This window comes from Penicillium samsonianum (genome assembly GCF_028829775.1).
Source record: "Penicillium samsonianum strain IBT 33392 chromosome Unknown utg000004l_segment0_segment0, whole genome shotgun sequence".
NCBI lineage: Eukaryota > Fungi > Ascomycota > Eurotiomycetes > Eurotiales > Aspergillaceae > Penicillium > Penicillium samsonianum.
This window is the reverse complement of record NW_026643262.1, coordinates 3,831,132-4,877,268: the sequence shown is the minus strand read 5'-3', so window position 1 is coordinate 4,877,268 and position 1,046,137 is coordinate 3,831,132. Positions and strand designations below refer to the sequence as shown.

General features: G+C 48.7%; 432 protein-coding genes across 432 annotated transcripts; 194 read left to right on the top strand and 238 right to left on the bottom strand.

The window, feature by feature from the left end:
- Positions 1 to 211: 211 nt before the first annotated feature.
- Positions 212 to 1,863, bottom strand: N7471_008806 (rRNA-processing protein PWP1; the record flags this gene model as incomplete). Its single annotated transcript, XM_057281525.1, has 2 exons — positions 212 to 1,571; positions 1,625 to 1,863. 2 exons carry the CDS (start codon positions 1,861 to 1,863, stop codon positions 212 to 214), a joined length of 1,599 nt encoding a protein of 532 aa, XP_057135785.1.
- A 229-nt stretch (positions 1,864 to 2,092) lies between these two features.
- On the top strand, positions 2,093 to 2,489 carry N7471_008805 (COX assembly mitochondrial protein; the record flags this gene model as incomplete). Its single annotated transcript, XM_057281524.1, has 2 exons — positions 2,093 to 2,126; positions 2,212 to 2,489. 2 exons carry the CDS (start codon positions 2,093 to 2,095, stop codon positions 2,487 to 2,489), a joined length of 312 nt encoding a protein of 103 aa, XP_057135784.1.
- A 523-nt stretch (positions 2,490 to 3,012) lies between these two features.
- N7471_008804 (rRNA-binding ribosome biosynthesis protein UTP23) lies at positions 3,013 to 4,116 on the bottom strand (the record flags this gene model as incomplete). The annotated part of the gene is made up of 3 exons (XM_057281523.1): positions 3,013 to 3,818; positions 3,883 to 3,972; positions 4,029 to 4,116. The coding sequence occupies 3 exons, from the start codon at positions 4,114 to 4,116 to the stop codon at positions 3,013 to 3,015; spliced, it is 984 nt and encodes a 327-aa protein (XP_057135783.1).
- Positions 4,117 to 5,001: 885 nt separating this feature from the next.
- Positions 5,002 to 6,262, bottom strand: N7471_008803 (PP2C family serine/threonine-protein phosphatase; the record flags this gene model as incomplete). The annotated part of the gene is made up of 2 exons (XM_057281522.1): positions 5,002 to 5,719; positions 5,787 to 6,262. 2 exons carry the CDS (start codon positions 6,260 to 6,262, stop codon positions 5,002 to 5,004), a joined length of 1,194 nt encoding a protein of 397 aa, XP_057135782.1.
- Positions 6,263 to 7,727: 1,465 nt separating this feature from the next.
- Positions 7,728 to 9,787, bottom strand: N7471_008802 (uncharacterized protein; the record flags this gene model as incomplete). Its single annotated transcript, XM_057281521.1, has 3 exons — positions 7,728 to 8,768; positions 8,861 to 9,088; positions 9,152 to 9,787. 3 exons carry the CDS (start codon positions 9,785 to 9,787, stop codon positions 7,728 to 7,730), a joined length of 1,905 nt encoding a protein of 634 aa, XP_057135781.1.
- A 1,159-nt stretch (positions 9,788 to 10,946) lies between these two features.
- On the bottom strand, positions 10,947 to 12,356 carry N7471_008801 (actin-related protein 2/3 complex subunit 2; the record flags this gene model as incomplete). The annotated part of the gene is made up of 6 exons (XM_057281520.1): positions 10,947 to 11,081; positions 11,132 to 11,180; positions 11,247 to 11,347; positions 11,403 to 11,541; positions 11,605 to 12,133; positions 12,226 to 12,356. The coding sequence occupies 6 exons, from the start codon at positions 12,354 to 12,356 to the stop codon at positions 11,002 to 11,004; spliced, it is 1,029 nt and encodes a 342-aa protein (XP_057135780.1). The 3' UTR covers positions 10,947 to 11,001.
- A 106-nt stretch (positions 12,357 to 12,462) lies between these two features.
- Positions 12,463 to 15,454, top strand: N7471_008800 (snoRNA-binding rRNA-processing protein DIP2; the record flags this gene model as incomplete). The annotated part of the gene is made up of 3 exons (XM_057281519.1): positions 12,463 to 12,479; positions 12,538 to 12,789; positions 12,853 to 15,454. The coding sequence occupies 3 exons, from the start codon at positions 12,463 to 12,465 to the stop codon at positions 15,452 to 15,454; spliced, it is 2,871 nt and encodes a 956-aa protein (XP_057135779.1).
- A 933-nt stretch (positions 15,455 to 16,387) lies between these two features.
- N7471_008799 (metalloendopeptidase WSS1) lies at positions 16,388 to 17,751 on the bottom strand (the record flags this gene model as incomplete). Its single annotated transcript, XM_057281518.1, has 2 exons — positions 16,388 to 17,414; positions 17,468 to 17,751. The coding sequence occupies 2 exons, from the start codon at positions 17,749 to 17,751 to the stop codon at positions 16,388 to 16,390; spliced, it is 1,311 nt and encodes a 436-aa protein (XP_057135778.1).
- A 773-nt stretch (positions 17,752 to 18,524) lies between these two features.
- Positions 18,525 to 20,070, top strand: N7471_008798 (DUF1776 domain-containing protein; the record flags this gene model as incomplete). The annotated part of the gene is made up of 4 exons (XM_057281517.1): positions 18,525 to 18,557; positions 18,615 to 18,954; positions 19,019 to 19,182; positions 19,240 to 20,070. The coding sequence occupies 4 exons, from the start codon at positions 18,525 to 18,527 to the stop codon at positions 20,068 to 20,070; spliced, it is 1,368 nt and encodes a 455-aa protein (XP_057135777.1).
- Positions 20,071 to 20,388: 318 nt separating this feature from the next.
- On the bottom strand, positions 20,389 to 21,373 carry N7471_008797 (uncharacterized protein; the record flags this gene model as incomplete). The annotated part of the gene is made up of 3 exons (XM_057281516.1): positions 20,389 to 20,805; positions 20,924 to 21,167; positions 21,249 to 21,373. The coding sequence occupies 3 exons, from the start codon at positions 21,371 to 21,373 to the stop codon at positions 20,389 to 20,391; spliced, it is 786 nt and encodes a 261-aa protein (XP_057135776.1).
- A 704-nt stretch (positions 21,374 to 22,077) lies between these two features.
- Positions 22,078 to 23,440, bottom strand: N7471_008796 (uncharacterized protein; the record flags this gene model as incomplete). The annotated part of the gene is given in 2 exon segments (XM_057281515.1): positions 22,078 to 23,390; positions 23,410 to 23,440. The coding sequence occupies 2 exon segments, from the start codon at positions 23,438 to 23,440 to the stop codon at positions 22,078 to 22,080; spliced, it is 1,344 nt and encodes a 447-aa protein (XP_057135775.1).
- A 2,313-nt stretch (positions 23,441 to 25,753) lies between these two features.
- Positions 25,754 to 28,599, top strand: N7471_008795 (tetratricopeptide repeat protein; the record flags this gene model as incomplete). Its single annotated transcript, XM_057281514.1, has 2 exons — positions 25,754 to 27,852; positions 27,910 to 28,599. The coding sequence occupies 2 exons, from the start codon at positions 25,754 to 25,756 to the stop codon at positions 28,055 to 28,057; spliced, it is 2,247 nt and encodes a 748-aa protein (XP_057135774.1). The 3' UTR covers positions 28,058 to 28,599.
- A 1,043-nt stretch (positions 28,600 to 29,642) lies between these two features.
- N7471_008794 (DUF3712 domain-containing protein) lies at positions 29,643 to 30,904 on the top strand (the record flags this gene model as incomplete). Its single annotated transcript, XM_057281513.1, has 4 exons — positions 29,643 to 29,803; positions 29,904 to 30,322; positions 30,402 to 30,523; positions 30,587 to 30,904. 4 exons carry the CDS (start codon positions 29,643 to 29,645, stop codon positions 30,902 to 30,904), a joined length of 1,020 nt encoding a protein of 339 aa, XP_057135773.1.
- Positions 30,905 to 31,466: 562 nt separating this feature from the next.
- N7471_008793 (NAD(P)-dependent alcohol dehydrogenase) lies at positions 31,467 to 32,584 on the bottom strand (the record flags this gene model as incomplete). Its single annotated transcript, XM_057281512.1, has 2 exons — positions 31,467 to 31,895; positions 31,952 to 32,584. 2 exons carry the CDS (start codon positions 32,582 to 32,584, stop codon positions 31,467 to 31,469), a joined length of 1,062 nt encoding a protein of 353 aa, XP_057135772.1.
- Positions 32,585 to 33,243: 659 nt separating this feature from the next.
- Positions 33,244 to 37,730, top strand: N7471_008792 (WD40 repeat-like protein; the record flags this gene model as incomplete). The annotated part of the gene is made up of 3 exons (XM_057281511.1): positions 33,244 to 33,861; positions 33,928 to 35,826; positions 35,892 to 37,730. The coding sequence occupies 3 exons, from the start codon at positions 33,244 to 33,246 to the stop codon at positions 37,728 to 37,730; spliced, it is 4,356 nt and encodes a 1,451-aa protein (XP_057135771.1).
- Positions 37,731 to 40,533: 2,803 nt separating this feature from the next.
- N7471_008791 (uncharacterized protein) lies at positions 40,534 to 41,831 on the top strand (the record flags this gene model as incomplete). Its single annotated transcript, XM_057281510.1, has 5 exons — positions 40,534 to 40,797; positions 40,872 to 41,055; positions 41,103 to 41,275; positions 41,346 to 41,445; positions 41,527 to 41,831. The coding sequence occupies 5 exons, from the start codon at positions 40,534 to 40,536 to the stop codon at positions 41,829 to 41,831; spliced, it is 1,026 nt and encodes a 341-aa protein (XP_057135770.1).
- Positions 41,832 to 42,834: 1,003 nt separating this feature from the next.
- Positions 42,835 to 43,765, bottom strand: N7471_008790 (uncharacterized protein; the record flags this gene model as incomplete). Its single annotated transcript, XM_057281509.1, has 2 exons — positions 42,835 to 43,640; positions 43,699 to 43,765. The coding sequence occupies 2 exons, from the start codon at positions 43,763 to 43,765 to the stop codon at positions 42,835 to 42,837; spliced, it is 873 nt and encodes a 290-aa protein (XP_057135769.1).
- A 1,675-nt stretch (positions 43,766 to 45,440) lies between these two features.
- N7471_008789 (uncharacterized protein) lies at positions 45,441 to 46,072 on the top strand (the record flags this gene model as incomplete). The annotated part of the gene is given in 2 exon segments (XM_057281508.1): positions 45,441 to 45,482; positions 45,497 to 46,072. 2 exon segments carry the CDS (start codon positions 45,441 to 45,443, stop codon positions 46,070 to 46,072), a joined length of 618 nt encoding a protein of 205 aa, XP_057135768.1.
- Positions 46,073 to 47,237: 1,165 nt separating this feature from the next.
- On the bottom strand, positions 47,238 to 47,897 carry N7471_008788 (uncharacterized protein; the record flags this gene model as incomplete). The annotated part of the gene is made up of 4 exons (XM_057281507.1): positions 47,238 to 47,306; positions 47,367 to 47,476; positions 47,530 to 47,727; positions 47,792 to 47,897. The coding sequence occupies 4 exons, from the start codon at positions 47,895 to 47,897 to the stop codon at positions 47,238 to 47,240; spliced, it is 483 nt and encodes a 160-aa protein (XP_057135767.1).
- Positions 47,898 to 49,638: 1,741 nt separating this feature from the next.
- N7471_008787 (uncharacterized protein) lies at positions 49,639 to 50,379 on the bottom strand (the record flags this gene model as incomplete). The annotated part of the gene is made up of 1 exon (XM_057281506.1): positions 49,639 to 50,379. The coding sequence occupies one exon, from the start codon at positions 50,377 to 50,379 to the stop codon at positions 49,639 to 49,641; it is 741 nt and encodes a 246-aa protein (XP_057135766.1).
- Positions 50,380 to 50,896: 517 nt separating this feature from the next.
- N7471_008786 (uncharacterized protein) lies at positions 50,897 to 51,944 on the bottom strand (the record flags this gene model as incomplete). The annotated part of the gene is made up of 3 exons (XM_057281505.1): positions 50,897 to 51,047; positions 51,123 to 51,218; positions 51,271 to 51,944. 3 exons carry the CDS (start codon positions 51,942 to 51,944, stop codon positions 50,897 to 50,899), a joined length of 921 nt encoding a protein of 306 aa, XP_057135765.1.
- Positions 51,945 to 53,613: 1,669 nt separating this feature from the next.
- Positions 53,614 to 54,170, bottom strand: N7471_008785 (putative glycosyl transferase family 8 family; the record flags this gene model as incomplete). Its single annotated transcript, XM_057281504.1, has 2 exons — positions 53,614 to 53,988; positions 54,090 to 54,170. The coding sequence occupies 2 exons, from the start codon at positions 54,168 to 54,170 to the stop codon at positions 53,614 to 53,616; spliced, it is 456 nt and encodes a 151-aa protein (XP_057135764.1).
- A 2,052-nt stretch (positions 54,171 to 56,222) lies between these two features.
- Positions 56,223 to 57,300, bottom strand: N7471_008784 (Short-chain dehydrogenase/reductase SDR; the record flags this gene model as incomplete). The annotated part of the gene is made up of 2 exons (XM_057281503.1): positions 56,223 to 56,328; positions 56,396 to 57,300. 2 exons carry the CDS (start codon positions 57,298 to 57,300, stop codon positions 56,223 to 56,225), a joined length of 1,011 nt encoding a protein of 336 aa, XP_057135763.1.
- Positions 57,301 to 61,495: 4,195 nt separating this feature from the next.
- On the top strand, positions 61,496 to 62,027 carry N7471_008783 (uncharacterized protein; the record flags this gene model as incomplete). Its single annotated transcript, XM_057281502.1, has 4 exons — positions 61,496 to 61,534; positions 61,600 to 61,670; positions 61,726 to 61,821; positions 61,913 to 62,027. The coding sequence occupies 4 exons, from the start codon at positions 61,496 to 61,498 to the stop codon at positions 62,025 to 62,027; spliced, it is 321 nt and encodes a 106-aa protein (XP_057135762.1).
- Positions 62,028 to 63,700: 1,673 nt separating this feature from the next.
- Positions 63,701 to 64,033, top strand: N7471_008782 (uncharacterized protein; the record flags this gene model as incomplete). Its single annotated transcript, XM_057281501.1, has 1 exon — positions 63,701 to 64,033. One exon carries the CDS (start codon positions 63,701 to 63,703, stop codon positions 64,031 to 64,033), a length of 333 nt encoding a protein of 110 aa, XP_057135761.1.
- A 517-nt stretch (positions 64,034 to 64,550) lies between these two features.
- N7471_008781 (uncharacterized protein) lies at positions 64,551 to 66,458 on the bottom strand (the record flags this gene model as incomplete). The annotated part of the gene is made up of 2 exons (XM_057281500.1): positions 64,551 to 64,751; positions 64,806 to 66,458. The coding sequence occupies 2 exons, from the start codon at positions 66,456 to 66,458 to the stop codon at positions 64,551 to 64,553; spliced, it is 1,854 nt and encodes a 617-aa protein (XP_057135760.1).
- Positions 66,459 to 67,368: 910 nt separating this feature from the next.
- Positions 67,369 to 68,825, top strand: N7471_008780 (uncharacterized protein; the record flags this gene model as incomplete). The annotated part of the gene is made up of 4 exons (XM_057281499.1): positions 67,369 to 67,387; positions 67,439 to 67,769; positions 67,821 to 68,204; positions 68,390 to 68,825. The coding sequence occupies 4 exons, from the start codon at positions 67,369 to 67,371 to the stop codon at positions 68,823 to 68,825; spliced, it is 1,170 nt and encodes a 389-aa protein (XP_057135759.1).
- Positions 68,826 to 69,569: 744 nt separating this feature from the next.
- On the bottom strand, positions 69,570 to 70,936 carry N7471_008779 (uncharacterized protein; the record flags this gene model as incomplete). The annotated part of the gene is made up of 2 exons (XM_057281498.1): positions 69,570 to 70,019; positions 70,097 to 70,936. The coding sequence occupies 2 exons, from the start codon at positions 70,934 to 70,936 to the stop codon at positions 69,570 to 69,572; spliced, it is 1,290 nt and encodes a 429-aa protein (XP_057135758.1).
- An 819-nt stretch (positions 70,937 to 71,755) lies between these two features.
- Positions 71,756 to 73,368, bottom strand: N7471_008778 (uncharacterized protein; the record flags this gene model as incomplete). Its single annotated transcript, XM_057281497.1, has 2 exons — positions 71,756 to 72,300; positions 72,351 to 73,368. The coding sequence occupies 2 exons, from the start codon at positions 73,366 to 73,368 to the stop codon at positions 71,756 to 71,758; spliced, it is 1,563 nt and encodes a 520-aa protein (XP_057135757.1).
- Positions 73,369 to 74,220: 852 nt separating this feature from the next.
- N7471_008777 (putative DNA helicase) lies at positions 74,221 to 76,869 on the bottom strand (the record flags this gene model as incomplete). Its single annotated transcript, XM_057281496.1, has 5 exons — positions 74,221 to 74,587; positions 74,654 to 74,714; positions 74,802 to 76,246; positions 76,306 to 76,751; positions 76,789 to 76,869. The coding sequence occupies 5 exons, from the start codon at positions 76,867 to 76,869 to the stop codon at positions 74,500 to 74,502; spliced, it is 2,121 nt and encodes a 706-aa protein (XP_057135756.1). The 3' UTR covers positions 74,221 to 74,499.
- A 1,352-nt stretch (positions 76,870 to 78,221) lies between these two features.
- N7471_008776 (endonuclease III domain-containing protein) lies at positions 78,222 to 79,496 on the bottom strand (the record flags this gene model as incomplete). Its single annotated transcript, XM_057281495.1, has 1 exon — positions 78,222 to 79,496. One exon carries the CDS (start codon positions 79,494 to 79,496, stop codon positions 78,222 to 78,224), a length of 1,275 nt encoding a protein of 424 aa, XP_057135755.1.
- A 52-nt stretch (positions 79,497 to 79,548) lies between these two features.
- Positions 79,549 to 80,434, top strand: pex4 (putative ubiquitin conjugating enzyme (UbcJ)). Its single transcript, XM_057281494.1, has 2 exons — positions 79,549 to 79,882; positions 79,944 to 80,434. The coding sequence occupies exons 1-2, from the start codon at positions 79,711 to 79,713 to the stop codon at positions 80,276 to 80,278; spliced, it is 507 nt and encodes a 168-aa protein (XP_057135754.1). The 5' UTR covers positions 79,549 to 79,710; the 3' UTR covers positions 80,279 to 80,434.
- Positions 80,435 to 80,748: 314 nt separating this feature from the next.
- On the bottom strand, positions 80,749 to 81,678 carry N7471_008774 (putative GPI anchored cell wall protein (Dan4); the record flags this gene model as incomplete). The annotated part of the gene is made up of 1 exon (XM_057281493.1): positions 80,749 to 81,678. One exon carries the CDS (start codon positions 81,676 to 81,678, stop codon positions 80,749 to 80,751), a length of 930 nt encoding a protein of 309 aa, XP_057135753.1.
- A 729-nt stretch (positions 81,679 to 82,407) lies between these two features.
- N7471_008773 (tyrosinase family protein) lies at positions 82,408 to 83,672 on the bottom strand (the record flags this gene model as incomplete). The annotated part of the gene is made up of 4 exons (XM_057281492.1): positions 82,408 to 83,116; positions 83,168 to 83,290; positions 83,350 to 83,475; positions 83,527 to 83,672. 4 exons carry the CDS (start codon positions 83,670 to 83,672, stop codon positions 82,408 to 82,410), a joined length of 1,104 nt encoding a protein of 367 aa, XP_057135752.1.
- A 2,263-nt stretch (positions 83,673 to 85,935) lies between these two features.
- On the top strand, positions 85,936 to 86,721 carry N7471_008772 (sterol desaturase family protein; the record flags this gene model as incomplete). The annotated part of the gene is made up of 1 exon (XM_057281491.1): positions 85,936 to 86,721. One exon carries the CDS (start codon positions 85,936 to 85,938, stop codon positions 86,719 to 86,721), a length of 786 nt encoding a protein of 261 aa, XP_057135751.1.
- Positions 86,722 to 88,325: 1,604 nt separating this feature from the next.
- gel1 (1,3-beta-glucanosyltransferase gel1) lies at positions 88,326 to 89,705 on the top strand (the record flags this gene model as incomplete). The annotated part of the gene is made up of 1 exon (XM_057281490.1): positions 88,326 to 89,705. The coding sequence occupies one exon, from the start codon at positions 88,326 to 88,328 to the stop codon at positions 89,703 to 89,705; it is 1,380 nt and encodes a 459-aa protein (XP_057135750.1).
- A 288-nt stretch (positions 89,706 to 89,993) lies between these two features.
- N7471_008770 (TauD/TfdA dioxygenase family protein) lies at positions 89,994 to 91,740 on the bottom strand (the record flags this gene model as incomplete). Its single annotated transcript, XM_057281489.1, has 10 exons — positions 89,994 to 90,102; positions 90,166 to 90,192; positions 90,263 to 90,341; positions 90,411 to 90,532; positions 90,633 to 90,730; positions 90,809 to 90,977; positions 91,040 to 91,113; positions 91,173 to 91,265; positions 91,328 to 91,437; positions 91,512 to 91,740. The coding sequence occupies 10 exons, from the start codon at positions 91,738 to 91,740 to the stop codon at positions 89,994 to 89,996; spliced, it is 1,110 nt and encodes a 369-aa protein (XP_057135749.1).
- A 669-nt stretch (positions 91,741 to 92,409) lies between these two features.
- N7471_008769 (uncharacterized protein) lies at positions 92,410 to 93,546 on the bottom strand (the record flags this gene model as incomplete). The annotated part of the gene is made up of 1 exon (XM_057281488.1): positions 92,410 to 93,546. The coding sequence occupies one exon, from the start codon at positions 93,544 to 93,546 to the stop codon at positions 92,410 to 92,412; it is 1,137 nt and encodes a 378-aa protein (XP_057135748.1).
- Positions 93,547 to 94,613: 1,067 nt separating this feature from the next.
- On the bottom strand, positions 94,614 to 95,982 carry N7471_008768 (uncharacterized protein; the record flags this gene model as incomplete). The annotated part of the gene is made up of 2 exons (XM_057281487.1): positions 94,614 to 95,241; positions 95,303 to 95,982. The coding sequence occupies 2 exons, from the start codon at positions 95,980 to 95,982 to the stop codon at positions 94,614 to 94,616; spliced, it is 1,308 nt and encodes a 435-aa protein (XP_057135747.1).
- Positions 95,983 to 96,457: 475 nt separating this feature from the next.
- On the bottom strand, positions 96,458 to 96,958 carry N7471_008767 (Peptidase M19 renal dipeptidase; the record flags this gene model as incomplete). Its single annotated transcript, XM_057281486.1, has 2 exons — positions 96,458 to 96,798; positions 96,946 to 96,958. The coding sequence occupies 2 exons, from the start codon at positions 96,956 to 96,958 to the stop codon at positions 96,458 to 96,460; spliced, it is 354 nt and encodes a 117-aa protein (XP_057135746.1).
- Positions 96,959 to 98,108: 1,150 nt separating this feature from the next.
- Positions 98,109 to 99,120, top strand: N7471_008766 (Major facilitator superfamily domain general substrate transporter; the record flags this gene model as incomplete). Its single annotated transcript, XM_057281485.1, has 3 exons — positions 98,109 to 98,197; positions 98,260 to 98,957; positions 99,008 to 99,120. The coding sequence occupies 3 exons, from the start codon at positions 98,109 to 98,111 to the stop codon at positions 99,118 to 99,120; spliced, it is 900 nt and encodes a 299-aa protein (XP_057135745.1).
- A 315-nt stretch (positions 99,121 to 99,435) lies between these two features.
- On the bottom strand, positions 99,436 to 101,810 carry N7471_008765 (uncharacterized protein; the record flags this gene model as incomplete). The annotated part of the gene is made up of 4 exons (XM_057281484.1): positions 101,283 to 101,810; positions 100,984 to 101,197; positions 100,320 to 100,928; positions 99,436 to 100,251 (listed from the first exon to the last, which is right to left on the bottom strand). The coding sequence occupies exons 1-4, from the start codon at positions 101,576 to 101,578 to the stop codon at positions 99,436 to 99,438; spliced, it is 1,935 nt and encodes a 644-aa protein (XP_057135744.1). The 5' UTR covers positions 101,579 to 101,810.
- A 159-nt stretch (positions 101,811 to 101,969) lies between these two features.
- N7471_008764 (uncharacterized protein) lies at positions 101,970 to 103,785 on the top strand (the record flags this gene model as incomplete). The annotated part of the gene is made up of 3 exons (XM_057281483.1): positions 101,970 to 102,157; positions 102,221 to 103,697; positions 103,753 to 103,785. The coding sequence occupies exons 1-3, from the start codon at positions 102,102 to 102,104 to the stop codon at positions 103,783 to 103,785; spliced, it is 1,566 nt and encodes a 521-aa protein (XP_057135743.1). The 5' UTR covers positions 101,970 to 102,101.
- Positions 103,786 to 105,654: 1,869 nt separating this feature from the next.
- Positions 105,655 to 106,056, bottom strand: N7471_008763 (uncharacterized protein; the record flags this gene model as incomplete). Its single annotated transcript, XM_057281482.1, has 1 exon — positions 105,655 to 106,056. The coding sequence occupies one exon, from the start codon at positions 106,054 to 106,056 to the stop codon at positions 105,655 to 105,657; it is 402 nt and encodes a 133-aa protein (XP_057135742.1).
- A 366-nt stretch (positions 106,057 to 106,422) lies between these two features.
- Positions 106,423 to 108,222, top strand: N7471_008762 (fungal specific transcription factor domain-containing protein; the record flags this gene model as incomplete). The annotated part of the gene is made up of 1 exon (XM_057281481.1): positions 106,423 to 108,222. One exon carries the CDS (start codon positions 106,423 to 106,425, stop codon positions 108,220 to 108,222), a length of 1,800 nt encoding a protein of 599 aa, XP_057135741.1.
- Positions 108,223 to 108,296: 74 nt separating this feature from the next.
- On the bottom strand, positions 108,297 to 109,834 carry N7471_008761 (Flavin monooxygenase FMO; the record flags this gene model as incomplete). Its single annotated transcript, XM_057281480.1, has 3 exons — positions 108,297 to 109,091; positions 109,143 to 109,716; positions 109,776 to 109,834. The coding sequence occupies 3 exons, from the start codon at positions 109,832 to 109,834 to the stop codon at positions 108,297 to 108,299; spliced, it is 1,428 nt and encodes a 475-aa protein (XP_057135740.1).
- A 305-nt stretch (positions 109,835 to 110,139) lies between these two features.
- N7471_008760 (Major facilitator superfamily domain general substrate transporter) lies at positions 110,140 to 111,942 on the top strand (the record flags this gene model as incomplete). The annotated part of the gene is made up of 2 exons (XM_057281479.1): positions 110,140 to 110,338; positions 110,414 to 111,942. 2 exons carry the CDS (start codon positions 110,140 to 110,142, stop codon positions 111,940 to 111,942), a joined length of 1,728 nt encoding a protein of 575 aa, XP_057135739.1.
- Positions 111,943 to 112,058: 116 nt separating this feature from the next.
- On the bottom strand, positions 112,059 to 113,712 carry N7471_008759 (Peptidoglycan-binding Lysin subgroup; the record flags this gene model as incomplete). The annotated part of the gene is made up of 3 exons (XM_057281478.1): positions 112,059 to 113,000; positions 113,058 to 113,561; positions 113,623 to 113,712. The coding sequence occupies 3 exons, from the start codon at positions 113,710 to 113,712 to the stop codon at positions 112,059 to 112,061; spliced, it is 1,536 nt and encodes a 511-aa protein (XP_057135738.1).
- A 1,822-nt stretch (positions 113,713 to 115,534) lies between these two features.
- N7471_008758 (uncharacterized protein) lies at positions 115,535 to 116,844 on the top strand (the record flags this gene model as incomplete). The annotated part of the gene is made up of 2 exons (XM_057281477.1): positions 115,535 to 116,165; positions 116,261 to 116,844. 2 exons carry the CDS (start codon positions 115,535 to 115,537, stop codon positions 116,842 to 116,844), a joined length of 1,215 nt encoding a protein of 404 aa, XP_057135737.1.
- A 471-nt stretch (positions 116,845 to 117,315) lies between these two features.
- Positions 117,316 to 118,753, bottom strand: N7471_008757 (pepsin-like aspartic protease; the record flags this gene model as incomplete). The annotated part of the gene is made up of 3 exons (XM_057281476.1): positions 117,316 to 117,393; positions 117,469 to 118,341; positions 118,406 to 118,753. 3 exons carry the CDS (start codon positions 118,751 to 118,753, stop codon positions 117,316 to 117,318), a joined length of 1,299 nt encoding a protein of 432 aa, XP_057135736.1.
- An 811-nt stretch (positions 118,754 to 119,564) lies between these two features.
- Positions 119,565 to 119,756, top strand: N7471_008756 (uncharacterized protein; the record flags this gene model as incomplete). The annotated part of the gene is made up of 1 exon (XM_057281475.1): positions 119,565 to 119,756. The coding sequence occupies one exon, from the start codon at positions 119,565 to 119,567 to the stop codon at positions 119,754 to 119,756; it is 192 nt and encodes a 63-aa protein (XP_057135735.1).
- Positions 119,757 to 120,653: 897 nt separating this feature from the next.
- On the top strand, positions 120,654 to 121,841 carry N7471_008755 (zinc-binding alcohol dehydrogenase family protein; the record flags this gene model as incomplete). The annotated part of the gene is made up of 1 exon (XM_057281474.1): positions 120,654 to 121,841. The coding sequence occupies one exon, from the start codon at positions 120,654 to 120,656 to the stop codon at positions 121,839 to 121,841; it is 1,188 nt and encodes a 395-aa protein (XP_057135734.1).
- A 439-nt stretch (positions 121,842 to 122,280) lies between these two features.
- On the bottom strand, positions 122,281 to 124,281 carry N7471_008754 (Zn(II)2Cys6 transcription factor; the record flags this gene model as incomplete). Its single annotated transcript, XM_057281473.1, has 6 exons — positions 122,281 to 122,586; positions 122,649 to 123,116; positions 123,175 to 123,691; positions 123,742 to 123,991; positions 124,043 to 124,199; positions 124,252 to 124,281. 6 exons carry the CDS (start codon positions 124,279 to 124,281, stop codon positions 122,281 to 122,283), a joined length of 1,728 nt encoding a protein of 575 aa, XP_057135733.1.
- Positions 124,282 to 126,769: 2,488 nt separating this feature from the next.
- On the bottom strand, positions 126,770 to 128,580 carry N7471_008753 (fungal specific transcription factor domain-containing protein; the record flags this gene model as incomplete). Its single annotated transcript, XM_057281472.1, has 4 exons — positions 126,770 to 127,283; positions 127,367 to 127,987; positions 128,054 to 128,460; positions 128,518 to 128,580. The coding sequence occupies 4 exons, from the start codon at positions 128,578 to 128,580 to the stop codon at positions 126,770 to 126,772; spliced, it is 1,605 nt and encodes a 534-aa protein (XP_057135732.1).
- Positions 128,581 to 129,594: 1,014 nt separating this feature from the next.
- N7471_008752 (uncharacterized protein) lies at positions 129,595 to 130,844 on the bottom strand (the record flags this gene model as incomplete). The annotated part of the gene is made up of 6 exons (XM_057281471.1): positions 129,595 to 129,673; positions 129,734 to 129,875; positions 129,952 to 130,263; positions 130,369 to 130,492; positions 130,550 to 130,755; positions 130,808 to 130,844. 6 exons carry the CDS (start codon positions 130,842 to 130,844, stop codon positions 129,595 to 129,597), a joined length of 900 nt encoding a protein of 299 aa, XP_057135731.1.
- A 477-nt stretch (positions 130,845 to 131,321) lies between these two features.
- N7471_008751 (uncharacterized protein) lies at positions 131,322 to 133,230 on the top strand (the record flags this gene model as incomplete). The annotated part of the gene is made up of 7 exons (XM_057281470.1): positions 131,322 to 131,351; positions 131,416 to 131,714; positions 131,776 to 132,377; positions 132,446 to 132,685; positions 132,745 to 132,902; positions 132,963 to 133,083; positions 133,151 to 133,230. 7 exons carry the CDS (start codon positions 131,322 to 131,324, stop codon positions 133,228 to 133,230), a joined length of 1,530 nt encoding a protein of 509 aa, XP_057135730.1.
- A 1,228-nt stretch (positions 133,231 to 134,458) lies between these two features.
- On the bottom strand, positions 134,459 to 135,152 carry N7471_008750 (alpha/beta hydrolase; the record flags this gene model as incomplete). Its single annotated transcript, XM_057281469.1, has 3 exons — positions 134,459 to 134,502; positions 134,569 to 135,004; positions 135,075 to 135,152. The coding sequence occupies 3 exons, from the start codon at positions 135,150 to 135,152 to the stop codon at positions 134,459 to 134,461; spliced, it is 558 nt and encodes a 185-aa protein (XP_057135729.1).
- Positions 135,153 to 135,520: 368 nt separating this feature from the next.
- N7471_008749 (uncharacterized protein) lies at positions 135,521 to 137,209 on the top strand (the record flags this gene model as incomplete). The annotated part of the gene is made up of 6 exons (XM_057281468.1): positions 135,521 to 135,534; positions 135,600 to 135,794; positions 135,855 to 136,012; positions 136,069 to 136,597; positions 136,652 to 137,102; positions 137,165 to 137,209. 6 exons carry the CDS (start codon positions 135,521 to 135,523, stop codon positions 137,207 to 137,209), a joined length of 1,392 nt encoding a protein of 463 aa, XP_057135728.1.
- Positions 137,210 to 137,516: 307 nt separating this feature from the next.
- On the bottom strand, positions 137,517 to 137,897 carry N7471_008748 (thioredoxin family protein; the record flags this gene model as incomplete). Its single annotated transcript, XM_057281467.1, has 2 exons — positions 137,517 to 137,817; positions 137,875 to 137,897. 2 exons carry the CDS (start codon positions 137,895 to 137,897, stop codon positions 137,517 to 137,519), a joined length of 324 nt encoding a protein of 107 aa, XP_057135727.1.
- Positions 137,898 to 139,440: 1,543 nt separating this feature from the next.
- N7471_008747 (beta-glucosidase) lies at positions 139,441 to 142,322 on the bottom strand (the record flags this gene model as incomplete). Its single annotated transcript, XM_057281466.1, has 10 exons — positions 139,441 to 139,467; positions 139,516 to 139,627; positions 139,679 to 139,782; positions 139,834 to 140,042; positions 140,100 to 140,234; positions 140,288 to 141,235; positions 141,287 to 141,516; positions 141,600 to 141,716; positions 141,767 to 141,815; positions 141,893 to 142,322. The coding sequence occupies 10 exons, from the start codon at positions 142,320 to 142,322 to the stop codon at positions 139,441 to 139,443; spliced, it is 2,361 nt and encodes a 786-aa protein (XP_057135726.1).
- A 1,504-nt stretch (positions 142,323 to 143,826) lies between these two features.
- N7471_008746 (uncharacterized protein) lies at positions 143,827 to 144,680 on the top strand (the record flags this gene model as incomplete). The annotated part of the gene is made up of 3 exons (XM_057281465.1): positions 143,827 to 144,050; positions 144,118 to 144,316; positions 144,381 to 144,680. The coding sequence occupies 3 exons, from the start codon at positions 143,827 to 143,829 to the stop codon at positions 144,678 to 144,680; spliced, it is 723 nt and encodes a 240-aa protein (XP_057135725.1).
- Positions 144,681 to 145,542: 862 nt separating this feature from the next.
- N7471_008745 (uncharacterized protein) lies at positions 145,543 to 145,895 on the top strand (the record flags this gene model as incomplete). The annotated part of the gene is made up of 2 exons (XM_057281464.1): positions 145,543 to 145,654; positions 145,732 to 145,895. The coding sequence occupies 2 exons, from the start codon at positions 145,543 to 145,545 to the stop codon at positions 145,893 to 145,895; spliced, it is 276 nt and encodes a 91-aa protein (XP_057135724.1).
- A 583-nt stretch (positions 145,896 to 146,478) lies between these two features.
- N7471_008744 (putative catechol dioxygenase) lies at positions 146,479 to 147,524 on the bottom strand (the record flags this gene model as incomplete). The annotated part of the gene is made up of 2 exons (XM_057281463.1): positions 146,479 to 147,178; positions 147,274 to 147,524. The coding sequence occupies 2 exons, from the start codon at positions 147,522 to 147,524 to the stop codon at positions 146,479 to 146,481; spliced, it is 951 nt and encodes a 316-aa protein (XP_057135723.1).
- A 1,189-nt stretch (positions 147,525 to 148,713) lies between these two features.
- N7471_008743 (uncharacterized protein) lies at positions 148,714 to 150,028 on the bottom strand (the record flags this gene model as incomplete). The annotated part of the gene is made up of 3 exons (XM_057281462.1): positions 148,714 to 149,271; positions 149,348 to 149,704; positions 149,783 to 150,028. The coding sequence occupies 3 exons, from the start codon at positions 150,026 to 150,028 to the stop codon at positions 148,714 to 148,716; spliced, it is 1,161 nt and encodes a 386-aa protein (XP_057135722.1).
- Positions 150,029 to 151,105: 1,077 nt separating this feature from the next.
- On the bottom strand, positions 151,106 to 154,629 carry N7471_008742 (uncharacterized protein; the record flags this gene model as incomplete). Its single annotated transcript, XM_057281461.1, has 14 exons — positions 151,106 to 151,615; positions 151,685 to 151,776; positions 151,836 to 151,938; positions 151,991 to 152,197; positions 152,253 to 152,262; positions 152,324 to 152,382; positions 152,433 to 152,505; positions 152,578 to 152,926; positions 152,980 to 153,122; positions 153,171 to 153,385; positions 153,441 to 153,496; positions 153,549 to 154,021; positions 154,069 to 154,121; positions 154,179 to 154,629. The coding sequence occupies 14 exons, from the start codon at positions 154,627 to 154,629 to the stop codon at positions 151,290 to 151,292; spliced, it is 2,610 nt and encodes an 869-aa protein (XP_057135721.1). The 3' UTR covers positions 151,106 to 151,289.
- Positions 154,630 to 156,414: 1,785 nt separating this feature from the next.
- On the bottom strand, positions 156,415 to 157,709 carry N7471_008741 (aromatic ring-hydroxylating oxygenase subunit alpha; the record flags this gene model as incomplete). Its single annotated transcript, XM_057281460.1, has 2 exons — positions 156,415 to 156,829; positions 156,883 to 157,709. 2 exons carry the CDS (start codon positions 157,707 to 157,709, stop codon positions 156,415 to 156,417), a joined length of 1,242 nt encoding a protein of 413 aa, XP_057135720.1.
- Positions 157,710 to 158,643: 934 nt separating this feature from the next.
- N7471_008740 (uncharacterized protein) lies at positions 158,644 to 159,576 on the bottom strand (the record flags this gene model as incomplete). Its single annotated transcript, XM_057281459.1, has 2 exons — positions 158,644 to 159,309; positions 159,511 to 159,576. 2 exons carry the CDS (start codon positions 159,574 to 159,576, stop codon positions 158,644 to 158,646), a joined length of 732 nt encoding a protein of 243 aa, XP_057135719.1.
- A 1,231-nt stretch (positions 159,577 to 160,807) lies between these two features.
- On the bottom strand, positions 160,808 to 161,575 carry N7471_008739 (FMN-binding negative transcriptional regulator; the record flags this gene model as incomplete). The annotated part of the gene is made up of 1 exon (XM_057281458.1): positions 160,808 to 161,575. One exon carries the CDS (start codon positions 161,573 to 161,575, stop codon positions 160,808 to 160,810), a length of 768 nt encoding a protein of 255 aa, XP_057135718.1.
- Positions 161,576 to 162,775: 1,200 nt separating this feature from the next.
- Positions 162,776 to 163,180, bottom strand: N7471_008738 (uncharacterized protein; the record flags this gene model as incomplete). The annotated part of the gene is made up of 2 exons (XM_057281457.1): positions 162,776 to 162,787; positions 162,884 to 163,180. The coding sequence occupies 2 exons, from the start codon at positions 163,178 to 163,180 to the stop codon at positions 162,776 to 162,778; spliced, it is 309 nt and encodes a 102-aa protein (XP_057135717.1).
- A 761-nt stretch (positions 163,181 to 163,941) lies between these two features.
- On the bottom strand, positions 163,942 to 166,177 carry N7471_008737 (uncharacterized protein). Its single transcript, XM_057281456.1, has 2 exons — positions 165,768 to 166,177; positions 163,942 to 165,655 (listed from the first exon to the last, which is right to left on the bottom strand). Exons 1-2 carry the CDS (start codon positions 165,904 to 165,906, stop codon positions 164,421 to 164,423), a joined length of 1,374 nt encoding a protein of 457 aa, XP_057135716.1. The 5' UTR covers positions 165,907 to 166,177; the 3' UTR covers positions 163,942 to 164,420.
- A 496-nt stretch (positions 166,178 to 166,673) lies between these two features.
- On the bottom strand, positions 166,674 to 168,155 carry N7471_008736 (putative nucleolin protein Nsr1; the record flags this gene model as incomplete). The annotated part of the gene is made up of 1 exon (XM_057281455.1): positions 166,674 to 168,155. One exon carries the CDS (start codon positions 168,153 to 168,155, stop codon positions 166,674 to 166,676), a length of 1,482 nt encoding a protein of 493 aa, XP_057135715.1.
- A 743-nt stretch (positions 168,156 to 168,898) lies between these two features.
- Positions 168,899 to 170,953, top strand: N7471_008735 (dolichyl-P-Glc:Man(9)GlcNAc(2)-PP-dolichol alpha-1,3-glucosyltransferase ALG6; the record flags this gene model as incomplete). Its single annotated transcript, XM_057281454.1, is given in 4 exon segments — positions 168,899 to 168,984; positions 169,002 to 169,285; positions 169,339 to 169,501; positions 169,570 to 170,953. 4 exon segments carry the CDS (start codon positions 168,899 to 168,901, stop codon positions 170,951 to 170,953), a joined length of 1,917 nt encoding a protein of 638 aa, XP_057135714.1.
- Positions 170,954 to 171,282: 329 nt separating this feature from the next.
- Positions 171,283 to 171,679, bottom strand: N7471_008734 (copper metallochaperone COX17; the record flags this gene model as incomplete). Its single annotated transcript, XM_057281453.1, has 3 exons — positions 171,283 to 171,423; positions 171,483 to 171,544; positions 171,652 to 171,679. The coding sequence occupies 3 exons, from the start codon at positions 171,677 to 171,679 to the stop codon at positions 171,283 to 171,285; spliced, it is 231 nt and encodes a 76-aa protein (XP_057135713.1).
- Positions 171,680 to 172,047: 368 nt separating this feature from the next.
- Positions 172,048 to 173,304, top strand: N7471_008733 (GTPase-activating protein RNA1; the record flags this gene model as incomplete). The annotated part of the gene is made up of 1 exon (XM_057281452.1): positions 172,048 to 173,304. The coding sequence occupies one exon, from the start codon at positions 172,048 to 172,050 to the stop codon at positions 173,302 to 173,304; it is 1,257 nt and encodes a 418-aa protein (XP_057135712.1).
- A 1,146-nt stretch (positions 173,305 to 174,450) lies between these two features.
- On the top strand, positions 174,451 to 175,371 carry N7471_008732 (transcription elongation factor DST1; the record flags this gene model as incomplete). The annotated part of the gene is made up of 1 exon (XM_057281451.1): positions 174,451 to 175,371. The coding sequence occupies one exon, from the start codon at positions 174,451 to 174,453 to the stop codon at positions 175,369 to 175,371; it is 921 nt and encodes a 306-aa protein (XP_057135711.1).
- A 480-nt stretch (positions 175,372 to 175,851) lies between these two features.
- On the top strand, positions 175,852 to 176,421 carry N7471_008731 (uncharacterized protein; the record flags this gene model as incomplete). The annotated part of the gene is made up of 1 exon (XM_057281450.1): positions 175,852 to 176,421. One exon carries the CDS (start codon positions 175,852 to 175,854, stop codon positions 176,419 to 176,421), a length of 570 nt encoding a protein of 189 aa, XP_057135710.1.
- A 167-nt stretch (positions 176,422 to 176,588) lies between these two features.
- Positions 176,589 to 178,587, bottom strand: N7471_008730 (ABC1 kinase family protein; the record flags this gene model as incomplete). The annotated part of the gene is made up of 2 exons (XM_057281449.1): positions 176,589 to 177,789; positions 177,848 to 178,587. 2 exons carry the CDS (start codon positions 178,585 to 178,587, stop codon positions 176,589 to 176,591), a joined length of 1,941 nt encoding a protein of 646 aa, XP_057135709.1.
- Positions 178,588 to 178,902: 315 nt separating this feature from the next.
- Positions 178,903 to 179,478, bottom strand: N7471_008729 (uncharacterized protein; the record flags this gene model as incomplete). Its single annotated transcript, XM_057281448.1, has 1 exon — positions 178,903 to 179,478. One exon carries the CDS (start codon positions 179,476 to 179,478, stop codon positions 178,903 to 178,905), a length of 576 nt encoding a protein of 191 aa, XP_057135708.1.
- A 186-nt stretch (positions 179,479 to 179,664) lies between these two features.
- N7471_008728 (MBL fold metallo-hydrolase) lies at positions 179,665 to 181,344 on the top strand (the record flags this gene model as incomplete). The annotated part of the gene is made up of 4 exons (XM_057281447.1): positions 179,665 to 179,991; positions 180,051 to 180,198; positions 180,268 to 180,633; positions 180,688 to 181,344. The coding sequence occupies 4 exons, from the start codon at positions 179,665 to 179,667 to the stop codon at positions 180,978 to 180,980; spliced, it is 1,134 nt and encodes a 377-aa protein (XP_057135707.1). The 3' UTR covers positions 180,981 to 181,344.
- Positions 181,345 to 191,179: 9,835 nt separating this feature from the next.
- N7471_008727 (uncharacterized protein) lies at positions 191,180 to 194,233 on the top strand (the record flags this gene model as incomplete). Its single annotated transcript, XM_057281446.1, has 3 exons — positions 191,180 to 191,579; positions 191,653 to 193,004; positions 193,061 to 194,233. The coding sequence occupies 3 exons, from the start codon at positions 191,180 to 191,182 to the stop codon at positions 194,231 to 194,233; spliced, it is 2,925 nt and encodes a 974-aa protein (XP_057135706.1).
- A 764-nt stretch (positions 194,234 to 194,997) lies between these two features.
- On the top strand, positions 194,998 to 196,260 carry N7471_008726 (putative pectin methylesterase; the record flags this gene model as incomplete). Its single annotated transcript, XM_057281445.1, has 2 exons — positions 194,998 to 195,612; positions 195,712 to 196,260. The coding sequence occupies 2 exons, from the start codon at positions 194,998 to 195,000 to the stop codon at positions 196,258 to 196,260; spliced, it is 1,164 nt and encodes a 387-aa protein (XP_057135705.1).
- An 83-nt stretch (positions 196,261 to 196,343) lies between these two features.
- On the bottom strand, positions 196,344 to 197,541 carry N7471_008725 (isopenicillin N synthase family dioxygenase; the record flags this gene model as incomplete). Its single annotated transcript, XM_057281444.1, has 4 exons — positions 196,344 to 196,759; positions 196,827 to 197,201; positions 197,266 to 197,448; positions 197,505 to 197,541. 4 exons carry the CDS (start codon positions 197,539 to 197,541, stop codon positions 196,344 to 196,346), a joined length of 1,011 nt encoding a protein of 336 aa, XP_057135704.1.
- Positions 197,542 to 198,019: 478 nt separating this feature from the next.
- N7471_008724 (uncharacterized protein) lies at positions 198,020 to 203,012 on the bottom strand (the record flags this gene model as incomplete). The annotated part of the gene is made up of 4 exons (XM_057281443.1): positions 198,020 to 199,045; positions 199,096 to 200,466; positions 200,715 to 202,905; positions 202,969 to 203,012. 4 exons carry the CDS (start codon positions 203,010 to 203,012, stop codon positions 198,020 to 198,022), a joined length of 4,632 nt encoding a protein of 1,543 aa, XP_057135703.1.
- Positions 203,013 to 203,773: 761 nt separating this feature from the next.
- N7471_008723 (t-SNARE syntaxin) lies at positions 203,774 to 204,980 on the top strand (the record flags this gene model as incomplete). Its single annotated transcript, XM_057281442.1, has 4 exons — positions 203,774 to 204,032; positions 204,083 to 204,264; positions 204,319 to 204,891; positions 204,948 to 204,980. The coding sequence occupies 4 exons, from the start codon at positions 203,774 to 203,776 to the stop codon at positions 204,978 to 204,980; spliced, it is 1,047 nt and encodes a 348-aa protein (XP_057135702.1).
- A 311-nt stretch (positions 204,981 to 205,291) lies between these two features.
- Positions 205,292 to 207,867, bottom strand: N7471_008722 (Zn(II)2Cys6 transcription factor; the record flags this gene model as incomplete). The annotated part of the gene is made up of 8 exons (XM_057281441.1): positions 205,292 to 205,814; positions 205,886 to 206,139; positions 206,191 to 206,610; positions 206,674 to 206,990; positions 207,039 to 207,529; positions 207,583 to 207,683; positions 207,749 to 207,772; positions 207,859 to 207,867. 8 exons carry the CDS (start codon positions 207,865 to 207,867, stop codon positions 205,322 to 205,324), a joined length of 2,109 nt encoding a protein of 702 aa, XP_057135701.1. The 3' UTR covers positions 205,292 to 205,321.
- A 227-nt stretch (positions 207,868 to 208,094) lies between these two features.
- On the bottom strand, positions 208,095 to 209,561 carry N7471_008721 (uncharacterized protein). The gene is made up of 2 exons (XM_057281440.1): positions 208,784 to 209,561; positions 208,095 to 208,732 (listed from the first exon to the last, which is right to left on the bottom strand). The coding sequence occupies exons 1-2, from the start codon at positions 209,350 to 209,352 to the stop codon at positions 208,144 to 208,146; spliced, it is 1,158 nt and encodes a 385-aa protein (XP_057135700.1). The 5' UTR covers positions 209,353 to 209,561; the 3' UTR covers positions 208,095 to 208,143.
- Positions 209,562 to 209,800: 239 nt separating this feature from the next.
- N7471_008720 (Zn(II)2Cys6 transcription factor) lies at positions 209,801 to 212,051 on the top strand (the record flags this gene model as incomplete). The annotated part of the gene is made up of 4 exons (XM_057281439.1): positions 209,801 to 210,189; positions 210,245 to 210,272; positions 210,324 to 210,785; positions 210,840 to 212,051. 4 exons carry the CDS (start codon positions 209,801 to 209,803, stop codon positions 212,049 to 212,051), a joined length of 2,091 nt encoding a protein of 696 aa, XP_057135699.1.
- Positions 212,052 to 212,459: 408 nt separating this feature from the next.
- Positions 212,460 to 214,046, top strand: N7471_008719 (putative FAD binding monooxygenase; the record flags this gene model as incomplete). The annotated part of the gene is made up of 1 exon (XM_057281438.1): positions 212,460 to 214,046. One exon carries the CDS (start codon positions 212,460 to 212,462, stop codon positions 214,044 to 214,046), a length of 1,587 nt encoding a protein of 528 aa, XP_057135698.1.
- A 746-nt stretch (positions 214,047 to 214,792) lies between these two features.
- On the top strand, positions 214,793 to 216,237 carry N7471_008718 (putative phosphatidylglycerol specific phospholipase C; the record flags this gene model as incomplete). The annotated part of the gene is made up of 2 exons (XM_057281437.1): positions 214,793 to 215,377; positions 215,434 to 216,237. The coding sequence occupies 2 exons, from the start codon at positions 214,793 to 214,795 to the stop codon at positions 216,235 to 216,237; spliced, it is 1,389 nt and encodes a 462-aa protein (XP_057135697.1).
- A 651-nt stretch (positions 216,238 to 216,888) lies between these two features.
- Positions 216,889 to 217,969, top strand: N7471_008717 (SCO family protein; the record flags this gene model as incomplete). The annotated part of the gene is made up of 3 exons (XM_057281436.1): positions 216,889 to 217,362; positions 217,455 to 217,779; positions 217,848 to 217,969. 3 exons carry the CDS (start codon positions 216,889 to 216,891, stop codon positions 217,967 to 217,969), a joined length of 921 nt encoding a protein of 306 aa, XP_057135696.1.
- A 302-nt stretch (positions 217,970 to 218,271) lies between these two features.
- N7471_008716 (molybdopterin synthase catalytic subunit) lies at positions 218,272 to 218,811 on the bottom strand (the record flags this gene model as incomplete). Its single annotated transcript, XM_057281435.1, has 1 exon — positions 218,272 to 218,811. One exon carries the CDS (start codon positions 218,809 to 218,811, stop codon positions 218,272 to 218,274), a length of 540 nt encoding a protein of 179 aa, XP_057135695.1.
- A 320-nt stretch (positions 218,812 to 219,131) lies between these two features.
- On the bottom strand, positions 219,132 to 220,994 carry N7471_008715 (glycoside hydrolase family 13 protein; the record flags this gene model as incomplete). The annotated part of the gene is made up of 3 exons (XM_057281434.1): positions 219,132 to 219,648; positions 219,707 to 220,466; positions 220,523 to 220,994. The coding sequence occupies 3 exons, from the start codon at positions 220,992 to 220,994 to the stop codon at positions 219,132 to 219,134; spliced, it is 1,749 nt and encodes a 582-aa protein (XP_057135694.1).
- Positions 220,995 to 222,002: 1,008 nt separating this feature from the next.
- N7471_008714 (putative G-patch domain protein) lies at positions 222,003 to 224,956 on the top strand (the record flags this gene model as incomplete). Its single annotated transcript, XM_057281433.1, is given in 6 exon segments — positions 222,003 to 222,143; positions 222,183 to 222,556; positions 222,650 to 222,725; positions 222,792 to 223,549; positions 223,608 to 223,920; positions 223,935 to 224,956. The coding sequence occupies 6 exon segments, from the start codon at positions 222,026 to 222,028 to the stop codon at positions 224,954 to 224,956; spliced, it is 2,661 nt and encodes an 886-aa protein (XP_057135693.1). The 5' UTR covers positions 222,003 to 222,025.
- A 329-nt stretch (positions 224,957 to 225,285) lies between these two features.
- On the bottom strand, positions 225,286 to 225,885 carry N7471_008713 (uncharacterized protein; the record flags this gene model as incomplete). Its single annotated transcript, XM_057281432.1, has 1 exon — positions 225,286 to 225,885. One exon carries the CDS (start codon positions 225,883 to 225,885, stop codon positions 225,286 to 225,288), a length of 600 nt encoding a protein of 199 aa, XP_057135692.1.
- A 943-nt stretch (positions 225,886 to 226,828) lies between these two features.
- On the bottom strand, positions 226,829 to 229,443 carry N7471_008712 (DUF3433 domain-containing protein; the record flags this gene model as incomplete). The annotated part of the gene is made up of 2 exons (XM_057281431.1): positions 229,319 to 229,443; positions 226,829 to 229,224 (listed from the first exon to the last, which is right to left on the bottom strand). Exons 1-2 carry the CDS (start codon positions 229,359 to 229,361, stop codon positions 226,829 to 226,831), a joined length of 2,439 nt encoding a protein of 812 aa, XP_057135691.1. The 5' UTR covers positions 229,362 to 229,443.
- A 1,545-nt stretch (positions 229,444 to 230,988) lies between these two features.
- On the top strand, positions 230,989 to 231,333 carry N7471_008711 (uncharacterized protein; the record flags this gene model as incomplete). Its single annotated transcript, XM_057281430.1, has 2 exons — positions 230,989 to 231,048; positions 231,157 to 231,333. 2 exons carry the CDS (start codon positions 230,989 to 230,991, stop codon positions 231,331 to 231,333), a joined length of 237 nt encoding a protein of 78 aa, XP_057135690.1.
- Positions 231,334 to 233,081: 1,748 nt separating this feature from the next.
- Positions 233,082 to 233,318, top strand: N7471_008710 (uncharacterized protein; the record flags this gene model as incomplete). Its single annotated transcript, XM_057281429.1, has 1 exon — positions 233,082 to 233,318. One exon carries the CDS (start codon positions 233,082 to 233,084, stop codon positions 233,316 to 233,318), a length of 237 nt encoding a protein of 78 aa, XP_057135689.1.
- A 444-nt stretch (positions 233,319 to 233,762) lies between these two features.
- Positions 233,763 to 235,561, top strand: N7471_008709 (putative pH signal transduction protein PalI; the record flags this gene model as incomplete). Its single annotated transcript, XM_057281428.1, has 4 exons — positions 233,763 to 233,952; positions 234,003 to 235,254; positions 235,317 to 235,501; positions 235,557 to 235,561. 4 exons carry the CDS (start codon positions 233,763 to 233,765, stop codon positions 235,559 to 235,561), a joined length of 1,632 nt encoding a protein of 543 aa, XP_057135688.1.
- A 1,658-nt stretch (positions 235,562 to 237,219) lies between these two features.
- Positions 237,220 to 237,875, top strand: N7471_008708 (uncharacterized protein; the record flags this gene model as incomplete). The annotated part of the gene is made up of 2 exons (XM_057281427.1): positions 237,220 to 237,300; positions 237,489 to 237,875. 2 exons carry the CDS (start codon positions 237,220 to 237,222, stop codon positions 237,873 to 237,875), a joined length of 468 nt encoding a protein of 155 aa, XP_057135687.1.
- A 1,382-nt stretch (positions 237,876 to 239,257) lies between these two features.
- Positions 239,258 to 244,477, bottom strand: N7471_008707 (uncharacterized protein; the record flags this gene model as incomplete). The annotated part of the gene is made up of 7 exons (XM_057281426.1): positions 239,258 to 243,041; positions 243,091 to 243,654; positions 243,702 to 243,726; positions 243,779 to 243,949; positions 243,996 to 244,114; positions 244,165 to 244,408; positions 244,474 to 244,477. 7 exons carry the CDS (start codon positions 244,475 to 244,477, stop codon positions 239,258 to 239,260), a joined length of 4,911 nt encoding a protein of 1,636 aa, XP_057135686.1.
- A 6,689-nt stretch (positions 244,478 to 251,166) lies between these two features.
- Positions 251,167 to 251,757, bottom strand: N7471_008706 (uncharacterized protein; the record flags this gene model as incomplete). The annotated part of the gene is made up of 1 exon (XM_057281425.1): positions 251,167 to 251,757. One exon carries the CDS (start codon positions 251,755 to 251,757, stop codon positions 251,167 to 251,169), a length of 591 nt encoding a protein of 196 aa, XP_057135685.1.
- Positions 251,758 to 251,791: 34 nt separating this feature from the next.
- Positions 251,792 to 252,550, bottom strand: N7471_008705 (uncharacterized protein; the record flags this gene model as incomplete). Its single annotated transcript, XM_057281424.1, has 1 exon — positions 251,792 to 252,550. The coding sequence occupies one exon, from the start codon at positions 252,548 to 252,550 to the stop codon at positions 251,792 to 251,794; it is 759 nt and encodes a 252-aa protein (XP_057135684.1).
- A 1,089-nt stretch (positions 252,551 to 253,639) lies between these two features.
- On the bottom strand, positions 253,640 to 254,770 carry N7471_008704 (uncharacterized protein; the record flags this gene model as incomplete). Its single annotated transcript, XM_057281423.1, has 1 exon — positions 253,640 to 254,770. The coding sequence occupies one exon, from the start codon at positions 254,768 to 254,770 to the stop codon at positions 253,640 to 253,642; it is 1,131 nt and encodes a 376-aa protein (XP_057135683.1).
- A 504-nt stretch (positions 254,771 to 255,274) lies between these two features.
- N7471_008703 (uncharacterized protein) lies at positions 255,275 to 257,053 on the top strand (the record flags this gene model as incomplete). Its single annotated transcript, XM_057281422.1, has 5 exons — positions 255,275 to 255,473; positions 255,536 to 255,735; positions 255,820 to 256,172; positions 256,238 to 256,868; positions 256,931 to 257,053. The coding sequence occupies 5 exons, from the start codon at positions 255,275 to 255,277 to the stop codon at positions 257,051 to 257,053; spliced, it is 1,506 nt and encodes a 501-aa protein (XP_057135682.1).
- Positions 257,054 to 257,381: 328 nt separating this feature from the next.
- On the top strand, positions 257,382 to 259,645 carry N7471_008702 (uncharacterized protein; the record flags this gene model as incomplete). Its single annotated transcript, XM_057281421.1, has 9 exons — positions 257,382 to 257,426; positions 257,512 to 257,522; positions 257,574 to 257,666; positions 257,738 to 257,899; positions 257,966 to 258,325; positions 258,386 to 258,572; positions 258,628 to 258,650; positions 258,705 to 258,833; positions 258,883 to 259,645. The coding sequence occupies 9 exons, from the start codon at positions 257,382 to 257,384 to the stop codon at positions 259,643 to 259,645; spliced, it is 1,773 nt and encodes a 590-aa protein (XP_057135681.1).
- A 1,288-nt stretch (positions 259,646 to 260,933) lies between these two features.
- N7471_008701 (phytanoyl-CoA dioxygenase family protein) lies at positions 260,934 to 262,137 on the top strand. Its single transcript, XM_057281420.1, has 4 exons — positions 260,934 to 261,208; positions 261,294 to 261,656; positions 261,709 to 261,903; positions 261,956 to 262,137. The coding sequence occupies exons 1-4, from the start codon at positions 261,035 to 261,037 to the stop codon at positions 262,130 to 262,132; spliced, it is 909 nt and encodes a 302-aa protein (XP_057135680.1). The 5' UTR covers positions 260,934 to 261,034; the 3' UTR covers positions 262,133 to 262,137.
- Positions 262,138 to 262,267: 130 nt separating this feature from the next.
- Positions 262,268 to 263,137, bottom strand: N7471_008700 (O-methyltransferase; the record flags this gene model as incomplete). The annotated part of the gene is made up of 4 exons (XM_057281419.1): positions 262,268 to 262,452; positions 262,507 to 262,637; positions 262,693 to 262,876; positions 262,927 to 263,137. 4 exons carry the CDS (start codon positions 263,135 to 263,137, stop codon positions 262,268 to 262,270), a joined length of 711 nt encoding a protein of 236 aa, XP_057135679.1.
- A 675-nt stretch (positions 263,138 to 263,812) lies between these two features.
- On the top strand, positions 263,813 to 264,997 carry N7471_008699 (histidine-specific methyltransferase; the record flags this gene model as incomplete). The annotated part of the gene is made up of 3 exons (XM_057281418.1): positions 263,813 to 264,120; positions 264,234 to 264,934; positions 264,978 to 264,997. The coding sequence occupies 3 exons, from the start codon at positions 263,813 to 263,815 to the stop codon at positions 264,995 to 264,997; spliced, it is 1,029 nt and encodes a 342-aa protein (XP_057135678.1).
- A 108-nt stretch (positions 264,998 to 265,105) lies between these two features.
- On the bottom strand, positions 265,106 to 266,849 carry N7471_008698 (uncharacterized protein; the record flags this gene model as incomplete). Its single annotated transcript, XM_057281417.1, has 7 exons — positions 266,729 to 266,849; positions 266,662 to 266,682; positions 266,545 to 266,599; positions 266,431 to 266,490; positions 265,778 to 266,373; positions 265,440 to 265,721; positions 265,106 to 265,375 (listed from the first exon to the last, which is right to left on the bottom strand). Exons 1-7 carry the CDS (start codon positions 266,825 to 266,827, stop codon positions 265,106 to 265,108), a joined length of 1,383 nt encoding a protein of 460 aa, XP_057135677.1. The 5' UTR covers positions 266,828 to 266,849.
- Positions 266,850 to 267,416: 567 nt separating this feature from the next.
- On the top strand, positions 267,417 to 269,267 carry N7471_008697 (MFS transporter; the record flags this gene model as incomplete). The annotated part of the gene is made up of 8 exons (XM_057281416.1): positions 267,417 to 267,500; positions 267,558 to 267,578; positions 267,633 to 267,690; positions 267,744 to 267,803; positions 267,865 to 268,150; positions 268,199 to 268,586; positions 268,646 to 268,748; positions 268,816 to 269,267. 8 exons carry the CDS (start codon positions 267,417 to 267,419, stop codon positions 269,265 to 269,267), a joined length of 1,452 nt encoding a protein of 483 aa, XP_057135676.1.
- Positions 269,268 to 269,782: 515 nt separating this feature from the next.
- On the top strand, positions 269,783 to 270,446 carry N7471_008696 (nuclear transport factor 2 family protein; the record flags this gene model as incomplete). The annotated part of the gene is made up of 3 exons (XM_057281415.1): positions 269,783 to 270,198; positions 270,263 to 270,329; positions 270,384 to 270,446. The coding sequence occupies 3 exons, from the start codon at positions 269,783 to 269,785 to the stop codon at positions 270,444 to 270,446; spliced, it is 546 nt and encodes a 181-aa protein (XP_057135675.1).
- Positions 270,447 to 270,686: 240 nt separating this feature from the next.
- N7471_008695 (uncharacterized protein) lies at positions 270,687 to 277,394 on the bottom strand (the record flags this gene model as incomplete). Its single annotated transcript, XM_057281414.1, has 1 exon — positions 270,687 to 277,394. The coding sequence occupies one exon, from the start codon at positions 277,392 to 277,394 to the stop codon at positions 270,687 to 270,689; it is 6,708 nt and encodes a 2,235-aa protein (XP_057135674.1).
- Positions 277,395 to 277,954: 560 nt separating this feature from the next.
- N7471_008694 (uncharacterized protein) lies at positions 277,955 to 279,268 on the top strand (the record flags this gene model as incomplete). Its single annotated transcript, XM_057281413.1, has 3 exons — positions 277,955 to 278,125; positions 278,185 to 278,887; positions 278,952 to 279,268. 3 exons carry the CDS (start codon positions 277,955 to 277,957, stop codon positions 279,266 to 279,268), a joined length of 1,191 nt encoding a protein of 396 aa, XP_057135673.1.
- A 350-nt stretch (positions 279,269 to 279,618) lies between these two features.
- On the top strand, positions 279,619 to 281,445 carry N7471_008693 (cytochrome P450; the record flags this gene model as incomplete). The annotated part of the gene is made up of 7 exons (XM_057281412.1): positions 279,619 to 279,831; positions 279,970 to 280,165; positions 280,225 to 280,325; positions 280,378 to 280,686; positions 280,741 to 280,921; positions 280,974 to 281,178; positions 281,235 to 281,445. 7 exons carry the CDS (start codon positions 279,619 to 279,621, stop codon positions 281,443 to 281,445), a joined length of 1,416 nt encoding a protein of 471 aa, XP_057135672.1.
- Positions 281,446 to 281,960: 515 nt separating this feature from the next.
- Positions 281,961 to 284,344, top strand: N7471_008692 (uncharacterized protein; the record flags this gene model as incomplete). Its single annotated transcript, XM_057281411.1, has 3 exons — positions 281,961 to 282,810; positions 282,888 to 284,209; positions 284,270 to 284,344. The coding sequence occupies 3 exons, from the start codon at positions 281,961 to 281,963 to the stop codon at positions 284,342 to 284,344; spliced, it is 2,247 nt and encodes a 748-aa protein (XP_057135671.1).
- Positions 284,345 to 284,585: 241 nt separating this feature from the next.
- On the bottom strand, positions 284,586 to 286,442 carry N7471_008691 (uncharacterized protein; the record flags this gene model as incomplete). Its single annotated transcript, XM_057281410.1, has 5 exons — positions 284,586 to 284,863; positions 284,924 to 285,025; positions 285,093 to 285,455; positions 285,506 to 285,641; positions 285,702 to 286,442. 5 exons carry the CDS (start codon positions 286,440 to 286,442, stop codon positions 284,586 to 284,588), a joined length of 1,620 nt encoding a protein of 539 aa, XP_057135670.1.
- Positions 286,443 to 287,040: 598 nt separating this feature from the next.
- On the bottom strand, positions 287,041 to 287,901 carry N7471_008690 (uncharacterized protein; the record flags this gene model as incomplete). Its single annotated transcript, XM_057281409.1, has 1 exon — positions 287,041 to 287,901. The coding sequence occupies one exon, from the start codon at positions 287,899 to 287,901 to the stop codon at positions 287,041 to 287,043; it is 861 nt and encodes a 286-aa protein (XP_057135669.1).
- Positions 287,902 to 292,070: 4,169 nt separating this feature from the next.
- On the top strand, positions 292,071 to 292,473 carry N7471_008689 (uncharacterized protein; the record flags this gene model as incomplete). The annotated part of the gene is made up of 2 exons (XM_057281408.1): positions 292,071 to 292,246; positions 292,308 to 292,473. 2 exons carry the CDS (start codon positions 292,071 to 292,073, stop codon positions 292,471 to 292,473), a joined length of 342 nt encoding a protein of 113 aa, XP_057135668.1.
- A 2,794-nt stretch (positions 292,474 to 295,267) lies between these two features.
- Positions 295,268 to 295,780, bottom strand: N7471_008688 (uncharacterized protein; the record flags this gene model as incomplete). The annotated part of the gene is made up of 2 exons (XM_057281407.1): positions 295,268 to 295,567; positions 295,745 to 295,780. The coding sequence occupies 2 exons, from the start codon at positions 295,778 to 295,780 to the stop codon at positions 295,268 to 295,270; spliced, it is 336 nt and encodes a 111-aa protein (XP_057135667.1).
- Positions 295,781 to 296,484: 704 nt separating this feature from the next.
- Positions 296,485 to 298,830, bottom strand: N7471_008687 (major facilitator superfamily domain-containing protein). Its single transcript, XM_057281406.1, has 3 exons — positions 298,572 to 298,830; positions 298,244 to 298,514; positions 296,485 to 298,189 (listed from the first exon to the last, which is right to left on the bottom strand). Exons 1-3 carry the CDS (start codon positions 298,730 to 298,732, stop codon positions 296,918 to 296,920), a joined length of 1,704 nt encoding a protein of 567 aa, XP_057135666.1. The 5' UTR covers positions 298,733 to 298,830; the 3' UTR covers positions 296,485 to 296,917.
- Positions 298,831 to 301,891: 3,061 nt separating this feature from the next.
- Positions 301,892 to 303,381, bottom strand: N7471_008686 (uncharacterized protein). The gene is made up of 3 exons (XM_057281405.1): positions 303,097 to 303,381; positions 302,381 to 303,026; positions 301,892 to 302,327 (listed from the first exon to the last, which is right to left on the bottom strand). Exons 2-3 carry the CDS (start codon positions 302,426 to 302,428, stop codon positions 302,055 to 302,057), a joined length of 321 nt encoding a protein of 106 aa, XP_057135665.1. The 5' UTR covers positions 302,429 to 303,026; positions 303,097 to 303,381; the 3' UTR covers positions 301,892 to 302,054.
- Positions 303,382 to 303,754: 373 nt separating this feature from the next.
- Positions 303,755 to 304,160, bottom strand: N7471_008685 (uncharacterized protein; the record flags this gene model as incomplete). Its single annotated transcript, XM_057281404.1, has 2 exons — positions 303,755 to 304,001; positions 304,051 to 304,160. The coding sequence occupies 2 exons, from the start codon at positions 304,158 to 304,160 to the stop codon at positions 303,755 to 303,757; spliced, it is 357 nt and encodes a 118-aa protein (XP_057135664.1).
- A 3,911-nt stretch (positions 304,161 to 308,071) lies between these two features.
- Positions 308,072 to 308,317, bottom strand: N7471_008684 (uncharacterized protein; the record flags this gene model as incomplete). The annotated part of the gene is made up of 1 exon (XM_057281403.1): positions 308,072 to 308,317. The coding sequence occupies one exon, from the start codon at positions 308,315 to 308,317 to the stop codon at positions 308,072 to 308,074; it is 246 nt and encodes an 81-aa protein (XP_057135663.1).
- Positions 308,318 to 310,567: 2,250 nt separating this feature from the next.
- On the bottom strand, positions 310,568 to 310,789 carry N7471_008683 (uncharacterized protein; the record flags this gene model as incomplete). The annotated part of the gene is made up of 1 exon (XM_057281402.1): positions 310,568 to 310,789. One exon carries the CDS (start codon positions 310,787 to 310,789, stop codon positions 310,568 to 310,570), a length of 222 nt encoding a protein of 73 aa, XP_057135662.1.
- Positions 310,790 to 311,495: 706 nt separating this feature from the next.
- Positions 311,496 to 311,888, bottom strand: N7471_008682 (uncharacterized protein; the record flags this gene model as incomplete). The annotated part of the gene is made up of 1 exon (XM_057281401.1): positions 311,496 to 311,888. One exon carries the CDS (start codon positions 311,886 to 311,888, stop codon positions 311,496 to 311,498), a length of 393 nt encoding a protein of 130 aa, XP_057135661.1.
- A 1,127-nt stretch (positions 311,889 to 313,015) lies between these two features.
- N7471_008681 (putative C6 transcription factor) lies at positions 313,016 to 314,567 on the bottom strand (the record flags this gene model as incomplete). The annotated part of the gene is made up of 2 exons (XM_057281400.1): positions 313,016 to 313,333; positions 313,389 to 314,567. 2 exons carry the CDS (start codon positions 314,565 to 314,567, stop codon positions 313,016 to 313,018), a joined length of 1,497 nt encoding a protein of 498 aa, XP_057135660.1.
- Positions 314,568 to 315,667: 1,100 nt separating this feature from the next.
- On the bottom strand, positions 315,668 to 317,261 carry N7471_008680 (sugar porter family MFS transporter; the record flags this gene model as incomplete). The annotated part of the gene is made up of 3 exons (XM_057281399.1): positions 315,668 to 316,611; positions 316,701 to 317,150; positions 317,213 to 317,261. 3 exons carry the CDS (start codon positions 317,259 to 317,261, stop codon positions 315,668 to 315,670), a joined length of 1,443 nt encoding a protein of 480 aa, XP_057135659.1.
- Positions 317,262 to 317,796: 535 nt separating this feature from the next.
- N7471_008679 (uncharacterized protein) lies at positions 317,797 to 320,550 on the bottom strand (the record flags this gene model as incomplete). The annotated part of the gene is made up of 1 exon (XM_057281398.1): positions 317,797 to 320,550. The coding sequence occupies one exon, from the start codon at positions 320,548 to 320,550 to the stop codon at positions 317,797 to 317,799; it is 2,754 nt and encodes a 917-aa protein (XP_057135658.1).
- Positions 320,551 to 321,855: 1,305 nt separating this feature from the next.
- On the bottom strand, positions 321,856 to 322,189 carry N7471_008678 (uncharacterized protein; the record flags this gene model as incomplete). Its single annotated transcript, XM_057281397.1, has 2 exons — positions 321,856 to 322,110; positions 322,169 to 322,189. The coding sequence occupies 2 exons, from the start codon at positions 322,187 to 322,189 to the stop codon at positions 321,856 to 321,858; spliced, it is 276 nt and encodes a 91-aa protein (XP_057135657.1).
- Positions 322,190 to 324,186: 1,997 nt separating this feature from the next.
- Positions 324,187 to 325,331, bottom strand: N7471_008677 (uncharacterized protein; the record flags this gene model as incomplete). Its single annotated transcript, XM_057281396.1, has 3 exons — positions 324,187 to 324,214; positions 324,268 to 325,048; positions 325,106 to 325,331. The coding sequence occupies 3 exons, from the start codon at positions 325,329 to 325,331 to the stop codon at positions 324,187 to 324,189; spliced, it is 1,035 nt and encodes a 344-aa protein (XP_057135656.1).
- A 1,437-nt stretch (positions 325,332 to 326,768) lies between these two features.
- N7471_008676 (uncharacterized protein) lies at positions 326,769 to 328,070 on the bottom strand (the record flags this gene model as incomplete). Its single annotated transcript, XM_057281395.1, has 2 exons — positions 326,769 to 327,629; positions 327,696 to 328,070. 2 exons carry the CDS (start codon positions 328,068 to 328,070, stop codon positions 326,769 to 326,771), a joined length of 1,236 nt encoding a protein of 411 aa, XP_057135655.1.
- Positions 328,071 to 330,773: 2,703 nt separating this feature from the next.
- On the bottom strand, positions 330,774 to 331,019 carry N7471_008675 (uncharacterized protein; the record flags this gene model as incomplete). Its single annotated transcript, XM_057281394.1, has 1 exon — positions 330,774 to 331,019. The coding sequence occupies one exon, from the start codon at positions 331,017 to 331,019 to the stop codon at positions 330,774 to 330,776; it is 246 nt and encodes an 81-aa protein (XP_057135654.1).
- A 1,015-nt stretch (positions 331,020 to 332,034) lies between these two features.
- N7471_008674 (uncharacterized protein) lies at positions 332,035 to 332,286 on the top strand (the record flags this gene model as incomplete). Its single annotated transcript, XM_057281393.1, has 1 exon — positions 332,035 to 332,286. The coding sequence occupies one exon, from the start codon at positions 332,035 to 332,037 to the stop codon at positions 332,284 to 332,286; it is 252 nt and encodes an 83-aa protein (XP_057135653.1).
- A 2,917-nt stretch (positions 332,287 to 335,203) lies between these two features.
- N7471_008673 (uncharacterized protein) lies at positions 335,204 to 335,834 on the bottom strand (the record flags this gene model as incomplete). The annotated part of the gene is made up of 2 exons (XM_057281392.1): positions 335,204 to 335,443; positions 335,811 to 335,834. 2 exons carry the CDS (start codon positions 335,832 to 335,834, stop codon positions 335,204 to 335,206), a joined length of 264 nt encoding a protein of 87 aa, XP_057135652.1.
- A 1,774-nt stretch (positions 335,835 to 337,608) lies between these two features.
- N7471_008672 (uncharacterized protein) lies at positions 337,609 to 337,869 on the bottom strand (the record flags this gene model as incomplete). Its single annotated transcript, XM_057281391.1, has 1 exon — positions 337,609 to 337,869. One exon carries the CDS (start codon positions 337,867 to 337,869, stop codon positions 337,609 to 337,611), a length of 261 nt encoding a protein of 86 aa, XP_057135651.1.
- Positions 337,870 to 339,893: 2,024 nt separating this feature from the next.
- N7471_008671 (uncharacterized protein) lies at positions 339,894 to 341,197 on the bottom strand (the record flags this gene model as incomplete). The annotated part of the gene is made up of 6 exons (XM_057281390.1): positions 339,894 to 340,379; positions 340,439 to 340,673; positions 340,720 to 340,768; positions 340,835 to 340,862; positions 340,921 to 340,957; positions 341,016 to 341,197. 6 exons carry the CDS (start codon positions 341,195 to 341,197, stop codon positions 339,894 to 339,896), a joined length of 1,017 nt encoding a protein of 338 aa, XP_057135650.1.
- A 672-nt stretch (positions 341,198 to 341,869) lies between these two features.
- Positions 341,870 to 348,865, bottom strand: N7471_008670 (type I polyketide synthase; the record flags this gene model as incomplete). Its single annotated transcript, XM_057281389.1, has 5 exons — positions 341,870 to 342,676; positions 342,732 to 347,533; positions 347,594 to 347,713; positions 347,771 to 348,057; positions 348,162 to 348,865. The coding sequence occupies 5 exons, from the start codon at positions 348,863 to 348,865 to the stop codon at positions 341,870 to 341,872; spliced, it is 6,720 nt and encodes a 2,239-aa protein (XP_057135649.1).
- Positions 348,866 to 350,130: 1,265 nt separating this feature from the next.
- Positions 350,131 to 351,101, top strand: N7471_008669 (uncharacterized protein; the record flags this gene model as incomplete). Its single annotated transcript, XM_057281388.1, has 5 exons — positions 350,131 to 350,172; positions 350,237 to 350,255; positions 350,311 to 350,394; positions 350,448 to 350,879; positions 350,944 to 351,101. The coding sequence occupies 5 exons, from the start codon at positions 350,131 to 350,133 to the stop codon at positions 351,099 to 351,101; spliced, it is 735 nt and encodes a 244-aa protein (XP_057135648.1).
- Positions 351,102 to 351,841: 740 nt separating this feature from the next.
- On the top strand, positions 351,842 to 352,803 carry N7471_008668 (uncharacterized protein; the record flags this gene model as incomplete). Its single annotated transcript, XM_057281387.1, has 5 exons — positions 351,842 to 351,883; positions 351,944 to 351,962; positions 352,018 to 352,101; positions 352,151 to 352,579; positions 352,637 to 352,803. The coding sequence occupies 5 exons, from the start codon at positions 351,842 to 351,844 to the stop codon at positions 352,801 to 352,803; spliced, it is 741 nt and encodes a 246-aa protein (XP_057135647.1).
- Positions 352,804 to 353,428: 625 nt separating this feature from the next.
- Positions 353,429 to 353,769, bottom strand: N7471_008667 (uncharacterized protein; the record flags this gene model as incomplete). The annotated part of the gene is made up of 2 exons (XM_057281386.1): positions 353,429 to 353,553; positions 353,577 to 353,769. 2 exons carry the CDS (start codon positions 353,767 to 353,769, stop codon positions 353,429 to 353,431), a joined length of 318 nt encoding a protein of 105 aa, XP_057135646.1.
- Positions 353,770 to 355,066: 1,297 nt separating this feature from the next.
- On the bottom strand, positions 355,067 to 355,300 carry N7471_008666 (uncharacterized protein; the record flags this gene model as incomplete). The annotated part of the gene is made up of 1 exon (XM_057281385.1): positions 355,067 to 355,300. One exon carries the CDS (start codon positions 355,298 to 355,300, stop codon positions 355,067 to 355,069), a length of 234 nt encoding a protein of 77 aa, XP_057135645.1.
- Positions 355,301 to 355,503: 203 nt separating this feature from the next.
- N7471_008665 (uncharacterized protein) lies at positions 355,504 to 355,933 on the top strand (the record flags this gene model as incomplete). Its single annotated transcript, XM_057281384.1, has 2 exons — positions 355,504 to 355,577; positions 355,804 to 355,933. 2 exons carry the CDS (start codon positions 355,504 to 355,506, stop codon positions 355,931 to 355,933), a joined length of 204 nt encoding a protein of 67 aa, XP_057135644.1.
- A 1,362-nt stretch (positions 355,934 to 357,295) lies between these two features.
- Positions 357,296 to 357,596, bottom strand: N7471_008664 (uncharacterized protein; the record flags this gene model as incomplete). The annotated part of the gene is made up of 2 exons (XM_057281383.1): positions 357,296 to 357,391; positions 357,459 to 357,596. 2 exons carry the CDS (start codon positions 357,594 to 357,596, stop codon positions 357,296 to 357,298), a joined length of 234 nt encoding a protein of 77 aa, XP_057135643.1.
- Positions 357,597 to 358,619: 1,023 nt separating this feature from the next.
- N7471_008663 (uncharacterized protein) lies at positions 358,620 to 360,533 on the bottom strand (the record flags this gene model as incomplete). The annotated part of the gene is made up of 7 exons (XM_057281382.1): positions 358,620 to 359,611; positions 359,673 to 359,925; positions 359,987 to 360,006; positions 360,059 to 360,089; positions 360,140 to 360,277; positions 360,327 to 360,357; positions 360,418 to 360,533. 7 exons carry the CDS (start codon positions 360,531 to 360,533, stop codon positions 358,620 to 358,622), a joined length of 1,581 nt encoding a protein of 526 aa, XP_057135642.1.
- A 793-nt stretch (positions 360,534 to 361,326) lies between these two features.
- Positions 361,327 to 362,990, top strand: N7471_008662 (uncharacterized protein; the record flags this gene model as incomplete). Its single annotated transcript, XM_057281381.1, has 3 exons — positions 361,327 to 361,698; positions 361,759 to 362,047; positions 362,104 to 362,990. 3 exons carry the CDS (start codon positions 361,327 to 361,329, stop codon positions 362,988 to 362,990), a joined length of 1,548 nt encoding a protein of 515 aa, XP_057135641.1.
- Positions 362,991 to 365,179: 2,189 nt separating this feature from the next.
- Positions 365,180 to 366,751, top strand: N7471_008661 (Zn(II)2Cys6 transcription factor; the record flags this gene model as incomplete). Its single annotated transcript, XM_057281380.1, has 4 exons — positions 365,180 to 365,453; positions 365,506 to 365,580; positions 365,644 to 365,906; positions 365,975 to 366,751. 4 exons carry the CDS (start codon positions 365,180 to 365,182, stop codon positions 366,749 to 366,751), a joined length of 1,389 nt encoding a protein of 462 aa, XP_057135640.1.
- Positions 366,752 to 367,215: 464 nt separating this feature from the next.
- N7471_008660 (Acyl-CoA N-acyltransferase) lies at positions 367,216 to 367,698 on the bottom strand (the record flags this gene model as incomplete). The annotated part of the gene is given in 3 exon segments (XM_057281379.1): positions 367,216 to 367,353; positions 367,407 to 367,649; positions 367,666 to 367,698. The coding sequence occupies 3 exon segments, from the start codon at positions 367,696 to 367,698 to the stop codon at positions 367,216 to 367,218; spliced, it is 414 nt and encodes a 137-aa protein (XP_057135639.1).
- A 993-nt stretch (positions 367,699 to 368,691) lies between these two features.
- N7471_008659 (uncharacterized protein) lies at positions 368,692 to 368,976 on the bottom strand (the record flags this gene model as incomplete). Its single annotated transcript, XM_057281378.1, has 1 exon — positions 368,692 to 368,976. The coding sequence occupies one exon, from the start codon at positions 368,974 to 368,976 to the stop codon at positions 368,692 to 368,694; it is 285 nt and encodes a 94-aa protein (XP_057135638.1).
- A 2,260-nt stretch (positions 368,977 to 371,236) lies between these two features.
- N7471_008658 (Exonuclease RNase T/DNA polymerase III) lies at positions 371,237 to 373,795 on the top strand (the record flags this gene model as incomplete). The annotated part of the gene is made up of 1 exon (XM_057281377.1): positions 371,237 to 373,795. One exon carries the CDS (start codon positions 371,237 to 371,239, stop codon positions 373,793 to 373,795), a length of 2,559 nt encoding a protein of 852 aa, XP_057135637.1.
- A 607-nt stretch (positions 373,796 to 374,402) lies between these two features.
- N7471_008657 (uncharacterized protein) lies at positions 374,403 to 377,454 on the bottom strand (the record flags this gene model as incomplete). The annotated part of the gene is made up of 2 exons (XM_057281376.1): positions 374,403 to 376,905; positions 377,399 to 377,454. 2 exons carry the CDS (start codon positions 377,452 to 377,454, stop codon positions 374,403 to 374,405), a joined length of 2,559 nt encoding a protein of 852 aa, XP_057135636.1.
- A 4,386-nt stretch (positions 377,455 to 381,840) lies between these two features.
- Positions 381,841 to 382,995, top strand: N7471_008656 (uncharacterized protein; the record flags this gene model as incomplete). The annotated part of the gene is made up of 1 exon (XM_057281375.1): positions 381,841 to 382,995. The coding sequence occupies one exon, from the start codon at positions 381,841 to 381,843 to the stop codon at positions 382,993 to 382,995; it is 1,155 nt and encodes a 384-aa protein (XP_057135635.1).
- A 71-nt stretch (positions 382,996 to 383,066) lies between these two features.
- On the top strand, positions 383,067 to 383,555 carry N7471_008655 (uncharacterized protein; the record flags this gene model as incomplete). Its single annotated transcript, XM_057281374.1, has 1 exon — positions 383,067 to 383,555. One exon carries the CDS (start codon positions 383,067 to 383,069, stop codon positions 383,553 to 383,555), a length of 489 nt encoding a protein of 162 aa, XP_057135634.1.
- Positions 383,556 to 386,269: 2,714 nt separating this feature from the next.
- On the bottom strand, positions 386,270 to 387,079 carry N7471_008654 (Yae1 family protein; the record flags this gene model as incomplete). Its single annotated transcript, XM_057281373.1, has 1 exon — positions 386,270 to 387,079. The coding sequence occupies one exon, from the start codon at positions 387,077 to 387,079 to the stop codon at positions 386,270 to 386,272; it is 810 nt and encodes a 269-aa protein (XP_057135633.1).
- Positions 387,080 to 388,306: 1,227 nt separating this feature from the next.
- N7471_008653 (uncharacterized protein) lies at positions 388,307 to 388,849 on the top strand (the record flags this gene model as incomplete). Its single annotated transcript, XM_057281372.1, has 1 exon — positions 388,307 to 388,849. One exon carries the CDS (start codon positions 388,307 to 388,309, stop codon positions 388,847 to 388,849), a length of 543 nt encoding a protein of 180 aa, XP_057135632.1.
- A 545-nt stretch (positions 388,850 to 389,394) lies between these two features.
- On the top strand, positions 389,395 to 390,186 carry N7471_008652 (uncharacterized protein; the record flags this gene model as incomplete). Its single annotated transcript, XM_057281371.1, has 1 exon — positions 389,395 to 390,186. The coding sequence occupies one exon, from the start codon at positions 389,395 to 389,397 to the stop codon at positions 390,184 to 390,186; it is 792 nt and encodes a 263-aa protein (XP_057135631.1).
- A 410-nt stretch (positions 390,187 to 390,596) lies between these two features.
- On the bottom strand, positions 390,597 to 391,096 carry N7471_008651 (uncharacterized protein; the record flags this gene model as incomplete). The annotated part of the gene is made up of 2 exons (XM_057281370.1): positions 390,597 to 390,944; positions 390,995 to 391,096. 2 exons carry the CDS (start codon positions 391,094 to 391,096, stop codon positions 390,597 to 390,599), a joined length of 450 nt encoding a protein of 149 aa, XP_057135630.1.
- A 2,070-nt stretch (positions 391,097 to 393,166) lies between these two features.
- Positions 393,167 to 394,284, top strand: N7471_008650 (uncharacterized protein; the record flags this gene model as incomplete). Its single annotated transcript, XM_057281369.1, has 4 exons — positions 393,167 to 393,455; positions 393,511 to 393,586; positions 393,642 to 393,731; positions 393,786 to 394,284. The coding sequence occupies 4 exons, from the start codon at positions 393,167 to 393,169 to the stop codon at positions 394,282 to 394,284; spliced, it is 954 nt and encodes a 317-aa protein (XP_057135629.1).
- Positions 394,285 to 394,548: 264 nt separating this feature from the next.
- On the bottom strand, positions 394,549 to 396,354 carry N7471_008649 (cytochrome P450; the record flags this gene model as incomplete). Its single annotated transcript, XM_057281368.1, has 4 exons — positions 394,549 to 394,721; positions 394,776 to 395,751; positions 395,817 to 396,089; positions 396,154 to 396,354. 4 exons carry the CDS (start codon positions 396,352 to 396,354, stop codon positions 394,549 to 394,551), a joined length of 1,623 nt encoding a protein of 540 aa, XP_057135628.1.
- A 524-nt stretch (positions 396,355 to 396,878) lies between these two features.
- On the bottom strand, positions 396,879 to 398,599 carry N7471_008648 (cytochrome P450; the record flags this gene model as incomplete). The annotated part of the gene is made up of 5 exons (XM_057281367.1): positions 396,879 to 397,035; positions 397,100 to 397,269; positions 397,327 to 397,944; positions 397,991 to 398,476; positions 398,537 to 398,599. 5 exons carry the CDS (start codon positions 398,597 to 398,599, stop codon positions 396,879 to 396,881), a joined length of 1,494 nt encoding a protein of 497 aa, XP_057135627.1.
- Positions 398,600 to 399,547: 948 nt separating this feature from the next.
- N7471_008647 (Phyllocladan-16-alpha-ol synthase) lies at positions 399,548 to 402,456 on the top strand (the record flags this gene model as incomplete). Its single annotated transcript, XM_057281366.1, has 2 exons — positions 399,548 to 400,753; positions 400,804 to 402,456. The coding sequence occupies 2 exons, from the start codon at positions 399,548 to 399,550 to the stop codon at positions 402,454 to 402,456; spliced, it is 2,859 nt and encodes a 952-aa protein (XP_057135626.1).
- Positions 402,457 to 402,618: 162 nt separating this feature from the next.
- On the bottom strand, positions 402,619 to 403,530 carry N7471_008646 (tyrosine-protein phosphatase; the record flags this gene model as incomplete). Its single annotated transcript, XM_057281365.1, has 1 exon — positions 402,619 to 403,530. The coding sequence occupies one exon, from the start codon at positions 403,528 to 403,530 to the stop codon at positions 402,619 to 402,621; it is 912 nt and encodes a 303-aa protein (XP_057135625.1).
- Positions 403,531 to 404,546: 1,016 nt separating this feature from the next.
- N7471_008645 (uncharacterized protein) lies at positions 404,547 to 406,351 on the top strand (the record flags this gene model as incomplete). Its single annotated transcript, XM_057281364.1, has 4 exons — positions 404,547 to 405,579; positions 405,638 to 405,722; positions 405,776 to 405,834; positions 405,894 to 406,351. 4 exons carry the CDS (start codon positions 404,547 to 404,549, stop codon positions 406,349 to 406,351), a joined length of 1,635 nt encoding a protein of 544 aa, XP_057135624.1.
- A 657-nt stretch (positions 406,352 to 407,008) lies between these two features.
- On the bottom strand, positions 407,009 to 408,786 carry N7471_008644 (Major facilitator superfamily domain general substrate transporter; the record flags this gene model as incomplete). Its single annotated transcript, XM_057281363.1, has 2 exons — positions 407,009 to 407,412; positions 407,463 to 408,786. 2 exons carry the CDS (start codon positions 408,784 to 408,786, stop codon positions 407,009 to 407,011), a joined length of 1,728 nt encoding a protein of 575 aa, XP_057135623.1.
- A 3,191-nt stretch (positions 408,787 to 411,977) lies between these two features.
- N7471_008643 (uncharacterized protein) lies at positions 411,978 to 412,172 on the bottom strand (the record flags this gene model as incomplete). The annotated part of the gene is made up of 1 exon (XM_057281362.1): positions 411,978 to 412,172. One exon carries the CDS (start codon positions 412,170 to 412,172, stop codon positions 411,978 to 411,980), a length of 195 nt encoding a protein of 64 aa, XP_057135622.1.
- Positions 412,173 to 412,901: 729 nt separating this feature from the next.
- N7471_008642 (SD08430p) lies at positions 412,902 to 414,711 on the bottom strand (the record flags this gene model as incomplete). Its single annotated transcript, XM_057281361.1, has 2 exons — positions 412,902 to 413,247; positions 413,321 to 414,711. 2 exons carry the CDS (start codon positions 414,709 to 414,711, stop codon positions 412,902 to 412,904), a joined length of 1,737 nt encoding a protein of 578 aa, XP_057135621.1.
- Positions 414,712 to 415,498: 787 nt separating this feature from the next.
- Positions 415,499 to 416,590, top strand: N7471_008641 (uncharacterized protein; the record flags this gene model as incomplete). The annotated part of the gene is made up of 2 exons (XM_057281360.1): positions 415,499 to 415,586; positions 415,641 to 416,590. The coding sequence occupies 2 exons, from the start codon at positions 415,499 to 415,501 to the stop codon at positions 416,588 to 416,590; spliced, it is 1,038 nt and encodes a 345-aa protein (XP_057135620.1).
- A 294-nt stretch (positions 416,591 to 416,884) lies between these two features.
- Positions 416,885 to 418,590, bottom strand: N7471_008640 (uncharacterized protein; the record flags this gene model as incomplete). The annotated part of the gene is made up of 2 exons (XM_057281359.1): positions 416,885 to 417,583; positions 417,649 to 418,590. 2 exons carry the CDS (start codon positions 418,588 to 418,590, stop codon positions 416,885 to 416,887), a joined length of 1,641 nt encoding a protein of 546 aa, XP_057135619.1.
- A 724-nt stretch (positions 418,591 to 419,314) lies between these two features.
- N7471_008639 (putative esterase/lipase) lies at positions 419,315 to 420,190 on the bottom strand (the record flags this gene model as incomplete). The annotated part of the gene is made up of 1 exon (XM_057281358.1): positions 419,315 to 420,190. The coding sequence occupies one exon, from the start codon at positions 420,188 to 420,190 to the stop codon at positions 419,315 to 419,317; it is 876 nt and encodes a 291-aa protein (XP_057135618.1).
- A 757-nt stretch (positions 420,191 to 420,947) lies between these two features.
- On the top strand, positions 420,948 to 422,547 carry N7471_008638 (uncharacterized protein; the record flags this gene model as incomplete). Its single annotated transcript, XM_057281357.1, has 7 exons — positions 420,948 to 420,975; positions 421,147 to 421,158; positions 421,229 to 421,238; positions 421,296 to 421,492; positions 421,547 to 421,600; positions 421,682 to 422,377; positions 422,429 to 422,547. The coding sequence occupies 7 exons, from the start codon at positions 420,948 to 420,950 to the stop codon at positions 422,545 to 422,547; spliced, it is 1,116 nt and encodes a 371-aa protein (XP_057135617.1).
- Positions 422,548 to 423,297: 750 nt separating this feature from the next.
- Positions 423,298 to 424,500, top strand: N7471_008637 (phosphopantothenate--cysteine ligase CAB2; the record flags this gene model as incomplete). Its single annotated transcript, XM_057281356.1, has 1 exon — positions 423,298 to 424,500. One exon carries the CDS (start codon positions 423,298 to 423,300, stop codon positions 424,498 to 424,500), a length of 1,203 nt encoding a protein of 400 aa, XP_057135616.1.
- A 710-nt stretch (positions 424,501 to 425,210) lies between these two features.
- N7471_008636 (glycosyltransferase family 31 protein) lies at positions 425,211 to 426,624 on the top strand (the record flags this gene model as incomplete). The annotated part of the gene is made up of 2 exons (XM_057281355.1): positions 425,211 to 426,218; positions 426,295 to 426,624. 2 exons carry the CDS (start codon positions 425,211 to 425,213, stop codon positions 426,622 to 426,624), a joined length of 1,338 nt encoding a protein of 445 aa, XP_057135615.1.
- Positions 426,625 to 427,144: 520 nt separating this feature from the next.
- On the bottom strand, positions 427,145 to 428,724 carry N7471_008635 (polysaccharide deacetylase family protein; the record flags this gene model as incomplete). The annotated part of the gene is made up of 3 exons (XM_057281354.1): positions 427,145 to 427,464; positions 427,521 to 427,606; positions 427,661 to 428,724. The coding sequence occupies 3 exons, from the start codon at positions 428,722 to 428,724 to the stop codon at positions 427,145 to 427,147; spliced, it is 1,470 nt and encodes a 489-aa protein (XP_057135614.1).
- A 636-nt stretch (positions 428,725 to 429,360) lies between these two features.
- Positions 429,361 to 431,997, bottom strand: N7471_008634 (DEAD/DEAH box helicase; the record flags this gene model as incomplete). The annotated part of the gene is made up of 9 exons (XM_057281353.1): positions 429,361 to 429,947; positions 430,031 to 430,179; positions 430,237 to 430,430; positions 430,502 to 430,653; positions 430,760 to 430,839; positions 430,900 to 431,260; positions 431,314 to 431,449; positions 431,501 to 431,558; positions 431,621 to 431,997. The coding sequence occupies 9 exons, from the start codon at positions 431,995 to 431,997 to the stop codon at positions 429,361 to 429,363; spliced, it is 2,094 nt and encodes a 697-aa protein (XP_057135613.1).
- Positions 431,998 to 432,906: 909 nt separating this feature from the next.
- N7471_008633 (pantothenate kinase) lies at positions 432,907 to 434,824 on the top strand. The gene is made up of 4 exons (XM_057281352.1): positions 432,907 to 433,164; positions 433,302 to 433,584; positions 433,641 to 434,169; positions 434,224 to 434,824. Exons 1-4 carry the CDS (start codon positions 432,934 to 432,936, stop codon positions 434,549 to 434,551), a joined length of 1,371 nt encoding a protein of 456 aa, XP_057135612.1. The 5' UTR covers positions 432,907 to 432,933; the 3' UTR covers positions 434,552 to 434,824.
- Positions 434,825 to 435,283: 459 nt separating this feature from the next.
- Positions 435,284 to 436,846, top strand: N7471_008632 (uncharacterized protein; the record flags this gene model as incomplete). The annotated part of the gene is made up of 1 exon (XM_057281351.1): positions 435,284 to 436,846. The coding sequence occupies one exon, from the start codon at positions 435,284 to 435,286 to the stop codon at positions 436,844 to 436,846; it is 1,563 nt and encodes a 520-aa protein (XP_057135611.1).
- A 702-nt stretch (positions 436,847 to 437,548) lies between these two features.
- On the top strand, positions 437,549 to 439,289 carry pigc (phosphatidylinositol N-acetylglucosaminyltransferase; the record flags this gene model as incomplete). Its single annotated transcript, XM_057281350.1, has 2 exons — positions 437,549 to 437,981; positions 438,059 to 439,289. 2 exons carry the CDS (start codon positions 437,549 to 437,551, stop codon positions 439,234 to 439,236), a joined length of 1,611 nt encoding a protein of 536 aa, XP_057135610.1. The 3' UTR covers positions 439,237 to 439,289.
- Positions 439,290 to 440,166: 877 nt separating this feature from the next.
- N7471_008630 (uncharacterized protein) lies at positions 440,167 to 441,629 on the top strand (the record flags this gene model as incomplete). Its single annotated transcript, XM_057281349.1, has 4 exons — positions 440,167 to 440,243; positions 440,306 to 440,598; positions 440,663 to 441,266; positions 441,320 to 441,629. 4 exons carry the CDS (start codon positions 440,167 to 440,169, stop codon positions 441,627 to 441,629), a joined length of 1,284 nt encoding a protein of 427 aa, XP_057135609.1.
- Positions 441,630 to 441,865: 236 nt separating this feature from the next.
- N7471_008629 (putative NRPS-like enzyme) lies at positions 441,866 to 445,160 on the bottom strand (the record flags this gene model as incomplete). The annotated part of the gene is made up of 2 exons (XM_057281348.1): positions 441,866 to 444,811; positions 444,864 to 445,160. The coding sequence occupies 2 exons, from the start codon at positions 445,158 to 445,160 to the stop codon at positions 441,866 to 441,868; spliced, it is 3,243 nt and encodes a 1,080-aa protein (XP_057135608.1).
- A 427-nt stretch (positions 445,161 to 445,587) lies between these two features.
- N7471_008628 (FAD linked oxidase N-terminal) lies at positions 445,588 to 447,660 on the bottom strand (the record flags this gene model as incomplete). Its single annotated transcript, XM_057281347.1, has 4 exons — positions 445,588 to 446,492; positions 446,552 to 446,732; positions 446,786 to 447,182; positions 447,242 to 447,660. The coding sequence occupies 4 exons, from the start codon at positions 447,658 to 447,660 to the stop codon at positions 445,588 to 445,590; spliced, it is 1,902 nt and encodes a 633-aa protein (XP_057135607.1).
- Positions 447,661 to 449,303: 1,643 nt separating this feature from the next.
- N7471_008627 (uncharacterized protein) lies at positions 449,304 to 450,802 on the top strand (the record flags this gene model as incomplete). Its single annotated transcript, XM_057281346.1, has 6 exons — positions 449,304 to 449,427; positions 449,497 to 449,522; positions 449,580 to 449,616; positions 449,670 to 449,743; positions 449,798 to 450,177; positions 450,259 to 450,802. The coding sequence occupies 6 exons, from the start codon at positions 449,304 to 449,306 to the stop codon at positions 450,800 to 450,802; spliced, it is 1,185 nt and encodes a 394-aa protein (XP_057135606.1).
- A 218-nt stretch (positions 450,803 to 451,020) lies between these two features.
- On the top strand, positions 451,021 to 452,762 carry N7471_008626 (NAD-dependent succinate-semialdehyde dehydrogenase; the record flags this gene model as incomplete). The annotated part of the gene is made up of 4 exons (XM_057281345.1): positions 451,021 to 451,050; positions 451,173 to 451,260; positions 451,323 to 452,567; positions 452,626 to 452,762. 4 exons carry the CDS (start codon positions 451,021 to 451,023, stop codon positions 452,760 to 452,762), a joined length of 1,500 nt encoding a protein of 499 aa, XP_057135605.1.
- Positions 452,763 to 452,986: 224 nt separating this feature from the next.
- On the top strand, positions 452,987 to 454,293 carry fluG (uncharacterized protein; the record flags this gene model as incomplete). Its single annotated transcript, XM_057281344.1, has 2 exons — positions 452,987 to 454,087; positions 454,159 to 454,293. The coding sequence occupies 2 exons, from the start codon at positions 452,987 to 452,989 to the stop codon at positions 454,291 to 454,293; spliced, it is 1,236 nt and encodes a 411-aa protein (XP_057135604.1).
- A 1,011-nt stretch (positions 454,294 to 455,304) lies between these two features.
- On the bottom strand, positions 455,305 to 459,270 carry N7471_008624 (uncharacterized protein; the record flags this gene model as incomplete). Its single annotated transcript, XM_057281343.1, has 3 exons — positions 455,305 to 457,240; positions 457,313 to 458,697; positions 458,800 to 459,270. 3 exons carry the CDS (start codon positions 459,268 to 459,270, stop codon positions 455,305 to 455,307), a joined length of 3,792 nt encoding a protein of 1,263 aa, XP_057135603.1.
- A 1,128-nt stretch (positions 459,271 to 460,398) lies between these two features.
- On the bottom strand, positions 460,399 to 462,312 carry N7471_008623 (putative MFS transporter; the record flags this gene model as incomplete). The annotated part of the gene is made up of 7 exons (XM_057281342.1): positions 460,399 to 460,750; positions 460,823 to 461,027; positions 461,078 to 461,140; positions 461,199 to 461,541; positions 461,595 to 461,857; positions 461,920 to 462,031; positions 462,091 to 462,312. The coding sequence occupies 7 exons, from the start codon at positions 462,310 to 462,312 to the stop codon at positions 460,399 to 460,401; spliced, it is 1,560 nt and encodes a 519-aa protein (XP_057135602.1).
- A 1,047-nt stretch (positions 462,313 to 463,359) lies between these two features.
- N7471_008622 (cytochrome P450) lies at positions 463,360 to 465,128 on the bottom strand (the record flags this gene model as incomplete). The annotated part of the gene is made up of 5 exons (XM_057281341.1): positions 463,360 to 463,455; positions 463,531 to 463,620; positions 463,674 to 464,351; positions 464,419 to 464,784; positions 464,832 to 465,128. The coding sequence occupies 5 exons, from the start codon at positions 465,126 to 465,128 to the stop codon at positions 463,360 to 463,362; spliced, it is 1,527 nt and encodes a 508-aa protein (XP_057135601.1).
- Positions 465,129 to 465,317: 189 nt separating this feature from the next.
- N7471_008621 (uncharacterized protein) lies at positions 465,318 to 466,583 on the top strand (the record flags this gene model as incomplete). The annotated part of the gene is made up of 1 exon (XM_057281340.1): positions 465,318 to 466,583. The coding sequence occupies one exon, from the start codon at positions 465,318 to 465,320 to the stop codon at positions 466,581 to 466,583; it is 1,266 nt and encodes a 421-aa protein (XP_057135600.1).
- A 102-nt stretch (positions 466,584 to 466,685) lies between these two features.
- N7471_008620 (MBL fold metallo-hydrolase) lies at positions 466,686 to 467,789 on the top strand (the record flags this gene model as incomplete). The annotated part of the gene is given in 3 exon segments (XM_057281339.1): positions 466,686 to 466,753; positions 466,800 to 467,535; positions 467,550 to 467,789. 3 exon segments carry the CDS (start codon positions 466,686 to 466,688, stop codon positions 467,787 to 467,789), a joined length of 1,044 nt encoding a protein of 347 aa, XP_057135599.1.
- A 22-nt stretch (positions 467,790 to 467,811) lies between these two features.
- N7471_008619 (uncharacterized protein) lies at positions 467,812 to 475,263 on the bottom strand (the record flags this gene model as incomplete). The annotated part of the gene is made up of 6 exons (XM_057281338.1): positions 467,812 to 468,719; positions 468,783 to 472,413; positions 472,471 to 473,183; positions 473,233 to 473,608; positions 473,663 to 474,646; positions 474,703 to 475,263. The coding sequence occupies 6 exons, from the start codon at positions 475,261 to 475,263 to the stop codon at positions 467,812 to 467,814; spliced, it is 7,173 nt and encodes a 2,390-aa protein (XP_057135598.1).
- Positions 475,264 to 475,489: 226 nt separating this feature from the next.
- N7471_008618 (SDR family oxidoreductase) lies at positions 475,490 to 476,414 on the top strand (the record flags this gene model as incomplete). Its single annotated transcript, XM_057281337.1, has 3 exons — positions 475,490 to 475,967; positions 476,028 to 476,194; positions 476,244 to 476,414. 3 exons carry the CDS (start codon positions 475,490 to 475,492, stop codon positions 476,412 to 476,414), a joined length of 816 nt encoding a protein of 271 aa, XP_057135597.1.
- Positions 476,415 to 476,809: 395 nt separating this feature from the next.
- N7471_008617 (uncharacterized protein) lies at positions 476,810 to 478,123 on the bottom strand (the record flags this gene model as incomplete). Its single annotated transcript, XM_057281336.1, has 4 exons — positions 476,810 to 477,563; positions 477,614 to 477,737; positions 477,788 to 477,917; positions 477,965 to 478,123. The coding sequence occupies 4 exons, from the start codon at positions 478,121 to 478,123 to the stop codon at positions 476,810 to 476,812; spliced, it is 1,167 nt and encodes a 388-aa protein (XP_057135596.1).
- Positions 478,124 to 478,315: 192 nt separating this feature from the next.
- On the top strand, positions 478,316 to 479,800 carry N7471_008616 (cytochrome P450; the record flags this gene model as incomplete). The annotated part of the gene is made up of 1 exon (XM_057281335.1): positions 478,316 to 479,800. One exon carries the CDS (start codon positions 478,316 to 478,318, stop codon positions 479,798 to 479,800), a length of 1,485 nt encoding a protein of 494 aa, XP_057135595.1.
- Positions 479,801 to 479,884: 84 nt separating this feature from the next.
- Positions 479,885 to 482,047, bottom strand: N7471_008615 (GMC family oxidoreductase; the record flags this gene model as incomplete). Its single annotated transcript, XM_057281334.1, has 7 exons — positions 479,885 to 479,931; positions 479,986 to 480,009; positions 480,061 to 480,102; positions 480,157 to 480,627; positions 480,690 to 481,557; positions 481,603 to 481,644; positions 481,721 to 482,047. The coding sequence occupies 7 exons, from the start codon at positions 482,045 to 482,047 to the stop codon at positions 479,885 to 479,887; spliced, it is 1,821 nt and encodes a 606-aa protein (XP_057135594.1).
- Positions 482,048 to 482,675: 628 nt separating this feature from the next.
- N7471_008614 (SANT/Myb-like DNA-binding domain-containing protein) lies at positions 482,676 to 483,885 on the bottom strand (the record flags this gene model as incomplete). The annotated part of the gene is made up of 4 exons (XM_057281333.1): positions 482,676 to 482,887; positions 482,934 to 483,414; positions 483,470 to 483,759; positions 483,819 to 483,885. 4 exons carry the CDS (start codon positions 483,883 to 483,885, stop codon positions 482,676 to 482,678), a joined length of 1,050 nt encoding a protein of 349 aa, XP_057135593.1.
- Positions 483,886 to 485,482: 1,597 nt separating this feature from the next.
- On the top strand, positions 485,483 to 486,451 carry N7471_008613 (oxidoreductase, short-chain dehydrogenase/reductase family; the record flags this gene model as incomplete). The annotated part of the gene is made up of 4 exons (XM_057281332.1): positions 485,483 to 485,700; positions 485,770 to 485,970; positions 486,029 to 486,180; positions 486,237 to 486,451. The coding sequence occupies 4 exons, from the start codon at positions 485,483 to 485,485 to the stop codon at positions 486,449 to 486,451; spliced, it is 786 nt and encodes a 261-aa protein (XP_057135592.1).
- A 386-nt stretch (positions 486,452 to 486,837) lies between these two features.
- On the top strand, positions 486,838 to 487,239 carry N7471_008612 (uncharacterized protein; the record flags this gene model as incomplete). Its single annotated transcript, XM_057281331.1, has 1 exon — positions 486,838 to 487,239. The coding sequence occupies one exon, from the start codon at positions 486,838 to 486,840 to the stop codon at positions 487,237 to 487,239; it is 402 nt and encodes a 133-aa protein (XP_057135591.1).
- A 487-nt stretch (positions 487,240 to 487,726) lies between these two features.
- Positions 487,727 to 488,194, top strand: N7471_008611 (uncharacterized protein; the record flags this gene model as incomplete). Its single annotated transcript, XM_057281330.1, has 1 exon — positions 487,727 to 488,194. One exon carries the CDS (start codon positions 487,727 to 487,729, stop codon positions 488,192 to 488,194), a length of 468 nt encoding a protein of 155 aa, XP_057135590.1.
- A 516-nt stretch (positions 488,195 to 488,710) lies between these two features.
- On the bottom strand, positions 488,711 to 491,081 carry N7471_008610 (putative MFS transporter; the record flags this gene model as incomplete). The annotated part of the gene is made up of 3 exons (XM_057281329.1): positions 488,711 to 488,898; positions 488,966 to 490,801; positions 490,877 to 491,081. 3 exons carry the CDS (start codon positions 491,079 to 491,081, stop codon positions 488,711 to 488,713), a joined length of 2,229 nt encoding a protein of 742 aa, XP_057135589.1.
- A 991-nt stretch (positions 491,082 to 492,072) lies between these two features.
- On the bottom strand, positions 492,073 to 492,705 carry N7471_008609 (uncharacterized protein; the record flags this gene model as incomplete). The annotated part of the gene is made up of 1 exon (XM_057281328.1): positions 492,073 to 492,705. Exon 1 carries the CDS (start codon positions 492,274 to 492,276, stop codon positions 492,073 to 492,075), a length of 204 nt encoding a protein of 67 aa, XP_057135588.1. The 5' UTR covers positions 492,277 to 492,705.
- Positions 492,706 to 495,747: 3,042 nt separating this feature from the next.
- On the top strand, positions 495,748 to 497,541 carry N7471_008608 (putative GABA permease; the record flags this gene model as incomplete). Its single annotated transcript, XM_057281327.1, has 5 exons — positions 495,748 to 495,832; positions 495,883 to 495,943; positions 495,994 to 496,226; positions 496,276 to 497,118; positions 497,171 to 497,541. The coding sequence occupies 5 exons, from the start codon at positions 495,748 to 495,750 to the stop codon at positions 497,539 to 497,541; spliced, it is 1,593 nt and encodes a 530-aa protein (XP_057135587.1).
- A 322-nt stretch (positions 497,542 to 497,863) lies between these two features.
- On the top strand, positions 497,864 to 498,780 carry N7471_008607 (Lysine-2-3-aminomutase family; the record flags this gene model as incomplete). The annotated part of the gene is made up of 2 exons (XM_057281326.1): positions 497,864 to 498,349; positions 498,520 to 498,780. 2 exons carry the CDS (start codon positions 497,864 to 497,866, stop codon positions 498,778 to 498,780), a joined length of 747 nt encoding a protein of 248 aa, XP_057135586.1.
- Positions 498,781 to 500,393: 1,613 nt separating this feature from the next.
- N7471_008606 (uncharacterized protein) lies at positions 500,394 to 501,386 on the top strand (the record flags this gene model as incomplete). The annotated part of the gene is made up of 1 exon (XM_057281325.1): positions 500,394 to 501,386. One exon carries the CDS (start codon positions 500,394 to 500,396, stop codon positions 501,384 to 501,386), a length of 993 nt encoding a protein of 330 aa, XP_057135585.1.
- A 1,923-nt stretch (positions 501,387 to 503,309) lies between these two features.
- N7471_008605 (TMEM165/GDT1 family protein) lies at positions 503,310 to 505,050 on the top strand (the record flags this gene model as incomplete). Its single annotated transcript, XM_057281324.1, has 3 exons — positions 503,310 to 503,918; positions 503,988 to 504,924; positions 504,983 to 505,050. 3 exons carry the CDS (start codon positions 503,310 to 503,312, stop codon positions 505,048 to 505,050), a joined length of 1,614 nt encoding a protein of 537 aa, XP_057135584.1.
- A 657-nt stretch (positions 505,051 to 505,707) lies between these two features.
- Positions 505,708 to 508,922, top strand: N7471_008604 (uncharacterized protein). The gene is made up of 4 exons (XM_057281323.1): positions 505,708 to 505,962; positions 506,190 to 507,588; positions 507,648 to 508,700; positions 508,764 to 508,922. The coding sequence occupies exons 1-4, from the start codon at positions 505,869 to 505,871 to the stop codon at positions 508,807 to 508,809; spliced, it is 2,592 nt and encodes an 863-aa protein (XP_057135583.1). The 5' UTR covers positions 505,708 to 505,868; the 3' UTR covers positions 508,810 to 508,922.
- Positions 508,923 to 509,829: 907 nt separating this feature from the next.
- On the top strand, positions 509,830 to 510,132 carry N7471_008603 (uncharacterized protein; the record flags this gene model as incomplete). The annotated part of the gene is made up of 1 exon (XM_057281322.1): positions 509,830 to 510,132. The coding sequence occupies one exon, from the start codon at positions 509,830 to 509,832 to the stop codon at positions 510,130 to 510,132; it is 303 nt and encodes a 100-aa protein (XP_057135582.1).
- A 556-nt stretch (positions 510,133 to 510,688) lies between these two features.
- Positions 510,689 to 512,036, top strand: N7471_008602 (WD40 repeat domain-containing protein; the record flags this gene model as incomplete). The annotated part of the gene is made up of 2 exons (XM_057281321.1): positions 510,689 to 511,861; positions 511,914 to 512,036. The coding sequence occupies 2 exons, from the start codon at positions 510,689 to 510,691 to the stop codon at positions 512,034 to 512,036; spliced, it is 1,296 nt and encodes a 431-aa protein (XP_057135581.1).
- An 80-nt stretch (positions 512,037 to 512,116) lies between these two features.
- N7471_008601 (uncharacterized protein) lies at positions 512,117 to 512,433 on the bottom strand (the record flags this gene model as incomplete). The annotated part of the gene is made up of 2 exons (XM_057281320.1): positions 512,117 to 512,230; positions 512,299 to 512,433. The coding sequence occupies 2 exons, from the start codon at positions 512,431 to 512,433 to the stop codon at positions 512,117 to 512,119; spliced, it is 249 nt and encodes an 82-aa protein (XP_057135580.1).
- A 1,335-nt stretch (positions 512,434 to 513,768) lies between these two features.
- Positions 513,769 to 515,995, top strand: N7471_008600 (uncharacterized protein; the record flags this gene model as incomplete). Its single annotated transcript, XM_057281319.1, has 2 exons — positions 513,769 to 514,276; positions 514,332 to 515,995. 2 exons carry the CDS (start codon positions 513,769 to 513,771, stop codon positions 515,993 to 515,995), a joined length of 2,172 nt encoding a protein of 723 aa, XP_057135579.1.
- Positions 515,996 to 516,746: 751 nt separating this feature from the next.
- Positions 516,747 to 517,439, bottom strand: N7471_008599 (WSC domain-containing protein; the record flags this gene model as incomplete). Its single annotated transcript, XM_057281318.1, has 2 exons — positions 516,747 to 517,078; positions 517,148 to 517,439. The coding sequence occupies 2 exons, from the start codon at positions 517,437 to 517,439 to the stop codon at positions 516,747 to 516,749; spliced, it is 624 nt and encodes a 207-aa protein (XP_057135578.1).
- Positions 517,440 to 519,470: 2,031 nt separating this feature from the next.
- cps1 (Gly-Xaa carboxypeptidase) lies at positions 519,471 to 521,343 on the top strand (the record flags this gene model as incomplete). The annotated part of the gene is made up of 3 exons (XM_057281317.1): positions 519,471 to 519,829; positions 519,906 to 521,242; positions 521,300 to 521,343. The coding sequence occupies 3 exons, from the start codon at positions 519,471 to 519,473 to the stop codon at positions 521,341 to 521,343; spliced, it is 1,740 nt and encodes a 579-aa protein (XP_057135577.1).
- Positions 521,344 to 521,867: 524 nt separating this feature from the next.
- gta1 (glutaminase GtaA) lies at positions 521,868 to 524,255 on the bottom strand (the record flags this gene model as incomplete). Its single annotated transcript, XM_057281316.1, has 7 exons — positions 521,868 to 521,937; positions 521,989 to 522,124; positions 522,178 to 522,321; positions 522,376 to 522,578; positions 522,631 to 523,654; positions 523,705 to 523,997; positions 524,062 to 524,255. The coding sequence occupies 7 exons, from the start codon at positions 524,253 to 524,255 to the stop codon at positions 521,868 to 521,870; spliced, it is 2,064 nt and encodes a 687-aa protein (XP_057135576.1).
- A 3,148-nt stretch (positions 524,256 to 527,403) lies between these two features.
- On the bottom strand, positions 527,404 to 530,137 carry anxc4 (annexin ANXC4; the record flags this gene model as incomplete). The annotated part of the gene is made up of 2 exons (XM_057281315.1): positions 527,404 to 527,694; positions 527,945 to 530,137. The coding sequence occupies 2 exons, from the start codon at positions 530,135 to 530,137 to the stop codon at positions 527,404 to 527,406; spliced, it is 2,484 nt and encodes an 827-aa protein (XP_057135575.1).
- A 478-nt stretch (positions 530,138 to 530,615) lies between these two features.
- Positions 530,616 to 533,109, bottom strand: aspE (septin). The gene is made up of 3 exons (XM_057281314.1): positions 532,693 to 533,109; positions 532,029 to 532,499; positions 530,616 to 531,967 (listed from the first exon to the last, which is right to left on the bottom strand). Exons 2-3 carry the CDS (start codon positions 532,481 to 532,483, stop codon positions 530,836 to 530,838), a joined length of 1,587 nt encoding a protein of 528 aa, XP_057135574.1. The 5' UTR covers positions 532,484 to 532,499; positions 532,693 to 533,109; the 3' UTR covers positions 530,616 to 530,835.
- A 2,708-nt stretch (positions 533,110 to 535,817) lies between these two features.
- On the top strand, positions 535,818 to 537,057 carry N7471_008594 (Vacuolar protein sorting-associated protein 62; the record flags this gene model as incomplete). Its single annotated transcript, XM_057281313.1, has 5 exons — positions 535,818 to 535,929; positions 535,985 to 536,315; positions 536,370 to 536,426; positions 536,485 to 536,646; positions 536,706 to 537,057. The coding sequence occupies 5 exons, from the start codon at positions 535,818 to 535,820 to the stop codon at positions 537,055 to 537,057; spliced, it is 1,014 nt and encodes a 337-aa protein (XP_057135573.1).
- Positions 537,058 to 537,379: 322 nt separating this feature from the next.
- Positions 537,380 to 538,117, bottom strand: N7471_008593 (DOPA 4,5-dioxygenase family protein; the record flags this gene model as incomplete). Its single annotated transcript, XM_057281312.1, has 4 exons — positions 537,380 to 537,639; positions 537,743 to 537,800; positions 537,861 to 537,993; positions 538,047 to 538,117. The coding sequence occupies 4 exons, from the start codon at positions 538,115 to 538,117 to the stop codon at positions 537,380 to 537,382; spliced, it is 522 nt and encodes a 173-aa protein (XP_057135572.1).
- Positions 538,118 to 538,635: 518 nt separating this feature from the next.
- N7471_008592 (uncharacterized protein) lies at positions 538,636 to 539,669 on the bottom strand (the record flags this gene model as incomplete). The annotated part of the gene is made up of 2 exons (XM_057281311.1): positions 538,636 to 539,167; positions 539,227 to 539,669. The coding sequence occupies 2 exons, from the start codon at positions 539,667 to 539,669 to the stop codon at positions 538,636 to 538,638; spliced, it is 975 nt and encodes a 324-aa protein (XP_057135571.1).
- A 477-nt stretch (positions 539,670 to 540,146) lies between these two features.
- Positions 540,147 to 541,173, bottom strand: N7471_008591 (sulfotransferase family protein; the record flags this gene model as incomplete). The annotated part of the gene is made up of 4 exons (XM_057281310.1): positions 540,147 to 540,444; positions 540,497 to 540,798; positions 540,851 to 541,031; positions 541,097 to 541,173. 4 exons carry the CDS (start codon positions 541,171 to 541,173, stop codon positions 540,147 to 540,149), a joined length of 858 nt encoding a protein of 285 aa, XP_057135570.1.
- A 1,286-nt stretch (positions 541,174 to 542,459) lies between these two features.
- Positions 542,460 to 543,967, bottom strand: N7471_008590 (uncharacterized protein; the record flags this gene model as incomplete). The annotated part of the gene is made up of 2 exons (XM_057281309.1): positions 543,744 to 543,967; positions 542,460 to 543,684 (listed from the first exon to the last, which is right to left on the bottom strand). Exons 1-2 carry the CDS (start codon positions 543,839 to 543,841, stop codon positions 542,460 to 542,462), a joined length of 1,323 nt encoding a protein of 440 aa, XP_057135569.1. The 5' UTR covers positions 543,842 to 543,967.
- A 128-nt stretch (positions 543,968 to 544,095) lies between these two features.
- N7471_008589 (uncharacterized protein) lies at positions 544,096 to 545,340 on the top strand. Its single transcript, XM_057281308.1, has 3 exons — positions 544,096 to 544,391; positions 544,463 to 544,682; positions 544,745 to 545,340. Exons 1-3 carry the CDS (start codon positions 544,173 to 544,175, stop codon positions 545,182 to 545,184), a joined length of 879 nt encoding a protein of 292 aa, XP_057135568.1. The 5' UTR covers positions 544,096 to 544,172; the 3' UTR covers positions 545,185 to 545,340.
- A 174-nt stretch (positions 545,341 to 545,514) lies between these two features.
- Positions 545,515 to 546,383, bottom strand: N7471_008588 (40S ribosomal protein uS4; the record flags this gene model as incomplete). Its single annotated transcript, XM_057281307.1, has 5 exons — positions 545,515 to 545,923; positions 546,027 to 546,125; positions 546,203 to 546,221; positions 546,282 to 546,319; positions 546,376 to 546,383. The coding sequence occupies 5 exons, from the start codon at positions 546,381 to 546,383 to the stop codon at positions 545,515 to 545,517; spliced, it is 573 nt and encodes a 190-aa protein (XP_057135567.1).
- Positions 546,384 to 547,894: 1,511 nt separating this feature from the next.
- N7471_008587 (60S ribosomal protein eL21) lies at positions 547,895 to 548,676 on the top strand (the record flags this gene model as incomplete). Its single annotated transcript, XM_057281306.1, has 4 exons — positions 547,895 to 547,930; positions 548,049 to 548,116; positions 548,184 to 548,231; positions 548,346 to 548,676. 4 exons carry the CDS (start codon positions 547,895 to 547,897, stop codon positions 548,674 to 548,676), a joined length of 483 nt encoding a protein of 160 aa, XP_057135566.1.
- An 843-nt stretch (positions 548,677 to 549,519) lies between these two features.
- Positions 549,520 to 550,828, top strand: N7471_008586 (putative mitochondrial carrier protein (Rim2); the record flags this gene model as incomplete). The annotated part of the gene is made up of 3 exons (XM_057281305.1): positions 549,520 to 549,704; positions 549,767 to 550,720; positions 550,789 to 550,828. 3 exons carry the CDS (start codon positions 549,520 to 549,522, stop codon positions 550,826 to 550,828), a joined length of 1,179 nt encoding a protein of 392 aa, XP_057135565.1.
- A 2,784-nt stretch (positions 550,829 to 553,612) lies between these two features.
- On the top strand, positions 553,613 to 553,987 carry N7471_008585 (uncharacterized protein; the record flags this gene model as incomplete). The annotated part of the gene is made up of 2 exons (XM_057281304.1): positions 553,613 to 553,626; positions 553,771 to 553,987. 2 exons carry the CDS (start codon positions 553,613 to 553,615, stop codon positions 553,985 to 553,987), a joined length of 231 nt encoding a protein of 76 aa, XP_057135564.1.
- Positions 553,988 to 556,494: 2,507 nt separating this feature from the next.
- On the top strand, positions 556,495 to 559,148 carry N7471_008584 (putative C2H2 zinc finger domain protein; the record flags this gene model as incomplete). Its single annotated transcript, XM_057281303.1, has 2 exons — positions 556,495 to 556,608; positions 556,659 to 559,148. 2 exons carry the CDS (start codon positions 556,495 to 556,497, stop codon positions 559,146 to 559,148), a joined length of 2,604 nt encoding a protein of 867 aa, XP_057135563.1.
- Positions 559,149 to 560,508: 1,360 nt separating this feature from the next.
- On the top strand, positions 560,509 to 562,791 carry N7471_008583 (Zn(II)2Cys6 transcription factor; the record flags this gene model as incomplete). Its single annotated transcript, XM_057281302.1, has 3 exons — positions 560,509 to 560,758; positions 560,805 to 561,706; positions 561,757 to 562,791. 3 exons carry the CDS (start codon positions 560,509 to 560,511, stop codon positions 562,789 to 562,791), a joined length of 2,187 nt encoding a protein of 728 aa, XP_057135562.1.
- A 60-nt stretch (positions 562,792 to 562,851) lies between these two features.
- N7471_008582 (FAD-dependent oxidoreductase) lies at positions 562,852 to 563,960 on the bottom strand (the record flags this gene model as incomplete). The annotated part of the gene is made up of 3 exons (XM_057281301.1): positions 562,852 to 563,601; positions 563,661 to 563,772; positions 563,827 to 563,960. 3 exons carry the CDS (start codon positions 563,958 to 563,960, stop codon positions 562,852 to 562,854), a joined length of 996 nt encoding a protein of 331 aa, XP_057135561.1.
- A 603-nt stretch (positions 563,961 to 564,563) lies between these two features.
- On the bottom strand, positions 564,564 to 565,913 carry N7471_008581 (uncharacterized protein; the record flags this gene model as incomplete). Its single annotated transcript, XM_057281300.1, has 3 exons — positions 564,564 to 564,691; positions 564,761 to 565,386; positions 565,462 to 565,913. The coding sequence occupies 3 exons, from the start codon at positions 565,911 to 565,913 to the stop codon at positions 564,564 to 564,566; spliced, it is 1,206 nt and encodes a 401-aa protein (XP_057135560.1).
- Positions 565,914 to 566,816: 903 nt separating this feature from the next.
- Positions 566,817 to 567,223, top strand: N7471_008580 (translocon subunit SSS1; the record flags this gene model as incomplete). The annotated part of the gene is made up of 4 exons (XM_057281299.1): positions 566,817 to 566,901; positions 566,956 to 567,014; positions 567,079 to 567,106; positions 567,183 to 567,223. 4 exons carry the CDS (start codon positions 566,817 to 566,819, stop codon positions 567,221 to 567,223), a joined length of 213 nt encoding a protein of 70 aa, XP_057135559.1.
- A 507-nt stretch (positions 567,224 to 567,730) lies between these two features.
- Positions 567,731 to 570,245, bottom strand: N7471_008579 (WD40 repeat domain-containing protein). The gene is made up of 6 exons (XM_057281298.1): positions 570,018 to 570,245; positions 569,856 to 569,954; positions 569,423 to 569,796; positions 568,981 to 569,346; positions 568,156 to 568,921; positions 567,731 to 568,099 (listed from the first exon to the last, which is right to left on the bottom strand). The coding sequence occupies exons 1-6, from the start codon at positions 570,214 to 570,216 to the stop codon at positions 567,855 to 567,857; spliced, it is 2,049 nt and encodes a 682-aa protein (XP_057135558.1). The 5' UTR covers positions 570,217 to 570,245; the 3' UTR covers positions 567,731 to 567,854.
- Positions 570,246 to 571,641: 1,396 nt separating this feature from the next.
- N7471_008578 (CAMK/DCAMKL protein kinase) lies at positions 571,642 to 576,050 on the bottom strand (the record flags this gene model as incomplete). Its single annotated transcript, XM_057281297.1, has 3 exons — positions 571,642 to 574,497; positions 574,543 to 574,784; positions 574,838 to 576,050. The coding sequence occupies 3 exons, from the start codon at positions 576,048 to 576,050 to the stop codon at positions 571,642 to 571,644; spliced, it is 4,311 nt and encodes a 1,436-aa protein (XP_057135557.1).
- A 1,187-nt stretch (positions 576,051 to 577,237) lies between these two features.
- On the top strand, positions 577,238 to 578,968 carry N7471_008577 (uncharacterized protein; the record flags this gene model as incomplete). Its single annotated transcript, XM_057281296.1, has 1 exon — positions 577,238 to 578,968. The coding sequence occupies one exon, from the start codon at positions 577,238 to 577,240 to the stop codon at positions 578,966 to 578,968; it is 1,731 nt and encodes a 576-aa protein (XP_057135556.1).
- Positions 578,969 to 579,284: 316 nt separating this feature from the next.
- N7471_008576 (TPR repeat protein) lies at positions 579,285 to 579,575 on the bottom strand (the record flags this gene model as incomplete). Its single annotated transcript, XM_057281295.1, has 1 exon — positions 579,285 to 579,575. The coding sequence occupies one exon, from the start codon at positions 579,573 to 579,575 to the stop codon at positions 579,285 to 579,287; it is 291 nt and encodes a 96-aa protein (XP_057135555.1).
- Positions 579,576 to 580,257: 682 nt separating this feature from the next.
- Positions 580,258 to 584,632, bottom strand: N7471_008575 (CDR ABC transporter; the record flags this gene model as incomplete). Its single annotated transcript, XM_057281294.1, has 11 exons — positions 580,258 to 580,590; positions 580,618 to 580,732; positions 580,842 to 581,115; positions 581,185 to 581,374; positions 581,455 to 581,834; positions 581,930 to 582,500; positions 582,564 to 582,921; positions 582,993 to 583,588; positions 583,639 to 584,129; positions 584,202 to 584,298; positions 584,369 to 584,632. 11 exons carry the CDS (start codon positions 584,630 to 584,632, stop codon positions 580,258 to 580,260), a joined length of 3,669 nt encoding a protein of 1,222 aa, XP_057135554.1.
- Positions 584,633 to 584,908: 276 nt separating this feature from the next.
- Positions 584,909 to 585,479, bottom strand: N7471_008574 (CDR ABC transporter; the record flags this gene model as incomplete). Its single annotated transcript, XM_057281293.1, is given in 2 exon segments — positions 584,909 to 584,957; positions 584,977 to 585,479. The coding sequence occupies 2 exon segments, from the start codon at positions 585,477 to 585,479 to the stop codon at positions 584,909 to 584,911; spliced, it is 552 nt and encodes a 183-aa protein (XP_057135553.1).
- A 411-nt stretch (positions 585,480 to 585,890) lies between these two features.
- Positions 585,891 to 586,769, top strand: N7471_008573 (uncharacterized protein; the record flags this gene model as incomplete). The annotated part of the gene is made up of 1 exon (XM_057281292.1): positions 585,891 to 586,769. One exon carries the CDS (start codon positions 585,891 to 585,893, stop codon positions 586,767 to 586,769), a length of 879 nt encoding a protein of 292 aa, XP_057135552.1.
- Positions 586,770 to 587,597: 828 nt separating this feature from the next.
- N7471_008572 (bifunctional cytochrome P450/NADPH--P450 reductase) lies at positions 587,598 to 591,019 on the top strand (the record flags this gene model as incomplete). The annotated part of the gene is made up of 5 exons (XM_057281291.1): positions 587,598 to 587,631; positions 587,705 to 587,785; positions 587,847 to 588,126; positions 588,197 to 590,138; positions 590,207 to 591,019. The coding sequence occupies 5 exons, from the start codon at positions 587,598 to 587,600 to the stop codon at positions 591,017 to 591,019; spliced, it is 3,150 nt and encodes a 1,049-aa protein (XP_057135551.1).
- A 156-nt stretch (positions 591,020 to 591,175) lies between these two features.
- Positions 591,176 to 593,971, bottom strand: N7471_008571 (fungal specific transcription factor domain-containing protein; the record flags this gene model as incomplete). Its single annotated transcript, XM_057281290.1, has 12 exons — positions 591,176 to 591,391; positions 591,450 to 591,741; positions 591,830 to 592,314; positions 592,389 to 592,586; positions 592,667 to 592,681; positions 592,734 to 592,999; positions 593,063 to 593,281; positions 593,345 to 593,360; positions 593,424 to 593,575; positions 593,642 to 593,676; positions 593,783 to 593,820; positions 593,897 to 593,971. The coding sequence occupies 12 exons, from the start codon at positions 593,969 to 593,971 to the stop codon at positions 591,176 to 591,178; spliced, it is 2,007 nt and encodes a 668-aa protein (XP_057135550.1).
- A 790-nt stretch (positions 593,972 to 594,761) lies between these two features.
- N7471_008570 (GFA family protein) lies at positions 594,762 to 595,799 on the top strand (the record flags this gene model as incomplete). The annotated part of the gene is made up of 1 exon (XM_057281289.1): positions 594,762 to 595,799. The coding sequence occupies one exon, from the start codon at positions 594,762 to 594,764 to the stop codon at positions 595,797 to 595,799; it is 1,038 nt and encodes a 345-aa protein (XP_057135549.1).
- A 529-nt stretch (positions 595,800 to 596,328) lies between these two features.
- Positions 596,329 to 597,619, top strand: N7471_008569 (sorting nexin-3). Its single transcript, XM_057281288.1, has 3 exons — positions 596,329 to 596,552; positions 596,738 to 597,059; positions 597,131 to 597,619. Exons 1-3 carry the CDS (start codon positions 596,475 to 596,477, stop codon positions 597,157 to 597,159), a joined length of 429 nt encoding a protein of 142 aa, XP_057135548.1. The 5' UTR covers positions 596,329 to 596,474; the 3' UTR covers positions 597,160 to 597,619.
- A 274-nt stretch (positions 597,620 to 597,893) lies between these two features.
- N7471_008568 (telomere repeat binding factor family protein) lies at positions 597,894 to 600,034 on the bottom strand (the record flags this gene model as incomplete). Its single annotated transcript, XM_057281287.1, has 3 exons — positions 597,894 to 598,836; positions 598,898 to 598,927; positions 598,986 to 600,034. 3 exons carry the CDS (start codon positions 600,032 to 600,034, stop codon positions 597,894 to 597,896), a joined length of 2,022 nt encoding a protein of 673 aa, XP_057135547.1.
- Positions 600,035 to 600,498: 464 nt separating this feature from the next.
- On the top strand, positions 600,499 to 601,038 carry N7471_008567 (uncharacterized protein; the record flags this gene model as incomplete). The annotated part of the gene is made up of 2 exons (XM_057281286.1): positions 600,499 to 600,560; positions 600,630 to 601,038. 2 exons carry the CDS (start codon positions 600,499 to 600,501, stop codon positions 601,036 to 601,038), a joined length of 471 nt encoding a protein of 156 aa, XP_057135546.1.
- A 783-nt stretch (positions 601,039 to 601,821) lies between these two features.
- On the bottom strand, positions 601,822 to 603,456 carry N7471_008566 (RasGEF domain-containing protein; the record flags this gene model as incomplete). Its single annotated transcript, XM_057281285.1, is given in 4 exon segments — positions 601,822 to 602,124; positions 602,201 to 602,689; positions 602,753 to 603,006; positions 603,024 to 603,456. The coding sequence occupies 4 exon segments, from the start codon at positions 603,454 to 603,456 to the stop codon at positions 601,822 to 601,824; spliced, it is 1,479 nt and encodes a 492-aa protein (XP_057135545.1).
- A 2,169-nt stretch (positions 603,457 to 605,625) lies between these two features.
- Positions 605,626 to 605,940, top strand: N7471_008565 (uncharacterized protein; the record flags this gene model as incomplete). Its single annotated transcript, XM_057281284.1, has 1 exon — positions 605,626 to 605,940. The coding sequence occupies one exon, from the start codon at positions 605,626 to 605,628 to the stop codon at positions 605,938 to 605,940; it is 315 nt and encodes a 104-aa protein (XP_057135544.1).
- Positions 605,941 to 607,568: 1,628 nt separating this feature from the next.
- Positions 607,569 to 608,761, bottom strand: N7471_008564 (40S ribosomal protein eS4; the record flags this gene model as incomplete). The annotated part of the gene is made up of 5 exons (XM_057281283.1): positions 607,569 to 607,622; positions 607,680 to 607,974; positions 608,112 to 608,396; positions 608,465 to 608,602; positions 608,751 to 608,761. The coding sequence occupies 5 exons, from the start codon at positions 608,759 to 608,761 to the stop codon at positions 607,569 to 607,571; spliced, it is 783 nt and encodes a 260-aa protein (XP_057135543.1).
- A 315-nt stretch (positions 608,762 to 609,076) lies between these two features.
- On the bottom strand, positions 609,077 to 610,289 carry N7471_008563 (aspartate-semialdehyde dehydrogenase family protein; the record flags this gene model as incomplete). The annotated part of the gene is made up of 3 exons (XM_057281282.1): positions 609,077 to 609,882; positions 609,943 to 610,200; positions 610,259 to 610,289. 3 exons carry the CDS (start codon positions 610,287 to 610,289, stop codon positions 609,077 to 609,079), a joined length of 1,095 nt encoding a protein of 364 aa, XP_057135542.1.
- Positions 610,290 to 610,857: 568 nt separating this feature from the next.
- N7471_008562 (aromatic alcohol reductase) lies at positions 610,858 to 611,875 on the bottom strand (the record flags this gene model as incomplete). Its single annotated transcript, XM_057281281.1, has 3 exons — positions 610,858 to 611,310; positions 611,372 to 611,785; positions 611,840 to 611,875. 3 exons carry the CDS (start codon positions 611,873 to 611,875, stop codon positions 610,858 to 610,860), a joined length of 903 nt encoding a protein of 300 aa, XP_057135541.1.
- Positions 611,876 to 612,522: 647 nt separating this feature from the next.
- On the top strand, positions 612,523 to 614,488 carry N7471_008561 (transcription factor domain-containing protein; the record flags this gene model as incomplete). Its single annotated transcript, XM_057281280.1, has 3 exons — positions 612,523 to 612,995; positions 613,043 to 613,133; positions 613,187 to 614,488. The coding sequence occupies 3 exons, from the start codon at positions 612,523 to 612,525 to the stop codon at positions 614,486 to 614,488; spliced, it is 1,866 nt and encodes a 621-aa protein (XP_057135540.1).
- Positions 614,489 to 614,583: 95 nt separating this feature from the next.
- On the bottom strand, positions 614,584 to 616,465 carry N7471_008560 (FAD-binding oxidoreductase; the record flags this gene model as incomplete). The annotated part of the gene is made up of 4 exons (XM_057281279.1): positions 614,584 to 614,751; positions 614,804 to 614,985; positions 615,037 to 616,090; positions 616,163 to 616,465. The coding sequence occupies 4 exons, from the start codon at positions 616,463 to 616,465 to the stop codon at positions 614,584 to 614,586; spliced, it is 1,707 nt and encodes a 568-aa protein (XP_057135539.1).
- Positions 616,466 to 617,051: 586 nt separating this feature from the next.
- On the top strand, positions 617,052 to 620,694 carry N7471_008559 (uncharacterized protein; the record flags this gene model as incomplete). Its single annotated transcript, XM_057281278.1, has 9 exons — positions 617,052 to 617,126; positions 617,186 to 617,333; positions 617,385 to 617,479; positions 617,541 to 618,152; positions 618,206 to 618,358; positions 618,412 to 619,632; positions 619,724 to 619,852; positions 619,912 to 620,028; positions 620,083 to 620,694. 9 exons carry the CDS (start codon positions 617,052 to 617,054, stop codon positions 620,692 to 620,694), a joined length of 3,162 nt encoding a protein of 1,053 aa, XP_057135538.1.
- Positions 620,695 to 621,908: 1,214 nt separating this feature from the next.
- Positions 621,909 to 626,121, top strand: N7471_008558 (RNA-dependent RNA polymerase eukaryotic-type; the record flags this gene model as incomplete). The annotated part of the gene is made up of 4 exons (XM_057281277.1): positions 621,909 to 622,192; positions 622,249 to 622,405; positions 622,460 to 622,907; positions 622,961 to 626,121. The coding sequence occupies 4 exons, from the start codon at positions 621,909 to 621,911 to the stop codon at positions 626,119 to 626,121; spliced, it is 4,050 nt and encodes a 1,349-aa protein (XP_057135537.1).
- Positions 626,122 to 626,381: 260 nt separating this feature from the next.
- Positions 626,382 to 631,543, bottom strand: N7471_008557 (DNA-directed DNA polymerase zeta catalytic subunit REV3; the record flags this gene model as incomplete). The annotated part of the gene is made up of 3 exons (XM_057281276.1): positions 626,382 to 629,371; positions 629,424 to 631,256; positions 631,309 to 631,543. 3 exons carry the CDS (start codon positions 631,541 to 631,543, stop codon positions 626,382 to 626,384), a joined length of 5,058 nt encoding a protein of 1,685 aa, XP_057135536.1.
- A 326-nt stretch (positions 631,544 to 631,869) lies between these two features.
- Positions 631,870 to 633,279, top strand: slu7 (mRNA splicing protein SLU7; the record flags this gene model as incomplete). The annotated part of the gene is made up of 1 exon (XM_057281275.1): positions 631,870 to 633,279. One exon carries the CDS (start codon positions 631,870 to 631,872, stop codon positions 633,277 to 633,279), a length of 1,410 nt encoding a protein of 469 aa, XP_057135535.1.
- A 527-nt stretch (positions 633,280 to 633,806) lies between these two features.
- N7471_008555 (60S ribosomal protein eL37) lies at positions 633,807 to 634,420 on the top strand (the record flags this gene model as incomplete). The annotated part of the gene is made up of 4 exons (XM_057281274.1): positions 633,807 to 633,810; positions 633,885 to 633,947; positions 634,098 to 634,169; positions 634,281 to 634,420. The coding sequence occupies 4 exons, from the start codon at positions 633,807 to 633,809 to the stop codon at positions 634,418 to 634,420; spliced, it is 279 nt and encodes a 92-aa protein (XP_057135534.1).
- A 523-nt stretch (positions 634,421 to 634,943) lies between these two features.
- On the bottom strand, positions 634,944 to 636,317 carry N7471_008554 (uncharacterized protein; the record flags this gene model as incomplete). Its single annotated transcript, XM_057281273.1, has 3 exons — positions 635,924 to 636,317; positions 635,337 to 635,804; positions 634,944 to 635,261 (listed from the first exon to the last, which is right to left on the bottom strand). The coding sequence occupies exons 1-3, from the start codon at positions 636,182 to 636,184 to the stop codon at positions 634,944 to 634,946; spliced, it is 1,047 nt and encodes a 348-aa protein (XP_057135533.1). The 5' UTR covers positions 636,185 to 636,317.
- Positions 636,318 to 636,811: 494 nt separating this feature from the next.
- On the top strand, positions 636,812 to 639,788 carry N7471_008553 (putative C6 transcription factor (Gal4)). The gene is made up of 8 exons (XM_057281272.1): positions 636,812 to 636,844; positions 637,008 to 637,114; positions 637,186 to 637,215; positions 637,277 to 637,371; positions 637,434 to 637,744; positions 637,811 to 638,490; positions 638,549 to 639,069; positions 639,139 to 639,788. Exons 2-8 carry the CDS (start codon positions 637,082 to 637,084, stop codon positions 639,557 to 639,559), a joined length of 2,091 nt encoding a protein of 696 aa, XP_057135532.1. The 5' UTR covers positions 636,812 to 636,844; positions 637,008 to 637,081; the 3' UTR covers positions 639,560 to 639,788.
- Positions 639,789 to 639,811: 23 nt separating this feature from the next.
- N7471_008552 (sugar porter family MFS transporter) lies at positions 639,812 to 641,927 on the bottom strand (the record flags this gene model as incomplete). The annotated part of the gene is made up of 8 exons (XM_057281271.1): positions 639,812 to 639,961; positions 640,039 to 640,165; positions 640,225 to 640,321; positions 640,391 to 640,696; positions 640,756 to 640,846; positions 640,899 to 641,341; positions 641,394 to 641,790; positions 641,847 to 641,927. 8 exons carry the CDS (start codon positions 641,925 to 641,927, stop codon positions 639,812 to 639,814), a joined length of 1,692 nt encoding a protein of 563 aa, XP_057135531.1.
- A 1,027-nt stretch (positions 641,928 to 642,954) lies between these two features.
- On the top strand, positions 642,955 to 643,796 carry N7471_008551 (ThiJ/PfpI family protein; the record flags this gene model as incomplete). Its single annotated transcript, XM_057281270.1, has 2 exons — positions 642,955 to 643,486; positions 643,588 to 643,796. The coding sequence occupies 2 exons, from the start codon at positions 642,955 to 642,957 to the stop codon at positions 643,794 to 643,796; spliced, it is 741 nt and encodes a 246-aa protein (XP_057135530.1).
- Positions 643,797 to 644,841: 1,045 nt separating this feature from the next.
- Positions 644,842 to 646,500, bottom strand: N7471_008550 (OTU family ubiquitin thioesterase; the record flags this gene model as incomplete). The annotated part of the gene is made up of 7 exons (XM_057281269.1): positions 644,842 to 644,917; positions 644,979 to 645,434; positions 645,489 to 645,760; positions 645,840 to 646,105; positions 646,158 to 646,221; positions 646,288 to 646,374; positions 646,429 to 646,500. The coding sequence occupies 7 exons, from the start codon at positions 646,498 to 646,500 to the stop codon at positions 644,842 to 644,844; spliced, it is 1,293 nt and encodes a 430-aa protein (XP_057135529.1).
- Positions 646,501 to 649,387: 2,887 nt separating this feature from the next.
- N7471_008549 (uncharacterized protein) lies at positions 649,388 to 651,024 on the bottom strand (the record flags this gene model as incomplete). The annotated part of the gene is made up of 4 exons (XM_057281268.1): positions 649,388 to 650,590; positions 650,651 to 650,711; positions 650,769 to 650,927; positions 650,984 to 651,024. The coding sequence occupies 4 exons, from the start codon at positions 651,022 to 651,024 to the stop codon at positions 649,388 to 649,390; spliced, it is 1,464 nt and encodes a 487-aa protein (XP_057135528.1).
- Positions 651,025 to 652,045: 1,021 nt separating this feature from the next.
- On the top strand, positions 652,046 to 653,069 carry rho3 (Rho family GTPase RHO3; the record flags this gene model as incomplete). The annotated part of the gene is made up of 8 exons (XM_057281267.1): positions 652,046 to 652,095; positions 652,155 to 652,205; positions 652,265 to 652,282; positions 652,356 to 652,372; positions 652,438 to 652,452; positions 652,513 to 652,634; positions 652,696 to 652,897; positions 652,951 to 653,069. The coding sequence occupies 8 exons, from the start codon at positions 652,046 to 652,048 to the stop codon at positions 653,067 to 653,069; spliced, it is 594 nt and encodes a 197-aa protein (XP_057135527.1).
- A 914-nt stretch (positions 653,070 to 653,983) lies between these two features.
- On the bottom strand, positions 653,984 to 654,898 carry N7471_008547 (lipoyl(octanoyl) transferase LIP2; the record flags this gene model as incomplete). The annotated part of the gene is made up of 1 exon (XM_057281266.1): positions 653,984 to 654,898. One exon carries the CDS (start codon positions 654,896 to 654,898, stop codon positions 653,984 to 653,986), a length of 915 nt encoding a protein of 304 aa, XP_057135526.1.
- A 479-nt stretch (positions 654,899 to 655,377) lies between these two features.
- On the bottom strand, positions 655,378 to 656,170 carry N7471_008546 (pyridoxamine 5'-phosphate oxidase family protein; the record flags this gene model as incomplete). Its single annotated transcript, XM_057281265.1, has 2 exons — positions 655,378 to 655,992; positions 656,054 to 656,170. 2 exons carry the CDS (start codon positions 656,168 to 656,170, stop codon positions 655,378 to 655,380), a joined length of 732 nt encoding a protein of 243 aa, XP_057135525.1.
- A 697-nt stretch (positions 656,171 to 656,867) lies between these two features.
- N7471_008545 (NIPSNAP family protein) lies at positions 656,868 to 658,688 on the top strand. Its single transcript, XM_057281264.1, has 2 exons — positions 656,868 to 657,866; positions 657,930 to 658,688. The coding sequence occupies exons 1-2, from the start codon at positions 657,209 to 657,211 to the stop codon at positions 658,412 to 658,414; spliced, it is 1,143 nt and encodes a 380-aa protein (XP_057135524.1). The 5' UTR covers positions 656,868 to 657,208; the 3' UTR covers positions 658,415 to 658,688.
- Positions 658,689 to 659,362: 674 nt separating this feature from the next.
- On the top strand, positions 659,363 to 661,117 carry N7471_008544 (aminoalcoholphosphotransferase; the record flags this gene model as incomplete). Its single annotated transcript, XM_057281263.1, has 7 exons — positions 659,363 to 659,502; positions 659,696 to 659,705; positions 659,784 to 659,941; positions 660,004 to 660,050; positions 660,123 to 660,218; positions 660,275 to 660,942; positions 661,004 to 661,117. The coding sequence occupies 7 exons, from the start codon at positions 659,363 to 659,365 to the stop codon at positions 661,115 to 661,117; spliced, it is 1,233 nt and encodes a 410-aa protein (XP_057135523.1).
- Positions 661,118 to 661,301: 184 nt separating this feature from the next.
- Positions 661,302 to 661,672, bottom strand: N7471_008543 (uncharacterized protein; the record flags this gene model as incomplete). The annotated part of the gene is made up of 2 exons (XM_057281262.1): positions 661,302 to 661,344; positions 661,503 to 661,672. The coding sequence occupies 2 exons, from the start codon at positions 661,670 to 661,672 to the stop codon at positions 661,302 to 661,304; spliced, it is 213 nt and encodes a 70-aa protein (XP_057135522.1).
- Positions 661,673 to 661,710: 38 nt separating this feature from the next.
- On the top strand, positions 661,711 to 662,302 carry N7471_008542 (40S ribosomal protein eS27; the record flags this gene model as incomplete). Its single annotated transcript, XM_057281261.1, has 3 exons — positions 661,711 to 661,713; positions 661,846 to 661,908; positions 662,120 to 662,302. 3 exons carry the CDS (start codon positions 661,711 to 661,713, stop codon positions 662,300 to 662,302), a joined length of 249 nt encoding a protein of 82 aa, XP_057135521.1.
- A 952-nt stretch (positions 662,303 to 663,254) lies between these two features.
- On the bottom strand, positions 663,255 to 664,615 carry N7471_008541 (SDR family oxidoreductase; the record flags this gene model as incomplete). The annotated part of the gene is made up of 4 exons (XM_057281260.1): positions 663,255 to 663,807; positions 663,872 to 664,188; positions 664,253 to 664,521; positions 664,574 to 664,615. 4 exons carry the CDS (start codon positions 664,613 to 664,615, stop codon positions 663,617 to 663,619), a joined length of 819 nt encoding a protein of 272 aa, XP_057135520.1. The 3' UTR covers positions 663,255 to 663,616.
- Positions 664,616 to 665,848: 1,233 nt separating this feature from the next.
- On the bottom strand, positions 665,849 to 666,303 carry N7471_008540 (uncharacterized protein; the record flags this gene model as incomplete). The annotated part of the gene is made up of 2 exons (XM_057281259.1): positions 665,849 to 666,146; positions 666,251 to 666,303. The coding sequence occupies 2 exons, from the start codon at positions 666,301 to 666,303 to the stop codon at positions 665,849 to 665,851; spliced, it is 351 nt and encodes a 116-aa protein (XP_057135519.1).
- A 509-nt stretch (positions 666,304 to 666,812) lies between these two features.
- Positions 666,813 to 667,673, top strand: N7471_008539 (alpha/beta hydrolase; the record flags this gene model as incomplete). The annotated part of the gene is made up of 1 exon (XM_057281258.1): positions 666,813 to 667,673. The coding sequence occupies one exon, from the start codon at positions 666,813 to 666,815 to the stop codon at positions 667,671 to 667,673; it is 861 nt and encodes a 286-aa protein (XP_057135518.1).
- Positions 667,674 to 667,942: 269 nt separating this feature from the next.
- Positions 667,943 to 669,635, bottom strand: N7471_008538 (proteasome regulatory particle lid subunit RPN5; the record flags this gene model as incomplete). The annotated part of the gene is made up of 5 exons (XM_057281257.1): positions 667,943 to 668,545; positions 668,599 to 669,087; positions 669,140 to 669,376; positions 669,441 to 669,497; positions 669,552 to 669,635. The coding sequence occupies 5 exons, from the start codon at positions 669,633 to 669,635 to the stop codon at positions 667,943 to 667,945; spliced, it is 1,470 nt and encodes a 489-aa protein (XP_057135517.1).
- A 1,008-nt stretch (positions 669,636 to 670,643) lies between these two features.
- N7471_008537 (uncharacterized protein) lies at positions 670,644 to 670,903 on the bottom strand (the record flags this gene model as incomplete). Its single annotated transcript, XM_057281256.1, has 2 exons — positions 670,644 to 670,726; positions 670,789 to 670,903. The coding sequence occupies 2 exons, from the start codon at positions 670,901 to 670,903 to the stop codon at positions 670,644 to 670,646; spliced, it is 198 nt and encodes a 65-aa protein (XP_057135516.1).
- Positions 670,904 to 672,476: 1,573 nt separating this feature from the next.
- On the top strand, positions 672,477 to 674,227 carry N7471_008536 (putative siroheme synthase; the record flags this gene model as incomplete). Its single annotated transcript, XM_057281255.1, has 2 exons — positions 672,477 to 672,801; positions 672,855 to 674,227. The coding sequence occupies 2 exons, from the start codon at positions 672,477 to 672,479 to the stop codon at positions 674,225 to 674,227; spliced, it is 1,698 nt and encodes a 565-aa protein (XP_057135515.1).
- Positions 674,228 to 674,544: 317 nt separating this feature from the next.
- Positions 674,545 to 675,064, top strand: N7471_008535 (uncharacterized protein; the record flags this gene model as incomplete). Its single annotated transcript, XM_057281254.1, has 3 exons — positions 674,545 to 674,600; positions 674,660 to 674,741; positions 674,855 to 675,064. The coding sequence occupies 3 exons, from the start codon at positions 674,545 to 674,547 to the stop codon at positions 675,062 to 675,064; spliced, it is 348 nt and encodes a 115-aa protein (XP_057135514.1).
- A 504-nt stretch (positions 675,065 to 675,568) lies between these two features.
- N7471_008534 (2-deoxyribose-5-phosphate aldolase) lies at positions 675,569 to 676,366 on the top strand (the record flags this gene model as incomplete). Its single annotated transcript, XM_057281253.1, has 1 exon — positions 675,569 to 676,366. The coding sequence occupies one exon, from the start codon at positions 675,569 to 675,571 to the stop codon at positions 676,364 to 676,366; it is 798 nt and encodes a 265-aa protein (XP_057135513.1).
- An 829-nt stretch (positions 676,367 to 677,195) lies between these two features.
- On the bottom strand, positions 677,196 to 678,962 carry N7471_008533 (putative ribosomal assembly complex component Ipi3; the record flags this gene model as incomplete). The annotated part of the gene is made up of 2 exons (XM_057281252.1): positions 677,196 to 678,560; positions 678,618 to 678,962. The coding sequence occupies 2 exons, from the start codon at positions 678,960 to 678,962 to the stop codon at positions 677,196 to 677,198; spliced, it is 1,710 nt and encodes a 569-aa protein (XP_057135512.1).
- Positions 678,963 to 680,173: 1,211 nt separating this feature from the next.
- Positions 680,174 to 682,333, top strand: N7471_008532 (uncharacterized protein; the record flags this gene model as incomplete). Its single annotated transcript, XM_057281251.1, has 2 exons — positions 680,174 to 681,289; positions 681,344 to 682,333. 2 exons carry the CDS (start codon positions 680,174 to 680,176, stop codon positions 682,331 to 682,333), a joined length of 2,106 nt encoding a protein of 701 aa, XP_057135511.1.
- An 809-nt stretch (positions 682,334 to 683,142) lies between these two features.
- Positions 683,143 to 684,393, top strand: N7471_008531 (lipoate synthase; the record flags this gene model as incomplete). Its single annotated transcript, XM_057281250.1, has 1 exon — positions 683,143 to 684,393. The coding sequence occupies one exon, from the start codon at positions 683,143 to 683,145 to the stop codon at positions 684,391 to 684,393; it is 1,251 nt and encodes a 416-aa protein (XP_057135510.1).
- A 680-nt stretch (positions 684,394 to 685,073) lies between these two features.
- Positions 685,074 to 686,593, bottom strand: N7471_008530 (phosphoserine phosphatase SerB; the record flags this gene model as incomplete). The annotated part of the gene is made up of 3 exons (XM_057281249.1): positions 685,074 to 685,397; positions 685,458 to 685,715; positions 685,772 to 686,593. 3 exons carry the CDS (start codon positions 686,591 to 686,593, stop codon positions 685,074 to 685,076), a joined length of 1,404 nt encoding a protein of 467 aa, XP_057135509.1.
- A 983-nt stretch (positions 686,594 to 687,576) lies between these two features.
- Positions 687,577 to 688,571, top strand: met16 (phosphoadenylyl-sulfate reductase (thioredoxin); the record flags this gene model as incomplete). The annotated part of the gene is made up of 2 exons (XM_057281248.1): positions 687,577 to 687,760; positions 687,826 to 688,571. 2 exons carry the CDS (start codon positions 687,577 to 687,579, stop codon positions 688,569 to 688,571), a joined length of 930 nt encoding a protein of 309 aa, XP_057135508.1.
- Positions 688,572 to 689,569: 998 nt separating this feature from the next.
- On the bottom strand, positions 689,570 to 690,183 carry N7471_008528 (Zinc finger MYND-type; the record flags this gene model as incomplete). Its single annotated transcript, XM_057281247.1, has 2 exons — positions 689,570 to 690,135; positions 690,177 to 690,183. The coding sequence occupies 2 exons, from the start codon at positions 690,181 to 690,183 to the stop codon at positions 689,570 to 689,572; spliced, it is 573 nt and encodes a 190-aa protein (XP_057135507.1).
- Positions 690,184 to 690,659: 476 nt separating this feature from the next.
- On the top strand, positions 690,660 to 691,383 carry N7471_008527 (uncharacterized protein; the record flags this gene model as incomplete). Its single annotated transcript, XM_057281246.1, has 2 exons — positions 690,660 to 690,702; positions 690,761 to 691,383. The coding sequence occupies 2 exons, from the start codon at positions 690,660 to 690,662 to the stop codon at positions 691,381 to 691,383; spliced, it is 666 nt and encodes a 221-aa protein (XP_057135506.1).
- Positions 691,384 to 691,415: 32 nt separating this feature from the next.
- Positions 691,416 to 691,694, top strand: N7471_008526 (uncharacterized protein; the record flags this gene model as incomplete). Its single annotated transcript, XM_057281245.1, has 1 exon — positions 691,416 to 691,694. One exon carries the CDS (start codon positions 691,416 to 691,418, stop codon positions 691,692 to 691,694), a length of 279 nt encoding a protein of 92 aa, XP_057135505.1.
- A 72-nt stretch (positions 691,695 to 691,766) lies between these two features.
- Positions 691,767 to 693,062, bottom strand: N7471_008525 (putative aminotransferase; the record flags this gene model as incomplete). The annotated part of the gene is made up of 1 exon (XM_057281244.1): positions 691,767 to 693,062. The coding sequence occupies one exon, from the start codon at positions 693,060 to 693,062 to the stop codon at positions 691,767 to 691,769; it is 1,296 nt and encodes a 431-aa protein (XP_057135504.1).
- An 868-nt stretch (positions 693,063 to 693,930) lies between these two features.
- N7471_008524 (carbonic anhydrase family protein) lies at positions 693,931 to 694,819 on the bottom strand (the record flags this gene model as incomplete). Its single annotated transcript, XM_057281243.1, has 2 exons — positions 693,931 to 694,301; positions 694,372 to 694,819. 2 exons carry the CDS (start codon positions 694,817 to 694,819, stop codon positions 693,931 to 693,933), a joined length of 819 nt encoding a protein of 272 aa, XP_057135503.1.
- Positions 694,820 to 700,081: 5,262 nt separating this feature from the next.
- On the bottom strand, positions 700,082 to 700,783 carry N7471_008523 (SIMPL domain-containing protein; the record flags this gene model as incomplete). The annotated part of the gene is made up of 1 exon (XM_057281242.1): positions 700,082 to 700,783. The coding sequence occupies one exon, from the start codon at positions 700,781 to 700,783 to the stop codon at positions 700,082 to 700,084; it is 702 nt and encodes a 233-aa protein (XP_057135502.1).
- A 162-nt stretch (positions 700,784 to 700,945) lies between these two features.
- N7471_008522 (GFA family protein) lies at positions 700,946 to 701,657 on the bottom strand. Its single transcript, XM_057281241.1, has 4 exons — positions 701,562 to 701,657; positions 701,459 to 701,505; positions 701,332 to 701,395; positions 700,946 to 701,270 (listed from the first exon to the last, which is right to left on the bottom strand). The coding sequence occupies exons 1-4, from the start codon at positions 701,611 to 701,613 to the stop codon at positions 701,020 to 701,022; spliced, it is 414 nt and encodes a 137-aa protein (XP_057135501.1). The 5' UTR covers positions 701,614 to 701,657; the 3' UTR covers positions 700,946 to 701,019.
- A 663-nt stretch (positions 701,658 to 702,320) lies between these two features.
- rlmA (SRF-type transcription factor RlmA) lies at positions 702,321 to 704,656 on the bottom strand (the record flags this gene model as incomplete). The annotated part of the gene is made up of 3 exons (XM_057281240.1): positions 704,160 to 704,656; positions 703,942 to 704,098; positions 702,321 to 703,883 (listed from the first exon to the last, which is right to left on the bottom strand). The coding sequence occupies exons 1-3, from the start codon at positions 704,213 to 704,215 to the stop codon at positions 702,321 to 702,323; spliced, it is 1,776 nt and encodes a 591-aa protein (XP_057135500.1). The 5' UTR covers positions 704,216 to 704,656.
- A 1,289-nt stretch (positions 704,657 to 705,945) lies between these two features.
- On the top strand, positions 705,946 to 709,365 carry N7471_008520 (DUF1708 domain-containing protein; the record flags this gene model as incomplete). Its single annotated transcript, XM_057281239.1, has 6 exons — positions 705,946 to 706,132; positions 706,206 to 706,363; positions 706,426 to 706,519; positions 706,572 to 706,800; positions 706,857 to 709,228; positions 709,286 to 709,365. 6 exons carry the CDS (start codon positions 705,946 to 705,948, stop codon positions 709,363 to 709,365), a joined length of 3,120 nt encoding a protein of 1,039 aa, XP_057135499.1.
- Positions 709,366 to 710,720: 1,355 nt separating this feature from the next.
- N7471_008519 (GFA family protein) lies at positions 710,721 to 711,608 on the top strand (the record flags this gene model as incomplete). Its single annotated transcript, XM_057281238.1, has 4 exons — positions 710,721 to 711,052; positions 711,155 to 711,234; positions 711,284 to 711,469; positions 711,510 to 711,608. Exons 1-4 carry the CDS (start codon positions 710,905 to 710,907, stop codon positions 711,606 to 711,608), a joined length of 513 nt encoding a protein of 170 aa, XP_057135498.1. The 5' UTR covers positions 710,721 to 710,904.
- A 1,015-nt stretch (positions 711,609 to 712,623) lies between these two features.
- N7471_008518 (uncharacterized protein) lies at positions 712,624 to 713,037 on the bottom strand (the record flags this gene model as incomplete). The annotated part of the gene is made up of 1 exon (XM_057281237.1): positions 712,624 to 713,037. One exon carries the CDS (start codon positions 713,035 to 713,037, stop codon positions 712,624 to 712,626), a length of 414 nt encoding a protein of 137 aa, XP_057135497.1.
- Positions 713,038 to 715,575: 2,538 nt separating this feature from the next.
- Positions 715,576 to 716,527, bottom strand: N7471_008517 (ThiJ/PfpI family protein; the record flags this gene model as incomplete). Its single annotated transcript, XM_057281236.1, has 3 exons — positions 715,576 to 715,967; positions 716,086 to 716,323; positions 716,450 to 716,527. 3 exons carry the CDS (start codon positions 716,525 to 716,527, stop codon positions 715,576 to 715,578), a joined length of 708 nt encoding a protein of 235 aa, XP_057135496.1.
- Positions 716,528 to 717,666: 1,139 nt separating this feature from the next.
- Positions 717,667 to 718,143, bottom strand: N7471_008516 (uncharacterized protein; the record flags this gene model as incomplete). The annotated part of the gene is made up of 1 exon (XM_057281235.1): positions 717,667 to 718,143. One exon carries the CDS (start codon positions 718,141 to 718,143, stop codon positions 717,667 to 717,669), a length of 477 nt encoding a protein of 158 aa, XP_057135495.1.
- Positions 718,144 to 719,822: 1,679 nt separating this feature from the next.
- Positions 719,823 to 720,941, bottom strand: N7471_008515 (V-type proton ATPase 16 kDa proteolipid subunit). The gene is made up of 6 exons (XM_057281234.1): positions 720,875 to 720,941; positions 720,799 to 720,811; positions 720,537 to 720,666; positions 720,311 to 720,467; positions 720,157 to 720,260; positions 719,823 to 720,096 (listed from the first exon to the last, which is right to left on the bottom strand). Exons 1-6 carry the CDS (start codon positions 720,889 to 720,891, stop codon positions 720,026 to 720,028), a joined length of 492 nt encoding a protein of 163 aa, XP_057135494.1. The 5' UTR covers positions 720,892 to 720,941; the 3' UTR covers positions 719,823 to 720,025.
- Positions 720,942 to 721,892: 951 nt separating this feature from the next.
- Positions 721,893 to 724,155, bottom strand: N7471_008514 (putative sucrose transporter; the record flags this gene model as incomplete). The annotated part of the gene is made up of 8 exons (XM_057281233.1): positions 724,019 to 724,155; positions 723,838 to 723,863; positions 723,511 to 723,755; positions 723,368 to 723,434; positions 723,243 to 723,314; positions 723,001 to 723,190; positions 722,832 to 722,944; positions 721,893 to 722,779 (listed from the first exon to the last, which is right to left on the bottom strand). Exons 1-8 carry the CDS (start codon positions 724,114 to 724,116, stop codon positions 721,893 to 721,895), a joined length of 1,698 nt encoding a protein of 565 aa, XP_057135493.1. The 5' UTR covers positions 724,117 to 724,155.
- Positions 724,156 to 725,339: 1,184 nt separating this feature from the next.
- N7471_008513 (glucose-6-phosphate dehydrogenase) lies at positions 725,340 to 727,515 on the bottom strand (the record flags this gene model as incomplete). Its single annotated transcript, XM_057281232.1, has 8 exons — positions 725,340 to 725,452; positions 725,518 to 726,174; positions 726,231 to 726,315; positions 726,369 to 726,566; positions 726,634 to 726,984; positions 727,042 to 727,062; positions 727,120 to 727,192; positions 727,472 to 727,515. The coding sequence occupies 8 exons, from the start codon at positions 727,513 to 727,515 to the stop codon at positions 725,340 to 725,342; spliced, it is 1,542 nt and encodes a 513-aa protein (XP_057135492.1).
- Positions 727,516 to 729,295: 1,780 nt separating this feature from the next.
- N7471_008512 (60S ribosomal eL33 domain-containing protein) lies at positions 729,296 to 730,920 on the top strand (the record flags this gene model as incomplete). The annotated part of the gene is given in 5 exon segments (XM_057281231.1): positions 729,296 to 729,369; positions 729,381 to 729,560; positions 729,849 to 729,902; positions 729,969 to 730,111; positions 730,210 to 730,920. Coding segments are annotated over 5 exon segments (642 nt in total), but the record flags the coding sequence as incomplete, so codon positions are not given.
- A 279-nt stretch (positions 730,921 to 731,199) lies between these two features.
- Positions 731,200 to 732,030, bottom strand: N7471_008511 (uncharacterized protein; the record flags this gene model as incomplete). The annotated part of the gene is made up of 2 exons (XM_057281230.1): positions 731,200 to 731,407; positions 731,486 to 732,030. 2 exons carry the CDS (start codon positions 732,028 to 732,030, stop codon positions 731,200 to 731,202), a joined length of 753 nt encoding a protein of 250 aa, XP_057135490.1.
- A 1,720-nt stretch (positions 732,031 to 733,750) lies between these two features.
- N7471_008510 (uncharacterized protein) lies at positions 733,751 to 734,486 on the bottom strand (the record flags this gene model as incomplete). Its single annotated transcript, XM_057281229.1, has 2 exons — positions 733,751 to 733,952; positions 734,020 to 734,486. The coding sequence occupies 2 exons, from the start codon at positions 734,484 to 734,486 to the stop codon at positions 733,751 to 733,753; spliced, it is 669 nt and encodes a 222-aa protein (XP_057135489.1).
- A 3,467-nt stretch (positions 734,487 to 737,953) lies between these two features.
- Positions 737,954 to 738,379, bottom strand: N7471_008509 (uncharacterized protein; the record flags this gene model as incomplete). The annotated part of the gene is made up of 1 exon (XM_057281228.1): positions 737,954 to 738,379. The coding sequence occupies one exon, from the start codon at positions 738,377 to 738,379 to the stop codon at positions 737,954 to 737,956; it is 426 nt and encodes a 141-aa protein (XP_057135488.1).
- A 1,822-nt stretch (positions 738,380 to 740,201) lies between these two features.
- N7471_008508 (MDR family MFS transporter) lies at positions 740,202 to 742,179 on the bottom strand (the record flags this gene model as incomplete). Its single annotated transcript, XM_057281227.1, has 4 exons — positions 740,202 to 741,429; positions 741,480 to 741,790; positions 741,852 to 741,881; positions 741,949 to 742,179. The coding sequence occupies 4 exons, from the start codon at positions 742,177 to 742,179 to the stop codon at positions 740,202 to 740,204; spliced, it is 1,800 nt and encodes a 599-aa protein (XP_057135487.1).
- Positions 742,180 to 746,099: 3,920 nt separating this feature from the next.
- N7471_008507 (uncharacterized protein) lies at positions 746,100 to 747,737 on the top strand (the record flags this gene model as incomplete). Its single annotated transcript, XM_057281226.1, has 1 exon — positions 746,100 to 747,737. The coding sequence occupies one exon, from the start codon at positions 746,100 to 746,102 to the stop codon at positions 747,735 to 747,737; it is 1,638 nt and encodes a 545-aa protein (XP_057135486.1).
- A 364-nt stretch (positions 747,738 to 748,101) lies between these two features.
- Positions 748,102 to 749,342, bottom strand: N7471_008506 (EF-hand domain-containing protein; the record flags this gene model as incomplete). The annotated part of the gene is made up of 4 exons (XM_057281225.1): positions 748,102 to 748,124; positions 748,190 to 749,162; positions 749,214 to 749,232; positions 749,302 to 749,342. 4 exons carry the CDS (start codon positions 749,340 to 749,342, stop codon positions 748,102 to 748,104), a joined length of 1,056 nt encoding a protein of 351 aa, XP_057135485.1.
- Positions 749,343 to 750,056: 714 nt separating this feature from the next.
- N7471_008505 (ankyrin repeat domain-containing protein) lies at positions 750,057 to 753,516 on the top strand (the record flags this gene model as incomplete). The annotated part of the gene is made up of 2 exons (XM_057281224.1): positions 750,057 to 751,330; positions 751,383 to 753,516. 2 exons carry the CDS (start codon positions 750,057 to 750,059, stop codon positions 753,514 to 753,516), a joined length of 3,408 nt encoding a protein of 1,135 aa, XP_057135484.1.
- A 758-nt stretch (positions 753,517 to 754,274) lies between these two features.
- On the bottom strand, positions 754,275 to 756,033 carry N7471_008504 (putative short-chain dehydrogenase/reductase family protein; the record flags this gene model as incomplete). The annotated part of the gene is made up of 2 exons (XM_057281223.1): positions 754,464 to 756,033; positions 754,275 to 754,410 (listed from the first exon to the last, which is right to left on the bottom strand). Exons 1-2 carry the CDS (start codon positions 755,342 to 755,344, stop codon positions 754,275 to 754,277), a joined length of 1,017 nt encoding a protein of 338 aa, XP_057135483.1. The 5' UTR covers positions 755,345 to 756,033.
- A 1,686-nt stretch (positions 756,034 to 757,719) lies between these two features.
- On the top strand, positions 757,720 to 759,429 carry N7471_008503 (putative amino acid transporter; the record flags this gene model as incomplete). Its single annotated transcript, XM_057281222.1, has 1 exon — positions 757,720 to 759,429. The coding sequence occupies one exon, from the start codon at positions 757,720 to 757,722 to the stop codon at positions 759,427 to 759,429; it is 1,710 nt and encodes a 569-aa protein (XP_057135482.1).
- Positions 759,430 to 759,798: 369 nt separating this feature from the next.
- On the bottom strand, positions 759,799 to 760,623 carry N7471_008502 (putative FAD monooxygenase; the record flags this gene model as incomplete). Its single annotated transcript, XM_057281221.1, is given in 3 exon segments — positions 759,799 to 759,952; positions 759,970 to 760,110; positions 760,238 to 760,623. The coding sequence occupies 3 exon segments, from the start codon at positions 760,621 to 760,623 to the stop codon at positions 759,799 to 759,801; spliced, it is 681 nt and encodes a 226-aa protein (XP_057135481.1).
- A 749-nt stretch (positions 760,624 to 761,372) lies between these two features.
- Positions 761,373 to 762,785, bottom strand: N7471_008501 (DUF3433 domain-containing protein; the record flags this gene model as incomplete). The annotated part of the gene is made up of 2 exons (XM_057281220.1): positions 761,373 to 762,157; positions 762,191 to 762,785. 2 exons carry the CDS (start codon positions 762,783 to 762,785, stop codon positions 761,373 to 761,375), a joined length of 1,380 nt encoding a protein of 459 aa, XP_057135480.1.
- A 21-nt stretch (positions 762,786 to 762,806) lies between these two features.
- On the bottom strand, positions 762,807 to 764,813 carry N7471_008500 (DUF3433 domain-containing protein; the record flags this gene model as incomplete). The annotated part of the gene is made up of 1 exon (XM_057281219.1): positions 762,807 to 764,813. One exon carries the CDS (start codon positions 764,811 to 764,813, stop codon positions 762,807 to 762,809), a length of 2,007 nt encoding a protein of 668 aa, XP_057135479.1.
- Positions 764,814 to 765,656: 843 nt separating this feature from the next.
- On the top strand, positions 765,657 to 766,849 carry N7471_008499 (gamma-glutamylcyclotransferase; the record flags this gene model as incomplete). Its single annotated transcript, XM_057281218.1, has 6 exons — positions 765,657 to 765,751; positions 765,822 to 765,853; positions 765,958 to 766,007; positions 766,092 to 766,096; positions 766,179 to 766,263; positions 766,316 to 766,849. 6 exons carry the CDS (start codon positions 765,657 to 765,659, stop codon positions 766,847 to 766,849), a joined length of 801 nt encoding a protein of 266 aa, XP_057135478.1.
- Positions 766,850 to 767,246: 397 nt separating this feature from the next.
- On the bottom strand, positions 767,247 to 769,287 carry N7471_008498 (RNA recognition motif domain-containing protein). Its single transcript, XM_057281217.1, has 7 exons — positions 768,948 to 769,287; positions 768,649 to 768,810; positions 768,503 to 768,575; positions 768,330 to 768,436; positions 767,993 to 768,267; positions 767,903 to 767,938; positions 767,247 to 767,854 (listed from the first exon to the last, which is right to left on the bottom strand). The coding sequence occupies exons 2-7, from the start codon at positions 768,666 to 768,668 to the stop codon at positions 767,805 to 767,807; spliced, it is 561 nt and encodes a 186-aa protein (XP_057135477.1). The 5' UTR covers positions 768,669 to 768,810; positions 768,948 to 769,287; the 3' UTR covers positions 767,247 to 767,804.
- Positions 769,288 to 770,157: 870 nt separating this feature from the next.
- Positions 770,158 to 772,239, top strand: N7471_008497 (uncharacterized protein; the record flags this gene model as incomplete). The annotated part of the gene is made up of 3 exons (XM_057281216.1): positions 770,158 to 770,167; positions 770,215 to 770,597; positions 770,647 to 772,239. 3 exons carry the CDS (start codon positions 770,158 to 770,160, stop codon positions 772,237 to 772,239), a joined length of 1,986 nt encoding a protein of 661 aa, XP_057135476.1.
- A 794-nt stretch (positions 772,240 to 773,033) lies between these two features.
- Positions 773,034 to 773,482, bottom strand: N7471_008496 (uncharacterized protein; the record flags this gene model as incomplete). Its single annotated transcript, XM_057281215.1, has 2 exons — positions 773,034 to 773,137; positions 773,209 to 773,482. 2 exons carry the CDS (start codon positions 773,480 to 773,482, stop codon positions 773,034 to 773,036), a joined length of 378 nt encoding a protein of 125 aa, XP_057135475.1.
- A 256-nt stretch (positions 773,483 to 773,738) lies between these two features.
- On the top strand, positions 773,739 to 775,466 carry N7471_008495 (translation initiation factor eIF2 subunit beta). Its single transcript, XM_057281214.1, has 4 exons — positions 773,739 to 773,860; positions 774,079 to 774,187; positions 774,270 to 774,759; positions 774,826 to 775,466. The coding sequence occupies exons 1-4, from the start codon at positions 773,849 to 773,851 to the stop codon at positions 775,121 to 775,123; spliced, it is 909 nt and encodes a 302-aa protein (XP_057135474.1). The 5' UTR covers positions 773,739 to 773,848; the 3' UTR covers positions 775,124 to 775,466.
- Positions 775,467 to 775,684: 218 nt separating this feature from the next.
- N7471_008494 (AIM24 family protein) lies at positions 775,685 to 777,288 on the bottom strand (the record flags this gene model as incomplete). Its single annotated transcript, XM_057281213.1, has 5 exons — positions 775,685 to 775,825; positions 775,917 to 776,199; positions 776,263 to 776,612; positions 776,712 to 777,125; positions 777,246 to 777,288. The coding sequence occupies 4 exons, from the start codon at positions 777,286 to 777,288 to the stop codon at positions 775,981 to 775,983; spliced, it is 1,026 nt and encodes a 341-aa protein (XP_057135473.1). The 3' UTR covers positions 775,685 to 775,825; positions 775,917 to 775,980.
- An 815-nt stretch (positions 777,289 to 778,103) lies between these two features.
- On the bottom strand, positions 778,104 to 781,657 carry N7471_008493 (ankyrin repeat domain-containing protein; the record flags this gene model as incomplete). Its single annotated transcript, XM_057281212.1, has 3 exons — positions 778,104 to 780,934; positions 780,987 to 781,503; positions 781,568 to 781,657. 3 exons carry the CDS (start codon positions 781,655 to 781,657, stop codon positions 778,104 to 778,106), a joined length of 3,438 nt encoding a protein of 1,145 aa, XP_057135472.1.
- Positions 781,658 to 782,787: 1,130 nt separating this feature from the next.
- Positions 782,788 to 784,161, top strand: N7471_008492 (SH3 domain-containing protein). The gene is made up of 4 exons (XM_057281211.1): positions 782,788 to 782,957; positions 782,998 to 783,442; positions 783,495 to 783,719; positions 783,773 to 784,161. Exons 1-4 carry the CDS (start codon positions 782,895 to 782,897, stop codon positions 783,826 to 783,828), a joined length of 789 nt encoding a protein of 262 aa, XP_057135471.1. The 5' UTR covers positions 782,788 to 782,894; the 3' UTR covers positions 783,829 to 784,161.
- Positions 784,162 to 785,946: 1,785 nt separating this feature from the next.
- N7471_008491 (uncharacterized protein) lies at positions 785,947 to 787,270 on the top strand (the record flags this gene model as incomplete). Its single annotated transcript, XM_057281210.1, has 3 exons — positions 785,947 to 786,655; positions 786,707 to 786,876; positions 786,926 to 787,270. 3 exons carry the CDS (start codon positions 785,947 to 785,949, stop codon positions 787,268 to 787,270), a joined length of 1,224 nt encoding a protein of 407 aa, XP_057135470.1.
- An 850-nt stretch (positions 787,271 to 788,120) lies between these two features.
- On the top strand, positions 788,121 to 788,987 carry mbf1 (multiprotein-bridging factor 1). The gene is made up of 2 exons (XM_057281209.1): positions 788,121 to 788,365; positions 788,429 to 788,987. The coding sequence occupies exons 1-2, from the start codon at positions 788,210 to 788,212 to the stop codon at positions 788,735 to 788,737; spliced, it is 465 nt and encodes a 154-aa protein (XP_057135469.1). The 5' UTR covers positions 788,121 to 788,209; the 3' UTR covers positions 788,738 to 788,987.
- A 538-nt stretch (positions 788,988 to 789,525) lies between these two features.
- tif34 (translation initiation factor eIF3 subunit i) lies at positions 789,526 to 790,783 on the bottom strand (the record flags this gene model as incomplete). The annotated part of the gene is made up of 5 exons (XM_057281208.1): positions 789,526 to 789,708; positions 789,771 to 789,947; positions 790,004 to 790,120; positions 790,185 to 790,691; positions 790,757 to 790,783. 5 exons carry the CDS (start codon positions 790,781 to 790,783, stop codon positions 789,526 to 789,528), a joined length of 1,011 nt encoding a protein of 336 aa, XP_057135468.1.
- A 358-nt stretch (positions 790,784 to 791,141) lies between these two features.
- Positions 791,142 to 794,797, top strand: N7471_008488 (C-1-tetrahydrofolate synthase). Its single transcript, XM_057281207.1, has 5 exons — positions 791,142 to 791,670; positions 791,737 to 791,757; positions 791,811 to 791,848; positions 791,901 to 794,428; positions 794,496 to 794,797. The coding sequence occupies exons 1-5, from the start codon at positions 791,322 to 791,324 to the stop codon at positions 794,602 to 794,604; spliced, it is 3,045 nt and encodes a 1,014-aa protein (XP_057135467.1). The 5' UTR covers positions 791,142 to 791,321; the 3' UTR covers positions 794,605 to 794,797.
- Positions 794,798 to 795,459: 662 nt separating this feature from the next.
- Positions 795,460 to 797,435, top strand: N7471_008487 (NADP-dependent isocitrate dehydrogenase; the record flags this gene model as incomplete). The annotated part of the gene is made up of 6 exons (XM_057281206.1): positions 795,460 to 795,738; positions 795,952 to 795,987; positions 796,118 to 796,301; positions 796,368 to 796,404; positions 796,458 to 796,954; positions 797,011 to 797,435. The coding sequence occupies 6 exons, from the start codon at positions 795,460 to 795,462 to the stop codon at positions 797,433 to 797,435; spliced, it is 1,458 nt and encodes a 485-aa protein (XP_057135466.1).
- A 1,058-nt stretch (positions 797,436 to 798,493) lies between these two features.
- Positions 798,494 to 800,058, top strand: N7471_008486 (uncharacterized protein; the record flags this gene model as incomplete). The annotated part of the gene is made up of 6 exons (XM_057281205.1): positions 798,494 to 798,622; positions 798,720 to 798,756; positions 798,821 to 798,888; positions 798,957 to 799,339; positions 799,398 to 799,465; positions 799,535 to 800,058. 6 exons carry the CDS (start codon positions 798,494 to 798,496, stop codon positions 800,056 to 800,058), a joined length of 1,209 nt encoding a protein of 402 aa, XP_057135465.1.
- Positions 800,059 to 800,368: 310 nt separating this feature from the next.
- Positions 800,369 to 802,375, bottom strand: N7471_008485 (Amidase; the record flags this gene model as incomplete). The annotated part of the gene is made up of 6 exons (XM_057281204.1): positions 800,369 to 800,508; positions 800,564 to 800,846; positions 800,902 to 801,077; positions 801,138 to 801,409; positions 801,500 to 801,836; positions 801,946 to 802,375. 6 exons carry the CDS (start codon positions 802,373 to 802,375, stop codon positions 800,369 to 800,371), a joined length of 1,638 nt encoding a protein of 545 aa, XP_057135464.1.
- A 147-nt stretch (positions 802,376 to 802,522) lies between these two features.
- Positions 802,523 to 803,752, bottom strand: N7471_008484 (Zn(II)2Cys6 transcription factor; the record flags this gene model as incomplete). The annotated part of the gene is made up of 1 exon (XM_057281203.1): positions 802,523 to 803,752. The coding sequence occupies one exon, from the start codon at positions 803,750 to 803,752 to the stop codon at positions 802,523 to 802,525; it is 1,230 nt and encodes a 409-aa protein (XP_057135463.1).
- Positions 803,753 to 804,519: 767 nt separating this feature from the next.
- On the bottom strand, positions 804,520 to 805,743 carry N7471_008483 (uncharacterized protein; the record flags this gene model as incomplete). The annotated part of the gene is made up of 2 exons (XM_057281202.1): positions 804,520 to 805,230; positions 805,285 to 805,743. The coding sequence occupies 2 exons, from the start codon at positions 805,741 to 805,743 to the stop codon at positions 804,520 to 804,522; spliced, it is 1,170 nt and encodes a 389-aa protein (XP_057135462.1).
- Positions 805,744 to 806,784: 1,041 nt separating this feature from the next.
- On the top strand, positions 806,785 to 807,444 carry N7471_008482 (SRPBCC domain-containing protein; the record flags this gene model as incomplete). The annotated part of the gene is made up of 1 exon (XM_057281201.1): positions 806,785 to 807,444. One exon carries the CDS (start codon positions 806,785 to 806,787, stop codon positions 807,442 to 807,444), a length of 660 nt encoding a protein of 219 aa, XP_057135461.1.
- Positions 807,445 to 809,244: 1,800 nt separating this feature from the next.
- Positions 809,245 to 810,435, bottom strand: N7471_008481 (protein kinase domain-containing protein; the record flags this gene model as incomplete). Its single annotated transcript, XM_057281200.1, has 1 exon — positions 809,245 to 810,435. The coding sequence occupies one exon, from the start codon at positions 810,433 to 810,435 to the stop codon at positions 809,245 to 809,247; it is 1,191 nt and encodes a 396-aa protein (XP_057135460.1).
- Positions 810,436 to 811,449: 1,014 nt separating this feature from the next.
- Positions 811,450 to 813,379, bottom strand: N7471_008480 (uncharacterized protein; the record flags this gene model as incomplete). The annotated part of the gene is made up of 2 exons (XM_057281199.1): positions 811,450 to 813,179; positions 813,250 to 813,379. 2 exons carry the CDS (start codon positions 813,377 to 813,379, stop codon positions 811,450 to 811,452), a joined length of 1,860 nt encoding a protein of 619 aa, XP_057135459.1.
- Positions 813,380 to 813,727: 348 nt separating this feature from the next.
- Positions 813,728 to 815,440, top strand: N7471_008479 (putative endosome-associated ubiquitin isopeptidase (AmsH); the record flags this gene model as incomplete). Its single annotated transcript, XM_057281198.1, has 2 exons — positions 813,728 to 813,874; positions 813,947 to 815,440. The coding sequence occupies 2 exons, from the start codon at positions 813,728 to 813,730 to the stop codon at positions 815,438 to 815,440; spliced, it is 1,641 nt and encodes a 546-aa protein (XP_057135458.1).
- A 540-nt stretch (positions 815,441 to 815,980) lies between these two features.
- Positions 815,981 to 817,186, top strand: N7471_008478 (putative oxidative stress response protein Oxr1; the record flags this gene model as incomplete). The annotated part of the gene is made up of 2 exons (XM_057281197.1): positions 815,981 to 816,981; positions 817,042 to 817,186. The coding sequence occupies 2 exons, from the start codon at positions 815,981 to 815,983 to the stop codon at positions 817,184 to 817,186; spliced, it is 1,146 nt and encodes a 381-aa protein (XP_057135457.1).
- A 559-nt stretch (positions 817,187 to 817,745) lies between these two features.
- Positions 817,746 to 820,769, bottom strand: N7471_008477 (uncharacterized protein; the record flags this gene model as incomplete). Its single annotated transcript, XM_057281196.1, has 4 exons — positions 817,746 to 817,871; positions 817,923 to 818,025; positions 818,100 to 818,800; positions 818,868 to 820,769. 4 exons carry the CDS (start codon positions 820,767 to 820,769, stop codon positions 817,746 to 817,748), a joined length of 2,832 nt encoding a protein of 943 aa, XP_057135456.1.
- Positions 820,770 to 823,004: 2,235 nt separating this feature from the next.
- Positions 823,005 to 823,496, bottom strand: N7471_008476 (uncharacterized protein; the record flags this gene model as incomplete). The annotated part of the gene is made up of 1 exon (XM_057281195.1): positions 823,005 to 823,496. The coding sequence occupies one exon, from the start codon at positions 823,494 to 823,496 to the stop codon at positions 823,005 to 823,007; it is 492 nt and encodes a 163-aa protein (XP_057135455.1).
- A 2,625-nt stretch (positions 823,497 to 826,121) lies between these two features.
- On the top strand, positions 826,122 to 828,276 carry N7471_008475 (cytochrome P450). The gene is made up of 7 exons (XM_057281194.1): positions 826,122 to 826,588; positions 826,646 to 826,828; positions 826,887 to 827,221; positions 827,288 to 827,409; positions 827,468 to 827,751; positions 827,806 to 827,907; positions 827,959 to 828,276. The coding sequence occupies exons 1-7, from the start codon at positions 826,180 to 826,182 to the stop codon at positions 828,144 to 828,146; spliced, it is 1,623 nt and encodes a 540-aa protein (XP_057135454.1). The 5' UTR covers positions 826,122 to 826,179; the 3' UTR covers positions 828,147 to 828,276.
- A 378-nt stretch (positions 828,277 to 828,654) lies between these two features.
- On the top strand, positions 828,655 to 829,549 carry N7471_008474 (uncharacterized protein; the record flags this gene model as incomplete). Its single annotated transcript, XM_057281193.1, has 2 exons — positions 828,655 to 829,094; positions 829,147 to 829,549. The coding sequence occupies 2 exons, from the start codon at positions 828,655 to 828,657 to the stop codon at positions 829,547 to 829,549; spliced, it is 843 nt and encodes a 280-aa protein (XP_057135453.1).
- A 687-nt stretch (positions 829,550 to 830,236) lies between these two features.
- Positions 830,237 to 832,732, top strand: N7471_008473 (Tetratricopeptide-like helical; the record flags this gene model as incomplete). Its single annotated transcript, XM_057281192.1, has 3 exons — positions 830,237 to 830,335; positions 830,404 to 830,554; positions 830,608 to 832,732. The coding sequence occupies exons 1-3, from the start codon at positions 830,257 to 830,259 to the stop codon at positions 832,730 to 832,732; spliced, it is 2,355 nt and encodes a 784-aa protein (XP_057135452.1). The 5' UTR covers positions 830,237 to 830,256.
- Positions 832,733 to 833,555: 823 nt separating this feature from the next.
- On the bottom strand, positions 833,556 to 834,783 carry N7471_008472 (NADP-dependent oxidoreductase; the record flags this gene model as incomplete). Its single annotated transcript, XM_057281191.1, has 2 exons — positions 833,556 to 833,710; positions 833,781 to 834,783. The coding sequence occupies 2 exons, from the start codon at positions 834,781 to 834,783 to the stop codon at positions 833,679 to 833,681; spliced, it is 1,035 nt and encodes a 344-aa protein (XP_057135451.1). The 3' UTR covers positions 833,556 to 833,678.
- Positions 834,784 to 835,915: 1,132 nt separating this feature from the next.
- On the top strand, positions 835,916 to 836,914 carry N7471_008471 (alpha/beta fold hydrolase; the record flags this gene model as incomplete). Its single annotated transcript, XM_057281190.1, has 3 exons — positions 835,916 to 836,037; positions 836,101 to 836,690; positions 836,748 to 836,914. The coding sequence occupies 3 exons, from the start codon at positions 835,916 to 835,918 to the stop codon at positions 836,912 to 836,914; spliced, it is 879 nt and encodes a 292-aa protein (XP_057135450.1).
- A 194-nt stretch (positions 836,915 to 837,108) lies between these two features.
- On the top strand, positions 837,109 to 837,849 carry N7471_008470 (3-deoxy-manno-octulosonate cytidylyltransferase family protein; the record flags this gene model as incomplete). The annotated part of the gene is made up of 1 exon (XM_057281189.1): positions 837,109 to 837,849. One exon carries the CDS (start codon positions 837,109 to 837,111, stop codon positions 837,847 to 837,849), a length of 741 nt encoding a protein of 246 aa, XP_057135449.1.
- A 1,233-nt stretch (positions 837,850 to 839,082) lies between these two features.
- On the top strand, positions 839,083 to 840,942 carry N7471_008469 (uncharacterized protein; the record flags this gene model as incomplete). Its single annotated transcript, XM_057281188.1, has 1 exon — positions 839,083 to 840,942. One exon carries the CDS (start codon positions 839,083 to 839,085, stop codon positions 840,940 to 840,942), a length of 1,860 nt encoding a protein of 619 aa, XP_057135448.1.
- A 48-nt stretch (positions 840,943 to 840,990) lies between these two features.
- Positions 840,991 to 844,107, bottom strand: N7471_008468 (uncharacterized protein; the record flags this gene model as incomplete). The annotated part of the gene is made up of 3 exons (XM_057281187.1): positions 840,991 to 842,143; positions 842,201 to 843,765; positions 843,897 to 844,107. The coding sequence occupies 3 exons, from the start codon at positions 844,105 to 844,107 to the stop codon at positions 841,325 to 841,327; spliced, it is 2,595 nt and encodes an 864-aa protein (XP_057135447.1). The 3' UTR covers positions 840,991 to 841,324.
- Positions 844,108 to 844,499: 392 nt separating this feature from the next.
- On the bottom strand, positions 844,500 to 845,741 carry trm10 (tRNA (guanine(9)-N(1))-methyltransferase; the record flags this gene model as incomplete). Its single annotated transcript, XM_057281186.1, has 1 exon — positions 844,500 to 845,741. The coding sequence occupies one exon, from the start codon at positions 845,739 to 845,741 to the stop codon at positions 844,500 to 844,502; it is 1,242 nt and encodes a 413-aa protein (XP_057135446.1).
- A 179-nt stretch (positions 845,742 to 845,920) lies between these two features.
- On the top strand, positions 845,921 to 846,895 carry N7471_008466 (putative NADH-ubiquinone oxidoreductase subunit GRIM-19). Its single transcript, XM_057281185.1, has 4 exons — positions 845,921 to 846,004; positions 846,099 to 846,205; positions 846,339 to 846,491; positions 846,565 to 846,895. Exons 1-4 carry the CDS (start codon positions 845,954 to 845,956, stop codon positions 846,611 to 846,613), a joined length of 360 nt encoding a protein of 119 aa, XP_057135445.1. The 5' UTR covers positions 845,921 to 845,953; the 3' UTR covers positions 846,614 to 846,895.
- Positions 846,896 to 847,218: 323 nt separating this feature from the next.
- Positions 847,219 to 851,374, bottom strand: N7471_008465 (karyopherin MSN5; the record flags this gene model as incomplete). The annotated part of the gene is made up of 9 exons (XM_057281184.1): positions 847,219 to 847,904; positions 847,977 to 848,572; positions 848,628 to 848,770; positions 848,828 to 849,086; positions 849,146 to 849,249; positions 849,306 to 849,530; positions 849,586 to 849,657; positions 849,708 to 849,832; positions 849,886 to 851,374. 9 exons carry the CDS (start codon positions 851,372 to 851,374, stop codon positions 847,219 to 847,221), a joined length of 3,699 nt encoding a protein of 1,232 aa, XP_057135444.1.
- Positions 851,375 to 852,173: 799 nt separating this feature from the next.
- N7471_008464 (sterylglucosidase 1) lies at positions 852,174 to 854,557 on the bottom strand (the record flags this gene model as incomplete). Its single annotated transcript, XM_057281183.1, has 3 exons — positions 852,174 to 853,122; positions 853,183 to 854,114; positions 854,174 to 854,557. 3 exons carry the CDS (start codon positions 854,555 to 854,557, stop codon positions 852,174 to 852,176), a joined length of 2,265 nt encoding a protein of 754 aa, XP_057135443.1.
- A 517-nt stretch (positions 854,558 to 855,074) lies between these two features.
- On the top strand, positions 855,075 to 859,671 carry N7471_008463 (SKI complex subunit tetratricopeptide repeat protein SKI3; the record flags this gene model as incomplete). The annotated part of the gene is made up of 3 exons (XM_057281182.1): positions 855,075 to 855,190; positions 855,250 to 855,450; positions 855,511 to 859,671. 3 exons carry the CDS (start codon positions 855,075 to 855,077, stop codon positions 859,550 to 859,552), a joined length of 4,359 nt encoding a protein of 1,452 aa, XP_057135442.1. The 3' UTR covers positions 859,553 to 859,671.
- Positions 859,672 to 859,812: 141 nt separating this feature from the next.
- Positions 859,813 to 860,532, bottom strand: N7471_008462 (OB fold domain-containing protein; the record flags this gene model as incomplete). The annotated part of the gene is made up of 1 exon (XM_057281181.1): positions 859,813 to 860,532. One exon carries the CDS (start codon positions 860,530 to 860,532, stop codon positions 859,813 to 859,815), a length of 720 nt encoding a protein of 239 aa, XP_057135441.1.
- Positions 860,533 to 860,714: 182 nt separating this feature from the next.
- Positions 860,715 to 861,596, top strand: N7471_008461 (COG1/VPS51 family protein; the record flags this gene model as incomplete). The annotated part of the gene is made up of 1 exon (XM_057281180.1): positions 860,715 to 861,596. The coding sequence occupies one exon, from the start codon at positions 860,715 to 860,717 to the stop codon at positions 861,594 to 861,596; it is 882 nt and encodes a 293-aa protein (XP_057135440.1).
- Positions 861,597 to 862,024: 428 nt separating this feature from the next.
- On the bottom strand, positions 862,025 to 862,998 carry N7471_008460 (DUF1917 domain-containing protein; the record flags this gene model as incomplete). Its single annotated transcript, XM_057281179.1, has 2 exons — positions 862,025 to 862,887; positions 862,944 to 862,998. The coding sequence occupies 2 exons, from the start codon at positions 862,996 to 862,998 to the stop codon at positions 862,025 to 862,027; spliced, it is 918 nt and encodes a 305-aa protein (XP_057135439.1).
- Positions 862,999 to 863,405: 407 nt separating this feature from the next.
- On the bottom strand, positions 863,406 to 865,025 carry N7471_008459 (epoxide hydrolase family protein; the record flags this gene model as incomplete). The annotated part of the gene is made up of 8 exons (XM_057281178.1): positions 863,406 to 863,504; positions 863,565 to 863,720; positions 863,780 to 863,900; positions 863,957 to 864,143; positions 864,199 to 864,207; positions 864,272 to 864,544; positions 864,620 to 864,753; positions 864,805 to 865,025. The coding sequence occupies 8 exons, from the start codon at positions 865,023 to 865,025 to the stop codon at positions 863,406 to 863,408; spliced, it is 1,200 nt and encodes a 399-aa protein (XP_057135438.1).
- A 415-nt stretch (positions 865,026 to 865,440) lies between these two features.
- N7471_008458 (isopenicillin N synthase family dioxygenase) lies at positions 865,441 to 866,750 on the bottom strand (the record flags this gene model as incomplete). The annotated part of the gene is made up of 6 exons (XM_057281177.1): positions 865,441 to 865,488; positions 865,540 to 865,711; positions 865,759 to 865,895; positions 865,958 to 866,377; positions 866,428 to 866,535; positions 866,592 to 866,750. The coding sequence occupies 6 exons, from the start codon at positions 866,748 to 866,750 to the stop codon at positions 865,441 to 865,443; spliced, it is 1,044 nt and encodes a 347-aa protein (XP_057135437.1).
- A 342-nt stretch (positions 866,751 to 867,092) lies between these two features.
- Positions 867,093 to 868,764, bottom strand: N7471_008457 (MFS transporter; the record flags this gene model as incomplete). Its single annotated transcript, XM_057281176.1, has 5 exons — positions 867,093 to 867,178; positions 867,233 to 867,406; positions 867,474 to 868,319; positions 868,374 to 868,619; positions 868,677 to 868,764. 5 exons carry the CDS (start codon positions 868,762 to 868,764, stop codon positions 867,093 to 867,095), a joined length of 1,440 nt encoding a protein of 479 aa, XP_057135436.1.
- A 1,974-nt stretch (positions 868,765 to 870,738) lies between these two features.
- On the bottom strand, positions 870,739 to 871,086 carry N7471_008456 (pyridoxal phosphate-dependent transferase; the record flags this gene model as incomplete). Its single annotated transcript, XM_057281175.1, has 1 exon — positions 870,739 to 871,086. The coding sequence occupies one exon, from the start codon at positions 871,084 to 871,086 to the stop codon at positions 870,739 to 870,741; it is 348 nt and encodes a 115-aa protein (XP_057135435.1).
- Positions 871,087 to 871,188: 102 nt separating this feature from the next.
- On the top strand, positions 871,189 to 871,434 carry N7471_008455 (uncharacterized protein; the record flags this gene model as incomplete). The annotated part of the gene is made up of 1 exon (XM_057281174.1): positions 871,189 to 871,434. One exon carries the CDS (start codon positions 871,189 to 871,191, stop codon positions 871,432 to 871,434), a length of 246 nt encoding a protein of 81 aa, XP_057135434.1.
- Positions 871,435 to 871,767: 333 nt separating this feature from the next.
- N7471_008454 (uncharacterized protein) lies at positions 871,768 to 873,066 on the top strand (the record flags this gene model as incomplete). The annotated part of the gene is made up of 2 exons (XM_057281173.1): positions 871,768 to 871,973; positions 872,064 to 873,066. The coding sequence occupies 2 exons, from the start codon at positions 871,768 to 871,770 to the stop codon at positions 873,064 to 873,066; spliced, it is 1,209 nt and encodes a 402-aa protein (XP_057135433.1).
- Positions 873,067 to 873,332: 266 nt separating this feature from the next.
- Positions 873,333 to 874,250, bottom strand: rpnL (proteasome regulatory particle lid subunit rpnL; the record flags this gene model as incomplete). The annotated part of the gene is made up of 2 exons (XM_057281172.1): positions 873,333 to 873,611; positions 873,684 to 874,250. The coding sequence occupies 2 exons, from the start codon at positions 874,248 to 874,250 to the stop codon at positions 873,333 to 873,335; spliced, it is 846 nt and encodes a 281-aa protein (XP_057135432.1).
- A 344-nt stretch (positions 874,251 to 874,594) lies between these two features.
- On the bottom strand, positions 874,595 to 876,429 carry N7471_008452 (S53 family peptidase; the record flags this gene model as incomplete). Its single annotated transcript, XM_057281171.1, has 2 exons — positions 874,595 to 874,883; positions 874,934 to 876,429. The coding sequence occupies 2 exons, from the start codon at positions 876,427 to 876,429 to the stop codon at positions 874,595 to 874,597; spliced, it is 1,785 nt and encodes a 594-aa protein (XP_057135431.1).
- Positions 876,430 to 877,995: 1,566 nt separating this feature from the next.
- N7471_008451 (putative tubulin-specific chaperone c) lies at positions 877,996 to 879,377 on the top strand (the record flags this gene model as incomplete). The annotated part of the gene is made up of 4 exons (XM_057281170.1): positions 877,996 to 878,110; positions 878,196 to 878,356; positions 878,409 to 879,104; positions 879,171 to 879,377. The coding sequence occupies 4 exons, from the start codon at positions 877,996 to 877,998 to the stop codon at positions 879,375 to 879,377; spliced, it is 1,179 nt and encodes a 392-aa protein (XP_057135430.1).
- A 1,908-nt stretch (positions 879,378 to 881,285) lies between these two features.
- Positions 881,286 to 884,839, bottom strand: N7471_008450 (uncharacterized protein; the record flags this gene model as incomplete). Its single annotated transcript, XM_057281169.1, has 9 exons — positions 881,286 to 882,235; positions 882,298 to 882,887; positions 882,955 to 883,179; positions 883,234 to 883,298; positions 883,363 to 883,536; positions 883,603 to 883,681; positions 883,741 to 884,112; positions 884,173 to 884,315; positions 884,381 to 884,839. 9 exons carry the CDS (start codon positions 884,837 to 884,839, stop codon positions 881,286 to 881,288), a joined length of 3,057 nt encoding a protein of 1,018 aa, XP_057135429.1.
- Positions 884,840 to 886,303: 1,464 nt separating this feature from the next.
- N7471_008449 (uncharacterized protein) lies at positions 886,304 to 887,248 on the top strand (the record flags this gene model as incomplete). Its single annotated transcript, XM_057281168.1, has 3 exons — positions 886,304 to 886,384; positions 886,466 to 886,954; positions 887,015 to 887,248. 3 exons carry the CDS (start codon positions 886,304 to 886,306, stop codon positions 887,246 to 887,248), a joined length of 804 nt encoding a protein of 267 aa, XP_057135428.1.
- A 373-nt stretch (positions 887,249 to 887,621) lies between these two features.
- On the bottom strand, positions 887,622 to 888,512 carry N7471_008448 (2EXR domain-containing protein; the record flags this gene model as incomplete). Its single annotated transcript, XM_057281167.1, has 1 exon — positions 887,622 to 888,512. The coding sequence occupies one exon, from the start codon at positions 888,510 to 888,512 to the stop codon at positions 887,622 to 887,624; it is 891 nt and encodes a 296-aa protein (XP_057135427.1).
- Positions 888,513 to 889,608: 1,096 nt separating this feature from the next.
- Positions 889,609 to 890,964, bottom strand: N7471_008447 (erythromycin esterase-domain-containing protein; the record flags this gene model as incomplete). The annotated part of the gene is made up of 1 exon (XM_057281166.1): positions 889,609 to 890,964. The coding sequence occupies one exon, from the start codon at positions 890,962 to 890,964 to the stop codon at positions 889,609 to 889,611; it is 1,356 nt and encodes a 451-aa protein (XP_057135426.1).
- Positions 890,965 to 891,915: 951 nt separating this feature from the next.
- Positions 891,916 to 892,191, bottom strand: N7471_008446 (uncharacterized protein; the record flags this gene model as incomplete). The annotated part of the gene is made up of 1 exon (XM_057281165.1): positions 891,916 to 892,191. The coding sequence occupies one exon, from the start codon at positions 892,189 to 892,191 to the stop codon at positions 891,916 to 891,918; it is 276 nt and encodes a 91-aa protein (XP_057135425.1).
- Positions 892,192 to 892,813: 622 nt separating this feature from the next.
- On the bottom strand, positions 892,814 to 894,138 carry N7471_008445 (uncharacterized protein; the record flags this gene model as incomplete). The annotated part of the gene is made up of 3 exons (XM_057281164.1): positions 892,814 to 892,896; positions 892,952 to 893,166; positions 893,225 to 894,138. The coding sequence occupies 3 exons, from the start codon at positions 894,136 to 894,138 to the stop codon at positions 892,814 to 892,816; spliced, it is 1,212 nt and encodes a 403-aa protein (XP_057135424.1).
- A 197-nt stretch (positions 894,139 to 894,335) lies between these two features.
- Positions 894,336 to 895,004, bottom strand: N7471_008444 (uncharacterized protein; the record flags this gene model as incomplete). Its single annotated transcript, XM_057281163.1, has 1 exon — positions 894,336 to 895,004. The coding sequence occupies one exon, from the start codon at positions 895,002 to 895,004 to the stop codon at positions 894,336 to 894,338; it is 669 nt and encodes a 222-aa protein (XP_057135423.1).
- Positions 895,005 to 895,525: 521 nt separating this feature from the next.
- On the top strand, positions 895,526 to 899,978 carry N7471_008443 (coatomer subunit alpha). Its single transcript, XM_057281162.1, has 6 exons — positions 895,526 to 895,685; positions 895,769 to 895,818; positions 895,881 to 896,200; positions 896,259 to 898,157; positions 898,209 to 899,296; positions 899,360 to 899,978. The coding sequence occupies exons 1-6, from the start codon at positions 895,656 to 895,658 to the stop codon at positions 899,612 to 899,614; spliced, it is 3,642 nt and encodes a 1,213-aa protein (XP_057135422.1). The 5' UTR covers positions 895,526 to 895,655; the 3' UTR covers positions 899,615 to 899,978.
- Positions 899,979 to 900,276: 298 nt separating this feature from the next.
- N7471_008442 (flavin-linked sulfhydryl oxidase) lies at positions 900,277 to 901,049 on the bottom strand (the record flags this gene model as incomplete). The annotated part of the gene is made up of 2 exons (XM_057281161.1): positions 900,277 to 900,811; positions 900,883 to 901,049. The coding sequence occupies 2 exons, from the start codon at positions 901,047 to 901,049 to the stop codon at positions 900,277 to 900,279; spliced, it is 702 nt and encodes a 233-aa protein (XP_057135421.1).
- Positions 901,050 to 901,534: 485 nt separating this feature from the next.
- N7471_008441 (putative transcriptional regulator) lies at positions 901,535 to 902,875 on the top strand (the record flags this gene model as incomplete). Its single annotated transcript, XM_057281160.1, has 2 exons — positions 901,535 to 901,789; positions 901,886 to 902,875. 2 exons carry the CDS (start codon positions 901,535 to 901,537, stop codon positions 902,873 to 902,875), a joined length of 1,245 nt encoding a protein of 414 aa, XP_057135420.1.
- A 138-nt stretch (positions 902,876 to 903,013) lies between these two features.
- N7471_008440 (DUF5310 domain-containing protein) lies at positions 903,014 to 903,432 on the bottom strand (the record flags this gene model as incomplete). The annotated part of the gene is made up of 3 exons (XM_057281159.1): positions 903,014 to 903,100; positions 903,152 to 903,229; positions 903,295 to 903,432. The coding sequence occupies 3 exons, from the start codon at positions 903,430 to 903,432 to the stop codon at positions 903,014 to 903,016; spliced, it is 303 nt and encodes a 100-aa protein (XP_057135419.1).
- A 218-nt stretch (positions 903,433 to 903,650) lies between these two features.
- N7471_008439 (putative AP-1 adaptor complex subunit beta) lies at positions 903,651 to 906,247 on the top strand (the record flags this gene model as incomplete). Its single annotated transcript, XM_057281158.1, has 7 exons — positions 903,651 to 903,727; positions 903,802 to 903,822; positions 903,899 to 904,030; positions 904,093 to 904,730; positions 904,781 to 905,349; positions 905,404 to 905,765; positions 905,818 to 906,247. The coding sequence occupies 7 exons, from the start codon at positions 903,651 to 903,653 to the stop codon at positions 906,245 to 906,247; spliced, it is 2,229 nt and encodes a 742-aa protein (XP_057135418.1).
- An 827-nt stretch (positions 906,248 to 907,074) lies between these two features.
- On the top strand, positions 907,075 to 908,265 carry N7471_008438 (NAD(P)-dependent alcohol dehydrogenase; the record flags this gene model as incomplete). Its single annotated transcript, XM_057281157.1, has 2 exons — positions 907,075 to 907,251; positions 907,366 to 908,265. 2 exons carry the CDS (start codon positions 907,075 to 907,077, stop codon positions 908,263 to 908,265), a joined length of 1,077 nt encoding a protein of 358 aa, XP_057135417.1.
- Positions 908,266 to 908,517: 252 nt separating this feature from the next.
- Positions 908,518 to 910,197, top strand: N7471_008437 (threonine synthase THR4; the record flags this gene model as incomplete). Its single annotated transcript, XM_057281156.1, has 2 exons — positions 908,518 to 908,571; positions 908,638 to 910,197. The coding sequence occupies 2 exons, from the start codon at positions 908,518 to 908,520 to the stop codon at positions 910,195 to 910,197; spliced, it is 1,614 nt and encodes a 537-aa protein (XP_057135416.1).
- Positions 910,198 to 910,862: 665 nt separating this feature from the next.
- Positions 910,863 to 911,266, top strand: N7471_008436 (uncharacterized protein; the record flags this gene model as incomplete). Its single annotated transcript, XM_057281155.1, has 2 exons — positions 910,863 to 911,204; positions 911,261 to 911,266. Coding segments are annotated over 2 exons (348 nt in total), but the record flags the coding sequence as incomplete, so codon positions are not given.
- Positions 911,267 to 911,462: 196 nt separating this feature from the next.
- Positions 911,463 to 911,984, top strand: N7471_008435 (S1/P1 nuclease; the record flags this gene model as incomplete). The annotated part of the gene is given in 3 exon segments (XM_057281154.1): positions 911,463 to 911,577; positions 911,593 to 911,651; positions 911,688 to 911,984. The coding sequence occupies 3 exon segments, from the start codon at positions 911,463 to 911,465 to the stop codon at positions 911,982 to 911,984; spliced, it is 471 nt and encodes a 156-aa protein (XP_057135414.1).
- A 204-nt stretch (positions 911,985 to 912,188) lies between these two features.
- On the bottom strand, positions 912,189 to 914,016 carry N7471_008434 (uncharacterized protein; the record flags this gene model as incomplete). The annotated part of the gene is made up of 4 exons (XM_057281153.1): positions 912,189 to 913,244; positions 913,305 to 913,374; positions 913,439 to 913,684; positions 913,745 to 914,016. The coding sequence occupies 4 exons, from the start codon at positions 914,014 to 914,016 to the stop codon at positions 912,189 to 912,191; spliced, it is 1,644 nt and encodes a 547-aa protein (XP_057135413.1).
- A 2,279-nt stretch (positions 914,017 to 916,295) lies between these two features.
- Positions 916,296 to 917,347, top strand: N7471_008433 (NmrA/HSCARG family protein; the record flags this gene model as incomplete). Its single annotated transcript, XM_057281152.1, has 3 exons — positions 916,296 to 916,508; positions 916,556 to 916,885; positions 916,934 to 917,347. The coding sequence occupies 3 exons, from the start codon at positions 916,296 to 916,298 to the stop codon at positions 917,345 to 917,347; spliced, it is 957 nt and encodes a 318-aa protein (XP_057135412.1).
- Positions 917,348 to 917,457: 110 nt separating this feature from the next.
- On the bottom strand, positions 917,458 to 918,018 carry N7471_008432 (profilin; the record flags this gene model as incomplete). The annotated part of the gene is made up of 4 exons (XM_057281151.1): positions 917,458 to 917,592; positions 917,651 to 917,782; positions 917,842 to 917,942; positions 918,006 to 918,018. 4 exons carry the CDS (start codon positions 918,016 to 918,018, stop codon positions 917,458 to 917,460), a joined length of 381 nt encoding a protein of 126 aa, XP_057135411.1.
- A 374-nt stretch (positions 918,019 to 918,392) lies between these two features.
- On the bottom strand, positions 918,393 to 918,977 carry N7471_008431 (profilin; the record flags this gene model as incomplete). The annotated part of the gene is made up of 4 exons (XM_057281150.1): positions 918,926 to 918,977; positions 918,774 to 918,874; positions 918,581 to 918,715; positions 918,393 to 918,527 (listed from the first exon to the last, which is right to left on the bottom strand). Exons 1-4 carry the CDS (start codon positions 918,936 to 918,938, stop codon positions 918,393 to 918,395), a joined length of 384 nt encoding a protein of 127 aa, XP_057135410.1. The 5' UTR covers positions 918,939 to 918,977.
- Positions 918,978 to 919,731: 754 nt separating this feature from the next.
- cspA (putative cell surface protein) lies at positions 919,732 to 921,078 on the bottom strand (the record flags this gene model as incomplete). Its single annotated transcript, XM_057281149.1, has 2 exons — positions 919,732 to 920,582; positions 920,646 to 921,078. 2 exons carry the CDS (start codon positions 921,076 to 921,078, stop codon positions 919,732 to 919,734), a joined length of 1,284 nt encoding a protein of 427 aa, XP_057135409.1.
- Positions 921,079 to 922,555: 1,477 nt separating this feature from the next.
- N7471_008429 (DNA primase subunit PRI1) lies at positions 922,556 to 924,354 on the top strand. The gene is made up of 3 exons (XM_057281148.1): positions 922,556 to 922,780; positions 922,843 to 923,040; positions 923,100 to 924,354. Exons 1-3 carry the CDS (start codon positions 922,596 to 922,598, stop codon positions 924,232 to 924,234), a joined length of 1,518 nt encoding a protein of 505 aa, XP_057135408.1. The 5' UTR covers positions 922,556 to 922,595; the 3' UTR covers positions 924,235 to 924,354.
- A 362-nt stretch (positions 924,355 to 924,716) lies between these two features.
- N7471_008428 (MAM33 family protein) lies at positions 924,717 to 925,835 on the bottom strand (the record flags this gene model as incomplete). The annotated part of the gene is made up of 4 exons (XM_057281147.1): positions 924,717 to 924,742; positions 924,807 to 925,288; positions 925,367 to 925,547; positions 925,655 to 925,835. 4 exons carry the CDS (start codon positions 925,833 to 925,835, stop codon positions 924,717 to 924,719), a joined length of 870 nt encoding a protein of 289 aa, XP_057135407.1.
- Positions 925,836 to 926,138: 303 nt separating this feature from the next.
- Positions 926,139 to 926,944, bottom strand: N7471_008427 (translation machinery-associated protein 16). Its single transcript, XM_057281146.1, has 3 exons — positions 926,743 to 926,944; positions 926,608 to 926,692; positions 926,139 to 926,557 (listed from the first exon to the last, which is right to left on the bottom strand). The coding sequence occupies exons 1-3, from the start codon at positions 926,909 to 926,911 to the stop codon at positions 926,275 to 926,277; spliced, it is 537 nt and encodes a 178-aa protein (XP_057135406.1). The 5' UTR covers positions 926,912 to 926,944; the 3' UTR covers positions 926,139 to 926,274.
- A 281-nt stretch (positions 926,945 to 927,225) lies between these two features.
- N7471_008426 (putative exonuclease) lies at positions 927,226 to 929,560 on the top strand (the record flags this gene model as incomplete). Its single annotated transcript, XM_057281145.1, has 3 exons — positions 927,226 to 927,238; positions 927,300 to 927,447; positions 927,508 to 929,560. The coding sequence occupies 3 exons, from the start codon at positions 927,226 to 927,228 to the stop codon at positions 929,558 to 929,560; spliced, it is 2,214 nt and encodes a 737-aa protein (XP_057135405.1).
- A 963-nt stretch (positions 929,561 to 930,523) lies between these two features.
- Positions 930,524 to 931,501, top strand: N7471_008425 (Fig1 domain-containing protein; the record flags this gene model as incomplete). Its single annotated transcript, XM_057281144.1, has 4 exons — positions 930,524 to 930,554; positions 930,615 to 930,683; positions 930,741 to 931,068; positions 931,123 to 931,501. 4 exons carry the CDS (start codon positions 930,524 to 930,526, stop codon positions 931,499 to 931,501), a joined length of 807 nt encoding a protein of 268 aa, XP_057135404.1.
- Positions 931,502 to 932,367: 866 nt separating this feature from the next.
- On the bottom strand, positions 932,368 to 932,670 carry N7471_008424 (uncharacterized protein; the record flags this gene model as incomplete). The annotated part of the gene is made up of 1 exon (XM_057281143.1): positions 932,368 to 932,670. One exon carries the CDS (start codon positions 932,668 to 932,670, stop codon positions 932,368 to 932,370), a length of 303 nt encoding a protein of 100 aa, XP_057135403.1.
- A 3,288-nt stretch (positions 932,671 to 935,958) lies between these two features.
- On the bottom strand, positions 935,959 to 937,401 carry N7471_008423 (FAD linked oxidase N-terminal; the record flags this gene model as incomplete). Its single annotated transcript, XM_057281142.1, has 1 exon — positions 935,959 to 937,401. One exon carries the CDS (start codon positions 937,399 to 937,401, stop codon positions 935,959 to 935,961), a length of 1,443 nt encoding a protein of 480 aa, XP_057135402.1.
- Positions 937,402 to 938,900: 1,499 nt separating this feature from the next.
- Positions 938,901 to 940,733, top strand: N7471_008422 (GMC family oxidoreductase; the record flags this gene model as incomplete). Its single annotated transcript, XM_057281141.1, has 1 exon — positions 938,901 to 940,733. The coding sequence occupies one exon, from the start codon at positions 938,901 to 938,903 to the stop codon at positions 940,731 to 940,733; it is 1,833 nt and encodes a 610-aa protein (XP_057135401.1).
- Positions 940,734 to 940,984: 251 nt separating this feature from the next.
- On the bottom strand, positions 940,985 to 942,943 carry N7471_008421 (rRNA 2'-O-methyltransferase fibrillarin-like protein; the record flags this gene model as incomplete). Its single annotated transcript, XM_057281140.1, has 5 exons — positions 940,985 to 942,062; positions 942,125 to 942,393; positions 942,450 to 942,631; positions 942,691 to 942,738; positions 942,799 to 942,943. 5 exons carry the CDS (start codon positions 942,941 to 942,943, stop codon positions 940,985 to 940,987), a joined length of 1,722 nt encoding a protein of 573 aa, XP_057135400.1.
- A 190-nt stretch (positions 942,944 to 943,133) lies between these two features.
- N7471_008420 (RING finger domain protein) lies at positions 943,134 to 944,222 on the top strand (the record flags this gene model as incomplete). The annotated part of the gene is made up of 2 exons (XM_057281139.1): positions 943,134 to 943,335; positions 943,393 to 944,222. The coding sequence occupies 2 exons, from the start codon at positions 943,134 to 943,136 to the stop codon at positions 944,220 to 944,222; spliced, it is 1,032 nt and encodes a 343-aa protein (XP_057135399.1).
- A 575-nt stretch (positions 944,223 to 944,797) lies between these two features.
- Positions 944,798 to 945,325, bottom strand: N7471_008419 (SNF2-related protein; the record flags this gene model as incomplete). The annotated part of the gene is made up of 3 exons (XM_057281138.1): positions 944,798 to 945,058; positions 945,135 to 945,242; positions 945,323 to 945,325. 3 exons carry the CDS (start codon positions 945,323 to 945,325, stop codon positions 944,798 to 944,800), a joined length of 372 nt encoding a protein of 123 aa, XP_057135398.1.
- A 2,659-nt stretch (positions 945,326 to 947,984) lies between these two features.
- Positions 947,985 to 949,716, bottom strand: sld2 (the record flags this gene model as incomplete). The annotated part of the gene is made up of 2 exons (XM_057281137.1): positions 947,985 to 949,489; positions 949,566 to 949,716. 2 exons carry the CDS (start codon positions 949,714 to 949,716, stop codon positions 947,985 to 947,987), a joined length of 1,656 nt encoding a protein of 551 aa, XP_057135397.1.
- Positions 949,717 to 950,080: 364 nt separating this feature from the next.
- On the bottom strand, positions 950,081 to 951,670 carry N7471_008417 (uncharacterized protein; the record flags this gene model as incomplete). The annotated part of the gene is made up of 1 exon (XM_057281136.1): positions 950,081 to 951,670. One exon carries the CDS (start codon positions 951,668 to 951,670, stop codon positions 950,081 to 950,083), a length of 1,590 nt encoding a protein of 529 aa, XP_057135396.1.
- Positions 951,671 to 952,345: 675 nt separating this feature from the next.
- N7471_008416 (NAD(P)/FAD-dependent oxidoreductase) lies at positions 952,346 to 953,885 on the top strand (the record flags this gene model as incomplete). Its single annotated transcript, XM_057281135.1, has 4 exons — positions 952,346 to 952,586; positions 952,643 to 952,932; positions 952,990 to 953,560; positions 953,617 to 953,885. The coding sequence occupies 4 exons, from the start codon at positions 952,346 to 952,348 to the stop codon at positions 953,883 to 953,885; spliced, it is 1,371 nt and encodes a 456-aa protein (XP_057135395.1).
- Positions 953,886 to 955,881: 1,996 nt separating this feature from the next.
- N7471_008415 (Peptidase S12 Pab87-related C-terminal) lies at positions 955,882 to 957,494 on the top strand (the record flags this gene model as incomplete). The annotated part of the gene is made up of 2 exons (XM_057281134.1): positions 955,882 to 956,010; positions 956,058 to 957,494. 2 exons carry the CDS (start codon positions 955,882 to 955,884, stop codon positions 957,492 to 957,494), a joined length of 1,566 nt encoding a protein of 521 aa, XP_057135394.1.
- Positions 957,495 to 957,657: 163 nt separating this feature from the next.
- N7471_008414 (sucrase/ferredoxin-like domain-containing protein) lies at positions 957,658 to 958,592 on the bottom strand (the record flags this gene model as incomplete). The annotated part of the gene is made up of 2 exons (XM_057281133.1): positions 957,658 to 958,251; positions 958,302 to 958,592. 2 exons carry the CDS (start codon positions 958,590 to 958,592, stop codon positions 957,658 to 957,660), a joined length of 885 nt encoding a protein of 294 aa, XP_057135393.1.
- Positions 958,593 to 959,946: 1,354 nt separating this feature from the next.
- Positions 959,947 to 962,614, top strand: N7471_008413 (putative C6 transcription factor; the record flags this gene model as incomplete). Its single annotated transcript, XM_057281132.1, is given in 5 exon segments — positions 959,947 to 960,405; positions 960,417 to 960,659; positions 960,731 to 962,009; positions 962,068 to 962,483; positions 962,540 to 962,614. The coding sequence occupies 5 exon segments, from the start codon at positions 959,947 to 959,949 to the stop codon at positions 962,612 to 962,614; spliced, it is 2,472 nt and encodes an 823-aa protein (XP_057135392.1).
- A 1,099-nt stretch (positions 962,615 to 963,713) lies between these two features.
- On the top strand, positions 963,714 to 965,017 carry N7471_008412 (uncharacterized protein; the record flags this gene model as incomplete). Its single annotated transcript, XM_057281131.1, has 3 exons — positions 963,714 to 964,745; positions 964,805 to 964,937; positions 964,992 to 965,017. 3 exons carry the CDS (start codon positions 963,714 to 963,716, stop codon positions 965,015 to 965,017), a joined length of 1,191 nt encoding a protein of 396 aa, XP_057135391.1.
- Positions 965,018 to 965,254: 237 nt separating this feature from the next.
- On the bottom strand, positions 965,255 to 966,083 carry N7471_008411 (SDR family NAD(P)-dependent oxidoreductase; the record flags this gene model as incomplete). Its single annotated transcript, XM_057281130.1, has 2 exons — positions 965,255 to 965,441; positions 965,500 to 966,083. The coding sequence occupies 2 exons, from the start codon at positions 966,081 to 966,083 to the stop codon at positions 965,255 to 965,257; spliced, it is 771 nt and encodes a 256-aa protein (XP_057135390.1).
- A 1,074-nt stretch (positions 966,084 to 967,157) lies between these two features.
- N7471_008410 (uncharacterized protein) lies at positions 967,158 to 967,559 on the bottom strand (the record flags this gene model as incomplete). The annotated part of the gene is made up of 1 exon (XM_057281129.1): positions 967,158 to 967,559. One exon carries the CDS (start codon positions 967,557 to 967,559, stop codon positions 967,158 to 967,160), a length of 402 nt encoding a protein of 133 aa, XP_057135389.1.
- A 433-nt stretch (positions 967,560 to 967,992) lies between these two features.
- On the bottom strand, positions 967,993 to 969,966 carry N7471_008409 (uncharacterized protein). The gene is made up of 4 exons (XM_057281128.1): positions 969,563 to 969,966; positions 968,925 to 969,516; positions 968,503 to 968,874; positions 967,993 to 968,444 (listed from the first exon to the last, which is right to left on the bottom strand). The coding sequence occupies exons 1-4, from the start codon at positions 969,694 to 969,696 to the stop codon at positions 968,115 to 968,117; spliced, it is 1,428 nt and encodes a 475-aa protein (XP_057135388.1). The 5' UTR covers positions 969,697 to 969,966; the 3' UTR covers positions 967,993 to 968,114.
- Positions 969,967 to 970,501: 535 nt separating this feature from the next.
- Positions 970,502 to 974,083, bottom strand: N7471_008408 (bifunctional cytochrome P450/NADPH--P450 reductase; the record flags this gene model as incomplete). Its single annotated transcript, XM_057281127.1, has 4 exons — positions 970,502 to 973,053; positions 973,113 to 973,553; positions 973,636 to 973,881; positions 973,963 to 974,083. 4 exons carry the CDS (start codon positions 974,081 to 974,083, stop codon positions 970,502 to 970,504), a joined length of 3,360 nt encoding a protein of 1,119 aa, XP_057135387.1.
- A 1,032-nt stretch (positions 974,084 to 975,115) lies between these two features.
- N7471_008407 (glycoside hydrolase family 16 protein) lies at positions 975,116 to 976,878 on the bottom strand. Its single transcript, XM_057281126.1, has 2 exons — positions 975,887 to 976,878; positions 975,116 to 975,833 (listed from the first exon to the last, which is right to left on the bottom strand). Exons 1-2 carry the CDS (start codon positions 976,684 to 976,686, stop codon positions 975,533 to 975,535), a joined length of 1,101 nt encoding a protein of 366 aa, XP_057135386.1. The 5' UTR covers positions 976,687 to 976,878; the 3' UTR covers positions 975,116 to 975,532.
- Positions 976,879 to 978,220: 1,342 nt separating this feature from the next.
- Positions 978,221 to 979,195, bottom strand: N7471_008406 (uncharacterized protein). The gene is made up of 2 exons (XM_057281125.1): positions 978,982 to 979,195; positions 978,221 to 978,840 (listed from the first exon to the last, which is right to left on the bottom strand). The coding sequence occupies exons 1-2, from the start codon at positions 978,982 to 978,984 to the stop codon at positions 978,478 to 978,480; spliced, it is 366 nt and encodes a 121-aa protein (XP_057135385.1). The 5' UTR covers positions 978,985 to 979,195; the 3' UTR covers positions 978,221 to 978,477.
- A 1,663-nt stretch (positions 979,196 to 980,858) lies between these two features.
- Positions 980,859 to 981,949, bottom strand: N7471_008405 (uncharacterized protein; the record flags this gene model as incomplete). The annotated part of the gene is made up of 3 exons (XM_057281124.1): positions 980,859 to 981,103; positions 981,159 to 981,505; positions 981,558 to 981,949. The coding sequence occupies 3 exons, from the start codon at positions 981,947 to 981,949 to the stop codon at positions 980,859 to 980,861; spliced, it is 984 nt and encodes a 327-aa protein (XP_057135384.1).
- Positions 981,950 to 982,631: 682 nt separating this feature from the next.
- Positions 982,632 to 982,847, top strand: N7471_008404 (Glucose/ribitol dehydrogenase; the record flags this gene model as incomplete). Its single annotated transcript, XM_057281123.1, has 1 exon — positions 982,632 to 982,847. The coding sequence occupies one exon, from the start codon at positions 982,632 to 982,634 to the stop codon at positions 982,845 to 982,847; it is 216 nt and encodes a 71-aa protein (XP_057135383.1).
- Positions 982,848 to 983,973: 1,126 nt separating this feature from the next.
- Positions 983,974 to 984,297, top strand: N7471_008403 (uncharacterized protein; the record flags this gene model as incomplete). The annotated part of the gene is made up of 2 exons (XM_057281122.1): positions 983,974 to 984,042; positions 984,076 to 984,297. 2 exons carry the CDS (start codon positions 983,974 to 983,976, stop codon positions 984,295 to 984,297), a joined length of 291 nt encoding a protein of 96 aa, XP_057135382.1.
- Positions 984,298 to 985,541: 1,244 nt separating this feature from the next.
- N7471_008402 (terpene synthase family protein) lies at positions 985,542 to 986,762 on the bottom strand (the record flags this gene model as incomplete). Its single annotated transcript, XM_057281121.1, has 4 exons — positions 985,542 to 985,965; positions 986,029 to 986,285; positions 986,341 to 986,369; positions 986,450 to 986,762. The coding sequence occupies 4 exons, from the start codon at positions 986,760 to 986,762 to the stop codon at positions 985,542 to 985,544; spliced, it is 1,023 nt and encodes a 340-aa protein (XP_057135381.1).
- A 981-nt stretch (positions 986,763 to 987,743) lies between these two features.
- N7471_008401 (humulene synthase) lies at positions 987,744 to 988,022 on the bottom strand (the record flags this gene model as incomplete). Its single annotated transcript, XM_057281120.1, has 1 exon — positions 987,744 to 988,022. The coding sequence occupies one exon, from the start codon at positions 988,020 to 988,022 to the stop codon at positions 987,744 to 987,746; it is 279 nt and encodes a 92-aa protein (XP_057135380.1).
- A 681-nt stretch (positions 988,023 to 988,703) lies between these two features.
- On the top strand, positions 988,704 to 989,234 carry N7471_008400 (cytochrome P450; the record flags this gene model as incomplete). The annotated part of the gene is made up of 2 exons (XM_057281119.1): positions 988,704 to 988,766; positions 988,815 to 989,234. The coding sequence occupies 2 exons, from the start codon at positions 988,704 to 988,706 to the stop codon at positions 989,232 to 989,234; spliced, it is 483 nt and encodes a 160-aa protein (XP_057135379.1).
- Positions 989,235 to 989,579: 345 nt separating this feature from the next.
- Positions 989,580 to 990,126, top strand: N7471_008399 (cytochrome P450; the record flags this gene model as incomplete). The annotated part of the gene is made up of 2 exons (XM_057281118.1): positions 989,580 to 989,661; positions 989,732 to 990,126. 2 exons carry the CDS (start codon positions 989,580 to 989,582, stop codon positions 990,124 to 990,126), a joined length of 477 nt encoding a protein of 158 aa, XP_057135378.1.
- Positions 990,127 to 990,692: 566 nt separating this feature from the next.
- On the top strand, positions 990,693 to 991,763 carry N7471_008398 (SDR family NAD(P)-dependent oxidoreductase; the record flags this gene model as incomplete). Its single annotated transcript, XM_057281117.1, has 5 exons — positions 990,693 to 990,699; positions 990,930 to 991,119; positions 991,218 to 991,463; positions 991,519 to 991,593; positions 991,727 to 991,763. 5 exons carry the CDS (start codon positions 990,693 to 990,695, stop codon positions 991,761 to 991,763), a joined length of 555 nt encoding a protein of 184 aa, XP_057135377.1.
- A 265-nt stretch (positions 991,764 to 992,028) lies between these two features.
- Positions 992,029 to 996,542, bottom strand: smc4 (condensin subunit SMC4; the record flags this gene model as incomplete). The annotated part of the gene is made up of 4 exons (XM_057281116.1): positions 992,029 to 992,124; positions 992,178 to 992,255; positions 992,311 to 993,063; positions 993,117 to 996,542. The coding sequence occupies 4 exons, from the start codon at positions 996,540 to 996,542 to the stop codon at positions 992,029 to 992,031; spliced, it is 4,353 nt and encodes a 1,450-aa protein (XP_057135376.1).
- A 214-nt stretch (positions 996,543 to 996,756) lies between these two features.
- N7471_008396 (ELYS family protein) lies at positions 996,757 to 997,840 on the top strand. The gene is made up of 3 exons (XM_057281115.1): positions 996,757 to 996,944; positions 997,004 to 997,233; positions 997,288 to 997,840. Exons 1-3 carry the CDS (start codon positions 996,785 to 996,787, stop codon positions 997,825 to 997,827), a joined length of 930 nt encoding a protein of 309 aa, XP_057135375.1. The 5' UTR covers positions 996,757 to 996,784; the 3' UTR covers positions 997,828 to 997,840.
- A 543-nt stretch (positions 997,841 to 998,383) lies between these two features.
- Positions 998,384 to 1,000,472, top strand: N7471_008395 (FG-nucleoporin nup42; the record flags this gene model as incomplete). Its single annotated transcript, XM_057281114.1, has 4 exons — positions 998,384 to 998,429; positions 998,479 to 998,562; positions 998,853 to 998,880; positions 998,933 to 1,000,472. 4 exons carry the CDS (start codon positions 998,384 to 998,386, stop codon positions 1,000,470 to 1,000,472), a joined length of 1,698 nt encoding a protein of 565 aa, XP_057135374.1.
- Positions 1,000,473 to 1,000,901: 429 nt separating this feature from the next.
- S10a (40S ribosomal protein uS10) lies at positions 1,000,902 to 1,001,467 on the bottom strand (the record flags this gene model as incomplete). Its single annotated transcript, XM_057281113.1, has 3 exons — positions 1,000,902 to 1,000,986; positions 1,001,068 to 1,001,291; positions 1,001,426 to 1,001,467. 3 exons carry the CDS (start codon positions 1,001,465 to 1,001,467, stop codon positions 1,000,902 to 1,000,904), a joined length of 351 nt encoding a protein of 116 aa, XP_057135373.1.
- A 409-nt stretch (positions 1,001,468 to 1,001,876) lies between these two features.
- N7471_008393 (ASCC2 family CUE domain-containing protein) lies at positions 1,001,877 to 1,003,976 on the top strand (the record flags this gene model as incomplete). The annotated part of the gene is made up of 1 exon (XM_057281112.1): positions 1,001,877 to 1,003,976. The coding sequence occupies one exon, from the start codon at positions 1,001,877 to 1,001,879 to the stop codon at positions 1,003,974 to 1,003,976; it is 2,100 nt and encodes a 699-aa protein (XP_057135372.1).
- A 270-nt stretch (positions 1,003,977 to 1,004,246) lies between these two features.
- N7471_008392 (fatty acid desaturase) lies at positions 1,004,247 to 1,005,981 on the bottom strand (the record flags this gene model as incomplete). The annotated part of the gene is made up of 2 exons (XM_057281111.1): positions 1,004,247 to 1,005,717; positions 1,005,782 to 1,005,981. The coding sequence occupies 2 exons, from the start codon at positions 1,005,979 to 1,005,981 to the stop codon at positions 1,004,247 to 1,004,249; spliced, it is 1,671 nt and encodes a 556-aa protein (XP_057135371.1).
- Positions 1,005,982 to 1,006,250: 269 nt separating this feature from the next.
- On the top strand, positions 1,006,251 to 1,008,523 carry N7471_008391 (phosphoribomutase PRM15; the record flags this gene model as incomplete). The annotated part of the gene is made up of 10 exons (XM_057281110.1): positions 1,006,251 to 1,006,256; positions 1,006,310 to 1,006,354; positions 1,006,417 to 1,006,495; positions 1,006,547 to 1,006,866; positions 1,006,920 to 1,006,938; positions 1,006,996 to 1,007,005; positions 1,007,059 to 1,007,239; positions 1,007,291 to 1,007,580; positions 1,007,635 to 1,008,311; positions 1,008,363 to 1,008,523. The coding sequence occupies 10 exons, from the start codon at positions 1,006,251 to 1,006,253 to the stop codon at positions 1,008,521 to 1,008,523; spliced, it is 1,788 nt and encodes a 595-aa protein (XP_057135370.1).
- An 877-nt stretch (positions 1,008,524 to 1,009,400) lies between these two features.
- On the bottom strand, positions 1,009,401 to 1,010,204 carry N7471_008390 (uncharacterized protein; the record flags this gene model as incomplete). Its single annotated transcript, XM_057281109.1, has 1 exon — positions 1,009,401 to 1,010,204. The coding sequence occupies one exon, from the start codon at positions 1,010,202 to 1,010,204 to the stop codon at positions 1,009,401 to 1,009,403; it is 804 nt and encodes a 267-aa protein (XP_057135369.1).
- Positions 1,010,205 to 1,010,678: 474 nt separating this feature from the next.
- On the top strand, positions 1,010,679 to 1,011,188 carry N7471_008389 (uncharacterized protein; the record flags this gene model as incomplete). The annotated part of the gene is made up of 1 exon (XM_057281108.1): positions 1,010,679 to 1,011,188. The coding sequence occupies one exon, from the start codon at positions 1,010,679 to 1,010,681 to the stop codon at positions 1,011,186 to 1,011,188; it is 510 nt and encodes a 169-aa protein (XP_057135368.1).
- A 1,184-nt stretch (positions 1,011,189 to 1,012,372) lies between these two features.
- N7471_008388 (uncharacterized protein) lies at positions 1,012,373 to 1,013,338 on the top strand (the record flags this gene model as incomplete). The annotated part of the gene is made up of 2 exons (XM_057281107.1): positions 1,012,373 to 1,012,802; positions 1,012,860 to 1,013,338. 2 exons carry the CDS (start codon positions 1,012,373 to 1,012,375, stop codon positions 1,013,336 to 1,013,338), a joined length of 909 nt encoding a protein of 302 aa, XP_057135367.1.
- Positions 1,013,339 to 1,013,867: 529 nt separating this feature from the next.
- On the bottom strand, positions 1,013,868 to 1,014,260 carry N7471_008387 (uncharacterized protein; the record flags this gene model as incomplete). Its single annotated transcript, XM_057281106.1, has 1 exon — positions 1,013,868 to 1,014,260. One exon carries the CDS (start codon positions 1,014,258 to 1,014,260, stop codon positions 1,013,868 to 1,013,870), a length of 393 nt encoding a protein of 130 aa, XP_057135366.1.
- Positions 1,014,261 to 1,014,452: 192 nt separating this feature from the next.
- On the top strand, positions 1,014,453 to 1,015,511 carry N7471_008386 (uncharacterized protein; the record flags this gene model as incomplete). Its single annotated transcript, XM_057281105.1, has 3 exons — positions 1,014,453 to 1,014,516; positions 1,014,567 to 1,014,986; positions 1,015,042 to 1,015,511. 3 exons carry the CDS (start codon positions 1,014,453 to 1,014,455, stop codon positions 1,015,509 to 1,015,511), a joined length of 954 nt encoding a protein of 317 aa, XP_057135365.1.
- A 1,425-nt stretch (positions 1,015,512 to 1,016,936) lies between these two features.
- On the top strand, positions 1,016,937 to 1,017,851 carry N7471_008385 (uncharacterized protein; the record flags this gene model as incomplete). Its single annotated transcript, XM_057281104.1, has 3 exons — positions 1,016,937 to 1,017,351; positions 1,017,407 to 1,017,589; positions 1,017,667 to 1,017,851. The coding sequence occupies 3 exons, from the start codon at positions 1,016,937 to 1,016,939 to the stop codon at positions 1,017,849 to 1,017,851; spliced, it is 783 nt and encodes a 260-aa protein (XP_057135364.1).
- A 1,068-nt stretch (positions 1,017,852 to 1,018,919) lies between these two features.
- On the top strand, positions 1,018,920 to 1,020,806 carry N7471_008384 (Zn(II)2Cys6 transcription factor; the record flags this gene model as incomplete). The annotated part of the gene is given in 3 exon segments (XM_057281103.1): positions 1,018,920 to 1,019,285; positions 1,019,301 to 1,019,791; positions 1,019,854 to 1,020,806. The coding sequence occupies 3 exon segments, from the start codon at positions 1,018,920 to 1,018,922 to the stop codon at positions 1,020,566 to 1,020,568; spliced, it is 1,572 nt and encodes a 523-aa protein (XP_057135363.1). The 3' UTR covers positions 1,020,569 to 1,020,806.
- A 702-nt stretch (positions 1,020,807 to 1,021,508) lies between these two features.
- On the top strand, positions 1,021,509 to 1,022,304 carry N7471_008383 (uncharacterized protein; the record flags this gene model as incomplete). The annotated part of the gene is made up of 2 exons (XM_057281102.1): positions 1,021,509 to 1,021,728; positions 1,021,790 to 1,022,304. 2 exons carry the CDS (start codon positions 1,021,509 to 1,021,511, stop codon positions 1,022,302 to 1,022,304), a joined length of 735 nt encoding a protein of 244 aa, XP_057135362.1.
- An 809-nt stretch (positions 1,022,305 to 1,023,113) lies between these two features.
- On the bottom strand, positions 1,023,114 to 1,024,739 carry N7471_008382 (sugar porter family MFS transporter; the record flags this gene model as incomplete). The annotated part of the gene is made up of 1 exon (XM_057281101.1): positions 1,023,114 to 1,024,739. The coding sequence occupies one exon, from the start codon at positions 1,024,737 to 1,024,739 to the stop codon at positions 1,023,114 to 1,023,116; it is 1,626 nt and encodes a 541-aa protein (XP_057135361.1).
- Positions 1,024,740 to 1,028,382: 3,643 nt separating this feature from the next.
- On the bottom strand, positions 1,028,383 to 1,031,232 carry N7471_008381 (non-ribosomal peptide synthetase; the record flags this gene model as incomplete). The annotated part of the gene is made up of 1 exon (XM_057281100.1): positions 1,028,383 to 1,031,232. The coding sequence occupies one exon, from the start codon at positions 1,031,230 to 1,031,232 to the stop codon at positions 1,028,383 to 1,028,385; it is 2,850 nt and encodes a 949-aa protein (XP_057135360.1).
- A 541-nt stretch (positions 1,031,233 to 1,031,773) lies between these two features.
- On the top strand, positions 1,031,774 to 1,032,927 carry N7471_008380 (uncharacterized protein; the record flags this gene model as incomplete). The annotated part of the gene is made up of 3 exons (XM_057281099.1): positions 1,031,774 to 1,032,432; positions 1,032,482 to 1,032,558; positions 1,032,611 to 1,032,927. 3 exons carry the CDS (start codon positions 1,031,774 to 1,031,776, stop codon positions 1,032,925 to 1,032,927), a joined length of 1,053 nt encoding a protein of 350 aa, XP_057135359.1.
- A 564-nt stretch (positions 1,032,928 to 1,033,491) lies between these two features.
- N7471_008379 (uncharacterized protein) lies at positions 1,033,492 to 1,034,953 on the top strand (the record flags this gene model as incomplete). Its single annotated transcript, XM_057281098.1, has 5 exons — positions 1,033,492 to 1,033,731; positions 1,033,778 to 1,034,056; positions 1,034,107 to 1,034,157; positions 1,034,210 to 1,034,736; positions 1,034,791 to 1,034,953. 5 exons carry the CDS (start codon positions 1,033,492 to 1,033,494, stop codon positions 1,034,951 to 1,034,953), a joined length of 1,260 nt encoding a protein of 419 aa, XP_057135358.1.
- Positions 1,034,954 to 1,035,162: 209 nt separating this feature from the next.
- On the bottom strand, positions 1,035,163 to 1,037,337 carry N7471_008378 (Phenylalanine ammonia-lyase; the record flags this gene model as incomplete). The annotated part of the gene is made up of 2 exons (XM_057281097.1): positions 1,035,163 to 1,037,092; positions 1,037,165 to 1,037,337. The coding sequence occupies 2 exons, from the start codon at positions 1,037,335 to 1,037,337 to the stop codon at positions 1,035,163 to 1,035,165; spliced, it is 2,103 nt and encodes a 700-aa protein (XP_057135357.1).
- A 1,976-nt stretch (positions 1,037,338 to 1,039,313) lies between these two features.
- Positions 1,039,314 to 1,041,169, bottom strand: N7471_008377 (potassium channel family protein; the record flags this gene model as incomplete). Its single annotated transcript, XM_057281096.1, has 3 exons — positions 1,039,314 to 1,040,850; positions 1,040,905 to 1,041,008; positions 1,041,059 to 1,041,169. The coding sequence occupies 3 exons, from the start codon at positions 1,041,167 to 1,041,169 to the stop codon at positions 1,039,314 to 1,039,316; spliced, it is 1,752 nt and encodes a 583-aa protein (XP_057135356.1).
- Positions 1,041,170 to 1,042,251: 1,082 nt separating this feature from the next.
- Positions 1,042,252 to 1,043,653, top strand: N7471_008376 (glycoside hydrolase superfamily; the record flags this gene model as incomplete). The annotated part of the gene is made up of 2 exons (XM_057281095.1): positions 1,042,252 to 1,042,844; positions 1,042,876 to 1,043,653. The coding sequence occupies 2 exons, from the start codon at positions 1,042,252 to 1,042,254 to the stop codon at positions 1,043,651 to 1,043,653; spliced, it is 1,371 nt and encodes a 456-aa protein (XP_057135355.1).
- Positions 1,043,654 to 1,044,638: 985 nt separating this feature from the next.
- On the bottom strand, positions 1,044,639 to 1,045,855 carry N7471_008375 (glycoside hydrolase family 18 protein; the record flags this gene model as incomplete). The annotated part of the gene is made up of 5 exons (XM_057281094.1): positions 1,044,639 to 1,045,320; positions 1,045,369 to 1,045,487; positions 1,045,538 to 1,045,551; positions 1,045,622 to 1,045,687; positions 1,045,753 to 1,045,855. The coding sequence occupies 5 exons, from the start codon at positions 1,045,853 to 1,045,855 to the stop codon at positions 1,044,639 to 1,044,641; spliced, it is 984 nt and encodes a 327-aa protein (XP_057135354.1).
- Between the last annotated feature and the right edge of the window lie 282 nt (positions 1,045,856 to 1,046,137).

Sequence of the window (1,046,137 nt, the reverse complement as noted above, 5' to 3'; positions counted from 1 at the left end):
CTTCATTGACATAGAACATAGATTGGATATTCTCTCAAGATCGTACTTGTACTTGTTAATAACATACTTTTACACTCCCTTGAATGTTATTGGAACTGTTCTCATATTTCCAAAACTTCATAACAGAATAGTCATTAACATGCAAAACCCAACAGTAAATCTATTTTTTGACGCAAATGAAACGGAAGGATCCACGGGTATTTGTGTCCATCTAGTCTTCATCCATCGACTCCCAGCCATCACCACCACGAGGCTCACCCTCATCACCCTCCTCCTCCTCAGAATCATCAGACTCGTCATTATCAGCATTGATACCAACAGTGCGCTCCTGGACATCACCAGCAAGGTCAGGCAGACGAGACACAAACGCACGACGGACAGCGCCGTTAGTCGAAGCATCCCAGATCTGCACATTACCCTTGCTACCAGCAACCGCCAACCGGAAGCTGACCTCCTGGTCGGGGGCGAAGGTAGTAGAGAACACCTTGCCAACCTCGAGCTTGCGCGTGACAACCAGAGTGGGCTTGTCATTCTCGACGCTCCACAGCTTGACGGTCTTGTCTGTTGAGCCGGTCACCAGGAAGCCAGGGATGGAGCGGTTGATGTCGAAGGATGAAACGGAGGAGTCGTGTGCTTGCAGAGACCAGACGGGCTTGGACTCGGCAGGGGTGGCGGGGACATTGCGCATGTCGTAGCGGTAGACCATGCCACCGTCGGTGGTAACGTAGAAGAAGTTCGTGTCGTGCGAGTCCCAGCGAACACACTCAACGTCAGCGTCGACGCCCCAGCGCGCCTGGGCGTCAGGTGCACGCATGTCTGCTGCCACTACGGTGCGGTCGTAACTGCCGCTCAGCAGGATAGTGGACTCGGTTGGGTGCCAGTCTAGTGAGCAGACCTTGTCCTTGTGGTTGGAGTAGGACTTGGCGCAGGTGGCGGTATTGAGATCCCAGAGCTTGACGGTCTTATCGGCTGAGGCGGAGGCAAGTAGGTTGCGGTGCTGACGGTTGGCGGCCAGCGCCAGGACGGCATCAATGTGGTACTCGTCGTTGGCTTTAGCCTTCTTCTTTTGCTTCTTCTTGGTCTTTTCGACGTCCTGGCCACCCTGTCCGAGAATCGCGTTGGGGTACATGCAGTCCACGACATCCAGATCCCAGATCTCGATATCGGGCTCCATGGTTCCGATAGCCACGAAGTTTCCCTGTGTCCGACCTTCTGGATTCTTGCCAACGGGAATATCAAGCCACTCTGTGCAAAGCGGGATGCCGGGCAGCATGATGTCGTGGTGCACATAGAGGTTGTCCGCTTTGTCTTCGTAGACGTAGACCTCCAAGTGCGCAACTTCGTCCTCCACCTTTCCGGCCAATAGAAGGTTGTCGTGGGGCATAATCTGGAGCTCCTCGCGTTCGTCATCATCCTCGTCCTCGGGGATCACAAGGTACGGGTCTTCCTCGTTGGGCTGGTGGTAGGCCAGGGATTGAACATTGCCGAACATGGTGACCTTCTCGCCGTCATCATCGATCTCCTCCTTGTCGTAGTTATCCATGTCGAATTCCTTCAACACATCATCATCGCTGTTAAACCCGATTAGCACAGTTAAACCCTCATTGCGATCAATACTGCTCACTTCTTTGAATCGGTACCCTTGACTGAGGTCTTCTCCTCAGTATCGTCTTCCATAGCATCATCACCCTCATCTCCTGAACCATCCTGGGCAGCATTCATATCGTCCTTCGCATCCTCAAGCTGCATGCGCGCAAGCTTAGATATACGGCCCATCTCGGCCTCATCAATCTCATATTTGGTAGGGAACTGGGCAGCGACACCGCGCCTCACCCATGTCGTAGTTGTAATCATAGAAGACATTGTGAAAGTGTTGTGACAAAACTGATCACACCCGTCCACTTTTTTTATCGGCGATATTTTTTTTTATCGATGTGCCTGAGGGGCTGTCCGCCCGGCAGAATCTGGCCGATCTCCTTACCGCCCGGGCGTTTTGCGGAACCGCGATGTTCTTGCTTTGCGTTGATCGTACGATTGAACTTGCAATTGTCTTTCAAGTTGTTCTGCTGTTCAGCCTAGTACCACTGCAACCATGCATTCTCACCTCCACACATCCTACAATGCCAGTACGTCGAGTCCACCACACCCGGAAGATCCATCTAGCCATCCCATCCCGCTTTATAATTGCCCATACTGACTGATATCGCACAGATTGCGAAGAGATCATGACTGCTCTTGATGAGTGTCACGCCAAGGGATTCCTACACAAAGCCATGGGAAGCTGCAACGATATCAAGCGCGATGTGAACAAATGCCTCTCCGGAGAGCGATTTGAGCGCGCAAAACGCAACCGGGACGAGGCGCGCAGCAACCGCCGGCGTGTTGAGGAGATCTGGGCTAAAGAGCGCGAGCTTGATCAGGGGCCTACGGTGGCGGCTACTGCGGCAGCGAATGTTGCGGCGGCTAATACCGGTGCTGCGAAGCAATAGACTGTGCTGTGAGATGAGCTTATGCCTCATGTTTGGAACTGGAGTTCGGAGTGTGCTTTTTATGGCTATTCTTTGATTTGCCTCATACCTGAAAAGACAGCACCGCTGCTTGGTATTAGTGGCAGCCTTCCGCATACCCCCGAGATTGCAACTCAACTGGGATATATTCCCACGAGAATGCAGGGGACAGGCAAACCGAGGGCAAATTATCTCCTCTCATTTCATCGGGGAAGAATACTTGTACGATATCTGAACATGTAAATATACATACGGCCGACTGGCCTTCGCTGTGTCTTCTTTTCCGTGTTTTATCTGGCACCAATGCCGATGACTTGACCTAGAATGTACTGAAGATTACAGGATTTCTTGAATGATATCAGATGTACATTACTATTCTATACATCAGCTGAACTTTTAGATATAACCCATCCGATCTGAACGCCGCGCCCTAGGAGTGAAATAAGGTTGAGAATGCATGCAATGATAACCAGCATCATGAGTCGCCTATGCCGTAAAGATTCAATCAAGCGTCAACCTCCATAGCCTCATTAGGCTCGGCGGCCTCGTCGAAGTCTTCACGAGGACCACTCTTAGCATGACGACGTTTCCTCTTAGGCTTGGCCGCGGCAGCATCATCACCATCATGTTGTTCAGTAGCATCTGCGACATCAACCTCCTTCCGGACAGGCTTATCCTTCTTCGGTGCAGGCGCATCAGTCTTCTTCTTAGCCTTCTTGACACTGAGAGGATTAGGCGCCTTAACCTTAGGACCGCGCTTCTTCTTAGGTTCCGCGTCATCAGCACTCTCGCCATCAGCTTCGCCATCTCTCTTGCGCTTGCCCAGCATAGGATCCACATCCAATCCAGCGCGGAACTTCCCACGCTCATGACCATCCCGCACCATCTCGGATGGGCCGCTCATCGGCTCGAGGACCATGACCGAGCGCTTGACGTAGATGATGGGAACACCGGGAATGGAGCGGGCACCGGCGCGCAATGTGCGAGAACGGCGCATAGCTTCCTCTTCTTTACGATCCTCCTCTGTCTTCCGTCTGCGGGGCTGGTTCTCGCTATTGTTTGCCTTTCTCAAGATTGGATCCGCGCATGCGAGAATGTAGTGCTCCTTGTTCTTCTTTGAGTCTGCGTTGGGTGAAAGCAGCGAGAGGAGACACTCGATTTCGTCGATGGGCGTGGAGTCCGCGTTGTGCGAGCAGTGGCGGAGCGGGAGTTCTGTGGGCGGGGGGAGGAAGAGAGGTCTGTATGGCTTTTCGGTTTTGGGGTTGATGGGTTGTGCGGCCATGATAGCGGCGAGCGAGCACTTTGTCAATACTGCGAGATGGTTAGTTGGGATGCGTCTTGGCGGATGGGGACTTCGGTGTTCGGTGCGACTCACGAGGCTTGACCTTGCCTTGGACTGTTCGTTCAAGTGCAGGAATTAGCTCCATCCTGAAGACGTCGGTGGCGCGAAGGAAATTCGAGTCAACTGTTCGAGCGCAAGTTAGTACTGTACATCAGAACATTGCATTGAATGGAACATACCTAGGACCTGGTAGGCCTCTCGGAAACCGAAAGTCAGCTCATACTGGTGCATAAGCTTGCGATACTTCTTTGAACGTTTGGCCCTCATTGTGAATGGTGAGTATCAAGTATTTGAAGATTGAATGCAGCAAAAGACGTGAGCTTCTGCGTCGACCGAAACTTTTTTCATTCTGCCGGGCGGGAGCGGCGGTGTTGTGGTCTGTGCTGAGGGCGAGGTACCAGTACTTTGTGTAAGTGGGGGGTCTAGCCTTGATATTAAGTACCCTATACTTCGCATTTACTGATGTCCACAGACTTAAAGATGAGAAATAATACAACATATTATGTATTGAGTCAAAGAGATATTATTATTTGTTCTGTTTAAACCGAGAATAACTATTAAACGATGGACAGACAAGCCACATCGTGCCAGTAATGGAATCCCTCATAAGTGAATCCATACGTAAGGAAAGGCGTCTCAAATATGGTAGAGGGGAGGTATTTGGTAGGAATCACCAGCTTGACCGGTTGGAAGCAGGGCTTCGATGAGTTCGCAAACCACCAGTGCAAATTCTCCGCTGGTCATATAGTTGCCTGAGCTGATAGACAATACCAACGGATGTGAGTAGATGATGACCAGATGAGGCTAAACAATTAAGCCTCGCCGTGGAGGACTGGGGGATACATATAAAGTAATCCAGCTGATGTGAAAGTCATCTCCCAGGGATTGGTTGGGTTGGTGCTTGACTGCAATGGATTTCTGGGTCCTGATTCGACACTTGCAAGACATCATAGCTGCGCAATAGTGATGTAGTTGGACAAGCTGTTGGCGGTAGACATGAGCATCTAGTATTGATGCTGGGCGTGGAATAAGAGCCTGCCTCGTGGGCCATTTCTGTATCAATGAAACTGGCGCATGCCCGAGACAAGGCGCGAGATTCAAGAGATCGGTGGATATTTGTGAAAGAAAGTCTGATCGTAAAACCAATGGCTCTCATCCATCACTTTTCTTACAGGATGCGACCACGACGGAGATATCGTCCATTTTGCCTCCTTCAATAGCCAGACCCTCGTCCACTGCCTTCTCCATGAAGGGACTCTCCGCGAAGGGATCCTGGGCAATCGTCAGAGCGGCATTAAGCAGTTCCCGGGCGACATAGACATTGCGATCATCAGACATATGAGGGTGTTGCGCAGCGTCCTTTGGCGTCGTGCGCCCTTCCTCCCATTTGTCGATACTGTCCATAACGACTTTCAGGACCTCATGCTCCCAGAGGTTATCCATGACGCCATCCGAGAGCGCCAGGACGACGTCGTCTTCCTGCACCGCAATCTTGGACAAGACTGCATCTTTCCGGGGTGTGTCGATACTGTTTGTTCCAAGCTGCATGGGACAATCGAACCAATGCCACTGCTCAGCAGTGCGGAAAAAGACTTTCTTCTCGCTTGGTCGAATCACGAGGATCTTACAATCGCCCAGGTTTGTAACGTACAGCAATGGCTTCTGTGTCCCGTCTTGTTCCTTGGTCCAGTGTAGTATGGCAGTGGCCGAGGTTGTCGTGCCGAGCCACTCAGTAGGAGATGTGGTTGCCCGCAAGGTCTCCTCGTATGCATACTGCAGGTATCCGACCGGGTCGAGGGTGGACATGCGGTGATCGACATTCTTTTCGACTTCGAGGGCCCAGAAGTGTAATAGGAGTCTAGACCAGAGTCTGTAACAGGGAATAAAAATGTCAGCGATCGTCGCATAGGACACAAATTGAGATTGAGGCCACTCACGCAGCATGACCACGAGGTTTTGTCGCCCAGGCGCCTACGCCATCGTCGACGCCTATGAAGTTCTCCGCGACGATGATCGCATCGTCTCCGTTGTTCAGGCCGCGGACTAGCTCGCCCTTGACGGATAATCTCTTATCCTGGCTTAGCCCGTGTGTCGTCAAAGGATCCGAGAAGGACGAAGAGGGCGGGGAAAGGAAAGGTGGAGGGAAGGGTCGTGGAGGTCGTTTAGCACATAAAGCGTAGCCAGTCTCGAATCGAAATGGCGATTTGGGGGGGACGAATGGCTGGTCGGGAACGGGAGTGGTGATGCCGTAGGAGGGCCACACTGCCGCGTGGTATGGCCGTGCTGTGCTCGGTTGTCGGAGGCGGGCACCCTGGACCTGGGCTTGATTTATGCTTATGTTCGCGATCCACTTGCTAATGGACGTCCAGGATGATGATAATGAATGTGACACGGCCGCTGCCTTGGTCACCATCCCTAACTTGGCTCTCTGTGCACCAAGATGGGCTCGGCGAAGGGGTTCTGGGGCATTAAGGCATGAAAGGTGAAAAATGAAGATACAGAATACAAGAAGATAGCAGAAAAGAAGAGTTGACTCAGAGTGAGGCTTGAGAGCACAGAGAAAAGAAAAATGCGACTCACCGGTGAAGGCCGAGAGTGTCTCGAAGATATCACTGGTCTGCGTCGCCGACTGTACCTTGCAATACGGAGTATCTCTGAGAATATGAAAATCATTAAAATATCGCCCTTTCTGACATTTATCATTCTTTTGTTACTTACACATTTCTTTACTTTTGTTAGATTTGTTAGATTTGTCCGAAGAATTACTGTCATTCAAAAAAAGCAGCCGATAATACAAAAATCTCGGGGCTCTTAGGGCTACATTTACTTAGCTATATCCCGGCCGATCCAATGAGCCTCTCAGCACTGGTCTACATATCCCCGAAGATGATATTCTCCCCTAAATTACAGCTTTTGATTTCGCTCTATTTACACATCTTCCAGAAGACAAGTGAGAGCGATCTCATAGTTTAAAGCTATTGGCCAAGTTAGCGAGGTGGTGCAAAATGCCCTCAAAAACGGACTACAAAAGCACAGGTTAGTGAGGAATCCAAAGAGCGGAATCTGATCTATATGTCCACTGTGGTTGAAGATTAGGGTGAAAACCATACTGGCCGGCCTGGCACCGACCGCTAAGCTGACTGGAGCTGGGGGATACTTCAAAATACCCCAAAATACTGGCCAAAATAGCTTCCTTGTCAATGTCGGGGAGGTTAGATATGATGAGGCGTGCTGAGGTATTATTACCAAAGTAGCCTGTTGCGTGAAGCCGGGTGATCCAAATTGTATCACTTATGATGGGTTCCTGAAGGTGCAGCCGCATGCTCTGCTGTTGTTGATGCGGTTGGATCGTCGGATGTGGGTTCTGTACAAGACATTAGGTAGTAGCTGGGGCTGAATTAATTTCATTTCATGACTGGATATGTAGACCTCTCGTGGTGGCTTTATCAAATAAATGACATGGCTCATAATCAGTTTCCGATATCTGTCAAATGATGTTATTCGCCCTTCGGCTTCCTCCCATTATTACTTCCTTTCGATGATTTCTCCTCATAGAACACTTTCCCGGTGGGATTGACTAACCTTTCCTCCTTTCCGTTGTCAGCTTTTTTTTGTCGTTTCCATTTTTTTTCCTCCGTTTCATTTTTTTTGTTTTGCAAATTGAATTCCTTTGGATGATTCTCATGAAACTCGGATGAACAGAATACCCATTCCCCTGGGAATCCTTGCTCGATCTGAATTATGGTTGTAGTTCATGAACTGAACTGGAAATCGTGAATCGTGAATCGTAGTCGTGGTTGTAGTCATAGTCGCAGTCGTAGTCGAAATCATTCGTAGTCGTAATCGTAAGTCGTGGCTGGAGTGACAGGACTGCGATCTTAGAAGCTTGCCTGGGTGTTTTCCCTGGGAGCCATCTCGCGTTCCGTGGCGATTAACAGAGAGAACAATTCGAAAGCATGGTTCAATTCATTGGCGATATCAGCAGCCTTAACATCACGTTTGAGTTCAGCCAAGCCATCGAAGAACATGCGAGCAGTGGTAGAAGCAGTAGCGGCGAAAGAAGGTCCATTCCGTCTGTATGCAAGACCACGCTTGGTCGCCATGATGCGTACATGTCGTTCGGCACAAGGGCAGGCGCGCTGCACCTCCAAGGTACACTCCAAGGAACATCCACAGATAGAGTTGCAAATGCATTTTTTTTGCCTGACAAGGTGGTAAAGACTGGGGATGGACTCCTTCTTGCGCTCTTCTCCGATGGTTGTGCCCATCTTTTTGGCAATATCGGACAAGCGGTAGTCCTTCACAATCTCCGTGTCCCAGACAGCCATGCCCACTTGCTCTGGGTAGATCCATGGAAGGTTCTCGGATGGAATGTCGTTAGGCGGAATAGTCACTGGAGTCATGGTGAGATACTTCTCCGACATCGTTGCCATAGTCTCCGCTGGGATGGAGTTGAAGAATGGAATGAGCCTTCTCCATTTCTCGCAGTAGGATCCGTGTCGGTAAGAGACAGTTCTCATCGCAAACGGGCGATATCCGAGGGGGTCAAAGAAGGGGAACTCGTCCTGGCTTCGCTTTTTTGTAACCTGATTGATGTATCCTTGCTGAAAGCAGGTGATGACGTCTTTCCGAAGGATTGCGCAAATCTCCGGAGAGTCCAGTACTTCCTTGAACGCTAGAACGATGCGGTAGAGATGATCAGCCTCCGGCATAAGGAATGGAAGCTCGATTCGCAATGCACTAGTGTCGATTCGGTAGGAACCGCAGAGCTCAATGCTGGCCAGCTCAATCGTAATGCGGGCATAGAGGGCATAATAGAGGTTTTCGACAGTGTCAATTAGCACAGGCATCTTCTGGGTGCGTACGATTTGCTCGCTGCGTTTGATCCAGTATGGCAGGCCGGTCTCGGAGCGGTCGGGCTAAGAGTAAGTGTCGGTGTTAGCAGTCATATTCCCAAGCGGCAAGAGATAGAAGTATGGGGCAACAGTAAAGTTGTAAGCTCAAGACATACCTCAGCACCATAATACAAGATGACAATCTCCATCATCTTCGACATCGTGTACAACTTGCCGAAGATGCGCACGATGACACCGAGATGAATCGATTCCTCGACAGGATCCATGTGCTCGGGGGCCACGACCTTGGCTGGAGATGTGGGCGAGGGCATCAATGGAACCATGACCCAGTCGTCGCTGCTCACAGTGTAGAGACGAAGGCGGCGCTGGCCGCTAGATGCGAGCTATCACAGGTCAGGGTCACATCTTTCAAAAGTGAAACCAATGCATGGAGCCAAGTCACTTACCAATGCCTCAGAGAATTCTGATCTGTCAGCAAACGAGCCAAATTCCAAGGGCGTCTTTGGCTCCGACCCAGTCGTGGTTGAAGTTGAGGAGACGATCGAAGGCATGGTCGAGTTGCTCGAGACTTCGACCTGCCGGGGGTGGGTGGCACCGCGTGAGATCAGGGACAATGCTTCCTCCACAATTGACTGGCAGTATTTGAAGAAGCGTTGCTTCATCTGTTCAATCTCCTCGTGTGGAAAATCCTCTCCATCTTTGACGCGAGCACAAGCATCTTCCATCATGGCCTTGGTGGCCTGAGCATAAGCATCAATACAGTCCTTACCGCGTTGGAAAAACAGATCCAAGTCCTTTCCCGATTTCAGAGCACTCAGGCGGGCTAGAGAAATGGTGGAAGCCATTGCTAGAGGATCAAGATTGGAATCGGACGCCATGGGGACAGTTGGGAGGGGAGTTGGTGGGAACATGAATTCAGAATAAATGGGGGAGTCGTGCGACAGAGGGCGCTTGAAACGAGGATAGACAAGCTTATTCTGGGGCTCCTGGGGAATCTCTGGCTCACGTGCAGTTTGGGCAGGTGGCTGCGTCTTTCGAAGTTTGGAGAGAGCAGCTCCCCATAGACCTGTTTTGTGAACCATATTGCATTTCACGTATTTTCGCAAACCCTTTGAAGTATGACTGGAGATTATTGTAGAAGTAAACAATAAAAGACAAGCTCTAGGATCTTTTATATTTTTTTAATAATTGTAATTATTTCCTACACTTCTTCATTCATCAGTTCCTAGAACAATTGAAGTATAGGGGTCCAATCGGGTAGGTGCGACTCATCGCGCGCAGCCGCGACGCATATAACCTTAAAACTCGCAGCTGGGACCAATCACGCGGATCGATTCCTCCCAACAAAGAATGATATTACACTGCCAACAAAGGATGATATTAAACCGAGACTACAACCTGCAGTACGATCAACGGGCGGTTACCGCATTTTTGGTGATATGTATAAGGAGGCCAATCAATCAATCAATCAATCAATCAAAGTTCAATTAACATGTTGCAGTCTAACTAGTTGCGTGTGACTATGCAGGCGTTTCATCCAACTGAAGCAAGAACTCGAAGCCAAACGCCGAGTTGGGATCACTCCCAAGAGTATACAGATGCTGATCCTAAAGAGCGTGGAATCAGCCCGTTTCTATTCTAAATGATTAGTGTACTATTGATATAGTGGCATCCTGTGGTAGAACTGGAAGGCGGTTAGAAGGTTGTCCATAAAAGACACCCACCTAGCCAGTCAATATTCTTCCTTAGCAAGCATCTCTTCCAAATCCAGTCAATGAATATTCCTTGGCCAGTTGGGCCCGGCCTGGGTCCTTCCTGACTAGTCTTACTCGTCCTGAGTGAGTCTTTCTTGACTCACCCTTAACAATTATTAAACCGGGTCTACATGTCTCAGGATAATGTACATAATATGTACTGATATACTGTACTTTGCAGTACTGTACTCTGTACTTTGAAGTTCTGTACTTTTCACTGGTGTACAGATATGCATTGATGACTCGTTTCGCGCTCCGGAAGAACGTTGGAAGCGGCTGGGAATCACATTCACGCGATTGGCCGAATTGGCCGACAAGGCGCAAACGGATAAAAATCCTTCCGCGGTTCCAGTTGAAAGGAGGAGGGAGGATGTTTGCCAATTTATACCTAGTAGGCCCACCCGGAACTGTCTTCTAGCCGGATCTCCCAATCAAAGATCGCTTAGGAGTGAATGGGTGGCTGGGTAGCATGGGAACAAAGAAAAGGTGTATAAACAATAACAATAGACTTGAATTGGCTCATACGAACAAAGAAATAAGCTCTAACCCTGCACTCGGAACGTGCGACCACTAGCAGTCTTGCGCTCACGTTCTTCATTCTCCGGTCGAGCTCGGTTGAGCACTGTTGTGAGTTAGTAGTGAACATACTTTCTTTGCTTGGATAATACATACCCTGAAGGAAATCCGCTGTTCTCTTCCTCATTCGAGTGTGGATGTAGGCCTGCAATGAATGTTTAGTCATCAATCCCTTGCGATCACCTAGACAAGACCGAGAGAAACTGCATACCTTTGAGGCTTTGATGTGGTAGTGGAAATAATCACGGAAGGTTTGGATGTGAGAAATATTTTCATAACGACGCTGCGGGGTCAGGTGTCGAGGGAACAGAACTGCAAGCCAAGTCAGTACGAAGATGGAGATTGATGGCACATTTTGCATTCATACCAAAGGTGACATAGCTAACTTCGCCTCCGGAAGCATTCAGACCAGGCACATTTGCAAGCTCAAGAGGAGGGTCGTTACGGAACAGGACTTGGGGGGCATTCTGAAGCGTCAAGACACGTCGCCGGGCGTCGACGAATTCCTATAGGCTGTTAGTAAGGGTTCCTCATGAATCTGCAGACCAATTGTTTGGCAAAACACGAACCTGCAGGAAGACCTTGCCAAAGATCCGATCTGTCTCTTCGCGGAACACGGTGCTGAAGATCACTGTGACTCGGTCCCAGTTGGCTTTGATATAGATGGCCTCCTCTTCACGGTAGTGAATTGCCATAACTTCACCGCCCTCCTGGATACCCTGTGGTGCTGATTCCGAGGTGTATCTGGAAGCCTCCTCGGCGAGCTTGTTGAATTCGTCGAATGCTTTCTCAAAGGGAGCAGCCATTGCGTTCCGCTTCAGGAGGGCAAGCTTCATAATCAGGTCATTTCGAGCCTCTTCCTCTGCGGGCAAATTTTCGAGATCGATTTGTACTGAGAAATCATAGCCCGGCTCCGGAGACACGATGTAGGGACCGTATTCTCTCTCCAACACCTCCTGGGCTCCGTACTGAACCAGTTCCTTGTAACATTTCACATTGATCGAGATAAGGATCTTTGTCTTAGACTCGGGAGTAGAGAGGTGAAATGTCACACCATCGAAGTCGGAAACCACTTGGTCAATCGAGGCGGGGGGTGCTCTGAGTTCAGCTTGTTAGCCGGATGCCTGTTTCGGGGTGATGTGTATACAATGCGCGGGATCGCAGTGCGGGCGGGGAGGAACAAAGCATACCCAGAAAAACGCTCCGTAAGGAGCGACTGGATCAACGCATTCTGATAATCTAAAAGAAGCATGACGGGCAGGACAATGGATGGTATGCAGTGTAGACGGGTGGCTGTTGTGAGGTTGCCCGTGATCGTCATGGGCGGTGGGTGGGGGAGCCGGAGAGGTCACTGTCGCCGCCCGTATTAATTTTGTCCTATCGATAGCAATCGGAGATTCCAAAAATTTTCCCATCCACCCTCAACGATGGTGAAATCATACTTGTACGTGCGATTTTTTGTGATTTGGAATCCTCTGATCTGAGCGCTAACCATTACATAGTAAATTCGAGCATTCGAATACATTCGGGCTCGTCGCCTCGGCGTCTTCGAATGCGGTTTGGGCCAAAGATGACCAGACCGGCATTGCACGCCAGACGGGCGCCGGACGAGCCATTGTCGGCGCAAGTGAGGAGGTTCTGTGCTGGGATGTGAAGAAGGGAGAACTTCTTGGAAGATGGCGCGATTCTGCCTGCAGAGCGCAGGTTAGTGTGGTCACTCAGAGCATGACAGATGAAGATATCTTCGCAGTTGGGTGAGTGTCCTCCGGTGTGACCTATTCGGAAGATTTTTCTCTAACTATTATGTTTCTTCTCAGCTACGAGGATGGAAGTATTCGTCTTTGGGATTCGCGCACCGCCACGGTCATTATCTCTTTCAACGGTCACAAATCCGCCGTCACTAAGTTAGCTTTCGACAACGCTGGTGTGCGCCTCGCCAGTGGTTCGAAGGATACCGATATTATCCTCTGGGATTTGATCACTGAGACCGGTCTTTTCAGACTTCGCGGACACACCGATCAGATCACATCGCTACATTTCCTGTTCCCCTCCCCAGAATTGCTCACGGCTTCTGGATTGAATGAACACTCAGGATTCCTATTGACCACCGGAAAAGATGCATTGATCAAAGTCTGGGACCTTGCCTCTCAGCACTGCATTGAAACACATGTGGCACAATCAAATGGTGAGTGCTGGAGCTTGGGTCTTTCGCCTGACCAGGGCGGATGTATCACAGCCGGCAATGATGGTGAACTTAGGGTCTGGTCGATCGACGAGGCGGCTATGATGGAGATTTCCAAGGAGAAGGTGGGCGCAGATGGTCGCCGAATTCTCACAGAACGAGGAACTTTCTACCGACATGGCAAGGACCGTACACTTGGCATCCGATTCCACCCCCGTTCAGACTACGTTGGATTCCACGGTTCCGACAAGTCGGTCGAGGTTTGGCGCATTCGCTCTCAGTCGGAGGTACAGAAGAGCATGGCCCGGAAGATGAAGAGAAGAAAGGAGAAGGAGGCTCGCACCGAGGAAAACGGACCTAAAGAGGATAACGACAAGCCTGAGGATGTTTCCGCCGCTCCTGTATCTGAGGTCTTTGTCCAACATGTTATCGTGCGAACTGGTGGAAAGGTTCGTTCCTTTGACTGGATGACCAACAAGTCAAGTGGCTTGAACCTCCTTGCCGCAACAACAAACAACCAGCTTGAGGCCTACAACATTGTGCCAGCGAACAAGAAGAACACCGACAGCGAGGATCCGGACTACACTCGGAGCTTGGCAGTGGACATTCCTGGTCACCGAACAGATATCCGGTCGATTGCATTGAGCTCCGACGACCGAATGCTTGCCTCGGCTTCGAATGGCACACTCAAGATCTGGAACGTTCGCACCGAAAGCTGTCTACGAACACTTGAGTGTGGATATTCCCTGTGTTCCGCATTCCTTCCTGGTGATAAGATTGTGGTTGTTGGTAACAAGAACGGAGAACTCGAGGTGTTTGATATCGCATCCTCAACATTGCTCGACACTATCAAAGCCCACGACGGACCCGTGTGGTCACTTCACGTGCACCCAGATGGCAAGTCTATGGTCAGTGGAAGCGCGGACAAGACAGCCAAGTTTTGGAATTTCCAGGTTGTCCAGGAGGAGATCCCGGGAACCAAACGTACCACTCCCCGCCTCAAGCTGGCACACACAAGGACGCTGAAGGTCAACGACGATATCCTCAACCTTCGTTTCTCTCCGGATGCACGACTTCTGGCGGTTTCTCTCTTAGACAACACCGTGAAGGTCTTCTTCGTCGACTCGCTGAAGCTATTCCTTAACCTTTACGGCCACAAGCTTCCTGTTTTGAGCATGGATATTTCCCATGACAGCAAACTAATTGTCACTTGTTCGGCTGATAAGACCGTTCGACTCTGGGGTTTGGACTTTGGTGACTGTCACAAGGCCTTCTTGGCCCACGAGGACAGTATCATGGCAGTGGCATTTGTTCCTCACAACAAGGATGGAAACGGCCACAACTTCTTCAGTGCAAGCAAGGACCGTAACATCAAATACTGGGACGGTGACAAGTTCGAGCAAATCCAGCGCCTCGTTGGTCACCACGGTGAGATCTGGGCACTTGCCATGAGTCGCACTGGTGATTTCATTGTCAGTGCCAGCCACGACAAGAGCATCCGCATCTGGCAACAAACAGATGAGCCATTGTTCCTGGAGGAAGAACGTGAGAAGGAGATGGAAGAGGCTTACGACAGCACACTCACCGCGTCTCTCGAGCAAGAGGAGGACGGTGAAGACGGCGAGAAGGCCGAGGCCGTCGATGCTGGCAAGCAGACGACCGGCACTCTCATGGCCGGAGAAAAGATCATGGAAGCTCTGGAACTAGGCCTCGAGGATCTCGAAGTCGTACGCGACTGGCGCAAGGTCAAGGCCGCCAACCCCAACGCCGCCGCGCCCGATCGTAACCCAGTCTACCTGGCTCTCAATAACGTCTCCGCCGAGCAGCACGTTCTGAACACCGTCCAGAAGATTCCCGCAGCAGCCCTCCAGGACGCTCTCTTGGTTCTGCCATTCTCCAAACTCTCCGCTCTCTTCACCTTCCTCAACATCTGGGCCGATCGCGAATGGAACGTGCCCCTCACCTGCCGCGTGTTGTTCTTCATCCTGAAGACCCACCACCGCCAGATTGTTGCCAGCAAGATGATGCGTCCTATGCTCGACAGCATTCGGGCATCGCTTCGTCGGGTCCTTGCCCGTCAGAAGGACGAGATGGGCTTCAACCTCTCCGCGCTACAGTTCATCGGCAACCAGATCCGCGAGCAGAGCACCACGGACTACGTTGATGAGGATACCTGGGAGGAGCAGCAGACCTCCAAGGGCACTGGCAAGAAGCGCCAGTTTGTCAGCGTTGCCTGAGTTTAGGATTAGGTTTGTGTACAAGCATGTCTATTGGCGTTATGATCATTTTCGACCTTGTTACCTTGGAGGTCTTCTCTATCTTGGTTTCCATATAAAAGTTTTATATCCTTGGGAGTTGAAGAAAATATAAGGAATGTATGATAGTTCAATTTCGAAGTAAAATATAATCTTTTCCATGGAATAATTGTTTACTGGATTTTCATAAACTCAAGTGTATCAAAGTAATGGAATATTTCATTCAATTGGTCTAGCTATTATATTCCCCCATGTGCAACAATCCAAGTAGTCGACGATACCGAAAAAGAATCTGAAATCTGCATTGCAAAGAAAAATCATTAGCGATTTACTCCAAGCAACGACACGTTGGTCTTTCCAAGGCCACAAGAAAAGAAACAACAAGCATCCAAAGACTCTACTCAGGAGAACCAATGTAAGCATCGACGACAGGGATTTCAGCCCCTGTCATACCTCTTCCGGCTCTTCCTATTAAAATTCCGGTTCTAATGCGAATCTCATCATGATAGAGTCTGTTTGGAGCGGTGTTTGTTGTTTCTTCAATTGTGGTCCTGTCAAGGGAGTTTAGTACCACATACCTATTAGTGGGTTCTTCCAGCATGGACCGAAGATCAACCTCATTTATTGGTCTTGGTCCACGCTGGACTTTGGGGTTGGTTGGAGCTGGAGAAGAGGAAAGAGTTGGGTTTGGAGTTTTGTGAGAAAATTTGGCCCGGTGGAGCTCTCTTAGTCATTCGGGTCACGTGTTGCTTTTGTATGGCGCTCTATTCTACCTAGGTAATGAACACGGAATTTGTATAACAATTTGTGTAAAATTGAATATTCAATCAAAATTCATTGTCATACTGGTATCTATTTCATAACGGTCATGATTCCCTGTTTAAGGCAGTGGTTATAGAACATCTCGAGATTTGATCAAGAGGACGGCTTCATTGTCCCACAGCAAGAACATGTCCACCACTGGGTCTCCATAAAGCTACTGCACGAGATGCAAACCCATCCAAGAGGTTTCTTATCTGCACCACGGTCCAAGGATTTGAGGGTATCCAGTGCACGTGTTCGGTTCTTGAAAATGAATGTATCCCCGGGATTCGCTTCCTTCTCTTCCTTTCGATCAAGAGACAAAGGCCTTTTCTTCGAGTTTCGTGACTCTGAACGCACTGGTTGGGTAGGATTTCGGCCAGAGGTGGATGTGGATAGCGTATTGGTTGGAGGCGGTCGTTCTGCTGCACAAACATCACAACATAAGAAGGTAGACGGGTTCTCGAGCGTGCATGTTGGGCAGATCCAGGGTGTCTCGTATGAGCTGTTATCCGCTGTAAGATCAACAGTTTCATTTTGATTCGATGATGGGGCTTCTTTTGGAAGCGTAGGCAGAGTTTCAGAGATAGCAGGCGGGATATCGGAAGTAGCCGGTGGCGGCGACGATTTTGTTCGAGGTCCTGCCGGGTTTTCTTGACTTGGCGGAACATAAGACGACTCATATTTCTCCCTTTCTTCTTCCTGTATCAGTTCGATAAAGGCCTCCATGATAGCCCGCTCGTTTGCATCGTCTTCCTCGGCTTGGGTTCTGAACCCATGCGAGGCCTCTTCCGCAAGCTCGGTGCTTCGGTCAGTACCGGATGCACAACCCTGAGTTACTTCGATTCGCCGCTGCGCAGCGTCAGCCCGGAGCTTGCGTATATCTGTTCCTCGGAGCACGCGGGTGCCGCCAAGCTTTTTGCCGGAATTTTTGGCAAGAACCCTTCGCTGTTCAGCAGCGGCACGAGCTTGACGTCGAGCTTCATCCAGCGGAATTCTTTGGCCACCTAGACGCTTTCCTTGAGATAAAAAGCCCTCTCCGGTGTAGCCTTTTCGGGCTAGTTCCTCATGCTCATCCCGAAGTTGATTCCACAGCGCATGAAACTGCTGGTTGTGAGGACCAATCACGTTGTGGGCGAGTCTAAACTTTATCAGAATTTGTATTTTGGGATATTTAGACGTAAAATCACTCACTCATGAAGCATAGTATCCAAAACCTGCTCGATAGGGAGAAATTGCCGTTGGTCGGAGGGATACCGTAATCTTAGACAGATCTTCTGGCCCGAGTTGACATTCAACCCCAGCAGGTTTCGCTGCTGCGGATAGAACTCACAGAGTGCGCCCACTCTCCAGGCGCGCTGCCGCATGATTGGTTTGACCAATGATGCGACTTTTCGCAGGATCAAGAGAGCCTCTGCTTCCCGGGGGCGTTTCTTTTCATGGCGGTATTCTGAGATGAGAGGGTCTAGTTCCCGCATTTTCGAGGTTTTTGATCAAGAACTTTGACGGTATGGTAACCCAGGGAGCCGCTGATATATGAGATGTTGCCTGCGTTGGGATGGCCTCCTCCGAGGCCAGAGTCCAAGCAAGAAGATTTCACATCAGAGCACGACCGAATGATGGCATTACACAGATAGCGACGCAGGCATCCAGGAGCAGTCAAAGGAACATAGCCAGTGATGGAAATTCCAGAATCAATCCAAGTCTGGGCATCCATGGATGGCCTTTTGGCATTGGTAATCAAGCAAGATACACAATTGACGCCTGATATTCCAGGCTAGATTCTAGTCACGTTTTTTTGTGTCGTGCTTCTATATAGTCCTGATGTAGTGTAATAGCGTTTTTCCCAGTGCTAGTAGACACGACTATAAATGTGATCGAAAATGCTCTATCTAGGTACATATTTAATACTAATAACCTCCTAAACGATGACTTTTGCTCAATCTTGTGTTTGTAATTGGGTCGTCTTGGAAAGATATATATTCACAGTATCCAAAATTAATACGATCGCTAAGTTGTTAAAAACAACGCTTTGCTACATTCCCACTACTTCTGATCAGAAAGGCTTATAGAAGAATAAAAAGAAAAAGCCTCAAGAGCATGACGAGTTTTGTATACTCCCCGCCCTTCACTGTTTTATACAAAGAGCTGCTCATGTGACCTTTCCGATAACACCGAGAATGTTATCAGCATCCATCTTATCGAACTTTCGCTCTTCTTTTTCTTTCCAGCTTGTTCTCAAATAAACAAGATGACGAGCGACGACCAGTTCTTTTTTGACTACGTGAGTATCATAGAAGGAGACAAAGAATGCCTTCGGCGCTGACACTTCCTCACCTAGCTCGCCTCTATACCTCATGACGTAAGGCGGTATTCCCTCGAAGTCGCAGACTCGATCGACCGACAAGTCGACCACGCCGCGAACGCGATCAAGGATACGCTGGCCCAGCAGTCATGGTTACCACCCACTGTTCGTCCGGCTCGTGTTTCCCCGAGAGGGCAGTCATCGCAAGGCCTGAGAGACCGGATCCAAAGCTGGATGGTTCGGAATCGCGCATGGACGGCGGCCATCCTCGCATTTATCGGAACCGGTGTTGTCTTATACTATGGAAACAAGAAGTTACACGGAAAACGGAGAAAGGCCAGAAGGGCGAGCAACGGCGCAAGGAAAGAAATTGTTGGTATGTGTCAAAATGCCTGCCTTTGATCTGCACTAGGATCTGAGTGCTAATTTTCCGATTACAGTTGTTGCCGGATCGCCGCACGAGCCGATGACAAGGGCTATTGCCATGGATTTGGAACGTCGAGGATATATCGTATATGTGACTGTATCTTCCGCGGATGAAGAGCATATCGTCAAGTCTGAGAACCGTGTTGATATCAAGGCTCTCTGGTTGGACCTTACAACTGTAAGTGCTGTTCCTGTATCTCTTATACGGGAGAACTCATCTAACATTGTACACTAGACATCCTCATCGCCGTCCGAAATCCATCCTTCTTTGCAAGAGCTTCGCTCCTTGATCACTCAACCACAGTCGCCTATCGCCGGAGTGCCTCCGCACACCTGCCAACTGAGCGGCCTTATCGTGGTCCCATCACCCAACTATAGCGCAGGCCCTGTCGCAACCATCCCGCCGTCATCGTGGGCTGACACGGTCAACACCCGACTCCTCTCGCCTATCCTCACAGTGCAGGCATTTCTCCCTCTTCTGACCCTCCGCAGCAATAGCTGCACTATCGTCTTCGCCTATCCCTCTATATCATCCTCCCTTTCCGCACCATTTGCCGGACCCGAAGTCGCCACAGCTCGAGCAATCTCAGGCTTCGCAGCCTCGCTTCGCCAGGAACTTCGTCTCCTCGAACAAGGCAATGTCGATGTCGTCGAGCTGCAGCTGGGCAACATTGACTTAGGGCCTACATACCGAAGTGGCCAGAGTCAAATCGCAGGCACAGAAGTCCTTGCGTGGAGTACCCAACAGCGAGCCCTTTATGCCTCACAGTATCTGTCTAGCGTTGAGCAGCGCGCAGTTGCCTCTGCTGGTCCCAGCGCAGTACGCGGATCTCCGGCGCGGAACCTCCATTACGCTATTTTGGATGCTTTGGAGCCTACCTCGCGGGATATGTTCGGCCGGAAAGTGTCTAAGAAATCCATGATGTATGTGGGCCGGGGAGCTCGGTCATACAGCCTGATCGGGGCCTGGGTTCCCAGTGGACTTGTGGCACTGATGATGGGGTACCACAGTGGGAATGGGATGAACTCAGAGACCCCAAGTGGCAGCGGCAGTGAAACCAACTGAGAGAGAGTTTAAGTTCGTCGGGTTTATCATGTTCTGACGCATCTCCCTCATGGCCCTCCTATCTTTAATATATCAAAAGCACTCGCTTGGAATGATGCTTTCTGTACATAATATCATTGGAAATACTCTTCGCTCTTAATGGCACTATTCCGCCTGATTTTGTTATTCACATCATCACATATCGACGTATACTTTTACACTTCATGGACACAATTATTAGATTAGTAGTTACCTAGTAGGATATCATTGGTATCATACAGCTCCATCCGCATCCCTATCCACCTAGGTAGTTTCCCCCAGAAGAAGAAATTCGACTCATCACCTCCAAACTGGCACAACCTTCATCTCATTCGATTGCTCACCAACACACGCCTCAACGACACCGCCAAAAGCATCGTGCGCACACAGCGGATCCCGTCTCGCTCGCTTAATCTTACCGTACGTCAAACGGCGACGCAAATGAATCAGCGCCCAGGAACCGAGGAAGAAAACCAGAACCGCAGCCAAGATGCAAAAACAGTATCCCGTCACAAGCTTGCTCTTCTGCCCGTGGTCGCCGACGTCGAGGAAGGAGTACGGGTACCAGCCCTCGGTTTCGTGGGTGATGTATGCGACGCAGAGGTAGAGCAGGAGTATGAGGATTAGGAATGGGATCGCGATGAATGGGTGCGGCGCTGTGGCTGGGAGGATGGTTTCCAGTAGGGCGTAGAGAGAGTTCAGGCAGTGTTGGGAGATCTAGGGAATTGGTGGGTTAGCTTGAACTGTGGCTTATATTAATTGTCTTTTGCTTTTTCCCTCTACATCCGAGGAATGGAGGCGTGTTGCAGGTGATATATCGAACGATGATACGTACATTTTGCCAGCCGGTGTATGACTTCTTGTACCACGGCGGAGTGAATAGAAGAACCCAGAAGACAACGGTGACAAGAAACGGGTACGTTGTGACTGTCACATACAATAGGCTGTGTAATACGCGGAAGGCTCGCGGCCAGCGGTTGAGGAGAACCGAGTGACCCGTTCGTGCATAGAAGGCTGTATGGATCGCAGCGAATAGCATGTAGAAGCCAATACCCCAGTAAGTCAGCCATGTGAAGTAGCTGAAGGAGTGACCAATCGAAGCGTGGTCATTGTGGGTGCCATACCAGCCCTAGAAGATGAAGATGGAGGTGAAAATGTACAGTGAGATCAGACCACGAAGACCGGCGAGGATGGCAGGGGGTAAGATCCAAGACGTCTCGAAGTGGTGCTTGTCGTCGGTAGTCGGGCCAACTCCGAAGAGAGTTGTTAGTAAGGGCTGAGGCATGTTGTTGCGTACCTTGTGATTTCGTTGTACTTCGGGAGAATTGAAGCCCAAGAAGCAAACAAGCAAGAAAAAGAAGACTCGGCTGTACATGTACTACTAGCCCAGGCGGGCAGCAAGCCTGCATCTATATGCTGACATTGGAGCTGGGGTAATTAATGCCTGCTTTTTCCCTCGATATAGGGTGACATCGCAAGCCGTTGTGCGCTTTTAGGGGTCAGTTACGAACCAGAGCCAGTCGTGCAGGCAGTTTTGCTCTCAGTCTCACCTTAGGTCCATTTTGTTCCCACAAGCGATGGCTCTACAAACTGAAAAGAGTTTGAAGGCTTGTGATTGAATCCAACTTTGGATCAGAATCAGGGGTGAGACTTAGGATTGATTCAAAGGACTGATAGAGAGCAAATCGGGACCTAAGACGCTTGCAACAAGACATTCCAGACATTCGAGACATTTTATCTTGGATGTATTAGAGTATTTGAGATAGGCTAGATCCAGGAGTTATTCTTTCATAGATATATGCCCTCCCAGTGCTCATATTCTCACGGTGGATACGGCCTGGAGTATAGTATGAAACGAAAAGTCCCCATGAACTCAGTTCTACGGGCTATACTGTCAAATCAATGGTTGACAGATTAGCCTATTATGCAGCCTATCTACATACTGAACCTCGTTTTTCACTTGCTTGGCAGCTGCCACCATCCAATAGCTTAAGCATCGTTTGACTGCAAAGGGAAGCTGCTGCGACCCGACTCCCAGCCATTCTCTCCAGGCTCGGATGGCCACACATCAGAAAGAACCTGTGCTAGTCTCTCTGGGATGCATCTTCCATCGGGGGCTTGATAAAGCGACTGATGCCGTATCTCCCTTTCACTTTTTCCGATTTCCCTAACAGTCGGTACCCCCATGTTTTGGAAATTATAGCGCGTGATCAAAAACGAACGAGCGAACCAATCAAGGAGCCGTTCTTCGTCATTCGGGAGGTGTTCAAGACCAAAAGGCACGACACGCAGGTTCCGTAGGCGGCAGGATGCTTGGTTGGACGAGATCAAGTGCCAGATCTGAAGAGCGAGTTTCTCATCCATGGCCGCATTCACGAATACCTCTTGAAGAACAGATGTCTCGGCTACTTGAATTCGGTACACTGGCCGCGGTCGGTGGTCGAAATGAAGATCTAGTACAAGGCTATAGAGGTTTGAAAAGTTCCCCACGGCCTTATACATTTCGCACTCTTCTTGACTGCCCATGGATCTTTTGATCGGAAGACGGAGTTCTTCTAGCTGGGGACAGGACTTGGCTAGCTGGCTTATATCAAAGGCATCAAGTTCTGGATATTTATACCCAGAATCGAGTTCGCCCGTCCTACCATTACGCCGGGTGCACGGTATAATGATAAGACCCTTCAGAGAAGGGCCATGGCGCTGCATAATTTGATTCAAAGACGAAACGCTGCGAAGACCGCGAATATAGAGGTATTTCAGGGGATTGAATGCCCTTATTGCGGCAATTCCAATATTATCGTCAGTACTAAGATCTGGACAGCGCCAACCGCGTCCATTTGTCGAGATAAAAAGTCGCTCGAGGTTGGGGAAAAGCGCAGCCACCCGTGCGAGTACGGCTGTGTCGAATGTCTGATCGATTTGAAGGGACCGAAGTTGGGAAAGATCCATAATATTCGCTAGCCGTAGTAGGATATCTTCATGTGGCCCTAGTTGACCGATTGAAATCGATTGCAAGGAGGATATTGGCACAGGCTTCGTGGCAACAGCAAAGTTGTGCCATTCTTGCTTTAGCATAGTGATTGGGAATTGATATGTGAGATTTCTCTGTAAGAGAAGGTGCTTCAGATTGGGAGCCAAAACAAGGAAAGGCAGCATCTCGTCTAGCTCTATCCAGCCGGAATTACGATCAGAGTCGCGGGGAATTTGGACGGCAAATGTATGCAGCCCCTGGAGACGTAGAAGATTGATATCGATGCCCCAGTCGTCATCGCTCATTCGATGCCTCACTTGCTTTTTTAAACCTGGCGCACTGGAGCTCACATTCTGCGGCGACCAAAGATTCAGCTGACATTTTGGATGATGCTGTAATATAGCTTCCTGCAAAGAAATTGGAAAATCGTTCTTAACGACGAAGTCAATTTGTCCTAAGTGGGATAGGTGGGCGATGAGGGCAGCAAGTGGGTCCCAGTCTCTTTCCAATTTCCTATAGTTCGACCAACCTTTGAGGAGACCGAATCCTAAGACATGAGATAAACTGGGATCTGTCAAATGAGACTCCAGAAAAGTGTCTTTTGTGGCCGGCTCGCCTTGGACCCCACGAGGTAATCCCAACTTGCAGCCTTCCAATTGCCAAAGACGGTCCTGCGCTGCGTTATGATAATCTGGATCGAGACATATAATAGATAATTTCCTAGCGTATTCCACAAAATGACGCCCTTTGCCATCCTCTGCCACCTCTGAGACAGCTTTTCGGAGGGATTGAGGATCCCAGAAGATGATAGAAAGGTGTTGATAAAAAAGAGGGGCGGCTAATCCATAACAAGTGTGATTGAGCTGACTGAAGGTTGAGAGGGTTGTGCGCGAATCCAACCCCTCAGCATGAAGCTAAAGGCTTTAGTGTCTCACAAGAAAACAGAGCGTGAGGAGACATACACAGAGACATATTTGCCGCAAGAGCTCCAGTGGAAGATTGTTCATTTTAGGGCTTGCAGTCTGAGGGGATGTATTTATGAAAGGATATAAGAGCTTGGAAATATTCAAAGAGAAAGAGAATTAAAACAAGCACTTCTCGTAGTTTGCTAAGTGTTGCCAAGCGTTGCCAAGATGCGGTTTCAAAATCGCATCAAAAGACGATATCTTACTAGCTCCGTATTGTTAGGTAGTGATGCATAGTGTTTTTTTAGCCAAGGTGTTCTCCCTCTTGACCACATAGGGATTTGCACAATCATCACGGGTTTTATAGGTGTGTGGCCTCTTATAGAGCCGATTTATATGCAGTCCAGTCTCCAGCCATTGGATAACGAAAATGATAGTAATCATCAGGATTATAAGTTTTGGCATTACGCATCTGCCATTGTGCATAAAAAATGGTGGTCATGGCGTGCGAGCAGCGACTCTCCAGTCTGATTGTTACCAGAGCACCCCGCTGTCCAACTTGGGAGGCCGCGCGAGTTCGCTATCGGGACATGGGCAACAACTACGTTTCAAAATGTTTAGAAAAAAGAGAAGCAAAGAGGGGGTTACAGACTCTATTTATAGACTTCCGATATATCATGATCATAATCTAGATTTCAATGTTGGTATACCCGGGGGTGTTGCTGAGTAACCTGTGACACTATTTCCAACTAGGCATAGTGCAACACTCAGACCACGGTTGAGTTGACTCCAAGGCCGCGTGTATCCATGGATATTGTCCTTTTCATCCCCAAAAGAGACTTATAACACATGTAGTAAATGTACTATTATGGAAAAGAAATCATCACATAACAGTTCTGAGGAGAGATTCCCATTAGGAACCATTTTAAACCCCTTTAGGAGTGTGGTACCCGCTCTCGTGGCTTGCAATATAAGTAGGGGGGATGGTTTCACTTCTCTCAACCATTGGTGCTAACCTGAGAAGCTAGCCTGTCATGATTCTTTTTGTATATAACTAGGCACCAGCTGGTCCCCAGGTTGTCATAATTCTAAAGATAACTCCAAAAGTTCATGCATGTGGTTTCTTCAGATCAGGAAATGATGAAACCACCCGTGTGGGGAGAGACGGCAGGGGAACTGGGATTCTAGAAGATAGCGGGTCAAACAAAACACTCAGTGATCGAAGTAGTAAAATGATTAGTGAAATCAATAGTACGGAGTAGACTATCCAAGGTTATATATTATTCTAATAGAAGAGTTATAGCCAATAACAATACATAGTATGCGAGTCATATGTTATTCTTGGCGACCCCCTGAGCAGTTCTCCCCCTGAGACGATCCCTTGTCAAACGTCGAGACCCAGTACCAAGTGGAGAGTCCGGACTGTTTTATTTTAGTGCACGGGACGCTTCTATTTACTTGTCGTTCCAAAGTTTGCAATTGTGATCGTCAGTCGCCCTCCGTTTTTCTCCTTCCTTCTCCTTTCTCGTTTTGTCTCATACTCCCCTCTCTCCCCAATGCCCTGAACTCCCACGCTATTCCTTCGATTTTGTCTGTAGGGCTGTCATTCCTTTGGCTCTATAATATCGCCCTCCCGCCCGAACCCCCTTTGTGTGTTGTCCGCTCCGTCCTCGTTTCGGAAACACCAACTTCAAGACTACTCCGATGCTTCCTGCGCAAATCTCGAAAGATCCAACCGACTCGGGATAAATGATTCAATAGCCGACCATTTCATATTCACATATTCATCATGGATACGCGAGGGAAACTAAGCGAATGTCGCTCCATATCCCACGATACCCTGCGGAGTGGCTCGCCACGAGTGGCGCATTTCGACGGCGAAGTTCCTCCCGCACTTTCCCCCCTCGACGCATTCGCCGCCCAGAGCCGATTTCTTGCCCGACAACTCGATGAGTCTCGACGAGGAGACCGCCGCATGAGTCGGCTGCCGCCGTCGAGTGTAGCTCGATCGCTTTCGCAAGGCCGCCCGGGCTTCTACCGTTCCAAGTCGTCAACTGAATCCCGCTCCGAATTGACCAGGAAACCTACGCAGAAGGGGCTGCCGGAGTTTGAAGACCCCAAGTACCGCCCTATCTCCGAACATCCTCGGTTGAGCTCAATTTCCAATGCTAGCACCGAGGCTAGCTATTACGAGGAGGATGATAATGCGACACCCCGGACAACGATGCTTAATACTGGTCCGGAGGCGTATGGGATGCCGCGCGCCGAGTCACCAGAGGATCTTGCGCCACGCGCAAGTGGAGCGGAGGGTGCGCCTGTTGGTGTGGCGGTTGCTGAGCCGCAAGGTTCATCGATCGACTCATCAACTTCGCGACTGCACATCCCGCGCACCTTGGCACCACCGGTGTCACCGCGGTCGCGCCCATCCAGCAGTGCCAAGGCCACACACCCTGAGAGTTCTGATGATGACTACAGCAGCTCTAATGGTGGGTCGACGTTCTCCAAACCTCGCAAGCTGTCCTCTGGAAGTGCTGTGTCATTGCCATATTCTCCCATGTCGACATTCCCTGCACGACCACACCCTCGATCGCCATCCTTGAGCTCAGAGACATCAGGAACGGGAACAAACCAGCTACCCCGCCCTTCTTTTAATTTCTCTCGACCGCTGAGTCGGTCGAGTACGAGCTTGTCTGCACCTGGAGCTTCAACGCCTACCGAACCGATCCTTGGCTCTGGATCGAACCATATGAACCGCCGCAGCAAGCCGACTCCGCTCCTCTTGCAACTTTCGACCGAAGACGCTGCTGCAATGGCAGCTATCGATGGCGAGCCGTCCTCCGCGGTGTCGTCATATGTTTACGCCAAATATGCGCTTCCGCGCGGACGCTTCCTTTCACGGGATTCCGTGGTCTTTGCAGGCTTGCAAACGCCTCATTTCGAGTGGGAGGAGCCGTTATTTGAGAAAACGCCTCCCCGACACTCAGAGGAGCCACCACGGATGACACGGACGCCATCCCCTACGCCCCATCGCCAATTGGAGCGCTCACCGAAGCCTCACTCGATGCACGAAGCTCCAGCTTCGAAGCCTCAAACGCCGACCCCGATGCCGAACTTCCAACCTCAATCTCCACCCCAATCTCCACCTCAGCCTCAACCCCAACCTCAACTCCAACCTCGAACCCCCAAGTCTCAACGAATCCCACAACCCCCGCCTGTGCCAGACTCCCCAGTGGAGCCGGCACCACGGCCCTCTGTTGAGAGTACCCGACAGACGATCAACGATAAGGATGAAACTGTCTCTTCTGCGGATTCGGCCAGCACCATGCGGCCCCAAACCGCCACCGCTCAGGTGACGGCTTCCGGCCTCACGGCCGACGACCACGTCGCTAAGGGCATTGATTGCCACGAGCGAGGATCTTTGAGTGAATCTACGTATCATCTGCGGGTAGCCGCGAAACAGGATCATCCGACGGGAATGCTGCTTTATGCGCTGGCCTGTCGACACGGTTGGGGCATGCGGTCCAATGAGAAGGAGGGAGTACGATGGTTACGCAAAGCTGTGGATTCCGTCGGATTGGAAATGTTGGCGGATCCAGATGCTCCCGGTGCGTCGAAGGCGAAGGAGTTGCAAAAGGCATACCGGGTTCAATTTGCTCTGAGCATTTATGAACTGGGCGTCAGCTATTTGAATGGCTGGGGTATCGAGCAGGACAAGTCTCTTGCCCTGCGCTGCTTCGAGATTGCCGGTCAATGGGGCGACGTTGATGCCATGGCCGAAGCCGGATTCTGCTACGCACAGGGTGTTGGCTGTAAAAAGGATATGAAGAAGGCGGCACGCTTCTATCGTCAGGCTGAGTCCAAGGGTATGAGCATGGTTGGAAACAGCTGGTACGTTCTTCCTGGTAGTTACATCCCAGTCGACCTCCCACTAACAAGTATACGCAGGATCTACAAGGACAAATACAACGAGGTCGAGTCCACTGGACGCTCCCGTGGCCGAAATGCCAGCGGAGAGAAGGACAAGAAGCCGCGTAGCAAGTCCCGCACTCGCAGTATCTTCCAACGCAAGAAATCCAACGTATCAGAGGCATAGACTGTCATCTGTCTGTTTTATTCACTTTTCTTTCTGTCTCGACGCGTTCTCCTTGGAGTTGTGGAAGAACCATCCATTTTGCATTTTGCAATCTGTTTGGAGCGTTCTGAGCCGATCTTTGATTTATCCGCCTTTTTTACCCGATTTTTCGACTTACATTCCTTCTTTCCTTCATTTTCTCATGTCTAAACTTTTCTTTTTCACCTTTGCATCTTCTTCCTTTCACCTTTCCGAGCCGCCTGGGCAGCTGTTATCGAGCCTGGACCGAGTCTGTGGTCCACGTGCCTCGCAGGCTTAATACTTCAGTTCTCCGTGTATACCCTTTTTCATTTCTTTTCATTTCTTCCCATCATTCGCCAATTTCTTCTTTATTTTCATGGCATCTTCCCCATTTCTCTTCTTGGTCATATTTCTTGGGTATGATCCCTACAATTTTCTCATTTTTTTGTCTCAATATTTTGTTCGGTGCCTCAGTGTGGCGAATCATGAACTCATGACAGAATCAAGACAGCGTTGATCTGTATCTTTTTGGACTCAATAAGAGCATTTACTTATTATCCAGTTTTTCCAGTATATAAAGAATCTTGAAAAGTAATAAGTTCTAGACCCCCGCATTGTTCCCCGGCTTTTGTCTCGGAGCATTGACCCAAATGTGTCTAAATAGGCATGTTCTCCATGGACATTGTCCTAAAACATACTGGCGTCCTTTGGGGTTTCTTTTTTAGCGGGGATTAGCGGGGATTAGCGGGGATTAGCGGGGATTGACTTGGCCAGTTCGGCTTTTCTCTCCGTATAGAACCTCTGAATACGCCGGGCACACTCCTTGCATCCAGGGTCGCCTCCCTTGGCAGTACGCTATCTTGCTGCTAGTCTCACTGTCCACCAATGGGGACACTGCTCATTCAATAATATAGTGCAACGGTACCCCATATGAGGATCTCTTAAAAAAGTCCCCCAAATCTCTCATACATCATTTAGGAAACGCCCTGGTAGCACAGATGCACCCGTCCCGACGCATCCCGCTTATCAGGATTGTTAATTCTTGGTACTCCGTATTCTAGTCCACCTCGGCTTTTTTTTTCTTTCATGTGGTGATGGTTAGACACTTTTAACCTGAAACATTATACACCCCAGACATCTTGATCGCATATCCCCGGAAATCTGGAGTTGCCCAGACGCTAAAATGATACCGAGACTTATATTCTCCATATAGAATTGGACAACAAAAATAGCGAAATTAAAAGGAAATGAGAAGCAGGGCTTATCGTACTTGCATGCATTATATTTCCCCTTTCTTTTTCGGATTGCATTTGGTGGCTTTTTTTCTGGTGTATAACATGTGACGCTAGAATGTACCTTGTCAGTTCCTCATTTTAGTCGAAATATTCTTGGTGGCTTTTTATTATAAAGTACGGACTACTACCCACGCTCTTTTAGCGGTGCTTGTATCACATTTTCGTTTCCTTTCTTTTTTTCTCGCTTCGAAGCTCTTATCCTTTTTGTAGGTGTTTGTTCGACTCGGTATGTACATGTCCAGCCTAGAACCAACCCTCTTCCAGTCCCTAATACAAATCACAGTACCAAAATGTCGACCTCAAAGCCCGAAGTCGTCGAGGTGGAATCCAATGTGATCCCAGCGCCAACCAAGAAGGGCTTCGGCGCACGCCTCGCGGCCCATTTCAAGAAATGGTGGTGGGTGCATTTGATTATATTCATCGCCTGTTTCCTAATTATCCTACTGCCGGTGTAAGTCCACCCTTCCCAATATTTTAAATCCGCCTTGACCACGCGGGCGCCACATGGCCCAGATAAGAACATTCCACTCACACTGCATTGCATCATATAGTGTCTACGTCGCGTATCCCAAGATCGCACAAAGTGCCGTCAACGACTCGACCCTCGACATCACGGAGATGATCATCAGCGATCCCACGCCCGAATCCATCCACCTCGAGCAGAGACAAGTCCTCGGCTCGGATAGTATTTTCCATCCCCAGATCTACGCTTTCGATTCTGCGGTCTCGCTGGCCGGAGCGGCGGATCCTTTCGCTTATGTTACTGTCCCGGCTGTGAAGTCCAAGGACGGGGCTGAGATTCACTTCGAGCAGAAGGTTGATCTAACTGATGCCTCTGCGTTCGGGGATTATACTACCGCTGTTATGATGAATGAGGAGGTTTCGTTGAATATTTATGGAAGACCTGGTTTGAAGCAGGGTGGTTTGCCTAAGACTACGGTTGATTATAACAAGACTGTTGTTATGAAGGGTATGTTGCTCTTTTCTTGTTTCTTGACTACACACAGTGTGGGATTAGAAGAGCATGATGTACTAACTGGACGAAACAGGCCTCAATAAACTCAAGGGCTTCGAGGTGGCTGAGTTCTTTATCATGTTCCCGCCAGTGAATGGTTACGGGATGAACGGCACCGTCATTATCCCCAATGCCTCCGTCATGACAATCCCAATGGTAATTACTCCTCGTTCTGTATATAACATCCCCATTCTCCATGACACTAACACAAAGCAATAGGGCAACGTAACCCTGGCCCTCGAGCTAGACGGCAAATCAGTAGGAACAACCTACCTGAACAACCTAGTCCTGAAACCAGGCAACAACAAAGTGCCAATGATCGGCAAGGTCGACCAGGGCGCCATCATCACCCTTCTCACATCGAAGTCCAACCCCTACAAAGACGGCATCCTGCCCTTCGACATCACCGGAAACGCGACATCATACAACGGCAAGGAGCTGCCGTACTTCACCAAGGCCCTGGCTGCGAACACACTGCACGTCAAGTTGGATGTTCTGTCTGCACTGAAGGCGGCGGGTGTTAATCTCACGCTGTAGTGTGTTTTGTGTTGTGTGGGTTGTATACCATTTCTGTTTATGCTTATGGTTTATGTTCTACGTTCTACTTTCTATATCTCATTACCCTCACCGGTAGTGGATTCGGTGATTGGTATCCGTTGTTTGGTGGTTTGTTCGCTTTTGTGTATGTTTAATACCCTTTTTTCGTTATCAGCTTGCGCGATGAATACATATGGATTGATTGTTTCCATACGAAGTCTAGACTGGAGGATATAGTAGTTATTTCTGCTGAAACCAAAAAAAATCTAACAATATTGATTGACAACCAATAAAAGAATAAGAATGATTCATCCTGTAATACTTCAGCAGGTATAAACAACGAATTATATCAACGTATATAAATTACTAACATGAGAAAAAAACTTAACGTTTTAAAAATAAAACGGTAATATCACGGTTAATATAATGTTCTCCAAAGGATTCCAACCGTTATACCACGGTAATCTGGCACCTAGCATTTCCCACTACATACTGATAAGCTACCCTTATGGCACGCAACGTGCCTACGGCCTAGTTGTTATAGGCCTAAGTTGTTATAGGCCTAGTCGTCATGCACCTTGACCACGACCTTGCCACGCGCACGCTTTGTGGCGATACGCTCGTAGGCGCGAATAGCATCCTGCATCTCGAAGATAGAATCGACAGGGATACGCAAGCGGCCTTCCTCGATCAGGTGTGCTAGGTAGACTGCGTCGTCACACGCCGGGGGCGTGCTGAACATTATATAGCGACGCGGCACGCCGCCCAGCCAGGTGGGCAACCAGCTATTGAGCAGCACGTTACGCACCGTCACATATACACCCTCGAGCATGCCGATATTTATAACAGCTCCCTCGGGCTTGAGATAAGCTGGGGAGTTGACAAAAAGTGCTTGCGTGCCGACGCAGTCAAGTATAAAGTCAAACGGCTTATCGCCATACTGATGCGCTAGGTAGGCTGGTAGCGGTTCATGTTCGCGGTAGTCGATGAACTATTTGCATATTAGTCATTTTCTTTTGTAACTCGGACGTTAGCAACTGTGCCTACCTCATCTACACCTAGATTACGAACCATTGGCTCGTTGCCTCCGCTAGCCACGCCGACCACTTTTGCACCACGTAGCTTGCATAGCTGCACGAGCACCGAGCCGACCGACCCGCTAGCCCCATTCACGAGCACTGTGTGACCCTCGCGTACACCTGCTGTGCGAATCATCTTAAGCGCGGTGCTACCGGACCCGATGATGCCCGAGGCCGACGCCATATCAATACCGTCGATACGTGCGACCTGGGAGCCAGGCAGTCGCACATATTCGGCTAGCACGCCGTGGCCCATAACCACGCTAGGAATGCTCTGAAAGGCAATGACATGTGAGCCCGGATCGCGCACCTCTGCCGGTGCACCCCCGCCAGCCGCTACTACCACGCCGGAAAGCTCAATCTCTGGGACCCACGGGCTGGTGAAAGGCAGTTTAGGCAGTGTCTTCATCATCATCTCAGTACTGAACTGTAGTGACACGTTTGACACGCGGATTAGGACGTCAGGCGATGAGCCCGTGGGCACGTCGGGCATTGGATAGTCGGTGGCCAGCTCGAGCGCGCTACAAGCAGGACCGCGCCGCCGGCGTACCCAGGCACGCATGGTCGGCGGTATGGCCGGGAGCTGGGTCTTCGATGACATTCCTTCTGCTATTGGGTATTGCTGCTTGGTGAACAGATGAAGAGGACAGTTCACGGTCAGGGACGTGCCCAGTTGTAAGCACTGAGCAAAAAGCGGCAAGGCCTGGCACTAATACGGAAAGAGAGCGCCAAGAAGTGGCAGAGGAAATTAAGTACGGAGTACCTACATCAATGATATATGTAGATAGTAATTTAGGTATTTTGATTCTTCTGCCGGTCTTAATTTACGCCTGCATGCCAAAATCAGGCATTAAGGCATCAATATTTACCGGAAATGGGATTTTGACCCCTGGCGTCTATACCGCTGCGTAGAAGCCTTCCTACAAACATTAGGTAACTACTAGCCGAAAGAATCAGGCAGCAACGTAGGCCTAACCTAGGCGCTAGCATGCTGAACTGGGCTAAAACTGACACTTAGCGTGGAGAAACAGGAATTCTTACCCCCCTTGCTCTCTTCACGTTGATTGGTTCTGTTCAGCGAGTATCTGCATGTTGAGCGTCAATGATTCCACAATTAGACATGCTAGCCAGTCAGAGCTCTACATATGGACAGGTCTCAGCTGAAAGAAAACACCAGCTATCATCCACCTCCCCAAAGTTCCAAGGCGTAAATCTTTGCGACTACGAATTCTAGCATCTGAACCTCCCCAAGGCCGCACAATGTCGTCGACCGCGCAGGCAGGCCGCCTTGCGAGACTACGTGATAAGCTTCGAAAGTCTCGAGGGGGAAGCAAGCAAGAGACCGAGCACCAAACCGAAAACCATCAAACACACACATCAAATGACATTATACCCGGGGCTGTTCGAGATGCACTTACTGAAGCCACGATTCCTACCGGCAATGGAACAGCGCCTGTGGTATCTCCTGGGCCTACTGTCAGCCCCGGGCTGCAGGCGAGCCAGCCATATTCAAGTCCTTCACGCCACATTGTCTCTGAAGAGGTAGCCTCGATTCACAAGGCTCTTTGGGACAAAGCCTACAGCAACCTCATGAACGACAAGGATAAAGCAAAGTACATGACCAAGTACGAGGAGTTACTCTCGACGATGTTTCATATCAAGGATTTGCAAGGTGAATCCGTTCCAAATCTCGGAGAACACCAAATGAACCAAATCGTGACAGCGGGCTTGGAAAAAATCGAAAAATACAAAAACGCTCTTGATCATTCAGAAGGTACAATTAAAACCATCGAGGCCGTCAAGGCCATTCTTGATATTCCATTGAAAAACATCCCACAGGCTGCCTTGCCTTGGGCGATCATTTCTTCAACTGTGGAAGTGAGTGGATTTCAGTGACTTCTTTCTAAACTTGCGTTGCAAAAATCTAACACATGACGTGATCAGATATTTCTCAAGCCAGTCAAAGTCGGCGTGAGCTTGTACAACGGAGTGGGACACGTCGTTACCAGAATCGAGTTTTACTCCGACTTCACCGACCGTCTTCTAAGTCAGGAGGGCATCAGAGATGGTAGCGCTTTGATGAAAATTCGTCAGGGAATCGCAACGAGAATAACTGATCTTTATCAACCTCTGCTCTTCTATCAGATCAAGAGTGTCTGCTTTTACCACAGAAATCAAGTTGCTGTATTGGCCCGCGGAATACTAGACCTTGACGACTGGAATGGTGACTTGGAAGGTATCAAAGATGCAGAAGACCTCCTGCTTCGAGACTCTACTCTCTATGGTCTGGAAAAGATATATGATCAAGGGAAGAATATCAGCATGGATAAAAAAACAGAAGAGGAATCTGAGAACTTTCTCAAGCGCCTACGCGCTATACGACGTGTCGACCCAGCAATTGTTGTTCAGGATATCCAAATCCGGAGGGAAAAAGCCATCAACGAGGTGTACAAATGGATCTTCGAAACCGATGAGTTCAAGGCATTTGTCAAGTGGGAAGGCCAGGAAGCACCCGGACGACTATGGATCAGCGGACAAGCTGGAACCGGGAAGACGATGCTCCTAATTGGTGCCATCCAGGAGATCCAGGACCGTGGTCTATTGAACACCGGACATGAAGAACCTCCAGCCATTATATATTTCTTCTGTCAACACACAGATATTAAACTGAGAAATGGAGCGGCGGTTCTTCAGAGCTTGACGTGGATGCTGCTTCAACAACAGCCTCACTTACTAGCACAACTTGGGGAAAGATTCTTCGATTCAGAGGGAAAATTCAGCTATGACCGGGATTCGGTTTCCACTTGGTCTAGCATCTTCACCAACATGTTGAAAACATCTGGGCGTGTGGTTATCGCCATTGACGCTCTTGACGAGTGTGAGGAAGAGACGAGAAAACATCTTAAAGACTTCATTGACGACACACTGCTCATGAAAGAGCTATCCCATGTTAAGTGGTTAATTACCAGCCGGCCCATATTCGAACTTGCAAGAAGCATGCCAGACAAAAATTTGGAAAAGCAAAACCTCCTCGCTCTCGATGACTGCAACCTCACCCCCTATATCGATGCGTATATCAATCAGAAGATGGTAGGTCTCCGACATAACGCCAAGAACAAAAGAAGATTGGATAAGATAACCGAGCAATTGCGCGAGCGAGCAAGCAACACATTTCTCTGGGCTTCCTTGGTTATTCAGCGCCTCGAAGATAAGCCTGAGGCTTCATGGAATCGAATGCTCGAAGAGATCCCTGATGGCCTTGATAAGTTATACGAATATTTACTCACGGGAATCGAAGATCCAGAGTGCAAGGACGTTCTTGTTGTCACAATGCTGGCACGTCGACCCTTGATGCTTCGGGAAATTGAGCAGCTCGCTGGTCTGGAAGCAGGCGTTGATGCAGGGCGAGACTTTGTCATTTTATGCAAATCTTTCCTGGCTCTTCGTGACGAGACTGTTTATTTGATCCATCAATCAGCTCAGGATTGGCTTTTAAAAAACCGCCAACGACTTCGTGATGCACCATTGCAAGATCTTCACGCATTGATCTTCAAGAAGTCATTAGAAGGCCAAGGAGAACTCCTGAAAGAAAACGTGTATGGGCTGTCACATCATGGCATTCTATCAGAAGAGGCTAAACCCCCGAAGGAGGACCCGCTGTGGCCTATCTGCTATAGCTGCCAGTACTGGGTGTACCATCTTGGCGAAAGTCAAGTTTCTCCATCCACTGATGTGCTTGAGTTCTTACAGGCACACTTCCTTCACTGGCTAGAGGCAATGGCTTTGTTAAAGTTATTGCCAGAAACAGTCCAGATTGTAGACAAGCTACAATCATTGGCAGCTGTAAGTCAAGAGTGAAGAGTGAAGACAGATAGATTTTGAAAATGTGGTGTTAACTCTTGAACTAGGCTCACGCGAAGGTCGAAATTTCTGATTTTCTCCTTGATGCTAAACGATTCGTCCCGACAAGCCTCCCCGCCATGACTGTGGCACCGTTGCAGATCTACGTTTCCGCACTCATATTTGCGCCAACAGCTAGCTTAGTACGACAGACAGGGACAATACCTGCCTGGATTCATACAACTCCACTTGTTGATGAGGAGTGGGGGTCTTTGTTGCAAACCATCGAAACTTCTTCAGATATGGTTCGAGTGGCGTTGTCTCCAGACAACCAGCTCGTTGGGGGGGCAGATGGAGGAAGGGTCAGACTTTGGGACACGAAAACAGGGATCCTCAAAAAGGAACTTGATTGCGAGGGCCCTGGGTCTTTATTGTGCTGCGAATTCTCTGCTGATGGCCAGATGTTGGTCTCAGGATCGTCCGATGACAAGATTTATATATGGGAGACTGCTAAATGGAATCTGACACCCATATTGGACCACTCATCTGGGATTGACGCCTCGGCTGGGATTGAAACTGCGATTTTCTCTCCAAACAGCAGTGTGCTAGCATGCAGCTCACCCAATGGTAATATCAATGTGTGGATAAGGGATACGAATACGTGGAATCTTAAATGGAGTTTCCATCACTCAGGGAACCTACTCAACCTTTCATTCTGTCCCAAAAGCTTACTCCTTGCTGCGGGCACGCAGAATGACGAAGTTTCCATTTGGAACCTGGCAACCGGGGAGCTACAGCCCATCATTCAATGCCCGGAGCCTTTGAAAGCTGCGAAGTTTTCGCAGGATGATCAGTTCTTGTTGACGCTCTCTTTTGACGGTATCATCTGCTTCTGGGATACTGATAACTGGAGTCTTAAACAGGAATCCCAAGTCCCCGAACGCTGTTTTGACTTTGCAACTTCTCCAGACAACAAGTACCTTGCGACCAGTGGAGAGAATAGATCAATCGTGGTGCGGGAGAGAAACAAGGGGACAGTTTCTCAAATTGCACATGGCCATACCAACAGCATCAGGGCTATAACATTCTCTTCAGACAGCAAAATGATGGCAACATCGGCACAGGATCGAACTATCAGACTATGGGCCAATGCACCCGGGAAATCAACAAAGAATCTGGACAAACACTCCGGTTTGATAAGTGACATCAGAATCTCCCCAGATGGTTCTCTAGTAACGACATCTGGAGGGTATAGCGAAGTGAAATTTTGGGACGCAAGTACAGGCCATCTGAAAAGAACCGTGGACAATATGGGCGTCCTCATCTCTACCGCTAGAATCTCTGCGAATAACAGGATCTTGGCATCGGGCTCAAGCTCGGGAACTGTGATAGTGCGAAATGTCCAGTCAGGAGAGCCGATTGTTGAAAGAAATGGGAACGGATATATCGAAGGCCCACAGAAAATCACAGACATTCAGTTCTCTCGGAGCAGCAAGCTTTTAGGCGCCAGAACAGCCTCTGGACTCATCGAGGTATGGAACACAGAAACAGGGAATCATGTGATGACTCAATATGGCGAAGAATTCGAAGGCGAAGAACTTGCAAGATTTCTCAATTCACTTGAGCAGGAAATATGCTTGGGGGAGACAGATGAATTCTTCGAGGATGAACTTCCTCTTGGGAACGTCCTAACATCACAGCAATGTCAAATCTCCGTTGTGGGTAACTGGGTGATCCTTGGAAAACAGAAAAGTATATGGCTACCACCAAACCATCGCCCATATCGTTCAAGGGGTTGGGACCAGACAAACAATATTCTGGCCGTTGTAACTCCGGGAAAATGGGCTGAGATCTTTGCGTTCGATCCTGTTGCAATGTCTGCTGGACAGTTGCAAACCTTCGAGTGAGATGGTAGATTCTTGCTGGACCTTGACGATGAAGTGATTTCCTGATGTACTTGACGGACTATGGTGTGTGCACAAGGGAATGTATCAGGTTCTTTGCCGTGGAAGAGAAGTTAAATTCCATGTGCTCTATGTTAGACATCTAGTAGTTTCCCCCGTTCAATCCACTGAATATTCTAGGTTTTACCCACAGCCTAGATTTTCAGCTCGACCACCCTTATAATATGACTGTTATACTACATCCGTTACCGTTCATATCCAGGACCTCGATTCCCATTTCCCGCAAAGGGATCCTACGACCGTGGTTTTTTCATGAATGGAATAAAGTGTTTAAAAGCTTTGGGCAACCTCGAACAGTCAGATCCACACAATCTTAGCTTATAGATCAATCTCTAGAGTACAACAGTTTCGACAATGGGGCAGATTGTGTCCCCAAGTCTGTCGAAGTTCACACGAAGACTCAGTTGTGGAGTGAGAAGCTTGCTGCTAGTGTGTGGCTTCCGGTGATTTCAATCCTTTAGTTCGGTTCCTAGGCAGTTGAATCTTCTAGGATTTCGACAAGATGAAATAAATCTTGCAAGCTGGGACTTTCTGGTAGCTCCTCGAAAGATGGTAATTATACTCACTTCTTTGATTCAGCGGTCGTAATAGAGGGAGACAGCCTTGCCCATACCCTTGCGCTATAACTATATATATAACTCCGGTTGTAAAGGGAATGACCAATGCGCCTACGACTCGAATGGAGAAAACACCGGAGAATAATGGCGCTCAGATTGTGCAATGCGTCGCCAGAGGAAAATCAACAAGGAAGCAAAAGCCAACAACTACGCACGTTATATTTGTTCAAGCTGCGGAAACCCGAACCCTGAGCTCCATCAGGCAAAACCTGGCCTAGGACTCAAGCTCCTGAAGCTTGAACAAGTGCAGCCTGCATAGTTGTAAGACTCGGTTTCCTTATTAATTTCCCTTGGACACATCGCACAAACAGAGCACCATTTTCCCCCGGTGTTTGCTCCATTCAAGTCGTAGGCGCACTGGCGATGTCTTTTAGGTCCGGGGTTGTACATAGAAGTATAGTACAAAGGTATAGTATAATGAATTGTTGTTCAAGGTAACGGCCTCACTTCGGCGGTAGTTTTTCACAATTCTGTATTGTGCTATAGGTCATCAATCAGTTAGCACCCATTGCTTGACTGGTGTTGCTGTAGTGACGTAGCTTACCAAGTGGAAGGCAGGGTGGATGATTGTTACCATCCTTGAACTCCAGCTGGGACGGAGCAGAGCTCGATTCCCGCTATCCATAGATATCAGACTTCTTTTTTATAAATTGAGAAAAGGGCCTGGCTTCAGGTGGAAGCTGGGAAGCCAGCCTTGGGTGTGAAACCTAGCATGACTAATGCCAGAGTGGGAATGATGATATAAAAGATGAAGAAATAAAAACCCAGTGAGGTAGTATTTATATGGCAAGGGCAGGCAACCAGGCAAACATGATATTGCCATTTTCCTTTCACGTGAGCGATGTGAAACAGAGGTAAATCAGGGGGGATCTGGATCGTATGTAGTTGTCCGTGGGAATTCAGGTATTCCATGGCAGCCTGCATATCCAGGGCAGAGCTAAATGATTTGGACTGTTTATACTCTGTAGTGTCTCTCAGAGTTCCACCTGGAAGACGGTAAGCCGCAGTCCTCGGTTCTTTGCCTCTCAACACTATTATGCTGTACCCCCTGGATATAGTACTGGGATGAGTTGGTCCCTGTCTCTTGGACGAAGTTAAAAGAGGCATATTGTAGTATTGCATGTTGGACAGCGTGAGAGAGTTTAATAACCGGTAGTCGTCTTCAAAATTATTGTCTCTTCATGAGAGGTATCGCAAGAGACAAATCGGCTTTGCAACAAAAGATATAGACAGAGAGCAAGAGCTTCAGATTTCAGTACTGGAGTGGATAAACTAGATATCTTTCCTCTTTTCTAGATTGTACAAGACAAGCTATCAAAATAAGGGTGGTATAATCCAGAAAGGGAAAAAATAACAGTGCAAAGATAATATATTTGAGATTGCCCTAATTAGGCTCCAGAGACAAAAGGATATGAAGGAAGTACCTACGGAGTAGTACCTAGGTAAATATAAAGAATAGAGGGGCAGTCATTTGTCAATTAGCTTAACCACCTAGACAATCAAATACCCGTTGTCCGATAGGCCACCATAACCCCGGGGCCGTCGTAAACGCGATCGGCGGTAGCATCCTCTAACGGAGAACTTTGGCCCCCGAAAATATAAAATGACCAGAAGTGGGCTTCGGCTTTTAGAAATGACTTCAATGTTGCTAAGAGCGAATCAATTGAGAGGTTTTGGCAAAGTCGAGGCCCCCTCATTTGTAAAGGAAGAGCCTGGCACCTCCAGTTTTAGCTATAGATCAATTAACAAGAACATTGAAACATTCTATCAAAAGGACCATGTCAACCCAGATGGTTACAAGGTTGGATCATCTGTTGGGAAATAAACCGGGTATTGGTTAAATCCGGCTTATAAATAGGCTTATAAATACATAGGCTTATAAATCCATGGATAGGAATTGGTATAGTTTGGCCCTAGGGGACTAGGTGGGTGTATAAGACATCCAACTCCTCTATAACTAGGTCGGGAGACTGTCTACTTCCCAATACTACTCTCTCCCTCCTTCCCTTTGTCCCTACATTCGTAGTGCCCCAACATATTCAAGCTTAACAGATTCGCCAACTACATATATAAATTTTCCTCTTTGCAGCCTTGCAACCAACATTCCCGGAAATACTTGAATATTCACAATGACTACGTCTTACCTACTTCCTGCGAACACCTTGGTACTTGTTACAGGTGCCAATGGCTTCATAGCGTCTCATATCATCGACCAGTTGCTTGATAAAGGCTTCAAAGTCCGGGGCACAGTTCGTGCTCCTAAGCCATGGCTCAATGCCTTTTTTGATGAGAAACATGGGAAAGGGCACTTTGAAACCCTGGTTGTCACAGACCTCGGGGATGCCCAACAATTGGAAAATGCAATGCAGGGAGTTGGAGGTGTCATCCATGTGGTCAGTTCAATACACAGCCATTCAAGAAGAAGGCGGTAATTCCAAACTTTCTTTCTAATCATATTTGTCAATAGGCATCTGATGTGTCTTTCAGTGTGGACCCTCATGCCGTCATTCCCTGGGTGACGGATGCTGTGCGCAAGGTTCTTGAAGCTGCATCTAAGACTGAAACCATTCAAAGGGTTGTTCTTACTTCATCGTCACGAGCTGCCTATATGTCTTCGCGCGGTAGCACCAAGGGTGTTCGTATAGACGAAAGTAAGTATCTCACGCCTGGCCAGAGGGGCAGGCTAATACCTTTTCAGATACTTGGAACGAGGAATCAATCAAAGCAGCATGGGATCCAACGACCCCGGAGGACGCCAAAGCCTTTGCTGTGTATTCTGCGTCTAAAGCAGAAGGTGAGAAGGCCGCATGGGCATGGATGAGAGACAATCAACCTCATTTTGAATTCAACACAGTGCTTCCCGACTTAAATGTGAGAATTTCAAATCGTTCCAAAGAAAGACCCTGGCTTTTACTAACCAAGAGTCTTTACATGGTTTAAGATTGGAAGGATTCTTCATCCGGAGATTGCTGGCTCGAGCATGGGCTTTGTACGTACGCTTCTCAAAGGAGATACTACCTCGTTCGAGATTTTCCCTCCGCGTAAGATTCCATTTCCCCCCCCCCCCACCTCAGTCCTGTTGTGGAATACTTGAACATTCTCTAACATTTCGAAACCTGCAGTGTGGTATGTTGATGTTGAAGACACCGCTCGTCTCCATGTGATCGCGCTGCTCAGTCCCGATGTGAAATCTCAAAGGCTCTTTGCCTTTGCAGCATCAAAGAATTGGACCGACTATGTTCAAACTCTTCGCAAACTGCGACCCGACAATAAATTGATCCCAGAACCTCCTGCGAATGACCCACATGATGAAACGGATGTCGTTCCGGCCCATAAATCCGAGACATTACTCAAAGATTTCTTGGGCAGGCCAGGTTGGACTCCATTTGATGAAAGTCTCGCCGCTGGTATAGAAGGGTTGGAATAGTAGTGCGATAATGACTTTTGTTATATGTCGGAAATGGGGGATCAGCCAGCATATTCCACAGGGTATTTGTCCTGAATGCTGCATGGCCTCTGCATGGGAAATCACACACACCAATACATTTTAGACCAGTCCGTGTCATGATAAATTGCCAGATTTTGGTCGTTCGATTGAATCAGAGAAATATATATCAAGATCCTGGTTAGCATACATAAACGGTGTTAATAATTAGACCCGCCTACCTAAAAATTTCAGTAGTAGTCAACAGGATAGACCCTCCTGGGGCCGAGTGACAGTGTCTAAATGTTGCTGATGTGTAAGACTTTCACGACTGCATTCTTGTCGAGGCAACCTTACTGCCTTAAGGCGGATAGGACTTTTGCTCCCCACCTACTTGATCTTCCTCCATCCCTCTCCCTCCGTCAACGGCTGAATTCAACACGTGGTTTCTCACTCGCAATTCCTTCTCGCATTTCCTTCTCTATGATTCTGCAATCCTTGGGCCACCAGTTTCCGAGCTGAGGGCACTAATCGGCCCAACCGGGGTTTTAGACCCATGAACAATATCCCGACCATTCGAACTCTTCCACTAACTCGCGTTATTCACAATCACCGTCATGATATGGAGTTGAACCTCTTATAAGTGTCCAGATCCGTCAGTGGAACCCAGTTGACCCGTCTCTTTGGATATTGCTGACCTTACGACCGGATCTGCGATAGCACAGCCCAACGAATACCCGAATCCATTGCTCAAGAAGCCATGGTATCCCGTGGAGGTGAGCAACACGAGCGATACTTCTGACTGCCGAGGCGATCATATAATGTTTCGGCTAACATCAACTACACACCACACCTAAGCTGCGGGGAAGGGCGGGGAAACCAAGATGCCCCAAAGACGCCCAGCTTTGGAGGAGTGAGATGACGTCATATCTAACAATATGGCAGCCCGAATGAAAGAAAAGAAAAGGTCGTTGGTGTTATGACGGGCAGCTGACAAGGACTATATCTAGCCGATCATGTTCGCTTCTCTGAGCTTTCTCACAACAGACTCCTCATTAGCTGAATTCACAAGGATCCCATCCGCAGCCGCCAGCAATCCGCCTTCTGCCTTGTTAACCTCCAGATATTTCCCATCCCAGCTGTATATAACATCCCCATGACGCTGCTGATCACTAAAAAGAAGCGCCGCACTCCGGGCTACAGCCTCCGGACTCTGAACACCGACACCAAGCGCCTCAATAAAAGGGGTATCAATAATGCCAGTTGCTGTCCAAGAAGGCGCAACAGCATTGAGTCGAACCTTTCCCTCAAGTTGATACCCTATCCCGCGGATGAGCCCCAGAACACCATGTTTCGTGATCGTGTAATCACCAGTGCTGAAGTTCTGGAACGAAGACGTAGAAGCAGTGACCACGATACTGCCCAGTTCACCAGATGCACGATGTGCCGAGTTCTTCTGGATGTAATATGCGGCTAGCCGAACTGTGGAGATGACACCCAGAAGATTGACATTGATAGTCCGGAAATTAGGAGGGGTGAGTTGACCATTTTCGTCAAGGTTGTCGTCCAAGAAATCGGACGTTGGCCCGACGCCTGCATTGGCGAAGACATGGTCAATACAACCGAACCATTCTTCAACCTGGATAAATGCATCGCGTTGGCTTTCCCATGAGCAGACGTCCAGTTTTATAAACTTGAGCTTCTCCGAGATCTCGAGGTCGGACGGTAAAGGGTTCAGATCGCCGATGATTACATTCGCGCCGTGCTTCAGACATAACTCTGCAGTTGCTTTTCCGATTCCTGACGCGCCGCCTGGTATTATCAACATTTCTGATTCACTGTTCGTGGTGGTAGAATGAAATATGCGTACCGGTAATGAGAATTACCTTATCCTTCATTCCCTCGAAGATAGCGTCGGAAATTTGTACGGTCGCCATGTTTGGAGATAGGTGTTGGATTGGGTGACTAGTATCTCGGACTGATGTTGGCAGGGTTTATATCTTTCTGGTTATGTTGACAAGCCGAAGTTGTTGAAGTAGTACAGACGAAACTATACTGCATATATAAGATGAAATGGATTTGCGCGAAGATGATACTAGGAGATCAGAAAGAAGTAAATTGTAAAGCTGTCTAATCTCTTCATATTTGGAATAGAAGTCTATATTTATAGCCTTCGCTTCTACCCCTGTAGAATCCTAACCCCTCATCTGTGTCTGAATCTCTCATTAGTCAGATGGCCAGTAGCCGAAATATGGTATATGTACGGAGTACGTATTTGGTACCTAGGACACTATACGTACTTGATTTCCTCTGCCGGGTGAGGCTTTCCTATCTTAGCTGCCGCCGCTTTTATGAGGGCGCTCAGGGTCAGGCTCACTGAGTAGATTTCAGTCCGGGCTCAGATTCAGTGAGTGTGGTCCCTAACGAATGTTAGGGCCTAATATATATATCGCTGCAGAGACGAACAGAGGTTCTGTTTGCCCTTATGATCTTTTGGCCTAGCGGTTAAATGCTCTTATGTAAACCCTTAGGAGTCCATGGGTACCTAGTTAGGTAGCGGCCTAAGCGGAGCACAAGATTACATGAGCTGCTCAGTAATATCATATGATAAACCAGTGGGGTCCATTGATTCTGCCTTAGGCAGCTGCCCCACTTGGGACAGATCCCAGATAGTAGACCGTAGCCTGATAGCTCTCTCTCTCTCTCTTCCTCCTTCCTCTCTCTGTCCCTTTGCTCCCAGGCGAATCTCACAGTATTGTTTCTCCATATCTGGATCTCCACTCTGTAGATTCTCCATCATAATCTTGCCATCATACAACTTATGTTTTTTTTACTGCCAATCAAAAAAAGACTGAACTTTATAAAGTTAGCCTAGAATTGTCCATCTTTTTACCGCTCGTTCTAGACCTCATTTATATAGTAATACATCCATATATCGGGCTTTAGCCATTAGCGGAGGTTCTATATCATGGTACTTTTTGTCTCATGTCATTTTTGCCACGTCGTGCAACTTCCGTGGTCTAGAATAATTTCAATTAGCGTCATATGCTTCTGGTTTTCAATTTGCTATTGGTGGATTGCCCCGGGTTGGGTTTGAATTTTCTAGTTTTGCGGTTCGGGAGGACGTTTGCGTGTAACTATGCTTAATCCATCCATTACACTAAGCAATAGCCATGTAGTCAAAGATGGATGAACCATGACAGCTGATGAACGTATCATATTGACGTAGCCTGCTCTGTTACTCATGCGTCGGTATATAAGCCTTGTTCAGGAAAGGGCATCGCTTGTTAATTTCATTTGTGTATAACGCACCATACGAACTATCAATTCGACAATTTGCGAACATGAAGTTAATTCCACTCCTGATCTCTGTGCTACCAGGACTAGCACAACAAGTGAACCAAGCTGTCCTTGAAGTTCCAGAGCCCTACGCCAGCAATTGCAGTGCAAAGCAGATTCAGTCAATGACAGTCACGAAGGATTGCGATTGCTGGAGCGGCAAAACTAATTGTCGAGCTTTGGAATACACATGTCCAAATCCCGACAGAAATATACGTGCAATTAGCGGTCTAAATTTTAACACTTCTCTTGGTCCATGCTTTTATGATGATAATGCTTCATGCAATTCCTGCTATCTCTGGTTCCATAATCTATGTTCGTGCATACAGAAGCTGCTATACACCCCCGGCAGCACCAACTGCAAGAACAGTACTGCTCTCAAAACAAACAACCCAGTTTGGATGCTGCTTGAAGACCAGCGACTGATCACCACAACGCTGCCATTGTCCGGGATTGAAAAACTGCAAGATGCCGGCCCTCATGCTGATGCTGGCTGGAGTTTTGCGCAGACAAAATACAAGAGGGGTACACAAGCACTGGCTATGAACTCAATGGCGTCAAGGACTGAAGAGCAAATCCACATCCATGTGTGCGATATCAAAGATCGACCATGTTATCCGAGTTTCAGAACTCGTGAGATACTGTCATGCCTCAGTAATGACACCGCGAGTCGTGCTGAGTATAAAAACATGAAACCGGTACCCTTGATGCTTGGCGATACGAAATGCAAGGTGGCAGATCACAAAGGCGACAATATTGACATAGTAGGGGACATCGAATTGGAGATACGGAAGAAAGATTGCAAACTCAATACTGGAGCGGGGATCATAACGGACAGCAATAATTTTACCTGGGCGTGCTTGACAGATAGCACGATGGCTGCTGAATACATATTCTGTAACTAGCGCAGAGGATGACTGGCGGTGCGAAACTCCCATCTTATCAAATGTACTCTTAACTTAAGCGACAATGTACCCTGTATATGTCCTTTTCTTTTATAATCCTCCTTCTGGTTACCATTTTGTGCTATCCAACCGGTTTGGATTAGAGCAAATATCAGCCACGTATCTGCAGCTATCCACCGTTCCAACACTTTAAGAGTCCCTGACACAATCACATCTATCTTGCAAGTCATCTCGCAAGTCAACCTTCATATGGGCTTCGTGGGTCAGTTATGCAGCGCCGAAGAATTATGCTTTGGGTGAAATTTTCTAATGAAGCTTGGTTTGGTGCGACTAAACCAGATGCAGATCGATGGCCTGGAGAACATTTTCAATTTACCTGCGCATGTCCCCGAGATATTGAGGGATACACAGTATACTTGATCCCTAGTTTTCGGATATTTGATGTACAATAACACGGATAACAAGATAGGCAAGCTACTTCGCATTCTAAGAGAGTATCTATATAGTGCCCGAGCCACTAATTAATTTAGAGGATATTTCTAGGTGTAATATAGCTACTAGATTATAGTTAGTTGTAAATAAGAATATACGGAAGGGAGTTATATTCTAATACCTTAGGGGGTTTTATTACTATTATAAATTAACTACGACGAAAGCTATAGTAAATAATACGGCCGGCGGAGTCTTTTTTAGGCTTCTAGGAACACTAGAGCTTTTAGTTTCCTTAATAGTACTCCGCTAGTATCGTGCTAATATAATAATATCTATAGGATGTTCTTAGATCACTACTATTAGTGATTTACGGGTAGTGAATAGTGTTAGAAAGTTAATATTAACGTTTACGCCCAACGGCTTCTGTAAGCCGAAAGTGCAAATAATACTCATCAATATATAATACTATGTCACTAGGCAGGGAAAAATGGCTTGTTGCATAGATAGAAATAATGTTCCGGGCTCTACTTATAGGGAGTGGCAATGATAAACTTTATGTTAATAATGGAAAATTACAGAGAGTGACTTTATTCTGACGAAGAGTGGGATATGTTCCAATATGACGGGCAAGGTAAACAAGTCCCTTTTCACTCAGTCGACCACTCTGAGCGAAAGCCTGACCGTACTTCCCCATGCGATCCTTGACGTTGAGGTCAAATAAAACACCTTCACATTACTGCTTGGCAATGACAATGGCTCCAGGCAAAGGAGTACCCTGGTAATTCGGCCCCAGAATATTTGACTGCACCAAATATTAGTCAGCAGACCCCTAACCAAGGATGAGATGAATTGGTAAACATACCGACATAAAGCACCCTTTATCAGATGAGCGGAATGTTGCATCTCCACACGCCGGTTTGGAGGCACATAGATCCGCACATGCCTTAGCATCAGCCACATTAGCGAAACCGACTGATAAGGATATTAGCCACTGGGAACTTCTATGTAACGGGGAAACAACGTGCCATCAGGTCCTAGGTTGGTTGTCACATCGCAGTAAATTTTGTACGTGAGGCCGTTCTTAACATAGAGCTTCCCGTCATCAGCCGGGCAAGTCGGGTTGGTGGTAGTGGGAGTGCCCGGCGCACAGGCTGCGGGTTGATAGACGGTCCCGAGGGGACAGCAGCCCGATTGGCCCGTTGTTGCGTCTGTATACCGGGTGCCTAAAAATTTGTTAGTGTATCTTATGTCCAGGATACCAAGAAGACAAGTGCAAATGTTACCCACCGACGCAAGCGGGACAGTAGCTCGCATCAGAGGGGAGACCAGGGCCAGTAGTGGCAAGGCCCACAGAAGCCAGAGAAGTCAGAACAATAGCAGGAAGGTACTTCATAGTGACTTGATAATACTGAATTCTGAATAGCAGAACAATTGTGGTTCTAAGAAGAATATTAAAGACTCTTCCAACATAGGGTAGCCTATTTATATACAAAGAAATCGGATTTAACTGGCATGGCTTTTGCAATTACTATTATTCATACATTGCTAGTTTAGTCTGCTGTTTATCTGCAGTGCTGTAGTCACTCTGCATAGTTACTGCATTAAGTTTATTAGATGTGTCATTTTCCTTAAACCAGTCACAATCCATTAACGAGCTGCAAGCTGCAAGGTGCTGGATTAGCCAGACCAAGTCAGCAGTTCATGCACATTAGTGCGCGGAAGAGAGGTAACCAAGACAGCTATGTTGCAAGCTAGGTATCCCCCAAGAGGAAATCAAATTCATAAGCTCCCAGCTTTAGTAATACTGAGGCTTAGGCCTTAAGACGCATACGGAAGAACATAATTACTTCGCTGTTATAGTGTCATTGGCAATTTTGAATTTGTCAAGGCAGCATTACCTAGGTAGAGTTGTTCAACGATCGTTTTAGACATTAGGTTCTGGGATTGTACTAACCTTAATCATCGGCAACTTGTCATACCCCATAACGCAATGCAATGATGGATCTAGCGGCAGATCTATAGCGGGGTAACTGCGAACATCATGTATGCCCCGCAGATAACTAACTCAATATTGTGACACAGAAGGGCTAGATCATAGGAAAGTAGTCACGTGTCTTGGTGGCGCATATCAAGATAGGTGCTAGAGGGGTGTTCCGTCGGCTTAAGAACCCCAATCCTTCCATGAAGTGTAGAAGCTGATAGGACCTTTGGTGGCCTCATCTCAAGTGCGAGCAACCCTGCAGCCCCCGATGCAATAGAAAGTGAGTTACCCATGGCGGTGGTCGAGAGTTTCAGCGACTCGTGCATCGATACAAACTAATAGGCAAAGTGTGGATGGTGAATGGTGGATGGTGGATAGGCGATTTTCCAAATCGTCATGTGGGAGAGAATTAAGGCGCATTGAGGTCGCAGTGGTATGACCAATTCTGGAACGTAAAAGATTTAAGTTTAGACCAGATGTATAGTAGCGGGTTTTAAGACAGGTGTAGAGAAATCTCGGTTGGGAATATGTTTGAGGCATATACACAAGATGCATTTTCTTGGCAAGGCTTGAATCATTCGCACCGCGACCCATCTTCTAGACCTGGCAACTGCAATCAGAACAAAACTGACGGGTCAACACTGTCCAGCCGTACCCAACACGGGAGCATGGAGAGGCAAAGAGAAGATCGTTAGTCCACAAAGCTAGGCGTGGCAAAAGGCTCTCAAGAACGTAACGATAAAAGACAGTTTGAGAACAGAGCACGGACCAATGAGGCAAAGGAAACGTGCGTATAATATGCAGATCGAGCTGTCGAATCCTAAAGCCCTAACAGATCATATATACCACAATTTATACAAAAACTGGGTCGAACTAGGCCTAAACTGGGTTTTCTAGGGCCCTAGTCACTAGGTCTGGGTTGGGCCTGGGTTATCAGCTTTCGACACAAAATGGGTCATGCAGAAGACTGGGGCCGGTACAAAAAAAGATCGCCATAAAGGTTACTCGATGGCAAAGAACCATGCGCCGTCCCTAAGGACAAAGTATGCTGAAAAGACTTTTGCCTTGGAGATGCAAGACTGCCGAGCTGAGACGGGCTGATTATTCTCAAATCCTATGTCCAACCTGACTCTCATTCGGAATATATAAACTTTTAAACATATAACTCTCTCTCCATAGCCCAGAGAACAAAACCTTTGTTGTAACCCCAGGTAAAAGGAGGAAAATATTGTTCCCCCACGACGCGGAACCCCCTTTTCAGCCAATAAACACCTTGGATCTCACGAATGGATTTGAGCATAATGCACGAGTGAACCAATTCTGTGCACTCCGCAAGAGACATTCTTTTCTTCAGTTCCTCCTCACATGCCTTAACCAAGCTTTCCGCAATACCTTTCCTCCGATATCGAGGATCCGGCGTGATCGCGACAGCTGCAATTTCAAAATCCCCCTCGCAGGGCACATTCTGGGATTCATCACGAAGGCTATCCAGCACCGTAGGGTTTCCAGAGAAGATCTCATCCGCACTGAATTGGTCAAAATGGCCCGGTAACTTCCACGCGGCGCCTTCGGAATCTGGCAACCAGACTTTCAAGCTTGCAGTACCGATGATCGCATTTTGAGCAAATGCAATTGCAGTAAAGCCAGCTTCCTGAAGTTCATCGGCAAGCTGGGTGTCGCTTTCGAGCCGGGGTCCGTACTTTTCGAAAGGACTGACACCGGTATCATAGTAGCCGGCGTTGATCACGTCCCGGAGCTCATGCAAGAAGGGCTGCCTAAGAAGATCCCTTTGTGCGAAGGTTTCGATTCTGTGGGAGGGTGGAGCTGGTGAAGATTGGATGGGTTTTAGGATATCCGGAGTCTGTAGTATGCCTTCCACAGTGGTAGTAGACATTTTGAGAATGAATGGAAGATCCCCAGAAGTGGAATTTGGCAAAAGACATAAATGATATTGTAGTTCGGTCAGCATTCTAAAGGAATGCAACTTGTCAAGTGAAGGGCGTGATATACGAGATGTAACCGAAGGCCGCAAGATAGCGCGGATGCCCCAATTACGCCAATAGCAGCCAGTCTGTGCGCCGCATCTCCACGGTTTCAGAATAAGCAAAGCCAAGAAGTACAGTAGTTCCGGAAATTGGAGTCACCAACTACTCTCTTCCATTATTTCCCAAACCCCAATGCCAAGACCAACTAGTCTGTATTAAGAATAGCCCTGGTGTATCAATCTTCCTGTGTCATTGTATACGGTATTTAAGTTGAACCTATCACATGAGCCGTGTATAGTGACAGTATGTGCGATAGTACTGCTAGACTTCTCAGTGGGATGTACTGCCTTGAGGGTATGACTCACTTAACAATGTTAGTTTACCTTTATCGAACGGGTTATCAATGGCGTGCCACAATTGATTCTGCTAGGGCATGAAGTCCTTAAAAACTCTCGCGGCATTGTCGAGATACCAGTCCTGGACTCCAGGGGCCCGCTGGTCCCGCCAGGTGTAAAGATGCATTTCCTCACCCTGCCTCCTGGTGTGGGCTAGCGGATACTCTGCAGGCCTTATCGACCTATAAATTGTATGCGTCAATACCATTGCTCCCAGCATAAGGGGGATCAACTGGCTAGCGGATTTAAGCGCATACATCCCTCTGTGGGGGTTCCATTGTATCGTGAGTTCTGTCGCGGCTATGACCACAACTGACGTGAACAACCTAAACGCACCTACCCAAACCAAATACCTAGAAGCATCAAAGTCAGTGTATTCCTTTGGGATCAAATAAAGCATCTTACCTGAGTTTGTCAACAGGAATTTGCCCGAGGCCCTGTGGCGCTGCACCAGGTATTCCAGTTATTCCCCCTATGGGAATTATAACCCACAATTTCCCCTCAAGAAACCATGAAATGGCGGCAACAAGGCGGACAATACAGAAACAGGTCATCCATCCATCAAGATCTATATTAATGGCTCTGAGAACAAGAGCATTAAGATTCACACGACAAAAAAGAAACCCGAATTCTGGACACTCTGGATTCTTTGCCGATGATACTTTAGTTGTCCAGAACCACAGCTTGAACCCAGACACGGCTAGCAACAGAGACTGCTGAGTTATATCGAACTCTGCACTGGCGATGACAAGCGTCCATTTGGTAGGGTCTAACGTTGGATCGCAGCAGCTGATGATCCTCCAGGCAGATATAGGGATAAACATGTAGAAGTAGCCAAAGCAAAGAAGCATCGGAACGTATATGTCAATCATCGGAATGTCTGAGGTGGACGTCTGAACAATGACAGCTATCAGTGTGGCAATGGTGAATGCTAAGAGTCCGAATCGGATGGGACCAACATCGGCTTTCACACGGAGAACGGCTGCAAAAGCACCTGCAAGCCACTGAAGATAAAACCCGAGCCGAATTCCGAGACCATACGTCTCAGGGTTTTCCGAAGGACAGCTGGTATCGTCCATATTTGCTTGCTGAAAGGTCGAATATGTGGGTAATTGTAAATTTCTGCAACACTAAACAAAGCAGAAAGAAGAGCTGCAGATGTCATTTTGAAAACAGTTGTTCCACAGGTGTCGCGATTAAAAGTAGTAGTTCAGAATTCGACATGTATTTCGTCCGCGTTACCATGTCCTGTAATTGAGTGGTTAGCGAAATGATAGGATGCCTTCCAAAGTGATGTTGCTTAACAATGGTCTAGGCTAGGATGGCCCTCGATGTAACGTCTAATGGTATGCATTCGTGACATGTAATTTGTTTGTATTGAGGGGCGGTTTTGGTCACCCGAGCTTGGTGTTTCATGAAAATCGGCGCCGCACGCGGATCTTACACTGTAAATATGACAAAAAACAATACCCTCTTGAAAATAAGCTTTTTGGGCAGGAAAGGTTAGCCAGCTCATAACCCTGATGATATAAATATCTATAACTTGTCATTACTGCCGGATTTCCATAGAAAAGAGAGCATTTGACGAAAATATCTAAGTTGAAGAGGGAGATTGTTACGGATCTACTTGTGAAGGTAGAGAGCCCTTGTCGATCAGGTAAGACAAGAGAGCTAGGGAGGAGGTAAGGCTAAGTAGTAGATCAGGTTAACACATGGAATGATCCTTGAAGAAGGAAACTAAGTACAGGAGATATGTGCAATCGTTTTATCCCCTTTTCCTGCTTTAGTGAGAGCTAAGTGCCCTAGCGACAGGGATTATGTAGGATGTATTTGCCACACACTTCCTCAGTGATATATCCATATACGCCTATTTTTCCTGACCATTGTCAGAATGTTAGCACGTAAAACAGGCCTAAGCGCAAGCGTAGATTTGACAGCAGTCAGAAAATCCCTGAAAGAGAGAGCGAAAGAGAGCCTTTTAGGAGATTCTTTCCTTTCTATAGCAAATATAACCAGGTGAAATATGATATAATCATACCCAAGCAACCGCATATACTAAAAGCAAGGACTGAGGCCCTTCTATGTCGACCTAACTGATTACTGGGGAAGACCCGCTGAGGCAATTCTATGTCGGCCAAGACCAGCTTATGGACGCAGGCCAGACTGTCGGTAAAATCCTGCACTCTGTATAACAATAGATGATCGTGCGTAATATAAATCTGGGGCACACATAACTCACGGATACTCCTGGCTAGATTTCTCGATTAGCTGCGAATGAAGACAGTAGAGAGAGACCTTGCTCGGCCGCTTTGAGATGAAATCTTGCATACTAAGCTGACCACTTCAATCATATAATTGATAAGCTCAAGGGTATGTAGATTTAGCTATTTTCGGTGCTATGGTTCAAAACGCCCTAGTGCGGTCAATTTTGAGTGAAAATGATTGTGAGAAATTTGGCCGTGAGGGACCACCAATGGCAGAACCTACACAAGTTACTAAGCATGTCTTTGGGATTGCCGACTGAATATTGTGTTTCCTGTCGTTTTAGTTAGAGGTTTCAATATATCTGATTTTGTCCTACATTGTCGTACTGCCAGATTTTTGTCATTATTTTTTAAGTAGTTTAGCGTATCTTGGCATTAGGGTCCGAGAAACAACGAAAGAGTGTACGTGGTGACACCAATTTCCGGAACTACTGTAACAGGTTAAAATATGAAACTCTCGTATCCTCAAACTTCATGTGAATCATCAATCAGAAGCAGAATAATAGCCAATCATTCGCCAGTACCAAGAGAGAAAGTAGTCCTTAGATTCCCAGTGCGTAGGTGCCCACCACTTTTCGTAAAGAACAGCATAGCCCGCCTTGATATCCTCTGGCCATGGCCATTGAATATTCCACGAGAAGTCCACTGCAGTCCACGGGGTAGGGCCTTCACGAGAAAGGGCAACATTCAAGACGCTCTGGTCGGCTATGCTGGTATCAAAGCTATCCTGGACTCCCAGCAACGCCTCAAAGTAGTGGAACATCTTAAGTGACGGCTGCAAGATCATAAAGCCAGTATTCAGGGTATCCCAGCCCCAGAATCCTCCAGGACACGCGACGGGTGCGATGCGGGATTCTGCCTAACTTGCGGCAAGCCAGCAGCAAAGTAAGTCTCTGGCAGGGGTATTTCAACCCCGTTGAAGGACAGTGAGGTCTGTGTGGTTGTTGCACGCCAACTCACTGGGGCGCTGAGAATCCCATCGAGACATCTCATCAGAACGGAATCGCCATCCAAAAACAGAATCAGGTCGTACTGGACCATCTCCCACAACTGCAGTTTCGTCAAGGCATCGGCCCATCGGGATTCGGTCGGTCGAATCCAGTCGACTCAGAAATCGGACCTCTCCCACTCGATAACTTGTGCACCGTCGGATTGCAGATGGTCTCTCTTCTCTCGATCGACATTCTGATGAACAAGCACCACGAACGGGATGTCCAATCTAGTCCGTGTTTCCGGTGCGTGAAGGACCTGGTATGTGAGGATTCGAGCCGCGTCGAAATATGGATCGCTAGTATTGTGGAATTCGGAGACGAAATGGTCTTTGTTTTCGGTGGCGCGCTCAGATAAGTCGCGTAAATTACTCGTCGGTTGCTGGTTGCTGTTGATATCTCACTAGGAAAGTAGATCTTCCATAACCACGACAGCAAGAGTACGAAGCCACCAAAAAGCCCAATTGAGCTTAATATGGGCTTCATTCTCACCAACGTTGAGAATATTAAATGGTGAAACGCGTGATCGGTCACAGGCACATCCTTATATATATTCAACATCAACACTGCTATGCGCAGATTTGAAAGAATAGGAACAGGAGAAACCTGTGTGAGCTCCTCTCATTGTGTTCCATGCACAACCCAGTATGGCCGCTTGTTTCGGTTCCCTTCTGGATTCTTTCTGGATAGGTAGCAAGGAATACTTAGTCGGTTATTACTCGATAAGGTGAGAAACATAAGTTATTCGCTGTCTTTCCTTTCAATTCAAGGTTGACGCTGTTAGCCTTGCAAGGAAAATTCTAGTAATATGAGGGTTCCAGGTTCGTCCCTGAATGCGATATATCAATAACGACTAATATATCAAGTTGCACAAATGACTGTGCACAAAAGCATTGACCGAATATAAACCAAGCACCTAAAACTTGGGATGTCTCTGGAGCCCTTTCTGTCTTTTTCCTGGTTCATATACACATTTCTCTGGCCTAGGTCTCCAGGTCTCCGACACGGCGATGGGTGATCATGACCAGAATAACGAATACCATGTCAATTTCGAGACACTCAATCTTCTGAGAAGCATACAAAAAGGCTATTTGGGCGTCTAAAATATAATTGGGCAAGCTTCCCTCTAATAGCGACCATCTGTTTCATTGGTACGCCTTTCACCAGTTGTTTATAGCTCATACCTATCGTCTTCCACACCTAAGTCTATGACCGCGAGGCCTATCGGTTTATCGTCGTCTTTGTCTAACTTAAGACAACTGAATCGCCAGAGGAAACTTGTTTATTGCATGGATTTAGCCATATAGCAGGTGGTTTGCCGGTACTATTCCTTGTCCAGCTCCGAGCATCGGTGTTGCGATGGACACCTGTTAGTACTATTGAACACCGGAAAGACGTTTTCCAACGGTCAACCACGGGCCAGTTCACACTCCAGTTGGATTCAGCACTCCCAGGACCTCACACAAAGATGCTATATGATTTTCTAGACCGAGAGAAAGCCTCCATATTAGCTCAACTTCGTACGGGACACGCCAGGCTCAACGGACATCATCATCGAATCGGCCAAAGCGATAGCGACATTTGCGCGTGTGGCATCTCACGTGAGATGGTATCGCACTTCTTGTTATATTGCACGCGATAGAGTGTACAGCGTCGCACCCTTATTGAGGCAGCTGGTTCCAACTTCGGTAGTGTGTCGTTTATGCTGGGCGGTAAACCGGAGAGCATGGAGGGGATAAGCGAACGGAATAGGAGAGCATGGAAACCTCACATTAATGTCATCAAGGCAGTCATCACGTCTATGATTGAGACCGAAAGGTTGGCGAATGAGGGGTGCTGAGATGTGATACGCGAAGTGCAAATTTGTTTCATGTGGTGAAGTTATCCGGTGTACATATTCAACGGTGCAGTGCACACTAGCCAGGGGCTGCATGCGACCCAAGGTCGTGAAAAGCCTGAGGAATATAATATTAATAATAATAATAATAATCATCTAAGGCTTTGAATAATCCATGCCATGTGTGACAATGCACTCGGCCTACAGTCCCGGAGCGCCCCCAACTCAGCGATCTACCTACAGACGGCCTTCCATACACCCCCCCCTTCAAACATCCTTGGAGGTAATGTGTTTGCGCAAGATGGTCAAGATCTGGCCCCACGTCTCTCGGTACAATTCGACGCCCCTCTCGCTGGCCTGCAGCTTGCTTGGTCTAGAACATCGGGGTCAGCAGGGTTCCACTTTCCATTTTCACCTTGCCCCAGAATTCCCAAACTTACTCGAGGACTTCATCGTCATGCCACAGCTTCCCGATGCTCCCGAGGCCCAGGGTAGTCGCGCTGACAAGGGATCGACTTCCGTATTCGGCAGTTCGCGCAACGAAGTACTGGATTGGACCCATGAAAACCTTGGAAACCAGTGAGAAGTTCCGGCCAAGATCCGTCTTGCAGAACCCCGGACACGCCGCGTTGATAATAACCTGGTTGTCGCTGTGTCGGTCCGCCACACCCTGCAAGGCGAACATGGTGGCCAGCTTGACCATCAAGTAGTGTCTTTGGTCGGACCATCCCTCCTCGCTGTTGAGTTGGTCAATCAAGGTCTTGTCTGACTCGAGCCACGACTCCTCAACGTCCTGGTAGCCCTTGCTCGTTGTGAACGTGAGGTGAGACGGGATTGCATTAGCGGCGGCCGTTTCCCGGAGCTTGGGGAGAATAAGCAACGCCATTAACGCCGTGGAGAGCACATTGACTTGCAATGCGATCTCGTAATCTCCGGGCCCTTTTGTAAAGCTGGGCATGGCAAGACCCGCATTGAGGAGTGCGACATCAAGCTTGGGGACTTGTTTGTTCAGCTTTGCGGCGAATTCCTTCACGGCATCAAACGTCGAAAGATCTACCGGGATGACAACAATGTTCTCATTGCCGGTCTCGCGGATGATGGCGGCCTTTGTGGCCTCGCCTTTCTCCTGTGTGCGGACGGCAATAACGAGCGGCGATGCCCCCAAAGCAGCAAATTTGACCGCGGCATGATATCCAATACCAGTGTTGGCGCCGGTGACCAAGACCGTCTTTCCCTTGTACGAAGTTTGCGGATCCTTCGGCGGGTTTCTGGCCTGCGAGTACAGATGCTTCAGCTGGTTTGCGCTCGGGCGAGATTGGTTCGGGTTCTTGGCTGTGGAGGACATGGCGAAAATGTAGAGAAGGCTTAAAAAAAAGACGGGAAATCTTCAAACACGAGGAAACCTAAAGAGAGGGCGTCAAATTCAGGGCGCGGTGTTACGTGCCAGGTCAATCAACAAGAAAGAGTGCATTCAAACTAGAAAAGCAAAGATGGGGAAAAAGGAGAGAGAGCAAGTGGTGAATCCCAGAGGATCTTGTACCAGAGCTATCCCACAGTACAGGCAACCCCTTTCCCGATTAGGCATAGTAGCACTTTGAAGAACAAAGGAAACAAAGCAAACATACGATCTCTGGCATGTGATCATATGCAGATCGTGACACGCTGGATGGGTCGAGTTCTTGAAGTCAACATGCAGTATGAGGTTCTAGAATTCAGGGTCGTGGTGGAAGCATATGCTGTGGAGAGATAAAGGCGTCGGTCAATGTCGAGTATTGTGGAGGTTGAATTTTACAAGCGCATAGTATCCGATTATTATATTTCCAGCGCGCCGGTTTTGCAAAATGACACCTAACCCGCAGGCCCCAAAGCTGCTGAACCAACGTAAGCAGCTCCTGTAACCCCTGGAAAATCCTTCAGGGCTGTATCTACAAACACATCTCATACTCAGTCCAATACGCATCATTAGTCCCATGCCATACTAGTGCAGACGGTAATTTCGAAAGTCGACAGTCAACACTAGATGCCGCTAAAATTACCGACGTGACGCAATATTGGGGACGACAGCAGGCGGGATCCCGCTAAGGTCGCCGGGCAGGCACGCTCACACCTCAAGAAAGAGTGGTCTGTTTGGCCCGGTGAATAGAGCCTTAGTGCAAACTCTGGTTGGGCAAAAAGGACACTCGGCTTTGTGGTACCTTGGAGAAGTACGGATGCCTAGCCCATCCGGAGCTAGGGCATGTGGATCGTGATACCCCACCTGTGGGCCGGGTTGCGGAGTACCGCCCGCCGGAGCCCTATGTTGTTGCTCCCCCACCCGGTCGAATACCGCCTCCGCATATGCAAGCCCACCTAGTGGGCTGTCCCTGTCGGAGATGACATAAGTCGACTAGGGGCGGGCACTCTGCCCTCAATGTAGTGGTGGAAATGGACATAGATTGCGAGACAGTTGCATGCGACACGGCATGGGATGAAACCACACCAAACTGCCGTTAACCGCTGGATATTCCCAAAGTGCCAAAGACCCTCCTGGCGCTGGATATTCTCTGTCCGACCGACCCGTGCCCGCCCTATAGGAAGCCTAGAAAATCATGTGACAATTGGTATCAGGCATACCATACAAAAGTGCATAATACTTCTTGTATGTACATGTATAGAATATCAGGTTACAGTTAGTCATCGATGTCCGCACAGATTGTTGAAAGAGCGGGTTTTGTCATTTTAGTTAGTGAGAGATTTCAATATATCTGTTTTTGTCCATACATTGTCGTACTGCCAGATTTCTGTCACCATGTATTCAACCTTGGACTGACATATTCTCCAACTTTTGCAACCCTCCAATTCGATTTTTCTACCTAAATTCGAAGTTCTCTCTACTCTTTATCAATTCCAGATGCTCACAGGACATGTGGGCAACAGGCCCTGTCTCAACAACACCGCTCATAATTCAAAAGAAGCAGACCAGCTGCCAGCTGATCCGGTCCTTGGTATCTCCAGTTCACTTTTCACTCTGAGGTCGACGTCTCAGATCCAGTGCAGCTAGCATCTATCCTATGGCGAAAGTCCTTGAAATTTATCTCGACAACTCCTTGGTTTCAAAAGCTGTATTGGGCCCCAGTGGACAACGCTTCGCGATGTCAACAAATTATCGTTTTAGTCCATTGGGAGAGCGGTCATGGCTGGAAACTGTTCCAGTCGTCCTTGGGCTTTACCATGATGCTGGGCTATATACAAAATATCTCCAACCGGTGTATCCAGCTTACTCTACCCGCCAATCTCTTCAACTTCGACAGTGTCCTCGAGATAGTCTCATTTCAGTTCTCTGATACACTGTCTACATCTCAGATTGATCATAAATCAGATTTCAGATCCAAGTGGGAGACAACAATTTCTCTCTACCCCAGCAATGTTACCACGGAGTCCGAGTTGATACATTGTTGTGGAGAATGGCTTGAATTAGATTACCCCTCTGGAGATCAATTCTTTATCGGGTTGCTATTCTGGAAATCGAACACCGATGTGGGTAATCTGCGTCAACTTCGAGAAGCAAATTTTCACAATATCGGGCACCACATAGCAGACCTTCTGAAAGCATACAGAAAAGTGAGGAGATAATGAATTTGAAAATTGAGGTGAAACGGGAACGACTGACCATTTTTAAAGCACGGCATCTGTGCCCAAGGCAGTCCGGAGATGCGACACTAGTCTTTCTACGCCGCAGCTAACATAGCCGCTCGCCATCGCACCCTCACACAGCCTGAAATAAGGCAGCCCTGGTCCCAGCCAACAAATGTGTTTGATTAGTTAGACGTGACTCGGTTTCTTGAGCGGACCGACGGAGGGGCTTCAGGGGAAGTTCAGGGGCCAATTACCAGTCCGTGGCGATTTTCATTTGCTTCGGCGCTTACGCACCAGATTCTTCCGCCTAAAGTTGCTAATTTAGCAAAGTCTCATAGAGCACCCAAAATATTCCAGGACAATTTAATGGAGGGCGAGTTGGAATAAGGTCTGATAAACAATTACATGAAAAGTAACAGATTAATATCATCTCGAGTTTGTGCCGGCACTTGCTTTACATGTTTACACAGGCAACTACTTGTTCATTCTAAGAAGGTACATTAGTGATGGCGTACCGTGCGTGGGACATGGGTGGGCGAGAGGTTAGTCCTTGATGAAACTAGTTTATGAACCCGCTGACCATAATCAGATCAAAAATCTTACGTCTATTGCGCATGCTCTTGCCACGGTGGGTGAAGAACCAGTGAGCTACAAATACCTGGAAGTGGCTGCGGAATCGAAGGAATAATTCTCTATGGAATTCAGTGAAGATAACCGTGTTGAGAGCATGTATTTATAGGGCTGACAAGTTACTGTTTTGTCGTTCCTTTTGGGCGGTAGAACTCACCTATCGATGGTGTTATCCGGGGAAGCCAACCGAAGAGAGAGGGTTATTGGGTACAAGACAGAATGTTAAACATGAGAAAGAGTGAGCGAACGGAATGTAGGGGCAATGGGGCAATTTGCTAAGGAATATAGCTTCCCGGTAGTCTGGTGGCCCGATGCTGATGTGGGCCAGGGAGATGGCATTGTGAAAGACGTGTCTGTTCTGGCGAAGGGTTGAGAGTGCGCAGTGCTTGTGGTAGAAACGCTTCATTATCATGCAATATGCAATCGCTATTAAAACACAAACTGTATGTAATCGCTTCTCTTATAAAACATCCTCTCATAAACATATAAACGGCTTACATCTTCTGACTCCGTTCGCAGCAGTTGTCTCTTTGCTCGCCATCTTTGGAGCTGGCCAAACTTCAATCTAGAGCGATCACTTATTTCGATAATTTCTCAGATCGAAACCGTGCCGGTAGATAATAGTTCTTTTTTCATCATACCTAACGAAACATTTTGATTGTTTCCGAGAGTGTACTTGTCTGTTTGGCTCTTCTAGTCTCGATACCTTAGGTATGTTATATACGTGTAATAAAAGACAAGAACATTCTGGAAGCTCATCGTGACCCCGTCCAGAGATTTTCGTCTCTCGCTACTTCTTATTGGCTTTCACTTCCCGTTCTACTAGTTAGTGCCCGGCCCTCGCTCATGCCCTCACTCACTGAGTAGATCAAATACACGAGAGCGGTCTGACCAAATATGTGATCCACTGCATGATATTCGAAATCTTATTTGCTTCTTACGAGTAGCTGAATCTCAGCTGACCAGTCTGATCCACTAATCGTGACGTGGCAATTGTACAAGTGCCGATCTTCCCGCATGCACCCCCACCTATATGCAATATAGCCCTCAGTAGTCAAACCAGCCGGGCAATGTCTGTATTGCTGTATGTTATATATCGCCTCTGACGTTATGGTATATAGTATGTACATATATAATGACTATAGATACTTTTCCATATGTGCGTTAGCGTCGACCCACCTACTAATATATATATCTGCGTTTTCTGTCAATCTCTAGGCTTTTGACATTAGAAGTATCCAACATTTCATATTAAACCTGACCAAAACCAAATAACCAACAGCCGTCAATACATTATGGGTCCGAGTCCCCCAGGCCAAGCAAGGCTAGAATTGGTTTGTTCACGTTCCTTAATATAAACCAACCTTCCAATAAATTTTTAAGCTAACTATCCATCTAGACATTCGATATTCGGTATGATAGTCAAGAGATCTATGAAGAATACAAGTCGGATTGGAAAATACGATGGGCGTAATTTCGACCTCTCTTTGCACGTGAATGTTTGGATACTAATGTGTTTCGATAGCCTGGTTAATCTATACGCCAAACATGGCCTGCCCTATACTAAAGACGTAGAACGTCAGGTCATCGAGAGAGAGCGGACCGTAAGAGAATGGGTCACGTGTGTATTCCCAGAGCCCCTATAATTATATATCACTGTCCATAGATCTCGGATGTGAAAGGTAAAACCAGCTAATGCTTGCTTTTACTAGGGTATATTTGCCAAAGGACAGCCCAATTAATATCGAGACTTTGCGAAAAGTGGAGCCGCGTGTGTGGAATTCCGAGTACAAGTTCACGGTTTACATTACGGGCGCAATACATTGAACACCTGGTGCCAGAGTTATGAGCTTGACTTCTGGATCAGAATGGATGGAAACTCATATTTATCCACTCTAGATGGTTTGCAGCCTAGTCGAACCGGGCCCAGGAGGTTTCACCATAGACTCGGCTGATGATTCTACTCTCTTCAAGCCCAACACTTCCTCTGCATCTGTTCCAACTCGATCGCCAGTCTGATAACTCTAGCAGACAGCTTATAAAAATTGATGCCAATTTTGGACGGACCAGATGGTAGATCTAAACAAGCCCTAAAAGCCTATGCAATCAGCGTTACCATACAAGCTTGTTCTATGACATGTGAGGGATGTAAACTTTCAACACTTGCTATATAAACAGGAAGATCCCAACCTTACTAAAAGTCCCTATCTTTCCACTTTCTTGGTGAGCAAGAAACCCTCTTTTGTCTCTTTATATAGTCTTCTCAAATTACCTGCAATCACTATGACAATTTCTCCTCGCTCTATAACTGTCATTGAGGGTGAATTTCAATGCCTGAAAGGCATCAGAGAGGTATGCTTCGATAAAGACGTTATGGCGTTTCTCCAGGACGCATAGGCAAAGCTCAAATACAAAGGTATATACCACCAGCGAGGACTTTTTAAAAGGTCACTCATTCACTATACTACAATAGGTGACTGTGCCGAGCTCCTACTTTATCTCTTACAGGATGGGACAGCAAAAGATAACCTCGATCAGAGAAAGCGAAAGCCTGCCTCTCTCCTAGGCCGCGCAATACAGTGCATTGCGTACGGTAAGGCTTTTGCTGGATAACGGAGGGGATATTAATCCTATAGACGATATATATACAGCAGCGTTGTCGTAGTTGATATAGGCAGGTAGGGGCCCGAACCGAGTAGCCACAATAGATTATCTGAGAGGAATAATACGACGAGGAGAGGTGCTACACGGGCTTCGATCAAGAGGAAGATCACCTAGGTCTTTCTCTCGAGTTGTTATTGTAGAGCTTTAGCTTCTCGCCTTCTGCTTTAAGAAAATAAAGCTTCCTTGTTACAACAGGTGTGGTGTCGGCGTGCACAAACCACCTCAATAAAGTGTCTTTCGAATCTGCTACGCCACAACAATTTGATGCTTCTCCAACTCCAATCGCTATGCATTTTGAAACAAATCACCCTGTTTTTCGGACGCCCGTTAAGCCTGAATACAATGTGAATGAATTGACGTTCTCGGAAAACAAGGACCAACTCCATCTGGAATCTATGAGGCAAGCGAGACAAACCCCTCCTCAGCGCATTGCCGGCGGACCCGCTGGTGGTTGGTGTCCTATGGGAACACTTTCTCAACATCATTTGCCCCAAAGGCAAGTATAGTGTCGCCTACACTAGAAACTATCCGAGCTTAATTGGGTGCTTCATCTGGACGAAGAGACCGATATTGATGAGTACCTGGTAAAAGCGTGCTTTGACTTTACTGAGCGAGGAACAGACGACATCGGGATGGTACATATTTCGCTTGAATTATACGTCTTACCCAACACTAAAACATGTACAGGGAACAATCTAATACACATCATATATTAGAAAAACGTATTCTTGACCACCGCTGAGATATTTAGAGTCGCAGAAGACTTTGGCCATTTCCAACTTCCAGTCCGACTTTTCAAGCGCCCGCTACTGGGCTGGATGCATGGATCCTTTATAATGATGAATGGTGGCGTAGAGAACAAGGTCACCTGGGACACTGGGTGTCTTGCCGAAGACTTCTGGTTTGCTTTCAACGTACGTGTTCTGACTATATCAACAATCCACTTGCTCGCTAATTTGGAATATCTGAACGAGCAGGCCGCACGCTGCGGATTCAAATTCGGCTGGATTCAAGCAATCGCACGAGAACAACCTCCCGTTAGTGTTTTAGACTTGATTCAGCAACGTAGGCCGCGGTACACCGGGATTATGTCTATGGATAGCTGGTTGGTTAGATTGGTTCTCGCAATCCCTATGATGGGACCGTTAGCTATGCAAGTCTGTAAGTGATTGGAGTGTGCTCCAGGACTTACACCTCGGTGACACCTCTCTGGGCAGTATGGTCTTGCATATTATTTTGACATTGCTCTGGGCGCCATTGTGCAGTTCGCACATTCAATCATCTTCATATCGGCATTGATTTGGCCTGCAAGCAGATTTGTGGTGATCAAAAAGGTATAGCATGTGGTTTCTGCCGATAATACATGAAGATAATCTTGAATTGCTGGAAAATATATGGTATTAAACATAAGGATTTCATTGTATAGCTTGGGGCGACTATCGACCGGCAGTGACTTTGGTCCTATTGGCTTTTATTGCTAGCAGAAAATTGGCCCTCTATGTATGCATGGGATTTTCCAAATTCTTATAGAGTAGTAATTACCTGAATAAGTACCCTTAGTCAAGTCATTTTGTAGATCTGTGCATGAGTTCACGGGTTGGAAGTTTCTCCAACGTTTCGTGACACATTCATAATATGATTTTAGAGTTCAGAATTCAAGACAGTAGACCTGGGTGCTCTAATATGCTACAGTTCCTCGGCCAGTTCCTGAGTGCATCGCTCACAGGCGCAAGAAAATAGGAAGTCTTCTTGTAGCAGATTTTGCCGTGCTTTGACGTCTACATACTTGGGTAAATCAAAATAGCAAATGAGACATTCTTCACCTGCGGCAAGGTTCCGCGAAGTAGTGAAAACCATTCGCCCATTGCTGTCTGGTTTCCAGGTGATCTAGGATATTTGTGAGCATTTGGAATTTGACAGTGTCTTCACGGGATAACTTACATTTGGAATGCAGGAATGGTTTATGATTGTGGCTCTTGGATAGATACCCAACCCGTAATCCAAGCCTCGGTCAACTGGGGGGTCCGGAATGGGAAATATCCCGGTCTCCCTTGGGTATAGTCCGAACGAGTTAGACTCTTCTTTGCAGATGAGGTCCACCATGTCGTCGAAATTAAGATCTGACTGAATATCATGAGTTAGGTATAGCTCAACAAGCCTTTTCCAGTGCTGAATCTGCGTCTGGGGCCACTGCTCCCGGTTACTGTGGAGGAGATCAACGGATTCCCATCCCCGCTTGAACCGATCTTCCCAGGAATAAAGTTTCGATGGTTTGGATCCTGCCTGGAGCTCAAGGTATCTTCCCGCTAGAAGACGGAGGACTGTCCAAATCATAGCAAAAGTATACTGACCCTCGTTTTGACGAAGATTCTCTCCTTGGTTTTTCAACCAAGCGCATTCAAAATCATGCCGAGCCTGATCCGCAGTTCGGCAATCAATGTTACACCAAGCCACATCTCGGATACAATTGCTTTGGCAACGAACGCTCTCTTTGTATTGTGTCACCCGTTGGCGGCATTTCAGGTTACTGCAAATTAGGGCCTCGGGTTGAGATGGATCCAGAGACGGGGTCAAAGCATATGGTACATCTGCGAGGATTGTGGTTCCTGCTGGCACAGATGCAGAGACCTGTAGGGATCTTCCTTTGTGACTATTGTAGTATTGTACCAAATTTGGATGCACATAGACATCCGCGTCTCTATCAAGAGGATTGGCAGTTTTGGACTCGGCTGGCTTCTGCGCAACGACTAACTGCCTTCGCTCCATCATTCCCATGTCAATGGTGCCTTCTCGTGTCGACGTTATCAGCTGCAACCCATCTTCTGCTTGAAGATTTAACCCCACTTTCTGCAAAAGATTGTCCATTTCCTCCATATCGTAAAGCCTGACGGAATAGAAAAGGTCCTGGAGGACTGTAGGGCCTTCCAAATCAATCACAATTTCTCGGCTGGCGAGAAGAGTTTTATCTGGAGAAAGCTCTCGTTCCCGACAGGCCATAAGTGTCTTTTTGCCCTCAAGCCATTCCCATCCACTTGAACTGAAGTTGGATCTAATCCAAGATCCATCCACGTAGTCAATGATGAAGATGCCTCCTGGCTTCAGGACCCGAGAGACCTCGCGGAGGGACTCTAGGTCTCCCTCATCATTGCAGTGCCCAAAGGAGTTTCCCAGAAGTATAACCAGATCAAAGGAGCAATCCGCTTCAGGAATCCGACGAAGGTCTCCCTCCTGAAACATGGTGTTGCCCTGCACATCTTCTGCTATCACTCGTTCTCGAGCAAGGCCAAGAAGGTAGGTGCTCTGGTCGACGCCGCGAAAGTTCACCGATGGGAAGCGTTTGGCAAGGTTGATGCTATGTCGGCCTTGGCCACAGCATAGATCCAACACGTTGATCTGAGATTCTTGAGTTCGTAATAGCTGTTGCACACAAGGGATTCCGACGAGCTCGTTGCATTCGGTTTCTGTGATAGCGGGGATTTCGACACAGTCGCCGTCGGTGTAGAGGTACATCTCATTGTAAGCTTTTTTCCACCAATCCTTCTCGATATGAGGAAATAGGGAGTCAACATGGCCAAGACTGGCAGGAACCGTCATTTTTGAGTATATTGAGAAGCGACGATACAGGTTTGGGGGGGTCCACGGGTGTAGGTGATTTCTCTGCAGGAAGGTTCGCTATACACAGACCCTGACAAAGCGCGGGACAAAGCTCAAAACCTTGGAACCCGACTATGTTGTAGGTTATTGCAGCGTCAATTTCAGAACTCTGTAAAGTGGGGTCCGATTTACCCGATCTCTAGGCATTTCACGTCTACATCTTGCTTAAATTACTTTTCTTCTACTATCTATGCGTCCGCGCTCTGAGCTTACTCCAGTATCACATGAGTCTATCTGCGAGCTTCATAGTGCTGTTGGATGAGGTTTGAACTAGCAGAATAACAATGGTGGTGTGGGGCAAAGGGATTAACAGGCGCTTGGTGGTCATGGATCCATAATCACTCACGCCCAGGCGGGTACCTATCCAACCCGATGAGGCAAGATGCTCGACCCTCAAGAGACTAATATGCGTCACGCATGCTACGTCATGCGGTTAAAAACGTTTCTTACGTCGGAACCTGAAAGATCGAAAATAAATGACTGCGAACAAAAGAAAAAATAGCGAAGCTCGAAGCAGCAGGGTAAGAAGTATCAAAATGAGCAAAAGGTAGACAAAACGGGGCTTTCCAGCATCGGAAGAAAATGCAGCAATGTTAGCAGCGGCCCCGGGGAGATATCCACATGACAAACCTACGAAAAGAAAATCCCCGACGAAATCTTGGCTTATTTGCGACGGATGTGAAAGATGATGGAACTCAACCCACTCATTTTCGTCTGCCGTCTCCGAGTTCTCTCCAACTCTACCTCGCTCTTAGCTAGTATCTAGTGTATAGCTTTGATACACGACGGCCCAGAGATGGCGGTTTCGATAGGCAGCCACTGGCATGTCTTAGCAGCGGTCTGCGCAATAATGTGGGGGATTTACTTCAGTACCTGAGGTCCATCAAACTCGCCCATTGGAACAGAGCTAATTTATTTAGTTTATGACCTTCCGGCATCCCTGTCGGTTCCATTACAAGAGCATTTATCACTTCCAGGCTCTCAGTATACATACCTTGTGTCGGCACTCTATACCGCTTATGCGGCACCCAACACGGTCCTGCCGCTGTTCTCGGGGCTGGTCGTGGAGCGACTAGGAGAAAAACGAGTTCTCCTTGTCACGCTGATGAGCGTGGTAACTGGCCAGCTGATATTTGCGCTCGCCATTCAGTTCCGAGTCCCGTTTGTAATGATTCTTGGGCGTGTCCTCATCGGCTTAGGGGCGGAGATCATTGGTGTCTTGGGAAGTGAGATCACGACGCGCTGGTTCAAGTGAGTTCCCAGTCTGTCGGCTTAGGATAGCTCCTAACATGTAATTTTCAGGGACAAGCAATTATCTTTGACTTTGGCAATGCTGTTATGCATATCGAGACTAGGCTCCGTCGCGGCTTCCATTTTTGTCCCCAGAATGATTGAAGCCTTTGGTGTGGTGTGGACTGTATGGGTAGCGTCGATATTCTCGCTGGGAGTGGCCGTTACTGGTTTACTTTATTTGCTAGCAGTCGACGTTTCTATAGCATTGCACCATGGGAGCGAGAGCCTTCATTCGGCACATTCAATTCGTCAGTTTCCTCATGCCTTCTGGCACTTGGCTCTGATTTGTATACTGGGCTACGGAGGTATCAATACTTTCACTATGTCTGCGCAGCGGTTCCTTGCCGCATGGTTCTACAACGGAGATCAACGTAAAGCTGGAACTGCTATTGGGTAAGTTGTCTCACGCCGATTCTGTCCAAAGCTGACATTGGGTGTAGAATACCATACTTCCTATCTGGGATTTTGACTCTACCATTTGGACTATTATTAAATATGCCGTGGTTTCAAAGCTACCCGGCGTGCCTAGGTGCCACCAATATCCTCATGATAATAGCACATCTACTATTACTCTACAGGATAGAACCAATCGGAGCGATGTGTCTGCTTGGAATATCATATGCACTTTATGGTGTTGCATTCTGGGCCGGGCTTGCACGATGTCTCCTCTCCGTCGTCGAGTCGGCAAAGACAGATGTGTCAGACAGCGAGGAGAGAAGTTCCGTTGACGGATGCGAATATGGGACTATTAGTCTCCCGAATCAGTTCTCTGATGATCACTCTGATGTTTCTGGTGGAAATAACGAGTGGGAAAGATCGGCGGAGGATGGCATCATCACACATGGCTATGGAATCATGACAAGTCTCAATAACCTGAGTACCGGTGTGGTTCCCGTCTTCCTCGCCAAGGCAGAAAATGCCTGCGGGTTTAGAGGTCTGGAGTTCTTTTTTCTCATGTTATCTGTACTAGGGCTTTTTGCATCTGGTGGGTTGTTGTGGTCGCGAAGGACCTAGACAGTGTCACTACAGTAAAGGAAATCCTTGGTAGCTAGAATGTCCCACGTGGCAAATCCGAGCTCGGCCCGTCCCCGCCCCGTGGCTGTTTCTTTTTTCATTGGATGCTCACAGCGCCAATGGCAGTAGCACTAGCAGGCCCATGACTCCCGGCGTCTGACTCAATCTTCTTCTCGCCAGTCGCGATCTCCCAGCTAGTCAAAGTGCGATTAAAGAGCTGCAAAGACGCAGCAGAATGATAAAATGGTACCATATGACCCGCATCGTAAACGCGAGTAAACGAGAAATTACCGTATTCACGAGTCACGCCGTATTCCTTCCCATCGACAACAAAGGGTCTTCGGGTAATATCGTGCGCCGGCCCCCATAGGGCCGATGCGAGTAAGCCACGATGCCAAGATCATAGCTGCATGTTGATCGATCCCAGATCTAGAACAACTATGCGCCGGACGTCATATATGCTTAGCCAAAGTCTTAAATTGGCCTAGGAGGCTTGGACAATATAGGTTTTATACTTTCAAGAGAGGCGTCAATGTCAACTTCGATTGACGCACAATATTGCCATTGCTAGCTGGAAGTTCCCTGATTTCAGAGTGCTCGATGTGGCGGCCTTGGCTCAAATACCAAGGAGCCATAAGGAGACGGACTCTGCCAAGCTCATTGGAAGCGCCTCAAGTGTGTTTGCTGAATAACCATACACCAGCTCAAAGGTCGCATCCAAAATATTCCATTAATGCGATATAATCAATCCTTGACGGTTACTGGTACCTCCAAATACTCAAACATCTTCTCCCTCGCACGATCAACCTGATCTTGTACATCCAAATCCCAAAGCCACTTCAAACGTTGATCAAGTGTGTCCTTCAGCTTTATCGGATCATCACGAACCCCATCAAAACACAGACAAAGGATATCCGCATTCTCCTTGCTGCTAGTAACAACCCTCTGGCTCCGAGGCCGACGAATATCATCATATGCCTTAAAAGCCGCCACAATATCGTCGACAGAGCCGACACGGGGATCACTCAGTAGCTCGGCGAGAACATGTGCATCCTCAATAGCCTGACCAGCGCCAGCACCCTGATGCGGCGTAGATGCATGCGCGGCATCGCCGAGAATCGCTACCCTGGAGCGAGCATAGGTTGAGATATGCGGATGCTCGAAGATAGCCCATTGAGAGGGGTCCGGCATGTGCTAACAAGAAGCAAGGTAAGTAATCCAACACCCAGCAAATCACCAACCGCAAACAAGAACATGAACACGAAACATACCTCAACAAGAGCCTTCACATACCGCCCCATATCCCTCGTATCCCGCTCCATATCCTCCCTCCTCGCCGGCCTCACCCAAGAATCATATTCCCACGGGTTATCACTCAATACATAAACACCGACATTAACCAAACGAGCCCGCATAATGGGATACGAGATCGCATAAGCGCCTCGTCCAACATAAATCGTCGCAACCCGTGCCCTCTTCTCCCCAACCGCCTCAACCATTTCCCCCATCTCCAGGACAGCCCGATAGCCATACATACCACTATAAACTGGTTTCGTTTTCAACGATTCAACAGGAAGCATACACTCCTTAACCCTAGACCGAATCCCATCACAACCAACAACAACATCAGCATTAACAACCTCCCCATCCTCAAATCCCAAGACAACCCCATTTTCATTCTCAACAAGCGAACTCAACCTCTTCCCAAAATGCACAATCTCATCGGGAACAAGCTCAACAAGCGCATTTAGGAAATCCGCTCTCCGCAACGCCGTCTGTCCGGATGGTAATGCTTTTAGGTCCATTAGGACATCTCCTTCCTGTTCTCCCGTTGCCCAGACGAGCTCGAACCAGGTTTGCAGGTATTCTTCGTAGCCTGGACTGTCTGCGTGTGTTGTTACGAGGGAGTTGTAGATTTTTTGGAGGGACGGGTGGATTAGGGGCATTGCGCGGTACGCTGCTGGACCTAGGGAGATTCCTAGGCCTATTTCTTTGAAGGTTGGGGCTGCCTCGTAGATTTGGACGGGGATTTTGCGGAGGTGTAGCCCGGCTGCGAGGACTAGGCCGCCTATTCCGCCGCCGATTATTGTTATTTTGGGTTTGGGTGACATGTTTGGTTTTGAGGGCTGTTGGGGTTGGTTGGGATGGGAAAGATGTTGGAGGTGTTAAATAATTTCTGTGAGTTACTAGTAGTCCAATTCTACTAGTATTTGTCAGGTACTTTCACTAGGTTTTAGGTATGATGTCGATAAGGTTAGAAGTCGTAGTGTACAAATGTACCATGTAGCCACATGGACGTAATGTGGTATGGAACGGGGATTAGTACGACAATGACTGTATGTCCGACGTCGGGGAGTCAGATAGAGGGGTATGGTGTTTTCGAATACGGGAAGTTTGGAATGGAAGACGGGGGATTGGACAGGGAAGTGGGCTATCAGACATCCCGTGGTATTTGATCTGCACTGTTAGCGCGGGGCGTGTAGTTTGCCGAGAAGTGCACAGCATGGATGGAGGGGTCTACATCGTAGGGTATGAATTGAGATCAACGCTGTCTACAGGGATCGTCTTGAATGGAGAAGTATTGGTTGACATTAAACCCGGAAGAGTACAAGATAGCGCCAATCGTCACGAAACGTGCGTTTGCGTGTGCAACTCTAATCTGTCGTGTCTATCCCATTCCATGAGACGAGAGAGCGGACATGTACTTGACATGTAGCTCAGCACGGTGACCTGAGCCCAAAGTCGCGATCCTGTCGCGGGGATGCCCCTGGCGCCTGGGGGTCCGAAATGGCGCATTGACATGTGTAAAAATCGACAAGCCTGAGTGAGGTACACCGTACCCGTTCAGGCAGTCTAGAACATATAAGAGAAAAAAAGTAAAACCCGCTAGAAAAAAAGGGGAAAGTTGCATATTTTGCAACATGAGAAAATCAAATCATAGGAGCGGTCACAACTCGCTGCCGCTCCCACTTCGGAGGACCAAACGGATCACAATCGGAGTCACTATCCGCAATACCCGTGTACTTATCATCCGACCGCAGCGCCGGAGGGGTATCAGAGTCATCTAGCGCGCGACGGAAGCGCAGGAATTGCCGCGACTCCGTGGTATGCGAGGGCTGCATCATGCCCATTCCCATACCAGCCTGCATGGACTCGAGTGCTGCGCGCTGCAGGTCGCGAATGTCATCGCGCAGACCGCCGACTTGTGTCTCTAAGTTTCTGCGGGCTGTTTGTTCGCGACGCAGGAGCGTGACTAGCGTGCTGTATTGCTCGATTGAGACGCCGTGGTAGTCGGAGAGGGATGTGGCTGATGGGGTGGGGCGGAGGGTGCGCGAGGTCATTGAGTCTGCGCGGATTGTGCTCGTGCTGGAGGGGCGGGTGGAGATGGATGGGAGGGGGCTTGGGGATTCGTCGCGGTCGCTTGTGGATAGGAATGCGGTTGGTTTGTTGCGCATGTGAGAGGGGAAGGAGTCTGCTGAAGGGGGTGTCGCGGGCGCGATAGTTTTTCGGTGGGGTTTTCGGGGCCGTTGGTTTGCATTCGCGCAATGGCGAATTCCAGGTCAATTAGTTTCACTTCGAGCGTGGTCAACCGTTGCTCCAGGGTGACGCTGTCATCCTGCTGCATTGTGTTGACTAGACTTGCCACGTTCGACGGGAGACTTGGTTGTTCTGTCTGGTCGACTTCCATCAAAGATGGTACGGCGGACATTCGGGTCACACTGGTTACTGTTGTTCCCGATGAGGGCCTCCCCGACTGCCCACTATTAGAGCTTTCATCTAATGGCGGGGACTGCGAGCCAGGAACTGAGGCTGGCCTAGGAGGCGCGGATGATGTGCGTTGTGGCCAAGAGGTCAGGGTCTCTGGTAGGATATCTGTCATTTCGCGCAAGGCATCTGTGCTCCTTGATAGGCGGTGGGAGAGCAAGCTGTGTCTTCGCTCTGGCATATAACTCCTATCCTCTTGCGGATCGGATATCGCCGACGCCACTGCAAACCGAGATTCATCATCCGAAAAAATCACGCTGGGAAGAGTTGCGCGTCTTCGGCGTGGCTGCATGCTACCGGGCATTGAATCACGCAGGGTTGCAGGGGATAAAGGGGACAGCGGAGACAGATGGGTTTCTGCGATCTGGAGGTTCTCTGCCGAGAGTGGACTACTCCGGTGTGAATTCAAATTCAAAGGAGGCGGAACAGCCAGCATTGATCTTCCTTTGGGTGGTCCAGATTTCCGCATCGGTGGCATCGCATAAGTGGATTCGTATGGGTTCTCTTCCAGTTCATCGGCCTGACTTTGTCTTTTGCGGTTGAAGATCTTGCGCATGACCGTTTTCAAGGTGCTCCCCGTTCGGCGATGGGCAATAGACGAGTGTGAATGATGCGAGTGAAATTCCATTGACGGCAGCGCTGTGTCGTCGTTGTCTCCGACGTAAGATGCAGGGTTTGAGGCGGAGCGCTCTCCCCGGGCGGAAGAGGATCGCTGTTGTATACTCCCAACGGACTCGCTGCCAGCGCTCGCTATGGATCGTCTGGGTTGTCTCGACATGGCGATGTGGTATGGAGGATCGCAATCGACAAAATAGTGAGCATAGAAGGTATGGGTAAGATATCGACTTTGATCATTACAAGCAATATGGGTATATGGCGCAAAAGAATTGAAAAAAGATTTGAAATGAAAAAAGATTTCAAGCGAGTGTCGGGAAATAAATATCGAAGGGTATAAAGGGTACGGATTGGAATAAAGGCTAGATTAGAGACTATTCAAAGCTATCAAACGCATGTTAGCTGAAGAACCAAGGTGTTACAAACGGAACGTACAGTGTTATAATCAACATAATGACAGTTCTTCTCGTTTGCCAGTCGGGTACGAAACAAAAAGAAGAAAGAGTGCTGAAAGAAAGAAGAAACAAAGGGGAAGAGAAGTTGGAGTTTAGGGAGAAACAACGAGAGAGGAGACACGAGAGAGAGTCAGCTATTATCCCCACCCGGGGAGTTCTTCACGCCACAACCGAACAGGTTCTTAGGAAAAGACGAATAAAAGTGGAATCAGGAGTGTGAAAGTGGTAAAAGGTTTGTAGAATATATTAATGCTAAGTATAGTCTGTGTTCCGCACTCCGTAGTTTCTACTTACCTTTCCAAGGTTCTCAGAATAGTCTGAAACAACCACATGGTGAAGATGTTGATATCCGCACAGCCTAAGTGATACGAATTTGAGAAGCAGTTTCAACAGTTTCAACAGTTTCAACTTCAATTAGTCCATTAGTCCACGTAGGTTCTTTTTTTTATCAATACTTTGTAACCCCTCATGGCCCCCGGGGCCGTCTCATGGCCCTCTTTCATGCATAATGGGAAGAATCAATCCGCCCTATTCCTTTTTGGGAAATGCATCTCCGATGCCTCCAACTCGCAGATCGACTGGATGTTTCAAAATACCTTATCTTCACCCGTGTCCCGAATGGTTTCGGGCTAGAAAAAAAAGTATTTGAGTTGTTTGAGTTGCTTAGTGCTTTACCCCCTGTATCATCCCTTACATTGTTGTAGGCCGTGCACCCGGGACTAAATTTAACCTAGAAATCTATCCCGCTTCTACTCCGTACTCCCTACATCCTTGGAGATCGACATTGTTCTGGAACTCGCAACTGAGACTTCTCGATCTGCGGCTAAGGTCCCGATGTGCTATCCTAGTAAATCTCCAGCATCGGGGTATCGTAGGTCGGCGTTTTCTTCAAGGAAGTCCATCCAGTGCTTGAGGAAGCTACTCCCACTGTAAAAATTTAAAAAATGTCGATCAGTATTAAACCCAAACTCAATGGTCTCATCCCGCACTTACTGACTGATCGTCTCTGAATCTCCGCAAATACACAAATGTCGCTTGGGCCGCGTCATGGCCACTATGTGCAGCATCGTTAGTGATATACTGCATTCGCTGCAGCTACAACAACTGCACAGTCTGGAAAAGCAAAGGGGGAAAAGCATACCATTCAATCGTCGCTTCTCACCCAGGAACCCCACTTCGTGCTCCGTATTGCTGCGCACCAGGCTCACCACAACGGCTTCTTTCTCGCGGCCCTGGAATCCATCCACACTACCGAGTTCAAGACCGGGGTATTTCTCTCGTAGCATCCGCGACAGTAGGGCTAATTGCCCGTTGTAAGGGGTGATTACGGCAATGCTGTCGGGCCTGATACCCGCATCGATCAGATTGTCCACGTGTCTGGCAACAACCATGCCTTCCATTTCGTTGCTTTTGCTGTCTCCAAGCAGCGCACCCTTTTTGCTGATCTCGTCCTCCGCCTTTTCGGGGAAATCCCCGCCTTGCGTGTCCCAGAATACCAAAGGTTCTTGCGTGTCGTCTGTGCCCTCTACTTCGTAGGGTAGATCGATTAGCAGGCGGGCTTTCACCGCGTCGCCAGCTATCAGCTTGCCCTCGTAGAGTTCGTCGGAGGGGAATCGCATGATCTTCTCATGCATGCGATATTGAGTGGTCAACATGCGTTTGATCCCCGGTCCGTGCAGGGCTAATAAACGATCGAATAATGTGCGTTCAAGAGACACACCCTTCAATGTCTCGACATCGGTATTGGTGTCGGTCTTTTCCTCGCTGCCCTTGGAAGTTTCATCCTTGGACTTCTGGCCGGTAGATTTGACGGTCGGTGGTAATTGCAGATGGTCACCGGCAAGGACCACCTTCTCTGCACCCAGAAGAGAAATCCAACATTGTGCTTCGAGGGCTTGACTCGCCTCGTCGATAATCACAACATCGAACTTCTGGTTCTTGAGTTGGTGACCCCCAGCACCGTGAAGAGTAGCCAACACCACGCTACTCTCGCGTACCAGGTTATCCACGCATTTAGACTCGCGCTGTCGGAACTCCTTCCGGAGCAGCTTCAAATCATCATAAATACCCCGCCGTTCGCGACCAGACCGGGTTTTGCGAATACTAGCCTGTTTCTCATCAATCTCCTTCCGAATATCCTTCACAATACCCCCAGCATCAGAGGTCTGCGTAAGGACTTCAAGAGAATGCTCAAGAACAGAAGGAAGCAGACGAGCCGGATGCCCGATGCGCACAACAGGAACCTTCTTAGGCGCCAGACGTTCCACGATATTATCAACAGAAACGTTCGACGGTCCACAGACGAGAACGCGCTTTTTCCGCTGAACCAATTGCAAAATCAATTCAATGAGCGTATGTGTCTTTCCCGTCCCAGGCGGGCCATGAATCAAAGCAATATCCCGCGAAGCCAGCGCAAACCGAATTGCATCCTTCTGCGAATCATTGAGGGTGGGATCAAGAAACTCCACAGGTCCACACGCCTCAGTATCCAGCTGTAGCGGTGTCGTATGTCCAAACGCAACACGCATGAAATGCGAGTACTCAAATTCCGTCATCTTGACCATCTTTTCCATAGTCTGCCTCATTCTAGCCCGAAGTCAGCAACCAATCCAACAATCCTCACTCCCACAATCCAACCAACATACCTCCTATACGTAACATCATTAGCAAGCTTAATAGCCCACACCTTCTTCCCCCAAAGCTCCTCAACAGCCTCATCATCCTCCTTAGACATCCCCCCACCACCCTGCCGCCCAAACGCAATCCACACAGCGCGATCACCAGTCCGCGTAACAACGCCCTCAACCCCTTTCTCCGCATCTTTCTCTTTCTCCTTATCTTTCTCTTTCCCGCCAACTTTCTTCCCCGCCCCCGCAACATCACTAACCCTTACAACATCCCCGACGCGAATCCCATGCGCCCCAAGACGAGGCGTCCCATCCGCAGCCCGGGACTCTTCTGATGCGATTGCAGGGTCGGGTGCGAACTCGCCAACGACGCGACCGCCGAGACCGGTTCGGCATTGGGAGAGGACGAGGCCGGTTAGGGGCGTAGCCGGTGGCTTGGAGGGTTCGGCGGGTCGCCGGGGAGACTGATGCGGCTGTGCTTGCGAGTTTGGAGGAGGAGACTTCGGCGGCGTGTTCTTCGTGGAGGAGGGTGAGTTGGGTTGAGGCGAAGAGTGGGATTGGGATTGGGGTTGGAGGAGGCATTTTGGCGGCCTGTGTTTTTGGGCGGCCGGGGTTGTGTGGAGGTTGGAGGTGAGATTTTTGGAGAGAAACTGTGCCCTCCTGTAGAGAGATTGGAGGCGCTGGGTTTGGTTGGTGCCGATTGACTTCCACGGGTTCTTGGTGAGCTTTCGATGTGCGGGGATAAAGAAGCTTCAGTCGCTTATGTCCGAGCTCGGGATGATTTGATTGGTTGTAGATTTGGAGGCCTCAATGCTGAGTACAACCACATATATTCCCACGTCGTACAGTAGAAAAGAACCAACCAACAGCCAATACGTAAAATACCAATAAAAATTTTCCCCATCCCTTTAACACTGTGTCTTGGCTGCTCTCCTAGTCTTCAACAGCCTTCAACGGACAGGGAAAATGGGCGCTTTGGATGCGCTTCCAATGCTCTATCGGATTTCGTATGCTCCTGGGATATGTAAGAAATATATACAACCGCTGTGTACAACTTTCTTTGCCAGCAAATATCTCTAGCTACAACCTTCTGGAACTAGTCTCCTATCACTTGACCCCCGAAACGAACTCGCACGGAGTGCTATAGTGACTACGGCAGACGGGCGAAAACTGAGTTGATCGTGTGGGACACGTGGTTTATTGGATCCAAACCCTTTGTAGGCGCATTGATACACAATTTCTGTTACTAGAAGATCAGGATCCGGAGATTATGGCGAGGGAGTTCGAGATACTAATGAACAGGCGCAAGCAAGCAACTGTATCGACAAGACATTAGTCACTCTGGAGGCAACACTTATGTTATATTTAATTCAGTATCGTTCAGATCAGTACAGCCTTCTGATTCAGGGAATGTTCTGCTTTTTCTTAATGAAATCAGGGGTTCGTTCTTTATTGCATGATCTGAAACTAACACCACAAAGATAACGGAAGCTAAATGAACCGAAAACTATCAATCCATCAATCCATCAATCCATCAATCTATAATATGAACAGAATAGTTTCAAAAAGGCATATGAAATATTAGACTGGAATTGATAACCGACTTCTCTGCTAATTATGGGATTGAAGCTCTATATATGAAAGGCTTGTTTATGTCCACCCTCACGAAAGAAAGTCCTTCTTTTGGAAGAACGAGAACTCGAATAGTAATTATTGCATCAAAGGAAAATTAGCGGTGTTTGGTCCAGGCGCCATGCGATAACTCTGATTCAAAGCCATAATTTTAGAGGCTGGGGATTCTTCGACGAGAAATAATCATATCAGACCATTATAGGAAAATCGCATCAAGCGAATACGCCGACGTCATGTTCTCCCATCCAGACAAAGATAGACTGTATAAATTGAACGATTAATCCAAAACAGTCAGGTCCCAATCAAAGAGCCTCAATCTTAACCTTGGGCTCATCAACATCAGAACTCTTCTTAACCTTCAGCATCGTCGGCTCAAGCCCTCGAATCTCACTCTTACAAAGACTCAAGCCAGCCAGATCACAATCCCCACAGCGACGTTTAACAGGCAAACAAACAGTCTGCCCAAGCCCAACAAGCAACTTATTAATCTCATGCCACTTCTCAATTGGCAACCACGACTGCAGCGCTTTCCTCGTCTCCTCAGGCGTTTTGGTTTTATTCCAACCCCAAAGATTGGTAATTCGATGAACATGCACATCGACACCGATTCCTAGGTGTTTACCCCATGCGGCGCTCAGGCAGAGGTAAGCCATTTTGGGTCCAACGCCCGGGAGTGCCATGAGGCCCTCTGGCGTCGAGGGGATATCACCATTGTGCTCGTCTCGCAGGATTAGCGCGGTTGCTTTGATGTATTTTGTTTTGTTGTTGTGGAAGCCGACTGTGCGGATTAATTCATTTAGTCGCGTGGGGTCCACGGCTAGGATGTTGGTTAGGTTGAGGGTGCTGTCGGGATTTGAATCGTCGTTTTCTTGTTTGATTTTGATGTCTTGAGCCGGGGCGGTGCCATCTCCGAGCTCGGTGTGAAGGCGTTGCATCGCCACTGCCGTGACTGTGTCTTTGGTTTGGGATGAGAGCATCAATGCGATGAGTGTCTGGAATCGACGATCTATTGGTGATGACGCGCGCCAATATAGCTCCGAACAGCCCATTGTGTCGACCGGTGCAGTTGGGTTGGCTTCCCTCATCCTTTTCACCTTCTCGTACATCGTCTCCCAGTTGGACGGGGGCTCGACCTTGACCGAGCCGTCGATGCCGCGGGTTGTTCGGGCCGGGAGTCGTCTTTGTTTGGGTGCCGGTGTTGATTTCTGATCGGTCTCATCTTTCACTATGACCTTTCGTGGTGTGCGGGAACTTGTACTCTGCTTGAGGACGCGTGGGTGTATGGGGCTCGCGTTGCGCTTTTGACGCTTCGATGGCGGTTCAAGGAGGTCTTCGATGTCCGCCGTGTCGGCCTCGGAGAGCTCGGAGAGGGAAGATTCATCGTCGCTTTTGACTGCAGAGAGACTGGGTGTTACCAAAACATGTTCTGGCTCTGTCTTGACGGTCGGAGTTGCATTTGCGTTGTAGGCGAAACTTTTCAACGCGCTCACATTGGAGTCGCGCGTTTGTCGTCGGATAGGGGGCGAGAGGGACTGCAACACCTTTGCGGTGTCCCTAGAAGTGCGAGAAGTGCGCATCGTGAATTAACAAATATTGAACCGAAAACAGAAAGTGACCAAGCGAGACAGTCGGAAAGCAATTTCACGTGAGAATCCTCGGATGATGGATCCCTTGTTGGGCCGGCAGAACTTCCCCAACCTCGGCGATCGCTGTGCCGACCGACTTCCCCCAACTCCGTGAGGAGCGCACTTTCAACCGCACATATACTTTATACAGTCTACCACATTCCACATGGCCTCCAAAAGACGGGGTATCGACGCAAAAAGCCGGCTCATGAAAGAGCTGAGAGCATCTCAAGAGGAGGGTGAGAATGAAATATTCCTATACCTACGTCCCGTCGATGACGCGGACCTACTACACTGGGAAGCTGTATTGAAGGGCACAACTGGATCACCGTACGAGGGTAAGTTCACGAAGTCTAACTCCCCTAGCGGACCCATTCAGTTAATCTAACGCGACAACAGGTGGACTTTGGGGCCTTAGCATTGCTGTCCCGGCAGACTATCCCATAAAGCCGCCGACCGTCAAGTTCACTACTAAGATTGTGCACCCGAATATCGACTGGAGCACGGGCGAAATCTGTTCCTCGCTAAACAACGACTGGAAACCGAGTGTGGGTCTCTCAGGCGTACTCGCCGCTATTCAGCAGCTGTTGATGTTTCCGGATCCGGATTCGCCACTGAATGTTGAGATCGCGGTTCTAGTGCGCAATGGAGATTTCGCTGGTTGGGAGAGTATCGTCCGGTACTGGACCGAGGAGGAACGGTGGGAGGAAGGTCGGATTCCTGGACGGCGATGATGGTTTCTCAGAACCAGCGCGGACATTCGGACCACACATACCATACGGCTGTGCACATTCCGATCATCTCGGATATTTTGCACCTACTCTACATACGAATCAATGAATGTATATAATCAATGAGCTAATGAGTTTAATAATAGAGCACAATTTTTGCATTATCTTCAAAGTGAAGATGGAACATGGACTAAAAGTAATCACATGAAATATTAGCGTGTGCTGAGCGCTGTAAATGTCCGATAACCGCTGTTAAAACCGGAGAAACAAAAGGCCAAATGAGGCGGGATAATGAATGCCCGCCATAAACGCCCAAGAGAATAAGGAGAGACATGAGTAGGTCGTCACGGGTCGTGCGGAAAGATTGTACAATGACGAATGTCATGAAGATGCAGAGCCAATGCGAAGTGCTGAAAAACGCCGTTCGAAAAGATAAAGATGCAAGCAGGCGATAAGGCAGAAGAGATCATCCATTACAGAGCCATTGCGACCACGACGGCGCCACCAACCATGGCGACAACCTCACGACCAATGCCAGTAACCATCGCGGCAGCATTGCCTGTCTGCAGACCGGGCTTGCCGGCAGTGGTGGCCTCCGAGGCTTTGCCGGTTGCCGATGGGGTGATCACCGTGATAGAGGTAATGGTGCTCAGGCTGCCGTCGGGCATGGTGGTTGTACTCTTGAAGGTGGAAGTGCTCAAGCTGGTGTTCTCAGTGGTATGAGCAGAGGTAGTTGATTGATTGCTGGTGGTTGAGGTAGACGAGCTAGATGAAGTGCTCTTGGTAGTTGACAGAGTCGAAGGAACACTGGTAGTCTCCGAGTGAGTGGTCTGGGTGGTCGAGGACGCAGTAGTGGCAGTGGTCGGCTGAGCAGTAGTCTGGGTCGAGACCGTGCTGGAGGTCTCGGTGGGGACAGATACAGAGCTGGAAGAACTGGTGGTGGGCTCACTGGTAGAGCTGGCCGAGGTGACGGTTGGCTGAGTGGTGGTAGTTGACTCAGTGCTAGACGGCGCCGAGGTGGGCTCACTGGTCGCACTGGTCTCAGCAGCCGAGGTGGTGGCCGGATCAGTGGTTGATTCGGTGTTGGCAGTGGTCACAATAGAAGCCGGGGCCGAGCTGGCAGTGGCATTGTCCTGGCGCTTGGCGAGCTTGATCAGGCTAGCAATGTTGGGTTCTTCACCTTGCAGAGCTTCGGCAGCATCAAGGTCAGTCGGGAAGATTCCATGACGGAATTTGGCGGATAGAGCGTGCAGAGCATCATGAAGCGAGGCTACCTTGATGTCGGCGGGCGCTTCTTGGAGAGACTCACGTTGCGAGGTCCCCGGTACTGCGTCTACTGCGAAGACCGCAGACAGAGCGAGCAGTGTCACAAAGAGCAATTGAAGAAAGCTGATACGCAGCATGATGGGAGATTGAAGATCGGCAGATCTGCTGATAAGGTGGAGAGATGGGTAAGACGAGGAGAGGGGAGAAAGAACAGGAAGAGCAACAAAGAAGGTGAGATAGGTGAGGTTTTTTAAGAGAAGATGACTTGGAAGGAACCACACAAGAGACCCCAGAGTAACCAGTGTGGCAATTATATCAAAACGGGTTTTTTCTTTTTTTGGTTTTTTTCTTTCTTGGATATCTCGATTTCTTGATTTTTCGCACTAGTGACAGATAAACCCGAGAATCATCGGCGTGGCTGATTTTTTACGGCCACTTAAATGTCTCGGATCGGCCCAGAAGAAGGCTTGATAGGTCCCGAGGTGAACTATTTTGGATATTATACTGATTTAATGTACTTAGATATGTATTTATGGAGTACAAGAGGAACTGCCCAGACGTGCCACGAAATCAAAAAAAAAGTACGAAAGTTCATTCTCTCCTATCATTGGCCCGGTCTCAGCCCTGGCTAACAATAGCAACCTAGGTAACAATAATAGAGTCGTGTTGTCATGCATTATTGTTTTTTTACTCCATTTGGTTGAAAAGGGAATAGGGGCTTTCCGCTAGAACTCCCGAGGTCCCATGGTTCTATACTCCGTAGTTATCATTAATTGTTACTATGTATATAATATCCCAAACACGACCACTCACACCTTGAGTCACTCCGGAGTTTATTGTTATCCGATTCATTTAGGCAATGTACCTCAGCTATACGAATAACAATACCGGTATCTAGTCGGATCCATAATCTCACGGACCGGTCGGGGCCGATCAAGGATCCCGAATTCCATCGGCATATCGAGCGTGACAAGCGTCGCATCCGGCGGATTCAGGATCTTATTCGTACCATTGACTGCGAACCGACGATGGTGCTCATCCTTCGCCTGCCAGGTACTCCACGACCGATCGATCATACCGTGGTGTAGCATAAAAGCCGGGTCTTGCGGCGAGGAGAACAAGTCTTGGAGGGTAGCTCCGAGGCTGAAATGGCCGCCGCCATGCACGCCCAACACCCCACCCGGCCGTGCGGGCCAGTAGTCCATGACAGTTTGGAAATCGGAGATATTGGGCGCGGCCAAGAGTCGGTCGACGATGGTCTCGTTATCGTAGTTGCTGCTGACGAAATTGTTGAGACTTCGGTTGAAACAGCGCGGGTTGTAGTCGAAGCCTGGGGCGGGGAGTTTGTTGAATGAGACAATGTTGCGGTCGAATGGTCCCATGTGGATTTTCATGTCTTTGAATGGTCCGCATTTCACGCAGCCACCTCCTGATCCTCGTGGTATGGTTACTGCGCCGCCGGAGATGCTTTGTTCGTCTGGGTTGTGTTCGCCGTCGCCGGAGAGGGAGCTGTCGCTGCAGTCGAAGAGAGGGCTGGCCTTTAGGTTCTCGGACCATAATGGCCAGTTCCAGTACCTGGTCCGTGTTATTATAGTTTAGGGGTCGTAGTAAATGAATGGCGCTTACGGGAGATGTCCAGGGTAACCACACTCATCTCGCAGGGCTGTCTCCCAGAGCCAGAGAAAGTGACGGTGCCACGGGAGGAATAAACCGCTGAGGTGGACATTGAGTGTGTAGTTGATATGGGTGCTGTATGGTATGTTAGTACTTTGTCCCTAGCATCGAGAATGAAGCTATAGGAAACCTACGCCACAAAATCATCGAACCGATTCCGCACTCCTGGGTACTCTTCTCTTGGAAGCTGCTGGGGCTTCTCTTGCATACACAATACCGCATTAGTGTAGTCGATCCGTTCAGCGCGCTTCAACTCTCCCCTACGTAATGTCAGTTCTCAATTGGCCCCAGGAAAATCAGGAAATACAAACCATTCCTTCCGCAGAACAGTATTGTATTTTCCACACGATCGCTCGGGAAGGGAGATGCCGATGTCGATACCAAATAGGGATAAATCGGCTGCCGAAACCAAAACCCCCAAGGCAATGACCAAGAAAGACTGATAGAAACCAATCATCTTGTCAATCCCAATAAAAAACGCCCGATATGCGGTACCTGATAAAATTCTGGTAGAATCTCTCTACCTGGTCCATGAACACTGTTTATAAGTCATCCCCGACCCCCACTGCCTACGTATCGAGCCAATAAACCCTGATAGCATCCCTTGTATGATCTGTAAGTTGACGGGCTATTTCAGACGTGCCTACAACATACGGAGCTTTGGGGGAACTCCGAACAAAACTTGGCTATGCGGGTTCCAGGCCTGTCAGAGTGTGAGCTGTCACTTCACAGGGGTCCAAGTGCCTACATCATACGGGGAATAGGCTCCATAGGTGGCGGTGCACCTTTCCCCCTGCATGATATGGGGCGATAGCGGTTCGAGCAGTAGACCATCCAAAGCTTAGCCAGCTGTAGCTCCAAGCCAATTATCTTATTTGTTTACTCCGTAGGAGATGGTTTGTCGTCGAGATCTATGTTGTACGTAGAAGAACTGTGCCAGGATTCGATGTGCTTACTCGGCCCCGTATTTGGACGGTGGGGGAAAGAGAGATGTTCAAGTCAATCCTGAAATTATAGCTGCATTTGTTATGGAACCATCTGCAGGGTCACGGCCAATGGCTCCGGGGGAGGACTTTGATTATGTTCATAGACGCCCGACCGACAGCGTACCTCGTATATAACTAGGTACTCGAATAAGGTAGTATATTTACATTATTAACTCTTTAGACAATCAGCTATTTCAGATCTCTTGTAAAGTCAACTTGAACGATCAACTAACCTGGACCGAGGTATGTTGTAGTAGGAACTACGCCGTACCGCGTTAGACCAGTTCTCTCCACAATTATAAGTCCACATAGGGTGCGTGAAGCATGCATTGCTCTACTGTATGTTTCTCCGTACCTAAGCGTGCTAAGCCTGTTATGCTGCAGATATCACACTATGCTCACATGGTTCTGAATATCGAAGTTGTGTTATAGGGTTGGCAATGACAATGCTCATATTGACCTGCTCAATATATATCACGGAGAGCCAAGCCATTAACACCACAAAGCAGATATATTTATAATTGATCATCAATGTACGCTGCTGTCCAGATTGGTTAGGCATTCGCGTACCTCCAACAACCCATAGAAGCATGTGATAACACAAAAGGACGAGTCCACAATAAACCCTGCAAAACAACCCAGCAAGCCAATACCGCCAAATCCCGAAAGGAGAATCAATTCTATTTCTTCTTAGAAACCTGATCTATCTCCCCTATCCTAGCAACCTTGCCCTCAATCTCCCACATGGTCACCGGGTCATACGTATGAACTCATCCTACTACCATCGATCCACTCGGTGAGAGTAACAAGCCAGAAAAAGTACCGATATGGCCCATGGCCCAGCAGCGGACTAGGCTAGATACGAACAATGCCTTTACGGCTCTGCTCATTTCGAAACCTCCCTCTAGAGCTTCCAATTCCGCGGCAATATTGAGGTCTGCCTCAGTCAAGCCCGTCGCTTCCGCCATAGTAGACCTTATGGATGATTTAGCTAGGGAGTGCTGTGTTTGGATCCACCCGGGTGATGTAGGCGGATAACTCGGCGTTGATAAACGGCCTACCCTTTCTGTTGGGTGGGGTGTTCTGTACGTCTAATTGCGATCCGGACGGACCCACTCCCTGATATTCGAGATTGATGGTGGGCTCGGGGAATTTAGAACTGGGGCTCTGGTGAGGAGTTCGGTGTCGTGACCTTCGTCTGGGGCGAAGAGCTAAGTGGGCTGTGTTCTACGGAGTACGTAGTTGAGAATTGTGGGTGACCCGGATCTAGGGGATGGTCATCTAGGGAACTGGCGATGCTTACTTTGATATTTGACTTCGTGGACTGAGTATGGAACTCCATGCCAACCTTAGAGGGTTGATCTTTTGTTTTGCAGTGGTATTCACGCATTTTTATATTAGTCTTGTCTGCTCATGGCCCGTTCACTGCTTCATATTTCCTTCATCTCTTGGCGTCTTTCAGTCCCCTTTTTTTGTTTTGTTCCTTTCTCATGTGCCTTTGAGCTAGTCCAGTAAGCGAGCATGGGCTACGGATATTACAGATACCCGAGCTTTGAGCCTTTTCACATGGCATCGAACAGAACAGTCACTAGCGGCGACGCCCGCTGCGGGGGGAAGTCTGGGGAACTAACCGAGGCAGATACGTGGAGAAGATGAAGAATGCAGAATGCAGATTTAACATTGACCCCATATCCTGCTAGTTCTGGGGAAAGTCTTTCACATCCACAAATCACCATGGATGTCCCAAAAAGCTTTCTGGACCAGGTTGTACCCCAAGCCACGGCCTCCTGGGCTCACATCGTGGCAAAGTACTCGCCTCAAAAAATCGAGTTCGTTGGCACACTTCTCGCCCAGGTCCTTACCTTCTGGCTACCATCAATATGCTATATGCTCCTCGAAGTGATAGCGCCCTCCTTCTCGCAGCGCCACAAAATCCAACCAGCACCCAAACAGCCAACCCGTCGCGAGATCGCACGCTGTTTCGTAGTCGTGGTACAGAACCAGATCATATCATCTATACTTCATCTGACACTGCTGTCCGCCGCCAGCTATGCTGGCTTGAAATCAACATATCGCATCGAGACCTCCCTCCCAGGCCCAATCGAGATCCTCCGCGACGTCTTTCTCAGCCTGTTGATGCGCGAAGTGTTATTCTACTACGGCCACCGAATCCTACATATACCCGCCCTCTACATCCCAATCCATAAAAAGCATCACCGATTCACTGCTCCGATTGCGCTGGCTGCGCAGTTCGCTCATCCGATTGAACACATCTTCGCTAATACATTGCCTATCTCTCTGCCGCCGCAGTTGCTGGGGAGCCATATTGTGACTTTTTGGGTGTTCTTGGCTTATGAGCTTGTGAATACGGCGACGGTTCACAGTGGCTATGATTTCTTTTGCCACAAGGCTAGGGCGCATGATCTTCACCATGAGAAGTTCAATTTGAATTATGGATCGTTGGGGTTGTTGGACTGGGTGCATGGAACGGATAAATTGAAGAAGCGTCGCACTGAGTAGATATTGTTTGGTTATTGGGTTGGGTCGATGACTCCAATTGTGTGAATAAGTCTGGGGATTGTTAAGTGGGAGCTAGTATCGACAGTCGCGGCCAATGGGGCACCGTGGATTTGTATTGTGTACGGGGTAATAGTGCGGGAACTGTCTATAAGCAGTCTGGAGGGATTGATGTCGCCAGCATGGGCGAAGACGAATGGATTTGGAAACCTCATTGTTCCCATGTGTTGACAGATGTCCCGAGGTCTCCGAAGACCAATGGTCCATGGGGGTTCCATGGGTTGCATCTTGGCGGACAGGAATTATTTGGGCAGCACAAGGCGGTGAATGAAGGATCGGTTATGGACACCAAAAAAGCTCCGACTATAAATATCCGGCTAAGACAATCGAAGAAAAAAAAAGTTGCGGTCGCATTCCCATTTTCGCAGCGCTGCAATGTTCAGCTCCATCTCACCTCGACACTCAAACTATTGTGCAAGCTTATTCGGAACCACGCAGCGGGTGATTGTCCACGGGGATGATGGTCGAGTCTGGGAGGTGGATGGAATTTATAATTGACAATGGCATTCCAATTAATGAGACAGTCTTGAACTTTAGAAGGCCATCTACGGAGTAGGGGATCTATTCTGATTTGTCGATCCGTACGAGATTATGTTAGTTATAGTAAGTGCAATGTACGATGTACATTTGAAACATCCCAAGGCTATGCGTTGTGCAGAGTCAGAGAGAAATAATGGACCACTTTGATGCACACGGAGTGTAGCATTGTTCATATACCGAGTGTCTCAGGTCTATGTATAGACCGTTTGAAAGTGTCCATGGGCCATGGACAGGTGGGTTTGGTGGCGCCGAGACAAGTGTTTTAGCGAATAAAAAAGTAAACGAATGGGATTGACTTTTGATTGGATTCTAGAATTTGAGCGCGTTTGACATTAAACCCCTATACTAATTTGACCCCTTAGACCCTTAGAATAATAATAATATAATAATAACCCCAAGACCCCCTGAAGTGCGATCGACTTGCCTAAATGCAGATGCGTCATGGCCAAGCTAGGGTGATCCACTCGGGGTTTTATGGAGGCAGCAGAATAGATTTCATGAGGATAGGTTATGTAGTGGAATTTGAGCAGGGTATACATTCTGAATAAGTATAGTGATACATACAATTGCAGTACATCGCATATTGTACATCCATCATAAGTTGGATAAAACCAGGACCTGACGATCCAAAGCAGAAACAAAATAAATAATAAATAAATAATATAAATGAATAGACAAAATCAACCAATCAACACCAATGATTCAGGGTCATCTCCACATTAAATCCACAGTAATATTGACCCTTGCTGATCAGGACAAAGCAGAGAGCCAATGTACATAGTGGTACTCCGTACCTTGGCGTAGCACAGCCCATCCTTTGCCGCCCCGGGGGGGGCCTGGGTCTAAAACCCTTTATCCCTTGCTGTCCTTCTTCCTTTCTTTTCATTCTTTCTGACCTCACTTTCGTTTCTCAGTCTGTCATTCACTCTCTTTTAATACTCTGAGCGCATCTTTCTCCCACTCTCGTTTATACCAAGTTTCGCTCTTTCTCAACTTATTCCCACATTATGAAGTCCTCCGTAGCCTCCATGGCCACGGCCATCACCCTGGGCGCCTCATCCGTCCTCGGTGCCGCAACCACACTCAAGTCCCGCGCCAGTGATATCACCCCCATCACTGTCAAGGGTAACGCCTTCTTCAAGGGCAGTGACCGCTTCTACATGCGCGGTGTCGACTACCAGCCTGGTGGTTCTTCCGACCTCAGCGATCCCATCGCTGATGCCGCTGGTTGCAAGCGTGACATCAAGAACTTCAAGGAATTAGGCCTGAACACTATCCGTGTTTACTCCGTCGATAACTCCCAGGACCACGACGAGTGCATGACTGCCCTCGCTGAGGCCGGCATCTACCTCGTCCTCGATGTCAACACCCCCAAGTACTCCATCAACCGTGCCGAGCCCGAGATGTCCTACAACGATGTCTACCTTCAGTACATCTTCGCCACCATGGAGAAGTTCGCCAAGTACGACAACACCCTGGCCTTCTTCTCCGGTAACGAGGTCATCAACGACGGTCCCTCTTCCAAGGCTGCTCCTTACGTCAAGGCTGTCACCCGTGACATGCGCACTTACCTCCGCTCTCGCAAGCTCCGCGAGGTCCCCGTCGGATACTCCGCCGCTGATGTCGACACCAACCGTCTTGAGATGGCCGAGTACATGAACTGCGGTACCGATGACGAGCGCAGCGACTTCTTCGCCTTCAACGACTACTCCTGGTGCGACCCCTCTTCCTTCACCACCTCCGGCTGGGACCAGAAGGTTAAGAACTTCACCGGCTACGGACTCCCCCTCTTCCTCTCCGAGTATGGTTGCAACATCAACACCCGCAAGTTCGAGGAGGTCAAGGCTCTCTACTCCACCAAGATGACCCCCGTCTACTCCGGCGGTCTCGTCTACGAGTACACCGAGGCTGGCAACAAATACGGTCTGGTCAAGATCAGCGGCGACAAGGTCACCACCAACAAGGATTACGATGCTCTCAAGACCGCCTTCGAGGGTACCGAGAACCCCACCGGCAACGGCGGCTACAACTCCACCGGTGGTGCCTCCGGCTGCCCCAAGATGCAGAAGCCCAACTGGGATGTCGACTCCGATTCTCTCCCTGCCATGCCCGCCCCCGCCAAGAAGTACCTGACCGAGGGTGCCGGCAAGGGCGATGGCTTCACCGGAAAGGGCTCCCAGAACTCCGGCACCAAGTCCTCCGGCACTGCCACCCAGGGCTCTGGTGAGGTCGCTGCTGCCACTGGCAGCGGCTCTGCTGCTTCCAGCACCAGCTCCAAGGGTGCTGCCGCTGGTCTCAAGCCTTTCCAGTTCAGCTTCGCCCCCGCTACCGTCGGCCTCGTGACTGTCCTGTCGACTGTCTTCGGTGCTAGCTTCATCCTCCTGTAATGCTCCTATCCTTATTAAAGGGGCTTCATATCTTTTTCGATTCTCCCTGACATGTATCTTTTTTTAACTGGCTTTCATCTTTTACCCTGCGATAATGATCGCTTGGGCTTTGCAAATCGGGGGATGGCGAGATGTTTTCTAGTTGGTGTATAGCAGTCCTTAGTATCTACGTCTAGTGTTCAATGAAACGGAGCTGAACTGCTCATATATTCTGATCCTTGCTAATAAGCCGCTGTAGAAGGTAACCCCTTTCCAATCCGTATCCCACTCAGACAGTAATTCCAACCCTCAAACCCCTTCAGCAAGCGCTTGTCTCCGCGACTTAGACAGCGGATCGAAATACGGGATCTCCCCAAGTGAAACGACCCGATTACCTTGACGCTTCCCGCCGTAGTCACTATCCTCTATCAGCATTTGTACCTCTAACATCATAAACAAAGCAGAAAATGGCCCTACTCACTTGGTAGCAGTGTGATAAACCGACCGACTAAAAAAACCAACGTCAGCACATTACCCATCTACCCAAACCAGGGCTATTTCTCCAAGAAATGTCATACTTATCCCAAATAGCAAGATCATTCCGTCCCCATCTAAACCGAACCTGCAAATCATGATTTTCGATGAGAAGCTGGTTGACTATATATTCCAACTCGCATTAGCCAAGTATATCTCTAGCTCCCAGCCTCTAGCCTGTATTGAACTTACACAGTTTCTTCAAAATCTCACTTTCGAGCTGTGTCACACCTTCAATCCAGCCATGCTCGACCTGCTGTCCCGCGCCGAAGAGACTCTTCCACCCTGTTACGGGGTTTGTTCGGATGAGGGGACTATTTTGTTTAATTGTTAGTTAATGAGAATGGAATTGGAATTGGAATTGTTGGGTTGGATGGAAGTTAGGCCAGTGCATGTGAGTGGTATGCTTCTTACTGCGTCGCCTTGAAATCAAACCCTGTATTCTCCGGTGCGCCTCTATCGCCCTCGATTAGGTCTATCCCGTGTTCTTTGGCGATGTTGTTGAATGCAGGCTGGGTATTGTTAGTATTTAGTATATTTGATGCGTATATATGTTAGGAAAGTCGGAGAATAGAGTAGGGCTTACGTACTTGGTAATGCACGACCTTCAACTCCTCTGCTAACTTCTGGATACTCGGCGATAGTCTATCGTACAGTTCATACCCCGAGGCCCAGAGGGTATCCCCGCCGGATTGGTCTTCGGGGACATCTGTTATCTTCAACAGAGCGTAGTCGGATGGGACGCGTTCGAATGTTATACTTGACACTGTATTAGCTTTTCCGATAGCAATTTAGAGATGGAAGTTGGGATTATGACATACTCTGCGTGCCATCCTTGGCTTGCGAGACGGCCGTTATATGGCTTGTATCTGTCGCCGTATAGTTTGCGGTTGACCTATGACCGTCAGATATATTTCAACTCACAGAGCTGCTGAGTGTTCGGAGAGATAATACCTCGGACGAAATGACGGAAATCTCATCGTCTAGATGACCATTCTCATCGACAGCGATCCCTCTCTTACTATTTGCAACGGCGTGGCGGTGTAGCTGTCAGTTTTAGCATATGCTTTTCAATATCTACATCCAGTACGATGGGCTGGTCTAATCACCTTTGATGTACTTGGCTTCCCACTCAACTCGCCCAACTTCTGACCGAGAACCTTTTGCTCCTCGGAAGAGATATTCTGATCGCGGAATAAAACGACTCCTCGTTGGGAGACTACGCGCGGCGTCAGTGTTTGTTTCATTCCAGTGAACTTTCGTTCTATATGGGATATATAACAATGGACTCACCGAGAATTGCCAGATCCCGGATTTTCGTCTCGTCTTTCAGAATCTCAGTCAGCTGCACATAGGGGAATTCAGTGCCAATGATGGGTGTCGCATTGAAGTTCTCATACTCCTTTAAGCTTCCTGATGACTTGAGTGGTTCCCGGAGAAGACTGGGCTGCGGGGTATCGGTGCCCTTGGCTTTGATATCTATATCCTCGGGGTAGTTCTGGGTATCGAGTGCTGGCGACATTGTAGCGTGTGGTATATGGTATGTATGTTTCAAATGAATTATATCACCCATTATTTAGGAGCATGCGATCCTTATATGTGCACTATGAGAAGTATATTTCCCCACAGAAGGTTTGTCTATGCCGGTATGCCGGCTTGTTATCTTGCACCATCGCCTCTAAAGTTTCATCTTCGAGTCACGGATTGGCCTGTTTTGTTATCACGACACAGCACTGATGTTTTGGATATTGTTGTGGTGGAATGGTGTGATCTCCATCCCGTTGAGTTGGTCAATTGATGCTCCCTAACCGGGTAATGAGTAGCAATTTGCGTCGGATATGGCGTATGAGAAGGTGATATTAAGTGCAAAATCATAATTCCATTCTATGATATTGATAGGTTCAATACTATGAATCGCCCTGTGATTTTGAACCCTTACAGACATATGTTCTATTGAAGATTTTGTGTGAAATGTATTTATTGTTGCTCGGTCTTTCTTTATATAAAATCCAAATATCGCTGTGACCAAAGCACAGTATATAAACTCGTGAGATAACACCAATTTGTGTCCGCTGCAACGCCCAGTCAATACATATGCAAATCAAGGACCTATAAATTAGTCAAGCAGTGATTAGAGAGATCATCAGCATGACCCATGCACCTGGCCATCCGACGAATCCACAGAACAAAATCAAGTCGCCCCTGCACGTCGAGAACTACGAGAAGTACGAGGAGGAGGGGGAGTACCAGAAGGAGGGGGACGAGCACCAGCTGGAACCCTCGGCTCAATATCAAACCGCATATGCAGGTTGCCTCTCAAAAACCAAGTGTGGATTCTAGGAATCTGATGAGTACCTTTGCGCCAAGCGCTTAGAACAAGACGAGCCACCGCCCTCCCCAGCTGTGTTCCTAGGATTTGCTGGAACTCTGGAGTATCCATCTGCCAAGTATGGATTGTTGGAGTGGAGGCTCTGTTACCAGGACCCGGGAGGTTGTTATTTCGGTAGAGCACCTTCCCAACCAAAGGGAGGGTCTCATCATTCTCAACTGTTGTCGCAAAAACATATCGGAGAGTGTCGATTTCCGCATCCTGTTTGTATAAAGCTAGAGCAACGTCACCCCAATAGGGTCCCCCATTATTTCTGTAAATCGATTTAGCAACGATAGCACCCTCTACGATGCAATGCTCGTAATTGGACACATCGCGCATTTTTCTATTGCGCTGTATACTTGTATAACGGTACTTTTTCGATTTCGGATCACTTGGAAGGGCTGTCGATTTAAGACTCTCTCTGATTTCAACCGGTGAGGCAACGAGCTCGCTTTTCCATACAATAAACATTGACTTGGGATCTGGGTGATTGGGTTCGATTAGATCGTCAATGGTTAGTGTGGACTGGGACACTGGACATGCAGGCCCATCTGGGTTGGTTTTGGCCATCCAGGCTTGAAATTGCGCTCCCGTCCTTTGAAATTGGTCGATGGTTTCCCTTTCAGGTGTTGGGTCTAGGATGGTTATTTTGTCTGGATTCATATTCGCAGAAAACTTACCCACCCACATGCCAACATTCCTGGGAGTCGCAGTCAACTTGGGAAGGTCTGCCCCGGGATCTCGCTCGGGGGCGGGAGTGTTTCGACTGGGAGTCACTGGTAACGGACTACGACGTGTCGATGTGCCCTTTGATTGCATAGTGGCACTACGTTTGGCGGCTGGAGCCAGGTCCTCATCATTGTCGTCGTCAGCGCCGTCACCCCCACGTGCCCGTTTACCAAGACGGAGGACGAAATTTGCGGCTTTCTTGAGGGGAGAAGTGGGAGGCTGGGACATCTTGTTGAATATATTAACTGAAAATGGACGAGGTGGATTTGGAAGACCTGGAGGTTTCTGATCTTGTTATTTGGAATTGATATGATTGAATGGCTTAGCTAGCTGCTGGGCAAAGGATATATTATATAGTTCTGGACAAGAGGTCAGATAAGACAGGCTAGTTCATGATCGAGTCCGTGCTCGCATGCGGTCTTTGTTAAGATGAAACAGACCGAACAATGAGTATATATAGAAACTTGAAAAACAAGGAGATTCGAATATATCTGGAGACAACGAGGGTGTTTAAACAAGTGATTTAACATTAGAACAAGGAGACTCGAGGCAAAGCATGTGTATCAAATGGAGGGGGCATAGAGTCCTCGATGCTAAGCGCATGCTGCAATGATAATTACATTATGCCAACAAAGCATCTAGGTAGTGTCTCATTTTTGGCTAAATTTAGTTCGAAGCCAAGAGCCGACTACGACAATGAACTCGTGATGAAAGAGGTCGATCCTTCCAAGCTAAGTCCAGAAATAACATGTTGAGACTTACATCAATCTTTCACATCCATTAAGTCATAACCTTAAGACTATTATCGCGTTCTCAATGTGGTCTGGATTGGGCTTGTCAGGGACCTTCGATATCGTCACTGCTCCAATCGGGGCATGGGAAAGGCGTACATTAGAAGACCTTGCTTCTAGGTACCTTTGATTCAACAGTCAACCTCATGTTGAAACCAACAGCCAACTTGTGTGGATATACGACTCTCCCGAGGTCAATCGTGTGAGCTGGACACCTGGGCAGGAAGCCCGACTTTACATTAGACCTAAGGCCCCGAGGCCGGAAGTTCACAAACTCATATAGCCCGATGTAGGTAATATTCACGGATAGAAGTAGGTAAATCACGTTCACGAAGGATATCTTATTGAGCAAAATGTTCATTCCAAAAGGATTCACTTACATCTCGTAGCCGGAGGACTTCACGTAGATGACCGAATCAGGCAAAACCAGGTTTAGTTTCGGAGACATCATATTCTCTGACACACTGTAGCAATCAAAAGCAAACCAGAACACAAAGTCACAAATTACGAGTTAGCACCCCATCCTGCAGAAAACCTCCAATCCTGCCCAGCCTCTCCAATCCCTCTCACCAAACCTACAACATTATCAAGAAACCCAGCTTCACCATTATTAACCCTCTCTCGGCGATCGATCTCAGTATCCGAACTAGCAGCACGAAGACCAAGCAGCTGTCGCGTAGTATACCCCTGCAAGCGATCCGCATCCATCCTCGTCAAAAGATCACCTTCACCCTGCCGCCGAGTCCACGCCGCCTGCTTAACAGCCGGAGCCCAATATTCAGCCAGGGAAGACTCATCACGATCAAACGCGTAGCACTTATCCAGCACAGAGTCAGACTCCGGTATAAGCGATGCGTTCCAGCGCGTGTGGATGACTTCGTACCTCTTCTCCATGAAGAAGATAACCGGCCACGTGATGATCCAGAGCTGCAGGAGGACGACAGCCCACCAGACGAAACGATTCGTACGGAGCCGGTTGATCCAGTGCGGGGAGTATATTGTGACGGAGCGTTGGGCGATGAAGAGACTGAAGTTTATGGAGCCGCGGTAGTTGAGTTCGCGAATGTGTGAGGATAGGACGTTGCGCATGGCGTTGGAGTCGAAACCGGAGACTTTACGGTGCAGAGTGAATCTGTATGGCGTTAATCGAGATTAGCAGGGTATTTTGTGCGCGAGTAAGGGGCAGAGCATACGATTTCACAGAAGCGGGGTCACGACAGAACCGCTCGCACCACATTCTCAGGCTTTTCGCTTCTGGGGAGCTGTTATCTTGCTCGTCGGCGTCATCTCGGGCTAGGAGGGCATCACTGTCCCCGCCGAGACTAATAGCAGCACGCGACTTGGGCGGTTTGTACGTGCGCGAGCGGAGGATTCCTCCCCGATACGCGGGTTTGAGGTACTCATCTGTGAGGATTTCCACCTCCCTCCAGATCGCGTCCGTATATCCGCCCTCCCAGCCGGTCAGCATGGTCTCTGCCAGATCCAGTTTGAAGTTGAAGTCTGAGACTGTGTTGCTTTTTTTGTCCTTTTTGTCATTGCTCGATTCGCTGTGGGTGCCATGGATGTAGAGTAGCGGCCGTGGCGGCAGCCTTATCTGCCGGCAGATAACATTGTAGAGCTCGTCGCAGTTGCTTGAGAGCGCTGGTTCGAGGGTGAGAGAGACCTTGTCTTGGGGTCTGACATCCTTGACGCCGGGGAGAACATAGGCGGAGTCGATTAGACGGAGGGGTCGGATGCTTGTGGGAGGCTGGACAGACTGGATAGGGGCGAGAATGGGTTCGGGGTCATCTGTGTATGGAGGCGGCGCGTCGTCGAGAGAATGGAGTGAGTGCGACGATGACGCAGGGGGATCGGCCTGGTGGAGGCGACCCATGACTTTGATATTTTGGGGGGAAAGTAAGCAAAAGTGATCAAAGAAAAAAGTGAAAAGGGATATTAAAAGATAAAAGATAAACCAAGGATGATATATAAATGGGGGGTTTCAAGGTTTGAGGCTCTAAGACCTCGTACTATGTACGGAGTACTCCGTAGTGTCTTCGGTATGGCAATGTTTCGTATACAACATTAGATCAATGCGAATTTTAGACGCTCAAGCAGCCAGGCTTTATTTTTTTATTTCCCTTCATGGATGTCCATAGTTCCTTTTTATTTATACAAATAATCATGGCAAACGTTGAACAACATTCAAAGGTTGAAGCCATCCATGAATGGAGTTCCCATGTTTTGTAAACCTTAGGAGTATTTATGGTAATATATTTCTATTATTAGTATAGGGAGAGACCAATTAGACAAGGGGGCTTATATACAACCGGAGCATTGCAAACCACTTGAGGTACACGTATTGATTTTTAACACAAAATTTGCTGGCATTTCAAATAGGTCACTCGCCAATTATCTTCTCCAAGTAATTTAGCCAGTTCTCTCCCAATACTTTCTGCATATTTGATTTCGACCAGCCCGCTCGAGCCATACATAGCCTTGGCCAGTTCCGGGCGGTCCTTTAACGGGCCCAGAGGCTTCACAACAGTCTGACTGCCCCAGGGCGTGAGCTGACGCGCATAACCCTTGTCCAGATTACACCAGGCCATGAAATCACTTGGTCGAGCATGGCCTTCCCTGGCATCTGAACCCGCACCGTAGCAGGAAGCATCGGTCTCTACCACCGTTTTGCGCCCTTCTTCGAAGTGGGCTAAAATAGGCGCGGTGATATACTTCCTTTAGTTCTATAAACGCACTCTAGTAACTATCATCCTATTTAAAAACCGCGTCCTTACTACTACCGGAAGTAGGATAACACCTGGCTAGCATCGGCTGTAATCTCGGGACGAACCCTAACCGTTAGGTTCCATGGTAGAATACTTGAACCCAACCCCGGAACCACAATACCATATGAACAGTTCATTGAAGGAGAGGCTCTATTGCAAGAGGTTGATACGAGATGTTTCCCCAATATCGAGATCAGCTCTGGTTGGTCTGAAAGGAGATGAGTGAGCTAGCCAGCGAGCAATCAACCCATCATGTGGAGATGCCGATACGGAACTTGAAAGTCAAGTGTCAAGATCTTGAAACTAAAGTCACGACAGAACCATTGTGGGGGATTTTTTAGATATTAGTCATTAGTCAAGCTCGGTTCTCTAATTGGAACGAGTAACTGTTAAATCGCTGAAGCGTGTCGACCGATCGGCGATGCTGCGGCTGAACAACGTGACCCGGGCACATGCAGGGGGCGACACAAGGCTTCCCAGTTTCTACCTCTCCTTCTGACGGTCATGACATTGCCTCAATATTCAATCATCACCATCAGCATATGGCCTATAAACACAGCGATGGAACTTGATGTTGGAGTCCATAGCAATCCTAACATAGAGGACCATGCGACCAGGCAAGTGAGCCGACAACCCCAAACGAAAGGCAATAGCTAAGAAATATTGCACACAGCCATCAAAGCGCCACAAGGGTGGATATGAATAAGATCCTCCTCGAAGCAGACGAATTTGTCACCGAATATGGTCTAGACGACTCACAAAATGTTATCAGGAGGGGGGCTCTACTTTTCCATCACCCGGACGATTTTTCACGCCTTGACAAGGAGTTGACCTATTTGGGAAACGATGGGGGTACATATGGCGGGAAATCCCTTTTCATGGGGATGGCTGCATGCTACGCAGCGGGATTTCTCTCCATAACGGTATCTGCGCCGTCTCCCGAATTGGGAGGGACAAGGTTCGAAGTTTTTGGGATAGCGCGCCTGCTTCATAGGTAAATCATAGGTAATATCTAAGTGGATGGTACTCCCCGAGCGCTAACTTCTTCACTAGCATGGCATCGATCATATTTGCACTTTTGGGTTTTGGGCTCTCAGTGGTCTCCAATCGGTATTGGGGTAGGCGCCAGGCTTTGCGCGTGGGAGCACTGCTCGCCCTGGGAGCTTCGATTGGAAGCTTTCTATCTACTAATTTGCACTTGTTTCTTTTGTCCAGGGGTCTTTCTGCAAGCGCAATGGTGGTCTTGACCTCTACTTCGCTCCTCTATATTGCTGAGACTAGCGAGCCATCGAAGCGCGGCTATTGGATAGCAATGTGGTATTTGTGAGAAACCATGTCTTGTGCTCAAAGATATGTTACGCGAAGAAAAGCTAACAGACAAAAAGATACACCGTTTTCCCGTCCGAGAGTTACCAGGTATTTGTGAAAACGGTGATGCCAGAGTCTGCCACCATGAACTTCCTTGATTTTGTGCTGTCAGCGTTGGCCGCATCAGTTCTTTTAGGATTGAGCATCCCGATGATTGAATCTCCCTACTGGCTGGCTTCGAATGGTAACATCGCAGCAGCTTATCATTGTCTACGATGTTTCCGTGATACGGAGCTTCTAGCTGCTCGGGATATTTACCAGATACACGACTTTATCAACAACCGACAGATTCCACTCGATAGTCATCCTTCTGGAATCACACCAGATCCAGAGCCCAGATTAATTACTACCAATCGGAGGATGATAACTTCATTGTCGATATGTGTTGTGCTGATGCATATCAGAGGCATGTCGAGAGTCTTGGTCTCTGAAACTGGCTTTCTCCAGGGCAAGACCTCCTTGATGTATTCCCTTGTTCAGGCAATCTTCATGGCAGTACGAACCATGTTTTTTGTTGTCATGACACAACTGTTGGATCAATTGCGACGAAGAAGAACCATTCTTGTCCTGCTTTATGGACTGTTTACATGCGTCATGCTACTATGCGCTGTTCCCGAATTCGATGCTTTCTATTTATGCTTCACTGCCCTCCACTTTTTCGCGGAGGCTCCAATAGCTCTCTACGTTTCAGAGGTGTTCCCATTGGACTATCGTGGTATGGCCCCTCAAACCGTAAGACGATGCAACAACCTGACATTACGACAGAGATGGGTGTTTCCCTGGCACTTTCTGTCTATGCTGGATCCACCCTAGTACTAGAGCGAAATGCGCCGGAACACCACCAGTCAGACGTACCGGGATCGGGTTTCCCCTTTTGAGAGGGTCCTTGCTGTGAGTCCAAAAAAAAATCCAGATCTTCTTGTGTGTCTGCGAGCGTTTTGCTACAGTTTTATTGACACCGAATCAGAATGTTGTTTCCTGTGTCCATGATCCTGGCTTTTTTCATGAAAGAGACCAAAGGTTTATCTCTAGAGCACAACAGCCTGGGATTCTAACCTTCGGTGCGGCGGCATTTGAGAGGCAGACATTCTCGCTTTTTTTTCAATACTTGGTTCGCATTCATGCGATCTGGGCCAGACCAACTCCACCAACGATCGACAGCCATCATTTTGGTCACTTATGGATCCATTCCGCTATTTTGCACCGAATGAGGAAAGCCATGGTATGCGCAGGCCGGGTTGCGAGCGATGCTGTGCTTTAGAAATGCGGGTTTCAAGTTCAGCAGAATGAGGTCGGCACTCGGCGCCACGATCAATCAATAGACGTATGAAGTCCCGTCTTCCATAAGTGGCTGCCACAAAAAGTGGGGTTTGACGACGGTTATCCTCGTGGTTGAGACGGGATCCATTTCCGATCAGAATCTCCATAAATGAAATGCTCAGTTTGTTGGATTTCACTGCCAGATGAAGTGGTGTGAGACCGTCCTCGTCTTCACAGTACGGGTTCGCCTCGTGATTCAATAAAACCATCGCGAGATCTTCTCTTCCGAGGAAAATTGCATATTGAAGCGGAGTTCGCCCAAAGCGTCCCTTTGTCTCCGTAGACGCCCCTTTTTCAAGCAGAATTTCAATTGCCGCAGCCCCCATTCTACGAATCGCTAGATGAAGAACTGTGTCGCCATCGGGATTTCGGGCCTCCGGGTTAGCCTTACCCACTGAAACCAGCTGAAAAATTTTGTCAACTGACGCGGGCCCCCCCTGCGCGGTAGCAAGGTGGAGGGCTGTCTCCTGCGTGAGCTTTGTACGGGCTTCGGGATCCGCAAAATAACTAAGGAGCACACTTATTGTTTCTGCGCTGCCTTGCTCTGCGGCGATGTGCAGAGCTGTATATCCTCTCAAATAAGCATTTGGGTTGGCGTGTGATAGAAGCAAAATTCGAAGTCTATCCCTGTCTAATCGACCGTCTTTTTCCGACTTCAAGAGATACCAAAGTTCTGACGATGGCAGGTCCTACAAGAAGTCAACTGTTAGTGTATCTAGGCCTTATCGCCTAAGGTCTGGAACTGAGAGGTGAATACCATTTGGGGCTCCGTTATAATGCTGTCGGAATATTCAAACAATAGTGATTGGTCTGAATGAAACTGTTGTTGCGAAATCACACTATGATTAGTATCGGTAATTGAGAGTTGAGATGTCTCAAATGGTTCTGTGGCGAGTGAAACATCGTTTACTGTGGCCGGAGGAAACTTCCAATCCATCATAAGCTGCCCTGAAGCTCGCGGTCTATCTTCAGGAAGAGGAGCTAGCAGTCTTTGCACGAAACATCTGCCCGACAAGCTAACGCGATACCGGGCTAGAGGCTTTTCCAGGAAGCTATGATCGCCATTGCAATATTTCTCCAGCACTGTATTTGCATCGTTCGTATCGGATAAATGATCCGTGAACGGAATTTTGCCCGTTAAAATATAGTGCAGCAGACAGCCTAGAGACCATAGATCAACGGCAGGTGTGTGGCTTGACCCTACTCCACCAACCAAGCGCAACCGTTCAGGGGCCATATAGCCGGGCGTTCCAATTTTAGTTGTTTTCTGTGTTGATGGTTGTGTGTCATCTTTATGGGCGAGTTTGCTGATCCCAAAGTCCGCGATTTTGACTCGGATGGGGTTCAGGTCAACAACCAAGATGTTCTGGAACACGGGTATTAGATGAAGCCTGGGGCCTTGAAAGTTGGAATAAATTTACCTCTGGCTTAATATCGCGATGTATGATTCCCAGTTCATGTAAAACAGACAGACCTTCAATTATTTGATTGCATACACACCACGCTTTCGCTTCCAGCATAGGAGTGGGTTGTTGAGAAATATCCCCGTAAGGACAGTACTCCAGTACGAAGTAGATGTAATCTTTGGACGGAAACCAGCCAATGAGCTCGACAAATAGCTCCTTCTGGTGCGGTCTATTTGGTGGTGTTTGATTAGCCTAATGAGCTTCCTGGCGCAGTGAAAAGAACACGGCACAGATGACAAATGCAGTTAACATACTCCACCTCCTTCGATACCCGTTCCATCATGTGTAGCTCTCGGCGATAATTGCCAATCTCTTCTTGCCAACGAATCTGCTTCAGTACCCGCAATTCTCCCTTTAGGGATGAATATAGGAACACGTCCGCATTCCCACGCGCGAGTACTTTTTCACGTTTCCAGATAGAGTTCTCGGTTGTTTTGGCAAATACTTGATCCTGTCCCTGCCCAGGCTTGAGTCTTGTTTCCAGCAAACGGCCATCAGGGAAAATATCAGCTCGAAGCTTGAGCGATTCGGCAAGCTCCTCCTCGTTCATTGTGAATGGGTGATGCTGAGAGGTTTCCGGTTGGGGGGCGCTTCAAGGGTTGGTCTGGCAGGTAACCTCGGGGTAATTTATTGCTGGTATTGTAAATGGTTCAATCGAGGTGTTGAGGAACAGATGGGGATCGAACAAATTGTGGAGGGAAAGGCTCGACCCTGCGGGGCCTGGGCCACCCCGTGCGGCTCGGTTGCGCCCGACTGTCGCTCTCTCGTCCACTCAGGGCTCAGTGTGGATTTGATGCTGATTGCCATATGGGAAGCAGAGCAATCGGAAGCAAATTTCTCCGATCAGGCACAATGTTTTAGGCAACCAGTCTTCGTCATATGACCATGAGCCACCTAGGCAGCGGGCTGACTACATAGCCCCTCTTACGTGCAAACCATTGCTCAAAAAGGGGATACATCAAATCATCATATATCCCTGGCTACGGGATCTACTACTCTGTACGTCGTAATTCTTTCGCCATCACTTTTAAATTGACTGTTAAACCCAATCTACAAGATCCCGCGAATTTAACATGGAAGCGGTTTCGTTCGTAATGGGGGTGACTGGGGCGTTAGATGTTTGCATCAGGTAATTTGCGTCCCCCTTTAACGACAACGAAATTTCTGACTCACCTTTCTTTGAATTCCCAAGAAATGGCCAACAGCTTGTGCGTCTTTGTCGTGAAATACGCAGCATTGACAAGGATATTGAAGAAATGGCGTTGATCATTGAGGGTGTTTGGAACAAAACCGAAGTGCAGGTTAGACTATTAAAGGGGTTCTGGAACATGCCTTCTCTGCTTCAGCCTTCGCTCCGAGAACACTATGCCGATTCAATATCTCGCCTCAATGAAAAGCTTTTGGGTGCCATTGATGGTCTTGAAAAGAGTCACCACCAGAAGCTTTCATCTAACAGCTCATACTCAAAGGCTAAGGCTCTCTTCCTCACCAAAGACTTGAAAAAGGTCGTTGCAGATTTGGAGGCCTGGCAACGAAGGTTCGACCCGTCATGGTACTTGATAACACTTCTCTCGGCATCGGCAATCGATGAAAAACTACAAGACGAGAGAAGAAGCCCATCGGCAAGGAGGATTATTCAGACCAGAGAAATCATTCGGAATGTTTCTACTCAGCGAAGTCATTCCGATGGAACAATCTTTCGGCCTACTGAATCAATTTCGAACGGCCGTGAGAAGATACCTGGAACGAACACATACACATCATCCTATGATGGCCGGCAAATTCTTCTAGATAGAACCAATTATGCACCAAAAGCAAACCTTGAAACCATCAAATCCAATGTTCGAGATCTGGCACGCATGCTCAGGAATGTTGATCCCGATTCTTTTGGCCTACTCAAATGTGTTGGGGCAGTGGAGATCCCGCCCCAGGATTCCACAGGGACTCCCCAAAGCCAGAACACACAATTTGAATTCATCTTCGAGATACCAAATGGGTTAAACTCCCCGAAGACATTGAGAGAGATTCTGCTAAGCAGGCCGAGAATATCCTTGACCAAGCGCATGAAGCTCGCTAAGCAGCTCGCAAGGTCAATCATGTTTGTCCACACGACGGGATTCGTCCACAAAGGAATCCGCCCCGAAACGGTCCTTATATTCGAAGAAGACAACACGGATATCGGACCATCGTTCCTTATTGGATTTGAACGCATCAGACGCGCCCAAGGTCAGACTGATCTAATGGGGGACTTGGAATGGGAAAAGAATCTATATAGACATCCATATCGACAAGGACAATGGTCCGAAGAGGCATTCAAAATGCAGCACGATATATACAGTCTCGGGGTTTGCCTTCTCGAAATCGCCTTATGGCATTCATTTCTGGTACAGGAACCAGACAACACTGAACCACACCCCTGGGATGAGTTGAATATCCAAAGTGCCATCTCCGACAGGAATTCTCGCCGAGGTGGCACGGCAATCAAGGCAGAGCTGGTGGCTATCACTGAAGACCGACTCCCGAGCCTTGTTGGAGATCAATACACCAATCTAGTTCTTGCATGCCTGTGCTGTCTGGACACAGAGAGCAAGCACAATGTTTTCGAAGGACCCGGAAGTGCTGTCAAGGACGAGGATGGCATCGTGGTAGGCGTTCGATACATCGAAAATGTAAGGCGAATGAGAATAACATTGGTGTCCACGCAATACTGATCACTCCTCGCAGATTTTAGTCAAGACCGAAGAGCTTTTAGTCTAGGAAGTGGAGATTTATGGCCAAACGCACAATTTACGCCCCCATCCTCCCACAGTGAGTCTATCCCCGTGGCGGATAAGCAGCCTATATTAAAAAGAAATTGCCAAGATGCCTCCGATATGTCAGAAATCTCTCCAGCCTGAAACTATATACCTAGAACGCAAACCGCACAACACAATTGAGCACACCAAACACCTCATTCTATGAATTTGCCCTTTGTAACGTAAAGCTTTACCCCAAGTGGAGTAACCCCTTGTCCATTCGGCATGCCATAGAGTCTCCTTGTCTGTTCCTTTCCTTCCTCGTCAAGTTCATAAACAGTGACGTTGCACCATTGCCAGTACACTGTCTGGCTTTTTCCAACAATTATTGCCACACGGTTCTGGGGCACGTCGCTGAAATCTATGGGGGAATCAAGCGGTTTTTTTTCGAAAGGCTGAGGATATTTCAGCCTATGTAAAGTGTCAAACATACGGGACTAACCATATCTCCTTTTGGAATACTCAGATACTCCCCAAGGACTTATGTACGAATGGCCAAAGTGTCGCTCTCATGAGATGAAACACTGTTGAGCCACAGAAAAAGCCTTCACAAGGTGCTTCCTGTGAGGCGAATGAAGAGCAGATCGTGCTAGTTGGGATAATTTCAGCATGATCTGCGAGCCAGTCAGAAATTTATAGAGTTAAAATGTGTACCGTTATTTTCCAAATGATTTCAGCACCTGGTTCGCATTGATTGCCTGATTTGGTGAGTCGGTGATCGAGAAACGGGGGAGAGAGAGGCAACACGCCCTGTATTGGCTAACTCGAAAGTGCGTGAAAGGTAGCGAGGAAAACAGGAGAGGAACCAACAAGAGAGGTCAAACAGATCATATCACCTGGGCACATGATCTCCAACAGTCAGATGTGGGGTAAATTCACGTGCGTCCCTATAGAACGGTAATTTCCATTGTTTTTCTAACGATATTCAAGCAACTTCCGGATTCTTCAACCGCGAGCTTAATTAGCTTGCTCCTGCCAAGTGGCGGATCTCGTCATCCTCACCGGCCACTAGCGCTATGTAATGTTCGAGCAGTATCCTGATTACACAATCTGATGGCTTTGAACCTTTTACCTAAAAGGGCAGATACAGAGGGGGCCCTATATGGTTAGAGTCACTGTTTATCTATGTGATACCAAGGAAAATCTCGACAGAGGCTTCAAGATGCACAAAATTGATGTGTATGGTTTCTCTACTGCGGCTCAGCGGTCTACTGCAGCATTTAAGAATCATCACAACAACCACAGGGGTACTTAGGTATACTGCCACTCGGAATCGTTGTTGATCTTCAGGAAGACGAAAGTAATCCCATTCGATGCTATGCCGTAAATAGTGCAGTTCATCTTGTTCCCCCTTACGCCGGTAAATAGTTTATAAGCACCTTACCCTCCAGCCCTAGGGAGCTCTAGGGCTTCTGGGGCTCTAAAGTTAGAGTAGTTCCAAAGCCCTTAGCATTCCGTCACTCCTGACTTTAATCAATTGCTCCTATAGTACTACACGGGCTCATATCGACTCCTAGACGCTGAATTTTATCGACATTTTAGTGGGGTTGCTTTAATCTCTTTTTTTCTCCATACACCGTGAAAACTACCAGATAATTTATGGACAATGATGCGGTTACTAGAAATCCCAAAAGAAAAAGCGGTATACCCTGTTGTCTTGGTGGTTCTTAATTGCATTGCTGGCAGCTGCTGTACTCGCTCCTTGCTCCGCACATACGTCTAGCTCTGGATCCCCGTAGCCTTTTATATCGATAATCACGCGTCGAGCTTTAACATCTCGAGATTAAATTTATCGAGGGGCAGACGAAACTTCTATAAACTTCAATCAAAGTCACGGATTACACGAGAAGGTAGAAGCAGCTTCTAATAATGGAAGACCCTGCACGCCCAGGGCGCGAAAAACGCGTAGGTAATCAATTTGGTCTTCAATGCCGGGTGTGTTTTGCCAGGAAAGTAGAACTGCTGTTCTTCCATCGCGCTTTGCTAGGCGAATGTCACGGACAGAATGCGCCTGTACGATGAGGTCGGACGGCTCTTCAAACCACTTTTTCCATTGTACCACGTTGATAATGGCACTGCGAATCCCTTCCCAGATACCGCATATGCACGACACACCCGTGATGCTGCCTTGTTGCCAGGCTTCGAAGATCTCGCGTGACCAGTTGGAGATGTTCAAACCGTCAAGGTGGATCGCAGTGCGGTAGATTTCTAGCGCTTCGGTTTCGGATACCATGGTGAGATGATGATTTTAGTTCCAAATGAGAGAGGTGATTCTGAGAAGCCATTTCGAATAGTCTCTTTTAAATATACAATTCGGTGCGGTCCCGATGGATATTTCCAGTTTGGGGAAGGGATGGCGTGCTCAGTTCGTTGATTACCGCGTTATCTCTCCGACGACCCCCCTTCCCATGCGACAATCATGGAGGGCGCCGTGCATCGCTTCCGGGTCCATCGAAATAAATCACAACCGAAGATAATAAAACAGGGTAGACCCACCAATGCTAATAATGGTCGACGGCCCTCTCTACCGGCGTGTCGCCGCTGCCGCCAACAAAAGAAGCGGTGCTCCCGAACAGCTGACGGATCCTGCGAGCAATGCATGATTGCTTGGGTGCCTTGCTCTTTGATGCAGCAACCTGCGAGTCCGCAGACGCGTGAGCGTGAACTGCAATCACGCATTGACTGGCTAAGCCGGCTTGTGAATGATGCACTCCCCGTTGGTAGATCGCCGATCGAGTCTATCGAGACTGGGCGAGATATGGCCTTGGACAGTCCGATGCAGTCTCCATCAACTGGGGCGACTATGGCGATTGAGCGCAGCGAGAGTGGCTTTGAAGAGAGCCGTACTCCCAAGGCTGAAGGAAATGTGTGCCTTTCTGTTGCAGCTAGTCTCAAGTGCTTACAGGCCTATTTTCGACACGTTCATCGCACATACCCATTTATGGATAGCGAGTATGTTCTTCAAGATTTCGATGCCCTTTGCAATAAAGGGGCACATAATGGCCTTCTCCCCCAATCTGCTGTACCAAACCGCGTCTATATGGTAATGGCTATCGGTTTCACAACCCTGCAGCGAGCTGGGGAAGTGCAAAACATCGAGGAGCGAGATTTCCAACCGTGTCTCAAGGGGGTACTCTGTGAGTGTGTCTCTCGAGTGGACGAGCAATCAGCAGGCACCTTGCTCCTCCTTGGCTTGTATCTCTTGTTCAAGCCCGATGACCAAGATCCGCGAGCCATCGCTGGTGTTCTCACCAACCATGCTCTGGCAGTCGGGCTGATGAATGAGTCCCCCACTTGCCAGACCCTTTCGCCTCGGGCACTGGAGCTCCGTCGCCGTCTTGGTTGGTCAGTATATGTGTTCACTCGCATGATCAGCATATCCTATGGACTGCCATTTGCCTTTCCCGACAATCTAATGAAATTACCACTACCGAGCATCATGATTCATGAATATGGCTCTGAGGAAGGACATCAATACGCAATAGCCTTGCAGGTCAGTCGACATGTGATTTCTCTGCGACAACTAGAGACACGCATTGTCAACGCCATTTATGATCCCAACCCATCTACAAGTCCCCAAGAACTCCGACTCCAAATCGAAGACTGGTATACACAGGGCTGTCTACTATCCAGCTCAACTTTGTGCGAACAGGACCAGCTTCCCTTTCATACGACCATCGCATGGCTTAATGTCCGCTACGAGAACCTGCTTCTCTTATTGTACAGTCCTGCACAAGGAGATTCTGCAACCGAAGAAAATCTGCCAAATCTCCAGGGTGCTGCGCAGCAGTACATCCGGTTGAGCCTTATACTGCATGACCACCGACATCTGCCCATGAACTGGATTACACTCTGTCGCCTCCTTTCATTGGCTGCAATTCTTCTCTACTGTACTCGTCAATGGGCCCCAGCCTTTGAAAATATCCCGGAGATTCCTCTTCTCGCAAACTTGCTTGAATTCTTTCCACCCTCCTGGGGTGCTGCACATGAAGCGTCTCGAATTCTGCGGCGCCTTGCAGATATCATTACAAAGCAAAAGAGCCCGTTGATACCACGAAGCCAGTTTTCCGGGTCTTCTGTGATGGCCACCTCAAGTTTCAATGCTGAAATGGAGCTACAGTCTGTCCAAGATGACCTGGAAGCATTGCTGAGCCAATCAATGGGCGAGGCAAGCTTTTATACCTGGCCCCTGAGGCCGAAAGTTGCGGACCGAAGTGTTTCTCATCCATCCTTTACTATGCATAGCTTGAGAGCTGGACCAGAAAGTGGAATCCGGAATAATCGGCTCAGTGTTACGCACGACGGAACTTCGATCCCAGCAGATAACGACCTGGGTGAAAGCTTGCTAGAAACGCAGTGGATGAATCTTTTGGGGGGTGTAGGATCTGATATGCTCTAATTGAGACTCTTGTTCTTTCTTTCCTATCTTTCATTGGAATCTTGATCTTCTATCTGCGATACCCATGTGTCCGTCTATAGACGCGGATTCCCAACCACAGCATCTTGAGCAATCTCCCTCTCAAAGTCGAACCCAAGCTCTTCCAAACTCTTAACCTGAGCTCGCCGATCGCCAAGTGCCTGAGCCGCCTTCTTGATCAATGGGAATCTCGCACGCGTCCACTTCTCTTTCTCGCCCCAGAAGGGCGGTGTTCTGCCGTACCCGTCATTTTCCAACCCATTCTTTCGCGTCGCATGTGAACTCAACTCGTACAGAGAGTTGATGTAAGCTGCATCAAGCGGAAAAGCAAGGATATTGAAGCTACGTCCTTCGCCGCGATTGACCGTCCACTCCCCAATCCACCGCTCCATTTCAATCTCCGAAGGCAGCGCTACTCGTCCCGACAGAACGCGCGCGACCCACGCCCCTTGTGCCTGACTGAAAGGGAATGGGACAATCCGTTGAGGGAAGCCTATCAGAGCGAGGGTGGGCTCTTTGCTGTAGAAGACATGCTGGTACAAATGGTGAGGACGCACGCCATCCGTGACAAGAGGTGGCTGAAGACTTGATAAGAATGGAATGGAGAAGTGGTAGCCTGTGCAGAAGATAATGTGATCGACATCTCGCTCTTCGTGGCCATTGACAAACTGCACACGACCCTCTTCGGCACTGAGAAGGCTAATTTCCGGAAGGCTTTCGGCAACGGCGGCTTGCTCTGTGGAGAGTGCTGTTGCTGTCCGTTCGGAAATCAGCAGCGGGTGCTTTGACACACGACCGATTTGAGTGGCGATGTCGATTCCCGAGGCGGAGTGACCGACGACAATTACTTTCTATTGCTGTCTGAGTACTGTGGGTGACTTGGTAGGCGGAGGGTTACATACCTTGTTTGAAAACGATTCGGCACGCCTATAAGAGGAAGAATGAATGATGGAGCCTGGATAGGTTTGATTCCACTCAGCTAAGCCAGCGATTTCAGGGATATATGGGTCATTGTGGTGTCCATTAGCGACTACGACTGCGTCGAACTGGCCCACCATGATCCCACCAGTCTTCAAATTGCGCCACGTCACAGTCCATTCCGGTTTGGGGAGTTTCTTTGATATTTTCACATCCAAAATCAAGGATTGCAGACGTATAAGGGGCTTCAGCTCCTCTGCATACTGATGGAGATAGTCTCTCACGACGACATGCGTTGGAAATAGCGCGGTTCCCGCAGGGAACGGAGACTCGGTGAACTGCATCATCGAGTTTGGAATATTTGTTTCGAGAGAGTCATATACAGGAGAAATAAAAGTCCCGTTCACAGGCTGTTGAGGCTCCTGGCTTGGCTTAGAACGAGAAATCACCGATGCATCGCGGACGCCTTGATCGCCGGTGTAATTCCAAACACCCCCAGGTTTGTCGCGCTGTTCAAAAATGGTGACGGTCTTGAATTTCTCTTCCGCAAGAAGGTATCTGCGTTTAGTTTATCAATTATTCACGTCCACCCCTAAAAGGCATAGGCAAAAACGTACTTTGCGACTCCTAGGCCACAAGGGCCTGCACCGATAACAGCCACCCGTTCAACTTCCATGGCAATTAAACCAAATAATCAAAAATCAAAAATCTAGCGACAATCAGCACTCTTTAAGGAGTTCAGATTTGGAATGCGAAGTCGTTTAAGATAATCCACAGTAGAAGCCTCTCGCGCCATATCAGCCTCCGATAACGTGCACCGGTTAGTCTCGATGGGGTAAAAACGAGCGGAGCCGCGCCGATAGGGCTTAATGATGTGCTCGTGAATAATTTGATAAATGTTTAGCATGCATATAAATATTGGTTCATCGGATGAAATACATGAAGCAGTAGTCCATTTCCCTAGCCACTGCTGTTTTGAGCATGGAGTTCGACCACGATCAACTAAAAACACAGCCTAAGGTCAAGGGCCTCAAAGCTCCAAGCGAACAGTCAGAGCTGGCACCGATACAGAAAACCAGACAAGCTCGACTCAAGGCGTTGATACGGGACACCTGTGATAAGTCGCCTCGAGAGTGCAAGCTTGTTCAGAACGTGGACTGGTGGCTACTGAGTTATGCCTGTACGGCATATTTCATTAAATCTTTGGATCAATCCCTATGAGCTAGGAAAATACATGCCTGACAGACATAAATAGACTTCCAATGCTTACGTCTCGGGCATGAAAGAGGCACTCAACCTGAAGGGAAACGACCTGAACTACCTGACAACACACTGGAACATCGGTTACATCGTCGGGCAGATCCCATAGCACAAACCAAGAATGCTCAGGACGAGTCCCGCCAACGTTGGTTCCATTGGCATGAGCCAGGTACTTCAAAAGCCGACAAAAAACTCATTTTGAAACTGGACTGGTTTCTTCTCAGTTACAGTTGTTTATACTTTTTCATCAAGCAGCTGGATGGCAACAACGTGTCCAATGCCTACGTCTCTGGCATGAAAGAAGAGCTTGGATTCGGACCAGGGAATGAACTGAGCTGGATGAACACATACTTTAGTATTGGCGCAATCCTAGGGGGACCAATTTCCAACCTCGCTTTAACTGTTGTTCGACCGAGGTACTGGCTGCCAAGCTGTTTGTTCATCTGGTCGCTCTTCGTACTTTTCTTGTACAAGTACAACCACGCATCTGAGCTCTACGGTCTTCGATTTTGTATTGGACTTTTTGAGTCCGCCGCGTGGCCCGGAATTCAGTACGTTATTGGATGTTGGTATCGCCGATCCGAACTGGCGCGTCGAAGTGGTCTCTTCATCATGTCCGGAGTTCTGGGACAAATGTTTTCAGGCTACCTGCAAGCAGCACTGTTCAAAGACATGGATGGAAAAGGTGGATTATCTGCGTGGAGATGGCTCTTCATTTTCGATTTCATCCTTGCCATTCCAGTCGCCATATATGGTTACATTCTTTACCCCGATACGCCTCGAAACACCACAGCATTCTATCTCTCTGAATGGGAAAGAAATCGGGCCAGAGAGAAAATCGACGAAGAAGGTCGAACTCCTGTTGGAAAACTGGATGCCACTGTTTTCAAACGCATCTTGCTATCCTGGCAATTCTATGCTTTTTCACTCGCGTATGCCTTGTGGTCTCTCACCTGCGGGTCCTATGTGATGCAGTATTTCGGGATTTGGTTGAAGTCTCTGAGAGTATATACAGTACCTCAAATCAACAACATTCCCACTTCCATGGGCGCCATGAATTTTGCTTTCATGCTCGGTACGGGATATGTCTCCGATAAATCCGGCCGACGAGGACCCGTCTGTTTCGCAGTCGGATGTCTCCTAACCTTCTGCTTTGCCATATTTACGGCGTGGCCTGCATCAAGAGGATTGAAGATGGCTGCGTTAATTCTCACGGGATGTTATGGATGTTATACACCCCTTCTGGCAGGTTGGGTGAACGCGTCATGTGGTGGAGATCAACACCTAAGAGCATTTGTTCTAGCGTTCATGGTCAGCCTTGGATCAGCTGTTGTCATCCCCTTCCAACAGCTGCAATTTCCTAGCGGAGAGGGGCCGAAATTCTCCAAAACATATGGCTGGGTCAGTGGGCTGTGTTTTGTTTTGGTATTGACTTTATGGACTGGGTTTGGAATCGACATTGTTGAACGGATTTTCACACGCGGGAAGCGCAAGGAGAGCATACCCAAAGATGCCGATGTTTAGTGTTGCGATTAGCATTCTTCTAAAGGGAAAAGGTAAAGGTCAAGCAAAGAGATAATCGTCATTAACTATTTGCAAAGAAAAAAAGATTCAGGTCTATGTATACACCAATTTCGACCTTACCCAACGTAACACTTAAAAGATACGAATTCCGGATCCATCTGCTGGCGATCGTGGCACAAACCAGGACCCCGCCAGCCATAAGTTTGGGAAATGTCGTTGACAAGATCGCACTGCGTATTAGGAGAGACCGTACAGAGACCATTTGTCATAAGCCATGATTTGGGATTATGCAAAGAATCGCTGTGACAGTTCCTCCATTCCCAATTACCGCTTTCTGGTATAGTCCACCAACGACACGAAACGGCTGTGTCGTTGACCACGGTCCCGAGATTACTCTTCGTGCGGAACCTCATGCAGTCACTGTCCTCCAATTTCTTGTTGTGACCTTGGAGTAACACGTAGCTTCCAGTGCAACCGATGCCATTGAACATCTTCAGTGACCATCCGTTGGGTACGGTGACGACACCATCCACGATTTTTGTTGTTGAGGCTTTGGTTATGGAAGTCTTGGTTTTGGTTGTTGTAGCAGACGTGGCCTTGGTAGTACTTGAGCTTGTGGGGACTATAGTATTCCGAAGTTGGCTTGCCAGGAGACTGAGCTTCTTGGCCGGTTCCAGGAATTGAGTGGCAGTGCCAGTATGAGTGCTAGTGGCAGAGCTAGTAGGAGCGGCAGCTGACGTGGACGTGGTTTCGTGTAGATATGTCAAAGGTACATCTACCAAGGGTATATCTGTCGTGAAAAAGTGTGCATCCGCGTTTTTTGTACTTGTCGGGGATTTAGCTTTAGCTGTCACTGTCACAGCTTCGGCTGTCATTGTCACAAAGCTTCTAGCTGACAATGGCACATTTTTAGTTTCAGATGGCACGGATGTGGCTTTAGTTGCAGATGTAGTTTTTACTGATGTAGCCTTAGTTCCAGGCGCAGGGGGCACAGCAGGTGCAGGTGCAGATGAGCCACAGAAGTCTGCACCAGTACCACATTTACCCTTTGTAGAGCACTATAGGTATGGTCAATCTAAGCCGCGAGATCGAGATTGAATCTTGGTAGAGCTTACACATTGACCCGCAGGGCATGGATTCAAAGAGGCAATATTGGTCCACAACATTGGACGTGCTGTTCCAGGCACTTGGGGACCACAGACTGCATCACCGATTGCAACTGGCATTGGGGGTTCACCCTTGCTGAGACAAACTTGACCTCCATCCTGCAGTTGGTTGCACCCGTACCATGCCGAGGTATTGGCGTTCCAAGTCTCGATATCGGCCGTGGTGATCCCGTACCCGTCGGCAATCTTCGCGCAGGTATCGCCATTGCGGATAGTATAAACGTAGCAGTAAGCATCACTGTCCGGTGGAAATGTAGTCGTCCCTGGCGCGCAGCAAACGGGTTTTCCGCGATGCAGAGAGGAGCAGGCAGTATTCGGGGTGAAGGAAGTGAATGATGCCGCCGAGGTACCGCACCTGAGAGCCAGATCGTCGCATGTATCCCCAGTGCCAACAGGAATGGAGGGGCAGGTGTAGGGGTAGGTGTACAGGGCCGGGTCTTGGATTGGTTTGTCCTAATTTGGATTAGAAACTGGAGTACAAGTGATGTTGGGAGTTGGAGAAGTGGGTACTAACCTCGGGTGCACCTAGAGACAACGCAACTGTGCTATGAATCAAACGGAGACTGCACAGTGCGAGAAAGATGCCCCTTTGAAAAGACCCCATCTTGTGTAGACTTGCCTGAGAGGACGATGCCTTTTGAAGATCAACGCGTGGCTTTATATATATTTCTAAAGAACTACACTATATGTCACGCCTGAGAGCAACATCGCGGAGGCAACATGCATTCATGCAGCCAGTGAATCATATGAAACACAGATATGCTCTTGACAGTAATGTGCAGGGTCTGAGAGTCTCTAAAGAGCCAATTAAAATCATTCTTTCTCAAGGACAACATGTTGGATTGTTGTAACAACAAGCCAAAGTGTCTCCTCCGCTACCACAAACAAAGAAGTCGTTGCATTGGGATGACCCCCGGTAGAAATGTGACTCCAAATGGCCTTTGTTCTAGAGCCTCTCTTTCCTCTTCGGAGTTGGGATTCACAGATTCTCCTTGAAGATGCGATATAACGTACCATGCTGCTGATCTTGGAGGGGTCTTGGCTGCCGGGGTAGTAGATACCTGCATCGAAACCACCAGTCTGTGGGGTTTCATGACACTAAGACAAAGGAAAGACTTAAGAACAGCGATTGCCAGATGCTGCAACTTCCTAAATCGAACTCAAATTATTGTTGGCGTGGAACAGACACCATCACAACGTAGCGCTCATCCCCGGGACCAGTCGAATGCCATATATGTATTGAAAAAATTTGAATATCAGAGAAGGTGTTGAAGCTTATTTCTAATTAGTAGTGCGTGCGACCGAGTCAAGTCAAAGAACAAATATCCCGGGGTTGAAATAACAAGATTGGCTAAGACCTTATCGGCTTTGTGCCACAGTTCAAGGGTTGGCAGAGACAGGGTTACAGAAATAGATTTTGGTAACCTCGGAAATTTGGAGATAGCAGAGATGGAGATATGAGAGTATGGTGGAAATATTCTCCTATGTAAAGTCCAAAGGCTAATCTTGACATATACCTATACCGATGTACGATTGTGGAAGCAGAGGGTGATGTTATTTTCCAGTACAGTTGCTCTCAGTTCACTCGACATTCCTGGACCTAGAGACTTAGCCGTCGACGAATACGGTGAGTGGCAGATGTCGAAAGTCGACAATGAAACCCTCAAGCATGCATTCCGAGAAGTGTGTGACGTGATGCTCGAGAACGGTCTTGATCTTGCGCAAGTGTACAAAGATCAAGATCCCAAATTCTTCATCGAGAAAGGAGTTAAAATAGGTATCGCTCGGCGTTTCGTAGAGGATATTGGAAAGTTGGTTAAGAACGTGAAGAAAGCGGTGTCTGTTTGCGAGACTCTTTAGTCTGTGTAGAGTTTGGTTACAGTCACTAGCGAAATCTGCTTCCTGTTGTTTTCAATTACTACTCATATTAAAAACGTGGCTCCCAATTGTTGCAGTGATTCTTGAAACGGCTTGACCAATACACACTGAGTAGCGCGCATAGAGTCTTAGGATTTAAAGTTTTCCGTTGCACTTTTTCCGTTGCATTTTCGTTGCTTGGTGGGCCCCGAGACAATTAGAGTGGAGTTATCTAGGCAGCGAAAGTCAGAAAGCTTGGAATATGAGCCATGAACAAGTTACCTTAGGTCGAACGTTGCTAGGAAGGTACCTAAGCCTTTTGTCTATTTGACAGACTTTTTTACCGGCGCCAGGCATTTGTAGAGCAAGTCACTGACGGTTGTCGAAATACAGGGAAATAAACACAATAGTCTGAACCTTGGCGTCGCTGTGCCAAGGGCCCATCCAGCGAAAACTCAGTCCGCCTAGCTTAGATAACCACTGAGTTGGGGTATAAAAAATGTCGGATATGCCAATATCTCGATTCTCCATAGGATTCTCTATCAAGGTTCATCAAGCTTCCATAGATCATGGATCAACTGCCGAATGAATTGCTTCTTTCCATTGGGAAGCATACACAGCAAAGTCGCTGCCCCCAGTCAACCCTGCATTCCCTGAGCCGTTGCTGCCGGCGATTCCATGATATCTTCTCACCTTTGATATATTCATACATCTCTTCGGACACATTTTCCAAGAAGTTTATCCACTTTATCATACGTATATGGAGACAGCCAAAGCTCGCCAGGCAAGTCCATCGATTGGACCTGTGCTGGACACAATGTGACCAGAATGACCCACTGGAAGTGGACAACGAAATAGGCAGCTTCATTGAGGGTGCACTGGATGAAATATTCCCTGCGGCAGAGCACGAGCAAAGAGAACTGTGGAGAGAGCATCTTTATGGAGAGGAGGGACTTTGTGCAGAAGCATGGTTGGGTGTTTTGCTTGTCCGGCTAACCAACCTCCAAATCATCGAGTTCGAGCACGAACATTCCGACCTCATCTCTGATATCTTGCTCAAGGCCGTGAAGCGTCAGCAACCATTCCATCGGGGTTCTCCATTCCCTCGCCTAGAGGAAGTCCGAGCATGTGTTGCCTGGGGGGCTTCATGGATCGACTCGGACTTCTTGACGCCATTCTTTTATTTCCCTGCCGTTCGACGTATCTACGGAACTGCAATAGGAGAAAAAAACATGACGATAGCCTGGACCTTAATATTCATCAGTCTTCATGTCCGATCCGGGTTATAACTATAGAAGAGGGCTATTGGTGCCGCGGTATGCTTGATTGGCTGGCGTTGTGTACGGGTCTTGAGCAGATCTCTATTGGTGTCGAGTTACAGGCGGACGAGTATGAGATTGATGATGAGGAGGCTTTCAACGCTGCAAATTTTCATGTCGCCATTCTTCCTTTTGTCACAACTCTCAAGGCTCTGCGTATCTGCTATGGAGATTCCTACAAAGATCAATTGGAAGAGATGGAAGCTGTGGAAACTCCGTTCGGGTCGTTCAAAGCCTTTACTGTTTTGGAACAGCTTACAGTCCGACACGACCACCTAATGAGGCTGCCTTGTGATCACAATAACCATTCGGATCTGGAGTCACTTTCCGAAACCCTGCCGCACTCACTCGTGAGCCTGGAAGTCACAGACGTAATGATTGATTATCACCTCCAGCTACAATCAGAGCTCTCAAAACTGGTGCTTCGGAGACGCGTTTTTGCTGATCTTCAACGAATAGCGCTCTGCATTCAAAGCGAAGATGGAGAGGGGTTGAATGGTATGTTTGATAGCCTAAAGCTTGAATGCCAAGCGGCGGGTATCACTTTGAAAATTGTATAATGTCACGGTTTTTGGGTGTCGCCAACCGTGATAACAGGCCGTGTAAGCGTTCTGCACAACAAATGTAATGAATGCAATTACAAGATCTCTATTCTATAACACATGACTGATTCAATTCTCATGTTTATTTTACGTTCACATCATGAGCATTGTAGTCGAAGAGTATACTGTCGGCAGATGAGGAAAGCATTCAAGATCCCCGACCATGTCTTGAAACACGCTACCCTTAGCAATTTGACGTGGAAAGCAAGTATAAGCACTTTTAGTAACACGAGCATAAAATAGACGATAACGGAGTCAAACGAATCCAGAAGGTAACACCACTGGTCGTATGTCCCTTTCACAGGAAAGACCGCAGAGAACTTGCGTTACCCATAGTATCAGTATCGTCATTCAAACAACACCCTAATCGACAACTTCCCTAACTCCACTGTGAAACTCCAATGCATTCAGATGAGGGTGTAACCCCTACTATGGAGGACGAGACAGGTTCTGGTGTAGTTCCTTACGCTGCACGGCCCCAAAGCGAAGATTTCCGACATCGAACACCTGCCAGAGGTAGAGACGTCCAAGTCAGCGACCTTGATGTTAAAGTCCCTTTATACAGAATGCGTAACCACTCACCGCATAAATCCCCTTCAAAAAGGTACCACCTAGAATGTCTAGGTCCATAGTGCCTCGGCTCTGGATACCACCATAGAGATATCCAGGCCTAGCTTCTGCAAAGCCCAGATCCTCCTTCTGCACAACGAACTGTTTGCCACCAACTGCGAATGAAACAACAGGGAGTTGATCTACAGTCGTCCTTGTTGGGTAGATATACCCCTGGCTCCGGGGGTCATAGGTGGCACCAGGAATAGCGTCGTAGATAGCCTGGCAGGTGCTATCATCAACCAGAGCCAGAGTGGTACCAGTGTCAGCAATAGCCTTATTTCCCGCGCGGGAAATCGTCTGCCCATTTATAGTCGCCGAGGCCGAGTCAAACATCCAGACCCCTTGACTCTTATCGACGGGCGTGTAATAGATCTGCTCGCTAGACGCCTGCACAGTTGCCTGGTCGATGAACCCGAAGGTGTAGAGCGAGGCACCCCCGTCTGGCTCGTCCGCATCGCGCCATGAGCCCAGCTTTGCTGTAAAAAGCTCGGAGCTCTTCGGGATATCGGCTTGTTCGATCATGTTTTCCACAGGCGTGTTCACTGGCCGCGGTTTGACCGTGCTGATCTCGCTGAACGCAAGGCCGAGCAGCCCGTCACCCGCGCCGCTGGCAAACTGATCAGACATCTTGTCAGCTATCCCGACGGCCTGGTTCTCGACTACCAGTCCGCCGATGCTGACGTTATCGGTGCCCACAGTGCCAGATGAAAACGACCCGTCGGCATATTTAATCTTAAAGGTCGAGCCGGCCTGTTTGTGAAATGTGCTAGAATTTGACGGATTGAAGACATTGTGGTTCGGGTGCTGTGAGAGCGTCGAGTCCGGAAGTTTTGTTGACCAGACCTGTTTATGCTTCCATCAACACTGCTCTGTTGTTTTATCCTTAAAGAAAGTGCCAATGGCTTACCCAGAGATCCGCTGATCCGGTATCAAAATCAAGGTTCACTATCTGCGCTGGCGTCCCAATACTCACCTCCGCCAGGTACATTAGATCATTCTGCACATCCAGTGTGGGCACTTCGCCAACTTGGTCACTGTTAGTGGCTTTCTTCTGCAACACCTGCTGGACATGTGCGCGACCACCGACGGCTTGGTCCGTATAAGGACGACCCATTTGCTCTAGCGTGCCGCCTATGAAGTACGGCCCCTCCTTGGTCGGATTGAAGCGGTACTTGCGCATCAAGTGCACGTATGACTTTGTGCCAGACTTACGGTAGTGGGGATTCGTTCTGAGAGGGATCTTAGTCGGCTTCATTGTCCTTGGCGGTTAATTTGATTCAAGTTGATGAGTATGGATTGTGATAGTAAAGTGTTGTAAAGTGTGGCTTCAGTAAGCAATATTTCGGATAGTGGGTTGTAGCTGGTTGTTGGCAGTGGAAAATCCGATGGCACTGCAGCGTCTTATAGCCTAGTGGTCACGAGCTGTAGATAGAACTGTTCTGAAAGCTGCGGCCAGTCACTGAGCAGATGACTTAGTGAGGTCAACAACTTAATGATCAGACAGCTTTTGAAGAGAACTTGTCTGGCTCTCCTATTTAATTTGTTGGGTTGTTTTCCAGGTGATCTCACTGTTATAGGATCTTGTACTGGCGCAGATGCTTGGGGTGTTGTCAAAACCATGCCAGTTTTGACCACAGACAGACCATTTCTGGTCTGAGGCAGCAGACTCGGATATTAAGGGTAGTCTTCTGATGTCCAAAATCCATGGGCCTGTCTCTGTTCTATTCAGTTCTAGATAGGTGACTAAAAGAAGAAAATGATGATACGATGGAACTATTACACTGTGGCGTGGCTGAGGCTAGATTCTGTTTTTCTGGCCAGGCGCGGAGTACCGCACGTAACGCGTAACGCATGATGTCAACACTATCCCAAGGGAGGCGGCCGACCGAGCCTGAGTCAGGATTACAATTTATTCTTTACCAGTATTTAGTAGATCTGGTTGGTTAGACGAACGCCCTCGAAGACAAGATATGGCTACCCCTAGCGCTAATTCATCTACCGACTAAGAGCTTTGAGGCTCTCATGGCGCTACGTGAACGAACTGCGAGGCGTGCGGCTGCTCGTCAATGGATGTCCCAACAATCCGCCAATACACACTGGATATGATTGCTGCTGGGTACAGCTTCCCGGACTTCCCAACGGTCCAAGAGTTAGAAAACCTACTGCAAACAACCAACAAGGAGATACTTCGTCTGTCTCTCGAACAAGAAGACGACGACGCCATGTTCAACGAAAAGTTCGAAGAAGATCGAGCATAGACTGGTGTTACGGGAAAGTCATATTACTTAAGCAATTATTCACCACTAGTTACCTAGGTAGCTAGTATATAAGCAATATCATGATTTTCTTACCCCTCACAACAACTGCCTACCTAGGTAGGCTTGTCATGGTGACATAATCTCTTTCCAAGGAGTTTTACTAGTTCTCGAATTTTCAATCTGAATTCCGCGTTCATGATACACTTCGAAATGACAATATCTGAAGCTCCTTTCCGGAAAGCCTTCTAGACAAAAATTGACAGAAATTCTGGTTTCGAGTTGTTCGTCTTAGCCATCGCAAAAACGCAACCTGTTTTTCGTACACTATGAAACTCATGCGCGCTAGCCACTCTGGATACCGAGAGAGATATGTACAGCTAGCTAGACCCAAAATCCGTAATTTTATGAACTAGGTACATAGGGATTGCATTCAGGAGCAATTATGCATTCTGCACTTTTGAATACACCTATAAATGGCTCTTCAGTTGTAAATCATGTCTAGACCGAGATCTCCAACTTATAACTAACGCTTCAGCCAAACATGTATAGGCTTCATAAATACAATGCCCAATGCATTCCAAATTGAATTCACTGATATTTCAGCCTCATGGCCCTCGACTAGCTCTTGAAGTGCACTCCTCAGGGCATACCTTCTGAATATTAAGACAAAATGACTGTAAAGTGTGCATGGGATGCTACGTATGTACTCTCACTTCTGAGGTTCTATTCGCTCTTTCCTCTGTTCTCTGTTGTTTATCATCGCGTCAGAGAGTTAGACGCTTTAGACGCGTCTGAATTCACAGTCGCTCTGCTTCTTCGTTCTCTCGTTCTTCTCATTTTTCAACCTTCACGCATCCATTCCCTTTGTATCGTTAATCCTCTCCCTTCATCGCCACGATGGCTTCTAACCAGGAGGTCTCTACCCAGGACACCTCTAACCAGCATGCCTCCGCCTCCAGCCAGGCTCCTGAGAACCAGGCTGCGTGGCTTACTGCCAAATCAGCTCGCCCCCTCAAGGTCAGTGTCACACCATTCACACCTCCAACTGCCCATCAAATTGTTGTCAAGAATGGTGCTGTGGCTGTGAATCCCGTTGAACGGACCAAGAAGTTGATGGGCAAGATGGTGTTCCCCTGGATCAAGTGCCCGTTTGTGCTCGGAAATGATTGTGCCGGTGAGGTTGTGCAGGTTGGTGACATGGTCAGTCGCATCAAGGTTGGTGATCGGGTTCTTGCTCACGCCCTCTCCATGGATCCAGCTGTCAACAAGTCGTCTGAGGGTGCTTTCCAAAACTACACCGTGATTCGTGAGAACATGGCCACAGTGATTCCGGATTGGCTCTCTTACGAAGAGGCTTGCGTTATTCCCCTCGGTCTGTCCACTGCCGCGACCGCCTTGTTCGATCGAGACTTTTTATTCCTCAATCTCCCCGGTAGTCCGCTGCTCAACGGCCCAGAATGGCTTCCCGAGGCGGTCCTGGTGTGGGGTGGATCGACCAGTGTGGGTTGCAACGCCATCCAGCTCGCCGCAGCAGCTGGTTACGAGGTTATCACCACTTGCCCTCCCAAAAACTTCGAATATGTCACTAACCTTGGCGCGTCTTCGGTCTTTGATTATCGCGACAAGCTCACCATCCAGCAAATCGTTGACCTTCTCGAGAACAAGAAGGTTGTTGGCGCCATCGCTATTGGAAACGACTCGACCGAAGCTTGCATCGAAGTCCTCATGAGAACAGAGGGCTCGAAGTTCGTGGCTCGGGCCAGCTTCCCATTCCCGGAAAGAATTCCAACCACAACCTTCCAGTTATTCCGTGCTATGGCAGCCTCAATTCGAGCAAACATCAAGATCCTCATCAAGTCCAAGCGCAGTGGCGTGAAAACCAAGTTCATTTCCGGTACCTCTGTGGCCCATACCCAGGTTGGCGCTATGATTTATAACCAATTCCTCCCCGGAGCTCTTGCCACTGGTGTCTTTGTTGCTGCTCCTAAGCCGCGTGTTGTGGGGAAGGGTCTGGAACAAATTCAAAATGCTATGGATTGTCACATGAGGGGTGTGTCTGCTCAGAAAGTTGTTGTCTCGCTTTGAATTTGTGTCGAGCTTATTTCGGGCAGTTCATGGTGTCCATTGCCCCCAGAAGGGTTTGTTTAGTAAAGCAGCTGAGCATGACTCCAGTTGCTGCTTTTATTTCCTCTTCGCCTGAAAGTGCAGATGCAGGATCTATGGGATAACACCCGAGCACTGGCATCTAGGTAATGTTACGCAATCAGAGTCAATGAAATCCCAATTTCAATCTAGCCATTCAGGCAAATTTTTGAATATATGCGAAGTGAGTAACATTGAAAAGTAAGGGCATACTCATAGGTAAGTGAAGGCATTCTCAAGACCACCCGCCTTATGATGGAAACGTAATGAATGGTACTTGATGCAAATACACTGACCACTTGAATACTACATACTGTATGTACATGCATACAAGACCCAAGAAAACAGTATGCCAATGCCTGCCAGCTCTCGATACGGCGAGCTAAAAAAGTTTCATAACATCCAAAAAGAACGATGGCTCTGGCTGACCTGGGACTTCAGACATAGTACACCCTTGAACACCCGACAGGTTGCACAATTTCTGAAACGCGTCCGAGTCCGAGTCGAGTAGCTCCAAGTAGCTAATAGCCAAATTATTCCCACCCTGCAAAACCCGTAAAGCCTTTTTCAAATCTTCCCACTTCTGCTGTTTATCCTCCGACGCGGAGACACACGTACTCAGTTGATCGGCATGTGTCTTGAGAAACTTTGCCGAGAGATAGAGTAGCATGGGAGAAAACGCATGCGCCTGTGCAACCTCGTGAGACACAGAAGCCACCGGCAATTCACGGGGAGGAAAGGGGGTCTCACCTTGAAAAAGCTGGATCGGGTGAGCGGCTTCGCCAAACCTACTATCTCGTACGCGGAGTAAAGGGGAACCAGGATGATTTCATCATCGATTTCCACGTGCAGGGCCTCCATGATATTGTAGAACCATATTACAGCGGCATTGGCGAGCATATTTGTGAAGAGACGCATAGGGTCATGGAGTTCGGGCGAGGACGGGGGAAGTGAGACCAGCATCAGCCGCTGTTGTACCATTTGGTATAGCCGGGTATGGCGCTTCCAGGTATCTCCGTCTGTCGGAGATGTTTTGTCACTGTGGGCGGCTCGCTGGAATGCAACGCTGTGCCAGCATAGCGTGATCAGGACGATTGTCTCCGCGAAAGGCGGTAGCATTTTCTGTCCGGAGGCCTCGATCTCGTCATATAAGGAGTCCATAATGACTGGCCTGCTATGTTGGAAATCTGACTCCGAGACAGGGAGATATACGCAGAGCTGGAGTAGATATTAGTGTTACTCGGAGCATTCTGTAAAAAAGGGAGTAATCGCTCACAGCTTCCTCATGTAGGCTTAGAGGCCACTCGTCAGAGATATTGAGGAACCGGTCTAGACAATATGCGAGCCAGTAGGTCCGTCGCTTTTCCTCGGCCTCGGCCCATGCTTCTGGGTGGGCCATGTTTATGCTAATGTCATTGAGCCGATCAAACTCGTGCAATTTGGCGAGTTGGATAATGCGAAAGGCACGTCCTGCGGTAAGCCATGATCGGCGATAGCTCATGTAGCGGAACTCGTAGTGCGTTAGAAGAAGCCATGCTTGGGCTGCCTGGAGACAGGCCGCACTGCTAAATTCAATATCGTGGTCGAGAGCCTCAATCGCAGACCGTGCGCGGGTGTAGATACTCTCCCGCATGTGCTGTAAATGGGCGGACGAGGCCGCGGCAAGTGCCCACATTGCAAATTGCAAGCACATGTGAGAAGCTGGTTTGTTGAATCTCTGCGACCAGGAGAAGTACCGGCCTTGGTGGAGCATCGGGACGACAGGGTGTACTCTGTCGAAATATAGTTGGTCCCTTCACTACCTGTTAGATATATCTGGATTCGGAGGGTGGAGTTTGCGTACAGATCTGCCTCGATTATATCTGAGCTCTCATTATCAGGTGGGGTTATTGGTGTAATTGGTGAGGTTAGTGTTGATGCCTCAATGGAGTAGGCCATGTCACGACATTCGGACTTCGTGGGATTGGGGATATATTCTTGGGGCGGGCCGAACATTTGGGCCGGCTCGTTGGAGTGATATTTCTCACTGCCGTCCAACACTTCCTTGGGACTGAGATGTCCCTGGTCACAATTTATGATGCTTTCCAGTGTGGCTAAGAATGCAATTAGCAGGGAAGCTGTATACGATAATATTTCTAACAAACCGATGCGATTCCGCAAAGCCTTGAGATGTCCCTTCTTAGGGCCCCTTGGTGAGCGAACCTGATTCACAAGGCAGGCTGTACCAGAATCCTCGCACTGGTCACATTGAGGCCGTCGCCTATCGCATCGAAGTTTCTTTTTGCGGCATTCCTCGCAAGCCTAAGTTATTAGCGCAAAGGTCACTTCATGGGCTAGGTGGCTATTGTCTCACCAGTCCAGGCTGCTGTCGTGAGCCCGACATATTGAGGAGCTGAACAGAGTGCTGATGTTATTATATTACTACGCCTCCAGGAAGAACAAGACTGGCAGAGTCAATGACATATGCATATGGAGTGGGTATTTATAGTTATTGACTGAGACTTTGAGTGCACTCGAGCCTGAGTGGCTCAAGCCTCGGCAATTATAGATTGACTGTTTGTTTCGCCAGACACCCTCCCTCCTCGAAAGCCTTTTTCACGATCTTCCACATTTGGCAATTTGTACTTGTCGAAAGTCCACTGTTCTTCCGCGATGGAGCCCGAGGAAAGCCTCCTGCGCATGGTGTGATCAGCACTGCATTCTAAATGACCCTATACCCATGACTTCCTCGCGCCCTTCAGGTAACCAAGATGGTGCTTTGTCAAGGGTAAACGGCTAATAATATTGATAGCTTTGAATATACTTCCGTCCCTCCGCTGGCTGCATCGTTAGTCTTTTAATCACGCCACTTGGGTAGTATAGATAAGCTGGATGGTGGTAAGATGTACTGGCCGGTTAGCCATGTTAGTAGATTGTTGATTAGAGGTGGAATGATCTGTCATTCTGGTGTTGGGTCTGTTAGCCAAATTGGTTAGTTGCTTATCAAGAGGGAGGTTCGGATTGTTAACATAGTGTGGCAGGTTGTCGTGTGAATGCACTACGCTGACTGGCTGTTGCATATCTCAACCACAGCACATGCAGCACGTGGACGATGATTTGGAATCGATATTTCAAATCACATCGACTACACGATAAGCTGAACTGGAGGTAAAGCTGGTTCTCGTCCCACTAGAGCCAAGAGAGTGTAGCACAAAGTAGTTGTGATCCGTGCCTCGATAAACCAAAATGTACGGGGCATTAATTGTGTCATTGTCTAGTTTCAGAATTCCTTCTTCAATTTCCGACGAAGAGGTAGTATGGGATCTACAGTTTCTGGTGGACCTGGTGTACCTTACATGGTTGAAAGAAGGAAGTATGATACCTTTACTTGGATATAGGCAATGATAATGCTCTCGTTGACAATTGGGAAGATGTGGAAGCTGATTGACAGATTGAGGATCTAGATCCCTGACAGCCTATGTCTACCAGAACATGGGTTGGGTTACAGACAGTTCAAGTACAGCCGAACATCCGGAAATCTCACGCATCGACCTGCTCCTCCGCCGCGTGACAGCTTGAACCCGATCAAAAGGGTTTCTTGTGGCAAGTGCGATGGAATCCGGCACATTCCCCTCGTGGCCATGGAAGACAACAATTTCATATTGTTGCAACCGGAAACATCAACACACTGTGACTTCGAGGGAAAAGCTTGGATGTGACTTAACCTGGTCGAATGATCATAGTACATTGTACGGCCATTGCCCCACAATACAAATTGAACCCCTCTATTATTGGTTAATATTCCCCCGTGAGAGCCACGCGAGGCTGTCGCATACAATGGGCTACACTAACTGAATATGGTATAAACAATAGTGCACCAGAAATATATTATCATGTCATTGAAATAGTTGATAGTTGGTTGATTTCTAAACTACTATCTGTTCAGCGGTTAAATTAACCACAAAGGCAATCAAGTGCCAAGAGCTGTTGACTGCATCTACACGCATCCGCTTCCGGGACCTGCGTCATCATGCTGCCACCTTTAGGACTAGGCGGGGCTTATCGGGTGCAGAGCAGCTACCCACGGCAGCTACTCACAGCAGTAAATATTGCGAGACTCCAATGTTGATAGGCTCACCCATCTCCCCCCGAGCCGCGAAAGGGTGTACGTATTTGGAATTGCTAAACGGTTATAGTCATTGACCCCATGTGACCTTCAACACGCGGCTCTGCTCCGCATTGTTCACCTGGGCAGTGATATGATGCTTACTCATCGGTCATTATTCCAATCTCGACTAGCCAGATTCGGTTTCTGCAGGATCTCTGTCGATATGGTGTCGCAATAAGGGGGACTCGGCCACCCCATCGCAAGTCTCGAGTTCGGACTAACGGCATGCTTCAGGTCGAATAAGAATTGCACCAAATTTCACAAATACTAGGTGCAAAATTTCCCGTCGCACGTGTACCTCGAAACAACTACGAACGAACGCCGTCATCTTGAGCTGGATCCAGACGGGAACATACTCAAATTTATACAGCTTTTTAATAATTTTAAGGCTCTTCCTCAGGCACGAAATTCGGAGTCCAAGCTCCCCCATCCTGGGGAACATCTTACAATAGACTGGATAAAAGTTTGGATAACCTCCGATGATCAACGGTTCTAGCCTGTTGGCGCTGGGACGGGCCGGACTGTGGGTAAGTCCGCCCGGAGTTACCAAACTGGAACGGATTTTGTGATGCGAAATCCGGTTTCCCCACGAAGCGACAACGGGTGATGGGAGTCATAACTCCATTGCTTCAAAATTCATTGTTACTATCCCTCTGGCCATCCACGCTAGAGATAGGAAGTATTTTCACATCTGATATCGCAAGGAACGGATAATACATTAATCTCATTCGACGGTATAGAATAGCTGATCGAAAGGCTCAAGCTCAGGTACAAAGAACTCTGGGAAAGGAATGCTACCTTCAAACCAACCATCATGTTGGTTTCGCAGTATTTCGTCTGCAGCATTAGCTGTGGTGAGACCCATCGGAAACACAAAGGGGTCCGCTTGTGTAGGATTAGATAACGAAAATCCCCATGGTTCATCGACATTCCGAACACTATCATAGTCATCCGGTTGACCAAGCTCATTTGTGTCGGTTGGCGGCTCAAAAATCAGGATTCGATCCATGTAGTGCTGAACGGTGTAATGCATCTCATCAGACACACGTCGCCGGTATTTCGTAATAGCCTCAGCGAAGTCGGTGAGCATGTTGTGATAGAGTTGAGCTTGCGGGCTTGCTAAAGCGATGTCGCCGAGAATATCGTGTGCGTCTGCGAAAGCTCCCTCAATGTCTTTTCGTGGCTCCCCTGCGAACATTGAAAATCCAAGAACCAGACCTGCGCCGAATATCCATGCTCTGTTCAAGATAACTGTTAGCTAAAAGATTCGACTTATTCTCATCCTAACGTGGATTGCTTATTGAAAGCTGGAGGCACATACTCAATAATACAGAGGTTCCCGAAAGTAAAATTCAAAGCTTTGGCTTTGACACACATTTCAACCATGGTGATAGCCGAGCTGACGCAAACTTGAGCTAATCTGGATACTTTGTTATTTTTGATATTGATATCTGATGCTTCGTCAGGATCACTGATGAGGTGATCAGGAGCTTTGCCGCGAAGTCTGGACATCAAGTACGCGACAAGGAATGGCCGTGTAATCAGTATGACTGCAAAATAATATACGCATGAGATGTGTATGCTCCCGAGAAGCACTCGGCGATTTTCTGGATTAAGATGTCGATTGGTTTCAGGAGGATACGAAAATCGTCGTACGTTCTGAGGCAATCCCCGGCTCCATTGACGGAGCCTTTCAAGTACCCCTTCTGCAGTGGGGACGTGAAGTATATTATTACTTTTGCCAAGCGTATCGACGATTTCCTCAAGAAGAATGCATGCCTTCGCCATGGCTGTGAAGAGAGACTGTGCGTTCTGGTTCTCCCCGCCGCTGAATAGCACGGGATCACTTATATTCTGGCGTATCACTGGCGAGCTTCTGAGTCTGCCGTGAATAAAGCTGCTCAAAACATCAAGATTCTGGACGCTGTTCCATATCCGGAATCTAGAAAGGGTTTCTTTTAATATATTTGGTAAATTTGGAACACAGAAATATGAATGAAGCTCTTACCTGGTGGACAGTTCTTCTTCGGGGAGATCTCTGTCATTTTCCGAGCTATGAAGACCTAGGATAACAGCAGCCTTTGCTGCAATGGTGAGAAACATCGACGCTGCATTTCGATTACAGGCACCGAGGGAGTAAAATGTCAAAAGAACAAAATGTCGCACTGTGTTGAGGTTCTGCGACATCAGCATGCCATCGAAAGCGATTTCCCGGGCGCGTAGAAAATAAGCCTTTGAAAGTTGCAAATATTCAGCCTGGCCTCGCACCTGAGCACCAATTGCGAGGGCAAGGTTGAAAGCAGCTTCAAGATCGACTTTCGAAAAGCATTGAGCGGTGCCATTCTCTGATGATGTTCTCTCGGCCATAAGCATATTAAGCTCGTCTGCAGTGAAGAGGTCCAAGACGCCGCTGCTCTGGAATAAATGTTAGTTTCGAAATGTGCGTTTTTACCCATTAATTGATTGACATACCGCCTCAAGGTAAGAGCTGAGGAGCAAATATGCCTGCTCTGGTGATGGATGCGTGGGATTCATTTCAAAGGTAGCTGACTCCGGTTCAATGGAGACATGATGTCGCTCCTCATCGGTGAAGGGAACCGACCCAATGTAGCCTTTTATCGTCCTTCTCAAAAAATGAAGGAATGAGCGTGAAGATGTTTCTCCCACATACACTGGAAATAATGATGGTCAGCGCGGTGATAGATGATATGCCACAGAAACAAAATACAAACATTTTTCACGAGTTTCTGATCGGGATGTGACTCGGTTAGCTGCCGCGCTGATACTAGGATCTACTGTACAGCTGGGATCGGCAGTGGATGGATTCACAGAAGATGGAGTCCTCATTGGAACGGTATAGTCATTCAGGGAAGTCGGGGAAGTTGGTGAAGTCCGTGCTGCATTGGACGGCAACGATCCTTCTGAATTGGAACGGATATGAAAGCTATTATTGCCCTTGCCTCGTCGTCGACGGTCAACTCCCGAATAGACGCAGGTACTGGCCTGGTCACGTCTCATGCATGAGCCGCAGGGGGTCTGAGCATCGCATCTTATCTTTGAGGACTTGCATGCGACACAGGCGCGATAAGATCTTTGACGGTTTTCGGGACGTACTTTAGGCCGTGGCATTGGAAAGGTGACTTATGGAGATGCTTTATGATGAGAATTAAGCTTGATAAAATGGTTTACAGAGACAGAATCATTATAATCGGAAACAAAAGTGCGGGGAATTGTAATCAAAGCGCAGCTGATACGTCCTGCCGCCTTATCTCGACCCCGGGGGCGTTCTATCAAAACCTTCCGGATTACGAGACTCGTAACCAAACTGAATCTTTGATCTTTCGAGGAGACATTTTAGTCTTGTATAGTTTTGTTTTCATTTCTTTGGTTTAAAGCCGAGTGTATTACGTGTATTATGTGGCTCACATAAGATACTCGTGGACGTGTTCAAAAGTCCCGTTTACAAAATATTATTAGACGAAGCAATGATATTGACATTCTCCTCTTAAATAACACTACATTTCTGTTCTTCAAATCAAATATAATGTCTCAGACCTTTACCGTCGCCTGTCGACTAAAGTTCTTAGCCACAGACTGGGCAAAGTATTCACCCACAGTCATCGGGGGACTAGAACGAGAAAGAGTTAGTCAATACCAGTCATGAACGGAAATCGAAGCGGTGGCATACTATTTCTTCAATGGTCCCTGGAGTACGAAGTCACGCCTGCCTTGGTTGAAATAGGCAATTGAGTATCGAGATGGTGACTTCCCAACCTCCTTGGCGCGGACTCGGTGATAGTTGGACTTCAAGCGATCATCCGACCAAGCCACTAGAGATAAACCCATATGTCAGAGATTGAAGACTGACATAAGAGTACCACCATTTTATCTCCGTATAATACGTACTGAGCATATCACCGATATTGACAACAATGGGTCCGGTCTCGGCAGGAAGGGGCGTGAAGACGTCGCCGCTAGCAAAACTAGAGTGGCTTTCTCTGCCTGGGCAAATTTCAAGTCCGTCCTCTCCATCTCGCTGGAATAGAAGAGTCAGACAGCCGATATCGGTATGGCTTCCCGCTCTCCAGGTGCCCACTGAATTTTCAGAGGCGGGATAGTGAATCAGGCGGAGCTGCGTCAAACAGTCGGCTTGATTTGGATCATTCGCGGTCTTGAAGTAACCCTCCTCAAATCCGAGGGCAATGGCAAAGCAAGACACTTAACTCGACGTTAGTCGGAGTCTGTGATGCACAATCCTTTTGCTGTTTCCAGGTGGAAAGGGTAAAAACATACACACTTGGTCTGATATACCAGCACATTTACTCATGAATTGAGTGGTTGATTCACTAAATTCGGGGACATCCCCATCGCTTGGCCAGTCGGAATGACGTCGCAGCCAGAGAGATTCTTTCTGGTCGTAGGTGCCAGTGCTAGCGCGCAATTGAGCCTAAACAGTAAAAGTCAATCTGACATTCACACCTCTGGTAAGCCATTGTCCACGTACCTTGTACTCCCATCCGTTATTAGTTGTGGGGTCATGAGGCGTCTTGGCTTTGACCTCAGGCGAGAGGTCAAAGAAAGCCTTCGAAATCGCAAACTGGGCTTCGATCTCCTCCTTGGTAATATCGTGGTCTACCAAGGTAAAGAATCCAGCGTACTCCGCCGCATTGAGTAGCTGTGCAATAATTTCCTCCTTGCGATTATCAAAATCTAGAAACCTTATTAGTAGCCTATTGCGACTCCAGCTACTGACTGGGCTCACCCTTCAGGGAGATAACAGGAACAAATCTTTCCGCCATATCTGTCACTTTAAAGATTGGTTTCTCGATCGTAATAGGTGTTTTTGGTCTTCTTTGCTTTCTTGGATACTTTTCACTCGCTTTTTCTAGCCATGGAGTGCTTGTTTATCAAGTCTATCGGATAATGCCTACTATCGGAAATGTACCGATCTAAAAGATGCACGGGGAATGCGACAATGGAATTACCCTCATCCTACGAGATATCATGAACCGATTTGTTCTCGGATCAGAAACAAAGTTCAGACAAGAAAAGTAAAATAATAACCGAAAGCGAATCTGTCCACTCCAACCCGCTTTTTCAATCTGCTTATCTTCCGCTCGGAAATGTACCCCGCATACTATCAGCCCCGGCAGTGCACGATATGAAGTTTATTCTCATCCGTGATGCCTAGAATGCAGCCAAGGCTAAATCCATAACCCTCTGGATTATTGCCTATTAGTAACGCCATCGCTCTGCTTCCAGTTTGAAACGGCATCATGGCTGAGTGCGATATGAAATCCATGAAGGTAAGGATCAGACACTCCTATCCCTCAGACAAATGGTAGGAAGTCGCTAACGGTGATATACTAGATGGAAAACACCAAGCTTGAAGGGGCGGGGGAGCAACTTTCTGGCAAATACATTGAAACGGCAAGCAGAGACAAAGCCTTGAATTTGCTTGCCAATCGCCATGCTCCTTTTGACCCCAACTCAGCAGAGGCGATACGGGTCAGATGGAAGATCGACATGCGAATTATGCCGATGATCTTCGTCATATACTGCCTTCAACTCATGGATAAAAATAGTCTGTCATTTGCTGCGATTATGGGTATCAAAGAAGACACCAATCTCTCATCTGCACAGTATTCCTGGCTCGGATCACTTGTTTAGTAAGATAACATTTAATATTAGGGGCGCAAAATATGTGAACTGACAAACACATCTCTCTAGCTTTGGGTATCTCGGGGGTGACATCCCGGCAACATATCTCATGCAACGGTTCAACCTGTCGAAATATCTCGCTATTATGTGTATGATATGGGGAGTTATTGTTGCGCTGCATGCAGTCTGTCATGATTTTGCCAGTCTAGCTGCATTACGATTCTTTCTAGGTGCTATTGAAGTCTCAACAGTACCTGTGGCTATCTACATCACTGGCGCTTTCTATACAAAGGAAGAACAGCTCACACGAGTCGCACTGTGGTACACTACATCCGGATGGGCAGCTGTCTTCGGTGGCTTCCTTGCCTGGTGTATGTATCATGCTAGCAACTTCCGCTGGCAAGGTCTCTTCATTTTGTATGGAGCCATGACATTTTTGACCGGGGTTCTCCTGTTTATTTTTCTTGCCGCGTCTCCGACAGATGCTAAGTGGCTGACCGAAGAAGAAAAGATCATTGCCCTCGAACGCGTTCGAGAAAATAAAACAGGTACCGAAGTGTGGAAATTCAGCTGGCCTCAGCTTCGAGAGGCGCTGCTTGACGTTCGGCTATACCTGCTATTTTTCATGTTGGTCTCGACTGGAATGCCTAACGGTGGCTTGACTGCCTTCGGTATGTGGAACAGTCTCTCGCTCTTATGTTATACCCAACCAACTATACTGAACTGACCTTTCACATAGGCCCAACTATTGTGGATGGCTTTGGCTATGATGTGCCTACCACCCAGCTTTTGAATATGGGCTCCGGTGCGGCTCAAGTCGTTGGAACCTTCCTTGCTCTTTTCCTTGCCAAATGGACCAATCGTACCTTTGCTGGTATATGCACACTTCTTCTTGCCTGTATCGGCTGCTCTATGATGCTTGGGATTCCGAGCGAGAATAATAATGCTCGGTATGGTGGATATGTCCTGGTATATCAATGTTCGTACTCCCATTCTTCGAAGCTCCACTACCCGGCAGAAATATACTGACAGTGACAGTTCCAATCTGCATTCTTTTCATTATCACGTTCTTAACCGCAGGTGTGGCTGGCTCGACCAAAAAGTTCGCTTTCGGCTGTGTCTATCAATTGGGATATGCTGTTGGCAACATCATTGGCCCCCAAACCTACAGGGCCCATGATGCACCAAATTACTATGTGAGGAAACCAACACTAAATCATTTTGATCTTGGATTAAGTTAACATGAATTTTTCCAGACGGCAAAATATACTATGCTTGCGTTTTTTATTATCACCGCGGTTTTGATTGGAATTTACGGCTGGATTCATCACACCTGGAACCAAAAGAGAGAGAAGGAAATTTCCTCTCAGCCACGAGGTAATAAACCACCACATATAGCTCTTATCAATCCAGATAACAGTCTGGCTAATCTGCTACTTGTTAGACCCGGCCGATGCTACGGAGAACGAAGAGTTTGCCGACTTCACTGACTTCCAGTTGAAGTCCTTCCGGTATCCGATTTAAGCTATGGTGATACCCAAAGTATTCACAGGGATTAATATTATTTGTTATTCAATGTTGTCAAGATGTCAGTCCTTTCAATTTTTTTTTCTTTTTGAGTGGAGATAATGGAATCAGATTCGGACGGAATATATGTAGATCAATCAAGGTGTATTCACTTCATCCTGTACCAGCTGATTGTCCGTTAGCCGTAAGAGTCAAATCAGGGATATCGTATATTCGGTGGAGTGCCAAGGTTTGTGACAGACGACGGATAAAGAAAAACAAAAGAATACTTCTTCTATATAGCCTTTCCTAACACTAATAGTTACCGGGCTTTTGCTTTATCCAGTTAGAGGGAAGATGATAAAAATTATTGAGAGTGTTGACCGTATGTCAAAGGAAGAGGAAGAAAGCGAAGAGGATTGATTGATTTATCTAAATGTATCTGAGTGATAGGCTACACACTCGATGCCCTCGCATCATCTGCCATCTAGTGCCGATTTCTGCTCGCTATAGTCGTTCTTTCGGCCTTTCTTTTATTTTAGTTAGTGCATCTAGTCACAAAGGAGGTTTTGCGGCTGGGAACTTACTACTTCCTCCCTGTAACTCCACACATGACTGAATAAAGCTTAACAAATGGTCACCTTGCACGGTGTCCTCTGTCCCAATTGACAAAATATTGCTGCAGTAGAGGAGAATGTTAGTGGCTGTAACTTGGTAAGATAATTAGGTAGAATTAAATTTCACCTTAGATGGTTGTGCCTTTTCAGCACATGAAACACAGGCAGTGTTCCAGAAGGTTGGCTTCGTAATCTGTATGCATTGAAAAACTTCAGGGTTGCGTCAATTGTTTCTGGCCTAGCATTGATATGATTATAAGCGAAAGAGTTCTGTTCATGGTTTAGAGTGGATAGCCCTGTACTTACACTTCCCACTCAACAGATCCCAAGTACACGGGTATCTTCTGAGAGTTTCTGTACAATAGTCAGTTTTTATTAACTGGATATTATCAAAAGAGGATCGCAACACTTACAGTAGGGGTGAGTTGTCGGGTAATCTTTGAAATAATCCAAAAGCAGATTTAGGCTATCAATAAGCGTCAGCAACTTGAATTAATTGGACACGCGGTCCAGAAAATGGATTCACGTTACCCCCCAGACGCCTTCAGAATCAGATCCATAATACGACCTAATGGTCTTTTGGCGTACTGGCTTGGTCCGATCATACCAAAATGGTACACTAAGATACATTACTCCGGCCACTGGGGGGAAATCGGCAACTCAGATGCGCGATCTGGATCTCCTTTTTAGTTTAGCACAGTATCAAAAGGCGATATGAGAAAATGACAGTTTTTCTTACCAGCGGCATAAAGGTTCATCGCGATATGCGCACCGCCAGATGAATGACCAAACAGGATAACCTTGTCGACCGAGCCACAACCGTACCTAGTGGACGAGATATGATTGAAAATCCATTCACGTGCCAATTGTACATCATCTGCACCTCCGGGGTACTGCACGTGTGGCACAAGACGATGATTTATCACCACAGTGATGATGCCCCGTTGAGCGAAAAACCACCCGATGTTGGAATATACCTGCTCGGTCCACAATTTATCTCCGGAAAAGAATCCTCCTCCGTGAACATACATCATGACCGGTCTGTTGGATTCATTTCCATGTGGCACAAATACATCCAAGAGATTTCTATCCGAAGGTCCATATCGCTCATCGCGGATGACCGTTACAGTCTGTGGTGGCTCAGGATAGAAAGGGTCATATAGCTTGCGCCAAATCTATTGAAATAAAATTGCATGTTATTAACAATGCGACTAGAAGGAATTGAGAGTAAGTCAATTCGCATACCTCCTCGTCGCCGAGTTGAAATTTTGAAGTCTCTTGCGCGATTTTAGCAAAGACGGCATCCATGCGATTGGCTGACATGGTAATTGCAAAAGCACCGATATTATCGAAAGTGGTCCAATGTGTTGACAGGAGGAAAGAAACAACTTGAACTGAAATTGGATGTTACGAGTCACTCCGTGCTGTGGTTCGGCTGTAAAGGAACATTGCCGGATAAGCTGAGGCCCGTAGCCGAGATCGCTGGATTCCGGATACTTGCAAGGCTATGGGGAGGAAAGTATACATTCACGATTGATAAGCAAATACTTCAATTGAAAGCTTGGAACCTTTGATATATCGAATCAAAAAAATTGCTTAATGTTACTTTTTTGCTGTTGGCTGAACCTTGGGTAAATACTGTACAAATTCGCATACCAAGGGATATTCTTCATCGACTCATCTCATTCATAATGACGCTGAATAGGTAAGCACACAGGTCCCATTGCCCTGTTTAACTCATAAGCATCCTCTAATACAGATACTGAGCAGATCCGAGGTTGGAAAACATACCACCATCAATAGTTGTTGGGTGATCATCAACGAGAATGTTTATGATGTTACGGAGTTTCTCAAGGAACACCCTGGAGGAGCCAGTATCATTCTTGCGCATGCAGGTCGTGATGCTACTCAAGCATTTGAATCCTTTCATCAGGCGGAGATTATCGATCAGAACCTTGGCCCAGAGTATATATATCCCCTCTCTGACGCACTAAATGGCAACAGCCCTGCTAATTAAAATCAAAGAAAGAACTTAGGCACCGTCACGCAAGACTTGTCCAGCACCAGTCATGCAGAGGGAGTAATTCAATCACCTCGACCAAAGCCTAAGCTATCATTTGTGATTAGTCTTTCAGACTTCGAACATGCTGCTGCAAAGAGTCTTCCCGCCAGTTCATTTGCATGTAAGCACTGCCCCATCAATTAATTGGAATGTTCCATGTCTGACAAGCCATGATAGTCCTGAAATCCGGTGCTGAGGATGAGTATGCCTCCAACTGGAATCGCGATAGCTGGAAAGCAATTCGTTTCCGCCCGCGTGTTCTACGACGAATTGAGAGTGTTGACATCTCATGCACTCTCTTGGGCACTAAGCTTTCAGCCCCTTTCTTTATTTGCCCAGCAGGGGGTGCAAAGCTAGCCAACACCAAGGGCGACCTGTGTTTAGTCAAAGCTGCTGCTCGCCATGGAATCCTACATTGGGTTTGTAACAACTCGGCCATTTCTCAGCAAGATATGGCCACTGCGCGTGCACCAGATCAAACGTTATACTGGCAAATATATGCCATGACTGACTTGAAAATCACTGAAAAGCAAATCAAGGAAGCTGTCAGGCTAGGGTACAAAGGGTTCGCATTGACCGTTGATGCAATTCGAGCTGGAAAGCGAGAGCGGGATCTACGGGTTGCATCTTTGGATACAGAGCAAGATGAAGAGGACGACTTGGATACCGCAGAAAGCTTTTCAAAAGAGCCAACTGTGCAGCGGCCGTAAATACTTTCTGGCCCATGTGTGGAATCTTCCTGAAACTGACATATCTACAGGCCCGTCTGGTCGAGTTTTGATTGGAAATCTTCCATCGAGTGGCTCCGGAAAATGACAAGTCTACCCATTGCTATCAAGGGTATTCAATGTTGGGAAGACGCACTGTTATGCATGGAATACGGAGTCCACCCATGGCTTTCTAATCATGGTGGCCGTCAATTGGATGGAGCACCATCTGCCGTGGACACTCTTTTGTCCATTCGAAATCATTGTCCCGAGGTCTTTGACAAATGTGAGGTCATCGTCGATGGGGGTGTTACCCGAGGCTCGGATGTAGTCAAGGCTGTTGCACTCGGCGCGAAGGGCGTTGGCCTTGGAAGACCATTCTTGTACTCTCTCGTATTCGGCGAGGCTGGAGCAAGCAAGGCTATTCGAATTTTGAAGCATGAGATTGAGACTACCATGGCATTGTTGGGTGTGACATCAGTCGATCAATTAAGTCCATCTTATGTGAGTGATAAATTTTCCGTGGAAACAAGTATGGCAAGAAAAACGAGATCTAATCTTCACAGGTTGAAACCTCGTTATTATATCCTTACGCACGGTCAATCTTGTGATTTGTCAAGTACATAGTCAATAAAAGTCCTCTTTGGTGAAGAGACATTCTCGGTATTTTAACATAGGATTTTTTTCAAATTCCAAAAAATGAATATGAAAATTTCAAAGAATCCTCTACCTTTGCGAGCAAGGTTGCTTGAGTTCAGCACAAAAGGGTGTTATAAGGGCCTAGAACGACATAATGTACTCATATATGCAGCTTTGCACTCTGTTGTGGGCTCCACAATGACCACAACAAATTTAAATACAATCAGTATGCCCCCTTTCTGTCCAAACCGACAGAGACAATGCCATCAGTCTTGTAATTTAAAGAGCAGCCGCAGCTTTAACAAGATGGTCGAATCCGGATGGGTTCGCCCCAACATACTCTCCAAGTTTTTGACCATTTTTGAAGGACATAAAAGTTGGCATCGCTCTTATGTTACATTCCTGGGCAATTTCTTCTTGTGCATCGACGTCAACCTTGTAGAACTTGACCGGGGTTTCTTCCGATTCTGCCCATTTTTCAACATGAGGAGCGATCGCTCTGCAAGGTCCGCACCATACCGCCCAGAAATCAATCACAACGGGATGGTCGCTATTGATGATCTTATTGAACTCGTCGTAGCTGTCATCCTCTCGTCAATGCCGAACGGTAGAGTGCAAGGTTTTGGAAGGGACTTACGAGTTAATAGGTAGAACAGACATCCTGGATATGGGTTTGGAAAACGAGGTATTTCTGTATTTGAAAGGTGGTAGCAAGATAGAGGCAAGATAGAGGCAAGATTTGATGGTTTATATAAGAATCAGAATCAGAACACCCGGACGAACTGCTTGTTTATATCTGTCCGTGGAAAGAACCGACCCCGCCTCAGCCACAAGCCAATTCTCAGCTTCAGTTGAACTGCTCAGCTAAATGATATTATTTGCCACGATTGGCCAGTCTCCAGCAGAGCTCCACTCGGTTAGGTTGATGAGGTGTCACCACCTCAGCTGCAGTGACATCATGTACCCGTTTTCGGAGACTCGTGAAAACTCAAGCGTCAAACTATGCAGCAATTTTTTATGACCTACGGTCATACTGTCACACATCACACAACAAACGGACAAGCGGACGCATAATTCCTCCACCGTCTCTTCTGGTAGAATGTCACCTAGGCACTGCGCTAGGAGGAAGGAAGAATATTCTGGAAAAACTTAGTGGACGCGGGTGATTCCTGTTACTACCTCCGAATATCTACCGACCGACTCCCCCAGACTTCATCTCGAAGCACGAACTTTGTACCCGGGATCTTATCTATGTGGCGCTCTTTAGGCTAGCAACTTTTCGGGTAATACACGGGTCGAGCCAACAAGCAGTCTATTACATATGCATTTTATGCACGAGTGACATTCTACGATCGGACTCTTTTGTACGTAATTCCATAGCTTAGTCCGTCTAGATACCCCACGGGAGGTCGGAGGCATTCTGGAGTATTGCTCGCAATCTCGATCCCGCTAAAATTCAATATCAGCATGTGTGTGGATTCCCTATACAAGAAAGTGTGTGTGTGTGTGTGTGTGTGTGTGTGTCATTTACCCTCCTCGCAATGAAAAGCAGGCTACTACGACTATATGGTGTTGTGGCCTTAGGCCCAGTTGATGCCTCAGGCATCAACCCCTCGTTTGCTCCCAGATAGATAGTTAGAAGCTCGCTCTTCCTGTAGGAATCAACTCTCTCCCTCCTTTCCTTTGGTCCCTACATAGTAGAGCCCAAGACTATATATATCCCTGTACGTACATGTGAAGTGCTCCACTTCCTGAAGACGAACTTCAAGGCCTGCCGTCGCCCAATTGCCGCTCCCATTGTTTAGGCTGCTCTCGCGGCGCGCGACTGCGAAACCGTTGTGACGCCTCGGCGAAGTCCAGCACGGCCTGGACCATCCTGGGCCGCGAGGCGTTGTATGGTTTACCTTTCTCACCTTGCTTTGGGCCTCCCAGCAGACTCGACACACTATTGTTGATGGCACCTATACCGCTGCGTATGTAACATATATTATGTTGGAGCTACCTGCGAAGTCCCTCACGATGCTCACACATCATGATATGAAGTCCCTAAATGATTCAGACTTCACACTAGGAACGAGATTTAAATTTGAAAGAAAAAAGGGGTCCATTCTTGCTCAAAGATAAGAGGTGAGAGAAAATCATGTGCATTAACAACACACTATGTATGAACCACACGCCAGATGACCAAAATATCGGTCGCGAATCACGGCTTCAGACTGTGTGTAATTTCCTAAACAAAATTAGCCAAGTTACCTTCAGATGATGGGGATAGACTCACCAGGGCCAGGTTGCGCGAGGAAGCGCCGACATAGAATTTAACAGATTCATCTTTCGGGAATCGCCATTTCTGCTCTGTAACGTCCCAGATCATAACATCCTTCCGGCGGACACTATAACATACAAGTTAGCTCAATATCACGTATATCTGAAGTTATTCTTACGGGAATGATGCCTTCCGGCGATGGCCAGGCTCCATGTTCTTGATCTTGGTGAAACCTCGAAGGAGCTTCGGGGGTTCCTCTTCGTTCGCAGGGAACTCCACGTACTGCAAAGTGATGAGCATCTCAGCTTGAGTTAAAGGGGGCTCTAAGCTTACCAGTTGAGCTACCTCGGAGCCAGTATGCTTTCCAGTATTAGTGATGTCAGCTGTCACCGTAGCGATAACGTCATAAATAGATTGGCCAGCGGTCTGGCCGACGAACTCTTCGTTGGTAGTTTGGATAGCGTATTTATCCGAAGATTCCTTCAAATCGATGTCGATGTTGGAGTACTTGAATGCAGTGTAAGATAGACCAAAGCCAAATTCTACGCAGTCAGTACAATAGGCATGTCATTCCAACCCATATTAGAAATTTGACTAACCAAAGCGAGGCGTAATGTTGTATGTATCGAACCACCTGTAATCAATCTTCAGCTTTTCAGTGAAGTCTGCCTGAGGCGTAATACTGTGCTCTTGTGATATGGTGTTTGGAGGATAATCCGACTCGCTTTTACCCACTATATCTGGTCAGATGAAATGTGCACGTAGCGGGGTTTGATGAGACTCTTACCTGTAAAGGGCAACTTCGCATTCGGAGAAACATGGCCCCAGAGAATATCAACCAAGCCAGGGCCTGTTTGCTCGCCAGGGTAAAGAGGAGCAAGCACAGCCGTTACATTGGGGTTGTCGATCCAGGCTTCCATGATCACTGGCCCACCAACGTGAAGCACCACAATCGTGTTGTTGCAATTGGCTGCCGTTTCTAGAATAATGTCTTCCGAGCGTGTCCAGTTTCCGATGTTCAGGTTAAGATCGTTGCGATCCATGTTTTCCCGTTGATATCTGTCTGCGAAGACGAGGCAAACATCTGGAGGAGATACCGACAGCCCACCGCCAGCCAGAGTATCGTATATCAGACTCTCGGCAGTATTATCAATGACATATTGAAGGAAAGCATTGGTTTCTCGCGCTTTGGCTTGGATTGCATCCAGGGGTGTAATCAGGTTGTTTGCCCAGGTGTATCCGGATCCGCCACCAAGGCTAAGTGTTCCATTATTCTGTAGAATTCCACAGTCACGGTATAATTTACCACACCCCTGAATACCAAGAGGATTCGGGCCCGCATCTTGGCCAATGATTGCGATGATTCGAGGACTCCGGAGAGGTAATGAGCCAGTATTCTTCAGCAAAACGGTTCCATCAGCAGAGATCTTTCGAGCTATCTCAACGGCTGATAGTTTCTGTCCATCAACCTCAGCAGATATAGTAAGTGGCCGGTTTATCATCCCTGGAATTGTAGTCACAGTGGATGGAAGAGGTTTGTCGATCTGACCCGTCACGATAAGCGGAACAATCATTCTGGTAACCATATCATCTAAACGAGTTTTTTTGATCGTTCCATTCTGGACCATTTTGTAGAGATCCTTGTCGTAGAATGGCCCTAGAATTCCACCAAAGCCCAAGCCTGGCATATTAGCGTCGAGCCCGCCTTCAACAAATGCCTGGGTTCCCCAGGTGGCTTAATCGGGTAAGTAAGTTTCTTTTTCTCAGGGTACCAGAATTTACTCACCTCCCCAATCACTGATGAGTGCCCCCTGGAAATTTAATTCGGTCTTCAGCATCTTGTTGTTAGACTCGGAATTGGCACACGAATGAGTGCCATTGACAGAATTGTATCCGCACATGATGTGTGTCACACCAGCACGAATAGCCTCAGCAAATGACCAGAGGTATATCTCGTGAGTTGTCTTATCATCGATGTTGCTGGATATGGGAACCTGTTCAGATGCAGCGTAGATGCTATATGGTTCTGTGAAATTGTATGGGTTCCTTGGTGGTCTTAGTGCTACAAACTATAAGCGGGAGAACTCTGAGAACAATACCTGAAAGTCTCCTGTTCATATCCAATGTAATGCTTTGCTAGTACCTGAACGCCCGAGTCTCGCAGGCCCCTAACGCCATGCCACGATGCAATTCCGGTACCATACGGATCGGCATACCTACCATAAAACATCAGCTTAAGAAGATATCACTGACAATCGTCACCTACCATCCTTCCCAGTTCCGACCGCCTTTGGGAGAACGGCCAAGCGGCCCCCCTTGAGAAGTTAGCGACTGGCATTACAACCGAGGAGGAGTGAAGGGTCCGGGTGAGGGTAGTACATGTCGCACTCACCAGTAATGATAGCCATAGCCACGTGGATGCCCAGATCGTAGAATTCTTTACCAATAGCCAAGGAACGCGCGTAAATCAAATCCACATCCCAGGTAGCAGCTGTAGTCACACCGGAAGGAAATTGTATGCTTCCAGGTCGAGGTCCTGCAGGGCCGTCCTGAAAACACATAGTTGGAATTCCAAGCCGTGTGACGTTGCCTGTTTGACCTGCACAGAGACCTTCTTGGCCAGTAACAAGATCAACCTTCTCTTGCAATGTCATTTGGGCAACCAGCCCTTGTGCACGCAAATTGGCTGCCTTCCATGCCATTCCCCCATCTGCGGCAGGAGGCGGAACAACATAAGACAAGCCAGTTGCAGAGGGTGTTAGCGCACTACATTGCAAGGCCAACGAGAGGCAAGTCGATAGGAGCAGCGATTTGCTAAGCATTGGAGCAATAACGTATAAATTCCAAATACTCTACAAAAAGGAATCCTTGGTGGTGTTCCAAAGACTTTTTGGCTACTAGAACTCACGGTAAGAGTCATTATTTATAGCTACTACGGAGTGGACTCTATCTGTTTAGGTTGATTCAATACCAAATGCGGAATTGTATTCAAACCTAAAAAGAATGCTCATTCAATCAGATTAGCCTTCACTTCAGAGCCTTTACTTTTCCAGAGATAGGCAAAATAGCCTATCCAGACGTATCTATAATGATTTTCCAATGATTGGATTCAGCCTAGCTTAGAGTCAAATAGAACGTAGAACGTAGAACTAATATTCAGTGTATATATTGCGAGTTTAGATTTAGAGGACCACGAAGCACTGTGCGTAAATATGGCCCGTGTGTGGGGTAACATGTTGCTGTCGCGGGGTCTTGCAGGTATCCGAAAGGGTGGATAGCCGACGACTCAGGTACATTTCCGATCGATACCTAACAAGGTTCATTCCCCCGCATCATGATGTGTATTACCGTCATAGCTATCATCCCGGGTATTATCATATTCTCGGATATTATAAGACCCTACATAGGGAGTCTCGGGTATAGTGTTAATAAAGAAGTCCTTTAGATAATACGTGCTTATCTTCCTCGATAATCTTCTGAACGTTAACGATTTATCTTAATACTGTTGCCTATCGGACCTTACACGGCCCAAGTTCTTTTAGAGGTATCGGATAATAGGTTGAGCGCTACGTGCTGGAAACCCTGCTAGCCAACCATCGTTTGCTTCTTCGCTGGCCGAAGCTTCCGGTTTCGTTTTGCAGGCACTGTTTTCCAAAGTTGTGGAAACATTTATGATCCCAGTCGAGGAAGTTGCATGCTGGCCCAACAAAATATATCCATTGGCTATAATAAACTTCTTTCTCGTATTGCTACAAAAGTCTACGCTGTCCAAAAAGGATGTTCTTGCAAATGCATATTCAGTCTAAGGTAGTTGTATTAGCGATTGTTGTTGGGATTCGGGGCACACTTAGCGTACGCCAGTTGAGTTACATATGTGTATAAAGTCCCACTTCTTTCTGCGTGACTTGTCTCTGACACATACTGCGGGAAATAGCCCTTCTAGCCTCCATCACGTTCCTTATGTCACCCGAAAATCTGACAAACATACCGACTTTGAGATGTAGCGGAAAGTGGGGCCGGCAAATAGGCGTTCGGGTTCCTGTGGGCCGATGGTCTGCAGGTGGATCCGCATATAGAGACCTCGGGAGTTGTCAAGAGTGGAATAGCGTGAAGGTTAATGCTCAGTATGAGAGAGACAGCATACCGTAGTTATGTAGGGAAGGAGCGAAGTCATATTCTGGGGAAGCCACTATCGGCTTTTAACCATTGCGGTGCCCAAATCTCGACACTTATCCCAACTCCCAATCTTCCAACAAACCACCAAACTTCTTCCCTGCCCCGCAGCCACATATCCCTTCTACGCTAGCAACAGACCTCGGAACAACGATGAAGCTCATCATAGCCGGCGCGACCGGCCTTTTGGGCAATGAGCTCGTGAGACAAAGCCTGCAAATCCGCGAGATCAACCAGGTCGTTGCTTTAGCTCACCAGCCCGTGCAGCTCGACGAAAGTATCGACTTATCGAAGTTGAAGAGCATTATTATTCGCGACTATGGTGAATACCCTGACGATGTGAAGGCCGAGTTTACTGGCGCCGACGCTTGTATTTGGTATGTTTCAAGCAGCACCCTCATTGCCGTATCAAGACTAATTACAAGACTTCGTCGGTACCTGTAGGACTGTCCCCATCACAGCCTTACGCACCAGTAAGGTCGAACTCAAGCGTTTATGCCAGGACTGCACAAAGCTCGGATTCGAGGCCATGTACGAGGCTGCACCGGCACGTCCCTTTCGCTTCATGTACTTGAGTGCGGAAGGAATAACTCGAGACCCAACAAAGAAGCCAGTAATCATGCCAGATTACAATATTATGCGAGTAGTTAATTGGGACCCTGTGATATGTTCTGGGTCTTACGCTAATGTTTCTTTTGCTAAACTAGTGCAACACGGAGCTCATAGTGCTCAAATTTCCTACCGAGAAAGAAGGAGTCGAGGTTTGCATCGCTCGGCCCGGCGTGATTGCTAACTCGTCGACTTGGTCAAGGGCTTTGGTCGCCAACCTTTTTCATATAGTCAATTTCTTCGGGCGGCCCCTTCCGACTATACAACGGAGTGAGCTCGTAGCGGCAGTGCTAAACCAAGTCATGGATGGATTCGACAAGGAAACTCTGTTGAATGCCGATCTCGTTCGACTTGGACGAAGGGAGCTGAAATTTCGCAGTATGCCTCAGACTTTATAAATCTTGGGTCAGGGCATGACATTTCCACCTTCTCTTTATCCTTCTCAACCTGGTTCTTGCATGGCCTATGGACTTTGACATCACTTCAGCAGGGATCCGAATGGGCGTTTCAAATCCACCAAGCCTAACCCTGACCAAAAGGCTTGAGGTAGCAATTCAACATCCGACGCTGACATTGAGAAAGAACTTAGGTGCCAAATTTGAAGCACTCTCCTATCCAAACCGAATCTCTGTCATTGATACCGTGTGACTCTGTCTCGGCTTTTCTGTGACTCCAAATGTCACTACTCGCCTACTGAAAAGCAGACGTCGATGGCAACCAGACAAATCAATTTTTTATCATGGCCAACCTCGTTCTAAAGAAAACAATTGATTTCGGGTTGCGGCAAGCGAATTTCTCTGCGATGCAACTGCTTCTCGTACACAGACGAACCCAGAGCATCCCTAAACAAGTAGACGTAGTTGATGAACTAGTCACGGGTGGCCAATCATGATCGAATTTCATCCGAGGCAAATCCCAGATGGAACCCCCCAAACTTGGATATTGGTCTTTGTTTTGTTGCAAGGTTTCCAACATCGACTACAGTCTGTTTAACCTACCTTAGACTTAATATCACGAGCACATTATAACATCAACTCTAGCCGATGAATGAATTTTTATTTCTAACAATTGCCTGCCGAGAGGCGACGTGCATGTGGGCGACCTACAAAATGTCATGAATAGTCATGATGACGAAGTAGAATACTCGTGGCATAAAACTAATGGACACATCTCCAAAACTAGCAAATATCCGCGCCTCCACCATTGTAAATTGCTGAATCCATATTCTATATCTAAGGTTCAATAATTTCAGCCGTCAGAATGGCCGAACGCTCCCAACCCAAAAGCCCCAACCCCGAACACCAGCCAAATGACGCCCCAGAGATGAAAGACCCTGTTCAGCCCGGGTCCTCCGACATTGACGAAAGAATGAGTACGCAGCTTACCTTAAACCATTTGACACATATGTCTTAAATTTACCCTTTTCAGAAATTCTAACACCAACTACAGCCCGGGATTATAAGGAGGCCATCGATAAAACGAATATCATCAACGAAGAACGCCTTCGCCACGTAAAGCCCCAATCCTCTACGGCCTACCGCGAACCATCCGAGGAGGAAATTGATATTTCTTGGCGGCCTGATCCATCAGGACATCCGCGGAGGACGTTCTAGATGGTTGTATAGGAGTATAGTTGGTTCCTTCTCGGTTGTTATTAGAGAATGAACGACTTATTTTTCATGTGCTTTACGCCTGATAGTATCGTCTCATGGAGCATAGAAGGCTGAACATTCGTGAGTCTCCATTAGCCTGGACTATTGTGAGATTTGAAACTGCACTAGTTATATATAAGACGCTTGGTCCTTGTAAGAAGGGTGTAGTGACCGCCTCCACATCGTGATTAGCGGGAGAATGTTTAGCGGCCAAGTCGACGTTAAATCCTACTAGTCAAGATGCGCTGACCCCGGATTCCGGGGCCAGGGTGTGCATGCAGGCGGGTAAATGCAGATTAAGATCTGGCCTGCATAGCGGGAGATCTACGCGATCTAGTTGGACGGGGCTGACCAGGGTGCGAACCTTGAAAGTTTAACGTAGTAGCACGGGCCTTCTACACGACGTCAATGTGGGGGGATGAAGCTGGAGAGACAAATAAATCGTGTAAACGTGAGGCTATCTCGTGAAAATTCAAGTAAATGCTATATGTACATGAGTCATGTTAAAACGCCGTCCCAATATGTGCAACTGTTTTCCACCCGCTCAAAGCTTTCCCTGGGCCTCCTTGGCCGCCTTGGCGTGACGCTCAAAAGAAGACACGGGGGGAGCGGAGTTGGGGTTGGGGTGGTGCTTCTTGAGTGCCATCTTGACGTTGTACTCCAAGTCGAGGGTCGCCTTGGGGTCGTTTGTCTTGGGCTTGAAGTCCACAACGAGATCATCCTTCACAGCGAAGACGGAGTCGATGGCGAGGTGGGGGTCGTCGCTGGGGTAGATCTGGTTGATGACCGTGGCGTATTCGGGGTGGGTGATCATCAGGTGGATGTGAGCGGGACGCATGGGCGATCGGTCCATGAGCTTGAGAAGGACACCGGCGGGGCCGTCGGTCGGCAGGGAGTAGGGAGTGGGGTGGTAGCAGTACCAGTTGAATTCTCCCTTCTCGTTGGAGCGGAACTTGCCGCGGAGATTGTTATCGGACTGGGTCGGGTCCTGGAAGTCGTATTGGCCGTTGGCCGAGGCCTGCCAGATGTCGAGGACTGCGCCGACGATCGGCTTGCCGGTCTCCATGTCCTTAATGGCGCCGTGCATGAAAGTGACACGGCCATTAGGCTTGGGATCCTGGATGATGCTGTCGCCGAGGGCGCGGAAGGGGGCGTTGGGGGACCAGAACGGGCCGAGAATGACGTTGGAAGTAGGGGAGACGCCGTCCTCGGTGACGATCTTGTTGGCGATCTCATCAACAAGACTAATGAAATCAATTAGCTTTCACTTTTTTTCTGGGTTTTCTTCAATTTTATTTTTGGAACAAAAATAAAAAGTGAAGTGAGATGTGAAACTTACGACTCGAGGCCGATCACGTCACAGATGCGGTGGCCTTCGTTGCGGATCGGGGTGCTGATCTGACCGATAGAGTTGATGAACTCAACGCCGAGCATCCACTCGGCGGAGGTCAGTTCAACCTCACGAGCGAACTCGTGGATGTGCTTGATCAGAGAACCCAAGACCACGCGAGCACGCTCGGGGGTGTTGGGGCCCATGCCATTGATGACAGATGGGGTAAAGGTTGGGTCGAACTGGCGTGTGGTAGACATTTTGTATGATTGAAGAGAGTTGTAAAGAAAAAGAAGTCAAGAGAGTCAGAGCGACCTTTAAGGGTCTATATAGAGCGTGGGCGACGGCATATCGTTCGGCTGGTCATGGATGTGGGGAAACCGCGACCGTGCCAAACCGCCAAAAATCCCGTTTCCACCTGCCGAATGTTGCGATCGCGCGAATCCAAGATGGTTCCATTCTGGCATCGGTCAGCCTTCAACAGCCGAGGGGCTGGTCCCCTATTATATCAGCGCGGGGTGGCCGGGGTAGCTCTTATCCGCGGGTAAGCCCCGGGATGTGAGCCCCCTTTCACATACCCGCTTTCACCGCCTTTTGATTGGTTCGGCTTTTACTTTTTCTGACCTTCCGGCTCACGTGCCGACTTTCCGAAGTCATATACCTATTGACATCGAAAGAGAGGGCATTAATACATATTCATAGATACACATCTCAAAAATTCACGGTGGATTAATATAGAGTCATAATATCCAGGATATGTAAAGTCAAAACTGCGGCGCCAACTTTCATTGATAGAAATCCTTTGAGAATGAGAAGAACGCAGCAAGGTCCTCCCTGCTGACCCCCAGAAAAAGGAGGAGGGAAGTGATACTGACCCGGGGGCATGCCATACCCCTGTCGTTGTCCCTGGTTCTGTCCCTAGTTCTGTCCCTGCGGCATAGGAGGAGGATGATGATGGCACGGAGGAGGGAAGGCTGATGATGAGGACCCGGATCCGGGTGGAGGGAAGGGCATTGTCGGCATATGAGGAGGAGGCGGAGGCCAAGGACCGTACTTGGGTGCAGGTACTTGGGGATAGCCGGTGTTGGGACCCATGGGAGGATGGGCATATTGGCTACTGGGGGATGATCCGGGGGGAGGGAGCTGATGGGTGCGGGGGCATGTTGAGGCTGGTGAGGGGGCGGGAAGTGTGAAGTGGGCAGCTGCTCATAGTTCGTCCATAAAGATATCCAGAATCGTCTTGGTTTGCTTTCACTCAGATCGTTGGTTTCAATTCATCCCCAATGGTGAATTTCTACCAAATTCTCCACGTAGTAATCTCCTACAGCAAACTCTCCGCAGTATAGCTGCTGCTTGATCGCATTTATCACATTGTGGCCAATCCTCTTCCCTCGTATCGTGCCACCTTGATGAATGAAACGGAGGGTTTGTATCGCCATCAAACTCCATTTACCGGTCATGCATCAATGCCGGCACAAGTTCCAGTTCCTTCTCAAAAGCCAGCTCAGTCTTTGGACTCCATGCTCCATTGTGACCAATTACAAAACGACGAAGGTGTGGAAGGCCTGTCTCAAATGAGACAAAATAGTCATTCCATCGGCGTGGATAATGGTAGAGCCAGGCGTCGCCCCTGTGGTAGAGCGAGGCCTCGCCCCTGACATCACCGGCTTGGAACTCCATTTTAGATGTCGGTATCGGGCAGTTGTCAAGCTTGTATTTGCTGTCCTGTATTCTCGCTCGGAATAAGATAGAACAATCGTCGAGGTAAAGTTCTTGAAGTGTTGACGAGTGCGACAGAATCCAATCGACCTGCTGGTCTTCAAAAAAGGAGAAGTGTCCCAGAGTGAGCGACTGCAAATTTGGACAGTGAATCCCTTCGAGGCTGAGTTTGGGGTAAAATCCCCAGTAAAAGTTGGAGTATAGAGACAGCTTCCGGAGGGATCCCATCGTGGGATTCAGCCAGACTGATGGCAGTATATCTGCGTAGAATTCATGCACTTCCTCTTTCTGTCAGATATTTCGCCGAATTAGCACGTGCAACTATACCTAAATAGATTTCACGCAGACTGAAGTAGGTACAAACCTCAATTTCGTCTACAGGAAGCGTAGGTTTGCATTCATGCGCAACATTCAGTCTTAGGGAGCTCATCGTTCTTAGTGCTCGCTGGAAATCTGTGCTCAATGGTGTCACGTTCTGTTGATTCTGAATCCCTAGTTCTTTCAATGGTCGCTTTAAAGACACCAGCCCCGTACCCAGCCATTCTATGATGGTTTCTCGGTAACGGTATGACTGGGGTGCCGTATGATGATAGTCGCTTATCGTGCAGTTTTTGTCGAAGCGTAGCACGACACTTTCGAGATTCGGAATTTTTGGAAGCATAGGTAGAAGCTCCTTCCATTTAAAAGGTGGCTTATGTTCATCGTGGTCTCCATCGGAATCCTAATGTGCTGCGTGTTAGCCAAACGTTGACTGCATGACAGTGCATACCGTTGCATCTCATTTTGATATCTCATTTACATAGTCGACCTCGATAGTATTGAGGCGAAGTTTGCGCACGAGTTCTTTCAGCTGCGGATGTGCTGTGATGGACTGGAAAGCCTCACAGCTTTTATCATCGGTGTACAGTGAGACCGTGGAGAACAGATTCTTTGTTGCGAAAGCGCATAGCCTGTGGTTTGTTAGCCTCAGGGCCTTGAGGGTTTCCATGTCCAACAGGGACGTGATGATCGCCAGTAGCTCTGGGGGGAGATTAAATGAGGCCATGTTTGATCTGGCTACTAGTGAGCAAAGAGAGAAAAGAAAGCGAGAGAGAAGAAAGGATCGAATTCTCTACAAACAAACTGAGAGCTAGCTGATAGCTAGGTGAAGCCTGGCAAACCAGGCATCTGCATGTGACTGTCCCAACAATGTTCTTGGTTGCAAATGGAACACATAAATATCTTTCAGGGGGACGTACGACGGGTCGCAAGACTCAGGATCCGGCTCTCCTGGCCCGGAGAAAAGGGCGAGACAGGAATAATAAGAGGAGACGGAGGAGTCGGAAGAGATATTGAAGCCGAATGACTCCAAGGTGGAGTTCTTTGACCGAGACAACACCCCATTTGGTTGGCGGGACTACACAGAGCGAATATATACTAAACGGGTAGAGTGGCGGAAGCGAGGCATGCCCAGTTCCTATATACTGGTGGTGATCGTGGAAGCCCCTCTCCCCGTGCCAGGCGGGCCCTTAAGGCAAGAGCCAGCAGAAGTTGAAAAACAACGTCCTATAGTATAGAAGGTGTGGGTTATATATATCCATGGTCAGCTATGCAAAAATAGGATACTTCCATAAGTATCTTTCGGAAATGGGTGTCAGACTTTCTTATAAATCTCCAACTCCGATGTGCTACCGAATGTGATTTCTTGCCCCTGTTTTCTAGGCATCCTTAGGCTACGGAAGTACATAAGTTCCAGGGCGCCATACCTCATTTTCCCATAGTAAATTTTTGACCGCCAGCTCTATCTGCTCATTACCAACTCCGTATAACACAGTTCAATCAGCTCTTCAAATCCAATTTTTACGCCGCTTTACTAGATAATTACTCTCCTTTAGACCTTGCCAACTCCCATCATTTGGTCCCATAGGAGTGCCAAGAGATAGGAGTGAGGTGCCAGTCCGCTCCTATAGGACTATAAACACTGTAAACACGTAGAAAAACGTGACCTGTATAAGATATGTAGAAAAGTTCAATGTTACCTGGTTGAAGCCCGAAGATATTGCCATGGGGGATGTTCCCACCTTGAATATTCTTGAAGGAAGTGGCATCCAGCCCGATGAACTTTTAATCATCAAAGAAAATAGTCCATTCGACTCAAATAGTGAAGCTGCGAAAAGGAAACAAAATGGAAGAGAAGAGGAGAAGAGATGAGAAGGAAGGATCTATCTAAACAAACTGTCGCATCGCAACCTTGTCTTATCGCTTCCTCTTGTGCCTTCTTAATAGCAACATCAGTTCATCACAGCAGCTAGTCCAAGACAAGAAGCTCAAAGCTGTTCAATCGTCCCGAGGATGATTTCATAATGCTTCTCCAAGCGTTGTAACTTTGGACTGAGCTGTGCAATGTACTGCCTTTCTTCCAACTTCCTGCGCGCTAGCTCGCCACTCCAGATTTCTATCTGGGCCAGCACAGAATATATGTCGCTCATAATGAGGGCGAATGTCTTCTCCATAATTATCTGCATTTCATCAAACACCCTTTGAGAAGCTTGCTTGACCTCGCACGCAATAGCACTAGATATGTTCAGGAACAGTGTTCCGTTCTCAATTCGGCCCTGTACCAGATCCCGCAGAGCCTTTTCCGGGTGTGACCCTGAGATAGATAAGCAACCACTCCCAATAAAGTTCAAATTGCCGCATCATGGCGGCACCCTCTACTTGCCTTGGTATGAGACTGCCTTTCGGTACGCGGGAATCATCTCTTGTAGAACGAACGACGATTCATTAGACCCCAAGGCTTTGCCACGTATTCCCCTTTTTAGCATTAGCCAGAATACTTATACGCCTTTGTATCCAAATACATATCAACATACCGAAGTTCCATTTCAAATGTATGTCTTGACGTTTCAAAACAACTCTTGACTTCTTCCGCCCTATGATCAATGCTGCGCACCATCGCATGTGGGAATGCATGGGCTTGGGAGGAAATAAGTTAACCTGTCCAAATTCCTCACTTAAACATACTTACTTTCCAAGTGGGCCTTTAAGTGTTGGAAGAGTTCCGAACTGGAGGTCTGGAGCTTTCCAAACATCACAGGAATGTCCTTTTCGAGCAAGTCCCACTGCATATCAAGCTCCGTTCGCATCTTCCAGACAAGTTCTCCGTTCCAATTCGTGCGTTTCCCATCTAAGGTCTTGTGGTCACCATTATTTTGGCACCATATCCTGTATTGCACTAAAACCCTGATATCAGCCCACGGGGAAGATCTTGTTCTTTCGGGAGTCCTCACGCCAGTGCCACTACCGGTTTATTAGTCCTATACAGAAGCAACAAAGGGAATACAATTGGGGAAATGTTTACCTTGGTCCATTCTATTCCCTTTTCGATTGCAGCCTTTTCCCAATGCCCCAGTCGTTGATCTAAAGAAAGGAATCAGTTGGGTAATATGTTTCGTGGCCTTCACGCGTACTCGAGAATGTCAGCATGAGATCTTCAAAGCTGTCGCCAAAATTCCTCTCAGTCATAGTGATCTCGTTCAGAGTCTGTGACATGTAAGCCCATATTAACCAATACGGGGCGTAGGGGTCTCATACAGAACACTTTATCTCATTCACCTTCGCTAGGTTCTCAACTGGCCTTTGTGTTGGCGACGATAACTTGGGCTTGGCATGCACGCCTATTGAGGTGAGGATACTGGGTAATGTGGTTCGAAGAAAATGCATAGCTTCGTCAAATCTGGACTGTGTGGATAGAGAGTAGCAGAACCTTCTCAATTCAGGAATCCCACTTGTAGTTACCATTCTGAGAGCAGCATCAGATGTGCCTTTTTGTCTGTACTTTTCATACCATATGTTTGATACGCAGAATGTATTCAAAGTCGTTCCTTCAAATTTCTCTGCGTACGCACTTTGTAGTCCAGCCTTCACGCGAATATTCCTGGCTCGGATGAGCATTGCTTCCTTCCTTCCAAAAGTCAACATCGATATGTCTTCACATAAATTTGGTAATCCACTTACTGGTGCTTTAAATCTTTTTTCAGTCCCCAGTTACCGTTGTCCTTTGCTTCTTCAATTGCTTTATCCATGTCATTGATCAGAGATAGAAGTGGCTTCCCATCATGAGTATAAAGCAATTTAGCAGATAGGCTCTTGATTTCGGACTACTCATCGTCAGCAAATTTCAACTGGAATGATTTCATATGACTAACCTCTGACTTAGTACAAACAACTGCAATCTGCGCCCTTTTGCGTGCCGAAGCTTCCAAGCCCAGGGGTGCATGACGCGCGATAGCGGCATACAACGATGATTTCAAGGACTGATCGGTAATTGCTCGAGAAATATTGGCGATGATAAAAATATGGTCACATCGAGAAAGATACTCTTGGGTCGCTTTGACCCGTGCGAGATTCACATCCAGGAGACCTGTGCAACGATCAGCCATGATATGTTGATCTCACGCAACAGATTGATTCCTTACCAGGTAGATCGACAAGGGCTAACCCCATTCTCAAAATTGGAGCATCGATATAAATGCTATCGAAAAGTTTAGTGCACATGAGCGATGTATGTTGTAAAGGCAGCGCACCGAATGAGCTTAGTGAATGGCCAAAGTCTATCTCGCATGAACAGACCAGTCCTCTCATAGCATTCTTCTGCAGTTTCCGCATATGTTGCCCACTTCCCGTCAGCTCCTCCTTGCGGCCAAGGAATACTCGCTGCCCACTGACACAACTGATCTAACACACGCTCAAATGCCCCATCAGATTGATCCTTCGCAAATTGTATGTTGAAATCTTTCTCATGCCCAAATGCCGTATGTAGGGAAGACCACGCCTGATCTGATTCAGTTTGGTACTTTATGGCATAGGCCATACTTTCCGAGCCACCTGCAACGTCGGGGAGAAAGATACGGCGGAAGCTCCACAAAAGCTCCTTGATATGATCTTTGATGGCCAACTCGGAAAAATACTCTACCTCGATTTTGATACGCTGTGTCTGCGATGCCTCCTTCTGCTTGTACTCAGTAACAATCGAGGTACAGGCTTCGGACAAGTTTCCCTATCCCCGAATAAGCTTAGCATAGCAATAATGGTGAAGGGACATACTATTGCAGCAATATTGGGAAAGTCAAGCAATGAGTTGATGACGCTGCTTTTTCCTATAAGATGTCAGCTAGCAAAATTCTCTCCGCTTATCACACAGTGTGCGCCCTTACCTTCCCCAGAATTTCCGAGAAATGCGATTGTCTTAACAGTCGAAAATTCAAATTGGCTTGCTCGGATCAGGCCATCCGTCAGATCAGCCGTTCTTTGTGGACTTCTTTCTGCGCCTCCAGCTGATCTTTGGCGAGAAAGAAGTTGAGAAAGTATAGTAGCAGATTGTTGAGCGAGTTGCTTCCCGTAGAGCAGACCCATCTGGAATTCTGGCGAAAAGAATAGGGATTCGGGATACTCTTCTTCCGGGATACCGGGAAGATAGAGTACTTTACCGGCTCCGGAGAAAGACGAAGGAGGCTTGGTTTGAACAGAGCCTGTCGGCGCATCTGGATGTCTGAATGTGAAAGTAGATGAAGGGAAGTACCCAGCATTATTAGACTTTACTTGTATAGGAGCAGAAATTTGCCTCGGCTCAGCTTCCACTGGTACTTCTCTCTTTAGTTGGTCCATTCCTGCTTTGCTCGACGATCGTGGGAAGACGAGAATGAGGATATGAAGGCCAGTTTGAGTGGAAAAGCCGCGGCAACCTGACTGGAAAGCGGGGGGCGTGGACCGTTCTTATATTGTCTATGTACTAGCAGGGGTTTGCAGAAAACTAAGTACTAGATGCACGGAAACACCAGGGGACCAAAAGCACACAGTAAATGGACAGATAGCCGGGAAAAAGTTGTAAATTCAAGAAGAAAGGAGACGAAGTAAAAGAGCTCATATTCTCTACATCCATGATCTTCATAATATGTATGGAACACAAAAGACTAAACTATAAGCGGGGAAGGTTTCAATGTCGCAAAAAGAAAAGAAAACAGACAAGATGCCAGGGATCATGCATCGACAGATTACCACCCACCATAGCCAACAGATAGGTACTATCACAAACCAAAAACATTTAAAAATGGGGATTGATGGGCAGGGCAGACCCCCTTGGATTACTAATTACAACCTTAGTTTACCCACTTTCGATAACGTAATCGGTAAACGAGCCTGCAAGCCCGCGGGCCAACGGGCGGCTGCTAAGCGGCGTATGTAAATGAGTGGCGCACCCCAAAACACCATAATAACTGCCATAAATTATAACTTGATATCTTAACAACAGTTATATATAGGGACTCTTCCTTGTTAACTAGTGCATTTTAGCTGATATGTAGCCTATTTAAGGAGCTCAGAGAATTTCTATGATTTAGTGTTAGGGTGCGTGATCAATTGACTAGGCTTCCGCAGAGCCCACAAAGCCCAAAGCCCAACCCATTCGTGGGTTGGGCTTTGGGCTTTGGGCTTTTTTTGGGCCCACGGCCCATCGTGGGGGCCCACTAGAGCCCATTTAGGCCCATTTTTGCTAAACAAGCCAAACATTTTAGTATCACATGATTTATGAATTTTACACTATGTTTAAGGCCTGTTTTTAGGCCTTAAATAAATGTATTAATTGAATTCGTTTAATAATATAGAGTAGTATAAAAAAGTCAAGTGTCAAGTATAGCAAGAATTTAAAGTAGGTAGTTAACCATACTTAGAATATTTGAAAGTTAGACCGTCGAGAATTTAGGCATTAAGAAATCAGGCATCAAGAGTTCAACGAGAATTGAACTTGAATCTTAGAATTGGTGTGAGATTAGTATATTCAGATGTATGAAATACTGATATTACAAAATATACTGCAGGCAAAATGAGTTATGGCGCACTGGAACCTATGTACTGCCGTATTTATGCAAAAGGGTGGCGGGAGGTTAGCTTGTGTTGATGGAAAATCCCAAAATGGTGGGGATGGTTGTCGCTGCGGGAGAAGGCACGGTGGCAACCAGGAACCCAGCAGACATGGGGCTTCTCCTTGGAGTGGTTCGATTGATCGGCTTCACACAGCATCCAAACATGTATGCTGTTTTAGATTTGTTTGGTTTTCTGGGCAAAGGTTGCTGATCAACCGAACAGCGTGCAGAGACTCCATTGGCCAATTCTCTTGTAAGCCTTTTATACCTGGTCTATCAGGCATCAATTCACTTTCCGGCAGGTATAACCTGGATCGACCTGACGGATATGTCTACTTTTGCTACTGTTGCAGCTTAGTCCTCGAGAGGATCATTACTATCTTCTTCTTGACCAAGACGTCAGCGCCGACATGAACTGTATATTTAGTAATGACAAGGCTAAATTCAATTCCACAAATTCTACTTCATATCCAAAGATCATAAGCTACCCACAACGTAACCGATGCAACAGAAACCTTAGTCCTCAAAACAATCACCAAGCCAAAACCCCTTTCTGAGCTCCACAGGCCAAAGACGCGCAAATCTGCTCATCCTTCTCACTAACATCTGCATTGCACGACACCTTCGGTTTCGCCGGCCAGATCTCCCGCCCCTCGGCTTTCTCACGCCCAAAGTGCTCCGTGATGACTTCGCGGACTGTGGTCTGGAAGAACAGCGGCGCCTTCTCGTACTTAGGGTGAAGCTCGCCACTCGTAAAGACATTGCGGTCGAGGTTCCTTTGTGCGTTGTTGCAGAGAACTTTGTCTTCTTCCATGACGCGTGCGTACATATCACTTATCAGCTTGAAGTCGGTATCGGAGGAGTTTCGGTTTCTGTAGACTTCGTAGGCCATCTTGGAGCTTTTTGCGCTTGAGGGGAGGAATTTCTGGATCATGATAAAATGTGGCCTATGTATGTTAGAGGATGTTCTATTTGAGAAACAGAAACTGGGAATACTTACGAGACAACCATGGCAGACATGGGGAAGTAGTAAGTACTGGCAGTGTAAAGACCCTTCTCGATCTGTTCTGGTGTAGACTCGCAATGGTGTTGGATGTGTCCGTCTTTGAGATCGCTGTCGAAAGATTCAAGGTTGAGGAATTCGGGGATATCGGCGTGTGTTGTAGGGCAGTGGTAGCATTCGTTGAAATTATCAGCCAGAATCTTCCAGTTATAGTCGCCCTCGAGCGCATAAGCGTGGTCGAAATCGTAGTCGTCGAAGTTGTAGGCTTTGTACCGTTCTTGCTTGTCGACGTCCTTGAAATGTTCCTCCCATGACACCTCCGGAACTACATTCGCATCCATATTGACCCAGATAAAGCCATTGACGTCGACCTTGAGGTGGATTCTGAAAAGACCGTTCTGCTCCTTGTCGAAGTTGCTCAGCTCTTGGTATTTCGTAGCTTTGGCGAGCTTTCCATTCAATCCGTAAGACCAGCCGTGGTATCGGCAAGCGAGGATTTGGGAATTCCCGGATCCCTCTTTCTCAACTACCGGGTACGCACGGTGTCTGCACACGTTGTGGAATGCATTGATGTCGCCCTGTCGGTCGCGAGTGATGATGAAGTCGAAACCTGCAAGCTCGTAGCGGAGCCAGTCGCCGGTGTTCTTCAACCGCATGCTGTGGGTGATGAAGAGCCATCTCTTTGAAAATATGGCTCGGCGCTCCAGCTCGTACATCTCCGGTGAAGTGTACCATGATGCAGGCAAGGCACGAACGGGGGATGCTTTGGTTTCTTCCTTGGAGGCAGGGGTGTTGAAGCCAAAATAGTTGAACATCGAAGCCATGATGAAGTAAGAAGAAGGTGCAATGGAAAATGTCCTCAAGTGTTTGTTGTTTTACTGCTCATCATAAAGAACCCTTTATATGCTCCGAGACAATTTGATATCAGACCGGTAGCCATTCCTATACTCCGATCATATGAACGGCCGTGTTCTAGTTTGGTAGGGGCAACCCATCGCGAGGTGGGTTGATCTTCCAAAAACAGACATCGAACCCGCCAACCCGCCAACCCGCCACCATAGTACTACAATCCGTACTACCAGCCAGGGGATTTGACGCCATGATGGGATTATTGGGCCAAATGTTATCAAACCCGACATGTAGTCGGGCAGGTATTCCGTGGTCCGCGCTACAGCGGCTTTGTTTGGGGGTTAGCAGGCATACTTCGAACGCCGGTCGGGTCATATGGCCAATAGATATTCGCATAAATAAGCTGCACGAGCCCTAATTTTAGAGCTATACTGCTGATGGAGTCACGAGGACTCGGGTTCCTCAAGTTGTGGAGATGAGTGACTCCCACTACAATCATAAAACAAATACTTTCTACCAATGTGTGTAGTGATGCGCATAGTCCTGGCTTCCTCATCTTGTCTAATGTTTTGACAAAACAAAAAAGATGAAATCCTCAGTCTTGGTTAGATTTGGAGTCAGAGGGGCTTATTTTAAGAATGAGTAGGTAGCTATAGGAGATTGAGGTGATACATATCCACTTCTAGTTCATAGACAAGGTGGCTGAAAAGACACGTCACAAGACTTTGTATGACCTACAGGTAGTTTGGCAAATATTTAGGTATTGTTATTGTAAACGAGATAAGCTTAATATAGAACATATACCAAGTCAATAACAAACAGAAGTTGTCCGTCGTGTTACAAGCATATATATACTCTGACATTTCTTGGCTTTCCCTTTCCGTTCCAATGCTCAGCCTACCGCAGTCTCTAACCTCCAGTGCGCCATATCAAGGAGCCTCGACCAGAGCTTCCACCCGGCATTTCGCTCAGCTGAGTGGCTCTAAGAAAAGCGACGGCAAGCGTCTCCACACTACATGAATCCACTCGATTCTCCCATGCACTATTGCCGTGCTCGTCCAACCAAAGCATCTTGATCAAACCCGTCTCAATAGCCTCGCGGTCTAGTAGATATACCACAACCTGGAATTCCAGCTCTTTAAGAGCTAAGGTCCTCTCTTCCTCGTCGTCTAGCGCCTCATATTGGGCCCTAATCTCATCGTCATTCAGGCACGACCGGTATTTAAGGACACCTCTTTCGTCATCGATGCCTATGAAGTCCGTGATACCTGGCACTCGGACGAGAACCTGTCGCCAATGATCTGGCGTTCCGTCGTCAAAGGCGTAGCGGTTGCTGTCGTCGAGGTACCGATTAGAACCGATATCAGCGTCGATCTTGCCCTCGGTCTTCATATCCTCGTATTTTTCGCTTAGGTCCTTATCGTAGCAAGTCCGAAGCCAGATTGTCTGCATTCTACTTTCTTCATTTGCACAAATATTTCGCTCATGGATTGACTGGTGAATGCTCAAAATGTGGATCTGCTCATTTGTGAAACCAGGCTGAGCAAGGACCCATCTCGCCCTATCATGATAACTCTAACCGAATGTTAGTATGAAGTCGAGGAACTCGGCTAGGGAGGGAGCCAGACAAATCGATCAATAAGCGACAGCTCTTGATATTTCCACGCCAATTGCTCCCATTGCTGGGGGCTCTCCTTTACCCCCTCGGGCCAATGTTCCTATTCGATTTGGCATTGACATAAATCTTCATGCAAATCTCGGAAGGAGTGGACGTACTGTGACATAATAATCAAATGGCAAGGCACCGTACTGGGCTCCCTCCTCCAAGACTTCTTCTGGCATTGTAAAAAATGTCTAGGGAATTTCTTGTGGCCAAACAAGGGTATGTTTCAAGGTAAACGAGTGTGCAATGCGGAATAAAAGGCAGAGGACGAACCCCCGCGCTAATGAGTTCCCCAAATGCGGGCTGGTCTTGGCAGATACATTGGCCCCCGTTTAGTTACTGCAGCTCCTCGATCAAATCCAGCAGGGGCAATCTTGGAAGTGGCATCATCTATGGCGCTCCCACTTTACATTCCGCTTTGTATTCACACTCCCGCCGACCGATATCACCTCCCACTATCTGATCAGCCACTCAGAATTCAAATTGAAGGTCCCCTTATCGCCATACAAAGGCTCCTACCAGATATCCCGTGGCGTCTGGGTTTTCCAGACCGAACATTCCCACAACTAGCAGGCCCGGAGCTAGCTCGATTAACGTATCAAACCATATACGGACGAGATATCTGTCCAGAAGTCCCGGGTGATCTAGTGGTGCAGGATGAGTACTTGGGCTGAATACCAGAGAAGCGTCCGGATGAGTAAGTATATATCAATCTCTCCTGGTGGAAGCAACTAGCTCTGATATCCCTCTCCTTTTAATTTGATTGGGCTAATTGACTATTATGGTGTAACATTTGACCATCTTGTTCCAGCTGATGATATCAACCCTGAGGTGTTACAGATAAACATTATTGAGATTGAGGATGATAATGGTATTTATGCAAATACATGGCTTTCCTTTGCAGTAGATCCAGCTCAGTTTATTGGGAAGAAGGTACTAGCAGTGCCGAGATGTTGCCAGAAGAGAAAGGGAACACAGGATCGCTGGCGAGTGAATGCACTTGTGGGCCAGAGGGTTCACGGATTGGAATACGTAAAGGGAGCTAAAGAATGGGAAAATGTAGCTAAAAAAGAAAGCCTAGCAGAAGGTCAGAAATCGTACGGAAATTGAGAACTTGAATTGATATACATGCTCCAAGCTCCATTCTAACATGATTGAATACGCTAGGTAACGCCAAACACTGGACTCGTCTTGTCTTCATCGAACAGTAGCCTTTCTCCTCGTTTCTCTCTCTTTTTTTCAACAGAAATTTAGTCGTATTCACATAAGATCATCTTTGGAGGAAAGTAAATTGCTTTCTCGGGCCAGCAGATACAATGTAATGTACACACGCACTGTACTGTCGCGATCTACTGGTAATTTCCATGGAAGTAACTTTGAATAATGTCATATTGAATGTTCATTCCAGCATCAAGAGTCTCGCTTCTTCGCATCGCTCAATTCACCTCGCTCTTTCACTAAATTCGAAATCGCAGTGCCAGTATCACCTCCTAGCTTCGCGAATCCCTGGATCACACCCTCACGGTCCCCGGGAGGCTTTTCCTGACTCATTTTGAACTTGCCCTGAAGCTTGGTGATTCGGATCTCAATACCAACAATGTTCTTCTTCAGGAGGTCAGTGTACGACGTAGGCGCATCGGACACCTCCCACGGCTGCGGTTTCTCGCCACCAGTGTACCCCATAATTGACTTCTCGGTATGCTGCGAAAGATCATGGAGTTGCTTGGCGAGGTATTCGCCGGTCTCGGGTGTTTTGGAATCATAGTATAGCGACATCTTGCCATACGCCTGGACGGCGGAGTAATTCCATGTGGGCACGACCTTCCCTGTATCTGGCTTTGTCTCGACGTAGAATTTTGGAGTCACGTAGTGGTCGTGCTTGCCATTGAAGAGCACTAGGACGTCGTCGTCGAGCTCGAGAACGTTCGGGGGTTTGTTATCCACAGCCTCCATCATCGTCTTGACTTGCGGATTCTGTTTGGCGATGTGCGCGCGGAGATAGGGATCCGTCTTGCCTGTTTCCTCTGGGAAATCCACCACAAATGGGGCATGGGTGCACTGTAGGAAGTCTTGCTGGGAGGAGTTCATGCCGGTGATCAAAACCCCGAGGGGGTTTTGCCGGATGAAATGGAGCAAGACCTCTCTGTCTTTCTCCTCATGAGCGCTTTGAAAAAACATTTTGAATAGCAGCTGGGAGGTATGTGTCAGAGGAATATGAAGTTGGAAGAGAAAGAGGCGTGAAGACAATTATGTACAACAGCCCTGGAGGAACAAAATAATGACTCAAATCAAGCCCCCCCAAAATGTCACATTATCGTATCGTTGATTTGTTATCGGTGGCCAAGGATTCGTCCACTAAAGGCATGTACAACCGGCACCTGCAGAGGTCCAGCGGGGCTGGGAAGGCGCAGGAATTGACATTTCCCCACCGGATTATCAAAAGCCCGAGAAAAGGCCACGAGAATTCAGATAAAATTCAGATTATGTACATCAATCATAGACAGCGAAAGGCACTTGAGATTCATGATTGCGCTTCAAAAAAAAAACTTTGTTGTTATGGAAGGACGGGAGCAATCTAACCCCTTTTAGCGTTCATGTACACCAGATTTGGTATAGCGCAAACTATTAGGAATATGAAAGGATTCGATTGGCTACAACAGCTGACGACCCATTTTAATATATACATAGAGAACTTAAATCCATACTTTAAATGCTTCATTCATTCGCTCAAGCCATGCATAGAGGATCTGCCAATGACATCAAGTCAATTTACGAAATCATCTCTACGAGAGCGATTTCTATGCCTATCTTCGACCTAAGTATGTATGTATCGAACTAACACCTCGAATCATTGATTCTTAAAGTTGCCGATGAACATATCGTTATTATTTCAATTGCATTCCCTGACAGCCAATTCCTTTCAATAGGAAGTCTGCCTGTGCATATTTTGTAAACTGCTTACATCGGAAAAAACAAGGAAAGGTGATCAAGAGTCGAAGATACTGCGAGCATGATTCAAACTTAAGAAATAGCCTCTGTCCATACAGTCAATTTCCCAAACGTGTGTTGATTGTAACTCCTAGTGCGTTGACTATGTATGCCCTACATTGATGGAACGGTCGTCTAATAACATATCACCAAATCTCTTTCTGGTTGGTCCGCTTTACTTCAGTCGCTGCAAGAGCATTTTGGCAGACTTCTTGTAGTATTTGGATCAGCTAAATGCTTCGCTCAATCTCTCTTCTATTGTCATCGTATAAAAGTCCCGCGTTAGGGCTCTCAGTAAAGAATGCCGGTCCTGGATTTGTAATTCATGATTGATGAGTTCACTCTCCAGCGCTCGAAAACGTCCCCCGAGTCGCTTGACATACTCTGGCTTTAAAGCATCGGCTGTGATAATTCTAGTCATAGTCATATGCAATAACATTTTGAGGGAGATCTGTTTGTCATGCTAAATAGCAGGTGACTCGAATCGCTCGTGCTCACGATACCCTTGGAGAGTGTCGCACGGAAGTCATTGCGAAGCTCATGCGTGAACTGGAGGATTCTAACAAGCTTGATTGCCTGCAAAGCTGCAGCTGCTTCAGATTCGTATTCATTTCCGGTGATAATCTGTTTGAGGAACTCGAGCGACTTTTCACTCTCCAGGAGAGTGGATTTTGAGTCAGCAATAGCCTGGGCCGCCTCCGCACGTCTGGCAACGAAGTTGTAAGTCAACGTGCAACTCTGCGCCGCCAAGTTCAGAACAGCGATCACATTTGCGGTTAGGCTTATGGGAAACATGATATATAATATGATGTTGTGTGCTATGCTATGATGAAGGACATAGGATCTTTCTGTTTGGGAAACCATGTGTAGCCCCTGTATTTGGAGTCAGAACGTCCCAACCTCCTGACAACTCCCCCGACTCTACCTTGGTAGTGCGGGGCATAATTTGGCGCTCATGCTATCCAATTGGGACTTTCCAGTTCGGATCTTAGTATGAACCCCACCTTTGGGACAGGCGAACGACAAATGGTTCCAATGAGGTGTTACTCATATAATTCGAGGCCATCGGGGAGTGCCAACATAAGGGAAGATGCACGAATCTACCTACAGCCCGTGTCTCTTACTTGTGGTCAACGCAATACAGATTCTGTTATTTACACATCCTCTCCAAAATGCTCCAAAGATCGTCCATTTTAAGCTCACTAGCGTTGTGGATACCGCGGGAGCTTCAAAGCGTGGTGTAAAGTCAATTCTAGACGGGTCATGGTCCTCTGGGGGTTAAATTGCGCAGACCTAAGAAAGACTAAGCATGCTGTACACCCTAATATCAGGACTGACTTGAGACAGTCGTCTCTTGTCTGGTGGTTTTTCCAGGGACCAATCCGACTTGGTTTGAGAACTTGTCGACGGAGCAACGCATAATGGGGAGGCAAGCACCAGACCTGGGCAGGTAGCACTGCCGAGGGAGTTGCCGCTGATTTTAGGGTATGTGGTGATTAGATATGGGAGTTAAAGTGATGATAAGTGAGATTTAGGTATCCTAATAGATTCTTGGGGCAATACTTGGGGCAGTACTTGAGACACTGCTTGAGGTACGGCTTGAGATACTACCAGCAGATGTGGGTATCAACAGCCCAATTTTGTAAGAGAATCATCCATTCAATATATAAGATGGGGTGATAAAAGGAGGGTATAGATTGAACATCGCAGGAAATCGTAAAGAAACCATCATAGAAGCCCCAAGGGGACTAGAACCAAAACTCCAACGCTCCAAAACAGAAGCCACCTGCATAAAACAAAAAGATGCGCCGATTTTTGATTGTCAGCAGGTCGCGAGACCCCCGGCATATAACAACCGAATCCCAATGACTATCAGTCAATGAGATGAGTAGAATATCAATCAAACAGAGAAACAAGAGTATGTCCCGGTAAGCAGGCCCACGTTCAGAACAACATGAACGCAGCTCGAACCGCACATCTTCATATATTGACATCGTAATTCGTTGGAATCATCTTTGTCATTCGTCATAGAACATTACATTGATGCAAGACTAGCAGATCCTGCAGCCGCAGATCCCCAGCGCAGTTTTCGGAGTCCGCCGCGGACCGCTTCCTGGCCACACCCTGTTGAGGGGCGAGGGCCAGGAACACCATCTCCCATCATTCCGATCTCGGCCCGCCCGACCTCACGGCCGATCATATACCCCGCGGAAAAACTGATTGCGGAGAATAGAACGACAACGCCGGCGCTGATGACCCATGTCATGATCGTGGGGCTGACAGTCGTTGTTGGATCTGTCATGCTCACGCGACGACTCTTCTTCGAGACAACACCGCGGTCTTTAGGGGAACTTGAACGACGCTTTGCTTTGGTGGCAGCTGGGTCAGATGACACCGTTGGTGCTCTTAAGTCTCTCTGTGGTGCTCCTATGGAAGGACTTGTTTCTGGATACTGCGGCGAGGATGACGACTCTTCATCGCTGCTCTCCTCTCCCATAGCAACTGATGCACCTACTAGTCGGAATGAAGCGGGTTGTCCGCCTCCTGAGGGAGCAGCTGGGGTAGGTGATGATCGATTATCATTCTTTGGAAGACCTCTGGCGGCAGCGGCACATGAAAGAAGCGTTGATAGGCTGGCACGAAGGGCGGCATCGTGGTCGGCATGATGGGATGGAGAAATCATATTGTAAGGGCTGTGCTGATATTGAGTTCTCCGGGATGATCGTGGGCTAGGAAAAGATTCTCTTCGAGAGGCGCGGTGAGTTGAGGTAGACGGCACATTGGGTTGAGAACGGCGTGCACTCCATCCAGGTTCTGACGTTGCTGGCGGGTGTGTGAATATATTCGGTTGAGGTACGAAAGGTGATGGGCTTATTCCCATCCCTAGGGCAGTAGAAGTATCATCTTCATCATCGCTGGAGGTAGCGTCTGAACTTGATGATAGCGGTGCAGAGCGGGCAGATAATGTAGCCGGGAGCGTTGGGCGGGTTATATCTTCATTTGAGCTGCTAAGAACGCGATCAGACTCGCTTTCGCTCTCCTCATATTCCTCCTGGCTGCTACTGGCTTGGCTAGCATCCCGAGATGCATAGTCCGCCTGGGCCGTGGTGATAGCAGCAAGATGTTGTAGACGGCGTCGCCGATTGCGACGCTGATATGCTCCCGCTTCTCCATGCTCGACCTGTAAGCCGGTGGTGATTATGTCTTCATTCGTGGCAGCAGAGGAGAAGGAGGAAGAGGACGGTTGCGAGGAAACGTCGATCCAAGAATCTATGTAGTATCGTAGTGAGTACATTATGGAGACGTGAAAGCGATTTTGTATGCATATTGAAAGTTCATCGGCAGGGGAGGTACCAGTCGGATTATAAAAAGGACTACATACCCTCTGATCTCATGGGTGCCGCACCAGATGGCTGTGGCTGACCGTTATCTCGAAGCGGCTGATGTCCATCGCGCGTCATCCGACTTGCGGCTCTAGGCTCACGCACCTGACCCAGCAGGTCGCAGTGATTTGGTTGCATGGCCAGAGGTTCGAAGGAATATGAGAGGAGAATATGCGAGAAGAGGGTATGCGAACAGAAATATAGAAGAGAGGGGATCAGGCCACTCTGGAGTACAAGAGAGCGGTCAACGTGGGGGGGAAGTTATCTTATCAAGTGGAGTCGACGATCACTGATGCCCAAGGCTGTTTATACTCCTTTCTGCTCACAATAACCAGGAGTTAAAAGGAGTTAAAACGGAATTAAAATGGTAAGATTAATCTCGCAAAACAGAAAAGAAGAGTGATAAAAGAAAGATGAAAAGATCCCCCAGGTGCAAAGAATCGAAATGATGAGGTGATCAGCAGACTGAACAGGTGATTTGCAGCCCGTGACGAAGCACAGGGCGAAAGACGATGCGAGGGGTTGTCAGTGGTAAATGTCGAATATCGTGGTTCTTACAGTAGAATGTTAGGATTTAAAGAAGCAGCAGTGAGACCTTCGTTCATCAACACTTCAATCAAAGAAGCAGAAATCAATGAACCAATGTACTTGGGCAAAACAAAGAATATTGCGGGGAAGGCGGCATCCAGTGGCAATATAGCCGATAGTTACACAAGGCAAGAAAAACAAAAGCAGGTTAAGTTGATCAGAATGAAAATTGAAATGACGTATCAAATTTAAGATACCTGAGCTAAGATCATATTACACATAATTAAACACGAACTTTTTTCTCTCAAAGAAGAACCTGAGACCCATGGACACCAATATGTTGCGAAATCAAACGTATGCAGGAAAGAACCTCAAATTTAGAAGGTGACCTTGGTACCCTTGTACTCAGGGATGCTGCCCTTGCCCTTGTTGAGACCACCACGGCCGCCACGGTCGCCGAAGCCACCACGGCCACCGCCGCGACCACCACCACCGCGACCACCGAAGCCACCGCCACGGTCGCCGAAGCCACCACGGCCACCACCGCGACCACCACCGCGACCACCACCACCACGGCCGCCGAAGCCACCACGGTCACCACCGGCAGGACGGGGAGTAGAGAAGTCAAGACGGATAGAACGGCCCTCGAGCTCGTGGCCGTTGAGAGCAGCGTGGGCAGCCTTGGCCTCATCGATGGAAGAGAACTGAACGTAACCGAAGCCCTTAGGGCGGCCGGTCTCCTGCTCAGTGGGGAGACGGATTCCGAGAACGGAGCCCTGGGCGCCGAAGACCTCGTGGAGAGCATCCTCAGTGGCGCTGAAGGGAAGGTTTCCAACGAAGAGAGTGTCGGACTCGGGGCTGGTCTGGTCACCGTAGGAGCGAGCACGATCCTGGGAGCGGTCGCCACCCTCGGGCTTGGCCTGGCGGGGAGCGGCGTAGTCGAGGTTGATGGTACGACCATCAAGATCGGTACCCTTCTTGGCCTCCATGGCCTTAACGGCATCGGCGGCGCTGTTGTACTCAACGTAGCCGAAGCCACGGGAGCGGCCAGTCTCGCGGTCGGTGACAATGCGGACACCGGAGAGCTCACCGAACTCGGAGAACTCACGCTGGAGCCACTCCTCGTCGACGTTCCAGGACAGGTTACCAATGAACAGGTTGGCGACAGCACCCTCGGGGACATCCTCGGTCTTGGACTTCTTGGCAGTGGCAGCAGGCTCCTCATCAGCCTTGCGCTTCTTGGAGACAGGGGTCTCCTCGGAGTCAGAGTCAGAGCTGTCAGAGTCGGAACCAGACTCAGAGTCGGAAGAGGCCTTCTTGGCCTCGGACTCAGACTCGGACTCAGAGTCGGAAGAGTCGGAAGTCTCGGCCTTCTTCTCGGTCTTCTTGGGGGCGGGCTTCTCCTCCTCAGACTCGGAAGAGTCAGAGTCGGAAGAGTCGGAAGACTCAGCCTTGGCAGCGACCTTCTTCTCGGTCTTCTTGGGAGCGGGCTTCTCCTCCTCGGACTCGGAAGAGTCAGAGTCGGAAGAGTCGGAAGACTCAGCCTTAGCAGCGACCTTCTTCTCGGTCTTCTTGGGAGCGGGCTTCTCCTCCTCGGACTCAGACTCGGACTCGGAGCTGGAGGAAGCATCCTTCATATCCTCATCGGACTCAGACTCCGACTCGGAGGAGCTGGGAGTAGGCTCCTTCTTCTTGTTCTTCTTGGAGGACTTCTCCTTGGAGGCGACCTTGCTGGCAACGGCCTTGCTCTTGGCAGCGGGGGACTGGGAAGCCTTGGTGACACCGGCATCCTTGACCTTGTTCAAGGCCTTGCTGGCCTTGCCGGCCTTATCGGCACCCTTGGTAGATGTCTTGGACATATTGAACTGTAGAGGAAAGATGAAATGTTAGCCATTACTCTTATATAAAATGGAGGGGACTCATGGAGAGGGCTTGGGAGGCTGGCTTGTAGCTTGGGTAGGGTGGCACATACTGTAGTGACAAGTGAAATTCTTGTAGTATGTGCGGCAAAGCCCACGATCCCTCAAAGCACCCGTGTTTTGGATGTGTAAAATGGAACAACAGCCCTCAGAAGAACTGCCAGAAGTGAACTAAATCACAGCTGGACGTTAACCCACTACCCACGGACGGACAAGTTTTCAAGCCCACAAGCAACAGACAGCCAATACTGTCTAGAATATGTAACCCACGAGGAAGATGTCCCACAGAGCCCACAGAATAGATGTATGTCAAGCCCACAGCCCTCAGAGTGACAAGAAGCCCACAGAGTATCCGAAACGAACTTACGAGATAAAACCCACGCGACTGCGTTAGTTAGTGTGTAGAGAGATCTCTTGAGTAGTCAAGAGAAGAGATAAATAAAGCAACCTGAAACAGACTGCTTTTTTGAAAGGGGAATGAGAAAAGAAGTAGAGAGGATGGGAAGAAGAAGAAGAAAAAAGTGAAGAGCTGGGGGACCATCAGCTCTGATAAGGAAAATTTTCTGAAAAAAAAAATCGGAGGCTGGCAGAACATTTCCGCTTTCCTAGAAAGGTTAGAGCAGGAACTTAGTCCTAGGACAATGTGGGTACCTGTGTAGTGGCTGTCGACGACTCATAATCGCATGTCACTTGGCGGTGTCTTCTACTTTTGTCTACGGTGTACCTACTACGTCAATTCCTCTGCTATTACTCTACTCGTTCAGACACTGTTCGACTTTTATTTAGCTCGATAGTCAATGGGAAGCTCAGTTCCCATTTGGCCTTTATCGTGATGGCCCCTCCGACACCCTCCTCGCACCGACCCCGCAAGAAGAGAAAGGGTGCGATCTCCCCCGGCTCCAACAATAACCTGATCTTGGATCTAGGCGAGGGGAAGCAATCTCCAGCATTTCCACTGGTCTCATTTCTGTGGGCTGCTCGCGCCGGTGTGTCTCAATGGCTGATTCTCCCACTTGTCCTCATGGCCGTTGGCCTGTTCCGATGGGCTGTGAGCTTATGGGGTTACTCTGGTATGCGACATTGTCTCTCTTTGGAGTTGAATACAACAGTTAACACCTTCTAGGCTTCCAGATTCCCCCGATGCACGGTGATTTTGAGGCGCAACGCCATTGGATGGAAATTACCACACATCTGCCTTTGGCGAAGTGGTACACATACGATCTGCAATACTGGGGTCTCGATTATCCACCATTGACCGCATATCACAGCTGGCTACTCGGAAAGATGTATATACTCCTCCTGCTATTCGTTGTGGAATTCCCATGGTCTCCTGCTGACCTGTCGGCCTGTCTAGTGGCTCCGTTTTTGATCCGAACTGGTTCGCCCTGGACGCCTCCCGAGGTTTCGAGGACCCCCGTTTGAAAGTATACATGCGCGCCACCGTCGTTGCATCAGAATACTTCGTGTTCATCCCGGCCGTGGTCAATTTCCTCCGCCGCTACACCCGGATGCAGGGTGTTCATGCATGGTCTGCCTCGATTGCTCTCGTGGCAGTCCTCCTTCAGCCAGCGAACATCCTCATCGACCATGGCCATTTCCAATATAACACAGTCATGCTGGGGTTGGTCGTTGCGAGCTTAGACGCTATCCTGGCAGGGCGTATGCTCTGGGCTTGCATTTTCTTCGTTGGTGCACTGGGTTTCAAACAGATGGCGTTGTACTATGCACCTGTCATGTTCGCCTATCTTCTCGGTGTCTGCACATTCCCTCGGATTAATATCCCCCGCCTCGTGAGCATAGCCCTCATCACATTAGCTACTTTTGCTTTGCTGTTGGCCCCTCTTATGGTTGGTGCCTCCAATGCCGAAGCTCGAAAGGCATTTGCCTCTTCTCCGGTGCCGCCTATGTTGCAGGCACTTCCTATCCAGATGGACAAGAACTCTGTTACATACGGGCTATTGTTCCAACTAACGCAGATCATTCATCGGGTGTTCCCCTTTGCACGTGGGCTCTTCGAAGACAAAGTTGCCAACGCTTGGTGCGCCATTCACACTTTCTACAAGCTCACTCGCTTCGATGCTACGTTGTTGCAGCGAGCATCGCTCGGTGCCACATTGGCGTCAATCATTGTTCCCTGTGCTATCATCTTCCGCCACCCCCGAGCCTCGCTTCTCCTTCCCGCTCTATCTGCCGTCTCCTGGGGATTTTTCTTGTTCTCTTTCCAGGTCCATGAAAAGAGTGTGTTGCTGCCTCTGCTACCAATGACCCTGCTACTTGCTGGTAACGGTGGACTGAGCAAAGAAACACGCGCCTGGGTGGGCTGGGCCAACGTGCTTGGCTCGTGGACCATGTACCCCCTCCTTAAGCGGGATGAGCTCCGCGTTCCTTACATAGTTATGACTTTGCTTTGGGCCTATCTTCTTGGCTTGCCTCCTACTTCTTTCGAGACCTACCGAAGTCGGCCATCCCCGGAAGACTCCAATGCCCACTTCGAGCCCAGCACTCTTACAACTCTCCTACACTTTGGTTTCTATTTGGCCATGATTGCCTGGCATATCCTTGAGGCATTTGTTCCTCCGCCGCCCGGAAAGCCAGATCTTTGGGTGGTCTTGAATGCCCTGATCGGAGCTGGTGGCTTCGGAATTGCCTATCTGTGGTGTATGTGGAAACTATATACCCAATGTCGCCAGATCAGTCGGCAGGCGACCGAGGAGGAAAGCCAGAAAAAGAAGCAGTGATTGTTTGCCTAGGTGGATGGCTGTATGATTTTCAGTGATACCCCATATTATGTGATTATCCAAAATGAGGCAGTAGAGCTGCTAGCTTATTTCATTAATATGATTGATTCGATTTGAAGTTCGTTCTTTAAGAGGTGAGACGTTGTATTGGGGAACTCTTCCCGATCATCTGGGGTGCCAGACTCTAGATTTCAATATGTAACAAACGAGCAAAGATGTCCTAAAAACAGACGATATCCAAAGAAAACAAGAAACTCCCGCCAATGAATGCTATGATACAATGTTGTATAGTGATAGTACAGCCGAGGCCATTGAATCAGAGATTGAGTCTAGACCTTGAAGCCAAACCCGGCCATGCAAGTCTTGTACTGCTCGATCGTGGCCTTGCACTCCTGCTCAGGGTTGTCTGACTTGGAGAAGAGCATGCAGTCATCGCGAGCGGTCTTCTCGGGTTTGCAGACGCAGCAGGGCTAGAATTAAGGCAGAGTCAATCGCTTGCGCTTGTTGGTCCGGCAGTATCGGGTCATACCTTGGGCTTCTCGGACTGGGCGGGCTGAGCGGGTGCTTGCTCGGGGGCAGCGGCGCTTTTCTCTGTAAAGCATTGTGTAAGCGAGGGTCAAGGTCTTCTCTGATATGTATGACTGGCGCATTGCGCAAGTACTCGGCCCGGGAAAGCGGAAAGAGACATTGGTATTTACCATTTGAGGAACCGAAGAGCCAGGACATTGTGATGGATATGTAGATTTTCTTGATGAATATTTTAAGTAAACGAAAGACAAAAAGTGAAAACGTTGGAGCACCCTTGAAAGTGCTTACAAGTGACCTGACACCATCGGACATTATTAATGGCGAGTGTAGCGCAACTGGTCCGTATGTTCCGCCGTAGTTATTATTTTTTTTGTTATCAACAAACTTGCCTCTCCGGGGTCGCCTCCTTTTCTGCTACACTACAGACTTGTTTCGGTTTTTTCTTTCTATCCTTGGGTCTACTTGGGTCTCCTCATTGCTGGGATATTGTCTGCCATTGACCTCACGCTTATCCTATTTTATTTCTTTTTCTTATCTCAATATCCCACTTCAACAACTACCCCGCCATGGCCCCTCCCAAGGTCTTCTCCCTCGAGGGCAAAGTCCTCAAGCTCGACAGCGCAGAGGACATGAATGCGCACATTCAGCCCTTGATTGACAACACCGACTACACTGAAATCCGTCTCGGTGGAAACACCCTGGGCATTGACGCCTCCAAGCGCCTGGCCGAGGTCCTGCAGACCCAAAAGTGCCTCGAAGCTGCCTACCTCGACGACATCTTCACCGGTCGTCTTCTGACGGAAATCCCCACTGCTTTGAACTCGCTCCTGAACGCCATCCTCAAGATCTCGACCGTCCACACCGTGAACCTTAACGACAATGCTTTCGGTCTCAGAACTCAGGCCCCGCTTATCGAATTCCTCTCGCGCCACGTGCCCCTCCGCCACCTCATTCTTAACAACAATGGACTCGGCCCTGCTGCCGGATCTCAGGTCGCCGATGCGCTGTCAAAGCTAGCTGAGCGCAAGGAGGAAGCTCGCAACTGCGGCGAGGAGGTTGCGCTTCTGGAGAGTGTTGTCTGCGGACGAAACCGCTTGGAGAACGGCAGTATGGAGGCATGGGCTCGGGCCTACAAGGCCCACGCCGCCGGCCTGAAGTCGGTTAAGATGACACAGAACGGCATCCGATCGGAGGGTATCTCCCACTTGTTGACCCAGGGTCTCTACCACGCACAATCCCTGGAGGTTCTGGATCTGCAGGACAACACTTTCACCAATGTGGGCTCCACTGCCCTGTCAAACGTCTTGTCTGGCTGGCCGTCTCTGCGCGAGCTTGGTGTCGGCGACTGTCTGCTCTCTGCCCGCGGCGGTGTGAAGGTTGCCCAGGCTTTGGCTGCGAACAAGAACCAGAAGCTCCAGACCCTGCGTCTGCAGTACAACGAGATGAAGGCCGAGGCAGTCAAGAGCTTCACCCACGCAGCCAAGACCGCGCTTCCCAGCCTCCGTCGTATCGAGCTTAATGGAAACATCTTCTCCGAGGATGACCCTAACATCGTTGACCTGCGTGAGCTTTTGGAGGCTCGACAGGAGGAGCATGGTACCGACGAGGACCCCGAGGATACTTGGGGTGTTGATGAGTTGGATGAACTCGAGGAGGAGGATTCGGAAGAAGAAGAGGAAGAAGGAGAAGAGGAAGAGGAGGAAGAGGCCAAGGCTGAGAAAGACCTCAGGGATGCCGAACTTGCCGAGGAAGAGAAGGTTGCTCAGAGAGATGACAGGGATGTCGATGACCTGGCCGATGTTCTGGGCAAGACGGCTATCTAAACCTCTGGAGCTGTTGGACAATTGTCACTTCCATCAGTACCTGCCTTTCATCACGGACGAATCATGGATCCAATGCCACGTTGATATCACCAATGGCTGAGAAACCCGCGCCGGCTTAATTGGTGTCCTCCTGGCCATCCATGGTCCCTTTCTGTGTCCACGGCCACTCACAAGCTTCGGGTATGAGGATCTGACTGACGACGCTTACGCTTTACCTTCAAAAAGACCCCATTTGTTATACCCCCAACCTACAATGATGAAACCCTAGCTGCACATAATTCCCTTTGCTTTGATCCATATTCTGTTTGCATAGCCATGGACCCCCTGTGTTTTCTTCAGAGGATACACCACCATATAGATGGAATACATATCTGGATAAGCAGTACCACTCGAATGATCATAAATTTAGAAAAATAAAGAAGTAGGTGTGTATACAAAAGCTGCATATAAATTGAAAGAAAAAGGATTTCCGAAAATGGAAACCAAGGCTTGGCGCAAACCTCGGACATCGCAGCTCATCAAATTCCCTTTACCTCGTCGCCGTTGACATATTCCATCTACCATACCTGTCACTCCTGGCGCTTCCGTTGCCGTCGCCTTTCCGCTCTTTGTTTTCTTTACAGGTCCCATCTTGCAACACTATACCGGTGACGCGACCGTGAAATATCCCCAGGTGAGTGCCCGCGCAAAACACCCCTCACTACATCTTGCTTCTACACAGTTACCCATTATTTTTTCTGGCGCAATGTGTATAACAGGTCTCTTGTCATTGTTTCCAAGTTTCTGTGTTTGTTTTTGTCGAGTTTCCGAGAGCAAATGAGGGAGAAGGTGGACACGTGCAAATTAACAGCGTACCACCATCTCCCGCATGAATCTCTATGGCGGGGTATTTCAGGAGCCATGTTTCGTGTGACATCTGTTGAGAGCATGTGTGCTCCATGATCCGTGATCCCAAAGAAACAATTGTGCTTGCCGTAGTTCTGCAGATTGCGCCGGCATCCGGGGCTTATAAAGACCCTGCACTCTATGCTTTTGAGATGACATGCTGACCGTTTGTGGCTTATAGGTCTGCTGAAACTTTCTTACCCGGTCCTCCATTGACCTAGTCAAGCACTCTGATCGCGATATCCCTCTACCCCGCACAACATGGCGATGGACGCCAAAGAGATCGAAGCTAAGGCCAAGGCCTTGGGCAAGGCCGCGACATCTAACGAGTCTTCAGCTGTGATTCTGAGCCTCCTGAAGGACATCCAAACCGGGGTCCGGGCAACCGAAGACCTCCTCCGACAGACGCGCATCGGAATCATCGTCAACAAGTTCAAGCAAAGCAAGACTCCAGAAGTCGCACGGCTCTCCAGCGAGATTGTCTCCAAGTGGCGGACCGAGGTGAACAAGCAGAAGCAGGGCGGTGGAACAGCAGCCAGTCGTGGCTCGAGCGGCTCTCCGCGACCAGCGCAAAATGGTACAGGAGTTTCCACCCCAGCCGCTGCTACACCCTCGGACAAGGCGTCGAAGCTATCTGTTCCTCCGGACAAGCGAACCTGGAAGGCTGATGGAGCGGAGATCAATCATACCGGGAACCGAGTGCGTGACAGCTGCACAGGACTGATGTACGATGGACTGTGTGTTGGGTCGACCGAGCCTCCGAAGGTCGTTCTATCGCGCGCTATTGCAGTGGAGATTTCCGCCTACAAGTACCTAGGACCGGAGACGAAGGAGGAATACCGCACGAAGATCCGCAGTCTTTTCCAGAACCTGAAGAACAAGTCCAACCCGAAGCTGCGAGTGCGCGTTGTCGAGGGAGAGATTACCGCTGAGCGATTTGTGCGCATGACGCACGACGAGCTGCGCTCTGTTGAGCAGCGTGAGGCAGACGCCAAGATTCAGAAGGAGAATATGGACAAGGCTATGGTTGCGCAGCAGGAACGCAGTATCAGTAAGAGTTTGCAGTGCGGCAAGTGTGGCCAGCGCAAGGTTACCTACACCGAGGCTCAGACTCGTGCGGCTGATGAACCGATGACCCTGTTCTGTACGTGTCTGAACTGCGGCAAGTCCTGGCGACAGTAAGCTCGAGGGACGTCCGAGACAGCTGCGGGAGCGGAAATGTATTATTCTTTGGGACTCGGTGTTTCTTGCTTTCTATTTTTCCTTTTCTTTTTCTCAATTCTTTCTATCAAGCTCATGCTATGGAAGCCGACGCTGGAGTTCTACTGTGGGCCTTTGATTTATGTCTTCCTCTACATCTGTTTCCCTTTCGGGAGCGAAGCTCATCTGGGCAAATGGATGGAAAACCGTCGTGAACTATCTACCAAAATTCAGATATCCCAATGATTGATCCCAACTCACTCGCTTATACATGGTTGTTTTGATACTACTACATCCATGCATGTAAACAGTAGATAGTTATCAACAAACACGTCATATTTATGTCACCACTTCCACCACTTGGGCACGATTGAAGGATATCAAACCCGCATCCATAGTCCTGGAGCACCAATATCCCTCCAATAGCACATCTACATCACCATAACCACCAAAATCCCCAACATGACCACACGCGCAGACCTCCTAAAACCAATCCACGCCCTCTTCACAGCCCTAACAAACCCAACCCCAACCAACCCCAACGACCTCCTCTCAGCCTTCACAACCTTCCCAGAACCACTAGTCCACGAACACGGTCTCCCGCAACTAGCCCCATTCCTCGGCCGGCCATTCACCGGCCAAGATGGAATAGCAGCTTACTTCGAGCTCATCTCCTCCCTGCTCTCTATCAAAAGCATGGTTTTTGAACCCGAGGAGACCTGGGTGGTTGATGCGAGCTGCATGGCTGTTTCGCTGCGCGGGAAGGCGACGTTCGTATGGAAGGAGACGCGGCAGGCGTGGGATGAGACGTTCGTTTATCGTCTTAAGCTTGCCGTTGATGGTGGTGGGTCTGGGTCTGGGTCTGGGTCTGCGGAGACGGGGAGGTTGGCGGTTTGTGAGTATCAGGTTTGGGCGGATACGGGCGCTGCGTATCTTGCTAGGCTTGGGAGGTTGGGGGATTTGATAGGATCTGGGGGTGATCGTGGAGAGGGGATTTATGTGGATTTTGATGCGAAGGATGGGACGGGGTAGAACGATATATATATCACCAACAGCCAAGATATAGCACGGGAGGTTGTGCCAATCATAAGGAGAGTGTCATTATCTGGGAGATTTTCTAGATAAGTCCAGATGGTAGAATACACTTATTCTATACCTCCCCTCTACCATCCACATTATTCTATAAGACCGAGGGCAGTCTATCCCTCGAAGATGCTATGGTTAAGCTCAACCCCCAAATCCTTGGCCATATTCTGCATCTGAGCCTCGAGCTCATCCTCCATCCCACCACCCAGATGCAAGAACTGGCGCACCTTGGTGAAATAGAAGAAGATATCAGTACTAAACAGCACGACACGGAAGATAAAATGGCGACCGACGTTCCGGATCTTCTCGGCCAGCGGCAGATCCGGCGACTCGATAAGCGCACGCGAAGCCCAGATACCAGTAATCTTAACTCGGTTCACCGGCGAGCCCAGGAACTGGTTATTCCCTTGGACGATTCGCAGATTGCGACCGATGAAGATCAACTCCCGAGGCCACTTGGTTTCATCGCCTAGCATATCGCGGATCGCCTTGCGCATCGCCTGTTGCATCTCGTAGTGTCGCTCTGCACGCTCCGACTTGCTTAGTCCATTGAGACCGCGCTGTGTGGACATGTCCCCGCCACTGTAGGGACGCATCAATGTTGCTGATGCGAAGAAATCTGGGTTGTTCACGCCCCAGCCCTTAACAATCTCGCCCAGCGTGCGATTGTCGAAGGTGAGGAGGGCTTTCCAGAACCGCGCGTATTGGTGTCGGAATCCAGGTTCCATGTGGATGTACAGGCCGTGGTCGATTAGAACCAGCTCTGGCTCTCCGGACGGCTTGCGGCGGATGAAGATGTTGCCCGGGTGCGGGTCGCAGTGGACGTATCCCCACAGGAACATCTGGGCAGAGAATAGGTCTACCATAGTCGTCATCACGTCCTTAAGTGAAAGTCCCAGTCCGCCACGGTTGTTGCGGCCTCGCCAGTAATCGCGCTCCGGCTTGGTGATTGATGCGCGCGGGTTTCGATCCGCAGAATCCGCCTGCGGCTGGTCGAGCGGTGTACCGTGACAGCCTGGACTTCCCTGGCGCCAGCCGCCGCGCCAGGGCCGCGTGATGGCGTCTTTGTCCCAGAGCCGTACGCCTTCTACCCATTCGGCAGTCATGACGCGCTTCGAGCTCAGTTCGCGGTATACACGAGGAATATACACGCGATCGCGCAGACGGGGTTCAGCGGCCACTAGCTTGGCCATGTTCTCCGAGTTATCTGCTTCATTTACGAAGTCTGTTTCGAGCGATAGTCTCTCACTGATATAGGGAACAAGGCTGTAGAAAGGGATGTCGAAGATCTTGCTGTAGATAAAGGTCACGACTCTATTTGATTCAGTGTTAGCATAACTTCCTCTCGCGGCTCGGACTCGGACAAACTCACTTGAAAGCCCAGAGATCCCATGCCAATTGCTGCACGATCTCCCGCTTTTGAATCTTGATCGCGACCTCCGTCCCATCCTGCAGGCGAGCCCAGTGGACCTGGGCAACACTTGCACTGGCTCGGGCTCTTCGCTCCATCACGCCCTTGTCGGGTGCTCCCGTAAACGAGATGCCGAATACCTCCTCCGGCGACTTGCCAAAATCCTCACGGATGACCTTCTCGATATCCTTCCAGTCATTCTGAGGCGCATCGTCAAACATGCGGGAGAACATATGCTGGAACTCAGGGGGCAGGATGGCAGATTGCATCGCAATCGCCTGGCCTATCTTCAGGTAGAGACCGCCATTTTGCCTCAGTAGATCCGACAACCGCTCTGCGTTGCGGGCGTGCACGGCAGCAATAGAACTGGCCAGTGGCGGGTGTGGGCGGAAGTTGATTTTGTAGTCGAGAGCGACGAAGAGACCGAGAGAAAAAGTCCGGGCTGTTCGGGTCAGCGAGGATGCGTAGAACTGGCTGTCGATGCCGTAGGCGACGCCCGTTGCTAGTGAGACGTAGATGATTCGGCGTAACCATTTGATGGTTCGTTTGTAGGTCTTTGCTTCTGTGGGTTTCCCTAGGGAACTTGGTGACGGTGGTACGAAGGGTTGGAATTGGCTTGAGTGGGCATAACGGTGCGGCCGCCATATTGACGGACGGATGATGGTGGGCCGCAGACAGCGGGGGAACATCGCGTGCGCCATATGAAGTTGTGGAGAGGCGGATGCCTAATCACTGCATTGCGGTGTTGGCAATCAAATCGAGTGTGATCTGAGATGAAGGCAAAGTGGTGAGTAGTGTCAGGTTTTAAGTGTCAAGTAAGCCCTGGAGATGTTCGGCCTGTCGTCATCCGCGGAAGCTCCGCGCGGAGTCGGCGTCGGAGGAATTCAGCGATGCCATTGTTGCCTACAACATACACTGTTACTATCCCATTTCCGTGATATAAAGTGAAGTCGGTATATAGTTATGTGATATTAATTACATGTATAGCACTATTTACAGTTAAATCCAGATATAAATCATAATTCATCATGGTCATTAGGCCCCAAAGTGTCACACACTTTCGCATAATCCCTCATATTCTGAGGAATCGTAGTATCCCACAGTTCATCACTCTCCAAGAACCTAAGTTGCTCTTTACACGATTCCTCGGAAGCCATTGGGATCAAAGCAGGAAGATGTTTGATCGAAGCCTTGAGGAAATTGCGCTTGAAGCAGTTGCCAAACCCAGCCAGAGTCTCCGAATCAGAGCAGATATGTACTCCGCCACCCAGCATTGGTCCACAGCTTTCCTTGATGTTGAGCGCAACATCATCGCCCATTTTCAGGAGAGCTTCTTCCTTGTGGGGTACATTCATGCGCTGAACCAGGCTGCGAACGGCGGGGACGAAGGTGTTATTGCGCGTCCATAGATCCCAGTGCGGGACGGTCGGCTGGCATCCAAAGTCGCAGATTTCACTCTGGAATTTATCGAAGAGGTGGCCTGGTCGGCTAACCAGCGCGGAGACGACTTTGAAGCATGATGTGCCGAGGGCTGTGACGGGGGAGAAGAGCAGGACGAGGACGAGGAAGAGGCGGTCGAGGAAAAAACGCATTATGTGAGATAGAGAGGACGAGAGGATGAGGAAGAGAAGATCCAGATCAACCGAGATCTTCTTGCAGTTTCAGGGGAGAGAAGTGAAAGCTGATTTCCCCCGCATTTGTGGAGAACTCGGAACTTCTGACATTTGACATTCACAGACATTCACAGACATTCACAGACATTCATATTAAATCTACAAATGGATTTGGATATTAGCCATGATCCTTTCAGGTATATCTTATATCCCCCTACTCAAGCCCTGAAAGCCTCTAACTATAAATATAGTGACGACTCTGTGGAAATGCCCATAAACCTGCAAGAGGTAGACTCTCTCGAAGCCATTGTTATCATCGACAATGAGCTGGATCCGCTCTCGCCCCCAGCCCCGGATACCGTCCAAATCTCGGGGAATCTGGGGTCGATTGCCATGGGCTCAAAGCATACACTAACAGACCGCGGGGAAGCCTGCAAGGAATTAAGGCTGGCAGATGTCTGCTGCGCAGCACATGGCTTGTCGATTCTGGTGGTAAGGCGATGTTCTACCATTCGTCTCTTGAATGCGGTTTCGTATTAAGCCTATTATAGACTGCCACAAAAGGTGATAAGAAGCACGCTATTCTCTTCGATGCAGGTCCTGAAGAGGAGGCTTGGGAGAGAAACGTGAAACGGCTGCAACCAAATCTCTCCTCCGTGGAAGTGATTCATCTATCGCATTGGCATCGAGACCACTCCGGTTCGTGATTCCGAGCAAAAAAGGATACATTGGCGCATATTCTCTTCGGCTGTTCTGACATACGCGTAGGTGGTCTTCTGCAGGCAATCCGCATGATAAACGATGCCAAACGAGCCGAGAGCCGCTCTGAGGACCTCGTCGCGGACTTGCACCCAGACCGACCGGCCTATAGGGGGTTTGCTCTGCCCGAGCATATCATTTCACTCGAGGCTGACCCTACCTTTGAGGAGATTGGAAGTGCAGGTGCGGTGGTCGACAAGCGGAGCGAGCCACACACCGTACTTGATGACTTCTTTCTTATCTCTGGGGAGATTCCACGAGTGACGCCGTACGAGACAGGTCTGAAGAATGCAGTGCAATATGACCCTGATGAGAATGACTGGTTCTCTGACGAAATCATCGTTGATGAGCGTTCTCTCATCTGCAATCTCAAGGGTATTTGCATCCTAAAACCCGCCCACAAGCTTATTGAACTAACATGTTCTTCAGGAAAGGGACTTGTTGTTTTCACTGGATGTAGCCACGCTGGCGTAGTCAACACCACCAAGCACGCCGTCGAGCTCACGGGTGGATCGGTACCTGTTCATGCCGTTGTTGGTGGATTCCATCTCGCCTCAAGCGACGCAGATCAAATCCAAATCACAGTAGCCGATCTCAAACGGCTCGATCCTGCTGTGCTCATGCCGGGTCACTGTTCGGGCTGGCGGGCCAAGTTTGCGATTGAGAAACACATGCCCGGGTCATTGGTGCCCTGCACCGTAGGATCAAGAATCACATTCTGATTTCTGTTTTATTGGTTTCATCTGAAACATCAATACTAGTTGAAGAAGCTGTTCCTTACAGGCTCATTCTCCACGTGGACGCAGGGTCTTGATGCGAAGCCGCATGGCATGGGTTGCTCGGAGCAACGAGTCTCATCAAGGGGCTATCTCGTTATCGGCTCGGCATAACTTGTTCTGTTGATCGGATTCCGATTCCTGATATCACTCTATCTCCTTGCTGCATTTTCTTGCGATCGGAAGAATGCGAGATGGGTGCAGTTGGCTATTTCTAGACTTATAATAGTAAGCGTAACAATTCTAATGCTAATGATACTGGCCAGTTGAGACACATACAGACAAGCGGCGTAGGCATTGATGCTTCTGAGGCCTGGTTGTAGCGACAGCTTCTATGGCAAGTCCTGGATATTATATATGTCGGAATAACAATTGCAATTTATTTTGAATCAAATAAAAATTCGAGAAATTCAGAACCGCATGAGGTCTGTGGTTGAAGAATCGAACCTGATATATATTTACATCCAACAGCAATTGTCGGCCAACAACATGTATTTCTTTTCATTGCATTTGGGCCCGGTTGTTTAAAATGGCTGCAAGTTATATAATACCTCGCATCTGTTGATGCATTTTCAATATATATATGTTCTATAAACCATGCAGAGTAGATGTAACCTCTATCAAGTACAGCTTTAATTGATTAGATCTTACAAACTTATTCTCAACCATTTCCATGCACACCTAGTTCTGTACACACGTCCAGATAAGACAAAAAGCACATCACCAGCGACAAGATACAGATACGATACAGTGTAACCAACAGTGCAGCAACTACACCCAAGGACGCCCGAGGTCAGCAGGACTAATTTTCCACCTCTCCGTTGTGCATCGTTTTACAGCCAAGATCCCTTGGTAGTAAATATCTACCGAATCTTTGAGATGCAGCATATAGATATCAACAAAACAGTCAGTCCCGTCTTGGCCAAAGAAAATCCCTCAGCGACAGAGTAAGCCCAAGCATTGGCATATCGACATGAACAAATGTAAATGTGCCCCTGATAGTGCCACACCCCTCACAGGCGACACCTCCGATAAGAAGCACGTCCCTAGATTTCACATTGCTACATACTGATGTGCATTACTCTGTATGGAGTACTCCGTACTCTACTCCATGCGGAGTGCAAAGTACAAGCATGCACACTGCCCCCGCCAAGATGCAAGCACAACAAGCATTACCAACAATCACCCTTGCGCTTGTTGACTCCCTCTCCTCTCCACCCCGCCCCACGATCACCGAAGCGCGAATCCATGACCTCACGCCGACTAGAAAAAAAGGGGTTGGTCAGAGGCCAAATGCTCGCCAAGACGATAATGCGGGAGGAAGGGATGCACGGCGTGGCTTGGCGTCGGTGGACATGTACAAGATGAGGGCGATCAGCAGATCAAGGGAGGGGGGAAATTCCTAGCATGGTGTTTGAGGCGATAAGCAAGAGACAATTGACATCATTGAATGACTTTATCGCATCTTACTTCGTATACAAAGTAATATTGTAGAAACATGCCAAGACTATATTTGAATAGCGTCGGTCTTCTTTTTTGGGCGCCAAGATTGATTGTCGAGAGGAGACAGGGATGAGACGCAACCCTCGGGATTATTTGCGCGCATTGATTTTTGAGACTTGTCCATGGTTCCTGGTCGCTAGTTTCTCTTCTCTTGGTGCTATTTGAACACATGCCTAGGTGTGATCTATACTATGAAACATACGGAAGCACTCCGTATACTCTTCCCTTATGGGGTAGGTCGTATTTGACGATGCAGGTCATCGAGACTCCGATTCCCATCGGACTATTGATAGTCCAAGACAATGAGAACAAGGATACAAGTCGATCATACATCCCGTTCTGACCTCAGACTCTCATAAATGGGCAATGCCCAGTGTCGATACAGCTTAGCCAAGAAACTCTAGTGAAACGAAGTAGTGAAACTCGAGGGTAATTGCTCTCCCGTTTCTGTTGTTGGATCTTGGCTTTTGCCTGTCTCTCGTCGATCATAGAGTTTAATCCCACATTGGTGCCATCACGATGTTATTTGTCCACTCACCGCGACGAATGCTATCTATAGACAATAATAACACACTGCACGCCAGGCAGCATGTCGATCCCCCAGCATCCCCACGAATCTATCCCTGTCTTGCTTGGCATGTCCGGACAAGGTATCCCAGGACAAGTACCCGTAAGACACGGAACACCACACTGAAACGGTGTTTGAGCTATATTATGCAGCTTCGACTCCGCCCCCGAGATTTACATCAGGCACCGGCACAGATTGATATTCGGCATTGACCGGGGAGTGTAGCGGTGGCTATGCAGATCTGCCGACATGTGCATACAAAGAGAGAGATATATCGTAGCCTAGCAGGCAGGCTCATATCTTCTTCTAACAATAGTGACAGAAAGTAAATAGCAACGACTAAACTTCATCCAATTCGTCATACTCATCATCATAGCCTCCGATCCTGGAGAAAGCCAGCGGGTATCGTGAACACCGCCGATCACTTGTGCCCGAGGGGCAGTGACATCCAGTCCAAGACGCAATACTGTAACGTTTAATTCGGTCTGTCGAAGCAGTCCGCGCTGTGTGTTTCAATATTGTATCGATATAACAAAGCCAAGAGGAAGATCAATACTCCGTACATACAATTACTGAGTACATCGTCGCTGCAGCACGGGGAGAATGGGAGCGTGTGCATTGTAGACTGAACTGGTTTCACGCACAGGGTAGTTCGGGATACCTACCCTACCCATCACGTCACTTGCACGGTACGCACTATGCTACGAACTACTCGACTAGGTGTATTACCCCGGAGCCATACTAAACAGGGTAATGATTAGGACAGTTATGTAACTATGTCGTATGTTGTACGTGCATACTTGCCTTGCGTCACAGGGGGAAGAATAACAAAGTGACCGCATGCGCATGTCTTTACACTAATTTGTTATTTTCCCATCTAATGTAGTTAGATAGATAGCACAAACCCTTCCCGACACCGGATTCAAGTCACGCCAATCCTAGCAAATAATGATGTGCAACCGCCCATATGCGGGCCAGTAGCAAGTGCGGAAAATATCCCTTTGCATGATTCCCCGAAATACCACTTGCCAGTTGTGAGGGTTCGTGTCGGCGAGTGTGGGGTGTTTGTTCTCCTGTCGATCACAACCGAAAGGAGAAGACTATCAAGCATGCGGTCTGTCTTGGGGGTGATCTGGTCTCTTATGGGCTCTGGATTATTATTCGAGGTGGCGTGAGTCGCCTTTGTACTCGTGGATGGTCTGGGTGTTTGTTTATTCATTGCTTTTTTGAGTATCGCATGGTAGCTACGGAGTATAATGTATGTCATCATTGCTATTGCTATCCTGGAAAAATTTGTAAATAGAAAGATTTGTGCGTGATTAAACAAGCTACCCGGTATAGTATATTTCTCCGTGCAATCTGCATGGTCAATCTTAAACACCGTTTAAAAGATTCAGATTTGCAGTTATTTCGACCAAAGTGTTAAACTTCCAAGCTAGAGACGGGGAGTCGATCCAGGATGTTGACCATTGTTTGTTTCGTTTCGGCGGACTGTGCGTATTGGGGCCGTGTCCGTAGGTGATTACGAGGATCTGATCGACACAGGGTTTGTATGCAGCCAAGAGAAAGGTGTAACATAGCATACGATCTCGACATACGATATACTCCGTACTATGCACACGATCAACTGGAAAATAGCTGTGTACTCAATTCAGCTTCCAAGGTTTGTGAATAGGGCTGATTCGGTCAACGAATTTTACGACTATTACTTGGTGGCGTGCAGGAATTGATTCATCCATGAATTAATGATGAGTAAACAAAGGAAAGGACAATTTACCCGGTGTACGCGGAAAAATGAAGATGAATATCCTTGGAAGATGTGAACCACAAACGAATCAACAAGGAAGAGTTGGCAAGCAATTAAAATTCGATATGTAAGCCTACAAAGTAGTAGAGCACAGCTCAGACGCACACAATCTCAAAAACCGAAACTGTGACGTGCCGAATTCCCGCGTGCCGCGTTGCCCGAGTCGGGGTCGGAGTTTCGTTCGACGCGGGATCACCGACACTGGCCGAGTCTGCACCTCGGCAAGAAACCAGACAACACAGCCAAGACCGAGAGGGGACCGACATAATTCTTAGTCGCTGGTCCAATTATGTACCTTGAACTAGAAACCTCAATATTCGGGGTCTTACCTGCTTAAGGTAATGTAGAGCCATTCCTGTCTGAATGGGCAGTAGGCTGGAAAGCACAGACACGCGGGGCTGGTCCGAGGTACGTATGGAGTATTCGTTATTGATTCCATAGGGTTCGAATGGGCTGTTCAATTGGAATAATACGGAGTACTACCTACGTAGCTAGAGCCCTGGAGATCAAAGAGAATGCCCCGGTGATAATCATTCTCAAGCTATGACCATCCCACACCCCGGGAAAGGTACAGTCATGTCTCCCCGATAGCCGCCGACTCTGGAGATTACTCCGTACAATAGACTTTGTAAAGAGAGGGATATTTTTACATTGCATCTAGGCTTCAATTTCCATGCGTCAAACACGGGTAGAGATACATATTCCTCGTTTCAAAAGACTTAAAGCTCTCCTGCAGGTGCGGGAACCATATGGCGCTATTCCTAAATAGGCCTTTGGGTGAGGTAACACCCGTGCACGGTACCTGGGTACATGGTACTAGACTTGCGCTATATTCAACCCGCTTTTTTTTCCTTTTTTTTCCAATTTCTCCTCGGCCTTTATTTCTCCATGGGCAGTCAAATCCTGGGGTGACCAAAGCTGGGATGGCTTGGCGAACCGGGCTTTGGCTAATAACAGTTACGGTGGTACTTTGGTTTCCTCGATATATTTATTCAAGCAATGCACAGCACGCATTGGGCGAAGTGACAAATTGATCCAAGTAGCGCTGTCAGACGAAGGACGGGACCTCCGCGGACTGTTGGCAGTTTAGTCAACAAGAACATAATAATGTGAACCCTTGTCGGTGTGAGAGTGAAATGAGCTAGAAAGCGACGGAAAATGCCTCACGATCTGAGATCGGCAAAACTCCACGGAGACCAGTCTGACCGTACAAGGTACGCGAAGCTAGGCGTACTATTATACACCGTATGTGGTAAGGTATACTCCGTAATCAAGGAACGATTTGGCAGGCGGGCGATCATTCTGTGGGCCCGCCCACCGGTGAGGGTTTGATTCAGATGGTTAGAGCTCTTGCAAGCGTATTTGGGGAATTCTGATTGATGGACGGAGCTATGTCCCCATCGCACTACTCGCGCTACTGTAGGTACACGGCTGCGAGGCGAAAGCCAAGACCGTGCTAGGTTATTTGGTCGATACCTGGCCAGTAGACGCAGATAAAGTAATGCCAATGGAAATAAAGTGGATTCAGGATCTGGATTTAGATGATTTAGACGGGGAGATTGAGTTGGTGTCCTCATCATCACATGGTGACATTATACTCCGTAGGAGACTTCTACAATATTCCTTTTTCTTTAGGGCTATATACAAAACGGCATGTCGAAGCCGGGTGTAATTTACAAGTACGAATTTCACTCGGAAATTCACCCGAACCTGGCGTGGTAATTAACTGAGTCAGCTGTTTCTAGGGACTGTGATTGGTGGAGGACTGGGGCAATCTTGCTGCTCGGGCTTAACCCGAATGGGAAATTTCAATTTGCTTTGCGTATTTTCAATGTATGTGTAATAATAAGAACATTGGGTTAGTCCAACAAAGGCATAGCGAAAGCGGCATGATAAGAGTCATGACGTGATACTGTTATTCTTATCATCCATGGATGTTATGAACATTAATTCATGTTGTGCCGACATCCGTCGATTAAAAAGGATAAAGAAGGTAAGGAGGGAAAAAAAAAAAAAAAAAAACCCATTCCCGTTCAACGCCCTGCAGTAACCTGCATTGCATCCATGGTACGGTTACGTCCAAGGAAGCCTTCTAGAAGACGTCCAGAACACCCTAAATCTATAACCACACGCACCGAGGCTGCTGGGTCCACTCCGAGAAATGCTCCAAATGGAGATGATCACTCGGCACCGAAACCTCGTTAGGGCCAGCCTCCAGTTTACTCTGCACGCAGCAGTTTACATATCGGCGTACGGCTTCACCGTGCTCACCGTTCTTTGGAATTGTTAACAATGAAGTCTCAAATTTTCCAGTTGCCCGATTCGATCCGGCGTGGCAATCATCTACTCGGGAGAAAGTGATTTTTGAGGCATTTTGTTGCATGACGCAGGAGAAAAGACAACGCGATCGGAAAAGCCCGTGCTTCTCGCCGTCAGCACACTGAATTGATCCCGCCGTGCTTCCCCAGATCAGCCCCTCCAAACCAGACGGCATCAGCGGCGCGATCGCCCGACATTGCGAGGAATGTCCGATCCTCTCCCGGTGTACGTCTTATCGTGCTTCACGTGTAGTGGGATCCTGGCGGCTAGATGTAGAGCACATGTCCGACCGAGGAATATAGATTAGAGTGTATACGGACTACGGATTACAATGATAGTTGTAGGTGTTGTTCTTGGGTAATTGTGTAGCAACCGATGGATGAGCGATCGTGAAACATGGATATTCCCAGCCCCCCCCCCCCCCCCCCAAATTGCAAATTGCAGCCACATACGGGCATACCGTGAATCCCCGACTGTTATTACGTCTGTTTTATTATTGGAACTATCCGTACGGAGTACAATATACGGAGTCAAAAGGATCAGCAATAATGACACCGACGGTCCAACATACCAAATTCTCCAAATATTGATTATCAACTCCAGGACATGATATTGATATTGTGCACGTGTAAGTAAGTTGTACTCCGTAGTATAATCTACCTACGACAACGGAAACGGGGATTGTCCCACAGCATGATCCACGGGTCGCAGCGTGGGGGAAAAACAGAAAAGCGGCCCTGAAAGTAAAAATTTCATAATCCTCGGTGCTTCGATTGCCCCCTTCGAGCCATTTTTCCATATTCGATTGGGGTCGAAGAGAGCTCTCCACTTATGCGCCTCGGTTTTGGAGATTATGAAAGGTCGTGGGCCCGACAGAATTTTTTTTAATCAGAACAATGGCCCGATATTCTGGTCCAAATATCTGATCCATCAAAGAAAATTAGGTCCAGTGACTTCCAGTGACCTCGGCGGCGCTGAGGATAGTCCTTTCCCAGGATCGTGCACTGCTGCCAGCCGGGCTTGGCTGACGTGGCTTTATTCTGAAAGGCTAAACGGCGAGAATCCCCCGGAATGATCGTAACTCAATTGGACTTTTTTTTCTCTTTCATTTTTCATTATTTTTTTTCCTTTGTTGCTTTTTTTTCTGTCGCCCTCGCACGGGGCTGCAGGAGGACGTAGCGCAGGCGTTGCATCGAATAGGGGCCAGTTGCGGATTTCAGACTCCACTCGCGGCCGGCTTCCCGAAAGAGTTTGGCCCCAAGAGCTATCTGTCTTTCAAGCTATTCCTTTAGGTGATATGGACGAGATGAGACAGGAGGATCCAGAGTGACGACAGCGGGCGAGAGAAAGCGGGATTATGGTGTCTTTCCTCTTTATCTTTTTGCGCGAGAACCAATAGCTCCTACGGAGCTCAGTTCTAGAATGGAAGGTGATATTTATTTGATATATTATCATGGCCAGACTCGGGATCTCCATATTTTCCTTTCGTTCAGATGCCCGCAATTGGCTCACATAGTGAACGGCACGCCTACCGCGTAAAGCGCCGGGCACCTTTGGTTAAAGTATACAAAGTACAAGGGACGGGAAGGCCGACAGGGTTGTCCGAGTGATTATCGCAAGCCATCTGCAATAGATCGACAGTAGCGCCTCTATATTGTACGAAGTACGGCGTACGGAGGAGACGAGAACGAGAGGAGAATTTGTCTAGATCGCGTGGACTCGGGATATGTAATAGGATCTCGTCTCTCCCGCGCCGTTGTCCATCTCCAACGGGGCGTGCACGATCGAGGGAAACCCCGGCTGAGGAGATTGGTCTTCTGGGGAAGACTTGCCAAGGGCACTCACCGGAAAGCCGGGGTGCGGGTGCATCTTTCAAAAGTATGGGAAAATCGCCGTGCCATGGGATTTGTGATTCACTGAAGTGACTGTACTGATTTGTGTCACGGAGTACTTTTTACTACATTGTGATTCGAAAAAGAGGTCTCCATCCAATCGAATTCAGCCTTATTATGTCGTATGCAGCGAGAAGCTTGATGTGATCGATGGAAGGTTCAGTCCTGGAGGATCATCCCCAATAATATATGCATTCGATGACCCCTGCTATGCTTCGAGGATTTACCCGTACTCGGGCAACGCGATTTTGGCATCGCGAACTGGGTTTGTTCCCTGTTGGGCCAAAGGCAATTTTTTCTTTTTGGCCACGCACACTGCGTAAAAACAGACCATATTAGAGTCAGTGCTTGGGAACAGCGTCGCGATCAACAACGATGAAATCATCAACCGGCGTCTGCACCCGGTGATTCGATCAAAGCCGCCCGGTTATTACTAGGTGTTAGTGGGTGGAGACTTTCACGGTCATACTGACCAGTGAGGAGCACCGAATTAAATGACGCTTCTGGGGACGCTCTCCACGAGGCCAGGGGGGAAAGAGAGGGCAACGATCTACCGTTACCAGAGGTACGAACGAGGCAGCTTCAGCGAGGGCGGTGGAAGTAAAGGACAGAGTGCGTATTGATACTAGAGTTGAAAGAGGCCCCAAGGAACAAATTAGCTAATGGATGACATAATGGTAAACAATTGTACCCTTCTGGTAAATACACAGTTATTTTCATTGGCTCGGCATACTTCCAACAGCATTGGCATACATACATATCGATGAAAAAAATCAAAATCTGCCAACCGCTTCCGGGACCCCTTGCTATGTTTAAAATGGGTTGGGTGTGACAGCCATGCGATACTGTCGTCACTATACATAGGAGTAGTCACTGTGACATTTTTTGTTACTTCGTCACTTTAGTGTCCATGGGTGAAAGCCGGACTCGGTCGAGAAGGGAAAATTGAAGTATAGCTAGCCCTGACATGGTAAATGAAAACGTATCCGTATCGATAGACTATCTTGGGACTATCTCGGACCATGTCGCTCAATATAGGAACATTCTCCTGCAAGGGCATTCCTGTCTATTCTTTTTTGCCATGCCCGTGAATTCTCCGTTAAAGCACAGCTAAACCTGCCTAACTGCAAATCGGAATACACCAGACTCGCAGTGCCAATTCCATTAGTTTTTTTTTTCCCTATGTCTTGGGGTCTCGGGGCACAGTAAGGATCAAAATGACCCCAGACACAAAAATCGCGCATAGTCAGAACTGGGGCACATCGGCTAAGGCATATAAACTTGTGTAAAATTTTGTACCAATTCATACGGAAGTGATGTCTGTGGAGGCCAACTCGGCAGCTCATTGCCGGTAGCAGAGACCTCCAGAGGGAGAGTGGTATCGGTATCAGGTTTTTTCATTGTTTTGGTACTAATCTGAAAGCAGCGATGGCCCCACTAAAAGTATTGTACCTTGGAGATGACTGGCTACAGCCGGGTGTCCGGTTAGAGCTTTCTTGGTAGGGCAAGGGGTAAAGTCTGGTATCAACCAAGAAAACAGACAGGGCTAACCAAAAAGGGAAGGAAAAATGGAAATAAAAAACAAAGAAAACATGAAAAAACACTAAAAAGTCAAAATATCCGAAAAGAATGATTGATGAGCGGGTCGAGAAGTACCTGGGCTATACCTCCCCCAGCAACCATTCTCAGAAGTATTTCCCCCCTCAAATTTACAAACACGGGATTTCGTGCAAAATACCTTTCTCCTCCATTTCAATCGGGTCCCCCATTTATTTTTTTTATTATTTTTTTAATTCCCAATTTTTCAATTTCAATTTTCAATTTTATTTTAATTTTTATTTCCCTCACTCTTTTCTCTCATTATCCACCTACCCACTCCGGTTCCCTCTTTTTGACCCCCCCCGTAATCCATTATAAAACAGTCCTTCCTTCACCCATCTCGTTTTTCTCCTTTTCTCTCTTTACATAGGATCTGTTCCGACTCTGTCATATCGCCATTCCGTTGTTTTCACTCATATCGTTGGGTTCCAAGGCTGTGTGAGCCGAATCAACAACAATGGCGGAGCGGAGAATTTCCTATGCTGTTGACGTCGAAAATGGTGAGCGTCACACCCGTGAGGCTGGTGATGAGGGCACTCTCGACGAGTACTCTGCTCTCAACCGGTACATCTCGACTGCCCGCGACAACCGTCGTGCCTCTACCTCGAGCGTCGGTGCTCTGAGCACGGGTTCCGAGAAGAAGAAGCCCTGGTGGAAGTTCGGTGGCAAGGCCGCCGGTGGTGTCGAGGATGGTTTCGTTACCCCCGATGAGTGGCTTGACACCGACCTGCGCGCTGGTCTGAGCACCAGCGACATCGAGCCTCGTCGCAAGAAGACCGGCTGGAACGAGCTGGTTACTGAGAAGACCAACATCTTCCTTCAGTTCATTGGTTACTTCCGTGGTCCTATTCTCTATGGTATGTGGCTTGGACATTCGTCTTGATTGACGCGTCTTGTGCCAATTGACTAACGCGTTCTTTTACTCTACAGTTATGGAACTTGCTGTCCTTCTCGCTGCCGGTCTGCGTGACTGGATCGATCTTGGTGTTATCTGTGGTATTCTTTTGCTTAACGCTCTCGTCGGTTGGTACCAGGAGAAGCAGGCTGCCGATGTCGTTGCTTCTCTCAAGGGTGATATCGCTATGCGTGCTATCGTTGTTCGTAACGGCCAGGAGGAGGAGATCCTCGCTCGTGAGCTCGTTGCTGGTGATATTGTTATCGTCGAGGAGGGTACCGTTATCCCTGCCGATGTCCGCCTGATCTGTGACTACTCCAAGCCCGAGATGTTCGAAAACTACAAGGAGTACCTCGCCAACGCCACTTCCGACGACCTCAAGGAGAAGCACGGTGATGATGATGATGATGAAGGTGAGACCCACCAGGGTGTCTCCCTCATTGCTTGTGATCAGTCCGCTATCACTGGTGAATCGCTCGCTGTCGACAAGTACATGGCCGATGTCTGTTACTACACCACTGGTTGCAAGCGTGGCAAGGCCTACGGTATTGTCACTGCTACTGCTCGTCACTCTTTCGTCGGTAAGACTGCCGCCCTTGTTCAGGGTGCCAAGGACTCTGGTCACTTCAAGGCCGTTATGGACAACATCGGTACCTCCCTGCTCGTTCTTGTCATGTTCTGGATTCTCGCCGCCTGGATTGGTGGTTTCTTCCGTCACTTGAAGATCGCTACCCCCGAGGGTAGCGACAACAACCTGCTCCACTACACTTTGATTCTTCTGATTATCGGTGTTCCCGTCGGTCTCCCCGTTGTCACCACCACCACCCTCGCTGTCGGTGCCGCCTACCTCGCCGAGCAGAAGGCTATTGTCCAGAAGCTCACTGCCATCGAGTCCCTCGCTGGTGTCGATATTCTGTGCTCTGACAAGACCGGTACTCTCACTGCCAACCAGCTCTCCATCCGTGAGCCCTACGTCTCTGAGGGTGTTGATGTCAACTGGATGATGGCCGTCGCTGCTATTGCCTCTTCCCACAACATCAAGAACCTCGACCCCATTGACAAGGTTACTGTCCTTACCCTCCGCCGTTACCCCAAGGCCCGTGAGATTCTCTCCCGCAACTGGGTTACCGAGAAGTACACTCCTTTCGATCCCGTCTCTAAGCGCATCACCACCATCTGTACTTGCGACGGTGTCCGTTACATCTGTGCCAAGGGTGCCCCTAAGGCTATCCTCAACATGTCCGACTGCTCCCCCGAGGAGGCCAAGCTCTACCGTGAGAAGGTCACTGAGTTCGCTCGCCGTGGTTTCCGTTCCCTTGGTGTCGCCGTCCAGAAGGAGGGTGAGCCCTGGCAGCTTCTGGGCATGTACCCCATGTTCGATCCCCCCGTGAGGATACCGCCCACACCATCGCTGAGGCCCAGGTTCTCGGTCTCTCCGTCAAGATGCTTACTGGTGACGCTATCTCCATCGCCAAGGAGACTTGCAAGATGCTTGCCCTCGGTACCAAGGTTTACAACTCTGAGCGTCTGATCCACGGTGGTCTCGCTGGTTCCGCCCAGCACGACCTTGTCGAGAAGGCTGATGGTTTCGCTGAGGTCTTCCCTGAGCACAAGTACCAGGTCGTTGAGATGCTCCAGCAGCGTGGTCACTTGACCGCCATGACTGGTGACGGTGTTAACGATGCTCCGTCTCTCAAGAAGGCCGATTGTGGTATCGCTGTCGAGGGTTCCACTGAGGCTGCCCAGGCTGCCGCCGATATTGTCTTCCTCGCCCCCGGTCTCTCCACCATCGTCGATGCTATCAAGCTTGCCCGTCAGATTTTCCAGCGCATGAAGGCTTACATCCAGTACCGTATTGCCCTGTGTCTCCACCTCGAGATCTACCTGGTTACCTCCATGATCATCATCAACGAGACTGTCGACTCTTCCCTGATTGTCTTCATCGCCTTGTTCGCTGATCTTGCCACCATCGCCGTTGCCTACGATAACGCTCACTTCGAAGCCCGCCCCGTCGAGTGGCAGTTGCCCAAGATCTGGGTTATCTCCGTCGTTCTTGGAGTCCTGCTTGCCGCCGCCACCTGGATCATCCGTGCCACTCTCTTCCTCGAGAACGGTGGTATCATCCAGAACTTCGGTTCTCCCCAGGAGATTCTCTTCCTCGAGATTGCTCTGACTGAGAACTGGCTCATCTTCGTCACCCGTGGTGGAAAGACCTGGCCCTCGTGGCAGTTGGTTATTGCCATCTTCGTCGTCGATGTCCTCGCTACCCTGTTCTGTGTCTTCGGCTGGCTCGCACCTGACTGGGAGCAAACCTCTCCCCCAGACCCCGCTGGCCCCAACTTCTCCAAGAACAACGATGTCGACATTGTCACCGTCGTTGTCATCTGGGCCTACTCCATCGGTGTGACTGTCATCATTGCCGTTGTGTACTACCTCCTGACCATCGTTCCCGGTCTCGACAACCTTGGCCGCAAGACCCGCTCCAAGGCCGACACCAAGATCGAGAACATGATCGCTCACCTTTCCAAGCTTGCTATCGAGATGGAGCACGACTCGGAAGGAAAGACTCGTTACACCCTCGGTGCCCGCGCCGAGGAGATCGAGGACAACGAGTAAATGCTCGTTTCTTAGCTTTTTTGCAACTCGTTACTGATTCGAGGTCTAATTTCTTTTATCTCCCTGCGATTACCCGCAAATTTTGCCGTGTCACCTACTTGAACATGCATGCCGTGGGAGTCAGAAAAAGTGTTCCGACTTTTTTTTGCTTCCTTTTACCCGTATTATAGACTTTGTGTGTTTCAATTACCCCCTTGGCTGTGGTTTGCTTTCGAGTTGCTAGAGTCATGTTTTCATTCTCTACGTGTATGTATGTCGTTAATAGTGGCACTTAGTCAATCTAAGGGATTCTAATCATTTCTTCTCCTTGTAATTTGAAAAATTGTAGTTTGTAGCATTCCAGTCTTCATGGTCTTATTATCCTTGCCCACCCCTGGTGATCTACCTTTGCTGCATGCACTCTTCCCCAATGTCCAACGCTCACAGGTGGAAGCTAATTATCCGTCCCCATTCTTTTCCCCGGATGAATTTCCACTGCGTGGAGACAAGCTTCCTGCGAGACCCCCTCTCTCCCCAGTATGCACGAAGTATAGAGAAATCCCACAATGCACTGAACTATCCGATTTTCATCTCCGGACTTCCAGCCTATCATGGATGGCACTAGTCTTTGCTCACCCAAGATGGATCTCCTAATTTTCCGTCTGCCGCAACTGGCTGCGACTTCTATACAACCCCCCTCTTTCTAAATGCTCTATAAAAGAATAGTGGCACCACCATATGCGTGCCCATCGGAGGTGAGCAATCAACCACACCCAACAAGCACGATGCTCCCATCCATCCTATCTCTACTGTGTTTCCTCCTCTACACACTAGGAGCCAACACAACCGCCATCCAACCCATCTCGAGACAAACCTGCCAGTCCACCGGAACCCACTGTCCCCGGGGAACCCTAATCGTCAGCGCAACCTCCAAACGCGCCTCTCACACAACCATCCAATCCGCCATAAACTCCCTCCCAGACGACACAAGCCCACAAACAATCCTCATCTTAGAAGGAACCTACACCGAGCAAGTAAACATAACCCGCTCAGGCCCAATAACCCTGCTCGGCCAAACGACCTCCCCCAAAGACGCATCCCGCAACCGCGTTCACATCACCTGGTCCGCCGGCAACAGGGACAGTACCGGCAGCGTCGACAACGTTTTCTCCAGCGTCCTGGTTGTAGCACCCACGCTCGAAGCGAGTCTCACGGGCTCAGGACCGACGGGGTATCCCGTGCCGGCTGATACTCCGTTCGGAAATAAGGATTTCCGGGTGTATAATGTCGACTTTGATAATACTTGGGCGGAGTACTCGGATGGGCCGGCGCATGCGCTGAGTCTTAGTCGTGCTAATGGGGGGTTTTATTATTGCGGGTTTTATTCGTATCAGGATACTGTATGTTCTTCCAGCCGTGCATGCTCTCAGCCTCATTTGTTGAGATCAGTCGCACTATTCTCACACCCAACCAACCACTAACCGCACCCCCCTCCACAGGTCTACATTGGCAAAATCGGCAACGCGTACTTCTACCAAAGCGTCCTAGCCGGCCAAACCGACTTCCTCTACGGCTTCGGCACAGCCTGGATCCAATCCAGCGCCCTCCAACTTCGCGGCTGTGGCGGCGGCATAACCGCCTGGAAGGGGACCAACACAACAACCCCGAACAAGTACGGCGTGTATATAGTTGACTCGAGCGTGCGTGCTGCGAATTCCTCCATCGCGGCGGACATCAAGGGCGCGTGTGCGCTCGGTCGACCGTGGAATAGCCAGCACCGGTCTATCTTTGCGCGGTCTTACGAGGACGGCAGCGTTAATCCGCGCGGGTATATTGATTGGGTTGTTGGTGGTGTTGGGAGGTTCGAGAAGGGCGTTACGCTTATGGCGGAGTATCGGGCTTTTGGGCCTGGTGTTAATGAGACTGCTCGTGTTGAGGGTGGTGTTACTTCAGTTCTTGGACGGAAGGAGTGGGAACCGTATAGTACTCCGCAGAAGGTCTTTGGGGATACGGAGTGGGTTGATTGGGGGATTGTTAAGGGGAATTGAGTGGGATGGGTCTTGGTGAGATTCTCGTATAAACACTACTAGTATTTCATTTCATACCTCACTCCTATTCCTACGTAAATCTATCACACATTTTCAGGCTCCTTCCGCATCTCCCCAATAGCCTTCCCCTCTGAAGTCCCATAAGTATCCGCATACCTCCCCGCCATCCACTCATGGACGGTAATCGGGGGGTATCTAGCGCCCTCTTCTGGATCCTCACAACCAGGAAGACAGCGGATAGTATAGTTCGGATTCCCCGAGAAGAAGAACGGAATGCTAAAGCGCTCCTTGCCACTGGTATTAATAACGCGGTGCAGATTCGATAAGTACCGATTATTCGTCCAGCGCATCATCATATTCCCCAGATTGACAACATACGCCCCAGGAATAGGCGTGATATCGACCCATTCGGACGAGAGGTTATTCCATACCTGTAACCCGCCCGTATCATCCTGTAGGAGTATCGTGATAGCGCCGAAATCGGTATGAGCGCCGATTCCTAGACTCGGTTTAGTTGGCGTTGCTTGATACTATTTACATTTTGATACAAGTTTCCACCCACTAACCTCTCTCAAGACCCGACGCATCACCCTCCTGAGGCGGATAATGAAGTAGTCTAAGGATAGAGACGGGATGATCACAGAAATCGCCAAAAGCATGCTCATCTAGACCAAGCGTGCGCGCGAGAACTTGCATAATGGCTTCTGAAAGCTCGATCATGGCATCGTGGTACTCGTCCATGACGCGACGGAAGTCTTTTGCGTCGGTGATTTCGGAGGGATACTTGTTCGGTCCCTGGCCGAAGCGTCGTTGGACGACGTATGCATCGTCGTGTGGGAGGTCTTTGCCGAGATAGAAGCCTTCTTTGAGGTCGCCTTCTGTGCGTTTCTCGAAGTTTTGAGAGCGTAGGCGCTCGTAGCCGCGGTTGAAGCCGCCGATGGCTTTGGGGGTTTAGTTATGGATGTTATTTTTGCTTTTTGATGGAGTGGCGGAGGGCTGTAATACCTTGGTTGTATTTCTCCTTTGTTTCTAAGGGGAGATTGAAGAATTCTTTTGAGTGTTGTAGGACTGCGGTTTGTAGTTCGGTTGGGATGGTGTGGTTGATTAGTTGGAAGAAGCCGAATTGTTCACATGCTTGTTGGATTTGGTGGATGAGGTTTTCTTTGGTTGAATCGTTGGCATAGAAGGCTGTTGGGGTTGTTAGGTTCATTTGAGAGTATAGGATGCTAAAGGGCGCTTCTTACGAGCGAAATCAATGATAGGGGGCTCGTTAGGGTTCATCTTGAAGGTAGGGCAGTAGTTAAGTGTATGATGAGGTCTTTTATACCTGATGCTGTATCTTCTAAACTGCGGGGAATTCGTTATCTCAGCCACCCAGGAACTGTCCAATGCTATTATGTACATGTACTTGTTTACTTATCTGTCGAAAATCCGAACATCCGACTCCGCTCCTGTGCAATCTCTGAAGGGATTTGTAGGACTTGTCGTGATGGTCCTAGAAACTGCCGTAGAGAGGTCTCATAACCTAGTATGCATGCTTAGTCTAGATCGAAGCCTTATCTGCTAGGCAGTGCAACCGGAAATAGAGATCTAGAGATCGGTATGCATGATAAAAATGATCAAATTATTAGAGATATGGCAAATATTCGAATAATAGGTACACATGTGTACAAAAGAAAAAGCATACAAATACAACTCCGGGTTCTTCGAACCCCGCGAAAGGCAACAGTGGGTATCATATGCGCTCCAATCAAACATGCTACAAATGCATGGGCTTCCACTCCTGTCCTGGGTAAGACGTGGGGGACATGACGATCTCCTCACTGGAGTCGTCCGCGGTGATGGCAAGCTCTACTGGCTGAGGCGGGTCGTTGGCTACACGGGCCTTGTCCTCACTGCGGTGAGGATGCGCGGATATCGCGGAGGCGTTTGAGACGGCGATGTTGTGGGGTGTATGGTTCTCCGAGGCTGGGGATGTCGAGTCTGAAACCACTGGCTTTCGGGATCGAATGCTGAGCTGAGGAGCTAGACTTTGTTGTTTGAGATTGCCTTCTAATTCGTGTTGCTGGCCTAGGTGGTTCTGGTTGTTTGTTGAAGCATCGGGTATCTCCCCATATAGTTCGTGTCGAAGGGGTTCCCCAAGCACACGATCTTTGTGTTCCTCATGCTCCTCTTGTGCCTGGTCCTCGCTCAGGGTGCCTAGCTGCGCGTCCTGGTTTTGATCTTGCTGGGTTTCTTGCTTGTGCTGCTCTTCTGCCTGCAGTTGGTATATCTGGTGGTCTTGTAACTCCTCCAGCGGTGACAGTGGATGTGCAACTCTATTCTCGTGAGATGACACGGGAGACGGTGACCGGGAATGACCCGGGAGAGGCTGGCTGAGTGTGCTAGCATGACGAGAGCCGTGGGTTTCATTCATGGATCCAGACTGAAACTGCGAGTAAAACCGACCAGTCGTCAGGGAGTTGGATGACGAACTGGATGGAAGTGATATAGATGGAACTGATATATTGGCACGTTGACGATCATCGCGGGGTAGAGATTTTGCGTCGCTCGGGGGTGGAGGTGGAGGTGCTCTAGGCTCGGGGGGTCGAGTTGGCAATGGCTTTTGTTCAAAGGGATTGCGGAGGACCGGTGGTTCATCCTGTGCAGCGAAACTAGTATTTGCATTTCCATTTGTCGATGAGCGTGTCGGCAGAAAATTGTTCTGCAACTGCTCTGATGTAGACCTTGTGTGGTCGGTCGATTTTCTCTCGGGATCTTGAGAGTCCTGCCGGCCAAATAGTACCTGTTTGAGTCAAAAAAAGAAACCAAAAGAACTGTCTAGAGTCGACATACGCTAATCCTGCTGAATGCTCGTCTCCGCTGGCCTCCCGGGGGCGCCTGAGGCGCTTGCAGTTGAATACCAGAGAGGAGGTCTCCTACCGAAGCGCGTCGTCGTCTCCCGAATTCCTTGAGCTTCCCAATAGTAGACTCCTCATTCTCTGCAGGAGACCCCGATTCCGAAGGATGCGAAAGACCGTTAGCAGGTGTGGACGGGCGAGTCCCTTTGCCGTTGCTCTGCTTTCCAAAGCTACCAAAGCTCAGCATACTGCTTCGGGTTCCCGGCGAGTATCTGACTTCGTTTCTCAAGGGGCTATGCACATCTGGAGCAGATGGAGGTAGGCCGCTGATCGATTTTCTTTTGGATTCGAGGACCTCAGCAGAGCTTGTGAACTCTGACGAATAGAAAGGTATGAACGACCTTCTCTTCTCTTGAGCAGATGACTGGGAGCCACCAGGAGCGTCATGCACAGAATGCTCAACCTTGCTTTTATACCGCGGTTCTGGTGCTACCTCGTTTTCTGTCTCTTGCAGAGGAGAAGGGGGGACCTTGTCGAGTTCCTCATTAGATGTACGTCCAGGTTGCTCATCAGCTCCGAGTGTTGAGACAGAAGGCTGGCGCCTATGATCCTGGCTAGGTGCAAGCCCATTATCCTTAACCTTGGGAGGAGGCGAAGGAGGCTTAGGACTTTCATCAAGCACTGGGCGGATTGACGGAGTGACAATCTCCGGTGTAGACTTGCTTGGCTGATGCCTCTGGCTGTTCATAACCGGAAAAGGGACGTGAAAAGGCTCATCAGGAATGACTGGCAAACTCTTTTTTGCCACTGGGTCTTTGTTCGCCGGCGCTTTAGCATCGGATTGGTTGCCAGTCGTGCTTTCTCCCGGCTGTGGCAGTGGCTCTGTAAATTGCCGTTTCCCGCCATTTACCTGGCTAAAGGCATTCAACGCCATCGGGGTACTTGCCGCCCTTCGAGGATGAGGATCTGTGGGCGAAAGACCGAGCGCAGCTATCATCTCCTGTTCTAAATCTCCAGCAAAGGCAGACTTTCCTGAAACTTCAGGTTTAGGAGGGACACCGTTGGAAGATGACAGTTGTTTTGGTTGCACGGTTGTTTCGCCAACACGGTTGTGCGACAGGCGGTTATTCCCCGATTTGGTCGGCTTATCACGTTTGCCGGCATTATGTTCATCGTGTGGACCATCTAGACAGAAACTGACCGGTGGATCAGGATCAGGGTTGAGCCCAGTTCGCTCGGATTTGAAGATGGGCAGACTGCCAAAAGTGACAGAGTTCCGTAGAGAAGAGTTACCAGACGCTTCACCCGACCCCGAAGGGAAGGAGAACTGAAAGCTGCGGCGAGAAGCACTTGAAGTTGACTGAACCTACAACATTACCAACATCAGAATATAAACAAATAAGGACGGGGAGTTAGATTGTAGAAAAAGGGCGGATGCATCAATCGTGTCTCATTCTAGAGCTCAATGCCAAAAGTGTGCTCGGAATTACATCGTGGTATCCAGAAAGTGAAGTAATGCAGCGATATCAAAAGGGAAACATTAAAGCGACGGCCTCCACCGTGCTTACCCAAGTAAACAACTCGCTCGGAAGAAGAAAAAAATCAAGCATCTACCTTCTCAGAACCTCCACTGGGTCGGAACCTGCTTCTGCCCTTGGCAAACAGCCCCTTGGCTGCCCCAGTTGCCTTGCCACTAATCGCTCCCGCAGTGTGGAGGAGCTCCTTTCCTTTCTCCCCGACTTTCTCCTTGTTCATCACGGTACCTATATGGCCCGACGGGCGTCTGATATGAGTGGCGCTAGTCGGAGTACCGTCATTCAAGGAACCGAGATTCGAGAGAGCACCCAACTTGGGGAATCTGCTGCGGGAAGGATCTGATGGTGGCACAGTAGGGGAGAGATTCTGGCTCTGTTGGACCACATCGGCATGCTCCGGGTGATCATGAACTGTGAACTGTAGCCAATGATTTAAACCAGTGTCAATGGTGGCGAACTGGTCGCGGGTGTGTTCGAAAGACTTGATGCGCTGGTTGATAGATGTGATACCGAGAATGTCACGGAAGCCCAAAAGTTGGGACTCAATGAGGGATGAGGCGCCGGCGTTAGAAGAGACTTGGGGTTGCGGAGGTGGCGTAGCCCCTGGTCCCATAACTTGCTCCGGTGGTGTAATGTTCTCCGGAATAGGTGGAACGATCGAAAGTCGAGGCTTTTCCACGCGTTGGGTCCCAGACACTTCATCATCAGAAGCAAGCGGGTCGTGCGACACGTCCGACGCCAATGGGGCGAGCTCCTGTATAGGCTCAGGCTCTTGCATAGATAACGATGCAGCTAAATGAGGGGGCGATGAATAGCTGCCGGGCATTAGAGGCGGCTCTGGTTCTGACGAATCGGAGGATTCCCATGAGAACCGTCTTTCTAACTTGGGTTTCTTTGGCTGATCAACGATCGTGGATGAAGAGTTAACAGCCGCGCCTTGACTAGTCGCATAAGGGTCTTGAGATGCCAAAGGAGGTGGGATAGACCAGTCTGGGTGGCTTTCAGAAACAATAGCCTGGTGCGGGATGGACTCAACGGGTGCCTGCGACTGAGGTTGGTTGCTGGGCTCCGGGTCGTCCGAGGGGGTGGCTTCCCGACTTAATGATCGGATAATCTCCTCCCTCAAGCGATCATTGTCGGTGTTCTGTGGTGATTCTTCGGCTCCCATGATGGTGGGGATTTCACCATGGAAGTTGTCAGGGCCCGATGCGCTTCCGAATTTGAGAGGGGCAGGCATATCCTGCCCATTGTTCGAGTATGATTGCATCGGTGGCTTTTGAGGAGAGATTCCCGCATCAGATGATTCGGGTGAGAAATTCTGGAGTGGAGGAATGGAAGATAACTCTGCATGGCCTGCCGTTGGGGTGTCCTGGTCTGTGACTTGAGGTTTCCTCGAAGGACTGTTGTCTGAACTAGGAAGGCTCAGGTCCCGGCGATGGCCAGGGTTAAACGCTGGAACCGCATTCGCACTTGCCTTCGGGGAGCTCGACTCATTAGGCTCCTCGAGAATGGTGGGTGTTCTTTCATCAGTCATAGTACGAGCGCCCATGATAGGGCTGATTATCGAAGTGCCATCGCTGTTCGACCGCGCAACACTAGTGGTGGTGGATTGTGGAGTTTCTGGGACGTCGAAGGCCTGATTCACTACCGATTGGAATCCCGGCGAGGGGTTGTGGTGCAAAGCGGGCTCCTGGGATGCAGAGCTATCCTTTGGCAGGTTGGAGTCTGCACCACCTAAGAAATCGGTACCAAAGCTAGACATGCGCTTGACTTCCGGTAGACCCAAGGGAGGGTTCTGTTCGTTTGTTTGAGGTGGAGCTCCAAAACCATCAGGCTTGTGATCATTGCTACCAGTGATAGGAGACTGCTGAGTCGCTTTCTCCTCGCGCATGCGTTTATAAAGGTCGGCCGGCCTTACAAAAGGAAGGGCTTTTTGGTCTCCTCCACTAAGGTTCCTACCTTTGCCATCAGCCAAATGCGACTCACCGGCTCCAGCTCCGAATCCGATGCCAGACAAACGCCTCGAGGACAACTCGGACGAACTGCCAGTGTTGTGGTTGGCATAGGGAGGCCGAGGTACTGCGGGAGGCGCCTCCTCCTCCTCCTCTTCATCGTCTTCACTACCCCAGTCACCTCCATCATAAGAATATTGCTTCGCTTCCACCCAGCGTTTTGTTTTGGAGCGATTCACGTTTGTTTGGAATGAGATCGGGGTTCCGTTACTACCGCTGCCTGGCGAGAGCGGACTGCGAACATTTGGCGGGGAAGGGCTAAAGCAGGTCTCAGTATTTGTGCGACTAGATATGTGATTGAATCTGAATGGATAGTCTTACAGTTGCTGGGCTCCGCGACCATGCGATTGGGTGGGGTCTGCCATCAGGGGAAGAGGATCAAGGGACCGAGGCGAGCTCGATTACCAGCATCGACTGTTGCCTGACTGATCTCCGATGATTTTGCACAAGAGCAAGTTGTAGGCTAAATAAGAAGGTGAACAGCACTGTTCCCTTAAATGATAGTGTGCAAGGACGAAGGTGGCGGTTTGGGCCAAGTTGGGCAAGGCACCGATCAAATGGGTTGGGGATAATTGGAGGAAACAAGATTAGTGTACAAGAATGACGTGTATCCACAGGAGAATACAAGGATATCAAGCCAGCTATATCAAGAAGAGAGAATAGAGTAAGATAAAGAAAATAACGAAAATGAATAGTATTAGAACAATGAAACGACCTATATTCCCCTGATCTATCGAGGACGTTAAGGCTAAATTTAGGTGGCGGTGCGGGGCTTATGTAAGGGCACGTTTCCGATTTACGTGGACCAACGGGGTAAATTAGATTAACCTTGATTTTGTTGACCTTCCATCTTCTTACTTGACTGTACGGAGTATATTCAGTATTTGTTTTGTTCCTGGATCTATTCAAGTCACGACGCTGTACCCTTGGAGCTTTCTACCTGCAACCGGACACGTCTTCCCTCGCCCCCTTATCGATTGCAGATAGAATCACACTTCAGTTTCAAGACCGAATTCGGCCTTTGTCGACGTTAATTTACATTTACTTCTCAATACCCGCGCTCCTTGAAAGACTATAGCTACCAGTCTCCTATCCTCAATTCACATCCCTCCTTCCACATCGCAAAATGACCGGCCCGTCGATACAAGACCGGACCAGCGAGTTCAGCGCTATCTTGGGCCACGCCCAGAAGCGCCTGGGGACATCGAAAGTTGGATCACAGCGCCAGGCACTGTTGACTGATGCGCAAAGGCGACAGGCCAATGGGTCGCCCCAGGGTGCCGCGCAGGAGGCGAAGGCGGCAAGATCGGAGTTCGCGCGGCGGGCGCGAGATATCGGAAGGGGGATTACTGGAACAATGGCAAAATTGCAGCGATTGGCTGAATGTGAGTCTGATCACATTACTCAAAATATCAGCAATCTAACGAGGAAATAGTGGCGAAGCGGAAAACACTCTTCGACGACCGACCTGTCGAAATTTCCGAATTGACATATGTGATTAAGCAAGACCTTGCCGCGTTGAACCAAAACATCGCCTCGCTGCAGGCGCTCACCCAAGCGCAACACCCCAAATCGAATCGCTCGAAGACAGACCAGGAAGGAGAACACAATGACAATGTAAGTGAGACATGAAACGGCGCGCACGGACAAATCGCTAATTACCTATTCCAGGTTGTTGTCATGCTGCAGGGAAAGCTGGCCGATGTAGGCGCTAGTTTCAAAGAGGTGCTCGAAGTGCGCACGAAGAATATTCAAGCATCCCGAACACGAACCGAGAACTTCGTTTCCTCGGTATCTTCCAAATCACACAGCGCCCTCGACGCACAGCGCTCAGACTCGCCTTTGTATAACACTTCGGGACGACGGACACCCCAGCCTGGATATCAAGGCAACTCCTCCGACCTTTTGACCCTCGAGCCCTCAAACCCTTCGCCCTTAGGACGTCCATCATTCCAATCAGACCAACAGCTGATGGTAATGGAAGAAGGAGAATCGAGTAACACATATGTTCAAGCTCGAGGCGAAGCCATCGAAGCCATTGAGCGAACCATCAGTGAATTAGGCGGAATTTTTGGTCAACTGGCGCAGATGGTCAGCGAGCAGTCAGAAATGATCCAGCGCATAGATGCCAATACCGAAGATGTGGTCGACAACGTCCAGGGAGCGCAGAGAGAACTAATGAAGTATTGGACGCGCGTTTCCGGGAATCGCTGGCTAATTGCCAAAATGTTTGGTATTCTGATGGTACGTTCACTTATGTTGAATTTCTTGCCTGGACATCCAACTAATGATTGTTATAGATCTTCTTCCTTCTCTGGGTCTTGATTTCGTGATAGACATGAGATCAGCCCTTTTTCCCTCTTCATACTGTATTATAATACCTGGCCCATGTGTTTTCGACTGGTCATGGCCCTTCTGCATATCCGCACTCGCTGAGCATTTCCATTTCTTACTGTCTGGCTAGACTCTGGGATGGCTAAATCATCACGCTCTTTACTTTCCTTTTCACTTTTTTTCATCGCTCATTGCTTTTTGCTGCTTGGGACTGTGTCCTAAAGAGCCACCTGCGTAAATACACCTTATGTACTATTCGAATCCAATCAACCGAGATCATGGGTTCACCATGAACCGCTTCTAGAAACATCGCGAAGCCAGTATTGTCATTCTATTCATTTCATGCATCAAACTGCGTCATCACATTCCATAGTTCTGACTCCGCCCAACCCAACGAGGGCTGGTTATCGAACAGTTCCCACACAAGACTGTCATCCCATCCCCCCACAGATGGTGGTGCAGTGGATTCTCCTCCAGTGGAATCTGTACCTCCAAGACTGACCAAAGGCTGATCGGCACCGGCAGCGCGACCAAATATATTTGTGTAGGGTGCCATCTGGCCTTTGGTGTTTCCAGCCGTGTTCGCATCAGACAGTGCAGCTGCTGGCTGTTCTGAAAGGGAAGGTTCAGGATTTCCTTTCACCAAAGGCGCACACAGGTCCAGGAATTTGGAGAATAGCTTGTACAGTTTTCCAATTGAGGCATTTGCCTCTGCGAATTGATGTAGGTCGTCAGTGATGTTTTTGATCATATTGAAGTCTCTCTCATTTGATGTTGCGATCACATTGCAAAACAGTACAAAGAAGGGGGCTAGAGGGAATAGCAGCATGGTCCTGTTCGAATGGGTCATTAGTTCCGACTGTCCAAGATATTGGGAGATGGCTTTGATATGGCTATATCATACCAGGTAAGAAAGTATGGATATGAGTCGATAGAATTGAGGCGGCTTGAGAATGCTTCCTGTAAAGCTCGGAGAGTGGTGAGGGCTTCCCGGGCTGTGTATAGACAGTTCTCGCAGACCAAGCGGGACTTGAGTACCGAGGAGCGGGCTTGGATGATTGTCGTGAGAATAGAGTAGTAGTTGAAGTCCATTGATAGCCACTCGCGCCGCAGATGGCTCCATAATTGTGGGAATCGCTGTTCTTGGCGACGACGAAACTGAAAGTCGGATTAGCGGTTGTTTGCTGGCGGGTTCTCGATCTCTCTTACCATTTGCATATTGGAGTGGATTGTGTGTGCCCGCGCCACAAGATCAGACAGTATATTGGCCTTCTCCGTGTTTCCTATTGTCTTGGTGTCAAGCAGGATGTTCAGTAGAGTATTCTTCAACTCTGAATACTCGACTGCTCCTGTTATCATGGTAGTTGTTGGCAGATCAGGATCGATGTGGATTAATTGGGTTGGTTTAACTTTCAGATCCGGTAGAGACGGTGGTCGGAGGAGCAGCAGGCTGAGAGTTTTGTCAAAGTAGTAGCATGTGTACACACATGCATGGATATTTTCCTCTGTTTCGGTTCGAGGACTGGTATCTGTAATGTTGTGGTAGTTCAAGGAAACGATCATTCTCGAGGCTAGTGCTGCCAACATCCAGCAGCGCGTCATATTTCCTAAATATTGCATCAAACGGGTCTGTCGTGAGTCAGAAATGAGTCTATATGGACGGAGCCACACGAAAAGACAAAAGAAACATACTGCAGACAAAACCGATTGAAGTAAAAGAAGGCTAGGTTCCGCTGCCAACGGAATTTGATTCAAAATTTCTATGGCAGCGGCTTCATACCTCTTTTTGAGTGACCGAAAATTATCCCTCAATGGCTTGCTCGGAATCAGAGGGGACATTTTTGATATACAACCCATGGCCTTTACCCAGACATTTATTCGGTAATGCTGGAGCACTTGCTCGGATTCTGCGCCCTCGATAATTGCAAGCCCCATCTGCTCTAGAACTTTGTCGGAGATATGATCAGGCCAGTTGATTGTTCCCTGGGAGTTCGTTTTCTTATCGGGTCCTATAATGATCAACTTCGCCGACCTCAGCCTCATTGTGGGTAACTTACCAGGTAGCATCATGTAGAGCAATTCCGGTGTGAGAGTAGGGGGTTGTAGGTTTTCTTGAACATCCATGTCATGCATAGCCGCAGTCTCCTCCCAATTTAGGGTCGGGTTGGACAGCTGACTGACGAACTTGCGTGCTGATTCAAGTGCAGTGCGTCTATCTTTTGATAGAGCCGGGTTGCATTGGAGTTCATGCTCAATGTATTCTCTAGCCTCACTGGCATGATGTGTTGAGCCAGGGGAATGTGCCTGGTGAACATTTTGTTGCGCCATAGCCTGAGACTTGCGGTGCTTACTTAGTGGTGGCTGCAGGGGGGCCGTATCATGGGGGTCATATGCTCGATATCGCTTCTGTTTGTCGTTAAGGACTTCAGTAATACTTGTGAAATTGGCCGACGGCGACGAAGATGTGCTGCTAGCAGCGTGATGTTTTATTGCCTCTTTATTGCTTGACTCTTCCAGCTTCGCCAATCTTTGGGTCAATGTTTCCAACCTTGGAAATGTCAGCCGTGGGTTCTAAATACATGCAATATGAATTGCACCTACCGAGAGACTCGCGGCCTATGAACTCGTGCCTGGCGATTGCGAAGACATTCTGCGCCTGCGTCGGTGCAGTTCAGGCAAGGATCCTGGCGATCGCATTTCACCTACAATGACTCGAGATGAGTCCCGGCGCAGCAAAGGATCGAATATAAGAAACTAATGACTATACCTTCCGAGTATGACATAGATCGCACTGATAACTGATTAGCTGGGCTACATATATTCGTGGATGTTTCAGAAACAGCGTGTGCCTTTCGCAATGCCATCAGGCAAACTTACCGCAGACATGTTGACTTCGGAAGTTTCCAACGGAATTTCGGATTCAGAGTATATTAATCAGGTATTCAAGGGGAAGAGTAAGGAGTCAGGTTGAAGTCCGGGCTTGTGTGCTCGGCACCCGAACTGCCGGGAACCGAGCGGAAGCGGTTTAGTGCGGAGCTTCATGTATACAAGGCCTTTTTTGCATTTGCAAACAAAATTGTTGCTTGATGTTTTATTTACTATTTGTATTGAAGGTTCAGTCAAAAGTAACTCGATATATCGCCGAATAATTGCACGGAGCTATCATTCATCGTAAACATCATAGCAGTATTCACATTCCCATTTCACAACAGACCCGAGGAGAACGTGCACTTCTGAATAGTTAACAGTATGCGGAATAGCTCCTCGTCGATCCATCTCATTGCGTGCTGCTTGGAACCATATATGGTTAAGCTTTGGCTCGAATGTTTGTTCACCATGATCACTGAAAGACGCCATGTACTCGTTCAGATCCTTTCGCATCGCCCACAAAAACTCCTTTCTATGAGACCACGTAGAATCATGCTCGCCATTTTGTTTTCTTTGGTCGTCCTTCGTGATGGAAACAAAGAAGTCGAGGATTCTCTCCATGGTTGAAGTGGTGAGAAGGATACTCAACCAGCTTCCGGCGGAGGAATGGGGAATTTCCGGGCCCATCAAGCGCTGGACCGTCGAAAATAGAAGCTGCATACAGTGGTGGGTCGACAGAAATATAAGTGTGTCGTCAAAAGGCGCTTTTCGAAGAATTGATTGCTGTCTTTCAATAGAACAAGCCATGTTTTTGTGGTGACCCGAGTGGTCAGAGTCAGAGTCAGAAGATGCAAGTGATTCCAAAAAGAATACCGCATAGGCTCTATATTCGAGTAAGTACGTTTCCAAGAAAAATAACATGGTGGGGCCATACATCGGATACAAAAGCTTGGCCTGAAGCGAAGCCACGGCTTTACTGTAGACAACTTCTCTCTCTGTCTTAGAAGATGACCACAAAGGCTGGGCAATTGCATCGGTATCCAGGTGATGTTCAACCACATGATCAGCCAGGTGGTGGGAGAGTCGAATGCAAGTATTCCAGCATCGTTTTAGATCGCCGAGATATCCGAGAGAATAACCCGCGTTGTCATGAGCCATGCCTGTGCTGTACTCGGGAGGCGGGGAAGGAAATAACTCAGAGATGAAGGAAATGTCATCACCCGGGGACAGGCCGCCATCAATACAATGGCTTTGATGATGCATCTGTTTTCGGAGTTGAATATATGCCCATGCTATGGCAAATTCCAACTTGTAAACCCGGTCGTGGAGTGCTCGACAGGAAAGAAACAAAGAACCAATATCCTTCAGATCACAGGAGGCTAGGATCGTCACAAAGACATGAGATGGGAGTCGCTTCCATCCCGAAGCTTTTGGACCAACCGACATCGAGCCCCGTTTACCTCTCCGAAGGACTGTTCGCACTCGATTGAAAAAATGCGTCATGGTTCATACATTTGGTGAATCATTTGAAATATCCTTTGGCATGTACTTTTTGGACTCTTTGACACGAAACCATAGATAAGACAAATGGATGATATAAAGCCTCAGATGGAATAGCGCCAGCTGTGATTTGAGTGTTTCCAGACTTTAGAGACGCAGTGATGGGACCAAATAGAGCATTGTACAAACACTATCTGATATTTTAAGCAAAGATGTGGGATTTTAGCTGAGGCCTGATTAAGTAATGGACTTTGAAACAACCGAGATTGTGATGATGTCGGTGGTGTGGATTTGGTGCCTTATATTCGAGGCAGAATATCACGACACCGGCATTTGCCTTTCCCGATCCGTACCATTTCCTCCCCTCAATACCCAGAGATCAAATTGCTTAATCAAGCATGCTAGTCATTCATGTCTAGCTGGATTGTTCTCCAAAGAGTGTGCTACAGCGATGGCTAGTCTAAATAGCTCCTTGAATGGTGGGCGGGCAACGGACTCGCCATCAAAACAACCCGCATCGTTTGCATGCGTGGTCTGTCACAACCGGAAGGTCAAATGCGATAGACAAGATCCCTGTACTCCCTGTTCAAATTGCGCAAAGGCGAATGTGGAGTGCGTCTACCGTGCTCCACCACCGCCTCGTCGCAAAAGGGATAGAGAAACCAATGGGAGTGTATCTCAAGAACGCGGGAAACTTCTTAGACGCAGCACAGGACTCGACGGAAATCCCTCTGCTACTCAGCATCATCACCCTGCTGAGTGGGAGCAACGGACTGAAGCAGGGAAAAGTGGGTCTGGGAGGATGATCATGAAGGATGGTAATTCCATCTATCTCGATAAGTGAGTTGCTTGCGCTGAATTTGACCTAATGTCAGAGTTCTGACTTGCACTTCAGCAACCTTTGGACGAGTGTCAGCAATGAGGTTAGTATTTTCTGACTTTCGCGTGCTGTCAATTCTGACCCTATTTGCTAGCTCCCAAATGCAGCAGATGTATTGGACGATGGATCGGATAATGGTACCGATAACTTTGCCCAGGATGTGAGCGATGATTACGCGATACTCTCAACATCTACAACAAGAGATGATCTTACAGAGCTCCACCCGAGCCCCCTGAATATCTTCAAGTTGTGGCAGGCATTTCTCGAGAATGTGAACCCACTCACCAAAATTATACATGTGCCAACTGTGCAACAACAAATTTTGGACGCCATGAGCGATCTTGGAAAAGTAAGCCGGGAGATTGAAGCATTGATGTTCGCAATATACTGCATAGCATTGGTTTCTTTGCAAGCAGAAGATGTCGAAAAGTCATTCGGAGAAAGCAAGAAAGCCCTCCTATCAAGGTGCAGACGAGGAGCCCAACTCGCTTTCAAAAATGCATCGCTTCTTCGCACATCAAGCTCAGTGGTTCTTCAGGCGTTTATGCTATATCTAGTGTGTTCACCTTCCCTCGACGAGATCTAATCCCCTTTAACGATATTTCGGTAGCTCTGCATGCGTTCGTTCTCTGATCCACATACTATCTGGACATTATGTGGTATTGCAGTAAGAATTGCGCAACGAATTGGGATTCACCGTGACGGGTCTGCACACGGACTCTCAGTATTTGAAACTGAGATGCGCCGTCGCATCTGGTTCCAGCTCATGATCATAGATGCCACATCTGCACAGTTTTGTGGTGTAGCATCAACGCCGCTCCCAGCCACAATTGATGTCCAACCACCAATGAACGCAAATGATAGCGACCTTGATTCTCGCATGACCGAGCCAGCCTGCGAGAAGCCAGGACCGACAGAGATGATGTTTGTTCTGGCTCGGAGTGCATTTGGAAAATGGCTCCTTCGTTTGTCAAACCAGGTTGAGAGTTCTAATATTGGGCCATGGGCTTTCCTATCATCGTCATCTATGTCCTTGAAGGACAAGGACAAGACAATTGATGAACTTGAAGCACACATGGAAGATACGTTTCTCCGGCATTGCGATAAATCAATCCCGCTCCATATGGCAACTACCATGATGGCGCGTTCGGCTATATACTACACCAGGATGGTGGCACACCATCCTCGTCAATACCAGGATCCTAACACTCGCATCTCCCAAGCAGAGAAAAACGTCATCTTCGAGAATTCACTCAAGATGACAGAGTACGCTGACTACGCCCAAAACAACCCAGTTGTACGGAAATACTCGTGGCACATGGTGAATCATATGCCGTGGGACGCCATAATATTCATGCTCTCGGAGATGCGGCACCGGACGGATCCCGAAGAGAAGAGCAAAGTCTGGCAATTGATTGGAAATGTGTATTCTGGGCATATCAAGACGATGAGCAGGAACGGTCCAACGCCTCTTCACATGGCCATTCAAAACTTAATTGTCAAGGCCTGGCGGACGTACATCGAAGAGTGTAACCTCAACCACCGCACACCAACGCCTTGTCCAACCATCGTTGCCTCTTTGCTAGCCAATGCAGCAGGAATTTCAAGCCCGCAGCAGGAAGATGGAAACTTGCCAGCTGCCGAGCTTGGTGCTAGGTCACAATATCAACCTAGACATGACAGTTCTAGTTCACAATTGGGACTGGAGGCCGAAAACTTTGGATTCCTGCTTGGTGATAGTCCGCAGGATTGGAATGAATGGGACAATCTTCTCAGTAACTTCCAAGGATCTTTTACAGATGATGCAACATATCTGTCGTGATCTAAACATGATTCCCGATGCTGTCGATTGCTCAAATTCGCTCGCACACATTTTGTAGCGAATCAAGAGATATGACAGCAATTATCGTGTTTGATATCCAGGTATACCAGAAAAGTTGGAGAGCCTCGCGCTGATCGGCACGCGACGCTCCGATGCCGTGCAGATGTCTTGGCGTCCATGATCCTCGGAGTCGGCGACTAACCAGCCGAACAGTGATGATAAGCATCCTTTTTGGGGTATATTTCTTTACAGGGCGATGGTATCTGCCTAGTCAAAAAGGTATTTAAAGTCGGTTCCCCTCGGTGCTGATTTTGGATATGACCACCAATTTCCTACCTGCAATTGGCTTTTGATCACAATCTTCTGCCCTTGATATATTAATTCAACCTACATATCGTCACTCCGAAGATGGTTCCAAAGATGAAACCTAAAACGGATGTTCTTATTGTCGGCGCAGGCCCAACTGGCCTTGTTCTTGCTCTGTGGCTTCACCACCAAGGTGTCAAAGTCCACATCTTTGACCAGGCAGAGGGTCGTGCGAAAGACTCACGAGCGATAATTGTTCATGCACGCATAGTCGAGCTGTATAGACAGCTTGGGTTGGCCGAAGACTTGCTGGCACTTGGGTACAAGCTGCCGGCGACAAATCTGTGGGTTGGTGCGCAGCACAAAGCACACATTTCGCTACAAGTCTTCGGCCGGGAGTTGACTCCGTACCCGTTCATGCTAAGTGCACCGCAAGACGACCACGAAAGAATGCTAGAAAAGCGACTGAATGATGTCGGCATCCATGTCGAACGAGGATCAAAGTTGCAAGGCTTTGTGGACCACAGTTCAAGCATCACTGCTACCCTGTTCCGCGAGAGTGATGGGAGCTCAACCACACATGAGGCGTCATACATAGTTGGGTGTGATGGAGCACATTCGGCTGTTCGCCACGCGATTGGTGCCAAATACGAGGGCGAAACATACAAACCGCTGTTCTACATCGCCGACGTCGAAGGCAAAAGCGACAAGCATTTCAACGGCGAAGGGAATGTGGTGTTCACGAACGACACTTTCAACCTGGTAGTCCCCTACAACAAAGCAGGCCATGCACGATTAGTTGGCATCATTATGCCGGATAACGACGACGATGACAACCGCGAATCGCCAGCCCATGAGCATCAGATCACGTTCGGAGACGTTCGACCACAAATCATGCAAGTGATGGATATCGACATCACGAAGGTCAACTGGTTCTCCACCTACCGTAGTCACCACCGTGTGGCCGACAAATTCCGCAGCAATCGGGCGTTCCTTGTTGGGGATGCGGCTCACATCCATAGCCCGGTTGGGGGGCAGGGCATGAACACCGGCATTATGGACTCGATCAACTTGGCGTGGAAGCTAGCAACGGTCCTCAAACAGACAGACATGACCGAAGAGGCAAAACACGAACTGTTGGATTCATATGAGTCCGAACGCCGCTCATTCGCTATGATGATAGTGAAGTCGACCGACACGGGTTTTACGACGTTGACATCGAAAGGATTCTTCCCACACATTCTTCGAAATTGGCTGATTCCGTACCTTGTGCCACTGCTTTTGAAATTCGATTTTGCCCGGACTAGAATCTTCCGGGGCGCTTCTCAGCTCATTTGTAACTATAGGGGTAGTAGTCTCTCTTCGACTGGCGAAGGGACTGTTCAGTCTGGCGATCGTCTTCCGTGGGTTGAAATCAACGAAGTGGACAATTTTTCCACCCTGAGAGATGTTTGTTGGCAGCTCCATATCTATGGGGAGTCTCTACCGAAACTTGAAAAGTGGGACCGGGGGATGAATGTGAAGGTTTTTGCCTTCAAATGGCACGATCAATACGCCAAAGCCGGGCTGGTCAGGAATGCTGTCTACTTGCTGCGACCTGATCAGTATATTGCAGGCATTTTTGAGGGCCCCTCTGTTGAGGCGGGGTTGGACGAGTACTTCGCTACGCGGGGTCTTTGCCTAGATTGAGACTAGACTTGTTTGAAATATTCCAGAGCTCTCCACTATTCTGTTCGTTATCACCTCCCGATTTCGACCATCGTTGTTGTACCCCTTATTAAGCCACGTGCATTGTCCTATGTCGCGTTTTCCCGTTAATTTCCCGTTTAAGATGCGGGATATAGAGTGCTTTTCCGACTCAGACTACTCCAAGATTAATCCAAACCATAGCGTGCGAATGGGATATGGAAGCCACATGGTCTTCATATCCCTCGGCATGCGAAAGGAACAGAGCGTGATTGGTGACTTGGCGCATATTAAGGCCCGTTGGCGGATGATTTGATTGGTGTACCTGCGGGGCTAACCATGGAAGCTCGACTTGGGTGGATCTATGAGACTCCACCTATACTTCCTTCTGGGCATTCCCTCCCAGGAGTCTTTGTCTTTGCATCCAATCTCTAGGTACACGAGCATTGACAATTACCGGTACCATCCGAACTGTCTCAACTCCACCCATATGCTTTGCCGGGCAAGGCCGCTTACCATCGATAGTTGATCGGCCGATGAAATCTCATGGACTGAACATGTGGCAGAGACGGCTGCGTTTCATTTGCCATGGAGACTAATTTTAGCCTGGATATTCCTCAACTGCCGAGCATCCTTCCAAATACACATATAATGTAGGGCGAGAAATATAAAAGCCTTGCAATGACCGAGGAAATGATCTTCGTAATCACTTCAGTCCAACTCTCTTTACCACATCATTTACTGGCACGATGAAGACCACCGCTCTCATTTCCTTGCTCGGTCTGTCCGGCAGCGCCCTGGGTGCGGCTGTTGAGAAGGGCAAACCTACAGACCAGCCCTTCGGCTACAAGTCCGGCTCAACAGAGTCTATTGCCAACATGAAAGACAAGATCGAAAATGTTGTCTGGATCCTGCTGGAAAATCGCGGATTCGACAACATTCTGGGTGGTGTGAAGAAGAAGGGTTTGGACAACGTTGTCAACAATGGTCCTTTCTATAACTTGGAGGATATCAGCAACCCCCAGAGCAAGAAGTGGCCCAGCCAGTACAAGGACTACGACTCGGTTCTCAATGATCCTGACCACTCACTCACTGGTACCAACTTCGAGCTCTATGGCGAGTATAGCCCTAACAATGAAGCCATTGCCAATGGCTCTTTGACTGCCAATGTGTCCGGCTTTGTCAACCGCCATATGCTTAAGTACCCCAAGATCTCTGCCCAGCGAGCAGCCGACGAAGTCTTGGGATACTACTCTGAGGATCAGATCCCCACGATCGTGGACATGGTTGATGAGTTCACTACCTTCAACAACTGGCACTCTTGTGTCCCCGGTGTAAGTATCGTCCGTGTTGCAGACTACCCAAAGATATCAAACTGACCATCAACCAGCCCACCAACCCCAACCGTCTCTGCGCAGTTGCGGGTGTCACTGATGGCCATGGCAAGAACGACAAGGACTTCGATGTCTCCGCCATCGATACCACCAGTATCTTCGAGGCGGCCTCGGAGAAGGGCATCTCATGGCTCAACTACGATGGCACCAACGGCGCCTTCCTGCCCGATTCCATGTTCTTCGACTGGACCGCCAAAAACGCCAAGAGCAATGTCGTGCCGCTCGAGAACTTCTACCAAGACGCCTACCTGGGTCTTCTCCCCCAGCTGTCGTACATCAACCCATCCTGCTGCGGTCTGAACACCAACTCCATGCACCCCTCTGGCAACGTCTCCTTCGGCGAGGTTTTCCTGAAGCAGATCTACGACGCCGTCCGCACCGGCCCTCAATGGGAGAAGACCCTTGTCCTCGTCAGCTTCGACGAGACAGGTGGATTCTACGACCACGTCGCGCCCCCTCTTGCCGTCCGCCCAGACAACAAGACCTACACCGAGAAAGGATATGATGGCAGCGAGTACACTTTCAGCTTCGATCGTCTCGGTGGTCGTATCCCCACCTGGTTGCTGTCTCCTTATACCCCCAAGGGTCACGTTGAGGGCTACGGTACCGACCCCGTTACCGGCGAGTCTTCCTCGTACAGTGCTACCTCCGTGCTGAAGACCCTTGGTTACTTGTGGGACCTGAAGGATATGAGCCCTCGTGTTGAGCACTCGCCCGCCTTTGACCACCTCATTGGTCCGAAGGTGCGCTCTTCTCCTACGACTCTCAAGAACCCTCATGCGTTCCCCGATGCTGTTTGAGAGGCTTTCTACGGTAATGTGATATAGAGGAATGGTTGAATAGCTTGTTATTGGTCATCTAATGTTTCTCGTGTGATGGGAGGCTATATACTTTATTATGATTCACGCACTGCATATTTTGCAGCTTTCTTGAGGGTTTCCAACCAGCCTCGGGCTGGTTTCAGTGAATACCCAGTTGGTTAGATATGATGTTTGAAACGTTGTAATTATTAAAATATTAAAATACTACTATAATTTGTTTTTTAATGTCTTTGCAAGCATCCTTTTAGATATCCTAAAACATGTTTTCGAATAATTAGTTAGGTGAAAATTGTAGTTGAATAATACATATGTAACCTGTTAGTTTTGAGAGAAACTTCAGCAGGAACCGGCTCTCGGATTTCTATTGGATCCTTTGCAGTCAATTGTACCTAGATAGGTACATATGTAGATCACAATTTATTTTATCAAGGAAATAAATGCATCATATCAGGAATCCAGAATTGGAAAAAGCCAAAATGTATACGAAAGTGTGTAATTGACGCCTGAGGCAGACACCCTAAACTTAATTCAGCTGTCGATCTGGAGATTCTCGAATTCGGCCCGGAGTCGACAATTGATAATCAACCATCCCTCCGAGATCTCCCCAACCACAGCTTCGCGACAATCAAAATGCCTTCTCCTATGAGATTGGCAAGTGGGCTCCTCGCCCGAACCACCCGCAACATTGCCATCGAATCCGCCCCAACACAACGCATCCTCCCTCTCCTCCGAAACAACACCGCATCACAATGCCGAGCCTACACCCAAGCACAAGGCCCACGGTGCAACCAAAACATGCGCACCATGATTTCCGCACAGAAAAACTTCTCAACCTCCGCCTTCCGAGCAGGCCCCAAGACAATGGGTCAGATGCGCCAGCGCAACTCGACCGGCCCATTCTCGTGGAAGGCCGCACTGCTCTTCGTGCTGACCGGCGCCGGTATGATGCTCTACTTCCGTGTTGAGAAAGCCCGTCTTGAGCGCAAGCGCATGACGGAGATGAGCAAGGGTGTCGGCAAGCCGAAGGTTGGCGGTCCGTTCGTCTTGAAGGATCTTGATGGGAATGAGTTTACGGCGGAGGATCTGAAGGGCAAATACAGCTTCGTGAGTTACCCGGATCATGGAACAGAAGATAATCAATGGAATTGATATTCTAGAACGGTACTCGCTGACACAATCTCGCTTGATTTCTCTAGGTCTACTTCGGTTTCACTCACTGCCCCGATATCTGCCCCGACGAGCTGGACAAGATGGCCGAGATCATCGAGAAGGTCAAGGCCGCCACCGGAGACGAAAAGCTCTTCATGCCCGTTTTCATTACTTGCGATCCTGTCCGTGATACGCCCGAGGTGCTGCGCGAGTACCTGAAGGAGTTCCACACCGGCATCGTCGGCCTGACTGGCACGTACGAGCAGGTCAAGAACGTGTGCAAGCAGTACCGTGTGTACTTCAGTACTCCCAAGGATGTGAAGCCTGGCGAAGACTACCTCGTGGATCACAGTATTTACTTCTACCTTATGGGTGAGTGTGGGCAGATATGACGCTATAACCTGGTCATCTAATTTCAGTATGCTAACTTTTCATCATAGACCCCGACAATGACTTCGTTGAGTGTATCGGCCGCCAGGATACCCCCGAGTCTGCGTCCAAGGTGATCCTGGAGCACATCAATGACTGGAAGAGGGAGGGAAGGCCACTCAAGACGGAGTAAGAGTCTTGTGCTAGGTGTATGTATGGAAATTGTACAATATAGTCATTCGAATATCCGAATACCCCACTCACGTCGGAACCGTGTTCCAGATACTTTTGCTTTTCATGCATCCTCGTAAATTGGAGTGCCACGGCCAAACTTCGTCAAAACAAACAAATATAGAGGCCGGGCGAACCAGTTTTGTTTAGGCAACACCTGTAAAAGAGACTATCAGCATTACCCACAAGCCACGACCTAGAAAACCACCAACCAGCCAAGTTCGCCAAACCACATAAACCCCAACCCAAACACCGCCAATATCCCTAAACAGCCTCAGACTCCAAAACCATCCCCTCAGCATCCCGATCCGCATTAGCCCTCCACTCCATCCCCCCATCAACAAACTCTTCCCTCTTCCAAATCTCCGCCTTCTCCTTACAAGCCTCAAGCACCTCCTCGCCCGCCCTCCACGCCGCGCCCCGATGTCCTGCACTAACAGCAATGGCAATAGAAGCCTCTCCAATCGGCACAGTGCCGAGTCTGTGCGCAATACTCACTCCCTCAAGCTTATGCGTCTTAACAGCGGCCTCGGCGATCCCCGCTAGCGTCTTCAGCGTCAGAGGCGGGTACGCTGTGTAGCTGAGCTGCGACACGGAGCGGCCTTCGAAGGTATCCCGTGTCGTGCCGAGGAAGAGGATGTTGGCGCCGGCTGCTAGGGAGGAGGTTTGGGATAAATAGGTGTTTGCGTCCAGGGTTTCGTAGGTTAGTGTTAGGTGGATGTTTTGCGTTGCGTCATGATGTGTGCGTGGGTAGGTTTTTGGGTCGAGGTGCGCCGGGAGGGGGGTTGGTTCTGAGGAACTCATTTTGGGTAGGATTTGGGAGAATCAATTGGTTTGAGGGGGTTTGGGTTCTTTCAAATGTTGGATGTTGTTGGATTTATGACTGCCCAGGTGCTCCCCCTCGATGCTTATCTGCTGCGGGGATCGGATAAGAGCGCCCCCGATCTGATCTGCGGAGAGCGCCGTGGGAATTGGTGGTTTTGAATACTTGGGTTTATGTTGGTTCTATGACTCGGATTCTATTTCTTGGGATTGTGTTCATGTTTCTTCATTGTGGAAAACAGTCTAAGTACAATGCGTGGAGGAAGTGGCTTATGGCCAACCTCAGATCTCATATATATATATCACAGGAGCAAAACCACAGCCTCATATGGTCGAAGTGTCCACTTTTCACCAGAGAACCGCTGGGAAGCCTCATCAACACCTTCATAAGTGTCGAGCAAGACCTGTTTCACAGCAGTGATACCGTTACTGGCCGCATCCCACTCCAGAGTCTTCTCTGTCCAGTGACACACAACCAAGGCTTTTTGGTCACCATACTGGCGAGTGTACGCAAAGACCTCCTGATTTGGTTTATCCAAAAGTGTGAAATCGCCATACACAAAGACATCAAGGTACTGCTTGCGCAATTTCAGCACAGTCGCCCAGTAATGGTACGTTGAGTTGGGATCCTTGACTTCCGCCTCGGCATTGACCCGCACATAGTCGGTGTTCACAGACATCCAGGGCTTGACGCCAGGTCCGGTGAAGCCGGCATTCTCAGCACCTGACCACTGGACTGGAGTGCGTCCGTTGTCGCGTGACTTCTTCTGGTATTCTTGCAGAGCGATTGCTTGCGCAGCGGTGTCGTCCTTTGGAAGTCTATAGAATACCTATAATCAGCCAACATCCACAAGTGCTACCAAGAGAGTGAAATTACCTTTTCCAGTGGTTCAGACAATCAATGTCTTTGTATTCTTCAATACCCCATGATTTGGGCACATTTCTGGTTCCCAGCTCCTGTCCTTGGTAAACAAATGGAGTACCAGCCTGCAATACCAGGGCAGTAGCCAGCATCTTAGACGCGACCAGTCGATACTCCTCACTAGCATTTGTGTAGCGGTCAATAGAGCGCGGTTGATCATGATTCTCCCAGTAGAGTGCATTCCAACCATCATTTGTATACATGAAGGTCTGCCACCGCTCAAAGAAGTCCTTCAAATCAGTGAGCTTCCAGCTTCCAGGTTCAAACTTATCATATTTTCCATGGTCAATGTCAACGTGTTCGAAATTGAAGATCATATTGATCTCATTGCGGTCAAATTGCACCGCACGGAGAACCTCTTTCTCGTCAGTGACGAACGGCATCTCACCAACGCTGAAAGCATCGTACTCCTTGAGGATCTTGCCAAGATCCGCGAGGTACTCATGCAAGCGCGGGCCATTGGCGTACCACTTGTCGCCCCACTGCCAGGGAGTCCGCGGGTCTTTGATGGGTCCGTCGGGGAAGCTCTGCTCCTTGCTAATGAAGTTGATCACGTCCATGCGGAACCCGTCGCAGCCCTTGTCGAGCCAGAATCGCATGATATCGTGCACGGCCTTGCGAACTGGTGGGTGTTCCCAGTTGAGGTCGGGTTGCTCAACCGCGTATAGGTGCAGGTAGTATTCTTGGGTCAGTTCGTCCCATTCCCAGACGTTCCCTGGAGTAGATTACAGGTTAGATTGATTTAATCAACCAATGACGAAAACCACTTACCCTGGAAATGAGAAACCCAGTTGTTGGGAGGTTGGCGGTTTCCATGTTCATCATACTTGGCCGGCTTCCAGACATACCAGTTACGGTACTCATTATCCCTGGAGCTGCGCGACTGCTTGAACCATTCATGCTGGTCGCTGGTGTGGTTGACGACCAGATCCATCAGGAGTTTCATACCGCGCTGGTGGCATCCGGCAATCAACTTCTCGACGTCTTCAACTGTGCCATACTCATCCGCGATGCTGTAGTAGTCGGCGATATCATAGCCCATGTCCACCTGCGGTGATTTGTACGATGGACACAGCCAGACGATATCCACGGCGAGGTTCTTGATGTAATCCAGTTCAGAGATGATACCGGGGATATCACCGATACCATCGTTATTTGAATCCTTGAAAGACGCAGGCCAGATCTGGTACACAGAGCTTTCTTTCCACCAGACACGGTGGTTGGAGTTTCCTGGGGTAGCCATGGCGGTTTGAATGCGGATGGCAACTAAGGGAGGTGACTAGGATGTTTTGAGAGGAAATAAGAAAGAAATTAGGTTTCTGGAGCACTGCTGGCTATATATGTATGTTATTATTTGCTGTAAAAGATGTGTTGTTAAGGACACTTGGAGCATGGCCAATCGCTCATGTTTATTCCACCGCGGGGCAGATGCGGACAATCATCGGGGACCTCAGCGATTGATATGTCGGCCCGAGGTGTGCGTACCTACTGTGGAATGCAGCATCTGTTGAATCAAAAGCCACACGATGTTGTGGATCGTCTCCACCTGGATGATAATGGGTCTAACGATGATGCAACTGGGCCGAGGGGTTCTTGGCGGGCCAGTTTCCAAATTTACCTTGGATTTGATCCATCTAAATTGATAATGAGAAATATCATTTGATATAGAGCAGAATATCCTTTTTAAGATGATGTAAAACAGAGTTTCAAATTGAAACTTGCACTGTATACTTCCACAGTTGTTTGTATAGATACATAGTCACACTTCTACCATCTACAATTTCAGCATGCATGGATCATCAAAATCCATCGTACGTACAAATACCGAGGCATTCAATTGAATCCATGAACCAAACTGCCCCGCACTAACCGGGGCATGTTGTCGCACAGATAGATTGCTGGATATATCAGGATAGCTTGCTGGATATCGGGGTAGCTTGCTGGATATCGTGATAGCTTGTTGGATATCAGGATAGCTTGCTGGACATATCTGGATAGCTTGCGATGGTGTCGAAATGGAATACGGCCTCGCTAGGCCCTAAACAGGAACTGAGGTCTTTCCAAGGTTGTTATGAGGCTATATGTTGTACTTTCCATTCCCTCAATGGTCAAATAATAGGCGGTGTGCTTGGATGAATGGAGGCGGTGGAGCTCGGAGATACCTTATCGTTATCGTAGCTCCGGTTGTTCAAACTTCCTGGCACTGGAGGTTCTCCAGCTCTCGTAGACAACCTTTTGCACATTATCCTTCTTTCTTTCAAATGCTTATCAACTATGCCGCCTCCGTATCGAAACGATAAGCTTTCTTCGGGCTCAGCTCGTCGACCCTTTCCTTCGCGAAATGACCGTGATGGCCGCATGTATGATGATCGATCGCGATCTCGCTCGCCTGGTAAGCCTCCCCGCATGTCAATGGCGTATTAGCCCATAGACACCTTCGACACAGGGCCAATTTCTCCACGTGGTATTGAACTGTGGCTGACTTTGTTCTCATTTGAATTGATAAATAAAGATCGTGCACGCTCGCCTCGAAGACTAGCCGCCGACAGCAGACTCGAGTACCCCAGAGACCGAGAATCTGGACAAGGCTACCGAAGCCATGATCGAGATGATTATCGCCGTCGAACTTCGCACTCATCTCCTCATAGGGGCAGAAACACATACAAAGACCGCGACCGAGAGGGTTATCGAAGCGCGAGTGACAATCGAAGCCGAAGTCGCAGCCGTGGAGGCCAGTCCCATATAGGACAGGTGAGCCAAGAAGTGAGGATGGATGGACTTCCGGTGGACATGACAGAAGAGCATGTGAGTTATCAACATCATTGACTGGATCAGACGTTTGAATATCTGCGTTGTTGACGACAACTGCTGACAATGTGGTCAATTATGAACCAATAGATCTCAGCTGAACTCAGCAATGCCTATCATACCGACGGCCTGGAAGATATTCGGGTCATTCGTGACCGAAACACGAGTATGTGAAAGTGGCAGACAGTTTTGAAGAGGGTGCACCGTTTTAACCTAATATTGTGCCAAACAGAGTTGTCGCGGCAACTAGGGTTTCTGCGATTTTCCACGATTGAGGCATCGCGCGAATTTGTCGAACGCAACCACCCTTTTATCTTCTTTTATGGACCCACAAACGACCGAAGTACCCAAGTACGCATAGCTTACAGCCGTGAGAGGGAAGACCGAGCTCGTGCAAGAGGCGCAAGTGAATGGAACTGCAGAACGGTAAGTCAATGTGGTGGCCCGGAGCCCCGGGGAACCTGCCTTCCCATGCCGGAAGTACCTAGGGACCTATTCATTGTTCTCCGCTTACAAAATCAGTGTCTCATTTCCAACTTCCCCACACGTACACGTTGTTACAAGTGCGGTACTCCACGACCCGGTTCGTACACCATCACCATTCCTCTCGCAATCCTCTTTCCAGCACTAACCATTCAAGCAGATATGGATGCTACCGGTCCCCCTGGAGTTTCGGCTCCCAAGATAGCTAACGATGGTGATAATGATGTTGCTCCTGAGAACCAGCCTTCCCAGTTCCTCTTAATTCGTGGTCTGGAGGCGTCTGTCACAGAGGAGCTTCTTGCAAAAGGAGTTTCCAAACTGTACCGGCCATCTGGCAACAATGACAGCGCTCCTGAGAATCAGAAGAAGGGATCTAAGGTAGCCTCGACCACTGGTGACAGCAACTTGGGAGCGCGCGAAGGCTCCCTCCGTCGCGTGCTCCTTGTACGTGATCGCCGAACCAATGAAAGCTGGCGTTTCGGATTCGCAGAATTCGCAGGAATCAATGTACGCTTGTTTTATTCCTCCCTTATCTTGTTTTCATTTTTAACACTTGACATTTCAGGATGCACAAGCTGCAATGACGCGGCTCAAGTCTTTCGAAAAGTTTACCATCTCCTCCAAGCAGGTGTTGGTCACCTACATTCATGGCGGAGTGTTTGTTCCAGTTATGAACGCTCCATCCGGTGCTAGCTACTACACATTCAGCCCATCTAACAACCCATCACTGAAGTTGAGGTACTGGGACGATGAAGCATATGTGAAGGAACTCGTGCTGTCAACCGAGGAAGATGATGCCGCGCAGGAGCAGAAAGCCAACCAGACAACCTCCAACCATGGAGATGCCCAAGCCAAGGGCATGAAGGACTCCGATAAGGGTAAAAGAGAAAAGCCGATGGCCCGGCGAGTGCGAATTCCAAGAAGCTTGCAATGCCATCCCAGCTCCAATTCTGGAGTGACCGTCACGCTGAGCTCCATGGAATCAACAGAGATGATGCTGGCAACCCCGCAGAGGGCTCGACATCCGCAACTCCGGCGACTGACTCGACTGCTCCAACTGTTCCAACTGCTCCAACTGACCCAACTGCTGCACCGGCTCCATCATTTGCGGACTTCAACAATAACTGCTGCCTCTTGTGCATGCAACAGATGGTGAATGCAGGTCATCTCAGATACCACGAGCGCACCAGTGATATCCACGCCGAAAACCTGAAAGATGTCAAACTGAGGGAACTCGGCGTCTGCTGGCTGATGACTAATGGTATCGTGCCCTTGCCAACTCCAAACTACAAAGACAGCAAGGATGAATACCGTGACGGACTTGAGCAAGAATATTCCATCCCTCCAACACCTCGATCGTTTGCAGACCTAAAGCGGAACTGGTGCCTCTTGTGCTTCCAAAACTTTGATACTCCGGTGGAAGTGCTCATCCACGACCGCGTCAGTGAATACCACCGAAAGGAACTGGAAGACGAAGAAGCGATCAAGTGGGGCCTGGACCAGCTTAACCAGGCGGGTATCGCACAGGATATCGTGCCGGCGGCTCCAGAATACCGAGACCGCGCAAAGGAGCGCCGCCAGGCTTTCGGACGTGATGATGCCAATGCCCGCCAGAGAGCCCCCGAACCAAAAGAAGAGGACGAGACACCCGTGCAGACAACCTCGATCGGTGCTTCTCTTCTCAGCAAGATGGGCTGGTCCGAAGGATCTGGCCTTGGTGCGCAAGGAACCGGTGTCACCGCGCCGATTCCTACTGAAATCTATGCCCAGGGTGTGGGACTGGGTGCGCAAGGAAGTCGACTGGGTGAGGCAACCGAGGAAGCTGGTCGGAACACTAGGGGTCGGTACGACGAATTCCTGGAGAAGACCAAGGATGCCGCACGCCAGCGCTACGAGGATATGGACCGTTCCTGATCTTCAGGACGTTGAATGTAAGATTATGGGTGGAAGGGGTGGTGGTGGTTGGGGTTTGAGGGGAGGATGAAGTGAGAATGAGGGGGGATATGCTGATTTTCACCTTGTGTGCCATAACTGGGTGGCCGATTCCATGTAAGATTATGATAACTAATGAACCCTTTATATGATGTATTCTCGCTCGGACCCGTTCGGGTGTCTTTCCATTGTAATCGACAACCATGCCAAGTAAATGCATATATGTAGTGTACAGCTGGTATCAAATCATGAGTAGAGTGTTGGTATGCAGAGTGTAGTTGGTATGGGTAAGTATTTTGCCAAGTCCATCATCAGGTCTCTTTAGTATCCTGATCGACCTGATCCTCCCGGAACGCCCTCTTCATCTTCTCCTTCTCCAACTGCTTCTCAAACTTATCACCAAGGATCTTAGCGACCCACTCCGTAACCTCCGTCTCAAGCTCCTCATCACTCTTGACAGGCGTATCACTACCACCCTGCAACCCATTCCGCACGAATCTCCGCATATCCTCAAGCCCATTAATGTTCAACGCATACCCGACCGCACCGCCGGCCATCAACCCAAACGAGATCACATTGAGAGTAGCCAAATTCAGAGCCTCGAACGCATCGCCCGCGGAGTTCGAGTGCGGCTGGTGGTACACCGAGCTTGTGTAGAAAGACGGGATGCAGGCAATGCGTTTCTTATGGAAGGCGCGACGTGTCACTAATACCGAGAGCGCGAAGAAGGTCATTCCTCCGAAGAGGAGTTTGAGGTTTGTGTTTGTTTGGGGCGAGGGTGGTTGTGCTATTTGTGTTTGTCCTGGTGGTGCTAGGGTTGCGGATTCATCGGGTGTCGGTTTCTCTTGAGGAGGTGTTGGTTGGCTCGACTCGGGTTTTGGGCTTGAGCCCCAGCCGAATAGTGATACCATTGCTATGCGCGGTGTGTGTGAGGACGAGGATTGTTTGGTTGGTGATGGGAAGCAGAGCTGATTGGTCTGAAAAAGAATAGATGCCGAAGGATCGAGAGTTGAAAAACTGAATGGAGAGGATGGCTGGGTATGGTTTTCTTCCGCGACGATGACTCAAAGCACTGTGTGCGGGGGCAATTGTCTTGTTGTTCTTGTGAATGAAGCAAATCCGTGCGGAGACGGAGATGACATTGCAGATCTGCACGTGACCAGATTCTCACCGAGGATTTCCAACGTTGGCTGCCTTGACATTGCAACAATTTGGTCAAAATTGGACACACCTTTCTGTGAAAAGACGCCTTGCTGTCAAATAGTCAGCCTGGCCAGGAAACCCCGTTCTGGGACCATACGAACCAACGAATGGCTACATCATAGATGAGGCCGAGTGATAATTGGAGTTTTTAGGGCTAGATCATCGGATGACTTGGATATCCCATTGAACAAGCTCATTTCACAGCAATTACACGGCAATTGCGATAGTATAGGCCGGAAAACCGAGTCCATGGTGGAACGCCCTGTCTATTTACAAGTGTTCTCGAATTTTTCATGTATAGAAGTTCGAAGACATTTTGACTACAATTATTGACCTCAATGCTGTCCTTGTGCGATTAATTTAGAGGGAAACTGTAGATCAAGTTGGTATTGAACAAATTATCTTCTATATATCACCAAAACATAACGCCAATCAAATAAGGAAGTATATAAAGTATGCAAAAACGCCGAGTATGCAACTGTCAGAATAACAATAGCCCAAACCGAAAACCATTCAAAAACATTTCAACAATCATTCTCATATGTTCATAATTCAGCGCGCTTCGAAACAATCGTCAATATACTATGCTCATAAAAAATGCAAATCATAATAACATCACAGAGGATGTTATCCAAAAAGTCGTCAAGGAAATTATTTCATAGTGCCCGTGGTAATAAGCATATCACTGCGGCCAGGGCGATGGAAGCGATCGATACCAAGATGCTCCTTACCGTCACGACCGACGTAAATGCCAAAGCCGTACAAAGGCAGCTGTCGCTCAGAGGGCGGAGCAACAATAAGACGAGTGACGAGGTCAGTCTTGCTCCTCGGCTCGCGCAGGAGCTTATCAGAGAGAAGAGGCGACTGATACAGATAGCTCATGAGATCAGCCAAGGTGGTGATATCGTGTGGGAGATAGCGACGACGACCAGGCCAGATTGCCACGAAAGATACGGCATATAGGCCACAGAAGCCGATCAAAGCGTAGAATGCTGGCAAAAAGGCCGAAATGCGGATGTCGTCATGATTGGGGAACCAGAGGGCGATGAAGACGCCGCCGGCGAGAATGGGGATGGCGAGGGATAGAAGGCTCATGAGAGAGATCCAGGCAACTTTGAAGTGGCCATTGATGATCGCTTGAATGGTAATTTGGAGTGGGTAAGAGGATGGGTAGGAGAGTAGAATGCTCCGTTCGGGAGATGCGCCGCTGGGGGATGAGAGCTCGACGTATGGCTGGAGAGCGCGGAAATATACGTCAACGGGTTGCCAGGCGAGAAAGAGGACGTTGCCGATTAGTGCGGGAATGAAGCTGTATAGGAAATTGGAGGAGGAGAATGCGCTTGTCGATGGGAGTGTTGGAAGTTTTGGAGGGAAGCCGCCCTCGATGGCGCTATTGATGAAGCTAACGGCGACAAAAGCGATGAAGAGGGCGAAGACAATGACAATCCAAATAAATACTGGAACTTTGCGCAAGAACCAAGGTGTCCAGCGATAACGGGCAGATGGCGAGTATAGGTGGTGCTCGTTTGGGTCATTGGCGAATGCACCGTTGTGCTCAAGGTCAAAGCAAACTTTGGCAATTCCATGTGGCTGGTTCTCTCGGCTTTTGCCGGTCTGATGGAGAGACGGAGTGCGCACAGGAGCATCTACTTCGCCGATTCCGTAGAAGATCTCGGTCTTACTTGAGAGCTTCCAGTAGCCCAGTCGAAGGACTCGGGGATCAAGCGATTCTCGCACTGAGGGGACTGTCTCGGAGTGCTCAAAGTCGTGGAGGATGTTTGACCGCTGAATGATCGAAATCAAATCTGCGAGGCTGACGGGATCCCACATCAAGCCAGACCAGCCACGAAGGAAACGGACGAAAAGCATGATTAGGCCTAGTGTCAAAACACCATATAATCCCACCAATGTCCAGCCCACAGATTGAACTGAAGCCCATTTCCAGACACCTTGTCCGTCAATGATATAGTATTTTGCTTGGAAGAGACAACTAAGGAGCGGGATGGCGAAAAAGTTTGAAAGCCAAATTGTGAACAGAGAGAATCCGAACAAGGCTTCACCATGCCGGAAATGGGAGAAGTCGGGAAATATGAAGTTTTTCGAGAGGATAGGCAGGCGGTTCATTACCAGACCTTGCTCTCGTTCTGCCGACATGATAGCAAAAGGTGCTATGCGATATACTGCAGCCTGAATGATGAATAGCCAGATGATGATGGATGCAGCAACAATCTGTGGTAGGAACTGAAGCAAAAAATACCTTGAGCCACCTTGACGCTCGTAGTTCCACAATCCCTCCTCACCACGGGACCAAACGTTGCAAAACACTATACCCGCGATCATGAGCAGACAGCAAAATATCGTGAGCGCCAAAGCCCACGGCCGGAGAACAAGAGGCAAGTAGTCCAAGGGAGGATATATCAGGCTCTGCTCCGGCGCATCGACGGCCATAAAGGACTCGGGGTCCACTGAGATTGGCCTTTGCGGCAAAGCCTGTGGTGAAGGAGAGGTATACGACGGTCTCACTGGAGGCGTGTCATGTCGAATGGGGGTCCGCGTGCGGGTGAAGTAACCGAGTCCCTCATCCCATACCAGCCTATCGGTTGGATAGTCGCCTGTCGTCGTGGTGGAAATAGAGTCATTCCTTTGAACTCCCCGAGCTCTGTCCTGAGTGAGTTGGTCGATTGCAAACCGGACGTACGGGGAATCGTCCATGCCTGGGGTAGGGGCTGGTCCCGGGTAATCACTGGGGGATCGGCGAGAAGTCCCGTTTGATCTTGACCTGTCGGATATGGGACTGATTTGGGCCGGTCTGTCTTCTGCGAAGCGTACTGTGCTGGATGTTGGTGGACGTTGGGACTCGAGATCTTCTTGAGCAAGCTGTATCTGCGACATGGCGGGGGTTGGTGCATGGGAGTCTGGAGTCCTGAATCGCATGATTGTTGCTAGACTCTCAGTACTAGAGGGAGCTCGATCTGAGAATGAATAGTAGTCGTCTGATGCAGCCACGGACTGTTGAGATTCTGTCCGGGCAAGTTGCGGCTTGCTTGCTATATAGGAGTCAGTTGACTTGAGTCTTCTGAAAGCTTTGCAATGTCTGATAATTAAGAAGACAACGGGGCGGGGGTTCTTATATGCACGTACTATTAACGTTGCGCAGGCTGAAGTTTCTCGTCGGGTTCGTCATGTTGGCTGGATATTGATCCCACGCGCAACGATAATTAATCTAGAAGCATTCCTCGACGCCCTTGAGATGCGAAGGGATTTTTTTGAGGACCAGCAATCGCTGCCCAGCGGGTTTTTGTCTGCCATAGTGCTGGGCGACGTCTCCCAGCCACCCCAGCCACCACACAGAGGTTTACACTCAACAAACCAATAGGGATGAAATAAATTAGGGATTTTCAACTCAGACACTATTAATTTGATGAATCACACCTAAAATCATATCGAATCAAAATTCGAGGAACAATTATGGAGATGGTTGAGTTGTTTCGCGGCCCGATCACCAGCACATCGATCGCCTAAAGCTTGGCCTTTGCGATCTCCAAATCTCCCCAAGTCTCACCAGGTCTCACACAAGATCATTTCTGTTTCAATGTTCCAATTTTAATAGGCTAATTTCCATGGTAACCATTTCAACTATAGCTATGTACGTTTTTGCCAGACCATGTAGTTCTGCCTCGCATCCTCGTGCACCGTACAAGTTTCACACTGGAGCCCCAAGGCAATAATTGCCAACAATTGTTATCCTAAATAGCTGCTATACGCAATAAAAAAGCAGGGTGTGTTCAAAAAATTGACAATGGTCCCCGTTCAATAATGCAGCGTGGTGTTGCAATTGTTTTTCTCCCTTGCTGGTATAAATGGCTGGAACTAGGGCTTCGCGGTCCGCGGAACACCACATGAAAACATAAGGCTGTATCCAGGGGAGCATGAAACATATGATCGAGGGCAATTGGATTTTATTAGACAGTGTTTGGGATATTCATGCCTGTCATGATCACATTGAATCTTTATGGATTGTAGCTCCGTTGCTATGGATAAAGAAATTGACAGAAACCGACATAGATGGCATCCGCTGCAAGTGATTATTCCAAGGGATATGGGAACACTGAGAATCAGAGAGACTAACATGCATAATTATTCCGTTTGTTATTAGGCGCTGGATTTGAAAGTCGTCTGCCTCTATAATAACCATATGTGCTTCCCCGGTTCTGTTTGAAGCTTGCCATAAACTAATTGGGAAAAGTCCGCTTATAGATGTTTATTGCTCTTGTCAAGTCCCTTGGGGTGTTTGAATTTCTCGTAATTTCTTGTGGCTTCGAAGCATGCAGAGGATGGCTTTCAAGTTCGTTACTTGCGGTCACTTGTCGAGTTATATGCATAACCGGATCATCACATCGGTGCCTGCCCTCACTCCATGCTTTCCTTATTTGACACAGGAGTTTATAGGCCTGGTACTCGGTATTTTCCACAGATAAGCCCTCTTGCTTGAACAAGGGGATGAGGCTTTCCTTATCGCATTATATATATTTCAAGTAAGTACTCATGAAGGTCAATCCCTGACCCTATATACGGTGTCCAACTGATTACAAGACTATGTATCGCCGAATACAAATCTTTCTAATCAGAGCACAACTAATGAGGATCACCAGCTTCTTAGTGATGATTGGGAATCGAGGCTGAGGTCTTCCCCAACCCCATATAGTACGAGCGTCCATTCTCCTGATGGCCAGGTGTGGGACGAGACCTTGAATACAACGCCAACGACACTCCGCTGGCGCTAGGTCTACTATACCGCGCAATTTTCCCCGATGACGTGGAACAGGGTAGCCGGTGGCACTGCTCTGACGTTGACACGAAATGACCATACAGTGAGTCAACACCTCTAACCCCTCCCTAGAAATATTTATGCGTATTTTTTGTTCTACCAGTGCTCTTTTGACTCCATACACCACGGTACTAACAAGAAGTTATCGTAGTTCCCCTATTCGCTGGCCAAGAGGGCCCGTCAGTCTCCCCGTGGGTCTGTCGACGATAATGTCACATTTGTTGACAGCAAGCCCCTATCTGATCGCAGTAAGCTGCCCACAATCGAAAATCTCTACCCTCTACCGGCAGCTCGTTATCTGGCGGCATTTGCCAAACAAGTGGGCTAGGGCATTTACGTCGCTACGCTCTGCGAGTCAATTTGATGTGAATCTATCATTCTATTATATAGAATCTCGATGCCAAATCTCAACGCCACTCAATGTGAACTTATTCTTATTTCTCGTCCATTGTGGGACAGTACTCTGTTCATACATGCCTTGTCAGTAAGTGTAGAGTATAGTAGACTTGAGAGCTGATCAACACCCAGGAAAAGGAAGCAGGACTTGCGCATATTGCCAGCACCTCCAATTCCGAATCTAACATAACGCTCTTGAAAACCAGATGTCGACCGACTATCCTGGATGCCACTGAGTCGAGGACTCTCCAATGATTGGAGCAGAGTCGCTCTGTCAAAGGTCTCTAACGGCAGTTGACCCTCCTCGTCCTCGGATTTCTGCCGTTTCGGCCAACTAAAAAACCTCAATAGGCAGCGCATGCCTTTTCACTGGAATAAAGAACAACTTTGAAGGGAGCAATTTCCGAAATCAGTCTTCTGGCTCTTAATGTCTTGATAGATTCAACTTACGTTTGGTTCAAGACTTCCAACAAGTTCAAATGATTTTTGCATAACCCGGTCATATTTGGGGATAATAGCTAGTTATACGTTTGACTAGCCGGTCCCTTGCCGTGATTCACACCGCGGGTTACACAGACATTGTATGACCTATGAAGCTTCAATTTTCCCGAAACAGTCAGACTGACTACCGTTATATTTGATAGATTTGATATAAGAAGAACCTACAACATATCAGTAAACATAAGTGATAATTTAGCCACCCCTGGAGATAGGTCAGTCGCATTTGAAATTTAAGTAAAGCATTAATGGCTTTTGCTAATAAGCACATGCATGCACAAGTCCAACAAAGGGTTGCAACTATACCAATATGTGTAACAACACATTTCCGTAGCTTTTGTGCGGCTTGTTACTAGAAAACAATACAAACGAAGATTTGTTAAATGAAGATCCCTCGAGGACTTCCATTCTATATACCCCAAAAGCAGGATTGAACATCGCCATTGGTAGATGTCTCTTTTATTCTAGCAAGCAGTCTCTCAGGGGTCAAATAATGTAGTGGTGTGCCCGGGTTGTAAGTGGTCACACGACTGTGACGCGGAGTGAAGCCCTACTAGGACGCTATTGGTCCACGATGGCACAAGATTAAGCTTAATGACTTGAAGATATCGACTGCATTCAAAGAGAGCCTGTGCAGTACCTTGCACCAACAGAAGAACATAAGTTGGTCATGACCAAAGGCGATTAACCTTATCTGGTCTCTAACTAATGGAAGGAAGTTTGAGAATTGGGTTAGAGCCTCGAGGTGGATACTGCCTGTTTCATCTTAAAAGGTGGGACTGTGGGCCTCCAACGGTGCTAGAGTCCGGATTTCGGGTCCAAGCGTTTTCTGGGGCCAGATGTCTGGACTGGAAGCAGAAAGTGCTGTGCCGCGTTAGTGGATCAGAGGGTGGCTGGCGAGATTGCAAGCTGTGTTTGAAGGGTGTGCTCATTGAAGTCGTTACATGTCATATGGAAACATTTCAGAAACGCAGATCTGATTCCACCATGAACAAGCTGAAGCCTCTGAAACCATGTACATACATATCTTGGCTCCTTGAAGGCCTTAGAGAAGAAATGAGCTCCATGGTCACTAGTAAACGCAGGACCCAATCGAACACGGCAGAGAAAAAGTCTTGTTTCCTTGCAAAAAACAAGGATTCAATAAGTTGGTAAATTAGCCAGCGGGCATAGCCAATGATCATGTGTACCAAGAAGCTCGAAATTGTTCCAGTCGCTGCGCACGAGTACTCCGACGGCCGGGCTTGGCATCCTGTCCCGAAACGGCACCTCCAACCGGGAAGGGCGAATGAGAAGGCAGAACAGCTCTGCGCCAACAACCCCGGCATTTTAGAGAGGGGAACCGTGCAGCAGGCATATGATTTAACCTCACGTTCGAACGTTCCAAGGGGATTGAAAGAGGAGATCAAGAGAGGATAGAAAGCTTCATATGATAGAGAAATGACAGAGTAATGTAGATGGTAGAGTAAACGTAGAAATAGAGTGAGATCATCTGACTGATGCCTGAGGCCATAAATCCAAACCTCCTCTCTCTCCTCTCTCCACGGATTCTCTTCCAATGGCTTATCTGCGCTCTGGTCATTCCTTTATTCTTTGATTCTTTTGGTTCTTTAAATTTCCTTTGGTTCTTAAATTCTTGGCTTTCCCCTCATTTGCTTCTTTTTCTCCTTCTATTTCTTTGCCTTGAAAGATTTTGTTTCGATCTCGGGTTCAGATGTCCCCTGCAATGCGGCGTTAGAACCTCGTCTCTTGCGTCGCGTTTCCCATTAGGCCGTCAAAATCAATCGCTGATTTTGTTTTTATCTGATTTCTCCTTTGGCCAAGAAACAAACATAAGGTTGATCTCCAGGGTCTCCCCTCACCATGTTGCTCAAGCCTGCGACACCCCTCACCATCTTGCTGCTGATCGCCTTTGTGCTTTTGCTTCTCTCATGTCTTTCAACTCCTATTGTTAAGGGAATTCCTCTCGCAACTTATAAAGATGTCGATTATGGTGTCTTTGGATATTGTAAGGGGAGTACCTGTACCAATATCCATTTGGGATACACGAGCAGTAAGTGTCTCCCCTGCGTTTCTGCCTGCTCTCCGCTAAGTTTCGTGCAGATGATATAAGTAGTACCGGCGATGATTTCAATCTCCCTTCCGGTACTCGAAAGTCACTATCCTCGATCCTCATCATCCATCCAGTCGCCGCCTTCCTGACCCTGATCTGCCTCTGCCTGGCTATCGCGGCCCACTTCCATGCACCCTCCCACTCGCCGCGCTTCCTGTTGGCGCTCCTCATTTTGTTGCTGCCAACACTACTCGTGACTCTCCTCGCATTCCTTGTCGATATCTTGCTCTTTGTGCCTCATCTAGGATGGGGTGGTTGGATTGTGCTGGTCGCGACCATCATCCTTACCTCTTGCGGAGTGGTCACATGTGCCATGCGCCGAACCCTTGTGAGTAGGAAGGCAAGGAAGCGCCGGATCGCGGAAAATGCGGAGATGAGCGGAGAGAACTATTACAACCGACAGAATGCCGCTGCAGCTGTGCCTGCGCCCCCTGTTCCGGCTCCTATCGAACCCAAGGAAGCCTTTGTGTCGAACTCTCTCAACTCCGATTCGGGCCCAACATTCGCATCCTTCCACGCGGAAACGCGCGACAGTGATGACGATCGAACACCCCTCAACTCGCGGGTTCCCATGAGCGATATTCCAGCACCCCCGGACCATCGCGGTGGCCCCTATCGCGCTCCGCAAGATGAATTTGGCAATATCCCGCCTCAGGGCCCGGGTCCGTACGGCGCTGGTCCAATGTCACGGAACCCCTCCGATCCGCGCATTCGTCCCCAATACTCCGATGGTAGTATGGGTTCTCGAAGAGGAGGAGCGCCACCTGCCTTCAATGGACGCGGGCGGGGTGGATATCCTCCCCGGGGTGGACGTGGAGGACCTTACATGGGACCTCCTCGCGGGCCTTCCCCTGGCTCCCGGGGTGGCTACGCGGGGCCAATGCCAGGGCGTGGAGGTCGCGGTGGAATGATGCCGCCTCGAGGACCACCAGTCGCCTATGGCCCCGGTCCAGGCGGCCCCGATCGCGGTTATGACGCGTACGGTCGATCCGTGTCGCCTCCCATGGATGACCCTTATAACTATGGACCACCGGGTCAGATGCGCCAGCCATCTCCCTGGCCCATTGGCATGGCCGTGTCACCGGAGACGGTAGGCCAGGCCATCGAGATGACTCCGCAATCTCGACCACAATACGATATGCATGACTCGATTCAACCAATGAGCAGCGTACCGCAAACGCTGTCAGTTGAAAACAACAGCGCTCTCCCTGAAAGCCCGACAAGCATGTACAGCCGACCTGGGTAAGTCAGAATGTTACAAATACCGTCCCTAAACCGACCACTAACCTTCTCTGTTTATGTAGTTCCTACGTTCCTCCTCGCTCAGGCTGGGGTGCAGATAACCCTCGTACGTCCCCGCGGCCACCGGGGCAACCTAACAACAACAGTCCCGCTTACTACGAAGACGTGGATCCCCGTTTCGCTCGTCGACCATCGCCCCCAAGTGACTCTGCGATCCCCTCCTCTCTGACGCCTGGAGCTCCTCACTGTACGTACTCTTACAGATCACACGTGTTGACGAGGCCCTGCTGATTTTCTCCTAGTTTAATGAAATCTATTGACTTCTAAGTGTCAATCACGCTTGACACGCTTCTTCCACCTCTTCTACGCTTTGCGATACCCTTTTCTTCCCTTCACTTCTCTGGCTAAATTCGGATTTACATTTTTTTCCTCCTCGATTTCATGGCGCCCTAGGTCATCTTAGGGAATGGAGTTATGGTGCCTATTTTCTTACCATTCCTCTAAACGTTCTCTCTTGGGATGAAAGTTCGGCATTTCACCTTATCCTCAAACATCCGCCACAAACACTGGCGTTGGGAACGAGAGTTTTTTTCGCTGCTGAGTTGTACTCTGCCTGAACTTCGATGTATAGCAGCAGGCGGATACGATGTACAGAAACCGTTTCACAAGATCTCTGGCTTCATCTAAGATCAAAAGCACTTGACGCTGCTACTGATTTGATCTCTTTTCTACTTTCTCTTTCTTACTTTCTTCCACTGAGTGGACTTGTCAATTTTATCCTACCCAATCCCACATACCTTTCTGTTCTCCGGTACATCTGTCTTTTCAATGATCTCTTCCTTGGTCTCTGTATATAAGGTTGAAACATTTTCTCTAAAAAGATGACAGCCCTGTGATATGACGTCGATCATGATCTTCGATCTTCGTCTGCCAATCGTGACGATCATGCCACTAACCTCGCTAAAAAAAGGATTTGGTCTACCATTGCACCACTGTAGTAATCGAGTATATGGGACCCACGCTTCCCTGGACTTGTTATTTCTTACGCGTTATGCGTCTAATTCTAGGGTGCTTCGACCATTACGCTCGTACTCTCATTACGAGGGCTCGCAGAGTCAGGGTATCCCTGATATTGCGTTCAACCAACGGGAAACAGAACTATTGACTCTGGGCTTGCTGCTGTTGGTAAGGAGCCAGTAAATGATATACTTGGTATTTCTAACTGACGGGTCATTCGGGGTTGTTCCTGAGTCTTGGTATCTATCAGCCGTGAATATATACTTAGAATTCACTCTTTTCATGCTAGTTGTTTGACTCGATTACAAGACCTACACTATCTGAATCGTACGTATGATAACAGCGTGATGTCCACGTTGGCAACTGTACAACAACGGCTTTTGGTCTCCATTTCCTATTCAAGATTTCTGACAGCGTTTATAATCCCTCCACTCCTCCAGCTAGCTCGGCATGAGAGCGCCAGACATGGGATGGTCGACCGGCCCGGAAATATGACATTTTCCTTCCCTCACTCATCCCAGAGTACCTCTCGCGTTAATAGAATTCTTAGTTGAATGCGCTCTTTTGGTTTTAAGAATGGGAAGGTAGTATGGAGTATATCTCGATAGACTAGGCAGTCACAAACTTATTTTATTAGGCTCACATTGCATTTTCAATCATTGTATAGGACCTAACTGGCTAGACACAGCCAATTATCACTTTGCTCTTATTTTTCGTTCAGGTCATTGCTACATCAGCCCTTCCATCAAATACAACTTCCATCTCAATTATATCTTACTCTGATAGTCTTACATTGTCACTAAATTTGAACTCATAGAAGTGTTGACAGGGTTAGTTTTTAGCTCTCGCTACAAGGGAGACATCGGTTAGGCTACACCGGCATTGTTCTATTCATTTTTTAGATGAGTAGCACCCCACGAAGACGTACTCCCTGAATTACTATTTAAGATGCTAGATAACTCGTTTAATTTCAACTTTTCAACAATCACATTGCATACCTACTGCAACCCGGGAACCAAAGCCAGCAAGGTATGACCCTTTGGCCCATGGCCAAGATTTTGGATGACACAATAAGCTAACTACACCTCTAGTCACATTGCAGGTTAAGCATCGTCAAAACGTCTCCAAGTTACAGACACAACCCATACAACACGTTACAACCAGTAAGATAAACAGATAAACCCCGTTCCCCACGCTTCGAACACAGAGCTAACAAGTATAAAGTGGCTGATACTCGCCCTATTCCGTCGCCCAACAATGAGCAGCTTGAGAAGCTGACAGTGCTAACAACTCGAGCAAAGAATCGAGCCAAAGAGCGCAGAGAGATAGACCAGAAGATGGAACACATTATGAGAAACAAGGAAGCTAGGATGGCAGCCTATCAACGATACTACCAGCCTCATCCACTCCTGGAATGGGACATGAATCGAGAATTGGAGCGTCTCAATCAAGAATTGGAGCGTCTCAATCAAGAATTGGAGGATCTCAATCGACGATTGGACAAACTACAGGCCAAAGAGGAAGAGGACGCCATCTCGGCAGGAGATCTGGAGCCAGATCGGTTGAGCATGCCGACAATGGGAGCCAGGTCGTTGGAATTTTGACCGCCTGTGCTGGATGCTGCACAATGCTTGCGTCCTAGATCTAGCCTCGACATAATTGCGTTTACCAATAGTACTGTGCACTCATGCATTCATGGATCTATTCACTTTATCTTTCACCAGTAGAACTCTAACATCAGTCTTCTATGTTGACCCGAAGCGGATATTAAAGCGGTTCCAGGTTTTTTCTGTCGTTTCTAGTTGGGAAGATTACAGCACACTAGCGCTATTTGACAGAAATCTGGCTGTATTACAACGTATGGACAAAATCAGATATATTGGAATCTCTAACTAACTAAAATGACAAAACCCGCACTTTCAACAATCTGGGCGGACATAGATGACTAACTGTAATATGCACTTTTGTATGGTATGGGTGGTACCAGGTGTCACATGATATTCAGGGTATTTTACCCTGTTTCCACCATGTATTCAATCTTAGTATTCGACACTATTCTCTCCCGGTGATTCTCGTACTATGTACAAATATGGGCGTCTGCCGTAAAAAATGATATAAGATTATTGTCCATCATGAGAAGTTTCAACGATACTGAAATCTTGGTATACTCGTTGTTCGCATTCTATATTGAGAACTGAAAGTTTGGCACTAATAGATGCTGAAGCCAGGTTAGGGCTAGTAAACACATACTAATGCAGTCTCTAAGTAATTGCCAGTGCGATCTTCCGGGGATGAGTTTTATCAATTAATATTGCAATGACTGTAATATCTAAACCATGTGCTCCTTTATAAGTCACAGTATCTCTTCAATGGCTGATTGGTAATGTCTGGTGAAATTCGACATGGAAATCTGATACTTTTTTTATCGGATAGTATTATTATTATTCGAATTCCTTATCTTACTCCTAGATATACTCCTATAGAGTTGATCTTAGAGTCACGCTTAATTAGGCGTATCCTATAATTAGTCTTCTCCTAGATAGTATTGGGGTCGATACATATCCTATAGCTAGTCTTTTCTTAGGTCGAGCCCTATCTTATAATAGACCTAGTCACGTATTTATCCTAGTAGGATCCTAGGTCCTTAGCGATCCTAGGATAGTTCTTATCCTACGATAAGTCGTGCCGTAGGATTTGTGGGTCCTTACGATATAGTCTGCCTTAGGTTCGTTTACACTATAAGTTATTCTATATCATAAGGGTATAACGGAAAGGCTATAGCATTCCGTGGTATTGGCATATGATCGTTCTGACAGGTAGATTGGTTGGCTCTCGGTAGCCCATCGGTGTGGCCTATAGGTCACCACTGATTGGTGACGGGTGTGCCCGTAACAATGTTATATAGTTAGAATGTACATAGAAAATGGTTCGATAACAAGCGGAAACATCTAGTCTAGCTGGTTCTAACCTATCGTCATTCACGAATCTAGAGCACTGTATCTGCGTGGGAATCTCCGTGCTGTTCCTTGATAACCAACTCCTCGAGTTGATTGATCCACATGTCGACCTTGGTTGACCTGGCCCACATCCTCGCCTGCTGAACTCCACCATCTGCCCGGATCAAAAGTGTTGCGCTAGCCCAGTGACAGATGGACATAGCCAGTATGAGAGCCGTTTTACCGTCAGCGTCCTCCTGCAAGAGGGCTTCCTTGTCTTTACCCCAGAACGAGCCGAGGAGCATTGCAACCTCTTCGGGCTGTCGTCGACGGACAGCGGAGTGTAGCAAAGTCCCACCGCTTGTGTCGGGGGGTATCTTGATAGCAGTCTCATCAATATCTTTTCCGATCCAGTTCGCAAGCATTGATATAACCTGCTGATTCCCATAGTATATTGCAATGTTAAATGCCTGAGACTGGGTCTCTCGATCGGAAGGAAATGCCTTGAGTGCTTTTGCCAAGATTAAAAGGTTGCTTGTCCTCGCTGCCAGAATTAGATGGGACGGCTCAAGTTGTGCGCCTTGCTCCAGTAGAACAGTGACCATATCTAGGTTCTCAACTCCTCTCAATGATAGCTGCCTGAGATCGAGGGAAGCTCCATAAGAGAGAAGCACGTTGACCAACTCAAGACTTTGGATTTCAACGGCTTTTTGAAAATGGGAGAATGTGGGCTTAGCTCCATGCTCGAGAAGTATCCTTGTCAGGGCTGTCTTATTGATGAGTAAAGCTATATCGAGCGGCCTTTTGCCGCTGTTCAGCTGTTGAGCGTCAACGTCGGCGCCTTTTTCCAGCAGCCTCTGGACGTAGTACGCGTCGAAGTCGGACTTCTCAGTCACTGCTGGAGGACTCAGTTTGAAATTGCCCATTGGAAAGATACGAGCTGCCATATGAAGTGGAGTCTCTCCACTTTCAGGATTCGGCGAGGAAACATCCGCAAGATGCGTCAAAAGCAAATCAAACCCAGGCTTAAAAAGTTTCTTGATGGCCAGACACAATGCTTGGGTGTATCTTGCTCGTTTGATTTCCGTGTATTCGGGAATCAGCCCACATGCTTCATTCACAGATCTGACCAGTAAATCCAATACTTCTATATTTCTCTGCTGAATGGGGGCAGTGAAAATGGACCCGAACGGTTCTTGACCCTCAAGCATCTTGCAAATTTGACCTGGATCCATGGCTATCTCCTTGATAAGCACTCTGGCTGCTGCCGCCGAGCCACAATCAAGGGCTGTAAAAGCGGGAATGTGAAGCTTGGTCATCGGGTCGCCAAACGATTGGCTGTGACTCAGAAGCCAACGAAGAGGGATTTCATTGTTTGCAGCTGCTGCTTTGCAATAAATTCCCATTCCACTAGAATCGACCGCATTCAAGTCCGCACCAGCTTGGACAAGCCTTTCCAAAAGACGTATGCTGCTTGCGTCGTCGGTGCACCGATGACCCAGGAGGAATAGTAAAGCAGTGTCCTCCGAGAAGCTGCGAGGATTGTCACCGCAGCCGTATCCTCGCTCAAGGAGGTAATCGGCCAATTCCCAATTCTCATGAAAGATTGAAGTGTGCAGGAGAGGTTTTCCGGAGGAGCTGAGGCAGTCCAATGACCCACCACTATTGAGAAGGAGGCAAAATATCTCCTTGCTCTCCTGGTTCCATTGAGTCCCAACCACCTGAAAAAGGAGATCATTTAATAATTGGCTTGGAGGAAGAAGCCAGGTTTGTAACATGAACTTCACCACGCTAGGCTTGGCGCTGGTTACAATATTCTTGAGAAGGGCATGCGCTTTCCCAGCAGGAAAGTACTTCAGGAGAGCAGCCTTTGTACTTTCTGAATTTTTTGCAACAGCGCTTGGCAAGATGTCCCCGATCTGATCATCACTAGACTTTGCGAGCAGAATATCCAGGATGACTGTGTCGGACAGAGCAAGAGCTTCTTGGAGACAAGCAGGCATCTCATCCATGCCAACCCCGGCGAGATTGATATGCTTCAATAGAAGCCGAACGCCTTCTGAATATGACTCCGAGACTGCTATTCGAAGAGGGGATGGAACTTTACTAGATTCCAGACTCCATGTACAGTCGCGAGCATCATTGGTGGATTGAGAACTCCCTTCAAAATGTCCTCCGTACTTCTGACCCGCCAGCCGCGGTCGACGCCACATTCGGCGAAGTGCGGCCCCGAGACGTTCTGGAGGCGGTCCTGGAGGCGAAGCCAGATGATCCACTGCTGAACGTGTCGCATTAAGTGTCCTTTGATTCCTTGATGAAAACGAGATAGTTGGTATCGAGCCAGTATCCATTTTTTTCTGGGCTTTGAGCAAGAGGGCCGCACACGAAAGGTGATGGTGACGAATGGCAGCATGCAGGGGAGTCCACCCATTTGAATCACTGGGGCTTGCTGAGCACTTCCCATCCAAGAGGTAGCTCACTATATTCTCATGTCCTCGGTCGGCGGCGTAGTGGAGGGGGGTCCAAGAGTCTTGGTCCGTCGCGTTCAGCATCTCTTTGTGAAATTCGAGCAAGGAAATTGTCCAAGTCAGACTGCCTGATTGTGCTGCAACATGCAGCAGGCAGCGCCCATCATCAAGAGAACTTTTGCTTGACATCTCTGACAAGAGGGTTGCCAGCTCATTCCAGCTATTTTCGATGGCTAAGGACACCGGTGTCCCACCACCAAATAGAGGCGCGTTGACATCTGCACCAGCCGATGCAAGCCGTGAGACTGAAAGCGCATTACCGGATTGGATCGCAATCTGTAGGGGGCTCTGCCCTTTCCTGTCTATTACATCCAAACAAGCTTTATGATCGACCAGGAGATCGACAATCTCGTTGTTGTCGTTCTCCAGAGCAATGTGTAGAGGAGTTCGGCCATCCAACGTAATGGAATCACAACACTTGGATTTCATATCCAGAGCAACAAACGCCAGTTCCTTTATCTCGTGCAGTGCAGCAACATGGATAGGAGTCATTCCCTCGGGATACTGGTGGCTTCCATGTCCATACCGCGCAATACCTGTCCAATTCTCAAAGTTTGACTGCCGATGAAAGAAAATGTTCAGCGCTTTCCTGACGGATTTCCCTGGCATCGACTCCTGCTGAAGGTGGCTCTCCAGACCCTGTCCCACAGACTTTTCTTTTCTTGTTGCTAGGTACTCCTTTTCTGGAAGGCGAGTCTTGAGATGAACCCACCAGTAGCTCGATGCATAGTCAAAGAAGGAGCTGTTAGGCAACATCTGAATACCAAGCCCGGACTCTTGCAAATCTAAGACCCTCTTAACTCTGCTTGAGAATTCAGCAGAGCCGTAATCATCAAAACTTAGATAGGCAACACAAGCGCATGTAATGGAACTATGCGAAGCGTTGGAGTCCAGGTGAAATTGGTTCGAACGCCCTGTAGCAAGTTGCGACGAAGACAACCACTCGTAAATCGAGTAATGCGCCAAAGAGAGCTTTTCGCTCACCTTGGACTGACTGATAAGACTGCCGCAGATCTCAAACACGTCAGAGGCACGCCTTAGCTTCCCCTTTTGCATGTCTGCCAAAGTTGTCATTTCTGGAGTGATCGCAATTGCTTCGACTAGCTCCTCGAGGCTGAGAGGGCATCGAGAGTACATTAGCCATCGGAGTATATCCAGGGCGAGTAGCCTGTCATCTTCGTCAAGTTTTAAGAGAATCGACTCGAAAGTCTGTTCCAGGCCCTTGGGAAGGCCCCGGAGAAGATCGGCGCTGATTGCTGTTCGCACCCGTGATAGTTCATCCAGCTGACAAACCACCCATAAAAACCTGGCCGATGGTCAGCATGAGCCAAAGAACAGATGTACCATTTACTCACATTCCGTCCGCGCGACGAATCAACTCTCTCACGAGCTCTTCCCCCTCTCGATCTTGGAGTCGCAGCTCGTTCACTCGTCCTCTCACATATCTTTCCATGTCGCCAGCAATATCGGATGGGGTAAGTTCTATCGCAGAATAAAACTCGAAAGCATTTTCCAAGTCCACCTCGGGTCGACTAGCGACAAACACCTTGAAGGTGATATCATGTATGCACAACAGCCGCTGGAGGAATTCAATGGCTCCTTTCCGCTCAATGAGCTCATCCAAACCATCAATGATTAGAAATAGCTTCGAAATGTCTTGACACACGTCTGCAAACAACTGGTTCAGCTCTTCAAGATTTGGCAGGGCTTTTCTAGATGAGTACTTATTGAATAGTTTCAACAGGAACTCGGGTAGATCTTCAGTGTTGCTGTTGCTTTGCAAGGTCTGAGAAATGACGGCCGCAATCATTCTCTCCGACGAGAGCGACGCAGAGTTCGAGAACTGACAGTAGTGGAACGCAATTGCAGTGCCATCATTACCCGAAACAGTGTTCTGCACTGTCTCTATCACTTTGGAGCTGCAAGATGTCAACTTCGCGTCGTCTAGTCTGAGCGGCTGACTTACACAACAGCTGTCTTTCCCGTGCCCTCTTCGTGCATGCATCAGCTTTCGGCATCTAAGCGATTGTATTGCACACTCACGGGCTCCATAAAGCCAGAGATAAGAAGATTTATCTGTGTCCAACCAATTTTGAACGTGATCTTTCTGGAGAATCCACTGAGCCGAATCTACGCCTCTCCGTCTGCAGATCTCCCCGTGCTCGCCATCAGTTATCGGGCCAAGCCAGTCGTATATTTGGGCTCTTTTGTCGGCTGCAATACTTAGCAAACTTGTAATGATCATGGATGATCCACATACCGAGCTCTTTCTTAGTTTTCGCATCCACGTATCGCTCGAGCTTTCCTTGTCCACGCTGCAGGGCTTCAAGTCGCTGCTTGATATCTAGCATGTTCTCCTGAACCTGGTCATAATGTGCACTATGCAGTTGTCAGTAATAGTAAAAATACCAAGGAACGGGGCGACAGACCTGCTTTGGAGCTGCAGGTATAGGACAAAAAAGCTTTTGTAGTGCTCAAGTCTGGACATGACTTCGTCCGCCTGCTCTTTCATGGCCATTCCTTTCAGAAGAAACTTGAAGTTCTTCGCACTCAACAAAGAGACAAAGAGCTCTTCGGCTTCTTTCAGGATCTTTTGGCATGATGCTAGTGCCTCTTGAATGGACAATTGATCCGTTAGGTGGGGAGCCTGGAAATTTGACCCTTGTGTGTTCGCTGCGACCGCGTGGGCGTGTATAGCCACCAGGATGCCTGAGAGCGTGGCAATCTCGTTGACTAACGCATTGATGTAGTCGCCGCGGCTACGGAGCTTAGAGATGAGAGTGTAACCGGTCGATATGACTGTCCCTGATAGACTTAGGAATCCGGCAATGCCGGCCGCAATCGAGAAGGGGTCCATGGCAATGTTCACCCTACGTCGCTGTCAAGGGAAAGATATGTCGGTGGATTCCGTATTGTAAAATGTAGGGTCCAATCAATGGTATTCAACTCTCTGTATTTCTGTATCGGCTCTCTACACAATTTATATGGAGCCTCGATTACATAACATAAATTACGAAAACACATAGGATTAATAAATCCTCCGGTATGCCGGTGTTACTGCGCCGACACACCCCCTCAGCGATCCCAGTATGGGATTGCTGGACCCTGTAGATCTGCTTCCTTCTAGGCTATTAGATAGCCTATGTCCACCATCCTGAGCATCCGTATGAAGCTTTCATGCTTCTGGCGAGAGAGTAATTTGGTGAGTCCATCGGCAACCATGCTTGCCGTTGGAACCCATTTCACCTGAATGCGTCCCTCTCTAACCTCCTGTCTCAACCAATGGCGATGAATATCTACATGTCGAAGCTTCGTTTCAAACGCCGTGTCCTCGCTTGTTAACAAGCTAATCGTTCTCTCGTTGTCACAATCGATTGTCATATCGTGGGAGAGGATAAAGCCAAGGTGATCAAGGAGTCGACGCCACCATTGAAGCTGCTTTCCTGCCTCTGATAAGCCAAGAAGCTCTGCTTCGGTAGTTGAAGTTGTTACGGTGGGTTGCTTGCTAGCTTTCCAGTCAACTGGACCCCCGTATGCCTGGCAAATATAGCCTGCTGAGCTCTTTCTGTCAGGGTGATCCCCGTACGAGGCATCGCTTGCAAATTGTACCGAGTCCATTCCGGCACTTGCTGCTCCAGCACTGTACTCAATTGCCAGGTTCCGGGTAGTATAGAGGTAAGAAATGACTCTATCTACCGCTTCATGATGTTGAGGACCGGGGTTGGTAAGAAATTGCGCTAGCCTAGCAGTTGCTTTCGCCGCATCCGGTCTCGTAATAGTGGTGGCATAGCCGGCAGATCCAACCTTTTGCTGGTAGAGATGGATCTCTCTCGGTGTGGCTACACCTTGGTATGGCTTCAATTCGTCAACTAGTAGTGGTGTGTACACAGGTGGACGGTCTGTCAAGTTGTACCGGGTAGCAATGCTTGTCATATAGCTATCTTGACATAGCCAAAGCTTCTTTTGCTTCCTATCCCGAAGGATTCGGATATTAAGAAACCATGCCGCTTCTCCATGATCTGTAAGCTCCCAATGCGCTTCCAGATCTCGCTCTAATTGCTTTGCTTGTGTCTTTATAGAGGGATGGCTTGCAATTAGGATATCATCTATATAGAAGAAGACTAGTAGTCCTTCTCCAACGAAGACGTAGGGGTCTTCTGGTGCTTGCTACAACCCTAGCTTGCGTAGTACGCTAGCTACTTCTTGCTGCCAAAGTCGTGGCGAGATCCGTAAGCCGTATAATGCTCGACGGAGCTTCCAGCATTTGCCTGGTGCTTGAAACCCTTCTGGCATATGCGTATACGTTTCTTGATCTAGCTTGCTGTTTAGAAATGCCGTGACAGCATCTCGCTGGCGGAGATCTAGATCAAAGGCAGCTACTAGTGTAAAGATCATCCTAGCGGTCCTAGCTGCTAGTGTAGCAGCTCTCTTTTCTTTATACGAAATCGTTTCAAGATCTCCACGTACACAGATACGGGCCTTTAGCTTTAGAAGGTAACCGTCCTGGTCAAATTTGTATGAGAAAACCCATAGTAGGGGGAGGATCTGCTTTCCTCGGTCCCTTGGTTTCTCACTGACTTCATAAGTCTCCTTTTCGAGTAGAGAATTAATCTCCTTTCTCATTGCTGTGAGGTATCCTTGCTGGAAGGGATGGTTCATGACATCTTTCCAGTACTTTGGCGGTGGTGGGAGATCATCCCGATGGCGTCGAATGCCTGGTTTCTCGGCGTATAAGCCAGCTGCGAAAGTATGTAGTAGAGCCGGTGGCTCTTCATCCTGTACTATAGTGGTTGCATATGCAAAATCATCATCTTGTCTTGCTTTACGTGTTCGACGACCACTTAGTATGTTGCCGGCATCCACATTGCTGGTGATCTCCCTGCTTAGTGCTAGGCTTAGTGGTGCTAGCAATTCTGCCTGGAGCTGTCTTTCTAGCTCATCTTCTTCAATGGGAATAGCTTCATTTTCATGCTGCTGGGCCTGGTCCCTAGCTAGCAATTGATCATCTTGATCATGCATATCCACCCCCTGACCAGGACCAGTACTCGCTTGTTCTTCGTGTTCTTGCGGCGGCGTGTTTGGTAGTGGTGGGTCCTGATCATCCGGAAAAGCACCTGGTAGTGCTATACGCGGTGGTGGATCTTCCTGATCCTTTTTATGAAGCATTTCACCCGCTTGCGCTGTATATAGAGCGCTCGGTGTTGGCAGATATGCTTCCTCATTCACCCCCTGAAATGGGGTGGTATCCCGTTGTATATTAACGGCGTCACTTGCTTCCCGTATTCCACCTTGGGGATCATCCTCTGCCCCGTGATCTTGCTGGTTGTCCTGTTCCGGCATACTAGCCCCTTCTTGACTAGTAATCTCATGGTTGATCACCTGGGTGATCTCTTCAACGGTGAGCTCTTCTGGTTCTCTCACTAGTGGTAGTGGAACTGGTTGAGATCTCTCATACTCGGGTGAGTACTTGCGGCCTTCATCAATAACTGCATCTCTGATATGCTTCACTTTTCCAGTGTGTGGAAACCAGATCTTATAAATGTTGGAAGCAAGATATCCAACCAAGAAACCAACCTCAGCGCGGGGATTCATCTTATCTGACTGCACTTGCTTTTCAATCCTATAGTATGCTAGGCTTCCATACAACCTAACATTTGCTAGGTTGATCCTCGGCATTGCCGGCGCAAATTCCTTTCTCACTTCCTCCCATGGTATCAACCACCTATTCTCGGAAGCAATATATGATGGTGTACGGTTCAATAACCATACGGCGGCGCTTGCAAATTCTGGCCATAGATCTTTAGGAAGCTTCCCTTCGAGGGCGAGCATCCGCATGCGAGTAATGATCATGCCGCCAGATCTCTCGGCATAGCCATTCATCTCGGAGTGGCCGGGTGGAGTATGATATATCAAGATACCATCGCTTGTTAAGCTGTACTCCGATGCTTTGCCAGCTGCTGCTTCATTATCATAGTGAAAGGCCTTGATTGGCAGCTTCCACTGATTCCTTGCTAGCTGTACAAACTGGTTGATGGCCACTTGACATTCAGGCTTTAGTTCGTGCGTCATAATCCAATGGAATCTCGGTCCTTCTATATAGAAGTGAGAGATCCATCGATGCTTGTTGTACGCCGGTGGCAGTTGTATCAAGTCAAAATGGACTCTTCCAAATCGTCCAAAGGTGCGTCCAATTGGCCGTCGTGATATCTGCTTTGGTGCTCGCCCAAGATGACAGGTTTGACATAGTGATTCCTGCTCCTCCGTCGATTTCGCTCCTTTATCCTCGAGGACGACGCCATCCACCATAGTAGCAAGCTTTGCTATAGTCCGTGATTCAATGTGGGCTAGGCGCCGGTGCCATACCTCGGCGGAAGCCTTTGATTCCTTCGGCTTCACTGATCTCCTTTGTGTTGGCTGCACAGCATATGCTTGTTGTGGTGGAGCTTCACCTGGCTCGTTAAAGATCCAGAGATTGAATTGATCCCATAGGTTCACACAGACGATAGGTCTATCGTTTGGATCCCGTATATAATTCGTGCGTTGGCACCAAAGCCCGCCTTTCTTCTTCAGCATCGCATACGACACGAGATTCGTGTGGAAACTAGGTGAGTATAGAGCATCACTCAATGTAATCTCCATCCTTCCTTTGACTGGGTGTCTCCCAATTAGGCGAACCTTGCCTCTGCCTAGCACCTGCGTGGTACTATCTCCAGTTGTCAAATCCATAATATCTGCTGTGAAGTCGACAAATAGATCTCGATTATTACAAACGTGCGTGCTTGATCCGGTATCAAGAATCCATCGATTATAGAGAGAGAGATCACCGGCTTTTGCTACAGATAGCACATGCTTGCTAATCTGTATAGCTTCACCTAGCGACTTGCCTTCATGCTAGCAGTGGTGCTGGCCGTGGTGCTGGCCGTGGTGCTGGCTTTGGTAGGTGGTTGCGAAACTGACTTGGTTTGTATACTCAGTCTGCTTAGGCTTAGCATCAGCTACCACCTTATCAACCCATTTCTTCCAGCCTAGGTCCTTCTCTAGCGCCTTCTTTGCTCTCTCCAGCTTCTCTTTATATGGGATGAAGCCTTCTGGTCGGGTGGCTTCGTTCATAATCCAGCAAGTGGCAACCTTATGCTTTGAACCAGATCTCCTACATGGACAATCTCTCTTTTCAAAAGGAAGCTTCTCTTGCCTTTCTTGCTTTGCTTCCTAGTGCCCTTGCCAGGTTGAAAAGGCGCCTTTCGGAGGAGTGGTCGAGGTGATAGTCTTGACACCTATCTCACGGTTCATTGCGCGAAACGATTCGAGAAGATCTCGAGTATCATACGCCTTTTTGTCCATGATAATCTCCTGGTATTTGCCTTGCCACCAGATCGGTAGTACTTCTTTCATAGCGTGTAGGAAGTCCCTATTGGCATCTCCATCGTTGATACTAAGGCTGATCGCCTGCTCCCTTAGCGAATTCCACTTTTGAAGCCATTGCTCGATATCTCCCGTCGGCTTCTGCATCGCAAACACCTTCTAGTTCATTCGAATCTCCTCCTTATACGCGGTCGATCTTGCGAAACGAGACTTCAGATACACAAGTCTATCATACGGAGTACGATATTCTATCAGAGCGAGGTGGTGTATTAGGTTAAGATACGTGAGGATGTATTCATTTATATCACTTAGTCCCTTTGCTTGTTTCTCCCACCGTGCGTTCTTCACTTTATACACGTCCATTCGATCTCGCCAGACCCTTCGATTCCTTTCGTCACCCTCCTTAGGGTATTCCGGTTCCACTAGTTCCTTTAGGGTATCGGGTCGTTCGGTTGATAGGGTATCCGGGTTATAGTGATCCCAGACGTTCTTTTGCATTGCATATAACTGCACCTTTGCAAACCAGGTGAGCCATTGCGGTGTATCCTTCAGTTTTTCGCCCTTCATGGCGGAGAGGATTGATGCTGCCTCCATTGCTGGATGCTTCAATGTTTTGAACAATGAATCAAGGGATGATAGCTTGGTATAGCTTCAGGGTTGCAAGACAACTTCTAGCTGCGTGCTAGATACTATATACCGATATAGTAGTCTTATTCAGTGCGAACCGGGCTCATAACTGTCGGTGGATTCCGTATTGTAAAATGTAGGGTCCAATCAATGGTATTCAACTCTCTGTATTTCTGTATCGGCTCTCTACACAATTTATATGGAGCCTCGATTACATAACATAAATTACGAAAACACATAGGATTAATAAATCCTCCGGTATGCCGGTGTTACTGCGCCGACAAGATATGGAAGCCTTATAACATGTAGTACTTTGAGCTTCAGTCTCAAATCAGGCATACATTATGCACAGCCTCAAATCAGGCATATATGATGCACAGCCTCAAATCAGGCATACATGATGCACAGCCTGCGGATCGATGCCTTATGTGCTACACCGCCATTCCCCCTGACGGGGGACTTGTGAATGAGGGGGAATCGGGGGGTTTGTTGGCGTAATACCCACGTGCAACTAGTTGTGCAAGTTACGTTCACCCGGTGCTAGATAGGATCTGTAGACTCTCATGCTAATGATTTCAATCGAAATGATCTGAGCAACTGATTCGATGAGGTATAGACTACCCTTCTGAAGATAACACACCTTCTCAGCGAACACAGTTGTAGCCCTTTTCACAACCGGATGGCCAACATCAGCTCACCGAAGTACAACTATCATCGGGAGACGTCAACAGCAGGAGGTCGCTAAGGGTCCACAAAGTCGCAAGCCTGCTAGGTACTTCAAAGTGTGATCCAAGCACCCAATACGCTCCGCTAGATCTTGCTAGATCACAAGGCGGTGGTTACTACTAGAAGCTGCCGACTTACTGAAGGGAAGTTTCAGCTGCGGAGTCGTACACCACTACCAGTCCATTTGCAACGAGCTTGGTCGTTCGTTCGAGGTTTTTACACCGCGTATTATGCAGATTCCCGGTAGAATGACCCATGTGCAAACGGCGTGGCAGACAGGCTTTCTGGCAATGAACCCAAGCATGTTAAGAATGGGCAGAAGACGGCAGCGTTCTGCAAAGGTGGGCCACCTTGCCGGATGTCTTCTAATTCGCCCCAATTACGTACCGATGCTGTCTTCAACGGGTAAGTGGAAGGTGCAGGGCCGGATGATTCGCCGGCGTGACGTATCGAAGGTTGATGAGCTGGTTTGATGTTTGACGAAATGAATGAATGAAATTCTGCGGCTTCACATCGCCTTGAAACCTGATATAATGATTCATTATGACTAGCTAGATGCCAACCTAGAGATGCAGGCGTCACATGGTCGGTCACTTGACCCGAGGCTAACAGTGCAATGAAGTAGTAGACGACCGTATAAGGCCAACTCAAAGCCATTAATAACAATAGGTAGGCAGATTACAAAGAAAAAAAGACACCGAAAGAGAGCTACTGAGCTACTCTTTGAAAGCTTCGACCAGTTTTCCAATAGAATGGATACATGTCTTTCCTTTGCAGCACTGCGCAAAGAGTTCTTCGGCCGGGTCACTGTAAAATACCCATTGGATAGCGTTCCGCCACTCATCGTCAATCTGAATGACCAGAACATCTGAGGACTGGATTTGAGTGTAGCTCTCCATCGTTGCAAAGTTGACATTCGTGGACTTGGCAATATGCCCTATCCAGAGGTCTTTATTTCCCATATAGCGCAGATCCTTTGGTAACCGGTCAGCACGTCTGCAATTCCAAATCACCTTCTTCCACGAGTCACTCTCAGCCCCATCAGCCCACAGATAGCTAACCGACAAGCTCTGCAGGAGACTGTCTGGCACCGCAACTTGTAATATTGCAAGCTCGGCGATTGAGAATCTATGCTTCTTGTACATTGCATACCGATCGGCGGTTTCTCGTTGAGGTGAAAAGTACACAACCGCAGTACGTCCATTAAAGTCCCCAGGACTTGAACTGATCGGGGCAAGGTGAAGTTCTCCTGGACGGCTCTCGCAGCATTCAACTGCCTCAGACAAAAGACACGCTCGCCATATCATTGTATGGCCGACAAGGCGCGCAGGCGCTTCCTGTTCAGTCACTCCAGTTGTCGGACCTTCGTTGGGTATGGTGGTATCTTTGGCAGCGGCTGGGCCTTTGCAGGGTACGATTGTCTCTTTTGGTAGCCGATTTCAGAGATCCCTTCCTGGAAATCGGGGCGGGGAGGACAGGAGGGGGCGACCTTTCTCGGACACCGAGTACCGCCAGTCGCCGTCTCCGCTCCATTTCTTTCCGTAGCTGGCTGTTCAGGCCCTCGAGCGTCTTGAAGGCCTTTTCAATCGAATCCAACAACCAGAACTTGCAACTTGCCGTGGCCCTCACATCATCAAAGTCTGGATGAAGGATCGATTGTTGCAGACATTGACTGATCCCGAGGGCAGCCATCGTTAGCGTCCAATCATCGGTAACAGAGAGCACATCGGGTACTGTAGAATTCTTCACCTGGGACCTGGCGTAATCCATAAAGCCAAAGTCGAAGGGATCCAAGGGATCGTCAATCGGGCGGCTAAGATACTGGTCCCACAATTTACCGGCGGTTTCCTTGTTGAATCCAATGAACTCGTATGTTTCACGACTTGTCAGCTCTTGGGGCAGGTCGATCTCGTCCTGTGGGACGTTGATAAAGGTGGCCGAAAAGCTAGCGCGATCTATAGAATTCGAGGAAGAGTATGATCGGGATGTTGCCGGACTGGATAACGCCGTCACTGATATTGTGCGCTTGCTGTTCTTTGCCGGTCCTAGAAGCCCCTCGTCCTGGAAAAACATGGCAACTTCTGCAGAAATAACAGGCATGGTGCCAGCAGGTCGAAGGGACAGGCGAAAATATTAGGATAAACAATCAGGGCAAGCAGGAAGGACGATGAGGATACGTGAAAACCTCAAGTAGACCTCGGCGTGTGATACTGTTGGTACTAGATCCGAGACACGTGACCTCCATATATGGCTTAGTCAATAGACCCGTGAGAAGACATCTTAAAAGAGACCTGGTATGTTTCACACTTGTAGTACGGCCGTCTAAGTCAGATAAAGGACCCCAGATGTGCTGTAAGGAGTTAGCCATTGTAACCAATCATCTAAAGCATATTACCTACCACCTTTTTTTCAAGACACCAGACTCTTACACTCCGATTGCAATATAAAACCTCCAGTCCTCCCCAACGGCAGTGCAACCAACAAGTGGGAGGCAAGTCTTTCAGACTTTTGCGCTGTACGAAAGCCTACATCAGGAGTCCTGTCATCCATACCCAACCACCATGCCTAGATCTTCGCGTTTTTACCGGAGATTCACCACCGCCACCATTATCAAGTGAGCTAAATTCGATACCTACAACAATTCGCAGAATACGTCGTTATATTCAACGACCAAGAGAGGAAATTCAAGCAGAGGGGATCTCTTCACAGAAGTTACAAAAACGACTAGATCTACTTTCAAAGTTCACCTCGAGATCACCGACTCGCATCACCAACTTCAGATCGAATTCAATAAGCATCTACGCGCGCAAGAGCCTAAGAACCACCTCCAATCGCGAATACAAGCTGGCAAAGATAGAATATTAACAATGAAAAATGGAAAAAGATGAATTGGAGAGAGGGCAGTCGTGAGGCCCAACCAAAGCAGAAGCGAGCAAGAAAGATGCCGAATGAACCACTAGATTCCCCCCTCAAACTTCGGTTGACGAAAAATCACTTACCCTAGTATATAGCCTTCATTTGCCTCCATAGAACCCAATGCCTATAATTATCGACGATCCTGTGGATATCTTTCAATAGGGGAATATAATCGAAATTGTGCGGTGTGGTGGGGCAGTGTTAGGTCGGCCTTGATCACATTTACTATATAGAATCATATATATATTGGGCATCCCTTACAATTCAAAGCAATCACGAGGACAAATCATCGCCCCAAACAGACTTCGCAATGTCAACCATCAACGAAACCTTCTCCCACTGGTCCTCTTCCGTCAACTCATTTCCCTCTATCGAACTGGAGAAGCCACACTGGTGGCTGAGACACAGCTGGTCCAAGCCCCGCGGACAGAACGCAGCAGCTTCATTCAGGCGAGCAACAACTGTGTCTCGCTCCTCGAGCGAGGGGGCTTTGCTTGTCATCAGACCCAACACAGCAATCTTGTTGGGGGGCAAAAAGCGCAACGGCTTGAAGTCACCAGAGCGCTCGTCATCAAATTCCAAGAAGTAGACATCGACGTCGAGCTGCTGGAAGAGCACCTCGGCGATGGGCTCATACCCGCCGGACGCGAACCACTGACTTCGATAGTTACCGCGACACAGATGCATGCCGATTTTCATGTCGGCCGGTCGCTGCGATATAGCCGCGTTGATTAGAGCGGCGTACTGGAGCGGCAGCTGGTTAGGGTCCTCATTGCGCTCCTTGGCGGACTGGCGAAAGTACGGGTCGCACAGGTAGACCATGTTGGTCTCATCTAGTTGAACAAAGCGACACCCGGCAGCGTACAGGTCGGCAATCTCCTGCTGCCACATCTTGGCCAGGTCCTGGAAGAACAGGCCCATATCGGGATATGCCTCCCTACTGACGTTCTCGCGGCCACCGCGGAAATGCAACGCGGTCGGCGCGGGGATGCATACTTTGGCCGTGGCTGCAACGGACGAGTCGCGCAGGGATTGCTGCAGGAATTTAAAGTCATCCACTTGGATGGCATTTGGATGGTGCAGCTTCTCGGTCACGAAAAGCCTTGGTGGAGAGTCGCGCGTCGGCTTGATGGTCGCTAGGTCCTCGCGGTACTCGACGCCACCGATCTGTGTGAGAAAGTCGATATGGAACGACCGGCGGCGAAACTCTCCATCGGTGATGGCGCGGATGCCCTTTGCCAACTGTTTAATCACCACATCCCGGATGCATTCGTCCTCCCGGGATCGCAGCTCGCTGGAACTGATTTCCCCTTTCTCCAGCTGCGTCCGCGATTCCTTGAGCAGGGTAGGACGCAATAGGGAGCCGACGTGGTCTGCACGGTAGACGCCAGGAGGGAGAGTCATGCTGATATCGGTAAGTGTATTTGATAAATCTGAGTGGATCGAAGAAATCAGATCAGGGACTTGTCATATATTTGTCTAACTGTCAAGCAGTACTGAGTAATTAAATTAATTCTTCCTCATGCTAGAACACTCTGTACTGGATAACGAGTGTATAGCTGTTACGAGTATGAGTGGAGCGTACGTGGAGATAGATTACAGACCCGAGATCGCTAGACCGTACAGTAATAATGTCTGTTCTGTATTCGTGCTGTAATACCTAGGTACATGCACAATAAACCAGAATGCTTCTTGTGGAAACAGCAGCTCAGCTCACCGAAATTTACCAGATTATTATTCCGGGTAGAGAGATTGGCCTACGTCGGGGATCACCCCTGAACATCTTCTGCTCACTCAAAAAAAAAAAAAAAAAACACCCATTTTGAAGTGGATTTGCTAAGTCACCAAGTAGATTTTTTGTCCGAACACCCAGCTCTTGTACAACTGAACGAAAAAGTTCACCTCAAAATGTCGACACCATGGCCCTCCGCTATGTATCTGGTGGGCACAGTCTTGGTGCTTGTGCTGATTGTGCTCTATCGTCGTAACTCGGCTTTGCGACACATCCCCGGCCTTCCAGGAGCTGGATATTCCTCCCTACGCCATGTAAAGTCAATCATCTCGAAAGGACTGTTGAAGGATTACGTGGCATGGTGTCGCCAGTATGGTATGTTCTCATCCATTGAGACACGACGGAAAGTTTGATGGAGAAAGGTTGACACTGTTTAGGAGAACTGGTTCGCATTGAGCCAAATGCCCTCCTGACGTCATCGCCTGACTTGGTGATGCATATGTCTGGAGTCCGATCCCGATATGGCAAGGATTCGGCCTTTTATCTGCTAGCTCACCTGGCGCCGGGAAAAGAGAACCTTGCCAGCTTGCTTGACGATCCGACACATAACCGCCATAAAGCCTTACTAGCCCCTGCGGTGAGTTTCTCTTTCGTCTGGATGTCGCGACGAAGACATATCTTTCAAGTACAACGGATGGAGAGTCTAATCTGCGTCGCCTAGTATACGAAAGATGTCAACGGTGTTCGAGAACCTACGATTGATGCCCACCTGCAAAAGTTTCTGCAAGACGTTCAGTCTAATTACGTGTCAACAACCGCAGCCGTGAAGTTGATGGATCTGTCCAAGGGATCGCAGTACTTTACCACCAAAGCCATTATCGAGCTGACCTATGGTGCGGACTTTGAAGACCTTCTTGAAGACAAGGCTGTTGCCGGTCTGGTCGAAATGCCTGAGGGTGCTTTCAATATGCCGGGATTCCTCTATGCCACTCGGCTTACAAAAGTAATGGGGCTGATCGGTCAATTAACGGCTCCCAAGGAGAACGCGGAAGAGGGATTGGGCAAGTTTTTAAAGTGTGTTGACGGAATGAGTGACATCAAAATATCGAAACCTCGAAAATGAAAGCTAACAAGAGCAGCGTAGCTAGTCGCCTGAAGAATCCCTCGGCGGACACCAAGAGACTTGGTATGATCCAGACCTACCTGCAGAACGGTATGAGCCCCGAGCAGGTCGCCCACGATGCACTGACACAGGTGCTTGCGGGACAAGTCACCGTGTCGGCTGCAATCAGTGGGATCATGATTCTGCTAATGAACAACCCTCGCGTTCTCTCAGCGCTGCGCAAGGAGGTTGACGCTGCCGTCAGCGACGGTGCGATGTCTCTGGACAAGGATATTATTAGCTACTCAAAAACTTTGGCCTTGCCATATCTACAAGCCGTTGTGCGCGAAGGTCTTCGTTTTTTCCCACCGACCGTCGACCCCCTGCCCCGAGTGGCACCCCAAGAGGGCGACAGTGTCAAGGTGGGTGATCGAACTGTCTTCATCCCCGGCGGCACCAGAGTGCTGACCAGCACTTGGAGTATCACAAGAAACACTGAAGTCTTTGGCGAGGATGCGGACGCGTTCCGGCCGGAGCGCTGGATCGGGCTGGACTCGCCGAAAAGCGCGCGAATGCAGAAAGTAGCGGACCTGATCTTCGGATTTGGAAAAGGCCGCTGCTTGGGCATCACGATTGCGCGGATCATGATCTGTAAATCCATCTTCGAGGTACACTATACTATGTATCCCAATTTCCTGATTCGACTGCCAAGGCTAACATAACTAACAAGCTTATTCGTCGCTTTGACATGGCTCTCTCCGAGCCGTGGTCGCCAATGACTAATGTGCTGAACATGGGCGCGTGGGAGCGTAGTGGGATGATGGTCGTCGTGACGGAGAGAGAGGATAAATAGGTGCACATGCATGGACATTAGACCTTAATTAGACGTATCGAGGCACCAATATCCAATCGATCCTTCCTGTAGTCTTGTTGCGCATGGGCGTCATAGTGTGACGAGCCACTGTATCAATATACCCCACTTGTACCGCCATCGGTATCTTTCAGCTCGATATAGCTTAGTTACTGTTGGGGGCTGGGTAACTTTCGTAATCAACTGTAAGTGGATCGACCTCTGCACTAAAAACAAAGTATAAATGATTTCCATTCTGCTTGAACCCTTCATGTGCTATCGTCAGCCACTTCAACCTTGGGAAGTATCAACATACTCACTCGCGCCCACAATGAAGGCGCCGGAGTCGACTGTCGACGTTTTAATCATAGGGGCGGTAAGTACACACGATCCACACATAAAAATTCCTAAAGCCTATTCTTGCACGAAATTCGAAGTTAATGATATGTTTGGTTGAGCAGGGCCCCGCGGGGTAGGTATCATTGACGTGGTATGACGAACACTACTGATTTTATTTTGCCAGCCTGATGGCAGCAGCATGGATGGCGCAGTGCGGAATCAACACACGGATTGTGGAGGAGCGCAAGGATGGACGTCAGGTTGGCCGAGCAGATGGGTATCGCTCCACATGACGTCTGAGATATGATCGTCTTTCATGAGCATGTTTCTGACCAGACCACCTTGTAGATTGCACACCCGATCAATGGAAATCTTTGAGAGCTTCGGATTCGACCAGGAAGTGACGAAGTTGTGGGATCCTATCACCGATGACGCCGTGTGGTCACGAGATGCAGACGGCTCCTTCTACCGGTCTGAGCGCGAGACCAGGCCATTGCCGCTGCGTGCACGGTATGTTTGTTTATTGGTCCGCGGGGGCGGATTAGACGGTCAAGAACTGATTTCTAATTGAAATAGGTGGACTGGAGGACTCTTACAACAAGCTGTGATTGAGGACATCATCAAGCGACATATCAAATCAGTCGCACCTATTGAAGTAGAGTACGAAATGGTTCCGACAAGCCTGAGCATCAATGAGAATGACGTGAGCGATCCGGATCGTCATCCGTGTGTCGTCACACTGCGACGCAAATCGACAAGAATTGGGGGAAACTGCGTTAGCTCCGAGTCTGAAGAGACCGTGCGCGCTAAATATGTGATTGGCGCTGATGGAGGCAAATCTTGGACGCGAAAGCAGCTTGGATTCACAATGGAGGGCAACCGAACACAGTCAATCTGGGGTGTTATCGATCTGGTCGTGACTTCGGACTTTCCTGAGTAAGTTGTATCCTCTTAACTTTGGAAAGACTGGATTGATTGGGATTATGAAAATGATAGTATCCGAACCGCGACAACTGTGAAAAACAATGAGGGTGGAAACCTTTTTTTATTCCGCCGAGAACGAGGAATGACCCGCTTCTATGTGCAGTTGAACAAGAGTAAGGACGGAGAGATCCTACGCCGTGAATCAGTCACCCAGGAGACAATTATCGAAAAGATCAAATTCATGCTTCGACCATACACGGTGAGATCATGCGGGAGATTGGTCATTCATAGTAGCTCATACTTTTACTTTGCAGGTCAACGTGAAGCGTTGTGAATGGTACGATCTGTTCCAATGAATACTTGTATCGCATCAGCAACTTACCCTTTGCAGGTGGTCCGCCTATACAGTGGCCCAGCATTTGAGCACTGGCATGTCGAAACATGGACGTGCTTTTCTTGTCGGCGATGCGGTTCACACTCATTCTCCGCTTGTTGGACAGGGGATGAACATTAGCATGCAGTAAGTTATGATCTATCTAGCTTCCCTCAATTCCTAACCACGCATATAGAGACTCCTACAACCTCGGTTGGAAGCTTGCCGGTGTCATCCGCAAGCGATACAACCCGAGCATTCTGGCTACATTCGATCTCGAGCGATACCATGTTGCTAAGCAGCTCGTTGAGGTTGATCAGGTCTATTTGCAGCTTTTTGACGCACCCAAGGGACAGGAGCCCAACTGGCTACTTGAGCGCGCAGCCCAGATGGAGCCATTCCTGATGGGCCTATCTGTGCATTACGACAAGTCCCCGTTGACAGCATGGTCACCGAAGACAATACCACTTGACCCCCAAGCAGACCACATTATCCCCGGCAAGAGATTCCCCGAAATGACCGTCTCCAATCATGCGACAGCCAAGATCTACCCTCTGCAGCAGCTGCTTCGAAGCAACGGTCGATTCCACGTTATTGTCTTCGCGGCAGATGTTTCTGAGCCTTGTCATCTTGAGCGGATGAATACTGTGGGTGCTGGGCTGGCTTTGGTCGAACAGGAATTCAAGCATGAAGTCGATATCTTTGCTGTCCATTGCGCGTCCCGTTCAAAGGTGGAACTTGCCGGTATGCATGAGACTTTTTTCCCGGAGGATGTTGAGACAGGGAGAGACTATGACCGAGTTTATTGCATTGAAGATTTGGCATATACAGATCTGGGGATCAGTTCGGATGGAGCGATTATTGCTGTCCGTCCGGATCAGTATATTGGTTGGCTCGGTGGATTGGGTGACATGGACAAACTGAGCCAGTACTTTGAGGATGTTTTCGATGCTAAGTGATCCGTTCTGCTGTTGAAACCATTATTCAAATTTTAAATGAATACATACATATGTAAGTACATAGTACTGAAATTCAATCTACAAATGTATCACCAATTAACCATGTGAAGACACGATTTAAATAGCAAGGGCAGCAATTGTGCATCACTCTAGTAAAATCTTTTTTTTCCAAATCCTTACGTCCTATCTGTTCTCTCAATCTTTCCGGTAGACCAGTAACTCATTATCAAGCAGACGCATGGATGACGGGATGGCTCAATGATCAAGATAAGCATACAGCAAAAAGCGATAGTAGACGAACGAGAACGCGATTGGTTGAAACCTCGCATGACGGCCATGAATCCGACAATGTCCGCAAGCCAGGTTCAAGCAGCGCCTCTTGCGCCAATACGAAATTCAGAATGTCAAACAAGAGGAATCAAAGCCTCTGTATTCCCATTTTCTGGATGTGTCATTTTGCAAGAATCATGGCAAATCATGGGCGAATAAAAAGATAACACGGCGTCCAAGGAGGGCTGGGCAAGTGAAGGCAGCTTGTATTGTGAGATCAGCCTTGGGCTGCGAAAGTTTGAGATTGTCCTAACCTTGATTTGAGAAGCTGAAAGTCGAGCTGGTTCCGCAATAGACGGCTGGGGATACGGCGTGGAGTCCTCCGGTTCCTCGACCCCACTGCTTAGCTGAAACCTAATGCGTACTTTGATTTAATACAAATAACGGTCGACCAATCAGATCGGAGCCCTGGATAGATCGGTGAAGTTCCATGGGCACGGATCTGTGGTGCCGGCCGGGCCGCTGGTAATTAATCTTGGAAATCCTGCCGTCGGTAGTTAAATCCAACATGGAATTGAGTGGAACCAGTATGTGACTAGTATGATTACTAGTACGTACGCCTTTGTAATTTTATTAGTTACGGGTATGGTTCGTCACCCGATTTGTCATGTGGCGGTTTCGTAATTAGGGTAAGGTCCGGTGATGTATAAAACTGGAGTATTTATGTAGCGTACAGTATGTGTGTATTGTACTTATAAACAAACCACTGTATATGCACGTATATAACCGCTGGTCATTACCGAAATATGAGATCCGTATCGTCAATGTGTATCGTCAATGTTTCATTTCTTCATACCCGTATTTCACTTCCCCAGCAGAACGGAACTTACTTCCAATACTAAGTGGGGCCAATAGTATGCAGAATAGTGGGCCCGATAGCTCTGCCAGACAACCCCGAACTGGACCGAAAAACAGCTCCTGTATGTACGATCGTTTCTTGGTCACACCGCATTAACTGTTCTATGCGGTGCGGATAATTGTCCAGCTAGATCAATGCTACTGGACATATCCTAACTTTGAACTCTTACCGATCAGACTGTTCGTCACGCATATCGTAAAATGGCGTCCGACAAGACCACCATTTTACGTGCCCCATTCGCTGATGCGGTCAATTTGATTGAGGTCCTGACCAGAGACGGCTGTGTTATCGCCACTGGCTTTACCTCGCCCGAAGATCTGACGCAGGTCCAGCGTGATGTTAGTCCGTACATGGAGGGGTATACCGAGAGACGGGTATGTTATAGCCGTGAGCCGAACAGGCTTCAATTACAATGGTATCGATCAATATATCTGCAGAATGTAACATTTGAGAACGTAGAAACACTTGTTCCCACCGGAATACCGCTGGTGCGGAGGCATTTTCGGCCGTAGCAATACGGTGCGGAATCGCTGGCTGGCCGAAGAAAACCTCGATCAAGTATGCGACCACTTTCTCAAAACGACATGCACACCTCCGGGGGGCTATGATGGTGCCACCTTTGAGACCAAGCATGTGCTTGCCTTCTCCGTGACGCTCGACATTGGGCCAGGCGCTCAGCAGCAGCCTCTACACCGCGATGATTATCTCTATTTCCATACGCATCGCGACCTGACGCAGTCCGGGTATCAGGTAGGAACAGACATGATGATGTTGATGTTCGTTCCTGGAGTGGAAACGACCATCGAGAACGGTGCTACTCTGGTATGGCCCTTTGACATTCCCTGTGTTATTAAACCATTGCTGATGTTCGCAGGTTGTTCCCGGGTCACACCTATGGGATGACGTGAGAACACCTATGGACAATGAGGTTAGTTATGCCACCATGAGCCCTGGCGAGGCTTTGTTCGTCCTAGGCTCAACCTGGCATGCCGGCGGTGCGAACAAGACCAAAGATGTACGTCGACCGCAGAATACCTTTTTTTTCACACGCGGCATGTATCGCCCAGAGGTATGTCATCTCTCCATCATTTTCAAACTTCAACTCACCAGAACGAATGAAGGAAAATCCCTACCTTACGTACCTCCCTCAGCAAGTCCTCGGATGGAGCGAGAAATCACAGGCTCTTGCGGGTATGAACCGAGACACATTGGCCTTTGACCGGACCAATTACTTAGTCCCTTCTGCGTATTATGTAGAAGCAGGAAAAGGAGCCACCATTGATCAAACAATGGCCTAGCAAATGAAGAGTATAAGTCGTTTATATATGCATATTCAATAGCTCCTATAACAAAGGATAGATTCTAAGACCTTGGGAGAAACTCTGATGACCGGACTATCTATAATCTAGGGTTCAATCTAGATATCAAAATCTTTACCGCCAGACGATATGCATGATCCCGTTAAAGAATGGCAGCAATGTGCCTATAATGCGAGAGTCTGTCGCTGCAAAGTGGTTAAACTTGTTCATATGCACAGCGCCCTCTTTGCACCATTCGCGATCCTCGTCAGACAATGTGGGAGACATCACCGGATCGACAGTTACGCCACGCAAAAGGACTATGACATCCATTAGCTTCAGAATAAGTATGAAAATAACGACAAAGGTCTCACCATCATCAACCAGGATAACTCCTCGCGGACTCAGCAATTTCCGGTCCAGAATCAGCCGCACATATGCTTCATATTGGAACTGGTCGGCATCAACGTAGATTAAATCAAAATCACCTTCCAATTGAGAAAGACTAGAGAATAGATAAGCTTTGATGTTATTGATAAGAGATGGAAGTCATAACGTACGTCTGAACACAGTCTCCCTCGATGATACGGATGCGATCCGTAGCTTGATACCGCTCAAATCCGGCCTGCGCTATGGTGATAAAATCTTTGTCGACATCGAGCGACAAAATCTCGGTATCGAAATCGCGGGTCGCTTCGTAAAAGGCCAGGGCGCTGATGCCCGTGAAAGTGCCCAGTTCAAGGACTGATACGTTAGCCCTGTAGGACATCACTGACGCCGGGTTTTCTACTTACTTCGCTTTGGCCGCTGGGTGCGGGCAGTGCTCATCAGATACGCGCACTGTGCCAACGAGCCTGCCATCTCCCCATTGCGCTCTGTGCTCTTGGCCGTGGTGACCGAATGACCGAGCAACGATTGTGGCAGTTGCGATGTGTTTGCAACGCAGTATTCGCCGACCTGATCCACCTCTTTGGGCGTCAGCGACAGCATGCATGATTCGCGCATTGTCAGTACGGATTCACGTAGTGGGCAATTTGAAACTTCGGTTGATTGACACGGATTGGTGATGACATTGACTTTTCCAAGCGGTATGTTACAAGATGAGCTTTCAATCACTATGGATCTGCAATTGACCATCTCAATGAGGACGTAGCTGTTGCCCTTCTAGATCGACACAAATCTTACCCGATATGTGCTCGGAGCTGAATTCCTCGCCAAGGGGGATCATCCTTGCGACGTTCTGGACCTGAATTTTTGGAGGGATGTGATGAGTGTGGAACAAGTAGAGCTGAGTGTATGAAGCTAGTAACGGGATGTCGTTCATGAGAGAAAGAGTTTCAGTGCAGATCGAGCTACAGATCGGTCCGGATTGTACTTGCCGTACAGTTCTCCGCTCAGAACAGACCTGATACAGGTCAAACAAGAAAAGAAAATGGTACCGATACCGATACACAAGTCGTATAGTACGTTTTTGGTACAGTATTCAAGGTGCGAACCACGGTGATGGGTTACGTAGCATAAATTTATTACGATACTCGGAAAGGAAAGAATACAAGACACGCTAGAGAATTGAAGTGTATAGCCAGTACGATAATAGACATTCCATTCTGCTTGAATCTATCCGTGGATGTTTCAACCGTCGAGCCCACGACTTCTATCACAATAAAAACGAACATCACAATGTTGATTGAAAGAAACAAAATGCACAACCGAAATGCTACCATGGAGATTCTGGATATACGTCGCCAGGGAGAGGACTCAATGAATCTGCGTGAGGAGCTGGTCGCCAGTCTGACAAGGCCCGCATCATTCAGATCCATACCATCAATCTTGTTATGGGACGACCGCGGTCAAGAGCTGTTTGAAGACATCATGAACTGCCCGCAGTACTATCCCTTCCGAGCCGAATTGGCCTTGTTGAGCGGGTACAGCGACCAGATGGTGACCGCGACAGGCCAGAGCCGTTTGATCATTGAGCTTGGAGCTGGGTATGCTTTCTAAAAGATTTTCCCAGGGCTTTTCACTCATGCGTCCCATCCCCGGGGAATTGATTCTCAAGCTAGAGTGTTGAGAAGAAAAAAGGCTTACATATGTCTTCTAGAAATTGCAAAAAGACATTGGCTTACCTTACGGCTCTTGAAAAGCGACGGATACCAACGGCTTACTTTGCCGTGGATATTGCGCCAGACAGCCTTACAAATAGTCTGGCGCAGTTATCCGAAAACATGCGCGGCTTTCAATACGTGATCTGTCATGGGATGTTGGGATCGTATAACGATTGTGTCAAGCTACTCGACAACAATGACGCCTTTGGTGCCGAAGGCGTGTTATTCCTGTGGTTCGGAAACAGCATCACGAACCTACCGTGGAAGACGGCAACGGACTTGATCAATCGTCTCCTTTGCACCAAGTCCAGGCGCACTAAGCTGCTGCTACCCGTGGACGGTTGCAGGAGCGAAGAGCTGATTCTGACTGCCTACGACCTACCAGGAGGCCAATCACGCCGGTTTATGCAGAATGGATTGATTCATGCGAATGCGCTGCTCGGTGATGAGGTATTTGACTGCGCCGACTGGGACTTTGAAGGCATCTGGGATTCCGTATCTGCCATGCACAATAGTTACCATGTTGCCAAGCGCGACCTCACTATCCAAGTGGACGGACAGACAGTGTCTATTGCCAAAGGGGAAAAGCTGCATGGTATTACGAGCGGCAAATGGGACAGTGAGATAGTTGGTTTACTTTGTAAAGCAGCTGGGGTGACAGTGGAGCGCCATTGGACTCGATCAGTTGACAATTTTGGTAAGTCTATGACCCTTATTTTGATGAAACCGTACTGACACAGCCGAGGATGCTATCTCTTGAGCGGACACTGCAATACCCGAGGATTCGATTGATTGTTTCCAATTTTCGCTCTGTTCAATTCCCGGTTCATGTCGATGTATTTAGATTGTCTATTTTATATCGCGTTTTCTACGCTTCGTTGAATATTTCATTGTTTTCGAAGTCGTTCCTTGTTTCTTGGCGTGGGATGGTGAGCCAGCCTACGGCGTTGAGAGATGCCAGAGAAAGACAGAGCATGGGCCAACCCCCAATCTTCATGGCGACATTGCCCCATGCAGGGCCCAACATACCCGGTACCGTCATGGCAAGGTTCAACAAAGCACTGAACTGAGCGACTGCTGTGCCAGGCTCTGACTGTCCTTGTTCGGTGGCAAGATCCATAGATGTAGATATGTTTGCCTGGAGCAGTTAGTCTCGCGGAAGTAAAGCGAAGGGTCAAGAGTGCAACAAATGGACCACTTACCATTGACGGAACGACGACAAGCAACGTCCCCACGCTCATTACAACGATCATTGCACCAAAAATGCTCACCTCCACAATGCTGTCCTGTTGGACAAGAGCCATACAAGTCAGCGAAGATGCGGTGGCAATAAACCCAATGCAAAAGTTAAGTCTTGTGCCATGTCGATCCACCAATTTGCCGACCTGTGGACTCGCAAGCTGGGGGAAGGATTGCAGGAACCAGATAAAAGACATCTGTGTCTGGCTCCACCCAAAGGTTTTCTCCATAAAAGACGGTAGTACCTGCAACGGTCAGCACACCACTTTAAATCAGTCTTCGTTTGAAGTCTTCGTCTCACAGCTTCAAGGCATGCCATGCAAGTACAGGGTATAGTCATGGAGAACAGCATGGTAATAACCCTGCGTTGTCGGATGAGGAAGAGAAATGCACTAGAATATTTGTTGACGCGATGGCTTAAGAGGCCAAGCAGTGGCTTATCCCTCGTTTCTCCAGGGTCTGCACTGGCTAGAGCTAATTCCTGCGAACTATATCCCACGGTCGCAGCGCTCCTTTTATACTGTCTGCTCTCATAGATCGTTAGATAAACGCTGGAAAGGAGCAGCACTTCGCTGGTGACCACGATACCGACACCCCCGGCGTACTGATACAGCGGGCCGCCGGTGCCTGATCCAAAAAGACAGCCTAGTGTCATAGCCAGGGCGATCCAACCCATGGCTGCTCCGTTATGCTGGCGCGGAACCTGGACGCTGACGAGAAACATACTCGATATCGTAATGGCAGCGGACGCTGCGCCATGCAACACGCGTGCAAGAACTAGCTGGCCAACGCCAGAACAAAGAAACATAGGGGGTGCAGAGACTGCCATAAGCCCCAGGGAGATGAGAGTCGATTTTCTCATGCTATGTATATCATTCGCAACAATACTAACGAGGGCTGCATCGTATGATCGTTTAACATCCGCTCGGCTTTGTGTGGGAAGAAATTGCTTACTACCAGAGACTGCTCGCACAAAAGCCCAGAGCCCGAGAATAACAGTCGTCCATTCCTGATCTAGAATGATCTAGTCAGTCGAGCATTCACATGCAACCATAGAGGAATTCGCACAGTGGTCAAGGTTGACATGGCTTTGAGCCAACAAATCAGGGATGATAGGAATAAGCTGTGCCGTCTGTTAGTAAGCATTTACGGTGAGTCGGAGTACCCAAATCTGCTTGGACCCACGGCATAGTTGACGAAGTTCATCTATGTTGAATTAGCTCTATAATCTGCACATCGGTCGCTGACTTACCGCAAATAGGTTCAAGCAGGCAACGAAAACGGTCAACTTCCAGGACCTTGTTGGTACAAGAGTATCAACCCCGATCAAAGCTGTCTGTTCGTCCACCATGATCAACGGTATACACCGATTTTATGCCGGAAGCCAGATTAAGTTGGAAGGAGGTTGAATCGGGTAATTTTGGGGGGGGGGGGGGGGGGGTCATTCGCACGTGAATCGTAAATGACCTTTCGGGTTAAGTTTGTTACCGTTATCAATACTGTAAGTTACGAGCTACGTAGGTACTACTAGTATTTTCCCCAATCTTTCCGTTATTTTTTTTTTACCACAGGAGCACTAGCACCTCCTTTCTCCTGCGAGGTACGGAGTACTCCGTACATCCAGTTCATTGACAGATCGGCGATCGCGGCATCTCCCAAGAATTTGGAATGGAAATCATTAGTTTCTGGATACAGCACGTCGCGCTTCACCTCGTCGTAATGATACATATCGGAAGCCATTACACGTCAAGTAATCGAGTAACGCTTAGCTATATATGTGATAAACAATACACTGTTAAAGTCATTGCTAGTTACATTTCACAGTTGCTGGATTCATAAATTATTGGCCCACAGCGCTTCGCCGAGTTTTCTTGCTGTGAATTTTCGCTTGTACTAGACTTTCTGTTTCTCCTTCTCGTCTCCCCTTCCCATCAATCACCATGGGACGTCCGGGAGAATGGTTGACTAAGTTCAGGCGCTCGCGCCTGCTTGTCATTATGGCAATCTCATTGTCTGTGTTTACAGTGAGTCCTCGGTTGTCATTTCTTGCATGGGTGCATGGCTAACTCGCGGCCAAACAGGATACCTTCCTATACACAATGGTATGTGAGCGCCGCGGTCAATAACCCACGCAGACGACGATTCATTCCTTCCAGATTGTCCCTATTATTCCGTACACGCTCAAGGAACGAGTCGGTATCGCCGATGGAGATGGTGTGTCCAGTATACCATCCGAAACCTGGAGCTACCAAAACTGATGATCATAGCCTTGAAATGGACATCCGTCTTCCTTACAGTTTTTGGACTCACCAGCGTGCTCTCGTCGCGTAAGTTTACATGAACCTGCCGGCCGGTTTACAGACAAAGACTTACGATAAATCACAACAGCCATCGTCGGATTGCTCGCAGATCTCACTAGCTCACGACGTGTCTTATTCATGCTTGGTCTACTCGTTCTAGGATTATCCACAATTCTCTACTGGATTGGTCGAACTGTCGGAGTGCTAGTTGCAGCAAGGGCCTTGCAGGGGGTCTCCGCGTCCATTGTCTGGGTCATTGGAATGGCTATTATCAATGACGCCGCTGATCCCGAGGACCTCGGTGCCTCGCTGTCTTATGTATGGAGTGCGAATACATTGGGGGCACTGTCTGGGCCGTTCATTGGGGGGGTGCTGTAAGTTTTGGGTTTTCTCGATGTCAGTATTGCTGCTGATTTTGCCAGGTTTAAATATTTCGGGTACCATTCTGTCTTTATCCTGGCTACGGGTTTGATCCTCCTGGACATGGCATTGAGAATGCTGATGGCCGAGAGAAGCTGCAGCGTTACTAGACATGTCAGTGATAATGCCTCTTCAGCAGAGGCAGCCCAACCCTCAGAGGAGCAGAGACTTCTCAACTCGTCAGATCAGCTGGTCGGGTCAGTCGAGGCGACTAATACAACCCACGACTCATACACCTCGTTCAATTCTGATAGAAACTCTGGCGGAGAATCAAAGGCCACATCCACGCCCCCTAAGTCAAGCTACAAATTATTGCTATGCTACCCACGCGTTGCAACACTCGCGGTTTCGTCGGCCGTGAACGGGGTGATCTTTTCTGCTTTTGAGACCGTAAGAGCTACCCGCAGAAGCCATCACGAGTCGTGAGTTGACCAAGCTGACTTTTGCAGATTCTGCCTCTTTATTCTGTGCAATTGTTCCACGTCGACTCCGCACGTGTCGGACTCTTCTTTCTCGCCCTCTCGGGGCCCATGCTGATCGCCCCGTTATTTGGTACGTTTGATCGTATCGATTTGATAATTCTGTGCTTCCACTACTTTGGCAGAACTGACCGTCCCAGGCAACCTAGCAGATAAGTACGGGACCAAGTGGACGGCCGTGTTCAGCACAATCTTGCTCGGCGGGGCCATTATCCTCATGGGCACCGTCAATTATAACGACCTCTTCAACCAAATCCTACTCGGCGGTCTTCTCTTTTTGTGCGGCGTGGGCTGCACCGGGCAGCGCGTAGTCATGTCCACAGAAACAGGGCTTGCTCTGCAGGCGCTAGTCGATGAACCCAGCTCGGTGGAAGCCGAACTTCGGGTAGAGAACCTCACTGGCCAGGCGTATGGGGTTTTGGGCACCGCATCTGGGATTGGAGTCACTCTGGGGCCTGTCCTGAGTGGCTGGTTACGTGCACAAGCGAGCTGGATGACAACCGTCACGCTACTGGGATTCTTGACCATCTCGTTGGCCATGCCATCCGTCATGTACACAGGCGGCCCCTTGAGATGCAAGGGCAAGTGCTGATCAGCAGACTAAATATTGGCATCTTCTTCTGTCTTATTTTATAGTGATAATTCAATCTAAATGAATGTTGTATAATACTGTGAGAGACAATTAAAGAGACTCGGGAGCTGAACGACTGGAAAGCAAGAGAGCGGTAAATTACCACTAGCGCTCTTTCAGGTAAGCTTATTCAGCATGTACTCGATCCGCCGCCTATTTGTACGCTAAACAGAGGAGACTCGATCTTAGTTCTTCAAGACATCAAGTTCATCCATCATCCCTTCTATTGGATATGCTCAATTATAGTCCGTACACAGAAATCCCGGCTTGACAGATTCTCTTCGTGTCTGTTTTGATTTCTTTATACCAGCGCCTCCGTAAAGTCGTTACAGGACACAATACAAGTCGAAACTTCACCGCGTCAGGATCTTCCCGGTACTTCAAGTTTAGTTCGACAAGTTATATTTAATGCTAGTACCCATCAGAATTCACCGGTCCTCTCGAAATCTCACAACCTATTCACTAAATTCCAAGCCATGCAAATCCTGACCCAACTCTCCCGGGGCCTCGCTGCCCTCCAGCCCCTCTCTTCGACTCCCACCAGCTGCTCTGCAAGCCAGGATGCGGTTTCCAGGGCCGTCGCTATTGTCGATATCACCCAAACTATGTCCCTCTTTGCTCTACTGCTCGACGACCACGCCTACACAGACCTTGGCCGCGTCTTCACCGTCAACGCCACGGCCGATTTCAACGCGACCGGGATCCCCGTCTGCGAGGGGCTGCCTGCTATCATCGAGCGTCTCGAGGATCTGCGCGATGCCTCCAGCATGATGGCCATTTCCACACAGTTTGTCGAAGTGCAGTCATCCGTAGCAGCGCGCGCGACCAGTTACGTTACCGGTAATATGTTTACGCCGGGCTGGACAGAGCCGAGTTTCACGGAATATGGAAAGTATGGTACCCATCATCCCCCCGAAGGAGAAGTCTTCGGTGTCATTAATGCAATGCATTTCTAGATACATTACCGATTTTGTTCTGACGGAGGCCGGGTGGCGAGTAGACTCCTTGGTCGCCGTAGGATGGGCAAGTCACCTCTACACGGTTGAACCCATCAATTCTTGTGCTAACATTGAGTAGGCTGTTTTTGATCGGTGGGAAACTCAACCGGAACATGCTCGCAAGGCCAAAAGTGAGCTGTAATGTGCCAATACACCTGCACGTGATGAAGATAAGCATTCTGTACGTGTTGTGTAATTACTGTTACCGGGAAATATTCAGCGTGATCGATCCATTGATATATATAGACCTGATAAACTAGACTAAAAGCCCTAAACATGGACTTAACCTGACTCCCATGCCACTAGATTATTGAGGAACTAATTGCAAGAAAGTAGGAAGAAAGAAAGAAGGAAAAACAAAACAAAACAAAACAAAACCAGGTTAAACGGAAGTGAGCGGTAGGAAGTTATCCGGTTCAGTTTCGGCTGGAAGGAACGTAACCAACTTCACCTCCGGATTCGCAGAAAGATCTTTCATCATCTGACATGTAATTTGTTGCAACTCTTTGAGTGACTCGTCGTTCAGTAGATACGCTGGTGAGGACAGCTTGATTTCCAGCCTTCCGTCTCCCAGCGACATACTCTCCAGCCCGATGTCGTCCTGTCCATACGGCTCATCATACACCCGTGGAGCGCCGTAGTCTGTGCAGCCCAGGACTAAGGAGGCGTTCCAGTCCGTGTTGTCATGCTGAACCCAGGTTCCCAGCGGAGCATCAGCATCCCAGTCGGTGCAATGGCCAACGATCCTGGATAGTTCCATGCCCTCAAACTCCATACTGTCCGTGTCTTGCTGCTGAAGAAGCTGACAGAGGTCATGCATGCTCCAATCATCCTGCAGTTTTGCGCGCACAGGCATGATTTGCAGGCACGGGCCCATGACTGTGTCAAAATCGTGTCTCTTGCTGCGCCGTCCGCTGGTGACGAGCCCGAAAACAATATCACGCTTCCGCGTCCATCGTGCAAGCGTCATAATCCAGATTCCCTGCACGAAAGCGGCCAGTGTGATTCCGAGAGGGCCGTGGATGTTCTCGACCACTATTTTATTTTCGACCAGCTGACTGTTACCCTCTATTTCAATAGTGTCCGCCGGTGGTGTCGTTAGGTAGGTCATGGACGAGCCGTTCAACATATATTTCCAATATGAATATCCACCGCGCTCACCCAGTGCGTCGGAGAAGTATACGAAGTCAGCATATGAACAGCGGGGAGGTAGCGGCTGGCCATCGAATGCTAGAGCCCAATCACCCCAGAACTCCGAAATGCTGAACCCATCGTACTGCGAATGCGACATGCGAAGGACGAGGTATCGGTTCTGTGGACAGTTGACTGTGATGAATTTGAGCGGCGAAGATCCCATAGGCAGCGGCTTTGAAGCTCCCGTATCTCTCAGCAGCTGGTCGAGCGCGGCGTCCGTGTCTTCGGCAATGGTGTAGACGTCATGTGGAATCTTAGGCAAACTTTTCAGAATGACTTGGTAGAACCTTTCTTCGTGGAAAGCGAAGACGGTTCGCAGGACGTCGTGCTGTGCGATGAGTGTTTCCCAGGTCAAAATTGCCTTATCTATATCAAGATGGTCTCCGACGTTAAATATAAAGAACGTCGCGCAGTTCGAAAGCGCAAACTCCTGCAAGCTGGTCGCGGGAAGAATATCCAAAACTTTTTCCACGTCTGTTTCCAATGACCGAAGAATGTCATGGATCAACTTTTGTCTAGTGCTGGCCTCTTCGGGGAGTGCATGGTAGTGGTCCCATATATGTTGGCCGTTTGACTGCTTCGGGATGTTCTTATGACTGGCTAGCTTTTGATAGGCAATTTCAGCCATAGAACTCAACTTCGGGGCGTTCAGGACATCTTGGACTGTAAGATAAATTCCCCGTGACCGCCCTGAACTGACCAGCCGCATAGCGGCAATAGAATCACCCCCTCGAGCCAGGAAGTTGTCATCGGCACCAATGCGGTCCTTTGGTAGACGGAGAATGTCTGCCCACAAATCGCGCAACTTGATCTCGACCTCAGAGGAAGGCAGTCGATGCTCAGTTCCACCTTGCATCGCAAGTGATACCTCGTCCAGTGTGAGCTTGGTCACAGCTTCGCGTAATGCTTTGCGATCCGTCTTGCCTGTCAGGGTCTTCGGCATGGTCGTTACACGGAGGATCAACGATGGAACCATATAGGGAGGTAAAGCCAAGGATAGTGCCCGAAGAGCACTGGAATCTTCTTCTCGAGTTTCTGAAGATGCCTTGAATGAGAACTCCGGAGCGTGAGTTTGGGCTGTGCTCAACTGTTCGTCATTGCACAGAGAATCTTGCTGGGAGCTGTCTCCAGTGTTTTCACATTGATTCTGATTCTCAACGAAGCCAACCAGATGGCTTGTTCCGAGTATTGGAGCGACTTCGACAACGATAGACGAGTTAACCAACTGTTTTTTGAGATGGTACTCCACCTCCGATAGCTCGATGCGCTGGCCACGCAACTTAGTCTGCGTATCTCGACGCCCAACGAAAACGACGGTCCCGTCAGTGTTGTATCGAACGAGATCACCGGTCTTGTAGACCCGACTGTCCGAGCCATCTGGTCTGAATCTGCGCAGCCACTCTGGGGATGATAGAAATGCTGTTGCCGTACGCTCGCTGTCGTTCAAGTAGCCCCGTGCTAATACTGGGCCTTCGATAAAAAGCTCGCCAACCACACCAACTGGTGCTAGGCAGGATGAATCCGCGATATCGACCACCCAAAAGGTGCATCCAAGTCCACGCCCGATGGTTGCGAGTGGGTTACCTTCATCCTGCTCTTCAATCGGATGCATGGCGCAAATGGTGCACTCTGCAGGCCCGTAGCCGTTGCAAACCTGTGCACGTTCTTTCCAAATATCCACGACTTCGTGCGTTATTGGCTCTCCACCGAGGGAAATCATTTGCAAGGTCGGGATTTCCTCTTGGCCTAGTGCGCGCATAATTGTTGGTGCCGAGAGCGTGATTGTCGCGCCACTTTCTCGTGCATACTGCGCTGGCTGGTTCATGCGTGCATCGTCGGAGGGAATGCAGATACACCCGCCGAGAACTAGGGTGGTCATGTGTTCGTACAGGTTGATATCAAAGGAACAAGACGCAAATTGGAGCATTCGTGACTCTGGTCCAATTTTTAAAATGGCCCCGTGGGCAAGAATGCTCGTGGAAAGTGCTCGGTGCTCTAGTACAACGCCCTTTGGGCGGCCTGTACTTCCAGAGGTGTAGACAACAAATGCCGGAGTGTCAGGGTTTGTGTTCCAGACTGCATTGATGCACGAAGGTAGTTGCTGAATGAGGTTCAAAGTAAAAACTAGTTTCTTAGCATCTGTCTGCGAGAGGTCAAACTGATTTTGCAATGTCTCAGAACACACAAAATACCTGGCACAACTGTTTGACAACATCTGATTGACCCTATTCTGCGGGAGACGATCGTCCACGAGAGTACAGGCAGCCCCGATCTTCAGGATCGCGAGCATTACAACAGGGACCAGTCGGGACTTTTCTAGACAGACCGGCACAACATCTTCGTGACGAACACCAAGCTGTTGTAGGTGGTTTGCAAACTGCGAAGCAAAGGTATCCAACTCCCGGAAAGTCAGACTTCCGTCCCATGCGTCCACAGCTTGCCTGTCAGGATCTGCTACAGAGTGCTTCTCGATCGATTGGTTCAGTGTATAATTCGCTGCCACGGGACAGGCACTGTTCCAGTCGGTCAGGCGTTCGAGATCAAATGGGCTTAACATATTAATCTGTTGGAGAGGAACATCCGGGTTATCATGAATCTGGCGAAGAACATGACCGAATTGGTGGAGAATATGGGTCATTTGATCGGGATGGATGACGCGACTGTTGAACTGGGCAGATACATTGACGAGCTGCTCTCCTGGGGAGATGGTGCATTCCATTGTCAGCGGGTAATTGCTGAAAGTAAGCCGAGATTTCACTTCCTTGCCATTAATTATCACCTCATGTGGTATGTCATTCGCCATTGGGGGTTGAATGACTAGCAAAGATTGCAAGTCGCAGGCGGACGCCGCTTCGGGGCTCATTCGTCGGATATTCTGCAATCCCGCCTGCTCAAACGGAATCATGTTCGTCAACTGTTTTCGAATGCGGTCAAGGGCCTGGCCAACTTTGAGACTGTGGTCGATCAAGTGCCGAAACGGGACAGTCGTGATGGTTGGTCCTGTCATGCTTTCGATGCCTGCCACAGGCGCATTCCTCCCGGTCAGAGTCAAGCCAAAAACCACATCAGGCGATTCGGCATAGGCTGCGATAATCATACTCCAGGCCAGATTAATACTTGTGGCCAACAAAAAACCTTTCTTGCCAGAATTTCCCAAGTAAACCGGGAGGCTCTTCGATTCATTTGCCCATTCGGAACTCGAGTTCTGATGGGAAGGAGGGAAGGTAGACGGGGTCGGCCCGGCAAGTTGTGTCTTCCAATACACATCTTGCTTTTCATTATCTGCCTCGGTGATGTACTTCACAAAATGGTTGAAATCAACTTCTGGAAGGGCCACATCACCCCGGTATGTACGTTCCACTTGGGCAAAGATTTGGGGGACCTGCCACCCGTCGCACGCCGCATGGTGAGCTGTCCAAATGAGCCGATCTGGCCGTGCAGCGTCGTCGTTCGACAGGATTGCAACATTAACCAGGGGCGACCCAAGTCCCATTCGGCTGACGATGGAGCTCATTGTAGACTCGGTGTCCAGCTTTGAGCCGTCGTGCTCCTCAACGATCAGCGGATCTCGCATCACCACTTGCAAAAGCTTGGTGGATGTACCAATGATTCGCGTCCTCAGGATGCTGTTCAGCTGTGAAACTGTTTTCCATGCCTCTTTGAGCTGACCTAGCTCTGTACCAGGTGCCAGATCGAAGATTCGTTGCGCGATGTTCCCACCAAGCCTCTGTTGCCCAAGTGCCATCATGCCTTCTTGCAGTGGGGTGCAAGGTAGAATATCATCGATACTCGTTGCATCGATGTCATATTGTTCCTTTGCTGTTTGGAGAGCTAGCTCTTGCTGCTCACTCGGTATTAGCGAAAAGGCTGGAATCAGGTCAATCGCCTTCCCAGTGTCATCGAGATCAGTCATCTTGCTCGCCAAATCGGCCAGATCATCATGATCCAAAACATCGCTCATATGCAGAAGCATTCTTTGTTTGCGCGCAATTGCGATTAGCTGAATTGCTGTGATGGAATTTCCACCCAGTTGAAAGAAATGGTCATCGGCCAAAATATCGATGTCCAAAACTAGTACTTCCCTCAGCATATTTTGGAGCATTTCCTCTTTGGGTGTGTTTAATTGCTTCGAGGATATTGGGAAGTATTTGCGCAGCTGGGATTGGCTGAGCTGCCCAACCTCTTGAACCACTCTTTTTCGATCTAGCTTGTCAGAGGGCTTCGTCCTCGGGATTTCAGAAACTGGGAGGATGAAGGCAGGAATCATATATGAAGGAAGATTGACCTGTAGTTTCTCGCGAAGTTGTTGGCCAGTAACTAAGAACTCTTTGCTCGCCGGTAGAAGGATACTTCTCGCTCCTGTGATTTCAGAAGGTGAATTCTGCTCAATCAAAGGCTTGGAAGACGCCAGGTAACACAACGCTATCAGCTGCGGTTCGCTCGGAGACATCGCGGTGGTGCAAACTTCAGCAATTACTTCCATGTTGATTGGAAGTGCTTGCACCATGGCATGTTCAATCTCCGTCAAATCAATCCGTTGTCCATGAAGCTTCTTCTGTTGGTCCTTCCGGCCAATATAAAGAATTGATCCGTCGCGTTCGTACTGTACTAAATCACCGGTCTTGTACAATGTGCCACTTCGACCTGGCGTGGAGCCAAACCCTGTGGTTAACCATCTTGGGGAATCCACGAATGCTGCATTTGTTCGTTCTGTGTCGTTTAAATACCCTTGGCTGACATTCGGCCCTTCCAAGAGCACCTCGCCGACACTTCCGACAGGGAGAAGTATGTTGTGGTCATCTGGATCGACGACCCAGGCGCAACAGCCGAGCGCAGGGCCGATGTTGTTCACGGCTGTCAAGCCGCGGTAAAAAACGCCAGCATTGCTGCATACTGCACATTCAGAAGGCCCGTATCCCATAACCAGCGTGGTGTAGGGAAGCCATTTGTCGATTAGAGCTGGGCTGGATGGCTCACCCACCAGCTTGAGCCGTTTGAGACTTGGAACATCTCTTGGATCAACTAGCCGAGCAACCGATGGGGTCAAAATGGCCGTGTTGACTTGGAATTTTTCGATGACCGATGCGATCGCCGTAATTCTTTCTGAGTCGGAAGGCACGCATAGACATCCGCCCTTACTCAATGTTCCCAGCGCCTGGTAAACGGCGGCATCAAATCCATACGAGGCCGAATCGAGCATTCGGGTAGCCTCATTCAAACCGACGGTTTTGGCTGTGTAACTGAACGTGGAAGCTAGGTTGGCATGCGATATCAAAATGCCCTTCGGGTTGCCCGTAGTTCCTGATGTAAATACGATGCATGCAGTTGTTGACAATGGATCCAACGGAGAACAGACATCAGTGCTGATTGTGCTGCCGCTGCTGCAGCTCTCGCTGCCACTGTCGCTTATGCCATCAGTCACTGGGACTGATACCACCGTTGCTGCAAGCTGGCTAGCCAGCTGGAGATACACCGGGGAGGCCAGCACAATCTCTGCCTTGACTTGCTCAACTATGTTCTTTAATCGCGACTCTGGCAGCCCAGCGTCAAGAAGCACAAATGTGGCGCCGAGTTTCAGCACCGCGAGCATCGCAGCTACGGTAAATCGTGATCGTTCAAAAACGAGGGGCACCACAGCAGATTGTCGCACACCGAGCTCACTAAGATGCTGCGCAAGCTGTGATGAACAAGAGTCCAGCTCCGAAAAGGTAAAGGAGCCATCCCAGGCGTCAATCGCGAGACGTTTGGGCGATTCGGAGGCCCAGTGTGCAATGGTAGTGTGCAAACACTCAGCATGAGGCTTTGGTCGGTGTGCGTTCCACGTCCATATTTGCTTCAGATCCTGTTCCAGGGCAGTCAATGCTCCCACTATCTGTGAAACTTCTGACTCGGGCATCATTGATGAAGTGTAATCAGTTCAACTTTAGTGACAGTAGAGTTCACAAGATGGAACAGGATACCCAGGTAACAGTTGATGTACCCCCCATAGAACAAACTTGAAACAGCTACTGAAATTGTGCGTAATACTAATAATTACTAGTAGTATCTATACAGTACAAATGATACATATGTACCTAGTAATACGATCCAGTATGTATTCAGTAATTTGACGGTAAATACAGAGTCTCCGCATGAGCAAGATTAAGGTTCCTCTCGGACGAGCCGCTCCGACCCCACCGAATATTACCAGCCCATCACCACCCCTTTTCTATTATTTCGATAATCAGAGTGATTTTGGTTTCGATGTACTAGTCGATATCCATACGTCAGTGGAATTCATCTCGCCGATCCCCTGGTCTGGGTTTGGCCTATAGGAATCCCCGCCACACTTCTGGATAGTCTTGCAATACAGTTTCACGAGGGCGAACCCGAGTTCAGCCGATCTACAGCATAACCTGTACGTTTCCTGTAACAAAACCACGCATTGCTTGAAATATCTTCCAAAGAACGTCAACGATGGCACCTTCAGACCTCGACACGCAAATAGATCAGCTTCGCCAAAATATTGCAACTTGGTCGGACTCTCAGAAGAATGTGCAGACACGGCGAGATCTGCGGGCGTCCGCCCTCGCACTGGCCGCATCGTTGAGCACTCCCGAAGATATCTTTGCTGATGCCTTTTACCAGGTAGAGATATCCACCTCTGTTGGTCCATGAGCGCGTTGCCGGGCTAATCACAATTCTAGCCGGCACTGGCAGTGGCCATTCTAGTGGCTATGGAGGCCCAATGGCTTCAATGCCTGTCTAATAACGCTGCCCCGCTGTCGGCATCCAAGCTGAGTGAGAAGACCAACTCGTCACGAGAGACCATTGTTCGATTCATGCGCGTTCTGAGTGCACACCGAGTTGTTGATGAGAATGGTCCGGAGGAGTTTGTCGCCAACAGCACTACCCACTGGCTGACAACGCCGGCGGCACTGGCCGGAGCACAGCACCTGTTTCCTCCAACTGCTGAAGCTTGTCTCCGGCTTCCAAGCTGGTTTGCGAAACGCAAGTTTGCCGAGCCAACATCCCTCGAAGACGGCCCCTTCTATGCCACTTTCCAGAAGACATTCTGGGACTCGCTGCGGGACGACCCAGCTAAACATGCGGCTTTCAGTCTGTCAATGGAAGGTGTCTACGAGGAGGATGTTATCAAGTCTGATGCCAGATTTATTGGGCAAAGCCTTCAGCGTGCCGGTGCACTCAATGACCCAGATCAGGTTCTCTTGGTCGATATTGGGGGTGGCACAGGGCATCTGCTGCGCACGTTTCGTGACATTCACAGTGGATTACCAGGAAAGCTCGTGCTGCAAGACCGTGCGAGCGTCATCCAGACGGCTGATCCAAAGGCGATCGCGGGCATTGATCTAATAGCTCACAACTTTTTCGACGCTCAACCAGTCAAACGTAAGTCTTGGTCCTGGACATTACCCTTCGGAGTAATAATACTGACATTTTCTCCGACTGACAGATGCAAAAGCATATTCGCTTCGACATGTTCTGCATGACTGGAGCGATGAAGATTGCAAGAAAATCCTTCGTAATGTGTGTTCGGCGATGCGAAACGGGTATTCGAGGCTCTACATCTTGGACATCGTGCTCCCCGAGCAGGGCTGCAGTGCACCCTCGTCACTGCAGGACATCATGCTTCTTGCAACTTTCTGTGGAAAGGAAAGAAGCAGGAAGCAATTTGATGAGCTGCTTGCGTCGGTGGGATTGCGAATAACGCAGGTCTTTGTGGCCGATCCATCGATGTCGGAGGGTATCATAGAAGCGGAGCTCATTTAAAATAGCAAATAGAACCTATAGATTATCTATCCATTCATTGGAGAATACCTAGGGAGTCAGTCAGATAAAATGTCATGTTGTATTTGATTAATATCTATGGAATCTTCCGCTCAATATCGTTTATGTACCCAGGTAGCACCAGTTGACTGCAGTCTCGCCGAGGCCACAATGGGCGGGAAGCGGGCCCCTCTGGCTCCTTTCTTCCACTCTGCGGTAAGAAATTAACAACCCAACTCATGTGCTTGGAACGCTTGTCTGGTTTCGGTGCCAAATATATATGACCCGAGCTTTCGTGTCTTTTTGCAACTCTTCTTTCTTTTTAATTCTCAATATTGGAACCACACAACACGATGTCGCTACCATACGACTCGCCCACCGTGTTTGTTTTGATCGACAAGATCGGTCTCTCGAGCGCTTGCCGCCCAAGCTCCTTATGCATCGCTACCATCGTTCTTTTTCTGGTGCAACGACTGTTTTCCTGGTGGAATCGGTACCGCAATGTGCCCATCTATGGCAAGGACGACAAGGACATGCGCAAAGCGCTCACTCAGGGATATGAAAAGGTAAAAGATCAAGCTTGCGTATGATCCCGTAACCCATTGATCTGAACAAATAAATACAGGGTGAACTCTTCGGTATTCCGACACCGCTCGGTCTGCATCTTTTCTCTCCCGCCCAAATTTATCGCCGAGCTCAATCAGTTCTCCGACGATGAGCTGAATCTGGAAGCACATTTTGCGCTGCATACGCTCGAGGGAACGACCAAGTTTTCGAAGACAGAGCCGCTATTTGCCCAGCTCACCCACAAGGGAATCAATCGAAATGCCCGGGAGACAGTCCAGATCCTGGAGCATGGGATTCGCGACCAGCTGGAGCAAACTATCGGATCCTGCAGCGGTAATTTCAATATTTACTGCTACGAACAAGGTATTGAGCTGATTTAAGTTTGAAAACAGAATGGACTTCGTTCAACGCATCCGATCTCATCAAGGAAATTGCAATGGCAGGATGTAATCTTGTGTCCCATGGCCCTGAATTGGGAGCCAACAGAACATGGGTGAGCGGAATAAAAGTACCAGGACGACAATCAGAAGCTGACATTCGTGCAGCTGTCTGAGGTAGAGGGATACCTCGATGATGCCATGTACGGCTTCGTTGATGTAATGAACTATCCCCAGTTCCTCCACCCAATACTGGCCTTGTTCAACACCAAGTTCAGGCGTCTCCCAGGTCGTCTCAGATACATCAAACAGACCCTTCAGCCAATCTTGGACGAATATCGCAAGTCCGAGAAGAAGCAGGTTGATGGAATACAGTGGGGGTGGGACCATGCCAACAAAGAGCAGCAGGACCTGGAATACCAGGCCCTCACGCACATCATTCTCTATTACTTCAACTCCATCTTCATTATGCCTACGGTATGCACCAAATCTTACACTAATGGAGTGTCGGATATACTTACGTTTCTTTAGCTCGTTGTCCTCTTCTACGACCTCATCTCTCATCCGGAATGCATCGAGCCTCTGCGAGAGGAGATCCGCCAAGTCTTTGGCGACGGTCCCCCGGCAGAGCTTACACCAAGCAAGCTTGATCGGCTTCTTAAGCTAGACAGTTTCCTCAAAGAGTCGCAGCGGGTTGCGACTCCAACTCTATGTATTTATTTTACAAAATCCAGTTACATGAACTATACAGCTAACCCATACAGATACAATGGGACGCATGGCCCAGAAGGAGGTGCGACTCAAGAGCGGCGCAGTTCTGCCGCCAGGTACGCCGCTGGGTGTGCCACTTTGGCCATTGGCGCACGACCCGGAGTTATGGGAAGAGCCTGATGTGTTTGATCCATGGCGACACGAGAAGTTAGGGAAGAAGGAGGGCAATCATATCGACAACCTCATGACGGCTGCGCGGTAAGCCATTCATCTTTCTTGACCACCCAATTCATATCTCCTAACAAGAACCACAGACCACGCTGGCTCCTCTGGGGCCGCGGGCGCCACGCTTGCCCAGGCCGCTTCTTTGTCGTTCACGTCATCAAGATCACCACCGTGATGATCCTCTCCCGATACGACATGCAATTCGCAGACGGAGTTGCGCCGGTTGGGGAGTACATTGGGTCGGGCTACATGCCGGATCCGACCGCAAAGATCCAGCTTCGGTCGACAGCAGCGCCATGATGGGTTTGTCTATTCTGAATTCTGAGATCCCGCGTGGCCCACTGATACAACGCCACCCGATCATCACCGAGATAAAGCAATTAGAAGACTGCACGGAGCGGAGTAATGTGTTTTTCTTTGATACATCCCACAGAGAAAGTGATACATGATATATGGCGCACGCCACGGATTCTTCATCCTTGAATATTAGCGTAAATTGATGCAGCTACATTCCAAATTCCAAGGTTCTGCTGTAAGGTGGAGCATGTGGATCCCGAACCAAGATACCTAGAGATCGGCATTGACATCTGTGCATTGGGATCTTGGAACCGAAATAGTCCGATACCGTCGTGCGATATATTTCGTACTGAAAACTCGTATTCAATACTATACTGGGTACGGAACATTGTAGTATCTATCAATGTAAAGCCGTACAATACTCCCGTCTCGAGTGCACGTTTTTTATACCGTTCATTAAGTCATATTATATTTCCTCAACGCATTCAATTGTCCTCGTCGCAGGGACGCACTTCATCATGAAAGGCCTGCGACTCGATCATGAGTTCAAGGCAGCCAATCGCCGAACCAGTCGTTCACGTGTGATGTTGTTTACTGCCCTGCTTGTCATTTCCATCACCGTCATCCGAGCTATTCCACTACCCACCTTCGAGAATATTCTCGACATCAAGCAATACTTGCCCGCACCCTGCGTCAATTGGCGCTCGCTCTCGGCAACCAGCACACCGAAATTGCCTTATGACCAGCTTCGCGACATCTTGCTGAACACCCCCGACGGCAACAAGGCGCGCGAGTGGAGCAGTTACTACACCACCGAATCGCATCTTCCTGGTCAAGGCCACGACCAAGCCGTTTGGACAAAGGAGCGATGGGACGAGTTCGGGCTGCCGGAGAACAACATCATCTCGCATGACGTGATCGTACCGGAACCGCGTGGGCAGCGGCTTGTGCTCCAGGGATCTGCGGGCGAAGTCTTATACGAGGCTGCGCTGGTCGAGGACCAAAGCCTGGTTGGCAGGCAGAACGATAGCGGCAAAAAGCCGTTTATTTCGGCTTTTCATGGCTTCTCGGCGCCTGGGAATGTCTCCGCCCAGTATGTCTTTGCGAACTTCGGCACAAAAGAGGATTTTGGAGACTTGGTCGCCGCGGACGTCCCGCTGCAAGGGAAGATCGCCATTATCAAATATGGCCGTATCGGTCGTGGTGAGCAAGTCCTCAATGCGCAGGCGATGGACATGGCCGCCGTGATTTTGTATAATGATCCTCAGCAGGACGGAGGCATCACTGAGGCGAATGGGTACAAGCCGTTTCCTGAGGGCCCGGCGCGCGCACTCACGAGTGTCGAGCGAGGCAGCGTCGGCAATATCGGTATGGTCCCTTACGCTCTTTTGGCTTTTTAAAACACATCAACATATCAACTGATGGTTGGCTAATTTTGTGTATAGAATACAGCGCGGACGGCAACAGCCCCGTTTTAAAAGCCCCCACGATTCCGTCACTCCCCATCTCCTACTCCGATGCGATCCCTATCCTCAGGGCTCTCAATGGGCATGGTCCATCTGCTGATGATTTCAATTCGCGCTGGCATGGCGGTGCGCTCGGTTACAAAGGTGTTAATTACAATACTGGCCCGTCACCGCCCGAGCTCACGCTGCGTCTATACAACCACCTGGAATACGTCAGGCGCAAGGTGTACAACGTGATTGCGTCCGTCAAGGGGACTCTCATAGACGATGAAGTGATCATTCTCGGTAACCACCGCGATGCATGGGGCGGTGGAGCGGGTGATGGGAACAGCGGCTCCAGCGCACTGAACGAAGTTGCCCGCGCATTTGGTGCGGCAGTGAAACGGGGATGGCGGCCTCTTCGGTCAATCGTCCTTGCGAGCTGGGAAGGAGAAGAATTCGGGCAGCTGGGCTCCAAGGAATGGCTTAATGAGAACCTCTCATGGCTGGACCCGACGGCAGTAGCCTATCTCAACGTTGTCATGGCTGGAAGTGGCAGCTTGTTCCACGTGAAGGCGAGCCCACTATTGTACCAGGCCATGTTAAGTGCCACTGGTGAGATACCATTTCCTAATCAGACCACTCCCGGACAGACCATTTTGGATGTCTGGGGCGGAAATATTCTGGCCGGTGCCCCGAGCGATGCAATGCGATTCCTCGACACTGGGTGTATCGCTGCCATGGATTTTGGTTTCTCGCCGGCTCCCGGAGAACCTGTTTTACATTATCATTCCCAATTCGACAGTGTAGACTGGATGGATCGGTTTGGCGACCCGGATTGGGAATACCACGCCACCACAGCAAAGCTCTGGGCACTGCTCGCTTCATCTTTGATCGAGACGCCAGTGCTGAATCTGAGCGTGTCCGATTATGCCGACGTGTTGATCAAAGCCCTGCACACTGTGGAAACTGAAATTCTTTCGAGCCCAGCGGTAAATTTCGATTTAACTCCTCTTTTCAGTGAAGTTGAGCGCTTGCGGCATTCTGCTGTTGAATTCGATGCCCACGCAGCCACCGTCAGAAATCTTGTTTCCCAATCGGCCAAGGAAACTGAATATGACCAATACCCATCTTTCGCAGAAATGCGCGCAATCAACAAGATCTATTTGGGATTTGAGCGGATGTTCAAGTATGAACCTGGGTTGGAAGGCCAACCATGGATGAAACATGTTGTTTTCTCACCCTCGGCATGGTATAACGACGGGAATATGTTCCCCGGATTGACAAGCAGCCTTCGGTCTGAGGATCTGGTTGGAGCAAAGGTATTTCCTACATCAATGATGCCAGTCCAGTCATTCATTTGTTAACATTATTTTGATTAGAAATGGCGAGGTATTATTCAAGACCGCATTTCAAATGCGACAGATCTCTTGCAGTCGGGCCGGCCCGAGTACTGAACTGTTAAGTAAGTAGCCTTGTTCTGAACAGCACTTGATATCCGGAACTCTTTAAACAACGCCGTGAAATTATCAATGTCCAACCAGATAATATAGATGTAGATGAATCCAATTGTTACTCCACATATACAATATTTCAACCCTCAATTGTATCGCCAAACCTCTTCGTGATCTGTATCCTTGATATGCCCAATGTCAGACCTGACCTCCCTGTAGGACAATGTCAGCCCGACTTCAGGAATCACTCAGCATCACTCTCTTGCTGTTCGGGCTTCCGATCTAGGCCATAATCGCGCAGACAGAGCGTTGCCAGAAATAGAACCACGGTTAATACCCCATAAGACACAAACACGGCATTTATCCCCCCCACATACACATCCAAAATCATGCTCTTTTCCTCTGCTGACAGGTTGGTTTCTGAGAGATTAAAGGCAGATGAAGCTATATGCGAGATCATTTCCGGACTGAAATGACCCTTGAGGCCAGCGTGAAGATAGTTGTTCAGTATTGCACCAGACACTACGTCCTTGTTAGACCAAAAAAAATAGTTGATCCTGTATATAAATCTAGATAACTCACCTGTAATCCCAATGGTTCCACCCATATCCCGAATGAAATTGCGCAGACCGGTGATTACCGCCCGATCGACGTTGTCAGAACCGGCAAGAAGGCCGACCATAACTGTAATATGTCAGTAATCAAAATTCATGAATGAGAACCCTAGAAGCGGAACAACAGAATAACTAACCTGGTTGCAAAGCACACCCGACGCCGATACCTTCGAAGATCCCCGCAACAAAAAAGAGAGAGAATGGGGTCGTTTGTCCATAGGTCGATTTAACAATGGCGCCAATCGCCCACAGTGCAGCTCCGGAGCTGATGATGGGCTTGTAGCAGCCGGCCAGAGACATAACTACACCACTCAACCCGGAGGTTGCACCATGTGCAATCACCATAGGCAAGATAAATGACCCAGCCGTGGACGGGTTCAGGCGGCGCACTGTTTGAAAATATAGAGGGAGGTAGAATAGATTGCCCCAGTACACCCAGCCAATAGGGATATTCATAGCCAGGAGAATATTAGTAGAGCGGTTGTATTGAAATAGGCGCACTGGGACCAAATTAGATTCGTCAAAGTATGCGTCGCTTAGTAGTACGTACTCGGTAGAATAGGCAGCTTTACCAGTCGCCATTCAATAAAAATAAAGGCCCCAAGAAGTATAACGCCAGATACTAGCATACCGATGATAATCGGCGACGTCCATTCTATAACGGATCCTCCCTGGGAAATAGGGATCTGTGGGTATATCACGTCAGTCTCCCATCATAGGATATACAAAACACTCTATATACTAACCAAAATGAGTATAACGGCTGTCATGCTTATTCCAATTCCACCCCAGTCCAACATCCTGACTTTCGTTCCGATGTCGTCTGCGGCCGATGATCCGGGCAGAACTAGAGCCAGTAAGCCCGCAGCAATAACCGCCAAAGGGCAGATAAACCAAAATGCCCATCTCCAAGAAGCCTTTTCTGTCAAAAGACCACCGACGACTGGACCGAGCCCGTTACCCAACGCGACTGCCACACCCAGGATGCCGAAATAGTAGCCTCGCTGGTCCAGCCGGGTGATATCGGAGATGGTTATCTGAACCAGCGCATTTAAAGCCCCAGCCCCTAACCCACTGAAGGCTCGCGTGGCATAGAGTTGCCCGGTAGTCTGAGAGCATCCCGACAGGAAGTTTCCCAAGCCCATTAGCAATAGCGCAGTAATCAGGCATGTTTTGCGGCCGAATATATCCGATAGACGACCGTTGATCAGCTGGATGCTGGTGCTGGCTGTGAGAAAACTTGTGCCAATCCAGGAAATCGAGGAGCCTGCATTAAGGGCGGCTGCGATGGACGGTAGTGTTGTTGATACGGAAGTCTGGTCGATGAAAGAGGTGAAGTGGACCAGGGCCAAGGCGGGAAAAATGACGAGAAGTCTCTTGCGGGGGACAATTTTTGACTGTCGGTCTTGGAATCCTTCTGCGATCAGAGGGGTTATCTCTGTTGCGCGCAATTCATTTTGTGCCGGCATATCTGCGTCTGCGATCATGCACGCTGTCTATCCGGCAAGGAAATTCGGTGATCAGTGAGCTTGATCACTTTCAATTTAAGTGGGGTAGCTTGGTTTCCTGTATGGCTGGTATGGATCCCCTTGAATCTTCAGGCTGAAGCAAGCTGATCTGGACATGATCGAGTCCGGCTGGTGGGAATAGATTCCTCCATGACAAATTTCAAGCCCCCGAATCTGACCCGATCTAGTGAAGATCGCCCGAGAAATGCCGTTCTGCATGAACCAAATATCTCCATATGGTCGTTTTAATCGGGATTGACCAATATGCACGGGAAAGGGGCAATCGCGAGGCGATAGTAGTAGGCTTACGATCGAGTAGCTTTACGCTGTACTTACTAGTGTATTTCTATGGTAATTCTTTCTGATGTTTTAAGCTGCCGTCAACTGGATACAAGAGCTCCAGTGATGGGTTTTTGTTTTATCATCGGGTTGAATCAATATGTATGCTATGCTATGATTACACCCCGCTTGTGATAGGATGATGTCCCGCCTGCAATGAATGATCCTGCTTGATGATACAAGTATAACAAACGAGCCGATGTACATCTAAAAATGAGCAAAATATTGCGGTGACGCATCAGTGCATTGTGGTCAAAGGAGCAGAGCCAAATGGCTGGGCATCCCAGCGCACCCTTCGCAGGTGTCGTTTTGGATCCTTCACCACGTTCCGGGCATGCAGCCATTGCCGATTATCAACGATAATAAGAGAGCCTCGAGGCATGCTCTCGGGAGTGAGATGCAGGATCTCCGCCTCTATCGCGGGTCCGGTTAAGATGTCCTTCAGCTCGGCAAGCGCAGACGCCGCCGCCTCCGTGAGCGGCGTAAAGATGTCCTCCCGAAAGCGCAGTATCCACTCGCCGTCATCAACGGATAAGATACTCCCGACTATCTGGCGGTCATTCTTGGCTTTGATGAACTCAGGTGGTACGTTGATGCTGAACTCGGGCTGGGAGAGCGCTGACCGGGATGATCCAGACAAATGTGCAAGAAGTTTCTCAACTTTCAGGATCGAAAGCGTACCACCACCACAGCAATCTGGTTGGAGCACTTGAAGGCCAAAATATCGCGGAGGCGATGACTCGTAGCTGCAGTCCGTATGCCAAGGGAAGTGGTTTGCTGTTTCTGACCGTGCTTGGTACAGGGCCTCGGGGGATTTAACCATGGGTCGAATGTCCCAAAACCAGCCACGGGTGGCACTGTGATTGATTGGGAGACCGTGTCCATGGTGCTGATTGAGGTTCAAGATTATTTGCTCGAGATAGCGGCAGTCGTCATCCTCGAAGCCGAGCTTGATTTTAACGACGGCTGCGCTTTTCAGATGCGCCTGAATGGTGTTAAAATGGTCATCTTGCTGCGAACAGTCCACGCTGCGAGCTTCTAGCACGGGAACGTCCTCGAAATGAGGCGAATCCTTGCAAAGGCTGCCAACACGGGACATCTGGAGATACTTCAACTGTTGATATCGGCTTCGATCCGTATGCCAGTCTCTGAACTTCGAAGGCAATGTGTATATAGAAGAAATTGTATAACTGAATAACAATGGCGGTCAGAACTACTGACATGCCAGACTTGTTCAGGAAGTGCCTTGTCCGGACAGCTTACGTATCATTCAATACAGCAGGTAGAACCGAGTATGGAGAATACAGAGTAACAGTCCCCATACCCTCAGTGGGGACGCTTGTACATACAACATAAAAACAGTTCGTGATGTAGCCAAACCCACAGGCCCATTGCCCAACCAAAAAAGGCCCCTTGTACAAACATCTTTGTGAATCAATATCGCCGATCGAGACAGGTCAACTGCTTCCCTTCTCCACTCACTGCGCGGATTTCGCGTGGCTGACTGGCTGTTTTCAACTCTTTGTCACCAAAACAGTGAATGTAATGGAAGGAAAATGAAATGTGGATCGTCGAAAGTGGACAAGAGCATTAGCTTGGTAAAGTTTACGAAATACAACTACCGTATACTAAATAACGAAATAACATACAGAGTTTCGAGCTAGTTACAATACGTCATTTACCAATACAACTGATACAGAATTGTAACAACCAACTTGAGGTGGCTAGTCCCAATAGGATCAAATTTTGGAAGGTCTGTGAGGGTCATCCCCAAAGTACATAACGCAAGGAATCACGGAGCGTTTTTTACTTTCATTACGCCCAAACGACCTTAGGACGGTATTTTTCATATTCGGAGTATATTTGCTTTGGTCCTTTCACGCGATGGGAGGTGTCGAGCGGGGGAACCGAGGGCAAAATCTTAGTTAGAGCCATGATAGCACGGGTGGCCAGCTCTGGGTGTTGGGCCGCACGGGTTGAATGCAATAGCTAGTTGCCTGCAATTTCTTGATTTAGGTACCTTTTGATAAAAGATAAAATGTGACCTGGTACTCTCCGCTGGAGCCTATGATGGTTGGTTTCACTTAATCTTTGCGGGTCTGTGAATTTCGCAAAGAAATCCAAGGTCCATTTACTGTCTCGTTCCTGTCGCCTGTATACGTCTTGATTGCATGATATACGAACTATACGGGGGAACATAAGGACCAGGATCAGAGGGCACAACAAAGTGGCATAATAGAGGCGGAAAGGGAAAGAAGCTGGGCAGTGGAGAGAAGACCTATTAAGGCAATGGAGGGCACATGACCATGGAAATCGTCGAAATACATGAGGCGGATTTTGTGAGTCCCCCGGTATACCAGCCTATATTGCAAAGTGAGTTTGGAATTGGTAGCTCAAAGAATAGCTTATAGGCCATTGAGGTGCGACGCCAGTGATCGAAGGGAACTGTCTTGCCGTCGTCCATAACCGGAGCGTCGGGCAACTTGGTGCTTTTCTTGCTAGAAGAGTTGGTCGAAGTGGTTGACGGAAGGTCCACTGACGTTGAGCGACGGGGCTGTCGCAAAAGTGAATCGCCATCAAGTTTCAGCTGTCAGTTTTCTTAAGCAAGTCCTTCGTACTCGTCTTCGGTGATATCAGGCCGTTCCCCTAAAACCTGCAATTAGTCTTGTTGTGATATGAGGTAGTTGCTGCTCAGGAACGAAGTCGCAACATCGGAAATAATTCCTGCCCATCTATACGAAGTCCAAGTTGTATATATAGCCTCTTGGATCCCCTCAGAAAATAACAATTCAAGCTTCCTTTTTAATTTATAACAGGTTATGAGCCCGGGTGTAACCACTCGGGTGCTGTCTCTACTCACACCGAGAAACGTTGTCTACCTTGAAGATATATTTACCCCGCTCCCTCAAACATCATATCGACTCTCGTCTATAACTCCCCTGACCGAGCCGTCACGGCCATCGAGCCTTTGATAGGAAGCGACAATTACGCTACCTAGAAGCGTCTCATGGCTTCTTACCTAAAAGCTAGGCAAGTCTGGGAGCAGAGGTACCGCTCTAGCGGGAGACCGCCTCCACTGGGTGTGGCTATTGCCCGCCTATTGTACTTGTAGAATTTAGGAATTAGTAATATCATTACCTCTTGTTACATGTTCTTTCAATCGGCTAGAGCAGTATTTTCACCTATTTCCAGTGGAGAGTTCATCCTCCTATAGCTCGCGGGGAACCCTCGGCCATCTGGAAGCGCGACCCAGTCAGTCTGCAGGAGGTTTCGCCCACGGGAGGTGTGGGACAGATTTCGGTCTGTCAGGAGTCAACCACGATGCCGGCGGTATAATTAGTTATTACCATATTTGCTATCGTCGAAACTGTTGGATAGGGAGAAGTAGGCGTCGCCACTATTTTAATTTCTAGTCTAGTCTATTCTGTATTGTAGCCAGTAGTCTTCCCTAAAGCACAGTCAGTAAATGATTGATTCATCCTACATTCACTCATTAACATCTATCTTCAATAGGCAAAGCCACAGTCATCATCAGGCTTACGACTGATGGTCTGTCCAGGGGGGTCATTTTCAATTCATTAAATCTGTTATGCATTGTAACAAGTCAATGTAACCATTTATTACTTGAATCATGTCATTGAAGATCCTATTTTCTTAATTAAAGTGTAAGTAAAGATATGAATTGGTGGGCTTTCACCGGAAATGCATGTTATTAATGTTATTAAAATGCGGGCACCCGGCAGATCCCGCGGACCTCTGGAGCCATGATTCAACATTGAGTCAACTATAGGAATTGTATCTCGTAAAATACTAGTCTAAGGGAGGGAGGAGGAAGGCAGAAGGTTGATGCTCTATGGTGATATCAGTCCAAGTCAAGATCTAGTCAATTCTAGACTACTGGTCGCGAAACTTTTGAGTGACGGTTGCAGCCGTTTTACGTTATTCGACCTTGGTTAGAATCAGCCCTAACCGGCCTTGCCCGGCATTAAATTTGGCGGTGGAAAATTATACTTCCTCTTTATCCATTCCTTGGTTCCGTACTCTTTCCTTTCCACTATCGATTACCTTAATGAAACTGATAGAAACCTCAAGGTCTCAAGAGAGGGTAAACTGATGATTGCGGACTCTTCCGGCCAGTTTAGATCCTGCATGTCATACGCATATGTATTATCTAGTTCTAATTCACGATTTTGGGTACATGACTTCATTGTTGGCTGAGTCTAGAATTGAGTCTATTGGTGACAACATCATTACCAAAAAACGCTGTTAGATTAGGCCCAGAGTTCAAAACAAAGAAATCTCAATTGACATCACCATTCGACTAAGCGTGTCAACCTTGATTATAAATTGCTCTACAAGAAACTGAGATAGTCGCAGTGTGGCTGGGAAAGGAGCGTCGACATGCGTCGGCTTGTTAGTTAAACCAGCATTGGTGAATCGTGGGCGTGACGTGCCATCACCATCCGACCCAGCCCATTAATTTGACATTTGACATAAGATCTCCCCACGACCCACGCATTGTCCCTATTTTCGCCCAAGCAACAAACCAACTTATCCATGGTAGCGCTCACAACTACGCTATGGGTTTTAGGCTGGCGGCAAGCCGTATAGAATTCACATTCCCCGTGGGCTCCTCACCGCAAGGTGTTGCAGTAAGCGACTTTAACAGAGATGGCCATGCGATATCGTGGCTACGAATAACCAAGGGGGTATCGTGGTAATAGGCTGTGGATCTTTCTATAACCTTGGGTTGTATAGACTCTAGTATAGCTAGAGAAGCCAAGAACGCTAGTTCAATGAGTTACGTTTGCCGCATCCTTTAGCCACTATAGCTTAAACATTAGTAGCAGTCCTTATATTATTAGCTAGTAGTCGGCCTATAAGTTATAACTTATGCGTTATATAAGTGCAAGTATTTCGGCTTTTGAGATAGAATATATCGTCCACTATACAATGTTCGGACCATTGGGCCAGCTATATAAAAGCGAACCTAGTCGTTAAGCTCCACGGACCGGTCTTTTCCGGATGCGGAAAGGAAATGAAAAAGAGTTTCTTCTAACCGTTATAATCCGTTAAACCCATCGTCATTATTAGACAGTGGTGGTGTTATACATATGTCACTATTCAGAGCCGTTGACTATATATAGTGGTACCTGTGCTCTCTTACGGAATCTTACTAGCTCTATACTCCAGACTATTTTCTACATCATTCTCTTCGGTCTACCTTTATTTTAATACCTACGGACTAGTTAAGACTCGTTATCAAATATGGATCCAACAGTGGGTGACATTGTGAGGGGATATAAGGCGGCTGAGGATGCAGCTAAGGGGTACCTTGAGTCTGCGGAAAGCTTGGACGAGGAAATTGGAAGGAGAGCTGCTACGCAAGATGAGGTAACACTACTCAAGGATTTCCTTCAGAAAGCATATAAAAAAGGCCATGAGTAAGTATAGTTACTTCCCTTTGTCTTTATATAACCCTGACACTAATGTTGCGAACTGCAGCGCTGAGGGATATCGTGGAGACTGGATAACTTCAAGATATCATCGAGACGATATTAAAGACTCAGATGTGGGACATCTTAACGCTGTTAAGTGGATCGATGACAATATTATGCAACCGATCCACATAATCGCTGAGAAGAGGGGCATTAAAATCAACCCGACTTGACGTTGTTAAAGGCCTTCTGTTAGGCTTCCTGTTTTGGATAACCTATATATGAAGAATTTTGTAAGCGCATGGAGTGGTAACTTACCACTATCAAGCGATTGGTTAACCACGAACCCGTATTTCCTTTTGTTTTTGTGTAGTAAATTTGTGAAAATAGGAATCCCGGTGACCGAGTATTGGCACATTCGACGCATCGAATAAGGAAGTATTTCAACATGCCCTTGATCGCATGCTTATTCTCTCAAATGAATCAACTCTTATTCTCAATTGGGTTCCGCTTGATCTCATTCGTCCTAAACACATAACAGCCTACTTGATCTAACAAATTCCTTAGCAATGAACTGTATAGATATCGGATCCCTACAGCTAAGGCACTAAACCCTTGTCGACCAGAATGACGAGGTTTAAAGGATCACACATATAGTATCTACTTCGATTCTTCAAGGACTAGTTTTGTATCCAATCCAGTCCAATCCAGTCGTCATCCTCCTTTTTATCCATCATGTATTTACACATCGACACAGCTCGCGGTCCCTCCCGCCCAGTAGCCCGCCAAGACTGCCCACCAATAAATACATCATTATGTATGCCTATAATTATCGTTTAAGATATACGATTCCCTCTATAATCATGTATATATTACAGTACTATATGTCTTGGCGGGCGGGTGCCTACAAATAACCGCCTGTTTGGGCCCAATAAACTACGCGCTGCCAACGAGAAGCAGACGAAAAAGCGCTCGCGATCAAATTGGCGTGTACCACACGAAGAGGGTATAGCCATTCGTGAGGCTATAGAGCAAACTCAACCGCCAGCTTAGCTAGTTAAGCGTGTTCGATATTTAGCTAGAACGCGCTAAATAGCCTATTCAACCTGCTCAACCTACCGGGAGAGTTTCGCCATGATCTAGCCGGCGCAGAGAGATCGGGCATAGAATCCGTTGATGTAAAAATAGCTGTATTTGAATATATAATGGCATTTTGGTGGCAATGAAGTAAAAACCCATTTCAGAATATAGAGTCGCGTTAGGTGGCCGACTAGTATTGTTGTTTAATCTTGTTGTCAAGCTGAGCACAGTGTCGCTTTAGCGGTGTACTCGGAAGGGTGATTCCCTGTCCATACTTTCATTCCTCCTATATCCCTAGCATCTCCTGGTACCCTTCTTCTTGGACGCGTAATCCATGGATCAGGTCGCGCAGGACCGCCCATCTCTGCTCGAGGGTATTGTACACCGCTTCCAAGTACTCTGGCGAGAGGACATATTGGTTGAGCTCTATGAGAGATCGATGACAATCAAAAATTTGCTGTGCTTATTGCACAAGTAGTAGACGCACCCGAGCTCGACGAATTGCCCTCAGTCGTAACTGAGTTAGTTCTTCCAATTCTTCATCCGTTGGCGTATGGATTAGGCGGTTGTCCGCCATTTCTACCTTGTTAGCTTTGTGTTTGAACGGATTTGGACATGGAGCATCGAGGCATTGTATCTCACTGGGATTGTGGGGTTGGAAATATGAGATTTTCCATTAGATGGGGTCATGGTAGATGTAAATCTGCAAACAACTAGTACTAGTTAGCCTTTGGTCCCCTTGTAAGTCATGGTTATGAGTCGAGGAATTTCACCTGGAAAGTTCCAAGATTGTCCGTGGTGAAAGGGCAATGTGGTTATTGAAGGAGGAAGAGAAAAAAGGGAGGACCATAAATAGCAAACGATGGACTGCATTTTCACAAGGAAGGTGATATTATCACCTTCTAAATGGAAAGAGCAACCTTGGCTAGGTAGTCAAGTCCAATTAATGCTTCAACAGTGAGAGCCATATATCAACCTCTTCGATACCTTTATTGGTCCAGGATTGGTTATAGCAATTCAATATATATATAGAAAGTCATACCTGATAGCAAAGTCAGATCTAATAGAGGGTTAATCCAGGTGTAACTTGAACGAAGAGTAAGTGCGCAGTGAGAATTGACTATACTTATATACATGTTTATAACAAAGAAAATAGTGCAAACCCTTTAGCATGCACAGGTCTGCCGATAGAAGCAAAGCCAGATCGCGAAAAGCATATTTTGTTTTCATCCATAAGGGATTGTTATTGTCTAATGAATACCAGAATACTGAAGCATTGTAGATAGAGAGGTGCTTTTCAATCTCAATTTCATGCTCTCAACCCCCCAAGGCCCAAGGGGGCTGTAAGTGGACCTGGACCTCGACCATTGGGGCTTTGGTAACGGTTGTCCAATATGACAACACCACTGGCACTTTAATAGTATTACTCGTAGACTAAAGAATATTGAGGGCACATTTGGGAAGCAGTCGGTAACGGGGTTTGTCTCACTTGTGATGGTTCTGAATGGGTAGTGTGACCAAGTTGTGGAGATTTTGATTGTTGTTAACCTGTAAAATAACCAGTCTAAGCTCATTATCTCATCGCAAATCCTGGCCATGGGCCAAACGGTCATACCTTGCAAAGATCGGAGGCTGGTGGGTGGGTAATGTGGTTGTTGAGGAAGAGAAAGAGAAGAAAGCTAGGGAAGAGTCATATATAGCATTCGGCAAACTACTTCATCAAGAGGAAGCTGCGACTATGACCCTGAAAGGCAAAGAGCAAGACTCATGAAGCCCGACCAAGATTCCCCAATAGCAAGACCTAAATTGAGACTTATGGGTAGGGTATATAAGTCATAAGTCATAACTGATAGTGAGGTCATATTTGATACGGAGCTGAGTGAGAGATGATCTTGATCAAAGAAGTAAGAGTAAAGTGAGGGGTCTCCTTGATGTCTGCCGCATGTCCTAACAAACATTTTCCCACAATTCGCGTTCCAAGCGTTCATCCTCCTCTTCTTCACTGGCCAATTGACGAAGGAGTTGGCGACGTAAACGGATAAGTCTATCCTTAGTTCCCACTAGCATCTGGTAGCAGGTTTCAATGCCCGCCATGGCCGCTTCGACATGGTTGATTGCACCAGCGAATGTCTCATCAATCCATTCACTGCGCTGGCCACGCTGAGTGGCTCGAATACGCAGCCGGGTCAGCTCTTCCAGCTGCTCATTGTTAGGCACTGGGATTGGGCGAGGTTCAGCCACTTTGCACTTGTTAGCTTTGTTTTCGAAGCGCAGGCGGGAATTCTCACTCGTTCGGGGGGGTTGGATGGGTTTGTAGGTATGTTAGAGAAAAGAGAAGTCTTCCTGATGTTGGAACTGTGAAGTAACCAATCTTAGCTCTCGGTCGCGTCCCAAATCTTGTCCATAGGCCAAATGGGTTCATACCTTGTAACGCTTGGGGGGTTGATGGGTAACGGACATAGTAGTTGAGGAAAGGAAAGAGAAGGAGGTCACACTGAATCTTAAATGGCAATCAAGGGACCGAGTTTTCACGAGGAAGGTGCCACTGTCCCCTTAAAAATGGGAAGAATTATGTTCGTAAAGTCAGGCAATACGTGCTGCTATAACCACCCTGGAAGAGTTATGAGTTCAATACCATTTACAATGAGCATACGGAGAGTGAAATATAATTGAAGTGAAAGTTATATTTCATAGAGGGCTGATAGAGCAATGATATTGACGGAAAATAAAAGCAAAGTCAGATTTGGTGATACTCAACAGTTGGGGGCTATACAAAAAGGTCCAAAGATGTAATGAGGTCTTTGACTGTCTGTCTTACCTAGATATATTCTTATGTTTTTTAAATCATTCGATACTGCAGTCACGATGTTCTAAGGGGAAACAACGAGCGCGAGTGCGAGAGCGTGTGTTGTGTATTTTCCGATCTTATTTCCAGTGCGAGGGCCAATAATTAGAGGCCCGCGGGTCTTTACAGTGAGTTTGGGGAATTTCCTTTAACACGTCGAGATATTCGACCTCCCAGGTCGTTAGCTTATCGTGTGCCGCATCGTGCCATTCTTGAGTCGGAGGTTCGACGGCCAGCGCTTGAAGGGTGAACGCAAGCACCTGACCGATGGCTGTCCGGTGAAGGCGCACTTCATCGTCCGCCTGCACATCTTTATTCCGGATACACAGTCTTGAAATCGTACTACAAATGGAGATTTTGGACACGTCTAAAGTGCAGGACCGAGCTCTTGAAAACAGCATGCTCGATTCCTAGGCGGCAAAGTGGACGGAGAGGAGAAGAGGAGAGAGGGAGGGAGAGGGAGAGGGAGCTATTAGTTATCTAATCTAAGGCAAACATGATCTCTTTCATGGATGTCTGATTAATCAAGCACAAATAGGCATCCAACATCCTCCTCACAGATCCTAATCCAACCCATCCAGAGATATCAATATCAAATCAAGCGAATCATTCGGCATACACTTCCAAGCAGCTCAACAAAGATCTGGAACTCATTTTTTGCAAGCGCTTTCGTGGCTGCATCAGCAGTTTAATGCAACTAATAAACGGGAGTGCTGTTTGAGCAACAACACAGACCGACCACAAAATAAAAACTAGAAAAGCAACCCCTTCGTATCGTTCCTCTCTTTAAGCCGGATGTCTTTGATTAGCAGCACCCACACGACTGTCACTGCCATAATCGAGATACCGGCTACGAGCATATTCCGTTGGGCAATGGCATATGCGCGTTCAATAGCAATACGAGTTGTCGATCCAGTCTCGAAGCTCAGTTGCACCGGTAGCGACTCATAGATCTCGTTCCATCGTGGCTTTGTCTCGTCTGGTAACAATTCCTGGAGTTTGTTGGGTAGGGTGTTCGTCCATATGGCGCCAGAGATACTATTGCCAATAGCACCACCAATACTTCCGCTCAGACCAAGCAGTGCTAGCGTTGATGCATAATTGTCATGTTCGGATGCTGCTAGGACTGCTGTCTGTTCAAGGGCAATGATGGTACCAGTACCGAACCCTAGAAACACCTCACACATGCACATGTAACCAATACTATGGCCGGGGGTCCGGAAATAGATCATCAAACCTATTGCAAGCATGTAGATCGGGATTGCACATAGGAGTAGCCACTTGAAGCGCCCTGTAATATGAACCAACCAACCAACCCCAATCAACCAGAGAGGAGATATTAGATTTGCGATCGCTGTTATATAACCTGCTTGCATGAGAGTCACATTATATACAACCTGCAGGAAGGATGTAAAGTATGTGCCCCAACAACTTGCAGCAATAATGTAGGTAAAGTTCAGAAGGCAAGTACCAACAATTGTTCGTGAAACGAGGAGATGGTAAGGGATGAACGGCATTGTAGCAAAGAATCGTTCATAAATCACGAATGCTCCAATAGCAACACCGCCTATCACAATCATGCATATTATTCTCGTGGAGTGCCATGTGCCTTCCTGCGAACCCGCCAGGACGAACGCCAATAGAAAGAGGGAGAGGCCAGCAGTGAGGAGTAATATGCCAAGCATATCAAATTCAACAATAAGATGCTTGATACTCTGGGTCCAGGTTTTTTGGTTAAAGGGACGACCCAGGTCTTTTACCTGCTGGGCTTTTTTTCGAGCCAGTAACCAGATAACAACCAGCGGCATTGTCACAATCGGTAGGAGGATTGCAATTGTGCCATATGCCCAGCGCCAGTTCGTCTTGTTGAAGGATTCTGACAGTGGAGCGCCTGCAAATGCCATGATGATATACGGCGATGAGGTAAAAGCAAATGCAAGAGCTCGGTCCTGCACTTTAGACGTGTCCGCCGTCAACACGTCTACGCAGAAGATCAGGCCCGTAAATCCCACTGTCACGAATGCCTATAGAGATCATCAGTACTAGGCATTGAAAAATTGGCGATATAATAAACATACCTGTGCCACACAATAGGTCGAAATGTTATGGCAACATGCCATCAGGATGAGGCCAATCATCGCGATAAACAGCATCGAGGTCAATGCGACCACGCGATCCCAAATGTTTAATATCTTGGCAATTGGCATTGTACACGCGGCACTCATAACATTGGTAATAATCTCGATCACCGTCAGTAGAGAGTGCCCGTGAAAATCACTAGTAATATATGGTGACAAATTTGCCGTCAAGCTTCCATTCAAAGCGCGTACAAAGTATATCAACCACATGCTTATGCCACCGAGATGTTAGCTATATTGTGCGCACATATAGTTCCCTTTTACTGACCAGATATACACCAGAATCAATGACCTTTTGGACCATGACATAGTCACCGCTTCTGCAACCTGCACGCCATGCTGGGCCTGTTTCTTTGCTTCTTGAAACTCCGTAGTTGGAGGGGCCTCGCTGACTGAAGTGACCGCTTGACCGAGCATGCTTTGAGGCATCTCGACAATACATAAGAATAGGGACGAGTTCGGGGGAATGAAGACAATTAGGGCCTTTGAAAAAGACAGGGTGACCAGAAATAAGGGAAAGAAATAACAGAGTCCTCTATAATTATCTTACCTAGGAGGGAGGGGGTTCTTAAATAGTCCCTCAAGGTGAGATTAGATTAGATTAATCAATCAGCCCATTCCATCAGTACTTGATGGGATATCCACCTCAAACACCAGGGTTACATCCATGGATTGCGCCCCAACACCACTGCGATCCAAGCTTTGGAGCTAGAGGGAGCATTGGGCGTTGATCTAATCTGATTAGAATTGTGTATCATCTCGTAATGGATGTAATAAGACCCCGCTAAGCTAGCACTGATCTGGCCAAGCCAGGATCTTCAGGGTTTTTCTGAGAAGAGAGGTCTACAGAGACGTCCAGATGTATAGTGGAATGTGAGAAGATGGGTGTGTGACTTGCCATATAGGTTGTTTTAATCGCAACACAGTCAGACAGCTTTCTGAAATGTAAAATTGTCAAGCTTCAATTTCTCTTCTGTGTTGTCAGTGGTAAATTACCACTAGAGCCCGTTTTGGACAGGATCCATAGGAGAGGAGCTTACTAAGAAACAAGTCCCTCGTTACCTAGGTAGGGCTGAGTTTACCTACATAGGTAGTATGTATGTAGTATAGACGGACGAAGAGAGGAATTTAGTGATAATCCATTGCTACGTACGAGGCCTTACCGATTCACCGATCGTTGACATGTCATTCGGATAGGGCGGCTAATAAAGATATAGTGACTAAACATAAGTTCTCGCACCCCTTTAGTTAGCACCCCGGGGGACAATATAATATATACTGCCAGTCATAAACCTCTACCCAGCTCTTGCCAAGCAACTCAATCCCTTTTCGGGTATTGGGTTACCACACCGCAATACAAAACCCTGGCGTAATGCAAATGTACCTTTTGTTGGGGATTCACATACAAAAGGTACATACAGTAAAACGTCAGTTACTCGACCCTGGAGACAGATAGAATGATTTTACGCTCTCTATAGAGTTATAAGCATGAAAGAGACATATCTCCTATAATATATAATTCTTCAAGAGGGGCTTTCATATAGGTATAGCGCGAACAATTTTCGGGGGCTATCTTGAACACCCCTTTAAGCCCTTCGTGCTATAGGACAATGGCAACGCCAATTTTAAAAATTTAAATGATGCTATATAGTTTTATATAGGGACAAAATAGTGAAATCGAATTTATTCAATGTTTATCAATGTTTGGTGGACCTTGAGGTTAAGAAATAAATGAATGGCCTTTTGTATGTGAATCCCTAATAAAAGGTACATTTGCATTATGCCAGGGATTTGTATTGCGGTGTGGTAACCCAACACTCGAATGGGGGTTGGGTTGCTTGGGAAGAACCCGGTATGAACTGAAATCTAGTAGGGTGTACACCATCCGTTTCAGGTAGGCGGTATAGATTTATAGTGGCGGTGAGCTAGGTGGGGCTATAGGGGTCCACTTACTGTACTCTGTACCTTTTCATTTCTTGGCAAACCAAAACACTGAAAATTTCAATAAGGGAGCCTAGACAAAGCTACCTTCCTGCTGCCGCTGTTGGCTATCTACTGAATTTGTGGCGTTCGTAGCATCGGCCTTAGTGAGTAAGATGAGGCAGAGTCCGAGCTCGCCCCTGGCTGATGGGAACGGCAACATCGGTTTCCGAAATCAGGATCTGCACAAGATTCGCGCAAGTTTTTTACGGTAGTTGATACAGGCCCCTATTCGCACGGAGTATTCCAAGAATTTTGAGACTGATCGGACGGAGTAAGGGTTCTGGGTGTTGCGGAAGCTTTTGCCAAGCATAGGCAAAGGAGGGACTCGGGAGACGTTTCGCCAAGCCTTTGAGGATCTAGGCAGCTCTTGGAACCTATTCAAAAGACCAGATACATTGGCTACGAGCGATTGCCGTATATCTCGGATGAAGCTTTACGACAGTGCTTGAGCAAATTCCGTTAAGCAGGCTATACTCATCCCACTGAGCACCACTGAGCAGATCCTCGGGTCCCATCTTTTGACCGTAGACCGTAATGCGGCGGGTGCCTGTTCCTGAGACATTCTTGGCCTGTATAATTCACGTGGTACAGAGCTAATGCAAGGTGTCGCAACTTTACTAGTGCGCCCGAGGATAACCGAGAAGATTATTACTAGTGTTATTTTTTTCACTGAACACTCTTGGAATCACCCTACGGTGGAAATCAGAGAAGAAAGCAGCATAGTCCATTCATAAAGAACGAAAAGGACAGAGAGGAGAGGAAGAGAGCAAGGGAGAGAGATATCTATCTACATACCTATCATACAAGCAGGATCTGTCCCATCAGGCATCCCAACAAACACCCAGTGTCACGATCTAGTTACTCGATCACATGCTTGATCACATGCTAAGAGATCGTTTGCTTGTTTGCCTGCGCTCTTTGTTTCTTTATCTAGTATCGATTAATATTAGGGGATTGATCTAGACACACCCCCCTTGGATAACCGCACCCCTTTGGATAGTGGCACACCCCCATGCCTGATTTCTGCCTTATTCCTCAACCGTTAATATATTCTGCCAGACTTAATTTTGCACTTTTGAATTCTGGTTTACACCGCACATCATCGGTCCCCGGCCCCGGAAAATGAGTCCGATCTCTTGGAAGTGATTAAGTAGACCGGCTCCTAGAATCTCCATGAACTCTTGCGGCCATGGCAGTGTGAGTTATCAAACCGAAGCGGGCTCGTCGAAGCTCGTTTGCTGACATTTCAGCATTGATTGATCATCGCTGTCCTTTGATCAAGGCCCGTAAAAGCAATGTACGCTTGCCTTGTCTGGAGGCTACCCATGTACGATTGTACATTGTTGGTGGCGAGTTCCCTCCCAAAACATCACAATATTTAGCATAAACGCCTGTGAACTGGGAACAATAAACCCCCCGCTGTTGTCCCACTAGGCGAACCACCTGTTTGCGAGATAAAAGGCCCCGGGATGTCGAAGGATCAATGCTGGACCCCGTTATGAACAATAGTTTTGACAAGGAGCTTCGAGGCGATTGACATGTGCATTAATTGCAGAATTGTAAATATAATAATAAGGTTCGACCTGTAAGATAACCAGTTTTTACTAGGTCCTTGTTTTTTCGTAGGTCTTGCTCATCGTCGAAGGGATCGTACCTGAAGGACTGCGAGTTTCATCGTTTCGGTAAGCAATGTACACACTTCTGCGCCAATGTGTTGAGAAGTTGAGGTGGGACGAATAGAATAACAAGTGTCCAACGGTCCAATGGACTAGATGCTCTTCGGTCCGTTACGAATAATCCTTCCTTTTTGGCGGGCGATTTGGGTGGCCTCACTTTGGTTTTTGAGAGCCTCAACACCACCCTCGAGGTTTTCTAACCTTTGCGGTACTGAAAGGTGTTGACTGTCCCTCAAGACCTGACGAACTTTATCGCAAATGACTGGCCACATGCCGACGGACAATTCCATGTTGAGGATGAGGACATAACTCTTGTCTGCCCCGGGATGTCGAACAAGCCCAACACTGAACCCCGTCACGTGTTCCTAGTCCAGTTAGTGGATATTGTACTATTGTTAGGCAGAGCGATATGACTTACCGCGGCCAGGTGAAGACCAGGAGCTTGTAGGGTCGCGTTGTTGAACATGGCGCACCATATGCTCGAATTGGAAACACATCATCATGTGCTCTAGTACCCAAAGCACGAGCACACCGGAACTACACCGGTATGCTCAATGGGCTCCAGCAATCGCGGAGTCCTGATACTTCACCGGTCGACCCGCCTTCCGTAGAATTCTGTATCGACCGTGCACTGGATTCGACCTGGGGGCTCATAGGCGTGGAAGGAGCTTGAACCAAATCGCTGTTCTGCTCTATTGGCAATTGTGGGTTTTTCGACGTCGGTAGCCAAGTTTTTCCATGGTAGTAGCAGGCCGCAGAACACGATCTTATGTAGTGCGCTCGAGTTCGTTTTGTCGGCGCTGAGTCGGAGGAGAGGGATGGGGTAAAACATGGGAAAGCAAGGTCATTGGATCGTAACTTAGGGATGGAAATGGCTTTGAGTCGAGGATTCTTGGATGGAGATCTTGTCAAGTTTCATATCGATCGGCGACGGGATTGGGCGATTGTGAGCCAACTTCCCCTTGTCATATTCATGGTTGCAACGCGGTTGGAACGGCACATTTCATCTCGCCAGTCAACATGTCACAACGCGTTGGTGTTGTCCGAGACAGTTATCCACCTTGCTAGAACCAACCAGAGTTAGTGGACTTTTGCTTCACCTGAAATTCAGACCGTTGGCCAAGGAGTGCCCACCTAGTTTGTCTAGTGGGTGGAACAAGTCGCATAATTGATGGTCTGAAGGTTGAGGAAAGGCCCAGGTCACACTGTGATCACAAGGAAGGTGCGGTTGTCACCTTGAAAACAGGAAAGGTAACGGTGGAGCCCGGACAGATACTCAAGATCTTTACGAACAGAGAATTGGCGATGCTGAGAAGACTTACAGGGCATTGATGATACAGTGGTATTTTATGAAAATGAATTGGCAGAATGTGATTTCTTCAAGAGGCCAATTTCCAGATCCTCGTTGCTATCCATGCACACGACGTCTGCTGTGTTGGTCTATGGGTCCCGAGATATTTGAAGTCTGCAAAGAACATGTCGATGAACCGGCCCACTAGGGCCGCTCCGACCGATTGCCCCACTGACTGTTGGAAGCGTCCCTGGACGCCGGGCCATGTGTGATTTTGTTGAATCGATACTATCCCATAAATCTACTGCTCTGATTCATATACCCTTGAGTTGTATCCACTTCATATCTTCGGAGTTCTAGGGTAGACTGCTCCAATGTCTGGAGCATTGCTGGTATAAAGCACGACTATCTGAAAGATTGGTCCGTATATTTTTTTGATTAGAGATAAACCGGTAGTCGTGATAATGTTCACTTCTAGGACCATTCGCTCTCTGCATACGCTCACGAGGTGCGGCGGATTTGTGAGGGAGCGTGTGGATCATGCACCTTTTCAAACTCCAGTTCGGCCATTTCTTGCAACAGCGCTTGGTGGATGTTTGCCGTAGCAACCTGATGAGTATATCCTTGGCCCATTATGGCCTGAAACGTGGCCATAATGAACCATGGGTCATCCAATATTTGAATGCGGGAGGATACTCGTTCGGTGGCACGCATTCGAAACAATGTGCGGATCTCAAGATGCTCATCCCTAATTGATGGGACCGGGTTACTGATCACCCTTTCTTGCTTGCTCGCACGCTCGCGACGCGCCACGGACTCGAATTTGGGTGAGCACTTCTAGCTCCCCATCAGTCAGGGTTGGGATCGGGCGGGTCGCCACTGATTTCTTGTTAGCCTGGTGTTTCATAGTGGTTGAGAATGCAGCGTCAAAGAGAGAGAGGGGGGGTATCTCACTTCCGTAGGCGATTTAAAAACGTTATTGGGAACAGCAGATTTTGTAATGTAGTGAGGGATGTTTAGCTCGCATCTCGGGATTATTATGATCTTGGATCCGTTCACGCAATACTTTGTGTTTAAAATGTTATTGGGAACATAAGATCATATGGGAAGGGAGGGGGTGTATCTCACTTTCCGTGGCGCTATGTTGATACTGAGAAGGATTCGTGGGATCAAGAAAGTGACAGCGAGATTTAACCTATAAAATGAACAGACTCCGTTAGCTCCTTGCTGTTTTGTGGATCTTGCTTAGCCTGCAAGGGGAGGTGGTGTATGTCACCTTCTGCATATTTGAATTGCGGTCTTGATTTGGAAGATTAACAACGTGGCGGTTAAATCATGGATTGTTGCGCGTTCCTGGGAGTGGCGGGAAGTGCGACCTCGCAGCTCTGTGAGTTGGTCAAGTTGTTCGTTGGTTGGTGTCGAATAGGCTGAGGATCGGTCACTTTGCACTTGTTAGTTTTGTGTGCGAAACACGGTCGGTAATGGGCTTTATCTCACTGTTGCCAGTTGGTTAGAGAAGGCTTGATGGCTGTTAATCTGTAGAACAACCAGTCCCCCAGAACAACCTAGCCGACGATAGCAAGGCGAGAGATTCAAATTGGTGTCCTTCAACCCCAAGAGGAAGCTACGAAATGAGGTTAGTAGGGTTAGGAAAGACTCCGCAGATCGAACATTACCATCTCGCAAACGGTTCCAGCTGTGTGGCAGCCCAGGCAGTCATTCACGTTATCGGCGTTTTGGATGCAGGTGATCTCAAAGTGACGCCAAATACTGCCTCCCTGGACTCCATGGCACCAGTCTTCGATGCTTCGCTGAAGGCAAGGAACACAGAAAAGAAGATGCGTAACAGAATTCGAGAGACGACGCCGGGCATACTGTTGAGAAAGGATGGCTCTCTGCCGAGCGACTTGATTGTCGGAAATAGTGCAGTCAATAATGAGTTTGCTATGCCTGGAAAGTGCTTTTCTTACTTCCTCATTTCGTCGTCTATGTTGTTCATAGTCAAAGTGACTGCCCCTTGGGGATTGTATATAAGGTGAGGCGAGGAGTGTCAATGTTCAAAAAAGAGAAAGAAAGAGTTGGTGAAGAGGAAGTTGGGTGGGCAATTTCCCCCAACCTACGAGATAAACCGCATTTACACGAGGGAGGTGAGGCGTGACTGTCATATTGAGAAAGAAAGACCAAGGCGGGTGAATCATAGGTAACCAATACTTGGGTAGTAACGATGCCCAAACGAACATTCGCAACACTTAGATGCCTTCAAAGCTAAGTTTAAAAGTATGATATAGATATATACGAAGTTATAATCAATGGAAAAGTGGTAATTGATACATGCCTCATATCCAAATGATCGTCAAGGATAAAGTGAATTCGATGATGTCTGGGTGGTATGGGGGATATATAACAAACGCTCAGAAGTACAATGCGAGCCTGATTAATACAGTTGGTCTGTGACCGCCTGCTTTGTTTAAATTTATAAAGACGTTCCCCAGGTGATTTCATAGTACAGCCAAGAGGTTCTTGGGATAGCGGTGACATTTGACAGTAGCAAAGTAGGGTCTATGTAGAGGACTACTCGGGATACCTATCTTTATCCTCTATTATGGACTGTCGACTTGAGTAGAACAGATACCCCCTAGTTTCTCTGCTTCTATAATGTGGCCTTCAATTGCAGGTTTCAGTATTTATTGCAAAGCTCCGAACTGCTTATATAGTACATAGTCATGGACGGTTGAAGTTCAGTCCTTTCTTAGTTTTCGTTGAGATAATCATTGCCTTGCTACTTCCTTCTCATGGTGGTAGTGACGCCTTCCTCGTGCAAATGCGCTTTCTCTCGTAGGAATTATGATTCAAGATTTTCCCTACTCATTATCTCTTCCTTCTTCTTTCTTCTTTCTTTCTTATCGTCGCATTTCGAAATTTCGTGCCACGGTTTGCAAGATACGATACATTTCACGAGGAGCGAGATCTACTATAGAACACGGAGCTAACATCAAGTAGTTGATTCGAAACTTTGACTTAATCACCACCCCTACATTCTCTAATAAGTACGAACTAGTACCGATGTCCTCCCTCCGGTCGATGACCCGTTCTCAGCCACGTATAGACATGAGGCTAACAAGGCGAAAGTGGCGACCAATCGTCGCATCCCTACCCTTAGCGATGGGGAGCTACAGGTGATCACGCAGATCCGAGTCCGAGGGACCGAACGGGCATACGCCCGCAGCCAAATCTTCGAGGAGGGATGTATGATCATCAATATGGTCCAACCCATGATTTTCCCGGCCTACCCCTACCAATCCCGCGGGTAACGTCCTGTATGCATTGGAGGAACGGATACACTTCCTGCTACAGGAATTGTTCGACTAACAATCGGACGAGGAGAACGATCGGGCTGTTATGCGAAGAATCTGGCGTCGTGTTCGTTGATTGCGTGTTGTTGTGCTTCTACCACCCTTCAGGTACTACTAAGGAAAGATGAAGACATACAATGTAATGTTGATGTGATTAGTTTAAATGTTTATAAGCTGCTATAGATGCCGTTGACTCGGTGCATTGTCCTACTGGCGATAGTATCTTATTGCCTCTAGATACTTTGCCCTGAAGCCTGATGATATTGCTTTTCGGCCCGTATGCCGCGGATATCATCGGCGACGACCTGCATTCTCATTTTAAAGCTCTGTAGCGTATCCATACCAGCTGACGGTGATGACTGACATATCGAGGCAAGAATATTTGACTGTGGGTACCGTTTGTAGTCTATAAACCGACGATGTTCGCCATGGGCGTCAATCCCACAGCCGATTCACTGTATGTGAGAACGAGTTTATTAGTGGTGCATCGTAGGGTTGGTCTGCAGGTGTCTTGGATCCATTTATGTTCTTCCTCTTGGACATTGACGGCGTGGTTGGAGGCGACCAATTTCAGGTTAGTGGGCGTGGGGACTTCACCGAAGTGAAATCGACCTCTTAGAGCAGATATGGTTCTCCTCCAGCCAGTACGGTCAACATCTTGCAGTGGGGACCATCCATCCTCTCATCTAGAATCCAAACCACGAAAGGTTCCGGAGGGCATATGTAGGGAGATCAATTTATTCCATCCGAATTCTCGGCCTAGTGTGTCACTCGAATCTGCGGTTGAGATATTGCTCTCCTAGGATGCCGTCGCTGCCCGGAGACTGACGGTTGCTCATGACTAGGTGCCGGGATGAGCCCAGTGCTCGCTGTACTTTTGCTTGTCCGATGTATGCGTGGAACACGGGTCGGAGCGGAGCATCGAGGGGGTATATCTGACTTGTCGACAGTGTGACGGAGATAATCTAGTATCTTTGGACGATATGAGTCTTCAAAAACCTCTAAAGTATCCGGTGCTGGTTAGCCTTGTGTCGCGTCGCGAACCTTGGCCGTGGCGCTCAGAGATCTCACCCGTGGGGGCTGCTGTGTCAAGGTTGACGTAGGAAGGGCGAATATTGGTCAATCTCCACCAATGCTTGCCTGGCCGTGAAGTGTAGATGGACTACGTCAAACTACATTATCACTCAAGAGCAGGAATAAAATACCAACGAGGCTGAAGCTACAGATACGAGAAGAGAATCTCAACGACAATAAGGTTTGCACCAGCAGTGTTCATACTATCCTGGGCAATGTTTTTCAATGGATATTGGATATCTTCTCTCACTAGATCCAGAATTGGTCTTCCATGTTGCCCTAAAGATCCCCTTGGGCTCATGTACCGCGAGAAGTCATTTTGTCACCCCAGGGCCCTTTCGGTTGCGACCCTTCTGTAGCTTGATCGTGGCAGGAGCGTCAGACGGCCCAATCAGCGACGGCGCCTCCAGATTCGGCGTTCAAGGAGCCGATCGTAATCCTCGCGGTACCGAAGAGCTAGCATTTCGTTCAGCAGAATCTGAAAACGCTGCTCGAAAGCCCACAACATGGTATCGTGAGGGAACTCGTTGGTGGCCATGGTGATAGTTGTCTGCACCATTGTCATTACTTGACAGGCCTCCTCAAAGGGTTGAGTGAGGGCGTGTGCTCGTAACGCCCCACGCACTCGTATTTGCATCAGTAATTCAAGCTCCTCATTGCTCAACTCAAGGTGGGGATGGGCCGGGTTTCCACTTATTTCCTATTAGCCTCGTGCTTGTTGAGAACGTAGTGTCGAAAGGGGGGGGGGGGGGGGGGTATCTCACTTTCGTGGGAGTTGTTGGATGGATTAAATTCCTTGTTGTTAGGTAGAGGTTCAGGTTGTAGACTTGGCAGCCTTAATTAGCTTTTTTGTTTTGTCGTACCCCTTGGTTCGATTCTTCGTACCTTCACAGTTTTGGTATGAAAATTGAAGATGAGAAAGTTGCTACAGGAGACCTTAAAAAGTAATTGCTACGAGGAAAAGCGCATTCTTACGAGGAAGGCCCGACTACCACCAGCAGAAGGAAGGAGCAAGGCAACAGTTATGTGAACGAGAAGTGAGAAGAAAGTGAAATATATCGTAACGATGACTATGTATTATGCAGGCAACTGAGAACCATGCAACGAAGATTCAAACATGCAATCCGATCCTCAATATAGAAGCAGGGAAACTCAAGGGGAATTGATTCTACTCAAGTCGACAGTTCTACCGATAGAAGATAGAGATACGTCAAGGAACAACATTGTTAATACCTCAGACTTTATAGGCGACCCTAAACTCTCGTGCTGGAAATCTTTCTATTTTTATTGTGATTTTTGGTGTGATGATCCACTCTGACTACAATTCCCAAGTGTCCTCCCAGATTGCACCGAGGATTACCATCGGCTCCTTGAATGCTGAATCTGGAGGCGCCGCCTTTAACTGGGTCGTTTGATCCTCCTGCCACGAGATAACATGCTGTGGGCCTTAGTGGAGCGGATGTGTGTCCTCTTCCAAGAGATAGCTGATTTGTGCGCCGAAGAGCAGCACGATGATCGTATTGCCGGATGTACTGAATAGGGAGCATCTCCTGGAGGAAAATCTGGATTCGCTCCTCTAACGCCCATATCATGTCATAGGGAGGGAATTGGTTGGAGAGAGCCGCGCCGATAATAGCTTGTGCCATATTGATTATCAGGCAGGCTTCTTCGAAGTGTTGGGCGCGGACATGCGCTCGCGAAGCGCCACCGAGTGGTATTTGAGGCAGCAATTCGAGCTGCTCATCGCTAAGGTTTGGTATAAGCCGGGCTTGCCACCTGTTTCTTGTTAGCTTCGTGTTCCAAAGTGGTTGAAAACGAGGCATCGAGGGGGGGAGGAGTGTATCTCACTTGCGGAGTGATTTTGTATGACTCCGTGGTATTCGGACGAGTAAAAGCTGTGAACTCGCCAGTCTCTGTTACCCTTTTACTTAATCGTAGATCTCCCTAATCGTTATAGGCCTGTTCTATTATGGCCTGAAGCAGATCCATAATGAAGGACGCCTCGTCCAATATATGGATGCGAGTGGAGGCTCGCTCTGTGGCGCGGATCCGACCCAGCGTGATCATCTATAGCTGCTAATCTCTAATGGATGGAATTGGGTTGTTCGTGGCCACTTCTTTATTGTCGGTTTTGTGGTTAAAGGATCATACCTGTGAATGGGTTGGTACGAAAATCAAAATGCGAGAATGAGGTAAAAGAAAGAAGAAATACTTACTAGAGAGGATCTCAACTTGCAATTAGTTTGATAGAAAGCTCGTTTTTTACGAGGAAGGCCCGACTATCACCACAAGAAGGAAGGAGCAAGGAAAGTGAACCCAACCATTCATTGCATGGTCGTGATACATATAGCACCTCCAGCAGCTTCATATATTCAAAGTCAAGCGTACTGATACAATATGTATAGAGTAATTCAGAATTGAGGGTAAAATTATATTTGAGAAAGGGCTAGTAAAGGATAGTCTCAAGGGGAAGTAATAACGAAGTGAAATTTAACAATCAATATGTAGTCAGGTGATGACGCTGCAATAAATATTCAAACATGCAATGGAAGCCTTTATTCTAAGGCTAACTGCTGTCGATAAGCTAGTGTCTTCTAGCGGCAAGGAAACTGAAGGGGAATTGATTCTACTCACGTCGAAAGTTCTACTGATAGAGGACAAAGATACATCAATGAACGTAGGATGGCCTAGTATTGTAGTAATAGCCCGGGGCGTACGGGGAATGACCATGTAGAAGTTTGAGGTGAAAAATCGGAGGGATTTGAGAATAGCTGCTCAAACAGTATTGTTAGGACCTAATGGTCTCCAGGCTCCTGTCAACTATCTTGTTAGAGATACTGGTCTTGTGATTGTGGTTGTTAGTAACGAACCTGTCTAGAACTGCCATCTAGGGTTCCCATGTGGCCTCCCAGATTGCCTCAGCGATCCGGCCATCATGAACATCTTCAACCCCCAGATCGATCATTTCTTGCGCAAGAGCGTCCATTCGCTGCTCGAGACCCTGTAGGATGGTTCCCGTCGGGAGCTGCTGAATATGTGTCTGTCCCATTATGGCCTCAGCCAGGTCCATAATAAACGCCGCCTCCTCCAGTATCTGGATGTTCTGCATTGAAAAATGTTTGATCGTCTTCATTCATGTTCTTTCTATACATAGGCCTATGGTAGGGCGATTCCTTTCCCCGTGGGTTCCATTTCAATCTCAGAGTTGGCGGAGGTGTGTCTAATTAGCTCGTGTCACCGCGCGTTCGGCTTCCTCCTCGGCACGAATGATAAGCATATGTTGTAGAAGTCTCTGCATCCGCTCCTCTAGTTCGTAGAGGTGTGTGAGGGAGCATCGGTAAGGATAACCCCGGGTTATGAAGATTTCTGAGGAATCTATAATGCGGGATGCCTCCCGAAAGATTCTGTGGCAGGTAGATCTTCGTGACTGCGGGACTCGCAACAATGTGAGCAACTCCAGCTGCTCATTCGTAAAGGACGGAATAGGGCGATTCTCGGCCACTTCCCCTCGGTCAGCTTTGTGTTTGAAATATATTTGAATGGAAGTAGTTGGGGGCCTCTAAGAAGGTTCAAATATGCAATCTGAGCCTGAGGTAAAATATTTTTGTTACAGCCTAGCCCATCCGAATATATCGTCACGTTGGACGCGTGTACTGGCTGTACGAGATATACCTTTAGCATCTACTGGTCATTTGCTACCTCGAGGCGGCGTTGTTCCGCCACTTCTCACTTGGAGATTTACATTTAGATTTTGGGTAGAAAGGGAGCATGGAAGAACGTGACATCGTCTACCATTATCTCTTTTCGTCTTCCTGTCATGATCGAAGGATGGCAAGATAGGCCCCTTCCTCTGCTGCCTGTAAGCTGAACATGACGGTAATGAGAGACTGCATCCTTCCTTCAAGAGTCCATAGTACATGGACATCGGGAGACTGGCCATTGTGGGCGTACTGGCGTATTATAATCTGAACGGACTGCATAGTTCCACATGCCTCCTGGAAGACTCTTTCACGAGCGCATCCGAGCTCATCCCAACAGACTCGGAGCTGCGTAAGCAGCTCAAGCTGATCATCGCTGGGGGACGCCACTTTTTCCTTGCCGGGATTGTGTTCAATGAGCGGTTCCAAACGAGGTATTGATGGGAAGGGATGTGCCTCACTGCTGTCTGGAGTGTACGGTACGTCGTGCTTGGGCGCGTGTAAGAGCATCTGAAATGGTGAATCTGAAGGATAACCAGTCTGTGTCAGCTATGTAACTCAGCGTCCCGCCTCGTCGCAGATCTTTCTCATAGGCCATACCTGGGTACTTCGTGGGGTTGTAGGGTGTAGGTTGGGGTTGGGTGAGAACTGCAAAATTTTCGATGAAAGAAGGCAGAACATTTATTATAGAGGTCCATTTGCAATTTGTCAAGAGAAAGGGTTTTTTTCACGAGGAAGGAGCAATCGCCACTTATCACCTTCGAAAGGAAAGAGCAAGGTGACCTCGGGAGGCCTTAAGTTGCCCTAATACCGGTAGTCAACACTCCCATTCCTATAAAAGCATGCATAGTGATAATATAGAGAGTAAGCCATAAGTGGTCCTAAAATGAGCTTTTGATATGGGGTGGGTTGAAGAATACTGTCAATGAAAAATAAGAGCCAGGTGAGATTTGTGATGCCAACGTTCAAGATATTGTGTTGGATCCAACGGGTTTTATTAGCTGCTGTCAATATGTAGGTGGATGGCCGACTTATCAACCTCTATTATCATAGGAGATGTGGAAAGGATTGCACCCATCCATATATGCATCTAACTACATCTGCCTGATTGATTATGGCAAACCGTGGCGGACGTTCAAACGGCCCTATTACCGCTGCCGTAAGACCACAAGAATACCCTAGCACAAACTCGATCACCTTCCTCGTCGACTGTCGTTAGGTTGAAAAAGGAAGCCAACGAACGTAAGACGTAAAATTTGAAAATACGAAGGTGAGAAGACAGTATTACACTTATAGATAAATGTTCGTAAATCGTCCACACTGATTACATGTAATAGGTCAATCGCTATAGTAGCTAAATAAAGGTGTAGACAATTGTAGAGGCGATATCGTTGGACATGCTTATTCTTCAAGTTCGTCGTCGGGGGATGGGTAGATTCTTCGGCCGATGTTTTGGCTTGTTCTGCCCTGGTTGTCTCGATGTGCTCGATGATGCGAGGGCTGTTTCAAAACACACCTTTTCGTAAAGATTCCTGTTGTTAAGACTCATTGAAATTAAGGTGACATAGTATTGGGTATGTATATATTCGGTTGTGAAATGGGAGTAGGGCTCATTTTCTGTTTTCTTCCAAATAGTTTCATTCAAGTAACCAGTCAATCGCATGATTGACAAGAGCCTCGCTGGTCACTTCTTGATCATGTAGCAAATTGGAAATATCACCCACCTCAGAATCAGGCTCCACATTGTTGACATGGTTAGACGTATGAAGTTCTGCACACATACTGCGCGCTGTGGGACTATCTGGACCCAAACCAGAGGGCTGCAATGTGGATGTTTGGCGCTCGGAGAGGTAGGAAGTGTGCTCGATCAGAAAGCGGGCCATCCAATTATCTAGCACAAATGCGTCTGATACAGAGTCTCGGCAAGAACTCTGGAAGTCTCGCAGGCGTGCCACCTATTAATGTGGTCAGTCGTATTTCCATAGAACCAACTTGAAATGTAAGACCTACAGAGCGGTCCACCACGGGCCAATATGATTTGACATGCATTAAGTATTTGAAGTTTAAGAGTAGCCATTGTCGTGCCACGTAAAGCGAGTCAGAGTTATCACTGAAGAGCAGCGTATGAAGGTGGACACATGAGCTGATCACAGCTATATGCCCGTAGATGTAACAGTTCAAATCGCAATCTTCGATGTCTGTGCTATGCCGTAAAATTCCGGAGATTATATTTGCACTTTGTTTGCATTGGGCGGCATTCTTTGCAAGGTTTCCAGTATATTGCTCCCTGCGTGCATCGAGAAAAGGAAAGAAGAGCATTTGGCGAAAGTGGTGGTAGCCGATATGCATTGCCAGGAAAGTCCGACCCAGCCGTTGCTTGACAGAGGACATGACGTTTTCCGTGGTATACCGTAGAGTCAGGGGCAGACTTTCCTCCCATTGATCAAGACGGCCTTCCAGTACAGCCGCCTCCTGGCAATAATCATCGAACGGAATCAGGCCTTGGCTCATCCGTCGCAGGAGCACACTGGTCTTGTTAAATATGTCGAGGGTCTTTGCCATAAAAGCCCACATATTGTACGGGGATGGAGGCGAACGATATGTTCTTTGTAGCAGGTCTGGATCGAGACTCTGGAAAGCCATATCATCGAGTTCGAGAAGATCGACTTGTAGGCCGTGATTCAACGATACAGGTTCGATTGATATATCTATTGCCGACCAAGCGCTGCCAATATTCACGGAAAGCCAGGTGCGACGATGTTCCTCTTGAGAGAGGGGGCTGCCATCCCTGGGCACATCCCAGAACGACAAGGTTTCGGCGTGTAACCTAGCCAGACCGATATAGACATGCTTTGCTTTGGGATCACCTTCCCCACCATAGTAGTAGCCGATCAGGATCAAACCTTGCATTGATTCTAGGCTTGGGATGATGATAGACTGTTGAGCGAGACGCACAGCTTCGGAGACGTAAATTTTTCCCCGCGAGCCACGAGCTATACCATGGAAGACGGGGTTGTCGGAAAACCTAGCAGCGAGTGCACACATGGCATAAACATGCATCATAGATGCTGTCCCCTCATTGAACTGGTGCATAAAGCTTGCTTCGTGGATCATGGTGTGAATGACATTGTGGATAAAGCGAAAGTATAGGAGAACCAGATCGTGGAAGACCTCCCGAGTGTTTCGCATTGTCGTCCCTTGGGAAGCGCTCGACGGGCTAGAGACAACATAAGGATCATCGAGACCGCATGGAATGGAGAGAGACTGGCATAGTTCACAACCATGCCCATCACCTATTGGACTGCACCGTCTTTTGCGCACGCTGAAATCTTATATTTAACATCACGTCAATTGTAGATGAGACAGAACCTACCGGCAGTTAACGCAGGCTGCAGCTCTTGCCCTCTTGGGATGGCTTCGAACCATAATGTCAGAGATATAAAAAGTGCACCTGTACACCAGTCAGGCCCTCGGCTGTCACAGGGTGCCATACTGGAAGTGGTTGGGAGCTAGGCGGTCAGGAGTGGCGGTGCAATGCAAGCCACCTCACCTCCAGGGCTGGCCCCCCTGGGGCACAGTCCGCTGACTAATACCTTCCTGCTCCCCGGGGCCATCCAAGGATGGATAGACCAGCGGATTCAATTTACCTTGGAAACCGACCAACTACCCCAACCGGCACCCGTTACAACCGGCAAAGTAAAAGAATGTTGATACGTGTGTGGAGGTGAGTAGTAGGCTCTATACATCACTTATTTTCACTTTTGCGGTTATTGAATTGAATCCAGAGGTTGTAGATATATATTTTGGGAGAGTGCCTCCATGATTGACGCGTTTCCAGCCCCATCTCCATTCAGATCATCACTACTGGATCTCCATGCCCACAGTCACCCGTGCGAAGATTCACCTTAGGTATCTGCTCTACAATATCCTACAGGTCTCTTCCCAACCATAATAAGAACGATGTGAGGCTCCATATAGACCGTCTCGAAGTCAAGGAAGCATGCTACCCCTTGGTACCACTCTTTCCACTATCACCAGTTTGACTATAATACTTCCACCAAACCATCAGCTTTTGAGGAGCTATTACTATGCCGGCGATTTGCATACACGATGGTTGTTAGACTTCACAAGTCGCAGTATTAGGAGACTTTCTTCAACCAAGTGAGGTCATGGATATTTCTTCTCGGTGATGTTTTCCGCATGAAGGAAGAACTCGACATTGCATGGATTGGACTCTCACTCAGACATTATCCTATGAAATGATTCCCTATCTTGAACAATTCGGTCTATCACTTGCTTGTATCCTCCACCATGACCACTTCAGTTGCCCTTTTCTCACTCTCAACGCCCATAGGTGCTTCATCACCGAACAAGGAATCCATTTGTTCCAGAGTCTTGCCCTGTGTCTCAGAGAAGAAGAAGATGTAACAAAGCATAGCAATCAAGTTGAAGACGAAGAACACATAGAAGTACCGGAAGCCAATTGAAGACAAGGCAATTGGCGAAACCTGAGCGAACACGAGGTTGACAGTCCAGTTGGTGAATGTGGTGATCGAATTACCCTGGTTACGAATATCGACGGGGAAGATCTCAGCTGGATAGACCCAAGAAATGATACCGACAAAGGTATAGAAGAAACTGAACACAAAGTTCATAGCCACCATAGCCCGAAGCTGATTCTGGTTGCCCTCGTCCCAGTGCTGAGACATGGCAGCATTGCAGACAAGCGCGCCAGCCATTCCAGCAGCGGAGAAAATGAGAGGCTTAATACGGCCCACGCGCTCTAGTGCCCATAGACCTCCAGTACAGTAGACAATGGACAGCGCACCGGATATTCCGATGATCATGAGAGACATTTGTGTGTCAAATCCTAGCGTTGCATATATGCGAGTTCCGTAGTAGTTGATGACGTTGATTCCGGACAAGACACCGAAGGCCTGCACGCCACAGCCGAGGATGAGACGACGCCTCCAAGAGGGCTTCCGCAGGATCGAGGTCCAGGTGGCCTTTGTCTGCAGGCGCTCGGCCTGGATGGTGTCGCGGATCTCCTGGAACTCGAGATCGATGTACTGCGCTGTCTCTAGTGTACCGTCACCGTGTAGGTTTTGCAGTGAGGCAAGGGCTTCCTCGTGGCGATCCATCTCCATCAACCAACGTGGGGACTCGTTCAAGAAGAAGATTCCGCTGACTAGGACTAGACCAGGGAGACACTGGAAAGCAAGAGGAAAGCGCCCTAGAGAAAACATATCAGAATAAAAGGAACAAAACATGTGCGGTAAAATCGAGTTAGACTAGAGCCCAAGATTAAAAGAGTCCACTTACACTGAAAGGAAGTTTCATTGAAAGAACATCCATATCCCAGCCACTGAGCAACAAGATATCCCCAACTTAACATCCACTGCAACAGACCAGACATCATACCACGGGAAGGAGACTCGGCGATCTCACTAGCATACATAGGGACAACAGAGGTAAGCATGCCAACCGCAACGCCGGCAATGAGGCGGCCAAGGATGAGCATGGTCATATTGACAGCGCCAGCCTGCAAGGCACACCCAAAGCAGGATATACAAGCGCCAGCGAAGACAGATCGCTTCCGGCCCAGCCGGTCACCAGTGAAGATGTTGATGATTGTGCCCAAAATGGCGCCGCCCTGGAATGCAGAGACGATACCGCCGGTTACGGTGTCGCTAGGATGAGAGAAGTATTTGATGAATTCGGTTTGGCCGATGGTCGATGTGATGATACCACTGTCATAACCGAACAGGAAGCCTAATGGATAGTGTTAATGCGTAGCTTCTTTCCATGGAACTATGCCGATGTGCAATGCTTACCTCCAGTGGCCAGGAACACGGCGGTCAACAAAGTCTTGAATTTAGCCATTTTGTCGGCGGTGGTGGAAATCTTGACTTTGGGATAGATATCAGGCAAAAGATGGCACACTTCGCAAAGACTCTAGGGATATACCCCGTGGGGATACCCGGGGAATATTATATAGACATCGAAGAGGACCGGGATAGCGAAGCGACGATGGAACTAGGTCAGAAAGGATCTAGTCTTCTTTTGTTGCCGTCTGTTACTTTTGAAGAGCCGGGGTAGCGCTTGGGGGGCTTTCCGGCTTCGCCACCCATAGGGCAAGAGGAAATTTCCAAAAAGAAAAGCACAGACCTTCGGTGTGACCTTACCCGAAAGATTTAGCCATGCTAGCTGAATTAGTTCGTGACAAAGGCTAGTACTAGTTCCCTGCGGGTCTCGGTGGCCGCGTGTTCCCCCACCAGGGGGGCAGAGTATAGAGAGCGACCTGACGGGGAAAATTGTTTGGTGGGTGAGGAGTTTCGGGTGTTTGAGGAAGGCAGGATTGAAAAGTTAGAATATAGCTCGGTATGTCTTTAGAAGTAAAGGTTTATAATTCTATTACCTATAGGTGAATGAATATAGTGTACAGTCCATGGCTGAGCTCCAACTCTCTCCCGTCGATGGATTTCAATTCCTCTTTTGCATATCCAACCTCAGCGTGTTTCATATCCAGCGGGAGCTTCACAGTACCAGTAGTCCCAAATGGCACCCGAAGGTCCAATTTCACCGAAATACCTTTAGTGCGCGTGAACTCAATCCAAATCAAACCATAGGGAGAATCGACAGATCCCTCAACATGGTCGAATTCAGACTCGTAAGGAGGATCAACCTCAAAAGTCCGGTATGACTGTGAAACAGGTTTCAACCCAAGCACAGCAGCGTAGAACCATTCGTAGATTGTGCCCAGCATGTCGTGGCACTTGCTACGGCATTCATCCTGCCAGAACTCCAGGAGCGTCGTCTCTCCACGGCGTAGAAAACGCATGTATGATGGGTGCTCCTCCTGTCTCACCATTTGCAAAACGAGATCCGGTCGCTTGGCATCAGCCAGCGTGTTGAAAAGGAAGCGTAGCCCGATTTCACCAGCACGGATCTTGCCATCGGCTACATCGTCGAGGAAAGCGGCCGTTACGTCGCTGTGGAGCTTGGCGGGCACGAGACCAAACTGCAAGGCCATTGCTTGGGCGATTGCGTCGCAGTCCCTTTCTGGATAGTTGTCGAGCGATGTGTAATAGGCATAGGGGCGCGACGGGTCATCTGTCACGAGGAGGTGGTGATTGTAGATGTCATAGATGCGAGAAGACCACTCCTTGAACTTCTGGGCTTCTTCGACCTTGCCTAGCTCGCATGCCATCATCTCAACGCATTGGAGGCAGCGGTAGTAGACCGCTGTCTCGATATTTGCTTGGTTGTTGCCGAAGGCAATACCCCGACCCCAGTCGCCGAGTCCGTGCTCAATCAGTCCACCCTTGCGCTCTTTGGTACGCATGTATTCCATATATCGAACTGCAGCGGGGTACACCTTGGAGATGACATGTGTGGACCCGTAGTATTGTCGAAGGATATCCGGAAGCAGACAAAGTGCACAGCCCCAGGTGATGGTGTCATGTAGAGGACCACACATGTAGCGTATTTCCGGTGCCATTGTTGGCACGAGACCACTGGGCTCCTGGCTATCCAGGATGTCATCAAGGATCTTGGTATACAAGCTCTCCATGTCGCGAATGTATTGTGTAGCGGGAGCGAGAAGATGAGTGACTTCAAGCCAACCAAACTTCTCGATCTGTGGGCAATCTGTGTGATAACTGAAAAGGTTGCTGCTAAATGACCAATGGAGGGCACTCAGTAATGAGTTGACATCGGCTTTGTCAGTTGTCATATATCCGAGCCTTCTAGCCGCCGAGGAGATATGGCGACCAACGGCAGAATGAATGACCGGCAATCCGTCGCCTGCATCCAAAGATACACCCTCTACCTGAATGTATCTGGCACTCGTGAAACTGAAGTCTGGCTCCCATATCTCAGGCTGGCCATTACCAGACAGGAAGATTCTGGAAAAGACGCCTGTTTCGAACTCCTTGAATAGAGGATCGGGCATCAAAACGGTGCCATCTTCTCTGACACTCTCAGAGTATCGAACAATAATCTCTGAGCCTGCCACGCCTTCGACAGCGATTTTGACCATGGTAGACGCATTCTGACCCAGGTCATAACAAACAACCCCCTTCTTTGGGCTATGGATCATCACTGGTTCGAATGTTTCATGCAACACAACGGGGGGCTGGGTCTGGTAATAAATGTGACCTCTAGGGCCCGTCAGGGGTTTTGCTGCCGCCCATTCGGTATCATCGAAATCAGCAGAGTCCCAGCCTGAAGGGTAGAGACGTCGATCGTGGTTCTCGGAGGCGTAGATGTTAGCCAGTGTGGTGGCGCTCTTGCTCACTTTCCAAGATGCATCGGAGATGAGAACAGTGCGCTCGCCGCCCTCGTAGAAAAGGTGCAATTCACCAAAGAAGCAAAGCTCATTCCCGTACCGGACGTATGTGTTATCTTCGTACATAGGCCAGAAGAAGCGATCATCACCACCTTTGTCTCCAGCGTAGAATCCGTTACCCAGATGAACACCCAGGGTATTCCGCCCTGTATCAAGATGGTCTGACACATCATAGGAGGTAAACTGGACACGGCGGTGGTAATTGGTCCAGCCTGGATCAAGGCGATGGTCAGAAGCAGGCTGGCCATTAACCGACATATTGAAATGGCCGAGTCCCGATGCGAACAAGATAGCCCGAACTGGCCTTCGGGTCAACTCAAATGACTTCCTGAGATAAATGGGCTTGTCGCCTCCATCACCAATCCAAACCGCTTTCCAACGATTTGCCTCATTTTCAAACCAAGACTTGAAAATTAGACTGGTGTGAGGCATATATGTCTGGTTCATACTGTACGGCGGCAGAAGATGAGATCGTGGATAGGCTGTGAAGAAGTGGTTTATTGAGCTATGGTGGGCAGTGTTGGTTTCATCCCACACTGTGATTCTCCAGAAGTGGCTGGAAGTAGACTGGAAACCGTTGGAGGGCTTGCAGATGATATTTCTTTGTTCATTGCTCTCGATGCGCTGGGAGTCCCAGACTAGCTTGGAGATATCCGAGCTGTCTGATTCGAGATCTGTGGCATCGGTTGTCACTACAATGCGATAGAATGTTTGAGTGGCATCTGGGTCGTCGCTCTCAATTGCCCAGAAGAAGCGGATCTCATCAGTGTCGATTCCGAGCACTTCGTGGAAACCATGAATGCCACAGCGAGAAATTTGCATGGTGTCTTATGGCTTCTGGGAATGGAAGCGAGTGAACACAATTTCAACGGTCAATATCGAAATGTTCAAAACCATCGACGGAGGGTCTACAAGTTTCAAAATGCGAGGACTGGCTGGAACAATCGGAATATCCGCGGTCGCGAAATGAGGCAATACTCGGTGTGATATATACCGAGGAACCCCGCAAATACTGCTCAACCAGATGAGACAGTCCCATGCAGTCCCATGGGGAGAAAAGGACCGAGCCAAGTGGAGTCATGTCGGCGGCGATCTTCCAATCAGAGGTCGGAAACGCCGCCGGAGTGGGGTAGCCTTATTAACCTTATACATTGGCCAGGTGGATCCCGAACGCTAGTGCGGCCGAGCTAGGAAAGTGTCGGTATTCGGCGAGCTCTCGGGCTGCAATCTCGGCAGCCACTTTCTTTTGGGTAACTATTGAGAAATTACAGGTATTCTAGGCGAGGAGCCTATTACTGAGATCCGTGGGAAGGAATATATCTTAGCTTGAAATCTGGTAGATCGAGCAAGATTAATCGGAATGCTCGGTCTCAATATGTCAACCGGTTTGTACATTGCAAATTGAATTAAAGAGGCATTTTTCTTCCTCGATTATTCTCACATATGGCTTCTTGGGTTAGCCATATAGTTCGGTCAGAGTATTGTCGGTGGTCGTCCCGGGGTGGCATTCATCTTCATCTACTCACCGTTGTATGCCGCATTTTTCAACTCCACTTTATACACAGTGGGCTCAGATACCTTCCATCAGCATCTCCACGATTATGGGGCTGGGTTCGTAATAGTTTCTCAACGCCTCTTCAGCATTTGAACGGGGCAAGTTACATACAGCCTGCGCATTTGATGAGATTAGTCGCAACTCATGATATCTATATAGGTATTCAACAGGCCCACAACAAACATTCACAAATCCAATGTGACTGTAAGAGTCCTAGGGGCAACATAGTGACAGGAGAATGTAGAACCTGAAGGGAAGTTCATTCCGCGCTAGGTCAAAGTAGAGAACTCCCCAATATCAAAGGTTTGACCAATGAAGGATAAAGCTACATAACTAAATTCAATTCCACCAATGTCGAGTTGATATTATGCTTGATTCAAGTTTTAACAGGTGAGTGTAGGTTTCTCCCTCATCTTCATCCGAATTGTCGCTTTATTGATCTGGTTACTAGGGAGCAGAGAGAGAGAGAGAGAGAAGAAGGATTGATTCTCTACAGACAAACAGAGAGCTACCTATGTAGCTGGATGAAAGCTGCAAACGGGGCTAACAGCGCGTCCATCCCAACACGTATCTCACGTTCCGCCAGATTTGCGATTCCCAGCGTGAATACCATGTTCATCGATGTGGTTCCGTGCAAGGACATAAATGGACTCGCAAAGGAGAACAAGGCTTCGGCCAAGCTGAGCAAAGGTGTTTCCAGGGAGGACCCAGTTCTGCACGAAGCCGTCAAAGTTTGGACGCGTGGGATCGTAGGATCCCCAGAACAAACCGATCCACGCGACCAAGGGAAACAACTCGTACCGATGCCCTTCAGTTCCAATGGGAACCTATGGAATGGACCTATGGTTAGCAGAAAGGGAGTCCTAACGAAATATGGGAGTCCACGATACCTGCTCGCATAGCCATGATGCGGAGTAACAACCCTGACAATCGTTAGAGTTACCAGAGTCCTGGACGCAGTTAAATCTGAAGCGACGCCAGAAACAGTGACTGAATGTGGAGGTGTGCGAGAATATGGAAAAGGAAGAAGAAAAAAGTATCGTGAATCTTAAATACCAATTGTTACCAGATATCGTACCTCCACGAAGAAGGAGCAACCGCGACCGTCACCCGAATGAGGAAAGACCAAGGCTTGTGGTGAATCCCAGACAATGCTTGCGGAGTAAATATAGCTACAAACCAACGTTCTCATCATCTTGATTTCTTTAAATATAGGTATAATGATCGAATATATAAAAAGTAAGCCATGATTGAAAGCAAAATGATATGTGATGCATGGCTGGTTAAAGCATGATCGTAATGAAAAGTAAAGTAAAGTGAAATTTGATGATATTCGCCACCTAGACCTAGTCTGGGTTTATATACCAAACATTGACAAATGAAACGTGACCTCATATGGGGCCTCAGGGGAAACAGAAGGACATTGCGCAACGGAAAAATTGAATAAAAAGTCATTCCGCTCTACATCGGCGTATAGAACTAGCTAAGTACAGTCAAAGTTATACTAATGAAAAAAGAGACATAATTACTTTGATATTCAGTGCTTGTGTTCTGTGACAACCTGTGGGTTGCCGAACATGGATCAAACAAAAGTACAGAGGTCCACAAGAGCGGGCGATCACTTCGTCGGCAGCAGTGAGTGATTCAAATCATCTGTACTTGTTTATTCCACCATGTTCACCAGAGCAAGGAATCAGCCCGTGTTGGCCTTGAGTTGTGTATACGAACGATCTAACCGTCAAAGACGATACTGGAACGTGAGAAAACCAACAGTCGCCCCTGCATTGGATGGCTACCGGAGAAGGGTGAAGTGGCTCAACTCCAGCCTGACACCGTATCCATTCAGTATCATCTTGTTGTTGCATCGAGGCCTCACTTTTCGGCAATTTATTTGTGCCAAGTCTGACTTATCACTGATGTAGCCTGTTCCTGCGGTGCTATTATTGACATTTGATGCTAGTGATACAGGGTCAATAATGATACAGGGTTAATAAAAAACCTCCTATAGGTGGTTGGATCATTCTTATTATTATGCGGATCATACATAATAATACGAATACATAAACGCACTGCGGCTCAACTATACATCCACCAGAAGAGTAGTTTGTTCTAGGGAATACAATGAATATGACTCCCAAATTCACATCATGGTGCGATTCCTCTGAAGTTTGCTCGTTCCATGCGGAATCACCCGAGGCATTGATATAGGATCAAAGTCTATGGGCAATCCTCCCCCTCATTTGCAGTAGGGACTGTCACTAGCTGCTCCCTTTCTATAGTTGCTCCAAAAGATATCAAATTTTGGCATATTACTCTGGTAGAACTAGACTGGATTATCTAGAATTTTGACTGTCTATATCACAGTCGATCGGGACAGCTTCCTCATTCGGTTCAATCGGGCCACAGGAGGTATAGGACAACGTAGCCCGATTTTGTGGTAACCCAGCCAACATTTTATTTTTGGAACCCACGGACCCGGTCAATACAAGTATGAATGTAGGCCGAGTTCCATTAACACGGCCTCTGATACCAACGAAACGACTATGAATATCCTAACCTTTCGCGAGAATCCATAATTCCTTGTTCAGTTGCTCCCGGAAGCTTTGGCCTTCCTCGGATTCACCTGCTATTTAGGTGATCAACTCTTTGGGCATCTTCAATACAGTTATAGGGATAAGAGGTGTAGCCAGTGCACTAAGAAGGTTGGTCTCGATCAGCTCCGTGGCGATGGTATCACAAAGCGCTTCAACGTAACCCAATTTGGCATTAATATAACTTGAGACTAAGACGAATTATGTCTGAGCTTAAGCTCCTGCTGAGGCAATTTAAATACATCAAGCATGAATCAAGTACGAAGGAAGTTTGCACAAGATAAGATATTGAAAGTAGTCAATAGATCCTTTTCAGCACACAGTGATGAATAGGCCAATACTAAAGGCAGGTTAGGACTGAGTTCCGAAGCATAAATAGAGTAAGTAACTTACGGAGAGGGATTGAAATCTTCAAAGAATTCAAGGTTAGTACTGCCAGCATTCTTCATCTCGAAGGCTACCGTTTGGCCAGCAGGGCACGAAAAGGTCGAGATAACAAACGAATTACCAGGTGAAACAGTTATATCACCTAAGTTCTTGGAAACAGATGGAGCATTATTAAAGGTAGTTGAGGTGGTAGCCGCCTTGGATAGCTCATCAACCTCAACTTTACCATCGCCGGTAAAGTTGAACGACGATGTTTGGAGATCGGCCTGCTTGGGGAACAGGAAAACAAGACTGCACATCCTGCCAGAGTCAGACTGGGGAATGTCGAAGTTGAATATGGTTGAGATGTCCGAGGACACCACACCGTTGAACTTGGTCCCTCCAGCAGTGTCAGGGGAGCTTGAGTCAATAGGGACGATCAAGTGCGGGAATTCGAAATTGCCTGCCGTCAGTGTGGTGGGACAGTTATTACTTGCTGAAGAGGTAGATGACCCAGAGGCAGAGACGGAGGTAGCAGAGGCAGAGCCGGAGGTAGCAGAGGCAGAGCTGGAGGTAGTAGAGGTAGAGCTGGAGGTAGAGGTAAAGCATGAGTCGGCCTTCAGTTCGACATTGGAACACATGCCCAGGTCGAAGGGTTCGGCGGTGTGGATGTTCTCACCACCGTTCTGGCCAGTTTGACAGGCGATGAATGTAGAGCTTCCGTTAAACACTAGCAAACCAGAAGAGTTGATAGAGAATCCCGGGGTAGGAGTGGCACCTGTGTCACACTGGAACTGGGTGGTTGGTGCTGGAGTATGAATTAGCTTGCATTCCCAATTCCATTCGATATGTAAGTGCTACTTACGAGTGAGAATGCAGCCACGCCCGTTGCCATCGGTGATAGAGCCGTCGGGGGTAATACAAAACTCCGCAGCAGTCAGACTATTGTCGCCAATTCGATTCTGACCGTCGCTAAGTTGGCCGACAGGGGAGCCGTTGGGGGCCGTAAGGTGGAAACAGCAGCTACTAGTGCGGCCGATAATGGCATCAGCACCGGCTGCAAAAGCTGCAAAAGTGACAAAGGCCTTCATGGTAGTAATCGAGAGTAGAAAAGCTGAAGAACGACAGGGAGAAAATGTTTGCGGGACTGGGGATGACTCAGGTTCTGGAAAGATTAGAGACGAATTTGAGAAGCATTTCTTCACCTGCAGTAGAGATATATCGTTCTTATAATCGAAGACTACATATAATTCCTTGTCACCGAGAAAAGATAATCACAGGACTGACTAGCCATGTAGATGCAGGAATATCGTAGACATCATCATTCTGAATTGGGCCTCATATGACTTCGTATTCCTAGAACGGGAGCATTCTGGTTGACCATGACCGTGGATTCTCCTGACCTAGCATTTACTGAATCAGGGCAATAGCCTAACTGGTTCGAGTGGCAACGATTAATTCCCTGTCCCAGACTCCGATTACATTCTCCGAGCTTAAATCATGGTTGACTAAATCGGGAACGAGTTTGTGTGTGGCATTTCAGTTCCAGTTAATATGAAAGGAGTCAAGACCCTGATAGTGGATATTTGTAAACTTGGAAAGGCTTTATCCTCCGTGGATTCCCGGGGCTATCACCCTCACACTACTGATGATTCTCTGGCTGAGATTAGGAAGGTATCCTGTAGACGTTTGATAAAAATTGAGGATTTGTGGTAAAGGGAATAGGTGCTAACCCATGTGAACACTCACATTACAATAGTGGGGGTGCGAAACAAATCTCCTTGGTTAATGAAAAGTCAATTCCAACGAGATACAACAGGAGTGGGCGAGGTCTTCAAAAGCTAGAACTGAATGTGATGATTCAACAATTTGTTGGTGGCGGTTTATAAAAATAACCAGCCAAGAGAAATCGGTCGCTATTTTTAGCCACTTGGTGTGGAACCATCACTGTGCGGATTTCTGGTACGAACCATCTACCCGTGATCTCAACGTCTTTTTGCCATTCCAAATATAGACTCTCCGATGGCTTCTAATCAGCCAAAGTCTAATTCTTTAAGGATAATTGAATTTTGTAGTCCACATCATAACCATGGATGCATATTTCCAACCGTGGAATTTTTCAACTATGCAAAGTACCCAGGCGGCATTGGTGTCATTACCACCTATTACCATTCGGGCCTGGTTTTGACCGCGTTTAAAAGAGCTAGTGAATAATTACCTCAACTGTTAACGCTCGACCTCACCTGATGCTCACCCCGAATTATTCAAGGTTATGCGGAAATGAGCAACAGATGAAGTCTCGAAAAAAGTAACTGCAAAAACTGCATTCTAATGGTAGTTTGCAAGTGTACTTTTGATGCATTGGATACTATACTTCAAGTAGAAATCATTGAAGTTTTAACGTGAATCTATTGTGACTGCAAACTATTCGAAGAGTGGGAATGCAGATAAATTGATTCCAAGTATTGCTATCAGCTCACGTTGAAAGAAGCCATCTCACATTGTATCACGAGTCGTATGTATGATCCCTATCCGAAAAAATACATCTTCCAGCTCTGTTTCCAGGGCTTCCAAGTCCCCCCAAAGCGATGGTTCACGCAAGCATCGGCACTACCAAACCCTTCGGATTGGCTGTGTCTCTGTCCATTGCCCCACACACTGACAGGAAGAATGCACAGCCCACCCAGTTGTTTTCCTTGTTTCGCTTCGGAGCCCTTGACACAGCGAGGCGATCTGAGCCGATGAAAGGGTGCCCATGTCACGCGTAACGCGGGGAAATGAGAACTCCATGATGGCGGGACAAGATCTCCTAGGCCTTTTTCGGCTGCGACAGACTCCTGGATCAAAGGATGAGCCGGCGATAGAGTATCGGACAGGACATCCAGGATTGTATCAGTGAACACACCGGTTCCGGTAGTCTCCAAGGTAGTCAGCTCATTATACTTTGCTCCCAAAAGAAAGTTGCTCTGTCCGATGTGTTGCCTTGTATGTGACAGCACCCGGACAATAACTTCCCTCAGCAACGGGCTGAAGGGTTGCGGGGCGTACATGGTGTATTGGATGAAGCCATATCTTCGAATCCAGTGCCAATACTGCATTTTTTGCGGCGACGCGAAAGGCTCATCGATTTCAACTCCTACCACCAGTGAAATGTTGTTGTCGATGGTATCTGCGAATATCGAATCCCGCAACGCCGGACAGGTCTTGATAGAGCGTGCGGGAAAGATATCGGTGTCTGCATAGTAGCTGCCGTAATACCACAAGAGTAGATAGTGCAGGAGATCTGCTCGAAGGACATTGTGTGGGTATGTTTTGTACAGATATGCCAGGTCTGCAATAGATATGAGAGTTTCAGAGATGAACATGTCGGCCCATTCGCTCGTCACAAGCTGTCAGATACAAAGTCAGCACCCAGACGTGCAAATATTTGAGTGCAAGAACCCATATATTCCTACCGCATATTCCCATTCAGAATTTTTCTCCTCAAATAGAATAGAATCCTCGCCTCGCTGCTCCGCGCTGGGGTTCTGCCCCAGCATAATATGCCACAAAGTCTCGAAGGGGCTCGTATTGCTCTGCAGCTGTCCCTCTGCCTCAAGATTGCGCAGCGCATCTGACAGCTTGGTCTCGTATTCATAATCGGGATTTGCGCGGAATGCGGAGTGGTAGGGGTATAGCGGCCGGTCTTCTCCGTGTGGGGGACTACCTTGAGTATTAAATCCGAACCCCGGGGGAAGTAGCTCGAAAAAGACGAATACGACAATGACAGCAATCAAGAGAACATGTTTGTGCGAGCCCGGAAAACTTAGATAGGACCGGTATCTCAGCATATTGGAGAATGGGCCATGAATATGTCAAGATGTCAAGATACGAGGCATCGTGAGATAGCTCAGGGTGTCGACCAGGACCAGGCTGTGGGCGCCAATCATTACTTGTTTCTTCGCCCTAGCTCCCACCCGATAAGCGCGTTTTGGTCGCTATTGGGACCCATTTTGCTAGTGGGGCATACCTGGGTGATTGAGCATGGTGGAGTGTAGTGGAGTGCAGTCTCTACATTTGACCAGGTTGGGTTATCAACTATCGAACCTTTTGTCAAATGTTCTATGAGCTGGTCACTCACCACAGCTCAAATGGGCGAAGAAGATCAACGCAGCGCTCTTCCTGAAACTTGCAACCGGAAGATCGACGATGAAATATCTAATATAGACCTGCTATCACAACTAGTTTCAACTCTTGATGAAGTGCCAAGAAGTAAACTATGCCCCGTGACAGTAAATCCTTACTTTATGGGGTGAATCCACCTGAGTTGAACGAAAAATGATATACACGAATATAGTATTCGAGGAGCGTGGTTTTATTCGGCCATTTATAGAGACATGAAGTAACGAGAAACCGCCAGGGGCGCCGACTCTATATCCCCGCATGACTACAATAAGTATATGCAATCCTTCAGTGGAGCGCAGGCCACTTCTCTTACTAGCATAGCGACCATTAAAGATAACATAGTCAGCAGAAGTAGTCTGTTATGAGGAACCGCTTTCAGTATATATGGCCTCTATTCTCTGCTACGATGTGCCATTGTCAGGTACCCTCTACCGTCGAAAATCTCTTTAATCCTACAATTTTAAGGTGCGGTTCTTCGATCTTACGCTAGCAGCTGTTATTCGCTCTTGGTTCCGACATAAGCGTGCAAACTCGCTAGGGATGATCCTAGCTCAACTCCCACGTGCTGCGATCAAATGAGGGGAACCTTCTACGATGGCGAGGATTTCCAGGCTTCTTCCATCTTAGATGTCCTAGAGGCATCTTTGAGACACTGGAGCGCTCAAGGATTTCCTCTATCGTAAGTGAGGTCTGTTGAAATCTACCTCTTCGTTTTACCGCCACTATTTGCAGCGACTTTCTTGATGCCATTTTAGATGCCAGTGAGAGACAGCTGAGGTCATGTTGTGAAATTGTGATGCTGGGTCGGTTTAAGAAACGTTACCTAAGGACCAAATACTCAATGGTCTTCTATATTGAGGGACTGAGAGCTATTCAATCATCAACATGATGTTCAGGTTTCATGTTTTGACCATCTCATCTGCTAACGAGTCACTTTGAATCACCAAAGAGTGCCTACAATTTCATCACTAGGAATCATGAACATGGTCTTCCCAGCCTCAATGCGTTGAGCTGTGGGTCCGTCTGTCTGCCAAGACTGTCAGGTCACCGGTCGCGTGTGCGGGTGGCTACGTGCCTGACCCGCACCGCGTTGAAGCTTAGCCGTACATCGACTGAATATTTTGAACTTGTGACTCTCGTTAAGTTCTTTTTTTCACTGGAAATTCTGCAATATTTTGTCTGTCGGATTTCTGAGGCTTCTAACGAATTTGGATGAAATGCTGGGTTTTAAATATATATCTCAAGTATATAAAGGTCATGGACCGGAATACAGGAAGACCTGACCCTCAACGCCTTGAGGCTTGGTCAAACATCCTTGCATCAATTCATTGATCACTATCACAATTATCGAATGCACTGCCAAAAATCCCCTTGAAGTGTAACAAAATCTAGTCAAAATCTAATCCCAGTTCATTAGGTTGCAAAGGACTGGGAAAGATGTTGAGTGATGTGTGGGGATTTGACATTGGAAGCAAGAAATGGGAGGAGGTTATTCTTGCTCAAGAAGATGGACCTCCTGCTATACGGGGCTTGTTTGATGCTGATGTAGTCAGTATATATGCTGTTGTGGTTCATGATGGGCTAGGGGAATCGATTGACTGATTGTGGGACGTGTGGAATATCAAATTCTTTTGATTTTCTGTTCTCAATCCTCCCATCCTCTCGCTGTGGTGGAGTGGATAGTTTACTGCTATTCATATTCCATTCACATTCCCAGTCGTTGTGAATTCGGCACAAATAGCATCGTGTAGCAAAGAAGGCGTGGGTTTTCATACATATATCCATTTCCAGGAATGCGGAGGAATATGTTACATCCATTCTATGTTCAACAGAAGCAGTACTCTATACTCTTTCTCGATTTTTTCCGACGCCAGTTTTTCGAAAACATTGCTTGTTTCAGCATTAGCCATCAGCACTACAAATACATGGCTTGCTAGTTCCAAGAGCAAGGGGCGATTTATATCAGGTTTTGTTCAGGGCCACACAGTCGCCCCAGTGAAGGATTCCGGCCACAAAAAAGGAAAAGAAGGAAAACGATAACAATTATCAGATGCATGATGTACTAGACAACAACAGCAAGTTTGGCGCTTTTAATTAGGTACATCTCTCCTGGCAACCAGCGACATATCTATTCTCAGGCGCCGGTGTAGCATAGCCACAACCCGATGAGCCATACTAATCCTTCATCTGACAAAATATTGGTCACAAGTTCCCCTTGCAGAATAGTAACATTTTAAAGACACCAAACACGGCTCAGATATATCGACGTTTGTAAGATGAGGGTCGTTGAGGACTTTTATTTCCCAAGATTAGTACGTTTTATTCCCAAAGTTATTGACATCGAGAGTAATACCTTAAGCGACATCAATCTAGCAAGTCGGGCAATCACAATCCGAAGGGAATCCATGGTTGCTGCAGCAGATAGAGAATGCCTCAAGGAAATCCGAGATGGAAGAAGCCTGGCAATCCTCGCCGTCCTGGAAAGTTCCGCTCACCTCATCGCAGCACGTCTGAGTTGAACTGGGGTCATCCAGGCCATCTCTAGTACATTTGCATGCATAAGCAGGAACTGAGAGCGCAGTGATGGACACTAGGATAAGGTCGAAGAACCGCATCTTGAGGTTTGTGGAATTCCAGAGATTGTAAAAATTAATTGTGAATGGGTGGTAGTAATACAGGACAGAGGGTAGTTGAAAGATACTATATAAACCGAACGCATTTTCCCGCAATCGACTCCTCCTGCTCACTATCTTGCTTTGAATAGACGCTATGCTAGTAAGAGCAATGAACTGCACTCTGCAGAAGGATTGCATATTCATTTCGTTGTAGCGCCGGCGTCCCCGGCGGTAGGTTGTGATATGAGAGCTATGTTTCGGAGAGTGCCCGAGCAAGAGTGGTCGATCTAATACTATAAGCGTTTCTATTATCTTAGTTAATCTCGTATCGGGTGGATTTGCCCCAGAATACAAGGTTTCCTCGGGGGCTTTCTTGGGGCGCAATTAAACACTTGGCACTCCGCCGAAGGCAAACGCTAGTTAGTTGAAACGTGGGGCTTATATTACAAGATGGTCTGACAGGATCATCGTTTCTCCTATGGCAAATCACTAGGATGAGCAACTGCTGAGCAACTGCATTGTTGATCACATCCTTTACACTTTATCAATGGTTACGGCCATAAATCCCGGAAATTGGCCGAACAAATCCATTGCCACCTCATCTACTGAGGGCTTCTTTTTTAGCTGCTGTTTTACTTGAAACAGCGGGGTTTCCCTTGTATTACAAAACTTGATCTTAGATCTCATCGTGACAAATTCCTCGCAAAGATAATGTGTGCGATGATCACTTCTTTTCTTGTGGTACATACCGGTGGTATCCTTGCGAGGTTGCGAAATCCTTCAACTCAATGGGATTGATTCCCTTTATTGGTATAGCGTCTAATTCTCAGTATTCTGGTCTATGAATCATTCCTTTCTACGCTGAACGGGCCACCAACACAAGTATTTAAGAGACAAGAGTCCGCGCTATAAATACTTGGCAGCTCAACATCTACAATTATCAACTAGTTTTCACTATCTTCCTTCGTTCAATACTCACTTTACATCATTACTTTTGTGATACCTCACTCCAAAGATGCGGTTCTTTAATCTTATGCTAGCTACCATTACTGCGCTCTCAGTTCCAACATACGCTTGCAAGTGTGTTGTGAACGGCGATATGGATACCCCGAGAACTCAAAGCTGTTGCGACGCATTGGGCGGAACTTTCCAGGATGGCAATGACTGTCAGGCTAGTTCGATCTCGGATAGCTTGTCCATCTTCGATAACTGCTGCGGTGGTATTTCTACTACCGCCGGCTCAGACTGCGACTGCCCAGACTGTTAAGGTATAAAATATGCAAATTGTCAAGTTGGGAGTGGATTGTACTGACTATTTGGAATTCAAGGGTCGAGGTTCCCTGTGTATCCACACCAATCCACTCGGATTACATTTCGATGAAGCGAGGGTTGATTCAACACAACGAAGGACTATTATCTACTGTATTGGGATATAATCCGCTTTGCCAACAAAATTCTTAATTTGGATGTGTTGATTTGGATGTGATCAGTTTTGAGACTGTCATCGTGATATTTGGGAAGGGCAGACCTAGCCGATCAGGAAGCTACATCGTGTATTTAATAGAAAGGGAATACTTTTTATTTGAAATCTACTGTAGTGTTTGAAGCTCATCCTAGGTGTTTGATAGCACAATCATTGATTCCAAATAGTGGAGCCGCATGCAAACTTTCGCATGTACATATAGTTTAGAGTTTGAGGTCAAACTTGTTAGCGGTCAAGGTGGAACCTTGTAGGCCCCACCTGCGAAACAGGGCCCAAGTCCCAGCATTTTGAAGAGATATCGGAACATTTTGAGGTCTCCAGGCCAGACGGAGTGTGTTACTGATCACTGTGATCATCACGATCGTCCTTTTCAATGGAATCCTCCCGCGGGGGATCAGATTGGATGCTCGTGGTAGTCGCCCGCATGGCGAAGACCGGGCGCGATACCTATACTACTCCACATTTCACGCAGAGCCCGACTATCACTGCGAGACCAACCTATCGGGCGCGCCGCACGACCTTGAGATAGAGAGTGCAGCTGTGCAGCAATTCGACCGCACGCCGGACGTTATGGGAGATCATGCTTGGGCGGAACCACGAATGACGTCGTGTAGGTAGTGAATCTTGGCATGCCCTACAAGAAAAGCAATACTGATCGATTTCGGCAGCTTATAATAGAAATGTCTCTATCCTCATTTCAATACCTGAAGTTGGTTTTGCTGGTGGGGGATTCAGCTTGAGCTTAATTTGAGATTCTCTGCAATTCCATTATCTTCAGAATTCCAACCTCATTCCATTTTTCACCTAATTATATTGTCTTTATACAGGTCTTGTGTCACAGAATGCGAATTCCCAGCCTGACAAGCTGTGACATGCTAAGCGCCTGTTGAATGCCCGTCGTGTATCCAATCTTATCAAGAGCTTTGCCAGATCCACTTATTCATCTTTGGCTCAGATTGAACGCAATCCGATGCAACGAACAACAACCAGATAAGCATCATCAAACTTCCCACAGCAACATCATCGGACGTGAAATGGTAAAGGACACTTGCGCATATGTTTTCCGCCATCTGTTTGATAATCGCGACGCCTTCGGCCTTCGTCAGACGGTTCTCGGGGGAATCACCCCCCTTCAACATGCTTTACATGTCAACCCGATGGTCTGGCGGAGGATATTATGCCTTTGAGAGGACATATATTAATACAATATATAGATATGGAGGCATAATTGACAACGAACGGATAGGTGATAGAGTCCAGTTGAAGAATGATTGTAACGAAAAGTAAGAACAAAGTGAAAGTAAATCATGTCTACCCTATAGCAAAGAATGGCAAATACAATGTCACCTAACCTTGGAATGACCTCGCTGGGAGGCAAAGTGATGTCTAGCAGTAGGAAAGCCAAAGGGCAATTAGTGATCCTTTGGCTCAACTAAACTAATGGAAGATAAAGATTCATGATTAGATGTAGATGTTACTATTTTGAGGATTGTCAATCTAAGCTGCTCCCGCCTATGTTCGTGATCAGGCTTGGATCGAAGACCTTGAGTAAACTACCAGGCTATAAGCGAGACTGAGATAAAGACCAAGCCTGGGATGGATGGTGCACCCATTCCACGCACAGCTTTATCCTGGTTTCGCAAACCGAATTGAAAGCATGAGCATCGAGAAACCACAAGTCATTGGCTCGGTCCACTTGTCTCCAAAGTGCCTTCTCCAACGCACAATCAGGTCTCCCTTCGGTCTGTAGTCCAACTATACACCGTAGTAGTTAAGCCATTCTGTGTTCGAGCTTAGAGAGAACAGCCACACTAACACGGGACCAGTAGGAGGTATGGTAGTTTTCAAACACAGATTCCACGAGGCGCGTAGTACTTTCTGCGTGTCGCAGTACTCCCCGGTGGGTGCGATGAAACCGTTTGCACCCACGAACTTGCGAAAGTAACTTCTGGGTAAAAGGAAGGGTCCGTGACCAGCAAAGGAGAGACCCCATCCGTAGCTCCATCGCCCACAATATGCTCAATATTGATTCCTGGTAGGTAGTTGCAAATTGATCCAGTCATGCGCTCCAAGCCTATGAGACTAAATGCTACTTGGATTATTCTCGTAGGTGGCAGGCCCGCCTGTCACGGCGCAGTCTCAGCTGGGTGAGCTCCTCTAGCTCCCCGTCAGATGGTGCTAGAATCTCCCGCGCATCGGCCACTTTGTCATTGCAAGACGTGGTTAGAAACGAGGCGAGGAGAGGTGTAGCTCGTTGGCTTGGGGTGGTAGATTCCTTATTTCGGTGTAGGCTTAAGAAGGTTAACCTATAAAATAATCAGCCTTGGTCAGCGGATTGTTTTGCCGGAAGTCTTGATCATGGGGCCCAGCAATTTTACCTTTGGTGGTTGTAGTTTCAAGGTTGAAGGAAGGACGATGCTCAAATGCCTGGCCAGTTGGGTAGCACCGTAAATATGTAATTGGAGCCCTTATGGTCCCAGCGGGCAGCAAAGTAGTTTCTAGCAGCAGAAAAAGATGGGCAAAAGATTATACTTTGGGTTGAGGTGGAAGGCTCATCATAAATGTAGAGTAATAAAAAATAGAAATTCATAATTCGATAAACGTTCCTAGGTCCCGTCTCATCCATTTAGCACACCTGTCTCCAAATCTCCTGCTCAAAAGCGCGATCCAGTGCCTCCTCAGTGCGTATATCAACCATACGCTATAGAAGGTTGGCCATTGTCTGTTCCAGCCGAAAGAGCACAGCCAGGCTCGCGTGAGACCAGTGGTGGTTACGATTGCTGGCGAACAGAGATTCAACGTCACACATAACACGGGATGCGTCCCGTAGGACTGCCCGGCGAACCTGGGTACGCCCAGTTGCCCGCAGCCTCAGCTGCGTGAGCAGCTCTAGCTGCTCGTTGTTAGGGGTGGGGATCTGGCGCTGGTTGGCCACTGTTTCCTTGTCAGCTTTGTATTAAAAACACTGTTGGAACAAGAGGATGTATCTCACTGTTGCTGGGTGGTTGATATTTGCAAATGAGATTCTGGATGTTTTTCGTAGGAAAACGGCTTCGCACTATGTAACAACGGTGCTAGTTAGCCTCTTGTCTCGTCGCAGATTTTCGTCACTTGGCCGAGGAATATCACCTTTGTGTATTGTGCAGTTGAGGTTGAAGTACGAAGTGTGAATGGCGAGGAGGGAAGAAGAGAATGAACGTAGAGGATTATAAATAACAATTCCTACAAGGAAGGCGCGACTATCACCCTACCAAGGAAGGACCAAGGCTGGCGAAACCACTGTTTCCGCAGTAGCAATAGTCACAAACCGACTGTCCCATGACCTTCGTCATTTCAAGATTAGGCATATCGCTATAAAACATAGAAAGTAAGCCATAACTGATGGGAGAATTATATTATATAGAGAGCTAGTTTGTATATGATATCAAGTGAAGGTAAGAGGAAAATGAGGATTGGCAATATATAGTGTAGCCTAAGACAAAGGATTCCAAAACGGAAGAATGATCCATCATGAGGTGCTATGGAAGGGGGAAAGTTTTATAGTAGTAGGAAAGCAAAGGCATCCATTTTGGTTTAGTTTGAGGTAGTAAGAAACGTTGGAAGCTAATCTCAAAACTCTATGTAACAGGAACAACGATTTTTTATAACGGATTGTGTCGAATACTAAGATTGAATACATGGTGGAAACAAGGTATATTACCCAGAAAATCATGTGACCATTGGTACCATCCATACCATACAAAAGTGCATATTACAGTTAGTCATCTATGTCCGCCCAGATTGTTGAGAGCGCGGGTTTTGTCATTTTAGTTAGTTAGAGATTCCAATATATCTGATTTTGTCCATACGTTGTCATACAGCCAGATTTCTGTCAGATTGTTCAAAGGCAAAAGAATAGGAGAACAAAGGACATTCAAGCCACTGGATTGACGATATCAAGCTGACTTTCGTTGGGGCACCCAGAATGTACATAACATCGCCATAGATCTACTGGAGTTGCTGGGGTAGCTCACGGAGAAAGCCGCGCCGGGAAACGGCGCGGTCTGATCGGAAACACAACCATTTCTGAACACTCCGCATCTATTTCACAGGTCAGACAAGAACGGGAAGCCAACCGGTGAAGCCACTGAATCACCTATGAACGAGCTGCGTTCTATGGGCGCACAATGTGTACATAATTCCATAGCTTAGCACGTCCCTATACCCCATGGGAGGTCATAAGGGCATGGGCGAAGCCAATGTCTCGCTGGAAGCTAAATAGAACAACAACAACAAAATGACGCGTGTTGTAAACGTCATCCTCAGTCATCTGCAGGATTCGGTCCGCTATATTTGGATTTTGGGCGGAATGAACCTGGTCCCATAGGTTCTGTAGCTGGGATCGATGGCCCCTGCTAGACTTTAGAACCCGGGCTAGGTCGCTCAAGTGTTCTAGCAGTTCACGCCAACCCTGACTAGTCGCGTTGGCGTCTCAGGGGTGGGAATTATTATAGTATTATGGTTAGCACGAGGTTCTCCATTTCTCTATAGACCTGTTAAATCGACCACTGCGCAGCGAACTTGCGCACTCCCAGTCGCCCGATGGCGAAACTGGATCACCATTTCTACTTAATCATTGTTTGGCAAGGGAATTGACCGCCTGTCTATCGGCTTCTTCCTTTAACATGACTGGGAATAGATCGCCAATATGAGGGGGTGTATCTCACTTTGGTAGGCTTGGATAGTTTTGATTGAACATTGAGAAGTGGCGGTATTGCTCAATCTATGACTTGACAATTGCTAGTTATGCTTTTGGATTGTGGAACGTCTGCTTTATGGGGCCGAGGATTCTCAACTTAAGTGGTTGTAGGTTCAAGGGTGAAGGAAACGTCAACACGCTGAAATGCTTGCCCAGTTTGGTACACCAATGGAAAGATAAAATGGAAGCCGTCGTGGTCCCAGGCGCAGCATATTTGGTTGTAGAAGCACAAAAGGAGGGGAGACGATTCTGGTTTGGGTCGACATGAAAGAGTCATCTCGGAATTAGGCTAAGAGAAGATAAAGATTCATTGTTGATTCAGGGTAGGTATTGTAGTTTCCTAATTCGCTTGCTCGCCAGTTCGTGACTTATTGAACTTGGCTCCACAGTGTCCGTTCTAATTCACGATCGTGTCTTTCCTCGGCCCGGAGGCTAGCCATATGTCCTATAAGCTCGACCAGTCTATGCTTGACTAGCTGGAAAACTGGCACCCTGGAATCACGTCTGCATAGGATAGGGTTCGATTGTAGGAGAGCTTGGATATAGCTCATGATCTCGTCGGCCTCATCGAGGACTTCCTGGCGAGTTTCGGCACGCCCAGTCGCCCGAAGGCGAAGCTCGGTCAGCATTTCCAGCTGTTCGTTGTCAGGCCTGGGGATTGGCCGCTGGTTGGCCACTTTTTCCTTGTCAGATTTATCTTCAAAATGCTGTTGCAACAAGGGGTGTATCTAACTGTTGGTAGTTGACTTGTACGTCAAATTTGAAGGAATATTGAGGGGTATCCGCTTCACGCTATAAAACAACCAGTGCTAGTTAGCCTTTTGGATATTTGCAAATCTGGGTCATAGCACCAAGGAACTCCACCTTTGTGCTTTTGGGATTGAGCTTGTATGAGAAAGTCTGATGGCAAGTGTGAATGGTGAAAAGGAATGAAGGAAGAGTACCAGGAGGATCTCAAACGGCAATTCCTACGAGGAAGGCGCGACTATCACCAACGCAACCAGTGCTTGCGCAGTAGCAATGGTCACAAATCAATATTCTCATCACTTTTATGCTTTCAAAATTAGGCGTACTAATATAATATATAGAAAGTAAACGGTAAGTGGTAGCTGTGTGGGATTTGATAGAGACCTGGTTAAAGTGTGATATCAACGAAAAGTAAACGTCAAGTGAAACTTGGAAATACCTATATATAGGCAGTTGAACAAAGTACTTCAAAATGTAGTATTGTCCATTAAGATATCCTAAGGCAGGCATACAATTTTATAATAACAAACGAATCCATTGTGCTTTAGGTTGACATAGAAAGCTAATCTCAAAGTGATACAAACGGTAGACAGCGATACATAATGGAATTGTATTATGATCAGCGCAAGGCTGTCTAGACTGCTATAAGCCCGTTCACTAAGACAAGTCTTCAGCATATTGCGAAGGAAGACCTGCATTCTGGTTTCGTAGTTCCAGACTCTCTAACTCTCAGGACACTTGCAAGGATGGCTAACGAACAAATATCCAACATCTCGCATGACACGGGATGCGTCCTGTAGGAGGGCCCTCCGAACCCGGGTACGGCTAGTCTGCCGCAGCCTCAGCTGCGTGAGCAGCTCTAGCTACTCGTTGTTGGGAGTGGGGATCGGGCGCTGGTCGGCCACCCCTTTTTCGTCAGCTTTGTGTTTCAAACGCGGTTGCGTCGAGGTGGTGTATCTCACTAGTGGTGGTTGGAAAGGTCAACGGGGGTCTCACCATGGGTTGTTGCGATCAGATCGCATTTTCGAACTGTAAACCAACGTGTTCTCATTAGCCTTTTTATCTTCTCGCAGGTCTGGGCCATGGGTCCAAGGAAATTCACCTTAGGTGTTGTGATGCTAAGGTAAGGTAAGTTGAGAATATTATAGAAGCAGGGATAAACAACGAAGTAGGGAATATCACCCGACAGGATATTAAATAGTAATTCCTACGAGAGAAAGCTGGTTCAAGAGTGGTGTCAACGAAAAGTAAGAGCGACAGTGAGGTTTGGCAATATATAGGCGGTTGAGGAGTAAAACAAAGAAGTCAAAAAATGGAACATGATGTTTGCTCAGGTTCGCCTGGCTGGTTAAGGGGTAGTACCTTGACTGGTTGATGTGTGGAGGTTGTGATGTGAACCTTAGAAGTGCAAATGATGAGTACGGGAAAGAGAAGATTATTGGAGAGGATATTAAACAAAATTGAGAAAGTGAGTCTTCATAAACAAGATGGGACTGTCGCCTTCAAAAAGAAAGAGCAAGCTGGTGCGGCCTAACCAATACCTTCCTCGTAGCAATAGTCGACGTTTCCGTGAAGTCAAAGTGACTTATAGTCAAAATATATATCGAGAAGGTAAGTGGCAAAGCATGGGTTTGAAACAGTTTAGAGTAATGTATAAACAAAAATCGAGTGAAAAGTGGGATTTTGTGGAGAACCCCTCACATGCTTTCTTAATCAATGTTTCCCCAAATCTAGCGAACGTCCAGCGTAAACATCCTCTTGGGTCCGTAAGTCCAGTGTTCCCTCAAGGCGGCCTTCTATGGTCCGTTCGGATGCCTCGAGTATCATTGGAGAAGAAGCAGATGCCTGGCCTGAGGATATGAGTGCCGTACTGACGGCCAAGAGTTTGGTCGCCCCTCCTAGAATTCTAGCTGTCTGTATTGGAAATACTCTTCCTTTTTTCCAAGTATCGGCTGCGAATCTGCTCGCAGACGCCCCAAATTCGCCTGCGGTTGGCAAGTCCAAAAATATAATCATCGTTCTTAGATGTGTATTGACTCTTCTTCTGAATGTCCAGAAGTAGCCTCGAAGTGTTGTCCTCTCCCTCTTGAGATTGAAAAACATCGATATCATGAATCTCCCACAGCCACGGCATTTCACTTCTTAACCGGTTCTTCCAAAATTCGCCCGGTAAGGTGGTAGTATGCATCACCAATGAAGCGGCCTTGAGAGCAAGGATTGAACCAGCTGGAAGAAGATTGAAAATTTCTTGTCGCAACTCAGCTGGGAGCCCATCGAAGATGTCCTGACCTCGGGAATTCTGATAATGTGCTGCCTTCTTGTCGACAGATTTCATGCTAAGACCAAGGTCGGCGTCTAGCTCGGCAATCCTAACCGGATTGACTACCAAAGTCTGCTTGTTATAAGCATTTTTTTATTCCTTCATGAATCAAGTATCACGAGACAACGTACTTCATGACCTTTAGTACCGTGCCAGACCTGTTCGGCAGGGGGGTCTGGTTCGCCATAGCTGAGCTGCAACCTGACGTATTTACCCCCATTCAAATCTTCCAAGACATCAAATAACACATCCTTCTGGATCTGCTCAGGGTTCTCTTGACGGATACATCTCTGGAGAATGTCCTGGTAGCAAATTGGATGGAAAGGAAATACATGACGCGACCCAATTTCGGAATAGTCATGATAACTATAAAACCATTAGGGAAGAAGGGCAAAGGGGCTGGAAAGCATACGCAGTCATAGGAATATGATCACCATGATTATAGAAGGGGACGTTAGGATCTTATAGCGAGATTAGTCAGTTTATTCAACCTGGTTCAAGCCTTAGAAAGTAAGTGACAAACCCACCATCTCCCGCAGTAACCTGAATTTGTCCCTACAAGACAGATATTAAACTCCCAATCTTTTATGTACCGCTTTAGAAAGAGCCTTACACAATCCCAATAACGACCGACACCCGTGAGAAATGACCTTAAAATCAATAAGAAGATCTCCTTCATAGTGTTATGGGGATGAAACGGTGACACACTTATCGTTTCCACGCGCGTCAGGATTAATACCCAGAGCACAGACTTTGTCTAGCCATTCCAGGTTGCAGTCCCGCAAGACTTCGTAGCGATAATAGTCCTCGTCCATCCCTTCAGGGTCCATATCCACTCCGCTGAAGAATTGACCACCACATATCGCACAGTATATTTCCCATCCGCCCATACTGGGTTTTCCAAAGTTGAATGTCGAGAGTACTAAGGACAGGGGTTACGAGGACGTTGGAACTGAGTTTATCACGTGTGCCACGTAGGTGAAACGCGGAGAAATTAGCTAATCCGTGGGCAGTTGCCGAGGTCCAGAAGCCGTGTCCACCCCACCGATGAACAGTGAGGCATCGAGGGGTGTATAAGACTTTCGTCTAATTTATTATGTGGTGGCCATGTGTACTCAACACGGATAGAACTAGGAGCAGAGCAGTTTCGTGGATCACTCTCACTAGTGCCGTGCTATCCGGAAGGGGTAGGACCAGTTCAGAGTAAGAGCGACGCGACCCTCCATACTTACCACAAACAGTATTGTATAGAACATCCACGGGAATGACTCCCATTATTCTAGTGAAACCAAGGCTTCAGGTAGCTGGTTTTCTCTCTGCGGCGGAGGGAGTGAGCCACAAGTCGACAATGGCTTTAGTATCCTAGGATGGTCAATAGTGGTCAACATGTTAGTGGATCACATCATTTGCTCTGCTACTTTGAAAAATAAATGTACCATGTATTTGCATCCAGGGCAAAGGCCAGCAGAAAGGCGAAACTTTTCGAACTTAAACGAATCGACTGTGCATTATATATATCATGGAAAAAGGTACTCCGGATCATTCCAACCATCTAATCTACATTACTTCTGCGACTTGTTCACAATAACCTCCGCCAGCCCAATCAGAGATCCGGTTGACAGCAACTCCAGCACCTGCACATTGGCATTTGCTTCACGGGCAATCCAATTACGGATCTCAATGGCAACCAAAGAATCCAGGCCAAGAGATGAAACTGAGATGGTAGGCTCGATATCCTCCATTGAAAGGACCAGAACTTGCGCCAGCTTGTTCGCGAGTGCCTTGTAGCAGATCTGTAGCGCAACCTCCTTGGACTCAGCATTGGCGAACTGCACGTGGAGCGGCAGAGAGACCTCGTTGGAATCTCCACCTGCATGGGCCTTGTTTGCATTGGCGAGCAAACTAAACTTGGCGTCTTGCTCCCAGAAATGGTCCAATGTGGTAGACTCCAAGCCTGTAATACACTGTCCAGAGCATGATTGCGCCAAATCGCCGGTTATAGTGGCGGCTAGAAGTGCCAGCACCTCAGCTTCATCCATTCCATCGGTGCCGATATTCTTCAGCACCTCCTGTTGCCGCTTTGTATCGACTTCGGCAAGGTAGCCCACGTCGCGCACTGCAGTAAGGTCAATGGTGGTTCCTGGGAGACCCTGACCGCGGCGCCACTCCATAAAGCCGTCCAAGAAGACATTGGCGGCTGCGTATGCGGCTTGTCCTCGGTTACCGATGACACCAGCAACAGATGATAGGGCCACGAAAAAGTCTAGTGGAGATTTAGCGAGGGCCTCATGGAGGTTCCATGCGCCTTCGACCTTGCTAGCAGTGACAGCTTGGAAATCTTGTAGGGTCATATTCTCAAAGAGCATATCCTAGAAAATTAAGGTAAGTCAATTGGAACCGAACGAATCATTGGAATTCACTTACCCGGAGAACCATTGCACCGTGTATAACACCCCGGACTGGGGGAAGATTTCTCATGCCATTCAAGAGCGAGTCCACTGACTTTCTGCTGCTCACATCACAGGCCTTAACGGTGATACTTGTCCCGCTAACGGCCAGTTCGTCAATCAGGGCTTGCACTTTGTCGTTAATTGACGCACTTCGTGACACGAGCACAATGTTCCTTGCTCCCTTCAATGACATCCACTTGGCCATACTCCTACCCAAACCCCCAGTGCCGCCAATGAGAATGTAGGATGCGTCGGCCTTCAAAATATCAGAGCCGGTCTTGGGGACAACCGCATTAACATAGTCGTCTGGTTGGGGGATGATCACAGTCTTGCCCATCGACTTTCCGGTTTGCAACGCACGGAAAGCTGTCTCAATCTCGGAAATCGGATAGGAAGTAAGAGGGAAGATAGAGTGGACATAGCCCTTGCCCATGAGCGCGGACACATTGTCTAACAATTGCTTCATCAACATGGGCTTGTATGCCGCAATCTTGGTGAGGTCGACAGAATGGAAAGAGACGTTGTATTCGAACGGTTGCATGTCCAGGCGGGTGTTCTTGGTGATATCCGCCTTACCAATTTCAATGAATCTGCCGAAGGGGGCCAGGCACTCCCAGGTTTCGCGGAGCAGATCGCCTGCCAGGGAGTTGAGGACGATATCCACACCGCCTGTGGCCTGGCGAAGACTGCGGCCGAATGACGCGTCGCGACTGTAGAAAATGTGGTCCTCGCGAATACCGTACTGCGCGATGAGGAACTCCTTTTTCTCCGCGCTTCCAACAGTCACGAAGATCTCGGCTCCGGCCAGCTGTGCCAACATAATCGCAGCCTGACCAACACCACCAGCAGCGGCATGAATCAAAATCCGCTCCCCTGATCCTTGCTTCAGACGGCCTAGCTCATGGAGAGCGTAGTACGCGGTACAGAACACGACAGGGACAGTGGCAGCAACTTCGATCGAAATATTATCGGGAATGGTGGTTGCACTAGTGCCTCTGCAGCGTGCGAATGTCGAGTAGCCTCCCAAGGGCAGGGCCATGACTCGCTCGCCAACCTTCACGTTTCTGACATTTCTACCAACAGAGGATACGATACCACTGCACTCGATACCAATGTAAGGTTGAGCGAGTTGTCCCATAGTCACGACGATATCCTTGAAATTAAGGCCAGTAGCTTTGACTTCAATCTCGATGTCATCATCAGCCAATGGGCCGGCCTCATCATCTGCAAAATATAGAGTATCAAGAGCACCAAGGTTGCCAATCTCAAGCTTGAAACGGCGATCAGGCTGGCTAAATAGCTGAGACGAAAGAGTAACCTCGTTGGTAGTTTCCTTTCTCACAAACGAGCTGAGGGTGCCATCGTTTACGACACGCGGAACAAGAAGCTCCCCGGTCTCGAACTTAAACTCGAAGTCTTTGCAGGGCTTCACGGAATCACTAGCTGGCCACAATGCCTGTATGGCAGTCAGAACAGGCCTGTCTAGCCTTTTGATGTCCTCGACCCCAAGTCCAAGGGTGGCAACCTTGGCAAGCGTTTCAGAGCGCAAGGTGCGAGTGAGACCAACAATCATCTGGGAATCGGGTGTGTCATTACGGTAAACCCAAAGAACATTAGATGAGTTGAGTAGGGTCTGTTTGATGTTCCCAAACTCATCCTCTGTGAGGTCACGCAATGTCTTGGCTGCAGTTTGTAGTATAATCACATGCTCGCGCTTCTGGGTTACGTCAACTTCATCCAGCGAGGAGATTGACGTTGACCAGTGGGTGTCCTCGTTGGAGATCGCATCATTCAGGCGATCAGCGGCAACACCACACTTGCCAAATTGGGCAATCAGGAGATCAGCTTTAGGTTCGTGGTGACCATTAGTATACCCATTAGTGTACCCATTGGTGTACCCATTGGTGTGCCCATTGGTGTGCCCATTGGTATCGCCATTGGTATCCCCATTGGTATGCCCATTGGTGTACCCGTTGGTGTACCCATTGGTGTGCCCATTGGTGTACCCGTTTGCATGACCGTTAAGCTCCTTCTCATCACTCTTCTCCTCATCAGAAGCGCCGTCGACACGAGCCAATGGCTGCCACTCAAGCTTGTAGCAGAGGTTGCGGACATCCCCGCCAGCTCCTCCAAGCTCGTTGAGAGGGGTCATGATCAAACCCTCCATGTTAATGAGAATCTCACTGGAGCCCTGGGGTGTCACCCACAGATCAAACTTTGTGGGTTCGGGCTTGGACTGGTTGGAACCTCCAATACACCAGGCCTTGAAATAGTCACCGGGGGTGGAGGGAATGTTGCCGTTGACGACAAGATGCTTGATCATAGTTGGCATGTAAAGAGTATCGAGTTCCATACGACCCTTGCCAAGAATAGGCCACACCAGGTGTAGCAGGCCGTCCAAGAAGGCCGGGTGGATGGTCAATGGGGCTTCGAAGTTCATTGGCATGACAGCCTTTGTGTCTCGAACGTGCAAATCAGCACGCGAGTGACGCGGGTCTGAAAAGCAGTTCTCAAGGCCCTGGAAACAAGGCCCGTAGCCAGCGCCGACGTCCGTGAGCACCGAGTACAGATTCTGAACATCAATCTTATATGTAGCAGCTGCCTGCACCTCGTCGGTCTTGGCACGGAATTCTTTCTCCTCAACCTCGACAGAGTTTGACACTGCATTCTGCTTCTGTAGCTTCTTGTTAGGGCGAGTTCGGACCAAACCCTGGCAGTGCTCTATCCACGATCGCTTGGAATTCCACGAGCAAATGCGGAATTCATCCCAGACATCAGATTTGCCTCTAGTGCCCTCGGTGTAAGGTCGGAGGGTGATAGTAGTCTCAGCATCCACATCGTCAGTCAAGACAAGTGCGGCGCCCACGGTCACCTCGCGGAACTCAAATTGAGAGCTTTCCGTAGTAGCGCCGTATTTGTCCGCACGTCTCCGTGCAGCTTCGATTGCCATAGCCAGGTAGCCAGCAATGGGATACACACTCATACCCTGCATCCTATGATCACGAAGCCAAGGGATATCATCGAGACGTACAATGTTTCTCCATGTCGGTTCCAAGTCGTTTGAGTACATCGCCTGAGCACCCAGGATATCATTTCGCATTCCATCTCGAAACTTGTGCTTCTCAGCAATACGAGATTTGTGCCAGTACTGGGTTTCGTGCTGCCAGGGATACTTCGGCAGATCTCGTAGGAAGGACCGCTCACTTGTACCACTGCAAGGGAAGTTGGCCTCATTGATGTTGAGGGTTGCTCCTCGCACATACGCCGCACCGGCAGCGTCCAGAACGGACTGAGCAGGATCAACATTACGCAGAATCGTCGGAGCATAGCCGATCTTAGAGGCTACGGCCGTGCCAAGGGTCTTCAAAGTATCGAGGATCGGGCCTTTAAGTGCGGAATGGGGTCCGACTTCAATAAGGAGATTAGGCTTATCCCCATCAGCGCACATTTTGCTGAGAGCGTTGGCAAAGAGCACTGGAGATGTCAAGTTCTGTACCCAGTAGCTGGGACTCAGGTCACTCGCTTGTCCGATCTCACCGGTCACAGAGGAGAAGAAGGTCGCGGTGGCTGTTTCCGCGGGATGGATCGATTTGATAGTAGCAAGATACACGTCGCTCACATTCTTCATGTGGTTGGAGTGATAAGCCACATCGATCTTGAGCTTGCGGTTGAAAATCTGCTTCTCTTCGAGTATCATCTGAAGTTCATCGATAGCTGATACATCGCCAGAGATAGTCACACTAGAAGGACTGTTCACACAGGCCACAGTCGCGTAAGACGAGAGAGTCTTCAGCATAGGTTTTATAGCTTCCTGGCTCGCACCAACAGCCATCATAGTGCCCTTCAGGTCGGGGAACGAGGTCTTTAGCAATTCAGTCATTTGACCACGGCGATACGCAAGTGTCATTGCGCCTTCTAGGTCAAAAATGCCAGCGGCATAAGCCGCGCCAATCTCGCCGGAACTGTGACCGACAACCGAGGATGAGCGAATACCCCAAGACCGGAGCAGGTCAACCAGCGCAATCTGGAGTGCCGTACACGCTGGTTGACTGAGATAAGGCGTGTTGATTTTTGAGGTTGTCGCGCACTTATACAGCTCGTCCAGAAGGGAGAACTTTGCGCCAAGGTCGTCAGAAAGATACCGATCAGCGCGTTTAACTGCTGATCCAAATATCGGGTATTCATCAATAAGGGGAATGCCCATTTGAGCCCACTGGGCTCCCTGTCCAGTGAATACAAACGCTATTTTCGGGCCTTCACCTCCGAGCACTCGCGTCGGGTTGACCTTCATTTGGGCTAGTTGGATCCCAACGTCATTGAGAGACGTAGCGGAGAGGGCAATGCGGTATGGAAGGTGAGACAGTCTGCTCCCAACTGTGTAAACGAAGTTCCTAAACAGAGAGTCCTCAAAGGCCTCAGGTCGTTGCTCGAAATAAATCCCATAATCCAAAATTCTCTTCCGCAACGCCTCTCTATCATTCGCTGAAATCAAGATAAGCCTGCGCTTGAAATCTTTATCTGTATCGTTATCTTCCTGTGGCTGCTCTGGGGGAGCCTTTTGCAGTACAACATGCGCGTTGGTGCCACCGAAACCGTAGTTGGAGACACTGATATATTTCTTGCCCCGGGGCCACGGCCGGGTTGAGGTCACGACCTTCATATTCCATTCTGCTAATGGAATATCCGGGTTGGGCTTCTTGAAGTCGGCATTGGGCAACAAGAGTCCACTATCAAGCATCATAGCAGCCTTGATAATTGAAACAACACCGCTTGCGCCTTTGAAATAAGAGGTTCAAAATCAGCTTCGGCAAACTAAATACAATCTGGATGTCTTACCTTCGAGGTGCCCGACGTTGGACTTGACTGATCCCATATAGAGCGGATTTCTCGGCGTCCGGCCTTGTCCAAGTGCTGCATGGATCGCAGCAGCTTCAATTGGATCTCCTGCCTTCGTGCCTAATCCAATATATTGTGTCAGCCTCATCGGACTTTCATGGAATGATTGACACGTACCTGTTCCATGTGCTTCAGCGAACCCACAGTCTGCTGGATCCAGATTTGCCTCGGAGTATACACGGCGAATTAATTCCTCTTGGGCTGCTCCATTTGGTAGTGTAATTCCTTTTGTCCTCCCGTCTTGGTTGACACCCGAATGAGCAATGACCGCACGGATAGGATCTCGATCGCGTAGTGCTGCAGAGAGAGGCTTAAGCATCACCACACCCGCGCCCTCGCCTCTTGCAAAGCCGGATTTGCCCCTCTCTTCAAAGGAAAATGTTTTTCCATCATCGTTGAACAACCTGTTAAGATGTTAAAAAAAGGACCACAAGACCAAATCGACGAATATATATCTGCGTATAAGGGGGAGGGGAGGAGAGCGGGGAATCTCAGGTCGAACACTTACTGTGACATGGACATAGTAATGAAATTATCAGGAAGCAGAAGCAAATGGCACCCGCCAACAAGCGCCTCGGTAGATTCTCCACTTCGCAAGCTCTGCATAGCAGAATGCAAGGCGACAAGGGAAGATGAGCAGGCCGTATCAACCGTAAAACTGGGACCCTTTAGGTCAAACATGTATGAGATTCGGTTGGACTGCAGAGCCATTGAATTTCCGGTGGCTTGGAACATCGGGGCCGTCTCGGTATCGCGTAGGTTGTTGAGCTCGTAATCGGAAAAGTTTCCTCCGACAAAGACACCTACATTACGCCCGGCCATAGATTCTCTGGGAATTCCAGCGCTCTCCAATGCCTCGTATGAACATTCTAGCAGCAAACGTTGTTGTGGGTCCATAGAAATGGCTTCTTGGGCGCTGACGTTGAAGAAAGGAGCGTCGAACCGAGAAACATCTTCCATAAAGTAACCGCCTGCGGGGTTGAGGGTTCCCGCCTTGGAAGGATTGGGATGGTAGTAGGAGTCGGACGAGAATCGGTCCTTAGGGATAGGTGTCCAGCCACTTCGGCCTCGTGTACATAACTCCCAAAGGTCGCCGGGGGAAGACACATGACCGGGAAGTCGACAGGCATATCCAATGATCGCAACAGGCTCCGGAGCGGGAGATTCTCCTGCCTGGGGATGTGACCCATTGCAGCCTGCTGTACTGTGCATGGTGGGTGATATTTTTGGATAGAATCGGAAAGAGGGAGGTGTTAATGCTTAGGAAGGGTTGGGAGCAAAGACTGCTAAATGCCAGCCGTGGTCCATCAAGATTGCGAAAAACAAAAAACGAAAATTCAGGTACAGAATAGGGATCAACGAGTTCATACGTGCAATCGTTGTCAGATCGTCCAACAAAAGGGCCATGTGGTGTACCACTTTATGGGTAGCTCTGGATACACTCCAGGGCTAGTTCACCTTCCTATTTTGCGGGATCGAATTGGCCAACCTTGGAACCACCCATGGAAGTATCCTTCAAATTAAAGTTCCCGACTTGTTTTTAAAAAGTGGGGACCAGCTCAATCGGTCTCGGTCCCTTACGCAGCCCCATATGACGCGAGGGGTCAAAACGCCAGGGCTGCGGATTGGTATTTGAATGCTTGATTTTGGCCCCTAGCCCTGAATTAAGACCGGCAGAAGAATTAAAATACCTGAATTACTACATACATATGTAGTATTACAGCTTCCTTAACTGATAAGCAAAGCACTGTAGATGAATCCATCCATGGGCAGTTCTATCACCTGTCTGTAGTATATGGTAAAATGAAGCTTTTCATCCCATACAAATCAATGTATTACCACTTTTTGGGGTGGTTTACTAGGTCTCTACTCTGATGTGTAAAAATGAAGCTTTTTGACGCCATACAAATTCATGCATCTCCATTTCTGCAGGTGGTTTACAGCTCTTAATGAAGCTTTTTACACTATACAAATTAATGCATTTCTATGCTTTTGGGTGGTCTTCATTGAGAGCTTGTAAACCAACCACCTGAAAAATTGGAGATGCATGAATTTGTATGTCGTAAAAAGCTTCATATTAGGATGAAAACTTACATTACATTGTATAGAGCGGTGTAACGAGCGGTCAAGAACCATGCTAAAGTCAAGCATTAAGGCATCAATATTTACCGGAAATGGGGGTTTGACCCCTGGCGTCCATGGGACTGCGTATGTTGTAGTCCCTGCAGATCTACATACACAGTACCGTACAACAATGGCTCTCTGTCGATCGCATTGGCTCAAATGGATATCTCATATCCTATGTTGTATGCAGATCGAATATGTTCGGCTTCGAAAATGGACTCAGCTCCCTCAAGATTCAGTCTTGTTACATAACCCTTGTCTTTGCCTTATTACTCTCTATGATCCTCCAATATATTGATCCTGCAATCTCCCATTATTAAAATTCAACTATTTTTGGTCCCAGCAAAACCAGGATGCATTTCCTCTGTCTTCACGGTGCCGTCGGCAACACTGATGTAAGTGAAGCCAAAATTGAGGAGAGAGAGAGAGATCAGAGTTGGGCGACGCTAATAAGCGCAGAATATCACCATCCAGCTAGGTAACTATGCTGCTTCCGACGAGTGATACATTATTGACACGGCAAAACCATTCAGCACCTCTACAGAAGGATTTGAACACAGATGATGCTGCGACTTTTCACTATATCAACGGTCCTGTGAAATTTACACCTCCACCAGGTAAGCAATCCTCCTGATCAAATCAACGCGTACGGTGTTTAACGGTGACACAGGGTTCGAGGAATATTTTGGGGTGGGGCCGCATTATCGGTGGTCTGATGATGGAGAATCGCACGAGAATTCCTGGATCATGCGCGTGCGCAAGAATGCGGCCGGAGGCAATCCAGAGGATGCGATGAGGGACTTGGCAGGGGGCGCCGGCTGCCGCAACTACAAGGAGTTGATGGGCTATCTCTACGAGACACTTGAAAAACATCCCGAGATCAGCGGTCTAGTGGCGTACAGCGAGGGAGCTTCTGCCGCAGCCACTTTTATCCTGGATGAAGAGCGCAGGCATCGAGAGGAAGGTCGCGATCGCCAGATCAAATGTGCCATGTTTATTACTGGTTGGCCCGCTTTCAATGGCGATAAGGGGTTCATCCTCTCCGACGAAGGGGGTGAGGAAATGATCGACGTGCCTACCCTCCATGTTGTCGGCGCAAATGGTATTGATGCCATCTCTCCTTGCTTTGACGTGTGGCTGATCACAATTTATTTTTTTCTGAGCAGATCCTTTCCGATACGGTTCATATGCCCTTTATGACATTTGCGACCCCGACACAGCTGAGCTTTTTGATATGGGCAAGGGTCACGTCATTCCACGCTCGGGTTTGGTGATTAACGAGCTGAGTAACGCGATACGAGAATTGATCAAGAAGACATATTAGGATTGGGTGGGGGGAAGAAGATCGAGGATCGGACAAGGACTACTACCTATTACGTAGGTGGGTGAGATCGATAGTTGAGGAAAGACTATTCCGAATTCCACACTATCCACATCTCCTCGCCCTTTTCATCACCGGTAGTTTATCGGCCTCGAGATCTGCAGACGCCAAAATAAAAATCCCTATAGGAACATTTGAAGTTCCGGCGAAGTTCGGGTTTTCTGGCGTTTAGGTTTTATGTGCGACAAATGGGGGCAGATCGGTCAACTTCGATTCCAATTGGTTCAGCTCGAGCCGCAATGCAGTCAAGTGGATGCCAATAGCCTGAGAGTGTGGATTCCTTCTGGAAAATTGTCCCGAGTAACAATTCGAGACTAATAAACAATGAAGGCGTAATATTCAAGTTTTTATGGGCGGTTTCCAACACTGTGGATGAGCGGGACCAAACCAATGCAATGGGCCGGGTGGATCAGTATTATGGTTATCGTGGTTAGTATTACGCTACGGAGATATTCGGGTCCACACAATATATACATATGTAAGTTATAAACTCATGCTAACTAACGAGCCCTTACATTTATGTATCAAATTACAGACCCTTAAATGTAATTTATGAAAGGGCCGGTTAGTACGTCAGGGTCGTCCAAAGATAATTACAGCTTGCCCCTGCTGTGCTTATCCCTTGTTATCCGCAACAAAATTAATTTTGCGACCGTCGAATTGGTGTGATTCAACCCAGCAAAATGCATTTCTTGTGTCTTCACGGGTCAATGGGAAATGTCACTGTAGGTCAAGATCCGGGGGTTCCAAGGAAAGAGATTGAAGGGCAGGACTAACTGTTGCAGGCATTCAGTGCACAGCTAGGTATGTGTCAATTGACGCTGTTCAAAAAGCTCCCATCGGCTGACAGGCCATTCAGGGCCCTTGCGACAACACTTGGAACAGGACAATGCGACTTCTTTCCACTGTGTCAATGGCCTGGTGAAGAGTGATACCCCTGAAGGTTCGATACTCCAGCAAAGGTGCATATGTTCCTATCTAACAGAAAGCAGGGTTTGGGGACTTCTTTGGGCCCGGACAGCACTATCGCTGGATAGGAAGAGAAGGCGCCGACGAAGACACAATAAACAAACGAATTCGCGGTTCGCGGGTCATCCAGAGTCCGGAAGATACGTTAAGATCCCTGGTGCATGATGTGACCTGGATCAACCACAAGGAAATCATGGAGTATCTCGACGAGACACTGGAGCAGAATCCCGATATCACGGGTATACTTGGATACAGCGAAGGAGCGTGTATCGCATCAACTTATATCATACACGAGGAAAAGATGCATCGGGAGACTGGCCGCCCTCGGCGTATCAAGTGCGGTATCTTCTTCACCGGCATGCCTCCCATTAATCCAACTCAGGGATTTGTTCTCTATGATGACACGGAGGATATGGTTGATGTACCCACCCTTCATGTCATTGGTTCAATTGGTATTATACCTCCTCAAATCAGGTTTGACAATTTGCTAATGATTTCTATCCGCATAGATCCCTACCGAGCTGGTGCAGACGCGCTATATAATGTTTGCGATCCCGATACGGCCGAGTTCTTTGATACTGGCAAGGGCCACACTGTTCCGCGTGGCGGACCTGTAATTGATGAGCTTGGAGCTGCGATTCGAGGGATCATAGAGCAGGCCGAAGCCGAAGAGTGAAATGTCGAAAGGTTGTGAAGGATACGTCCAGGAGCGCTATTGTCTCAGATATTTTTGATACTATTACATTGAGTGAATTCCTCCTCGAGGTTAATAGGGACAAAATAATGGTAGAAGAACCCTCAGTTCTAATATCATCCGACGTATAGTCTGCCTCCATGGGCCGGAGCCCACTAAGTGCCGCGGACTCGCAAGTGCATGAGCAGTTCCAGTTGCTCATGCCTAGGCGATGGCGGCTACTTTGGAATCTTGTTAGCTTTATGTCTCGAACGCAGTTGGCAATAGGGCATTAACGGGAGGGGGTATCTCCTTTCTTTGGTTTGTATTGCTGGGTAAAATCTATCTCCAAGTTCAAAATATTTCGATGGATTTGATGTCAACCTGGGCTCTTTGTTACCTCCGTGGTTTATTTAAAATTCCGGGCATAGACAAGACCATCGTACCTTGGGTGGTTATGCGTTATGCTTGTTGTAAGAAGTGCATTTCCACGAGCCGGTATGACTCCCACCTTCCAGCACCTGTTGCTCGAGTATGTCGTGTGGTGTGGGATGGCAGTGGATTGGCCGATGCGCTGAAACCCCGATCGGCGTGCAGAGAAGTTCAGCTTTCTTTTGTGGTGCTCGTCCTAACGTTCGATGTAGAAGAGGTATCGGATGTACTTTGCGTTTCCCTCCTGTGATTCCCATCTGTCGTTGTCTTCGTCCGCGGTGGAAATTTTGGCTGCGAGGTCTTTAATGTTTGTGGCGACCTCTGCGCAGTTGGCTTGAATTTACTGATCATCTCCAGGTTTATTTCTAGGATCTGGAGAAGGCTCGGGTCTGTTTCCGCCTGATTCTGGGGCTGCTTGGGCTTGGAGTTAGTGAGAGGGGCGGGGCTCTGATTCCTGCTGGCTGGCTGCGGGGACTTCGCCGGGCTGAAGGTAGCTGCGAAGAGATCGTCGTCTTCAACTTTGACTTGGACGTCCATGTCTAGGTTGTTTTGGTACTGGATCGCTTTCGCTTGGTCGTAATTAATGTCAATGTTTGATCAAAACAGCTTCAATCTACGCTCATTGATCTTTCAAATTCAGAGAGGTATTATGCTGATTAAAACTGAAATTTAAAATTCTCACCAGCTGCTGGCTATACGTAAACCTGACATCTATAGAAATCGACTAGAGGTGCAAGGATCTATTCATTTGACGGAAAAGCGGAATCATATGAAGCTATACACCTATAAAATTAAGCGAAGTTGCGTGTGATCTAGTGAGTGCCCGCGTCCTACCCGTAGGTATATAGATTGAGTGAGCCCATTGGTGGTGTTCGCACCTTGTCTATCAGATAGCTTTCTTTTTCTTAAGTGTACAGTCCTGCCCGCGGAAAGAGACTAAGAACGCCCACCAAAACAGATTGGCAGACTGCCGCGCCGTCGCCGCCGTTATAATCCTAGTTCTGATCATCGGCGCCGCCTTTCTTTGGCGCTGGTATGTCAACCCTACTTTTTTCCTCCTAGATTGTGTGTTGTGCTAATAAAGGATATATGCAGCCTGGAAAAACGCGAGGCCCGTAGGGCCGTCCTCAAGCGGTGCTTACGCGCCGATGGGAAATGGCGGACAAGGCCGCCGCTAAGCAGCGCAAGAAGGTCGAGAAGATCCAATGCCATGCTTAGGGAAGAAACTGGCTGGGACTGTGTACACATTGGAGTTGATGGTAAAATCTGCGCACTAGATATGATAGCCTGGAAGGTCGACTAGCCGTACTAGTTGGCAGGGTGTGCCTTTGTCGACGTCTCCGAGTAGGATGGTCAGGTGAATTCATCAAACCTACACTAATGACGAAAATGACCGTCGCATCCTCTGTAATTCTTCTATACCCGTCGGTTCGCCAAGTCCTACGGACTCGACGCTGCCTTAGCAGCTCTTGGAGATTCGTAGAGGATGTGGCCTGCGTGGAGATTTATCACACCTGCGTTTCTGCCCATGATCATGCGGGTCTCTTGCATTACTCTTTCCTATACGTATCCCCGCTGGCCCATGCGCACTCGTAGCCTCCTGTGCAGGTCAATTTGCTCGTCATTGGGCGTTGGAATATGTTGAGTGTGGCCTTGTGTCTACCAAACTCTCGAGATATCGTATTTGATGGGTCGCCTCACGGAGTGCCATTTGGCGAAGGTTTAGGGGTCGCGTAATGGCGCGAAACCTGAGCTGCGTGAACGGCTCAAGTTTATCGTTGTTGGTTGAGTGGAATGGCCGCTAATGGGTATTTCTTCTTTGTGAGCTTTGTGTTTATGATGCGGGCATCGACGGAGCATTGAGGGGGAGGTGTTTGTCATGTTCGGTACGGCGAACGCGATGGATTGGGCGACCATGATGAAGAGCTCGGCTTTCAGGCGATGGGATTCCAAATTTGCTCGTTTGTCCACTCGTCGACATCTTCTTGGGCTTGCAGCCGAAGGAAAGGTCTGAGAGTGCGCCACGCTTCCCTTGTCGGCGCGATTCTTGGAAGTCGGAAACGAGCATCGCGGGAAGGAGACGTATCTTATTTTCTGGTCAGACTTTGTGCAATTGTGTCTGAAAGTTGAGACAGTAGTCGAGTTTATCCTGCAAAATAAACTATCTTACTTAGCTCATTTTTTAGGCGGAAGTCTGGAGCATAGGGTGGAGGAGGTTTACCTTTGGTGGTTGTAGTTTTAAACCAGGTACAGGAAATGCGAAGGTTGAAGATGCGAAGGTTGAAGAAGCGAAGGGAGAAGATCGATAGAAAGTATCTTAAGCAGCAGTTCCTACGGCAGGTGCGGTAAGCACCTTTAGGGTAAAGCAATAGTCTGAACAAAAGGTAAGAAAAATTGAACATTTTATCATCAATGGTAGATATATATTTGTTTTAGTTCAGCCAATGTTCTCCCACATCCACCGGTCCACCCACTGGTCATTGGCCTCTTGGGCCCGTAGGCCCTGCATCTCCCCAAGCAGGCCTAACATTCGCAGCTCAAATATTTCCAGCGTTTCTAGGACCTTATCAGGTATTCCGACGCCGGGGTCAGCGTACAGACTGATCAGAGCTGCACTGTTCCCGATAATGACCGTGGCCTCTTCCAAAATTCTTCTATATCCCTCCTTCCGCCGCTCGCGGCGGACTCGGAGCTGCCTTAACAGCTCTAGGTACCCAGCACTAAGGGAGGCCACTTTTTCAGTGTTGTTAGCTTATTCCGTGGGACGAGATTGGCAACAGAGTATCGGGAGCGTGTGTATCTCACTTTCTGTGGAACACTTAAGGAATTGTGTTTTTTGGTTGTGAGTAGCATTAACTTCAACCTGTAAAACAAACATTCTGAGTTAGCTCATCAGATGGCCAGCAAGTCAAGGTTGGTCGTGGTGCCGTGTCAATTTACCTTTGGTTGCTAGTTGATATTTCAAGGTTAGAGGAAATGTGAAGGAGAAAAGAAAACAGAAATGATCGTTTGGGAAGAGATTAAATAGTAATTTCTACGAGACAGCGCACCTTCAAGAGGAAGGCGCGACGGTCACCTTCAAAAGGAAAGAGGAAGACTGGTGACAACCGCTCTTCAGGTATAGCCACAGCATGAACGAAGTCCACATTTTAATATATCTAAGATCAGTCCTAGGCAGTGATAAATTATACAAATAGTAACCCGCAACTAAGAGGAAAGTGATATTGAGTTGATACTTAATTTATATATGAGTATAATAAAAGGTGAAAGAAAAGTGAGGTTTGACGATGCCAGTTGCGGGTTATATATTGAAGATGAGACTGAGTTCAGATGGTTTTATGACCACCTAGGTGACTCACTCTATCCATGTGCAATATTCCGGTAGAGATGTCTACCAGATTCCACCAACTCAACTAGGGTCTATAACATGAAAGTCGAGCAGAAGCTGGAGCAAGACGGCCAGTATATGTCCTAGCATCCAGATGATTTGGAACTAATCACGTACTCTGTGCCCCATACTATTGCGATGCGTTTGGCAAATAACCTGTACTGCTCACTGTCGATCTTGAAACGAAAGTTCATCTGCTACCTGGAAACAATGAGCACTACATAATTGGGTTTCGGCCAAGTCGAAAGTTCTAGCCATAGGGTAATGGGTCAAACCTTGGGTGGACTTGGTTATTATTGTTATGGGAGATGCAATTCTAGGGTATATCTAAATATGAATATAGTGAACGCAAAGAAACATTTGAACGTACCAAAAATTTCAATTAAATTAGCTGTGGTTTCGTTATCCACAATATGCTTGAACCCAAAAATCAACACACGGCTCCATATATAGACTTTCAGCTTATTTCGATGATGATATTACCCAGTCTGATCACAGCTGTCCTGAAGTATGACACGGTACTCTTCTTCTTCGGCCTCTATGTCGAACATATGCTCAAGACGCTCCTCCACTCTCTGTCGTAGAGCATGTCTGGCTACAATAGTGACATGGTAGCGGTCGTTGAACGGATCCAGAGTCCCAAATGCTGTGTGCATGCGTAGGATTTGCCAGGCCTCACGTCACATAACTCCGAGCACAGATCCGTTGGATATCGCGGACCCGCAGCGCCGTGAGCTGCTCGAGTTGGGCATTGTTGAGGGCCCGGATTGCCTGGTTTTCTGCCACTTCTTGTATGTCAGCCAGGTTTGGGATGCAATTTCAATGCCGTTAGACACACAGGATAGAGCTCTTGGTCTTTCACTGGTTCGGCATCGTCAAGTACTTTATAATAGGGAGAGAGAAAATCTTTATCGCCTATTGGTGTAGCAACCGGTTCGAGATTATCCATGTCGAAGCCAGTGAGGATCTTCTCCATGTAGTAATATTCTAAAAGTGGATGGCACCGTCTTTATCCCGAAAGACGTCAATCCTGACAGATCGAAGTGCTTCGGGGCCCCGGGTTTAAAAGTGCTCAGCCCACCAGGCTCGTGCAGGTAGCTGCATGACACCACTTTGCATACGAATCGCTTTGAACACACTTCCCTCAATAATCTTGGATTGCCGATATTTAATTGGCTCCATCCAAATGAGGAGCTTATTCTATCTTAATTATGCGAACACGGTCTTACCTGTTGTGTGCATGCCTTTGGTGCTTTCTGTATATGACCGAAGAACATATGCCAACTCAGAGCTTGTTGCAAATATCAACGTCATACTAGAAATCGCTCAAATATCAAAACTTGCCAACACCTGCCAGAACTACATGGAGACCGGATCAGAATCGAGATATTATCAAACAACAAGCGCACTGCTGCCACAACTCATGATGAATGGCCCCAGATTGTTGTGTATCCAGGCCTTATTTGGAATGATATGTGGAGGAAACGTTCTGTCCCTCTCACTATAACGATGGTTTCGTTTCGCTTACAAATTAAAAAAACCCGAGTATTGGCAATATTTTTGGGTATGAATGGCGATATAAAGCCCGCCTCGCCTTTGATTGCAGCAGCTCTTCAGTCATCTTACCAGCTCGGATTCCATAGGCGCAAGTGCAATGAAGACATCAATTCGGATTGGACAGACAAGGAAGGCGTTCACGGGTGTAATGTGTGCTGCTTATATCCTCGATACAAGGCGTGTACTATAATCAATATAAATTCTCGGGACAGTCTAACATGGGGCCGTCTTTGGACATGCTTTTCAATGGGCCAATCCTAATAGGGGCATGAAAGAACGAGGTTCGAGGGCCACTATCGTAGAACCCAGAATAGAAATCTAGCAACATGACTTGGGTTCGGGAGCACTAGTGCCCAGCAACACTGATCTACCAACCAACCCCCAGATAATCGAGAGAATCCTTCTCGTAGCATTGGCACACTATTATTTACAACTTGGTAGTCTAATAAAGCAAACCACCAGGCCATCCGTTTTCTACGGTATAGGCGTTTGAGGGCGTGGACCCTGTCAAGGTTTCATAATACTTCCTTCCCCCACACTCGTTCTCCTCAGTCACATTTGTACAATGGCCCTGTATCAACCCCGCAATCTGCGCTCCGACCTCCCTACCCTCAAACCATGCCCCATGTAGAAAGCCAAAGTACTGTGAGCTTGTCGCCTCGCCCGCAAACCACAATCGTGAAGTATTGGCGCGCAGGTTCTGGTGCATCTCTAGAGTGGTTCCTAGCGGCCAGTTTGAGTAGCTCCCATATGCCCATTCCGCCTTGTTCCATCTAGGATATAGGAAAGCAGTTGGTTCAGGGATAGTGGTCCCGGGAAACATCTCTCGCAGGACGGCCATGATTTCAGCCTGGGTCTCAGTATCGGAAAGGCGCTCAACGCGGTAAGCCTCCTCAGCGAGAACCGTTGCAAACAGAATGTTCGAGCCTTCTAAGAAGCCAGGTGCAGACAGCGACTGGAAGGATGCGAAGTAGCCACGCCGTTCCGGGGAGGCATATAGTAAATTCTGGCTGTTCTTCGGCCAGAAGGTCTCGTTGAATTGCATGAAGATCTTGGTGTAGGTCCCCATGGTGAATTTTTGGATCGCAGTGCGTTTCCATAAAGGGAGCTCGGGGTTGAAGTCCACCACCATGTTCTGTAGGACGCCAAGGGAGAAGGTGCAGATGGCATAGCTCGCCGTAATACAGGTGCCATCATGATTATAGACTGTGACCCCAGTGTCCGAGTAGCTAATGTTGGTGACTTTAGTATTGAGAAGTAGGCGGCTGTCATTATTCTCCAGGAAGGTGTCTGCCTCGCCCTCGATAATAGCGCTGTATCCGCGCGGATCCGTGACTAGGTGATTATCGGGCCCGAATTGGCCAAAGGTAAAGCCACCTGCCGCAAGGCTGAAGGCGAGGGAGCTCTCACCGGCAGGGGAGGCACTTTCCACATCTATGACAGTTAGTTTTATGGATATGGAGTATGGGAAGTGTGAAGGATAATGTCAACACACCGCCTCTCAGCCAGTCTACTGCCTGGGCCGCCATGTCGTCAACCTTAGGTTTCCATCCTCCCAAGGCCATGCCTTGGCGGATACTCATGTCCTGTAGGTTGTTTTTAAGGATAACTGAGCCAATTTCTGCCATTTTCTTAGACGCTATTTCGTATTCGTCCAGTAGATAAGTGTAATCAACCGATCCGGTGTCATCGTAGGTCTGCATCGAGGTGAAATCGGAGAGCGCCGTTGTTAGATTATATTTTTGGGCCTGCCTCATGTTAGCTTTCCAGATAGCATCCCAATCGTCTTCTTCCTTCTGGATATCTCACCAATCTCAATATCGGGTTTCCTGATGACTGGTCAGTGATATTCTCTACTTCATCGCCAAATGGAGTTCTCACCAGAGCCATTTGTTGCACCGGCCCCTTGCACCTGTTTTAGAATTAATAATGATAGATTTAGGGCTAGCACAATAACCTTACCCAGTATGCTCCGAGTTCAACACCATAGGGTGTGCCGTCTGCCTTTTGTCCGAATGTCGTATGGTTCACCCGCCCGCCGATTCTGTTCTGGTATTCAACGATGACAAAGTCGGAGATGGATTGATTGTTCAACGCTTGCTGCTCAGATTAGACTTGCTTGGATGGACTAACGGGGGGATGGGCATACCGCAGCAGTAATCCCCGCCATTCCACCTCCCCTGGAGAGCATCAGTTCCTAGTCTCTAGCAACAGAGGATTTCCAAGCCGTCGTTGCTTACAGGATGGCCACGGTAGTATTTCTACAGGCCCCAATCCCAGCAGTCCCTTGCGCTGCTGAGCCCTGGACAACCAGGCCCAAGATGCTCGTAATGCTGAGAAGGCGTTGTAAGTGCATGTTGTATTGCTGAGAAGCCTGTTTGCCAGAGTGATAGCAGGATCAAGATCGGGCGACTTTATATACCTACAACTTGATAAAGCGGGGCTCATACCAAACTTTGCAACTGATCCCTGTTAGGCTGCATGATTTCCCCAAGGGGCCCCGCGTGGGTCCACCTTCCCAGTAAGGGAATAGTCAAGCAGGAGTAAATACCGCTGAATGCGTCCCTACCACTGCCGTACTTGTCGTTCATGGGGTTACAGAGTTACACCGTGGCCGATGAATCCAGTAGTAGCGGCAAATTAGTCGGCAGATGACCATATATGGTGGGGGCGTCCACCTTCTAGAATAGGCATGGCGGGGACATTGGGATGGGGCCCTAACAACCAATAAATACCCGCCATCCAAAATTGTTGGATGTATATTCCATCCTACTTACTGAGAGTTCAATAGCTTGCGCGTCGGTCTTACATTTTAGTATGAGGTTAGGGCACCTGATAAATTCACCTCACTCTATTTTTTATTGCAATTTAATCCCCATTGGGGGCGAGAGAGTGAAAAGTTTATCCTTTGCCTCGGTGCCTCACCCTGACAATTCCCATCTCCCTGTCTAGCTTTATTATTCGGCATATCAGGAATCGTTGTTTCTGCCGAGCAGTGGGGGAAATGACTTTGGGGACCCCAGATAATCATCGCCTTGGCATGCGTCCTAGACCCGGGGTCTCCCAGGCACTGAATACTTAGCATGGTTATATAAGAGACCTATACTTCCCATCTCATAGTCATCACCTCCTATCTCCACGCAGTAAACATGGAATCAAAGAGTCCCACAACTTCAATATATTCCGTCATGGCTTTGGAGAGTGGCCCTGCTACCAATACTATTCCAGAAGATATCCCTGGCACACGACTTCTCGTGGATGAAAATATTACACAAGTTGTCTGCCATCCCCGGCCGAGTAAATCGCCCAATGATCCTCTCAACTGGGGTCGGGTGCGGAAGTACACGTCTATGTCTATTGTCTGCTTCTGGGTCATGCTGTTAGGCGGCGCTACCCTCTCGCCAGCAGTAACATATAGGCCCCTGATAAACGAGATGGGCATGGCTGTGAATTTCCTGAATATTGTGGCTGCACTCGCACTGTTACTTATGGGACTGGGAAACTTGCTTTTCAATCCTCTAGTAAGCGTGGTTTTGGTCCATGTGTGGATAATTTGAGTCGGACACTCACCCGGACCTTAGGCACTACGATTCGGAAGACGTCCAGTGTACCTGATTTCTGCCTTGATCAGCATAGCTGCCTCGATTATTGCTGCTAGCTCAAAGTCCAAGGGCGCCTACATGGCGGCTCGGGTACTTCTGGGCTTCGGAGCGGCGCCCTTTGAACAACTCCCCGCTCTCACAATTGACGATCAGTTTTTTATTCACCGTCGAGGATTCGGCCTGTCATTGTACACATGCGCGCTCAACGTTGGGTCATTTCTAGGACCCGTGGCATCGGGATTCGTGACGGAGAGCATGGGATGGAGATGTAAGTCATGCCGCCTTATATTGGTAGATGCCGTTGTTGTTAACTCAATCCACTAGGGATGCACTGGTGGTATGCCATCTTCCTTGGGCTTGCCGCTGTCCTTATCTTCCTGTTTCTAGAAGAGACAAAATTTGCCCGCCATCTCCATGATACCGGTCCTAACATTGAGACCGAGGTACACGCCTCTGAGCAACCAAAGCCCTACTACCAACGCCTAAGTCTCTTTACTAGCCGCGACAGTCCCCTCGGCTTCGTTCAGCTCGTACTCGGCACCTTCAAAATGCTCCGTGAACCGATTATCTGGTGGTGTGGGATTACATATGGGTTCGGGGTTGCTTGGCTCACCATCATGGCCTATGAAGCTAGCACCGTTTTCGCCACCTATGGCTTCTCCTCTGCTGCCATCGGCCTCGCCAATATAGCCCCCTTCATGGGCGCCTGCTTGTCACTCTACGTGGGTGGTGCGGGAACAGATCGGTTCATGGTATGGAAAGCGCGCCGTAATGACGGAGTCATGGAAGCGGAATCACGCATCTACTCTGTGCTCATCGCGGGCCCCATTATGTGCAGTGGGTTGGTTCTATACGGCGCCGGTGCCGCGCACCATGTACACTGGATGGGACCTGTTGTTGGGATGGCAATGATTGGGAGTGGGCTCCCTATTGGGGCGGAGGTCACGCTGGGCTATGCGAGTGAGAGTTATCCGTCACTAGCCGGAGAGGCAACAACGGCGCTTGTCTGTATCCGAAACATCATTGGGGCCGGGATGACTTTTGCCATTGGACCCTGGATCGAGCTTTGTGGGCTGCAAAATACATTTGTGACAGTCGGTGTGCTTGCGTTTGTCGTGTTCTATTCGGGGATTTTCTTCATCTGGAGAGGAAAGGCCTGTCGGAGAATGGGAGCAAAGCGGTATTACCAGATGGTTGCAAAAAACCAGTAATTGGACCTATAGTAGCTCTGAACAGTATAAGCAGCTAGCGAATGCAAATGTCAAGAGGTGACTTTTGTACTCCCAATATTTCATTTTCCAAATGCTACATCGGGATTTCCCCGGTGGTGCCAAAGGGCTATGGCTTTGGTGACTGAGGATGAGAATGGAGCATTGTTCCATACGCTTGTATGCAGCTCATGTTGCGAGGGGAACCTTTTAATGGCATTAACTGAAAATGGAGTTATCGATAGAAACCCCTAGATGATAGTGACTTTTCCTATCGCCCATTGATTCTCGATACACGGGCATTTAAATACTTATTTTATAACTTTCTAGCAATAAGAATGCACTGATAACTCCCCTAATAGAGTGTCACGTCGAGTTAGTATAGGATCGCCTTCCCTTCTAGTAGCACGGAGACGCCTAAAAACGTACTTCTAAGTGCTAAGCTTATAGATTAATAGTCCTATTAACCGGCAACAAATATGTAATAATATTAAGGGCTATAAAAGAGGCGCATTATTACTCACTATATCGTTGGGGTTGGACTGCTGCGCCGTGCCTGAATATCGCTGCAATTAATCGCCTGCACGGCTGTCAGCAGACGACTATACACTTCTCATGAGCTGATTTTGAGAATATGCAATCGAGCGCGAGCTTCCCGGTCCGCCACGAGTACACCATGACGATAATCATATAAATTGTACCATTCTGGAGTTCACGGGGTTGTTTCTCAACCGTGCGTACCACGGTCTATCCTTCATTGGCCTACATCGCCGTGTCTCGGTGCTTGCATCTCCTTCTCCTTCCCGTTGTGGGGTTGAGCTGGGCGAGATTTAGCTTTCTGGCTAGATGGTGACGAGGACCTAGGTGATGCCCAACTGAGGAGACTCGCCCACCTAAGCGAAGGCTCTTCGTTCTCATTACGAAGCAATAATTGAAGAAGTGGCACCGTTCCCCGGACGAAACTCAAAGCTGCTGATTCGGTGGTGCAAAGTACATTCTGAATCCGTTGTGCCGGATTTCCCCTTTCGATGGGAATACTATCAAGAATCATGCTTGGTCCTCCCGCCTAACCCCAGCTGCTAATCGTCTACAAATGTTTCAAGCTATTGCCTCGAATCCACATTGATATCACAATGGCTTTCGCTGGATAAGGTATGGCTATCGCGCATATCTAGTATTGACTCTAGATGGATACTGTTTAATATCTCATATGAAATGCAGATATGCAGCTCTACCGTTACTATTATAGTGTCTATTTACACACCAAAGCATGTTTAATCTCGGAATTGACGCCCCCAAACTGTACTAGAGCGCGGCCCAACGCCAGGTGTCGCTCCGCACAAATGTTCGAACTGTTCGAAGTTCGCGAATTTCGACGAATCAAATCGAATTCGAACCTTGGTTTTCGTGCTTCGAACCTATGGGCGATTCGATTCGTCAAAATTCGCGGGTTTCGAACAGGTTCGCGAACCAATGTCTAGTATTTGAGCAGTGGCTACGCTCGTGCTGCCAGCCATAACCTCAACAACCGTGACCGCTGTATCCATTGAATTCGCACATAGGAGGGCGTTGTTAGTACGATTCATAATATGTATTCAGAGCTGATACTATGTTAAAATAGGTGTAGAATGTCAACCTTACGTATGCCAAAGAAACCATAACTATGTAACTATTCAGACTTCCAACGTGCAGCATCTTTCAGCCTTAATAAGGTCCCAAGGGTCTTGCCTTTCATGGAGAACCGTCGAATCCCCAGCACATCTCTCCCGCCATTGAATAATCTCTTGATATCTACCTCTGCTGCTGGTATGGCAAGGTAAGACGAAGCCGGCAAGGAAAAGTCTCAGGATATGCCGAGTGTCCGAGATACCCTAATTCTAATATAGAAGTCCACACCGAAATAAATATCATACGATACTTCAAACTTTCACGACCAGAAATTTCTGTCATAATTTGATATCTCAAAACTGCCATTTGATATTGTATGAAGCAAATAAAAAAAATTCATGCTTCTAGAATATTTCTTGCCTCCCATCATCGGGCTCGCAGTCTAGAAAATAAGCTATCCCAAATAGGCAGTCGGACGCGCTATGAGGACCCCGCATGATCCGGCGCCCCCGCATTGCATTAAATGGCCCCGGGCCATTCACATTTCCGCCCAACGCTTCCAAGTACAACACCCCAAATCCGGCATGTCGACCCGCTCACACCAGGGCTGCTGGACGTGTAAACAACGGCGGCGTCGCTGCGACAATGCGCGCCCTTCGTGCCAAAATTGTGCCGAGCGCGGGGCCGCGTGCGAGGGCTATGAGGTCCGGTTAAGGTGGGGTACGGGGATTGCATCGCGCGGTCGCTTTACTGGTGCTGATAAACCGGTTAAGAATTCTGTGCCGTCGAGGCCGACGGGGAGGCAGAGGGATCTTAGTAAGGAGAGGAGAAGGCGGGTGGAGATCGAGGGAGATTCTGGTCAGTGTGGTTTATGAAATGTTGCAGTTGCTCGGTATTGATTGATGCGTAGCTTTGGATGGGAGTCGCGAGTTGGAGCTAGCGGTTTCGCAGAGGGTGGTTGAGGATGAGGTTCTTTTCAATGAATGTGAGTTACCAGCAGGAAACCATTTCAGCACGCAGTTGCAACACTGATACTGATATCGAGTAGTTAGGAATAACGGCATTAACATTCTTCATTCGACAACAGCAAGAGATACCGTGCTTTATTCGCGTCTCCCGCAGCTTTGTCAAGAATCAAGCGCCTTGTATTCTATCTGCATTGCATTTCAACTCGCACTATCGAGCACGGTCACCTCTCAGTTCTGCGAGTACTTCGATACCGCATTAAGGACTTTTCGATCAGAACTGGCGTGCAGCACGACCCTATCTGATGGGACGTTGGCTTCGGGGCTGCTGCTGTGTAGCATTGGCGTGCGTAACCTCAACTTCTTGTTTCAGGTATCCTCTGGCTTAAGGTTCTGACACTGATTTGATCCCAGCTGATGCACGGCCTGCCTTGGACTATGCATCTAGAAGGTATGCACAACATCCTGCAGAGCCACGGCCTCGAGGATTTGCACCACCAACCTACCCAAACTCACTTTCGTATCCACCAGCTCGAAGTGATGGGGGTATTGGACCTGGCCTGCTTTTCGGTCGGTCGCCAGGCTCCGAAAATTGGCATCTGGCGCCGATATTGCCAGCCCGAAGCACCCAGGTATGGTATTGAGCCTGTAAGCGGTCTGCCTCGTACACTACTTGATATCTTTGCTGGGATAGGCGCAGAAACCACGGAGCAGACTCTTTGGGATTGGCCTGGCGAGCCAGGAAGCTTTTTACGGTGTTATCTGTGGGAGGCACATCGACTGGCTGGTATCCTGACCCTCAGAAAACAAGCTAGCACTTCCTCTACTCCTATTCCCAATAACAATATCTCGGCATGGCGGCAGCCTTCCAAGTGTCCGGCAGATACATCCGTGCTTGTTGCCCGGATCCTGGCTAACCTTGATGCTCTCCGTCTCGCGTCAGTTGAGCGCCCAACGGAAGATGTCTTCATCAAGAATGCAATCCTGTTTCCTATGTTTGTCGCTGGATTGGAAGTCGATATCCTCTGCCGCAAGCCGGAATGGCAACAAATCATTAGGAATGGCTTGGTAGATTGCCATCAGTGTGAAATTCTTCTTAGTCTGCTGGAAGAGTTATGGCAGAAGGAAGATCCAAATCTGAGTGTGCATGAGTTGGCTCGACAAAGAGGTCTGGAGATGGGGTTGATATGATTTTAGATGGATGTAATTGCAGATCTGCCACAGCTATATGTTAATCTGACTGAGAGATACTCAAGTTATATACTAAACTCGGATCATCGGTATAGGCGCCTCAAGAGAGGACATAAAGGAGCGAAGACTGAATCGCCTCCGTCCTATGATATTGAAGGAAGTGCTGTTCGTTTCCAGAGTCTAAAGAATGGAATGGCTTGTTTCAATTACTTTGCCGAACCTCACAACAATGTAATGAGCCAATGCTCACATCACCATACAATAATTCTTCTACAGCGTTGACTTTCCCGGATGCACCGTGACCCAGTGCTTAAACACATGCTCTCCAGTTTGACTCGCGCCATCCACCAACTCAACCTCTTCGGCTACTCGAAGCCCAAGGCTCTCGTAGAACCCCACGTTCTCCTCCCGGGTGCATTCAAGATATAACGGGTCATCGTGAACGTGTTCCAAGATCCATCTCATCACGCCCCCACCAGTCCGCGTGATTGTAGTGAAGGATGCACAGCAACAACCTCAAGGTACCATAGCTTTTGTCGAGAGTATCTTGCTTCCAATAACTTCACACTGGCTTCATGTCTGTCGAGGAGAATTTCAACGCTCTAAGAGGGTCGAGTCAATATAGCACCATAACAAAAATTAGCGCTTTGCTTACCTTGTCTCTCACTCCGCTATCCTGCGCTCGTATAAGACGGTCCAACAACCACAACTTGCACGCAAGCCATAGTCGCGATAAGGACCAGAGATTTCGCCCCGGTGGTGGGAACGGAAACACCACCGCACCGGCGTTATCGTTTTCGTGCACAGATGATCCAGGATCCTTCTCCGGCAATGCGGCAACAGCAGAGACGGGAGTGTCTGGTCGATAATTGATTTCTGCCACTTCTCGAATATTCTTCTGCCATTTGTCTAACGTTGGCAGATTTGAATACCTTGCCGTCGAACATTATACGCTGGATACGACGATACTGCCAGCTCCAGGTGCCCGCGTCCTGTTCAGCCCAAGGTGCAGCATTCGGCCTCAGCCATCAGATCAAAGGATCAGAAGAGAAAGCACGATGAACCGTTCGCGCGATGGCGGGAATAAGATACTCTTCACGATCGATCTTTTAGCAGTTTCGCTAATCACCACTGCCACAAGGGTGGTCTGTGCCTAGTGAAGAGACAGAGAGAAAGAGAAAAGCCGCACCTTTGTGAACAGAATAGGGGTCAACATTGACCAGCTGTCTGGCAGACATTGTCCTGAGTCTCTGAGAGTTGCCACTGAAAGGGGCATGAAGAGCAAGAAAGACGCCCATGACACCACTTTGCATACGAATCGCTTTGAACTGCGCTATACGACACTTCTAACACTTACGGGTAGAACGAAGCGAGCTGAGGCGATCATTTCATTTTTAGCTAGAGTTGTCTGTTCACTTTGTCTATTCAATCTTTGTCTGAGCACAAGTCGTTCTCCACCAAGTCCACCCCATGGACTCGCAGCAAGTAGGCCAGGAGAAGTTCATCTGGGAGAATGGCTCATCTCCCAAGTCTTTACCTGCCCACTCTTGCCAGGTAAACTCTTCGGGCATTGTTCCGAAAGACTAACTTCGCGCTCGCATTAGTCTTAGAGTTCTCCTTAGCCTTCCTAGCTATGCTCACATTGCGCCTTGGGTAGCAATTTCCGCGGATTTTGCGATCCCGCATGAGACTGTTGTCCTGGGTGGGATCGGGCGATTTTTTCCCGAGCGTAGTCCGGTATGGTAATCTTCACACCTGATTTCGTCTCCACCCGTGCCGTTCACCACCAAGAGCACTAAAGGTACCAACGCGTGCGTAAACCTCCAGCTCCGCAGAAAGTAATTTCTTTATACCCACAATCGCAGCGGCAACGTCCTAACTATACTTGGGTAATGCCTCTCCCCGTAAGCCACTCTGGAGGATTTCGATGAGGGCCTTCGTCACATTATCAATATCGGTGGCTGCCAGTAATGAGTTATGATCCAGCGCTTAATGGCGTTGTGTCCGGTGATAATCTCAGACTGTGTCTTTGCGCAGCGGTTTGGCGTGACTGTATTGTAATACCCCCCATGTGGTGGTGGGTTGAACGCGCTTGTCTGATTCCCCTCCCGAGGTCTCAGGTAGGTAGTCTTCCAAGCTTTTCCCAAGAGTCTAACAAGAGCAGCAGCGCGCTGGACCCGCCGCTCACGGAGCTGAGTGAGTCGCTCCAGCTCACCGTCTCCCATTGACGGGATCGGTTGTTGATCTGCCACTTTTCTCTTGTCAGCTTTGCTTCAGAAACACGGTTGGGTTCGGAGACAGAGGGGTTGTATCTCACTTACTTCGCGGTATTCAGTAAGGTGTTTGTGGGTGAGTCTGTTGTAGGTGATGATTGAGGGATCCGATCCTAGTGAGGGACAATCATGCCTTGTTAGCGTTGTGTTTCGTTTTAAATATAGGTCACGAGCTAAGGGGCCTCACCTTTTAAGGACAACAGTTAGTAGTGGAAATCACGAATGGTGGGATTGTTGAAGAAGATACGAGAAGAAGAGCAGGTGAGATCTTAAATAGCAATCGAGACACTGCGTCTTCACGAGGAAGGTGCGACTGTCACCTTCAGAAGGAAAGAGCCCGACTGGGAACCATGACCCAAGTCAGCATTTTTATAAACTTCACATTGGTACTAATAATATATACTATAAGTGAACTGTTTTAAATGACATATTGATATATAACAGGGGGCTGTCTCAACGAAAAGTAAGAGAAAAGTAAGAGAAAGCTGAGAGTTGGCGATACCTGGGCTGGGTAGTTGAGGGCTATATAATACCTACATAGACCCTGTTTGCCTCATGGTATGCCTCAGGTTTAGGTCAGCGTGATTGAAGCATGAGGTTTCTCACCTCCCCTATCATGAAGGAACTCCTACTTGAGGAGCCTCTACGTGAGCCTAGCCTCCACGAGGAGCGAGTGATGACCAGTGAAGCTCTGCAGGTCTTTCTAAAAGCCAACAAGGGAAATGTAGAGAGTGCTACGATGGCTGTCGTGGGGCCCCTTTTGGAAAACGTCGACAGTGAATGTACCCACTGTCAGCAGCTCAACAGAACATGGGCCAGATGCACTATGATTGAGGGAGAGGCTGGAAATTTCCTTACCTGTAACAACTGCCACAGGCTTAGACGCGGCAACAAGTGTGAGAAGTATGTTCCTCGCGATAACGCGGACGTTCTCCGAGGCCGCCGTCGCCCGGCTCAGTCTCCATCCCCTGCAGAAGACCGCAAAATATACACGACTAACAAATCCAACTTGAAGAACAAGGTAGAAAGCCAGCGTTTTAGCACCATATGTGTACAAGATCTAATGCAATATTGTGATATCTTTTTCTATTCAGTGCCTCTACTTGGTGTGCTTTACACGGCAATTCCTGATATCAAACATTATCAAACTCCCTCACGTGCACAAAGAACAACCACCATGCAGTCAAATACAAAGACAGAACTAGAGGAGTCCTCACCTCTTAGAGTGATCTCCCATAACCCCAAAGGAATAACCCCTCTAAAACTTCATATGCGAATATAGAGTTGATAGGTTTAGTCCTCGGCAGCTACTCGTAAGAATTTCCCTGTTAGTTAATACCTTCAAATGGATACAATCATTCTTAGTTCTTTCAGCAAAGCCAACCGGGAAAAATACATCACCATCCTGCCCTACATGTAGTGTTGCCTAACGATTAGCTTTTGGTAATCCTGTATGCGTACAATATTTTCCTAACACCTGGGATTGCTTCCATGTTCATTGTTTCCCCGGTGTATATTTTCGCACCTCTTCGCGAAATACAAGGTACTTCATATCCCAGTCACCAATTGTCGAACAATTCTCTGACCGAAACACACACACTAGTTTGTCGCCGTCTTCAGGGCCGCCATAGCTACAGTTGAGGCTTTGTATTCCATTCTGACGGCTATGTAATGGCTATATGACGGCTAGGTGACGGGAGTCCGTATATTAACTTCCTGCATGTTATGTCTTTCAAATATCGCATTAGTTTCCTTATCTTACGACAACCATACTATGTAGGGATTATACATGTATATAGAAATCATAATTCTGTTATTTCTAAGCGTAACGTGACGTGATGGTGAGGAGCAGTTACAGAACTTTTGCTGCTTCATTCCGCGGTATCAACGGGTTCTTCTATAGATGACGAGAGACGATTATATAGAATTCAACATGTAATTCAGATTAATATCCATGGATTTGATCAAGTACATGCGTAAAGGATAAGGCGTCAACCCGTATTTACTGTTTTCAATGGAGTAGTATCGAATGTCGTCTGGGAGAATGCTTATATCGAACCTGGTGCCTACTGCGTTCACCATCTCGCGATCAAGTGGGGTATCAAACGCATTTACATCATTTCAGTAAGCGACGATCTCATCTCGTCTTCTTTATCTTCCAAGTGCCAACCATCCCAAGGGTACCATCCGACGGCCTAGCCGCCCACCCACCATGGTGCACACAAAGCCCGAGGGCCATGAACCCGATGGTCAGCCACTACAAGCAATAAAATATCCATGTCCTGTATGCAAGGGTCAGAAGTTCAAGTCGGAGCAAGGTTTTAGTGACCATCTACGATGGGTGCACAAGATATTTTCATGCCCGAAATGCGACGCGATATACGCATCTGCAGATGACTTAGCTCGGCACAAAACTGAAGCGAGACACAGGGCAGAGTACAACAACAAACGCAAACCGAGGCACAGACCCTTCAATCAGAGAGGCAAGATCAGACCGGCTTCCCGAATTGCTTCCTCGCCCGCAATAACAAATTCATCCTCGACACAGGTGCCGGTGCGTCTCCGTCCACCACCAGCCAGGCCCCGTCGATCAACTGCCCAAGCTCGTCAACCAGCTACAGAGACCCGTAAATTACCTGCACAGATACGTCAATCACCCAAGCAGGTCCGTCACTCAACCATGCAGGGCCATCAACCAGCTGAGCAGTTCCGTCAACAACGCGGTCACGTCTTTCAACCACGCGCTCAAGCCTTTCAACCAGGTAATCAAGTCTATCAACCACCAGTGGGGCTCCCCCAAGGCCCGACAGAGCCCTATCAAGCACCTACTCAAGGTTTTCAAGTACCTGCTCAAGCCTTTCAACCACCTGCTCAAGGCTTTCAAACACCCATTCAAGGCTTTCTACCACCAGTGGAGGTCCTTCAATTCCCGATGGGGTTCCATCAAGCACCTACTCAGGCCGTTGAACCACCCACTCGAATCGTTAAACTCCCAGTCGACGTGTGTGAAGCAGCTGTGCGTCAAGCAGCCTATCAGTCATATCAGAGACCGACTCCGGTCTATCAGACACCTCAAATCCATAACGCACCCCCTTGGGGCTATCAAAACCAGGTTGATGTGTATCAAGGAGCCTCTCCAGTCTGTCAGACGCCCCCTCCGGTCTATCAGATGCCCGCTCAGATTTATCAAATACCCGCTCGGCGCAATAAGAACCAGGTGCAAGCCTATCAGCCCCGGGTTCAGGTCTCCCAGTTCCCAGAGTATTCTCAATCCCCAAAATATGGCTCTCAGTCCCTCCAACAGGGTTATCAGTCCCCAGTCCAGAGATCTCAGCATGCCAAGAAACTCTTCCAACAACCCGAGCAGGTCTTTCAGCCCCCGGTGCAGGGCTCTCCGTCCCTAAACCCCTCTCATCCACTGCAAATCTCTAAACAAGTGGAGCAAGTCTCTCGGTCCCTAGAAAACTCTCAGTTCTCAGAACAAGACTCTCAACACGCAGAACAAGTCTCTCAATACCTGTCGCATGGCTCTAAGTCCCCCGAACAGGGCTCTCGGTCCCTGGAACACTCTCAATTCACAGCCCAGGGCTCTCAAAACGCCGAGAAGGTCACTCAGTCCCTGCAACAGGGCTCTCAGTCCCCAGTGCAGCACTGTCAACAGGCAGAGGAGGTCTCTCAGTCCCGACTTCTGATATCCGAACAAACAGAGCAAGCTTCCCAATCATCAATGCATCTTTCCGCGCAGGATGGCACGACAGCCGAAGCAAACGGCTCAGACGAAGCAACACCAGGCACCCCAGAAACAAACACCACGACTCCCTCCCTTTTCAACCCCCCAACAACAACCAACCCAACCTTCTCGCTGGTCTACAAACAAATGAAACACCGCTGGACCGACCTCGAACCACTGGAACAAACCCTAATCCTCCGCTACCTGCTGGGACGATGTCACTCCCAACCGCGGCTCCATTGCCAAGGGTACAACGCACCAAAGACCATCGACACAACAGCCTGCCTGAAACGGGGCGAACCACACAAGGCCCACGATTTCAACCGCTGCTCAACCCGCCGAAAAGCAATCGTGATAGACTGCGAAATGATCGAAACAACAGTCTGCACCAGCGAGCTGGCCTACATAACCGCAATCGACTTCCTGTCCGGCGAAGTCCTGATCAACAGCTACGTAGCCCCAACAGCACCAGTGACGAACTGGTTAACACCCGTCAGCGGAATGACGCCAGAAGGAATGGACGCCGCTATCACAGAAGGCAAAGCCTTCCAGTCGAATTCGGATGCGCGTCGCGCGCTGCGGAAGTTCCTCGATCATGATACTGTTCTCATTGGACATGCGCTTCATCATGATCTGCGGACTTTGAGTTTGATCCATGGAAGAATTGTGGATACATCGCTGCTTACTGCTGAGGCTGCTTTTCCCAATTTGGCGTCGAGGACGACGTTTCCGCGGGTTTGGGGGTTGAAGGCTCTTGCGAAGGAGATGTTGGGGATTGAGATTCAGGCTAGTCGGTCGGGACATAATTCGCTTGAGGATGCTCTGGCCACGAGGGAGATTTTGATCTGGTGTTTGCGGGGTCCCGAGTGTCTCAAGGCTTGGGCGGAGAAAGCGAGGAGTTCGTATGAGCATATGCGGCAGCAGAGGGGGGAGCAGATGAAGGCTGCCAGGAATGCGGGGAAGAAAGCTGGTGTTACTGTTGCTGCACCCTCGGGCAAGGTCCAGGGTAAGAAGCGTGGTTGCGAACTGAGAGGTCTTTGACTCTGATGGTTCTTAGGTGGAAGGGGGAATTGAGCTAGTGGAGGACTGTTGATGAAGCCATCCCCATACTGGTCATCATCCTTGGTCGGACCGTTGGTCAGAGTGGAGGGTGGATGACCAGTTTGGGGATTGGCAGGAGGAAGATATTGTGCTTTCTTGAAATGTTTGAAGTATGAAAGTCATTTTTATTATCTCCGCTCTATCTCCGTAGATGGACAATATGTAGAAGGATAAACACATCCCTGTAGTACTACGTAGAAAGGCAGACGGGCAATTAGGTATTCTCACTGCTGAACACAAAACTAAATCACACAGGAAACAAAAGAAACAAGAAACAATATTGGGGATAGGGGGAATTAAACGCCAACTTTACAAAAACAGGCAGGGAAAAAACAGGCAAAGCACAGCATACGAACAAAGAAACAAGCCAATAGGAAGAAGACCGCTTTGAAAAATCAAAATAGAAGTAACAAACTCGGTATGGATACGAGAACACCTCTCCAGAATTCTCCATGCATGCATCAAACAACACCGAAACCAAAATCCAGCGCTAGACACCTTGATCCCAGTTAGGATACATAACAAGGTCGTTCACGTTTCACGTGTTTTAAAGAATACTCCGACTGGCCTGACTACGGCTTGCCTGGCTGCGACTGGCAAGACTAGCCCGGCTCGGGTTCGTGCGACTAGGCTCATCTTCCTCAAGAACATCGCTCAGACGCGTGGGGTGACGATGGCGCGGTGTCATGGACTCCCAACCAGTGCCAGGGCCCCATCCGGCGCCGCTGTAGTCCGCAGCAGAGGCGGGCGCAGGCGGAGGGACAGAAGATGGGGCAGAGGTATAGGCGCCGTCAGGCATGTAGTGACCCTCTGGCAGGGAGTGGTCATACTCTTCGCTTCCTTCTGAGGGAGGGCCAGGTGGGTAGCTTAAGGAGTTGCCATGCGGGTCGTGGGAGTAGTGGGTATATTCTTCGTCGCCTGCTTCGCTGCTGCCGACGTAGGAGCGCGCGTCGGGTTCTGAGGTTGCGGGGCCTGGGTATGGGACAGACGTGTTTTCGTGTTCATACAATGGACCCGGGTAAGGGGCTTTTGAGGTAGGTGGGTCAACCTTTCTAGGCTCGATGAAAGGGTCGGATCCTGTGGGAGACATTGGCGTGCCGTCATCGTAGTATTGTCCGCCTGCGCTCCCTGCAGACTTGCCATGATATGCATCGGTGCCCATGGTTGTGGCTGTCGGTCCGCCGGGGTATGGGCCCTCGCGAGTCTGTGGGCGAGTGCTGTGTTGACGACTAGGGAGGCCAGAAACCATAGGCACAACCTGAACACCTCCAACGAGCGTGGGCTCTCCATTTCGCAGGGAGTTGGTTCGGTCTCGCTCTTCTTGTTCACGACGGCCAAGCTCCTCCCAGGCACGGCGTGCCTCCTCTTTGGAGATTTGGAGTTCGCGGCGCATCTCTTTCAACAATTCCTCGGCCTTGACCTTGTCCTTTTCGGATTGCTGGGCAGCAGAAAAGGCGTCGGCTCGGCCTTGTCGTTCTTCTTTAAGCTGGCGGTCCAGGTCAGCCTGCACTTCCTTCGAGCGTTCCTGCTCAGCACGGGTATCGAAAAACCAGCGCTGGAACTTGCGTTCGGAGGAGGCTCGTAGACGCTGCAGTTCAACCACCGCATGGAATAGATTGGCACCAGCGGCAGACAAGTCTGTAATCTGTCGAGCCAATTGTTGGCTGAGCGGATCACGCTCTAGATCCTCATTGTTTTGTTCTAGCTTGCGCATCCAATAGCTGGTGAGACCTTCCCAGTGTGAAGACAGCGTTTCCCATCGCTCAAATGCATGCGGAAACCCAACTCGTTTCGGCTGCTGAAGAGCTTGGGGAGCACCAGGTTGTCCTGCGGGTAGGGCCTGGGCGGATTTGGAGAACACACTAGGTCTGGGTTGACCTCCAATTTCTGCCTCACTGTGCGAGCGACCGTGCTGAGGCTGCTGCCCAGTTCCTTGTGCGGGCCGTGACTGGTTAGCCATTTGCCCTGTCCCAGCAGTCGGTGGTGCGGTCTGGAATTCTGATGGTCGCGTACTCGGTGCAACATCTGCTGCTGGTCGGTAACCAGATGGTGGCCCTGAAGCGACGGGCATGGTCTGGGGTTGTCCTTCCGGGCCCCTTGGTGGTCGTGGGGCTTTAATTCTTGATTGGGAGGTATTTTCGGCAGCAACGCCAGCGGCGTACTGTTGAGCTTTGGCTTGAGCCTGAGCCTGTGTTTGGGCCTGGGCCTGGGCCTCAGCTTGAGCCTGTTGTTCTTGCTTCAGTTGTTGTCGTTCCAATTCTTCCTGTTCCCTCTCGTGGGCCTCGCGTTCCGCTTTGCGGCGAGCCTCCCGATCCCGGCGCTGTCTCATTATATCCGTAGGTGTCCTCATACCACTCGGTGGCTGTGATGTTCCTGAGATGGGGTTCTGGGGTACACGGGCTCCACCATTCTGAACACGGCTATTGCCCACAGGCCCAGCGGGGCCAGCGACGCCTACCATGTCTGACATAGAAGCATTCACCTCGTCCCAGTCAGTGGAGAGCTGCAGCGGTCCACGGATAGCTTCCTCGAGGGCGAAAAGGACTGCGGATGCGGTGCGCGACGAGACTCCGGTGGTTCTCTGCGGCCAGTATGAGGTATTGAGGAGCTGGTACGGGTCGTCAACTGTGGACCCGTTGTCGTCGGTCTCCGCTTCGGAAAGGGCCGGACGTAGCTCTGCGATGCCACTGGCTGGGGCGCGTTGTACAGAGACCGAGGTTGTACGCGCTGGCTGGGGTCGAGTAGGGTTTGGAACCGGGGCGCGTGAAGATACCGCTCGACGGTGGAGCGATTGGCGGACCTCTGTCTGGCGAGGGATGCGACGTAAGGGACGCTGAGAGTCAGAAGCGCTCGGGGGTCTGAATTGGCGATCGGCTGATGTAGAAGAAGAAGGTCGCTGAACAGTCGGCTGGCGTTGCCGCGCAAAGGTCGTTAACGTTGATGGGTCGTAAGAGTCGTGGGCTTCGTCAGACGCTTTTGGAGTGTGTCGAGACACCTCTAAGAATGGTCGGTAGAATTGTGGATTGGGCGACAATGTGAGTGTTGCGTCACTAATTGAAGCAGCGGATCGCTCTCAAGGATCGCGATCGCAAAATTATCGATCGGTCACAGTTAGAAGAGTGACAGCCCCAACGGCTATACAAATCAATACTCAATGCACAATATAATGCAATTGAGAGAAAAACAGAAGCAATTCGAAATCAGGAGAGGTGAAAGAACGAGAATGGGTCGGAGTGCGAGGTGGCTGGTTAATTGAGATGGCTGGGGTTGCCGCAGCTGGAGCTGCAGCGCACCAAACGTGTCTCGGGGATGAAGCGCCAACCCTCAAGGTCCGGCTGCCCGGATTCAAATTCGCACAGATATGAGGATATGAAGAAGAATATTGAACCTGAGAATGCCGAAGCTGAAGGGTAAGGTAATCAGGTACTCGCCGTTCTCCTCAGGCAGGAATGCCAGCGCGGTCCCTGCCCTAACTAACCCAAGTCAAGGCTTTTTTTGCCTTTTTTTTTTTTCAGGGCTATTACGGAGTAGATCCCTGGGTACTTCATAGTCAGCATGTCAGATCTCAATATTCCAATGTCGTCACGCGTCCAGATCATAACGTCGCTGCGCAACCAGTTCGGGAAGCAATACCTCAATAATTAGCTGCACCTGTGCTGAACCGGTCGCACGGACCGGTGCTGAAGTGGGTAATGCAAAATCGAATAGTCCAAAACTATGCAATTTTTAGAACCTACATGTGTATGTGTAGTGTTGTAGGAGGTCCAAAAGATAGGAGAGAACCTCTAGCGCTACAACCGGAAACTGTTGAACTCGACGCAAATTTCATTTCGCTATCGTGCCATGGTTGACTTTCAAGGCTAACAAACTTGCAACAATAATAGAACTAAATATATAGTGATGCGTTGGCAGATCACACTAAGTTTTGTAGTTTCAGTCGGGCAACAATATATATGTCCAAGATGTAGCTCAAATATTTATCGCCATGGCTTCACCAGTTTACTAGGTTTCATCAGGCTGTTTATTATGGCCATTCCTATTTCTGCAATCTATTTATTCACCGTAGCATCTTGGTTAGGCTCCATCTGATCCACTGGTTCATTTTCGCAGCGGATAAAATTCCTCGAACGAACTGCTTTCCCCACAGTTCGCAACCATGGAAAGGATGTTGTCTTCTCACCTGGGCATTCTCAACTTCAGTGTGTCAATTGATTATTTATTGAATACCTAAATACCTACATATCTACAACACATTGCTACATTACACTACATTGAACATTATTAAGATGTTGTATCGAGTCCATATACATGTCACCGTTCAGCCTCTTCCCCGCAATGACATCGCTTCCAGTCCAGGAGGGTGTTCCCGAGGTGATGACAAAGCAAAGAGCTCAACCAACCTTGGAAAGTTGGAATCTTGGAAGATTGAAATATAGAAGTAATCAGGTACCTCAAATTCAACTCTAATCTTGAACAACTTGAACTACAAAGATCCAATAAAAAGTTGACTAGACCGCTGGAACGGATTGAGAGATCAAGTATACGGGCCAGAAGTCTCCGGGCTTCAGCCACCACAGCGGATGCACCTATAAAATCCAGGCCGGGCGTCGCGGAAGCCCCCAAAGGGACCCATAACACTGCACGGGAAGGACGTTATAGGGGAGGATCAGGCGTTGCTGGGTCCCGGGTAGCACCGCTGTGGTGGGTGATCCCCCCAAGTTCCGAGGTGCGGCGCGAGGCAGCAACCATTAGAACCGGAGAGGGGATCAGCCTGGTAGGGAGGATACGAAGATGAGTTATCATCTCTACACATACCCACCGACCACATTTGGGTGATAAAAATGCATACAACAGTACAAGTGGCTAGAAATTGCTCCGGGGGACAATTTTTGTATGGGGATGGTCTGTGCACGGCAAAAACACCATACAAAGTGGGCCACTTTGTCGAATTGCTGAGTGACATTTTGGGGACTTGGCCGTTTGAAAATGAATAAGGTTAAGAAGTCTCGAAATATACATTTCCTGGAATTTTTTTGCAGTTCTTGCTTCAAAGACCAAGCAGTTATCTATAGCGTCTGCTCAACCTAGAAGGTCCTTGACTACGACACTGGTAAAGACGAAACTTGGGAGTACGAGCATCTCATTAAATAGTTTCTCATAAGGTAGTGGCCTTGTAGGCTATGGCCTCTTCAAACAGCTTGTGAACTCCATTAGCACCATTGCATACCCAATTCGGTGTAAAAACTACTTTTCTAAATGCAAGTAAACAGCGATGTTGGTGTGTCTAAAGCCACCAGGAGTGGATACGGGCTTCTGTCGGGCAAGCCGTGTTCCCGGACGCCTCGAAGGCTCCCTCTCCGGTGCCAATATTAGAATGTCAAAGCGATATATTGGGAAATCCCAGTTCTTCCCTACAATATTAGATCTAGTTGTCCAGGTAGTAACTCATGTATGCAATATAGCGATCACAGCCCCTAGCTATCCCCAAATCCAATAATACCTCAAGCCAGGAGGCCCCCAATACAAGTCCCCACCGAGACCGCAACGAGACACCCAAACAAACACGAGCGCCCCGAGAAGCACTACAACCTCGTAATATTCACCCCCCTGCCCAAGGCCTGGACCCCAGGAGCAAAAGAACAGCAAGGGCCATCCCAGGAATCGGAAAATTTGACACCTCATTCGGGCCGGGGAAGGTCTTCCCGCAGCGCCGCGGACGCACCAAAACGAAACCCGGAAAGTCTCCATAAACCCAGTATTGAGGTAGGTTTCAAGCATGCCTTGCAGCCTGCAGCCTGGCTCCGCGGGAGCTTGGGTGTTTTGGATCGGGAGTGTTTCAGTTTCCTTGTCCAGGATCTTGGGATTGGGGCTATTGGCCAATAACGGATATATGTTTTGCGAGACATTTCCGGGGATTGAGGAATAAGGTTCCTTTCGGAAGGGATCTGTTCTAGCCCTGTGGCTCTGGGATATTGAAGTGTGCTGATCATCGCGAACAATTAATTTTGATTCTGGTTCTCAGCTTATATTGGGTTCTCGATCAAGGAGTTTGTTCTATCGAGGGAGTTGGGATGTCCTAGATTCTTGTTCCATTTCGCTCCTTGGAAAATCCGTTCTATGGGAGCTGGTACTCGACAGATGGAGGGTATGTTGCACTCGAGATGCTGCTAGGCCACTTTGAACAAATCTATTCGAAACTCTATGTGTGTGCACTCAACATCTAACGTCGAAAGAATGTGACCGGGAGGACTGGAGGCGAGGGTTCTGCAGAGACTGCGTCCGCGGCGAGTTAATCGCTCAAAGATCGCGAACAGTGCATGAACTGGACGATAGAGAGTTATTGGGCCTGCAGATCAGGGGTACTACTGGGGGATGCGTCGATACTTATACATGGGCGGGATGGCTGCACTTCGGATGTAGGTATAGCGGGATGCATGCAAGTCAAACTTTTCGATGGAATGTGGGGTTTATTGACTTAGCTGAGCATATGTCTCTGGTTTGTTTTTGTTTTGTTTTTGTCTGAGGCTTGCAGATTTGCGACAATATAGAATAATAGTGATTTCAGGTGTATACAATATAGAGCTGGAGACTCATGAGATAGACCGAGATATGGAGTTGGATCCAGCAAACACATTGATACATTAGCAGGTTCGAAGTGAATTTGTATAGTCAGATCAGAAAATAATCAAAAAAGAGTTCTTCGATGAACCAATGGGAGCACAATGTCAGAGTTACAGATGCACAACATTTGTGATTTGTCCACTGTCAGGGTATACCTCAGCTCCTTGGATGTCCGACCATCCTCTCTACTCCGTATGTTGCGGAAAGTTAGGATGGTTGATCCGACTAAATTCAATCCAGGCACCGATTTATTAAGGAATCAAGGCAAACTAGGAGGAATAGGAAAACTAGGGAGTATAGCTCCTCTTCCCTCCTACAAAGGTGCAACAAGACGTGATGTCACTACGATATAAAAAGCATTAAAGGTATCTAGCCAGCCACTGTTCAACAGCAAAGAAGGAAATAAAGAAACGAAAAAAAAAAAGAAATAAAATAAGCCCATGACGTAGTTGCTAGGAGAACAATTTCCGAGATGGAACGTTGTGGCATCGACCTCTGAGGCTCGAGTTTTAACGTTGCTAGGATGCTAAGAATGTGCAACAAACGTCAACGTTGAGAAAAGACAAAGTGCCAAAGTACTACTCCAGTCCAAAGTACTGCCACAAAGTGACAGAGCAATCGACCCTATAGATCACGGCGATCAGCAGCATTAGTGGCTGATCCCGGGAACTCCGCACACAATGTCCAGTGATATCTCACATTTTCTGTCCCAGCCCTCTGCACAGGACTTCTGCAGACTCGGGATGTAGGATTACTTTCTTTGAATTTTTTTTTTGTCTCTGACAGGCTGAAAATTATTTCAAATGTTGGAAATGCGATCTGGTGGTACGAGTGCCTCGTGTCACTTCCTTGGCTTCCATAGCCCACATACAGATCACAGACACGCAGGAAACACAAGAACACAAGAACACAAGCACACAGGGAACACAGATACAATCCACATTGTATTCTGCGGGATGTTTCTCAGTGCACTTGTACGGATCGAGTTCCGCGCGCCCTTGCTGGGGGGCCCAATCGAAGGGTCCTTGCTGCAACCCCATCCCTACGGAAGGGGACCATGCAAGGTCAGATAGGTCATGATCGTCTGTGCTTTTGTTGTTTACATTGTGCATTGGCATGCATTTGTTTTGTTCGGGCTAGCCACCGGATCATTGTCCTAGGGCTTCTAGCTCGAGTTTATTTTTGGTATAAACATATCCCCTTCACCCTGGCCTCCACTTCGGTCATTTCATTCCTCATTCCATCTCTTCCTCTCGTCCTGTGATAATTCTCCTCTATTCGATCTATTGTACTGTGGTCTAGATCCTAGAGATCTTGCTTACTCGTGTTTACTTCTCTTTCACATTACTCGAGCTCACAGTCCCATGGATCACAGAGGTCTTTATTGTCCAGGCGAGTTGGACGTGTTGTATCAGGACCGGAATAGATCAGAGGCTACAATTTGTCTCCCATCGCCCTCACCTGCAAAGCGAGGATCATCTTACTACCCGGCCGGCCCAAAGGTCCTAGAAGAGTCAAATCTCGATCCCTTTTACCTCGAAGAATCATTGGCTGCCACACCATCTTGGAATCCTTACACATCGGACATGCGCAATGATAGTTTTGAAGACGAAAACCAATACTACACCCTATCCTTGACCCACAACAAGGACATCCGGAACCCATTACATTACCCCGGACCAGATCGCTCCACACTCGCACAAGTAGAGTTGGAGAACAGCTTGAGATTCCACCGATATACTCCCTCGACGGAGGAACGCAGCCCGCTGCACAGCAGCCAGGTCTCGTTCAGCTCCGTTCAAACAGACAGCACCACTCCCGACTTGACGCCTAGCACCTCTTTCTCTTCTTCCTACGATTCATCTAGCTGCCCTGACGCCGTCCTTGAGGCGACTCAGCAGCTGTACAAGCACGCACAACAGGACCAGGTCCAGATTGAGCCCCGTCGCCGCTTCTATCTCCCTGCCTCTACACCACCTACATACTCTCTTCCCCCTCCACCTCCCCCGCCGGTGGCTCCTCTTAACCCGGCGGATACCCGTCCAACTACACCTTGCTTCCAACACTCAAACGACTCTACTACTACCATCACCATGGGCTACGAGGATATTACAGGTTCCTGCTCCTCGCGGTCCCGCCGCAGGAAGGCGCCTCCTGCCGTTCTCAACCTGTCGCGTGCCGGAAGTTCCCCAAGCGCAGCCCGTCGGAAGCAATCCAGTCCTGGAACCCGCCCTCCCCTAGATGCTTCAATGATCTCCCCTCCATGCTTGATCAACCCCGTTACCATGGAACCTCACATGACCCACTTTGACCACCCTCTCTTCATCCCCGCCAACGACTGCCCTAGTCCCGTTCCTAGCCCAGTGGCTAGCTCCCCCCCATCTCCCGCCAGTGGACCGCAACCTCAATGGAGCGGCCTTCAATTTCTACTATCGATGCCTTCTGCGAGCAATCCGTATGGGAGTCCGATTCCGATTGCGAGTCTGCTGGCCGTAAATCCATGTCTCGCCGGCCCATAGACACTCTGCGCAAGGTTCGCAGCCGTGCTAAGCTCCGTGCCGCCAAGTCACAGCCGAGACTTCACCAAACTATGCTCGATGGCCAGACCATTGAGCAGTTCCCGTGCATGCCAGAGGATATCCTCGGAGAGCCTATCCCTGAAGCTTTCCGTCCTAGCATGGACCGTCCCAGCACTAGCAAAGATGCCGTGCGGTCACACAATGGCCTACACACATTGCGCCTTGTTGCCCCTTCCTCCACCTCCCTGACTCGCCCTCCTCGTTCTCGCAAGAACAGCAGTCTCAACAGCTCCGACGTTGACCGATCCGCAGCTGCCGCTTTCCAAGCCCAGTTCCGACGCCGTCAACGTTCCGAATCCCCCGAATACTCTAATTCCACCTCGGACAAGGGTGATAAGGAGAAGTCGACATCGTTGTGCTACGATCAGTACTCCCAAGCCCCCATCAACGGGGCTCGCGAGCAAAGGCCTCTCCTCCAGCGCTTCATGAACTCTCTACGTTCATTAAACTGCCAGAAGCCCCAAAAGTCTCACAAGAAGACCAATGTTACCACCATCTGATGCATTTACACTCGGCGTTCCGGTTCTCTGGGTTCAATTTCAACGGCCGAAACCATGCTACAACATACCGACTTTACCAACGATCCCTCCAACGATTTCATATCACTGTCTTCATGACTCCAATGTGTCTCGATGATTACGAACACGTCCACTCCCTCACGCAAAAATATGCTTCTGCTTCCCGCGCACAATGAAAATAATGAATCTCCAGACCCGACTGTGGCTGGACACAGACGCGCTCAAAGACGTTCTCTATTGCGCTATCTCGCGCCACGAAACGAACACGATGCCTGGTACTAGTGACCACGACTACCGACTTATGACTCGATACCCTCGAGCTAACTATCTTTAATTTTCCTACTTGTCATCTTCTCTTTGCATTGATTTCCTTCCATGTCTTGATTGCGCTATTTCGCGTGTTGTATTACCATCGCTCTGTTTTATTACGAAGTTACTCTCTCCAACGGTCTTCATTTTTACCATGTCTGACTGAATCATGTCTTGCTATCGCTGCTACGACAACTATTTCCTTCTTCAACCTGTGATCTATAATTCAATAAAGGAATACGGCGCCTTGTGTGGTCTTTGTTTCTATGACCCAAAATTTGCATTCTCTGCACTTTGCATTCATCAAAAATTGTTTCACTACCTCATACCTTATGGATAGATCAAAATAGAAACCATCATATTTCATCACCAGCATGAATGATCCTTTGTTACTTCGTTGTCTAGGAGACGGGGACGTTTTGCGGAATGTTGGACCGCGGATCTCAGACGATCCTCGAAGGTATCCTCGATACTACCGCAGCGTCCTTCAAACATCCATTGAACCGAGTAATGACCAGTATGTAACAACAGCTCCTCTACCTAGGCGAACAAGGCATCATAGATAGCCCTACGCCACGCACCGGGACCCAATTACACAGCCAGCAAGGCCTAGACCACCAACAAGGGCGAAGGGATCCAGAAAACCTTGGCCCAGGCCATGACAAACTCTCACCTCAGCTAACTAGCAATTTTTGACTTCTGCCTCTGAACAGCTAACTGATCGCAAGAACCTGCACAGCCTGACTTGCCACGTATGCAATGCGTCGAGAGTCATTCCAAATCCACAATTCGTGTATCCATTTCAGAAAATTAATATCTAGCGACAGGAATCGAATCCCGGATCCTGGGTCTGCCAGGATGAGGACCTCTGGTTACATGTCGAATTCTCGATGCGCAGCCATTCGTACGTTCCCCGCAACGGATGCACCGGGGACCGCGGGTGGGATCCACTGATCCGGGAGGTGGGATGGTCTTTGATCGACATGTCCAGGCGTTGGGCTTTGAGTAGTTAGGGCTTGGGATTGCACATGCCAACAACACCCACTGACCGACAATTGCGCCTCTCACACAATTCACATAGTTGAATTGTTCTTATTCAAATACTAACACACTAATAGCTGCACTCACAGTACTTAAGTATATTGTACCGATCCAGATAGGAGGATATGACACATCCCTTGCATGGGCCCCTCAACGTCCGCCAAGAGTCAAAGGTACGTTGTCCGAGACCTTGGAATTCCTCGGCTGAAAGAGTCAAACCATATATTTCCTTTCCTTTCAAAGGTTTCAATTTGCTCCCTGAGTGATCCAAGCTTAAATCAAACCTACCAATCTAATTCACCAGACAACCAACCAGAATCCCCATCCCCGTCCCCTCAATCCCCAATCTGATATCACAAGTCCATTCTCTCCATCCAATACAACTGAAACTAACAGGCCGATCTCCCAATCGCCACTTTGACAGGTAACGCTAGACAGGGGTTTATCTCGGCCAGCCAAATAAATCTCCATCCCTCTGTACCGGAGCTCTTTTGCGACCTCACACGCAAGGTGCCCGATCCACCGGTTGCGCGCCCATTGCGTCCCCGAGACCCGCCATCCTGGCGGGTTTCAGATCTATCGGAGTTTGTGTTGTGGGGCTTACGGTGCTCGATCTGGGATTTAGTGTCTAGACCTTTTTGCTGGGTTCTTGGTACTTTTTGTTTTGTGGGATCATTTCTCCGTACGGGCTTGACACGTAGGGCTGCAACTTGTGACATATGACCTATCGTTTATGCCTCGTGTTTGACAGGCAAGCACTATTTGCAGGTTGCTTTTTCTGCTCTGACAAATTTGTTCTATTTGTCGAATACAATTATAATTGAACTGTTGACTATGCTGAAAGTCTGGCGAAATGTCTCTGAAATCGGAGTAAGGTAAAATCGGATATCTAATCCAACCCGCACCACCACCATGGCAACAGCCGTGCCCCTACAGTAGTGTGCAGAAACCCCAGCGTCGGTGTCTCAGAGCGGCACGACCCCTCTATCCCAAACAACTGAGGACATACAGTCCGGACCGGCCTTCCGCCCCGCCCGTCCGCCGCATCAACCTTGCAGTGGCAGCGGATACTGTTCCCTGCTGCGGGGATGCGAGTATCTAAATACTTGGATGATCCTGCAGCGGGGAACGAGCAGCGGACACCCCGAGAGACAGTCGGCCCATCTCTGCAAAAACCTAATCCTGCATTCGCATCTGCAAGAGCAGAGGAGACTTTTTCCTTCCTCCGTCCCTGTATCCGGCGGGGCATTGTTATGTAGATCCGCAGACAAACCACAGCCTGTGTCGTATCCATGACAAACACATAGTGCAAGCCGTGAGCATGTCTGCACAAATCCAAGACAACTTCAACTGTGCTCCACAGCCTGGCCCTCTCCCTTGCCCTCGGCTTTGGCCTTGGCCTCCTCCTCCTCGTTCTTCTCCTTCTCCTTCATCTCCAAAGCCTCCATATTCTCCTCCCAGCTTGGAACATCAACCCTTCCCTCCCACTTCGCAATAACAACATCCCCCTTCCGCCCAAGCTGTATCTCCGCCCGTTCCTCTTCCCCATCCTCAGCCCTGGGCGCAACCTCCGCCGCGCCACCATCAGCCCCAGCAAAAACAGCCTGCACATCCAGCTCCTTAAGCGCAGCTTCATACAGCGTCCGGATTTGCTCCCTCTTCTGCCGCCGCAATTCCCCAATCTCAGCATTTCCGTCATCTAACCCTGTAGACCCAGCAGAAGCAGAAAGCCCCGCCCGCACAACCGGCTTCCTCACAACACCCGGTCCACTCCGCTCCTCGAACCCGCGTAGCAGTCCCTCCATAATGCCCAGTACAGTACCAGCACGCATACCCAGCTGCGCGCCGACGGGGAAACCTCCGTCGAAGCCTACTTGCACGTGTGCGCCCTTTGAGGCGGATGTGCCGTCGCGGTAGCCTGCGGTCACGTGTTGGCGGCGGAGGCTGGGGAGGTCGGAGGGTTCGGTGGATTGGGTGAGTGGATTTGTTGTTGATGGGAGGGGTGCGTTGAGGGTGCTTTCGTGCGGCGGGGAGGAGCCGAAGATGTCGTCGAGGGAGTTGTCGTCGACTGCGGGGTTGTCATGGGTTGACATTGTTGTTGCTGGGGAGGGTGGGGTGGATTGGGCGGATGAGGAGTCTGTGTGGGTTGATGTCATTGCCCAAGTGGTATGGGCTAGACTATTGACTTGGATTTTGATTGTAGGGTTGTTGGTAGTTGTGAGTTGATGAGGTCTGAGTTGAGAAAAAAAAGATAGCGGGTCGGCGGGGCGATCCGCTGATCCACAGTCTACGGAGATACTAACAACGGGTTTATTAGGGTTAGACGATGTATTATTTGACGACTAATAGGTCTTGTTATATATTAATAACCAGATAGGATCTGCTTATATACGATGCTTGTTTAGATATGGATATATAGTAGGTGAACTAATATAGTCAAAAGGTGGTTGAATGTACAGATAAAGGTTATGTACTTCGACCGGAAATGCCTTCCGCTCCATGCTCTAAGTGGAGAGATTTCTTTGCTGAATAGTCTAGCCCTATTGATGAAATGGACATTAGCGCTTCCCTATGGCAAGGGGGCTCTCAATGATCACGTACAGTTTTGAACCTTTTGTGTGATAATTTTTCTCGCCGGCTTCCAAAATAACTCCAAATCTGCATCTGGGCGAGGTTTAGAGAAATCAACCTCGACGACTTGAATCATTGTATTTTTGGTAAGCCCCTCGGTTTGATCAACATCTCTATTGTCCCGGGTATTGGTAAATGGAATGAACTCCCTGGTTCCGACCCGAACAGCATTCAGCCATTCAACTTGTTGCTCATTGCCATAAAAGGCCTTTGAGATGAGTTTTCCCCCCAAAAAAAACCAGAATGGCCAAGGCTTGTTGAAGTCGTAAGGGATTGCGCAGACAGACTGCATTATTGAGTCCAGTCTATTGTCAGAAAGCCTTATATAAGATGACACTGTTAGATCCCTGCCCACGGAAGACGGAACATCTATGGGGAGAAATATTGCTGACTGAACAACAACATGAGTGATATCTTATAGTAAGAACGTTTTAAATTGGTCCTTAACAGTTATCTTGACCGAAGGAACTGGGACTGTTATGGCCTCCTGATCTGGTAGTGTTTCATCCATTGTTTCCGACGTACGGAGTACTGGTTTCGGTATCAAAATCGATGTATGTTACTGCGTGCTTACGACTTCATCGGATTTTGCTTGATGAGGAATAGAATACTAAGCTAGGGTGACACAGATACATCTACACGTGACCAACATTACCCCCTACTCTCATTTTGGTGGGCGTATACCGTCAGCAAGTCACCGCTCTCTCCCCTTTGAACATTCTTTCTCGAAAGCCTAACCCAGTATTCTTGAGATGGGTTTCTTTTCTAGCTCAAGGCGCGCCGATTCCTTCATTGCGGCCGGCACAGTCTCACTAATCTATGCCGTTGACGAAACTACTGCCATCAAACTCCGTCCCTCGTCAGGGGAGTCCAAGCTCCAGGCCTATGACATTGAAGTTCGCTCTTACAAGCAACTTGGACACCATGAACGCATTGCATCGTGTGAAGTGTCTAACGAAGGTCTCCTACTAGAACGTGGTACTTGTCTTCGGCGCATACTCAAGAGTGCCAGCGAGTCTCCCATTCCTTTGGCTACGAAGCTTCGGTGGGCGCAGGAAGCCGCAGATGGTCTTTCATATATCCATAGCAAGGAAATCATCCATGCAGATGTTGGTTGCCACAATTTAATCGTGAACAGTGCCTGTCACATCAAGTTTATCGACTTCGGTGGCTCCGGCATCGACGGCGAAGCCCCGTTAGTCTGCTACGAGTGGTGTAGCTTTCAGGCTGGTAATGAAATCGGCATATACACAGATATATTTGCTTCGGGTCAATGCTTTTTGAACTTGAAATAGGGCATGTCCCCTATAGCGAGCTGGAAGGGACTATGGAAATGGGAAGGCTAATGACAGTTGTTGAGGAGTTGTTCGCAGAGCGGAAGTTTCCATCTGTGGAGACTTTGGCCTTGGGGTCTGTCATTTCTGGTTGCTGGAATAGGAAATATATTTCAATGGAGGAAATCTATCAAGATATCACTTGTCTCTATGAGAATCATTTGAAGGTAAGGCTGTAAGGTGTTGGTTGGTTCCAAGGTTGTTGTGAGTTGATCTGAGCGGGTCGGGGCGATCCGTTCATCCACAGATGGAGGGGTGGTACGTTTATATCTCTTGAATTTCTATTATTATATAGTCAAAATAGGGTCCAGTTCAATTATGGTTTTTGAAATAATGAGATGCAAGTGGTAGCATGCGATGACCATTGCTATTTTGGGCCAGCAGCATTTCTTTGGCCCCCAAGCGCATCAGATGATGTGCCCAAAGCAGTTAGCAACCAAGACTCACAGGCGTTCTCCACTTCAAATCTACGTGACACCTTCTAAGTAACCCGAACACTCACAGCTATGCCCAGACGCTCCATCCGTCTACTAGGCTACACCGCTGCTGCCACCGGCATAGCCAGCTACAGCATCCACTGTGGACTCAGCCATCTGGAAGAGAAATACTCAGCACTTCCTACTGCCGCAGCTAGCAGAGCCTTCCGCAAACCACAGAGCCCAACTACCCAGCGCTGCGCATATACCGACATCTACGCAGCACAAATACCACTTCAAGCCCTCGAAGCACGCGTCCCAAGCCCAAAGACACCAACAAAAACAGAGCTCGAGTATGCTTGGGCTAGATCCGTCCTCGAAAGCAAGGTTCTACGAGCCGAGGGATCTATCCTAGGACTCCTCACGAGTTTCCGCTTCACACCGTGCGATACAGGCAACTCCGTGGACGGATTCTCGCCGGACAGAACCACTGGTGCGCCGCGCGTTCTGCTGAATGGTCTATTTCAAGTGCAGCGGCTCCCAGCCGCTGATGCAGATAGCAATGGACTGCTGGTCTCGTCAAAATTGCCAGACGAGCCCCGCGAGTTCTTTGAGAAGATTGCGCGGTGGGGGTATCCTTGGCGCTTGATGTCGTGTGTGCGACATGAGATGAGTGTTTCGGAGCCGTTCCGGGTAAATGGAAAGGGTATGTTTGTTGAAGTGCGCTTTGCAAGTGCGCACGATTATGAGGTTGTGGATGCAGAGGGTGAGCTGGAGAAACAGAAGATTATCCCAGCTTGGACTTTAAGGTTACATCGTGGGTATGCTAGGTTCGTTCTTGATTCCACTGTTCGAGAGTTGCAGCGAAATGTTGAGAAATAATGCTGTTGAGTTGGATTGCACTTGCTGTCGATATATTGAACTCTCTTTTCATACCATTCACCTTCCAACCCGAGGAGTTGAGTCACGCTGCGGGCATACCCTAGGTTTGATAACATCGGACACTTCGGCTTGCAGCCTAGTTGTTCGGCCTTTACTCCACTATTACTCTCCACTCTACGATATCAGGCATAGATATACTTGACAGTTGTTGACATATATTTGAAATTCCTTCGGTACCCTCCCAGTGAGGAAATGCGACAAGCAACAGCTTCAACTCTCGGGGATGTCATTTATCTCCCATACTTTAGCTATTCAAGAAACATCACGCCCAACCATATAAACATTCGTCTGATACACACCCTATTTACCACGCAGGATCAACATTTCTCCAATTGTCATATCAGACCCATCTACTCCTCCCCTCCGCCTGGAACGCAAGCCTCCCCAGTGGGAACGATAGTCCACGACTCGAACCCATTATACAAATAGCACACCTCCCAGCCATTGGTAATGCTTCCCAGCAGGCTATCCTTCCCACCGGAACAGTCAGGAGAGCCGAACATGCAAAGGTCATACCGGTCCGTGTCCGATGGGCTCTTCCACGAGATACTCTTGACGTTTGTTGAGTTGAATTCGGCAGTATTCAATACCTGGCAATCACGTCGTTTCGCGCCAGAGTAGTGGAGAATGGAGTATTGGATATTGCTCACGGAGCTGTTGCAGATTGGGGGTGCCTCACTGAGGAAACGGAAGTCCCACTATGAAACATTAGCGCGTTTGACATAGGAGTACAGTTTGTTTCACGTACGGCTCTGTAGGCAAGGACTGTGAGATCTTCAGGGCTGGGAAGTGCGTTCACCGTCCAGGGAGAGACGCTAATGAGCGTCAAGCATGCGGCGAGGAATTTCATTATGCTGTAGTTGGTAGAAACAGCCGTAAAAATTAGGGATTAAGATCAGAAATAACCTAGAATGAAATGTTTATTCGAAATATCCAGGAGCGCAGAATTGCTTCTTTTATACACCACCCCATCCCAGTCAGACTATTTTAGTCCAAAATTGCACCTGCAGAAGCGGAGCCCGCGCCTCCAATCACATCCGTTGACAGCCAGTCGAGACTCGATCGGCTTGAGGACAACTCCTCTTACCCGCAGCTAAAGAGCAGCTGAAACGAACTTGGCCAAGGAAAAGTCAGAACTCCGCAGAGGGGTCTCGGATACGTTTTTCTTGGCATCGGGGAAAAAGCGCAAGTCTTGGGTTCTCATTGGACGCAATATTGTCGAAACCCTGATTCCTGAAGGGTCCTATCGGATATGCTGCGGTGCGGCTTGTTCAGACATGATCTCGGGGGAATAGAAGGTGAGCCATTTTAATGGTAATTGCGCAGGGTTGATTGTCTCGCCGATTCAGGAACGTGGCGAATGAGGGTGTGCTTGGCTCAGGGACGGGGTACCGTCTGACGTGCAGCTTGCAGTATTGACCTCGGGGGATCAGTTCGCTGATTTCATATAGTTATATGGGCTCATGACTATGTGCCTAGACCCTGACCTTCATGGCGCTTTGAATAGTCGATGGGATTGACGGAAGTCCTTGGCTGCTTAGTTCACTGTTATTCCCGTGGTTGCGGGTTGATATATTCCCAGATGGCTTGCAGGTGAGCCAAATATTGCTGTTTATTGTGTTTATCCGCAAATCAACTTGAGTAAGGGTTGCGAAAACTGTCACATATCTGGAAGAAAAGAGCCCTGGAGGCTTTGTTCTCTGACATTTATGACTTGTAACATACGAAGCCTTTTCTCAGTAAGCCGTACAATAATGCCTCATGTATTATGCTTCCTCTGGACCTTTTGATGCACAAAAGGAAAAAGATACATGGGTCACTATACGTACCATATTTCCTCTGCCGGGTGCGGCTTTCCTATCTTAGCTGCCGCCGCTTTTACGAGGGCGCTCAGAGTCAGGCTCACTGAGTAAATTTCAGTCCGGGCTCAGACTCACGTGATAAAACCTGAGCGCTTAGTGATTGTGATTGGGTGCTTACTGATTGCTCACTGATTACTCAGACTGATTAGAGGCATCTATGGAGCACTTAACTAGTCCACGCTTAGTCCATACCTAAAGGAGCACTTTGCCCTACCATATTGTTTATTTTGCGATCACTTTTTGATGGCCCTCGCTTCTCACTATGCCCCGATTTCTTAAGGGGCACAATCTTCTAGTCTCGTTCCCCTCTTAAAATTTAACACTGAAACACGATAACGCAAAATCAGAAGGCACCGAGCTAAGTTCCATCTGTAGTAGACAGTTCATTAACAAGTAAAGAAACACTTTCTAGACAAAGAAAGAGGTCTGACAACTAGGACATAGGGAAAACAGGTGCGCCTGGAAAGAAGTTATCCTTTTAATCAATCACGTGCTTGCTGCATACACTGCAAATCACCCAAATTAAAGAAACTAAACAAACAACCCATCCATCTCGAGTTCATAACATGTCTCGCGTACAGCTCTCAACGAGAACTCAGAGATTTGGAAGGTGTTTATACGCGACACCTAAGAATCACCTACACTATTGCCTGGTATGTAGGCTGAAGTGAAAACAACCAAGTCTGAGTGAGAAATGGAATATGTGAAAAACAAAGCATCACAATACACGCTTCGAACGAATACAACCTTGGAATGGATTTACGTGACTAGGTTTCTGCAGCGCGAAACCAATCTGACTTGCCGATGTGCGATGGACAAGGGCCAGACCTCATAACCAGGCGACCGACCCAATCTAGTTGCGAAGCGGAGCTCGAAAGGCGCGCTAGTCTCTTGCTTACAGAGTTACACTGTTCAATGCATTTGCGGCAGGCTGACACTGGGCTATCCAAATCCTCCCCTAGCTCGCACGGGGCTACATGGTTCTCCCGTATAAGATATGTCTGCGAGGCCTTCCGATCTCACTGCATATGAATTGAAGTCATTTTCTCTAACTCGCCATGGCTCCTGATCTCCAGGCGCTCGTCTCTCATTATGCCTCCCGACTGTCGGCCCCAATCTGGAAGATGGGCCCCCCCTTGAGTTTGCTGTGGGTGGTTTACCAGATCAACAGATATCTTAGTCGTCGAGCGCTGAATAACGGCGTTTCGGCTACATTTGATTGGGAGAAGGAAATCGTGCTCGTGACGGGGGGCTCAGATGGCATTGGTGCGGCGACAGTGCAGAAGCTGGCCGAGCGTGGGACTACCATCATCGTGCTCGACATCCGGCCTTTGACCTACGATGCTCGTGAGCACCTTCTGAATCTGATGATTTTGAGGCTGTGGCTGATCTTTGGGTCTAGTGAAATGCGTGCACTTTTATCGATGCGACGTGACCAATCGGACCGAGCTGGAATCAATCGCCGAGACTATTCGTCAGTGCGTGTTTTTCTCCCCTCCTTTCTACGATCCCGGGAAACTCATGGTAATTCAGGGAGATTGGTGCACCCTCCTGTGTGGTGGCTAATGCGGGCATCTGTCGCGGTAAAGCCTTGCTCCAGGCGACCCAAAAAGACATTGAATTGTAAGAAATTCTTTATGTGGGCTCCCTGGAAGCGATGAACTGAACCATCTCTAGGACATTTTCCGTGAACAGCCTGGGTCTTATCTGGACCGTGCAAACATTTCTTCCTTCCATGGTCGCGCAGAATCACGGCCACTTCCTAATACTGGCATCGCAGACAGCCCATCTGGCGACGGCTGGCGTGGTGGACTATGCCGCCACCAAGGCAGCCGCGTTGGCTATCTACGAGGGCCTCCAAACCGAACTCCGTCATATCTATCGGGCACCTGCGGTGCGTATGTCGTGCCTGTCGCCCTCGGCAGTGCAGACTAAAATGTTCCGCGGCATCCAAATGCCCGACTCTGTCCCGCTCTTGCAGCCCGACGATGTTGCCTCAGTCGTCGCGGAGATCCTCTGGAGCGGGCGGGCGCAGAATCGGATGACGCCTGCCACGGCTTACATCTCACCACCGACAAGAGCGCTCCCAGATTGGATTCGGGTGAAATTGCAGGATTTTGGAAAGGATGTCATGTCGGCTCTTTCGCCGCATCAACCTATGGAAGAGGTAGACTGATTTGCTTTTCATTACTGTTCGGTAGTCTATATAGCCTGTTACCGTCGTAGAAAGAGAACAAACTCAGCGCTGCGGACTCATCTACCGTCTCCAATATACGAGCCTGCCTGATCCCACCCTGTTGTGGAAGTCCGCCTTTGGGCAGGCTTTCCTCCACCAGGTAGTAGACCTATTTCTCCCAGTAGTTTAGCTTATTCTCTCTTCATCTCCACCACCCCCACGAAAATCCTCACTTTTCAGAGAATCTGTCCTCCAGTTTCTCTATCACACGCGACAAAATCGCACGCGCAATCCGCCCTTGGGCCGTGAGGTCAACCCGGTCTCGATGGTTATCTCTGATTCCTCCGCCAGCGTCATCTCAAACGTGCCCACCAGCGCCGCGACCAGACTGGCGAACTCGCCACGAGCAAAGCCCTGCCCTATGCAGGACCGTGGACCTATAAATCGGGTCAGATAAGCGAGGCTCGAAATATGCAACAACGGATACGCACCATGAAGAAAAGTCATGAAGGAAAAGTTAGTCAGGCCACCACCGGTGTTGGCCATATTCGGCCCGAGCCATCGATCGGGATTGAAGACATTCGCATCGTCCCCCCATAATTCTCGCGACACATTCAGGGCGCGCGGCGAGATCACGATCTCCGTGCCTGCGGGAATAAACTGGCCTAGGATGGAGATGTCATTCACCGCTACCCGTCGAGTGAGACCGGCAGGCGGGTATAGACGGAAGACTTCATTGCAGAAGGCATGCAAGTATGGTAGACTATCCAGGAGTTCGGCCGTCATCGGCGTATGTGAAGTATCGTCCAAAATGCGCGGCAGTCGGAGGCGAACCTCTGCGCGCAGTCGTTCTTGGATCTTCGGGTACAAACACAAGGCATAGAGGGCCCAGGTCATCGATGTCGCCGTGGTTTCGTGTCCGGCCGCCAGAAAGGTCAATAGATGGTTCTCCAGCATTGAATCCGTGAAATTGCCCGAATCCAGCGCGACGGAGATTATATCTCGTCCGTCACTGTCACATTTTTCGGCGCTGGTCTTCTTGTTGGAGATCAGCCGACGTGCCACGCTTGTCAATGTGTTGGTGGCCATGGTGACACTGTCATGGCGCGGCAGACTCAGAGCGCTTATGACAGTCTCACGCAACAGGAACAGGCCCATTGCCAGAATGCCTTGAGGGGGTCGTTGCTCAAACACGCCCCGGTAGGCACGGCAGATCTCATTGTCCGGGTTATGGAGAGTGTCAAATTCCTCCCCGAATCCGGCTGCGCCCAGGATATCCAAAGTTGCCCGTGCCAGCCAGTCCGCCACGTCGAAGACCTTACTCGATGGATTGCTTGATTGATCCGCAGTCTGCAAGATGGCTTCTTCAAGTACTCGGGCCAGCGCGACGGATTTGTCCCAGAAAATGGGATAGAGGTTTTTGATGTGTCGGTGCGAAAAAGCAGGCATCAAGTGTTTGCGTTGCGTCTATTGACATTGTTAGACTTCTCTAGTTCATCTCTTGCTTGTTCTAGCGAAGAACGAGCGCATACCTTATGTTCCTTGCCCTCGGCGATGATCAACCCAATCCCCAGAATCCGACCCAGCCCTAGTCGCAACTTGTACGGCTTGGCGAACTCGTAATTCTTCTGAACTAGGACCTCGGAGAGGCCCTTGGGACTGGTGACAAATACTACCTCCTTGTTGAACCGCATGCGATATCGGATCAGCCCGGTGTTGGATACATTGTTAATCCATTCTTGCAAGGGCATGCCCGATCGTTCGTTCGGAACCAGTTTCACATGGCCGCGAAAACGGTGACCACCCTGCATTAGATTTGTCAGTTTTCTGATTCCTAAAGCTAGCGATTTCATGCAGTAGGGGGCTTACCGGCGGTTCGGGCAATTTGCGCAGAGGACTGAACCAGAAGGGCCACAGGTAGAGCTTCCAGTACGCCAGGGAAACCAAAGAGAGAAACGCAGACAATGCTGCAATCACGGCATTCGATGTGGAGATACTCAATTGCCAGAAGATGCCCGCCGGCAACAAGAAGCTGACGACCACTACGTTCAGGGTGGACATGGCATCCATTGCGTGAAACTGAGAGGATTTCAGATTGCTTGTTCTCCTGCCTTTTTTTTCTCTTCTCCTGTTCTCCGAGAAAGCACAGACTCTAATCCTGCAGTCAGCACATAAGACAAGAAACATCTCCGCTGCGGGGAATTGTTCGGTTTTTGTCTCGTTTCGATACCTAGTATTTTGCGGATTACACCTGCAGGATGGTCATAATACATAATTACCTTGCGCGTATCAATTTTTCTAATGTGATTACCTTGTAACGAATCACGATAAACATGATTATTTTTGCTAATGATGAAAGGGGATGCGGAAGTCCTCAGCCAATTTCAATGTTAGTATATGATTATGATCAAACGGTGCAATGGAAATATTCGAGATATCGCAGCAAAGATGCGCAATGTTCATTGATTCTCATGAAGGTTTATACTAGTTACGTTCAAATTACTGGAAGAATAATCATCTAATCCACTAAGTTAAGCAAAAAGCCCTTGGTCATGTCGCCCGAGAGAGATGGCGACGTCCTTTTGACCGGCCGGTCACACTCGTGCGGTAATCCGCACTTTCAGCGGGATTTTCTCCCATGACGTGTAAATATATTGATCCTTCGGCCAATTGCGACACTCGGGACTCAGTTCCAAATCAAAATGCCAGAATATCTTCGCCAAGATCAATCTCAGCTCGATATTGGCCAGACTAGTGGAGGAGGCGTGGCGTTAGTATAATTTCTGGCAAGTTGAGGAGATGAAGAAGTTCATACTTTCTGCCAATGCAGTTTCGTGGCCCAAAGGAAAAGGGCTGAAGTGCTTCACGAGCATCGCCAGCATACGGCCCGTCCGTATCCAGCCACCGCTCAGGGAGGTACAGCTCTGGGTCCTTGAAGTTGGCGGGCGAGCGAAAGACGGCGTACTGGGCCATGCCCATCGATACCTGTGGCAGGTTTGTTAGATAAAACGGGTCGTAGGAACAGGGTCGGTTGTCACATACATTACCAGGTAGCCACTGACCCATAATATTCGCCCCCTCGGGCGGCGTTATGCGAGGATGACTGCCTGCTGCTGGGGGATAGAGGCGGAAGGACTCATCAATGACCGCATTGATGTATTTGAGTTTGCTAATCCGCGCAATGTTGATCTCTTCGCTGGTTGCAAACGAGGTGCGGACCTCGTCAAGCAACTTCTGCATCACAGCTGGGTGAGTACACAGGTAGTAAACCGTGCCAGAGAGGATCGTCGCTGTAGTCTCGCTTCCAGCAATTACCATGAGATTGGCATTCGCCACGAGGTCGGGGGTTGTCAATTTACCCTTCTCCTCGGCCTGGAGCAGATGGCTCATGAAGTCGATGTAATCGGGATGCTGCTGTTTCCGGCGCTTGACTTTCTCCTCGACGAGACCGATATGCCACTTACGCCGCTCGACGATGCGCTTTGGCATGATGGCTAGAATGATAGGCCGAATGTCGATGAAGCGCTGCAAGGTCCGTATGTAGTGGACGTACATGATGGCGTTGAAGATCATTGACATCCACGGGTGGTACTCGGTGTTTTTGAGACAATCGAACGGTTCATAGAACGCCAGATGGCCGATAATGTCAAACGTCACATACTATCCAGGTCAGCTCAATTTTCCCATGGTTCTCCGTCCAACTTACATTGAACCATTTCACGATATCAACCGGCTCGTTCTTCTCCACCACCTCGTGCAACCGACTGATGAGGAGGTCGATGTAGTGCAGCAGCACGGGTTCCTGGCCCTTCAGCACCTTGTCCGAGAAAGCATTGGACAGTAACTTGCGCAAATCACCGTGATCCTTGCGGCCCGCGTTGATGATTGTAGGATGCCTTTTGTCGGCATCCGTATTCTCGCAGGGATCTTTACGATTCTCGGGCAGGCCACCGCGGAATCCGTAGATCTCCTTCCAGGCACCAGAACCCGTGAAGGAGAGCTCGGTGGGCGCAATGCGGACAATCGTCCCATATTTGAGATGAAGCTCATGCACGGTTAACGGGAATTTACCTCGCAGCTGGTGCCACGTCCACCATAAACGGGTGGCAGCTGCGAGTTTCGGGCCAGGATATTTGGAGAGCGGATGGAAGTAGATTCGGTAGATCACGATCCCAAACATGTAACTGAGGGCCTGGATTGGGAGTTAACACACGGAATTTTATGAAAAGAAACCACTCTCGGTCCTACATACCACGCCCAGCGACACGAGAAGCGCCTGGCCAAGGGACAGACTCAATATCCATGATAGTGCCATCTCAAATGGAATATACCGTCAGTCACTATCGACTTTTGGCAGACCAATGTGAAATCTGGTTCTGACCTCGTTCGCAAGGGTGGTTGATATTCGCCCCGTGAAGATCGCGGCGTGTCCTGCAGAGCCACCTAGCGGCCCCTGGGTTTTGGTTTATCACGAGCGGTAGCGGAGTGAAGGTGGTAACGGATAATTGTCGGCATGGTATTGAATGAAGACAGCTCCGTTTTCATGACAATACGCTACCCCGCAAATAGACATTCGACAAGAGCTGACGGATTGCTCGTAAGAGCTCATGTATTCGTGTGCTCTCCTCCAATCGCCAAATAATGCCAAAGACACCATCAGCACCTAGAACCGGATGGAGCTGTGAGCTTTGGTCTTTTATCGGAATCATACTTCATTCCAAATATGGGGTGGCGAATGGGAAACAGGTTTAAGAGGCATAATCTATGGTGAGATTGGAAGTGAAGTTAGATCCTAGCCACTTATCTTGCTCGTATTATGCGGAGTCTCGGGATATCAGGGATATCAACATGGTGCATAAGCAACGCCCGGGGCTTCATGCATGCCTTCATGCATGCGGAAAATGCAGCACGTTGCTAATATAAAGTTGATCTTTCACGGCTTATGGCGGGCCCACAGCGGGCCGATAATGCCCCGACTGGCGCCGTCAGGTCTCCGGATTGTAACTGAAACAGTACAATGCAACCCCGAAGAGTAAGCACAGATAAAGCGGGGTCTGGGTGTCAACAGTGACCGTCAGCGATGGATAGTTTGAAGAAAATGACAATTCTAAGGCTGTGGGGAATCCAACGTGGGGTTGGTATTTCCCACAGTAGCAAGCCCCAGGTAGTGAGCGAAAGATCGTCATGGCTTTTAAAACATATAAACATCTAAATACCTAGGTAGAAGCAAAATTCTATCTTGGGGAGAGCTATCCGCTTTACGATGGAACCCACCTCCTTGCAACGTTCGGCCGAGGTGCTGGTCGATCAATTGACTGAGCGAATCGACAACTCGCATGGATTAGGCTTCATGAGTCCCGCGGTCTATGATACCGCATGGGTATCCATGATCCAGAAGCCCGCGGACGGCCACACGGTGTGGTTGTTTCCCGAGTCCTTTGAATATATCCTGTCAAACCAATTCGAGGATGGAAGTTGGATCATGTACGCTTCCCAGATCGATGGAATCCTTAACACTGCCGCGTCCTTGTTATCGCTGAAGCGGCATTTCACTTCGCCGCTTCAAATCAGTACCATCTCCCAGGAAAGTCTTGCGGAGCGCATTGATCGGGCTACAAGAGCCTTGCATGCCATGCTCGACGAATGGGATGTCGACGCCACGGTACATGTTGGGTTCGAGATCCTCGTCCCGGCGATGCTGTGCTATCTGGAGACCGAAGGCATTGTGCTTTCCTTTCCAGGTCGCGATCGTCTCTTTGCGGTCCGCGACCAGAAACTGGCTCGGTTCAAGCCCGAGCTTCTCTATATGCCTGTCCAAACCACGGCCTTGCATTCATTGGAGGCATTCATCGGGTTGATTGAATTTGACCGTGTTCGTCATCATAAGGTCAGCGGCTCTTTTATGGCATCACCATCTTCCACGTCAGCCGTGCTCATGCATGCCTCCGAATGGGATGACGAGTGCGAGGAATACCTTCACCACGTCATTCAGTCCGCGTCCGGAAACCGCTCTGGAGGTGTACCCAGCGCCTTTCCTTCCACTACCTTTGAAATTACCTGGACGCTGTCAACACTGATCAAGAACGGATTTGATCTCAATCCGAAATTACTGCCATCCGTCCAGAAAGCCCAAACATACCTGCACGATGCTCTTGTCATGGATAAAGGAACCGTAGGCTTTACGCCACATGTTTGCGCCGATGCAGATGACACCTCGAAAGCCATTCTTGTGCTCCAACTGCTACAACAGCATGTATCGCTGGAACCGATGCTGAAAGCCTTTGAAGCAGACCACCATTTCAAGACCTACCCCCATGAGCGCGACCCCAGCTTCTCGGCCAACTGCAATGTCTTACTGGCATTGCTCTACGCGGAAAATGTCTCCCAGTATGCGCCTCAGATCGAAAAGGCGATCCGGTTCCTGCATACGCACTTCCGGGAAACCGACTTGAAAGTCCGTGATAAATGGGTAGGTAAATCCTCTTCCATGATAATCGGTCCTTGGCTGATTGAATATAGAACCTGTCCCCTTTCTACTCCTGGATGCTCATGACCGAGGCCATTGCCCGCCTGCACCTGCTATTCCAGAGTTCTCAATTACTGTTCCTGAAAGAGCACTTCGAGCAAGACCTCGTCGATCTACTGCGTGACATGACGATCTCAGTCCTGCGCCAGCAGAATCAAACAGGCTCGTGGGGCTCTAGAAATTCCAAGGAAGAAACGGCATATGCGGTACTCATCCTTACATATGCGGTGCACTTTGAGTTCTCCGAGATACCTCGTCACCTGATCCGAAGACAAATCCACGACGGCTGCTCTTTCCTCTGTTCAAACGCCGTTCTTGGCTCGGAGCGTCTCTGGGTGGAGAAAGTCACATATGAATCGGAAATGTTGTCACAGGCCTACACCTTAGCTGCGTTGAAGAAGGCGGCAGATTTGTTATTGCAAGAACAGTACAAACCGGAAGGTGTCTTCACAAATTCGGCAAATGGACATCATGCCGAGCCTATCGAAGATCATGCAGAGTTGAATGGACATCCTGCTGAGCCTATTGAGACTAATGGACATATTGCCGAGTTCACTGAAATCGGAAGCAAAAGCACGAATGGAGCATCCTGCACCGAAACAAATGGTACCGAAACGAAGACGACCGACGTGCTGCCCACCCCCACAGTCGAACTTCATGGTCCCCATGAGAATGGACATTTCCATGCGGAGATCACAAAGCTCGTGTCGGTTGATTTCAATTGTGCCTCAAACCATTCCTACCAGCGCGAATGGACAGATGACCAGGAACAAATCCTGTTGGGGCCATTTGACTATCTCGAAAGCTTACCAGGGAAGAACATACGATCGCAATTCATTCAAGCCTTTAATTCCTGGCTCCAAGTACCCACGGAACACCTGGAAGTTGTCGAAAAGGCGATTTCCATGCTGCACACTGCATCTCTCCTCGTCGACGATATCGAGGACAGTTCGCTCCTTCGACGAGGCCAGCCGGTAGCACACAGTATCTTCGGCACGGCACAAACCTTCAATTCTGGCAATTATGTCTACTTCCTTGCGCTTCGGGAGATTCAGAAACTGAGAAGCTCACGTGCGACTGAGATCTACGTCGACGCCTTGATCCATCTGCACCGTGGTCAAGGCATGGATGTGTTCTGGCGCGATTCGCTCATTTGTCCCACAGAAGAGGACTATCTGGACATGGTCAGCAACAAAACTGGGGCGCTTTTCTGCCTCGCCATCGAACTGCTGCAGATCGGTAGCCCCATCCAGGTCGACTTGGTCCCGCTAGTCCGACTATTTGGCATTATCTTCCAGATTTGCGACGATTATCTTAACCTGAAGTCGCCAAGCTATTTGCAGAAGAAGGGCCTATGCGAAGATCTGACCGAGGGAAAATTCTCCTTCCCTATAGTCCACAGCATTCGATCAAACCCCACCAATCGGCGACTGATTAATGTCCTGAAACAGAAACCCCGGGATGATGATATCAAACGATATGCGGTTGACTACATGGAGACTACAAATACCTTTGAGTATACCCGGGACTTTGTTGGCAGCCTCAAGGCCGAAGCCTTAGAAATGATAGAAGATTTAGAGAAGCAGGGACTGGGAGATAACCTTGCGATCCGAAAGCTCTTGGCTCGGCTGTCGGTAGATGGGTGATGAAAGAGCGTTGACTATTACTACTATGTTCCTATATTGTTCATGCGTTTGTTTCCCGAGAAGATGCATCAGATATTATAAACTTTTGTTGGCAAAGTCCTTAACCCTATAAGACATAAATTTACTGGCTGAAATCTGTTCATACAAATCTTCACGTTGAAATTATTCTTTCATCTTTTCTTCGGTTACTTTATGAACAACAAGCGTGGTAATGATCCGATCTAGTTCATCCTCCCGTAGCCCGCAGAGGTCAACAAAGTATCTCCGCGCTCCTCCAAACTTGGCTGCTACAATCTCAGTCAAGAACGCACGCATGTCGTCCGGGTGACTTCCTATGATAGATTCCGCCTGCTCCCGACTCGAAGCTTCGGCTCTCTGTAAGAGCCGCTGAATCAAATGCTCCCGCCACGTGCCTAGCCCGTGTGTCGTCAGCGCATAATCAGCCACGATATCTTCGTCCACCACTCCACACAGCTTTAGGACCAGTGCGGTAAATACTCCAGTGCGATCTTTTCCCACCGTACAGTGAAACAGGATCGGACCGCCCTGATCCTGCAAGATGTGTAGCATGATAGCGCGAAAACTACCCGTTTGCGCTGCGTTACGCATAATGGCCTCGTAGGCTTTGACGAAACCCCGTTCGGCAGCCTGGTCCTGCATCACACCATCAGAGGTTACTCCGTACCGCTTTGCCAGTGAAACGGGGGAGTAGTCTCCGTCCTGGAATACCGGTACTGCGTGGCGCGTCGTCCCTGGAATATCGAGGAAGGAGTCAGGATAGCGGGTAGTCACGAGCTGGATTTCCCCCTTTGAGCGAAAGTCGAAGATGGTTTGAATATGGAGTGTCTTGGTCAGTTTTTCGATCCCTGTTGGGGAAATCTGGGAGGGCTGTGCGGCACGGAAGAGGAAGCCTGGCCGAATGCGCCACCCTCCGACTTGAGTTTCATCGACGGTTTGGGTCGGAGATGCTGTAGTTGAAGGATAACACGCATAGCCTCCGATGTCGCGAAAGTTAGGGACACCGCTCACCGAGACGAATGGCAGTGAGGCTGTCGGAGTGGCATCTAGGGACATGTCTTCTAGACTTGAACACGTTGAAATCCAATGGTTGACATGCGTGATATGTGGGTTCCAACTCACATGGAGAGTTCACAAATAGTCCAGCATATAAGAGTCATGGATCTAGCTTCATTTACCGCTACAAGCCATAGCAGCCATTCCATGTTGCATCACATTAGCCCATCGTTAGCGTGAGTTTTCATGCGCCAGCATCCGGGTCTGCCTTGGGCCATTCTCTGGAGAAATGCCAAAGTCTCCGCGGGGCCGTTCTGGCTAGTTGGTATATTCCGAGAGTAAGCACCAATTCGCTTGTCCAGTAAGATAATTGACAATGTTTCATACGACCTCCGAGGGCTGTATCAGTCGGGGCTGGAGCCAATAGATGCACACAAAAGAACAGGGGGCGGGAATTCTAAAATTTGTTGCAGTCAGCAAAAGAAAATCTAACTATAGCTTTCAAGACTACCTACGGAGTAGTTGTCCCCATTCGGATAATGGCCAAGACACAATGTCCACCTAAGCTTTTGATTGGCACTCTTGGCAAAGTATGTCCCACCGGGACTACCCAGGTGGATTAGGTGCATAAAGTGGCTTATGGTGAGCACAACCCCACCTGCCTAGGTTAATGCCCGACGCAGAATATCCCAGTGGCACTGTTGAGGTGGCATACCATTTTTTCATAGGCGGCGCGCCATAGCCTTGTCTCCCTGCACGTTACGGACTCGCGCTTTGACACCCCGCGTCGGTCTCAGTATAGGAGGCGTAGAAGATTGGTGGAGCCCCCCGGTATGATCTCGGCAATGTCGCATCGTTATTAAATTATCTATGCAATATTATTAGTCCACATATCAACCTCCTCATTGATTGCCGAAGACCTACCGCGAGGAACAGGCTGTGGCCGACCCAATCTGAAAAATACCTAAAATACAACAAATTTTCATAACAGTTTTTTTTTTCATACCGGATGATACCGAGGTAAGGAAAGGAGTTGGATTTTTTTATCCTTTGGTAGGAAACTCCTATACAAGAGCATGTTGAACAAGTTCATCAAGATGGGTCTGGAAAATTACAGATATGAGAGTGCCGAAGAAATCCAAACCTTCCATTCCACTCTTGTGAGCACGTTCCGAACGGGTCAAACTAGAGACATCGCTTGGCGCAAATGGCAGCTCAAGCAGCTCTGGTGGTTGGTAGAGGACAATGAACAGGCTATTCTTGATGCCATCAAGGATGATCTCAATCGGTCTGAAGTCGAAAGCTATCTCACGGATCTTGCCGGTATCCGCAAAGATATACTATATCACCTGGATAATATAGATGCCTGGGCAGCAGATGAGAAGATCGGGGACAGTTTCATTGCAAGACGACTTGGCCTAGCACGAATCCGAAAAGAGCCACTCGGCCTGGTCCTCATTATCGGTGCATGGAATTTCCCAGTACTGCTGGTTCTGCAGCCTCTCATCGCGGCCATCACCGCGGGCTGCTGCGCCATCATAAAGCCATCTGAGATAACTGTGGCATGTCAAAATCTCCTCCGAGACCTGGTTACCCAATATCTTGATCCTACAGCGATCAGATTGGTCTGTGCTGGCGTTCCTGAGACGACGAAGCTCCTTGAACTCCCTTTCAATTACATCTTCTTTACCGGCTCCGCGAATGTGGGCCGACATATCAGTGCAGCAGCAGCAATCCATCTGACCCCTGTAACCATGGAGTTAGGTGGTCAATCTCCTGCCATCATCGGTCAATCAGCAGATGTGGAGCGCGCTGCCAAATGTATTGCGTATTGCAAATTCCTCAATGCCGGACAGATCTGTCTGGCAGTCAATCATGTCTTCGTGGATCCAGCGGTGCATGACGCGTTTGTAGACCGATTGCAGTACTGGAACAATCAATTTTTGAATGGGGAACAAACGATCACCACGGCCATTGTCAGTCGGCAACATTGGGACCGTTTATTTAGCCTTTTGTACCAGACGAAAGGGACGATTCTCTGCGGCGCAGGTGGGAGTGATGAATCGCATCGGATGGAGCCAACCGTTGTAGTAGAACTTGATATGAACGGTACATCCGCTTTTAATCCTTTGTTATGTTGGGAGGCAAAACTGACTCGCGCCACTAGATGCGCTACTAGCCGAAGAGATCTTTGGTCCCATCTGTCCTGTGGTCAAGGCAGATGTACGTCAGGCCTGCCAGGCAATTAATGGGTGAGTTTTGAATCCTTTCTGTCATGGAAACACCGTGTTAATCTGTGGAATAGAAGGGAACATCCCCTGGCCCTGTACATTTTCAGCTCCGACAGCTCCGAAATCCAGAATAGTTGCGTGTACCCATCAGTCCGTAAATCTCGAAATAATTTCACTAACGAAACAAAACAGTACTTGATAACACGAATTCGGGTGGAGTCACATTGAACGATGTCATCCTCCATGCAGGATTCCCGGGTGCTCCTTTTGGCGGTGTTGGTGGCAGCGGACATGGTTACTATCATGGTTCGTATGGATTCAAGACATTTTCGCATCTCCGGACTGTTGTCAGTTCGCCGAAATGGTTCGACCGTCTGCTAGCATTCCGATATCCACCATTCGATGCGGCCAAGAAATCCAAAATCCCGCAAACCAAGGCTAAGTTCAAACGGGGGAAACAATCCAGGATCAACGGCGTGAAGGGTCTGGAATGGTTGGGTCCAAACTTGCAGTTGCCACAGCTCTTTGTGGGATTGCCTTTTATTATTACTCCTACTCCAAATGATACCGCATATGTCCTTCGAAATCATAACAAAGGAGATCAACTGTCTGATTGCCCAAAGTCCGCATCGTCTTTCCATTTTATCTAAACCTTGGAATGCTGCGGTTATTCCAGGGTTGTAAGTTGACAGTATAAGCCCCTGAACGAAGTCTACTATGAAAGAGATAAATCACGGTCATCACCTCGTTGTCTGTTACTTTTGTTGCCAGTCATATTATACAAAGCCTTCCCTCCGATAATACATTCTGTACAGAGTTTTACCAATTACTAGCGCCAAATCAGGATTGCGGAGGATCAACCAATTTCCACAAATCCCCACGGGGGAGTTCTGATTCTTGTTTCTGAACATCCGCTTACCAAGAACTTCATTGTCACGGAATTTCATCATCTCATGCATTAGACTCACTTAAAATAAAATTTAATAACAATCGGAGACTGCCGAGTTCCAAGATTTGAATGAAAATGACATTGCGATCCAAAAAACAGAGGAATAGTGTTGTGACCGCACCAAATCCAAATATATATATGACAACAGAACTTGCTGAATCTTCAAATTCATTCGCAATATATCATTTACCGGTCGTGTTAACCTTGGAATAAACTGACTCTGACTTCGGAAATAATAAAAGCCTTAGTAGTTATTGGAGGTATCCCTCTGTCCATGCCCAGGTGCATACAAAACGTTGCAATCAATAATAATCACAATCCACTCAACCTCGTTCCCATTCGGGTCCCAGACAGTAGTTTAGGCCTTCTCGCTCTCTTGCATCTCGATCTGCTCCGAGGTGATAGCAACCTTCAGGTCCTCGACCCTCTCAACACCAGCCAGTCCCAGAGATTCGTTAATCCTCTGCATGCGCAGACGATCGGCCTCGGCAATGCTTGCCTCGGAGCCACCGAAGAACACATCTAGTTCCTCAAGGGTCTTATCCTTGGTTTCGGGTGCGAACTTCCAGATGAAAAGACCGCCCAGGCCACTGAAGACGGCGAAGAAAATGTAGGTGCCGTACTTCATCGAAGCCAACATATCCTTTGTCGTCAAACCGATGATAAAGTTGAACATCCAGTTGGTACTAGCTACAATGGCAACACCCTTAGACCGCTGGCTATTAGGGAAGATCTCCTGGGTCAAGACCCATGCGACAGGGCCTATAGACAGTTAGTTCGGAAGGTGGAATGAATAATAAACTAAAACATACCCCAAGAGTAGGCGAAATTAACCGCAAACAGCCAAATAAAGACAATAGCAACCCATCCCTGTCCTTTGTCTAGTCCCTGGTTGAGGTCCCAGTGAGGTTTATAGATACCCTCGACCGTGGCCACAACGATATGACAGCAGAACATGCCAATGGCGCCGACGATAAGGAAGGTTTTTCGACCGAATTTATCAAGATAGAGCACGGCAGGGAGAGTAAAGACGATCTGCAAAATTCCGGTCACACCAGTAGCCAAAAGAGTCTGCTTGGTGGAGCTGAATCCGAAACTGGCAAAAATCTGGGGCGCGTAGTATAGGACTGCATTGATACCGGTAAATTGTTGGCAAATCATAGTACCGCAGCCAAGGAAAAGACGCTTAAGCATGTTTGGAGCAAAGAGTGCCTTCCAGGGAGCCAGAACACCACCAGCACCGACAGCCTCGCGCTCGGTTTCTTCGTCGAACATAACAGCGGCCTTAATCTCAAGGAATTCGGCGCGGACGTAAGGGTCGTTGGATGGGAGACGGCGGAGTCGCGAGAGAGAAGCGAGAGCCTCATCCTCGCGGTGCTTCATCATCAACCAGCGAGGGGAGAAGGGGAAATAGAACATGCCGAAGAAAAGGATCCAAGCAGGAATAATTTGTAGGGCTAGGGGTAGGCGCCAGGCGATAGTCTTCTGGCCGAGGCAGGTATGTCCGTTGCTAAGGGCAGCGTCAAAGGCACCGCTGGCGAGGTAGGGGTTAGCGATACCCTCGGGGTTGCAAGTCGTGCCGCCGACAAATTGCATGCCGTAGTCGAGCCAGAAAGAGATGGCGGTACCAATCGTAATAGACAGCTGTTGAAGAGAGACCAGAGATCCACGTAGTTCTGGAGGAGCAATTTCGGCCTGGTAAAGCGGAATGACCATACTGAACATACCAATTCCCACACCACCGATAATCCGGCCAGCGAAGAAATAGGCAGGTGTTTGAGCACCAGCTTGTAGGCCGGTACCCAGGGTAAAGATAAAGACGGCAGTCATCATAGCATATTTTCGAGAAATGCGATCGGCGAGGATTCCATTAAGCAGAGCACCGGCCCAAGCACCCAGCTCCAGGGCAGACACCAGCCAACCCTGGATGGTGGATCCTCCAAAGGTTGGGAAGTGGTTCTGGAAGTTCTCCATAACAAGGATGGGGCCCATGACTCCCTGGTCGTAACCATACATAATACAGCCCAGAGAGGCAAAGCAGCATGTCAAGGAGACGAATGGGTTTCTGAGAAGACCAATGATACCATGGGCCTTCTCTGCGTTGGCACGGCCAACCACAGACTGGCTGACTGCCATCTTGGGGTTGTAGGAAGCAGAAGTTGGAGGGAGAAGAAAAGTATGAATGGAAAGTCTGGGGTAATTGCAACGAGGCTAGAGCAACCACATTATGTAGTTACGCCGGCAGGGTTCTAGTTCGCTTATTTACAAACTGTTGGAGTTCTGGACTGGGGTCCCTAGACCAAAAAATCTCAGTCCCCGCGCCCATAGCACCATATTCACGGCTAATGATACCACAAACTAGACTCCAGCTTACGGTCTTCCATGTTTCTAGGAGCTAATTCGGCGCTAGAGGCGTGATTGGCTAGATCCGGGGATAATACAAAAGGCAATGCTACATTTCTGCTACACGGAACGGACATATCAAACCTTCGCAGGCTAGTGACCGCCACTAAGCTTTGGGGCCAAAAGAAGCACCAGGGCGCCTATGGGTCGAACTTACCCGCTAAACCCATCCTGTCTCCCGAAAAGCCTCTTTTATTGGCTGAGTGAGATTCGCCCTACATCTCTGTCAGCTCGAACCCCCTTTTTGCCCAATCATGCCCCGGCTCCTGCTATCCGGGGTGCGTGTGACTAGTGCATAGAACCGACAAAATTCGCCGGTGTTACCTCCCAGGTCCTGGGTTACACTACCCTGCCCGTCCGATATTTGGCCGATGCCATTTCAAGCCTCTTAATTCAGAGGTGGAAAGTTTACTTCGGTAACACGCATCTCCCCATTTACGGCAGACCCGAAAGTATATTGTGATACGGGGTTGATTAGATCTACACGGGTGGCCGTCAAGAAAACAGGGCAGGAAAGACAGCTCAGTCGCATTCTTGTGATCGAAAGGGGAAAAAAGGCAGTAACAAACTGTGGACAGAGTCAGCGTTGGACGTCGAGAACAGACGCACCAGGCGTATGAAAGAAAGATTTCGCTTTGCGGGGGGTGGAAATGATTAATATAATGTGGAACGTCCTAGATCCGGCTGATCCCAGATCTAGGATAGCTCGCTTTTGACGCGTGCGCCACCACTCCAGATTGATTCGAACACATAAAACCCTTAGACTATGGATTCATTCATTCACCGGACAGTTATCTCTAGGACTCAAGCCCCTATTATCTAACCAACTAAAAACCCGCAGGCTGCTTCAGCTCTCCGAGTAGGAAGCAATAGGCTGCGGCATCATTGGACGGATCGTACGATAGTATCGCATCTTATCGTGTCGTATCTTTGTCAACCTTTCATATGCATGCGCTTATTGTCCCATACCGTATTGTGAATCTAGTAGACCCATCCACTTTCCCCAGCACCGGTAATCCTTCTTCAAACCCTGATTGGGAGATCATGGGAACGAGTAGACAAAGTATTCCCAGGAGCACCTAGCATAAAATGTAATACTAATTGGCTGATCAAGTAACAATCCCCATTGTGGCTCAATTAACTGCAGTCAATTTACCAAGATGAATGGTCACATTGATGATGCTAGTGCCTTTTTGATAGGACAATGGGGGCAATTTAGAGGGGGGAGGATGACACTAGCGTAGTGCATTTTATTGAGGTCGCTTCTTGGGCTGCTAACTTGCTCAGAAAGTCAGACCAGATTGCTTACGTAATGATCTGTGATCACATCAGACCGCTCAGGGGGTGTGCTCAGTTCTACTCAGTGAGCAAAAAGCGGCAAGGTCTGATCACTAAAACGGAAAGGGGACGCCAAGAAGTGGCAGAGGAAATCCGCTATGTAGGTTCCGCCCTCCCTATGATCTCAGAAGTTATTGGTTATATGTTTCAGCTCCTGTATATGATACGTTCCTTTAATCTGGATACAACTTTACCAAAGACACAGGTTATCAAAGGCTGATCAATGCGAAATTTTCCCACAAAAGATATAAACAACACGGGCTGTCTTCCTCCAGATCACTACGCTCAAATAGTGGAACATTATCCAGCTAGGATCCTGAATACGGGACAATACCACTAGGGCTGCATCAATAGATACATTAAAAGGCTACTCGATCCCATCTTGCCCTTCTTAAGGCTCTCAAGAATCCCAAAACATATATCCCTCAACAGGTGTCCCTCACTTCTTCGTAAGTCTTGCAAACCCCGAAAACCAGTCTGACTACCTCAGTCTCACGAGTGTCGTGCCAAGCCAAAAACTCAACACATGGAGTAGTGTATTGTATATTAACCCGGGCTTCTATTCCAGTCCTGGTAGATAAATTCTGTTGAGACAGGGTGCTGGTGGAAAATCAACGTTAGGTGTCGAAGATCATACATCTTCCAACACCGTACAATCGCTGTCTTATTAACCCGAGACCCGGGAATATCTTCAATATCATCCGTCACGGTCGAGTTCACCTCATGACCTCGCGGATGAGCACAGCGTTATCGTTGGTAGACGGATTCCCCTCAGATGGCACAAAGCAAAGCTGCAGTATCCAATGGAGTATGCTCGGAGCAACGACGGGTATAGGACATTTTGCCATTAAAGGAGGAGGGTAAACTTCATGGCGCTGGTGGGAAGTGTTCGCCGGGCTGGTGTCAACAACGCAGATATTGCGACCCGACTGCCAGGATTGTGTTGGCAGGAGATACGCTGGCACCAGCGTTAGAGGCTGCAGGATTATCAATTGTTGGCGGGAGGATCGAAATTCTCTTTCTTCGATACCGAAATATGACGCAGTTGCATGCAGGCAGCAAGGCAGCAATGCTTTGCTTGCTTGCTTACTCCTCCAGTTGGACAGACCCCTCTTTGCCCCCCATGAAGCTATAAAAGGCGCTTGGCGGTAGGTAGATACAACATATGTTGATTGCTCTTTCTCACCTTTGCTTCGTAGCTGTGAGCCCGCATCAAAATATCTGATTCAAAACAACGGCACATGGGTTATGTATGGTGGTTCTCATGGCTGTCTGATACCGGCTGTTTTACGAGCATCCGAGTTTCTCTGACGATTGTACCCGACAGTCGCATTTATTTTAGTAAGTCAGCCCATGCGGCATGTTGATGAATTCCAACCTAGGGAATGACGAGTCTCGGTTAGCCTTTTGTCACGTCAAAAGTCCTGTCGTGGGGCCGATGTCACTTACCTTTGCTAGGAGGCTCAAGGCTGTAATGCAAAGTGTGAATGTTACAGAAGAAGAAAAAAAGACCGATGCCGAAGTCGGGACTCGTGAGAGACCAACAGTGCATGGGGCTTGACCAACTCAGAGTGTGCAGTGAAATGCTATGTCACATCGCTCAGGTTTTGTTGGAAAATGAAAATGAAAAAGCTGTCAGAGCTGTTGTCTTGCTGTGGTAGGATTGGTTGGTATTGAGTGGAAAAGAATGGGACCTGGTAGGTCATCTTCACGCCTTTGATGCTGTGGGTGTCTATTCCAATCGCTGCCTTTAGCGATGACTGGGCCAACCAGAATACCATGTTTGCTGTGCCCGATGGACGAAGAGCTCCTGGATCAGCCGGTAGTGCTGCTTGAAGTACATAGACAACGCACAGAGAGCTTGTGAGGTGTCTGGGTGCTATGATGGGGTTACTCTCACATTAATGAGCGAGAGACAAGAAGATAATGGAGATCAGGCATCAAACCAGGGAAACAAACAACAAACAGGTCCCGAGAGGCAAGGCTTCCACAGTCTTCCCACGAGGCTGACGACCTTCGCTCCAGTGAGGCCAAGACTGGGCATCAATACAAGATATCAAGAACAAAAGATTGGGGGTTTCTATAGTAAGCCTGCTTATAAGATAGGCCCCGCGAATTTGTCCTCTAAGGCTGTGTTGAGGATTATAAGGTGAATTCCTTTCTTTTCGAGAGAAAGGAAGCTCTGTGTACACACAGAAAGGAGAAAGGACCTCGGCAAGGCAGATAGTATAGGTAAACACGCAAATACTGCGGTTGCATAATAAATACATGTGATGAAAGAAGATAAATTTGAGTTGACTACGTAGATTGTCCCACACTAGGAGACATAGAAGTTCACTTGATATGTTCTGTGACTTGCACGTGTGTCTCGGAGTGCACCCAAGGTGTTGAAAAGGATGCCTCCATGTCTAAATCATTTATTTATTCAATCTATAGAATATCCCAGACAGGGTATACAAAGACATTATAGGCCGTCACGAGACACCAAAAACCACTGTAGACGAACTGTATCATGCTCGCTGGGAACTTGACGTCAACCGCCAAGCACGGAGAGGCAAGTCCTGTAGCTTCTGTGCAGCGGGCTTGATAAACATAATGAATGTGAGCGTGCCAATAAGCACACAGAGCATGTTGGTCATATAGTACCCATCACGGTCGATGTGGCAGGTACCGCCGCCGTTGATGCAGCGGTTCTTCTCTGGCTCGAGGGCGCAGGAGAATGCCGTTGTGATGAGGGAGTCCTTGAGGGAGTCGGCGGGTGGGGCGATGGTTGGGGGAAGACATGTTGCTTGAGTGAACATGTCGACGAGTTTGAGGACGAAGATTCGGGGGAATGTTCCACCCAGGTTGCAGACACTGGTGATATGTTAGCTACTGTGTGCATGGTTTATTTGGGTAGGGAAGGGAGAGGGCAGATAGTAGGACTTACGTTGCAAGAAGAGTCATGTATGTCCCGCCAATGGCTGGGTCGGCGATGCGGGCGTGGAAGGCCGAGATGGCGACGAACATGACCGTGTTCATAAAGGTTGAGAGGACATGCTCACCAATTACCGTGAGCATGTACCACATTGGCACTTCCGAGGCTGTGGGGTAGATCATGACGGTAAATTGGGCGAGCACAGCAGCTGCCAGTCGTCCGATAAAGGCCCAGCCCCAGAGGCGCATTGCTCCGTAGTTGGTTGACCACTGGCCGGCATAGTAGCCCAGCATGATTTCAAAAGGGAAGTCGATCAACACCACCAGGGCCATGTTGTCTTGGCCAAAACCCTTGTCCAGGAGCTTGAGACTAGTGACTCCGTCATTGGCCTGGAAGCCGATCTTGGCAATAAGGTGAATCAGAATGATGGTCTGGATGTTCTTCAACTTCAGAACGCTCCACATGCTTTTATACACATCCATAATGCTGTCACGTTCCTTGGTGCGTTCTTCCTTCTTGAGGAAGGCCAAACCACATGTCACGATCAGATAAGCCCAGCCCCAGAAGTTGAGATAAGTGCCAAGGGATAGCAGACCGCCCTCTCCGGGGATAGTTCTGAAGTATCTGTTGGCAAAGTCCTTCGAGTTGAAAGCCAAGAAGACAGTGTAGGACAGGAAATGACCCGCTGTTAATCCGACCGTTTGGGCGGTCGAAGCGTAGGAGATGTTAGGCGGGGACATCAAGGTAATAGCCCATCCATCCACCGCAATATCCTGGGTGGCACAGAAAAGCACCAACATAAACCACCAGTATGTGAATTTCCAGACGCCCGCGCCACCATCCGCGCCGGCCTGGACCATCATATTCTCGATATGGCCACCCATGTAGATCATAGCTAATCCGGCAATAACCTGGACAGGGGTAATCCAGCTCTTGCGCCGACCAAAGCGCGTACTCCACACAGCATCGACAATAGGACTCCAAAACAATTTGAGCGAGTATGGGTATGAGGCGAGCGAGAAGATTCCAATCTGGCCGTATGAGAGGTACGGCTTGAGCAGGAAGGGCACGGAGCCGGTGGCTAGGCCCATGGGGATCCCTTGGAGGAAGTATAGCAAGACCAGCAGCAGGAAGTTGCGGCGATCACTGCGTGGTAGGTTGTGGAAAGATGTATTCGTCTGGACTGGGGTTTGAGGCACGACCGGTTCGTTGTCGAGGGAGAAGCTAGGTCGTGACATGAGTTGGGCTGTTCTTTCGGCTGAGGTTTCCATGGAGGGCGTGTCCCTCCTGCGCATTTCGATGTTGTTATTCATCTTGCCATTCGCATGTCCGTTTGACCCGGTAGAAACTGTCAGGTTCGCTTTGGAGCGGCGCTTCGAGAGGGTCGCGTTCTTTCGTGTCATTGAATGTTATGCTATGATAGGGAGAGATAGCCTTCGTCAACTTCGTCCTGATTGGATCGAGGACTGAAGTTGGATATTATGATATTGAATAATGAAAGGGATGGATCGAGGGTTCGGCTTCGAAGGGGTCTTGCAGGTTTAGATACCCTGAGTATCCTGTATGTTTAATTGCACGGAGAATGAAGGAGTGAATGAGGGATATGAAAAGAAAGAAACCTCAGTAGATGTTTGGTGGGGGATCTTCGAACCGCAGGATGACAAAAAAAAAACATGAGGCAAGCTGGCCTCTTGGCTGTGGCTGCAGATCCGGGGAGCCGGGGCAGGGTCTATTTTGATCTTCCTTATATAGTAAATGGTCGCTCATGGAAATGGACATAGACATGGATATAGTTCTGAATCTGATCTTAATATGTACTCTCTCTCTCTTGTTACACATATAGCAGTTAACACTATGAGGTCACCACATCAACACGGTAGGACTGCAGGGATAAGCCTATATCATATCAGATCTATATAAACCAGACCCTGAATCTAAGCACCTTTGAAGTTTAGTCTCCTCTAGGATCTGTTTAGATCTTGCATAATAAAGTAACAATCTAACAATATCAGCCCATTTAGCCCAAGCTTCTGCATCATCGCGTCAGATGGTGACGTGATCACGTGCCTCAAATAAACAACTCCAAATATCCAATCCTCTACGCATCTAGCTTACCTTCTACGACAACTTTCGAGGGCAACCCTTGAGAACTTTACCCATCTCACCCATCTCCCCAACCGAACATCCAAAATGACAACGACCACACCTCGCACCCCCACATCACCAGACCCAGAAGAAGAGGAACTAGACACGGAGATCACCTCAATCCGCGCAGAAAGTACGCATCCCAATCCAAAATAATATCCAACTCCCAAAGCTAACCAAAATCAAGTCCAAAACCTCCAAAAACACAAGCGAATTCTCACATCCAGCCTCCTAACGACCGACCCAATCCAAAAATTCCTCCGCAAACAACCACAACCCCCCAGCACCGCAAACCAAACCGACCCCCTGGCAACAATCTCCCCTATTATCCACGCTGCCGGGGTACACACCTCCTCAAACCACCACCGCATCGCTTTCGGTGCAACAGCTTTCCCATTCAAAGACCCATCCCCAAGAGCCACCGCCGGAACCCTCCTCGGCGTGCGCATCGACATATGCGCGCGTAACGGCCGTTTCGCGAAACCATACTACATAGTCCTACAACATGAGCGCAGTCGTGCGGCCTCGAGTTCGGGTTCTACGAAGATGTTGAAGGTATATCGGCACACCGTGCCGGGGTTTATATCGATAGCGAAGCTGGAAAGTGTTTATCTACCGCGACCCGGTGTATCGCGCCGCAACGAAGACGGGGATGGGGATGGGGATGGGGGAGGTTCATCCGGCGAGGACGAGGTCGCTGATCCCGCGAAGCCGTGGAAGAAGAGCGGCAGCTCTGTCCGGAATCAAGATCTACGGGGATTTGTGCGCGAGCTTCGGAGGGAGCTTGTTGCGTGGCATATGCGTGTTGATGCGATTGAGTTCCTGCGCGAGAAACTGGGTCTTGTTGGTGAGGGCGGGGGGTCGTTGCCGTTTGATGTTTCGCCCGATCGGGATACGGGGATTGTGTCGTTAGCTGCTGTTTCGGTTGAATCGCGGTATGTGCGGATTGAGTGGGTTGATGGACGGGTTGGACGGTTTAAGTTGTCTAATGCTGGGGTTGTGGAGAGGGCTGTTGTTATTGGTGATGAGGGTCGGGATAAAAAGATTGAGGATGCGATGACTGATGGTGGGGGGAGGGTTGAGACGGTTTTGGATAGGTTGAGGGTTGATGTTTTGTCTGGATCACCGCAGCTATGAGGTGTTGTGTTTTGTTTTATTTTGTTCAGCAAGAGATACCCCATTATGAACTTTGAAGTGTTCGAATCAAATTGAATTTGAATTTCACTGCAGCTAATTATAAACATGATTGGTATGTCTATTCAATGGTTTCCACCAAATGCTATGCAATCATGAGACCAAGAAGCCGCCGCAACGCGTGTATGTGTACGTGACCGTCGATCCAAAAGCAGATTTCAAAGGTATTACAAGAAGGGTAAGGGGCAAAACAGGGACTGAAGAGGGGGTTGATTAAAAGGGTATATTGAGTACATGTCACGTCATCGTCTCCAATTTGAGAGGCACAAAATCTTGGCTGGGATGGATTGTATCCGGGGTTGAAGTTTCGAGTGGCGAGTGTTCCGCAACAGCAATGGGGGTGTTGGGGGTGGTGAAAGCGACAAGTGGCAAAGGACCATATGATTGGCCATGTCGTACCTCGAGATGCCGACGTAGGACAGCCTCTTCCAAATACCAGCGGTGCCGCAAAGTCGTCTTTTTCGTATCCAAGGCTTGCATGAGACAGGTTTCTTCGCGCTGGTGCTCGGTTTGCAAGGCAGCAACATCCTGGATGTGTCGGTTACACATTTCATCCAGTTCCTTTTCCATACGCGCCGTAGCTTCCTGCAGCTTGACTTCTTGGCGGTCACGGAGGACTTTGATGCGGGCGTCGTGAAGCTGATCCATGCTTTTGTGGCAATGGTATTGTTGTTCTAGCTGCTCCATGTGTTGGCGAGTGAACACACGGGCTGGCGGAGTTGAGTCGGATTCCGATAATGATTCCGATGATTGTTGGGATCGTTCGGCTCTGGTCGGTGTTCCGGCGGGGGATGGCGGTGGACTGGTATTGCGGAGATACCCCTCCATATGCTTGATGCGAGTGCGCGAGTTCATTTTGGCTCGATCGAACTCGCGTTGCTGTTCGATTTCTACCGCCAGTTGTCGCTCTTCGATTTGGGCGATGGCCTCGATGTTCTGTGCAAGCGCTTATTAGCCTAGGGAAAAAAAAAATCAAGAATGGAATTTTGTGTAAAGCGAACCTTCTCGCGTTTCTCATCCTCCTGGCGCTGGTTGTCAGACTGCTGCTCTGACATAGCGGTCTGGTGCCGACGCCGGAGGGTACTCAGAGCGGCGTCTTGGAAAGCAAGATGTCGGTTCCTTTCCATCTGATGCCGCTCGTGGATCTCACTTAGCTCCGGATCGTCTAGAGTCCTTTGTAACTCCTCTTTGCTGAAGTGAGGAATTTCCAACCTGAGAAGTGAGGCCTCACTGCTCGCGTGCGGGGGGACATCCTCATGGGCAGCCTCATTAGATTCCGGTTCAGGTTCGAAGAAAACATGTTCAACGCCTTTGTCGCTAGTAGATACAGTCATGCGCCCTTCCGAGGGCAAGTCAATGGCCGAGGACGTGCGCTTCTTGCGGAAATGAATTCTCCCAATGGCCGACTTCAAGCTGCTCCGTCGCCTCTCCTTCTTGTCGGCAGATGCAACGCTGAGAATTGAATGCCGATGCGACCTGGCATCATCAAATGGATCATTATATCCATGCCCAACAAGGCCCGTTCTCCCCTCACTAGAGCAAAACGAGGTCGGGCGCGTAGACAGCGAAGCCAGCGATCGCGTACTACAAGCCGTAGTGCGATCCGAGGAAAGTGTGAAATCCGACAGCGACGAAACGATCTGATCGAGGACGGATGGCACGGGGGAGGACGGCTCGTGGGACGGAGTAACGGAGCCGTACACCGAATTCCGATCGGTCGATGATCCAGAAGACAGAGCTGGCGAGGAGAGATCGACCACTCCCGAGGCGATCGAGGCAGCTAATGGTGCGGATGCTTCGATCTCTGGCACCTTCAGACCCAGTTGTTGAGCTTCTTCGGCTAGGTGTTGCGCCTGCGCTGCTTCGGATTCCGGTGAGGGGTGGTGGAGGACATCGGTACGATATTGGGCCTCATCGAAGATGGGCCCGGTGGTCGACTCCATTGTATGTACAGTTATAGGAGGTATGTGGCACCTAACCAGCGGGCGCACATGAAAGTAAAGGTCAGGTAGAACTAAGAATAATAGACAACATGGACGCGTTCTATGACGGCATCCAGGGGACTTTCAAGGAGGGGTTGTAAGGACAGTAGAAAGTAATTATGGGCGGTAGGAGGGTCAAAGCTAATACAAAGGGGCCAGAAAGTGGAAAGGGGAACCAAAGACCTGACGCTCTTGTTTTTCTTGTTTCCTCATGTTTTGGCGTTTTAGGCAATTTCTGGTAAAAAAAAAATAATAATCAAATTGACCCACGGGTGGCCCTGACGCAATCCCTGGTTCTACTCCGGGACAAATGGGGTTCACCTTGAAACGGGCTAAGCTTGACATCTTCGGGATATTGTATGGCAAAATGCGGTAACTGTTTATATATGGAGTACGGAGTACTATGTACTTATATAGTTGTATATGTATATCGGAGAATATTGAACTATCCCAGTAAACATCTCGGCATTTGTTTAAATAGCTGCGCCAACCTGCATTTCCAACTCTATACGCTTAATCCTGGAAAACATCCCTTTATCAAGCCTCAAACCCCTCGATTATGGCCATATCGGGAAGGTAGGGCTTAGGGCTACTGAAATAGCCTCGGTCCAATGGAAGTATGGATCATACCATTGATCAGGCCATGCGGAGCTAGGTCAATAGTCAAAGTATAAGCTCCCGAGGTCTACTCGTTCAACATGTCGAATGCCAGTTGGTACGCCCGCTCTTTAGCTTGGTATTGCCGAGTTCCCACCCTCGTGCTCTTATCCCATCCATGGCTACACCCCTGCATGCGCTCGCTGACCACATGCCAGCCTTGCAATTCCTTGATCTTCCGGGCCAGTTCCTCTGCTTCAAGCGCAAGAGTATCGCCATCTGCGGTGATCATAAGGACACGTCGTGGGAATCGATCCGCCTGGGCATAGAGCGGCGAAATTCGCGGGTCCCGCTTGTCGAAGGATGAGGGTATATAGCAGCGGTCGAAGAGGCGCATGACAGGAAGAGGAATTGCAAAGTCTCCACGTGCGGGGGCAATCTTCGAAGCAGGGCCAGGGCTTAGATCGGTCACAGGATAGATTGCTAGCAGGGAGCGGAACGTATCGCGAGGGAACAGGTTTGACGCAGCTGCCAGCGCGAGGTTGCCCCCAGCACTGAATCCAGATATAGATACACGAGTCAGGTCGAATTCATCTGGACGTGTGAACACATATTTGATGGCGTCTTCCACATCGTTCAGCGCGGCGGGGAACGGGTGTTCTGGTGCCAGACGATAGGTGACGTCTAAGACAGTGTGCTTGGTTTCCTGACTGACTCGCCGACAAAACTCATCATCGCTGCCATGGAGGGGTAGCACGAAGCCACTTCCATGAAAGTTGAGGAGGACGGGTGTTGGGCCTGAGCCGGACGGCTGATACTGATGAACCGCGATGGTTCGGCCAGCATCTCGGGTTTTGATATGGCGTATTTCATCTGGATTGGCCGATACACTTCTGGCAACGCGCATAAATGTTCGAATGATGAATGCAAAACATTTATTATAATAATACATGAGAATATCCATGGTTGGCTGGGGGAGGATGTAGTATGTTGGAGCTGAGTCTCAGCCGAGGCCTGGGGTTAGGATGCCACTGCTGATCTCCACCCTCTTCTAGTCTATGCTGACATCTTGCAATGCCTAACGGAGGTACCAAAACCAGGAATCGACTAACATGGGTTATTTCCCGTTTCTAATATCTAATCTATCTAATAATAATCTGTAAAAGACCATCTATAGTTAAGGTACGATAGTTATGCCCGAATTTCAAGGCACCCTTGCAGTAGTTATACAGTGTAACTTTTCCCTGACAATCGGACTGACTAGGGTGACCTTACCAAGACTGACACTAACACTTATACCGCCGTATTCTTTTGGAAATACTCTACTTCTATAATCTGGGTGATGTGAACCATGCCAACCTTGGAATGTTCTGATGCGTCGATATACCTCATCGCCCGTGGCAGTATCGAATCTCCAATCAATTAGCTCTCAATTCCCCGCATTAGGAACCTTGGAAAGTTCCACGCAGAGCCTCATTTCCTTCCACGCACCTTGTCTGCCAATCAAAATGACCGCCTGCCGTCGTCACGCTCATCTCCAACGCTCATCGCCATCGCATCTGTTCCCTTTTGGAGTCCCAAGTTGTCTGGGAAACAACCACTATAGTTTCTAAAGTCATCAGTCTTGGGTTTCATTAACCAAACATAAACTACTTATTAAGCTGGACAAGAGCGTTGAGAGATCTCGCTTTCAACATCGCAATCTACGCGCAATATACAGGATGTCCACCAAAGTCGACCCCGTCGACAGTAATTTCACAGTCTTTATACGCTTACCGTTTCCCAGGGGCGATTTTGTCGACCCGCCGCCTGCAAGTCTCCCCAAGAGAAACTCTTTGAGTGTCCACTGACGTAAACAGGTGGAATGGAATGCATCCAAAGACCAAGCGCTATGGGATATCCTTTCTCGACCATCTAAAGGTGACATAGACTGTATGTATTGCTTCTTCATTGAAACTTTGCTTTGCATTGTTTAGCTTTGACATCGCTGACATCGCCACAGGGAAAGCTCTGTAACTACACGCTACCCCGGACATTCCAAGCTGAGGGCTACTAACATGGTTGGTTAGGGCAGAGAACCTCGATGTCACCTTGCAGTTCCTTCTTCAGCAGGCGGCATGGCTCTATGATCGTCAGCTGTCGCAGGTTCGGGCTCAAATGCGCAAGGTCGGCACTACGCAGTCGAACTCTCCTTCCCCAACTCTAGGATCTGTCTCTGGGAGTACGGCCTTGGGTGGACAGTCACAGAGAGAGACGCCAGTACCAGGTATATACCGTGTTTGCTTCATATTCACTATGGTCTGAGATTGATGGTCAATAGGTTCTCGGGCGCCATCACGGCAAGTATCTCAACAGAAAGATATCCCTCTACGAGGTATGGACCGAAACCCTACCCGTCTTCGTAAAGGACATTTGATACCGCCGATGGATCGATCGCGTTTGACATTGACTGCAGCCCCTGAGAACCGACGTACGAGCTTTACATCAACTACAGCTACTAACCCCACTCGCGGATCTCGGGACCCTACACGCACCGGCACACCGACAACCGACGACAAAGAATCACGTTGGGATTCTTTTGGTCGTCGGCCTCCGGCTGTGAGACGAGAACAGCCACCCATCGCGTCTTTGCCCCGATCTCCACCACTCGAGGAAGAGCCTCTATCCTCGAGCTCGTCGGAAGAATCAGCATCCGACGACGAGGACACAACTAGGCGTGCACCTATGTTCAAACGGTTTGGCAAATTCTCCATCGACCGCTCTGGTCTCCGGGATGACGAGGACGACGAAGAAGACACACCAGCGTTCCTCCCCCTAGCCCGAGCACAGGAGCATACCCATCGGGAGCGGCCAGTCCAGGAACTCAGCGCTACCCTCCGTTTAGATGCCGAGCGAGCAGCGGCACAACGGCGACATCCCGAGCAGCGGTCTGGTCCCAGGGTACCGGTAGCTACGGAGTCATCCACTAGCTCTATGAGCTCCGGTGGGCCTAGCAGCCTACCTAGTGGACCCAGACGGACCAGCCAGGGGGCATCGATACTGAGCACCCAGCGCGCTGCCGAGCGCCAAAATTCCCGGAAGTCCACCGCCTCCGGTCGCGAAGCTAGCGATGGTACTCCCAGCATGGGAAGCAGCTTCAGTGACCTCGACGGTATGTGTCCCAAAACCGAGGGTTCTGGATTCCAACTGATCGACCGGTCAGATGCAAGCGTTACTCAGTCAGCCCTGGAGGAGGCCCTTCTAAGCAACATGCAGCATGGTGGAATGGCGAGTCGGATGAGTACCATCAGCCAAGCCTTGCGCAGTCGGTATCTGCAGTGAAATACACCTTACATAGCAACATCTATTTTGGCAGATTGCACTCTACGATGTAGTATGTGTATCATGTAGCTCATGCGGGATGACCAGATGTGTTTGTGGTCCCTAACGAATGTTAGGGCCTAATATATATACCGCTGCAGAGACAAAGAGAGGTTCTGTTTGTCCTTTGATCTTTTGGCGTAACTAAATGCTCTTATGTAATCCCTTCGGAGTACCTAGGTAGCCCTGGAGCCCTGGAGCGGCCTAAGCGGAGCACAGGATTACATGTTCCGCATATGGAATCCACGTGACCGAGTGGCTCCTCGGCATCTCGGTGATGCGCACGAGTGACATAGTGACATTCTGGATATCTTCACTTTGTCCGGAGTTGCCTATACTCAGATATTCCAAGTATTCATCGTCACGCATTCGGTCAAACGGGAGCGCTAGTGCCGGATCAGGTTGATTTGTCTCAACGCCCACACCATATGATAGAGGGGTAGCTCAACCTAGCTACCTAGTTACCTTTAAAATCGTTGAATGTACAACATAAAGAAATCCTAGATATTTCGTGAATAAACGAGACCCTCGGCCAATCGTGGAAAGCTGACCGGCATCAAAGAACACCCACTGCAACCCCACCAAGGCGTTAGGGCGCAGAGCGGCATCCTCGGCATCTCATCAACTGCATTTCACCTGGCAGATCCCTCGTTCAGCATTGTTCAACCATTTTTCTCCGTCGCAAAGCGTTTTCTATCAACATTCGCAACAATGGCCGCCCCATTACTCGGCGAAATGTCCCCAGCGGAAGCAGAATCCGTCTATTTCAACGAATACCCCCCACCAAAGGCCCTACCACGACATGAAGCGCTGGCACGCGTATTCATTGACCTGCACGTGGAGGAGAATCGACGCGTAGTACTCGTCACATCCGGCGGCACAACAGTACCACTTGAAGCGCAAACCGTACGGTTCATCGACAACTTCTCCGCGGGAACTCGAGGCGCCACATCAGCCGAGTACTTCCTCGAGCAGGGATACGCAGTGATCTTCCTACACCGACAATACAGTCTCCTACCATACTCGCGACACTACAGCCACTCGACCAATTGCTTCCTGGACTTCATGGATGAGGCGCCGGCGTCGGCGGACTCCTCCAACCCTGGCCATGGACCTATCATGGTGCGCGACGAGTACCAAGACGAGATGCGCAGCGTGCTGCGGAAATACCGGTACGCAAAGCAGAACAATCGTCTACTCTTGTTGCCATTCACGACCGTCTCGGAATACATGTTCGAGCTGCGGTCAATCGCGAAGCTGATGCAGCCGCTTGGCCCGAATGCGCTCTTCTACCTTGCCGCTGCCGTCAGCGATTTCTTCATCCCGCGCAGTCGCATGGCAGAGCATAAGATCCAGTCTGGTGAGCTGCCTCCGCATATGCGAGGCAGCGTAATCCCATCGGATGAGATCTACACGGGTGAGAACGAAGAAAAGCCCTCGTCGAATAGCAAGAAGCTCGTCGTCAACCTCGACCCCGTGCCTAAGTTCCTGCACCAGTTGGTGGATGGCTGGGCTCCGGAGGGGAGTATGATTGTCTCGTTTAAGCTGGAGACAGATCCCTCGCTGCTTGTATACAAGGCGCTCACTGCGCTGCAGCGCTACTCCCACCACCTAGTGATTGGCAATTTGCTTTCGACGCGCAAGTGGGAGGTCGTTTTCATTACCCCCGATGAGCCGCATGAGCGCTGGCTCCGGGTTCCCAAGTCCAGGCGCAGCAAGAGTATCTCTGGTGTTGAGGATCAGGTTGGGTTGGCGGAGGCTAAGAAGGGAAATTCGTCGACGCTGGAGCAGGCGGAGGCTGAGAAAATTAATGAGAGCAGCCGGGATGGAATTGAGATTGAGAGTCTTATTATTCCGGAGTTGGTTAAGCTGCACTCGAAGATGATTGAGAAGAAGACGCAACCTGCGCAGTGATGCTTCTATGGGGGTTGTACAATTAAATATAAACAAATAATGGAGATTCCCGGGTCATGGAGTTGAATCAATTATACTGTCATTGGTTCTGTTTAGTACTATGTATCTATATAATCATATAACTATATATATCGTCCTTATAGCTCGATGCGCCATGCACTGTTCTGTTCTCGTTTTAAGTCAATAATTTGGTGTCCATATCACAGCCTATTATGTTTACTCCAGTGTAAACTATGTACAGAAGGGCATTATGCTGTATATGCTTGACACACTTCAAACTTATGGCCGATTCAAATATTCAACTATTCAACCATTCAACCATTCAATGCGTCATGATATCCAGCACTGCCCGTGCTGATCCCGGTGGATCCTGACGTCGTGCGGGACCCCGTAAGCTCTTCACCCCTGAAGAAATGAAGAAGCCTGGGAATACCTAGGTATCTCTCAATTATAACAAGGGATTATCATATCTCCAAGAGCAATTGATTCAAGGGGCAGCTATTTTAAAACCTCCAAATTCCACTTGGGCTACGCGTCCCGATGTGTCAGCGGCAAACCTCGGCGTCGATCCTCTTTAGCTCCGACCTTTCCCCAGTTCTTTGCTCCTTTAGTTAACAGGAGAGGGGGGAAAAGATCCGAATTTCAAGCACTGTTCTGGAGAAAATGACCAATTGATCTGCTCTCTGTTTGGTGTACTCATATTTCTCAGGATGGCGCCCCGCCGGTTCAGTCGTCGCCTGATTGCAGTTGCAACCGTGATTGCGCTTCTCTTCCTCTACCACATCGGCTTCCTCTCCGATTACAATCGCAATTGGCGCCCTCACTTCACAACAACAACAGAAGTCCCCCCGGCCCTCGACGAGAACGGTGAACCAGCCCCATTCTGTCCGCCCCTACCAGGCATCGAAGATGTACTCGTGGTAATGAAGACCGGAGTGACGGAATCGCGCGAGAAAGTCCCCATCCACTTCAAAACAACCTTACGATGTATCCCCCACTTCGTGATCTACTCCGACTTCGCAGAAGAAATCGAAGGCGTCAAAATCCACGATGTCCTCAGCAACATGGACCCCGCCGCAAAGAAGAACCCGGACTTCGACTTCTACCACCGCATCGTGAAATACGGCCGCAAGGGTCTAGAGCAACAGGATTTTTCCGACGAAGCAAACTCCGCCATCGGAAAACCAAACAACCCAGGCTGGAAGCTCGACAAATGGAAGTTCCTCCCAATGGCACAGGAGGCGCTACACTACAAGCCAGACGCGAAGTGGTTCATCTTCGTTGAAGCAGACACCTACATCTCATGGCCAACGGTCCTAACCTGGCTGGCCCGGTTCGACCACACCAAGCCACAGTATCTCGGCACGGAGACCCAGATCGCAGACGTTATCTTCGCACACGGTGGCTCGGGTTTCATGCTCTCTAACCCTGCTCTGCAACGCGCCTCCGACGAGTACACTACGCGCGAGGTCGAGCTGAACGCATTCACAGACCAGCACTGGGCCGGCGACTGCGTGCTGGGTAGGGTTCTCAGCAACACAGGCGTCAATCTACACTTCACATGGCCGATCCTTCAGAACTCGAACCTCGGCGAGCTGGACGAGTTCACGACAGACTTCTACCGAAAACCATGGTGTTTCATCGCCGTCGGCCTCCACCACCTCTCACCAAGCGAGATCGAGAACTTATGGAAATTCGAACAAAAGCGCTGGCGTGATGTGAGTCGACCGAATCTCCCCACATCCATCTACCATTCCATAACATCATAGCATTTCTAACCCATACCATCAATAGAAAAACAAACGAATCCTCCTCCACGGCGACCTCTTCCGCGAATACCTATTCCCCGAAATAAGCACCCAACCCATACGTCCAAACTGGAACAACATGGCCAGCGAAGAGCAACCCTTCGCCCACAACTTCCACGACTGCCGCTTAATCTGCGAGACGCAGAAAACATGCGTGCAATTCGCCTTCCGTGAAAGTAAATGCTTCACGAGTCCGAACCCGCGTCTCGGACATGCGGTTCCGGGTGGTGATGCAACGTCCGGCTGGATTACTAGTCGGATTCGTGATATGACGGAGAAGAAGGGGTTGTGTCGGAAGCCTGATTTTGGGGACTGAGGTTGTTTGTCGTGATTAGATATTGCTTTTTGGGGGAAGATCTCTGTTATGATATGTTGATTTCTTTGCTATCTATGTTCTTGTTTGGTTTTTGTTGCTTGCATCTCGAGCGAGAAATCGGAACGCTTTGGCGATTGCTTGGGTTTGGAGCCCGGTCTGGTATTTGGGCATACCGGGTGATTCTGGAGAGCTTGCGTTTTTTTTCCTTCTCTTCTGTTCCTGTATTACCATATTCTATGTTCTGGCTGATGATAAGCTTGGATAGACAAGCTGAGTTCGTGGCGTTTGGTGCTTGGTTGGACCCTTTTATATACTTGCTTGATCGCTCAATACATGTGGAACCGCAAGTGTTAATTGCTGTCATTGATTCACTGTTATAAGAGCTAATTGTATAAGAGTAAGAAACGAATGAAAGCTAGCATTGCTCGGGCGGCGTCAGGACACCAATTAGGAGAGAGACTATAAAGTAAGAATATATGCACAGGACAACTCCTGCTGTGGGTTTCACGGCATTGTCCAATCACAACGGTGGAGCGGACACATCCTCCAAGCACTGATCGATTCGCATGATGTGGTATCCCGCACTCTTGACATGTCGAATGAACCCTGGTAGGTATCCAATGGTAGTCGGATTCAGGTAGTGCATAACGGCAAGATTCCCGCCCTTGCCAACACCGCGGAAGAAGGCTTCAACCTGCTTCTCTGGGGTAGACGTGTTTGCCCATAGCCAGTCTTCGACGTCGACACTCCAGTTCACAATGTACGGGTTTGGGATGTGTCGTGCTAGCTCCTGGCGCAGCCGGGCAGCTACTGTACCGAATGGTGGGCGGAAGTATGAAGCTGCAAATATTCACTGTGTCAGAATCATTTCAAGCATGCATCAGTGGCTGACATACACTGGATGCCCAGCTTGTCTCTAAAGATTTGCACGGACTGGATGATCTCATCGTCAATCTCACGGACGGTTGGCAATGATTCCATCCTTGATCGCCATGTCAGTGTTTTTACATGAAAACAATATTCAGAATAAACTTACTTTGGATGAGTATTCGAATGGAGCGCAACTTGGTGCCCCTTCTTCAACATCTCCTTATAAAACTCTGTGAAATTGCTCGACCGATCCCTGAGTCCAGCCCCAACAACAAAGAAAGTAACCCGAACATCCTCCTCGTCAAGGATGCGCATAACCCGCTGAGAGAACTGCGGCTGTCCATCATCGATACCAAACGCAAAGGAGTTCGGACGGGAACAACGGAGAACCAGTCTCCCATTGGGCAACTTCCCAGGCAAACGATAGTGGCCATTTTCCGGCGTTGGCATTGGAATATCAGGCACGATCTCCACATGATATAGAGTAATAGGTTCCTTTGTATAGAAGCCATGGAATGAAACCGACACGACGCGATTGAAATCGATATCGAAATGAGTTAGAGGGACATAGAGTTCACGACGGCCCGTTGGAATTCTGGTATTTCCATGGGGGTGCTTGCGTCTACCACCCTTTGACCTTCCATGCTTGTGTTTGTTCCGCCCAGCATCAGTGTCCATATCATCATCGTCATCCCAGTCATCGTCATCATCGTCCCAATCGTCATCCTCGCCAAAGGCCTCGGAGTCAGGGTGAACCACATACCGCTCCGCCTGGACGGAGTCTGCAATGCCGGGGAAGGGACTGCGTTGTGGGTTGCATTCGTCGTTGTGTTGATTAAAAGAGATGCTGTACTGATCCGTGCCTTCGAAGATGACATGCAAATACTCGTTGTACCAGGGTATCAGGCTGTAGCAGGCTTGGGAATCGAACTGTGTGTGAAAGTTCTGGTCTGGGTCTGTTGGGAATAGACGAATAAAGCCCGGTCCATATTGCACGGGTAGATTCTCGCCGGAGCCGTGCCAGAATCCCAGGTCGTTGCGGGTTGGATTTTTGAAGGTGTCAATGACAAGAGGAGGGCTTGACTTATTTGCCTGCGAGGCGTTGAACGAAGTGATGTGGGTGAGCCCTCGGAGTTCGTTCCAGTGGCCGTGGTCAACATTTCCGTGAAATAAAGCTGAGGTTGGGAGGAATAGTGAAAGAGCGGCAGAAACTATGAATAACCAATGCATGATGAACGATTATCTCGAAAAAAAGATTGAATGTGCTTCGGTTGAAGAGGTCAGGGTGGAAGTTGTAAAAGCATCGTGTATGTACTCGGAGATGTCCAAAGAGTCAAGAACGATCGACTATTCATCTACACAGGCAGGAGCTATACTCTTAAGTCTGTACATCTCTACATTTTTACATCTCTACTGTATACTCTATACTATCTACTCTCTACATTCTACAATCTATAATCTACAGGGGAAATGAAAAATGAAAATGAAACTAGATAGTTGCATAAACCCATGAAATCCGTAGTGCGGCACATCTCCACAACCTTTGCATCCATATCACTGCATTAGCACTCACGATAAAACCGATCCAATCCTGATACAAGATGCAGGAGAGAAGGCCTTATGTTCCACAGATCCAGGTTGCAAGTAGTCGAGAGATCAAGCCCTCAAAACTTCCTCCGGGGCATGAGATCTGATCCTGGTTGTCCAGGGTAAAATTTCGAACTTCGTAAAGTCATCCTCTCTACCGTTGGAATTCTTTCCTTTCCATTTTTTTGGTTCACTTTTCTGTTTTTTTTTTTCCGTACCATTGTCGTTCGTGTTCGTTGATCTTCCGCGCTCAGCATAACCAGAGAGAAAGGTCGAGCTCTAGAACCAGAATGAATCCTCGTTCTTGGGAGCGGGTTCCTTGGGGGCCCATTGAGAGCTTCCCAGACCAGCCTTCTTCTTCTCGCGCTTGGCTTCCTCTTCGATTCCCTTCTTGTGTTCGCTCGAGTGTGAGACAGGCTTCCCTCTGATAGAATAATCCTCCTCCTCCTCCTCCTCGGATGTAACAGTGGGCCTGGGAACAGTTCTTTTGGCGACAATGGGCTCGTCGTCTTCAGCAGGCTCCTTGTTGGCATCTTCAGCATCCCTTGCAACCACTTTGTCACTCTCCTCAGCCTCAGCAGGTTCAGCGGCAGCAGATCCTGCTTCAGCTTCAGCATCAGCCCCAGTGTCAGAGGCAGTGGCAAAGCCATCGTCAGAACCAGCGTTAGACGGATTCTCAAAGAATTCCTTATCAGAGTCATCGTCAAACTCCAGCACATCACCCTCAGGGCGGTAGGATTCAAGGAACTCCGGGACCACTTGCTTGCATTCGACCAAGATCTTAACAAGATCCTCAGCAAGATCATCATCGCGTTCATTGTAGAAAGAGGTGGCGATGCCTTCGTTACCAATGCGGGCAGTTCGGCCTGTTGATGGTTGAAAGACGTATTAGCGGCAGTTCATCGGGAGGATGAGGTAGAAAGCGATATTAAGCTAGAGTAGCACATACCAATACGATGAATGTATTCAGTTATACCCCCGTGCATAGCGCTGGGGAGATCGTAGTTCACGACGTGGAGCACATTGATCACATCGAGCCCACGAGCGGAGACGCCGGTAGCAACCATGACAGGACACTTTGCAGACCGGAAGGCACGCCTGTTTTGATGGGTTAGTAAAGTAAAATAAAAGAATGGAGGGAAAAGAAATCCTCACATAGCATCCTCGCGTTCACGCTGAGTGCGTCCACTGTGAATCGAGGTGGTGGGCATTCCAGAGTTGTAGAGATAATCATCGACGAAATCAACCTGCTCCTTGCTGTTGACGAAAATCAAGGTACGAACAGGCGGCATGCTGATTAGAAGGTCGTAAATCGCGCGCATCTTCTTGTCCTTATCAACCCAGACGATCTTCAAGTTTCACTAAGTTAGCGTTGATCTGAAACCCCACAAGTTCCTCCCAATTTCAGTGCTTCACATACATCCTGCACAACGTTGTGGTGCGAACTGCCGGCTCGGCCAACGCGCAGGCGCACATGGTCCTGGCTGAGGTATTGCTTTGCAAGTTTACGGAATTCCTTGTTAAAAGTAGCGGAGAACATCAAGTAGCGGTGATCATCATCCTCGTTCACATCTTTCTCAAGTCAGCAACACTGAAATGCATAAAAACGCATAAACGCATAAACGCATCAAGGTGGGGTTGAGAGCGCGCGCCATGGCAAACGCTTTCAATCACTTACCTCCTCCAGACATGATCTTCTTGAACTCTTCTTCCCAGTCTGATTCCAGCATTTCATCTGCCTCGTCAATGACGGTGTACCTGAAATACCATTAGTACCCAAATCAGCATGGATGTATATCAAGTAAGTCACAATCATACCTAACGCGGCGGAGAGACAGAACATGAGTCTGTTCCATGAAATCAAGAAGACGGCCGGGAGTGGCAATCAGGATATCGCATCCTTTCTGAAGCTCCTCACGCTGGAGGCGAGAAGGAGCACCACCATAGGCGACACACGGACGCAGCATGGAGCGATAGCACAAACGACGCGATTCATCGAAGATCTGAGTTGCCAATTCCCGAGTGGGGCAGACGATCAGAACCAGAGGCTCTGCTCGAACAGCATCCTCCCTTGGGTTAAACTTTTCCGCGAAGTTAGGCCGAGGAGCAGCCAGCTTCCTCGCCTTGCCCATCAACTTGGAAAGAATTGGAATCAGGAAGGCCCCCGTCTTTCCAGAGCCTATGTTTTGTTAGGACCAACTTGTGCCAAACATCATACTCCGCAGCACATACCAGTTTGGGCCACAGCAATAACATCAAGGTTGGCCAGAACAGCCGGGATTGCATAAGACTGCACCGCAGTGGGTTGTTCGTACCCGCAGAGACGAATATTCTCGAGCATGACCGGATGCAAACCAAAGTTTGCCCACTATGGATCGTCAGACTGGCAAATTGTTGCTATCTTCTCTCGCAGACTCACTTCGGTAACCGCCTTGATCTCGTTAGGGCTCTCGATGTTGACCTTGTAGCTGTTCAGCCTAGAGAAGAAGATATGTTAGATATCAAGTTGGTGTTCAACCGTCAGATTCACGTCACTTACTCGTCGAGCTTAGCCCCAGCGCGAGCAATCAATTCGCCACGGAAAAGCTGGTCCTCCAATTCAGGGACGGCAGGGCCGACATCACCATATTCATCCTTCCATTCATAACGAACAGCAACTCCAGCCCAATCACGATGATCCTTGCTATTAGCAAGCTCGGCATATTCGAAAGGAACTGGATCAGTCCAACCCTTTTCACGAGCAACTCGTTGAGCAGCCTCGGCGTTGGGACCGACACCAGAAAGAACGCCTTTAACAGGCGCCTCTCCAGCGTTGGAACCACCATCCACAGAAGCAACTTCAGCGGCCGAGACCTCGTCGATAGCTGAGGCAGTGCCCGCAGCCGACGCAGCCTCAGGCTCTTCGTAGTATTCCATGGTCTACAGTAGACCTATCGAGGATTGTAGGCGTGTCAAACGATTTTGTGTCAAGAGAGTTGATAAGTTCGAGGACAGGTGGTGTTGGAGAGACGAGAAAAGGAAGAGGTAATGGGAGCCAGTGAGATTTTATTTATCTGCAGGAGCAAACACAAAACGCGTTTAACAACGCGGTGGGTTGTTCCAACCCAGGTTGCGTGCGCAATTGCCTTGTTGGTCATCGACGCATCAGGTACTTCCACGGGACATACAAATATTATGGGAACCCCTAAGTATATTGAAGTATAATACATGTACCTCCCTCGATTGGGAAGGAGCGATCCACCGATCTATTTTATCGACATTATCCCTATATCAAAGGCAACCGTGGAGTACTTGCGTTCTCATATAATTTACTACTGTAATGGATGTACATCGTAATCTTTGCTACATGTATGCAGTGGACCGATCTAACTATGTAGTTAATCCTATTGTGCTAACTATGGAGCTCAGTAGGACTTCTATATGTGCAACCAAAAATAGTTTGGCTCCAACACTTTAATATCAAACCGTCTCTAGTATACTAGTACTTCGTCTATTTCAACTACACATTTCACTCAATATCTTCACGCTGATCATATGCGAATATACTCTTACATCGGTAGTTAATATTTAGGTACATCGTTCTCAGTTCTGAAAGCGATCTGAACCAAACGAAAAGCGGACCGCTCGTTCTTAAAAGCCATGTATACATCGTATCAAGATCCCCAGATCTCCTTTAGGGCATGTCATGAGCGATCGACCCTGGAGCCTCGGGAAGTTAGCTCCTCGGCTTCCAACGAAAAAAAGTGGATCCCTCCCGTGGCCCGTTCCGGGTAGAAGGAGATATACGCAGTAAGCCTGGGAACGGCTACCTTCTTCATCTCCAGCGACTCTACCTCCTTCACAACATTCATCATGGCCTCCGAACGTATGGAGGTAGATACCAATGCTCGCCGAAAGCGCCCGAACCGTCTGGAAGCTGCAATCACCAATCCCGGCGCCGTCAAAATCAACGTTACGGGCGCATTCATCGTCGACGACGAACCACGATCCAAGAGTCCCGTCGACGCAGAGGGCGTACACTACGAAAACAAGGATATTCGACTACCGCATCATACAGGCGTTGTGAGCCATGTGGCTGTCGATGTGAGTTGCCCACGAAAATTTATTTTCTCTCGTGCCCCGCACTGCTACCGGTTCCCCCCGCAATCTAGGGGCCGAGCAGACAATTCGTTCAAAACGCTAGAAGAAAGCTTGGCTGACATGGAATTGGGATTTGGTAGATTGGCGGAACACTTGCGAAGCTTGTTTATTTCACTCGAGAGCTGGACACGGCGGATAACGGCGGCAGGCTCAATTTCCTAAACTTTGAGACAGACCGGATCGATCTGTGCATCAACTTCATTCGACAACTCAAAGAGGAACACGAGAAGCGCAATGGTTCAACACGGGAGGGATTGTGTGTGGTAGCCACTGGAGGTGGTGCATACAAGTACTACGATCGACTGAAAGAAGAATTAGATGTTAATATTCTACGGGAAGAGGAGATGGAATGCCTAATCATTGGTAAGTTATCAAACATACCCAAGTATCGAGTATACTCTCTAACACCTTCAAAAAAGGACTGGACTTTTTCATCACCGAAATCCCCAACGAAGTCTTCACTTACAGCGATGCCGATGCTGAGCCGATGCAATATGCCGAAGCCCGGCCCGATGTATATCCTTATCTCCTCGTCAATATAGGATCAGGTGTGTCAATGATAAAAGTCTCCGGTCCGAGACAATTCGAGCGTGTGGGCGGAACACATCTCGGAGGTGGAACGTTCTGGGGCATTATGTCTTTGTTGACCGGCTCCCGGACATTCGACGACATGCTAGCGATGGCCGACCGCGGAGACAACAGTGCAGTGGACATGCTTGTAGGAGATATCTACGGCATGGACTACACCAAGATTGGTTTGAAGAGCACAGCTATTGCCAGTACTTTCGGCAAGGTGCTCCGGTTAAAAAACGATGCCGAGCAAGGGGCGGAGGACGGCGAGGGCTTGATTCGCGGCGATCCTAGTGAATCCAGCGAGTCCAGTGAGTCCAGCCATGGATCCAAGCCCAATCCGGAAGATATGAGCAGGAGTCTGCTCTACGCTATCAGGTATGTTTCATTATATTTCCATTCTCCGACGGAGTCCTAACTAACCCCGATTAGTAATAATATTGGTCAGATCGCATATCTGCAATCAGAGAAACACTCAGTCAAACATATTTACTTCGGAGGCTCCTTCATTCGGGGCCACCGGCAAACGATGAACACCCTCTCCTACGCCATCCGCTTCTGGTCCAAGGGCGAGAAACAAGCGTATTTCCTGCGCCACGAGGGCTACCTCGGCGCCGTTGGCGCCTTCATCCGACGCCAGCCGCAAAACTGGGGTCGCAGAAACAGTGTTGACGAGGTGGTTGCACCGCAGGCGGTCCGAAACCTCGTTCAAAATAACAATGTCCTTCAACAACATGGCAGGTCGTCCAGTGAACTATAGCATTTGACATGTTAAGCCATTGTGACCCTGCCCTCCCTCCGCTTTGAGTCTTGATACCCCTTACAAGCAATATATGAACTGCCAATCTTGTGCCGAGTTCTTTTGTGCATTCAGAGTGGCTGCTTTAATTGGCCACCTGTGAAAAGCCCGTGGCAATTCCGCGGGCATTTGTCCATGTTGTACATTTAGATCTATCTGGAGTTTTTTTAGCTTCCTGTTTGAATTTCGAACATGTTCGGTTTATCATGTTAGAGAAATAAATTCCATATTTCATTCCTTTTTGTTCCGGGTTATATACTTTAATTGCCTCATTCCAGCTCTCTCGGTTTGCATCTGATATAGGTTTGCCTGTGTTAGCAATCCATTCATAAGATGTCGTCTAGCCAGCGCATACATTGTGGCTTTGCTGATATCGTCGTCATCCAATTCCTCAACTCCTATTCTTATCCCCAAGGCTGTTCGTTCTGGTTCTTTCTACTCAAGACTGTGTACATTTCTCCTGCAAAAAGTCCCCACACCGTCACTTAGACTCGCAACCTTCCTTACATTGATCGCAATTTCACTTCTATTGCGATTTATTTGCGTGGAATTTCTGCTTCTTGCGTCTCACATTCACTCTTATTGCTGCTTTTTCTAACTTCTTCCTCCCTCGTGCATCTTTCCACCCTTCCCCCATCTGTTCTATCCTTATTCTACACATTCTTCATCTTCTTTATCATCATTGTTATCAATATGGCGGAAACCCCCGTTCATGAAATTGCGGATCAGCTGGAAAGCCTCACGGCGCAATCTCCGGCTGTTCAGGATGTATCCCACGTATCAGCTGCCCAGGTTGACATGACAGAGCCTCCTCTTCTGGACTCTGTTTTCGATGCACAGAAAGGGATTAACCCTCCTGTCTCAGCTTCAACCCCATCTGATATCACAGATATCGACGAATCCCTCTTTCGGGATCCATCAGATCCTGCGCTTACGTCGCAGTCAGTTTCAACCGAAAGCCATTTCATCAACCCTACAGCTCCCCGCATGAGCTACCAAGTCTCCTCGTCAGGCGAACTCATGATAACGGAAGAGACTCAAACTCCCAACGCAGCTGCTCCTGCTCCTGGGCCCCGGCCTAGTCCCCCTGCTGCGTTCACATCATTCGAACGGCTCGCTCAGGGCTTACCTCCCAAGCGAGCATCATCGTCTACTACTCCAACGATCCATCCTCCTTCCCTCTCAATAGAGCGCATCATCGGCCCAAAACAGCCAATCCCAGCCAGAATCCTCGAACTTCTCGAGGAATGGCATGAGGGTGAACCCAACACCGAGCATCCTAGTGCTTTTACTGGCCGTGCTCCCTCCACCTGGAAAAACTTCACGGCTTTCAGCGATGATGGCGACGAGTGCGAGCTATCAATTTTTCAAATCTTGCTCAAAGGTCAGGCCCGACGAAACCTGACATATCGTATCATGATACTTCATGCCCAGAACGGGCCAGATGAGCTTGTAGTCTATGGTCAACCCCGGCCGAAGTTGAGAGGCGCCTTGACTAAGGGGACTAAGGGGCTGTATCTGTTGGACTGGCTTGAACTCCAAAAAAAAGGCGAAGTTCGTGCTTATGGCATCAAATTGTGGCGAACGGATGACAAGAAAATTACGTACAGTGCGCACATGTTTGATGATGGGCGCAAGTGCACTCTACTCCCCGGGCCGAAGGATATTTTCAACACGCGTATGTCAACTTCTACTCCAAAGAAGCAGACCGATGCAAATGAGGACAATGATGATGCCATGTCCAGCCCATCCGAGCCACCGTTTTCCCCTTCGAAATCTCGTCGCCAAATTTCCACCAGCAGTTTTTCAAAAGCTGAGAACGAAGCCAGGACCCCAATTGCCTCACGCCCATCTTGGGACAAAACCATTTCACCCGTTCCCACTTCCGATAATCACAGTGGATTCCATTTTCTTGATAGCCCCTGGAAGCCTCATAAGAGACGTCGCAGCACATTTAGCTCCACTGATGAGGCCTCCGCCCCTATTCGGTACAAGCTAGCGTCGGATGTGTCCGACCAGGTCCGCGTTTTTAAGACGAATGACGCCAAAGTTGTCTTCCAAAAAGCAGAAGAGTTTTACAAGGGCGTGGACAAGCGAACGGGACTGTTGTTCACTGTTTCTGGCGTTGAGGGAGTCAGATACGTGGGGGAAGGGTGCGTGGATGAGTTTGAGATCCTCCAGGAGGATATTCGGCACTCTTCTGGTCCTGGTGATGGCGATCGCGTTGTTGAGGTGAAGCCCGCCATGGGCTTCTAGATCTTGGTGATGTGAGGTGCGGTCAAAGGTTAATGAGTGATAACTTTGGCCAGTGGCTGCTGCTGATGATTCTTGTGAGCGGTGGTTGGCCTGATGGCATTCCAGCAATTGCGGCCCGTCAAGACAGGCTTCATCCAAATATTTGCAAGTCGCCCGTGCGTGTATGTATGTGTATCTACTTCGAAAAAAGCAAATAAAAAAAGACACTTGTCAGATTATCTCATCGCCCACATACTCATCTAACAAACATCGCCACCTTCATTATGTATGGAAATCGAGTCAAAAATTGGGGGATGCTCAGATCTCATTATTCCTGGGCATTTTCCATTATCTCGTTTAAGACATATTGTGGTATTGTTTCTGAATGTCTCTCTAGATCAGTGTCTTGTGAACATTTCTATCCCTTTGTGACTTTTCTTGCTCGTTTTAGAGGAAACACTGGAATGTGGTTGTTCACAAGGATGTATATATATCTCTCAAGATTAGAAGTACGCAAGATCCTTACGCGGTGATAAGCGGTACATTTATCACCCGGCTATACTGGATATAGAAATTCAATACAGTTGGCCCTTTTGAAAATTAATAAAGCGATTTGAGGCCTTTTATCCCACCAAGAAATGAATCTTAATAACTCGCCCAGCCGAATAACAAGGGCTGATATGGTCACGTGTATGTATAGATAACTGCTGAATCAGCCTCCAGATGCCCGCGGGTCGCGCCCTCGTTAACAAGCCGTCACATCTACATTATTACATCGGACCTATTTTCTTCTCACGCCATGCCCCGACGCTAGTTATATCTGTGCTCGATGAAGTCTCCTCCGTCGCTAGACTCCTTCCCCCCACGATCCCCGTCGACACCCATCCCAACCGCGCCCCAGGGTCCAATTCCCCTGAGCTCGAACGGTCTCTTCCCGACCCCGATCGACTAGCGCCCGAGGATGCATACTTCGCGCCCTCACTCTCGCGCGCCCGGTCAGTGCCCAGCAACTACGAGGAAAATCTGCGGTCGTTGAACGGCGATGGTAGTGCCCATATTGGGTCTGCTGCGGCGTTGCGGAAGAAGTTGGGCGGTGCTGGACGGCGTCGGAAGCGGAAAGGGGCTTGGAAGAAGTTGCTTTGGGTTAAGCAATCGTGTATGTCTGCATGTGGGCGCGGGCCCTGTACAGGGCTCGAGGTTGGTGTTGCGCTGTTGCTGACGGTCGATTCATAGATCCGGATAACTATACCGACACGGAAACGTTTCTCGACCACCTTCAGCGTAATCCTCGGGTGCGGCCGTATGATTTCTGGCCTCTGGTGGCTGATTCGACTGTGATTGTGCAGCATGTTTGCTCGGTGGTTATCTTTGTTTGCTGCTTCGTTGGCATTGTCCACCATCGAGTGAGCCCTGTCTCAATTGTCTGCTGGGGAAGTGTTGGTACGGCTGTGGGCTGGATTCTGTGGGATAATTGGATTTGGAAGGAGCACGAGGAGTCCGTGCAAAGTGCAGATGGGGTCGCTACAGGTGATGATGGATCCAGTTCGACTTCGCTTGCCAGCGCCCTCGATACACCGGCCAATGACACTCCATCCGATCATACGAAGACGAACGCCATTCACGGCCTTGGGCTGTCTATGTCCGGGAATGAATCAAGAGAGCAATTCGCCCGTCGCAGTGCTGATTTCAGTGAAAGCATCGACGCAGTGGCTCATTTGACAGCGCAAAGTGGTGTGCCGTCTGCTCCAGGCAGCTCTATCGTTGGCACTACGGATCCGTGGATATCGCATGATACCCACCGCATTTCGATGCTATCACCGCGCAACCGCCAGCGTTTGACTACAGTCAAGTCGGCCTTCCTTATTTACTTCTCCCTGCTAGGCCTCAGTCCCGTCTTAAAATCTCTTACCAAGTCCACTGCCAGTGACTCTATCTGGGCGATGAGCTGCTGGCTTATAATCATGAATATATTCTCTTTCGACTATGGGAGCGGGGAAGGCGCAGGCGCCACCACAAAGTTTCCAGCTTCTTTGTCCACGAACGCAGCTGTGATGGCCTCGACCGTGCTCGCGTCTCGGCTGCCTTCAACGACCCACGTGTTCAGTCTCATGCTGTTCTCGATGGAAGTATTTGGGCTGTTCCCCATTTTCCGGCGCCAACTGCGACAGAAATCATGGACTGGTCATGTGCTCCTGACGCTGACCCTTGTGATTGTTGCCGGTGGCGCTGTTGGTGTCACGTTGAGTGGCGGATGGGCAGCAGCCATCATTGGATCTGTCCTAGGAAGCATACTGACGGCATTTGTGATGGGCGGGTGCAGCTGGTGGCTTATCAGCTTGCAAAAGTACAAGAACGTTGTGATCGGTCCCTGGGACCCTGCCCGGCCGATTATTCGGCGCCACTGGAACTAAGCCCCCGTGTTTGACTATTGATGACTTTTAGCACCATTGTAACATAGATTGTCGGCGTTTGGTTGGATTTCTTGTTGCTTATACCCCCTAGATCAGTTTATTCCTTTGAAACATCCTCGAGGTTTCAACTGCCTTCCTTCCGAATCTCGTCGAGTTTCGCCCGCGCCCCATGCCAGTACTCGTAGAGTCAGATCCCGACGACACCAATATCCCTTCAGGAATACTTGCAAATACTTGCAGGAACCTTGGATAATTTAACCGGTTTCATCTCTATGGTCATCTGGTTCAACTAAGGGGGGAATGCGGGCAAGGAAGGAATGAATGCAAATCTGGCATACCAACCTTGTGCACCGTACACCCTCATTGAACTACCATTTCCTTGCGAAGGAAAAACGCCTGATATTTGAAACGTCTCATTTAGGATCATGGTCCCCTAACCTATTTTTAAGTTTCAATTATTGGGGCCAATATCTACTTCAGGCAGCCCCAAAAGGATTTGGCATCCCGCAGTCACTCCTTAGCGCCCGCTGCCCTTTCTTAGCGCCTACAACATAGAATCCTTCTTTTCAGGGGGCTTCCTGACTGTATTATTTGGTGAACCAGCTGGACAGTGATACGACATTCCCAAAAGGAATGGCCCACATGCCCCGCATACATAGATCAAGGCACATGTTCGACAGCCCTGAGACGATCATTCCATGTTTTGGTCCATGCGTTATGCAAGACTCGAATATATACCTGACCTTCTTCTGTCCCTGATGTCTTTCTCTATTCTTCTTTGTTCGGTTTACTTTGTTCGCGGCTTGAAGCTGCTTTTCGACGCTCAACGACAGACTGGGTATCTGTTCATACATTCTTTCTCGATCACCGGATCCACCTGTCGACCTGTGTATTAAATATATCACGACTGTCGTCCAACTGATTCTCGTCATGTTCAAACGCCTCGCACTTGGCCTATTGGCCGCTCAGTCTGTGGCTGCTACACGCTTTGCCATGTACATTGACGAGTTAGTACAAACCCGTGGAATTGATCTACATATCCTGAGCCCATAGCTAACACCTACCTAAGATACCATGTAACCGATCTCCCGAGCCAGGACAAGACCGAGGGAATTGACTATGCAATCATGAGCTTCGCTGCCTCGAAGCTATTCAACTCCGACTCGCCGGCAGCATATAAGCCATTTGAGTCCCCCGAGACCATGCGCAAGCGGTTCAGCCCCGAGACCAAGCTAATGGTCGCTATTGGTGGCTGGGGTGACACTGCTGGCTTCTCCGAGGGAGCAAAGGACGAGGCTTCGCGCACGCGATATGCTAAGAATGTCGCTTCGATGCTTGACGCACAAGGATTCGACGGTGTCGGTAAGATACCCCAACAAAGTTTTTTAAAATTTAAAGGAGCAAGGTTGTTAACCTTGAGAAACAGATATTGACTGGGAATATCCCGGCGGCAACGGCCAAGACTACAGAGACGTGCCTAACTCGAAAAAAGTGGACGAGATCGAAACCTACCCTCTCTTCCTCGAAGCTCTCCGCAAAGAACTAGGCGACAAGATCCTCTCTATCGCAGTACCTGGTCGCAAGCAGGACTTCATCGCCTTCACTAAGGAGCAGGGTCCTAAGATCTTCAAGTCTGTCGATATGGTCAATGTCATGTCCTACGATCTGCTCAACCGCCGCGATAACGTTACCGACCACGCTAGCGGTGTCCAGGGATCCTTGGACACTATCAATGAGTATCTCGAGATTGGGGCTGATCCCGAAAAGCTCAACCTCGGCTTCGCGTACTACGCTAAGTGGTTCACCACCGCCCCCGACTCCGATTGTGAGGAGAACCCTCTCGGCTGCCAGCTTGCCAAGCTCGAGAACGACGATGGATCAGACAATGGTAAGTCTGGTGCTTTGACTTTCGAGGCTAGCAATGCTGCCGCTGCGCCTAAGGATCTGAAAGTCAGCACCAATGGATTATGTGGATTTGCAGCGAAGGCCAAGTGCCCATCAGGGTCGTGCTGCAGTGCTTCCGGCTACTGGTATGCATACCCATCACCTACTTCTGATTGATATCTAAACTAACATTCTACAGCGGTACTACCGATGAGTTCTGCCAGGCTGGATGTCTCTCTGACTACGGTACCTGCAAGGGTGTCTCTATCACGGACTCATGGCGCAAGGCCCAAAAGGATGGCAAGACCGACGACAAGGGCGGTGGTCAGTACTACTTCGACAGCGAGAACAGCCTCTTCTGGACATGGGATACCCCCGAGTTGATTGCCCGCAAGTTCAAGGAAATCGTCGCGGAGAAGAAGCTTGGTGGTGTCATGGCTTGGAGCTTGGGTGAGGATACCTACAAGTTTGAGCACTTGGAAGCTATGCAGAAGGGTCTCCAGTCTTAATCTCCCATGGCTGAAGAGGATGTGCTTAGTAGATGAGTCCTTGGAGCCGAGATTGTGAAATGAGATACCAGGTTGTTTTAACAGTTCTATAATGAATGTTTGATTCCTTTTTTTTTGCTTCATTGTATCTCTACATCTCGCCTATTCCTCCCATCTTCTCTCTCAATGTCCCAATTGTCATCCAATATCTTAGTGGAATGTCGCGGTAAAGCTCAAATCATCATTATATTCTCTATTCATTTAGCAGTCCATCGACTCATCCACGACTTAATATACCTCTGTACCAACCCACCAGCAACGGGGTCCTCCACAAGAGCAAGCGAGGGGCAGTCCTGAACCGTCCGCTCAGTTTCGAATGTAAGCCCAGCCTCATCATTTATCCCTGGTTTTGTCTCCGACAGGCCATGACTTGCATACTTAGCCGTCCAAAAATCGATGAGCTTCACACTCGGATTCTTCTCCGGATCCTGCTCACTACTCGCCAATCTCCTCAGCCACTCCTGCGGAGAGACAACCTCAAACTCCGCCAAGACCGACCCCTGTCTCAAAGCAGGAAGCAAATCCTCCTTCCAGCTAAAAGTCCGCGGATTAACCAAATGGTACACCATATTGGCATCAGATGATCCAGACACATTCATGGCAATATCCGAAATAGCCTGACCACACTGATCAACAGGTAACCAACTCAGCCGCTCATTAAGTTCTGGCAATGCACCCGTCGTCAAGGCACTTCGGAACATGAGTGCAACAGCTTCCGTGTCATTCCACTGCGCGCTAACAGTATCGCCGCCAAGCTGGCCAATTCTCAGGACTCGGGCTTGCATGCCCGTCTGGCGCATGGCGTTGCGGGTAATCTGTTCAGTTACCAGTTTCGATCTGCCATACCCCGTTTTCTGTGCGAGGTCCAAGTTCTCAATCACTGTCTCGGGAATAGAGGCCGGTTTGGGCGTATTACTCGCAGCGCTTACGCTGGAACAGAAGAAGAACCGCGCAGGAGAAGGTAGACGAGAGCGCAGACAGAGGTTGATGAGGTTGTATGTTCCGCGGATATGCTGCTGCTCGAAGGACCGTACGCCCAGGTTGAAGTTCACGGCCCAGGCACTATGGATGACGCATGTCAATGATGAGAGTAAGTGTTGCAGATCGTGGTCTTTGAGACCGAGGTTGGACTGTGACATGTCACCAGGGATGGCGTGGAGCTTTACAGCTTCGGTATCGGTGAGAACGATGTTGCGATCAGCTAGCGATTTGTAGAGACGGGCTCCGGCCGCTGCTTGTCCTGGTGCGCGCACGATTGCCCAGACTTCGGAGACTGTTGGTCGTTTCAGCAATTCTGAGACAATGAATGCTCCCAAGTTGCCGGTGGCGCCGGTGACCATTACAACCTCCGTTTCTGGGCTTCGGGTGATGGTTGGGAAGTGTTGAGTGAAGTGGGAGTACTTTTCGATCATCTCACGCATGGAATAAAGCTCATCCTCCTTCTCGAATTCTTGACCAGTTCGCAGTTGGTAGAGGTGCTTCGCAAGCGCGTGGACAGTGCCTTTCTCGAACACAATGTTCTGGGAAAGCTGATCTCCTCGCTCGCCGATATCAATATCGCGCATGATGCACCGCCAAATTTGTGTTGTCTGTAAGCTGTCGATTCCAGCCGAGAAGATGTCGGCCTCAGCATCGGGTATTTGTACGCCTAAATCTTCGCTGAATCTTGAAAGCAGCCAATCCTCCAGTTCTGGAATACTGAGCGCGAGGGAACCTCTTTTCTGGCCACTCCCTTCGAACTTGGCGTATACCTGCTTAATATCCTCCTCGAATTGCTGATAAACCTGAGCGCGTATACAGGTTCCCTTGTCAGTTCTGGCGTATACAACATCGGCGCCCTTGATGACAACAAGCTCCTTGGGAATACGGGAGAAGGTCTCGGCGCGAGCATTTGCCGCTTCAACAGCTGGCCAGATAGCTTCCAAAAATTCATCGTCGCTCAAGTGAGGCACCTTGCCAGGAGCGCGGAAAATTAAAGCCCCAGGCACGGTCCGCTGGAAACCGAACACGACGCAGTCACTCACGATTGGCTCTTCTCTAACGCGACCTTCAATAGGAATAGGAAGCACTTTTTCACCATTGACCAGTGTGATTCGATCATCCAGCCGACTCAAATACTTATAATAATTGCCCTTGTTTGGATCAGGGTGTCTGGTAAACAAATCGGCTGTTCTGAAAGAGTTCTCTGGGTTCTTTGCGCTATACGGTGGCTTTGAATTCGAAGGACCCTTGCTTGGCAGGCCGTCCAATGCAACACATTCAAAAACCCCAGGTGTGATCTCATCCATCAGAGTGAGGTCGGCAACAGGACGGTGCAGTCGCATATACTGCCACTCCTTGTCTTCCGGCGCTCGGAAAGAAGTCATGATTTGTCCGGTCTCCGTAGCTCCATAGTTGGAGACCAGATTCACGCCTTGTGACACAAGACGGTCGCCAAGATCGTCTGGGCAGCTGGAGCCACCATATAGCACGAGCTGCGGTCTAGCCAGTGCTTGAATGCCTTCTTGCCTCTCTGCAAGTAGTTTGATCACGTATGGCACGGCACTGATTTGCTGCGGCTGGGCCACCTGGAGGGCATCGAAGAGGTTTTGGTATGTGACTGGAAGAGAATGATTTCCCAGATATGCTGGTGCTCTCGTAAACAATGCTCGTCCAAGTTCCATCAGTGCATGGGAGTGGAAAAGCGGGCTGATAGTGAAGAGGCGCAGCCCGAAGCTCTTACGGAAATTGGCTAGGGTTTGAAGGTTGGTAAGGAAAATCGGTTTCGGGAAACCGGTACTCCCAGAAGAATGTAGGATCCAGGCAATCTTCTTGCCTTCTCGCGATGGATCCGCACCGGGGCGTTCAAAGAGAGGGGTGCTGAGAGGACGGTTGAACCAGTCCCCTCTTTGTAGCAGAGAGTAGCTACTATAACCAGGACGCTCGGCACAAATTTCTGTTACAACTTGCTGAAACTGTTTCGTGTTGATAATTTGGCTGCAATTTGCCATCTCCATTAGCCGGGCATAAGCCGGAGCCGTGAGTCGTGTAGACAAAAAAAGCACAGCATAGCCAAGGCGATTCAGCGCGAAGAAAGTCACCACGACCTCGAAGCTAGAACCAGCTAGCATAGCAACAACAGGTGCTTGCTCGAGACTTGGGTGCTAAGAGATAATTAGTTTAGGTCAACACAGAAAAAAATGGCGTTCTTCTTACCGCTGGTACAAGTCCTTGCTGCATGTAAAAGCGAACAGCGACATCAGTATACCGATCGATGTCACCGGCTGTATGTTCCTCGAAATCAGCTGCTCCGCGAATCGGATAGCATACCAGAGGCCGTTGCGCCTCATCTGGCTGAGCAGCATGTGATTTCAATAGCCCATCGATGGTCGCGAATTGTTCAAATGCCGGCCACTGGGAGTGAAGCGTGCCGTTCAATAGGCGAGTCGCGATATCTTTGGTCTGGAGTGGCTCCGTGCCCCCTTCGGTGGCTGTGATGGTTACTGTAGCCATGATGGTTGTATAAAATATCATTGACAATTCATTCGCTCCAGATGGTTTTATATCTGGCGGAAAAGCCCCACGTTGGGGTAATCCCACGCATTGCGGGTGCTTTTCCGGGTTTCCGAGTTGATATCCCCGGAAAACACTTCTCCCCGGTTTTGGATCTCCGTACTACTTCCAAGTGTCAATTAAGGACTCATGTGAGTATTGATGGAATTACGCCGTATATTAATGATAGGCGCGGTGTTTAACAACTTCTCCGTATGACATGAGAACAGCCCTGAGTTGTTGGCGTGGATGAACTCGGATATCCGAGATGAACAATGCACGGAGGCAAAAGGAATCCCTGTATACTAATCAAGCTCAGTTTTGTACATGGTTCATGTCTATAAAGAATTAACTGTACATATCTAAATTATAATATACATCCATCACCTTAAACACGACACAACCGACCATTCTGATCGGGAAGACCATCAAGGCTCTTCACAACCCAATCCTCACTACCAACACCAGTAGGCGCATAGAACAAGGCAGTCGGGTCATAACGCTGCTTAAGTCTATACAAGCGGCCGTAGTTGGTACCGTAGAAAGCCTGCTGGAAGTGCGGCTCTTGGATATCCGACTCGGACATGTACGCGCCGGAGTCGGGGCAGACAGCGCGCCACTTGCCAACGGTTTTCGTGAGGTCATCCATCTTGACTTTAATATCAGCATCGGAGGTGGTATTCGTCCAGGAGGTCGATGTAATGGCATGCATCAGCGTCTGACGGAAAGCCGGGTTTGCTGCGTTCGAGGGGAAGCCCTTTTGCAGCTCGGCTTTCATGTTGAATGCGAGCAATGCGAAGCCGTCAGTAATAGTGGCACGCAGGGCATCGAAGGTCTCATTCAGGGAGGTGGGGGTCTCCCAGTTTGCGCGCGGGAAGAGGCGAGAGCCGGTCATCATGGTTGAGGAGGCGACGCCTTCGAGGGGGAATCCGGCCATCCAGGCGTCGTAGAAATTGTCGTAGTAGGTTGTGTTTGGTTGGAATGAGATGCCCAGCTCGTGGAGGTCATCGTACCATGGCTTGACTAAAGCGTTGAACTCGTCCACTGTGTGATTGACGGCGAAGAAGGGGTTCATTAGGAAGGTAAAGGCGTTAGGGCCTGTGGGCAGCACCCAAAAGTAGGCGTAGGTGCCGGCGTCGGCGTGAGCCGGGAATCGCTCAAAGTATGAGCGAACGCCAGCCCAGAAAGTCTCTACGGAGACATCCTCGCCAGTGGAGAAGTTGAATGTCGAGACTGTCACGCCGACCTTGGGGTAGACACGAGAGATGAGCGAAGTGACGACTCCGTAGGTTCCTTTTGGGGATGTGTTAGATGAAATCCCGAGAATAGAATGGGAGATAGAGTACACATACCACCACCACCACCACGCAGAGCCCAGAATAGATCGGGATTACTTTTTTCGGTCACTGTGACGAAGCGTCCGTTGGCCAGCACGACCTCAAGAGCCAAAACTTGGTCAGCAGCCAGGCCGTACACGCTGGACATGGGCGAGTGGCCACCGCCGAGAACGTAGCCACCGGCAACACCGACAGTCTAATAAGGTCAGTTATTTCGCCAAAATATTGATGTCGGAATGATCGACTTACCTTGCCTTCGCCACCAACGGCAGTGAATCCAAGTTCCTGACCCTTTGCATAGACCTCAAAGGCCTGCACACCTGACCCCATCTTGACAGCTGGACCCTGGTAACCTGAGCCACGATAATTCTCATAGTATTCAATGTCCTTGAGATGGTGGGTCCAGATACCCAAAGCACCAGCACCGGTTGATTTTCCATTGAAGTCATGGCCGGTGTTCTTAACGACCAGACGGATATCCGCGTTACGTGCAAAGTTGACAGCAAGCTGGATTTGAGCCACATTGCTCACATTCACAGCATAGCTGCTGTAGCCACCCACTGTGCAAGATGCAGAGGCATTGGTAGTGGGCAGGCAGGTTCTTCCCTCGAACAGAGGCCACATTGCCGACGCTGGGTCAGCAGCACTAATCGTGGAGTCAGTATACAATGTCTATGTTTCATACATGGGTGAGGTATAACTAACTGAAGATGAGAGTCACCCCACTCTGAGCTGATTCTTTCACATTCATCGCTGTCATATTGGGGCCATGAAGCATAGCAAGACGCCGCTAGGGGGACTGTCTTGATGAGCGCGCCACCTAGGAGGTTATCCAAGGTCGACCATGCAGATTGCGACGGCCAGTGGCGGTCACCGGGGAAAACCTTGCATTTCCCTGTAGGTCGCTTGGTATTATCAGGGCCATCGCACCCAAATTTAACCAGGGCTGATTGGTGTCGGTTGAGCTTGGCAATGTCATGATCTGTCAATTGGAACTTCTCGCTGTCAAATAGCGGTGCGCCAGCTACAGAGGCAGATGAAACCTGTCCCACACGGGCATCTCCGGGTGTTACTAGTAAGAGAGCACCGAGCAAAATGCCCGTCATGTACGAACAAGGGGACATTGTGAGCGTGTGAAGGGAAAGAAGCTTCACCCGGGATCGGCAAGTCTGAGAAAGGTGGCCAATGGAGACTTTTAAATCAAATCTCCGACACTCACCAGCTCAAGGTGTGCATAGTACGATATATGGAGTATAACGTCGGCAGTACTTCGGCTATCATGGGGTTGACATCCAAGAAGAAATGCCGCTGGCTACTTCGCCCCCACTGCAATTTACAGTGTCTCGCTCTAGCTCGCTCTATCTCGCTCAAGCCCTCTCCCACTCCACTCTCGTGCATCTCCTCCAACAACAATCAAAAATAAGGCTAGAGCCAGATGGGGCGTTATCTCCGGATCTCCACGTTCCGTGGAATTTTCCAGGCCACACTTTATCCGTGACGCCGATGCGTGCTGGGAATACAATTCTCTCCAACCGAGATTGTCGCCATTAGCTTATTTCATTCCATTCAGTAGGGAGCTCTGTATGAAAAAAAAGAAACTGTGCCTATACCCACTCCACCGGTCGGAATGATGAGGATTTTCAAGCTTCTCCCCCGGCTGAGAGCGTTGCAAGGAACACATAAGATTACGTGAACACACAATACTCCGTATACGTGAACGTGGTATTTCTTCTCGGTTTGACTCTAATCAGGCCAGCATTTGGTCTGACCTGACACCATTCTCCATTCTCCATGGTCCACTATGCTCCACTTAAGTAGATCGGATCTGCTTCCTGGACAATGGGAAACCCGCAACGCAAGGGACTAAGAGAATTGCATTTCATTTAATTTTGCCGAGAGTGAGCACTAAAAAGACTAAAAAGACTAACGAAAACTTGTTAAGTAGAACGGGCAATTTCTTCGTGGGGGCCAAATATTGTATCCGAGACATCGAGCTCTCGAACTAATGTACTGACGCATCGCTAAGGTTTAATCCTCGATGCCACCCTTGGACACAATTTACCCATTGGTGGAATTATGTTGTATACACTCAAGGCTCAATACGGGCTTAAGTGTATAATTGGAGGAGCTCTCATTCACTTCCATTTTTTTCTTTCCCCTTTACAAGGATGAGCTGCAGATGTAACGCCCAAAGAACGATTAAGTTTTTCACTAGCACTCTAGAGGTGTCTGTTCCCTGTCCAAGTACATGCACTAGCTGGGGGCTCGGATAAGCTCCGTATTTCGAATATTTCGTTGGATGCTCGGGTTTAAAACCCACGAAACCTACATTGAACGCACAATTCGGAGTACGACAATGGGCTGGCTATTCAAATAACAGGGAGGTGACAAAAGAGCTAGCTTTCTGTCTAGGATTTGGGGCCAAGAAGAACATTCGTGTCATTGAATTCTAGAATTCTAGCACTCCAATCAAAGTTGTAAAGGATGCGTGAGCCCTTATACACCATTCCTTATTGGCTCTCCTTTTAATTACCGGCATCAACGGACATTGAACTAATTGAGATACGGACACCGCAACCCAAATTAGTTGAACTAATAATAATGTGTTTGTTTATTCCGTAGAAACCCTTGTAATGGCCCCCGAACTCCAATGAATCAAAGCCAAAGAAGTGGACCATTAGTGATGGCCACGATACCAACCCTGCATCTTAAGATCGAGGTCGCAGGCTGTTCGAGAACCCTTACGCTCTTCTGAGGGGAATACGCAATGATTGACGACCATCAACAAAAAATCGCCCTAGGTATCGTGGTCGCATTCACGGTTCTCGGTGGCATTGCAGTTCTACTTCGGCTCTGGGGCCGATGGTTATCACGATCGGCGCTCACAAGCGGTATGGAACGAACCTGATCGGCACTGGACTTGGACTATTAGAAGTGGTTGCTAACGAGATTTCTTATAGATGACTACTTGATTGTCGTGGGATATGTAAGATCCTTGGATCTCCAGATCTTTGCAAAGTATGCTAAACGTGTCTTTTCCTAGATCCTCGCCCTCTCCCAATCCGTTACCTCGTGGTACTGTAAGTGATTCAGTTAAGCGCAAAGTGAACAACTACTAATTCGCAATAACTAGTCATCAAAACCAACTATGTCGGCATTCACGTATGGGATGTCCCCAAAAACAACAATCCTAGACCTGGGCTGAATGTAAGTCTTCACAGCTCCCATCATAGACCAGAGACTCACACGAACAAAAAACAGTGGAACTTCGCAAATCAACTCCTCTACAATCCAGCCCTGACCGTGGTAAAACTCTCGATCTTGGTATTCCTGCGCCGACTCGATTCACGCTCACGGGTGGTCAAGTACCTCATCTGGAGCTCCTTCGCCGTGGTAATCAGTCTTTTTATCACCGTCCTCCTCGTCGACATTTTCCAATGCCACCCAGTACAATACGTCTACGACATGACGATCCCGGGCGGGAAATGTATCAACCAAGGCGCATTCTACGTCTCGACCGCAGCGCTAAACCTCTTCACCGATATAATGGTCCTCTCGATCCCGATCATTATCACTGCACGTCTCCAAATGCCCCTCCGACGCAAGATCGCCGTGTGTATCATCCTATGTCTAGGTGGAGTGTAAGTAACTCCCCAAAATCCAACTGCAACTCCAACTCCAACCCACCGCGCACTTATCTAACAACCCCATCCAACGCACAGAGCAACCGCCATCGGAGTCTGGCGCATAGTAATCCTCGCCCAAGGATTCCTCTCACACACCCCAAACCTCGACCCAACGTACTCAATCGGCTTCTGCAGCTCAGCAGTCGAAGTAAACGTCGCCGTGGTAACAGCCTGCGGCCCGTCCCTGAAAGCCATCAGCAGCAGGTTCCTCCCCCGACTACTTGGCAGCTCGCACGGGAAATCCACCTATGGGGCCGGCACCGGCTCCGGAACCGGCATGGGCTCGCGCAGACTCCGATCGAATATATTCAAGTCTGCCTCACACGCGCAGCCATCGGTTTTCTCCACCCGCGGCGCTGATTACGAGATGGCGGATCCGCTGGGCGGGCCGCGTGTTGATATTGTTGGGGATTTTGAGATGCGTAAGTATAAGCGTGGGGATAGTCCTAGTTTGAGTAGTGATGAGGGTAAGGGGATTATGAAGACGACTGATATCTCGGTTGGGTATAGTATGGAGCCCAGGGTTGGGGATGGTCGGTCGCAAGAGGGTAGACACGCTAGTGTTGATAGTTTGGTTTAATTATGTACATTATATAGATATGATTTACGATTGGAATATAAATAGCCAAATAGCCTAATAGCCTACTTGAAGAAGAAGGATATCAACGGCCGAGGATCTACTCCAATTTCGGATATGAGGGGTCATATGGAGTAACCCCTCTTCTTATAAATACTTGTCCGGTGAATATAACTTCATCATATTTTAACTTGGTCACATTTAGAACATTCTTGATCAATATGGCGACTCAGTACCAGCTACCATTCAAGGTATGGCTTATATCCTTCTATCCTTCTATCCTTCTATCCTGCTATCCTTCTATCCCAGCTCTGCGGGGTATTCGGCGAGATGTCCGAAGTGTTGAACACAACTCTAACACGCTTTTTTCCAGCTAGCAGACCCCAGTCTACTAAAGTTCGACTCTGTCATCGGCGACAAATGGGTCGGCGCAAAGAGCGGAAAGCGCTTTGAAGTACTGGGTAAGTCACTTCAAGCTCTATATCTTCCAACACAGAGATCACAGCTAACATATCCCACTCAGACCCCGGCACCGACAAAGCCTGGGCCAGCTGCCCCGCCAACGCAGCAGAAGATGTATCCGCCGCCGTTGAAAACGCCCACACAGCCTTCGAGCAATTCCGCAAAGTCAACCCGCGCCAGCGCGCCAAATGGCTACTAGAATGGCACAACCTGACCACCGCAGCCCGCGACGACCTCGCCCAGATCGTCACCCACGAAACCGGAAAGCCGCTAGCAGAAGCCTACGGCGAGATCGACTACTCCCTCGGCTTCCTCTGGTGGTTCGCCGGAGAAGCAGAGCGCATCCAGGGCAGTGTATCAACGGCCGCGGCACCGAACCGTCGCTTGTTCACCATCAAGCAGCCGATCGGCGTAGCAGCCGCCCTCGTCCCATGGAACTTCCCCGTTGCCATGGTTCTGCGGAAAGTCGGCGCCGCGCTCGCGGCTGGCTGTACGATGGTCGTCAAGCCCAGTCCCGAGACGCCGATTTCAGCACTTGTCCTGGCGGAGCTGGCGCATCGCGCGGGGATCCCTGCTGGTGTGCTGAATGTGCTCACTACGGACTTGGATAATACACCGGCGCTGAGTGAGGCGTTGTGTAAGCATCCACTTGTTAAGAAGGTGACGTTCACGGGCTCGACAAGGGTGGGGAAGTTGGTTGCTGCGCACTGTGCGCATGGTCTTAAGAAATTGACTCTCGAGCTCGGTGGCAATTGTCCTTTCCTTGTTTTCGACGATGCGAACCTCGACCAGGCGGTTGAGCAGCTCATGTCGCTGAAATGGCGCCATGCCGGTCAGGCTTGTATTACTGCCAATCGGATCTATGTGCAGGCTGGGGTTTATGATCGCTTCGCTGCGCTTCTGAAGGAGCGCACGGCTGCGATCGTTGTTGGTCACGGTGCCGTGGCTAATACCACGATGGGACCGTTGACGACGCCGCGGAGTATTGACAAGGCCGCTGCGCAGGTTGAGGATGCTCGTCGGCTTGGTGCTGATGTTATCTTGGGCGGAAATCCTCTGACGTCCAAGCCGGGTTATTTCTTCGAGCCTACTATTCTGTCCGGGATGACGGAGGAGATGCTCATCTCGCAGGAAGAATCGTTTGCGCCTATTGCTGCGCTGTACCGGTTCGAGACTGAGGACCAGGCTGTCAAGCTGGCTAATGATACCAGCATGGGTCTGGCTAGTTATGCTTTCACCAAGAATATCGATCGCATGTGGCGTCTCTTGGAGAACCTGGAGGCGGGTATGATCGGAATGAATACAGGTGAGTTTCTTATGGATATTGCTATGAATAACATTAAGTCTAACTAATTGGAATACAGGCAACTCATCGGCTGCCGAGTCGCCTTTCGGTGGTATTAAGGAGTCTGGTTATGGCAAAGAGAGTGGAAAGGACGTGGCTGTCAATGAGTACTTGGTTACCAAAACGGGCACCATGACCATTGAGGGACAATATTGAGTACACAAATGTATTCTTGGTAAATCATCTCGGTCATCTCGGTCATCTCTACCAAATTGAAATGAAATTTATGAATCTTGTATTTTCTTCATCGTGACTGGTCGACCAAATCCACTTTTCTCCAAGCGTAGATGGAAATAGACATTCTGATTGGCTACATACAATCTGGGGAGATCTTTTCAATATCAGATTTTCTTCACTACACTACCTGCATTCTATTCATCATGGACAACCTTACTCCGCTACGGCAGCTAATTCAGTCTCATCCGCTGATCGACCACCATGCCCAAAACCTATTGAACCGCGAGTCGGCCACTGACTCCGACAATTACCCAATTGAGGCCATCACCTCCTCGGCAGACGGCCGCGCCCTAGAAAATGCCCACACCACCCTCCCCACGCTGCGGGCCACAACCCAGCTCTCCGAGCTATACGGCCGCCCGTGCGCAAACTGGAACGACATCCAGACCGCCCACGACGAAAGCGTGCGCGAAGACTACAACGACTTAATCCGAAAGTCTCTATCAGGCACGCACGCACTGCTACTCGATGATTACCACAGCGACGACGAAGACATCGAATCCACCAGCTGGCACGATAGCTTCACTGACTCGCCGACCAAGCGAATCGTGCAAATCGAAGCCCTAGCCGAGTCCACAATCCTGGATGTATCGAACTCGCGCAAGAACGGCGAATCAGTCTGGAACAATTTCCGCCAGCGGTTCCAAGATGCCCTCGGCGCGGCTTTGGACGATGTCAACATCGTTGGGTTCAAGTCGGAAATTTGCTGTCGGACCGGATTGGACGTGGATGCGTATTCCTCCGACGATACCACTCTGGGCGGGTCATTGATTCGCATCCTCGATTCTGGTACAACGAGATCTGGCTTCGCGGTCGATGATAAACAAATCTGTGACTGGATAGTCCAGCAGACGCTGAAAGCGATTTGCTTTAAGAAGAAGGCGGGTGTTGTGAAACCTTTGCTGTTTCACACTGGCTTGGGAGATAATCGGATTAATCTTTTGCGGGCCAATCCCGCATGTCTGCAGCCTTTAATTGCGCAGTATGCTGATGCGGATATCGTGCTGTTGCATGCTGGATACCCTTATACCCGCGAAGCGGGGTATCTGGCTTCTGTTTATCCCAATGTCTATCTTGATTTCGGGAAGGTTTTCCCCATGGTTAGCCGTGAGGCGCAGACGAAGGTCCTGAGAGAAAGTTTGGAGCTTGTGCCTACCAATCGTCTCCTCTGGAGTACCGGTGGCCGGTTGCACCCGGAGACGTTCTGGTTGGCTAATCGACAGTTCCGTCAGGCTCTTGAGACGGTTAGTTGCATGCCTACTTTTCTATTTCTACTAATTACTTTTCTCGATGCTGATTATCTTTTGTTTTGCAGGTATTCGTGGATTATGTTCAATGTGGCGACTTCACTGCGTCCCAGGCTATGAAGATAGCTGCCGATGTTCTGTTCTATAACGCCAATCGCCTTTACAGCCTCAACTTGACTCCGTCATACACACCTGAAGAGTAAACTGCTGACTATGCAAGGATGTATAGGTATGTCCATGCTTTCAATTTCTATTCTCCGGGTGTATACTGACAGTTGTCCCGCTAGCTGATGCTTCTACTCTTACACTCTCCCAATGCACAACCCTTGGGTATTACATCACCGTTGCCAAAATCGATGACCGATAACTGAGAGTCTCAGATCTCTCAATACAATACGGGCCTACAAGCACTACTAGCGCTGTAGTATGCGAAGAACTACATAACAGTCAAGTAACACTCGCTATCCAAGCCGGAAGAGCGCCGATTATGGCTTCTGAACCAATGCCGAGCACGAGATGCGTAGATATTATGAGATGTATATTGAATTCTCATATTAGAACTAAATATCAACATGATTTTCACGTCATCTTGCCTCCATCCCAAATCGTATACATATCGCAAGGCCAGCAGAGCGATCCAGCGCCACCTGAAGTAACAGATATCTATGTGCGTGTGGATTTGGAGCACCAAAATATAGTACAAAAAGAAAGACACGCGTGTTCCACCGGGTGGTTAGATCGTTGCACGCCGTGCAATATTGAGTATCATGCAAGAAGCGAAAATCGGAACGAGAACAAAAAGGAAAGCAAAAATAAAAACAAGGTATACCAACTCCGGCCGTCGCTTCCCGTGTATCCAGCGTTGGCTTGGCACAACGCAGTGTAAATCATAAATAGTGCAAAAGATAGGTGTTGAAATGTGTGTGTGTGTGTGAATCGGAATGTTGGATGGAGGTGGGGGGTTGGAGAGAGAAGTGAGACAGAGAGAGAGAGAGAGAAAAAGTGGTACATGTGTGCGGTTTGTCAGGGTTTGTCGGGGATAAGGCGAGAGGGAGGAGAAAGGAGCAGAGGAATATGGTCAGGAGAGATGGTAAGAGACAAAGCTGATGCATCACAAGCAGCAACCAAAGGGGTCGAGGTCAGAAACCAGCAACAAAACGAAGAGTTCAGAAACAAGCTTGCACGCCAAATCAAATGGACAAGAGCATCCTGTTTCAACAGCCAATCCTCCGTTCTGTTACCATCTCATCCCTTTCCCACTCATCTAGTAGCCGTGCTACTTCTCTGAAGGAGACCGGTTTGGTAAGGAACAGGTCCACACCGGAAGCCATAGCATCCGACTCATCACGAGAGCTGCTGAGTCCAGTCAAGGCAATGATGATAGCCGGCTTGCGGCCATCCGTATCCTTCTCCAGCGAGCGAATAGCACGAGTAGCCTCAAACCCATTCATGACCGGCATCGACATGTCCATGAAGATGATATCATAACCACTCTGCATGCGCTCGACTGCCTCAACGGCCAATTTGCCATTCTCAGCGGGGGTCAGCTCAATCAGCTGCCGCTTTTTGAGGAATGTCATCATCAGGTTGAGGTTTATGCGATTGTCATCAACAACAAGCACTCGTGCCAGTCGCCGAGAGCTGATTCCGCCCTCTACCAGTGGTCCTGGTAAGGGGGATTCTGCAATCTCCTCCGGCAATGCGGTCATTAGCGTTGGCTGTTGCAGTGGTGATATCGTCATGGGGCGGACTCCGGGACTGTCCAGCTCAGGGGCGCTAATACCATCGGTAGGGGATATGCGGGGCGAAGCGAATGCAGATGACAGGGAGGACGTCCTGAGCGGTAGATTTAGTGGTTGCAGAGCGGAAGCCGGTGTCGCAGAGCTCGATTGGCCGTGGGTCAGACACCTCATGACGCTTCGGGCTAATTTGTGTGGCCCACAGGGACGCCGGATGATGTTCACGGAGGAAGCGAGAGGCAACCACTCGGATTTTGCCCCGGTGTAATCCACCGATTTGTGGCATAGGACGAGAAGAGCCGGCAAAGTGGCCGAGGGTGCAATGATGCGGAAGTTTGGTAAATCGTTTTCATCCATAAGGACAAGATCAACATGGGCTTCCGGTGTCCATGCGACGATCTCCATGTCATACCAGTCTGAAAGGTATCGAGCAATTTCAGACCAGTTAGAGTCGGCAGTCACGTCGGCTGGGTCGACGCCCCAGATGGAGGCTCGTCTACCAGGGTATCCCTCACGTAGTAGAAGAGTTTGGGTCAAGGTCTCTCTCTGTTGGATAAGCTGTCCGGATGGTTCGACAGCCGGACTTTCCTTGCCAACAGGCCGCTCTAAGGGGAGGGATACAGTTACGACAGTGCCCTCCCCAGGACGGCTGCGGATTCGAATGCTTCCATTCAGAGCCTTGACCAGGCTGCGAACAATTGACAATCCCAGTCCAGTACCGACAGCCAGGGCATCTTCCTGAGCAAAGGGCGTGTAAAGCTTGCCGCGCAAAAACTCTTCCGATATACCTTTGCCCGTGTCTGTTACTGTCAACGTGACCAAGTCTTCGAGGCCTTGGCGCCGAGATCGTCCTTCAGATTGACTAGATGCTGCCAAGGATAAAGTGACACGACCAGATTCTGTGTATTTCATGGCATTTCCAAAAATATTCATAATGATGCGCCGCAAAGCGCCCGGCTGAGTCCGGTAGACCCAATCCCGGAATGTAACGTCGATAACAACTTCGACGTTGGACCGCTGATTCTGCAACTTTGTTTGATGTGGCATCAATACAGGCAGGTCAGCTGAGGCAGTGGAGCTCTGGCCGAACACATGGCCAAGACAGATGCCTTCAACGACTTCCTCGGCGAGAATGGCCACATCGGTAGCGACGAGCGTATCCAGGTGATGCGGCAGCTTGTCTGATCCTTTGAGACCGAGCGGTGACTCTTTCTTGCGTTTCATTTGCCGCCATGTTCGTTCCAAAGATACCACTTTGCTGAAGTCAAGTACTTGGTTCATTGTATCGAGTAACGTCCGGCCACAGGAATTGACAGTCTCAAGCAACGAGTCCTGGAATTCATTGAGATGAGTGCTATTCAAAAACTCGGCAGCAGCCAAGATGCCATGAAGGGGGCTACGGAGTTCGTGTCTAGTAAAATATAGTAGTTAGTAACTGCGGTCGGACATGTCGAATATTCCCCAGAGACCAAAACAAACTTACGAGATGCTCCCAATGAAATCGCCCTTCTGGCGATCCGCGATGAGGGATTCAACGCGGCTATACTCGGCCATGATAGACGATGAAAACCCAAGCACTGAACTGAGCTCGACTGAGGTGGTGAATACCTGTGTCTCGATTGTGCTCCAGCAGAAACACCCTCCGAACCACTGCGAAGAAACAGCATTCCACAAAGGCACAAACATGATTTGCGCGGCTTGTGGGAAATACTGATTGAGTACTGAGTTCTCCGCAGCTTTCCGCCGCTTTCGGGTGGGCTTTGAAGCTTGTGCAGTGGTAGGTGGGGACCGACTGGTGGCACTGGTGCCAAGAGGGGCCTTGTCTTGGGGTTCTTGGTCGTCATCATCTGATGTCGAGAGGAGCCCATCGCGATGGAAAGACCACAGCTTTCCTTTGGGGTAGCGTCGAAGCAACAATTGCAGGAAAGAGCGGTCCAAGTTGGCCGCAGGGCATGTAGCCATCGACCCAGCCTGGGGAGCAAACGGTTCTTCATTTGTTGATGCTGACAGGACCGAGGCAGGTCCGCCTGTGTCAGAACAATCACTCCCCATATCGGCATCCAACAAAGGACTATTGTTGGCTTCCAGGAAAATGACCCCACTGTCGCCATTCAGGTCAAGACTCTCACGGAGTAAGTTGGCCGCCCTGCGGAAGCACCAAGAGTTTCCTTGAGAATCATCGGGTGGTAGTCGATTTCGGCTGCTGCTTGTCAGCCATTCTGGCAGAGAGCTCTCTACAGTGCCCGATTCAAATTTTGAACCGTTGTCTAATTTTGAACCACTCCCCAATTTTGAATCGTAGTCCAATTTCAAATCGGACGGGACAGAGCTGAAGGAACACGCGTCCGTACTGATTGATCGATCGTTCGGTGGACTGTCGGATGGCGCTTGCGATGCGTTTTCTGATCGGTTTCCACGAGAGCCAGAGGCACTCATTCGATTGTAGGAAGATGGCGGAGTTGCTGATGGAGGACCGACACTGTCGGTGCGCGACTGATCGATACTGTCCACGAAACTAGAGCTTCCTTCAACGAAATAGCTGAGCCCGCGGGAAAGGCGCGCGGCCCGGCGCCCTTCTGAAGCCTGTCTGCAAATCCTCAAGTAGTCCATCACAAGCGTCGATAGAGATCCCAGTGTATCCTTCTCTAGCGGTGTCAACCCATCTCGAGGTTTTTTGTCCAACACGAAAATGCAACCCAGATTGATATTCTTGTCGGTTGTCAAGGGAGTTCCCGCGAAAAAGCGGAAGTTCGGGTCCTTTTCGACGAAGGAAAGGTTTTTGTACCGCTCATTTTCGGTCATGTCGTTCACGACTAAAAATTGATAGTCTGCATTCTCGCGGTCGTTGGGGGGTAGTGAAACGGTGTCCTGTCGAATGACGTCAAAATCGAGGATTCAGAGGAATGAACAATGTGATCGGGTTCGACAATGGCTCCGGGTCAGCCAGCTCGTCGAAGGAGCAAAACTTACCTTGCACACACTCCATGTCTTGCGAGTGTCGGGTGCCCCCAGCCAGACATTGTCATTGTCGTCATGAATTGACGGATCGTTCAAATTGAGAGATTTTGTAGCTTCGGCAATGATGTGTTGTTGATCACGATCCAATACAGAGATAAACACCCGCTCGACGTTCAAGCGCAAGGCTGCTAGTTGTGCAAATGACGTCATGGTACTGTTCGAGGTGCCTAGGACGAGAGCTTCTGAGCCAATTGCGGTTGCTGGTCGGGAAGTTGCACTGCCACTGCCGTGCGAAGGTATTGAGCCTTCGGAGATCGGTGGAGTGATTGTATTTCCTGAGATTGAAGAAAAAGGGAATCCATCGTTTGTAGGAAGCCAAGATGGAACCATCTCAGCCGAAGCAGGTTGGTAGTAGCGGTATAGCTCCCTCGCCCTGCGATCTGCGTTGTGTAGGCCATTCTGGCGTGTCTTAGGAACATTCATTGTTTGCCGCTAGCGTTAGAAGCGTGAGGATACAGTGCTGCATCCTCGGACTTCAAATTTTGAGGTTGATGAAGCTGTCACGCCGATGACGACCGAGGTAGGGTGCTGAGGGTAGAGAGAGGTCGAAATGCACAAAGGAAGTGATCAAAAAGGTCGGAAATTGTTGGAGTGATGAGTGTAACTGGATTAGTCACAGACTATTGGAGAATTGGAGAATTGGAAGGAAAGTGGGATTTTTGATTTAGATACGACTCTCCACAAGAGAACAGCAAGTCAGGTGAAGCGAAGATGGGGTTCCAGCGAAGACTGGGTAGGAAATTTGGCGATCACCGCCAGGGACCCATCTGTCAAGGTACAATAGGGATGGGCATTGGCATATTGGCGAGATGGACCAGTGAGGGGAGAAATGCATAGAACATGATTAGTGGGAACCGGCGCTCATTGCACATTGAAATTTGTGTATGGAGTACACCTGCTCCACCGCTTCATCGCATTTCTCCTGGGATTGTGCGGCATCTTGGGATCGGCACACCAAGATGGCGCGAATGTCCGTGTACCAGCAGATTGACTGGAGCACGATGGAGTAGATGGCGCCAGGGCGTCCACTGAGGAGTACAAGTGTGGACAAGATGTGGAGGGGAGTAGGTTTCAGTGGCTGTGGGGTGGTTCTGTGGCGTTCTGAGACTGCAGATCATTGGCCCATTGCCTCAGGCCACATTGTCTGCCCTGAAGACCAGGCATTCCCGATCAAAGCCAAGTGGACCAATGAATATTCGCGATCATTCTACCAGAATTTTCTAATCGTACCTAGTTCCTTCATACTTTTTTTCATAATGTGAACCATGTTTTCTCAGGCTACTGTTGACCAGGGATTCCACATGCATTCCAAGCATTCCAAATGCCGTCATTCAAAAAGCAACTCGTGGGCTGTACGTCACTCCTGCCAGGGGCTGAAATTAGCGTCGCAAGCCCTATGACGATGGTGGCGAATTCACGAAGCAGCTCTACAATATTGGCAATCTCACATAGAAATCGATCGTCTCTTCCGTCATGGGCCTGACCACCCAATATGATATCAGTCTCACAAAATCATATGTTGTATTCAACTCTTCCAAACTTTATACTGGACTAGGAATTATGACCGGTCACTGCACCCCAGATATACGCCACCCACGATCCAAGTGTCAAAAAAATCATAGCACCAAAGCAAAATATGGAGATGTTCCGGGTGCGCCGATGCTGTGTTACCAAGCTGCGCTCTCGAATCCGCTCGATGATAGCCGCACCCGATGTCAACCGCTTATGCCGAGTCCACTGTAGCGGCGCTAGGTTATCAGTCATAAACGAGCCGATCAGGATAGCCGCACCGACAACCAGAGCACCGGCAGCAAGAACTAGATAGACCTGCACCACTCGGCGGTATGAATTGTCATCCGCGTCCTGCAAAGCTCCGGTGATGATCCGAATTATAATGCTCATACTATTACGATTTCCCATGTCAGACTCTGTCCTAGAACACAATTTTGATGCAGGGGTTGGGGATCAAACTTACGCATTATTCATGGTGACCTTCAATGAATAGGCAGATCCAAAGACCGATTGGTGCCACAGCGTGGTGCGAATGCTGTCGATGACCGAGGTTGGTCCCAAGGACAGGGCAATGGCGTAGATGCCGAATGCAGCACCTGTTCCTGCCTGTGATGTTGCAAAATTAACGAGAACCATGCTCAACAGCATGCCGAGACCGCAGACAAACACTAGGGATGTCAGTATTAAGCTTGCTTTGGATATTCATGATAAAACTCACTGACAGATGCTCGGTTGCCGAGGACATCAATGAACACGCCCAAGAAGGGAACAAGGAAGAAGCCTGGCCGATATTAGCTTATATCCAGGCAAAATGATCATGCACTCCAGGAATATCGTACCTGCGTATTGCGAAAGAGAACTATACCACCCGGCCTTGATAGAATCGACATTGAATCGCTTCTCGGCCAACTCAGTGGCATTTTGGCTGAAGACCGTCGCTGCGCTCGTTTGGAAGACAGAGAAAGCCATGACAGCCCAGAACATCCACGGGAGCTCGAATATCTTTTGAAATTCGAACTTTTTGTTTTTCTCTGTCAGTTGTTCTTTGGTGGCTTCATCGCGTCGTCCCTTGTAGTGGCGATTACAATACTGGTTGAAGAACCAGAACGCTGCGCTGGCCGCATTCGTGAACAGATTCATGAACACCGAGGTCCAAAAAACCCACGCAAAGTTCCCAGTTTTCTATTCTCTTGTCAGCATTGGCTTAACCAGGTCAAACCGTGAAAAACAATTACCTTTGCAATGATATTGGCCGTTGACTTGCCGATAAATCCTCCAATCTTGCCAATGGCGAGCTCAAATCCTAACGTGGATGCAAATCCACTGCTAGGAGGAAACCAAGAGGAAAACATCTTATACTGAGCGACTTGTGTGGCGATGTCGCCGAATGCGAGAATGACCCGACCTCCGATCATGAAGTCGAAAGAGCGCACGGTCGCGGCGGCAGCGACGAGGATAGAACCGATAGTATAGACGATATTTCCATAAACAATCATCTCTATTAAAAGGATTGGTCAGGATATCTCTCGCTGAGTTGAGTTGACAGACTCGACAACCTACCAGCTCCACCGACTCGGTCGGTGATCACACCACTTATCAAAAGCAGAACCGTTGCCATGAAATTCTCGCTGGCTTCCAAAAGCGAGAATTGAACATTGTCTATATGCATTTGCTGCCAAACAAAATCCGTCAGTGAATCCTGCAAATCGACATTTCCATGGTATTCAGTACCTTTTTAATCGTGCTCTTCATAGCACCCGTCACGCCAGAACTCCAGTGTGAGCCAAAGCTAATGCACGATATCAGCGCGACCGCACATAACTTTGCTGCAAGCGGTGGTGGCCTTTTTCCATCGGAGTCATCGCTAGGTTCTTCCGATAGAGTGTGGATGTCTTCACTGACAGGGGCCGAGGCCACGTCCACAGACTTCGAGTCTGAAGTATCAACTGCCATAATCACAAATTATTGGAATGATACGCTCGGGCAGTAAAAGGAAAGAAAGAACTTTCAGACGAACTCAAAAAAGACCATGCCAGTACTATTTATGGACCTCGGAGATTGATAAAAATTTTAACAACAAAGCGGAGCTCCGCTAGTCGGTGCTACGGTGAGCTGATCCTGGAGCAAAAGGCCGAAGCTCCTAGTCAGCTCCAACGTAAAAGGACAAAGAACATTTTCTCGGCGCTTGGCACGGGCGGAGTTTCATCAGATAAGATGGTTGAGATTGGGGGGAGTGGGCGGGGCTTATCCCGAAAAGAGTCTAGCGCTACGTTTCTACTCCAACTCGGGGCAACGTCGGTGAATTTAGCTTTCTTTAACCTGTTCAACACTTCTAAAAAAGGACCTGCTCAGACCCACGTAGAACCCTGAAGTGAAAGCACCTCTCGGTTTCTCTCCGAGCTGTCGTCAGCTTGCAACTGCCGTTATTTCTTGTCCCCGTTTCGACCCGCTCGGATTCTTTAACCCGGTTACATACCGAGCAAGTTCGGATTGTTGTTTCCTGCACTAACCAGGTCATTTTGTCTTCGGCGGTTCTCTTGGACTGTTCGAGGTACAATATACGAGGGTGGTGCGAGTTGATCCCGTAATCACTTTTGCAGAATGCTGCACTTTGCACAAGGACTACGTCTAACAACTCACGTTCCACTTAAATGTCCACTAGGTATAGCATGATAGCCTCTATAGACATTAGAATTGGTAGTGAAGGCTTAATGGGCCACCTAGCTATTATAGCCTCTCACGCATTGATTCAAGGCCATCGAGGCCCTATATAAGGAGTTCAACATCCAAATATCACAACAAAGAGGATGGCGAGCACCTTCATATTGCCAATGTCTTTCTTGCTTCCACAGGATTGGATTGCTGATGATCTTGGCATAGAACTGCTTTGAAGAATAGGCAGGATTTAGTCTGATATGCCAAATCGGGCTCATCAACGAAAATTTCCCAAAGTCTATTCTGCTACCCGACTGGGATGAAGACCTGAGTAACTAAAATATCTCATTCATGACGCTTTTGAATCTGAGCATAGAATCCCCTTTGAATGAAGAACCAGGAATTCTCGACCTGAAATTTCTCCTTGTCAACCAGCCGCATCTAAATGGAAAGCAGTCAGATCAGTGAGTTGCACTTCGTATTATACATAAAAAGGGAAGAAGAAGGAGCGCTTACATCATATGTCAAAACCAGGAATGGGATCAGTTTTTTTATCTCCAGAATGCCAACATGTCGTCCGAGACATACACGTCGTCCAGCCCCGAACTATATTACTGTTAGCTCAGGCAGCGGAGAGGCATCAAGAGCAGGGCACAAACAGTAAGCATGCTTGCCTCCAGGTGCCTCTTATGGGCACTATCGCCTTCGAGCCAGCGCTCTGGTCGCCAAAACTCCGCATCATCCCCAAAAGTGTTTGGGTCCCGGTTCACAACATACGGGTTTCCACCGATAACCGTGCCCTCAGGCAGGTAATGTCCGAGCACCGTAAGACCTCCCCTGGGGATAACACGCTCAAATGGCAGTGCAAAGGGGGGATGGACCCGCGCTGCCTCCAGGACACAGGCGTCGAGGTAAGGCAGATCGCGCACCTCGCTATACCGCGGAAACGGACGTGAAGGATTCGCATTTTCGAGCTCTTGTCGGAGCTTGTGCATGGTATTTGGGTAGGCTAGAAGATTGAAAAGCACGGTGCGCATGATTGTGCCGACCGAGTCGGAGCCGGCAATGACGTTAGAGAAGGTCCAGGCCGTTGGAGCCCAGGCGGGGATGTTGGGGTTACCCTTTTGCAACTGTATGTAGCGTGTGAGGAAGTCAGTGTGGCTGTGGTTGTTTGGTGCTTTGTCTGGCTCTGCCTCGAGCTTCTGTGTCTTTTCTTTTATAGCCTGGGCCACGAACGACAAGATTGAAAGAGACGGAGTCGGCCGAAAAGCTTGGCGCAGGATGTCGGCGATGATGTTTTTGCGTAAGATACGATCGAGAAAGGGAGATTGGGTCATCTAGCATTGATTTGATCAGTTTCTGTTTGGACCTGGGCAGATGCAGAGCAGAGAGAAGTTGTGTTACTGGTGCGGAGGTCCTCATGAAATCAATGATCGTGGCGAGCATGCCACCCACATCCTTTCCTTGATCGAGAAATCCATATCGCTTGGAGAAGGTCATGGTGCCCATAACGTCGAAGGCAAAGAACTGCAGCCACTGGCCCATGTTGATGACCTGCTCCGTCGCGCAATATGTTTGGTCGAATTTATTTTGAATGCACTGTAGGACCTGGTCGACGAGCGGCTCAAAGGTGACAGTACTCGAGAGGTTGAAAAGTGGTGCAATTGGAGACTTGATCTGCTTGAGGATATCCTCTTCAGTGGTGTTGAAGACTGCATGCAATGCCCCTCCACTCCTCGTGTATGGCCGCAGAGTCGCGTAAAAGTCGCCCTATTTTTGTGTTAGCATTTGCCCTCACTAAAATAATGATTAAGAACCTTTGGTATGCCTGGCCGCATGGGGTAGACCGCTGGGATGGCCTCGGGGTTACTGAACGACACCATATTTGGCCCGATACGGACGACCTCGCCATACTTGCGGTGCGCGTCTTGCAAGATCAGATGTGCCCGGGCTGTAGGTACCCAGCTCATACGATGCAGATCTGTAATGCAAGCTGGAAAGGGCCCGGGGATGTGCTTCAATCGCCACCAGGTCCAACCCAAATGGACAAGAACGACGGTAACAACTCCGACCACCAGCCAGACCAAGTTGACAGAGACAAATTTCCAGTCCATTGTATTAAGTTGGTAGCTCGAGGGTATTGTCGAACTCAATGGGTATTAGACAGGGGCATGACAGCCCTAAGTGCAGCGGGTACTCGGGGTTGCGCTGGTCTCACACTTGGGGTCAACCCCAGCACTCAATGTCACTTGAAGCACAACTTATTATCCTCGCCTGAACGTATTCATCTAAGTACAGTAAAAATGTCAGTCGCCGAGTCTCAAGGGCCCGAGGTCCAGCCTTACTGGTGGACAACTAGTGGGCGCGACCTCGCCCGTATGCTGAAAGAGGCACAGTATCCCGAAGATGCACAGCGCCAATTCCTGCATTTCTTCAAAGAAACCATCTGTCCGCAGTTGGGTGGTCCTCCAGCAGAGGATTCTGTCCGAAGCGGCGTCGGCTGGGACGGCAACCCCTTCGAATACAGCTTCGAGCTTAAAAGCTCCAGCGACACCCAGGCGGTCCGGTTTGTCGTCGATCTCAGTTCCCTACGACCAGCCGACGAGACCAATCCGCTTGGCATCAAGAACTTTGAGGCGGTCCTGGGCGCACTCGTGGAGCGCACGCCTAGCTTTGACGACACCTGGTATCGATCACTGCGCGAATGGTTCGTACATGCACACCGGCCCACTATCGAGCAGAAAAAGCTGGTGGCGCAGGTGGGATACCAAATGCCCATGATCCTTGGATTCGACATTTCTCGACATTTACCGGTACCAGATGCCATCCCCGTCATGGCTAAGGTCTACTTCCCTCCGTGTTTCACTGCGGCTGCAGAGGGTATCACACGCTGGGAGGCTGTGCGTCGGGGCGTAATGCAACTCCCCGATATAAAGTCTCATCCTAACATCCTGCTCTCGCTCGATTTGATCCAGGAGTACCTGGACACCAAGCCCAAGGAGTACGAGAATGGGCCCCGCTATCTCGCAACCGACTTTGTGACGACCGAGAAGGCGCGCCTGAAGATCTACATGCGGCATCCAGCGGAGTCCTTTGACGATATCTGGGACTACTACACCCTGGGTGGCAGGATTCCAGGCCTGGATGAAGACAAGGACCGCTTTCGCGAGCTCATGGCATTCACCTCGTACAATCCTGATATCAGCAAAGCCCAAAATGACCAAACTCACTACACCGCGGTGCAGAGGAAGATGACGGCCATCTATTTCTCGCTTTCCACGGATAATCCCATCCCTGCGCCGAAGATCTGCTTCTATCCCGCCAATTTTGCGGCCAACGACGAGTCTATTGGACAGGGTGTGGATGAATGGCTGCAGAAGTACGGATGGAACCAAAGGAGTAAGTCGATGACAGATAGAGTGCAGGATGTTTTTACGCACCGGGGGCTGCACGAGAAGACAGGCATCTTCACCTTCTTAGGGCTTGGTCGCAAAGAGGACCCGGCAAAGAGGGACTTGAGCATGCAGATATATGTAACAGGGGAGTTGTATAGCACTCCACGTCCGTGACCCAAGTACGGACACCTAGTGTAGTAGTGGGTATATATATATCAAGTTAGTCCATCGCACGAAGAAGAAAGCTTGAACAATTATTTCAGAAGACATAGCAATATGGCATCTTCACCTGCACTGGAGATTCCCCCCTCATCTTTCACCGTTGACGTGCGAGTCATAGACACGTAGGTTTTTATAAAGTCCACCTTGGCTATAACTAACATCAAAAAGACAAACCGAGCTCTACCTGAACTCCAGTCTATTCTGGCAGCCTCCACTAGAGGGATTTGCCGGCCTTAACGCGCCTGTGTATTGCTTCCTAATTACCCACGGCGACACACAGGTCGTATTCGACCTGGGTGTCCGCTCAGACTGGGAGAACTACGCACCGCACATTGTCTCGCTCATCAAGGCCACCACCACCGTGACCCGTGGCAAGGATGTGGCCGCCATCCTGGATGCGGAGGCCGATGCCAGTGGCATAGTCAATGTCCGCAGCAGCGACATCCGTGCAGTTATTTGGTCGCACAACCACTTCGACCACATTGGCAACATGGCCACATTTCCCGCATCCACAGACCTGGTTGTTGGACCCGGGGTGCGCGCCGCCTCGATTCCTGGCTGGCCAGCGGATTCAGGGAGTGTAGTGTTAACTGGCGACACAGAGGGCAGGACGGTCAGGGAGATCTCCTTCGCTTCTGGGCTGAAGATCGGCCAGTTCGATGCAGTAGACTATTTCGGCGACGGGTCGTTTTACCTACTCGACGCGCCTGGCCACGCCGTTGGCCACTTGTGTGCTCTCGCGCGAACAACTCCAGACTCCTTTGTCCTGATGGGGGCTGATGCGTGCCATCATGCCAGCCTCTTGCGCCCGACCGAGTACCTACCTCTCCCTGCGTCTGTGCCGGTGGAAATACGTGGCTCTTGCCCGGGCGATGTGCTAGCTGGGCTTATTGCATCGAGGGATGTTAGCCCATGTAGCCCGCTATTTACAGTGGCGGGGGGCCTGTGTTTCGCAACCAGGGAGAGGCCATGGAGACCGTGCGGAAGATTCAGGAGCTTGATGCTCAGGATGGGGTCTTTGTTATTTTAGCACATGACCGCTCGCTCATGACGAGAATCCCGATGTTTCCGAACAAGGTCAATGGCTGGAGAGAGATGAGTCTGGGCTCGGGGACCCGATGGATGTTTTGTGAAGACTTGAAGCATGTCAAATTTTGATTCTTCTATTTTAAATGAACTACTAAACACGCGCGCGAAGAAATTCATATCCCTCCTGGATGACATCCTGTATATCTACACGCTCCTGATATTGGCGATAGATGTCGAATAGGTGTGGCGCATCCTCCACGATGCATAACTGGCTATCGATGCCCCGTCTCTGGAGCGCTTCATACGTACGTTGCGCTTGCTGCCATGGGATCAGGTCGTCGTCTCGTGGGTGGATGATGAATGTGGGAGTTGAGTGTGCACCGCTGCGGATTTGCGCCAACGGACTAACAGCCCTAATCGCTTCCTCGGTGGGGGCGTTTGGTTCCTCGCGCTGAGTAGGGTACAGCCCATTGAGAAGGACGTGGAGCGAGCGGCCGTGCCAGTTCATGTACAGTGCCAACCGACTACGCGGGTCAGTCGAAGACAACCAGCCCCCTATGGCTCGTTCGGCTGGGGCGACATTGTAGCTCGCGATCGGCTTTTCTCGCACGGCAGACCACGCAGTTTGATCCAGTTCATACGATGTGGTAGTACTTTCCGATCCAACTGGCACATTAGGGCGTAGCCAAAACTCGTCTTCGTAGTCAAGAGGGCAGTAGAAGGCCAGTATGGCCTGTGGAGGCTCGATATGTCGTGGTATACTATTCCATCCCAGTGATACGGCCAAATGGCCACCAGTTGACCAGCCAACGCTGACGACGCGGCGACCGTCGATTTTGACATCGGCGCGCTGTAACTGGATGGTAGGCAAGACTGTTCGAATCCAGGCCAATGCATCTACGACGTCCTCCATCGGGCCCTGGGCCAGCGTAACCTCTGGACAGAGTCGATAGTCCACGGCGATCGGCAGAAACCCCTTCTCCTGGAGTAGCTGTGTCTGCCTAGGGCGGATATCATTGCGGGACAGCATGATGTGGCCACCGCCGTGTATCATCAGGGCTGGTAGAAGTCGACCAGGTCAGCTGGCCTTCTTGAAAATACATTCCAGAGGAGTGGGCTTACCTACAGGGAGCGGCATGTTTAGATCTGCCACCCGAACAGGATAGTGTATATCTGCCTCCAGGTCCAAACCATCGATCTGTTTGAAGACCACCGTCTCCTTTCCCATAGTTTTTGACGGCGACGCCGTGATGACCCGTACAAGATCTGACTCCCCGGACGGGCTGTCGCTCCAATCAACCCAGGTAAATCCAGCGTCGCGCAGACACCTCTTCCAACGCGACTCATCGGCCAGAGCATGTTCCCTGCCATCATTGAATAACCACCAACCCTCGAGTAGGCCGAATACAAGATCAAACCAGAAGAGGTTTCGCGTGAGCTCCACCAGGCAAAGAACCCCGTCAGGCTGTAGCATCTGCCGAATGTGTGTCGTGGATTGTACCAGGTCGCGGGTGGCGTGGATACAATTCGTGGATAGCACTATATCGTAAGCCCCCAGCATTTCTGATGCAGGGGCTTTCTCAATGTCCAAGACAGCGAAGCGCATAAAGGGCTGCGTGAACTTTCGACGGGCCGCAGCCACGAGCGAAGATGAGATGTCAGTGAACGTATATGTGAAACTACCGAATGGAGCAAGAGCACTGACAAGGCCCTTGGTTGTGCCGCCAGTGCCAGCTCCAAGTTCCAGAATCCGGATTTCTTGGCCGTCCTCCAAGCGCGATACAACGGATGCAAGGTACTGGGCCAGCAGGAGAGTGCCCGTTTTGAACATGGGAGCGTTCGTGTACACGTCTTCAAGCAAGCCACGGGTGGATGCATCCCGGAAGATCAGGGAGATGGGGTCCGATGCACCAGACAGACAGTCAGCCAGTTGGCTCCCCGTTGTGCAAAGCAGTTTTGTTTCAGAGGCGTGCTTGGGGAATCTGTCAAGGAGGACGGCATGCAGACTGGCCGCTGGCTTTGTTGGGACAGGGGTCTCCGAGCGCTGCATTCGGCCATCTTTGGCCCGATCAATCAGCCTCGCGTCTTCCAGAATCCTGTACAATTGAGGAACGACCTTTCGTTGGCTCTCAATGTGCGGTATTATCGAAACATCACATCCCACTGCCATCGCCTCGAGATCACATCCCAAACTTGCAAAGGCGTCCAGGATGTATCGAACAACAAGCTGGGATTGATCAGGAAATACCTGTTGGTAGAACCCTGCAAAGCCCGTCGCGCCGGCGTGACTGTCGTAGTAGGGCTTCACCTCAGAGAAGCACTTCTGGCTCAGCACAGCAAGGTTGATGTCTAACTCGACTGGTGTAGCTTCATCCGGGGTTAATGTCGGAGGGGGCTTGGGGAGGTCGTTTGTCAGTATTACAGGTGACGGAAGGCTAGACGGCTGAATTAGCTGCGACAGCGAAAGGACATCGGCACATTGTTGGAATTGGGCCTGGGAGATGCGCATGTCGAACAACTTCTGGATTTCCCATAGAACTTCGCTAACTAGCAAGGAGTCAATCCCGAGGACTTGGATAGTGGACGACGGTTGTACATCATCCAATGGGATCTCTATGATGCTGGCCAATAGACCCCTGAGCTTTTGGAGGGTGGTGGTAGTGCTGGCTGTTTGGAAACGTTCCACGGTTGAAGTCTTCTTTTGGACGGCAGGGTGTACTGGCATCTGCTCTGCAAGAGAAGGAGACTGATATGCCGAGTCCGGCTGGGGTTTTATATCATCCTCACCATGGTCAATGCCATCCGACACAGGCTGATTTAGCCGTGTCAGGGCACGGGCCAGAGACTTGAGTGGGACACTGCGAAACGCGGCTCCCACAATGACGGCAACAAGAGACAATTGGGCATCATAAACGAAGATATTGTTGGTCAAACCCCCACCGTCAACTGCTTCGTAATGGGTGTAAGCCGTCCACTCGCGCCGGTCGGCCTTGGGACCGGGGAAGCACGGGCCTAATATGACTTCATCCACGGCAGTACACATGAAAACCTCATCATCCCGACGCAAAGAGAGGCAGTTGACATGAATTCCAGCCACTTGGAGAAAGTTATCCAAATCGATAGGATGGCAGATGGTCGCCTCATCGAGGAACGTCGGGAACTCCTGGGGGACATCGATGAATCCAACGGCCTCATTGCCCATGGCTGACACCGATTTCACTCCGCGGTAGTAGGGGGCGTAGTGAACAACATCCTGGAATAGCTGATATACAATACTGCCACCGACGGTTGTTCTGTCAGGACAATCGAGGATCCGAGTCAGACTCGAGGGTGGCGCGATCTTCTGAAGTAGTTTCAAACGCAATCCCGCAGCCATATCATTGGGACCAGACATCGTGACACGTCCCGTGCCGTGTTCCTTCTGATCCAAGGACTTGCTGAAGATCCTGAAGTCCCAGGAGCCGGGTCTTACAACCGTCAAGCGGAGGTATAGATCCGCCTCTAGGCCAAGGGGAGAGGATATGGTAAGACCTTCGATGTGAGGGGAGGACTGCGTAGTGTCCAGGCCCTTGGACAATAACACCGCGCTCTGAATAGCAAGTTCGATATACATGGAGGCAGGACAGAGACTCTGGCCAACGACAGCGTGGCCTCTGGTTGCAAGGTCAAAGATGGGATTCGAGGTGTCAACACTGAACAAGCATGTTCCGTCTGCACCTGCGGGATGTATGAGAGATACCAAGCTGGATTGCAATTGCGATGGCTGAGGAGAACATAGGGAAGGCTTGTAGTCAATCCAATGCCGGGTTTGCTCGAACTGGTAGGGTGGGAGGTTGATACACGGCAGCGAAGATTTATCCTCGTGGAACGGCCAGAACTCAGCTGCAGCACCAAACTTCCACAGCTGGCACACCACGCTCGCCAGGGCTTCCCTTGCGTCGCTAGTCCCCAACTCCATCGGTATAAAGACATGAGGCGCTCTGGATGGAGACAGAATGCGGCGAACCAAGCCAATGATGGGAGTTGCCGATCCGGCTTCCAGCCACACAGCCGAGGGCAAGCGCACGGCGATGCGCTCGACGGCATCTTGGAAGTAAACGGGCTGTCTCGTGTGCTGTACAAGCTCATCGGCCGTAAATGTGGTCCAGCTTGCGTCGGGGGAACAGGTCTCAACATGGATTCTGGGTGGTCGGATCGTGATTGACGCAGCAATCACCCTAAGATCGTTCAGAATGCCATCCGCCATATGGGAATGGTATGCATGTGTGTTCCGGAGCGGTACTGTTTTGAACGAGCTGCATTCCTGCTGCAGGTGATCTACAGAGGACGCGTCGCCCGCAAGCACAAAGCTTCGTGGGCCGTTATAGCAGGCCACCTCAACCCGATGCCCGGGACTTGAATTGACCTGTGTAAGGATCCTGTTCAGCTCAACCACATCGCACTCTATCATGAGCATAACTCCACGATCCGGGCCCCATTTGTCACGGATTAGCCTTGCTCGACCAGCAACTAGCTGGAACGCGTCCTTCAAGGAAATAGATTCCGCGACGCATAACGCAGCGAGTTGGCCAAAGCTATGACCAACCAGTGTGTCTACTTTGAGACCAGCGTCAAGCCAGGACAAGGCACAAGACACTTGTATCGCCAGGAGCATGCAGTGGAGCAGGACAATGTCATCAACTGGTTCGCCGACGAAGATGTTGTTTAGGATCCCGGGAAGCCCAAGGTACTGACAGACAGCTTCGCATTTATCCTGGAAAGGGTCTTGTCAGCTATAAAGCAAAATCAAAAGACAAGTGTTAAAATATACCAAGTGGTAGCGAAGGAGCGCGCAGCTGTCATACAGTTCTCGCGACACGGTGACCGTACGCCCTGTTTGCCCCCAAAAAGCCAGCACCACAGGCTGGTTTACAGCGCGCGTGATGCCCGAATCCTGATTTTCGATGTACCTTTTAAAGTCTGAAGTGTCTCGTGCAACGAATGATGCTCTGTACTCGAAATTGGGGTTCTGTTGTCGCAGTAGAGAATATGCAACGTCCCTCAGGGAAATACTAGGGGATTTCAAAACGAAATTCTTGAGCTTCTCCAGGTACATTTTTAGGCTCAAGGCAGAGTTGGCTGCGACGACGATGGGATAGGCCATCAACAAACCATCCACAGCTTGTTGCTGTTTGCCAGGGGCTGTATATGCCCTCAGGACAATGGCGGCGTTGCTACCAGCTGCGCCATAGTTGTTCACTAAAGCCACAATATGCGGCGAGGTCCAAGGCTGCGCCTGCTGTGGCACCTCGATCTGCTCCGAACGCTTGATCTTCGGGTTCAAGTTGACAAAGTTGGCCTGTCGGGGAATCGTTTTGTGATGCATCATGAGGATGGTTTTAATAAGCCCTGCAGCACCAGAGGCCGCCTCGGCGTGACCAATATTGTCCTTCACCGACCCTAGAAAGACATTACTCTTTCGACCGGCCCCCGTGAGGGCCAACCTGACGCTATCGTACTCGATCGGATCACCAACCTGCGTGCCTAGAAACGTTTCAGCTTATGTAAATTTTGCAAAGAGAATGTCACCGACCTGTGCCATGAGCTTCAACATAACTCACGTCCGTGGGGTCAATGCGACCCAAGGACAAAGCTTGACTATACAAGGCGCTCTGTTGGTGCGAGTCCGGAACGGTAATAGAGCTGCAGGAAGAGCCTTGATTGACTGCAGATCCAGAAATCACACTGAGGATATTGTCTCCGGCCGCGATAGCTTTGGACAGTGGCTTGAGCACGACGATTCCCGCTCCCTCCCCTCGACAATAGCCAGCAGCAGAAGCATCAAAGGCGCAGGATGATCCACTGGGATTGAGGAAGGAAGCGGCGGCGAGGTTCTGGTGTAAGCTTGGGCTTGTGATAACGTTCACTCCACCAGCGAGAGCCATGTCACATTCGCCAGCCAGGAGAGCCTTAGATATAGTCAGATCCGCTACAGTTTAAATACTTCATTTGAGCAGTCATACCTTGCATGCCGTGTGTATAGCCACAGCTGATGACGAACAAGCTGTGTCGAATGTAATCGAAGGGCCACCCCATCCGAAGAAATGGCTAATGCGCCCACTGATAAAAGCCCTTAAGGTTCCAGTGGCCGAAAAAGCAGTTGCGTCAGCAGAGCCCACGTTTCCCTCGTAATCGACCGACCCAACCCCAAGATAGCACCCCACATTCGTCTCCTGGCGCCTGCTCTTCGACCCAATACCATAGTACCCTGCCATTTCTACTGCTTCATAAGCGACCTGCAATGCTAGTCTTTGCTGTGGGTCCATTGACTTTGCCTCTCTACCGGAGATTCCAAAGAAGCGATGATCGAAGACGTCAGGATTAGACAAGAAGTTGCCCCAAAACGCAGGCAGCTTGGGCTTTCTCTGTAGATCTGCAGGATCAAAGCGACTGGGAGGCAGAGTTCCAATGGCCGTTTTTCCAGTACTGATAAGTCTCCAAAACTCCTCCAGTGACTCCGCTTGTGGGAAACGACAGGCCATCCCAACCACGGCGATTTCCTCAAGAAGGCCCGGGTTTGACTTGGCAACGGCGAGGGACCGTGGGATACAAGATTCGGAGCCGACAGCAATGAAGTGAGGATCTTGTGGACGATTATCATCAACCATTCGCTTGATGGTCTGGTACCAGTGCGCACGCTTGCAAAGAATGAGGTCGATGGCGACGTCGTGCAAGGGCCCCGTCACGATGAGCTCTGTATCTGAAGTTGAACGGAGTGGCAGATGCAGGTCATTGGCAATTGGCAATTGCAGGTCGGGAACTTGGGCACAGATTTCCTTCAGTTGCTGGGCAGCGTGAGTATGCTTGGGGTGGTGATAAGATCCATCGAGGCCGATTATTGTCATAGGGATACGATTCTCTCCTAGGCGATCCGTCAAGTGCCCCAGATGTCGACGTGGAAGAGTGACGGTAAGCGTGCGGTCGTCGGTAATGCATGAGATATATGCCTAGGTAGTATCAATCAGTAGTGTACTTAGGTGAGCTTCAATATACTGCGACATACTCCAGGAAGCAGATCTAGGGTGCTCTCAAGGACCGCCCGGTCTGAATGGGACTGACATCGCACAGAGACAGCAGTCACGCGGTCCGCCGAGGCATGAGAGGCATCTTCTGCATCTATGATAAGCCCGATACATGTCGCTATACGAATGGCATTCGCAGCGTAGTGCTCAAAGTCCTGCTGTGTAGTTGTTGCCGCAACTGCGGCGGACAGAAACCCAACGCAGAAGCCTTGGGCTACCATGTCCGAAGACGTGATAGACATCCATTCTACTATGTGTGACACCACCGTCAATGGCGCTAACTGGACGTTACTTGTCAAAGTCGTTAGGTCTGGGGTTTCATTGCCAGCTAACCCGGCTAGGGTTTCCAGCTGTGATAAGACATCATTCTGGGACAAAGGGAGACTGGCGATAAACGCTGGCAATTGGGCCAGACAACGGCGCAAGAATGCCAATCGGGAAATGTTCTGGAGATCCGATTGTAGCCGACATAGACGCTCGGTGGTCCATTGCAGTTGGGTCAGTTGGGGTCCAAAAAGAACGATGCGAGAGTTGGGAGGCATGGTGGAGGCAATCATCACACTGATAGCCAACACCAGCCAGTCGCATTTGTTTTCAACCAATGCCTGTAGCAAGCCAGAGTGAATGCGCAAACCCCGAGTAGAACAAAGAAATCATCCGGGGTTACCAAAAGTCCGCGGCGTTATGGCACCGTTAACTCCGGCGCGTGATGCTTAAAGCTCACTCACTTGTCGATGCATTCTCTTGCTCCTGACCATCAACTTCATCATGGCTACTACCAAGCTCACCTGGCTCATTACGGGCTGCTCCTCTGGCTTCGGCCTTTCCTTGACCCGCGCCGCCCAGGCTGGCGGACACAAGGTCATTGCGACATCGCGCAACCCATCGCGCACTCCCGACCTCGTCGCCGAGATCGAATCCAAGGGAGGGAAATGGGTCCAACTTGATGTGGACAGCCGTGACTGCGGCAACGTGATCACTGAGCTTGAAGGCAGTGGCGACCACATTGACGTCCTAGTCAACAACGCCGGCTATTCTATCTACGCCCCTATCGAGACCTTCGAAGAGGAGGAGGTACGAACCCAGATGGAGACTATGTACTTTGGTCCCTTGCGACTCATCCGGGCCGTTCTGCCCCACATGCGCCAGCGGAAATCCGGCATGATCGTCAACATGAGCAGCGGTGCTTCGCTTGACGGCATTCCCACTATGGGTGTTTACGCAGGTGCAAAGGCTGGAATGGATGGTATGTATCAGTACTAAAGAGCTTCTAGGCAATAAAAATAGCTAACTGTGAATCCGATAGCTCTTACCAAGATCCTCGCCAAAGAAGTTGCCCCATTCAACATCCGCACCCTGACTGTTATTCTCGGAACCTTCAACACCAACATGCCCAACTCGGTGGTTCTAGGCAAGACTCCCCTACCCGAGGACTACAAGGGAACCTTCACGGAGCAGGTTCAGGGTCTTCTAGTCAGTGGAAAAATCAAGCCTCAACGGCGACAAAGACAAAGCGATGCAGGCTGTGTACCAGGTCGTTACTGGCGAGGGAGTTGGTGAAGGCCATCAAACCGAGAAGCTTCTCCCTCTGGGGAGTGACATGACCCCCCGTCTCAAAGGAGTCCAGGATTATCTCGGCAATGCTTTGGAAGTGTTCGGCTCTGTGACCAACAACGTGGATGTCGACAAATAACGCAGATCCTTCCAGTCTTACAAAGGACGTTTGAAATCAGTTTTAAATTCGGGGTGAATACCTAGGTAGTGACAGGCGTTACATTATAATGGCCAGAGGGTAAGATTACCGTTAGTCAAGTGACCACCCGGGGATTTCTGCCCACACCCTCCGTGCCCACGTAGAATAATGTCATCAGCCATTGCTCTTATTCCATCAGTTCCATCTCAGTAGTTGCGTTCCAGTGCTAGAAAATCACCTCGAGAGATCAGACGCCAAGAAACCGGGCCTTCGTGGAAGAGATCCACCTGTCCCCTCCCTCAGGGCGTGGGCCGGTCGGCTTACTCCACAAGACCAACCACCTAGAGATTGCCTCGAAAGCCACCTCGCCCAAATAGTAATGATTTCTAAATACATCACACTAATTCTGCCTCGATAATACCCTGCACTGCCAGTAGAGACCTCCAGATCTTGACCACTTTGAATCCCTCCAGTCGCAGCAACTCCTCCCACTGCACCTCAGTCCGCTCCGTACCAGCCACCATAACCATCATGGTCAAATCGTACGCAGTGGTATGTGGATGCGCGAGCGCCCGGGGAGCAATATGATCGTGGATTAACAGCGTACTATATCCCGGTGTCATAGCATCTCTCTGCATAGCGAGGATCTTGCGAGCGGGCTCGTCAGACCAGTCATGGAGCACACCGTGCATGTAGTAAACCCGAGATCCCTTGATTATCTGCGGAGAGAAGAAGTCGTAGCCCATTTTATTCACTGGGTCTGGACATTTGGACAGCTTGACAACCTCGGGTCGGTCCTGCAAGTAGAGTCGGCTGGCGGATTCAGTGTGCGCCTCACGGAAGCGTTCCATGTCATGTCCAATGTTGCCGCCGATATCGACGACAAGAGGCGTATCTTCGCGTGAGGTCTCCAAGATTCGCTCGTGTGGGAAGATATCCAACCAGCCGGCCTGGTTGGCCATGACGCCCCCCATGACGTGGTTGAAGGATTCGCCCTCGCGAGGGTGGGCTTCGTAGTAGTTGAACATATCGCCTTTCCAGTTCTTGGTGTACTGAAACACGCCATCCGCTGGGTCAAGGGGAAGTTTATAGCCAGTTTTTGCCAAAAAGTCCGGCATCTTGAAGAAGCATGGCAGTGTAGCGTCGTACCTGTAGGAATTTTTAGAGTCACGCTGACTTGGTTGCTTGGTGCCACTTACAAGTGGTTAATCCATTCACCAAATACCGGCTGGAGGAGGGACTTGGTGAATGGGGTTGGCTCGAAAACGCCAATGGATGGCTCTTTGAGCATATGGTTTGAGGCTAGATGTCGTAAGAGACGATCTTTATCGAATTAGCTTCTAGTCATATACACCTGTATTGTGGCCTCATACCTAGAAGAGCGGTCTCGCACGGTACAAGCTTGGAAAGCTCATCTGCAGTTGCTGCATGATCTCCCACTTGATGCCAGTTTTCAAAGAGCTCAAGGTCTTTGCACACCTTCAGGGCAGCTCCCAGCGCCGGCTTGACACAGGTCAGCTGATGATTGTCAATGATAAGGATACACTCACCTGGCCCATACAAAGTCTGGCAGTGGTCTCCCATGGGGTCTCCAGCCGTGCTATCAGGGCATACGCGGCCAAGAGCGTTTTGATTCTCAGGTCTTCGTTCTCGAACGAGGAGGGGGTAACTCCGGAAAGAAAACTGGCAATATCACTGTTGTCGTTCATTTTGCTTACTCTGGCGATTCACGGAGAATAACATCTATTTCTTTATGCGCGCAATTGCGTGTTCACTTGGGGATTGCGACCCCGGTTGTACGCCCAGCCCCGAGTAAATATCAGCTGGGCTTTGTTTTTGGCACTCTGCACTTTTTTCCTCGTAAGAAAGTAAGGAAAGAAACAAAAGGCTTAATTCCTATGATGGCTCTTGAAATACTCACCTATCTCCTACTCTCTTCCATTCTCGGGATCGTGATCCACCGACTGTTTCTCCATCCCCTCCGCCATGTACCCGGTCCGTTCTTGGCCTCTTTCAGCTCGCTCTTCATATACGTAATCTGCTATCTGGGAGTTGAGGGTCGTGTACTTCGTTACTTCCACCGTCGCTTCCGCACTCCTGTCCTCCGTGTAGGGCCAAATAGCGTCTCCATCTCGGATAGCAGCGCACTCCGCGACATTTATATTGCCAATGGCGGTTTTCCCAAAGATGATCGGTACAAGAATTTCGACTTGGGCCCAATTGTCTCCATTTTCTCATCTCGAGATACTGAATATCGCGACCGGCGCGCCAAAGCTGTGGCTCCTCTCTTTGCTCCTGCCCGCGTGCGGTCGGCCTGTGCCCTAGATCAGCCCATTGGACAGTCCATCACTCAGTTTGTCGAGCGCCTAAGCATCTACCAGACAAAGAAGGTATCTTTTGATCTCGTCGATATTTGCGCTAGGCTCTCAATAGATGTCGTGACGGGGTACCTCCTCGGAGAGCCCTACGGGGGCTTCGCCGAGTCTGCGCACCTCTCTGCAGAGGCACAACAGGGGGTGAAGCTCAGCGCTAACCCATTCATCTTTGCCATTGTGGCTTTCTCGCGCTTCTCGCTTCTGCCGAATTTTCTTTTCCGGCAGGTCTACAGGCTCGCCATTCATCTGGCCTCGACCGACGAATCGATAACATCATTCCACAAACTGGATCAGTTCGCTGTAGGCGTCACTTCCCGTGCCGATATTAATTCGGCACAGATGTCGACATATCAGTCTCGTCTTCTAGAGGCGGGGATTTCTCCAGAGGAAACTGCTGCCCAGTGTAAGGCCGTGATTTTTGCGGGTGCTGACTCCACCGCCGTCATGCTGGCAACCATCCTCTTCCACCTCATTCACAACGAGAAGGCAAGGCACAAACTTTCAGCAGAGGTGGCACAATGTCGACAGGAAAACCCGTCAATAGATCCAGAGGCCATCTCTTATCTGCGTGCTGTCGTCAAAGAAGGACTTCGACTGGGCATGGCAAACCCAACCCGATTGACCAGGGTCATTCCTTCCTCCTCCATCCTCCGTGTCGGCGAGCACATCTTGCCTGCCGGCACCGTCGTAGGCTGTGCTGCGTATAACCTACATTATGACGAGGATGTGTTTCCGCAGCCCTTTGACTTCTGGCCAGAGCGGTGGTTGGAAGGCAGACAGCACGGAGGGCTTATGGAAAGGAACATGATGCCGTTTGGAGCGGGATCAAGGGCGTGTATTGGGAAGAACCTGGCAATGAGGCAGTTGTATGAGACTGTTCTAGCGGTGGTTTGTCCTGTAGAAGGGGGATGTTTGTTAGACGGGGCTAGGTTACGACACAGCAAGATTGACATGATTGAGTGGTTCAATGGGGAGATTCAGGGGCATTGTTTGGATGTGGACTGGGATTGATTGTAGATATAACTACACATAATCTATCATCCTATTCCTTTTTTCCAATCTATAGTTTGATTATATATACGCACATACGTTTATTCACCACTCGGCCTTGATCGTGTCCGCCATTTTCTCGGCCAGCATGTCTGTCCACATTAATACCAAGCACAGGAATAGGGGTGGGCGGGTTGATTACTTACAGACGACAGACTGAGGCTCTCCACCTAAAAGAAGTCAGTCAGTATGCGCAAACCTGGAGAGGGCAGAGAACTTACCAGCCGGCAGGAACGGCATCGCAGAGCTGTCGATCACACGCACTGGTCTTAACGTCAGAAATCAGTAACACAATACGAGGGATGAAGTGGACATACAGTTCTTCACTCCAATCACCCTTCCCTTACTGTCAACGACCGCTAATGGGTCACTCCTCTTCCCCATCTTACAAGTCGAAGTTGCATGTGACATAGGCGTCACCGTTTCTCGTAGGAACGCGATGATCTCCTCGTCACTTTCCACGCTGGATCCAGGCCAGACCTCGTCCCCGATTATGATGTTTTTCATGGCCGGGGACCGCCACAGCTGCCGCATCCGCTTGAAGATGGCAACCATAACTTCGAGATCGGCGTCCGTCGTCATCCAATTAGGGTTGATGATAGGTGGGTCGTGCATGCTGGCCGAGGAAATGGACACAGAGCCAGTCGATTGTGGCTTCATTATTATTCCCATCAGGCTGGCGTAGTTGTTTCCATCGTTTGGGGAAGGCGTGGTACCCAGGTCACCCAGGAATCTGGGGAGGGTGAGGTACTGGATGTCCGGCCAGTCCGATGGATAGGCCTCCAGGCCTGGGTGGGTAGACAGAAATCAGTGGAATGGTTAACCGAATGCGGGATGAATAGATACTCACTGTTCAATGTCCCATGAGAGAGCCCTGATCGTAAACCCGCGGGGATGTCTTCGAAACCGCCATACTCGCCCCCAGGGTTAGTAAGAGGCCCGGTGGCATTGGCATTGAACGCGATGATATCGGCCTCTGTAATGCGTAGTGTATCCCCCGTTGGAAGATTGACACGGTAGACAATATCCGCGAAAATCTGATCCTGCATGTTCTGACCCACACCTGGCCGGTCCGCCACGACGGGGATGCCGTACTTTTTGAGCAGCTTTCTTGGCCCAACACCAGAAACCTGGAGTATTTGTGGCGATTGAAATACCCCACCAGCAACAATGACCTCTTTTCTCGCGTGCAGGGTAAATGTTGCATTGTCCGAGCTCACCTGCACCCCAGTCGCCACGTTGCCGTGACTGAACAGGATCCGCTCCGCCAGCGTCTTCTGAAAGACGACTAGATTGCGCCGACCCAGTACCGGACGGAGGTATGCTGTGTCCGCAGAGGACCGCTTCCCGGTGGTCTGGTTAGTTGCGGACACGTGCCACGCTGATCCGTTGAGGGAACCGTCAATGTAGGCATTTTGTGCCGGCATGCCTGCGGCTTCAAGCATAACTGCCAGCCATGTTGTCCAGCTGTACGCGTAAGCGGGAAATGTCACGTCCAAAGTCCCACTGTGGCCAACCTCGGCGGGATCATAGGATGGAGTCGCGTTGGCAAAACGAGTCCCGGCTCGATACGGCGTGAATCGCACGGGCTTCTTGTAATACTGGGCGATGTTTTCGTAGGCGAAGGACTTGTCACCAACCTCGGCTGCCCATTTGGAAAAGGCCCCGCGGCTCGATTCACCCCAAGCCATGGCATTGAGGTTGGAGCTTCCTCCTAGCTGCTGAGTATTAGCACAGCCTTCTGATGGACGAGATACACTTACCACTTTTCCTCGTGGGTAGCGGACGACAAGATCATTGATTCCCTAGTAAGATGACGTGTAAGTAATCGGAAAACCGTTTAATACGGAAACCGTGTTAAGCACAGAAAGAGAGTCTTACAGCCTGTGGTGTGGTCACGAAGTTCCAATCAATTGCAGTCGGAATTGAATTGACGCTCTTGAGGAGATACTTGCCGTCATAGCCAGGCACGGCGCTAAGATTGCCCACCACATCCTCGACCCATGTACCAGCCTCAATGACTGCCACTGACACTTTTGGGTTCTCTGTAAGCCGATTTGCTAGAGTCAGGCCCCCGGGGCCACTGCCAACGATGACATAATCAAAGACGGACTGTTCCGGGTGTTGTCCAAGGGGGCTCGCCGAAACCGTCGTACTGCAGATATGCAATATGCCGGCTACCAGGGGCAGCAGAAGATGCATGAACATCGGGAACGGTTTTATAGATTGTCTGGGGAAGTTTTCGTGAAGTGAATATAGCAACTCTCTATGCCTTTGTGACTCTTACTTCTAGTCTGCCAGGACTTACTCCTGATTTTATACTATATCTCAACACAGCTTACGCTGTAGCGCCATACGCCTTTGACCCCAAGGCTATCGCGTAAAGAGCCCCCAAATTCCGTTCATACCCGGGTGCACTCATCTCTACTTGGGCCTGTTGTGATATCTCTGCGTACTCGGGGCTGTTGCCGTATCTCTGATTCGTCCTTGAACCTTCGTGCAACGCCACGGTTAGCCACCGGGCAACGATCCAGCTGCGCGGCGAAGTAAGTCTTATGTGAGGCTTCGGAAAACCAGATCTCTGGGTCCGGTGTGTACTGAAAGTGGTGATTTTGGGTAAGATCGACTGGTTCGATCTCTCCTGTAGGTACCGGCGTTTTAAATAGTAGCGTGGTAAGACTTAGCAATTTTAGCGTTCTATATACAGTTAGATCTCGCACATACGTGTTCCTCGTGATGAGGTTAAGGCATACACAATTAACAGACTGCCATTTCTAAGAGAAACTGAGGGTCCGAAGGGAAAAGTCATGGGACGGTAAATCTTGAGCGAAAGATCCTATCTAGGCTTAATCTGTACATTCAGAACCGCGCCCGTCTGTATTACAGTCCTGATAATACCTTCCAACTGCGAGCCATTGCAAACTATGTCAGCTGACACCTGATAAGTGCTCGAATCACTTGTTACAGTAGATTTTGAGAAACTAGTTCCTGTGCCCATCACGCTTTTATCCATTGATATTCCAGCCATAGGGTCCACGGGGTCACCATCTGCTGCCGTTAGCTCCGTGGGTTTTTATGTTAAGGCCAGACTCACAAGACTCTAGAAGCGGACTGTTTCCCATCTCTCCAGATATTGCTCCCAGGTCAAAGTGCGTCGCTAATCCTCCCCCTGGCACTGCAGTGATGGTAAGCGGAGCGGATGGAAGCTCCCCAGTTTGATTGAATATATCCATCCAATCCAACGGCGTTGCAGGAAGCATTGACGGATCGCTAGAGCTGGAGCCTGTTATAGGGGGAAGATCTGGAACGTCGTCGTAATTGTACTCATCTCCGCTCTCGTCGTTCTGCCCACTATCGCCCCGGTCTTCTTCATCGTCCACCTGGTCCATCAGATCCTGACTCGATTCTCCCGGCTCCTGTGCTGTCTGCTTCCCAGTGGCGTTCTTTTCATATCTCAAACGCAAGGTCGCGTATCGGTTTTTTAGGGATAGTGTTGTCCTTCGGGGGTCGTGGGTTGTCGCTATAACGGACCAGTTGGTGCTGTTTGTAAGGACTTCGTGTAGCAGCCGCTCATCCTAATCACCGGGCACGTTGTCAGTCATGTCCCATCTGCAGTGTCAGAGAGCTTGCCTCGCTGTCAGTCCAGTCACAGTGGTTGATATCCGGATCTAGCACTTGGCTCCAGTGGCTGGAGCATTGATCGGGTGTTCGTGACACCACCTCGCGTGCAACCCTACGCCAGTCTGTGCCGTGCTTGCTCACTGCCTCGGTAAGCAGCCTGTCCTCCTCCTCCGACCACAGTCCCTTGGCAGTACCACCACCCAAGGTATTCCACCAGCGCCGACGGCAATCTTTATTCGATCGGCCGGGAACCAGTTTGGCAAGCTCACGCCACATAATTGGTCGAGACTGCTCCGTCACTACAAGGTATTGTTAGCAACGGGTCTCAAGCCTGGCTTTATCAAGATCGGAGAAGCACCAGCTGTAACGGCCTTTTTCAACACAGCATCCTCCTCGGGTGTCCATCTACGTCGAGCTCTCGGCATAATGAATGGACCAACTTGGAAGGGACAAGAGTTGTAGAGGCGATAGGTTGGTAGAGTAGAGCACGAGCTGAGGTTGGGTTTAATTGTTCACTGGAAGATCAAAGGGCGAGATCTCTCTCCTGTATCCCTGTCCCATCTAGTCTGGGCGCATATTCAGATCCTAGAGAGCAAGGATACGACGAACTCGAGGCTGCATATTGCCATAACAAAAAAAGCTAGTCAACGCTTGTCTTCATAACCATACACATACAAAAAGTTTCAAGCGCAAAACAGCGGGCTAGAGGAATCTTGGTGGTCTTGGCTGATTGGTGGGTTGATTAGTTACATGCAGGTCAAAGTTTTCAGATACGAGCATAACCATATACCCCTGCGCGCTTAGTGCTTACCCCAATCTCGCCGATGTAACCAGAAACAGTATCAGGATGGGCTGTGTGCGAAGGGGCATAACAGCCGATGTCCCAATGCACTTTTTGACCTAGTTTATGCCTGAAAATGCCTTATTGGTGCCTTATTTTGAACAGGCAGAATTTAAAATACCTGAATTACAATGACATGTGTCTTATTAAGCAAAGTACCCAACCTTGGAAAGTGCCCAAGTCCAATAAAATGAAGCTATTCCCACCATACAAAATATCATGCACCCCCCGGACCTGGCGATGAATGCATTTTCTTCTCTCCTCCACTCTTCACCTTTACCACTACCTGCGTCACCGCTTCGCGTTTACCTTAAGGTAAACATGGGTGGTTTTTTGTTAGAGAAAATCGAGCATCTCGGCTTTGTGAGGCTCAATATCGATGTAGGCTGGCATTTCGTGCCTCACGACGATGGTTGGAGATAGGAATAGCTTCGGGGGGATGACGATGATGGAAATGATGAAAGTGATGAAAATTATGATGGGAATAGCTTCAGTTTCATTGAAACGCGATACTTTGAAACCTATAAGAATGGTACCCTCTTATTAGTCGAGCCAGAATAGAGCAAACATCCATGGATCCATCTATGGATGGATAGATAGCTTCATTTACAATACATTGTATAGAGCGGTCAAAAAAGCGGTCTAGAATTAAGCATCATTCAGGCATTAACTAGGCCAAAAAGTCCATTGGGACATTGGCCGTTATGCCCCTTGGCAGCTGTGGTTGAACCTCGCTTTCTTCAGCAATCTCGTATAGCCAGATATCAATTTGCTTATTTCGGTGACTGCAGATGCATTGCGCTTTTTCCCCGATAGGTGGAAGGTCGATTCTAGGTTTTGATGAGCCGTACCCCTCACCTCACCCGTAACAGAAGACAGAAGCACAGGCAACGCTAGCCGTAGCGTCACCGAGTACGAGGCCATTTGCTGACGTTGTTCTGGACTTTCCGAGGACTCTGAAGATAGGACAGAACCCCGCACCTGGGGGCCGGCTATATAAGCCTCTAGTGGATGTGGTATGCGACGCTGAAGGGTACTTCATATTATAGACGGTCACAGCGGAGCGACGCCCCACCGCAAGCTCGTAATTCTCCCCGCTCTCTTAATACATCCCTAGGTACTACAGTGCCAAGTCAAGCTTTGATCACGGCTGAGACTCAATAAGCTTTCTTGGAGGGAGGATGGCGTTCCCCTACAAACATTTATTGGTTATCGGCGCGACAGCTGGAATCGGCAAGGCCCTCGCGGCCCGCCTGGTGGAGTCGGGAGCTAAGGTCACCGTCGTGGGTCGGCGGCAGGACCTTCTGGATGAGTTCTTGCACACTGTCGGGGCTGCACGTGCGAAAGGCGAGCGGTTCGACATTGGAGAGCTGGCCCAGATTCCGGATTTTGCCGCAAGGTACGATGTCTTTCCCGAGGTCCTCACGCGGGGCTTTCTACATACTGACGGGTGATGGGTAACAAACAGGGTGATGAAGGAATCGCCGGATATTGATTCCATTGTGCTCAATGCGGGGGTGCAAAACTCGTACGATCTGGCGGATCTGGACAAGTTTAATCTGACGGCATTCCACGAGGAAGTGAAGATCAACTTTTCCAGCTTCGTCTCTCTGACCCATGCTTTTTTGCCCTATCTTAGGAAGAACCCGAACCCAACTAGTTTCATCTTGTAAGACGCCTACCAGGCCGCAATCTGCCCATGAAAAACGAGCTAATGGGTGTATTAGTACCGGCTCGAACTTGGCCATCGTGCCCGCCGCCACGCTTCCAGCGTACTCAGCATCAAAGGCCGCCCTAAACGCCTTTACTCTCTGTCTGCGGGAGCAGCTGCGGCACTCGAACACCAAAGTGATCGAGATTTCCCCTCCACCGGTCCAGAGTAAGGCAATCCTGGCCCCAGAACGTTGATGTATCAGTGCTGACCCTTGGCTATAGCGGAATTGCACGACTACATGGGCGAGGAAGCGGGTCGCAAGTTGGGGATGCCCCTGGACACATTCACGCAACAGGTTTATCAGGCGCTGGCCGAGGGCAGAGATCAGATTGTAATTGGTAGTATTGGGCCAGTAGACACATTTAACGGGATTGTAAACAACCGTCGCACTGCCTTCGAGAACCTCGCCAAGATGATGCGCGGTGGGAAGCCCTAGGCAGGCCGCAGATCTGCGGACGATCAAGAATGTTGCGTTCTTTGATAACCTACAGACCTTTACGTTTAACTTCGGTTCATGTACCCCCTCTTCGCCTTTTAGGGAAGCGTTCGAACGCTCCAGAAGGTTCTGTGGGAAGTGATGTGTGATATGAGTATGACCCCAACCCCATGTGGTCGATTGGGAAGGCCCAGATGGTCTCATGAATCCGATGAACTGGGCTCTGAGAAAGAAAGTTGCTATTACCATCATCGTGGCACTGCTCACCATTTTAAACGTACGAGACTGCTTCCCAAGCCCCCTTCGTTGGTAGTTCGGGAACTAAAACAAAGAGAAATCCTAGGCCACTGGGGTCATCAATTGTAGCACCAGCTGCCTCCCAGATCATGGAGATATTCCAGCAGCCGCATAATGAGGATTTGAGTGCCTTCGTGGTCTTGGTCTACCTTCTTGGGTATGCTTTTGGACCGATGATCCTCGCCCCTCTGTCTGAATTGTATGGACGCACCATCATCTACCATGTTTGCAATGTACTCTACTTCCTCATGACCATCGCGTGTGCCCTTGCCCCTAGCCTCCCGGCATTCATGTTGTGTCGTCTGCTGGCCGGCAAGGCTGGCAGTGCGCCATTATCCATCGGAGCAAGATCCCTTGCGGATATTATTCCCCTAAAGAACCGCGGGTTGGCGATGGGGGTGTGGGTGCTCGGTTCTGTCTTTGGACCGGTGATAGCGCCCGTAAGTGCGTATCTCCCCAAAATCGGTCCCCTGACGCTTGGAGCACACTGACAGAGACAGCGGGCGAATATTTGGTAGAGGCAAGAGGCTGGAGATGGACGTTTTGGGTGCTGGCTATATTGGTAAGTCCATCCTTTGGCCCAGTGGCTTGCATACCTAGGCATTTCCTAACGGGAAAAAAAGGCCGCCGCGTTTTCAATTCTTGCCATGGTTTGCCTACGCGAAAGTCATCCGTAGACTTTGCTTCGGAAAAAGACGAAAGCCCTGCAAAGGCAGACGGGGAATTGCAACCTCCGGTCTGCCCTCGAGGCTAAGCAACCTGCTTCCAGCCTCTTTATGTTCTCTGTTCTTCGTCCCACGAAGATGCTTTTTTTTATCGCCGATCGTGTCGCTGTTGGCCCTATATATTGCCGTGGTTCACGGATACTTGTACCTCCTCTTCACCACCTTCCCGGCTGTCTTCCTGGATATCTACCAATTCTCCTCTGGGGATGTAGGACTAACCTATCTGGGAATTGGAGTCGGCTCCATTGTCGGTATGGTCTTCCAGAGCCGGACTTCCGATCCGGTATTCCAATGGCTGAATGAAAGATATGGCTCCTCTAAGGCCGAGTATCGCCTGCCGCCTTTATTCCTGTCATGCTGGATGATCCCGGTGTCGTTCTTCTGGTACGGCTGGACGGCGAATAGAGACGTGCTTTGGATATCGCCTATTATTGCCACCTCCCTTATGGGATTCGGCACGGTCAACGCTTTTACAACCGTCTTCACCTACCTGGTGGATGCGTATACAGAGTACGCAGCCTCAGCCATCGCTGCAACGACCGTTCTTCGATCTGTAATTGGAGCCGTTCTTCCCATGGCGGGTGGTCCCATGTACAAACCCCTAGGGTTGGGCTGGGGAACTTCGGTCTTGGCGTTTATCACTCTGGCCATGTGCCCATTGCCGTTTCTCTTTTACAGGTTCGGCGAGCGGATTCGGAAAAATACCTTTGTTCCACTGTGAGAGAAGTGGCTCTATGAAATAGTGTAACTAATTAACATGCATTGGCAATTGGACATCACTGCCATTTTTCATTACCTATCCTGCTCGGTCTCCCAGATGGATTTCGTCCAATGGTGTCCGTTCTTAAAGTATGCAGTAAGGTGGAATGCGTGATGGCTTCGAGACGAACTGTTGTAAACAGTAGATTGGAGACGATTCTAGCAAGATTCATTCCTCAATTCTCTTGCATATTGGTCTACTCGTCATATGCAGCTTTCGCCTACACTCGTGTAGCATTCAATACAAGACTACAGTGGTGCCATAGAGAACTAACCCGACTAACCCTGGTAGGCATGTGAGATATGCTTCTCTATTTCCTTCGAATGCTCCCACTATAAACTTCCTCCAGATGTGGCGTACGAAAAGAATGTCCAAAACAAACCCAACAGCGGGGGACCTTCCAAGGTATATGCAGAGAAAAGAAAAAGAAATGTAATGCAATGCAAAAGACATTCCACGAATATTCAATAGATCAAATTAAAGCCGTTCCATGAGCTGCTTGCGCACTGTCCACATACGAGCTCGTTTGCCGTACATGTACATAGGAATCGACATGAGCATGAAGAAAAGCTGTATACCGCCGATAGACATGAACACTGTGCGTGAACCATCGGCATCGAGCCAGTCCACGATGAAAAGGGAGAAAATCAGGCCGTGGAGGATATCTGCAAGAGAAGAGTTGTTAGATCAGACAAAACGAACAAAAATAATAAAGGAGAGTTCAACACATACTCTTACTAAAGTTCAATGTCACCAGCGCCTCGCCAGCATACTGACGATAGCTGTCTACACAAAAGGTGATAGCGGTCGTGCTACCCAGGCAGCAACCAAACGAGATCAAACCAAAGAAAATAGTCGGGACAATCCAAGAATCACCGATCTCAGCACTCCACCCAAACGCCATCAGACCGATGACAGTAGACAAAGCGATGGGAATTGCCATGACGAGACGGAATTCAGGCTCGTAGATTCCGCCATTGCGTCTGGTCATAAACCGCGCGATAACGTCTGATACTTTGCCCGCCACTGCTGTTCCAAGGAGACCGCCAACAAACGGCGATATGTAGACCAGGCCTGTCTGCAGCGGTGTGAAATGGTAGTGGCCTTTGCTCTCGAAGATGTGTGCAACCGACTCCGAAAGCACGATCAGCCAGCCGACCGATAGTGAGTATACCACTGTTGACCACAGCACGGCTGGATAGGCAAAGAGGACAAATGGTCGCACGGCGACTCGGTACCAGCTGTCCTGCGCGATTCGCCCGTTCCAGACTCGAAGTAATTGGGAGTAGGGGATCTTCGGGCGTTCACGGAGTCGGTTTGTGTATTGTAGGGTTGCGGGCAGCGGTGTCCCGCTAGGCTCTAGTGACTCGCTCCTCGCGGGTGATAAGGCGGCAGATCGAGCTGTCTCCAGGTCATCTGGGCGTGAGCCAGGCACGAGAGCATGAGGTAGTGGTTGGAGGATGTCATTGTCTTCCTCGTTAGCCGGGGTCGGCGGATGAGTGGTGATTTGATCACCATTGGTAGCATTGCCAGCCTCGGAAGCGAAATCGGACTTTTCAGTCTCGACTGCCTGGTCTCCGTCTTCTGGATGGTCATCCGCGAATCCAACATGCGCATGCTTGGATTTTTTCGATACCAATGCTGGATCTAAATGGTCCTGTTCGGCGGACTCGTCCTTGGGTTGGACATATGGGTGCCGCCCGCGGAAGCCGTGAGAAACAAGGTCAGAGACACTTCGACCAGGGCCACGCGGGCGCTTCTGTTTGTGCACACGCGGACGGGGTGTGCGATCCCAAAATGTTTCAGGCACAAAGAAAAAGAGTAAGACTAGACACATGCCTACAACCATGGCGACAATCCAAAATACCCAGCGCCAGTTCAGGCCTTGCATGATGGCGGCACTCACTAGAGGGATCAGGTTCTTTCCGCCTAGTAGCAATAGTGTGTATATCCCCACTCGATATGCTCTTTCGTGCAAGAAGTAGATCTCTGCAATTGTAGCAGATGGAAGACACTCGACTGGGCTCACGGCAAATCCTTGGAAGATACGAGCAACCACGAGACTTGGGTAGTTCGGTGACGCCGCGCACCAAATTGCCGAGATCACGAATAGTGTGGCCCCCAAGAGGTAAACCGGTCGTTTGCCGTATAGAATGGCTGTGGGCGACATCACGACAGACCCCAGGCCCAGACCCAGCATGTAGAACCCGGTGGTGAAAGCCACCTGCTGTGTACTGACATTGTACGCAGCTGCAACCTCGTTAAACCCAGCTGCCAAAATGGGGGTCATGCCGCCTCCCATCAAACAATAGAAGCCGAGCGAGACCAATGCGGTGTCTCGTTGCCACACAGGCCAGTTCAGAGGGTCATTTACGGAGTCGTCTGGTTGGGGATCAAGCACAAATTGTCCGTCCGCTGTTTTCTTCTGCGTTGGAATCGCAGACCGGGTTCGAGAATTAGATCGTGATGGACGATAAGACGAGCTTATAGATGATGTCGATGTCCGATGTGGTTGATGTCTCATTCCCAAAGGTTCATTGCGATTTGATGATAAGAGAAGTACCGTTCCTAAACCATGCCAGTCACTTGTCAGTCCCCGTTCCACAATATCGCTTCTCTCCATGACGGGCACTCTCTACGCACCAGGAACTTCGTCTGTCTGTTTATCACTTAGGATTCCCAGTGTCGATTTGGCGCGATAAGTCTGATCCTCACTAGACTCTGGATCTTCTTTGGTCTTTCCTCCAAAGACTCGTCTCCAGCGCGAAGCAGCTGGCTGCTGCGGAACAGGGTCTATCCCCGTGTTTTCCTCCATTGTAGCGGAACGGTCTTCTGCTGGTGATGTCATGTTCTTTTCGAGAACTAGGAGCGGGGTGTTCGGCCTATGCCGTTTGCGAAAACAGTGTGCTAAGCATGCCATTATTAGCCAGAGTCTTTTGCATCTGCGTAAACAGAAAGGAAATGCAGAACCCTTTTAAGGTCACCAGGTCACAGCGGGGAACCACTCACAGCTATCTCAGATAGCGAACAGGGGATACTGGAATCCGGTAACAAGCCCAAAAATGCTGCAGGTAAAAACCAGCAAATATAGACGACGTGCTAGCAGTAACGATATAATTCCCACGAAAAATCAGGTGAAGTATGTGTTGCCGGGTCTTGCGAAAGCGATCAACGCTTCTGAATTAACGCAAGAGGCGGAAAATGAGCACCACTCAAAGGCATAGCTTAATGAAGCGGGAAAGACGAGAAGCGAAGTAGTGCAGAATTAGAGATCTGTAAGTGGCAGACGGGTGATATATAGTGTACTAGGGCCTTTCTGAGGTCCATGCGATAAGCTCTTGAGTACAACAATATCACGCGGTTAATGGCGGATACACAAAAAGCAGAGACATAAAGAAAAAGCTGAGGTGATCGACGATCCCATGTGGCAGTGGGGGGAGGCGGTGAAGATGTCTCGGGGTACTCGCCAAGTACGACTGTCGCACGATCGAGGTTAAACCAAGTAGCCTCGAGGTACTATCTTTCTGATTTTATCAAAATATGTTGTATGTTGCATCGGCACATGTACATACAACTTGCTGAATTGCCCAAGAACGTGACGCAGTCCGATAAGCAAACTGTTTTCGGGCAATGCAAAGCTCCCCACAATATGTCGTTACTAATGCACCACATGGGTCAGCAGTCCGCGTCGATAGGTGGATCGTTAAGCCACGCATATTACAACATTGAAGATAACATCAAGGAAAAGCAATACTACACTTACATTTATGGGATATATTAAACACACATCTAATACCTATTGACGATCTAGAGTGAAGGTTCATCGCACTCGAATCTTCCTACTTGCTGAATGCGCCCGGCCATTCCTGGGGTATGCCAAGCCACTCCAATCCGGCGCTTGTCGCGAGAGTTTCACTTCGCGTGATCTGCCCGTCCATAGACATGTCTTTCGAGGGATTCAAGTGTCGGTCACTCCTCAAATAATGTTTCAAATGCCCCAAAATTGTCTCAGCTGACCACCGGGAGGTATTGGCTGCCGTCATTGTGCAGATGTCTAATTGCGGGGGAAAGGAGCCCCAGCCTTGGTATTTTCATACCGTTGGATGTCAGTATCTCTCTTCATCAGTGCTTGAGCTAGCGTGTCGTCATAGATCAGACTATGGCTACTGATCTTCAACCTTATACATCATGTTTGGATGAGAAGGATCCAACAAGCCAGTTGCATCCACGCGTATCACTACTTCTGGTGACGCCACCTGATGTTAGTTCACGAATGATCGGCTGGGATCGACAGACTCATTTTGGGGACTCATTTTGGGATTCTCTAATTCTTGATTGCCATTTGTCTGGTGTTGTGGATTACACAACTTGCTAACCGAAGACAAGGCTTTGTATCACTTGATAGCATTGTCTGCCCTTTCCATTGTTGAAAAACGATCGATCAGGAGGAACCCGGGATATCCCCGGGAAGTACCTAAATACCCCGGGCTCAGAGCTTGAGCCGCAACTCCCCTGTCTTCTGGCATTTTCACTGGGATTTTACATAAATATAGCCAAGAGCGACAGCGTACTAGGCTTTGTTGTACCAACTTGGGGCGCTCGCCCGGAGGCGCAAATTGTTTCAATAACAGTCACCCATTCATGACTGCCAGCTTGTAAAACGCCCGTCCGACCGGTATAAAATGTGATAAATAATTGTCTGTCTAGAAATTACTTGACCAGCCATTTCCCAGTGTTTTTATACTTCTCATAGTTAAATACCAAAATTACACTAGATGAGTCATCGGCTTTATTCACGATTTATACACATTATTGGGGATTTTGGGTTGCCCATGGGTACCTGCCAAGTGGGCGGGTAGCTGCTTGAATCTTTGAACCCCGCGTGGTTTGCCACCCCTGGGTGCGCTGAATGAGACAGGAGAGGCCGGGAATTGGAAAGCTCGGAAGTCGTGTATATGCCAATAAGAGGTCACGTGGTACAGCACGTAGCCACGCGTAAAGGTAAACAAGGACCCCCGTCGAAAATGTCTTTAACAACACTTGAAATTCAAAATATCCACCGAGGTTGACGAGCTAAGACGCCTTCTTGCAGAAGAACAACGGCTTTGAAGGGAAGATAGGGAGAGGACGTCTAAGTTACTGGAATATTGATATTCCGGGTTCCTCAAGCGCTATTTCTGTCTTTGATCATCAGGAGAGAAACATTCAAGAGAGACACGTTCAGCCGATCGAAATAACACGGCAATCAGAGCAGGATCAGTGAGGTGAATACGACAGATGGTCCTCTCTGGTCTAGTGTTCTCTCAAGGAAGGCGACCAGGTGCAAGAATAAGGTGTCTGGAGTGTGGAGTGGGATACAGCCATCGGCTTTCATGGAAGTAACGTTTGAGATCACTAGTAGAAATAGATGATGAATGACCGAAGCGTTAAGGAAATGGGACAGTTAAACGCCTGTAAAACGGAAGGGCTTAACGATTATGGCGTGGCGAGAAATTTCACTTGTTCGAATGCATTATTTGGGTTTTATATAGATTATGTTTGGATATCACAAACAGCCATTGATATCGGTTATATACTTAAGTTGAAGCATCATATGTATTGTCGAATATATCTCTGGATTGCCTTTACTTGTTCTTATTAAATAAAGACCAGATCTCTCTTCCTATAAAAGGTTTACTGCCTCTCCAATCACAATTCCATCCCAAGGCCTGCTCTCATACACATCTTTAAAATCCTTCTTCAGCTACAATATAGAAACGCTACCTTTTCGATCAGTCCAAATTTTCTTTCATTCGCGCCTTAAGTGATCCGCGATTTCGTCCGTAGTGCATCTAGGTCAGTGAAGCTAGGCAAGTCTGCCCCAATAATATTACGATAGACAGTCGCAACCTTGCTAGCAGCGAGCTATTTTCCGTAAGGAGTAATATATCTAGACCCACTCTGTTTGGGTCACAGTGTAAATAGTCTACTATAAAACTCTTATACGACCGTGCTTCGAAGAACAAGATCGGTAATTTGAATTAGTTGCATTATAGATCTATAAAAAGAAGGTTGAGGCCTCAATGCGGCTCATGATTGTAATCGCGAGTATTGTGCTAATCAGGGACCGCCGATGTTTTCTAATCTTCATAATACCTACTGTGTCTGCTTATAAGGATACGCACAAAACGCGAGGTAATTCAACTGCACATGTTCAATGTCTTGTCTATCAATGATAGGTTTTACTTCCATCCTGTTCACTAGAAGGATCAGAAGCAATGTGATCAATGGCCTCATGACGTCGATAAAGAAGATATGACCATGATAAGCTTGCAGGGCCTATTCTCCAATCCAATGGAGCAGAGCCGCTGAATTTCTACTGGAGATTCGACGAGTGAGCTTCATTGAAAATATGGATTCAATGTACCTTGTGTCCACCTTGCCACTGGATGAAATTTGATCTTCGATATACCTAGTACCTTGGATATGAGATATTCTTCAATCATGTAGAGGCATTGATCATCTTAACGCTTCTGTAATATATAGTCGAATATTTCCCATTGCTCGTCATAAGCATTTTATACCCAGGTATAATACAAATAGCTACCCCAAAGTGGTACGTTTGAATAGAGAAAAGTAATGACTCAGGGTTACTGAGCCGTGATAAATAGAATGGCAGCGGAGTCAAGTCACGCTGTTTATTAATCAATGCGGAGTTTGCTCCTCTCTTTGAAATTATGTCCAATATCTCTATACAAAAATCATTAAGCAAGATCGAAAATACCGAGGAACGTTGACCCGGCGCATGGCGAATGGGTCCATACAGCATTGCTATTAGTCGCAGTGGAGACATCTAGTGTCACCCCACACCTTGGAGGGTCATCATCGTGTCAATATACTTAATTAGTACTGACACATTTCGATGAATGGATCTGGCCGCGGCCGCCGATAATAGAGACAGTATGCTTCGGCCTAGAAGAGAAAGTGGAAGATAAGGTTGCGAGAGTCAGCAATGAATCACTACCTTCCCACCTAGGTAGATATATTTGGGCGCATACAATGTTATGTCATTCAAATCCATTCACCATTTGAAAAGAGATTGCATTTGAGATGAACTCAAGCCAAACTTCCTAGCGGCGAGGGCCCAAGCACCGGCCCTACAAGGTTTAACCGGGCCGACGACAAACGAAGAGATAGGAACATTTAAAAATTGCCATAAGCAAAGCCACATGATAAACGAAAAATTTCTCTTCCAATTGCCCAATTGCCTCCAATGCTTATCGAGTCCCTAGGCGCTTCTCCCCGCAAAGAAGCCGAGAGTGGTTCTCCGAGCCGGTTGGCAACCGGGCCCCACAGTCATCGCGCAGACCTTCTCAATTAGGAAATCCAGATAGAACATCTATCTTATCATGCAGTCAGGGTGGTTACTCTGGGGTTATGACAAAAAGTATGGGGTGCGTTCCTTTATAAGTTCCCTTGCTGCCCCGGGGCCTTGGTGACCATCGTGAGGCTTACTGTTTTTGGCACTCGCAGTCATGTCGGTTGAAGACGAAAATCAGAAAGTGTTCCTGGGTACACCGAGTGAAGATGTTCGATTGGAGAATTTGGGATATGAGCAGGGTATGTCTATTGTGATAGAGTTTGTGTTGTAAGTGTGCTAACTGATGCAGAACTCAAACGCTCTTTCGGGTTGATGGGGATGATTGGATTTAGTTTCAGTGTTGTGACATCGTGAGTTCATCACCCAACATCTAGATGAAGTTGCACTAATCGCTTTCTAGATGGACTGCACTGAGTGGTGTTTTCATCGTCGGAGTGACTTCCGGCGGTCCTCCCGTTATGGTCTTCAGTTTCATCGGCGTTAGTCTATTGACTCTAGCCGTCGCAATTCCCATGGCAGAAATGTGCTCTATGTATCCGGTAGCAGGTGGTCAATATTCTTGGGTGGCGGCGCTCGCTCCACCGAAAATCGCTCGAGGTCTTTCATACGTGACAGGATGGTTCATGCTAATCGGTAAGCGTCCAAGCATCCACACTACAACACATTTACTAATGTGGAAAAGGTCTTCTTGCTATGGGTGCTACGAACAACTCCATTGCGTCCAACTTCGTCTTGGGCATGGCAAACCTCGTCTTCCCCCAATTCGAGATTCAAAGATGGCAAACAGTGCTGGTTGCCTACCTTGTCGCCTTCCTCTCCGCCGCCGTCAACCTCTGGGGTTCCCATTTCTTGCATCGGATCTCCAAAGCAATTCTGATCTGGAACGTCGCCTCCTTCGTCATCGTCACCGCCACAATTCTCGCCATGAACGACCACAAGCAACCCGCCTCTTTCGTGTTCCAGGATTTCCAAAACGGGACTGGGTTTAGCACTGGAATGGCTGCAATTATCGGCGTTCTCCAAGCTTGCTTTGGCATGTGTTGCTACGACGCTCCGTCGCACATGACTGAAGAGATGAAGTCTGCTTCTAAAGAGGCACCTAAGGCTATCATCCTCGCTGTTATTCTAGGCGCTGTGACAGGATTTGCTTTCCTCGTTACCCTTTGCTTCTGTATTGGCGATATTGAAGCAACTGCCAATACGAGCACCGGTGTTCCTGTGATTCAAATTATCTATGATTCCACTGGAAGTAAGGTAGCCACTTGCATCCTGTCGAGTTTGATCTCGGTAATTGTGATTGTTGCTGGAAACAATATTCTTGCTGAAGGATCGCGATCCGTCTACGCCTTTGCCAGAGATAATGGTTTGCCTTTCTCCAAGTTCTTCAGCAAGGTCGAAAGCAAGACCCACGTGCCCGTCAACGCCGTGCTCCTCACTCTCGTTGTACAATTGGCTCTCGATGCTATCGAATTCGGTACCACCACTGGCTTCCAGACAGTTATTGCCATTTCAACCGAAGGCTTTTGTAAGTTTGATGCCCTATATATGATGGTGCCCTTACTAACAAAATTTCACAGACTTATCATACGCAATGGCTCTTTTCAGCCGCCTAGCTGGCTACTATACCGGCCACGTAACGAAGCTCGACGGACCATACTCATTCTCAGTGCCGGTATCCATCGCGCTTAACATCATCGGACTCATATTCCTTCTCTTCGCGGCTATCACATTCAACTTCCCCAGCGAAAACCCGGTTACTCACCAATCAATGAACTACACCAGTGCTGCTATTGGTGTTGTTGCGATTATTAGCGGTATTACTTGGATGACAACAGGTCGCAACCACTTCTCAGGACCTGGTGCGGTGAGCTTCTTGAGTGGTCAGAATACAGCGACACAAAATGTAGCCGCAGCGGATGCGCAACGTGTGGATGAGAAGAAAACTTGATTTATTGTGTTGAGGAACAATATTGAATACCTAGGTACCATACCTAGGTATGTATTTATATTTTGAATTGCTTTGCTAGAAGGTAGTTTCTTGCGGTACGGGAATGTTGTTGTTGCAACAGAACCTATATAATCGACCGAATGTTTATTGTAGAGAAAAATACAAAATGAAATAAGAAATCACGCTAATCTAACTTTAAAACAATAGAAATGAACACGCAATGAGATGCAAAATTCCGAAATAAAAGGCAATAATACCACGCTGTAGATATGCCCAACGCTAGTCTCAAGAATTGCCCGCAGATCATAGCCGCCGGGCGCAGATGCACATTGAGGTGCTAACAACATATTCAGCGAGCTCAGTGTGTCCCGTCTATTGCCGCTTATGCACGCGGTCGTATTCCGTCGGCGCAAAGACAGAGACAGTGTCCAAGAAGCGGTTCCTCCCGCTGCGGAAGTACTGGGAGCCGATGTTTGAGTACATTGCGCAGACCCCGGCAGTGACGGACGTTGTGGTATCCGGCGGGGATTCATTCTTTTTGGAGCCTGCGCAGCTGCGTGTGATCGGACACGAACTTCTCGGGATCGAGCATGTGCGTCGCATCCGGTTCGTTAGTAAAGGGCTGTCGGTGTGTCCATCGCGGATCTTGGATCTCAGTGACAAATGGACGGAGGCACTGATCGAGATCAGCGAGCTGGGGAGAAAACGAGGGAAGAGCGTGGCGCTGCATACGCATTTCAACCATCCACAGGAGATCTCGTGGATCACGGAACTGGCGGCGCAGAGATTGTTTGAGAATGCGGTCACGGTGAGAAATCAGACGGTGTTGCTCAATGGAGTGAACAATGCTGTGGACACGATGAAAGCGTTGATTCGTCGATTAGCTGACAATAATATTCAACCAGTATGGTTATGCGCTTTATTCCAAGCTTGTTGGACTTCGTGCTGACTGGATACTACTAGTACTATGTATATCAGGGCGATATGGTCCAGGGCGTCGAGGACCTGCGTACGCCACTGCGCGATATCCTCCATATTGAATCCCATGTTCGGGCTACGATTGCTGGGTTCATGACATCCTCATTTGTGGTAGACCTTCCAGGGGGCGGAGGGAAACGTTTGGCCGCGACATTTGAAAGCTACGACCAAAACACCGGAGTATCGACATTTGTAGCGCCAGGGGTCAAGGGTAGCACAATCCATGAATATCATGATCCATTATGGTCGCTGCCAGGCTAGGCTATCCTGGGATTATGTCAAATTGTTACTTATATTATATAAAAACGCCCATCTTGCATATGCTCAAGTCGTACGCGGCCCGAAGCGGACGCTACAATCCCTTATCCAGTTCCCACGGCAGACCAGAAATAACGAATAGAAAGTTTCACGCAAAAAGCGCAAACAAAGCAACATCTGAACTGGCAAGGTATCAACTTCTCCCTTCTACAGCTCACAGTTGCTTTACTGTAGAGATTTTGGTGCTTCCCAGGGTTCCATCTGGGGTCAAGGTGATAGGCATAGCTCGACATATAGTCTAGAATCCATTTGTCACCTCAGGTGACCAACATGATACCAGCATCATACCCTAAAACGCGTCCGCGTGTACCATACCTTTCATTTCTAAGGCATAGTATCTCCGCTCCCTCTATTCAGATTGCTTAGAAGAGTATTAGAGGTCATCGGCGTGATATGATACATGGATCCGGTGGTAGAGCGTCGGTTTAGGTCGACCCACTTACGTCATAGTAAGTCCGAAGACACATCCGCCTTAGGTCAATTGCATAGACCTTAAGGACTCCTACGGGAGTGCTAGACAGAGCTAGGGAAAGGGATTTAATTCTAGTCCTTTATAGACCTCACCACAGGCCGCAAACGGGATATCGAGGAAATTCTTCAAGTCACATGGTTAAACTGTGAACATTGTCCATGGCATCACCATGGACGGGGAAACGGGTACCATATGTAGGGCTTGGCCCACGATACGCAAGTACGGGCCGCTAAAAACGGGCCAGCCTGCGGGCCGGGCTTAGGAGCCCGTGGGCTTTTTCAAGGTCTAGGCCAGCCAACCCCGATGCATGAGTGGTGCGTATCCGGGTAACAGAACGATACAATCAATACAGGTGGTCCAACAACGAACATGAAACCATGAAGCAATGTGACCGAAGGCCAGTGAACTGAAATTCACAAGGAACTACATCGAACTCCTCTTCGCATTTAGGTGATTTCGTTGGTAAACTCATCGCAATGGTTCAGACTCTCCAATTTGCAAGGCTCCAATTTAAGGTCGATGATTACAACACTATGGATTCCGCGAGCCGAGGCCTTGCGAAGATTGCAAACGACATTGCCGGTAAAGTGAAAAACATTAGAAAAGAAAAAGTAAGAAAAACTGTCGCAGAAGGGAAAAAGCTGTTATTCCAATCAGAATGCCACAATTCCCCACCCTGGCTTCGACAACAGTAGAGTCGTAACGTGGTGTCATACATTATATCACGGACAAGTAAATAACCACCGGAAATGGTCAAGATTATCATGCATTCTTAGACACGAGTACGGTCTATATCAATGTCCTATAGCTTAAGTGAAATATTATACTATTAGTGGTCTGACCAGGTCTAATACATTCCTGGGTTCGGGCTGCAACAGAAAGCCATAGTCTATAGCATCATGTTGACGTGACTAATCCAAAGAACTTTGCTAAATAGAATCGGGCTAGAACCTCAGTCTACAGACTATTTATATGCGTGTTGAATATTGGAAACATCTGAAGGGTTTTGTTCGAATCAAGTCACTGCAGGCAGAATTTACAACAATTGTAGTGAACAGCAACTTGTCAAAAGCGCGTATCCAGAATGGTGGAACGTCTTATACAGAGCAATTATAAATTCGCACGGGATAGCCCCGGGAATTTTGAGCTTGTATACCACCTCCAAAACGGTCAACTTTTGCACCGATATCGTGACAACTCGGCTCCAGGCACCCCATGGTCTCCACCTACTGCAACAATCACCTCCAATGCCATTTCAGCAGGTTCAATTATCCAGAGCAAACCGGGAACTCCTGGAAGCAATGGTGGTCTTGAAGTGATTGTTGTTGAAAAGAATCCAAGCAACCCTGATCGAGGCAATCTTGTTCGCTATTATCGCGCCACTGTGGATTCTTCATGGGCTGGCCCAGAATTAATCACACAAAACGCAACAGGCCCTGGGTCCATTGTCCAAAGCACGTATGGAAACCCAGAAGCGGGGAATTTTGAGGTGGTTGTACAAGAAGGCAAAGATAATCTCGTTCACTATTTTCGCAACAACAGTTCGACTGAACAGCCGTGGAGTGGACCAACTGCAACGATCACCTCTAATGCAAACGGATCAGCCTCCATCATTCAGAGTAAACCTGATACCCCTGGAAGCAATGGCGGCCTTGAGGTGGTTGTCCTTGAGGGTAATGGCAACCTTAATCGCTACTATCGTCCATCGCCAACTGACTTTTGGCATGGGCCTGAGAATATTGTTTCGGATGCAGAGGGTCCGGGCTCCCTTATCCAGAGTACCTACGAGACACCCCCCGGCAACTTTGAGGTGATTTTCCCTCGTGGAAGCAGTCTTATCCACTACTATCGTGATAATATCAGAGAACCAACCCTTCCTTGGAAGCCTAGCAATCCGCCATTTGCTCCTGGTACAACAGCACCCGGCTCACTTATCCAGAGTACATATCAAGTACCTAACAACCCGAGTAATTTTGAGGCAGTAGTCATTGAGGTTAAAGATCTCAACCACTATACGCGCAACAATGGAGTTGCTGCTCAAACGTGGACTAAAGATGAGACGATTACAACAGTTTAGCTGATTCTCCTGCCTTTTGCTATGTAAAAGTTGACCATTGGAGAATTGAAATGTGTTCGAACGGTATGTGCGGAGGTTGAAAGCTTTCTGTCCTTGTATGGAGTTTTTCCCTCTGGGTTTTTAGCTCGGCCGACAGTTAGCGGACTCTCATTATTATTGACCATGTATATCTTGCAAATTTATGGCTCAGTTAAAACTGATCCTATTCTAAGTATATGCGCAAACTGAAGTATTCTAGGCACTTAGCCTGGATGTGATCTAGGACAATTGATTGATCTAAGTAATATGAGTGTATTGATTTTATACCTATATCTAGGATTTTTACTTGAATATGTTGAATAAGTGCTATTTTACGCAGCCATATGTTCATCAAGCAAACAGCTGACAATCTTGTCCAAAGGAGGTGAGAATGTGGTGTTTTTTTTTTGTGTTTTGTTGATGAGCTCAGCTTTCATAACATTACGAGTTGATATTCTACAACTCAATTTAGCTTGTGTAACCATAGGGTTGCAAGCCGAGGCCAAAGGAGCAGGATCATCTCCAATCACTATGGGATTAGCCTCCGTGCCTGGCTCAGGAGAATCGATGAGTATCATCTAATGGAGTTGTTTCGAGACTGTGGTGGATCTAATAGCCGGATTACAACAAAGGTGGTCATATGCACAGGAAGAGAGATCTTACAAGGTAGTGGCAGGATAGGTAATCCTAGCCATATCGATGAAGCTAATGTGACGGACAGAATGATGAAAGAGGTATTTCCGAGCCTTCAGCCTGGATGCAAAGACTACGAGTGTAGGAGAAGATCTATGTCTCGTCTTCGAATGCTCGGACCACGGCTTCAAATATTTGCAGACAGGTTCGACAACAGCAGTCTCGCGTTCATGCAACCTTCCAAAGTTTCTGGAGATTCAGAAAAGCCAATATTCGACTATATGTGAGTGCAAATTATAATTTAGGTCCCGGAAAATAATGTTGATAATGAATTTTAGGATCCTCGCACTAAGTGATGTCGAGTTTAAGCTATTCCTCGACATACTTGAGGAGTCGTAGGGCGGCCTGCTTCATCGATTTAGCACCGCTGCTGAGAAAGTTGTTCGTCATTTAATTTATGAGAACATGGAACATCCTGAGCCTTTTGATTTAGAAATTGTGGATTATAAAGAAATAATGGAGCATCCTAAGGGCTCGCCGGGCCTTCTAAGGAAGCATTTGGTACGTGGTTATATATTCCATAATTTAGGGCTTCAGAAGATAAATAGATACATGTAAGTACCTGCTCCGTCGACGAAATTACACTTATTTTTCTACCTGATACTTGTTAGTTTCTAATAATAGCTCACTGCAGTCCCTTTTTGTTCACAAATGTCCTCTACATCCAAATAAAAACAAAGGAAAAAAGCACACTGTGTAGGAACATACTGGTATGGCGTGCATAACATACTGAATAGCAGATCACTTAGAGTACAGTTCTCCATTCCGATCATGCACATCTATGTTAACTGCTTGCCAATTGCGTCCAGGGGTGAATCAGATCCAGCCGATTTCCATTACAGGGGCCGTTCGCGGACCGTTCGCGGGCGGTCACGTGGAAACCCCCTTTGGCAATTCAAGATGAAGGCGAAGGCGAATGCTCTTTCTTCCTGAATTCTTCTGTCATTTGCTTATACTTTATCTTAATATTTCTACTTCTTTCTTACTACTTCACATTCATTCCGGGATCTCCGCCCTTGAAAAATTGTCTGGTGTCGATCATCTCCTCTCACGCGACTTAGTGTCGTGGCATCACTCGAAGAATTTCTCCCACCTTGGATATCGGTTTATCCTCTTTTTCTCCTTGTGGTTGTGAAATATCATCAACTATAAATTCAAAGCGTCAATTTCAACCCTAATTCGCTCTTTCTGCGGGAGATACCGCCGTCCATCATGAAGATCAACCAGTCGTCCTTCCTTCTCTTCCTTCTTCCCGCCATTTCGGCCGTGCTCGCCGACACAACATACAATGACAACATAGACTCTCGAGTCTCGCGTGAGACTGCTGGCGACAACGCCCGTCTCGTCGACTCGGATATAGTCGCATCCAATGTCGCCAAAGGGGCGCCGGACGTCCCCGTGGACGGCAAGGATGGCAGACCGCACGCTGGTCCGTGGGTGGAAACCAACGCAGACCGGGACCGCAAAGGTGTCAAGGGAAGCGATTATATTGATCCGGTTTCTACCAAATTTGACACCAAGATCCCCTCTTCGGAACACCTGAGCACCGAAGAAGGGAAAATGATCCCGCATTCCAACGGCGGCGTTATGGATGATCCGCATCGGGCGGGTCCAAAAGAGGGGACACGGGGAACAGAGGGTGGTGTGTCTGAAAAAGGAAAGGAGAGCCAATTGGCCTCGGAGAAAGTCCCCGGACAGCCAAAGGAAGCGCCTCCGCTGCCGCATAGTGAGACCAAGAAACTGGGCTCTGACAGCGACGAGACAACAACCGGGAGTGGAAGCCGGTCTGCGGAGGGCCAGGGAGGCCTTGGTATTCTCGGGGTAAGTCTTCCTATATATCGCCCGAGTCCGAGGTCCTTCGTTGAACAAGTGGAATTAATGTGCATCTAGAAACCCGCCGATCTCCCTGAAAAGCCTCACGATATTCCATACCCCAAGCCCCCGGCAGTGGTCAAGGATGATCCTCTGGGCCTTGGGCACGACTCAGTCGCCTCGGGGTCGTCTTCGAGTTCATCCTCGTCCTCGTGGAGCCACGACCACGACCATGACTCTGGTATCCACGATGCCGGCAGCTCACTACACTCCCTTGTATTCTCCTTCACCATGATTCTCGTCTCTGAAATCGGCGACAAGACTTTCCTTGTGGCTGCGCTGATGGCCATGAGACATGACCGCTTGGTGGTGTTCAGCGCCGCATTCAGCGCCTTGATTTTGATGACTGTTCTTTCAGCCGTCCTGGGCCATGCAGTTCCTACTCTTATCCCTAAAACATTCACTAAATTTATGGCTGCCATTCTGTTCTTGATTTTTGGTGTGAAGATGCTCAAGGAAGGTCGTGAAATGTCTCCAGATGAGGGTGTGGGTGAAGAAATGCGAGAGGTCGAGGCGGAGCTCGAAGAGAAGGAGCACGAGCAGATGCGCATGAACCGCCGTCGCTCATCGGTTACTCCTCACAACCTCGAAGCAGGTCGCGCTGGAGGCCGTCCCAAAACCCGCGGCTCCGGAAACCGCTTGCCTTCGCCTCCGGAGAGCTTGTCCTCGTCCTCGTCCCGTGGCTCTTCCCCTCAACCCCGGCAACGGTTGAACGATCTCTTCTCCGGATTGAGCAACCTCTTTTCCCTGCTTCTCAGCCCCGCGTGGGTTCAGACCTTTGTCATGACCTTCCTCGGCGAATGGGGCGACCGCAGCCAAATTGCCACTATCGCCATGGCAGCTGGTCAGGACTACTGGTGGGTAACCATCGGAGCCAGCGCTGGTCACGGAATCTGCACCGCAGCCGCCGTGATCGGTGGACGGGCCATCGCTGGCCGGGTCAGCATGCGTGTTGGTATGTATCCTCTGCTTGCTTTCCTATCTATGACACATGCTAATCTTGACTTTCATAGTGACTCTGGGCGGCGCTGTGGCATTCCTTGTGTTTGGCGTTATCTACTTCATTGAAGCCATCTTTTAAGCGCTGCATATCCGCGGTTGTATGTGTCCACGGGAACTTATCGTTACAGTTTTTGGCGGTTGATTTGTTGTAAAAGTCGAATGAATGCATCTTGTGACATACCTAGGGTTGCTTTAATAATATAATTACGTGTCTGGTCCACGCAATGGCCAGGTTCACAATGTTACCTTTTTTTTCTCCAATAATAATATCTCACAGGAACAAAACTCACTGATCGACATCGGCACTCCGTACTGAGTACATATGTAGGTAGATAGTAACAATTCATCAAGTGCAAATCCCTTTACATGGCTCTGGATACCTTTGTTTTTCTGTTTATCCATCAACATCACGTCGTCTAAGAATTCGTGCCAATTTTGTTCCAAGTGGTAACTGCTTTAGTTCAAACCCGAGTCAACATGGCTTTTTGATCATGTGATCTTGCAAACGCTGGGTGGCATGAAGTTCAGGGTTAAAGGGAAGGGGGTTTCCGAAAGGGTTTAGTTTTTAGGGTCTGGAGTTTAGGGTCTGATGCCTTAGGGATTATCAGGCACAAAACCTACCTAAGGCGGCTTAGCGGATCCCGGTTTATTAGTTTTCCGTTTTTCCGAGAAGCGCAGCCCCGAAAACCCTGACACCTGGCTTCTCCGTCCCTTGAATCCTCCAACTTCCATCAAATTCGCACCCATCTCATCAAGTGGCCATCAGAAACCTTTTGGTTTCATCTGGCTTTCTTCGGATATATCAAAATTTCTTCAAAACGCGAAAGCGAACTCACAACAACAACGCGTGTAGAGGCTTGATGCACGTGTCCTGCCCTACATCGCCCACCGCCTTCCATGGCACGCATCACGGGATCCCGCATGACGCGAAGTCGGAGCCGAGAAGTAAATGCACGGTATATGCCAAATAAGGCATCCTCGGAGCGAAATTGTAGGTAATTTTCTTGTTGTTTTGTTGTCGCCCAGCAGCTCTTGAGTCGTTCGTGTCGCACAGTGGGGTCAGGCACCTACGCATTGGAGAAGTATGCATAGTTGTGTATTCCTCAATGCGCCACTCGCTCGAAACTTACTTCATTTTCTTGTCAATTTGCCTCACTCTTGACCCTGATACCTCCAGCACTGCGGTTTCACAATTGAATGTGTTCTGACTTCATTCAGGGCTGAGTGAGCTGACTGAAGAGCCTTCAACTCCTTCTCCCGGTTTTATTGTTCCCAGAAATGTGATACCAGAGTCGCCTGAAAACCATGAAGGTCATACCAATGTCTCTGGTACAACCCTGGCTCACAACGATGCGGAGCCGGTCGATTCTCAAGTCGCCGATAAAATCGCGACCCATCTGCCGTTCGTTCAGCAACAGGCGACCCTTGTCATGAGTCTCTTGGTTCGCGCAGACTTGAACCCAGACAGCCTTGCAGCCGAGTGCAAAAAGCTCGTCGATTCTAATCACCCCAACCGCAAACGCTTGAGACGATCCGTGGAAGGGCTGACTGATGAACTGGAAGACTCTCCTCTTTCTCGTGATGGCAAATCATTCTTGGATATCTCTCAGGCTCGTCGTTTGCTTTCTTCCACGCAACTGGATGCGTCAATCGCAGATATTTACATGACAAACTGCGCTCTGTTGACCCTCAACATGTTCCTCCCCAGCATCGGCACTGAGTCCCAGTCGGAGGTAATCCAACAGTTGGATTACCAGTTTCCTGCATGTGTCATGAGCAACCTTGCGGACAGTTCTATGTCAAGGAAGGTTGGGGCGAGTAATACTTCCGAGACCACCTTCAATCTTGCATTGGGTATCCGCACCCAGTTCTTTATCATGGAGTTGGAAAGACGCCAACATGAGCATGACTTCAACCCACTCTCCATCTTGAGACAGATATTTGCTATGGACCTCATGTCCAGCGAGGATGATTCGCAGAATATCCCCAGTTCCTTCCGAGGGTTCAACCTACCGGACGTTTTGCAGGACGAGGATGGCCATCTTCCCGAACACCTTCCTGAGAAGTTTCTCGTCGCCATCAGCGATAGGTTCAATGAGCTTCATGAGGAACTTTCTGAGTGGGATTCTGTTGATATCGATGGTTTGAAAAAAGCATACCGGTGGCGATCGTTTGAACGGGACCTTGCACGTTGGATTTACGCTCGTGACAGAGAAATCAAGGATGACATCAGACGATTGTCAGAAAAAGTGTATAGCTCACCCGCAACCCGTCGTCTTACTTCTGTCCCGGCTGGAACTCCCAGTCGGCGTCAAACATCGACGGTGCCTCCAGGTGGTGACATCTCTCGTCCGGAACCCATCCCGACTCAATCCCCTCAGAAAGAACGATCAGTGAACATGGCACCGGATGCAGATAGGACGCCCCAAGCAGAGATGCCATCCCATGTACAACGGGCACCGCAGACAAAACAGGCAGAACAGGCAGAACGGGCGGACAAAATACCTGAAACTAACCCTTATCGGTCAGGCACAACTCAAAATGTTCCTGAACCAAGTGTCTCCGACCGAGCCGCACAGCTGGTAGCAAAAGATCCGGGTCGGCGCAAGTCCAAAAGGTATGTTCACTCTGCAATTCCCCCCCCTTCTCTCTGTGGCTGCTAACTTGCATCCATAGCAACTACCGAGACCCGGCTTCATTCGCGGCACTCATGAGGCGCCAGGCTACTAGTCATCAACAACCTGTCTCGAACGTCGAATCGCGAGCGCAAAATATTTCAAGGAACACAAGCATTGTGGCCCAACCGATTAATACTGGCCCTTCGGCTAGTCGCGGAGCCGCCGAGTCCTTTGAAATTCAACAATCCCCTGAGCTGAGATACACAGACATCGGGGATGACTCTACATACGTAAACAATGACGAGGAATTGGATCTCGGCCAGGGCCCAGAACCTGATGTTATGACATCGACCAGTCCCCCCAAGTCCGCTAGAATTAGTCGAGTCAGCCACAATCCCAACCCTCGGTTCTTTGATTCGCCCAGAGATGAAAACACACAGCGATCGGTTCCGGTCGCTCGGCGCTTCCTCGATAAGCAGAGTAACGCCGCAGTTGTGTCTCCAATCAGCCAATATGATACTCAAAGTGCAACTGTGCTGGGGAAGCGAAATCGCAATGCCGATGTCCTGGATGATGACTCAAGTGACGGGTCAGACATTGGATTCGAGGAGAACAATCAGAACATCGATCCCAGACGTAGGGTCGAAAAGCCTCAGCAAAATTTCCCTGCCGCGAAGCGACAGCGCCCCGAGGACAATGCGCTGTCTGCCGGAGAACAGTTGCAATCGCATATCAATAAATCTTTCCACCACAACCAGTTTCACCCAACGCAAGGCTCTCAAAGAGCCCAGATATCCGATAATGACGATGTCACTGATGAAGAAACCACCGCTGAACAGCTCGAACCACCCTCTAGCGCCCAGAGTCGCTGGGAAGCCTCCAACTCCCAGGCTGCAATGCTACATCGCAGAGCCCCGAAGACCAGCCACAGGTGGACAGAGGAGGAAGATGAACGTCTGATCTACCTCATGGGAACTTATGGCACTGCCTTTGCCGCCATAAAGAAGCAGGACAACGCTTGTCCGCCCTCTGAAGGTGGTCCCATGCTTGAGCGTCGTTCTCAGGTTAATTGTAAAGATCGTGCTCGCAATTTGAAGAGGAAATATCTCAGGTAAGTCATAATACCCTTTCGTCCTTTGTCTGTAGCAAGCAGTTCTTACGCGTTGTTTTACAGAGAGGGCCGACCACTTCCACCGGGCTTGGAGAAGGCATCAGGTTGATTTGACGCATTGATTATCTACAGACAGTGGCGGTTTGCTCTTGCGTTTCTAGCGTTCGTCGAGATACCCAAAGAGCACATGAGATGGCGTTTTGGACATTCATTTCTTGGTTTCTGCTTTCGTTGTTTTTTTTTCGTGTATGATTTTTTTTTTGCCTTGTACAGTGCTCTTCTACGAAGAAACTACGAAGAAACTTTGTTGATGGTCGGACGATTCCTTTGCTCTAGTTTCTTTTTTTCGATTTCAAATACTGTCAGGATTAATGAATTGTTGTTTTACACATTCATCGCCGCCAGAAAGCACTTCTTGATATCTGTTGTCCAGTTGCCACACTAGCCACACTAATTCAAAAGATGTGCAATGGATTGAAAAAACAAGAATTTGCGGACTACTTGAAACTACTGGTTTTTAACATCGTCTACGGTATTCCTCTTTTCTATCATTTTTAACAGCCTGTCTCAACGTTCTCCAAGATTCCCTCAAAGCTTTTTTTCGTTTAGAGAATGACCACAAAGAAAATAAGGGAACAGAAAGGAGCCACGGGTAGTGTCTTGCATGGAGATAGTGAGACGAAATCTAAGGTAAAGTCGAACTTGGAATGAAAGGACTGACTGAGACAAGATACAAGGCAAAATACGAGGGATCGATCGCTTTGTATAGAATGTATGAGGAATAAACACGACGCTAATAGAGACCATGTCAGATTGCCTGCCTCGGCTGCGCAATGTCCTACCAAGTGCTTTGTTCAAAAGCTTTCGCGTCTTTGATATATGAGACTTCATAGTGACTCAGCCTCAAAGAAATAAAGATACCACACAGAATATTCTAACAAGATGCTAGATCTACGGATACCTCCTACACGGTACATACCGAATGAAGAAATGACTTCTAGTATAAAAACAGATGTATTTCTTGACATTAGCTCCCCAGATCAATTCCACAGCACCAACGACCGGTTAGTTCCATTAAACCAGACTTCAAGGACATTGTTTACTTCGTTACTGGGTTCCTACTCTCGAAATGGGCAACAGCAAGGGCAAAAACAAGGGCAAGGGTAGAGGTAAGAAAAGAAGTCACAGTCCGAAGGAGAACAAGGTCGCAACAAAGGTTCAGAGCATGTCTGAGGTCAAGGTCGACGACAAGCATCACTGTCTTAAGAAGCGACCTACTCATGTTCGGACTCCGCGATGCATTCGTTTAGGCCATGTGGTCCAATGTCCGATTCACACTGACAGCTACCCGCGACGATTGAGTGAGTGTGTGCCGTGTAATAGTGCTGACAGACGACTAGTGCAACAAGAGCGCAAGGACAAAGGGAAGTAGAGCAATGGCTGAGCCCATCTTTTTGGTCTCTCGGGTTAGGTGGTGCAAATCAACTCTTCTTAGTATTGCTATTGTATGTTATGTTGGAATATACATACTACCAACTGCATAGTTAGTACTAGTAGTAACTAGTAGCAGTAGAGAGGTAATTTAATACGTATTCCAAAATTTCTACAATATTGTACATGTACTACTAATAGGCGGGGACGAGTTATCCCCGTCTCTACACATACCCACCGACCCCATTTGGGTGGTAAAACTACATACAACAGTACAAGTGGCTAGAAATTGCTCCGGGGGACAATTTTTGTATGGGGCTGGTACGTGCACGACAAAAACACCATACAAAGTGGGCCACTTTTTCGAAAGGCTGAGTGACATTCCGGGGACTTCGTCGTTTGAGAAATCGTAAAGTCATGTGATGGACCCTTCGGGCGTGGCTTCAGAGGAAACAGCCCCCCAATGGCCCCCAACACCCCCCGGGCAGCCCCCGGCCTGGGTACACCGTTGATTTGGTCAATACGTACACGTATTTACTTTCGAAATACCCCGCAATATGTATCACCCCTCTTTCCTTTTCTTCTTTTCTTCGTCTCATTCTAATTCTACACCTTGGACAAATAGCGAACCCATTTTGTGTGCTCTCGTAAAAAAGCACCTGATGTGGAAGAATACACCGACGCATCTTGCCTTCCAAGCACACGATCGACATGTCGTGACCTGTTTACAATTCGACGATGACAAGATTTTAGCCGGTAGCGACAACGCCAAAATCAATGTATATGACACCAAAACAGGAGCGCTTCGAGCAACACTGGAAGGCCCCGGAGGTGGTATATGGGGGCTTGAATACCATGGCAATACTCTGGTCTCCGGGTCGACAGATTGCACCATCCGAGTATGGGACATTGCGAAAGCCGAGTGCACCCATGTGTTCCATGGCCACACATCCACAGTACGGAACGTACAGATATTGCACCCAGTTCAAATTGGCCAGCATCCAGACGGTACGCCAGTGATGATGCCCGAACAACCTCTAATTATTTCGGGATCTCGTGATTCGACACTGCGGGTTTGGAAACTTCCTCAAGCTGGCGACCCGAAGTATTTCCCTGCTCAAACTGACGAGGAATGTCCATATCTCATGCGTGTATTGACCGGTCACCAACACTCCGTGCGAGCCATTGCAGCCTACGGGGATACCTTGGTCAGCGGTAGCTACGATAATATGGTACGAGTTTGGAAAATATCCACCGGAGAATCACTACACAGGCTAGAAGGCCATACAATGAAGGTTTATAGCGTATGTTTGGATCATGAGAGGAACCGCTGTATGAGTGGATCAATGGACCACACGGTCAAGATCTGGTCTCTTGATACAGGTGCGTTGTTATATAATCTTGAAGGCCACTCATCGTTAGTGGGCCTACTTGATTTGAAAGAAGATCTGCTCGTGTCGGCAGCTGCAGACTCTACCCTTAGAGTCTGGAATCCTGCGAATGGCCATTGTCAGAGCACTCTGAGTGGTCATACTGGAGCGATCACGAGCTTCCAGCACGATGGTCAAAAGATAATTTCTGGTTCCGATAGGGACGTGAAGATGTGGGATATACAGACTGGTGTGTTTGAACGGGACCTCCTCACCGATCTCAACGGTGTCTGGCAAGTCCGTTTCGATGGGCAGCGTTGCGTTGCAGCCGTTCAACGTGGAGTTCAGACCTATATCGAGGTTAGTATGCGTCTAAACTGATATGCCGTCTATAACTTGCTGATTCATGAAGATTCTCGACTTCGGCGCATCCGCCGACACCATACCATCTGGCCGGTTGGGGAAGCGGGTTGTAGTTAATGAGCTAGGTGATGAGATCGAAGGCCCGAAGGGACATGTTGATCTGAATGACTAAAGTTACTAGGGCTAGGCAGTTAACTAGACAACCACCAAAAACAGGGTGATGGACACTCCGCCTTCCTTATAAGCGTAATGTTATAGAGCAACCGTGAGGATGAGATCCCGAACAATATGGGCACCGGGGTGGACGGGCCGCTTGAGGGCGATTAGAATACAGTTGACTAGGGACCAGATTCCTGGGATGCCGATCTATGGTTCTTGGTTAGGCTGTTATCTCTAGGAATGCTAATGAAATTTGAATGTCCGGGTCCACGAACGATAATATAGTATATCGAGCCCATGTTGTGCCGTAAAGCTCCAAAGAGTGACATTGTAATAACAGCCAGAGTCACAGCAAAGGCACGTAGGCCTGGCCAAGGCTTGCTGGTTTCAGAGTCTAATGCGTTGGTCATGTTGGTGGTTTAATGAGGGAGGTCACGATATGAGATGTAACCTAAAAAAAAAAGTTGAAGAAGTGATATCTTTCATATTGTAATGAGGATGGAACCAGTCTATTTGAAGTAGATAGAAAGAGCCGTCTATAATTCAACAAATGGCGGTGCAGCTTGCCTTGGTTAAGATCACCCCTGGGCGCAGCCTTGCGGGTCGCATCGACAAGTTCATCGAGGAGCACTTTATTCCTCCATGGGATCGAGAGTTGGAGCAATATAATGTCGACGCACATTTTTCATCACTGTCGAATAAGTGATTGCTGTAGTTTTCTAGTTAAAGATGGAAGGCCACTTTTTCTTTTTCCATTTTAGGAAATGTTTCGGGAATCCAGAGGCGGGAAGTTTTGGCCCCATCGACGCCTTGCGATCGGCGATGATCCATCCAGTCTTACATGATCGGGTCTCCCTGTTGGACCCTGAGGGAGTCGGGAGGCGCCAACGCAGTTGCCTAAGATCTGGTTACTGTGATATGACAGTATTTCACGTGAAAATAATATTTACGTATCGCATTCACTTCACTCGAACGACATCATCGCGTAAATCATTCTTCAGCTAGAGAACTCACACACTATACATCAACTCAGGCGTAGAATTCCCACATATCCTTAGCAACTTGACAAACAGAAACATGTATATTCAGCACAAAGCGCGAGGGAGGATAATATAGCAAATCTATGGTGCAGAATTGAATGTTAGCCAATATGAATAGAAGGGGCCCAAAACGAATATCCTAACCCACATTTGGGGGCCATAATTCGAACGATTTTCTGCCGATCTTCGGGAGGTTGCTTGGTATTCCATCTAATCGTAAACTGTTAGGTCTTCTTCCCCTGATAGAGGGATGTACGTACTCGATTTTGTATAAGAGGTTCGGTGTCACTGCTGCCCGGTTGAACGGACACCAGGCTTTCTTTTGAGGGGGTTTTTGACAGCATTATCTGATGATGAGTTGAAAGTCCTATCCCTTTGAAATTATATTCCTGAATCTTGAAGCTAAATAAGAATTTGAACTGGCTAGTGGGTTTGTGGAAGATACAACAGGGATCTGATTCTAATGGTCTCTGCCTAGGAGATATAAAAGCCAAGCCACGATTAAGCACTAGCCTCTTGGCATTGCATCATCTCTGTATAGCCTCTTGGCCCCCACTTTGGGTCACTTGTGGCTATGTTATGCGCACAGTAGGACACGATGATCTTTTCCGGGGTAGTTTGAAGTAGTTTGAACACTTGCATTTCTCTTTTTTCTTTTCTCTTCTTCTTTTTTGCATCTTCTCTTCTACCGTTAATTCTCTAAAAATGGGAAATCCAAACCTTGACCACAGTAGCAAGAGCGCTGAGGCAGTATCGAATACCGAGGTAGTATCCAACCCTCCACCATATTCTACTATAACCGAGCCCATCGATGAGCCTCCGACCTACCGACAACCAAACGTATCACACAGAGTGTCCCGCGATGGGTTTCCTATTCCTAAATCTGAGGACACGGTGGCTATTGATGAATGTATCACCCACCTGAAGTTCCTATCCACGACCGCCAAACTTCGCAACTTCATTGGAGGAACAGACAAGCTATTCGGAATCCACGATAGTGAGGTCAGGAACTTTTCAGACCCCCGCAAGCAAGCCCAGGCAGCTGCCCGAATTCAAGAAAAGAGATGGGCGGTTTATGTGGCCAAAGCTGTGGAACGATTTACTGTTTGGTGGCAGACTTGTCTGCCGAGTCTCAATACCAGTCGCATCTCAACACTTAATGGTTTATCTGAAGCCAAAATAGCATGGTCTGCTAATATGATGCCACCACTTGGTGAGTTGTTCTGAATCTTGGAGCTGTGTTGACTTTTTTCTAACTCGTCATCTAGATGTTATCATGGTCTGGCATGCATTTATGCTTAACCCGCGTGCCTTTCTCGAGGATTGTTTGCGTCAATCTAAAATGAGCGTCTGGGCCACCGGTTTGCCATGGGATGTAATAAATACATCCATCGACGACGAGACGCTTGTCTTCTACCCGGGCAGTGAAGCGAGGAGAAACTTCGAGACACGAACTGGTCATTCCTGGGAAAATATCCACGACAGTCCCACAAAATTTTTGCTTTGCTTCGGTTGTAGGCAGGAAATCATTACTCCCTGGACGGAAGGATCACTTGGATGCGATACAGATGTCGCTTTCGCACACTGCACTGGATATGCGGACAAATCTTTACGGGTTTCATGTCCAGCATGCAAATTCAGTATCACACACGATTCTCTTCGCGTGCAAAAGTTCCGCAGTGATGTGCAGAAGTTGTTGAAAGATGATTTGCCTATGCCGGGCACACTTTTGTCGCAGAATGGCACTCCCGCTGACGATGAAAATGGCGATAACGTGTCCTTCCCAAACCGGCTTATAAAGGAAGGCATGAGAAGCGAGCTCCTGCAGCTTACAGACCTCACTGAAAATGAAAGCACCACGATTGAAACCATTCGGGACCACATCGAGGGATTCTTGAAGAGTCGTTCATTAATGCGTCGCGTGAACAAGACAATACTGGCTTCCGGGAATTCGAGTATGCCAGAGAGGATATCTCTTCGTAATATGCTCTCCAGATATTGGGACAACTCATCCCCCTTCGCCATCGACTTAATCGGGGCAGTCATACGGCAAGGGACGTTTGTGGACAAGATGGACAATATCGGATGGATACGTTCGCCAAACGTGAGATCGACCATGGGTCACTTCATCAGCAAGTACGACGTTTTCTTCCAAATAATGGCCAAGAATAAAGGCCATGCTGTTGTCCCCACTCTCGATGTCGATCTGATCTGGCACACGCACCAGCTTTCTCCTCTTCGCTATTACACCTTCTCTACCGCGCAGATAGAGGGGATATTCATTAACCACGACGACAAAATAGACGAGATAAAGCTCAATGATGCCTTCGCATGGACCTCAAGACAATACCAAAAACTCACTGGCGGCAAGATATACAGCGAATGCATCTGCTGGTACTGCGAGGCGGTGCGTGAGTCCAACAATCAAGGACTTGGAAGGTTGATATCGCCGTCCGCCCTGCATGCCAAGACCAACGCTGCTCTTCTTCACAACAGTGCCGATAATACCACCAACGGGGATAAAAGCATAGGGCCGCATATCTCGTCCCATAATTCAGTTCGCATCCTGGCCCAGGCTGATCCAAAGGCAATGCAGACCAAGACCGCCCAGCTTGAATCGTGCTGGAAGAAAGCCCAGCGACGGTCACACAACCGTAGTGGCAGCAGAGGCGGTGGTATTGCCCATGAAGACCCGTCAAGGAAGGATATATACGGGCCCTACGCGCGCGATCCGGAAATTCATCGTGAAATATATCCCTGCAATCCAGCCTGTGTGAATATCACCGCGGGCGTGGCGGGTAACTGCATCAGCGGAACACAGGGCGTCGGCCTTGCGCAAGGTGCGTGTGTGAGTGGTACCATGGCCGCCCAGACAAGATCGAAGGGTAAAAGCTTCTGTTCTGGTATAGCAGGTTGTGGTATGAGTCTCTAGCCGGTCAGTTGAATGTATAGGTGATGGAGTACCGCCCAGTGTCCTCCAGACCAGTAGAAAAACCAGTGGGCAATGTATAGATGAGTGTTGAAGGCAAGAATAACATAGTTAATACAGCCAATGTCGTGGGTAAACTCGAGTAACAGGGGAAGTGCGTACGATACGAGGAACGTAGCCTCGGCCAAGCCCTCGGAAAGTCGCGAACAGGGGGAACATAGGAAAGGAAATCATGACCGAACTAATATCCTTGCTCTGTTTTCCTTCGGTCTCTACCTACGCTCATAAAGTTTATCATGAATTCATGTGCGATCCCACGCAGGACAGCATCAATATTGCCTCGGCACTTTTCAAGATCGTCGAAAAGTGTCTTTTGAGTTCGCTAGCGCATATCAAGCGCCATTATCGATGTATCTTAAAAATGCCATTGGCAAAATCTTAAATTCTCCAAAAAGGATATCGAAGTCCATCCGGTAGTAAATAGTGAATGCTAATATAGTTTGTTCGCAAACCCAAAATATAAAAAAACGAGTGTAGATGCCCATCCCAAGACCGGCAGTAAATGCATCCCAAATCCGACCAGCAGATCCAGCACAAGAAACAAAAAACAGGAACAGGATATTATCCCTGATATCACGAACGCCCTGTTGACGAACCAGCGAGGGGTATAACTGTACATGCAATGTAGAGTTCATGGAATCAAAATGACAGTATATATGCAGTTTCAATCGCAAGACATGAAGGTTACGGAGCTTCACAGAAGCAAGCCCATACCCGCGATAACAGCGCCGAGCACCGATGATCCCGCACGGACTGTTCCAGCAGCGTTATTCGTGGGCGTGGGCGAGGCAGTCGCGATAGGGCCGGAGCCAGCAGCAGACTTGGATACAACGTTTCCACTCTTCGAGTTCACAGTTGATACCGCGGTCACGATGCCGGATTTTGTGCTAGCTGTCGAAGCCGCGACAATTATTCCGCCAGCTGCGGTGGCGGCAGTGGGTGCAATAGTAGTGGAGGCGTTTTCAGATGCAGAGGCTTGTAGGTTCTCAGTCGCCTGGATGACGGTGAAGGTATCCTTGCCGCCGCCTATATAAGAAATATGCTGTCAGTCATGATCTCGCCGCTGTGGTATATATAACATTGTGGGTAACTCACAGCTTCCTGCAGCCCATCCAGCGCAAGGCACGTCGCATTTATCGTCGGCGATCTTGGCGGAGTCCGAGGGTATTTTGTTGCCGCAGTAGCACATGTTGCCACGGCTTAGAGCAGCGACCTTGAAATTTTTGTCTGCACATTGGGCCTGGCAATGGCCTGGTGATTGAAAGGAAAAAGGACCCTGGTTCTTGAATGATTCGACTTCGGAGTAGCAGCCCATACTAGCGGTGGCGCTAAGAGAGTATACGGGAAGAGCTAGGGCAAGAGCCGAGAAAATGTAGTTGGTATGCATGATTGGTGGGCGAAGTATTCGATCAACGAATTAAAGAGTGAAAATTTGTTTGATAAGAGAGAGTTGATTTGAGAAGTCAAGGAAAGAATAAGTAAAGAGGGAGTTGTTTGACAGGCGGAGGTGACAGGAGAAAAAAAGGGTCCCATCAAGCTTCTTTAAAGTGGCCGTTTGTTTGGTGTTCAGGAACACCCGTCGGGTTCCAGTTTTTCGAGTGTTTTTCTGTGGAGTAAGGCTTGGATGACATCGTTGTCCAATTGATCCACCGAAAGTAGCAACTGATCATCCTGAAACACTAGGCGACATGCTCTATTGAACTCGCACTGGGGCTTCGTCGTCCTCATTGGCTTGCGACCTGGCGATCTCCAGATCAGCATCCCCGGGTGTGGCGACTTGTTTCCCCTTTGAGAGGCCAATGACGGAGGATGGATCCTCAAGAGTCAAATGGTATGAACTTGAGGAACAGTTCGGGCGTTTTCCAGTTTTCCGCTAGCCTTGATTGAGTATAGGGCGGTTTTAGGGTATCGCATTTGTGAGGAATCCGACATTGCTGGTCATTGCTGGTCATTGCTGGTCATTGCCGGTCATTGCCGGCGACCCCTTGTTCCTCCTTTTTTGGTATTCTGAATTATTTCATTACATTCTGGGTTATTCTATCCGTACGGAGTAGATATGTAGGTCGTCTACACATTATCCAAGTATCAAGATACATATTGTTATTAGTTGTATGGACATGGCCTAATTGGGAAACTACATGTTGACATCAAAATTGAGTATAGTTAAATCGATTTTGCATCCATGGTTGAGCCGAAGCTTCCGTATTGTCGGATGCCTTGTTTATCAGGTTTCACACCGGTACAACCTTATCCCTTATATTTTCCCTTTGAGAAATTTCGATTTTACCTGCCCAACTTCGGGTATCCCCATTTTGACCCAGGGATACGGAACCCGCACATGTGGGGAGGAAATAATGACTATTGGATTGCGATTTACGTTGTACCTGGAAACTTCCCGCCGAACGCCGCTGACCAGTATCCATGTCTAGGTTTTCAAAGTGTTATACTGCCTTTTAAGATAGGTCAGGGATCTATCATCATTGCCTACACGGCATTGCCTATATCGGCATGGTCGACAGTTCAGATTGGAATAGGAACCGGTGAACTAAGTAGATCAAACATGGTCAGGGGCTGGAAAATATCAATATTCCGATTTCACTATGAATCCGAGTTGACAGGAAACACTTATCCAATTGTATAGAGATTCAGCTCGCGGTACATCCCACTAAGATTGGTTGTGACGAAGATTATACGATACCGATGATCATCTAACTACATATGTACCTGGACATATGTAGCCTTAACAAGAACAAGTCACAAGTATAATCCGTACGGCCAACAAGAATAATATCCAATGGTATCTCCAGGGATAAGGACTTGGGATAATATTATGGCGAACAGTTCAATGCCCCTACTACTGGTATATAGACGGAAGATATCATTGGTTCTCATTCTATTTTGTGGAAAATGATACACAAGCTAATCAAATTCATTTTCTTCCTTATATGCCAGAGAAGCAGATTCCAATTTCGGAAAATGCCGAGAATACTCCGTACACGGCTTAACATCATTACATGGCTGTGAGACATTGATGTTTACTTTGTCTCAGCTTGAATACTAGCTTCAATCTATTATTGCGTGTCTTCTGCCCCGCAACGGGAAAGAAACGAAAATGGGGCTCGGAAGTCTATCGAGATATAGGTAACTTCCAATCCATTTGAACATGAAGAATCAAAGTTGAACTGTCAACCCCAACATGATCAATACATACTACACTTACCCCAACTCTCGGCAAAACAACCACCCTGATAGGGCAATTCGCTATCGGCAACGGCCGCCAGCCGAGCGAGGTGAGGAGAGGGGAAGATAAGATAAGCCTTGACGTGCTCTGTTTAAGCTATTGTGAATCCCTTTGTGTCGATTTTCCAAGATCTTTGAGTATTTTCACTGCAAAGTATTCAATCAACTCAATCCGACCATGAAAACTCTCGCCCTCCTCGGCCTGGCCGCAGTGCCATCGCTAGCGCTCAATATCCCCACACAGCAGCTTCTCTTCCCGGACAACGATCTGTCGGGCAGTTATTATAACCCGCTATCGAAACCATCTACACGGGAAACCTGCCCACAGCCGCCTAAGATTAGCACCCCCAATGATGGCCTACACTCATCGCAGATCTTCCTCACCGACGATGCCTTCCGTGCCCGCCAGGCAAAGCGGCTCTCGCGCGCGGTGCAGATCCCAACCACCGTGGGTGATTATATGAAAGACCCATACGATGAGGCATTCGAGCCTGTAGTCAAATTCCAATCGCTGTTGGAGGAAATGTTCCCTCTAGTGTAAGAAATTGTCCAATTATTGAACATGGCCCGCCAGCTATGAATGAAAAGAGAAAATACTAAACACAGCACATAGACACGGCCGCGCCAAGGTTGAGCACATTAACCGGCTCGGTCTAGTCTTCACCTTTGAGGGTGTTGACACTTCACGCAAGCCGCTACTCTTCATGGCCCACCAGGATGTCGTCCCGATCGACGACCCATCAGACTGGACCCACCCGCCCTTCGCAGGCGTCTTTGACGGCGAATGGATCTGGGGCCGTGGCGCAAGCGACTGCAAAAACGTCCTTATCGGACTGTTGTCCGTAGTCGAAGACCTGCTCTCGCAGGACTGGCAGCCGAAGCGCACGGTGTTGTTTGCCTTCGGGTTCGACGAGGAATCACATGGCTTCCTAGGCGCCGGAGCAATCTCAGCAGCTCTGGAGGAAAAGTACGGCAAAGACTCTTTCGAATTCATCCTCGACGAGGGCGGAATGGGACTTCAGAGCCTGGGTGATGAGTCCGACCCTAACGGCGAGATCTTATATGCTCTCCCGGCTGTCGGCGAGAAGGGTAGTCTGGATCTCATTATCGATATTGCCGTGCCTGGCGGCCACAGCTCCATCCCGCCCGCGCACACCGGCATCGGTATCATGGCGGAGATTTTGTACGAGCTCGAGCGGAAGGAGCTGTTCCCCGCCTGGCTGGATACCAACCACCCCGCCCACGGGATGCTGGAGTGCCAGGCACGGTATTCACCCGACCACGTTGAGACCTGGCTATCCGACAAGCTGGCAGCAGATGATCCCGCCGCTCTAGGCGAGGCCGTTGCCAGCTCCCGCGGTCCCGCTGTCCGCTATACAATGCAGACATCGCAGGCCGCAGACCTGATCCACGGCGGTGTCAAGACAAACGCCCTGCCAGAGAAGATCTCAGCGGTGGTCAACTACCGTGTCGCACTACACCAGACGCCCGATGAGCTGCGTGAGCGGGCTATCCGACTTATCAGCCCCATCGCAGAATCTCATAATCTTACTCTACGTGTTGCCTTCCCCGGTGTGGCGGAGTCCACGGAAGGAGATGCGAGCGACCGTACTCTCACCCTGTCCCCGCTTAGCGTTCCTCTTTCCCCGGCTCCGATCTCGCCAACAGATCCGCTCACGTCGAAGGTGTGGGCGCACTTTGCCGGAGTGGCTCGTAGTGTCTTTGAGTCGCACTCGAACCCGCTTTCCAAGTCTGCGTCTGGATCTAAGCCGACGGTTGTTGTCACGGGAGATGTCATGACTGGAAATACAGATACGCGCTTCTACTGGTCTTTGTCGGAGAATATCTACCGTTGGAGTCCGTCACGGGCTGGTGGATCGCTGAATATTCATACTGTGGACGAGCGGATTCGCTTGGATGTGCATCTTGAAGGCATAATGCTTTACTATGGTATGTTCTCTTTTTCGTTCATTGCTCCTTTTAGGGAGTCTGGCTAATTTTTATCAGATCTCATTCGGTCTTTCGATGCTTGGGATGGAAAATCCGAGTGAACATGCTACTCTCCATTATAAGATACTTTGACCCATGTATATGAAGGTCTGGTACATACGGACTTTAGATCTAAAGATCCTCCCATTTCTGGTCAGGGGCTCAATATATGCTGCTTTCAAATTTAGCTAGCAAAGGAAAATCATTGCTCGATAGATCACTTTGTTATAGAATTGATATGCCCCAATGTTAGAGCATCCGAACATATATCCCTAAATAGGCCGAAGTCACAAATTCATGCAGATCCGAGAATCATCACATACTCAGACAGATGCATATGCAAGGATCTCAACAAACCTCGCACAGCCCATGCCAAAAGGCAAGACAATGAATGGGTATAAACAATAAAAAGGCATTCACGAAGCGAACGAAAGGTATCCGACACGTCTTCCACCATCACTGGTGGTAAATATACTAGACCAGAACTTTTAAACGAAAGTCTTTGGGAGAGAAAGAGGCGATCAACGGAGGAAAAGGCCAGAAGGCGTTATAGGTGAAATAAATTAACAAGAAGCGAAGGGATCCGCTAGCGGACAAGGATAGGAGCGAAGCAACCACCAATGACGGGGCGAGCGACGAAAGTATTTTGAGGGTAACTAGGTTTTATCAGCAAGGACCATTACAGGCTTGAGGGTATATTGACTTACTTTCCTGAAAGAGTGTCGTACAGATCAGTCAGGGCTCGGTTTGTCGGTGTCTCGTTGATCCAGGTCGCGAGATCCTTGATAAACATAGCCCGAGTATCGATTGAACTGACAGCTGCTGCAAAGCACTCCCAGTCACCTATCGAATTATGAGTACTTTGCCAATACATGGTGAGCTGTCGGGGCTTTTACCTTTAGTGTATGTGTGGCGGGTGTCTAGAGGCACACCGTACTTGTTTTCAACAGTCGGGTAGAAGTCGCTCTGCATCTGATAGACAGACTGGGGAACAAGATTCAGGTCGAGCTGGGCATCGGCAAAGAGGTTGTAGAGAAGACCTGCAGAATTGGTAAGCAAGGCTTGATAGACTGGAAACAGAGGGCTGAATTTACCATGGCTAGCGGTGTCGCCGTACGACAAGGTCGTTCGGGGCGGGTTTGCATTCTTGGAAATAGCCAGGTCCTGCCACTGAGTGATGTAGTCTTTGGCGATGCTCGAGTAATTAGCAGCGTCAGCGGTGTGACCAGTCTGATTGGCAATGACCGCCATGGACTGAATCCCGATCATGCCCTTGAGTGCGAGGTTGGTTTGGTTGCTAATCATACCGGTTAGTTTTGAAAGTTTCAGAGAAGGAAGGGCTCACTCACGCTAGGGAGCCAGCGAAGTCGTCTGTTGAGATCTGGTTTGCAGGGTAAAGCGAGTCCTCAACCAAATAACTGGTCCATTGCTTGAGCAGAGTGTAGTGTGCATTCAAAAAGTCAGTGTCACCCGACTTCTGTGCGTAAGCCAAAGACATGATAAGCATATTTCCGCACTCTTCCAATGGCATTCTCTCGTCGCTGCCATCGGAGTGACCCGTGGCGTTCGGGTAAGCCGAGCCTAGATCGTGCAGGGAATATGTGTTGGGATACTTTCCAGCCTCCTGGTTCTCAAACAGGGGAGTGAGAACGAGCTTCAGGAGTTCGGGGTTGGTATACAAGAAAATCGGGTAGGCTGGGAAGATAACATCCACGGTATTCATGTTGCCGTCCGAAGAGATTTCCTTCAGGAACATGTACATTTTGTCCTTCGTACCGCAGAGCTGGGTAGCACCAAATGCCTGCCGAACCGAGAGCGAGGTAACAGTGAGGTAGTCCTGTCCAGCTGTGGCAATTGAATCCTGGGCCACCCTGCTATCGAAAGAGGTCGCGAGATTGCTCGATTCGGCATGATCCTTGTGGAAGAATGAAAGGGCGGCCAATTCGCTACCGAAATAACTCTTCCACAAGGACGGTACTGGAGCATACTTCGAAGCGCCTTCGTATTGAATGGCTTCATCCTGTGTCAGACCGAGCGAGAAGAGTGTGCTGACGGGCGAAGAGTCGACCGAGCCCAGATCGGATGAGAACCCAAAGACGGGCCAGGTGGAGGAGATAGCCCGGAAGTTGGTGTCAGCGCCATTGGTGAGTTTTCCAATGCTCGCGAACTGACCACGGACGTTGGTATCCGCACCAGCCTGGTGGGTCATGCCTTTCGAGTCGTCGGTGGCCCAGTACCAGTTACCCCATTCGGCCTGCTCGTTCTTTTCGGAAAATGCCAGCTGAGTCTGTCGGTGTACTTTGTGGTAGGCCACACCGTCAGTGGTACCATACTCCCACTCTACAACGGCATTTCGGTCGCCCGATGCCCATTCTAACATCTCGTTAGTCGTTGTATGTATGAAAATAGGTTAGAGCACCAACCTGCGGAGATATCCGCGTAGACCTGCACATCATGCTTTTGGCCATCAAGAGAAGAGACCTCAACATTAAGATAAGAAAAAACGAGGGACTGGCGCTTGAGATCGGTGGGTGTAACAGGCGACAAGAATGTAATGTTCATTTCAAGCTTATTCTCCACGTTCATAGTGAAGATACTCTTAGTCGAAGTATACTCAAACGCGGTCTGATTGACGGTTTTGGATCCGGGCAGGCCCATCCAAGTATAGGTATTGCCGTCGACGCGGATCATACCTGTCCACCCAGTGATCTGGTTTCTGTTTATGTTTCTTTAGTATAAATGTTCCTACATAGCTCAAAGGAGAATAATGATCAACTTACTGCCAAAAGACAGGCCATTGACCAGCCAAGTACCCGCCATTACCACCATCACTTCCTACATTGAGCCAAGTGCTCAGATACGGTGACCTAACAGCGAGGGGTATAGCCGGGGGACGGGCAGGGGAGAAGGTCGACTGTGCTCCAATGGAGGACACAAAGGAAGCAACCAGCAGACCGAGGCGATACAGCTGCATTATGACAGAATTGGACGAAGAGATGGTAAGATACACAAAGTCCAATGCAGGGGCAAGTTTGCTCTGTTATTTATTTCCAGAAAAGGGAAATTAGCTCTTAGGAGCTTGGCTGCACAAGCACTCTGATGGGACGACTGAAGAAAGGGATCGGCGTTGTGTTTACAGGAGAGGAATGCCAGCGACATTTTTATAGTCGAGCTCAATCTACGAAGAGAGGGGGAGGAGCCAAAGGCCCCTCCGAGACCCGCATACCAGAATGTGCTCTCTACTGGGGAATATCAAAGCGGCTTGGCATAATAGAAAATAGGTAGCAGCAGACCTGCATGTCTCGATAAATCCCAAGGACGCTAATCTGCTGACCTCTGTCAATGCCCGGGTGGAAGAAGATTCATGCTAAGAGAGGGACTTAGTGATGTTAGGGGTGGGATCAGGACAGGGGGATCTGAGTGGAGTGGCCGTGGAAATGATGGTGGACTTTCCTAGAATGGCTATATTCAAAGTCAAATCCCAAAAGCGCGGTCTATCAATTTCCGGAAGAAACGGCATATCCTCACGTCGCATGGAAGACAAGCAGCGGTCTATGCGGATCGACAAAATGAGTGCCGTCAGTAGACAAGAGCACCGGAGTAATCTAACTCTAGTTTAGTGCGCGCCTTGCAGATGATGGACCACACAGCGGCATGGCGCAAATAAAGGTGCGGAGAAGAAGAGTGTGTGGTGAGAGGTGTAGAAAATTAGGGCTGCAGACGAAAAAGAAACGGTGGTTTGAGGGCATCGCCGATAGGCCCAGGGCAAATAATAAGGCACGAGTCAAGAAAAGCGCCAAGCTTAATGTCCTTCGTGATAGCATCATGCGGACATATCGGCCGTCGGCTTTGATTTAAGGCATGTAATATAAGGCCTTGGTATTTAGTGCCGATAAATCTGCGGGGAAATGGCGATCAGCAGCGTGGCATTCATTTGATGAGAGCATGGAATGAAAAGATTTGAATAGCCACGGTATCTGGAGTACGGAAGATCTCGGGAACATGCAGTAAATGCTGAGATGTCCATGAGTTCCTGGTCTCAAATCAGAGGGGTTCCCCTTGCAGAGAAGCTCGTCTCTGCGCGTTAGCTTTGGCCCCGACAGCCCGATCGGAGACAAAAATGACTTCAAAATCCCATCAGACCTAGACTATTGTGTTGCATGTAATTGCATGTAATTGCATGTACCTTGTATTTAATAGGGAGTACAGAGAACTCCGTACGGAGTATATGCAGCATGGGCTGAGGTCGCGTGCGCGACGTAGTACAAATGCAGGATCTGGTTTGGAGTTCATGATCCACTTCTTATTGAACCCTCCTTGCTGCGTGATATGTCGGTCTATTCAGTTTACGGTATACTTTTTCCACAGCAAGAACATAAACCCCCTTCTGATTAAATAGAACTTCGAAATGATCAAAATCCACGCTTTCGGGGTCCGTTCCCCGAAGTATATTTTCTCCTTTTTTCCTATCTCCGATGAAGTAATATATTAGATTCTAGTCTATGGCCGGTCTTGCTCCTGTGCCATTGCTTGAAGGGTTTTAATACACCCCGTGATCTTCTATTGATAATTATTTACGTAAAGAGCGCGCTTGGGACTTGACTTGTTCACACCTGGGGGCAGCCCTGGAGTGACGCGTGCCACTGCCTGCTCCGCAGTTTTAAAGGCCTTTTTAGGCAAAAGGCAATGACTTTAACCTCCAAACCCCTCTGGGGCGATGAGTTGTGTACATAATTAGAAGCGAACTTTGCGGATTGTTTCAGTATGTGGAGTTACTTACCCCTATAGGCTTTTGATACTTGCCAACTTGCTCCACCTACCCCACTAGTTAAATGCTTGTATAGAGCCTTGGAAAGTATAGCACGTCTATTTATGATATGCCTCTGTACAAGTGATAATTACTAGATGACATATATGAAATGTTGCCCACGATATGGTGCAAAGTGAAGTTGAACGGATTAGTTAACCCCATTCACCTAGAGACGAGCATATGCTTGACGTAAGATATTTGCACAGAGCGGCTCGCTTATAAAAACGTTTACTAACGCTGACCCTTCTCGGCCAAATTTAGAAGTATGCATGTATATCAACATTCTTGGATATCTGGATGAAATCCATTTAGGCCTGCCAAAGGAAATAGTGTCCACCCCGTATGAACCCCCCCCCCCCCCCGGCCCCAGCAAAGAGCAAGAAGAGCAATAAGAACAAGACGAAGCAATATAATAATCGTGCCAAGCGCACCATAGTAGTGGTTTTGTCGCTTGGAAGATCACAGTGGAAAGCAAACAGTGAAGCAACTAGCGACAATCTCAGATTTCAACAGGAGACTCAGACTGATCTGTCATATCGATTAATGACCTGACACTTAACACCCTTGTGCTCAAACAAATGAGTAGCCAAGTATCAAACAACGGCTCCCATTTTTTTCAATAACAGAGTCACTATCCAGTTGGGGTATCTCAACAGCAGATCGTTCAGTGTCTACGGTCGATTCAGATTCGTCCAGCTCTTTTTCGACCATAGTGCTACTACTTGATTGCAGCATCTCTCCGGTAAAAGGTTCAGCGTCCATGGGCAATGCGGAATCTCCGAACACAAACTTGTCGTCAAATCCCCGGTTGAATGTGGTGTGTTCAATAGACGAAGAATTAAGAAGGTCATGTATCCGGAATCAGAAGTCTTTTGGGCATAAGTATCAGCAAATATGAAACTTGGTGTATAATGTCTGTAAGAAATTATAGGGTTGTACAGCGCCTAAACAACATCCAAGGATACATACCCCTGGCTAGCAGGGCGGCTAATTCCACCCGACCCCTGAACTACCAATTCTCCTGGTCGCGCTAGATAATATCGACGAAAAGACCGATATGCATGTACCTCATCTGGGGCTTAGCGACGCATCCATATCAACCCACTACCGCCAGCCCTAAGAAGCAGCTTAAAGGAATAATAATCCTACTTTGTATACACATGCAATACACCTTATAAATAGAACATAGAGGAGCACAACCAACAAGTACATACAAAGTGCACCAAACAAAAACCAAGTATAGAGATAATTTCCAGAAGAAACAAAGTCCAAACCGACCCCACCCCTAGAGCAGGACACATAAGAAAAGCACTCAAGCATTCCGCGCCAACTCAATACAAAACTCCCCCCAATCCTGTCCCCCATTCAACGACAGAATCTCCTCGGCAATAGCCTCCTCGAGACGCTCATGGTATCTGCGTCTGTACTCATTCTTAACGAGATCAAGATGTCTAGGTTCCCAATGCAGACGCACGAGACGGGAGATGAGTAGTTCTGAGCGCTCGCGGCCGGTACGGGATTCGCGTAGGGCTTGGTGGAGGAGGAGGGCGTCGCGCATTGGTCTGTTGATTGCGCCGTTGAGGATGTGGGCTAGGGTTTCGCCCTGGAGATTTATACGTATATGTTAGCAATGGGTTCGATTTCAATTTCAATTTCAAAATCAGGATTCAGAGGCAGTATCCAGTATTGACTGAAAGGGTGGGGGAGATATCGAATACATACCACCAAATTCCTGGACTTCGAAATCATAGCCCTGGTAAAATTATGTCCATAATTATCCTCATACGCACGCAACACCTCACGCAGATGCGAATCACTTCTCAGGACAATAATATGAATCATAGCAGTCTCACCCCCTCCTTCACAATCGCCCGATGCAAATCCTGCACATCATCCCTAACGAGCCGTTTATCCAGCGGCTCACGATCATCCTGTCTTTGCCCCTCAAGCGCAAGCAGAATGGCCACGCGGAACTTATCCGCGCGCAGCTCGGCGCGCATGCAGCGCTCAAGACTATTCTCGTAACGCGTATCACGGAAAGAGTTTTTGATTTCGTGGATCGCGGCATTCGACCTTCCCATCAGGGACTCGATTAGGAGTTCGCGACGTGAGGTCCCCGCTTGGTAATAGCAGTTTGCCCAATATGCTTCCGATTCCCAGCGGCCGAGGGCGGTGGCGTAGCATACTTTTCCGAAGGAGGAACTGCCTAGTTTGAGACGGAGGTGTTTGGCGAGGTTTATTCCCTTTCCTTGCATGCGGACGCGAGTTTTGTATTCCTGGCGCAGGAGGAGGATCTCGTCGCTTGTTAGACGGGGTAGGATTTGGATTATGGGTTTGCTGTCTATGTTTCGGGTGTGGTTTAGGGCGGATTGCATGGCTGCGGCGTCTGGGCCGGCGTCGTAGAAGGAGACGCGCTTACGGCCTGTTGTTGGGGAGACCAGGACTCGTGGGTCGGTGCTGAGGATCGAGGAGCTTGAGTCGTGGCGGTCGTGGGTAGTTACTGGGCGGACGCGACGTTTGTCGTCTTTGTCTTTTCGGTCGTCGCGCTCTTTGTCTTTCTTGTCTTTGCTGCTGCGGGAGCGGGATTCTTTTTCGCTGACGGATGAGTGGGAGCGAGTGTGTTTGCTGCGTCGACCTGAGTCTGAGGCTGAGGTTCCGCCGTCGAGGGGTTCGAAGTCGGAGATGTCATCGTCGCGGATGGAGGGGATGACGATCGCGGTTGGCATCGGTGAGATGGACTGGTATGTACCGTGATACGGCTCCAGCAGTGGACTAGCCGGGGGATGAGCCGAATGAGCTGCACTGGCTCCTCCAACTGCGAGGTTATTCGACGATGACACAGAGTGACTGTGTGGACGAGCACTCGACCGACTCCCAGGCGCGATCTCCACAAACTGAGGCTCCTGTTTCTGAGGCTCGTGTTTATACCGATACTGGTCTGGAGGCGGCTGCTGCTGCTGCTGCTGCTGCTGCTGCTGCGATTGCGGATGATACTGATACTGATTCTGCGCTTGCTGCGGTATCGGCCTCGAAAACTGCTCATGTGTAGAAGCAGGGTATATCGGCTTCGGCCCGGACACCGGCACCGTCTTCGAAGCATACTTCACATTAGGATCGACCTGCGCGTACTGGTACACGCCGGGATTCGCATATCCAGCCGCCGGGGGTGGATAACCCGTATCACTCGCCGAGGCCGTACGGTAATGTGAGGGCGCATACCCCGCACTCGTGGCATACGGAGCCTGCTGGCCCGACAAACCAGTATACTGCAGCGGGGGATTCACCGGCGCCGGGACAGCGCCCGAGGCAGTGGGATATGTCGACGCCACAGGGAACGCGCCGGGCATGGTAGCCGGGCCCGGCTGCGAGGAAGGCGGCACGAACCCAGGACGTTCGCATTCCGGCACAGAGGCCCAGTCAACCGGCGCAGCGGTAGCAGGGTATCCCGACTGTCGCGGGGCAGCGGAGACGGCGGAGACGAACTGCGTGGGCTGGGCATAGCTGTACCGATTAGGGCGCGCGTAGCTGGGATGGCTGCCTGGCGCATCACCGTAAGCCAGATCGTCGGCTGAGTCGTCTGAGTCGTGGTGATTCACGCGACTGCGGTCTGGCGACGAGGGTCGTCGTCGATGCGACCGCGACGAAGTCGCAGTGGAACCACGCTCCTCGTCCGAGTGTTCATAGCGGTCATCGCGACGTCGCCTTGAGCTTTCTGCGTCGCGACGTCTAGACTCCGAGTCCGAGTCTGAGCGGTCCACGTCGTAGCGGGGGGTCCTTGGGGCGCGCGAGATGACGGGACGCGACTCCTCGGAGTTTGGGTCGCGACGGCGCTCGCTGATGAGCTTGTATTGGCGCTCGATTTCGGCTTCTTCGTCGGGATTGTAGACTTTGCTTCTGGGGGCTTCGACGGCTGGTGAGCGGGAGCGATGGGAGGGTGAAGGCGAGGGGGAGGGGACTCGGCTGTCGCGCGACCGCGACCGTGAGCGCTCGCGGCCAGGGGATTTGGATCGGGTTCCCGACCGTGGGTCGTTCACTTGGAGTGACATTTTTGGTCCAATGGGGGTTTGTTCTGATTTGATATGCAATAATGTGTGTTCAACGGTGTTTATTTTCTTTTTTTGTCTGAGGACAGGCTTTGGTCACACAAAAGGAAGAGTTGGACTGGGGGAATTTCTTTGTGCGATGTCCACTAGGCCATTCTATACTTCCAAGGGTATAGAATGAAGCCTTCTCTCTACCTATGTGTAGGTGAATTGAAAAGAAAAGGAAATAAAAGACAAAGCGAGATGTTTAATAGCACCTCGTATTCATCGGCGCCAACTTATGAAGAGCTAGTCTGTGATTCTTCACCCTCCTCATGTAGCCAAGGATTAGCGGCTCTTATTGGCTTACAGCTAAGCTTGGACTCGAGATCATCGGTGACCAGCCCTTCAGCCGCAGAAGACTGGCCAATGCGCATGTCAGATTGCAAATGAAGCCGAGGGGTACATTAGTACATTCATCTTGGAAGGTTGTTTACTATGTCTTGGAATTACGCAGCATTCAAGATAAACTATCAAATTACCGTGCAAACAATAGATGAACAGGACTAGTACAGGTTCCGGATTTCGAAACATTTTGTCAGAAGAGAAAAAGCAGAAGGTATGACATAAAAAGAAGCCTTGCGAGGTGCCAGGCCGCGAAGAATGGGGGTATGTGCTGGAAGAGAAAGCTATGGGAACAGAAGGAAGGGGAGACAACCCGTTTATCGCGTGCGACGGCCGTCATGAGGTCCCTGACGGCCACCGTAGTTTTGCTTCTGGGCGGGCGCGGGCTGTCCGTTGCGGTTGAGGCGGTTGGTTCTCCAGCGCTCATACCAGACCACACGGCTGGCCTCCCGCAGCTCGGAGCGCCAATCGGAGAAGACGGAGTCCTTCAGGCGAACAAAGTCACAGTGCTCGGCGTCATATGGATCAGCAAAGCCCCAGGGGAATCGGCGACCGACGGGTTGGTCTCCAGCGGCCAGCGAGTGAGGGTCCGGGGACAGAATCGAGAACGGAACGTGCTGGTTGATGGCCTGCGACGCGTTGGACCGGCGAGTGGCCTGGCTGAGCTGCGAGGGCGAGCTGGGGACATTTTCGGTTGCGGTCTCAGATTCTTTAGCTTCGCTGGCATCTCCAGTCTCGGTCGACTCGGGTTTGGTCTCAAGCTCCAGGATTTCCTCTTCATCCGCACTTTCCGACGAGTATTCTTCCTCCTGGTCCTCCAATGTCAAGATCTCAAGGGGGTCGATATTGGCCTGCTTCAGGCTGTTCCAGACCGCCTTGCGGAGGTAGTTCATGTGGGCGGAGGTGATTGTATCCGCCTTGCTGATAACCGGCACGACAGTGGTCTTGCCCAGCACCGTGCGCAACACCTGGATATCCAGATTCTCGTCCAGAATCCCAACCACGGGCGCATCAGTGGCCTTGGACGTGCCATTGGCAGCACGCTCGGCCATGGCGATGTTCTCATCAAGACGCACAGGATCCAGAAGTAGGAAAGTGCAGTGAATGTGGGTATCGCGGGCACCGGGAGAACGGATAACCTTCATCTCCTCGGCGAGGGTCTCCTCAAACTTGCTCTCCAGGAAGCCTGTCACGCCACGTAGCTGAAGATCTGCGATGTTCCGCTCAAGACCTACAGAGTCCCATAGGGTAAGTCCGACACGTTCTCCGTCGAACTCCGTTTCCAGATATTGCGACGTGAATCCTTCCCAGGCTGAGGTTTGACGCTCGAGCTCTTCGACCTCCTCAGGGGTGCGCGAGGGGTGCTTGTGTGCGGGCATGGTCAGAGCACTGCGGAGGAAGTTGAGGAATGACGTTTTCCCCGAGTTACGAGCACCGATGACAAGCACACTAAACACGTTCCATTGTTAGCTGGTCTGCCTGTTGTTGTTTTCGTATCCTCGCGACTCACTTGTATGAGGTGGGGTCCTTGCGACGGCGCACACGGCGGGGGCTGTTCACAGTGCTGACAGCACTACTAGCATAGCTATATCGGCCACGATGGGTCATGCTCTCAGTGCGCGCATAGGGATCGACATTGCTGATTGACCCAGTCATAGAGGGCGATGCGGGAATTCCGGACTGTGGACGGATTGGGATTGGGTTGGCGACCTTCTCACGTTCCTCACCTCCAAAAGTTTCCAGTTGCGGGGCGGGGGAAAGATCAGGCAAGCGGGGAGGGACTTTAGGGGCATAAGACTCGCGCTGACGACGCATCTCATCTTCCATTTGAGTTTTGGACATCTTTTTGCGGGAAGATTTGTGTTCGCCTAGGGGTTCGGTGGATTTAGAACGACGAAGAAAACCGAGGGAGGTGCGACGGCTGATGTCTGTTTCAGGTCCCAGGCGCGTAGAGGGGGTTGCCATTTTGGGATGGGTTTGTCTGTTCTTTCCTCATTAGGTTCTTTTTCATTTTCTCTTTTCTCTTTTCTCTTTTCATGTTTCATTTCTCCTTTCTCTTTGTTTCTTCTTATTACCAGACCTGGAGTTTTGTCTATCGATAGGGAATCTCGATATTGCACAGAAACCCCTCACCAGACGTCAGGGGTATAGAACCTTGGGGAACTGCCACTCACCAATAAAACGATATACCTAGGTATATATCGGAGTTCAACAGCGCTTATAGTGCAGCACAGATCCGGAGATAGAGCGATTCAAAACTGCTCCGAAACTGGATAGACAAAAGTGGGATTCAATCCAATTGCCAATTGCCAAACGCAAATGTATCGGGCTCGAAAACGAAAGTGTCTGCGACAGCAGAGAAAAGGAAAGAGAATAAGCGAGAGTGGAATCAACAAAATACAAGTTCCCAGCCAGTGGGTGAAGGGGGGATGGAATTGAAATTGGGTCTTGAACAAAGTTCGAACTTCAAAGTTCCTCTTTTTTTGGGGGGTGTTTTTTGTTTTTATTGAAAATAGGCCTGCTCACAGCGTCCAGCAACAGCGGCGCTTGGAGAAAGTTGGAAAAGATAGAAGGAAAAGAAAGGATTCAATTTCACTATACAATAGAGGGGAGGATCGAAATGATAATAGACCATCAGAAACCCATACGGCCATTCAGGGGTAAAAAAAACAAAAAAACAAAGTCCCCAACTCCAAGGTCCAGAGCGGCTGTTCCCCACTTGGAGCTTTGGTCTGTGGTCATTGAACGCCGGTTCGTCCGACGCCAACTGAAGCTAACGCCAGGACGGGATGTTTAGTTTCTCCATGGAATGTCTTTCATGTTGAACCTTTACGCAAGAACCTTAGAATGTATCACGATATCCATGGATTGAATATGTAGGTACGGAGTACACAGCACGTTCTCTCACCTCGTGGCTTCGGAATCTGGAACGTGCGCCAGGGGCCGTCAGGGGCCGTTTAGACGTATCCACTGAGATGCGAAACTGCTGATATTTCACTTAAATTCGAGTATTTATCCGGATATCACGGAGTAAAGCAAAACAGAATACGTAGTTAACTAGTTAGTTACATAGAAAGTACAATGTACCTATGTACGTGTTTGTCCTGTTTGCACATATGTAGATTATGCCCCAGTTTGGTCCCAACCTCAGCTGAAACTGGACATTGTATGGAGCACCTAAGGCTAACCTGTCCCGTCCCTAGGGCAAAGCCATCGGCTCAATAACTGCTCGCGAAGCCGAAATCTAATGCACCTAATTAAACTAACTACGCCGTTTAATAACCATATCGAACCCATGCCACCTGGGCATCTCCAATACGAGCTAGATCAAATTCTGAAACACGGCAATTTAAGATCTCAGTCCAAACACGAGAGGTCATTTTGTGACGGGGGTGGGGCGCCCACGGGACAGGCTGGGGTACGATGAACTATTTCGAGGGAAATTTATCAAAGTCTTTGTGCATTGTATAGTTATGGTACATCCGAAACTATGTTATTTACTCATGACATTATGGAGTTATGGAGTATGTACATGTACTCCCTAAAACTCGCGTTTCCTACCTCGAGAAATTACCGAGTGGATCAAAAGTGGGGTGGATTTTCCTTGCGTGCAGGAACTTTCTTTCTGGGAAAGAACGGTAAAAGGGATCCGGGGAGAGTAAAGGGAGGAATGAGAATCTGAATTCTTTTCGAATGTCAAAAGTACTGTTTATGTACTCTCCTTTTCTTTTGATTGTTCATTGTGAGAGGATACCTCGAGCTTCCAACCTTACCTAGGTAAAGACTGTGACCTAACTCCCAGTGCTAGCAAGCAGATACTACAAGAACTTGCAGAAATTAGAACACGGCTCGACGCCGCCAGCCGATGGTGTGATGGCGAGGTCTCGCAGTCCATTGAAAGAGATGATACAGTTGGCTAACTGATTAACGAGCCAGCCCCGGCAGCGTCCTTTCCTCCGACCAATGAGAACTTGGAAGGATCTACACCAACTTGGGTGATAGAGGAGCGGAACAACATCCAGGTCCACACGAGATGATATCCACACTGACTTGGGGAAAGAAGACTATGTATTGTCTTGCTTGTGAACACCAATTGAAATATAGTCTCAATCGGTGACAGACGAGCCGTTAGTATCCTCTCGGTTGGTCCGAGATGCTTCATAGCCAAGCTTCATGGTATGACGGGAAAAGCCAACTACGATTTACTGATATTATAAAGATTAAAGCAAACAGATATAACTAAATAGAATAAACCAGCTAAAGCTAGCGTAACGGTCTTGTATATGCTCATTTTAAGGAATTTCTGAAGGCTTCTAGTGAGTGAATTTCAAATTGCACTCCTTCCTATACATTAAACTGGAAACCATATGGTGAACTATGATATCCTATCTAACGACATGGACATATTCAACTACAAGCCGCCAACAATGTAAAAGGCCATAATAAAAACGTGCTATATTGGGGAATGTCAACGGCTGGTGCAGATACGCGATACTATTGGTGAATCTCACCAATCTACACAGATAACCTGAGGAGCGCCGTGCACACATTCAGGGTTCACAAGACAAATAAGAATTGCAAATGACAATATTCACAGGAACACTATAACTATATCACTACAAACAACTCAACTTAACTGGACCCCAGCCCGAACTTTCATCGTGATGGCTTCGCGGGCAGGTGACATCGTCAGCCCAACAGCAATTTAGAGTAATGATCTTCAGCCATGAGATCCTACATTCAGATCGCACTATTATTATGACCAGCAAACCACAAATTATGACTCTTGCTACTACACCCACCTGTCCATGGGGCACCCGATATAAGGCTCACATTCCCCGGGGCTGCATAGGGCAGGCATACTTTATCCCGGAGGATAAAGGAGGTAAACAGGGAACCTTTCAACAATCCCACCCTATTGCAGGAAAAATACCACCTGAGTACACCTTGGGTTATCCACGGCCTCGCCCTCTTGTCTGAGCTTGAAAAATCCGAGACGAGGTGCTGTGATCTGCTGTTCGGAACACTGCCATGGTCCCCGTCAAGGGATCACTCATATCGGGGGATCCATGGCGTCACTGGAATAGCAAAAGACCTTGTGATTATGGACTTCTATTACTTGGAATTTCGCTCAAATGCTCTTCACCCCATGGTATAACTTCGAATCTCATTCCCATGACGACGTCATGCTGATAAACTTTTGGTTAAACATCGTTATAAGTTAACAAGTTGGATTATTTCTCCCATAAGATTAAAATTGTGCTTATCGCTCTCCAGTACTTGAGGATAGTCACACAATATGCGTCTTTTTACATCGTTGGCACTAGTTGGTCTATGTTCAACCCAACCAGTCTGGGCATCACTCAATGACAGGGCTACATCTGTCGTCCCGCCATATGTCTTGGAATACGGTAAACTATCTGATATATGTAGTTCTAATCTTGATTTGCTTATTCGGCTTTACAGCACCGTTAGTCTGGCTTCATAGCCAGGAAACATACATGCCGAGCGATATCCAACAGCAGCTCGATCATACCAGACCCAATGTCAACTGGACAACCATCGAGGGAGTGGAGTCACCCCTAACCCTCAACAACCTTGACACGCTCAATTCTATGGGAAACACAAGCGTCTACCTAACCTCTCGAGAGGGCATCGAAGCCAATCCAGAGCCAGCCTGGTTCCGGGGTATCAGGCCAGACTCACAGGGACGAACAGCAAATGGCACAGCGAGTGTCATCATTATCGCAAATCGCGGCAATGGAACTGTTGATGCATTCTATTTTTACTTCTACGCGTGAGCTCGGCTGTATCCCAAAAAGAGGCAGCATTTATACTAATCTGATCCCAGATTCAACAAAGGCGGCAAGGTCCTAGGCCTAGAATTCGGCGACCACATCGGAGACTGGTTAGTGTGAAGAACACCCTGCGTAGAGTCGACCTGGCTAAGAAGAAAAAAAAAACAGGGAACATAACATGATCCGCTTCGTCAACGGCACACCCGACGCAATCTGGTACAGCCAGCACGCCAGCGGACAGGCATTTACCTACGCCGCCGTCGAAAAGAAGGATAAGAGGCCATATGTCTACTCTGCGAAAGGCACGCATGCAAGCTATGCAATTTCAGGGTAAATCTAGATAATTTATAAGATTTGTTGGCGGGAGGTCAATACTGATAGACACCTAGACAACATGACCACACCTTGCCGGGCTTCAACCTCCCTGCGGGGTTTCTGTTGGACTATACAGACCGCGGCGTGCTGTGGGATCCCGCGCTCAATGTCTACACTTACACCTACGATACAACAACAGCTGCGTTCCAGGCTGTGAACTCCAAAGATCCGGTGGCGTGGTTGAATTTCAATGGGAGATGGGGTGACGACCAGCCGCTTAATGAGCCCTCGATCTTTGGTGAGGCGAAAAACGTTGCTGGGCCCAATGGTCCTAAGTTCAAGGGCTTGGATAGACAGCTGGTGTGTCCTTCTAAGCCGTGCTTTGTGCTTCCGTTCAGGATTTTCTCCGAGAATGAGACTTTGTGAGGGTTGGGAGATGATGGATTGGGGTATGTTAGAATGATAATAAGGTAGGAGAATATAGGCTTAGTATATACTGATAAGAGTGGAAAGACCGTTGTTTAGATTGAGAGCTTTTCCTTCAACCTGGTGATATCAGTAAAAATCAAAATGTGATGCCTCAGCTTAGTCCAAGCTCGAGGTATCCCTTCACGCCGATAGTAAACTGGACTCTTTTGTATATAACTCTTCATTGATTGGCGTTTGTACCTTGCTAAAACAATGCACAAGTACCACAAGCTCTCCTGCTTCGCCTTCTCGAAAACTTCTTCCTCTTCTTCTACTACTACTAATCCTTCCTCAGCTTAAAAAGCCTCAAATCCAACGGAATCCGATCCCCAAGCCAAGTCGCGCGTTGGGTATGATTGCGCTCATCCTCCGATGCAACTGTATTAGGATGAACGAGAGCACTGAGCGGACCCCGGTTGATAACCAACCAAGGAACGAAAGCTCCGAACTCTGCTGGCGTAAACAAACTCACTTCGAACATCGCCACCGGGTGAGGTCCAATAGGCCGGTCCCAGAAAGTATAAATTCGAAGCTCGGGGACTATTTAGAGGTGTAAGCAAGTAATCAATTGAAATGAGCAAGTCAATCCCGCTGCAGACGGCCAGACGATGCAGTTCCTGGGCTAGAAGGGTGCGCTGCTTACATTCTCGTCTGATTCGTTCCCAGAGCGCTTTGGCAAATGCGGCTTGGTCGGGGTTGTTCTAGTTGATGTGTCAGTTTCGCTGTGACTTGGCTTTGTGGTCCGGGCTGGGTCGTCCTACTTGGAAATAATAGATGTGGACGTCGAAGCCTCCGTCTCGGCCTTTGGAAAGAGGATCCGGGAATTCCGAGTAGGCTTTACTCAAAACGCCATGTTGAGGGTTCTTGAATGACTTGCCGTCTTCGGCGCGCTCGCTGCGGTAGAGAATCAGTTTCTTGAGTTCGATGTGGTTGCGTGGGACACTTACTCGGACAGTGGCTCGAGGTTTTCGTACCCCTCCAATGGAGATGGGTATGAGAAGGCGGATGGGTCTGTCATTGTAAGTAGATTCGGGTTATTGGAGAAGATGAGAGGAGAGTGGTGGTATGTATGTAAAGAAATAGGTGTAAGACTACAGGTATAGGTGGCGTATAACTTGGGTGAGCGGGGCGCTTGCAAATCAATTCCAATAGTCGAGTTAACGCAAATGTCTCTAGTAAGCAGCCAATCTTTAGATCAAAAATGTCGTCAGTTAAACCTGGAGTATCATCATCAAGGCGGGGGAATTTCCGCACTCTGACAAAGCGGAGCGGTTAACTACGGAGTACGCAGCGGTATAACTAGGTGCCATTGAAAATAACCAGGCATCAAGGCATCAATATTACCCGAAGAAGGGGTTTGTCGCATGGCGCCTACGTTGTATACCGCTGCGTACTACGGAGTAAGTCTGGGTGACGATGAAAAGGACATTGTGCGTGGCCTTTTTGGAAATATTTTTAATTTATTTAATTAAATTCTCATCTCCAGCTCTATTACTAACATCAATGAAGCTTGAATTCTACAATACCAAAGATCTATTACAGGATAATTATAGTCACGCCCAGTGCCACCGCAGCAGCCAAACCCCCGATAATCACACCAAATCCATCCAAAGTAGACGCTCTACTACCGAGTCTATAGGCAGCGTTTGACGTAGAAGCAGCAGTTCCTGTAGCCTCGGAGCTAGCAGTGCCAGTTCCAGCCTCGGTCCCAGTCCCAGTCCCAGTCCCAGTCCCAGTCCCAGTAGAGTTGGCACTGGTAGACCCACCCGTAACCCCAGCTGCCTCCAGATCAGACCGATGATGCACCATAGTAATCATAGGAACAAAAGAGATAGCCGTCAACACACGCTCGACTCCAGGAGGAAAAGATGTAGACGAAGTCGATGTAGTAGCGCTCACAAATGAGTTCACATCGTAGGTGTTTGTCTTCGTGATACCGGAATGCACATGTGTCCTGGTTACCTTCTCCCAACTGTAGTCACTATCCACGTAGACCTTGCAACCGACGCTGGGCTTATAAGTTGGAACTTGCGCGATACATTGGCCGAGGCCATTTGGCGTCATGGAACTAGAGGATGAATTAGCCCAAGTTTTATCTTTGTTGTAATCAGAGCGATGCTGATTTACCTAGGACAGCAAAGCGCCATCGTCTGACTCGGCTCCAACAAGCTCGCCAAAAGTGTCACAGGCTCCTCATAATACGGAATCTTATCCTCCGACGTGGTCAAAAATCCCGAAGTACTCAGCGACTCATCATCGCGCGATGCCATACCAATCATCTCCCAACCGGAAGGACAGTACAATCCCGGCGAGTAGTATCCAGCAGAAGCGACCCATTTTTTCTCATCGTACCAAGTTGCCGACGTGGTCGTGCCAGGCGGTATACAGTCCCAGTCGCTCGTCGATGTCGGACAGGCGACTTGGAATAGGGCGCGAGTCATATCATCATCGATCAGGGCGAGGGAGAGTCTATCTGTCGCGGTACAGCTGGGCGCCGGGGTGAATGTTGTTGTTATGGGGCCGTAGTTTTCAAAGGTCCAGTATCCGCCGGCGACGGATGCGGTAGTCATGATTGCGAAAGTTATGCAATCCCAACGTTTGTTGAGCTCCTAGCAGGAAAAGAAATGATCTCTCAAAAAAAGAAAGATTCGCGCAGGCAGCGCGCATCCCAGGGTTTTGTGGCCCAAAGGCCACAGACTAAAGTTGGATTGTTAAATTACAATCACTAGTACGGAGTAGTGGTCTTGGAAATGTTCGAATGAGGCTTAAAGTGCTTGGTTTTCAGTGGATAATCTCCTCCGTTCCTCTCGCTAGCCAAGTGAATTGCCGGTCTGGCCGGCTTGGCAAGGGACCGAGTCAACAGATCTTTAGACTAGGGCTCGCTTGGGTTAGTGTGTCTTACATGGTCGTATGACGGGTTAAGCGAGGTGTAGACTAGTGATTCTCAGTCTTGGAGAGCAAGGCCGCATTTATTCCCCTGACAGGTGGGATTTATATCCTAGAAATGAAAGAGTACGACAAATCATCCTTTGTGGATTTCAGAAGGATCAGAGCTGCTTCGCGACAGCCGCAGAGAGTCTCGGCCCATACTTTATGGCTGCCCACCCGATGACTCCGATGGTAGGAACCGCAACAGTGACAAATCTAACGATCGCTCTGGTGACCATCGGCTGAATGAATTCAGCAGCAATAGCCTGGAATCTCGCAGGCTCATTGCGATCGGGATATTCCTGATCGGGAATTGGCATGTTAAGGAACGGACAAATCTGCTCCCAGCCGAGTCCATCTTCGAGCTTGATATGACAGAGACGGTCGGCTGGGATTGTTCTCTTGGCCATGTCGATACTACAGAGGTCAGTTAGTGGCCACGCTGCAAGAACTAAGGGGTATCACGTACTACTCGATGTAGTTCCGACGCATCGCAAGTGCATTATCAGGCTCACCTGGATTTGTCTTGTCGGAAAGTGCCCAGTAGATAGTTTCGTTAAGCTTCAAGAACAGGTTCAGCGGGCCATCGAAATATCGAAGAATGACAAGCGGGAAGCTATCGGCCTTCTTGATCAGTGTACCAGCAGTGTTATTAACAGAAGCTACCCATTTCTCGGGTTCTCTTTCCGTGAGGATGAACTTGACATTTGGATCATCTGCGTAGACACTAAGAACTGTCATTCCCATGAAACTTGGGACTTCAACCAGGCACTGCACTACGTTAAGCCGATGGACAAAGAGGATGCGAACGCGGAAATCCCACATCACATTCGGCGAACCATTTTTCGAAATCCGCCCGATCGTATCGCTTGATGCCAGAGAAGCGGTTGTGCTGTGCCATCACTGCTTCATACTCGACCTCCATGTGAGGCACACCGTGCACGATCATACATTCGTAGGAGTGATAAGGTTTGAAACTAGAATCTGCATCGCTCGATAGAGACCTAGAGTTCCAGATCTGATAAAAGGTATTAGCCCGTCATACTCGTGGTAAATGTTGACATCTTACCGACATGGGCTAGCAACAATCACTTTCATTGGCGGCTTGCTGACAGGCCCCGGTAGCATGTCGATTTTTCGCGACATGATTGAAGGTTCAAGATATGGCGTCTCAACTTGGGAATAATGTTACGAAAGGCTTCGATTGTCGTGACTTTCAGCATTTAAATGAGGGAAGAGAAGCTGACAGCTGTGCTTACTCTGGTATCTGAGGTGGGGGCCGTTCCAGCCGCACCAAGCGGCTGTCAGTGGGTTTTTCCGGCTTATTATTGCTGAAAAGGGTCTTCTTACTTGTACAAAGTAACTCCCTCCCGTAATGTATGTATAGATTGAATCGGCTGTTACAATCTCTCCGCAATCTCAACTTGTTTTCAGAAGATCCCAGTAGCGGCCGTTTCATATTCTCAGCCTCCGCAAAGGCCCGCAGGAGGACCCGCATTTAGCAAAGAATCTTGGAGTCCTCAGTCCTGGACTCCTGTAAGGCCCTACTCTCCAGTATGTCCCTACCGGGGTTCTCCCGAGGTGAGGTCCTCAGTGGGTTATTAGTAAGCACGGGTACAGGCAACCTTGGAAATCTGTAGCTCCCGTTCCCTGGATAAGAGGATCCTTGTCACGGACACACGATAAGCTGAGGACATGCACTATGAGCAGATTCGCATGGCTTATCTGGGTTCCCTGGATGGAAAAATCCCTGTATTGATGAATATCTGACTACTAGCGACATGGAGAAAAGGGCCGAGGAGGAACATGTCCGATTACAACGTTCTGAGCACCTTGGAAAACTGGTATTACGACAGCAAGGAACATCAAATGCCACGGAAACGATTCTTCAACCGACTCAATCAACCCCTAGTCTCGTTTCTTCGAAAAGCACGCACACACTGAGAGAAAGGGAAGATTTAGCAACGGTTTAGGGAGGGAAGTGGGGAATTGTTGCTTGGGTTTGGACGCTTGCATTGCGACATGGCGGGCGTGGTTACTAGTAGTACATCGATGTACGTCCAATTGTACATCAACTGCACTTTTTATAGGAATAACAAAATAACAAGTATTGATAATTAGCTTGCTGTCATGTAGAGTGCTTATTTATAAACTTGGAAATATTATTGACTCGATCAACTGTCACTCTCTTGTGATTTTACGCTACACTCCCTGCAAAATATATTTATGTCCACCTAAAGGCAATGACTAGAAAAAAACTTTGAATTCTTCAAAGAATTCTATATTTATACTTATTTTGTATAGCATAGACAATGCAAACCGAAATATCCATGAATGAAGTTTAGGCCAAAAAAATGAAAGTTATAACATACACCTTGGTATCATCCATAGCACAACCCTCGAACGCCAATTACCAAAACATCAAAGAAACACTACCAAGCAGCCCGAATGTCAATATGGCCATCGTCATCCACGAACTTGCCGCGATCCCATTCCCGTCCTTCCCCTTTCTTCGACCACTGCACATCCTCCGGTTTGCGTTCTCCGTCCACGCCCGCAAAAGCCGTGTTATTCTTCCATTTATCAATGACTGCCTCATCGATTCCTGCGGTACGTAGCCTCTCCTCGCCCTTATTTCTCCAGCGCTCACGATCGCGCAGCGCCTCCATTGCCATGTCCCAGTCATCGTCTTTTGTCATGAGCCCAGCGACAGGACGGCGAGATGATTCCTGGCCCATGGAGTGTAATTTGTCTTCATCTAGATGCACATCGGTAGCCGGGTCGTAGCCGGGTGCAAAGTGAGCATCGATGTTGCTCATATTGTGTTTATAGGCACCTCGCCCGCGCGAGCGGACAGGTGCCTCGTTTTGTCGAGGAGGGAGTGGTCCGACAAGGTCTTCTAGGGGATCGGATTCGTTGCCTGTCTCGCGATGGCGTGCATTTATAGTAGACAACGGCGACACTTGTTTATGCCGCGTGTTGGTTTCAAGGCGAGAACGGCGGGAGCCATGTGGCGATGCATCTTCCCGCTTTGACCGCCGAGATTTGTGCGACTCTCGTGAGCGGGAACGGGAAAGGGAGCGAGTGGAATGTTCAGATTGACGTTTTTGTCTTCGATGGCGATGGCGGTCGGTACTTCGGTCCCTGTGCGGAGAACGGCTTGGAGACCTCGAGTATGACCGCTCACGTCGCCGCCTGGTGTGCTCCTTATCTCGGACCCGTCGATCTCTCCTAGATGACTTATGATCTCTGTGTTCGCGCCGATATTCATCGCGAGCTTTGTTTTTCTCTCCAGTTCCGTCATACTCTTCATTTCTTTGTTGATGCCTCCGCGACCGGCCTTGTTCCGACGAAGGGGAGCGACTTCGAGTTCTTTTTCGATGTGAGCGATTGCGATCTTCCCAATCTCCTCTGCGATGGTCTCTTGATCCTCGCAATTCACTCCGATCATCAGATCGCTTGGAAGAACGGTCTGTCGAATTTGGAGCCAAAGCACCTGAAGCACCTGAAGCACCCGAGCCCTGATATTTCAGTTGGCGCATACGCTCCCGTGCTTCTTTTTCCTCTTTGAGCTTGAGAGCTGTGTTATGATTGTCTGTAACTTTGATGAGATTTCGTAGGAAGCGGGTATTGGGTTTTGGGGCATTGCTTGTCGGCCTGCATGTGTTTGTCAGTCTTGTACTCATGCAAACCGCAGACCATGAGACAAAGCCAACCTTGAAGGCATGAAAGCACTCATTCCTTGAGATGCATATTTTATAGAACTCTCCTTAGCCTCCTTGGCCAGGATCTGTGCAACATAATCGTCATCCATGATCCAGATGAGCCGCAGATCGCAGTACTCTCACGTTGTCGAGGGAGTGCACCGAGGAAAGTGAGGAATGCAAAGCATGAGCAAGTATATAAGCTAGGCCATATTAAAATAGAAACAAGGGCGGAATCCTCTCCAGTTGAAAGAGAACAAAGAGAGGCGAAGACCAAAGCGCCTTCCAAAAGTTGGACTGACCGCCTTTGATATAGGGCTGTTTACTGTCCCGCAAATGTTATGGCCGCAGGTACTTGGCCCCTCCAAGCTCTCTGGCAATCACAAACCTCGCTGGAATATCTTTTCATAGCTGGGTTTTCGATAATAAAGCCCTACCAATATGGCAAACTCACCATCTGAAGCCCTTGCAGCACTTCAGCAGCTGGAGGAGAATGGCAATTTGAAGGACCGACTCGCGATTATTCGCATCAGCGAGCCAATTTCCACCGAAGTTGGGGGATCTTACCCGTCTCCTTCAAAACGAAACTCTGATGTTTCCGTCTCAAATTTCGACGATCCTACTCCTGCCTCGTTGGAGGCTGATCTTTCGCATTACAAGGTCCGCGCGATGAGTCCCAATACCGCGAATGCCCGCTGCCCAGACCAGCAAATACTGATGTTTTCGCATAGGAACTATTCTCCAAGCTACGATTCTCTTATCTCGAGCAAGTAACGAAAGAAAAGTTCTTGCGCGCTATTGTTGGCGACCCGCCTGTGATTGTCGGACACAACGAGAACATGGAACTGGAGACGCAACTAGCGGACGTGAAAGCCGAGCTCAAGGCGCGGAAAGAAGACGCACGGATTATGATTGAGGAAATGGAGCTAATGGGCCGTGACTTGGCAAGCCGTGAGTTGCCAATGACCGTGGAAGATGAATATGTTGACTGAAGCCTACCGCGGCCATGACAGGTTACAAGAATGTCGAGCTTCAAACAGCACAGCTCTCAACTCTGCCCGCTTCAATCGAGAATCTCGAGTCAACTATCGCCGACCTCCGCGCCAAGCAGATGGCCACCATGGATCCTTCCGATCCTATCAATACTTCCTCCTCACAGAATCTTCCTCTTCCCGCGACCTTGGCACTGTTGGCGGAACGTGAGGCAGAACTGGCAGCGTTGAACCGCCAACTGGCTGCTGTGCACAACACATTGCCTCGGAAGACCCGAGAGGCCGAGGCAGTAGAGAGAGAGCGCAGTGTCCTTGAGCGACGGAAGTCAGATGCGATCGCGCAAGCCCGTGAAGCCCAACGCAAGAAGCAGCAGGGTGAAAGTGATGGATTAGAAGAGATGGGTCGTTGGTACAGGGGGGCAGAAGAGACCTTGAAAGAACTGGTGGGGACCCAGACATGATAGTCTGCAGGCCAAGCCTAGGCTTGTGTATGATGACACGAGAGACGAACGATTGAGCTTATCTTAGGTGGGTGGGGATCGGGGAATGGCGTTTAGGATCTACTGTACATATATGGGTCCCATGGATATCACTATTTTAGATTACGGAAGCATGGGCATGGAATTATTAAATCGGGTTCCAAATTGAAGCCTTTTGGCTGTTTTAGATTCATTGTATTGCATGATCGTAGAACATGAGACGCTATGCAGTCATTTTGAACCTCCATGGTATGAAGGCGCCCCAAGCGAAACCCGACCGTACTCCATTTTTTGGGGAATATTAGGAATAATTTATTCCTCCTCCTCCTCCTCGGCATCCTCACCACCAGCGGCGGCAGCAGCCTTCTTGCGGCGAACGCGGCCGGGACGGCCACCACCGAAGGGCGAGGTGAGAGAGAAGTCGATGTGCTTCTGGGAGTCGAGGCGGACCATGAACGAGGGAACGTTGACGATCTGCTTTCCGACGCGGATGTGACGCTGCTTGATCAGGACACGGGCGTGGTGGATGGACTTGGCGAGGCCAAGCTTGTAGACGCAGGTCTGGAGACGGCGCTCGAGGAAATCGTCGGCCTTGAGGGCAAGGACGTAATCGAGCTTCATGCGGGACTCATCGAGCACACCGATGCGGACAAGACGGCGAATGAGGGCATTGCCTTCGAAGAGACGCTTGGGGTCCTTCTCGTCGAGAGTAAGGAGCTCACTGTGGGGAAGATGAAAAATTAGCGCTGTGTCCTCCAAATTTAGTTTGCGTGGGCCCGATCGCTCGAAGCCTCGCAAAATCGCAGGTTGTTCCTTGCACGTACCGAGCAGCACGACGGATCTTGGAGAGGGTGAGCTGGACACGCCACACCTCGCGCTTGTTGCGCAGGCCGTACTCGCCGACAGTCTTGAGTTCAGCATCACTATTAAAAAATGGTTAGGAATATGAACACGACATAACCAGAAGCACGCTTCTGGTTAGTGGCCGGAGAGTACTAACAGACGGGCCGACTCGAAGGCTGTGATGCAAGTTAGTCTTTAAACATTCAAATCGATAATTTCGTTGGAAATTCACTTACGGCGACGGGGGACCTTGTAGGTCTTGGAGGAAACGCGACTGCACAGAAATCGATTAGAATGGTGCGATGCCTTCGATTTCGTTGGTATACTCACGGGGCCATAGCTGCGGTTAGATGGGCGGAGGTTGTCGACAGGAGGTCGAAGGGTCAAGGATGAATTGAGAATTTGAGTGTGTGTGATGCGAGCCCTACCCTAGTCCTAATTAGGAAATATAATTATGTCAGCTGATTATGTCATTGAGCCTCTCCACCTGGGCACCTGGGCGGTCCATCCATGGATGGTTCCACTCTTTAGCAACCTTCGGAATCCTCCGCCTTCAATCACCCGGCATGGATGCTCGTCTGCAGCTATTTTTTTCCGACATAGTTGTCTGGATTACTTGATTTACTATAGCAACTATTTTTTCTCGAATACTGCGTGAAATTTGGGACATTTTTATGTATTGCTCTGACTTGGGACCTTTCTCGATGTTGCATCAGGTGGATCATGAGAACCACGGTTTTGCATGATGGTTTCCTGCACCATAACAAGAAGGCGAAGGCAATGCAAGCCGGACGAGATTGGGGTCGTTTTAGCCTTCTTTGGCTTCCATATTTGGCTCATCAGATTTAATGATCAATTGGCTACATGCTATTTACCTTAGCATCTCGATTTGGTGGTCACTGTATAATTAGTTAATCTGGCGAAGCATGGCAGTCAGTCAAAATGGTCACTGATGTTCAAGCGCATGTGAATTGTGTGATAGTCTAGATTCTGGAACTGGGTCCAAGGCTGCTGACTACTGGACAGTTGTCATTCTGATTCTGGTCCCGTGAGGATGTTATTGTTGTTGCCATGTCAGTGCATTGTACTGTATCGCATCGCCACCTGACATCCATAGACATCCAAAATTTAAGTTATATCTAGTTGAAGATCCCTTTGAGAATTGGAGCCCTGGAATTTAAATCTAGAACTATAAGATCTAAAGAGCGTAAATGTTATTGGAAGTTTGACCGAGGATGACAAGGATTAGCCGATATCGCTAACGACAGACGCCCAGTTTGTCAGGAAAGAGGGTTGGATCACCGGAGACGAATCGTGTAGGCTGAAGGAATGATTCTGGTTCCAAGACCTAGCAATGGCAGGGCTCGGCGATGAAGTCAAAGAACGCCATTAGTGTCTCCTCGAATAGCACCGACGCTACCACCTTCAGGCTCACCGTTTTTGATGATTCATGTCTAGTACATGTCAGTGTCAGTAACGATACAAATTACTATAAGGATTGACATGAGATAAAATCCAGTTAGAAAGTAAAAGACCAGGCGGTTTCACAAGGGTTGGCATAAATACAGAAAAGGGAGGGAAGAAAGAGCATGTTTATACAAGAACCTCGAAGTAAAAACGATGAAGGGCTCGGGGCAATTCAAGCTTTGATTGGCTGAAGGTTGATTATCGCGCTAACCCCAATGTAGAAAATATATCGAATAATCCGAAAGAGGCGTAGCGTGGCTTTAGCGAGGGTAGACATGATTATGTCATGTCAATCCCACAAATTGTTATCCGACACTCTAGTTTTTCGTGTTGAAGGCCCCGTCGACAATTAACTACCAGCACCAACCTCAACACCGCCGTCATGCCTCACTCGTACGGTCTGCGCGCCGGCACTCGGGTACGTTTTGATTCCCTTTGCGACACACGTCTTTTTTTCATACTGGGAGGACGACCTGGATCAACTGGATACGCCCTTGGGCCTCAGGGAGGATAAGTGCTAACGAAACGACGAACAGTATGCCTTCGCCCGTGGCTTCAAGGAGGCCGGTATGATCCGCCTCTCTACCTACATGAAGACCTACCGGTACGCTCAAATTCCTCGAAACTCGAACGAACGACAAGAATTGAAATCTGACGGATATTTTTTATAGTGTTGGTGATATTGTCGACCTCAAGGTCAACGGTGCCGTCCAGAAGGGGTCAGTACAATTCCGAAATTTCCTCCCTGCGCTCTTGCCACCGCCCACTGCGATCATACACCATGGGCAATGCGAAACCGGGAAAGAGAGGACAAGAATCTAACAGTTGAACAGTATGCCCCACAAGGTCTACCACGGTAAGACCGGTGTCGTCTACAACGTCACCAAGTCTGCCGTCGGTGTCATCCTCTACAAGAAGGTCGATAACCGCTACCTCGAGAAGCGTATCAGCGTCCGCATTGAGCACGTCCAGCACTCCCGCTCCCGCGAGGACTTCATCAAGCGTGTCAAGGAGAACGCCATCAAGAAGCGTGAGGCCAAGGAGAAGGGTGTCCACGTTCACTTGAAGCGTCAGGCCGTTGGTCCCCGTGACGCCCACTTCGTCAAGCAGGCTGGCAACCACCCCGAGACTGTCGTCCCCATCGCCTACGATACCCACATTTAAAGGGCTCGTTATCGAAATGGAACGGTGTGTGCGGTTGTTAGGTGTTTACTGGGTTTTCACTCCATTTTTGCCTAGACTGAAATGGACTTTGATACATGAGACGAAGCGCAAAGGGTTTCGGATGCCCTGGCACATCTCTCGCCTGTGCATAGATTCCCCTGAATGAAACAAAATCAAAAAATTTCCGATTTCATGTCTACATTTTTCCCGGTCCAGCATAACTCAGATTTGATCAATTGTTCTAGGCGTGTGTTCGTAGTGCTGTTCGTTCTTGCTCTTGGCCTTGATCGGCAGTCCCATCTCAGAGCCACTTGTACTCTGATCAAACATAATTCATACTTCAATTCCTACTGATTATACTCGCCGACTAGGTCTAAAAGTTATAAGTCGCGATGATCCCGAATGATGATTGTTACTATGTTATGGCGAGGATGGCTTTGCAAGCTGCTATACTTCATCGGATTTCTCAGCCACATCAGCGATAAAACGACCATTTTACTTTACCAAACATTATGATAAACTTCATATATTCAGATATCTAGATATGACATGTTCTCGGCCTAAATGTGAAATATCCGAAGTACATAATAGAGAATTTGCCCCTTAGAAATGCGGCCTCCACAAGGGGAGCGGAGAAAAAGTCAGACCCGCCCAGGAAAAGAAATATTACACCGGACAACCTTCATCAACTCTTCATGTACACCATTTGACCATATTCTCCTTTGAATTGCTATGATTTAATTTACCTCGCGTTTTACCTTATTCTAATTCTTTTCTTCTTTTTGGTCTTTTCGGCACGCCCGACATTTCAGCCTTCCTGGCGGCTCCTACTTACGTCCCGCGATGACCTTCTCAACCACCGCAGCTCCCAGCTCTGCGCCGGCGCACCTAGGGAGCAGGTCTCCGTCGTTGAATAAAGATATACTCCCACAATCACGAGAAATGGGGGATGTCATTCCGAACCGGACACCGCCGGCTAGTCAGGAAAAGCCCGAGGCGAAGCCATTTGCACACTTTGTTGCTGGCGGGTATGTTTTCCCTGGAAGATGAATCCTATTCTTGTAGATGGATTCTAATTGAAAAATTATAGGCTGGGAGGTATGACCTCGGCAACCCTCACTTCGCCGCTTGATGTCCTGAAGACGCGCCTGCAGTCCGATTTTTACCAGACACAGCTACAGGCTCTGCGCGCCGCGAAACCTGCCCCCGCGCCGACTTCCAATGCATTGGTCTCAATCACCCGGACCGCCGGTATGCACTTCAGCGAAACCTTCCAGATCTTACGCTCAATACACGTTCACGAGGGATGGCGCGCGCTATTCAAGGGACTGGGACCGAACTTGATCGGTGTAGTGCCCGCACGCGCTATCAACTTCTACGTCTATGGAAACGGCAAACGTATAATGAGCGATTACTTTGGCTACCGAACTGCCGAGCAGACTCCTATGGGGATTCATCTAGCCGCTGCGGCAATCGCCGGCATCGCGACAGGTACGGCAACCAACCCGATCTGGCTGGTCAAGACACGTTTGCAACTGGATAAATCCAATGCGGAAATTGGGAAGAGTCGTCAATACCGCAACAGCTTCGACTGCATTAAACAAACTGTGCGCCACGAAGGTATCCGCGGTCTCTACCGCGGCCTGTCCGCTTCCTACCTGGGTGTGACGGAGTCGTCTCTCCAGTGGGTGATGTACGAGCAGATGAAAATGTATCTAGCCCGCCGTGATTCTCTGAAACAAGCCGACCCGGCGTACGATTACACTTCATGGGATTCCGCGGAGCTGTGGGGTGGACGTATCGCCGCGGCTGGTTTGGCGAAGCTGATTGCAGCTGCTATAACCTACCCGCACGAGGTCGTTCGGACACGTCTGCGTCAGGCACCGACCGTCTCGTTGGGCAATGGCAAGGTCGAGATGAAGTACACTGGCTTGGTGCAGTGCTTCAAGACTGTCTGGAAGGAAGAGGGGATGGTTGCCATGTATGGTGGCCTAACGCCACACTTGCTTCGTGTCGTTCCCTCCGCCGCCATTATGTTCGGAATGTGAGTTGCTTCAAGTTTACCGGAGAGCAAAAGCATGGAGCCTCAATATACTGACTATATCTCACTAGGTACGAGTTCATTCTGCGAATGTTCGGCACGACATCATAATCTGTCCTTTGCTCTCAACTCAACCCTGCATTGCTTCCTAGCTCTTGCGCTACCACTGTACAATACTTCGCTTCTATCACCCTTTCCTCTCCGCTCCTTGAGTGACTAAGGAGTGATTTTCTTTTGGTTGTTTTTATATTGTGTATAGAAGAGAAAACGGGCTACCTGCATGTATACGGCGCATGCGATTTGGGGTTACACTTTAATTTGAACAGGCGTCTCTACTCCGATCTCATCGACAAAAGGCAAAAATATTTCTGCGTTAATTGGCTATTCATCTGGGATTTGCGATTCCGGGGCGAAGCTCCCTCGCCATTGCTACTCTATTTTTCTTTGCCACTCACGAGTGTGGCAGAGCAAAAAAAAAAGAAAGGAAAGGGATAGAAATATGACATAGATACTCCCAAATACATTTGTACTTTTTTCACTACTAAGGCCACAATAGTATATGCAGGCTGCAATGCAGAAGTTTTTTAATTGCACCGCCACCGGAACATAGCGCTCTCAAGCTACAGCTCTGAGACGAATGACCATCACAGTCCAGCTAACATTGACACGAAATCCAAGTCGGGCATCATTCTACTCAGGCTGCTATACCCAGGCGACGAATGCACCCGAACCCATTCACCCATTTGACTCGATTCCTGCTTTCCTGCTTTTGCCAATGGACCATTTCTTGCCCGTGTCTGGCGAAGAAGAGTTCACTTGACTTGGATTTTGTCTATTATCGGTTACTTTGAACTTCCTATCTTCTGATCCAAGCGCCCGGTGGTACGGAGTACGGAGTACTGGTTTCCTGGATTGGTGATTGGCTACATAGGTTATGTCTTACATTGCGAGCGAGCGCCTGGGGCGAGTGGAGAGGTATATGAATGGATACCTCTAGGTTTTGTGCCCGGTTGCCGTAACCGTGCAGTGTGCCCAACCCGGAAAGGTTCTAGAAGGATAGCTGGTCGATAGTCGAATGCACGAACACCTGGTGTTTCAAACCCTGTTCGTATGACGTACAAGGGTGCGTAAAGTGGAGAGAATAATATTACAACATATTACTCCGTATGTTTTTGTTATTATATACATCTCGATCGGCCTAGAACTTCCTGAAACGGAAGAAAATACGTGGGACTCCATAGAGCCCGGGTACTAAAGCCAGGAGCCTAAATAGAAAGCGATAGTTCTAGGAGTAGCATATACTGCGCCCCGATCGATGTCTTGTTCCTATGTACATAGGAATCTGTGATGTGAGCAGTCATATTCAAGGGAACACAGAAATAGTAAGGAATGTTTCTCGATGTTTACTCTCCTTTGATGGGGTAAAATCCCCGGGACCCGCATTCCATTCTGACTGTCTCGCATGGCTTAGACTCGAAGACCATCCATCTCGATTTTAACATCGCAACATATACGGAGTAAGCGGCGGCGAACCACTCCCACGGGTTTACAGATCGGCTGGTCACATACTTTGGTATCTATTTTCTGCTGGAATGTGTCAGTGTCTAGATTCTCAAACCATGCCTTTCTGACGCAGACTGTATTGAAAATGGTGTGATAGAATTACTAGGGTGTGTATGCCCCTACACCGCACTTTCCACACACCCTATCAGGCACCCGGGAGACTGGCTTGTGAATTGATTTGAAATAGGTTAGTAAAGGTGAAGGTTAAGGTAAAATTCGGGCATCTGGGCGACTACGGGTATACAGCATACACCCTAAAGGATTGTATAGACAAAATACCTTGAATCATGGGAGTCTAGGTTGGGCGAGCACAGCCACACTGCTCCAGAGCCCCATAGATCACAGTTCATGCCGGCATCTAGCCTTAAAAAGTGATGCAAGGGGTAGCATAGCGTATTACCTTGAACCGGGATGGCTGATCGTGGAGATTTATAAATAATGAATTCATTTTTGATTTCTCTGTTTGAATTGTACTCTACTTGAATTGAATTGTTACGCAACAGCCACTGCCGAGACGCATAATACAAATGTGTCGCGCCTGACAGGTGCAGGCATGCAGCCCGGCTAGAGGATCGGCAGGGCGGACATATGTGATAACTATGTAGTTAACTAGTGGGTTAAATGAACCTAGCGGTCTGGTTGCTACATAGACAGATGACCTTTGCCCGATACATGCCCAGGGCAGACTTGAATTGGTTATTTCCTAGTCTGTATGCTATTGGTGGCTTTATGTACGAATTGATCCTCTATGTGACTTTTCCCCCTTTGCTATTTCCTATTCAGAGAACAAGAGAACAAGAGAAAGAGAGAAAATCAAGTATTAGCTTCTAAGCTTGTAGCTCTAGCGTGTACGTGTCGGTCAGCACTATGTTGATTTTCTAAAAATGTTCTTAAATATGTCAACGTATAGGATCTGGCAATCCGATCGTAGATCTTCTACCGTATTTCTTTTCAACACCATCGTCACCGCCGCTACTCTGCCTCCATGCCAGACACTCTAAGCCCAGGGTGAGCCTTTACACCTTACACCCTACACCCGGGTTCGCTTTCGTAGGCAGCGAGATGATCAGACCAAACCTGAATCCTTTTGGCTTATAAGACTTGCTTCCTCCTCTTCCCAAAAGCTATCAAATTTCCACTCTTCAAGCTCATAGATCGCTCCTTGACTTCTTCTGCTGGAATCTGCACCGGCAATCATCCCACTAGTCTCTTTTACATTACCATTGAGTAGCTTCCCTAGCTACTAATCCTACCAATCCAATTTATTCCCTCCTCCCTCAAAGTCGTGTTCACCGCCGCTTTCAAACCCAATTTCCGTGATTAAGCGCCAAAATGAGCTCCAACAAGTAAGTCGGCTAGTTTGATAGCATATACCGTCGATATCCGCATTTCCCCCGATATATCCAATTTTCACAGTTGTCATTGATATTATTCCAAGAATCCAATTATCTGTCTTCTCGTCTTATCTGCTAACCATGACTTTCTCTCAGAGGCTCGTCGTCCGACTTCCTCGCGGTTAAAAACTCCGGTACCACTGGCAATGGCACCACTTCCCTCGGCCACAATGACACCTCGCAAATGTCTTCGTTCGCCTCCAACTCCGAGTCGCAGGAAGGAAGCTCATATATGCTCGACAGGTGGGCGGAAGCACCCCCCTCGTCGGAGCCGTGGTCATCAGTCAAAGCCACCTATTTTCCCAAACGTTAGGTTTTGATCGTCGATATTCGTTAAGATTGGGTCTTGTATCAGAGTATTATATGTACAAGGGTTTCCGGGGGAGCTTGGTGGCGAACGAGATCAGGTCTCTGTTTCATCTTTTTGGTTTGGGGCGCTAGGTACTTATTAGAAGGGAAGCTTGGAAAGACTTGGGTAGACTAACGGTTTGGGGGGAGTGGGGCTCTGGGGTTGTCTTGCTGATCATCTGTCACTTGTTGATTTTTGTTTCGTTTTCGTTCTCTTTGGCTTTGTTCTCTGTTTTTTTTTTCCCTACGCGCACATGGGGCATATTACGGGGCATAGATAAATTATATTTGGGTTTGCGTTCTTTTTTACTTTCACTTTACTTCCCCGATCTAGACAAGGCGATTGTAGTCGGATACTGCACGGTTTGTTATAGCTTTATCATTCTGTAACACCAGGCTAGATATGAGATATTACTTTGTGTACATATCTTGGTAAAAATTTTCAGCGAATTAACAAAGCAACTCGAAGTCGTTCAACCTCGCATTGAAACTTTGGATGAGCCATGGTAGATAAGAGGCTCTCGGTCTGTGCCGTTCCCCACTTGATCCAGTAACTCTATGGGTACGGAGTACTCCGTTCACAGCTACTCCGTACTGCAGTCAGTAACATTTCCCTCTATTTTTTTGGTACGTTTTTTTCTCCCTCTCCAACCCGTTTTATGCGTAATTGCTTGTATCCAAAGAACGGATATCTGTTTCCTTAATCTGCACTCCTTCTACGCAGCCCCATTTTAGTAAGTCTTGAGACAACCTCCAAATAGCTAATGATCAAAACCAACGGCTGGTGAAGGGACAAACGATGATGCATAGTGGCGACTATCACCACCAGTTGCCCAAGTATCATGGGATCCCTGGGCAAATGGCAAAAGTACACTCGGGAGGGATTGTTATCCGAGCACAAGGCGAGTTGATTGGCACAGGAACGTACAAGAACAAGCTGAACTCGACCTTAATCAAAAGCCTGTTTACATCCAAGCAATTCATATACGGGTTGATTTATCCTGAAGCCCCCCTGCAAAAGTAATCCCTGATGATGCAGGTCCCATGGTTACTTTTCTATCACCTGCTCATGAGTTCCCCCCCAGTTGCCCTGACAAGCTGCTAAGCCCCGAGGATCTTGCTTCACCTTCAGGGGTGTTTATGGTGGGACTTCAGTCTTTTCATTCACTGTATCTCGCCTTCCCAAGCCCCTTACTACTTTCCCCGCTTTTGCTTTCCCAACAAAATATATACCTTTTGATGTACAAAACTCTCCCCGAAATTTCTCAAACACGATGAACGTCATTTGTCCACCCGGGTACGGAATACATAGGTTCCCCAGCTAACCTTCTGCTTTTAACTCCGAGAAACTGATAGCGGGCGAAACCAAGGTTAGTTCGGAGATTTTCACTTCCGTTTGGATTTCATATTCCTAATTGCTGCTCATTACTGGTCAATGGGGGTGAATCTGCCTGCATGATCAGTATTGCCCTCACATAAAATTAAAATTTTTTTTTTTTCATTCTCTTCAATTATGCTACGGTCTCGTCAATGGTCATCTCAATCCCATTGATTTCCGTTTCGCTTGCCATTTATTATATCTTTCTATATCCACTTTGATGTGATCGTTTAACCATATTCGAACAATAGTGGGTACCGACGTCACGGTGAACCCAACTTCCCAATTCAATCCAGACTCTACGAAATACATAGATTTGCCGATGATCTGCGCTAAAGCAAAGCCACATTTGAGGAGGCTGCTAATAAGATGATACGAAATGCTTTTATTACTTTCAAATCACTGCCTCCTTTAACCTCCCCCCCCCCCCCCCCCCCCCCCCCCCCCCTCCTTCCCCGCCCGGAATGTCCAAAGTATGCAATAGTTGTATAACCCCCTCGATATGTATACTACAAGAGTCATATTTCTATTCTCTGGCGAGTTAGAATAAAGAACCGGCCTCATAAGCATAAAATGCCCACGGTTGAATACATATGCCTTTGAATTGTAAGAGTGTAAGAGCTGTTATTGGTCCCGCCTTATTACACCTACTCCGCACCCAGTTCGCATCCAAGACGAGGCAACAAGGTGACCGCCTCACTACCATTCTCTTTCTTGGTTGGGCCGAAGTACCTAGGTACTCAAAACCCTTTAGTAATCCCCTTCGACCAACCCCGGGACTGTCATCCTGTGATTTTTCCACCTCAGGAACGGTTTCTTAGTGCAAAAAGCCAGCAAACCGGACTCGTTTAGACCCAAGCTCGCTCTCTCCCGCAATTTGGGGTTGGGTTTATTTCTTTTATTTAAAATTTATTTGGATTTTATTTTATTGTATGTATTATCTAATTGATGCCCGGGTGAAGGTTGAGGCGCAGGCCCAGGAAATATGTACTTAAGCATCTCGTCTCCTCGATGAAACTTGTTCTTTTACTCACGCCCAATAGCCATTCTCTATGCTCTGACCCCATTTACCTCCTCAAGGAGACCTGTTCACTATGAATCCCCCTTTCAATGATGATGATGATGAGATCGATGAGATCATGCAGTGGCCAGGAGCTCCTGGGTCCTTTACCTCCTCCGAGGGGTTTACCGGCACGGATAATGATCGAGTGGGTGCCCATCCGGAGATCGAAGCTCCATGATACTAATTCTTGACCAGGGTTATGGATATTATCCTCCGGGAACCTACTCCTCCGCCGACGTGACGAGCTTTACGAGTTCGGTGGCCTTCCAACAGGATTCCGGATGGATGAACCCCGAGCCCATTAGTCAAGTGCCAGAACCTCCACAACAATTTGATAGTGATCTGGCCGAAATTGATCTGAGATTTAGGGAGGACGAAAATATCCCTCAAACCCTAGCAGATGATCTAGGAAGTTCAACTATAACTCAGAGACCAGCAGATGATCTAAGAAGTGAGAGCACTGCTCATCCCTCGGGAAGGTTGGATCAGAGAACGATCGGAATACCAAACCCCACACCCTTTTCTCTGCAACCTTCGCTTGAAGGTGTCATGAACCAGGTGTTCAACATCTGCAGAGATCTCATGTCAGACCAGACATGTAGCCCTGATCAAATTTATCAAGCGTTGCAGCACCTTGACACGATCAAAAACTTCTTGCATACAAAGCTCCCAGCACGCACTATTTCATCAGTTGGGTCCTCAGAAAAAGGCAGAGAATCGTATCGATGTTGGATATGTGATTCTCAGACGGAAAAAACAACCTTTCGAGCTTTTGGTACCTTCAAGAGACATTTGATTGGGCATGATATATTTGAATTTGAGTGGCGCTGTACTGAGGGCTGCAACACAATCCTCCACCGGCGGGATAGGATGCGTAGCCATCTTATTCACAGACACAACAAATCCGGGCTGACCCCGGCTGATGTGGAGGCAACTCGGGAGAGATATGACCCTCCAAAAAACTGTCCCCTTTGCCTCCATGTGACACCTTCTTGGCCTGTCTATTTCGATCACATTAAGGGCCACTGTCTCATTTCCCCTGGCTCAGGGAATGCCTCTATCAAGGGCGATCGTTCCGATCGCGGTGACAATGGTGGCCGGAGCGGCGGAAACGGCAATGGCCATGGTCATGGCTCTTCTTTGGCTGGACCCAGCTATTCGAACGGAGGACCGCAGTCGAACCAATCCAATAACCGGACTGGGGGGACTCCTTATCACAGCGCGAGCTTTGGAGGCTTCAGAAGCAGGAACAATACGCTTCCTGGTCCCATATCGCACTCTGCGTCTGACGACCAGCTTAACAGCAGCCGTCGTCAAAGCGCCACTGATGCCATTGAACAAATTTCAATTGAAGACTTACTTGACTCCTCTCATGGGTCCAGGGCTCACCTCCCCAGAGGCAATGGGCAGCCCAATAACCTACGGCCTCCACAAAACCCCCGATTGCCACGAGCTGATCCTTCGTTCAAGCGCAAGCGCCGGGACAAACAAAAGGAGCCAACAGAAGAGGAGGCCACTAGCCCGAACAAATGCAGACGATGCGATCATAACATGGCCAAATGTCCACACTGCAAATCTGTTCTTAGTTGCCACAAATGTGGTGACGTGCCCAGGAGTGCTATCCAAGTTGGAGCTTCCTCGACAATGCCTGTGCAATCCCTAACAGATTCAACTTCTACCATCATCAGTTTGGACCAGTCTTACCTTAACAGCCCTGAACCATTGGCGAACTTTGCAATGCCTCAGAACATGCCCACTCAACTGCCTGCTTACTACACTCCCAGCGAAATGATGCAGTTCTTCAACTCGCAATCATTTGACATGACCAACACATTCATGGATGATGCATCCTCAAATGATCCTTTTATCAGGATGGCAAGGGTTGACGAAAGCCACCCATCTCTAAATGATCTCGGCGACAAGATCCAAGAGTCGCCTATGTTTGAAAGTGACACCAGGTTACTTCGCAGCATTGGACTCAGCACATTGATTGACCCGCTCTCTGTCAAAAGACAAACCAAGCAAGAAAAAGCGAAACCCTCCGGTGGTCCGGCTCCAGGATTATACACAGATCTAGCTTTCAGAAACAATGGACCTTCGCCCATTCCAGAAGCTCCCCAGCTGGTATTCACTTGCCAATGCCCATGTGTAACACTCCCATCCGTCGACTATGAAGCCCACACAAGCCTCCAGTTATCGGCCAACGACCGCGTCGAGATGACATTCAAGATGTCCCCGGCGCGCGAATCCAGCCATCCCCTCCGCACCCGAGTACGAGTCTTCGTGAAGCTATTTAGTCTCCGCGCATCTGCAGCGAAGTCAAATACCAAGAAACAGAGGACTCACTCCATCACATCTGAAACTACCGACGAGGACGTTGAGTCTGATACCGATTCAGAGCAAGAGCTCACTCCCACGTCGCCTTCTGGCTCCGAAATAACGCCACTCCTCTACTGGACCGAGGATGAGGATGTGCAAGACTGGTCATTCAGCTTTGACATCAAATCGGCTATACTGAAACTCGCCCAGTGGACCAGCGGCATAGATGCCGATACGTGCCAGAAACTACTCCTCTCCGATCCTGGCCATATACTGGACTTGGTGTCTATGTATGTTGTGTACAAGTTCAAGATATCTTGGTTGTTGATGGGTCGGAATGGGCTCAGTTTGTTTTTGAGCATCTAAAAGCACCCTATTACACCTACTTATGCCCCATACCTCCACACTTTCTACCCTTATGCTTGATACCCTCTACGACCTAAGTCTATGACCTTCAAAAGATTTACCCAATTTCTTTCCTATCTTTTTTTCTATTATTGCATTATCGCGCTATATTCTACATAAAACCCTCCTGTACAAGTCTGTATACTACATGATTGGGTATCAACTTCCAGGAGATACATAATGTCAAGCGTTTATGAAGGCGGCATACTACTTACACGACATTTCACGAATCACAAGATTGGACCCGGAACGAAAATATGATTCATGCGTTGTAAAGCTCTTCCCAGTCTCGGTGTTAGGCAACTGCCACTCAACTGCCACTGTAGCGCCTTTCAAGAATCGGTCAGCGCCTTGCCCAGTGTAGCCTTGATTATCGGCCTTACTTGCACTGCCCCCGTCAGGTGTCTGTATTCTGTAGTCTGCCTTGGGCAGGCAATACACAAAAGTGACAAGCTCTCTATACAAGTTGAGTGTACTCCGTACCCTGCTTCTGTTTGGCAGCAGATATTAGCCTAATACTGATCACGTATTTGAGGCAGGGATATTGCATTGCATAGCCTCGAATGTACGGAGTAGCTTGAGCACAGATGTAATAGCTACCTGCAGAAATATAAACGTTTTTATATATCGCTTCTCCAATCACCATTGGATAAGCGAGAATATCCTATCCAGCATCTCCATAGCTGCGGCAGCCTCGATCGGAAGGGCACATATCCAGCCGATTTGAAATGTTTCAAGAGCGGGGTGGGCCATGTCGGACCTCGGGTCTAGTCAGGATATAATGACAGAAATCTGGCTGTATGACAACGTATGGACAAAATCAGATATATTGGAATCTCTAACTAACTAAAATGACAAAACCCGCGTTTTCAACAATCTGGGCGGACATAGATGACTAACTGTAATATGCACTTTTGTATGGTATGGATGGTACCATGTGTCACATGATATTCAGGGTATTTTACCCTGTTTCCACCATGTATTCAATCTTAGTATTCGACATATAATCTTGGAGAGATGCCGGAAGGGAGTAGGAGAAATCGATGTATTTTGAACTATATCGGGATAAGAGAAATGCTATGGCATTTTAGGCAGGAAAAAAAAGCACTCTCGGCCCCCCCTCCATAGTCCACAGTTTGGATTATCTTCTCCCATTGGACTATGGCCAATTCCCGACCCATCATGACCCACCTCGTGTCCACTCTCTCAACCCAAAATCAAAGGCAAGTCGTTCCGGCATTGGAAACCTGCATCGACTGCCAATGACTTGTTTGGTAAATATATGCTCTAATTTATATAATCTCTGCAAGTTGATCCTGTCATGACACGCCAATCTAAGACACGTCGGACACGCTCACTAGGCGGCTGTAAGACGTGTAAACGCCGCCATGTCAAATGCGAACAGAGTCGCCCGGTCTGTCAGACTTGCTCTACACGAGGATTAGTTTGTGAGGGCTTTTCAGAAGAGGTGCATTGGATGCCTGAGAAGAAACTTCGGGGCTCGCAGACATCGTCAAATGACAAACGAGGATATTTGACTAGCCTCGGAATAAGGCGTCATCTATATACCGGTACGCGGCAATCCAACCCTAATCCCTGCGATGTGACTGATCCTAGTATCAGAACAATATAGACGTTCAATGGGGTCTATAATTAGCAAAGGTCTCGTCTCGGGATCTATCGATGCTTCTTTGGAGGAGATTGATTTGAGGTCGCAGGATCCTAGCTTTTTCTCTAAGGATGAAACACAAGTTGGACCTTTCGCAGTGCTGAATTTCACCAATGCATCCTCTTTCAGTGGTGAGGAAGCAAATAATGTTGTAGCAGACTCGATTGAGTCTGGCTATGCACCCGCTGCAGATCATGGCAACCCAGAATTCGGTCTTTCTTCATATCCAGCTGTCGACATTCCGGGCTGTGCAGATGATTTGTTGCAATGGTCAGATTTGTTCAGTATGAGTGATGACTTCCACGGCACTCTCTCTGGTTCTCCCCTCGGTCTTGGAAGTTCTCTAGACTTTTCTCAACTGGATTGTCCAATCACTGCAATGGGTTCAGCATTTGAAGATACCTCGCACCCGCCGCCTTATCTTGCACAGACCCTATCTCCTATAAACATAATGGGAGATGCTTCCTTTTTGCTCAAAAACTTTCAAAAGAACATTGTTCCTCAAATGACCGTCGTTCCTCTTGCTAAGAGCCCATGGAATATTCTGAATGTTCCTACGGCATTAATCACACTGGGAGAACTGACCATCATGGAATCTGAAGATGTCAGCCATGCCCGACAGGCGAATCTTTACAGTCTGCTCGCTTGTTCTGCTGTTTACCTAGCAATGACTTCGTCGGCGGGGACGCTTGGCTCGTGCCCAAGGGATCATTGGATAGCAGTCGCAGAGCAAGCTTATCAGGATGCGAGGAGCCATATAAATATCTCCTTGGTCGATGAATCAGGTGGTTCTAAGAAAGCCAAGTTGAAAGATCAGCTTATGGCGATATATGGGCTAACGGAATATGCGGTAAGTTCTATCGTTCTTTAGGATGTGAGCTGCATACTAAAGTGGCTTAGATATTCTCCGGTAATTACTTAGATGCCCGAAAATATCTTATTGACGCGGAACGTCTTCTGCGTTTTCGTGGATTGGCCAAACGCAAGATATCTCAGAAACTCCGCCTTCTGTTCAATATCTACGCATGGCTCCGCCTTGTGGGAGAAAGCACATACGTCTTGCACAGCTATGTTCCATCGGACTCATTCATTGATAGCCTTAACACCAATTGCCAGGTTCAAACACCACCTGCTGGTGAACGTTCCACGGCAGAAATTCACTCGCGCTGTCGTCGAATAGACGACTTTCTCTATTTCGAGAACTCAGAAGGCGATCTCAATATTGATAAACCGAAGGACCGCAGATTGGACATTCCCGATATTCACTTGCAAGACTCACGAATATCAGTTGAAAGTCTCTGCCAACAGGTCTATGGTATCCCCGAGACAATGCTGAGTTTGGTCTCACAAACCACTCGGCTCGCGAATGTCATAGAGACCTTGCGGAATGCACAGAATTCACTATTTCAAATTAGCGACCATGTTTTAAGGACTTTGGAGCGACGAAGTACACGTCTTGAAAACGTGGTCAACACTTTTAGAAACCGTGAATTGGCTGCGAGTCTTGGCGAAGACCAAGCCTCGCCATATAAACTCATGGTTCAGGCCTTGAACTCCGCTCTTGTTATATTCTTCTACAGAAGAGTGCGACAGGTCCATCCAGCAATATTGGGTGGTCATGTTGACCACGTTATCGCCACTTTGGAGGCTTGGCTATCACTTATCAAGGATGGAAGTCCAGTTGGTCCTGGGACTTTGTGGCCCATTTTCATCGCTGGATGCGAGGCTACTACGATATCACAACGAGACGCTATCCTATATATAGTGGATCAAGCAGGAACTAAGAGTGGGCTTCAACCTTTCAGGACCGCTAAAGATATCATGTCTGAAGTTTGGAGGAGACAAGATGAACAGCAGGCGGCTAATCTTGGTGACCCTCTCCCGACTTGGATGGATGTTTTGAAAATGCAAAAACTCTGGCCCATGTTCTGTTGACTGCAGCGTCTCGGTCATTGCATTTATAGATGTTTCGAACCAATTATGATTCACCCGATCTTACAGACGACTCCCAAGCTTCCTCTGCTCCTTAGCCAGCACATCTACCATCTCGCAAACCTTCTGAGCAGCCCCATAGCTAAACACGTATCCAAGACCGCCAAACCCATAAGCATGCACAACGTTTCCCTCGGTCTCAAGGCGATATCCACCCTTCCTCCCAGGCCGAAAAGCAACAATATCCCTCTTCACATCGCGCTTCAGATCAACGGAATCAAAACTACCTTCCGAAAGCTTCTTCGTCCGCCGAAGAATATCATCCCGCAGATCTTCATCCACTTCCCGCGAAAAGTTCCCCGGCTGGCTGATACCACCCATAATAGCACTACCACTATACATGCGCGGGATGACATACGTATAATGCGAGCCCTGGTGCATGGATAGCTCGTCGAAATCAGTTTCCACAATCATGGTCTGTCCGCGAATAGCTACCATGTCCTTGTCGTTTGCAAGTTCGGTGGCGCCTAGTCCCGATGCGTGGACAATCAATTTACAGCCCGTGATTTTCTTGGCTTCTTGCATGGTCTGAATGGTCTTTCGAATAAACTCCACTCCACGAGCTTCGAGCTCTTTCTTGATCCAAGGGAGGAACACGGCTGGGTTGACTGTTATGGACTGATATGTGAAACCTATCTTCGAGCCTTCTGGCAGATCTCTCGTCGGAATCTTTTGATATCGTGGTACAAGCTTCTTGTACCAGATACTCGAATCATTCTCTCTGTCATCGTAGTATTCGGTTGCTTTCACCACCTGTTTCACGATATCAGTATTGCACAATAGAAAGATACTTGTGGAATGTTAAGCCTTACCTGAACTCCGCTAGTCGGATCCCTATATGCAAGAGCCCAATAATATTTGAAGGTTTCTACCTGGAGAGGCTCGCCACCTACGTCTGGGTGGGGGAAGATTGCTGCGCCAGCCCTAATGATGATATTAGCGATTGCATCCTAGATGCATACCGAAGGGATGGGATACCAAGGGCTTGCCCATTCTATACTTTCATCACCAGGTAGGTCACGAGCGACTATCGTCACCTTGTAGCCGACATCTGTCAGTGTGAGGGCGGATAGAAGGCCGATGATCCCAGAGCCGATGATTGCAACTTCCATTTTGCTGAGGCACGATATTAATTTCAATATTTCTTCGGAAAGTTGAGAGAGTGAAACGAAATGCTACAGCTTAAATTCATTGGACTTCAACTTATAGTATTGTCATGGAGCTTGCGGAACGACTTGCACATTTTCTATCCTCGCGGTAAGGGGTCTGTTCGCCTTTACATTATCCACACTATCTTCTCTATACCCTTTTTCGTGGAGTCTGCCTCTACCCACCCAGCTGGCTAATTACATGGATGTACGGAGTACATACATACATGTACTCTGTATCTAGAGAATGGAAAATGGAATAGAAAAAAAAAGTGATATCCTAATACACCGTAGAAAAAAGAGAAAAAGCGAAAAAAAAATAATCAGAACCAGAACTAGCAAGATGATCTCGTGAGAACGACCTCCCTAGTTCGACGTTTCGTTGCAGCCATTCCATTCTCCAATCACTCCACCTGAGCATGAGAAAGCAACCATAAAAGAATATGGAAAAACAACGCCTCTCCGATCTGAAGAAACCTCACCACCATGATCCGTAGCAAGATGCTTTAGGGACACCACCAGAAACAATTTGACGCGTGGTTCCCAAGCAACATAACGGTGCGTTTCTTAGTCTTGACGGCTACGCTTCGCGCCGTGGGGGTTCCAGGAACCTCCGTCGGAGCCACCAGTCTGATTGTTAGGGTTGTAGTAGCCCTGATTAAATCCGGGGTTGGGACCCTGGAAACCTTGTTGTCCTAGAATATGGTCAGCATCAAAGAACGAAAAGAATAGCCATAACCAGTATGTATATCGTCATCACTTACCTTGCATCGGCATATTGCCTCCCATACCGGCTCCCATGCCGCCGCCCATCATGGGGTTCATACCAGCCATCGGGTTCATGCCCATGCCACCCATGGGGGGAGTCATACCAGGCATACCCATCATGTTCGGACCGCCGCCCATGGTGTTTCCACCACGACCGCCGCGCATACCAGCACCGCCACGCATACCGCCCATCATGTTGCCGCGGTTGTTGAATCCGTAGTTCTGCATGCCGCCCATCGGGGCACCCTGGAAGCCACCCATCATGGGGTTGGGCGCGCCACCACCTTGGAATCCACCCATGGGATTGAAGTTGTTGCGGTTGTTAAAGTTGTTGTTCATGTTACCACCCATGCCGCGGTTATTGAAGCCGCCTCGGCCGCGGAATCCGCCACCGGCGTGGTTGTTCATGCCGTAGTTGGGGTTGCCACCGGTGCTGTGGGCTGCGCCGCCGCCGCGACCGCCAGCATTGCGCATCGGGGTATCCTTGGGGAGAGTCTTGAACGGGTTTTGGTGGGGGCTGGTGTAGTGCACGGTGTGCTTGCGCGCGGGGCTACTATTGCTTTCGATGTTGTGCTTAGTCGCGGTCGCTGCCTGCGCAGTGGTGAACTCGACAAACGCTTGACTGTTAGGGTTTAGAATGTTAGTATCGATTTTTGATATAAACTCTTCTTTGCGACCGAGTAAATAATGTTCTTACCCCTTGCTCTTGCCGTTAACTTTATGCTCGCTGAAGGTCACATCCTTCAGCTGATTCTCAACTCCGGCCTGGTTCACCCAGCCTCGAATGTCGTCATCGGTTGTCCACCAGGATAGATCCGAGATCAGCAAAGCAGTTGTAGCATCTGGATCCACGGATTGGTCCTCGTATTCCTTTCGCTTGACTCCCTGAGGGGGTGCAGGCAGACCATGGTGGGATGTCTGCTGCTGAGGGGCCGACTGAGTTGCATTGTTGTTCACCTGCTGGGCCTGAGCGGGAGCAGCGTTCTCTTGCTTGACGGTGTTGGACGATTCAGTGCTGGGCTCAGGCTGATTCTCGGGAGCATCCAGAACGAGCTCAGAATCATCCTGCTTGAATTCTCCAGGCTCATTGGTATTGTAAGTACCATCGCCGTAGATGTCAATATCGAAGTTATCGTCGTCGATAGCCATTGCGAACTAAATTAGTATCCTCTTCAGGGGATTGGACCTCAAAGAAATGATTGAAATTGCCTGAGTATCTGATGTTTCGATAGTACAGGCCCTTCTTCTTGATCCTTTCCGCTTCTGAGCAAGTCAAGAAAAGTGCATGTCTGCAAATACAAGCCACCAATTAGTATTAAGAAAAACAACATGAAAAAAAGCGCGATTAGTGTAGGGGTATGACGATTCCCGTATTAGCTCCCAGCAGCCCGTTGGATGTAAGTCCTCACAGGTAAAGCGGACGGAAAATTGGCCAAGCCCCCGAAGGGTAACATAGGAAGAACAGACATGAAAACAAAGAGGCCAGACAATACGTACAATCCGAAGCGAAGAAAGCGCTTCCGGGAGAAACAAGACTTGCGCGAGCTGCAGACGCGGTGTACAGAGAATGGGAATCAGGTTGTTCCGCGAATATTCGGATACAGTAGAAAGAGGAAAAGGAGAAGAAGAGAAGGTTGCCACAGACAGGCAACTAATAACGAATGGTGGATGGGGGGAAGATAACAGGAGTCGGGCAGTGAGAAGCAAGGGAAGGGAGCTCTTTTGGGGGGGGGTATAAACGCAATCGCCGAGAAAGAGATCTGCTCAATCACACGCCGCGTATTTAGTTCGAGTTCGCCAGGGACCTTAGACAATAAGAAACTGGAACGGGAAGGCGATGAGCGATGAGCGACGATGAGGTCGGCGAACGACACGACTGGCCAGACCTTGGAGCTGGAACAAATATTATCCGTCCGCCCCGGGCTCCATAGAGGCCAATTGGTCATTTCCGGAGAAACCACCTGTTCTTCTTCAATTGTCGCGACTTCTTTTCCCTTCAAAAGCCTTCAAGATCGGTTTTCATTTTTCTCATAATTCTTCTTGTTCGCCACCATGTCTGAGACTTTCCAAGAACTTGCCGATATCCCTAAGGACTTCATCCGGGAGGGTTCCCAATTTGTTCGCCGCTGCACCAAGCGTATGTTGATCGGCAGTCTTTCGTGAGTTCATAACACGCTGACTCTTTCAATAGCCGACAAGCGTGAATTCATCAAGATCAGCCAGGCTGTTGGCATGGGTTTCCTTGTTATGGTATGTACCATTGTGATGACCCCTGGATCGTATTGCAAGGCGGAATAACTGACACCGCCGATAGGGAGCCATTGGCTACTTCGTTAAGCTCAGTATGTGTTCCAAAATGCGGATTTTAGTCTGCATATGCAGGTTTAATGTATTGTTGTACTAACCTGCTTGTTGCAGTTCACATTCCCGTCAACCAGGTCCTGGTCGGTGGCGCCTAAGGGAGAGACGCTCCCAGGAGATGTCCAGATCCATCTGACATGTTAAGAGAGATGGGAAAAGAGTTGACACAATGGGGACCCTCCAAATGGGAAGAGATGGAGAACGATAAGAGGCGTTATCGCGCAAATACCCCGATCAATGACACCGCTCCATCATCTCGACTGCAGCGATCTTACCTACCCCGCGGGACCACCTAAGGTCCCAAACAACCTGGACTGCGAGCTCTTCGGTGCTGGAAAGCACCCACTTTTCCTTTTTATGTTTTGAATTTCCGTGGCAACACCATCAGTCACTTGGCGCTTTTTTTGGCGAGCGATAGGAGGCAGAGCATCGCTATCTATGAGATACCACCCTTTTTCGCATCCTGTATCAATAGGGATCCTTGTTTTACTTAATCCACACCCTTCAAGCTTTATTTCCCTTTACAATTTCTTGATATAGGCCTTATGAACATCCCGGCATCATATCTACAGCGGTGGACAGGACGGAATGATGTATTGCAGTTCGCCAAAGAAATGTGCATCGAGTATGTATTGCGCAAAGATACATTAATGAAGACCACCAGGATGTGCAAAATCAAAAGCTAACTGGGAATGCTTTTGTGCTTTTGTTGGACGAACATTCATCCTTCTACCATATTGTATCTTCTGCTTCCTGATCACCAACCCATCGACGAACAGGCCGACTGCGCAATGGACGCCGGGGTCGACCGTGTGGTGCATTCTCGCGATATTCGTCGAACTCAGGGATGTATCGTAGTCTGTCGTCATAATTCTTGCCGACCGGTGGATCTCCCTCGTCTTTAGCGGCACCGGCATTCCAAGAATGCACAGTACAAGTACCAGTAGACAAGCCCCAGCCGTTCCAGGAAGTTGCTGAATATAGGGTTAGCAATGGCTATAAAACTAATGTTCCGGGGTATAGTTCTTACCTGCTAGTACCGGCGCACTCGGGTGCCAGCTCGCATCGCGAACGCATGTCCTCCACAACATCTCCCCGCTCATCTCATATGCTGTAGCATAGGCATCTGGATCGCGCGGTCGGGAGTTAAGTGTAGCTTGACCAACGTCAATGGTGCCGGCTAGCGTGGCATCCAAGTTGTACACATAAACCTTGCCATCCTCACTCCCGCTGTAAACATAGCGCGAGTTTGTGCTTCCCGGTGGCGAGAAGTGGCAGCGGATCAAGGTCTTCAGGACTCGGTGGCCCCGATATGTAACAACAGAGCAGTCATTCTTGGCGTTTCTGCGGTACTGGTCTGGATACTGCTCGAAGCGGTAATCGAAGCCGGTTGTGTAGTCGACGGGGTCGATGTTTTCGATATCGGCGGATGTCATCATCTTCCGCAGATCCCAAAGCTTCATCGTTTGGTCTTTGCTATTTGACAGGACATATCGGCCGTCGCCTTTGCTGTCAACGTATGTTAGTCCCTCGGTGTGGCCCATAAAAGCGCCGGCTTCGCGCCCATCGCCCATTGACCGCCGGTCCCAAACCCTAATTGTCGTGTCATCTGACCCAGAGTACAGGATATGTGGCGATGATGTGTCGCCGTAACACACAGCATTGACATGATGTTGATGCCGATCTCGTAGGTTTAGAACTGGCTGTCGTGTTTCCAAATCATAAACGATGACCGAGTCTTCTGATGTGCCGGCGACAACCTCACGTCCATCTCCAGAGAATCGAAGAGACCAAATCTATTAAAGATGCACCACGTTAACCATTGAAGTCACAATTAAAGCATCAGTATACATACCCCGAAGTGTGAACTACCCCAGCTCCGCCTTCTCCTTTGGCCCGGTGGAGTAGATAAGTCTAGAACCGTAGGATCCGAATTGTCCTCTGGGTCTGTGGTGGCCATGTATGCCTGACTTCGTATTGAACTGTAGACAAGGAAGCGGTTGTCGGGGCTCAACGTCGCATCGGTGATAGTCCACTGGCCGAATGGATAATCAACGGTTTTGTAGTATTTCCAGTCGTACGGATTGGATGTGTCGTACATTCGAACTTTGAAGTCTTGTGCGCAGCAAAAAAAGAAATTGCCATCGTCAGAGAACTGGCCTGAATAGCTTCGCGTGTCATAGTGAATGATCTTGTCCGCAACTGAACTTGGAATGAGGCCCTATTAGGTGCCAAACGCATGCGTTAGTCCCTCTCGCTATTATAATCTTCGCGTGCCGACTATACACTTGGCCTACCTGAGAGATAGATTGGCCCGCTCTTTTCTGCACTCCATCCGTATCAATGCCTAGTTCTCGCCACATCAGGCTGGTCGCTATAGATTTCTTGCGCTGCCTGAGCCGGTCGCCGTAGAATTGGTCAGTTCCGAAATGACCTTCGCCCATCAACTTCTTGCCCTCCGGGTTAGGAACCGGTGGCAGTTTGAGGGCTTCCGCGGATCGCCTGGCTCGGAGGCGGTTTCGGAATATGGGCATGAAATCTTCGTCGCTTAGGTCGTCCTCATTTTCCAGCTGCTCTTGCTCTTCTCCCATGCCAGTCGGCCAACCGTTGGCTTGGAGGATATGTTGTAAACCACTGGATGCAAGCAACTCGAATAATCGGGAAGCCGGTACTGTAATTTGTGAGCTATTGTAATGATAGTACCTTTCGGGAATTTCCAGCACAACGTACCACGATGGTGGCCCTCGTTCAGATTATCTGTGTCCTCGCTTTCCGAGCCGTCCGCTGTAAGTTGGATCTGGATGTTTCCGATGCTGATGCGGGTATTGTCTTTCACAACGAAGCGGTTAGTCCATTTGTATAGGATTCTGAGGGCCTAGATTTTAGTCCTACCACTTGCAATCCCCGAGCCCATTTGTTGATCTTCATTGGATATGTCATCCTCCCATGCGCCATCGTGCTCGGACGGCTCTACCGCGGGGTGGTAATCGGTATCCAACTCGTCGTCCTCCAGCCATTCGCGGGCGGGATGCCAGGTCCCCTCTGAGCCCCTTGGAGATTCTCTCCCATTATCAGTTGTCCTTGAACTCATAGTGTATAGTTATGGAAGTGGCAGATGAGGAGACATGGTGCTTATCGATACATAGATAAGTTCCGGTCTCGGTCACGGGCTGGATTTGGGTTATGTCATTCATCGTCTTAACTCCGAGGCTTAAATCCGATGACGGCTTCCAGTATGTAAGGTTGGCTTGAGAATTGTTGCCAAGGTCTTCAAGCACCGCCTTTGTATCCTTGAAGAACAAATATAAAGGGCCATTCCCCCCAAAGACATCTAGGTTAGGACGAATATATAGCGTTGGCGCACTAACGAATGTCTGCAAAGAACATTTCCAGAATATAAAGCCGAAGCATTGGCTTATTCCGAACTTATCCCTTTCGGACTAAGCTTTGCATCTATAAGTTTGCCTCCAGCTGTCTCACCCGCATGGTGTCACCCGCTCCAGCCCTGTAACTTTGGTGCGATTGAATCACATCGTTTCCCGCAAGTAGTAGTACAGTACTCAATTTACCCTTTAAGAACCTAGATGGGCACATTATATGCAGGAAAGCAGAAGCCTATGGTGAATGCATCTTATCATTTGAAGGTAAAAGCACTTCGCTGAAGATATGTTCCTATAGTGGCTAAAGTAAGAGGAAGACCGGTAAGTCGCTTTATAAGACGTTTTGCGTGAGGATCTAATAGCGGTTATTAGTAGGTCATAGGTGTGTATTTAGTTATCATACCTAATAGAACATTTTCTCTTTTCGATCGGGTTTATAGGATAGCGAGGCCATCTTTAATATCCAAGAAAGGCTATATATGCAGAGTGGTTCCTGCAATATGATCTGGCCGTCGGGTGGTCACTAGAATAGCCCTATAAGAAGCAGGTGGATAATAGTCGTTGATCTCAAACTAGATTGGGTCGTTATAGTTATCAAAGATCAACAACCATCTTGTGTTTGTGGAATCAGATAGCCACCGATGTATACGTCCGACAATCTCTTTGCTTTCTAGGAGTTGGGGATGCTGGAGGTGAAAGATAAGGCTTGCGATTGATCGAAAATTATGTTTGAGTGCAGCCTCAGATGCTGCATTCAGCCAAAACACCGAGCTATAATATCTAGACCGCGACTCTGCGTAAGCGATAGTAAGCCGGGTCTTGCCGATACCACCAATCCCACCCAGAACTAGACGCTGTTACTTTGAAGCTCCTGAACAGGGTGTAAACTCCTTCTTCTGCTCAATATAAACACCATAAGCATCGAGTGCTTCTTTGTCTCCTTCTCTGACACTGCTAAACGTTTCGCTTGTTTCTTCATCCTCGCCTGAGCCTCAAGCCACCTCTTCACTCAATAAAAAAAAACCTGACTACGTCGTGCAACGCCAGGGTCGGGCTTTGAAGAATTTCGAGAACTGTCCGTCTTTCAGGTCGTAGGCAGCTATTAGGCCACGGTCTGGAGGGTCGAGAAAGGCGATTCACACAATATGGCACAGACGCTTACCCTCCCTTCTGTCTTGGTTTGGGGGTAAAGGAGTACCTTTGGGTGGCATCGCGCTTGGCTCACCCTCGGGTTCCATCATCGTGTGTCCTCCTGTGCCTGGCCTGAGGTCGGACAAAAGTGGACAAAGCATACTCTCGTCAACCTTAAGCTTACTCCACGCACGCAGCTTCTCAACATGTGCCCTCCAATTCGAATCCGTTCGATCTGCCAGGTTCTGTTCAATGAGCTGCAGATGCTCCATCAGCCGAACCTCCTTACAGACAAAATTTTGGAATTCTGTTAGCTCCCAGATATCTTCACTACGGCGGTACATGAACCCGCCGTACTTCTTGTGTCTGCCACCCTTGCGAAATAGCAATTCTTGCATACGAACAACATTCGATCGATACTCATTGACGGAGTAGCGGTAATATGAGGGATTTTCATCGCGTGAGAGTTTGCGTGTGTTCTGCAAGAAGTTGTGTACGTTCTGTTGGCGCAGACCCGCCACATCCATGGGCGTGCAGCCTGACCCGTCGATAATGTTCCAGTCGAGCTCTTCATATTCGAATTCTTTTAACGCGTCGAGATTCCCCGTTTCAACGGCAAGGTGAATGGCTGCGAAGGCCTCGGAGCTAGGACATGTCATAGCGTTGAGATACTCAGGCTCGGGGTACTTTCTTAGTATGTCGGAAATTATCTCGCGCGGAGCCCTTGGAGTGTAAGTAAGAGCCCCTTCTGGGATCACCGATGCGAGATGAAGGATGGTCATGTGTTTTGTGGGGGCATCACTTTCCACTACGGGATCAAAGAATTCTTCATGGCTCGGTGGTGTTAATTCCAGTAGAAACGAAATCTGTTTATCCGCCGTTGAATAACGCCGACTTTTTTGAATGAGTCGGCCAATGAATGTCGTACTCTGGCCATTTGCGTCTGTTCTTCGGCACAGCGTGTCGCAATGCTCCTCGTAAAGCTTGCGAGCGCGTTCTTCACAGCCACCTAGGAGAGCGATCTCGAAAGCGGACATTTGACCCTCGTCTTCGTTTGGGGGAAGCGGTGTACCTTTGGGTGGCATTGCGCTTGCCTCACCCTTGGGTTCCATCACTGTGCGTCCTCCTCGGCCTGGCCTGAAGGCAAACTCCATCTTAAAACCACCGGCAGATGTTCCCTGCTGAATGGTATCCTGGTCCTCATTTGGTCCAATGACTTCCACTAGCTTCTCATCCCGAACCAGTTCCAGCGTGAGATTTGATTTGGAATTTGCTCCGAGTCTTTCTTTGATACGATAGAGATATTCAACGTAATCCGATGTTTTATGGCCTTGAATAGATGCCTTGAGTTCAAATTCCTGCTCTGAGCTTGATGTTTCCTCCTCCGCGATGGGTAGTAGATATCCGATCGCTTTGGAGTCCTCAACCTCAAGGGCATTTTGTAAAGTCATGATTAGATTCTCGGTCGTAGGTTCCATCTCCAGGGTGCGTAAATGACTCAATACGAAAGGTTGTCCAAAGAGGCACGCCGCCGTGAAGACAGACTGGCGAGCTCGTGTAATTGTGTCATAGCACACAGCGTGGCCTTGAGAGCCACGATTTAGGAGAATGTTGATGGTCTGCTTACATTGCGTGACATGATCCTTGCGGTGGAGGAGGACCCGGTCCCACAGACCTTGATACCAATAGTCTACCGCGCACCACAGAGGCGTGACTTTCAGAGTTCGTGTTTCATAGCACATCCAGTCCCAGAGCTTCCCATACTTCTCGTTCTGTGGCAGTAGCGCATGCAGTACGTCTGATAGATGCAATCTCGCAGCATAATGCACGGGCGAATATATCCTGCCTCTCTGCTTGTCAGGCATATCGTGGTCGTATTTTTCGTAGGGCTTGGCACCATTGAATGGATCTGCGCCCAAAGAAATAAGAGCAGAAATTGCGGCAAGATTTCGATTTGCAACAGCAAATAGGAGTGCTGTTGCACTCAGAAGAGTGTCGGATAAATCAGTTTGTCCGATGGTACACTGTGTCTGTAGTTCGCACCGTGCTTCCAGATCTGCTCCCGAGTCTTTTAGCAGCTTTGCTATTGGAAGAATTTGTTCGTCTGGGAAGCTATGAAGGTAATGTAAAGGTGTGAGTCCATCAGAGTTTGCTTTAGGAGTTGCACCGTGCTCAATGAGAAGCCTTGCAATCACATAGTCACCTTTTTGGCAAGCGCAAAGGAGAAGGGTCGAATCTTTGCCTATATCCATATCCAAGTCAATACCGGGTAGTTGAAGTACCACCTGAAAACTGAGATGCCAGCCTTTGCCAACCAAATAGAGGCAGAGATCAGGAAGAAACAATATCGGCTCTTGACTGCCCTGAAGAAAAGCACTTTCAGAGAACTCTTGATCCGAGGTTGCGGATGAAATGACAAGGGAACCCAGAATCTTGGATGCCACCAGATCAACCCTTTCTTGTATCGCTTCAATGTGTCTAAGGGGACTTAGAATCTTCAGTCTGGATGAAGCGAGGAGATTGCCTGCCACGGCGGACGCATAAAGCCAGCCGGCCTCAATATCTTTGTCGATGGGATTTGACATGCCGATCCAGTCTAGTATTGTCCCAACGTGAATGCGAGCAGCTTCACAACCAAGTTCGGCAGCTTGAAGGAGATATTTGCCAGCGTCCTGAAGGGATTCACCTTCAAAGGGGGCTACCCTGTGGCTTCCAATGATGAAGGCCGCCATTTCGTAAGAAGCGAGGCCACGTAAGTTTTCATCTAGCTGACCAGAATCAGCCATTTGGCCGAGGGAGACATGAAAATCCATAGTGACCCGTGCCGGCAGGCGCCTTAGCCTGCTGAAATATTGGTTGAACTGGATCTGTCAGAAGATGCTCTGATTTGAGTTGCTCATCCTCACCGATATGATGCTCTCTGCAGGCGAAGGTCGGGTCAAGTACGCCGTCGACAATGAAGAGTTCGTGACCGCAGTTGGAAGTGAAAGGTTCATGTTTTTCCTACTTTCGGTGTAAGCTTTCGACCTAGCTACATCTGGGTGGCGAAGTAGAGGCACAGGCGACTCCGGGTCTGCTTGTTGGTTGATATCTGTCGCAGCAGTGTACCAACGTGCAATCACTTCGCCTAATCCAATGCGAAATATATCTGGAGAAGTTGGAATACATGTTAATTTCTTGGTTGACCACAATGGTTCTCACCTGGGCAGAGGTAGACATCTTCCTCAAGCTCGTCTAGGGTATCATTGATCCGAACATCTCCAGTCACCGCGATAACGAGCTCACGATGCAACATCGCTCTTAATAGTCTGAGAGGTAGATCAGTTCCGGCAATTGCTATTTCCTCGCCGAGAGACACTTCCAAGCGGAAGAACGTTGCAATAAGTGCATTGACATCTTTGTTGAAGCATGTCCCCTGCAATTTATTGGCTTCGCTTTGCATCCTCAAGATGAGAGCAGCGAGGGCTCCTTCTTCGGCCTTGAGTTCGTCGAGGGACTTTCCACTATCACCGGACCTTGCGACCTCTTCGAAGACGGCGTCCATGGGGTATCCGATCAACAAAAGCGAAGTTACCAGCGTCAATGAGTATATGTCAGCCGCGCGGAGTTGTCGCACATTGAGTGCTTCAGAGACCTTCGGACTCTGCCACAGCAGTGTTCCCGATTTCAGTCGTGTTAAAGCATCAACCTCGCTGAGGAGGACGGAGGATCCGAAGTCAGTAAGCTTTGCGTGTGGCCTCTCGTCGGTGTCTGCGAAAATCAAGACATTCTCTGGTTTGATGTCTGCATGAATGACTCCGGCATCATGTACTGCACGTAGCCCTTCGAAGCAGTGAATGGCTAGACGAAGCCTGTCTCGAGCTCCTAATTTTGACGTCTGTCGAAGGTATGTGGACATATCACCAGCTTCGGCGGTTTCGAGGACCATTACAGGCATCGCAAGTCGGCGCAAGTCATTACCAAACTCCCAGCAGAGACCAAGAAGTTCCACTACATTTGGATGGTTTTTGAGCCGTTCGTCCTTAAGTATTTGGATCTCTGTCGCTAGAGAGTCCAGTGTACATTGGCCAGAGGCGACATGTTGATTGACGTTGCTCCCCGGCTGATCGACGTTGCTCTTCGGCGTTCGTAGGATGACAGTATTATATTGAAGAAGCACAAATCGATGGATCATGCTAGGCTTCAACTTCGAATCGACACATTTTAGGAGGTCAGAGGGCCGGCTCCGTACGATGTGAAAGTAGCCACCAGTTGAAAAGGGGGACTCTTTTTCAAAGACCTTTTCCTTGATGCAAATATTTGCAAGCAATTCCGTCTTGGGCAACGGGCGATCTCCGATAGCATCAAGGGCTGTTTTAAGGAGTGAATGTAGACTGCAAGTGAAATCTCGCGATGCGTTGGATGTTTGTGCCATCGTTCGAGACACAGACGAAATTCAAGGGCAAGATTGACAGACGACCAGGATAAGCTGGAGGAGAGTCGTAGAGTCCACTTCTAGTGACGGTCCACTCTTGCACTAATGTGAAAGTGTAAGATATAACCAGCTGTCAGGATAGTGCCTGTCAATTAGGTAAGGCCACAATAGGATAGAAGGGGGTTTGATCTACCATATGAAGAAACCAATTCTTGGAGAACGTATGATACCAACTTAGACAATATATTGTTGCGTCACAAGTTTAATGTCGAAACGGTGATGATATAGACCCGAGACCCGTTATGATTTTATCTAGCGTATTTCTGAACTGATGTCTTTATTAGACGTCATCCATGCCAGGTGTGTGATCCATATCAGATATCATCTGATAAGGCATTCAGGCTAGACCTCAACAAACCCATGGGTATTAGATATGGGAGTATGTGTGTGGTTCTAACAAATGATTACTTCTCTGGACTCTAAGCGGCCGTTTGCAGACTTGTAATCTATATGTTGTGGATCAAACTGCTGGTGTATCTTAACCACCACGTCTTACTGCTGAAGTTTAGTTTCGATAGACCTGTTTCTAAACTGTCCGAGATCGGTATCATACTAAAAACAGCTTATTCTGTATGGTTTTACATAGATCGTAAGGTACAGGCGCTTCAATTCTGCTTTCTCGAATTTGAATAGAATGGAGTCGTCCTTAATGCCAAAGAGAATATTATTTGGAGACCCACGATACTACTTATTGCTTCCTAGCTTTTAGCTCACCCTAATGTGGTGACGGAATCCTCCTCATTTGGGAGCAGCGGGAGTTGGTCGAGGCCAATCCTAAGAGGCGGATGCACCAGACAAATATGAAATGTCCATCTGGGCTCCGGGTCTCAAAAGATCTCTATCAACGGTCGCATGAATGGCTGACATATGTGGCTGGATAGTTCTTAGATGGTCGTAAATTTCGATCTCTCGGGTCACTTTTGGACAACCTAAAACCCAAATTGCGGTTTGCAGAGGTCATCCACCCCGCAGTTCGCCACACTCGTAAACGTACTTTGAAGGCAACAAAAAAGTGTCTCAGATATCGGGCGATGAGAAATGCGTAAGAATAAATTCACACTGCATCCTCAGCTTCTTGCAGCCTCGAACCTCGCCTCAGCTGAGTGGCCAATGTTCAACGAGTGATCATGTCTGGAGTAGAAGCAATAGCAGTAATAGGGTTCACCATCCAGGTTGTCGACACGACTATTAGGGTGATCGACCTGTGGAAGAGTGCTAACGAAGTCGGTGAGGATGTCGTCGTTATAAACGCCAGACTTGACATGATACGAGCACGTCTCAAATCTTGGGCCCTGGATTGGGGATTCAAAGAAAACAAACACCTGGAGAATCGTCGTTTCAGAGAGTACGGGTTTCTTGCAGTCAGATACTTGCTGATAATCCAACATCGCCTGACTGCAATCAAAAACTTCGAGAAGAAGTTCCCCTCACTTTTCAAAAGAGCCGAACTTCCACAGGAGCAAGGCTCTGCTCAACGCGTGGTGCAGCTTTCTGAGATTGCCCAAGCGGATGCCCCCGGACTGCTGGAGCTGAAGGAGCTTCAAACGGAAGTAGCCGCCATCAACCACGCCAACATCATTCAACGATGGAGATGGGCACGTCGAGAGGGTAAAGGGTTGCAAATGGTCGACCAGGTTGCGACGCTAGTCAAGGAACTTCAGGACTTTTTTGTGCCTCCAGCTGTCGACCCTCTTGCCCCCGTGGTATTCAGCCAACAACTACTATCAGCGCCCAATGTGGCGGTATCGAGGGCGGCGCACGATTCTTTTGTCGGAGATCGAGCAGCGGAGATGGTAGGAAGCATTGCTAGTTTCAAAGCCGCGGCTTCAGAGATGGCCAATCATACAGAGACTCTCCGTAATCGCGAATTAATGAGGAGCCATCGAGGTATATCTCTCCAGGAAAGTGTGATCACCGCCGGAGGTTCGAGGGGAATGCGGAGTCTCGCCATGTTTCGGTCGCATGACATACCTAGCACACGAGTGTTGATCGAGTGGAGGACGGTTCCAAATACGTTACCCTCTATCGTCAAAGATGGACTGCACGATCAGATTCACGACTTGGGGTTGTTGCTGCATTCAGTAAATAAGCCTAAAGAGTTTCGCACTCTTGACTGTATTGCAGTTGTCGATATGCCTGTTGCTCCCCAGGAAGATGCTCGGTACGGTCTTATCTTCAAGCTGGACGAAAAGAAACAGGTCTTTACACTATTCGATCTGCTCACGAACGGAAATTTTGCTACCGAGTCGCTGAGTGACGTACTGAAGCTCGTACAAACGCTCTCAAAGGCACTCTTATTCCTTCATCTCGGCGGTTGGCTTCACAAGGGCATCCGAAGCGACAATGTTCTATTCTTCGCAGATGTTATCTCAAACGTCAATCTTTGTGAGCCCTACATTGGAGGCTTTGAGTACAGTCGGTCGTTTGAAGTCAAGAGATTGACACAGAATGTAGGCGATGACAAGTTCGAAAACTTATATCGACATCCCGATCATCAAGGACTCCCGTTAAAACAAAGTGACTCGGCCGATGTAAAGGCTGAGCGCCGTCAAGCTTTCTCATACGAGGCCGACTTGTATAGCTTTGGTGTCTTGATGATGGAAATTAGTTTTTGGTCGACTGCGTCGCAAATCGTGGAACGGTCCGTCCCGGACCACGCTGATAAAGTGGGATGTTTTAGAGAAGTCTTTCTAGATACGATACCGGGCATTAAAGTCCGAATGGGTGACGTTTTTTCTGAGGCGACTTCTTTGTGCTTGAAGAGTGGATTCTGTACAGGAGGGACTGGGCAGCCTGAGACTATCCAGGAAGCATTCTACCTATCTGTGGTCAGAGTATTGGAACGATGCTTTTTGTGAAAAGTGGGTAACCCTCCAGTCTCGAGGTCCTATATGATACCCAAAGCAAGGTGGATGAGGCAAAGCTAATGTATATGCGGGTAAAATTGGTGAAGAGGACGAATACGACCCTTTTTCTTTCAATGATGAAATCAATGCAATCTCTCTCACTCTGTCCTTGCTGGTATCGTTCAACCCAGTTTCCGATGTTAGAGACAATCCGAAAGGTACTCCTTCGGCAATGAGGCGAGAGGCTAGTTTATAGCTTGCATGGGGATTCGCCACTCCAAGAACAGTCTCAGTTAGGCTTTTCGATGATTGCCGATCTGGTTGGTTTTCATTGACCGGGTGCGATCTTCTCAAAGATTTCTCTCAGGTTTCTTGCTTTTTTATCACAAGCGTCCAGGGTATTCTCCAAGGGTTCACACACATCTTCGGGTATTGAGTCTTTTCTCGGTTTGAGGCTGCTTTTGCGTGTTGCGAGGGTGTGGAGAATAAAGGAGAGCCGGCGTCGAACAATTTCGAATGCCTCCGATAATTTGATGTCCTTGTGAGCACTGTCGTAGATTTTGATTGAAGTATCGATGAGAGTAATGAACACAGAGATAGTGCCGATAATTTCTGCCATCTTGAGAGGATCTAGCAACACAAAATTGCGGTTGTCCGAGTATCTCAGACTCCAAAATGTGGTATCCCGAGTAGCAGCAGGATAGTTGATAGAGAAAGAGAGGTATAACTTCGCACTCAAGATTTACAGGGCTTACTACATACGTGATGAACCATCCCCTGTATGTGACCAGAACACTCAGGCACAAATACACGTGTCAATAGTTCATTTCTTCCCGAATTACATCCACCACGTAAGTGCGCATATACCCACCAGCGTACCAATGGGGCTGATTTCGCGGCATTTTTATACTAGATACCAAATATAAGTTCCCCAATAGCCTCACAACTTCCCTTTGACCCAGCACTCTTGCCCACTTAATAACATTATGACCAGTTACATCCTCAATGTTAACATCTGCTTCTTGACTTATCAAGAAACATACTGCGTCCTATTTACCAAGCTGTGTTGCTATGTGCAAAGAAGTCCCCAAGCTTATAGGATAGAATCCCCCAAGAGAAGAATAATTCTCACGCATCAGGGTGTTTAAAGGGGTACCATTATCAACAAGTAATGTTAACGCATCGTTGAGTTCTATTTGTCGGGTCGACGTTCAAGTGGCACACAGTGTGAGTGCATATGTAGCTACGACTAGTTCCAAGGGTGCCACCTTGCAATATATCGCCCATTCCGGTATGACAGGCTATACAACGTCATTCTGTTTTTGTGCTTCTTCCCCCTCATGGCCTTTCTTCTGCCTTCCGCTTCCCAAGCCCCCTCCTTTCTTCGGCACCCGAAGCAGCCAATACACACCAACAGCTCCCACGGCATTAACCACAACATATACCAGGACAATTCCGAAATCCCTCCAGCGATCCTCGTACCGGATATTGACCGTGCTGAGATACTCCTTCGTATTGCTCAGTTGGCAAAACTCACAGTGCTCGGTGTTGTTTGGATCGATTAAGTACCCACCGAACGACGAGATGTAGGAGGTCATGTACGAGCCGCACGACTGGCTTGCTGGCGGGAGGAACTTTAGATATTCATTAGATGCACATACAATCTCCGTGTTGGCTACACCGGTCGAAAGAAGCCCGGAGGCGAGCCATGTAAACGGGGAAACGTAGTACATGAATATCCAGAATCCGGGGAGGGAAGTCTTTTTGACGAGGATGCTGTTTCGTCGTGAAAATAATGGTTAGTGTTGTTGTTCATCATAAGAGGCACAGCACAGACATAGAAGCCGCGAAGTGGAAACAGGGAAGGCAAAAACATAGTACATACCCGCAAAAAGATATACATAGCATATAGCAGATGTTTCCAACACTCCCGGCCGAATCGGCACTGTCGATCCCAGCAATGAGGATGTGCGTAAAGGTACTGGTGAACATCATAAAGGCCCAGATGAATAAGAACGCCAGACCGCCGCGGGAGGTGACTTCGTGCGTGGAAATGGCGTTCTGGTATAGTCCGATGGGATAGTACCAGCAGAAGTAGGCCATCACGGCCATCAAGGTGTTCCAGAAGATCTCAATCACAAGATTGCTCAGCATCAAGACTGGTTCATTGATTATGTTAGTCCAAGGTGTGTCTTGTAGGATTGATTTTAACTGTAGGGACTCCTTACCTTTCCAATCATATACCTTGGATGGCCCCTCATTCGCTTCATAGACATCCCGCTGGTTGATAAACTGAGGCATAATCTGCTCGCTGAGCTGTCCGAACATACTGAGTAGCATCATCACGGCGTACATCTGGTTCTGGAGCCCTTGGATGGTATTCTGCGCATTGTAAAAGCTGAACCCGATGAATAGAGCCTGCAGAAATAAACATCAATTAGATTCGAGACGTTCGGATAGCTTCTAAGACAGGTCTTTTTCGTCTGATGGATACTCACCGAGGCCACTGTAAGGGCGATTTTGGAATAAATGTACGACGGTGTTCTCCAGTATTGCGCAGCAACACGTTTCTGAACGAACCACCACTGATGCGAAAACGATGCGGCATAAGACCCGTTGTTTGACCGATTGGATGGCTGCATTTGTAGGTTGTCGTCTGTGGTAGTCCTCGAGGTCTGGATTTCGTGAAATTTCGCCTTGACGGACTGATACTCATGTGAATGACGCCAGATCTTTGGCCAGTCAACAGTGGTTTGCGATCCGGGCGCGGCACCGATCACGGTTAACATCCACTCGGCCGGGTTAGCTCCAGGAGAACACTGGCTTGCTCCATTGGACTCCAGATACCGGATGAGAGTGGCCGAGTCCTTGCCAATTTCTGGAAAAGAGAAAGAGATCCATCATCAGTATATGTATTTTTGCTATCCCGCGTTGGAACAGAAAGAGAGAGAGAGTAGAGCGCAGCCGACAAACCTCCAAAGTACACAGTTTTGCCGCCTTTCGCGAGAAGTAGCAAGTTATCGAATTCCTGGAATAGAATGGCAGACGGCTGGTGGATCGTACACAGAATCGCCTGACCACTGCGTGCAAGTCGTTTCAGCAGTTGGCAAATCGCCCACGAGGTCTGCGAGTCCAGTCCGGAGGTCGGTTCGTCCAGAAACAGGAGCAACTCGGGCCTCGCGGCTAGCTCATTTCCAATAGTAAGACGTCTACGCTGCTCGATGTTCAGCCCTTCACCGGGGATGCCAACGATGGCGTCTGCGTATTCTTCCATCTCGAGGAGTCTGATCACTTCACTCACGTAGGCGAGTTTCTCTTCCTGTGATACGCTCGCCGGCTGGCGGAGAAGTGCACTAAATTCGAGGGACTCACGCACGCTGCAGGTTGAGAGATGGACATCTTGCTGCTGAACATAGCCTGTTTTGCGCTGGAAGGAGTCATCGATGGGCAGGCCATCGACGAGCATGCTGCCGGTGACCACGCCGGTCGTGACGCGGTTGGCGAGAACGTTGAGGAGTGTTGTTTTACCGGCACCAGAAACACCCTAGGATTTATAGTGTTAGGCTTATCACAGCACCGGAATTGATAGTGATACTTATATACGTACCATCAAGGCGGTCAGAGTTCCAGGTTGAACCCATCCGTCGACGTGGTCCAGGATACGCCGGACCTCACCTTTATTCTTGATATCGTAACACACGTCTTTCCATTGGAGAATCCGGCCATTGTGGGAGGGAGCGTGCGTCTCATCTGTTGTGGCTGACTGCGCCATCGTGACCATTTCGGCCCCGAGGGCCTCTTCATCGTCGACTTCGGCCATTCGCCGTGTTGACTTTTTGTTGACGAAATGGCTGCGGCGGAAAATGAGAACTTCACCTTTGCTCTTAGCCATGTTGAGCACCTCGGTCGCGGCCAGGTAGATGACCGTGAAGATAACCCAGAAGGCGATAAGGATTCCCACGTTACTAGTGGAACGTCAGTGGCCTTTTCCTATCTAGGCCGAATGGCTCTCACGTCGATAATGGAAGAAGCTTACCGCCATTTGTTGGAATGGTAATATTGGAACTTTTCGCTGATGTATATGTCTCCCTGGATTGTCGTCGAACCGAGAGTGTTTCCGACCTCTGCACAGGCCCGGTTATTGATGCCGATGGCGCTGTAGTCCGACCCCGAGGGGATGACGACCGAGCACGAGAACCTGCGATTGTGGAACTCGTTGATCATCAGAGACTCGAAAGCGTAACTGAGCGGATTGACATAGGCCATCCACCGCGACCATCCAGGCATGTACATGGTTGGCATTGTGAAGCCAGTGTACATGATCAAGCCTAGGACCAGTAAAGCGGCTGGCACCATCGCCTGTGACATGGTACGGGACACGGATGCAATCGTCCGGAACAAGCTAGATGTCACTATCGTGCTGAGGAAAGCAACAAAAAGGAAAAAGAACAGGGGCCCGGCTTCTCGCCGTAGGTTTGCCATGAGATATAACGTGAGGTTGAAGCACAGCGTGTTAAGCACTTTATACGGGAGGTCAGTCAGCATGCTGGCGGCGGCTTCGGCAGACGGGTGGTAAAGAGCAAATCGATTGTGTTTCTCCACAATCGGCCGTTGTTCATAGAGCGTCAAGATCTGGAGATGGTTAGAGTAGTACAAAGTAGCATTTAATCGATCGTCGTTACCTCAAGAACACTGGCAAAGGCGCTCAGCAGAAGAGCAAAGAAGATTAACCCTCCTCGTCCATAGAAGCTGTTCGTGTCATTGTGTAGGTTGAAGAATATGCTGCCCAAGACCAGAGCCATGATGGTATTGCCTCCAAGCTGGATGTACGTCAAGGAGGGATCTGCAAGCAAGCGCTTCCAACCACGCCAAAGACACAGCGACGTCTGTTGCATGTACGACAGCGTATACGGGGATTTTTTTCTTTGGCCGCTTGCCTGTTGGGCCTTGCGAGAGGCCACAAATTCGTCCAGACATTCGCCTCCCAGGCTGAACTTACTTTCGTACGCCTCAATGCAAAGCATCAGCTGCTGGTGCGGTTTGCTTTTCTTCCACCTTTCCTCGAATTCTGTTGCTGTACGTGGGGCTTTATCCTCAAACCCCGGCCGCACGAGACGTTCCTTCGGGCTGGTCATCGAGGTGAGGAAGTCCGGCGTTGTCTGCCGCTCGGGGCCTGGAGATATGTAAGTTAGAAACAAGCAAGCAGAATATGAAGCCAAGACTCTGTGGAATTGTGGAATCTTACACTCAAAACCCAATTCTTCAAAATATGCGCGTGCTTGAGATGTCTGTCCAAAAAAGATTTGCCGTCCTTCATACAGAACCGTGACCTTGTCAAAAAGCTTCCGGATGGTGAGCCAACATGTTTTTCACTCATTCCGAGAGTATAAAGGAGGGATGGGGGACACCCACATCATATGCCTCCTGGGGCGCTTGATAAAGGGAGACCAGGACGGTGGATTGTAAAAGCTCGGTGGCTGTACGAAGCGTTCTGCAGAATTCCACTGCATTGGCGCTGTCCAGCCCGCGCGTACTGTTGTCCCAGCATTGCAACGCGGCGTCGGTCAGCACTGCTTCGGCAATGCTCACACGTTTCCGTTCTCCTCCACTGATCCCCCGGATGAAGTCATTTCCGACCACCGTGTTCGCCGTATGCGAGATGCCGAATATGGCCATGATGACATCCCGTACGAGCATGGAGAATTCCTCGGCCTTCAGCCCGGCGGGTAACTCTCGCGGTGCTCTGGCATGGGCTGCAAAAAGAGTGTGTCTTTTACGGACAGCATCGGGAAATGCACATCATTCTCGCCGGAGAAAATGGCCTCTCCTCGGAAGTAAGTGTGCATCTCTTTGCTGGAGACGCCTAGTAGAAGATAAATAAGTAAGCAAAAGCTTTCAGGGTTTCTTAGTGCCAATGGACCAGAACGCTTCCATGCATACCCCGATAGTTCATCATGACCTCGTCGCCCAAAAACAACCCCTCCATTTGCCCAGCGATCGTCTTTAACAGGGTCGAGCACCCCGACCCCGGAGGCCCAAGCACCAAAAGCATCTCACCGGCGTTGACCAGCCCCTTGAAGGAGTGGAGGATATCGATCCGTCGTTTGCGACGCTGCGTCATCAGTGACAGGATGGTGTTTCCCACGCTCTTCTGATAGTCGGTGGACATGCCGAAGCCGTATACGTCGAGGTTTTGGAAGGAGACGCCAGACTTCCGGCGTCGTCCTGACTCGGAATTCTTGCTCTCGTATCGAACGAGCGCTTCCACCCAAGCCCGAGTGTTGAAGCTCGAGGACTGCGGATCAAGGTCCGAGCCGGGGAGGGGATGAAAAACATCGTTGTTGGGCTTGGTCACTTCCGAGGCCACGGTGTGCCGTGAGACCCGGCTTGCCAGTCTGCGAATTGTTCCTTCGATATCGATGTGCTTTTCTTCTTCCTTTTCTTCCAGGTCGAAGTTATATACCCAGGGAAACTCGATACTTGTGGAGTGATGGTGTTTGATTGGAGGAGTGACCTCTGTCATGGTTGCGTGTTGGGGAGATATCAGTGCATCTGCGGGAGACCTTTTCAATATAGATAGTGATTGTTGTGAGTAGTTGCTTTTTTTTTCTTTCTCTCTCTGGCTTTCTGGCCTTTCTTCGGCGCACCGATCAGATTTAATACTCGGACCAGATATCCCTGACAATAGACCTAGAATAATTTCCTCTTCAGACTTTCGGTCTTCGGGAATTGTAGGCTGGCGTGTTTCGGTGTTCGGTGAGGCTAAGAAAGACTCGTAGCCCTCTACCAAGGCCTCTAAAAATAGCAGAAACCGGATCTCCAGCTTATCTTCCCTGATAATGTGACAGTGTTGAAGTATAGCGGAAATAATAAGTGTGGCATCGTATAACAGCCGAGATATAGTATTCTCTTGCCGTATTACCTGCAAAACAAGATGTCCCATTCCCAGCAATTCTTGGAGCCTCTACCGTTGAACTACAGCCTAGCGAAACGGAAATTTCGTATCCTGATCTTCTGGCTGTTGGTGATTTTGGACTCGTTTATCTTTCCCATAGGGCTCTACTACCTCCTGACCAGAACCACGACGTGGTCCACTACGACTAGTACGCTACCCTCTATCTTTGCACTATGGAGATCTAACTGCCCGTTTGTTTCCGCAGTTTTCAATATCTTGACAGCGACCTTGCTAGGGACCTTCGTGACCGAGTCATTGCTGAGATCGTGGAGTTTGTGGCGGAAGAACTCTAGATGTCGCGTTCCCAACGCAGGCCGCTACTATGTAACAATCCTTCCTCAGCATCCTGCTCCCCTTCTCCCGCCCAGAATTTTCCTAACTCAATCCATAAAGTTTGATTTCACACACTGGAACGTCCTCGTCTCCTGGGTCATCATCATTGCCGAACTTGTCGTCGGAACCATTCCCGACCCACCCTGGATGCGCCTGCTGGCCTTGCCCGTGCCTTCCATTTTCTTCATATTCGGCCTCGAAATGCTGGTCTTCGAGGCTCTGTACGTCTTCAAAAAGCCCACACCGTTCCGCATCTCTTCCAGTCCGAAAGGCAGCCCAATGCGTCCCGCCATCTATCCGTTTCTGGAAGACATCATCGCGGTCGACGGCAAAGGGGGGACCAGGTTCCGGGAACGCCTGGATCAGCGGTACAAGGCCAGCCCGCCATTTCGCGGCATGCTGCACCGGGTGACGATGCTATGGGCGGTTCCTCAAGTGATGGTGGCGGGAGGGACTCTGGCGGGGATTGTGATTGCGGACCATGAGCTGGCTTACACGGTATATTGTCTGGACTTCAAGGTGTGATATGATGATGAAAGACTGACGTTCTGGGGTGAATTGTTGCAGCTTGGCTGGTCAGTGCCTGCCATATGGGCGGCGGTCTGGGTGGTGGTGACGGTGATCTGGGTTCGGGTGGAATTGAGGCGAGAGAGGCATCACTGGAATGCAGTGCGCTTGGTCCAGCAGCTAGAGGGAGAGACGGGACGCAACGGCTTTGAGATTGCAGATATAATAGAGTAAGATGACTCCTAATGGGTACTAATGACAATAAACTGTCTACCAAGTGATGTGATCGGAAGATATTCTGTAAATTCTCTCCGTTCCAGTAGATCAATTCAATGTATGTTATATTTTTAGTCTATATCTAACTGCTGTGATCAAAATGACCTTGTCCAGCCGATGAGATATTAAGTAGACAACTGCCAGACACTACAAATATACTTTCTCCGTCTACTTCAAAGGTCGAGGCTAATTCTAGAACATGGATGTCGGCTTAGAGGTAGAAATTAGGGTTATAATTCAACGCACGAGGGATTAGGAGAAGAACTGCGCCTCACTATGTAGATATAAATGACGAATCTCGGTGAGACATCACTGTCTGGATATAGTTTCATGGTGGAGACGCAACACCGAACACCGAACACCGAGAATATCTACGCTCCACTTCGGACTCCGTTAATCGTGGCATCATAAGATAGTTCATCTAGTGAGACAATGATATGTTGCTGGAAAGCGCTACCGTGTATAAATAGCGATGATATTTTTCCAAATTCCTCAATTAAACCTCTTGTTCTCACTAATTCACCCGCGTTAATATTATCTCTGCGAAGCATAAATACTACGTCGAAAGTGATGAAAGACAGGGTGTACATTCCCGGACCCAAACGTAAGCAAGCCCATACCTAGCACTATTATCCGAAACTACTGTTAGTTTCTTTGCTGACTGGCCGTTTGTTCAGCCCTGCCGGTGGTGGGAAACCTGTTCGACATCGACCTCGAGCATGGCCTACAGTCCATTATCAAACTTGCCAACCAGTTCGGTACATTTCACTGTCTCCGATGCGAAAGATAAATTAACATCTCACTAACCGATCCCCCCAGGACCCCTCTTCCAAATCACTATCAATGGCGAGAAGCAGATATTTGCGACCAGCCAAGCCCTAGTCGATGAGCTCTGTGACGAAGCCCGCTTCCACAAGGCCGTCGTCGCTGGAATCGAGAAACTACGAATGCTGGCCAACGACGGCCTGTTCACTGCCCACCACGGAGAGCGCGGCTGGGGTATTGCCCATCGGATTTTGATGCCTGCCTTTGGCCCGCTACGGGTCCGGGACATGTTCGAGGATATGACCGATGTCGCGCAGCAGTTATGTTTTAAGTGGTAGGGAGCCCTGAGCATTGGTCTCAGAGACATAATGAGAAAAGCAAAACGCTGACTTGAGTGGGTGCAGGGCCCGCCAGGGGAGTTCGACCAGTATCAATATCGCCGATGACTTTACACGCCTCACATTAGACACCATCGCTCTCTGTACGATGAGCTTCCGGCTGAATAGCTTTTACAACAATGAGACTATGCACCCGTTCGTGCAATCCATGCTGTACGTGCTGAAGGAAGCCGAACTTCAGTCCGCGCTTCCTGGGATCGCAAACTCTATGCGTGTCAAGGCACAGCGGCGCATGTCCAGGAATATCAAGGCGATGAGGAGCATGGCCCGCGACATCATCAAAGAGCGCAGAGACAAACAAGAGTCAGTCGACGACCTCCTGAATACGTTGTTGAACGGGCGGGACCCAGTCACCGGCGAAGGCATGAACGATGACTTGATCATCAGCAACATCATTACCTTTCTAATCGCGGGTCATGAGACCACCTCCGGCCTACTCTCGTTCACATTCTACTACCTGCTGGAACACCCGCATATTTTGGATCGGGCCCGGAACGAAGTCGATACAGTGGCCGGCGTGGAACCGATCACGCTGAAACATCTCACAAAGCTTCCCTACATCGACGCCATCATGAAGGAGAGTCTGCGCCTGATGCCTACCGCCCCGGGCTTTACCGTCACCCCGAAGAAGTCAGAGGTGCTAGGTGGAAAATGGACAATCAATCCCGGACAGTGCATCAACCTGCTGCTGCCTGTCTGTCTGCGAGACCAGACCGTCTTTGGGCCCGACGCGGACGAGTTTCGCCCGGAACGCATGCTGGAAGAAAGCTTTTCCAAGCTCCCACCCAACTCGTGGAAGCCCTTTGGCAATGGCGAACGCGGCTGCATTGGCAGGGCCTTTGCCTGGCAGGAAGCCCAACTGGTGGTTGCCTTGGTCCTTCAAACGTTTGACTTAGTGGCAGATGACCCGTCCTACGAACTGCGCATCAAGGAGACTCTCACCATCAAGCCTGATGGCTTCCGTGTCCGAGCTACTTTGCGTCGCGGTCAGAGTGCCACGGGGCTATCCCAGCGCAGTATGTCGGTTGGCGCTGCTGCAAGCCCGGCATCATCAACTCATCTCCCCGGGAATGGGAACGGCCGCGGTGCGGCCGGAGGACAGCCGGTTTCATTCTTCTACGGCTCCAACAGCGGAACGTGCAAAGCTCTCGCCCACCGGCTGGCATCGACCATGATGGCCCGCGGCTTTACCGACCAGAAGCTTGCCCCGCTCGACAGTGCCGTCGACAATCTGCCGAAAGATCAGCCGGTGGTCATCGTAACCACCACCTACGATGGGCAGCCCACTGACGATGCGAAGAAGTTTGTCACCTGGCTCGAAAGCGGCAATGTACCGTCTCTTCAAGGCGTGTCCTACGCAGTCTTTGGCTGCGGCCACCAAGACTGGACCAAAACATTCTATCGCATCCCTATCTTGATCGACGACCTCATGCATAAGGCCGGAGCAACGCGTCTCGCGACGCGAGGCGCAGCCAACGCCGCCATCAGCGATCTCTTCTCGGATCTCGAAGCGTGGGAAGAAACCAGCCTGTTACCCGCCCTCCAGAAGACGTTCCTCGCATCCAGCAGCACAGACGTCAAACCACTCGACCCGCACCAGCTCCAAATCAGCCTCAGCAAGCCCACGAGGGTGGGCATGCACCAGCATCTCGTCGAGGCCAAGGTGACCGCCATCCGGGTCTTAACAAGCCCCGGGACCCCGGAGAAGCGACATGTGGAGTTTTGCATCCCGGGCGAAACGACTCTATGCCCAGGCGATCATCTAAATGTTCTCCCGGCCAATCCGCCCAGCACAGTTTCGAGAGTCCTGGCTCGATTCCATCTCGCACCGGATCACAGCATCACGATCAACTCGTTCAACGCGCTCGGTCTGCCCCATGCAACGCCTGTGTCGGCGGCCGAACTATTCAGCTCGTATCTGGAGCTGTCCCAACCGGCAACGCGGAATGTACGTCCATAAGAACCTTACCAACTTGACTCAAACTCCACGCACTTGGCTAACTGAAGACACCCTAGAATCTCAAAGCACTCGCCTCATCCGCACCGTCAGATGAGGACAAACAAGAGTTGCTCCGTTTTCACGATTCCTACGATTCACTCACCCGAGATAAGCGCATCTCGATCTTGGATCTCCTAGAACAATTCCCCTCCATCCAACTCCCTATCGCCGCATTTATCCCAATGCTTCCCCCTTTGCGCGTCCGCACGTACTCCCTTTCCATGGCCCCCTCCATCAAGCCCTCGCACGGCTCGCTCACCTTCTCCGTCGTCAACGAGCAAGCATGGAACGGCAATGGCCGGTATCTCGGCGTCGGATCGAACTATCTCGCCTCGCTCACATTAGGGTCTATTCTCTACATATCTCCGCGACCAGCCAAAGACGCTTTCCATCTTCCGACGGACCAGTCTAGCAAACCGATCATCATGATCTGCGCAGGGAGTGGCCTTGCCCCCTTCCGCAGCTTTATCCAAGACCGCATGGTCTGGCTGCAACAGGGCAAACCACTCGCAAAGGCGCTATTGTTCTTCGGCTGTCGGGGTCCCCATTTGGATGATCTTTACCACGAGGAATTATCCGAGTTTGAATCCGCGGGCGTAGTTGAGGTCAGGAGGGCGTATAGTCAAGCCTCGGACTACCACTCGGCAAAAGGATGCCGGTATGTGCAACACCGGTTGATGGTGGAAACCCAGGCCATCCGGGATCTGTGGGCTCGGAATGCGATAGTCTATGTCTGTGGTTCAGGGACTATGGCCAAAGAGGTCAAGGCTGTGTTGGAGAATACTCTGGGGACATTGTCTGAGGAGCGATATGTTGCGGAGATTTTCTAGATGGGCATTGTGTTTTATTCTATGTTATTTTGTTGTAAATCTGGGTTTAGCATTCAATGTTTTTAGCATGATTTTTACTGAATGGCCTTTTGGATGGAGTTTTTAGCTAGTTATTTGTTGGATATACATCCCTGAAGAATTCATATTGATGGCATTCTACTGACTATGTCCAGACTGAGGAACCACAAACCCAAACAAGCTCTGGATATTAAAGGAAGCCGTCATGGGATTCTCCGGTACGTCATGCACGGTCATCTCCGGCGTGACAGGATAGTACAGATAGTCACTTGGTTCCCAGGACTCCATCATGTTATACTGCAAGTCGACATTGTTATTGTTATTGCTGTTCGTTTGATTCAACAGTGTGGAAACCTGGACAAGGTTAGGCGATTGAACGAGTGTTATAGTAAGATATATGATGGTGGTATACCTCGGTGTCATCCAATGTGGATCCGGCGATCGACGAGGCCAGTTCACCAGGTGGTGGTTGTTGCTGTTGTTGATTACTACTAAAGTCTTTGACATACTGCCGTGCGATATGTGCAAATTCGGTTAAAAGCGATGCGGGGAGGAACCCTCCGGACTTGTAATCCAACAGACTGAAGTGACCCGCTGCTACGTCCAGCAGTGAGAGGTTGTTCCGCGTTTCCGGATGCGCTGGATTGTGAACGACGAAATCAAACAGAATGAATAATGCTGCGAGAGGTAAAACGGCAAGAATGCTATCTCGGAGGTTAATTTCTGGTGCAGCAACCACGTCCCAAATCACCTGTACTGTCCTGTCTTGTCCTGGGAAGAGGTGCTGCTTACAAATTCGGCGTGTGGGCAGCCATCTCGACACTCTTGCTTCCCTCCACGACAGCCCTTGCTGTATCCATCAGCAGTCGCTTACTCTCTTCCTGTCGTTGGGGCTGGTCTTGTCTGCCTATATGCATCTTGAGTCTCGCCAGAGCGATGATCAAACCGTAGTAGGAAAAGTTGGTCTGGAGCACGATCATCTTGAAGCCCGGCTCAGAGAAGGAAGAAGAAAGAACATTGGGCACATGAGACGGCATACCGGGTCGAAAGTTCACGGGCACTGCCGTTCGCCATCGTTCCAACCGAGTCTCAATCTCCTCGATCGCGACGTGGTACGCTTCCCTGGTTTGTATTGTGGCACTCACCGAGAAGAGAGACTTATACGCCTGTGAGAGAATTCGCCCGAAGCCGATGGCCGACAAAAACCAGTTGTACTCTCCGAAGATGGATTCCGGGACGTCGGGGATGGGACACCCGATGTCGTAGTCTGGGATCATCTGGGTTGAGGTCAATGCTATTCCGTCTGTCGCTAGGACCAAGAGGAGTATGTTATAAGCTTCAAGTTACCTACCGAGCCTTTTTGGTTCTGGAAACACGTATGCTTCTCCAGGTAGTATATTACCCAGAAGGTCCTGTGACAGGCTGATTTGTGTCGCTCATCCCCATTGGCCAGTGCTCTGTGGTATCCGAGGCTTTGGGCCATTCGAGCGGCTTCCATGAGCAAGATTTCGTCGATTTGAAGACAGCAGGTAGTCATGGTGAATAACGACTGAACATCACGACTCAACGGATTAGCTAATCCCTTCACTTCGCTTTGCGACCCTTGTATCGGAATTATCGGTCACATACCATGGCAACCAAGGCCTAATTCTCTACTGTTAGCCAAATCCGAAAGTCATCATCACAAACAACATACTTGAAGACTCATCAAAGCTTCCCTCGGTATCAATATATCCGACAGAAGACCTAAAGACACCTGGAAAAGCTTCCACGCCCTGCCATTCCCCGGATCAAACGCTCCACCTTCATGGTACTGGCATCCCAGAGCCAGGACGGTGTGGTACAGAGCCGAGAACGCACAGCTGGAACCTAGGATTTCAGCCCGATTGGGCCCGAATATATTATCCTCGAACTCTTTGCGATAGAGAAAGGGGTAAATCGGGTGAAGTTGGTCGAAGTAAGCTATATATTTATAATACCAGTTTGTTAACGAAGGAAAAAGAAGGAATGAAGAGATAAACTGACAGTCGACGTATAACTTGACCTTGTCTAGCGGGACTTCTTCAATATCGGATGGCTTTCTGAAAGTGACGAGTGATATAGGGGAAGGGCCCTGAGCGAGAAGCCGCGATCGAATGACAGATTCTATAGTCTCCACCAGCTCGTTGAGCCTGTCATTCCCTAAAAGTTGCGATAAGGAGTGGATTCGGCGCTCGGAAAAAAAGGCAAGGCTGGAACTAGTCACTTGAAGGGGAAAGAACTGTCAGAGGGGTCCTGTTCAAAAGATAGAATATAGCGGCAGCATACCGCCATGGTCGGGTGCCTGGGGTACGGTACTTGGTCAGGTTATAAGATAAATAATCAGATGGAGTTTGGTAAAACTGACTCTCAGTAAAGCAAAGCTATCCCGAAGCATACCACTACTACCGTGATTTTCCAACATATGATCCAGAAATACCGGTTGGACCGTCGGTTGATTGCGTATATCCTCATTGGAGGGCTCTAAGAGCGGTCCATGGCGATGAACAGCTGTCGAATCTACGCAATGTCTTTAGAATCCAAACCGTAAATTACGATAGATGAGATTTTGTGGCGAATACATACGGTTGCTTTCCGAGATATTTGTCCTCGGCGTACGCCTGGTCTGGGTGAAATGGCAAGTCTCATTCCGCTTCTAAATAGATAAGCCATAAATTGCAGGATTAGAAATCAGTGGCCAATATTGTCGAATGATCACCATCTTACAATGCAGTGGGTGCATCGGGAACGTTGCCCTGGGGGCACTAAGAGATAGAGACAATTACATCTTGAACGTTACCCATAAAAAGAAAAGGGGATTGGGGGGTTAAGACAACGTACTGATGCAGCGAACTTTCCGGCTCCTGCATTGGTCGCAGGATTTGCAGGTCTTCGCCTCGGAGACTCGGTCTTCATTCTGGTCCATTATTATTGTGAATAAAGACTCAAGTTGAAAGGAGTTGTTGGATGAAAGGTTCGGACATCGGTATGTTCGCTTTGAATAAAGGAGTGGGGTCCGGAGCGGTTCGGACTTCGGGGTGACTCCACAGTATTAACCTTCGAAGGTTGTTTCAGCTTCAGGTTAGATAAATCTATTTAGATACTTAGGTAGGTAATTATGTATACTGCCTATCCCGTAGAAACTAAATCTTGGACATAGGGCTATGACATCATGAGCGTGTTCCCGGCGCATAAAGCATTGATGAAAGGGATTCTTCGAGCCAATAATGACCAGAGGGTCAGGCAGAATGAAGAGTACGTTGTCTCTTATTCAGACTTCTAGTTATCATTAGGCGTAGCATTTATTGTCATTATGGGCCTTTTGTCGTATTGTCCAATACCTACTCCGTACATGTAGGATATTTCAGGGCTCTTCTGAACCGGACTAAAGGGTATAATCATCAGATCAGGTTCATGCTAACGGCAACAGATGCCTATATCCAGGGATGTACACCGTGTCCGGCCAGAATTGGGACGATTGACATCATCGGAGACAACGTAGGAAAGAGATGAATTTGGTCGTACACTAGATGAAAGTGATATTTTTGATGTTTGAGACTTCTACGAAAAGGTATACATAGCTAGCTACCCCGCGTATGACTTCGAATACGAGCCTCGCATGGCCCGTGCAACCAATCTTCACTACAAATAGGAACTATCCGCCGCTTCCTGGGGCTTTAAGAACTTCAAATTTTGTGAAGCAAAGATGGCCACCAAGACTTTGAAGGCTTCGTGCCACTGCAACGGTGTCCAGTTTACTGTCACCATTCCCATCGAATGTTTTCCTTTGAAAGTACACTTGTGCCACTGTAGCCTCTGCCGTTACAGCCACGGCTCACTATGCAGCTTTCACACACCACTACCACCTGGCGTGGAGCCTCAATTTATTGCGCCGTCCAGCCTCGACAAACTGACTGGTTATCGACACCCAGCGTCAAAAGCGACGAACTATTTCTGCAGCACTTGTGGCTGCCAGATTGGGGGAGTTAATAGCCAATGGACAATCTCTACCGCAATCTTTGACGCCAATAGAGAAGATGAAGGAATTTGGAGGTTCAACGCCCATATGCTTCCGAACTCCGCGCCGGATGGAGGACTAGCAGCTGTGTTTTCGGTCATCGACGGACATCAAATGGAGACAGAAAATCTAGGCCTATCTCCACAGGCTATAGCTGGGAGCGATTCTCAGCCACCTGATCCCGAAAGCAAAGAGCTACTCGCGCAGTGTCATTGCCGTGGAGTCTCTTTCAACATTGCCAGACCTAGCGAAGAGTTTGTCGCAAGTCCTTCAAGCAAAGGATGGATTTCACCCTTGGACAAGAGCAAGTGGCTTGCATGTATGGATCTCTGCGACGACTGTCGATTGGTCACTGGCACGCACGTCATCAGTTGGATGTTTGTATCACTTGATCATATCACGCCGCGTCTGCCGAAGGACTTGTTGATCGGGTCAGCGAAGAGCTATCGCTCCACGAAAGATGTACTCCGGGTATTCTGCGGCACATGTGGTGCAACTGTCTTCTATCATTGCAATGATCGACCGGAGATTGTAGATGTGGCGATGGGAATCCTGCGTGCGCCTGAAGGCGCTATGGCTGAGAACTGGAGCGTGTGGAGAGCGGGGCGACCATCATGGCCCGAAAACGGAATGCGATATCATGCCGGATTTAGTCGTGCGCTGATCGAGGGGATGCAGCGATGGGGGGCTGAACGGGGGCATCCACAAGATTTTGAACTGGCTTAGTATTTCTAGTCTTCTGGCAGGAAGTCAGTAGAATACTCTGTCAATCTTCTTGTGCTTGCTCAAACGTGCTTGCGGATAGGTACTCGCTAATCACTTTATAGTGGCACGAAAGGTATGAAAGCTCCTAGGAAGACCTATCAGACTTTATTGAGTTAGGAGAAGGCTTTCTCTAGGTGCTAGCTTCTCTAGGTGCTAGCTAGAATATCTTAGGGAAATGATGGGCCGCAGATTTCTTTATAGGCGAGTGGATCATCTAGTAGACTTCATCGATAGGACTAGAATGTTTTTGCGGATGTCTAGGGCACTGGAGCTGAAGTCATATTCTAGGAGTGATTCTCTCTTAAAATATTAACCCAAAAAAAAAATCAGAATAAGCGCGGCCAAACACCCGGCCCTACGTGCATGAAGCAACATCAGAGAAAACGGCTGTCAGGAAGATAAGCCAAAAGGGCGGATCAATTATTTTCCCGGTCCCCACTGATAGAGATGCTTCTCCAACTTCCGAGCTCGGCTTCCTTAGGATCTGCTCCGTGGTGTTCAGTTCCAGGAAATTAGAGTGAGACAAGCTGTCTAATTGAATAACCCAAACTTGACTCTCCATCTGAGCATCGACAAAATAAAAGCCCGCTCATCTTCCCCTCAACTTTCCCTCCGCATCACCCCAACCCCACCACGATGCAGTCCGTCCCAGAATCACGACAGCAGTCCTTCGAGGAGATCTACGGACCTCCCGAGAACTTCCTCGAGATAGAAGTGAGTTACTTGGTGCACAATTTCCAATATCACACCTAAATCAACCACCAACCCCAATACCCCAGAGTCTCGCGCCCATATCTCTCTCCTAATCAGCCCCCATACATCCCCACCCAAAACCCGCATCACCACTCCCCCATCGGGCACCAACAACGCACACTCCAGACTAACAACGACTGCAACAGGTCCGCAACCCCCAAACCCACGGCACATCTCGCAACATGTACACGTCGTACGAGATTGTGTGCCGGACCAACATCCCCGCCTTCAAATTGAAACACTCCGTCGTGCGCCGCCGGTACTCCGACTTCGAGTATTTCCGCGATATCCTGGAGCGCGAGAGCACGCGCGTCACGATACCCCCGCTCCCCGGGAAGGTTTTCACCAACCGGTTCAGCGACGACGTCATTGAGCACCGCCGCGAGGGTCTGCAGCGCTTCCTCCAGATCGTTGCTGGACATCCTCTTCTGCAGACGGGGAGTAAAGTGCTCGCTAGCTACATACAAGGTATGTTTACTCTAGTCACTTATGCGGATTACTGTTGAACGTATGCTAATGTGCTAATGCTCATGTTGTAGATCCCAACTGGGACCGCAATGCATGGTAGATGACTATTGCCTTCACCATTAATTCATTAACGAGAAGCATGCCTCATTCTCAGGATTGGCTGGGCCTTGCATTCGGCCTCTCTGGATTTCCTTTCTCAACTTCATCTCCAGTCGACCCCCCTTCTTCTCCTGCTCTCTCACTCTCATATCCTTTCCACGGCAGACATCTTTCACGATTGAAAAAGGTTACCCGCAGTGTTTGCTTGATTTTTTATGCTCGTTTGATATCCGAATCCACCGCTTCTTTCTTCCCAATAAGATGCAAATATATGCAAGTGCAGGTTTTATTTGTTATCTTAATTGGACAGGCGCTTTTCCTGGTTTTTCTTTTGTCAATTTACCATTACTGTTTCATTTTGGTCTCATATTTTGCGACGCTATCTTTATCCAGAGTGAGAACACCAGACTTGTTGCATCTCTTTCTCCTTAGTGTGAATCTGATTATCAATGACATTGAACTGCAAAAAGAAAACTTTTATTGAATAGAAACTGTAGCAAAAACCATCGTGTACTGCGGGATATAGATCAACAATGAAAATAGTAAAAAAACAGACGATATAGCAATGCTCCACAGAGCACCAAAAATGCAAGGCCAAAAAAATAAAGAAGAAAGAAAAAAGACAACAAAATGAGAAGAAGAAAAAGAAAATCAAGACATCAAAAGAAATACAAAAGAAATTCAAAAATTCATGACATGCGTTGGCAACATAGCACATCAAAGGCCTGCCCCTGATTAGGTCAATTCATCCCAAATCATAGGAGCGAGAGTATTATCTTCCCACGGAGTCTCCACCGCGGAAGAAGCACCAGCCCCAGATCCCTCATCCAAGGAGAAAGAAAGCACACCGGCAGCAGCAGGAGGCAGATACATCGAGTGCTCCAAAAAGCCCTGCGGAGGCGGAGGCAAGAGCGCGGGATCAATCTGTGCGATATTGGACTGCGAAGGTGTAGCAGCGTGACGACTCCTTGACACCGAGGTGCGGGGAGTAGTAGCCGGAGTCGGAGTTGCAGTCGGAGTCATGGCATAGACCTTGCTTGGAGATTGTTCCATGTTTACAGGATGTGGGCGGGGCGTCGACGCGCCTGCCGCCGCCTCCTGGCTCTGGTTTTGGTTGGTAAGGGCTTTTCCGCTCACGGAACCGCCGTCGCGATAGGCGTGTGGGAATTTGGTTCTGAAGCGGTCGCGGAGGTCTGTCGCTTTGCGGTGGCTTAGGTTTAATCGTGAATCTTGCTGGATTAGGGTCCATTGGAAGCCGTGCACTGCGTAGCCTTTAAGGAGGGCTTCGTCTTCGGCGGCTGTGAAGGGTCGTCGGGAGCGACGTTTGGATTTTGCGACGTGTGGTTCGGGGATTCCAAGTGATGCGAGGGTTGAGCGGGATTTGCTTGAGAGAGCGGGTGTGCTAGTTCCTGATGAGGGCGACTGCGATTGGGCATTGCTACTACTTCCGGGATCTGTGTCGGGTGTGGATGAGGCAGTACTGGGGATAGAGGATTTTTGTGGATTGTAAGCCGGGCTTCCTGCTCCAGAACTTGGCTCGAAGCCTTGCCTAGAAGGCATTAGATTGGAGAGCTGCATTTTGCCAGGTGTATCGTCAGAGCCCTCTGCTTTGGCTTTGAGTAGGGTGTTAGCCAGAGTGTCATGTAGTTGTTTCGCAGCTTCGTTGGGATCGGATGCGCTGTGGTAATATTAGTGATTCTGATTGGGCTACTTTAGAGGGTTAGATTCGCAATGCTTACCGGTACGCCCATGGACATAAGACTCGAAATCTTTAGCATAGCGCAGCTTTAGCATAAGACCATACAGTTGGCCAAGAACCAAGCATACCTGTCTTTCAAATTTGAGGCAGTTCGCTGGTTAAACTCCAGTTCCGGTTGAGCAAGAATAGCAGTCCAGTTGCCAATCCCACATTTGATCACACCTCGAAGTAAAGTCGTCGTCTCTTCTTCGGACCACTTTCTGATGTTTTTACGGGAACGGCCGCGAGTCTTAGGAGACATTGGCGCATCTTCTCCGGGGGGGGGTGGCATTGCCTTGCTGCTCTTAGGTATTTCTGTTTCACGAACAGCTAGGGGAATCTCATCAGGATCCACTGGTTTAGTACTTTCAACATTTTCATCATTATCGTTACTGTCGTCGTTTTCATCCACATTGAGAGACGTTCTGAGGATTTCTTCGAGTCTAGTATCTCGTCTTTCCATAGGCTGGCCATCTGAGATCGCGACTTGAGCCGAAACTAACGTCCCAGGGTCAACAGCGGCATCACCTCCGGAGGGCTTAGTCAAAAGCTGGGAGATATTAGACCCAGCCTCAATTGGTGGAAGGAGGGCAGCATTAGGCGGAGGCTCATTCAATCCATTCAGAATAGCAAATGGCCCAAATGGAGGAGGCCGCTGCTCCTTCTGAGCCTGGGGGATAGGCAACTGTAGATGCTCGCTGAATGAATCACCCTGTGGGTCACGGCGTCGACGCTTGCGGGGCCCTTGGAGGGCGTCATCATCGAAGGATGACGAGAATGGAAACTTTTCTAGGGCACGGAGATTCACAAAAGCAGGAAGTATAGGTCTCGGGGGACGTTCCACATTTGACTGCGAGTCTGCTGAAAGTTCGGTTTTCCTGATGCGCGCAGCATTCAGAAATTCCGTAACTGTCGGCAGGCCTGCCTTTGCATTTGCTGGGATCTTCCCGCTATTGCTGTTTGAATTGGAGATATTATTCGAGTCCCGTGCTCCACTAGCATTGGGTTCGAGGGGCGATGGGACGCTTAGGGTTCGTGATGATACTGGTTCTCGTAGAGGGGCGATACGGAGAGAGAGTTGAGGGAGTTCGCGGAGTAGTGATTCATCGAGAGGCCGTAAGGCACTCGCAGATTCCATTTCGGCCAGCTATCACAGATTTCATTCATATCATCGTAGATGTCCCTGACATATTGCGTCCATAACTTTGGGGGTCAAGAAGACGAAGCTCTGATAAGATGCGATAACGGCTATCCCAGGGGCGGTGACGGGTGTCAGTAAAGCGGTCCCCCGGGGGTGTGCCTACGTCAGCTCGCATTCTGCCCAGGTGTCGAGACCCCCTGGCAGTTCCCTTCAAAGAATCTCCCATTGGACTTTCGCTCATTGGTTTGATCGGATTCTATAATACAACTGGTGTTATATACTTGATATCTGTCGTGGTCAGCAACTACAACGTGAGTTCCCTTCCTCTCCGCAAAGTAGCAAGTAAAGCTACCGGGAGCTTTGTTTATGTAGATCGCTCCAAGCGAATTACAGCCAGGATCAAAGCACAACAATTGAAAAGACACAAACAAGAATAACGTTGAACGCCACAGGTCCCCAAAATGCCCACCATCTTCCCAACATGGCCACACATCCTCTTCGGCGTCCTTGAGCCGATCTCACTGTACGGCCCAGCTCAACCCTTTCCCCCAACCATGCAAGAATACCACTGACCGTACTATCCATAATGCAGAGCCCTCGGCAGTGTTTTCCCCCTATATGACCTCCAAGGCTTTATCACCGGGCAAACACCCACCATCGCAGCCCCGGCCACGCTGCACCCAAGCAGCATCGCGCTCGCCTACCAACTCGGCAATGTCTACTCACTCCTCTTCCTAGTCGGCGTGGGAGTCTGCCACGCCACAACAGAGCCAAAAGTACTGCGCAACTACCTAATCGGACTGGCCATCGCCGATGTAGGCCATGTCTACGCAACCTATTTGGGGATGGGCTGGGAGGCGTTTGCAGACGTTGCGGGATGGAACACCTTGACCTGGGGTAACATCGGGGTCACGACGTTCCTGTTCGTCAATAGGATCGCGTACTTATTGGGCATTTTCGGTTATGCGAAGGCGCCTAAGGCGGCTGCAAAACGCGAGTGAGGTGTGACCTACTGCTTTGGTTGGCCGGACCAATATATGCACTCTGTCCTTTTTCTTCTTGGATCCCAAAAAAAAGCAAAGAATTATTGGGCGGGGTCTTTGGCTCACCCCCATCCCGTTCCTCTTCCCTCCCTTGCGTGTGCGTGCGGCTTTAGCTTTGGCCCTACTCTTGCCTAAGGCGGCTCTTCGGATGTAATGGGTTTCATCTGATTCGTAGGTTCTTGGACGGCGCATAAGGGAGATAGGAGGGTGCGTGGGATGTGGGCTGGGTGGATCTGCTGGTATGCTTGTATTTGCTTGACTGCGTTGGGTATTATGGACGAGATAGACTGGTCTGGTTACGTTTTCAGACCCAATGAGCATCGACTGTGATGCAGGTGTAAGTAAGTAGAACCTTGAATATCACCGGGAAAACAAAAAAGAAAAATAGATTCAGATTAGCATAATGCAACGCCTGACTCCCCGGTGCTGCCCGATGCTAGCATGGGTATCAGAGTAGAAATACAGATCATAAAATATTGCATTTGAGGTCGTCTGGTGTAGATCACCTACCCCCCTCGTAAGACTGCCAAGGAAAACACACCAATGCATTAGCTGCTGAACAGAGAGATAAACAATTGAAACAATCTTCAGCCCACGGCCCACGCGAGGCGGTCTCGCCTGCAGCCACACAAGCCAAGCACAGACAGAGGTAGATTGCTTTTATTTCTCTCACCGGAGTCGAAGCCGAAGCCGGAGAGGAGCCCAAGCAGGCTGCTGATCTGGTGACTACCTCTGTGGGCTTTATTGGGTGCTTTGCAGATACTGGAAAACTGGCTGAAGGACGGATTCGCCGTTTTCTTTGTGATCGCGGATGTGGGGGGTCAGGAAGGGAATGCCGGGGAATTTTTGGTAGTGCTGACGATAGGCGGCAAAGTTCTCGGCCGGGCTCAGGAGGGCAATGATTTCCTGTGGGATCAGAGCTTCGAGTGTAATCACGTTTCCTGCTATGCCTGTGTGGCCGGGGCGTGTTTTCAAGATGGTGTAGGTGTGCAGGCCTTTGATGATAGCCGTGAAGGAATGATAATTACGGGTTTTTAAGAGGGACTGTCCAGGTGGTTATACGGTTAGAGGGCTTTGACATATTGGGACCTCGGCGACTTTGGGAGTAAAGACTGCTCACCTGTGCACATTCTTGCAGATATGGAATCAGGTCTGGAAGTGCAGCGCAGCATTCCCAGACAGAAACACTTAGTTCGCGCCACTGAATCTTCAATTGTCCCACGATGACATCCTCTGCTATCAGACTTTGCCGGGTCAACTCGGAAAAATGGTTCTCGTCCACGCCTCTCATGCTGCGGGCCAAGTCCGTTGGAGATGTCGACTCGAGATAATCGTCCAGGAAAGGAAGAGAGGTATCAAACGGAGTCTTCCAATCCATGGTAGCAGCATGGATATACTGTCGGCGAAATCTGATTGTCAAAACACTCAACATCTTGAGCATGGCAGTAAGCCTTCCTGGCTGGTCCTTGAATAAGGTCTGAATAGGGCCTGCGATGAATTCAAACCCAGCGGTATTGGGTTTAGGCACGTCACGATTTCCGCCGGGTCGCACAGCCAGAAGGCACTGGACCAGCGCTCGGTGTGCGAATGGACTCCGCGACCGAAGATGCTATAGAAGTCAGCGGGGGCTCTATGTAATGATGGCCATGGCTGAATAACGTAGAGAGCGCACCTTTTCAACTTCTATGTACAGAGGAATGTCCTCCGGATAAGCGCTCAAATAGTCCCGGAGAATAATATAAAAAGCCGCATGCTGCTGCAGGAACCACTCGACGAAGATAGCATTGTATCCGAGGGCAGCACGTACAAACTCTTCAAAGGCAATTTGCTTGAAGTGGAAATGGCTCTCGGCCTCGATTGCGGCAGCGATTGCCCGCGCATCTAGAGTAGGGCTTGGTTGCGGGGGAGCCAACTCCAAGGAATCGGCTGGAATGGAGATATACTCGACCGGCGCAGGATCTCCTCCACCCTCTGTATATGAGAGAGATTCCCCAGGAGCTGGTACTCATGGGGCTCGGACAGGGCCATCAAAAAGGTGTCAATGGTGTCCACATTTCGAGCGCAAAGCGAAGTCCTCGGGAAATTTTCGTCGCGGAAGAGTCCGAATTGGATCACACGGCTGATTTCTTGGATATCGAATGCCCAGAAAACCGTTGTCGCCTCGTCTTCCCACCAGCGATAAGGCATGAAAAAGGCGGGAATTTCAAACTTGAGTTGGAAGATTGACGGATAAGAATGGCCCCAGTCCGAGCCCGCAATGCTAGATTGGGCAGACATGGTCACTTTCTTGAGTAATGAATATTGCATGTCCCCTGGGGTGGAAAAGGTCTGGGGGGGCGGTTCGAAGGCCGATTCTTCGGGGCTGGTCGATTGCATTTATGCGGTCAACATCGGGAAAAGAAAATCAAGGCCAACACTTTAGGCAAAGTACACGCTGACGCTCATGTAACACGGCGCTTGAATAGAGTAATTACAGGGCAGGGATGCCCAGGTGAGAGGTGTATGTTAGACGCGACGTGAGAGAGAGGAGCAAGTACGGTGGGAGTACTCCGTATGTGTACGAGAAATAGGAAAATAACTAAATATAACGCACAGATAATAAACAAGCGGGTTGCTCGGAAAGGTGACAGTGATTGGATTTAAACATAAGACCTGAGCTGATGGATTTCCTTATCCCTGCTACTTGTTTCCGCCACGTTCGACACATCACGAGGGTTGAAATTGGGTCAGGAACTCTGGGCATATTATCAACCGGGGCGCTGATCCCAGTTTCCAGGATCCTGGAAGGCTTCTGACGGGAAGAGCACATCGGGAAAAAGGGGGAATTATTGTCATTATTGGGAGTATATTGGGGAGGGGTTACTGCATTCGGACTTCAGGGACCGGACCTCCAGGGGCCCTAGATCGGGGAGAAACTAGTGAACTCCATAAAAAGGAATTAGATCTGCAAGTTGGGCTTCTCTGCTGGTTACCGAGATTGTTATGCCGAACACCCGTTGGCCGTTGGGCTGCAGAAAGGGAAGGATTTAGCTGGGTTAACAATACAAGTGGATAGTCTCTTAGTTGCTGAAGGAATCGGTTGAGAAGTCGGTCAAGCACCTTAAAGATTCTGGAATTCAAATCAGGAAGCCTAATTAGTCGGTCAAGGGGCCCAGGTGGATACACAAATGTAATCGATGTGACGATAAGTGTACTCCGTATGGGATAAGTGAGAGGCAGATAGATCTCCACTTAACGTCTAAAAATGACCATTGGTCCAGACCATGTACACAAAAATGGGCGCTAACGTAGTGGCCGTAAAATGCCAATGTGGAGTCCCGACGATCAAGGAATATTTTCGAAGTGCTACAAGGAATATATGAATGGAATATCTTGGAACACTTTAGAACACTTGTTTATTTCTTCTGGATTTTATGGAAGTCTGCGATTGGTTTGCCCGTCAATCTTAGAGGATCATATTTATGGACCATATAAGCATACACCGAGTTCTAGGCGAATTTCCAATTGAGAGGCAACCAGGAACAAGTATTGAACTTTGTGACCTAAAATGGTAAAGATAATAGGATAGTTGGACAATTACCACTATTATATCATTATTATATCATTAGTTATATCATTATATCCTTACAAGAATATAATCCTAGATTAGCGTTTCGCTCTCGTTCAATTAAAAACAACAATACTACCTTGACTCGATCCTTGCGAGATTCCTAGCCTTACCATGTACACCGCTAGACCTCGACCCCTCCAAGCTTGTCAAACATCTCATGCCCAAAGGATTGGCATCTGTTCCTATTATTCATGTTCTTTGAATTCTTCCACCGACATTCCCACTGCCGGTGGCGTGAGAACCAATCTCCACCGCATAGCAGGCGTTGTTTCCTAAGCAAGATATGACCAGTTGCAGGAAGTACAATGTAAGTAATTCTACGATGGGTATGTTCTCCAGTCCAATCGTTTCCAGCATCACCACGTGAAATCCATCCAGTTTCTCTCCATAGACCCAGTTCCTTGGGACTGGGACGGATCTCGGTAGATCAACGCCAAAGTTTGTGGGGGGAGACATCATATTATAAAAGTGATGTTCCCGAGATTCTGGGTTTCGCAACTTGATATCTTATAAACTTGCTTATTCTACTATAATAATTGGATGTGCAGCACATGCAGAGAATGCTAGAGCCACTACCAACAAGCCAACAAGCCAACAAGTTCTAGGCCCAGCATTTGCATTTCCGACACATAAGAAAAGAAAAAGAAAAACCCCACGACCAGCTACAGTTCGAAAGACGCAATATCTGACCTCTTCCTGTGCAGCGTGGACTTACACCGAGACTCCGCTTCCGTCGCTTGAGATCGCCAGCGCTTCATACGAGCTCGATTGATCAGTTGTGCATTCGAACAAAAGTACGCCACATTCTAGGTCCCAGAGGTCCCCCGCTTAAAGATTAATCCACAACAACTGCATTGTCTTGCAGCCCCCAGATAGTATGCCCATTTGTGCGTCTTATGTAGCTCAGATTCCAAATACCCATGACACATGCTAACATGGCCAGTGCAGCCAGCCACCTAGAATGCAGCATGAAGCGATACAATCGCATCAAGGCAAGATCCCCCTTGCCACTTGGTTACTACCTTCTCCACCTTGTCTTTTGCTTTTTCTTCCTAGGTCCGCTACCGCTACCAACCCCTGCAAAGGCCAGTTCACCCCTCTCCACGCTGCATAAAATGACGGGTCAGGAATCTTACGGCCCCAATGTTGTCATGCATAGTTCCAGCAGTATGGCGCTTGGAACACGGAGATCTTATCCCAAGTATCTCCAGTGGGGATCCGAACGTGGGACGGCCCAGGGCCGGGATTGAGTTTGGATCTATCAGATTATCCTGTTCCCCTCTCCGTTGTCACGATCGCCACCCGGGATAAGCCGTCGGAGAAATTTAAGAAAGAAAATATAAAAATATACTTCCAAGGACTGGACGTTCCAGCCGTTTGGCTCTCTTGTCCCTTGCTGTTTTCGTCATCAACCCTCGGGAGGGTGCGTCTGAGTTGAACGGGCCAAGCGCCCATCGTATGAAACCCTTGGTCTCTTTATGTTGTAGAGCCGCTACAACTTTTAAGAGCCACCCATCCCGATAGAGAATGAGAGGGACCTCCCCAATCCGACAACGGAGATGAACGAGTTATTCTTAGACTTTTCGCCTCTTGCTCTCGCTCCCATGCCTGTTTTGCGTATGCTCGCTTATATATCCAGTAACAAGCAGGACTGTAGGTATATATATGTACCTAATTTCGTCCACAGAGAGCCCTGTCAAGCGCCCACATAATCCATACATAGATGTAGTCAACAAGAGACCAACTACTCCATACGGCTGACGGTAACCCTGCAATAACGCCACATCGGACACTTTCTGTTGTTGCATCGCATGAGCTAGCTCCATTTGCCGGACTCACCTCGATTTTCATTACACAACATGTGGATATCAATCCTATTCAAGTATCCCGATCTCCACACATCAATTGGGCCGCGGTACCTCTGGCATCACAGTGATCGCAACTGATCGCCACTGCTGACCTCTGCAGATGATGATCATTGTCCTATTCCTATAGCGGGCGACTTGGGCTGCTTGGGCGAAAATCAATAATAATGCGTGGGCGAGCGAATTAAAGCACCAGTCGAGAAGATCCGGACTGGAGTTCGTTATTCTGATCGCCATCTGAAGGCTTGCGAGTTGGCGAGTTGGTAATCTCCGCTTTCCCTGTACGTGTACCATGTACACCGACACGGGAAGACTGTTGCATCGGATAAGCCGAGGTGCGGTGGTGCGGTAGTGCTATAAGATTGATCGATACGAGCTAACGGGGTTGCGCAGGAGATGAATGAGTATAGAATATATTTTTGAGCGGGATGGTGCATGTCGTGGGTCTTCATCTGCTGTTGAAATGCTGGGTCTCAGCTTGAAATGGATTGTGCGGGTTCAGCCGGGGCTTTAGTTTGCAGTAGCTTTTGGTCTAGAGGGCGAAAAAGCTAGATTTGGTGCTAGCAGGCTTCGCGGCGTAGTAGCATATGGGGTTCCAATGCATTCGTGTCTTGGCTACAGATAAGGAAAGTAAAAAAATACGTGTTCCTTGATCTTCATGGAGTGTATAAATGTATGCCTTGGGTGATTGTGGAACAACGATGGCCAGAGAACAAGCACAAAAAAGATGAGAACTAATGATCCTGGAAGAGGTGGTAGAGTTGAAGATCCAGGGAAATAAAGTAAAAATACGGTCATTAAATATTCGAAAAAGAGGTAACGTCAAATGGTATCATATCACTCGGAAACGAAGCGGTTAACCCGTTCCTGTTTTGTTTGCTATGGTTCGAACCTACGAGAATGCATATTATCCAAGCCCGTTAAGCAAGACAAGACGCCGTTTCCCAGCTACTGTTTTTAGTGTTTGTTTTAAGCTGTCAGCTAATCCACGAATATCAGAAGATATTGTGAATTTAGTTGGCGAGCTCGTGGGCACGGCGGCGGTCACGCTCCTCAGCAATGGAGAGCTAGAAAAGAATGTTAGGATAACTCGTAGACATCAGTGTTTGGAGAATATAACATACCTTGACACCCTTACCCTTGGGGAGGGAAACCCAGGGCTTGTCCTGTCCAATGACGAAGACGTTGGACTCACGGGTAGCGAACTGGTTGTCAAGGGCATCGCGAACGTGGACGATGTTGAAACCACCGTCGTGACGCTCACGGTGAGTGATGACACCAACACGACCCATGTTGCGACCACCAGTGGCCATGATGACAACACCGGAGTCGAACTTGACGAAGTCGAGGATCTTGCCAGTGGCAACGTCAACCTTGACGGTGTCGTTGACCTTGATGGCAGGGTCGGGGTAGCGGATGCTGTAGAGCACAAACGCAAGTTAGCAAAACCATGTCCTGATATAATGGGATCTTACTGTTTCCATTGTCCTCCGCCGATCAACCAAAGCTTGGTCCAACGACTGAATGACACGGAACTTGTGGAGTGTGGAACTCACGTTCGCGCATCGTGCGTAACCAAGAATGGGATCCCGCCCTTGCCGAGCTGAACACGCTTGACCTTGCAGAGCTTGAACTCAGCCTCCTCAGCCTGGATGCGGTGGACGGTGAAACGGCCCTTGGTGTCGTAGACGAGACGGAAGTGCTCGCCGGTCTTCTCGAGGGAGATGACGTCCATGAATCCAGCGGGGTAGGTGGTGTCGGTGCGGACCTTGCCGTCAACCTTGACCAGACGCTGCATCATGATGGCCTTGACCTCGCGACCGTTCAGGGCGTACTTGAGACTGTCAACGAAAGAAATGTCAGTGATTGTTCGTCGCGTGTCGAGGGATTGAGGGTGTCGCGTGCGTACCGGTTACGGATGAAGACAATCAGGGGAAGGCAGTCCCGGAGCTTGTGGGGACCGGGGGAGGCCTTGGGCGCGTAGGTTCCGGACATTTTGTCCAAGAGCCAGTGCGAGGGCGCACTGAGGCGCTTCTGGTGCTTTCCGCTGCAGAAAACATTCTTGTTAGTGATGGTGTTCCAAGTCGAGAAATTTTCGATCACTCTCGCAGCGACTGGCTGAACTCGCAATCCCGGCAGATAGACGAGGCCAGTGTGCAGAATAGTGATGTAGAGGGCGATCTCATGACACTTACGGGCCGCGCATTTTGACTGATTTGTCGACTGAAGGTTAGGTGGTCGGAGTGTCGAAAGAGAAGGCTCAAGCCGAGAATTGATGATCCAAATCAGAGAGGAATTCGCTTAGTGTGTGGTGATTGTGAGCCCTATTCCCCACCCAGACCAATCAGACCCCACTAGTGGATTTTCAGCGCTTGCTTATGTCATCTACACCCGGGGCCCTGATCCACCCATGGATGTGAACTTCCCCTTTAGGAATCAAGACCAATGAGATCTAGTTCATTTGTACGAAAATTTGTATCTATTTGACATGCGCTGATAATTCCACTTTTCCGTAATTGACTTAAATGTAGCCCTTGATAACAGCAACCTCGGCGTTGAGGATGGATGATCCAGCAGCTCCAATGACAGTGTTGTGAGAGAGAGCAGCGAATCGGATATCAAAGTGACCGCCTGGGGCACCCTCACGAACTCGGCCAACACTCACTGTGTACCCGCCGGAGATGTTGCGGTCCAGGCGGGGCTGGGGACGATCGGGCTCATCGAACACCTTAATCGCGGGCTCTGGTGCGGAAGGAGCACCTAACTTTTGTGCCTCGGACTTGTACTCCCGTAGAGCCTCCTTGACCTGCTCGGCGGTGGGGGTCTGGCGGTTCTTGAAACGCAAGGAAACGAATGCCATGTGGCCGTCAGTGACACCAACACGGGTGCAAGTGGCACCGATGCGGAGACCAGTCTGCTCGTCGAAACCGGTGGCGCTGGCATTCAATGAACCCAGAATCTTTTGGGCTTCGTTCTCGAGCTTGTCCTCCTCGCCGCTGATGTAGGGGATGACGTTATCCAGGATGTCCATGGTAGGCACACCGGGGTAGCCGGCTCCAGAGACGGCTTGCTCAGTGAAAACCTCGACTTCCTCGACAGGGCCAAACTTGGCCTGGAGAGCCGCGAAGGGAATGACAATTCCAATGACGGCACAGTTAGAGTTGCAGACCAGGAAGCCCTTCTTGAGACCGTACTGCTCTCGCTGGTGAGGAATCAGATCCAGATGTTGGGGGTTCACTGTAGGAACCACCAAAGGCACGATGGGGTCCTTGCGGAAGTTCTTTGCGTTTGAGAAGACAGGGATCTCAGCCTTAATGAATGCCATTTCTGCGTGAAAGGTCAGTACATGGTCTAGATTGTTAATCTGATACATTTGATACCACATACCAGTCTCGCCAGCAATATCGCTGTTCAGTCCAGAGAAGACAAGGTCACAATCCGAGAACTGTTCGGGCCTGCAGTCACGCATGACCAAGTTGCTAAGCTTCTCAGACATGGGGGAAGCCTGCTTCCAATTCACGGCATCCTTGTACTTCTTGTTGGCTGAACGCTCAGAAGCACCCACGGCCTGAAGCTCAAGGAAGGGGTGGTCTGCCAGCAGTAGGATAAAGCGCTGGCCCACGGATCCGGTGGCACCGAGAACACCTGCAGCAAGTTAGGATTGAACGATGCATGGAATAACTTGTAAAATTTGAGAACATACCGCACTTCTTCTTTGGGAATGAAGGAGCCATTTTGCTTTTGATTTTTATATGAAAACTGGTATCAACCTTATGTAAGTTAGCAAACGAAAAGTTCCAACAAGTCAAAACTAGCGATCAATCAAAAGATACGCAAAAGAACAACGGTTCCATGCCGAACTGGGCCATATACCACCAGAGACCTGTATGAGTCAAAGCGTCTCCAGAGCCCCGCATGCAGTATGTAGGAGGCTCTGCTAGCTTCAATGCCTCACAGATCACATGTTTTAGAGACTTAGGGAATTCCCTCGACGAAATATGAATATGAAACGACAATTGTACTTACCGCTTCGCTGGTGATGGGGTTGAAGGCTTCTAACATTTCACCGCAACAGCGATATCGCTCTCAGCCAATTGCCTTGCCCCGCGCTTAGTCATCGCTCTACGTTCGGACAAAATGCTGCTCCCCGATTGGACTGGCTATGTGGGTCTCAGGTCAAAGTTTAATGTCCCAAGATTTGGCTAGTTTGCATTCTTTGTTTCTTTCTAAGGCAAGTCCTTGGAAAAGATGTCAAAAAAAGGCCACTCAAGTAGTGGGCCGTAATATAGCTCAATTTTTAGTCTATTCATTGAGCACACGCTTGACTACATCGTTGACGCTTTCTAATTGAAGCCCCAACGTATTGTTTGCCAGCTTCTCCTCTTTGGCATAGTTTGAATGGAGACCCAGGGTGTTGCCAAAAACAGTGGCTCGAACCAGAGAAAAAGCACCATTAAAGTCCCCAACAGAAAGCTTCTTGACTGCCTCGGTGACTTGAATGTTGGTGGTAGTCTCGTCCACCGTCCATTTCACTCCTGACTCCTCCTCCAAAGCAGCAAGGATGTCCTTCTGAGTGGTTTCAACCGAGGCGATGAACAGAAACTGGTTTCTGGTTTCACGAGGATGCACCAGGACAGAAGCAACAGCCTCGCCGAGGGCCTTCTGATTGGTCAGGGTGAAAGTCTTGTTGCCTCCATCCCAGATAGTAGCCGTATGACTGGCAATATCAAATCCCAAAAAGCCATTTGCAAGACCCTACTCAAAACTCACCGATTAGCTCAAGCCCAAGACATCCAACTCGCGATGGAAGACTTACCCAGTCAAACAAGCCGGAAGACGCAATACCAGTCCAGGTCAATCCGTCGGTCTCCTTACTCTTGAGGTACTCGATGAGTTCCTTCTTCTGTCCGAAAAGTGGCAGCAACTGCAACACGGCATCGTTCTGGCTATTTGCCGAGAACTCAGATGGGATAAAACGCTTGACGCCCGCGCGGATGGCAGCATTGACGAACTTCTTCTGTTCGCCAAATGCAGTGGCACCCACCGCCGAAATGACGACGTCTTTGCCCTTGAATGCAGCCTCAAGACCTTCGTCTGAGTAGTCAGTCTTGAGAACGGTTGTGCCAGGTGGGAAAGTCGGCTCGCTCTCCTTGCGGGAGATTACGGTAACTTCGAACTGGGAACATGCAACAAGGCCATCGAGGATGATTTTGCCAATGCTGCCGCTGGCCTGCCAAGTTGTCAGCTGGCATAAATATATGCTTTGAGAATGGAGTTGACGTACGCCGATAATTGCAACGTTCTTCAAATAGGATGCCATTTTGGGTTCTTGCGCTGTAGATAAAGTACTAATCTTGGATGAAAATACTTGTGTTTTCGTGCTTGAGAAATATTTTCAGCATCAATGATGGAATGACATCTTTATATATTGTAGTCCTGCGCTATTTCGCTCTCTCTATCTGATGTTGATTTCACATCACGAACTGGGTATGCAAGTGCTGCCTAGCACAATAATTCGGACTTCCTGTCCGCTGCTCCGCTTCGACCAACCAAACAATACCAACGAGTCTAAAGCAACTTTCCAAAGGGAAATAATATGATGATGCGATATACTCCGTCTCCGAAGTGCCTGCCCAGGTGGGGCCTTACGCTTAGAAATGCGGACTGGGGCCTCCGCCGCTCCGCTCTAACCAATCAGCTCAGCTTCGTCTCTTCAACTTCAAGTTGCTGACTTACAGCCTCACAATTCCCAAGTACAGTCATTATTACAGTTCCGAGCAAGATCTCGAGTGAATGATTCATCCACCTAGCACCACAGTGCGCTCTTGTCTTGAGTGTCGCCGACGAAAAATCAAATGCGACAGATCCCTGCCTTGCTCGTACTGCGTTAAAGTCAAGATACAATGCAGCTACCCACCACTAAGAGCGGAACCTGCAATTACCGAGGGCAATAGAGCTGGCGATGATATGGTAGTCCGCATCGAAAGAATTGAGCGTACGCTAGATTGTTTTGAGCAAAGTCTCTCTCAACTCCGGGGACTGTTGCAGACTCAGTCTTCATCGGCATCTGTTGGTGGAAGTCATGGTCATGACCCAGAATACCAGTTGCACGAAAGCCACAGACATGATGAATGGGATCTGAATCAAAGCCCATCCTTATTCAAAGCTCTCCCGACTTCTGCACTCGAATATCTTCGCTCTCCCCGGGTTCTGGTATCTTTCCTATGGCAGAAGTACTTGGAGAACGTGGAGCCAATCCTCAAAATTCTACATGCATCAACGGTCCAGAGACAGGTATTGAATAACACGCAGTCTCGAGAGATCGTTGGAGCACCCACGGAATGTGTGATATCCGCCATTTGTTATGCTGCTGTGGCAACAATGACAGTGGAAGAGTGTCGGGTTGAGCTTGATGAAGACAAACAGAAAGCATTGAAGAGGTATGTCTCTAGTCTAAAGCCATAAGTTATCCCGCTAATATTTCAAGGTATCGCATCGGAGTTGAAAGCTCCCTGGCAAAAGCCGATTTATTGAAGTCATTGGACACGGCTGTCCTTCAAGCCTTCGTCATATACATCGTACGTGACACTGAAGCAAAAAGAGGTCTGATATCATCTGACAATTGTTTTAGGCTTGCAGCAGACGTTATGATAAAGGACCAGACATTAGGAAGTTTCTTGGAAATGCCATTGGAATTGCCTTCAAGATCGGGCTACATCGCGACGCATCCACTTCAGGACTACCACCCTTCCAAGTCGAGATGCGGCGTCGACTGTGGTGGCAGATCTATACTCTGGATATCAATATCGCAGAGGACTGTGGCACAAACCCGCGTATTCTGGAGTCATGGTTCGACACAAGACTCCCTTCGAATATCAGCGATGCAAGTCTTGACCCTGATATGAAGGACCCGCCCCGAAACTGCACCGGGAAAACAGAGATGGTGTTGAATCTTACAAGGTCTGAGATCAGCAATTTTGCCCGCCGAACTATCTTCCCCGATCAGTTTTGCGAAGAGAACTGCTACCCGGTTTTATCAGCGTCGCAGAAATTCACAGCGATAGAGCTCTTCAAAGAGAAAGTTGAACAGCAATATTTATCGCATCTAGATCAAAGTATTGCATTAGACTGTTTTACAACTGTCTCCAGCAATCTGATACTTGCAAAGCTCAAACTGGCAGTGATTAAACCCCGAGCGAGACAGGACCAGTCTATGCTAACACATGTGAACTTCCGAAAGGTTTGCACAGAGATTCTGCAGAAAGCTGCGGCTTTGAGACACTATGAAAAGGGCAGGCAGTGGCTCTGGACTTTCCAGAACCACATCGAGTGGGATGCCTGGACATGTCTGCTCATCAATCTTTCTCTGGCCCCTCAAGGGGAGGCGTTGGATTCGGCATGGCAAGCGGTCAATGAGACATATGATTACTTGAAGATGGACGGCGATGCCCGACGTGATTACCGCTGGGAGAATATTGAGGAACTCCGCACGAACGCTCTATTTTCTCGAGACATGATACAGATCAATCCATCCCAATGGGGGACATCACCAGATGAAGACAGCGGCTTTGAAGAATCACATACCATGGCTACAGAATCACCACAGCAGCTTGGACTGGGAACATTAAAGCGCCAGAGGGAAGACGGTATTGGTTCTTCCCGTTATTCTCCAGTCGAGCTGGAACCCAGAGCCCCGAACTGTCGTTCTGAGGTGCCGACCATGCAATCAGAAGCCCAAGAACATCTGCCCCGTATGTGGGCGCTGGCTAATGCTGCCGCGGCTGCTCCGACAGCTATCGACAGTTCATCTCACGTGGAACTAGCCAGTGAACCTACAGACATACCAAGCTCGGGCACTGGCTGTCAGTGGAGTGCGACTCTCTTCGAGCGATACTTTCAGATCCTGGGCTCTGAGGAAACGTCACCGGTATGACAAAAAAAGAATATTAACGACTCAACTATTCGCGCCATTTCACTGGAAAGTCTGGAAGTTTGTTCTTCTATAATGTATAAAATGCTAAATCACAATCAATGTCCTGGGCCCGGTGTCTCGTCGTCGTAGTCGAAGATCTTGCCAGGATTCAGCAGCCAGTTCGGATCCAATGAACGCTTGATACTGCGCATAACATTAACTGTCTCCGGCCCAACTTCCTTTTTCAAAGATCCTTTCTTGCCCAACCCAATGCCGTGCTCTCCCTGTATCACTGAATTAGCTGATACTCTGGTATCTCCAAAATAAATGACTTACCGTGCACGAGCCCTCCATTTCCAGTCCACGATCAACCATATCGTACACTACTTTCTCGACCCTCTCCTTCTCGGCGGGATCGTTACGGTCATACATAATGCTTGCATGGAAGTTTCCATCACCGATGTGGCCAAGGATACTGGCGAAAAGGCCTAGATCGACCAATTCCTTCTTAGAGATTTCTGGCAGGAGTCAGTATACATGCAACGAAGTAAGTCTTGAAGGGTCCATACCAATGATATCAGGCAATCGAGAAATGGGCACGGCCACATCAGTCGACCAGACCTCTGATCCCTCTTTACGCAGCGCCATCATGCTCCACAACGACTGCTTCCGCGCCGACCACAGGTCATGAGCTTCACGGTCATCACGAGCGAATTCAAAAGACTGCGCATTGTTACCCTGAGCGAGCTTCGTCGTCAGATCAATACTATCCGCAACACCGGCAACAGTTCCGGAGAACTTGAAGAACAACGTAGGCGAGACCTTCCATTCACGGCCTGTTCCACCCGCGCGATTAATAACATCCATTTGAACATCATCCATGATCTCCATGCACTGCACAGAGACACCCTTCCGAATGACCTGCATAGCGGTCGAGGCCGCATCACGAATAGTCGGGAACGAGACAACGCCAACGCGAGTCTGTTCCGGGAGCGGGGCGAGCTTCAACGTAGCCTCAGTGACGATACCGAGCGTACCCTCCGAGCCAACAAACATGCCGGTAAGATTGTAGCCTGCGGAAGTCTTGCGTGGACGTCTGCGGGTCTTGATGATGCGGCCATCGGCCAGGACGACCGTAAGGTTAATCACCCAGTCCTTCATGGTACCGTAGCGGACGGCGTTTGTGCCGCTGCAGTTTGTGCCGACCATACCACCGATCATGGCAGATGGGCCTGGGTCGACGGGAAAGAACATTCCTGTTTCCTTGATCTGCTCGTTCAGGTCCATCCACTGGATGGAGGGCTGCACGACGATGTCCATGTCGTCTGGGTGGATTTCTAGGACTTTATTCATGAACGCGAAGTCGATTGTCATGCCGCCGTGCGGAGCGGAGAAATTGGCTTCTAGACTCGATCCGCCCGAGTAGGGGATCATGGGCATGCGGTATTTGTTGCATACCTTGGCGATTTCGGAGACTTCTTGGGTGGTCTTGGGGTATGCGATTGCGACCGGGAGACGGTCGGCGTTTAGGCTGGACCATTCTGAGAAGCCGTGTTGGTGGAGTTCGTCTTCTTCGGTGCTGATTGCGTCTTCGCCGAGCTTGCTTCTTAGCTCGTTGATGGCCTAGGGGTGCTGTTAGTTTGGATCTCCCTGAATTCTGGTGTGAGATTGTGCTGTTGCAATTGAGTGCTCTACCTTGTCAAACTCCTTCGCTGAGCCATATTGAGGCTTCTTGGATGTCTGTGCCGGTGTCTGGGTATATGAGGAGACGCCGTAGCCTAACCCCGCAGCAAATGCGGAGACGAGTAGAGCCTTGGCCGGTGTCCAAAATGGTGAGGGGGGAGTATTTGTAGATGAGGAATTGCCCTCTTTTGTGTTTTCTGTTTTCCCGGCATCGGAGCTGTTCAATCTAGCGCCGCGAGCCAGAATAGTGCGCGAGATCTGGGGTCGGCAAACTGGAGCCGGTAGCGCTCGTGAGACCCGGAGGACTGGTCGCATTGTGGAGAATTATATGAGAATATAGAATTGAAGCTCAGGAGCTGCTTGGTAAAAAGGAAGAGATAATTCGACAATGCGGATATGATGTGACCAGCCTTTTGTACTTCGACGTCGGACTTCGGCCGAGAGAAGTAGACTGGTCCTTTATAATGCCATAATCCACTATAATTTCACTATAGTAAGCCCACGCTCAGCAGCCATTACCGAAGGTGGGGAGAAGCCGAACGTGGGGGCGAATAGGAAAACGGAGTCGTGCGAGAACTCCGGTCAGTTACCGCTGCTTTTGGATTCTGCCTGCAGTATACTTGGTAATATAAAATATTCTATAAAACTTCGTACTGAACATAGGAATACACTAATATCGGAGTTAAAAATTCAAGTCTAATTCTCGTTCAGTTCTATACTTGAAGTTCTTAACTTATTTGTGATTTTAGAGAGTTCAATATCACAGTAAAGATGTCAATGGTTGACGGGGCAACGGAGGGGGCAGAGAACCTCGTACACCCAACACAACACCAACCTTGGAAGTTAGATGAATCGCGTACTAACCACTAAATCCACTTAACATACATGCGATTTTAAAGCGATGGCAGAGCAACTAGCTCAACTAGTGCACGAGGTGGAACGCCTAGTCACCGCGCCTTACGTACCTTCGTTACAGGTAAGTCGGCTGGATTGGGACTGGCATTGGAGTATACATGCTAATACATGTAATACCAGGATCTCCATGATCTGGTGCAGCAGTGCCAATCATTTACAATTGGCGCCTGGGTACTGTGCAAACCCTGCCAAGTTGGCTTGTTGGTTGATGTTTTGGTCGAAGCCTTATCGCGATCACGCGTCGCTTTGCCTCTGATCACTGTATTCGGTTTGTGCTCAATGGAAGTCTTGTTGGGACTCGAGTCTGACATGTTTTTAGCATCTACATCGTCCTTTAGAGATGCGCTGCTTGAGCGACATCCGGTTATTTTGGATGCCTTTTTAGAAAAGGCCGTGGACACCAATGCGGCTGAGGTGAGCTTCGTCCCTTGGAGCTAACAAATGCTAGCTGAAGGGCATCAGCTAACTATTTCAGTATTTCCCGGCATGTATTGCAGTATTCTCATCACCCCTGCCAGCGGGCGTTGTGCCGCCAGCTAGGATTGCCCCATTCATCACGAAGCTGGTCAGCATGATGGCGGAGAATCCCTGTGTTGAGACTGTAGCACCTCTCCACTCACTCATCTCAGGACTCAAAGGCTCACCAAGGATCTTGAATGACATTCCGTCCGAGGTCATGTCCAATCTCCAGCTGGAGTTCACGAAGACACTGCGCAACTTCGACGATCATATGGGCAACCTTTTGTGTCTAGCAACCTTTGCACAGATTGCGACGGCATTAAGTACAACACCTCAAAATCAACACGGATCAGAAGCGCCATGGCTGCTTAACATTAATCATTTCTTTGGCCAGAAACGGGGTCTCAAAACACTGGACTTGGTCGTCTTGCGTGTTATACTAGCTTGCTCATCCAGTTGTAATCTGGCGCCGTCCGAGGCGGCTGAGAGTATTCAGCTGGCAATCTGCATCGCTGAAGCAATTGAGCCTGAGCAGAAACAGGCTTGGATAGCAGATAATACTCCTAAGATTGCTAAGCTTTGTGAGAAGGCTGTCAGAGACGGTCTCTATGGTCAAACACAAACGATGGTTAGTTATGGCTGTTCGCGTATCGAGACGAAATGCTAATCACTTTATGATAGGTATTTGTCTTTTTGCACACACTTCTCCCGGCACATTCGTTGCCATCCAATCTACGGGAACTTGGCATAAAGATCCTTTTGTCCAAGAACAGCCAAGAGACCATGGAAAGGATACCCCATCAACTGATTCCACGCCTCGCAAAGTCTTTAGCTGTAAGTACAATGGTTCCTGTCTGTGGGCAACCTTTGACGGCTGACATCAACAGGAATCTGGAGAACCTGCCACTCGTAAACTTTTGACCTTCACTTTCGATGTCTTAAGGGGTAGTAAATGGTCGGGGATGAGAGAGATGGCAACACTGCACCTGGCACACTTGGTATTGGCTGGTGTGCAAGAAGTACATCCCGAGATCATGCTTTCTAGTGTCAACAGCTCCATGGTCCCTCTGAGGGAAGTTCTTGGGGAAATGGTTGAATACTTCCCCCGACAGCCAAGCGAAAGCCAATGCAGTGGTCGAGCATGGTGTGCATCGGAGTTATACACAAAGCAAAACAGGCTGTTCTTATCTCTATTGGGACTTTACAACAGGGCTTCGGCGCAAAACGGAAGCGACATTATCATGAAATCCTTTATGCGACGAGTGGAACAATCAATGCCGAGTCTGGACTGTGCCTTCTCAACGACAACTCCCAAAGCCTTCCGTGGGTCCATTGCCTTGCCAAACAGACATGATCTCTCGTCAACTCCGATAAACCGCAATTGGCGCTCTGGGGTTACCGAACTCTTCATGCAGAATGCCCAGACCTCTCATAACAGTATGATGAGAAAGATGGAGGATACGTGCTTTGACCTCGAGCGTCGCTGTCACGATGTTGAAGGACCCCTGCGAGCTGCCGAAGAAGAGCGGGACAGATATGCGAGCGAAAATGAGCAACTGAAAAGGCAAAACGAAGAGTTAAACAAACAACTGGAAACCGAAAATACAGAGATTGAGACAAAGCTACGGAACTCACACGAATGTTTTGTTGAACTTAACAACGAGAACACACGCCTTGAGCAACTCCTTCAAGGTCAATGCACATATACCGACGAGCTGGCTATGTCGCTCGAATCTGCCCGCGAGGAGCTTCAGCAGCAGCAACGGAGTTCCGAGCAGGCACTTATTGTTGAAAAAGAAAAGGCCCGATCTAAGGAATTGGAGATGATGGCCACTTTAACTGGGAAGGATGATCAACTGGAAGAGCTTCAAGGGGAGATGTGCAGTTTGCAAATGAAGAATGAGCAGACACGCCAGAGTCTTGATCAAATGTCGAGCGAAAAGGCCAAATTATCTGAACTCGCTACCTCTCTGGAGCAAAATCTTGCGAGTGCTACAGAGGCATTGAAGCAAGCCAGGATTTCTGCTGATGAGAAAGAAGATGAAGTGAACCGCCTCCTGGCCCAGGAGGAAGAGTTGCGAAAGGAACTAGGGTCTGTGGAAACAACAGTGAGTCTTTTTGACAGTCTTTTTAGCAGTCTTTTTTGGCAGTCCTTTTGGCATCAATCAATACGAATTGGTTTATACTGACTCTTTCTAGGTTATGCAACAGAATATTGAAGTTGAGAGGCTCTATACTACATTGGAAGAATCCGAGGAAAAATCGCGGAGTGAGATTGGAAGGTTGAAACATGACCGTGAAGCCGAATCTTCTCGGGCCACATCTGAGGCATGTCCATGCATAAATCAAATCTGTGTATGAGTGAAACTAATTATGTGCCGAAACAGATAGCGAAGTACGAGACAGAAAATCAGCGGTTGCATGCTACTATGCAAGCTGCCGCTCTTGGTGCTTCCAGAGATGCCCAATCGAAAGACAAACGGATCCAGCACTTGGAGAGAAAAGTAATTAACAGCACTCATATATGCAAAATCTGTACACTCTAACATTGAATTTAGGTGCAAGCCTTACGAGACGAACGTGCTGCCAAGGCGCGCGAGTTCTCCGAGGCACAACAGCACATCGGTCGTCTAATGGGCGTGATGGGCTTCTCTGCTAAAGCCCCTGAGTCAAACGCCCCTCCAGAACACCAGCAAACCAGGTCCTCTATCAACGCCACTCCAGCTGCAAGGATCCCCCAGCCCATAAGCGATGATGAAGATGACATACAGCTGGCAGAGTCCTTTGAATCCATGGCCTCCAACTTCAATGGACCTACCCCAAAACGACCAAGAGGGAATCTCAAATCAACAAACCTGCCTTACGCTTTGAACACTCCCTCCGCTGCAGGTCCTAAGAAGAAAAGCCCGCCGCCGGCCAGCGGCATGTCTCGCTCAGTGAGAAAGCCACTGGCAGAGGCTGACCGCAACAGCCCGACGAAACCACAGTCAAACAGTGCATCGAAACGGAATCAGGTGGATGACTCTTTCCAGGAGACACAGGCCCAGGGGAATATTGAGGACAACCGACTTCACAATCTGGATTTGGATATGGATCTTGAGTTTTCTAGAGACTTTCTCTTTTCAAGCACTCCTTTTACTGGGTCAACGGATCAGATTGCCCCGCAGTGAGAATGAGTTTTGTGACTAGCCCTAGAGGTACATATGTCTTGATTAATTGCATCATGTCCATCGTATCTGTTGTTTTCCGATGCGTTATTCTACCTTCCTAGACCTTCCTAGGTAGTATGTACACTTTTACATGATCAATAATCTACACCTCAAAACCCAACTATCTTAACAGTTAGTCTTAGTCTACTTTAATGCTTCATTACTGGCACCACTGCCTGGAAGTCTGTTTTATCTGCCGCTATCCTAAGTCAATTGTTTGAAGCTTTGGAGTATGTTCCTCCATTCATCCATTCCATTTTTCCTCGGACTATTCACTGCCTGGGTTTCTTCAACCTACATATGTAGACAGTGATCTATTTGATTGTACACTGCTAAATAGAGGATATCCGTATTTGCTTTTTGTTTGTCTTCCTCGGTATTTGCCAGCATTAAATTTGCTAAATGTATACAGCAAATAGTACGTACACATTTTTGGATTCATTGCCTCTTCAGCTTTCTACAAACAGTATATAATATATTCATTATTAGAATATCACTAGGGCGTTATTTTAGCCGGCTAGGTAATCTACATGTATCCTTTATTGAGGATATAACTATCAACTTGGCTGGGTGGTCAGAAATAGTCACCCCGAAGAGTAGCCGCGTCGAAAGTTGAACTACATACATAATATATATACAGTGCAGGAATTATCAATTTCGTGTCATTCTTGAAAGGATGAATCGAGCAGCAACAGTCTAAGCAGGTCTGACTTGTAAGTACACGTCAGATGCATATATGCTTGCTCGTTTTCACTTGACTAAATCCAAACTAATCGGGTGAACTCTCAGATTCCATGCCTGCCATTTCTTCTGTGCCTCATTTGACAGTCAGATTCCATGCCTGCCATTTCTTCTGTGCCTCATTTGACAGTCAGTTCCCTCGCCTCTAGGGCTGCTACACTTTAAGAAGGTCGCTCTTTCCCATTAAACGTGTTTCTGTGCCTTTTAACCTTCTATGCAGACTCTAGAAGATCGTTCTTTCCTAGTGCGACATCTTTCGGTTTCCATTCGGCACTTGTTTTGTTGTTAGTCCTCTTTGCTGTGCCGCATTTGTGTCCTTTCCTCCGTAGTTCCTTCCTATTTATTCTTCAATCTCTCACATCTTCCTCTTCTTCTTCAACTTCTTCAACTTCTTCGTGATACATACTGCTTCTCTTGCCTTACAACCAAAGCACATGATGGCAGGCCCAGATCTTCCCAGTTTACAACACCCAAAGTCGAACCTTCTGAGACTGGTTCCCGCTGACCCTCCTGGCCCTTCCCGTCGCAATTCGCCAGTCCGTGACTGGATGGCCTGGAGATCATGGAAGACTTGTGGGGTGGACCTGCTGAACATACCAAGAGAAATGAACACCCACGATATCTACGATGCTTTCAATCAGTATGGGAATCTGGTTTCCATCGACATTTGGGAGGACGCCTCGGGACGTCCTGAGTCCAAAGCACGCATTCGTTTCAAGTAGGCATTCTGTCAATTCAACATGTTGCTTAGATACTTTTGCTGATCATCTATAGACCCCCTCCAGAAGAGGAGTTCTGGAGAACCGGCTCTTTCGGTGTGAAGCTCCGGAGTGGCTGTGTTGCAGTGATATCGCTCTGTGTCTGTTGTGGTGACTCGAACGGGACCATCCCGAGCCCAGTCCGCCCAGACGTTCAGCTCCCCAGAGAACTGGTCAGTGCATTTATGCTATGAAGCTATCTTCCAATACTGATGGTTATTTTGAAGGAACTTAAATCTGTACAAGTTGATATCGGTGTCCTGCTAGGTCCGTCCACTGTTCATTCTATGCAAAGCTTTAACAACTTGGCATACCCCAGATGTGTCGTGGATGTCATGCGCAAGTGCTTGTTGCTCTACTTTAAAGTGGGCATTCGGGGGTCGGAGACAGCAGATGTAACTCAGCATGACTATCGTGTCAAAATCACATTTCTCCAACTGTCCCAGATCTACCAACAATACGACAAAGCCACGAGAGAACATTCCTTTTTGGTTGTCCTAGACTCCGCCGCAATCTGGCACCGAAAGGCCACAGACATTCGGTCTACATTGACAGAGCCGTTGAGCTGGAGAGAAGAGGATAGTTGGTATCGCCAGACCTCCGTGACACATAACCCGAACTCGCTAAAGAACCTTCCCACAAATCTGAAGAAGACAGGACATATCATTGACTTGGGTAAGTAGCGGCATCCGTTATAATTCTGTACGCTGACCAGATTTTCTTAATAGGGCGATGGAATATGTTCAAGATCTCATTCGCACCTGACGTGGACCCCAATATGCGCCGTGTCGACGATACCAGTCACTATTTGATGCGCGTCGCAGACATTTTTAAGGACTACAACATCACCATCAAAGATGGGATTCACTTTGTCGAGAAACCAGACCGACCGGTACCAGTGTGGCATTGGATTGACTTTTCCGAATCCAAGTCCAACAAGGCTTCCGCATTGCTGCAAGACTTGGGAGATCAAAATTATCTACATCTCCCTTTCAAGGTCCGGTATCAATTAGAGGTTTGTTTGTCTCAGGGTTTCCTTTCTGAATTCACCATGACCCGCGAATTTGTAGAGAGGTTGAAGGGCCTCGGGGATGATAAAGCTACAAGACTGCTAGAGTTCCTTGCAACTGAGAAAAAACAGTACCTTGATCCCATGGAAATCTTTGAGCTCAAATTTTTCAAAGGAGTGACTGACTCGAAAATTCCAAACTATTGTTGCTTCATGCACACAGCACGAGTCACTCCGACAACAATTTACTACAATACCCCAAGTGTAGACATCTCAAATCGAGTCGTGCGCGAATGGTCAACCAAAGGTGCACCTGGGCGCTTTCTTCGAGTTCGATTTACAGATGAGAGAACTGAAGGCCGCATCAATGCTTCATTGGGTGATTCAAACGATGAAATCTACACCCGTGTCAAAAGGACGCTGGCAAACGGTATCACCATTGGAGACCGTCGCTACGAGTTCCTCGCATTCGGCAACTCTCAGTTCCGCGAGCATGGCGCGTACTTTTTTGCACCGGATGCCGGTATCTCAGCGGCAACCATCCGGGCCTGGATGGGCCAATTCAACCATATCCGAAATGTAGCCAAATATGCTGCAAGACTAGGACAATGCTTTTCGACCACCCGAGCTTTCACTGGATCCTCTGTGCAAACTGTTCCGTGCGATGATGTTGTTCGTAACGACTTCACGTTCTCAGATGGTGTTGGAAAGATTTCCAGATTCCTTGCCCAGATGGTCACATCCCAGCACAACATTAAAACTCTCACTGGAGAACCTCCTTCGGCTTTCCAGTTTCGTCTTGGAGGAGCCAAGGGAATGCTGGTTATCTCTTCGGACCCTCTGCCACAGGAGGTACACATTCGACCAAGTCAGCAAAAGTTCGAAACCAATCAAGCCGGCTTGGAGATCATTCGTTGGTCCCAGTATTCTCTCGCAACTTTAAATCGCCAGTTAATTCTCGTGCTTTCTGCTCTGGATATTCCAGATAAAGTCTTCCATAAGAAACTCAACAGCATGTTGGGTAGCTTCCATCGAGCCATGGGAAATGATTCGAAAGCAATTCACCTTCTCCAGAAGTATATCGACCCAAACCAAACGACCCTGACCTTGGCTCAGATGGTATCTGATGGCTTCAGACGAAATGGGGAGCCGTTTGCTAATACCATGCTCGAGCTTTGGAAATCCTGGCATCTGAAGCATCTCAAAGAGAAAGCAAAGATTGCCATAGACCAAGGAGCTAACCTTCTCGGCGTTATGGACGAGACAGGTGTTTTGAAGGGCTACTTTAAAAGCACATTGCCGCGCAGAGGAGCCTCCTATGCAGAGAAACTGGCCGCTCTCCCTGAAATCTTTGTTCAGATCTGCCGGCTAGAAGGAAATGGCGAGTACGAAGTCATTGAAGGTCTCTGCATTCTCGCTCGCAACCCTTCGCTTCACCCTGGAGATATTCGTGTGGTTCGAGGAGTGAACCGACCGGAGCTGCAAGGACTTCGGGACGTGGTTGTGCTTCCCCAAACAGGCGACCAGGAAATTGCGAGCATGTGCTCTGGGGGTGACCTCGATGGCGATGACTACCTCGTTATTTGGGACCCGGATCTGATTCCCCCAAAATGGTTTGTTCAATGCATGGACTACAAGGGTTCCAAAGCGCCAGACCTTGATCACGATGTGACAGTTGATGAAATCACTTCATTCTTCGTCACCTATATGAAGAATGACTGCCTTCCCCGAATTGCACACGCCCATTTAGCTTGGGCTGACAGACTTCCGAGGGGCGTGTGGGAAGACAAGTGCATTCGTCTCGCTCAGCTTCATTCTGATGCAGTGGACTATAACAAGAGCGGTGCGCATGCGAGAATGGCCCGCTCTCTGGATCCAAAGTTCTGGCCCCATTTCATGGAAAAGCGGTTCAAGAGACCATCCAGCATTTACAAGTCCAGGAAAATTCTCGGTCAACTGTACGACGCAGTTGTAACTCCTGACTTCGTTCCCAAGCTAGAGAAGCCCTTCGACTCTCGCATCCTGGAATCCCCGCTGGCTCCAGCAAGTGAGGTCTACATGGAATACGCCCGCGAGCTCAAGGCAGAATTCGACATGAACATGCGACAAATCATGGCTCAGTACGAGATCAACACTGAGTTCGAGGTGTGGTCAACTTTCGTACTCCGCCACGGCTTCGTACTCAAGGACTACAAGATGCAGGAAGACCTAGGTAGAATAGTTGGTACACTCCGCCGTGGATTCCGCCACCAGTGCTACGACAAAGTGGGCCGTCATGGTGGAAACATTCCTGCCTTGGTCATCGCCATGTACCGTGTTACTCAGGAGCAGGTAGCTGCGGCACTGGAGGCTCGACGCAAGGAGGCACTGCAGAGAGAGGATCCCTCCATTGTTGACGTGAATTCCACTGAGCTTCCGCTCATTAGCTTCCCTTGGATTTTCCCCGACGTCCTCGGTGATGTTGCGACGGGCCGGGTGCGACAGGCTCTAGTCTCAGAGGGACAAGGGGGCGGCGATTCTACAAAGCCCATCGGCGATGACTTGGTCTTCACTCACAACCAGATCCTCAAGATTGTTGAAGAAATGGATGAGGGCACGAAGCCGAAGGGTGAGGAGAATATGAAGCCGAAGGCGGAAGCGCCCCTGGATCAAGAACTCATTGCTCATCGACGCATTGACAAAACCAAACCCGAAGACAGGGGTGCGGGTGTGTGCTTCGATGAAGATGATGAGCAGGAGGGAGGGGTAGGCATAGGCGCTGCTGAAGTCGGAGAGAAGAAGATTGAAAAGGAGGAGGCTTTGACAGAGAATATTGTGGAAATGGAGGGCGATGTGCAGCCTTCAGCGCTTGATGCTTTGATCAGCATGATCAATAGCTGATATTTCGCTGTATGAGAAAAGGAAAAAAATGACAAAAGACAAAAAAAGAATCAAAATCAGAAAACGATCACCAAAAAATGGGGGCAGGGGTGAGATTGCAGCCCAGCGTTTTGACTTAGTTAGGTGATGACTAGTCTGCACGCGAATGAAAGTGTATGCTTGAATTTCCTCCAATTTGTAAAACTAAACATCAACGGAGTCTGTAGGGGTATATCCAAATCAAAACTCCAATTGCTTCAAAACACCGTGTATCCAAAAGACTACCAATCCAATCCCTCATCCCCCTTCCGTTCCAATAATTCAACCACAGGCTCCAACACGGCCTTGGAGTGTCTCCAATTAGCAGCATCTCTAGTCCTCGAGTAGAAGATAGAGCAATCCAAACTATCACAGCTAACCTCATCACCAGGAGAAACACCCATACAAGAGCGACAAATAGCTTCCAAATCAACGACTCTCTTCTCCGCCCTCTGCAGCCGCGAAACAACATCAAGCAACGTAAGATGCGGCTTCTGCAGACAATCCGCACACACAGGAACAGCAGCATCAGACAATCTCGCCCGACAGACCACACACGAAGACGAGCGCATATAAGACTCAAGCGTCTTCCTACTAACCCCACCAGCACCAGCACTAGAATTCGGTCTCGCCAGCACCGAGCCCTCAACCCGCCGAATCCGCTGCACCTTCGGCATCTCATCGTACCACTGACGAACATTCGCACCCACAAGATTAAAAATCCTCTCCAGCGGCGGAATAATATTCTTCGTGATATAGTACTCCGCATCGATCTCAAGCTGCGCATCATGCAGAAGTATCTGCGGCGCAACACACCGATCAACAAGTCTCGACCCAGGCGCACCGGTAACAACAACATACGGCACGCGCTCACCGGTCTGCGGCTCCGAGCGCGGATCCTCCAGCATGCGCTTTGTGCTTATCATCGCGCCGGCGGGAAGGGTGCCTCGCTCGGAGTACGTCCCCAGGCGAACTTCGCGGGCGAAGCAGAAGTCCTGAATGGAGATGCGGCCTTGCATGATTTTTGCGCATTGGCGCTGGAAGTAAGATTTTACCTGGGAGAGATCTGCGGTGCGGAAGAGTGTTTTTAGGGCTTTTTCTTCGATTTTTTGTTCGGCGGGGGTGCCGTCGCGACGGACGGTTTCGATGCCCTTTGCGTCGAATTCGGGCTCTTTTTGGTTGCGGTGCTCGTATTTGAAGCCTACGTAGCGTTTCTTCGCAAGCAGGATGCAGGGGTGGTAGACCTTTTCGAATTTTAGTTTGATCGGACGTGGGTTCAGGTCTGTTACTGCTTGGGCGATTTCTTCGCCGATGTCGAAGGCTTGGTCGCGGGTCCGGCCTTTTAGGTAGACGAATAGACTGTCTGTGTCGCCGTAGACGACTTCGGCGCCCCAGCGTTCGATTGAGTGGATGAAGGCGATGGCTTTTTCGAGGGTTTCTCGGCCGGTTTGGACAATGCTGTCAGCGATCTCGGAACAGGGCATTCGTCCCGAGAATGAGGCGGATGTGTAGCCGTATGTGACGTTTGCAATTAGCTTTAGTGCCAGCTGTCTGTTGTTCAGAAGGCGCTGTAAGACCTTGTCGTCTTTGTCGGCTTTCATGCCGGTTTTGACCATCACGCGGGTTTCAAGGATCTCAGAGAGCATCTTGGCTAGCAGTGACTGACGCACTTCTTGCTTCGCATACATCATACCATTCGGTGCGATGTTGATCTTGTCTTTTAGTAATTCGAGTAGCCTAGGCTGTCGCTTGTAATCCATGAACCCCATCTTATCTCGCCCACGCCAGTGCATTGCTCTACCAAGGAAGGTTGAGTAGCAGTAGTTGTACGCGATCATGACACTCGGGTACAGTGACTGGAAATCAAGCACCAGGAGTGGGCTAGTGTAGAAGTCACTTTGCGGTTCCATGACCAGGGGCAAGCATTCTAATGCGTTCTGCTGTCCGACCTGCTTCCTGCTTGGTGAGACGAGCAGGAAGTTCTCTGGCTTCGCAATTCGGAACATCAGAGACTCAACTTTGAACTGCGATCCCCGGGAAATCACAGAGGCAAAATCAATGCCCAGCAATCTCGCTTGCTCGCTTGTCCTTGGCGCCAACTCATTGGCTTCAAGAATTTCCAGATTCATTTGCACACGAGAGGTGAAATATTCCACGACTTTGAGGAGATTGCGAGGCTTGCCACTTTGGTGCCATTGCGTTAGGTCTTTGGGGGAATAGTGAGGAATTCGGCGATGCAAGACATGGAAGACGACGTTCTCCATAGTGTACTGTAGTAGGTTCAGTTCGCCTTTCATAGCGCGCCAGATATTGAACATGTGTCGCCCAGTGATGCGAATGGACGATGAGTGGTTGAACCCCCACTGATCTGCCTCTTTCCCAAATCGTCCATTAGATTGGGATTTGGATCTTGAAAGCTCCTCGCAAATGTCAAAGTCGTACTTCTTGCGCGCTCGCTCAATCACATATCCCCACGAAGCGTTGTGGACCTCGTATCCCGTGATAATGTCCGGATCGTGGTACCGGACAATGTCTATGAGTCGGTTTATCAGGTCCAGTTCCGTAGGCTCACATTCGACGTCAATTGTCAATGCTTTGGAGATTTTGGCTTCTGGCCTCTCGCCTTCGCCATGGTAAACCATCCCAACATGAACTCCGGGAAGATGGCTATTGACCTCAACATCCTCGTCTTCGGATTGAATGCACCAGAACATGCAAGTGATCTCGTCCTCTTCAGGGTTGGGCATGAGGGTTCCGCGCGTGTTCACATGCACTTCTAAGCTCATTGTGCTCATGTGTTGAGCTTGGTGTTCCACGCCGGTGGACACTCCATTCTGTGAGTATTTGAAGCCATGTGCGTTCTTCTGTGTGGGGCCCTCAATCTGCGAGAGAAAGTCGGATTTCGTTTCAGCAGATACGGTTTGGGCTGCTTTTTGGTTAGGTTCTTGAGAGGCTTGTAACTCTTCCAACCACTGTATTACTTCCGATCGGCTTGGCGGAACAGGTGCAAACTCCCAGACCCTGGCGGTACACCCTTCTCGGAGTTGTTGATCAACCTTTTCTTGCTGATCTCGGTCATGTGTTGTTGGTGTTTGCTCACCAAACATTGCAGGTGCCTCTGCCGTCGGGTCAAAATCAGGTAGATAGTGAATGGTGTTGCTCTCTAGCCGAAATTCTCTGCCGCCATATTCTCTTGGTCGTTCAGGCACATCCGTTTCATCACTGTAGAATGCTTTCTGGTATACAACCGAGGGACGCCCATATTCATTTATTGTTGAACTGACTTTGCTGGAAGTTGGGCTGGCAAATTTGAAGCAGCGCAATAGCGTGTTTGGTGTAAAATTGAATGACCGATAAATTTTTTCCCATGATCTCAGCGAGATGTGGATCGACAGAGGCTGGTCTCATTACTGTTGCAGACTGATGTAACTCTGAGGAACTCTGGGTTTTACTATTCTTGCCTGACAATTCCGTGGGAGATCCAGAAGGGAAAGAACTCAAGAAGCGCTGGGATGACTCGGGGTCTTTTTTTGAAGAATTTGCCTCATCTTGGCTGTAACGTAAAACGGTCAGAGGATCATTGGGGTCCTTGACTACCGGGAATTTCAGGCCGCTGTTGTAACTATGCGCCTTTGGACGGACTGTCCTCTGCGAGGAAGATGATTTTGGTTCTGACGACGGGGTTTCCGCGTGTGAATCCAACTTGCTATCAAAGGAGACACTCTTTTGTTTGTCATATTGCTGATGCTTCCGCGTGTTGGGTGATTCCAATGGCCCGTCAGACAAGTCTTGTTCGGCCATATGTCTAGGTCTTTTGGTAGGCGAACGGTGGCAATCGAGACTTTCGAAGTGTTGTCTTTTAGGGGCTACACTTCTGCTTTGACTCTGGTCTCTGGGCCTTTTTGCTGGGGCTACAGAATTTTCGTCCTTGAAGACATCATCCATAGTTGCTTTTGGGTTGTTGGTTTCAGCAGGCTCCGCAGGTGCAGCCGCATCTGAGAAAGGCATTTCGTCAAAGATTTCATCGTAAAAGCTGTCCCCAAGCGGGTCCCCTTTCGTTTCAGGCTCCTGTTCCGCTGTCCCTTCCAATGAGTCCACTCCTTGATCAGAATCCGAGTAATACTGTCCGTCAGCTTGAGAGGACAAAGCAAGACTCTCATCAACCGAAATTTCCGGTACTTTTTGCTCGGCTGATTCCTGGGAACGGCTGCTATCAAAAGTCAAAGTACTGATTTTGTCAGGAAAGAAGTCCTCAACACTATCCAACGCAGTCTTGACATTTTTGGCTTGATCGTCGGTATCCAAGAAAGTCCCAAATGTCGTATCTTTGTTGCCATCCTCGTGTTTCTCGTTAGCAGCAAGCTGAGATGCCATCTCACGGAATTCTTCCTCGTGTATCCAACCACCTCTCGACTGCTTTCTTGGATCCGCAGACATTGGAACCAATTCCTCAGGTCCAAATGGACTACTTCCGGGATCAGTGATTCCCATCCTCTTTTTCCGTCTGCGAGTTTCATCCTGCCACAGTCCAGCCATACTAGGAACAAGCCGCTCGTTAACCGCGACAGGTCTCAAAAGCTCGGTGAAGTCATGGTGTAAAGGCCGTTCCTTTACATCAAGACGGTTCAGGATATCTTGAACACAGACATCAACCTCCAGCGCGCATTTGCTTTGTTTCTGTAATGCAGGGTGATCGAGTATGCTCTCGGGTGGGATTGAACGATCGTGCCAGCGGTGGGCTAGATTGCTGAGCTCGAAATACTCAGGTACCGGTGCTCGGAACTTGACTTGACTGCAGTTCATGGTTGCACATCCGTACAAATTGTAGTCACACATCCATTGCGGGATGTATTGCACATGTGCCTCGTAGGGTTGAAGCGGACGTTTCATCACGGCTCCCTGGTGCAGAAGATCGACCAACCGGGTTGTATGGAAGGGGTTTAAAAGGTAAATTTTGAAGAAGAACCGCCATCCTACATGATATCCGTAGAACGGGACTCCTTTCACCAAGGTGATGTGCGCCACAAACGCTGTCCTCCGGTCATATGCATTTCGGCGAAAGCTGACCGCCAGGGCATGATCGATTGAGAGATGAAGAGTTCGGATTGCCGAGTTTACTACGGTTTTGGTGAGTCAACCCATCAAACCATCAATATGACTATCACTAACCATCTTCTGGTGCCAAGGACCCGTTGTATTCAATGTAGAGATATGGAAATGCGCCATGGACATGTACGCAAACTCTCTGGCCAGTTTCGGTGGCCCCAAATATTCGAATCACGGGCACTTTGGGCTTGAAATCTTTTTCAGAGACCTCATCACGAAAAGGTAGTGGGGGATCCAACTCCGACGCGGTCGCCTGGTAATGATCGATACAGTTGAGACGCACACGGAATGGCTCCATCGCTCCGGTGTGTGGCGACCAGAAGCCACAGCAACATTGCGAAGGATAAATGGATCATACACCGATTATCGCATGTGTGTCCTGTTAGGCATCTCAATAAGAATAGTTGAGAAAACGCGAGGGAGGTATGTCCATGCCAACGCGAGATAACGCCTAGTCACGTGCTTATTATCAATTCTCCACCCGCTAAGCTCGGGCCTATCGCAACTTCACTCATCTTTCATCTCATAACAGGAGAGAGCTACAAGTGGCTCGATCTACTTTCTCACTTGCTTCCCTTTATTTCCTAATCAAAACTTGCCCTTCCCCCATTGAACCTACCAGTCATGTCACGAAAACCCGCGGATGTGGCGTCCAAAACGCCCAACGAGTACATTCCATCCTTCATCTCGAAAAAGCCATTCTACGTGGACGATGAGACAAACAACGACTACCTGGAGCATCAACGTCTCCAGAAGGCCATCCCTGATCAGTCAAAATGGTATGATCGAGGAAAGCGCGTGGGCCCAGCCGCCACCAAATACCGCAAAGGCGCATGTGAAAACTGCGGCGCGATGACACACAAAACCAAAGAGTGTCTGAGTCGACCCCGAAAGCAAGGCGCCAAATGGACTGGAAAGGATATTCAGGCAGACGAACTTCTCCAGAAGGTCGATATGGGGTGGGACGCCAAAAGAGATCGATGGAACGGCTACGATGCCACCGAATATCGCCAGGTCGTCGAGGAATATGAAGAGATGGAGGCCATCAAGCGAATGGCGAAGGATGATGCAAATCTCAAGAAACTTCAAACCGATGAAGATGGCGATGAAGCCCCCGATTCGGATATCCGGTACGCCGAAGAATCCGACATGGGACGACAACAGAGTACCGCAACTCGCAACCTACGTATTCGAGAAGACACCGCCAAATACCTGCTCAACTTGGATCTTGATTCCGCCAAATACGACCCGAAGACACGCCGAATGGTGGACATGGGCGCGCAGGATGATCAGGCCGCTGCACTTGTCGCAGAGGAGAATTTCGTCCGTGCTTCGGGTGATGCTGCAGAGTTCGAGAAAGCCCAGCAATATGCGTGGGAGTCACAAGAGAAGGGTCTCCCTCAACTACATATCCAAGCCAACCCCACATCTGGAGAAGTCCTCCGAAAGAAAGAGATTGTTGATAGTGAAGCTAAGCGTGAGGCGCATCGCAAAGCTCTCCTGGATAAATACGGTGGTGGAGAGCACTCAAAACCAAGTGCGCTGCGAGAGACGATGGTCGTTGAAAACGAGCGATTCATTGAGTATGACGAGAGCGGTGCCATTAAGGGCGCGCCCAAGAACGCAACCAAATCCAAATACCCCGAAGACGTGATGGTCAACAATCATACTTCGGTCTTCGGCAGCTGGTGGTACCAATTCAAATGGGGATATGCATGCTGTTGTTCCACTGTGAAGAACAGCTATTGTACAGGGGAAGACGGAAAGAAGGCCTTTGAGGAAGAAGGCAACATGTTGATGATGACTGGAGCAACCGCCAACGAAGATGTTTTCGAGAACGCTGAAGATGCGGATCTCTCTCACGAGTCTGAACAAGCCGACGGTAAGGATCAAGAGCAGGATTCAAATACCAATGGTAAAAAGCGGACGCTGGAAGAATTGAAGTCGGGTATCACAGAGGAGGAATTTGACTCATACAAGCGGAGCCGGCTGGCTGCTGATGATCCTATGGCGAACTTCATAGGGAAAGATTGATTCTGATGATGTTCTCCATATACTACTTGCATGGGCGTTCGGATGTACTAAAATACCCTCTTGATGTGCTGTTTAAACAGTGAACAAATGCACAAATCAATAATTTAGCTTTTGCACCTCTTTTTCGTGTACTCTTTAAAATCCCATCTCAACATAATATGCATCAATGAGATACTAGAATAAACATGAATCAAATATATCCACAACTCTGTAATTGGTTGGCTTTACAAGATCAACCGGTGTCACGTGATTAGATATGTGCACGGACCATATACGTCCAATGAGGGCTAGTCAGTCACGGGATCTGGCAAAGCCCTGATGGGTCCACGTGATTGACTAACGCACTCGCTTAGAGCACAATCGCCAGATCTTGGGCAAGTTTCGAGACGCTTAGCGACGACGACCCGACAACCAGCCCCTTCAACGGAATTGCCAGGTACGTCCGCATGCCGGTCCCTTCACCATTGCTCAGTTCACCCCCGTCAATTTACTAACATATATCCTCGTCCACAGTTCCATAATTCAAGATGAGTACGTTCGATGCCGAAACATCGCACCGCGATCCTCCGCACCGTCGAATAACTTCAGACTAACAACCGCCACAGCTAAGGGTACCTCCAGCTTCGGAAAGCGCCACAACAAGACGCACACTCTGTGCCGTCGTTGTGGTACGTATTACACCTATTTTTCACGATCCCACCCATCCGACCCGCAGTCGCAAATTTCTACATCGAAAGACGGAATTAGCGATTACGGCGAAGACAACCACACAATCTAGAAAGGACAAGGGCTAACCGGTGATGTCTACGACTCTACAGGCAAGCGGTCTTTCCACATCCAGAAGTCGACTTGTTCCAACTGCGGCTACCCTGCTGCCAAGACCCGCAAGTGTACGCAAATTCCCCTCCCGAGAACGCTGGTAATATGAATGGTGGCCATTTTGGAATTTGGGCACCAAGTCGAGAACTCAGGCTTACATGGATTTTTTTTTTTACGAACAGTCAACTGGGCTGAGAAGGCTAAGCGCCGCAAGACCACCGGCTCCGGCCGCATGCGCTCCCTGCGCGATGTCCACCGCCGCTTCCTTAACGGCTTCCAGACCGGTACCCCCAAGGGTGCCCGTGGCCCCGTGACCAACTAGATTCCCTTTTTCGTCCGCTCGGCGTCGCGTTTTCGTTATCGGAGAGGCTGGAATAGGAATGAGGGGAGGGATCCTGGCATGACATGAATTAGCATTACGGGATAGCATTACTCGAAATGCAATGGCAGTTCCGGACTCTTATCGCTTTCCCGTGGAGTTGGTGGTGTATGCAACTGTCGATCGCGTTGGTTCTCTTTGCCACGCCAAGGATGACAAAGTAGAACTTGCGAGACGATGGGAAAAGTTTCGTTGAGGGGCTCTTTTCTACGGAAAAGAGCTGGATTTAAAAAAACCCTGGGAAAGCGTGAATGAATTTCCTTTTTCTTCGTTTATGGCTGGCGAATATCCCATGTCATGACAGATACAATGTGAAGACTCTTCCTACCATTTCATGGTCTTCTACTCAGTACGAGGCTCTTCGATCGAAAAGACGCAGAGTCTTGAATTGGACAGGATTCACTGGAACTGTTCCTGATAATCTCATGGCTCTTTGAACATCTAACCCATAGTATACAGTCTCGACTCATGATTCCCCACGACCAAACACCTTGACACCGCCATCCCGTTGAATGAAGTACAACGCCTCTCGTTCCTCCAGGGTCTCTTCTTCACTCGTGTTCAGCCCACCACCTCGGCTGATCCTCAGTACCCCGCTCACATCTTTTGCGGCTCCAGTATCCAAAGTGCGGAGCTGCATGACCGACCGAGCCCTATGCGCCAACCCAATAACAAGTGCCGCATGTTCCGTCTCTATTGGCGTAGCCAACTGCCCTCCCGATGTGGATGCATTGTGTATTAATGGGGCATCCGTAGCTAACGTCAAAACCGTAGCATGTGCATGCTGTCGAACAAATAGTCAGCCCTGCCGTAAACCGTAAACCTTGATTTTGCCTATCAGCAAGTGATAAGGCCTTACCTGTTGTAGCGCTGTGATCCACTCCGACATCTCTGTTGCTCCGATCCCCATACTTGGACCTGTCGCAGCAAGGAGCAGGTCAGGCTGGTCTATAATGAGAAGAAGCTCGTCACCATCTTCCATTGAACTCTTTTGCTGTTCAATCACTGATGATATATCTTTCTCCAGTGCGTCGAGAGAGGCAAGACCACGGCCAGAGAAATGGAGCTTCTTTGCAATCCCAGGTTCAGCCTGCTTCGGCGTCACATTTCCTCTCGCTCCTGTGGCTGTTGTCACCGCAGGTTGTGGTGACCTTCCGGGTACAGCACCAGGTGGAGACCGCATTGGGAGCGTTGTTCGTGGACTGCTTCCCAGTCCAGCCGGTGAGATACTGGGGGTGGCTGTGGCTTCCGGTGCGTAGAACAACTCAGACAGGCCATCTATGAATGCAAATTGTTGCTTATCTGCCAGACGCGCAAGGTCAAGGCCCTATAAACCTAGTTAATGATGTTGAACAATGTATGTATCAATACATGAATAATATAAGAAATGGAACACAAATGCATGTTCCAAATTCAAATACCAGTCAATATGTTAACTGAACTTACCAATCGCTTTGCCTCAGTCCTCCAGAACTCATAACTCCGCATGAAGCTCACCAGCACCACTTTCTTTTTTAAGCCATTTTGCAACTCATCTGAGCCAAATGCCGCGTTGGGGCTTGGTGCGCTCAGCGCAGCATGAAGAAATCTCAGGACCAGCCAGTTTGAAGTCGCACCAAGGATAGAAGAGACTAGCGTTAGAGATGAATCGGGCAGATTTGATACATATGAAGCGAGGAGGGGCGGTAGTGGGGGTTGAGAGGGCATGGTTGCGCCTCGCTTCAGATATCGATGCTGTCCTTTGTTCCTAGCGAGTTGAAGATGTACCGGGTCGAATTTCAATCTTTCCTTTCCAATTATTGAGTCTTTGATTGAAAGTGTTGCTGCTGATCAAGTCGTGGAGATGATGTCGAGAAAAAATGTCTCCGGCTTGTGATTGGCCCCTCAATGTCCAGCCATGCCAAGACATAGCATATCGAGAAGATATTGCATGGGATCTGATTTCTCTCGTTGTTTCTCGATGTACTTTCTCTTGGGTATAAAGATAATACAATAACTAATCCAGGGTCTGACTCTCCAGCTATTTCCTACTCAAAATCTCTGGCTTAGATGTTCTTAGAACGATGTGTGCAAGCAATATATATAGTTCCTGATGTATACTACCTGCTTAGTGCCTACACCATGTACCTGAAATCCCAATCGATCCAGTTAATAAGAGTGCAACTAAAAAGATCCACACATCAGGGCTTTAAAATAACATACAAAACAGTCAACAAGGATTGTGATCAAAATTCCAGACAATTTCTGCCTGAGGCACCAATATGAGTTTTCTGCACTTATCACCTGACCGTTTTCCCCACCATCGAGGGGAGCGATGGATGCATCTTATTCCATCGCATTGCAAAAGGCTGTGCTCTAGCGCCGATCGTGAGTACATTTTCCATTCTAGAGATTACTTCCACACCGCTATGTGTATACGCATCCCAGCCCTACAATGCTTATGTACTATACATGATACCCGATGTGGAGGTCTTCTCGCGAAGCATTTTCCGTTCATTATATCAAATGCACAGGCTAATTATCTATGCAGATGACTGCCGTTGTATGGCATGATCAAAGCGTATTGGATATAAGATACAGGATATCTAACTTGCCTCGATAAAGATGGCTAGCACTCGTGATTCCCACTCATTTGCTGTATGTATTGATCGGCCTGCATGATAGCTGAGATATAAAACGCAAGAGTTGAAGTCTGACAATTCAACTAGTGCGACGAATGCCGCTTGCGCAAGTCAAGAGTAAGTGCCGTCTTGTATTAATTTCCTGCAAGCTTTGGCCCATTTAACCCGGGTATTATAGTGCTCAAAAGAGCGACCAGTTTGTCTGCAATGCCGACAGCTGAACAAAGAATGTATATACAGCCCCAAAGTCAGCAGAAGTCCTCTGACTCGGCAGTAAGTGACCAGGGCCGAACAAAAGTTTGTATTTGAAGACAAGGCTGACTTGACTACTTCAGACACTTAACCTATGTTGAAGATCGCCTACACTCATTTGAAACAGCCCTAGGAAGGCTTTTCCCAGGTGGTGATCTGGATGCTACACTACGTTCTCTTTTGCAAAACCCAGAGGTCCCAAGGGCCCCTTCATCCAAGTCCTCTTCAAGGCACTCAACCCCCAAGCATGAGCCAGAACGGGCTGAGCCAGCACCAGAAGCTCTCCCACAGCAAGCCGATGGCTTTGACTGGGCTGAAAAAGAAATTACGCTTGGTGATTTGACAGACGGCATGGCTGCGCTGTCTATTAAGCCCGAAGGAGCTGGCTACTTTGGTTAGTCCGTTCAATATCCATTATGGATTATGCTCTTCATTTGCCGAACTGACACATATATCACAGGAGCATCTTCAAGTGTCGTACCATTACGAGCACTGTTTGATCATGGATTTGACTTGAATATACCTGTTCGCTCGGCAAGGTCAGGAGGCGTGCCTCTCAAAGCACAGCTTCTGGAAAGTGCTCCATCTGGGCTAATCGAACAAGCGTTTATCGACGCTTTCTTCCTCAATTATCACACCAGCTATCCATTTATTCACGAACCTACCTTCCGGATGCAGTTCAACGACCCATCTCTACGCCCGCATGGTACGGCCTGGCATATCCTCCTAAACACGATATTAGCTCTTGGAGCCTGGTGTATCGGTGATGATAGCTCAGACCTCGATATCACATTCTACCAAGAAGCCAGAGGATACTTGCAGCAGGCATCTGTGTTTGAGACTGGCAATCTGACATTAGTCCAAGGATTATTGTTACTGAGCAACTATGCACAGAAGCGGAACAAACCCAACACCGGATGGAATTATCTTGGTCTAGCAGTTCGAATGGCCATGAGTTTGGGTCTTCACAAGGAGTTCCCTGGCTGGAAGATCAGTCTCCTGCAAAGAGAAATCCGCAGAAGATTGTGGTGGGGAGTTTTCATCTTCGACAGCGGCGCAGCTAAAACCTTCGGCAGACCGATCCTCCTCCCAGAGGATAGTGTCATGGATGCGAAACAGGTTCGAAATATTCACGAAGAGGTACTTGCAACCAATATGAAACATAAAAAAGCAGCTAGCTATAACTAATACATTACAGGCCTTGACTCCCACAACAACAACTCTGCCAGCCGAATCGCCCGGCCCAACCATCTACTCCGGCTTAATTGCCCAGGCCAGCTTCCACCTCCTTACCAACAGCGTCTACCAACGCCTCATCTCAAGCCCAAGCCTCACTCCAGAAGACACACTGAACCTGCAAAAACCCATCGAAGAATGGTACAACAGTCTTCCATCCTACCTCCAACACCCGCAGTTGCCTCTCTCCATGCAGCCAACCCATCCAGATCCGGACTCTCTCGCACTCGTGCGCAACCGCCTGCTATGGCGAAACTGGAACCTCACCATTCTGATCTACAGACCAATCCTACTTCGCTGGGCCGCTAGACGCTGGGCCCCACTTAGCGGCGGCGGTCCAGGCACCCCGGATGCAGGGTCTGAAGATCCCTTCGAGACGGAATGCCGATTGCGTTGTCTCCAGAACGCGCGTCTGACCATCTCCTCCATCTCGGAGTACATGGCGAACTATATGTGCACCAGACTTGGGGCATGGTATATGCTGTATGTATTTCCCCATACCACACACCCACTATTCCTTTCTACTAGAATGACATCTAACATTAAAAACAGCTACTTCCTCTTCCAAGCAGGCCTGATCCCCATAGTTTTCCTAATGACGGACCCCTCAAACCCCGAAGCCGCCTCCTGGCTCCAGGACATCGAAACCACAAAATCCCTCCTAACCCACCCGTCCCTCGGCACAAACCGCTTCGCAACCCGCTGCTTCGAAGTCATCAACCGACTCCTGGGCCCACCAACAAACTCAGTGCCACAGGGACTCCCAACGGACGGAGACCAGCTCGATCCCCAGCATCACCAGCACCAGCACATGTCTCCACAACCGCAGCCTAACATGATGCCGTTCCCCGGACAGCTCTTTAATGATCCCGGATTCGGTGGAAGTCTGTTTCCAGTCGAGCAACATATGCAAATGCACAATACGGGGGGAATGGACTTTTCTGAATGGGTTAATTTCCCCGCGACGGAATGATTCGCTGTTGTTTTGTTATTGGTTTTTATTTTCTTTTGATTCTGTATGTATCTTGCCTTGCATTGTAGGATGGGTATATGGAAAATTGGGAATTAGGACTTTTGGAAATTGTCATATAGGTATTAGCGAATACTTTAGCATGATTTTGACAGTGGATTTGATAAGTGCGTGATATCCTATGTCAAGAATAAGTTATTATATACGAATACTGTTCTCTTTACGCCGTAAGTTCTTTGCATTGCACGTTGGCATTCATGCCTGTTCCGCATGCGAATTGACCGGCTTGATGAGATCATCTTCTTCAATCGGTGTTCCGCGCAATTCGGCCTCGATATGCTTGATGCGCTTCTTTTCTTCGTGGGCGGCTGTATCGCCGAAAATGAGATCCATATCTTCGAGTGTCTGTTGAAAAATAGTTAGCATGGTCGATCATTCGTGGACAATGGGTCCACGCTGGAACGGAGGGTTGCGGGGCGTACCTTTCCACGGGTTTCAGGGATGCAGAAGAAGGTGAACGCAAAGGCAAGAAGACAGAAGGCAGCAAAGAAGATGTATGTGCCCCAGGTGATAGACTCGAGCATGTCGGGTGTGACAAGGCCAATGATGCTGCAAGACGGACTTGTTAGATTCGAATCGAATAGCCTGGCTAGAACGCTGTCACTTACAAGTTGCACATCCATGTTGCCGAGGTTGTGATGGAGATGGCCTTGGATCTAATCGACAGGTTGAAGATCTCGGAAGGAAGAACCCAACCGATAGGGGCTATAGTGAAGATGTTGTTAGTTGATGCTGGAGAATGCAGGTAAGAAGAGGTATAAGACATGATCGTACCGAAGGAATAGGAGAAGTTGATATCGTAGATGTAGATAAAGGCAATACCGGCCCAACCGGCAGATTTATTGCTGACGAGTGAGGAACCAAAGCCACCCAGGATGCCGCCTACAATCACCAGCGAGATGCAAGTCCCCGCAGCGCCTGCCATGAGCAGAGGTCGACGACCGACTTTGTCTATGAAGAAGAGCGCGGGGAGGGTGCTAAGGCAGTTGACGATGCCGTAAACACCGGTAGCAAGGAGGGAGGTGGTGTTACCATCCAGGCCGAGCTGGGCGAAGATTGTAGGAGCGTAGTAGATCATAGCTATATGAATTAGATATTGCGATAGATGGATGAGAGGGTGTAGTCGGGAAATGACATACCATTACAACCCATGAACTGCTGGAAGAACATCACGATGCAGCCAATAGCCAACCTTCTGAAGCGGGACCATGTTGTGAAGAAGGACATGTACTTTTGAAACGGGTTAGTGGAATCGAATTAGAAGGGAGGATTGGCAACAAACCTGAGCAACGTGCAACTTGTATCCGGACAGGTTAGGGAAATTGTCCCTCGCAAAGGAATTTTCTAGCATGATAGAGGCCTTGATTTCAAGGTACTCGTTGAGTAGAACAGGACTATCGCGATCCTGGCGACGCAGTCTTGAGAGCGCGTGCAGCGAATCGTCATCACGCTCCTTCATCAGCAACCAACGGGGCGAGTCTGGGAAGAATAGCATTCCGATACCGAGGATAACGGCTGGAACGATCTGCAGAGCGAGGGGAAGACGCCATGACACCTCGGACTGCCCAGTACAGCCACCAGCAGGAACATCATGGTAAGGGTCGAAGATAGGCTTTGAAATTGTACCACCGGAGTAAGGGATATCAGGAGCGCATCGGGTGCCGCCGATGTAGTTCGTTCCATAGTCGATCCAGTAGCTGAACAAGATTCCAAGAGTGACGGATACTAAATGCAAATTAGTCGACGTGCCATATCCCAACTCTCGAGAAAAACTTACATTGCTGTAGAACCACCAGTCCTCCGCGAATCTCTGGAATGGAAACTTCAGAAATATACAGAGGCACGACCATGGTCAGTTGACCAATAGCTAAACCAGCGATAGCTCGACCGGCGAATAGCATTGGTATATCCATAGCAGCGCATTGGATGACGGAACCAATAACGAAGACCACTACCGCCAGATTGATGGACATCTTCCGGCCAAATCGATCGGCGATAGGTCCGTTGATCAAGGAACCAGCCCAAGCTGCAAGCAACAGGGTTGATACGAACCAACCCTTGAAACCACTTTCAGAAAACACACGAGGGTATCGAGCTCCAAAGGACTCCATGGTGATAACACCGCTGATAACACCTTGATCATAGCCAAATAACAGACCACCCAGGGTCGAGAACTGTTCCACGGTCAATGAATGAATAGCAACATATCATAACAAGAGCAGACACTTACCGATGCTACACCACAGAGAAAGGGATTCTGTAGGACAAGCGCAAAGCCGCCCTTCGGGGAGCTATCTACAACAGTAGCCATGATATGCCAGTATTTTCTGAACCGATGAGAAGGGATATAACCCCAGTCGCTAGGCTTTATATAGTATATGCTTTCCAAGCCAAGTATCGGAACTGCCCTCTGCCGTTTAGGAACACAGTGCTCCGTCTGAAGTATAGATGAAGCAGGAACACAGTACTCCGAAAGCTCAGAGCAAGGCACGCATGATAAAATGAAAATCAACGGAGTGGTCTACTCCGCTCCAACCGAAAAAGGGAAAAAGGGGGGAGAAGGCCGAAACTGGGGCAAGGCATTTCCCCGATTTTAGTGGGCCGACTGGCCCGAGGGGAGAGTTTTGATATTGCGGGGAACCCCTGTCAAGGGGTTGTAGAGATTTCGATTTATTGGAGTAAAAATAACTCTGGAAAAGAGATAAACACTTACGTATGTATGTATATATATGTTTTATATTAACAGACACCATTCCCATTATCAGACAGAAATTCCAAAATCCATAGCCCTACAGAAACTCGGCGTCATCCCGAACCCGAAGCCCTGTGGGGAAGGTGGGAATTCTTATCCTTTTTGGTCGGCTTATTCCGATATAGCACGAAAACAGGGTTTTCACTTTCAATACCATTGGAATATGTAGACATTTTTGATTCAATTGCTTTCCAAGGTTATTTTAACCATTGGGGTGGCTATCACCAGATGACTCATTAGGAGCGAATACCTGAATTGGGACCATTGCAACGGTGATTTTCAACTCTGTGCTGCCCATGTGAAACCCATCTTCACTCTCAAAAACAACGCAACTTGCGCGATTATGCGCAGATTAGCCAGAGAAACACCAAGCTCTGTGCAATTCCATCGAGTCCAGTGCCAAATAACAACAACCGGACCTCGAGACACATGTCAGCTGCTGGATAGTGGTTTCTCAAGAGACATCAGGTGCAGCAAGTTAGCATCTGACCTGCCCAGCGCAATGTGATAAATCCTCGTTCTGCTGGAGTCAATTTTTTTCAGATCCCAAAGTTCAAGATCTCAACCTTACAATCCACCCACAACCATGTCCTCACCCCTCCGAATCGGCGTCCTCCTCGTAGGAACCGTCCAACTCCTCGACCTCTCAGCCGTCGACCTCCTCTACATGACAACCCCAGAATACCTACAAGAATGCTCACTCCCACAGCCACTAGTAGACCTAGGCCGGCCCTGCGAGATCCACTACATCGCACACAACGGACCAAACACAACAGTCAAGACGACCTCGCAAATGTCCATACAACTAACCGACTCGCTCACAGACTCTGCCGTCTCTCCAGGCAAGCTAGACATCGTGCTGATCCCCGGTCCCCCGCCCAAAGCCATGCCGCCAGCAGAAGAATACCTCGACTTCGTGCGCGCGCATTTCGCGGTCGACACGCCCATCTTGAGTATCTGCACGGGGGCATTTGTTATCGGGTACGCTGGGATTGTGAAGGGGAAGGAAGTTACCGCGCCGCGGTTGTTGATTCCTGAGATGAGGAGGAGGTTTCCTGAGGCGAAGCTTTGGGATGATTCGGTTAGGGTTGCTAGGGATGGGAATTTGTGGACTAGTGGTATGTTTTGCTTTGTTTTGCTTTTGTTTTTTTTTCTTTTGGGTTCGAGTTTGGTTCAACCTGGATGTGGATGTGGCTGTGCATGCTGAGACGAGCTTTAGGCGGAATTACAAACGGACACGATCTGGTCGCTGGGTACTTGCGTGAACATTACCCTGCCGCTCTGGTGAATACGATCCTCGTTGCTGCGGATATTCCTTCCCGTCCGGCGGCATACGCTAGTTCTGCGACGGGGGATACTGCCTATGTGCTCTGGCAGGTTATTAGGGCGGTTCCGAATGCAGTGATTCAGCTGCTTAAGGGGAAGTGATTGCTGCGTGGGGTTCTAGAAGTCACAACATCCGACCAATGTCAACCCGAGGAATCTCCATGAGTCAAAATCGACGATCAGGTCCTTTTGTTTCTTGAAAAATAAAATAAATGCAAAATTTAGTACTTTATTACTGATAGTAACAAAGTACATATGGCTTAATTAAAGCTATCCAATTAAATAAAGGACCGAGTCCCACAAAGCTTCAGGGATATAAGGAACATACGCGTCAAGCTCTCCATCCGGACTGAGCGAGACGATCCCATGGAGAACAATAACATATCAAGATTCTCTAGTATGTGCAAGCCTTCAAAACGCGGAGATCGAAATTGAACATGTCGACAGAAGGATTTCCATAGAGCGTCGCCATCATCGGTTTCAGACGCAATCCTCTTTCAAATGCAGAGCATGATGAATTGGGCTAGATCATGTTCCAACATTGATGAAATATTAAAATATTCCATCAGGTAGAGATAACAAAAACCACTACGACAGTCTATAAAAACTAGATAGTGCCCCATGTCGCAACCTTACATTGTACCTGTGTATCTATATCTAAAGCAAGGAAGACACCCATAGGTTCAATAGTAATGCATTTCTTGCAGTTCCAGAGCCTAAGAAAGGAAGAAAAGGGAAGAAAAGAATCGAACAGAAAAGAACATAGACCCCGAGTTTGAGAAAAACAGAACAAAGAAACAATCTGGGCGAGAACGCTTGTACCATGCAACGCGCTGCACCACGCTAAAGAGGACAATCATAGAGAAAGGAAAAAGAAAAGAAGAAGACGAAGAAGAAGAGAAGAGGAAGGGAATAAGAAGGAGGGAAAATGTGAACCATGCATATACCTAGACCCGGAAGGGAATAGGAAGAGTTTCATCAAAAAGAGTTTGAAAGGGAGATGCGCTGGCCCGAGCCTAGTCCGCCTGACAAACAATGAACCATAATATGAGTCGAGTCATTAACCCGGGATGATCATTATGGAGAAGAAATGAGGAAAACGAGATCCACGGTTCTGACTCTCGTCATGCATGCCAGCTCGCAAATTTTATCTTCGTTCGTGCGGTTCCCAATGGATGGGTTCAAAGTCGGAATTCTGGAAATGGGCTTGGTTATATGGGGAACTAAGACAGAAAAAGTCAGTAACGACATCGATTATACTGTAGATGGCTTGACAACACTCACTTTTTGAAAGGTGTCGTGACTGGCAACGAACGACTGAGATTCGGTTTCATCACCAAGGGATTCAGGCGAATTTGCGGGCCGTCTGATGACCGACTAGGCAGCGAAGTCATCGGTGGCGGGGCGGAGGATGGCGGCGCGATTTGTGGAGGAGGGGAGACCGGAATTGACGGAATGGGAGCATGGGTTGGCATAGGCGATTGGTACATGTCTTGTTGCGGGGACATGCGGAATGGACTGGCGGGTGTTGGCGAGACAGAAGGCATTGGAGACATGGGCGCGCCCATGCCAAAGGATGTGTCCTGCATCAAATTGGGAATGGCCATTAAGCTTGAATTGACGTCAAATCCGAGAGCAGCTTGATCCCAGGGGGAGTAATCGGACGTCATTCCGTATTGGAGGTTGACTATGGGTGCCATATTCAACGTTTCGGCTGGGTAAAGGAGATCATAATGGCCTCTGTGTGGAATGTTAAACTTGGTACAGCACATGGTAACTGCCAAAGTAACTTACGGTCGGTAGAGGAGGCGGATTGTTGCACCACTGGGACTATTAGAGGATAGTTGGTGAGGTGTCACGACGTCGCCTTCACTTCGGTCGAGGTAAAGAATTTCGACGCCAAAGCCGGAGCCTTCGATTACACCGTCGATCAGTGCCTGGAGGCCAACTTCGTCGATTTCGGTCTTCACCGGGTCTATCCGCGAGCTGCAGTACTGGTTCAGTGGCATAGGAAGGAAAGCCTGGTACCGGTTCGCGTTGAGCTTCATCCACGCGCTAGTCAAGATCTGCAAGGCGAGAACAGTCAGTTTACGTCCGGTAACAAGGAAATAGAAGGGCGAGCATCATCCAACAGGAAAAACTTACTCGGAAGTGGGTAATGATAGCATCAGAGCAGTAACCCTCATTAAAAGCCTCGACAAGGAAAGACTCGTCTTGAGCGCCACTTTGGATAGCAGCATGGGTTCGGTTCAGGACATCTTCTGTGGCATCGACAAAGATCTCGTAGATGGAATCCGACAGGCCGACCCGTTCCAAAAGCGTAGTAAGAGACTTCATTCTCCGAATCTCCGCCTCGATACGGAGCGTGTCTCGGAGGGCGAAGAGGGTCTCGAAATAACCAAATGCCACAGCTATATAGGATTAGCATGAAATACACTTCATATCGAATGTAGATGGCCATACCTCTCCAACCACAATTCCCATCGCCTTTCATGATACGGCACTCGGGATGGGTGATAGAAAGCGCCTAAGCTGAAAGTTAGATGCAAGACATATTATGGTAACACAGGAGGCCCAAGCCGCCAAAGCTTACATTTGTCTTTGTAGCTAACGTAGGATCTGCATTCGAGTAATCTAACGCGATGCTGTGGCTAGACTGTTTGGTTGAGACAAGGGGGCCCTGTCGACACGGTGTCAGCCATTGCTGTAGGCCGGGATAATCGAAACCAAATACCTGGACTTCCGGCTGGTAGCTGTTGGAAAGCTTCTGGAAGCGCTCCATCTCGTCGGCGGAGAGAGCATTCATGTTGGCGGAGTTGGAAGAGATTGGGTGAGAGAAAGCAGCTGATAATGAAAGGGCTACTGGAGAAAGAAAAGACGAGGAAAGGGCGTCCCGGTAAAAATCGACGGGATTCTGCTTTTCCGGGAACGGCTGATGAATACCGAAATGATTCCAAGTAGGTTTTGATAAGGACATCGCATACGGTTGAGATTGTGCTTATTCGAAGTCGAAGAGTCCACGCAGTGGTTATTATGTCAAGGTTTTCTGGAGATGTTAGAAAGAACTTGACAACCTCTGGAGGGGAACAAATATAAATAGAAAATAAGTTGACATACAGTTCGAATGGACATTTCTCCTTGGAATATTCGGGTGATGAAATACGGCCTTCACCTTTTTGCCTTGTACGACACTGTAGTGTGTCCCAGCACAGAGGATCGGCTTCTACTATCAGAGTCTCAGCATGACGATCCAGACGCAAAACATGCATAGCAGTCATTGATGGTAAAGTCAAATCAAGCCCACGAGTACCCGGGGGCGCCGATAGGAGGATACAAGGAGTAAGATGGGGCAAAGTGAGGGTGTACTACAAGCCCCTAGGACAGCTCTCCCAGTCTGATTGGGTAAAAGAAAAGTTTTGTGATGAAGAGATCCAAAAGCCAAAGGGGAATATCACAATCAAATTGTGGAAAGGCAAACGTCGATGATGTCAGAAGAGCCTCCACGGGGCAGAGGCTATAAGCCGGTTGGAAACGGCATAGGGGATCCTCTCAAGGAGGGGTGCACGAACCACAGATTGGATTTGTGAGACTGACAGGGATCACTGATGGAGTCTGAGTTTCCAGGTGATCTTGCGGATATGGATTCCGGAGAATTATAATAAATGGAGAAGCCAAAGGGGGGGCGTTAAGGGGGCCAAGAACAGAAGAATAACCTTGGAAGGAGTGTTGTATGACACACAATGACAAAAAGAAAGAAAAGCGATCAGGGAAGTTGCCCACCTTTGTTTATGACCTTGCACACGATGAGATAATCATGGAGGGGTTGCCGAGTGAAACCGGAGGTCAGACCCGAGAGAGTAGAGAATCCAACAAATATGATCGTTAAAAATTGGATAGAGTTGTGATGGGAGTTGGAGGAGAGATATTTGGGGAGGGGGGAGGTTTTGCGGGGAGAGAAGAAAGAGAGAGGATAATTGAACGCAGAGATTTGGGCAAAAAAATAGAAGGGTAAGTTCAACCTTCTGGTTTCCTCCCTATATGGAAAAAAAAGATTAGATAAAACAAAAAAAACAGAAAATATGTTGTTTAAGGGAAAAAAATAAAAGAAAATAAAAAGAAAAGGAAAAGGAAAAAATAAAATAAAAACAAAAACACAGTATGAAGTAGCGATGCACCGTGCCCGAGTTACCTCCGTCCATACATAGATGTCTGAAGATGCTGATCGAACAACACAAACATCTCGCGTAAACGCCCTTTATTTTCCTGCTGTTTTTGAAATTAGAAAATGTAGTACATACTAATACTTACAGTTGTACGTCGCTTCAATGTTGTACGTACAGTTATACATTGGGAGTACAATCCCCCGTATACCCCACAAAACCTCGAGTCATGAATACTACTCCGTAGGAATGAATAGGAAGATAGGACACGTACATTCCGCGATTATCACCTCGATTATACATATGCATATTGATTATACTATTGCCCAGGTGTATGCATCGGACTATCAAATCCCTTATTATCACCCCACACCCAATATCCACCCTCCAATTGACACTTACCTCGGACTAATCGGAGCTCCATTTTATCCACGGACTCACACCCAGGGCATATAACAGAGGTAAGAAAAGCACCAAAAAAAAGCAAAGTTTAAAAAAAAAAGCCAACAATCTCCCTGGGTAAAAGGGCCCTAAAAGCGGGGTTTGGAAATCTCCAGGGCTGAGGTCTGGGATATTTCGTTTGATGCCGACCCCGTCATGATTGGTGCAGCCCCCCCGATTTGATGCATACGGGCTTTGCTTTGCTTTTTTTTTTTTTTTTCTTCTTGTCGTTATTTTCGGGGCGATGGTGGCATTACCTTGTTTTTTTTTGTTTCTTTCTTTCTAATCCTACCGTTTTACATGCATGTTGGTTTTTGGCCTTGATCGAATGTTTCAATCACCCGACCTGGTGCTCGGATATCGGATATCCATAGGAGAATTTCAGGGTTTCCTTGTTTTCTCCGTATGTGATTGTGATTTCCACCGGCCCAGGTTCGTATAGAGCTCGTATGCCGGTAGCTTAGCGGAATCAAATATATAACTCGGGTCCGAGTGAACATGGTTAGAAAGAAATCGGAAAGACCTCGGGAGAAAGGCCCCGTACCTGATGCATATGTATCATGCAATCCTATAGGAGATAAGGAAATGTGTTCACATGCCTTTGGGTCTTCCCCCAATAGTATTGCTTTTTCTAAACTTTTACTTTCCTTTGTATCGGAGCCTTCTTTTCCAGAATTTCAAGCTAGCCTATTATTATCTGGGTATAGGAGTATGTATACGTTCCACCGGAGGTTAAGCTTCCTAACTTACGTGAGACTACTTCCAAGCTTGAGTGGACCCTGCCCGGGAGGATTAGAACCTAGGCAGTAGGATTCTGGGGATTCTGCAATACCTTATGTACACTACTTCCTACACTACTTCCTACACTACATCCACTACATCCACTATAAAAAAATATTAGAAACATAAAGAGTTCATCTTATCGTGATTTTAGCGCTGTCAGACCAACTCTAAATAGCGGGTCTGGATTCTCTCTCGTAAGCAACAAAGAAACGGTGTGCGCTCTTCCTTTTTGTTTCCCACGCGGCTCGGACATGCACACGTGGATGGAAGGCGCTTAAAAATCTTTCCAACCGCTTTCAAAAGGACGGCCTAGAACAACCATTTGGCTGGCATTTTGCCTCGACCATCTTTGCGTGCTCGGGGCCCCGCGGATCGCATACCCTCGTCTCCAAGACTCGATTGGAAAATGGAACCTTGTGAGGGATCATTTGGACGCAACCCCTCACCGTTGAGAGTTGTTTGCCAGAGGTTGCGCAGCGCGGAGCTCCACTCTCCCACAGCTCGCAGCCGCTCCACGTCACTCGCACTCTCCACTACCACCGTCCCATTATCCTGGTCAATCTTGGCGTTGAGCTTTTTGTCCAGGATGAGAAAACTGAGAATGTCCAGCACCTCGGGCACAGAGACCTTGATGTGTTTGGAGATAAATTGCAGCGAAAATCGGGTATAGGGTGCAATCAATTTCAGAACGGCCTTGGTACGCATGTTACGGCTAACCTCGTCAATGTTCTCCGCAATAAAAGGATCAGCCAAGACATCCGGATGTTTGCTCAGTACATCCTCGTATGCATGAATGTCGTCACGCTGGAAGGCGTCCACCAGGTCGGTCATGGCAGAAATGCGTGGATCATTCTTGTATGGCTTGGTTTCCTGAGAATCGAAGGGGTTGATGTCGGACTTCATAAGCATTGTCGTTAAGACAAGGTATTTGAGAACTTGGATTCGTTGCATGGATCCCGCCTCGTCGTAGTTTCGGAACGACTCGAAGAAATCACTTTGTGCCTCCTTCCAGTTCTCTTCGCTCATGTGCATCTTGCCTCCACATTCACGGATAATGCCCATGATCTTCGGATGGGGCACTGCCGACCGCACTCGAAGGGCTCGCTGGTACAGGGCCTTCAGTCGTTTGTTATTCTTCGTTTCAGAGGACATCTGGATCTCAAGGGCGTAGAGCTCGAGTAAGTATGTTCCTTTGCTGGTGTCGTCCGATCCATCCTCTCGTTGGCATGCCCGGTGCAATTCCCGCATCTTCTTGCCCAGCTGCCCGTATTGCTTGCGCTCCAGCCACAGCCGAGCCAGTTTAATGTTTGTCTTCAGCCAAAGGCGCTCATTGTTTGTGTTTTGAAACGATTCGAGCGTCAGAGAGTAGAATTCCTCCATGCATTGATACGCCTCTGCATTATCGGACCCTTTCTCGATAAAGTCGAGCATATTGTTGATCGATTTTTCGGAATAGTTTCGTGTAACAGCGGATTTGACGTATGTGAGCAGTTCCCGGTAGTGTGCGACGGTCTAAGGAAGAGATGGGAGTCAGTATCTGGACAGCTAGATCAGCCTGGGACATGAGCTTACATCGCTGTATCGCCCGAGCTTGAATTCCAGCTTGATGGCCTGCTTGAGACCTTTGAATCCCCTATGTTTTCATAGTTAGCGCCAGTCGTTGCGATCAGCCTAGGAGTCAACAAATTACCAGTCGCTTTTGTCTTGTTCCAGGGGCGCTATGCCCAGGAACTCGTCAACTGCCTCTTCCGGATTGTCGACCTTGATCTGTTTGGCATTGTAATATTTGTTCTCGATCCCGATGTCACCGGAATCGTCGTCGTCTGCATCCTCATATTCGAAGTCGTAACTGCGATTTCAACGGTCAGCTCGGTCTGGAAGGCCAAGTGGACAAGGGACCATTACTCATCCCCAGAGTCCTGCATGAAATCATCATCGTCCGACATCTTGGGTGTATAATATTTCGAAAAGAGAAGAAAGGTGGCTAGGATAGAGAGGGTCGCAAAGTGGTGGGGTTGGAGTGTTGGAGAAGCTGGGTCAGATAACAGCTGCGAGCTTCCGCCTTGACTATCGTGAGGAGAGCACCGACTTAGAACTACATTGTACATTGTTGTATAACTAACAACTATTTGTACACCAAAATATCAATTCAGGTTGTTTGAATAGCGATTGTTCAATAGGCCTATGCTCATTCAATGCTAGGCTTGAATAGTTTGTTATTGTTATTGTTCCTCTCCGTCGAATTACCGGCCTATGTACTTATGGAGAACTGTTCAAGCGCCTACAACATACGTACATGAATTGTTTCAAGCATGCGAGACACATTAGGCTGATAACTTAGGCAACCAACAGCAGAATAGAAATTAAGTTTCACCTTAATATTTGTATTTTGGATGCTTTGTTACCGTCGGGGGCTTGGTATGTTGATTATTGCAGTCCTACTAGGCTCTCTGCATATTGAAAGCTAAGTACGGGCTTTAGTATGTAGTAGAAAGAAATCTGACCTAGACTTGTATGAAAAAGAGTCACATAGCCCTAAGCTGCATACGACTTGGTAGTCTCTCATACAACATATTCACGTTAATCCCTTATAGAAAGGCCGTGGGGACTATAGCACCCCAATACCTAAAACATCCAGGAACATGCGCAAAACAAACCCACAGTATGAGACAGTTCTAAAATGGGCTTAATTTAACAGGCAAATTATCATCAGGAAAAAAAAAACCTTCGGTGGACCAGAAGGGGGCTGACGCTATTCGCCGATCCCTTAAGCCCTTCAGTGCGCGATGTCATCGACCCAGCCAATCCTGGAATCTTCCCCCGACAACAATCTCGTTCTTCTACTGTCACATAATTGTTCCTAAATCTTATACGAGTACCGCTTCACAAACCAACACATAATACCTGGACATACTGTCCATTGCCCCCTTATCTCCTTACTCCGAGTCTCCTGAATCACTTTGCGCAATGCAGCTTTGCGGCCGACAGAAGGTGGTCCAGCGCAAGATGGTGCTGCTGTTAGTTTTGATCGGAATTTTCCCGCTGATTATTGGCGATTGGTCTGACATTCTCCCAGAGGCGATGGTGCCTGCGGCAAGACTTCTGCGCTGAATGTGTTTACTCGTGGGTGCGCAATCTCCCCCTCACCCGTCTCCGATGATAGCATGGCTAACGGACTTTGACTAGATTCTTCCCGACGGTCTAGTAAGAAATTATATTATATTCAGAGCATACTTTCAAGTGCATGTTACTGATTCTAGTTATTATTTGTGTTCAGCGAGCCTACAGTCTTTGGTATGCGCGCATTCCCCCAAACTCGAATTCCCTGAACCCGCATTGCTAACATCGGAGGAATATAGAAAACTACGTGCATGGTACATAATTACCCCGCTCCCCTCCGCTGTCTACAATCCTCGAAACTCACACGCACCCAGATATCTTCGTCGACAACATACATGTGGAGCTCTCGCTATGGGATACCGCCGGTCAAGAAGAGTTCGACCGACTGCGCGCATTGTCCTACGAGGACACACATGTTCTCATGCTCTGCTTCAGTGTACGAACAATGTTCCCTCTCAGAAAATACCGCATATAAGCTAACAAATTTTGATAAATAGGTCGACAGCCCTGACTCCTTCGAGAACGTGTCGTCGAAATGGATCGCCGAGATCAACGAGAACTGCCCGGGCGTGCGCGTAGTCCTGACAGCACTCAAGTGCGATCTGCGCAAGGACGAAGATATGAACGATACCCCCAACTCCATTAGCTTCGACCAGGGCCTAGCGAAGGCGAAGGAGATTGGAGCGGTAAAGTATCTGGGTGAGTGCTCTTCGATTCATCTATACCTGATCACACGGCTGACATTCTTTTAGAATGCTCTGCGGTCCAAAACCGCGGCATCAGAGAAAGCTTCTACGAGGCTGCGAAGGTTGCCCTCGAGGTTAACGCGGGCGGGAGCTCGTCCTCCGGTTCGAAGTGCACTATTCTGTGAGGTAATGTCTTGCGGTCCGTTCTTGATACACATAGTATCCCTTTATGTCTGTCATATTGGCCTTCGTTTACTCGCTGGATATCCGTCCTTGGAAGTTTCCCATTCTCTCTTCCCCATTTATTCGCCCTCTGTTTCTTTTGTTTATCCCACGTTTCTCCCGGTTGGGTTTGTTGATTCCCCCATGCATTCGGTGTTTTGAGCTTGCTTTCAACTCTTTTTTTCTTCCCCAGGGCAGACTATGTCTGCTCCATTCAGATCCCATAGAAATCGGTCCATGTTGATTGCATGATTGCATAGCTCCGGATCTCTGTGCTCCGAGCATCTCAGCGAGGTTGGTTTTTTGATTCCTATTTATGATATACAAATATAATTTTCATTGGATTTTGCGGGGTTTTTTTGGTATATTATTTCTCTAATATTTTTTACTTCAGTGAATCGAAAGTTCTCAGCCATCTTCCCACCGCCTTTGCTTCACCGCCATAGGATACATCGGATAAGGTACCTTATCACCGAAGTTTACCGCAAAGATACTTGGGGTTGGGTTGCTTTTCTGCCGGCAATACTTTCTCATTCATGTTGCTCGATAACTTTTAAGGATTTGCGCTTTGTGTTTCTCCATCTTTTGTTTTCGCTCGCCTTATGTGGCCTAATTCGCATTGTGACTGCATTATGAATACAGCTATGTAGAAAATGCATTTCCTCATTGGGCTTCTTACATTGCATCCTCATCGTGCTCCAGACCATCCAGTCAAGTCACTAAGCACAGCTCTCTATCTAAAATACCAGCTGAGGTACATACACCGTACATATAGGTTATACAGGCTTGACAGCTGAGCTATCAAACAGCATGAAACGACCAAGCAAAAAAACAACACTCACTAATAACACAAGCCCCGCATCATCTAAGTAGAGCATCAGCAAGCATAAACTTCATCGTTCAGCAAATCCTCCTCCGTAACCCGATAAACCTCATCAATCTTCTCCCCCAGCGAGTTCTCCCCACATGCAAAATCCATATTAACCCGACTAACAAAGCTCTCCACAAAAGCAGCAGCAACATCCCCAACCTCTAATCCTGAAACACCCACACCCTGCAGACTAGTCGCCTCCTTACCCTCCAGCCCACAAGCCACAATCTGCTTAAAGAACCACATCGGCTCGTCCGTAACATTCAGCCCGATTCCAAAGCTGCTGATATTGCGTCGCAGATGCACCCCCACAGCCGTGATCTTCCTCGGTTGCAATCCTGATCCATATACAGATCCTGAACCGGGCTTCACCCAGACCCCCGGATCTTCGGTGGTAAACCCCTCCACCCCGTAGCTTTTCAGTAGGTCGATGACACTATTCTCGAGAACACGGATGTGGCACCGGGGCGTTAGACCCAGTCGCTTGAGATCAAGAATCGTGTACGCGACCATCTGGCCCGGCCCGTGGTAGGTTGTCTGTCCGCCGCGGAGAGTTGGGTGGTACTCTGCCTTTGCGGGGTTGGTGCCGTTTGGAATGAAGAGGGAGCGGATTGGTTCGAGGGCTGGGGGTAGAGAGAGGGTGGGGTTTGTCGTGGAAGGCGGACTTGTGTTTGAAGGTGGGAGGTCGCGACGGCCAGTGGTGTAGACGGGGTTTGGAGTGAAGGTGATGATTGTTGGGTCTGGGGGTGGGGGTGGGGTTTTGGATAGTGTGGCGCTTGGGTTGATCGGCTGTTGGGAGGATATTGAGCCTGGGGAGGTAAGCTTTTTGTGCGCGAGGAGGCGGGTTGTGAGGGTTTGTTGGAGGTGCGAGACGCGGCTGAAGGGCGTTGTGTGGGGGAGGTGGAGGTGCGCGAGTCTCATTTTGGGTGGTTTTGTTGTTGCTGAGACGGTTGAAGTCTTGGATGTATAATAATTGGATCTCTCAGCGCATTGTAGGGTTGTGGGAGAGAGTTTGCGTTTTCCACGGAGTACGAGGTCGGTTGTTGCGGAGAAGCTGAGCTCGCTCCGATAAGGTTTGATAAGTGGCGGCCCCCTCTGCGATCTCTGTCTACATTTATGGATGCATTGAACACTGGTTACTTCGAGTCTAATACCTACAGCTATTTGTGTTGATTTCACTTCTGTTATTTTAACTTAATCATGCAAGCGCAGGCCGTTTAACAAGCCGACGATTTTAAACAAACTAGCCCAAAGGGAATCATACATTGGCGCAAAGTTCTCTAAATCGAATAGCCAAATGATACTATTTCAGTTGGTCGGGAACGTAGTGCCAATGTCGTAGAAAGTATAGGTCCATTGCTATAAACTCATTCCTTTCATTCCAATTGGAAACTGGAAAACTATGAAGAGGCCGGGCCATTGACCAGCCCAGAGCCCTGCTGCTCAGCAGGAAGCAGGACCCAATCGCGCACACCACCCTTCCAATCCGCGATACGACCCTCAGTGACTCTTACCGTGACGACCCGCACATCAGTGTCAATGGAAACGCTAGGTCGTCTTGCGCTAGGATCCTGTTGCTGCTGCTGCTGGCCGAAGATATTGATCTCCTCCTCCTCGAAAGTATTATTCTCCAGATGGCGATCCTTGCACCACGCTTCCTCCTCCGAGCCGGACTCCAAGAACCGCGCCTCGCCAGTAATGGTAGTCGAGATGCTGGAGAGCGCGCTGGTATTCAGGTTGAGCAGCAGGCTGGCAAGAGACGAGCGGGTAGCAGCGGGTGGTGGGGAGCCGTCGCGCTCACCCTGCGTCGGGGCCCGGGTGGGAGGGCGATGCGACACCCAGTCGTGGACCAGCAGTGAGACCCGCGGGTTGGACAGCAGGTGGTTTGTTTTCCGCGATGCGGGGTTTGTGGTCATGATGATGGTGGGGTGCGGGTCGAATGGGGTCGAGGGGAGATATGTGTACGACATCAGTGAGATGTGGGGTGTTTTGTCATCGCATGTTGCCAGGTGCAGCTTGATTGGGGCGATAGAAGGTCAGTTTGGTGGGTTGGTTGTTCAATGGCGTTGTACTTACGAAGCGCGAGTTCTTGAGGCATGAAATGACCTCGGATGGCAACGAGGTAGCGACATGGGGATGAGTGGTGGTGGCAGATGCCTCGTAAGACAGCGGGGGGTTGAGTGATTCGGCCATATTCTTAAGATTTGAGAACCAAAATAGTAATCGTGAAGTTAGGACCGCGGGAGGAGAGGATCGAGATCTGCCCTCCGGGGGCGGTGTCCCCTTCCCAAAGGGGTTTAGGTGCTGTTTGTCCGGCAACGTCATCACTTCATGCTGATTTCCAACTTGGTAGCCTACTTGCAGGTTATGCTCCGATCTACGGCTATTTTTTAAGACTCATTCTTTTGGTGGACACAGTACAGAACACTCCACGCAATTGTCTCAGAACACACGGATTAGAAGTGATTTGCAAAAGCGTGGAGACAGCCCAGATAACGTCATAGTGGCAGATATGTCGGATGTTGTATTATTATTGCATGATATTTGCATCGAGGTACAAGCAAGCAGACGTGTCTCTACTCCGTACTCCGTAGCTCTATAGTACTAGTCTATAATAAGTGGCGATGTACGGAGCACGCTACCTCAAGTAGGTACAGATGCTTGCAGAAGTCCAATGGTACCGAGTACATGCGGGCGAAGTCATCATTACCCACATTTTAGTGGGAGATTGGCTGTAAAGTTGGGCAAGTGGTACCAACACAGCCCGTCACTATTACTCCATACCAAGAACTCGGGGAAGCTCCTTCCCCGCACATGAGCTACCGTTAATAAACCACATCTAACATCATGATTGTACTCGGGAGTATCTAGGTATTCCATATTGTAATCAATTCGCAACTGGAGATTAATTCTACTAATCTTCAGTCTCGTACTCCCTTTGTTACTGGTACTGGACATTTTCATACTCTCCGATCCGATCGGTACACACATCCACCCGATCATCGCCCCCTTCTTCAACTCTCCTCCCCTGCAACCTCCAGCCTAGTCCCTGCACTTACCTCTCCACTCTCCTATCCCCCCTCTTCACTTTGTTTCTACCATCTTCACCTCCCACTCTTCTCCTTCCTTTTCTTCTCACTTCCTTGATTCTATACTTTACCTCCCTAGCTTACTGTCAACTTCGGATTCATTATTGTCAAGCGTATTTTCTGTTATTCTTTCCACACCATCATGTTGGGTCCACGCGCAGCCCGCTCAACTCGAGCGGTGACTTCACTCTTACGACCCTTCAGCTCGTCAGCCGTGGCCTATCGTTCTCCCTCGATTCGCGATGTTACAGCCCAGTCGACTGAGGAATACCTCAGACGGCGGAAGGAGTTCCGCGAGAACTTGGAACAGGCTCGTTTGAGAAGAGAACAGCAAGAGAGTCAGTCTGTCAATGCTTCTGCTTCTTCATTTACCCCTTCCCGTGAGTACGCTCCCACTGCTCCACAAGTGAGCAATGCGAGCAGTCATGATCGCATCCACCCTACTTTCGATGCTGCCACGACGCTTGATCAGAAAGAACTGGGCTCACTCTCAATGCACCGCTATTTAGGGGATGACCAACACCAAGAAGCTGTGGCCAAACGTGGCCCTTTGTCTTCGCTCATCTACGGCACCAAAGAGGGCCAACATTTTGACAAGGATATGGAGCGCTCCTTCTCACAGGTTTTAGCACGCGGCAAATATGTCCATTCCATCGTTATGCACGACGTTAAGCCCGACAAGGTTGATGAATATGTGGATCTGGTGGGCCAGTGGTACCCCCGCATGGCGGGTACCGAGGAGAACCGTGTCAACTTGGTGGGCAGCTGGCGGACGCAAGTGGGCGACAATGATACCTTTGGTAAATCCCGATCAAATGACCCAATCTTTTCTGCGCGCTGACTCTTGTCCTTGCTTGAATTAGTCCACATCTGGGAATACCAACGCTATGAAGGCTACCACGACTCTCTTCACAACATCTCGCAACACCCAGAGTTCCCTGCCTTCGATCGCAAACTCAAGAGCCTGATTAAGAGCAAGAGGACCTCGTTGATGCAGGAGTTCTCGTTCTGGCCCACAACCCCGCCTCGCCGTCTCGGTGGACTCTTTGAGCTTCGGTCGTACACCCTGCACCCGGGCAATCTCCTGGAGTGGGAGACACACTGGCGCCGTGGCCTTACAGCTCGTCGTGAGGTGATGGAGGGCGTAGGTGCATGGTTCGTGCAAATTGGCGACTTAAACACAGTGCACCACCTATGGCAGTATGCCAACTTGGAGGAGCGCAAGATCTGCCGCGAGCAGTCGTGGGGCGTCGAAGGCTGGGCCGAGACGGTTCACAAAACTGTTCCCTTGATCCAGAGCATGAAGAGTCGGATTCTTGTCCCGATGCCCTGGAGCCCTGTCGGCTAAATTGTTTGAGCCAGCTCAAACGATTTCCCTTGGCCTATTCCCCGGATCTTGGCGTCCAGGGAATCTTCATTCGAACGAGCAGGATGTCGCGAGGTGTATTGACCGAGGTTGGTCTCGCCATTAACGCATACCCCTTATTTCCTTTCTGTCGGGATGCATGTTATGGGGATACTAGGCCCTTTGCATCCGATTTTGTATTGTGTACCTAGGCATTAAGCATGTGTCAAATCCATTAGTCAAACATCAAACCTCCGAGGTCTTATTTAGTTACAAACCCTGCTTCCCCCATATTATTCGTTGCGCTCGGATCTCATTGCCAGTCCCAGGCATCGAATAACCCCACTTTTTGCTCATCTCAACCCTTTTGAGGCATCACTTCATTGGCAACGCTTAGATCGCTTGGGCAGAGAGGGGTTAGTTGAATATCGACCTGCACATGGATTGCCGATCTGACAAGGACCAAGAGAATAACTTTGTAGTCAAATTCCAACATGTACATACGTATATCCATGGACTATAAAGACCAACCATCCTGATCTAATCTAAGACCTCAAATCACTTCTCTCCGCCGGCAGAAAAAAAAAAGTCAACAAAAGATCGAGACCAAGTGGCCTCTTTCTCTCTTCAACGCCGATCTTTAATATCACACCCCCATAGACCTGCGTCTACGGCTGTTCCTCCCTAACGGAGATCCCATTTTCTTCTTTTCTTCTTTTCTTCTTCTCTTCTTCTCTTCATCCTCTCTTTTTCCCCCTTTGTTTTTTAATTCCCTTTCCCGGCGATACCCTCTCCGATATCCTTCAATATTACCCCTCGACCCTAATCGCGCATATTTAAATGCGAACACCGCAACGCGACAACTCCATCAAATATATGTGTCGCGCTCAGAAAGAAATACCCAGATAATAGAGACCCGCGCGTTCACACACGCGCAAAACAACCAAGAGAATGGTTTACATCCGGCAACATGAATTGGCGAATCTGAAGAACTACAAATATGTTGGAGTCGACCACTCGCCAGTCAGTCAGTTTATCCTCAAGCCGTTCTACAACAAATGCGTGATTCGCTGCTTCCCCATGGGGATGGCGTGAGTATCTCCCTCTCTTTACTTTCGTTCCCCGGACTTTGTGTGCATGGGTTATACATCCTTGCGCTGGTGCCCTCTTTGCATACTGGGATGGATACGTTGTTATTCCTCGTCTTCTGTTCTTCTATTCCAGAGGATCTATATACAGCGCAATATGGCTGACTCTATTCTTCTACTCTTTGCGCGTCTAAAGACCCAATGCCGTAAGTCTTGCCCCATGCGACACTGTTACAATTGCCGGAGTATAAGAAAAGATCCTAATCCCTCGCTCGTTTTGGTAGATTACCCTCACCGGATTCATGTTCGTGGTAATTAATTTCCTCACCGTTATGTGGTACAACCCGAACTTGGATACGGACTGCCCGCCCTGGGTCTATGCCAGTTGTGCGATTGGCTTGTTCATGTACCAGACCTTCGATGCCGTAGATGGCATGCAGGCGTATGTCTACACTTTCCGTCGGACAGTTAAGGGAGACTTTACTGATGTTGGCTGCGCTTTAGGCGGAGGACGAGACAAAGTGGCCCGCTAGGCGAGCTCTTTGATCACAGTGAGTTCCCGAAGATAGTATGAAAAAGTTTGAAGTGTATGGATTGCTGATTCTTTGTCTCTACGTTACCAGGTGTCGATGCATGCAACACCGGTCTCAGCGTCTTGGTCTTCGCAGCGGCAATGAACATGGGCCAGTCCTGGATGACCTTCATCGCTCTATTCGGCTGTAAGCCTAGCCCTCCCCGTGCCCTTCCACGTGTAAATCGTCTCTAACAATCGCAGCAACGATGACCTTCTACGTCCAAACATGGGATGAATACTACACGCAAATCCTCACATTGGGTGTGGTCTCCGGCCCTGTCGAGGGCATCCTCACCTTGTGCCTCGTCTACATATTCACCGCCTACATGGGTGGCGGCAGCTTCTGGCACCAGTCCATGCTGGAGACTATCGGCGTGCCGAAGCCTAGCTTCCTCTCAAGCCAGATATACAACCTGCCCTTCACATATTGGTATCTTGTGTATGGCTCGATCATGCTTTGCTTCGCCATCGGCTCGAGTATCATGAACGTCATGAAGGTGCGTCGCGAGCGAGGCCAGGACCCCTTCTCGCCGCTGTATGGTCTCGCGCCCTTGGCGGTTATCTGGACTCTCATTCCCGCCTACCTATACCTCCAGCCGGTGATTTTGGAAAACTACACCATTCCCTTCGGGCTGTTTGTGAGTCTCGTCAATGCCTACTCTGTCGGCCGCATCATCATCGGCCACCTCACTCAGACGAGTTTCCCTTATCAAAATGTCCTGCTGTACCCGCTCGCTCTGGGTGTTTTGGACAGCGTGGGTGCGCTGATCGGCTTGTGGTCCGCACCTGTGCTTGGGTATGGTGTTGGGCAGGTGGGATTCATGTTCGGGTTGTTGGGACTGGCTGTCGGTGTGTACGGTAGCTTCGTGGTATGTTTCCCCTTATCTTTCCCTTGCGCGCGACGATTTGCTGATCTTGATTTTCCTCCAGTTTGACATCATCACCACGATATGCGACTACATCGATATCTGGTGCCTCACGATCAAGTACCCGTTCGTCGAGGAGACCGAGCGCAAGACCGGCGTGTCGAAGAAGACCAAATAAAGGGCTTATTGGCGCAATCCGGAGTGTTTGGTGGGCTTGTGGATGAACAGCAGTTCAACCTCCTCGATCACCACAGGCGAGACAGCTCAATTGAGCTGAGTGGGAGAGTCGGGTATCAGTCGGACACTTGAAAAAAAGCGTTGGACATCATGATGCCTGGCTAATGACGTTTCCAGTACATAATTTAGTTTCCCTTCAACACAGAGCAAGTAGCTCGGAGTGGCGTTCTAGCGATAGAATATGAGAGTTGTAATATTGCCGTTGTTTTGCGATTGTTTGAGATTGTTGTAGAAGAATAGTGAAGCACCTGACTGCCTGCCTGCAGCGGAATCCACGTCTCCACACGGAACCAGCGATTGAGCTCGTGCTTACCTCAGTAGCTTACCTAATCCGACTTTGATTGGTGGAAAGTTCGCCGCCTTCCCGAATAAGGACAAGCGAGGGCACAAAGCGGCACAAAGCCCTACCTCCACCCAAACCGGTCCAAATCCCTTCAGACTTCTCTTGGAAGACCACCTCATCCGCATCACACAAGGCCATCGCCATCAGCGCCATTAATCAACTATCTCGCTGATCGACTTTCACTCGTCAAGATGGTAAGCCCATTTTCGCCCTGATTTTCCGCTCGGTCCAAGTTCGATGCGATACACACGGACATGGGAGACCTATAACGGATCATCGATTCCAAAATTCAACGTCCACCGACGCTAACATGCTGTCCTCGATAGGTTCTCGCGGTCGATCTCCTCAACCCCACCCCCCAGGCCGAGGCCCGTAAGCACAAGCTTAAGGTATGAAACAACCGACCTCCGAAAGAATCACGAAAGATGTGAAAATATCAACCCGACGAGGGGCGAAACCTGGATATTCGACCTGGACCTCCGATGCTCGACATGGAGCAAATGGGAAAAGGCACCGAACGAAAGGATGATATGGAATCTTTTTGGAAACTGGAAATGTTGGAAGAAAATGATGGCTGATTCTCGAATTCTCCGACTACAGACCCTCGTGCCCCAGCCCCGCTCCTTCTTCATGGACGTCAAGTGCCCCGGTTGCTTCACCATCACCACCGTCTTCTCGCACGCCCAGACCGTCGTCATCTGCGCCGGCTGCTCGACCGTCCTCTGCCAGCCCACAGGTGGTAAGGCTCGTCTGACCGAGGGCTGCTCTTTCCGCCGCAAGTAAACGAGAAACGAATGAAAAACTTTTTTTTCTTGTTATGTTCCGGTTGAAACGTCAAAGAGAGAATTAGCATGGAGAAATTAGGATGAAAATACCAAAACCCGGGGTTGACCTCTTCTTACTTTTTTTTTGATCGTCTCGGCTTCGGTTTTCGGTGTTTCGGGGAGAGAGTTGCTATTCGAGCCCAGTTCCATATACTGGGCTTTTCTCTCTTTCTCTCTCCCTACCGGGCTTCAAAATGTCACATACCAAACAACCCTTTTTTTCAATATCACCCTTCCCCTACCGAACCACATGGACGGACATTTTCCTTAACTGTTTTTTCGACTGGTGTTGGGTTTTGTGAGGGGGTGCGATTTGCAGATGATGTGATATGGTTCCTTTTTCCATACTATATCAGTGTTGCTGGATCCCCTCTTGAAGAAGACAAAATTTGAATGTGGCCTTTTGGGACCCATTTCTCATCCTATTTTCCACCCATTGCCTGTTCTTTCTTTTGCATTTTACGGTGATGATTAATATCTCAGCGTTGAGTTCTTGTTTTTCTTTGCGTGTGATGACAGATAGAAGATGGAATGCCCCGACCCTGTCAACGACCCCTTCAAAAAGCATTCGAAAAAAAAGCAACTAGCATTCTGCTAAGGGAGTTCCGGATATCTGGCACAAAAATGGCACCTTGCTTGACTTTGTGCTCTGTTTGATGTTCTGATTTTCTGCTTTCTTGTGTTTAATGTATTAAATGTATCTGCGACTACTGTATATTGGGCTCTACACTCTGTGTCATGAGTTGTACCTAGATGGCTGCCAATTGTAGATGTAGAGCTGTAGCTCTACTGTGGAACATTACATGCTGTCATGTTGTATGGATTGTCATCACATATCAAATGTGCTATACGCCGACGGTCTATCTTGAAAGCACAGTCTCAAGTAGTCAATGGGAGCTGTAGTACATCCCATAGATTCAAAGTATATCTCTCAACCCGCCAGAATTAGAGCAACGATTGACTGAAGCGTACTTGACCCCGCTGTGGGAATCAGATCTAGAAGGCGGTATCGGGGTCTATAAAAGACACCCACCCACCTCAATATTCTTCTCCTAAGCATGTATCCAATCAATATTATCTCGCCTGTGGCCCTACCTTTAATTTCTCCTTAACAAGACGTGGTGGCAAGAAGGTATGGGTCATGTGGGATGGTGGCCAGCCCGAATAGACATCTAGAATCGAGTGTATTGATCTCGTAGAGTATACGTAGATGCACGTGTTGCACGTACATCAATAAGTGTATCAGAGTAATTGATGGAGCGGGACCCCAAGTTTACACCCACTGCTTGTTTCCAAGATGCGAGACAAACGCCCCACCAAACCCACCCTCGATGCTAGCCTTCTCCCAGGTCGACCTGACATGTCGGACGGATTCTTCCGGAGTAATTGGGCCCTTGAAGTGAGGCGCATATGTTACGAGCTTGCCTATAAATCCCGTCAAGCCCTGGATCTCTTCCGGGGTGGCTGTGGGTATGCATTAATAAACCGTCCAGATGTTGCAATCTTGAAGACAGGAAGGGATACGTACAATCCGCGTAGCGGCCCACCTCCACCAAACCCGGGCTGATACTTATGAAGAGCACACCATCTTTCTTGTATTGCGCGTTGAACTTCGCTACAATAACGTTCATAGCCGCCTTAGAGGCAGCGTATAAAGCACCAATATCAACCTCGCAATCGTTGGTCAAGTCGAGGTCGGCCAGACCGGTAGAAATGGTAATCACCTTCTTAACCTTGCCCTTCAGGACAAGAGGGAGGAAGAGGTGGAAGAGGTGGATGTTGCCGACGACATTAGTCTGCGATAGCTGCGATGAAACAGCCTCGACCTCCTCGACCTTATCGCTCCTGTTGAACACATAGCGTTAACCATAGACCAGCCCGGACATTGGCCAGAGTGAAGTAGACCTACAATGCGCCGATAGGTCCATAGGTGTCCAAGTAGGGCACCAAAGCTCCGTTAGCCACCAGGTAGTCGATGCCACGCTCGCCAACAATCTCGGCCGTGTCGGCAGCGGCTTGCTTTAGGCTGGCGTACTTGGTGAGGTCTGCATGGAGGATGTGGATATTGGGACGGTCACCTAGTTCTGCCGCTATCTTCTTCTCGGTCCCAGCTTTATCGCGGACCAGACCAACGACCAGATTCTTCTGGTCTTCTGAGATCTGTCTAAGGAACTCGAACTAGGCTGGATTAAGTAAAGACGGTGCGTTACGCGGTAGAAGGCAGACTCACCCCGAGTCCCTTAGACACTCCGGTAATAACGTAAACGGACATGTTGAGTGAATGAGTAGTGATTCTAAGTTGGATGAATTGTGTGTGTGTGTAGTCTAGACTTTTATAGTTCGATTGGTTTGATAGAAAAGATGTTCATACAACCATCTCCTAAGTTCCCATGGATGTATGGCAGGTGCTTAATAATACTGCTCGCTTGATAATACCTAGGTAGAATGGGATGGAAGGCTTTGTTTATTAAGCTCGGCGTTTTGATCTCGCCGTGCAGGCTTGTGCACACTAGGGACTTGGCTGCAATCTCCCTTGACGATATGTAGCGTATGTTACCATAGTAGAGTAGAATTGTCTCAGGCAGACTTGGCAAACATTTGAATCAATCCCCCATCCATCGAAAAGTACCAAGATGTTACGATACATCAAATAAGAATAGGCGCGTGGGTGTCCAATGTGTGTGTGGGAGCGGGAAAGAGCCTAGTATTATCATGTTGTCTTGTCCTATCTACTTCTCCTTGGTTCGACAACACTCGAAAACTTTGAGATTAACGAAATATTGGCCGCTTTTTACGATTTTTAAGCTCTTGCACGAGCTACGAATATCTAGGTCTCAAAACTGAAGTGACTTGTATTGCTGAAAATCGATATAGGGCGCAGAACCATAGCCTCCCTAAACAAATTCATTGTCAAAATCTATAGCGTATCACCAGCCCTTTCTATGGGAGACTTTTTAGAAAGGGTTATATGGATTGTCTTCAAATAAAGTGAAAACCGGATTATGGCCTCTGTTCTACATGTACAAAGTTGTTGTCCTGAGATCTCGAGAATGCGGGGCCCGAGAGTTCCCCACCTTGCGCACTACGCTTGTCTGCTTTGGTATGTATAGCCCTAGAGGTCTCAAGGTGACCAAGCTTGGAAGATAAACATGCTTTGTCGTCTTGCCTGATACTCTATCTTGTTTGGCTATCTTGGCTAACCTTTATTTAATCTATACAATCTCGGGATGTCTATCATCGATTATATCCTCTTCTCGTCTCTGCATACTGAAAGGATATACGAAAATTTGAAGGACTCAAAAGAATCCGAAAACCCAGTTTCATTTAAGGTTGTATATAGATATGGGTATTTCATGATGTATTTGTTTGTGTACAAGATGCCAGTAACGAAAGGAAAGATAGAAACCGAAGACCAAGCAGAGAAAAGCCAACCCAAGCTCGTCCTGATCTTCCTACCCCGTTGAATGAATATGTAGGATTGAATAGTAAAATCCAGCATTGAACCTCACTGAGTCAAAATGAGGGCCTTAGACTTGATCTCCGCGCCGAAATCAGCAGGGTTGGACGGGTCGCCGCCAGTCATCATGGACAGCTTGCCGGACTTATCATTAATGAGCATGTTGGCAAACGCATTGCGGCCTTCAACCTCACCCACAGCGGTCTTAGCACCGTTGTCACCGGCAGCATACTTGTCGGCGTCGATGGCCTTCAGCTGGTTGTGGCTGTTGCGGACGAAGTCGTACAGGAAGAAGATAGTTGGGTGGGTGTTGGGGGGTTGGCACTGGGGGTGGGATTCAAAGGCACTGTTCCAACGTATTAGCAACATACTCTATGTTCCTGAGAGGTGAATTATCGAGGGGTTCAGAAAGATCTTGTGTGGTGGGGTTATAAGGTGGGGGAGACATGCTCGATGAGAGCCTGCATCTTGGCATTGAGATCTTGGAGGTTGGCGTTAGACATTATTGCGTGGATTAGTGGTAATTGTGAAAGTGAAAAGTAATCGTGGCGCAAATTGGATGTTTGTTGATGTGATGAAGCTGTTTTGGGTTCAAGTTTCCTATTTAGGCCGGACTATACGGGGCGGCAATTTGACCGCCCTGCTTTGCCAGACCAAGCACCCACCGCCTTGATATGCACGTGCATTTGTCCATCGACCAACAAACTCGTTGAGCGTATCTGCCTACATTGACGACGGTACGCGTGGCCGCATTTACGAATAAAGTTGTAAAATCACTCATAGCTTTCCGTTCGAGTTGCGGCGTAGCGGGTCCCTGGTGCACGGGTTGTTTGGCAAGCCTAAAAAGGACTCCGCCCCTTATCTTATCGTACCTAGATCGGAGAGGGGGAAGAAAAAGAGTCACTTTCTTCTAGTCTCTCCTCTCCCTCCGATGTATAAAGCAACCCTCTCCTCCCAGTCTTTAAATTCCCTCCTACTCTCCAGAATCACTCACACTAGACCTCTAGCAACAATGGCCCCCAACCCCACAACCTCGACGCGGCAACCGCTCAAACTGCTCATGCTCCATGGCTACACACAGTCCGGCAGCCTTTTCCACGCCAAAAGCCGCGCCCTAACAAAACACATCCAAAAAGCCTTCCCCCTGCACGAAGTCTCCGCTATCTACCCAACAGCCCCAATCCGCCTCCTGCCCTCCGACATTCCAGGCTACGAGCCCTCCTCGGAAGGCAATCCAGACAACGAAATCGAATCCTACGGCTGGTGGCGGCGCTCCAACACTGCAAACCCGCCGCTGTACACCGGCCTTGAACAAGGGTTCGCAGCTGTAGCGCGCACACTGAAAGAAGAAGGCCCCTTCGACGGCGTGATCGGGTTTTCGCAGGGCGCTGCGCTGGCCGCCATGGTCGCGGCGTTGCTGGAGCCCGGCCGGAAGGCGTCGTTCAAGCATTTTTCTATGATAAGCGCTGACGGTGCGGCTGGGATTACTATTCCGGCGCCGTTCGGCGAGGAGGAGTTCCAGCATCCGCAGCTTAAGTTTGCGATTTGTTACTCTGGGTTCAGGGCGCCTGGGGCCCGGTACAGGGCTTTCTATGAGCCTGCTATTCAGACGCCTGTGTTGCATGTGCTTGGGTCTTTGGATGCTGTTGTTGAGGAGTCGAGGAGTCAGGCTTTGGTTGAGGCTTGTGCTGGTCAGCCTGAGAAGGATGAGTTGGTTGTTTGGCATCCTGGTGGTCACTTTTTGCCGAGCCAGCGGCCGTATCTTGATGCTGCTGTGCGGTTTATTCGGGAGCAGATGGAGCGCAGTGATAGCTCGAATGACAAGGGGAAGGAGGTGGAAGAGGACGTGAATGATATGGATACGCCGTTTTGAGGGCGAGGACTTTGTATATAGACAGAGCTGGATCTTTAGTGGATTAGATTAGATTTTCTAGACCATGATTACATGTAGCACATATACTCCCTTGAGAATAACGACTTGATGATTGCTGCTGCTACGAGACTGAGATTGTGTTGTGTATGGTTCATATAAAGATCAATGCTGCGACTTCACTGCTCATGGGTCTACCGGCGAATTATTTTACACGCGGTGGCAGTAATCCCCGCGCCCAAGTCCCATACACGCTTTCATCTCAAACCAACTCAATGCGCCTTGCCCATGTCACTGCGAGTGGGCTGGATACGGGCCATCATCTCCTCCTTGGTGATAAGATGGTCGATCCGCTCGAGCAGACCCAGCAGATTCTTCATGTCGCTGCTCCACTCGTTCAGAACGTCATCGGCATCCCGGGGTTTGGCAAAGTTAACCAACCGCGCGGGTCGGTCGATCTTAGCGTAGATGGTCTTCGACGTGACCAAATCGCTAATGTACTTCTCCGTCTCTTCCTCGGTCAAATCCAAAAGCTGGGTCAGACGGCCCATCTGAATGCGAGTATAGTACTTGGCCACTACACGGACATTGTGCTCAATGACACGCTTCCGCAGGTCTTGCCACCTCTGGTTTGCTTGGTTCTCAGTAGACTGCTTCGCCTCGGCGTCGAACACGTCTGTGTTGCACAGGTGGGGGCCGAACTGCTCGGCGACCATAGGCCAGCGCATCAGCTCGGGAATAGTGAACAGCTTCAACAAGCGGGATTCCTCGGGGACTTGTGACAGCCGCGAGTCTTGCTTGATGCGGTGCAAGAGGTCGGATTGTTCATTATCGTAGGGAGACAGGACAACGTAGTACACAATGCGGGCGAGTGACTATAGGCGGGTTAGTGGTGGCCTGCATTCTGAGATAGGAAAGGTTTACTTACGGCACGCAGGTGCTCTGGGTTGTTCTCGACTGCTTCCGTGTCCAGGACTTCCCGGTAGTTCTTGCAAACCTCGAGATATTTGTTATCGTGGTTGGCCAAGGTAATCTGCTGTTCGAAGTAACGAAGCTTGAGATCTGTGACATCGTCATCCACCTCCATGGGTGGCTCATCAGGCCCACGAGTCTTCTCTCGCTCCTCTGCCTCCTTCTTGAGCGTCTCGATCTGTTCAGCCGACTTCTTCGGCTTGCGGTTGAAGTACCGCTTGTTGATCTTGCGGCTGAGAATCTGAGCCTGGGTCCAGTCTCCGCGCTCAATGCACAGAGAGACCTGCTCCAGGATGAATTCTGTCTTTTCCCGTCTCGTCATTGATCCAAATGTCTCGACCTGCAACTCACACAGGATGTCTGCTGCCGAAGTGAGATCACCTTGGGTCTTCTTGATATTTGAAAGTATGCGGGTAACGCGGGCTCGCTCTACTTCAACAAAGATCTTTGCGATAATTAGCGCCACTCCGGTCAAGATCAAATGGTTCTCAGCGTACCTTTCCCTCGGTCACTGTGCGCAGAGTTTCGATAACAGACAACTTGACCTCCTGGCTGGGTGTCTCATCCAGGAATTTCATCACCGTCTGCACCATCTTTGTTGTGGCCTGCTTGAGTTGGGCATGTTTCTTAGATAGGAGCAGCACTTGGTCGTTCAGAAGGTTCCAGTCGCCGGAGTTCTTGCTGATGGTGACAATGGCAATCAGGAGCCGCGATGTAGTGGCAAGATCGGATGCCTGAACAAGAGAATCTCGATTAGTTTGGGTGGATCGATAATGGGGACGGCACTCGGCGTCATACCTGTCTGGATTGCTTCTCCAAACCCAACAGCTTATCGACTGCTCCCTGGACATCGGTCTGAACCATGTATGTTAGCATCAGCTTTGATATGGATAACGAGTCTGGACGTACCTTTGCGAGATCTTCCGCCTCCGGGATGAGCTTGTCGGCATCCTTGGTGAAGTCCTTCTCGGGCTTCAGCAGGCCGCCGGACATGATGACGAATGAGGCTGGTGGGCCGGTGAGTCAATTTAAAAGATTAATAGGTTCAGTTGGTAGAAAATGTCTTTGAACACGTTCGCTGCGCTTGACAACGTGAGATTCGTGGAGTGGAAGAGGATGATGGAGATGATGCTAGTAGCTCCGGTGTTGCGCGCCCTTACGAGCTGGAAGCTCTGTCCCACGTGACCGAAACATCACTTTGTCTTCCTGGGCCTTCTACTCCGTACTCCGTACTTCCTTCCAGCTGTCCTCTTATCTAGCACTATGGGACATTCCCATAAAGTATGATTCAGTCTGTTACGGATAACTGACCATTCAAACCAGAGCCAACAATCTACATATTGTTCTCTGGTCCATGTTTTCTGTTCACGAAGTTAAACATGCCATAGAGACCAATAGCAGAGGCTCTAAACCAGATTTCTAATACCATCTAGCCAACTGTCAGAAGCCTCTAGGGCCGTAAATAATACTTTTTCTACTATGAAATCGTATAAACCTACATTGTAAGCGGGTGCAGCAGGACATGATTGTGCGTGACCTTTGGGTCACCAGGCCGTGGTGTTTTCCCGAGGTCGGGGCGTTTCTGTGCTTTCCACTCAGGTTATACCTAGTTGGGATTAGTGCCAAATGTAGCATATTCTGAACTATATCGAGGCAAGCATATGCTTAAAAGTAGTTACGCATATATAATTTGAAGGTATGAGCGACAGAAGAGCGATTGGATTTAACCAATAAAAACAAGACCAGGAGATACGATATCATTCATTCAGAGAGGAATAAGGATGGCAATCCACGTCTATGTGCACAAGTCGAGGGAGAGGGGAATGCATTCGGTCTTGGACATCATTGTAAAAGTGCAGTCCCAAACAACATTTCCGTGTGGCTGTAATGTGGGATTGAGGAGAGGTAGGTTTAGAAAAAGGTACTGCATCCTAGTTACTCCTTGCGGGGGAATTGCTGTTCATATCAAGTTGCCATAGCTCGATTGGGCCTACGACATGGCTAGCTCATGTCGGATTGCACTTGACCAATAGCACTGCGCTGATATCGCTGCTTCTTCGAAGCAATAGTTTCCAAATCGTCTTCTAGAAGGAGTGAGTTCGACTCGTTATATTCGACTTGAAGCAAAGTGTGAGGAGATTCAGACCACGGACATTCACATGCACGTCAAGCTCCTTCCGACTATTAACATTCTGCGCGAGGGTATCGCAGATTGTATCCTCGTTGAACAGTTCTCGGCTGTAGTCAGATGCCTTTGACATCGATGTTCACTTCACCGTATATGTATAAAGATAGCTCTTTCAAGCCCCAGTCATGCTCCAGTCATGTACCCATTTGTTTTGTGCGTAGCCTTGTGGGCATATTGATAGCAAAATTGCCAGCAAGGGAGTCGAGAGACTTTCGGGGTGCTGGTTTTGTTCCCGATGCACTTGAAGTCGGCAAACTACATATTGGCTGACTAGTCGTCCAGGGTCGCCCCCACTATTGTGCACCTGGCTGCTGGAAGCGGCCTTGTAAGCCACAACCTGGACATGCTCGGGTTGGTTGGTCGAGGTTTTCCCATGGGCATATGGGAGGGTCTTCTCGTTCCACTGTTTGCCTTCGAATGTGCCGTAGGTTGTTGACGCAAATATGGGCTAGGGACCAAGTGGTCTAAATGATTTGAGACGAGGAAACGCGATTGAAGTTGTGATATACGCGCCTTTGAGCAACGATGGGAGAGCTTGTTTGTCCAAGTCTCTGCAATTGTTCGATAGCGACTTGTGGGTTTAAGTCAGTAATGATGAGGAGAAACCAAGCTAGCGAGGTAAAAAAATTGGACTCTAAGAGCATGACATGATAAATGACAGTGGGAGTGGAAAGGAAAATCGTAGTGTCGTGGTTGTAACTTCCTTAATTGCTGGGAAGGAAAGTTGAAGAGTCACAGAAGGAGCGTTGGCAGAGAGCAATGATATTAAAGGTTATACGTACATACAGGGAAAAATAATTTTGCACTTTTCACCCTCGGGTATTTATTCTGTTACATGTTGCATGTAGAAAAGTTGTTTTATAGGATGTGAGCTTTTCGCCATATTTTGCATTTTATGGCTACATATACAACCATTTTCATCTTTCTGGCTACTACCTATAACACTGAGAAGGAGGGTCTGAAAAGACATCGCTCTGTTATCTTTGGATTTAACTTCCCCAATATTATTTTAGCCAAACGGATCAGATTTCGAAGTCTGGCGTCGTCGAGGAAGAACTAGGTATATTCTTGTGTGTATAGTTTAAAGACCACGCACGTCGTTTTACTTGCACAACCCCACTAAACTACTTTAGGTATGCCACCCGCTGTATGACTTCCCCGGTATTCGGAGTCACGTGATAACAAGCACGCAATTGCCTTTAACCATTTTAGGCGATAAAGATCTATAGAAAAATTTTGGAAGAGATGTGTGTGTCTGCTATATTTGCCATATATGAGTCAATGGTATAACGTCGACCTTGAGGAACTTTTGTCTGACTCTTGATCACCCTCAAATCCAACCTCAGGGCTTCCTGTCAATTGTGCCAGGATCATCCCCCACTTCGATATCCTTATCGCCCGTTATCACCAATCGTGACAGGCCTTTTACTCAGACTTGATATTCGCCGCTTTCTCCGCGGAAGTCTAGAAAGTCACTTCATTGGGTGCTCTGTTTGTTAAATACGAACTTCAATTCTCTTGAGCCCTCGGAACTCCAGGGCCTTCCACAATTTGGTCTCCTTTACTTCTCTGAAACCGGCATCGGCATATCTCATGCTGATAGAGTCATTGGCGGGGCTTGACATTTCGTTCTACTATACTTCATTATGAAGGACGCCTCATGCGATCCCAGTCCACCCGCGCCATTGATGGCTGCGTGGAATACCGAATCACAAGTCCACTTGATTGTCGGTTCAAATCCTCTTGCCGCCGCTCGATGTGCGAGGAGCCTCGAGGTCGGCGCAACACCGATCATTATTGCGCCGGAGACCGACGACATGCATTTCACTCTATCTGAACATATTGCCAATGGCTCTGCCCAATGGATTCGTCATGAGTTTCAAGACAAGGACTTGACAACCCTGGGCAGAGAAGAAGTTGATCACATTGTCGACTTGGTCTTTGTCACTTTGGGTGGCAGCAACTCACTAAGTATGACCTGCTTGTACAATTCCCAAACCACTCTTACTCACATTTCCTACTAGGCCCACACATATCGAAGCTCTGCCGGCGCCTCAGGATCCCAGTGAACGTATCAGATGCCCCCGAACTATGCTCCTTCACCCTACTTTCCACCTACTCAGACGGCCCCCTTCACATTGGCATCACTACTTCCGGCCGGGGATGCAAGCTTGCGTCCCGACTGCGGAGGGAGATTGCTGCTTTCCTACCCCCAAACCTTGGAACGGCCATCGACAGACTTGGCGCTGTGCGGAGGCGGCTGTGGGAAGAGGACAATGCTGCTGGGCTAGGAGAAGGCATATTTGACAGAGAGGATGATGATAGTACAGGCCAAAAACACACCTTCAACAACTTAGTCACAGAAGGCGATGCTGCCGCCGCGAAGACAAGAAGGGTTCGTTGGCTGTCCCAGATCTGTGAATACTGGCCTCTCCGAAAGCTCGTGTCTATCACCGATGCCGATATGGATGCCATCCTGAAGGCCTATACATCTGGCAATGCCACCACAAACGGCACAAACGACACAAACGGCCTCGATACCCCCTCAAAGAAGGGAAAGATCGTCCTCGCGGGCTCTGGCCCCGGTCACCCAGACCTACTCACCCGCGCCACCTACCACGCAATCCACAATGCCGACATCATCCTCGCAGACAAACTCGTACCCGCCCCAGTCCTAGACTTGATCCCTCGCAGAACGGAAGTACACATCGCACGCAAGTTCCCTGGCAACGCAGACCAAGCGCAGGAAGAATTCCTCGTGATGGGTCTAGCAGCTTTGAAGCAGGGACGGCAGGTCCTTCGCTTGAAACAAGGAGACCCATATCTATATGGACGTGGAGCGGAAGAGTTCGAGTTTTTCAGGAAGGAGGGCTATTCCCCGGTCGTGTTGCCAGGTATCACCAGCGCTATGAGTGCGTCCCTCTTCGCCGATATCCCAGCAACCCACCGCGGCGTCTCCGACCAGGTCCTCGTGTGCACGGGAACCGGCCGAAAGGGAGCTGCTCCAAACCCTCCCACCTATGTTCCTACTCAGACCGTGGTCTTCCTCATGGCTCTTCACCGACTTTCTGCTCTTGTGGAGTCCCTCACTACATTCCCCGCAGAAGACACTGGTTCGCAATCGCGCACACTCTGGCCTAAGGAGACACCCTGTGCGATTGTTGAGCGGGCATCGTGTCCAGATCAACGTGTCATTCGCTCGACCTTAGAACACGTCTGCTTGGCCTTTGAAGAGGCAGGGTCGCGACCACCGGGGTTGCTTGTCGTTGGTGCTAGTTGCCACGTGTTGCACAATCCCCAAGGCCAGCGATGGGTGATTGAAGAGGGTTTCCATGGTCTGGATGATATCCGCAGCGAAGTGGATGCGATCGCTGTGTCAGTGGATGAGAAGCAGTGATTCAACTTTTTTTCAACTTTTTTTATATATATATTTCCGAGCGATGGTTGCAAATTGTGGTGCGCAGTGTACATAGACAGCATTCAGATACCCCTAAAAACGAGATATGCATGACCATTGAAGAATATCATTATTTGAAAAGAAAATTAGCATCTTGGAACACGCAGACTGATGTTGTATACGATGTATACCTACTTTGTACTACGCGGAGGAAAATAACTGGGTGCGGCTATAAATTAGTGGAACCCGGCCCGGCCATGTTGATCACTCCACCTCATTCACATCTTCAATTCTGACAACCACCCTCCCCCACAACCATGTCTGCCAGACCCCAAAAGCCAGTCTATTTCTCCAACGGGGAGGCTCTCCAGAGGTGATTTTCTCCTTTTTCTGCAACAACAGAGACCTGAACCGCTAACAGCGCGCCCACAGCCCCCCGCTCACCGTGCAGTTCACCCGCTTCATCGAGAGCGTTTACTTCTTCCTCGGCCTGTACTTCACTACCCTCTTATCGGTAAGCATCTCTTACAAGCGTTATTATACGCGACATCTTATTTTCACTTTGCTTCTCATTTCGCCCTGCCGCTCTTTCATATTCCGCAACTGGATCAATCTGACCTATCTCAGCTCGACTCATACGCCGCCGCCGAGAACTCCTCTTTCAACATCAACAACCAGAGCAACAAGTATACCACTCGCTCTCGTTGGGGAGGTAGCACGACCTCATACGGTGGAGGAGGTGGTGGAGGAGGTGGCGGCGGCGGTCCGGGATTTGGTCCGCGGCGCGTGGGACGTGTGGATGATGTTCGTGGGCCGGAGTGCAAGAGCTGTCAATAAGCGAACAGTCAAAGCAATTGAATCGCTGCTCAAATGTAGCCCCAAGAGAGATAATAGGTTAATGGGCCAAGATATCGGGTTATAGGGTCCTTCGGTTTGTTGTCTTTTTGGCTGGGAAGCCTGTCATATGCGACATTGCAACTGGTAATGCACTTTTGATATTCAACGGAACCTTGTACTTTGCTACAACAATCTTCGAAATATACATATACTACAGGTTGATACTTGCCTATTGAACTTCGTATATCGCCAGAATTTACCAAAAGTGGTAGCCCCAAACACACACACTAGTCCCTTAGCGTCACAACACCGCCTCTTCAGGGTCACATCGTGTCAACATGAATCACGGGTCGTCATGATGATTCTAGAAGCGCCACGTGACATCCCCTCTTCCCCTCTATGCCAAGTTTAGTAGGAGACCTGAACACATTTCCGGAAGTAATCCCTAAAACTACTGCGGCGGCGTACTCTCCAGCCCAAGGCACACTACACAAACCGCCCAGCATGAGTTCCATCCCATCAACAGACGCTGAATGGGCGGAAACGATAACCAAGATGAAGAACCAAGTGCCGAGGCGCTCACTGTCCCAGCCGCCAATTCCAACACAAATCCACCGTACAATAGACCACACCCTACTCACGGTCCCAACCGACCCCACACAGATCGACACACTGTGCAAAGAAGCCCTTGAATACGACTTCGCTGCCGTATGCGTACGACTGGAGCATGTCGCCCGCGCAGCAAGCCACGTCAAAGGCACCAACACAGCGGTTGCATGCGTGGTGGGCTTCCCAGAGGGCACGCACCCAACAGCTGAGAAAGTGCGCGAGGCCAAAGAGGCCGTTGCGCAGGGCGCCAACGAGCTCGACATGGTGATCCGGTATAATCTGCTTAAAGAGGGCCGGTACACGGAGGTATACGAGGACGTTGTTGCGGTGCGGCAGGCAGCGCCGCCGCCAGTTATCCTCAAGGCGATTATTGAGGCATCTGTGCTTGAGGGGGACCAGCTCATCGATGCGACGATCGTGTCGTGCATGGCGGGCGCGGACTATGTCAAGACTAGCACGGGTTGGAATGGCGGTGCGAGTGTTGGGCATGTTACGCAGATGCGCATTGCGGCGGGTATGTGTGGGGACACTTGCTTGATCAAGGCTAGTGGTGGTATACGCAGTGCTGAGGATGCGTTGCGCATGCTTAAGGCTGGAGCCCTTCGCATTGGGACTAGTGCTGGGGTTAAGATTGTGAAAGAGATTGATGAGGGGGAGGTTCTTGAACAGGGAAGTGGTCATGCGGTGGCTTGAGCCTTTCTGTGATTCCCCGGAATATGTATGTCTTCTCTGGTGGGGACGGCTGTGTTGTTGGACGTTAGAGGTGGAGTTTCATAGTGGAGATGGAGACCTCGGGAGATATCAGGTTAATTTTTTTAATCTTCGGCAGTGCCCTATGCTGCTATGAATACAACTGGCATCGATCAAATCCTTGCACTTTTTCTCGGGACCCAATATCTCTGTATGTGGTAGTTGTATAGATATCGATCCCCTGCGCATAGATCGGACGGGAGAGCAACGGCGCGAGCAGCGGGATAAGAACCTAGATGATATACAAGGATTGAGACCTTGCTAAATCCCAATTGCCATAGAGATGCCCTTGGTGAATGAGAGAAGAGAAGCTTGCAGAGCTTCTGTGAGACAATTGTACCCACCCTTGCGCATCTTGCCATGAGTGCCCTGCATTACCCCTTTGGGGTTGCCTCGCGAACACCCCGACCCACCAGGAAATGAGACCATCCCCTCCCAAGGTATATTTTATCTCATATTGTAGATGCGAGACCCCTGTTTCTAGAATCAGATGATTATTGAAACAGGCTCGTAAGAGTTGGACATAGGCCTGAGCTGTTGTCCAATGAAAAGAGCACACTAAGGGTTAATGGCTCCTCCATTCGAAGACATAGATGAGAACCGTCTCAAGGCGATACGAGAAAAATATTTGGGAAATCGAACTGCACTCATATGCATCATGAACGTGGCGGACATTTTTATTATTGACCTGAAAGCTCCAAAATGATATAGTATATACTAATCCAAAACCCTGCGCCGATCCATTGACATGCCAAAAATCCAAAGCTTTTTTTTATTCGTCGCTCTGATCATCAGAGTCACTGGTCACAGCACCATCAATGTCCATCTTTTGAATGACTGCATCACCATTGCGACCCTTCTTCTCTGCAGCGAGCCAAGCTTCCCGTTTCTTCGTCTCGTGCTCCTGCTTCCTTGCTTGCCGCAGGACCTTCTCCTGCTGTGCGGCCTCCTGCTTCTCATGCAACTCATTGATGTAGTCCTGCAGATTGGCGAGATCCGAGCGCAGCTGTACAACCTCATCGTCCGCATTATGGCGAGCAGTCTCATTTACCGCAACCTTCTTCTTGAGCACAGACACCTCGTTTTCTAGCTCGGTGACCTGCGAATCGCGGGCAGCTGCGTCTTCCAGGGTTTCCTTGGCGGGCGCGGTGTTTGAGGCAACGCGGGTAACTTCCGCATTACCAGGCTGGCGGAATGCCGCGAGCTCTGCAAGGCCATCTTCGATCATGAAGGCGGGGAAAGAGGAGTGAGTAAGTGCCTGAGAAAATTGAGTAGGTTTGCGGGAGTCGGATGGTGCGATGATCTGCGTGTGGAACATGTATTCTGCGGGGACGGCGCCAGGGGCATGGTTCGGGGCCGAAAGGCCACTATCATGGCGCGGCTTGACGATGGTGTGGGCCTTTCTCTTTAAATCCGAGGAAGGGTGAGGGATGCCACCCGGAGGAAGCATTACCAGGTTGGTGATCGGGTGCGTGTAATCGGCAACTGAGGTCGTGTACTTCCGTCGGGCGACATTCCAAGACAGCACCTTGCCATTCGCGTGGCCCGAGAGTAACGTGGTGCCATCATATGTAAGGGAGATTGTCTTCACTGAGCCTGTTTCGGCCGAGGGAGGGAGCCACCGGTCCTCCATGGACACCTGCCCGGGTGTTGATTGTACTGAAGGATCGTGAAGAGGATGCTGCGCAGACTGGCTCCGGTAGAAGTCTACTGATTGCACGCTGCCGTCTTCATATCCCACGTAGAAAGCCCGATCGACCGGGTCTAGAGCCACAGATGTTGCGGATAAGGGAAGGAGGAAAGTTCTCAGTGCACGGCCGGTATGGTAGTCCCATGCGATCGCAGTGTTGTCCTTTGCGGTTGATACCACGATGTTATGGCGGCCATTGCTATGTCCTACAGCGAGGGAGGTGATACCTGCGCGGTGGTTGGAGAAAGTTCGGATAGGTGAGTTCGTGGGTTGGCGAGTCGCGCTAAGAGCGGGTTTCGAGAACGAGAGAATGCCAGGCAAAGACCAGACATGTACACTGGCATCAGCGGAGCCTGACAGGATAAAGTTGGACGTGGGGTCGACGACGAGCGAGGTCACCGGTTGCAAATGGGAGGCCGTTGTGGCTACTTGGCGTCCTGTGCATGTCTTGAAAAAGTGTTAGACGCACGACATGGGGAAATGTATCAATCAGATCCAACATACCTCCCAAACAATTAATCGACCACCCTCGGTGCCCAAAACCAAGACATCACCATACTTGCCCCCCGCGACAGCAATGCTGCGTATCCGCTCTGGAAATGGAACAACACCCTCTTGGTTGCCCTTCTCTCGGTTGTACACGTGAATGACAGCCTTGTCTGCTTGGGCCGTGAAAATATGCGAGGGGCTGACAGCCAGACAATTGGTCAAAGTTGAGCTCTTCTTGAAGGTCGATCGCAGTATCGACGAAGGCTGCAATTCGTGAACGCAGACCCCTACATCTCTGAGCGAGGCTGTCGGAGATTTGGCGGATGACAGCGTCGACGCCACGAATGTTTCGGAAAGCATCAGGAATGAAAGAATGAGGCTGTCATACAAAGTATGGGAGGTTGGTTTCAAAGGTGCCCATTCCTTCCGAGCTTTTTTTTTCTTAATCGATTGATAACGAGATGTTTGCACTGTTTGGACTATAATCGCCGACCTCTAGGACTGCAGACATCCACCCATGGACGGGCCGTGTGTGATCTATCTTAACCAATTTGGCTTTCTAACTAATGCAACCTTTTAAAGATATCCCCGATCTTGCTTCATCAATAGACAGACCGATTGTTTCAAATGCATCTATCAACTAATTGTGCCGTGTTTTATATTAGACCGGCCGTGGGTTCGATCTATCGTTCTTAGTCAGCGCCATTTGGATCAACTGAGCTCAGCAAGTATGAGGGATCATGTTGCGCCAGTCTATCAATCGAAATGATTTCAGCTTTCTAAGTTTATTCCGACTCAAAATGGGTTTCCAGAGCGATCAATCTAAGCCCTCGCCAGGCATTTATATCCAAACCTCCATAAATTATGCTAATATGTACAATAACACCGGTATGAACCAGATGCATGCAAGGGATAGCCCAGAAGGGGTGGATTGCTGTTGCGACGAGACACAAGATCCAATGAAGACCCGCTTTAATACACCCTCTGGCTGATCCTGTTGTCCTGCTCAAGGGCCTGATTCGCCATGGCTCCCTACTCCCCCCTCTTGCATCCCAAATGTCTCATTCCAAGTGCCCAGTCGGAACCCAGCTATGACGACTTGAGGCAACGGATGGGGTCTCTCCACGTTGACGGGCTCCTGCAGGACGAAAGATTGAGATCTGGAGCCAATTGTTGCCCGTCGTTGTCCTGGTTTCATATCTTCTTTGGAATGCAAGGACGTCGCGACCTCATTCCCACTATTATTACATTGGCCCGTGTCTTTTCATGCTCGAAGGGGGCGCCGTCCGGTTGAACATTTTCGGGCTTTCATGGCAGGGTTGTAGTCCTGTCAAGGGATGTGCACTTGAGCCTGATGACCATACCCACCTTAAATTAGCTGACTAGCGCCACACTCACTGTATAAGGACATATCGAGCCCCTGCAGGGACTGAGGTCCATTTGTTTTGACTTCAACAATAAACAACCTGGATTCTAATCTCATCTGGGTTACTCTTGTGCAACACATTTTGCTTTTTTTCTTCGACATTTCAGACCAGGATAACTTTCAGCCGCGAATACCATTGTCCAATATGGACTCCGGTGCGACAGAGATGCCTAGCCATGCATGTTTTCCGGCCCAGATCCAAACGCATATAAAAAACCAGGACTCAAACTCGTCCTCGATGAGCCACGATACGATGGCAATGGGTGAGCCCATCCCGTCACCCCGCCGATGGTCTCCCACCTATATACCCCGAAGGCGAAGCAGACAGATGCCCTCGCTATCATTTGTACCGTCACCAGTGATGCCGCGCATAGAGTCGCATGACTTTTCAACCTCAGTATCACGGCGCCCAACAGATCGGGGCCCATCTTGCATGTCGCCCTTCCGCTCCGTTCGAAGAATGAAAGAACCATTTCAATTAATGCTTCCGACATCCCCGGCGTCCCTCGATGGCCCTCCTCCCAACTTTCCTGAAAAGCCAAGCAGGCCGTTCAAATCGCCGGCCCCTCACACATTACGAACATGGCGCTCAGACCAAAACCTTACTTGTGGCAACTTGGAGGCGTTCGGTCTTCTACCCAGCCCGCCTATATCAGAATCACGCCCCGCAAGCACGGGTCCTGAGTTATCTTACTTTGATTCACAGTCCTCGGATGGATCAGGTCGATCAAGTGACGGGAAGGACGAGAAGGATGAGTCTGGTACCACTCAACCGGGAGATTCTACAACGGCCGCAACACTTGAAATCGGGGAAAGAATACACTACACAGCGTACCGTCCCCCAGATTGGAAGAATCAACCGCGAACTGATGTCATGAATGTTCATGAAGCCCACTCAGAGTTCGTACGTCAGTGCGAGTCTGGCAATGAACAGGAGTCACAACCCCAATCTCCCAAGAAGCCCGCACCTTCTAAAGCATCTCCGAAGCCAGTTCCTAGCGAGAGAGTCCTCGTTCCTGGGAGCTCGCCGAGACCCCAACGCCGTCGGACTGGGACAGTCTCGAGTGAAGCTAGCTGGGTGCCGAGTAACTTCTCATACTGTGAGAGATGGCTGAAAACGGTCCCGGCTGACAAGGTGAATGACCAAAATACATCTACCAAGGAGTTCACCAACCGACGTAAGTTCCAGATTGTTGAGAATGATCCTCCAATGCCAAAACTGGACATCATCCCGGGAGCAAAAGCCCTTGAAGAACCTGTGGTAAGTCCAACAATCTTTTACTGTGAGATACATTGAAAGCTAACCCCCATATAGAGATTCGTCGTCGCTAGCAAGACAAAACCGAAACTTGTCGACATCGCTCGACAATCATCACCATCGCTTCCACTGCTTCCACCGCCATGCTTGCTGCCAAACACCGTACCGATGACCCCGGATCAGCGTCAAGAGGAAGTATCCGCATTTAGCCCAGACACTCCGCTTGATATGTCTGACAGTGGTTATGGAACTCGAGACTCCGGCTATTCATTTGATAGCTATGATGATAGCAAAGCCGATGATGACGACGACGATGCATATACCGACCCAGGTTCATTGACATCTTCGGACAGTGTCGGATCAACCGTGATCTGCGAAAAGCCTGAATCCGCGCAGGGAGAGCGCGAGACAAGCCCACAACCTGAAATCAGATCAGGCAGCGTGAGCCCAAAGGCATCATCCCCACCAACAACTCACTTACCAGGGCAGACCTCTATCATGTCCGAAAAGGATGATGAAAAACCACGGATATGGCACCATGACTGGACGCTGGACGATCATGAATGGACCCTAGATGAGCTGGATCACTCTGTCAAGGATTTTCCTCGCCATATGCTCCGCCTCACATCCCCTGTCATGGTATTCCTTCGCAAAAACGACGAGAAGGCCCTTATTAGGCCCTTCCGCACTATATTCCCCGATGTCACAGAGAACCTACTCGACTGTCTCTGTGCTGCCCTCCTCGCTCGAAACTACCTCCTTTCTCTATCAACCACCCACCGAACTAAGCCACCCGTCTCTCCGCACAAAGATGCATACGCCATTGACGGCGTCCCCAGAAAGGCATACACCACATTAGGCATCCGGCTCCCATCTGGGTCTGCTAGCCAGCCTAAGGACTCTCTTCTTAGCTCTCGCAGCACTGAGCTCCAGGCACACCTTGAGCGAATCGTGGACAACCTCCTATTCGCCATCTGCGGCCGATCCGATCCTACGTTGAAATCAGCCGTTGAGGTTCTCGCCCAAGTGCTTGAAACCACTGTTTAGCGTCGATCACTCCTTACATCTAGCATTTGCTTGCCTCTATCAATCCTATTCTCTCGCTATCCCTGACTGTAGTCTATCCATCTTTTCGACCTCTCCTTTTTCCTGAAATTCTTCCTTTGCACTCCCTTCTCTAAAATCCTTTCCTACCGTCTATCATTGTGATCTCCTTTCATATCTGTTTCCCTACCATTACTCGCTCTAATCATTGAGTTCTCTTTCTCCTATTTGTTTGTCCATGCTCTCCTTCCATCTTTCTACTCTCTTTCTCCTCTCTATCTCCTATCTGTCTCCTCTCTTTCACTCTCTTTTGCTTTCTTTTCATACCCTTGCATCGCGCGGTCCTTGGAACTTTGTTTGGTAAATTTGCGCGTTGGGGATAAAGCCATCTATAGTTAGTGTTTCAATAGCATAGCAACCATAATAATAATGGCATAATCAACCAGTATTCCAAGTCCCTGCTCATACATAGAAACCTCGCCTATACGTTTTCTTTTGCCGCCTTCGCATCTTTTACCCATAGATCTGAACAAGGGCAAAAGATGTACAAAAAGATATCGTAGTTTTTATCTTAAATAAAACGTCAAGTAAAGAGGCTGCATAAGCGGCAGACCTTTCGTAGTATTATCAGCATTATTCCAATTTTAAACATCATATCATTGTCTTATTGCCCATGGACGTACATTCGTGGACATACTTTCCCGCCCGATGATGCGCCGAAATTGCTTAGTCACACTTTTCCGCGGGATCCATTGCCCAGACAAACTCCAGTTCGGCTTTGTCCGATTTCACTAACCATACACTCACACATCATGGCAGCTCCAACTAGAAGTCTACGATGTCTGTCATCTTTCAGAACCACCATATCTCCAGCATCAGCAGTAATTGCTCCCATCGGCGGCCGAAGCTATGCCACAACGGACTCCTCATCCGCCACGAACACACCAGGAACCACACGGCGGAAAGCAACAAAGTTCCAGGATAAGCTGAATGCAGGACCCTCATTCTCAGACTTTGTCTCCGGAGGCCAAGATGAACCTCTCGACCCATCGGAAGCCTACGCCCTTAAGACCGCGCTTGTCGGCCCCGCCGGCCGCAAGAAGGAAATGACTCGTTTGCCCGAATGGCTGAAAACTCCCATACCAGACTCAAAGAACTTCCAGCGCCTAAAGAAGGACCTGAGAGGATTGAACCTGCACACTGTCTGTGAGGAGGCCCGATGCCCCAACATCTCCGACTGCTGGGGCGGCAGCGACAAGTCCTCCGCCACAGCGACAATCATGTTGATGGGCGATACCTGCACGCGCGGGTGCCGCTTCTGCAGCGTCAAGACATCCCGCAACCCTTCCCCACTCGACCCGCACGAGCCCGAGAACACCGCCGAGGCAATCTCCCGCTGGAGCCTGGGTTACGTGGTGCTAACGAGCGTGGACCGTGACGATCTGGTCGACGGCGGCGCGCGCCACTTCGCCGAGACGGTTATCAAAATCAAGCAGAAGAAGCCGAGTATGCTGGTCGAGTGTCTGACGGGTGACTTCCGCGGTGACACGGAGATGGCGGCATTGGTTGCCCGGTCTGGTCTGGACGTCTATGCGCACAACGTTGAGACTGTCGAGGAGCTTACGCCCTTTGTCCGTGATCGCCGCGCCACGTTCCAGCAGTCTATTCGTGTGCTTGATGCTGCGAAGAAAGCTGTTCCGGATCTTGTTACGAAGACTTCGCTCATGCTCGGTCTCGGCGAGACGGATGATCAGCTCTGGGATGCACTGCGCCAGCTCCGCGCTGTCAACGTCGACGTCGTGACCTTCGGTCAATACATGCGTCCTACGAAGCGCCACATGGCTGTTCATGAATACGTGACCCCTGATCGCTTCGAGCTGTGGCGCCAGCGTGCCCTTGATATGGGCTTCTTGTACTGTGCCTCCGGCCCCCTGGTACGAAGCAGTTACAAGGCTGGCGAGGCGTTTATCGAGAACGTTCTCAAGAAGCGTCGTGCTGGTTCCGGCACCGCTGAGCGCACTGTCGATCAGAGCCCTGCTGCCATTGACGAGGCTACCCGGTGAGGTGTCTTGCATTTGAACAAAAATCCGAATCAACTACCTAAATAAACCTGTTTTCTTGTCTTCTGACTACATGCACATGTCATTTAACCTCTTGGCGCTATCTTTCTTGCATCTTTCTGGGTTGTTGGTTTTGGGGGTTTCATAAAGGGGATTTTCGCTGGTTTTGTCATTTCAACAGTCCAACATTTCAACACAGGAATTGTACTTTGTATCACCATTGGAGAAGTCGTTGGCCTATTTCTGTCTGTTCCTAATTCCAAGCTACACTAGAAATCAACTCAGTGCTGCTTCTCTTGTATCAAGTCTCAAAACGTCATAGATCATGGTCTGAGCCTGCTCCGTTCCCCAATCTACTACATCCTGCCTTCAAGGCGAAAGGAACCCGCCGCACGTAGGAACAGCGAGAAAAGCCACACGCTATACGAGGATCCCATGCTCCGTACATACTACATCCTATCCATCACAACCACCGACTCTGCTAAAACCAACATAAACTCCACAACTCTTCAGCACAAGGAAATCTCCAAGTCGAGCCCCGTAACAGCCGTGGGCGCCGTTTCAGGCTAGACTTTTTGAGGGGTATAATTTATCCAAAAGTTAGATCAGAGGGCAAGATTCGCTATCACGCAAGTCTATACTCTACTGAAAGTGGCGCGTCGCCCGTTTAACTACTCAAGGACTTATTGCACATCGGAGGTGAGTTCCGCGATGTCCTCGTTGTCCATGCCGAGCAGGTAGAGGACATCGACAAGGCTCTCGCCGTTGATGCGGACGGGAGCTTCCAACTGGACCTTGGACTTAGCGCGCCAGGCGACGCCGAGGCCTGCAGCGTGGAGCATCAGGAGATCGTTGGCGCCATCGCCGACGGCCAATGTTTGCGAGAGGGGGATGCCGTGCTCGGCGGCGATGGACTTGAGGAGAGTGCGCTTGTGCGCGGCGTCGACGATGGGGTAGGACGGCACCAATTTTCCGGTCAGGGTCTGGGTGGCCTCGTCGATTTCAAGCTGGATGAAAGGTTAGCTTGGATGAAATGAACATAGTAAGAGGAAACAGGAGAAGCTTACGTGGTTGGCAATGGCAATGTCGATACCGAGCTGCTCGGCGAGCCACTCGGCGAGGGGCTGGAACCCGCCGCTCACCACTGCGATCTTGTAGCCCAGGGTCTTCAATGCGCGGCAGAGCTCACGGGCGCCCTTGGCGATTTTCAGGACGGACTTGAGCTTCTCGAAGACATCTGCGGAGACGCCGTTGAGAAGACCGACGCGTTCCTTCAGTGACGCGGTAAAGTCTATTTCGCCGTTCATGGCGCGTTCAGTGATTGCCTGCGTTGATGTTAGTCCTGGCATAGAGACTTGAAGCCTTGACAAGAAGAACTTACGGAAACCTCCTTCTCGACACCGATGAATTTGGCTATTTCGTCAATGCACTCATTGTCAATCAAGGTGCTATCCATGTCGAACACAGCCAGGCGCTTGTGCCGACGGAAGACGCTCTCCTTTTGCAGGACAACCTCAACATTCCACTCGCGCTCAAAGCGCCAGATGCTCTCATGCTTGCGCAGATCTGGGAACGAGAGATAGTCCGGGTTTGGCGGGGGAGAGAATGTGACCTCCACGACGCGGGGGTGTTCGTCGCGGTCAAGACAGCGGTGCGAGGTGTTCATGCGCTGATACGGCGTAGGGAGGGTTTCCAAGATTTGAAGGAAGTTGGTCAAGCACAGCTGGGAGACGTATGGCCCGTACAGGTGATCCAGTGGCTCCGGCTCTGGGGCAGGCGGCTCCCGTGGGAACTTATCCATGTCTTCTGTCGGGGCAGAGCCTTCGGGCACCTTGGGAGTTGGGAGCTTGTCGCCTGGGGAATTCTGGGGCCCTGAATCGGGGTGGTAGTGGGGGTGAACGGGGTTGTTAGATTTGTAGTAGATGGTCGCGACGATTTGCGAGGTGCCGGTTGGAAGAGGATTTGCTTGGTGGTTGAAAATGCTGTGAATGATGCCGCTGTCGGTGACCCTCTCTGGGTCTGGCTTGATTGGATTCGAGCTAAGTACTAGGTGATCGTCCACATGGCTAGCCAGAACCTCGCCGATGGTCTGACTGATTGGATTGATTGGAGCCATCGGCTTGTACTGCTGGTGATCGTGCAGGAATGAACTGCTGCGCATTTGGCCGAGGGACGGCCTCGTGGGGCGGGTAGAATCTGCCATAATGCACTACTAGTGAAGGGATCTGGTAAAGAGTTATTTGCGTGTTGAGGCTATCTTGAGAGATCCCACACTTCCGAAGATCAAAAACGACTTGCGCCGATCGGCACGTGGGACTCGGTCCCACCAAAGATGCACGTGATGGCTTCCCCTCTCACGTGCCTTACCGCCTGGCAGAATTAACAGTAAGGTAACAAGAGATGGACCACATCCAGGATTAAGATGAGCTCAGTTTTGGAATAAGCACCTCATCCAGATCCACCATGACTTCAGAGTCAGATCATTCCTATTCATGGATATAATACATTGTCCAACATGTGTATGGAGTGAATAGTGTGGTAATCATGATCCCCCTATCGGGTATGACCAGGTTTATTGGTGATCAAGAAACCTGCTAACATTATATGATTTAGGAAGATCCAAACCTTGGAATAATATGCTGTACTCGCGATGATCGGAGTTATTTATCATCGACTGGGTTGGTCAGCGTCAATTACCAATATCCGGGGTGGTAACCTTCCAAGGTAATCAGTCAGCTACCAGCCTAAATAATGACATTCTACGCCATTCTCCCCAAGAACATGGGCAGAATCGACTTTGATATTCCGTCAGTCTGACTCTACAACGCCTTCCATGGACTCACCGCCTTCTTGAAATGACACCGTCTTCCCGTTGGGAAGGCGGTGAGATAAAATTATTCGAGCACGCAATCGCAATCGATGGCGTGCTTGGGTGGTTTTCATTCCCCACTCTGGCAACTGACCAATTGTATTATTGAATCTTCGAAATGAAGAATATCGGATGAAGAGCATGCTAGGGACGGACCTCCGGATGATGTGATTGCCCCTGCTGTTCTTATATTCTCGCCTCCATTGTCCTTGACTTTGTTCCTCATACACTCTTCTAAATCTTCATCCTGTTCTTTTTTCAATCAGCTCTTCTCTTGCCAAGGTTATCTCTGTGCCATCCATATTACCTTATACATTATGCCGGCCAAGATGCCCAACTACTCCTCCGAGATGGAGGGCATTGACAATCATGATAACATGACTGAGTCAGGCTATGTTAGTGCTGGTTCTGGCTCTAGCGAGGACTATGTCCCCGAGATTGTGTTCACCAAGCCCCATCTTCAGTTCCTCAACCGCCAGTTGCAATTCCTTGAGCCCCAAGGTTCGTACTGATATCCATAATGACCCCCTCTTTCCGAAGACCCTTTATCTGACTCCTCCTTATAGAGATCTTGAGATGGTGCATTACTTCGCTTCCTCATCTCTTCCAGACCACTGCTTTTGGTCTCACAGGTCTTGTCACCTTGGACATGCTATCGAAGCTGGAGGTGCCTCGTCCCCAGATGGTTGACCTCGTCTTCCTGGATACTCTCTATCACTTCAACGAGACAATGTCCCTGGTCGACCGTGTGCGTCGCAAGTACCCCAACAACAATGTGCACATCTACAAGCCCGCTGGCGTCGACACCACTGCCGAATTCGAAGCCAAGTACGGCACCAAGCTCTGGGAGGTCGATGACCAACTCTATGACTGGGTTGCCAAGGTTGAGCCCGCTCAGCGTGCCTACCGTGAAATGAATGTCCACGCCGTTCTCACTGGCCGTCGCCGCAGCCAAGGTGGCAAGCGTGGTGACCTCGACATCATCGAAGTCGACGAGGCCGGCCTCATCAAGATCAACCCAATGGCCAACTGGTCCTTTGACCAGGTCAAGCAGTACGTCAAGGAGAACGATGTGCCCTACAATGAGCTCCTTGACCGCGGTTACAAGAGCATTGGTGACTGGCACTCCACCCAGCCCGTTGCTGAAGGAGAGGACGAGCGCTCTGGTCGCTGGAAGGGACAGCAGAAGACCGAGTGTGGTATTCACAACCCTCGGTCCAAGTACGCCCAGTACTTGATGGAGATGGAGCTCAAGCGTCAAGAGGAGGCCCTCTCACAGGCTTTGCACACCCAGTTGACGCCTGTTGTCTGATCTTTCCTTTGACTCCTTCCACTGCATATTCCTCGGCGTTCCTTCTGTGATACCTCTCTGTTTTTTTCTCTGTTTTTTCAAGCGGCTTGCTTATTCTTTCTAAAAAGACGGTACGAAAAGTACTCTTTTGCATTTACATCCTCCCTCACAAGGAGTTGAGTTTAGTTCTCGGCCCACTATGGGAATTTTTTGAGACATGATGATAATATTCATATGATGAATGAAATAGAACATGATTATTTTAAATTCTTAATTTTCACTCTCCATTTCTGTATATGTAAATCTGTTGCAATAGTTTCAAAATTCCTTTCGATACTCTGATTTGTGTCAATAGTGACAGTCACGTGCGAGGTCAACCCTAGTTTCTCCCCGGTCCTCAGGCACCACGGTATCACCTCTGATCCACCTGGGCACAACAGATACTTGAAGCGTGATTGGAATAATATCTAACGGATTTACATTATCTGACAAAGTAGACAATAATATTACAATTGGGGCAGAGCATCAAGGCAATCATAATTGATTCGGGCTGTTTGCAGTGTTTCTCGTGGTTCCACCTAAAACCCCACGGTATACTGCAGTACTCGGTTCTCTGCTTTTCAACATGGGAGGTTGAGCTCAGTAGATATTGTAGGAGGGAGGCACTAGTAGTATGAAGCGAAATTTGGAGCCCATAGGGGGCCGGGCTGCAGACACGCTCAGTCTCCTTTGTATTGTTGTATTGTTGGCTGTTTAGAACATTCTCTAGTATGTGGGCAGACATTCGACTCTCGACATGGATCGGGACACTTCTTTTTCGTGGAATTTGAAGTACAGCAATGCAAAAAAACAAAAACCATGAAATAAGCTCATTCGACCGCGTCACACAGGGTATCAGAAGAATGGATTCGAAAAATTATAGAGACATCTTAAAAGAAAAAGAGATCAAGGAGACCCAAAAATCAATCAATATCAGCCGCACATTCCCGACCGTGAGCCTCAGCGTTCGCGGTTTGACACTACCTCGAGCAATATGAGACTTGCAAGCACTGAGAACACGGGTGCAGGGGCTTATCCATCAACGAAGTGAAACCACAATTCTCACAGCTCATCTCAACATTCTCGACACCGCTATCTGGGAGATCAAACATAGCCATGGCTTCCACCAAGGCCCTGCTCCACTTCGTCCAGCACGCCTCGGCACTGCGAAGCTCTTCAGCAGTAGTGACGGCAACGTCACACAGCTCGTGTCTGATGCCAATTGCCTGGCACCTACGGGATACGGCCTGCGCAAGGCTCTCGTCGGTAGTGCTCCAAGTAAACGGCGCGAATGGTTCCATGTTGCTGCCCATCTGGGGAACTAGGCCCGGCTCGTCGAATCGGTTGACGAATGCCTCCAGTAGCAAAGGCACAATAATTTTGGCCTGGTCGTCTGGCGAGAGAGGGGAAATTCGAGACCGGCCCTCGCACTCATGGTGGTTGTTGTATGGATTCACAAAGAATACAGCTTCGCCTGGGACTTCGGGAAGAGCCTTCACGGCGAAATGGTAGTGGTTACGTCTCCCTGATGCATCCCGCTCCGGCGCTGGAGAGCATTGAAGCTCCGTAATTGCGAGACAGTAACACTCGTCATAGTTGTGATGATGGTGGAAAAAGGAAGGAGACGATGTTTTGAATTCTCGGAGTTTTGTTGCGTTCAATTAGCCTTGGATGATCCATGGGCGGAAAGGCTTGGCGCCCCGCATTCGAAATGCTTTCTTTCATACTACTTCTTTCCTCTTGATTCTTGGCCTATCTCACCAGAAATGCTGCAAAGATGTCTTGCGATTTGCTCGTCCCAATGTCGTTACATCGTACATTCAAATAATGTGCCCAATCTTGACAGGGGTGCGTGTCGGGCGCTAGTCCTCCGTCAATCATTGGGCGCCCGAAGATGGGGGTGGCTTGGAATATCGAGGACGTGCTTATTGGCCACAAGGGATTCATTCTCAGCCCTACTGTTGACACCTAAATAGCTTTAGCTCAGGATATAAGTGTTGCATCCTCCCCCGCCTTTATTTATACCAGCCACTGCTCGGGTTCTGGTTCAGCAACCTGTGTTCGGTCGACATGAAGCGATTCCTGATGTGGGAACGCCGAAAGGCAAGCAGCAGTAATCCTCAGGGAAACAGCGCGGTCATTCCTTCTCCAACTTTAATGCCTGCTTCCAGCCTCTCAGTACAGGCTACAGCCCCTTCAGTGTCTACTTGAGATCATCCTTGCTGCGGCACGGCCTCTGACTCTTGACGAGGCCAACGTCGCCTTGTCGTTGGCTTTGGCAGAAGAGGATTTCACATCACACGCAGCCTTGGAGAATGATCTATGGCCTAAGAATAATTTCGAAAGCATTGTCAAAGGCCTAAGTGGCCTCTTCATTAGCGTTCACGATTCAAAGCTGTTCTTCATTCATCAAACAACAAGGGAGTTTCTCATTGACCCTTCGGGTCATGGTGCGTGGGAACGACGTTTGAGCATGTCAAAATCTTCCAGAACCATATCAAGAGCTTGTTTTCAGTTCTTGATGCTCCCTGATCTTCATGCCCTTGTTGAGGACGGAAACCTTTTGGATGGTGATGGATTTGACGAGAACTGTTGGGATGATGATGAATCTGACAAAAATAACCCGAATAGCCTTATTTTGGAGCAACTGCCCCCGTTTTTCTGCTATTCCACCGATCACTGGTTGTCATACCTTCTATCTCAGGAAGTCACAGTCATTGACGAGTCCCTAAAGGATGCGCGTACACTTTGCAATGGCCGCCAGGCATGGGTGTGGTCAGCAGCCACTGGATGAGTAACAAGAGCCGGTCCCTAGATTTTCAGAACATGACAGATTTGTCTTTGGCGAGTTACATTGGATTGAAGCAAGTGGTTGAGAATATCTTGTCAGAGGAAGACATTGGTGTCAACATTGAAGACGAGACTTCAGGATCGGCACTTTCAGCAGGGTGCTTCCCATGCCATCCAAATGTCGTCGCGCTACTATTGAACGAAGGGGCCAATTGCAACACCAATCATATACATGGCACGGCGCTCGATGCGGCAATTGAACTAGGCCACACAGAGATTATGGAGATGCTAGCTAAGAAAGGCGCCCAGGCTTGATCTAGCACGAGAATCAACAAGCCCAATCCAAACTGATGCATGATTATTTCGTGGTGATGGCATGAGACTATTCTACTCCTGAAGTGCCGCGTTTATCCTTTCTAAAGCCACGCTCAAATAGTCATGGCCCTGTGTAAACACAATTCGGAACCAGCCATCCTTCTCAGACCCGAAAAGAAAGCCGCTGGCCAAAAAGACCTTCTTTTGCAGAAGGCGCTGCATGACTCGTTCCCCAACATCCTCGCCCTCATCCTCCGGGTGAAGCTCTCGGTATTTCTTTCCCAGGTTCATCCAGACGAAGAATGCAGCATTGCATCCTGTTGCATATTCGATTCCGTGGTCTTTCAGGTAATTCGCCGTGTATGCATAGGACTCTGACAGCAGTTTCTGATTTTGCTTAATATACCGTGTGGTGAAGTCGAAGTCTTCAAGCATGAGAGAAGTCAAGTGATCCGTGATTCCAGAAGCATAAGAGTAAAGTGCTGGGCCTGTTAATGCGGCATGAACATCACCGTTGGCCTGGGAAATGATGACACCGAGTCGGATACCGTTTGCGCCAAAGTCTTTACTCATACCCCAGAGGACATGGACCAACCGAGGGTCAATAATTCCGGTCAGGTCGATGGAGAGGGCGGATTCGAATTTGACAGCTGGGGGAGATTCATCGACGGTATTTTCAAAGACCGAAAGCGCATAGATTTCATCACAGATGAAATGAACCTGGTATTTCTGACAGAGCCGCATCAACTTGACGAGCGCTTCTCTGGAATAGCAGCGTCCGAGGGGATTATGAGGATGGGCTAGCATCAAAGCCTTGACTTTCTTTCCGGTTTTTCGGTGGAACTCCAGCAATGCTTCTTCGTACTTATCCACACCCTCGACGCTGAGAGGATCGTGTTCGCCGAAACTGACAGGAACCACGGGACTACCCGATCGCAGCGAGATATCAGGGATGAACATGCCGTAGTACGGTCTTCCTAGAAGAATTCCCTCCCCCGGATCAGCAAATGACCATACGACATGCTCAACCGCAGACGAAACTCCGTTGGTCGCCATGATATGGCTGGGCTCGAGAGGCGTGACTGGCTTCAGGTTGTGGTTCAAGAATGCGGCGATGGCGGCCTTCAATCTGGATGAACCGCATCCGCCGTCGTTGTATGTGAGGTACTTTGCTGGTAGCTCGAGCTTCTTGTTGATGAATTTCAAGAGCTCGTCGTGCATCAGGGTGTTTTCTGCTACGCCCACATTGACGTAGCCGTTGGGGTTTGTGGATGCGTGCCATGTATCCTTCATCACATCCCACATGGGGTTCTCGGATCCTGCATCGACGACATTTTGTGCCCGTCGGGAGAGAACTGAGTGAGTCATTTTGGAGGTCGGAAGAGTTTTCACAGGTTGAAAACAGTGAGTGTAGAGAGTGAGTTGAAAGCAATTATTGGTAGTGAAGTAAGGCTTTTTAATATATCCACAGGGCCGGTTACTAGCGGCTGTCGCGAATGGCAAGTCTGGGTATCTCGCATGTGGGGAGATATGAATCGTCATACCCGAAGGGCAACGAAGTGTGGAGGGGCTTTGGTCTTATTGGCTATTACTGCCGGAAAAAGATTACCTACTATTCACCCCCTTCTCATGAGGACTCGTGTGCCGGGACGCCAGGGCCCCGGGAGTGCCGTTTATTCTGTAAAAGATTTTTGATAGCCCTTATTTCTTGACCTTACTTTCTACAATTTTCTATCTTCCATTTTTCTAGCACAGATTCCATAGTGGGGTGGTGCGACATAATGCACTAATTAGAGGAAATAGAGGCTTCAAAAGCGCGGTGCTTATAACCTAAGGGAGAGAATCTAGGAATCTACGATGAAATCGTAGATGTTAGGAAATCTCTAGATGCGTGGAGAGAGGAAGAAACTATCTATACCCTACCATGCCAGCTCGGGCGAGAACTCGCGCTAATGCATGCACGCCACAGGTAATGAATATGGTATTCTTTCAAATGGATACAATCAATTAAATACAGATAAAGGTGTAAGCTGCATAATAGCAGTTGGGTAATATTAATTATTGGTATTGGCATTACTGGCAAAAAAAAGCCAGTAGGGGCTAGGAGCAAACAGAGAGAGGGAGTCACGTGATCTATGATACGAATACCTCAACTCATTAGACAATCAATCACCTCAAGCTGCCAACTCTGAAGCTTTTCAGCTTACCGAAAGTAAAATCATGCTCGAACCACAAGTTATTTCAGCTCAGAGGTGGCAACCTCAAGAAGGTTGTCCTGGCCAAGGGCGTTCTGGGTGTAGCGGGCGTTGAACTTGAGTACATGCTTGACGGCGTTATAGCTCTGGACATTCAGAGGCAGAGGGGCGGTGCTGATGTACCAGGCAACATCCTCGGAGCAAGGAGGAGTGGTGAGGGAGCCAGTATATTGGTAGATGCCGTGGCTGTTCAGGTGGCGAGTGATGCCAGTGAAGTCCAGTGAATTGGTCTTGGTGTAAGTGCCGGGAGTGGCAATGTCATCAATGTGGGCGAAGACGGAGTCAAACAGAGGAGTCGAGTAGCCGAATTGGGACAGCTCGAAGACGAAAGCAACGACTGCGATGGAGCCAGCTAGAGAATTGTAAGTATATAAAATAATGTCAAGGTGGTTACAGGCTCTGAAGGAGCCTTTCGTACATACCGGTGTTCTCGAAGACGAAATGAGCTTCCATGGGATAGTACTCCTCGTTGATGCGGTGCTCGCTAGGGGTGTGGAAGTGGAACTGAGCGAGCTTGTAGGAGCCGCTCTTAGTAACCAGAGTGCCGTTGGTCAGGACAACCTCAAGGCCGGAGCCCAGGTTCTCAAACTTGGCATTGTCGGCGCTGGGAATATGGAAGTGTACAGAGTTGGCGCTGGCGTAGTCAATCTCCTCGGTGACGATGTCAATCGGCGACTGGTGCTTTCCAGTGGAGCAGGCAGAGTTCTTCTTGTCCAGGCCGTACCAGGTCAGAGGACCGCCGGTGTTCGTGTAGTTGAAGGAGTTGATATCAACAATGCCATCAGCTGCACGGGGTAGAAGCGATGTTCCGTGAAGGCACGATGCAGACACGACGGTCAGGAGAGGAAGAATAGCAGCAGTAACCTTCATTTTGAATGTTTGAAATGAATTTTTGGAAGAAGTATGCTCACGCTGATTTTGCCAGGGTATAATGTATTTATACCCCCCCCCCCCCCCTTATTTGACGGCCTTGCAAAGGTCCAATTGAATTATTTTACAACAACCGTAAAAATAGTCCAACTTTCGGTACGGAGTATGTATAGGGGGCTCTCATTGTGGGCACTTTCATTATGGATATCTCCGCTACTGAAGCGAAATCGGCATCGCCGGGTATTGGAGATGCGATCTAGAAGAAATCGATGTATAATCCCGTCTGAGAAAAAGATCGACCATGTTAGTGAAGCTTGGGAGATTTCAACCTAAACTAGCCTAGCAAGCTCTCCACATGGCTGTCTGGATTGAGGTGTTCTTAATGCAAATCGGAACCGAACAATCCTGGTACTGTATGTGTCGTTCATCATCCAATACCGGCCCGAACGCTGGGCCTATGTCTTACAGCTTCCCCCTAACTTGTCTATATTCGTGAAGATTCATAGATGGATCATCGTCGGAGGATCTCGGCCTCATAGCATTACTGTGCGTACCTCGATCGGAAGAATTGATACCGGTGCGCTCGACACGGCAACTGGGACTTGAATATCTTTATATTTAGGTTATTTTGCACCTAGACATATTTCGCACAGCTCTGATTAAATCTAGCATTGTTCTATGTAATATTCCGACAACCCTACAATTGATGACACCGGTTTGATGATATCCCAAGGAAACTCTACAGGGCGACCCTTTGTGCGCACAGTTCTCCACGTATTGCCTTGTTTGCAGCCCGAAACCCACCCTGCTGGTTGCTTGTGGCGTGCTGAACTAGTATAACTCTGGGTGCCGCATCCACCGGAGAGGCGATTGATACCCCACGGACTAATAGCCGCTTAGTAAAGGGATACGTAGCGGAGATGAACGTGGAAGATACGGCACATTCAACCAATTGGTCCCCGAGAAGTACGAAGATCTTTCACACATTTTGACAAGTCCCCGATCCACATCTTCAGCTGTGAGATTTTTACTCCTGAGGGGCGAGTGTGATATTATAACAAATTAAACAAGCGTATAGAAGCTCTCGCTAGCGCAAGGTTTGAAAAGTGGAGTTCAGCTCGGGATTATCCTCGGAAATTTCACTTGAGCAAGAACCAATTGAGGACCATTAAAGTCCAGAATACGCTGTCACCATCCTACAGGATTGGTTGGAGTTAGTACCGGGTTTTTTTGCGTAATTGGATGCATGGGCAAGAAAGCAGGATTCGAGAACGTATTTTATTGAACCACTTCATGTACACAATGTTCGCGTACAGCCAAGACATCTCCCACTTCTAGAATATTCCCAAACTATGGGGTGCATGTCAATCGAGATCCATGCGCTATGGGAGTTTAAACACATGGAAATACAAATTTTATTCCTCGTATGTTGTACGCCGGTGATCTGATCTCAACTCGTGCAAGATGAGATCCACTCAGCATCGTGTGGTCGGATGCCACCGGGGTACACTAGCATCCCGTGTTGACCCCTATTCCATTGATTTGGTAGTCGCGGTTTGTTTCCGTGTACGGAGTAAGCCGTGTGAGGAAGGTAGAAAAACATACCCACACCCCCACTCTGACAAAGAAAAATTGAACGGAAAATCTTGACCTCGTCGTCGGTCAACTACGGAGTACCGTATCTCGGATTCACTCGGGTGGGGACTGTCTTCGCTACCGCCATCTCCTTTTGGTCATCCTATCGCGCCGATCCGCCATGGGGACGTTTCAGGCTCGTACGAGCCTCCGCCGTGACGAGGTCCTAGGTGGTGCATAGGGAAAAGTAGTATGAGTTCGTCAACGGACACATACGGAAAATGCTATGCTACCCTTGCCACTTGAAGATATTTTGGATATCGTCTATCGCTAAATGTAGCCAAAAATAACGTGCGGTGTTTCTTTTGAAGAAACTAGTCCTCAAGTCGCTGCTGTATATCGGATGATAATCGTGCTGATATAGCCAGCTCTTCTACTCTAATCTTCACGACTAGATTTATCTCCTCGTGGATCTTATCATTTCTTTCCACGCCTTTGAGGTGAAGACGCGGGAAAGAACTCGTGATCACACGAAAGCGATCCTAGATGTCCTCATAGGGACGACTGGCCACTAGGAATTAGGTATCCTGTACTGATAAAGATGACTAGCGGTGGAAGCACTCGAGCTTTGCAACCAACGACTTAGATCAACCTTGCGGCATTCGTCAAGCGCATCGAATACGTAAACGGTTTTATATGATGGCTCAGCTGATGTTGCCGTTATAAATATCGACCAAAGTTTGTCAACCTCTTGCGAAAGTTTCTCCCCGTTCCTTTCTTCCGGATGTAGAGGACCAGGCTGCTAGCTAACGGGTTGAACCTGGTCCTTCGTATAGATTGTGAAGGAATTATTTCCAATGGTGCGGTTTGGTTCCTGATCTGCACCAGCGTTGTATCACAACATTATCGATGTAAGAACTGAGAATCACACTCTGATTGTCGTCAACTAATATATTTCTTTGTTAGCATTTCCGAGTACACATACCTGTTCTTAAAGTTTGTGTCGCGAAATTGGGCATTGGATAGGATAGGGGTTTTCACTTGCCTTGGTTAAGGTTTTGCTTATTTCGTTAGGTTTCCCTGTTATGCGAATGCAAAGGCTTCTTTATGGTTCTATATCTACTATCTATATTCTCCGTTGCTAGAAGCTTCGTGTGATCACCTTAAAAAGCCTAGGTTGTATGTGGACGAGTTCCATGCTTAGGTGACAAATTCGAGTCTCAAGCCGCCTCTTGTTTCGGTCGGCTGGTCGAAAAAGATGGCTTGAGAGAGAACAAAGTAACAAAATGCCTAGCTAGACTATTTGGCTAGGTGCTAAGGAGCTGGGTGGAGGCTCGGAGATCGGGTACGGCTACTTCCTGTATAGGTATGGTACCATGCTTGGGAATTGTTGTTTTTGTCTAAAACTGCTATTTTCTTTTAGCCCGTCTACTAACAGACTAGAACAGCGTTCCACTTGCCTACGCGGAGATCTCGTTTCTTCGAACTGTTCTCTGAATATGTTGCCAGATCCAAGCTAGTGACACTAGATTTGAGGCACTGTTCATGTACAATACAGCCTAATTTGTAACAGTGGGGGCCTCCAGATGGGGCACTTGCAGATAGCGTGAGAGAAAATGGCGGTAAATTTGATTTTGAATATTACTGTAGTAGATTATATCACTCAACGATGGATCGGGGTAGATGTTTTACACGCACACACAAATCCACATCCAAAAATACACATCCAGACTGTAGCTAGAAGCCTGCATATCAATCAGCTGTTGGACATCATACGATTTCATAGTATCATCTTCGTCCCAATATCCCGATTCAATAGAGTACTGTCCTCGCCGGAAAACCAAATCCCCACACGGATGAGAATCTTTCGATAGGCCAGGGGCAAATAACGATCAGCTAGAGATCTTGCCTCTTTCCTATTATCATCATCCAACTCCACCCTTGTCGCGGTTCTGAGGCATCGACGAAAGTAGTCGAAATAGGCCATGACCCACTTAACCCAATCGTTCAACTCTTGCTCAAGGGTAGGAGCATTCCAATATTCTCTTACTTCCACCGGCTGCTCGGCAATAATCTGGAACACTTTCAGGTTCGGAAGAAGTGAGGCCTATAAAGGGATGTTAGGAGTGCTGGAAATACCGCCGTCGGTCATTAAGACCAACATATATCGATTGCCTCGGAGGAGTTAGAAGGAATATGAGAATAATATGCTAAGGCACCTTCAGGGTAGCTCCTTGCGTCTAGGAATTGAAAATTGGTATTGAGTGTAAAGTGCTCTAGAAGCCTAGTGGTATGGGAAAGCAACTCCATTTTGATGATCATAAGCCTTCATCATAAATAAGCATCTAGCAATATCAATTTATCACTCTTCTTCTTGAACACTTCCGCCTCTCCGTGGTTAACCTAGGAGGATCCTCCTACTAGTCTCTAAGTCGGTGATTTCCTTCTGCAGCTGTAGCCGTCTCCGCTTTATGTTGCTATCCTCCCCGGCAATCTCCTCCAGAAACTTGTCTGAGAGACTATTGACCCACGATAGCGAGAACATTTCTATAGCAGCACCTAAATAGGTCACGAGGAGATGATCTGCCTCTTATATGCAAACATTATCGATAAGCCTTTTCCGAGCCACTTTATAGTACGCCTCTAGAATGTTATAGAGGTCTTAGATAGTATCCTTAGCATTACTTATATTATCACGGTATAAGAGATCGCTAACTCGAATGATTTCTCTATATAAGCAGCTCTCTAGGGTCTTCTAGGCTAACGCGTTCTTCAATCTTTTTTATCCGCACTTTTAGAGATTATCGTTAAGGTAATGGTTTAAAGTCATCGGTAGACTGCGACAAAGCCCAAGGAAAAAGCAAATAAATTTTAACCTTGACTCTTGGCATGACCCACTCTGCCAAGGCTGAATTATGTACATGTTTTGGCCTAAAAGGGTAATTTTACATAAATTTGCATATTAGTGGGCCTTGGGCACCTCCTATGGACGGGCGATGTCACAGTCTAGTCATCGGCGTTCCCCTACATTCGATTTTTAACAGAAAGTCAATCTATAAGATATTTACCGATTAATTTATCCCACAGACGAGTGAGGACGTTAGTCGAGATCCTGATATCACCACAGGTAGCGAAGAGTACTTTTTTTATGAATCGATAGACTATAGCGATCACATCGCTAATGTATATGTTCACAATAAAGTACAAATACTTTAGTTTATTATTCTAGCAAGTCTCATCCAAACGATTTCCAATAGCTTTTATTTTTCTTTCTTCACGTCAAATGCCAAGCTTCGGCGTCCAGATATCATCATCCCCACATCAAAAGCCGAACACCGAACTACAGATATCCATACCGATTTACTTAGAGAAAGACGATAGTTCAAAACTGAGAGAGAGAATCTAGGAATCTACGATGAAATAGTAGATGCTGGAAAATCTCTAGATGCGTGGAGAGAGGAAGAAACTATCTACAAGCTATCTGAGACTAAAGGCCAGGAGCAAACAGAGAGAGGGAGTCACGCGATCTCTGACAAAATCGATGTTAAAATTGAGAATGTGTATTTCAAGCTAATACTAGAACCCAGAACAACCCGTTGAATTCAAACCTGCATCCTACCCGCAAGCAATGATTGACCAGCACAACGCCCCAGCCCTCCATACCAAACCCCGAAACCCAAGTATCCCTCAATCAGTCCTACCTCCAAGTTCACATACAGCCTCAAAAGCAACCTCAACAGCACAATTAAGCACGATATCCTGCGGCGTCAAACTAACCCCACTGGAATGCCGATAAGTAGGTCTCTGCGGATACGCCGAAGGACTCAAGGGCTCGGATTGAATCTCCCTAATATCGAGCGGAGTAACATCCTCAAACCCAACAGCCTGAGCATACTGATTTGCCTTGGTGACAGCATCGAGCACGGCCTCCTTACGCGCCTCCGCACCAATCTCATGCTTACTAGCATCAGTGAGGTACCAGCAGATATTATTCAATCTAGCGTTGTGATAACCATCCAGCTTCTGAATGAATTTCTGCAATTCGCTGAAGTCTCGGAGGATGGTGTAGATCGTGACGATAGCGTCGTAGATCCGCGGTCCATCGATGACATTTCCCATTGGGTCGTATGCATTTGGGGTTTTGGATGTGATGTGGATGTGGCTGGAGGAGATACTTGAGACTGCGGCTTCGCGTGTTGGGGTTCCGTCTTCTTCTCTGGGACATAGGATTTCCAGGATTTCTCGCAGGCTGTTGCAGGTCGAGGCGACTTCGTTTGAGACGCTCTCTTCGGACTCTCCGGATGATTCTATGGTGAGGTGGATCATTGCTCGCTCTGGGAAGCGACGGGCACTGTGGTGGCCGCGTAGAGTTATGTTGAGGGATGACATGGTTTATGGTTGGTCGATTAGGAATGGAAGAGGATGGGGATGAGGAGGAGGAGTGTATGATTAGGAATTTGGGAGCTTAAATAGCTCTCAGGAGGCCAGATGGTCGAACAAACATTGGGGACTTTTGTGGAGAGTCTCAAGTGAGGCATATGGATGATAAAATTTGTTTGAATTTGTTCTTCTCAAATATAAACCATGTTTTGATCAATTTCCTTGACTTATCAATGTCAGACCACTCAACCAAGCAATTGCTCCTGCTTAGCACCCTCAACAGCAGCAAGATAAGCCGGACGATCCTTAACATAGAACTCGACATTAACCTTTCCTTTGAGATTCGCCTCGCCGCCATCAAGGGTTCCAGCCTTGACGCAAGTCATGTCGGGCATGATCTCCAGCTCTGTGTAGAGACTTGAGCCACAGGTCGGGCAGAAGAAGTGCTTATTGACCTTTCCACTGTCTCCAACTGCGTCGTAGGAATTAGGGGTACCTGTGTAGAAGTGTTGAGTCAGGAATTAAGAAGTCGATCGTGGTGCGGGGGGTAGATTCACCCTTTGTCACTTTAACACTGGTGCGGGGAACGACGGCATTGGAGGTAAATGCACCACCGGACCACTATTTGCCAAAGTATTAGAGAATATGTTCAAGGTTCATTGGTATATAAGTCTTGTGTTTCACCTTCTGGCAGTCGGTGCAGTGGCATAGGGCGGCGAGATACGAGTCAGCTAGTATGTTGTTAGCTTTGGAAGTATATGGTTTCTACCAATTGATGTATGTTTACCTTCGACGGCGTAAGTAACACCGCCACACATGCAGCTTCCAGTGAAAGTCATTTCGAATTCAGGATATGTAGTATGTATAGTATGCGTGAAGAAACACCTTGGTGGAATCAAAGTCCAAAAAGCGGGGTTGGTTAGCCCTTTTATACTTGCCCGTGTCCGTTGGCGTCACGTTTCGGTGTTTGGTCTCTCCGGTCGAACACCGAAGTGGGGGGTTTAGTCCTCAATCAGGTAAATGGTAAGTTTACTGCTTAATAGTCTGGAAAGGCTGGAATCGAGATGGGCAGGCAGAAAAAAAGATTGGCATCATTCCTAGAAACAAGAACCTGCTTTATGTACATCATCCAAGAGTCAAAGCAGTCAAAACAGTCAAAACAGACCCCAACACCCGGTCTCTACCAAAACGCGAGATTAAAGAATCAAGAGATAAGAAATAAATGAAGGTGAAAGTTGACACAAGACAGCACTGGAGTATATCACTTCAAGATCCACGTGAGAAACGTCATTGGAAAGAAATAAGACAGAAGGAAAATGGCGAAAGAAAAGGAATGACAATAACCGGGGTATAGAGAGGATACATAACTGCGAAGCTTGATCGAACTAGAAATGGAGACATTCAAATGCCCCCGGGGCAAAGGCAGAAAAGGTTATGGGATATTGACAAGAAAGTGAGATTGTATGTCCACAGGGGACAGTTTCTTGATCAAAATGCCAGCACTTTACAGTATGGGGACAAATTCCCCGAGGGAAGCCAAGCATCATCAGGTTTTCGGCTTTTTATGTGTACCTTCCCCTGCGGATCCACCACTGTCGGGGCTTTTTCTCTTCTTGTCTTGTTCGTCTTCTCGAGAAAAGCTGGGACCGCTTTGCACTGCCGGAGTCGGGAAGGTGAGGGGACTGGGCAGCATGTTGGAGTCTGGGCCTGACCGGCCAAAGCCCCATTCGGGGAAGAAGCTGGAAGGTGACGGGAGGAGTGCATCGGATACAAAGCGACTCGGTAGGGCGGATATGGGCGTTTCGATATTATTCGAGTTATTTGCATTGTTCGGATTTCCGCTATTGCTGCCGTAAGAGTCGTTTCGCGTTGTGGAAACGGGAGGGGGCGGTCGCGCGAACGGATTTGGAGGCCCTTGGGCTCCTGCACTTAGTATTGCACCGGCTGATGGCGACGGAGGGGGTAAGACCACGCCCGGGAGGCCATTTTCGGCACTTCCCTTCGCAGGCGTGGAGGTTTTATTCCCAGCGGAATCGCGTGACGAATCGGCCGTGGCACTGCCACCATCGGAGGTTTCGCTAGGAATCTGCACCTTCAACTGCGGTCGTTTTGATGGCAACGGTCCGCTGTTAGTTCGGGATGGTGGTTTGATTTTTGGCGTCGAAGCAATCGCCCCTACTCGAGGAGCCTCCGTCGCAGCTCTGACAGGCATTGATTTGGAACCAAGCGAAGCTTGTGGTAGTGATTCGACCTTGAGAGAATGGTTATTGTGAGATTCATATGATCCCGCTCCAGCTCCAAAATGGCGGGCGAGCACTGATCCTCGATCATCAATAGGCGTGAAAATACTCCGTGATTTCGAGAGCGACTTCATTTGGGGTGGCGACTGGCTGTGCTCTGCTTTCATCGCACCCGAAGAATCATCTTGGGGGTGCTCCGAGGCAGGCCGTTCTTGGTGACCATCAGGCGCGAACCCTGGAGGCATCGAATTTCTCCCATGTTCCTGCATATATGCCTGCTGCACATGTTGGTGGGGCCCCGAAGGCATTCCTACGGGATGGCCGTGTTGTTGGAAATGCTGTTGGCCCTGGTGCTGTGGCGGCATTTGCTGAGGCGGCAAACCGTGCGGGTGCATAGGAGGCGTCCCTTGGTGTTGTCCCGGCGGGTGTCCATAGTGCGCAAACTGTCCCGGTCGAGGTTGTTGGTTCATTGCATGAACATTTGGATTGTACATCGACGGATTGGGCATATACGTAAACCCGCCATTTTGAGGGCCAGGGGGCGGCGGCGGTGGAGGTGTACCATGTTGCTGCGGACCTAAGTTTGAACTGACTCTGCGGATATGATTCCTTGAAGAGGGACGCGAGGTGCCTTGCGGTTGCGGGGTGCCATGACGTGTCATGGCATGATGGATAGGGGGTGACGCGGAGGGTGCATGATTCATGTGCTGGAAGGCGGGCTGGTTTTGGAGGTGAGGGGGAATGGCGGGGTGGTTCTGCTGAACTGCTTGGATGTCCTCGGGAGCCGGTGAGGCCTCATCTTCCTCATCATCGTCATCTCGCTTGCCTGCGAAATCTTCCGGACCTTTATGCTCGTGGGGAGGGCCAAACTGGAAAAGAATTACCAGTTAGAGATTTTCGGGATGAATCAAAGAAAGTTCTACTCACATATTGATAGCGACCAAGAGCATCATGCATGTCGCATGATGAGTACTCGTATAGTTTCTTGTTGTGGCCAAAAATAATGACAGCTACGTCAACGGAGCAGAGGACAGCAAGCTCATGCGCCTTCTTGAACAGACCTCCCTTTCGTTTCAGGAACGTGCTATAGCCGAATAAGCTCCGATCAGCGACTAGAATACTCTCGACTGGGATGATTAACTTACACTGAGCGATTGCGATCATCTTTGATGGCCTTGATCTCAATCTTTCTCCGACCCATGATGGGTGGCTATAGGCGCACCAATCGCGCACCGATAGCAAGATTGAGAATAAAAGGTGCAGCTAGTCGCGGAGCGACTTGCGAGATACCTCGCGCGATTTTATTTAATTACCCAAGATACAGAATCGACGCGATGGCGATCCTAGCCACACGGTGGCACACGTGGGTATGTGAAGAATCTTCGTCTCCGCACGAGAATATCTGAAGGATGGTGTGACTAGTCAAAAGAGGGATCCGAAACCAGGTGTTTCAATGGAAACCCTGTAGATACTTGATGAGGGGGCTGGACGCGACTTGAGAACAATGTAAGACCCCTCGGAGTTCAAACAGAAGTGAACCCGAGGAGATGGGGAAGGTTAAGTGCAAACAAAGGAACAAGACAAAGCCAAAACCGAAGTAAATGATGGGAGCGGAGAAAGGATGATTGACGATGCAGGAAAGGTTGATTCTAAAGATAGAATCGAGGGAGCCCTGGAGAACCTGAGAAGATTTGCTCGCTGAGTCATCAGGGCCTTAGGCGCCGGGATTCTATATTTATCTTTTTGGTCTCAGCATGAATGTATGACCTTAGCACACTTACAAAGTACTACTACTAAGTCTAGTTAGTCTTAACCATGCAGTGGCTTGTCACAGTGGAGTCTTCCCCTCCAGATCCTATTGGATAAGTTTAGTTTATTGAAGCTGTTCTGATATATATTCTTTCAGATCCTCAGGAGGGATGGGTCTATGATGTCAACCCGGGGAAGCTCACCAATATACTAGAGGTAGATTAAAGATCCACAGAAAAGATGTCAGATTTATATTTCCAGACTATCCAGACTATCCAGACTATCCAGGCTATCCAGGCTATACGCCATGCGCCCGTGATACAACCCTATCTCCCTATAAGAGTCAAGCGCCAGATCTCTATCTGCTCTCAAAGCCACAATTGAGATTAAGTTGAAGTAAACATTGATGTATAGGTAGGTACTCATATGTCAAGTATGTCCTTACATCGTTTTGTTCCAACTGATTGGTTCAGGCATAACTTGACCCGAGATTGGGCAGGGAAATAATATACCTACCTAGGTAGTCATATCGACACGTCTGAATGACCGTTCCTCCAATAGAATATGTCAATAGGCCGTATACATAACCTTGGACTCCCCAAACCCAGATCAAAAAGATGATCATTGTTGGGATCATTCATTTCAATCCCACAGTTCAACAAGTCTAAGAAGTTCATATCATCCAATTTTATAAAAAAAAATTAAACGTTGGAATCTTTGTGTGGAGGCACCTGGGCACCTGGGCAGGCATCTAACGGAGTCGAGACTTTGCGGGTAAAGGTTAAGTTTGGTTTACCCCTGAGCTTGTGAATTGCTTCGTTTTTTTTTTTTTCTTTCACTCCCAACCATTTCGCTTTCCTTTCCTTTCTCTTCTTTTCTTTCTGAGGTTTCTTGTGTGGTTTCCACTTTGAGAAGCACAGACAGATCCCAGACCAGGGATCCTTTTACTTTGTCCTGCTGTTACCGGGGCTGCAGGACATCCCGGACACGCCTAGACGTTTTAACTATTCACTCGGTCTAATTAACGTGTCGGTTGTCTGCATTGCTGCCATTTGAAACTCCAACTAATCTGTTGTTGATTAATAGAAGCAAAAAAAAAAAAAAAAAAAAGCGGACCCTGAATATCCCCCACAGTCCGTTTTCTGACACGCAAAGTCAATTATCAGTGGTCGCATTTCCGACATGTCCTTCTTTTCTCGGGTGTTCCGGGGCAAAGACTCCACTGCGACAAAGAAGCAGGTCAAGCCTACCGCGGTCAACACGGCCCCCGCGAAGCCCAAATGGACCGATGCGTGGCAGCGGACAGAGGTCGCGCCGGAAGAAGTCCAAGACCTTGTACGAGGGTGTGTGCATGAGCTCAAGGCCCGAGGTAGGTGGTGGATTGATATCTTGACCGTGGAATACGGGCCATTGTTCGGATTGCTGATCATTCGTCGCTGCAGCTCTCGACACGCCATTCCTCCTCCTACCGTTCCGTCCTAGTTCCGACCCCAGTGCAGCTCGCACGTTCATTCGCAATTACTTTAACCAGTCCTTCGAAAAGGGCTCGCCCGTCAACGGAGATGTCTTGTCGCAGGAGCTCCGGCTCACTGAGCCGATGGTGAGGGATAATGTCTTCCCGCGAGTTATCAGGGGGGTCACTAACGTCATTTCTATGAATAGGTTCTTTGTGGTGTGATGAAATGGTGCTGGAGCAGACTTCCTGGTGGTGTTGTCACTTGGGAGGCCTACGAGACCTTCAAGATGGGTGAACATGGTACGCGATATTGAATGGAATGCGGGGAATATACGCGCTGATGGAACATTAGATTCGGATATGGCCCGCGACGCTTTCTCGACTTTCATTCCGATCGGCGGCGATTCCGATGCACGCACCAATATTATTGTAGACTTCTTCGATCTTTTGGCTGCCATTGCGGCCCATGGAAAATCCAATGGCTTGGGAGGCCGCAAGCTTTCCCGATATGCTGGATGGTGGGCGTTTGAGCATGTCGATACAGGCAATGGCTTCGAGGCGGCCTATAAGAACTGGGCTGTGTATGGACTTCCATTGATCTGATATTTCCAGATGATATTCTAACATCAATCTCTAGTGCTGCCGATGCTACGAGTCACTTGTTCTTCGCCTACCTTCGGTCGTTGGCTCCCGATGTCCCTCGCGGCGTGAGCGGCATCTCATCGCTACCAATTTCTCTCCAATCGCTCGTTGAAGCGACCGAATACCCCCCTGAAACCCCGACTTTGTTGCAAGTGACGACTACAAAGGTGGTTATGATTGTGGAAAATGTTTCCCCGACGCCATTTTCCTTGTTGCGACGCGCCAAGAACTTTGAATACCGCGATGATGACTGGCACCTGCAGGAGTTTGCCAACTACGAAGACCCCGTTAGCGCATTGACCGACGAGTGTCTCCGTGTTCTCAGATGTATCTCATCTGCGAACCAATCCAGCGTCTCGAGCACCAAACAGTCCACCAGTTTACGGGATGCATCCTGGTCTCGCTTCGAGGATATTGGGTTCGGTGGTTCGATCGACTCTGACCCGGAGGATGAAGCCAAGGAAGCCGCTCCGCCGGCGACTGGAATGACCTCAAAGAGTGGATCTGCGGGGGGCTTGAAATCTGTTCCTCAATCTGGAACAGGTGACCTTGGACGTCCCACCACCCCCTCGTGGGCAGACTTCATGTCATCCGGATTTGCGGACGAAAACAAATTGAAGAACCACGTGGGTCCTCTGCTCTTGCCTCCTGACAAGGTGCTGCCTCCCATTGCCTCTGCACGTGGCATGAGCTCTCAGTCGCACAAGCGCTCCTTGGATATCGAGCCGGCTCTCGAGCCTGCCGAGTTGGCGAGTATCACCACTCTAGACATGGATGACTCGTTTTGGTGGGTTTGGATCAGCAGTTTGTCTGGCGATGAGCCGTCCATCCGCAAGGCTGTGTTTGGTCGATGCGCGCTTCTGGAGACCAGAATCCGGGATACCAAATGGCTGATCCTTGAAGAGCAGATCAAGGGTGCTGCCCCAGAGCCTGAGGCCGGTGCTCAGATTGTCGAGAAGAAGCGATTCTTCAGCTTCGGTAGCCGTAGGGGAAAGCTCAGCCGCCGCAAGTCATCGGCCAAGAAGGTGCCTTCGATTGAAGACTCATACAAGCGGCCTAACAACCAGGGAACGCAAAGCAAGACCAGCATCGGACCGGATCAGCACAAGCGGATCCAGGAAGCTGCGGCCGCTCTGCAAAAGAAGCACCGTGAGCAAGAAGCGGAGGCGAAAGAGAACCGTGTCACTCCCAATAATAACCGTTATTCCAAGACCAACTCCGTCATGACGCTTCAGCCTGCGATTGTGAACGAGGCCTCCCAGGCCATGAAGTGGACAAAGAACTACGACAAGGGTGCCTTCAGGGCAGCATATCTCAGCGACAACCGCGCTGGCACAGGTCATCTTGAAGAACTCGAGGACACACCCAAGCCGATCTCGAAGGACCCCGAGGAGAAGCCTACCGCACCGTTGGCCCCTCTTCCAACCAACGCTACAAAGAGTGCTCTCCCGCCACTTCCCAAAGAAGCTGCCGCTGCTGTGTCCACACCTCTTCCCCCTTCTCCTAAAGAAGCGCCAGCTAAACCTGTCAATGTCGCCGCTCCCGAAGAGGAGAAGCCCATCACAAAGCCTGCCGTTGTTGAACAACCCACTGAGCCTCGGGACTCGGTGGACGAGATGGGCAAGAAGCTGAAGAAGAAGACGGGCAATTCTGCCTTTAAGAGCATGTTTAGTGCCAAAAAGAAGCCCGAACAGCAACAGACTCCCGTGAAGAACGCTGATTTCAAGGAAATTTCCAATGTGGCAGCTACTCGTGCAGCCCTCGAGGCCAAGGCGAAAGCAGCTCAGGAGTCCGGTCCCGTGAAGAAGAAGCCTCTTCCGAACGGCGCCGCTGTCGCGGTTACGCCTGTGGCTACCAAGCTGGAAAAGCCCTCGTCGCCACAGGGTGTTCAACCGACCGTCAAGGAACCTGTGGCAATACCCCCAACCTCGACTCAACCCTCCGCCTCTCTGAAAGAGAACGGTGCGCCGCCCAAGACTAGACGCGCCGTCGAGTATGATGCTCTCTCGCGCGTTGGTACCAATGAACGCGACGCAGCCGATCAGGAGTTCTCCAAGTTCGACCAGGGCCCACTGAGTGACCAGCCTGCTTTCGTCCCTGAGGATTCTCCCGTGGACGCCACATTTGCAGCACAGAAGACCGAGGTTCCCCAGACCCCGACTAACGGCAATGGTGTCCGCCCTGAGACCGCCACTTCGCCCGAGTCAACCGAAGCTGCACAGGATCGCTGGAAGGCGATTCGGGAGGCTGCTGCCCAGCGGACTGCCGCTGCCCAAGAGGAACAGGCACACGAGCACGAGACCGAGGCCAACACCCGAACTAGCCAGTCGGAGCGCACCGACGACGGAGATACTAGTGGAGAAGAGAGTGAGTAGTAATTTCATTCCCCAAAAACCGACCCCATACTAACAGTTGTTTTCACAGCCATCGAGGCCCGTGTCGCCCGCATCAAGGCCCGAGTGGCTGAGCTAACCGGCAACGTGGAGGATGGAAAAAGGCGCTAGCCTTCGACCTCCCCATACCACTTTTCCTTTGTTAATTCTTCCTGATCATTTTTCGCTGGCTCTCTATTCGCTATGATGATACAGAATGTGTCTTTTGTTAATCGTATACCCTTCTCCCGACCAGACATTGGTCGTGTTTGCTTATTGAACGCGGTCCGATGAACGACCTTGTTCGGTCCCCATATCCACATTCTGGAGATGGACAGACCGACGAATACTGCGATACGATTGATGGATTCTTTTTTTGGTTGCGACATCTGTTTATTTTCTCTTTTCTTTCAAATCTTTCTTGACCCTTCTCCGGTCTTCGATCTTCGACTGGACAGATATCCTCTGGTCTTGGTTTATTTCCTTCCCATCTATCGAATCTGGGCTGCTGTTTTTTTTTTGTGTCCGTCTCTTGCTCTATTCCCCTTTCGCTACTGCTATTGATTCTGGTTTCGCTACCAATATGGAATCGCTTTATGTCTTTGAATTGAAGTACTATGTAATATCGAACTACTACTTATTTCAAGCATACAATCAAAACCAGAATAATATACTAATGGCAAACTTCGTTATTCAAATAACACGACCGTAATCTCACATTTTTCCCTATCTACAATGTAATTCAAACCCCTAACTATATAGAACTACAGAACACAGCTCGGGTCATCGATGAACTTAGCGCTCAGGTCACCGGATACCGCTTAATTTGAACTAGTTCTAAACTACTTTCTTTTCTTATTGTACGAAAATAATTCTGCCATTTTCCTGACCCCTCTATACGAATCAGTTCAGAACTATTTTATCAACAATATAAGTGCGCCCGCCCCTCCTGAAGGGTATAGTATATAGTTCATTAAGGATTTGATCTCTTTCGACTCTCCTCCTATAGATAATAACGACTCTCTAGAGCTAGTAGCTCAAACTTATTATAACATGTTATATGATCGGAATCTTACTATTCCGAGTGAAGAAGGAGAGGTACTGTCATATTCGAAAACAGATTCCCCGAAGTTCACTCGCGCATTGTTTCCCGAACCTTATCTTGAAACACGCTAGTCTAAATGTGGTAACTCTCCCAAACCCCTGTATACAACTGGAAGACGCGCGCGTCGCGCGCATCGGCCCTGAAACGATCAAGAGACAGGAAAGTACATGTAAGAGAAGAGTTCAGTTGATGCACGCTAATAAAGTTTGACTGATAACCTCGGCTCGGGGTGATCACTCATCATTTTACTTGATTATGTAACTACTTGACCAGCCTTTCAAGTTAGGTATCTGGTTATCTATCACCAAGTCGGTTTATTAATCAAGCCGAGTCCCGTTCAGTCTCAACAGGTGGTGAATGGTGAATAGCACTTCCCAACAATGTTGGCTCCACAGCTTATACATAATTGGGTTCTCAATCATGGCTTTGATCAAGTCAATTACTTCACAATCATTCAATTCTCTTCTGGCGCACTTATAACACCCAGCTCTCAAATCTGATCTTGCTCCAGTACAATTCAAGTACGGCAAAAAGAGACCTGCCTCACAGAAATTGACATTTAGGCAATGCCTACCTCTAAATATCCTGAGACACAGGATTCTATGGACCATTCTACGGAAGTCTTTTACGGGGGGAATTGCCATTGTAAAGCTGTGTGTTTCTCTGCAAAACTACCGTCTTCACTGTCGCAATTGAAAGTAGTCTCGTGCAATTGTATGTACGCATATGCACAATGCCCCCTACAAGCTTATATTACCTGCCCTGCGAACTGGTACTATGTTGCGATTGACTGCCCAGACTAAAAAGCCGTTCTAGGTAGCTATTGTCACATTTCAGGTAGTCTGCTTGCGTTCGTGGATGATATGGAAATTCAGGAAGGGACAAAATTTCTTAAGGTTTGAATCACCTACGCAATTGCAAAGACCAATGACCAATATAATATAGGAATATCGGTTCGGCTCGCATACCATACAGATATTCTTTTGCGGAATCTGTGGTGCCAATGTTTATAACAAGTCGGTAAATCCAAAGTTCAGATATGGTCAATGTGCTATTAATGTAAGTCGAGATTTCCTCGCTGATTACCACCATCCTCTGTATAACAATGCCCGTTTAACACTATGGAAGAGAGTGCATATAGGCTAACAGATAAATCGTGATTCCACTTTAGATGCGCCTACTACACGATATTGATTTGGAAACCATAGAAATCAGCAAGGGTGATGGAAAGAATATTCATCTGCCACCTCTAGAAAAGAATCCGATTTAGAGTTGGGAAGGGGGGCTACGCTGCGAAAATCAAGAGAGAATTTATTTCTGTCAATCATAATTATTAGCGGACTTCCGATCGAAAGGGTGTACCACCGAGGCAGAGGCGTAAAGTGGCGCTGCGGTTGGATAATTGTAGATAGACGCATTTGGCGGTCAAATAACAAGGCCGATTAGATGACATTTTAGAACGACGTGATAAACACGAGAGGCATTTAAACTGGAGAGACAACGTACTATGAGGAAATGATTGTGGTGATAAACGGCATAGCGTTGCAATAAATCGAGGGACAACAGAGCGAATGATGAACGTGCGTGGCAAAACAATCCATATATACTTTAGCCACGTCTTATTGCAACAGTCTCGCGCGCACGTACATCCGTGTTGACTATTCCCTTTCTCTCACTTCGTTCGTTTCAGGGCACAAAGTTGTACGGGGGGACGCGCGCTGACGCACGCTATAAGCCCTGAAACGTCGTGGCAGTTTGGGCGAAAAAGGTCGAAAGTCATGGTAAGGGAGAGATATATGCGCCATAAATACGAAGTCAAACAGATAGTACCGAATTGCGTATGTTGCAAGTGTAGTCGGTTCTAGATCGAGCAATCTTTCGGTTTATTACAGTAGCGACCGCTTTCGCCTTCTTATGTCGGACAGCACAGAGGAGCGTTTTCAAACCCTAATCACATGCTGTGCTAAACCGGATATGGCTAACCTCGATTTAAGCATTCGTCGGTTAATGACATATGTTCAGTATGAAGTACTCTGAACAAAACTAGATGCGCGCGTTGGTGCCACATATCTTCCATAATAAGCAATCTTATTCAACGTAGCTTTCGCGCCAAGTATTATTTCCATCTGAGCCCGTCAATAGTTTTTGGACTTTAATTACAAGACACTGAATGGGCCTTGATTTTGCGCCCTACAGTCGCGTAAAAGGAGATACTACAGTTATTTAGATAATATAGGGCACTTCCCTCACAATATCCAAAAAAAAAACCTCTTCCAAGTTTGGAATCAATGACAAAAGACGAACTCGGTTGTGTCCTTCTCATCTGTCGTCAAGCATGCCCATATTCGATCTTTGTTGTCCACAATCACGGCAGCTCCAATGAAATCCGGGCACCAACTGCCGCTGAACAGCGCCCTTTGGGTCAGATCTGTCATATCATGCACTGAGTCGCCCGGTTGTTGCCCAACTCGGCACTGCCAGTCCCTTCCAGGGATCTTCGTCATAGTCTGATACTTGGTATGATCTAAGTTGGTTAACCATTTTTGTGCGTCGTCGTTGACGCTGCAGATATGCATATGAATCTGCTCTTGGCTGCGCGTGCGCACCGAGTTGATAGCCAACGCTTCAGAACCTCGTTTCCATTTTTCTTGTCCCCATGTCCAGGGATCCTCGACCCATAGTTCTCGAATTCCTGGCATCAGCTCCGTTGTCGTCACTAAGAGTCCCAATTTCCCATTCATCAACACCCATTCAGAATTTGTGGATGTCGATTTTCGTGTCGGACATCCAGTTTGTAAACAAACACATAATTGATCGAACCAAAGATAGCATGAATCACATAATCTGTTCGCGTCGGTACAGCCCACGTAACAAGTATCGAGCCCGCTATGAGTGTGACTTGCGCAAGACTTCAAGTCGCAGCTTTTGCAAGGTGGTCTTTGATTCGTGTCACACTGGCAGTTTTGGACATTGTTGGTTGAAATCTGGCTCCCCTTACAGGCTCCGCCAGTTCCGACCGTGCCGGAAACATCTCCTTGCGCGTGGCAGGGTAAGATAAGAAGATTTTCGAGACAAAGGTATAGTATTATTGGGATGGTCTTGAGCAAATTCATAGTTGAGGTTTCCTTATCAAAAAGATTCTGCTCCAAAAAGATTCTTTTTCCGAAGAAAATGATACACTATAATCGACCTCTTTCATGCCGAAAATATCAAGCCTCGCCTTCTTTATATAAAAAGAAGATCTTGATTTATACAAGATTTATTCTAGCTCGTCATTCTGACGGTACATTTTTGCCACATGAACCTCAGGTGAATAGTGGTGAACAGATAACCCGAAGGCAGCTCTGTGTAATTGGCCCGCGAGCTTCAAAGGTTCTTAGTGAACCCGTCAGCGAAGTAAACCTGCGTTGGGTTGCGAGTCTAGACTAGCAGCCTATCCCGTCTAGAACAATCTACTTTGTTCTAAGATTTACTGCCAAGAGCCTCCATTTCTAGTATGTTTCATTAGACCAAATTATTTTGCCCACACTAGGCATCTTGGGTGAATATAGATCCTGAGCTTGTGGCTGGCGGGTTGGGCGGGTAGAATATGACATATACGCGTCCTACGAGATTTTAACCGGTCGGATATCAGTGTATCTTTTGGGCTTTCTCAGCCTAATTGACCTTACACTCCTCTTTGAATGTTAGGCCGATCTGACGAGGTAGAGTATAGGAGCAAACTAAGTCTTTGGCAAGGCTGCTAGGGCTATTTTCCGGGAACCACATAAGATGATAAGCTATATAATCGATTTCGATTATCACTAAGTCAATTTTCAATGATCATCAGAAGTCCTTCGGCTCTACCTGAAAATGACTCAATATACTAGCTTCAGTGAGCCGGGCTTCTTAAGAGCGGAGAATGCAATCAACAATAGCACCGTGTTTCTGTTTGAGGTGATTCCACATAGAATTGTGGGAATCATATAGGTGCGACGATTATTCAAGCTTCGAGAAGAGCTGCATTCACAAATATAAACCACTTTTGTTTGCAATAAGGCTGGCTATTCTGGTGGTTCTATTGGTTCTATTGGTTCGCAGATTCGCCCTCCCTAAGTTCATGTCTTATTAGCTTATATGTGGTGGATTTAATAGGGGCTTGTCCCGCGTATAGCATGTACTCACGCAATCGGTTGTACAGCAAACATAGCCCGGTCTACATTGATTATGAGGACATGCGATGACACATTCGTCACTCTGCCTCCTGCATTTTGGAAATTCAATACCGGAAACCATTCCAAAAATAAAAATGTAGATTAAGAAAGAGCGCTTCATATTTGATATAAAAGTTTCTTAAGAAAGTGAAAACACGGTAATCTGTTGCTTTGGCAGATTGATGAATTAAAGATACGGAGTATTTAAGAGGAAATCGGAGGATTTTCTACCTTAAAATAGAGTAATTAGCGCCTTTAGATATACTACAGTGCGCTATATAGATCATCTAGAAACGATCTATTTACATGTCAATGACTCACTACTTAGTTAAATTAATGCATCTAGATCATATAGCACATCGAAGCATCTTTCGTAAATCAATTAAATGGTACAAGAGTGGCGTTTGACAGAACACCGAGGAACAGATAAACGCCTCTAATGATAAGTAAAAGTAGTCAGTGGATGTTATGTTATTTATTTGGCTTTGTGAATCGTTCAAATCGTCATTATGATGATGCTCTTATTATCACCCAAAATCCAGCTGTTATATTCAAACGTCGCCAAGTCTAGTCGGGTCGAAGAAGTCTAGAGCCACAATTAAAGTTTGGAGACAGACAAAACCGGTCATGCTTGTTTGAAATTCTTGACTATAGATTCTTCATTGAACCATATTCATACATCCGCTGCATGGTGTGTTCAATATTCCCGTTCCCATCCTCCTTCAAACCCGAGATGATCCGAAGCTCCCTTCACCTGACAGCCTTTTGTGCTCTCTTTAGGCGAAGATACCTAGCATGATGAAATCTTCGAGTGGCACAGCGTGGTATAGTACAGATATGATATATCACGAGTTACTGATACACCCTGTGACGACCGACTATGGAGGATCTAATTTGAAAGAAAATTCGGCGTATTTTACCACTAGACCATAACGAAAATCAAGGTACTTTGTTTAGGGCCTAGCGGGGCCATATCTGTCCTATTTCTTGTTTGACATCTTGAGCGCTGAGTTCATCGATGACCCGAGCTGTAGTCACATAGAACTACAACCCCAAAATCTTCAAAATCTCCTTCCCAACCCCTGTCGCCGACCCAGGGTTCTGACCAGTGATAATAGTCGACTCCGTCCCAGCCGCCTTCCCAACAACAACCATCTCCCCCCAAGGCTCCGCAGCCTTAACATACTTCCCACCGGTAACACGGCCCAACTCGGTTTCCAGCAAAAACGGCATCGCAGACGACAGACCCACAGCATCCTCCTCGTCATTCGAGAATCCCGTCACGCCAACGCCGGAGATAAGTGGCACGCCGGAGGGAGCAGTTGCATTTAGCAGAACGCAGGGACCGTGGCAGACGGCCGCAACGGGCTTGTTGGCTGTGGCGAAGGTCTGGATTAGAGCTAACGAGGTCGGGTCTGTGGTTAGGTCGAATATTGCTGGATGGATCCATTGTTTCGTTAGAGGATGGAATTTGTATAGATGGGATGACACGGATGACACAAGTACAGCTGGAAAAAGGAACGGGAGGTAAGGGAAGGGAGGTGGGCAACTCACGTCCATGACCACCAACATAGAAAACAACATCGAACTCAGCCGCGCGCGGGAGTATATCCGCCAACTTATGCGTATTCGTCCACAGGGCTTTTTGTTCTTTCAGGAACTTCTGAGCTACCTCGTCTGACTCGTACATCTTGACTGAGGCTGGGTCTAGGGGTGCTTCGCCGCCTTTTGGGGAGGCGATGCTTAGGGAGACCTTGTCGTGGAGAACTTCCCATGGATGGGCGAATTCGGGCTTGGGATGGATGGTTAGTTATGGATTCAGGATTCAGGATTTGATGTGTAATTGGTTTATTGTAAGAAGAGAATAGAAAATGTAGATGTTTGATGTTCAATTGAAGCTGTAATTGGGGTTGCATACCAGATACCAGCCAGTTGGATTGCCGGTGGCGCCGAGCTTGTCGTGGGAGGTGATGACGATGAGGACTTTGGGTGTCATTTTAAGTGGGTTTTTGTATATGGGAATATTCATGAAAATGTAGGAATAAGTTGATTGTGTTTATTGTTTCTTTTTTAATTGAACAGAGGGTGAAGGGTGGCTCTGGGCTTTTTATATTGCATTCCCTCCACTTGGGGCGATCTGCATCACCATATATCACTATCCCGTCACTGACCCACTAGGGTCCATTGTGGATTATCAATCCATGCCACTCCACCTCGGGGGGCAATGAGGTTTCTCGCTGGGAAAGGCTCCCTCGTGCAGAAATCGGGCAGCTCCAGAGGCAGAGGTCAGCTCGACTTATCTATGGGGTGATGTCATATCCAACATGCACACACACAAGTCTCCCGATGTCCATATAGTCTCCCTCCATATAAAGAATTACTCCCAACGGGGCTTTGGGCTGCATGGGAAAAGATACTAATTTTGAAGTACATTTTTTATACGTATCGTATAGAAAAGGCACCTAAAATAAAATATTTGGATTCTAATTTTTGCATTCAACCCCTACAGCCTCGCGCGAGCACCTCTTGGACTGAAATGGAATAGACCCAGACAACACGCTAGTCATATCACGTGCACTTCTCTTCTATGTATATGGCCCCTAACCCCTCTTTTATGTGGACATCCATGTGTCTTGCCATGCTCTCGTTTAAAGCTCTCGGCATGGATCGAGATGGATACTCCGGATAGCGGGAACGGGACTGGTGGGGCTACCATATTTTGATGGTTTGGTTTTACCTCACTCTACAAATTACAGACTTCAATATAACATTGAAATGATCTATTTGCTAAAACCCTTCTCAAGCTCCCAGCACTTTCCGTCGTTCCCCGTCATATACGTAAAAAGAAAAACTCCAAAGCTCAGCATCGCCAGCATCAATCTCAGTCAAATATCCTATGACGTCTTCCCCGGTGCTCTTTCATATTATCCACGCGACCGAAGGTCTGACCACATTCCGGGCACCGGATGGAGCGATAGGCGACATGCTGTACCCTGATATGGCGCCACAACGATGCATGGCTGCTAAACGTCTCGCGGCGTGTACAGCCCACCCAGAGGCATTTTAAACCGCCTTCGGAACTGATATAGAAGGAAGACTGTTAATGACGAAGTGGGAAGAATGAGGACATATGACTCACTCTCGTTCCTGGGGTTCATGATGAACAGAGGTTGCTTCCACGCCAGCAACTTCAATATCGTGCTGGTTTGGTGGAGATGTTTCCTGGGTGGAGGGACTCGGTGTCGAGGACTGGATCCGGATTGTGGTTTGACCGGGGTCGAGGTGGTCTTCCGTTCCAACCTCAGTGGCTCTGTACTGCCCGGTCGAGGAAGACTGCATGTTACCCTGATTGTCCACTGGGGAGTGTACCATGGTGGTATGCGTAGTCCAGTTGGGGTCAAGAGACGCGAAGGCATGGCTCATTGAAGGGTCATAAGGAGACAAACCCGCGGAGTGTACAGGTCGCTGTCCGACCGCAGATGCAGGTGGTTGTGTCTGCATAGTCCAGTTGGACTCAAGAGACGCGGAGGCATGGTTCATAGAAGGGTCGTAAGGAGACCAATCTGCAGAAGGTAGAGGTGGCTGTCCGACCTCAGAGGCAGGTGGTTGCATAGCAGAAGCCCCGGGATGGTGATTGGGTTGCTCACTTCTAAGTTGAAATATTTGGCGTAGCCTCAAATATTCTTCGAGGTGCGAAGTGTATACCATAATGAGCAACGGAAAGAAGAAAAGAGATACTGTGCAAGTGTAATTGAGATATCTGTACTAGAAGAGAATTCCAAGTGGAAAGCATTGGGAGCTTTAAATAATCCATGACTGTAAAAATACGCCAGGCTCATTGTTGAGATGAACCAGTGTATGGAGGAGATTTGCATATAACTCCAAAAGGGGACTCAATTGATCCAAGCGTAGTATTCAAGCGTTGATCTCTCCTTTCCTTTGGAGACCTGGAAGCCTCTCCTTTCCTTTGGAGGCTTGGATGGAAGGAAAAGGAGGCTATGAAGCTTGGTGGAGCCCTCGCGCGCGGGCGTGGACCAATCACGATGGATGAACGCACCCGGTTCCGATCGAGAGCACCTACGCCAAGCATTTGGGGGATTACGCGTGATTACACGTGATTACGCGGAGCTTTCAAGTTTGTGTATTAGAGTATTAGAGTTGAGAAAAACAAAAAGAAGAAAAACAGACGCAGGTTCGCGGAACAGATCCGACTCAGATTGGCTGCCAGCCCTGTTGTTCTGACCTTGAATGTATCTTGCTATGTTGTACACAGTAGTGGATTGTTCGAACATGCACCGTTGACGATGAATCACTCCCAGTTTCAGTTATCCCCAGCTTATCTTTTATTTCCCTCTAGCTATTCACATCTTGCTTGTGTTTAAATTCACTTTAATTATCCTTTTTATTTTTTTTATTGTCCAGGCTTTTCTTGCAACAGGACTGACTGCCTACTCGTCTAGGAAATCCGGAGGCTTCTATCAGAATTTTTCGTGGTATCTTAATGAAATCAATTATAATAGAGAGAAAATTACCTGGAAGCTGTGCCTTAGTGTTCAGATAAAGAAGAGACGGTTCATACCTACGTGTAAACATATTCAAGTCAGTTTTGGGCCCAGCAATCCGATCCTGGTTGAGGTTCTCCGGTACAGGGGCCGAGCCAGCACATAGGTCCTGGGGTTCAGGTTCAATTATCAATGTCCAGAGTGCCGAGATACCTATTATTGTGCAAAGTAACTAGTGTCAGGCAACGGTTGAAAATCAGCTTATGTGGTGGTGCCCCATTATGTGTACATATGGAGCGAGCCTAACATATCAAATCCCATGTAAATACGAATACCGGGTTCATAAATACTATGTATAGATCTGATCTTGAACGCCACATTCGTCACACCTTAATGTTTGAAAACCATATAACGAACGCCTTTCTTCAGGTTGAAACGTGAAGGAATAACCTGAGGTTATCCCCCCGTTTCCCCCCGTTTCTGACCTGTCAACTTCCTCGTGGCCGGTACTTCCGAGGTCCCCCTTTAAACATAGTTCGGGCAAAAATTAGTTGGCACTCAGGACGGTGAGAAATGAGGCCAAAAAAAAGGTGAATCCCAAAATGGACAGTCTTATAGGGTAATGTACTCTTTTGGGAATCCATAGATGCCTCTGACCAATTTCTGAGTAATCAGTGAGCGTTGCCGGGCAGGTGACCTCAGGTCACCTGGGCAGTCCGAGCCCTGACTGAAATTTACTCCGTGAGCCTCATAAAAGCGGCAGTTAATATTTGAAGATAGGAAATCCCCATCTGGCAGAGGAAATATGGTACCTATAGCTACCTAGATAGGTTTGTATTATGTATGTGCAGATGCCAACCCAAAAGAAAATTTTTGGGGAGACAGACGAAGGGTCCAGTTCACTATACATATAGACTCTCTCTATAAGTACGTATGTATGTACGGACACAAAAGTTCACTATTTCCGATGCCATGTCCGTGACAAAGAACTTTCATTTGCATGGCATGACACCTTGTTTCGCTTGCGAGTTCATAAGAAGAGCGACGATTAGACCGTACAGGCCTTATACACGTATTAGCTTCTCAATCTGCATATTTCCAGAAGATATGATTTCGATCTTACCAAGAACTTCAGCGAAGATGAGTATCAGAATCATGCCGACATACAGTCTTGGCTGCTGAGCCGTTCCACGAACTCCGGCATCACCAACGACGCCAATCGCGAAACTAAAAATCATCTCAGCTATATCTCGGGACTTATTTGTTATGCAACTTACCCAGATGCTAAGCCGGTAAGGCCGACGGAGAGACCCGTACACAACTGCATCAAGCCTGTATATAAGGCGAGAGTCTGCTTCAGATCATTTGCGACAAGAACGGCAACGACTAAGCCGTAGATCCCGATGATACCAGCCATCACGACCGGAACTATGTCTATTGAACCACGTCTGGATTAGTGTCGCATTCTTAAGTAATGAAATTGACTCGGACGTGGTGACATACTTTTTACAACTAAGTCGGGTCGCAAGACAGCCATCGAGCAAACGCCAACGCCGGACTTAGCGGTTCCATAGGCAGCACCGAAGCAGGTGAAGACAATTGCGCTGACGCAGCCCATAGAGCCAAAAAATGGCTAAGGGTCTTAAAGTTAGCCACTTAAATCTAAAATCGGGGCATTGGGTTTAAATATGGTGAGGGACGAGGGCATAAGCTTTACTTGATGCTTCGGTTGTCATGTTCGAAGCAGCTACGAGGGCGAACTCACGGCATAGACAGGACTAAGAGAGGATTCAGTGAGTATAGATCAGATAAAAGGCCTGGGGTCCACAAGCTTTACTTACCATAATTCTGAAACCATTTTGCTGATTGAGTTGGTTATTTGAGCTCTTGGAATAGGGGGGTCGTCAGGTTGTCAGGTTGTCAGGTGAGTTTGGCTTACTAGTAACTACTAATAGATGGTTACTGCCTAGTTCTTAGTGGTCACTAATAGAAGGTCTCTTACTAGTAGAGGCAAAAATACAAGGGGCTAACCTGTTAGGTTGTTAGGCATTCTCTGCTAGCAAGGATTAATCAATCTACTACTCCGTAGTAGGATGGTAGCTACTAGTAAAAAGTCGCTAACAAGCCCTCTCGCGTATTTTATCGCTCACCTGACAGGGTAGAGTGTATTTAAAGTGAGACATTTTTTTACATAACCTTGGAATACATGTGTGCATAGTTCATAGTAGCTACTACTAGATATTACTAGAAAGTTTTAGTATTTAAAATACGGGTTGGAACACGAAGGAATAAAGTAAATAATCTCAGGTTATCCGATCGTTTCGTGATCCGGTACTTCCCAGGTTTCCCTTCACATGTAGGGCAAGGATTAATCTTGGCACTCAGGATGGTGAGAAGTGAAGGCTAAAGAAAGGTAGACCACGAAATAAACAGTATTATAGGGCAAAATGGGAGATCACCTAGGCAGTCCGAGCCCTGACAGAAATTTACGCCGTGAGCCTTGCATAGTATAACGCGGTAGCTAACCTTTGAAGATACCTAGGTAGGAACATTGAAGGCCCTATATGGCAGAGGAAATATAGTACCTATAGCTACCTAGGTAGGCATGTATTATGTATTATGTAAGTGTAGATGCCAAACCAAAAAGAAAAAATGACAAAACTCCTTTTGGGGAGACAGATGAAGGGCCCAGCTCACTGTACATGTAGACTGTCTAAAGTGTGTGTGCGCACAAACAAAAAATCCCAACCGTAGTCAAGACAAGGCTCGCATGCAATATACACCGGGTATCGAGCAAAAATCAATAACTATTCATCGCAACGGATCGTAATTTCGCAGCTTTCGCTCTGGACTGCTTGCTCATAGTATATACCGCAGTCTCCGGGTAGCCTCAGCCGCCACGAGCGCGCTTATTGCTCCGATGAAGAGACAGATAGAGATGGCGTTATACTTATTTTTGTCCAGGTTCATCCACGTATCTGAACTGTTGTCAGATGCGGGCTCTGCGCCCGGTTCGAGGATACTGAAGACAATCCAGCTGATGAAGGTGCCGACAAATTGGGGAAGTGTCGTGTACACATTCAGCACGCCCAGGTAGATGCCGGCGAGTTCGCCTGTTGATGGGATGTTGGATGCGTGTTCCTCCTCGTCGGTGTCGCTGTCGGTGGGATCGTGGTGGTTCAGTCGGAGAACATCCAGCTCGGTGTCGGCGGCGGAGTTGCGCAGACTTGCTGAGGTGATCATTGTCACGCCGGATCGTGAAGATGGTACCACGGGGGAATAGCCGCCCATTGTTAGTTTGTTGATTTCCACGCCCATAAAGGCGAATGGAGCCCAGCCACTGATTGCCCAGGGAATACCGCACACCGCTACTAGGAAGGTTGCGAATGCGCGGGAGTGCGCTAGAGGGGCGAAGATCATTGTGGCGGCAAACATGATGTGGGAGATCAACCAGGCGGTTTGGAGGTCGGGTCGAATTGCGGTGATGGCTTTGAGAACGGCTGCGACCTTTGGTGGAGGTCGTGCGGTGAATCGTGTCCGCTTGGTATCCGGTTGCATGATACAAAAGGGTAGGAGTACAGAGCTGAGGACTGTGATAGATGAGAAGACCGTTAATGAAAGACTGCCCACGCGGCCGACTTCACCAAGCATATCTGTTGCTTTGGCCCTATCGTCTTTCGGTACTTCGTAACGGAAGTAGGTTTCACCAACCCAGGTTGTGCTGTAGAAGAGGAAAGGGAACCAGCCTACTTAATGTTAGCATTGTTGATTTCCCAACAGGTGCGGAATTTCCCATACCAATCCAAGCCCAAAATTGGGCCCAGCAAATTGCTTGGATGCGAGGCGGCAGCTCGAAAGTAGTTTTGAACAGCTGAGAGAGGACCTGAAAAGCACCAGCACTTCCGTCATCCCTGTTATCACAAAATATTAGTTGATGGCAATGAGTATTGGTTTGAGCTCGACTCACCTTGCGGATATCAGAACTCGCTCTTTTACCGAGTACGAGGTGATTGCCACTGCCAACATCAATGACAAAGCAGCGATCACTGTCATCTGCTTGAACTGCGTATCTCCGAGGAAAGTACCAAAGATGCTAACGGTATCGATGGCACCAACCACATAAGCAAAGAGCTGGCCAATGGCAGACATTCTCCCGGCTACAAGAAAGGTCAGTGTGTTTTGAGGCTGAGACATACGGGGACGCCATACCCCATGCGGATCCAGCTTGTTGCGATGGAATCGGTAGCGTATCCACAATCAGACCGCGACAGCACGCTTGAACTAAGACATTGTAAGCCACCTTCAATTAAGGTACACGCGAGTGTGCCACTTACCAACGTTGATGGAGAAATCCACAGCATAAATACTCACTACAGCCAGGGCAATTGTGCCATTCTTAGCCTGTAGAAAATCAATATTAGCTTCCACATAACCATTGACCTAGCCAAGTGAGTGTTCCAATAAACAGGATACGTACCTTTTCCGGATCTTTAACAAATAAACCAACAATCTCTTTCGTCCACCCCAAGACAAGCAGACAGAAAGCGACAACAAGCGATCCATAGACCATGAAAGGTCTGCGTCGACCCCATTTCGATCGTGACCGATCAGCAATAACTCCAATAAGAGGCTGGATAATCAACCCAGATAACGGGCCAGCAATCCACACCAGCGAAGTCTTAGACTTCGTCAAACCGAGCTGAAGAAGGTAGGGTGTACAATCTAACAAGAAAGCAAATCAAGTCAGCGATCATATCCCTTAACAGTCCCAATGGAGACCATTTGGAATGTGGATAGCTCTTACAAGTCATCTCAGTACCCCATGTGAACCTGTTTTCAAGGAAAACACAAAGTCAGTCACAGACACAACACAATAATCCCTTGAATCCTCCAATTGTTCTCCAAAAAGAAAGGACAAGCTAGACAGTATCGCACAGTCTAACCCCCAATACCCAAGCGACAAAACAGAGAGGGGTGATACGCACTGCAATCCCACCAAACTAAACGTCAAAAGCGCCATCCTGGTGGACTCATTTCGGCCCTTGATGGAGGGCGTCCCCGCCCACCTCGCAGCCTGCGGCATCCTAATTATCCACGTGCTAGCATGCACTCAGTTTTCCACGCTTATGAACCTAAACCAAGATCGGCGGCGGCGCTGGTGGCGGCGTAGCCAGTGACCGATTCGAAAGTCAAAAACGCCTGTCCGGAAGAGACGCGCAATTCAGAGTCGGACAATACAGCGTGTGATCTGGCAGGTCCAGGGATGTGTTCCGGGATTGAGAAAGGGGCCGGTAAGTGTCTAATCCTTTCGGGGAATTGAGTCGCGTGCTCTTTCGGAGCCGTCGGGGGAGCTCGCGGGGGCCGAAACTGTGCACGGCACACCTGGTGTTCGTCGTTTGTTGACGGCGCGGAGTGGGGAGAGGGTGGGTGGGTTGCGACGGAGGTGTCGACGGGTATCTATGCGCTTGTCAAAAGGCGCCTATGGGAATTCTAAGAGAGGAGACCGTTGTCAAAGTCGAAGAAGAAGGAGAGAAAATCAGCGTTGGCCTGAGCGCCTCCATGCGGGCCCCCGGCCTTATCGATTTATTTAATTTACGAGGGACCCGCCAGCCCTGGAACCCTTATGCCGATCCGGCTTTTCTCCTGACAGCCAGGGTCGGCTATGGCCTTTATTTGTTGTCTGTGTACGGGTTGGTTTCTCACTCTAAATGCATTAGGTTTCAAGCACTCCTAAGTATGTTGTTTGCAGCCAGGGCTGCAGCCAGGGCTGGAGCCCAGCCTTATGTCAGCCTCTAGTGATGGACCCTTTTGTGCTGATTGGCCACGTGTGATGACGTAATCCAAGCCCTGTGAGCCAATTATAGAAACACAGGGGAATTGTAGACACGGGACATGATGTACGTGCACTCGGCAAACTCTATAGGGGCTATGGTTCGATACCATAGCTTGCCTGATTAGGAAAGTACTTTTGCTCCAGGGCTTTTTTTTTACTCCGCAAATATTGTCAAGCAAAACAAAAACAGATAGAAACATGGTGGATGATAGCTGATTATTGTAGCAACTCCCAAGATAAAGGGACAATATCCACCACATAGCCGACAAAATAAGGGCGTAAGTATCTTTCATTGCGTGCGTCGCATCCAATCCTAATTTTTGAATTGGTCTCGAAAACCTAAGTATCACAGTATGACGCGACTCCTGCCTGCCGGCCAACCAACCAACCAGAGTCAGAAAATAGAGTTTTTAATTCCTTTGTATCCCGAATCCGCTTCCCATAATCATCGTAAACAGCTATACTCCGAAGACCTACAGCCGGTTGGGGGCCGAGGTAGTGACGGGCCACTGGTAGCCAGCGGCGTCGCTGAATTTGTAGCCGTATGAAGCAGTGAAGTCATCAAGGACGGCGGGTCCACGGGAGCCTATATCAATGCAAATTAGCTACGTGTCATGGTTGGGAGAGTAGAAAAAAATGGGGTAAACTCACCGTAGGGGTACTCCATGGGGATGATCTCCTTGTTGTCATCCAGGTAGTGCAGGAGGGGAGTGAAGATGCGCCAGCTGGCATCCAACTCGTCGTCACGGACGAAGTTGGAGTGGTCGCCCTTGAAGGCATCCAAAATCAGGGACTCGTAGGCCTCGGGGATCTTGAGGTCGGAGAAGCGGCGGCGGTAGGTCAAGTCCAGCTCGGTAACCACCGTCTGCATGGAGAGACCGGGCAGCTTGGAGTTCATCTTGATATAGACGGACTCATTGGGCTGGACACGGATGACAAGCTCGTTACGGGGGATGTCCTTGAAGATACCGGAAGTGACATCCTTGAACTGGATGCGGACCTCAGTCTTCTGCTCGTTCAAGGCCTTTCCGGCCTTGAGAATGAAGGGAACGCCGTCCCAACGCTCGTTCTTAATGTATGCAACCATCGCGCAGAAAGTCGGGCAACGCGACTCCTTAGGCACAGTATCGTCCTCCAGGTAACCGGGCTTGCTGCCGTCGAGGGAGCGTCCGTACTGGCCGATGATGACATTCTTGGGCTCAATAGCATCCATGGCGCGGAGAACACGGACCTTTTCGTCACGGATATCCTCGGAAGAGAAGGAAATCGGGCGCTCCATGGCGAGCAATGTGAGAACCTGCAGGAGGTCTATTAGATTGTTAGCATGTTTTCTACATCTAGTCAGTGCAATTGAATATACTTACGGTTCTGCATAACATCACGGATAATACCGAACTCATCGAAGTAGCCACCACGGCCCTCAGTGCCGAAAGGCTCCTTGAATGTAATCTGCAGCCGATATTAGAACTCGAATTCCGGAATGAGATCGCTTCATCACATACCTGAACGTTATCAATGTGGCGACGGTTCCATGTGGCGTTGAAGAACTCGTTGCCGAATCGCAGAATTAGGATGTTCTTGACCATCTCCTTTCCAAGGTAGTGATCGATACGGAAGATCTCCTCCTCCTTCCAGTTGGGCTCCAAAGCCTTCTGGAGGTCGCGCGAGCTCTGTAGGTCCTTACCAAAGGGCTTCTCGACCTATTAAAAAGAATAGGTTGTATCAATATGGAGTTCGTTTTGGGCCAGGCTGTCCAGAGAAACTCACAATAATGCGAGCGAGACCGCTCTTGGGGTAGCAGTTGCGCTTCAGCTGCTCGGAAACAGTGGTGAAGACACTGGGCGGCAGTGCCATGTAGAACACGCGGTTCTGCTCCTTCGATTGGCGGTTGTTCTCGATCTCCTCAAGGTGCTTGTTCAGGTTGATGAACGAATCATCTTGATCATATTGGCCGGAAACGTAGGTGCACATCTTGCAGAACTGATCTAATTGATCTTCAATCTCCTTTGTGGGGACCTTGATGTACGAGCGAACGCGCTTGAGGTATTCCTCGGTGTCCATCTTTGTGCGCGCATATCCGACGATCCGAATGTCCTTGGGAAGGAATTTGTTGCGGAACTATACCAAAATTGTTAGTGGATGAGAACTAGAATGGTCAGTAGAAATAGCACATACAAGGCCAAAGAGTGCAGGGAACTATAAAATTGGTTAGTATGTCAAGCGTCATAGCATCCGGGTTGGAGGGGTACGAACGGTCTTCTTCTTCGCCAGATCACCAGATGCGCCTAGTACCACGATGATGGTATCATCCTTAAGTTCGATGGTGCTGAATGCGATATCCATTGTTAGTGTTGTGCTTAATTGACCGAGAAAGAATTCTGAATTTGACGCGGCAATTGAGGGGTTGAGCGGGGGAGCTCTCTAAGTAGAGAAAGTGTGCGAAAACGTTCAAGGAAAGGATTGACTATTATTGGGATGAAGGAATAACATCCAAAATAGCACAATATTGGGAATAGGTCGAGGTTGAATTGAGCTGGAGGCAGCCGGTGGGCTTCCGCAACCGGGGGGAAGGGAGTGATGTCAGAGATACAGGAGGGGGACTCACCCAGCACCCTGGCGGTCATCGGTCTGGTTGATCACACTAGTCATCTTGCACCAACCGCTTAATACACAAAATGAAGAAGAAAAGTTGAGCGAGTTTGGAAAAGAAAAAAGAAGAGGAAGATTGTTGAGAACTCCAACAGGATCCGGCGGAGTACTTTTTAACGGAAGTCGCTCACAGCTTCGGCTGGTGGGGCTTTTGCAGGGTATTGTATGTATTTTATGACTTTAAGGTATTTATGACTTTTTTTTTGTTTTGTTAATTTGTTTTTTGTTTTATTTTATCTTTTACTTATAGTCTACTAGTAATATAATATTTTGTTTCTCTTTTGCTGCATATTGTTTTATCGGCCTTGAGACCTGCTCTTGGCCTCGTGGCAAATTCCGGTCAACTTTCTTATATCAAGTATTTCTTAAGTCCGATCTTAATGATCACCCTTTGTCATCGACCTTGGAACTTTGGGCCACTCTAGGATCCCACGGGATCTTACCCGTTTTGATTATCAACAACCCCGCGCAGGCTACCACCGGGGGCTATCAGCGCTGCTTATAACTGGGTTGGGACTTGGGCTCGGGGTGATACAAAGTCCATCGGATCAATTGTCAATGTTGTCCGATGTGAGCATGTCGCTTGTTCTTGGTCCAAAAACAGCTCCGCGGGTCTCTTTCAGAGAGAAGAAACTAGGAAGGTCATCTGATAAGAGATTACATATAGGTGCGGATCACACTACACAAAACAGGCTAAATTTGATTGTAGAGTGTTACGTGTCCATAAAAATGTCCAATGTTGTATAGGGAGTACTGGTTATATTATGGATAGCTTTGCGGTCAGCTGTACTCCTAGTATGCACATGTGTGCAAAGCGGAGCATTGGAATAACAAGCCATCACATCGAGAACGTTGCAGTGTGTCCACTAAAATCCCCTCAGAGAGTGTATCAAATTAAAGTACCGAACCTGCAAGAACAGGTACAATACCACGTACCTCGAGCACGCAACTCGATAAGAACTTCTACCGGTGAACCCAATCGTGGGGATGGATCGGCACATTTGTCATTTTGTCCCAGACGGATTCTATTTTCCCGCGAGAGACCACTTTCTTAAGTCCGGTTTGAGACTGGTATTATTAACCCGATCTACCTAGGCACGATTCGAGGGTCCGAATCCGGAGCATACATAACTATTAACCGTTAAGTGTTACATGGGGGCTATACTACGGAGTACATACTATAGTTATACTATACGACCCTATCTATGCTCTACGCTAGTCTGGTTCCTGAGGTCTCTCGTACGAATCCTCTTGGAAAGTGCCCCAAGTTTTGATGAATACATACATCCATAGATACATAACCGGTCTCAAATGTAATCAGTTATCCCGACAGCCAGGATGTGGGGCAGGATACAGGAACTTCTAGATTTCCCAATAAGTAGTCTCGGTCTGAAGTATACCATGCACCGGAATGCTACCCGGATCATGTCACTGTGGTTATTCTTTGAAGATGTTGATTGTTCTATGTTCTGAAGGAAGCTGGCGAGGATTGCTAAAACCAATCATTCACTGCCCAGACCTGCCGACGATAGCCCTTGCACATTGCTTTTTTTTTGAGTGAAACCTTCCAACTTTAGAAGGTTGGAACCCCTGTCGTCATGGCTTAGGTTTGTCAGCTGCAGACTTGGAGGCTTGGACTCGGACTACAGTAGCCCGACTGGCAGAAAAAAATAAAGTAGGGCGGTAAGTGATCGGTAAATGACCGCCAGCCTCGGATCGGAGAAACAAACAAAAGCTTATCTCATCTCAGATTCTGCCTATCTAATCGCTGATGTAAGATGAGGGGCGGTGTGGCTATCACGGGATCTCGCTTAGCCCTGAAGTGTCACGTGGACTGTGGCTCGCTAAGATCCCGTTTGGGCTAGGGCGAAAACCACCACACGGCTGCCCAAATTGATTGTGCGCCTGACTCTATCGAAGCGACGACAACCACGACAAACGGGAACGACTTCTGATCTTGCGGGTCATTCCTTCGACTTTCTTTCCTTGCCCGCTCCCCACAGAAAAGCCGACAAAATGCCTTCGGAACAAGGACACCGCCGTGAGTGAATCCCTCGAATGTCTTATCGATCGTCGTTTTGGCGGTCTTGAAATCGCAATGCCGCGTCTCGAGCAGGCACCTTGTGCGGTCGCACACTGGATAAAAGACATGTGCTAACTATTTCTTCTTTTTCTAGTCTACGTCAAGTAAGTTACCACTGCACTTTCATCGTCGCATTTAAGGATACACCAATTCGACATGGAGGACCGATTTGGGGGACACAATATATCGCCACTCAAATCGAAGCAACAAACGATATGGACAGAGAATTAATACGAGTTTCTTTTCACAGGGGACGTCACCTGAGCTTCCAGCGCTCCAAGCACGCCCTCACTCCCAACACCAGGTATCTACACCCTGCGCACATGAAATTGAATACTCGATGAATGGAATCTGATATATGGTTATACAGCTTGGTCAAGATCGAGGGTGTTGATGACACCAAGTCTGCCAAGTTCTACCTCGGCAAGAAGGTCGCTTTCGTTTACCGTGCTAAGCGTGAGGTCCGCGGCTCCAACATTCGGGTGATCTGGGGCAAGGTCACTCGGCCACACGGTACGTGAATTCAACAACCAGTCCCAAGGCCATCTCCGAATGGTCCTCTGGGTCTGGAAACCCTCGAACTCGAATTTCGTTTATCTGACTCGTTCCAGGCAACTCCGGTGTTGTGCGCGCCAAGTTCCGCAACAACCTCCCCCCAAGTCCCTCGGCGCTACCGTCCGCGTTATGCTCTACCCCTCCAACATCTAAACGGATTCTCTGTGTTGTTTTCAGTGGGCGATTCCCTTCTTCGCACAGACGGTCGGTCAGGCAAGGAAAAGTCGACGGAACGAGCCGATGTTGATTTGAGGTGATGGAGTTGGCGGGTTGATAACGTTTTATTCGTGGGAGAAGGCAGGGCCAACAAAGCCCTACGAATCAAAAAAAATTTACACTTTCATAGCTGTGTCGGTCCCAAGATACTGGGAACGAGCTTCGTCTCGATATTTCTCCTTGTTCTTACAATTGGCGAGCATGATGTGTCTGGTCGCGCAGCGTCACTTCTCCCATTGTGTATCTGACGCTTAAACGCACCAAATTCCATACCATTTCAAATTTCAACAGACCGGTCAATCGATCCGCTTCTTCGTGCGTCTGTCTTCCGTCTTTTGTTTAAGAAGAAATTGCATTTCTTTGCTCTGGCTCCAATATACCATGGCATGCATGTTTTGCGAACATAAATTATACTCCCATGGCAACAGCAAGATAAACAGACCTCGGCCGTAATACATTAAAATTAACTATAGCTCTAGCACCCATAGACCCTGTGCGGCCTTATTCGGCCTGGTTCCCCAGGTTGTGGTGTGGATCCGCCTCCCCATATCGTCAACCACCTTCACAACACCAGGGGGCACTCTTTTTTCTCTTTCAAGTATATATCGGTTTCCTATGTTCCATGTTACTCCAATTTCGATTCCCACATGTTATTCTCCATCTTGAATTGTCCCATAAAGTCATCAGCAAAAACGGATACATATATATATTGCAACATAAAATCCGAACCGAACTCCACTCTAGCCGAAGTATATATTCCCGTGTATATAAAAGCAGACCAGGTATCCCAAATCCTAAACCCCCAACACCAACACATTCCACCATGGATCTTACAGCGTTTCCTTGTGAATCGATTGTCTATGCGCTTTCAAGTTCTCCCGTCGACTCGAAGCATGGTCACACCAGGGGCACTTGAAAGCCCGTGGATTGACATGCTGAGTCTGGATGTGCCGCATGAGGACTCCTTTGCGCGAGAACAGACGGTCATATTGGCAGCCCTTCCATTCGCATTTGAAGGTTCCGTAATTATCGTTGTCCCTAGACGAATTGCGTTCAGCATATGTGTACAATGACTACAATAGTCTTAGGAAAAGAATAAAAAGAGAAAATACACACTTTCTTTTGGCTGCACGGCCACGAGACCGACACGGCCTTTTGGTCTCGCTAGGCTCCTTGCTCGCCTCATCCGACGGAAGTGTCTCTTTTATTATGGGTGTCGAGACGGGAAGATCATCCCAAGGACTGGGACATCTGGTGTCGTAGAGGCTTGCCGGGGAGAGTACGGTGTTTGTTGCTTGGGTTGGAACGGATCTTGGGCTGTGGTTGTTGATGGACCGCCTGAAGGTGCTTGGGTCTAGGTACGACGAGGAAGGAGTGGGGGACAGCATTGTGCCAAGGGCAATCGGAGTAGAGGGGAATTCTGTAGAGGGGAACTGTGTGTAGGGAAGCGGCGCGGATGGAAGCTGCAGCTGATAGTTGTATGAAGGAGGTCGAGCGGTGGGCGGCCTCGAGGTGGTCGAGGAATCAGGGGACGGGGGCATGAAAAGAGTCTCGGGCTGTTTGAGATACTCGGTTCTCCAATTCTCCGACTCGGCATTAGTCCACGGAAACGCGGACTCCGGGATAATTGAGTTGTTGTTGCGTGTTGGCCACGCCATCATGTGTAGAATCACCGACCTGGATGTAGAGAGTGAGCGTTGAGAAGATAGAGACAAGTCACAGGAATGCTAAGTGGGCTGTTAGAAGGATATTTCTTTGAGCCCGATAAAGGGCCGGGGAGTATTTATAAAATCCGAGTCGATGTGATTCAGGCACAAGGCAGGCCAACTGTCACTAAAAGCCGCACTTAGGGAGACTACACACCACTACTTAATAGAAGAGAAGACGGGCAAGAGAAAATAGAAAAAAAAGAAAAGAAAAACGGGTGGAATCAGACTTGCGGAGACTCATGCAACTACTGGGACTGACCCCCGGACTCGTTCTAGAAAACATGTCTTACGTTCTAGAAAACTCGTGTTACGTTCTAGAAAGTAGGGATTTTGTTCTCTGCATCAAGTCCATGCTCAACATTACAAGCGTGGTACCAATAACAACGAGATCAGTACTCGTGGCTTTTTTTAAGCGGGCTGAGCGTACAAACCAGTTTCCCCGGGTCCTTTGCTGCAGGGAACCCATCATCTGTGTCATTAATTCCTCAGTTTTCGGGTCCGGAAAGTGGAAACCAAAGCGACAGAAGGATCATTTGGAATCGTAATTTGAAAGTATGATAATGCTGCAGGCCCCGAGCCAACCATATCCATGCAGCATTGACACTAAGAGCAATTGGGAATGAGGGGCAAAGAGTGATCGACATGTAGAATGGATCTTGACCCCCAACCTGGGTTGTTACTAGTTCCTATGAGGTATAGGGTGAATTTCCCTATGGGTTATAAAATTAGCCAGCAGCTGAAGCATGCATACTCCGTACGGACACTATCCCCATTTCCAGGGACCTGGGCGTACGAACCGATTCCTGTCCGATACGACGAACTTACTCTGCTTGGCTGCCACGTCATGTCTGGAGAACGCAGATCATTAACCACGCGAGTTGCAAGGCTGACTGGAAATATACGAGAGATCGGCACGTTCTTACTGCTTCTTTCCTTCTTTCCTCCTTTTTTTCTAAGCTCTTAGCGCCTGTTTCTTTTATCCTTGTGCATTTTCATCATGCAGTTAGACTATGATAATAGAAATGGTAGATTAATCCAAAAAAGCCTCACTGCGTGAACTATTCATCTGAGTTGAACATGGATGTGACAGGGATCATGGTTTCAGGGCTACATTGCATTAAATAGGGCTAGCGCTTGGGGGCGGTTGGGAATATTGGAATATTCGAATATTATTACAACATGTCTATTTCAGGGACTCTAATTTAGTTGCAGCCATAGCATGAAGAGATGTTAATGATCCTCCTGATGTCGGAGACTTTCTACCGTCAAGTTAGGGTTCCGGGGAAAAACTTTGCAGGACGCTCCCGAATTTACCCCGGGATATCTAAATTATAAAAATGAGCGTCAACGATGCATAAGCGCCGAGTGTGATTGCATGTGATGAGAACCTTGGAACTACATTCGTGGACTCGTATATGCACACTATGGGGCGCAGTTTAGCTGCATGAGCTGACTGTCCTATTATTACTAGTACTAAAATGATAATTTATTATTATCCTCCTTCCCGCCAAATTTCCTATTATTTTTTGCTCCCAATCAAAAGATATTCATTGAAAATCAAGCACAAATTGTCCGGGTATCATCGAATATCAAAACTAAACGCCGATCCATCATAATCCAAACTCAACATTCTCCCAGTGACTCCAAGCCCAGTACAAACTCAAGTTTTCCATCAGCCTCGCTCCAAATGAACTCTCCCCAAGTGCTCGGTCATATTGTCCCGTCTACAGAAGAGCTTTCCACACACGGGGCAGTCGAATGAGCGCGGTGTGACATGCTGTGTTTCTATATGGCGCATGAGAACTCCCTTGCGAGAGAACATGCCGCGGTATTTGCAGTCTTTCCAGCAGCATTGGTACGTGCCGTGAAGTTCGCTACAATGACGAGGATAATGTTAGCGTGGTGATGATATGCTAGCTTGGCAATAGAGGGATGGCTTACTCGTCCTTCCGTCTGTGTGTTCGGCCACCACCAAAGATAGTCTGGACTTCATGCCCACCGACACCCGACTGGGGGCTCTCCTGCACAGAGGGAGTGGATGATCCCGATCCCGATGGTGTAGTGCACGTAGTACTATGTCCAGAGCTGAGATAGCCCATGGTCAAGGGTTCTCTAGGTCTATTGATCTCGATCGAGGTATGGTGTACCGTATTGTGATTAGGGGAGTTCAAGTCGGCATGAGCCGATGCGAAAGGTATGTGTAAGCTGGGACGAATTGGTGCGGAGGGGTGTTGCATGAGAGTATTGTACGGATGATAGTTCTCAGAGAACATCGACGGCTCTGCCGCCAGGGTGGGAGGGTACTGATGAACAACAGACCCATAGGGGTAATACAGATCCCTAGCACTTGGCTCTTGACCAGGCGTACCGGAAGCGTTCGAGGGGACGTTGTATGGAGACCATGCCATCGTGATATAAAACAGTGATTGGGAAATTTTGGACAAGTAAAAAGATACTGCGAAAGCAAAAGTAATCAACAGGGTTCAGCTGGTAGTTTGGGTAGAATATAAGATTTATATGCTCGAATCCAACGGTGATCTAGGATGTACGGTGAGGGTTCAATGGGTTAGTGTGTGGAATTGTGGCACTGCTTCACCTTGTTTCAAGCCACAATGCTCAGCGGGTGAAATGGGCAGTGTAGTCATCGAGATCAAGTCTCCTCTAATAGGTTGTATCTAGGTCGGATGATGTAATAGAGATGACGTGGGCTGCCATGTTGGGGAGAAATAGAGGGGGAACCGGAGTAGGTAGGTGGATGATGGTTTTTTTAGGTGGGCTAGATCTCTGGTAAGTTCTCGGAGGATGCCGAAGGGACCGAACCTTCGAAGGAACCTTGGAACACAGCCTGGAACCTTCGAACCTTGGAAGATTTTTTAGGCTCACATGAGTAACACGTAAGCTGAAGTCCAAACCTTGGAAGGTGGCCGTGCAGCATTATATGTCCAATCCCGATGTTTCCATGCACTAGCGTGTTTCATGCAGCCTCCTATTTCATAATGATCGTCAGTGCCAGAGCTGTTTTCGACAAACCCATCCACTATCCACCAACCGAGGGGTTCCAATGCGTTGTTGATCCCCCGAACTCTTGGGCAACAACTGAATTGACCCGGTGTATTTGCCCACCCTTCCTCTGACGTGTCAATACGGTAGAGGCAAGACAATGCATACACCGACTTTCTTATAGGTCAACCATTTCAAGTTGTTTTGTCCCTGCGACCTTATTTTTTGCTTTGCGTTGACAACCCTGTCAGTCACTTGATCATATGAATCCTACATATGTAGTCTTTGCCCCCAGGGCCTGGACCACTCTGTATCAGATCCAGGCCTCTTATTTCATACTGCTCATAGTAAATCAATGAGTCCGATCTGCATGACAACCCCAGATCCCCAAGCCTCTTGCAATTCAAATGCAGAAGCACAAGCAGAACTGTCAGGAAGGACTTACGGAAAGGGCCAAGTCGAAGGGCATAGTGAAATGGAGGTGAACATTCAGAGTGGAGAGTTGGTAACTGGAGGAAACCATGTGATCTCAACAAGAACGATAGTGAAAGAAAACCGCAAAACGAAAGTGTTAGTGTACGCTATCGCATGAGCATGGTGCCGCGCTGACGACGCTGTGTGACCATGCGTTGATATCCAAAACTGTTACCAGCCAGATATTTTCAAAGAAAAGAGCGTATTAATTGAGCATCCTAAATACTGGAAGGGGAAGAGAAAAGGGGGAAAGGAATTTGCAAGAAAACAGAGAGTGGCCGTTCAGACCTGCATCAGGCGTATGTACTAACTGATGAAAATCCCAGACCTAAGTGGCTAGTCAAGAATTCATAACCGATGGTTCAATTCAGAGCTAAAATCTATGTAGATAAAAATAAGGAAGTAAACTCGACCGAGAAGACGGCAGTGTAATTCTGCCAGACCAGACCGCTGAATTCCTCCAAGGTTCTTGCTTCGTCTTCGTATTCGTCTTCATACTGCTTGATCAGGTGAATACATGGGAATCCAGCTGTTTCCTTTGAATTGCAAAATAGGGGAATTGGTGGATTATCCTCTGTTCCTGGAAGATATCTTGCTCGGAGCATCCTGTGATCAGACACGTGACAGTGGGGAGAATGTTGGATTTATATTGGTCCTGATAGAGAAATCCGACCCACGAGGTAGGTGGAGCATTAGTGGGGAGGCACTCGAAAATATCCATCCTTCGGTCACGCTGGAGTGGCTACTCGGCGCCGCCCGAACCAGCTCCCCCGCGGCTTGCGGGCTATTGGTCGATCTAGGGGAGATAGGCTTAAAGTTTAGTCGCGTCTGACTGGGTTCTAGGCTTTTGGCCTTTTTCTTTCGCTTCCTGGCCATGATGATGGTGAATAGCGACTGAGTTGGATATATAATGATGATATAGGGTAAAGGAAAAGGATCATGGACTGGTGGTAGGAATATAAATGGATGGAGGGGGGACCAGGGTACACTCCCTGTGACATCAGACTCCGTGTATAGGGCCTCAGGTGCTCCGCTCCGAGTTCTGCAAACAACCGAAGCCTTCTAGATCGTTATAGAAACTCTTTTGCTGATCTCAGTGAGTTGAGCGATGCTCACACAAATCCTGCGCTAGAACTCGTATTTTCAGGAGCGATGGATGCTCGCGGACAAGGATAATATAACACAAGATGGCTGTTGATCACGCGAGCCTGACATCGCACGAGCAAATACCACCACAAGAAATAACAAGGCCGAAAGAAGCCTGGGAGCCGCGGCAAAGGAATATGCCGAGAAAAGAAGAGCCGACAAACGACTTGAACCGGCGACTACCTTGGGCTGTACCAAGGGCGAATTTTACCGGAATGAGCCAGGATGATTTGGCGTCATCAAAAAATGGAAGTCGCATGTCATGCACTTTTTTGATCATATGTATCGATGTGAGATGTCTCCATGCCAAAAAGGGTCATGTATTATCAAAGTTAAAACACCAGTAGGGCCCTTTTTCATCAAGGGTCCCATCGTACGTAAAATAGGCTTTGGCCTTATCTTTCCACCTAATTTCCCGCGAAGTTGCCAGTGCAGAGAGGCCTGATGAGGGAGGCGCCCTGATTCCATCACCGTATTTAGTAAGACAATCGAGTACTCCTCTCCCTTCTAGATCAGTGAGGCCTGGTTAAATCGCGCTTCGAATAGTTTGCCATATACCCCGAAGTCCCTAGTGTCAAACCAAGGGATTGCTTGGAGTTCCTTGAACGTGGGAGGTTTCTCACGATCGAATCCTCCACGAAAAATGGAGCAGGAGGATTTGGCGGACCTGGTATAACAACACGAGTACCCGAAGACATGGTGAAGAAAAAGCGACTTAAGGGCGTCAAGGTACCCGAAGAGCAGCGTGCATCCGAGGTGTAGCACGGCTTCTGGTTTGTGCTGAAGCCAAAGATTATTATAGCTTCGAGCTTCGCCATCAAAAGCATGCGACAACAGGAGGACGAACGTCCCTGTGTATATGCATATATAACTGCAAGACGCGCTGGGGGGAAGCTTCACACACTTGCTGATATCCCAGCTCATAAGACTTGCCGGTGATTCCCTTGGATTGAATGTAAATGGGATTGTTCTCCCCGCTGAGGGAGGTGGTGTCGTCGAGAGAACGATCCTGGAGCTCACAAACTTGAACATCTTCGACTCCCACGCCGCATTGACGATCGCCACCTGCGCGATGGCAGTGGAATTTTTCCCGGTCGAGAACGTCCCCGCTTCCCAACTCCGTATTTCTTGGCCGGGCCTCAACAAGGACGTAGGAACCGTCCGTGTAATTGGATCTGGGACGCCAGCGTTCTCGGCTATCCGTGCCAGGGTCGCAGAGAGTACCAGGATTACTTGAGTCTTCCCGGTCCCGACTTTACCCGTCGAAGTCAATCCGTAACGGCTCAAACTGGTGCACAAGAGAGGCTAGGGATCTCTGGAAGTGATTCACCGGCATGGAGAGAAGGAAGCGTCGCTGAGGCTGAAGAGTGCAAGGTAAAGCCTCAGAACGGGGTTCAAGGAGTGTAGGATCAGCCACTATGGCCGGCTTCCAGTAGTCCAGTAGGATATAGAAGTCCTGGTCATAGTCCTCGTGTGAGGTTTTCCTAGGCCTGTCGCTGTAGGTCTTCCAGGTCTTCGAACATGCGCCGTCACTAGCGGCACTCGACGATGATGACCTGATCCTTCGCACGTTGCAAGGTTTCGACTCCACCTTCGAGAATGGTGATGATTTCTTAATCGAACGACTGTATCGAACAGTCGTTCGATCCAACCACAAGTAATCTTCGACCAGTACTCCCATATTTCGTAAGCCGGATCTTCGAATCTGGAGCGCTTGGATGTCCAGGACCCTCACGCAGGGCGAGAATCGTCCGCAGCGAGATTGGCAATGTGCGTAGGTTGACTAGCCCGAATTCCGACAACCTGGAGTATGACAGCCTCCACATTGGCGATAGAGCCCCCATAGTCGCCAGTTGGATGTCCAAGGCTGGATTTTTCATAGCGGCGTTTCTTCGCAATATCCTTGGTTTTCTCGGAATCACGAACTCGTGCCTCCGTGCGACGGAGCTACTGCTCTAAGCTCCCACCTTGGATTGCCTGGGTATTGTCAGAAATACAAGCACCCGTGGATGGATGCTGGTATGAACAGAAAACTTCCATCGTGTCGTATATAGAGCGCACGGATAATGGAGTACGTGTGACATGTGTTCGAACTGTAGTTGTCAAGTTATTGTCAGTTTAAGCAAAATATTAGAGGGAAAATTCTTTCAGGACGTACCATGAGTATATGGGTATACTTTGATGAAGAATAGGAGTGAGAAATGAGAGAAGAATGAAAGAGAAGTGGCCGAAAATCGAAAGAGAAGTGAGAGAAACATCCAAAGGGAGCGAGGCTCAAGAGAAAACTGCCTGCTGATGACCTGAAATAACCAGCATCGGATCTTGAGTTTCAAGTAGGTAGGGGATATAACAGTGAAGTAAAAGATAAAGAAATCATTCGAAAGAAACGGGTGGATTGGTCGACAAGCAAAGATTCAGACAACCTCGCCCGAAACCATCTCGCGAAAGCCTTGCCTTGACTTTTTATTTGAACTTATCTTGGGGAAGAACTCTTTCACTGATCGCTGCCTCTTCCCCAAGCCCAGAATCTTGATTCCCGATCCCTGCCAGTAAACTTGCTTGTCAGGGGTTTACAAAGGTCGGTAAACAGCTTTGCCATCAGGGCTAGTTGTTGGGCTTCCACCAGTGCATGGTAGTTGCGCCCGAGAGAGGGTAGAGAGAGGGTAGAGAGAGGAGAGAGGATGAAGAGAGGAGAGAGGATGGAGAGAGTGGTCACTCTTATATAGGGGCAAGGTCCTATCGGCCTGAGGCACAAACAGGTCTCAAAGGGATTCCCAAACTCTAGAGGTGTAAATCAGATGGCTGTGAGAGAGGGGTGAAGATTTGTTGAATAGCTCACTTACTTTTAGGCGATTTGGGTTTATAATTATAGAGCATTTCCTCGGTATAAGTCCAAGCCGGGCCATCTCTATATGGCATGTCTTCAAAATCTCCTATCCCAATAAAGTGGCTGGCAGGTGGTTCTAGGACGAATCTCGACCATTGGAAAAGAGGGACATGAAGAAAGATTTGAACGCCACCCCGAGTATGGCTCAAGCCAGGGTCATAGAGCAGTGCTATAAGCTTAGGGATGTTCAGATCCTATACTGGGTGTAAAGCAGGCTATAGGAGGGCTGCTGGATGCTCATGGGATAAGATAATATAATATAACATGCGCTGCTTTTTCAAAAGCTTCCGACCTGGGGATAGGTACTTATAGTATTGAGCTTAGGGACAATTATAGCTTATAAAGAAGGCATGTAGGGATCAAACTTCACATAGAATTCAATTCTATGCATTTTTATGCGATTAGCTTTATTCATTGTACACAAAGGCTCAACATGCATCATGACTCATATGCAAACAGCAACAAAGAACAACTCCAAGATAACCCAAGTGAGAGGTGTTTGAGGCTGCAATGACAAAGACCTGATTAAACAAATATGCATTAACTTTTAAGGAAAGTGTGCTAAGGCACATGGAGGGGAGAAATTAGTAAGAGGGTATCTAGAGGGGAAGAGACATTAAGCTTCGCTTTCAGGCTTCGAGTTAGCCTTGCGCCGAGAGTCAATAAGCTCCTGACGGGCACGCTCTTGTTCAGCAAGACCCGTCTTCTGGATGGTGTGATGGCGAGTCAGCTCACGACGGCGGATGAACAAAGCGAGAACAAAGCCAAGGCAAGCCACGGCGGTGTAGAAGATCCACATGCGGTTCAGGGCATGTGTGTAGGCACTCAGGACGACCTCACGCTGGGAGGGAGTAAGGCTCTTGATGATGGACTTGGAGGAACCGCCAAAGGAAGCAGTAACAATCGCAGCAGTTTCAGGGCCTAGGGAGGCTATGAGCTTGGCTGATTGTTGACCCATGATGTTTTGGTAAATGACGGTGCCCAGAACGACGGACATCGAAGTGGAAAGTTGACGAACAAAGCCGAAGGTAGCTGTTGCCGTGGCCATGTCGGCGGGACGGATGTTGGCTTGGAAAGCGACCAAAGGTGCCTGGAAGTTGGGGCCAATACCAACACCAGCGATTAATTGGTAGATGATGATACGGGGCCATGAAGCGTAGGCCTTGAGGTCGATGAAAAGTCCGAATCCAAGGGCCATCATAGCCATACCACCAATAATCAGCTCGCGGAAGCGGCCAGTCTTCTTCATAACGACACCCGTGGCCGCCGAGCCGAATGCAAGAGACAGCACCAGGGGCAAGACATACACACCACTCAGGATGGGAGTTGACTGGAGGACTGTTTGGAAGTAAAGCGGCAGAAAGTAGGTAGCCGCGATGAAGGTGAAACCGTGGCAGAAACAAACCAGCAGGATGAGAACGTTGTACCACCCGTTAAACAGCCGCGGGGGAATGATCGGGAACTTAGCAACCTTCCATTCCAGGAACATTGCCAGAGCCCAAGTGACCACACCGAAGACAATCAGGCAGATGACAGTGGGTGAGTCCCAGGGGTAGTTGACACCTCCGAACTCTAGCCCGAAGAGGAACATTAGGGTTCCACCAATGATCAAGAATGTTCCTGTCCAATCAATGCAGCGCATACCAGCCCAGAATGGAGTCTTGGGTGATTCAATGTGAAGGAAGAGAACAAGAATAGCAAGCGAGACACCTCCAACGGGAAGGTTGAGATAGAAACACCAGCGCCAAGACACATTTGTAGTGAAAGCTCCACCTATAACAGGACCAAGAGCGCCTGCGACGGCCCAGACTGCACCGAAAAGACCATAGTACATGGGACGATCTCTGTATAAAAGTTAGCCTCATTCCATCCCCAGACCAAGAAACCATCATACCTCAAACTGAAGAGATCCGAAACACTGATGTTAGCCAGGATAATGATCCCACCACCACCAATACCCTGAACCGCTCGACCTGCGATAATTGTGGCCATGTTATGCGCCAAAGCACAGATCAAACTACCAACTAGGAAGACAACATTTGCCAAGACAATGATAGACTTTCTTCCCCAGATATCACTGATCTTGCCCCACAGGGGGATACAGGCGGCATTGGCCAGAAGATATGACGATGCGATCCATGAGAAACCGCTCTCGGAGGCACCAAACTGCGCGGCGATAGTGGGGAGGGCGGTGGAAATAATAGTCTGCAAGTGATCAACGTTAATAAAAGCCCGAAGCAAGGGGGTCGAAGAAATCAGCACGTACCATATCCAAAGCTGCCAAGAATAGAGCCAACTAGAATGCGACATCGAATTAGCTTTCCGTACTTCCCGAACGTTGCCCCGCGCGGAGGTTTTCTTACACATAGCGCTGTCATCACGACGATGATCTTATTCTTGCCCATCTTTGCCGCCTGTGAGGGTGCGCGATCTAGAGGCGCACCCTCCGTTGTCTTTTCTGTCATATTCTCCGCATCGTTGGGTTGATCGGCTGCCACATTTTCCTGTTCGGGTGTATCAAGGGGCTTTTCCACGTGGGGTTGATCGATATCAGTATTACTGCTCGCGGCGTCAGGTTGGCGCTCGCTCGTCATGATGTGTTGGGGGAAATAGAAAGGAAGAAAAGTTTTCTAGAAAGAACCGGAGTTAAGACCCGTTCCGTCCAAGCTGATAAATGTTTGCCGATCGCGGAATTTTTTTTTTTGTTTGCTAGAACGGGTAAAACCGATATAACATATATTAAAAGGGGTCAGCAGATCGGATCTCGTATTTTCGGGGTTTAGAGAGATGGGAGGGCGAAGCCGAAGTGTTTAAATTGAACCTAGGCCTGGAGTGGATCCATCGTCATCGGTGTCGGCCTTTGAATAACCGCCGATTCCGACCTTAAGGTGTTTTTATAGATAGATGCTGTTGCTGGAAACTAAACTATATGTAAGAAGAGTAAATATATTCCGACATTTCATACAAAGAATATAATGGGAAAAAAAAGGAATGAAGTTGAAAATGCGGTTGATAGAGAAATGCCCGAAAATGACCCCAGTTGCAAAAGATGATACGTAGATTTGAGATGTGAGTCATTGATTAGGCATGATCTCAGTTTTACGAGGAAATGAGTACCTGTCAGCCGCCAAAAATGGATAAATGTACTTCTAATCTAAGGTCCCCAGACGCTGACAAACGCACTGTCAGACCAACTAAAAGGTGACCCTCTTTATTGTCGAATTAAAGTGACCATTTCCATCCAAGGCATAGTATAAGGGCCAGAAGATACTTGTTTCAGAGGAATATCTACAATGGAATCAAATTTGCGATGTGAAGAACAAGAGGTTGTCATTTGAAAAAAGAATTTCCCTGAGCTAGCTCGGAAGAGAATCACAATGGACTCAGATTTGAATACTTAGAATAACAAAGTACAGGCCCCGAGAATCAACTCGCTCAACCACAAGAGATAGGCAGCTCCTAGTCACCGGGGCCATTCATCTTAATCTGAACATCAGTGGCTTTGGTGATGTTCTTGATATCTTTGATAACTTCAACGGGCGTGAAAAAGGACATGCTGTTATTGTTGCTGCCGGCGAAAAGCATGCACACAACCACATAAGACCCCATGAAGACAAATGATCCAGAGTAGCCAGATTTGGCTCGAAGTATTGCGGTTTTCGACAAAGCACTATGCTTGGTCTATGTCCGAATGCTCGGAGGCATCACAAACGAGGACGTCACTGATGTACGATCAACTGATGCGTTGGAGTTTGATTTTGAACAGGCTGTCCTGCAGCCGCCAGCGATGCTAAGTACCAGAAGCATTGCTTGACTGAAACCCCGGTGTTGCTGTTGTCGATAATACGTCATATGAATTTCGACACAAGGAAGGCACACAGGACCCACCATTTAATCACAGCTTGCACTGGCCAAATATGAGAGTCATTGTAGATGTTTAACACGACCCAACATTTGAAGGCAGCAGAGTATTCGGAGAGCTCATGGAATTGTAGTTGGAAGAGTTGTGTAGAGCCAGCGAGTTCCTGAAATGCAGCTGGGAAATAGATTCTCTCAGACCAATCAACTTCGATGGGGGCTCGGTGGGACCATGCGAATTGTTGAGAATTGAAAGAGTGTTTAAAGCCAATCAATAAGCTAGTATCCCGGGCCTGTTTAGGAACATGGGAGGTATTGTACCCGTATAGGATGTGGGTTGAAAATTGCAACCGCGGCTTTGGTTACTCGCATGCCGCCTCGGTGACCACAAACTTGTAGACGGGAACGGCGAGTCTTGAGGCGCAGATCTGGGATCGAGTTTCGGATTCTCACAGTAACGGGATTCTCAAAGGTATGTATGTTGTTTGTATAATGGTGGAGGGTACAACACGGATGCTAGCAATCAAATTAAGCGGACGTCGCGTGTTGGAGAGGCAAGTAGAAAAGGCCTTCTTCTTTGGCGAATCCATGAACGAGGACTTGGAGTATATTTTGCTGAGCCTGTTTTGGATAGCCGAATTTTCACGTTTCAGGGGCCCAGGAGACTGCGCATAGAGGAAGTAAAGGTCGGGATTTAGGGAAGCGTAAATGAAGTCCTCCTCCGAGAAGCCATGAAGGATCGCTCGGAGTGTGAGAATTTCTCAAGGGTGTCTGTGACAGCTGATTTCCGAGGTTTTGCTGTCGCCCAAAGAGGCCCCAAGAAAGTGATGAGCAAATAAAGGCTAGGGTTAGGCGCCTTTTGGTATTTATAAAGCGCATTCGACACGTCGAGGGACGCATCGACGCGCGAAGGAGTGTGTCGAGATGTGGAGGGGTTTTGAGGCATTGATGTTGGAGGATGGCGGTGTCAACGATTTTGGCAGAGGCCTGGATCGTTCTTTCCATAATCGAATTATGAATATTACTGTCAATGGGGGCTCACGGTTGCCTAAATTGTATATGGATAGTTGTGTCGGATGATTTGAGCCACTCGTAGTAGGTTTTACCATAAAGGTTACCTAGGTAGGCTACTCATTGCGAAAGCTTGTACTATACGCATTGATACTAGCAGCTAGGGCCAATCAGAGACCGATGCAGATGTCAACTTGGCTGTAGTCAAGGTTGAAGGTGGGTTGTCAGGCTGTCGTAGTTGACCGCAACATAGTAGAAACATCCAACGAGAATGCCGCTCCTATCATACAAAACGGCGAGATCCTGGTTGAAGTTTAGCTGCAACGTTATACATGGAGAAGCAGCAAGGATGGGGAGCTAGTATTCTTCAGATTAAGTTAAAACTACATGTATTACCTAGAAAGCTGAACCGTCTTGTAAATCCTCTGCTCTATGTCGTTATGCGGACCTGCATGCTGCATCCTCCGGGCATAGTTTCGCACTCAGGCATCTTGGGTCGAAGAGGATGAACGATCTGAGGCGTAGTGTAACGTAAGAGACCAATGAAAGAAAGGGATTGGGCAAATTGTTTGATTATAGCAATAGTTAGGGCCGGGTGGATGTGGTTGAGATGGACCATTGGCGTTAGCAGGGGGTTATTGGTGTTATAGCTTCTGTTATAGAGATCGGGGAGAGAGAGGAAGAAGAATCATTGTGTATTCAATCTATGAAGAGCAGGGTATTTATACCCTGAGACTAGCAAACCGTGCAGTCTGCAAGCAAGCAAGCCTGTACAATCAGGCATCAATGGGATGATCCAACAATTGGTATCATCAACCCCGCATCTGTATATGCTTTCTTCTATATCATCCTTCAGTATCTGTGTTTATCGAAGTCTTATCACATATTGGAAGTTCGATCATTCCTGTAAAACCTTTGGAAGAAGCCCAATTTGGGTGTCTTCCTTCGATATCTTTGCTTTGGTTCGTCGCCCAACCCCGCTATCAGATCTAGTTTTTCTGTCTTTATTCCATATAGGAAAAATGGGATGGGGACTCAGTCAACACCGGAAGAAACCAACTGCCAATGGGAGAAGCTAACATGGGAATATCAATCTTTGACCCCGATTGAGCGTTGGGTATAGTTACCTTTTATTTGGCCTTTACACAAGCTAAGACGAACTACTATGTAACAGCCTTGTTAGCCCTATTACAAGCAACTTCTATTAGATAAAGCGTCTATTATAAGCCAAGCTGAAACCACACGGATTCTGGGCGACAATCAAACCCCCGCAGCGCGCAGCATGACTCACAAATTTTGTCGTACCTGGAAGCCAGTTTGCTTGCGGATATGCTAGCATCCCGTACTTACAGAAAGTGCGAGGAGCTCAAAAGGTGGTGGAGTCCCAGGAGATATCCTACTTTGTATGCGGGGTAAAAGTGGCCAGAGATAGCGCTAGACCTGAAAAGGGTATAGCGTGGCCTACATGTGGAATGAAGCCCTAGCCCGTTAGCCCTAACTGCCATTCCAGGATAATCTAATAGGTCTTAACGCGCCATAACGCGTGAAGATAATTTCTCTGGCCATCCCCTTCCTCAACCTTCGACCTTGACTTAGGTCTAGCACTCAACTCAGCTCATCTTGAGTGCGGACCTCATCTTGAATCATGGTACACATCGAGGGGCTTCCCATAGAGCTCCTAGATCTCATTCTGTCTTTTTTTGTCCATCCAGATGATCTCGACCTCCTGAGCGGGGATCAAAACACGAAAGCTAAAGACGGCAAGGCAAACGAATTGGATGACGACGAATATGACGATGATGAACCTGATGGGACCGAGACTCTGCGCAATGCTTGCCTAGTTTCGCGCAAGTTCCGTGAGGTGGCCCAACCTTTGCTCTTCCGTGAGTTTTTTGATGATGGTTTGGCCGGTGGTCCAAGCCCGACCATCTTGTTCACCAAAACACTTTATCGTCGTCCAGACCTCGGAAAACATGTGCATCAAGTCTCCATCATGCCTCACCCATTCAACCCAGGCGGTCCCACACTTGTTTCCGCAGAGGACTCCGAGCTGTTCAAAGGCATAATTAAGGACCTTCAGTTGGGTAATCAGGAGGAAACATGGATTTCGGCCATGGAGAAATCCGACCTTGGCATTTTCGGAGCATTACTAGCCAACAAAACCCCCAATCTTCGTGGGCTACATCTGCCATCGCGCCAATTTTGGATTCAGCCATTCATCCAGCTTTTCCGTCGCAATCCAGAATTTTTGTCGAAGCTCGAGTCTGTCTGGATTGAAAGCGATGATGAACTTTCCGGCTTCGACATGGCTTCCTATGAGAAATTCCTCGCCCTTCCCAAGGTCACATTTTCCACCTTTGAGTACGGTGATCTATACGACGAATCGTTTCCATCTACCTGGCTCCCTGGAACATTGGAGACGCAGGAACTGGCCTTCCACCACTGCCACATTGATGCTGGCGCCATGAAAAAGTTGATGCAAGCGTGCAAGAAGCTAAAAACCTTTACCTACAACAATTTCAGCTTGGACCCTAACGACCGACGGATCATGCCCGAGGGAACCGTGCCTGAGTTCAACGCTAAGGAGGCCCATGAAGCCGTCCTTCTACATAAAGACACCCTTGAGCTCTTCCACCTCGAGTACGCCATGGAACTACCGGACGTTGATAATATCGAGCAACTCGTTTCTAGCCACGTCAAGGTCGGCTCATTCCACGATTTCTCCGTCCTCGAAACCATCCTCATCCCACACGCCTCTCTTCCACCACACCCTCAATTACCCAGCTCGTTAGAGACACTCCATATCACCGACTGCAACTCATCTGTCCGGGAGCTGGCTCAGAACATTGCGACAGATTGTAAACATGGTTTTTATCCGAAGCTGACTAACGTCAAGGTATTCGCAATCGACATCACACAGCCCATTAAGCTTCCTGGGCAACGTGTTCCACAAGGGAAAACCCCAGAGCAATGTTTCCTCGATCTGAAGGAGATGTTCAAAGGAACCAAAGTGAATTTCCAGATCTTGCCATATGAGTTACCTGAATTTGATGATTACGATGATCTCGACCTCGATTATGATGAAGATCTTGGTTATGAGGAAGATTTCGAAGAACCGGGGTTCGAAGAGTATCCACCAGGAGCAGATCCCAGCATGGGTCCAATGCCACCACAGCTTTTCGATTTACTTATGCAGCGGGCTTTGATGGACCCTGAATTTGCACACCTTAACGCCGATCATGACAGTGATGACGATTCATGGGAAACCGAAGACTCCGATTGAGTCAACCAGTCTAGTTAATCCAGCCATTGATTCTGCTATAATATAATAATATTCTTGATAGACCATGTGAATTTACCATGGCTTGCTTCTTCTCATAAGGCTTTACTTTGACGGACGAGTGTACGCCTTATTTGGAGAAGATGGCCAATACTTTGGAGATCTCAATGCATTCATATTCCAAGCATATTTGTGACTCGATAACTCCTCGATGAACATGCAATGACCAATGCCGTCCCTGGCAATTCTATGACAAAAACAAATGGGGGGTTGGGGGTATAATGAAGATAGCGAGAGTGTAGTGAGAACATCACAACTAGGAAGAAAGTCGAGCAGAATAATACGTATGGTAATGTAGCAGAATGCTTTACTCCTGCAATAGAAGAATCTCTGTAGAAACGACGCCCAGTTAGCCACTGATCCCCGACAACCACACAACAAACAGCAAGACTTACCAGTCAAAGCTTCTTCAAAGCTCAGAGTAATATACCCATCCCGATCATCATCATATCTCTTAAAGACATCCGTCATACGCTTCAGACTAATACAAGCTTGAACGAAAAGATCAAAGCTCATACCAGTAGACCTAGAATCCTTAGGCGTATTGCTCATCTGCTTGGCCTTGCCTTCAAAAACACCAAAGATAATAGAAATAAACTTCCCACTAAGACGGTATCCGAACGCAACAAGCGCCTTCTCAAACTCTGGCTGACTAACACGTCCACTGCGGTCCTCGTCGAAACGATCGAACAGCTCCCGCCACGCAGCCAGATACCGCCACAACGAGACGAACTCGTCGAAGTTGATTGTCCCGCTGCCGTCACGGTCGAACATCCGGATCATCAGCCTGACTGTCCGCGGGTGGAAGGACGTGTAGTCGCCGTTCACGAGCGCGCTGCCAAGCTCCCCTTCTGTGAGGGCGCCGGAGTGGGATGCGTTCGCGGCGCGGAAGAGAGGGAAGAGTTGTTGGGGGTCATCGCTGGGTGCTGTCAATGGCGGTGGGACGGGCGATTGAGGAGGCCGTGATGAGGGCGGGGGCCGGTTGCGCTGGGGGTGCACTGGCGGGGGGCCGAACCCGTAGTTTTGGGGTGGCGGGGAGGGGTGTAGAGGGTGAGGTCGAGACTGAGACTGGCTTGGGGGTTGGCTCGGCGGAGGCGCGTTTGCTGAAGAGGAGCGGCCGCTGTAGGAGTGGGAGTGGGAGTGGGACTGGTGGGGTTGGGGATCAAGGCGTGGGGGCGCTGCGGCGTATGCGTGCTGCGGGGGAGCGCTGGATACAGGAACTCGGGGAGGAACACCGCTGCTGTGAGTTGTTTGCGGTGGTGGGCGAGAAGGGAGCGGTTTTTGGTTGAGGCTCTGGGTGTGGCTCGGGGCGTGGCTCGGAGCGTGGCTTTGGCCTGATACATTCATGTTGCCTAACATCTGCGCGACCTAATTGACGGTTAACGAAAAGGAAGATGAGGCGTATGACGATTGTTGTACCTCTTCTGGCTCAGCGTGACTGTAGTATTCCCAAGGTCAGTAATCAGGAAGGAACTGTAGACTCTCGCTATATCGACTATGCACTTACGCTGGCAGCGCATCGGGGTTGTAGGACTTGTTGTAAGCCATGGTTGGAGCCCTAGAGGTGACACAATCGAGAGGAACAACGCGACACAGACTCTGGTGAAGTGCAACAAAGGTATATCGTGAAGTAGAAGGAGAAGAAAGAAGAATAAAAGGAGAGGCAGATTCAAAGCGGAGCCGTGGGGCATCGATATTTAGCGCGCCAAGTAAGAAACCTTGTCGGAGTAACTACGGAGTCTATTTATAAGGAATTGACACAGTAAATATTTAATAATGGGTTTTATATCCGATTTATATATATTTCTTGTACGTGATAAGGTAGCTAGATATAACTACTTCTAAACAGCCTTTTGTTATATTCAAGCTATTAATGACGTAGTGAATCAACGCCTACGGAGTATTATTATTGCTCTATTTAGCGCTTTGTTAGGATCAATACGAATACGAGAAGCGCGTGAATGCTACCCTTTAAGGTATAGTACAGAGCATGGAGTTCCCCCTAATAGTACGGGTTTATCGCTTGCATAGAATGTTTGAATAGTATTACAAAGCGTTGCTCTAAAATTTTGGAGCGAAATAGGCATACATAATCGAGATACTAGTAGGAAGAGGCTGAGCTGTGCGGCCCAAATCCCGTTGGGCGAATGCCCCGCTCCACTATGGAGTATGTACAATCATCTTCATCTTTCCACCGTGTTCACTCAACGACTCCAAACCTCAATCACAGCATTACTCGGATTTCAGAAAAATCCTTTCACTATGGGTGACCCGCTCTCTATCGCATCTGGAGTTGCCGGTTTGCTGTCATTGGGTATCCAAGTTACCAAATCTCTAGTCGATTTCTACTCCGCATACAAGGATCAGACTCCTGCTCTGGCCAAGACTGTGCTGAGTCTCAAGAGCCTTCTCAGCATCCTCCATTCCCTTGATGATGCACTACAAAATGGCCAACCTCGGACGGATGCACTGCTCCAAGAGATCGACAAGGTGGCAGTGGACTGCCGTGGGGTCATCGAGGAACTGAGGGACGAGTGCCAGAAATTCCAAAAAGATACCACTCTAAGTTTGAAGGGCCGAATCCAAGTTGCCGGGCGCCGGGCGACTTATCCATTTAGGACGAGTACTCTACAAAACCTTGAAGAGATTATCGGCGAGATACGGGGAAGATTGTCTCTTGCATTAAATGTGCTACAGCTTAGAAACCAGACCGGGCTTGAAGATGGGATATCTGAACTCAAAATACTTGTCGAACGGACAAACACGATTCACATCTCTGCTACGATTCGTGATTGGCTTAAGGCCCCAGATGCGACCATTGATCACAATACCGCATGCGAGAAACGCCATACAAGCACAGGACTATGGTTGGTCAACGGCCAGGAATTTCAGAACTGGCTAGTTGAGCCCAATTCATTTCTCTGGATTAATGGCTTTGCCGGATGTGGCAAGTCGGTTCTATGCTCGACAGCAATTGAAAGTACATTCCGCGAGAGGCAACATCAGCCCAGTGTAGGAATCGGATTTTTCTACTTTTCTTTCAATGACGAGTTCAAGAGAGATACTTCGGGCATGTTACGCGCATTGTTATTACAGCTATCGGCTCAACTTGAAGGAGGCGAAAAAGATCTACAAGAACTGCATATGTTGTATAAGTCGGGTACTCCTCCAGTGAAAGCCCTACTTGACTCCCTTCGACAGATCATCTACAAGTTTAGCGACACCTACATTCTGTTAGACGCATTGGATGAGAGCCCCCGAGACGATAAAAGAGAGGAAGTTCTAAGTGCGGTAGAGACGATCCGGCAGTGGGAGCTTCCCACTCTCCACCTCCTAGTAACCAGCCGTAACGAACTCGACATCCGCGATTCTCTGGGAACTCCCTTCTGCCAGGATATCCCAATGAGAAATCCGGAGACAGATGCAGACATTCAAAACTTCATTTCCTACCAGCTCGCCAATGACCCCAAGTTTCAACGATGGAAATTACGCCATGAAGAGATTCAAGAAACGCTGATGACTAAGGCACAGGGAGTGTGCGGAACAATAGAATGAAATGATGTAAGGATTTCACTAACAATTGTACAGATTCAGATATGTCGAATGCCAACTCCTTGCGTTAAAACGGGTCCGAATCCAAAACCAACTCGATAAATGTTTGCGTTCTTTACCTCGTGATCTGGATGAGACATATGAACGAATGCTGTGTAGCATCGATGAGGATTACATTGAAGAAGCACGGCTGATATTAACTTTACTTTGTGTGTCTAATCGGCCACTCACTGTAAAGGAACTTGTCGGCGCCCTTGCTATTGATCTTAGCAATTTGAGATTAGATCGTGAGGGTCGATCATTCAGCCAAGATGATCCTATCGACATTTGTCTTGGTCTGATAGAGGTCGCAGTGGTTGAAGGTCGCTTTGGAGAAGCGACCACGATTGCTCGTATAGCGCACTTCTCTGTACAGGAGTATCTTAAATCAGACCGAATTTCCCAACAAGGTGCAGCAAAATTCAGCATTCAAAAAGAACCGGCCCACACAGAGATGGCTCAAATTTGCCTCGTTACCCTCCTAGACCCAACGCTTTCTAATGGAGAATTGGATGAGGCAAAGCTGGAAATCTTTCCTTTGGCTAAGTTTTCCGCTATGCAATGGTTCTATTTTTACAACCATTCCGGGAAAAGGAAATCTGATATTGAACCCTTGATTTTAACGCTATTTCAGAACCAGACAGAGTCATTTGTCACATGGGTACGACTGCAAGACATGGATTCCATACGGAGCTCAAGCGACTTTGAGCGTGCTGTCGAAGATATCCCGTCGCCTGTATACTACACAGCCCTGTTAGGGTTGGAGTACATCTTAAGTGCGCTTATAGCTAGCTGGGGGGAGAAGACCACAATAGATGCCGCCTTGAATATCCGGACTGGAAATTTTGGCAACGCGCTCCAGGCCGCAGCAGGTGGAGGCCATGAGAAGGTGGTACAGATCCTGGTAGATCATGGCGCCGATGTCAATACTCCATGGAGTTATATGTATATGCATGGCAATGCGCTCCAGGCCGCAGCAGGTAGAGGCCATGAGAAGGTGGTGCAGATCCTGGTAGATCATGGTGCCGATGTCAATGCTCCAGGGAGTTATAAAGATATGCATGGCAATGCGCTCCAGGCCGCAGCATGGCAAGGCTCTGAGAAGGTGGTGCAGATCCTGGTAGATCATGGTGCCGATGTCAATGCTCCAGGGAGTGATATGCATGGCAATGCGCTCCAGGCCGCAGTACGGGAAGGCCATGAGAAGGTAGTGCAGATCCTGGTAGATCATGGTGCCGATGTCAATGCTCCAGGGAGTTATATGGATATGCATGGCAATGCGCTCCAGACCGCAGCATGGCAAGGCTCTGAGAAGGTGGTGCAGATCCTGGTAGATCATGGTGCCGATGTCAATGCTCCAGGGAGTGATATGCATGGCAATGCGCTCCAGGCCGCAGCACAGAGAGGCCATGAGAAGGTGGTGCAGATCCTACTAGACCAAGGCGCCGACGTCAATGCTCCAGGGGATTATATGTTAGGCAGCGCGCTCCAGGCCGCAGCATTTGGAGGCTATGAGAAGGTGGTGCAACTTCTGCTAGATCAAGGCGCCGATGCCAATGATCCAGGGAATTATATGGATGGAAACGCGCTCCAGGCCGCAGCACGGAAAGGCTATGAGAAGGTGGTGCAGATCCTGCTAGATCATGGTGCTGACATGAATGCTCAAGGGGGTGATTATGGCAACGCGCTCCAGGCCGCAGCATTTGGAGGCTATGAGAAGGTGGTGCAAACTCTGCTAGATCAAGGCGCCGACGTCAATGCTCCAGGGGATTATATGTTAGGCAGCGCGCTCCACGCCGCAGTACGGGAAGGCCATGAGAAGGTAGTGCAGATCCTGGTAGATCATGGTGCCGATGTCAATGCTCCAGGGAGTTATATGGATATGCATGGCAATGCGCTCCAGACCGCAGTACGGGAAGGCCATGAGAAGGTAGTGCAGATCCTGGTAGATCATGGTGCCGATGTCAATGCTCTGGGGAGTTATATGGATATGCATGGCAATGCGCTCCAGGCTGCAGTACGGAAAGGCCATGAGAAGGTGGTGCAGATCCTGCTAGATCATGGTGCCGATGCCAATGCTCTAGGGGATTATAGGTATTGCATCTCCGCGACCGAGCCATCTACAGCATGATAAGTGATGCTTTTGTTTGTTATATCACCAATTCTACCGAGATTTAAAGGGATAGAAGCCCTGGTGCTATTCCGCGGAGGGAGGATGGAAGAGTCAGGGTGCTGCTAATGGAACGTGTTAAGCGAGCGAGCGAAAAGTGTTGGCTGTATGGGATCTCAAGTAAATACTCCTACCCCGTACTATCGTGTGATAGCGCCTTGTGATCCCTTTTCATACTGTAGAACACGTTAAATCGAATATATCGAAATAGGGCTCGGGAAAGTTGTAGTCCTAGAGACCCCTTCTGGGTATGTAGACAATGTTGTAGTCTACAGCAAGCTGAGTGCATTAGAGTTGCTCAATCATTATGTAGATGTAGACACTGAGGTCACCGAGAAATCGATGAGCATCCAATGAGCACCCACTGAGCACTCAATAAGCATCGGTCATTTTGCATGTGACTAGGTACCGTGTCCAAGCATGGTCCCGCTGTAATGGGCCTCGTATTGGTAAAAGTGTTGGGGGCTTTCTTTTTTTCATTGACTGTAAGGACTATGGGATATCACTATCTATATCTGACGACGACTGTGGGGGTGTAATGTATGTTGTAAATTGTAGAAATCGAAAGTGAAAGCCAAAAGGATTTCAGTAATCACACATTAATATTAACAGGGGTATCTCAATGAGGCAGGAGCGCTTGAATTTCTGCAAAGATGCGCTAGGCGCATGTACAAACCACTTTTTTGACGAGTCTAGAGCGCTCGCCGGCGTCATAACATCTAAACACCCTGGTACAGGCCACGAGAGATGAGGGACACCTCGGGCGCTTCCTCCTCCAGCACGGCGATGATCTCTTCCCAAGCCTTTTCCTGGAGTTCCTCTCCATCCGGACCAGTAGTCAGCGCGGCTGACTCACTATAAAACCATTAGCAATGATGACACTGAAACATGGTGAAAGACTGTCTTACTCAAGATATCCCTCACTGCGCCAGCATTTTCCTTGCGATTCAACGCCCAGTAGAGTCGCGCTAACCAGCGAGCGGCTTCCCTGCTCCGTAGTCCGCGCGAACAATTTGTGCATAACCCAAACGAAACACTTCTCCCACCAATGAGTGTACTGGCGACCCAAAGCCGAAACGCACAGCCCGGGGCTGACGGTATTAACAATGAGAGTATGAGTGCCGTCATCATCGTGCACCGTATTGGCGATATTCTTGATCATGAATTCAAGCAAAAGCTTCGAAATGCCGTACTGCTTGGGACCCTTGAAGTTGGCCGGGTCATTCACGTGAGCAAGCAGCGAATCATCAGTCCGGACGCTTTCAGCTTTGACACGAACGAATTGCTGACTTGAAACGACGGTCAGGTGTGCGGGGTTTTCGGGATAGGAGCTTTTCTTCAGCTTAGGAAGTAGAAGTAAGGCCAGCATTGAGGTCGATAATGTGTTGACTTGTAGTGTCTCTTCCCAGCCCTCGGAGGATTGATTATATTCCCGATTCCAAAGACCAGCATTAAGTAAGGCGATGTCGACGCGGTCAAGTTCGCGATTGGCGCGTTCAGCAAACCCTTTAACGCTCTGGAAGCTGTTCATCTCAAGTTCCCATACTTTGACCACGTTGCGTCGGTTGGTGGCCTTTTCGAGGTCGGCTTTGGCCTTGTTGCCTTTTTCCAGGCTGCGAGAGCCGATGATGAGTGATTCGACGCCGAGATTGAGGATTTTGATGGCAGCTTCGAAGCCAAGACCCGAGGTGGCACCTGTCAAAATGACGATCTTGCCAGCGAAGGACACACCTTTGGGATCGATGGGAGGGGTGTACTGCATCTTAAGGAGGCGAAGTAGGGCTGCCATAATGAAAATCTTGATTCAGAAGCTTCAAAAAAGAAATTCAAGTAAACAAAATACCAAGCGTCACGAGGCGCGTCTGATGTTTGAGGAAGAAAAAGAGGCCGATAACACCAGGGCCGATAAACGATAACGATTGGAAGGATGACCTCGGGAGCGATAAGGATGCGATAAGGGAGTCGCACTTGGAAGGCAACAAGGCAGACAGTGTGTGACACTACATACATAGACTAAACTATATGTGTTCTGTGGCGCAGCATGCAAAATGACCTAATAGTAGGTAGGAGTATGTATTACCGTAGATTAAAGTTTGCCGAGTACGGTCCGCCTCTTTTATTTTGACACTGGCCACAGAGTAAATCATAGATGCCAAGATAAACAGGAAACAGCACCGTTTGGAGATGATAATTCTCATGATGCATACATGTGCGAGTAAGATCTGCACACAGTTTCTTCAAAACAAAAGCCTCATACCGACCGTTCTTAAACCCTAGTTTCCTTTACCCGGAATTCCTTCCTCACCCCATCGACCCGTTACCCAACATCGTCTCACCACCACACTCTGAAAAGTATATACAGTGCTTCTCACAACCCTGATCTTCCGACAACTGCCAAGGATCTCCCTGACCAGATGCATCCCCCCGGAATCCGAGAAAGAAGCGACATCGGGAAAAGAAAGCTTCACTATGAATCTCACGACCGATTGGGCGCTTTTCCATCATGTGTTTCTGACACATTGTGTACAGAAATCCTGCCTTTTGCACCTTGTTCTTGTTTTTTTATTAGTCTATCACGTAGGTACACTTTTTCGATCGAGATGGCGATCGCAGCTGTACAACCGGTTATGTGGCCTCTAGATGCTCGGTATTGGTCTTCTCATTTCTAACCATGTTCTTGATGGAGCTCCCGATTTGCATTCTTGCTTCTTCCTTGTTGGCGGCAGCAGCCTGGTGGACTGTGGGTCGCTCAAACAGCTTATCCAACGCTTCCAATGATCAGCCCGTGGTATGCTACCACATCAAGTTGTTCGCTTTGCTAAGCAAGTATTAGCAGTGTCCTTCCTCCCACTTACCGGCGTGGCGGTAAGAGCTTGAGCCAATCCCTGCACAGAGAAATGAAAAACAGGAACGCAGCCCGTCTATACGTTGCTGCAAACAGACTCGACATGGCCATGAATTAGCCAAGGTGTACGTGCCTAGTGCAACGCCGTGAATATCGCCATGTTCAGAGACCGGATGCAGATGGAAAAGACTTCAGGTCCAATCAGGTACAATTTACTGGTCCCGCCAATGTTACAAGCAACGGCGTATAGATAGATGGCCACAATGGCCGCCGTTGAGGGTCGCTCCACGTTGCGCCCCACGCCTTTATTTTTTGGCTGGTAATATTCTTCCAAGATTGGTCACTCCTAGCTATGCATTGGCGAAGGTCAAGATCAGGCCCTACTGGCTGGTTTAATTGAAGAAGAAGTCGAGCACGAGTCTCAACCTTGGGAATGCCGACAAGTCACTGACTGCAGGGTCAACAGCACGCGGATGGTCTGGGACATATCTCTCAGTTTTCGATCGAGCGGAAAATGGGAATTCAAGGTATTTGATTCAATTGGAGCAGCGATGATGAGGAAAGGCACCTTGTAGGTAGCCTAGGTATATATTTCGCTCGACTGTTTCTGGTAACCTTGGAACCTTTTGGGATTACCAAAACTAGACACCCACGTAGAAACCATGGAAAGTTGCCACGCCCTCTACGTAGATTTTGTTGAGCCCGACAGTATAGGCTATACAGCTTTAGCACACGGTTTGCATAGGAGGTTTTACCTACTTCTGCTTGGGCGAGGCCGTGATGGCCCATGAACTTAGGTGAACTAGTAGAACCTGTATTTCCATGATACAATAACCGGTAAAATGGGAGAACTATGTATGCGTGCAAAATTGATGGTACGAACAATGCGCTGTTCGCGCGAAAACAAGATCCAAACATTACCCCGGGACGAGGGCTAGAAACGGGGGCTAAACGTGGCGTAAGGAAACAAAGAAACAGGAAAGTCATATGTGTCGATATGTTTGGATTTTTTGGGGTGTATAAAACCCATAGCCTGACCCTGAACCCCCCAGATGTTTAAAATATTTTGAGGGCTGGGCTGGGGTTGGTTCGGTTCGGGCCTTGGGCGTGATGGGGTCTGCGAAAGTCTAGAATGGCTCGTCCACTTCGCTAGTGGCTGATATAAGCATGACGTCATGTCGCAACAACTTGGCTGTTGTGGCCCAGCACTTCCCAGTACTTTCCACATGCGCAGCTTGGTACTCACATCCCTTTCCTACAGATAGAGGGGCGCTGAGCGGCACTGTATCAGCTCGACCTTCCGCGGCTGTTGGGACACGATGGCGGATACTCAAAACAAAGAAGACCTCGACAACCAAGCAGAAGTCATTTCCCGGCATCTGCATCCCCGATTTACCGGAGCGCCTGACGCCATCATCGAACAGGATGATGATGGGCGTGGTGGAAAAAGTTCAGGCCACGATGAGAACCAACAGTCCTCTCTCAAATTGCAAGGCGGCGATATACATCGCGACATCTATCGTATCGAAGCCCGCTCGAAACGGGCCGGATTGAATCAGCGCGCGGCAACTTTCTCGTACTCTCCCAGACTGGAAGCGGACTCTGACCCCGATACCACGATACGCAATGAGCCAGGAGCCTTTCGCCGGCAATATGTGTGGCGCTCGAAGCGTGGCTTCAACCACATATCTACACCCAAGAGTTTCGTGGACTTTCTACAACTATACGGCAAATTCGCCGGTGAAGACTTAGCTGAGTCGGAAGATGAGACAGATGCTGAAAGTGCTGGGGCACCGTTTGATGACGCAGAGGCGGAAAGGAGACCATTGCTTGCCCGTCGTGAGACCTCTCGAGGGGACGCGTCAGACGTGAAAACTTTCTTTACACTCCTCAAGGCCTTCATAGGAACAGGCATCATATTTCTTCCCAAGGCGTTCAGCAATGGTGGTATACTCTTCTCATCTATTGCGCTCATAACGGTCTCAATCATGACAACCGCCTCTTTCCATTTGCTGCTACAATGTCAGAGACGGTATGGCGGCGGCTATGGCGATCTTGGAGAATCTATTTCCAGCACGCATCTTCGTTCCCTTATTCGCATTTCCATTACTGCGTCGCAGCTTGGATTTGTGTGTGCCGGCATTGCTTTTACTGCGGACAACCTGCTTTCGTTTGTGGAGGGCATAGCGACCGACTTTATCCGCACACCGTCGTCGATTTCTTTTATCGTTGCCCTCCAGTTGGTGGTCCTCGTGCCTCTCGCCTTCATTCGCAAGATCTCCCGTCTCGGAATGGTAGCATTACTTGCAGATGTCTTCATCTTCATCGCCATTGGGTACATATATTACTGCGATCTTTCGAAAATCTCTCACCATGGCTTAGAGCCCACGGTCAGGCTGTTTAACACCGACAAATTTATCCTCATGATCGGGTCGTCTGTATTCTTGTTCGAGGGTATAGGACTGGTTCTTCCTATCCAATCTTCGATGTCACACCCAGACCATTTCGGTCGCATCCTCAACACTGTCATGGCTCTTATCACTTTCCTTTTCGCTTCCGTCGGAGCTCTCTCATACGGGGCGTTCGGCAGCCAGACGAAGATTAATATAATCAGCAATTTTCCGCAATCGGATCTGTTCGTCAATTTTGTTCGGTTATCCTTCTCGCTAGCCGTTCTTGCGGGCACCCCAGTGCAGCTTTTTCCTGCCGTGCGGATTCTGGAAGGAAGGCTATTCGGCCGCAAATCTGGTCAGCGATTCCCCCTTATAAAGTGGAAGAAGAATATGCTCAGAACCGGCATCGTCGTCCTTTGTGGCTTGATTGCAGCACTAGGCACCACCGCATTGGATAAATTCGTTGCCTTGGTGGGATCCGTTTTATGTGTTCCTTTGATATTTGTCTATCCGGCGTATTTACATTGGAAAGGCATCGCCAATACTAGGTGGGCAAAAGGAGGAGATATAGTGATCATTTTCATGGGGGTCATCTGCATGATTTATACCACTATCGTGACTGTGTCTTCCTCATGATGTATGATGACTTTATCCGCTCGTGTCCGACGAAAATAAAAGCTAAAACCCTTTAGTTAAATTGAAGTCAATTACTGCAACATTTACTACTGCCCTCAACAAGTAGTAAAGGTGGCTGCCGCTAAAGATTGGAGCTAAATGAAGAAAAAACTCTTCCTCCTTTTGGGACAGCATAGTATGCTAGTCCTGGCAAATGAAAAAGCATGCGAGTCCGCCAGCGTCGCGTTTTTGTTTCATATATAAGGACGCTGCATACAGTCACAACATTCGGCCAGGTGGTGGACTCTCTGCTGGTTGCTGCGGTAAAGTTAACCCCTAGTGTCTGCTGGGTATCACCGCCCTAGATCATCTGTCGATCCATTCTTCTCTCTAACCATGCATTCCAAAGATGACTGAGAAATAGTTTGCCAAGCCAGCCGTGTCCTCCATACTGCCTATCCATGCGATATGCTGATCTGGCCGACATAGTACCAAAGATCCTGGACCGCCTTCATCAATGCCGTATCCTGTATAAGCTTGGTTTCTGTAATCAGCGAATACCTTACAGTAGTCCCACCCCATGGTGTTATCAAATGGACGGAAAATCTCTGGAAGATCCAGCAGATTGACCGCGCTCCTGGGGTTTGACTGTATGAGGAGCAACTCAACAAGAGGACAGTGCCCTTCCTAATCCCGTATAAACTGAAAATAAATTTGGTGTAATCTTTTGCTGACACTGTGAGCAAAGCAAGCCAAAATTTTCATCTTTTCCGGTTGGCGCAAGTCACCCGGAAATACCAGAAGTCTCCACGATCCGTCACTCATAAACCTTTCGGCTATGTGTATAGCTATTCCATCGCATTGATAGACAATAGAGACATATTGCAAACGCATGCCTAGTTGGACGTTCTTTGCAAGGTTTAAATCACAGTGTTTTCTTTCTTGGGCAGTCAAGATGCTATGTTCATATACCACGTCGACACCAGCCATAAAACCAGCATACTGCTCGCGAACTTCGTAAATCCCACTCGAGGTATCTTTCTGTTGTTTCTCGTATGCTTGAACAAGACGAGAATCCAGATTCATCAGCTGCTTGGCGACTGAACGCCGTTCGGCTTCATATGTTTCCAGTATATCAGGATCGGCGCCATTGGTAAGGAGTGCTCCAATTTTCAATTTTCCATATGAGGTTGTATGAGTCTTGGATAGACACATTCAAACCCTGTCCCCCTTTGGGGGAATGGGTGTGCGCAGCATCCCCAGTGAGAAATACACTGTGAGACAACAAGTAGCTTACTTGTACCTTATGGAAATTTCTACTTGCCGCTCATGAGGTCTGTAAGTTTTGGCAAGACGTCGGCCTATCTTAACTCCGTGTCAACATAAAGATCATTTAAGTGCTGATACAAACTTACTGTATAATTAGACGACCAATCACAATACTGATATGTCAATTTATACGGCTTCATTAGCTTCTCGGCCGTCTCTACCATTGGCCGAGGAGTGTAAGTGTGGTGTTGCGAGCTTTCTCCTTTCAAGTCATCTTGGATCTGAATGTCGGTAAGCTGAAGGGCGTTAACTTCTGGATGCATCCAAACAAATTGTCCCAAGTTCTTTCTGTTCGCGAAGGGTGTCTGCTATCATGGGGTCTGCTATCATGATATAGGTTGAGTTCCATAGTGTGTCAACATCGTAGCCGACTTGCTTGCCTGGTGACACTTCTTTCCATCTTTGGCGGCGCTGCAGGCTGCGGGCAATCCACAGAATCAGCAGCTGGATCTTCATGATTGCTCCTTTCGTGCTTTGAGTAGAGGTGAATGTTGGCTGCTTTGCGTGGCCATTTCATCCAGTATAGTCTTTGCCTCTCAAGGTGAGCCGGCCCTCGGGGATGCCAAAGCAAGCTAGATCAGGGATATGACTTTGTGATTGATTGATTGATTGATTGATATCTGCTCTCACAAACGTCACGGCTGCTTGCCTTCATTCGGATCACCCACGGCGGTCTCGTATCGAGCGAGGATATTTGAGTCTGAAAGAATACTCGCGACGCCGGCAATGCTGGACGGGCTCTTTGGCAAGACGTGATCCGTGTTCATGAGAATGGAACCGATGATACCTAGCACGAGGATAGAAGCGAGAAGGGCTTCAAGAACGCGTGTTGACGCTGCGTCTTGCATTAGACGCAGTCGGTTCGGCACCGTGATGTTACCGGGCAGAGAGGCATGGTCCAGCGTGCTGTATGCGGCACTGCGAGAGTGGTTGTTAAATACCTGTGCTTTGAGAATCCTATCCTGGCGGTTGATTGCCTTGATGACCGTATCGCTGAAGTTTGGGTTCAAGACACTTTCCGCTGTGATCGCATCTTTTCCCATAATCAGCGCTGTGAAGAATTTATCCAGGTTTGGGTGCTTTTCTGTAGCATCTGTGGCGCTGAAATTGTTCCAACTGATCCACGGGACATCAACATCCGGGGCTGATCTCGCAGATGACTCGTCAGGGACTGGGGGATGGTCATCGGTGATGTCAAAGCCAGGCAGCTGGAATCGTGTGAGGGTGTCGACTGTTTCAGCAGCTTCAATACAAGTCATAGCACTTATATTTGCGGAATCGTTCTGGATGTTTCCCCAGATATACAAGGTTGCGGGTTTGGCACTGTAGCTGTTGCCTTTGCCGTATGGGAGCATGCTTGATTGGCCGAAAAGGCCTTGAGATCCGAGAAAAACCGGTGAAGAAGTCGAAGAAGTCGATCCTATGTCTTAGTCTGCCAGAGAACAGGGCATACTGGGTGCGAGAACCTGGAGTTGGTAGATTGACTCCTTGCCATACCTGACCTTGGTGGAATTCCACTGCAGTTGACTGCCCGTTTGGAAATAACAGGCGGGAGCGGCTCTCAAGGCAGGCATCCGGATGTTTACGAACAGATTATCTGTCTCATTGCTGCACAAGGGGATGTCCATGGAAAGCTCGGGGAATGCAAGCTCATCGTAGGTCCAGCGGGGAAAAGTCAAATTTTTCTGAAGAATTTCTTTGGCAACCATGCTGGAGGTTTGATCAGCGTTTGCTGAATTGCCTTTGTAAAAAATCGTTTCTTGGGTGAAATTTATACTAATTTGGAGGGGGACCTCGATTGCAGAGTACAAGCCGCTCGTGACGATGACCATGAACGAGGTGATCAAGGCAGCTAATGTAGTAGCTAGAACAGCAAAGTGTTTTGCACAGATTGAACGGATGATGTTGGTGATACCAAGTGAATCTAGATAATTCATCGTCATGGATTCCTCGAATAGCGCACCGGTACGCCGTTTCAACTGTGCGTAGGGTGCGAGGCTTCGGGTGTTGAAGTCCATCATCCCGAACAAAAGAACAATGCTAACCATGACTAGCGAGGGAATGATAGTTCACAGGTAATGGTGATATTCATTGAAGACGTTTCCCAGTCCATCGTTCTTCTGCGAGACATGCAATGCAATCTCCAAGGCCGCAATAAGTAAAGCGACTGCGGTGAAGATGGCACCACGAGCAATAAGACCGGGAAATGGTGCCCATGCCGGGGTGTGGCTTTCTTGGTTGTCGACGTTTTTTTTGATATCATCTCTTTCTGTTTTGATCAAAAAGCCTTCGGGCGTAAATTGTGAATAGTAGCGCCGTTCTTTCAGACTATCATAAAGCACATCTGATGGAGCCACACCGGTCCCGCGAAGTGATCGACGAATTTCGTTGCTCTTTGCCATGATTGCGGCAACAGATGAAATGGAAGTCGGGTTCCAAGGTGCGATAGGCGTGCGTGGCCCCAGAAAGAGCATGGAAACCGCTAGCAGGATCCCTAGTATCAGACAAACCTCCATCACGCGAAGAGAGAGCTGTGTCATGACAATTCGATTTTCATTTTCAATAGCCTGGCCGATGGTTGATGACCGATTTTTCTGTGTCAACCCCTTGTTCATAAACTGGGCAGCCATTGCGCGATAATAGGAAGAAGCCGCATTATCAAGTGCGCCATTTTCAAAGAGCTTGTCGATATTGCCAGTGATTCCAGCAAGCCACGCGCCGAGTTGCAAGGCAACATCGACACCTGTGTTATTCTGAGATAGATCATCGTTGGTATGGAACGGGTTCTGATTTTGATTTGGTCTCACGAATGAGGCGTCGGAGGAAAAATCCGAAAGGAAAGTCTTAGCAATATCCCATGCGGTCAAGTTCGGCAAAGTAGAGCTTTCGGATCCGATTCTTTTCAGGCTAACAGACGAAGAGAATTGGCTGGTATTCGTTTCAGCTTGCAGTTTTACAAGCGAGTATGTCGGATTGCAGATCAGCTGAACTGAGCGATTGAGTATTACCTCTGTCGTTGCGTCGGTTCCGGTTAACGTGGAAGTGTTCCGAATCTCCTTGGCCAGACCAATCTCGGCCAAAGTGAGCACGATGCGCATACCGTCCTCGGCACTTGAACCATCACATTGACCAGAAGTGAACCTCGCGATGTAGGGGGTTACGCCATCCAGCGCTGCATCCAGGGCCAGGTTGGAAATTGTGCACGATGGAGTTATCAGTTTAACCCCCTTAGATTCCTGGGCGCTTGGATGGTGGCCGTGACCAGCTACATTCGTTACATCCCACTTCATTGTGTCGATGCTTGCAGTTTCACAGCCTAAGTCTGCCATCATACCATCCACAGGTGCAGTGATAATGGCATTTGGAGCAAGGCTTGGGGCGGAATATTGTTGGAAAGCCAGGTTTGCATTGGTACCGTTGGGATGGGTGCCATTCTCGAACAGGACGCGATTGAGGATATCGATTGCTTGGGCAATGGGAGCATCGAAAGTGACGTCCTTTGCGCTGAAATCATATGAGAATTGAATTGGGACGGACTTTCGATGTACTTGAACCGTTTGCAATGAAAAGACAGCGGTTGAGAAAACGACCAAGAGACGCAAAAGCATAGAGCACGTAACCCCAGCCGCCACGTCAAAGTGCTTGTTTCTGATGGCTTTGACCATTGAAGCCAGCTGCATCTCGGATACATAGTCCAAGAGGATGGACTGCTTGGCCTCTCCGGGCTTCTCAGCCATGGACTTCCATGGCGCTCGTTGATTCACTTGGAATTCAACACGCGACCAAAAGGTAGCGATGACAGTGAAGGTGGCAGCGGGTCCGTAAGTCCATAGGTAGTGGCGGCTTTCGACTGAAGAGGCAATTTCATGATGAGCTTGGGAGACATGGTTGAGTGCTTCGAGAGCAGCTATGACCCCACAGAATGTGATCACGAATACGATCAACACTCGTCGTCGAAGGGAGGAAGGCCGCCGTCCAGATATCTCGTGTTCAATCTGTCGCGATTGAGATGAGAGATCCCCGTGTTTGCAGCTCAAATTAAGCGTCTTGCTCAGAGAAGGAATTGTGATCGACATGTTTTTTTTCATCAAGAGAGGACGATATAGGGGATTCCAAAGTTTGTACATCAAGGAGTCTCAGTGACAGGAGAGCCATTGGCTTATGTAGTACAAAGCTTCCAGAGCCCATACCAGGCCACCGGTACGAGGACTTGGAAGTCTCATTCTCAAACTCATTGGCCCCCAGGGGTGTTTGGAGGCCGATGAACACATGCTATGATACATCAAAGAGCACGGCTGGCAGGCTGAGTGGCAACAAGCAGCTCTCGAGGGCCGTCGACTTGGTATTAAGCTGCATTTGCACCTTGTCACTTGTCCCACAAGAATATGCACTTGTATTCTTCATTTCTGCCATGTTTTGCTTGGACTTGGCCCTTCCGTTGAAAGGAGGTTCGATTGAGACATTTTTCAAGACAGGAGCCAACGTCTCACATGAATAGGATCCCGCAGTAATGGATGCACAGATATTTGATTTGCTCTATGTATAGACCATCTCAGCACTTTTTTATCTCACATGCTCTGAAATCGTTGGCAACAGATGCCTCATCCATGCCACAGATGGCGGGATAACCAAGAACAAACACTGCAAACAAAATCAGTGTAGATCAATTTTGGGCCACTTCGACATTTAGAATGTCCATACAATTGTGATCATTTCTAATTTATAACAGCATCCCATCTTTAACAAAGAATTCGAATCCCTAGTTTTCTTCTTTGAAGTTGACTCGCTATTCTCCCACAGAATCAGCCCTGAAGCTATCCCGAGGTCACCGGAGCGAATTATTAATCCGTCCCCTCCCCGGAAAGTTGAAGAGTGCAGCCAATAAACTCATTGGAGACATTTGGATTGATATATTTGATATGGCTGCCATTGCACAAGGACATCAGGTCCATCCAGACGGTCGGACGTGGAAGAGTCATTTTCCCAAAGGTGATCTCTGGGTATTTGGATATGGGTGAGTTAACTGATTGTTCCGAAACAGTGTCACTGAGCCGTTGAATATTGAATACTGATTATCTTTATAGGAGTTTGATCTGGAAACCTCCTCCACATTATGGTACGCGAGACTGCGATATGAAAGTGCTCAATGACAGCACTAAAACAAGACCTCATATTGGTCGATTCTGATCAGAGAACCAATCAACTAACTATATCATCCAGACCAGCGCGTACCGGGCTATATTAGTGGATATGTGCGGCGGTTTTGGCAGGTGCGTAAACCCTTTACTCGAGGAAAGAGCTTTGTATATACCCACATTCGGACTAACATTGTGGTTATTGTTCATGAATTACAGGCTAGGTATGTTGTTGACTGTGTGCAATATGCAGACACAACCACTCAAACCTAATACGAATCACAAATCACTAACATGCTCCCAAAGTACCGATCACCGCGGTACCCCCGAGCAACCGGGCCGAGTAGTCACCGTAATTGAGCGAACCTTCTGGGAGACCCTGGATGACCCGGTATGCTCTATATCCGCCCTACTTCACACAGCCATATTGACATATCCTTTAGCTCGCCCACCTGGAATCCGAAGCATCCTCCACAGGCAAAGTCTGGGGCGCAGCATACCACATCCCAGCATCCCACGCCGAAGAAGTCCACGACTACCTCGACGAGCGGGAGATCGACGGGTACAGCGCGCACTACACGCCATTCCACCCGACAGTGGATTTCGAAGGAGCCGCCAGCTCGTCCGTGTCCTCTCCAATCATCTGCATGCTCTACGTCGGCCAGCCGACTAACCCGCAATTCCTGCGTGACGCAGCTCATCGCGAACCGCAGCATGTGGCGCAGGTTATCAGTGCTGGGCATGGATTGAGTGGGAAGGGGTCTGAGTATTTGTTCTTGTTGGAGAAGGCTCTTGAGGGTCTTGGGCTTGGAACTGCGGATGTTCATGTTACCGATTTGGTTAAGAGGGTTAAGGCTATTGAGGCCGAGGGACTTGCAGAGGCTGAGGAGGAGGAGGCTGAACGTAAGGTTATTAGGTCTCTGGAGGGGGAGGCCGAAGAGGCTGATCGTGAGAATGGCCGTGTGACGATTGAATGAGGTGTATGGGTAGAGGCTCTGTTGATGACTTTGATGTCTTTTTATTGGCACATAGTATATGTTACATATTTACCTGGTAGAATATATAGATGGCGAAAGAAGCGATTGAACAGATTGTAGGTTCTCTTTCCTTCGAGGGATAGTGGGGAAAGCTATCAATATCCTCTATGGATGATGAATTGAACAACTAAAATAAGCCTACATAAACTTTTTACGATCTTGCAAGTTATATATGCTTTGGCAATAGAAAATACACTGTCTTCACACTGTAACCATGGTCTTGTCCGATCTTGTTATAGAGTACTTTTCAGGTATTTCTCGGTTTACTATTCCTATTTCTAGCCTGGGCGGGATTGTCTACAAAGCAAGGATGCCCAACGGGAACTGTCTCGCATAAATATGATCGTCGCCCAAAATGATAGAACATTAAATAGAAGTGGCGGGCGATGCCTGATTTTGTCGCCTGGGAAAAACCTCGTGGTCGTGGTACATAGTTTGGTTCGTCACCCGTAATCCTTGCTGGCCCCGGAGCCCCGGGGATAGATTCAGATTATGCTTAAATATCCATCAAATCATTGGTCTCCTCCGTGTGCCCTGTTATAGGAAGGATATGCCGTGAAACGCAAACAGGCATTGCAGATATGAAACCACATGGGTCATTCTGCCAAAGAGAGAAAAAAAGGCCTCAAAAGGTCGAAACGCAACCGTATAAAAGTTCAAATCTGCATCAAATGAAACCCAAGATTGAGCCGGAAACCCATATTCCCTTCCTAGCAAGTCAAGCGCGAAGAAAAATAACAAGCCCCCGTTACAGAATCCAATAATCAGGGTAGCACCCTGATGTTCCCAATCCATCTTCCACCATATTCCAGCCGTCGTAGATCGTCACTTCTTTTAGAAGGAATTGCCGAAGAAGAAAGGCGCATAGAGAGGAACTGAAAAGACACTCAATCATCTAATGGTGACCGTCTTGAGGACCCTGCTCGTGGTTGTTCCCGCGCCAGCCTTTGGATGTTAGTTCATTATCGCCATCGAAATAACACAATAACTCACCTCCGCCACCGCCATAGCCGGTATTTGGGCCACCACCTATATAATTTATTAGCAAAAACAACAAGAAACGTCTAAATATAAATAACTAACCATAACCGCCGGGACCACCTGCGCCGTAGCCGGCGGGACCGCTAGGGGTATAGTTGTTGTTGTAACCACGGTTGTAGCCCCCACCGTATCCACCAGCAGCGGCAGCGCCGTTATTGTACCCGCCATTGTTGTAGCCGCCAGCATAGCCACCACCTGCACCACCCTGGTAACTGGATTGGGGCTGGGAATTGTATCCACCACGGCCCTGGAAGCCACCTTCGGGGCGTTGGGGGCGGTCAAACGCCTTGTCAACGCGAATGACCCGTCCGTCGAATCTGAACAACGTATGAGATTTCTCTTGGACTCAAGTAAGATGAATGTGAGGTTGAATGATTACTCTTGGTTGTTCATGGCGCCCAGAGCAGCATCCGCTTCGGCGTCAGTAGCAAAGCGAACAAAGCCGAAGCCGCGGCTACGTAAAGTCGCACGGTCCTTCACGACAATCTGTAGCCAGTAGAGTCAGGAGAAGCTCAAGAAACATGGAGTGTACTTTAGTCAAGGCAGACTGACGGCTTCTTGGATCTCGCCAAATTGCTGGAAACCTTCGCGCAAGGTGTCATCGCTAGTATGCCAAGAAAGGCCGCTAAATTCCATCGCAGCAACGGTTAGACTGGCTCCTACCAGCACAAATTTGTTCGTAGATAGAAAATACACACTGAACAAAGAGCTTGGACATCGTTCTAAAGCTGGGAGACAGACAACGACCAAGCTGGCTTGATCCGAGGACGAGAAGATGAGGGTTGGAGGAAGGAGATGATCAAAAAGAAAAGAAGGATAAAAATCGGAATCCGTCCGGGTTGTGAGACGACAGGGAGATCCTAGTGGTTAAGAGGCGAGTCAGCATCCAGTCCCGTGTAACAATCACACTGCGTTAGGGCTTCCACATTGCCGGGAATTTCCCACTGGTCGGACGCCAACGGCAAGTCCACAACGAGCAATCTCCATTAATGCTTACTGTGTCTTTGTCTGGGAGCTTGACCAGAGTGAGAAAGGTCCGGGCTTAATCTCAAGGGTATTCCGAGGTGGGGGAGGGGGGTTGCTGCAAAGATAAACACCCCAAAGCCAGTCCCATGGCCCTAAACCTTGAGCTGATTCAATTGCGGGTCGTCGGGCTTTCAGCAATCAATCAGATGGTATCCGAGGCTCCGTTTGGATTGGCGGCACTAAGGGCAACGGCTGATGTACCTTTGTTTGCCCCTCACTTGGATGAAAATGGGGGATTTTGCGTTGGGTTTCATAGGGCTGGATTGGCACCTGGGTCCTATTGTGAATCCGTGTACTCCATACAGAGTACAAAGTATGTCCATACTTATTGTCCACGAGGACCCCGATATAATTACATTCATGGAAGCAACGCTATCTCGGGTGGAGTCTCCACGGGTGGACTGTGGATTTTTGTTACGGAGTACCTAGATTCCCCGTACCTCACAGGTCCATGCATGATTGGTTGTATGCGTGTTTATGCATTGTGGATTTTTCTCCTCATTCGGTCGGGAATTGACTGCTAAAAGTTGAGGAGAGTCTAGCAATGCAGACTTGAGATCGGCATTTGACTACCGTCATGGGTCTAGCCTCTCAGGTCTGGCCATCGTCAGCCCCAAAACTGGTTTTGCGCGTGCGTGCATCCGGGCGAGAGGCAGTGCTCCGTAGGCCCACATGCGGCTTGGGCCGTGGGCCGTGTGCTCCGTATGCCGGGAAATGGCGACGATCGGCACTGGGATTGCGTCTATGCAATGTTAACATCCCTCTCCAGTAGGTTGATGGAAAAGCAGGTATGGGAGAATAGCACCAAAAGCCTCTGACCAGAAGAACTTCATAGATGAATCGACTCAAGAAACCATTCCCATGTAGGAGTCGAGAGAGAGTGTGTGTGTGAGAGGGAGAGAGTATCAACAGAGCAAACATTAGGAATTTACGGAAAGATGAAGAAACAATGAAAAGACAAGATCGGCGGGACGAAGTTGGGATGGTCGCGCTTTCTTCGGCGGTCATTGAATTTGTGCGCTTTCAGGTCACCTTACTCTGTCCAGTTGCCCTTCAAGTCTACTTCATTTCTGCAGATACGTCCCAGTTCTCAGTTCTAGGAAATTTCTTGATGGAGAGCAATAATCCAATTTACCAGTGGCTTTCCACTGTGGAGGACCAGGAACAAAGTTGCCATCAAGATGGAGGCATGTTGTTGTTGCAAGAACTATGAAGATTCGGCGCTAACAGAGCTTTAGCTGAGAACCAGGAACAAGTGAAAGACACGGCTCTTGCAACGAGCATACCACGAATCCGCATCCCACTTGAGACATCTGATAACGTGGGTGGGAATGGACATGCAGCTAGCAGGAAAAGGGATTCAGGTCACTTCAAGGAAACGAAAGCACCGTCCACTCACGAGACCATACAAGGAAATGAAAGTCATAAGAGATCTCGGCACAGTTACGAGATAAGGCCCAGACACAAGACCCGCGAGGATCGCTATGAGTACAAAGGCCCATCATCGGCTGTCGAGACCCAGTCGCAGTCTCGCAAAGGAAGAGCCAAGAAATCTCGGGGCAGGAGGCACACCATGAATGATGACTTCCACGCTATCAATGTTACAGGAAACAGATTGACAGTAAGTACATTTCTTCAAAGTCTCGCTGCATGTCACTTACACCAGGTAGCTGCGCAACAACACGAACCTGGGTATATTCAGCAAGGGACGTTCTTCTTCTATACCCAATCACCATGGAAAGATCCCGTCAACCGCTCTTGCAAGACCTGCACCAAGCACCAAGTCTCATAAGTATGTTGCAGAATCCGATCTTGCCTTTTGTCAGATTAAATTTCTGTCCCGGGGGAATAATCTCAGCCCGTATCCCATGTCGACCGCCAGAGACACTCTGGATGGACAGGATGAGAGAGAGTACCATCCACAAGCGCCACAGTTCGATGATTCGACACATGGCTCCAAGCTCGGTATGTCTCACTCAAACAACAAGTTGCTTGACGTGGAGCGCCAACTTGACGCCCCAGTCACGCCGCTGTTCACACCTGAAGAGGCGCCCGTCGACACTTCCCCAGTTTCCAGCCACTCTCGGAGTGCTTCCCCCATTCCCCACAATAAAAGAAGAAAGATATCGAAGCATTCATCATCTATTCCATACACTTGGATTGAAGCTGAGGTCGACAACACGGAACAAAGCGATTCTCTGGAACAACACCTGCTGAACCTCCTGCATGTCGGATTATATCCCCAAGCGCTTTGCTCTGAGATCACAAATTCTGTCTTGGCAAGACGGTATTGGAGTCTCGCTGAATTATGGGTACTGTTGGAGGAGAGAAAGGCATCATGGTCAAATGAAGCCGGCAACAAAAAGCGAGCTTCACCCGAAGCCAACATGGGGCAGCTAGCTGCAGCCGAAGCCGCTCCACAGGATGTTCCCGAGATAACTGCACCAGACCATTTGGATATTGTCAATGTTCGTACTGTGCAAGACGAAATGTCCAAACAATTCCCGGATTCGAACGTCGCCTGTGAAACGGCTTGCAGTGTGAACAACGATCTACCCCAACAAGCTTCGGTCGTCGAGCAACAACAAGACGGGCCACGTCAAGCTTCAGATAAACCGGGCTGTCTAAATATCCAGGCTGCCAGGACATCAAACAGCCAAGATCGTTTCATGAACGCCTTGAATGAAGATCAGTGTGAGCCTTTCCCCCAGGAACCGGCAGAAGATGAAGTCCTTTTTCCTACATCCGTACCCGAGGTCAAACAACCGCATATGTCTGACATCGAGTTTTATGAGCTGGGTCGAGTCGAAGATGATGATGATGATGTGTTCTATCGCACGCTGGATGCTGCTTACTGCGCCATCGTGCGCCCTGAAGTTGCGGCAGAAGTTGCAACAAACCTACAGCAGTTACTTGAATCTCCCGAATTAAATGGCACTGAACTTCCGAATACTCCAGAGTCGACTGGTATTCGAGATCCCGATCCTACCCGACAGGTAGAGGCGGGAGAGCCAGAGCTTTTGGCAACGGTATCCCAAGATGTCATACAAGACTGGTGTGATGAAAGGCCACCTGAGCCTTCTTCTCATCAAAACTTACCCACGAGTCATTCGAATGATCCATGCCTTGACCAGAACGATGATTTTCCATGGCTGACTACTGGATACGGCCAGTCACAACTCCGCGCGTCAACTGGAACCGATGCGCAACAGAGCCAGCCTCCGGGATTATCTGACTTCTGGCGACAGAACAAACTCTATTGATCTTCATCGTCAACATGATTATTAAATTGGACAGTTGAAAGTGTCAATAGCAAGCTTGATCACATTTGCATCAATCATCAACCATATCAAAACAAAGTATCGCCAGCTTCATGTACATACCCAGCTAGGTTAAACTCAACTGTCAATAGAGATTGTGAGCACATTGAAATTCAAGATAGTGTGCATGAGGGCAACCTCCCCTTCGAACTCGTATGATTAGGCCAGAGCCTGTAATAATGACTGGGCTAATTCAGCCCGAGATTAACCCGCACATTTTATCTAAATCAAGCCTCTCAACATTTCAGCCACCAAAGAAAACCTGTAAATCAGTAAAGTTTAGACGGCACACTGTTGCGCTAATTTATCGATCTTGATGAGGGCTGATGAATTCATTGGGTATATAACAGTCTTGGACAGGGAAATTAAACACATCATCAGATGGCTCAAATCCAAATGCTTGGCTCTATTCAAGCTATGGAGTTGACCTATCCATATATGCCGCCGTTGGACGAAGAACAATTGTGAACCACGGGGGATCGAAGGCCAGGGAAAACAAGACTGGGTTCGGTTCCGGGTCCCCGTGCAAAGCCAGATACAGCCAGCGCAAGAATTATACGGAGTTTGAATTCGATGGGGCAATCTTGTAGCATTTTTGGTCGTGGATATGTTGCGGAGTCCACGAAAAATAAGTCGGGTCGGTCTTGTATAGGGATTCGAACGCTGAGAAGTGGGGATCGATGGCGATAAAAATGACATACAGCAAGTGCTTACAAGGCGATTGGGACTATAATCTATCATAGAGTCGCAGCCGCCTCGATCGCACCCGCTGCCTTGAATGCGGCCGGGTTCCGCATCACAATCTCAACGGGGTATTTCCACTGCATGAATCGCGTCCAACCTAAAAAGCCAGCCAATTAGCGAGTTATCCTTCCAAATAGCAAGATCGTGAAGCTTGTTGCTGTCACATACTCCAATATGCGCATCGTCGCCCTAGGTATTTCCCAATGAAGGGTACCAGGACCATACTCAGAAGTAGCTCCAGTTGTTCAATGCTCTCCTGCCATTCTGCCTCAGCATCGGAGGAATATTCGGACAAGGTATCGAGGTCGGAGTCGTTTGTAGATTCTGAAGGGAGGGAGGCGATCTCATCGTCGGACTCGGAGTATGAGTTCTGTTGGGAGGGAACCATGTATGCGGACATCGAGAACGAGGGATTCGAGCTTTCTGGAGAAGGGAAAGACATGATGGAAATTGTTGTAAAGAGAGGTGGGGGTGAGTAAATGAGGGGAATGTTGATCAAGCAGCGGCCTGCCTACTGCGGTTATACGTAAATGTGAGAGCAACCTCTGGACTGTTTGCTTTCCAAGGTTGATCGACCGGCACTGCCAAGCTCCGTAATCAAACACGTGACTGTGTAATCTGGTGACTCAGTTGAAGGGTCACGTGCCCGTACCGCGATAACAGAATCGCCTTCAGGTCTGGCGATATCAGATTCCAGCGACAATTTTGCCCTTTTACCCTCTTGCTATAGCTCGTCGAATTCACAACAACCTCAGCTTCTCTCCAACAAATTGTGGTGGAGCGAATAGCATCTCTGAAGCCTCAAAACATGGCAGACGCTGTACGTCACACCCTTGTCTTTTTACCGACCCTCCCACATTTTCTTTGAGTCTGCACAATATCGACCCCTCGGCCGCCAACCAAAGTGATCCAAGAACACACATTGTTGAGCCTAGGGTTAAGGACTGGTACTTTTTATTGAAAAGCCAGGCTATACGATTTCTTCTACTATTTCTCTTTTTTCTCAGAACTAACACCGCTTTTTGCCGCTCCGCTCAGGAAATCGAAACTAAACAGCGCAAGTCGGTCGCATTCAGCGAAGGATCCGTCATCATGGATACCAATGGCCAAGTCACAGACGCCCCTCCGGCTGAGAATTCCACAGGCGGTATGCAATAGCTCTCCGATCCCAACCTTAGTCCCCCGGTCGCCTTTGCCTCAGCCCCACTAACGATGTCTTGAATATACAGAGAAGGAAGTCGACGAGGTCACCGAGATGTTCAAGGGTCTCTCAAAAAAGAAGAAGCCCTCCAAGAAGTCTAAGACCACCGAAGCCGGCGATGACGAAGAAGCCCCCGCCGCCGCCGATGGCGAATTCGATCCCTCCGCGCTGAAGAAAAAGAAGGGCAAGGGCAAGTCTAAGAAGGTCGACCCCAACGACTTTGATGCCAAGCTCGCTGAGGCTGGTATTGCTGAGGAGGCTGGCGAGGATCAGCCCGAGGAGCTGCCTGAGGGCGACCTCGAGGCCGGCACCGGTATCTGGGCACACGACGCCACACAAGCCATCCCCTACTCGCTCCTCGTCTCCCGCTTCTTCTCCCTCATCGAGAGCCACCACCCCGACCTTCTGTCCAGCGGCGCCAAGTCTTACAAGATCCCCCCGCCCCAGTGCCTGCGTGAGGGTAACCGTCGTACCATTTTCGCCAACATCGCCGATATTTGCAAGCGCATGAAGCGAAGGTTCGTTATGCTCCTTTCCCAGTTATTCGTTAAGGTCTCCTTTCTAACTGTCTTTTTTTTCATTAGCGAGGAACACTGCACCCAATTCCTGTTCGCCGAACTCGGTACGTCAGGCAGTGTCGACGGTAGCCGTCGCCTGGTCATCAAGGGAAGATTCCAACAAAAGGGTATCGAATCGGTTCTGCGTCGCTATATTGTTGAGTACGTCACATGCAAGACGTGCCGCAGCCCCGACACCGAGCTCAACAAGGGAGAGAACCGTCTGTATTTCGTTACTTGCAACTCCTGCGGATCCCGTCGTTCCGTCGCCGCCATCAAGACCGGTTTCCGTTCCCAGATCGGCCGCAGAAAGCGTGTGGGCTAAGCGGATGGAGCTGTGCTGGCAATTTGCGAAGGAAGGGCTTGTTTTTATCGCTTCCTTATGGCGTGTCACTTACTAGAGCTTTTGCCGGGTGGAAACGAGGCACTGTTGCTTTGCTTTCTACCCGGGGCTTGAGATGAGGAAACGATTTGAAGAATAAAAAGTAGTTTCGCATGAAATGGACTGATATCACTATATCTTACCTTCAAGGCTGTATGATCTTGCGTCTAGGTGAACGTTTGGGATTGTGGTAGAATCACCCGCCACTCTTGAAGTTTATTCTGCCTACGTGTCTAATCTGCTCTTCAGTAGCTACTAATTAGCAAGCACCTGACTATTTGTAGAAGTCTCCGGCTCAGAGGGGTGTAAGCCCTGGTCTCCAACCTAGTTGAACAGACGTGAAAATCTTCCATCGTAGGTACATGCCGGTTTCTCAATCTCAGATAAAATCGTTTCACATATCGGTTCTGGGCCTATCATCAGTCAACTCTACGGCTACCCAGAAGGGTCACAAAGGGATATCGAATACTTCTTTATCGAACTTCTCATAAAGTAACAGCAACGCAGGGTTGTAAGTATGTAGTATGCCAGACTTATTTCAGAATTGACGGTAACGCTGCGAAAATACACAATAGTTCCACATGATTGTACTGAAATACTAGAGCATCCGCCTCTGAACATAGAAAATTGGTATAAAACGGAGACCTGCTCGCGATTGGGCTGGTGCCTGATGCATCGAATGAGTATAAAACAAAAACACATGATGACAAGTTGGGGAGATAACTTCGTTTCTTACGAAAGTATAGTCGACGAATAGATTTCGCAGAACGCTTTGTTCTGGTCGAATGAGCGCGCTAGAATTAACCACTTGCGGTGCTCATCTTCATCTGAGCAGCAAAGGCATTCAAGTTTCTGGTCTGTAGATAGACAGTACCAGGGCCCTTAAATTTGCAGGCAAGACCCTCGCCCGAGCTAATGCCGGAGATTATACCGCCAGAGGCCACACGCTCCATCTTGTACTTGCAGTTCCAAGCCACGAGGTGCCCATTGTCGACGAAGTATGTCTCATCTTCGCGAAGCTTTGCAGGGAAGGTGTGTTAGATGAAGCCCTCTTTTTCAAATAACGGGCATGATAGACTTACATCTTTCCGAATGATTGCACCAAAGCTCTGGATCCAAAGTATGCCACTTCCTGTTATGTGGTAGATGAAAAATCCCTCACCGGAGAAAACACCCTTCGATAAACTTTGGGCCTGGTACTTATGCTCGATGCCAGCAGTATGTCCAAGGAAGGCGTCACGTCCGATTTTCCATTCCTCTGGTTCGTCCATGTGGATGGTCATGATATCTCCCAATATTGAAGGTGCCAGCAGGAGCTCGCCGGGACCGGTGTAGTGGGACATAGTCATGCTGCCTCCAATGACGAATTTCTTCAACGAAAATGAGACGCTTCCTCTCAATGTCATCGTTGGAGACATTCCAATCATTGCACCTACGAATCAAGTTAGCTCCACGGAAATACACATTTTTTGAACTCAGCTAGCAATCAAAACATATCCGTGTACAAGGATTGTTGGAGTGGATGACTTACCAGGTCTGATAGTCAAAGGACAACCCATTGCCAGTTGCACCGTCAAAACCGAGTTGGTATCTCGGTGGCTGATCCTATAACTCCCACCGTTGAAGACCCCAGTATCATCCTGGTCGTGTCCCCTTGCTCCAGTGAATTCTCCATATGCCGGTGCGCCCCCGGGCACTTTTTCCATTCCAATAACACGATTTTGCTCGAAAGCAGCTATATTATGCTGAGCAATTGGATCCTGAGGCGGGCTCACTGACTTCGGGGGAGCTGCATATCCCCCACTCGAAGGGGTGTGTCGATGGGGCTGGGGGCTCTCTGCCGGTGGAGTGGCCGAACTATATGCTCCATTTGGAGGCTGCCTTGGAGGAGGTGGATATTGGTGGGTGGGAGCCACAGCCGGTGAGATCTGAGATTGTGGAAATGCTAAAATATTCAGTACTAGGACAGCAAAGACACAATAATTGGAATTAATTACAGGTTATATGGGCCGGAGCTAGACAGTTGGTTAGTATACGGATTTCTGGGGTTTGTAAAGGCACATACCGGTCATGGGTGGTGGAGGGTAGTAGAATGGATCTTGAGACATTTTGGTGATTTCGGCGGTTTTGGTGTACAATTTGGTATCTGATCATCAAGGTGTGTTTATTTTCTTATAAAAGTACTTTTGAGTCAGGATCCGAGTGTTCACGGGCAGATTGAAGATACTGGGGAAGAGATCAGACTCACTGTGGGGTAGAATATCGTCAAGCAAAAACTTGCAGCTTTTCCCGTATTATTTTGGGTCAATGGGGGAATCAAAAGTTATCCCAATGGCCTAGCTTGTTGTACGGGTAATAATGCGTGAAATATAATCAAACCAGGCTCCGCGGGGTCTTTTCTTTTAAAGGGGAACTAGCTTCCCCTCACCAAGAGCTCAAACTATTCTTAGAGAGGAATTCTGTCCTAAAGATTAGGCGTGTGATGAGGCTTGCAGCTCACAGTCAATCAGTCTCGAGTCACACATGATTACTGTGAATATGTGCTACTGATCTTCCCCACCGGGCGCTAAAAAGAGGTTGCATGTGCGGAAGTTGATAGGCCTGTCCTATGCAGCATTTTGTCGGGGATAGCTCATTCGTCGGAATACCATATGTAATATGCCAGAAAGTGAGGTACCAAGAGCGAAAGAAACCTTGCCCAGGGCTGGGCAAATATGAGGGGCTGATCGACACTTTGCATCAGCAGACTCGATGCCGAGTACAGAGTGTGAAGGCGTTCGCAATTGCCAAACGTTCGACTTGGAAACCTTTAAAGGAACAACATGGACAAGGTTTATGTGAAAACGAGGCTGAATTTTTGCTGTTGCATACAAGTTCCCGCATTTTATGAGTCTCAGGTGGTTGAGTGGGACAATGTTGTATCTCATGGCTCTTCGGCACCCCCTTCTTCTGATACCTGGCATAAAAAGGATATTGCCTCAGTATAACCAAATTGTCTAGCATGATCCAAAGCCATTGATCCACTATTATCACGCAAATCAAACCTAGCTCCGTTATCCATGAGCAACTGGAACATCGGGATCGGATTCCTTGCATGGATGGACAGCATGATTGCAGTTTTGCCGTATTGACCTCGAGCATTGACATTCGCTCCTTCTTTAATGAGCAATTCAGCCATCTGAACCTGGTCATTCATGGCGGCTGATAGGAGCGGTGTTGATTGGTCATACCCGATTGGGTCAATTTCCGCGCCATGGGATAATAACAGCCGGACAGTATCAGGATGATTATTCTTGGCTGCCCAATGTAGGGGACTGTGACCCATCTGGTCTGGAATCTCAATGTTTGCTCCATACTGTAGAAGCAATGCGGCAATGTCATCATAGCCTTCATGAGCAGCAATTCCAAGTGAACTGATCTTCAACTGTTGCATGTTACCGTTTGGGTCAGCTCCATTTTGCAGTAGCAGTCGACTTCCCTCGAGATCATGGGTAAAAGCCAGATCAGTTAAAGCTGAACGATTGTCTGGATCTATTGTCTCAATATCCGCGCCCTGTCGGCGAAGTATGTCAAGGGCTCGTTCAGACCTAGCCCTTGCTGCAAGACTGTAGCCCATCCGAACAAGGATGGGAAGGTCTTCATAAAGCTCCACCCATCGCAACAAAAGGAAATGTAACAAAGCATGGAAGTTGTTCCGGATTATCCATTCAAAGCCTATTGTTTCGTCCTCGCCGTATCCTTCGCGCTCAATGTTATCGAGATTATGCAACGTGAGCCAATCTCTCAGAGCGTGAACCCCCTTTTGGATTGCGTCTGGGTCTTGGTTCTGATCGTGTGATCCTTGCAGATCCTCAGGCACGTTGAGCGATCTCAAAATGGATTGGCAGGATGTCATGCCTGGAACATTGGTGGAAATGTTCCACGCAATCCACCCAAGCTGGCGCGAGAACGAGTTCCACCATTCGATACGATCCTGGGATACTGACCGGTGTAAGGGCGGGACATTTTTGTGGGCTTGAAGGAATTCATCTCTGAGGTCGGATGTGAGAAGCGCACATGTCTGTTCGAGTCCTTCTTTACGGACATGTTTGTTTGTGTTCAAAAACGCCCGGCGGCAAAGGAACCCTAGTTCATAGACTGATCGCTCAAACTCGGAACCCTCTGACCGCTGGCAGATCCAACGAAGAAGCGTAAAAGCATTTTTCCAATCACCTTTCGCAATAAGCCGCTCCCTGCGCGCTCTGACCTTGGCTGAGTCTGCCGCGAGATCTGGTAAGAGACGCCGATACCTGAGGACGGGAACAATGCATAGCAATGCATCCTCTCTTGAACCCAATTTGTTGTTCTCAAAGCAACGTATGAGATCATCAATGCGGGTACTGGATGCTAAAAATGAATCCTGCAATTCAGGAATAACATCAACATCCCCACCGAGGTCACGCAAGTTGATGAACACTTCCTTGAGGAATTGAATGTAGATATCCTGGGCTACCATGGCCTCGAGATCATTATCTGTCCTGACAGCCAAGACTTTCCCATCGTAGGAAACGTCCTTGGGCTCGAAACTGAATAGGCGTGATGAATTATCATATCCTGCAGATGGTACTAGTCTCGCTTCCGTTTGCCTGAAGATCCATTTGTGAAAGTAGAGGAATGTCTCTTCTCTACTTGCCTCGTCTTCACTCAATCCAATGAGGCGGCAAAGCGTTGAGTTCCGCCAGTTTTCATCTGACTTGTACAGTGACCAAGTCCACAAGCCGAGAATCGCTTCTAGCTCGCTGGAATCCAGTTTCCACCGCAGAGCATCGCCGCATCGCATGAGACCAATTGAATATGTTCCAGGGGCTTGAGTGACAGAGCCTGGGGAGGCTTCCTTGCACTTAACTCCAAGTCGGAACTCGAAGGTCTTTCCGAGGTCAACTCCCCAACTAGACATTAAATCCATGGTCGACTCGATCGTTTGTGTGAGGTTATACGCCATTTGGCGAATAGGCATTCCGTTCCAGTCAACGTCCAGACTATGTCTTGAACTAGTCGTAAGCTTCGCAAGCTGGGTCCTAGTTCGAATTAACTGTTTGGCCAAAGGAGTTCCAAGATGTGGCGTGAATCTCGGTGAAGGCATATTTGCTGGCCGATCAGGAATCGAGGCGAGTTCAAAAGCCTCTACTTTCTCGAGGTAAAATGCAAAACAATCCATCTCTTGCTGCTTGTGAGACGTGAGTTCCCGGTCGTCTTTCATCTTATTTTCGTCCGGCGCCATTCTTTCTGTACGCAGGCAGGTACGTATAATAGACATTAAGAATGTTGATCCCAGCTGGGCTAGGATGACAGATGCATGAAGGCCCCTCAGTCCGATGAACTGAAAGATGAATCCCATAATTGTCGATGCGAGGGTAGAGTAAATTTCCAAATATTTCCTGTCAAATCTTCGATCTCTGACCGATTTGATATAACGAAGTTTCTTAGTCATTGAAGACTTGGGGCCTTCATTGACAGCCAAGAAAGCATTGAAGACCTGGTCACCCACATTCTGATTACCAGGCTGCAACCAGTATATCTTGCTTGGCTTTTCTGCTTTGAGATAGAACTCCTTTGAGGAACGCTCCATGATGAACGCGCAGAAGAACATTCCAAGAAACAGAAGGGTTGTCCCAATGAGATAGAGTGGGAATGCATATGGGGCGACAGCTTTGTCGTCTTTCTGGAAATGCTGGGGATACACAAACACCGTAAGTGTAGCGTACATAATAGTGCCTTGGTGGGATCGTGAGTATCATTTCGAGCTCAAAGAAGGAAAAGTACTGACCACTCTGCAATACAACACCAAGTATTGCAGCACAATGAAACCAAAATTGATCTCTCCTCTTGATTCCCTTGTTCAATGACAGATTAGGAATGTCCAGTTCAGGCAGTTCAGTGGGAGAAACTTTGCCATTGCAAGACCAAGCCTTTTCTTCAAGGGCATCTTTCAAAGTGCCAATCTTCGTCTCCTTTTCTCCTGTCTTATGGTCCACATCCTCCCAAGCAACTATCTCCACGATCTTAGGCCGGCCAAAGACTCGTGTAATACCGCCATCGTTAAAGAGCTCCGCAGTGGATTCCGAGACGCAAGGAAGCAGTTCGCTTTCGGCTTCGGCGGGACCTTCTTGTGCTCGTCCGACGAATGCCCTGAGGGAAGAACTTCCGCAGATTCTGATCACCGATACAACGGCAGTCAAGACCCCCAGCGGCGAAAGGGCGAAGATAACATTATCGAGAATGCTGACGGACTCGGAGAGAAATTGTTTCGTGAGTCGTTCGCCGAACAAGGTGATTAAAGGAGCCTTTGATCAACATATCAGCATGACCACTGGTAGCATCATTCAGACACTATAAATATAAACATACCAAGTCCGTAGCAAGATTATTCGTGAAATCATCCCAATTATCAGCCTTTACAAGAGGAAACAAAGATATAAAAAACAGTATAGAAAGCATCACAGCATCATAAATCACTAACACGTCAATTCATAATAAAACATAGGCCATACAACAGAACTAACAGAACATCCTCCAACAACCGCCCAAACCGCGCTCTATTAAGAGAACACCCCTCGATCATCCATGCGCCATCGATGGCATCTTTTGCCGATCTCCACTCGATTCAGAACCAAGTACAGAGCCCCCATGCTCGCGAAGCGCCTCCCTGTGGCAATAATAGAACGCCAACTAATGATATCAAGAACACTATGATCATGGCTTTAATCTTGTCGGGGTATGAAACGCACTAGGCTACCTAGTGCTGGCGTATAAGCGCTGCGCTGGCGAAAGTCTCCGTTGTCACTGCACTAGTTGCGGCCCGCATCGCGCTATAACACGGACTGCGGGTCTAGATGGGGGCTATCCTTTGACCGGCGCGTAACTTATCCTTGATGCATGGGTGGCTTAGAGGCAGTTAATATATATAAAATGACTGTTATCCGAGGGGGGGAAAGAAGGATGTTAGTGGCGTGGAACGGCTGGTTTGTTGGGCTATCGTCGAGTTGTTTTTTTGGCATTTCGCTTGTTAATTTGGGGCTCTGGGATGCAGGGTTGATCGAAGCTGGGCGAAAACGAAGAGACAGACTAATCTAGGATCAGGATTATGCGCTCTCTCCTGCACTAGGGCTGGGGGTGTGGAACATGTGTGAAATCAATGACTCGCGGTTGAAAAGAAAATGATGGTCAACCTTGGCAGGGCGATGATGTTGACATCTTTGTAGGCAAATGGAGACTCCTACTGTTATAGAAGGATGGCGGTTTCAAGGAATTGACCGTGCTAAGGTCGAGTTCTGATTGAACACAAGGAAGTGTGGTATATTGAATTTCGTGTTGATGGTCCAGGTCGATTCTCCTTTTGACCCGTTTATAATATATTTTTAGATCAATTTATCAAATCCAGAAAAGAAAGGCTGAGACTGGGTGTAAGAGGCAATCAATACATTCAGAATCTTGAATCAGATAGGGAATTTATGATTGTTTACAGTTGATGTAAATGTTAAGTCAATGTCGGGGCGGAGATTCTAAGATCTTGCCCAGGTGCCCAGATGTCCAGGTGATTTAGGCTACTTAATAACACCCGACCTTAGCAAACCCCTGTGTCTCCCGACTCTCTCTACTCCGGTTTTTTTTTTTTTACTTCTCTTGTCATTCCGCAATAGTTTCCTTCAATCTCTACCACCCGTGTGCTTTCATAATGGCGGCCTCCAGCGAGTTCGCGTCTGCCATGACCACCCGGTCGCTCCGCATGGTCCGGACCGTATGGCTTCCCGGCTTCCTGTTCCTGAAATGCGATCCAGGTACTAATTCAACATCATCCAGGAACTGGAATTTCTTGCCGATGCCTCTGTGATCACTCCCCGCCAGCTCTCCTCTATTCTATCACAGCTACCCGCCGATTCCGAGGCCTCTCGGGCGGTGCACGCATCACCTTCGCCGCCCCGACAGCACGCACAGCCTGCGCCTGTTCAACATGTCCCAGTGCAAGCGCAGCCCCTCCGGCCCCCTACACGCCCTCATACTCGCCTCCTGTCTCACAGATGGCCAATGCGTCGGTGAATGAGAAAGCCCACTTGCACAATCAATACGCAAGCCAACCCCCGCAGGCCCCGCCAGCTTATCCCCAAGTCCCGCCAGTCCTTGGTCTCGCCTCGGCCATGTACGCATACACACCTACCGATGCCGGTGACTTGGCCTTGCAGCCGCAAGATCGCATTCAGATTACCGAGCACATGAATGACGACTGTATGATATTCCTCTTTGATGTGATATGGATAAAAAAGCTAATGATCAACAGGGTGGCGTGGTCGCAATGAGCGGACTGGCCAGGAGGGTATCTTCCCTCGAAGCTACGTGAACATTGTGAATGAGAAGGCTGGTCTTTCTTCGCCCCCGCCTACAAACTATGGAAATATGCCTCTTGCAGTTAGCCAGAGTGGACAGCCTGAAAACCCCGAGGACCCAAAGAAGAACAAGATCGAGGAAGGAGGAAAGAAGTTCGGAAAGAAACTGGGCAATGCCGGTATGTCCTATATACTTTTGCTACTCGTTATTTGGTTTCTAACTCGATATTAGCAATATTCGGTGCCGGTGCTACTGTTGGCTCCAACATCGTGAACAGCATCTTCTAATCATACGGCCACGCTATTTTGCTAGGCATTTTGCTTCGTATTCACTTTCATTCTACGGCGTTGGTGGCTTGAATTCTTTTGCTTTGAATGGATTGACTGGGCTCAATCAGCATCGCTTATTGGCAGGCTTATAACCAAGGATTTCAGGGCCCCCAGTGTTCAAATGCTAATTAGCTCTTCATTGCGATACGATCCCGGCTTAGGGTTACACACATACTTATCTCAGCCAATGAATTTCCTCATATTCTGGATCACATCAAAATTTACTAAAGCTTGAATAATGCAGCTACAAAGGGGTTACCTATGTACGTCATTAGATCACCCGATGGAAGCGAAATAAAAGAGAATAGGTAGAGATTTTGATACAAGTTTACTCCATGATTCTGACATACAGCGAAAAGAAAAAAGGACAGAAAGCATGAGTTGGGGTTGGAAATAACTTTTCCAACTGCCTTCTATTAAGTCAATCAAACCACGGTCATCTTTCGCCTATAAGATCGTTCAAGTCGCGATTGATTGGTGGGAAACGATCATTGAGCGTAGGCCCGGTAGAATGGTAGTTCAAGCTGCAAACCGAATGGCAATAACCATAAGCCCGGACATTTCCATGATCGAGTTGTTCATGAAAGATAGGTCTTTGTCTCCGAAAGATGATTTGAGAATATTTTTGCCCTGTACTTGTTGTCTTTTCTTTCTTATATGGACTATGGAATTCATACTGAACTGCTCAATGTACATATCTTCATATTGCTATATATATATTACCCGATCATGCCATCCAAAGGTGGAAAGGCTGATATAAAAAGGGAAGTATGGAATTGACAAGGAACAAAAACTAACATTCCTTATACTTCGCTTTTATATTGAGTCGCCGACCAGCCCAAGAGTCTATAGGCCCAACTTGTCTCTAGGGCTAGCAATGATGTACGATGAGCAGAGAGGCTAAGCCTATCCTGGTGCCCGATCAGGCACTCAGCCTCATCGTGGGGACCCGTGATTGAAGACTCATTGTGACTCTTGTGCTTACTTTGGTACAGCATTGCACCTGGCAGGCCGTTTGAGAACGGCGATTGGTTCTTGAAGGCATATTTTGTTGCCCTCCCCCTATGATATCAGTGATTAGGGCTGGAAAAGTGCGCGCAAGGCCTTATGACATCAAGTTGTGGGTCGAGTAACATCGTTGTCTTGCCGATGGTGTGAAGCGGACTATAACTGTATGTTTTATATGCAAATGAAAAGGGATATAGTATTGCTGAAGAGCTATTTACACTTGTGTTGAATCTCTCAACTGTCACAATGGGAGTCTTGAATATATGTATGAGATAGGGTGTATAATTGCAGTGGCTGTGGCAATGAATACGGTGGGGGAATTGCCGATGGGTATAGCGAACCCCCAAGACCCCATTGAAGTCCCCTAGAAAAGAGGCAAAACTCTGCAACAAACTGCAACGAGTCATACAGAACTAAATAGAATAGCAAATGATTTGAAATGTAAACAGCGGACCTGTGAATTACTGTATCCGGTTAGTTTTGCTTTTTAGGGTTTAGCGCCCCAATACGTCGTCACGTACCTAGGTATGTCAGCACTACCACTTCACGAGGTCCTCACCAAAAACTCGTAATTTATAAAATATTCAAAATAAATAGATCTCTCTGATTTAACGCGTAATTTCTAAATATTACGTACCCTTTAGTATAGATTAACTATAAGAACCAGAAGTTACCTTTATGTAAAGCCTAAATACAGGTATCAAACATAGCGTAATTTAAAAGTCAGGTTTTTGGCTATGTTTGCACTTTTTACAGTCCCATGGGAGAGTCCCGCCCAGGAACCCGGCATTTGGCGGCTCTGCCATGTCAAATCCGAATTGGGCTTAGTTGCTTTTCTTTTACTCCAGCTTGGCACCCTCTATCAGTCTGTCACCTTTCTTCACGTTTCCTTCATCCCTTTTCATCACTGGCATCAAGTCTGTCTTACCTTTCATCAGCTTATCGCCTTTTTTTCATCCAGCTTAACCACTGGTATTACTTTTCTCCCAACACCTCAACAGCCTGTCACCTCTTCTTTCGTCCAGTTTGATCAGCCCTTCGTTTTCTTGTCTGCATCATACCGCCAACATGTCAACCCTGAACAAGCCTGCTGAGCCCCCCATGATCCCCGAAAGAATATCGTCTCTCATGGCGCCTTCTCGTCAGTCAGCGCTACAGACTCACAAGCAAAGGTCTGTAAGTGCAGCATCCCGCCTTTCTGAGATGTCAGTTGAGTCGACAACATCCGATATTCTTGACGTGAAACTCGCGGCAATGGAAAGTGAACTTGAGTACATGCGATGTGTCCGAGACGGCCTCAACGAAGCAAGACAGACTGAAAAGGTCTCCCACGACGCCTTTCAGCGAGAAATCCAACCCTTCTTGAAGTCCTTCCGTTCGTCGTCATCAACCATTCAAGTCCTGAAGGCACAACGCCCATTGATCATCGAAGACATTGATGAAGAAGTTTCAGCGAAACGTCAGAGGATTGAAGGACCGGTTGACCAAAGCCTGCTCGAGCATGCTTACCGCGACGCTATAATCTCCCGTGTGCTGGGTGCAAGTGCAAAACAGAAGGGTCCCAAGTTTGATCAATCTGCCTTCAAGAAGGAAGTTTATGCGTACTACGGTGTCAATGAGCATTGTCACCCTGGCTTTGGGTGGTGTCATGTATTGGGCACTGTACTTCCCCAAAAGAATATCAAAGCTGCCCATCTTGTACCCAAATCTATGACATCTAAGGAAGTTTCCCACCTATTCGGAGTCAGCGATGGAGTTCTTGGTGACCCCCGCAATGGTAAGAATGTTCTCTTTGTGGCCAAGGAAATGACTGACTCATACAAATTAGGCATCACACTGGCAGACAATATTGAGCTACTTTTCGACCAAGGTACCATCGCGATTGTACCTATGCCCGGCCCAATGAAAAGTCCAACTCAATGGAGGTGTGTTGTCTTGGACGAATCAAAGAAGGAGAACATCATCGGTACCTTGGGTGGATCCTATATGAAACTGAAGGTCAGTATTGCAAAAGCTAGAGTTGAGTATTATATTAATGATATAATAGGAGATTGACAACAAGCCATTGACGTTCGTTTCCGACAACCGTCCTCGCCGACGGTATTTGTACTTCTGTTTCATTATTGCGTACCTGAATGCAAAGAGCCGAGGAGCCAGTGACGCCGTTGCGAAAAAGGTTGAAGCCACGCGTTTTTGGCCCTCCGCCGGCGAGTACCTTAATCGGTCAACACTGGTTACATTAGCCCGTTGTGTTTCAGGATCGGAACTCCCTAAATCCCTTATTCAAGACAAGACGTTTGACTCCGGTGATACCTCCACTCGTGACGCCGACGCTGGAACTGTCCTTGGAGCTGATGTCCGTGACGCAATTCTTGCCATGAAGAGTCTCTAAATCATTGCTATGCTGCAGCCCTAGAGGACAAGCCACGGATGAGCCAAATTTACCTTTTGCTTTTCTTTATTTTTACTTTCGCTTTAGCTTTTGTTCAGCAGCGACTATGATCATTGCATTCTTATTTCTCTATGAATGGATGTTTTCACTCACTGTCAAAGGTTACATCTAGAAATGTCGTTTTCACTTGTAGCCTTTTTGTAGCCTGTATTAACGTCATCCTCAATTCTTACTAAACAATATAGTCATTATCACAACAAGCCCCCCGGTTGATCCAGCTGATAGATCCAGCTGTTTGGTTTCGGCGACTGAAATGGCGATTGAATCAATAGCCGGTACCAAAACGGCCAGAATTTCCGCAATCACACGGGGGAAATTACCAAGTAGGGGCTTAGCTCAACCCCGCAATATGGTCTCACGAGTAAACCGGGCGAAAAGGGAGGGGACTTGAATTCAGCTGAAAGGGAGCCATTTTTGGCGTTGTTTTGGTCACCAGTGGAAACGAGGGGAACAAGTGTGCAAGTCGAGCGTCAACATCACATGCAGGACAGGAGGATGACTAAAAGTGCTTGGGCGGGTGCAGAATAGAGCCCTAGAGGTGTTACAGGGCAGTAGGCGATCAAAGGGTGGAAAGGCAGCCGTTTTTGGCCTCAAAAGCGGTCATTTTCGGCGTCAATCCCACGGGTCCTCATATTCTATTTGTAAATGAGAGCCGAGCCACACAATGTGAACAAGGACAAGACGCCTTTGACCCAGATATACGCTAGGCCCAAGACGGACTAGCTCGGGCTCCTCCCCCTCGAGAAGCTTCTGTGTCATCGATATAAATTGCATTTCTCTCTTGACCCTCACACGACCAACGTCATCTCCTTCCACGCTCAGCTATCATTCTTACCAACCTCAACCACCCACACCACCAAATCCAACCCCATTTCAAAAATGTCTGACTGGGAAAGCACCACCAAGATCGGCAGCAAGTTCCGCGGAGCAGGCGCTCAACCCCGCGAGACCGTTGTCAAGGGCAAGAGTGCCCTGAACGCTGCTCAGCGCGCCGGTGGCCTCGTCACCGAGAAGAAGTATACCACTGGTAACATTGTACGTGACATCTCCGTTGAAACCCAGAAAAATCCCTTGAATCTCTACTAACACATTCACCAGGGCGCCAAGGCAGGTGCCCCCGAAGGCCAACACTTGACCAAGGTCGACCGCAGCGACGATATCGTCAAGCCCAAGACCATCGGCCTCGCCGTCGCTGATGCCATCAAGAGACGCCGCACTGAGGAGGGCTACAAGATGACCCAGAAGGAACTCGCCACCAAGTGCAACACCACTATCACCATTGTCCAGGACTTCGAGCGTGGAACCGCCGCCCCCGACCAGAAGGTTCTCGGATCCATGGAGCGCGTGCTGAACATTAAGCTGCGTGGTTCAGACATCGGTTCTGAAAAGTTCCCCAAGAAGAAATAAGCGGGGTTGAGTCCGTGGCCTTTATCCCTTCGGGAATGAGACTGTGGCAAATCTCAAGTTTTTTCTGCATTTGCTTTTTTGCGCTCTATGACTGTCATGTTCCTTCTCCATTTTCATGAGACGTCACTTTTTTTTTTTGTTTTTTTCTACGGGGTTTCTTTTCTGCTGGTCGGATTAGCGCTGGCCTGGCATGGGAAACGGGTTTAGAGAAGATATCACGAAAAAAAATTGTAGAAATGAGATACCTCAGATTTTGATATTATCATATGGTTTTCTACCTGTAATCGGCATCTAAATGTAAAGTTGAGTACATACGTAGATCGATGTTCCATTCATAACTCGCACATAATCGAGACATACGAAGAAGGAAAGCCTAGCCTAGATACAATATAGGCCGAGGTAAATGCACTTCTTCCCTACAGGCAAGTATGAGGAATTATGCTGATTCCCATCCCCGTGAACTCTTCGACGCCAGCTGGCTATCTGAACACAATTTGAAGATTTGCAAAGCTTTGATTTTGTCTATTTACCCGATTTTCATCTCTTTTGCGGAGGACCAGGACAGACATAAGAGCTCAAAAAAAAGAACCATGTCATCTTTTTATTAAACAAAGACACAAACACAAGGTACCAACTCCGATTGATCATGGAATCAATGAAATGAGAAAATCGTGGACCGGAAGGTCATCCCATTCCGTATGCGGGACTCGGGGGATCTGTCCCAAGTCTTTTCGCCTCGTAAACACATACACACGACGCATCCCAACTTTCTTCACCACATCCGCTCTTTACTTCCGCGCTTGCTCCCGCTCGACCTCGTACATGAAGTCAAAGTATGACTTGTCGAAGTGGTGGACACGGACGTATCCGTCCTCACCACCGGAGGCGTATGCGGTGCCTGCGGGGTGAACGTCGATGGTGTTAAGGGGACCGAAGTGGCCACGAACACGGCCGCATTCATCTTCGAACACCTGAGTAAGAAGATATTAGTATGTGGTGGGTAAAGTCACTCAAAACGCATGTTTGTACTCACTCTGTGGTAGAATCGGGCTTCGAATTTACCCTGGCGGGCGGAGGTGGTGGTGACATCCATGGCGGCTTGACCACCACCAAGAATGACGAAGTCCTTCTTGGGTGTCACACTAGCAGTGTTGAGGGGAGTGTCGGAGATATAGGTTTTGAGGATGGCGAGGTTGCGGGAGGACAGGAGCTGGATGTTATCAGCGGGGATTGCCTTGTAGAACGATCTGCAAAAAAAGAACATACCTTGGCTGACTTGTCTTTCGACGCGGTAATGAAAGACAGACGATCGGGTGCGAACTGAATGTCGGTTATTTGGCTATCGAATTCGTGGATTTGCACATTCTCGAGTTGTTCTCCAGACTAGAGATAGCATTAGCATTCTACGCTCCTCAAGTCACCTCAAATCACCCCAAGAAAAACATACCTTAGGATCGTACTGGCTGACGCTGCCGTCCTCGTGCCCCGCAATGATGTACTTGGACAGGAAACTCCACCCCGCCACGGTGGCCTTGCTCTCCTCGCAAACGATGGTCAAGGTGGGCTCGGCGGCCTGCGCGCTCAGGTTTTCGCCGTAGTTGATATCGAGAATCGCGATAGTACCATTGAAACCCATGCGCTTTTCCGTCACTGCCAAAAGTCTGCTTCCATCGGGGGAGAATGCCACGCGCTTGACGGCTGTCGAGAATTCCCAGACCTTCACACACTCGCCAGTCTTGATGTTCCATAGACGCACGGTGTTGTCTGCTGATCCGGTTGCAAGAAGAATGGTGTTGGGGCTGACGTCGACTGTCCAGACAGCACCCTGGTGGCCGTTGTAGGTACCGAGACGCTCGCCGTTGGCGGACCACCATGCGCACACAATCTTATCCTTCGCGACGGAGAAGAGGAGATCGCCATCGCTGTTGAACTTGATCTGGGTCAGGGACCGCTCCTGTTGTTATAGTTGGCTGCGGTCAGTCTCTGTGAATCCAGCAAGATTTCGAGGAAGTCACGCACATGGCCGGAAAGCAAAATAGGCCGCATTTCGAAGGGTGAAGTGATTAGGAAATTCGAGATGGAGTATCGGAGGGGAAAATCTGAGACGCTCGGCTCAGAAGGGGTAAGGCGGAGTGGCTTTTGGGGGGGGTCAACCTCGTCAACCTCACTTTCTTTGACTAGTGAATTTCATCGCACACTCGGCCCTCAATGCCAAGACTCGATCGGAGGCTAAGATATTCCGCACTCCGTTATCTACACGTGATTGATACGATATCTGTCCTACCCTAAGCCCTAACAGGTCTTCCCGAAAAGGTTAATGCGTCCCGGATGACTCATGCGGCTCGCTCAGGACAACTATGCCTCAGGCAGAGGTCAGGACGTGCTCCCCGACTCTCCGCATGAGCTTAATTACAGGTAAGGGAAGAGAATAGGTGAATGTGAGGGGAATATCTCCAAATTGACAGGGCTGGCTTTGACTTCAGTATATGTCTTGAGTGTTGCATGTTGCATGTGAAAGGCCTAATTCGATTTCTTTTCGCAACGCCGGTAACAACTCCGAGGGTTCGCCCCATTCAAGTAATTCATGCCATTCGTCCCCGCTGCCCTACCCCGCTGCTCTTTTTATCTCCAAGTGTATGCGGGCACTCTCCGAAAACTTCCTCTCCTATCTCGTTCTTTTTTCCATAAATATTCCTCTGTCCAAGGTGTCAGACGGCTTCGTTCATCCTCAATCGCGTCTCCAGTGAACACCAACTTTTCTCCTATCAACCCCGCTATATCACTTTCCCGAAAGTTTTCCGGGTCAGCAATGGCTGCCGCCAAGATTGATGGCACTGCCATCGCGAAGAGCATTCGCCAAGGGCTGAAGTCCGAGATCGAGCAGATTCAAGTGACCAACCCGAGATTCAAGCCGAACCTGGTCATCTTCCAGGGTACGCATGCCCCTTTTCGAGCATCATCATTGAAGTGTTGGATACTAACATGATGATTCTATATAGTCGGCAGCCGATCGGATTCCAGTTGGTCTATCTACAAACAGTATTGAGAGATTGTTCGTACTAATGTTACTTAGGCACCTATGTGCGCATGAAGCTGAAGGCTGCTCAGGAGGTATGACTTACTATTTGGGATATTCGGCGCATTCTCTGACCTAATTCACCAGGCCAACATCATCTGCACCCTGATCAACGTTCCCGAATCGAGCACGGAGCTTGAGCTTATCCACGAGATCACCAGAGCCAACAATGACCCCGCTATCCACGGCATTCTCGTTCAATTGCCCCTCCCAAGCAACATGTCTGAGCATACAATCACGTCAGCTGTTGCAGACGAGAAGGATGTCGATGGTTTCGGCGCAATCAATATTGGCGAGCTGGCTAAGCGAGGCGGTCGCCCATTGTTCACTCCGTGCACCCCTCTGGCGGTCATGGAACTACTCAAGGCAAGCGGCGTAGACCCCGCCGGCAAGGAGGCAGTGGTTCTGGGACGTAGCGACATCGTCGGCAGCCCGGTCAGCTATTTGCTCAAGAACGCCGATGCTACTGTTACTGTCTGCCACTCAAAGACACCGGATATCGCCCGCATTGTGAAGAACGCTGACATTGTTGTGGCGGCCATTGGCCAGACCGAGCTTGTGAAGGGTGACTGGTTGAAGCCTGGTGCTGTGGTTATTGATGTTGGTATCAACTACAAGCCTGATGCGACCAAGAAGTCCGGTGAGAGACTGGTTGGCGATGTAGAGTTTGAGTCTGCTTCCCAGGTAGCCTCACAGATCACTCCCGTCCCCGGTGGTGTTGGTCCCATGACAGTGGCTATGTTGTTGAAGAACGTGGTCCACTCCGCCAAGGGCTACTTTGAGAAACAGAAGGACCGCCATGTCACCCCTCTTCCCCTTCGCCTACAAACCCCCGTTCCTTCCGACATCGCTATCTCGCGGGCCCAGTATCCCAAGCCAATCACTCAGGTTGCCACTGAGGTCGGCATTGCCCCTCATGAGTTGGAGCCCTACGGCCACACCAAGGCTAAGATCAGCCTTAGTGTGCTGGACCGCCTCTCCCACCGCCGCAACGGAAGATACATCTTGGTCTGCGGTATCACACCAACCCCTCTTGGTGAGGGCAAGTCCACCACCACATTAGGTCTCACTCAAGCACTTGGTGCCCACCTGAACAGAATTTCCTTTGCCAACGTCCGTCAGCCCAGCCAGGGTCCTACGTTCGGCATCAAGGGTGGCGCCGCTGGTGGAGGCTACAGTCAGGTCATTCCTATGGACGAGTTCAATCTTCACCTTACGGGCGACATCCACGCCATCACCGCCGCGAACAACCTTCTCGCTGCGGCTATTGAGACTCGCATGTTCCACGAGTCCACCCAGAAAGACGCAGCTCTCTACAAGCGTCTTGTCCCTGCCAGCAAGGGCACGCGTGAATTCAAGCCCATCATGTTCCGTCGTCTGAAGAAGCTGGGCATCGAGAAGACTAACCCAGACGATCTGACCGAGGAGGAAATCACCCGCTTTGCCCGCCTAGATATCGACCCCGAGACCATCACTTGGCGCCGCGTTCTAGATGTCAACGATCGTCACCTGCGTGGTATCACTGTCGGCCAGGCCCCCACCGAGAAGGGCCTGTCTCGCGAGACTGGCTTCGATATTTCCGTCGCTAGTGAGTGCATGGCCATTCTTGCCTTGAGTAACGACTTGGAGGATATGCGTGAGCGACTGGGCCGTATGGTGGTTGCTACTTCTAGAAATGGCGACCCCGTGACTTGCGACGACATTGGTGCTGGTGGTGCCCTCGCCGCCTTGATGAAGGATGCCATTAAGCCAAACCTGATGCAGAGTTTGGAAGGCACTCCTGTGATGGTGCACGCTGGTCCCTTCGCCAACATCAGTATTGGCGCCAGCTCTGCCATCGCCGATAAGCTTGCCCTCAAGCTTGCCGGTACTGAGCCTGATGAGGATCATGAAGCCAAGACCGGTTACGTGGTCACTGAGGCTGGCTTTGATTTCACAATGGGCGGTGAACGCTTCTTTAACATCAAGTGCCGCTCCTCCGGTCTGGTTCCGGACACTGTCGTTATTGTGGCTACTGTCCGTGCGCTTAAGGTTCACGGCGGCGGCCCCGAGATCAAGCCCGGTGCCCCTCTCCAGGAGGTCTATCGCACTGAGAATGTGGATGTTCTCCGCAAGGGTTGTGTTAACCTGCGGAAGCACATTGCCAACGCCAAGCAGTACGGCGTCCCGGTGGTGGTCGCGATCAATAAGTTCGAGACTGATACCGAGGCTGAAATTGCTGTCATCAAGGAGGAGGCGATTGCTGCAGGTGCCGAGGATGCTGTCCCTGCCAACCATTGGGCTGAGGGTGGAGCTGGCGCCGTTGATCTGGCCAGGGCTGTCATGACCGCTAGCTCCAAGGAGAAGAACTTCCAGCTTCTCTACGGACTGGATGGTACTATCCAGGAGCGCATCGAGCGCATCGGCCAGGCCATGTATGGTGCTGAGAAGGTCGAGTTCAGTGAATTGGCCCAGAAGAAGGTCGACACCTACACCAAGCAAGGGTTCTCTAACCTGCCGATCTGTATCGCCAAGACTCAGTACTCACTCAGTCACGACCCAGCCCTCAAGGGCGCCCCCACCGGCTTCACTGTGCCCATTCGGGATGTTAGATTGGCTGTGGGCGCTGGATACCTGTAAGTTTTTTTTTTTTTTTTGTTCCCGCATTTTGTGGGAATTCGTCTCGCTAACATATAGCTATAGCTACGCCCTGGCTGCTGATATTCAGACCATTCCCGGACTACCCACTGCCCCCGGCTACCTTAATGTGGACATTGACACCGAGACTGGCGATATCGACGGGCTATTTTAGAGTACGATATAGATAAGGAGATATTTGGAGCTTGCATATACCACTGTTCGAATTTCGGTTCTTCAACACATACGATAATTGGCGTCTGATCGGGTCCTTAGATGGATATTTTTCAACACCGCGCAATCCGGGGCAATTGGACAGGTGAAATTCATTTTGGCATGTTATTTCATCATAATCAATATACAACATATATATTTTCTCTGGATATAAATCATACAATTCGGTTGGAGCTTTTCCGGGGTCAAAAAGGGAGGGCCGGTCAAGGCCGGAGTTGAGCTCCGTTCTCCGGGAACCGCTCTATCACCGCGTATAGGCTTCTTCAGCGGGTCGGTTGATGGAGCTTGAAGTGAAAATTATCTCAGAAAGGATTAGATCGATGAGTCAGGGGACCTTGAAGTGATAGATTTAAAGAAACAGAGGAATCCACGTGAATTTGCTGTTCAAAAACATTCGTATCCCAAATCTCCTATCTCGTGACTGTCCGGCTTCGGCGCTTCTTTTTGCGGAGTTGTTCATAAGATCCCCAACCTCCATCGCACCGGACAAGGCTTTTTCCTCCTCTACTCTTTTAACTATTTGATCACTTCGTTATTCGGTAATTCTCCCTTTCTTATTTGCCTTATTCATCTTATTCCGATCAATTCCCGTGTTGCCCCGGTACCTTTTACCCCCAAAGTCCCGGAAATCGCATCTTCTCTCTACCCTTTCTCCGGGCAATTTCCCGACTCCACACTTTCCTTTCTGCCGAACTTCATTCCCTCGGCTGTAAACCAGCGAGTGAAGGCGACTTACATCCCGCTCAGCCAAACAGAAACTGCGAAATTCGCGCTGACATCCTTAGGCTATTCCACGATGAACGCTCTCCGGTCCAGTTCCGCACTCGCTCGTCGGTCCCTTGCGACCCCTCCTGCCCCTCTCTCTTCTACTTCTCGTCTTATTTCTTCCTCTTCTTTCACTTCTTCTTCTAAGAGATCTATCTCCTCTACCTCCCTCTCTCAACGAACTAATCGAGTTGTTGCTTCTTCCCGCTGGTCCGGATCGATCTCCTCGTCTATCACTCAAACCCGCACTATGGCTTCCGAAAACAAGATCAAGGTCAAGACCCCTTTGGTCGAATTGGATGGTGATGAGGTATGGGAAACCCTTTCCTTTTATAGTTCAAACTTTGAATCAGCCTGTTTCACAAGCCCGCATATTCTCGTGCTTGCCCGCGCATTTTCGTCGAAAACGCGGGGAAACACGGGGAATTCGCGATAATTCGTGTGTCAATCGGACGATGACGCTGCACAAGGCTTTGAAACTCATCCTTGACATGTGCTAACCGGATGATCTTCGTGAACATAGATGACTCGTATTATCTGGCAAGAAATTAGAGAGAAGGTAAGCTTATCGTCCCCTTCCTCGCCCGGGCTAGACCTGCATGATCGCCGCCGTTGCAGCTGCATGCAGTGGATACATCATAATTCGTCCCGACCCGGATTCATGCTTGATACTAATTGGCTGCCTATAGTTGATCCTGCCTTATCTCGATGTCGATCTCAAGTACTACGATTTGGGTATTGAGTACCGTGATGAGACCAATGACCAGGTTACCATTGATGCCGCCGAGGCTATTAAGAAGTACGGTGTCGGTGTCAAGTGTGCCACCATCACCCCCGATGAGGCCCGTGTTAAGGAGTTCAAGCTGAAGAAGAGTAAGCTCATTAAGCTCAGCGGCGGAAATCCGTTTTGTGTAACACCAAAAAGCTAATCATTCCTAGTGTGGCTCTCCCCCAACGGCACTATCCGTAACATCCTGTGAGTAAATTCAACCCTATTGGCTCTGACCGTTCACTAACGATCAATTCTAGTGGCGGTACCGTGTTCCGTGAGCCCATTGTCATTCCCCGCATTCCCCGCCTTGTCCCTGGCTGGACCAAGCCTATTATTATTGGCCGTCACGCCTTCGGTGACCAGTACCGTGCCCAGGACCGTGTCATCCCCGGCCCTGGTAAGCTCGAGTTGGTCTACACTCCTACCGGTGGTAAGCCCGAGCACATCCAGGTCTTCGATTTCCAGGGCGGCGGTATCACCCAGTGCCAGTACAACACCGATGAGTCCATCGCTGGCTTCGCCCACTCCTCCTTCAAGATGGCCCTCATGAAGGGTCTTCCCCTCTACATGAGCACCAAGAACACTATCCTCAAGAAGTACGATGGCCGCTTCAAGGATATCTTCGAGGAGATCTTCCAGAAGGACTACAAGAAGGACTTCGATGCCAAGAAGATCTGGTACGAGCACCGTCTCATTGACGACATGGTCGCTCAGATGATCAAGTCCGAGGGTGGCTTCGTTATGGCTCTTAAGAGTGAGTTTTCCGTCCATCCCATGTTGCTTTATGTCTTATCTAACACGCATCTTCAGACTACGACGGTGATGTCCAGTCCGATATCGTCGCCCAGGGCTTCGGCTCTCTCGGTCTAATGACATCCGCTCTCGCCACCCCCAACGGAGATGCCTACGAGTCCGAGGCCGCCCACGGAACCGTGACCCGTCACTACCGCGAGCACCAGAAGGGTAACGAGACCTCCACTAACCCCATTGCCTCTATCTTCGCCTGGACCCGTGGTCTCGTTCAGCGTGGCCAGCTGGATAACACCCCCGAGGTTGTCTCCTTCGCTGAGGAGCTCGAGCGAGCCTGCGTTGACGTTGTCAACGAGGAGGCTATCATGACTAAGGATCTGGCTCTCGCCTGTGGCCGCAAGGACCGCGAGGCTTGGGTCACCACTGGCGAGTACATGGCTGCCGTTGAGCGGAGGCTGAAGGCCAACCTCAAGGCTCGCCTTTAGATTGTTTTCCCATTTGCTGAAAATTTGATGAGATACTCCCGTTTTAGAATCCCTAGCGGAAAGGAATTGGCCTAATTTTGATCGGTCATTTTTGTATAGTTTGCAATTGAATTGTCATTCTGTATACTTCACAAGTGCATCGTAGACAATAAGATTGCAAAACAGTATCACGTCAATTTTTGGTTCTATGCTTGTTTCAGGTTTTCCCACTGTCTACTCTAGCTCACTTCCACAGGGGTAAAGAATCCTACCTTTGTCGATTGCAGGGGACATACAAAAAATAACCATTCGAAACGTCACCGACGCCACAATCCACTTCAGAGTCAGAAAGCACATAACCAAATTAACATGGCTCGAGGCAGAACTCAACAAGGAAATGATAATTCTCACCTTTGGAGCCGAACATCAACCCAAACCCTAAGTAGGAAATCAGCCATACAGAAGGTGCCCCAAGTAAGAGTCAAACAAGGGTCTTCAACTTAATAATGTGAATCTTTGGCCTCGCTGCCTGGTTACTTTCTCCAGAGTTACGGGGGAACCAGTACCGAACAATCATAAAAAATTCGAACCAATCAGGACGTGAGTCGGATACATGGATCCACAACTTTATTTGGACAGCCAATCATATCCATCTGATCTTAGTTTAGCTATCGACCTAGATTGAGGTCTTGACGCAAGTGGTTATCTCTCTTTCCTAATGCGGCCATTTTGTCTTTTCGATGGACCAACCACCATCGAGCGAAGTTTGATTGGAGGACAGAGGCTTCGGAGATGAAAGCCTTGATTCTGCAGATCTGGCTGTCAAACTTGTGTTTGTCACTACGCAGGGTTTTGGCTTAAGACTGTCATCTTTTTCTTCTCTTGTTTTACTTTCTACTTGAAACGAACTTCTTTAATTGCAATACTGCTCCTACCTATTCAACAATCACTCGAAGTGTGATAGCAGTACTGTTACTGTTTCACTGCATTTCCTTCAATGCAATGACAAACGTCGACGCCTTTCCAACAAGATTTTCTTGATATATTTGAGACTTGTCAATTGTTTCCTTGCCGATCGAATGTATGTTGTGATAGTCACGTCGGTCTTCACGGGGCTGGCGCTTTATGTTGTCGCCCTCCGGCTATACACTCGGTTCTATCTAGTGAAGGCTCCTGGGCTGGATGATTTGATTATATTATGTGCATTGGTATGTACTTCCATCTGCTATGTATACCACGAGTATATACTCTCAGATGAAGTAAGTATGTGGGGAGTGAGAGCCCAAAGCTAATCATCTATCACAGCTCGTCGATGTGTCATTCTATTCCTTTATACTTCTTGGTAAGTGGTCCATCCCAGCAACGCATTATTAAGATTCATTTCAATCTAACAAGTTCCTCCACAGAAAAATCATATGGCCTCGGCCTCCGCTCAACAGAACTCTCCGAACATGACATCCAACACCAACTATTTGTACGAAAAAACCCCTCCCTGCTATCAAATCATAGGGAAAACAAGTCACTAATCAAAACCAACTACAGTGGCTATGGCTTTCGATCCCTTTCTACAATATGACCATGATCTTCGCCAAGCTCTCCGCACTAATACTCTACGCCCGCCTCTTCCGTCCCCGTACCTTCCTCATAGTTAACTACATCTCAATGGGCTTCCTCATCATCGCAGGTCTATGGACGATCCTGAGCGGCTTTTTCTTCTGTGTTCCTGTCCGCGCCTTCTGGGATCCATCCGAAGAAGTCCGCCTAGACAAATGTCTACCCGTCGTCCCGGTCTGGTTCACCAATGCGGCACTCCAGACTTCTACCGATCTGCTGATATTGGTTTTGCCCTTGCCCCTGTTGTGGAAGTTACAGCTACCGAAAAGACAAAAGTGGGGGATACTTGTTGTCTTTAGTCTTGGAATCTTGTAAGTCAAAGTACATGTTTGTGGTTGATCTTGGGACTGAAGCTGATTGTTCTTATAGTATTGTTGGCGTCAGTGCCGCTCGCTTGTATCCATTGAGCATTATGGTTGGCGATGGAGATTTTATGGGTAAGCAGATAACTCTTTTTACAATGATCCTGCAGCATACAAAAAGAATAAAAACTAACACACCAACAGAAGCAAATGCCGAAGCAGCCCTCTGGTCCTCCCTCGAAGCAAACGTATCCATCATCTGCATCTGTCTGCCACCACTCCACCCACTCCTCTCCCGCGCCTTCTCATTCTTCTGGCTTCCTCGGCCAATAAATTCACGACGACCCTCAAAGACTTACTCCAATAGAACGCAGATGACCGAGCCTCTCAACCGGGATGGCGGTATCTGGTGCAACGAACTCTTCAGTCCCGGACCGACGAGTTACTCTGCTAGTATTTCCAAGGTCGATACCAATGAAGAAGCACACGAAAATGAGGAGGGCATTCGTGTTAAGCGGGAGTTGAGGATGCAGTCTGAGAATATTGTTACTCCTTCTCGACGTCTTTCTGCGAATGGTGCCCCTCTAGATATGGAGATGGGGGAGGGGGCGGCGGCGGCGATGAGTCATCCTGCGCCTGAGAATCCATACTCCATTTCTAGTGTTGAGAGGGATTTCGGAGATTTCGAGTTCCCGGACTATAAGGAGAGAATGAATGCTCCTATTTGAACGCGTTGGCAGTTTGGATTGTATATATTGAGCAACATCAGAGGCCTGTGATTAAGTTGCATATAGCCACTATATCAATAACGATGGGAATCTTATAAATTGGATCATGTTAGGTTGAGTACAGGTGCGACATTTAGAAAGCATGATATAGTTATATATAATATTCTGTCTACCCCCGTCGTCGAGACTGGTGGCAAGGATCTACGTGGAAACGTCAACAGTACCAAACATCCCTAGTGTGGATATGAAATAAATGACTATGGAGCTACATATGATGTCCAATCTGAGTCTATCTCTAGCATAGGACGAATCAAAGATTTGCCCACGAGGGAATCTTCCCCTGCATAGCCTGTTCAATTGCCTTGGCCACAGCAACACACTTCTCTTCACCGAACCGGCCCCCAACAACCTGTAGCCCGACAGGCATACCCTCGACCAGGTTGATGTCATCTAAACACGAATCAGCATCATGCGGAGAGAAGGCTCCAATGTTTGATGTACTCACACTGCTGCTTATTAAATCTATCACTATCATTCCTGGGAACATGGGCCAGCCACTCTTCATCCGGAACATCCTTCGTCCTCGAGGCAGTAGTCACAGGCACTGCCAGCGCGGCATAGCCAAGGAGGTTCCAGATACTCGTGTAGCCCACATATGCACTGGACTTCACCCACGTCCACGGCTTGTATCCCACCCATGAGGTATTAGGCATGATTAATGCGTCGATATCGCAGGATATCCATTTATCAAGATATGCTGATTCGAAATTGTATTTGTCCGCATTGAGCTGCGATATATATTAGCAAGTAGTAACCATAGTACCAAAATGGGAGTTCCCTCACTTGGTGCGTTTGACTAGTAGTCAAAGTATCCTCGGGTTTACCAACGAGCATACCCTCAACAAGCGGCTCGCCGGTTTTTTCGATCTGTCTTCGACAGCCCTCGCCGCCATCGGAGAAGATAGCCTTTGTCCAGAGGTCATATGCATAACTATGAGAAGAGGCATCCCACTCAAACACTGAGATTTGTCAGTAGATGGTCCAGAGTAGCCAATAGAGGTTATTGTCAGTTAGCATACCCTCATGTCCCGCCGCCTTCAGCGCATCAACAACCTCACGCATAGCCCTCGCAATCGGCGGCTGAACCTTGACAACACCATCATCAACCAAAAACCCAATCCTCAACCTCTTCGCACCAGGAGAAGCCAACTCTCTCCTCCACGCAACAGGCGTAACATGATGATCAACCTCCCACGGCCTGGCGTCCGGCAAAACTTCCATATACCTCTCAATAGTCGCAAGACTGCAGGCCATAGGCCCAGCAACAGATCTCACAATATCCTGCCCGGGACTATAAATTATCGAAATCAGCCTCAGCACTTGCTTCTTCTTCACCACACGAAGAATCAACCACATCAAAGAAATAAACCGATAAACTTACTTCCCCCTCTCATACGGATGTCTCCCGGGACTAGGCGAGAGACCATAAAGCCCACAAAGCGCAGCAGGAATCCGAATCGAACCACCCAGATCGGTACCAATACCAAGCACACTTCCACGCGCCGCAACAAGCGATCCCTCTCCACCGGAACTCCCGCCGGAAATCAGCTCGCGGTTGAAAGGGTTAACACATTGCCCGAAGACGTGGTTGTACGAGTCGGACATCATCATTGATTGTGGTAGATTGGTTTTCACGTAGAGGACGGCGCCGAGACGGCGGAGTGTCCGCGCTACGGATTTGTCTGCTTTTGCTGGGTTGTTGGTGAGGCCGACCCAGCCTGGATTTTGAGTTGTTAGTATGCAAATACCGATAACTATAGAACTGGAGGTAAAGATAATACGTGGACTTTTATGGTAGGTGTGTGAGGAATGGGAAGGATAATTTACCGATCGAAGTGTCTACTCCTTGAACAGAGAATAGGTCTTTGATGGATACTGGTAATCCGTGTAGAGGGCCGATAGTCTTCCCTGTCTTGGCGAGGTAGTCGTCTAATTCTTGAGCGACGGCAAAGGCCTCCTCGAAGAAGATCTCCGTGCAGCATGTTGTGAGTTGGTGGGCGAGGGCGGCGCGCTTGGCGAAGACTCGGGTCAGCTTTAGAGATGAGAGTTCTCCGGATGAAAGCTTGCGGAGGAGGACGGCGATATCGGTCTCTTCTGTAAGAGCCCGTTCCTCTGGACTGAGAATGCGGCACAGATATGCCAGAGCATTTGGAGCGAATTCTATGGAGGGAACGGGATCTAAGCGCCATTCGGGGAGGATGAGGGAGAGCTGGTCGGCGCGCTTTTGAGCGCAACGGTCTTGGTACGAGGTAGCCATGGAGGGAATTCCTTTGTTGTATGTTTATGATCAAATTATGAGAACTATGAAGGTAAGGATTTAAATAGGACCTTTATATTTGTTCAAGACCGACAAAGTAGACATGTAGATAAGAAGTGGGATGCCTAGCCGGATTAGGAAGGCAATCTAATCGACGCTAAACCCCACACCGCATATCCTCCACCTCCGCTCGCACTGCGCCTCGGCGTCCGGATAACGGGGGAATTCACACGACTGGCAATTTCGCCAGTACCCTCGGATTATCTCGCACTGGCGTGCTGTCGAAGCACTCATCCCTATCAGGTATGCGGGGGTAGCTAGATGCACGTAGAACCTCGATTTAGAAGGGATTTCCGCAATAGCCTGGCATGCTCGATCCACCATGGAGGAGACTACGTTCGAATGATATGTCGATGCAGAGGGATCGCCGCCCGTAGTCATTCCCGCGCGACTGAACGCCATGATTGCCGCGGCCCCTCTATACACGGTCGCAGCAAGATTGCGGTCCGTCGAGTCGCCCGCATTGAGCTGTAGAATTTGGGCTATTACTCGGGCACTGAGGTCCACAACGCGGGTTCCATTGCCATCGCGGTGTTTTGCAAGATAAACAAATAGATCGAACGTATCTGCTGGACATCCGACTGAGTCGAAGAATCCGGCGGATAAGGTCTCGCGATGCCAGTCCTCGAAAATTAATGGACTTTGCCTGACAAGGGCACCTGTAACATCAAACCACACTAGATAGGCGAGGACATCAGCTAGACCGGAGATCTCGCCGCAGAGGTTGTCGAGATCGGCCTTGTGTTGGCAATGGAGATCTAGCAGCGAGCGCGCGCCTTGGAGATGACAATGCCAGTTGCCAAAAGATCCGCAGCATACTTCGAACATAGCGAAAGTTGCGATGCCGAAAAGCGCGATTGGGTGCGCCGACTGGATAACTTGGCTCAGGTTTGTCAAGGCCACTAGATGCGACTGCAGGGATTCTTTGTTGTTTGCATCTTGGATGCGCGAGCGGGCGAAGCTTAGCGTGCGTGAAATCAGCTGGATTCCTTCTTCTGGGATGTCACGGCTGCTGGATTGGATTTGTTGACAGAATGCGTCCAGGAGGTCGACAAAGCCATATAGATTGATAGATGCTGACTTGTAAACCTCAACGTTTGGTGGTTCTTCATTGGGAATCTGTGGTGGAGTGCTTTTTGGCGATTTGGACTTCTTCTTATCATCTACCCATACAACTCGTTGCGGATAGTTGCATGCCTCTCCACTCTGGAGACAGGCTTGACATCGGGGCCGGTTCAGGTCACATTTGACCCCTCGGACTTTGCAGCGACCACAGTCTCGGTCATGCCGAATACCACGAGGCTTTTTCACTTTCATGGTGTGTGAAGGTGCCAGGTTTGGAAGGCTATCAACTAGCCCTGGAGTATAGTGCGGGGGTTGCGGACACCCCCGATTGGTCTCAGGTGGGACTCTCATTTGATCCTTCGGGTGTTTTTTCTTTTTTCTTATCTTGTTTTCCTGCCTTCTTTGATGTCTGATTAAAAAAAGGAGTCAGCACTTATCTAGCAATGTCCCTGGAAAGGTGGAATAATTGGGTTCAATTCTGGTTGGATTCAACGAGTGAAGTACACACGCTGGGAATAAAGCGAGAGACAATATCATCAACTGGGAGCCAGTTAAAAACAATAAACAAGCAAACGAAGGACAAATCCATTAACCGGAAGCCAGTCGTGAGTAACAAAACTGAACGAGAGGCAATGTCACCGGGGGGCTCAGAACAACAAAACAACGAGGAAAAGAGACGCAAAGTCATTAGCCAATTGAGAAGAGCAAAATGACCAAACGAAAACAAAGCCTCGTCGGAAGCAAGAATAGCCAAAAGAATGTGAAGGCCAACGAGAGACAAATTCACCAGCCAGGGGCCAGCTGAGAACAACAAAATGACAAAACGAAAGGAAAGCAACCTCGCTAAAAGCAAGAATAGAAAAAGGCATAGCAAGACCCAGCAGCAACGAAATGGAAAAGAAGGACATCTATCTATAAACCAGAACCCAGTCAAAATAAACTTGTGTGAATCAGACCAACAATCAAGACAGTGATACAGCCTCATGTCTTGTACAGACCACTTCTCTTTCGATTATAACTCAGTGCTTGCACATACCCGGGCTCCAGTGGGGCATCCGCATCATGTTGCAATACTGTTGCTTGCCACGATCAGATTGCTTTCTGCGTTGCATCATGCGCTCGCGTCGATCGCGTCTCTTGGTAGCCGAATTCGGTTGCTCTGGCTTCAGCTTCAGCGCCTCGATTAAGATCGCTGACTGTGCTGCTCTTTGGGCCTTCCTTTCTTCCGCGCGTCGACGACGCAGTATAACCTTTCGACGATGCTTTGAGATAACACGGATGGAGGAGATCTTGGAAAGCTTGGAATTCTTTGAAACCTTTGAGACCTGCGAGACCTTTGAGATCTTTGAGCCTGAGACCTGAGACAGGCTTTTTGCTTCTGCGACACTGATGCTTGCATGCAAACTGCTTCCACGGGAGACCCTTCTTCTTCGCATCCTCTTCATTTGCTCGATAGCAGCAACTGTGAGAGATCGAGTGGACGCAACGCTGCCACTTTGCATTGACACAACGCTTTCGTTTTGCAGCGATGCAACGCGTTGGGGCTTGGCGAACGATCCAGCATCATGTGCATGTGGATAAGGGGACTCGGGCCTGCGAGCGTTCGCTGAGTTGGCCACTGAAAGAGGGGGGCTTCCAACGCCGACTGCACCAAAGATCTGAGGAGGAATCGAGTTCTCGATGCTCATACGTCGTTTCGGCTCAGCAGGGTCTTGAGCAACATTCAGATACTACGAATTCATGTCGACCACACACATTCCAACAAAAGGGGTCTAGAGTATCACACTGAAGGGAGGCTGCTCCAAGAAGTGGTTAGCGTGGTTTAGGGGGCTATGATGGAGCACCGTAGGCAAGGAAACAGCATCATTGTGCTGGGCGTTTGGCGAGACGTGTTGTTCAGGGCAATCTTTAGTTGAGGCAGCATTACTGGCGGCCACAGAAGAAGCTTCTCGTTCTGAGATACTCTGGTGCAATGAGTCCACACCGTGCGAGCAGTGATGACAGACAACGTCGTATTCGCCTTCTCGTGGTATGAACGTCATTGACGCCGGGTACATTCCCATATACAAGTCAGTGGCCCAGTTGCAAATCTCCAACCAAGAAGGCAACTCGTCAAGTGGGATCAGGGGTGTCCAGAAGCCTCCGGGACGCAGTATGCAAAATCGGGGCCGTGGCCGGGCAAGAAAGTTAGGAGGGGGTTGATGAGAGGTTTGAACATAGACCGGAACTGGGGTATACTGCATGTTGAAGAGACTGTAAGAAGATGGAAACGATTGTAGCGGAAGAATGAGTGTATAAACGAAAGAGTGTTGAATGAAAGAATGTATGGGGATTGGAAGAGGAAGAAGAGGAATAGGAAGAAAGGAAGACAAGAGGGAGGATGGAGGTTTGTTGATGGCAGTAGTTCTAAGGAAGGAACAGCATTGCAGGAAGGAGCGGAGATGGGTCAAATGTCAACAAACCGAAAGAGCAAAGAATATCTTGTACTAAATTGATCACAGCGATAACCATCTAAAGTGTCTATAAGGTCCCAGTTAATATCAATATGGAATCGGATAGTCCATCTGATTTATATCATGTCCTCTTCAAAAGGGGTCGGTCCTTGTCGGTCCTTCTATCCGGCAATCTCAACGTTGCGCAGATTGATGATGACATTTGTACTTCCCTAACTATTTGAGGGAGACATAAATAGGAAAAATTCAAGACATATTGCAACTGATTTTATGATTTCTTGCATCTTAGTGTTAACCAGTATGGTTGTCTAAATATGCCATAGTTCCGTGGGTTGGCAGATAGATGGGAATAACATCAGGAGCAGAAGTTTTCCGAAACTTGAGTATGATACTAAGTCTTATCCTGACTGCTGTACAACATATATTGGGCTCAAACAAAGGGAAGAGAGAGCATCAAGGTCAATGATGCATCTGTTTACATATCTATATGCGTTAGTTTGTTATGGGGACAGCACAAAATTCCCCATATTCTTCCAAGGTTGGTCTTGGAATCACTATAATTACATCTTTGAGTCACTTCTTGGTCAAGTTGACTTAGGAAATACTAGGGCTATTTTCTCATTTGCACTTCCAATGTTCATACTCAATCACCTTATCGCATCTTATCGCATCTTGCACTTCAAAGCTTATCGGCCCGGATGCAAACAACATCCGTGCTACGTAGGTACTCCTCTTGACTCTTAGTTACCTGCTTACCTGCTTACCTTCGTTTCCCCATCAACTCCCTTCCTCATCAACTCCAAAGCTTCACCATCAAGCTCCCAATCCATCATGACGACCTTGACAGACCCAACCAACGCCACCCGCGCAACCCCCAACATCCCCATCGACAAAGCGACTCTCCACCTCGGCAGCTCAACCTTCATAAACGCCCCCTCCCAAGAAGTCTGGGCCGCCCTAACGGACACCTCAACCTGGCCAAGCTGGAACACCTTCGTGCCACGTGTAACCGTCCGCTCCCAGCCAACCCCAGACCCATCTCCATCCACCTCCGCACCGGACCCAGCACCAGCATCAACATCCACACCAACCACCCAATCGACAAGTACAAACCTATCCCCAATCCTCCAAAAAGGCACAAAGTTTACCTTCCACGTCCGCATGGACACAACCTCCACCAAGCCCCAGCCCTCAACAGACGTGCACCTCCTCATCAGCGAATTCAGAGCGCCGAACGCGGAGACCGGCGAGGTCGGCCGTATTGTTTGGTGCTTTGACCCCGAAGCGCCTGGTTCATATTCGCCATCACTTTTGATGGCGGAGCGCGTGCATGAGATTACGGCTGTTGAGGGCGGAACGGAAGTGCGTAATTGGGAGGCGCAGGTTGGGTGGTTGGTTTATGTAGTGCGGTGGATGTATAAGGCTAAGCTACAGGCGAATTTTGAGATGTGGGTTGCTGATTTGAAGGGATTTGTTGAGGGGAGGCAGTAATGCCTTCAAATCTGAGGCTTCAGGACTCACTGAATCCGAATAAAAGTAGCAGTGTTGACTATCTTTTTCATCAAATCTACCAAACTTATTGTGGTCTAGCGCACAAGAGGTCGTGGCGGTTTTACAACAGCCATAATACGGATGAAATATATATCAAATAATGGCAAATTCATTCGGCTTCAGTTTGGTTTGAATAGCTATATGAAGCCCAGAACTTGGAATGGTAATGTTCCGATTTATTCAGCGATAAAACCTGTCAGCAATGACCGGAATGCTCGATTTAAAAGTATAAACCCGTCAGCTCGCAGACAGGGATTCAGCATCAGCCTGTATGCAACTGTCCCGGAGATTTTCATCTAGATAAATTATAAGCCACAAAATCAACAAAGAAACAAGCTAACTTGGGCATACGAAATTCATTATGGCTAAATTTCACCACATAGGAGACACGACCTAGAGGTCCCAAGTTCAATGACCTTGGCAAAGGGACCGTTTTCCCAATATGGATCGGCAGACGGTGTTTAGGATAAACGGCTATCGTATAACTCATGAAGCTCGAAGGGAGAACTCCAGTGTGCGCAAAGTTGACCACCCAGAGCTGGCCGTGTTTATCAATAGGAAAATTGCTTGGGTGTATATCTGCATATTAGCATGGGAGTTCAGTACTGAAATCCACTTTATCTTGTCTTCCTGTGATACTGTTGTTCTATTCTAGATACTGTAGATATGTTAGTTTAACCAAGAGAGTTGCTTCCAAACTACATCTGAGAAAGACCTACTCGATTGAGATAAATTTCGAGCTCTGCGGTGGAAGAAAACAGAATGAATAGGAGGCTCGCAGTTTTTGAAGAAATGATGCCTGTAGATACCGCCACGAAAGCTCCCAAAGACACCCGGTGGCGGGGGGATACTGATTAACTCCGAAAGAGCTTGTGCTCTCTGTTCATCTGAAGCAGTCTTCTCAGAGTCGATTTCAATATGCTCCATGACGAAGTAGGTAAATCCCCTGCCCCTGCCATTCCCCGATTCAAAAGCGTGGTAGACCTCCGGAACCCGGATGGTGGTGTTACTTATTTTCCTACTCTCCCGATGGAAGAATACGTATACATGGGCTTCCTCCATTGTGACGTTGTTATATTTGATAAAGAAGGTATTGCCTTGGCGGAATATGTGAGGGTATTGGAATAGCAGCCCTTTTTCTTGCAGAGGCGCACTACCACGTCCTTGGAGGGTAAGCCAGGGATTGCAAGGTTGAGGATTTCCATCTGAGTAGTTGACATAATGGTGGAACAGTTGTGTTTCTGAAAATCAAAGAAGAGGGACCGAGGTGGGATAACCTTAGGAAGGGGGGATAAGGACGTAGAATCACTAGTTAGTGACTACATACATACATAATATAGTTACATAGTAGGTATGGATGGCTACCTAATGACAAAGTAGCTTTACTATTCCACTCCGAACACGGTATTACAATGAGTCATTACTTTTAAATAAAACATTGATCTCATGCTTTACTAGGTATTATCCCTGGTTGTATATTGGAAAGTGCTTTTTACCGCCTTTGTATACATATGAGAAGACATCTAAAAAAACCACCAAAAAAGACGCGACAAAGCCGCATAAACGGTCGACTATTTCATGTTTGATTAGATTAAATATTATGCTCATTCCTCCAATATGCGAAAAAAAATGTACCCCGATACCATACATGCTCCGCCAAACTCCATCTAAACAGGGTATATGGACAATGCAAGAAAAACAAACAACCAAAAAGAGTCCAGCAACAAATCCCCTCCAACATCAAGCAGACGCAAGCTCCACCCACTCGGGCGTCTTAATCCGCATCGCAGGATCCTTAACAACAGCCGGTTTAACAACCCGCTCAACAAACCCATTCCTCGGAACCCGACTCCCACTCATCCCAGACCTGGCGAAATCAATGATCTGATGCCCAGACCTAGCCATCTCCAACCGCAACCGATGATTCATATTAGGATAAAGCAACAAATCACCCGTTGCAACCGCAAGCAGCGTAGCCGCCAGCGAGAAGACATCCGACGCAGGCGTGGGCGCCATCTCCATTGACGTGAGCGAAGCAAGCATTTCCGGCGCCGTGAAGGGCGGCGTGAACGACGACATCGACGCGCGGGTCGTATCGACCGGCGCATCCGCGTGCGCGGGGATATCTACCGTGGCGGAGAAATCCGCGAAGAGAGGCTCGAACGGGAACTCGAGTGCATCGCTGCAGCCATCTGTGTCAATAGGGCGGAGGAGGATGTTGTGTGGTTTTATATCGCCGTGCACAACGCCAGCGACTTGATGCAGCCAGTTCAATCCGGCGATTAGCTTGCCCGCGAGCCGCTGGTACGAGGCTGGGCCCTGGACGGGCTCGAACATTGTTGCTGTTGCGGGCTGGCGGGTGCGCGCGAGCTTGGATTGGTCTTCGATGTATGTTGCCAGAGAGCTTGGGATGGCGGACATTACTAGTGCGCCTAGCTCGGCGTGGTAGCCGTGGAAGGGGACGATGTATTGTTCGTGGCCTTGGGTGAATGTGAGGCGGGTTTGGGTTGATGCTTCGGCGTTCAGGACTGGGCGCGCATCTCGGCGCAATGGTGCTTTCACGGCTAGCACTTGTGATCTTGTGGTTGGGGAGCTTGGGGGTGTGCCTAGGAGATTGGTTTGGGTGCGTGGCAATGAGCGCGCTTTGTATACTATGCTCCATACGCCACGGCCGAACTCGAGGGAGCGGTTGTTCTCGTCGTGGCAGATTTCGAGGTCGTCGGTGAATTGCAGAGTGTCCACATTGTCCTTGGAAATAGACGGCGTTTGCTTTGCCTTGGAGTCTTGGAATGGGCTTAGAGTTGATCTCGGGGGCCTTTCCTTGGCTATGGGAGTCACCGGTGGCGTGAGATTCGATGGGACTTGAGCAGATAGTGGTGGGCATTCGCCCTGGGCTGTCTGGAGCGACAATTGGAATGGGAGATTGGCCATAGTTTCGGTGCACAATATTGAGGGATTTGCGAGCAGAATCAGGGTCTATATGGTCTCGGGGAACGGCCGAGACTAGTGAAATCGTTCTGATATCAATAACGCCACCGGGACAGTTCGCGATAGGCAATTAAGCCTCAACCCACAGTTGGATCTATAATGATGACGGGGTGGCGAGATGCACGTTTTTATGAGATTGAGCCTATAGGCTGTAGAATATAGACATATAGACAAAGAATAACAACTGTTGGGAAATGGCCATGCTAAAAAGTAATCAAGCAAATAAAAAGCAAAGAAAAAAAAAAACAAAACCGGCCCACTTTGTCCGGTCTCGAACATAACAGGCAAAGAAATGATAGAGATACACAGAATACCCAAGATCGACCGTGACAGTAAAATACTACGGTGGCAGTGGAGTGCAAACGGGAAATTAATCTGGAGACTTCGGGTTGGTGCTGACACTCCACCAGTTCATTTCCTCATTTTGATTTTTAAGATTAGGGTGTGTTTATTATTTAGTTACTTATCTAGTTACTTATCTAGTAGGTTTTTTTTTTGTTAAATTAACTAGTTAAGTTAGAGTAATAGGACAATACGAAGTAAATAGGGTAAACAGTGTGACTATTGTGGATAGCTAAATGCAGCCGATGTACTCCGCATGCGTCTCAACGGCTGTCAACCTTTTATATTGGTTTATTTTTATTTTCAGTTTTATATCTGTATTTGTATTGATGTTTATTTTTGTATTTGTTTGACTATTTTATGAAAATCTTTACTCAATGCACTTTATCATACCTATGCGGTCATGTCTATGTACACTCAACGCGACATCCAATCCTTCGGCCTCGTGCTTCCCGCATGCACATGCAATCAACTGCAACCCTAGAATGCTCCCAGTCAGATTAACAATTATGTATTCCCATCCGAGTCTAAAATTCTATAAATCCTTTTGTACAAAATACTAATATACATAGTTATACACAGTCATACACAGTTATACACAGTGCCAATCCGGCCCTACTTGATCTTCAAGTTCATAAGCTCCTCCTCCCCTAGCTGGGCCTGGGTCATTGTGCCGCCTAGAGCTCGGCTGAACGCGACGATAGAAAGCTTCACCGAGAGCTTCTCGTATTTGATCGCAATATCCACCAGGGTTTGCGCGGAAAGAGTACGGAGTCGAACACCAGTCAAATCATAGTCCATGTTCTCCTGGTAGGTGAAAGCCGGGTCCGACGTCGAACCATCTGGCAAGGGCATCGGCCCACATCCAGGCTTGAGTCGTCTTTCGGCAAAGTTCGCGAGGCTTGGAATATCGTGCACATGACTATTGATAGTCTCCATCGGGAAAATCGTCTCAAGCAATTCGGCGACCGGCATCTTACCACGGAATCCCACAAAGGCCAGCAGTGCAAAATACCGGTCGAGGACTGGTTGTATCATTGGGCTCGGTAGGTCAAAGACCTTCTTCAGAGCGGGCGGGTTGGGGTTTGCTTCGAAATATATGAGTCCGCGCTCGCCCCCGCCCCCACGAGGATAAATCTCATCCGGGTGGATGTATAGGGGTTCAAATGGTCGTCGGTCATGTACCAGGTCGCCATCAACGAGATGGTTGGAGAGTCTAGCCAAGCGGGAATCATCGATTGAATGTTCATGTTTTTCCAACACCACAAAATGAAGACTTGAGCACAAAGTGGTATAGCTCGATTTGAGAGATACCATATGATCTTCCAGGGCCTTCAGACTCTCAACACTCTCCTTGGGATCCGCAGCCGCACGTGCAAATTTCCGGCCCACTTCGTCAAGCTCAAGTATTATATTGGCCAGCTTTTGGCGGAAGTGACTAAATTGATTGTCTCTGATCAGGTGTGTGAGTGATACTCCTCGCTTTCGAATTAATGCTTTGGCTTTAGGGTCTGTGGTGTGAAAGCCTGATTCGATACCCAGCTTATCTGCTTCCGCGATGTCCGCAAAGAGCTTCTTGAGATGTGCAGTATGCACTCGAGGCTGATATGGGAATTCTTTTCTCCCGCGGTGGGCAATTTGTGGCACCAGCTCAAGAGGAGGAAGCTCTCTGGTGGGTGGAGTGATAATGTTATTTGCTGCAGCTCTTTCAGCCACAAGCTTCCTGTTGTTGATTAAGTCATCCCAGCCCCGCCATTGATGAGAGCGTTCATTCTCGCCTGGACTAACAAGCTCTATGTTGTGCAAGCCTATAGTCTCCGCGAATACGCCAGTTCGTGTGCGCTCCATGGTGGACCGCGGTAACATATCTGAGACTTCGTTAAAGGGCATTGTGGCAAGGACTCGTACGGCCCCGTACAAATTCAATTCAGTTTGTTTCAAGCAACTATTCATGAAGCTGAGAAACCAGCGGCTGGGTTTGAAATGATCCGTCGTAGAGGTAGCATCAGGCAGATTAGCCAGGATGAGGAGTGTATCATTCTTTGGTATAATCCCAGAGCTTTGTCGGTTTTCAGGGCCTTGTTCTGGAAGATGAGATGCGAAGAATTCGGGCCAATCAAATTTCCCATATATGGTATCGGTGACGAGCTTATAACACGGCTTGCTCTGGGCGAGCGGAATGAGAAGCTTGTGAAATTGAAGATTTGGTTCAACAAGTACATGGCGGCGTGGTTGAAGAAGTTCATTCACTTTAGATGACCAGAGACCACCCCCAGGCCAAAGGTCCAGAATGTCTACCGGTGGGTTTCGGCGAAGGTAGGGTGATACGCGCTCGAGAACATTATCTGCAAAGTTCAAAGCGCATAAGCATATTTGTACCCACTGTGTATCAGAGCTGAGACTCAAGAGACTTACCTAGTAGCCCTTCACTCACGTACTGTGGTCGAGCCTTGACTTTCCCGCGTTGTTTGGTGATCACTGGGTAAAGCTTCGCGGTCATCGGAAACCGAGCCAACGGCTTTCGTTGTGCGGTGACTTGTCTCATTATTTAGGATCTGGCAAATGCCAAGGTGGATCGTGAGTGTGGCATGGGTGGAGGATTGAAGGAGATATCGTGAGCGTTGTAGAATTTCCATTGCATTTTATTTTATTTTTGACGTCGGGGAGCGGAGAGCGGAGAGACCAAGCTACCCGCTCTCATCCCACCTCTTCTCCCCTCACCAGGTTTATCTTCCAGGTCGCCTAGATGCGGCTCCTACAATTGCCGCTGGTCTTTCCAGGTGTCGGAGATCCCTATCATCTCACTATGCTCGTTGAGGCTTGATCTACGCTTAAATTCATCATCTTGGCTTCCTAATCCTCGCCCACCCTTGCCTTAGCGTACATTTTTGCCATGGCTTCCAATGCGATGGGAGGCGCCACTGGAGGTACTGCCCCTCAAAGTGTTGAGCATATTACACGGATAGCACAGAATTATGAGTACAATTCTTCCGTTCCATTGCGATATTGGCTGAGGACTGCCGCGACGCTTTTACGTGAGGTTTGTTATACCTGTTGCCTGCACTTGGATCACGACTACTTTCAGGCTTGCTAACTTTTCTCAACCTGTTAGGCCCGCATATACGAACGCGAAGGACACGATGAGCAGGCCTATCTCATTCTATTTAGACACGCTCAGTTGGTCCTGGTCCATCTTTCCAAGCACCCCGATACCAAAAAAAACGAGGAAGATCGCAAGGCCTTGGTGGCAGCCGAGAAAGAGGTTGAGAAAAACCTCAGCAAGCTGGAGATTCTGAGGCCACGCATCAATAAGCGGTATGAGCGTTACACTCAGTTAATTCGGGAGCGCGAATCTCGGAAACAGCCCTCACGAGCCAAAATCTTCGCCGAACCACGAGAACAAATCGCCGATCCCGCTCTCGCCGGCGTGGCAGAGCCTTTGGAAGCTGGAGAGAATCGAGACCTCGCCGTACAGTTAGCCCAGTCAGAGCTCAACCGCCGAGCCACCGTTCGAGGCTCAAAGGGTCTTTCTGGGCCATCTGCCGAAGAGCTGGAAACTCGTCGCGCAGCTGGCGTATGGGGGGACTGGGACCATTCTATGAAATCAGAACCTCGTGCAGGTGATAACGACCTCAGTCGACGTGTTCAGAACATCAGGCCCAACCTCGATCACACAGACCAACCTTATGGCCAACGTGTCAAAGAGTCCGAGGTTCCTTCGTCAGCCGCTTCTGCGTACAAGTATCCAACTGTGCCGCGCCAGAAGCCCCTGGAGCCCACGGTGTCTCCAGGCCAAATTGCCATCGTCGACAAGAACGCCGAACGCCACGCGCCTCCGATATTACCTCCGAAGGAACACCTTGAGCCTAGCCGAGCATCTATTGTCGATGATTCTGCAACAGCCGTAGTGCCATCGCGGCCGGCGAAGGTATTGCCAGGTCCGGCGCTTCCTGCGAAGATCCAACCTTCCGAAGAAACCACCGCCACACGCCCAGATCTCAATCCCTCAAGTTACACCTTCAAACCCTCAGCCTATCTCGAAAATGGCACTCCCTTGCGTTCGGTATTTTTACCAGCGAACCTCCGATCCCGCTTCTTATCTATGGCTGCTCCTAATACCCGCGCCAACCTTGAGACATGCGGTATCCTGTGTGGTACCCTTGTTTCCAACGCCCTCTTCATATCCAAGCTGGTCATTCCCGAGCAGACAGCGACATCAGACACCTGCGAAACGGTTAATGAATCCGCTCTTTTCGATTACTGTGACTCCGAGGATTTGATGACGCTCGGCTGGATCCACACACATCCGTCACAGACCTGTTTCATGAGCTCCCGTGATCTACACACGCACTGCGGCTACCAAGTGATGCTGCCTGAGAGCATTGCCATTGTGTGCGCTCCAAGCAAAACCCCTGATTGGGGCGTATTCCGATTGACTGATCCCCCGGGTCTAAAAACGGTTCTGAATTGCCACCAGACTGGTCTGTTCCATCCACATGCCGAGGAGAATATCTACACTGGGGCCTTGCGGCCAGGACATGTCTTCGAAGTCAGTGGCTTAGAATTTGAGATGGTGGATCTTCGTCCGGACGCCTTGAAGAACTAATTGCCTTGCGTTTGAATTGTTCAATACACACTAAGATACCATCATCGTCTGCATTGATCTGGCTTTTTGATGTGACATTTCATATCACCAAGTTTCTGCTCTAGAAGGGTCATGGCATTGCCAATTATGTCAATAGCGTTGAATCTAGCTACTTATGTGCTTCCAATTGAAACATTTTTTTTCTAGTCTATATTAACGACATGAGCACGTTGTTGATGGATTATACTTGGATCTATAGTAAAGTTCAGCCTTATTTTGACCAACTTTATGATCTCAGCAACATTTGTAGTGTACCTAGATACAAATATGCAGGACAATTGCTACTTACGTATGTATTTGATCTGAAATAAATATAATTAATACTAATAGCCAAGAACTTCTCTCGTAATCTTGCCACGCCTTACAAGGATGCCCAGGTGCGACAGCTTGGCTCATTTCCCCACATGATAAGTGATAACCATCTCAACTTTCACTCCACATTTGTACTTACTTCTACACTTCAGTGCCCAACACCTTCGTCAATTGATTTGAATTGCTCGCATGTCGTCCTCGTCACAAGAAAATATCCCCTCCGACACCCCCACCTCCTCCACCTCCACCGCGGGATCAACATCCCAGACACCCACCGAAAAACCACCCTACCAATCCGCCGCCTCCTACCTCTCCTACCCAGTCAGCCACGTTGTCTCAGGACTCTACCGCCGCATAACAGACCCGGACCTAGCCAAAGAAATGCCCTCCATCATGCCCTGGTCGCGGTCCTCCTCCTCATCCGAAGTCTTCACACCGCGCCGAACAGCCTCACCCTTCCAACCACCACCACTCACACCCCTCACCCTTGAAATCCCTGGGGCCGACCTCCTCCAGCAGCAACTCCTAACACGCGCACTAGCAGAAGAAATCCGCCTGCTAGTGCCGCCCCGCCTCCAACTAGCCGAAAACTGGCGTTTAGCCTACAGCCTCGACCGCGACGGCGCCTCCCTCTCCACCCTCTACGAGAACTGCGCCGAGTTCTCGCACCGCAGCCCGCGGGCGGGCTACGTCCTCGTAATCCGCGACTCCTCCCCCTCCAGCTCCGTCTTCGGCGCCTACATGACAGACGCCCCACACCCGAGCACGCAGTTCTTCGGCACAGGGGAGTGTTTCCTCTGGCGCGCCAGTGTGCTCCCGCCGCCCGCAAGCTTCCCCCTCGCCCTATCAGGCGAAGGACCCCAGTCCGAGGAAGCCCTTGAGCGCGCTGGCCTCCCCCCTCCCCCCTCCGCGGATACAACCACCGCCGGCCGATGGAGTACCCTCCGGAACGACAAGTCGAAACCTGCGCGGGCGGAATCGCCGGCTCACAATCTCAATATGAATATTAAAACTAATCTCGCCGCTGCGAGCGGTGGAGTTCTGGCGCCTCCCTCGCCTTCTTCGATCCATACCCCTTCGCGCAGCGGGGCGAGTACCCCCGAACGCATTCGCTTCAAAGCTTTCCCGTACAGTGGGGTTAATGATTATATGATCTTCTGTGAAACTGGATTTGTCAGTCTAGGAGGCGGGTATGTGGTTTATTTTGCTGAAAGGGTATTGTTATTGTTCTTGGCTAATATATGGGATAGTGACGGCCACTACGGATTGTGGCTTGACAACAGTCTCGAAAAGGGTGTCAGTGCATCCTGCCAGACCTTTGGCAACGAGCCTCTTTCTGACGAAGGTGTCAAGTTTGATGTCCTTGGTGTGGAGGTGTGGTATGTTGGTTCTTAAACAACCGTATCTGTATAGCCTCGTACCTTGCACTGGATGTATAAAGGACCTGTCTGTGTCAGGGAGGATATACGTATTGAGGGGTCATTTATTTCGATATAGACAGGGCCGACAGGAGCGGACTTTGGCATTCATCGAGATAGAATACCCGCATACCAAAGGAAAATGGGGTTTCAAATACCCAGACGGCGATGTGGTGCTGGACTCTCTGCATTGTTGATTTTGATTGTCATTTCCCTTAATTTACTGCTTATTTCATGCATCTCTTGCGTAATGGTCTATGTCTCCAGATGTCGTGGTAGGACTATGGGGACATAAAGAAGTTTGATAGAACAACAATTTACACAAACAGTTTTCAAGCTATCATTACAAGCTAGATGGTTTTTTTTTTTTTGGTTTTTGGTCTTTTTCAGCAGCAATTCCTCCATCTCACACATACATGTATCCTAGATTGAAGCAACGTGGTCTTCAACCTGTAGATCTCCATATGATTCCCTCCCCATCTTCACTTTTTTTCGGATTTTCCTTCGTGTTCCGTAATGTCGACTTTTTGCAATTCTCAAGGCAAAGCTGGTGATCTGATCGTTGCTTGATCCAGACTTCCTTCAATCGCTCTGGCAAGACGTCGTGCTGCTGTTTGTCTGGGTGTCTCGCGGCCGAACTCATAGTCCGTCAATCGCAGCTCCTATATCGCAGTCAGTGACTACTCAAATCGATAAATGTGAGCTCTTCTTACCTCTGGTGACCAATACTTGTATCGATCGTGGAAACAAATTGAATGGTATCGATTGTTGAACGTGCCGGTATCGCGAGCTTCCTTCTCCTCCCTGTACCAATTCCTATCGAGTAATCAAACCATATTGGCCACTTTCCCACACAAGAACAAGAATTCAGATCAAGGCCGTATACTTACCGATCGTGGTCACGCGTGTCTGGTGTACGGGATGGAACGGGTCGAGTAGGCGGGGACCAGAACGTGCTAGGTGTAAATGTGGAAAGCGGAAGTGTAGCCCCGGAGAATGCAGGTGCACCGGAAGCGCCAGAGCTTGGATTGGGGTTCGCAATCGAGAAAGATGCAGATGGAGCACTCACTGTGCCAGAATTGACCGTACCGGGATTCAAGCCGAATGGACCACTGGGGCGAGGCGTGATTGAACTCTGCACGTCGGACGTCGAGCTGTATGGCCACGAAAGTTGATACCTGGGAGTACTGTTCTGGCCTTGAACTGTAGAATCCACACATAGTACCCCGAAAGGGTTGGCAGATGCACCATTGCACAGAATACCTTGAGGCATGAGGAATGATTGGACATTTGAGCACCCATCAGCCGAACCTGATCCGGGCTGGTTGATTGTTCCAATAGATGGCGTTGTTTCCTTCGCAACATTGAATCGACTCAATGCTCGCAGCCCAGTTTGCAATTTCTCCACCTCACGAGTCAGATGGCCTTGCCAATGTTGCACACCATCGTGTACACCAGCGAAAAGTTGCTCAATTTGGCTGTCGTCCATTTTGGTGACTGTCTGGGTTGTGAAGACGCCATTCAGAGGACCGAGAAGGCAATTCTCGATCCCAAGATTTGCAATGTTGTCAATGAAGATCAAAAGCGCGTTCTACTTCTCGTCAGTATCTTGCAGACAATAAGACAATATGGTCATTGGTTATTTATCATTAACTCACGTTGTAGTACGATTGAAACTGGTCAACGATGTCCGAGGCTGCGAACGGATTGCTGGATGATTCCATGTTCTGAGTCGCTGCCTTAAGCTCTTCCATAGTGACGGTATTGTTCAAAGTTGAAGGAAGGTTTCGTTGGAGGTTGGCAAACAGGCGATCATTTCTCGATTTCTGCATCTTGGCAAGGAAACTTCGATCAAGAGGCAATGGATGACCTCGAAGGAAGCTACGACTCATAGGCAATGGGTGGCCTCGCTTGTGGGAAGCACTCAACTCATCTACCTTCGCCAGTAGACTGCTTTTCATTCTGTCAAGATGAGGCGAAATGATAGTTCGCATTATCACAGCAGACGTGTGTTCATCCGTAAGATAGTCCAGCAGAAGCGACACAAAGTCTCGGGTGGACTCCCATGATTTCAACAAATGGGCTCGAGCAATTTCCTCCCAAGGCTGCGACTGGTCCCGGAAGAGGCTACCAACCACTAGCTGACTGGCGTTTCCTGGGAATTCAACTCCTCTGCCGCGGGAAATTCGTCTAATGACCTCGAGTTCGAAATTTGAGCGGCTCCTGTGTTCCGGCTGTCTGATATTTGTGTAAGGGTTGCAAGGGTTTGGCAACGAAATTATCTGATTGCTGACCCCATGAATGAATTGACGGCTCCCGGAAATTTCCATAACATCTGCAAAATCTTCGTTCAAGTCACGAACGATAGCACGAAGACGTCGAGGGTCGTGAGTCTTGGATTCATCATCATCCATTCGGGTAGCAAAGAAGTCGTCGGTGTACATGCCACTCAATGCTTGTTCGGTTATGCGCTGGAAAGCACTGCTCAGATTGAAAAGGAATGCTTTCTGTTGATGAACAGTCGCTCGGGGAACACTTAGCTTGGCCAGCCCCGATTGGCTCTTCATAATGCTTTTATCGATTTCAGAAACCAGACCTGGGAGGCTGCTTCGAACTTGATTCACAAAAAGAGTACTCAGTCGACGCCGGAGGTTGCTAGTCCCTATGAATTGTTTTGCCACAGTTTTCCAATCTCCGCTGTCGAAGAAATCCTTCTCCTTCTCGTCTCTCTCTTCGTCTGGCACATCTCGTGTCTCGTATGATCGGGTGCACACCAAATGCAAGCCCAGCGGCCGTTTGGACATTTCCTCTTTGACAGCCTTCAACCATAACTTCTCCTCGTCTGATGATGCTTCGAGTGTATCGAGATGGGTGATAATTCCTAGGATCCGCTTTCGCTCCCGATCATACTTGTCAGCAAAATCGTTGATCTTTTGACCACAAATGTCGATTTTGGCCGATACCACAGTGAGGATGATGGTGCGTGCATTCAGCACGTACTTTTCAATGCGAAGACGGCCATGACTCTTCTCTCGATCTTCGATGTCCAGGCCTTCTGTGAAGTAAAGCCTAGGCATATCGATAAGGGTCAGATCAGGTTGATCGGGACCAGAAATCTCGACTTTCATCACATCGTCGCTGAATCCATCCTCGGCAGAGGGTTTAATAAATTCCGTAGCTTGCTCAATCAGTGACACTGACTGCTCAGTACTGTCATGAACAGAGGGCACAAATTCCTTGAGTTGCTGGATGTCTACGTCGTTTTTCTTCGATGGACCAGGTTGGATGCTCACTTTGAAGCGGGGAGTTGGATGGCGGCGTAATATGATCTCCGTAACAAACCCAGTGTAAAAGTCATTCCTCACTGGAAAGCCCACGCGAGAAATTGCCTCGATAATAGAGCGCTTGGCGTTTGACTTGGAACCACAAATAATCATCTGCGGCAAGTCAACGAGCTCACCGACACCAAGGCCTCGTAGTTTATCGATCGTATCAAGAAGGGGGGCTTGATTTGTCTGTCGCTGAGGCAGAGCCCCGTCGGGCTCGGCTGGAGCAGACATGGTAAGATTTAGATGTAGCAGATAGGTAGCAGGTAGAAATAAAGATAGAATGAGTCGCATGTGGTTGAATGTAGAAAGGATAAAGAAGATGGGAAGATGGGAAGACGGGAGGATGGGAGGAAGCAAAAAGAGAACGGAAGAAACCTTGGAAGAAGAATGCATCTTATATTGGAGCAAACGACCGCCTCAGGCTAGCTAAAGTAAACGTCAACAAAGCCTCAAACGATCGTCATGGCGATGGCATCTATCGACGTGTTATTGCGTGCCTGTATAAACATCTACCTTCATACCTTCTCTACTGCCATAGTATCATTCAGCACCCTCTTAGTTGAAGCTGTTAATCATCTATTCCAATCCTCTGCTGTCCAACCACGAAGAACATCAGGCTTGTTGCTCAGGCTCTTAGACCTCTGTTTGCTTTACCTTCCTTTGTTATCTGTATATATAACCTGTACCTATGGTGCTTAGCTTCAATCAAAGATCATGGGTGATATACGTCTTCTTCTCACCCCCTCTATTTTTATATAGACAGGACAGGACCCCTTTACCTTGACACACTTGCTGGCTTTTTGTCCTCAGTCATTAAATCCAAGGGCAGAGTATAAATGAGCAGCTTGGAACCTATATCTCACATGGGAGAATCGGACGGTGCCAGACAACACGCAGATGAGCATTTTCCCAAGTATAGATGGATATGCCAGTACGATCGATGCCTTGCTCAAATATACGGTAGGAAGCAGTCATGAGTTAGCGCCTTAGCCCATTATATGATGTATGTTTAGCCAGGACACTTTCAAAAGGGGGAATGCGAACCTTTAAAGGTAGGTAATATAAAGAACAACTGAGTATTGGCTAATGGGAACAATAGGTCTCGAATTCGCTCTCCAGTGGGAACATCAAAGCCGAGGGTGAACCGTTAGTAAAGGTCAAAGAAGCTAGAGACGGTGATTACGGGAGTGAAGCCGAGGACGACGAGGTTAAGAATTCTAAGGATGTTAGACCGACCACGGAGTCGGTAGCTACGTGGCTGGGCAGTCTGCCAAAAGGCCAAAAGATTATCAGCGAAGTTATGACATACAAGATATTGTTGCCTCATGCCCCTAATGTGTGCACTCAAAATTGCTCCGCTGCTGTGAGGGTATTAGAGGAAGATACAGAGATTTCTTATGGATCGGATGGGTCAGGCGTTGCTTTTCTCGTTTCCATTTGGGGACGAGAATCCAGGCATCGAGGAGCTCTATCCTAATTCGATGATTTCTTATTTGAGAGGTGTTAATTTAATAATCCCAGCCTGGTCTTCAAATTGTCTCAGTCATTGAACCAGGTTCAGATGTGGACAGATGTAGAAGGGCGGCGATTGGTAGAAGTCCTCATCAGTAAATAAGCGCCTGGTGAAGATCCTACAATGAAAGTTCCATGTTGCTACCAACCCGCTTTCGTGTGACCTAAGCTCTATGGTAGTCGATATGGTTATCATAGAATGGCTAGTGGTCCTGTATATGTGTTGAAGGGGCTGGTTTGTTTCCTGCGAGTAAGAATCGAAGTGTAGGACACCGTTGGGACCCCAGGTATCGCTTCGTTGTGCCGGCCCTTACAAGTATTTGAAAAGACGACATTGATCGGTTGGTGTAAGGGCAAGACAAGGACATATTCGCAGTGACCCCTCGCTATGTCTACACAATGCGGGATTGGCGTCCAGAAGTGGGCGTAGAGAAAGCATCCATCGATAATTTGATTCTGAGGGGTGTAGATACCAGCAGAGTTGACAGTAAGTCCAATGCGGGCTCACGAGACGATGGAGAAACTCGGCTCGGGATCCCCCATAGGAGTCGCAGGTAATAAGGTACTATTGTTCATCTCGCGGTGGCCGGTGGTGCTCTATTCTCTTTGAAGTCGGTCGCTGCAGTAGTTCAGTCTCAAGCCCGCAGTCGCAACCGTATTGACCTACACAGAAATAGTAACTACCCATAGCAACGTCTTTATATATATAGGCTTCTAATTCTCAAGGCTGCGTGCAAATTTACGTCCAAAATCTTGCCGTGGACTTCATTGCTGGTTGTGCTATCTTTGGCCCAAAACTCTCCAAAACTTCTGTGATTTAGGCGGCCCTCGTCTTGTATTAACTGGAAACATATCTGCTATGAGAGTTTTTTCACCTCTCTTGATTTCATTCTTTGGGGGCTCTCATCCGAAATCCCGAAGACAAGTACATGTATACACTTCTTCTCAACAGCTTTAGGAGCTCGCCGCCCTCTCCAGCAGCCCCCTATCAAAGTAACATTTTATTTGCCAAATTTGTAGGCCATCCGTGCCGGATCCTTCCTCAGATTCGGCAATCTCATAGACAAAGGCTTGGGGCAGCGGTACTATTCCCTTTCCATCTTTGAGATGCAAGTTGTTCGTAGTCTCCACAATGGCGGTATGCTTGCCAGATGTTTCATCACTCAAAACAACGATTGAGATTAAGTCGTGCGCACAACGCTCGAATTGTCCGTAGAGATCGATGTAGTAGTTCCAAATCTCTTTGGCCCCACAGATGACAGATCGATCAGTGTTCACCAGGGTCGCGGTAGACGCGTAGTATTTGGTCGGGGGTGTGGTGGTTTTGGCGATGCTGAAGTCCACCGCATATTTTGTGTACCATGAGAGAATTGGGTTGGTCGAGAATACTGAGGGTGGGTTGGCGAGATTTAAAGGCCCTTTGACCACGGTGGTAGTGACGCTCATGGTTAAGAGTATGATCAATCGAAGAATAGACTGTGATGAATGGATGAAAATTGTAAGAGAGCAAGAACAGTTCAAATTATTACTTTCTAATAAAAAATACTATGACGTTAAGAGGCCAGTATAAAGTGGAAGCTTATCATAAATATTACCTTGTAAACGGCTAGTTATGTACATAACTATTATAACGGGTTGATACCTCGGAGAATCCGACCTCGGGTTGCTCCCGAGGTCGCGAAGAACTACCCAACCGGCCCTTACATTATTTTTGCAAAAATTACAGACCCTCGTCCGCGGGGCATAGCGGCCAAAGGCTGGAGGCCTGATTTTCAGGGGTGCCTAAATAACATTAATGCCGGGATTTGATGAATCTGAGGATTTGTGTGGTGGGAATAGCTTCGAAAGCGGTCTGAAATCAAGTATAATTCAGGCATGATTCAGGCAGCAACACTGAAAAATTAGGCCTCAGGCCTCCGGCCTTTGGCCGCTACACAGCCACCCAAATGACACATGTTTTTTCAATTCCACCATTTCACTTTGATCCCAAACCACACCAACAATGCCTAAATCCAATAAAGATATAGAGAATCAGATTCTAAAAGCTCTTGACTCGCTCTCGGAGCAAACCAAGCCTAACATCGCCAAAACTGCGCGAGAATTCGGGGTTCCTGCAACTCGCCTTCGTCGGCGCTTGAAAGGTGGAAAATCGCTCTTTGAACGACAACCCAATGGCCGGAAGCTTAACTCTGTACAAGAGAAGGCTTTGTGTGAATACATTGACGCGATCGGAGCATCAATAACTCGTCAGCAAATTACTATTGCCGCCAATTCGATTCTTGAAAAAGACCACCATGACGAAACCACACCACCCCCACAAATTGGCGATCACTGGCTACAACGTTTTCTTAAACGTAATCCTGAATACAATGTACGATGCCGGCGAGTCTCCGATCGGCGAGCTCTCGACGTTGAAAGAATAAGAAGCATTAGCCCTCGTCTCACTCAGGACGATCCCACCACTCAACGCCTCAAAGAAGGGTTAGCAAAGCTTGCGAAGGGTGCTGAGGCACAGGCTGCTTTAGCTCTCCAGCTACGGCGGGAATTGGATTCAATGCAAGCGATTATGGGGGTGCGCCACGCCCAGCATGACGCTTCTCGTCGTCATTTACGAATCACCGGTATCATCAATTCAAACCAACTCGAAGAAATCAAACGAATGGAGTATGAAATGAGCGAAAAAGCCGACCAAGAAAAAACGAAGCGGAAGTGGAAGAAGGTGTTGATTGAAATTAGGAAACATGGAAGGGCCAAGAAACGTTCTGGGAATTGATTTTTTGTTTGTATATTAGTAGTATTGTATCTAATTGATCTATTATCTATTTAAAATTAATTAATATGCTACGTGGTGGTGTATGAAATGGTGGTTGAAGCAAAATGTATAAAAGGAACTATCATTTGGGTGGCAGACCCGACCCTCCGTAAAGAGGGCCTGTAATCTTTGTAAAAATCATGTAAGGGCCGGCCACCATCTAGCAATACTAAGTATAAAAATAGCTGTAATGTAGTAAAATCGATTGATACCACACTCCTTACAGCAGCTCTTAGTGCTACAGTAGTATTGTCGACATCACAGTATTTACTAGCATCTTACTCAAGATACGTAGCGCTACTTAAAATTGGTAGCGGCTATGTAGCAACTACTGACAGAAATATGCAGCACGACAATATATAGTACCATTTAGTGGTATAGAACTCTCTAACTAGAATGGCAAAATTAAGAATTTTAACGGACATGCTAACAAACAATAATATACACTTTTACATAGGATCTATAGTCATGATTTTTTGAGTAAAATACCCTATATCCATATATTCAATCTCGATATTCGACGATCATCATTAAAAGTAAAGAAATTGACTCGTTACATAGCCCTACGAGTGCTGAACGCTGCCGTCGCCGCGCATACGCCTAATGGCACCCGCTGGAGGATTACGAGGAAACCATTACTTGTTACCGCAGCATCCGGCATAGTCTGCTCAGATCAGTATTTCTGCCTTCGAGGTTGTTTCCCGGGGGATAAGCCTTACATCTCAAGATGCTGACTGCTTGTGGTAGCTCATACCCACGGAACAGCTTGACAGGCTTCACGTTACACACTCCTTCCAAATAAGCGAGTGCTTTGCCGGCATCTCGCTCTATAAGACCAGCGAATTTGTGTAAGGTACCAGGAAATAGTGACCCAGCTTGGAAATGCAACGCGTGTGGCGGTAACTGCGGTGTCGACATCCTGCTCAACTGCTCGATGCAGGATGCAGGATGCAAGCGAAGGTGGCGGCCCTAAGTGGGTTAGTAGTGTACAAAGTACGATATCTCAACTTAGCGCCAGACCACGATCCACAATGCCAGCCAGCCACAAACTACTGTACCACCCAATTTCAGGGCTGTCGAGTATTCACCGTCTTGTGTGTGGGTCGATCGGTCTATGTTGTACAGCATCGAGCACTAATATCTGCATTCATTGGAGAATCTCCCGACCAACCGGAATCTCAATGATTATTGTTGATTACCCTACTTAGCTTCCATGGAACCATGTGGTGCTTTCTTTCTTTTCTTATTCTTGACCTATCCTTTAACCCCGCCCAAGTAGGATAGCTAGGTCGCTTTTGTTATAGGAATCGTGTCGTGATGGATCTTGCTCGGAATTCCCAGGCTCTCTTAGCCTTGGGTAGTGGTGTTACTCTCCACCATCTGTTCTACCGCTTGAGCGAATGGGATACGAGATCTCCATTTCTGTTGGTTTCGTATATTTTTGCCTTGGTCGCTGGGAGTGTCGGCATTTGGCTTCTAAGCAGCCGAACGGAAGTTGTCGTCCCATTCTCCCCAAATGAATTCCGAAGGTTTTGGCTTTATCACATCCTCGGTGTCTACAGCAGCATGCTGGTCTACCGGGGATTCTTCCACAGACTGGGAAAATTTCCTGGTCCTTTCCTTGCGCGCTTGTCCAACGTCTATCTGACAATGATGTCTTCCAAACTTCATCTCTACGAGGAGATTGGCAAGCTTCATGAGACATATGGGGACTATGTTCGAACAGGTAATGCGACAACTCTTCTTTTGCGGAGTATACTTTCTAAGTACTCCTCGAATTTAGGTCCGACCGAACTCTCAATCACAGATCCTGCAGCAGTCCAGGCGATTTATAGTATCCAGTCCAAGGCTACGAAAGGCCCTTGGTATACATTGCTCGACCCACGAGTTTGCCTATCCTTCACCAGAGACAAGCAAGAACATGCGCGCCGCCGGAAAGTTTGGGATCGGGGATTTAGTACCAAGGGTAATATCTATTTGGATCATTCAACGAAGAATGTACACTAACCTCAAACTCCCGTTAGCAATCCGCGCCTATGAACCAGTCGTTGCAGGATACGCCCAGCAACTTGTGGAAGTTGTGGAGCGAGACCTTGCCAGTCCAATTGATATGACGCGGTGGTTCAGCTACTATGCGTTTGATGTGATGGGAAGGCTGGCTTTTGGAAAATCATTCAATATGATTGCCGAAGGCAAAGAGGCTTATTTTCTGAAGACAATTCGGACGGATATGACAAACATTGGCCATCTTAAACACATGCCCTGGATATTCCCCATCGTCATGAATATTCCGCTCCTAAACGCAAACAACCAGAGGTTTTGGAAGTGGATTGAAAGCCAGTTCCTGGAAAGGAGTGCTGTAAGTGTTCGATAGTTCGATAGTTCGATAATTGGGTATAGACGCTAAGCTAATCCCTATTTATAGAAAGAACCAGAGCAGCGAGATATATTTTCTTGGATTCTTGATGAGTATAAGAAAGGGCCCCAGTCACCCCAAGATACGCTTAACCTCCATGGAGATGGCTATTTAATTATTGTGGCGGGAAGGTGAGAAACTAGAAACTCTTGATTCCTTTGAATGTTCCCCTTTGTTTACCCTGACTAGTGACACGACTTCTACAATTCTATCACATCTTTGGTTCCATCTTGCCAGTGACCAGGCTTTAGTTCAAAGGCTTCAGAAGGAGATTGACGAACTAAAGGAGCTGAACGATGATACGATCTCCAAGATCGATCTTCTTGATGCCGCAATTCACGAGACCCTTAGATTGCACCCAGCGGTTCCTTCTGGTCTTCAGAGACTCACACCACCACAGGGTATGACCATTGGCAATACATATGTTCCTGGAAACACTATTGTCCAAGTGCCTTTATATACAATGTTCAGAGGTCAGTTCATTTATGGGTCCAAGCCTTTATCAGGCTCTAATTTAGTCTTACCAGACCCACGGGCGTTCGAGAGTCCAAACGAGTTCATTGCGGAACGCTGGACTACCAATCCCGAACTTGTCAAGGATAGATCCGTGTACATTCCATTCAATATAGGTCAGTTGTGGTGGTGTATACATGATTATAACTGTGCTTATCAAATCATAGGACCGTGGGCCTGTGTTGGTAAGCGGCTTGCACTCATGGAGCTCCGGCGAGTGACTGCAGAGCTCCTTCTTCGGTACGACATTTCCTTTGCTCCAGGCAAAGTCAACGATGCCTTTTTAATGGACGGGAAAGATACGTTTACCCTTACTGCTGCACCGCTATTATTGAACTTCATCAAGAGGCAGTAAGCTACAACTGGAGCCGAGATAGCTATATCTAAACTATATCTTACTTATTTTACATGGTGTGAAACTGTTGTCCAGTTACCAGCCATGAAGTCGACGCTAAATACCAATATGCAAGTGTGCGACAACCTTGGAACAAGTTCCTGAAGCAAAGGAATTCTAACATAAAAGCTAAGGATACTAGTCACAAATAGTAGTTAGCGAGCAATGAGTACACATAACTAGAAAGCCGGTGGGGCGAGTTTCTTAGCAGATGCCCTTACGAAATGCAGTAAGCAACGCACGCGCTTTCTCGCGCTCTTATGATATGTGCATTGCTTTTTAGCCTCATAGCCCCGCAAATAGCAGTCCGACACGTATTAGCGGCTTCAGCTGCCCCGCGGCCGACGTTCCATAGTCACCATTTTGCTTTAAAGCGCCCAAGTGATCAGTATCATCGTGATTTTGTCTGATATACATCAAGTTACTCGAAATACGCCTCGCACGACTGTGTCGTCCCAATTTTAAATAGATGGATCCGTTCAGCATCACCGCTGGTGCTATTGGAATTACAGGTTTCGCTTTATCCAGCATCAGTAATCTTCGGCGTATTATCGATGGCCTTGAGGAAGCAAACGATGTGATGCAGGATGTTACATCCAACTTAGAAGCCATACAGCTTCCGCTTTCCGCTCTCGAGAATCTTCGGATTTCCGATAGAACAACCTGTGACGAAACGAAAGAGGATTTGAAGAAGACTGGGGTCGCTGAAGCCGTGAATAACTGTGGGCAGGCATGCGCGGGGTTTTCAAAGAAACTTGAGCAGTGGACGAAGCATTCCAATACTACGAAGCTTTCCCTCAGGGATCGACTATCAGTCGGCTTGTGGAACAAGGAAAAAATTCAGACATTCAGGACGCAGGTTCTTTCTTGTCAGGCTATCGTCCAGTTCGCCATAGACAGCGCCCACTTGTACGTGATTAAGTTTTATGCTAGAGAAAATGTACTAATATATTGATTCAAGGCTTATCCTGGTCCGATCCGAAAGTGCGTCTAAAACTGCTCGGCAAGATACAGAGAAGCAGCTTCGAGTTCTCGACGCTGCTATCAAGGAGCATATCGAACTCACAAAGAGAAAGCAAGACGAAACCTTGCGACGCAAGAAGGAACTTGAAAGTCCCGGGGACGAAGATGAGGATGAGGACGGCGGCGCTCAGCGAACTCTAGCGATCCAAGAGACTGAAGAGCAATCACGCGTACTGCAAGCCGAGCAAACTGCCTCTAGGACTGTGTCCCAAATACTTTCGAAATTATCCGTCCCGCAGGTCACCAACACATACCACACTGATTTTTCAGGTAGCCACAATATGGGCTTCCAGTTCGGTCACAATACCGGTACGATCAATTGGACTAGTGGTCGCAGCTAAGAGAGCATTATTCGGATTTGTACTCCCGGTTGGGCCATGCGTTGAGCCGAGCATTAGGAAACGTGACTTGGCGATCTCGCAGTTCCTGGGAGCTTGTTGGGCATCTGAAACCTGCAGGCCTCAAAAATGGCGCTTGCAAGGACTGGGGCATCATATGCTAGCTCGCCTATGGCAATAACCAGCTTGTGACCTTGTATTTCTTGTACTGTGCATTTGGGGCAGTTGGTAGCGGTAGGCTCTTGCAGTACTTTAAAGTGATTATGTCAAAGCCTGCTCTTATCTGGGGGGATATGGCTGGTTATCAAGTATTGCGCTTGATCTTACATAGTGTTGCATGATCCCATCTTCCATGGGTGCCTGAGTATACCGGGTTTTTTGTTAGCTTTAGGGTATAAATACCCTGCTCTCCATAGATTCAATGAATCACGATTCTTCTTCTTCTCTTTCCTCGATCTCTACAGCAGAAGCTGTAAACATAGTGTCCTGGCTCGCGTTGATCCAGTTCCCGGGAAGCTGGTAATCCCAATCTACGCAGGATCAACAGAATGCTCAACGTGAGCTGTCGGCCAATCTGATTCCCTATCTTAGCGCCGTGGAGTCACCTGATGTTGGACTCTGGGGCTGACGACGTGCCCCTCCCCTCCTACAGCTGAGAGTCAGACAAATAATCTTTCGCAAAAATACAAGGGACGTACGGTTATTTGATCATGGCAACGACATCATTCCGTGGCTACAACAAAGGTCTCCAGATTGGATTCAACAGTGGACCGATCAATCTGCCTCCAGGTGAGTCGGGCACTAGACACGACCCCGGGGTCAAGATCGACTGACTAACCGCCGCTTCTCACCCTTAGAGCGGCCGGAAACCCCACCCAACCCGTTATCGACTGTCCCATTCGCGCGAGACCAGCAGTTTGTCAGTCGTGACACGCTACTTCGTCGGATTCACGAGGAAAGCTTAGTCCCGGGGTCGAGGATAGCACTTGTTGGCTTTGGCGGTGTTGGGTGAGTGCATGTATAGGGCGGCTCTTACGTGATCTATTGCTTATAACTCGAAGGAAGTCGCAACTTGCTGTCGAATACTCCTACCAGGTCCGATCCCAATCGCCGGAAACATGGGTTTTCTGGGTGCATGCGAGTAACGAATCCCGGTTCGAGCAAAGCTTCCGGAACATCGCAGAACGTGTTAAAATCCCGGGTCGTCAGGATCCTACAGTGAATGTATTCGAACTCGTCGAGAACTGGCTCTGCGATGAGAAGAGAAAATGGGTTTGCATCGTTGATAATGTCGATGACGGTCAGCTTCTTTCGACGAGAAGCTCAGCAAGCGCCTCGAACAAACCATTCTTGGAGTATATTCCTAAAAGCCAAAATGGATATGTCATCATAACTAGTCGATCGAGAAAGGTAGCGTTAAGGATTGTCGATCATAAGGGCCTTGTTGAGGTTAAACCCATGGAAAGATCCGAAGCACTAGAGCTTCTCCAAAGAAAGCTTGAGCCAGCGGAAAGCCAAGGAAGTGAACAGTTAGTGAACGTGTTGGAGTTCATGCCGCTAGCGATCGTACAAGCCGCTAGCTATATTCGAAATCGGGCGCCACGCTGTTCGGTAGCACAATACCTGAGCGACTTCCAGAGGAGTGACCTTAAAGCGACAAAGCTTCTAAAAGAAGAGGCTGGTCACCATTACCGGGACTGGGAAGCAAAGAACTCAATTTTGGTGACGTGGCAAATGTCATTCGATCATATACGCCAAATCAAGCCATCTGCAGCAGATCTGCTTTCTCTTATGAGCTTTTTTGATCGACAAGGGATCTCAGAGAACCTTCTCCGGCATCAACCTACCGCCGATAACACATCAACCTCGGAGCTTAGTGACGGGGAGACATCTGAATCTGATATGGGCCCTGATTTTGAAGACGACGTCACAACACTAAGGGATTATTCATTTATATCTATTAGTGGGAGCAGCACCTTTACGATGCATCGGCTAGTGCAACTGACTACGCGCGCGTGGTTAAATTCTCATGGACAAATAGACCAATGGAGGGATAAATTCATTAGCACCTTATACGACGAGTTTCCTACCGGAGAATACGAAGATTGGGAGAGGTGCAGGCCACTCTTTCCTCATGTCAAATCCGCAATGTTACAACGGCCAACATCACCTGAGATTCAACTGCAATGGGCTACGTTACTTTATAAGGGTGCATGGTATGCGTTGAGAATCGGTAACATCGCGGATATAAGAGAAATGGCATCAAAATCAAGAGACCAAAGAAAGATTTTATTAGGTGATAAACACCAAGAATTTCTTGATAGCACAAACATGTTGGCAATAGGATACTGGTATGACGGTCGGTCCCAAGAGGCCGAGCAGCTCCAACTACAGCTGCTGGAGACGACTAGGACGAAGCTCGGCGAGGATCACCGCGACACGTTAACGGATATGGCCAACCTAGCAATGACGTATTTAAACCAGAACCGGTGGGAGGAGGCCGAGCAGCTCCAAGTGCAGGTGATGGAGACGAGAAAGGCGAAGTTCGGCGAGAATCATTCCGACACGATTTCGGCTATGGACCATCTAGCGGTAACGTTTATGAAGCAGGGCCGGTGGGATGAGGCCGAGCAGCTCCAAGTGCAGGTGATAGAGACGAGAAAGGCGAAGTTCGGCGAGGATCATCCCGACACGATTTCGGTTATGGCCAACCTAGCAATGACGTATTTAAACCAGAACCGGTGGGAGGAGGCCGAGCAGCTCCAAGTGCAGGCGATGGAGACGAGAAAGGCGAAGTTCGGCGCGGACCATCCTCAGACTCTTGGGGATATAGCCAACCTAGCGGTGATATACTGGAAGCAGGGCCGGTGGGATGAGGCCGAAGCGCTCCACGTGCAGTTGATGGAGACCCGTAAGACGAAGCTCGGCAAGGATCATCCCCACACGCTGGATACTATGTCTATTCTCGCTTCCACCTGGAAATATTTAGGTCGCGATGCTGAAGCCATCAATTTGCTTCGAGATTGCTTCGCCAAGCAGAAACAAATATTGGGCCTGAACCATACGGAGACTGTATATAGTTCCGAAAGATTGCTGGAATGGGAAACATCTCAACAAAAGGGCGCAAGAAGCGCAGTCAAACGATCGTTTTACAAGCTGGTAGCGAACTGGAGGAGAAGAAGATAAAGACAGAGAAATAGGAAGGAGAAGCCTTCTCTCCACAAACAAATAAGCAGTACCCAGTCTGAAGAATCAAGCACCAACAAGCAGGTGCCAACAATACGGACGGAAGTTCTAAATATGAATACCTATGTAAATAAGCAAGTTAGATACTTGAACATCACATGTTCACATACAATTTCTGCTTTATATCCATGTTAACTTCATAAAACGATCTTTCCCATCATATATTGCCTTAGGTGCGCACTGCTCGAGATGGATTGACCTTACCGCTTGGTGAACATTGCTGCCAAAAGGTTGAGGGCAAAGCTAAAGGAGAGTCGTTAACAAGCGAGCTAAGGGGCTGTGAGATGCCTGTATCCTTGACACAGGGAGTACTACAGATAATTTTCATAACCTCCTATCACATGATAATGTCTTCCAATACGATTCAATACTTGAAAACGAACCAAGTCAAAACATGGAAATGGATTGCATGTATCGGAATATGGTTGAAGGTATATTATTGTATGAGAGCAAAGTGGCGAAGCTGATCTCGATCCATCCTGTAGTGAGGCCCAAGGGTCCGTCATGAATAGATGGAAATTGTAAGAGCAAGAACATTCAAATTACTGCTTTCTGAAAGGAACATTGTGACACTAAAGGCCAAGACCAAGCGGAAGATCGGCACAAATATCAGTTTATGAACGGCCTCCTGGTTAACTATTATTAGGACTGTCGGGATTCCCAAGGTCAACAGCATTCAACATGAACGCTATAATTTGTCCTGGTATCGAAGCTGCTAATGGTGGATGGTGTTAGATAATTTATTATTAAAAAAGAAACGTGTCTGAGCTATATGAGAGACTAGATATACACCAATCTGAACAAAAGTATCAGGTCAAGAAATAAATAGAGACTGCTCTAGAGGAAGCATCGGCGAACCTGTGTACCATGAAGATCTTTGTAGCTCTCAAGGAGCTTTTACCTCAACAAGCAGTTTTCCTGTGAGATGTTTAGTATAAATGCATTGGATGTAGGGAGTAGGCACATGGCCCTCAAAAGCAAAGCTTACCTGTATTCATCCCATGATACAGTTGCATCAAGGCGGTTTCCGCTTGCGATAAACCCCCACGCACAATGGTTTCCCTCCGTTGCAACCGACCTTCCACAAGCCATTGACTGAGCTTCCGTCTGACTTCAGGTATCTTATCCAAATGATCAAAGATAAGGAAGCCTTCCATGCGAATCCGCATCGTCCATAGCATCGTGTAGTTCTTTGGCCCTTGAACCTCTTTTTCATTGTATTGACTGACACCACCGCACATGACAAATCGAGCGTTCTTGTTGGCGCAGAGAAGAGCTAAGTCAAGGACTTCTCCTCCGACATTGTCGTAAAAGATATCAATCTTTCCTTCCGTCAAACCTTTGAACTTTTGGGCGAAATCTTCGCTCTTGTAGTTCAACGCCCCATCAAATTTGAGATCATCAACTAACCAACGGCACTTCTCATCCGAACCAGTAATTCCGTACACCGTGGCACCGTGGATCTTTGCAATCTGTCCAGCAATAGACCCTACCGCTCCTGCTGCTCCAGAGACAACCACAAAGTCCCCGGGCTTGACATTGCCAACTTCGACCATGCCCACGTACGCAGTGATTCCTGTGAAGCCAAGGACACTTAAATAATCAGTTAAGCGGCCTCCATCCGTAGGATCAGGCGTAGGCACAGCTTGCAGGGACTCTTCGTTAGCAATTCCCTTCTCAGTCCAGCCCATCATAGTGAAAGCATAGGAGCCAACTGGAAACTTCTGTGACCGCGAGGCAGTCACACGTCCCAAAACATGGCCACGCATGATTTCGCCGATTGCAACTGGAGGGATGTACGATGGTACATCGTCCAACCAGCCACGCATCCCAGGATCCAGACTTAGATAAAGGCTTTCTAAGACAACATCTCCGTCTTGAAGTTCTGCTGGAGTGGGGGAAGGATGCTTTCGTATAGCAAAGGTCTCCCCAGGAACAATATTTCCCTCGGGGCGCTGTTGAAGATGGACTGCGATATGTTCGGAAGACATCTGTAGAAAACTTAACATGAATATGACGAAAATACAAGAAAAGCAAGCTCAATACGACCTCACCTGTTCAGATAATCGCTTATGCGATAGAAATATGTTTCAAAGAGTTGAGGTATTGTTGAACAAATTGTTGAATAGTACACAGAGGAACTATACTGTAACAGATGGAATAAATATTTCGCAAAGTGATTGGAACTATAGGAGTAGCGCCAGAAATGAACTTTAAAACTGTCTAATCTCTTCATACCTAGAAAGAAGCCCATATTTATAGATTTCTCTTCCTCCCCTGTAGATATGTTGTACAGAAACCCCTGAATATGGATTTGTAATGGTTTCAGCAAGGAGACAAAGAATGAGCGGTGACAGCACTATATGTTGGATTCTCCCAAATTCCATTGGCTCGAGCAGCCTGAATTGAAATGATTTCCTGCGATAAACATGATGCAAGTTTTATACAAAGAAAGAATAGGAATACTGGATTATGGAAACTTATAAGTATTCCTCTACTCCGTCGACAAGCCGTAGCATCCCCCATATCACCGAGCTACGGGCTCTTTTTGGTTGATCAACCCACCTAAGACCTCGGGAAAGCACCTCATATCCATTCTGATTGGCTGAAACTGAAAGTTGGTTTATAAATCAGACCTCGGAATCATCCGAGGATGATCTACGTCATAGGGCGTCCATAATAATAATGTTGAAGCACCATCCGCTTTACCCGTATATGGTATTAATTTTTTTCATTATCAGAAAGCTACTCATGGTATCTGTTATGCAGAACTATCGTAGCGAATTGGTACTGATTCCAAAGAGAGACATAGTACGAGTAGAGGTAACTCCGCGTTGATCGGATAGCTTCCAAGGTTGCTCTGTAAATATGTGCCTCAAGGGCCTGGCATCTGTAAGTACTTGGTAAACTTGAAATGTGTTCAGGTTCGTTCAATTTGTGCTCTGTTGTAACCGTGCCCAGATGGGTCCCGGTAATGTATATAAAGACTATGTACCATCACTCGTCTTCCATCCTTGTCTTCTTTCATTCTAGTAAAGTCAACATATACTCCGCCTTGACACCCCCTATTTGTATTTGTCTATTTCCTGTCCCAACTACATTCCTTTCTTAGAACCTGCCAGCATGTCTCCAAATTATTACGAGGAAGCAGTGGATCAGTACGTGCATGTTGGCCCAATTTGTTTTGCATATCGAAAATTCGGTGCCGAAACAGGCATTCCTCTCACTCTCCTCATCCACTTTAGGTAAGTATACGTACATTTATCTTCCAGATTTCTACCCGCCCCCCAGTGCTCACAACGGTGTAGGGGCACGATGGATCATTGGGATCCGACGTTTATCAACCCGCTCGCCGCCTCTCGACCCATCATCCTGATTGACAATGCCGGCGTCGGTCGATCAGACGGCGAGGTCACATTGGCCATCAAAGACTGGGCGCAGAACGTTATCAATGTTCTCAACGCAATCGCAGTGAAACAAACTGACCTCTTCGGTTTCTCTATGGGAGGATTCGTTGCCCAGCTCGTGACCCTCAACGCACCACAGCTCATTCGTCGGCTTATACTAGCAGGCACTAGTGCCAGCATTGGTGAAGGAGTTATCGCTCCCAAACAAGTCCCGTCAGTAATGAATCTGAAAGATGCCGAGACCTACGAGGACCAGCGCCAGGCCTACATTGAAGCTTTCTTCGGGGGGTCGCAGAATTGTTTGCAGGCCGGGGGTGAGGCATGGGACCGCATCGTCTCTGCCAGAGAGGATAGGTCAGAACTCCTTGGGTTTGAAGGGACTTGGAGGCAATTCGGCGCCTTTGGGAACTTCCTACTCGACCCGAGCCAGGCCAAAGACGGCTCTTTTAACCGGCTCCATGAGATTCATATCCCCGTACTTGTTGCAACCGGTAAGAATCCTTCTGCCATGTTTGCAATTATGAGTTGACATTGAATGCCTACTTTAGGGAGCAATGACGCTGCCATCCCCACTCACAACAGCTATGTTTTGTGGCAGAACTTGACCAACTCCGATGCGCAATTGCACATCTATGCGGATTCAGGGCATGGGTTTTTGTTTCAATACACAGTCGAATTCTCCAGGCTAATTGGTGAATTCTTGGACAGCGTTTAATCAACAAATTATAAGCTGTCGGTGGACTTTCGGTGATCGTAATGCCACGACATCATGCAGGATATAGCCCGAAGACCTGCAGCGTCACGTCAGGTTCTGCAACACAGACCTCGTGGCGTTCTCCCACAACATACTTATTCAGCTTAGCCTCTCTTGCACTTCTTTTTAACCATTTCATTTGTCGACTCTCAAAAATGACTTTCATCGTGATAATCCCTTCTCGCTTTGCATCCACACGTCTCCCCGGGAAACCGCTGGCCGTAATTCACGGCAAGCCTATGATCGCCCATGTGGTAAAAAGATCACAAGAATCAGCAGCAGCCAGAGTGATTGTAGCCACCGACCATCCCGAAATTGCCAAAGCAGCAGAAGCAGCTGGAGCCGAGGCTATTCTCACCAGAGAGGATCATCAGAGCGGTACCGAGCGACTAGCAGAGACAGTGGATCTCCTGGGTCTCGACGACAACGAAATCGTTATCAACGTACAAGGAGACGAGCCATTCATTGAACCCGAACTCATTGCTCAGCTCGCGCGCGATCTCTCAAGCCACACGACAAACATGGTTACACTAGCCACACCGATTCGAAATGTCAGCGACGCGTTAGATCCAAACATCGTCAAAGTCGTTCTCGATGCAGAAGGAAATGCTCTTTACTTTTCGCGAGCTCTGATTCCCTGGGATCGTGATGCCGGTGGGCTTGGATCTAGTGAGCATGTACTTCAACATATCGGCCTTTATGGTTATCGGGCAGGCTTTTTGCGGAAATATCCTACTTTGAAGCGTACTTCGTTGGAGGATATCGAGAAATTAGAGCAGTTACGAGTCCTGTACCATGGAGGGAAGATACATGTATCTGTGACGAACTCGGTTTTGGCTTTGGGTGTGGATACTGAGCAGGATTTGGAACGAGTTCGATGCATGAGTCCACAATGAATGATCTCGCTGGAGTTTTTCTGTTGACAAGGGATTTAGTTGCCCCGATTCGGTCGTAGGTAGTCTATGCCAACTCCGCGAGGAGGGATGTAGAGCTGGGTGTCGTTTTCAGATCGGATGTAGGGCTATGGATGTTTATAGTTGTGTCACGGGATTTGGCTGGATTGTATAAGCTTCACCTACTAAACCAGGTTGGGTAACTTTCTAGATACACACACTTCTCTCTGCTTTCTCCAGTCTCACTTCAGCACTACCTAGATAGTTCCCTGCTGTCTCATCACGCAGTCTTATCAAATAGAAGAACACATATATTTCTTTTTGGTCTTCTGTATCGTGCAAATGGAGCAGCACGACTTACTCCTCATCGTCGATGCCTCACTTGGTTGCTATCTACGCTCACTAACCGTATCCCTCCCCGAGATAATTTCGATTTCCGCTCAGAAAAGATGCTTCTCACGAATCGGAGTTCTCGTATACCGCGATTACGAATACAACAAGGTCCTCGAATGGTCAGGATGGCTGAATCAAGGCCAAGATGAGCCCTCGCACGAGCAATAGCCCGACTTGATCGCTTTCATCAAAGGGCTCCACAAAACTAGGGGACGCGACTACCATAAGGCTGTCAAGACAGCTATTGCAATGGCCTGCCAGGTTATGCGTGCCAACGCGAAGACACTGATATTTCTTTACGCTTATAGACAGCCTGATCCACATGAGTCTTCTGCATCAAAGGAGAAGCCTGCCCTGTTGGCCCCGGGGTCTTACTCCCGATATGGCTCCGCATGTATTGATTGGGTATCAGGTTGCAATACCCTTAGAGACGGACCGAAACAAGCACAGGTCTTTGCTATCCTTGAAGAATTTGTGATAGAAGAGGATGCTGCCTGGTACAACTACCTGTCTACTAGGACAGATGGGACTTGTGTTGAAATGAAAAGCCACCTTCCGGGGGACATTGCTAAGGTGACAGTTGATCTGCTTCTAGCATGGATGGGAGTGGAGAATGCTCCTTCTTCCATCAACCAAGGCCAAGATGAAGATTCTTCCGCTGAGCTGTTACGCTATATCTCGGTCAGCGAAATTGACAGCCTTGAGAACGAGAGTGATAGAAACACATCCCCATATTTCTCGACTATGTCATGGTGGCTGTGGGACGATTGCAAATAAAACACCACTAAGGTCAGACTGACGGCAGATACCATGAAAGAATATGTTCCCAGAAAGACCGCCCCTATGCCAGACTTTACCGATGAGATCGCATCTATCATCGACAGCGTCCCCAACACAGAAATGTATCCCTGCGTCTTCTTTGACCTGACATTGAGCTTTTCCAACAAAGTGTATGAAGAGTATGGTACAGAATATGAGAGGAATAGGCCCATCTCAAGTCTGACCCGATCCGAGCTCTTACAAATTGGCCGATCTTGCAACCCCCGTGTCCTTCGGCGGTTTGGTGCTATCCTGACCAGGTTGACTGTTGTAGCATCGGCGCGTGAGATTCCCGATCACATCTCCAGTACTAGTGCCGACCAGGTGGCCAAGATTCCATTGGTATTGGCAACGGAAAAATACAATAAACAGTTCTGGAAAGTCCTTCTCCATACCATTGAGCCCGGAACGAAGCTGTCGGCTCGATCTACTGCCCTTCTTGCTGCTCTCAGTCTACGGATGGGGATTGTGCCACTCATGAAAGTAGCACAGGGGATGCTTGCATTCAAAGATAACTGGAACGACCCTGCAACACCTCAGACTTGGAATAAAGAATGCTTGACGCTCCTACTTCACGCTGATGAAGCGCACCAGAAGCAGCAAGATATGGGTTTGACTAAGAATCAGTCCCGGATCTTGAATCCCACCGACAGAACACTGTTTGAGCGTCTGGTTACTTGCAAACATTTAGAACATCAGATCGATAATCGACTACCAGCTCGAGTGCCTCGGATTGCGGAGAAAGCAATCGCATCAGTCGGACCACTAGTGACATGTCGAGATTGTCAGTATCCCAGATCCGTCACCATAATGGGCGCCGATGGAAAATGCGGTCCTTGCCTCAGCGAGTATGTCGACGAGAAGACGAAGGAAATCTGCATCAATAGAGGAGTCTCGAAGGACGTGACTACCAGTTCTAAAGTCACCTGGGTCGAATGTATCTCTAAATGCTGCCGCGCCCAATACGTTATCTATCGCCCTGATGTGCTGGTTCATCCCGCGGAATGCCATTACTGTCGAAGCCAAAGGTCTCCTGCCCCAACCGTCCAGTGTGACAAGTGCTCGAATCGCATGATCTGGCCCGGAGAATACAGGACTTCGGCATTCAAAGAGTCGGACTTCATCTGCCCCCTCTGCACCTCAGGCTGTGACCCAACAACAAAGCTCGAAGTGACGCTATCTGAGATATCCACCGAGAACACATTCCCTTGGCTAGTTCAAGATACAAATGACCCGAAACTATGCCTCCGGAACGGCTCTATCCTCCACATCCGTAGTGAATCTATCTTCCAAATCATTACTAGAATGGGCAGCGAGGGATTCCTTTCCAGAATCAGTATTTTCCCTTCATCTGAGCCCCAGCTACGCTACGACGGAAAGCCCATTCACAACTCCAAAGAGCTAATCTCAACCCTCCAAAAGCTCGTCAAAGATCGCAAAACAAGCGACAAAGAATGTTCCCTGTGCTTCAGCAGATACATGGACGGACTACACCCAGCATGTGGACGCGATGGCTGCCTCCAGAAAATGTGCACCACCTGCCTGGTAGAATGGTACAGACACAACTCTCCAGGCTGTGTGATCAACACTGCAGTGCTAGGATGTCCATTCTGTCGCCGATACCCCACCCTTCGCCTTGTGGTGAAATATGGGTTGGGTATTCATGGAGTCAAAGATCTCGCTAAAGCAGTCCGAGACAATGGGAAGTTCATTTACGCATGGTGCTGGGAATGTGATACTGCCAAGGTGGCGATGAAGCGGAGCTGTATGCTTGGAGAACCTCTTGAATTGAAGGATTGGGCTTGTCGTCAGTGTCACAAGGAGATATGGAGTGGAAAGAGAGGGTGTCGGAGAAGGCAGCGTCGAAATGGAAGATATATATGATGACGGGGATGATTTGATTATCGATGTAGGTTCCTCCGGGATAAGTGCTTAATGTTGGATATTTCATTATGAATTGTCTGAACTAGCTAGCTACCTTGCAGAATAAAATCTCGTTTAGTGAGTGCCACCCCTTAGCTCCAAATTAATATCGCCCAGGAAAAGGAATCTCAAATAAAGGAAGACACAGGGCAGGGACTGTGAAGAAAACCAAAAATAGAGGAGATCTCCAGTGGCGTCAGAAGAGCAAAAAAACCCCGCAAAGAAAGTCACAATGTTGGAAGAAATGGAAAAGCACAAAACATGAGGGGGTATGGGTAATGGTACAAAAATAAAGGAAAATCCAGGGGCCGATGGGAGACATAGGGGGAAAGGAATGTGAAGACTAATAAGGCGAGTTGACAATATCATCCTTGACAAGACGACTGCTCCATCGGCTGCGCGTACGGTTTGGTGTGGCAGGACCAGCGATGCTCTCGCGGGTGGGCTTCTGGAAGGTACGCTTGGCGACCATGTTGACCTCGTTAGGCAGAGCAACGATGACATTCTTGTCAGAGCCGAACCGGAAGTTATCAGCCATGACATTCTCTTCATACCGCTTAATGGTGTATGGGTCCTTGCGGTTGGCAATAACCTTCTTCATACTCCATGTAATGATGAAGGGACCGGTAGCGGTGACGATGCTAGTTTCCGTTGAGTCGACACCAGTGTTGAAGCGTGCCGTGGTGAACGAGAGAGGCTGTTTCGTCTCATGTTGGAACTGGGCAACGTGTGCGGGCTGCAAGCCGAGACGGCGGGGCTGAGGCTTCGAGTCCTTCGCGAAAGCGCGTTCGAATCCGAGCTTGCCTTCATTCTTGCCTTCCTTCTGCAACGAATCAATGAGGAGAAGGTAGGTACGGCAAGTTGCCAGCACCCAGCGTCCATCTGCAGACACATCAAGACCGATGATCGGCTCGCCGAGAGCCGGGATATGAGTCTTCGCATTGATGCCTAGACGGTCGAACATGCGGATGTCACCCTTGTTAGAGGCGACAGCGAGGTAACCCTTCTCGGTAGTAGCCATAGCCGAGAAGTCATTCTTGCTGGCGTACTGCTTCAGATCGGAATCGACAAGCTTATTGCCAGAAAGACGAGGATCGATCCGATACAGGGCGTTCTTGGAGACACCAACGAATGGCTGGGCCGCGGTCATTTGTGCGAATTTCTGCGAGATTTGTCAGTTTATCCAGAAACAGATTTCGAGACCTCGGAGGTGACTTACGTTTTCGGGAGCAAATGTCTCCACGGCAATATCGTCATGGACCTTCCATTCATCGACGATTTTGCCATACTCCAAATCCATCTTGTACAGCGAGTTGGGATCATCTCCATTCTGAAGAATCATATTCTGATCCTCAGCATGGAGCATGACCTTCTTGGGGCTGAAAAGGTTGCCCTTGGGTGTCTCGACCTTTGAGATAGTCGTGGAGAATTCAAGGTTGTTGTGAGCAGTGTGCTTGAAGACACCGATCTTGGACCCACGCACAACGAATGATCGATCATGCTTGTAGCCAACTGCCAATTGTGAGTTGACGTTTCCATCTGCATCGCGTGTGACAACATCTTCTTCCTCCTCATCGCTGTCGTAGTGTTCACTGCGCTGAGCATCGTCCTGGTCGCCGTCGTATTCCTCTTCGGCCTCCTCTTCTTCTTCCTCGGCCTCTTCCTCTGGCTTGTCGTCGGCATCCTCCATGGTAAGATCCTGGAAGGCATCAAGAACATAGTCTCGGTCATTCTCCTTGACCTTAGTCCACTTCAACTCATTGAGCTGTTCCCACAGCGCCTGCATCAAACCCTCCTGGAACCGTTCTTCCGAGGCTTGGTCCTTGAATCGCAGGAGCCATGAGTATGCCGAACCATCTTCACCGTAGTGGTTGAAGATAAATGAAAGATATTCAAAGTTGAAGACGGGGTTGATATCGGCGACGACAGCCTGTCCTAACCACTCCTTATCCTTGCCAGCAATCTGGAGCCAGTACTGCCAAGTACCGACCTCCGAGACAGTCGCAACGATGTCCGACTCCTGGAGCACAAAGGTTCCAGTGGAGAAGTCGAACAAATGCAGCTCGGCATTTTCCTTGCAGAGAATCTCCTTGGCTTCGGGATGGGCTGCAGACGGCGGGGCAGTAGTCGGTTGCTCCTCAAGAGTAGCAGTCTTGATCTGTCCTTTGGACTGAGCGTATTCCACGTCTTTTGCCATGGCTGCAGCTGAATCCTCTGCTGTGAAGGAATTTCTCATCGGCGAAGAAACCGGGCTCGCAGATGGAATGGGCTGCTCTTCGTTGTATGAGAACTCCTCTAACTCAGCCTCGGTAGCCTTCTGTGCACTGCGGCGGTGTTTGCGTTCGTACTGACACTGGAGGGCGGCAAGCTCAAAAGTGGCGACTTTGTCCGATGGGACAGAAGAGTCGCAGATGAATTCAAAGAGATCACCAGCATCGCCGCTCAGGTCATCCCAGGCCAAAATCTTCGCGCCTCCGTCACGGAGTTCAGAGCGGAAGTGGAGGGTTTGATCGAGGAGGAAAACCTTCTCGTCCTTATCTAGGCCGTCGCCCGCACCTTGCTCGCCGTCTTCGTCCGCAAGTTCTTCCTCGCCCTCTTCATAGGCTCTCTGAATTACAAGCTGGTATTGAAAGTCCTGGCCGGTACGTCGGATCGTGGCAGCGGCGTCCTTGAAGATAAGCTCAGAGTAACCTTTGGGTGACTGTGGGCGGACCAGATACAGCTCGCCTTGGGGGATTTCGATGATGGATTCTTTCGAAGCGTCACCAAACAGAAATTTGCTCACTATTGAATTTAGAGGAGAGGAGAGATCAGTTTACTAATTCAAAACGGTAAAACAACAAAAAAAATGCCCTGGTATGGAGGGGTTTGGCGGGGCATGAAAAGCGCGTTGCTTACCGTTGCGGAGCATAAACATGGTTGCGAGGGGCAGCTGCCAAACAAAAAACCGAAAGGCAGTTGGGAGGAGGAAGGGAGGCGAAGAAGTGAAAGGAAAGTAATGTGGGAAAGAGCGAAAGAAGTAGGCACAGTAGCAAAGGCTCTCCTGCCTATATGAAGAGGATAGCGAGAAAGAAGCAAAAGCAAGTCCTCGAGTGCAATAATCACAATGAAAATCGCTTCCGTCATAGATTCTAACCTTGGAAGGTTGTGGCTGTGGTGGCTAATTGCTGAGGTAATCATCCAAGTTCGCCTTCCAGGGCTATACCTAAATAGGCAACATGCTTTTCTACATTCACATTCGTTGTCTTTTCTCATCTTCTAGTTAGGGAAAGCGCTGATAGATATGAGGGATGAATGGCCTCAGATTTACGAAGAATTTACAACGCTGGAAAGGTTAGTAAAGCGTTCACAAAACGGACAGCAGAGCTCAATCAGATCAAAAGAGTCCCTACACACGGCAATTAATACAAGACCACATGTATTGATACAAGCGTATTGTATGTTTATATCTCAATCACCGCCTGCCTCCTTTTGGGGTTTAAAGATGTACAAGGTATTCATTTGTTGGATAACTCAAGCTATTCCTTCTCTTCATTTTCGTCCTCGCTTCCTTCTTCAAAAGCTGCAATCTCATCCAGCTGCTTCATCTGCTCTGTTTCGAGATCTTCCTCGTTCATATCTTCAGCATCATCCTCCGCGTTGTCCTCACCCTCATTCTGATCTTCCCTCAACGCGCCACCTTTCCGGGTGGGAATAACCTTCATGAAGGCTTTGCCCCAGTCACGAAGCTCCAACCATTGAACCATGATCTCAATGACATGGTTGGTGGCCAGTACCGGACGGTGGGCCATTTGAATGTACTGCCCGATGGGCAATTTGGCAGTTTTGATGCCCTTCTCAACTGCCTGGTTGTAGCAAACTGCCTTATGTCTGTTCTTATCCACTAGCGCTCCAACAATATAAGTGCTGTAAGGCTTCAGCTCGGTCAAAGTATTCTCACTATCACTGCTGAGATAGATGATTTCCCCATCCTCGGGCTTCGCATCGGTTTGTTCAGCGAACGGGCCAGCGAGTTGACCTCCTCGCGCCGCTGTCATCTGTTGTTTGGCCACCTCACCAGCACGCACAAAGTCTTCCTGCATAAAGCGAACGCGCTTCCAGTTCTTATGGGATGCCAATATTGTGTCGAATCGTTCTTTCAGTAATTTGTCGAATGACGAGAAAATCATGTGCCCGTTGTAGATTGCGCGGCTGTTGTCTGAGTATGAGCGCGTGAGCTGGCCGGCCAATGAGATGCGCTCTCTATCAGACATCAGTTCGTCGTAGCCGCAATCCATCACAAACGTCAGAGGTAGGAGTGTTGACTTGGTGTGCTTGGCTTTCTTGCCCCGCCATAACACCCGTAGCTTGTTGACAGCTTCCTCGCCGCCTTTTTCCCTTGCCTCGTCGACCATAGCCTTGCGACGTTCTCGCTTTTGTATGAGCTTGTCCTTCTTCTGGGACTTTTGAAGCGCGCGCTTTTGCTGGTAAGCTTCCGCGCGGCGTAGTTTCTTCATTTGATTTTTCGACATAACAGGCGCGGCTCCCTCAGCGCCATCTTGATGTGTAGAATCATTGGCCGTTTTCGTATCTTTGTGGACAGTGAATTCCGAGATATCGAGAGGTTCGTTGCCAATCTGGGCGCACGCGGGCTCCGGTTCGTTGCCGGCAACCTCACCAGCTCCAGTCATGGCAGGGCCGAGCACCTCGTGGGTGGTATTTTCGTCGTGATCCACCTTGACTAATTTCCGAGGCCGCTCTTGCTCCTCCATCGTTGTCATGTGGAATCGGCAAGCAAAAGATCAAAGGTGGGCTGTCGACTGTAGATCAAAAGTTCAAAAACCGCCCGCCCCGAAACTAATCAACCAATGACGTGCGCCGCAGCCCTCATTACTGTGCACGACTCACGTGATCATCCATACCCAACTTCTCCAATCGTTACAGCGGCTCCTCGCTATCCCTCCAAGCCCTTAACCCGCTCATTACCGTCACAATGCCTCAGGATATGCCCCCAACGGGGGGCTACGCTCAAGTCCAGTACAAGGTAAGCCATACAACCCATTTCCCGGGCTCCCAATGGCCCTGCGCACCCAGCACACAGACATCCAAGCTAACGGGTTCGTTTCTTACTCTCATAGCGGAACGTCCCTGCCCGCGGCTTCAAGCCCGCCTACTACATGATTGGCATGCACGTCATCATGGCCTACGGTTTCTACAAGTACTTCCACGGTGTCCGTGAGCAGCGGTACGTTTTGCCCAGCAACTGGCTCCTTTCCTACCTCCGATCGACCCGAGAGAAACCGCAATTGGAACCCGATACAAACCCGGTAGTGGAAGAAAGAAGTGAACTCAATGACTGATATCTGTTTGAACGATAGTGAGCTCGCCCGTGAGAAGATGTGGTCCCGTCTGCATATCACTCCTCTCCTCCAAGCCGAGGAGGACCGCGACCAGGTCCGCCGGCACTACGCCGACAAGGCACGCGAGAAGGAGCTTCTCGGTACCGATGCCAAGATCTACAACTCCGACCGGTATGTTCCATGCTAGCGCAGTTGGACGCTATATCATTTCTGGGATTGATGCTAATTTTGCTTGCCTTGACAGCTTTATCCGCCCTACTTTCGCCTATACCCCCGCCAATCTCACTCAATAGACAGTCAGACAGTGTCACACTGATCTTTGAGCGATATTGTACCTCCGTTCCCTCCTTTTGACTCTGTATGATGCTGGTGTTTTGGGATGCTTGGTTGGTGACCCCTTGCTTCCATGGTATACGGACTGAACTGGGCCTTTCTGATTGTTGTGGGAGAGCTAGAAGCATTGTGGTGGTAGTTGGGGTAAACCGTCTCGAAGCCATTTCGAGGAAAACATTGTAGATATTACTTGCCTAGTGAAGGGTTTAGTTCAGTCTTTTGCAATATGTCTTATTTCTTTACTCGTTCAAAATGTGTGGCAGAACCACAAATAGGCTATTAGTAGAGAAAGTAATATATTTGTGCATAATTGTATGTGGGCTTTTTATGATATCATCTCTCGCAAAGCGCCGCTGCTCGCTAACGACAGGGGTAGTTGCCAAAGCTGCAACGCAGATCCAGACAGAAAGGACGAAATGTGACTGCAAAAATGGGAGTCGGGCCGCGAATGGTGTACATAATTTAGATGGACCATCCATAGTTTGTAAAATGAAGAATCAACAAGCCCGACAGCACCACAGCATATCCCAACCTTTCACAATCCAGAAAGCAGATCATGCTTAACCTATCCAAATAGATCAGCCACACCACCAAGATCGGGGCCATCGTTAATATCGACACGGTGGTTCTGCTGCTGAGTGTCCATCTCATTGGTCATGTACCTCTCCTGCAATGCTGAACGGGCCTTACGACGTTCCTCGCGAGAACCCAGCATTTTCCCTTGCTCGGCAATACTGATGCCGCGCAAGGGCTCAAGAAGCTCCAAGACTAATGCGCGCTGCTGCCTTGGTGAGGTAGTGCGATGAAGTGCAGACTCGGTAGTGACCACTTTCTCTGCACTGATTCCTGGCAAGCTCAGGAAAACAGCACGAGGGGTTTCGCTACAGAAGCCATAGAGACACCAAATTGATGCAATTAGCTGAGCGAGGTCCTTTTGCATATCGACAAAGTATGATTCATGTACGGATGAAATGCATGCTGTGAGGACATCAGTACATATGAATTCGCGGATGGTCGCGATGGTTTGGGTGTCCGGGGTATCGTTCGTGGGCGCAAAGTCTTGCAGAATTGACCGAATGACGCGCGTGATGATGCTACCGCTGCGCGTATCGCGCATGCGAAGAGCGTGCGTACAGAAGAGCATGACTGGCTCAAAGATCTGGGGGGAGGAGAGGACGAAATGGCGGATAGAATCAGAGAGGTTCGGGGTCGGCTGGGGTGCACTGGGATCCGATTCAGTCCCATCTGGATCTGAGGGGTCATATTCGGTTAGTATCGGGTGGTTTATGCTTAGGAGTAGCTGGCGGGTCAGGGAGCGTTTACCACCTCTCTGTGGATCAAATAGACTGGCTACCATGATCACAGCAGAGTAAGTCAACTGGCGAAGGACACTTTCGGACTTCATCTCCGTGGTGAGATCTCCGTCCGAAATTCCGTTCCTGCGTTGTTCAATGATTTCCCATTCTGTGGTGACTTTGCGATCAATGTTGGTGAACAGAGTCGATAGCATGGGAGGCAAGAATTGGCTGCGGAATTGCACAGGGCAGTCGTCAATCAGACAACGCGATATGTTGAGAAGAACCGAGAACTGGTGGGAGGAGAGATGCGGTGAGTCAACGAACAATGCTTCAGATAGGGGTCCTGGGAGTTCGGCGAATCCATAGAAGTGCTCTCGCATCCTGCTCATGCTGAATAGCATGGAGTAGCATGCTTCGCGGACAGCTCTGACTTTTCCTCGAACCGATGATGCAAACCCTTCAAGTGTAGACTTCGATGATGTGATTCTAGCATAGAACTCGTCGCGGCTACCGATCGAAATACCAGCCTGCCAAAATCGATCCGTGAGGATACGTTCGACTACTGGTTGCATGCCTTCGACCATATTCCAATTGGTAGGGTTGTGGAAGGCATGGGCGTGTCTTGAAATTGAAAGTTAGCTTGATGGCATGAATCTGCATTAGCATAGATAATTACCTGACAAGCTGCAGTAAAGTGGGGAGAATGACAGGGATCAATTCGTGCCACATCTCACAGGCGGTCGCATAGGCTGGCGTAGACTTTTTGAGTCGATCTGTCGAAACAGCCAACATAGTCTTCGTGCCACGCAATGGCAACAGCTAGAATACAATGGGTCAGATTGGCCCTAGCACAGAAATGAGTGTTGGGTTTCTTACCTGGAACTTTCTGGTCATCTCTTCTTGGACTAACTTTCCTTCGTTATCCAGGACAACCTCGGACCAGTCTACCAGTTTCTGTGCTTCTTTGGATTGCATGTATGGACCAACATTCTCCAATCCAAGCATATTGCAAAACCCGGGGAAAGTGGAGCTGTTGTGACGAAATTGGTCGTCTTGCCATGACTCTCGGATGGGCTCGAGGAAGGATGCAAGCCGATTTTGGCGCAGATAAGGATCGGCATTGATTGCGCGTTGCCTGCGTTGAGTCAGTATGGGGCAACCTAGATGGACAACAAGAAGGGGAAGAAAAGATACATAATAATGAGCAAGATAGAAGTCAGTTCCATTTGCAGCTTGTCATCGATGCGGTTAGCCAGTGTGATTTCTTTGATCTTTGGCTCAAGAAGGTCATAGAAAGTCTGCAGTTGGCACGGTTAGAGAGTACTGGACGATCAGGATGTGAGAATTGACATACATAGAAGTAGTCCGCATAACGCATAGCCAATCGACGAAGTTCAGAGCTTGCCAATCCATGGAGTTCCTTGACTGCCTCGGAGTACAATGGGTATTCTGACCGATCTGGTAGACGTGACATAAGAATGTGTTCCAGAACTTTGAGCGCAAATCCTGGATGATTGTCCAAAGCCCTTGAAGATATGTCGACAGCCAATTTGATGACTCTTTGTTTCAGGACCGGATCCTATGGCAAAGAGATGAGTGGATGGAATTCCTTGGATTTATGCAAAATGACATACCTCAAAAGACTTTTGCATCAAAGTTGAAGCCCAGTTTTCCACTGCATGTTCTAATTCCATTCGTTTGGACTCCTGTTAGATATTAGCAATCGATTATTCATTTTTCCGCTTCATCCTCTTACATCACGTTGTGGTGCTTTTCCGTGGGCCGAAACCCACTTGTTGTAGCCCTTGACGACAGCCTCTACCACGGCGAACTGAGCATCCGCTCGCATAAGAGGAATCGAAGATTTGGTGAAAGTTGCCACTGTAAGATGAATGAGTCGCTAAGTCCATAGTTCAATAGGCTGTGACACTCACTACTAAATGGCTCAACGCCGCTATACAAGTTGTCGAGGTTGGTGTCCACCCGGGCCAAAATTTCGCGCACTGCTTCTTGGGGCCGCTTGAAGGTGATGATTTCGATGATCGAGGAACAGTAACGGCGGTAATTACCAACAAAGGCATGTCGCTCGGGGACTGTATCAATGTCCTCGACCAAGAACTGCACCGTGGGATCATCGGATTCAGTCGGGAGAGACTCCCAACGAAGAAGCCTCTGGGTGCAAATATTCAAGAACTGAGGAGTTTGTTCTTGAACAAAGTCCAAATTACTAATTTTTGAGTTTTGTAGCAGTCTGGACCAAAGATGCAAGCAAGGTATGGAGACGGTCAAGCTCTGGTGTTGCATGATGTTGACCATGAATTGCAGGAATGGCGGCAGATTCAAACGGTCCATGGTAGAGACTAAGAACTTGTCATCTTCCAAGCATCCTGCGATATATGAGACCATCTCAGAGAGCTTTTTAGAGATTAGATATTTGGGATCATCAACGTCATCCGGTCCCACGATTGACCATTCGTAAAGCCTTTGAAGAACAACAAGGTATTCTGACTCAAATATTAGGCAGACTAGCTCGTGCGATTCTTCGCTGCCGATAGTGTTTCTTCCATAGAGCGCATGGAGTGCTTCAATTGCAGAGAGAAGCACTTGGTCATCTTGACAAGGCAAAGCTCGGAAAATGCTGGGAACAACATGGGAGGCAATGACACCTTTGTAGACGGACCATGACAAGGCAGATCTCAAAGTTGCCAGAGCCTTTATGGCCGCATCCCGAGCCTGTTCCGAGCTAGAGACATTCTGGACGCAATTGTCAAGAAATTCGCAAATGCGAACGAGCCAGCCCTCCTGTCCACAGCGTGGAATGGGGGTGCTGGTTTTGTCTCCAGTAATTTGCTCTACGATGCCTGCAGGGGTAAAGATCTCGATGAGCGACCGATTGAGCTCACCTCCCCGCAGTGACGAAGCAGTATCTTCTCGGAAAAAGACATCCTCGGAAAGGGTCTCAAGAACAGCGAGTACCAGCTCTTTGTGGACGAGAGATGCACCCCAGAACTGAACCAGGTTGGCATCCATATCCATCCAATCCAGCCCCCAGGTCTTCTTAGCAGCCTCGGTCCACAGCTGGGAGATCTTATTCCGGAAATAGGCAGGGTCTTCGGGGCGGACGTTCTCGGCGAGTTGCAAAATCATCATGCGTAAGGTCTTGGCTTCTTCGGGATTGGTGAAGTTGTATTGGCGCAGAACGTGATCGAGGAGAGTAAGACCGAAGTATCGGACAACGGGCTCATGCTCCATACGGGAAGCCAAAAGGAAGCCATTTCGCGCCGCGGCATCAGAATCCTTCAAATTCTCCACGAACTGCGAAGCATCCTTCCGTATATCGTTTGACGATGCCGGGTTGTGAATGAGTTGCAAGGCACGGATGATGTCGGCCATGCCGCCCTCCGACAACTCCTCCGCAGCCATCCTGTTGACGCGTTGTAGAAATATTTGGTGAACAAAAAATTAAAGTCTCAGTCTCGTTTCACTGTAGTAGACTGCGTCTCATAGTCAGGGAAGGGCAGGTAAGACTCGATGGCCGTTGAACTTGTCCTGTGTTAGATTAGCAGTCGGACACCGCAACGGCCATCCGCACGCGCCACTCGCTCTTTCCGGGGGAGGGTTGTTCGAGGTTGAGGACCGGACTTGAAGTCGTGAATCGGTACTTTTGCAATGCAGCTAGTTGGCGAAGTAAGATCACAAAAGGGAAGACTTGCAGAAGACAATTGGTGACTTGTCGGGCTGAGAATTTTCCCTGGAGATCAACAAGGGCACACCGCTCACCCGTTGATGCTCCGCTCTTCTTTCACCTTTGCGGTGCACTGGATAGAGGACTGGATGGAAGTATTTTAAGGTTAAAGAGGATGAGTTAGGTAACAATTGGTATAATATTTCTTTGTTTTATGCTAATCTATCCTAATCCACGTTGTTTTGGTGTCATCATAGCTGCCTATTATGCGAGCTATGCCCCTCATCATTGTTTATCTTATCTCGCATACCCACGGTGGTTGTATACTTCGACCTATAGACCTGTCACATATATATACACTCAAAACAAAAGTGTCATTGAATATCATTTGGAGAACCGTTTGGTGTCTGTTGTACAGGCTTTTTTCCTTTTGGGATTTGAAGAGACTATGCGAACAAAAACAACACAAGATATATATAAGGAAGCAATTGATCTCAAATTGGTAAATGGCAACCTCTCGAAATACAACTAGCAACTTCACATCATGACACACTGGCCCTTCTGGCATTGTTCCAGATAGCTGGCATCTTGGCCTCCGGGATTGGCAAACTCCCCAGGCTTGCGCTTGAGTCCCTCGATCTTGATATCCTGTTCTCCTTCGGCATGCCACCATCGCAGGTGCTGTAGCTTGACACCCTGGATGTCCTGGACGTCAATGTCCCACTTGCCACCGCTGACTGTAACCACGATGTTGCTCTCTGGGAAATGGAACTTAGGAAGATATATTTCGGTCGGGGCGGTCGCGGTGGTGGCCCCCTTCGCCGTCAGCGATAGAGTAAAAGCACAATTCTTGAGGTCAAAAACATGACTATTCAACTTTCCGCTCACGTACGTTGGACTCGGGCGGAGATATGCCTCTGCGGCACGATAACCTTGCTGCTGCAGGGATGGCTGGGAGCGGTCACTGGAGATCGAAGGAGTTGACAAAACACCTTTGAGGTTACGAGGTCCAACATCTGGCTCTCCCCCGCTACTCTGGCTTTCGGAGTAGGCAGGGGAATGGAGATCAACAGGCCGAGTGGTGGATCCTGCTGGCAGTTCTAGATCGTCCCGAGAATATATAGACAGGTCCTCCCCATTCCATTGATCACCCCATTTGTGGTCGTTCTGTGTGGCATATACCCATAGAGTAAAGCCATTAGAAGTACTGCCCTCCAATGCAAAATGATTTGCGTCCATGGCGCTGGTTTGACTACTATAGTCACCGGTCTTGTATGCATTTTTGTCGTCCATGTCGTAGGGAATTCCAATCTCCGTAAATACCACCGGATGACTGCCCATGTAATTTCGGCTTTCATCGCGGAGGAACTTGAGCTGGTCACGCAAACAGTTGCGAATAGCCGTCTCACCAACCTTGAGCGCAAAGGCAGGGGTGAGGTACTTGCCCCGGAGGACACCAATAACATCCACATTGTAGAGTCGGTTCCTGCAGAAGTCAGTACGGCCGACACCGACATCTAATTGGAGAACCTTGACCAAATCTCACCAATGTTTTGTCAAAAGAGTTAACCCATCATAGAAATGAACTGCATGGACCATGTTCGGGTCGTCGTCAGCAGTGCCTTTAACATCCGGTGGTACCTCCATCACAGGTGGCTGGCAAAACATTATTGCGTCGGACCAGATTCCTCGAATGGCATTCTTGTACACTCGGTAATGATCCAAGAAATATGAGTTGGTAAATTTCTCATAGTCAAGTGGCTCTCCCGTCTGAGGGTTCTTTGAGAAGTAATCCTTCCGTAGAAGGGTGTCTGTGGACGGGTCCCAAACTCCATGCTGAGCCCAGATACACTCTCCAAGTTTCCATCCAGCGTCTCGTTGCCAGCCATATTTGCTATCATCGTGATCAGCCGGCAACCAGGCTATCTCACCTGCCGGGTCCACAAGGTTTGTGCCAGTCTTATAAGGACCGAAGTTTCCAAATGCCCATGTTGTCTGTTCGCAAGCCTTGCCTGAGCCGGTGAGTATTGCTTGGAATGCTGTCGGTGAAGTACCTAGTTGAAGTTGCTGCTCCGGCGGAATTACTGAGATGTCTTGCACACCAATAATACCGCGATGAGGCTCATTCATGCTTTCCCAGCCAATGATCACTTCGCCATCAAGATCACCCGCTTCATGAATTCCGCGTGCCAGGTATGCACATGCATTAATGAAGTGGCCCTGAAGATAATCTTGAATGTTCATCCCATCAATGATTGCCTTAGGAGCAAAGTCCCGTCCAGCCCAAAACAAGGTAAACATGGTTTGACAAACCAGTCTAGTATAATTTGTGCTCCAGATCATCTTGGGAAACTCCGCTGGGATGTCGTAGGTGTTTTGAACCAAGGCGGCTTCCGTGTGTTTGAAGGTTTTAGGGTTTAGTCCCGCTGCATAGAGCGTCCACATCGGTGCCCCAGATCCTCCTGAGAACCTAGACCACTAAGAGGGGGTTAGCATGAGGTTGTAGGCTCTTTGTCGGGGTGATAATATATACTCACCACATCCTGATGCGGGTCCATAAAGACCCAGAAATCGTATTGTTTGGCTATCCGGAGGACTTCGATGGTGAATGCAACCCACTCATCGTCGTAAACTCCCGGCCCCGCATGCTCAATGGCTTCCCAGGTGAAGATGTACCTGATAGTGTTATAACCCCATTTCCGAAGGCGCTTGAAATGAATATGAGCGTCTTCTAGTGGAAAAGGCCGTCCAACAAATGACACATCGTCCCCGTCAAAGAACTTCTCCGCGACGTATGTGGGGATGTCGGGGGTCTTTGGGTATTTCGCATCAGCCGCAACGTTTATCCCCCTTAGTGTAATCTCCCGATTGTGAGGATCTCGGAAAGACTGTCCGTCGACTTTCAGACGTAGAGGGGCCATTATTGCTCTCGTGCTACCGAAGGTCAAGCCGAGTGGAGTCGCTGCGTCGCGCGGGATGTTTGAGGATGGGCAAGTCAAGAAACGAAGTATACAAAGTTGACAGCTCGCAGGAAGTAGATATATGAAAACAGGCAACGACTTTCCGATTCAACTCGACTAGCAGTATTGAAATAGCTTGCGAACGAGCCTTGGCAACCTCTCACGATGGTCACAAGTGCCGAGCTGCCCGATATCTTCGTGTAAATCACTTGAACACGTGATTCTGACCACTTCAAGCAACCTCCCAGAAGACTTGAGTCCTCGAGTTGTGTTCAGCACATCTCCCGTGATATCCCCAAGGTAATTCTTCCTTTCTTTTGCCAGTTAAGGACTTCCCAGCCAACAGTGAGCTCATTGCCAACTCGAAGATCACCTGTGTCCACCTTCGATAACGATAAGAAGTGACGTATCGCGAGCTAGCCGACCGCTTTGCTCCACCAAGACAGTTTCTCCCCGCTGTCTCTGCACAACGGGAATAATGTCGAGCAAAGCGGCGCTGAAAGCTGTGCGAGCAGCTTTGGAATCGAAAGATTACCAAGCTGCAGCTGAAAAAGCCAAGGAGCTTGTCAAGAACGAGCCGAACAATTACCACGCGTATGTCAATCCTGACCCTGTATTGAACATGGCTAACTCGGGTTGTTTTTTCTTTCTAGGAATGTCTTCCTCGGTCTCGCCAGCGATCGATTGAACAATAATAATGACGCAGAGAACGCTTATTCCGCTGCGACAAGTATCAATCCCAATGATAAAACTGCTTGGCAGGGCTTGATCGCCCTGTACGAGAAACAGGGTGGTTGCAACCATGATGGTTATCACAAGGCAGTCATTGCTCTTGGAAAGTTATTCGCCGAGAAGTATGCTTTGATTCCTTTGTAATTTCTGTATACGAAAGATATAGTGCTGACGACTTTTAGCGACGAGAAGGAACGCTGCCAAGATCTGATTAACAAATACACAAAGTCGATGAAGACCAAAGGGACCTCAACTCAACATAAGCATGCATTGGAACTCCAGATACCGGGCTCACCACTGTACGACTTTCTTGAGGGCCGGTTGCCCCGTCCATCCCACACATACCAGCGATTGATTGAAATCACCGAGCGCCAAGAAAAAGAGTTTATCAATCGTGAGATTGGAGAGCGCAGAACGCGTCTTGGTGCTCGCATCGAACAAGTCACCCAGGAAGTTCGGAGGGAAGCTGCCAACAAGAGCCGATTGGACCAATTTTACCAAGGAATGATTGATTGGACCAACGACGATACAGTACGCCGTCAATACGAGGAGAAGTTGTTTCAGCGTGCATATGAGGAACTCGGATTTCTGCCTGACGCCGAGAAGGAGGCGAAGAGAGCAGCCGTTTTCAAGGCAGCACATGACATGGTGATCATAAAACATCCATTCGAACCCGCATGGAAAGTTTTCCTGGGGTGGCTGGATGTTCAGGATTTCTCCCAGTATGACGTGGGGCATCTGCGCGAGTACATTGAGTTTTTCCCAGAATCTGGACTCTCGCAGGTTCTCAAAGGATTTCTATCAAGCGAACTGTCCCCATTTCCCAAGGACCCCTCGGACGAAACAAACGACAAAGATGGCAAGGATCGTAAGGAAATCACAGCCACTCAGCCTGATAACGAAATTGATGACGATGCAACTGTTCCCCAAGACCCTCTCGTCCTTATGGTCGAGGGGTTGGATTCCGCTCGAGATTCAATTCTTGCGCACCGCATCATGGCAGATGTCTACATCTCTTTCGAAGAGTATGAGAGCGTGGTCAATGTTGCTCGTAAGGGGTTGCTGTACATCGAGAACTTGGTAAAGTACAGTGGGGTCAAGATCCCAAACACCATTGATGCCTTGAACAAAGCGCTTGCCAATGCTATGATCCATTACCAATCCCCCCGGTATCACCCAGACGCGAAAAAAATATTTGAAGGTATCCTCGAACGGAACCCAACCTCCTCCAATTGCCTGCTTGGGATTGGTTTGATTTTGAAAGAGGATCAAGACTACGCTGAAGCTGTCGACTTCTTGCGGCGATCACTTGAACGCGACTCTTCTAACCTCAAGATTCGTGGAGAGCTTGCTTGGTGTGAGGCATTGAGTGGCGATCTTGAAGGTGGCCTAGCCAGTCTTCAGGCTACCCTTGAGGATCTGAAAGAAACTCAACCCGACAACAGGGAGTTCAAATCTGAGCTTCTTTATCGCATTGGTTACTGCCAGTGGGAGCTTGATCCATCCCCAGCTGCGCGCAAAGATCGCAGTGGTGCTTATGCTAGCCTTTTTGCTTCCATTCAGGCGAATATGAACTTCGCTCCAGCATACACGATTCTTGGTTTCTACTACGCAGACTACAAGAAGGATAAAGTCAGAGCTCGCAGATGCTTTCACAAGGCATTTGAGTTGTCAACCTCTGAGATCGAAGCCGCCGAGCGTCTTGCCAGGGGCTTTGCCGACTCGAAGGAATGGGACCTTGTCGAAGCAATTGCGCAGCGGGTGGTCGATTCCGGCAAGGCTAGGCCTTCCCCTGGGTCAAAGCGCCGAGGATTCAGCTGGCCATATGCTGCGTTGGGGTCAGTTCAAGTTAACAAACAGCAATACAGCAAAAGTGTCGTGTCCTTCCAAGCAGCGCTTCGACTTGCGCCAGAAGATTACCACTCATGGGTCGGTCTTGCCGAGAGCTATCACCACTCTGGCCGATACAACGCCGCCACTAAGGCCTTTGAGCAAGCAAGACTATTGGAACCAGTGCTTTCACCTAAAGACAAGGAGCATGTATGGTTTGCAAGGTATATGCTAGCAAACGTCAGACGAGAGCTTGGCCAGTACGACGACGCTATCGCTACTTACGAAGATGTCCTAAAATCCCGGCCTGGTGATGTTGGTGTAACTCTCGCGCTTCTTCAGACCCTGACTGAGAGTTCGGCGAAGAGCCTTGGCCTGGGCCTCTTCAATGATGCGGCAGAGCTCGCATACCAAGCTATTTCAGTGGCCAGCTCGCTGGTGAAGATCCAAAGCGACATTTTCAACTTGTGGAAGGCTGTAGGCGATGCCTTCTCCAACTTCTCATACATGAAGGCCAAGGCCGGAAAGCTGTCTGCTTCCAGCTGCAAGGCTTTACTGACAGTTGATCTCGACCCCATGGCCCTTGATGTCTTGACCGATGTTGATGGGGTCGGAACTGATTGGCTCGCAGCCAATGAGAATGAAGAGTCGATGCCATCTGAATTCTACGTTCACCTGTCCATAATCGCTTTTAAACGTGCACTCCACGTTTCTGTGCATGATCCTCATTCTCAAGCAGTTGCCTGGTTCAACCTTGGTTGGGCTGAACATTTGGCCCATCGCACTGTGCAGCCGGACCCGACCAAGAAAGGCAAAAAGTCCCGCAAGTTCCTGAAAGCAGCTATGCGGTGCTTCAAGAGAGCAATCGAATTGGAGGCGGGCAATGCCGATTTCTGGAACGCATTGGGTGTCGTCACTGCGAGCATGAGTCCGAAGGTCTCCCAGCATGCGTTTGTTCGCAGTTTGCATTTGAATGAACGCAACGCGCAAGTTTGGACTAACCTCGGGGCACTCTACCTCCTCCACGAAGAAGGCCACCACGCATGGAAGATCTTCTTGCGAGCGCAGGCCACTGACCCAGACTATTCACTGGCTTGGGTCGGCCAAGGCTTCGTTTCACTTACTATTCGCCAGACACAGGACGCGAGAGGTCATTTCGAGCATGCGTTTGATATCTCAAACTCGTCCGATATTCTCACTAAGCGCCAGTTCAGCCTGACCCACTTTGATCATCTTAATGAGGCCTCCTCCTCTAACGTTTCAGAACTCATTCAGCCATTCTTCGCACTGCACCAGCTCTGCATCCAGGATCCATCAAACCTGCCGTTTGTGCACCTTTCCGCCCTGTTGGCAGAGAGAATGGGCGAGACCGCAGATGCCGAGTCTAGCCTTCAGGTTGTCTGTTCAGGCATGGAAGACGAATTCGAAAAGACGGAGTCACCAGCTTCCCTTTCGAGGTATGCCCAAGCAAACGCAGATATGGCTCGTGTCCTGCTTGCACGCCATTCTTATGAAGAGGCCGCGGAGAAGGCCGAGCTTGCGCTCACCCTCTCTGGAGAGGAAGATGCGGAGAAATTCGACCCCGAAGCCTGCAAGAAGCTTCGTCTGTCTGCGCATCTGACCGCTGGTCTAGCATATTACAACCTGAAGTCTATGGACCAAGCCATCGATATGTTCCGTGATGCTTTAGAAGAAGCAGACAATGCTCCAGATGTTGTCTGTCTTCTCGCCCAGGTCCTGTGGGCCAAGGGTGGCGAGGAGAACCGGTCTGTTGCTCGTGAGCAACTGCTCGACTGTGTGATGAATCACCCTAACCACATCGGAGCAGTCACCCTTTTGGGTGCCATCGCTCTTCTCGATGCGGACCGGGACGCCATTGAAGCAGTTGAATCAGACCTTAACAGCATGATCTCGCGCGATGACATCGATCTCCACGACCGAGCTAAAATCATCAAACTTCTGAGTGCCATCTCAGCAATGGGACTCAACGATAATGCAACTGTCCCTGAAAGCATCAGGCGCATTGGTGATGCCACTGCTGCCGTGATGCTTACACCGGGCCAACCTGCCGGGTGGATGGAGTTGTCGGCAGCGTCGCGAAACCCGTACCCAGCCGCCATGACTATCACACGCGCTCTGCGGAGCGTTCCCCCTTACGGCAATCTCGGAGCCGAGGATCTCAGCCAAGCCTACTCGCAAACCGGCAAGGTTGGTGACGCCTTCCGAGCAATCCTGATTGCCCCGTGGAAACGTAATGGGTGGGATGAACTGAGCCACAATATACCTACCCAGAACATGTGGACACGCTGTGTAGGCGGCCATAAACTGGAGGAATCGGACGATGAGAAACCTCTCGTGCCATGGAGGCGCTGTACAGGCCATGGACCGAAGTAATCTGACGACGAGGTGACTACCCTGCCACACGCGCGCCCTACAAGCGCGAGGACTGGGTGAACTTGATGCACAGTGTATTTACTTTAACTGCACATCAGATTTTAGCGAATGAACATGACAACATCAAATTCAACATAAGAAATAAATCCATGAAGACTAAGAGAAATGCAAATTCCATACCTTGATAATAAATGCGAAGTAAAAGAAGCAACACTCCACCATCTGTTCAGTTGCCTAAGCCCACGATGACTTGTCTCTTCTCATTCTCTCTCAATGCCTGCAGTCTTCTCTAGTAACCTGGCTTTCCTACCCTCCCTCCACGGTTTATCCAAAGCCTCAATCTTGCCCCCGAGCAAAGTAACAGACCCCGGAGAAAGCAGCACCATACCCCTGGCAACAGACGGATTACGGAGCAAGAGCTTCGCCCCAATAGCAAGTTTCTCCAATGCTATTCCATCAATACGCTGCATTTCCACACCGACAGCCATAGTTCCCGCTGCATCCTGAAGAATCAGCCGGTGCGGCCCATACCCACTGTTCCCGGACGCACTCGCAGCACCGTTCGCGCGATTGTTCTCCGTCGCCTCGGCGTCCTCGCCAACAGCTATTGTGCGCACAATCTCACGGCCGCGGATCGCCTCGCCACGCTCAACACGTTCAATCGCTTCAATCTGGCTCCATAGACTCGTGCCGATGTCTTCGATGTCTAGCACTTGCACGGGGATTGAGCCTTGCAGCCGTCGCTCTTGGACTTTCGGGTCATGGATGTCGACTGGTAGTACGCATGATCTGTGTTTGGAGAGTGATTCTTTGATATCAGAGGCGAGAAGACGGAATATAGCAGTCTTTGCGAGGGCAGAGGCGGGGATATTGCGTTGTGCTGTGCTGGAGGATGATAGGAAGGCATTGAGCCAGGGTTGGGCAACTGAGAGGGATTTAGTACTCAGTATCTGAGCTGCGATTTGATCAGGACTGGTCATGATGTATGGACCCCCTCAGGATCATGGTGGCGTGTATGGTAATCAAAGGAAAGCAGCGAATTTAAGAAGTTGGGGAAGCTCAACGCGAAAACAAAAGCACAGACCACCGCTTAAAGCAATTGACCTGGCCCGACTCTCTCACCTCCGACAACTCCGACACACCCCCCTCACAACACACCGCAATGTCGGCTATATCCTCCCCACGTCCGTCCATTGCCTCCTCTCGAGCCCAATCCCCGGGCCCAGCCTCCTCCCGTCCATCACTCGATGCCCTGAACACCAACGCCAGCGGGGGCCTAAGCGCCGCATCTACCCCATCCACTGCACGAGCTCTCTCCCCCTCACTCCATCTTCGACGTAATCGCAGCGCCCTGCGAGACTACTACAACCTCAAGCCGCCGGGCGCTGACACCTCTGCCTCTCGGGACGTATCTCGCTCCCGGAGTGTGTCGCGGAACACAGATGCAGGAGACATCTCCGACCCAACCTCTCTAGCGTCCGGGACGGAGCTCGACAGTGCAGACTTTGACCCACAGAAGTATGTCGAGCATCTCTTGTCCTCGTCGTCGCTGTCTACGGTGCTCAAGGCAGAGAACACGTTGGTTGGGGATATCCGCACTCTCGACGGAGAGCGGAAGGCGTTGGTCTACGATAACTACTCGAAGTTGATCCGCGCTGTAGAGACAATTGGTAAAATGCGGCGCAGTATGGATGATCGCGGTGCGCCGTTGACTATGACAAAAACGCTGGGTCCGGCTATTGCTTTTGTTGCTGAGACTGCTGGTGGGCTCATTAAGGAAGGCGAGGAGCAGCGGCGGCGAATGAAGGAGGCGAAGGTGGAAGACGGGGCTTCGAGTCAGAAGAGTGAGAAGGATACTGTTCGGTGGGTGCTTGCTGCACCACAAAGATTGGAGAAACTTGTGGCGGAGGACAAACAGGAGGATGCGGAGAAGGACTGGAGAGAGATCCAGCATTTACTCGACGCTTGGGGTGATGTCAAGGGGGTTGCTGAGATTCGGGAAGCGTGTGGGAAAGTCATGAACCCGGCAAGCCAGGATGACTGAACACCTGCTTGTACACACCTTTCTTCGGCCATAATCCATGCGGTTGGGGCTCCTCGGCAATGAACGGCTGTTGAGGTGAGCTATGACTTCTGACTAGGCCGATAATTGCGGCCATGAATGAGCCGGCTCCTTCATGAAGCAAAATCGATCTCGATCTATGCAAGACATGATCAATCGATACCAGCCTCCAGCCCTCGTCCCAACGAACCACCCCGGACGAAACCACCGCTGCCCCGATTTTTCGGAATGCCTTGGGCACACAGCCTATCCTCCCATGACAACCTACTGCCACCAATGTCCGGAAACCCATCACGTATCATAGTACATATGTAGATAACTGCGTTCAGAGATACCCACTACAGCATAACATTAATCGTCAATCATATCCTCATCAATCATAAACAAAGCCCACCAGGCCATAATCCCAGCTACTTCCCCTCGAGCACCTCCCGACTCGCATACATACTCGCCTTAAGCCCATACTCATTCTTAGAGTTAATCTCCAGATGAGTAAACGCATCAGACTTGTAGTAAATAGACCGGGGCCCCTTCCCAACAAGCCCAACATCAACCAACTTACTCACAACCCGCTTAACATCCTCAACATCCCCAAAATCATCCGTATAAACACAAATCAAACGACTCTCTCCACCCCCACCATCAGTAGCAACTTTCGCCACATCCCCAAGCTCCCCCTTCTCCATCGCCCTAACAACAACCCCCCAGAACTCATCAACCCGGTCAACAGTCGGAAAAAGCATCCACTTCCCACTGGTAACACCTGTCTCCCTCGCCATATCAAGAATACGCTTCTCAAGCTCCTTCCGCATCGGATTCAATTTACGCGTCAAAGCAGCCGTAGTCTTCGCACCAGACTTATCATGCGCCTCGCGCAGAACCGCACTCTCATTCTCGTACTCCTGAAGCAGCTCCCTGCCTTTCCTAAGCAGAGCGGGAACATCCCCATCCCCACTCGGCCTCGACGGCATATGCGGATTGGTCATCCAGATCCAGGGACCTACGTCCGCGGACTCTGTTGTTGAGGGCGGAAGACGCGATAAAAAGCGAGCTATGGGCTCGGTCTTCCCGCGCTGGTTGTGCGGTAAGATGCCTGGTTCTGGGGATGCATCGTCCATAGAAATGTCTGATGATGCGACCTTTGCGCGTGTCGGTGGCGCGCGCAGATGCTGCTGTATCGTTGATAGCAGCTTTTGGTGTGTTTCAACCCAGAATGGCTCTGGGTCGTAGGATGAGACTTGGGCTTCCAGTTGGGTCTTTTCATCTTCGTCGCCTGATATGGGTTAGATGGGGTTCCTTAGGTGGGTTGGAGTATGGGATGGGGTTTACCGTAGAAGCTTGATTCGTCGGAGAAAATTTCATCGGCTGCTCTGGTTGATGTCATGGTTTAGGCGGCGCTGGGTGATGCTCTAGTGGTTCTTGTTGAGATTTGGAGATGGCCCCGGGGGAAGGAAGTAGTCAAGTAGAGGTGGGCGCGATCTGATAAACAGCCCGCATTTCCGACTGCATCTTCTACTACTTTACCATCCACCAAACCATGAACGTCTCACGGAAATATTTATGTTTTGATCAATGAAAAATCTGTGTAGTGGTTATTTCAAATAAATATTGCTCTTTATTCAGGCACGCAGGAGTCGATATCAAATGAAAGCTGTACTATGGTCCCCAGTGCATATCTGAGCTAGCTACGGTAGCTATGTAGTCACAGCATCCAATACATTCCAACTTCAGATGTAACTCTAAGTCTTCTACATTGACCCGTACTCTTCTTTCCTGGTTATTGGTCCCAGCTTATTTGGCACCGGTAATACCGGGCCACACCTGTTCTACGAACTTGACCAAATCCGCTTTCAATTCATCAGGCCGCTCTAGCGCCGCGAAATGACCGCCCTGTAGCAAACCAGCGTCAGTCTCAGATCTCCGTTCTCATTAAACTACCACGTTTCATACCTTCTGGTGTTGCTCCCAGAATACCAAGTCTCCGGTGGTTTCAATCCACGAGCGCGGCAGTGGAGCAAGCTCCATAGGGAATGAAGAAAATCCAAAGGGCTTGTGGATATACCAACGGGGGTCATTGGAAGACGGAATCGGTGGCGCAGGATAGTTCTTCTCATTATCATCAGATGTCTGCTCATGAAAGTTGAGAATCATTCGGCGAGACTCACCTGTCGATAAGTATAGATCGCTCGAGGGAACGTCTCTGTAAGCCAGTACAAGGTGACAGATTCCAAAATGTCTTCTGGGGCAAGCGGGTCATCGACCCATTCCAGGAATTTTTCTCCGATCCTGCATGTGTCAGTTTTGCAGTCCCTGTCGACTACGCTTTGGTTTGCACGACGCACCACGCTAGAAGAGCCATAGGGCTCGATGCCAAAACATGCCCGATGGTGCTGGGTCGAGTGCCTTGCTCAGTTGCATAGCCTGCGCCAGTAGTCATGAAGTTCATCATCTTCTTGATGCCCTCTATCTCAAAAGCATTCAGGTGGTCGTCCGTCATGCCGTCCGGCTTTCTCATGAAAACAACGTTGACTAACTTATATTGGCATTCTGGTATTTAGATAACGTTTATAAAGCGAGCACTCACCGTGTACAGCTGTACCGGGACTTGTTAGAAAAAGCTCAATCCTTCTACTCGGAATATCATGAATGTTCCATACCTTTGCAGCTCTCATGGTCCACGCCCAAGTTCCTGGCAATTCGACTTCCAATATCGCCTCCTTGGGCAACATATCCACTCTCGAAGCCGAGGTCTTTCATCAGTTGATCTAACACACGAGCAATGTCACCCGTTCCAAAATCTCTATCCAACGGGGGTCCAGATGAAAATGTGAAACCTGGCAACGAAGGTACAATCAAGTGATAAGGTAAGGTTTCCGGGGTGTACTCTTCTCGGAACTTTTGCAGTATAGGCAGAAACTCGAGGAAGCTCCCTTTAATGCGATATGTCAGTCTCCACAAATTGCTCATTTGCTTTTTGTTACATCAAGGCCAAAACATAGACCTACCAGGCCATCCATGCAACAACAACAGAGGAACAGCATCCTTCCTTTCCGAAAACAACCCTACAAAATGAATCGTAAGACCTTCAATCTCCGTCGTATATTGAGGGAAGCTATTGATTCGATCCTCTGATGATTTCCTAGTACGGCAATTCAGTCCTGTATCTAATGTCATGCTGTGATGTCAATACCAGTTATAAGACCTCAGCCATTGATCGCGCATGATCACTAGCCAGTCCGTAGTGACACCATAGCGACGGTCCGTTTGGGAATTCTCGTAGGTGGGAGGTGCAAGCTTCGCTAGCTTTATCAACGTCTCGAGCTCGACGAGCGCGGCTTTGGGGATGGCGGCTTTGAATGGGGTCAGGGAGGCCGTAGCCGTGGAGGGCAGGGTACTGAATGGCAATGACATTGCGACGTAATTGGCTTTTATCCTGGATGTTGTTCTCGACACACTTTATATGGCTCGGCGTTCAGGCAGCTGGCTATGTGCGGGGTTCCGACGGGAACAAACTCCCGGCGCCACGGGGCGGGGGGACTTCACGCTTACAAACCGTTTTTATTCTGGATTTGGATGCGCTGGGCTGGACTTAGAGGAGATTGGTTGACGGTCAAGCGGGATTAATTACTTGGGGCGATTGATCAATTCTCTAACATATATGTATGTTGTGTATACCTAATTTGTTTTGACGTAGACATGTGAAGAATCATGTAACTAACTACTAAGTAAAGTAGCTACGGGTTGAACCAGTAGTAGGGCAATCTCCAGGGCTAGTGTCTCCAGGGCTAGTTTGAAATTCCATCTTAGGAGTTATCCACTGCAACCCCTAGCCTTCATAGGCAACATATGCCTTCGATAGCTTTTCGCGAACCCACTATTCCCTCGTCAGTCATCGCATCGGTACTAGATCTATTTTATGACTCACCTCGCCTGCCTTGAAGGGCTCTTTACATGCAGGTCTTTCATCCGAAATATGGTTCGGTAGAACTGAGACTGTTGTATCATAGTCGACTCCAAAGAAGAAGGGAATGGAATAACGCTCTTGTCCGGTCAAGTTTGTCACGCGATGAATAGTAGACTTGAACTTTTTATTCGTCCTAAATCAGTCAGCACATACTCTTGTGGATGACCGTACTAATCTTACCAAATTGACAAGCAATCTGCAATGTTGACGACCAATGTCCCCGGCAATGGTGGTGCCAGTATCCACTCACCGCTGTGGCTCAGGACTTGCAGGCCCGGGACACTACCCTGGGAGAGGATAGTGAAGCATTCGAAATCCTGAGAGCAGATAAGGAATCAGTCTTTGGGTATGTTCTTTCATGTTTTGGTCAATAGCCTACCGTATGAGCCCCCAGCCCTTCACGAACCTCTTCCTTCACCGGCTGAGGCGGGTAATGCATCATCCTAGATGTGACCCCTGGGTTCCGAGTCTTGGAATCGAAGTGTTCTTCGGGCAAGCCTAAAGCGAGGGCAAATATTCTCATCATCTTTCGGCAGAGCTCTAGCATCATCGCACAATATTCAATGTAAGTCTCTGGGAAGTTTGGAAGTAAATTTTGGCCGGGCCATTGGTTATCTCCATACAATCCATAAGGATCGCGAGGAAGAGGGTCATCTTTCGATTTTTGAGGGTCCATTGCAGTTTCGTATCCAATGTCAAATGCTTCGGAGAGAGCACTGACTGCATCTTCTTCGGAAATGGGATCATCGTCTGTCCCTGTGGATTTCTCGCCACCTATAGGACTGTAGCCGCGGAATTTCTAGTATGGTCTTAGTATATGCTTTTATGAGTTCAAGTTTGCAGGCGTACGGGGGAGTTTCCAATGTAGAACTTCATCTTTTGCTCCTCGGGAAGGTCGAAGAGCTGCTTTGCGGAGTTGTGTATGCCATCTATTTTGTCCTCTGGAATTCCATGGTGCTGCACAGCGGCATTAGTAGCTGACCAGGCTCGACAGAACGACAAGAGCCGCCTACCTTTATGTAAAAGAAGCCAACCTGAGTGCAAGCATCATAAATTGATTGAGCAAGTTTCTGTCGCTCATTGAAATCTGGACTATCTAAAGTGGAAAGGTCGATAATCGGGATATGATTACCATCGGCGAGCTGCGAGCTCTCGGTTTTTGACTCAGTCATGCTGCCCTGTGCGATGCTTTTGTGTGATGCTTCCGAGAGAGACGATGGGGAAACTGCCCCGGGGCCGCTTTATACTTCGCGGGGTAGATCCCGCTATCTTCACCAACCACGAATCGCCGATTGTTGTACAGCTGCTGCGTCGATTCTAATAGAAATATTAACCTAGACTAGATCCATGGATGTATCTTTGCACTTTGTTCACTAATATTGATGCATTCTATCTTCTATCTCAAATATACCCTGAGGCATATTTTAATCAAATTTGCTAAGGTACTCGTATCACATCACAGTAAACGCTTTTTGGGGCTCATTTCAATGCATATATATCAACGATGCGAATGTTTAAACTGAAACTTCGGGGGCTTCGGGTGAGGGCAAGGTATCCAACCAACGCCAGGAGATCACGGCCTGGATGAGGCAGGTAACAGCTGCACTGGGTCAGTAAATTGAACAATACGTTATTTTTAGGCAGTGTGACTCACCTAGTGCTACAGTCATGTAAAAGAAGCCAACTGCTTCAAATAGCGAGCCGGTCAACAAAGGCCCGAACATCATGCCGAGACTAAATCCGACTTCGGTCATGGAAAAGACTCGCAGATTGCTTCTGTTGGCCTCGAATAGATGCGCGTCTTTAGCTTCCATGTCCTTGACAACATCTATATTGAAAAAGGCACATTTGTTAGTGGGGGAATGGACAACACAAAATAAAATGGAATCACTCACAGGCCAGTTGCACGGCTCCTACACCGCGCACAAGAGGCAGAATACTACCCAAAGCAATAAGACTGCTGGTAAAGATAGACTTGCCAGCGGCATCCCCTGCGGCCCATGGGAAATGGGAGTCTCCCGGCATCCCCAGAAGTAAAATTAGAGGGATAATCGCGAGCCAGCCGAAAACGGTAGGTCCCCGTATTCCGATACGATCACGAAGCCATCCAGACGGGCCGCTAAGAACGATATTCGGGACTTGGAGACAGAAGAACATCATACTAATGAGTAAACTCTTCCAACCAAATGCTTGTCTTAGGTGGACAGGGAGAGTGTTGTTAATGCCGGACATGAGAGAGGAGACAACAACAACGTTCGCCAGCGCAGTCAAAACACGTGGATCAGAGAGCATAACTCTGTAGTATTCATGTTTGAGGTCATGCTTGTTCTCCCCTTTACAGTCATCCGGTTTGACGGTAGACGGTGTATCAGAAAGCAGAGCAGTCGATTCTTCTGGACCCCCGTCATTGCTGAGAACTGACGTGCTAGCAGGTTTGCTCAAAGAACCAATTTTCTTTGGAGATCCGAGGCCAGGCTCAATCATGACCAGGCGGGCAATGATATCCAAGACAAGTACGACCAATGGAAGTGACCAGGCGGTCCAGTAGCCAAATAACTGAAGCAATGCGCCACTCACGGTTGGTCCGCCGACCATTCCTGCGGTTACAAATGACATGGCCATCCCCATCGACTGTCCGAGGTGCTTCTTGTCCACATTGTTTGCCAATAGAGCAAATCCAACTACCCAAGTGGCGGCACCCGCCATAGATTGTAGGATGCGACCAACGAAGAGGAGCCAAACTTTTCACGATAATCAGCTTCAAAGAGTCGTCATCAAGATTGAGATGTTCATACCATATGGGGCGACAGCAATGATAAGAGTTCCCATAAAACATCCCGCCAGAGCGATTAATAGTGGTTTCTTCTGGCTCGGAGTCTTCTCCGCAAGGTGAGCGACAATCGGAGCAGAGACGAGACCAATGAACCCATGGGTCGTGAGCAATGCCGTGGTGTACCTCTGAGTTTGTGATGGATCAAGATGCAGTCGTTCTTCGAGCATATAACTCAAGATCGGAGTAAGAAACCCGTAGAGAAATGTCTCTGATGGATTGTTAGTATGACTCAGATATGAGAAAAAAATGAAACAACCTCACATACCTGCGAATAAGGCAACAGTGATGGACGAAACCACCAATAGTCGAGATGAACGCCATTTATAGCCCCATGGCTTTGTATCCTCGTCCATTTTAATTTTGAGAGCTTGACAAGAGAAGAATCAAAAAGTGGGGGGCCAGAGAAGAAATTATTTAAGTACTCTGTTCAGGCGGTAGGATCATAACTGGAATAAATACCATTGCATTAAGCTAGCTCATTAAGATACATATATAATAATTAATGTATGAATTTAACAAACCCTGCACGTTTAGCTCCCCTTTCAAGTGCCGTTGACGGGTTTCTATTGGCAATGAGTCAATCCAGATCGCCCTGGCGGCTGAGGCGAACATCGTGATCGACGCCTCAATGCAACTCCAATGCATCCTCGATGCATCTACTCCGAACAAGAAAGTCAACACATGAATACCAACTTGTGTGTCACACTTAGAGTTCACGCCCTTTGCTGCAGATCCCAAGTCTTATGCACTCCACCGCACACACCCTGTACAAGTGTCCCGAATGGAACTTCAAGAGCTTAAGAGATATTTGTATTTCAATCAAGATTGATCTAGTTACCTGTGGGTCTAGAGATATTACGCAAATCTGTTATTGTGTCTAGTCGCATATAGCCCGTCGGCAACCGTCGGGCCTCCCGAGGTCACTACGGAGTATCTAGTCAGACCTCCCCGGGGTCTTAGATACCTAGATATGTCTCTGTACCTAGTATAACTACATACGGAGTCCACAGGTACTCCGTACCTAGGCAGGTGACGGTAGCATCAGCACTAATCGTGTCAAGCGCCCAACACCGGGGAATTTGTCCTATTTGCTATTATTGCTGGTAGATGTATAAGGGAATTCCATTATCATAACTACTTGGTGGGTTAAAGATTTGGCCCCGAGAAATTTCACTTGTTGGAGAGTATTATTTGAAAGCTGCCGAAGTGCTGATACTAGAGTTACCCCGAGGAGGGTAGGGAGGATGAAAAATGCAGCTGATCTCTACGACGGCTCCTCTTGAACTTCGACTGGAATCGGGTAATTTCTCAAGTAGAAGAAGCCAATTTTTACAAGCGCATGTTTGAGCTCCGACAAGAACCATGGCCATTTGGTAGGAGATGGAGAGAGGGCATTCTGAAAGCCAATGATCGGAAGTGAGGCGAAATCCTCAGCGATGATGAGAAAGTGTGCAGATATGATGATACTGCTGCTAAAAACAAATTATGGCGTTTTATGAGAATAGAAGAGGAAAGTAATTATGCAATTGATGTGAATACCTAGCCCCGGAGGTTTCTAGGTGAACCGATCGTGCGCCCGCACTACCATGCAGCCCAGCCCACCTACATAATACGTATCTTCATGCTAGGCATTTCCTTGTGCTAGTACAGAGCCAATCCCATCCTTTGCTTCTGTGTTCACCGCTTGTTTTTCATGCAGTCTAATGCATATTTATATATCTCCCATCCATCAAGCCCCATCCTCTAAAAGCAGTCCCGAATGGCGTGGGCTTTGGGCGATGAAGGGCACACATAACAATTCTTCGGACTGGAGCACGCAGAGTCTGGGTAAATATCTCCAGGAATTTGGCAGGGGATCCATGGACATGAATACCATTTATGGAGAAGGAAGTGAGACCTTCAGCCATCTCCTCTCTCTCCCCCTCTTCTCTGCGTGTGTTGTTTGACTTTTTCCTCTTGTCTTTCTTTATCTACACTTATACGATCTCGTTCACATATTGGATAAAGAGTACTTGCTGAACTTACCTTAGGGGAAAATCCCCAGCTCGTTGGGAAACTCGTTCGTAGAACGGGTTGGGTTCGAGAGGGCGCGTGTAAGACTGCACACCCCCGTGGAACAAATAGCCATTTGTTGAGGTTGCTCACGAAGAAGTCTGGATCAAGGTCGACGATATTGATAGAAAGCTGACCAGTGCAATATGCACCATTAACGCATGATAGTATACTCAACTGCTTGCATATTTGATCAAACTTTCGAAGGGCATCCGCACGCCCGGCTGAAAGCTAATGACATCAAACACAGCTATCTTAACTTCTTCTCCCTGTTGTCAGATTTTCTCCACGGTTTGGTTGAAACGGGATACAACTTCGATATCAGAGACAGGATACTCAAGTGGAATCCGTGTCACCTTGACCCCAGTCGTCTCGGAAAGATGAAGTGTTGTTCTTTCGACTGTGCCATACACCGTCTCAAAGACCACAATATGATTATTCGTCGAGTACTCCATATTTCGAAGGATAGTGTCTATACCGGTAGTAGCATTTGGAACAAGTACGACGGTATTTAGCGGGGGATGAACTAGCTTTGCAATGGCCATGCGGGATTCTAACAATTGAGTGCCGCGGATGAAAGCATCTGGTGTCGACTCGACCAATCTTTGTTTCTCATGCAACATACTCCGGATATAATTTGGAATCGCTCCAAAGGACCCTGTTTATTTATTAGGGCATCGAGGTATTGAGGAAATGATTAACCACGGGTTCACACCGCTGCCATCATGACCAATAAACCGCGTGGTCGAACAGCTCTTCGACTGTGTGCCGTGAATCCTGAGACAACGCCTGAGATAATCTGCCAGGTTGTACAACGAATGGGTGTGATTGCCAATGGAGAGTTCGCTCTGATGGCGAAGCTGAAGGAATCAAGAAAGGTTGCGAAATCACTATGCACCGAAGGGTATATATATTCCGGTTCAATCCGAAGATCACTATTGATAACCTGGAATGAAGATGCATTCATGTAGTACATATATCCGTGGTTATATATATTCCGTACTCTAAGTGCGATACCCACGACTTCGTGGATTCTCACCGCCCCACTATGTGATTTTTGACTCCAAATCCCATCAATGTAACAAACCGAGAGCAACTGGATCGTCAAAGGGTCCCTTTCCTGTCATATTGTGCATCATTAGAGTGGAAATAGTGTGTCACGCGACTTGGACGTTTGATAGACCCTATCTGCGGCCATATCGTCGGGCATATTCAGACACCACATTCCGGCGTCCCTCCGGACTCGACAACTAAACTCCGAGGCTTGCAAAGTCTAGAATTATTACAACTCGGACTAGATCGAAATGGCAAGCATTCAACACCCCCAGTCAGCGACTACAGTCTTTTTAGACCAGCCGCCCAGTTGCCTGGAGTTCTGCCCCGAGGCCCCAGACCATTTCATCGTGGGCACCTACCTTCTATCAGAGAACAAAACAGAAGATGGAGAAATTGAGCAATCCAAAACGGGTAGTCTACAACTATGGAAATTAGACCCTGTTAGCAAAATATTGTAAGCCAACCACAATCAAGCATATTACCTCCCAGTCAGCCTGAGAGCCGAGTATAACACCCTCATAACGAAGCCACTAACAGCCCTTAGATCGCAAATCCAAAGAATTGCCGTCCCATACGCAGTTTTTGACCTACATTTCCACCCAAGACAAAAGAACCTATTCGCAATTGCAAGCAGCGTGGGATCAGTGTCTCTATTCCAAGTATCCACCACCTCCACCCCAATCATCACCCAACTATGGACGAAGCAAGTACACGAAGACCCATCAATTCCAGCACTATTCCTCGCCTGGGCACCGCAAAACTGGTTCCCCCAGCCAGCAGCAGACGGCTTTGCCGTCACATTCTCAGATAGCCGGACAGCCGTCTTCGGGACAGAGGGCGATATCTGCCAAGAAGAAAGTATAGCAGAATGGGGCACATACGAAGCCAAACAGATGATCGAAGTCTGGTTTGTTGCATTGTCAACAAGCACCGGAACCCCAGAAGCCGAGAGCCAGAACCCGTCTGCGACCCCATTCATGTTCACGGGCAATGACTTCGGCTCGCTACACACGCGCCGATTCGATAATACCACCGAGTTGGATGATCCAGACGAGCATATCTCGCCCATGCTGCTCGAGCATGATGATCGAGCTCGCCACCACACTGCTGGTGTCACTGCTATCCTGCCTCTTGATGTTCCCTTGGTTGATGATGCTCCGGTTCTTCTGACGGGGTGCTATGACGAGAGTCTGCGTGTGTACCATGCTACGCGGAGGGGAGAGGTTCTCGTCGAGCAAGGGCTTGATGGTGGGGTTTGGAGAATGCAGTTGCTGAATACCACGAGGATTCCGGGTGAGTACCGCTTTTTGGTGCTGGCGAGCTGCATGCATGCCGGGACGAGGCTTGTTCGGGTTACGTGCAAGCACGAAGATGGGACTCCGAATTGGGGGATTGAGGTTCTGGCGAAGTTTACCGAGCATGAGAGTATGAATTATGCCAGTGGCGTGTGGGAGGGTGGACAGGAAACGACTCGTTCTTCTAAGATTTTGTGCGTCTCGAGTAGTTTCTATGATCGCAGGCTTTGTGTTTGGGCTGTTGATCTATAGTCAAATAAAAAAGCCTTGCCAATTTAGAAGTCCATCCAGACGCCGAGACCTTACCATATGCAGGGTTCGAGTTGTCGGCCTCACTAAAATGCTACTGGAAATTCGTAAGCCGAAATTATTCTAACATGATTGTGGTCATGAACACGCTAGAGAAAGCACGATGCATAAGCGACAGGTATACAAGTACATCCGCGCCCGAAGACAAGACAAGAGCCATTCATATCCGAAGAAAGTATATCGTTCCCATTGATCCATTGAGCGTGTAATTAGACAATAGTCTCCAGCTCGCGAGCATAACCCAAAGCATTCTCAATAACGGTGCCGCTAGCCATCAGGATATCCCTCTCAGACCTCGCAGACGCCTCGGGCTCAACAGGGAAGTATATCCGGCCGTCGCGGAGGATCCAGCCGCGCTGCTTGGCAAATTCGATCACTGCACCCTCAGACTCAAGGAAGAGGAGGTTCTTGGCGTTGGAAATGGGGAGGGAGGGGTATGCCTTCTCTGAGCAACCTGCGATTTCATTGCGGATAGTGCCGATGAGAACCTATAAAGCTTCTGATTAGTATCCTTGCCGACGGAGACATTGAATAGCTAGCTGGGCACGCATGCAACTTACATTCGAAAACAGACCAAAGTCTTCCGACGGAACACGCTCGGACTTAGTCTCCCTCCACACCTTGTCGTAGCTTCCCTCCATCAAGTTGCGCTCCAGCTCAACGGGGTACTTGATGCACGCATCATCCTCAACACGGCCACCCTTCAAGCTCGCCTCTTCCACCAATCCCTCTAGCACGGTGTGGAAGTTGGCACTGTCGCCCATGCTCAAAAGAAGAAGCAGATACAGTCCTGTAATCTTGCTGCGTTGGCTAGTGCTAAAGTCGACTTCCGAAGAACTCTGCCCGGGCATACCGGCATGTCTCTCAAGATCGTAGAATGGCTGCAGTTGCTGGTAGTACCGTGTGAATAGCTGCGCGTCGGTCTGGCGGATGGAGGCAAGTGCTCCGAGTTCGAGGACTTGGCGGGCAAGGACGACAAGCTGGGGAGGTGTGGAGGAAGTCGGAATCAGGGCATTTTGCATAAGGAGAGCTCGCTTGGAACGGCTGAGGAGGTCGTTGGCGGCGTCGAACTGTTTGCGCTCGATAGCACCGTGGAGCTCTGACACAAGGGACTGTAGATCGGACATGGTGGAGGTTGTGTGGGTTTAGGACAATGCTGAAAGGGAATAAGGCAGCCTAGTCGGAGTATGACCAAGGCAGTAATTAAAACGGTGGAGACGATGGAGAGTTCGGGTTTTGGTTGATGATTGCTGGTGACATTCCGGTGCTCATGACGGAGCTGCGGTAGGCGGTCAGCTTGCAGTCACGTGTGGGCATTTTGATAATCGCCGGTCTGGATGTTGACCTTTCTCCTTCTACTACTACCACAAGCCAGGCTACTTGATTTTTGTTTGCTGGATATTATTACCTAGTGAACGACAGAATGACTCAGTGTTTGTGATAGCTATATATATATTACTCAAATTCATGTCTACACATGGTCATCTGACAGTGCCAATTTCACAAGTGTAGGAAATAAGGGCGTTCCTAGCCCTGTCACCGGATCCCACCCTACGGTGGCATCCCAACTTGCATTCCGTACCCGAGAATCGCCAGGATTCCGTTTACAGCCCGAGGAGCTGCCCAGAACAATATCCTTGAGCCCTGTTTGCCCGTGGCTATAAAGCCAGAGGTTCAGGAAGCCCATTCGAGGCTTACCCTGGGCAATACGGACAGAGTTGAGCCGAGAAACCACCGCTGCAACTACTGGCGTTGAAGCACTGTACACTGTCAGCCCATTGTGCTCTCCGAAAATCTATCAAAGACAAACCTTGTACCGCCGACCGAGATCCACTCGCCATGGTCTCGAACAATGAAATTCGCGGCTTGGGCTGATACATCGGGATACCCTCTTCCCGTAGCATTGTACAGTCCATTCCATCGCCTTCCAAGATGACGAAGGTATCCTTTCACTGCCTGGTCCTGGTATTGGGGACGGGCGAACACCTCTGAAAACCCACCCCCAGAGAAGGAAACCGCTCTTTCGGGGTTAATGCCGTATGTTCCACCCACAGAGGTAACAAACGGGCAAGACGCTGGATATCCGGGAAGAAACCTGGTTTGATTCGTCCCGTCGTTTCTCACACAAGCACTTCCCGGACCAGCATCCCCGCTACCGAAAATTATTGAAACACCCCGGGCACCGAGCTGGGCAAATAAGCTGCAAGTTGCGTTTAAATACGACGGTGGAAGACTCTGCTCATTTTCTCCATATGAGTTGGAAAGCACCGCGGGGAGCTCTTCATCTGGGAGATTCAAGAGGTAATGCAGCTGTTCAAGATATGGCTCGTTGGACGATACAGTAGGGTCTGGATGAGTTATTTCGGGGATAACAGGGCCACGTCCCCCGGTGCTATAAAATGTTGCTAGCACTTCATCCGCCAGCGGAATGGAGTACTGTACGTCTAGATTTGCTTCGACACTATCAGACATGGAGTGTTGGTCATCCTGGCCGCCATTGATCGAGGCGACACTGAAATTTGCGTCTGTGTGGCTTTGGGCATAATGACGCAAAAACTCATCGAAATCAGCGTGGCGAGCATATTGTTCCAGGAAACCAGATATTCCCAGTCGATTCCGCCATTCGGGTCTGGTGGTTGTGTTATCGATTCCATACAGGTTCCGAAGACAATCTGATGTGATAGTTGTATCGCATCCAGCGGCTAGCTGCTCAGAAGTCGCTGTCTTCGGTTCGAAAATGGAGCTTCTTTGAGGTACGAGGTTGCCGAATAGAGTTGTAGGCTGAATCAATTGGATATAGGGGTGTAAGGCCCTAGGCACGGAATATCCAAGAGTTCGGATGATGACGCTTTGCTGGTCTTGTTGATTAAAGTAGAAAAACTGTGTTTTCATCATCTGCTCGGCCTGAGAAATTGGAACTGTGAACGAGATCCAATGGCCATCCAAGTTGATGGAACTGGCTGGAACATTTTCTGATCGCAGCCATGCGATAATCTTATCTGAAATGGCAGGTGATGGGCCCAATAATTGCTTCACTTCATCGCGTTTCATATGTTGACCGTAGCTCGCGTGGCCTGGGGTTGAGAGCTCTATGACCTTTTGCTCGAACTCTCCGGCGTTATTCTGGGTAATCGCTAGTCGGAATTTTATAAGTTTAGACACCAAGGGTCTATCCACTCTTGACCAGCCATCCGGTACCTTGTCTAGATGTTCAACCAGTTGATAGCTGGAACCAACGGCAAACACCAACTGGATATAGCATAGCACAAGGGCCAGAGCTCGAAGAAGTAGAAATTGAAGTCTCATTTTGTCATTAAATACTTGCTGAAGTAGCTCGGTGAATAAATACTCGCCGTGGCCATCAGACTATGTAAATATATGATTTTCTAGACGAGTGGGAAATATATCGATATTCACAAAACTAGTATACCATTATACCATCTGGTAAGTTATTAGAACCAGCCGACCTAGGTACTAAGTGGATAAGACGTTGGCAGCAAGTGGGAACACAACTGTACAACGTTGCACACCAACATGATAGTCACCGAGATCTGCCATATGCCGACTGGGTCCACTCGTGTTAGTTAGATTCTTATCACTGCCGACATGTCCGGGCAAATACATTTAGAGGTAAGGCAGAATTGTAAAATGTTAGTCCTGATACCCTAGGACCTCAGGATATGTCGGTACATGTCTAATTTCTGATTCTCAATAGAGACGAATATGTGTTAACTATGAAATTCCATAAATCCAAACATTCAGTCTCTTTTAATATTTAGATTTACAAATGAGATCATGCAAGTTGCAGCTAATTATTTCTCTCACCAAAAATATGAATGGCCTATCGAGAGAGACTGCCCGTATAGGGACTGCTTACTACCTAAAGCACACATAGACTTTATGCTCGGCACAAGGCCATATGTTTCCGTTTGGCTCTCTGGGAACTAGAGGCCATGACCTGTATGAACCCGGCTGTAAGGAGCTTATCATCCGGGATAAGCTCGTGAACAGTCTCATTTGGCCAGCTTGTGCTTGTCCAACCGAACAAAACCTTACGTTGCAATAGTTCAGCCCAGTGCTTCCGCTGTATTACCCCTGTGCAAAAATGAGCTTTACTGGCTCAATACTCAAGGCTCATATCCCTTAATGGATCAGAGAGAGCTTTATCGGCCTAGATCGGCTTGGATTGTACCACCAACATAGGAATCCATTGTCTCGCACTGTGTCAATCTAGTAATAGAAAATGAACAAAACAAACCATCCCATGTGGCATCCTAAACTGGAGTAACCTTTCACTGTCTTTAGTCTTTCTCCAAATGTCCAGCTTAAAGGGTAACATAATATATGTGGTACAGGACGAAAAGACGAAGTATAAAACCAAGTTTATGCCTTGTCGCCTGAAACTCCACCCGGATCATCTGATTTCCGAACTCCGAGAAATGCGGGATGATCGACGTCACAGTGAAGCTGCAGTCAGTATCGCGTCAATCTGAGGTCTGAGGCCCATCACTTCAAAAAAATATATATATATATTCACAAGTGGATACCGTGAGATTGACTTTAATATAGCCCGACTTTCCGAATATCCGAACTTATTTTGGATTTTGAGCCCGGTGAGGTTGATACAAAATATTTGAATGTGGGGAAATACTGGGATTTCTTGCCAATATCTCAGTGACAATCATCTCAAAACATCGCAAATAAGCCTGGAAGCCAGGATCTGATTGACTTGGCTTTAAATACTGTGCGGGGTGGTATGATCAACTTAGGATCGAATCGACGTCATTGATACATTCCCACGTATCTCACAGTCTCTCGTCCTTCCCCAGTCTTTCATCTCCGCTTTCAATCCTAAACATTTTTACATACGCCATGACTGAAGCAGAAATACAGCCACGTCGACTGTCGGCGGATAATCAGACTGTCTCGAAAGCTGATATCCCCATGAAGGAGCGCTTCTTCCGCTACTTTCAGCATGAGATCACTGGTATGTACCCGTTGATGTGCAAACGCCACTTCATTATCAATCAACATAGTCAAACAGACGCGTGCTGATAACACTACCATTCTAGATTTGCAACAGGAGATGGATCGTCTTGCAGATACATCTCTTGTCGGTGGTGAACGTACTGATGCAACAGACCACTGCCTTGCCGGGATCGTGCGGTTATCCAATGAAGTCAAGGATGCAGCGAGCTATATTCCCACCTATGATCAGAGGGTGTATGCGGAGGTAAACGCTATTCACAATCTAGCTTGATAGACTAGAGCTGACACCTCTACAGGCAATCAAAGCTTTGCAGGATCGATTGACCGAGACACGTGCAGCATTCGAGCCCCGATCAAAGTTTAGCTTCAAGACCAAGAAAAACACCTCTGCTGTCTCTTTGTCTGACGCTGCCGTGCTGGCAGTTGAAGGACGGCTTAGCGTTCCTGGGTACCACTCTCCGGGTGCCTCGTCCATTGACTCGTCCGCGAACCACACCCCCAACTTCCCTTCCAGCCCACTGAAACCGGAGCTTACGCCCACTTCATTCCCGGGTGTAGCGACCGGGGACTTTGCCACAAAGCCCCACTCGGAGAAGCCCGGTGGTGCCTTTGCGGCCACCGGCATATCCTCTGTGTCGGTCGATGATCATCATAGACTTCACATTATGCTTCCTGCCTCCGGGTCGACATCCACAGTCCCGGTGTCTATCACCTCCCTGGATCGCTGCATCGTTGATATGTCCATTCCCACTGCCAACGGAAAGCCATATGCCAGTCTGACTGCCAAGGGGATCAAAGAAAGCTTATTGATCTGCGGCCAAGTCAATGGCCCTGCACACATTACCGGCGTTGAGCAGAGCGTGATTGTGGTGTCATGCCGTCAATTCCGCATGCACGACTGTAGCAACGTTGATGTCTATCTCAGCTGCTCTAGCAACCCTATTATTGAGGACTGTTCCAATATCCGGTTTGGTCGGATCCCGAAGGCATATGTCAGTGTTCTCCTCGTGGCTATCTCTCTTCTCCGGGTTTGTACTTACATTCATTCTTCTATCTAGGCCTTGAACCATGACCGTCCCGACCACGAAGACCGCTGGAGCCAGGTCGAAGATTTCAAATGGATTAAGCCGGAGCCTAGTCCAAACTGGAGTCTGCTCGACCCCAACGATGCCGTTTCCGAAGAGGTTTGGGCAGAGATTGTTCCCGGCGGGCCGGGATGGTCTCTTGACGACATCTTGCATGCCATAAAAATAGTCCAAAACTAGTTCTCCCTGCTCGCTTCATCGATTTCTTACTTCCTACCTGAACGGACATGTTCCTACAGGACGCATCCTCGACATCAATTGTCATTATGTGTCCACGCGATTGATAACGCCATTTCTACTTCAAATAATCACAACTTTCACTCTTTTTCTTGACGCCACCATGATCAGTTACGACTTTTACGATGTTTGAATTTGGGGAAGGACTCAAGCTTAGTTGCGCTACTCCAGATATGTACTTGTAGCCTTTACTATGTACTTGTAGCTACAGACAGAAATATAATAGATTGACGGAGGAGCATATACTAATTTGAGTCTGATCTATGATTCACTCATTGAATGAAATAAGAATATGTACTTAGCTGCTTATGCAGCCTCTGTCCTTGGTGATGTAGGAAGGATAATGGATGGATACATAATTTGACCTACATATGTAGCAGTATGTGCCGGATTTTAGGTCGCCGATGCGAATTTCCCGATCGGGGTGCCGCTATATGAGGCTAAGGGTCCTGCTCACTGAATATTTCACAGCATAGGGTGATTACTCAGTGAACACTCAGGCCCCGCGGCTGGGGGTATGCTTAGTAGTGTTCAAATAGTGCCCAGGTGCTCAGAGTATGCCCAGTCAGTAGTTAGGTCGGCCCTGGAGTGCTTGTTCACCGAGTAGTTACTCAGACTGCGCGTAGTTGAGGTATATCGTAATTTGTGGTAAGAATACAGCGTATATTATCACTAGACCATACCAAACACACGACGTCTCGGTTTAGGGCCTAGGAGGGCCCAACCCAGACTTGGGTTGAAAGGAAGTCTCCAAAGCATTGCAACACTCCCGCATCCAGTGCAAAGCAAGAAATAGACCCAAAATATAACCCTAAAGCAGACTAAGAAAGCGAGCTGTACACTAAAAACGAAAACACGATATACGAAGATGGAGGATATGTCCAGGCTCGAAGTGTGACAGAAAAGGACCAAAGCAAAAGGAGAGAGACCAGTCCATCATAAGGAGATGAAGGAAACAGTGAGAACCGAAGGAAAGGGCGAAAAGGATCGAAGGGTATGCGATGCATGGAGAATGTCAGGCCATCAAGGATCGTAGGAGGTGAAGCGTAGCCGATGAGATTCGTGTCGAAGAAAAAAAAAGGGAAAAAGCATTTGCTGATGATAAGGGGGTATGAGAGTAATGTCGAGCCCCGCGAGTTCCGGCCCGGGCGAGCCAGCGGAAAGCACAAAACGCAGATGGATACGGAGTAAGTCTGTGTGACGATGAAAAGGGCACGATTGTGCGTGGCCTTTGGCCAAACCGTGGTATTTTCACGCGCCGTGTCTCAGTGCTTTCCACTATCCCTTAGGTTTAGTGTCACCTGCTACTTAGCATACACCGAACTATACCTAGACATGAGCATGAGCATGGCGCGTACATCAGGAGTAGAACATAAAAGGGTTCCTTCGATCTTTATTTCTGATATGAGGATATGATAACCTATTCAAAAGTTCTTTCGGCTCTAGACTTATAGCAACAATTTTTTCATTATTCAATTTTTTCGTTTTGAGATTATTTTTTCCTTCCTAAAACGCTCGATGAAGGGCAATGATTTCGATTGGAACAATTTTGTTCATCAGCCAGATGCACCAGTCAATGGTGCATTTGCTGATGCCACAACGCAACATCTGAAGCAAGTGGGTGCTAACTTTGAGTGAAAGAAAGAGTGCATTTCAAGAAACCGAAGAGTTCAATATCTAAGAATCTCAACTACTAACTTTGTGTACAAGATTATGCTCCAATAGTTTCTCTTTCCTCGGGGCTTTAGGAGAGCCCATGTAGATAGGAAAAGCTAGTGGTAAAGTATGAAAATCGACTCAGAGGGGGAGTGATACCTGAAAAAAACAGACACTATTGTAAGCCGGCGTGACTCACTTCAATCTGCACACCTTCATGAGATTTTGCAGTGTGTTATCATTTGCTTGGAAAAGTTTGCCCAAGCTGGCAACCTCGCTCGCCTTCATCTCCGTTCGAAGCTTGGCCGTAGCTTTAAGACCTGAACCGGTGCGCTCAGCTTTTGCAATAGCGCCAACTCCAAGAGCGGCACCGATGACATTCACTATAGCAGACTTAGGGTCTTGCACCGTGTCATAAATGGCAAGACCAGCATTGGCTGCTTCACCTGCCACAGCAATACTGCGTGCGAGGGTGGCCATCCCAGCTGCGGCGGCGGCTTCTTCACCAACAAAAGGCACAAACTGTATTGTCGAATTAGCTTTTGTTTTCTTTTGCTTTGGTGAAGTGATTTTGCAAGGAATAGTACTCACGATAAGAGCAACGCTAACAATCGTTAAGATCAAGTCCTTTTTCTTTTCCGCTTTCTCCTCCTCCTCCGCATCCTTCTCTTCCTGGCCAAGCTTTTTGGCCTTTGCCATGCCCTCGATCGCTTGTATGATGGTGAATACCGGAGTGCTGTATACCTGGGATGGATCATTGAGGGAGCCACCGACCCATTGACCAAACATCATGTCGAAGACAGTAGCTTGCATATCCATACGCAGGTCTGGAATGTGGGGCAGAGCATTCAGGACGATATCCTTGGGGTTCGGCACGACCATGGTCTTGTTCTTTATGGGAAAGTTTGTGAAATAGTAGTCGTAGTCTGCGCGACCTCGCCCACCAAAAGGCTCGTGATGCTGGTGCCGAGTATAGTCACCAAACTCAACATAGTCCGCTGAAATGCCTTGGTTGGCCAGCGCCTTGTCCCAGCCATCTTCATCAGTGAGCTTCCAATGGATGTCTTCGTTCTCGGGCAAAAGATCATTCCCGTGGTTTAAGCCTTCACAGTTTTTAGACACACCGCTATAGTCACAATTGAAATCTGTTCGATGGGTCTTCATGTTAGCGTTTCGCCTTATGTAATTGATCTAGGTCCATTCTTACAAGATGCGCCATCTGCAAATTTAGGTGCCGCTCCGTTGCCCGTATTAACACCATCGCCCTCCATCAAGAGCACAGTGTCGAGGACAGTTGGAACCGTGTCTTCCATGTAGGTAACATAGTAGTCAAAAAGGGCATCATATCCACTGTTGACGTCTGTGTAGTTGTCATAAGCAGTGTTCAGCATAGTGATCAACGTCTGAAGTGTGTAGACAGCGATACAATCGGACCGCATGTCCCCCGAAGCAGCCGCAAGTTCATCGAGGTTCTTGAAGCTGGACGTCTTAGAGTAGTCACAAACCTCAAAATCGTCTTCTTCATCAAGAGAGCTCTCGAATTCATCACCAAGGCCAAGGTCGGCGTAGGTCTGGTTCAGATCGACAGCCCAGTCGGATGTTCCCGCAAAGTTCATGCCATCGGTCCAATCTCTCCGTTTGGCGTAGCTTTCTGGTGTCAGCCATGATACCCAATTCCCGTCATAGATGAGAACATCTCCTTCATCTTCATATTGCTGGATGGTGAAGTTATACGATTCGGTGTTTTCAGACTTCGAAATGAGTTCATAGAGCTCATAGTTGGAGATATAACCGGCTCTGGGAGAGTGAGATTAGGACGCATGAACTGAGCTTGGGCAAGCTAGAAATGAAACGGTAGACATACGTATCGGTACAAATCCCCTTCGTGGCACCAGACTCGGGTCCAGTAAAATGGCAATTGGGGCCACTACACTTGGGATCTTTCATTTTGAAGCTGCGTCCGTAAAGTGGAAGACCTGCCACCACCTTTTTCGAGGGAACTCCCGCTTTCGTGATCATCGAGAGGGAGGAATGGGTCTCAGTCTGATTCACTTGGCTACGCAAGCAGCCACCCTCAGGGCAACCATCACTGTTCAAGCTTTTAGTAAATGGAACCAATAGGTCAAACACAACTGCTACTTACTCGCCGTAAGGGCTGTCATAATCCCACTGGCCATGAAGATCGTATGTCATGTAGACGATGTAGTCCTTCAAACTGTGTCAGTCACCCATAATTCCCATTTACCGCAAAAGGTCTTGTCGCTGTACTTACAACCACCTCGGAAATTTCTTTGATGGGGAAATTCTTCAGGTACCAGTATGATGCCGGCGCAGCGATGGAGAGGTGTTTGGAGGAAGGTAATTGAGCTTTGACTAGCTTGAGGAACTCGAGATAGTTTTTGCCAGAATCTTTGCTATCAGCGGGAACGCCTGGGATGTCTTGGGCCTGAGAAGTTTGTTAGTATAGAAACAGGAGCCCATAGGCAGTTTAGAGAAGAAAAGTAAAACTTACTCCAGGATATTCCCAGTCAAAATCGATGCCGTCGAGCTCATGTTCTTTGATGAAGTTGACCACGTTATCAGCCAGAGTCCTATACATGTCAGTAAGCCAGAAAAATATATGCTGAGGCGGCACGCTTGCGTAACTCACTGGCGATTGACCTCCTTAACACCATTGCGAAGGATGGAATAGGTGTATTCAGTAGTTGAGAATCCCCAGCCACCAAAACTGAGAATTCGTTTGATATCATGGAGCTTTTTAAGGCCATCGAACTGATCCTGGTAGCCGCTGACATCAACCTCGAAATTCTGGGTAATGTTGGCAAAAGCCCAGTGAACGTGCGTGTAGTATTCGCTGCCCTCAAGCTTGGAGATGTCCATGTGCATGCACTCGCGATCCAGGTTAAAGGTTTCAAAGTACGCGATACGCATAACTTGGTCGGCCTTCTCGTCAGTGTTGATGATATCAGTGCCACAGTTCGAGATACATCCGTTGGTTCCATTCTTGGCCGTTCCAGGAGCCCTGCATGGTTATTAGATTCAGTTGAGATAATGAAGGGGAACCTGTTATCTATTTACTGACCCGGTCTCGGCAGTGCTATTGGTGCAGAATTCAGATGTTACACCACAGATGCCCCAAATATCGCAGCATGCGTTAAGAGGGCACGGGTTCAGATTGGTCCAGTTAGTGTATGGCATATTGGTTGGCTTCACCGTGCCTTTCACCTAATAGTTGCATTTGTTAATACACTAATAATCAAGTCGAGTCAAGGCTATTAGGGAAAGCTCACCTGGGGGCCACAAACGGCACCATCTAGTTCAGATGGGAAAGGAGGCGTGCCATCACTCAAACATATGTTTTGTCCAAACTGGAGACTGTTGCATCCAGCCCAGCCCCATGTCTCACCGTTGTAGTCTTTAATTGCTCCCGTCTTCATCAGGTTGTCTGATTCGATACTCGAGCACGTTTCATCCTTCTTGACGGTGTAGCTATGACAAGAGCCGTCGGAGTTTTTCTTGGGAGAGAAGTCTGGCAAGGATCCCGCGGAGCAACAGACATAATCACCAGCTTCCAGATTTTTGCAGAAGTCAGTCTTCGTGTTATACTCCGTGAGTTTATTCTGCGTTATGTCACAACGAGTGGCAAGATTGTAACACCCATCATCGGCATTTACTTTGATGTATTTGCAAGTACTTCCGACAGTACTAGAAATGAGGGAACTCAACACCAGAGCAGTAAGGAAGGACATGATGTTCGGATGACTCGAATTTTACACTGAAGGGACATGAATCTTTAATAGGTTTTATCACGGCCGACACGCTCCTATCGACCCGACTTAGAGTCACATCACTAAATTGCTAGCTTCACACTCCACATTGCTCTAATAGGTGGTCTACACGATGAACGGGTCCCTGGATCATTGCAACCTGGTTTCAAAAATGCACAGAGGAGGCGGACGGCCCATCTCCAAATGAGCTCAGTGGGTTCAACTTACCTCTTTTGTTCTTCTCCCGTTCTATTATCGCGGTACCCAGATATTGAGACCTAAAGTCCCTGCGAGATTTATTTCCGAGGGTCCACCGGGGGCCAGTACCAATATTTTAGGCCATCCTTGGCATAAAAGGTTGGCCATTGCTTAGCCGATGTACATATGTCGATCTTCTTTCTGTACCTGAGGCTCCACTTGGGGCCAGTACCAATGTTTTAGGTCATCCTTGGCATATCTTAAAAGATTGGCCATTGCTTATACGATGTACATATGTCGGTCTTCTGTACCTGAGACTCCACAGGGGGCCAGTGCGAAGGTACCAGTCGTTTTGATAAGCTTTTGCATTAGACTTTATGTCAAATTCGGAAGGAAACCTTGGGTTTAGCCCCCATTGTATGCACATACATGCAAATTCCATACCCGAGCCTGCATACATAGTTGTACACACTATTTCGCAACTCTAACTCTATTTGGATAAGATACCTCTAACTTCTCGTCCCCTTTGAATCGACTTTATATCGTCCCTGGCAGAAAAGTTTGACATGAATCCTCAACAGGCGGCATAGGAAGAGCCGTCCACAAAGCCCTATCTACGTAGATACTTAACAAAAAGGAGGGATCTCTGCATCGCCCCATCTCTGGGAGGGGTAAAAAAAAACCTTTAACTTCGGCCCCATTGCTTCGCATATACGCGTGATAATAATTTTGGGGTAAGATTTCGAAATTTTGATTCTGGTCCCCTTCTGCAACCGCCCCACGAGGCTTATGGCCCCCACCGAACCTTAGATTAGCTCCACTCTTTCCGTGCCTTTAAGGGGCTCTGGGGGCCAAGCGTTAAGGAATCCACTGCAAACGATGAAACAACTCAGCCTGGCATAAAACATTGTACTGTAGATATTGACACACGGATCCTGGCGGCCCTACTCGGCTTGCTAATTCTAGATACTTTGCACACTGCCGATGGGTCCTCATTTGATTCAGGGGCCAAGATGATTATCAGGTACCAGCTAACTCTTTAGTATAGTATCCACCATAAAGCGGGCTCGGAATTAGAATGGTATGCGGACACAATGTAACCCTCTGTACTAGACTTATCTTTGATTTCAAAAATCAAGCTATGTTTTATATCTAATCTCGTGCATTTCCGCCTCCTGGAGTCCTTCATTCGTTTCCGTTTGCCCATAAACCTTGAAATCTGTGTCGGGGCACTTGACAATTCCCACCATGAAGTTCTCAATCCTATGGCTCGGTTTATCTCTGTTGGCAACCAAAGTGCTTGCGTCTTTGAGGGCATCACCGTTTGAGGTAATTGGACTCTTTCATTATACTCGCGAAGAGCTTCGTCTGGAACCCCCGTCTCATGGATAACCGCTAATCTTCCATCAGGGTGTTTTCTTGTACTATGTCTACCGTATCGATACAATTTCCAGGGGAGGTGTGCACGCCATCGGGAGAGACTGCCCCGGTACTGGCCCAGGTGGCATTTGCTATTTTGACGAGTTTCTCAAACACATCCAAAGCAGGGGAGAACCTTGGCTTGGAAGGACAGAAGTTGGCCATGATTTGGATCCAGACGTCAGATACGCGGTCGTTCAGTTGGACAGTAATGGGTTCAACCTCAATTATGACGCAACCAAGATCTACCCGGAGAAATGGGGTGCAATGGCGACTCCCCCCTATATGACTATCATGCAAACACTCGTCGACAGTGTTTATGACAACGTTCAAAGAGACGCCGCAACAAATGCCCTTAGGACTCAGGCTGAAAAGGTGTTGAAGGCATTTACGCTAGTTTTTGAGGCACGGACCGCCGACATGACTTATTATCTGAGAAGGGGTGTGGACGACAGGCTCCGGAGGTTGAATCCAGACTGGGTATGTCTATTACGATAAGTAAATTGTTGGTGATGACTCGCTAACCACACGTTCAATCAGAAATGCGAAATATTCACCAAAACGCTCCCAGGTGGATACCTTATATCAATGGTCGATGCCCGTGCTACGATCGCCGCCAACCCTGGCATGGAGGGAAAGCTCCCAGCTGAAATCCAAGCTTACATTGAAAACTACGCAAACGTGGAAAACCAAGTGGACAAGGGAAGAAGCCATTACAGAATTCTTCAATCACTTCAGCTCAATCAACAGCTTCTTGAATTCTCCTGTACATAGTGTTGGCACAGTTCTTGGGGAGGAAAGACTTGATAATTGCCCGGTCAGGTCGACAACTGCTTTCCAATTTACAATCCGACAATTATATATATATATATATATATCAGTTCTCTTTATTCGAATGCTGATGCTCAAATGTTTACGGTCTCCTGTAGTTGCTAAATTTGATCTGACCCAAAAGTAGAGTGAACTTATTGGGTCAGAAGGCTCCGGGGCTATAGAATTATCCTCGATATTCACCTTGATTTACAAAATCTGCACTTTTGACATGGGGTCAATTCTAATATATTATTCAATTCCATCTAATTTCAAGACAGCTTTATGAATGAGTGGACATTTTATCTAGTTCTATGCGACCGAATATTTCTGACTATCAACGCCATTCTTGTGGATATCTTGGGTTCGTTGACAGCTTAAGGGAATGGTTGCACCAACGAGGGCAAAACCTAAACATGATCGCGGGATACATCGGAGGTAGTGCTTGGGTTCCAAATCTTTCGGCGAGCTTTTCCCTCAGGGTGGCCTTGATCGACTCTGCAGAGTCTCTATGAAAGTCTTGCCGCTTTGTGATGAATTGCTTGGCGCTAGACTCGCATTGATTTGCAAAATCAAAGAAAGCGTCTATTCTTAGTTCGTCAGACACATCGACGATCTGAATAGGTGCATCACCGAAGTGCCCAAACAAGCCTGATCTTGCGGCATCCTGGAACGTAGTATGCACCACGATAACACGCATCACGATAGCCCCGTGGTGTAATTCCTGCACGGGTCCAACTCTGTCCTCCATTTTGACGTCTCCATCAAAATCGGAGTCGAGATAATAAAGCATGAAAGAGCCCTTCCCTCGAACTTGGGCAGCATTCCATGCGAGACGGTCAAGCGCACTCCCAAAGTTAGGAAAGTGAGGTTCGTAGCAAGGTGTCCAATTTAAGTGGATTGAGTCTCGAGAAGGATCGATCCATAATTTTTCAAATTTGCCGGAAGAGAACCAATCCGAATCTTTGGGCGCTTTCTTCTCGATATTGTGGCCAGCCTTAGAGGCGACCAGGCGCGATTCGCGACATACTCGGCTGATGAGCGGCGGATGTCGGTTAGTAGCGGATGTTGTCCTCAGCTCGCACGGTGTTTGGGTCACCAAGTCAAAGACGAGTTCATCGAAAGGCTGGTCTATTTCTATCACTCGGCATGGGAGACATTCACGCCAGATGGCCAATCTCAACTCGGTGGGAAGCCGGGAGAAGAAATAAAAATTATGATTATCCATGGAGGCTGGTGGATGAGGGAAACCAGAGCGTCTTGTCTCCCTTTTCTAAAGCCTTGTAAAGAGTAAAGCGGGATGAAGGGGATGAAGTGGAGTGAAGACGAAATTCCACTTTAGAACTTTTGGACCCCTAAATTGTAAATTCTCCAGAACAGGATTTGCATCATATATTCCTGATTAGTTAGGGGTATTTTTTTCATTATTAGTATTACAAGGTTACCTGCCCTTCGTACTCCTCGCCGGAGCTCAGACTTCTTCTCCCATCCTCCGTGTGCTTCACTCGATAGAAGCGTATTCCTACCAGCAATGGCCCGTCCTAACCCATATTCACGGCCACGGGCTTCTAGCTAGACATCGCCATAAACCGCAAAACCGCAAAACCGCCCCAACCCAAACCGCAATTGGGGCGGGTTTTGGGGCGAGGTCTGGAAACCGCAATGGTTTATGGTTTTTGAGATAGAAACCGCAATGGTTCTTGGGGCCCCAAATGGTTTATTAATTACAGGCCTAGTAATTTTGGTAAGTCTTATACATATATAAATCTAACTATATCATTAATTTAGTAGTAGTAATTTAAGGTGATAAAAATATCATCGGTACTAGTAGATTACAATACGGAAGGGCAACGCCAAGAAGTGGCAGAGGAAATCAAGTACATAGGTAGTTATAACCCTATTAAAAGGTAATTCTAACCACTTTTATATAATGTATATACTACTAAAAATATAGTTTTTAAGGATCTAAAAACGGTATATTAAATATAGAGATCTAATTCATAGAGATTAATTAATTACGACCGATTTATCTCGCTTTTTAGGGGTGAAAATGGGAGGTTAAAAATATAGGGATTCGAGAGCTTATATCCATACACGAGGTCCAAGTTGATTTTCACTCAACTTTTCATGGCTATTACCACCTGTCCATTGGCAATAATTCTGATTTATAATTTTTGCACTGGTCCACGGTTAGTGAGAATTTATTCAATCAGCGTGCGAGATACCTCCGTAATAAAAAGAAGTTTTGAACGATGTTCCCAATCTAGTACTTCTTAGCCACCAAAACTATGAAGACCTAGGATTTTGAATATTTTCAACGTGAATCACAACCCAAACGGATAAGTGTCCTCTTTTCCCAAACCTGTCAATGGTTCATGTTCCTCCAAGGGTCGTACAGCCTGTGTACAATCAAACCATATATACGCATCGAACTGATTAGACAAGTCAGCAGCCGAATAGTGAGATACCCTCTCCGTCTCAGGTCTATATATTACACCAATAAACCTTTCGAGCCGGTCAGGTTCCTTTTCCAACGCACGTGCCAATTTCGAACTAGCAAAATCCGGTCGCAAATCAAGCACGAAGCTTCGAATCCCCGTCTCGTGGGCTAGATATTCCCAGCTATCTTTTCGTGATGGTAAAACCGTCATTCTTTGCATATCTTGATCCCATCCATGTGCTGCTGCCACGGTGCCTGTGTGTGTCCCACACCCTAAGAGAGCAACATTTTCGCGGCCGAATTTTTCACGGCATAGCTGGCCTATATTGACTTCTTTGCGTTTGGTCCCCATGCTAGTGTATCGTGCATCACCGCAGTGGGAGTTGTGAGCCCATACCACGGCCTTTACAGCCTTGCCTCCCGAGGACTTATGTTGAATAATCCGATGTAATGTATCAAACATATGTCCATCACGCAAATTCCAAGATGACGCCGAACTGTAGTACATGGCTTTGTAGTACCTCTCCGCGTCACGAATAAGGTGCGCGTTCTGCTCAGTACTATGGTATTCCTCGCCATCTTGTGCATGCAGTATATATTCAAGACGGCTTTCCAGAAGTTCGCATAGCATCTGGACAGTACCTTGCTCACAATCTACCATACCAGACAAGGCTGCTAGTCCGTATGCCGTGGGATCATCGACCCATCTTTCAAGACAACTATATCGCTGGCGCGCAGTTATAGCAGCGGCTGGATCAACGTGATCAAGGTAGTTTATTACAGCTTGGATAGACGCGCCCATGCTGTAAAGATCGAGCCCATAGAATCCAACCTTCTGATCATTCGCGTTGGCGTTATTGCGACTGCGCATCCATTCAACTAGTTCTTGCATTTCGCGGTTTCGCCACATCCATGTCGGAAAGCGTGTAAAGGGATCATAACCACTCGTGTGGCCTCCAATGCTTGACTTAGGCCCTGGACGCTGACGCACATAACGGTCGATTATTTCTGCATCAGGCCAGTCAGCCTCAACGGCAACTACGGTGAAGCCGTGGTGTTCGATTAGGCGTTTGGTGATTTCTGCTCGAGCAGCGTAGAATTCTGATGTTCCGTGGCTACCGTCACCTAGGAGAACCACCTTAGATTTACCGAAACGATCAAAGTACGAGCCAAAGCTAGGGTTATTGATAGGAGGTAAAGGGCGAGCTGCCGCAGTAATTAATTCCTTAATATGTGACATAGTGAAGACGGGACATCTCACAAGGGTAGATATGTTTTGTGCTAAGTACTTATATATATACTAGAAATCGAGACAATTTAGTCGCGTATTTCACCATCGTGGTGTATAAAATGATTTGAAAATCATTAGCCCTCATGGTGACTTCATGTTGATCACAAGCCCGCTTCTAGACCTTCCGCCACTTTTATTTCACCAATTACAACCTTCGTTTTCCAAGGTAGACCGGCGAAAACGGAATGAACCTAATCTGGTACTTGGCATAACTATTCTCAAATAATAAGCACGCAAGTCGGATGAGTGAGATGCGGTATTAGGATTTCAGCTTAGTGGAAAGAAATTATACTTTATATAACCAAGAATTTTACATACTCAGCAGCCGATCACAAGATAAGTCTAATCGGCGCAGTTTGTGGTTCTGGCCCCTCACCTACATGTATCTATGATTTTATATATTTTATTTCCTTGAAGCTGGACTATCATCGACTTGGATATCTGTAGGCTAAGAAGTAACCACACTTTATCGCAACTAGATGGACATGAGAGTCCATAGGCCACTTCTTATCAAATATCCAGGACTACCAGGATGCAAGATTCATCTACTTGATCGTCATAAAAAGACAGTAGTGGAATAACCAGCTCTCAAAATGCAAATGAATGATTTATCCTCCACCATGGCAACCTACTGTACTTCCATGACGGATTCGTTTGGCAGTTATCCGCAGATCAATCATCGTGATTTCGCAACCTACACGCAAGTTTCGCCCGTTCATTTGAAAGAGAATTCTTGTCCTACAAAAAACTCGTTTCCAAGCAACCAAGTCTGATTTCATTCCAGTTTAGTCACAACAAAGTTCCCCGTCATAGCTGAGCGTCTATTTTGCTCGGCAAAGTCGTTAGAAATATAGATCTTAGATCTTAGGGCAACGTCTATCACTCACCTCACTGATATCGCTAGCTGGTCTCTGTTCCTAAGTAAATTCGAGTGTTCCAGGCCATTTCTTCGCACAACTCGGCAAGGTTGACATAATAGTCCGAATCATCCCATTGACCTTGAGCTTCAGCCGTATCGGCGTCTTTCCACGCTGCCTTTGCACGTAATTCCCAGGCTGAAATAGATTTTGCAAATTCATTATCATACTGGCGAGCAATGTCATATGGCGAAGGGGTATTTGCATGTCTATTTTGGTGAACATGCAAGCTAGATCCCGTTGCGTTGTTCTCTGCCATAGTGCGAGACGTGCAGATAAATATTTGCGATGGACGCTAAATATTCAATGGACTAAGAGGATCAGGTAGGAACAAAAAGCCAGTCTCGTTGGAGGGCATCAAGGTCATAATTAAATGCCCATGTATTTTTAGTCTGGCCAAAGTGAGAACATTCATAGACCAATCTTCATGCACATAATCCACGGGTGTGATTCGTCTCCAATGCATAGTATAGCGGTAAGTAAACGGGAAAACCAACCGCCTATGAGGATTAATGATTTAACGCCACAGTTGGTCTTTATCTGTCCTTATCCAAATCTCCGTATCTCATGACTAGAAGCTAACACGGCTCACTTCGGAAGTGTCGCCGTCATGAGTCCTAGGGCTGAACACGAATAAAATGTGCCTTATTCGTAAAATATCCGTACTTATTCATATAAATAACGTGCAATTACAAATTCTCTGCGACGCTTGGCACGGTTATATGTACGATGCCATCGACTTTTTAGATGTCGGTTTATAGCCATAAGGATGAAAATAATTTGCAAACTACAGAATAAAATATAAAATACATAGGTACCTTTCAATTTTTAAGTGATCGGTAACATACTTTTGAGTGTTATTGTTTGTGATCTGCCAAAGTTCAGGGTTCAGTGTTCCAAGTTGTGGGCACTTTGGGGTAATTCTTCGCGTGGTAGCCCAGGTCTTCATAGACGGTTTCATCTCCTGGGTTTCACGTCAATCTCAGCCTAATCAACAGAGAATCAACATAGCAACATACCTTTGAGAGCATCAACCCGATGCTCGTTTTCCTCTGACAGTTTCTCCAATTCCTGACCAGGCTCTTCCTCGTGAGGCTGTTTACCACCCATAGCAAATGCAGCCTTACCAAGGTCATTCTGGGCCTCGCCGATCATGAGGAATTGAGCGTTAGGATAGTCCAGGAACTCGGGCCGCAGAGGCACCCATCGAAGATCTTCGAATTTGTCGAGAACCCTAACAAGAACAACATTAATACGAGAATATTGCAATCTCGCTATAGGAGACTACTTACGCTGGAGGGTATTCTGGGCCTTTTGGTAATTGACCCACCGGTGGACCAGCGAACTTGGGACTCTTTGACTGAACAATCCAACTCCCGCGTGGTTGCAGGCCGAAGTCCTCCTGGACATCACCTAACTCGGCAGGGATGGTCAGGATATAGGCGAGATGGGATGCCCGCTGTGTGGACGTGATCGCGTAAACACCTTCTGCGTAAGGTCTCGCTTCCTCGGTGTGACGTTCACCTCGGGTCGAAGTCTGGTATGTTTTACCAGCGATGAACTTTTCATGGAGGGCTTGCATAGATTGTCCAGCCTTCTCCACAAATCCCATATCTCGTTCTTTGGCTGAAGTCGGGAACTTCTTTTTCGGGAGTATCATCAAGCGACACGAGGCGTCCTTGTCGACGGGGCCTTGGCCTTTGTCAAATTCCGCCCCAAGAACAGTTGGACGGAGGACAAAGAAGCTTCGGGCGACATCGCCGATGCCCTCAGGGTCTTCTATATTGACGCGCGGGCGGAAGAAGAAGTAGATGAAGCCTTTTTCGAGGATGTTGGAGGATACCACGTTTTCTCTCTCCTCGGACTTACGAAGACCTCCCTCAATTTCTTGCGGTTTCTCTGGAGGGGTTTCAGCGGGTTGCTCCTTTGATGGTTGTCCTTCGGATGGTTCCTCTGCCTTGACTGGTGCTTCCTCTATAATCGGCACTGGAGCTTCTGGAGCTTCTACCGATGTACCTGGTACCTGCTCCGCTTTCTCTTCCTCTGGCTTTATGTCCTCCGTTTTCTCCTTTTTGTGCTTTGGAGCTTCTTTAGTTGGACCTTTCCGTTTTGTTCCCTTGGAAGTCTTGCCAGTCGGCTCGGCGGAAGTTGAGATGGCTTCCTTGGCCTTCTGGGCAGCGGTGCGTGAGGATGTTCGTGTAGCCATGATGAATTGTGGATTTCTCCTTCTTGGATGATGGTAAAGACCAAGTCAAATCTGATCCAGCTCTGGAGCGATCTGATCTAGCCTGCGGGGCTGCAATGAGATACACATGACGTCATGTTTTATACAGGCAATCCGCACACATATTATGCCTGACTTTGCAGGGAATGACCACTGAGAATGACATTATAATAGATATTTTAGTCGATATCCATCTCATCGGCCATGGGCGAGTTGTTCATCGCATCGTTGCCGCCCAGGTCGATTGATGCTGTCTCGGAACCTGAGCTTTCGTTCGCGTTGGGTTCCCGGAAAGCGCCAAATGAGTGTATGTCTTGAGCATACCACTTTGGAAGTTCGCTAAACCTTCGCCTTTTGGGGCGATACCCATGCACTTCAGGCTGAGCCTCGGCCGATGCATGTCCTTGTGGGAATTGCGGGTAGGACTGCTGTGCAGTGAGGGTGTTGTGGGCTGGCTTTCTCTTCTGCCCTTTCGTTCGCACCGAAGGGATTGTACTGCTATTAAATCCAACGCGTTGGTAGTCCAGGTCGTTTAGGTAGTCTGTCAGGTCGCGCTGCCATAGTTCAAATCGATCTGGGAGACATAGTAGATCTCCCCTTGGTACGCTAGTTTCTAATTCATCATCGGGCTCTTCAATATCGTAGGGTTTGATGACTCGAACATCATCACTGTCCTCGAAGGAATCCATGTCGTGGGTAGGCGTTGAAGGGCCTGAGCCGTCCATGCTATGTTCACTTTTCTCCGGCTTCTGGTCTCCTGCAGCATCAAAAGAAGTAACCCCGGTGAAGTAATCAAAGGGCTGGTTTGGGCTGGCATGGCCCGTGTCATCCATTGGGAGGTCTTTCATTGCTTTATATCAAGCCTTGAACCCAAGCAGTGTTGACATTCCAGTCTAAGGTAGGCTGTTAGACGGTCAAGTCGCGAAATCCATGGGCTTCTAAGGAAGGAACAATGGAGTGTGTGATCAAAGAAATGTATGATATTAAAAGATTAAGTATAGCAAGAGACTAGACAAAGCGTAGGGGAATGGAACTCGCAAGAAAGTCATGGTGGCCATAACATCATGGCCTTCCAGATGCTTCTAACGTGGGGGTGGTATATGGGGAAGAGGATATATCTCCACTCGTCGAAGCTGAACTTTGCATGCATAGTCAAAAAAGAGAAATCATAATTAATTCAATCCATAATATGAGATTATATCGAACATTGTCATCTTGACGTTGATCTAAAAACCATCTGCGATACTTCTTGTGCAAAGTAAAGATCGAGACCAGCTACCCCCTGACCGCTCACCGCCCGGCAGCATGATTGGCCGATGTCATTCGCTTCCACAATAGAGTCCACGTTTAGTTTACTGCTACACCAACACCAGCACCAAGTGTTTACCTTTCGCTCTTTTCTTTCTTTCAGGTGGATGCGGTGGTCGCCTCTGCCTTATATTGCTCTCTAGTGTGCGGAGCTTGCTACTTTACAGTGCGGCTCCGGCCAAATCTTCAAGATGCAGTCCTCCCCAAACATGCTCACCAAGGTACGCCCCCCCTCGGGCATCTTAATGCGCCATCAAACAATGAGACTCAATTGAAGATGCTAATGATTATCTCCCTCGTGCAGTTTGAGTCGAAATCCTCCAGAGCCAAAGGAATCGCGTTTCATCCCAAACGGTCAGTCAATCCCGCGGAGGGACACCTAACACCTCAACACACCCAATCTGACCTCAAAACAGGCCATGGATTCTCGTCTCCCTTCACTCCTCTACCATCCAATTGTGGGACTACCGCATGGGAACTCTTATCGACCGATTCGAAGAACACGATGGCCCGGTTCGCGGCGTTGATTTCCACCCAACCCAACCCCTGTTTGTGTCGGGAGGTGACGATTACAAGATCAAGGTTTGGAACTACCAGACCCGGAGGTGCTTGTTCACATTGAATGGCCACCTGGATTATGTGCGAACAGTTTTCTTCCACCCCGAGCTGCCCTGGATTCTGTCTGCGTCCGATGACCAGACCATCAGAATCTGGAACTGGCAAAACCGGTCACTCAGTAAGATGCATTGGAGCTACCTATGTGATCATCGACTAACGATTGGACTTGTTTTTAGTCTGTACGATGACCGGTCACAACCATTATGTTATGTGCGCTCAGTTCCACCCCACCGAGGATCTCATTGCCTCGGCCTCGTTGGATCAGTCGGTTCGCATTTGGGACATCTCCGGCCTGCGGAAGAAGCACTCGGCCCCTACCTCGATTTCCTTCGAAGATCAAATGGCGAGGGCCAACCCGAACCAAGCTGATATGTTTGGAAACACTGATGCAGTCGTTAAGTTTGTACTGGAAGGTCATGACCGTGGAGTCAATTGGGTGTCGTTTCACCCCACACTGCCCTTGCTCGTGTCGGCCGGTGACGACCGGTTGGTTAAGCTGTGGCGGATGAGTGATACCAAGGCGTGGGAAGTTGATACTTGCCGCGGCCATTTCCAGAATGCCTCCGCTGCTCTTTTCCACCCACACCAAGACCTCATCCTTTCCGTCGGTGAAGATAAGACGATTCGCGCATGGGATCTTAACAAGCGTACATCCGTTCAGTCCTTCAAGCGCGACCTTGATCGATTCTGGGTTATCGCTGCCCACCCCGAGATGAACCTGTTTGCCGCGGGCCATGACACCGGTGTTATGGTCTTCAAGCTCGAGCGAGAGCGCCCTGCGTCCGCTATCTACCAGAACCAGCTGTTTTACATCACAAAGGATAAGCACGTCAAGTCATATGACTTCGGCAAGAACGTCGAGTCACCGCCGATGCTTTCGCTGCGCAAGCTGGGTTCCCCATGGGTCCCTCCGCGTACCCTCTCTTACAACCCCGCCGAGCGTGCTATTCTGGTTACCACGCCTGCCGATAATGGAACTTATGAACTGATTCATCTCCCCAGAGATGCTACTGGAGCTGTTGAGCCTACAGACGTCAAGCGTGGACAGGCCACTTCGGCAGTTTTCGTCGCCCGCAACCGCTTCGCTGTCTTCAACCCCTCGAGCCAGCAAGTCGATATCAAGGATCTCAGCAACTCCACAACGAAGACAATCAAGCCCCCAGCGGGCACCACCGATATCTACTTTGGTGGTACCGGATGTCTGCTCTTCATCACCCCTACACATGTTGCTCTGTTCGACATTCAACAAAAGAAGCAGCTTGCGGAGCTTGCTGTCAGTGGAGTGAAGTATGTGGTGTGGTCTAACGATGGGTTGTACTGCGCTTTGCTCAGCAAACACAACGTTACCATCGTGACCAAGACCCTTGAGCAGGTCAGCACCTTGCACGAGACTATTCGCATCAAGAGTGCTACCTGGGATGACGCCGGTGTCCTGCTCTACTCCACCCTTAACCATGTGAAGTACTCCCTTCTCAACGGTGACAACGGTATTATCCGCACTCTTGACCAGACCGTATATCTCGTGCGTGTCAAGGGACGCAGCGTCTATGCTCTTGACCGCAACGCCCAGCCACGCGTCTTGGAGATTGACCCGACTGAGTACCGTTTCAAGCTCGCCCTCGTGAAGCGGAATTACGACGAAATGCTCCAGATTATCAAGACCTCGAGTTTGGTTGGCCAGAGCATCATTTCTTACCTGCAGAAGAAGGGTTACCCGGAGATTGCTCTGCAATTCGTGCAAGACCCCCAGACCCGCTTCGACCTTGCCCTTGAATGTGGTAACCTCGACGTTGCCAATGAAATGGCACGGGACCTCGACCGCCCCAACTTCTGGAGCAGACTTGGAGCCGAGGCATTGGCCCATGGTAACCACCAGATCGTCGAAATGACTTTCCAAAAGCAGCGTAACTTCGACAAGCTCTCTTTCCTCTACCTCTCTACTGGCGACCAGGAGAAGCTTGCTCGTATGGCTAAGATTGCCGAACACCGTGGTGACTTCACCTCTCGTTTCCAAAACGCTATCTACCGTGGGGACGTCGAGGACCGAATCCAGATGTTCAAGGAAGTGGACTTGTGTATGTATTACCCCTGATCGTAACTGTTTCTTTCATACTAATTCTCGCCAGACCCTCTTGCCTATCTTACTGCCAAGTCACATGGTCTGATTGAAGAGGCCGAGTCCATCTTGGAGGCTGTTGGTCTCACCGAAGATCAGATCGTCCTACCCACACTCGACCAACCTTTGAAGGTTCCTCACCCTATTGTGCCCACTTTCAAGTCCAACTGGCCTGTTAAGGCTGCCGGTCACTCCTCCTTTGAGAAGGCTCTTCTTGGAGAGGTTGGTGCCGCCGATGAAGAGGCCGGTGCTGAAGGATTCGAGATTGAGGAAGAGGAGCAAGAAGCTGCTGTCGCCCGGGAAACCCTTGATGATGACGAAGAGGAAGTTACCGGATGGGATATGGGTGATGATGTCAATGTTGAGGAAGAGGTCGACTTCGTCAATGTGGAAAGCGCCGAAGCTGGCGCGGGCAGTTCTGAGGCCGATTTGTGGTCTCGTAACTCCCCGCTGGCTGCCGACCACGTCGCCGCTGGCTCTTTCGACACTGCGATGCAGCTCTTGAACCGCCAAGTTGGTGCCGTTCGGTTCGCACCTCTCAAGGCTCGCTTCCTCGAAGTTTACAAGGCGTCTAAGACCTATCTCCCGGCCACTGCTGGTCTGCCGCCTTTGGTCAACTATGTGCGCCGAACCATCGACGAGACCGAACTCCGGAAGATGCTTCCCGTCATTCCCCGGGACCTAGAGACGGTTGCCAGTGTTGACCTGCAGGAGGGTTATGCCGCTATGCGGTCCAACAGATTGGAGGAAGGTGTAGCAACCTTCAAGCGCATTCTTCACACTGTTCTCGTTAACACCGTCTCATGCGAAGCCGATGTGGAGGAGGCAAAGAAGATCATTGCCACTGCTCGGGAATACATTCTCGCCATGTCGATCGAGCTCGAGCGCCGTACTCTCTCCACCGACTCCCCTGAGGGTCTCAAGCGCAGCCTTGAGCTGTCCGCCTACTTCACAATCCCCAAGCTCGAGGTTGCTCACCGACAACTGGCGTTGATGGCTGCCATGAAGTTGGCCTTTGCCAACAAGAACTACGGCTCAGCCTTGAGCTTTGCCAACCGGATGGTGGCTAATGGAGGCTCCGCTAAGCTTTTGGAACAGGTAAGACTTTCCTTACAATTGAATCTTCAACTTGTGATATACCAATACTAACCATTAAAACAGGCTAAGAAGATCAAAGCTCAATGCGAACGCAACCCTCAAGATCAGATCGATATTGACTTCGATCCCTTCGCCGAATTCGATATCTGCGCTGCCTCCTACACTCCTATCTACAGCGGCTCTCCCAGTGTCTCGGACCCCTTCACCGGTGCCAAATACCACCCCCAGTACAAGGGAAGTGTCGACCGGATATCGGATGTTACGGAGATTGGTGCCCCGGCCAGCGGCCTGCGCCTGTTCGTCCCCAGTCAATTTTAATTGACGCATGACGAAGCATAACGGTTTTCTGCCTTGTTTTCTCTTCTTGAAATGAAGTTACAAAATGGGTACATTTTCATCTGCACGAGGAGAAGTTGTGTTTGGCGGCGCTTTTCATTTTTTATTCGGCTGGGAGAAAGACAAAACTTCCTGCACACAGTCCCCTTGTCTAGATGTCTTTTTGTATCCAAGATTATAATTGCTTAGCGATCTAGTTTGTATGCGAACATGTTTTGTCCAATAGCCCTCTCTTCGAGGTATCACCTGAAAGTCAGGTCTTTAGTCGCCTGGTATATCAAAGGTTATACATAGAATGGTCTTAAACACAAAGTATGCTTTTTTTACTGCTTTGTATACACTGAAGAAGACATCAAAAAAGACACCTAAAAAGAACATGGAAAAAACACATCGGTGGGTTGTTACATATAACATCGCTAATACCATCTTGGTCCAAATAGATCAGAGTATTAAAGTCTTAAGTCGTCAAGGACAGAGGCCGCACAAGCGGCCGACTAGTCTTGTATATGCATTACCCAGTCAGTAGTGATAAAAGTACATCTATGTTCATTCGCCAAAATATGCATATCTAATGTACAAGGGAGATGTCCAAACCGAAGAGTAGAGAGAAGACCACTTCAACAAAAACACCACAATCATACAGTTCAATCACAACGACCATCCTTCCACCCAGTCCGCCACCTCTCCTCCCATAACCGACAATCAAACTCCTTCTTCCCAAGCTTTCGATTAACCTCATTATGCGCCTCGCACATCCACCACCCAAACTCCTTCCGACTCTCCAGTTTCGGTTGATTCTTTCCACTCGGATGCGCCATCCACGATTGGAAATCATCCGCGCACACCCAGCATGGGTACAGCTTCGAGAAGAACTTCAAGAACCCGCTCATATTAGCCTGATATTCCATGTCTGCCTTTTCGGGGTATGTGGCTGCCATCGAGTGCAGTAGTGTCCATGTTGAGCGACCAAGCTCTTCGACGTCTGGTGGGCAGTCTGAGGGAGTTCCGCTGGAGGATGGGGTTGCAGCGGCGGCGAGGGCGGCTGTTGAGGTTGCCGTTTTGCTTGTCGAGGTGGGAGACGAGGTAGAGGTTGAGTTTGGGGCTGCGCTGCTTGCGTTTTTGAAGTCGGCTTGCTTGGTCAATGCTCGCCATGAGGCGACGGAGGTACAGCTGCGGCAGCTGGGAGGTGGGTATGTTAGCTTGTTCTGTAGACCAGGTGAGCGGGGTTGCTGCAATTTGTAGATACGTACGGCTTTCCGTCTTTGCCCAGGACTACGCCCTTGGGCAATGGGGCCTTCGAGTCACTGTCTCCGGCTGGCTTAGAGGAGCTTGCGGAGGTCGCGGGGTTTTGCTGGTTGAACATGGACCCCATGCCTTTATATTGACTATTGACTTGTTCCGGTGGAGCTGAGGACATGATTTCACTTGTAGATATTTGATTCCCTCGAGAAATTGGTGATATGGAGTTGTGGTGGTTCGGGGCTGATTTCTAATAGATTGCGGAGAAACAGCGGAGACGAGAAAGAAGGTAATAGTGACCGATATTTGGCGCAAGGCTCAGCAAAAAGACACTCAAAAAAAAGTGAGCAAGATCCTTAAGATCAATCAGCTTTGAATATGTCGAAGATACAGAAGTTGGGCGTTCAGAGCAGACAAGTCGCAAATGACATACAAGTGAAACGGCGCCGATCAATCTCGATCCGGCTTTGTCATCCATTCCCGCGCGCTCAAACCAGACGCGCTCCAGCTTCGCAGTTTGATTGAAATACGTAAACCTCTTTCTTCCATTACTTTGCTCTTTGGTCTTTATTTCTCCATATATGGTTCAAGCAGCTGGACCACTCATCCGAACTCACTCCTACACTATCAAACTCATTTCAATCGCCACAGGGCGACATCAACATGCCGCCGAAGTATACAATGTCCGACTCTGAGTCTGAAGCTGGGGGTGAAGTGCCCGACACTCCCTCTGACCAGGTTCTTGAGAAGAGCCTTCGCGACCAAGTAGCTGCAATCTTCAAGTCGGGGAATATGGAGGAATTGACCGTGAAACGAGTGCGACTTGCCGCGGAAGATACACTAGGTCTCACAGCGGGGTACTTTAAGTCTACAGGTGACTGGAAAGCGCGGAGTGAGGATATAATCAAGAACGAGGTGGTGAGTCTTTCTTTGCATTTACACCACTCCTTCACCAGCTTCCGCAGCTTCAGCACAGCTTCAGAGGAAAAGACACTGAATACAATGCTTTTACAGGAAATACAAGATCAAGCAATACAAAATCCACAATCCCAAGCTCCCGAAGAGTCCGTCTCTCCTCCCCCGAAGCCAAAGCCCACTGCCCTTGCGAAGCGAGCCAAATCAGAGACGGCGCCAAAGCCTAGGAAGCGCCAGAAGACCAAGACGCCGGTGTCCGATGAGGAAGACGAGCTATCAGCCCCTTTGTCCGATGAGAGTGATGAGGTCACAAAGCCTAAGAATCGATCGAAAGCGCCAATAAAAAAGTCACCGGCGAAGAAGGTCTCCGTACAGAAATCCAAGGAAGATATGTCAGACGCTTCTGATTTCTCCGGTGATGAGAGTGACGATGAGGAGAAACGATCGAAACTGCCAGTGAAGAAGCCACCATTGAAGCAATCTTCAGTGAAGAAGTCGCCAGCGAAGAAGGTCTCCGTACACAAACCCACGAACGATGCACCAGACGCTTCCGATGTTCCCGATGACACTTCAAATGTGAAAAAGACCGGAGATACCAAGGATGATTCCGAAAGCGAGATGTCGGTGGTGCTGGACGAAGAGCCTCAGTCTAAGGCCCCACGCAAGCGACAAAAAAGTGCCGGGGGAACTGCGACCAAGACGAAGAAAGCTCCCAAAGCCAAGGATGAGGATATCAGCCCGGACCAGGCTGAAATCAAACGACTGCAAGGATGGCTCATCAAATGCGGGATCCGGAAGCTGTGGGGTAAAGAGCTGGCGCCGTATGACACTCCCAAAGCCAAAATAAAGCATCTCAAGGGGATGCTGGAGGATGCTGGAATGACTGGCCGGCCATCTCAAGAGAAGGCAAACCAAATCCGCGAAGAACGGGAGCTGAAAGCGGATCTAGAGCAAATCCAGCAAGGCGCAAAACAATGGGGTGCAAAGAGCGACGAGGAGAATGAGGAGGATTCGGAGCCTCGGCGTAGGCTGGCTCGGGGGCGACAGTCACTTGCGTTCTTGGAGAATGAGGGCGAAGAGACTGATTGATGGATAGCACAGGGTTCATAATTAATGAGTTCGTCGGGCTGGCTGGGCTGCCAGGAAATCAGATTATGCGTTCATGTCACTCTGTACTTCATATTTCATACTTCATAATATCCCAATATATGGCAATAGGGGTCTCCATCATCGCCCAGCTTTCGGTCCACTCATGCGCTGGGCAGTCAAGCTGAAGATGGCAACAGAAGAAATGAAGAGGACGAGATTGTAGAACTACACTTGTTAGCATGGTCAAATCGACTCGAGTGGTGTCCAATGACATACAGCCTTTCGCGAGTACTCGTTCTCCTCCGCCTCAGTTCTAGCCTCGACAAAGAGGCGTCGCAAGTTAGGGAGGTTAGCCTGCAGATGTGTTAGTCTTGGCAGGTTGGCAGTTTGACAGATATAGAATAAGTCATACCATTTACACAGTGACGGTCTGGATTAAATGACAAAATAAAGAGGAAAGAGAGATGATGACCGTAGAGCGGGAGAGTCCAGAAGCCACCATTTGTGGACAACTTTTGATCGTCCGAAACACCCTTTCTCTCCTTCTCTCCCCCCATTCTTCCTCCAAATCTCCCCACCCCGGATTGTTCACGTATCTCTTTGTATTTGACAAAGTGACGAACAATCTCGACGCATTCCATTCCCCGACCTCGCGCGACCGTGAAGCTCCCAATCCCCCGCAGTCGCCCAACGCTACTCGATTCCCACTCCCATCCCCCGATATCTCTAGGCGGAGGCACGACCTAGTCGTTGCTGAAGCTTATACATCCTCGCTATGGCGATGAACAAAATTCGCGGCGCCTTTACGGTGCCCCGGAAAGGAGAGACGTTTGAATTGCGAGCTGGACTTGTGTATGCGGCCCCCTCCACCATGCGCTGGCTATTTCGCCATAGCGAATGACGGATGATACTAACTATTACTACAGTTCCCAGTATGCCTATGAACGGTATGTGCAGCAGCGAAGCCTTCAATCCGGCCTGGTAGTATATGGCGAAGACGTGGTATGGCTGACAATCTAACAGAAAGGAATCCATTCAAAAGACAATTATGGCCATGACCCTAGGAAAGGATGTTTCGGCTCTATTCCCAGATGTTCTCAAGAACATTGCTACAGCCGATCTTGAGCAGAAGAAACTGGTCTACCTCTATCTCATGTGGGTACCACAGTATAACTGAAGGTGGCTACGTATGCTAATCGGTCGAATCTCACTTTCAGGAACTACGCCAAATCGCACCCTGATCTATGTATTCTCGCCGTGAATACCTTCGTACAAGACTCGGAAGACCCTAACCCGCTGATTCGTGCGCTGGCAATCCGAACGATGGGTTGTATTCGGGTGGAGAAGATGGTGGACTACATGGAAGAACCGCTGCGCAAGACCCTCCGAGACGAGTCGCCGTATGTCCGCAAGACCGCTGCAATCTGTGTGGCCAAGCTTTTCGATCTGAACCCGGCAATGGCCCTCGAGAACGGATTCTTGGAGACGCTCCAGGAGATGATTGGAGACCCCAACCCCATGGTCGTCGCCAATTCGGTGACCGCACTTCAGGAGATTCATCACACGGCACCCGAGACACAGGCTCTGCAGATTAATGGTAACACTCTACGGAAGATGCTGATGGCTTTGAACGAATGCACGGAATGGGGGCGCGTCACTATTCTCTCAACTTTGGCTGAGTATAAGACATCCGACGTGAAGGAGTCCGAGCACATTTGCGAACGAGTCGCTCCTCAATTCCAGCATGTTAATGCCGGCGTGGTTCTTGCGGCAGTTAAGGCTGTCTTCTTACATATGAAGAATGTCAACCCGGACTTGTCGAAGACCTACCTAAAGAAGATGGCTCCGCCATTGGGTATGCTCCTTTGCTACTCTCATTGCCCTTCTTTTGCTAATTCTTTATAGTTACATTGGTTTCGTCGGCTCCCGAAGTGCAATATGTTGCATTAAGGAATATCGACCTTATACTGCAGAAGGAGCCTGACATTCTCAACAAAGAACTCCGTGTTTTCTTCTGCAAATACAATGACCCGCAATATGTCAAGTTTCAGAAACTTGAGATTATGGTGCGCATAGCGAACGACCGCAATGTGGACCAGCTCCTGGCTGAATTGAAGGAGTATGCCCTTGAAGTCGATATGGACTTTGTCCGCCGGGCTGTCAGGGCGATCGGCCAGGTTGCCATCAAGATTGAAAGCGCCAGCGAGCGGTGCGTTAACACGTTGTTGGATCTCATCAACACCAAGGTGAACTACGTCGTCCAGGAAGCGATCGTTGTCATCAAGGACATCTTCCGGAAATACCCTGGCTACGAAGGTATCATCCCGACTCTATGTCAGTGCATTGATGAGTTGGATGAGCCCAATGCTAGAGCGGCACTCATCTGGATTGTTGGAGAGTATGCCGAGAAAATTAGCAACGCGGGTGATATCTTGGGTGGCTTCGTGGATGGTTTCAACGAAGAATTCTCTTCGGTTTGTTATTCCCTCCTAATATGCACTACCATCTTGGCTAACCTCTATCTCTAGACACAATTGCAAATCCTCACATCAGTAGTCAAACTCTTCCTCAAGCGGCCCGAAAAGGCACAGGGCCTGGTGCAGCGGGTACTCCAGGCTGCGACATCCGAGAACGACAACCCAGATGTCCGTGACCGAGCATATATCTACTGGCGTCTTCTGTCCAACACCAGTGATTCAAACGCGACAAAGAACATCGTGCTCTCGGACAAGCCCCCTATCGTCACTACCATCCACTCACTGCCACCGGCGCTCCTCGACCAACTCCTTTCCGAACTGTCTACTCTCTCTTCCGTCTACCACAAGCCTCCCGAGCAGTTTGTCGGCCACGGCCGATTCGGCGCCGACGCCGTCATGCGTGCTGCTATCGAGTACGTATTTAATCTCCTTTATTCGTCGAACATGTTGTTAACCAATCCACAGGGAACAAATCCAGAACGCGCGCGAGAACCCATTGGCCGCCGCTGCTGCCGCTGCTGCTGGTGGCAACACAGCCCCTGCGCAGGCACAAAGCAACGTCGAGAACCTGCTGGACATCGATTTCGACGGCGGTGCTCCTGCCTCCTCACAAACCGAGCCTTCCAGCGGCATGTCCGGCCTAGAGGGTCTGGCTGGCACCCCCGTACGGGTAGCTTCCCCTGCAGCTGGTACCGCGACAGGCCAAGCAAGCAACAACCTGGATGATCTCCTGGGCGTGTTCGGAGACTCCGGTGCCGCCCAGCCCTCATCTAGCGGTGCCAACAGCGGTGATCTCATGAACGGATTCTCTGGCCTTGATCTCTCCGGCAATGCGGGCCCTTCTCAAAATACCCAGTCCAAGAAATCCAACGACGACATCTTGTCGCTCTTCTAGAGCAATGACATTGATGGTATAGCCAAGTGTGTCTGGCCGACCCTACTGGCTGATGTTATATCCAGGTGTTTTCGCAAGCGAGAATCTGAACTGAACGAGATAGATTGGTGTTTTCTTTTACTTGTTTAATTTTGCTTGCATCTCTACCTAAACGGACATCAAAAGGCCTGTACATTTCTACCTCGAATATCAATTTCTTTTATTGTTGTTTTTGAACATAGATTAGGCATATCTTGGCAATGCAGCCAAGCATTGCTTGTTGTGTAAGGTTTGATATACATCATACGAGGGACATTTACAACATACCTACCCCTTCCTTCTATGTTGTAGAGATATCGAGGCCAAAGGGCTCAAATGCCGATGAGATGCAAATAGGGTTCCGCTTTTTCTCGGCCGATGCAAGCCACAACTCCACAGAAAAAAGCAAAGAAAAAAAAAAGCCCTACATTGAAATGACGAATCTCCATGATGTGATTCGCAGGTAGTTGAATCAAATTATTGTTTATAGAAAGACAAAGCCTTTTCTATATTGTATGTAGGTATAGTATGTAGATGCTAGGTTATCAGCCAACCCAACTCCTCTAGAGCACCTACTCCAACTAGATAGACGCCACATGCTCTATAGGCCCTTGCAAGTTAAAATCTCCAAAACGGATCCATCAAAGAACCCGTGGGCGCTGCTTACCAATTATTCATCAAACCGAAGTTTCCAGTGTGCAAATCCGAGTGGGACTCCAGGCCTGTCCCGCTTCCAAGATTCGGATATAAATGGGGCAGACCACCCCCGAGAAAGAAGTGTACAGTGAACATTTTCCCTAATTCACAAAATGGCGCAAACAGACTACAAATTCGAAGGCTGGATGGGTCTCGACCCTAGTTCCGGCGAGGGCAACATGGTCTGGCAAGAATTCCAGCCGAAAGAGTGGGAGGAGACCGACGTTGATATCAAAGTCTCTCACTGCGGCATCTGTGGTTCTGATCTACACACTCTCCGGAGTGGCTGGGTATGTCTTAAGTTTTCCGTATCAGCGAGATCTCCGTATGGGAAAACTCGCTGATATACAACGTTGTATAACATCCATATAAAGAAAGAAGAAAAAAACTAACATTCGCCACAGAGACCCACCGCCTACCCCTGCTGCGTTGGCCACGAGATTGTCGGCACAGCCGTGCGCGTGGGTAGCAAGGTATCCGACATTCAGATCGGCGACCGCGTCGGTGTCGGCGCCCAGAGCGAGTCCTGCCTCGGCCGTCTAGGCGACTGCGAGGAGTGTGCCTCAGGCCAGGAGAACTACTGCAGCAAGAAGGTCGTTGGCACGTACAACAGCATCCACTACGATGGCAGCAAGTCGTACGGCGGGTACGCGCGGTACAACCGGGTGCCCGGCCACTTTGCCATCAAGATCCCCGATGCTATCTCGTCGGCTGATGCTGCACCTATGCTGTGCGGCGGCGCTACCCTCTACAGCCCGCTCAAGCACAATGGCTGTGGCCCTGGCAAGCGCGTGGGCATTATCGGCGTTGGAGGACTGGGTCACTTTGGCTTGCTCTTTGCTAAGGCTATGGGGGCTGATCGGGTTGTTGCTATCTCGCGGAAGATGGGGAAGAAGGAGGATTCGCTGAAGATGGGGGCGGATCTTTATATTGCGACTGATGATGAGCCGGACTGGGCTACGGTTAATGCTCGGTCTTTGGATTTGATTGTTTCGACGGTCTCGTCTACTAAGATGCCTTTTAATGATTACCTGGGTCTGCTGAAGACTGGTGGGTCTTTTGTGCAGGTCGGTCTTCCTGAGGATGGTGGATTGTTCGCTCCTGTTCGAAGCTTGATGCGCCAGCTGAAGCTGCAGAGCTCCCTCGTTGGTAGCCCTAGCGAGATCCGGGAGATGTTCGAGCTTGTTGCTGAAAAAGGAATCCGGCCTTGGGTGGAGGAAATCCCGATGAAGGATGCGAATAAGGCGATTGTGGATATGGAGGATGGAAAGGCCCGCTACAGATATGTTCTCGTCAATGAGTAGGATCCTGTAACTAGATGACTAGAAGATGATTCAAATATAGAGATGTGCCCATGAATAAAGTCTTGATGATTGCGCAGGTGCTGTATAGGTATACGTGAGAGCCAATTAAATCACGCACGTGAAGGCCGTTCTCGGAGGCGCTAATCCATTTTGGGACACTCAGATTTCCCCCGCGGTGGGATGAATCATTCCGCCTCTTCTTCTCTACTTCGGCTTCAAGGAATTTCTGTTGAGTCAATTGACTTTCTCGCCATGTCGCCTACACTCTCACAACAATACCTAAGTACTCGTGGTGCTGAGTACGGGGTGAGTCGAAAAACAACTGTTCCAAATTTCATCGCAAACATGTTACTAAACCATCTCTCTCCCTAGAGAACCTTTGAAGATGTTGTTCTTCAAGGCCTGGCCTCGGACGGTGGTCTCTTCATCCCGGAGGAAATGCCTACCCTCCCTAAATCATGGGAGACCGAATGGCGCGATCTAAGCTTTGAGGATTTGGCGCTCGAAATCATGTCGCTCTATATCTCTACGGACGAGATTCCTCGCGAAGATCTTAAGACCATTATTTACAAGTCCTACGGGACTTTCCGTCACCCCGAGCGCACTCCTTCCGTCCTCCTCGAAAAGAACCTCTACCTGCTAGAGCTATTCCACGGCCCGACCTTTGCGTTTAAGGATGTTGCGCTGAGCTTCCTCGGAAACCTGTTCGAGTATTTCCTTGTTCGCAAGAACGTTGGAAAGACTGGCAAGGACAGACACCACCTCACCGTTGTCGGCGCCACCAGCGGTGACACTGGTTCCGCTGCCATCTATGGACTTCGCGGCAAGAAGGACGTCTCGGTATTCATTCTCTTCCCCGATGGCGGCCGAGTCTCGCCTATTCAAGAGAAGCAAATGACAACTATCTTGGATCCTAATGTCCACAACCTCACCGTGGCGGGCTCGTTCGATCACTGCCAGGATATCGTCAAAGCGCTCTTCGCCGATGAGGACCTCAACTCCACCCACAACATTGCCGCGGTTAACAGCATTAATATGGCCAGAATCTTGGCCCAGATCACCTACTTCTTCTACTCCTACTTCTCCCTCACTAAGACCCCCTCATTCACCAAGGACTCCAAGGTGCGCGTGGTCGTTCCATCCGGCAACTTCGGCGATATCCTTGCCGGCTGGTTCGCCAAGCAGATGGGTCTTCCCATCGAGAAACTGGTGATTGCCACCAACGCGAACGACATTCTCGACCGCTTCTTCCGCAATGACGGTCACTACACAAAGAAGGCCCTCGACGCCCCCACCGACCACGGCGTGAAGGAAACCCACAGCCCAGCCATGGACATCCTCGTCAGCAGCAACTTCGAGCGCCTCCTCTGGTTCCTATCCTACCAAACAGCCAATGGCAACGAAGCCGAGCGCCGCAAGCACGCCTGCGAGAGTGTCAGCGGGTGGCTAAACGAGCTCAAGACGAACGGTGGCTTCCAAGTCCCTAGCGCCGTCCTCGAAGCCGCCAAGGTCGATTTCGAGAGTGAGCGCGTTAGCAACGAGGAGACTATCGCTATGATCCGTGATATCTACCAAACCTCCTTCCCTAAGGGTCTTGGCCCTGGTTCCGCTAAGAGCTCAAAGACCGGTGGTTACATCCTCGACCCCCACACTGCTGTTGGTGTTGCTGCCACGCGCCGCTCGATGGCCCGCAACCCCGATGCCACCCATATCTCGCTGTCCACTGCCCACCCAGCTAAGTTCGCTAGCGCTGTCGACCTTGCTTTGCGTGCTGAGGATGGTTACGACTTCACGGAGATCTTGCCCCAAGAGTTCATTGGTCTGGAGCAGCGTGAGAGCCGGGTTACCCCCGTCGGTGAGAGTGCTGGATGGCAGGGTGTCAAGGAGATTGTCAAGGCGGAGCTTGAACAGGAGTTGCAGGGCTTGCGGTAAATCCGGGACCTGGCAAGATAAACAAAATCGCGTCGTGGAATACACTGAGCTGGTGATATTCAACGGAGGGAGCATGCGCAGGTTGAGAAAGCTTTTTGTTGTTGTATAGACATATTGGAAATATTCGGTTTTACTTTTTCCTTTCTTCTATCTAAACATATGTCTGTTTCTGTTTCTTACTAGAATCTGGGTTCAGAACCATTTGAAGTTCTTTATATATCCGTATACACTAGAATGCACCGCTAGAACCGTGGCAAATTCCTCTATTTTTTTTTTATACAGCCCACCTCACTTCTTATGGTTTTCGAGACTCGGAGTACAGCTATACCAGCAAGGAAAAATTGGTTAGATGCAACTCCTGTTTGAACAAGATTGGTCGGCTTAACCTCCCGCTATTCTAAACCCGTGAGAACTTACATCAGAGTTAGACAGTGTCAGACCAAACTGAATTGCTCTCACGAGCAATGCCTAAAATATACTTGAATATTCTGTGCTAAAGCTTTCTATCCTTGGTCCCACTGCCTGGTCCATCTCCAGATCACTCCACAAAGTTTCGAAACTCATATCACGAAGAGGAGCATTATGACATCAAAGCCACCTAATACTATATACATGTTTATTATATGAGGTATTCAATTCCCACCATTTACCTACGTATAAAAGACGGTTCACGTATCAACTTCTCCACGGATAATATTCCAGCTCCGACGACCGCATCATTGCTTCCACATAAGGAATTGAATTCTTATCAGATCCAGAATAATTTATTACCCTTTGCGGTCTGTTTTATTCATTTTGGTACTTCCTTTGCGTGCGGACCCTTGGATGGGGAGATGTCGGACATCGCACTGTCGCATACCTGGTCGGGTAGTATATCAGCGAGCAGGGCAAAGAGCTTCTTAATGACCTCTTGCCTCATAGCAAGAATTTCGATATCTCAGACGCGGCCATATAGGCTGATACAATCGAGAAAAAGTGCCCTAAGACTAAACCTTGGCATTATGTTAGTATGTCACGGTTCTTCCTTAACGAACTGAATGATGAATGTTGACTTTCATTCCAGATATAGATATGGATGATGATCCTCTAGGGAACTACTATAAGATAATATCCCTGCTATTAAGTTATAAAAAAGAAAGTTGTATCATCTCGGCCATAGAAGATATGGTTAGTCTTCCCCTTTGCACACAGTGGCTTCTATACAAACCTAACTAGCGATAGACCGTCCAAGTGAATAACACAGCTCCAATTAAATAGAAGCTATCATGTTTTTATTCCACTTCTTCGGGGACCTCTATATGCCCTTATACGTGGAAGGTTACGAGAAAGGAGGAAACGGGGTAGACGTCGCTTTTAAAGGTCATAAAGATAATCTTCACAGTATCTAGGATATAGATATGCCATATAAGATCAATGCAATTAGATATAGACTCAAGTATAACGATAAAAAACTAGTATCCCTAAAATAGGCCAAGCGTCTCCTCTAAAAGAACAAATATAGGCCGACGAGCGCCGTGGAATGCGTGGATGTGACCAACCCCCACACATATATTATGCAGTGGGCGGAGGAGACCAATCTTCTGAACCGTGCTGTTGTTTTCAAAAGGGGAATTCCGTATCTCACGAGCGAAGATCTTGGGGGAGAATACTATGACGACGCCGTGCCAGTCATTGCGGAACAAATCGTTAAAGCAGGTGTGCGTCTAGCAGCCTGGATTAATGCCCTTGCGGAGCAGCGTCGAGCCAAAACGGGGGATCCAATGAGAGAGCTATGGGGATGGTCCTAGAACGGTCATGGACAATCCAAGAGAGCAAGAGTTTATGTCACCAAAAGTGGCTTTTTGAGTCATATTTATCATGAAATTGTCACAGAACTATGTACTTGATACTGAAGTTGCCTTCAACAGGTTCGATATATATATTCAGATCTGTCAAGTATGTGCTAGACATGTCCCTTGCAGGGACACATCATTATAGTTAACCAAGAAAGACTATGCAGTCTCATTGTGCGAGACAACAATTCCTGTTTCTCTCTTCTCATCGCGGTAAATCTGCTCCTGTTCGCGGTCGTAATCCTCAGCAAACTTCCTTCCGTGGAGACCAATCTTGTACCAGGGAAGGTCGAACATCTTATCGATAGTCTCGAGACTGCGACCAGCGGCCTCGGGCACAAAGAGCCAAACCCAGAAACCACCAAGAACGGAAACAACACCAAAGAAGTAAAAGGTTCCGTGAGGACCGAGACCTGTATCCTCGAGCAACATCTCAGGCAGGACGCGGTTGACAGCGTACTGGCAGATAAAATGCATGGCCATGGTGATGGACGAGCAGATACCACGAATACGGAGAGGGAACAGCTCCGAGGATAGCAGGTATTGACCACTGTTCCATCCGAGAGCCCAACCAACACCAGAGATGTAGATGAAGGCAATGGCGGCGGTGGATGCCTGGTTCTGCGACTTGGTGGCGACGAAGTGGGGGTTTTCGGCAATGGGAACGAGGTTGAGGAAGATGGCAATGTAGAACATGGCAATGCTTTGGAGAACAATTCCAATGATGAGAGAGCGCTTACGACCGGCCATATCGACCAGGAAGAGGGCGCAGATGATGGCGGCGACGAATTTGACGACGCCGAAGACGACGGTCGAGAATAGAGACTGCTCTTGGCCAGTGATGCCGACGAGAGTGAACAAATCAGGTGCGTACACGGTAATCGCGGAGCCACCGGACCAGCAGGCCATGTTCTGAGCGAGGTTGGTCAGGAATAGACGGTATGCGTTGCGTTTGATGCCGAGGATCTCCTTGAACAGGCCCTTCCAACCCATGCCGAGGGTGGCCTCCATCTCCTCCTGGAAGGCAACGTCCATTTCGGTGATCTCATTCAGAACGTATGGGTGGGTCGCGGGTAGGCCACGGAGCTTGCAGAGAACCTCCAGGGCCTTCTCGCGCTTTCCTTGCTTGATGTAGAAACGGGGGGACTCCAGTTGGAAGAAGGTGAGGATCAGGATGATGCCGGCGAACATGAGGTGGAGCGAAGTGGGGACAGCCTGTAGGAGAGAAAATTTTAGCTAATAGGTACGACAAAGATTGTAGTGGCTAGCAATTACCCAGCGGTTGAAGGTGTCTGCCATGTGCAACTGAGTACCCCAGTTGGCAAAGTATGCAATCATGATACCACTGGACTTCGTATTAGCATCGGAAAGCGAGGCAACAGGGAAGAACAAGAGGATTATGAACTCACAGGTACACAGCACCAGTAAACATACAAGTACAGAGACCACGGATGGGAGCGGGGGATATTTCAGAAAGATATATGGGACCCACGACACAAGTCTGTCCAATACCAAGACCAGCAATGAAGCGACCAGCGTAGACGGCACTCATGTTGCCGTTGTTTCCAATAAAGATGGCGATGCCGAGAATCCAAAGACAGCAGAGTTGGCGAGTAGCCCAAACACGGCCGATACGATCACAAACGAGGAAAGCACTGTTATTCCACCATGATTAGTTAAGGCTCTCGGGCGTAAATATGAATAGCAAGACTTACAACAGAGCACCGGCGACACTGCCGAGCTGAACCATGGAAGAAATTGTACCCTTGACACTAGCGAGGTCATCCTTGCTGAGGTCGTCAATACCGACAGACTGCTTGAAAGCGTGAGAGTTGAAGACACCCGTGATGAGACCCTCGTCAACACCACGGGCAGCACCCATGAGACCAAACGCAAAGACGGCGAACCATAGCTTTGCGTTGAGTGTCTCCTTGGGCAAACTGCCCGTGTTGAACTTGAAGACGTTGATAGCAGCACCACCCGCCATGATGAATGATGTTATTGATTGTCTCTAGATGAGTCTTAAAGAAAGAACAGACAGATCAATCGTGGATTGAGGTCATAAACCTGTATAAGAGACGATGTGGTAGGGCCGCAAGGCTTGAGATAACAAATCTCAGATGAAGCCGATGGGCTCAGCAGGGGTCTGAGAGGCTGACAGTCGCAGAAGAGAGGGCCTTGGAAGACTGTGAGGGGGAGGCTGCAATGGAAATCAAAAGTCATGCGGAGAGCGGGCATGGACGATCTCTTAAATTGCAATCTCGCGCCATAGCTCATACGGTGGCCCTGCGCCGAGCCTTGGTCTTGAACTTTCAATCCACGTTGTTCCTTAATTTTCCGATTCTCCCGATTCTCGGGAAAATAAATGTGAATCTATAGCTCTACCAGCTTTCCACGAGGGATATGGTTTGGGCGATCGGCCATGTATCAAAGCGTACCCCAGCCCATACCCCACGCCAAGCCCACGCCAACCACAGTTAGCGTTGGTTTGGGGGCCAATCAGTGGCTTCCAAGGGTTCACGTCAATGGATGCCCCGTACCTTAATTGTATATTTCCTCATTTCCCCGTTGTCCTTCGGATGATTTCCGAAGCCCTTCATTCCACCACCGCGGAGAAACTGACAGTCTTGGCACTGGAAGTACATTGTTTAGAAAGTCGATATTTGATGAAGACACTGGAAAAACGTTGAGATGTATCGAACCTGCATTACAATAACATGAGAAAACTGCAGGTCTCATTTTAGAACAATTTTGGAAATGTTTTGCCTCCATGTGGTAGTGGGACGGTGTCCCGGTAACAAAGACCCCAGAAACACCGGCGATGCCGTCAAATGAAAAAGAAGGTAATCGTGTGGACTCGGGATCCAAGCTCTCTTGGCGCTGTTCCTCGGAGCTTGGCTTGTCCTGGTGTATCACCGATAGTCGGCCAACGGAGGTCTGGAGTCTATACGACTCGGTCCAGTGCACACACAGAGAGAAATGATGGCCCGCTTTGATATTTCCGACTCCGGTTTCCCCCACAAATTTCCCCGCATGTACTTTGTAGCTGGTTGGGAGGTAAAAACAGGGACGGCGCTAAACCCGAAAGGAGCCAACCTCCTGCGCCAACCATGGATCGGTTTGCGATTTTACGGTCAACGGTAGTATTGATATGAACTAATTACTGATCTCCCAATAACCTACAAAGTACAGGCACGGGAAAACCTTGGAATGTGGAGGGAATTACGACAAGGATGGACCGAAAGCAGCGGGTCACACGGACGAGACACTAGGACGGCACGACGAAGTGAATCCTTCGATCGGGGAGATAAGGAAAGCCATCGAGGGAAACGGGAATATTCAAAATAATCTAGGCTTTTGTTGGAATAACTGAACTATATAAAATGGGTCAGCATTCTGTGAAAGGATAACCTACAAAGTATACCGCATTGCTTGAGAATATGCATTTCAGGACAGACTCAAAGAGAAGCTATCCCCGAGGCGCCACTTGCGTAGTCAGGCCAAATCATCCAGATGCCAAGAGGTCGAGGTGACATTGGAGGCGACAAGGACTCAGCCGCAGGTTGCGACTGAAAGAGCAAGGGGGATGGGCCGAGCGGGTTGTCCGATTGGGGCGAAATTGCAGGGCTTGAAGGAGGGGAGGATGAATGAACCTTCCTCCAGGGCTAAAATGAGAGGGAGATTGAGCGCCAAACCTAAAAGGGCCAAACTAACCAGAAAAGGAAATTGATACTTCCTCAGTTTACAAACGCCATAAAAGTGACCTCAGAACTTTGCATACTAGCTATTTCTGTATTCCAGTTCGTGCGCTTCACCGGTCTCTACAACATAGGGCTTTACGTATCTCTGCCCTGGAGAGCTTCAGACTGATCGGCTAAGCATACTCGCGCTAAGGCATATTGTCTCTGATAGCGCAAAGCCCCGTCCACGGGCTCTGTCTAGTTAGAATAAAGAATCGACATATCACATCACATTGACATGGATCTGGATCGTGATCTACAACAAAGAGCTCAGTCGATCTCCCAACAAGTGCAATCCAGTGGGTTCTTATACTTCTCGGAGCCCTCCCGGTTTGCTGTGGCTCATGCTGCCCCCAATAAAAATGTGAAGCTACATTCTCGCCAAAGTATAGGTCATATTGTGGAGAATTGATGAATCTCATTATGAACACGTGAACTGTGTTCTGTGTTCTGTGACCTATAAACCTCTAACTTTCCCAAAGCACCAATTAGTTTTCATTTACCTAAATTATCATGGCACTTCAACATGACAAGAGAATCCAAGCTTATTACTGTAATTGGAGCGACGGGCATCCAGGGAGGGTCAGTCATTGCGGCTGCCCTGAAATCTGGTGACTGGAAGATCCGCGGAGTTACTCGCAATGTCAACAGTGACGCATCCAAGGCGCTGGCCTCGAAAGGAGTCGAGATGGTTATTGCAGATTGGAACGATGAGAGCACCTTAGCGAAGGCATTTGAGGTACGATTCTTGATACGCCCATAAGAAATTTAGCTAACCAGGAAAAGGGTTCATATGCTATTTATGCCGTTACTGATTACTGGGCTGGCTTCATGACTCAGAGCGTCGAAGAACTGATTGAGATTGAAGCTAGGCAAGGCATCAATCTTGCTAAGGCAGCTTCTCAGACATCCTCTCTGAAGCACTTCGTATGGAGTACTGTTCCCGACCATGTAAAGATCTCGGGCGGCAAACATTCTATACCTCACTTCGAGGGAAAACTAAAGGTCGATGAATTTATCAAACAAGACAAAGATCTACTTAGCAAAACCACCTTCCTATGGGTTGGATACTACGGGACAAACATCGTTCTGCCTATGATTGTCCCAAATCTTCTCGTATGGTTTCAACATTCAATCCAGAAATTATTGTACTGATTTATGCAGAAAACATGCGGGAAATATGTCCAACTTTTCCCGGTCTCAGACGACACGCCTATCACAACAGTGGGCGACCCGAAAGTCAACATTGGCATCTACACACTCGCCATCTTCAACCAACCTCAGCTCACAATTGGCAGGATTGTTCTGGCGCAGTCTGAGACCAAAACAACTCGTGAAATTATCGATCTGTGGTCCCAGGTTTCAGGAAAGCCTGCTGACTATATCCAAGTTCCACTTGATCACTATGATAATCTATGGTCCAAGTGGGGACGAGAGGTTGGTCTTATGTTGCAATTCTGGGAGACAGCCCGTGAGAAGAGCTGGACCGCCGATGAACCCGTTCTGACAAAGGAAGACTTGAATATTTCTGGTCTGATTGGGATGAAGGAGATTTTCAATTCTCTTGAGTGGTCTTGAATTTTGTATGTTTCTCATGGAGGAGTTAAGACATTCATCTCTCACAACATGAATTTTTCGAATAGAAGACTTGAAACCTACTGCAGCGTATTATCTAAAATGAAATGGATCTAATATCCCAATTTAATCAAGTAATCCGCCAGTGACTGAGTAACATCCAGAGCTTGTAGGCGTTGGGCGGTTTCAGGATGATGTGCAATTATTATTGTTTTGTTCGTCTTCATAGCGATCACACCTTGCTTGCCCTATAACAATAAGTTTGTTATGGCGAGATAAAACAAGTGCGCGGTAGCTAGAACTTACTATCCCGCCACAGATTCTCTGATTGTCTGCTATTATGGCGATATATTGATGTTCTCCGATGTAAAACCCTTGTGAAAGAGAACGTGGGTCAATAAAGGCCTTGGCAAGAGCTTGGACTTGATCGTGGTCGATCTATACAAAATTATGTTAGTGATTCATAGTTTCAAAATGGCAGATCGGGCAAGCCTTGCTTTAAATCCTGCACTAGCTGCCCAGGGAGAATATTCCGTTGCACTAAATATTGCAGCTTTGTCGATTGTTCCGGATCCTATTAGTTTTTCGTCGATGTAGTCTGAGATCATACAATTAACAACTCCCTTGTCGACATAAAAAAAATCAAATAGTAAGTCAGTACCTTTCCAGCTCATTTTGTGTGGAATTCTATGATAACAAATTGGAGAAATAGGTAACAGGAAGTGGTCAAGTTGAAATGAAAGTTATAAGACGAATATTGAAATTTAATAAGGCTATCACTACTTAAGTACCTTGAATGCCAGTGGAATCACGCATACTGATTGGCAGTTATCGATCGGTATTTTTAACCCCTTAAAGATGTAGGTGCAGATTTTTGGACTTGGTGGTTAGCATTAAACAATGATGATACTGCACGTATAGAATCGACAAAATAGCCGATGTGCTGGCTACCTGATATATGGCTAGAACATTCTTATAAGAAAATCTCCCCACGCCAGACCACGCAGATCATTTCTTCATTTTTCTAAGGTTGGAGATTTAACGCGACCTAATATCCTATGCTAGTTAAATAATTTGCGAACTGTCCAACAATGCTTGCAGCTTCTCTAGACTGCACTGTGTCAGGATAGTGTGCGACAACTATTGATTGCGATGATTTCACCACACAAACACCCTCTTTGCCCTAATAGTCTCACGATTTAGCCATCAGTTATTGTCGCAATTAAAATGTCTTACCTTCTCAGCATATATGCTCTGATCATCCGCTTTGGTAACCATAAGCTGCTCTCCTGCAACATAGAGTCCCCCAGAGTACAGAGGGATTGAATCCTCGAAGCCTCTCAACATATATTGAACCTCCTCTAGTCGAACCTATTGGAAGGTGTTTTAGTCGCCGGCAACTTCAGAGAGTAATAGTCGAAAAACTTACATTGAATCCTGCACTCGTTGCAAGTAGAGCATCGCCTGCTGCTGAGAATATAGCGGCTTTGTCGATTTTTTTAGATCCCACTAGGGTTTGATCGACCCAGCCTATGGCCGTAAGATTAGTTTTGGGATGTTTACTTGTGCAAATCTGCATACCTTGCCAGCTCATCTTGGGTGAAAATAGGTTGATATAAATAGATCGAGGGACTTCGCTCGGGGTAAATAGAGAGAGGTGGAATTTAGTGGCTTGAGGGGTAAATCCACCTTTTAAAAGATCGAAAGTTGAGCCAATGACACATTCTTACCGTCAGATTTGATCTCCACAGTATAACACTTCTACAATTCCTGCCTACGTTTTAGAGTATATGTCTCGGTGGTTTCTAGCAAATATTTACATGGTTCGTATCAAATGCTTAAGCATAGACTATACAAACGCATCAAGTGAAGATAACACAAGTTTGAAGCCTAACGAGGTCAAGTAGATAAGGGAGGAAAATTGCAGCCAGAGACAGCGCCCATGTATCTCTAATCGTCGTGTTCAAAACTTCCTAGACTTAGGGCTAATGTGAGGCGTTTAATTGGGAATGTCTTCTAAAACAAGATAAATTGACTTTTGATTCAATGCAAATCCTTTTCTAAGAAAAATAAGATCTTAAAACATACAATAAGCGAAAGAATCCAAGCAATAGACACTATATATTACTATTAGTATATTTAAAACATGTTTGATAAAGTAGACAAAAATCTCGAAATGACCAAGCAACCATTCTTCCTTGATCCTCCGGCCCTGTCACAAGCAGAAGAAGAAATTCCGAGCGGAGCACAGGCCAGTCATTCACAAAATTACTCGAGATCCCATGAGGTCTCTCTGATCCGCACCACGAGGACCAGAGAGGTCAGGAACCGAGAGGGATCCGGATCCCAATCAAGAGATGGATCGGTGTCGAGGCTACTCAACTGATTTACAGGAGAGCCATGAGACCAACAACACCGGCAAGGAGGCCAGCAACGGGCTTGACGTTGGAAGCAGCACCGGTGAAGGAGGAGGGGGAGGAGCCGGGCTGCTGAGGGGTAGAGGGCTTCTGGGGGGTCTGGGGGGTGGAGGGGCTGACAGCGGGCTGAGACTGAGCGGGGACAGCGGGCTGGGAGTGAGCCGGGACAGCGGGCTGGGACTGAGCCGGGACAGCGGGCTGAGACTGAGCGGGGACAGCGGGCTGGGACTGAGCGGGGACAGCGGGCTGAGACTGAGCCGGGACAGCGGGCTGAGACTGAGCGGGGACAGCGGGCTGGGACTGAGCGGGGACAGCGGGCTGAGACTGAGCGGGGACAGCGGGCTGAGACTGAGCGGGGACAGCGGGCTGAGACTGAGCGGGGACAGCGGGCTGAGACTGAGCGGGGACAGCGGGCTGGGACTGAGCGGGGACAGCGGGCTGGGACTGAGCGGGGACAGCGGGCTGAGACTGAGCGGGGACAGCGGGCTGAGACTGAGCGGGGACAGCGGGCTGGGACTGAGCGGGGACAGCGGGCTGAGACTGAGCGGGGACAGCGGGCTGGGTCACAGCGGGCTGGGTGGAAACGGGCTGGGTCTCAGCGGGCTGGGTGGAAACGGACTGCTGGGTAGTAACCACGACTCCGGTGGTCAGAATAGGGGCGGTGGGGCCTGCGGTTGCGGGCTGAGTGGCGTTCTGGAAGGTCAAAGGCTGCTCGTTCTCGCAGAAGGTGCAGACGGTGGTCTTGGTGATGGTGATGGTGCTTGTTCCAGTGACGGGAACGGTGAAGGTCTGAGAGCCAGACGTGATGGTAGACGAGGTGACTGGAGGTATTGTTAGCATGTGCGGTTCAAGTGGTATGATTTGGTAGAGATTCTAGGGCTTACCAGGGCAGGTGGTGGTCACCATAGTGAGCGTCTTGGTAGTACCAGGCTTCACGGGGACGTGGGGCGTGGTCGAGGTGGTGTGCACCGGGGTGGTCGAGGTGGTATGCACCGGGGTGGTGGTCTTCACCGAGGTGCTGTGCACCGGGGTGGTCGAGGTGGTGCACGGGGTGGTGGTGTGCTCGTGCCCCGAAGTGGTGGAGGTGTGGTGGTGCTCCGGGGTTGTCCACGACTCAGTGGTCTTGCTCCAGGAGTCGTGAGTCGAGGAGTGCCCGGCCGGCTTGGACCAGCTCTCACCCCAGCCCTCAACTTGGGCAGGGGCAGCAACGGCAGCAGAGCTCTGAGCGGAGGGACGGATGAATTCCTCACCACGAGCCTGCATGAGACCGGCGAAGGCCGGGCTGGCAAGAGCCAGAATAGCAACGGAGTTGATCATTTCGAGGAAATAAAGTCTTAACAAAGAAGCTTGGAAAGATAACGAGTGAAGAGATAGAGATGTGAGAGAAAGTCTGAAAGATGGACAGAGATGAACGGTCTTATATGTTCTGTTTGAGAAGACTGGTTCCAAGTCATGACGGATATGGGTGCCACGGTCGTGTCCAGGACAGAAAGGTAGACCTGACTCGCAATGTCACCATACAAGGCCGAATGCAGGTACTAGGATAGCTCAACCACAGATGGCAAAGGCACAGATGCAAGGCCATTGGACAAAATTTTGTTCAATGATACATTCAGATGGCGAAATGAGATGCAAACGTGACAGACTGTAGTATCATTGGGGTAAGTAGTGGAGGAGGTCTCCATCTTCATCCACTAGAGTAACCTAATGCGGAAGCATAAGAAGAGCTTGGCAATCTCCAGAGTCTCTCACATTCGGCAAAAGTAGTGAGCAAATTACTGGCGTGACTGCATATTGCTTCATTTCGATAGGGAAAATCGCTGAATGATTGTTCAAGAATATGTGTATTTTGGATTATATGGCCAGCAAAAGGACCATTCTGGATGTTCAGTTGTAGCAGAGAGTCGCCATGACGGCTCCGGACCCGGACCCGGAGCTAGTCGCCAGTGTGATGGCCGGGCGATCATATTCATCCGAAACCACAATTTATATGACAAGGATCCTCTGATTGGGGGTAGAAACCCCACGGAGACGAATGGCCTCGCAGTGAAAACGCTAAACAAGCCGGCCAAAAGCAGCCAAAAATCCCCAAACACGAATAGGGCTGTTTCCTTCCAAGGTTTGCTCTCTGGAATGTGGAAATGGGATCCGACTGAGTGTAGGGGCGTTCCATTGGTAGGTGCCAGGTGCCACTTTGAAAGAATGTTACGCGTGAACTCAAAGTATTCTCGGAACAGGATGATCCCAGTAGGCTCGCAAGACATCTTTTTTTTGATATATTAATCCGGATGTGGCCCATCGTAACATCGGCAGCTGTAATCAATGACGGGATATCTCAATCTGCACTGGGTTAGGCCAAGCCCCCACTGCGCGAAGATCGGGCTTTTGCCGCAAAGTAACAATGCGGTTCTCATTGGAGAAGGCTTCAACCAATCGAGAAGGTGATCTGCGCAGCCTACATGCTCGTTGTCCTTTCGAATAGGAGGGAGGTCTACATGTCATCCATGGATCCTGGTGGATGAGAGGTACAGCAGTGAGGTACCGCAGAGATTTTTGCCGCAAGCGGCAAGGGGATGAACGTAGTACCTCGACATCTTGCGCCAGACAGACTGCCTCTCCCCAGTAAAAGCGAGGAACAGTGTCGAGGCAACCCATCCGTTTTCGGTCATAGATAGCATGTCCATTTTGGGACAACACGTGACATAGGGCTTAGGGCAGGCGCGTGCACGGGGCATCTCGCGCGCGCGTCGCGCGTCGCGCCTTCCTGTTTAGGTTCAATTAAGCCCCGGAGAACCTTGGATCATTTGCTTTGCCCATCACCAGAATCGCCCACAATGCCTCACTCCGTATCGCCTGGCTCTGCGCAGAATGACGATGAAATGCCGGATGCCCCTCCGGTCGAGACCTCGACTGAAACTAATGTCAGACTCGAGGATATGTTCAACGACGATGATGACGATGACGAGGAGTTCCCGGCTTCTGGGGACGTGAAGATGGACTCACCAGCTGCAAAGGAAGAGTGAGTGCTAAGCTCTCGTACAGCAGCCTTGGACTTGACTGCTGACAGAAAGTTTCCAACAGGCCCCCAGCACCCACACCCTCGGGCGTGGACTCGGATATCATGCTCGCCTTCTATCAACGACTTTTCCCCTTCCGATACCTTTTCCAATGGCTGAATCATGGAATTGTACCAACGAAAGACTTCGGCAACCGAGAATTTGCACTAACACTGCAAAATGACGCCTATCTCCGATACCAATCATATCCAACTGCTGACCTGTAAGACCCATTTCAACCTTTATTTATCGAATCTCTTTTGAGCTAACACATATGCCCAGGTTCCGGAAAGACATACTTAAGATGAACCCTTCTCGTTTCGAAATCGGACCTGTCTACAGCACCAACCCACGCGATCGCAAAACGCTACGAGGCGGCCAAATGAAGCCAGTCTCTAAGGAATTGGTTTTCGATATTGATTTGACTGATTATGATGACATCCGTACATGTTGTGTCAAAGCGAATATTTGCGCTAAGTGTTGGTCATTTGTTACCATGTCAATCAAGGTCATTGACACTGCACTACGAGAGGACTTTGGGTTTGAACACATCCTCTGGGTTTACTCTGGTCGTCGTGGTGCTCATGCCTGGGTGTGCGATCCCCGTGCGCGCAATCTACCGGATGATAGACGACGAGCCATTGCTGGTTATCTTGAGATGATCCGCGGAGGTTCACAAAGCGGGAAGAAAGTCAACATCAAACGGCCACTACACCCCCATATTGTACGCAGTCTTGAGTTGCTCAAACACGACTTTGCCCGGACCACACTCGGTGACCAAGACACATTTGAATCCGCCGAGCAAGCAGAACGCCTTTTGTCCTTGTTGCCCGACAAGACGTTGAACGAATCCCTACGGAGGAAATGGGAATCTTCTCCAGATCGCGCCAGCACCAGCAAATGGGCCGATATCGATTCACTCGCAAAGACTGGTAAGAGCAGTACGCTAAACCCAGCGACACTCCGAGATGCGAAGCAAGATATTGTTTTGGAATATACCTACCCACGCCTGGACGCCGAGGTCAGCAAGAAGATGATCCATTTGCTCAAGAGTCCCTTTGTCATTCACCCCGGCACTGGCCGTATTTGTGTTCCCATCGATCCTCGCAATGCCGAAAACTTCGATCCTCTCTCCGTCCCGACGGTGATGACTCTGCTCGCTGAGATTGATGAATATGACGCGAAATACCCTGCCGGCACAGCGGAGGCGGATATCCCTGATGTTGAAGGCAGTGCGGTGAATGGCTCCGACATGAAGGGTAGCCGTAAGGTGCAGGACTATGAAAAGACCAGCCTGAAACCTTATATCGATTTCTTTCGTTCCTTCATCGCAGGCCTCATTAAGGAAGAGCGTGCGGGTAAGCGTGAACGCGATGATAGTGGGTCTGCTGTCAAGGCCGATCCTATGGAATTTTAACCGCATCATGTACATGGTTGTTCCCTTTGCCTAGATTTCCCTCATAGGATTATGACTTTATGTTTTGTTAATTACCACCGATTTCATTTTGGACTTATATCAAGGGATCGCGTTTTCGAGGAGTTTGGGGTTGTGCATGGAACCGAGTTATTCGTCATCAAACAGCCTGATTCTACATTTTTTTACCTTGTTCTCATTCGTATCTATCAATTGAATAAAGATAATCACTCGGCTGTCGAACTTGTTAACCTGCAGGATTTGCAAAATAAACTAAGAGGTAGGAGTATAGCCATGTAGTAAGTGAAGTGATAGTATATTGGAAATATTGGTACAAATAGAGTCGCACAAGTAATTGCACTAAAGCTAACCATGATATGGAGGAACGAGGGTGGTATCTCCATATCAGGCAAACCTCACATTATCAAAAGGCACCTCCGACAGGATTAAGAGGAAATGGGCCAAAGGTAAATAGGGTAGTTAATTTAAGCACCAATGAAGTTCTTGACAGCTAAAGGAGAAAGGGATTGTTAGTATGATAATCACGGGAAGATCATATATGAAGGGAAACATACTCTCCAACCAGCGCAAGTACTCCTTCTGCTCCTTGACGGAGATGTAGTCAGGAACCATATTAGCGAACTCGGCGTTAAGGCCACGGTCCTCGATGTAGCGGTCCCAGAGACCCTGGAGGTCCTCATCGAGGTTCTCGAAGGGGGGACCGGCGTAGAGGCTCTGGCGAGCCCAGTCCTTCTCAGCAGTCTCGGACTGGGCGAGCTCAGCGTTGGCGAAGTGGGAGACCTCCTCGATCTGGAACACACCGTCCTGGACAACGGTCTGGATCAGAAGGGCACCGTTGTTGGGCTTCTCAACGGTGATGGTAACACGGGCAGGGAAGCTGGGCTCCGGCTGCTCGATGTCCTCCTCGGCGGAGGCCTCGGCATCCTGGCCGCGGGACTGGTTCTGGAAGTCCATCTCATCGGTCAGGGAGGCGTCGTCAAAGTCCTCCTGTTCGCTGATGTTCTGGATATCGGCGACGGTGAAGCTGACGCGGATTCTAAACAATCATATGCATTAGTATTCATCATCGGCATTGAAAGAAAAGAAAAAGCGGAATGGGGTTGTATAATCGTACTTCTCGGTGCCGAACTTCTTGGTGAGGATAACCTCCTGGTCGCCGGCAACATCCTTCACCTGCCACTCGCCGTGCTTAATAGTATCCTGGATGGCTTCCAGTTGCTCCTCAAATTCAGGGATCTCGGAAGAATTCTCGTGTCTCAGCTCATCCTCGAGCTTGGCGAGAAGCTCGATGTCAACTGTAAAAAAAAGAATCCAAAATCAGCGCAAGGCCACATACAGAGCCCGCCACCAGACAAGATCGGATTTCGGCGGACTCTTTCAAATATCAGTCAATGCATCTTACCTTCGGATGAAGGAGCCTTGAAGATGCTAGAGGTCGAGAAGGCAGCGTAGGCGGGCTTAGTGGCCTGATTCCAGGATTGCCGGAGAACAGGCTTGGGGAGTGCTGGGCGCAGAGCCGAAGTGGCAATGGAGCGCGAGAAAGTGCGCGGGATAGAGCGGGTGATAGTGCGAAGAGAAAGCATTGTGAATGTGGATGGTCTAAAGTTGGTGAAGATGAGAGCTTGGGAAAAAGTAAATGAGCTAAGTTATTACGAGTGCCAAGACCGGCACTTCTGTTTTGGCCGACTTTGCGCGGCCACGCAATTTGATTCTACATTAGGCAAAAAGCATATATGGTTGTAATTAACCTTCATTGAAGAGGATAGCAAGTAATTTGGGTTGATTGGAATTCATATCGTGACTCGCTCTAGTATATGCGCCTAAACAGCTGCATGGAAGGCCTGGCTGGCGCATGAGAGAAACTATATAGATGGACGAAACAACCGCATTGAATTGAAATGGTATATTCGAGAATATTCGGCTGTACAGAATCTAGAGAAGAATCAATGTGCCCATAATGCGCCAACCCAGTCATTTTGGACACCAGACAAAAATATATAGAAAAAAAAAGTAATCGTGAGATCATGACATGCTCTTGGGTGGGAAAGTAGACGTGAGCTTCTCTCCGGCTTTTGTGAACCGCATAAACTTGATTGCGCTCAGACCCGACCAGTGTCCATTCCAGGTCTTCATTGCGGTCATTGCATATTGATCGCCTAGATCGGGCATCCAAAGTCCGGTCGCGAACTCCCGATCCTCGGTTTGCACCCGCTGCTTCAAGGCCTCTTCGCGCTTGCTAGGAGGACGTCCTTTCCGGCGCTCTGACTCGAGCTGTTTGATCTCCTCAGTATCACGGTCAATGTACCTGATTTGGGTTAGTCTTGGGTTTGGTGGTGGATCGTCGGGGTTACATACTTAGCAACGAACTCGGAAATCTCTTCGGTCGAGAGGGCCTCAGTAAGCTCTTGTATAGCCTCATAGATGTAATCAATTCGGTCCACTAGTTGCGTCAGCTGGGTGGCCTTCAATTGAAATGGGTAGCTGTCTCACAGTATGGCTGTCTTGCACGGTTCACAGTGGCGTTATGGCGGGACAATCGATCGTCGCGAGCACCGGCTTTGCGGAGTCGGTGGGCATCGCGACTGTTCTCATGAAGCGCATTAGTGGAACTGCGCTTCTTGGAAATCTGCTTGTGCACTTTTTCCAAAGTAACAGGCATGGTTGCGGGCTGATGACAAGAATTACTCCAAACACTCCGCCGTGGATTTCGATGATAATTTTCGTGGATGCACCGGCATAATTAGGCGGTGACCCCCAAATCACCGCCTTCCCCACTCGAGGAAAGCGCGTCTGCGCGTCGAGATAGGAGCATTCCAGGAGTTATTTACTCCCTCAATTCTTTAACTGAGATTTTGGTTTGGACCTCACATTGTACTCCATATTCATTGGTCTCCTACTTGTGAAAATCTCAACTTATGTTATCATTTATTGCTTGAATACGAGGACCCGCCTGTCCCTCTAACGGTGTCCACCATGGGCATTAAAGGTATGTTGGCCTATGATTGTCTAGGGAGGAGATCAATGGTGGTTTTAACGGAAATAAATAGGACTGCACGGGCTTCTCAAGTCCATTCAGAAACCATGTCACATTAAGAATTTCAACGGGCAAACACTTGGAGTCGATGCATATGGATGGCTGCACCGTGGAACTGTCGCTTGTTCCGTGGATCTGGTCCTGGATAATCCTACTAGGAAGTATGTCTTTTTGATACCTTCTTCCATGGATTCTTAACTAACAAAGCTATTTTATGGCAGACACATTGATTTCGTCCTTAACCGAGTCCGCATGCTTCTTTTCTTTGGAGTGAAACCCTACCTTGTCTTCGATGGCGACAATTTGCCCAGCAAGGCAGACACCGAGCAAGATCGCTATAGACGGCGTCAGGAAAGCAAGTCCCTTGGACTCGAACTACAACGGAAGGGGAGAATGCCAGAAGCTTACCAGGAGTTCCAAAAAGCCGTCGATGTGACGCCATACATGGCTCGCCAGTTAATTGAGGAACTGAAGCAAATGAATGTGCAGTATGTGGTGGCCCCCTACGAGGCAGATGCCCAGTTGGTGTACCTGGAGCAACAAGGCGACATTGATGGGATCATATCTGAGGATTCGGATTTGCTTGTCTTTGGAGCAAAGCGGTTGATTTCAAAACTGGACCAACACGGCGAATGCATTGAGATAGACCGCGCCGATTTTACTGCTTGCCGCGAGGTCAGTTTGGTTGGCTTCAGTGATCCAGACTTCAGAAACATGTGCATTTTGAGCGGTTGTGATTACTTGGCAAATATTCCTAAGCTGGGGCTGAAGACTGCCTACCGGATTATTCGCAAACATCGGAGTGTTGAAAAAGCCCTGCGCATGCTGCAATTTGAGGGCAATTTTCGAGTCCCAGCCGACTACCTTGCCAACTTCAAACAGGCCGAGTTGACCTTCCTTTACCAACGGGTCTTCTGCCGCAAAGCCGAAAAGCTAGTGACTTTGACACCACCTGACAAGGATGTTAATTTGGCCGCACTGCCATATATCGGCGCCGATATGGAGCCGGAAATTGCCATTGGAGTTTCTTGTGGCGATCTAGATCCAACGACCAAGGAACCAATCATCCTAAAGCCACTGGCTGCAGGTAGATGGTCCCTTGGCATTAATCGCCGCCAGACACTGGGTACTTCCTCCGAGTTGAAGCCAAAGAGGTCTATCAATTCGTTCTTCACCCCCAAGAGGACACCGCTGGCCGAGTTGGACCCTAACAGCCTAACTCCGTCTCCGAGCCAGCAGCGACTCCTAGAGCGAAATGCAAACAACACCTGGCAGGCCAATGCAGCGCCGTTCCGCTCCAACTCGGTCAGGTCCACGCCTCTCAGGGCATTTTCTGACCAAGGCCTCAGCCCTATGGTTCGGAGTGTGGAGCGCTCATCTTTTCTGGCCCAAAGTGCAAGATCGTCGACCTTGCAGTCCACAAAGAGGCAGAGGCTCTGCTCTGAGGCTGAAGGTGATTCTCTGCCTGCTTGTTCCCCTGCTCGCAGTCGGTTCTTTGCTCCTACTTCCGAACAAGCTAGCCCTAGTGGCCAAAAGCTCTCCCGGTCAAAACGGTCACGCAAATCAGTGATTGGTGTCTTCTCTGATGAAATAGCAGAAGACATCATGTCCAGCATTCCCGATCCCAGTACTACTCCTGGACCTGCTGAGTCTAGACCCGAGAGCAACCTTGAGATATCTGGCAAGCCCAGTGAAGTTGAAACCCCTTCCAAGCCTACATTCGACAAAGTCCTGGTGACTGAGAACCTCGAAGTATCTCAGGATGGCCCTAGGGGTACCGCACCGAATTCCCCAGGTTTCACTCAGGCTCTTGACTATCATGTTGACCGCCAAAACTCGAATGTACTTTCCAAGTTTACTTTTCAAGCGGGACAAAAGCCCGAAACAACCGCCACTAGCTCTATCATGACTAAAATTCCTGCGATTCAGCCTTCTCATAAACCTTCAACGCCCTCAACCTCCAGAAGCCCAGCTGCGATTGCACGGAGCAATGTTTTCCAACGACGCCTGACGCCGCTCCAGCGGATGGGACAGTCCGCTCTCAGTCGATCTAACAGCATCAACATTCCTACTAAACTCCGGGATGCTGAAGTTGCTGAACCTCGGGCTGAAGCTTCTTCTCCTGTCATACACAAGGGGTCCTCTTTTGCTGGAACCCAAGGCAGCGAAGATCTCATTGTCCCAGACAGTGAGGATGAAGAGGACGAGGATGAGCCCAGCACAGGGCACTCGACTACTCTTGATCTCAAACGCTTTTCTTTTGCCGCAAATTAGGCTGCATCTCTATTTTATTACGGAGCATTAGGACAGGAACATCGGGTCTTGGTATCCGGGGTAGCATTGGACCACTGGTTTGGTGGGTTCCACTTTGGCGCGTAACCTGTGGTGTTGTAACTTTTTTAATTGGGATTATTGTTTGACATAGCGTTGGTTAGGTTTGAGAATCATAGCATCATCTTGAAACATTGAAACGTGCCCAATCCATATATTGTACATCGAAGTAGTGTAGACGGCCCAATATTTAAGAGGCTGGGTGAATCGCGTGGCTTGTGGAAGTGGGGCTAAGGTTATCGGGATCTGCACTAGTACATATCGGGACTAACACGGCCCAGATTTTCCCGTGTGAGTGGGCAGAATTACCCACACAGAAGGCGGTCTGATATGGTTACCGGGGAAGCGGGAAAGTAAACAAGTGCGGTTGGCCCAGCCTCCTACATTTCCTATACTCTTGCCTCATCCCCAGCCTCCAGAGAGATTCAGAGAATCTGTCAATTAGCCTGACGTTGAGTTTTGTGCCTGCTACGATCCCTTCTTTCCCTCCCTTCCATTCTTTCTACACATTCCCTCTCTTTCATATACTTCCCACCTGTACTACACACAGGCGTCAAGTCATATCATATCTCTGACCCGTCTGGATAATCCACTCTAGGTGCGAGCCGGATTCCACAATATTATCAAATATTTTGAATATTTTTCAAAGTATTCTCAGCATTGAATACGTCCTGAAAGATCCGATCCTTACCCTGCGCTCCACATTCCTCATCTACATTCCATTCCAACGATCTCGATCTCGATTCACTTGTCATCTCAATCAGACGAACCAACAACAAGTGCGCCACTGGGTGTACAATTGAGTTCTGTGATCGCATTCAGCTCAGGCAACTCCTTCTCGGAGACCCGAGAAGCGAGTCAACAAAAAAGTGAAGTTCGACCCCGAGGTCGTCATAGTTGAACACAATGGCTGCTCCCTTTGCTCAAAAATGGGCCCGTAAGTGACGACATACTAAGAGAAAGCAAACAATGAGATTGCCGCTAATTCTTCAAGCAGGGTTCATTCCAATGATCGGGTACCACCATGTGTTGATGATTATCATCGCAGTTGCTATTATCTTGTTATGTGAGTGCCTGTCTTTCTCATTGCGCTCTCAGCTGGAATATAGCTAACAAATTGCAGCACTTCTGTTGGCCGGCTGCTCTTCATCATCCCCACAGATGCCCAACATCTTCCTTATCTCTCTATACTATGAAAAGTATAACCCAATTAGGGATCTCGCACAAGTCGACCCAGGTGTTGTGACTGCCATCTCCAACATTGTCGGCGGTGCAGAGTTAGAAGTCCGAGTGGGATACTTTGGTATCTGTGTTCAGCCTGATAAAGGGTCTTTCATTTGCAATGCCAATGCGACGGCGCTCGCTGAGATTGTCACTGTGGATCAAGATCCACTGAACCTGATCTGGGTTGCCTCGACATTCAAAGATGCCGTTGTGTTCCCGTATCTCCTGTGAGTAACTAACGTGTACTTTCCTATTTCTGGACAACACTAATACTCGTGCAGGATTGTTGCTGTCATTCTCGCGTTCTTCTGTTTCATCCTTCTGGCGACATTCCCTGGCTGGCACGAGGAGGTCGACGACACCGGATCCGAGCGTGAAGTCAAGCCTTTCCCCTCGCGCCCCGTCTCCCAGGCTGCGCTAGCCCTCATTTTTGTCTCCTCGGTGTTCGTTCTTGTGTCCGTACTATGGCAGCACACAGCGTCTGTCGCTGCCAGTACGATAGCCCAAGACATGGGCAATGGAAGTGTAAGAAGCGGCGTCGGCTCTTCTGCAATGGTACTTGGTTGGTTTGGCTTTGTCCTACTGGTCATAGTAACTGTTGGTTTGCTAGTCATGATCTTGAGTATAAGTCTGATCCGCAAACTGACCGACGAGGAATAATCAAATTGATTCATCCTCAACGCCGAAGCAAGACACACTTGCTTTCTTTGCTTTTTTCTTCTTTTCGCGACTTGCTTACACCTACCTCTTCTTCGCCTACGACATACCTTACCCTTATAACGGGACGACACAAACGGGAAATGAATAATACCTACGAGCACACGACACTGGCTCACAATTCACGGAATGGATGGGAACGGAACACACGACACTTGGGACTTGGACAGTTGAATTTTACGAACATATTTGAAGATATGGATCCTCGCATGCTTTCTATTCTTGGGATTTGACACGGGACATCTTTGTCGTTTCATATCCTCGAAAATCTTATTTGGCGACTTTACCGATCTGCCAGGAAAGAAGAATGCAAAGCCATCGAGTCACATTTTTGTACAGATCTTTTTTACTGGTGTTGGTTTTTTTTTTTTGAGTGGACTTTTGTTTTATGTTCAGCACACGGCGTTTGTTTGATCTGGTCATGTATACCACAGCCTCTTGTTTATTCCCACGCTGTGTTCGCCTTTTGCTTCTTACACAGAACTGCAAATGCTAGATTAGTCCTTATGACACAATGTCAAAAATGATACCAAAGTCTAGTCTCTCATAACTCAATCTCTCCAATAGGTAACCTTCAAGATCAAAACTACTTTCACTTTATTTCACGTTTACAGCGACGATGGATGGTCTTGACTACCATTTCCTAACAAAATTATGTTTCGATATAATCTATATATATAATTAGGAAAGCTATGAAAGGATTCATTCTCTGCCAATACCACGTCACATAGCCAACTGCTGGCCGGCTGGACAGGACAACCTCGATCTCGGAGCTGTTGGATGTGACAGTGACCACATATGCGCTACTACTAGTGTCTGTGAGCCTTCATATGGCGGGTGGAGGAGATGGGAAATCGAGGTTGGGCGATAGAGGGAGATGCGGCTCGGGACGATTGCGGTGTCGAGAGCGCCTCATCGGCCCAAACTCCATATTGGACAAAGGCTTGGGTGATCATGTTGTTGGCCCAGGCATTACCGCCGATGAAACGGTGGATTTTGTTGTGTTTACACAACTTTTGGTAACGGAAGTGCGATCCATCCCCATAGTGAGGCATTTGCTGTAGAACTCGTTCCATCTGCATAGTCTGATACCCTGCGCGCGATGGCCCCATTTCCAAATATTGACTGGTCTGGTTCGTACTTCACAAGCTCCACATTTAAGGAGTCGACGGGTTGAACGTTCGGTTTTGCTGCGATAGGCCGCATCGCCGGTAGCCCGGCCAATTGTCGTACTTCGATTTCAACAATCGGCTTGCTTAGAAATAGGGGGAGGGTTCAGGATATCTACTCGTATTTGCAATAAGCGCTTGTCCTAGGTGAGAAATAATCTTGATTGTGAAAGTATTCGCCTGAAGAGAACCGAAATCTTCCAAGAGGTAATTCCGGCATCAACAAGGGCAATTCTCATATTGACCTCGAAATCGAATACAAACAAGTATACTAAGAATTTTCACGATGAAATGAAATGACCCTGTCCCTTGGCAGAAGAGAAAGACAAGATGAGTGTTGATGAAGCAAGGAAGTTGAGGATGGGGATGTGACAGAAGGAAGAGGAGAAGGGAGGAAAAAGGAGGAACAAATATGAGGATTGAGGTGTCGAAGTGAAGGTGGCAGGGTGGTGTTTGAGTGTACAAAACAGACAGATAAACGCCACGCAAAGAGCGCACAGGATTGGGAAGAGAACACTCTAAAGCATTTTTCTTCCTACGCGCGTGGGCAAGGGAACTATTTCCGAGTTGCTTTTAACCATGAGCTCTCTTTGCGTGTTTGGCCATCTGTTTGATATCAAATTCCTTAGTGCACCTCTTCTCTTCTGCTAAGAGATAGGGCCATCTGATTCCATCGTGCACCTCAAGCTGCTTATTCATGGGATCTGTGGAGTTGATCAATTCTTAATGGAGCCACTGATCAATTGAAAGAGGTTATTCCTGCATCAACAAGGGCAATTCTTGAATAATTCAATCTTACACCTGAGCACATCATGGCTCTACCGAGGGTTGATCACTCTCTGTCTCGTCCAGGCTTCTGTGAAGGCGATCAAATAGATGCCTGGAGAGACAGAGAGTGACCGACCTTTGGTAGAGCCATGATATGCTCAGGTGTACGGAGTAGGTTTGAACCATTTAAGAATTGCCCTGGTTGATGCGGGAATGACGTCTTGGAAGATTTCGCATCTCTTCAGGCGAATACTTGCCAATGGACTGCGCGAACTCACGACAGACCCACACTCCTTGTAAGTCGAACTATTCTGAATCGGTTTCCTTCGCCCCCCTGAACAGGATTCTCATCCATTCTTCGATCGCTTCTGTCAATGCGGAAACCCTCAGACTCGTCAGGATTGACGATGGGTATTTGCGGGAAAAGAATTCACAAGCGCATAGGCGAAAGATTGAGGTCGCTCCCGCTGTCGTCATCTTTATCTTCTCAGACTCATCTTGTAGAAGTTGATCTGTCGGGTCGACTATGAGTCGTCCGTGGCAGTTATCCAAGATGATATATATAGAGCCTTTCGACACAGGCATCATTCTGCGCACCTAATAGGAGATTCAAGTCAAACCTTGGTCCGCACTTGAAAATGGCTCAGAAGTTGTTGAGTTGCGCGCTTACATGGCTTTAAACCTTGGAAGGAACTCGTTGAGGTATCAGAGATGGGAAGGGTGAACGGCGAGGAAGTATGTAGGTCAAAGACTCCTTCTCATCAATGTGATTCGCAAGTTGCACGGGGCGCTGGGTTGTTGTGCTCGTCCGTCTGGGAACTCTGCACCACTGTCACCTCAGCATATTGGCTAGTTAATATGTAGGGCAAGAGCCAGGAAGTGTAAATACATACCCGAGCATAGCCAGAAAGGGTGTCCCATCGTTTGCAGAGAGGGATGAAGGAAGGAGGATGGATTCTCCATTGAAGGAAGTGGAACAGGCTTTTTATAGGCGCTGGGCTGAAAGGAAGTGTTGAGAAGCAGAGTCCCGTGTTATGCAGGATAAATTTGTTACAGCGCCCACATCTCATTGTCAACTGGCTTGAATATGCAGGCCGCCGTTGAATCTACGCAACCTCTGTTGACCGCGATGGTCCGATGCCCCCTAAATCCACTGTGTTTGGTATCCAGGTTGTCATATGTTATTCTCTCTGTATTCTATAGTTTCAGAAATCCAGGGATCTTGCACTATCCTTTCTGGTATGCATTGTTCCTCACCTCTTCGCCAGGAAGGCCTGACCTGTAAGGTAATGAGCGTAAAGCAAACACTAGCTACATCAAACATCAATACTTTGTACTCTACTAAGTTTCAAGACGTGTTTCTCATGCGCATGTAGCCTGACGTCCATTTCATGCTCAACTGCCTAGTTGCAGTAATTGCAGTATGCGCGGTGTTAGAAAATATAGATCCATGGGACCACGGGTAGAAGTAAAGATTAGATAAAGATAAGGCGGAAATAAGATTAAAGTGAAGTGAAAGTGAAGTGAAAGTGAGAACAACTTATATAGTAGCTCTTTAAACATCTCTTATAATTTATAGTTATCTAGTATTTCAGCGACGGTCGTCCAGGTACGTAGCTCAAAAATGATATAAAAGGTGCTTGTGGCGAGAATAATGTTTCATTCGACATTCATCAATTGATCCGGCTTGTCCGTATTTCAGTTGCATTCTAGCCCTGGCTGCCGTTTTGGATACTGACTAGGGTAGCGGCAAATTGCATGCTCTCATGGGCTAAGAGAGCCTTCCCAGTTGCTACTGCATCGTGTGTATGCAGCTATACGTACCGTGTGTCACTGCCAGGTGAGTTTACAGAAATAGATTTAACCAGTCTCAAGACACTAAGGCTGAAATTGTATCTTCAAATTATTGAGCAATCGCTCGGAAGGGAAACAGGATGGTGATGAATGAATTATGAAGCTACATATTGTAGTGGGGGACATAGTCCTCACTACGTATTAGCCTTGCCTGTCCTTCCTTTTATTCTTTTTGCAGTTTTGTTAAGTAAGCATTGATGTACAGAGGTTATAAAGTAGCAGATAGTTACAGATTGGCAAGACACGCTCCTACACCTCTCTGAATTCACTTCTTGGACTGACGTCCCAGGTCTCTTTGTATGCCCCGGTGGGTATTATGCTGAGTTACGAGTGCTGAATCGACCCGTATGCCAGAGAGCATACTGCCTAGAGCGTTCCCCTCTTGAATATATAGCTATGAAATGAACTGAGGGTTGGCACCAGGCCAACACAAAGCTCATTCAATAACCGATTTTGTTCAAGCAACTCCTAGGACAGAAGTTGGGGTGGGAAAGGTGTTTGCCATCCCTTTGACATATTGACCACCACCTCACCCACAGAAATAAAACAAAAACAAACAAAACAAAACAAAACAAAACAAACAGTGCTTCAGACCACTTGTATCACATCCTACAGAGAGATATAGTCCGCGCAGCGGGTAATGCCAAGCTGCTGAACCAGGAATTCGTTGACAAACTGGCACTTGGGATCCTGACGCTTCTGGATGGCCAAGAACTCAGGCAGCTTCGGGAATTTCTCCCGGGTGTAGGTGGCATTAGGAGCACTCATTTTGTTCCAATGGGAGCGAACGTTGTAGGTTTCACCAAAGTGAGGGAGGAATTCGTGGGCCAATTCTTGGTTCTGCCAGAGAGTGGTGAAGTTGTTATATTCTTGGATCCAGTCAATCTCGATGATGGCAAAAACACCGCTAGACTCGGGGCCAAGGTTATAGGTGTTGACAGGGGACAGATATGTATCGTCACCCTTGAGGGTACGGTGCTGGATGACCATCTGCTTGTTATAGGGAGCCTTCATGCGCGACGTCTGGGCCTGTTGGAAGATGGTGTAGTTGGTGGCAGCTTCTGCGTACTGCTCAATAGGAAGGAAGTGCTCGATCTCGGCGTAGAAGCCTCGGGAACAGACACCTTGAGGAGAGCAGGAAGCGGCGTCAGTGACTTCGTCGTAGCAAATGTACTCCTTCTTGCAGTCACCGCAGCCGTTGGCGCAGTAATTGAGAGTGCAGTTGCGAACACCGGTATAGTCGGTCGGCTCCCAGTAAGAGAGGAAGTAGGTAGGCTCGAGGGCCCAGCTCTGAGATTTTTCCTCCCAGTCGAAGTGAGGACCCCAAACAGTCATACGGTCGTGATCCTTGTACAGTTGCGCAAGCTCCTTGTACATCTTCGAGTAGTCGGAAGTGGCATTCAAGACCTTGGTGGTCTTCTTCAGGAGTTGGGTAGGCTGGACCTTGATAGTCAACTCCGTGATTAAACCGAGGGCGCCAAGGCTGATACGGAAAGCCTTCAGTTCTTCTGCGTTGTTCTTCTCGTCGATGACACGGAGGTTTCCCTGCGAGTCCAACACACGCAGCCCAATGATCTGGGTTGCGATATTACCGAGGTTGGATCCAGAACCGTGAGTGCCAGTGGAGGCGGCACCCACAAAGTTCTGAACACGCTCAACACCAAGATTGCTAAAGGATAGGCCGTTGGCCTTCAGCTCTTGGATAAGGTCATCGACATCCCAGCCGGCACCAAAGGTGACGGTGAGATTCTTCTTATCGATATTCAGGCTCTTCAGATTGGTGAGGGAAACGATATAGGTGGGCTTCTCAGTGAGAGTATTGTCGACACAGGTAGTGAGGTTACCAAATCCATGACCATTGCCAACAACTTTGATATGGGAGCCCTGGTGGTACTGCCCCTTGAGGAACTTGGCAGTAGCATTCTCATTCTGAGGAGCAATGTAGGCGTCAGACTCGCAAGTGACCTCAAACTGCCAGTTGTACCAGCGGTAGGCGGAGCCAAACCCTGCGTGCAGCAGCAACAGCAAGAGAGCCAGCTTAGGGCCAAGCATTTTGGAATCTATGGAACCTCTTAATGTCAGCAAACTATATGGCACGCGAGAGAAATCGGATGAAAGACTCACAGGAATAGGAATGCTTGAACTATAAACAAGATCGTCTCATAAGATAAATTCTCACAATAATAATGATTGAGGGAACTTGTGTACGCGCTGAAAAGAAGGTGGTCCGAACGAGAAAGGAGAGCGAAGGCAAGTTATATACATCCGATTTCGCTCATCTTCTCAAACATGCCCACTTTATGGCTAATAGATTGATAAGATAATCCACTCTAGAGAAAATTTTGCCTTTCCACTGGAGCATTTTGATCCGTGTCGCCTGTTATTGAGTTATCGTCGATCAAACGGGTGGATAGGGACCCGCGTAGCGGGAAGTTGAGAATAAAAGATGTACAAAATATATGGCATTATTTGCCATTGCAACTTGTCTTTTTTGGTATGCAGGTATGTTCGACTTGAGCTTCGAATATAATATAGGGCATTAAACATAGTCAGCGAGGAAATTCGAACACACTATACTGATTTAACTACCTAGGTAAGTAAAGAATGATGTTGTGTGTCAGTCCACCAAGGTTTTCTCGGGACCGTCCCCACTGCGTCCCTTGGTTTGCTCTCGGATCAGATAAAAAATCAAAATGAGGTCATCATGCTATGATGATCTTAATTACTGTGGCATACGAAGTGGCACTTCAACTGTACTTCCAAGATTGGTAATTGGGTAAAAATCGTGTCCCAAGTGTCCACTTGTGGCTATCAAACTCAATTCAAGACCATAATATTTCCGAGATTGGCGCATTTCGATACACCGAGAAAGCGGATTTGGGTTGATCCAACCTAATCCTTATCGATCACCATATGGCAGACTTGGCAGACTTGGCACCTCGTAAAGCGCCGGGGCCTTAAGTGTTAGCAATCATAGCCCGTCCAGTCCTTCCTTATTGTCCAAGCCCAATTGCCGATGAAGAACTTGGCAAGGTTGCTTCTGGGCCTAGTGAGATACACGGGTCTTTACTATTAGCACCTCGTAAAGCGCCTGGACCTTAAGTGTTAGCAATCAAGGCCCGTCTTGTCCTTCCTTATTGTCCAAACCCAAGGTACCGGTGAAGAACTTGGCAAGGTTGCTTCTGGGCTATTGGACCCCAGGGTCTAGAGAATACATGTGTACATATCGTTTGACAACAAGGTCCTACAATGTACATGCGCAGGTGTATGATTGACAGTAGCTCCGCTTATTATGCTCCTCGTCCTTGTGTACGTATATCCAATAGCCCACATTTATATTACCTCCGACAAATGAAGCCGACGAACACACCCGTTTCAATCTCCGGTTCTTTGTACACGATCGACGATCCTCTAATCGAAGCTTTATGTGTATGTAGGAATAAATTTATATATTCTCGCCCTCTCAGTCTTCGAGAACTTTTTACTGTATAGCAACCGATTCAGGACTTCTTTCTTCTTTCTCTTTCTTCCATTAGAGATTATCCCTCGAGATGAACTCTCTAATCCTCTCCTGCTTTCTTATCTCTGCGGCCGCATCCCATAGCTACCTACCCTCCGAACAGATCGATGTCCAGTCCAGTCTTCTTTCTGATCCTAACCAGGTCGCCGGCAAGACTGTTGACTACATAATTGCGGGAGGTGGTTTGACAGGCCTGACCATTGCAGCCAAGCTGACTGAGGACCCCAACATCAAGGTCCTGGTCATTGAAAACGGCTTTTATGAGTCCGCCGACGGAGCCATCATCGAGGATCTGGAAGCCTACGGAGACATTTTTGGCACCACTGTTGACCACGCCTATGAAATCGTTCCTCATGCAACCGATAGCCGCACCGAGAACATTCGATCCGGCAATGGTCTTGGAGGATCAACTTTGATCAATGGTGGCTCCTGGACACGCCCCCACAAAGCCCAGATCGATTCTTGGGAGAATGTGTTCGGCAACAAGGGCTGGAACTGGGACAACTTGTTCCCATACATGAAGGAGGTCGAGCTCTCCCGTCCTCCGAATGAGGTCGAGATTGCCGCTGGTCACTACTATAATCCTGCCTGCCACGGAACGAACGGCACTGTCCATGCTGGGCCCCGCAACACCGGAGAGGCTTATTCTCCCATAATCAAGACTCTCATGGATTCCACCAAGGGACGTGGTGTTCCTACCCAGCTAGACTTCCACTGTGGGGACCCTCGCGGTGTTTCTATGATTCCCAATGCGCTCCACAAAGACCAGATTCGCTCGGATGCTGCACGTGAATGGCTTCTGCCCAACTACAAGCGCCCTAATCTGCAGGTTCTGACGGGTCAGTTTGTTGGAAAAGTCCTTATCAACCAAACCGCTGGTTCTGGTCACAAAGCCGTTGGTGTAAATTTCGGCACCAACAAGAAAGTGAATTTCAATGTATACGCCAACCACGAGGTATTGTTAGCCGCCGGCTCTGCTGTCTCCCCACGAATCCTAGAATACTCCGGTATTGGCTTAAAGTCTGCACTCGATGCCGCCGGTGTTAAGCAGATTGTTGATCTCCCTGTCGGTCTCAACATGCAGGATCAAACCACCACTACCGTGGGCTCCCGTACCAAACCCTCCGGCAATGGTCAAGGTCAGGCCATCTACTTCGCTACTTTCAATGAGACATTTGGAGATTACGCTCCTCAGGCTCACGAATTACTCAACACCAAGTTGCACCAGTGGGCTACTGAGACTGTTGCCCGAGGAGGTTTCCATAATGTGACTGCTCTTGAGATCCAGTATCAGAACTATCGTGACTGGTTGGTCAATGACGAAGTTGCCTACATGGAGCTGTTCCTCGATACTTCGGGCAAGATCAACTTTGATCTATGGGATCTCATTCCATTCACCCGTGGTTCCGTGCATATCCAGGGCAACGACCCCTACCTGCGCCGCTTTGCCTACGACCCTAAGTTCTTTATGAACGAGCTGGACCTTCTTGGCCAAGCTGCTGGCTCGAAGCTTGCGCGCGAGATTTCCAACACGGGTGGTATGCAGACCTACTTTGATGGCGAGACTACACCTGGCCCCAAATTGGCCTACGATGCCGACTTGGACCAGTGGGTGGATTATGTCAAGCAGAACTTCCGCGCCAACTGGCACGCTGTCGGCACCTGCTCGATGATGGCAAAGGAGCTTGGTGGGGTTGTTGATTCCGCAGCTCGAGTGTATGGTGTCGAGGGCCTTCGCGTGGTTGACGGCTCGATCCCGCCGACTCAAGTGTCTTCCCACGTCATGACTGTCTTCTACGCTATGGCTTTGAAGATTTCTGATGCAGTTTTGGCAGACTTCCATGCCAAGTCTGCGAAGCACTGATGACCGAAGTTTAAGATCGATCATTATGCGACGGGGAACTGGCTATATGGCCCGAATGTAATTCCCGATGGCGTCGAAGTTGTCATATCGCTGTAATTCTTTCTAGTTAAGAGACTACATAGTAGAAGTTTTCAATGCAAGCCGACCTTGAACATAATAAAAAACCATAAAGTTACAGATAATGCTGGAGACCAGCTGTGGACCAGCCTTCCGAAACTGCGGTTTTGGAGACCCCGAATACAGGTTCAATATCAATAGTCCATAGAGTAACCCCCTCTGCCTGCACCTCCGCCACCATTGTGTCCATTCTTGCCGTCGTTTTGCCCATCGTGTCCACCGCTATGGTCATCCAGTGACCTGTACTGGTAGTATTCACCTCGACCACGACCTCGGCCACGGCCTCGGGTGTTGTTACCGCGTCCACGTCCGGCACCTCGGCCACGACCACGATGAGCTCCTCTTCCTCGCGGACTATCGTCATATTGGTGGCGTCCGTCACCCCCGCCGCGCTGAGAGGAGGGGTAGTTGCCGCGACCATGAGATGGGGCGTCAAAGCCGTTGTTTTGAGGCCAGACGACATCCTCATCCTCCTGCTGGAAGCGTCTCTTTTGACTCCTGTTCATGGGTTGCTCTCCCTGGCGAAGTTCTCCGCTGTCTTCAACTCGTAGGACAACCTTCTCGCCGATCACAGTCTCAAATGTCATGGCTCTGTCAGCCGGAATGGGATGCCAGTTTTGGATCTTCCCTGCATCGATGAGACGAGCACCTTTGCGAACAGCCAGTACTACAATTGGCAGTGGGTTCTCCGTGTGATATGCTTCCGTTGCTGGGATAGGCGCCACGCGGGCTGCCCATATCTTGTTCTCCAGGTTTCCGGTTCCGGTAACCTGCCACTTTAGTTTCTTGCCCATACCTCCAACCTTGTCCAGGATTGAACGGGGCGCTGGGCGTGGGGTGATTAGGATGCTGTTAGCCATGTACTTCAGGTCATTTGATTCAGCAAGCCCTGGGGGGAGCAGTGGAGCCAGCAAATTCTGCGTCATGCTGTTTGAAACCTCGGGAGAAACCAGATATCCAGTGTAGAAGACGACACGCTTGATATACATCCGTCCACAGCGGCTCTTGGTTACGTTCAAAGCAGGGTTGCGCAGTGTGAGGTTGTGGGCATTGACCATGCGCTGCACCTCAGCAGTCTCAGTTACGGGGTCAAGGTATGTGCAGCCCTCAGTTACCTGGATGACTTCAGCAAGGACGGGCATCCGCGCGGTAGCGGGTCCACTTTGAAGGTCTCTGTTCAGTCCCTCAAAGAAGTCTCGGAACCCTTTCACACTGGTAGAAGGTTAGTACCTTAATATGCTCAGATTCTCCAACTCGATTGTCAGCGGACTTACTGCCTGACACGGTCCTCGTAGACGCGGATTTCCGCAGCCTGCTCGTAAGTGAAAACAAGATCCTCAAGGAAGTTCTGTTTGAAGCTCATTGTGGTCGCAAACCGTTGACCATTTGGACCAACTTCGGGCTTGAGACCAATTAGGTCGAATTCAAGGTTTTGACTAGCGACCATCCGCTTGATGATGTCTGAAAAGCCGGCCTCACTTCGACCGGTCAGCAACACCGTGAGCGCATCTTTCTGCTCCATGCTATTCCGAACCAAACTAAGCTTCAAAAAGTCAGTTGAAAACGCCCCGAAGATGTAATATACGATAGATGGCACACAATTTGCTCATTCCACCAGCCTTCCCATTTGCGAGGCTCTTCTATCTCTATGCCTTTTCCTGTAGCGGCGAGAATGTTGGGGTCGTGCCACCATCCTCCAGTTGCGAAACTATCATTGGTTTGAAGGAAACCGATTGAGGAGCCATGCCATAATTGTGGGTTTGGTAAAGGACTTAGAAATACTGGGAGTGCAGATGTTAGTGGTCGAGTGTCGGACCATCCTAGGTTTGCATATGCTCACAGGTGTTGTCGAAATCGTAGACGTGAATTGCGCGAATTTGAGGAACAGCTGAAAAACAAAAGTGTTGTTAGCATCATGGCAGGGCAATGGACCGTAATGAGATCGAACCTGGCAACTCCTTGTTCACAATCGACCAGCGCCGCAGTGAGGTGATGGTATGCGGCGGGCGATGAATCCCGCCTGTGTACGACATATTGGCAGCAGAACCGAAGCGCGCAAGTTTCTCTGAGACGACCGCTTTGGCAGACCGCATTCTATCAGGTAAAGGAGAGATATGATGTTAGCGCATGGTTGGGAAAGAAAGAGAGTTGAAGTCGCAAAACGAGCAGGCGCGGTGACGGAGCTCCCGAGAAATCGGTTTTGCCGCCCAGAACGCGATAAACGTGACAAACGTGACTTAAGGAACGAAACTCCTACAAACCCACCCCTGGCATGTCGCCTGTATGGATGATGTCGAATTGCGACAGGAAATCCTCCAGCGGACTCTTAAAGAGGTAGCTGATGAGGAGAACGAGGCCGCAAATCCTTGTGTCATTTGCCTAGACACCATCACCGAGCCGTGTGTGGCACAGCCATGCCACCATGCCAACTTCGACTTCCTTTGCCTTGTCAGTTGGATCGAGCAGCAACCAAAATGCCCGCTATGTAAGAATATCCTTGGACACACATACTGCTGAATGTACCGGACTGACGATTTGACAGGTAAAATCGAGTTGACAGCAGTGCAATATGAACTAAACGCCACACACGGTCCGAAGCTATACAAGCTCCCGCCCCCGAGCGCAAAAGTCCCGGTACCTCCAACCGCTGCTCGATCCCGCCCTGTTGATCGCTATGGCCCACGAGGAGGGCGACGTCCTCCGCCCCTGCCGCGACCACAGCCAGATGACCCTCTCGAATTCCGGCGCAATGTCTATCGTAACCAAACATACTCCATGCGAGTCGGATCCAATCGGTTGTCTCAGTATCGAGAACTGACTCCAGAGCTCTTCAGTCGTGATGAGGAGCTTGTTTCGCGTTCTCGGAAATGGATCCGCCGCGAACTACGAGTCTTTTCTTTCCTGTATCCGGAACCAGAGCATGAAGAGCGCACATCTCACCAGGTCCCGCGCCCTGGCCCTCAACGACTGGAGAATCGCAGGGCGAACAATGCCGAGTTTCTGCTGGAATATGTCATCGCTATCTTGCGCACGGTCGATCTCAAAGGCAGTGCTGGACAGGCGGAGGAGCTGTTGCGTGATTTCATCGGCCGCGAGAATGCCTGTCTATTCCTCCACGAGTTACAGGCGTGGCTCAGGAGTCCGTACAATTCCTTGGAGGATTGGGATCGTCATGTTCAGTACTCGAATACTCCGCGGAGTGCGTCTGACGGAGGATATAGGGATTCCGATGGCCCGGGTCGTAGACCAACTCCTGTGAACAATCGGAGTAGGTCACAGAGGTCCCGAAGACCATACAGGTCCAGGTCCCAAGAGGCGATTGATCGTTCCAGGCGACTGCAGCAGGCTCAACAGCGATATAATCCATATTAGACATGCAGCTTAACATGAAGATAGAAGATATTACATTTACAACTTTGATACTTGTCTTAAGGAAATAGTTAATCAATCTCTGGTTATTATTATACATTGAAAGTCGATAAAGTACTAAATCCCAACACGAATTTAGATCATAGGCTTGATCAAGTCCCCATCCACCCAGCGCTTGCACACCGAGTCGTTCATGAAATGCTAGAGACGAGGAAACGTCAATCATCAACAGAGCCATCCGGTTAAACGGGCCATAGGCTGGCCCTCTGAATGCGGGGGAGCGAGTCACTCAGTGCTGTCCGAAGCTATTTGAAATTATAATGTCAGACCTTGCACACAGTCGCACCGTCCTATCAAAAGGCTGGTTTGAAAACAACGGGGGGGAGGAGTGTGGGGTATGCCTTAGTGCAGCTATGGTCTGGGCGGCTCGGCGTGGCAGGTTGGACATAAAACCGCTCCAACACTGGGCTTCCTGAAACAATAGCCCTAGGATCATCCTCCATTGACACGTCCTTTGAGCGTTTTTATAAGTGTAGGGAGATATGGAAACAGCCTCTCGCATTATGAATGGGAGCGTACTAGCATTCGGCGTCCATACCAGAGGGCGCGAAGGTTAAAGACCTTGCTAGGTTCGATGTGGGGAGAGGAGAGGCCGTAAGCCGGATTAGCAAGGAGAGCCGGCGAGTATTTAGAAGGCGAGCATGAACGAAGATCTGGAGAGACTCTATGGAGTCGGCAAACCCAAACTCATCATCACGATAATGGTAGAACTCGATGACAATGTTCCAGGTCTCTGGGCCGTCATTGGAGAGAAGACGGTAGATATTAGCGGTATCCTTCTAGCCAAGTACATCAGCAATAGTAGGGACAGGATCTTCGATATGCCTGGTTTTGCTGGCACATTTGCATACTGACATCAAGCTTGTCTACCACCTTTCGCTTGGAGAGGAGCTGTTCACGTAGGCAACGGGAGAACACTAACAAGGCATCATGAGTCGATTGAGGTGGGATATAGGCGAACTCCTAGGCTGATCTTCGCAATCAGCCAGCAGGGTCACGGTTTGTGGCTCTTGATTTCTCCTATCATTGTCTGGCTTTTTCACCATGACCACCTTTGTCCACTTCGAACGAATTAGCCAGCTAGATCTTTAAGCATTAAATGGCTTCACCACTTACCTGACTTTGTGGATTAATTCGCAGGAATCGGACCTCTTCACCATCTGTGCTTAGTCCATGGACATAGGAGTATCAGTTGTCCCAGTGGCCTGCTCCCCGAGCAACACAGCAGTTGCGTCGTGACGGGAGTACCATTGAGCCTTGACTTGAAAGGTCTCATGTCAAAAAAATCCAATCGCACATTGGCTGCGATTCCATGGTTTGATCCGACGCAAAAACATATCGACGAGTGCGCCATAACTTCATATCTCGTATTGATTGAGCACTATCCGCTGGGCGAATGCAAGGACGAAATCTTAACTGTTGCTTTGCTCGACTTGTTCACAAATCAGATGCAAAATCTGTTGTGTATTGATGATGTATCATAACCCACATGGAAGGGCTTCGCGCATAACAATCTCGTGGTCTAGCTGAATATCCAGACTTAAACCCTTGAGCAACAAATATCGGCTACCAGGGCCGTGCTGGAGCTGTATATCCTGTAGGCAGCGGCAACACGCGACTAAATCAATATAGTCAGCACCACTTCATCATACGGTAAAGGTCTCTCTACGAGGGGGGATCTTACGGGGATAGATGGTGTTTGACACCCAAATGTTGAGCCTAGATGAGGCTACTCCATCCTGTCCGATGCCCCGAGTTTTTTCAACTCGAAACGTGATATATCAAGCTTCGTGCCCTTTGCGTAACTTACACTACCACGCATTCAAGATCGTTAACATCGAGGGGCCTTTACGCATGACGCCGGCTATGGACGGTGGTCAGTATCACAACCCAGAAGGATCCATCAGACATTCGGTTGTGGAGACATTAACAGAAGAGGGACATATATGAGAGGAGAATGGGACACGAGTGGAAAGCGACAGGTGTACAATCCTCCCAAACCCTTCTTCTTGCTTACCGGGGCATGGCCACGAAGGGAAAACCCATAGCCAAGGCGAGTTTCCACATTGTTTTCCTCTTAAAGAAGAAACTGACAGTAGAAACAGCAAAAACAGAGACCAAAATGGGAATGTGTCTGTAGATAGGGAAAATAAAGAGTTGTGTGCGAGGAGGGTCTTGGTTCTTGTTTTCATGTCGGCGCAGTCTACGAAGTTTACGAAAATGGCAACATCAACAATCGTCCAGGAGGAAGGAACCCCCCCTGTTTGCCTGAGGCGGTAGCCTCAAATTGCCTGCCCATGGATATAACCTTGAATCCATACCATTGGTGATATATCTGACCTTTAGAGATGGTTGGACGATATAGTTTAAATTAAGTATAATAAGGTATGGTTATTTCGCTAGCATGTTACCTGCATCTATCTTACGGCGCATAGAGGATGATATTGATGCAAGAATATACGGATAGGGTTGATCTCGCTTAATACACTGTTATACTGTCTTTGGCATTGACTTGGTACATAGACAAGCCTAGTGGATTGAGGTACCTAGAGACCGGGTTTAGAGAACATGACGGAGAGCCAAAACTGGAGACTCCGCGTAAGTAACGCAGATAATACCAAGCACTAAAACCATTTGGCTAGCATCTGCCATCGCTCCACAGCCGGAGCGATTGGAAATTTGGTTGATATATGATATACTGAGCAGCAATTATACGATGACCTGCATTGCTATAACCGTAAGGTGTAGACGACAAACCATCTTCCGTTCGAACATAGAGCAGTTTGAGAGTATTCCAACTCCGTCGATACGCACTAGGCGAAGATGACCGAGAAAACTTTCTATACTGGAAGCTCCCAGTGATCGCCTCCTAAAAAGGCCAATCTTGAACCTCCATTTTGACAGACACGTAAAAACTTGCGTTATTTGGAAGACTCGTTCCTCAATCGGTTGATCGCAAAGCAACTCTCCCTAGAGGGAAAACCCCGCAAAATTAGAACTTATAAGAACGAAAGCGTTAGGATAAAATTGAATTTTCCACACTGGTTTCATCCCACCTGGCTTTTGTGGACGAGTCCAGTCGCCATAAACCAGTGTAATTCCAACGAACAGGTTGATCAATATTAGGTAGAACAGCAGGTCAGATTTTTAGGCTCCACCGTGGTTCGAGATACTATGCTGGTCCTCATCACTCGGAGGCCTAGGTTGCCAGGGCATCCGTCCAAAGTCCCCGACTCAATGGACCCGAACCGACAACTTCCACTGTGGTTTCCGCTATAGCTATCTGGGGCATCAAAAGTTCCAATAGTCCCCGTGTAGATTAGCTCCAGACAACCGCCGTTAACTTGACTAACGGGTCAACAACGGACTAAAAGTTCTTGACGCATGCTCATCGGAGGCTCTACTACGCACCTTAAATGTTTTGATCGACGAAAAGGTTCAAATGTACTTCAGCAGTTCAACCAAGACGAAGATTTTATTTTTCGGTGCATTGACTTTACGATCTGCTCGGTAATTGAACAGTTACTATTGTTCGAATTGCTTCAAATGTTTAATACATAATTCTCGGGTCTGGTCAGGTAGGGTGGAGAGCTCGAGGGTGTGAAGACGCTATAAATATCTGAAATGGAAGGTGCTATGTATGCTAAATAAGAATGGATGAATGTAGTCGTCACTTCATGAAAAACAAGCAGGGTTGCCCGTTTCTTACTTCCGGCGGAAACGCCCCCTACCCCGCGAGGAACCTCCTCTGTTGATGCTTATTGATCGATAGTTCGCATGAGCTTGGGCATTGATCTTCCGGGCACGAGGTTTCTTTGCTTCAGCAGCCTCGGAAGGCTTATTCGGAGGCTTGCCCAGGGGCTCTTGTTCCTGTGGCTTCGCAGCAGCAGCGGACGAAACAGCTTCCTTGATTCTCTCCGAGAAAGTCTTTGGTCTGGCAACAGACTTTGGCTGTTCTCCAAATTCGGGATCATCATCCGAGTCTGGATCAAACTCGGCTTCGGTATCAAGTTCGGGCTCCGACATGGTATGAAGGGAAGCGGCCTTGTCCGCCCGTTCAATGTCACTCGGGACATCGTCCCAGCCGTCATTAGCAGAAGGTGGCTGTTGCGTTTCCGGAACTGCTGCAACATCATCCTCGTCTTCCCAGTCCTCTTTTGTTGCAGGGACTGGGTTTGATTTGGCCTTCGGCTGATGGATAACCGGCCTCATAATCACTCGTCGCGTCGTCCGCTTCTGTCCCTTCTTCTTGTACTTCCGGTTCACGTCTGGTCCTTGACTGTCCTCAACTTGGATCTTGGCAGCTTCTTCCGCCTCTGCCTCTTCCTCCATCTCGCGCATCACATCCCAGTCGTCTTCCATACGATCCTCCTCCATGTCCCGCAGTCCTTGGACCAAATGCGTTAGCCCCTTGCTGGCAAATCTTTGCGGCTTGCGCGAAACAATAGGACTGAGTCCTGGACCATCATGCTTTGCACTGGGTGGGGGATATCGACCAGAGTTGGAGCGACGGAGGAAAGATGGTGTCCCAGACTGCGCTTCTTGGGGTGATATTTCAAGCGCCGGGTTTAGCGAATTTGTCTTCTGTGCATCTGCGTTATCGTCCGCTTCCACCATGGCGGCATAACGCATTGTGGTCGGAGTTGCGAATAGATTTGCAAGATAGAACTGCTTGGTCTCAGACGCCGGGGTTCGCGCAAGCCTGGGCGTCTCCTGCTGAGGCTCTTCCTCCAGGGCCTCGGGAATTGTGGCCACGGGCCTTCTTTTGGATGGTGTTCGGAACGCGGCAGCTAGGTTATTCGTTTTTCTTGTAGTGGAAGGCGTTCCACCACTCCCACCAGATTCAGATAACATGTCGAACAGGCCCAATGTCTTTCCATCACGCTGGGGCGTAGGCCCAATTGCAGCCTTGAACGGTGACGGTGCTTGGCGATGTGTACTGGGACTAAAGAGTCTACGAAGAGTCGATGGCGAGTCATATGGATCGAGCTGTGCAGGGTGGTGCTTGGTGCGATTGTTGGATGGAGTTGCAAAGAGTCCTCTAGACGCTTTGCGGGGTGTGACTTGAAGATATGCACTATCCTGACCGGGGGGAGATGCATGTTTCCGCTTTTTAGAGTGACTTTCATTTGGCTCCTGTCGACTGTTTTCGCGCCGGCTTAGAGATGCTTCAAGAGCCTTGAGGCGACTGTATTCTTTGTATTTAGCGGCTATTGCATTGAAGAAGATTTTGAATTAGTGATTTATGCCTTTCAAATATCACGCTGCACGAGAACCTTGACCTACCGATATCCGCGTTTTGTTTGATGTCATCGCGTCCGGCCTTGCGACCCCCATTGGCTGAAGCAAAGGCTTTCTCCCATGTTTTCAATTCTGCGCGAACATTGATAGCTTGGGCGCCGACCTCAGCACTAGAAGTAAGAACGTTGTCGGCCATTGTTGCATTGTATGTGGTACGAGACAACCTGGAAGAAGAGCAGTCTGGTCGTAAATCGATCGATGCGCGTCACGCGACGCGAACTAATTAACGAACATCGGACCAAACTAGTAGGCGGTCTAATTTTGCCATAACTACTATGTTTCTTCCCCAAACAGGAAGGCGGTGTGCTTCATGCCACAAAGTGGGGTTATATTGAACTCTAAGTATGGATAATCCGCCCTTCGGGGGATATGATCAACTGAAAACATACAGAGAAGATTGGCATGGCCCCTGCAGGAAGGATGACGTGACTCAATCAAAGAGACTACTTTTTTTCTTCCTTCGAGATTCTTTATTAAGGTGAAGGTGTACTAATTGTAAGTCACGCAGTATCTAGAATTTCCAATTGGGCAGCGCGAAGTACCTCTCCCAAGGCACCCTCTGTTCGCAAATATGTGCGTTTCCCTTTGGTAAACCAAAACCCAATTGCAACAAGCAGCATCGCTCCAAAGACTGCAATCGCCCAGTTCATTGTGATAACTCGAGGATGTGGGCTCCCAGGAAAGAAGAAAAATACTGTAGTAACACAACAGTATATAAGTCCAATCCAGTTGATGGCAGGACGCAGACGTCCAAGAGAAAATGTTCCAAGCGGAATATCAGACATTCCAAAAGCCACAACTGCAAATATTGGCAGCGCATATGATATAGTCAAAGCAATTGTGGAGACACTGACTACTGCTTCCACAGCAGCCTCTGTGAAGAAGTATAGAACGCCCACTAAAGAGATGATCGCACCTTGAGCCCAGAGCGCCCGTGCTGGCACGTTCCAGTAAGTATCGACATGCGTCAGATAGGTGCTGAATGGGAGGCCACCATCACGTGCAAATCCCCACGTCAAACGAGAAGCAGTTGTCGTAATGCTGACGCCTTGGCCCAGCATGTTGAATACAAAGATAGTGAAAAGTGCGACTGTGCCTTGAGGTCCGACAGTCTGCCTCACAAGCTCCACAAAAGGTAGTCCTGAGGCGGGTTCTAAAACAGTCTCCAGGTTTTGAATACAAAAAAGGCAGACGATCATGAAAATACCGCCCGAGGTTGCACCCGATATGATCGAAAGCCAAAGAACTCGCGGGCCATTCTTCTGGGGAGATGGAAGTTCCTCGATCAGATGAATCACCGCATCAAAAGCTGTCAAACCATAAGCGGACTGCACGAGGCCTATGAACCAGGCAACGCCATCACTCCACGCTGTATCGTTGATCCATCGCCCGAAGACGAACGAAGAGGGTTGAAATGATAGGTCGTCCTTGACACCAACTGCAATGAGTATAGCGAGAGAGAAAAGAATAAACTCCCCTCCAAACCAAGCCCCAACGAGATTATTGAACCAACGAAGAATCCAGTCTTTGCGACAGGCAACGACATTCGAGAACGTCATCAGCATGGTGATAGAAAAGTAAATCACAAACTTCAACCATCCCAGACTTGTTCCGGTCCAATTTTCATCGGATATAGTCTTCATTCCAAGTATAATCTCTGTCATGAATGCATTTTGTGAGGCAGCAAGAGTCCACCACCCAAACATATTGATCCAAGCGCAGGAATAAGACACAAAACGACCCAACGACGATCTCCAGATGCGGGAGACCCAGTAGGCTTGTCCTAATGCAGTGGGCATGCTACTACACAGCTCTCCCAAAGAAAGAGCCACACAGAGATTGCAGAACGTGACAAGAAGGAGGCCGTATAGAATCGTGATAGGTCCTCCATTTGTTAAGCCGTTGGAGAGATCAACTGCAAAAGTCGCCCAGGTTCCGAGCACGCTGAATGAGAGGGCTAGCATGCTCCATGGACTGAACTTTCGCGACAGAGATTGTACATGGCCCATTGTACCAAGACCATCGTCGTCGTGGGTGGCTATGTGACCCGAACCGGACTTTTCCATGGTGGAGGATTTCTCTTCATCCATGTTGGGTGGTTTGTATCGTTGTATGAAGTTGGAAGCAGAGAAGAATGGAGAGCTACAACATATAGACATGTTGGCAAAACCCCAAAATATATATAGACCCGCATTTCTTACTTTTATTAATGTTGCCACATTTTGGCCAATCTACATTCCTAATTCTGTCTAAGGAGGCACTAGGCAGATCTGATGTCTGGAACCTTCACCTTCAAATGTTGTTATAGAAGATAGGGGCAATAAGGACGTTCATTGGAGGATAATATTGCCTAGTACCTGCGGCTCGGCTCCTTATCCGGGACAACTTTCAAACCTTCCAAGTTTACGTACGGATTACCGTGGTTATGGGGCAACCCCGCAAACTCTCTTCCCAAATTACGTTATTTGGACTCCAGACTTGCCTGTTTCGTCCAAACCTGCTAAGCCGCTAAAACAAACCTTGCTAGCGCGAGGTCGTAGACATTGCAAATCTGGCAAGTAAATTGACCAACGAAAAGAAATATCGAAATGATCGTCGCTATTGCTTGATTATGCATAGGGCAAATCTGCAACATATTTTGGACCTCGTCTGTCGACTATAAATTGCACTCGCTTTTGTTCTTCGTACTTTACTGTTCCACCATTCCTCTCCCTCTTCTATCTTATTACAATTCTTATCCTTGAAATCCAAAACTACGCACAGAAATGGCCGCCATGCCAGCTCAACATGCCCTGCCATCCTGGTGGAGGACTCAACTGCACCAACTTGACGACTATGTGTCGTCCAAATCCGTGCCAACAGAATCAGACGTTGTAATTATTGGAGCTGGAATATCGGGTGCATCAGTTGCGTATCATCTCCTGCAACAGCATAAAGGACTCAATCGACCAAGAGTGACCATACTAGAGGCGCGTCAAGCATGCTCTGGGGCAACGGGTCGAAATGGTAAGCCATCTACTCGTGGTGATTATCTACCATCACGCCTGACGCAATACAACTAGGTGGTCATTTAAAACCAGATCCATACAGCTTCATCAGTCAACTTGCCGCAGAGTATGGCCCGGAACTGGCTCAAGAAGTAGCTGAGTTCGAGCGATCTCACGTCGATGCAATTAGCAACCTTGTGAAGTTCGAAAAAATTGATTGCGACCTAGTTGTGACCGAGGCAATTGATGTCCAGTTAAATCCCAAAGAATGCAAAAAGGTCAAATCTAGCTTCGATCGTTTGCCAGGCATTGGCGTCAAATCGGCTGAACGGGTCAGCTTCTCTGATCAAAGAGAGGCGGAAGCGGTACGTTCTTCCAACCTCGAAGGCCATTGGGATAGAAGACTAATTAATTTTCTTTAGAGGTCTCGTGTCAAGGGAGCCCAGGGCTGTTTTAGCTATGAAGCGGGCCATATCTGGCCCTACAAATTGGTCCTCCACATTCTTGGCCGCTGTGTCGAACAAGGAGCAAAACTTTATACCCACACTCCAGCACAGAATATCTCATCAGACAAAGACACCTCAGGCCGATGGACTGTGGACACACCACGGGGCGCTATCAAAGCGCGACACGTTGTTTTCGCCAGCAATGCTTACACATCGGCTGTTCTTCCTATGTACTCGAACAAGATTGTTCCAGTGCGTGGAGTCTGTTGCAGAATAGTTCCAACTCGCCCAGTGAAGAGGCTTACCGAAACATACACTCTCCGATGGTCATGGAGTGAATTTGACTATCTCATCCCTCGTGAAGATGGAAGCGTGATTGTCGGTGGTGCTTGGAGCAAATACTACCGGAACACGGGAGATTGGTACAATAACGCCAACGACAATGAAATGATAGAGTCTGCCAAGGAGTATTTTGACGGTTATATGCAACGAAACTTCCACGGCTGGGAGGAAAGCGGTGCATATGTGGATCAGATTTGGACTGGAAGTATGTCTACCCGAACACCTCTATTGTGGAAATATGCTGATATGACGTTTTGCTAGTTATGGGTTACTCCACGGATTCTTTGCCTCATATTGGACATGTCCCCGGGAAAAAAGGCCAGTTTATCATTGCTGGGTTCACTGGCCATGGAATGCCGCAGGCATGGCTTTCTGGTAAGGGTATTGCAGCCATGGTCTCAGAGGGGATTCCATTCGCTGAATCTGGGATCCCAAAGATCTTTGAGACTACTCAGGCTCGCCTTGAGAAAGACAGGAATGACATACTTGAGACGGCGGGAGAAGTTGACAAGTCCAGTGCTCGACTGTAATATCGCCTGATGAAAATAACAGTCTCCGTTTTCTTATTATTTCATCTAATAAAATGGTCCGGTGTAAAATGTAGAGATATAGTCGCGATGTGTGCATCAAAACATAGTTACTTGGAAATATACTTCGTGTGACCTTGAGAATCCAGGGGAAGATAAACATGGTGCACGTGCCTTCCACGTGGGGTAATCACATGACGTAATCATGTGCCCCCCGCAGTTTCTTATCATAGTTTCGCGTCTCCGCTTCTTCGGTTATCTTGGCTAAGACCTTCCAAGGTTCCCAACATTAAGATACTCCCCTTTTTGTCTCAACTTCCTTCATATTCTACCACAATGACAACTGTACAACCATGCCCCCAAAACGTGAGCGTACAGTTCAAGGCTCATGTTGGCCGTGCAAACAACGCCGGGTGAAATGCGATCTTGGGAAGCCCTTATGCCAGAGATGTGTTTCGTCTGGGGCAAAGTGCTGTTACGACAAGCTTTTGATCAGGTGGAAAAAGACCCCACCGACAACACAAAGCCTGACCATGTACCAGTCCCCATTGATGAGCCTCAATATGCAGTTAAAAGAGAATACCTTGGCCGTTGGAGACCTCAAGGCCCTTGAATACTTTCAATTCGCTGTATGGCCTCTTTTCACCACTGCGGCTCATCCTTGCCCATCACCCATACCTCTAGCCATGGAATTTCAACCGGTACTTCTGGCTGTGTGTGAATTGGCCGAGGCGCATCGCATACTGCGGGATGAGGCTGGGAGTAGCACGGTGAGCGCGCCGTTTGATAAAAGAATGAGCTGCCTGGCTTCAGTCAGGGAGCAGCTTCGAAATAATAATTCCAATCACACATCGCTTTCGCCTCTGCTGGTTGCAGTGTTTCTGCTCTATTTTCTGGACGGCTTTATTGAATGTGGTCATCAATCTGCATCGACGGCAAGTCACCACGTGGGCGTCCAAGCAATCGTTGATCATCTCGGAGGCTTCACAGCTCTTATTAAAATGGGTCAAAAGGACATCACTATGCTATTATCAGAGTTCGCATCCACAGACCTTACAAAGGCTCTGCTGGATGACCGAGCTCCTTGCTTTCCCGCTGAAATCTGGACACAGATAGAGCACGGGACAGTTTGGTGGGACCAAGAAACATACAACGGCACAACACTGGCATCGGTGTTTAGAATAATGGCAGAAATGTCTTTGTATCGCCAGCAAATAAGGGGAGACCCGGAGACACTTTCAATGGAAGTGGTGCGTGATTTTGAGCAGTGTCTACAGCCGTCATTCCAGATTCTAAATTGGGACCATATCAAAAACCCCAATACTTACACTGTGCATGAATCGACACTTGAACCAAGGATGCAGGCCGATTCTTTCACCCGTGCTTTTCAACATAGTGCGCTCGTCTACCTCTACCGAGCAATCTGTGGCCTTCCACCGAGACATTCTTTGGTACAACAGCATGTCCAGTCATGTGTGGAGTGTATCAAAAATATCTCGCCACTTTCTAAAGCCCATAACTGTATAATATTTCCATTGTACATCATGGGCGCCCACACATTCCTGCAAGAACAGCAGACATTTGTGTTGGAGAGACTTGATTCTATATACAAGTATCTGCGCTTCAACGCCGTACTGTTGGTTCGCGCAGCGTTGGAGGATTTATGGAAGTCACCGCGGCATGATGGGGATTGGTGGGATATGTTTAGATCTCTAGGCGAACATGTGCTTGTGATCTAGTTAGCTAGAGCTGTAATTACTATGAGCGTTTGAAGCGAAATATTATGCATTAATGACATTTTCCAAGGTTGTCCGCCTGCTAGGCTGACGCAATAAACGCTCGGTTCAAACCCCGAAATCCCAATCATCCCTTCTAGTCTAGAGGCTTGCACGTGCGGGGGTGGGATTACTGACAATGGCTCTGCCTAGCTTCGATACCAGTGTTAAAATCCGGCTCTAGCAACCTCTTTGATCAACGTCGTGTTGCTTATCCTTTGACAATGAGTGTATCCTCCGAGCAGTCACCGTTCGATGACGAGTTTGATGCTCTAGTAAAAGAGCAACTGGAAAGATGGAAAGTCCCCGGCTTGAGTATCGCGATTATCCATGGTCCCAATACCTACACTAAGGTAATCTCACCGATCCGCTTAATGTATCAAATGCTCACATAGTACAGGCATATGGAAAGGCAGAACTGCAAAGCCACAGCACAGATCGACCATGCCGGGAGATGACAACCGATGCGTTATTTGCAACATGTAGCACCACCAAGGCTTTTACCAGTGCAGCGACATCCATAGCAATCCAGGACAGCAAGGCTACCGAGTCACCGATCGACTGGGACACGCCTGTGGCTTCCCTAATTCCAGAAGACTTTATCCTGGAGGACGACTACGCGACCAAGAATATTACACTTGAAGATGCTCTATCGCATCGGTCGGGTATGCCAGAGCATAACTGGACCTTGGCTCTATTCCCAAAGAAGGGCCCAACGCCGGGCTCTATAGTCCGCGCGATGCAATACATGCCCCTCGCGACACCACCGCGCACCAAATACCACTATAACAATTACATGTACGTCGCTGTGTCGCATGCGTTGGAGCAGCACACAAGTGAAACACTGGGCGCGTTCATGAAGAAACGCATCTGGGACCCTCTCGGTATGAGAGAAACGTTCTTCTCACCAGACGAAGCAAAGGCAAACCCATCAACCGCCGCAAAGCTTGTGCAAGCATACGACTGGGTTCCTACAAAGCAAGGCGGGAAGTCTATTCCCAAGCCAGAGAATAACTGGCCAGTTAACAGTGGTGCTGGTGCTATCATCAGTAACGTTCTCGACTATGCCCGTTGGGTGCGGGAGTTGATTGAAAAAGCCGGCCCGTTGAAAGGACACGACAGCTTAACAGATCCACGGACGATACATTTCCAGAATGATGACATGAACTTACCGGCTCCGTACCATTCCTATGCGCTCGGATGGGTCGTGGATTCCCACCGCGGCCAGAATTTATATAGCCACAGCGGTGGCTGGCCTGGCTACGCGAGCTGGGTGGGCTTCGTCCCGGAGAAGAAGTTTGGATTTGTGGTCATGGGCAATCGTTCTTCGGCTCGATATGCTGCGTTTAGATTGGTCACTTATCTTTTGGATAGGCGGCTTGGTCTATCGGATGATCCGAAATATGAGCAGCAGATTGCTGCTTGCATCGAAAGACAAACTGAGACATGGGAGTCGAGACTGAAGAATGAAGACATAGAGGATTCAAAGCGACGATTGTTCTCTTCTTTGCCTGATCCTCCGATTCCATGTGCCTTGCACATGTCTGGATATACTGGAACATACAGACACCCCACGGGTGCGATCCTTATAATCCAAATACGCAATGATGGGCTTATTGCTGACTTACGGGATCGAGTCATTCCGTGTGAATTGTCTCTTGTTCATGCCAGCGGGGAGTTCTTCGTGGGCAGCATCCATAGTGAAGGATTCAACTTGATGCCGCCCTTCACAGTGGAATTCTATATTGATGCTGCGGGTGTGGTGAAAAGAGTTGGACTTCTGTTGGAACCTGCTTTGAAAGAGAAGAAGCTCTGGTTTGATCGTTGTGATTCCTAGGATTTTATGTTGGTGTGCAAGAGGCACCCAGAAAAAGATCCAGATGGCTCTGATACATAATACGGATCTTTCAATTGTTGCGTCCTTCCAAATTTCCTTCGCCATGAATGCATTAAAGATCGCCATTTGAATTAAAGCCAGGTATAGCACTATTATCCCCAAATTACCAACTCGTCAACCCTTTCACCCGATCAAACCCACCCCTCAACTGTGACTCAGGATGCACAACCTTGCCCTGTAGAACAGTGTACTTAACAATGCCCTCACAATCCTCAGGCCGTACACGCGCAAGCCAAATCATCTGCTGATCCTTCTTGCGATAAATCAAAACATTCGCAGAGAACTTGTGCCCGCCGACGTGCGATACGAAGAAGATGCCCACTCCGCCAGCCCGGGAGTCATCCGCATCCCGGTCCAGTCCCAGCGGACGCAGATGTCGCTCCAACTCGCGCTTAATCAATGGTGCTGTAATACCGCAGCGCGCATCTCGGCGTCCGTGCGAGCACAGTAGTATCACGTAGTCAAGTTCACAGGGTCGAGCGCTTATCCCATTGGCGGGAGAGACGCCGCCGTTTTCATTTGGCTGGTCGATGGGGTGGTCGATATATCGGTTGATCAGATCTGGAACGTCTGGTTGTGTGACGGAGTCGACGTAAGTGAATGATGGTAGAATTAGTACTGTGGTGGCTTGGTTGGTACTCTCGTCTGTGATTGGTTGTTCTGGAGGAGTGAGATTTGATGCTGAGACCATAATGCGCTAGATCTGGTATTAGTGGAGGTAGGCTAAATTTGAGTTCTGAAGCTTACACCATGATCTGATTTTGCCTCATCGAATGCTTCCATCAGACTTCCTGTCACGTTTTCGACATGTTTTTCCTTCCAGTCGGATTGCCCCGTTGCCACGAGAACATGGGCGTGAAATTCTTTGATTTGGCCATAAAGAGGTCTTGAGGTCTCGACTTTGACTTTTGACGGAAACTTCACTGTGCAGTCGGCGCAGTCCTTTAAACATTCGGGGCCGTCCTGTTTGGGATCCACTTTGGGAAAGAGGTAGTCGTTGGTGCCTGTGCGGCCCAAGGAAAGCAAGGAACGCAGCATGGTCGAAGGTGTGATTAAGTTGTGAAGGCGAAGCTGAAAGTTGAAAGTTGAGTCCAGGAGGCGTTTTTGAATCTGAAGGTTGCCTGGAGATCTGGAGATAGATATAGAGCCCAGTATCTCCGAGATATGCTCCGAGCCGGGTCGAAAAGCCCGAACCCCGAGCTAACAGGGGTATCGCCAGACTCGAATCCCTGATGTTTAGTGGAGATGATTCCTTTGAGACCCATTTTATCTTAGGCTAGTTTTTTTTAAGTCTAACGCTGCGGACTTACAGCCACTTAACATCCATGTATTCGATCTACACATGTATAACTACCACGTGGAACTAACCTTGGATGGTCGCAGCTTGCTTACTTTAGACTACTAGTATACCTGGCAATTCGTTGATCTCCATGAGGTATATAGCCTAACCTTATCAGACCACATCACTCAACCTCAACTTTAGCGACGTCTTTGAAAAAATATCACATACTGAACTGTCTCTGATATTGCGAACAAATTGCATGAACACCACCACATTTGCTTCTTGTGCATCGGATCGGAAATCACGTCTAAAGCAGAGTGAAATAGAAGGACATCAACTATAGGAGTAGGCAGCACTAGTGTAACGGACTTTGAAACCCGATCAAACATGGGCGTCGGGTGTTTTCAGGCAAGGCTTGTATATTCCCATTTTTGAGTAACAATCAGATGGAACAAACTACTGTGCACGGAATGCTACATGGTTACTCGTACGAACATAGCGAGCAAACTAAGGGAATCAGGTTCCTCGAACGGGTACAGCATATAGGGGCAGTGTTGATATGGACCTTGGCGGTGATTATGGCTATTCTCGTGATTGGGAACCAGACCAACGTCGGGATTATCGCATGTCGTTGTTGCCCGGAGATTGCTAAGGGATGCAGTTACCCATTCTCAATGCTTGAATAATTTCCGGTAGGTCTTGGAAGATTTTCAAATCTGAGGTGTAAAAGACAAGAATATATACCCATGTCGGTAGACTGAAACCAAGTAAGCGCATGAACCCCTTAGCGGGGGCATCTAGTGTGCTCCACGGAACCATCGGGACTGGGATTTTGTGGGACTGGGAAAATAGACGCGAAAGATAATATGCTGGATGTTCTGAAGAAAACAAGAAAAGAAGAGAAATTTCCATATTCTTTCTTCATCCGAGAAGTGCATGAAGAAAAATAAAAAAAAAAAAGCCACGCGACGTCGGTCAGACTTTCCGCATTGGGCGGTTAGAGCGGGACCACGTAAGCCGGAGCTGGAGCCTATTCCCTGAACTTCCCAACATCTCGGACGTAAGATCTTTCCTAAAGTATAACCCGAGCTTGTCTTCAACACCGAGTGTATGGATGTTCAAGGGAATGCCCAGCCCGATCGCGTGCGCAAGCGTCGCCGCCGCACAATGGCGTGCACGCAGTGTCGCACGCGCAAGTTGCGATGCGATCGTGAGTATCCCACTTGCAGTCGCTGTTTAAAGAGCAGAACTCCGAGCAAATGCACATATGAAGATGGCTTTTTATGGCAGCAACCCACCACCGTCACGACTACTGCATTCGCCTCCGACCGAGGGTCTGCGGTATCTATGCCCAGAGATACCCCGGTCGACACACCTCCGGATTCGGGGATACCGACGGTGTCAACTCGGTCGGAACCTTTCCCTGCTAGTGAACCACCCCCAAGGCTATGGCTGGCGGTCCAATGCATCATGATTATCATGGTCTTACGGGGCATGCTCTTGCACCGCCCTACAGAAGTCGACCACACGACAGAGAGCGAAAAGACTGCTTTTTGGAAACTGTTCTTGGTGCTCCTAAGGCTGCTGTCAATCAGGAACCTTACGTGAACACGGGTGTTTTACAGCGTCCTAAGCGCCCGGCGCCGGGAGCGGAGCAAGATATGCAAGCACCGTTGCAGGTCGACGATGCGCACATTGACGAAGAAGAGGACCCGTTGTCAACTACGGACCAGCTCGACCTCGCTCCTCGCATGATGATGAGGGGCCGTGAAACTAAAACGCGGTTTAGCGGATCGGGCATCTTTGCCAGTCTAGTAGCACAGGTCTGCCCCCGCTCTTTAGATACCGGTTGCCAACAATCGCAACCACAATACGCAGGCTGACATATTCGTAGTTTCCGGACATAAGATCATTTGCAGAGGAGATCAGGCTATCTACCCCAATTTTCGCGCAACTTCAGCCGGACCTGAGGAGGGTGAAGCGCGGGCTATTCAAGGTCATGGTGCTCAATCGGCCCTTCCCCGACCCTACTACGGCTTCGCTAATTAACATGCTGCCCTCGCGCGGTGTGGTTGATGAGCTCGTTGGGTTATATATCACTTATATTGAGTCCACTCACCGCATTCTTCATGTTCCATCATTCTTACGTGAGCTTGACCAATTCTGGGCCATGTTAGACAGCCCAGCCTCAATATCTGCTGCCTTTACAGTTCAGGTACTGTTGGTCCTTGCCTGCGCATGGAACCTTGCGGATTTTGCTAGTCTGCAGTCAAAAAGTGTGGGCGAACTCAAGTGCCAGTCTGCAGTGGAGTGGACGCTGCACGCCGGAAAATGGATTGAGAATCTCCACACCAAGCGCCCGGAGATCACATCAATGCGACTCTCTATTCTGTTGATTTTGGCGCACAACTCTCACGGAATGAAACGCAGCCAGGCTTGGCTCACAACAAGTACATTGGTCAAGCAAGCAATGATGGCAGGATACCATCGTGACCCAAGCCGGTACACACGAATATCTGTATTCAACAAAGAGATGCGACGGCGATTATGGACAACCATTATGGAACTGGACCTGCAAATTGCTCTTGACCGGGGAATGCCACCGTCAGTACAAAGTTTCGACTATGACGCGGCTCCAGGGCTGAACATTTACGACGACGAGATCCACGAGAACAGCACTGAAGTTCCCGAAAGCCGGCCACTCAGTGAAGTTACGGACTCATCGTTCCAGTCTATCCTAAGTCGCTCGCTACCTCTCCGTCTTCAGGCATGTTCTCTCATGCACTCCCCACGGATCAGCTGCCGATATGAGGATATTCAGCGCCTGGACGGTGAGCTCAACCGACATCTTTCTCGGATTCCTGCATGGGTGACAGCAGACGCCAACGACATCGTCACACAACACAAGGTAATACTGTGGAAAGGGTTGATTGAGACCAAACTTTGCCAGTCTCTACTGTCTGTCCACACCCCTTTCGCTATTGAAGCACGACGGGAATCACTATTTGCTCCCTCCGCCCGTTCTCGCATAGATGCCGCAACTAGAATACTGTCAACCCAGCGCCGGTTACACGACATCTCGCGAACGCTATCGCTATGTATGCTTGGTGAATGGACTATCCAAGCCTACATTTCCATCTGTCAATTGCTACACACCACCGAATTTGACACCTGTAAGTTTTTCCTACGATTCAGTACTTGACCATGAAAACCCAAACTGATACTTCGCAGCTGCCCCCTCCTATCCCATCTCATCGACCTTCATTCTCCACAATATACCCGGTATCCCCGAATCGCTCCTATCACTCGTAGAAACAGCCCTTATTGCCTTGGAAGAGCGCTCCCTTTTGATGACCAAGGGAGCAAAAGACTATTATTTCCTCTCGACGATCGTCGCACTAGTCAAATCCCGACTCTGGCCCACACAGGCAACTATGTACAAGCAGCAGGTTGTTGAGCGGGTCCTGTCATTTGCACAGATTCTCTTCTCTCGGCACATGAACTGCGACCACCTCGGCGACAAAGGGTTGGGCAATTTTAAGAATAACCAGCTGGCTGCATTTATGGCGGCTCCAACAATGGTGCCCGTGATGCAGCCCGAATTTGATCCTAACGGGATGCACCCGCCGCCTCAACCTGGCGCGATAGTGAGTTGCATGTTCCTTGGTTTTCATCTTCTTTCGTGCTAACCATGAGTTCCTAGCCGACTGGCGAGTTCGATCCTTTCTTGGAGATTTTCGATTGGGAGGATCTGACAAGTATGACGTTTCCCTGTTGAGCAGAGCGGTTGGAGCAGGTTTTGAGTTTATATACGGACATTGTACGATATACGCCTCATCTTTCTGCATTTTCTACGCTCCTACCGTTGTACATAGTTGAACTTGCTCACTTAATACCCATAGTAAATAATCTAGTTATCGCAATGCGGTCATTCACATGTCGTTGCGTAATCAGGAATGTTGTGACTCGGTCGGGTCCACCATGAGATCATGATCGGAGATGTCAGGATTGACGGGATGCAAGGGGGCGCGGGTCGGACAAAAGAAAAAGAACAATGTCACGCTTAGCCTCGCAAGTGCCGAGCCTGATATAAAACTATTTTTCTCTAGCTTTGACAGTTGTGCATTGCTTTTTCAAAGAGCCTTTCTTTATAGGCACAGAGCCTTATTGGTTATTGATCGTCATGCTAGTCCTGGAGCTATTGTGGGGACGATATTCAGTAATCAAGTGGCTTTGCAGATCAAGGTCCAAGGCCTACAACATAGTTAGTTATGCTGTACGAAGTATATGTACAATATTTGTAGCTCATATCGCAGTGCCTTTAGAAGAGCAATTAGAAACACGGGATATATAAGTAATAAAAGTAACCATGGAACCTTCCAAGGTTGGATTAAAATAAACATGCGGCCAGGCAACAACTTACTTTAACAAAAGCCAATCAGAGTTGACTCTGTGAAGTAAGAATTGTGGGTCTGGTACCTGACGGTACCTTAGTACAAAGCAAAAAATAGCCATGGAGACAGGTACCCTCAGGTACCATTCGAAATATAGCCGCCTAAAATCCCCCTAAAACACTTGGCTTTGGAACTAACATCGATAAGCCTCGAAGGCTGTGCTTCTTTTCTTTTCTTTTTTTTCTCCTTGCTACTTGCATATTTATACCAGGTGTTTCTCTCTCGCTTACGTCAATTCTCCTCTATCTCCGCTTTCACTCCACCTACTCTCTTCCCCTATTCACAGCATTGACCACTCTAACATCCATCGATTAAAGAGAGGAGAAGAGCCATGTGTATCACGATCTGATAACATCCAACCCCCCGGCCAACCAAGCCGATCCCCTCATATAGTCCCTACATCCGCAACGCGGATATAATCTAATGTACATAACCACCGCGACGATGCATCACCTACCACTCCTCCTATCAACAATCATCGCGATCGCAGCCCCACTGGCGGGGGCCGTCCCCGCCCAAGCCGCGGGACACAACGCGAAACAAGTATACCAAACAACAGACAAGTTCCCACTCGCAAACTTGGGAAACATCGCAGCGCACGACCCAAATATCATCCTCCACGACGAGCACTACTACCTCTTCAAAGGCGGCATCAACATCCCAATCTTCAAATCAGCCAACATATCCGGGCCCTGGGAAAATCTGGGCACAGTTCTAGCCGGCGACAGCATAATCCAGAAAGGCAACCGGTCGCGGCCCTGGGCGCCAACAACAATCGAAAAAGACGGCACGTTCTACTGCTACTACACACTGAGCGCAAAAGGGTCCCGAAACAGCGCGATTGGCGTCGCGACGACAACATCCCTCGACCGCGGTCCCTGGACCGACCATGGTGTCGTCATTAACACGCACACGGGTGCTGGGTCCGAGGTGTGGCCGTACACGATCACGAATGCCATCGATGCATCTGTGATCGTCGACCAGAACTCCGGTCAGGCGTATCTCAATTACGGAAGCTACTGGCATGATATATGGCAGGTGCCGCTGGCGGATGATTTGCTTTCTGTTAAAAATGCCAACGGGCCGGATGCGGTGCAGTTGACGTTTATGCCGAGTGCGAAGTCTAAGCCTGAGGAGGGCTCGTGGATGAGTTTTAGGAAGGGGTTCTATTATGTTTGGTTTAGTCATGGGAACTGTTGTGACTTCCAGAGTGGATTCCCTGCGAGTGGGAAGGAGTATAGTATTCGTGTTGGGAGGTCGAAGAGTGTCCGTGGGCCTTTTGAGGACAAGAAGGGGACATCGTTGGTTGATGGTGGTGGTACGGTGGTTTATGGCTCTAATCATGGGGTTGTGTATGCACCTGGTGGCCTGGGTGTCTTGGCTGGGAATAATGATTCCGTGCCGGATATTCTTTACTATCATTACTTGAATACGTCAATTGGGTTTACACATGGGGTGAGTGTTTGCTTTTGTCTTTGTTTTGGGGTTGGGATTCGAACTGACTGTTCTTGCAGGAAGCCCAGCTCGGCTGGAACCATCTGGACTATGAGGACGGGTGGCCGGTGCCTGTTGGAGGCCAAAATAGCACAACCAATGCCGCCTTCGTTCATGGACCTCCTGGCTGGGGTTATCTAGGAATTGTTTTCGGTAAGAGGATAATTCCCATGTTTACATGTGCTATATGCTGATACCTGGCTTTAGTTTTACTGCTGTGCATATGGCTATAGCAGTGGCCCTACCCCGTTTCTCGCATCAATACCCCCATGTTCCTTTATTCGTGCTTTTCAGCGATTCTACCCATATACCATGGCGGTGGCGTTTGATTGGATTCCCAGCATTACATCTATCATCTAGCGAGCATTTCATTCTGTTCATCATCATCAAGTCATTTGCATATCAATCCATGGCGCTAAACCGAACAATTTATGCACTCCCCCGCGCTACATGTCCTTGAAACCACAAATTTATTCCCATCCACCATCCACACTTAGAATCTGTCCAGTCGTATACGACGAAGCGTCACTGAGCAAGAAAACAACCGTCTGAGCAACCTCCTCGCTCGTCCCGATGCGCGGGATACTAACCGGCGGAGTACTAATCCCGCCCTGGATTTCCTTCGCCATCTCAAGCAAAGGCGTCTGAATAGAACCACTAACACAACCAAATTAGTCAAATCACCAACAAAAAACAACCTAACACAAATACCCACGGCGCAACAGCATTAACCCTAATCTCGGGTCCAACCTCCTTCGAAACCGACTTCGTCAACCCGGAAACAGCATGCTTCGTAGTCGAATAAGCAGCATGCAACGCAAACCCCTTAATCCCCTGAATACTCGACGCATTAACAATACTGCCCTTTCCCCCGGGTGCAGTCGCAGTAATCGCCCTCAGCTGCGCGCGCAGACAGTACATCAACCCGGTGACATTGACGCGCATCAACATATCCCACTCTGCATCGTCCTGGTCAACGAATTTGCCAGTGCCATGTTGCTTGCCGATCGTGCCGGCCATGTTGGCCGCGCCGTCCAGTCGGCCGAAGTGCGAGACCGTGCTGGCGATCCAGTCTTGAACCGCGCTCACGTTGCTGATGTCCAATGCGGTTGTTGTGATTGTCGAGGCTGTTGAGGAACCGAATTCGGTTTCGATTGTCTGTCGCGCTGTGGAGAGGACTTTTTCGCTTAGGTCTGCGAGGGAGAGGAGAGCTCCTTGGGAGTGTAGTTGGCGTGCAACGGCTAGGCCGATTCCGCCCAGGCCGGTTACGGCGTATACTTTGCCTTTGACGGAGTCCATTTTTGGTATGGGTTTGTTGGTTAGCTGTTCGGTCTGTTGGATAGTGAGGGTTTTATGAATTGGGAGAGTATTTATTGTTTGTAGGACACGTGGGATGCGACGGTTACCTTGAACAATGGCGGGGATATAACGTGGGGTCGGAGATGCTCCGTGGCCAATCTGTAAACATGGTCGGGTATATTCGAGTTGTATTTTTTAGATAATAGGCTAAATGGTGTGTTTGAAGGCATTGTTGAATACCCATCTACCCCCCGGGCCCCATTTGCGCATAATTGACATGACATACTTCTCCACGCTCCGTTGGTATATTGCGAATTATCTGCCGAAACGCCTCTGGGCCGACATACCGAGGTGGAAGACTCATATCTTATAAACGCGAACGAGTTTGGCCAGAGTATGGATAAAGCATGTTAGAAGCAATCCAAAGCTCGCTTGCCAGATCGATTTGCAATTTAATGAATGATTGTATCATGGTATGCTCCTTTTCTCTGTATGGAATACTATTATTTCTCACTCACCACTTGTGGAACATTCAAAATTTAATCAGGTCGAATCAAATTCCCCCGCTTCATGTAGGCTCGCTGCTATATGCAGGTCGGCTCACCGCATACTGTGTGGCGGATGATTCTGTGAAGTGCCTTGCATTATGACCTCGGGAGGATGAAAGCGCTTATTAATTTGACACGCCAACCTTGGAATGCGGCAGTTGCTTATAATTGCCAAGTCATTTGGGGGCGTGCTTGGCAAGAAATCCATATCTCCAAGGGAACATCCTAAAGTAGTAATTGGTACAGAGAAATATGCCACGGGTCCGGGTAGTTCATATAAACTACATCTGGCGACAAGCGTGCATCAAACGAAGCTCTCGGATCCGGGCAAGGCCGATGGATTGAATTATGACTTCGCCTAAGCCATTAAATGAATATTGAATATATTTCCGATAGTTTTCTTCCGTATAGTATCAGCTTTCCAGCAATATGTATAGCAATTATATTCACATATTATCAAACCAACTCCATAAATCACAAATGGGTATCTCAAAATGCAACAAAATCAACATCCCTCCAAATCCCATCAAATAAACATCCCCGACAAAAGCAATCCCCCAACCATCAAAGACACCCAGCCCATCGCCGGACGCCTCACTGCCCCAGAATTCTTCTCCGTTTTTGTTCCGTGTACAACCATCTGAGCATTCAAGCAGTACATGACTTTCTTCGTCTCAGCAGAAGAAGTCGAATCACAGATAGCCGTACAAGGATCCGGATCCTCATAAATCCACACCCCATTCGAACAGCAAGACTGCAAAACAGCCTTCATATCTCTGTGTGGGCTTTTTGTCTGGTACAGCGGGACCTGATTATAATATTCGATATTGGAGGGCATGGTGGCGGGCACGGCATCGCGCGAGTTGTAGCACTCGGCTGGTTGTGTGAATTGTGTGCCGTTGGCATTGCTCGGAATGGGAGGTGTCATGGTGATTTTGTGTTTTCCGGGTGGTCCGGTCCGGGTTATTTCGCGACGCGACGCGGAACAGGATTTTAGCTGTTATTTAGGGCGGAGATGTGCAGTCGATCGTGGTTCGTGGAGAGAGAGAAATGTGGTTCGACAACGGAGAGGGTAGGGATAGTCGGGATTTTAGAGGGAAAGGACAGTCAGGGATTTAAGGACATATGAAAATCGCAATGTCCCCCCCTAAGCCTTCTTTTTAACTCCTGAACACGGGGGAAAAAAGTGCCAAGCCCGTACATTGGGGATATTGGCCTGAGAAGTGGAGTCGCGGCCTGAGTCTTTAGCTACAGCGATGGACTCATTCGTTCGTTGATCCTTTTTAGCCCCCCCCCATTAACTACCTAGCGCATTTAATCTAGGTAAATGCTAACGTGAGATAAAAAAGGGAAAGTGGGGACTGATATTTCGGGTTCTCCTTGCTTGACTATTTATTTTGTGATCTATGCATGTCTTTCTATCTACGGACTAGTACTCTGAACTCCTTAACTCCCTCGAGAGCAATAACCCTTACGGTCAGATTTACAACCGAGCGGTTTGATTGGCTCGCCGCCACATTTTCTTTCTACGCTCATGCCCTTCGTCGAAATCAGACAGCCATTTCTGCTCGAACCGAGGTAGGCGCCGTCCCGTGCCACGAGGTTCCCCCGCAAGTTGGCGGAGGCTCTCGAAGTAGGGCTCGAATTCGGGGTTGAGGACTGTGAACCCGGGGCCATCGCTTTTCTGGGCAATACGGTCGGTTTCCCACTTTTCCTGCTCGGCGATGGAGGGCAGGTTTACTTTGCCGGCTAGAACGCGTGCGGCAGCGACGGCCTGCCATTCGAACACTTTGAAGGTCAACCCAGCACCAACCTGAGCGTATTTTGTTAGCTTTCGATCGAGAAAAGAAAATTCGGCTTGATAGACTTACAGCGCCTACAAAAACCAGGGATGGATCATGTCTATAAAAGACATGTTGGTAGAGATCCGGCACACGATTGTTTCGTGTGGCAACCTGAGGCAAGAAAGGCAAAGTCCAGCTGAAGCCAGTTCCAAAAATCAGATGGTCGACACCGGTTTCAGAGGTACCGTCTTCGAAATGCACGGTCCGTTCGCCTTGATCACTACTCGTAATGTGTGAGATGGGCGGGCGCCGCTGGATCTTAGGATGCTGGAAAGCGAGATCTCCGAAATAGGCGTTGTAACGACCACGGACGACAGCAATGACTGGTGTCTGGGCACTATCAACCAGGCTCACTGCCGTATCAGCGGCAGAAACAGACGCTCCGACGGTGATGACTTTCTGCGATGTGTAAGCGGGTGGTGGAATGACACAGTGGAAACTTCATTTACCTTTCCCTGATATTTCTCAGGCCCCCGGTAATGCTTTGTATGTTGAACACTACCGGGACACCTCGCAGCAAATTCCTTCAAACCGGGAATTGCAGGAATAAAAGGCACTGCGTAATGGCCCGAAGCGACCACAACTGCATCATACTCCTCAGACCACCAGTAATCCGACTTGGCACCATTCAGAACTTCCGTCCTGCGGAATGTAAGCACCCATTTCTGGCTGCTGGGATCTTTGATCGCGCGTTCAACAGTAGTGTTGTACTGAACAAGATCCTGATACCCGTTCCGGTTAAACAGGTCCTCGATATACTTCCGGATGACTGAATGGTGCCTGAAAGGCGTGTCTGCGCCATGACGCTCGATCGACCATTGGGATCGAACTGTAGGAATCTCCTCTTGGGAGAACGACATGGCTCCCGCGTTTACATTAGTTTCCAGCGTCGGGTACACGGGCGAGTCCATGAACCGGTCCTGGGAGACTACAGGTGTCCGGCACGGGAGGTGCTCAGGGATTTTGAGAGGCGCATCTGCTGTTCGCGCAGAGAGACCGTCAAAGTCGAACTGCTGTGGCGGCTCGTCGTCTCTTGATACCCTGTTGTTTGTTAGAGTTAGAAATTGAAGATATTAGAGTAACATACCAGCATCCGCCGGCTTTCTCTTGTCTCTCAAATACGCGGATGACATCGAATGCTTTCTCTTGTGCTAGTGCATCGACTGCAATGGCGCCAGCTGGGCCGGCCCCGATAATGGCTATACTCTTGATCGGCGGCATGTTTGATAATATGATGTTTGGTGAGAGTTTGGGTATATAGCCGCTCTTTAACGTCCAAAGATGTATCGGCCGAGCACTCAAAATTGGGAATATCTGGGGTGCAAAACGTTTGACTCTATCACGCCATCCGACTCTGTTTTAGCGCAAATTTGGCATTGGCGTCCAATGAGGGCTCCAGATATAATATATGAGATAGCCAAGGGCGGACTCACGGTATGTAAATAAGAACAGCTTTCCTTTCAATACCCTAATGCCGAATTGAACGTGCCGAAACCCTCAACACTGAAAGTTTCTATCTTCCTCCCATCGGCCAGGCATCTCGTCCGTTGATCTGATTGGCTGTCGGCATTGAAGTTTTACGGTCACGTGCGTAGAATCAGGGGAGTTTTTCAGGAACTGCATTTTGATTGGTTGAAAGTGTATGCCTTGGTATTCGGGCCATCAACTGGCTCAACCAGGTGTTTTTCTATAGTTGGACACTTGAACCAGTGATAATTCGCACACCTTCGAAGGAATTGGTAAAAATATATATTGTCGATCATAGGCCGAGGAAGGTGAACGCTGCCACTACGTATTTATCAACAGCAGTTCTCCATCGTAGGATGGAGGACAGGGAAAACGACTAGATGTCTGTCGGATCAGTGTGCAGACCGAAAGTAACCGAGTTCAGAGCCTAAAGGTGGCCGTTTCTATCCTCGAAAGCGGTCATTTTCGGCGTCAATTTCACGAGTCCTCACATTCTGTGTAAATAGAGAATGATGATAATACAAGCGAAACCAAATTCAAGAGGCAAAAAGCCGCTAAACTAGGTAAACACATCGGTAGCAAACCGCTCCTTCGTCCGCAATTTATCAAAGAACTGCTCAGCAGCCTGATCCTCCTCAAGCTCAGCACCAGGCGGAGTCTGCCCCTTCTCCTTAAGCTCGGCGTGGATCGCACGACGCTTCTCGAGATACATCTCTTTGCAAGCCTCGCGAATACCAGCACCGACACCAGTACTACCGCAAACATATATATTCGCACCTTCATCAAACAGATTCACCAGCTCTTCACGGTCCTCAAGCATGAGGTTCTGAACATGCTGTCCCTTGCTTCCATCAGCGGGCCGACTGTACGCCCAACGGACATCGACAGCGCCCAGCTTAGCCCACTCTGCAAGCTCAGCAGCGTGGATATCATCCTGGCCCTGCGTGCGGCAGCCAATGTACAGCACCGCCTTGGCAGGCTTGACAGCTTCGTTGTTATGCAGCTCATCTGAGTCGGGCGAGCTGCGGCGGCCGCGGATCTTCTCCGCACGGTCCATGACGAATCCGCGGAATGGTGCGAGGCCGCTACCCGCGCAGGCCATGATCATGGGTGTTTCGAGATCCATTGGTGGCCTGAAGCCTGAGTGTGAGGGGCGGACGGTGATGTGTGCGCGTTCGCCGGCTTGGAGCTCGGAGAGGTAGTTTGATGCGACGCCCAGGTATTGCTCGATGCTTTCGTTGCTTTCTGCGGTATTGTTGGCGAGTGCAGGAGCGCTGAGGACGCTGAAGGTTATCGAGCATTCGGATGAGTCGAGTAGCGGTGACGAGGAGATGGAGTATTGTCTCACGCGCATTGGGGGGAGCATTGCGAGGAAATCGCCGATGGGAAGCTTGATTGATGGGTAGCGTGTTAGGAGATCTAGTGGGCTGACGCGCTTCTTGACGATTTCTTCGGTGAAGCGGCTGGGGCTGGAGGCGAGGTAGCGTAGCTCTGCTTGGAGTTCCGCGTCTGCGATGGCGGCGTCGGCTAGGACGTTGAGATCGCGCTTCGATGCGGGCTGGGATAGCTCGATGTAGGTGGATAGGAGCTCGAAGGCTGAGATGGGCGTGTCGATTGGGATCGAGGGGGAAGCTGTTGAGCCTGATGGCTTCTGGATTTTGATTACGGCGTCCCAGGGGAGGTCGAAGCGGCGAATTGCGCGACGGACGACTGAGGTTGGGTTCACTGGTAGCACTGCGAGGTAGTCACCGCACTCGTAGGTCATGTCCGACGGCAGCTTGAACTTGACCACTCGTTTGGCTGGGGCTCCGGGTGGCGTGAGAAGCTGGTTCTCAATTACGAAGCCCTCTTCGAGCTGGAGGCCGAGAGTGGATGCACGCATACCCGAGCTCACTTCGACCTGCAATGAAGACTTCGACTTGGCAGCATTTTCAGGGCTAGCTCCACCGAATTTAGCCATCACGGCCGGCCAGAATGAGGTCTCACCCCAGCCATCGAAATCGGTGAACATGTCTGAGTTTGCTGCGTCAGCAAGACCAATATCGCAGAGCTTGTTGGCCCCATTGTCCTTGGCTAGCTGGTTGATGGCCTTGGGGACACGGTGGAAGGTGGACGACCAATCACGATGACCACAGCCGAACACTGCGTAGTTGACACCTTCCAACTGGCTGTCCTTCAGGCCACTAAGCCACTGGAAGAAGTGAGCCGCATTATCCGGAGGCTGTCCTTCGTAAGAAGCTGAGATAAAGACCACGGGGTCATTCTTGGGGATATTCTGCATGGCTGAATCCAAAGAACTTGTCTGTGCAGCGTAGCCGTACGCAGTGGCATCATCAGCCAGCCTGCGTGCAAACGCCTCGCAAGTTCCCGTATTGCTGCCGTAGAAAATGTGCATTGGCTTCATCTTGCCATCCACGGGTGCGACCTTGGGCTTGCGATCCCGGCTACCGGCGCCAGTCTCTGTGGGCGCAACAGCAGATCCACTGAGTGTAGTGCTGAGCTGCGTAGGGTCGAGCCCATCTCTCAGGGTAGCCTTCATGTGGAAGTCCTTGGGCTTGATGGTAAGTGTCTGCTTAATGCGGAGATCGTAGCTGGGGTTGTCCATCTGCAAGTTGAAGTTCTGCAGCAAAATCGCAACAACAAGGAGAGCCTCCTGCCATGCGAACGGCCGCCCAATACATCCTCGCATGCCATTTCCAAATGGCTTCCATGCGTTCCTGGGCAGCTTCTCGAAGTTTTCATCGAGCATCCGCTCTGGCTTGAACTCATCGGCGTCGGGGCCGTAGACCTTGGGGTCGCGCTGCATTTTGCTAAGCATGAGTGCAATTGTCTCGTCCTTATGAAGCACATATTTTCCACCTCCAAGTGTGACAGGATCCTCCTGGTTCTTGGTAGGGTGGGGGTGCAGGGCAATCATCGGGGCTGTTGGCTTCAGACGCAGCGTCTCGCGCATCACAGCGGTGATGTATGGCAACTTGGACATGTCATCGACGGTGATCTTGCGTTTACCAATCACACGGTCGACTTCCTCTTGAGCCTTGCTGTATGCGCTCGGGCTTTTCAGAAGATAGTAGAATAGGAACGACAACATGCCGGAGGTAGTCTCGTGGCCTATCAAGTTCCAAGTTAGATCCGGAATAATATGCCCGTTACAGGACTTGTCCACTTACCAGCGATGAGGAATGTGATCATGTTGTCTACAATCGAGTCATCTGTCATACCACGGCCAGTCTGCGGGTCCCGACCCAGGATAAGCGCATTGAGGAGATCCTTCTTCTCAACGGGGTTCTCTTTTCGCGAATCGACTAATTCCCGGGCTAGGTTACGCAGATACTCGATATCACTCCAGTACTTGTTGTTTTCCGAAGTGGGCAGGCTGTTGAACAAAGCAGGCCGAAGAGCCCTATGTCCAGACCCAGCTAGCAAACCAACCATTGCCTCGACGAATGGGTGCATCTCATCATGATAGAACGAGTTGAAGCGAGTGCCCATGGCACAAAGAGCAATGGTATCCAGGGTCAATCGGGTGAAGTCATCCGTAACCTGGATAGGAACTGCAGGGCCAATGCGAGCCCATTTCATAACCAGTTGAGTGGCAATATCATACATTTCTGAATGCGAAGATTAGCCAAATTCGTTCCTTTCCTTGTCTAGGGTACAGGGTCTCAACCCCGACAGAGAAGAGACACTAACCATCAAACATCCCGCGAATCATCAGCGGACCGAACGCAGGAACAAGAACACGATGCGCAATAGCCCAGTTCTCTTCACCGGGATAGTTCGCGGTGAAGAGACCGTCGTGAACGCCGTTGCGGATCTCAGCCAGACCAGCGGAGACCATTTTGGTGAAGCGTTCCTCATCGCAGACTTCGTCTACTAGCTCATGGGAGCTGATGAATACTCGTGGTTTGCCGAAAGTGGTCAAGCGAAAGATTGGGCCTGAAAGGTGATGAACACAGCAATAAATTAGTCCATAAATTCGCAATATACATTCCCGGTCGTGCAGGTCTAGGTCCATACCATAGTTATCGGCCATCCGCTCGAAGCTGTTCACGGGCACCTCGGGCTCGACGTCGTAGATGTTCCCCAAGAATGGGACGCCCCTGGGGCCCGGAATTGGGACCTCTTTGGTCGAGGCCATGGCGTATGATGTCCGCCTTTCACTTGAGGACTTGGATCAGTTTCAATAATTGAGATGCGTTTAATTTGTGTGGTCGATCACAAATTGTTGGGATGCGCAAGAATGTAAGATAGCAATTGCGGGGTTGGAAGAATTTGTACTAGGTGCTACCTCGTTGACAGCGTATCCAGGTCAGCAACTGTACAATATATCAAAATGTACGTTGGAGCTGCCGGTAGAATGATATGATTAAATGGACCAAGTTTGGAAGATTAAAGATGAAGTCAGGAGGCTTCCAGAGGTTTATAAAAGAAAGTGGTGACCTCACCGAGTGACAAGCCTCGGTCCCATTTTTTTATGAGTGTATTCATAACAGCTTCCATATATGTAGACTGCACAAATTACATAACTTCATTTTGTTTCATTTGTTTCATTCGTTTCATCGGTGTTGCAATGCCCCCGGGGCCGGTTCCACGATGGGGCATTGAAGTCCAATCACGATCGCCATGTATCAATCGGCCATGCCGAGAACTCGTCAGCCACAATTTTTAATTCTACCGCCTGTCGGATTTGACGCGAATCCCGTATGGAATTCTATAAGGGGACTTCGGTATAGCCTTCACTATATCCACCTTGGAGATCCGCCTCGCAGAAATATCCCTGTTCGGGAATACTCTAACTGGGACCGGACCATAATCGCCCCGAATCCCGACCCCGATTGCTGTCCACGTCTTAACTAGTTATAAGATAAAGACGTGTTAATACGTGCAGGGACTTGCATCGCTCGAGGCTGTGCAGGTTTGTGGAATCATCCTGCATGAGAATCCCCCGAGGCGCATAAGACCAGTCTAATACACTAGTTGTAATACGGCCTGCAATTGTAAGGTGAGCTGTCATCGAGTGGCTTCACCAAAGTCGCAAATATTCCGAGTTCTAAATCCCCTGGTAACGCCAAATATTCAAGGGCGGATCGCGTTCTCGACAGGTAAGATGCACCGCAGATGGACTGGTCGGACAATTTCACACTCATTAAGATCAAGGGGTTGAAAAGGATTGAAAGAAACCCCGGTTTATATGGCAATATATTTACATGGATGTATGGAGAGGCAAATTGCAAACGAAGCAAAAGGCGACCTGAACAACGCCAACGAAGGGAATTGTGATCCGAGGATCAAAAAAGGGATATCAACAGAACGGGGGAGCAGAGCTGGTGGCTCTGCGTATACACGAGACAGAGGCAAGAGACAGTAGGAAAAATGACGGTAAGCAGGAAAGCCGGGACGAAAGGAAAGGGGACATTATTCCGACTCCGTCGGCCATCACAGATGCCCAAAATTGATGTGGTCATGGCGGCCAATCTGTGAAGAGGCACGGCGCGAAACGAAAGGGAAAAGAATCACAGAACTATTCATTATAGAGGTCCAAAAGCAAGTTCGTGGGGTTGCTAGTGTCTGTACTTAGACAAGCCGGCTAGTTGTTAACCTGCTGGTAGCCACCGTTCTGCTTCCACTCACTCTGCCTCCAGTCTTTCTGGAAGTTCTGCATCTCATCACGGTTAAGAGGAACCGGGTTGTTGCCCAACGCGTTCTCGAGACGGCCCTGGCGGCGCTGGCGCAGGCAGAAGAACAGGAAGGCTGCGATACAAATCGCACCGGCGACGGCGGCGCCAATGTAGACTCCAATGTGGGCTCCCTGGCCCAGATCGTCCCACTTCTCTGACAGAGACTTATCCGCTGGTTTGTTCAGTTCTTCCAGTACGGTCGAGTTTCCGCTGTTACGCCTCATTAGTGATATCCTGGGTGATTTTAGTCTGGGCACACTTACTCCGCCACTTTGATGCTTTGCCAGGAACCTGAACGGTCCCCGTAGCTGTACTCCTTGCCAGAGTGGAAGTCTTTAACACGCAGCTTTCCAAGGGTCATAGAAAAAGGGGCGGCATTCCAGTCGACAAGGCCACCGGCCCATACGATAGTACCCTCTTTTGCATTTTTCGAACCAGCGGGCCAGAGACTGAATTGGACACGACAGGGGGTCTGTGGGTAGTTTTCGCCAAACAACGTGCCCTTGTCGTCGTATTTGAGTTCGCGAACCATTTCGCCGTCAATCCACCATTGAAGTTTATCCTGGTCCCAGTATGTGGTGTAATTGTGGAACTCGGTGTCTGCGTTCGCGACGTAGTGCTTTCCGCCGCGATCGAAGGTGGTATCGTTACCCTTGCCAAAGAAGTTGGACTGCACTTCAGTAGTGTTGTATCCTATCCACTCCCAATCGATCTCATCCAGATCGTCAGACTCCAAGACCACACTGCTGACCAAGCCTCCGCCCTTGGCCATCTTGACGTGAGCTTCGACGACACCGAAGAAGATATAGAAGTTGGACTGTAGGAGGGTGGACTCTCCCTCCTTGGAGAGGGTGAACTTGGCTCCATCATCATCGTGCTCGTAGGTTCCGGTGGCCATATTCCAGATCTTCTCGTCCAAGGTCGTGTTGAAGTTCCATGTGTGTTCGGTGCCCAAGGCGGGATCCGCAGGACATGACTTCTTTGTTGGGTCACATTCAGTCGATGTTTGAGCGGTGGCGTAGCTAGCCAAAGCTGCCAGAACGGCAATCCGGGAGAAAAACATGGCGGGTTGAAATATATAAACAATTGCTCAGGGTGCTGCTGCTGGACTGTCCAAAAAAGGAATGGACTCGAGACTACTCGAGATTCGATAAAGAGTGGATGTGCGAGTGCACGGTAATGAGTGGAAGGCAGTCTGCCAGCAAGATCCTAAGAGTGTGTTGAGAAAGGGAACATCAAGAAAACGGGGGGGAATCAGCCACGACAGTCCAATTTAGGCGCATAGTGGACTCAGGACATTATAGGCTAGTGGTGTTTTGGGCCTGGTTATTTTTGTGTGCACCTTTGTACTCCGTCGAGCGTAAGGGGAAAGCTGCAGAAATTATGGTCGAGTTGCTAACTAGCCAGTCTAGGTTAGGGGGTTCCGTTTTGGCGCATGCCACTAACCTCATTAGGTCATCCCCAAGGGGTCCTGTGCGTGATGCTAAACCTTTTTGGGTTCGCCCAGTGTTTTCTGGTAAAACTACTTTTAGGCAGGCGAACCTGATTGGCTGCCGATTGCCCACCGATTGGCTGATCGCAAATAACCTCGATAAGTACCCTTGGATCGAACAGGCCCTGACATGAATTGCCAGGTACAATAAAATACACACTGCGGACTCTATAACTGGTTTATATGGCATTCAACACGTGTTCTTCGTCATTTTATCTGTAGAAATCTCTTGGCTCAAATTCAGGATAAGACTAGTTGTTTAGCTCAGCTGGGCACGCCTCCAGGGCTAGGCCATTCGAGGGAAAATCATCTCTGCAATGAAGATCAAAATCCCAACTGATAAGAATCGCCACGGGGTGGTAACTCCAAGATTGGACTCCATACAGATCATCATGCATGTGCCCCTTGAACACAACATTTTGAAAATCATAACAACTGGGAAAGAAATAACCTATTTTCAGAGTTTCTCCAGTTCCTCAGACCCTGTCAAGCTAAATTTCAGGAAAGCTCCGCTCAGGGGGTCCAATAACAAAGCCACCAAGATGCCAAATCCACCGCCCAGTCAATGAGTGGAGATGTCTAACCCAAGTTTTTCTTTTTTCTTCTTTTCCCCTGTGGACCCTTTCCCCTGTCTTACCTGCCTGCACACCCGCTCATTAATGCACTTTCCCATCGAGCGAACGATGTTAGCTTAATGAACTATAAGCCTACGCCCTCTTATTCGTGGAAACAGCGAAATGACGGTTGCGGCGTTTTTCGTTCGATGACTGTTGGATGGACTTGACTTTGGCGGCTTTTTGCCGGTTCGGAGTGTTCTTTTATCAGAGACTTCGGGAATTCTGATCGATCGAACGCCACTGCTCGGCGGTGACACACAGCCAAATCCTGCTGGACCAGGCCAAGGCATGCAGTCCCTCACCACTCAGGTACTACCCGTCAGCAAGTTGTCCAACTGGATTATGTAGACATCCAGCCACATGTGCATTGTGCATTACAAAGGCTAAAACAAATGGTTCTTGACCATGCACATGCACTGGGGTCCAAACTCAGGGGGTTGGCGTCCAGATCGAATTTCCAATTCAAACACAAAGGAAGCACACGCACAGACCAGGTAATCTATTCCAAGAATTATTTCTCATCAAGTCGTAAATTCGCGCAGTCATATGTATGTCATGTCTCATAATTAACATTGGCTCCGTCAAAACATGTCCATGCGTGGCCCACCCATTCCTTTCGAGAAACATCAAAACAATAATAGCGAACGCCAGTCCCAATTGATATGTATAGGGCCAACGGCCAAATACCAATCCACCCACTCCAGCCATTCCACATATCTTAGGTATAATCCCCACCGACCGTGATTCACGTCTCCGTCATATAAACCTTAGCCGGCCGTCGCAAATCATCGCGATTACTATACCGGCGTGCACTGCGTACACTAGTCGGCTTTTCGACATAGTCGACATACGTCGCGGACGGGCGACGGCGCTGTCGCCGTCCGCGGCTACTCGTGCTGCTGCGAGTAATTGGAGGCCGGTAGCCGACGTCAGGTGTATCGCCGCCGCTCCACGCACCGGGGAGTCGGAATATCCGCCACAGCCATAGGATGAGGAGGGTCCCTGCGATCGACCCGATAACGATACCCGCAATCCCACCGCCGGTGATTGTGCTTGGGCAATTGTCACCACTTGACTGCCGGGGCTCGAGCATGGAATTTATAGGAGCCTGGGGAAACGAAAGTATTAGCTCTTATGAGTTCCAAAGTATGCGATCCGTGGTACTTTGCTCGGCCCGCGCGGGCGTTTCTTGGGTGAGCCACGGAAGAGGGCTTCAGCAGTGTCCACCTGGGTATGGAGATGCACTTACCATAATCGCAGCGTGTGGAATAAGTATTTATCAATGCTTTTGATTTTATATCGGAGAATTGAAATTCGCAGTCCCTGGTGGCTGGCAATTGTATGCAGAACAGTGGGTCTCGATGCGATGTTGACTCCAGCACCCAAAAAAGCGTGCGTATAGAAGATTGAGACGAAATCGTCCACACAGCAGATGAAAAAGAGAAAAGGAAACCCAGAGCCAGAGCCTCACATCTTATTAAAACTGGAACCGTGTCTCACAATTCCCCTCTTGATTGCGCACCCCAACCTCCTCTCATCCCGCTTCTGACGTCAAGCGGACGTCGGTCTTGGCGGCTTGAAAGAGCAACGATCTTCCTTTTCGCACAGCATAAACTTGGAATTTAGTTCAAGTAATCCTTGTCTGGTGCCATTATTGGCTGCTTACTTTCATTGTCCTCGTAATTCCAGGTCAGATCCTGTCAATGGAAGATATTGTGCCGACCTGTGCGGAGGGGGTACCAAGCCTTGCAGCAAACCCACATGCATTTGCCTAGGTATGCATGTCACACCACGAAAAGTCTTGTCAATCTGACTTGTGGGGAAGAAATTCAACGGGCGATTCGGGCCATCTGGTGAATGAATTCCCAGGGCCAGCCCCAAAGCCTAAATGAGTTACCATTGTAGTATATTTGGATGCCGTGATCTGTCGCAGGTAATACATTTGCGGCTCAGCTCGAACAGGCTCAAGCGTGAAAACCCAAAGACCTAATCCTTGTCCAACCGCACGTGTCCGGGAGACGGCGGGATCTCCCCAGGCTCACATGCAATCGTGCCACCATTCGTCATAACATCATCGTGTTTGAACCGATTTTCCCCCACTGTTTACCATTTATCTTAACAATCTACACGTAGTACCCGCTCTCCAAACCGGTGGCGGGGATGCGCAGTGTCGTATTTCCATTGATCCTCGTGTTGAGATCCGGGGACCACGGCGATAAGAGAAAATAAGAAATTATACGGGCTGTGTGACGATCGGATAGATCCCGAGCATTTGCCATAAGAGCCAGGAGTTCATGGCACCCCCGTCTTTGTTTCCGAGGATTCCGTAGGCGGTATCCTTGAAGCTATTTATGCGAATGAGTTGTCAGCAAGGGTCTAGATAGTAAGAGAGACAAGTAGACTAAGTATTGAGTGGCCAGGCTGCGTAACTGGTGACCACTCTTGGATTGAAAGTTGATGTAGTTGTAAAGATAAGGTTGATCGGCAAGGGTCTGTGGAAGTATTACATTTGACGACATGTTGGGGGAGTTCAGAGCTAGTTCGGACATTAAAGTCCCGAAACTAGCAGCACTAAGCAAATAAGTGGAAGCTTGGATGACGACCTATGTGGATAAACAAAAAGAAGGCAAAAAGCCCGCCTCGTAGTTCGGCTTTCAGCTGTAAACTGAGCCTTGCATAGGCTCTTCCCCTTTCATGCATAGCTGAAACCTCGGTTCCAAACCCTGGCCCCTTGATCAGTATATCGTACTGGGAAAGATATATATATCATAGATCTTAGGTTGCTAGATTGTGTTATGGTGTGGCTTTAGGCCACTAGGTGGGTGTCTTCCGCATACAATAGTTGGGGAGCTTGTCTCCTTTCCAATACAACTCTCTCCCTCTTGCCCTTTGGTCCTATATACTATAGTCCCAAAAATTATTGAAGTCGAAGCACGCACTAGAAATTTTATATCGACATTGGATACGTGAAATAGTTTGGGCGTAGGGGCGGGGCTAACCATCGAAACAAGGCGTCTGAAATTACGGCTCGGAAGTGATTCGTGAATATCCAGATGAAAAGCTGATATTAACTGCTTCTCTGTTTATATCCTGTTACATCGTAATCCCCAATACAGTTGCATCAGTTCACTTCCAAGACGATTCCAAGAAATCCTTCACCTTCATCGGTTTGATTTCTGGAAAATCATTGTTCAACGCATGTGAGGGATTCAGATCGAGCTCTCTGTTCACGAACCACATTCCAGCAGTCGAGAGCAGAGCTCGAATATCAGCTTCGGGAAGCTGGAACATCTTCCCGTAACTGGGCAGTATGGAGACCCTTCCAGCCCTCAAGTCCGCTTCAGAGTCATGTATGACGTTGAACTTGGATCCTAATATGGAACCGTCAGCAAATATATTAGTGCCGAAAGAGAGCGTGTTATATACCTTTTGCATCTTCTGCCAGCCTGATGAACTCATGCCATGTCAGTTTCTCTCCCAGAATATAAGTCTCCTCTGGCCATTCTGGGAGATCTAAGCTCAAAACAACGAATTTAGCGATGTCAGTGCTGTGAGTGAAAACGACTAGATCATCCCCTGAGCCTGGAACTGCCGCTGATTCGTGGAGGATATCAACAAACAATGGCCAAGGTGGTATATTGGACTTCAAGTGAGGCGCGCCATAGTAATCAAGGAATATACCATTGTAGATCGCAGTATATTCCAATGATGTTTTTTTGACGGCCTTGATAGCTTCAGATTTGGCTTTCGCGACATGGGAACTGTCTGGGTATCTAATTAGGAATTAGCCTTTACTTTCCTTTGCCTATGCAGAAAGATACTTACCTGATGGGATAAGTAAAACCAGCAAAAATACTGGGTATAATCCTTCTGGTAATAGGCGATCTGCCCGCAGCAAGGATCAAATTTTGTTCCGGTTCAATATCGTCCTGAGAATTGATTGTGCATATGACAGTCTCGACGTTGTTGGCTTCCAGAGCTAATTCGATAGACTTGGCGTTCCTGTAGTCAACGGCGACAACAAGAGCTCCAAGCCTTTTTCCAAGTTCGGTGTTTTCCTGCTTATAGTGAGCCACTGAAATATTAGAGGCAAACTTTGAGTACCGTCTCACCTTTCGGCTCAAGATCAGAACTTCATGTTTGCCTTGAACTTTCAAGGCTTGAACAATAGTCAGACCAAGGCCACTGCTACCACCTGCAACAGCCACGACAACCATCTTCAACGCGTCTTGAAATATTTGTGAAGCAGGGTCAAGGAGTTCAAGTAAGACGCTAACGTAGACATTGAAACCTGGACGAAGAAGGGGTGTTCTAGGGTAAACTTGGCTTTAGAGGAAATGGAGAACGGACTCTAATGCGGGTTGTCTTTATTGTTAATAAGAGGATGACGTGAATTGGTAAGCTTGAACCCTAGTTGCCTATGTTGTAAGTCATAAAGTATCCGAGTCGGGATGTACATTCATCCGTTTGCGCCTAGTCGCCTATGTTGTAAAAGTTGTAAGTCATGAAGGATCCGGGTCGGGATCTATACAAAGCGGCTCTTTATCTAGTACATATGATTGGTTGTTGTGGTTCTATGACGGAGCTTCCGCCACCGGATGATAGATTGCCGGTTATCATTACTTGTATTTTAGATTTATCAATCTATCCGGTAAATCATTAATTAAGTCATGGGTAGCGGGTTTGTAAGCAGTAGTGAGGCTTTTCTAAGTGTTTGTGACCAGAGAAGTATACAATGGTTTGGTCGTTACGCGGACTACTTATAGATAACTTCAAGGTCTATACGGTCCGAGATGAATACTTCATTGTTTGAAGTGGCGAGCATTTTACCACAGACGCCATCAGGAATCTCAAACGCACGACTCGCTTATACAAACAAAGTATTTCCTCACCTTCAAAATGCCGCCTCTGACAAAATATATCTCCAAGCTTGCTGGAGCAAATATCTTCATCATTGGTGGGACTGCTGGTGTCGGTTACGCTGTCGCCGAAGTTGTTGTTGAACATGGCGCTGCTTCAGTCGTTCTTTCGAGTTCCCACCTTGATCGAGTTTCCGCCTCTACGAGTCATATCCATCGAGTGGTTGCCACATCGTCGGCTCTGTATGCGACTTGAAGCAAGAGAGCCTACTTGAATCCAACATCGAGGGTCTTTTCAATGCCGCCACATTAGAAGGGACGCGTCTGTTAAACCATGTCATCTTTACTGCTGGTGATAATCCAAACCCGAAACCTTTGTCAGAAATCGACTTCACTTTCATCAAAGAAACTGGCCTAGTGCGTTTTTTTGCCCCACTGTTGATAGCAAATCATGCGACGAAGCACATGGCACCAGGCCCGGCATCTAGCATTTCGTTCACGTCCGGAATTAGCGCCTATCGTCCATACCCCAATTGGAATGTGATGGGCGCCTATACCGGTTCATTGGAGGGCATGGTTCGAAGTTTAGCGGTTGAAATAGCCAGTGCATAAACCTGGTCTGCCTCGGTCCCGTTGACACAGATCTCATTGCTCGCTGGTTCTCTACTCCTGGGGAGCGCAAGAGAGGCATTGATGCTATCAGCAGTACTTCTGTGACAGGAGGTATTGGGGAAGCTGAAGATGTTGAAGAAGCTTATGTTTACTGCATCAAGTGAGCTAACCTTATTCATCGGTCCCTCTCCCTGCGATTTAAGCCGTCATTCACCTGGTACAAGGGCCACCACGGTTAGGCTCCGTTTATCATTTCTGGCCGCGTGCGCATAAACTCATCAAGAATTCGTCGCAAGAGTGTGTAGCAATTGGGGATGTTCGATACGATTACAGCCGTAGATGCCTCCCGAACATACCAGTAAATCCATTGGATGCTCACAATATTTGCGAAGGAGTATATCCGATTTGCTATTGCGCATGCCATCTACTGATGTTGAGGTTTAACAGTTAACCACGCCGGTAGAAGGGTAGGTCTCACTATGAAGATGCTGAGGCCGAAAGTACAGCTCAATAGAGATTTTCTAGAGATTGTTCAACTCGCGTCGGACGTATTGCCTCAACCCCATTGATTGGCCTTTTACTCAACTTTGTCAGTGTATCCATGATATTCTGCCTCCTAACAGTCTTCGTTGTCGCCATTGGTGTTCTCAACTATCTGCCATATATTTGGGCAGGCTATACCACCGTTGTTGTGTTTGTGATTTTTCGACCACTTTACTATTCATCTATTTCGTAAGTTCCATCATCTACAACCCAGCTTGGACTCTGACATGCTTCACAGTGATTACGCTACCAAAGTTTTTGGTTTCGCGGCCTTCGGGCGCATCTATGGAACAGTTGTATGTGTTTCGGAATTAATCAATCTTGCTCAGTCAAGGCTAGACGCCCTTACACGAACCGTCCTCGGTGGTAACCCGACTCCTATCAATATTTCACTTGCTACTTTAGGGGCAGTTGTCATTGCTACATTGTCAGTCTTTCTGACAGTCGAGGGCCGTAAGTTTGTCATTGGAGCTGGAATGAGACTCGGCGTTCATAACGAGCGGGAACGGCTTCTTCTGCTAACTGAGCGAGAGGAATATGGGCCCATCTGATTCATGTTCGTCGGAGTGTATTCAAGCAATTATTGCTGTAGGTTTTATATCACACCAAAAATTATTTTCTAAGATAGCAAGACAGTTGGGCGACTTTATGGAAGTGGTTGTAATGAACTATTATTTAAGTATCCGAGTCATCCTCCGTAAATTCATTTGCTTACTTGGGTCATTTAAGCTTAAAACATGCGTTTAGAAATCTAACTCGCCTTAAATACGCAGGGTATATTGAATAAGGATATATTCAACATGTGAGAAATATATGCGAAAATGCACACGTAAATCCTTCATCCATTTCACTTTCAAATGAACGTAGTTGAATATATGTGTGCGAAAAGAGGGGATTCAACCACATAGGGTTTCTTTTCCCACGCACGTTTATCATTCGCTTTACTGTCCTCTTGGCTTAGGGTTGTAGGGTTTCGTCTGCATGTTTATACACTGCTTCGGTATCTGCTTCTTGTTCCTCGACCTATTGCAATGTTGTGCCGTTTATGACCACTACCATGTCCTCTCAGTACGTTGTCTCTCATGTTTAGCTGCCGCCGTGTTTATCCCCCTTGACCCGAAATTTTATCTAATCGAACTTCCTATGGCTGTGGGCGCTAGTTATTTCTGCCTACGACTATCCAGCCCTCGAGATGTCCTGCTTATCGACTTTCTTGACTCCTATACCCAAAATACGCCCTTGCTTATAATGCTATGTACACTATTCTTGCGATCTCGCGAAATATCTGCTACGTGTGTTATAAGGCTATCCTCTTTTCGAAATATTCTTATTCTTATTCCCTATGCTATGACTGTCTAGTCCCCTTTCTCGCTCGAGCTGGCGTCAGGCGCTGTTTGGACTGCAGATCGAAGGGGTCAAATGTAGTGTAGCGTCCCATCAATGTTCACCACTCTTATGGCATTTCCTTTGATACTACGCTGAATCCATTTCAGGCCCCGAATACAATTCTTGGGGATGAGCACCAACACTTAAGCTCTGTAGAATGAGTTTCTACAAGAATCAGCTATCAATTTAAGTCCTCTCATTGGTAAAATAACATGCACCCTCTAATTCCGAACTATCATCTGGGCAGCAAGTTTCATCATGACTAGGTTATAAACAGATCTCCGTGTAAACCTAAGTTTAATACGCCTCACGAAGTGCTCGCTGGGATCTGTAGAGGTGACAAGGCCATATAATTTCAGCTGCATCAATATCACATATTTCGGTGGGCTAAGTAAGGTCTCTTCATTTTCTAAGCAGTAAGACCGTTGATACGATAACGACGGCAAGTAGAGCTCCAGTAGCTGTTACCACCTATGAACCAAAGATGTGCTTCCACGTACTTGTAGAAGTCATTTGATCGAGGGTGTGTTGACTCCAGTTCCAAGAATTCTGCACACAAGTCTGCAGCTTGGCGTTCGTGAACTAGAGCCAGCTCCTTAAGCATCCGAAGTGCCTCTTCTATGCCAACTCCTTTCTCCTTCCCGAGGACTGTGACACCATTCATGATCCTCATGCTATGCTGGTTATTATTGGCAACTTCCTTATTCCAACTCCAGTAATCGTTTGTAAGTGCCGCGCTGGCACATGTATGCCAGTTGATTGGCTCCACCAGCTTGACCTCATCAACGGTAATATCTAACTCCATGACATAACGCATCATTGCGTCGAATGGGCTATTCAAGAAATAGTCAATATTCTGAAGATTTCAAGAACCATCATATTTTCAGGACCCGTACAGAAGACCAACATTTATTGTCCGGTATGAGATATACTCTTCAATACTTCTGAAGTCTTCCACGCACTTGGAATCAACGTTTTGTAGCCAATAACGCCATTGACGCAAAACTGGAATTGCACGTGCTTGGTCGTGGGCCAAAAAATCCTTAACAAAGGGAGTAAGTAACTTCTCCATTGGAGACATATCAACCCGTAGTTCCACGCTGGGATCCTCAATGGAAAATATCTTATCGACCTCCAAATTCAGATTGTGTGCCTTTTCTAATATTAGCTTACATATTCTCCCTGACAAGTGGGGAAGAACCACATACCTCCTCGCGTGGCAGAGTCTCTGCTTTGTCTAAAATATGATCAGTCTCATATCATTGCCAAGAAAAAGCTGTGAAAACCTATGGGTCGGTGGAACTCGGAATTACATACCATCCAAAATGAAAAAGAAGATAGTCAGCCAAATTGTATAATATATTCGTTCTGGTTTTGCTTCTGGTAGAGCCAAGGAGTCCCAGCCTCCAGAGACATGGTTCATGCTTCCGAAACAAATATCTGTGACTCCATCCCCAATAATATCATTCCATTGATCAAAGAGCCGGTGTTCAACTTCGTCGTGGAGTCTGTGGTTATCGTGGCGGCGAACAGGCATGGTAGTGAAACAGCCATACTTCCGAACGTCTGAGACACTGACCCCCTTGGAGTAGAGCAGATCAATGCTTGAGTTTGTTTTGGACTGTGACATCCTTTTGAGGTTTATTAAATGTTGGAAATTTGAAAGTAGAACAAAATTAAGACCTTTGGTGGCAAAACTCTCTTGTGATTTTATTTTTTGTGGATCGGAAGGTAGACAGGCGGGAATGAACATTTTAAATAATGAAAATTACTCCAGACCTTTGAAATCTTGGTATTTTCAATGACCGAAACCTTCAAGCTCGAGACCCGTGTATGCAGCTGGACCAATATGGGCCAAAGAGACTATCTATGCATGGATCAGCTCTGTAGGTAACAAGGCCGAGGGTGGTATGCGCATGCATGTTCTGTTCTGGACATTCAAACTTCTCACTGCCTCTCTGTGGATCCCTGAAACTTAAATCCTCCACAATCGATTCATAGATGAAGTCTACATCGACGGAAGATCCTCCTAAATGCAGATAGGTAGCTTGGCACAGGTGTCTCGCACTTAAACAATGTAGCCGCGGTTTCGCTATCAGGGGACAAGAGAGTCACCGGTCACGTTTTGTGAGGGCTGGTACGAGTTGAAGTGACCTTTCGCGCCTGGTCCTGGTCTTTATCGTGGCCGGTCTGGTCAAGATTAAAGACCTCGTATACTGATCCTTCTCGACGACAATAGTTATCTGGTCAACCAATAGGTATGGAGATCGATAGATTCACCATCAATCCGCAGAGCTCCCAAAATTGCCAGCTCTTTTGGGGCTTCAATTAATGGTGAATCACCAGGGACTTACTTCTGCTACTTTCTGGTTTACACTAATTTTAAACTTTATTTCATGAAATAAAAAGCAGTCTGGATAAACTTGAATTCAGCGCACGGACTCTGCACGTTGCAATTTCCTGTTATGCGGCTTGGGGTAGGGTAGGTACTGGAATAATGGAACTGGAATGATGGATGGATTAAAAGAGACTAACAGTACCGGCAGATACTGCATCTAGGGGTGTAACTTAATAGCACTAGAAGGATGCACAATGTTAAAATTGCTGCCATTCATTCGTGTTTTTGGCTCTCCGCATTAGCTAGATTGGTATGCAGACCACTGGACCTCCTGGAAGTTGTCACGTCATCTTCGTCAAAGTTTTCCAAGCGCAGGCCAGCAAGAAGATCGGAGTAGCTGTTTCCACAAAGACGGAACGGGCCATTGAAAATATCCTGCTGCGGAGTCTCAGCATTGTCGGAGATTGTATGGAAACAGATTGCAAAGTGGACGATCTTATCTTTCTCAAGCCCATGCAGCATCATATTTAGCCTTTGCGCGTTACACTGCATTGCGATTATCACCACTGATAGAACCAATGACAAATATACTGTAATCCTTCGGCAGCATTCCGAGACACTTTCGTATCCTTGACCTCTTTCTACCGTAATTGTCAGGAGAGGACTACGTCGAAGTGCATGGTGCAATGTGAGGCAGATATATTGAAGAGTTGTAGAAGCTAGGTTCTACAGAGCTATGAAATCTGACAGTAATGCATATCCGGAGTATTTACCATGCAACTGGTAAGAAGCTGTCAAGAATAGTACAAATCTTCGGGGTTTGTTTTCAGTGATACCTGGATGTCGCTTACCATCACTCCTCATTTGCCGAAGCTGGATGGTGTGTACACAGACATATATCTGCAGCTAAGGATAGGTAACACAGGTCTGTCTCATCCGCTCTCAGGTAGCGAAATCGTCATCACTTACTATTGGGCGCCAATCTTTCGAGTGGTTGGGCTCGTGTGTTGCACAAGAAAATTCTTGCGCATTCCTTTGCTCGGTGCCGATCCATGGTGCTGCGTTGGCTCGAGATGCCACCAACATTCTTAGCCTGTCATATTAATAGTCAGCATGTCTAGCAATTTAAGTATTTTTATCACTATCATCAGAACTTTGGGTGACCTCTCTATATCTTATCCCCTTTCATAGTAGCCTTGGATGATTCAATCCTATAGCGGCTCCTCAATCGACATGTTCATCCTTGAATTGTCCGCTTCATTTATTCTCAAGTCTATTGCAGTGGGCTTGATTCAGGTTTTTAACACACCGAAGCATACTACCATATCCACTGACGCTGTATAGTATTCAATACTCAGAGCAATCTACAATATTTTCTTCCATCCCCTCAAGAACTACCCCGGCCCGCCAATTTTGGCTGCAAGCCGGCTCCTAATCACCTATGCGAACATAACGGGCCAGTCTTCTCTGTGTGCATTACAACTCCATGAGGAATACGGCCCCGTAGTACGTATGGCTCCAAACGAGCTAAGTTACTCGGATTCCAGCTCTTGGAGAGATATCTACGCAAGCAACCCAACACGCCCTGCCGGTATGGCGCGAGACCCAGCTTTCTACAATACTTTCGACGAGAACCACGCTGCCCCTTCACTTGCCAACGCTAACAACATGGACCATTCGAGAATTCGTCGCATCTACGCAAACGCATTCTCCAAACGAAACGGGCTCTTGCTGCACAAGAGCCTATCATCGCCGACCATATAACTCGTCTGATAAAACTGTATAACCAACAGCATCAGCCTATCAATATAATTGAAATGTTTAGCTTTGTGATAGCTGATATCGATGTCGATTTGCAATTTGGGGAGCCTCTTCGCTTACTAGATGATACAACTCACCGTGATTTGGCCAGGAGTCAATTTGGCTTGTTAAAAAAACTCTGCAATACTGGCAACTCTTGGGGATCTTCCTATAGCCAAAACTATATTCCAGCTGATGCTTCCCCGATTGGCCAAGCGGGCGCGAAACATTTACTTCGGATGGATGAACACAAAGCTTGATCATCGACTTGCAACTAAGACAGATCGACCCGATATTGTGCATTTCGTTATGGAGCAGAACACGCCGGAGGCGAGAGTATCGGAGGCAGGGCTGTGGGATAATATGCCCCTTTTGATGCTCGCTCGGATAGGTGACTACCGCGCTTAGTGGGCCCGTGGAGCTCGTTTTAAACGCGCCACATGTTCTCCAGCAGCTATAAGACGAAGTCCGCTCGACGTTTCAGAATAGATCAGAGATCGATCAGACAATGATGAAAGAAATGAGGGTGCTCAACGCTTGTATCATTAAGGCAATGCGGATCTATCCGCCGGCACCGAATGGGATGCGCCGTATAGTACCCAAGGATGGTGCCACAATTTCTGGTCGATGGGTTCCGAGTGGAACTCGAGTGTATACCTCTCAGCTGGCTGCCTTCCGGTCCTCTGCAAACTTCCATGACCCACACTCATTCCTCCCACAACGGTGGTATACAGAGACGGAAGACAAGTTCTCCACAGATGACAAGGGAGCATATAAACCGTTTTCCGTCGGTACCAGAGATTGTATCGGAAAACAGTTAAGTCCGTCATATTTTCTGAACCGTGAGAGTCGATGACCTTTGTTTTTGATTTGATATTAAAATAATTTCCAGCATGACCAATTATATCATTCCTATGATCATTTGTGAGATGATGTTGCATTTCGACTTTGAACTGTGTACAGGGAGCAATACATGCTTCTCCAAGCAAAGAATATGGACTGTCTGAAATAAAAGGCCCCTAATGGTGAAATTTGCCGCAGTTAAGGAGGTTGTTTGATATGAAAAGGAAGGGCGGAAGAGAAAAGGTGAAGTATTTTGAAATTCTCCAAACTGTTGGCAGGAACCGAGGGGAGCAAAGCATTGACTGCCCAGCAGGAAATTGTCAATGCTTTGTGTTGAACGGGGGTCATTTTGTCTTCGCTCCATTTCCGCTATTTTCAAACCTTAAGTTAGTCCGTTCATTCGTATATTTCGTTACAGCTCTCCTTTCCCCTTGCTCACAGACGAATAGGCTGTTCGTGCGCGGCTCCATCAGGTCTGGTGGATGAGTCTCCAAGCAACTACATCCCTGGGCGCCGTTTCGGGATCCCGCACGAACTGAAGTAGCTTTCCATCTTCTTGTCTGTTATTTGGCTACGTGCATGTACGGTACGTAAATTATTGTTGCTCTATTTAGCGATAGAAATCAAATCTCGAACCAGTTAGCTCATGATAACCAACCACGTGACCTCTCCAAGTATATCCTTTTTGGTCTTTCAAGGGTAAACAAAACTAATAAATTGCTCAGGATCGATGGACATGTCATTCCCATTACTGGCGGCGGGCAAGGTCTGTTGGGCACCATTCACTACTTCGCAATCCTCACTGACCTTCCACAGGGATTGGGCGAGCGACGGCAACCTTTCTCGCATCCAAAGGAGCCAAAATCGTGCTTGCGGATGTCGATGAGACGAAAGCCAATGAGGCTGTCAAGGAACTGCGACCCGTGGGATACGATGCGGTTTGCGTTGTGGGAAACGCTCTGGACAAGGCATTCCTGGCAAAAGCGGTTGATGCAGCGTTGAAGCCGTTCTAGAAAGTCAACTGTCTAATCAACAATGCCGGTACAACAATCACCATATCGCCACATTTCCAACGCTAATATTCTCAGGGTTTTGTTATGATAGCGCCATTCACAAGATGAGCGTCGAACAATGGGACATGATTATGAAAATCCACAACTATGTTCCTTTTCGAATGATCCGCGCCATGTCCGGTCACTGGATGGATCCTCAGACTGCCGATATGCCCAAGACAGTCATCAATGTATCCTCGACGTCTGGACTGCATGGCCGAATGGGCCAGATTAACTATTCCACTGCGAAATCGGGGATTCTGGGACTTACCAAGACTGTCGTGGCGGAGTGGGCTAGGTAGGTGCAGACCGTCTGGCTTCTGTGCTAAGTGAATATCGCTAACAAGGTAAAGATATAACGTCCGCCGCAACGCTGTCGCATACGGCTGGATGGATACGCGGTTGACAAAACCACCCACCGAAAGAAGGTTATGCTTGCTGGGCAGAATATCGTCACGGGTATCCCTGCCAATGCGCGGAAGTTTAGGGATACGTCGGACATCCCTCTCGGACGGCCGGGTACTGTCAACGATGCGGCCAATGTTATGCTGTTTTTAGCAGGCCCGATGTCATCCTATCTCACGGCGACTTGTATTGAATGTACCGGAGGTAGATATATGTAGATTAATGGGTTCATGTAAATACCAATTCAATGCAATAACACCGACAACGGGGAATATATATGTTGGTGTTGGGATGTACTCAAGTTCTCATTTCTAAAGTGCACGAGCATGATTGTAAAAAGAAAAATGTCCAAAACTCCCCGACCCATGATATCATTGAAAACAGCAGCATACAACCCTATCCATCCAGACAAAAGGGTGAAAGTCAAGATCCACAACACGGTATTTCATCTTGAGTCATTATCGACCGGTGATATAATCCCGGTTCTCGATCGTCACACTCTTAGTCATGTGGTTGACTTTATAGACACCGACAAGTCGGGCAGCAAGCTCGAACTAGAGAACATGTTAGCTATGTCAACTTGGAAGCGAAAATCAACGGCACTTACCATATTGTTTCTCAATGAAATGACAATGAATTGGGCATTTTTCGTTCGCTCCTTGATGTACGAGGCGACAATGGAAACCTTGAAAAGTAAGTTAGCACACGTGTCCATCACAATTCGTATAGGACCAGCTCACGTTTCGGAAGTCCAGGGCGGCATCGATCTCGTCCATGACATAGAGCGGAGTAGGTTTGTAGTGGTGAAGAGCGAAGACCAGCGCCAAACTGGACAGAGTCTTCTCTCCACCAGACAGGTTACCAATGTTCTTCCAGCTCTTCTTAGGAGGCATGACTGAGAACAAGATGCCTTCCGAGAAGGGGTCCAACGAGTCAACGAGCTCCAACTCGGCGTTACCGCCCATGGTGATCATCTGGTACATTTCTTTCAGGCGCAAAGAGATAATGCCAAATCCTTCCATGAATCCATTCAAGCGAGAAGATCGAAGACCATCCAGGCGTGCCTTGGCACCGTCTCGTGATGTCAAAGCGGTGGTCAGATCTGCTGAGCGCGATTCGTGCTCGGCGGCTCGGCGGCGGTACTCCTCAATGACTGACAAATCGATAGAGGCGTTTTGAACCTTCTCCTCCAAAGCAGCAATGACGGCTTTCAGAGAATCCTTATTCATGGCCTCTAGCTCATCCTTGGTGTACATCTGAAGCTCTGTGGGCTCCTGCTCTTCACCAATATCGCTGATGTTCTGGACAGTCAGCTTTGAAAGCTTCTCCTCCCAGTAACGGCTGCGCTTTTGGTTTTCAGCCAAGGCCTTCTGGTTCTCTTCCAGTTTATTGCGCATCTCGATCTCAGCTGCTCTTGTCTCATTGAGCTCAGCCACCTTTGCGTCAAGCTCGTCCTTCATGGCCTTCAGCTCGCCCTTTTTAGACTCCAAAGCCTAAGGATGGTCAGCAACAAATTCAATATACTCGCGGATCACGGATAAGTTACCTCCTGGGCTTCGTCGGCTTTCTGTCTCCATTCGGCAGATTCATTGGTCTGGTTGGCAACATCTTCTTCTAGTTTCTCCAACTCATCCGCAATCTGACCGATCTCGTTCTCTGAAACATCGCGGGCTTTGGAGTGCTTCTTGATGAGTTTTTCGTTCTTGGACAGCTGCCCCTCCGCGTTTGAAATCTCCTCGGCAAGCATGCCAATCTGCTCTTTCAAGCCATCCACCCTCGCCTTTTGACCACGAAGCCGAACACCACCGACCTCCATGATCTTGCTCTGCAAGGTTTGGATCTCTTCCTCGATGCCACTCTTCTCGTCGTTGAGTTTAGCGATCTCCTTTTGGGCTTTGGCAATCTGTTTCTCGAGGGCAGCAACTTGGGCTTCATCCGAGTCAGATGGCTGGTGCTGTGCGCCCAGCTCCTTTACGCGTCGCTGGGCATCAGCAAGACTGCGCTTGGTACTGTCGATCTCGATCATAATCTTTTGGATCTTAGTCTCCAAGCGTGGGATTTCTTCTGATCTTTCCTTCATCTGAGCCTCCACATGCCGCTGCTTCTCCTGGAAAGCCTGGAACTTCTTTTCCAGATCCTCGAGATCTGATTCTAAGCGAGACACCTGCTCCTTTGTAGTGTCGGCAACTTGCTTCGAGGACATACCGCCTCGGGCGACACGGGTGCCACCGCCACTCATTGTTCCTGACACATCAATCAACTGGCCATCTTCTGTCACCACTCGCCACCGGCGAGCACCATAGGCAATACGATTCGCCTGCTCCAAGTCTTTGGCAACCAACGTGTTTTGCATCACGCTGTAGAAAGCTGGGGCGAACTTGGGATCTTTCGGCTTGACAAGATCAAAGAGACGAGGGACGCTTTCAGGTGTGTAGATTGATGCCATATCACGGCGGGGAAGGCGATCAAGAAGGATGAAGTTCGCTCGACCAAGGTTATTCTTACGCAAATAGTCGATGCATTGCTGGCCGACTTCCACGGTTTCCACGACCATGTTATCGAGAGCAGGACAAGCTGTAGAAATAGCGACATCATACTTCTCGTCAATTGTGCCCAGGTTACCAAGTCGGCCGTGGAAACCATCGATACGGCCAGACTCCTTGAGACGCATCAACCCAGTCAAGACACTTCCGCGGTTTTGTGTGCTTGCAAGACTGACTCGTGCCTCGTCTGCTTTTTGACGGGCACTTGAGACATGCGACCGAACCTCGGGCTCACGACCAGCGTATTTCTTCAAATCGTGTTTGAGCTTCTCCACTTCAGACTCCAAAGTCTCTTTCTGGGCTTGTCGCTCTTCGAGATCGTTTTGTTTGGTTTGCAGACTCTCTTCGATTGCAACAACCTTGCCCTGTGCCTCTTCAAGGAGGACAGCGCCAGCATTACCACGCTCTCGCAAGATATCCAGCTCACTCTGAGCTACTGCAACTGCGGACTGTTTCTCGTTGATCTTCGCATTCCATGGCTCCAGTGACTTTTGCTTCTCAGCGATCTGATCAGATAGGCCTTGCGTCTTGCCTTTCAGCCCCTCACGAATTGAGTTCAGTTCCTTCTCTTCTGTCACCATCTCCTTCTCAAATTGAGTGGTTTCGGCAGTCTTCTTCTCAATGTCGTAGGTAAACTTCTCGACCAAGCTCTGGCATTCAGAAGCAGCAAGACGGCTGGTCTGCATGGCTTTCTCTAGCTTCTTCTGTTTGCCGAGCAAGAATTTCTTCTTCTCCTCAAACTTGACAGACTCCTTGTCATACTTGGCCATCTCCTTGAGCAAGCTTTGAGTCTCCTTCTCTATCGACTCGTAATGACGAACTCCCTTCTTGTAGGCTTTTTCGAGCTCTTTGATGCCGGATTCGTTTCCTTCATGTTTCTCGAGTTCCATGTTGAGTAGCTCCTGCATTTGGAGAATGGCCTCTTCCGTAACACGAACGTTATCAGCGCATTCATCAATGTAGATCTGATAGAGCGCTGATTGCTTCTGTGCCAGTTCGTTCTCCTCGCGGATATAAGCTAGAGCTTTGTCTTTCTTATCCACCAAGGCCGTCTTCTCCTTCTCCACGTGCTGGACACGGTTGTTCTTCTCCACGCATACGTCGTTGAGAGCTTCGAGCTCGGTTGCCGCTTCATCGATAGGTGTCTTGTACTTGGAAGTTCCAATGATATCTTCCAGGTATTCCAAGAGGCCTTCGTCGTGTTCGTTGGAGGCTTTTGGCTTCATCTGAGCGATCGACTCGACCTCACCCTGCAAAATCAGGAAACGCTTGTGGTCGAGATCAATTCCGCGATCACGGAGGAAGGTCGTCACAGCGGTGAAATTGGTCTCCTTTTTGTTCATGTAGTATTTGCTGGTGTTATTCTTGAACGCTCGTCGCGAAACAATCAGTTGGGAATCTGGGACCACTTCCTGGCCACCTTCGGGCAAATCGAGGACTTGTGAGAAATGAACCTCGACTTCACAAAATGCGAGGTTGGGGTACTGAGCAGAGTTGTGGATCAGCGCGGAGATTTTGCCCTGTCGCATCTTGCTGGCGCGGAAGCCAAACACGAATAGGAGCGAGTCGATCACGTTCGACTTTCCGGATCCGTTCGGTCCAACGACAGACGAAAAGGAGGCGTGGAACGGACCAACAATCTGCTGCCCGGCGTAACTCTTGAAGTTTGTCAGAATAAGGTTCTCAATAATCATGCGGGGCTTGGGCGCCGCAGGCTCCTCGGGCGCTTGAGGTGCCTGCGTTCTGGACTTGGCCACAATGTCCATAGGCCTCTCCAAAACTGTCGAGTTTGGGTTTATAATGGAAATCTGAGATTTGGGCTCTTCCAATTGTTTCGACGGCGACTGATTCACGGCGGATTCGGTGATGTCGGACAAAGGTGGCACGCTTGCTCGTTGCGCTCTTTCTTGAGGCTCTGGTGATTGGGATGGCTCTGGAGTTGGAAGTGAGCCCTGGGCCGGTTTGGGTGTGATTGAGCCGTGACTCTTGCGGGGATGAGCCATACTTTTTCTTTTCAACGCCGCTTTACTGGAAGGAGATTCTGGATCTGCTTCCATTGAAGCCATACTAACGCCCTCGTCGTTCTCGTCATTTTCTTCGTCGATGTCCATCGCATCAGCGTCCATCGCGTCGGTATCCATTGCATCGGTGTCCATCGCATCGGAATCATCTGTTGTCGCTTCTTGCATCTTGCTGACAGGGCGCACAGTAGAAGGTGTCACAGGGTCTAGTGTTACTCTTCTGCTAGATGCTCTCCTTGCTTTCTTAGGGACTGGGGTATAGTCCTCCTCGACCTCGTCATCGTCATCGTGCGTATCGGGTGTTGGTGTCACATTTCCGGGGTCCTCCGATTCAGATGTATCGTCAACGACATAACTCCGGCGGGGAGCAGAGCGGCGCGAAGCCCTGCCCTTTATGACTGAAGCCATGTTGTGCAGATCAGTGGGATGCCTGCTGCATAGAGAGGGGCGAGTGTTTTTGACGGAGGTTTTGTCGGTTGAAAGTGGGTTGTTTACCTCGTGCCCAAACGGGTAAAGTGGCCGTCGTTCTGCCACAACAAGCCCTTCACCGCCATGTCCCGCTGTAATTTACCGTACGGTAATTACTCCTCCGCGGAGCTTCATGGGGATCAGCTTGGGAATTGTTCACACAACCTATCACTTCTCTCATTATGCCCAGCATGGCTCCATGGGATAGTTTCGACCAAGTCTTCTCATTTAATAAGAAATACTCATATGAACCAAAGGTTTTTGACCAGATTCTATCCAGCCGGCGCTCGTTGGACCAGCTCTTTGCCGATCGACTCTTGGGGCTCCTCGGCATCCAAGGAGGTATTGTGACTTGAAGCTCTGCGCTTGAAGCCTCATGCTAATTAACCACTTCTCTATAGTGACTAAGGTCTACCCGCCGAAGTCCAATTCAGATCTCCGAACACTGTTCAACCACATCGTTTCTTCAGAACTCGATGTCCATCACAAACAGGCCTTGATCTATTACATCCTTAAGGACTGTCGCACTGCGCCAGAGGCTTCATCTCAATTTGCGAAACAATGCCACCTCCCAGAAAAGTACCGTTTCTTCATTGAAGGTCTTTGGCATTTGGATCGACTCGATTTCAGGGTAAGTTGTGCACGATCTTTAAGGCGGCAATCTTCTGACAATTACATATAATAGCGAGCAGTAGAGTTTCTTGCTGAACCCTCTCTCATTCCTACATTCCCGGATGAGATCCTTTACGTTCTTACCCTCACAAAGCTTCCCAAGCATGATGACAGCCTCGCAATCGCATACTACCTCACTGCGGCTCCTCCGCTTGCAAGCGCAAAGATCCGCAAAGCTTTCTTCGATACACTCGCCCGATCCAATGTCACCGAGGCATTCTTCTTCACGCGCAAGTACGACGACACTCTCCGTCAGAGCTTTTTTGAGCAGTTGGTGGAATTTGTTCACAGGGCCACCCCTGGCCAAACGAGAAGCAGACGTGCGATGGAGCTCGTCGGTCTTCCGCTCGACGAGGATGAGGAACAGTGGTTTGAGCATGTCTTACTGCAGGGCAATGCCAGTACTCTTCCTGGAGCTAAGGATACCGTGATGATGCGACGCCTTGCAACTGGGCGAACTGGTGAACTCAACCCGGAGCTCGAGTCCTTGGGTGGCAAAAAGGTCGATGGGTTGAATTGGGATGACCTTCGGGGGAGCATACGACGCACGTAGATGATATACCCAACCAGTTTTACATTCTAGATTCAATGTTTATTGGTTACTCAAAATTGAAATAGCAATCAGAGTTAATGGCCTTAATGATTTCCAGTGGCTTTTTAAAAGTATTATGTTATTCTGTCAGGTACATCATAGACTTAGGGAGCTTCCCGTGCCAATATATAAAACTCCTTGTTAATCAGATTGCATCCACTATGTAGGTTGGACTGGGAAAATGAACTCCTATGTCCCAAGAACCCTTTAATCTCATCTCGAGGCAAAGGGTAAAGTGATAGAAACCCAATCTCATACTCTTAAATATTAAAGACCCGTACTATACAAGAGTGCTGGGGTCGCTTTGCAGGCGTTCCGATAAGATACGGACCAATTCCGTGAAAAGTCCCAACCCCAGGAGTTCAGTGTTTCTCTCCTCGCGACAACCAACTCTATTCTTGCTTTTCTCTCAGATTACTTGATCATATATCGAAGCACACATATCCATTTGAGAAAAGTCGAGATACAGACCTTGCTTTGAAGGGGGAGCAGTTGAGCAAACACCAAAACCGCGAAGATGGTGGTATGCAGCTTTTTTCAGCAGGGTCGCTGCAAGTTCGGAGGTATGAAACCCTCGAGTATAGAGAAATCAAGTCACTAATGTACGTTCAGATCGCTGCAAATTCGAGCATCCTGGCAAACCTACTGCTGGTCCATCGGGGAATCGATTTGGCGCTTTATCCGGAGGGTTTGGAGGTACGTCAATTGAATTGTTTTGATTCAGCTCTCCTCAATCTGGAGAGCGCATCTATTGGATGATTATTTAATGTATTGTGAGATTAAATGTTCGATCTCTATGTTCATTTGTCCCCCCAAAACCTCTTTTCCCTGCTCTTACCCTCCTACCCATCCTGGTTTTACCCCAACCTACTTCGAATCTCAAGCTGCAAGAGAGTTTTCCCTATGCAAAATCATGATCGACCCTATGAACAACGGGCCCTTTCGGGCTAGCCTTCTTTCAAAGCCTAACGGCAAGTTTACGATAGGTCAAAACCAGACTCAACAAGCAGCGGAGTAAGTCACATTCCCAGCACCTTGAGTGGATTCGAAACTGACAAAAAGACAGCCCAGCAGTAAAGGCAAGCGAAATCAAGACAGACTTGACCGCAGGCCAGGGCCGTCCGGAATGGATTTTCTCCGCATATGCGCCCCACAGAGATGTTGCGCGCCAGCTATTCGGTGGAGCTCACCGCGAGCGCAGTATGGAAGAGATGCGTCTGCGCCATTATGAATTAGCAGCATCCGGGAACCTGAACCAAGCCGTCCAAGAGGCCTCGGCTCTGTGGCAAGAGTGCGTGCAACAGATGGAGATCTCACTAAATGACCTGAATGGCGCCGTCAAATATGTCGTTGATGGCAGGAATGAACATCCCAATCGACTCGACATCATCGAGGGAAAGACCCAGCCTAGTATGGACCAAGCTTCCGCACCATTTGGCCAACCCCCTCCATTCGGCCAGCAGAATGCCGCCCCTGCACCCAACGCCGGTCCTGCACCTGGAGCGTTCGGCGCTCCTTCCTCAACCTTTGGCCAGTCTTCAGGACTTGGCCAGGCAGTTGGATTCGGCAGGGCTTCAGCACCAGCGCAGCCGGCTGGCATGGGCCAGTCTACGGCCTTTGGACAGACTTCTGCCTTGGGTGGCTCCGGCTTCGGCCAAACCTCCACCCTGGGAGGGCAGTCGGCTTTTAACAAAACACCTTTCGGCCAACCAGCTCTTTCTCAGCCAGGAGTTAACCCCAGCCCGTTCGGTAAGCCGTCAGTCCCAGGTGGTGCCGCCCCATTCGGTGCTCCATCTGCCGCCTCTCCCTTCACCCAAATAGCTCAGAACCAGCCTGCTGCTGGTGGGTTTGGTCAGAGCGCTGGACAACCTACTCCGTCGCCTTTCGGTCAAAACGCTGCACAACCTGGCCCATCGCCATTTGGCCAAGCAGCTGCCAATCCGAGCCCATTCGGACAGCCCTCAGCCCCGGTAGGCGCCGCCCCATTCGGTCAGCCTTCAGCCCCGGTAGGCGCCTCTCCATTTGGCCAACCCTCAGCCCCGGCAGGCGCCGCTCCATTCGGTCAGCCTTCAGCCCCGGCAGGCGCCGCTCCATTCGGTGCTCCATCTACCGCTTCTCCCTTCACTCAGGTACCTCAGAACCAGCCTGCTGCCGGTGGGTTTGGCCAGAGTGCTGTACAACCTGGTCCATCTCCCTTCGGCCAGCCTGCAGTCCAAGGCGTGCCGGTGCAGAATGCCAACGCCGGCCTGCGTGCATACCTAAAAATCGACAATCCTCAGGACCTCAACCCGCTTCCACAACTGGAGGGTGAAACTCGACATAACCCATCCACCAAACAGCTAGTGATGTGGAAGGGCCGCCCCGTCAAGTATATCAACGAGCACCCGTGCTACCTTCACCCACAAGACAACAAAACGTTTGTCCGAATCAACTTCCCTAACGGGCCACCTGATCCAGCTAGTTTGAAAGACGCACACGGCAAGCCTGAGGAATACACACCAGACGTCGTTGAGGCATATCAGTTTTTCCTTCAGAATGGCTACTTCAAGGACGGCAATATCCCTGCGGTACCTCCCAAGCAGGAGTTCCTCAGTTTCGACTTTTAACCCCCGAAACCGAGATAGCATTTATTTGTCTGTGTCTCCTTCTTTTTTCTTGTTATTTTACCACGCGTCTCATGGGTTGAGATGATGTGAATGTCGTTTTCATTGTCACAACAAGCAACATGTTCCGGGCGTGCGGAACATGGGGAATGGCGCTTAGGAGCTCAACAATACTCAATTCATCAGTGTAGCAATTGCAAGTGCTTTATTAACAATGTCGATATGAACCAAATTACGGTCTGCAGACCACTACTGAGAGTATTTTGTGTTTCAAGATGTTTCCATTTTTTATTTTTAAAATTTCAGGTCCGAACGGAATCCCCCGCAGCGCGAAACAAGTCATGCGGGCCAGGACCGGCTCCAAAGTCGCGCTGTGCACTCCAAATTGGCCAGTCCACGATCCCTCCCGGAGGCAAGCCCAGCTTAGCGCATTTATGCGGCAATGGTGACCTCAACCTCAACACCGGCCTCGATGTTGATGATGATCTGCTTGACGGTCTCGGTGGGGGCGAGGAGACTAAGATAGAATGTCAGCAACTGCGTCTGCTAGGTACTGCGACGATAGTGCCGCAACTAGATAGGGTAGGGAAAAACTCACTCGATGAGACGCTTGTGGATGCGCATCTCGAACTTGTCCCAGGTCTTGGAACCCTCACCGTTGGGGGTCTTACGGGTGGAGATCTGGAGGGTCTTGGTGGGCAGACGGACGGGGCCCTTGACCTGGAGGGACTTGGAGCGAGCACGGTCGATCAGCTCCTGGCAGACCTTCTCGAGGGAGGCAACCTTGCGGGAGGTGAGGGTGATGCGGATCTTGTGGACCTTCTGTAGAGCGGACAAGAAGCAATTAGTACATAGTTCTCATTGGCGAGGTCCATAGACACATTGCACAAAGCGACAGCGACAGCGAGGTGCAACAGCGATGTGCGACAGTGACCATTGGATCAGGGACAACGTACAGGGCCCTCGCCGAAATCCTTCTCGGGCTTCTGGAAAGACATCTTGAATATGTATGGACTGAAACGGGTTAGTAATTCGATTCGAGAAATTTCAAGAGCAGAAAAAAAGGGAGCGCGCACAATTTAAAAGGCGATTGCCGTCAAGACCTGAACTACTAGGCTCGGTAAAGTGATGATGGCTGTTGAGGTGATGTGGATCGAGAATTCCATATCCAAAAAGTTCAGTGCGAAAGTCTTGGCGCTTCGGTTATCGCACGCTAAACCCCTTTAGGTCCCCTTTGATTTCCTGCTTATGTCATCACTCAAAGAGGACATGAGTCCGCCCAGTGATGGCATTCGAGATGATAATCATGAGCTGACTGGTGGTTGGGCTTTTTTTCTTTTGTTCTTGCTTTTCTCTCCTTTGATATTCTTCTCATAATCTCAGCGATAACCACCTTAGCTCGCCCCAATGGCGGAATTTCCGCCGCTGGCTCCAGTGCCCTCCCCCGCAGTGCGGAGGACAATCCCATCAAATGATTGGGAAGCTTGTCTAGATGCATGGATGGCCCTGTTGGGGATCCGCCTGACTGCATCTGATCAACAGTTTAAGGTTGCAGCAGCTGAAGATGCATCAATACCCCCATTCCTGGGGTCTTACTATCAATACACGGCTGCGGGGGATTCTAGTTTACAAAGTGGACCTAAAGCTCGACAGCTTCGGAAGCTCTGCTTTCTGGCGACAAGAAGATACATACTTGATCTCTCCAACCCACCAGACGGAATTATGGACTGGAGACTTCTCGGCAATCTATGCTGCTGTTACCCTTCTAGCGTGGCCTTGAAGATGTCATTATCAAGTGCCTGGGATCTGCACCAGGGCAAGATCACTTCCAGTATCGAGAGAGCAAAAGCTATTGTGATTAAGAACCTCTCTTCGACCAACTCATCCTCAAACCCTGAAGTCATTTCTGACATCCGCCGTCTGACCATCCTTGCTTCAGTGCTGCCAGCGTGTGGCCAGGTGCTGATGGCAGGCTCCGACTTCCTGGATACGATATCGGAAGCTTACCAGTCAAAAGGTGCTCGGGAGGAGTTCCGTAAGATCCTCGTTGCTAACATCTACGTCGGGCTCGTTTCCTTATTGAAGGAGCCCGTCAATTTGTCTTCGTTATTGGATCAGCTGTTCAGCCTCAAAGCCGCTGCTCGAGTGGGAGCACCGAAAATGAAGAGGGAAGCGACACTACTCTCTGATCTCATCTGCAGCTCGGACTTGCTTATTAGGCTGGAGAAGTATATGAGCATTCACCCCCAGAAACGGGGGCAAGACCTTCTTGCCAGCTTGCGCACCTATCAAGTGGAATCGAGGTCGCTACACCATCGGTATCAAAGACGCAGGAAGGTAGACAAGGGAAAAGAGGTGTCTTCGGACCCGATCGTTTCAGGAGAACTTCACGCACACAAGATGTCACTAGTCACTCAAGTACAAGACCTCTTCCCCGATCTTGGCTCAGCCTTTGTTGTACGGCTACTGGACTTTTACAACGACAACCCTGAGACTATCGTCGCCCACCTTCTCGACGACTCACTTCCTCTGGAGCTCCATTCTCTAGATCGATCCGAGCAACTGCCTCCTCCAGCAGAACCTCACCATAGCCATCTCGCACCACAGCCAACACCACCTGCCATGCCATCACCTGTCTTCGCACCACTCCCCACCCGCAAGAATATCTTCGACCAAGACGTGGACATCGCCGAACTAAGCCGCTCCGGCGAAGCGCAAGGCAAACTACACTTCGGCCGCGCCGACGCAGACCAAACAGCCGACACAATCCTCTCAGACCACAGCAAACACGCCGAAAACAAAGCAGCAATCCTCTCCGCCCTAGCAACCTTTGACTCAGACGACGACGAGCGCGATGACACCTACGATACAGCCGACGTAGGCGGCGCCATCGACGGAGCCACAGGTGGCGCAGACGGCGAAGCCGATCCTGCTGAGCGCAACCGCCGCGCAGCAGATATCGAAACAGTCCTCTTCCGAACATACAAGTCCAATCCAGGGCTCTTCGCCCGCGACTCAGCGACCCGCCGATCACAGCCTCGCATGTCGTTGAAGCGCGAGACCGAAATGACTGACGAGGCTATCGAGGGCTGGGCTCTCATGCTAACCCGTGATCCTAAGCGTCTTGCTAAACTCGAAGACCGGCTAGCTATGGACGCTGGCGGGTCGGCTGGTGCTGGGTCACTTAACCAGCCTGAGTTGCGTTCTACGTCTTACAGGAGGCCGCAGCCTCGTGAGGATGGGGAGGATGGTTCTGATGAGGGCGAGTCCTCTGGCCATGCTGGTTCGCGGGCCAGAGGAGGCGGTGGACGTGGTGGTCGAGCGCGGGGTGGTGGCGGTCGAGGCCGTGGGGGCCGTGGTGGTGGTCCTCCGTCTGGCGGCCAAGGGCAGCCGGATAATGCGGCGTCGAGACAGAGGAAGGAAGAGAACAAGGGTAGTCGGGCAAATCACAACCGTCGGCAGCAGCATGCGAAGAAGATGGCGCGTGGCGGTGGGTTGCCTGGCTAAGCACACGAAGTGACCAAGTTGGATTATATGGATGCAATGCGGCATAAGAGCCTTGGTTATTTTCATTCTTGATATCTAGTAATGACCATGGATGTAATTTACATAAAATTTGTTGGGCTTCTATAACAGAAGCCACGGCGCATTGGAACAGAACGCATTCAAGTGGTTCATTAATATACCTCAACACATATATAATGCGGTATAGGCAGTCGTGATAACATGTTTACACAGGGAACTCGTACTTGGCCAGCAAGGAACTGACACTTCATATCAGTGATGGTGATCTGAGAAGACGCCACCCTCGGCAATGGACTTGCGGCACTCCTCCATGAGGCGGACTTGTTTCGCGACTTCACCAAGCCGGCTGATAACCTCCTTGTTGCCATCATAGAAGGTAAAGATGGCATAGGGGATACCAGTATCGCGGCAGAACTCTATGACGAACTTCTGCGTACGACGCAGGTTGTGGCGCGGGATCCGCGGGTAGAGATGGTGAATGGCCTGGAATTGCAAACCACCGTGGAAGAAGTCCAGCCATGTTGGGCAGTCGACGTCCATAGTGGTACGCAGCATCTTCTGCGCGAAGGACTCACCAACACCTAGGTCGGCGGTCGACATAGCGAAGTGGGATAAAGTGATTTGGACGTGTAGTGGGGAGGAGACAATGTGTGAAACGAGGAGGAAGATGATACGGCTGCTTGCATCGGGAATCATCTTGTACATAACACCGTACCCAAACCAGGTCCAAAAGAAGACCTGTCCGACGAGCTCAAACCAAACATGCCACCAAGCCGGGCCCCGTTTAGGAGCTTGCCCCTTTAGCAGATACTCCCAACTCAGGGCGTAGAGATTGAACCGAGCGAGCATCATAATGGGATAGTAAGAGTAATTCTGGAATTTGAGTAGAAATCGAGCCGGGGCGTCGAAGGTCATGATTCGATCGTAATAGGTACTTCGGAGACTCGTGAGGAAGCGATGCGAGATAGCGAAGAATGGGATATGCTCGATATCCGGGTCATGCTCTGGCTCATTGGTCATGATATGGTGAACGTTGTGGCTCCGCTTCCACCACCCGAGACTCAATCCTCCGAGATAGTCTGCGATGAACATTCCAATAAGAGTATCCACATGGAAGTTATGTGTAATGCCCATATGACCAGCATCATGGGCAGTGAAAACAAGCTGATGCCAGAAACAGCCAAGGAAGAATGCCGAGGTCGCCCACCATCCCATGCGGAGGAACATGTAGGAAAGACCCGCTAAAAGTGTGTATCGACAGCATTCAACAAAATAACAAGAGTAGTTGCAGTCGTAAAGTCCCTCGGCCTTGATACGCTCGTGCAGTTCGCGATATTTCCGTTTGATCTCTTCTTGACTTGCGGTATCCAAAGAAGGGTATTTGGCAGTGTCGAAGAAGATTTCCTCCCGTGTTCTCGCATCCAAGAAGGCAGGCTTGGCCTGGGGTTGGTCGGTCAAAGCGGTTCCGGTCGGTTTCCGTTGACGAACTGTGGATTTAGAGTCGACGGCATCGAATATCGGCGAGGGAGGAATTGATCCATCTTGACTGGAGCCACTGGAGATATCTGGAGTTGTTGAACCCTCATCACTCGGGCACGACGTGTCTTCGGTATAGGCGCGGAACTTGCCGCCCTGGATCGGAGGTAGGAAGTTGATCCATGTTCCTTCAATTCGTCCAATCTGGTACGAGTGCATACGCTGGCGGGCTTCTTGGGAGTGTAGCCTGTATGAGACCGGTTTAAATTAGACTGATCAGAGGTCATGGTGTTTGCCGTTCCAAAACATACGCGTTGATCTCATCTGTCGCATCCCTGCCCACCATGTGCTTAATTGGCTTCTCTCCTCCGGGGTGATATCTGATGAAGGGGTCTACCCTTAGGACACGACCCTCGAAGATTATGACATGTTTGCCCTCCGCTATGAGGCCTTCAATATATCGTCGAGTCAAGAGGGTGTCCTTCCGGGACGGCCGGAGTGTCTTCTCCATCGTATGAGGTGCGGTGAGAGGGTGGATGTGCGTAGGGTCCGATAACAACGCGAAATTACAATGACATTGCTGAGAGTCGAATTAAGCAGCTCACAAAATGCAGGATGCAAAATGCAAATAAACAAAAGAAACAGGAATGGAATTAAAAAAGAGGCAGAAACGTTGCAAGGGCTATGGGGCGGAGGTGGATAACAGCGGGGACCCGATCAGCCCGTGAGATTGTACTTTCACATTACCAACATACCTCCAGGCACGTACATTTTTTTGACATGGCAGTGAGTTTCAACTATAAATTCGTCTTGAATAGATTATTCTAACTGTTCTATAGCAATCAATTTCCTCCTTGACGGAGCAATGGCTCCAATGGGACCAGGTCAATACAAGTCTTGTTTCATGTGGCATGATCCCACTGACTCGGACCTCGGGATAATATAGGATCATACAACTCGCGCGGAAATAGAGCAACTGCGGGACTCCAATGACACCGAGGAGCTGGAAAAGCGCCTTCAGAATCGTACGTCCTTTTTCATGTTTTAGTGCCTATCTAACCTGTGTATACATCTAGGTATTGAGTTCGGAACAGCTGGTCTGCGAGGCCGCATGGCCGCGGGGTTCTCATGCATGAACTCTTTGATTGTCATACAAGCCTCACAGGGGCTGGCTAAGTTCATTCGAGACAAACGTTCTGAGATCGCTTCGAATGGTGTGGTCATTGGACACGATGCGCGTCACAACTCTGCGAAATTTGCCGCACTCGCGGCTAACGCTTTCATCGCGCAACGTATCCCTGTTTGGTTCTTCAATGAGGAGGGGCCAACACCGATGGTAGCGTTCGGTGTGAATTATTTCGGTGCTGCTGCAGGTATTATGGTGACGGCGAGCCACGTAGGTCTACCCTGAAACCACTTTTATAGATGCATTGGCTAATCGACTCGAAGAATCCACCCCAGGACAATGGTATGTTACTAACATACTCATTTCTGAGAATGCAAAATAATTGCTAACTTTGAACAGGCTACAAAGTGTAAGGATCCTGGATCTATATCATGGAGACTGCTGACAAGATCTGCCTCATAGCTACTCTAGCAATGGCGCCCAGATCAACCGACCCGAGGACGGGGAAATAGCGCAGTCAATTCAAGAGAACCTTGAGCCATGGCCCACCGCATGGGCGGGATTACAACCAGGCGAATTCCTGCGCGCGGACTCCTACCAGAAATTGCTGCCTCACTACAGCAGCCAAGTCGCAAAGTTCACGGTACGTTGTGGGCTATGTTTCAAGGAGATCAATCTAACGAGTTTACACTAGAAATCTACGGTGACCGATTGGCAACCTCCAAGACCATTCGTTTATACACCTCTGCACGGTGTGGGAGGTTTGGTTCTTCCAACTCTGTGCCGCTCACTCGGAATCAACGAATTTTCATCCGTTGCTGCCCAGGAAAAGCCTGATCCTGACTTCCCCACCGTGAAGTTCCCCAACCCGGAAGAGGCTGGAGCTTTGGATCTTGCTATTGAGACTGCCGACAAAGAAGAAATGACCTTGATCATCGCAAATGACCCCGATGCCGACCGCTTCGCCGTAGCGGAGAAAGTGGAGTAAGCCTTATTTTCCGACTGCCACAAATTGACCACAACTAATGTGTTTTCCAGGGGGAAATGGCATACTTTGACTGGAAACCACGTCGGTGTCCTTCTGGCTTCCCATATCTTGGATTCGTTCGATGCCACCAAAGATTGGTCCCACATCGCGGTGTTGACTACAACGGTGTCGAGCGGGATGCTCGGAAAGATGGCAGCAGCAAAGGGAATTCACTTCGCAGAGACCCTGACAGGGTTCAAGTGGATGGCTAATGTTGCCCGAGACTTAGAGAAAGAGGGAAAGACAGTTCATTTCGCATACGAGGAGGCACTGGGATACATGTTCCCATCTGTGTGTTATGACAAAGACGGAATTACAGCAGCTACCGTCTTCCTAGCTGCGGAGGCGAAGTGGAGAGCCCAGGGATTGACTGCATATGCCAAGCTGCGACAACTGTTCGGCGAATTCGGCCATCACGAGACCTTGAATAACTACTTCCGATCACCCAATCCACAACTCACCTCAACATTGTTCCAGGGCATTCGAGGCAGCTCAGGCCTCGCCAATATGCAGTTCGGTCCCTTCAAGATTTTACGATGGAGGGATTTGACCGAGGGCTATGACTCCAGCACCCCTGATAACAAGCCGGACCTACCTCAAGATCCAACAAGCCAGATGATTACACTGTGGTTGGATGGTGGGGTTCGCTTCACATTCCGAGGTTCGGGGACAGAGCCCAAGGTCAAATGTAAGTTTTCCCACTCTTTGGGGCGAATCGGTTACTGACACATAGCTGCAGTTTACATCGAGAGTTGTGGAGACTCCCTCGCAGACGCCGTCAAAGCAGTCTGCGATGCATTCCTCACTATTCGGGAAGAATGGGTACAGCGCTTTACACCTTCGATGACATACAGCAAGCAGCTTTTTACATCATCTGGTAATATTCTGAACGTTGAATGAAGACGTTCATTGAATTGAGGCAGGAAACTCATCTCTATAATAGCTCCACTATCCGTTATTCCTCTGATATTCCTCTCAGAATTCTTTTCGATTTCACTCACGTTTCTCTCAGATCACTCTGATCTCGCTTTGATTTCACTTTTATCTTTCTATCATAGCTCAGATAGTACATAGCTCAGATAGTACTTCGACAGTCTTTCAATACATCTTGAACTGCATTTACATTCATATCCAGGATCTTTGACGAATATCTAATTGAATACTTATGTAGAGTTCGAATATGTATCACTTTCCCAGGTGTCATGCGAGAAATACAACACCGAATATCAGCTGGAGCTGCGTGAATACGGGAAAGATAATCTCGCTTTAATGATCACTAGGTGGATCAACCTTGGCCCTGGGCTGAGTCCGGATGATCCCCAATGGAGAGTCCATTCATGGGAATCGCAACTGGTTCCCCTTGCCCTAGACTCCAAACATATGCTTCCAAGCCCGCGGTCTATGTTTGAAGATTCCCCTGGTATATCGTTCGAAGATTTGTGCACTCGGAATCTGCTCTATCTAACCGATCGGAAATATCGAGATCTGATGGGGCAAATCATGCAGGATCCCGCCCTCATGGGCTCTATGGTATGAGCCAGCGTGAATATCCATTGTTTTGTTTGTATTAATATCCACTACTGTGACTCTCCGAGACAACACGCATGTAGCAAACACTGTAAGGCAAGGCCGCAAGCTGCCGGTCATTCGAGAATATCAGCCCATTATTGATATTCAGTTCCCTAAAATCCCAAAAGCGGACGACGACCTCAAGCAGAGCCATCAAGCTGCATTTTGCGGCAAACAAATTCAAAATTCAGACTTCAGACTTCGGACTTCAAAATTGAAATTGGTCAACCTCCCCCAAAAGCCACAACTGTATTTCCAGTAGTGCAGCGACATCATTCATCGGCAAAGCCACCTTAGTCTTCTCATCATGCCACCCATGCGTGCGTTTAACCAGGCTTAAATCATGACCATGAGGCCGAGCGGAGTCAAAATCGATAATAACAGGGGTGTCACCTTGAAACATGATGTTGCACGGGTTGATGTCATTGTGGACGATCCCCAACCCATGCAGATGTTTCAGGCCCCGAGCAATTCCCTCCACCCAACGGTCGACCTCGTCTCGGTCAGCCTCGCCCCTCTCGTGTGCAAAGTCTATCTTATTGCATCTGGTGGAGTTTACTCTGGACATAAGTGTTTCATCGTACTTTGTGAAATAGATGCCTCTGATTGAGCCGTCGTCGACAACGGCGCAGCCGTGGTATTGAGCGATATTCGGGTGCGGGTTTTTCTTCAGCAGTTCGCAGGTTTTCAATTCTTCGACCCAGGTTTCTCTGATCAAGGCTGGGTATTGGGGGCTGTAGGGTGAAAGGCTTGGCTTCTTCAGATACCAAGTTGAACAATCCGATGGCCTTTCTGCTTTTGTGAATTTGTCCGAGAATTCCGGGAAAATGAGAGCCCCTTGGATTTTGTTGGTGCTGAACATGTCGCCAAATTGGATCTCTTCTTTTGATGCATATCGCTTTCGAGAGTATGCTCTGTAGATTGAGCCGGACATTTCGTAGACTATGATGGTCTTTTGGAATGCGAAGTCATCTGCGGGACCAAAATCTTCGGAATATTCGAGAACGTACATTTTGGAGGGGCCCGCGCATCAAACAGGAGGAAAGGAGAAAAAAGCAAGGTCGGCTCAGATAGGTGACTGTTAGGGGATTCAAACGGTTCAAGAATCACAGGATGAAGCGGGTACCGACCTAGTCACGATTAAAAGTACTTCACCGGCTGTTTGCACTTCCTCGTTAGCCGAGGCTTGTGTGAGGGAAACCAGTGACCTTGTGAGTGAGGAGGGACATCCAAATTGGGAGCCCGCCTTTATAACCGAATATATCTCTCGGTCTTGGGCATATCCCCAAGTTTCTTTATTCACACATCAACATGCATCATCCTCATATGTATCGGCAGAGCAAGACGAGAAGGGATATTCTCCCTCCACAATACCATCGAACAGCACTGCGACAAAAGAGTGACTGTCATGACCATCATTACCTGTGTCACGTCCAGCAAGCCACGCCCTGCTCAAGGGACAAACCTCACCTCCATCTAAACGACAATGAGAGTGATACCGTCGAACCTCACCCATATTACCTCCGTCAAGCCTCAAGTACAAAAGAGACGTTTCATTGTTATTTTTGTCCTCGCTTTCGAGGTCAAGGTCCCGGCCTCAAAATGTAAGACTGGACTTGTACTTGAGTTGCATCTGCATTTCTTCACCACTGAACGAATTACAGGAACAAGGTCGAATCCAACATCTGTGTCCAACACCACAAGAGCTGCTGTTATGATCAACATGAAAGCCAGTTTATTCATCTCGAACACGGGTCTCGATCTCCCGAATCGAGTGAAGACGAAGAGCGCCACTACTACACTGGCCATTATCATCCTCAAGGAATCCACTCCAATGAGAGACAGCATCATCCACCCACAGTCAAGCACTTCCACTCAAAAATCTCAAATGACTCGTTTGACCGCGTCCACAGTGACGCTGCGCCACCAGCACGAAGTACTTGTGCTCGTGCGACTGTCTGTAAGTCACATGAGGACGGGTGCGGTAGCAACATAAAAGCCGTCAGATTCGAGGAGGATGACAGGATGCCCGGATATGCCGAGACCCAACATTCCAATTGTCCTATACATCATACTACGTCCGTTGTTGAGGGCGGATATCATTCTCAGCGCAGTTCACATGAACACCAGCGCCAATCTCGAGACTCGAGAACTTACAGGTGGGTTTGGGGCCCTCCGTTGCCCGCGGTGGTCCCTCAACGTGGAAAGATCTATTATGTGGAGAACTATTGAGAGTCATTATGGAATAATTCAATGTGTATTAGAAAAAATAGCCACTTTTTATAAATTTGATCGATCAAAAAGTTGGCAAAATATCAGCTTCCTCCACCCTAGTACCCACTCTCATGGAGCCACTATGCATGCCATGGTCGCAGCCAACGTGGAACTATCCGTATGATACCTTCGCACGATGCTAGGGATTAGCGACGGGCCATTCTGATGGTGGAGACTTTGCATTTGTTGGAGTGTCTGATCCAGTATCCTTTTTTTCTCTTTTGAGTCGGGAACAAAAAGAAGGAAGACTTCATGAAGCCATTTGGGACGCTGTTATGTGCTCCCTCGCTTTTTGGCTTTTCCATAGCCGACATCCAGATTTTCTATCTGTGTGGGTATTCTCGCAAATACATCCAGCGGGCTTATTTGGTTGTACGCCTCCAACACTGACGTAGGTACTTATGACTCCATAAACTTGCACACAGAGGAATACATGGGCAGCTAGGCCTGAAGAAGTCGTGCTCAATGGCTCGAATCAATAGATAGGAATGTCTTGACAAAATTCGAATAATCTTGAAACCTTTCCATAAAACCCTAAATTAATCGGCATGACAGAGAGGCGATCAGGTGAAAGAATCATGGATCATAACAGGCCATGATGGGGAAAGAGATATCACCATCAGAAGCATCTGGAAGATGCAGGAAGATACAGGAGAACAAAGGATCGTGTATGAACCCATCTATGTTGGAGGAGCTCAATAAATGATCTGAGCGGGCGCTTATTCATTTATAGCCGGCGCCAGTGGACCTGCGCAACCTCCAAAGAACCTTGAAACATCGTCAGAGTACCCCGCAGCATAAATACCAGGCAACAACCCCCCTTCGCTCTCACAAGTCTAGAGTGATTCTCCACTTCAGCCCAACTGCCATCTCACCCTATCCCGTTCTACTTGCTCGTGTTCCAAGATGAGTGATGCTGAGGTTCACCACGAACGTGACACCGAGGAGAACAAGCCTATCAACTTCGAATGGACTCCTGAACTCGTGAAGATTGGAACCTCTCGCGGCGCGATACATCCGTCGATTGGTCCCCTCGAATTCTACAACGGCTTCGGACGGGAATATAAGTACCGGCCCGGCATGACCCTGCCAGACCCCGCGGATACGCGGGAGTGTATGAGGTGGGTTGGGCTATCCGACAAGAAGATCATTGAGGTGGAACAAAAGTACAATGAAATACATCCAGATCAACAAGGACCCAGCCGTGGATATGACGAGAAATTTCAGCACCATGAACATGCCTACAATGAAATTACATTCCCTAAGATTGAGGAAATGTTGGATATGTTCATTCAAGGAATGCACGATGACCACGATGAGCCTGAATATACCCATAGTGAGTTTTTATTTAAGCAGTATGATAGGCATTTATCGGCTGATAAAATGAATACAGAGGGTTACATTGAGAAGGGCATCCAGCTAGGACTCCGGCCAGAATTTGCAATATTCTGTGGACTACATGAGACTGATCCCCGAGCTATTGCTGAGCCCCGCCTATTCGAGGAATTATGGTTTGTCATCAACAGCCCAGCATCTATCATGAGTGATACCCTTATTCCGTTTTGGATACAACTTAGGGAATTAATAATGTCGAAGCTGTTATACGAGGGGAAGGCATGGACGGATCGTGATGGAACATGGTTGGTCCGCGAGGGGGAAAATATGGATCAAGCGAAAGCGAGAGTGGATGATCGAGAGCGTCAGAGGCTAAAAGGGCAAGCGATAAAGGAAAATAAAGAAAGACTGGAACGCTACTACCAAGATCAGGCCAGAGAGCACGCGGAGGACTTGGCAAGGTGGGCAGAAGAAGACAGATTGGAGGCGGAGATGCTGAAGCAACAAAGTGACAAAGCCTGTTCGGCAGAAGGATGAGGAAGGAAATTTGGTCAGACGGTCGGTTCATTTGGTCTTATTAGAGTCAATGGGAGATCCTCTGCGTCTATGAGAGTTTGAATATCGAGAGGCAAAAGGATATCTTCCACTTCAAATGAATGCCTAGTGCAATCTCGGGACCTAGGGAAGGGAACTCGCTCAACATAGTCAAAAGAATCAGTACTAAACGTGGAGATGTGGCACTCCAAAACTGACCGATATGGTGGGATTGATCAAGAAGCTATAAGCTGATACTATGAAAATATATCACAAAATAACAGTAACAGTAGTAAAAAACAGCAAAAACAGTAACAACAGTAAAAAGAAAACATATCAAAGGATAACGGTTTTAAATCAGACCAAAATGACGAAATATATAAATGACAAGCCTTGACTGATTTGAAAAACCAATCGATCCAACGAGTGTCGGGTGACTTGTTCTTTCCACGCCCTTCAGGAGGGGTAGGTTCAAATATGATACAAAGGACCTTCTCAATCGTATGGACATGGAGAATAGACTAGCATTCTCTCAGCGCCGCCTGGGATCAGGTCGGGCAGGCCTCGCATGTCTCGGTAGCGATGTCAGTTCGGCAAGCGCCGTGCCTTGAAACCGAACTTGCTGGACATATTCTGGTCTTCTTCGATTCTCGTCAATGTCGGAGTCTTGAGAGGATGGCCTCCCCTGCTCCTGTGCGGGATGGAATGTGGCCTCGTAAGCAGGCCCCGAGGAACGGCCTCGTATGCTACGCAGGAACGCCGCTGTTTCAACATGCGCAGTTGGGGCTATGACAACAGGTCGTTGCCGAGATTGAGCGACAGCGGGAGGTTGTCGAGGAGTACGATCCTGCACCCTATTCGTATGGATAGTCGCATGCCAGTCGGGTTGTGGCACTTCGTCGAAAGTATAAGCAGCATCCAACATTGCAGAAGGGACGTTCTGTTGAATGACCGAGCCATGAACGTTACCATGTCGTGCGCATAAATCTGCGTAGTCTTCTACCCCGCACTATAAATACTATGCAACAACTCCTTCCCTCTCACAATTTTAAAATGATTCTATACTTTGACTGACTGCCAATTTACACTATCCCAATTTATTTGTTCGTTTTTCAAGATGAGTGAGGCTGAGGATCACCCCGAACGTGGGGATCAGCCTAAACACGATGATCAGCTAGAACGTGAGGATCACCCCAAACACGAGGATCACCACGAACTGCAAATCACCCAGAAAGTGAGAATCACCCCGAACGTGACGCCGAGGAGAACAAACTTATCAACTTTGAATGGACTCCTGAACTTGTGAAGATTGGAATCTCTCGTGGGGATATACATCCGTCGATTGGCCCCCACAAATTCTCTAATGGCCACCCAGATTGCACGTACCGGCCTGGTATGACCCTGCCCGACCCTGCTAATACGCGAGAGTGTCTGAGGTGGGTCGGACTATCCGACAAGAAGATCATTGAGGTGGAACAAAAGTTTAATGAACTGTATCCAGATTATCAAGCACCCCGCAGTGGACATGATAGTAAAGTTTTCACCAGGGGTTTCAGCGACATCACCTTTCCTTTGATTGAAAAAATGGCGGATTTGTTTATGCAAGGAGTCCGTAATAATAGGGATGATGACTATGATTACACCACTCACAGTAAGTTTTCCTGTTTAATATAATAGCGTATTTTCAGCTGATTAGATGAGTATAGAGGGTTATATCGAAAAGGGCATCCAGCTCGGACTCCGGCCAGAATTTGCGATATTCTGTGGACTATATAAGGATGATCCCCGAGCTATTAACGACCCCCATCTATTCGAGGAATTATGGTTTACTATCAAGAGCCCACAGAGCGCCATCGATGAGATGATTATTCTGTTTTGGATGGAGCTCAAGGAATATATGGTGACGAGATTGTTATACGAGGGGAAGGCATGGTCGAACTATGGAAGATGGGTGGTCCGTGAAGGAGAAACTTTGGATGAAGCAAAGGCAAGAGTGGACGATCGAGAGCGTCTGAGGCTAAAAGAGCAAGCGATAAAGGAACAGGAAGCAAAGTTTGAACGTGAGCAACAAGAGGAGGAGAGACTGTACGCGGAAGACATAGCGAGATGGGCAGAAGAAGACAGACTAGAGGCGGAGATGCAACAAAGCGACAAAGCCTGTTCTGCAGAAGGATGAGGAAGGAATGGAGCCGCTGTGCATGTCATGGTCGTAGCCAACGTGGAACTCAGGATGTTAGGGATCAGCGACGGGTCATTCTGGTGGTCGAGACTTCGCGTTTGTTAGAGCATCCGGTCCAGGATCCTTTCTTTTCTTTTCATTTGAGAAAGAAGAAACGAAGAGAAGAAGAACTTGATAAAGCGGTTTAGGATCCTGTTATGTCCTCCCTCGTCTTCCAGAGCCGACGCCCAGCTATTCTATCCGCGTAGGTATTCATTTCGCACAACTAGCTCATCGGGAGTTTCTTGGCAAATGTCTCGTTTATATAGCTGTTAAAATGTCAGTCTCGCTTGCTCTGGGCCCGCTGGCTGTGGAAATTCCGAGTACCTTCTAAGTAATGTCATGGCACATGTGGAGCAGCCTTATCATCGAAGAAAGAGAATCCTCCATATGGATTCGAAGCGGCCTCTCGTATAGCGGCGCATAGCGAGGAATGAAGATTGCCAGGGGGATTGTGAATGCAAGGAAGGATAAAGAGCGGGGGCGCCATAGGGAACGGAAACCTATGGCCATATTTCTTGGAGGCTTTACTGTATGAAATATTAACTGTGGTGACCGCTATGAATCAGGCTTCTTGAAAGCTTCACAGATTGCCCTACTGTTGACCAATTGTAATTATGGGCCCTTCGGCTGAAGATTCTACCCCGCATTATTGCTTGTATTGTGTCTTATTTATAGCGGTGTCATCGGGGACGATCGTCTTCTCCGAGGTGAGCTCAGGACAATTGTCGAGATTATGAGCCGCTGACTTCATGCGAATTTTGTTCATCCATATCTTATGGCACGGGTAAGTTGTCCTAACATACAGCGAAGGCGTCGTGAAGAAATGAAACTGTTATGTGCAATCCGGCTTTCTGGGTCCTCTTATTCTCCGCCATGGGTCCCTGACATTTCCGCGTCCTGCAAGCATACTTCAATGGCAGCAAGCTTGACGTGTGAAATTCTGGGTCACTGGACAATTTGAGCTGATGGTGGTGCGGCAGGACTATCGGAGACACTAAAATGGTACCAATGGGATCCAGTGTATGAAGAGAATGAAGACCTATATGTTAGTGAAGGGGCAGAATATTCAGCCAGGTATACGGCCTCTATCCTTAAAGATATAGGACATACAATTCGACTGCCTGCGGGCGCTTATTTATTTATAGCCGGCGCCAACCTTGGAACCTCAGGACATCATCACTGTACCCCGCACCATAAATACCCCATCCAAGAACTTATATTTGCTCCCACAAGTCCAAAGTGATTCTACACTTTGGCTCGACTGCCATTCCACCCTATCCCCTTTTACCTGCTCGTTACAAGATGTGAGATCCTGAGGATGAGCCCAAACGGGAGGATGACCCCGAAGGTAACACCGAGGAGCTCAGATCCATCATCAAAATGAGTGATGCTGAGGATCACCCCGAAAGTACCACCGACGAGATCAAACCCATCAACTTCGAATGGACTCCAGAACTTGTGAAGATTGGAACCTCTCGCGGCGCGATACATCCATCAATTGATCCCGTCAAATACGAAAACGGCCTCCCGAATTACAAGCCCGACATGACCCTTCCAGACCCTGCTGATACGCGGGAGTGTTTGAAGTGGGTTGGACTATCCGACAAAAAGATCGTTGAAGTGGAACGGAAATTCAATGATCTATATCCAGATTATCAAGGACCCAGCTGTGGATATGACGAGAAACACCACCGGACTGGCTACAACGAAATTACGTTTGCAAAGATTGATAAAATGTTGAAGATATTCATCCAAGGAATGCATGATGACCACGATGAGTTTGAATACACTCATAGTGAGTCTTTTCAGTTCGTGTAATATGTTATTCTCAGCTGATCAAATCGATATAGAGGGTTATATCGAGAAGGGCATCCAGCTAGGACTCCGTCCGGAATTTGCAATATTCTGTGGACTACATGAGGATGATCCCCGGGCAATCGAAGATCCCCGTCCATTCGAGGAAAATTGGTTTGATTTAGGCCCGGCGGACATCATGGCGGCGAAGTTGGTTCACGAGGGGAAGGCATGGGAGGGTGGGGGAAGATGGTTGGTCCACGAGGGAGAAACTATAGATCAAGCAAAAGCGAGGCTGGATGATCAAGAGCGTCAGAGGCTAAAGAGCAAGCGACAAAGGAATATGAAGCAGAATGGGAGCTGGAGAGACAAGAGCATGAAAGATTGATTGCAGAAGAGGATGCAAGATTTGCAGAAGAAGCCAGACAGGAGGCGAAGATGCTGAAACAACAAAGCATAGACAAAGCTGTTATGCAGAAGCATGAGGAAGGAACGCAGTGAATTTATGTTGACATTGAGACTGACTGGGTAAGACACAAATACTATGAATGACATTACCATCCTTACTGAATGTTCCACTCGATATAATATCAGTAGCAATACTTTTGAAACTACTCATCTTGGTCGATACTTTGCCATAAATGCTCGGAGCTATGAGTGTGAAATTGATATCAATGGAACACAGAATTTCTGAGGATGTATCCTGTACAGTAGTCGATTCCATTGTTAGTCCGTTGACAGTATCAGCCCGTGGACTGTGAGATATTTCCGTTAAGGGTGGATAATCAAGAGTGGGCGAAATCGTTTTTGCTGTCTTCATCAGCATCGAAATCAACACCAAGGCTGCTTCACTGGCTAACAATAGGGTTTTCATCGCTGAAGATGAATTTAATCTTGATTCAACTTTTATCGGGCTGAACGGCGGTCCATTTCAAATCTTGATCTCTCTCTGTTGGCTTGAGTTATCGAACAACGTCATAGCCACCTACTAGGGCGGTCTTATAGTAGGGACCTTGGAAAATCCAGCCAACCAACCTTGGAGTTCTATAGCTTCAATGTTGAAATAGTACAGATGGAACTATACTGCACGTGTGGGATGTATTTCTTGCAAATATGTCAATAATGGAATGTATCGAATGAATTGTAAAAGTGTCTAATTTCTTCTAGCCCTGTAAAATCCCTCATCTTATTGAATTTATAATGAAATTAGAAAGAAGGGCAACGATGCCGGATTCCATTGACTGAAAGCAGCCTGAACTGAAATGTTTCATTGCGATACAATACTATGCAATTCGTATGCTGGCTATGTCAAACTGTATAGGCGGTGTCAATTTTACTTCCGTGGATGGTCCAGATTATTTGCAAGTCAAAATGCCGAGTTAGGCTTAGCGTTGAAATCCCGATTCCATGTTAATTAATCACAACGGTTCGAGTCATCGTGCACGGATCAGTATATTTCCGACCGGCATATGTGTAGCATGTTCTTCAACATTTTATAACTCAAATCTTACAATCGTGTGTTTCCGATTGCCTTTTTTTCTCACTTCGCCAGGCGGGCCTCTTCACAGAATGCGCGCAGCATGCTGGACATGCCGCAGTCGCACTATCAGATGTGACCAAACCAGCATCCCTTGCGCCAAGTGCGAGAAAGCTGAGTTGGAATGCTTTGAACAAAGACCGCTTCGATGGGTCAAAGGTATAGCAATTCGGGGTAAAATGCGCGGACGTATTCTTGGAGAGAATCTCAAAACATCCAGTGAAAATCCACCTCCGCAACTAGAAAGGGAACAAGTCATACATTCCCGCGCGAAGTCTTTGATAACAAATATTACTCCCTCGTTTGCCTTGCAAGACCCTTGCATACACGATCTCGACCGGTCATCGAGATTCTATCTTGATTATTGTGGGTTTATATCGAGCTTAATATCTGCGTGGGTACGCTAATGCCAGACAAAAGATAACATACGCATCGCCAAGTTGTTCATTCTATATGACAGTGAGAGCAACCCGTTTAGAAGGTTACTCACTTATGCTATGGATAATTCAACCTTGCAAAAGTGCATAATTGCCGTTGCTGCACGGCACTTTGCTAATACAGGCCAGTCATTCGACCAGGGCGATGACGCTTTGTCCCCTCGATTTGTCAATGCCAATTTGGATGCACTCCATTTCAAAAAGCAAACTATCAAGGCATTATCATTGTCATTGTCCCATCCAGAGTCTTCACAGAATGACGCGATAATGACAACCATTCTCCTTCTAATTTTTCTTGATCTCCTCGAGTCTGGCATCGAAGGTTGGAAATATCATCTCCATGGTGCAGAAGGCCTCGTCAATCTTTCTCACTCGCTGCTGGGGCCTAGTACTAGTGCATATGTCAACAACGACCCTGGAGAGACAATAGAGGAGACAAGGCGATTCCTCGCCCGACAGTTTTCGCTGTATGCTTCTTCTCATTCTTCTCTATCATCAGTTTATATTGTGATGTCGCTGACAATCGTAGTATCTCAACCTTCGGAGGTGCACTATCAGGTCCAAAGTCGAGGCCAGGGTTTTGTATCGACCTTGAAGAAAGCAGGCATCAAGAGTCCATTATTAGGAGCTTTCTGGGATGTCCTGTATTCCTTCTAGGAGCTATTCGTTATTTCTCCAACCAAAGACACGTGGTTGAGACGATACACATGCATGATGACCACTCGATTCATCAGCATGTACGAGATACCGTTACTATGCTTGAGCTGACAGCAAACTTTGATTGTCTGGAATGGGCGTCAAACTCCGTTCAGTCTAGAGTATCCTCAGCAGCGGAGATTCTGAAGCTTTCTTTGCTATCGCAAGCATACAGAACTGCCACCATGCTCTATGGAAAACGAGTCCTTCGTGCTTTCAAGACATCCACTGGGACCACAGCATCTGACAATAAGGAGTTGGTCTGCCGATTACTCGACGTAATTGACTCTCTCAAATGCGACCCGGCTTTGTTCAAGTGCCTACTATGGCCAACCTTCATTGCCGGTCTCGAATGCCAGACTCATAGTGACCAAAAGGAGGTGGTCATTGGATTTCTAAAGATGCTTTGGAACCTGACCTGTTGTTTGAATGTGATAAGCGCTTCAAAAATTCTGCAGGATAATTGGAAGCGAAAGCATTTCGATGGCAATTTGGAGTCGGGGGAATCAGAATTATATGTAATAGAACAAGGCTGGCTGCTTATTTGATCTATGGTATTGCTTTCACGGAAGATTTGCAATGAATACAAAGTCTGGTTTGGACCCCCACGGAAGCCCATCATAAAAAGCAAAAGGGTCAACAGAGTAGTTGCAAAGCCACCAAATCCTAGTGAAGTCTAAAAATCAATGACAATATATCTGGCCCAAATATACAAGATAAAATATCAAATTGGTGCTTATGGGTTGGCGAAAGTACTGTTAGCCATTAAAGACCAAAAATTCTTTCACCATGCCAATGAAATATTGTTGTCGTGCTGAATCTTGTCGAGCGACCGTCTTCGACGATTTGAAGTACAACTTCTAGCATACTCATCACAAAGGAGTACATCGAATATTTTCAGTCCGAGTCACTTTATTCTATGATCATCTATCTGGACTGGTGGCGCATAACACCACACCATTTAGAAATTTGGGCCCACATGCCATAACTTCCTATACGGGCGATTAGAGCTTACCAACCATCCTCCCATGTATTTTCGGATATTATCCGACTATTGAAAGATTCTCCCATAGATGTGAGAGAACTGTGAATGACATGTGTCATTGCGCGCAAATTTTCAAAGTCGCGCCGGATAGCCAAGTCCCCACCAATGCCCCACCTAGTATAACTTCCTAATCGGGTAAGTATAGTTTCACCACTATCAACTTCAACCTACGAGGCCCGAGAGATATCCAGGCTCACGAGAGACAGATTTACTTATAAATCATTTCCAATTAGATGCCTTCAATCTCTATTGGACACAACATGAATTTTATTTTCTGCATTTGAATTAATAATGGGGTGATATTGGAGAACGAATATTTAAAGACTATATCCCGTCCGTTTTCATTACTTTTTTGGCATCATTCAACGGACTCTCACCACTATCAATTGCCTTCCACTTCTACTCAAAAACTTCTCCATTCTTCCAACTCTTTCCACTACACAATGTGTCATCAGGAAATTGCCGCCAATGGCTGGACCAGCGTAGCGGCTAATGCGGGCGCCATCTTTGGTGATCAGCCTTTCATCAATAAGCCGGGGGCTCTCGCTCTCACTGACATCAAATTTCCATTTGATGATCCAACGGTCGCGAAGACTTTGAAGTACGCAAAGGAAACCCTACATCCCGAAACCTTCAATCATTCGATGAGGGTCTACTTCTACGGTATGCTTGGATTCTGCATATAGCTCAAGTAATACCAAAAGTTAAATCTAACCTCTCTTAGGAATGGCTATCACCAAGCAGCAGTTCCCCGAGCAAGCTGCTGCTCTTAACCCGGTGACTTGGGCATTGGCATGCTTGCTACATGATCTCGGCACGGCTGAGGAAAACCTAACGGCAACCCGGATGTCTTTTGATATATATGGGGGCATCAAGGCCCTCTTTGTCCTCAAAGATTTTGGCGCCACTAAAGATCAGGCCGAGGCAGCTGCTGAGGCAATCATCCGACACGAGGATATGGGAGTGGATGGAACGATCACATACATTGGTCAACTCATCCAGTTGGCCACGACTTACGACAATACCGGTTTCCATCCACACGTCCAGGATTTCGGCAAAATGATCCATGAAACCACCCGCACTCGGATAAACGAGGCCTATCCGCGCATGAAGTGGTGCGCATTCTTCGCTAGCGTCATTCGCAAGGAGGAGAAGATCAAGCCCTGGTGCCACTCGACCCATCTTGTCAACTTTGACAATGAGATTGAGGCCAACGCCCTCATGAAGCAGTGGGAGTGAGAATCGATCACGCAATGCTCACCGATTTCTATCTTTCGGCTTTGGGGTCTCTGTGGCTGCGCCCACTCAACATGAAGTTGACTAGAGACCAGATAAGGAAAGCTCGTTGAAAGGAGTGGCGGCATGTATGAAACCAAATTCTAAGACATATGGTTGAATTCAGTGCTTATAAATTTTCAATGGCCACGTAAAATGACTTATTCTGGCATTCTAAGAGAAAGACTAAACTATAACGCATAAAGAATTGTCGAAAAGAAAATCGGGGCAGTTGGGTGGTCCCCCTCTTTATATGTATAGCAGGAACGACTACACATTACACCATGAGTCTGACCATCCTCCAGGGATGCACCAGACAGTTACATAGGGATACTGAAATATATATCACCCCGCCCTACGCGATATTTCTCTTGGGCATCATGATATTGGCCTTTCGTTTTGACATAAGCGATGTCACATGTGAACTTACTGACGGTGAAAAACAATGGCAATCGAATATGAAGTCGCTGCTAATAAGCTACTAATTTTCGGTACTAGTCAATGGTATTAATAGTCATATATTGTACAGGCTCAAGGTGCCAGCAAAGTAGAATAACAGATTGCAATCTAAAAGAGCATCCCTTCCTTGTCTTGTCTTGGATGTATATACACGCCAGAAGCACTGCCATCAGTTCTATCACTGGAATATTGACATATCCACAACAGAAGAAACAAATAAACAAAACGTTAACAAAGTAATTAGAAAACATCCAGTTTCAAATATCATCATCACCATCAACCACAGCTATAGCACGTCCACTAAAAGAGCGCTACTATTTCTCATGAACCTCCTCGATCTCTTGGCCACTGTCACTGCTAAGACCAAGCTCGTTCTTCTCAGGTGCGGCATGATCGTTGGTATCCAAGCCCAGATCACGAGACTCCTGGGTGATTTGTTCGAAAGTGAGCTTGGGCATGTCGTGAGCGACCCTGAACGGCATCCTCCCTTCGACATGGGCTTTGGCGTAGATTATGTCGATCTCCTCAAGCTCACGGCCGGCGGTCTCAACATAGAAGAAGAAGCCGAATATCAAGCCGATGAAGTTGAACAGTGCGAAGAAGAGATAGACGCCCCATGCACTCTGGCCAGCGAAAAGTGGCGTGAACATGACCACGGCAAAATTGCAGATCCAGTTAGTGCAGGTCGACGCCGACGCACCTATAGTACGGGTACGGAGGGGGTTGATCTCCGGTGGGTAGATCCATGGTAGTGGCAAGAGAGTGAATGCAAAGAAGGTGATAAAGAGGAAGATACCGACGGCAGCGCCCTTAGCATTCGACTCGCTCTCCTTGATCAAGCAAGCGAATGTGATAACAAAGCTGAGTCCCTGGCCTAGGAAACCAATCAAGTATAGGTTGCGACGGCCAACTCTCTCAATCATAAAGAAGGATGGGATGGTTGCAATGGCGTAGACGGTAGCGAACACACCACCCATAATCAAAGACAGGCTCTTCTCCATATGCAGATTTTCTTGGAAAAGTAGCGTTGAATAGTAGATAGCGGCGTTACAGCCGGTGAACTGCTGGAAGAACTGGCCGGAGCAACCAATAAGAAGACGCTGGAATTCCTGGGTCTTGCCACCTGTGAATACCTGCTTCCAGCTTGACTGTGCGCTCTTCGAGGATTCCACGTCCATCTTTAAGAAGTTGAAGTCGTGAAGGACTTTGTCAGAATCAGGAGTGGTGCCATTGAGCTTAGCGAGAACTTCGCAGGCCTCCTTGTCGTGTCCTCTGTTCACAAACCACGATGGGGAATCCGGGAGCATCAAGGCACCGAGAGCAATAACCATAGCGAAGAAGATCTGGAGTGCTATGGGGAATCGCCACTGGACAGTATCCGCGGCGTGCGAGAGACCAAAGACTACCCAGTAGGCAATAAAGGTGCCACCAGCGATCATCGCACCTTCAAAGCACACCAGAAAGCCACGATTGTGAGCGCCGGAGCATTCCGATTGCCAGACCGGGATTGTTGCCGTGTTCATGCCATTTCCAATGCCCGAGACAACACGGCCGACGACGAATTGACCGACTTCCCATTTACCAGTAAAGCAGACTGTTGTAATCAAGGCACCAACGATCAGGACATTGGCACCCATAAAGATCAGGCAAGTGCGGCCGAGTCTGTCGCCGTAGAACATGGAGAACAACGCGCCGAAGAAACAGCCAAGCTCATAGCAGGATGTGACAGCACCGCGGATGACGTTGATGTAGTGTGTTTGCGCCGCAGTGGCAGGGTCAGGCATTTTGAGGATTGGGAAGGAGTTTACAAACTCGTCGCCGTTGAGGAGGCCGGCCATCATGCCCTGGTTGTAGCCGAAGAGCGAGAAACCCATAACAGCGGCGATGGTGATGCTCACCCGGAGCGACCGACCACTCAAGCCGCTGGTGGTCGTCCACATGTTGACGGTACGGACAAAGAGCCGTCAGTTTGGGGAGTGGGGTAAAAGGAAGTTGGGGAAGAACTATGTAGTAAGGAAAGAAAGAGGACGAGCTCGGGACAGAGGAATTGGCGGTCTTATAGCAAGCACCTCCATGGGGGATGTAAAGCAATACGGTAATTAAAATCTCGAATTTATATCGCAACCTCGGCCAGACCTCAAACGGGAAAGTCCAGCGAAGGCGGTGCATTTCCCGAAGCGGAGAGACGCGGGGGAATCCTTCACCTTGGCACTTGGCGGGGGACTTGGCGGGGGCACGGGGGCACTTGGCGGGCGCATATCCAAGGTTGGCGGGCACCCTTGGCGGGTCCACGGGTCCACCGGTCTGGGCGCGGATGACTAATATGGAGGCCGACTTCCACCTGGGAGTGTCCAGTATAGATCCAGCCTAGGGCTGGATCTCTTTTATTGAATTCTACCATACTTTCCTCTATGTAGTACATTTTACTCTCCTCTCTTCAACATGATATACATATTATCCATACTCGCATCCTACTATTATAGTATATGTTGTACCTGAAGGCGCCAAGACCTTTTCGCCCCAACATGACGTCGAAAATTTTTCGCCAAGTTTCTCAAATCGCGCTAGAGAAGGTTTGCCAAGCCATTTATCAAGCTCCGGACCAACGAAACCCAAATTTTTTGTGGCGCGGCACAAAGGCACAAGGCACACGGACCGGTGCCCTGTGTCAAGCCGGCTTTCCGATCATGCTGTAGGAGTAAGGAGCACGTGGTATCGGGATCGACTCGGTATCGCCGTATCCTGTCGTATGTATGTATTAGTATTAGTATTTATATAAATCGATATTAAAAAAACGATTTCCGGGGGTCACCCCAGGGCTAGTCCTTCTCCCCACGCCAAGAATTGTAAAATCTCAAGTCCGCCCCATTTCAATCTCGCGTAGTAGTCACACTGACAGTATTATGGCATGGTTAGATGCAGTTTCCATACACAGCCGAATCCCATCAGAGGGGTCTATGGGCTTTCCGGTGCCATGTATTAATTTGCTTGGCATAAGAAAACAAACGGTTGAACTTAGAATAAGCAATGCGGAATACTACGCTCCCAGGAGCAAGCCAAGCTTACAGCCATAATACATCTTAGCGATGACATCAGGACTCGCTAGACTTTCCAATGTGTGTCTATCCTTGCGGTATTGATTATATACTCATTCTATATGGACTATGGACTACGAAAAATAGTATAAAAAGATAGAGCAGGCAGTGGGTTTCTGGTTAAACACATTCTAGAATTCGTAGGACCCCTGCTCATTGGTCCGCACGAATCGAATTGAATCAGGCAAAAGTTCGATTCGAGGTTGGCGATGTTCAACTTCTAAAGCAGATTTTAGGGACCCGCTACGTAAGGCGATTTGATTATCTTGATATGTGACAATTCGGCGAGTGATCGGCATTTAAACAGATGCAAGTGTAGCGGATAAAGGGCAAAACTACCTAAAATTATCCGTTACTGGTAGGAGAAAAGGGAAACGGGAAACTCCGTCGAGCGAGTGAAAGTAGCGTAAATTGCTCGAGTGAGGCATTTTACTCTTCACCTGGCTCATGGGCCCCGCCACTTCCGTCATTTTCGGGACTAGTCAGACCACCCGTAGACAAAGAGCGCTAAATCCAAGTCAAGGCTAAACCTAATGGGGTAATACACTATACCTAATTTGACTAGAACTAAAATGACCGTGTGATTTGAAACCGAAAAATCGTGGTTTTCCACCTATGTGTGTACCTAGGTACCTATGTCGTAGAAATTTTAGACTGGATATTGCCCTAGCGTGGACGCTACACCCACCGGGTTAGTAACCCGATACTAGCGCAAGTATAGAGAAGAGATAACTAATTGACCGAAACTTCCCGAGATAATATATATACGGAACCGTGAGAGCCCTTCTAACGTGAGTGCAAATGGAGCGTAAAATGGCTGTCTATGTCTTTCGATGGCTGTTTCGATCTTTCTCTTTTTTCTTTCGAAAGCCTTATGGACCATAGTGTTCCTTGCAAATATTCAGCTCTATCGAAGTATGCCTGCGCTCGTAAGACGCCTTTAGTGATAGTAGTTGAGACTGTATAGATCTCCGGGATACGGCGACCGCTTGGAGATGTGGTGAGATGTGATGTGGGTTGAGGGATATGGATGTTTACATGCGGTCTATCGGCATCTGCTTAAAGCTTTTCAAATTCGAAGGCTGCTCTGGGTCTCGATATAGCCGTCATGAAGCCTTGTCATCGTGGAAGGCCACAATAACACTATGTTAACCTCACAAACTCTCGCAGACTTAGCGTTTGCGGCCTCAACATTACGCCACTTCGCCAGTCTTAGTGCCTTAATCCAACCCTGTCACGCTCAAGGTAAGTGACCGCCTCACTAGCAGCAGCAGGCACCGAGGTCGCCCGTCATGCGCACTGGTTACAATGGCAAACCCCAGAAGCTTGTTTCTACCGGTCATCCCTTTCAGCAAAATTACCAGGGGCAATGGCCACGATCCCACCGTTGATCGTCACAGAGCGAATCCTTTGCTGCATATAATCCATTTAATCCCAAGCCGTTAGGTGCAGAACGTGCCCTCTGTGGCAACCAACCCCTCAGTCTTGTCGTTAGCCGTTAGTCGAACCCCTTGGCCGAAAGTAGACAAGGATTACATTGCTTTTGCCGTCTGCGAGGACTTCTGCCTTAGGCAGTTTGTCGTTCATGGTGTCACATACTTAGCCTGTTGACGCCTCTGGCGGTACTCGCTCCTTGTCACTGCACCACGCGTCGAAGGTGAATGTCGCCCAGAACACGGCGCCTCTTGGCAATGTTTCCGAGAATCGACATGCGGCTATCTTTGGCGTGGGCGTTGGGTTCATTGCGTTTGACTCCATTATCATCGCGCTGCGTATCTATGTACGCGCCTTTATGCTGCGCGCTTTGGGGGCGGATGATAGTAAGTCAATGGAGCCCAATGAACGCCACGATTGTGCATGGTTGTCCGGGCGTATAAAGTATAACGGGTTTACAAATAAGGTTGAAGGTGAGATCTTAGCGTAGATAACGATATCTGATCGACTTAAATTAACTTATTTCCAATTAATTAATTTATTAATTCTACCTAAGTTTACTTTTTAGCTCTGGTTTATGGCCATAGAAAAGACTGAAGAGTACTGCGACTCGGTCATAGCTCATATTTTTCTTCTTTTGCCAATTCGCTTCGTACACAGTCACATTGTTGATTGAAATCCTCACTATGACCTAGTATAATGTCCACTCGGGTTACGTGACGTTGTAAATTCAAGTTTATCCATTGAAGGACTTATTCTCGAGATGGAGCAACTGCGAAAGCAGCTCTTCCGCCGCTGCACAATGCAGATAAGCAATCTTAGAAGCAAAATTAAACCCCTATTCTCCATCATTGACACACGATGAAGAAAACACCCATCGCCAAAATGCAATTAAACATAATACGCAGAATCTTATTGAAATACTTCCCATTTCCTTGAATGAAATGACTGACATAGATAATTTATATCAAACGGATCAGCATAGCTCTTCGAATTTGCTCAGCCGAAGGAGACAAATAAGTTGTGACTTATAATTCAAGCAACCACTATGTGGTTAGAGGCCCCTCGCAGAAAGCACGTTTTTCAACCTCTGTTGAAACTTTGGTACACGTTCTGGGGAGATCATCGTATAATGCTGGCCATCCACCTCATGGAACTTGAGATCATTGCTCACAAACTCCTCCCAACGGTTCAGCTGTGTGTAGCGATACTCTTCCCTCGATGCTGCCACGCCTCGTAACGGATCACAGAAGAAAACATCCATACAAGAGACTGTACCGGATGGATCGTAGTTACGGCCGATATTTGCAAGGGAGAAAGTCACTTCAGTCCAGGTATCCAGCGATACAAGTGTTATTCCCAACTCAGCCCTACGGACTGGGTTCGCTTCGGCCATCACTCGTGCCAGCTGCTCTGACTTAGGCAAGGGGCATATCTCAGGTGCCAATTCATCAGCACGGTCTTCTGAAAAGAGGTCACAGAAAAATGCAACGTGTAAAAGACACCCTGTCCAGTCTAGTCGCCTCATGACATGCTTGATGTATGGTGGTAGGTCGAAGCTACCTATGAACTTTACTTCATCACCAGCTGCTTCAATCTTCTTTGCGAGTTCAAAGGCGACCATGCCACCATATGAATATCCTGCTAAGGCGTAGGGCCCACTAGGCTGTTTTTGCTTCAGGGCATCGTAGTATGTGGCATGGAGGTCATCTAGATCCTGGAAGGTTTCCTCGCCCGGGTTGAAGCCGCGTGGTCGCATTGCATAGATGGGCCGGTCCGGGAAATGCTGAGCTAACGCGAGGAAGACTAGAATCTCGCCGACTCCCGGATGGAACAGCCACAAAGGCGTCTTGGATCCGTGTGGTTGTAGTGTGACAACTGGCTGATACACACTAGTGAGATCTGAGGCCTTCAGCTTCTGGACAGCCGCTGCTAGGGATCGAATGGTTGTGTTGGTCATGATGGTGATCATGGGAATATCTTCAATCCCGAAATCCACCTCAACAGCTCTCTTCAATCGAATCAAATCCACTGAAGTGATTCCAGTGTCTAGAATCGGCATATCAATATCAACGTCCTTGTCGAGTCCGAGCGTCTCCTTGAAAACCGCGACAAGTTTATGCTCAATATCATTGCTAGGCCCGGAGAAGTGCGACTCTCGATATGCTTGTAGTACCCGATCGTTCAAGATTTCCTGGTCCTTGTATTTCCCTTCTGCCAACGCATTTTGAATTTTCGGCCGCGATAGCTTTCCTAGGGTTGTCTTTTCCAGGCGACCAGGTGGCAAGGGCAGAACTCGTGGCCGTGCGGATGTAAACAGAATAACAGTGCGCATCAGCGTGTGCAGCGTCGACATACGGGCCTCAATATCATCACTTGCGAAATCGTGTTGATATACGACATAAATTTCCTCGGGGCTGGTGTTAGATTTCTTGTGGGAGAAACACACAACAAACGAAGGGGCCACTCCTGGAATACGTGCTTGTTCAATAGCACCTTCAATCTCATATGGTAGAAATTTGACAGAATTAATGTTGATCAGCTCTTTGAGTCGACCTGCCAGCTTTAGCTGGCCCTCTGCATCAATTGTACCAAGATCTCCTGTCCGAAACCATCCATCCTCCGTGAAGGCGGCCTTGGTAGCCTCGTCATTGTTGAAGTATCTTGAGAACACGACAGGTCCACGTACTTCCAGTATACCGGCGTCATTGGCTGCGCCACTGTTCACGCCATTGGACTGGGGTCCAGGGCTGGGCTCGTTTGCGTCAATCGGCGCTATCCGTATCTCGATGCCTGGAATGCTGGAGCCAAGGGCACCAGCTTCGCGTTGCGCCTTGATATCGATATCAGGGAAATTGCGATTGTAAATGGCTCCCGCACAAATTTCAGTCATGCCAAAACCCGGAGTGATGAGGTTTGATGGTGAAGCTCCCAGGCTTTGTAAATGCCTTGTAACTCGCGAACCAGTATCGACATTGTTAGGCTCTCCACCCGAAACCAAATAGAGTAGTTTGCCGAGATTGAATTCTTGCTTAGCCTCTTTGGATGTCGTATCCAACATCACTAGAAGCTTGCGCAGGAAAAAGTCCGGCGCGAAGGTCATGCAAACTTTGTGCTTGGATAGCAACCGCAGGAATAGCAGTGGATTGCTGAGAACCTCGGGTGCCTGGATATGAATCTGGTCGACTCCCGCGTACATAGAAAGAAGATGCGTTTCCATCAGGCTGGCAACGTGATCTAGACCAATCCAATTGAGCACGGAACTGCCATCGCTAACTGGCATCACCGCCAATTTTCCACGAATCGAGGCAAACATTTGCTGGTGCGTCAGGCACACGGCCTTGCAATTGCCAGAGCTCCCAGAAGTGAGCATGAGGACAGCAACATCGCTGTCGTTGGCATGACCCTTACCATCTCCATTGATCTGGCTGTAGGTAGCACTGTCCGATTCCGTGTCTTTGAGGCCAGAATCTTCAAATTCCTCCACTGCTACAGTACGTAGAATTTCGTTCTCCCCAAACGAGTCTGTAAGTAAATCCCGACGACTGAGCAGCAAAGGATCTTGCAACATATTGTGTAAATGTTTGAAATGGGCTTTACGGCCCTCGCTCGTGCTAACCAAAGGAGGAGATAGGGCTGGCACACTGCCAGCTAGGATGGTTGCCCAGAACCATGTGATATTATCCAAATGACGCTGGAAATGGACAAGGATGACACCCCCGGGGCGAAATTCTGCACGTCTTCGTAGCCAGGATGCTCTCTGTAATGCCTGATTGCGCAGCTTGGCATAGCTGAGCTTTACCGGATGAGTTCGGTCGCCTTCAGGGTAGGCAATAATTCCAGCGGACAAAGCGGCTACTTGATCTAGAAGAGATCTGATATTGAATTTTAGGATAGGATCCATATTTGATGTCCTTGGCGCTTTAATAGATGAAAAACGGAACGAGAAGTAAAATGAGCAATTGACGAAAGAAGAAATTGACGAAAGGAGCAATTGAAGAAAGGATTATCATGGGAAACAGAGGCATAGACCGGCATCGGCTTGTTTGGCCCTATACTATTATCCAGCTATCGTTACAGATAATTAGCGCCGGATTTGACACCGAGCTTGGATTCAATATCGCAAGCCCCAATTTACTACCTGTGCATGTAGATGTTCAATTGGTTACATCGACTTTCATATTATTCCGCCTTTTGGGGGCCGGACCCAGTCTTGGAACACGCTTAAGCAAAGTTGGTTACATCGCTTACATGCATCATGCATTATTACATATTACGCCTGCAAGGGGCCAGGCAAACATCATCCTAGGCGCCATTTAGCCGTACACATGTCGACTAAGAGAATAAATCAAAGTTCACGAATCCCTCCGTTTAGGCTATCCAAGAATCAAAGATCCCCCTTATTCCTATCATGACTGCCATCTCCTCTTTGAGCAACTCCAACCATGGCTACTGATGAGCAAATCGACCACATCGCCATTGTTGCCTCTGCGGTAACATGGCCGTTCGCAGCAATCAGCACTGTGCTATTCTTCATGCGCATATTTGCACAGTTGCGACATACAACTCAAAAGTCTTACTGGGAAGACCTCATGTTAACCCTTTCTTGGAGTTTTGCTATCGTGCAAGCAGCCATTTTTCAGGTAGCGCTGAATGCCGCGAAGGGTCTCGACGACACTAATCTACCGGCTACCGTCCCCAGGGCTGCTTTCTGGGCGATCCTGAGTAACAACTGGTCATTTTTAAGCATAGAGCTTCCGAAAGTCTGCGTCGCTATTCTACTTATTCGCCTATTTCGACCGGCACTCTGGCTCCGGATTGTCATCTGGAGTCTTTGCGTGACAATTAACGTACTGGGAGTTGTTGGCTTCATAATAACCTGGGTAATGTGTAACCCGGTGGCCGGACAATGGAATCCCTACAAATATCCCACGGCCAAGTGCTGGCCTCGCTCGATCCAGATCACCTACGCCTGCGTATTATGCGGTATCTCCTCATTTATCAACATTGCCTTCTCCGTTTATCCAGCCATTGTGGTTTGGAAGCTGCAAATGGCCCGCTGGAAAAAAGTCAGTACAATTGGACTTATGAGCTTGGGGCTGGTGTAAGTAAAAACATCTCCTTTGCTCACAACTCCAAACTAATCCAAGCAGAGCTTTCGCTTTTTCTGTGATCAAGCTCTATTATATGACATTTTTGCTTGCGGGTCCAGGTCCCTTGGATCTCATCTGTAAGCGTCTCTCCCAGCTGACACTTACCAGTCTTGACGCTAAACTTGACAGACCTCTGTGCCCAACTCGGCATTTGGAATCGTATTGAGAACGATTTCGTTTTGATGGTCGGCCTTTTGCCCTTCATACCTGCCTTCTTCCAGGCCTGCACGAGTCTCAAGAAGACGCGCTCCTCCTCAAACGGCTCACACTTCAAGAGCAATCAATATTACTCAATCAATTCCAACAAGCAGCACAAGGACCCCGACGACCAACTTGAAGTGGAAATGACCTCGCTCGGGCGACAACTCAAAGAAGATGCCTCATCCTCTCTCAGTTTTGACAGGAATAATGGAGGAAAGCTAGCTAAGCCCGCAAGTTTCTCTTAATACTCGACATTCTCTCTTTTCTTTGCTTCTCTTGATTCTCTCCAGTCACGTTAGATCAAATGTAAATATGCTATACTGTATTCAATACAATACTGTTTTTGTTTGGTACTTAAGTCATTGTAGAAAGCATTAGTTCTTGTTTTTCTCAAATCTCACGCTAACGTGGAACTTCAGGCCGACCAGGGCGACGACGATGCAACAAAAATCCTTCGGCCCCCAACATTCTAGTATAATCCCTGTCTTGAAAGATGACACATGCCAAACGTAGATAAAAACCCTAGTGTCTTTTCGTCACGTTGCAGATGGCGTACAATAGCGCGTTTTCAATTGAGGGGTTCTGGGCTTGGCTGGGGGCGGGCCCCAAAAGCCAAGAAGAGGAGTTACATCTGTTGCGCTCATCGTTCCGAAAGAACCATGCCATACCTGTATAAGCGAGCAGCTAAAAATATGGTAGGTTTACGGCCGAAGTACTTGCTGCAAGTGCTATCCCTTAAGAAGTGATGGTTTCCTTTGAAAGCGCTATTCGCAAATTTAATTTCAACATATACCTCACCATTACTCTCAATGGACCGTGCAAACCTCACCAGTCGCGCCACCGAAATTGCTGAGGTTGTTCGCAGCCTAGCAGGCGATCTGTCTTCGCAGGGAATCCCCGAGCCTTCTTTCGAACATGGATTACCCGCTGTGCTGCAGACCGATGCGCCGGATTCAAATGCCCTGGCCGCACGCATTAAGCTCCTGGGCTTACTAGATGAGCTACGTGATCTCTTAACCGATCCAGCACTCTTGGGTAGCCCTGAATTGGTGAGTAAAAGGAAATTACACTATTCAAACTGACTAACCTCTTTAGCGTAACCCTTCTTTGAGTATATTGGCATTGGTTCGCCTGAAGATCTTTGAGAATTTTCCGAGTGAGGGAACTACCATCAAAGATCTAGCACAGCGCGTTAATCGCAATGAGAATATTGTTCGCCGATTGATGTCTCATGCCGCCACCTATCATGTCTTCTTCCAAGAAAAGCGTGATTTTTTCATCCACACAGCTGGCTCCCGTATTCTATCGGAGAATGAGGGTATGCGTTCTTGGATGCTGGTCGGACTTGGCGAGACCATGCCCGGTGCCCTTAAAGTATGCGACAAGTATACCCAGCTCCTGTTCATACCAAGCTGATATCCCAGATTGCCGAAGCTGTATCGCAAAACAATGACTCTGAAGAGCCACAACATAGCGTAAACCATTCCAGTGACAAACTATGTAATGCAAGTTAGCTAATAGCAGCAGGGATGGAGTATACAAAATGGCACTGATCTCCCGGTCTTCCAAGCCCTCGCCAACATGCCTGAACGCGCGAAGATCTTTACTACAGCCATGAGTTGGCACGCTCAGCTACCTGGCTACTCCCCGCAGTATCTACTAGATCACTTCCCGTTCGGATCTGGAGATATCACGGTCGTCGATGTAGGCGGTGGCATCGGCCATATCGCCCATGCACTCGCGGATCACTGCCCCACAGTTCAGTGCATTGTACAAGATCGCCCCGAGGTGATTTCTCAGGCAGAACAAGCTTTGCCGGTTAACCTCAAGGATCGTATCCGCTTCCAAACCCATGACTTTTTCGAAAGCCAACCGGTACATGGTGCTGATGTTTATTTATTGCGTCATGTACTGCACGACTGGTCCAATAAATACGCGCGGAAGATCCTGCAGGCTTTGATACCAGCTTTGAAGCCCGGGGCCAAGGTCATACTAAATGATCGCATCATTCCCGGCTATGGAGAGGCACATTACTTGAAAGAGCGTGAAGCACGGTACGAGCTTTATATTTATTGGGGCTATGGGACTATACTGATAAAAAGAACCAGGGACTACGATATGTACATGCTTGGTTTACAGAACGCTCAAGAGCGCACACCAGATGATTGGAAATCTCTTTTTAGAGATACAGACTTGCGATTTAAAGTTACGAAAATATCCCAGCCATCTAAATCATATCTCTCCATTATGGAGGTGACCTGGGAGGGCTGATATGCGAAGAATTCAAGAAGACAGTGGCGTTGGAGAATCTACCAAGCAAATTTCAAGAGGTCAACGAAACAAGAGGGACCCATCAAAATCAGATCTATTGTAGCCACATGAGATGAAAATAGCCGGGAATTAAGTTCTCTTGATGATATGCCTAATACTCACACAACACATGACAGTGACAGGTCCCTTAAACTCCTTTAGGCGGGCCCCTACCGAGGAATGTCACAGCAGCCCAGAATAACCTCACGAAACTCGCCGGCTCGTAAAGCCGCATATATCTTGCCGATATTCGACCCGATTGATTCTTTGACAATTTTTTCGCCAGAGTCATAGGCTGGATGATCCACCAGACCCCGATGCATGGCCACCCCAATGCTCTGACGCACGAACCCATAGAGCTTCTGTGATGAATTACAGAGATACGGTGCGGCCGATTTGCTCTGGAAGAAGAGTTTTCGGTTTGCTCCGTACCTCGTCTCCAAAATATTGGCAACGTTACTCTTCCATTGTCGAAGTTCTTTCCCAACGACCTGGTCACCCAGAAGATCGAGGACGGCACCCAAGGAATCAGTGGCAGTAACTTGGCTCCGTTTGTGCAGATCACTAGTGCTGTTTCTCTCCCAGTGGCTCATAAGTTCTTTCCAGATGATTTCTTGGCTGTGTGAGAGCTGGGCACCCGCGCCGCTCGACTGAAACAGCTGCGCATTCGCATTATCTACGTCCTTGCGAGCTTGAGACACAAACTCAAGATGCATAGCACGAAGATCCAAGGCCTGGCACAGAACGTACAGGTATGTCGCAGACATTAGCGCCAGGAGTTCGACAGTGTCGCCTGCATACCGAGCGGCTATCAAAGCCAGAGAGTTCAGGCTTTGATTGTGCATCTCTGCAGACTGCACATGGTTGCTGACCGGGTGGTTAAGATATGCCAGTTCAGACATATATGAAGCCATGTTGATATCAACGCCTTTAAACGCAAACGAAAGGCTCGGATCGTCAGCGCTGAGATTTGGTGGCAGTCCTTTATTAAGCATCGGGTTGAGAATCTCCGAGCATTGCGAGAAGATCATTTTGCCTAGCATCTGCATCGCGCCCATGGTTTTCTCCATTGCCGATGTTATCGCTGCTGCTTGGAAGTTTCCTCCGTGGTGAACCCGCTCCTCGGCAAGATCCAGGAGTGGGTTGTCTGTGGTAGAATTTAGTTCCGTCTGGACTTGTTCAAGTGCGAGTGCGAGGTTCTCTAGCTGTGGACCGATCCACTGCGTCGATGTGCGTAGCGCATACCGGTCTTGCGCCAGGCCTTCACCATCGGGATCCGCGCCACGCACCAGTTTAGAACCAGCTAAGCATTCAAAAATAAACGCGGCTGACTCTAGTTGGCCTGGATGAGGTCGAGCCTCGGCGATGAACGGATGATAGTTGTATCGCGATCCCAGCAAAGCCTCTGTCCCCATCGCGGTCAGCAACTTCGACAAAATGGCCAGCTGGTTTGCCTCGAACAGAACTAGAGTGGCTGCACCGGAACTGAATGCAGTTCCGTTCAAAAGACCCAGGCCTTCCTTTGGCCCAAATTCAAGCGGGGTCAACCCTGCTTCCTGGAGAGCCTGGCTGGCCGGGATGATTCGATGATTCTGGCCCTCCCCGCAATTCATCGCTATATCAGGATTCCCTTCAATCGCCCCGCAGATGTACGCCAAAGGTGTGAGGTCCCCACAAGCGGAAATACTTCCTCGCAGCGGTACCACTGGTGTCATATCGTGAGCGAGGAGAGCAAGAATATTTCGAATAACCTGGATGCGAACGGCCGAATGTGCTCGCAGCAAGGAATTGCAGCGAATTAACATAGCCGCCTTAACAATGGGAATAGGCATCGCATGACTTTTCAAAAATCCTAGGCGCGTTGAGCCTGCTCCGGATTCTCGGTCTCCAGGCAGAACCACGGCGGAATGGTGGTGCTGGATCAATGCCTGCTGGAGGGCGGCATAGTCGTTTGTGCGAGTGTCGGCGCTCCCTCCGAATCCAGTAGTCACTCCATATATCACTTCCCCGTTTTCAAGCTTTTCCGCGAGTAGATCTACACTGCGTTCCAATTGAGAAAGCACAGTTTGGCTGTCGGTGATGTCGGCCGCAATTTTATGCCTTAGTTTGCTTGTTAGTGTCCAATTCAAGTACATGTCTTACCGAAGAAGACGGAGCGAGGAATTCACATACAAGCTGATCGCAACGACTGAACTTAAGTCCAGCGAATGCCCATCAAGTACGATGTTCCGGCCCGAATGGACAATCTCGTCCAGCTGGGTACATGAATCGAGAACCGAGCTGATGTACCCCAATCCTCGAGGATGGTTGTCCCCGTTCTGATACTGCGGGGATGCTTCGCCCATGGTCGCAAGATAGTCCAGTGGGAAACAATTCAGGAGTGGACTTAGTCGAGCATTGAATGAGGTGAATAGCAATCAAAGAGATTCAAAGCAACCACGCCAAGGGAGGGGCAGGCTTAGATTAAAATTGGTCACCCCTCCCTCTGGTAATTCGCCCTAGGCAGTGCATGCCCAGCCCCTCTCTCCAGATACACAATCAGTCACTACAGTATCTATAATTTCTCTGAGAACTAGCGTTATCCTAGGAATGATTCGAAAACTGCGAGATTTTAATTTTAATTTCATCAAGTGGAAAACAAGGTGAACAGGTCTTAAAACATTAGCGCCCCTCAAAAGAGCACCTTGTTTACACAATAACACGTGGGGGCCAAAGTGCGGAAGTATCCTCATTCCTTGTACGAGGGTGGAGAAGGCGGTACCATTTAAATGCATATGGCAATATGCTACAGTCATCATTAGTAAATTCAAGAGTAAGTTTGAAACCCCTTCGAGCTTTTTATATCTTCTATGCAGCTACAGGTGCAGTAGAATATCAAGAAAACAGCTAACTGGATGTAGATAGGTCTCAACTGGGCCCATTCAGCAATACTGCTATATCGATAGAAACCAAAGCGGCACTGGATAGGGGGATGGTAAATTTAGAAGCTCTTTAGTAAAAGTGGAATAAGATGATTAGTACTCCTATAAATAAAATAGGCTAGTGGGAGTCAAGAGAGATCTTTGTGCTCATGCCATGGTGTCAAGTATTGATCACATACAGTACCCTACAACGGTCCGCTCACATTGCTATAAAGACTATCTAAGAGCCTGCTTCTCATGGGCTTTTAGCATAAAAAGGCGCAGAGAGTGCAATAATGCCAAATCAGCAAAGACTAATTGAAACATCCCTCGGCTGATGCCAGATCAGAAGTCTATCTCTTCGACCAGAAAATCACTAGAAAGGTGCCTTGTATTTATAGAACCACGCACGAGACGCACAAGGACAAAGAGCGCTAAACCAAAGGGGCTGAAAGACTAAACCTATATAGACCTCTACCGTAGCGGTCAGCTCTTGGTTTATATAGCCAATAATATCAATTTCCCTACAACATCCGATATGGCGTAAATGGCCGTGACGATGGAATGGCCATAATATGGCGTGGCCTGGAATCGAAAAATCGTGGTGTTTTCACATAGGCGTTGTAGCTCACTTTGTATATACTAGTGTCGACACTATACCTATCTTTAAGGTCCATGCAGCTCGCAAGATCTCAGACCATGTGCCTGATCATTCGTCTTTAGACTTTTACTAAAATTACAGACCCTTGCTAGACGAAAGTCTGTTAGAATAAACTAGTTTTAATCGGGAGGCCTTAGGGCGTACTAGTAAAGCGATTGATCGGGTTTATGGGTATTCTTATCCAGAGATCATAAGTACATATTGTTGAGATGTGTCATGATTCCGTCGGTTTGACCGTTCGGGCGATAGAGGCTGTTTCAACTGCCGAAGTATTTACGAGGATTCTGCATATATGTTTGCTATCATCTAGAATTCAAACCATGAACGTGACTGAGAAACATGGAGAATCATCGAAATCTAGCTATGGAATCGCCAATGTAAAAGGAGATTCTGCGAGCCGGGTATAAATGTACCCACTTTTCCATGTATGAATCGATAGACAGTTTAAGATTTCCTCACTTAATTACATACTTCCATTTCTCTATAAAAACAAACAAATGCATGCTGCGTTAGTCTAGCTTGATAGTGGTAATTCAACATATATATCCTAAGACTTAGCCTACGCCACGAGGTAGCCGATCGCGTGAAATAACCGTATACTAGTCTTACACTCCTACCGGGTATCTTCCGAGTGGAATTCTTTTTTTTAGAACTGGCTTATCACTTGCCAGATCGCCAGCTATTAGTCCCACTGGCCAATCGAGATCACAACATGTCAAAACTACGCCTGCTTATACACACTGTTATAGATTGTTCCTTCTCACGATCTATCCACCCCCAAATCGGCACGCAGCTTATGGATCAAAAATGTCAGCATCCAGAGGATTTCAGTGTTTCTTTCCTGAGGTTGGTGGTGGAGATCGAGTTGCCTCATCATCTGTTCGTGAAGATGTGATGTTGGCGACGATGCAGTAAGCCATTGGGGTTCGAGAGGACCGATGTCCTGCTCATCTGAATGCAGTAGCGGCACAATCCTAGACCAAATGACCCCGAGATCTTCACTTTGCAAACCATCTCGAAGAATAGTAGTCAGCCATTCCATTTCCTCGACGATCAGGAGGTGGAGCAGGCTCTGCGATACCCCGCCATCTTGAATGGACTGGGGGGCGGAGGGCGTTGGACGGTCCGTACTCTCCACCTCGGTGCTGGGCAGCGATGGAGTCAAGTGGGCACCATGGGAATTTGGTTGATGTGTGCTCTTGTTGTCTTCTCCATGGGATGAAATGTAATACCTGTGCACCATACTGGCGACGGCAACGCAGTGTTTCCAAATGGTGGCCGAGCAGAATACCAGGACTTGATGTAGGATCTCACCCATGGCAGTAACAAGATTAGTTAGAATAGGCAGAGCGAGCAGGGACCAGAAGACGAAAAAGGCTTTGCCCAGGCTGCTGGTGGGATAGAAGTCGCCGTAGCCGATGGTAGTGAGGGAGGTGTAGGTGAAGTAGAGGGCGACGAAGTAGGACCAGTCCTGCTCCTTTTCAGATACGCAGAAAATAGCAGCACTGATAAACCAAAGCACTAACCAGGATAGCAGGAAAATAATCAGGTCTCTACGATGCATCATATTATGGAAATGTGTCTTGGTGTGGTGAAACTCGCGCACCTGCGCGCCTCGGGGCAATGGCAGCTCCTGTCCTTCGGAAATTGCGCGCTGCTCCCACTTCTCGCGCATCTGGGTCATCTTCAGGTGCAACTTCATTTCGTGCATGTCGTGGGTGAAGGACATCATGGCGCTGACCATCAGACCCAGCGCAATTATCCCGGTGGCGGCGTAGGGAAATAGAAGGCTACGCCCAAGATGTGTGATGGGCACAAGATTGCCGATGCCAATAGTGAGGATAGTGTAGTCGGCAAAATACAGCGCGTCCAGCAGCGACCAGCCCTCTACTGCTCGGTAGATAGCCGCGCCGACGAGCAACACAATCGCCAACCAGAGCGACCGCAGCAAAACGTCTATCCGCTGCACTCGGCGGCTGTTACGGCGACTGAGCTGGATCTGGTGCGCGCCCACCACATATAACGCCAGCAGGAGGGCCACTAGCGCATACAGTGTGGCTGCGAAGACGCCGTAATAGAAGGCTTGTGTATATTCAGACCGGGGTTGTGATGCTAGGCGGCGGTGTTGCTGTACGGTGACCCCAATGACGCTGAACAAGAGGGCTGCAGCTATCAGCCAGCCCAGGACACTGACCCAGAAAAAGGTGACTTGTTGATCATGACGCCGCATCAGCAGCAGGTAGCTGATATATACGGAGGCCGCAATCACGAAGGAGACGGCTTGTAGGGCGATCATCCTGAAGCAGATATGTCAAGATGTCTCTTTTCATGTCTAGGCCTAGACAACTTACCAGGCTGGAAGAGAGATCCGCCGCCCATCGGTCTGGACAGGCTGCTGCCACTCACTCGAAAGCGCACAGATGTTAAACATCATCGCCATGACACACAGCGTGCCCTGTTCAGAGTCAGGCATAGGAATGACACAGGTTACTCTATAGGACCTACCGCAATGACAGGAAGCGCGGTCACAAATAGCCATCGCTTCCGAGAATCCTTATCATGGCTCTCAGAGACCCTGTGCTCCTTACCATCAGCCGTCGCCTTCCAGGGAGCCATATAAGATGGATGTTATTGGCAGAAGAGAATGAATGATGGCAGCTCAACAGAATCATTATATGAGGAAAGGTTCTCTGGAACGGGTAGGTTGGACTGATAAGTTCAATATTGCGATCGGATGCTCAAGGTAAAACGTACTGATATTACGATTTCACAGTACCATGGGAAGGAGAACGGGGGAATATACTATTATATGACGAGAGGATAGGTTCATTTGGAACCTCGTATAGTTGTCCCTTGACAGCGGAATCATTCGAAATAATTCTCTGATTGAAAGATATATTTTGCAGATCTAGTGATTTGACAATATTTGGGCTCCCGAACTAACTGTCAGCACATCTTGATCAAGCTAATAAATGTGATGAGATATAATTATGTGTGAAAAAAAAAACGTTTGTCACTGGCGTATGATGTCACTAGGTAGTGTAGTCTACCCGAGAAGCTGACCTAGGGAGACACCTGACCACCTGACTCATATCGGACTTGACCTCGGGAATCTTAGAATCCTCCTAACGTACGTACATAGTCTGTGTTAGTGGTCGGATACGAGCGCACGTATCGAGGGAAGATGATTGGCAGGAATGTCCTCCCATACGTAGCTTGTATATAGAGCCTTGCGGGCGCTTCCATTGTAAGTGCAGATAGAATGAAATGGACCGAGTTTGCATTTCGAAAAATTTGCCCTTCAATTATTATCTCAGTCAAAAAATAGACAAAGAAGCTTAGAATAACTACCTATCAATATTAATTATCTTATTTAAGAGCCAGACCCGGAAGTCTAAGCGACCTTAGGAAACGGATAACAGACAAACTATACGCAGCTTTAAATGCCTTTCGAAGATAACTATTACTTACTTTCTATAGGTTACTCCCTAGCTAATACGAAAGTAGGTTTTTAAAGCAATATTAGTCCACTAGCATAGGAGTATATGCTTTGTCTGGTTAGTATCCTGTCAATGAGGCAAGAGAGGGAGAAACAATCAGGAATCAATCATAGTCTGTGCATTATAGTCAAGAAATATTTCGCAGCTTGCAATAATCTAGGATATAGCTCAAGTCTAGGTCAAATAGTAGTACTCGTTATGATCGACCGGCTCCACGCACATGATACCCGCATTCTCATGGATCTGGTTGTCAATCACACCAGTGACCAATATCTCTGGTTCAAAGAGTCCCGCGGTACCAAGACAAACCCCAAGCGTGACTGGTACATCTGGCGCGATCCCAAGTACGATGCCCAGGGCAACCGCAAGGAACCCAACAACTGGAAATATAACTTCGGTGGTAGTGCATGGGCCTTTGATGACCATACTGGTCAATACTACCTCGCTCTGTTTTTACCCAGCCAGCCCGATCTCAACTGGGAAAGTGCAGAGATGCATAAAGCCACCCACGACGACATGTCCAAGCACCCAGATCTGCCGGATGCGAAGGTTATCAATGACGAGCCGTACCAGTTCGGTGCGGAATTCTTTGCTTCCGGTCCTAATATGCATGATTACATCCGCGAGATCAGGACCGAGGTCTTCGACAAGTATGACGTGATGACGGTTGGCGAGCTTGGCTTCACGAAGGACGAGAGATCTGTTAGCGAATACGTCGCCAATGACCGACATGAGCTAAATATGGTCTTCACTGGTGATATTGTGGATATGGACTTCGGCCTGAACGCCAAGTACGAGCGAGATGACTTCCACCCTCGGAAGATCCGCAACTGCGATGCCCAAGTTTGACGGGTGGAACACCGTCTATCTCGACAATCATGACAGTGGCCGTTCGCTATCTCAATATGCTTCCGATGCCCCAGAACACCGCTCGACTGCGGCCAAAATGCTGGCTACATACTTGACGACTTTGAGTGGTACTCCGTTCACGCTTGCGGGCCAAGAGATCGGCATGGCGAACCTTGGTAAAGACTACGGGGCGGATGCATACATCGATGTGGAGGGCAGAAACTACTATGATGAAGTTTTGAAGTCTAGAGGTGGCAATACCGGGAAGATGGATGATGTCCTCCGGGAGCTGCAACTGAAGTCGAGAGATCACGGATGTCTGCCGATGCAATGTGATAGTTCGCCCAATGCTGGCTTCACCGTCGCGAATGCAAAGCCATGGATGACCATCAATAAGGCCCACACTGAGTGGAACGTTGCCAGTCAGCTCGACGATCCTGAGAGCATCATGGCTTACTGGAAACAGACGATTGCGCTGCGAAAGGAATACTCTGATCTTTTCGTCTACGGATCCTATACCGCCCTCGAGGAATCCGAGACGGGCGAGATGGTGCTGGGATATGAGCGCAACTGGAGCCAAGCAAATCAGGAAGCGGTTGTGCTGTTGAATTTCTCTCATCAAATTCAGACTGTACCCCTGGGAAAGTATGAGAATTTCTCGGTTTTGATTTCAAGCAAGGGTTGCATTGATCGTGCTAAAAGTCAAGTTGAGCTGCAACCACATGGCTCAGTGGTCCTTCTAAACGCATAGACTATTAGAAGTACCAATGTGACTCAATTCGAATCCATGTACTTATTATGCTGTATAGCTTTCCCATATATAAAAAGCTTCCAAGCTGACTTAATGTCCTCCAACCCCCGGGATCTTCCCGTATAGTCTGTTGCTCACGATAATCCAAAATTTCCATAGAGACTAGTGGTACCTTCAAGAGGACAACATTCCAACATGGAAAACATAGTTCTATGTCCTCATTCAATAACCGATATTGGCCCTTCAGAAGGACTAACAGTAGACACCTACTAGCTACGCCTCCGCTCGGTCATACACTCTGAGATCTCCACTCGTGGGCAGAGGTAGCAAGAACAAACGAAGTCCCCAGACGTGAACTTGAAAGTCCAATCCAGGGGACTCCTCAGTATTCACCAAGAAACCCGCCAGTGGGTCCCAAATTTTCTCCAAGCGCAACTACGACATCGCATTCGTCACATTGCTGATATCGCCGGGGGTAAGACACCACTAAATCCTCTGACTCTCACCTTTGATATTACAAATCCTTCAAAGATAATACGGCCCTCAAAAAGACCGGAAGGTTTTAGAAAGTTCATCAAGTTATTCTATCCATTGGCGTACATGAAGATATAGATATTGAAGCCGAGGTGTTAGTACACATGCTGCAATGAGCCTTGTGGCCTTATCTGATTTGTATGAGCTGTTCCATTGTCAATATATTCAAGCATATAGGTATAATGCGAGTTTATCACTATTGAAAATCCACCAAGTCCAGTGCAATATATGGTGGCTAAGGAAACCTATGGACCGACGAGAATTTTTATCACTGACAAGAAGACCAGTACTGACCACCGGAGATGCACTGGTACGGGGGCTGGCACTGAGTAGAGCTAGTATATCCATCACCACCACACTGGCCCCACTGAGCAACGAGGGTTCCACCACTTGGGCTGAGGCCAGAGCTCGATGTTGTCATAGTCGTAGCTGTGGTTGTAGTCGGAGAGCTCTAGACACTGAGACCACTGACAACCTGATCGAGGAACCCGCTATTTGCGTAAAGCTGCGACATATCCCACATCATGACTCCCCCAAAATTGCTATACTGCTTAGAATAAGCGATAGCAGCCTTGAGCTGGGACCCACTGGTATAACCAGCACCAGCAGCGCCAGTGTTAGCTGGAATGCCTAAAAAGACCTTCACGTTGGGGTTTTTGCTGCTCTTGGCCCAGCTATCCCACACATCAAAGTTGAAAGCGGGCTGAGTAGAAGATCCCACTTGGAAATTCGACGTTTGACACCAGTTATTGTAGAACTGCACTAGGACAAGATCAAAAGCAACGGCGTCCAGTGTTGTACCATCAGCAGCATCGGGGAAAACACATTGGGGTGCAGCAGAAAGGTAATATTTCTTCCCACTAGCGGCATCCATTAGGCTGCGAAGCTTAGCACCGAATGCCGGAAGATTGCTGACTGTTGACTCAAAATCGAAATCAAAGCCATCAACGACAGCGTCTCCAAAAGGACGGTCAATTCCGGTACCCGTCAAGGGTCCGAACATATTCCACACTGTTTGTGCGGCATTTTGAGCATCCGTAGCTGAAGACCATCCTCCTTGGGTATACGTGGCGCCTCCGAGCGATAGGAGGATTGTTTTGCCATAGGTCTTTTGGCAGGTCTTGATGTCATTCCTAAGCAACAGTTAGAAAGTGTGGAAGTGGTGACGGGGATCGACTTACGAAATCTGAGTACAGTTAAGGAGATTTGGGTTGTCAGGGAAAGTGGTGCATTTATCTCCCGCGTTGGCAAAGTTTGTAATAGGAGGAGTTATGCCGTTCATGAATGCAACAGGGATAACCTAGCGAGCTCGTCAGTTCCCGTAAATCACGAAGATATATTGAATCTTACATCAATATCAGTATCTGAAAGCAAAGGGGGGTTTGAGTTTAGCTGTAGTCTCCGCCCGATATCACTTTCCTTCGGAAGACTTACTAGAGCAGTAGTAGGCAAGATTCTGCTGAGCAAAGGAGCCGCTACCCTGACCATACGAGTTTTGTCCTAAGTTCCAAACAAATCAGCCCCATTCCTATTCCATTTGCTCATATGTGGAAGGTTAATCGTACCCCAGTATACTGCAATGTTTGAAGACGAGCTAGGATCAAACCCAGCGAAAACAAATGGAGCAATAGCCAAGGCAAAGCCCATAATGCTCAATAAGGAGGACATTATCGACAGAGATGGATTAAACATTGAATTGTAACACAAAACACTTTTTGAAAGCGGAAAGGTTTTGATGGTAGATTTATATCGTTATGGGTGATAAAGATTCAGAGGGTTTGCCATGCTTAATTTATATGATTCAACCCTGGATGCTAGAAGCTACATGAAAGATGCTAAAGACACTTGTCCCCCGGAGGCTTGAGTAGAGTTACATGGCACGAAAGCCTAATCGTTTTGTGATATGTGACATTAAAACACCGTAGTGCCTTGCGGTCTTGCTGCTTGCTG

Coding starts and splice junctions, on each gene's coding strand:
- pex4 (XM_057281494.1), top strand. CDS start 79,711: ATGGCCTCCAAAAGACGGGGTATCGACGCAAAAAGCCGGCTCATGAAA. Junction 79,883..79,943: donor AACTGGATCACCGTACGAGG/GTAAGTTCACGA, acceptor ACGCGACAACAG/GTGGACTTTGGGGCCTTAGC.
- N7471_008737 (XM_057281456.1), bottom strand. CDS start 165,906: ATGCAACCAAATCACTGCGACCTGCTGGGTCAGGTGCGTGAGCCTAGA. Junction 165,656..165,767: donor GGCACCCATGAGATCAGAGG/GTATGTAGTCCT, acceptor GATACTACATAG/ATTCTTGGATCGACGTTTCC.
- N7471_008721 (XM_057281440.1), bottom strand. CDS start 209,352: ATGACGCATTTTTTCAATCGAGTGCGAACAGTCCTTCGGAGAGGTAAA. Junction 208,733..208,783: donor GCCAAGCTTTTGTATCCGAT/GTATGGCCCCAC, acceptor ACTCGAATATAG/AGCCTATGCGGTATTCTTTT.
- N7471_008701 (XM_057281420.1), top strand. CDS start 261,035: ATGGCGTCCGACAAGACCACCATTTTACGTGCCCCATTCGCTGATGCG. Junction 261,657..261,708: donor TCGAGAACGGTGCTACTCTG/GTATGGCCCTTT, acceptor TGATGTTCGCAG/GTTGTTCCCGGGTCACACCT. Junction 261,904..261,955: donor GCGGCATGTATCGCCCAGAG/GTATGTCATCTC, acceptor GAACGAATGAAG/GAAAATCCCTACCTTACGTA.
- N7471_008687 (XM_057281406.1), bottom strand. CDS start 298,732: ATGCCTCAAAGCATGCTCGGTCAAGCGGTCACTTCAGTCAGCGAGGCC. Junction 298,515..298,571: donor TTGATTCTGGTGTATATCTG/GTCAGTAAAAGG, acceptor CGGTGGCATAAG/CATGTGGTTGATATACTTTG. Junction 298,190..298,243: donor CGACCTATTGTGTGGCACAG/GTATGTTTATTA, acceptor TGATCTCTATAG/GCATTCGTGACAGTGGGATT.
- N7471_008686 (XM_057281405.1), bottom strand. CDS start 302,428: ATGTTCAACAACGCGACCCTACAAGCTCCTGGTCTTCACCTGGCCGCG. Junction 302,328..302,380: donor CTGGTCTTCACCTGGCCGCG/GTAAGTCATATC, acceptor TAACTGGACTAG/GAACACGTGACGGGGTTCAG.
- N7471_008633 (XM_057281352.1), top strand. CDS start 432,934: ATGGCCTCCGAACGTATGGAGGTAGATACCAATGCTCGCCGAAAGCGC. Junction 433,165..433,301: donor TGAGCCATGTGGCTGTCGAT/GTGAGTTGCCCA, acceptor GGGATTTGGTAG/ATTGGCGGAACACTTGCGAA. Junction 433,585..433,640: donor GATGGAATGCCTAATCATTG/GTAAGTTATCAA, acceptor CCTTCAAAAAAG/GACTGGACTTTTTCATCACC.
- N7471_008604 (XM_057281323.1), top strand. CDS start 505,869: ATGGCACGCATCACGGGATCCCGCATGACGCGAAGTCGGAGCCGAGAA. Junction 505,963..506,189: donor GGCATCCTCGGAGCGAAATT/GTAGGTAATTTT, acceptor GACTTCATTCAG/GGCTGAGTGAGCTGACTGAA. Junction 507,589..507,647: donor GGTCGGCGCAAGTCCAAAAG/GTATGTTCACTC, acceptor TTGCATCCATAG/CAACTACCGAGACCCGGCTT.
- aspE (XM_057281314.1), bottom strand. CDS start 532,483: ATGGCAACCCCCTCTACGCGCCTGGGACCTGAAACAGACATCAGCCGT. Junction 531,968..532,028: donor AAGGACCCCACCTCATACAA/GTGAGTCGCGAG, acceptor GAACGTGTTTAG/TGTGCTTGTCATCGGTGCTC.
- N7471_008589 (XM_057281308.1), top strand. CDS start 544,173: ATGGCAAACTCACCATCTGAAGCCCTTGCAGCACTTCAGCAGCTGGAG. Junction 544,392..544,462: donor CTGATCTTTCGCATTACAAG/GTCCGCGCGATG, acceptor GTTTTCGCATAG/GAACTATTCTCCAAGCTACG. Junction 544,683..544,744: donor GGGCCGTGACTTGGCAAGCC/GTGAGTTGCCAA, acceptor CGGCCATGACAG/GTTACAAGAATGTCGAGCTT.
- N7471_008579 (XM_057281298.1), bottom strand. CDS start 570,216: ATGAGTTCAAGGACAACTGATAATGGGAGAGAATCTCCAAGGGGCTCA. Junction 569,347..569,422: donor CGGGCCAATCTATCTCTCAG/GTAGGCCAAGTG, acceptor GGCACCTAATAG/GGCCTCATTCCAAGTTCAGT. Junction 568,922..568,980: donor GGGGTAGTTCACACTTCGGG/GTATGTATACTG, acceptor CATCTTTAATAG/ATTTGGTCTCTTCGATTCTC.
- N7471_008569 (XM_057281288.1), top strand. CDS start 596,475: ATGCAGTCCGTCCCAGAATCACGACAGCAGTCCTTCGAGGAGATCTAC. Junction 596,553..596,737: donor AGAACTTCCTCGAGATAGAA/GTGAGTTACTTG, acceptor CGACTGCAACAG/GTCCGCAACCCCCAAACCCA. Junction 597,060..597,130: donor GCTCGCTAGCTACATACAAG/GTATGTTTACTC, acceptor CTCATGTTGTAG/ATCCCAACTGGGACCGCAAT.
- N7471_008553 (XM_057281272.1), top strand. CDS start 637,082: ATGGCTAGCACTCGTGATTCCCACTCATTTGCT. Junction 637,372..637,433: donor AGAAGTCCTCTGACTCGGCA/GTAAGTGACCAG, acceptor TGACTACTTCAG/ACACTTAACCTATGTTGAAG. Junction 637,745..637,810: donor CGAAGGAGCTGGCTACTTTG/GTTAGTCCGTTC, acceptor CATATATCACAG/GAGCATCTTCAAGTGTCGTA.
- N7471_008545 (XM_057281264.1), top strand. CDS start 657,209: ATGTTGGGTCCACGCGCAGCCCGCTCAACTCGAGCGGTGACTTCACTC. Junction 657,867..657,929: donor GGGCGACAATGATACCTTTG/GTAAATCCCGAT, acceptor TGCTTGAATTAG/TCCACATCTGGGAATACCAA.
- N7471_008522 (XM_057281241.1), bottom strand. CDS start 701,613: ATGACTTTCACTGGAAGCTGCATGTGTGGCGGTGTTACTTACGCCGTC. Junction 701,506..701,561: donor TGTTACTTACGCCGTCGAAG/GTAAACATACAT, acceptor ACAACATACTAG/CTGACTCGTATCTCGCCGCC. Junction 701,396..701,458: donor ACTGCACCGACTGCCAGAAG/GTGAAACACAAG, acceptor TTTGGCAAATAG/TGGTCCGGTGGTGCATTTAC.
- N7471_008515 (XM_057281234.1), bottom strand. Junction 720,261..720,310: donor CTTACCGGCTTAGCATCTGG/GTAAGTTGCATA, acceptor GATGATTTTTAG/TTTCGCGATTGGCGTCGTTG. Junction 720,097..720,156: donor CATCTTCGCTGAAGTTCTTG/GTAAGATCGAAA, acceptor TACGTGTATAAG/GCCTGTACGGTCTAATCGTC.
- N7471_008498 (XM_057281217.1), bottom strand. CDS start 768,668: ATGTCCAAGCTCTTTGTTCA. Junction 768,268..768,329: donor GGCGCCATGAACAACCAAGA/GTAATCATTCAA, acceptor TACGTTGTTCAG/ATTCGACGGACGGGTCATTC. Junction 767,855..767,902: donor CGGCTATGGCGGTGGCGGAG/GTGAGTTATTGT, acceptor TAACATCCAAAG/GCTGGCGCGGGAACAACCAC.
- N7471_008495 (XM_057281214.1), top strand. Junction 774,188..774,269: donor GGCTGAGAATTCCACAGGCG/GTATGCAATAGC, acceptor TTGAATATACAG/AGAAGGAAGTCGACGAGGTC. Junction 774,760..774,825: donor TGCAAGCGCATGAAGCGAAG/GTTCGTTATGCT, acceptor TTTTTTCATTAG/CGAGGAACACTGCACCCAAT.
- N7471_008492 (XM_057281211.1), top strand. CDS start 782,895: ATGGCGGCCTCCAGCGAGTTCGCGTCTGCCATGACCACCCGGTCGCTC. Junction 782,958..782,997: donor CGCTCCGCATGGTCCGGACC/GTATGGCTTCCC, acceptor AATGCGATCCAG/GTACTAATTCAACATCATCC. Junction 783,443..783,494: donor CGAGCACATGAATGACGACT/GTATGATATTCC, acceptor AATGATCAACAG/GGTGGCGTGGTCGCAATGAG.
- mbf1 (XM_057281209.1), top strand. CDS start 788,210: ATGTCTGACTGGGAAAGCACCACCAAGATCGGCAGCAAGTTCCGCGGA. Junction 788,366..788,428: donor AGTATACCACTGGTAACATT/GTACGTGACATC, acceptor CACATTCACCAG/GGCGCCAAGGCAGGTGCCCC.
- N7471_008488 (XM_057281207.1), top strand. CDS start 791,322: ATGCCATTCGTCCCCGCTGCCCTACCCCGCTGCTCTTTTTATCTCCAA. Junction 791,758..791,810: donor CGGCAGCCGATCGGATTCCA/GTTGGTCTATCT, acceptor AATGTTACTTAG/GCACCTATGTGCGCATGAAG. Junction 791,849..791,900: donor AGCTGAAGGCTGCTCAGGAG/GTATGACTTACT, acceptor CTAATTCACCAG/GCCAACATCATCTGCACCCT.
- N7471_008475 (XM_057281194.1), top strand. CDS start 826,180: ATGGATCTTGCTCGGAATTCCCAGGCTCTCTTAGCCTTGGGTAGTGGT. Junction 826,589..826,645: donor TGGGGACTATGTTCGAACAG/GTAATGCGACAA, acceptor CCTCGAATTTAG/GTCCGACCGAACTCTCAATC. Junction 827,908..827,958: donor GTACATTCCATTCAATATAG/GTCAGTTGTGGT, acceptor ATCAAATCATAG/GACCGTGGGCCTGTGTTGGT.
- N7471_008466 (XM_057281185.1), top strand. CDS start 845,954: ATGCCTCAGGATATGCCCCCAACGGGGGGCTACGCTCAAGTCCAGTAC. Junction 846,005..846,098: donor ACGCTCAAGTCCAGTACAAG/GTAAGCCATACA, acceptor TTACTCTCATAG/CGGAACGTCCCTGCCCGCGG. Junction 846,206..846,338: donor CACGGTGTCCGTGAGCAGCG/GTACGTTTTGCC, acceptor TTTGAACGATAG/TGAGCTCGCCCGTGAGAAGA.
- N7471_008443 (XM_057281162.1), top strand. CDS start 895,656: ATGCAGTCCTCCCCAAACATGCTCACCAAG. Junction 895,686..895,768: donor CCCCAAACATGCTCACCAAG/GTACGCCCCCCC, acceptor TCCCTCGTGCAG/TTTGAGTCGAAATCCTCCAG. Junction 898,158..898,208: donor GTTCAAGGAAGTGGACTTGT/GTATGTATTACC, acceptor AATTCTCGCCAG/ACCCTCTTGCCTATCTTACT.
- N7471_008429 (XM_057281148.1), top strand. CDS start 922,596: ATGCCTCACTCCGTATCGCCTGGCTCTGCGCAGAATGACGATGAAATG. Junction 922,781..922,842: donor TCACCAGCTGCAAAGGAAGA/GTGAGTGCTAAG, acceptor AGTTTCCAACAG/GCCCCCAGCACCCACACCCT. Junction 923,041..923,099: donor TCATATCCAACTGCTGACCT/GTAAGACCCATT, acceptor ACATATGCCCAG/GTTCCGGAAAGACATACTTA.
- N7471_008427 (XM_057281146.1), bottom strand. CDS start 926,911: ATGCCTGTTACTTTGGAAAAAGTGCACAAGCAGATTTCCAAGAAGCGC. Junction 926,693..926,742: donor CCGTGCAAGACAGCCATACT/GTGAGACAGCTA, acceptor TGACGCAACTAG/TGGACCGAATTGATTACATC. Junction 926,558..926,607: donor ATTTCCGAGTTCGTTGCTAA/GTATGTAACCCC, acceptor AACCCAAATCAG/GTACATTGACCGTGATACTG.
- N7471_008409 (XM_057281128.1), bottom strand. CDS start 969,696: ATGCCGCCGATCAAGAGTATAGCCATTATCGGGGCCGGCCCAGCTGGC. Junction 969,517..969,562: donor GAGAAAGCCGGCGGATGCTG/GTATGTTACTCT, acceptor AACAAACAACAG/GGTATCAAGAGACGACGAGC. Junction 968,445..968,502: donor CCCTGGTTTTTGTAGGCGCT/GTAAGTCTATCA, acceptor AAATACGCTCAG/GTTGGTGCTGGGTTGACCTT.
- N7471_008407 (XM_057281126.1), bottom strand. CDS start 976,686: ATGTTTTTCTCCCGGATTGCCGTTCTGGCAGCTTTGGCTAGCTACGCC. Junction 975,834..975,886: donor CAAAGCATCAAAGTGGCGGA/GTAAGTGTGCCC, acceptor GAGGCGTAACAG/CGGAAACTCGACCGTACTGG.
- N7471_008396 (XM_057281115.1), top strand. CDS start 996,785: ATGCCCAGCATGGCTCCATGGGATAGTTTCGACCAAGTCTTCTCATTT. Junction 996,945..997,003: donor GCTCCTCGGCATCCAAGGAG/GTATTGTGACTT, acceptor ACTTCTCTATAG/TGACTAAGGTCTACCCGCCG. Junction 997,234..997,287: donor TGGATCGACTCGATTTCAGG/GTAAGTTGTGCA, acceptor TACATATAATAG/CGAGCAGTAGAGTTTCTTGC.